The sequence below is a fragment of the Trachypithecus francoisi genome, unplaced genomic scaffold (assembly GCF_009764315.1).
Source record: "Trachypithecus francoisi isolate TF-2019V2 unplaced genomic scaffold, Tfra_2.0 Lachesis_group3, whole genome shotgun sequence".
Lineage (NCBI taxonomy): Eukaryota > Metazoa > Chordata > Mammalia > Primates > Cercopithecidae > Trachypithecus > Trachypithecus francoisi.
The window spans coordinates 17,189,284-18,159,077 of record NW_022681468.1 but is presented as its reverse complement, the minus strand read 5'-3'; the positions used below and the strand labels follow the sequence as shown (position 1 = coordinate 18,159,077).

Here is a 969,794-nt window from a genome sequence, read left to right as displayed (position 1 = left end):
ACAGCCAAACCATATCACCCCCTTTGGTAATCTAGTTCCTGAAACTTGAGTTCCTAGTATGAAATTCAAGATATTTGAAATATTTCTAAAATAAATCATGTGCTGACTACTGATTAGGTACCCTTAGGTTTATAAAGAAATCTAAGGCAAAGTGTAGAAAACATAAAAACCAAAATTCCCCAGCCTGGACAACATGGTGAAACCCAGTCTCTACTAAAAATACAAAAAAAGTAGTCAAGTGTGGTGGCACAGGCCACCATCTCAAAAAAAAAGTTATACAATTACTTCTAGCTAGCATGGTGGCTCACACCTCTAATCCCAGCACTTTGGGAGGCCGAGGCGGGAGTTCAGGAGTTCGAGACCAACCTGGCCAACATGGTGAAACCCTGTCTCTAGTAAAAATATAAAAATTTGCCGGACATGGTGGCAGGCGCCTGTAATCCCAGCTAGTCAGGAGGCTGAGACAGGAGAATCGCTTGAACCCGAGAGGTGGAGGTTGCAGTAAGCTGAGATCGCACCACTGCACTCCAGCCTGGGCAACAAAGAGTAAAACTCCATCTCAAAAAAAGTATCTATATCTATATCTATATCTATCTATCTATCTATATATATCTATAGTCTTACCTTTGATCAGCCTATTATACATACAGAGCCTACCACAGTGCCTGGTACTACAATAGCTATTCCCTACATATTGATCAACCATTAATTAGAAAAGAGAATGTTGTGCGATCACAATAGGATTCCTCTTAGTTGTATCTTGAATACTTGAAAACCTGAACCTTTTCTTTCTTTCTTTTTTTTTTTTTTTTTTTTTTTTTTTTTGTACAGTGGTGTGATCACAGCTCACTGCAGCCTCGACCTCCCGGCTCAACTGATCCTCCTACCTCAGTCTCCCAAGTACCTGAGGCTGCAGGCATGTGTCCACATTAAGCTGATTTTTTGTTATTTAGTAGAGATGAGGTCTCACTATGTTGCTCAGTCTAGTCTCAAACTCCTGGGCTTGAGTAGTCCTACTGCCTCAACCTCCCAAAGTGCTAGGATTACAGACGTGAGCCAGCATTAGCCACCATGTCCAGGCTTGAACCTTATTTGATATTCAATACTGTATTAGTCACGACTTCTTTGGTTGTATGTGACAGAAACCCACTCAAATGGCTTAAGATAAAAAGGGAATTTTAATGCCTCGTAAGACTGAAAAGTTCTAGAACTGGCATCAATGCACTTGAATCCTAGGGCTCAAGTGATGTTATCAGAAACGGGTCATCAGGCTGGGTGCAGTGGCTCACACTTGTAATCCCAACACCTTGGGAGGCTGAGGCGGGTGGATCATTTGAGGTCAGGAGTTCGAGACCAGCCTAACCAAAATGGTAAAACCCCGCCTCTACTAAAAATGCAAAAAAATTAGTTGGGTGTGGTGGCACATGCCTGTAGTCCCAGCTACTCAAGAGGCTGAGGCAGGAGAATTGCTTGAACCCGGAAGGCGGGGGTTGCGGTGAACCGAGAATGCACCATTGCACTCCAGCCTGGGCGGCAGAGCAAGACTCCGTCTCAAAAAAACAAAACAAACAAAACAACAACAACAACAAAAACAGGTCATCAGAATTAACTCAGTTCTACTTTGAGTAGACTTCATTGCCAGACAAGCAAAATAACTGCCAGCCACTCCAGTTCTATATCCCACCCGCTTAGCAATCACTGTGTAAAGAGCTTTTCTCAGCAGTTCCCCTGGAAACTGTTAGACTTTAGCCTGGTTAACTCTGATTGGCTGACTTATATATCACCTTTGGATCCATAGAGTAGCACCAGGTGCGCCAAAACCACAGAAACGGGGAGTAGGGATGGAGTGATCCTCCCAAAGAAAATCAAAATGGTATTACCGGAATAGGAAAGAATGGAGGCCAGTAGGGCTGCACAGGGCTGACTTGGGTGCTTTAGCATTCCCCAGTCTCCATTTACCAAACCAAATACACCCGCAATCTAAATCACAAAACAGATGTTTGGTAAATAAATGCAACTGTAAGACAATACTTCTAACCAGATTGCCACCCAAAGATCCTCCTCAGGAAAAAAAAAAAAAAACCCTGAAGCTAGCACCAGATGCCAGGCAGGTAAAACCAGCAGATGTTCCCTACTATTAACTATATTTTCAAATACCTATTAGATCCTATTAGATTCCACCTAAAGCCTTTGAAAACTGGTACTGTATATAATTAAAATCAAAGAAATCTCTAATCAAATTGTCTTGTCCTACACATCTGCACACCTTGCCATTTTCACTTTCTGTTTTAATATCAGTATTACCACAGTTAGGCAGATTGGAAAGATAGGCAGTTGCCTTTGGTTCCTTACTGTTTCTCACCTCCAATATTTAGTCACCAAGTCCGGCTCTGTTTTAGAAATATTACTAAACCTCATCCCCATCTCTACATCCACACTTTCCTAATACCCACTGCCACAGTTTAGTCCAAGCTGTAATTATCTTTTCCTTAGCTTCTGCCACCTGAGTTAGCTGTAAAAAAATCATTTATCTGATCATGCCAATTCCCCTCTTTTAACAACAGTTGCTATAAGCAACTTAGGAATTGGTATCTTGTGCCTTGAAATATTCTTATCCTTTTTTCTCATCTAGATACCTGTCACAAGGAAATAAGAAAAAAATGTAAATCCAGATTCATGTTGAAATTCATGTTCAAATATTTATCAAAAGGCTGGGAACAGTAGCTCACGCTATTAATCCCTGTACTGTGGGAGGCCAAAGGGGGAGAATTGCTTCAGTTCAGGAACATAGTGAGACCTCAGTGCTACAAAAAGAAAAAAAACAATTAACCAGGCATTGTGGTATACACTTGCAGTCCTAGCTGCTCAGGAGGCTGAGGGAGGAGAATCACTTGAGCCCAGGAGTTCAAGGCTGCTGTGAACCACGATCATGTCACTGCACTGTAGCCTGAGTAATAGAGTGAGACTCTGTCTTTCGAAAAAAAAATTATCGCAGCATAACTTAGGACAATAAAAAATATAGAAGCCTAAATGCCCAACTATAAACCATCAATAATTAGGGGGTTTTGCAGATAAATTTTGGCAACATTACAAATTTCCCATAATAGAATGTAAATGTTTTATAGCAGGATACAAAAACATATATATAGAATGAGCCCAGTTATATAATATATTGAGGACTAGAACAAAAGATACCAAAATGTGAACAGTTTTGTAATATGATGGGTAATTTTTTTATTATACTTTAAGTTTTGGGGTACATGTGCAGAACGTGCAGGTTTGTTACATAGGTATACATGTGTCATGGTGGTTTGCTGCACCCATCAACCCATCATCTACATTAGGTATTTCTCCTAATGCTATCCCTCCTCTAGCTCCCCACCCCTCTACAGGCCCTGGTGTGTGATGTTCCCCTCCCTGTGTCCATGTGTTCTCATTGTTCAACTCCCGCTTATGAGTGAGAACACGCGGTGTTTGGTTTTCTGTTCTTGTGTTAGTTTGCTGAGAATGATGGTTTCCAGCTTCATCCATGTCCCTGCAAAGGACATGAACTCATCCTTTTTCATGGCTACATAGTATTCCATGGTGTTTATGCACCACATTTTCTTTATCCAGTCTATCATTATTGATGGACATTTGGGTTGGTTCCAAGTCTTTGCTATTGTGAACAGTGCGACAATAAACATATGTGTGCATGTGTCTTTAGAATAGAATGATTTATATCCTTTGGTTGTATATCCACCCAGTGATGGGATTGTTGGGTCAAATGGTATTTCTAGTTCTAGATCCTTGAGGAATCGCCACAACGGTTGAACTAATTTACACTCCAACCAACAGTGTAAAAGAGTTCCCATTTCTCCACATCCTCTCCACATCTGTTGTGTTCTGACTTTTTAATGATCACCATTCTAACTGGAGTGAGATGGTATCTCATTGTGGTTTTGATTTGCATTTCTCTAATGATCAGTGATGATGAGCTTTTTTTCATATGTTTACTGACTGCATAAATGTCTTCTTTTGAGAAGTGTCTTTTCATATCCTTAGCCCACTTTTTGATGGGGTTGTTTGTTTGTTTTTCTTGTAAATTTGTTTCAGTTCTTTGTAGATTCTGGATATTAGCCCTTTGTCAGATGGATAGATTGCAAAAATTTTCTCCCATTCTGGAGGTTGCCTCCTCACTCTGATGATAGTTTCTTTTGCTGTGCAGAAGCTCTTTAGTTTAATTAGACCCATTTGTCTATTTTGGCTTTTGTTGTCATTGCTTTCGGTGTTTTAGTCACGAAGTCTTTGCCCATGCCTATGTCCTGAATGGTATTGCCTAGGTTTTCTTCTAGGGCTTTTATGGTTTTAGGTCCTATGTTTAAGTCTTTAATCATGATGGGTGATTTTTAGACTATTCTTGCTACGTTTTCTAAGTTCTTTTTAAATATACGTGTTGGGTGTGTGTGGTGGCTCATGCCTGTAATCCAAGTACTTTGGGAGGCCAAAGCAGGTGGATCACCTAAGGTTGGGAGTGCAAGACCAGCCTGAACAGCATGGAGAAACCCCGTCTCTACGAAAAATGCAAAATTAGCCAGGAGTGGTGGCGCATGCCTGTAATTCCAGCTACTTGGGAGGCTGAGGCAGGAGAATTGCTTGAACCTGGGAGGCAGAGGTTGCGGTGAGCCGAGATTGCACCACCGCACTCCAGTCTGGGTAAGAAAGCGAAACTCTGTCTCAAAAAAATTATGTATGTGTTCGTGTGTGTGTGTGTGTGTGTGTGTGTGTAGCTGGGTACAGTGGCTCACGCCTGTAATCCCAATGCTTTAGGAGGCTGTGGTAGATGGGTCACTTGATCCCAAGAGTTCAAGACCAGCCTGGGCAACACAGTGAGACACTGTCTCTACAAAAACATTTAAAAAGCAGCTGGGTTTAGTGGAACAGGCCTATAATCCCAGCTAGTAGAGAGGTTCAGGCAAGAATGATCCTTTGAACCTAGGAGTTCAAGGCTGCAGTGAGCCAATTGTGCCACTGCACTCCAGCCTGGGTGACAGAGTGAGACTATCTCAAAATACACATAGACAGACACACACACACACACAATCTCAAAATACACACACGCACACACAAAATAAGATGAGATAATTTTGTTTTTCAGCATTCTGCATGGGAAAAGAATTATGTTTGTATAGAAAAAACAAAATACCTGAATGAGTGCTTGGCATAGAAAATTAGATCCTAAAGGAACCAAATGTGGACAAAACTGTTCTGCAGGGAGAATGAGGAAGAATTTGTTGCTCCAGGAAGATGAAGGAGGAATGAAAGTGAGATGGCAAAATTGCAAGTCTTGCCATGTAGCTCTGTCCAAAACCTTTCAAATCTTACATAACATTTCTAAACTCATGAAATGTTAGGTGGGTTCTTTCTTAAAATGGAAACTGGAGAAATGGGCTTCTCACGTGAGTTGATGTAGCAGAAGCAATGCCACAAGAAGAGAATAATAAAGTCTGTGGGGAGCAGGCAGGGAAGTCCTGGATTCTAACTGGTAAACTTGGAGTTCAAGCCACGTTAAACTCTCCAAGCAGTGGTGAAGTCAAAACTGACATCTCAGTTACATACACCCATTGCTTTTATTGTTAGGGAAAAGTAACAAAAGTAATTTTAAACAAACATTGGGTAGCATCTAATTGCTGTATAAAGTACCAACTCCTCATGTGACACACAATGCCTCCCATCTCTTTTAACAGACTCACCTCCAGCCAGTTCCTCCCTGCTCTGAACTAGCCCTGCTGTCTAGACATCCTAGATTGCTGGTAATTCCTTAAATTAACCAGGCCTTTCAAGAACTGTGTATACATTTGCAGCCTCCATGTTGTGCCATACCCTCAACCATCCACTGTCAGCCTGTTAAACTCCTACAGAATCTTTGAGGTCCAGCCCAAATGGACCGCCTTATTATGACTTGGATTGTGTTTCTCCCAAATTCGTAGGTTGAAATCCTAACACCCAATACCTTAGAACAGGGGTCCTCAATCCCCGGGCCACGGACTGGTACCCATCTGTGGTCTGTTAGGAACTAGGCTGCACGGCAGGAGGTGAGCAGCAGGCAAGCGAGCGAAGCTTCATCTGTATTTGCAGCCAATCCCCATTGCTTTCATTACCGCCTGAGCTCTGTCTCCTCTCAGATCAGCAGAGGCATTAGATTCTCATAGGAGCACAACCCCTATTGTGAATAGATTGCACACATAGGAGGGATCTAGGTTGCACGGTCCTTATGAGAATCTAAAGCCTGATGACCTATCACTGTCTCCCATCAACCCTAGATGGGACTGTCTAGTTGCAGGAAAACAAGATCAGGGCTCCCACTGATTCTACATTATGGTGAGTTGTATAATTATTTCATTAAATATTACAGTGTAATAATAAAAGAAAGTGCACAACAAATGTAATGCACTTGAATTATCCTGACCCACCCTGTCCATGAAAAAAATTGTCTTCCACAAAACCAGTCCCTGTTGCCAAAAAGGTTGGGGACTGCTGCCTTAGAATGTGACCTGATTTGGAAAATATTTCATGGCAGATTATAATTCCTTAAATTAAGATGAAATTCATACTGGAGTAAGGTGGGCCCCAATTCAATGTGACAAAGGGGTAATTGGGATACAGACACCCACACAAGGCAAACTCTATGTAAAGATGAAGGCAGAGATTTGCAAATCAAGGACTGCCAAGGACTGGCACAACCACCAGAAGCTAGGAGAAGGGAATAAAATTGATTCTGCCCCACAACCGTCGGAAGGAACTAACACTGCCAACACTTTCTATTGTTGAAATTTCTATTGTTGAAGCCACTCAGTTTGTGGTACTTAATTACAGTAGCCCTAGAAATCAAATACACACCTCTATTCTATAGTTTGCTGTGACATCCCCATACACAACCTCCAGAATTAATCAGTGTTCATTTAAGTCCCTAGTACATTTTATTTTTTTGAGATGGTGTCTCGGTCTGTTACCCAGGCTGGAGTGCAGTAGCTCTATCTCGGCTCACTGCAACCTTCACCTACTGGATTCAAGTGATTCCCCTCTCTCAGTCTCCCAAATAGCTGGGATTACAGGCATCCACCACCAGGGCCAGCTAATTTTTTGTATTTTTTAGTAGAGAAGGGTATTACCATGTTGGCCAGGCTGATCTTGAACCCCTGACCTCAGGTTATCCACCCACCTTGGCCTCCCAAAGTGCTGGGATTACAGGCATGAGCCACTGCACCCAGCCAGTCCCTGATACATTTTATACAATCATACATACCTTTATGGCAGCACTTACAGGATTTTAGGAAATTGTTTCTGCTTCCAGGATGTGTGTTCTCAAGAGCATGTGTTTGCCACTTACTCTTTTAGAATCTATAGTTCTCCTTCTTTACTTAGCCACTACCTTAGTCTGGAGTCTCAAGAAAACAGAGCCTGAGGCAATGATTAAGACACTGATGTTTTAATTGGGAAGGGCAAGCCCAGGGCAGTGAGGTTAAGGAAAAGGAAGTGAGGGGAGGAAAACTGTGAAGCGATGCGAAGTGACATAAAGTGACGTTACTCCCTGGCTACCATCTTATCCGAAGCCAGAAAAGACAGAGCAGGTCACCAGGCAGGCACATCCACTTGGCACACAGGATGTCCCTCAATGTGCTGCAAGGACAAATCATGCCATGGAGTAATCCATGGGAAGGAGGAAGAGAATTTATTCATCCAGCTTCCTCTTGTTCCCTCTTTCCCATTGGTTAAAGTTCATCTCTCTAAGAGTTGGAATTAATACCCACACTTCCAGGTTTCATCGTTCAGCTTCTTCTGTGGTTTCTTGACCACTGGATCCCTGAACCCCAATTCTTACAGGGCAACATGCAGAGGGCCAGGTGATACCTACACACACAGTGAGTTGCATTACAGGACAGGAATTCCAACCAAGCTTAGGGAACCTAAGTGTTTTATAATGGGCAGTAAACCTGTCTGACCTTTGCCCTGAAGGAGATGTCATCATTATTATAGGGACAACAAACAAATCTGTCCCTGTTTGAGAGGAGGATCATACCATCTTTATCTTCCATCACTGTTCACTACACAAATATCCTTGAAAGACAGTCTGGAACCAAGGCAGCAAGTGCCTATGCTTGCAAGATATGAGAATGGTGAGAGACCTACAGAACACTGTCCTAACACAGATCCAACACACTGCAACCAAGTGTTTATTTCCTGACTGGAAATCCTACTAAGTTATGATGAATACGTAAAATTTATTTTTGCAGCAACTGAGAATATTGACTTAGGCAGGTAATGCAACATAGTAGATAGCCATAGTACAGCTAACTACCAGTAAGAAATCTATCTTAACGTCAATCTAATAAAGGAAAACATGAGAAATCTTTCTCAATAAATTAACATAACACCTTCAGGGATATAAATGATTCTACTCAAACAGTTATGCAATATTTGAGGATGTAGTAACTGTAGATGCTTGCAAAGATACTAAAAGACATTATTATGTATTATAATGGTGATTATTCTGTAATTACTGCTGACTTGTTTCAAGTTCCTTCATGTTTCTAATTCCTTCAAGTACATTGCCAACAATTCTACTACTTGAAAGCATGTCACAGAAAGTAAAAGGTAAAGAATCACCACCATAATCATTTTAAAACATAAATTGAGTGCCCACGTGTGAACCATTGGGCTTGATATTATGGGGGAATAATAAAAAAATGAATGCATAGTCTGTGTTTTGAGAAATTTATGTTCCAAAGATGAAAATGAGATAAAGACATACATATCTTTAAAAACAACTGAAAAAATATATAAACAAATGAAATATATATAACTACATATACATATTTTAATTTAAGTAAACACCATATTTTAAAAATTACAAAAGAATTATAAACATGTTCTTATTAAAAGATACATTTCTGAATTCTACTCATCATTAAAACTTACTACTGTTTTAAAAAAAATGGATGTAGGAAAGATAGCAAATAAAAGTAGATTTACCATAGGTTGTGAAAAAAGAAAGAAACTTAATTGCAAAATATGTATGGAGAGATAAAAAGCTAATTTTGATGTAGGAGGAGATTTCCTGGAGAGGCAAATACAATTTAATTCTAGATAGTACCTTTCTAGAAAGAGGAGATATGATAATTGGTGATAAAAGAAGATGAAGTCAGGATGCATAAAAGACAAGGATAGTAGGCTGGGCATGGTGGCGCACACTTGTAATCTCAGCACTTTGGGAGGCTGAGGTGGGCAGGTCACACAGTCAAGAGATCTACTCCATCCTGGCCAACACGGTGAAACCCTATCTCTACTAAAAATACAAAAATTAGCTGGGCATGGTGGCGCATGCCTGTAGTCCCAGATACTTGGGAGGCTGAGACAGGAGAATTGCTTGAACCTAGGAGGCAGAGGTTGCAGTGAGCCAATATTGCACTACTGCAACTCCAGCCTGGTGACAGAGTAAGACTCTGTCTCAAAAAAAAAAAAAAAAAAGACAATGATAGTAGTGAAATGTCACATATATTTTAAAGTCACAGACTTTACTGGGAAATAAAACTATTGTTTTATTAGTCAATAATTGAAACATCATCTCTAAACAATATCTTTACATTTTGCAATATTTGTTTTTATTTTATTCTGTGTACCCCTATAAGCATTCAATAATACTTGATTTACATATTTTGCCACCATTTAAAAGTAAATATACTTGTAATAAATGTTTCTGAATATAGGCTTGTTCATAATTTAATCTGCAATATAATACAGTGTAATTGGATGGGACCAGATAAATTCATTTAAAATTTCTTCTAAATTATAACTTACAGTATTACAAGTATGGGTTGGTCACCTGCCAATAAAATATTGGAATATCACTGAGCAGTTCAAATGTTACTCCTTTATTTGTGATTCATTCTAGTATACCCTAGTTTATCTTCAAAAATTTTTTCTTTAAAAATATGACAAAACTTACCTCATTCAAAGGCACTCATATATAAAATACAAACACTGGGAGATCTGAATTATATGTTGCTTAAATATTACTTTTTTCAAATCTAATTGCAATTACATCCCTTTCCCCATCAACCTCAATTTGAAATTCTCCAATGCCTTCCCACTATTTAAGATGAAGACAAAAATTCTTAACAAGACCAAAATGTCCATGATGGTCTTGCTCCTGTCTCTTTACCCTCATTTTACACCCTCTTTGTACCCACTGGGCCTTCTTATCCTAGGACTTCTTACTTTCTTTCAGTTCCTAGTACTTGCCATATTACCCTGCCATAGAGACTTTATTTTTTTTTTTCGACAGGGTCTTGCTCTGTCACCCAGACAGTGGCACTATAGTAACTTACTGCAGCCTGAAACTCCTGGGCTCAAGCGCTCCTCCTGCCTTGGCTTCACAAAGTGTTGAGATTACAGGCGTGAGCCATAGTGGCCAGCCCGACCGGAACTTTTTACATACTGATCCTCAGCTGCTGGAAATGCTCCCCTCATTCAGGACACTTCAACTAGTTGACTTGTACCAGCCTACATACCTGAGTCAATTATCACTGGACAGCAAAGTCTTCCCTGACCTTCCTGAAGAGGTCACATTCCCCTCTCACAATCTCATTACAACAGGTTCCTCTTGCTGAATATTGATCAAAGCTGTAGCTTTATATTTGCTTGTATAATTCTTTAATGTCAGTGTTGCCCACCAGCTGTAAGCTCCTCGAGGGCTTTCATCAGAAAGATTGGGGTCAGAGCAGGAAAATGGAGAGAGCCCCGCTTAGTGGAACAAGCACACATGCCTGATTGGCAATCAGCTGTTACTGGGGGACAGACGCTAATCTCCACCTACTTTCTTGGACTCTTCTCATAAAGCCTGCCCCAGGCAAATATCCCCTGCTTGTAGGGAAGGGGTAGAATCAAAACCAGTTGGTGCCTAGAGAGGGGAAAATATCCTCTGGGACTCAGGAATCTGCACCAATACAAAGCAGAGGTCTGTTTATTGCTAGGATGGAAGCAGAAAAACTCTCCCAAACAAGATCAAACAGAGTTACAAGGTAGCATTTGACTATCATGGGGAGATGGCAGGAACACCAAGAAAGCCCTGTCCCCAGGCCCAGGTTCCCAGTTCTGCCTAAGCCTGAGAGGCTGTACCAAAAGAACCAAGAACACCCTCCTGCCCCCACCACAATCTTAGCATGAGTAACAAGAACCAAGAGTCTGCTCTTGGGGAAGGGCAGGAATATAGAGAAAACCTCTCCCTCCCTACTGTGGCACAGTCCCTGCAGAGACTAATGAAAGTGGAGGGTAGAGCAGAAGTACTGGGAATAATCCTGCAGCACCCCAGACATGATACATGCACAAAGTAACAAAAGCTCAATTTTGGAGAATATGAAGCTTGTGGTGCACTGAAGGTAACAATAGCAACGATAAAGCCCAAAGCTAGTTCAACTCCTGACCAGATTAACTGCAGCTCCCATAATAACAGCTTGAAAGGGAAGAGGCATACCCATTTCCAGGTGTAAACAGCGCTACGCTCCTCATCCTCTGCTATTCTTCTACCTACAGTGTTCTGGTATATGCTAAAAAATTATAAGACATACAGAAAGCAAGGCAGGGGTGGGGGGGATATTGTGAAGAGATAAAGCAATCAATAGAACCAGGTTCAGAGATGACTAGTTGTTGGAATCATCAAATAGGGACTGTGATGATTAATTTTATATGTCAACTTGGCTGGGCTAAGGGATGCCCAGATAACTGTAAAACACTATTTTTTGTTTTGGTAAACACTAGTGTAAAACATTTTGTAAAACACTAGTGTAAAACACTATTTTTGCTCCACAGTTATCTGGGCATCCCATAGTTTAGTCAAGTTGACATATGAAATTAATCATCACAGTCCCTATTGATTATTCCAACAACTTCTGTCTGTAAGGGTGTTTCCAGAAGAGATAAGCATTTGAATTGGTACACTAAATAAAGAATATTGCTTTTGTTGTAGAAAACAACCAGATTCTTGTCACATAACATGAAAATTTAGGCCTACAGACACACTGTAGGTTGAGTAGGGCAGGGTTTATTGGGTGAAAAGAAAAAAGGAAAGAGGAACCCTCAGCAAATCAAGAGAAAGTCCTGCTAGCAGATCTCCTGTCTCACAGATTGAATCCCAGGTCATTACCCAGGAACTGAAGAGGCCAGGCTCCTCCCCTCTGCAAATGGCACAAAATTCCTGAGGCTCCACCCTGCCCTCTCATTGTGCAGATGGGCATTATTCAGAGAGAATCAACTGGGAAAGGACAGGCTTCATCTGGGACCAGCAGTCTGGGTTTTTCAGCCTTCAGGCTGCTTTAGGCTTGAAGGCAGGATTTCACCAGGGACCCTTGGCTGTCTCCTGTCTCTATCACTTTCACCAATAAAGAAGGGCAGCATCCAATCTGTTAAGGGACTGAATAGAACAAAAAGGCAAAGGAAGGGAAAATCTGCTTTCTACTTGAGCTGAAACACCTATTTTCTTCTGCACTTAGACATGGATGCTACTGGTTTGGGGCCTTTGGACTCAGACTGGGACTTATATCATCAGCTCCCCTGGATCTCAGGCCTTTAGGTCTGGGCTGGAGCTGCACTGCTTTCCTGGGCCTCCAGCTTGCAGATGGCAGATCATGGGACTTCTCGGCCTCCACAATCACATGGGTCAATCCCTCATAATAAATCTCTTAATATACACCTACATACATGCTATTGGTTCGGAGTCTCTGAAGAGTTCTGACTATTACAGAGACTTTAAAATTACTATGACTAGTATGTTAAAGAATCTTGGGCAAAAGGTGGACAATATGCATGAGCAATAGGAATTTTCAGCAGAGATAGAAACTATAAAAAATAATCAAATGGGAACTCTAAAAATATAAGATATAATATCAGAGATAAAGAATTCCTTCAACAGATTCATCAATCTACTGACTGACACTGCTGTGGAAAGAATTAGTGATTTTTAAATTAGAGCATTGGAAATTGTCCAAATCAAGAGATACAGTGGAAAAAAGAAAACAGCACTCAAGAGCTGCGACATCAGATAATCTAGCACACATGTAATTGGAGTCCTACAAGGGAAAAAGAGAGTGAACAGGCATAAAAACTTATTTGAGGATATAATAGCTGATAATTTTCTAAAATTAATTAAAGGTAACAACCACAGATCCAAGAAGGTTAGAAAATCTCAAGAAGGATATATATAAAACATACACACAAGCAATCCTGGACATATCATGGTTAAACAACTGAAAACCAAAGATTAAAATTTTGAAGAAAAAGATTACATTCAGAGGAACCAAGATCTGAAAGATCCTTAAAGAATAATTTCAGAAAGGTCACATATCCACAGTCAATATATAAAAAGCTAATGAAATTTATTAATGGTGTTATAATTCAAAAACAGTTGCTTAAACATCTTTGATTAGCAACAGCATCAAGAGCAATATGCAAGCAAATAGTCAACTCCACAGAGGCATCATTCCTCTGAAGGTTCTGTAAAAGTTTTGGTCACTCTAATTTGGCTGATAATAACAAGTGAGTTAGGGCAGTGTTTCTCGATCTGTCCTCTAGATTATGAGAAGCCTGTGAAATAATTTTTCAAATGTAAAAAGACAACTGTATGCTCTTCAGCACAAGCTAAAAGATTGTTTTGGGCTGGATCGTACTATAGACACAGTGGTTAGTTTATTGTGACAAGAAGTTTCTCTTCTAACTTTTTAACTTAGAAACAATTTCAGGCTGAAATAAATGATAAAGAGAATCCCTGTATACTTTAATTTTAATCCATATTTCTTGACTCCTTGAAATTAACATTTATTGCATTTCCTTTACCATTCTTCCTCTCCCTCTCCTTCCCACCCCTTCCATATGCACACACACACACACACACAAACTCATTTATAAGTTGTAGACATAATGCTCCTTGTTTCTATATTTGTATTGGTAAATATCTGTATATATGTGTGTATATTGTGTATATGTATATGTATATTGTGTGTGTTCTTGAAATGAAAGTTTTTTCTAGGGTTTTATGAGAAAGTATAGATATTGTGTTCAATTAAATAATCTATTACTATCAAGTGTTAACATTTATCAAAATGCTAATAGTATTTGGATCTTTAAACTGAAAGTGATTAGTAACTTGTATTGACTATAATATTATTGGAAAGAAAGCCATTTATTCAACAAATGTCTTTCGTGCACACATTATGTGCCAAGTACTATTGTAGGCACTAAAGATACAGCAAAGACCCTACTCTTGATGCTTATGTTGTGGGGAAAAGGAAGTTGAGGGCAGAAATCGATAATAATATATACAGTTGTCCCTTGGTTTCCATAGATAATTGGTTCCAGGACCCCGCAAAGATACCCAAATCCATGGATGCTGAAGCTCCTTATATAAAATGGCATACTATTTGCACATAACCAACACACATCCTCCCGTATAATTTAAATCACCTCTAGATTACTTATAACAAATACAATGTAAATGTTAGGTAAATAGTTTTTATACTCTATTTAAAGAATAATGATTAGGAAAAAGTCTGTACATGTTCAGTACAGATGTAACCATCCTTTTTCCCCCAATATTTCCTTCCTTCCTTCCTCCCTCCATCCCTCCCTCCCTCTTCCTTCCTTTCTCTTTTCTTTTCTTTCTTTTTTCTTTTCTTTTTTTTTGAGATGGAGTCTCACCCCGTCACCCAGGCTGGAGAGCAAGGGCGGGATCTCGGCCTCACTGCAACCTCTGCCACCCGGATTCAAGTGATTCACCTGCCTCAGCCTCCTGAGGCAGAGCTGGGATTACAGGCGCCTGACATTACACCTGACTAATTTTTTGTATTTTTAGTAGAGATGGGGTTTCACCATGTTGGCCAGGATGGTCTTGATCTCCTGACCTTGTGATCCTCCCGCCTTGGCCTCCCAAAGTGCTGGGATTACAGGTGTGAGTCACTGCATCTTTCTTTTCTTTTCTTTTCTCTTCTTTTTCTTTTCTCTTCTCTGTTTTCTTTTTTTTTCTTTTTCTCCTTCCTTCCTTCCTTCCTTCCTTCCTTCCTTCCTTCCTTCCTCCCTCCCTCCCTCCCTCCCTCTCTCTTTCCCTCTTTCTCTCTTTCTGGACAACATATTGCTCTGTATCTCTCCTAGCTTGGGACTACAGGTGCACACCACCATGCCTAGCTAATTTTTCTATTTTTTGTAGAAGATGGGGTTTCTCTATGTTGTCTAGGTTGGTCTCAAACTCCTGGGCTCAAGCAATTCACCTGCCTCAGCCTCCCAAAGTGCTAGGATTACAGGTATGAGCCACTGTGAATGCCCTTAAATATTTTCAATCCATGGTTGCTTGAAGCCACAGATGTGGAACTCACAGTATGGAGGGCCAACTATAAAATCATACTTCTAAAATATGTCTGGTGATATTAAAGAGAACCACAGCCTGACAGTAGTTAAAGGAGCAAAACTGATTTTCATTCAGGAGCTATTACAATCGGGCAAAAGAGACAGTATAGAATTGGGCTCAACTCCAAATACAGCAAGAGCAAGTAGAGATTTATAGCCAAGGAAACAGGTTGCAGGGGGTTGGGAGGTGAGTGGTCGGTGGACAGGAATCACTAAGAGGAGACATCAAGGGAGGAGGAATTCTTGCTGAACTGACTTAACAGGCTAGGGTGACCAGCCATCCCCTGGGGGACAGTGGGAGATGAGGAATTTGATCAGATATCAAGGGTGATCAGCTATTGAGGGTGAAAGATTCCTCTTGACTGACGTAGCATAATTCTCAGTAAAACTGGGCTCTGCAAGGATTGTACACAGAAGCCCAAGTTTGAGGCCAAATATAGAAAAGGACTCAAAGGAGCCTGATTACAGTTTGGTCAAGGAGACAGTCTTTGTCTGGGGTAGTAGGTGTTTTGATGAAAAAATGTGGAAGGAAAATGAGATGGAGATGGTTTGGAGGAAGGACCTCTTTAATGAAGTGACACACTTCAGTGGGGACCTTTGTGAAGCGGCAGAGTGAGGCACGTGCATACCTGGGGGAAGTGTGTAGCTGTCAGCGAATAGCAAATGTGAATACCTGCTAATCGCAGTCAAGGGCCAGCAACAAGGCCAGTGTCACTTAAGTGGAATGAGCAAGGCTGAGGAGGTAAGATATGGTTGGTGAAGTAGCCAGTAGCTACAAATGTAGGCCCTTTAGATAGCTTGGTAGGGAGTTTGGATGGTGGTGGTAAAGCATTTGGGAACTTAATTTTTCTAAAAAAAAAAAAAAAAAAAGAGCAGTACTGTAGCCAAATCAAAGAAATTTTCTGACTCATTGTCCTCCTCTTACATATGTATATAAGTGTCTTTGTGGCAGATCAGAGTAGAAGGCAGGGAGGTAAGAATATAATGTACATTGCATTTTTTTTTTTTCTTTTCTTTTCTTTTCTTTTTTTTTAGATAGTGTCTCACTCTGTTGCCCAGGCTGGAGTGCAGTGGTGTAATCTTGGCTCATTGCAAACTCTGCCTCCCGGGTTCAAGCGATTCTCCTGCCTTAGCCTCCCAAATAGCTGGGATTACAGGCACGCACCACCAAACCTGGCTAATTTTTGTATTTTTAGTAGATACAGGGTTTCACCATATTGGCCAGGCTGGTTTCAGACTCCTGACCTCAAGTGATCCACCTGACTCGGCCTCCCAAAGTGCTAGGATTACAGATGTGAGCCACCGCACCCGGCCTCTATATTGCATCTTTTCATAAGAAGTTTTATATTTTAAAATACTTATATCAGGATTCCCAATAAAAGTTAAAGATTGGCTGGGCGTGGTGGCTCACACTTATAATCCCAGCACATTAGGAGGCCGAGGTGGGAGAACTGCTTGAGCCCAGGAATTCAAGACCAGCCTAGGCACCAGAGTAAGACCCTATCTATAAAAAAAAAAGAGAGAAAATTAGCTGGGCGTGGTGGTGCATGCATGCATCCCCAGCTACTCAAGGCAAGGGGATTAATTGAGCCTGGGAGGTAGAGGCCACAGTGAGCCATAATCTCGCCACTGTACTCTAGCCTAGGTGACAGAGTAAGACCCTGTCTAAAAAAGCAAAATAAAAAATAAAAATAAAAGTTAAAGGTCTTTAACTGTTTTACATATAAATGCTACATGGGAGGTAGATTTTATTTTGATTAAAATGTCATTGTTTCAGCTAAAAAAAAAGTCTAGGTCTACTTTTCTTTTTAAAAAGTATTTAAAAGAATCAGCCATGGCTCTTTGCCACTGAATAAGAATAAGGCACTCTTTCATATCATGTTCAATCACATCAGGATAAAATGGCACCCGAGGTGGCTGTCACATAAATAGAATTTATACCAACAGAGTTCTCAGCCTACTTCAATTGTTGAAAATTAATTTATTTTCAGACTTCAGAACCTGATTTTCAGAGTACAAGAAGCTTGATAGAAAAAGCGATTCAGTGTAATCAGCTCTCTTTATATGCTTAGTTTAAAACTCTTTAGCCTGTCTTATATGATATGAATCAGAGGGAATTGATAAATATTCCTAAAAACACCTGGATACATCTCCTTAGTGAATGTGAAATTGCCTGTGAAATTCTGACTGTGAAGTTTTCTGTGAAACAAGAAAATTAGAATCAAAGGAGATGTTTAATAATTTCATTTTCACTTTCTTAAGACCTTTGCCAAAATAACAGGTAACGACGTCACTGGAAAGCTCTAGCAGAAAACAGATCTTGGCAATTGGTCAGTAATTTGAGATTAATGTAATGCAAATTATGAACAAAAATTGAGAAGCATTTTATTTATTTTCAGGGAGGTTGCTAGTTTTATAGCGCTTTTTTGATTTGGAGGTTACTATAGTAGTAGCAGAATATTATTAAGTATATATTTCTCACCAGATAAAGAAAAGTTTTTGTCCAAGTATTTGAAATGCCAGTAATATTGGATTGTGACTACTTTATGGCATAAAATAGTTTTTCTATGAATAAAGGCTCACATAGGCGTAAGACTTGAAAAAAATGTGAAGATTTGAAAACAAAGCTACAGAAATTAAAACTGTGTTGTACAGTCATAAATATTAACCTTCATATCAATGGCACTGAAGAGACAAGGCAGAAATAGGATTCAGTATATACTAGAATTAGTAGAGGATGAAGGTAGTATGCTAAATTACTGAATCAAAGTGTCCAATAAATTATAGAATACAAAATAAATATTTTTAAAAACAAGAGATTTCCTATATATATAAAACAAAATTTTCTAGAAAGAAAACTATCTGGCTGGGCACGGTGGTTCATGCTTGTAATCCCAGCACTTTAGGAGGTCACAGTGGGTAGATCACCTGAGTGAGGAGTTCCAGACCAGCTTGGGCAACATGACAAAACCTCATCTCTACAAAACTTAGCCAGGCATGATGGCCCTGTGCCTGTAGTCCCAGCTATTTCGGAGGCTGAGGTGGGAGGATCACTTGAGCCTGGGAGGCAGAGGTTGCCGTGAGCAGAGACCGTGCCATTGCACTCGAGCCTGGGCAACAGAGTGAGACCCTGTTTAAAAAAAAAAAAAAGAATTTTCAAAAATGTTTAGGTTAACTACACTTACAAAGACTAATCTTCAAAGGCTTTGGCATTTTAATAAAAAAAATGTTATACAGCACCATGTCTTTAAATGGTTAAAATTGGTTCCCTAAGCATTTGAATAGATGACAAAGTACACATTCAAACATTACATTATTCATTTAAAATACAACTCTCAATTCTGCACTTACTATAGAAGTATAGTATGTATTGAGCTTCATTCAACTATTCATTCAACAAATGTCTGTAAAATGATTATTGTCATGTGCCATGTGCTGGATGAATACATTAAAGTCTACTAAGGGAATCAGGTATTACAATGTAGCACAATAAGTTTTATTTTTTTATTTTTATTTTTATTTTTTTTTTGAGACGGAGTCTTGCTCTGTTGCCTGGGCTGGAGTGCAGCGGCGTGATCTTGGCTCACTGCAACCTCTGCCTCCAGGGTTCAAGAGATGCTCCCACCTCAGCCTCTCGAGTAGCTAGGACTACAGGCGTGTGCCACAACACCCAGCTAATTTTTATACTTTTTGTAGAGATGGAGTTTTGCCATATTGGCCAGGCTGGTTTTGAACTCCTGAGCTCAAGTGATCCGCCTGCCTCAGCCTCCCAAAGGGCTAGGATTACGCCCAAAGATGTGAGCCACTGCTCCCAGCCTAGTTGTATAATAAGAGTATTAATGATATCTTGCACACAGGCCCTTGGAGCATCTGTAAGATTCACAGTAGAGTGGGAATTTGGCCTGAATCTATCTATACCAATAAGAAAAAAAAAGGCATGTGGGGAGGAGATAAGGACACTGCAGATGTTAGACAGCATGTGGAAAGACACTATATGAAGTTCAGAAGGAGTAGGGAGAAGTCAAGTGTAGTTAGAAGTGTACAGTTGGTTGAGGGTGCAGGATTTTGACTAAGCATGAGTTCAAATTTTCGTTGTGCTACTCACTAGCTGGAGGAATTTTTGCAAGTAACTAAACCTAAGTTGCTGTCCTTTCATCTGTGAAATGGGGATAGTAACAATACCTAGATTGCAGAGTTAACAGGAAGATTTAAGAGCATGTGTGGAACCTAGTATTGTGTCTAACCTACCCAGACTAAGAGCTAAATAAATGGGCCGGACACAGTGGCTTCTTCCTGTAATCCCAGCACTTTGGGAGGCTGAGGCGGGTGGATCACCTGAGGTCAGGAGTTCAAAACCAGCCTGACCAACATGGTGAAACCTCATCTCTACTAAAAATACAAAAATTAACCAGGAGTGGTGGTGGGTGCCTGTAATCCCAGCTCTGGGAGGCTGAGACAGGAGAATAGCTTGAACCTGGGAGGCAGATGTTGCAGTGAGCTGAGATCACGCCATTGCACTCCAACCTGGGCAACAAAGCAAGACTCCGTCTCAAAATAAACAAATAAAAATGAAAATAAATAAATTAGTGGTAGATATTTTTATATTATTTATTACTACTTTATGTAATAATATCAAAAACATTTGGCTACATATTTCTGAGAATTTTTCATTCTATGGCCTTAAATTTTTTTAATTTTTAAATTTAATTTATTATTTATTTATTTATTTTTCTTTTGGAGACAGAGTCTTACTATGTTGCTGAAACTGATTCCTGGGCTCAAGCAATCCTCCCACCTCTGCCTTCCAAATAGCTGGGACTACAGGCATGCACCTGGCCATTCTATGGCTTTTTAAATGACACATGAGTGTTAATTGCCAACTTCTTTTAGATGTTCTCTAAAAGAAAATGGTATTTGTTCAGGAATAGGACATTGCAATGGGAATATGTGTGCCATAGTAAACTATATGCATGTACAGGGAGGTAAAGGAAGATAAAGGTTTTTAAAGGAAAAATAAAGAGGATTACAGAATTGTTTTGAAGTGATTCTCCTTCAAAGGATCCATAACAAGGATCTGTAACAAGGGTGGCATCAGTCAAGGTTGGCTGGCAGATGTCCTCACAGAAGCATTTTTTGCGTAAGGTTGTGATGATCTTTGTGCAATGTTGTGCTTTTTGTAGTCTTTTGTGATAGTTTTTGTTATGAAGCACTCATACATGAGAACCCTCTCTTCAGAGCCTTCCTCAGTTCTATTTGTCAGGATTTTGTTCGTTTGTAACACAAATGACACCATTTTGATTCTGATGACTTTCTTGTAATAATGAGTTCACTTTTTCATACAGAGCCCGAGTATAAAAGTATCACTTCTTCCTGAGCAAAAATATGGTAAATGAGTTACTTCAGACCACATTCACTTTAGGGAATAATTTCTACCCCAGAATCAGTGGTTTATGTAACTGCTTGTTATAGAACTTGATAGTCTTAAAAAGCTTTACAGAGAGCATCTATTACATGGTAAAATGTCCAAAATGTAGAAAATTTCTATGAATTCAAGCATATGCATGTGGCTTTGCAAGTATTTTAAAATCATTTGCATGAGTAATTGTCCCTCAAAGGAATAAGCTGCATTCGCATGTCTCTTTCTTTAGGTCTGTTTCTGTCTCAGCCTATTGCACTCAGGTTTCTGTTCCTTTTCACTCTTGACTCCCTGAAATGACTCTGACATATATTGCAAATAGATACCTAATGGATAAATTAGTGAATTTTTTTTTAAGCTTTTGGTTTCCATGAATTCTCAGAATTGGACATGGTTGAACTGCCTCTTCTTTTTGAAATTCTGTCTGTACTTTGGCTTCGTGATGCCACACCCACCTGGTTTTCCTCTTACATCTCTGGCCACTCTTTCTCGGTATGTTTTATTTTTCCTCTTCTCATTACCTGCCACTTAATGTTGGGTATCTGCAGGGTTTCTGCCTTTGGCTCTCTTCTCATTCTACAAATTCTCCATGGGATGATTTCATCCTCTTTATTGCTTTCCATGAGCAGATGTATAATAATATGAGTTTCAAATTTAATCTCCATCCCTGACCTCGCTCCATTGTTTCTGACTGGCTTCTAACTCTAGTTACTAACAGAATATCTCCATCTGGCTGTCCCAGAGACACTTAAAATCATTATATCCCAAAATGAATTTAATCTCTTTTTTTTTTCCAACCTGTTCTGTCTCCTTCACTCTCATCTTGGTGACTGGCTCCCCTATCCATACATGCACAACCCAGAGAGCTGGGAGTTATCCTGGCTTCTTTTCTTTCCTTAGCCAAATGCCCTCCCCATATTCAATCGGTGTCCAAGTCCTGTTGATTCTATTTCGTGAACATGTTTTGGCCTCTTCTGTCCATCCCCATTACTCCCAGCAACTCACATCTTGACTATTGCAATAGTATCCTAACCAGTCTCCTTGCCTTCACTTTTAGTCAATCAAGTTGTTTCGTTTCACTGGTAAAACCTCTCTGGTGGATTTTCACTGAATATGTGCTAAAACCCAAACTTCCCTGCATGGTGTTGCATATTCTTAATGATCTGGCTTCAGCGAATTTTTGAGTCTTGTTTTTTTTTCCACCCCTCCTTTTCTGTCCACAGGATTGCATGCTGTTGGGAAGCTTTTCCTCAGCGGCTGACTGCAGGGCTGTTTGTGAACCCCACATACAGGCAGAATCACTCAGTCCTGGGCCTATGTCCATAGCTGCATTGTCTCACAGGTTTCCATCATGGCTCCCATCATCCTTTATTAAACTTATTGTTTATAAGCACACTTCAGCCTATTTCTCTGGTATCTCATAGTATTTAAAATAATTTTTGGCATAAATATCAGTATCAATAGATATATATCAAGCACTTCCTTAAGGAATTCCTCAAGAAACTTCCTCCAAGAACTTCCTCAAGGAACCTGGAAAATGAGAACAACTCCCATCTCTTTGGTAATTCCTCAAACTGTTCTGTCTCTAGCATGTAATATACATTGTCTCGCTGTGGGATAATTAAGGAATCAGAGAGACCGAAGGGTTGAGGAGGAATTATGTAATTATTTAGGTGCACTGACCCCGTCAGATTAACATCCAAAGGACTGAGCCTCGAACAGAGAGTCAAGCTACCTTTGAAGCATTTTGTGGGACAGGGGAGATCTGTGCAGGGGGAAGCATATTACAGAAGCGAGAAACAAAGACAGTTATTCAATTGAGACATGCATTACATTATTTCTTACTTTTCAAGGAACAACATGTTTTACGACTTGAGATTATCTGTCTAGTGACCTTGCAGCTGCACAGCTAGAGAAACCGTCTTCACAATGCCTGGGAAAGGGAGAGATAAGGCTCACTAGCCACAGAAAAACAGACAGTTAATTTTAAAGGACTCTGGCTCTTTCTCTTCTTCAGGGGGAATTGGGTTTTCTTACATACAACTGAGTTTTTGCTTACACATTCTTTAATTTCTTTTAATTCCTATTTCAGCCTGACTGAAAATAGAGGAGCTACCTGGTTGCACACAGTACTGATTCCCACCCAATGTGTTTCTATGTTCTTTGAAAGACAATGTAATTGTGACTTAGTTGAATTAAATTGATGTGCTCTCCACAATCATCCCATAAAATATTCACCATCATTATCACTATCATTATAATCTGGCTCATAGGCCAGCTTAAGATGGTCAAGTAAGTTAGTTTGTTAAACCAATTTAAAACACACAGTCTTAGCTTTGTACAGTGGAAATATGGTAGCCAATTAAGTTTATCCTACATTATTGCTAATTGAAAGCTTTTTCCAATACTGGCTCATAGGCCAGTTTAGGATGGCCTATCATTATACTCTGGCTCATAGGCCAGATTAAGATGATTAAGTTAGTTTGTTAAATCAATTTAAAATACACAGTCTTAGCTTTGTATAGTGGAAATATGGTAGCCAGTGAGGTTTATCCTACATTATTGCTAATTGAAAACTTTTCCAATACCCTGCCATGACAACTTGCTAGATAGTCAGCATTGGCAATTTTTGACAGTCACTATGGAGACTGAATTTTTTTAGAAAAAAGCAGGAAGCAAGGGGAAAGAGATTGGGTAGGTGAACACATTTAGATCAGGCAGGTGAAAGGACCACACTACTGTGGGTCACTCAGTGTTCATATGTTCTGCCTCTCTCTCTGCCTCATCTGCCTTCTCCAAAGATGGCATGGTTACAAGAACCAGAGTGTAGGTAAGAATGTTCGAAGATGGAAGGTTCAGGGTGCCAATCTACGCTTGCTCTATCAAAAAGACTGAGGTTGCTGGGTGCTGGGGCTCACAACTGTAATTCAAACACTTTGGAAAATTGAAGCAGGCAGAGTGCTTGAGCCCAGGAGTTCAAGAACAGCCTGGGCAACATGGCGAGGTCACGTCTCTACAAAAAAATTTTAAAAAAATTAGCCGGGCATGATGGCGCATGCCTGTAGTCCCAGCTACCCAGGAGGATGAGGTGGGGGGATCACCTGAGCCCCAGAGGCTGAGGCTGCAGTGAGCAGGCAATGAGCCATGATCGTGCCACTGCACTCCAGCCTGGGTGACAGAGCAAGATCCTGTCCCCAAACAATAAAAATAATAAAAAGACAGAGGTAAGTATGTGCGGCTACACCTACAGCTCAGCGATGACCTTATGAGCAGCATTATACATTTTAAGCACAAAACAAATGGGTTAGAATGGATGATACCAATGGGTGGTCAATTTGAGGTAGACCAGACTGATTCATGCTTTATGAATATTTAAGGTTTATTTTGCTTTCTATCTCTATCTACAAGTAACACTCTTGTTTGTTTTGTCCTTTTAACATATGTTTAAGAAGTAAAGGTCTATTTATTCTATGTTTAACATGTTTCATGCATTAATGGTGTACTTATCTGTACTTAACATATGAGTTGATGTAACATATACTTACAGGTAAGTTTCGTCTATCCCATTTGTTTCTCCTATTCTTTAGGGCAGAATTGAAAATTCTTAAATAATACAGCAAATGCATGTTACATTATGAATAAAAAATCAGAGGCACAGGGCCAGTAAGTCCCTTCTACAAAGTCCCCGCCATTTTTCCAAGGGCATGAGAAAAAGTCAGGTTTCAAATATAAAACATCTGGCTCCAGAGCCCTTTTTTTTTTTTTTTTTTTAGTGACAGGATCTTGCTCTGCTGCCAGGCTGGAGTGCAATGGCATGATCATGGTTCACTGCAGCCTTGACTTCCCTGGGCTCAAGGTTCAAGTGATCCTCCTTGCCTTTGACCTCCCAAAGTACTGAGATTATAGGTCTGAGCCCCCATGCCTGGCCTAAGAGCCCACTTCTTAATCACCATCCTAAACTGATTCCTAATTTGCCTGAGAAAACACAGCTGCTAAGTCTGACCTTAAGTCCAGTGCTCTTCATGCTAATTACTCTTTGTGAATAAGTACTCTCGGGCCAGGAGATCTGTCTTACTCATCTCTGCATTTTTACCACCAAGCACAGAGCCTGGGCAAATACTTGTTGACCAAGAGAATATCTCATTTTATACCTTTTGTTTTTCTTTTGGGTTATGTTAGATGTGCGGAATAATTCCAATTTAACATTTAAGAAAATTTAACCTTTGGCATTTAAAGTTAAATTACCTTAGGTATTTGATTTAAAACTGATTAACCTAAAGAAATATCTAGTTGCTACAGAATAAAAGATAAGGATCTATGAACTGAGATCTAGCATTGATTGTGAAACTGATCCTTTTAAAGGGCTTCTCTGCTTCACTTTCTCTAGTAGGAAAATGGTCCTAGTAACTCTTATCTATTCCCTTCACCAGCAATTGTTACATTATCCATTCTTCCTATTACTAGCATATCTTTAAAAAATGGCTTCTGCTTTATCAGTTAGATATTATTTAAAAATGTAAGTCTGTCTATAAATTCATAAAATCAATGAACCATAAACATATTTACATATTAAAAATAACATATTTTTATATCCTTTTAAAAAACAGATTTTATGCTACATTTGGATGTTGAACATCCTTTAATTTGGTAAATATCCTACAATTTTCCTCATTCATTTGACTTTTGTGAGAGAAAACAATTAGCCTTCTGAAAGAAATTAACATACATTATATGCTAGTAAAATATTTTAATGCCTCATCTGTTCCACATTTTTTATATGTTTATTGGCATGTTTATTTCCCCACTTATGAAAATATTGTTTCTCTGTAGGAAGTTGGCAGTAATCTCAATAGATACATGACTAGAACTCAACGTAATGGGTGATTAATCCTGGCTACCCATCAGAATCACCTGGGACATGTAAAAAAACAAAACTGATGCCCCAGGCCTACCTCAAACAATTTAAGTCAGTATTTCTAGGGCTGGAATTGGGACATCTCTATTTTAAAGAACTTCTCAGATATTCTACAAAATACTTGACCAGCACTCTTCAAAACTGCCAAGGTCATCATAAACAAGGAATGTTTAAAAAACTGCCACAGATCAGAGGAGGTAAAGGAGACATGATAACTGAATGTTATGTGGTACCGTAAGTGAGATCCTGGAATAGAGAAATAATATTAGGGGAAAAGTACTGAAATCCAAATAAACTGTGGAGTTTAGTTAATAGTAATGTAACATTGATTATTGTTCCTTATTTGTAACAAATATATCATCTTACACAAAAACAAATGTCAATATCTCACACAATAGAGAAACTGGGTATATGGGAACTGTCTACTATTTTTGTGACTTTTCTGTAAACAGAAAACTATTCTTTAAAAAAGTTTATGTAGAACATCTGATTATATGATAAAGAGTAAAAGATAAGGATCTATGAACTGAGATCTAGCATCCTTTGTGAAACCGACCCTTTAAAAGGGCTTGTTTCTCTGTGCTTCACTTTCTCTAGTAGGGTTGAAAAATCACTTATATAGTAATCTGCTTACAGAGTACCAGAAAACAAAAAGACCTTGTGAAATACTGAGCCCAATTGTCAATTGTTGGCATGTGCGTTCTTAAAAATTTGACACTTAGAAACCATGGGCTGCTTCATTAGGACTTTTACGGAAATTACATTTCTACCGGCAGTTCCAGGGCAACACAAATAGATCAATGACAATACACTTAACTATAACAATCACAATCCTGACAATTACTGGCTTCCAAAATACAACAATTCAAGAAAGACTGCTTAGTAGAGAAGAAAAGGTAACAATACATTTCTTAGTTTAGAAGCAGAAGGTTCATTTTAATATCTATGAAAAATATAAATATGTGGATTAAATATAATGTCTAATGTTTTCTCAGACCCCAGCAGTTTGAGAAAAGCCTACCTGGATTTAGCCGGTCACATCTCTCTTTTCAAAACTGTTGCCATTAAGCACATTTGTCATCTGTGCAAATTTCTAGAGAAAAGTCAGAATTGTTTTTGAAGAAATCATCTGCACAAGTAAACACTTGCCAAACAGCAAGTGCCAGGAGACGGTGTTTCACAAAGCTCTTTTTAAAAATTATTATTATTTTTTGCACACATTATCTAGTTTGGTAAAACTGTCACCAATTTACGATCCGGAATCACCGTGTGAGTCGAATTCACAAATGTATTAGCAACTTGTAGTCAACCAGATTGTAGTTCCAGCTCCCTAACTCAATGCAATTTTAATAATTTCTCTTCTCTATCTCAGTTTCTCATCTGTAAAATGAGTAAAAGCAAGCCCTCTGCAGTTCAGACGTTGAGATTCGGTGGGAAGGACCTCGAGAAACAGAGTGGAGAATTTCAGGATTTAGGGCTTTAGGTCTTGATGGGTGGGATGGTAAGGTGGAAGCTGTTTACTTGTTTGTGTTTCTAGAATCAGAAGGTAAAGCGAGAGGGACAGAAACGAGCGAATGGAAGTAGGACAGACACCGGACAGAGATCAACTCCGGACTTTTCCGGACCTGCGGGGACGGGAGAGCATTCGGTTGCTAGGCAACTGCACCTCCAGGGAGGGCGGAGGACCCCCCCCCCCGGGGCAGGTGTCTAAGTCACTACCTTTTTGTTTAGCCGCGGTGGTTTCTTCTCAAAATTAATGAAACCTGTAGCCTTTAAAAGTACACAATTTTTTGCAACCAGTTTAGTCAAGCCCTGTAGCCCAGTTCTGCTCACGGTGGTTTTTCTTTTTCCTGTTCTCAGGCGCGCTGCGGACAACTCTCGGGCAAGGCCCCAGCCGTCGCGGGTTGCCGGGCAGAGCCTGACGCCGCCAGCTCCTCGCTCCCCGCCCACCGCTCTTCTAGAGCGCTGGGCCTTCGCTGGCCGCACCGGCAGTCATGGGCTCGGAGATGGAGCCGCTGCTCCTGGCCTGGAGCTATTTTAGGCGCAGGAAGTTCCAGCTCTGCGCCGATCTGTGCACGCAGATGCTGGAGAAGTCCCCTTATGACCAGGTACCGGCCAGCTCCCGTCAGCCTGTGCATCCTGACGCTGAGGCTGCGGGGTCTGGGGCATATTCCGGCCCCGGGTGGGGAGGCCGGGGAGGAAGGCTCAAGGCGGGGCTGACCGTTCGGCCCTCGGAGGCGCCCGGAGCGAGACCTTGTGGGGCTGTGGCTAGCGGGTCCGCTGTCCGCCACGCCCACGGGGATAGCAAGTTCTGTGCCATGACCGCCCTCTCCTCACAATCTTCAGCCTCTCCTCCCCTATACGTGTCCCAGAGTGAGAGCCCTGAATTTTACTTTGACGAGGAACTTTGATAATTCATTTATACTTGCATATTGATGGGCTTTAAACTCTCAGCGTGTGCGTTATTAATTTCTAAACAGTATGCATAAACAAAGATCTGTGACTCTCCACCTCCTGTTAACATAGCTGCCTTTTTCCTTTTGGATCGAACATGTGATCCTCCCACTTCATCTTTAGACTGTTGTCCAAGAGTGAAGGAGGCCATCAGTTTAGCTTGAGGCAAATATACAAGTTAGAGGAATGAGAATCTAGGAGGGAGAAAGATACATTCATTATTTAAAAAATTACCTGGACAAGGGAAGCTATAATTGTAGGAGGGAGAAATGGGAAAGAAAGGCTCCTTACAAGAAGAAATGATGGCATTGATAAAAAGAGAAATAAACTAATGTGTATAGTGAGTGGAAAAGGTGGTATACAATGTACGTGAGTGGTACAATTCTGGTGGGCAGGTGGCTCCTGGAATAGGCAAAAAAGGAGAAAATGGGAGAACAGAAGTAGCGCTGTGGCAGTTTGTCAGTGCTTTTAGTAAATGCGGAATATACCTACATAATTCTAGTTCCCTAGCTTTTCCTCTAGTGGTGTTGCCTTGGAGATGTTAGAAAAAAATGGAAAATTGAAAGGAGTTACAAAAGCGGAGGACTGAGTGTGAATGCTGTTACTAGGCTCTGCCTTAGCTCCCAGCAAATGGATGATGGATGATAACCTGCTGAGATGAATATTTTGTCCTTCAGATAGTACATCTCTCTTAGAACAGCCTACGTTAGTGGTAATGCAAAGCTAGGTTCTGTTGTTCACATCAGTTAATAGGACTATGTTTCTGTAGACAAGCATTTTTCCAAGTGTTTTTTTTTTTTTTTTTTTTCTGAGATGGAGTCTCGCTCTGTCACCCAGGCTGGAGTGCAGCGGCGTGATCTCGGATCTCTGCAACCTCCGCCTCCTGGGTTCAAGGGATTCTCCTGCCTCAGACTCCCAAGTAGCAGGGACTACAGGTGCGTGCTACCACTCCCGGCTAATTTTTTTGTGTTTTTAGTAGAGATGGGGTTTCACCGTGTTAGCCAGGGTGGTCTCGAACTCCTGACCTCGTGATCCCTCCACCTCGGCCTCCCAAAGGGTTGGGATTACAGGCGTGAGCCACCGCGCCCGTCCCCCAAGTGTGTTTTTTGGCATAGTAATCTCATAGATATTGCTTTAAAAAATACACAATCAAATATGTTTGGTAATCGTGACAAAATATTGATCCCTTTACATTGGTATAACAGAAACTTGTTAAGAACCTTTGATGTGGCCAGGCGCGGTGGATCACGCCTGTAATCCCAGCACTTTGGGAGGCCGAGGTGGGCGGACCACGAGGTCAGGAATCTGATCGAGACCATCCTGGCTAACACAGTGAAACCCCGCCTCTACTGAAAATACAAAAAAAATTAGCCAGGCCTAGTGGCGGGCGCCTGTAGTCCTAGCTACAGGCTGAGGTAGAAGAATGGAGTGAACCCAAGAGGCGGAGCTTGCAGTCAGCCAAGATCGCGCCACTGCACTCCAGCCTGGGCCACAGAGCGAGACTCTGTTTCAAAAAAAAAAAAAAAAAAGAACCTTTGATGTGCCAGACATTGTTCTAGGCACAAAGATTTGCAGGAACTTTATGTGCTGTTTTCATTTTTCCATTGAGTTAGGGTAGTTTTCATTCTGTGTTCCACAAAACAGTAGTCCCAAGAGCTGTTCAGTGAGAAAAAGTTTCCTCATTAAATACATTTGGGAAATGTATGTTCCTTCTTGGAGATTCAGGATGTACCCTAAAGGCTCTGAGTAGTTTTGAAGAAAAGGAAGCTAGTTTTGCCTATTTTTGATTAATCCAAATAATTAAATAGTTCTGAAACTTATTTGACGACCGGATTCCTTTTTTTTTTTTTTAGCCCAGGGAAAGGGTCAAATATCTTCACTATTATCGTGGGAAGATGTTGGTACATTGGGAAATGTAGGCGAAGCAGCAGTATTTTTATTAATAATTAAGACCTCTAATCCTGAGTTCATAGTGACATTCAGTATTGCACCAATGAATTGAGATATCAGGACTTTATATATATTCATCTCAATGACCTTTCCTTGAGTGCTTACTACAGATTGTGTATCTCTTATCTGATATGTGACCAGACCTGTATAGAAGTTTCAAAAAACAAGTTACTGTTTTATTTTTATGAGCAAGGGTTGATATGTTCAGCTCCAATAAATATCAGAGTAGATCTAAGAGAATCAGTACCAGATCTGGAGGAAATTTGGTATTATTTTCCTTTCTAATCATTTTTATGTGTTTTATTTGTTTATTTGTTTTGTTGAGGTAGTTTATTATGGTTGAACTGTATATATTGCCAGAATAATGAGTAGCATTTTACCAGGAATAGACGTTTAACTTGATGTTATCTTACCAAAGCTGCATTTTGATACTAAGTAGGGCTATTGAAAAGTTTACTGGGCTTACTCATGTTAGTCGTTCTTTGACCTAACTTTAAACACTGTACTGTTATTACTCTATGTTTTTCGTAGCACCAGTTTCTGTATTTTGCACCCAGTTGTTATTTCGTGTTGGAAATATTTCTCAGAATGATTTTTCCCAAGCTTGAAGAAATCCTGCCTTTTTCTTAATTAAAAAATTAATATTTATGTTAGAGTGTTGACACGATTAATGAAAAGCTTTAGGAAGGAAGCTTAAGGAAGTTCATTTGATTACAAGCTTGAAAATTCTCTTTCCTTAGAAAATGACTCCAAGATGGCAAGTCTGTATGGTATCCCAAGCACCTGACGCAGTCAGGCACACGGGGGCTCTCATTATGTATTTGCTGAATGAGTGCATCGATCATGTTCGTATATGGGTTTTGATGGAGTTGTTCATATGTGCCAGCTTCCCCTCTATGAAGATCATCCTAGTTGCCTGATCATCTTTGTCTTCCCCTGCCCCATCCTTAATTCTCAGCACCATAGGTTCTTAAATGGACACTTACTTTTTCAAACAAATATAATTTCATTATGGGCATTCTTAATTCTTGTTTTGAGGGTCAGTTTTTAAAAATCAGCTTTTAAAATTCTTCCTGGGTTCCTCCAGGAGAGTGTTCCTAATAGTAATGATCATCATTGCTATTTCTTACAGTGCTTTCATTGTTTCAGTGGAGGAAGTTAAATGATGGAGAGATTCACCATCTATGAAAAGCTAACAGAAATGTGACCAGAGTTGGAGCAGATGGTCCTCTGCTCTGCAGTTAACTGGTTCACCTTCATGCCCCTTTAGCCTCCTGGGCATTTACGGAGGTTTCCACATTTGAGAGTACTTTTCCTCTGTAACTATTTGAATTACTGTTCTGTGCCACCAAACTGATTATAGTATGGAGTGACTTTGAAACCCCTGGACACATAGAAGAGCCCAGAAATTAAAATATTTCTTCTGAGTGCCAAATGGATTCATTTTTGCTCTTACATTTTCCCCTCCCCATTACAAAAGATAGATTTTGTTTTTAATAATGTCATTTTTCACTTTTGGTTTTGTTTATTTTTCTCCCAGATGAGTAAAACCTCTCAAAAATGATTTGTTATTTGTTAATCTTTTTATAAGCTGGTCCAGGGAGCTTCAAAAAGATAACACTTTGGTCCTGATACATTAGCATATTGAGATGAAGCCCACCTCTAAGACTATTTCGTATGCATTTATTTCGCCTTTAAGGGATACTGTTTTGGTGTAGAATCATCAGAAGTCTTTAATTATTGCCTCGCATTTTCTATTAGGATTTCTGGATTTTATTTTTGATAGGCTAGCCAGAGAGGTATGATGTACTATGCAATAGCTTGTTTCTTCAGAGTAACACATTTTAATTTAATTCAGTTCTACAAAAGAACTGAAGGGTAGATTAAATATAATAATATGGTGTTTGGTAATGGGGAAGGGTTCTTGAAGAACATGGGTTCTCAACTGCTTTTTCTAGATGCAGAATAGTGAGGGACAGAGGCCACCCGGGATCTGTAAGCATGAAGAGTATTAAAGTTCAGATCTGTTAAGAATAAAGAAAGAAAGATAACTGATTAATTTATTATAATTTCCCTTTTTTGATTAAATAAAGTAGGAATAACCAATTCATAGAGAAGCTTTATGTTTTTCAAAGTGTTCTTTAAATTGTGACTGAAAAAGTGGTTAAAAGTTGTAAGATATAAAAAGAGGAAATGCAAAACAGTCCTCTCCGTACAGCACTGTGACCTAGACAGAACGTTTGCTTCTGCGGCTCATGTTGATCGTCATCCTGATTAGTTGCTTAATCTGTTTACTGTTCTTTGTGTTCCATATGTCAGATTCATGGCTTTAAAACCAGTCCTGATTTTTAGCTCCATTATAATTAAACAGTTAATAAAATGTGAAGGTTTTTCAGGCCGTGGGATTTTTAAAAGACAATATGCTTTCATTAATGGGGTAGGTGTCTGGTAGATTTTCAGATTATTGAAATCGGTGATTCTAAGGGTGGGACCCATGAGCTGTGTATCAGAATGGGAGAAAGACTTTTTTCTAACTTACATTCTCGCTTTGCCCCAATCTCTGCTTATAATGAGAGATGTTACAGAGAGTAGGGGGTTATTATTGTAAATGGTTTGAAGGAGGAGAAATGGCTGAAAATGACTGGCTTAGATGAAAGATATGAAACCAGGGCTCCCCAATGAGCTATATGTGAGTAGTTGATTGAGATGGTGATCTGGTGATCCAAGCCAAAGAACATGTCGTGTGATTATCTAATTGGTTTCCTCTTTGGGGCCATGGAGACTTAGCCAGACTTAATCCTTTGATTCTGTACACTGTAGGGCAGGTCATTTTATGAATTTGTATTCCTGCTGACTTACACAGATTACACTCCCACTTGGCTGCGTGGTCACTAGATCTCTGTAACCTTCTGCCCATCAATTCCTCTATTCTCTTAAACTTTTTCGCCCTTCTTTTATTACTAAATTTTGAATAATGACTCGGCAATTTAAGCATGGAGCTGAGGAGACTCATTAGCCAGCATAAGTACTGGTGGTAATTAGAAAGTTGCATTCAGAATTATCTGGAGATTTAATTCCCTAAAGTAACAGAAACAAGCTAAGAAAATGCTGAACCCTAGGGTGGAAGGAAGGAAGCAAACAGATGTGACTTGAAGTTGATGCTAATGGGTATTTTCTCATTCTAGGAAGTGGCACTCTACTTTCCATGTCCTATTACCTACTTTGAGGGGGAGTCCGAGGAAGTTTTAATTTGATCTTCCATCAGTTCTGTGTTCTGAAAGGGGGAGTAATAGATGGTTTGGTGCTTCTGTTAAGCTTATACTTGAAAAAGTATGATCATATATGTGAAAGAACTCTAAAAGTTGTGAAGTTTTCTTAAAAATGCAAGGTTTTATTAGTCCTTAAGATTCTCCTGTGAGGTGGGTACTATTGCTTTAATTTGAGAAGGTAATGTAGATTATATGACTTTCTCAAGGTCATGCAGCTAAGTGGCTCCCTGAGGATCAAGCCTAGCCCACGTCTTCTGACTCTACAGCAAAGCCTGGAGCTTTCTGCTCAACTGCGTTGATACCCGTATAAATCGCTTGCTAGAATAAGTGAAGCTGCATGGGTGGATTAATTTAAATCACAAGACTATGACTGAGAGAGATCCAAAGAGGAAAGCTCAGTGATTTTTTCAAAAGAGTTTTCCCCATCTCCAAATTAAAACATTCCGACTCTTTTCCTTCATAGTCCTGCTCCTGATGGATCTCCAGAGATCCATGCCTGTCCTTGGTCTCTCCATATCCTATGGTAGTCTGTGTTCCATCCTTGCTGTCATCCCACATACTCAGCAGAGTCCTGCTCTGGACCCAGAGTGTCTAGGTTCAAATACTGCCTCCATACCTTTGAGGTGAGAGACCAACAGGACTTGTTTTCTGGTCACAACACTGCTGACCAAAACAGGATCTGGTCTAGACAGGATAAAGTGAAGAAACCAGCAGATGGCATGGAAAGTGACCCCTCGCTGCCCTCACTGCTCATCAGCAGAACACCCTCCCACCAGCTGCCATGACAGTTTAAAAGTGCCATGACAATGACCCAGAAGTTACCACACCTTTCCATGGCAACAACCCATAAGTTACTGCCCCTTTCCTAGAAAGTTCTAAATAACCTGATCCCTAATTTGCATTGGCCCACCCCTTAATTTTACATGTAATTAAAAGTGGGTTTTCATGAGTATAAACACAGTTGCCAAAAGCCCATAGTTGCTGATTCTGGCCACACTGCCTATGAGTTAGCCGTACTCTTCAAGGAGCAGTACCAGCCAATAAAAGTGCTGTCTAATACCACTGACTCACCTTACAATTATTTCCTTGGCAAAGCCACTTACCCTCCTGGGCTAAGCCCCAATTTTGGGCCTCACAGGTCCTGCAACACCTTGCTCTCAAAGTGTTCTCATTTGTAAATGGTGATGATAGTATACCTATATCTCAGTGGGTTGTTATAAGGCTCATGAACATGTGGTAAGTGATACAAAAATGTTAGCTGCTATTGTCTGTACACTTAAAGATATTTGCATGCAGGATTCTGTCATCTATATTTTTCTCAAAGGATTGCTGGGAATCTGGAAAGCATTTGTGAGGAAGATGTCCAGTGAAATGGATGGTGAAAGGATGTTGAATATAGTTCACAAATCATTGGCACTCAATAATTTCCAGAATAATCTCCCCCTTCTCTGACTCTCTTATCTTCCATGTCTTCTGCTTTTCTTTTGTTCCCCTAAGTCACCTATGTTTGACCATAATGTGAGTACAATGTTTGACACATTGTACTGTAATTTAGATGCCTCCCTGACTAGAATGTTGTGAAATTAATGTGTTCTCAGCCTCGTACCCACTTAGGCCTGGTCTCCATTTTCCATCAACGCAATCCCTCACCTGTCTCTGCACCTCCCTACTCATTAGGCCTCTCGTTTTCTCCTCTGACCTTCATGTTGATGATTTCCCATAATTTCCCTGCACTCTTCATCCACATGATCAGTCCTAAATGTATCCCTGAAGGCCAGAAGAACAAGACAGCGAGATCGTGAAGACCTTCCTCAGCGAGCAGAAATCCTCTGAGGCTGAACTGGTGGTTTCATTTTGTGTCACTGGAGGAATCTACCTGCCCTTGGCAAATCACAGCATCCAGTTTCAGTGGCTTCTGTCTCCTTTAGCTGTTTTTTCCTTTTCAAGCATTGTCTACAATCACCTCCGGTAAACTTTCTCCCCCAGTTTTCTATAATGTATTGGATTTATCTTGTATCTCTCCTAAACTTTACCTTTCATTCCTGCCTTATTATGTCCAACTCTTTTTTTTTTTTTTAATCTCCAAGAGGCACTGGCAAGAAGGAGCATTTGATTCCCTCAACCGTTTGTATGACCTTAAATTACTTAACGTCTCTGATTTTGTTTCCTTATCTGTAAAGTAGATAATAATACTTTCCTGCTTTCCTCAGATGGTTGTTATGAGACTCAAATGAGATAATGGGCTATAGAGATATGTATACAAGTAAACAGAAGAAAGAAAGAATGCCTTACTTCTTTCCTCTGGCATGTCATTCCCTGGATTGGTGTGTTTCCTTAAGTTTGGACTGTGTTTAGGAAATCTGTACTTTTTCCACATCCTTGGTAGGCGCACTGGAGTTGAAAACCTCCAATTGCTATGTGTTCTCTAGTTGCTGTTTTGTGTTCGGTTCAGCTGACTGCCACATCTTCTGTAACTCCCATCCTTTGGGGCCCTCATATTCTAGCCTAACTTAACCTTTTCCTCTCATGTTCCTACCATGTGTCATGTTAAATAAATTGCCTGTCCTTGCATGGTGACCATATGGTTTGCACATTGCTTGTAAGAGTAATATATTCTTTAAAAATATTTGAGGTGTTCTTTTTGGATTTAGAGCTGTAGAAAGCAAGGATCTTCTTTCCTTTTTCTGTTTCTTAGTACTTTCCCCAGTAAAACAGATTAAGTACTCAACAGATGCTGCTGACTAGACAGACATGTAAGTGTAGATGTTTTATAAATAAATTTGTTATAAGTCTGATTTTTTTAAGCCAATGGATTTCTATTTAATTTGTACAGAAAAACCCAGATGCTGAATTTATCAGCATCTGACACTAATGCATATTATGTACTTTATTTATAAACATTTCTTGGAGGATATTATTGTCAGAATTAACTTATTTTTAGTCATAAATCCCATTGTATTTATGAGGAATACAAGGGTTTGTATTATGTGGATTTTCCTTCTTCTCTTTAAGTGATTAAAGTCTGAATGTTTTAACCACCATGAACTTATTTTTGAATAAAAGGAGATATTTCCTTGATATAGTTATGAAATTATTCTTAATTTCTGATATATTGTGTGTTCATTAAATAAGTAGTTAAAGTATCTTCTCTTTGCACTTTGATTGAGGTTAGATTAATTAGAATTTTCCGATCATTGAAAATTTAGCATTCTTCAATGTGTATTCATTTTACACAACTCTTGAGAACACTTCTGCAGGAAGACTAAAGTTAATTTTTTGGATTTTTATTGAATGAGTTAGAGTTCACCTACAAATACTTGACTGGTCATTAAGACTTTTTATTTTAGAAACTGTATTTCTTAAAACTGTTTACTGCCTTCTTAATGCTTTCCAGGAACCAGATCCTGAATTGCCAGTGCATCAGGTAAAGAAAGGTTTAGCTGCAACCTTTAGTTTAGAGAATTCTTTAATTGCTATTGCTTAGTTGTTGCTATAGATTAGAAAATCTGCTGCGTATCTTCCTGTGGGTTTATAAATTTAGCCATATCTGTCAGACATCTGTGCCTTCTTATGTAAATAAATTATTATATTTTCAATACTTTTGTGTATATTGATAGCCTTGTAGAACTAATAATGCGCTGTATTCATTGGGACTTGGAGCTTAAATGGAAATGACCAAGATTGATTAGAAGGATAAGAAAAATAAAGAAGGAGGTAAGGGGAACCAAGGGCTTAAAAAGGGAGCAGGAGAGTCAGTGGAATGACAAATGTCTGAAAGACTGTGATGGATGGGATGGCATGTCTTGAGTCAAGGGTGGACTCTGCTTGGGAAGGTCTTGGTTTTAACTGACCTGGTGACTCTAAGAGGGAGGAGCCTGCCACAGTGAGGGAGGAAGGAAAGGACACTGCCCAGACAGTCACATTGACCAAATCAGTTTGGGTAAGGATGGGAGGCAGCTAGAGGCTTGCTAACTGGATAAGACATAAGGGAATGAATTGGGAGGAAACCCTAGGAGAGAGGAGGGGACACCTGGCCAGTGATACTTTTAGTCCAAGAGAGTTGCCAGTGAGTCTGGGACTAAGGAGAGAAGTTGTGCAGAGTTATAAATCAGAGAGCTTAAACGTTGCCATGTGTTTGCCCTGCCAAGCGAGATGGAATGTGAACAGGGTTTCTTTAGGTAAATAAAAGACTTGAACCTTATTAGGGGTTCATATGAGTAATCAGCAAACTTTTTAGAATAGAAAGCAGTTTACAAAGTACTCTTATGGAGGCTTGTGTAGTATTAAACACACACTGTAAGTAGGTTAAAATGTGGCACTGTGTTCTTTAAAAGGCTGACATTTGTCTTTTGAATGTTCATAATCTTGATTTTCAAACTGATAGATGGGGCAAAACTATTTTTTTTTGCATAATATGGGTACAAGTCATTCAAGAAGGATCAAGTTATAAATACTATGGATTTTGTTCTCAGGAAATTTGGAAGATTTTGATTAAAATTTAAAACATCAAAAATTGGCATTGCAGGAATGGTTTTAAAACTATAAATGGCATTTAAGAGCTTTAAACTAGCACAGGGACTTTATGAAAAATCTGTATTTGGCATTATTTTCCAGTTCTGTTTGTATAGACTTAATTATCCACTGTATGATGATACAAAAGGGAACAAGGCTGACTAGATTCTTTTGGCCTTACTATTTACACTTTTGGAATTTCTTATTTTTGCACATTGTTACAACTTCAAAAGGAATGAGGCTATATACAATAACAATTCAGTATCTTGTGCCTAAGTTTTCATTTTCATAGAGTAGGCGGAGTGTCAATAGTTACTGAGTCTTATGATGTTTAAATCAGGTCAGACAGACTGTTCCTTTCATAGCCTTATTCTAATAATAACCTAAAATTGTTTCTTACATGCTTTAAACTACTGGCCTTGCATTCTGTATTAAGAGTAACAGAATAATTTAAACATGCTTTGCTCAGTCAGCAGAGTTTTAAGCCCTTCATATGTTTATTTTTATAACTAAAACTGAACTAATGTCACAGTGGATGGAATGAGTGAGTCAATATTTTCCTGATGTTTGCTGGCAAGTATCTGCCTCAGGAGTAATGTCCTGTAGACTAACTCAGTTGGTGAATGAGATGGGATTGTGTTTCACAGATATTAAGGGAAAAATTGATATGATTATTCATTTGGTTTGGGAGAATCTGTGCTTTTCCCTTAAAAAACAGAGTTCCTAAAGCATCAATTCTTATTTTTATTGATATTATGGTACTTCTAATACATAAATATTTAAATAAATTTACATAAACTATTTTTTTAAACTGTGTGACCTTCCCATTTATTAATAAGTAAACATATCTGATAAGGCAACTTTATATTTTTATTTAGTTTCAAGGAGTAGTTTGGAGTTACTCTGTGTGCTTTGTTATTCATTTTATTTTAATCACGATTAGTTTTAAAGTTTTTTTGGCTTTTTTTTTTTAAACAGGCAGAGGATTTTAGGGCTGTAAAACATACTTGGCTTGTTTCCAAAGTAAAAAAAAAATATATTTTTTTTTAAAGCCAAAGCTCCATCTGCTGTTTTCATTAAAATCTCAAGAATTGTTCACATTGCCAGGAGCAGTTCTTTGAAAACAGTCTGATGTTTAATCAAGCAGTGATATGTGATTTTCAAGGTCATTTTTTGTTAGGACAGAAGAGAACTCAGGAAGATTAATTTTCTCAAACACTGACAAAATTTAAAATTGAATAACAGTGTGAGGAGATTTTATTCTAGAGCTGTAAATATCAAAAATTCATACCATTGTTTCTTAAGAATTATATTTTAGAAATTAAATTAATATTTATTTATCTCTTTATAAAAGTGGATTCTTATGGAATAAAATTTTTAAAAAGATATTCCTAGCCTTGGCGCAGTGGCTCACACCTGTAAACTTAGCACTTTAGGAGGCCAAGGCAGGAGGATCACTTGAGGCCAGGAGTTCAAGACCAGCCAGGGCAACAAAGTGAGATCCCATCTCTGCAAACAAACAAACAAACAAACAAAGCTGGGTGTGGTAGTACACATCTGTAGTCCTAGCTACTCTAGAACCTGAGACCTGAGGTGGGAGGTGGAAGGATTACCTGAACTGTGGAGGTTGAGGCTGCACCACTGCATTCCAGCCTGGGAGACAGGGTGAGAGCCTGTCTCAAAAAAACATTCCTATTTGACTTTGATTTCGGAAGTGTTTATTCATATTGCAGGGAAGGAAGAGTGGATTTTCTTTTCTATATTTTGCTTAGCCTAATATAAAAAATCTGTAATATTTAAGAGGTCAGTTGGGGGATGGATGTCAAGAATCATGATGGATTGGACTATGAAATAACAATATGAAATAACAATATGAACTTGAAAATAGTTAAAAGTAAAATATATTAATAACCAACTATATAAATGCTAAATGCTACTATAATGATAAAACTTGATGTTTGAAACTTGACTTAAGGCCAGGTGTGATGGCGCATGCCTGTAATCTAAGCACTTTGGGAGGCCAAAGAGGGTGGATCACCTGAGGTCAGGAGTTCGAGACAAGCCTAACCAACATGGTGAAACCCCGTCTCTACTAAAAATACAGAAAATTAGCTGGGCATGGTGGCATGTGCCTGTAATCCCAGCTACTTGGGAGGCTGAGGCAGGAGAATCACTTGAACCCGGGAAGCGGAGGTTGCAGCGAGCCGAGATCGCACCATTATACTCCAGCTTGGGCAACAAGAGCAAAACTCTGTCTCATAAAGTAAATGAATAAATAAATAAACAAGCTTGATTTAGGTAGGACTCCAAATCATAGTTCTGAAGCCTCATTAGCTTCTCATTATCAGGATAAAATTTACATACCTCACTATGGCATCCAGGATCCATCACCTGGCTCCTGACTTTTTCTCTGACCTCTTCCCTGATTCTTCAATTCTCCTAGAGTTTCCAAACATGCCATAGGCTCCCTAGCTAGCCTGCCTATTGTCCACTTTGCCTGTCTGCTGGTCCTAGTTCTTCACTTCTACCCTTCCTTCCACTCCCAGGTAGTTGAACACATTTCCTCTGTTCTATCACACACTTCTTTTTGTTTTTCATTTTTGTTATTACATTTTTCCCATTACATGGAAATTCTTTCCAGTTAGAGCTAGGACTCTGATTTACTCCTCTTTGTATACCCAGGATGTAGCATGCAGTAGGTGCTCCCTAGTAATATGGCAATAACAAGCAGAGCTCATGCCGTGCTTTGCTGTTCCAGCAGAAAATGCTGCAGTCCTTCTTGTCCACCAGAGAGTGCTGAGCAAAGAATGCTCTTTTGAAAAATCAAAGCTGTCAGATACTTGCAGGGCAGTATGACCTGTAGAGATTTAATATAAATCAGTATTGCCTATTTCCATCTTTGAAGTTAAATTAGAACATTAGCCCAAGCCATTGAGGACTTCCGCAACCCCTGGGAGCAGTTGTATACATATGGTATTGTTCCTGATCTTTGATGAGTGAAAACCGGAGATTTTTTTTCTATACTTTGGTGGCTCTCACAGTTCCAACTGGAGTTCCAGTAGGAATTAAAAAAATTTTTTTTTGCAAATAAGTTAGTTTTTTGAGTCCATATTCTATTCATCCAATTGTGTTAGATTCATACATAACATTTGAAACACTTTGTTCTAAATTTTTAAATAATCTGGTAAACCTCAAGCAGAAAAGTGCAAGCCAAAAGCTAATCATCTAACCAAATGTAATTTCACTTTGGGAACCTAAATATGTTGTAGAGGCAGCCATCTTTATCCTCATTAAAATGAACGCATGACGTTATTCTTTTTTTTTTTTCTTTTTAAAAAAATGTTCATAGCATGCATTCCAATTACTTGAGCTCACAAAAGGATCTCTGCTTTCCAACTTCTATAAAATCACACACTTGCCACCTGTCATTTCATCCAATAGATGTATTCAGGGAAATTATGATCCATGTTTTAATCTTCTCATGTTTCCTTCTCAGAACCTAGCCTGATGGTATTTCATTAGGGGGTGCTCAATGAATATATATACTGAATGCATCTTGAGTTCTTTGCATGGGGACTTTCTGGACCTCCTGTAGCTCTCACCTGTTTCTTTCCAGTCCCTTGGCCTTCACTGAGCCTGCTTCACAGCCATATATTCCTAGTATACTGAGCCTAATCCCTCCCCAAATTTCCCTTGCTGGACTTCCTTTAGGCTCTAGAGTCACTTCTATGCTGTAGCTTCAAGAGTTGCCTTCTTTTCTTTCTTTTTTTTTTTTTTTGAGACGGAGTCTTGCTCTGCCACCCAGGCTGGAGTGCAGTGGCCGGATCTCAGCTCACTGCAAGCTCCGCCTCCCGGGTTTACGCCATTCTCCTGTCTCAGCCTCCGGAGTAGCTGGGACTACAGGCGCCCGCCACCTCGCCCGGCTAGTTTTTTGTATTTTTAGTAGAGACGGGGTTTCACCGTGTTAGCCAGGATGGTCTCGATCTCCTGACCTCGTGATCTGCCCGTCTCGGCCTCCCAAAGTGCTGGGATTACAGGCTTGAGCCACCGCGCCCTGCCGAGTTGCCTTCTTTTCAAATCCTCCACAGGACACCAAGCTTTATTGTTTTCTGCCTCTATTCCGTAGTAAAGGAAAGGTAGAAATTTCAGATAAAACAATTTCATATGTTTAATAAGAAATTTAATTGTGTACATGTTTACATTGAATTTTTCAAAGTAAAGCAAGGCTGATAAAATACTTTCCAGTTATATTTCTTAATTACCTTTTCCCTTTTTTTCATTATCTAGCAGGTTTTCTACTGACTAGATCACAAAGCAACCAGTGTTGTTTCATTATTGAAATTGGGTAAATTGATCTTAGTTCAGTTCAACTAACATTTCTTGAATACCTACTGTCTACAAAAACCATAGATATTATGGAAAATTCCAAAGTGAACAAGGTATAAAAGCTTGCATTCTGGGGAAGGAAGAGCTAACATATACCCAAATAAATAGAGTGTTTTTCAAATATAGTTAAGTGGGCAGTAACAGAGGCATAAAGAGAACTCTCTGTGAGAAAGACAAGAGTGTGTAATAGGTTTAGAACTGGAACATCAGGGAATGCTTTATAATAAAGGACTTGACCTTGAAGGAGGAAGGCAGAAAGAACAATGTGGTTGTAGCTTTATTCATTTGTTTTCCAATTATTATTGTAGTAAAATTTTCTCTAAAGATCTATCTTTTTATTTCTAAAAAGGAGTGTTAGAAGACTACCAGGTGATTACCCCACTTTTATTTACTATGTAATTGATATGTTGGTTGTTTCTTCATTAATAATGATGCCTTCTTGTATTAGTTTTTGACGTGGCCCTTTAAATTAGAATAATGTGTCAAGAGGTAAACATGTTTAATACAAAATGAAATAACAACAATGAAGGATGGCTATTCTATAAGCTGTGTAGTATTTCTAATGCTATTTTAATGTATGTTTTATTTATCCATGGTTTTTAGGCAGCTTGGATCTTAAAAGCAAGAGCACTAACAGAAATGGTATACATAGATGAAATTGATGTAGATCAGGAAGGAATTGCAGAAATGATGCTGGATGAAAATGCTATTGCTCAAGTTCCACGTAAGTATTGGGTTTTCAGTTAAGTTAATGAAATACCATTAAGAGGAAGAATACTATGTATAAGAGGAATATATGTATATACCTATATATTTCTATACTTTATATATATAAACATTATGTACATGAAACAAAAATGATGAAAAAAACATTACTTCAAGTAAATGGTTTCTGTTCTGCCTTATAGTACAAAGGCTTTTTCCCCACAATTCAGTTATCTTAAACTTAAGGTATGAGATTGATGTATAACAATTTTCTAATACAAGCTATATTATGCATTTTAGAAATAATTTATATCTATGTTCAACTGCTGATCATATGGAAAAAATTTATAAAAATACATTCTATTTGAACTACTTGTCTAATATATCAGAATATTGTTTATCTGGGAAGTATCCAAACAACAGAGGTGTTCTAAGAGGACTTTAAAAAAAGATCATTTGAAAACATCACTTTATTGTTATAATTGAGCATGATTTGCTCTAAGTCATAATGTGAGGTAATGAGGTGATATGCTGGGCTGTGAGTGTCTGTTGGCATTGTCCCAGAGGCATAGTCCCCAGCTTGCAGATGTGGTGGTACAAATGGTATTGGATAAAGGCTGGTCCTGGTGCAGTGGTGTTTACAACTACTTGATCACAACCCACTATAGATTTCTTTGTTCCTTCTCCACTCCCACTGCTTCACTTGACTAGCCTTAAAAAAAATGGTATTGAATGATAACCAGGACATGTGGTGGTCTTGCTGGTAATTATAGTTCTCAGTCATTTATATCTTTTGGAAGGTAATGATTATTTTAAGCCTTCAAATAGAAATTGAGAAAAAAAATACATATATTTATGTTAAAATGTCTTTCTTTACCATTATTTTGTTCTTTTAGAGTTAAAATATCTAAATTCTAGATATTGTGAATAAATTATGTTTTATTGGGAGAAGTTTATATGAGAAATAATTGAACTATGAGGATAGAACCATTATTTTGAACTTTGGAGCCTGTTAGTCTTGAGTTTAAATCCCAGCCCTACTAATAGGCTGACCTGTTTATTTAATTCTGTGAACCTTTGTTAAATGGGTTAATACTACCTGCTTTACAGACTTAGTGTGAAGATTAAATGTGATGACAAAAGTAACATGATAGGTACTCATTAAATATTAGTCTAAAACACATTTCCCTAAAATATATTTCTTGCTATTAATGTCTTTTTCACCAGGCCAGCACAGTTCTGAAAATTGTATTAGCTTACAGTTTTTACAGATTAATAGATAATATATAAATTGAATTAGCCATCCTGTCTCCTAGGTCCTGGAACGTCTTTGAAACTCCCTGGAACTAATCAGACAGGAGGGCCTAGTCAGGCCGTTAGGTATGTACTTCTGCTTCGTATCCTCTGCCACTAAATATTGATCAGACTGTATGAGAGACAGTCTTTCCTCAAATGATCTTCTTTGTATTATAACAATTTATAATATTCACAGGCCAATCACACAAGCTGGAAGACCCATTACAGGTTTCCTCAGGCCCGGCACACAGAGCGGAAGGCCAGGCACTATGGAACAGGCCATCAGAACCCCCAGAACCGCCTACACAGCCCGCCCGATCACCAGCTCCTCCGGAAGATTTGTCAGGCTGGGAACGGTAATTTCTATCAGCTTTCCCATAGCCTTGTATGACTTTGGTATTACCAAAGTAGCTTTATACATTGGTACATCATTTTCTCCTGTTGTTATAGGGGATAATTATATGGAAGATTTTTGAAGGTAGTTGTTTTTATTTTATGTTGCTTTTACATTTTTATGCATATTAAACTTGCTTATGTTTCAAGAGAAAGTTTCAGATCTCTTGTTCTATTGTTTTTTCTCTGTAGGCTTCCATGCTTACAAGTCCTGATGGACCATTTATAAATTTATCTAGACTGAATTTAACAAAATATTCCCAGAAACCTAAGTTGGCAAAGGTATGTACTTAAAATGATTTTGAGTTATAAAGTAATATTACATGTGTGATGATAATGACAAATTAGAAAATGAATAAAAACTTGTGAAGGAAAGGCCGTGTCTTTATTGAAGTGGAAATGTTTAATATGTGAAATTACTCTTAGTCTTTGAGTTAATTGAGTTAAGAACTTAAGTCAGTCAGAAATAAAGTACATATACCATTTTTATAGGAAATTCTTTTCCCTTGATAAAGAGTAGTAATTTATAACAAAGAAAGCAGTTATGCAGCATCATCTTTGTAGAATGAAGCTTAAGAAGTCATCTGTAGATGTCCTTTTTTTTCTTTTTTAGCTTGGACTATTCTCAGAGAATTTTCTATCCTTGTAGCTTTTTAGGACTGTCAAAAAATGATAAAAATTATGTACTCTTAATTAGTAATTTATCAGGCATCTCAATAAGAATTACTCAAACCACATAGCGGCATGCCAACTACATTAGTAATTATTACTAAAAGATTAAGTGCTCCTTCAAATTAAAGAGAAAATGAGAGGCAGAGGGAGAGGGAGAAAGGGAAAGAGAAGGAAAGGAAGAAAAAGAGAAAGAGAAAAGTAAAGGAAGGTGTCCATGACCTTTTCAGTATACAAACCTTAAGGGTGAGCTTGCAATAATTCAGAGACAGGAGCACTTATCTTCCGAAAACTGGTTTAAGCCTAGCTCAGGTTTTTAGCTGGAATCTCTGAGCATACGTACTGAGCTCATTCCTAATCTCAGTTCTAATGGTGTTTAACATATGTGTTTACTAAATACCAAACACTAGAGAAAATTAAAATGGACACTAGCTGTACAGACTTAAGTTTAAGTCTGAAAAAAAGATGCCATTTGGTAGACAGGGAATTAGCCTATAATAATGCTGCTGATTTTTTTTCTTAAATTCTTGTTTGGCAGCAATCCAGTTGACTTCATTTAGTAAAATTGTAAAGCTATCCTTACTTCCCTTTCTTTTATGAGAGTGGAGTATTGAAAGCAACTCACATGGAATATCTGGTTCCTGACCATTTAAGGCCACTTACTTGAAGGGACTGTCTGCCTAGTTGATACCATTGCTATATTTTGACCAGATAGTCAGTCAATGGAAGCATTTTTCTCAATTAAATTAAGATGGCATCCAGGACAGACCTGGTCTGTTACTAGATTTAGCCTGAACTAGATTTTGTGCTTTTTTAGTATGTTGTAGAAATAATGCCAGGTTTTCCTGTCTTTGGCCCCCAGCTTGCCTTGACCCACCGGGACTCATTTTTAATATAGGCATATTGCTTGGGGTGTCTAGGGCGAACCTATGACACTGTCGTTGATGCTATAACATCCTTTTCATGGCAGTGGTAGCACCAACTGCATTCTTAACTTTTCTTTCTTTATAACAGAAAAAATGGAGGGATTGTTATAGGTTTTTGTTGTTGTTGTTGTTTTTTAAAGAAAGGCCTTGTCTTCATTTTTTTTTAAAAATTGGTTGCCTCCAAGTCTTCTTTGTTAGTAACCTTGATATCTTCTAGGGATGTTAGCCTCTTTGCAAGTGTAACATGATGGTATTATGGAAAAAAGTAATGCCAATAAGAGTAAATGCTTATTTGTTTAGAGGAGTTGAGTGAAATATTGGAAATAAGTGTTCTTAGCCCTGGCTGTCCATGCGAGTTATCTGAGGGCTTTAAAAAATACAAGATCAGGGCTTTGCCATCCCCCCAAGTTTGATTTAATTTAAGTGGTCTGATCTGCACCCCACCACCAGGTGTTTCCAATGTCCAGCTTGGCTGAGTAGCATCCTGCTAAAGAAACCTGAATATTCTGAATCATAGAGTTACTATAAATACCATATAAGGAGAAGTAGCTTTAAAAATTAAGCAAAAAACACCTTGCTTTACCCTTGTACTCTACTTTGTTTCAGTAGAAACTTCCAATTTTTTATGTCTAAATTGTCATTATTAATATCATAATCACTGTATAATATATGTAGAGAATGTAAAGAATTGTCTCCATCTGTTTTACGACAATCCTGAAGTTGGTCTTTAAGAAATAAACTTTTCATTTGTCTTTCTAATAAAATATATAATATGAAAAAAATGTTTAATTCTTTGAGCATTCTAGTTTGTAGTCTGTTAAAACCAGAATCAGCTGTAAATAGTAATATTTTAAAATGAGTGAGTGTAACAAAAGATGGATAGGCCCTTTTACGTATAAATCCAGGGCTTTAGAGTGCTTTTGTTAACATAAAATTTAAAAAACATCTAATGTATTTTTGACACTTTTTTCTTCACAGGCTTTGTTTGAGTATATCTTTCATCATGAAAATGATGTTAAGACTGTAAGTTTTGAATTCATGCTATTTTCTTTTGAAATTTTTCTGACTTTGTAAGTCTAGATTCTGAAATATTCTATTTCTGACCTTATAAACAGATGAAATTATTAAAGATTGGAGAATTATTAATGCTTTAAAATCCACCCTCCATTACAGTGGGAAAATGTGTATAAATATACAAGCGATAAGAACTGTGCCTGGTTCATAGAGTATGTAGATCTCCAATAAATGGGAAGATACAGATAATTGAGAATACTGCATAACGTGCTTGTGTTAAAGTTATAGTTTTTATGCTAATGGTATTGTTGATCCATTTATTTCCTTAATCCATATAGTATATTCTAGGTTTACTAATGCATGTATTTCTGTTATTTTTGTGGTGTGTCCTTTTCCCCTGTCTTTAACATTTTGTGATCAAAGAATTCAAACATATAAAAGTAGAGGGAATCATCTTCACAGCCTCTTAACAGATAATTTTGAAGTTATATGCGTATGACTTCTCAAATTGTTTTGATTTTTGTATGCTTATATGCAAATGAACACAAGCGGAACAACTTTGGTCAAATGTAGTTCATTCTACAGTGTCTGATTGCATGTTTTCTCATTTTCCTATTAGTTCCAGGAAAAAGGCTTTATATCCATATATTAAGCATTTAGGAAAATAAAAGTGTTTTCCTTAATTGTGTTTTCCTTTTTTCTTCTTCTTTTTATTTTGAGACAGAGTCTCACTCTGTCACCCAGGCTGGAATGCAGTGGCATTATCATGGCTCACTGCAGCCTTGACTTCCCAGGCTTAGGCGATCCTCCCATCTCAGCCTCCCAAGTAACTGGGACCACAGGCATGTGACACCATGCCCAGCTAATTAAAAAAAAAAAATTATCTGTAGAGACATACTCTCCCTATGTTGCCCAGGCTGGTCTTGAATTCCTGGCCTTAAGTGATCCTCCTGCCTCAGCCTCCCAAAGTGCTGGGATTTCAGGTATGAGCCACCATAGCCATCCCCTTAATTGTGTTTTTTATGTGTCAACCACTAGCTATACACTAGGAGACCTAATAAAAAATATGATACTTTTTTCCTGCCTCTACAAGCCATGTAATCTAGCTGAAGAAATAAAATGGACATAAATGAAATAATTAAAGAGGTAACTGTCAAACTGTGAAGCTGTTACTAAGTAGGAAAAGGAAAATTTCAGAAGGGATGATATTAGTAAAGATCCATAAAATAAGTAGGATGTATGGAAAGAAGGAAAAAGAAATGTAAAGAAAGGGCAAAAATAAGAATAAGTTATGGAATGATCAATAAATAGGCCTTATCCTAGAAAATAGGAGTTCCACAGAGACATTTTAAAGAAGGAAGTGACAGAACTTGATGATAGATTTGATACGGGGAACAAAGGAAAGACAGGTCAAATCTGCCTCCTAAAGATGTGTAAGAAAAGTGACAGTTTTATTAGCAGAAATGGGATAATTAGGGAAGGAAGTCAGTTTGTAAAGAAGCTGACTAAGTGACTTGAAGGCATTTTGAGTTTGAAATGACAAAAGACTATCTAAGTGGAGATACTATTGCATGTGTTGGGAGATGTGACATTGAAATCTAGGGGACAGCCTGGGCCACATATACAGAATGTGGTGTTCATAGATGTGGTTATGTAGGGAAAAGAAAATATGAAGGTTGGGACAACTGAGAAACCATGCACATTTCTGGAAACAAAAGTCAGCCATTTTAACTTCATAAAAAGCTGGTGAGAGGCTTTCAGCATGATGATATATAAAATTATATGGTCAAACTGTAATTAAAAAGCATTAGAATGCTATTCCATTTCATAAATTAGTAAATCTCAAATGACTAAAGTATCATAAAGTGATACTCTTATATTTGGAAGATTAATGCATATCAGGGGCATCTATTCTTTCATCCAATATATGTTTGAACCACAGTTCCAGCCCTGAGATCACACAGTGAAACAGGCAGACAAAGTCTCTGCTCTTTTAGAGATAATATTCTGGTTGGGCAAGGAATAGAAACAAATAAACTTTAAAATGTATGAAGTCTCATGGGCTAATGAGTACTGTAACAACAAAGAAGCAGGAAAGCAGGTAAGGGAATAAATAATGACATCGGCGAGGATGCTATTTTGGATGGAGTGGGGAGTGGTTATTGAAGTTACTCTGAACAGAAAACATGTGGCTCAGTGGCTGAATCCCAGCACTTTGGGAGGCCGAAGCAGGTGTATCACTTGAGCCCAGGAGTTCGAGACCAGCCTAGGCAATGTGGCGAAACCCTGTCTCTACAAAAAATACAAAAGTTAGCCAGGCATGGTGGCACGTGCTTGTAGTCCCAGCTACTCCAGAAGGGTAGAGCTGTAGTCCTGGCTACTCTGGGAGGATCACCTGAACCCAGGGAGGTCGAGGCTGCAGTGAGCCATGATCATGCCGCTGCACTGCAGCTTGGGTGGCAGAGTGAGACTCTGTGTTAAAAATAAAAAGAAAGAAAAGAAAACATTTCAACAGATACCTGAATGAAGGGGGACAGGAACCACATCATTATGTGTAGGAAGGGCATTTTCAAAGAGCTTTAACTGTAAAGGCCCTGAGTAGAAGCATGCTTGGGTTGCTTAAGGAACAGCAAGAAGGCCAGTGTGGCTGAGTGAGGCCTGTGAGGAAGAAGAGTTGTCGGTGATGAGTTCAGAAGCTAGACAGATCATAAGCCATTTGTAGGTCATGGTGACAATGTTTTTCATTAATAGGTTCATCTTGAGGATGTAGTTCTACATCTTGGAATTTACCCATTCTTATTGAGGAATAAAAATCACATTGAAAAAAATGTGAGGTTTATTCCCTGCACTACTACACTTATGTTCTAAAGATTCTAAGGATTAGCAGACTTTAATTTTTACATATTATGTTAGTATCCTAGTTCTTCATGCATATGGACTTAATAAAATTTGATTTGAAACAGAGTAGTAACATTTAAACTTTTCATTTTAAGCAACAAAATCCTTTTCTTCAAGTGAAATCTTATCTAGACCCTAATATGTAAAACAGACAAAAGTTGAGCTACTTGAATTATAGCAGGGCTAGCAAACTTATAACATATCCATCAGCCCTCCTCCTTGCTCCTCCCACCCCATGATCTTCTGCCTCTCAAATATTAGGGCTGTTGGGTAGTTCCTATATTAGGCTCTGTTTCTAAATTACCTGGGGAATTATTAAGTAAGGACTTCTGGATCTGTGCTAGACTTCCTGAGTAAGAATCCTCAAGGGTACATCTGGCGAATCTGCTGTTAATAAAAGCTCTGCAGGCAATGCTAATTTTCAGGCAGGATTGGAAAATACTACTGTAGATTATAGTAATTTAAAAACCAATGATTAATAGAAGGGTGTAATGCCAGGTGTTCCCATGTAGTAAAATAGACCTGGGGAATACTAGCAGAACTCAAAAACCAGAGCTCCCTATAGCAAGCAAAATAAGAGGAGGTGTGTTACCTGTCTTAATGAAAGAAATCAGCAAATGAAGAGAAAAGAGACAACAAACATGACTCAAATATATCTCATTAACACAGAGGTGATAGTAAAAACTATTGAGAACTGGAGTCCCCATTTGTAAATTATATATTTTTATTCTTGGTAACAGTGACTCTCTTAAAACACCAAAATCAAGCAATATTGAACAAAATTGTTGACTCTTTTTGAAATCCATCTTTATAATTAATTAAATGGCACTCGAGAAAATTTGGGGACTTTATTTTAGATATTTAATCAATGAAGAATTAAAAAAATTTAAACTAGCAAACAATAGGGTATTTCATAAATTTGGTTGGATTTGTGAAACAATCACAAAGGAAAAAGACTTACTGATGCATATGTGTAATCCCTATCTAGTGGACAGAAACAAAATCAGAAGTAAAAGGGCAATAGAAGGGGGAATTACGTAAATGAAGTATGATTTTGAAATATTGGTATTTATAATGTATAAAAAAAGCTGATCTTGGCTGGGTGCAGTGGTTCACACCTGTAATCCCAGCACTTTGGTTGGCTGAGGTGGGTGGATCACCTGAGGTCAGGAATTTGAGACAAGCCTGGCCAGCGTGGTGAAACTCTGTCTCTACTAAAAATACAAAAATTAACCGGGCGTGGTGGCGGGTGCCTGTAATCCCAGCTACTCAGGAGGCTGAGGCAGGAGAATCGCTTGAACCTGGGAGGCGGAGTTTGCAATGAGCCCAGATCGCGCCATTGCACTTCAGCCTGGGCGACAAGAGCGAAACTCCATCTTAAAAAAAAAAAAAAAAAAAAAAAAAGCTTGATCAATTTTTATGAAAATAGAAATGACCCAAAACCAGACAACTTACATTAGAAAAAATGCTGGTAAATAAGCACATTAGAGGTATACTTTCTTAATAACAACAAAAATATAAAATAAAGAGGCTTTGGCCTTTGAGTTTTATATTTATGAAATTAGAAAAAAAATCCTGGGGGAGAGTATATTAGATAGCCATAAAGATATTTCCTCAATTTGTTTCTGTAATTTCACTTCTCAGGAGATTGCAGGAAAAAGTAAAGTGCTGTATTTGCAATGGTGTTCATTGCAGCTTTAGGTATAGTGACAAAACTGCTGGGAAAACAACTTAAATGTTTAACAATAGGGAATGAGTTTGGTAAATTATAATAAATAGCATAATGGAATCTTATGTAGCCATTAAAAACCATAATTATAAACACTAGGCAGAAACATGGAAAGCGTTTATTTTATAATGTTAAGCCAAAAGTATGCCATTTAGTATGTTAAATAGAAGTATAACTCTAAAAATATGTTTTTATGACAGATACTAGAAGGTATTACTTAAACATTAAAATGGTAGTATTTTGAGGTTAAGGTGCATTCATTCCACAAATATTTGTTGAACGCCTATGTTGTACCTCATGGTACTAATGGAGATTAAGTCTAATTTTACCTTTGTTTTGAAAGTTTTCAACAGTGATGTTATAGTAACTTTACATTTATAAAATGAATTATAAATTAGGGGCAATAATATGTTAAAATGCTGCCGATTTGTACTCTGCTTGTTATTTTCATCTGCTTACCCCCCATATACATACATTTTTGTAGAACATAAAATGGAGCAATTTGTTTTGTTATTATTTAGTGAAAAACACAAATTGTTCCTTTGTTTTCCATTTTATTTACTAATTCATATATTGATATATGCATTGATTATTCTTTAAACAATAATGATTGGGTTGTATATATCAGTACTTTGATGGGTACTAGGGGTGCTGAGTCGAACAGATGTCTTGTTCCATTTCTCACTCTGGTGTGGTCTTGCCACATTATAGTGCTGTTGTGGATCAGGTTGTTCCATTAAAATGTCATTCTTGCTTTTACCAGAAATGTTATTTTCTGAATGGAAGAAGGATTTAGATAATGAGTATAAAGGATGTATTTTTATATCTTACATATATTTTGTAACTTTAGCTGGAAAAAGAAAAAAGGAATTCTGTTTTTTAACATATTAAGAAATCAGAGGTGTTTTTATATTTAGGTACCTTGGGTGGCCTCCAAATTTCTCTTTAAATAAAGTATTTCACACAAATACAGAGACTATTATAGACCAATATAAGAAATACCTTGAAATGGTGTTTAAATATTAAGAAAGTATAAAACTGATTGTCCATGGAAAACGATTTTTCTGTCTTTGAGCTTTTAGTGCTTATGTTGTGGGGGTGGGCAGTATCAACAAAACTCAAGTGGCATATGGGCTGGCGATTCCGTGTTTATCTACAGACAAATAGGAAGAATACTGTAGAGGTAGAGAATGCCATAAAGTGGTATTTACATTTTAAGGAAAAGTAAAGTTATCTATGGAAAACTGTTTTTGCCTTTGAGTATTTAATAACTCCCTTTCCCCACCTTTCCCTTTTTGGACAATATCGTTGGTATTGACAAAACTAAAATGGCATGTGAGTCAGTGATTCTGCAATCTTTGTTTCCACATGCTCTTTAATTTCATCATCCTGAAGTTGTTACAACTATAACAATAGTGAAAGGATGACTTTCTTAAAACTTAGATCTGCCAAAATTCCTTCTACTTTTGGACGTTTATAAACTTATTGCTTTAAAAAATGACATTCTGAGCTTTTATTAATATCTAGATATTAGTTTTACTAAATCATCTAAAGATCATTAAATTTAAGTCTTATAGTTATTTATTTTAAAAATTTGGGAATGGTTATAGAAATATAGATCTTCTGTCACCACTTAAAAATTTTAAGGTTAATAGCTTTTAATTATGAATCTTATTACTATGACAGTTTTGTTTGGTTCTTAAGGTATTGTCAACAGAAGTCAGAAACAAAGATTATAATTAATTCAGTCAACAGATAGTTCTTGAATACCTCCTCTGTGCACAGCAATATTCCAGAACAACAGCAGAGATGTAAAAGAGGAGTATCTGTCCTCAGGGAGCTTGCCAGCCACTTAAAATTGTCCCAAATGGGCCAGGAATGGTGGCTCACACCTGTAAGCGCAGCACTTTGGGAGGCTGAGGCGGGTGGATCAACTTGAGGCCAAGAGTTCAAGACTAGCCCGGCCGACATGGAGTGAAACCGTGTCTCTACTAAAAACATAAAACATTAGCTGGGCATGGTGGCACATACCTGTAATCCCAGCTATTCAAGAGGCTGAGGCATGAAAATTGCTTGAGCCTGGGAGCTGGAGGTGTTGAGATTGTGCCACTGCACTCCATCCAGCTTGAGCAACATAGCAAGACTGTATCAAAAAAAGAAAGGAAAGAAATTGTCACAAATGTTTTTCTTAGTGCAGTGAGGACAGAAAAACCAAATTCTGCCAAAATATTTAGAGGTTTATTCTGAGTCAGTATGAGTGACCTCAGTCTGGGGATACATAGTCTCAAAAGGTCCTGAGAAAATGTGCCCAAGGCAATTGGGTTACAGTTTGGCTTTATACATTTCAGGAAAGTATGGGAATTGCAGGTAAAATCATAAATCAATACATGGAAGGTACATTGATTGGGCCTGAAAATTCTGTACATCTCGAAGCCACGGCTTACATGTCATTGGTGGGTTTTAGGAATTCTTTAGGTGGCAATTAGGTAATCTTTGTCTACAGACTTGAAGTCAGTATATAGGGATGTGTAAGATCAGGGGGTGTCTGCCATCTCTCATGTGATGCTGTGCTAGAGTCAGATTGGAAAGTAGGCTGCATTATACCAGGTTAGTTTAAAAAAAATTGTTTAATGAGATTTTATGGTTTGTAGGGTATGACTCCCCAAGCCTCCTTGGAAAGGATTTGGAGCAAGAGAAAAAAAGGTCAGAGTTCTGTCATTAGCAGCCTGAGTCTTCATCATTATAATTTCTTTTTGCCATTTTTATTCTGTGTCAATAATTTATATTAATATCCTTAATTGGATTAGTACAAACATGTGGGTTCTCCATAGGATGACTTGTTTTAGGACCAACTATGCAGGCAAAACCAGCAGCCTGTAAGAAGCACTAAATCTAACCTTGGGAATTTAGAATACATAAAAAATTTTTGCATGACATCTTTTTCTAAAAAATAGAAGGTCTGTTTATACTAAGCATGAGAATGACTATGATCTATTTGCTGGAAAAGGTCTTTATAAAGATCAAGTTAAAATGTTTAGATATTTACCATGTATGCCTGAATTGAGCTGGCTGAAAATATATTTTTCTAGTATCTGAAAATAATGCTAATTGAAGTTATACTTTTCTCCTCATTTTTTTGGTTTCATTTTTATTTCTGGCTGGGGGCAGGGTGGTGGGGGAGAATAATAAGCATATGAAAGTAGTGTGTGACTTGTTTTTAATTTTCATAGCTTTCAAGTAGAGATGCTGATTTTTCAAGTCCATTAGAGGCTCAGCATGGTGTCACCATTTCTTTATAAGTAGTTTGCATATTTAGAGATCTCCCCTGGAGAAAGAGAAGATGGGGAACACAAGGAAAAATAATTAATTATACAGTAAGAGATTTAAGCAACTCTTCTCGCATTCATTTCAGAAAAGAGTTGATATTAACAAGTGGACAGTAATCTGGGATGTGTTTTGAGATAATAGAACTGAAAATCTAAGAGTTACTTTAACTGAGCTCTTGGATATCATGATTATGTTAACACTGGCTAAAGAATAAAAAATTTTCAGCCTTGAGAGAAAAATAGTATTATAAAAAATCAGAATTCTCTCTTAACTAGTAGCCCCAGCTTCTATTCATCACATCTTTATCTGAGCTTCAAATTTCTGCAAAGACTGATTTGCTTTCCCTTTGTCAAAAATGGTTTCTACTTCCTCTATATAAAATTCTAATTCTTACTTAGTCACCTCTTGTCTAATCTTGAATAAACAATAGAGGGAACAAACTTGAGAGTATTAAAGATATGGGATAAACAAATGTAAAATAGGAAAGCAATTGAAGAGAAGATCTTTTTCAGTTTTCAGCAAAGGGGAGTCTGCTGCTTAGAATTTACTGGGACATAAGGTGATGTCAGAAAAGTGGAATGATAGTTGTTGAAGACAGCAGTCGTCCAAATACTTAAGTTCCTCTCACTCTTCTTCATGATCCCATTTTCCAAATCTTTTCTCTACCTGCTTTCTTAATCTTTCTTTCTTTTTCTACATATGTCTTGAAAGTGGGCACTGCCCCTGGATCTGGCTTACACACCAAAGACTTGACTGCCACAGAGTTTGGAGGCATTTTGAATCATTATACAGTAGATAAATCAGGGGGAGTGGGTAAAAACTTAGGCATTTTTTAATATCAGTTTTGTGTCTTGTATATTAAAATTATATTCAAATATATTGTACATCTGCTTCCCTTTGATGAGTGTTTTTATCTCATCTGCTATTAGCCCTGTGGTCTGGAACTGATTAGTGAAAATTGGTGGGGCCATCTGGAAACATGAGCAACTTGAGTTTCTGTCTGATTTCTAATGCACGTTTTGACTGGTGCTAATTATATGGTCTATTTCATTATTTATTTTCCTGACTGCGTATTGTTAGAAAAGAAAATACTAATCTAAAATGAATTGTTTTCAAAGGCTTTGGATCTGGCTGCCCTCTCCACAGAGCATTCTCAGTACAAGGACTGGTGGTGGAAGGTACAGATTGGAAAATGTTACTACAGGTAAATTTCATTATTTTTGAAGGGCTTAGAAGTGGCCATGTATTTTAGGGTCTCAAATCTGATACTTTTTTGGAGGGTAGATTTTCCCATGAAGAAACGAGAACTGGGTCTTTGGCTTACTTGATAAAGCGTTTACTTAACAATCACAGGGTAGCAATAAGAATTGATACCTTTAGAATAATAAAACTTCTGAGCTGGGAGAGGGAAGTTTTGAGACCATCAGGCCCAACTCCCCTTTTCACATGAGGAAGCTGAGGCCGAGAGAGTGGTTGTAATTTGCATCAGGAGCTAGTGAGTAACAGACTAGGGACTAGAACCAAGTCTGCTGATTTCTACTTCTGTTCTCTTGGTAATCAAATCTTTTATTTACACCCATGCCTCACATCTGTAAAACACTTCACAGTTAAGAGATACTTTGTTCCTACATTGTACCATTTCACTTAAGTCTCACAGCACCTTGGAGGTAGTGGCTATTGTTAGTCCTTTCTCCAGATGAGAAAAATTGAGCCTCACAAAGATAGAGTGATTTGTCCAAATTCACATAAACAGTAAGTGGCAGAACAAGAACTTGAGCTCACTTTCTGATGCCAATTATCTTGCTGTTTCCACAATTCCATATTGTTTCTCTAGGACCTGAATATTCTTATATTCCCTTAATGTTTAAATGTATTTTAAAGCAAATTAACTGAAAGATCAGAAGAATCATAATGAATTTTATGAATATTTATATAGCAACTAGTAAATAAGATCTGAAACTTGTTGCTGATATTGAAATGCGTGTAGAACATTTGGAAAAATAGAAACAAATGAACAATTCTATTTTATAAATATAAATATCTTTTATTATTAAAATAGGGTAGACTTCAGTTACTATGAACACACTTCAATATTTATAAGCTTCAGTTGTCATTCAAGTACTGTGAGAAAAAAGAAGACTATAAATGGGATAAAAAGCATGTTTATTGTTCTGCCATTGAAATTAAGACTACTTTCCATTTAGAAATTTCACATAGAACTCTAAAGTGTTTTTTCCTGCTGCTAGATGGAAAACATGTTTTCTGCTAAAAGGTAATTTTAGACCATTATATCATTAAACTCTTATGAATGGAATTCCTGGAGACAATCTTGAAATCTTGAGCTGCCAAGCAAAACCTTCAGAAATGCTTGATAATTAAAGGAAAGCAAAACTCTGATTGCTGTTGCCATCTATAAATGATGGCATTTAAATGAATGTACCTTGTCATATTAAATTATCCTTCTTTTCTGTTCTTTAACACCTGCCCATCTTTATGACATATTCAGTATTCTTTCATTTACACATTCATTCACTCAGTAACATATTTAATGGGCAGCTACTCTGCCAGGAACTGGGAGTACAAAGATTAGATTGTCCCTTCTTTCAAATTGTTTGCAATAGAATGGAAGAGAGGCCAGTAAATAATTACAGGTTAAGTATTTCTTATCTGAAATGCTTGGAAACAGAGTGTTTCAGATTTTGTGTTTTTTCAGATTTTGGAATATTTGAATATATATAATGAGATATCTTGGGGATGGGACCAGATTTAAAGATGAAATTCGTGTATGTTTCATGTAAACCTTATACACATAGGCTGAAGGTAATTTTGTGTAATATTTTATTTTATTTTATTTTTTAGAGATGGGGTCTTGCTCTTTCACCCAGGCCGGAGTGTAGTTGTGTGATTACGGCTCACTGCAGCCTCAATCTCCTGGGCTTAAGCCATCCTCCTGCCTCAGTCTCCCAAGAAGCTGGGGTTACAGGCACATGCCACCATGCCCAGCTAATTTTTTAAAACTTTCTTCTTTTTATAGAGACAGGTTCTTGCTATGTTGCCCAAGGTGGTCTTGAACCCCGGGCCTCACACCATCCTCCCACCTTGGCATCCTAAGGTGCTGGGATTATAGGCATGAGCCACTGCATCCAGCCGTACTCCCATTATTATATCCTTTTCAATGAAACCAAATTCAGCATTCCCTAACCTGCTGTGTACTTTACTGCCTATGTACTTATGTTCATGGTTTAATTTTATTTTGGAAATGTCCCTCTTCCCTGCACATCTAGCTGTTGAAATCTTGCCTGTTTACTATCTCCCTGAACCTCCTCTGTGCTCTCAAAGTGCTTTTTTTCCGGATTGACCATAATATGATTAAATTTATTTGTGAACATGTTTTGTTTCATTCTTTGATTATCATTGTTTTAAGGACATGGTGGTTACTTTCTTCATTTTTCGTCTCCTTACCATCAAGAAATAAGCATACAGTTGACACTTTACAATTTTGTTAAATTTAAGTTGGAGAGAAAAAGTTGGCAGCTGGACTCTGACTCTGTGATATTGGCTGGTGTTTATGAACTTGACTGATGTTTTTTGCCTTGACTTTCTTTGAACATGGCATGCTCCATTTTCTTTGCACAAGAATTCATGTGGTAGATTGCTTTTTGATAGTATTAGATAAAGTTATCTCTTAAGGCTGTAGTAATAAAAAACATGGTTCTTTGACTTTCATGTAGCTCAATATCTCTGATTATATTTTTATTTTTTAAATTTATCTTTCTATCTCCATTGTTTTTAAAATAATCTATTTCTGTTTTCATGTTCTTGTTTTATATGTATCTTTTTATTGTAATCCCTTTTAAATGATTTTTGGAAAGAAACAAGTTAGATAAAAATACACAGACTCTCATGGATACTTTAAATTAATGGAATTTAGTGACTGTATTTCAGTCATGTGTTTAAGACTTGCATGCACGGCCAGGCACGGTGGCTCATGCCTGTAATCCCAGCACTTTGGGAGGCCAAGGTGGGAGGATAGCTTGAACCCAGGAGTTTGCAGGCAGCCTTGGCAACAAAGTGAGACCCTGTCTTTACGAAAACAAAATACAGAAGTTAGCCAGGCCTAGTGGTACATGTCAGTAATCCCAGCTACTTGGGAGGCTGAGGCAGAGGATTGCTTGAGCCCCAGAGGGCAAGGCTGTGGTGTGCTGTGATCCCACCATTGCCCTCCAGCCTGGGTGACAGAGACTCTATCTCAAAAGAAATAAAAAGATTTTCATGTTCAGTTGATGTTATGTACATAAATATGTTGTTTTTCAGAACTTTAGAGTTCTTTGACCTTTAGCCTTTAACCAGTTTCATCCCAAGGCCTCCAGTAGCTATTTGGGCATCAGCCACACCAATGCTTAAGGTTTAGGTTATGAAAAATGATCAAAGCTCTTCTTTCAAACCTTTAAATGAAAATAGCACAACAGAGCATACTGTGTATCATTTTGATTTTATTTCACAAAATGAAACATTATCGTAGCTGAGTAGCTCTCAGATAGCTAAAAATGAGTGATTCATTCATGTCCTGAATAGACCTGTTGAAAGTTGTGTTTTAATGATTGAATCAGTGGCAACAAATTCTTTCCTGGGTTTAAGAGGTAGGCACTACTTACATCAGGACAGTCATATTTAGGCAAGGAGCAAATCTCAGATTCATAGACAAGGACAATTAGTATCAGATATCTAATGAGAGAAAACAAGATTTCTAGAATAATAAAATGGTATAACTATATTACCCAAGTGTTAATTATTACTCGGTCAAAATAACTTTTAAAGATAGCTTTTAAAAATGTGCTTTTGTCTCAAAGCAGAAGATGTTTTCAAATAAATGTCATCCTTCAGCTCTTCCAGTAATATAGAGACTCTAAGCATTTATTCAGGTCACTTGCCATATGTCCAGCTGATCATAAGCTCTTTGGGTGGTGAACTGATGTGACCTGGCTTACTAGCAGCTATTATCTTAGTCCTGCTGTGACTAGGCTTCAGACAGACTCCTTACATACCATTTGGGGGTTAGAAGCCAGTGAATATGGGAGATAGGCAACTTATTGCTAAACTGTATAAATAAACATGTTAATTTATGTGTGTGTGCAACATTACCTTCCTTGGTATGTGCTTATATTCCTCTTATAATTTGTCTCTATTCATCCTCAGGGTATGATGTAGTGTTTATTTTTAAGTTGAATATCTAATTCTTAAAATTGGCAATTTGTAGGTTGGGAATGTATCGTGAAGCAGAAAAACAGTTTAAATCAGCCCTGAAGCAGCAGGAAATGGTAGATACATTTCTGTACTTGGCAAAAGTAAGTAAATCTTAATTTGAGTGAAATCTGCCTTCTCAGAATAAATGTTTAAATTCTGGCCATTGCATGGGGAGAGTAAACAGCTTCCTCAGGAATATTTGGCAAGTTACTATGTTTAGATTTAACTTGTTTTTCTTTAGAGCAAGGGAAAAAATGAGAACATATGGAGGGTAACTGTCTCATAAGAAATTAATTGTCATGAAAAATAAGAAGACCCATTTGAAAGATTGCCCATTAGGACAGGAGAAAATACCATAGGCTCACTACTCGCATAGATAACAGGCCCCAGTGAGGCCTTATTTTCTACAGTACATTTGTATCCCACTCGATCACGCAGTAGAGAACAGGGACTGTGTTTACGTAGGTTCCTAGTTACTCGGCTGAGGCATAATAATAAAAATAATACTTCTCCTTTATTGATCACCTACTCAGTGTAAAACATTTTATCATGTTCATTATATATGCAGTTTAATTTAACCCTCACAATAACCCTGCAAAGGTGAGTTTTATCATTTCCTTTGTACTCTTAAGGAAAATTAAATTTAAAGAGGGGTACGTTTTTCAGGGTCACTTGGTGGTTAGGAGTTAGCATTCGAATCCAGGTCTTTCTGACTCCAGACCTAGTCACTGCTGCAGTGCCACCTGCAGCCACAGCAGAAATGATAGGGCCACCTAGAATTTTCTTGCTTTTTTTTTTTTTTTTTGAGATGGAGTCTTGCTCTGTTGCCCAGGCTGGAGTACAGTGGCATGATCTCAGCTCACTATAACCTCTGCCTCCTGGATTCCAGTGATTCTCCTGCCTCAGCCTTCCAAGTAGCTGGAATTACAGGTGCACGCCACCATACCCAGCTAATTTTTGTATTTTTAGTAGCAGTGAGGTTTTACCATGCTGGCCAGGCTGGTCTTGAGCTGCCGGCCTCAAGTGATCTGCCTGCCTCGGCCTCGTAAAGTGCTGGGATTACAGGTGGGAGCCACCATGCCTGGCCAGAATTTTCAATAGTGGGGTAAAGTTACCTCTTGACCCTCACTGAGGCTATTTTGAAAGAAAAATACAAGTGGTGGTAATGACATAATTCTGCTTTATCTGTTAGAGTTTCTTAAATTAAAAAATGTGGTAAAGGAGATTCAAAAGAAGATGAGATATAAAAGGAAGTGCTACTAGTTCCTAAATATGGGAATAAAAATTAACATATGAAAAAGAAGCAAAATGAAAGTTACATAAATTTACTGTGCTAGTCCTAAAATTAGTATGTTTTAATGACTTTCAAAAATTTTTGAAACTATCTGGTATCTAACTTTATCTTCTATATGTGATATATTCAACTTAAACAATTTTTTTTTTTTTTTCTGAGTTAGGGTCTCACTCTGTCACCCAGGCTAGAGCGCAGTGGCATTATCACGGCTCACGGCAGCCTTGACTTCCCAGTCTCAGGCGATCCTCCCATCTCAGCCTCCTGAGTAGCTGGGACCACAGGTCACTGTGCCTGGATAATTTTTTTTTTTGGTAGAGATGGAATCTTGCTGTGTTGCACAGGCTGGTCTCCAGCTCCTGGCCTCAAGCAGTCCTCTAGTCTCAGCCTCCTAAAGTGCTGGGATTACAGGTGTAAGCCATTATGCCCAGCCTACACTTAAAGTCTTAAAGAAGTTTCTAGGCATCACAGTAAACTTTTTGGAAAGAACTAGAAATTAAGGCTGAAGTCATACTATTTGACTATCATCTTAGTTGATAATCACTTACTATGTCGTTGAAAAAATATGCTTTTTATTTAACTCTTGTTAAATACATGACTTCACCTGTTTTTCTATAAATTGATTTGTTTAAATCTATTATTCCCTACACAACTATATAGAGGTAAAATATACAGTTTTTGTGTAATGTATGAATGGATGGTTATTATATAATAGAGATCAAGCAGATTTTAGTTCTGTCACAATGACACATGCATGCGTATGTTCATTGCAGCACTATTCGCAATAGCAAAGACATAGAATTAACTTAAATGCCCATCAATGGCAGACTGGATAACGAAAATGTGGTGCATATACACTGGAATACTATGCAGGCATAAAAAAGAATGAGAGCATGTCCTTTGAAGGAACGTGGATGGAGCTGGAGGCCATTATCCTCAGCAAGCTAACGCAGGAACAGAAAACCGAATACTGCATGTTCTCACTTATAAGTGGGAGCTAACTGATGAGAACACATGGACACATAGAGGGGAGCAACAGACACTGGGGCCTCTGAGAGGGTGCAAGGAGGGAGAGGAGCAGAAAAAATGACTAATGAGAATTAGGCTTAATTCCTGGGTGATGAAATAATCTGTACAACAAACTCCCCATGATACGAGTTTACCTATATAACAAACCTGCACATGTACCCTGAAATTAAAAGTCAAAAAGTGAAAGAGCTCTGGCATGGTGACTTGTGCCTATAATTCCTGCACTTTGTGAGGCTGAGGCTGGAGCATTGCTTGAGTCCTGGAGTTTGAGACCAGCCTGGGCAACATAGTGAGACCCATCTCTTTAAAAAAGAAATGTATATATATGTGTGTGTATATATTTTTATATATTAATACAATATATTTATTTATAGAAAATATATAAAATTGTATAATTATAGATATATAAAAATAATATACATATATAATCATATAGTATAAATATGTAATATATAATATAATTAATATATAATATAAATATATAACTATATATAATGTTTATTATAATGTATACTATTATATAGTAATATAATATAATATTTTTATATAATCTATATTTACATATGTTATATATATACACAAAGGAAAGAGATCAAGCAGATTTTAAGAACGTTTTTTAAAGTTCTTAATTGTTAATTTAAAAATTAAACCTTTTAGATTATGTAAATACTAATTATATATTATTTGTTATATTTTTAAAGTATAGAACTTGTACAGTTCAAAAGTGTATAAGTAAAAACTGAAAAGTTATTATCCATACCTCTCTCTCTAATCTCAAACTTTAATGATAAATACTTTAGTTTTCTGTTGTATCCCTTTGGGTTTTTTCTCAAAACACACTCTTACTGTTTAGAAAGTGGATCCGAAAATCATGAAAAAAGTGTCATAATCTTATGTTGTCACACGTAAAATAGTAATACTGTTTTAGAAATTCCTATTAAGTATATAGTTTATTAATTGCTAATGAAGTGGAAGCCATTATGTGCTAACTTGCTTAACTCCCTGACCTCATGAACCTGTGTTCTCTCTTGTTTTGGAGGGGCCTGTCCACTGCCTGTCTCTCTCAGGCCTTGTTGCACGGGTCGTCTCCTCTTTATTCAGCATCTTTAACCTCAGTCTCCTAATTGGTTTCTTAATGCCAGCCTATAGACATATTCACGTCTGTTCTATCCTAAAAAGGTTTTCCCTCGATTCTTTCTTGTTTAGTTACTATTGCCAGTCTCTGGCATAGTAAACTCACAGTAAGCATTTGTTAGAGAATAAATGAATGAATGCTTTATATATAACATGTAGAGATAAAACTATAACATCATTATTGAAAATTAATCCTGCGCATTTTTGAAAATTCTTTGTTCCTCTTCTTCTTCTTCTTTTTTTTTTTTTTAAGATGGGATTTCACTGTTACCCAGGCTGGAGTGCAGTGGCACAATCACGGCTCACTGCAGCCTTGACCTCCCAGGCTCTAGTGATCCTCCCATCTCAGCCTCCCAAATAGCTGCGACTACAGGAACATACCAACATGCCCAGCTAATTTTTGTATTTTTTTGTAGAGATAGGGTTTCACCGTGTTGCCCAGGCTGGTCTTGAACTTCTTCTGTTCTCAAGCAATCCAACCACCTCAGCCTCCTAAAATGCTGGGATTATAGGTGTGAGCCACCATGCCCGACTGAAAATTCTTTACTGTAGTATCTAGGAGATAATTTGTTACTAATCAATAATTATAAATGTCATAACAAATATTATTTTAAGAATCTATACTTTTATTGAAATGTATCTTGTTTTTAGGTTTATGTCTCATTGGATCAACCTGTGACTGCTTTAAATCTTTTCAAACAAGGCTTAGATAAGTTTCCAGGAGAAGTAACCCTGCTCTGCGGAATTGCAAGAATCTATGAGGTAATTCATGTTATTATTATTATTTTTTATTGATACACCATGGTTGGACATATTTTTGTGGTACATGTATATTTTAATTCCTGTATAAATGTGTAATGATCAAATCAGGGTAATTGAGTTATCTGTCACCTCAAACATTTATCTTTTCTTTGTGTTGGGAACATTACAATTCTTCTTTTCTAGCTATTTTGAAATATACGGTAAATTATTGTTAACCATAATTTCCCTACTGTACTATCAAACAGTAGAACTTATTCTTTCTGTCTAAATATTTTTGTACCCCTTAACCAACTTCTCTTCATCCTCCAGTATCCCCACACCCTTCCTAGCCTCTGGTAACCATAATTTTACTTTTTACCTCCATGAGATTCACTTTTTTAGCTACTGCATGAGTGAGAACATGTGGCACTTTTCTTTCTGTGCCTGGCTTATTTCACTTAACATAATGACTTCCAATTCCATTCATGTTCCTGCAAATGATGGGATTTTATCTTTTTTTATGGCTCAATATTACTTTATTGTGTCTATATACCACATTTTCTTTATCCATTCATCCACTGATGGACACTCAGGTTGATTCCACATCTTGGCTGTTGTGAATAGTGCTGCAATAAACATGGGATATCTCTTTGATATACAGACTTCCTTTCTTTTGGATATATATTCATCAGTGGGATTGCTGGATCATATGGTAGGTCTATTTTGAGTTTTTTTGTGGAAACTCCATACTGTTTTCCATAACAACTATACTACTTTGCATTCCCATCAACGGTGTACGAGCATTCATTCCCCTGCCTTCACATCCTTGCCAGCATTTGTTATTTTTTGTCTTTTTGATGATAGCCCTTCTAACTGAGGTGAGATGGTATTTCATTGTGGTTTTGATGTACATTTCCCTGATGATTAGTGATGTTGAGCATGTTTTCATATACCCATTGGCCATTTGTATGTCTTCTTTTGAGAAATGTCTATTCAAGTCTTTTGTCCATATTTAAGTTGGATTGCTTGTTTTCTTGTTGAGTTATTTGAGTTCTATATTCTGGTAATTAATCCCTTCTTAGATGGTGTATTAGGTGATTCTTGCATTACTATAACATTGGTATAAGAATGGACAAACAGTCCAATGGAACAGAATAGAAAGCCCCAAAATGTATCTACCACAAATGGACAAAAATTGATACTGACATTACATTACATACTCTCTCTTTCTCTCTCTATATATGTATGTGTGTGTGTGTGTGTGTGTGTATATATATATATATATATGTATATATTTAGAGATGGGTTCTCACTGTGTTGCCCAGGCTAGATCACAGTGGCGTAATCATAACTGACTGCAGCCTCCAAATTCCTAGGCTCCAGTGATCCTCCTATGTCAGCCTCCTGGATAGCTTGGACTATAGGCTTGTGCCCCCACATCCAGCTAATTTTTTTTTTTTTTTACTTTTTGCACAAATGAGGTCTTACTTTGTTGATCAGGCTGGTCTTGAACTCCTGGCTTCATGCTTATAAATTTTAGTCATGTCATCAAATTCCATGAAAAGTACCATTGAGATATCTTCCCTGCTGTCTAATTACTATCATTTTACAACAATTCATGATATCAGGTTGGGCAAATCCTACCACCTTGTTCTTCTTGTTTACAGTTGGTTTTCCTGGCCCTTTGCTCTTCCGTAGTAATTGTAGGATTGGCCTATCAAGAACCATAAAAATCCCTGGAGGTGTGTTGATTGGAATTACACTGACTGTGTGAATGACGGGGAGTGGGTGAGTGGGCTGCCTTTCTTCCCATTCTCAATCATGATATAACTCTCCATTTACTTAGGTCTTTTTTTGTTCTTCAGTGAATATTTTGTAATTATCTCTAGAAAGATGGTGTGTTGGGGGTCCCCCAGACCACGCTGAGATTCAGTGATTTACTGGGACTGACAGGACTCAGATTTATTTCAGCAAAAGGATGCAAAGTAAAATTAGTAAAAGGAAACAGCTCTTGGGGTAAAGTTCAGAGGAAACCAGGTACAAGCTTCCAAGAGCTCCCTCCCGGTGGAGTCACACAGGACACATTTAATTCTTCCAGCAGCGAGTTATGACAACTCATGAGAAGTGATGTCTACCAGGGAAGCTCATTAGAGACTCTGTATCCATGGTTACTATTGGATGCTGGTCATATAATCACACACTGTTTATCACACAGCAAACACTCCCAGAAGTAAACAGGCATTCAGCACAAACCACACTGTTTATGCAAACAGGTTAGGTGTAGCAAGCTACGCTTATGATTTGGGGAAAGTTTCATATCAATGTAGAGAACCAGTCAAATTCCCAGATACAGGCCTTTCTAAGAATAGTGGTCTCGGGCCTACTATGTTAACTTTTTTCTATGCAGGTGTATTCCTAGGTATAACTATGAATGGAATCCTTACTTTTTTTTTTCTCTTGTATTTTCTATTTGATTATTTTTGGTGGATAGGAATTATTACTTTTTAAACGTTTTTTTGATACTAGCAACTCTTTAAATTTTAAGATCTTGTTCATAGGTCCTCTTGGATATTCTAAGTAAATAAAACAGTCATCATTTGCAAATACAGGTGGTTTCATCTCTTCCTTTCAATTATTTTACCACTTCTAAAAATATGTCTTATTGCTTAGGACTTCCAATATATCTTTGAACAGACACATCTCTGAAATTCCTTGAAAATGCTAGGTATGATATTTTGAAATCATGTTGTTAGAAAAGAATGGAATATATTAATAGCTGCTATACGTAGGTGATAGTGTATGAATTTTTTTTATACTTTCTGTATTTTCCAGATTTTCCATAATAAACATGCATTACTTTTTAAATAAAAGTATTTTAACATTGTCTAGAAAAACTATGATTTCCTTTTGAAATGTAATTTTTATAAATGTATAAATAGAAGACTTTGATCAATCAATAAAAATACTCTGGGCCGGGCGCGGTGGCTCAAGCCTGTAATCCCAGCACTTTGGGAGGCCGAGACGGGCGGATCACAAGGTCAGGAGATCGAGACCATCCTGGCTAATACGGGGAAACCCCGTCTCTACTAAAGAATACAAAAAACTAGCCGGGCGACGAGGCGGGCGCCTGTAGTCCCAGCTACTTGGGAGGCGGAGGCAGGAGAATGGCGTAAACCTGGGAGGCGGAGCTTGCAATGAGCTGAGATCCGGCCACCGCACTCCAGCCTGGGCGACAGAGCCAGACTCCGTCTCAAAATAAATAAATAAATAAATAAATAAATAAATAAAAATAAAAATACTCTGTACTCTAAATTGAGTATGAATAAAACTTTGAGGCCGGGCGCGGTGGCTCAAGCCTGTAATCCCAGCACTTTGGGAGGCCGAGACGGGCGGATCACGAGGTCAGGAGATCGAGACCATCCTGGCTAATACGGTGAAACCCGTCTCTACTAAAATACAAAACTAGCCGGGCGAGGTGGCGGGCGCCTGTAGTCCCAGCTACTTGGAGGCGGAGGCAGGAGAATGGCGGAAACCCGGGAGGCGGAGCTTGCAGTGAGCTGAGATCCGGCCACTGCACTCCAGTCCGGGCGATAGAGCGAGACTCCGCCTCAAAAAAAAAAAAAAAAAAAACTTTGACCGACAAGCTAAACCAGTGGAATTCATGCTTGTTCTGGTGGTGACTATGCCAGTGCAATTGGAGCTCTGACCTTTAGGCCCTTGCCTTCTGCTCATTTCAGCCCTTTTACCCTTCTCTTCTTAGGCAGGAAGTGCTAGCAGAAAGAGCTAGAGAACTATCCCGTCTTTATTGCATGGTTGCTGGTCAGAAGAATTCCTTCCAAGCCTCTGTTACAGTCACTGTTGCTGTGGCTGTGATATGGAGTAGCTCTGGAGCGGATTCCTTTTCTCAACCTTTCCCTGCTCTAAGTTGACTGTACACTTGAAGGAAGAAAGGAGTGGAGAGGAAAGCCTCTCAGTTGTAGGGAAAATCATGCACAAATAGAGTGATCAAAGACTAAGCACGGACTTGAAATAGTTGGTGGCAGTATTTCAGTCTTTTGCCTTGAATTTGCATAGTTAATTTCCCTTATGTCAAAGTTTACCACACCAAAGTCAGATTTCCAGTGTATTCTTTTTCTCTTTATGTGACAATATAGATGTTCAGTTAATCAGTAAATTGGTTTTAGCATTGCAGCCTGCACTGTGTATGCCTGTAGGGTTTTTGTTACATACACCATGCTTGTCCCTGGCTGGAGGAATTCCATTCCTCTATGTTCTCTTCTTTTTATGTATCTTTCATTGTTGAAGATATCTTTTTAAATATTGTCTATTTTAGGATGAATATGTTGAACTACTTATTGTTCATTGTTTGTTTAAAATGATTTATCCTTGCCAGATTTCTTTGTTGGTTGTTTCAGTTTTTCTTGAGGTATTTTGTTTATTCATTTGAAAGACAGATCTTAATTTTAGCTGTTCTTTGTTGAAAGGCATTTGCAATTAAAATCCTTACCCTGGAAATGTTATTCTAGGGGTCTTCAAACCTTACTGTGTATGAAATTACCTTGGGAGTGGATGGGAAGCATGACCGATCCTCTTCCTCTGAATCAGAAATCCTGGAAGCTGGGACTCAGGCATCTGGATTTTTAGCAAGCTCACTAGGTGATTGATTCTGATGCAAAACAAGATTTGAAAACTACTGCAGCATTCATTTTCTGCCGTTATTTAATTGTATTTTAATCCCAGAACTTTGGGAGGCTGAGGTGGGCGGATCACCTGAGGTCGGGAGTTTGAGACCAACCTGACCAACATGGAGAAACCTTGTCTCTGCTAAAAATACAAAATTAGCCTGGCTTGGTGGTGCATGCGTGTAATCCCAGCTACTCGGGAGACTGAGGCAGGAGAATTGCTTGAACCCAGGAGGTGGAGGTTGCGGTGAGCCAAGATCGCGCCATTGCACTCCATTCTGGGCAACAAGAGTGAAACTCCATCTCAATAATAATAATAATAATAATTTAAAAATCTAATTATAGATTTTGTATCGACATTTTGAGAATTGGATAAAAAATAACCACTGTAAAAATCACTTGATACCAAATTTATTATATACTTGAAGTGGCATTTATATACTTGAAAATGTTATTTTAAGTCTACATTAATAAAATCTATTCTAGAACTAGTAAAGTTTAAACAAATCTGATAAAGGAATAAAGAAACAAAATAGGCCAGGCGTGGTGGCTCACACCTGTAATCCCAGGATTTTGGGAGGCCGAGGCGGGCGGATCATGAGGTCAGGAGATCGAGACCATCCTGGCTAACACGGTGAAACCGCGTCTCTACTAAAAATACAAAAAATTAGCCGTGCGCAGTGGGGGGCGCCTGTAGTCCTGCTACACGGGAGGCTGAGGCAAGAGAATGGTGTGAACCCAGGAGGCGGTGCTTGCAGTGAGCCGAGATTGTGCCTCTGCACTCCAGCCTGGGCGACAGAGCGAGACTCCATCTCAAGAAAACAAAAAAAAAAAAAAATAAAGAATCAATGTGTGTTCATATATATGAAAATTTAAGATGTGATAAAGATGGCCTATTAAGCCAATTGCATTACTTGGTTATTTAATAAATAGTTTAAAAATAGAGCTGGATGAGTAATGATTTATACTATTCATGACTGCCAGATTTAAAACTTTAAAGATTTAAAACTTCAAAAAATGAAACCCTGAAATTTTCAGAAGTAAACACAGATGAATTATTTGTATAAATTGGAATGAGGAAGATTTTTCTAATCATGACACAAAGTTAGAAAGCCATAATAGCAAAGATTGATAAATTTGAGAATGTCAAAGTTAAATTTTCTATATGGCAAAAACAAAAAATAGAAACCAAATCCATATACAACAAAACAAAAGGTAAAAATATCAAACAGGGAAAACAGTTGGCATACCTGGGACAGACGAAAGACTGCTTTTGATTTCCTCACACTACACATTGCTTAAAAATTGCTGAAGTTGGGAGGTTTAAACACATACACACACACACACACACACACACACACACACTCTCTCTCTCTCATCTATTTAGTCAAGAATGTAAACATGGAAACGAGGTATTTCCATGTCATGATGTGGCTTTTCCTTAGGCTGTTTCCTTTCAGCCTACACAGTGGCCACTCACCCTCTCCATGAAAGTAAGATCACCACAGAGATGAGACAACAACCAAGTTCCAGCTGCGTTGACTAAACCGCCCCCGTTTAGTACTTAGGGCTTGGTGACACCTATTTGGAAGAACTTAATTAAGCCATCTAAACTTTTCCGCTGAAGAGAATGTTTATAAACAGTGAGCCTTCCTGTGTTTTTGAACTATGGTCAACATCAACACAGGCTCTTTTCATCTGGAATAGAACACTGTCAATGCCCAGGGATTCTTGAGCCACACCTCAGCTTCCAGCTCTCCTGTGTCCCAGAGGGCAGTGTTCCACCCAAGACTCCCACACACGCAATAGTGGAAGGACAAAAGATAGGATAGGATAGAAGAACAGACAAAAGATAGGAATTGGCAGCTCACAGAAAGAGAAATAGAAATAATATCTGATGTGTTAAATGCCTAACCTTTGTCATCATTAAAGATATAAAAAACTAAAACAACAGTGATAAGCCATTTTCACTCAATCAGATTAGCAAAGATGAAGAAGTTCTATGTTATCAAGGGTTGCCCAGGGTGTAGAGAAACAAGCTCCATGTATGAACATTTGGAAGCTTTTTGCAGTTATTGATGATATTTTAAAATGTGCATGCTCTTTGACCTGGCAGTATTACTTCTAGGAATTTTCCTTAAGGCTATTTTCATACAAGTGCACAAAGATCTGTACAAAGGTGTTTTTATAGTATATTTTTTGGTTAAAAAAAGGAAACATATGCTTGGTCGAAAAGGGACTGGTTTAATATGATCTCTATTGATGGAACACTATGCAGAAGTATTATTTAAAAATATGAAGTAAAGCTTTTGGTTTTGATATGGAAAGAGTCAAGACACTGAGTGAAAAAATAAACTGTGTATTGAAATGTATAGAATGATTCTGTTTATGGTTAAAATATGCACACCCATGTATATGCTTATGTAAACAAAATTTCCTGAACAATACAAAAAAAACTATTAACAGAGCTTCTGCCTACTGGAATTTGAGGACAGGGCATTTACTTTTAATTTTGTACCCTTTTGTAAGGTTTACATTTATTTAGCATAAGCACGTATTTTATAAGTTTATAAAACTTAATTGAAAAACTGCATATGAGGTTGTCCGTACAATAGGTGTTGCAGTCTAAAATTCCTCGAGATTACATACATCAATTTCTGTGTCCATTAATTAAGTATACAAGTATTCAAAAGTAATTTTATAGAACCCAAAGTCTTGAACCAACTGACTTATTGAGGCTTGAGCCTTCTTTGCTTTGGGCATTGCCACCTTTGGAAGCTGTAGCACTGAAGCCTAGCACTGTGGGATGCTGTTGGCTTTGAAAAAGAATTTCAAATATAAAGCACATGAAGAAATATCTATAAAGCATAGATTTGGGTCAACTGGTGAATGTTTTATTAGGGTTTTATGGGACTGATAAGTTATATCCCTGTTCCTCCATGTTGAGAACCAACTGAGAGAGAGAGATACAAGATTTAGACAAATGGAGGCCAAACCATTAGCTTGATTATAGATAAAGGCAGAAGTGGAGCTTTTGGCTTTAGATCTATGCTCAAAAGGACTTAACGACCTTCTCTCTCTGGGTTAAACAGACTAATCTACTCTGTCACAAACATGGTTGTACAACCCACAGACTTTCTCCACTCAGAAGAGCTTATTATTTTTCATAAAAATGTTATGTATGTGAACAGGTAGTAGGTTTAATGTATGTCATTTAGAATGAATTAATAAGTAAATGTTTAAAGATATCTCGGTTGCAATTTCTAGTATTAATCTATATAACTTACGTAAACAAAACTACTTCTCAGCAATTTTTAACAGTTTAAAATGAATCTTAGACCAAAATGTTTGAGAACCTCTGTTCTAATGGAAACATGGGAAGCTAAGAACATTTTTTAGAGTTGTTTAATTCTTGTTTATTAATTTTTCAGTTTCCAGAATACTAAATTTTGTGCTAAGAAATGGCACGCGATATGATCTTGCTCTAAAGGAATTTACCATATTTCATGGACTCTAAAAACATTGTTTTTCACATTTTAACATCTCAGAACTTGAGGTGCATCTTAAAATGGATAGCATCTTTTTATTTTTGTGGCCAAGTGGCAGTTGCCATGTAGTTGTCATAGTCTGCTTATATGGAAACTTGGGTAATTACTCTTGGGAGCATGGTAAACCTGGTAATTATTACTGATTGTTGCCTGAAAGCTTTTGTTGACACCTGCTGGTAAGATCAAGAAAACACAGGTATCAGCATAACAGAATGACTGTCCATAGCTTGGAAGAAAATCTTGGAGACAATAGTGGAGCACTTTTAAGAAGTATTAAAAGTGGATTTTAAATGTTCTTACCACAAAGAAATAAGTATGTGAGGCTATATATATGTTAATTAGACTGATTTTCTCGCTCCACAATGTATGCATGTTTCAAGATGTCACATTGTATCCCGTAAATGTATACAATTGTTGTTTGTTAATTATAAAGAAATGCTGTATCATCATTGCATAGAACAATACTGTGTGGGAACACCTGGCCATTGATGACCAAATCAAAAAGGGATTCAGAAGAATTTGATACTTCTTGTGAAAGACGAATACTATATTTAATTTATTTTGCTTATGTATATGTACTTTATATAAAGTATGCAAAAGAGTGATCTGTGATACAATCTGTGTATGAGTATGTCTAAATATATCAGTGAGGATCACATAAAAATTCTGTTTAAAAAAGCACTGTGTGGTGCTTCTTACAATCAGTAGAGTCTCTTATATTTGATATGATTAAAATTTAACAAAAAGTGTAAGTCCTTCTCTAATGAGAACAAGTTCACATAATAAACGCCATGGAAGTTGAGAGGTAGAAGATAGCTATGTGAAGTGAAGGCATTAGGGAAATCTTTGTGAAGGATGTGGAGCCTGAACTGGGCCTTGAAGGTGGATTTGAGAAATATAACATTCATTGATAACATTAGATGCATATATTTATGATTATCAGTATTTTAGAAAGAATATATAATAACTATAGAAGGTTTATTTAGTTTTTCATTTTGTATGTATTTCTAAGCTTGGTCTCGGTTGCCGTCTTTTCTTTCCTGGACTCTTGATCTTCCTGCTACCACGCTTTCCTATTTTGGTATGTCTAGCGTGCAGCAGTCAAGTTATTCTTTCAAAATGCAAATTTGATTGTTATTCCTCTCCTAATGGATTTTTCTCAACTAGAAAAAAAATCTGAAGTTCTCACCATGGCTGACAAAGGCCCTGGCTGCCTCTCATTGCCTTTTGCGCCACTTTCCCTTTTTCCAGCCTCATTTACCTTCGTAACCTCTCAGGCTCATACATTTGCTCTTCCCTCTGCCCAGGGTGAGCTTCCCCCAGATATGCTCAGGACTTGATCCTTCACTTCAGTCAGGTCTCTTCAAATAGCACCTTCTCCGAAGTGGCCCCTTCCATCAACCCTTCTGAAGCACACCCTCCCTGCTCTCTCTCTGTCCTTATCCTGCTCTGTTTTTCTTCACAGCACTTAACCTTCTATTACATGTTTGTTTGCCTTTCATACCAGATGTCACCTCCTTGAGAACAGTGACTTTCTCTTTTTGTTCATAATGTATCCCCAGGGCCTAGAATGGAGTCTGGCACATGGTAGCCTCTCAATAAATACTTATTTAATGAATGGACTTAAATCAGTCAGAAAAAAATAATTTCTTGTCCAGTATTAATAAAATATTGCTCTTCTTTCTTGATGGAGAATAGGAAATGAACAATATGTCATCAGCAGCCGAATACTACAAAGAAGTTTTGAAACAAGACAATACTCATGTGGAAGCCATCGCATGCATTGGAAGCAACCACTTCTATTCTGATCAGCCAGAAATAGCGCTCCGGTTTTACAGGTGCACTTCACATCCAATTCGTAGAACTGCTTTCCTATGAAATATTGATAAAATAGTAACAAAGATGAAATGAAAGTATAGAGAAAATAAGATATAGGCCATGTCTTTATGAAACTAAAATTTCAACACCCAGATGTATTATGAGCATTAAAGTGACATCCAATAATGGAAACATGCAGATGTCTGGCATGTTGCAGAAACACACTGGACAACTGACTGAGTTTTAAACCCCATTGTCATTGTATGCATTAGCCATTTTGTCATCAACCAGTAACAGTTTAATAGTTACTTAAAACTTATAATCATCACTGCCTCCGTTAATACCAGTAAACATAAAGACACTGAAATTGAAAGGTGAAAAGATTTGCAAAGAGCATTTGGCCCCATATTCTGAACCTTGATAAGGACTGAAACAGAATCACCTGTTTTGGGCAGCATTGTCAATTCTTGTCCAAATATTTTTTCAGTCTAAATAAATTATATTCACTGATTCTTCTTTAAGTACTTATTTCATTCTACATATGACTTCTGAAATTAATTTTTAAATTTTGATTTCCTCTTTAGCCCTTGGGTAATATACAAAGAGATGACTGACAGCTGACAAGGGTTCTTTCCAAATATGTGTTGGAGGCATAAAATGTAATAATAAGAATGCTATTCTGTGCACCTGCAGCTGACTCTACTCCCCAGCCCCCAAAGTGGGTCATAGGTTTCTCACAGCAGCTGGGCTGGATTTTCGTTTGCTTATATGAACTCGCTTGTCCTTTGTCCCGTGGGATTAATGATGCATAGAAGCAAATGGGGCTCTTGAGCTGCAGTGTGAAAGCTAAGTGGATAATGTGAGGATCCACTGATGGTTTTGTCTTCCTCAGTGGAAGCTTGTTGGAGTTCAGTAGACACAGCTGAAGCACAAAGTACAGAGAGCCAAAAACGGGTTCCAACTCAGCTGAAAACGTAGAGGTTAATGCTAAACACAGTCCTCAGATTGAGTTTTAGGAATTTACCCTATGGGCAGCAAAGCTTTATAAAGCTGAAGTGTGTGGGCTTTACCTTTTGTGACCATTTCTTATTTTGGTTTTCTAACAAAGCATTTGGGGAGAAAACTTAGATCAGTTGTTTTTCTTTGTCTCTAGACACATTCCCCGTGACTAGTACCATGATAGAAGATAGCTGTTTGTATTTGCTTTAAACATTTTTTCATTTACTATAACACGTTGTATTTATAATCTTAAGGAATATCAAAAATCACAAGATGAATTCATTTTTAACTATGTAAAAAAAAATATATATATATATATATATGTCTTAAAACTTACAAAGTTGGTCTGACACCAAAATGTGTGTGTTCTTTTTTGCAAAGGCGACTGCTGCAGATGGGCGTTTATAACGGCCAGCTTTTTAACAATCTGGGGCTGTGTTGCTTCTATGCCCAGCAGTATGATATGACTCTGACCTCATTTGAACGTGCCCTTTCTTTGGCTGAAAATGAAGAAGAGGCAGCTGATGTCTGGTACAACTTGGGACATGTAGCTGTGGTATGTTGTCTTTCTGATACAATTTCTGTTAATAGAAAGTTGGTTTGAGCCAGACACAGTGGCTCATGCCTGTATTTCCAGCATTTTGGGAGGCTGAAGCAGGAGGATTGCTTGAGCCCAGGAGTTCGTACTATGCACCTTGGGCAACATAGTGGGACTCTGTCTCTACAAAACATTAAAAAATTAGCTGGGTGTGGTAGTGCACATCTGTAATCCCAGCTACTCTGAGGGCTGAGGCAGGAAGATCACTTGGGCTTAGAAGGTCAAGGCTACAGTGAGCTATGATCGTAGCACTGCACTCCAGCCTGGGTGACAAAGTGTGAGACCCTGTCTCAAAACAAACAAAAAATTAGTTTGAAGAAATTATCCTAAATCCAGGTTGATTGTAGTCTTATGGGGAAATTTAGAAGTTTCTAGGAGTCCTTGTGGCTTATTTTATATTCTCGGGTTAAATCCACTTATATAGAATTCACGTTGACTTCTATAATTGTATGGCACTTGATGCTTTTTGTCTGGTAGCAGAAGAGATATCTATGAGGAAAGAAGGGAGGAGGAAGTAAATGAACCCATGGGTGTGAACATGGACTTTCTTTTGTAGGGAATAGGAGATACCAATTTGGCCCATCAGTGCTTCAGGCTGGCTCTGGTCAACAACAACAACCACGCCGAGGCCTACAACAACCTGGCTGTGCTGGAGATGCGGAAGGGCCACATTGAACAGGTTGGTGAACTGGCAGCAGCACGCTGGGCAGTCTGCTTTCTTCAGAGAAAAGCTGTCATGTGTGGTAGCGTTACAGCGTATGTTATTTTAAAATGAGCTCTAGAATCTGACAGGCGTGGATTTGAATCCCAACTCTGTTGCGTATTAGCTGTGTGACCTTGGGACAAGTTACTTAACCATTCTGAGTCCAAAATAGAATGTTTGATTTTATTAGGACAAATCTGCGCCTCCCCAGTCTTCCCTATCTTAGTGAACTGTTCTACCAGTCGCCATCCCCTGTCTACTACATAACTGCTCAAGCCAAAATCCTTCGAGCCACCCCTGAAACCTCTCTTTTTTTATTGCTTCCCCCTGCCACACCTGCGCCCACATCATATTCAGCAAGCCCTGTCATTCTGACCTCAGAGTCCCATCACATTCTGAGCCTGGCCACCTTTGTCCATTCCCACAACCCTTCTTCGGACTGCCCTCATCTCTTGCGTGGACTACTATGAGAGCCTCCTAGCTGGTGTTTTTGTTTCCACTTACATCAGCAAGTAAGTGCACTCTATGATACACTCTTCTCAGAACAGCCTGAGAGATTTTTTTTTAATGAAGACTGTTTAATACTACTTTGCTTAAAATCCTCTAGTGCCTTCTCCTTGAACTTGGAATAAAATCTGGACTTGAAACCATGCCTATGGCCTGAGGCTCCAGGTGACCTGGCCTCTGGCTCCCTCTCAGACCGCATCTTTTGCCACTGCTTCTTTCCCACTGACTTGCAGACACGTCGCTACCTTGCTGCTCTGCAGACAGACAGTGCTCTGTCTTCCTTTAGGGCCTTTGGAGTGTTCTTCCTTAAGATCTTACAATGACAAATTTCTTTCTTGTCATTCAGGTCTTAGATTAAATGCCACCTCCTTAGAAAGGTCATCTCCCCCATCAGTCTAAAAGAGCCCTTGGGTGCTGTCACATCTCTTACTTTTTTTCTTCACAGTATTTACCACTTTATCAGATATTTTCATATTTATGTGTAGGATGTAGAATGTCAGTTGCATGAAAAGAGTGACCATATCTGTCATGTAACTGTTATATTCCCAGCATCAGAAACAGTACCTGCCACACGGTAGGTGCTCAGTCACTATTTGTGGAATGAATGGACGATACATAAAATAGAGTGTAACAGTAGTGACTTGAAGGGATTGTTTGTATTAGATCATGCACTTGGCATAGTAGAAGCATAGTATGGAGCACATGGTAGATGCTTAATAAATTGTATTATTATAATGATATACGTAAAACAAAAAGTTCAAAATACTAAATATGTTCATACAATATTAGTGGCAATCAAGGGCAAATATTATTACATTCTCCACTTTGGAGATAAAGAAACGGAGGCTTGAGGAGGGTAACTTTGCCCAAGGTCACAGACATGGCGAACAGCATTGCCAGTACATTAGTCTGGTCTTCTAAGCACAATGATAAACTTTTAACAACAACAAGGAAAGAAAGGACATTGGATGTTACCTTTATTGCATGAATTCTCCCAAAGGAAGGAAGATGGATTTGTAGTTTATGGGCTGTTCTAAAATGGACACTTGTTTGTCAGGAACTTTGCCTATATTCATATGATGAAACAAGTGATTTTTGTGATTTTTCTCTGTTCCCATGTTGGTGATTTTCTTTTCCTCCTACTTATTGTAGTTTCTCTAGCACACAATTGATTTGAAATGTTTTGGTGAAAGATTTCATAATATGAACTTCATTTTATTAAAAATTATATCTGTCATTCTATATGAACTGATATCACTTTGTTTTCCATTTAAAAAAGATATACAAATTTGTCTTCAGGGTCATGGATAGAAGTTTTAGATGTAGCTACAAGTTGAGGGGTTGTTAGCAGCTTGTAATGTTGAATTTGTGGTCTTAATGAATGTATAAGCCTCTCATGCTAATCAGTGGTCTCTGCAGTATATGATCCTATGATCGCCAAAAAAAAATGTGAATGTTATATTTTGAGTATCTTAGAGAACAGAAAGCTTGTCATATTCAATTGCTGTCTCACTGACAAAACTGATCAGCACTAAATAGTTGCTCACTGTCATCCAGCACAGAATTTTGGGCTTTGAAATTCACAATTTTTTTTGGTTGTTAGGTAATTAGAGCCTGCTTAGTCAATCAACAGCAGTAAAAACTAGATTAAGAAGAAAGTTGTAGTATTGAGAAGATTGTATTTCAAATTGCATGTCATATTGAAATACAAACTTTATGAGAACATTGGTTCCCAAGTAACTTTAAATGTACTCTGAATTTTCAGTTCTCTTATTTTCTGTGTCTTGTGAAGCATTTATTATTAACATAATTTTGGCAAGGTATCAGTGGTTAATTGTATTTCATGAGGAATGTTGTCTGTATTTATCACAGGCTCATGTTATTAAGTCCTGTCATAGGTAAAGAATTCTTTTACCAAAAAAAAAAAAAAAAAATCACAAAAATAGTGCTGATACATGTTCATACGCCTTTGGTTTTTCTTTTCTTTATTTTTATACACAGGCAAGGGCACTATTACAAACTGCATCATCTCTAGCACCCCATATGTATGAACCGCATTTTAATTTTGCAACAATCTCTGATAAGGTATTCTTTCTTTATTAATTTTTCATCTGATCTCTTCTTTTTTGTTTTCTTGGTTTTAAAAAATGTACAGATAAATAAGGAAATTCTAACCTCATCTTCCTGAAAGAAATGACCTTTTAAAACTCTTAATTACTATATTTATTTATACATCTTTACTTCAAGGGACAGTTTTTAAAACTTTTAATTTATTGCTGAATATTGGCTAAACTCCATTATAGATTATAGAATTATTTTATGTTTTGAAATATAGCATTTAGTTATTGAAGAAATTCTCATTTAATAACTCCTGATTTGGGAAGTAGTTAGCTATTGACTTTTACAGCAACAAAATCCTGTGTATTATTAGTAGATCATATTGCCACCAAGTTTCTGGTACAATTGCTGTAAAATTAGTGATATTCTAATGTGAAAGCTATCTTAGCTATGAAAAATATGGGGGAAATGAAACTTAATACTGTATTGCAAGTCAGTTAGTATCCAAAAGCTAAAGGGAACCACATGCCATTTTTAACAATAAGAAAACAAGCAAAAGACATCTAATAACTAGCTTGTACTTGGAAGATGAGTCTGTTTTGAGAATAAGGAAATGGCTAAAAATATTTGTGATGTAAATTAGGGTCTTGATAGACCGTAAGATATTTATAAAGATGTTATTTTTCATAGCATACATATGAAGACATCTACACTGTCATTTCTATATTGAAAATAAAATAAGCTGTCATTCATGAGTTGTAATTATTGAGCACCTGTAAGTACCAACCACTGTTCTGGGTGCTTTACATACTTTCTCTAATTCTCCCAAGTACCCTGCCTTCCTCACTCATTTTCTTCATGACCGATGTTCTGTTTATTGAGCCTTTGCTATATACCAGGCCCTGTTTTTGGCACAGGGGATGTAATGATGAGTAAAAGACAAAAACTTGTACCTCAAGCAGCTTAATTTCTAATGGAACCCAAGGCTTAAAGAGGTTGGAAGACTTCTGCGTCCTGTGGCAGTGGTAGATTTCAGATTCACACCCAGATCCCAGTGATGTCCGTGTGTTTCCGACTGCACTGTGCTACTGCTTAGTTAGTTAAACCCCTAAGAGGGCTGGCTTACCTTCAGGAATAGCACCACATTTTAATAATACATAACTCAAATGAGATATCTTCTTTACGCAAAAGGCTACACTTCCGTAACAGAAAACAATATATTAAAAAGAAGTGTTATGATTTAAAAAAGGAAACTTAATTTCTGTTTTAATACATATATATTGTTACCAGAAATCTACCAGAATTTATCTAGATTTTTTGAGTATATACACCAAAAAGCCCTTCCTTTTTAGAACGTATCCATGAATAAAGATATACTCAGTATATCAATAAAGATATACTTAATAATTTATTGTATATTCCAAAATAGCTAGAAGATTTGGAATATTCCCAACACAAAGAAATTATAAATGTTTGAGGTGACGAATACCCCAGTTACCCTGATTTGATCATTATACCTTATATGTTTGTATCAAAATATTGCATGTACCTCATAAATATAAGTTATTATGTATCAATAAAAAGGATACATTCAGACAGTATGTGTGTTTTTCTTTGGGAATTAATATCAAGTTCATTGAAAAGCAGAGACATGCTTTATAAACTTTTAAAACCAGATATTTTCCCAACATTATTGTGCCAGCACCACTTAAAACCTCTCAAAACATGTTATTATGCCTTAAATACAGGAGTTTTTGCTTAAATTTTCTGTCTAAAAGGTAACAACTCTAATCAAAATATGTTTTTGTTTGTGGTACCTTACAGATAGTTTTCTCTAAGTTTTCTGAGCTATCTAGAGCTGGCTGTTTCAGCATGCAAATGTCATTTTACATTTATAATACTATCATCAGTGACAGGAAAAGAAAACATAGGTTTCTAAATTCATTACCAGGCAGCTGTAAATTATTTATATAATTGGTTATTTTATCTTTCCCACATACTTTTCAAGATTGAATTATAATCTAGAATTCTAAAATCAAAGTAGCACAATTAAGCAATTTGCCTTTAAGAATCCTTTGAATTGTGATGTCAGTTGTGGGCTTGTTAAAAAAACAAAAAAAGAACCCTTTGAATTTCTACAGCATGCAGACACTATGTCTTATATTCTTTTTTACTTCCTTGTTCATTTTTTCTGATCTCATTCTATGGTCTTATTCTTGTATTTTTTGCAGATTGGAGATCTGCAGAGAAGCTATGTTGCTGCGCAGAAGTCTGAAGCAGCATTTCCAGACCATTTGGACACACAACATTTAATTAAACAATTAAGGCAGCATTTTGCTGTGCTCTGATTGTTCCTGAGACCACATATGTTCTTATGAAGAGGCATTATGCAAGGGGAAAGAAGTACTATGTCTGTGTATGTATGTATATAGTGTAATACATATATTTTACAAGCCTGTCCTTGATATTAGTGAAGGTGATATATAAGGGTGACACAGAATGTATAATGCAAATTTCATAGTAATAGTAACTTTATAAAATAATATAAAATACAGGATTTAAACCTTTCTAAATAGATCATGAAACTTTCTCCCACATTATATAGTAGATGTTTGTTTATAATGTTTACAAAACATTTTGGTGAATTCCCTCAATGTTTTATAAATGTACATTTTTTAAGGCCTTAAGCTGACTATTAGCCATCATGTAGCTTAAGGAGTCTGAAATCTGCCATTAAAACTGCACCTTTAAGCCAGGTGTAGTAGCATGTGCCTATAGTCCCAGCTACTTGGGAGGCGGAGGTGGGAAGATTATAAATAGAGACTTTCCTTTAGACTTTAAAAATGTATTTAAAATTATTTTTATTAAATACTTTGTGATTTCCTATTAAGTTTTAAAATAAATCAGTGTGTATAACATCATCATTTCATTATTTTTTTATGAGTTTTTATTTTAGTCATCTCAGGTGAAACAGGTTTTACAGAAGTTCAGTAATCTTAGAAATTGTCATTATTTTAATTTTATTTCAAATGATGTACCACCAACTCTGTTTTTTCCTAAAAAGTGATTTATGGGATGTCACATTATTAATATAAGAATATCCAGATTAGAAATAGAGTCATAGGCCAGGAGTCCCACTTCTGGTCAGCCACAGCACGGAAGTCAGCGATATTCCAGTACCATGCATGGTATAGCAGTCCTAGAAAGGCTCTTGAACTTTTCTCTGCCTTATTTAGTGGAACTCTCATTAAAGTGTTCACACAAGGAAATATGTTAATGGGACAGGACCACTCAAACTCATACTTTGGACTTTGGGATCTCCATGTTATTTTCCATTTTTTTTAACTTGATGAAAACTATTTGATAGATACTTACATTCTGTTCAGATTTGTATAAATTGTGTACTCAGCTGACAGAACAAAAAAATTGAATTCAAGGAATGATAGCTTGCTCAAGGCTAGAATTCATTACAGACAAGAGAGCAAGGCCCCACGTCACACAGCTAGTTGAGGGTACATCCATGGCTGCAGCCCAAGGTCTTGTTCCTGCACCATAGACTTGAACCTGTCTTGGTTCTCTGTGATGTGCTAGTGCTTATTTAGCCCTTGAGAATTTCCTCAGGTACTATCACATTTCCTAATATTGTAGTCAATATTCAGATTCAAATGGTATAATGTGAATCATTTTCTTAATTTAAAATGAGAGCTAATAAGAATGGCTAAACATTTACTGAGGATGTTGAATATGCCCACTGTTCTAAGCACTTTATGGGAATGAATTCATTTCATTCCCACCGTAGTCCTATGCAGGCTGTTATTATTCCCATTTTACTTATGAGAATACTGAGGCATAGAAAAAAGCTTATTGAACTAGTAGTAAGTGCCAAAGATTCAGGTTTAGGCAGCGTGGCCCCTTGAGTATGTGCTCTTAATGCCAAATCACTTCTGTGTTTCTGCTGTAAATAAATCTACTACCATTTAAAATGAACATTGTATGTGTCAGGAAAATTGAATAATAAGGGAATATTAACACAGCAAAAAATAAATGATTCAATTTTCCTAAGGTGATATGGAGGAATTTTGTTTTGAATTTCTGTGAATTCAGTGTGAGCACCAAGGCAAAGAATGACTCACAGTGGCTCAGGGCAGAATGATGACATAGCACCATGGCTGACTGTATCAAAGCAACGTTCAGGATGTCTTTGTAACATTTCTTATGGACTGCATAACTTCTGGCTTCTGTGCCAGCGTTTCTGTAGAAAGAACGCTAATAATTGTTTTCCAGTTTTCCATTGTGGCTAAAGAGGCGTTCAATCCATAAATACAAATTGTTCAACCAAAATTCTTATCGTCGAGCTTACTTCTAACCGATGAAAGTGAGATCTGGCAAGAAGGCTTCTTGTGCTGAAACATTACTGAGGTTAGAAGTTCTTCCTTCTTTACAAATGTGTCATGGCTGAGCCAGTCCCTGTAGCGATAACTCTTCCATTGGATTTCTGAGTGATTTTTCCCAGGCTCAGTTTACAATTTATGGCCTACAGATAAGAAAATTGATAAAGGTAACGTCACTACATTATTATTATTAAGATAGAGACTTGCTCTGTCACCCAGGCTGAAGTGCAGTGGCATGATCTTGGCTCACTGCAACCTCTCCCTCCCAGGTTCAAGCAATTTTCGTACCTCAGCCTCCCAAGTAGCTGGGATTACAGGCATGCGTCACCACACCCAACTAATTTTTGTATTTTTAGTAGAGATGGGGTTTCACCATGTTGCTCAGGCTGGTCTCGAACTCCTGGCCTCAAGTGATCCACCGCTATGGCCTCCCAAAGTGCTACAATTACAGGTGTGAGCCACTGCACCCAGCGTCTCTGCATTTTAAAGTAGTTTCCACCACCAACTCTTTACTACAATGAGGGATTTCTGTCAGGGCCTTTCTGCTGGGATTGAGTTTAAGCATTCAGAAAACAAATATTTTAGGAAGACTGGCAGGACTAAACCTTGGGAAATAACCCAGAAATCAAGTGTAGGAAAAAAGCCATCACCAAATAATTTTGTATTCTAGGAAATAGAGAAATTGGAATGTTTCATGTTTATGTTCCTGCAGAGTTCCAAAATGGTCATCTAGGCTCAGATTTGAGGGGAAAAAATTTATTTAGCAATTTGAAAATAACTGCAGTTTCATCTCTCTCCATATAGATGGCATTCTTCCTATTTTTAGCTAAATAAAAACAACATTTTTGAGAGAGACTATCATTTCACTTATTTGATGTCAAAGCCAATCCTTGAAATGAAAGAGTAGACATGTTGTTATAATCCTTGGGAATTATATTTCTCACAATGTGATCCTTTTCTTTATCAGAATCTAATTCTGACTAATAAGGAAAAATGGATTGTTAAATGAAAACAATGGGAACTCTTGGTGAAAGCAACCATGTTATCTTAGAGAAGAGGCTAGACCTAGACAGATTTTAGAAGAATTTTGTTTTCTTTTTAAATCAGAAAGAGAGACCTTCTTCCAATATTTGACATTCAAGTTTTTATGGACTCCAGCACCTTGCAACTGTCACTGCCCCCAAACCCCACCCTTCTTCTGATCTAATACCTTCAATTTATTTCTCTCTAGTGGATTATCTCTTTTTAAAAAATCACATTTCCTTTAAGCCCGCCTCCCTTTTTAAAAATAGACAATATAACTGTTTATTAAAATAAAGGAAGAAAAATAAGCAAATAACCTGAAAAGGAAACTCACAAAAGAAATTAAAATGGTTGATAAACATATGTAACCAAAAAATCTTTGATAGCTGAAAATGAAATTAATTCAAGAAAAAGATACATTTTTAACCTCTTCAGAGAACAAAGATTTGAAATGTTTATTATATATGAGGTAAAGGTGCCGTCAAAATTCACTGATGGGCATATATATCGTTACAATCTTGAGAGTAGTGTGGCAAATTTTATTAAATTCCGTCCATTTCTCTTGTGTGTGTGTGTGGTTTTTTTTTCTTCCACTTTTAAGTTCCAGGGTGTACGGGCAGGATATGCAGGTTTGTTACATAGGTAAATGTGTGCCATGGTGGTTTGCTGCACGGGTCAACCCGTCACCTAGGTATTAAGCCCAGAATCCATTAGCTATTATTCCTGATGCTCTCCCTACCTCTACCGTCCCCACAACAGGCCCCAGTGTGTGTTGTTCCCCACCCACCACGTGTCCATGCATTCTCATTGTTCAACTCCCACTTAAAAGTGAGAACATGAGGAGTTTGGTTTTCTGTCCCTGCATTAGCTTACTGAGGATAATGGCTTCCAGCTCCATCCATGTCCCTGCAAAGGACATGACCTCTTTGCATTTTATGGCTGCAGAGTATTCCATGGTTTATACATACCACATTTTCTTTATCCAGTCTATCCGTGATAAAACCTGCCCCCTTTTCTAGTACCACCCTATCTCCTTTGTCACAGGTCTTGAAAGGCTAGATGACTTTTGTTACCTACTTCCTCATCTTTCATTCATTCCTCAACACTCTTTAATCTGGAGTCTACTTCCACCACTCTAGAAACTGCTTTCACTGAGGTCACCAGTAGCTCCCAATCCAGAGGTCACTTGTTTTTTTTTTTTTTTTTTTGAGACGGAGTCTCGCTCTGTCGCCCAGACTGGAGCGCAGTGGCCGGATCTCAGCTCACTGCAAGCTCCGCCTCCCAGGTTTACGCCATTCTCCCGCCTCAGCCTCCCAAGTAGCTGGGACTACAGACGCCCGCCACCACACCCGGCTAGTTTTTTTTTTGTATTTTTTTAGTAGAGACGGGGTTTCACCGTGTTAGCCAGGATGGTCTCGATCTGACCTCGTGATCCGCCCACTTTTTTAACATAACTTTTTTTGAAATATTATTCATATACTATATGATTCCTCTTTTTAAAAAAAGTATACCTAATGGTTTTTAATATATTCACAGTTGAGCAATCATCACTACAATCAATTTTAAGACACTTTCAGGTTGGGTACAGTGTCTCATGCCTGTAATCCTAACACTTTGAGAGGCCAAGGCAGGAGAATTGCTTGAGCCCAGGAGTTTGAGACCAGTCTGGGCAATGTAGTGAGATCCATCTGATATGGTTTGGCTGTGTCCCTACCCAAATCTCAAACTGTAGCTCCCATAATTCCTCTGTGTTGTGGGAGGGACCTGGGGGAGGTAATCAAATCATGGGGGTGGTTCTTTCCCATGCTGTTCTCGTGGTAGTGAATAAGTCTCATGAGATCTGATGGTTTTACAAAGAGGAGTTCCCCTGCACATGCTCTCTCTTGCCTGCCTTCATGTAAGACATGACTTGGCTCCTCATTCACCTTCCACTACGATTGTGAGGCCTCCCCAGCCACATGAAACTGTGAGTCAGTTAAACCACTTAACTTTATAAATTATTCAGTCTCAGGTATGTCTTTGTTAGTAATGTGAGAACAGGCTAATACAAAAAATTAAAAAATTAGCCTGGCACAGTGGTGCATGCCTGTGGTCCCAGCTACTCAGGAGTCTGAGGTGGAAGGATCACTTGAGCTCAGGAGGTCAAGGCTACAATGCAATGTTCACACAACTGCACTCCAGCATGGATTACAGAGCAAGATCCTGTCTCAGAAACAACTTTTTTCCCATCATCCCCAAAAGGAATCTCATACCCATTAATAGTCCCTTCCCATAGCCCCACAACCCCATCCCTATCCCTGACTGTAGCCCTGGGCAACCACTAATCTACTTTGCTTCTCTGTAAATATATTGTATTAGTCCATTCTCACACTGCTATGAAGAAATACCCAAGACTTAGCAGTTTATAAAGAAAAGAGGTTTAATTGACTTCAGCATGGCTGGGGAGGCCTCAGGAAACTTACAATTATGATGGAAGGCACCTCTTCACAGGGTGTCAGGAGAGAGAATAAGTGCCAAGGAAAGGGGAAAGCCCCTGATAAAACCATCAGATCTCATGAGAACTCACTATCACAAGAACAGCATGAGGGAAACTGCCCCCAGTATTCAATCATTTCCACCTGGTCCTGCCTTTAACACATAGGGATTATTGCAGTTCGAGGTGAGATTTGAGTGGAGACACAGCCAAATCATATCATTCTGCCCTGGCCCCTCCCAAATCTCATGTCCTCACATTTCAAAACATAATCATGATCTTCCAAGAGTCCCCCAGAGTCTTACCTTATTCCAGCAGGAACCTAAAAATCCAAGTCCAAAGTCTTAGACAAAACAAGTCTCTTCCACCTATGGAAATCAAAACCAAGTTAGTTACTTCCTAGATACAATGGAGGTACAGGCATTGGCTAAATACACCCATTGCACGTGAGAGAAATTGGTCAAAACAAAGGGGCTACAGTCCCGATGTAAGTCCAAAATCCAGTGAGGCAGGAATTAAACCTTAAAGATCCTAAATAATCTTTTTTGACTCCATGTTTCACATTCAGGTCATGCTGATGCTAGAGATGGGCTCCCAAGGCCTTGGGCAGCTCCACCCCTGTGGCTTTGCAGGATACAGCCCCACTCCCAGCCACTTTCATGGGCTGGCATTGAGTGTCTGTGGCTTTTCCAGGCACGTGATGCAAACTGGTGGATCTACCATTCTGGGGTCTGGAGCATGGTGGCCCTCTTCTCACAGCTCCTCTAAGCAATGCCCCAGTGGGGACTCTTCGTGGGGGCTACAACCCCACATTTCCCTTCCACATTGCCCTAGCAGAGGTTCTCTATGAGGGCTCCTCATAGAGTGAGGGTCGTGATCAACTCTGTATACCACTGGAGGCTATATGAGTAAACAGCAAACTGTTCTCATGAAAGCAGGTTGTTAGCAAACTGACAAACTGTGTCTGCCACCCAGAAGGAATCCTGAGGGCAATCACGCCCCAAGCACAGTGTTGCTTGTGATTAGGCACATCTGAAACCTGTTAACAATAATGTGAACCTGTGATCAATCAAGCAGCAGACCAATAATTACCTCCTCCCTGCTCTTTCTACCCAATAAATATGAAGGGCTGTAGAAGCTCAGGGCGGCTGCCTTTGCTCACTAAAAGCAGGGAGCTCTCTTCTTCTTCCCTTGGCCCCTTCCTTTAAAACAGTTTCTTTTGTTTTAAGTTTTCATTTCTGTGTTTGTCCCCCTTCATTCAGACTTGTAATGACAGTCTCAAGTAGGAACAGTAATAACTGTTGTAATGACGGTCTCAAGTAGTAACAGTAGTAACTGTCATAGTGGGGGTCTCAAGTAGTAACTGTTACAAGTCTGCCACACTCTTCCATGCATCCTCTGAAATCTGGGTGGAGGTTCCGAAACCTCAATTTTTGTCTTCTGCACACCTGCAAGACCAACACCATGTGGAAGCTGCCAAGGATTGGGGCTTGCACCCTCTGAAGCAACGGCCTAAGCTGTACCTTGGCCTCTTTTAGCCATGGCTGGAGCAGCTGAGACACATGGCACCAAGTCTGGAGCTGCACACAGCAGAGGGGCCATGGACCCAGTCCATGAAACCATTTTTCCCTCCTAGGCCTCCAGGGCTGTGATGGGAGGGGCTGCCTCGAAGGTCTCTGACATGCCCTGGAGACATTTTCCCCATTGTCTTGGTGATTAATATTTGGTTCCTTGTTACTTATACAAATTCCTGGAGCAGGTTTGAATTTCTCCTCAGAATATGGGTTTTTCTTTTCTATCACATTGTCAGGCTGCAAATTTTCCAAACTTTTATGCTCTGCCTCCTCTTGAACACTTTGCTGCTTAGAAATTTCTTCCACCAGATACCCTAAATCATCTCTCTCAAGTTCAAATTTCCACAGATCTCTAGGGCAGGGGTAAAATGCTGCCAGACTCTTTGCTAAAGCATAGCAAGAGTGACCGTTGCTCCAGTTCCCAACAAGTTCTTCATTTCCATCTGAGACCACTTTAGCCTGTACTTCATTGTCCATATCATTATCAGCATTTTGGTCAAAGTCATTCAACAAGTCTCTAGGAAGTTCCAAACTTTCCCATGTTTTTCTATCTTCTTCTGAGCCTTCCAAACTGTTCCAACCTCTGCCTGTTACCCAGTTGCAAAGTCCCTTCCACATTTTTGGGTATCTTTATAGGAGCACCCTACTCTCTGTGGTACCAATTTAGTATATTAGTTCATTCTCACACTGCCATGAAGAACTACTGTGACTGGGTAATTTATAAAGAAAAGAGGTTTAATTGACTCACAGTTTCACAAGGCTGAGGAGGCCTCAGGAATCTTACAATCGTGGTAGGAGGCACTTCATCACAGGGCATCAGGAGAGAGAATAAGTGCTGAGTGAAGGGGGAAGCCCCTTATAAAACCATCAACTCTTGTGGGAACTCACTATCACAAGAACAGCATGGGGGAAACTTGCCCCCATGATTCAATTATCTCCACCTGGTCCTGCCCTTAGCATGTGGATGTTATTACAATCCAAGGTGAGATTTGGGTGGGGACACAGAGCCAAACTATATCACCTACCTATTCTGGATATTTCATATAAATTGTATGATATAATATGAGGTCTTTTGGGACTGACTTTTCTCCCTTAGCATAATGTTTTCCTATTTCATGCATAAGGTTTTCATATTTCATTCATGTTGTAGCATGAATCAGTATTTATTTCCTTTTTATTGCCAAATAACATTACATCATATGGATATACCACATGTATCCATGTATATGGATATTTGGATTGTTTCTACTTTATGGATATTATCAGTATTGCTCCAGTAAACATTTATGTACAAGTTTTTCTGTAGATGTGTTTTTCTCTTGGACATATATCTAGAAGTAGACTTACTGGGTCATATGGTATCTTTATACTTAACCTTTTGAGGAACTGCCAGAGTTCCAAAGTGGCTGCACCATTTTTCATTCCCACCATCAGTGTATGAGAGTTTCAATTTCTGCACATTCTCATGAGCATTTGTTCTTATCTGTCATTTGTATTACAGTAAAAGTATAGGAAAAGATATATCATACTAAAACAAAAGGAAAGCTGAATTCTATATTAATATAAGGCCAAGTAGAGTTCAAAGTAAAGAATATTACTAGAAATAAGCAAAGGCCATTTAACAACGATTAAGGGAGTCAGTTCCTCAAAAGGACATAAAAATCCTAAATGTTTCTGTACCTAATAGCAGAACTTCAAAATACCTGGAGCAACAATGGATAGAAATGCAAGGAGAAATACACAAATCAACAAGTCGGCCATAGAAACATAGAAAAAGAAGACCAAGTTAATCTCAAAATAAGCATAATAAAAGAAATAACAAATACTACAGTGGAAACCTATGAAATAGAAAAGAAATAGAGAACCTTAGTGAAATCACAAGCTGGTTCTTTGAAGAGAGCAATAAAGTTGATAAGCCTCTAGTCAGAATAATAAGGAAAAAAGAACACACAAATTTCCAATATCAGGCATGACAGAAATATTACTCTAGAATTTTACAAATATTAAAAGGCTAATAAAGACATTAAAAACAACTTTATGTCAATACATTCAACAGTTTAGATAAAATAGACAAATTCCTTGAAAGACACAAACTGTCAAAGCTTCTTCAAGAAGAAATGAATAACCCAAGTAGTCCTATATCTATTAAAGAAATTGAATTTGTAGTCAAAAACCTTCCCAGGCGCAGAAAATTTTACTGGTTGATTCTACTAAACATTCAATAAATAAGTAATACAAATTCTACACAAACTCTTCCATAAAAATTGAAAAAGGACAAGTACTTTTCAACTCATTCTATGGAGCCAGCATTATCCTGGTACCAAAATCCAGACACAGATAATACAAAAAAATACAACTATAGACACACCAATATCCCTTAAGAACACACATTTTAAAAATTATTAACAAAAGGTCAGCAAATCAAATTTAAGAATGTATAAAAAAAAGTGATACATCCTGAGCAAGTACAGTTTATTCTAGGAATGCAAAAATATTTTAATATACAGCAATTAACATAATTTGCTATATTAGCTAGAAAGAAAAAATCATATGACCATCTCAATAGACTGAGAAAAAGCGTTTGACAAAATTTCACACCCATTTTTGATGGAAAAGAAAACATTCAGCAAACTAGGAATAGAAGAGAACTTCCTCAGTTTGGTAAAGGCACCTACAAAAAGCCTGTAGCTAGCTAATGTCATACTCAAAGGCGAGATACTGGAAAAGAACACTTTCCCCTATGATTAAGAAAAATGCAAGATTGCTGGACTGGATGTTCTAACCAGTGAAATAAAGCAATAAATAAATAAAAGACATTTAGGCTGGAAAGAAAGATATAAAATGGCCTTTATTCATAGATGACATGATTATGTAGAAAAATTTCCATGGAGATAGGAGCAAGATGGCCGAATAGGAACAGCTCCAGTCTCCAACTCCCAGCGCGAGCGACACAGAAGACCGGTGATTTCTGCATTTTCAACTGAGGTACTGGGGTCATCTCTCTAGGGAGTGCCGGACAATCGGTGCGGGTCAGCTGCTGCAGCCTGACCAGCGTGAGCTGAAGCAGGGCGAGGCATCGCCTCACCTGGAAGCGCAAGGGGGAAGGAAATCCCTTTTCCTAGCCAGGGGAACTGAGACACACAACACCTGGAAAATCGGGTAACTCCCACCCCAATACTGCGCTTTAAGGAAACAGGCACACCAGGAGAATATATCCCACACCTGGCCGGGAGGGTCCCACGCCCACGGAGCCTCCCTCACTGCTAACACAGCAGTCTGCGGCGATCTATCCACAAGGCAGCAGCGAGGCTGGGGGAGGGGCGCCCACCATTGCTGAGGCTTAAGTAGGTAAACAAAGCCGCTGGGAAGCTCGAACTGGGTGGAGCTCACAGCAGCTCAAGGAAGCCTGCCTGTCTCTGTAGACTCTACCGCTGCGGACAGCGCACAGCTGCAGTCCATTAGGGGAAAGAGCGGGGCCGCTGCAGACCGAACGACTCTGTCTGACAGCTTTGGGGAGAGCCGTGGATCTCCTAACGCGGAGGTTGAGATCTGAGAACGGACAGACTGCCTGCTCAGGTGGGTCCCTGACCCCTGAGTAGCCTAGCTGGGAGACATCCCCCACTAGGGGCAGTCTGATACCCCACACCTCACAGGGTGGCGTCACCCCTGAGAGGAGACTTCCAAAGAAAGAATCAGACAGGTACACTCGCTGTTCAGCAATATTCTATCTTCGGCAACCTCTGCTGCTGATACCCAGGCAAACAGGGTCTGGAGTGGACCTCAAGCAATCTCTAACAGACCAACAGACAGTCCTTCTGACTGTCAGACGGAAAACTATCAAACAGGAAGGACACCTATACCAAAACCCCATCAGTACGTCACCATCATCAAAGTCCAGAGACAGATAAAACCACAAAGATGGGGAAGAAGCAGGGCAGAAAAGCTGGAAATTCAAAAAATAAGAGCGCATCTCCCCCTGCAAAGGAGCGCAGCCCATCGCCAGCAACGGATCAAAGCTGGTCAGAGAATGACTTTGACGAGATGAGAGAAGAAGGCTTCAGTCCATCAAACCTCTCAGAGCTAAAGGAGGAATTACGTACCCAGCGCAAAGAAACTAAAAATCTTGAAAAAAAAGTGGAAGAATTGACAGCTAGACTAATTAATGCAGAGAAGATCATAAACGAAATGACAGAGATGAAAACCATGACACGAGAAATACGTGACAAATGCACAAGCTTCGGTAACCGACTCAATCAACTGGAGGAAAGAGTATCAGCGATTGAGGATCAAATGAATGAAATGAAGCGAGAAGAGAAACCAAAAGAAAAAAGAAGAAAAAGAAATGAACAAAGCCTGCAAGAAGTATGGGATTATGTAAAAAGACCAAATCTACGTCTGATTGGGGTGCCTGAAAGTGAGGGGGAAAATGGAACCAAGTTGGAAAACACTCTTCAGGATATCATCCAGGAGAACTTCCCCAACCTAGTAGGGCAGGCCAACATTCAAATTCAGGAAATACAGAGAACGCCACAAAGATACTCCTCCAGAAGAGCAACTCCAAGACACATAATTGCCAGATTCACCAAAGTTGAAATGAAGGAAAAAATCTTAAGGGCAGCCAGAGAGAAAGGTCAGGTTACCCACAAAGGGAAGCCCATCAGAATAACAGCAGACCTCTCGGCAGAAACTCTACAAGCCAGAAGAGAGTGGGGGCCAATATTCAACGTTCTTAAAGAAAAGAATTTTCAACCCAGAATTTCATATCCAGCCAAACTAAGCTTCATCAGTGAAGGAGAAATAAAATCCTTTACAGATAAGCAAATGCTTAGAGATTTTGTCACCACCAGGCCTGCCTTACAAGAGACCCTGAAGGAAGCCCTAAACATGGAAAGGAACAACCGGTACCAGCCATTGCAAAAACATGCCAAAATGTAAAGACCATCGAGGCTAGGAAGAAACTGCATCAACTAACGAGCAAAATAACCAGTTAATATCATAATGACAGGATCAAGTTCACACATAACAATATTAACCTTAAATGTCAATGGACTAAATGCTCCAATTAAAAGACACAGACTGGCAAACTGGATCAAGAGTCAAGACCCATCAGTCTGCTGTATTCAGGAGACCCATCTCACATGCAGAGACATACATAGGCTCAAAATAAAGGGATGGAGGAAGATCTACCAAGCAAATGGAGAACAAAAAAAAGCAGGGGTTGCAATCCTAGTCTCTGATAAAACAGACTTTAAACCATCAAAGATCAAAAGAGACAAAGAAGGCCATTACATAATGGTAAAGGGATCAATTCAACAGGAAGAGCTAACTCTCCTAAATATATATGCACCCAATACAGGAGCACCCAGATTCATAAAGCAAGTCCTTAGAGACCTACAAAGAGACTTAGACTCCCATACAATAATAATGGGAGACTTCAACACTCCACTGTCAACATTAGACAGATCAACGAGACAGAAAGTTAACAAGGATATCCAGGAATTGAACTCATCTCTGCACCAAGCGGACCTAATAGACATCTATAGAACTCTCCACCCCAAATCAACAGAATATACATTCTTCTCAGCACCACATCGCACTTATTCCAAAATTGACCACATAATTGGAAGTAAAGCACTCCTCAGCAAATGTACAAGAACTGAAATTATAACAAACTGTCTCTCAGACCACAGTGCAATCAAACTAGAACTCAGGACTAAGAAACTCAATCAAAACCACTCAACTACATGGAAACTGAACAACCTGCTCCTGAATGACTACTGGGTACATAACGAAATGAAAGCAGAAATAAAGATGTTCTTTGAAACCAATGAGAACAAAGATACAACATACCAGAATCTCTGGGACACATTTAAAGCAGTGTGTAGAGGGAAATTTATAGCACTAAATGCCCACAAGAGAAAGCAGGAGAGATCTAAAATTGACACTCTAACATCACAATTAAAAGAACTAGAGAGGCAAGAGCAAACACATTCAAAAGCTAGCAGAAGGCAAGAAATAACTAAGATCAGAGCAGAACTGAAGGAGATAGAGACACAAAAAACCCTCCAAAAAATCAATGAAACCAGGAGTTGGTTTTTTGAAAAGATAAACAAAATTGACAGACCGCTAGCTAGACTAATAAAGAAGAAAAGAGAGAAGAATCAAATAGACGCAATAAAAAATGATAAAGGGGATATCACCACCGACCCCACAGAAATACAAACAACCATCAGAGAATACTATAAATGCCTCTACGCAAATCAACTAGAAAATCTAGAAGAAAAGGATAATTTCCTGGACACTTACACTCTCCCAAGACTAAACCAGGAAGAAGTTGAATCCCTGAATAGACCAATAGCAGGCTCTGAAATTGAGGCAACAATTAATAGCCTACCCACCAAAAAAAGTCCAGGACCAGATGGATTCACAGCTGAATTCTACCAGAGGTACAAGGAGGAGCTGGTACCATTCCTTCTGAAACTATTTCAATCAATAGAAAAAGAGGGAATCCTCCCTAACTCTTTTTATGAGGCCAACATCATCCTGATACCAAAGCCTGGCAGAGACACAACAAAAAAGAGAGAATTTTAGACCAATATCCCTGATGAACATCGATGCAAAAATCCTCAATAAAATACTGGCAAACCGGATTCAGCAGCACATCAAAAAGCTCATCCACCATGATCAAGTGGGCTTCATCCCTGGGATGCAAGGCTGGTTCAACATTCGCAAATCAATAAACGTAATCCAGCATATAAACAGAACCAAAGACAAGAACCACATAATTATCTCAATAGATGCAGAAAAAGCTTTTGACAAAATTCAACAGCCCTTTATGCTAAAAACGCTCAATAAATTTGGTATTGATGGAACGTACCTCAAAATAATAAGAGCTATTTATGACAAACCCACAGCTAATATCATACTGAATGGGCAAAAACTGGAAAAATTCCCTTTGAAAACTGGCACAAGACAGGGATGCCCTCTCTCACCACTCCTATTCAACATAGTGTTGGAAGTTCTGGCTAGGGCAATCAGGCAAGAGAAAGAAATCAAGGGTATCCAGTTAGGAAAAGAAGAAGTCAAATTGTCCCTGTTTGCAGATGACATGATTGTATATTTAGAAAACCCCATCGTCTCAGCCCAAAATCTCCTTAAGCTGATAAGCAACTTCAGCAAAGTCTCAGGATACAAAATTAATGTGCAAAAATCACAAGCATTCTTATACACCAGTAACAGACAAGCAGAGAGCCAAATCAGGAATGAACTTCCATTCACAGTTGCTTCAAAGAGAATAAAATACCTAGGAATCCAGCTTACAAGGGATGTAAAGGACCTCTTCAAGGAGAACTACAAACCACTGCTCAGTGAAATCAAAGAGGACACAAACAAATGGAAGAACATACCATGCTCATGGATAGGAAGAATCAATATCGTGAAAATGGCCATACTGCCCAAGGTGATTTATAGATTCAATGCCATCCCCATCAAGCTACCAATGACTTTCTTCACAGAATTGGAAAAAACTGCTTTAAAGTTCATATGGAACCAAAAAAGAGCCCGCATTGCCAAGACAATCCTAAGTCAAAAGGACAAAGCTGGAGGCGTCACGCTACCTGACTTCAAACTATACTACAAGGCTACAGTAACCAAAACAGCATGGTACTGGTACCACAACAGAGATATAGACCAATGGAACAGAACAGAGTCCTCAGAAATAATACCACACATCTACAGCCATCTGATCTTTGACAAACCTGAGAGAAACAAGAAATGGGGAAAGGATTCCCTATTTAATAAATGGTGCTGGGAAAATTGGCTAGCCATAAGTAGAAAGCTGAAACTGGATCCTTTCCTTACCCCTTATACGAAAATTAATTCAAGATGGATTAGAGACTTAAATGTTAGACCTAATACCATAAAAACCCTAGAAGAAAATCTAGGTAGTACCATTCAGGACATAGGCATGGGCAAGGACTTCATGTCTAAAACACCAAAAGCAACGGCAGCAAAAGCAAAAATTGACACATGGGATCTAATTAAACTAAAGAGCTTTTGCACAGCTAAAGAAACTACCATCAGAGTGAACAGGCAACCTACAGAATGGGAAAAAATTTTTGCAACCTACTCATCTGACAAAGGGCTAATATCCAGAATCTACAAAGAACTCAAACAAATATACAAGAAAAAAACAAACAACCCCATCAAAAAGTGGGGAAAGGATATGAACAGACATTTCTCAAAAGAAGACATCCATACAGCCAACAGACACATGAAAAAATGCTCATCATCACTCGCCATCAGAGAAATGCAAATCAAAACACAATGAGATACCATCTCACACCAGTTAGAATGGCAATCATTAAGAAGTCAGGAAACAACAGGTGTTGGAGAGGATGTGGAGAAATAGGAACACTTTTACACTGTTGGTGGGATTGTAAACTAGTTCAACCATTATGGAAAACAGTATGGCGATTCCTCAAGGATCTAGAACTAGATGTACCATATGACCCAGCCATCCCACTACTGGGTATATACCCAAAGGATTATAAATTACTCTACTACAAAGACACATGCACACGTATGTTTATTGCGGCACTATTCACAATAGCAAAGACTTGGAATCAACCAAATGTCCATCTGTGACAGACTGGATTAAGAAAATGTGGCACATATACACCATGGAATACTATGCAGCCATAAAAAGGATGAGTTTGCATCCTTTGTAGGGACATGGATGCAGCTGGAAACCATCATTCTTAGCAAACTATCACAAGAAGAGAAAACCAAACACCGCATGTTCTCACTCATAGGTGGGAACTGAACAATGAGATCACTTGGACTCGGGAAGGGGAACATCACACACTGGGGCCTATCATGGGGAGGGGGGAGGAGGGAGGGATTGCATTGGGGAGTTATACATGATATAAACGTCATGCACATGTACCCTAGAACTTAAAGTATAATAAAAAAAAAAAAAAAGAAAGAAAAATTTCCATGAAGTCCACAAAAAATACTAGGACTAAAAAGTGAGTTTAGCAAGGTTGCAGGATAGAGTATCAATATGCAAAAGTCTATTGTATTTCCATATGTTCACAATGAACAGTTGGAAATTGAAATTACAAAATCAATACCATTTACAGCAATATGAAGAATATGATATACACTTAGGGATAAATTTGACAAAATATATACAAGACTTCTACCAAATATTACTGAAAGAAATTTTTGAAGTCCTAAATAAATGACGAGCTATATTATGTTAATGGGTTGGAAGACTCCATAATGTTAAGATGTTATTTTCTCCCAGATTAATCTACATATTCAACACAGTCCCAATCCAAATCCTAGCTTGTTTTTGGTAGGAATTCACAGGCTAGGTCTAAAATTAAGATAGAAATGCAAAGATGCAATACTAATCCAAACACTGTTAAAAAAGAAGAATAAATTTGGGATTAACATTATCTAATTTCAAGGCTTATGTAAAGCTACCATAATCAGTACATTGTGGGTTTCTTCTCAATATAGACAAATAGATTGATGGAACAGATCTAAAGAGTCAGAAATAGAGCCTCACATGTGTGGAAAACTGATTTTTGACAAAGGTGCAAGAACAAAGGGTAATTTTTTCAATATGATGAAACAATTAGATATCACATGCAAAAAATGAACTTTGGCTGGTAGCCTGCACCATATACAAAATTTAACTCACAATGGATGAGTTAAATTTTATACTTACCTATAAGTATAAAACTTTTAGAAGAAAACATAAGAGAAAATCTTTGTTAGTTTGGGTTACACAAAGATCTCTTAGCTACACCAAAAACACAATGAAAAATACAAAAATGGATAAATTTGACTTCATGAAAATTAAACTCTGTGCTTCTGTGGACATTGTTAAGAGAATGGAAGGAAAAGCCACAAGCTGTGAGAAAATATTTGCAAATATTATATCTGATAAAGGATTTGCATCCAGAATATATAAACAACTCTGAAAACAATATGAAAACAATGCAATTATAAAGTAGGCAAATAATTTAAATGAACATTTCAAAGAAGCTATATAAATGGCAAATTAGCACATGAAAAGATATCTAACACCATTAGTTCTTTAAAAATGTAAATTAAGATTAAATTGGGATGTCTGCAATTTAAAGATGGCCCATATCACCAGCTGGTTAGCATGTGGAACAAATGGAACTTGGAAATCATATATTCAAGAAAAGACTTGGACGTTAGTGTTCATAGCAACTTTATCTGTAAAGTTCCTGACTGGAAACAATCCACATGTCTGTCAACAGATAAATGGATAAATAAACTGTGGTATGTACACATAATGGAATACTATTTGGGAATAAAAAGGAATGAACTATTGATAATACATAACAATGTGGATGAATCTCCAAATAATTATGGTGAGTAAAAGAAGATAAGCAAAAAGAAATGCATAATGTATTATTCCATTTGTAGCAAATTTTAGAAAATGCAAACTATATTGTCAGAAAGCAGATCAGTGGTTGCCTGGGGACAGGGTAATGGCTTCACCAATGTATACATATGTCAATCATATCACATTTTACACTTTAAATATATGCATGTATATCCAGTACACCTCAATAAAACTGTTTTTTAAAAAGATAACTCATAGAACTCTGCACCTTAGTGAAAGTTTTACTCTATGTTGATTATACCTCAATAGAACTAATTTTAAAATAGAAATATTCCAGTTAACTAAAATGCCATGTTATTTTTTACAGACTGTGTAACTGCAATAAAATTTTAAGAGCTCTGTAAACGTTTTTTATTTTTATTCATATGCAATAGTTGTACCTATTTATGAGGCACATGTAATATTTTCATACAAGCATGCAATTCATAATGATCAAATCTGGGCTATTGGGATATTCATTGCCTCAAACATTTATCATTTCCTTGTGTTGGAAGCATTCCAAATTTTCTCCTCTAGCTATTTTGAAATATATAATAAATTATTGTTAACTGTTATTAAAAATTTTTTTGAGACAGGGTCTGTCACCCAGGCTGGAGTTCAGTGGCACAATCATAGCTCACTGCAGCCTCAAACTCCTGGACTCAAGTGATTCCCCCAATCTCAGCCTCCTGAGTAGCTAGGACTACCCGTGCATGCCATCATGCCCAGCTAATTTAAAGAAAACATGTTTTTAAATCTTTCATAGAGACAGGGTCTCACTATGTTGCCAGGGCTGGTCTTGAACTCCTGACTTCAAGTGATCCTCCCACCTTGGCCTTCCAAAGTGCTGGGATTATAAGCATGAGCCACCATGACCAGCCATAAATGTTTTTTAAATGAATAAGCATTGGGAGCACATGGGAGAAATCAGTGGATGAAGTGCCTTACCTTGAAGAATAAGTAGGATTTTGACAACCAGAGAGGAGGAGCAGGCCATGGAGTGTCATTCCAGGCAAAGTTAATGGGTGAACAGATTTGGGAGCCACTAGAATATGAACTTGGCTGTAAGGTAGTTGAGCAATAGCAGTGAGTGTAGATTGGTCATGAGAGCTAAGTTCAGTGAGACAGGGAAGGATTGGAGTGTAGAAGGTTTTGAATCCCAAGCTAAGGAGTTTAAGTCTTAACTAAAGGTTGAAAAAGAAGCAGGTATTTTGTAAACACTGATCTGGAGACAATATTTGGGATCAGCTGGCGAATACAAAATTAGATATAGATTTAAATCAGGTTTCCTAGGAAGAGTATGAAAATGAGTATGTTTATACTAGATAATAAATAAAATTTTCTAAACCACGTAGCATATGCATCTAGTAGGATAATTCACACCACACTTTGCTTGGTTACACCCTCTTCTCTTTCCCATCTGTGCTCAAAAGCATAAACATTTGCCTAGATGACTAGTCACAGCTCATGCAAAGAACACTGAATCTCACAGATGGTGCTTCATTAATTAGTTTGCAACTAATAGTTTTCTTAACAAGATTGCTGTCTTTTTATAAATGCAGGACTACTAGTTATATGGCAGTTTTATATTTTAGCAAACAGCAATTGTGGGGAAAGTAACAGTTACCTCAGGTTACAATTTTATCCATTGTAATATTTGTTACAACATTTGAATTAGTGCCTAGAGCTGTGGTGATGCTGACATACCTTACAGTTTGAGAACCACTTTGCTAGATGGCATCTAAGAGCACCCTCCCCACTAAATTCCTCAAAAGACGCAAATGCATGAAGCTTCCTCAAGAAGAAATAGATAACCTAAATAGCCCTATATCTATTATCTGCCTATTAATACTCCAGTGGGAGATATCCAATCCAGCGCCAATGGGAGGTGCTCCAGGATCCTTAAGACAGAGGGTTTTAAACCAAATGATCCAGGCCACCTTTTGGGGCTTCCATAAAACACTTGTGAACAGATGAAGAGAGAGAAAACATCATAACATAAATTATTATGTATTAGATGCCTGTTGCAAGTAATCACAACTCTACAAGTTATCTACCATGAACCTAATTTTTCTGGTGATAACCTCACAAAGGGTAGGTAACTTGACTAAAATTATACAGATAGTAAAGGCATAGTGGGAATCTCAGCATCTTGGCGTGCTGTCTTCTTTCAACCTGTTGAGAAAAGATCAACCATGCTAAAAGCAGAAGATGAGCTGGCAGCTCCCCACACGTGTGATAAACATTGAGATATCACAGAAAATACATGGTTCACAAATGATCCAATGTCTCCGATCAGAATGGGTCCTGGTAGTGCCACAAGTTCTATGAACCACAGTGTGCTTTCACAAGCTTCTCTGATCCTTTCACCAGCCTGTGGGACTAGCAGCCCAGCAATCTGAATCCCCATCTTACTGATGAGAAAAACAAACATCAGAGAGATAAAATGATCCACTCACAGTCACACAACTGGTAAGAGACAGACTGGGGACTTAAATACAGATCTTCTGTTCCCGACCAAACCAGTACATTCACTTTCCCGACCATACACAGCCTGGTGATAATATAGAGACCAACAGAAAGGCAAAGCTGAATTAATTAAACTTGCCAGTAAAGGGAGAACTTTAATTGGAAACATAGTCACCTCCAACAGCACTGAACACCTCTTAGACATATTCAGCGTGTCCATCACTTGAAGCAGGAGAAGATCCTGACTGGCACAGATAGAAATGTGCTGCATTAATATTCTCTGTATTCTGACCTGTCTGAGCTTACAGCAGGCTTATTTTGATTTTATAGTCCCTAATAGGGTTTCAACTGGAAAAAAATTTCTCAAGGACTTTGAAAATAACACATGTTGTTAGTACTGTACTCTTTTTGATACTGATTCCTCAGAACAAGGCTCCTTGCTTTTATATCCTTGAAGCTCATGCAAGCAGCTCTTCCCAGTGTACAGTGACATTCACCAGCAGATGCAAGCGAAGGGACAGAGCTGAGAAAATCTGAGACGTCTGGGACACTAAGAGGTCCACTATTAGCATGAAATTTGAAGTAATAGCCTTCTGTTTTCCCCCCCTTTAAAATAGCCATGTAAATTGACTGCAAAGCACATCTGAATTTGTTTTAAAATAAAAATAATATGGTCATGGTACCTTCACATAAAGCAGCTGTTCCAGAACAAAGGTGTGTGTTTTAGCCGGTAGTTTCCCCAGTAGTCCCCACACGTAGTCTCTTCTCAGCTCTAGGTGGAAGAATTAATTGGGTGCACCTTGCTTTGTTTTGTGCCTTCCTCTCCTTGCCTGCCCCCGTGACTTCCCCAGCCTCTTTTCCCCTGCACTGGGCTCAGGGTGCTCCCCCACCCTGCGCAGCAGCATCTCCTGTTCCAGAGCCTCGTCTCCTCTCACCAACATGTGTCAATTCTGTCTTTCCTCATGATTATGCCAAATCACCATCTAATTCTCCCTCCTAAGTAATAGATTTGTATTTTCACATGGGGTTTCAGGCAATATAGCAGAATTATATGTGAGATATCTTGAGGCAAGACAAACCTTGCGGCATCCCTCAACTCACTTCATGACACCAACTGCCTTGACAGGGATACTGCTCTTGCAAATTCCAAAGTCAGTGGAGTATTTGGTGATGTTATCGTAGCAGAAAGCCATAATGTTTTCGATCCTATTTATTCAAATTGCTTTTCCAGGCTTTCACCACAGGGCTGCCTTTAGAGCTATACTGGATAGGGTTTAATTTCCAAATCTGATAGGGGGGATATGACAACAATGACAGGGGAATTGTAAGAGAGGTGGATCTGGTTCATATTGGTCTCCAGGTTCCTAGGAGACCAGAAAATAATGGCTATAGTACTTGATTTACCCTTTGAGAAAACCATTGCTTACTGAGTTTGAATTTGCTTCTACTACGTCCTGTTAAAACTCTCAGGACCTACTCTCCCTTGAGTAAAAGTGTTAATTACATTTTCAAAGCTGTAAACTCAACACAATGTTCTTGGAAGACAGTGGGAGGATGCGTAAGTGTTTGGAGACGCTTTCTGCTCTGGCTTTGCTCATGCATCCATTTCTGCCCACATGGTGCCACACAGATTATACCTTTGGGGTTGTGCGGGGTGCTTTCTTTGTGTATCCGTGTGCGCGCACGAGCACATGTAGGTGTATGTATGGAGAGGGAGATCATATTCTTTTGTTGTTGTTGTTTGCAAGTTAATCTGAAGATTCTGAAAGTCGCTATGTAGATGACACTTGGGAAATAAAAATCTTTGATTTGCTTTTAATATAGTAATATAATCATGGGGCCTCAATCTGCCACATAGAATAGACATCCTTTTGTGGTGCTAGCAGAGCCCATGCACTGTCTTGGAAATATCTGTTTCCTATCTACAGACACTGCTTCATCATGTCCCTGCTGCTCTCCTTCCAGCCACAGCTAATGGGGCCAGGAGTAGCAAATTCATTGTCCAAAAGTAGCAAATTCAAATAATTCCTTGCCTCTTCCCAGGTTGCTGGTAATCCTCGGTATCCTTCAGCTTGCAGCTGCATCACTCCAGTCTCTGCGTCTGTCACAGACACACAGGTGGCCTCCTCCCCTGTATCTGTATGTGTCCTCTCTCTCTCTCTCTCTTTTTTTAAGACAAGGTCTCACTGTTGCTCAGCACTAACCTGATTCTGCTGCATGCTGGCGTACACTAGAACTGAAAGGCAGAGGTGAGTCAGGGTTGCCTGGACAAGAGTTGAAGAACGTTGCTTTTAGCATCTCTCTACTGATTTGGAAGTTTGACAATCTCTCTGTGTCTTTTTAGTAGTTTTTCTTAATATTTAAGAGGTATACTCAATTTGAATCTACATTTAATATTTCCATCTTCTTCCTGCATAATTCAAAACCCTCCAATTGTAGGTGCTGTTACATGCCCAGGGCTTTAATTTCACCTTGTTTCTGTATCCCACAAAGCAGTCACTTGTCACTGTTATTGCTAATGATGGTTTAGATTTACCTATATGATTACCAATGTCTTTGTTCACTGTCCTTCTTGAGACTAGTCACATCTTGTATCAGTCTATTCTCAGGCTGCTAATAAAGACATACCCGAGACTGGGTAATTTATAAAGGAAACAGGTTCAATTGGCTCATAGATCCACAAGGCTGGGGAGGTCTCACAATCATGGTGGAAGACAAAGGAGGAGCAAAATCACGTCTTACATGGTGGCAGCAAGAGGGCATGTGCAGGGAAGCTCACCTTCATAAAACCATCAGATCTCGTGAGACTTATTCATTATCATGAGATCAACATGGGAAAAACCCACCCCCATGATTCAATTACCTCCCACCAGGTCCCTCCCATAACACGTGCAGATTATTCCAATTAGAGGTGAAATTTGAGTGGGGACACAGAACCAAACTATATCACATCTTATTATGAATTCTCAGGGAGATTTATCCTACATTTGGTATGTGATCTATAGACAAATAAAAAGGCAGGTTTTCCATATGACAGATACCAAATGTTTTCTCTTTCTGTAATACACAAGTTGCTTTATCTATTTCATCTATTCTATTATTCAATATATTTGTGTCTTTACTGTCTTTTTGTCTAAGAAATTTGTCAGATTCCGAAAGCATCCTTATTGATACACTATCTCACAGCATTTTGATTTGGGTAATAAATAAAATTATGTGTGTGCACATGTAAAACCTTTAGCTCAGGGCTTTTGTGCTTAATCCTCTCTTCTCTCCCCTCATAATGGCCCAAGCCTCTGATGACCTCCCATTCTATAGTGTCATGGTTCAAAATCCAGAGAAATACTTTCTTACCTTAACACAGTTTTACTCGGGGGATCCCAGAGTCTGAAATCAAGGTATCAGCAGGGCTGTGCTCCCTCTGAAGGCTCTAGAGGGGAATCTTTTTTCACCTCTTCCCAGGTTGCTGGCAATTCTTACTGTTCCTTATCCTATAGCTGTATCACTCCAGTCTCTGCATCATCAGATGGCTCTCTCCCCTCTGTGTCTGTATGCGTCCTCTCTTCTTCTCCTACTTTTTTTTGTTTTTGTTTTTAGAGACAGGATCTCATCCTGTCACCCAGGCTGGAGCGCAGTGGTGTGATCACAGCTCATTGCAGCCTCGAACTCCTGGGCTCAAGCAATCCTCCCACCTCAGCCTCCCACGTAGCTGGGACTACAGGTGCATGCCACCATAAGAACACCGGTCATTGAATTTAGGGCCCACTCTACCTCAGTATGGCCTCGTCTTGATTTAAGTAATTATATCTGCAAAGACGCTATTTCCACATACGGTTATATTCAGAGGTTCCAGGTAAACATGAATATTTGGGGGACACTATTCATTCCACCACAGGGGGTGATGTGTGCAGGGGTGTGGTGGTCTCATTGTCTGAATGAAGTCCCTCACTCCCCATCACTTTTAATGAGGTCAGTAATCCCCAAAAGGGGATTTTTAAGGAAACTTTGGGAGCAAAAGATCTTAGTCGATGTTGCAGCATAGAATGCTGCTCTGGGCGTAGTGAGCCTTGATGGAAAAAGTATTTCAATAAAAGAGACTGAAGTTCGTTTGTGAAAATTGGAAAGGTACTGGCTGTACACCCTGCAGAGCCCGGAAAAATGAACCTCCTCCTCACCCTCTTTTTTATGTTCTTGTAAACAGTTCTGACTCAAAGGAAGAATACGCTGCCAGCCAGGGACGATGTTTACACCGAAGTCCACATGGGAGTGACAAAAACCTGCTGGGAGGCTTTTGTGGGTTGTTTTTAAACTGTGTTAATAATAAGGGCTATTATACATATGACAGAATTATTGTAGAATCGGGGCCTATTGCCTTGGTCTATGTTGAACATATAGGCTCAAAGTTCTGGAGCAGGGATGGCTGGCAAGCAAAGGGATGTTACCAGGCAGAGCAGAAGGGACTGTCTTGGGAAGAATATTTAAGTGACATTTATTCATTCAACAAACACTCACTGAAGACCTACCCACTGTGTGGCAGGCACTGCATTAGACTATGTATCTCTCCTTCAATATAACTCATATATCATATGTAAGCATAATAGTTTATGGTTATTTACTCAAAAAATGTGAGTAAGCTCATGTGAGGTAGCAAAGCTTCGAACACTGAGTTAACTAAAGCATGGGAAATTGATATGAAATAATGAGGCATCGTGCCTGGAGTGAAATGGAACATGTCAGGGTTTGTGTGAGGCTCAGACTCAGACAAGATCAGGATGAAGTCTAGGAAAGATGGTATTTAAATCTACTAATCTAAGATGATTCCTTAGCCAGGGTCACATTAGGTGTTGTGGAAAGATCAAGAGAAAAGAAACAGTACGCTCTGTCAGATATTCAGGAATAGGTGTTACTTATTGGGTTTATGTAAAAAACAACTGATAAAAGGACAAAAGTTGAAACATCTTCCACTAAGACAGTTTTACACATTAATCTCAATCGTTGTGCTTCTGAACGAGTTGCTAGGTAACACGGACGTTTCTTTCATCTCAAAAATGTCTTCTTAGATAGAAGGCCAGGGAAGCTCACCAAGGCCAGGGGGTTTCTTTCCCTTCATAGGTACCTGGTAGAATCTATTCATTTGGCCATATTTTTGGGGTGACCACAGGAGCGAAGCACCAGCTGATTGGAAAGTCATGATGTTTTGGGACCAGAAGAGCTTGCACAGAAAGTTTCATCTTTCTCTTTCATTTTTCAGCTGAGGAAAATTCCCAGAATGCCAAAAGGCCTGGCTCAGGACCACTGGTGGCCAGGGGAACCAGGTTTTCTAAGCCATGTCTGATACAAGGCCATTTTGCCACTTCTGTGCCCTCACCACTGGGCACATCCTGGGATGGAATCACTACAGCCTGGCCTGGGCCCCTTGTACCTTCAGAAGGGCCTTTTGCCTCCTGGTTTGGGATTGTTTTGAAGCGTGATAATGAATCAGGGAGCAAGTAGGACAATGAAAAGAGGAAGGATCCATGTAAAGTAAAAGGAGTATTTAAAAGAATTTCAAGGCAATGACATTTGTCCTAATCCCTAGGTAGTATAAACAACCAAAATAAGAATTCTAAGAGTTCACTTCTAAACACATAAAAAGTTAAACTTCAGGCCGCACAGGGCCTCAGTCCTATAATCCTGGCACTTCGAGGGGCTGAGGCAGAGGGATCACTTGAGGTCAGGAGTTCAAGACTGGCCTGGCCAACATGGTAAAACTCCATCTCTACTAAAAATACAAAATGTAGCCAGGCATGGTGGCAGGTACCTGTAATCACAGCTGCTTGGGAGGCTGAGGCATGAGACTCTCTCGAACCCAGGAGGAGGAGGTTGCAGAGAGCTGGATTATGCCACTGCACTCCAGCCTGGGTGACAGAGTGAGACTCTGTCTCAAAAAAAAAGAAAGAAAGAAAGAAAGAAAGAAAGAAAGAAAGAAAGAAAGAAAGAAAGAAAGTTAAACTTCAAGCTGGGCACAGTAGCTCACTCCTGTAATCTCAGCACTTCAGGAGACTGAGGCGGGTAGATCACCTGAGGTCAGGAGTTGGAGACCAGCCTGGGTAACATGACGAAACTCTGTCTCTACTCCCCAAAATACAAAGATTAGCCAGGCATGGTGGCACATGCCTTTAGTCCCTTCCCACTCAGATGGCTGGGATGGGAAGATCACCTGATCCTGGGAGGTTGAGGCTGCAGTGAGCCATGGTCATGCCACTGCATTCAGCCTGGGTGACAGGGGGAGACCCTGTCTCAAAAAACAAAAAACAAAGTTAAAGTTCAAGTAATAGAATTCTTAGAATAGAACAAAACAGAATTGGATTTTCTAGTTAAGGAAGGACGAACAAGAAAATTATGTCACCTGTAAAAGCTGACATTTCTAACATGTATTATTAGTTCTTTCTATTAGTGAGTAGAAGAGTGAATATATAGTTAAATATTTATTTGATAAACGTGCCTCTTTTAGGACCTTGGGGTGGTCATTCTAGTAAAAAGAATAACCATACAGAACAGTCAATATAGAAATACTGGTTTTAATGTAGATTGCAATAATCACTTGTGATTATTCCTTTAAAAATGCCTTTTGGTTAAAGTCATCTTATCAGTTTGTTTTGTTGTAATTTCAAACAACTCCCTCCACCTAATCCATTTTCTGTATTTGTTTTTTCTAGTATGGCTATAAGGAAATACCTGAGACTGGGTAATTTATTTTTAAAATAAGAGGTTTAATTGGCTCACGGTTCCACAGGCTGTACAGGAAGCATGATGCTGGCATCTGCTTGGCTCCTGGGGAGGCCTCAGGAAACTTACAATCATGGCAGAAGGGGAAGCAGTCACATCTTACATGGCTGGAGCAGAAGCAAGAGAGTGAGCTGGGTGGTGCCACACACTTTTAAAACAACCAGATCTCATGATCACTCACTCACTATCATGAGAACAGCACCCAGGGAATAGTGCTAAACCATTCATGAGGGATCTGCCCCCATGATCCAGTCACCTCCCACCAGGCACCTCCCACAACACTGGGGATTACAATTTCACATGAGATTTTGTGAGAGCACAGATCCAAAACCAAAATCCCCTAAACCAAACCAAACCAAACCAAACCAAAAAACCAAATTTAGTTTGAAGCACTTACACAAGTCAAACCCAAATACTAAAAAACAAAGAAACCAACAAACAAAACAAACCTGAATGTCAAAGATATTTGAATTCCAGTGGATCTATTTCAAGTTGTAATAAACATGATGAAACTCCAACACAACAAAACGATTTGGACAGTTCTGAGAATTTTGCGTACGTGTAATGGTCAAAGTCTATGAATGTAAGTGATAGCAATGGAGGACCTCCTAGATCAACCTAAAATTCCATGATTCAGTATTTTTGTCTTTTAAAAACCATTATTTTGTCTATAAGGTATAACTGACCCATAAGATTGCTCTTTTTCAAGGAAAAATTAGAAACAGATTTAATTCAATACCAACAGTTAATTCAATTCCATTCACTTCTTTGCAGTCCAGTATAAGCATATATGTAATATTTTAAGTCTTCTACATGAACATGTGTATGCATATACACTTAAGACAAACTGAGAAAACTTTTTATAAAACTTACATTACTTTTTATGGCCACAGCTCTGGAGACTAGGAGATACAAAATTCAAATAAAATCTCAAAATCAAGGTGGGAGATTGGGCTTTTCTTTCCAAGGAGAATGGGAGTGTGCTCCTAAAATAATTACTCCAAGTGTTCTAAGAAAGTAATACATATTTGGAGCTGGGCATGGTGGCTCACACCTGTAATCCCAGCACTTTTGGAGGCCGAGGCAGGTGGATTGCTCGAGGTCAGGAGTTTGGGACGAGCCTGGTCAACATAGTAAAACCCCATCTTTACTAAAAATACAAAATATGTATGGTGGCATGCACCTGTAGTCCCAGCTACTAGGGAGGCTGAGGCAGGAGAATCGCTTGAGCCTGGGAGGCAGAGGTTGCAGTGAGCTGAGATCGTGCCACTGCACTCCAGCCTGGGTGACAAAGTTAGACTCTGTCTCAAAAAAAAAAAAAAAAAAAAAAAAAAAAGTCATGTCTATTTTAATGTGAAAGAGTCTGGAATTAACTCTTTTTTGCCTACCTGTGTGTCTGTTTGATATTCAGGGGTTAGTAATTTTGTATCAGTTATTCATTTCCACACATTTTAGATATCCTCTGCATAAAATAAATACAGATGAGAACACTGAGGTCATGTAACTAGCCCAAGGGCACATAGCTCAGGTAGAAGACCCTGCTGCAGTGAGGTCCTCCCACCCCAAAGTCAGCTGTTACTCATTGACATTTTGCCAAATCTGTGACATTATTAGTTACAAACTAGTGATATTTCACTAACTTTACTCAGGAAAGCCGTTGGGTGTGCTGTATTTCCCACAGTGTAGTGTGAAGATCACCTGAATGAGAATCTTCCTGGGGTAAGAGTGTAATATCGTTTGGATATTTATCCCTTCCAAATCTCATGTTGTAATTTGAGCCCCAGTGTGAGAGGTGGGACCCGGTGGGATGTGTTTGGGTCATGGGGGTGGATCCCTCATGATCAGCTTGGTGTCCCCCTCTACAGTAATGAGTTGTTCTATGAATTCACTCGAGATGTGATTGTCAAAAAGAGCCTGGCATCTCCTTCCCAGCTACGTCTTGTTTCTCTCTCATCATGTGATCTGCACACATCAGCTGCCCTTCCCGTTTCACCATGAGTGGAAGCTTCCTGAAGCCCTCACCAACAGCAGATGCAGGCACCATGCTTTTTACAATCTGCAGAGCCATAAGCCAAATAAACCTCTATTCTTTTTTTCTTTTTTGAGACGGAGTCTCACTCTGCATGATCTCAGCTCACTGCAACCTCTGCCTCCTGGGTTCAAGCAATTCTTATGCCTCAGCCTCCCGAGTAGCTGGGATTACGGGTGCATGCCACCATGCCCAGCTAATTTAGTAGAAACAGGGTTTTACCATGTTGGCCAGGCTGGTCTCGAACTCCTGACCTCAAGTGATCCGCCTGCCTCGGCCTCCCAAAATGCTGGCATTACAGGTGTGAGGCCACTGTGCCTGGCCTTCTTTTCTTTATAAATTACTCAGCCTCAGGTATTCCTTTGTAGAAATGTAAAACAGACTAAGACAGGGTGTTTGTTAAAAACACAAATTCCTGAGGCCCATACCCAGCCCTACCGAATCAGATCCTGAAGAAGGGTCCCAGGAATAAATATTTTAGACACACTCTGTAGTTGATTTTTTTTTTTTTAAGAGACAGCGTCACCCAGGTTGGAGTACACTGGTGCAATCATCATACTCACTGTAACTTCACACTCTTGGGCTCAAGCAATCCTCATACCTCAACCTCCCAAGTAGCTGGGACTACAGGCATGCACCACCATGCTCTACTAATTTTTATTATTATTTTTTTATAGAGATGGGATCTCCCTTTATTGCCCAGGCTGGTCTTAAACTCCTAGCTCCAAGTGATCCTCCCACCTTAGCCTCCCAAAGTGCTGGGATTACAGGCATGAGCCACTGCACCTGGCTGTAGTTGATTTTTATGCTTATTAAGATGTTGGAACTGTTTAAAGAAGGAACATTGACTCATAGCTGAGTAATCACCATGGCAACTAAAGAACCCAACACCTGAACCACATTCCAAATCATTTTATATGTACCATTTTCTACTTTAAATGATAGATTAGAGAGAAAAAAAAAACTATAAATATCTGGTCAGAAAGTCATAATTTATTCATTAACACAACCTCAGGTCCAGAAGCAGCCTGACATGACAACTTTTCTATCTCAGTTACGATCCCTTCCAGACAAGAGTGATGAGGTCATGGATCTCCTTCAACAGACCAGAGATGTTCTTGTCCCAAAGTGGCCTCATCGGGGACACTCTGTCATTCTGCCAGCCTTGCCACTGTGAGCTATGTGGGGTGACCCCGCTAAGGAACTGCTGTGAGCTAATTTTATCCCAGTCCCTCGCCCCATCAAGCACAAGGATCTATGAATCAGACAGCAAATCCGAGAAAGAAAAAAAAGGCATTCGGAATAATTTTAGGAAGAGGGATGGTATACTTTTAGAACTCCAATATCATGAGAAAGAAGGAGAAAGAGAGAGAATGTGAATTTTCCATCTTCTATGTTCTGAGACTGTCTGCAATTTGCTCTTGATAACTCAGTTTGGAATAAAGCTCAGGTGATGGGCCTTTTGTTGCCATGGTAATTACTCAGCTGTGTGCAGCGGCCTCACATGTCTCTAGTTTTCCTACAGAAGCACACTCAAGGTCAGCGGAGGATACGAAATGCTCATCCTAGGCTCCTGGGAACAAAATTGTACTCTGCCCGGCACATGACCAACATTTCTTTAAAATTTATTACATCCCTTAAAATATTAGTGATTTTTTTTAACATAAAATGAGGTAAATTTTAACTCTGGTGTGCAGAAAATATAATTTCATTTTTACATAACTTTTGATTTCTCCCTGTATTCCAGTGGGATAATGGGGAGTTAAGTCAGTCTTTAGAGATCACTCTGCTTTTTTTTTTTTTTTTTTTTTTTGAAACAGGATCTCGCTTTGTCACCCAGGCTGGAGTGCAGTGGCATAATTTCAGCTCACTGCAACCTCCACCTCCCAGGCTCAAGAAATCCTTTTGCTTCAGCTTCCTGAGTAGCTGGGACTTCAAGCATGTGCCACCGTGCCTGGCTAATTTTTAAATTTTTTTGTAGAGATGGGGTCTCACTATATTGCCCAGATTGGTCTCAAACTCCTGGGCTCAAGTGATCCACCACCTCAGCCTCCCAAAGTGCTGAGATTACAGGCGTGAGCCACCGTGCTCGGCTCACTCTACTTTCTCAGAGCTGTGTGAAGTTTTGGCAGGGGAGATGGGTTACACACTGACAAGCTTTTTGGAGAGACAGCCTGGGTACACGGATGCTCACTGAGACTGCTCTCCTTTCTGTACAGGCAGCCATATTTGGTCCTGTGCCTCTCTCTGCTGCTCTGCTCCCTCTTAGGGTGTGCACTCCCTGAGATGCTGTTTCTGGTCCTCTCTGAATAGAGGCATCAATGAGGCATCCCCACTCATGGGTCTTGAGGTTTCCCTGGGGTTCTGTCCATGAAGCATAAATGTCACTCTCCAGGACTCACCAAACTCTCTGCTTTTGTCACTTTCCTTCAACCCCCTCAAATATTTTTTTAGTATGTAGGTAGAAGGAAAATCCTCTCTCATGTTTCTCCCAATCATTTTTTCTACACCCTATCCTTTCTGTTGCTCAGAGGCTTAGAGTTTTAGAAACTCAGAAAGACTTTATTTTCTGGTCTGCTTTATTTCTCCCCTGAGACATTCACTTATTTATTGAGCATCTACTAAATGCTAAATACTCTTATAGGTTAGGGAGATACACCAGTGGACAAAATACACAAAAATCTTTGTGATTATAGGATTTATATTCTAGGAGGGAGACAGATAACCATCCATAAATGTGATAATAAGTAAAGCAGAGAGTGCACTAGCAGAGAAGGCATGCGAGGGTACGTGCTAAGACACATACTAGGGTACATGATAGGGAAAAACAGCTCAGGAGCATGCAGAGGGAGCTTGAGTTGCAATTTTAAATACAGAGTCTAAGGCAGGTCTCATGAGAAGACATTCTAGCACAGACTTACAGAAGGTGGAGGGAGTGAGCTAAGTGGGTATCTTGGGGACGACAGTTCCAGGCAGAGGGAACAGCTGAAGCAAACGCCCTAAGATAAGAGCATGCTTTGGAGTTTGGGTTTCTTCTAGGAGTAGCAAGCAGAACAGAATGGCTGGAGTTGAGTGAAGGGGAGAGTGGTACAAGATGATGTCAGAGATGCGTGTGGGGGGAGGTGTTTGATAGTGTGTGCATGAGTGTTTGATAGTGTGTATATGAGTGTGTGAGAGTATGTGTGTGAGTGTGTGAGAGTATGTGTGTGTGAGTGTGTGTGTGTGTGTGAGTGTATGAGAGTGTGTGTGGGTGTGTGAGACTGTGTGTGTGGGTGGGGGTGGGTGTTGACAGATCATTAGGATCTTGTAAGCCACCGTAAGGACTTTATTTTCTAAGTTGAGATGGGGCAGCACTGGAGAGTTTTGATTAGGAACATAATGTGACTCAGGTTTTAAAAGGATCACTCTGGGCCAGGCACGGTGGCTTACACCTGTAAACCCAGCACTTTAGGAGGCTGAGGTGGGTGAATCACGAGGTCAGGAGTTCAAGACCAGCCTGATCAACATGGTGAAATCCTGTGTCTACTAAAAATACAAAAATTAGCCGGGTGTGGTGGCATGCACCTGTAATCCCAGCTACTCGGGAAGCTGCGGCAGGAGAATCGCTTGAATCCATGGGGCGGAGGTTGCTGTGAGCCAAGGTCATGCCACTGCCTTCCAGCTTGGGTGACAGAGTGAGACTCCGTCTCAAAAAAAAAAAAAAAAAAAAAGGATCACTCTGGCTGCTGTGATGAGAATAGACCATAAGGGAGAAGAGTGGGAATAAGGAGATGTCAAAGATAAGACCAGATCAAACTAAAACTTTCAAAAGCTTACTGTCATACAATAAGAAAAATTACAGATTGCAACGCAGGAGACTTGGAACCAGATGGCAAGAAGCTGGCCTTATGGCAGAGAGCACAGTTTGTAAAGCATAAGAAAAGAGGTATTTTGATCTTTCCTGTGATTGGCCGTTGTACGTTATCACTCTTTTTAGGACAAACAAAGCTCTTTACGCCGATTTGTCTATAGTTGATTGGTTTAATTTCAATGAATCATGCTGACAAGGATGTAAAGGTGAGGTTTTGTGTTTATGACTAGAGGAAAGGTTTCAGGGTAATCAGAATGACTTGTTTCGGCTATGCGGCTGCGGGTGGTTGGCCTTGGGGTAAATAAAAGGTGGCCTCTGTTTTTATTTTTCTTAACCAGAAACAAGTCAGAAAACCATTGCAGCAAATCAGATGAGAGAGGGATCTGGAAGTGGTAAGAAGTGGCCGGATGCCAAGGTTAAGGGTGATAACTCTCCTCTGCCTGTTTTTTGTTTATGTTGGTGAAGTTTCTTCTTTTCCCTACTGCTACAGTCAGTTGTCACAAACCCAGGTTTCATAACATGTGACATGTTTTCCAGGAGCTCTGCTTTATGACAAGCAGAGCACCCTTCAGGGATAATGCAGACAATAGTTTGTGCAATAGCCCTTCCTGGTAACATGAGTCCTTAAAAAATGGCTATCTAGTAACTGGATTTTGCAGATGGCCTCAATTGGATCCAGATAATCTATGCTTTATTAAATCCTGGAGTATATGTCCCATCACATGCTGCACCAATTAAGCACTTAAAAAATTTTACTTCTAAGTTCTGTAGCCATTTGTCTCTCCTAATGGCTACATGGCAGTCCAGCTTGTATGTCTCAGAGCAACCTATGACTTTTGAATTAAAGCTCAGCTATTTCCTGGCCATATATTTACATCCATTCTATCCAATGACCTGGCTATTGTGCTCTGGTTTAAACTACAGGAATATTGGAACAAGAAAGGGGTGTGGAGGGGCTGGCATCTTACTAATATTCTACCTGCTTTTTATTAACATTCATCCTGAATATAGGCTTTTTTTTTGTTTTGTTTTTGTTTTTGCCTGAGAGCCATTTGAAGTGTAGTTACAATTGCTATATACTTGGAAGAAAGTTTACCTCTTTATTTCCACTACTACATCAGATTCTTCCAGCAACAAGTAAGTATCTTAAATATTTTGTTTTAGGTTTCATTTTTTAACCTCTTTAGTTTTTTAGGTGCTGAGATCATGGTTTCTGGTTGCAAACAATAGAAATCCAGTCTAGCTAACCTGAATGGAAAATGAATATATCAAAAGAATGTGAGATAGACCACAGAAATGATGAAATGTCTGGATAACCAGACTCAAAGGACAGGTGAATTGCAGGGGAGGAAAGGGATCGTCAAGGCCACACCACAGGGAGGATCTGCCCAGGATGCTGCCTCCAGCATCGCCCAACATCGCTGTGGTTCCCGCTACGCTTGGTTTCTGCTCCTAGAACTTTCTTGGCTATGTGGTTGAACTTGCGTCATCTCTGAAGCCATCACAAATAATCTCTCTAATCCTTCATCTTTGCTTCTTTACCTCCAGATTCAAAGGTTGGGCAGGAGCATCTGATTGGCCCAGCCTGGATCACAGACCCAGACGGTACCTGTCAGGGAGCTGGGAGATGATCTTTTTACTTTCTCTGGCCTCCGTAATGGTAGGTGGGCTGTGGCTTCCACCTGACCTAGGATGCCCCCCAGATAGAAGAGCTGTTTGGATGATGGGTGGCAACAGTGATAAATGTTCACTTCAGGTGCTTAAGTCATTGATCTTCACGTCATCCTGCAAGGTGGGTACTATTGCCCCTACTTTAAGCATTCAGATCTAAAAGTCCACAGAGGTAAAGCAACTTGGACCCTAGCACGTGTTGCTTCCACTTACTGGAATCTTTCTGCTTCTCCTTCCCACCAATTCCTCCTTGTTGTTCTGATGCCTGCTTTTTTTTTTTTTTTTTTAACTTTTATTGCAGGTTCAGGGGTACAGATGCAGGTTTGTTATATAAGTAAATAAGCAGGCCCCACTGTGTTGTTCTCGTCTTTGTGTCCATTTGTACTCCCACTTATACATGGGAACATGTGGTATTTAGTTTTCTGTTCCTGTGTTGTTTGCTTAGGATAATGGCCTCCAGCTCTATCCATGTTGCTGCAAAGGATCATCCATTTTCATGGCTGCATAGTATTCCATGGTGTATATGTACCACATATTCTTTTTTTTTTTTTTTTTTTTTTGAGACGGAGTCTCGCTCTGTCGCCCGGGCTGGAGTGCAGTGGCCAGATCTCAGCTCACTGCAAGCTCCGCCTCCCAGGTTTACCGCCATTCTCCTGCCTCAGCCTCCAAGTAGCTGGGACTACAGGCGCCCGCCACCTCGCCCGGCTAGTTTTTTGTATTTTTTTCTTTTTTAGTAGAGACGGGGTTTCACAGTGTTAGCCAGGATGGTCTCGATCTCCTGACCTCGTGATCCGCCCGTCTCGGCCTCCCAAAGTGCTGGGATTACAGGCTTGAGCCACCGCGCCCAGCCGTACCACATATTCTTTAGCCAGTCTGCTGTTGGTGGACATTTAGGTTGATTCCATGTCTTTACTATTATGAATAGTCAGAGGCCTGCTTTAATATCACTCTCATAAAAGCCTGAGCAGAACCTACTGATAAGCTTAAATCCTGCTATCCAAATCTCATCACGGCCCATGTTTCCCCTTTGCAGACCTACCACACAGAACCAAATAAATATTTAGTGTGTGTTTTCTCCTCAACTAGGTAGAAGCCCCAGAAATGCAGGGGCATTGTCTGGTTCCCTGCTATATCCCCATTGCCTCACAGTACAGGTAGGTGCTCAGTAAATGCATGTTGGACATTGATAAAACCAGTGTGTGTCCCAGGAATTGGAGACCACTGTTCTAGTCCATAGAAAGAAGTTTTGACTTTTTGCTTCCTCCATTGAACCTTCCCTGACCTCTTCTCATTAACCTTTTAAGCACAATTATTTGATCCTGAGGAAATTACTACTAAGCCCAGCTGACCACTCATCATTCTCATCTCAACTGGTCTTTGTGGATCTCTGGTCATTTGTTTCATGTATTCTTCAAAAATGAAACTGTTTCTTTGTTATAAAATAGCACCAAATTAAAGAGAAAACGTAAGTGAAAGTTGAAAAGGCAATAAGGATACATTCAGGAATCATGTGATTTTCAATGAACACGTTATCCATGTTTACAAATTTGGGGACCCCAAAGGTCTACAGAGATCAACCTCCTAAATGTCCAAAGTCTATGCTACTGCGAATTACCAGCCCCAGTGGCTTAGCCCGTTCCTACTGCTACAACAAAATAACTGAGACTGGTTGATTTATGAAGAAAAGACTTTTTTTTCTTTCTCTCACAATTTTGAAGGCTAGGAAGTCCAAGACTAAGGCACCAGTAGGTTTGTTGTCTGGTGAGGGCTGCTCTCTTCTTCCAAGAGGGTGTCTTGTTGTTGCATCCTCTGGAAAGGGACAACTGCTGTGTCCTCACTTGGTGGAAGAGCAGAAGAGCTAAAAGACCCTAGGCTAGTTACCTCTAGACCTTTTATAAGGCAGGAATCCATTAGTGACTTCCTCCCTTCTCCAAAGGCCCAACTTCTTAATACAGAAACAGGAGAATAGGGTCTGGGGGCAGGGAGCCTAAGGCCAATTCACACTGATTTTCCAGGCCTGAATCAAAACGAAAACCCCATCTCTCCACGTGCAATTAACAAAACGATCAGAGGCTGCTCCCTTTGCAACTCCCACCCTTTTAACTGTGGGGCAGAAGAAAATAGAAAGTACCTCTGACTGGTCCCCTCCCCTCCCACAACCAATCAGACTGGTCGAGAGCCAAGTATTTACGTAGGGTATAACCAAGTAACCAATGAGAAACCTCTAGATGATATTTGAACCCCAGAAAATTCTTTTACCAGGGCTCTTGGACTTTTTAGCTCAAGCCCACTCCCCATTCTGTGGAGTGTACTTTCATTTCAATAAATCTTTGCTTTCATTGCTTCAGTCTTTCATTGCTTTGTTTGTGCCTTTTGTCCAACTCTGTTCAAAATGCCAATAATCTGGATGACTCCACCAGTAACAATACCATTACAGTGGGGCATTTCAACATGAATTTTGGAGAGGACACATTCAAACCATACTGCATAGGTATCATCTGGTTGCCTATTTTTTCAATTAAATTATAAGCTCCTTGAAGCTGTGTATAAAAAGGCTTTTTCTGCCCATGTAAACTTCCATAAAGAACACAACACACTTCTGGTTTCATGGCAGGTACTTCTTCATCTCTCATTAATTAATTCCACCTTGAAGATCTTTGCTTACACTGACAGAGGGATTGTGTAAAGATGATAATTGTTGGAGTTTATGAATTTCCCAAGATGTAAGTCCCCTACCCTACTTCCCAAGACAGAAGCTGGCTTCCTTTCCAGCCTTTCTTGCAGCTAGGGAACAGACATGTGATCTTGATTTCTCCAATCAGACTCACCCATGGGAAACTTTAATTTGGAAGAAAACAATAATAGGAAACAGCTGGATCCCAGAATCCAATTTTCAGATGGCAGGGGTTAGTGAGGCATCCAGCCTTCAAGAACAGAAGAAGGAGAGGTCTGGCAACCAGAACCTGCGGTCAGCTTCTGGTGTGAGCTGCAATTCTATATCCACTGATGAGAAATGTCTTTCCTGGAGCTGCCCTGCAGCATGGCTTGCATGTTGCATGGACTCTCAACCTGACTCTAGCCCTCCAGGAATTTCAGTAAAGGATCTCATGTCCTTTAATAAATTCTTTTCTGAATACACTGCTAAAATGCCTTCTATTTTTCTCAACTAAGAATTCTGACTGGCGCAAGCTGGGTAGAGCAAGCAGGGATATTTCAGCTAAGTGTTGGAGTTGAAAAGAATCAGGAATTAGAAACAGAACCTCTGCAAGTTATAATTTAAGTCAGTAGGGGCATGACAGTAGATTTAGAAAAACTCAGTTTGCTTACAGCCTCTCAGAGAGCAACACTATTGAAATAGCATGCTTTAAAATGGAAGGCGGGTATTTGGCAACTAGAAACTTGTCAAGACATTTTGACTGTAAAGTACCCTAGTGGGATGGCACATGGGCATTTAAAATAAGGCTACTTTCTCACCCTTATACTGGCACACTGCTTGATGTTATTACATCCCCTTCCAATATGAGCTGTTTTCCATTCACCCTCAGATCCCGAAGGCATATAGAATGCCACTTGAGTGTTTCTACATTGAATTCCTGGCAACTGAAGGGGAGGTTTTGAACTATTTGGTCGAGTTGATATTCCTGTATTGTAAACAGTCCAGTTTTATTTCTCCTGGGCTATTTTCATAGTCTTTTTTTTTTCATTTTTAATGTAATCATAGTACTAGGTATGATCTAGTTCTGTCAGCTGGGTTCCAGGGCTAAAAGCACCAACTTTGGGCTAAATTCTGAGCTGGTATTAATCCTATTGAATTCTGTCAATAACCCTACAAGTGAGGTCTTATTGCTTCTTTTTTTGTTTTGTTTTGTTTTTTGAGATGGGGTCTCTCTCTGTTGCCCAGGCTGGAGAACAGTGGCACAATCACAGCTCACTGCAGCCTTAACTCTCTGCGCTCAAGTGATCTTCCTATCTCAGGCTCCCAAGGAGCTGGGCTACAGGAGTATACTACCATGCCCAGCTAATTTTTTAAAAAAACATTTTATAGAGAGAAATCTCTCTATGTTGCCCAGGCTCCTGGCCTCAAGTAATCCTCCTGCCTCAGCCTCCCAGAGTGTTGGGATTACAGGTGTGAGCCAGCATGCCAGGCCTGTTCCTATTTTGTAGATGAAGAAACTGAGACTCAGGAAAGTGAGGTTCCAGAATTTAGATAATTCAAAAGCTTTTTAGATATCATAAACCAAAATAAAAATGGAAAATATTTTAGGTTGGTAAAAAAGTCATGACTTTTCATCTACCTAACACCTATTTGCATTAGTTAGGGTTATCAGTTGGAAGACACAAATTGCTGTAGGTAATTAGGCAGAGGGGAATTTAATATAGGAATTAGGCCACAGGATTGTTGGAAGGGCTGAAGAGAACAAAAAGCAGGGAGGGATGATGTTATCCAGAGCCCAGAAAATGCCGAAAGCTTCAAACATCCCTGCAGGGGCCCAGGTCCCTGTATTCTACCGGCAGATGTGGAAGAAAACTAACTTCCACTTTCTTCCCACCTTCTGAGTGAGTGCGTCTCAGAAACCATAGTGAGTGCCTCTTGTGGCAGAAACTAATGGGTTTTCAGGCTTCCTCCCCTGCTTTGCTGGAGAGAGCATGCCAAGGTGGGACCCTGTTTAAGGACCACAGGTGATGCAAAGCACAGTGTTTAATCCAAGTTTTCTCAGTCCACACTAGAGTCCTATTAACAGAAACAAACAATATTTCTCCAGTCACTTTCCCCTTCCACAGTTGTGGGGGCTTCTGTTCTCTCGAAGATAGCATCCTATGATTTCTGAGGGTGCTCTGGAGTGTCCCCAAGTGCCGGTAGAAACACCACTCTTGGGTTCCATGTGTCAGCTGTTGGGGTCTTCATTTCTGGAGCCCCGTTGGATGGTGTCTGCTACCTGAGGAGTTTTGGGGCTGGTGCCTGCCATGAGTGCCAAGAGCATGCTCTCCCACGGCTTTCCTGCCAGCCCTGCTGCTAAAGGGTCTGGCACCCACTAGAAAGCTCCAGATGCTATCATGACGTGGTTGTGCCTGCCATCTAGGGCACTGCCGCTACCATCCTCTCGGTTCCTCCATGGTATGCCAGTTGAAGATGACAGCATCAACCACCAAGGCTACCTGAGCCACAGCCTGTCCCCACGAGGTACCGCCTCCGCCCAGTGCTGAGTCTGTGTGCTATCACCGTGCCAATTTGCCATCTGGTGCAGCCACTGTTGTTGGTTCCATCATCACACTCTGTGGATGTTGCTGAAGGGGTGTTGTACCCATGCCGCACCCCACTGATCTATTCTGGAGAAGTCTCTTCTCATTGCCCCACACTTATTGCTATACGTGACCTTGCTCCCAACAGGTTACAGAGCATTCGTTTGAAAAAGTGCTCTTTTGGCCGGGCGCGGTGGCTCAAGCCTGTAATCCCAGCACTTTGGGAGGCCGAGACGGGCGGATCACGAGGTCAGGAGATCGAGACCATCCTGGCTAACACGATGAAACCCCGTCTCTACTAAAATATACAAAAAATTAGCCGGGCGAGATGGCGGGCGCCTGTAGTCCCAGCTACTCGGGAGGCTGAGGCGAGAGAATGGCGTAAACCTGGGAGACAGAGCTTGCAGTGAGCTGAGATCCGGCCACTGCACTCCAGCCTGGGCGACAGAGCGAGACTCCGTCTCAAAAAAAAAAAAAAAAAAGAAAAAGTGCTCTTTTACTTAAAATAGAACTACCACTTGGCCCAGCAATCCCATGACTGGGTATATATCCAAAAGAAAACAAATCATTCTAACAAAAAGACACGTGTACTCGCAGTTTCATCACAGCACTATTCACAATAACAAAGACATGGAATCAACCTACGTGTCCATCAGTGGTAAACTGGATAAAAGAGAGTGTGGTACATATACACCAGGGAATACTATGCAACCATAAAAAAGAACAAAATCATGTTATTTGCAACATGGATGCAGCTGGAGGCCATTATTGTAAGTGAACTGATGCAGGAACAACAACAACAAAAAACATACTGCATATTCTCACTTATGAGTGAGAGCTAAACATTGGGTAATCATGGACATGAAGATGGCAGCAATAGACACTGGAGACTACTAGAGGATGGAGGAAGGGAGCAGGGCAAGGGTTGACAAACTAACCATTGGGTACTATGCTCAGTACCTGGGCGATGGGGTCGTTTGTACCCCAAATCTCAGCATCATGCAGCATACCCAGGTAACAGACCTGCACACGTACCCTCTGAATCTAAAATAAAAGTGGGGAAAAAAAGAAAACGAAAAAGTGCTCTTGTGGTCTGTTTTGTTTCTTAAGTACACCACTTGCCTTTTTCTAGGGGTAGGATCTTGGGAGCCTGGGCCTGGAAGAGCACACCTGTTCATTCACCACTCATTCATTTGGTCAACAAATGTTTATTGAGTCCTAGTATTGCCAGCTCCCGTTCTAGACTCTAAAAATAAAGCAGACAAAGTTCTGACCCTTATTGGAGCTTATTGTCAGGCAGAAGATTGACAGTGAAGGCAGATCATAAAGAAGCTAATAATTTATAACCTATCATGGGGTAATAAATGTCGTATCAGAATAGGGAAGATAGAGAGTAACGTGTGTGTGTGTGTGTGTTTGATATTTTAGTGGGGGTTAGGGAAGACTTCCCTGATAAAGGGACATTTGAACTCTGCTTTCTATCTATTGGATGTGGCCATCTGCGCCATCTCTGTCCCCATTTAATCATTGCAGTGACGTTCCACCAGCTAATTTTCAGGGCCACAATATCCCACTGATCAAACAAAATATTAGACAACCACAACAACCATAACAACCACAACCCCAACAGCTAACATATTTTGAGCATCTGTTATGTGCCAGACACTGCTCTAAATGCTTTGTATATGTGACCTAATTTAATCCTTATACTGATTCTATGAGGAAAGTACTATCATTATGTCCATTTCATAATGGGGGAACAATAGGGAGACCATGTGCCTGGAGCAGAGTGAGGGCGATGTTATGAGTGGAATTGTGTACCCCTAAAATTTCTATGTTGATGTCCTAATCCCCAGCATCTCAGAACATAATCGTATTGGAGACAAGGTCTTTAAAGAGGTAATTACATTAAAATAAGATCTTTAGGGTAGGCCCTAATCAAATGTTATTGATGCCCTTAAAAGAAGAGGAAATTTGTACACAGACACGTGCGTGCACAGAGGAAAGGCACAGCAAGAAGGCGGTCATCTACAAGCCAAGGAGAGAGACCTCAGAAGAAACCAAACCTGCTGATGTTTTGATCTTGGACTTCCAGCCTCTAGAACTGTGATTAAATAAATGTTTATGGATTAAGCCCCCTCACCCCACCCAGTATGTGGCATTTTGTTTTGGCAGCCGGAACTGAGTTAGGCAGCAAGGAAAGGTTGCGGTGAGGTGAGGCCAGAGGCACCTCACCGCAGAGAGCCAGGTCATGTAGAGTTTTGCAGGCGGTGGTAAGGGTTTTAGATTCTATCTGAGAGAGGTAGAAAAGGATGTGAGGGTTTTGAGAAGAGGAATGACATACCTGACCTGATTTTTAAAGCATCATTCTGGCCGTTGGGACGTCAAGGGTAGAAACACAGAGTGGACCACAGTGATACAGGTGAGAGACGATGGTGGCTTGGGTTGGGTGGTGGTGGTGGAGTCAGGAAGGGGTGAGCAGATTCTGGGTATGTCTTGGAAGTGGAGCTGCCAGGGATTTGCTGATGGATTGGATGTCGAATGTGTGAGAAAGAAAGGAGTTACAATGCCTCCATGGCTTTTTGGCCTGAGCAACTGAGACAGTTGACAGAGGGAGAAATCAAAAGTTAAAATTCACTCAGTTCAGTGGCTCGTGCCTGTAATCCCAGCACTTTGGGAAGCCAAGGCAGGAGGATTACTTGAGGACAGGAGTTCAAGATCAGCCTAGGCAACATAGTGAGGTTCCAGCTCTACAAAAATAATAAAATTAGCTGGATATGGTGGTGCACACCTGTAGTCCCAGCTACTTAGGAGGCTGGGGTGGGAGGATTGCTTGAGTTTGGGAGGTCAATGCTGCAGTGATTGTGCCACTGCACTCCAGCCAGTGCAACAGAGTGAGACTCCCCTGTCTCAAAAAAAAAAAGGGGGTTAAAGTTCAGCTTGAAATTCCTATCCCATTGGAGCTAGCTGTACAGGAGACAGCTGGATTCAAGAGTTGGGATTCAGAAGACATGTCCAGGCTGGCACATTTGGGAACTGTCAATGACAAGATGGTATTTAAAGCCATTAGACTGGATGAAATTACCTAGGAAAGAAATGTGGATAGAGAAGATAAGATGTCCAATGACTGTATCCTCCAAACTTTGGAGATGGGGAAAATCAGGAGGATGCAGCAAAAGAGGCTGAGGAGTAAGTAAAAGAGGCTGAGGAGTGGCCAGTGAGTAGGAAGGAAACCAAGAGAGGGAGTGGAGGGCTGGAGGCCCAGTGAAGTGTGTTTGAAGAAGGAAGATGCTTGACAGGGTCACACGAACCTGTTGATAGAGTCAGAGGAGAACTTAAATTTGACCATTGGATTTAGAGCTCTTTCCCTGGAGTGTTAGGCATGAAAATCTTACGTGAGAGGATCAAGAAAGACTAAAAAGAGAGAAGTTGAGCCCATAAGAGTAGATAACCAACCCTTTCGAGGTATTTTTCTGTAAAAGGGAGGGAGAGATTGGCAGTACCTGGATTGCAGACGTTAGGTCAAGCGAGGTTTTTATTTCTGTGTTTTGATTTTGTTTTGTTTCTAGATAGGCAGTACACAGCATGTTTATATGCTGATGGAAATGATCGAACAGAGAGGGTCATGGAGCAGGCTCACTAATCATCAGTCTGGAGAGAGACTCCCACTGCGTGTAGAATTGCAGAGAATGTCATTATGCCACGCACCAGAAACCAAGAGTCCATATACTTATGCCTGAGGCATCCTGGGCTACTGTTAAGTCCACCTTATACTGGTTATCTATTTGTCTGAGTCGAGTGAGACAGAACACACACACAAGTTATGTAAAGCAGGTTTATTTTTTATAGATAACAGTAAGGGACAGAAGTCTTGGATCCATTGTGAGCTCATCCCTCAAGGCTCAAGAAAGCTGCCCAAGGTGAATGGGGTCTTGACTGCCTGTGTCCCATTTTGTATCACAGCTGAGGACCCTCAAAAGGCAGCCTGCCCTGGGTTTCATGCCCTGGGAGAAACAAGACTCCCTGAGGCAAAGCTTTGAAGGACATCTTGCTTCTAGGGAGAGAGGAATAAAGCCTGAGCTTTTTATCAGGATATTGCATTCCAGCACATTCTACTCTTATTCTTGAGAACTACATGCAAAAAAGGAGGAGGAAGAATTGGATTGGTTCAAAGTCACTGGGAGAACTGTCTTGCAAGGGAGAAATTTGGCGATGCAAGCAAGAGAGGGTCATTGCAGAAGGCAAGAGGGGAAGCCTTCCAGTGTTAGGGTTGGCTTTAAATAGAAGTGTGGACAACTCTGCCAACAGAAACAGGATGAAAGACAAGAGTATAAAGCCACAGGCACTGCTACCTAGAAAGATGTCTCTGTGGGGGCAGGTGACATTCTTCTAATTGCTCCTATTGTTCCAGTGAAATAAACAAGGCCATCAGCTGAGACTAAGGAGAATGGAAGAGATACCATTAAACATGGGCTGCAGCTGGGACCCCTGCCCCATATTTTTAAACCCAGTCTATCTGGCTTGAAATTTCTAGTCGAGATGCTGCATTTGGATCTACCTTTAAGCTGTCCACCTTGTAAAGGCATTATTTTTTCTCATATAGCCCTAAATACCTCCTTACAAGCAAGGTGATTTACCTGAGTTGGCTGTCTTACTTAATCAAGCTATTAAAACCCAAACTACAGTGTGAAAAAGGTGCAGGCTCAATTTAGGTGCCAAGTCATTACAAAATTGGCTCTTATGGACTATAATTAGGAGAGAGAGGCCACAGCTGATCCAGATGGCATTAAGGAACAGAAGAATGAGTCAAGGGCCAAGGGAACAGGTGTACCATCCACGGAGGCTTCCCTCACACAAATGCTTCTTTTCCTTCTTTTCCTATCTTCTCCGCTGGTAGCAGCAGCCTCTCTCATTGTGGTCTCTCCACTAAAGCCTTAGGGTGCAGGGGTGGAAGGGTTAGGGCAGAACCTAACATCCAGTGTTGCCGTGAGTAGGGTAAGCCTGGGGCCCTGTTGAAACCAAGGCCAAATCATAGTGGGATCCTCTCCTACCCCACCTCCCTCACCGCTCCCAGGATTTTCATCCAAAGCAAAAGAGGCTTCACTGAATGTCAAGTCAGACTTGAGAAGAAACAGAAAAGAGAAGTGCAAAAATGATAGGAGGGAGGCAGGAGTCTCTTATGAGGCAGTGTCCACAGCTATAGTGTAAAGCTGGCTCAAGCCACAGCAAACAGAAAATAGCATCTGAAGAGAAGCTTTCCCAGGGGAGCTGCCTTAGCCAGAGCTTCTTGCAAGTCCCCTAGATGATTTTCACATCATTACATTTAACTCCTCCATCTCCCCCACCCCCACTCTGAGCAGAGGTGACTGGAAACTAGTTTTTGTTCCATACTTCTAGAGTGTTACCACGGTGGTTGCAGTCCACTAAGGGCAGTTGTGAGATACTAAAGTTAAACCCAGTTTTCCCTTATCATCTCTGTATGTCACTGATTTTCAATTTAATCATTACAGAGAAAAATTAATTTGTCTGGTTTCATCATAAACCAAAGAAAGCACACCTGAAGGCAGGTGAGTATCAGGTGCTGTCTGTAGGTCTCCTATCAATGAGTGGAGTGGAGGGATGTAGTTCATTCTTATTTTCTCCCTGATGTCTCTCCCGGCCCAGAGGACCACTCTTTTTTAAGCCATGGGATGATGTTCTTTGCATTGCCAGTGTAGCTGCTTCTCCTCTGTCTTGCAAGGGAGGGTTCCCCTCAGAGGAATGAGACAGCTTTCAGACCCCACAGTGGAAAACAAGGAGGAAGAAGCATCTGGGGCTGCAAAATGAAACGGAGTCCTCTCAATAAGCTCTAAATGACACTGGGCACCATGTCATCTCTACACATTCTCTACACCCAATGGTGTGCTGGTACATGTTTAATAGTTGGTTCTCTGGGGGAAAAAAAGGCCTAGTTTGTAGCATATGCCAATTTCTATGGTGTAAATACTACCACTGGGATAAATTTCAAGCTTTCCAATATGAGGTCACTGAACACAAAGTTGGGAAGATAAAAGCACCACTGGCTTTTGTGAGTTGGTGATTACCACCAATGTTTCATTGTCAACACTGTGAGGGCAGGTGGACTTCATCTCAAATGAAAGCTATGGTAGAACTCAAAGAAGTAAAAGGTATAGAAGTAACAGGCATGCAAGCCTTGAGGAACTGAGCAGAGATTAATTTCTCTGCAAAATAAGAATATTGGGAAGATCTCTGCAGTGACCCAAAAGAGAGAGACTTAGGAAGAAGTATCAGACAGGGCATTTTGGGGGGTTGGGAGTGGAAAGCAGGTAAAAATCCTATTTGTATTGATTTTGTAATTTTAAAACGAAAAACAATGTTAAACAGTACTCTGGGCTATGCAGTGTAGACTTCCCTGTAGCCTCCTTTAAGAAATCTTCAGTAAAATCTTCAGACTAATTCTTCACTTACGGTTATTTGAGTGGCTGTGCTTCAGGGGCTGTGATGAAGTGTTGAATTCTGCTGTGAGGCTGTTGTAGGATAAAGCTGAGTCTACTTATGAGAGAACTGCCGTATCCAAGTCCATTTAGTAACAATCTCTTATTTATTCAAATCAGAAGGTAAGCTCCATGAGGGCAAGGACTTTGTTTTGCCTACTGCTATCTCATTAGTGTCTAGAAATATACATGGAAGATTGTGATGGCTAATATGCGTGTCAACTTGATTGAAGAACACAAAGTATTGTTCCTGAGTGTGTCTGTGAGGGTGTTGCCAAAGGAGATTCACATTTGAGTCAGTGAACTGGGAAAGGCAGACTGACCCTCAATCCTGGTGGGCATAATTCAATCAGCTACCAGCACGGCCAGAATAAAAGCAGGCAAGGAACAGGGAAAGACTAGATTCAGTTAGTCTTCTGGCCTCCATCTTTCTCCCATGCTGGATGTTTTCTGCCCTTGAACATCAGACTCCAGGTTCTTCAGCTTTGGACTCTTAGACTTACACCAGTGGTTTGCCAGGGGCTTTCGGGTCTCCGGCCACAGACTGAAGGCTGCACTGTCAGCTTCTCTACTTTTGAGGTTTTGGGACTCGGACTGGCTTTCTGGCTTCTCAGCTTGCAGACGGCCTATTGTGGGACTTCACTTGTGATGGTGTGAGTCTATTCTCCTAATAAACTCCCCTTCATATATACATCTATCCTGTTAGTTCTGTCCCTCTAGAGAACCCTGACAAATACAAAGACAATCAATAAGCACTGTTTGAATGTTACTGAATAGCTTTTTAAATATCACCGTGGTGCTTCACACAGCACAGTCCAGTGGAACGTTCTTTAGCGGAGAAAATGTTCTGCATCTGTGTTGTCCAATGTAGTGGTAGCCGCTAGTCACAGGTGGCTGTGAACATCTAAACATTTGGCTACTGCAATTAACAAACTGATTTTAAATTTCATTTAATTTTAATTAATTTAAACTTAAATGAACACCTGTGGCCAGCATCTACCACATTGGACAGCACAGTAAACACTTTGCTACTCCAGTTATGGTCTATGGCCCAGCAGCATTGACATCATCCAGGAGCTTGTCAGAAACTCAGAATTTCAGGCTCCACCGCTGACCTACAAAGCCAGAACCAGTATCCCATTCCCACATGGTCATACACACGTCAAAGTCTGAAACGCTCTGCTCTAACAAACATCGGCACTTTCACCTACTTTATTTCATGTGATCCTCATTTAAAAAAATCTACATTGAGGATATTATTCTTCCCGTTTTATTTATTTTATTTTTATTTATTTATTTATTTTGAAACAGAAGTTTTGCTCTTGTTGCCCAGGCTGGAGTGCAATGGTGCGATCTGGGCTCACTGCAACCTCCGCCTCCTGGGTTCAAGAGATTCTCCTGCCTCCGCCTTCTGATTAGCTGGGATTACAGGCACTAGCCACCACACACAGCTAATTTTTTTCTTTTTTTTTTTTGTATTTTTAGTAGAGATGGGGTTTCACCATTTTAACCAGGCTGATCTCGAACTCCTGACCTCAAGTGATCCGCTCACCTTGGCCTCCCAAAATGCTGGGATTACAGGTGTGAGCCACTGCATCCGGCCTTTTCTTCCCATTTTATCGATAAGGTAATTGAACTTCTGATTATGCGATTTTCTTAAAACCGCAAAGTGGAAAGGAGAGACGAGGTCTGCAAGTCCAACGTTTCTTCTGTTCTGTTCTCTCTGTGTATGCTGGGGTGGGAGATAGCAGGCTAGATCTGAGCAATTTCAGCACCATGTCTTCCAGGGCTGTTTTAAAATGGAATAAGATCACAGCACTTTACTGCCAAAAACATGAGCTATTGATGTAAATGATAGTGCACATGGGTTGTGAAATGGAATAGTTTTGTGGGGCAGGTAGAGAATTAGCTTCCCGTCTCTTCCTCAAGTATAAATGAGTGAGTAGGAATGAAGGCATGGCCTTGATATAATGGCAGGCCTGCTTTTCGCCAGAAAAACTGGTCCTTTTGTTGTTCGGGATCTACTTATATGCATACAACAAGTTCTAGCTGCTTCTCATTTGTTTGTTATTGCATCATGTAAAAGGGTTGAGGAGATTTTTAACAATATGGAGATTAAATCTGACTGGTTTAATGAAAAATTCCCTTTGAGAAGTCCCAGGTTAGGATGTGGTTCCCTCTATAATGACTAAAGATGAGATACAATGACAGAGAAATGAACAGTGGCTTCCAACATGAACCCCAACCCAAAAAAAAAAGGCCCCAAGGACTGAGACTTCAAATTCTAAGACCTGGTTTGCTCTCCAGCAGCCTTCCATGGAGACATCTGTTTATAGCAAGCTCCAGATTCATATTGAATAAATTAATACATATAGTTAATGATGGTGGCAAATGAATCCCTCAAGCAACGTTAAGAAGTCTGCAATGAGTATGTGCTGTTCAGTCACTGAGTTTTCACCGGGAACACTTTCTTCCCCAGAGCAAGCTGTTCCTAGCCAGCCTACACTATTCCATTGACCCTACCCTTGTAGAATTAAAACTCTCAAGTGAAAGGGCTTGATACCAAAAATAATAATATCAGTTCAAGTTAGGTGTATGTACTCTTGGTTTGCAAACCGGCTGTGAGAAAGAACAAGCAAAGGAACAAATAGGTAAACAAAGAAAGAGGGAAAAGTAAAATAATAGATTCATAGTTATCAACCAAGCCTTGAAATAACAGATCTCACCTCCTTCTGGCCCAGTCACCCTGTGACCTCTGTTCTCTGGCAGGGAGAACAGTTACTCCTCCACCCCGGCACCTGACCCGGTGTCCCTGCCATTGCAGTTACTCTTGGTTCATCTTTGAAGGCATGCTTACATTCTTGACTCATTCCTCTCTCTCACCCTTCACAATGAATTGATCATCAAATCTGGTCAACTTGTTTTTTAAGGGTATACAAACAATAAAACTTTATTCCACCATAAAAATGAATGAAAGTTTAATACAAGTTGCAACATTGACAAACCTTAAAAACATTGCAAGTGAATTATGATAGAAATTAACAGAACAAATATTTATGATTCTACTTCTACAAAATATTTAGAATAGAAAAATGGATTGAGACAGAAAATAGATTGAAGGGAACAAGTACTGGGGTGGTGGTGGAAATGGGGGTTATTGTTTAATAGATGCAGACTTTGTGTTTGGAACGATGAAAGAAATTGCACATTGTGGTTATGGTTTAACGACATTATAAACATAATTAATGCCATGGAATGGTCCATGTAAAATGGTTGAAACAAAAATAATATGTGAAAATTTTAATCAATATTTGAAAAACTTGAGCTCGCTGAAACACACAGTTAAGATGATGAAATAAACCTACTGAGTGGAGAAAATATTTTCAAACAACACATACAGCAAAGGACTAGTATCTAAAATATATGAAGAGTTATCAAACTCTAATAGTTAAAAAAATAAACAATCCAAGTCAATAGTGGGCAAAATACACAAAGAGTCATTTCAGAGAAGAGGATGTACAAATGTTAAATAAACACATGAAAATTGCTAATGATGTTGAAAATCTGGTCAATTCTAGCTTTTCAATAAACTCCATTACATCGTTTCTCCTGCTAGGGTAATAATTCAGGTCTTTATCATTTTACCTGGAATTCTGCAATTGCCTCTTAACTACTCCCTTCCAATTCCATTTTTAATCTCCCCCCTCATCAATTTATAATTTTTGTAAAAGCAGAAAGCTAAATACCAAGCTTTAGATAGATAATTAGACAAATATCTGTATTTCCATTGTCAGAATTATCATATTGTATCGTCTTTTTTAAAATTATATTACAGTTCTAGATAACATCCTCTTCATTCACTGTGCATTAATCTAATTTCCTTTCCATTGTCCAAACTGGGTTTATTTAATTTTTTTATTTTTAATTTTTGGGGCTACATAGTAGGTATATATATTTAAGGGGTACATGAGATGTTTTGATACAGGTGGGCAATGTGTAATAATCACATCAGGGAGAATGGGGCACCCATCCCCTCAAGCATTTATCTTTTGTGTTACAATCCAATTATACTCTCTTAGTTATTTTTAAATGTACAATTAAATTATTATTATTGACTTATAGTCACCCTGTTGTGCTATCAAATAGTAGGTCTTATTCATTCTTTCTATTTTTTTGTACCCATTAACCATTCCCACCTCCCCCTACTCCCCTACTATCCTCCCCAGTCTCTGGTAACCATCTCTACTATCTCCATGAGTTCAATTGTTTTGATTTGTAGATCCCACAGATAAATGAGAATATGCAATGTTTATCTTTCTGTGCCTGGCTTATTTCACTTAACATAATGACCTCCACTTCCACCCATGTTCTTTCAAATGACTGGATCTCATTCTTTTTTGTGACTGAATAGTACTTCATTGTGTATATGTACAACATTTTCTTTATCAATTCATGTGTTGATAGACATTTAGGTTGCTTCCAAATCTTGGCTATTGTGAGCAATGCTGCAATAAACATGGGAATACAAATATCTATTCAATATACTGATGTTCTTTCTTTTGGGCATATACCCAACGATGGGATTGATGGATCATATGGCAGCTCTATTTTTAGTTTTTTGAAGAACCTCCAAATTGTTCTCCATAGTGGTTTTACTAATTTACATTTCCACCAACAGCGTACAAAGGTTCCCCTTTCTCCACATCCACACCAGCATTTGTTATTGCCTGTCTTTTGGATACAGGCTTTTTACTGGGGTGAGATGGTATTTCATTGTAGTTTTGATTTGCATTTCTTTGCTGATCAATGATGTTGAGTACCTTTTCATATGCCTGTTTGCTATTTGTATGTCTTTTTTGGAAAAATGTCTATTCAAATCTTTTGTCCATTTTTTGATCAAATTATTAGACTTTTTCCTAAAGAGTTGTTTGAGCTCCTTATAGATTCTGTTTTTGTTTGTTTGTTTGTTTGTTTTGTTCTTTTGAGATGAAGTCTCACTCTGCCACCCAAGCTGAAGTGTGGTGGCACAATCTTGGCTCACTGCAGTTCTGCCTCCTGGGTTCAAGCGATTCTCCTGCCTCATCCTCCTGAGTAGCTGGGACTACAGGCACGTGCCACCACGCCCGGTTAATTTTTGTATTTTCAGTAGAGGCAGGGTTTCACCATGTTGGACAGGCTGGTCTCGAACTCATGACCTCAGGCAACCCACCCCCCGCAGCCTCCCAAAGTGCTGGGATTACAGATGTGAGCCACCGTGCCCCGCTAGATTCTGGTAATTAATCCCTTGTCAGATGGGTAGTTTGCAAGTATTTTCCTCCATTCGTGTGGGCTGTCTGTTCACTTTGTTGATTGTTACCCTTGCTGTGCAGAAACTCAAAATTGATGTTATCCCATTTGTCCATTTTTGCTTTGGTTACCTGTGCATGAAATTTTTGCCCACACCAATGTCCTGGAGAGTTTCCCCAATGTTTATTTGTAGTAGTTTCATAGTTTGAGGTCTTAGATTTAAGTCTTTAATTCATTTTTATTTGATTTTTGTATATGGTGAGAGATAGGGGTCTGGTTTCATTCTTCTGTATATGAATGTCCAGTTTTCCTAGCACCATTTAATGAAGAGATTGTCTTTTTCCCAGTGCATGTTCTTGACAACTTTGTTGAAAATGAGTTCACTATATGTGTGCGGATTTGTTTCTGGGTTCTCTATTATGTCCCAATGGTTTTTGTATCTGTTTTTATGCCAGTGCCAGGCTGTTTTGGCTACTATAGCTCTGTAATATAATTTAAAGTCAGTAATGTGATTCTTCCACTTTTGTTCTTTTTGTTTAGGATAGCTTTGGCTATTCTGGGTTTTTTTTGTGTGTTCCGTATACATTGTATGATTATTTTTTCTATTTCTGTGAAAAATGTCATTGATATTTTGATTGGGATTTCATTAAATCTGTAGATTGCTTTGGGCAGTATGGACATTTTAACAATAGTGATTCTTCCAGACCACTAACACGGAACATCTTTTCATTTTTGGGTGCCTTCAATTTCTTTCATCATTGTTTTATAGTTTTTATTATAGCGATTCTTTACTTCTTTGGTTAAGTTAATCCTAGATATTTAATTTTATTTGTGGCTATCATATATGGGATTTCTTTTTCAGGCTGTTGATTGTTTACATGTAGAAATGCTACTGATTTGTATGTTAATTTTGTATCCAGCAACTTTGCTGAATTTGTTTATCAACTCTAATAGGTTTTATTTTTTTCATGGAGTCTTTAATTTTTTCCAAGTATAAGATCATATCACCCATTAACAAGGATAATTTGACTTCTTCCTTTCCAATTTAGATGTCATTTATTTCTTCTCTTGTCTGATTGCTCTAGCTAGGACTTTAAACTCTAGGCTTATTTTAAAAGCCCAAATTGTATGTATATGTGTATAAAAGGCTATATGTGTGTATGTGTATATATCAGAAGCTATAACAAAATAGGACTACCATAGAAAGCACCCAGAATCCCACCAACCAGAGGAAAATACTATTAACCTTTTAATCTTTCTTTGCCGTCTCTTTCTCGATATGTTTGATTTTTCTAAAACAAAAACTACATATATGTATACATAAGTGAGTATCTTACCTCTTTTTTTAAAAAAAGAAAAAACCCTTAATAGTATATTGTGAATATTTCCCACTTTCTTTTCAGTATATTTAAAGAAGGGCAAAGGAATTAAGCTAATTGTGCTTCTTTCTAGAAGGTGTTCCTCAAAGTTATTTTATGGTAAAAACTGTTGACTTTGAATTTAAAAAAAAATCAATGCGATTTATCTTTAGAAGGCAAAAAGCAGCATATATAATGCGGGGCATATGTAATAACACCCCCGATAATAAGAAGTATATTATCTCTTGTAACTCTGCAGTCATATTATGAGTTCAGGGTATATTATTACTGCTACTACAGACAAGGAAGTTAAGGCTTAGAGAGATTAAAGCACTTGTCAGCACCACCCAACTAGAAGCTGAAGTTCAAATGTAGGTTTCCTGATCTCAAATTCCACACTCATAACTAGTACAAATAGTTAAGAAGTTTGCTGGGGTGATGAAAGCCCAGGAGACACAGTTTTCAGTGATGGAAAAAAGTCTGGCAGAGCGGTTGAATCACAGCATCTAACAAAGACATGACAGGCCAGAGCTGTTAGTCGAGGCTAGGAGTCGGCATTCAGAAGGCTTGCCTGAGGTCGCAAGAACTCTGGCCTGCAGGTGGGTGAAAGAGGATGTGGCAGTCTTGAGGCATAGGAGCTGGAGCTCCAGGAGGAAGTCACAGGAAAGCATATCAGGAGGCAGCAGGAAAGGCAGCCCCAAGTTGGGATAGATGAATCCCAGGTCCTGAGGGAGGAGGGTGGAGGAAGGTGCTTGGGGAGGAAGGAAGATAGGAGCTAGAAGTTGGGCAGCTGGATTCTTTTTCCTTCCAGTCACCCACTCTTGGATTACCCTGCCTGACTTGGATAAGGGGAGGGAGGCTTGTTAGAAAAGTTTGTACAAAACAAAATAGATTTCACACATTCACCAAAACATGTACAAGAAGGCTCCTAGCAGCACTATTCAAAATTGACTGAAACTGGAAACTACACAAATGTCCATCCAATGTGATGGATAAATCAGTTGTGGTCTAATCACAATGGCATTGACATAGTTTTGGCTCTGTGTCCCCACCTAAATCTCACCTTGAATTGTAATAATCCCCACATGTCAAGGGCGGGCCAGGTAGAGATAATGGAATCATGGGGGCCGTTTCCCCCATACTGTTCTCGTGAGATTAAGTCTCACGAGATATGATGATTTTATAAATGGGAGTTCTGCACGAGCCCTCTTGCCTGCCGCCATGTAAGATGTGACTGTATTCCTCATTTACCTTCTGCCATGACTGTGAAGCCTCCCCAGCCGTGTGGAACTGTGAGTCCATTAAACTTCTTTCGTTTATAAATTACCCAGTCTTGGGTATATCTTTATTAGAAACATGAGAACAGACTAATGCAGGCATACGGCATAGCAATGAGAGTGAACAAACTACAACTACATGTGATAAAATGGATGAATCTCATAAATATGATGTTGAGTGAAAACAGACACAAAACCATACGTTCTGTAAGATTCCATTCATGTGAAGTACAGAAACAGTCAAGACCGTTCAATGCCCTTAAAAGTAAGATTACATATGCTTGGAGGTGGGAGAGTAGTGACTAGAAAGCATCATGGCTATAGGGTTTCTAGGGCACTCATAATGTTCTTTTTTTTAAAAAAATCTAGGTACAGGTTTCATTTGTGCATTCTAACCATTTCATCTAAACTTGAACAGGAATGTATTAGATTACAAACAAAAGAAGTAGGAGAAAAGAAAGAAATAAACAAGAGCAGCAACCGCAACAGAATAATCTAAACCATTATGATGAAAAGGTTTAATTTCACTCAACTTCCATTTATGGGTAGAACATAGCACATTTTTGGCCATTTTGTTTCTACGTGATTAGCCCCAACACTGTCCTAGCCCTGTCATCACAGGAAAATTGCAAGGGAGACGTTTCATGCTGTCAAATAATTTAAAATTGCTCCAACCCACTTTAGAAGTTTCAGAGACGGGCTGTAGGGCATGGTTCTAACTGACTTTGAAGTCTTATTGTATTATTTCTATGTAATGCAAATTGACAAGGTCTCTAAATTAGGCAACTAACTACAAAATGAGGTCTGAAAGCCAGTTTTATTTGCAGCCAGGAATCTGGTCTCAAAGACTTATCTGTTTGTGGCCAGGGCATGGGTGGGGAATACATTTTCCATGCAGTATGATAGTAGCAATTGGGAGGAAAAGATCAAATGTAGAAACCAGGAAATAGATATGGGTGTTGAACATTTTTCTAGATTTTATTTGACAAATATTTATATAGCACGTTCTATGTGCCAAGCACTCTCTAAGTACTCGCTGTATGAAGGATTGATTTAATCCTTACAGCAAACCTACAATGTGGGTGCTATTATCCTCATTTTAAAGTTGAGGAGACTGGAGCACAGAGAGGTTAAATACACATGAAAGGCCACACAGCTGCTCAGTGGCAGGGCCAGAGTGCAGATTCAGACTGTCAGCTTCCTGAGTCCTTTCTCTTAACGGTAAGCTATGCTGCTTCTCACCAAAATGGCAACATGACTCCCAAGCTGAGGACCTTGGCTTTTCTCACCGCATGCTGTGATGGAGAGATTGCCAAGAAGACAGTCCACTCCCCATCTCTCCCTGCCCCCAACTCAGCTTCTGTAATGCACTATTGCTAATGCCTGGGCTTCCAACATTAAAGTTTATTCTCTTGGGTTAAGTGCCCTGCTTTCCCAACGTTTCTTATGAAAGTGTGGATACCTCTGCAAGATGTCTGTGAACCAACATCTGACTGTAAGACTTCACCCAGTGTATTAGTCTGTTCTCATGCTGCTAAAAAAGACATACCTGAGACTGGGAAATTTATAAAGAAAAAGAAGCTTAAAAGACTCACACTAACAGTTCCACATGGCTGGGGAAGCCTCACAACCATGGTGGAAGACAAAGGAAGAGCAAAGGAAGGTCTTACATGGTGGCAGACAAGAGAGCTTGTGTGCAGGGAAACCACCCTTTATAAACCATCAGATCTTGTGACAATTATTCACCATCATGAGAACAGCACAGGAAAGACTTGCCACCATGATTCAATGACCTTTCAATGGGTCCCTCTCATGACACGTGGGGATTATGGGAGCTACAATTCAAGATGAAATTTGGGTGGGGATATGGCCAAACCATATCATCCAGCTTTCTGGGAAGGGGAGAATGCAAGCATGGAGGACTCAGGAGGGCAGGAAGATACCCAACTTGGTGGTGGGCCTGAAGGCCAATTTCACTGACTTTACTGTTACATCAGTCACTTGCTGGCTAAGGCACATTTCTGCATCCATCCATTCATTGAGTCCTTGATAGATGCAAGACCTCAGTGTAGGTGTCATTAGGGATATAATGGATTTGTAATCTCCAATAGCCCTTATATATTGTCCATTTTAATTCATAAATCCTTTCCTACCCTATCCTCCAGAGTCACTATTATTATTCACAATTATCCATGAAAAAAGTTATGTGCAGAAAACTTTTGTGAATTGCCCAGGGTCACACAATTTGTGAATGACAGTCCTCGGATGAGGACCCCTGTAAGCAGGAGAAACAAAGGGGAATCATTCAGCAGGTGCTTATTTTGTTTTCAATATTGTAGTAAAATATACATAACATAAAATTTACCATCTTAACTTTTTTTTTTTTTTGAGACAGAGCTTACTCTGTCACCCATGCTGGAGTGCAATGGTGTGATCTCGGCTCACTGCAAACTCCACCTCCCGGGTTCAAGAGATTCTCCTGCCTCAGCCTCCCGAGTAGCTGGGATAAAAGTGTCTACCACCACGCCTGGCTAACTTTTGTATTTGTAGTAGAGACAGGGTTTCACCATGTTGGCCAACTTGGTCTCAAACTCCTGACCTTGTGATCCACCCACCTTGGCCTCCCAAAGTGCTGGGATTACAGGCGTGAACCACCACACCTGGCCCTTAACCATTTTTTAAGTGTAGAGTTTAGTAGCGTTGAGTACATTTGCACAGTTGTACAACCAACCTTCAGAATTCTTTTCATCGTGCAGAACTGAAACTCCATAGGCATTAAACAAGAATTCACCCATTCTCCCCTTCCCTAAGTCCCTGGCAATCATCCTTCTACTTTCTGTCTTTATGATTTCAACTATTCTAGGTACCTCATAGAAGTAGAATTATAAAGTATGGTATTTGTCTTTTTGTGACTGGTTGATTTCACTTAGTATAGTATCCCCCAGATTCATTCATATTGTGGTGTGTACCAGAGTTGTCTTTCTTTTTAAGGCTGAATAATATTCCACTGTATGGATATACCACATCTTGTTTATTCATTCATCTGTCAGTGGTCACTTGGGTTCCTTTACCTTTTGGCTACTGTGAATAACGCTGCTATGAACATGGGTGTGCAAATGTCTCTTCAAGACCTTACTTTCTATTCTTTTGGTCAACAAGTGCTTTTAAGATTAGATAATAATGTGGAAATTACTAAGCCTATGGTGAAAAAAACCTCAAAGAAAGTGTTGTGAAAGCTAAGACCAGTCTAATTAGTATGTGATTGAGCCTTTAGGGCTCAGACCATGAGGCCCACAGGGAAATGGTCAGAGCAGGTGCCTTCAGTTCCCCATCCTCCAGCAGCACAATCTTATCCTTGGACTTCCTCCTCCTTGTGGCAGAACTGGGCAGTGCTTCTGCCCCCAAGCTCATCCTTTTCTGTGAGCAACTTGTCCATCTGAAGATGAGGCTCTGGACTCCAAGAGCTGCCCTGGGCTTCTTGGCTGCAGCCTGGTACCGAGGACCAATTCTTAATTATCTATTTTCAGTCCCAACTGGCTGACCCATCAAGTCCAGCGTGACCCCCAGCCACAGCACACAGTCGAGGTCACAGCAAGTGACATTCTTTCTGAAAACACCACAGAGCTCGGGCTCCAGATTAGTTGTGCCAAAGGGCCACCATCCAAGTGAACAACATTATAGTAAGAAAGAATTGTGGAGAGGATTTGAAATCGCAAGAGGGAGAGAAAGAAAATAATGACTTCACCTATCCCCATAGTATGTGTAGTGGGCAAAGTTTAAGACTCCCGTTGGACACACTGTGCCCTAAACACAAACTGGTATGAGCCAAAGTCATGTCTCCCACTCCTGCATTGGCCACTTGACTTGGTAGGGAAGAGCACATCTTTTTCATTATCGCAGATGTAATGGAGAAGCTTAGATTGTCAAGGAGCAGGCTGACCACAGTAAGGATGGAGAGGGAGGAGTGTGAATGGCTCGGGGAAATCCAGAGAGAACTCCAAGCCCACACTCTGCTGAGAACCAGGCATGTCTCTGTGACTCTATGACTGTCTTCTGCTCATCTGTGTTGGATGCATCAGGGCAGCCTAGTTTGGACAGACTCATAGAGCGCTGGGATCATACCTATTTGCCTTAGTTAATCTTGGGCAGATTGATTTTCTCATCTTATCTCACGACAAGATCCATCTTTGTAGGATCTCAGCATGGCAAATGGTTTCCAAAAGGCTATGTTCTATAGGGCGCGTTCCTTTTGGTTCAGAAGTCCCAAGCAATCACTTTCGGTGGATGTATTGATCAAGGCCTGGTCTTTGATGTTCAAAGGCTACAGAATTTAGGCCGGTATTCAACATTTCCTTTCCCTCCAGCTTTTTTAATGCCTCAGAAGTGGGCCATCAAGACTTCTCTACAGGCAAAGAAAAGTTTCCAACAATGCCAAGGAACCAGGGAAGGGGCATTGTCTAGTTACAGATCAAAGGAGCGGGGCGGTCTAAGGCTTCATCCCTCATCAGAGCAGCTGGGCATTGGGCCCTCCGCCCATCTCTTCATCTCTTGAAATGGTCATTTCTGCCGTGGAAATACAGCTCTTTGGAAGCAGCCGATGAAATAATGAGCTGGGGAAACATTGTTCCAAGTGGCATCTGTGCCGTAGGAATGGGACCGTGACCCCCTTCGATGAAATTGCTGGGGTTGTTTCCCAGCCCCCCATGTCTGTGCCTCTCATTAGTGTTCTAATGGAACACTCAGAGATGGCTGGCAGTCAGGTCCAGAATGTGTGTTATCGATATCTCTTCTCAAGCCAAACAAAAGTCACATTCGGGTCAAAGGGAGAGGGGGTTGCTGCAGAAAGAGAGATTTAAATAAAAAGCCAAAATAGATACTTTGAGAAAGGGCACTTTATTTTTAGGAAAGAAAAGGAATTAGGAGAGGATAATGGTTGCCTTGGCAACGGGAGAGCCCTGCATATATTCTATAGGCCCGGCTTTAAATGTAATGCGGGAAACAAAACGGATTCCCTGGTGACTTTCTGAGAAAATACAGATGGAAATAAAAAGGCTGCTCAGAAACAATATCTCACATTAAGTCCAACTGCCATTTCACTACTATTTTATAGGCTTCCCACTCCACAACCCTGTATTAATTTAAAAACCCATTTTAATGTCTGGCACAAAATCCATTTTAAACGAGAGTCTCCATTTCATTTTTCTCCACTGTTCCTAACTGTGCTTTAGAAATTGAACCGGGAGGCCAGGCACGGTGGCTCACACCTGTAATCCTAGCACTTTGGGAGGCCAAGGTGGGCAGATCACGAGGTCAGGAGATTGAGATCATCCTGGCTAACACGGTGAAACCCTGTCTCTACTAAAAATACAAAAAAAAAAAAAAAAAAATTAGCCAGGCATGGTGACTCACGCCTATAGTCTCAGCTACTCGGGAGGCTGAGGCAGGAGAATTGCTTGAACTTGGAAGGCAGAGCTTGCAGTGAGCCGAGATGGTGCCACTGCACTCCAGCCTGGGCAACAGAGCAAGACTCCATCTCAAAAAAATTGAACCGGGAGCAGCAGACCTAGAAGCCTGGCTTGGAACCCTGTTATTCTCAACTGAAAGAGGGCAATGATGTCGACAGCTTCTCTAAGTCCTTGAAATAACCCAGGAGGACCAGACAAATTGGTTGCTGACATTTAAACATCTGGAGAATGCATACAAAAATTCACATTTCTGTTTTTTCTTGAAAATGTAGAAAACCTGACCATCCTAGACCTTCCCTTCCACGTGGCAAAAATCAGCCCCAATCCCCTCAAGTCCCCATAACATTCTTTCCTGTCCAATGCCCGCTGTATTATTGTCTAGTTTATATGGGCATTGGGGTTTGACAGGCTCATCTAGATCCAGCTGAGGTCCTCCTTCTTGGTCAGTGCTTCTCAAACTTTACTCCACATCACAGTTACCGGGAAGGTTTCTTAACACATAGATTGCCAGATCCCACCCTCAGAGTGTCTGCTTCTGTAAGTTGTTGGCGGGGACAGGGCTAGGGATTTGCATTTCTGGCAATTCCAGGTGATTCTCTTGCTCCTGGTCTAGGGACCACACTCAGAACCACTGCCCTGGATTCATGGTAACTCTGCGTCTGTCAGTGAAGAGCTCTTGATGATTTTCCTCAGAGAAATTTATATTAAGTTTAATGAGGTGGCAAGACAATTTTATCCATTGCAATGCATCAGAGGAAGAGAGCCATATTTTGGGGGAAAAGGGAGCATGATGCTCTGGCTAGAAAGATGACAACCAGACTGTCTTGCTGAGACAGGCAAGAAAGGAGAAAGGAAAAGAGGGAAGAGGGAGACAGCAGAGAAAGGAGGTCTTAGTGTGAAGTCAGTGGGAGGAGGTGTCCTTGCCTGTGACCCCCATTTTTGTGACCCTGAAAATGCACAGTGTGAGTGTAATGTGCAGTGTGTCAATGGTGACAAAGCCTTGGACTGAAGTTGTGAAACATGAGGCTTCATACACGTCCGTGGGAGATAGAGGGAAAGGTCACCGCAGCAACCAAACCCCTGACATCTGTACCTGCTTCGGTGAAGGCTTTGGACTTTCTCAAGCCATGACATTGAGAGACTTGAGCCAGGTCTCTTCCATCTCAGAAGAGCAGGGAGGCCCCAGCTGACTTCTGGGTTCCATAAGAAAGATTTTATCTGAATAAAGTACATAATTCATTTTGCCCATTCTAATCATCAAAGTGGTGTATAGCAAAGAATCTGAGATTCTCCTCAATGGGAGATAACACCCTGGACTGTCTCAATTCCAGGCAAAAGCAACAGCACTTGATGTTTTCGATAATCTATGCAGGCTTAGAGAGGAAAAACTCCTTGTTAGTCTTTTCTTGAAATACCAGTGACAGCTCTCAGATGTCCATTATTTCCTTTAGAGGGCTTTGGAGATCTGGAGATGGCTGGGAATGCCTCCTGGGCTGGTGTCCGGCCACACACAGGCGGGTTGGGGGTGGTCTTGTGATAAACAGCCCTTGGAAGGCCATGTTGCAGGCCTGGTCCAGAAATATTCACACGGAGATTTGTATTTTCTGTTTCCAACATGCCTTATTATTATTGAGCATATACAATTATATAATGGAAGCATTATGTAGATGGTGACATGTTATTTGACTCTCTTTCCTTTATTGAGCACCTACCATGTGCCCAACATGTTATGTGCACTTTTTAGTTTAATATTCACCACTGTTCTGAAAAGTCAGAATTTTATCTCCATTTTACAGAAAGAAAAATATGCTTCAAGAGTTTAATAACTTTTCAAATGTTATTCAGCCAGTAAGTGGTGGTGCCAGGATCTGAGCCCAGATCTGTCCAACTCTAAATTCCCTGTTGGTTTCTTCTGACCACCTCACCGCTTGCTGCTTCTCAAATGAAAGAGATTACCTTTATTGTCTATCCCTATAGCTTTCGAGTATGACAAGCAATATTCTGGCTCACTTTTTCAATGTTTAAAACCTATCCTTTTAGCTCCAAGAAAAGCGTAAAAGAATTTGTACTACATTCCTTTGCATGATAATATCGCATTCCTGAGCATCAACCCTACAGGAGCCTTCTCTGCGATGGAAGTACAGTGTTTGAAAGTTTGAAAATGGTTACATCTCCAGCCCTCTATGATTTTTTCAGTGAGCAGTTTCAGCTGGACATAGAGTGGCAAGTAAGAAAGTTCCAGCTGGTGGAAGCATTCCCTTTGAAAACAGGCACAAGACAGGGATGCCCTCTCTCACCACTCCTATTCAACATAGTGTTGGAAGTTCTGGCTAGGGCAATCAGGCAAGAGAAAGAAATCAAGGGTATTCAGTTAGGAAAAGAAGAAGTCAAATTGTCCCTGTTTGCAGATGACGTGATTGTATATTTAGAAAACCCCATCATCTCAGCCCAAAATCTCCTTAAGCTGATAAGCAACTTCAGCAAAGTCTCAGGATACAAAATTAATGTGCAAAAATCACAGGCATTCTTATACTCCAGTAACAGACAAACAGAGAGCCAAATCATGAATGAACTTCCATTCACAATTGCTTCAAAGAGAATAAAATACCTAGGAATCCAACTTACAAGGGATGTCAAGGACCTCTTCAAGGAGAACTACAAACCACTGCTCAGTGAAATAAAAAAGGACACAAACAAATCGAAGAACATACCATGCTATAGATAGGAAGAATCAATATCGTGAAAATGGCCATACTGCCCAAGGTTATTTATAGATTCAATGCCATCCCCATCAAGCTACCAATGACTTTCTTCACAGAATTGGAAAAAACTGCTTTAAAGTTCATATGGAACCAAAAAAGAGCCCGCATTGCCAAGACAATCCTAAGTCAAAAGAACAAAGCTGGAGGCATCACGCTACCTGACTTCAATTATACTACAAGGCTACAGTAACCAAAACAGGATGGTACTGGTACCAAAACAGAGATATAGACCAATGGAACAGAACAGAGTCCTCAGAATAATACCACACATCTACAGCCATCTGATCTTTGACAAACCTGAGAAAAACAAGAAATGGGGAAAAGATTCCCTATTTAATAAATGGTGCTGGGAAAATTGGCTAGCCATAGTAGAAAGCTGAAACCAGATCCTTTCCTTACTCCTTATATGAAAATTAATTCAAGATGGATTAGAGACTTAAATGTTAGACCTAATACCATAAAAACCCTAGAAGAAAACCTAGATAATACCATTCAGGACATAGGCATGGGCAAGGACTTCATGTCTAAAACACCAAAAGCAATGGCAACAAAAGCCAAAATTGACAAATGGGATCTAATTAAACTAAAGAGCTTCTGCACAGGAAAGAAACTACCATCAGAGTGAACAGGCAACCTAAAGAATGGGAAAAAATTTTTGCAATCTACTCATCTGACAAAGGGCTAATATCCCGAACCTACAAAGAACTCAAATAAATTTACAAGAAAAAAACAAACAACCCCATCAAAAAGTGGACAAGGGATATGAACAGACATTTCTCAAAAGAAGACATGTGTACAGCCAACAGACACATGAAAAAATGCTCATCATCTCTGGCCATCAGAGAAATGCAAATCAAAACCACAATGAGATACCATCTCACACCAGTTAGAATGGCAATCATTCAAAAGTCAGGAAACAACAGGTGCTGGAGAGGATGTGGAGAAATAGGAACACTTTTACACTATTGGTGGGATTGTAAACTAGCTCAACCATTATGGAAAACAGTATGGCGATTCCTCAAGGATCTAGAACTAGAAGTACCGTATGACCCAGCCATCCCATTACTGGGTATATACCCAAAGGATTATAAATCATGCTGCTATAAAGACACATGCACACGTATGTTCATTGTGGCACTATTCACAATAGCAAAGACTTGGAATCAACCCAAATGTCCATCAGTGACAGACTGGATTAAGAAAATGTGGCACATATACACCATGGAATACTATGCAGCCATAAAAAAGGATGAGTTTGCATCCTTTATAGGGACATGGATGCAGCTGGAAACCATCATTCTCAGCAAAGTATCACAAGAAGAGAAAACCAAACACCGCATGTTCTCACTCATAGGTGGGAACTGAACAATGAGATCACTTGGACTCGGGAAGGGGAACATCACACACCGGGGCCTATTATGGGGAGTGGGGAGGAGGGAGGGATTGCATTCTGAGTTTTACCTGATGTAAATGATGAGTTGATGGGTGCTGACGAGTTGATGGGTGCAGCGCACCAACATGGCACAAGTATACATATGTAACAAACCTGCACGTTATGCACATACACCCTAGAACTTAAAGTATAATAATAATAAAAAAGAAAAAAGAAAAAGAAAAAAAAAAGAAAATTCCAGTTGGCTCCCCGGAAAATTTAATCTCTCAATTTTCCTTAGTTGTTTGACATGCCAGGATGAGATTCAAATGAAGTTCTATGAAAATGACAAGTTTTTCCTGCTCTCTTCTTTCATTAGCCCTTCTCACAGCTGGGCTTCGTTTCTGTGACCATAAACTAGCTCATGTTCCCAACACAGGAGTAGCTACAAACTGGGAAATGGAACTAAACCCAGTATAGCAGCCAAACCCTCCCAGTTCTGCTTTCCTCTGCCCTGGTGCCATTTTGTTTGAAGAAAAAGGGGGAACACATCGTTTTAGAAGGCAGTTGTTCATTTTTCCTGTAGGTAAACGCAGAAGAAGGCGCCGAGGAGAAGAAACTTCACCTTGTTGTGAGGTTTCTGTGGACAAGGACCTCTGTCACTGGGCTTTCTGCTAACCAGAACTCCCAACTGATCAGCACTTCTGCCTTTCTAAAATGAACTGTTGATAGAACTATTGATCCCGAAGAAGACTTCAGAGTACCCTAACGGTACTGGCAACCTGGCTTCTTTGCCAGTAGTCTCCCCAGACCCAGTCTCCACATCAAGGTCACTCTCCACTGCTGCTAAAGTGATCCTTCTATAATTTGAGCAAGCTATACCCTGGCATCAATTGTTCTTCATAAGGCCTTCTATGACCATATCCCTGCTGACTTTTCCGGTCTTGTACTAACTTGTCTTCCTGCCTCCAGGTGCCTACACGTGCCTCCACGTGCTAGGGAGAACCTCAGTTGGATCATGTCACTACCCTGATCAATCCCCCCTCCCCGTCATGTCCCATTGCATGCAAAATGAAATCCCAGGTCCGTATCGTGGGCCAGAAGACCCTTTGCAATCAGCCTTTCACTGTCTCTCTACTCTCATTCCTTACTGTGCCTTTTCCTCTCCAGGCACTCTGGCTTTCTCTTCCTCTTTCTCTCTCTCTCCCTCCCTCCCCTCTAGCCACTCTGGCTGCAGCACTGTTCCAAGCCTACCTCAAGGCCTTTGCACTTCTTCCTTCCACCGGGGTCACTCTTGACCTAGATCCACAGGGCTCACACTCCCTCAGCCCCTTGACCTAGATCCACAGGGCTCACACTCCCTCAGCCCCTTGACCTAGATCCACAGGGCTCACACTCCCTCAGCCCCTTGACCTAGATCCACAGGGCTCACACTCCCTCCGCCACTTGACCTAGATCCACAGGGCTCACACTCCTCAGCCCCTTGACCTAGATCCACAGGGTTCACACTCCCTCAGCCCCTTGACCTAGATCCACAGGGCTCACACTCCCTCCGCCCCTTGACCTAGATCCACAGGGCTCACACTCCCTCAGCCCCTTCCTTGACTCAGGTTATGGGCCAAATGTCAGAGGGGCTGTCTTTATGAAAATAGCAGTTCTTGTCACGCTAATCACGCTAATCCTTTTTACCTTGCTTTAGAATTTTTTTTTTTTCTTCTCCTGTACAAAAATGCAATCACCATGAAGGCAATATCCCTTGAACGGAGTCTCCTGTGTGCCCCATAGTAGGTGCACACCTAACACTTTTTAAATGAATGAATCTCCTCCCATGACACCCCCAGTACTACACACCCCACACCACCCTGCGTACTACACACCCCACACCACCCTCAGTACTACACACCCACACCACCCTCCATACTACACACCCCACACCACCCTCAGTACTACACACCCCACACCACCCTCAGTACTACACACCCGACGCCACCCTCAGTACTACACACCCCACACCACCCTCAGTACTACACACCCCACACCACCCTCAGTACTACACACCCCACACCACCCTCAGTACTACACACCCCACACCACCTCAGTACTACGCACCCCACATCACCCTCCGTACTACACACCCCACACCACCCTCAGTACTACACACCCCACACCACCCTCAGTACTACACACCCCACACCACCCTCCGTACTACACACCCCCACCACCCTCAGTACTACACACCCCACACCACCCTCCCTACTACACACCCCCACACCCCCTCAGTACTACACACCCCCACCACCCTCAGTACTACACACCCCACACCACCCTCAGTACTACAACCCCACACCACCCTCAGTACTACACACCCCACACCACCCTCAGTACTACAACACCCCACACCACCCTCAGTACTAACACACCCACATCACCCTCAGTACTACGCACCCCACACCACCCTCCCTACTACGCACCCCACACCACCCTCAGTACTACGCACCCCACACCACCCTCAGTACTACGCACCCCACACCACCCTCAGTACTACACACCCCACATCACCCTCAGTACTACACACCCCACACCACCCTCAGTACTACACACCCCACACCACCCTCAGTACTACACACCCCACACCACCCTCAGTACTACGCACCCCATGCCACCCTTGGCTATGTGTTTTCCTGGAAGCATCTTGGCGGCAAGTTCTGGGCCTTATTCATCTTTGCGCCAAACATCACAGATCGATGATCTGTGAATGTTTATTGAATGAGTCAAGTTGAGAGCTTCTGAATAACTAAAGAAAGGTCAAATTCTTTACAGTGTAACTTTAGAAGTAATCTGTAGTGAGAGTTTCATTCTTTGAAAAATTGATACTCAATGTCCAATGTGTGGTGTAACCCAGGTGTATTATAAGGATAACTTGTAAACCAGTCACTTAGCTGATAAAAGGAAGGTTTAGTTATGAATGGAGGAAAAAAATGAAAGAAACTAAGAGACAGGTATTTAAACTGGAATATTTCTGTTATCTTTTCCTTTTTTTTTTTTTTTTTTTTTGAGACAGGGTCTCGCTCTGTTACCCAGGCTGGAGTGCAGTGGTGAGCTCTTGGCTCACCGCAACTTCCATCTCCCGGGTTCAAGCAATTCTCCTGCCTCAGCCGCCTGAGTAGTTGGAATTACAGGCATGTGCCACAACGCCCATCTAAGTTTTGTATTTTTAGTGGAGATGGGGTTTCACCGTGTTTGCCAGGCTGGTCTCAAACTCCTGACCTCAAGTGATCCACTCACTTGGCCTCCCAAAGTTCTGGGACTACAGGCATGAGCCACCGCACCCGGCCCTAATGATCATTCTTTCCACCTTCCCTTTAGTTTACAGCTTGTTCCCACATCCAAATAAGATTTGACAGAGCACATGGCCATCTGGCTGGAGGCCACATTTCCCAGCCTCTCTTACAACTGGATCTGGTTCTATGATTATGTTCTTTCCAATGGAGCTTACTAGCTCCTCTCCTTGACTGAAATGCTGATGTAATTTTGGTGGTGAACCAGCTTTGACTGTGTGGAAGAGGAAAACACCCTGGCGTTCTAGAGACATGGTCAAGCAACAAGATGGAAGGAACCTGGGTCTCTAAATGAACTGATGAAGCAGAGTTCCCTATTAATTCTAGATAGTGATTACAGAGAGAGACACCTTGCTATCAATTGGGTCAATGTGTTTTGAGGGTCTTTTGTCAAAGCAACTTAGCATCCATCTTTACTACTGCAAGGACCATATCCATATATCTTTTTGTCCTTGGTGTGTGCTGTCCTCTGCCACCCCTGCCAGAACATTCTCCCTCTGCCCTTTGTCTAATATGCTTTTTCTCTCCCTTCAGGTCTCAGACCAATGTCTCTTCCTTGGGGAAGCCTACCCTGGCCTCCCATCATGAGTTAATTGTCTTACTTTTTGCTTACCCAGCACCATTTTCTGCTTCCAAAGGAGTGGCCTATTACAGTTGCAATTTTACATGCAGTTGTGTTTCTTTGATGAATGCTTGTCTCCTTCACTGTATCATATGCCCTATGAGAAGAGGGACCATGTTTTCCTTTATTTACTGAAGTATCCAGAAAAGCTAGTACAGTAGACAGCACACAATAGGTATTGACTAAATACCATCATTTTAAAAAACCATCAGTGCACCCCATACCCCGTGGTAATAAATAATTCTTCTTGTCACTGTTCCTCATTGCTCTCTAGAATGGGTTAAGTGATCAAGAATTGAAGGGCAAGAAAGGCCCTTGGCTTATCATGCTGTGGGAGGAGATTCTCTTTTGTCCCCTAACTAATCCTTAATTCTAAAATCCAGCCCATCAGTGTGAAGCCAAGACTGGGGCTGCCAATTATATCTACTAGCATGGGAGGTGGCTGATAAAAGTCAGAGGATGGAATCGAGATTGACTCTGGCCACCCATAGGAGTTCCGAATCACTGGATAGAATTTGGCAATTTCCCCCTGTGGTGTGATTCTGCATCCAAGTCGACCATTTGCTAAATATCTGGCCATTGCAGCATTGAATCGCATTTACTTTCTGGGTTTAATGTCATTGAAACAAACCTCTATGGGTTTGAACTAAATTATATGGCTGCCAATCTCTAAATAAAAATATTTTCCTAGAGGTAAAATGTTGGCAATTGTTTCTGCTAAACCAGATGGTGTGTTGTCCCAGAAGAAAATTGTTTCAAGTCAAGGCCAACAAGGGAGTGCCAGTGACTGCAGAAAGTCACATCTTCCTTCTGGGGCATTACGAAAGAAGAAGCTGCAAATTTGGGAGCTATAATATCATTTTGCTCAGCACTTGCCTACACATATTTTTAGAAGCATGGGGCCTCTATCTCCCCACCCTATTTTTGAATAACCTCACCACATCTCTGGAGAACATGTTTAAACCAATTACCTTCCAAGTGGTCTGCCTTTGCAGAGATGGGTTATATTTACGAAAACAGTTTTCATAGACTAAAAGCCTTTCTCTAGGATGTGCCAGAAAATAATGCCACAGTATTGCTAGGAGAGGCTTCTGGAAACCAAAAGCACCTGAGTCATATTAAAAACTTTTGAGCCTAAGAATCAGGTTGGTGCTTGCACCTGGCCCCTGCTTAAAGCCCATTTTCTGTATTATTCCTCAAGGGCTTCCTTGAGGGGACTCCTTTTATAACCTGAAACTCCACAATGCTGCCTTCTTCATCACGCTTCTCAAGTTGTTTTGGAAGTACATGAAGTTTGTGAAAACCCAAATTTCATTTGCATTTAGACCTTTGCATTGATACCTTTCTCACTGACATTTCCTAATTCCATAAGAAATTCCATGAGAATTATAGTCTCTGTGTGACTCAGGGTCAATTCCTTGAAGGTTTTTTTATAGAATCAACACTCCAGAGAAGAACCTCATCAGAATGGTGAGTAAATGATGACAGACAGAGCTGTTAGTTACTGTTAGTTACTGTTTCCTTCAGTAACTAATGTGTAGGTATGACCTCAATAACCTCTGTTTGTTCTTCCAGCCTTCCAATACCTATGTAAACATACCCTGTCTTAAATATCCTCTGTTAAAAATACCTGATGTGGTTTCTGACTGACTATATATTGCATTTACCTGTAAAGCCATCTAAAATTGATTGCAAACACAAGTCAGGTTAAAACCAAATGAATAAGTAAATAACAACAAGTGCCGGGACTTTTGGGGGTTTCAAATCTCCCTTCACACTGTGCAGAACCAGAAAGAACTAAAACTATGGTAACCATATTTTCTTTTCTTTCCTCCTCCTCCTCCTCTTCCTCCTCCTCCTCCTCCTCCTCCTTCTTCTTCTTTTTCTTCTTCTTCTTCTTCTTCCTTCCTTCCTTCCTCTTCTTCTTCTTCTTTTGAGACAGAGTCTCTGTTGCCCACGCTGGAGTGCAGTGGTATCTCAGATTGCTGCAACCTCTGCCTCCTGGGTTCAAGTGATTCTTCTGCCTCAGCCTCCCCAGTAGCTGGGGTTACAGGCATGTATCACCACACCCAGCTGCTTTTTGTGTTTTTAGTAGAGATGGGGTTTCACCATGTTGGGGTAAGCATATTTTCTAATTAAACAAGCTGGCTTGTGGGGTCTGACAATCTGGCAGTGGGGAAATTATCTGAAATTGGAATTATTCTGGGAAATCTAGGGGCATACATAGTTGTTGCCACTAGATGAGGCACTAGAAAATGTAGTACTCTTTTTTTTTTTTTTATGGTACTTCTTTTATTTATTTATTTATTTGTTTATTATTATTTATTTATTTTATTATACTTTAAGTTCTAGGGTACATGTGCATGACGTTTATATCATGTATAACTCCCAATGCAATCCCTCCCTCCCCCCCCTCCCCATGATAGGCCCCAGTGTGTGATGTTCCCCTTCCCGAGTCCAAGTGATCTCATTGTTCAGTTCCCACCTATGAGTGAGAACATGCGGTGTTTGGTTTTCTCTTCTTGTGATAGTTTGCTAAGAATGATGGTTTCCAGCTGCATCCATGTCCCTACAAAGGACGCAAACTCATCCTTTTTGATGGCTGCATAGTATTCCATGGTGTATATGTGCCACATTTTCTTAATCCAGTCTGTCACTGATGGACATTTGGGTTGATTCCAAGTCTTTGCTATTGTGAATAGTGCCGCAATAAACATACGTGTGCATGTGTCTTTGTAGTAGAGTAATTTATAATCCTTTGGGTATATACCCAGTAGTGGGATGGCTGGGTCATATGGTACATCTAGTTCTAGATCCTTGAGGAATCGCCATACTGGTTTCCATAATGGTTGAACTAGTTTACAATCCCACCAACAGTGTAAAAGTGTTCCTATTTCTCCACATCCTCTCCAACACCTGTGTTTTCCTGACTTCTAATGATTGCCATTCTAACTGGTGTGAGATGGTATCTCATGTGGTTTTGATTTGCATCTTTCTGATGGCGAGTGATGATGAGCATTTTTTCATGTGTCTGTGGCTGTATGGATGTTCTTTTGAGAAATGTCTGTTCATATCCTTTCCCCACTTTTTGATGGGGTTGTTTGTTTTTTTCTTGTATATTTGTTGAGTTCTTTGTAGATTCTGGATATTAGCCCTTTGTCAGATGAGTAGGTTGCAAAAATTTTCTCCCATTCTGTAGGTTGCCTGTTCACTCTGATGGTAGTTTCTTTAGCTGTGCAAAAGCTCTTTAGTTTAATGAGATCCCATGTGTCAATTTTGCTTTTGCTGCCGTTGCTTTGGTGTTTTAGACATGAAGTCCTTGCCCATGCCTATGTCCTGAATGGTACTACCTAGATTTTCTTCTAGGGTTTTTATGGTATTAGGTCTAACATTTAAGTCTCTGATCCATCTTGAATTAATTTTCGTATAAGGGGTAAGGAAAGGATCCAGTTTCAGCTTTCTACTTATGGCTAGCCAATTTTCCCAGCACCATTTATTAAATAGGGAATCCTTTCCCCATTTCTTGTTTCTCTCAGGTTTGTCAAAGATCAGATGGCTGTAGATGTGTGGTATTATTTCTGAGGACTCTGTTCTGTTCCATTGGTCTATATCTCTGTTGTGGTACCAGTACCATCCTGTTTTGGTTACTGTAGCCTTTGTAGTAGTTTGAAGTCAGGTAGGCGACGCGCCTCCAGCTTTGTCCTTTTGACTTAGGATTGTCTTGGCAATGCGGGCTCTTTTTGGTTCCATATGAACTTTAAAGCAGTTTTTCCAATTCTGTGAAGAAAGTCATTGGTAGCTTGATGGGGATGGCATTGAATCTATAAATCACCTTGGGCACTATGGCCATTTTCACGATATTGATTCTTCCTATCCATGAGCATGGTATGTTCTTCCATTTGTTTGTGTCCTCTTGATTTCACTGAGCAGTGGTTTGTAGTTCTCCTTGAAGAGGTCCTTTACATCCCTTGTAAGCTGGATTCCTAGGTATTTTTTCTCTTTGAAGCAATTGTGAATGGAAGTTCATTCCTGATTTGGCTCTCTGCTTGTCTGTTACTGGAGTATAAGAATGCTTGTGATTTTTGCACATTAATTTTGTATCCTGAGACTTTGCTGAAGTTGCTTATCAGCTTAAGAGATTTTGGGCTGAGACAATGGGGTTTCTAAATATACAATCATGTCATCTGCAAACAGGGACAATTTGACTTCTTCTTTTCCTAACTGGATACCCTTGATTTCTTTCTCTTGCCTGATTGCCCTAGCCAGAACTTCCAACACTATGTTGAATAGGAGTGGGTGAGAGAGGGCATCCCTGTCTTGTGCCAGTTTTCAAAGGGAATTTTTCCAGTTTTTGCCCATTGTCAGTATGATATGGCTGTGGGTTTGTCATAAATAGCTCTTATTATTTTGAGGTACGTTCCATCAATACCGAATTATTGAGCGTTTTTAGCATAAAGGGCTGTTGAATTTTGTCAAAAGCCTTTTCTGCATCTATTGAGATAATCATGTGGTTCTTGTCTTTGGTTCTGTTTATATGCTGGATACATTTACTGATTTGCGAATGTTGAACCAGCCTTGCATCCCAGGGATGAAGCCCACTTGATCATGGTGGATAACTTTTTGATGTGCTGCTGAATCGGTTTGCCAGTATTTTATTGAGAGATTTTTGCATCGATGTTCATCAGGGATATTGGTCTAAAATTCTCTTTTTGTTGTTGTCTCTGCCAGGCTTTGGTATCAGGATGATGTTGGCCTCATAAAAAGAGTTAGGGAGGGTTCCCTCTTTTTCTATTGATTGGAATAGTTTCAGAAGGAATGGTACCAGCTCCTCCTTGTACCTCTGGTAGAATTCAGCTGTGAACCATCTGGTCCTGGACTTTTTTTGGTGGGTAGGCTATTAATTGTTGCCTCGATTTCAGAGCCTGCTATTGGTCTATTCAGGGATTCAACTTCTTTCTGGTTTAGTCTTGGGAGAGTGTAAGTGTCCAGGAAATTATCCATTCTTCTAGATTTTCTAGTGATTTGCGTAGAGGCATTTATAGTATTCTCTGATGGTTGTTTGTTTTCTGTGGGGTCGGTGGTGATATCCCTTTATCATTTTTTATTGCGTCTATTTGATTCCTCTCTCTTTTCTTCTTATTAGTCTAGCTAGCGTCTGTCAATTTTGTTGATCTTTCAAAAAACCAACTCCTGGATTCATTGATTTTTTGGAGGGTTTTTGTGTCTCTATCTCCTTCAGTTCTGCTCTGATCTTAGTTATTTCTTGCCTTCTGCTAGCTTTTGAATGTGTTTGCTCTTGCCTCTCTAGTTCTTTTAATGTGATGTTAGAGTGTCAATTTTAGATCTCTCCTGCTTTCTCTTGTGGGCATTTAGTGCTATTAATTTCCCTCTACACACTGCTTTAAATGTGTCCCAGAGATTCTGGTATGTTGTATCTTTGTTCTCATTGGTTTCAAAGAACATCTTATTTCTGCTTTCATTTCGTTATGTACCCAGTAGTCATTCAGGAGCAGGTTGTTCAGTTTCCATGTAGTTGAGCGGTTTTGATTGAGTTTCTTAGTCCTGAGTTCTAGTTTGATTGCACTGTGGTCTGAGAGACAGTTTGTTATAATTTCTGTTCTTGTACATTGCTGAGGAGTGCTTTACTTCCAATTATGTGGTCAATTTGGAATAAGTGCGATGTGGTGCTGAGAAGAATGTATATTCTGTTGATTTGGGGTGGAGAGTTCTATAGATGTCTATTAGGTCTGCTTGGTGCAGAGATGAGTTCAATTCCTGGATATCCTTGTTAACTTTCTGTCTCGTTGATCTGTCTAATGTTGACAGTGGAGTGTGTGAAGTCTCCCATTATTATTGTATGGGAGTCTAAGTCTCTTTGTAGGTCTCTAAGGACTTGCTTTATGAATCTGGGTGCTCCGTATTGGGTGCATATATATTTAGGAGAGTTAGCTCTTCCTGTTGAATTGATCCCTTTACCTTATGTAATGGCCTTCTTTGTCTCTTTTGATCTTTGATGGTTTAAAGTCTATTTATCAGAGACTAGGATTGCAACCCCTGCTTTTTTTTGTTCTCCATTTGCTTGGTAGATCTTCCTCCATCCCTTTATTTTGAGCCTATGTATGTCTCTGCATGTGAGATGGGTCTCCTGAATACAGCAGACTGATGGGTCTTGACTTGATCCAGTTTGCCAGTCTGTGTCTTTTAATTGGAGCATTTAGTCCATTGACATTTAAGGTTAATATTGTTATGTGTGAACTTGATCCTGTCATTATGATATTAACTGGTTATTTGCTCGTAGTTGATGCAGTTTCTTCCTAGCCTCGATGGTCTTTACATTTTGGCATGTTTTTGCAATGGCTGGTACCGGTTGTTCCTTTCCATGTTTAGGGCTTCCTTCAGGGTCTCTTGTAAGGCAGGCCTGGTGGTGACAAAATCTCTAAGCATTTGCTTATCTGTAAAGGATTTTATTTCTCCTTCACTGATGAAACTTAGTTTGGCTGGATATGAAATTCTGGGTTGAAAATTCTTTTCTTTAAGAACGTTGAATATTGGCCCCACTCTCTTCTGGCTTGTAGAGTTTCTGCCGAGAGGTCTGCTGTTATTCTGATGGGCTTCCCTTTGTGGGTAACCCGACCTTTCTCTCTGGCTGCCCTTAAGATTTTTTCCTTCATTTCAACTTTGGTGAATCTGGCAATTATGTGTCTTGGAGTTGCTCTTTCTGGAGGAGTATCTTTTGTGGCGTTCTCTGTATTTCCTGAATTTGAATGTTGGCCTGCCCTACTAGGTTGGGGAAGTTCTCCTGGATGATATCCTGAAGAGTGTTTCCAACTTGGTTCCATTTCCCCCTCACTTTCAGGCACCCCAATCAGACGTAGATTTGGTCTTTTTACATAATCCCATACTTCTTGCAGGCTTTGTTCATTTCTTTTTCTTCTTTTTTCTTTTGGTTTCTCTTCTCGCTTCATTTCATTCATTTGATCCTCAATCGCTGATACTCTTTCTTCAGTTGATCGAGTCGGTTACTGAAGCTTGTGCATTTGTCACGTATTCTCGTGTCATGGTTTTCATCTCTGTCATTCGTTTATGATCTTCTCTGCATTAATTAGTCTAGCTGTCAATTCCCACTTTTTTTCAAGATTTTTAGTTTCTTTGCGCTGGGTACGTAATTCCTCCTTTAGCTCTGAGAGGTTGATGGACGACTGAAGCCTTCTTCTCTCATCTCGTCAAAGTCATTCTCTGACCAGCTTTGATCCGTTGCTGGTGATGGGCTGCGCTCCTTTGCAGGGGGAGATGCGCTCTTATTTTTTGAATTTCCAGCTTTTCTGCCCTGCTTCTTCCCTGTCTTTGTGGTTTTATCTGTCTCTGGTCTTTGATGATGGTGACGTACTGATGGGGTTTTGGTATAGGTGTCCTTCCTGTTTGATAGTTTTCCGTCTGACAGTCAGAAGGGCTGTCTGTTGGTCTGTTGGAGATTGCTTGAGGTCCACTCCAGACCCTGTTTGCCGGGTATCAGCAGCAGAGGTTGCCGAAGATAGAATATTGCTGAACAGCGAGTGTACCTGTCTGATTCTTCTTTGGAAGTTTCTCTCAGGGGTGACTCCACCCTGTGAGGTGTGGGGTGTCAGACTGCCCCTAGTGGGGGATGTCTCCCAGCTAGGCTACTCAGGGTCAGGGACCCACCTGAGCAGGCAGTCTGTCCGTTCTCAGATCTCAACCTCTGCGTTAGGAGATCCACGGCTCTCCCCAAAGCTGTCAGACAGAGTCGTTCGCGTCTGCCGCAGCCCCCGCTCTTTCCCCTGTTGGACTGCAGCTGTGTGCTGTCCAGGTAGGTAGAGTCTACAGAGACAGGCAGGCTTCCTTGAGCTGCTGTGAGCTCCACCCAGTTCGAGCTTCCCAGCGGCTTTGTTTACCTACTTAGCCTCAGCAATGGCGGGCGCCCCTCCCCCAGCCTCGCTGCTGCCTTGCGGATAGATCGCCGCAGACTGCTGTGTTAGCAGTGAGGGAGGAGGCTCCGTGGGCGTGGGACCCTCCCGGCCAGGGTGGGATATATTCTCCTGGTGTGCCTGTTTCCTTAAAGCGCAGTATTGGGGTGGGAGTTACCCGATTTTCCAGGTGTTGTGTGTCTCAGTTCCCCTGGCTAGGGAAAAACGGATTCCTTCCCCCTTGCGCTTCCAGGTGAGGCGATGCCTCGCCCTGCTTCAGCTCTCGCTGGTCAGGCTGCAGCAGCTGACCAGCACTAATTGTCCAGCACTCCCTAGAGAGATGACCCCAGAGTACCTCAGTTGAAAATGCAGAAATCACGGTCTTCTGTGTCGCTCGCGCTGGAGTTGGAGACTGGAGCTGTTCCTATTCGGCCATCTTGCTCCGCCCCCAAAGTAGATCTTTATGTGGTGAGGGTGCTAAGAATACCGTAGAGGGTAAAGTAAATAGTCAAAAGCAGCCCAATCCTGACATGAAGGAAAAAGCATGGAAACCAAGGCAGCTAATGGAAATTTGTAGCAAAATACTACTAATGATGATAATAATGGTATTGAGTACTTTCAGTAAGAAAAGTTGTGTCCATTAACTCATAAAACATAGCTGAAATCTATGATACCTTTCAAAAGAATGGCTCTCCCAGCAGGCAAGTTCCAAAAGGACCGAACAAGACCAAAGTGATGACATTGGTGGTCATAAAGAAGAAGTATAAGTGAAACATGAACCAGTATCCCTTGGAGGAGGAACTGGAGGTCAAGTCTCCACTGACTTTGTAGAGTTGACCTAGATGTCATTATTCTCATATCTGTCTATCTATCTATCTATCTATCTATCTATCTATCCATCCATCCTATTGAACTCTTAGCTTGAGGGCCAGAAATACACTTTTCTCGTCTTCATATCCCTAGGAAGTATCACAATGCCTGGCACAGATAGGAGCTCAAAGGAAGCCTTCTGAATGAACAGATCCCTTATTAGTTGTACATGTTAAATTTAAATGTTTTGCTCATGAAGCTAATATCCACCATGTGCAAGACATTCTGCAGTTAGAAGTTCATTACTCTTGTTCTTATGGAGCTATTTATTAAGCCATTCTCAAATAATCCACCCCCAACTAAGAACCAACCCTGTTGACACTTGGATCTAACTTCCAGAACTGTAAGACAATACATTTCTACTGTTCACACCACCCAGTCAGTGATCCTTCCCCAGTGGAATTGTGCATTTGGAGAAGGTACCTCAGACAGAAGCTGGAGTGGTCTAGGCTTAAATAAAAATGCAGGGTTTTAAATACATATATATAAAAATATATAAATATTTATAAATTTATAAAAATATTAAAATATTTATTATATATAAAATGCATATTGTATATTTTATATAATTTAAATATATATTTTATATATTTTATATAATATTTTAAAATATTATATATATTTTATATATATAGTGTGTACATATACACACGCACACATACAAGTCTAGCTGCCCTATATAGAAGGAGGGAGGGAGGGAAGAAGAAGACACAGAGGATGTTGGAGAGGGAAGAGAGAGAAGAAGGAGGAGAGAGCAGATGAAGAGGAAAAGGAGGAAGTGGAGGAGAAAGGGGAAAAAGAGGAAAGAGAAAGAAGAACAAGGAGGAGGTAAGGAGGAGAAGGATAGGGAGGAGGAAGAGAAAAGGAAGGAGAAGAAGAGGAGGAAGAAAGAGAGAGAGGGAGAAGAGAAGGAGAAGATGCCCGAGGGAGCCCCAGCTGTTCCAGGTTCCAGCCCAGGTGCCAGAGAGCCAGTGAAGAAGCCCTTGAATGACCTCAGCCCTGTCACCACCTGACTGTCACTGCATAAGACACCATGAGGGATCACTGCCAGCTGGGCCCAGTCAGCCTGAGATCTGCGAGCCCAGGTGGTGGGAAAGAGGCCCATTGGCACCCCCTTACTGAACACCTTGCAGATGCCCGGGGGTGGGGAGCATGCCACTGGGTCAGGCTTGGTCTTCCCAGGCTCCTCATGGGAAATCCTAGCCCCAGCCACTGGCATTCTGTCCTCCTCTCTGGGCTCCCTAGGTACAAATGTATATGTTTTTTCTAACCAAAAATCTACTTTCTTGTAATTTTATTTTTTCTACAAAGTATTTATTGTAGACATATAAGAAGATATCAAAATCATGAAAAAGGAAACAAAAATCACTCATATTCCCACCACTCAGACATTTTAAAAAGTGTATTTATTTTGGGCCAGGCGCAGTGGCTCATGCCTGTAATCCCAGCACTTTGGGAGGCTGAGGCGGGTGGATCATTCGAGGTCAGGAGTTCCAGAACAGCCTACTAAAAATACAAAAATTAGCCAGGCATGGTGGCAGGCACCTGTAATCGCAGCTACTTGGGAAGCTGAGGCAGGAGAATCGCTTGAACCCGGCAGGCGGAGGTTACAGTGAGAGGAGATCCTGACACTGCACTCCAGCCTGGGCAACAGAATGAGACTCTGTCTCAAAAAAAAAAAAAAAAAGTATTTATTTTTGACACACACAATTTTTACATGAATGAGATTCCACTGTGCCTATTTTTAACCTGAGTTTTTTCATTTGACAATATATTGTGAAGGTCTGTCAAAATACACTTCTCTAGCTTTTCGTTCTGAATGAAGAACATTTCTTTCTATGAATATGCAGTAGTCTTCCTTTTGTCCAATGCCTCAGCAGCTGCTTAATTAACAGAAAAAGCTGATAAGATTTTGGAATCCTGGACAACTTCACATATGTACCTTAAGCATTTTAGTTCCAATGAAAGCATAAAAAATGCATATTCACTCACCAGTCTTTTGCACAGAACAAAGGACTTGCTAGCTGGAGTGCTAGCTCTTTTTCTCACCTAAACCACACCCATGATGGCACCATCTACATCTCCAGTTTTTGTGTCTTCAATGTGGAGTGAGAACTTAAAGATACAACCAATCAATTCTGGTGTAAAATCCTCATAATTTTCCCCACTCATTTATAGTTGTTTCACCCACATCTCATTCTGCAGCAATTCTTTGGCAACTTTCCATTTATGAAGTCTTTCCTAGGCATTTAACATAGTTTTCATAGAAACACATTTTCTCTCTGCATGCACACTTCATCAGTTTGCATAATATTTAGTTATATTATGAGATAAAATTAATGCATACAGCTGCCATAAATTACTTTGGGGGGCAAAGCCAACAGACTCTTACTGAACTCACACCTCAGCTGGCGGGAGCTGGAGTATTGAGTATCCTCATCCCACCGGCAGGGCTGTGGCCTCAGTCACCAGGTTTTACAGAGGAAAAGGAGGTTGGTTCAGTTAGGTAGCTTGAGAGAGCTTTCACCTTCCCAGGATTCATTCAACCCTGTAATTGGAGAGTTTGGCAGTTTTCTATAGTATTTTTCTATTGTGAGCAATGCTCCACTGAATGTTCTTGTTACTAAGTTCTTGATTTTGTAATATTTGGAACAAAATTGAATATTTCTTGGAATGAATATATGTGTAGCAGGTACAGAGCTGCAGAGACGAGTGGTCTGCATGCTTTTAAAGGTTGTGATAAGATTTGCCAAATGGTCCTGCACGCAGCACCCATCAGCACTAGGCATGAGTGTTTTTCCATCCCCTTCTCAACTCTGGATAGCAAGGAAGAGTTGCATCCTATATAACTTCAGGAAATTCAACTCTATGTGTTCAGCAACTCCTCCACAGACAAAAAAGCACAAATATTTTTAGTACAAGCAGTTGAAGTATTGACTTCAACTGCTGCTCCAACCTTGTTGGAAAGACAGCCTGTGGAGACTTACTAAGTGATGCTGCAGGGACGGTCTGTGCAGTTTGTCACTAAGGTGTCTGTGTCCCATCCACAGAGGTCCTTTGGGTCTGGGTGCTCTCCCCACGACTACGGGGTCACGGTAACATGCCTGCTTAGTTTCGCAAGCCAGCCCTCTCCTCTCTGAGGTCTATGCTGGATCTACCAGAAAGCAGACTGCTGGGTCCCCTGTGTCAGAACCTCCCAATACCTATAACCTCATCACCTCACCTCCATTTTCCCACCCCACAGTCCAGGGAATTCTTGCTTGATCGTTAGGGAAAGTCTCCCTTCTTCCAAAATGTGGTCTCCTATCTAGGGCTTCAGGCTTTTAGGAACCAAAGCCAGGAGGAGGCTCCTGGGGTGTTGTTGAAGCCCTCCTGGGATAGACTGGCTGATTGAATGAGGAGAAGGGTAATGAAGGAAAGTGTCAGGAGAAAGAAAGTTATGGTTGCAGTGAGCCAAGATCATACCACTGCACTCCAGTCTGTGACAAAGCAAGACTCCATCTCAAAAAAATAAAGAAAAATAAATAAATAAAACAAAACAATCCTGGCGCACAACTCTTAGCTCCCAACAAGCTCCAAGTGTGGTCCACTCCTGTAAGACATTTAGCCTCTTCATGGGAGGTAGTCGTGTTACCATATTATCACTTGGAGCTCATTATTTTCAGTGGCCTAAAATAAATTTAGAATAATATGTAAAGCAATCTTTCATTCAGACAATAATTACTCACCAGATTATATTATCCACAGGCTTTACTGCTTTGAACTTATGATAAAACAAACACGACTTGAATTCTTATGGGTTTTCACATCATATAGGGATGATGAACAGAGCTCCACTTGATTCAGTAAAATTATCATGCCTACCTACTGCATGCAGGAATCTGGGCTAGATCTGGTGGGGGCTACAGAGATGAAAGGATGCTGCCTTTACCCTAAAGAGTATGTGAACTTATCTTACTAATTAGATTAATGAAGAGAAGTCGGTTTAAACTATTAAATGTTAAAAGATTAAATTTTTGGAGAAAATATGCAATGAAAGTACTTTTTCAAGAAAATAAACAGAGTACGACCATCTGGTTTTCTGCTTGCCCCAACCATGGATTCAGCAAGCCAATGGTCTAGGACAACTTCTGAAAGAGAAATCTTATTTTGCTATTGCATCTTCCATCTTCAGCAGCCAGGTGAGACAGGTGGCATTTCACAAAGGGGACACAGACAAATATTGCTTCCACTCCTGCGGGTATTCTAAGTTCTCATTTGGAGCAGGTCAGACCATCTGGGGTGCATACTTCTATGTCATTAGTTGTGCCCTTGCACGAATGTCTTCATGAAATTAAAAGAATATTGGGAATGTGTTTGGAGCCAGGCTCCTCATTCCAGCTGCTTTGACTACTGGCTGTATAATCTTGGGTTAAAAAAAGAACCCAGTACCTCCTTGAAAAACATTCCTGAGGGTGGGTGTGGTGGCTCATGCCTGGAATCCCAGCACTTTGGGAGGTTGAGGGGAATGGCTTGAGCCCAGAAGTTTAAGACCAGCCTGGGTAACATGGCAAAAACCCATCTCTGCAAAAAGCACAAAAACTAGCCAGGTACGGTAGCATGTGCCTGCAGTCACAGCTACTTAAGAGGCTGAGGCAGGAGGATTGCTTGAGCTTGGGAGGTCGAGGCTGCAGTGAGCTGTGATCATGCCACCGCACTCCAGCCTGGGTGACAAGTGAGACCTTGACTCAAAAACAAAACAAAACAAAGCAAAACAAAACAACAACAACAACATCCCTGAGTTCTGCCTCTGCTAGAAATGAGTCATTCCCTCCTCTGTGTTGAAGTTTGCGTTACTGCAATGCTTATATCTTGCCTTGCACATTTATTTGTTTACTGGTTTGTCTTCTCCTCTTAAGCACTTTGGCAGCAGGGAGCATGGCTGAATGGTACTTTATCTCCAGGACACAGCACAGAACCTGGCATGTGGTAGATGTGTTAGGAGGCACACATACAGCCGATGCTCTGCAGAAGCTGCCATGCCTGTTGGACAAAACTGCCAGTGACCCACTCAATGGTGGCAGGACCTCTCATATTACCATCTATTATTGAAGAGGTCAGACTAATGGAGAGCCAGTGAAACTGAACCAGATTCTATCCTCAACTCCATTATCCAGAGAGCTGCTTTGTATTTATCTTTCTTTAACTCATCATAATGTGATTCTCAATGTTGGTCCTACCCAGTCCCTCCAAAGAGGAAGCATCCCCAGTAGAGCGTCTACCTGGGCACCAGAGGGTTGTGGTTAACAAGCAACTCACTTTTTTGTCCTCTCCTATATCTTGTCAGTGGGAGAAGGCTAAAAGTGTACAGGCAGAGAACCTTGGCAGTTGGGTTTGTATGAGGCTGAGTATGTCCTGTTTTTAAGGTTCATAGGCTCTAGGCTTATTCTTGAAAAAGTAGGTGTGGTCTTTCATATTCCCATCCACATCCATTCTGTGTAGCCAAAAATTGCTCTTTAAGTGTTCTGTATCAAGACCTAACCTCCCTGCAGTGGACTGAATGGTGGCCTTCAAAAAGATATGTCCATATCCTAATCCCAGAACTTGTGAATATGACCTTATTTGGTAAATGGGTCTTAAAACATGTACTTAATTTTAAAATCTTGACATGAGATTATCGTGGATCATTTGGATGGACCCTGCATTCAATTGTTGCCAAACTTGACATACAGGAAGCCAATCCTGAGACAATACGTTTTGCCAGGGAAGAAAGGCTTTATGTGAATGATGTCAGCTGGAAGACAGGACACAAGTCTCAGATCCATCCTTACAACTGACTAAAGTTAGGGGGGTTTTATAATACAGGAATTGGGGGCGGGCAAGGAAGACAAATTGATCACAGACAGGAGGTGGTCAAATGAGGGGTTGTGTGGCATCTCACAGTCTGGATATGGTGATCTGGAAAGTTTCAGTTCCTTGATACTATCTGGGAGGCCTGATGGTCAGTTTCCTCAGAAAGGAACTCAGATAAGACAAATGTTGTTTCTCAAGCTTTAAGACTGGGAGGGTCAATTTCAATGTTTATCCAAAAAAAAGAAAAAACACAAGTTATATGGGGAAATTGGGCTGGTTTCACAATGACAAGTGTCCTTATAATAGAAAAGAAAGAGAGAAGACACACAGAGGAGAAGGTGACGTGAAGATGGAGGAGAGATTGGAAGGATGTCGCTACACCAGATGCTGGAAAGGCAAGGAATAGATGGTCCTATAGAGTCTTTGGAGGGAGTGTGGCCCTGCCAACACCCTGATTTTAGACTTCTGGCCTCAAAAACTGTGAGAGAATGTATTTCAGTTGTTTTAAGCTACCAAGTTTGTATTGATTGGTTATGGCAACCCTAGGAAGCAAATGCACTTTGCAAGTTTCAGTTTTCTTAGCTGTAAGATGGAAATAATAATAGTTTGTACCAGAGTCATTGTATGGATTTCATGATAAAGTATACATAAAACTGTCCAGAGCAGTGGCTTTCACAGCGGGCCCTCAATATATGGCAGCCACTAGACTCTTATGCTGTGTTCTTGGCATTTCTGGAAGGTCACTTGAGGACCTGTATTTGGCGACTTCACATGAACTTGTATTGCTCTTTCAGTGTCAACCTGACAAAGACATACTTGATGAAGAAGAATGAAAAAAGTCGAAGATCACATGAAAGAGACAAAACCTTCTCAGGTCTGTAGGACATGAGCTATCCTGGTTGACTGTAGTGACCTCATTAAAGAGAGTTGCAACCCAAAGGGTTTGGGGCAGCCACAGGAACCTAGAGAGAGGAGAGCAAAGGGGCAAATGTTGGCCATGTCCATTCAGACACTGTCTAGGGAAGAAGAATCTTAGCCAAAAGATTTCTGTGATTTCCAATCTCCAGGCAAAACTATCACATCTATGTGGTTAATGGGTCTTAGCTCAATGCCCTTACATAGTTTGTATATCACTTAACTTTCCTTGTTTTCAAAGCAAACTTCGGATTTGCATGTAGATCTGCCTTGAGAAGAAAATGAACTAATTGTAGGGGTTTTGATGCCCCTGATAGAGAATTCTCATCACAAGTCCTAAGTGTGGGCCATCAGAAGATTTGGCTTCCCATGTGTCTTCCTACAGGTAGTGAATGCACAGATGGTGCCAGCGAAGACACCCATGGTCTTCCTAAGAGCTATCTTGTTGCTGGTGCTTGTTTCCATCTCTGTGCATTTCCAAGCTGAGCCAGTCCAGGACTTAATCATGCCTACAATCAAAATATCCCTGGATGATAAAACCTTTGTTGGTGCCATGGACAGCACCACTATGATATTTCTAGTTCATCCCTCCTACTGATCTCTACAGAATCACTTTTTACACTCCCTGCAGAGCTTATCAAGAACATTCAATTATGTCTTTCACTGTTTCCAATACTTACGGTGACCACGTTTTCTAAAACAGAAATTGGACATGCATGGGTGAGTATTTGTATAGAGAACAATGGGATAGAATATTTAATAATGAAAGTAATTTTAAAAATTCAGCACATGTGGCTTTTATTTTTATATGTGGTCCCAGTGAGAGAAACATTATAGAATTTAATTCTGGGAAAAACATTGTCTGTACTGAGGAATTGATATATTTGCTTCTTTAGTAAAAATAATTATTTCCCTTTTGTCCTGGTTATCAAGAAGTTCAATGTTAAATCTGTTATTTAATCATAGAGACTGCATAAATTCTGGTACTTTCTTTACTCCTAATTTTCTATTTCTTCCCTCTGATTCTACCACAATTTCAGTTGCTCAGGAGTATGGCTACCTATTCATGGTTGGGTCTACCCTGCATCCATTCTCTTCTTTTCCTTTATTAACAAAAGCTCCCTTGGAGCAAGGTGTGGCCACATTAATAAATATTGGCCAATGAGCTGTGTCAGTTTTGTGTGGAATTTCAAGGGAGGTTGCTTAAAGTGTGCTGACCCATTCATTGGAGGAGTACCCATTTGTCTTTCCTCTTTTCATCCTACCTGTTGACTGGGTAGCATACTGGCATACCAGCAGTCATCTTGGACTAGGAGGTGTCCCAATAGATGGAAGCCAGCATGAGGATGATGGAGCCAAATAATGCTTCCCCAGGTCCCTAGTGTCTGGAGAGTCACCCTGTTAGTTCTGGACTGCCTAGCTTGAGGCTTCTCTCAGGTGGAGACAGAAATAAACTTTCACTTTGTTGAAGTCATTGTTGTTTTGGGCTTTCTCATAAAATTGCTTTACTATCTTTTTGCAGCACTTCCCAGGACTCTTCAAAATGAACTTCACATTCACCGCATATTTTAAGATAGACCATCTGTATTAGCCCATTCTCACATTGCTATAAAGAAATACCTGAGAGAGTGGGTAATTTTTAAAGAAAAGAGGTTTAATTGGCTCACAGTTCCACAGGCTGTACAGGAAGCATGATGCTGGCCTCTGCTCAATGTCTAGGGAGGCCTCAGGAAACTTACAATCATAGTGGATGGCAAAGAGGAGGCAGTCACGTCTCACATGGCCAAAGTAGGAGCAAGATAGAGAAGGGGGAGGTTCTATACACTTTTATAAACAACCAGATCTCATGAGAAATCATTCACTATAATGAGAACAGCACCAAGGTGGAAATCACTCTCATTATTCAATCATCTCCCACAAGGCCCCACCTCCAACACTGGGGATTACAATTCAACATGAGAGTTGGGCGGGGACACAAATCCATACCGTATCACCATCCCCAAAATATCCTCCAAATTTAGTGAAAATCTGTTTAAACATTTCTGTATGATATTAATCTTACCTGTGTAAATATGCCCCTTTTTGTAGGCTGGCTTAAGTCCTCTTTTTGTAAGTGCATAGAGTGCAAATAAATAACAGTAAGCGAAGTAGAAAAACAGAGGTAATCTCCATCCATTTTCTTTAATGAAAATATTAACCATTTTGAAATCAGCATAGCGCATGTATGGAAAAGAAAGTATCTAATGAATATTTATTCTATCATGTATATAGACTCTTCCCATAAGACCTTATTTATATCATTCACCTGCAGAGAAAAATCACTATTTCATAGATTAAACCAAGATAAAGACCAGATCGCTCTCTGTCCAAAGTGTCATAAATTCTGAGCTAATAAGATTTAATGAAGTCCAAATTATGTCTTACAGTACTTTGGAAAGAATCCTTCTTTCCTCCCAACCTAGGTCTTTCCACTCCTCTTCAAAGGGAGCATTAATGAGAAGCAATAAATCCAAGCATGGATCATGATTAAATTTCATGAATTAAACAGAAATACTTTTGCAAAATGGTAAATTCAATCAGTGAAACAGCTATTTTTCTTTCTCAGCCAAACTAAAGGCCAAATGTTTCCAGTTCTTTGCATAAATGACTATATTTTCATTCTTCCTAGAAGTATACTGTTTTTAAATACCTTCAAAACTAAATTGCAAAATGATAACTCCTGTCTTTAAAAACAAGGCCCCATGCTGTCTTTCTGTTCCTCCTATTTCCTCCCTTCCCCAACACATACCCATACAGACTTAGTGGATATTTGGGAAACACTGAATGATAATCATGGCTTTGAGTGTAGAATGGGAGAATGTAGCTTTCAAAATATGGATTCTCTGTTTTAAGTGAGAAGCATTCGCTTGGAAATAATTTCTAGTCACTATAGGTTTTCCAGTGTCTTGGCATTAAGAAACAGCAGCTTGCTGACAGCATTTTAAATGACCTACATTTGTGTGGAACATCACGTGGTTCATCCCAGCAGGACTAGAGAGGGGAAACATGGCTTTGGCACTGAGTGTTGATCAGGACAACAGACTTCAGATCCTTCCTGCTTGGCTTCTCTATCTCACCATCTGCATAACTGCTGATTCACTAGGCAGGTGTCTCTCCTGCTGCTGGAAGGGACATTTGTTCCCTATAATTTGCCACTTTTCCAAGTGGTTAAGGGAAATTGGACTCAATGCTGGATACCAAAGGCAAGCAAGTCTGGGAATGATGTGAGTGAGCTAGTGCCAGCCTTTACCCGCATAAATGCCATTAATGGAGTCAAGGCTCAAATGGTGGGTGGCTTTCCAGCTAACTTGGAATGGATGCCTACAGGAACAAACAACATTTGTCATGAAATTTTTGGAAAGGCTCTGATTTAGATGTGGCATCTTGTTGTCCTTACATTTATCAAATTATGCATTTTGAATTTTGGTTTGAAGAACAGTGTTATATACTCAAGGTTGAACTATATTGCTCAGAGAATCTGTCTTCAAAGTATGTCCAAGTCATTATAATTCAGCAGTGAGGAGCCTGAAAGGCACAATGCCCACATATTTCCAAAGAGAACTCAGAAACAAGAGTGCCTTTCACTCAGCAGGGCCTAAGACGCTACTTGTTACACTACTTGTTGCTCTCTCCTCTTCACCTCTAGGTTTTTTTCTGTTCTACTTCTGGTGCTGTGCCTCTTCCTGATCACTGGACAGAGGGGCATGAGTGACTCAAGATGAACCCATCATAGGACCTCAAACCCCTGGAAACAGTGACTGGACTTAGAGATGATCAAATTGGGACAGCGCCTTTGCCTATTGCATGAGGAAGCCATTCATTCATTCATTCCTAAAATATTTACAAGGTATCCACCTAGGTAGAGGTACTTTTCTGTCTAGGGAAGTAGCAGTGAACAAGACAGATGCAACTCCCTCTTTCTAGGGAGTTTACATGATGCAGGGGGTGGGAAGTAGGAAAGCAGGTAACAAACAAGTAAATAAACAGGATGATTTGTGAGAGTGTTAAGTGTAATGCAGATGTAAGTCCATGAGTGATAGCATACAAGGCTAACACTCAACGAGAAGTGGAAGCAGGATGGGGAGGAGACCCTATTGGTACTGGAGAAGGCTCTAGCTGTTCCACAAGGCCAACCCCACCCCTGCTTTTCCTGGGTTTTTATATCATAAGCCAGTGATTCTCCCTTTGGGGCCAAGGCCAGGTCAGATCTTTGGCTCATACATTTCATATCCACTCTTCAATACCCCAAAGACCCTGACTTAAGAATGGCCATTAGGTTAGTCAGCAAATCTGTGCTGACTTGGTACTGTGGTAGGTGCTGTGATGGATTCAAAGATTAACCGGTTATGCTCCTTCCCCGCAAAGAGCTTTTAGAAGCCACCAGGGGCTGGGGAGTGGGAACGAATGCACATGAATAATGCCAACCTGTGATTGTGTGGGCCAGATAAGAATGGCTCTTTGGAGAAGGCTCTGGATTTGAGAACGTATTTGACCTAATTCTCATTAAATTCCCATTGTTGAATAAGAGAACTCTGAAACATAGAGGAATGTAAGATCTCTGATTAAAATCATTCATTAAGAAAATATATTCAGTCTATTCAATAATTACTTGGTTGATTAAGGGTAACTATGGGGAAGACTGGCAGGGGAAAGAGACTAGGATAAAAATCTAACAGGTCTAGGAAATGGGGGAAAAGCCCATTCTTGTCTCTCTCTGTGCTCTGACCCTCGGTGATTTCATCCAGTGCTAAAGCTTTAATCACATCCTGTGTGCTGATGGTTCTCAAACTTGGGTCTTCAACCCTGAGCTGTCCTCTACACTCCAGACTTCTACATCCAACTTTCTTGACCTTTCCACCTGAAGCTCAAGATGCATCTATTCAAAATTTAACTCTTGATTCTATACCCACCCCCAATCTCCTCCTCCCTAGTAGCCTTCTGTCTCGGTAAATACTTCTGTTATCCACAAGGTTACAGAAGCCAGAAGCCTTGGGGTCTTTCTCCATTCATCTCTCTCCCTCATCTTCCATTTCCAAATATCAAAACTGTTGCTTGAGTCCATCTCCATACACATCATGCTAGTCCAAGCCATGGTCATCTTTCAAGTGAACCATGGCACAAGTCCCTCAACTCATCAGAGGTGGAGCGAGCTTCCTCGGATCCACTTGAATCTTCAAGTGGGACAGGGAAGGAGATGGGGAAACTGGGAAGTTGTTCATCATAGATTCATCACCGACCCAAGGAAGTCACAGACTCGAATGCATTCCTAAACCAAATGGAATTGTCACTTGGATTTCCCCCTGCTTTTTGTGATTTGTGATGTGATCATTTCTTGTTAGCACACATATGGTTAGAGTTGAGAATACTTCATGAAATGTTAATATTGAAAAACACTTTGAAGTCACCCAGACCAATTACTTCATGGTACCAGTGCAGAAACTAAGGTGAAAAGAGGTAAAATGGCTTGTCTGAAATCACCCTGATTAATTAGATATATATATAATGCCCCATTACAAAATGGATTTGAGATACTTTATCTGCAATCCAAAAGACTAGATGCATAATATCTTAACTATTATTTCCACAAATAGACTTTTTTTTTTTTTTTTGAGATGAGTTTTGCTCATGTTGCCCAGGCTGGAGTACAATGTCACTATCTTGGCTCACTGCAACCTCTGCCTCCTGGGTTCAAGTGATTCTCCTGCCTTGGCCTCCCAAGTAGCTGAAATTACAGGCATGTGCCATCACACTTGGCTAATTCTGTATTTTTTAGTAGAGACGGGGTTTCACCATGTTGGTCAGGCTGGTGACCAACTCCTGACCTCAGGTGACCCACCTGCCTTGCCATCCCAAAGTGCTGGGATTACAGGCATGAGCCATCACACCCAGCCTACAGATAGACTTTTGATAAGAATCATGTGGCAGGGAATTCAAGGATATGTGTGGATGACTACAGGAGAACATGTATTATGGTATGGATTAAGTGAGGAGTCATATGCTGTAATGTGCAGCCGACTCTTGAGGAGGGTTGATGTCTTTTTGTAAAAATGGAACCATTTTACTCCTCCATACCTCACTTTAGGTAAGTGTCCCTGGATATGGCTAAGATTTCTTCTAGAAAACATCTCTGGTCCAATACTACACTGGACAAATGTACGGTTAAAGCCTTGGTTTTCTACCATGGAAAAGAGCTGTGGCCATTTTAGTTTAAGAATGTTCAAATTAGCACTATCTGAGCCATAAAAACAAAGCACCCACTGAATGTCTAATATTAAGCAGTTAAACCCTGCAAGATAAACTAATCGCAAAATTTGTGAATGTGCAAATAAATGAATTGGCTTTCTGTTTGATGTGTAGAATCATCAACCAGTTAAAGATCGGAGGGCATTTTCTCAAAATAAGAAGTTTTGTTATGGAGCAGTCACTTTATGTCATTATTTCCCACTTCTTTGTCCATGGGACAAATAATTAGCTAAGCATGGTAGTGTTCTCCTGTCATCTTAACTGCTCAAGAAGCTGAGGTGAGCGGATCATTCGAGCCAAGGAGTTTGAGACTGCAGTGAGCTATGATTGTGCCACTGTACTCTAGCCTGGGTGAAAGAGCAAGAACAATGTCTGTCTCTGAAAGAAGGAAGGAAGGAAGGAAGGAAGGAAGGAAGGAAGAAAGAAGGAAAGAAAGAAAGAAAGAAAGAGAAAGAAAGGGAAAGAAAGGGAAAGAAAGAGAAAGAAAGGGAAAGAAAGAAAGAAAGAAAGAAAGAAAGAAAGAAAGAAAGAAAGAAAGCAAGCTCTGTCTGTAGGAGAAAGACCTCTGTTTATTAATGTATTGTGTTTCTTCTAGATGGGAGGACACCAAGCAGAGATTTTGTCTTATTCAACTTTGTCACTCCAAGATTGCTGAATTGATAATAAAGGTATTGCATTATCCAGTTAATTAGCTTTAGTCTTGACTTTGACTAGAGCTTGCTTAGTGTATAGCATGAGTTGGATACGCTGTCATCCCTCATTCCAAACTTCTATATACTGATAACAAGATTTTATTGTCATAAACTGAGTGAGTGGAATAGACAATTAACCCTTTATAATAAAATACGGATATTTATTGAGAACTATTCTAAACTCTTTATGTGAATTATCTCATCTCCTTCTCCCAAAAACTCTGTGACACAGGTATTATTATAGACCTATCATACAGATCTCAAAGTGTTTTCCAATACTAACATTTCATGAAGTATTCTCAACTCTAACCGTATGTGTGCTAACAAGAAATGGTCACATCACAAATCACAAAAAGCAGGGGGGAAATCCAAGTGATAATTCCATTTGGTCTAGGAATGCATTAGAGTGTGTGACTTCCATGGGTCGGTGATGAATGTATGATGAACGACTTCCCAGTTTCCCCTATCTCCTTCCCTGTCCCACTTGAAGATTCAAGTGGATCCAAGGAAGCTCGCTCCACCTCTGATGAGTTGAGGGACTCGTGCCATGGTTCACCTGAAATATGATCATGGCTTGGACTAGGGTGATGTGTATGGAGATGGACTCAAGCAACAGTTTTGAGATTTGGAAATGGAAGATGAGGGAGAGAGATGAATGGAGAAAGACTCCCAGGCTTCTGGCCTCTACAGCCTTGTGGATAACAAGTATTTACCGAGAGAGAAGGCTACTAGGGAGGAGTAGTATAGAATCAAGAGTTCAATTTTGAATAGATGCATCTTGAGCTTCAGGTAGAAAGGTCAAGAAAGTTGAATGTGGAAGTCTAGAGTGTGGAGGACCAGCTCAGGGTTGAAGACCCAAGTTTGAGAACCAACAGCATACTGGATGTAATTAAAGCTTTAATTGTGTATTTTTTATGTGTAGTGACAGAGTTTCTGTATGTTGCCCAGGCTGATCTTGAACTCCTGGCCTTAAGCAATCCTCCTGCCTCAGCCTCTCAAGTGCTGGGATTACAGGTGTGAGCCACTGTGCCCCGCCAGAAAGGATTTTCTTAATTAAATTGGATATTGATCATAAGGTCAATAAATAAGCAAACACAATTTACATTACTCTGATTGCCATTGGTCACTACAGGCTTGTCACTAGGGATTAGATCGTGATGAGCAGGATGACAGTTACTGGGAACAAAGCACCAGGCCCCACAGTGGCATGAGCGATGCTTTCTTTGTACGCTTGTTCATGCTGTGTCCTTTAGTTTACTTGCATTATGAATTGTGATGCCAGCAAAGTTTGCAAGGTCAAGGTCAAAGATGATTGAGGTTGGGAAGGCTCGGGGGTGTGTGGCTTGTGAGGCAATGAGATGTTTGTCTTTCTTGATAAAATAATTTGATCTTTTTAGCTTGCAATTAAATACTCTGATAGCTACAAAACACCTTTATTATTGAAATTCCTGCGGGAAAACTAACTTTGTTATTGTGAGCCTCGAATGCCCTAACCTCAACCCCTTTTATCTCTCACTGAATCAATTGGTTTTAAATTCCATTCTGAAAAGATAAATTTTCTTAGGAACCCAATTATCTCTTTATAGCATATCAGTGTATACACAATCCAGGAGCTGCTACAGCATAGGAATGCATAAAATAGAATGATAACCCAAAATAATTCTGCCTGGAGTATGTGGGTGGATAGAGGGAGTGTTAGGGGAGGCTACGTAAAAGAGGTAAATTTTAAATAGAAGAATTAGGAATAAGGACCTATTCCCCAAGCAAATGGAATGGGAAAGACTGTTCCTGGCAAAGGGGATGGCTTGAATGTACAAACTCTGGAGAAGCATAGTGCATGTCATATACAGGAGATAATAACTGGTACAGCTAGTTAACAGTTGCAGGACAAATATAACTGAATGTGTAGCAGGTGCTGTGCCAGGCAATGGCTGTTGGCTGCTGGCTGCTAAGCACAGAGATGACTTGGAAAAAGAGGCTGGAGCCAGGAGACGGGCTGGAAGGCCTCGTATATCATTGTCTTAGTGTTTGCGTTTATTTCTGAAGAGAGCGTGGCATTCACTGTGGTTTTTAAGCACAGGAATGAAGTGATGACACCTAAGTGTAGAAAAAGAATGCAGACAAAATCCTAGAGGGTGGATTAAAGAGAGGAGTGACCAGAAGCATATTCTGCAGTCCAGGCTGGAGCAGCTGAGGGTAGGGGGATGTCATGATGTATGATTTGAAGGAGCCCCACTGGCATATCTGGCCCTATTTCCTGCACCCACATATCCATTTCTCCAGCTTCTCAACTCTTCTTTTTACCACCTGCTCTAATTTGCAAAGAATTAACAACAATTTAGCTAAAGAGCTAATTTGGACTCTCCCTCCCAGAGCTGAAATTACTTCAGCAGGGATAATGGCTCCTTTTAGTTTGCAGGGTCTCATCTTCTCTTCTAAAGGTTAAAAATAGAAAACGTTAAAATCCTGAGGATAAACCCAAAAAGGATTCCTATTCCCGCTCTGTGAGGTGATACAGTTAAAGGACCCTGGCATTGCCTGAGTGACATTCTTCTGTTGATGCATTTTTTTTTTTTTTAGTTGAACCAACAGTCAAAGACATAGCCATGTGCTTTTTTACCGAATGGATGGGGTCATTATTGTTAAATAGGTTCATTCTGTTTTGCATAGCAGACCTGCTTCTAATGACTTCTCTTACTATTTCAGGTTAGGTGGTGGTGGGGATGACGAGAAAGGAGAAGAGGGAATGCCTATTTTAGCTGTGGCTCCAAAAATTAACTTGGTTTCCAATGAAGATGTCTCTTCTATTAGATTCATTCCCTCGGACACGCCTGGAACAGCAGCATTTTCTCTGCACTCCCTGGAATGCTCTCTGTCCTAGAATTGCAACCCACTTTGTGCTGCTGCCCACTCTGCTGGCTTCCCCTTGCCAGAGACACCCCAGGATCACCACTCAGCGGCCCTGGCTGTGGGCTCTAAGTGGCCCTTTAGGCTTAACGTTGGTTGGGTGAGCCAACTAATCCAGCCTGGAAATAATGAAACTTTGCTTCCAATGACTCATCTAAAAATCTCTTCTAAGCCTTCTTAGCCTTGGACCCAGTGATATTAACTATAGGATAGGCGTGGGAGTGGGGACGGCAGAGGCTCTGGGCCATGTAGCTTCAGTGCTTATGTAAATTAGAAAGAGAACTCTAGCACCTTCAATGCTGGGAAGACGGAAGGGGCTGGTGGATGACAGCCCTCCTTCCTTGGTGTCCTCATGAGAACTATTACCTCATGCTAGAGAAGACAAGGCACATGTCAGCATGCATCAAGTCTCCTTTTCCATTCTTTCTGAAGTTGCAGATAAAATCGTAAGTTGTCATGGTCTGTTATTTCAGGAAGGTGTTGTTTTAAAAAATAAATTGTCATTGACTTCACTTTCCGAAACTCTTCTGAGACATTATTATTATTACTTTATTTAAGCGCAAAGACAAATTTTCGCCCTTAGAGACAGATTTTTTTGAGTCGGAAATAGCCCATTTGGGATTGCAATAGCAATCTGTTGTTCTTCCCTACCTGGCATCCCTTCTCCTTCCCCTCAGGTAGATAATTAACTCCTAACTTTCCTTTGGAAAACCATGCCATCCCTCTCATCCACTCTTACTACTTAAGGCAATTTTCAGGGTTTCCTTGCTAATAAAATCTCCATTCTGCTTTAGGGAACAATGAGCAAAATGCTAGCTTCATCAACTTCCCTTCCAGCTAGCAGCGGGCTTGTAACAATGAGATCTAAGCGGAAGTCCCTGAGCCCTCCTGGGAGGGCCTTTGTATTTCATGATAAGAGGGACAGATAGGCTTGCATGGTGGCTCATGCCTGTAATCCCAGTGCTTTCAGAGGCCAAAGAGAGAGGATTGCCTGAGCCCAGGAGTTCAAAACCAGCCTGGGCAACATAGTGAGAACCTGTCTCTATAAAAAGTTTTTAATTAGCTCAGCATGGTGGTGTGCACCTGTAGTCCCAGCTACTCAGGAGGATGAGGCAGGAGGACCACTTGAGCCCAGGACTTTTGAGGCTGCAGTGAGCTATGATCATGCCACTGCACTCCAGCCTGGGTGATGGAGCAAGACCCTGTCTCTAAAAAAATACAGAAAAAAAAAAGAGAGAGAGAAACAGAGGTGCTACAGCAGGCTCTTCTATATTCTTCCTCCTCAAATGCAGATACAATGGCTGCAGCTGCAGCATTTCATCTATTGGAAAAGGCCAATTGAATCACAGTTCATTGGCCCTTGATGTCATTGAGTCACCAATTTAATGCTGGTGACTGCTTACCTCTAGATATATTATTATGTGGGAATAAGATACATGCTTATTTAAACCACTGCTAGCCAGATATTATTCTGTTACTTGTGGCTGACTGCATTTCTAACTGATATACGTGAATTTTTTTTTTTTTTTTTTTGAGACGGAGTCTCGCTCTGTCACCCAGGCTGGAGTGCAGTGGCCGGTTCTCAGCTCACTGCAAGCTCCGCCTCCCGGGTTTACGCCATTCTCCTGCCTCAGCTTCGGAGTAGCTGGGACTACAGGCGCCCGCCACCTCGCCCGGCTAGTTTTTTGTATTTTTTTTAGTAGAGACGGGGTTTCACCGTGTTAGCCAGGATGGTCTCGATCTCCTGACCTCGTGATCCGCCCGTCTCGGCCTCCCAAAGTGCTGGGATTACAGGCTTGAGCCACCGCGCCCGGCCCAATATACGTGAATTTACACTAACAGAAAATCAGCTGAAAAAGAACGAAATTCCCACAAGTACAATTCATCCCAAAGACCATCTCTTCTGTCTATGGAGGGCACCAAGGAGAATAAAACCTAAGAAAACTGGATTGACTAGTCCAGGGACTCATCCTATAGCCAAAACCAGGGAGATTTGCTATCCCTCTCCAAAAGGATATGATATAGGCCATGGACTATACCATGTTGTTTCTCTTTTTCAAACGAATGTTTTCAGAGCAACTATCCTGTTTTTTTCTCTGCTCGTATATATTGGGTAAGCTGGTAGATAGTTAAATGTCATTTACTCACTAGCTGCAGATCATGAAGAGCCACACTCCATCTGACTGAGAAGAATACACATCATGAAGGAAGCCTGGATTTGCAGTGGATACAGTAACTAGATAAGACTTTGCGTTGTGTCCCTTTGGAGACTGAGATTATTGAGTTTAGTGTTTCACATGGATCAGTTGCATAATGTTTGACTGGGTACTTTTGCAGGTGGGTTTACGGGAGGAAATGTGCATGAGAGAAGAGCACTCAAGGGGTGGACTGCAGCAGACATCAATTCTCATGTTCTCAGCTTCCATTGTCCCTTCCTCTGATAGCAATACTATCAGAGGAACTACTAACTCCAGAGATGGGTATGTATGAAGTCCACACAAATCAGAATATTTACTCTTCTGGTCACTGTGACTGCTTCAGGGATGAGCTTGTGTCCCATCAAGGCCTAAAGAGAGTCATCATAGGGGGTTTTGCTGTCATTATTGGGAGAGAAGCTAGTTATTTCTATTGCCAAGCTGGTAGAATGAAGATGTGGGGTTATGGATGGGCATCATTGACCGTGATTCTTCTAAAGTTAACATAGAAGAAAAAGAGCAAGAGGTGGAATTACTATTGGTAATTTGCGCTTCTGGATCCAAATGACCTTGACTCTAACCTTGAACTTTTCAATTACATAACACAATAAATTCCCTCTCTCTCTCTCTCTCTCTCTTTCTCTTTCTCTCTCTCTCTCTCTCTCTCCTTCCCTCTCTCTATCTCTAGGCAGGGTCTTACTGTCACCCAGGCTGGAGTGCAGTGATGCTGTGCTGTCTCGACTCACTGCAACCTCTGCCTCCTGGCTCAAGCAATCCTCCCACTCAGCTTCCCAAGTAGCCAGGACAACAGGTGCATGTCACCATGCCTGGCTTATTTTTGTATTTTTTGTAGAGACGGGTTCTTGCCATGTTCCCCAGGCTTATCTTGAATTTCTGGGATCAAGCAATCCGCCTGTCTCAGCCTCCCAAAGTGCAGTGGGATTATAGGTAGGCAGCACAGCACCTGGCCAAATTCTATTTTTCATTTAAGATAATTCGAGAAGCATTTTTGTTACTTGAAGCAGAAAGAACCCTAATTAGAGAATTGTCTAGTTTCTTGATCTTAATTTATAGATGGAAAATATAAAACCAAAGAGGGTAAGTGACTTGCCTGAAGTCACATAGCTATTTAATGGCACAGCCAGGAATATAATTCATGTCTCCCGACCCCTAGGCTGTGAAGCTCTTTTTCTGCCACCAGTTAGCAAAAGGACCAGAACTATGGGTGTTCACAGGAAGAGATGTGATTTCCAATTGAGATGAGCAGGAGATGTTAAAGAGGAAATAGCATGGAAACTAGGAAGGACCTTGAGATTTTAGATCTGGAAAGGTGAAGTATGCTCCAGGAAAACAGGACATTGAAGAAATGTGGGGAGACTCGAGAGCCTAAAGGAGATTTAGGGAAAAGCAAATGCCACTTTTCCTGGAGCAGAGTTTACATAGGGAAGTATTAGGTTGGTGCAAAACTAATTGTGGTTCTTGCCGTTAAAGTAATAGTTTATTTATTACAAATGAAAAAGAGTGAGAGGTCAAGAAGAGGAGAGAAGCATGAGGAAGAGAAAAAAAGAGAAGGCAAAGGGAAGAGAAAAAGAGAACAATAGGCCAAGTGTGGTAGCTCACACCTGTAATCCCAGCACTTTGGGAGGCCAAGGTGGGCGGATCACCTGAGGTCAGGAGTTCAAGACAAGCCTGGCCAATGTAGTGAAACCCCGTCTCTACTAAAAATACACAAAATTACCTGGGTGTGGTGGTGCGTGCGTGCCTGTAATCCCAGCTACTTGGGAGACTGAGGCAGGAGAATAGCTTGAACCCGGGAGGCAGAGGTTGCAGTGAGCCGAGATTGCACCATTGCACTCCAGCCTGATCAACAAGAGTGAAACTCTGAAAAAAAAAAAAAGAAGAAGAAGAACAATAAAGGAAAAAGAGTAAGTGTATTAGTCTGTTCTCATGCTGCTAATAAAGACATACCTGAGACTGGGGCATTTGTTTATTTTTTTTTTAAAAAAAGGAGATAATGGACTCACAATTCCACATGGCTGGGGAGGCTTCACAATCATGGAGGAAGGTGAAGGAGAAGCAAAGTCATGTCTTACATGCTGGCAGGCAAGAAAGCATGTACAGGGGAAATGCCCTTTATAAAATCATCAGATCTCGTAAGATGTATTCACTATCACGAGAACAACACAGGAAAGACTTGTCCCCTGATTCAGTTACCTCCCACCAGGTCTTCCCCATGACACTGGGGACTATGGGAGCTACAACTCAAAATGGGATTTGGGTGGGGACACAGTCAAACCATATCAGTAAGTGAAAGAAAGAGGAGAGAAATAAGAGACCTAAATTAATACTTCTGCACATGTTTGACACTGAATTAAATGCTTTATGCTCAGTTTTTAATTCTCACGAAACTTATTGGGGGTATTTTTAATTCCCATTTCACATTTACATTTCACATGTAATTTATCATGAAATGTTAAATGACTTGCCCAAGCTCATATCATAGAAGTCCATGCTAGAAGGCCAGGGTTCCAGCCCAGGCCTGCCTGCTTACAAAGCCCTTCCCCTCCATTGCTGGGGCTTTATAGGCAGAGCTCAGGTCAAAGAGAGAGAAGTGATACCCTGGTCAATTCTATGGAAGCACTTTCAACGGAGTTAGGCGTTAGCCTAGGCTCTTGATTTGAATCAACTTGATTCATGAGACTTGCTTTTGATTTTATTTATTCATGTTTTGTAGAGGTAGAGTCTTGCTCTGTCATCCAGGCTGGAGTGCAGTGGCAGCATCATAGCTCAAAGCAGCCTCAAACTGCTGGGCTTAAGTGATCCTCCCACCTCAGCCCCCCAAAGTGCTGGGGTTAGAAGTGTGAGCCATTACCCAACCCTAGAGTTTTTCTTTAGAAGCCAGCAAAGGCATTGTTTTTAGCTTCAGAAGCATCCACAATTCATTATTTTAACTGTGTCTCTGCCTTTAGCAATTTTTGCTCTTACCTTCCAAGGCAGTGGATGAGAAAGGTCAATAAGCATTTAAGGGACTTCCCTGTAACAAGACTGCAGTTTGGTCTCAGAATGCTGAAAATTGTGCTTCCATTCAAAGCTCTCCTGGGGCTGCTCCTACAAGTCGGGTCATTGCATTTTCCTGGGATCACAAAGGATCCGCATTCTCCTCTCCTCACCTGTGGAGGATTAAAGGTGGCCACTCATTCTTTGACATTCCTCCCCTTGAGAGACGGGTCTCTGTTCTTATCCCTTGATTCTGGGTCAGATTCTTGACTGCCTTGACCAGTAGAATAATATAATAATAGTAGAATTGTGATACTGTGCTAGTTTCCAGGTCTGCAGGGATGGCAGCTCCCAGTTTGTCTCTGGGAACACGTGATTTTGGAGTCCTGAGTTATGATGTAAGACATCTGACTATTTTGCTGGAGAGATCAAGTGAGAGGCCCTGAGACTACATGAAAAGAGAGTAGGGTCCACCTGGGCCACCAAGCTCCAGACATGTGGATGAAGCCTACTTGGGCCCTCCAGGACAAACCAGGTACTAGTTGAATGGCAGATGGAGCAGAAATGCCCCCACTGAGCCCTGTCCACTCTGCCCATAGCTTATGAACTAATAAGATGATTGTTATTTAAGCCATTACATTTAGGGTTTTGGTTGCATAGCAGTATATAAGGAGAACAGAACATCACTAGACAAAGAAGGCTTTTCTGGAGAGAGGAACAGAGAAGAGACCACTGAGGAGTGTCTTCATTTGAGAGGAGGGATGTCAACATCGTTCTGTTTCTCCTCGAAATAGTCACAGAAGCAAAAGACTGTAAGAAAGATGTAATTAGAAGCCTCTCCACCCCCACCCTCTTACCCAGCAATGCAGAGGAATTTGGAAAGGAGAAAGTCTAAATGCAGGTGTCCTTGACATGAACTGTGTCAGCATGTGGGCTGCAGTTGCTAGAACATCTTTTGTCCTTTTTAAAAGGCCTTGTCCCCTAGTGCCCAGAGACTGACTAGATGGAACACTTCTCAGAGTTTCTGCCAGTCTGTGAGCTGGGCAGGAGCAGGGGCCTTATTGCCCCCTCTGGAAAATTGGATGCATTTCCCCCAGGCCCCTTCAACCCACAGCAGGCATGCTGAGAGTTTGGAGGAAGAAGGCTCCAGGTGGGGCCAGACTAAGCATGGCAGACACAAAAAAAGAAGTCCTCTGCATGGAAGGGATGCAGATTTTGACATGGAAAGTGCTTTGAAATCTGGAACAAAATGGGAAAGAAATATTCTTGCTGTAAGTCTGTCAAAATACATAATTATTCCTTCACTCCTTCCACAGTTATGTACTGAGCCTCTACAGTGACTTATTAACTCTCAGACATTTATTTATTCTTAAGGAGTCCTTATGCATATACAGATACAAGCTGAAATGAATTTGGATAAAATAATAGGATACCTGAGATTTGCTTCAAAATAGTGCTGGCATGGGGGAAAATAGATGCTCCGAGACACGCTATGAATTAACCAGCTGTTGTAGCCGGAAGATGGATCCAAGAGCCTTTGGTAAACCTTTATCTCTACTTTTGTATATGTTTGGAATTTTCCAATTAAAAATGAACATCAAAGCTTCTGGGCAAGGTGCACATGAAAATTCATGTGTGGTATGCAAAAGGGCCGGGAGTTGTTAAGCCATGGCCCAAGTGGCTTCCAGCCTCTCGCACATCTAAAGGGCCCCCTGTGTCCACTCCTAGCTGTGTGTGTCCAAAAGACACATCTGACTGCACCCCAACTCTTCTTTGAGAAAGACAAAGGCCATGGAAGCCCTGCTCTCCATCCCAGCCCACTCGTTTATGTCCCCCTCTCTCCACTCCCCACTCCCTGCCCTCTGTACTCTGGACACACCAGCCTTCTTCAAAGTCCTCCAGCTCACCACCCTCCCTCCTGCCTCAGGACACTTGTTCCTGCTGTTTCCCCTTCTGGAATGTTCTCCCACCCTCCTTCGCTTGCTGTGCTCAATGAACTCACTCTTCTCCTTCTGTTTATGCTTTAGAGGTCACTTCCTTGGCATGGTAGGCCCCCAAAGATGTACATGTCCTAATCCCCCAAACTCATGAATATGTTACCTGGCAATGACAAAAGGGACTTTGCAGATCTGATTAAGGTAAGCATCTTGAGATGGGAAGATGTTCCTGGATGACCTGGGTGAGCACAATCACAAGGGTTCTTGTAAGGTGAAGACAGGAATGTTAGAGTCGGGGAAGATGTGGCAATGAAAGCAGAGGTCAGAGCAGTGGGTTGTCGGCTTTGAAGATGCAAGGAGGCCATGAGCTAATGCAGGTGGCCTCTAATAGCAGGAAAAGGCAAGGAACAGATTTTCCTTTACAGCCTCCAGAAGACATGCAGCCCTGCCAAGACCTTGATTTTAGCTCAATGAGACCTACTTTGGACTTCTAAGTTTGTGTTGTTTTAAGCTGCTGCGTTTGTAGTACTTTGTTGTAGCAGCCATAGGGAAGCAATACATTTGAGAAAGGCTCCCTTTCCCCGGCCCCTGTCCTCCCACCCATAGATAAGGTGTCCCTCTTACATGCAGTCATGACCCTCACTGTAATTATTTTCTTGGGTGATTATTTGTGGGATATCCTTTGACCCCCTAAACTGTGAGCTTCAGAAAAGTGGAGACCCTTGAGGTGTACTCACCATTGAGTGCCCAGAGGCTAACCTGGGCCCCATCAAGGGAGCTTGGAGGCTCACTGTGGCCAGCCTCATCGGTGAACCAGCTGAGTCCAAGCCCCAGCTCTGGCCACTGGACTTTCCCTCTGTGTCTCCAAGGTTTGGTCCCATAGGCACCCAGTTCCTCCCACATTGAAGTCATGTCTGTCTCTCCTCCCCCTCCATCCTGGGCTTTCGAAAGACTGCAGTTCTGCTCCTGTGGCTGAGGTCACACCATCAGGAGGCTTTGGGGGTCATGCCAGCCTGGTTGACTCATGGCTTTGTCACTTACAAGCTGTGTGACATTGGACAAGTCCCTTTACCTTCCCGGACCTTGGTTTCTTCTTGTATGTACTATGGATACAATACCTCTAGTGTTGACTAACAAGAAGGAGGTAGAATTAAAGCATCCAGCACAGACCTGAGCTGAACAGGCAAATGAGGAAATAGTTTCTTTCTCTATTCTTAACACTGGGCTGTGCCCATCCACTGGGGCTATCAGTGAGGAAGTTTCTGATGACTCCCATCCTCCCTGTACCCCACCTCCATCACCTATTCAATCCAACCCTAAACTTTTCTTAACTCTCCAGATTCCAGGCACCTGCAAGAGGCCTTGAGCCAAATGTAGTTTCCCTAATATAGAGAACAGTGTTACATTCCAAGCCTCCAACAAAGTGAGCTCCTGAGCAAGGAGTCTTCCAGCCACTCAGGCTCCTTTCCAAGTGCAGCCACTCCCTTGCTTCCTTGTGTGCAAAACATCCCTTTAAAACAGGAGGGAGGCTGGGCGCAGTGGTTCACACCTATAATCCCAGCACTTTGGGAGGCAGAGGCAGGAGGATTGCTTGAGCCCAGGAGTTTGAGACCAGCCTGGGCAACATAGTGAGACTCTCATCTCTACAAAAAATTAAAAATTAGCTGAGCATGGTGACATGTGCCTGTGGTCCCAGCTACTCAGGAGGCCGAGGCAGGAGGATCACTTGAGCCCAGGATTTTGAGGCTGCAGAGTCAAGGGGAAGGAAGATACTAGTCCCTGGAGATAAGTAAACCTACTGGAGGAGCAGCAGCATCTGGTCAGGGAAAGAGCATGGACCCAGCAGTCAAACAATGGCTCTTATTTAGTGTGTAGAATCACAGAGCTGAGGTGGCAGATGGTCTGTCATCATGTTTTCCAGATATGGGAAGCGAGGCCTGTAGAGAAGAACTGAGGATCTAGGCAGTTAAGAGAAGATCTCAGGTCTCCCATTTCCCAGAGCAAAGCTATTTCCCATTGCAACTTTTTAGGCTGCAAGTTTAGAAGTTGTTGGCTTACAAAAGTGAATTCCTAAGATAAAATTGGCTTCAGGTGTGGCTGTATCCAGGCATTCAAGTGATGCTCCAAGTCTCTATCACTGTGACTTTTTCTGTATACTGACTCTACTGTCTCTCCTTCTATTTGTACATTAGCCTCATCCTCTCCCGCCTTGGATAGGATCTCTTCACAAAACAGGGAAAATGGCTTACAGTTTGAGATCAAAATTACAAGAAAAGACTTTCAGTTTAAGATCCAAATGGAAGAGCAACTTTTCTCTCCTAGCTTCTATCCATCAAACCCTCAGAAAGACTCCATTTAGATCTCCTGGGTCCCATAGGTGGCCCTTGAAGCAATCACAGGGAATAGGATGTGAGCTAGCATGACTGGATGGCATTGAGTCATTTGTCCAGGCCGTGACCATGGGTGGAGGGATGCTAAGATTGGCTGCGCCACCAGAATATGTGGAATAGGAGAGGAACAGTTCTCCAGCAGTGAAGGGAATATTAATAATTGGGACACTAAACATAACAGAGAAAAGAAGTCTACTTTTTCTCCTTGGGGGACCTGGCCAGGAGTCAGCAGAGGCTGCCTCTGAGGGACAGCCAGGCTCTGCTCAGCCGGAGTCTAGCATAGTACCTGACACATATTCGTTGTCTCTGTGAATGGAAACTCTTCCTTACCAGCTTGACAGATGCTCCTCTGACCCCAAACCTCAATCCCACAAGTGGTTTTCTCCGTGGCCCTGCTCCACATCAACTCAGAGCTCTTCGTTTAAGAAATGGGCCAAGATAGCCTTCTTTGGAGGCCTCTTCACCTGGGAAGTCTTTCTCCCCTGAAGGCTGGGGAAGGTCGAGTTTTCCAAAAGAGTCCTGTGATGGTAAAAGCAGGATAGAGCCTCCAACTTCCACATAGATACATGGGATCACTATTTTCCACATTTTTAGCATAGAGTTGCTAGTGTTTTGTGTGTGTGTGTGTGTGTTTTTTAAAAGGCTACCGTGTATTTCACTACTTTTAAAATTAATTATTTAAAAGTATTGAATGTACTGACTTTTTAAATAATCAAATAGTATAGAATGATAGAAGAGAAAAAGTGAAAATTATCTTTCCCTTTCTTATGAGTCCCTAAACCTCACTTCCTAGAGATGATACTGTTAACAGTTTCCCATTTGCCCTTTCAAAACACTTTCTACACATAAATGGATATCTAATTTTTAAAAATATAAATGGGCTCGTACTACACAATAGCATGCAGGACATAGGCATGGGCAAGGACTTCATGTCTAAAACACCAAAAGCAACGGCAACAAAAGCCAGAATAGACAAATGGGATCTAATTAAACTAAAAAGCTTCTGCACAGCAAAAGAAACTACCATCAGAGTGAGCGGGCAACCTACAGAATGGGAGAAAATTTTTGCAATCTACCCATCTGACAAAGGATTAATATCCAGAATCTACAAAGAACTTAAACAAATTTACAAGAAAAAAATCAAACAACCCCATCAAAAAGTGGGTGAAGGATATGAACAGACACTTCTCAAAAGAAGACATTTATGCAGCCAACAGTCACATGATCACTGGCCATCAGAGAAATGCAAATCAAAACCATAATGAGATACCATCTCACACCAGTTAGAATGGTGATCATTAAAAAGTCAGGAAACAACAGGTGCTGGAAAGGATGTGGAGAAATAGGAACGCTTTTACACTGTTGGTGGGACAGTAAACTAGTTCAACCATTGTGGAAGACAGTGTGGCGATTCCTCAAGGATGTAGAACTAGAAATGCCATTTGGCCCAGCAATCCCATTACTGGGTGTATACCCAAAGGATTATAAATCATGCTGCTATAAAGACACATGCAGACGTATGTTTATTGCAGCACTATTCACAATAGCAAAGACTTGGAATCAACCCAGATGCCCATCAATGATAGACTGGATTAAGAAAATATGGCACATATACACCATGGAATACTATGCAGCCATAAAAAAGGATGAGTTAATATCCTTTGTAGGGACATGGATGAAGCTGGAAACCATTATTCTGAGCCAACTATCACAAGGACAGAAAACCAAACACTGCATGTTCTCACTTATAGGTGGGAACTGAACAATGAGAACACTTGGACGCAGGGTGGGGAACATCACACAATGGGGCCCGTTGTGGGGTGGGGGGAGGAGGGGGCATAGCATTAGGAGAAATACCTAATGTAAATGACGAGTTAATGGGTGCAGCACACCAACATGGCACATGTATACATATGTAACAAACCTGCATGTTGTGCACATGTACTTAATGTATAATGTATAATGAAAAACTTTATATATAAACTTTATGTATAACTTAATGTATAATGAAAAAAATTAGAAATAAATAAATAAATATGAAAAAAGTATTACCAATTTAACTAAGTTTAAGCCCTTGTTTGCTAAACTTACATACATGGAAAACTTTATTAATACCCCTATTAACAGTCTGGAAACAGTTTGGGAAATGCCAAATTTATTCATTAAACTAATAACACCTACTGTGTACCTGCTGATACAAATATAAATAAGATATCTTCCTATTCAAACACTTGATATAGGCTGGATGCGGTGGCTCACACCTATAATCCCAGCACTTTGGGAGGCCTAGGCAGGGGGAATCACTTGTGGTCAGGAGTTCGAGGCCAGCCTGGCCAACATAGCGAAACTCCATCTCTACTAAAAATACAAAAATTAGCTGGGCGTGGTGGCGCATGTCTATAACCCCAGCTACTCGGGAAGCTGAGGCAGGACAACTGCTTGAACCCAGGAGGCAGAGGTTGCAGTGAGCCCAGATCATGCCTCTACACTCCAGCTTGGGTGACAGAGCGAGACTCTGTCTCAGAAAACAAAACAAAACAAAAAATCCACAAAAAACAAAGACTTGCTATGTACAAGAGGAGCAAGAAGTAAATAAATGGAGACTATAATATAATATAATATAATATAATAATGCACTATGGATGAGATTTTAGAAAGTGACTAACTCTGCCCAGAGAGAAATCAGGAGACTTCAAGGAGGAGAGGTCATTTGGCATTGGGTCATGAAGGATGAGCAGGAGTTCAACAAGCCATCCACCAGGTGGGCATTCCAGGAAGAGGGAACGGCCTGGGCAAGAGCACAGTACGTTAGGAAATGGTAAGAGTCCAGTGTGGCTGCAGAACAACAGTCTGGGGAGAGGTCGGGTATCAACTCAAGGCCTGAGACCAAGAGGTGAAGGACCTACAGGAATCTGGGCTTTCATGAACCTGGGCTTTCAAGAATCCTGGGTGAGGTCACTAAATATTCCACGTATGGGAGATGTGATTGGACTTGTGTGTTAGAAAGATTAATCAAGCCTCAGAGTGGAAGCTGGATTGTAGGTGGGGTGAGCCCTGGAAGCCACTGCCAAGGTCTAAGTCTGAAATGGTAACGCCGTTTAAGGCATTGGTAATGAAGGAGGCCAGGATACACTAGGGGCCTATTTAAGATGTAATATTAGCTGGGAGTGGAGGTTCACATCTGTAATCCCAGTACTTTGGGAGGCTGAGGGGGGCAGATCACTTGAGATCAGGAGTTCAAGACCAGCCTGGCCAACATGGTGAAACCCTATCTACTAAAAATACAAAAACTAGCTGGACGTGGTGGCATGCACCTGTAATCCAAGCTACTTGGGAGGCTGAGGCAGGAGAATCAAACCCAGGAGGCGGAAGTTGCTGTGAGCGGAGATCACACCACTGTACTCCAGCCTGGGTGACAGAGCAAGACTCTGTCTCAAAAACAAACAAACAAACATGTACAATCAGTACTACTCAGTGACTGATCTTAAATGAGGTTTCTAACTGAGCAACAAGTGCATGGTGGCATCATTAGCAGAAGAGAATGAAGAAGGCTCGGGCACTCTGGGGCCCAGTGACCAGTGTCCCTTGGTTTCTTGGAGCATGCTGGAGGAGATCCCTGGATGCTGAGGCCCACGAGGGCAAGTCCCCTTCCTTTCTCATCTTCATAGACCTTCTAGAATAGCCAGGTCAGAACAGTGCACAGTCACCAGGTGGTGTTTGCTTAACAAGTAAGGAAGACACAAGGTCCTAATTTGCTAAGTGAGCAGAACAGATGGACCAGGATGAAATGGCTGGAATAAAATTCAAACTCCAGCTTGGGCCAACAAGGCCTGGCATGATCAGGACTCTGGCTGCCTGAACAACTTGTCTTTTCTTGCTTTCTCCCTCACTCTAGCCACACGGGTTCCTTGCTGTTCTTCAAACTCCAGATTCACTCCCTCTTCAGGGCCTGTGAAGTCACTATTGCCTCTGCCAGGTGCACCTTTCCCTTACATTTTCAAATCACTACATTCGGTTCCTCAGGGAAGCCTTTTCTGACTGCTCTAGAATTGCTTCCCATGGCCACCATAACTCCTTCTTCTGATTCTGTTCTATTTTCTTCGTGGTACTAAACATTCCTGAAATTATATTATATGTTTATCATTGTATTGTGTCTCTCCCGCTAGTTTATGAGCCCATGAGGGCAAGGGCCTCTTGCTCTTATACTCTGCTGTTTCCAGGGCTGGAACAGGGCCCGGCACACAGAAAGAGCTCGGTAAAAATGTTTACCAACAAGCAAGTAGGCAGATTGATCACCGTAGCCTCCAATATTCCTTCCAAGAGTCTTTTCTTTTTTCTTTTTCTTTTTTTTTTTAACGTTTCCCACTGTGCCTTATACCTGGAAGGTCTTCATGTATTTGTAAAGGTGACTGGAGGATAAATTATGGGTACTAAAAATTTCAAATAAAACCAGTCAGTGAGTTTGCTTTAGCCCCCTGCATAGCAGTGGCTGTTCCTTTTTAATCCCAAATAGCACCTTTCCACTTGACTTTGATGAAATGCCTTAAGAATTTATCAAAGAGAGCCTGGTTGAGCTGCCTAGAATTTCCTGCCCATGTAAACCAGCCTGGGAGCTCCTGGGAGAGGCCAAAGAAATCAGGGGAGGGAAGGAGGGGCATTTGCCTGGGTTTAGCGCTGCCACTGGTTATCAGTTCAGGTCTCAAATAGCTGGAACCTGGTGTTTGTCTTAAAATTTATCTTTGTCAACATGACTGCCGTCCTTCTCCGACTCTCATTACCATTTTCATGATCTCCGCTGCTTTACATAAGCCCTTGACCTTTTCTGATCTGTCTCAGTCTATAAATCTAACCCAAGTATTTTAAACTGGCTTATCACTCCACCTGATTCCCAACTTTATCGAATTTTAGCAGGAAATTGGCAGCAATTCCTTGTTCAATTTCTCTGTAAAACAGATCTTTTTGGAGTGAAGGCACCAAGAGATCATGATGTAGACTTTGGAGTCAGCCAGACTTGAGTGGAAATCTGGCTCCACTACTTTCCAATTGTGTGATTTTGGCCAAATAAAATGCTCTCTCTGATTCCAGTTCTGGTCAGAATGTAATTTTAAAAATCATCATTCTCATACAGTTATGCAGTGAATACCTGCAAAAGACTTATTTAACTCACAAAGGAAGAAACCTGCAGGGTGGTAAAGCTTGTTCAAAGATATCTATCCAAAAATATTTAGAAACACATTTAGTCTGTCAGGAAAGGAGTGCTGCCATAAACCTGTTAAGTGAGATTTAAAACTGGTGAATGTCATAGAGGACAACAAAACTGTAATTGTTGGTGCTATGTTTCCAAGTGGACATAAATAATGTGCATCTCCGTTGAACAAAATTATGTGTATCTTACAAATGTTTCTCTGGCTAAAATAGAAGTTTGCATTGTCTACTCCCCAATTAATAGTAAATAGTAAATAGTTAATTGAATGAAGATATTTTTCTAGAAAATTAGAAAATCCTTGGGAGTATCTCTTAAACAATGCTCCAATATGATATTAAAGGACATGCAATATTCTTTGCCATGTTCCAGCTTTTGAATAATTTTTTAAACAGCTTTCTTATGTTAATTGAGGGGCTATACTGTCAGACATATTGCATAATATAGAGGAGATAGCATTTTGAGCCTCATACAAGGCCTTTCTTTCTTGGTCAAATAGACTGATTGTTTACCAAGCTATTGCTACTCATTAATTCCCTGTTAGGTATCAACAGCACAATGTGGCAGAGGGGTGTCCTTTGAGCCTTCAAGATTCTGAAGACATCAACCTTTTCCCTTTGTTGACCCAGCCTTAGGGGTTGGTAGCTGCTTCCTGCCATTACTGTCTCTGAGTTACTTCAATGTTTTCTTTTAGCTTTATCCTCCCTTCAACACCTGTTTAATGAATTTATATGTTACATTCTCTTTTAAAATAATGAGTATGGTTTCTGTTTTTAATTTACCCTGACTACCATATGTGGAGAAGGAGCATATATTTCCTTGACTTCCTGAGGATAAGGAAATTTTCTATCAAAAATATGTATGAGTTTTAAAGTTACATTTATTATTACATTCAGAACTGTTACTTTTACTACTTCTGGGAAGTATTTTTTTTCCTACAAACAACACACTCTCAAAGCACTTTGCATGCATCATCTCATTTAACACTCAAAGCAATCCGATGAGCTATTAATTACTCTCATCCTTACTTTAAAGATAAAGAAACTTAAGTCCAGAGAGGCAAAATAGCTCCCCTAAAATCCCACTAGCAAGTGGTGGGGCTGAGATTCAAACCCAGGCTGCCTGAATCCACTCTTCTTCACTGTCCTTCGTAAATTGTGATGTATGAGTCATGGGTTCAATTTGCATTGTGACATTGTTTGTATAAAGGGCAGTCTTTTCAACAAGAAAAAAATAAAGCAAAGAAAACCTGTGAGAGGTAAGAGTATTCAACAAGAATTAGTGGGGAGAAGATCCATTGTCCTTACGTGCTGTGATTGTTCAGGACCATGGACAGTAACCACGGTGTTTCTCACACAACCACCTGCCCATATGGCAATGCAAAATACGTTTTTTACCCCTCTAGCTGCCCTGTATCGCTCTGCAGATTGTGCCTTGTAAAAGAGTATTTGGCTAAGGGGGTGAGGGTGGGCTCAGATGGCCAAGTTGTGCAACCTGGTGTGGGACTTCCCTGGGGAAGGGGCACTTTCTATAAGTTTTCTCTTAGCCCAGTGGGCTATAAGTGATCCTGTTACCGTAGGTCATGGTCAAAAAGTTGGAAAACAATTCCAGAGTTCGATAACTGCAAACCAGACATGGCAGAACTGAGATTCACATAGGCCGAGTTTTGGTGAGAAGAGGAGGAAGGGATAATATTTGGGAATTTGGAAAGGAAATTTGAGAGAGATCTTTGAGAAGCATGAGGGTGTTAGGTACTTGAGGAGAGAGAAGGTTAAAGAAGAACTTAAGTGAAGAGGGTGCTTAGTGGGAGCAAATTTCCCATACCTGATGATTTTGCCCAAGGCTTGCCTCAACCTTAGCTCTGAGACAGTAAAGACAAGGATTTACAACGTAAGACCTGCATTAAATTCCTGGCTCCACAATTGCTAGTCTTTGAACTTGAAGGCAGAGTTTGCATTTAATTTGTCTTTGTGTCCTTAGCTCTGAACACATGGTACAAGATTACTGTATAATGAACATATTTTCTACGAATTCTAAGCAATCTTGTACTAGTCCTTTCAGAAACGTCTGAGACTGTTTTCTTCTCTGCAAAACAGTCTCCTGTTTTCTACACAGGATAACTATCAATATCATCTGGGGAATTAGCTCAAGTGGTAGAGCGCTCGCTTAGCATGCGAGAGGTAGTGGGATCGATACCCACATTCTCCAAACTTTACCATTTGGACCTTGGATCTCTAAACAAGATCATAGTCATGGGGCTAGGTTTATTTTGAAGATCAAATGAAATAATCAAGGTGACGAACCTTGTGAAATGCAAAGTGCTACATAGCAGTTGTAGTGTAAATTAGCTGGTCCCTATTTTTATTTATGGAGGGCAGACTATATTGTGGAATCCTAGGAAAGTGTTTTGGGAAATAGGAGTAGATTTAAAGGCTGCCACTACAAGTGCTGTATGAAGACTAGTATTCTGTACTGAAAGATAAGGATTTACAAGCTATTTTTTAAATAATTAACATGCTATAAACACATTCCACTTTCTAAACACATGGTTCAACTTAGTAACTGCAACTCCTACATCCTTAGAAGGATAATTTTCACCTCCTGATTTTTTTGTTTGAAAAGTCACTAGCTAGCACTTCTTTAAAATACAACATTTAAAACAGATACACCAAACTCCGCCAGGAGATGCAACCTCTTGATCTCAAAATCCAGGCAAAGATATTAACAATATGCAGAAATTATTTCAAAACTATGTGATAATGATGAGACTATGGTAGGTGATGAGGAAATAAGAGAGAGAAGGAGGGAAAGAAAGGGAGACAGACAAGAAAAAGATCAAAAGCTTCCTAAAATTTAGAAGTTTTTAAATTTCAGGACACCTGCTGTTAAAGCCTAAAATATCCACTTTGATGCTTTAAATAGATGAGACCAAAGTGACATCGTTGATGTCACTCTAGAAAACATAGATCCATTAGGGTGATTTTTCACAACATTCTTTCCAAAGATGTAAATGTTATTTGTTTCAAATGAGGAAAGGAACCACACTGGTCTGAGTCACACTTCCCCAGCTATTCTTTTTACAGCATAAATTAATGATCTTACAGTTTACACTGACAGATACTCAAAGGTGTTTAATCAGCTGTCTCTGACAAAACATAGCATTTTTTTTAGGCTGGCACATTTACAAATAAAGAAAAAACAGCCTGCAATCTCTCGTAAAGTGGAGCTATGGTTCAACTCCATTTGATAAAATGACATTCTCTTGAACACTTCTTCATGAATGCATAAACAGGGCACAGCTTGGGAAGTTCAGGTACGTGCAAAGCATAAATATTGCATGGTATACATTAGCCAAGCCCTGAAAGGAAGGATATCTCAACCTTCCTATCCCAGTTAAAAGGGGGAAGGGGGCAACTGTATAGCTAAGGCAATAGATTACCTGTTGGCTTCCAATGAGTCTAGGTCATGCAGAGAGAAAAGGTTCAGCTCAGTAGAAGAAGCAAGAGTGGGAGAGTGGAGGTAATGGTAACAGGCATTTCTTTGAGCAGGGCAGCATTTATGCATGCAAGAGATGAATAATTATCTGCCCTGATTGTTGCCTCCTTGGAAACAAAAGGATGAAAATCCTGAAAAGATGAAATTGCTAGGTGCATAGACTGCCGGTAATATCTAGGCCCAGCTCATCCTTGAGATATTAGTGGCAGTCTATGCACCACAGCAAGAATTACTCAATATCCACTGTGTGCCAGGAATGGTGTCAGGGATCATAAATCCAAAAGCCATGAAGATACTTCTGCTGTTCCATCTCAATGGGGAGGAATATAGTCAGGGATCTTGGTGGCTACAGAACCCAGCTCTGGCTACACTGAATGGAAAAGGGATTTATTTAAAGGACCTTAACTGGCAAATGAATAAGCAAAATGTGGTATATCCATGTAGTGAAATATTATGTGGCAATAGAAAAGGAACAAACTATGGATACATCCACCAAATCAACTTTTAAAGAAATTATGAAACATTGTGGAAAAAGGCAGACAGAAAAGACTACATAATGTTTGATTCAATTTATATGATATTTCTAGAAAAGTCAGAGAGTCAGGAAGCAGATTCTTGTTGCGTAGGACTAAAGGTGTGAATGGTGATCAGTAGCAAATGGACAAGAGTGAACTTTTCTGAGATGGTGGAAGAGTTCTAAAACTGGATTGGGGTGATGGTTGCACAACTGCATACATTTACTAAAACTTATTGAAATGTACACTTACAATGGGTAAATTTTATGGTTTATAAATTGCACTCCAATAAAATGACATGACAACTACAAAAAGGACATTGGGCAGTTTGCAATATAGGGCACAGAATCTGGGAGGGCTGGACAACCAACCTTAACAGCCAGAACCAATGCTTGAAATATGCTCCAAGGATGATTCTGTGAAGCCACCACTGGGTGTAATAGTAGTTTTTACCACTGGTACCACCAACATGGGACCCCAGTAGGGGCCACAGGAACAGTGGTTGGAGGAGACTATCAGAGTTCTCAGTTTAGCTGAAAGGAGGACTGAGACAGCAGGTATCTGACATTTTTCCATTTCTGTACTGTGAGGTAGGCATTGCTTATGAGAAGCAGGAGCACCTCAAGCATAGGAAGGGGGTTCAGATGCAAAGTGGATGAAAAAGACACATATCTACTAGAGACCAATATAATCCATTTTTTAGTATATTCTGGGATGTGCTTGATAGAGGCATGCACAGAGAACTTGGGGAACACTTATAAGGTAGAAGGGGAACTTAGGCAGACTGGTGCTGAAGAGAAGGGTTCTTGGAGGAAATGATGCAGAGTCTAAACGAGGAGTAAGAGTGAGCCCAGTGGGTACAGGAGGAGTCTTCTAGACAGAAGCAAGTAAAGGGAGCTCAGTTTCCATAATGTCGAGGCTGAAATGGAGACTGATGAGTCATGCCGTGGTGGGAGTTTTGCATTTATTTTATTGGCCCTAGATATCATGGGAGGGATTTAAGGTGGGGAGTGATCTGGTACACATTTTCACTTTGGAAGGACAATTTTGGCAGCAATATGAAATGTGGGTTGAGAGGAGCAAATCTAAAGGCAGGGAGACCAGGCGGAAGCTGCTGTAATTGTTCAAATGGGAGGTGATATGGGCCTGAGCAAGAGTGGAAAGGAGGGGGTCGATTTGGCAGATATTCGTGAAACCCGAGAAGAGGAATTTATTCTTGAGTTGTTATGGGGGAGTGAGGGGGGAGGTCCACGACTACCTTAAGTTCAGTCTGAGTAATTGGGCAAGTGATGGTGCCATTGGCCAGCAGAGAGAAGAGGTAGAGGAAGAGACAGCCCAAGAAGGGGGAGATAATAAGTTCAGTTTTGGACAGGTCGAATGAGAGGGGCCCACAGGATGTCAAAGATGTCAAGTCAGCAGCTGGATAAATTGGACAAATGAGTCAGAGTTCAGGAGAAAGATTAGAGGGCATGATTTAGTGTGTCATCCTATAGTCAAGCCTATAAGGGGCCACTGGCTTGTCCAAGTCTAGAGGGAGAAGTGGTGGCGAAACAGTGATGAGATTCTGATAAACAAAATGGTTTCTTAACAAGAAGGGCTGCTCTGTGTTGAAGCAGAGCCCTGTAGCTATCTCTAATTATGAACAGCATAGACTGTCTCCTTCAGAGAGCTCTGTTTCCCAGACTGTTCGGGACTTGTTATTGCATTAGGCATCTCAAGGGCATCATGGCCATCTGGAGGGCATCTGGCTTTCTTCAGGGTTAAGCTCTACTGACATCTGTCAGGAGGGCAATAGAAATAATCAAGATATCCAATTCTCCATGGTGGTAAGAGGCAGGCCTGGTCCTAGGAAGAGTTGGATGTATCAATAATAATAGCAACAGGGATGGTAATAGCAACAGCGGGAAGAGGCAGAAAAAGAGAAGATATACTTCGCGAAGCACACACCAAGGTCTGCGGTCTGTGCTGGGGCATCTGTGGGCATTCATGAACTGACAGCTCATCCAGAAAATCATGGGCACGTAGGATATCCCAAACAGGGCCAGGAAAAAACTGAATTCAGTGGTTCCTTTCCTCCATGAGTTGTGATCTCCTTCAACTGATGGTCATAGGAATTTTCCTCCTGGGCTGGCAGAGTGCCAAGACAGAGGGCTGCAGACATCTGGGGGGAATGCCGAGGGGTCATCTGGAGGGCACTGCAGCCAATGAGTCAGGGTGAGGTGATGGGTGGCTGGGCACCAGCTTGGCATCCTAACCACATTAGCACCATGGCCCAGTTCACATCCGGACCGCATGGTGGGTCAGGAGTTGAAAAGCCTGATTTAATTTTAACCAAGATGGTCCCCTCTGCCTCCTCCTCACAGGACAGCAGACATAAGCAAAGCAACAGTCGCTCCTCTCTCCCACAGTAGGAGCCAGTCATCGCTCTCAAGGACAATCCAGCAATGGCCCAGGCACAATCTTTTATTCAGGGACACACACTTGACTCCCAACTTTGTGGAGCTTCCTGACTGCTGGCTAACAGCGACCCCTGCTTCCGGGAGTCCATTCCATTTGCCATCTCCCTTCATATAACCCCGTCTGCTGTGCTGGTAAACACTTCTACTTAGTCACTTAGGTAGTTTTGTGGGAAGAAGAGGTCTACTAACTAAACGGGAAGTTCCTTGATCTTTCGGTATCTGACCTCCTTTACCTCCTTCATAGAGCCTCAAGGTCAGAACCTCCAACCCTCCTGAGGGTCCTTCTGTATTAGTCCATTTTCATGCTGCTGATAAAGACATACTGGAGACTGGGTAATTGATAAAGGAAAAGAGGAGGCCTCACAATCATGGCAGAAGGCAAAAGGCACGTCGTACATGGTGGCAGACAAAGAAAGAATGAGAGCCAAGCAAAGGGGAACCCCCTTATAAAAACATCAGATCTCATGAGACTTACTCACTACCATGAGAACAGTATAGGGGAACCACCTCCACGATTCAATTATCTCCCATTGGGTTCCTCCCACAACACATGGGAATTATGGGAGCTACAATTCAAGATGAGATTTGGGTAGAGACACAGCCAAATCGTATCACCCTCTTTCATATTTGTGGGAAAGGGTTTGTCTCATGTCCACCCCCAAATTGGGTCCATGTCTCAACTACTTTTCTTCAACACTTGCATCTTACTTTGGGCTCATTTGGCTGGAGCCTACTTCTACGCCTTCCCAAGGACACACAAACCTGATGTCAAACGAACAGCTAATTTGCTAATCATTTGGGGAGTAGCAGAGGAGTTTACACTGTAGCAGACGTAGCAGATATCTTAAAAATGGAATATTAGAACCCTGTCCTAAAAGGTCTCTGGGTCCCACTCCCAGGAGTCCCTCTCCTTTCTTGGTAGGTCTCTTGTCTCACTCACTGCACATCTCTTCCCCAACCCACTCTTCCTGAGAGCCCTCTCTCAAATTCCCCAATTTCTTTTTTATTATGAAGAGAAATTTTTGTTCTCCTGATGCTATGGCTCTGGGGTTATGTGCTGAGGACTGTCTTTTCAGAGCCAAATGGCTCACCAAGAATTTTGCTGAATGAAAGCCCTTCTATTCCAGAAGAAAACCAAGCCTCTCCTTTAAGGAAGTAGTTAAGGAAGTGGCTGCAGGCAATTGTGGTTGGGATTTTCCCTACTAAATCACTCCCTTTCCTGATAGGTAGCAAAATGGGTTCATCCACTAGAATCTTTCTGCTGTTGCTCTCCCTCCGACCTCTCCGACTGAGTTATCAGGGTGTCTTTCTGCTGTTGCTCTCCCTCCGATCTCTCCGACTGAGTTATCAGGGTGTCTTTCTGCTGTTGCTCTCCCTCCGATCTCTCCGACTGAGTTATCAGGGTGTCTTTCTGCTGTTGCTCTCCCTCCGATCTCTCCGACTGAGTTATCAGGTGGAGGTACTTGTGTATTTGTCCATTCTAGGCAGGCCATTCTGTAACAAACAACTCATTGTATCTCAGTTACTCAATATAAGAAGTTTATGATTTCTGGGCCAGGTGTGGTGACTCATGCCTGTAATCGCAGCACTTTGGGAGGCCCAGGCAGGCAGATCTCTTGAGGCCAGGAGTTCAAGACCAGCCTGGCCATCATGGCAAAACCCCGTCTCTACTAAAACCACAAAAATTAGCTGGGCAAGTGGTCCCAGCTACTCCAGAGATTGAGGCATGAAAGTTGCTTGAACTGGGAAGTGCTTGTGGTGAACTGAGATTGCGCCACTGCACTCCAGACTGGGCAACAGAGCAGGACTCTGTCTCAAAAAAAAAGAAGTTTATTTCTCACTAACATGTATCTCTAATGTGGATTGGGTGTGGGATCCTTTATTTCATACAGCCATAAGGGACCCAGGTCCCTTCCATCCTGTGGCTCCATCCACCTCTAGCATCTCACAGTCGTCTCTATTCAGCAGGTGATGGGGAAAGGGAGCAAAGATTGCTTGTGGAAGGTTTATATGGGTCACACCTGAAAGTGGCGGTCATCATTTTTGGCTTACATACCATTGGCCAGAATTCAGTTACATGGCCCCACTTAACTCCAAAGAGAATGGAAAATATAGTTCAGCTGTGGAAGAAGCATAGGGCATGAGTGTCAGTGAGTTGCAGCAGTCTCTACCACATTCTTTTAACGGTAGCTTCCCTTTACTTCAAGGTGTAGCTCCTTTTAGTGGCTCATCCAAGTTAAAAAAACAAAAACAAAAACAGCAACAACAAAAAAACCTGGTACCTTGTGTTGATACAAGAATGGCCATAAAACTGAAGCCTCCTGAATCCTTTCTGAATAACTCTATTGGAGTAAGAAGTAAAGGAGTAGACAGAGAACAAATATTCTAATACCAGAAGGAGGACCACTGAGTAATTCTCAATTTAAAAAAATTAAATATGGCAGTCACATAGTTTTGATAATATGGCATCTTCCTTCTCCTTTCTATTTTCCTCCAAAAATGGAGAAAATTATTTATTCTTTCCCGTCTGCTCTCTTATGTCTGGAAGTCTTACTTCAAAGTTTCAGGAGAGACTATATTCAACCCAAGATAAAAACAAAAACAAAAATAAAAATAAAAACCCTTGTGAAATCATAGCAACTTAAGTGGGAGGAGAATGTAATGTTCTCAGCTATCTCTTGCTATGGAAGATATAAAGGTAATAGAAATAAACGTAGACAGTGTAATGTACTTTGCTGAAGCATAAAAATTATAGGGTTTCAATCTACAGAAAGAAGCTGAAGAGCTTTTTGACACTAGGTAAGTACATTGTGGGCAGTTGACTCCTGAATCTCCTACAATGAAACTCTCTGGAAAGAAGCCTTGATATCCAGAGAGAGAAGAGGATAGGGAAGGTGGCCATTCATTCTTGTGTGCCTAGGACAGCTGTGGATCATGCCTGTCCTCCCAGTTCATCACTTACAGCCCCTTTATTCTCTCTCTCTCCTCTCTCTATTTTTTTTTTTTTTTTTTTTTTTTGAGACAGCGGCTCACTCTGTCTCATTTACACTGGAGTGCAGTGGTGCTATCTCAGCTTACTGCAGCCTCCTCCTCCTCCCAGGTTCAAGTGATTCTCCTGTCTCAGCCTCCTGAGTAGCTGGGGCTACAGGCATGTGCCACCACACCCGGCTAATTGTATATTTTTCGTACAGACAGGATTTCCCCATGCTGGCCAGGCTGGTCTTGAACTCCCGACCTCAGGTGATCCACCCGCCTCAGCCTCCCAAAGTACTGGGATTACGGGCATGAGCCACCACGCCCAGCCAGCCCCTTTACTCTCAAACAGGTCCCACTGAGATAATAATTTCTATGGTCCAATGGAAGGCATTTGAATACAGAACAAATTTGTTTACATCTAATATCACTATGGCAAAATTATATCTGCAAATTACATGAGGAAAATGGTTAAGTAAATCATGGCTTATCCCTAAGGAGGAAGCCACTAAATGATGACTATGTACGATATTTGAAAACTCTTAGAACCCACAGTACTGGCAGGGCTCCCTAACTGGTTTCCTTGCCTCCAGTCTTGCTGCTTCTAATATGTTCAGGGCCATTGTATACAGTGCTTCATATTATACACTGTGCAACTCCAGGAGATGCCATTCCCATAGACCAGGATGAGAATGGTGCCTACACTGGAGTTGTGCAAATACCCAACCTGCCCAACTGTACAGGGCAGGCCTGAATATGTTTCCCACACTTGTGGCCTCAATGCTTGGCCTTAAAATGAACACACTGAACATGGCATTTCCTGATTAAAGTCATTCAATGCCTCCCCTTTGATCTCAGGATTAAGTGCAAACTCATTTTTGTGAATCGGGCAGCTCATGATGATATCTGGCCCCTGACAAACTCCCTAGCCTCCCCTCTTGCCTTTCCTCAGCACAGAGTCTGTCATGGTTAATTTTATGTGTCAACTTGACTGGGCTATGGGGCACCCAGAGAGTTGATCAAACAGTATTCTGGGTGTTTCTGTGAAGGTGTATTTTTTGGATGAGGTTAACATTTAAAATGGTGAACTAAGTAAAGCAGGTTCCCCTCCATAACATGAATGAACTTCATCTAGTCGGTCAAAGGCCTGATTAGAATAAAAGGCTGACCTTTCCCAAAGTAAGAGATAATCCTCCTGCCTGACAGCCTTTGAATGGAGATATTAGCTCTGCAGATTTTGGATTTACCGGCATCCATAATTGCATAAGCCAATCCCTTATAACAAACCTATCTATCATCTATCTATCATCCATCTATCTGTCTACCTATCTATCACTCAATCATCTATCTATCTTTCATCTATATTATATATCCTCTCAGTTCTGTGTCTCTGGTACAGATTTTGGTACCAGGAGTTGGGGGACTGCCATAACAAGATGCCACAGGCTGGGTATCTTGAAAGACAGACATTTATTTTCTCATAATTCTGGAGACTGGAAGTTCAAGATCAAGGTGTCAGCAGGGTTGGCTTCTGGTGAGGCCTCTCTTCCTGGCTTGTAGACAGTTGCCTTCTGGCTGTATCCTCTACATGACCTTTCCTCTGTGCACACATGTGGAGAGAGAGAAACCTCTGGTGTCTCTTCCTTTTTTCCTTGCCTCCAATCTTATCAGATGAGGATCTCACAATATGACCTCATTTAACCTGAATTATCTTCTGAAAGGCCCTGTCTCCAAATAGTCACATTGGAGGTTAGGACTTCCACATATGAATTTGAGAGGAACATGGTTCAGTTCATAACAGAGTCCAAGCTCCCACCATGCTATTGCACTCTTGACATATCCTCCAAGTGCTGTGAACTTGCCAGAAGCCTGCTTCCTTAGGCTCCCTTGCAGCTGGAATATATGACTCCCATCTTGGCCAATAGAACCCAAGAAGAAGACTGTTGGGGGCTTCTGGGAAGGGTTTTCTACCCCAATAAACTGAGACAAATGGGAGGAAGTATTTCCTTCTTTCACCAGATATTGCCATGTCTACATGCCATGAAAAACACTCTTCCCTCTGCAGAGAATACTCCTCCAATTTCTCTTTACTAAGGTCACAGGAGGCATGTATCTTTGGGTCAAAGGTTACAAAACACCTCCTCCAGGAAGCCTTCCTTGAGCACCGCCCCCCACAAGTCCAGGTCTGGGCTTCCCCTAATGCGTTTCCATAACTCCCACCATACACTTACATTTCATCACATTGCATTGTCCTCATTATCTGTTTATCATTGCCTGTCTTGTTCTCCATTGAACCCCTACCAGCTAACACTGAGCCTGGTATTCTCGGACATACACAGTAAATATTTCTTAAATTTAAATTGAAAAAGTAAAATAATAATAGACTGTATGCTATGATTATGACTATGTGAAACACTTGAGTAAAAGGAAAATGTTAAGAAGAAATGATAACAGAATGACAACAGTGGTTGTGTTCATTTGTGGAATTATTGGTGGCTTTGTCTTTTCTCTATTTCCCAAGTTTTCTGTGATATGATTCTACTATTTTATAACTTTTAAAAGTATGGTTTAAAAGGGCATAGCATGTAATTCTCAGCCCTAAGCTGGCTTGTTTCAAGCTATGTTCCAAAGGAACTGATTTCCTCACAATGAAAGATTCTGAGAGGTGCCCTGGAGTTGTCCCTAATGGGATTTGACCTATATGTTGCTAATTGGGGAATGTGACCTCCCTAGAGGATGGTTCATTACTGCTCTGTGGGGTTTCAATAATGAGCACAATCGTCACCTTGGCAGGTAGGCGTTCTCCAGATGGCAAGCCTGCCCTAGGAATCTGTGTTACAAAGATGTCCTATAGCTGGAATGCTGGAAGGCCAGTGAGGTCTGGATATCTTTCATGGAGGTAAAGCTACCTGGCATTATCCCCTAGTTCTTAGCTTCACTCAAGGGGAGAGAGGAAGCCAAACACCTGAGGATATTTATAGTCCAGTGTAATCGTTTCTGTAGGTCTAAAGAGGTCATACATCTGTTGTTGTTTATTAGATGAGCAGCCATGCTGTATCTGTGGTCTTCGGAAAGGAGCCAGTTCTGGGAACAATGTAATTTTAACAGTAACTGGAAGTAAAGGATGATGCCATGGGTTTGTAATGGCGGGATGAGAGGATGAAGAGCAGAAACAACTCATATGCACTGAGCTCTGTGTGCGGCAAGCACTGGGCAGAGTCCTTTAATATACCTCCCCAACAGCCCTTACCCACCCTTTCCATTCGGGCTGCAGAGTCACCTGCTGCTGTAAAGACTGAAAATGCCAGAAGCCTGCTTCCTCAGGCTCCCTTCCAGCCAGAATATGTGACTCCCATCTTGGCCAGTGGAACCCAAGGAGAAGACTGTTGGGGGCTTCTGGGCAGGGTTTTCTACTCCAATAAACTGAGACAAAAAGGAGGAAGTACTTCCTTCTTTCACCAGATATACAAAGCCTGGAACTGTGACCATCTTGAGAACTGTGAGCCATCTTGAGAACGTGAGGAAGCAAGCCTAAGGCCAAAGTCAAAAGACTCTGGGGATAGCAAGACAGAAATACGGAAAGAGGTTGAACTTTTGGTAATATTGTTGAACTAGTGAACCAACCCCTAAAGTTGTAGCTGTATTATATAATAAACCCTTTTTAATTGGGTGTTCTATTGCTAGTAGCATCCCACATACCTTTAATCCTCATGAGAACCCTATGATGATGGTCCATTGTCCCCATTTTAGAGATGAGGGAACTGTAAACTCAGAAGATCATCTGGCTCCAAACTTGTGTTGTTTCCACCATACACTGCCCTGGCTGTGTTCCTAAGATCTGTGAGAGCTCTTCGTGAACAGGTGCTGTGAAGATGTCAGGCACTGTATTCCCAATCCTGGGCCAAACGTACTTCTGGCTACACTAAAGAATCACCTAGAGGCTGGGCACAGTGGCTCACACCTGTAATCCCGGCACTTTGGGAGCTCAAGGAGGGCAGATCATGAGGTCAGGAGTTCGAGACCAGCCTGACCAACACGTTGAAAGCCCATCCCTACTAAAAATACAAAAATTAGCCAGGAGTGGTGGCGCACACCTCTAATCCCAGCTACTCGGGAGGCTGAGGCAGGAGAATCGCTTGAACCCAGGAGGTGGAGCTTACAATGAGCTGAGATGGCGCCACTGCACTATAGCCTGGGCAACAGAGGAAGACTCTGTCTCAAAAAAAAAAAAAGAAAAGAAAAAGAAAAAAAGAATCACCTGGAAAGTTTCAAATGTTCTTTCCAGTGCCCAGGCTGCAGACCAGCCTAATTAAAGCAGAAGCTCTAGGGGGCTGGTTCCACATGCTGGTGTTTTTTAAAAGCTTCCATGTGATGCCAATGTGCTGCTACCACAGTTGAGTTCCAGTGTGCAGTACAGAGCATTATGGGATGGCGTTTAAACAGACGTAGTTTGAAATTGTTTACATTCAATATTTTAAAATATCCTAATCTCCTCAAAAGCAAGAAATAGACCTACCTTTGCATCTCTCTTATTTTTCTCCTGTCTTCTTGTACCCTTAGCCCAGTTTTCAAGTGATATTTAAGGTGGCAGTGTGCCTTGCTCCAGAGGAATAAAAGTTTGCGATTTGTGGCATTTACCAATTTCTGTTGTGTAAATATTCCCTTCGTGGCTCATTTCAAGCTACCATAGGATGCAAACTGTCTGGGAAAATTCTGAAATTGTAGCAATCAGCTCTCACGAGTCAGCATGAACTGTTGCCAATCCACCACTGATAAAGTAGGACTCACATACCAAGGGATTTCAGAGTACAGGCATGGGATTTAAATGACTGAGGTAGACCAGGTGGAAGGCACTTGCAAGTAATGGGGACCGTGGCAAATTGGAGAGCAAATGCCCATCTAATGACAGTCAAATGTAAATATCTGGGGGAAACAATGCTTGAACGGAAAACTACTTAAAGATTGAATGCAGCCTCCTTAATTCCCAATTTAGGCGATTGATTAATGTTTAATTAATAAAATTAAAATTCTAAAACTGGAGTATTTTTCCCTATTATATCCTTTTCCCAACTATTTGACTTGCAACTCAGGTAGAGGGGTTTCCTACTAGAATTTACTCTCCAGAGGCCGGGTGCAGTGGCTCACGCCTGTAATCCCAGCACTTTGGGAGGCCGAGGAGGGTGGATCGCCTGAGGTCAGGAGTTCAAGACCAACCTGGCCAACATGGTGAAACCCCATCTGTACTAAAAATACAAAAAAACTAGCCGGGAGTGGTGGCGAGCACCTGCAATCCAAGCTACTTGGGAGACTGAGGCAGAAGAATCACTTAAACCCAGGAGGCAGAGGTTGTAGTGAGCAGAGATCACACCACTGCACTCCAGCCTAGACGAGAGAGCGAGACTCTCTGTCTAAAACAAAAAAAAAAAAAGATTTACTCTCCAGAAACTCCTGCTGTTGCTCTGACTCCGGTAGTTTCCAGAGATTCTCTCCAGGTGGGAGCAGAGGCAGGAACTTCTCCGTGCTGGGGTACAGATGCTCCTGCTTGGTGCAATCACTTGTCTTGAAAAGGGGTCAGATTGTGGGGTGGTCATTTTGGAAGCAAAATGAGTGATGATGGAGTCACTGTCACAAGGGCCCTCACCCCAACCCTCGTCCTCAACTCCAGTCTGGCTCTGTTGATCTAAGGATGCATTGAAACTTTCCATCCTTGAGTGGTCCGTGGAAACAGAGGATGCGCCTAAACCCCCCTCCCTCTCAGAGACTGCCCATAGGTCTCTGGACAAAAGTTGTGAGTAGATCTTTGCAGATTTCACCACACAGTGAAAAACAAGGCAGGTCAATGCTAGTTGAGTGAATAAGTTTGAATTCTGTTGCTTGTAGGCAAGGGCAGGCAACACTGCTTTTATCCTCATGAGAACCCTATGATGATGGTCATATTGTTTCCATTTTACAGATGGTACAAGTTTCTCATTCTCAGGTACTTCAGGCCCCACCTTGTGCCTGATCCCCAGCTCAGTACACCCCTTGCCAGTCTGCAGCAAACCTCTAGATGCATCTAAAGTACAGCTAATTTTTCTCTTGCCTCCTGGCCTGATCCCACCTTCCTGGCTTGGCCTTGGTCTAACCAGCAGCCCCTGGTGTCAGTACACTCCCCCTGTACATCTCATGGCTCTGGGCTTCAGCCACCATCATGTTGGCTTTCTTGGCTCATGGCAGAATCATGTTGCTGCCCTTTGCCCTGGTGGCCCAAAGAGATCACTCCTGATGAACGTGATTTATCCTGTGAATCATAAAAATTCCCCATTGCCTGACCCTGGCTTGGCAAGACCTTATAGACATTAAACCTCATTAATCCTTATTACAGCCCCAGACGGAGGAGTTATTTATAACCCTTCCTGGATACGAACTCACAGACATGTGGGTCTATGGGTATTTTACTGCTTCAGTGGGCAAATTGTATGTGAGAGCCAGCTTCCAGGTATGTAAACAGCAGGCACTCCAGGCTCCACTAACTACCGCTTATGAAGTTGGGTAAGGGAGGTTTCCCAACACTGGAAACATCGTAAGGATTACACCAGAGTAATGCCAAGAGTCATTGATCTACACTAACTCCCTGTAAACTACTTGAGGCCAGGAACTTCTGTTTTATGTGTTTCCATAGGCCCTGTGCCCAACACTTAAAAATATCTGAGGCATGAGCTGTCCCAGGGAAGTCAGGTAGATCATCCGAACCCCATAGCAGGTGACAGTGCAGACCAGAGCCAAGAATTCTGGCCTCCAGGTGGGAGCCTGCCTGGGAGACTGAGCCCCACTTCTGATAAAATCAGTGCTTTGTTGGACAGGATGGAAACCTTCAGGAGGCGTGTGATTCTAAAGAAGATTCTACTCCATTTGAAGGTCCGAATGCTAGATCTGACAGTGCAGTCAAGTACATAAGTTGGAGAGGCGTGGGGGCTGCAAGCCCGAGAGAGTGAGAGATTTGCACTTGGCACCTTTATTCATTCAGCAAGCATTGATCTGACTCAATGTTCACTGTGGAGTGAGATTTGCAAAGACCTACTCACAGGTTTTGTCCAGGGACCTATGGGAAGTCTCTGGGAAGTAGAAGGGTTTAGGGGTATCACTTCTTCCATAGCTCTCCCAAGGATGGAAAATTTCACTGGATCTTTAGATTGGCTGATCCAGACACTGGGTAGTTGGCACCGGGCTCAGGGGTCATACAACCAATTCTATTGTCACCTGCCCTGCCTCCCGTATGTCCTGTGAATCTGACCACCTCTCTCTGTTGCCCCTAACCTGATCCAAATCACCACCCCCTCTCACCTAAATGACTTCATCGGCCACCTCATTGATCCACTTGCTTTCATTCTTACCTTTTCCCATCCTTCCCTTGCAGACTAGCTACAGAGACCTTTGGAAACAAGTCAGAGTGTCTCTCTCCCCTACTTAAAATCCTCCAATAACTTCCCACCTCCCCTTAGCTAAACTCCAAACCTCTTCACATGTCCTAGGAGGTCAGCTATAGCCTCCTTCTGTCACCTTTTCTCATTCTCTACACTCCAGCCACACTGCCCTTGTTTCCCACCCTTGAAACCCACTTGGTTGCCCTCTGCCCAGATAATTTTTCCTGCAGATCTCCCTCTGGCTGGCACCTTCTTGTCAATCAGGTCTCAGGGCAAACAACACTCCCACTAACTTCTAACCCTCCATTGCTAGAACCGAATGTTACCAGATTTTATCTGGTTAACATATCTGTTCTATTCCGAGCAAGGATGGAACAATATAACAGTTTGGTTATATTGTTTTGTACTGTGAGGTTTATGGGAGAAAGATCCTTATCTGGTCAAGTCACCTCTGTGTCCCACACTTAGAACAGTATTGCTTCACCCATAGTTATTCAATAAATAACTGTTGAAAGATAGTTTTCCTGGGACTCAGTCATATCACAGGTGAAAATGTATTTTCTGAATTTCATGCAGTAAAAACCCTCACACAGCCTATAACACTGATGATGATGATGATGATGATGATACATGCAGTGGGGATAACATGCTCACTAAACATTCTACCTGCCTCTTACATTACCCAGGTTACTTAATGCTCAGTAGACTCGTTCTGCATGGTAAGACATGTTGGAAGCCAGGTTTGTCACTTCTGGGTGGTGGCAATGAGAAGCCTGGGTAGGTTTCTCTGGGCTCTCTTCCCCTTCTGCTGTATAGGTAGGTCTCTTGGTATAGCTATGAAGTGACAGTTCCTTGAGGCCATGTGAAGCACAACTCTCTTCTACCCCTCACCCTACTGACCCATAGTGGGGACATAGTTTGAGTGAGAAATTCAGTTCATTGAGTAAAGCCACTGGGAGTTGGGGGTCCACACGTCACTGCATCATACTTAGCCTATCCTGACTAATGCAACAGCTAACACGTTGTGAGTTCTTACTGCCTGCCAGGACCTTCACATATGTTATCTCATTTACTCCTTATAGTACCCTATAATGTAAATAGGATTGTTATTCTCATTTTGCAGATAAAGAAACTGAGAGGCAGAAAGGCTGAACAATGTGCCCAAAGTCACCCAGTTAGAAAGTGGTAGAGTTATGATTTGAATCCAGGCAGTCTGACTGCAGAGCCCATGCTTTTAATCACATCTTTTAAGGAACATTCTACTTCATGGATTAAAGTTTTTCAATGATAAAGATAAACATAAAATCCTTTGCCATTAAGAAGTCTCTCCCTCATGGTTATCTTAAGAATATCTTTGGGTTAAAAGCAATTTTAAGAGATGCTGTTCCTGACTTCTTTCTCTTTGTCTTCTAATAAGCTCTAATTGAATGATGTTGCAAGCAGGTCTGCTCTCTGGAGCCAGTTTGCTATCATGCCAACTAATTTAGAAATGTATGGATCTTACTGTTTCAGACCTGAGGCCATATTGATTCTAGAATATGCCCTACTAATTGCTGACAGCCTGATGCTAAGAAAAAAAATAGAAGGAAAAAGCTTTCATGTCAATATTTGTTACTAACCTTGACAAATAAACATTATAAGCGATGGTGACTTTTTCCTCCTCTAAAGCTTTAATTACTGGCTTGCACATACTGCCATCGTTTTGTTCTTGTTTGTGTTTAATAGTCTGCAATCCATTTTAATTACATTCTTTGCTTATCAAGATCAGACTCCAGAGCGAGGATAGAACAGAATTTAACTTCTGCCTTTCCCCCCTCCCCGTCTCTATCCAGTACCTAAAAAAATATTCTGGGATTTAAAAACATCTTAAAGATAAAAATTTCTCTTTAAGCTTAAAGCAAACAAGCAAAACTATTAAAAGGAAGTTTCTTGCTACTTTGTCCAATTTATCAGTCCATTGACAAAAGGAATTGGGCATACCTCCTTCCTCTATTAACCTTAGAATCTGAAGCCCACAGAGAATTTTGAGAGAGTAGATGTAGCATTGGGAGGAGAGGACTTCTAGGGTGAGGAAAATGTTCTCTTTCTTGACCTGGGGTGGTGAGTACAGAGTGCTTTGTTTTGTAACAATATCTTGATCTTGTGCATTTATGTTGTGTGCACCTTTCCACATATGTGACACATGTCTATAAAAATGTTACTTAAAGCACTGAACATGGCTAGGTTTCCAGGGTTTTTCAGTGGTTTTGTTAAGGCTAGTCACTTGAAGGCAGTCAAGCTCTTTTTTGTAGCCACTTCTGATGAATATAATATTTTCATTTTTTATATCTGTATTTACAAGAGTAAGAATTATAAGGAAAAATGACTGTCATGCAGAAAAACACCACCAAAAAAGAAAAAGATCCTCTTTTGCTTACCTATCAGTCCCAGGTGGAAGCTCCTGGTCAGTGAGAGTCCTTCCACACAGTGATTCAGCGATCAAGCCTCAGATTGCAAGAAAGAATTGACAGCCTCGGCCTACTCAAAGGGAGATCCAGAGTAAAGATTGTCCACTGGAGGAGTCCCGAGCTGGGCAGAGATGGCCGGCTCCACTACCCTGCCATGCTCGGTCATTGGCTGGGGGGTGCCCTAGAAGAGGGCTTCAGTTCTAAAGCTAATTGCACTCCTTAGCTGAATGGCAGTTATTTCTTGAAAGGTGATATGAGTGGTACACCTTCATGACTGTCACAAATGCTTATAATGGAAGGGGAACCACCTTTCTTTTGGTGGTCAGGAAGCCTCTTTGCCATAGTGGTAGTGGGCAGATTTGAACTTGACTCCAGAACCATGTTGGTGTGACTTCCTCCAGGTGCTGACCTGCCTTTCACTGCCCTTGAAATGTCCCATTGCCTCATTGCCTGTGGCCCATTATGGGACCTTGTAAATTTTGCTCCCCAGCATTTATTCTTTTGTTTCTTTTTTAATGAAAGCCTCTATTTTTGTATGGAAATCCAACCCCCACCCCACCCCAACTTTTGGTCCATGTGGTTTGGTTGGACCACCCTATCTCCACTGATCCAGCTCCATGGTTAATCCTATCCCTTAGCCAGAAGGAAGCTTTCCGTGTTAGGCACATGACCTAATCAGGGACTTCTGCTAGGCACGCTCATCTAGAAAACGGTGACTCGGAGAGAATGCAGGCTGGGGTTGTGCAGCCTTCTTGTCACTCTGATGAGGGAGCTTGGAGCCGCTGGGATCACTGTGGGATGCATGAAGGTGAAGCCAACATGGTGGAAAGCAGATCTAAACCTGGAGAGAAACCGGGTCTTACGGAGTATGTCTGAGCCTGAAGTCTCTGTGTCTGAACCCAAACATGGACTCCTTCAATCTGAGTAAAAAGTATCCTTTTCACTCAAGCCACTTTGAATTGGTTTCAGTCCCTTTCACCTGAAAGGGTCCTAACTAAAATCCAACCATCAGACCTGAAACATGCCCAGTTTAGAAATATTTATTTTCATTGTAGTTACCAAAGTCCCTGGAGTCAACCATCAGATCAGTCCCAGATGATTAATTAACATCAGCTAAGTGCTTTCAAAATAAAAAGCAGTATTTTAATTAAATTGATGAAGGTTCCTTCACCCATCACCGCCCCCCACCACCAATACCCCAATACACGCACACTTAGTATTTCAGAACTTCTGCCTACATTTTAACTGAGGTCTCCCTTGGAAAAAACAGCAAGTAACAGAAATGTTTTTAACTCAGTTTCCCAAATGGACTCCGACTCCCTGAGGGCAGGAGCTTAGGGCATCTCATATTCCCAGAGTCTAGCACAAAGCCAGGCAGGAAGCGGCAGTTCAACCCATCTTAGACTCGACAATGCCCAGCTGGTGTCTTCAGTCTTGAGGTTGAGAGGCAGACACCTTCCTACGCCCTGTCTGGCTGTGTGCATGACTCAGCAGTTCCTGCAGGGAGAAGGTCATCCAGGGCCTCCCTGGAAGTGAATAAGCAATATGATTGGGCAATCCGAGGCTGCCTGGTGAGGACCACCAGCCTCCTCAGCCATATGCCACTCTCCTCCACTTCCTGCCCCCTCCTTTTTCTAGCTCCTTCCCCCTCCTACTCCTTCATTTCTTTTCTTTCTCCTTTCCAAGTCCCCCCACCCTTACCCACAAACACGGGAGTGCTCCCATAAGCCTTGTGTGGCCTGGTAATGGTCTTCAGGGCTGTGCTTGAACTAGTCCTGCCCTGCAAGTCAAGACGTGTGACACAGTGATTCCAAAGGGGGATGACCCATATGAAGACAGATTTCACAAGCAAGGACTCTTCACTCTGGAAAACAAAAACTAAAAAGCAGTATGTATAAAAAAGCATGATGGGTTATCAGTTATCTGTTTCTGTGAAACAAATTACCCTAACACTTAATGGTTTAAAACAACTATTATATTTATTGTCATCATTTGGGGGCATCAGGAATTTGAAGGGGGCACAATGGAACAGCATGTCCCTAATTCATGATGTTTGCCACCTTGGCTGGAAAATGCCAAAGCTGGTGGCTGAAATCATCATTGTTTACTTACATGACTAGAGGTCGAGGCTGACTGTTGACAGAAACCTTAGCTGTGGCAATTGGCTGGAATGCCTACATATGGCTTACTCACAACATAGTGGATGGGCTGCAAAGGTAAGTATCGAGAGAGAGAGAGAGACAGAGAGAAAGAGAGAGAGAGAGAAAAAAAGAGAGCACCCTAGGCACCTCCCTTGTGTTATCCTAGTCCCAGCTCCGCAGCCTCACCAGAAATTTGCAACAAACCCATTGACAGAATTCCCAGGTCCCCTAAAAAGCAGAACAAATCTGAAGCCAGCTTCAGTGCAGGGGTAATGGGGCATTCCTTCCCTTGCAGCCATAGAACCTGGCTTGGAACCCAGGTTCTCTTTTCCAGCTCTGTGACTGGAAAATTTCATTTCATTTCATTTCATTTCTCTTGGTCCCAGTTTCCTCATCTGCAAAATGGGTGCTAATCAAAATACTTTTCTTGTGGTGAGCATTAAAGGAGTTATGGCTGTAAAACACTTGGAACTGACAAAGAACTACATAAATGCAGGCTATTATGATTCAGTTTAAATAATAAGACAAATAATGAATTATAATATACAATTAAGTGGTCGGAAAAATTATTAAAGTGTGATTGTCCCCAGATTTATTCTATTCTATCTGCTGATTAAACCCTGTATTTGCTCACTCTCTTTGTAAATAAAAAGGATTATTTCATATTAGAAGAGAGCCCATACTAATTCCATACTAAGGGATGAAAGAGATGGTGGGGAAAGAGAGATAGAAAACCCATCTGGGAATACTGGGGGCATGGAGAGAGAAATTTACTAAGTATTGTAATAGATTATAATTAGACTCAAACTTTGCTGTCTCTAAAAGATACAAATAAAACATTTTAGTTACATTTTTATTGTTTTTGTATATTGGTCGCTGAATGTAACACTGTTCTTAGACTGGACCACATGGATCTCCAAATGTATAGAGAAAAATGCTACTACTACTACTACTACTACTACTACTAATAATAATAATAGCAAGAGTGATTAGTAAATTCTGCCTGACAGCTTAAGATACTCAAGGTCAAATCTACTATGAGATGAGATCAATTACCCAGAACTAAGTGGCAGTTTTGCAGGGTGAAATGTTAGAACCGATGGCCATGTAGCAATGAGGAGAAATTTTCAGTCCCCCTGTCCATGCAGGACTTTCCGCTGTCAATGACAGCTCCCAAGAAGATGGTGTATTCGTCCATTTTCATGCTGCTGATAAAGACTAAGATTGGGAAGAAAAAGAGGTTTAATTGGACTTACAGTTCCACATGGCTGGGGAGGCTTCAGAATCATGGCAGGAGGTGAAAGGCACTTCTCACATGGTGGCAGCAAGAGATGAGAGGAGGATGCAAAAGCGGAAACCCCTGGTAAAACCATCAGATCTCGTGAGACTTATTCATGAGAATTTACCTTGAGAACAGTATGAGGGAAACCGCCCCCATGATTCAAATTTTCTCCCACCAGGTCCCTCCCACAACACGTAGGAATTATGGGAGTACATTTCAAGATGAGATTTGGGTGGGGACGCAGAGCCAAACCATATCGGATGGTGAAACAAAATTTACACTTCTTTCATAATCAGTTTTATGACAGTGACGGGAAATTTTGAAAGGAAAAAAAATCTCACAACTTTACTGCCCTGTCTTAATGTTCGAGCTATAATTCAGATCAACATGGTATTTTTAATCTATTAGTGTCACCATGCAAAACTTGGATACATTTTCTTATGGCTTGACTGAGGGCCAAGGTCTGAATGTCTTCAGACCAAAGGAGGATATTTGGGAGGAAAAAAGAGAAATGTCTGAGTGTTCCTCCAGCCTCTCCTTAGATGCGCTCTCAACCCTGCAGGGCTTGTGCCATTGTTCCCCATGTACCAAAAAGGAGCACAGCCCAGCCTTGCTTGGGTATGGAAAGTGAATTACAAAAGCTTGGCCCCCAGAAAGGAAAACAGCTTATTCCCTAAGACTGAATTTTAATTGCCCTGTCTGGGCTGTTAGACATCAGATCGTACCTTAAGAGGCAACAGTACTTTTGATTAAACATCTTTATCACTTGGTGAATTCTTTGGTTGTCATCAGTATCATAATTAGACCCCAATTTTTTCATTGTTTCAAAACTAGAAGGTGCTCAAACTAACATTGGAAACCTTTCTGAATTTACATTCTTTTCCCTAAATTTGTGCCCCTTTCTGGGATCTCCCTCCTGATCAATGATACTGTGCAAAAGCTCTAGTCAGTACCTACTCTTCCCTCCATTCAGTCTTCTGTGAAGTCCGTGATTCTGCCTGTGAAATAGTACCCAGATCCATCCCTACCTTTCTATCCTCACAGTTCTAGTGCAGGCCCCTGCTCCTCTCACTGGGACTCCCACAGAGGCCTCCTAAATGGCCTGCTGATCTCCAAGGCCACAGGCACTGCCATAGTGAAGGTCACATCCCACCCCAGCTCAGAGGCTATGCTGACTTCACACTCCCCATCTAAACCTCCCCTCAACCCTTGCTCATGGCATCAGGCCCTCCCATCTCTGGTCTAATCTCTTTTCCTTGCCCTTGTACTCTCTCTAACCAGACTCCACTCAGTGTCTTGCACATGCACATAAATTCTCACCTTATTATCTTTGATTTCACTTTTTCTTTTACCTTTCCATTCCCACACACCTTTATTCTCTCCCTTAACAAATGCAAATTAATACTACAATGTCTAACTTTAAAAGCATCAGCTCCATAAAACTCTTCTCTATCATTCTGGCTAGAATTAATCCCTCATTGCCCTATAAGTTCAAAATCCCATCTCTGAAATCCTCTATAGCATTTGCAATGAGTAGCTTATATCTGGATAGAACTTTGTAGCTTATGACCTATTTCCCAATAACTTATCTCATTTGTTTGTAACGTAGTGAGGCACATGTTTTACAAATGAGGAAACTGGGCTGGGTGAGAGGCAGTGGGAGGGACTGTTTAATATTATGTCAGAGACAGCTCTTGATGCATTTTTCTTCTCTATGATGATAGAAGCTTTTAGCTGGGAACATGACTACCTAGCAAAAGACTCATTTCCCAGACTCCTTTGCAGTCAGGTGTGGCCATGTGACTAAGTTCTAACCAATGGGAGGTGGATGGGAGTGCTGGGTGCAATTTCTGAGCCCAGTGCTTAAGGGGTGGGCCCAGCCCTTATTCCCTTCTCTGCTGACTGGAATGTAGACATGAGGAACCAGAGCACTTGTTTGGTCACAAGATGGAAAATGCATTTAAGGATGGAAGAGCAGCAAGTTAGAAGGAGCCTGGGTCTCTGCTGATTGTGGAGCCACTAAACCAGCCACAGACCGCCTCCCTGGACTTTAAAGTGAGAGAAGAAACAACTATATTGTTTAAGCTGTTACTATTGTGGCCCTCTTTGTTATAGCAGCTGAACTTACATCTTAACTAATACAAATAACTTGCCCAAGGTTATAGGGCAGTTAGTGGTAGAGCAAGCATAATTCTAGAATCCAAGCTCTTTCCAATAGATTCCATTGCATGGTTTTATTATCATAATTTGACTCCTGGATACACACCTTTTCTTTCTCTTTACCTTTTCTTCCCTCTCTCCTTGCTTCATTGTAAATACCTTGGTCACTTATTAAGAGACTACTTACTGAGTGCCTACAGTGTATCAGGCACTGTTTTAGGAGCTGGGAATACCACAGTAAATAAGTATATTCATCCATTTTCATACTACTATGAAGAAATACCTGAGACTGGGTAATTTATAAAGAAAAAGAGGTTTAATGGTCTCAGTTCCACATGGCTGGGGAGGCCTCACAATCATGGTGGAAGGTGAAGGAGGAGCAAAGTCATGTCTTACAAGGTGGCAGCAAGAGAGCATGCGCAGGGGAACTGCCCTTTATAAAACCATCAGATCTCACGAGACTTATTCACTATCAGGAGAACAGTGTGGGAAAGACCCGCCCCCATGATTCAATTACCTCCCACCAGGTCCCTCCCAGGACACGTGGGGATTATGGGAGCTATAATTCAAGATGAGATTTGGGTGGGGACACAGCCAACCATACCAATAAGGCAGATGACATCCTATATTTGTGGAGCTTACATTTTAGTGGAGCAGAAAGACTACAAACAAGCAAATAAATAAGTGTATAACATATCAGGTAGTGGTAAGTCCTGGGAAGATAAACTGGGATGATGTGCTGGTGAATGAATTGGGAAAGGGGTGGGGACTTTGGGTAGAGTGATCAGAGAAAACTTCTCTAAGAAGGTGATATTCGAGCTGAGAACTGAACTGTAAGAAGGTCACCCTGTGATTATGTTAATTAAAATCATTCCAGGCAGAGAGAACAGTAAGAACAAATATACTGAGGCAGGAATAAAAGTGGCTTCTTGGAGGAATAGTGAAAAGACAAAGACCTTTAAAAAAATTAAAAAAAAAAAAAAACTCTTACTTGGCCGGGTGCAACGACTCACCCCTGTAATCCCAGCACTTTGGGAGGCTGAGGCAGGTGGATCTCTTGAGGCCAGGAGTTCGAGATGAGCGTGGTGAAAATGGCGAATCCCCATCTCTACTAAGAATACAAAAATTCGCTGTGCATGGCGGTGCGCACCTGTGGTCCCAGCTACTTGGGAGGCTGAGGCACAAGAATTGTTTGAACCTGGAAGGCGGAGGTTGCAGTGAGCCAAGATCACTCCACTGCACTCCCACCTGGGCCACAGAGTGAGCCTCTGTCTCAAAAACAAAAATACAAACAACAACATCAAAAACCCTTCTTCCACCACCACACTGTGTCATACATGCATGCAGCAGGTGCTTAGTAAATGTTTGATGAATTGGACAAGACAAATATCTAGTGCTTGATACCTAGATCTCTATGCAGCTGTCCAACATTCTAGAAGACAATGGGTTCTAGACATGCCCATATTTTTCAGCACTGTGGCCTGTGCTGCTCACTGGATAATGCTTCGTTCTTCCTACAATAACTAGGATGACCCATTACCAAGATAAAAGTTTCTTGTTTTTTCACTTGAAAATCCTTCAACATGCAACAAGTCATGGGAACCCGTTCTATCCCCTTCAGAGGCCTTTGAGTTCTAGCTCAGCATGAGCATCAGTCAGGTATTTCTACAAATATGCTATGTAACAAACCACCCCAAAATGCAGTGGCTTACTATATGTTTATTTTCTTGCTTTAGATTTCTGCAGGTCAGCTGTGGCTGGGCTGTGCTGTGCTGGCCTCAGATTGTCTGAGCTTAGATCCAGACTGGTTTCAAGTCTGCTACTATTTACTCAAACCACTAAGATCCCAAGAAGAGAGTGGCTTTGGGGAGATCAGCTAGCTGATATGAAAACCCCAGATGAAACCAGGTCTCCTTACGCCCAAATGAACCTTCAAACTAAGAGCAAACTGGCAAAGTGAACAGTGAGAAAGGGGGTGACATGAATTCCTCATTGTCTTTGAATAAGTGGTTAACCAGGGCATGTTTCTCATGACAGATAGCAGATACCCAAAAACATGAGCACATTTAACCTCTGCTCACATCGCATCTGCTAACATTCCACTGGTCAAGGCAAGTCACTCGGCCAAGTCTAATGCCAGTGAGGCAGGGAGGGAAATGTACTTCACTCTCAGCAGAAGGGAGATAAGAATGATATTTACTGACCAGTCACCAGTCTATCCTGGCATATAGACAATTCTGACTTTGCTCAGATTTAGAAACTTCATCTGTAGCCAGAGATTTCCCCAATAATGTGTTCCTTGATGGAAACTTTCTCTACTCTTTAGATTTACAAAGGCTTCACTTTGGGGACTGTCCTCATCTCTCAGGTGTAAGATGCTGTGCAGTGACTTTATTCTCCTTGGATGAGGGGAACCTCCTTGCCACATCATTTGCGTCCCACTTTCAGCTGGGAGCCTGGAACCCAAAGCTCAGAAGTCTCTTTCAAGGCCATACAAGGTAATCAAGGCCTTGATGGTAAGCAAGGCCATCAGGATGTGGGGAGCAACCCCTCTAACCAGATGCTGAGGGGACCTCAGAGGAACACAGAGCATAACCTTCTGGAATAAATTGTAAGGACCAGTCCCTGTCAAGTGTCCTCTGCATCTTTAAGGATATGGAGATGAATGTGTTTTGTTACAGCAAAGTAAATGAGTGAACCATCGTAAGGACAAATTGAAGCTCCAGTTGGAAATGGAGATGTAGGGAAGATGCTTCCATAAATATCAGGAGGTGAATTCGTGTGACCCTTTCTCAGTGTTTGCTTTACCAGGCTGCTGTCAGTTTGAAGGCTCATTTGGGAGTGAGGAGACCTGGTTCTGTCTTGGGCTTTCACATCAGCTAGCCATGTGAACCCACTGAAGTCACATCTCTTTATGGGCCTTAGTGGGTCTGACTGTAGCAGTTGTTCTCTGAATCCCAGGCAGGTCCCAGCATCAAGGGAATCTGCAAGTGCCACTAGAGGGAGAGTCACTCTTGGATGATTGGTCTGGAAGGACTTGTGGCGGGAGAAATGATTGAAACTGTTCAAAAAAGATGAGAAGGTTTAGATTCAAAGACAAAGACAGAGAGGGAGAAAAGGGTCATATTCTGAACATCTATGTTAGGCAATACTAGAGGTTTTATATATGTAACCAGATATTAGAACAATACTTTTCCAGCATCAGTTTCACCTGACAAGTGTATATGATGATCATCGAGGTTCCAAAGGGACCGTGAGAATGACACTTTCCCAGGCTGACTGGCAAAGAAAATGATCTCATCACTGATAATCTACTATGATACTCAGTTCCTGGCCCTCTCAGCAGACCAAGGGTTTAAATTAGAGTGAAGAAAGAGGGGGAGGAGATTTCTTTGTTGCCTCAGGGAGAGAGATCTGTGTGCCACCTTCTGATCCCAAACCCAGGGCTTTGAAATGTTGGAGCCTCAGAGAACTGGGGCCTCACTCAAGCCTGAGAAATCTTACATGGACCTGGGTAGAGGGTGGGAAATTAGCCCCACCCAGGGAGTCCTGAACAGAAGCAAAGGCCAATTAAATGCTCTGATGGGGTTCCAGGACAAGGCTGGGATTTGCCACCCTACAGAAATGGTCAGAGCTTGAAGGAGACAGAACTTCCCCTATCCAGAGGTGGCCATGCCAGAGAGTCCCCATAATGATAGAGTGCAGAGTCAAGACCATCAAAGGCTACATCTAGAGGGGAGAGTGGATAAGCTGGTCTCCAAAACTGCACTGTCTTCTGAAGAGAAGGGCACAACAGAGGGAGCTGCCTGCTACCCATCTGTAAGCTGAGACACCCCTCTGAACAGAGATGTACTAGCCAGAGCTAAGGGGGCTGCAGAAGACAGGCTCAGCAGGCTCTTGGGAGAGCCTGGAAAGGTGCCTGTCGATAAAAGCCATCTGGATCATCACTAGGCAGACCAAGAGAGAGCAGAGTCATTCACACAAGTGTGAGCAGTCCTTTCCCATACCTCTCCTCCTTCCCCCAGCTCTGGTTGAAGACAAGTCCAAACTACAGCAAAGAGTGGATGAGGAGGTGAGCAGGCAGGCCGGGGGAGGACAGGAGGTGAGCAGGCAGGTTGGGGGAGGAGAAGCCAGCAATGCCCTGCTTCCCCCACTGTTGGAGACAGTTCAAAGCAGGCCTGAGCCAAGTCAAGATTGGAGTTGTGTTGAATAGCTTGGACAGGGCATTCTAATTACTGACTGGACTTTGAGATTTTCTGTCATTGCAGCACTTTGTTATTCAAAGGTGAGCAGAAAAGTCAAGGAATCTGCTAGACTAGGTAGGGGAAGACAATCTCTACTGAACAAAGATTAAAGGCAGGTGGGAGACAAAAAAATAAAAGTATGTTTTGTTATATCGGGTGTAATGTTGTGGTGTTTGTTTGTTTGCTTGCTTGTTTGTTTTTGAGACATAGTCTTGCTCTGTCGCCCAGGTTGTAGTACAATGGTGCAAATCTTGGCTCACTTCAACCTCCACCTCCTGGGTTCAAGTAATTCTTGCAGTTCAGCCTCCTGAATAGCTGAAATTACAGGCGTCTGCCACCACATCCAGCTACTTTTTGTACTTTTAGTAGAGATGGGGTTTCACCATGTTAGCCAGGCTGGTCTTGAACTCCTGACCTCAGGTGATCCACCCCCCCTCAGCCTCCTAAAGTGCTGGGATTACAGGCATGAGCCACCATGCCCAGCCTTAGATCAGGTGTCATGTTTATTCAATATTCTGGTTGCATGAGTATTAGCTTATTCAGCCCTCACTTTTCATAAGACTTAGCTTCCTAGCAGTGTTTAGGAAAGACCTTTCTGGTCATGATATGGGTATGCTGAGGAAAAAAGGTCTTCCTTGAATAAATGAACTGTTTTTTTTAGCCGCTGAACAAAATTGAACTTGTTTATTTATCACAGGAATGCTCAGAGCCTTTAATATACTAATGTGCATGTTTGATGTAGAAGAGGAAGACTTTTAGAGAGCGCTTCCCATGCTCATTTGATCGCATGTGTTCTTAGAGTGTATTTAGGAGCTTCAATGAAAAGTTTAGAAAATGCTCTCCTGTAACACAGCAATAGCATCTGTCTTTGGTAGATGAAGAAAGTCTTGGTTGCATCTTTTATTCTGAAAAGAGTAGAGACAGGCCCAGGTCACCTTAGGAGATGATGACTTATTAAAAGGATAAACATGGAAATAAGGAAGTCAAGGTTCTCAAGCAGAGGGGTCAGGCCCCAAGGGACTAGAACAAAATTTGGTAATTGAAAAGTCATTCAAAAGACAACACAGCTCTTTGGCAATGATTTATTGGATATGACACCAAAAGCACAGGAAACAAAAGAAAATAATAAATTGGATTACATCAAAATTTAAAGCATCTCTGCATCAAAGGACACAATCAAGAGTGTAAAGGTGACCCATAGGATGGGAGAAAATATTTGCAAATCACATATCCAGGAAGAGATTAATATCTAGAATATACAAAAAACTGCTATAACTCAACAACGAAAAAAGCAAACAACCCTAATTTAAAAATGAGCAAACGACTTGAACAGACATTTCTTCAAAAGACATACAAATGGCCGATAAGTGTATGAAACAACACCCTTTCATGATCCAATCAGCCCAGGCCAGAGTGGTACTATCATATGGTAGACAGGATAGCTGAGAAAGGTACTATGACAGACATGGCTAGTTGTTTGACAAGGGTGCCATGACAATTCACTGGGGGAAAGATTAGTCCTTTCCAAAAACAGTACCAGGGCAACTGAATATCCACATGCAAAAGAATGAAGTTGAACCTATACCTCCTGCCTCACATAAAAATGAACTCAAAATAGATAACAGACTCAAACATAAGGGCTACAAAACTTTTACATGAAAACAAAGGTATAAATATCTATGATCTTGGATTAGACAACAGTTTCTTAGATATGATATTAAAATCACAAGTAACAAAAATAAATTAACCAATTGGATATCATCAAAATAAAAAGTGTTTGTGCCTCAAGGGACAACCATGAAGAAAGTGAAAACACAACCCAGAAAATGGGAGAAAATAATTGCAAATCATATTTCTGGTAAGGAACCTGTACTCAGAACATATATTTTTAAAAATTCTTACAACTCAATAATAAAAATATTGACAACTAAATTTAAAATGGGCAAAGGATCTGAATAGGCATTTTTCAAAGAAGATATACAAATGGTCAAAAAGTCTCCACATCATTAGTCATCAGGGAAATAAAAAAAAAATCACAATGAGATTCTACTTCATGTCCACTATAATGAAAAGGACAGATTATAATACATGTTGGCAAGGACATGGAGAAATTAGAACACTCCTACACTGCTAGAGGGAATGTAAAAATGTTATAGCCCTTTTGGAAAAGTCTGTCAGTTCTTTAAAAGGTTAAGCATAGTTACCATATGATCCAGCCATTCTACTCCTAGTTATATAACCAAGAGAAATAAAAACATTTCCACACAAAAACTTGTGCACAAATGCTCATCGCAACATTATTCACAATACCCTAGAAGGAGAAACAACCCAAATGTCCATCAACTGATAAATGAATAAACAACAGTGGCATAATCAAACAATGATATATTATTTGGCAATACAAAGGAGCGAAGTACTTATGACACATGCTGCACCAGGGATGAACTTTGAAGAGATCATGCTAAGTGAAAGAAGTCAGTCACGAAGGACCACATATTGCACAATCCTAGTTATATGAAACATCCAGAGCAGGCAAATCTATAGGGACAGAAAGTAGATTAGTGGTTGCCTACGGCTATAGGGAATGGAGAGATGAAAGGGAAGGACAAGGGGTTGGGAATGACTAAGGAGTCCACAAGGTTTCTTTTTAGGATAATGAAAAATGTTACAAAGTCGGTAGCAGATGCACAACCACGTGAATACACTAAAAGTCATTGAATTGTACACTTTGAGTGAATTGGATGGTATGTGAATTACACCTCAATAAAACTTTTTTAAAATGGTTATTTGCTACATAACATTCATTCTCTTCTTCCCGAACAACCCCACACTCATCTGATTCAAGACACTCCACTAAAGAACTACATTTCCCAGCCTCCCTAGCTAAGTATAGCCACAATACAACTTCCGGTCAATAAAATGTAAGCAGATATTTTCTGTGGGACATCCAAGAAGGCTGCTTAAAGGGAATCAACTGAACTACACTTGTTCTTTAGTCCTTTTTTATTTTCTCCTGCAGCTGGCTAGAACTCAAATATGACAACTAGCAGCTATTTGGGGTTGTGAATTGACCTTGAGGGTGAAGATCAGATGCTGAGAAAGACAAAGAACTTGGGTCCCCGATAATCCCATGGAAACACAAGCTATCTATCAGTCTTGGATTGCTCACCTCTAGACTTCTTTTGTGTGAATGAGAAACAAACTTCTATCTTGTTTAAATTCCTGTTATTGTTGGTTTTCCTCTTTTATGGAACAGATCCTAATCCTAACTGACAGCCTAATCCTAATTACCCAAGGTTACTAGTACACAGTAGAGTCGATACCCAAAGCCATTTCCCTTACTTCTCCAACATGCCAGCATTTCTGTAGATCGGATGACTTGAGGTTCAGAGGTGAGGAAATCATTCTGTGAAGACAAGATTGCCTGAAATAAAAAGCTCCTATGGGAAATAACACGGGAAGGACACAGTGGCAACAGATTGCAGAGACTGAGACGTTGAGGAGATGACACTTTATCCTGCAGGTAAAAAGCCATAGAATACAAGGATGAAAGGAATACTTGGTAAAGATTAACCTGTACACATACTACACTAAGTTGTTAGATTAAGGCAAGCTAAATTTGCCCAGTGGGAGAAGAGAGAACAAATATAGTAATGAACTTAGAAACATTAACTGTTGCAGCCACGTAAATTAAGTCACAACAAACCGTCCTCGAATCAACTCAGAGAATCCTCAAAAAAGCAAATGAGAGCAAAACACATTTATTTACACAAATGTGGAGAGAAGGAGGATTTTTTCCCTCCCAATTTGGCAAAATAATCCTTTTTTTTAGCCCATCTCATCCCTGCCTCATGGGATGCCCTAGGGCACATTCATTATACCACAGGTTTCTGGCTGACTCTGCAGGTCTCAGAAGTCTAGGTTGCCAACAGAAACTGGCCTGTATGGGCTGGCTATCTGAAAGTTCGATTTCTTTTTTCTATTATCACTTTTTTTTTCCCCAAGGGCTTCAAAACTCATCTTTTAGTAGCTGATCAGGTTCCTATAACTCTTCTGTAAAGTTCAGGAGGAGGTGGGGAATTGATTTGAAATATTTTCAATTCTCGTGTGTGTGGAGAATGTCCATTTCTTTGATCAGCTGGCGCCCTCTGTACTTGGGGAAAGACACTTCCCCTATTTCACGTGGTTCTGGTGGGACTGCCAATCACTGCGCCTTCTTTAGCCTCCTGGTCACATGGGTGGGACCTGGCCTATCACAAAACTCCATTCTCCGGCCTCCAATGATTGAGAAGACCACAGGACCCAAGCAGGACCAATCAGAGCTTTTCATGGAGGCAAGGCTAATAGGAACGCTGAGAAGGAGGTTATGTTCTCTCTCTGGGTTGGTGGATTATCAGGGTCATGGAGCCTGGCGCTGCCGGGAACTGTTTTTCCCACCTTATGCAAAGAACTTCCTGGAGGGTAGGCAGGACTGAGAGTTGGAAGGAAAATGACAGAGCCCTGCCCACACTGTTAAAGTACTCAAATCTAGCTAGGACTGCAAGCAGCTCAACTCTTGGACTTGTAAGTTACATGAACCGAAAAAGAAATTAATTAGATTTCTATCACTTGCAGCTTCAACAGTTCTGACTAATAATACAAAGTCCAGACAAAACAGGGTATCAAGGCACATCTGTCCAAGCAACGCAACAGGTCTTTATCTCAACGTTTTCAAAAGGGAATGTCAGGTCAACCCAGAGTTCTGGAAATATTTGGCGAAAGGTAAATAATATATATAGAAAGTGGCTTGGGTTTTCTGGCTCTGTCATTCTTGCTAGCTACCTAAGATCAGAGTGATTGCAAAAATCAGATTCTGGCCCATGTGGGGTGCAAACTAGGTCTCTGGCATCATGTAACTGAGCTAATTTTGAAGGCATAGGCTCTCCTCAATTCTTAAAATAAAAAGCCCCCCCACACTTGTGTCAATCATGTAGCCAATTAAGAGGCCTCGAAATGACAAACCACCGCATTGTCAAGGTAGATTAAAGACACAGAAGAAGTTTCTGATGGTTGGGATAATTAGACTGTCATCCTGCTGCATGGCCCGATCTGCTTGCCAGAGAGGGGTTGTGGAGGAGCCCAGGATTATTTTAACAGGTGGTTTAGGGAGCAAACTTCCCTGAACGCTCACCTGCTTGGCCCAGAGCAGGGATTGAAATACCAAAACCAGGAGACTGGGGGTGAGGTGTTTTTCTGTGTGCGCCTATGTGTTTTTATTCCTGATGTATAGTTATGGCCAAGGTGTACTGTAATCAAGCAGCCCCATCTGTTTGCAAAACACAGGCGCCTTCCACAACTCATCTGCCCCAAGGGGCTTTACTTGAGATGAAGCTTATTTGCCCAACAATTTACTTCCTTTCCTTTCCTCAGGGAGCCCTCAAGACCCCATTTAAACCTTTGAATACACGTATCAAATTTCAGATTTGATTTCTCCCAACTCACACCTCTTCCCAGCCAGTCCACAGAAATCCCCAGGAACGGTGATTACCTTCCTCGCCCCAGAGATGGAGAGAACTCCAGTTGAACAATATCACTCAGCTCCCAAAGACTAAATAGAGGAACTATCCCTAATTTACAGGGAGTTAGGACCCTCCCATCCACACCCTCCTTGGGGGAGGTGGGTCTTTATTGCTTTGCTGCAGGAAGTCACAAATCTAGTGCTAAAAAAATTCATATATATAAACACATGACGGCCCCAAAGGCAAAATCTATAAGAGGTACCAAACACTGTCAGAAATACAGTGAGATGAAGAAAATGTTATTTGTTGTCATCTTCTCAAGGAGATCTGTGTGTGTTGCAGGAATATTTTAATACACTGCTTGCAATCCATGGTAGCTTAAGCCACTTTCCCAAGAGTATGGGGCCAAAAAGCAGCAAGGCTTTTATCTTGCTGGGTGTTGGGTACAGAGCCGGTGCCACATGGGAATTGCTTTAGATGACTGGAGCAGTTTGGGTAGGGTGTGCAGACAACAGTCTTCCTCCCACCTACCCTTTTGTGTTTGTACCTATTGCTGCCATAACAAATTATCACAAACTCAGTGGCTTAAAACAACAGAAATGTATCCTTTTAAAGCTCTAGAGGCCAGAAGTCCAAAATATTCCTACTGGGCTAAGATCAAGGTGTGAGTTGTGCAGAGTTGTGCTCCCTCTGGAGGTCCTAGGGGAGAATCCCTTTCTATACCTTTCCAACTTCTTGAGCAGCATTCCTTGGCTCATGGCCCCTTATTCCACCTTCAAAGCCAGCAATGTGACATCTTGTCTCTCCGATTCCTCCCTTTTGCCCCCGTCACATGGCTTTTTCCTCTTCTGTCAGTAGTCACATCTCCCTGTGTCTGCCTCTTATGTGGACGCTGGTGATTACATTGAGCCTACTCAAATAATTTCCCCATCTCAAAATTCCCAATGTATTCACATCTGCAAAGACCCTTATTTTTTATAATGTAACACTGAGAGGTTCCAGGGTTTAAGAACTGGTATCTTTGGAAGTCACTATTCAGCGAATGATGCTTCCTGTTATGGGTTGAAGAGTTACGTCCCACTTATCGATTAGCGGAAGCAAGCACTCTCAGCCTGGTGGTGGGAGTTCAAGTTGATGCTAGACAACTTGGCAGTCTCTATCAAGAGTAAAATATATTTTCTCTTGCATTCAGCAGTTTCTTCTAGGAATTCATCAGTTCAGCTTCCAAGAATTCATCGTGGAGATGTATTTGAAAATGGATGTGTAAGGATTTTTTTTTCTAGAATTGTTATCACAGCCCAATTTTCTAAATAACCTGCATGGTCCCAGCTATGAGGGCTAGTTGGACAAATTAAGGAACATCCTAGCATAAAATGCTGTGCAATTGTAGAAGAGAATGAGATAGAACTGTGTAAGTTAATGTGGAAGTCTTTAAGATAAGGGAGTAAAATAAGGTCATAATATGCAGAGTAATTCTCATATGTGGAGACAAAAGAAGAGGAGTGTGTGTGTGTGTGTATGTGTGTGTGTGTGTATTTGTATAGACCTACAGTATTCCTGGAGACAGAGGACAGGTTGTTCCCTCTGTGGAGGGTGACTAGGAAGAGGGAGATATGGAATAGAAATGGTTTTAAGTTTTTATAATGGGTATTTATTACTTTTAAAAACAGTTAATAAAAAAGAGAGCACAAACATTGGTTTGAAACAGCTAGTTTTCAAGAAGTGACTTTTATTAACCTATCCAAGGCATCCATAATTTCTGGTCTTATCTCCCCAACTCCCCAACCCTCATCACCAAGACTGAGGTCTTTCCTACAGCCCCACCAGATCATAGTACCTTTCTCCTTGGAGGCTCCCACAGGTGTCCTTTGAAGCCAGATTGATTTCTGCAGGTTACAAATGGGAATTTGAGGGGGACATTTACAATGGGGGGAAAATATTAATAATTGTCTTTGATCATAAACCAGGACTGGGAGAGGGGTGGCAGGAAAAGAATCTCAGCCTAGAGTTGAATACTTTGGAGTTCAAATTCTGATCATGTGACCTTGAGCAAGTCACCCAACCATTCTGAACCTCGGTTTCCTCATCCACAAGATAGGAATAATAATATAAACTCAGGACTATGGTGAAAATCAAAATTAAAAGTGAGACTATAGGAGATTGTGTTTTGGAAGCTTTAGACACTCCCCAAGTGGACGCCCTCTCTAGGGATTGCCCTGATCCCATGCTCAGACTGCGTTGCTAGGGAGAAGACTTAGATCTGAGGAATATAGGGTTAATAGTACAGGATCTTCAGAACTTGTGGCTGCTTTGTTACCTAGAGGAAGGCACAAGGTCTGTGTGCCTGAGTTTCTAGTCTATAAAACAGAATTCATAAAACACAAAGTTAATAGATAAGGCAGTGTAGGGTTTAATTGACCTTGGAGTACATTGAGAACCTCTTTAAATAAAAACAAAAATGTTAAAGGTTATGAGCTACCCACGGTCTCTTGACTATTGATGCTAACCAACAGTACTGCTCCAACTCAAAACCAACATTCTTGGCTCAAACCACTGCATGTCCAGAGCCAGAGGGTAAATAAATACACAAGACAATCGCAAGGGGATCACAAAGTGACCAAGGCTGGCTGTGAATTGGACCCAAGTAAGTGAATTGGAAGTAGAGCACAGCCACATGAGGCAAACAAACTCTGCTCCAGGCGTGTGGATGGGCTCAGAGCTTCTCATGCCCGCTCTGACTGGACTCGCTGTCTGGGCTCGGGCCATGTGAGCAGAAGCCTGGGATGCTTCAGCCTCATTACACAATACATTGTACCCATCCTGAACCAAATGCCGAAGCAGGAAGAGGTGTCTGTCCAGACTGCAAAGGAGGACAACTTTTCTTAGAAGGCCCCCAGGTCCCATGTAGCCTTAAAAAGATCAGTGCTGTTCAGTGTCCTTAGACTACGTTTGAAGTGAAGAATTCCCTTTCCCGGAGTTGTTTTAGTGGAGTGCCAGTCCCGTCCCTGAGTCCTGGCCTTGACATTTACTAAGTGGGTAACCTTGGGCAAGTTGTTAAACTCTCTGAGACTTAATTTCTTCATTTATACAATGGGTGTCATACCAAATTTCCTAATTTCGAAGATGACATTTTGCAACATTTCTGAAACCATGCTGGGTCTTACGATTAAGGTGTATATTTAATTTGCCATTGCTTCTTTTATTCTTAGACTCTTGCAGGATCACTGATATTTTTAACAACTGTATTAACATTTCTTTATTAGCAGCTTTATTCACACACCATACAATTCACCAATTTAAATTTTACGGTTCGGTGAGTTTCAGTATATTCACAGAGTTGTACATTCATTACCACAATCAATTTTAGAACATCTTCCCCAAAAGAAAACCTCTACCGTTTAGCTATCGTATGACCCCAGTCTTTCTGTCTTTATAGTCAGGCTTTTTCTGGACATTTGCTACAAATGAGTCATATGATATGTGGTCCTTTGTGTCTGGCTTCTTTCATTTGGCATGTTTTCTAGATTAATCCATGTTGTGACATGCATCAATAATTTCTTTTTATGTCTGAATTAATATTCCATCATATGAACATGTCATATTTTATTTATCTATTCATCAGTTGATATTTGTTTCTTTGTGTCTATTTTATGAATAAAACTACTATGAACATTCATGTACAAGCTTTCATCTGAATGTGTTTTAATTTTTCTTGGATACGTAACTCAGAGTGAAATTATTGGGTCATATGTTAACTTGGTAACAATGGTTAACTCTTTGAGAAACTACCAGACTTTTCCAAAGTGGCTGCACCATTTTATTTATTTATCTGTTTGTTTGTTTGTTTGTTTGTTTGAGGTGGAGTCTCACTCTGTCACCCAGGATGGAGTGCAGTGGTGCAATCTCAGCTCACTACAACCTCCACTTCCTGGGTTCAAGCCATTCTCCTGCCTCAGCCTCCTGAGTAGCTGGGACTACAGGTGCCTGCCACCACACCTGTCTAATTTTTGTATTTTTAGTAGAGATGGGGTTTCATCATGTTGGTCAGGCTGGTCTTGAACTCCTGACTTCAGGTGATCCAACCTCCTCAGTCTCCCAAAATGCTGAGATTACAGGTGTGAGCCACCATGCCTCGCCAGCTGCACCATTTTATATTCCTGACCGCATTGTATAATTCCAATTTCTCTACATCTTTTCCAACACTTTTTATTGTCTGATTTTTAAAATTATAGCCATCCTGTGAATGTGAAGTATTATCTCATTGTAGTTTAATTTGCATTTCCCTGATGACAAATGATGGTAACATATTTGCCTATTGATCATTTCTATATCTTCTTTGGAGAAAGGTCTCTTCAGAAACTTTGTCCATTTTTAAGTTGAGTTGTCTTTTTATTACTTAGTTGTAAGAGTTTTTAAAATATATTTTAGACACAAGTGCCTTACTGATATATTATTTGTAAATATTTTCTTCCATTCTGTGGGTTGTCTTTCCATTTTCTTGATGGTGTCCTTTTAATCACGAATGTTAATTTTGACAAAGCCCAAACAATCTCTTTTTCTGTTTGTTGCTGTGCTTTTGGTGTCATAATTAAGGAATCATTTTTAAATGAAAATCACAATGGTTTGCCTTCTTTCTAAGATTAAAGTTTTATTTCTTACAGTCAGGTCTATGATCCATTTTGAGTTCATGTTTATAGGTAATGTGAGGCAGGGGTCCAGATTCATTCTTTTGCATGTGGATTTCCAGTTGTCCCAACACTATTTGTTGAAAAGAATACTCCTTCCCCATTGAATTTTCTTGGCACTCATCTTGAAAATCAATTGATCCTACATGTGAGAGTTTATTTCTGGACCTCAATTCCATTTCACTGATCTGTCTGTCCGTCCTCATATAGGCAGTACAACATGGTCTTGATCACTGCAGAATTGTGGTTAGCTCTAAAATCAGGGAATGTGTGGGAGTGTCTGTCGTATGTGGTTGAGATAAGGACTGAAATATAAAAAAAAAAAAAAAAAAAAATCAGGGAATGTGAGTCCTGCAATGTCGTTCTGCTTTTTCAAGATTGTTTTAGCTGTTCTTAGTCCCTTACACTTCCCTAAGAATTTTAGAATCGGCTTGTCAATATCTGCAAAAAGGCATCTGAGATTTTGATAGGGAATGTGTTCAATCTCTAGATCAGTTTAGGGAATATTGCTATCTGAGCAATGTTAACTCTTCTAATCCATGAACATGGGATATTCTTCTATTCATTTAGACCTTCAGTTTTTTCCAACAATGATTTATATTCTTTTGGGTATAAGGTTTGCAGTTTTTTAAAAAATTATTTTTGAGACAGAGTATCACTTTCTCACCCAGGCTGGAGTGCAGCAGTGCTATCTTGGCTCACTGCAGCCTCTGCCTCCTGAGTTCAAGCGATCCTCCCACTTCAACCCTCTGAGTAGCTGGGATTACAGTTGCATGCCACCATATCTGGCTAATTTTTGTATTTTTAGTAGAGACAGGGTTTTGCTATGTTGACCAGGCTGATCTTGAACCCCTGGCCTCAAGTGATCCACCCGCCTCAGCCTCCTAAAGTGCTGAGATTACAGGCGTGAGCCACCGTGCCCAACCTACTTCTTTCATTTATTTCTAAGTATTTTCTTCCTTTTTACACTATTGAAATGGAATTGTTTTCTCAATTTTATTTTCATTGTTCAATGGTAGTATATGGAAATACAATTGATTTTTGTACATTGATTTTGTACTCTGAAACTCTGCTGAACTTGTTTGTTCTAATAAATTTTTAGTGGATTCCTTAGGATTATCTGTATACAAGGTCATTACATGTGTTTCTTCTTTGTTTCCGATTTGGATACCTTTTATTTCTTTTTCTTACCTAATTGCCCTCACTAGAACTCAAATACAATGTTGAATAGGAGTGGCAAGAGCGGACATCCCTCTCTTGTTCCTGGTCTTAAGGGGAAAGCAGTCCTTCACTATTACGTGTGATGTTAGCTGTGGTGTTTTCATAGATGTCTTTTAAAGGGTTGAGAGAGTTCCTTCCTATCCCTAGTTTGTTGTTTGTTTGTTTAGCATTTTTATCATAAAAGGATGTTGAATTTTGTCAAATGCTACTGCAATAGAAATAACACTGTAATTTCCAATCTCTCCAGTGTTTTGCTTGGAGTAAAAGATCTTTGGACCACTTCACTAATTTTAGCATCAGCCCCAAGCAAGGAACACCTAAGATCTGCCAAGTCACTGACTTTGGGACATCTAAGAGGAGAGGAGCACCCCTTTCCCACACACCTTTTACTCCAGCTGGCCTTCCACTTGGACCCCAATTGAACTGTCCTATTCAAGGGCTGATTCCTAATACCATGGATAATCAAGGCCTGGAAGATCAAGAGTTGAATTTTCAAGACAATCAGATCAGATTCTTTCTTTGTCTTTTGGGGGATGGTTTTTTCTCATCTTGACCATAATTTTCCTCTAATTTCTACTCATGGGCATTTGAACTTGGGCATAAGACATACATACACTGAACTCAATTGTTCTGTAAGTTTTCCACAGGTTTTTATTTTGCCTAGGTAGTCAAGGAGTACTCTTTTTTTTTTCTTTGAGACAGGGTCTGGCTGGAGTGCAATAGCTCAAATTCAGCTCACTGCAACCTCCACCTACTGGGCTTAAGCGATCCTTCCCACTCAGCCTCTTAAGTAGCTGGGACCACAGGTGTGCACCACCATACCCAGCAATATTTTTGTATTTTTTGTAGAAATGGGGTTTCACTATATTGCCTAAGCTGGTCTCAAACTCCTGAGCTCATGTGATCTGCCTGTCTCGGCCCCTGACATGCTGGGATTACAGGTGCGAGCCACCATGCCCAGCTGAATACATTCTCTGAGGGCTGAGACCAAGCCTTTGAGCCTTTCACAGAACCAGGTAAACTATTTGTCACAAAGAACAGACTTGATAAAGACACTTTACTACTAATCTCAACCTTTTAGCAAAACTGTCACATGTGACATGCTATCCAGCCTGTACACTACCACCTTTCCTATGTTTGGAAGATGCTGAGCAGGAGAGAATGACACCAACACGTTCATGAGAGAAGAAACTGAAACACAGGGCCCAGGGGCCACCCAGATCCCTGGTTTCTGCTATCCCTGTGTGGCTTTATGTCTTCCACAAATTGAACGTGGTGCTGAAAGAAAGGAAACACTGCTATCCCAACATTCTTTTAAAACTTCACGAGAAAGCCATATTCGCCAGCTTAAAGAGACTTTGTCAGTATCTAATGTCACAACACAGATCATCCCACGCAATATTGTCTGTCACTCCCTGATGCAGCTTGAAGAGAGATATTGACAAAGTATGGCATGATGTGGCATTATTAGATGGCAAGCATGCCCCCAGGGTATGACAAATGCCACACTCAACTCAGAGAAGCTTCACTGCCAGGAGTGTTCTCACCAGTGAGAGTAACATGACAAAGCTTTCATGTTAGGACATCCTATCTCTCCTTCAACACCCTCCCCACTCCAAATTCTGATTTAGGGCATTGCTCACTAACATAGAAACCAGAACTTTTCACTGAAGAAAAAAAAAAAAGCAATGATCCATTTTATTTGCGAAACCAAATCTACGTAAATCAGCACAGTCCCTGGCACAAGCTAAATGCTCAATACACATTCACTATTGTTCAGTTATTACTGTTCTTAATGGAGCGCTTAATGGAGGTATCCATCTGGGAATCTAAGTTCTCCAGCTGGACAGAGCTTTGGGCTGGGTTTCTTTGGGAAAGATGAGTGGGGATTTCCTGGTTTTGTTTCAGAGAAATAACCAGGACAGCTGTGAACCATTTTGTACAAACTGTGCCCCTGTGCACACAGGTGGAATTAGTTGCTCAGAGTCAATAGGCGTGTAGGTAGCTCAGGAACTCAAGCAAGGCAGGTGCTAATCAAGATTCATTTCTGAAAAGATTAGATATCCCTAACGCATCCAGTGCTATTCCAGGTGCTGGGAATACAAATGAACATCGGCCAGGCTCTGCCTCTGAGCAGTCACCTACTTGCAGCGGAGAAGGCAGGAGAGCAAATACGCTTATGTGCCATGTGGTGTGGACCACTCTGATGGAGGGACTGGCAGGTGAGCTTCCCAAATGGGGTGACATTCAAGTGGATTTACAAGAATTAATAATGCATCAGGCAGACAGGGAGAGAAACACTCTTAAAATCTGTTTATTTATCTGTAATTCGAGAAATAATAATAATAATAAAAAAACAGCTTTCCCACAGAACACAGAACTGTCTAATGGCCAAGCCTGTGGACTTTTAACAGGCCTGGGACTGACTCTTGCTCTACCACCAAGATCTTGGGAAAATAAAAATAAAAACCACAACAATGATAGCAACTAGCATTTAAGCCAACTTTTTTTCGTCTGCAAAAAAGGGACAACAATAATGGAAACTACTTTAAAAAGAAAACTCATGGAAAGCATTTGACACAAAGCCGGGCACGTGGAACATTCTCCATACATGGGAGACTGTTGTTGCTGTCACGGGGAGCTTGTGAGGATCAAATGAGACTTGAGGTGTGAGCCTAATCTGTGAAACCAAATATCTGGAATTATTACTTCAGGCAGAGGGACTATCTCATGTAAAGGCAGGGAAGTTAAAGGAGTGATGATTGTTTCTTGAAGGGAGAGTCCTTGAGTGTGGTGGGAAGGAAAGCTGCACAATGAAAAGGGGGAGGTATTTGAATTGAATAATCAGACAATTGATTAGAGGCCATAGGTCTTGCTTTAATTATTCAGTTATATGACCAAACATATGGAACAAGAAAATCACGAGAGAAAAAAATCACTGGGATCATAACGTTGAGATTTTTTATATTTTTAAATAATGAAACATTCACATAATTATAAATAATATTAATACAAAACATATATAATAAATATTTGTTAAAATTTTAAGTAACAATACTAATATATCCCCACTCCTAGATTTCACAGATGTCAACATTGTGGCATTTACTTGGGATCTTCAGGGATTTTTTGTATTTGTTTTTAGTAATAAAATGTTACAGATACTACTAAAGCTTCACATTTACCCATTTGTGAGTATCAGTCCCCTAGATGTTTGCATACTTTACTACATACATGGGTGATTCCATAAACAAAATACAACCTTTTCTGAGTGTTCTTAGAATTTTACATAAATAATACTATTCTATATCAGTTTATACCTTGCATACTTCATTTAACATGTTTTCAAGATGGATCCATGATGTAGATATCGTTAATTCATCTTAACTCCTTTATCCCCTTTGAGGTTTATACTTTGGCTCAGCAATTCTGCTTCTAGAAGTCTCCCTAGAGAAACCATCAGGTATGTACAGAAGGCAATGTGCTCAAAGAAGCTCACTGCAGAACAGTTCACAATAGTGAAAAAAGTGTGGAGAACCTTTTCTGGTCATCTTGCCAAGTAATAAACCTTCCAACCTTAGTGGCTTAAATCAACAATAATTGCTTATTCTGCTCATGAATCTTCAATTTGGGCAGAGCTAGGCAGGAACAACTCATCTCAGTTCCATAAGGCATTGGCTGGAGTGGATGAAAAGCTGGGGGCTAGAATTGCCTGGGGACGCACTTGTTCCCATATCTGGGGATTGACGCTGGCTGTTGGCTAGGACCTAAGCTGGGACTGTGGCCAGATCGCCTGCTTCATGGCTGCTGCATGTGGCTGCTTGGCTTCCTCACAGCATGGCGGCTGGGTTCCAGGAGCAAGTGTCCCAAGACAGCAAGGCAGATGCACATGACATTTTTGTGATCCAGCATTTTTATGATCTCATAGTCACTTCTGCCACAATCAACTGATCACAAAAGTTCACCGAAGTTCAAAGGGAGAGGATATAGAGAAGTCAGCCCAGACCCACCCAGGTTCAAGGTGTGTCACAGTTACACTTTAAGAAGAGCATATGGAGTGTGATGGATTGTGGTGCCCACTTTTGGAAAATACAACCTGCCACACAACCTAACCGTTCACGCTATGGGACACATAAATACACAAAATTTTGGTGTCTTTGCTTTTGTTGTTTTAAAAGCTGTAAAAAGATGGGTATCTTTTCTCAAAACATAAGCATATTTCCATGTGGAATAAAAAGAATGAAGTGTTTAGGAGGTGATAACAGGGACTTTACACTGGTCTCTATATATCTTTGTATGAGGCACAGAGAGCATCTTCCTCCCTTACAGTACTCTCAGGAACAGGCACCAAAGAGAGTTACTTTTTAAGTTCCTTTTTTCTTTCTGTTGAACAGTGTGAGGAAAATCTCCTAGTTCTACAAACTGAGGACTATGATAGAACAGTTGCAAAAACGGTGTCTCCTTGAGGGTACATCTTCGTTCTCTCTGCACTCCAGAAAACCCAGAGAGGGGCTCTGGGTGTCTCGTCTTCATCAGCAGCATCGTGGCTGAAGGGGCCTCTGGAGCCTGGATGGTTGGGTGTGACTCCTGGCTTTGCCACTGGCTCTCTGTGCTTACTTAACTTCCCTGTGTTTCAATTTCCTTATATCGACAACGAGTCTAATGTTACCACATGCAATATTTTTGTAAACACTAAATTTGTTCATCTTGAATTCTGCTTAGACTTGATGAGTGCTTTAAAAGTCATCTGCTGTTATTAGTAATTACAAGAGAGCTGATTCAGAAAGTTGGAAGTAACTTGCACCAGATTAAGTGAATTTAATCATGAACACTATCCCCATGGGCAATCCCAGCATCCTCCCAGCCCGCAGGATAATTAAAGTCAGGCTCTCGATGGAAACCTCTCCTGCCTCTCTTCCTCCATGTGAGAGGGTTGAAATTGTCAAGATGGGAGGCCGCAGGAAGGGGACATGCGTCACAGACAGGCGGCAGGAACCCTCCTGCGTTCCTATTTTACAGACAGGGATGCAGCCTGGAACTCCTGCCTGGGCGTGGCGGCCTCAGGGCGCCGTGGGAAGTCCCATGCTCTGGTTAGAAACGAGTTCTCTTCCCAAATCCCCAGCTTTCCCCAACTCCGCTCAATAAAAGCTCCTTTGCCGGGCGCGGTGGCTTATGCCTGTAATCTCAGCACTTTGAGAGGCCAGGTGGGTCACGAGGTCAGGAGTTCAAGAACAGCCTTCCCAATAGGGTGAAACCCCCGTCTCTACTAAAAACACAAAAATTAACCGGGCGCGGTGGTGGTGTGCGCCTGTAATCCCAGCTACTCAGGAGGCTGAAGCGGAGGAATTGCTTGAACCCAGGAGGCGGAGGTTGCAGTCTGCTGAGATCGCACCACTGCACTCCAGCCTGGACGACAGAACAAGACTCCATCTCAAAAAACAAAAATAAAAATAAATACATAGAAAATCTCCTCGCCCTGGGGAAGGCTGGGGGTGGAGAAGCAACAGGGACCCGAAGGCTGTGTCTTCTCCAACGGTGGTGGGCTTGAGAGACTTGGGTTCCCGTCTGTTACTTATTAACCGGTGACCTTGGCAAATTACTTAGTCTCTTCTGCCTCATTTTACTCTGCTCTAAATTGTCAAATGCCCATAAGGTTCTTTTACGAGGGGGTCGGCGCAGTGCCTCACCCAGGGTGAGCCGCGGTGGGGCTGGCGGAGAGGCACGTCCTCGAAGTAACAGGGATGCTGAGACGTGGCTGAATTCCTTCTTTCAGCGCCCCTGACCTCCCCGCACGGCGCTGGGAAACTCACGGGTCTGGAGCGTGCACGTGCTGGGCCCCCGGCAGTGATTTTTGGAATCGAAACCCGGGGACCCGAGGCCACCCTGGGACCTGCGAGTCAGTCGTTACCCAAAGGCGAGGTCAGGGTACCGGAGCTCAGGAAGCTCCTTGCTGCCCGTCCCCTTTATCCACGTTCGTCTGGGCACCCTCCTCGGATGCTGCCCATTATTCCTCCCGCACCTGCCGGATCCAAGAGTAGACGCAGAACCCGGACCTCGGAATGGGGCGATGCGACGGGCAGGAAAGGCCTGGCCCGGCCGAGGTGCCCTCGGCCCCGTCCTCCACCGGACGCAGGGAGACACTCCCTCCGCTACGTCCACTGGTACCTGGTGACGCTGGCAGCCCCGTCGGGGGACAGGGGGAGTGCAAGAAAATCTTGACGTGGGTCGCAGGACCTGGACCAGATGCCTTCCCGTCCTTGCTCTGAGGAAGTCGCTCCGCGGCTCCGCGGCTCTGCGACTCCGCGGCTCAGGACCCGCCACCGGGCAGAGGCGCGGCGCTTTGATGTCGCGCGGCCACACGGTGGCGCTGCCGCACCGCCCGCTGGCGGAGACCCGGCCAGGGGTGCCCGGCGTGGGGTGGAGCCCAGTCGCGAGCACTTCCCAGCCACGCCCGGGGCTCATCCTAGAACCCGGGCGCCCGCAGGGTCGCGAGGCCAGGTGTAGGTCATTCCCCTCCCCGCGGGACCCGTGCCTGCTGGACGCATCGCCGACGCGGACTCTGAACGCTCACATGAGCTCCTTAGGGAAACTGAAACCGAAGAATTGGGAATCCTGCATTTAGTCCACTCCTGTCCCTAAGAAGAAAGGGGCGCGACGAAGGGGAAGTGAAGGAGCCGCAGGGATTCACTCCCAGCGGGTCCCAGTAGCCGCCACAACACCCGGCAGGTCCGAGTTAACCCGTTCTGCAAGCGAGGAAATGAGGTTCGGTATTGGCGGAGGCCACACTGTTGAGAGGCGGTGTTCAGCCCCAGGGCTATGTGCCCCAAATCTGCAAACTCGGTCACAGCCTCCGTCTCCGTGGCGTTCACAGTCCTTACCGGTTTTTGACAGTGATCTACAGTGAGACGTCTGTTTACATCCCTGTCCGCACGCGCGCGCGCGCGCGCGCATACACACACACACCCTATATAGAACTGAAAACGACACTTAACCTTAATTAGTGTGATGCACTCTGTTTTCTTTTTTGATTCTGTACTATGTCTTTCTACCTTTCTTTCTTTTTATTATTATTATAATACTTTAAGTTCTAGGGTACATGTGCACAAAGTGCAGGTTTGCTGCATATGTATACACGTGCCATGTTGGTGCGCTGCACCCATTAACTCGTCATTTTCATTAGGTATATCTCCTAATGCTATCTCTCCCCCCACCCCCCTCCCCCACAATAGGCCCCAGTGTGTGATGTTCCCCTTCGTGTGTCCAAGTGATCTCATTGTTCAATTCCCACCTATGAGTGAGAACATGCAGTGTTTGGTTTTCTGTTCTTGCGAGAGTTTGCTGAGAATGATGGTTTCCAGCTGCATCCATGTCCCTACAAAGGATATTAACTCATCCTTTTTTATGGCTGCATAGTATTCCATGGTGTATATGTACCATATTTTCTTAATCCAGTCTATCATTGATGGACATCTGGGTTAATTCCAAGTTTTTGCTATTGTGAATAGTGCTGCAATAAACATACGTCTGCATGTGTCTTTATAGCAGCATGATTTATAATCCTTTGGGTATATACCCAGTAATGGGATGGCTGGGTCAAATGGTATTTCTAGTTCTAGATCCTTGAGGAATTGCCACACTGTTTTCCACAATGGTTGAACTAGTTTACAGTCCCACCAACAGTGTAAAAGTGTTCCTATTTCTCCACATCCTCTCCAGCACCTGTTGTTTCCTGATTTTTTAATGATTGCCATTCTAACTGGTGTGAGATGGTATCTCACTGTGGTTTTGATTTGCATTTCTCTGATAGCGAGTGATGATGAGCATTTTTTCATGTGTCTGTTGGCTGTATGAATGTCTTCTTTTGAGAAGTGTCTGTTCATATCCTTTGCTCGCTTTTTGATGGGGTTGTTTTTTTCTTGTAAATTTGTTTGAGTTCTTTGTAGGTTCTGGATATCAGCCCTTTGTCAGATGAGTAGATTGCAAAAATTTTCTCCCATTCTGTAGGTTGCCTGTTCACTCTGATTCTACCTTTCTTTCAATGTTGGGTGCTAAAATGATCTCTCTACTCACTAGTGGGTCCCTAGTCACAGTTTGACAAACAACTTCATAGGTGCTGGCTGGGCTCTTCCAGCCACAGAAGTCAATGGAAAGCTGTCCATGTAAGAGGACACAGTCAAGACCAGATAAAGGTGGGGAAGACTGTGATTCCCCATAGATCACCTGGGCATGTGCTGAAGGGCAGATTCTGACTCGGTGGGCCTGATGCTGGCATTTCTAACAAGCTCCCGGTGATGCCGACCACTCCATGCTGGGAGTGACCAAGTCCCCATCACATGTGTTACCATGAAAGCAATTCTGAGACCAAATTCTGCCATACATACAATAGCTATTAATAAGCAGACACAAAAACTAGATTCAGCCCGTTCTTGTGGTTCTAAGGCAGAGTGTCCCAAATCCACTCCTCCTCTCCACCACCACCACCACCCTAACCCCCACTCTTTCATGTCATGGTGATAGAATTTAAGGCGGATGCTGTTGAGCCACTTTCTTCCACCCAGGGTGGATCTGTAATGAAGTTTGGGTCAATGGGATGTGAACAGAAGGGATATATGCAAATCCCAGGTGATCTTCTGGGAGATAGCCTAGCTTACTCGACTTAAAAGACAACTTAAAACTTGTGCTTCAACTTAAAATACAAGCTCCTAAGTTTCATGAGTGCTCCTGAGTGTCCTTCTTTTCCCTTCCAACAAGTAGGAAAATGCTCATAATTCAGCTCTGACCCTGCAGACAAGGGCAATGCCCTAGGGCAACAAGCTGGAAGGAACCTGGATCCCTGAATCATTGCATGGAGCAGAGCTGCTCCATCAATCAGGATCTGTCACCTAGAGATGCTTATTTAAGAGAGAAACAAACTGTCTTCTTTAAACTTCTGAATTATACTGTACTGGGTTAGGGGACTTGGGCCTTTGTTACAGCAGCATATTCTCATTAGGTTCATCTGAAGCAAATGCAACAGGTGATTCTGATAGCAGAATCAACTAACGGGTATCTGATCAGGTAACAATCCTCCATTGAGTGTGTGGTGGGGAGGACCCTGGGGGAAGAGAAGGAGAGAATAGGACCACAGCTGTAAACCTAGGGCACTCTTGCAAGCATGGAGATACCCCTGCTTGTATCTTTCTAGCCACCACCTATTAGTACCACCCATTTCACCATCAACAAAGAAAATCTTTTTTGTAGTTCTTGATGAACAAACCCTCTGGGGAAGACTTGGAAAGCAATTTTTGAAGCCTAGGGTCCTTCCTATGTTTACTAATTGCTCCACCTTCCTCCCCTGCATATCACTTAAAGTTAACTTACACACACATATACCACCTATATCTATACTGTTTAAAAGTAAATGTAGAAAATATTTTACCTTGTATTTTCCCAGAGTATTATTATAGCCTAAGTGGTTACTGACCTCCAAGCTCATTATTTCCTTTATTACCTTAAAGGAATTTGGCTTGAGCCCCATTGAACACGTGATAGAAACCCTGCTCCATCTCCAAAAGTCCTCAGTGGTGGGACTTTCCTTGATTCTTATCACCCCAGATCCCCATTTCTCACTTCTCCCGACTTCTCTGGTTCCACACTGCATCTCATGCTTCATAATTGTTCCTTCTTTCTGACCCATGTCAACATGGAAGGGAAGGTACATCTGGTAAGGACTTGTGGGCAGCGGACTGGGAGTGGGGTTATACTGCAGTGTGGTGCTGCTGATTGTTTTAAAATTTCACAGTGGATGTCCCTATCTTCACAGCCCTTCAGCCTTCCTCACTTCAGGCTATTTCTTAGTTATGTGCCGGCACCTTAGCTGGCCTCTATCTCTTTGGACTCGTGTGTCTTGTGGTTCTCTCCCTTCACCATCCCACCCGCCCTCTGCTCCCTGGCCCCTCATCCAGACAAAGTCACGTGCACAGAATTGAATTGCAAACCAATTTGTTAAGAAAATTCTGTCATCCACTGCCCTGCTCCCTCATTCTGTGCTTTGTTTCAGAGCCCATCTTTTCATAGCACCTGTGTTGTCAGAGAGTTCTGCTTAACACAAACACCCAAACACACAAATACACACAGAAAGTCTCTTCCTGCCTGGCCAGATCACACCTAACTTCTTTCCCCTCCCCAACTACATGAAAGGCTGATCCAGGGATCCCTTTACTTAAATTTCTGCAGCAGCTCTTTGCTGCCCAGTGCTCATCACCATTGCCATGGTGACCGCCAGGCCCTTGGTGGCCTGGCCGTGCCCCCTCCCTTCCAGCCTCATATCTGACTGGGTGCCCACACACCTCCTGTGCCACTCATCCCAGCCATGTTGCACTCTCCAAACGGGCCCAGCTTAGCTTTCTCAGCTTTGTTCCTTTGCACGTTTACTCTCCTTGCGTGTTCACCTGGAGTATCTCTCCCTGAACTTTGTCCAGCAGCTGCTGTCTCACTGTTGCTGGGAAGCCCTCCTTGACTTCTCAGGCTGGGTGAGGGGCTCCTCTAACCCCTCTGGCCTGTCTATTCTGGCAATAAAACTCATTTCAGGAATTTTAGCTTTCCTTGTCTCTGCCCTCCAATAGATGGGACTCTTTAGGGGCAGGACTACACGTCCTGCTGTTATTTATCCTATAGATGAGCGCATAGGAGGCAGGCCTTCGGTGCGTGCTTATTAACTGAATCTAAGAGTATATAAGACCTGACTGAATGTACAAGACCTCTACCTCACCTGTCGAGGTAAAAATCAGACTGGAGGACAGTCTGGAAGGGGGTGAAGCAAAGGAAGGTGGGTGTCTGGGAGGCAGCTTTAGGGCTGTCGGAGGAGAGGGATGTCTGGGCAGCAAGTTCATAATCAAGACACTCATTGGCTCCAGGCCTTTAGTTTTCTTCCCACCAGTGGGCCAGACAACTCTCCTCTTCTTGCTCTCTCTCTGGGACAGGTCTCTGCATCTCCTTCCCATTTCGCCTCCCAGTAGCTCCGCCTGCCTTCCCTGGGATGGGCAGAACGGCAGCATGAGCACTGAGGTAGGTTTGTCCTGAGCCTCCATTTCTGGGAAGGGGGCCACTAACATCTCTGGTGACCATGGAGGGGGTTCCCCTCAGCAGAGGGGGAAAGGCATTCTTTGATTCTGAATGTCTGTTGAGAGACATTACTTTCCTAACCCTCTTCCAAACACACCCACCCCATGAAGAATATGTGCTCTCTGGACGGAGGGGCTGTATCAGCGAGGATGGGCTAGGTCACATCTCAGGAATGAGATACTGTAAAGCAATAATGACGTGTTGTTTCTGACTCCCAAGACATGTCCATTTTGCGTGGGCAGAAAGACTCTAATCATTGTAGTTACTTCAAGAACTGGCTTGAACCACCTCAGGCCAGTTCTTTTTTTCTTTTCTTTTCTTTTTTTTTTTTTTGTTGTTGTTTTTGTTTGCTTGTTATTATTATTATTGAGACAGAGTCTCTGTCCGTCGCCCAGGCCGGAGTACAGTGGCGCAGTCTCAGCTCATTGCAACCTCTGCCTCCCGGGTTCAAGCGATTCTCCTGCCTCAGCCTGCTGGGTAGCAGGGACTACAGGCATCTGCCACCACGCCACCTGGCTAATTTTTGTATTTTTAGTAGAGACGGGGTTTCACCATGTTGCCCAGGCTGGCTTGAAATTCTTGACCTCAAGTGATCCGCTTGCCTTGGCCTCCCAAAGTGCTGGGATTACAGGAGTGACCCACCAAGCCAGGCCAGCCAGTTCTCCAAAGAGCCATGGAGGGCCCCGCACTGACAGTTAAATGCTGTGGCCCGGAAGGATTCACTTCACTTCTACTCTATCATTGGTCAGAACCAGTCACATGGCCCCACCCACTCATGTGAGGACCAGGAAGTACAACCCTACCACAAGGGGGCGGACTAGAAATCTTCGGGACACAGCACTGATGACTACCGTTGGGGGATGAGGAAAGGAAAGTCTAACAGACAAAAAGGGGAAATGGAGGCTTTTACAACATTAGGTGAATCTGGTCACCCTTGAGGCACAATGGCTTGGACTTTTTGGCTGACCTTAGAACAACGCAAGTGCAGGCCTGTGTCAGGCTTAGAGTATGGAGGGGGGTGGATGCTCACTGGGCCCCCAGAGTGTATTTCCCCTTTCCCAGTGACTTGCCTCTGGCCCTGCCCAAACCCAAGCCAGCCTTTCAGGACCTCATTGTTCCCTAGAATGTATCTCTAGTAAATACAACTGGGACTGACCTCTCTTCCATTGCACCATATTTAACATGATGTTCTCCCATCATTTTGTGTTGATACAGCCTCTTCTTCCTGATGGCAAGTCCTTAAGTTCAGAGTCAATCTCAAGGCTTTCTCTGTATCCCCCAACGTATGGGGTTGGGCATTCATTCAACATGTACTGGGTCCTTATAATGCACTCCACCCTGGGAAGATAAAAACCAACACACACAAAAATTAATGCAAAAGGAAGGTTTGAGGATGGGAAAGATGTGATCCCCACTTCAGGTTATCAAGGTGCCCAATAAATGCTTAAATTGAGTCAAATCATCCTTGAATACACAAAGCCACATTGTCAGTTTCTTGTATAACAATGTCATCATCTCTGTTTGAGTAATGGCTTCACAGAGGTGAATCTGTCCACTATCCCGTATCACTGCACTGGCCAATAGAGAGGTTTCTAGTCACATCTCTGTTGAGCATTTGAAGTGTGGCAAGACCAAGGAACTGAAGTTTTAACTGAATTGCACTTACTGCTGTAAGTGCAAAGTAGATATCAGATGTCAAAGACTCAGAAGAAAAAAAGAATGTAAAATATCCGATAAATATTTTTCTCTTGAGTATATTTTTAAATGACGTTACCTTTCTACCGAGCAGTTCAGCTCTAGAAAGCCCAGGGCAGGATTTGGGTAAGATCAGCTGCTTTCAGATTTTACAAGGCTTCGAATTATAACATTTGATCAAACCTGACTTTGGAAAAGTTATCATAAAGATGGCATTTGAAGTTTGGGGCATTTAATTTTTGGTTCTCTTTATTCTCCATTCTGCTTTTCTCCCAAACCTATGACTACAAAGAAAACTAAAAGCATCTCATTTATTCCACAAACTGATCTCCACATCTTAACTAAATAGCAATTGCTGGGATGTATTTTATACACACACACACACAAACGCACACACACGCGCACACTCCTACAGGGACCAACATTTTCCCATGTGTAAAGTGACATGCCTGATTGCTAGATTAAGCAATGGAAATTAATTATTACAGTAATTACTCGGCCACTAAATATTTGAATGCTAGACTTGACATAGCTATCCCGGGAGCCACCTTCAGCTTCCTGAATGCGTTACTATTGAAAAGGCAGCTCACGCGAATGTATTTTTAAAACGCCTTCTTATGCTGCATCTTGCCACTGTGAGCCAGGTGTGTTTGTTTTGGTCAGTGGGTGGGGCTGTACACCTTACGTCACAAGAAATAGACAGCTGGCTTCTGGCACCCATCTCTCCAGGCCTGAAATCAAATGCCTGAAAATTAGAATCTGCTGTCTTCAGGGAGGTCACACAGTAGGGTGTTGACACACGTATTGTGAAAACACTAGCTGGGCAACTGCAGAAATTAGAAAGTGGCTGCTAGAATGGGCTCAACCAAGCCACCCTCCCTGAGGGAAGGAATCTATGTATCATCTGGGAATTCTAAAGCTAAGGAAGCTACGCCAAGGTGTCTATGGGCAGTCCCATCCATTCCTTCTAAGCCACTGGCTTTTGTTTTCTCTTTTCAGTATATCCTGGGTACATGCGCTTCCCCAGGGGGCATCACCTGCCTTCTTCTCTAAGGCAAGGTGGGGAAGAGAGATTTATTTTAGTCACGTATCCAGGTCAAGAGCAAAGATTTCAAAAAGCAGCTCTACACATTGGGCCTTGTCTAGCAAGAAAACAAGAAGGCCTTACCGCTTGTCACTCACCTCTGCATTTCTTTCTGTTCTGGGACTCTGCCTTCATTCAGGAGGTATGTGATGGTGAACGTGGCTGAAGCTGGCTCAGATGGTTCAAGGAGCAGATATACAGGATAAAAAACATTTCTGCCACTTTTTCTTTTTGCATCTTGAGGTAGGGTTTGAGTTTGATGGCATGGGGGCATCTTCACAACTTTTTGCACTTTTTTTCATAGGTCACCAAATTAAACCACCATTTTAGGACATCTGGGGTCGCCAGGTAATTCTCTCTGACACATTCCCATTCTTCCTGCTTTAAAACTGTCAGGTCAACTCAGAAGACTATCAAGCCACATGTCGGAGAGTATTAAAGGCAGTGGCTTCACTAAAAGCCAAAAGAGAAGCTCCAGTGTACCCAGACGTCTGGCCTAACTCGACTTTTCATTCTATAGCTCAAGGCCAGAACTACTTTGACCTTCTCCAGAACAATGCGTCTTCCAAGCGAAGACACCAGCCTAAATGTTACAAATTTATCCCAAACAATTCCCATTCCTCTTGAAAAGCATCCTTGTCTATTAATAAAGAGAAATTAATAATTATAACAAAAACATTTGATGTTTTATTTTCAGGTACATTATTAAGCATTTTAGAATATTGTTTTATTCCGTCCTTATGTATTATTTCAAAATATATTTATATGGTCTTGACCAGTCCCTCCCTCATCGAGCTCCCATTCCATCCTATGACAATGGAACTCTCCAAGGCAGATGTGCCCAAGCCACATCCTCTCCGCCTACCTCTGACCTCAGCTGTTGCCAGGATGGACACCTCCCCATCTCCAGTGCCCTTGAATTTCAGGAGGGAGGAAGGGGCTTCATCCCCAAAGTAGGTGCAGCCTGGAGGAGCAAGGAGTTTGCATCAAAGGATGGGGATGGGCGGTGAAAGAGACATGTCAAGCCTTTCACCCTTCAGATGGACAATTCCCAGGCATGTTCCTCGCAGTTTCTCCAAGGCCCCCCCAAACAGAACAGGCCCATTTGGCTGGCAGGGCTTCATAGCCCCCACTCTGTGAGCTTCTCCTCCTTGTCTGTTTCACTCTCACCACCGCTTCCCTCCTGCTCCCTGGATCACCTTCCGAATACACTGCCTGCACTCACGTCCTTTTCAGACTCTTCTCTAGAGGAACTCAAACTGAATGATTTCCCCATTTTACAAATGCAGACTTTGAGGCAAAATGCCTTGAAATCATAAGCAGCAGATCCAGGACTCATACCAGGTGTGTGTGACCCCAAAGTCCAAGGACCCGACACTGATACGATGCTGTCTCCTGCTGTCAAATGCTTTAGGGCTGCCCCAGTGGCACTCAGATTTATACTGATTACCTGAACTGGTATTTTTGAAGACAGCTCCACTCCATCACTGGGTAGCTCTAATAATTAGAAAGTTCTGATTGGCATTCAGCTCATATCTACTTCTATGAAGCTTCATGTATTTTCCCTTCATCAGCAAACACCTATTCACTGGTGTCTAGAAGCCGGACACTATGCTAGGCATGGGGCCACAGCTCTAATGAGGGAGATATGGTCCCTTTGTTCACAGAGCTGCGTGTCTGGAACTGTTGAGCACTATGCAGGATGGGAGCTTGCAGGCTGCTGTGGGGACATGGAGTGGAGCACCTCTCCCAGCCACACTGTCCTTCTCAGTAACCTAGAATAGGCTTCTCCCTGTCCACATGAGTCCTGCAGGAAGTGGCTGCAGATATTATGTTCCCATCCTCTGTTCTTCACATCCATCAGCCAGCCTTTGAATGGACATTGATGGCATAATGGAGCCCATACACCCTGGTGTGATCAAATGAGAAACCAATGCAGAGTGCATTCCCTCACCCGGAGAAGAGACCCAGACCTCAGCAGGGAGTCTCGGAAACCATGGATGAATCCTTGAACCTGTCCCCAAGGTTAATCTTTGGAAGACTCCACTGGGCTTTTCCCCGATGCTGAGTAATTCAAGCCCTGCTCCCTAACCCTCCCACCAAAAACACTGGCAGCACAGGCCTAAGATGCCTGAATAGGTCCTAGGGAGTGAAAACAATATTATGTTCAATTTTCCCTTGTGTTGCAACTGATACAGAAGGTAGTAATTTACATGACCAATTAGTGGGTAGTAGGCTTTGGAGTCTGCCTTATTAAAAAAAAATAGGCTTGTGAAACTGCTAGACTTGTCTGCTTTCTTAAATTTCAGATGGTCCCACAGCAAAGCAACATATTGTTTGGCAATTAGGTTGCTGCGGCAGGCTAGAATGGCTCCAAAGCAGCCACAAAAGCACAGAAATGTGACCTATTTTTAAATGGCTTTCCCAGCAACATGAATGTATGCTCCTAGTTTGACTTCCTTCCCTGTGATCTATTAAGTTCTCATGTGGATTTTTCTTTTTGAAATATTTTTGGAAATGGGATTCTAGACATGTGTCCCTGGAAGTCTTGGAAAGGCAAACCTCAGATTCCTGGGAAATGACACTGCAACCTTCAACTGCCCTTGCTGTACCCATGGTCAACCCCCTCCCCTGCGTGCCCCCACCTTGTCTGATGACACCAACTCAACAGGCGTTCTCTCTTCCACCATGACCAGCAAGGCAGCAGCCAACTCTAATCTCAGAAAGTCCCATTCACCCATCCACTTATCCATCATCCACCCCTCTCTCCCTCCATTTCATAATTTATTCAATAAATACTAGCCTTCTACTACATGCCAGAAACTGTGTTAGGGGCCACACTAAGCCCTTGAGACACTGCAGGAAATAAGAAATTCCCAGATGTCCTCTCACAACCCCTTTCATCTAGCAGGGAATGGATGTTATGCAAATATGTTACAAATAATTAGCTACAATTGTGATAGGTGCCTCTAAGGACCTATAAGGCGCTATGTGCACCTATAACAAAAGGGGCTGAAACTAGCCTGAGTTCCCTGAGGTGACACTCAAGCAGAGAGATGGAGATAGATGGTGTCAGCAAACTAAAGAGGGAACAGAGAAGGGAGGGCAAGAGATTTAGGAATGAAGGGTCTGCGTAAGAGTCCTGGGAAGGAGTCTTCACTTTGAGGGGCCACATAAAGGCCACTGTGGCCAAAGGGTGAGAGCTCAGGGGAGAAGGGATGGGGCAGGATGGGCCAGAACGGGAAGCGGTGGCTCCATCATACAGGATTTAGGAGGAAAAGACGAAGCCAGGGGAGGGTGATGTGTGTGATGCTGGAGTCACTTGTGTTCAGGAAGGCCATGCTGCTGCCTGCTATTTGGAGAGTGGGTTCCAGACGAGAGGGTGAAGTGAGGAGTGGGAGGTGGAGGTAAGACGCAGGGAGGAATGTTAGGAGACCAGTGCATTGTCCCGGAGATGACTGTGACTGGGACTGGAATGGGGGTAGTGGCGGTGAAGAGAACCAGAATGGTTCAAAATACACTTTGGAAGGGACCCATGAGGACTCTTTGGTGCTCTGTGGCAGGCCAGGCAGGCCCCCTGGACATGCTGCACAGCTTCAGAGCTGAGCCAGGCCCTCAGCAGCCTCCTGCTTCTGACCCATGGCTGCACGAGGGTCTGCAGGGTCAGAGGGAGAGGATGGCTTCACTCTGCCCACGTCTCCTGCTTCTGCTTCTGGAGGGATTGTGTTGTGCTGCTGTTCTCCAACCGCTTCTTGTGGAGTGAGTAACTAAGGAGAGGTGTATTAGAAACTTTTTGTACCCTCCTTTCTTTCTCTGCATGCCTCTAGTACTTACCAGCCTCCTAGCCGTACCGTCAACATTCAATTCGTACTTGGGGATTGAGCCATCACTCCATATAATCTCAGGAAAGGTGAAAATCAGGTCCTTTCTCACCTCTACCTGTTGCTATCCCACATCGGCTGTCAGATCAGCCAAGAGGCTCTACAAACTAAGAAAGGGGAAAATGGGAAAAGTAAGTTCCCTCAACCCTAATACAGGAAGTTGGAAAAGCCACACTGTCAGTACAGTCCTCAAATACAAGAATTATCAAACAGTAGCATCAAAAGGCACAATGGGGGCCGAGTGCAGTGGTTCTCACCTGTAATCCCAGCACTTTAGGAGGCTGAGGTGGGAGGATCACTTGAACACAGGAGTTTGATACCAGCCTAGGCAACATAGTGAGACCTTGTCTCTACAAAACGTAAAAAAATTGCTCAGTATGGTGGCACACACCTGTAGCTCCAGCTACTCTGGAGGCTGAGGTAGGAGGATCACTTAAGCCCAGGAGTTCGAGGCTACAGTGAGCTATGATCATGCTATTGCACTCCAGCCTCAGAGAGTGAGAACTTTTCTCAAACAAACAACAAAAAAAGGAAAGAAAAGGGCACAATGGCGTGGATTTCTGACATGTAATACCCTCTCTTATCTTCCTGCCTAGCTGAATGCATGCCACCACCTCTCTGTTGTGTGCTCATGGCAGACATTACAAATCAATCAAGATGCTTTGCCTCAAACTGAACTTTCAGGAACACTCTCAGTACTATGCTTTGGGCTTTTCAGTTGACTAAGGTTGGTATGGAATGTGAAACTTATTTGCCATCCCTATTCTTGACTGTTTAATCAAGATAATCAACGGGAAGAATCTTTTTTTTTTTTTTTTTTGAGACAGAGTCTCATCTCATGCTATCACCCAAGCTGGAGTACAGTGGCATGATCTCGGCTCACTGCAACCTCTGCCTCCTGGGTTCAAGCGATTCTCCTGCCTCAGCCTCCTGAGTAGCTGGGATTACAGGTGTGCGCCACCACACCCAGCTAATTTTTGTATTTCTAGTAGAAACGGGGTTTCTCCATGTTGGTCAGGCTGGTCTTGAACTCCTGACCTCAGGTGATCTGCCTGCCTCGGCCTCCCAAAGTGCTGGGATTACACGGATGAGCCGCCGCGCCCAGCCACTTGGGAAGATTCTTTAAGTGACCATTTGGTCAAGCGCTCAAGCTTTTAGGTAGGCAAACCTCCTAGTTATCCTAGGCAGGTGGCGGCAAATTCTTGTAAAGGTTTCCACGGCTCTCAATACCCCCGGGAGACTCCAGCACCCATCCTGCCCTGGCTTATCCTGGCAAAAGATTTTTTCCCCCCACATTTACCTGAACTCTGTCTTCCTTGCTTTTCGGAGAAAAGGAAGAAGGAAAGAGAAAGAACTACAGAATTACCAGGATACAAGGAACTTGCTGTTCAGATCTTCTTAACCTTCCAGTTTGTCTGTTGCTTGCGAATCACTGCCCTAGGGTGTCTCCGTACTCAACAGAAGGGTGAAGACATTTTAGCAACAGTAGCAAAGCAAATGATCTCAGACTTAGTTTCCTGGTTTCCGATGATTAAACTTCTGCACATATCAACCTCAAGACAGGGTCATTCTATAGCTTCTCAATGAGGTTAAGATATTTTGACTACTTGTTCTTCACTTTCCCTCAGTAATAGTGGCACCAATATCCTATTGCTCCCCAGCAACCAGGCAGGAGAGATTTGAGTCAGAGGAAAGCACGAGAAAGAAGTCAAGAACAGCAATTTCTTAAGTCATAAACAGAATCAGGATTGTAAGTGTGATTTTCTGTTACCTGCCCCAGACCTCATGGAATTAAACTTTCCTGCCCTGATCCCTTGGATCCGTTTCTTCAACCCCATTCACCTGGCCCAGCCTCCCCGAGACACAAATTTGAATGGCGTTGGCTCCTGGGTACACTAGGGGGCGCCAGCAGGCTTGTTTTCCAGGATGGCCCTAAAATTCGCTCCAGCGAGGAGAGGACCACGACGGCCAGGCCACACTTGCTCTGAAAAGCGCCGAGCGTGGAAGGTTGTCTTGGTAATGGGGTCTAAAAGGGAGAACGACATCCTTATGACTTGCTTTAAGCTGCTTTCTGGTTGTATTTTCAGAGTTGGGGATGAGGAGAGGTTGCGTAAAGGTGCCGGCCTGCTCCTGGCCGGGGCTGGCAGCCTTTCGCCGCCGCAGGTGAGTCAACACCTGGGAAATGCATCCAAGGGCGGCCCTTTCAAGCTGCCTGGAACTTTCTGCCATCACATTGAGGCCACTGTTTGACTCAGTCCCGGGCCAGGGAGGCAGGAGCCGATCACGTCCCAGGGCGGTGCTTCTTCCTGGCGCTGAGTCCGTGGAAAGAGGCTGGGAAGGTTCTTTCCACACTTGAGGGCTGGCGTTGGGAAAATAGGGTAGTGCTCTCCGCCCCAGTGAACAGCAAGAGCTCACTTCCCCCAGCAGACTTCTGCTCCACTGGCCTACTTTCAGCGTGGAGTGGAAGGAAGCCAGCTCCAGGAGGGCAGAGGCTTCCTCTCCACCCCTGTCTTCCACAACCTTCAACAGGAGCCTTGTTCTCCCGGGCCAGGGAACTGCGGATGGTGACCATCGTTTCCCAGCCCAGCAAGGGGAAATGAGTGGAGGAAATCAGCACAGGGTTTTTATTGCCAAATATTTCTTTCCCTGGGAGGACAACGCATTCAAACTGCTGAGTGGAGATTGGAGTTAGTCCAGCCATAAACCATCTTAATGAACACTAATAGAGAACGGCAATTATTGTTGACTTCAAAATGCAAACAAGAACTTTAGACAGTGATCCCTATCAGCCGGTGAGGCCGGGCACAGATACCGGGCGCTGTTTTTGCCGTTGCTTAGCAATGGAAAATGAACTGTTCCTGCCTCTTATCACTGGAGGTGGAGGTAGGACAATGAGCTTTATTGGACTGAATAGGTATGAAATTAGTTTATTCTTTTTCACTTGGAGAAGGCAATTGGCAGCCAAGAGTCACTCGGAAAGGGGGTATTTTAGAGGCTGAGGGTGACTTTCCTTTCTCGTTACTTCGGTAAATCCTAACCACCCTGTTTTCCTCTACAGATAAAGTTTGAACTTTTGCCGGAAATGTCCCTCCAAAACTATCATCAATCAGACAGAATATCTGCTATACAAACTCACAGGCCAGGGTGGGAATTAGGGTGAGGAGAATGAAGTCTTGGGTGCAAAATTTAAGGGAACGCCAAAAAGCTTAATAGCCAGGATAAATAATAGTTTAATGCAATATTTTTTAAAAGCCAAAATAAATGTAAAATATCTATGGTAAAAAAAATCAGATTTTAAATAAAGAGAAGCTCAATATCACTGATTTTTATTTTTCCTTTGGCTTCAGGCTTTAATATGGCACAGTGCGTCAGTGCCACAGACTTTTTACTGCACCAAACACATTTGCAACACGGAAAGTTTTGGGAGCTGCTTTTTCCTCAACAGTGTTGATGCTATGGAGTACAGTCCTGTAGCTGGACAGAAGGGAGGGTCTCTTTCTGCAGTTCTTTAGCAGGCTTCTTCCAGGATAGTAGGGAGGCAAATGGCCTTGGGGAGGAACCTAACTATGCTTCCAGGACAGTGACACAGGAAGTACTAAGGTGCAGGAAGTACTGAAGTACAGGAAGTACTAAAAACCCAGGGCTCTGCTAACACAGTCAGCTGAAATTGCCCAAAGGCATTTGGGCAATTTATTTAACTGGAATGCGCTATGTTAATATCGCTTAATTTACTTAAGCGCTTAATATCACCTAACCTTAATACCACTTGCCTCCTTAACCAAAAACAACCTACTCAAATGAACCTGCCCTTGTAGTATAAATCAATACACTAGTCTTGTAAACCGGAAATGGAAACTTCTCCCCAGGCCAATTCAGAAGAAAAGTACTCAACTTCACCACCAACACCCAAAACTGGCATTCTAATTTAAACTACTTTCTGTATTCTATGGGGTGCAAGCTTTAAATGCAACTTAAGTACTAATTTATTTTGTCAGACCCCCATATAAATCGTGCATTACTGCTAGCCAACATGAATATTATATAGTACTATAAATGCTTGATTGTACATAGCACATATTATTACATATTTACTATCCATCCTCAAAAACATGCTTACAAGCAAGAACTCTAATCACACAACTGACTATAGAATATAACACCAACACTCAAAGGCCAAGCACCTCTACAAGAATATCAACCGATACAGTCATTTACCATACATAGCACATTAATTTGTCCACCGTACATAGCGCATTCCAGTTAAATAAATCCTCAGACAACAGGGACAGGCCCAGAGCTGGCAGTTTATGGTAAAATTGTTTCCCCTTTTCTTATTGATATTAATAGTAACTCCTGTATATTGAGAACATTTAGGTGGAATCACATGGAATTGCCAATATTGAACCTTTTTTGACCTACAAACCCAATGTATATGGTTTAATCCAATGTATACTGAGTATAGGAGGCTGAATAATGTACCCCAAAGATGTCCACATCCTAATCCCTGGAACCTGTGAATATTACCCTATATGGCAAAAAGGATTTTGCAGATGTGATTGAATTAAGGATTTTTTTTTTTTTTCCTATTTTGGAGACAGGGTCTTACTATATTGCCTCGGCTGGAATGCAGTGACAGTTCATAGACTTTATCATAGCACACTACCATCTCAAACTCCTGGACTCAAACAGTCCTCCTGCCTCAGCCTCCTGAGTAACTAGGACTACTGGGATGCACTACTGTTCCTGGCAAATTAAGGATTTTGAGATGGAGAGACTATCCTGGATTATCTGATGGGCTTGATCATTGACAAAGGTTCTTATATAAAGAAAAGTCAGGCCGGGCGCGGAGGCTCAAGCCTGTAATCCCAGCACTTTGGGAGGCCGAGGCGGGCGGATCACAAGGTCAGGAGATTGAGACCATCCTGGCTAACACGGTGAAACCCCGTCTCTACTAAAAAATACAAAAAACTAGCCGGGCGAGGTGGCGGGTGCCTGTAGTCCCAGCTACTCAGGAGGCTGAGGCAGGAGAATGGCGTGAGCCCGGGAGGCGGAGCTTGCAGTGAGCTGAGATCTGGCCAGTGCACTCCAGCTTGGGTGACAGAGCGAGACTCCGTATCAAAAAAAAAAAAAAAAAAAAAAAAAGAAAAGTCAATGTGATAATGGAAGCAGATTTGAAGATCCTGTACAACTGGCTTTGAAGATAGAGGAAGGGGCCACAAGCCAAGGATTGTTGGCAGCCTCTAAGCTGGAAGAAGTAAGAAGCAGATTCTCCTGTGGCACCTCTGGGAGAAATGCAGTACTGCCTATACCCTGACTTTAGCCAAGTGAAACTAATTTTAGACTTCTCACCTCCACAACTGTAAGATAATAAATTTTGTTGTTTTAAGGCACTAAGTTTGTGGTCATTGGTTACAGCAATAGAAACTAATAGACCAGGCATTATGTTAAGTACTTTATATCATTAAAGAAATGTATACAAATCCACCCTCAGCCTTCTCGATGACTTTCTGTGTTTGGGTTATTTCCTCTCTTTTGCATCCTCAGTTTCCTTTTTCTTAGTGGGTCTTTTCCATTGGCATATACACATGCTTTCATGTTTATCACCTTCAAGAATAAAATCAAACAAAAAACCTAATAACATCCACTCATGGTTTTTAAAAAAATTAGTGAACTAGAAATAGACATTTCTTCAACCTAATCAGAATTTCTACCAAACATCCATAACAAACATCATACTTAAAGGTTAACAGTTCTTTTCTTTTAATCCCCACTTCTATTCAATACTGTACTTAGGGTACTAGTCAGAACAATAAACCGAGAAAAAGAAATAAAAGATATAACACTTGGAATCAAAGAAGTGAAATAGATATTCATTGAAGGTGATAAGATTATTTTCATTAAAAAACTTAAGGATTCTACAGATAAATTATTAGAATTGATAAGTGAGTTTAGTAATTTTAAGAGATAAAAGATCAATATTAAAAAACAGTTGATTTTCTACACACCAGTAACAAAGAGATAAGAAATATAATTTAAAAAACAGTTTCCAGTTGCAACAGCAGCAAATAAATAGTGGGAAAGTGGGCAGAGAGAAAGAGAGAGACAGAGAGAGAACAAACCTAGGAGTAGATCTAACAAAAGATGTATGGCCGGGCACGGTGGCTCACGACTGTAATCCCAGAACTTTGGGAGGCCAAGGTGGTGGATCACAAGATCAGGAATTCAAGACCAGCCTGGCCAACACAGTGAAACCCCGTCTCTACTAAAAATACACAAAATAAAAAATAAAAAAGCCAGGCGTGGTGGCACGCACCTGTAATCCCAGCTGCTCGGGAGGCTGAGGCAGGAGAATTGTTTAAACCCGGGAGGTGAAGGTTGCAGTGAGCCAAGATCACACCACTGCACTCCAGCCTGGGTGGACAGAGCAAGATTCCATCTCAAGGGGTGGTGGTGATGGGGGTGAAAGATGTACAAGTCTTTCATGGAAAAAAATACATACAATTTCATAAAAAGGTGTAAATAAATGGTTTATAGATTCAGTTCAGTTCAAGCAACATTCAAATAGGCTTTTTTTTTTTCATGGAATTTGACAAGCTTTTTAAAAAATTAGCACGAAAAAGCAAAGGACGAAGAAGAGCCAATGAAGAAAGTAGGGAGGCTTGTCTATTAGATGTCAGCCTTACTTCACGGTCAATAGTAGTTAAGACAATGTGGTATTTACATAGATTAAAAACTAAATCAGTATAATAGAATAAAGAACCCAAAAGCAGATGGACCCATTTTTTAGAAGTGTGATGTAAACGAGCACTAATATTTCAGATCAAAAGGGGAAAGGATAAATTAATCAAAAAGAGGGGGGAAAATAAATACATACACTATAAAGAAACAAATTCTTACTGATAAAAGAGAAAAGGGAAAGATGAAGAGTTTAAAAATTTAGAATATACTCTTTAAAGGGTTTTAACCTGGGTTCCACAGACATCCACTGGGTTGTTGAGCATAATTCAGTAGGTTCATGATCATGGATAGGAAAAAAATTAATATTTATTTTCACAAATCCCGAACTAAAAAATTAAAGATTCACTTATGAACATAGACAACAGACCATAGTAGCCTCGCAGTATCTGTGACTTTGTCACTAATAAAAATACAGATATGTTTATGTCATATTATAGCTATTGCAGGTATCTATCTCATAATATTATTTATGTACTCAGTACTTGGAAATTTATAGCAGTTACTAGATATTCTGCTAAATCTTGATATTTAATGCATTAAGAAGAAGCACATGTGTTATATATCGTCACTTTAAATATTTTAATAACTATATTTCAGTATAATTGGCTTTCTTTGTAATTCTATGAGTTTCATTTTATACCTTTACCAACATGACAAAGGGTCCGTGGCATTAAAATGGTTTAAAAATCATCTTATAGAAAAAATCGTATTATAGAAGAATATTCATATGACCTCAGCATATATAGAAAGGTTTCCTAAACAAGACAAAAGAGCAAGCCATAAAAGAATAGAGTGATAAATCTGATTACATTAAAATTATAAACTTTTTCTCTCAAAATATGTAATACTATAAAGAAACTAAAAGATATGTCACAGGCTGGGCGCGGTGGCTCAAGCCTGTAATCCCAGCACTTTGGGAGGCTGAGACGGGTGGATCACCAGGTCAGGAGATCCAGACCATCCTGACTAATCCAGTGAAACCCCGTCTCTACTAAAAAATACAAAAAAAAAAAAAAAACTAGCCGGGCGAGGTGGCGGGCGCCTGTAGTCCCAGCTACTCGGGAGGCTGAGGCAGGAGAATGGCGGGAACCCGGGAGGCGGAGCTTGCAGTGAGCTGAGATCCCGCCACTGCACTCCAGCCTGGGCAACAGAGCGAGACTCCATCTCAAAAAAAAATAAAAATAAATAAACGATATGTCACAAACAGAGAGAAGAGATCCGCTTCATCTACTTAACAAAGGATTAGTATCTGGAATATCTGAAGTATCCTACAAATCAATAAAGAAATCATAGACAATTCAATCTTTTAAAGGACAACATTGTATGGTCTTCTGGGAAAGACCTACTTAATAACCACATTGTCCCAGGTGACTATTTTTAAAGTATCCGTCAATACCAAGTGTTGGCAAAGATACAGACCCAGGGGGACTTTTACATGCTGCTAATGGGAATATAAATTGTTGTTTTGAGGAAACAGTTTGGCTTTTTATTTATTTATTTTTTTTTTGAGACAGAGTCTCGCCCTATTCTCCAGGCCAGAGTGCAGTGGTGTGATCTCAGCTCACTGCAGCCTCCACCTCCTGGGTTCAAACGATTCTCATGCCTCAGCCTCCTGAGGAGCTGGGATTACAAGCGCATGCCACCACGCCCGGCTAATTTTTGTATTTTTAGTAGAGATGGAGTTTTGCCATGTTGGCCAGGCTGGTCTTGAACTCCTGACCTCAGGTAATCTGCCCACCTTGGCCTTCCAAAGTACTGGGATTACAGGTGTAAGCCACCATGCCTGGCCATGGCATTATTTTTAAAGTGGAAGATGCACATGCTCTAAACCCAGTAAAACCCTTGCCTGTGTGCACCAGGAGTCACATTCAATCCAACTTGCCAAGAATGGAAGAATGGGTACATAAATTGTGGTACAGTCACAGTGTAGTATAATGCTATTGTGAAAATAAGGTAACCGCTGCCACATCCATTCACATGTATGAATCTCAACCCTGATGTGGAGTGAAGAAAGCAAATTAAAAAAAAAAAAAAAAAAGCAAACAATGTGATTTGATTTATATAAAGTTTAAAAAATAAGCCAAAAAGAATTGTTTTCCAGTGTTGAATGTAGAACACTTGGAACTTTTCACTCCTTCCAAACAAGCAAAAAGCTAAAGAACCTGGAAAATCAAGAACTCTTAGATTTGTAGCAGAAATGAGAGCTCAGGGCACACTGCTGTCCCCAGAATTGGAGAGACAGGCAGGTGGATACAGAGAATCACAACATAATGCAGCAAAAACCTCCATGGGAACCAGTGCTGGGGACATTGTATCTAGCTATCATGAAAAAATTTCAAAGCATGCTAAAAGATAAAAAACACAGTTTGAAGAGACAGAGCAAGTCAGAACCATACAGTACAGATATTGGAACTATCAGGCAGAGAATTTAAAATAATGATTAATATGCCAATGGTTCTAATGCAAAAGTAGACAGTGTGCAAAAACAGAGGGACAGTGTAAGCAGAGAGATGAGAATCCTAAGAAATAATAAAAAATAAATGTTAGAGATCTAAAACACTACAACAAATAAAGAATGCTTTTGACGGGCTTATTAGTAAACTGGACATGGCAGAAGAAAGAATTTCCGAGCTTGAAAATATATCAACAGAAATCTCTGGCTGGGCACGGTGGCTCAAGCCTGTAATCCCAGCACTTTGGGAGGCTGAGGCAGGCAGATCACAAGGTCAAGAGATGGAGACCATCCTGGCCAACATGGTGAAACCTCTTCTCTACTAAAAATACAAAAAAAAATTAGCTGGGTGTGGTGGCACGTGCCTATAGTCCCAGCTACTCAGGAGGCTGAGTCAGGAGAATCGCTTGAACCAGGGAGGTGGAGGTTGCAGTGAACCTAGATGGTGCCACTGCACTCTAGCCTGGAGACAGAGCAAGACTCCATCTCAAAAAAAAAAAAAAAAAAAAAAAGAAAGAAAGAAAGAAAAAAGAAAAAAGAAATCTCCAGGACTGAAAAGCAAAGAGAACAGACCAAAACAAACAAACAAAAACACAACAACAACAAAAGAAAACAAAGAAAATCTTAAACTGTTCAAAAACTGGGAAACTACAAAAGGTCTAACATATACATAATGGTAACCACAGGTTCAGGAAGCTGAGAGAACACAATGCAGGATACATGCACAAAGAAAACAAAACTCTAAACCCAGTACATAATTTTCCAACTACAGAAAATTAAAGATAAAGAAAAACCCTGAAAGAAGACAGAGGGGACACACTTTCCATGCAGAGGAGCAAAGATAAGAATTACATTCTACCTCAGCAACAATGCAAGCAAGACGAAAGTGATGTGACATATTAAGTGTTGAAAGAAAAAAATCCCACAACCTAGAATTCTGTCACCTTGACATTAACCTTCAAAAGTAAAGGCGAAATAAAGACTTTCTCAGCTAGACAAAAATTGAGGGAATTTGTTGATAGTAGACCTGCCTTACAAGAACTGTTAAAAGAAGTTATACAGAGATAGGGAAAATAACACAGGTCAAAATTCAGAGTTATATAAAGAAAAGAAGAGCATCGAAGAAAGAAAATGTGAAGGGAAAATAAAAACTTTTATTTTTCTTATTCTTAAGTTATCTAACAGATAACTGCTTGTTCAAAAGAATAGCAACAATGTACTTGGTTATGTATGCTTATGGTTATATCTTATGTAATATGAGTGTTTATGTATGTTTATATGTAAGTCAAATGAGTGACAACAATGATATAAGGAGTGCAAGGGTGCAATTAGGATTTTTTTCAAGTTTTTTTTTTTTTAGGGTCAGGGTCTTTCTCTGTTCGTCAGGCTGGAGTGCAATGGTGTCATTACAGCTCACTGCAGCCTCAGACTCTTGGACTCAAGCTATCTTCTTGCCTCAGCCTCCTGTGTAGCTAGGACTACAGGTGCATATCACCATGCCCAGCTAATTTTTTTTTTTTTTAGAGACAGGGTCTCACTATGTTGTCCAGGCTAGTCTCAAATTCTTGGCCTCAAGTAAGCCTCCTGCCACAGCCTCTGAAAGTGTTGGCATTATAAGTGTGAGCCACTGTGCCATGCCTATTTTGTTATTTTAAGGTAATCACGCAACCAGCGGTATGGTGAAATGGCATAGTGTTATTATTCTACTTATTTTTCTTTTACTTTTTATAGTGATTGTCCTAGAGTTTGCAGTATACATTTACAACAAATCCAGGCCCACTTTCAAACAACACTATATCAATGTAGAGTGACTTAATATGTTACTCCACTTTCTTCTTCTATGTAACATGTTATATTTTATACGTATATTAAATATAATGGTATAGTATTATCTGAAAGTGGGCTTGTATTTGTTGTAAATGTATACTGCAAACTCTAAGGCAATCCCTATAAAAAAGTAAAAGAAAATTAAGTAGAATTCATATGCTAAGAATGGAGAAAAAAATGGAATGATAGAAAATGCTCAGTTAAACCACAAAAGGCAAGGAAAGAGTGCAAGGCAAAGAACAACAACAACAACAAAAAACAGTAACAATACTGTAGATATTAATCAGGCTATATCAATAATCACTTCAAATGTCAATGGTGTAACTGATGCAATTAAAAGACAAAGATTGTCAGAGTGGATCAAAAACCATAACCCCACTTTGAGAGTCCAAGGCAGGAGGATAGCTTGAGTCCAGGAGTTCAAGACCAGCCTAGGCAACAAGGCGAGATCCTATTTCTATGAAAAATACAAAAAGTTAGCTGAGCATAGTGGCTGAGGTGGAGGATCATCTGAGTCTGGGAGGTCAAGGCTGCATTGAGCCATGATCACATCACTGCACTCTAGCCTGGATAATAGAGTGAGACCCTGTCTCAAAAACAAACAAACATAAATGATGCAACTATGTGTTATCTACAGAAAGCCCATAAAGACACATAGAGATGAAAAGTAAATGGATCAAGAAAGATATAACATGGTAACACTAATCAAAAGAAAGCAGAAGTAACTCCATTAATTTCAGGCAGCGCAGACTTCAAGGCAAGGAAAGTTGTCATGGACAGAGAAAGGCATTAGCAATGATAAAGGGTCAGTTCTCCAAGAAGACATACCATTCCTTAATGTGTGTGTGCCTAACAATAGAACATTAAAATACACGAGGCAAAAAATGATAGAACTACAAGAATCATTGAAAATAGATGAATCCACTATTATAGTTCCAGACTTCACCCCTCTATCAGAAATACACAGATCCAGTAGGCAGAAAATCAGTAAGGATATAATTGAACTCAACACCACCATCAATCAACTAGATATGATGAACATCTATAGACTACTTCATCTGACAACAGCACATTCATCTCAAGATCATATGGAACATTCACCAAGATAGGTCATATTCAGGGCCATAAAACACACTTTAACAATTTTTTTTTTTTAAATAGAAATCATACAATGTCTGCTCTCAGGTCACAATGGAATTAAACTAGAAATCAATAAGAGAGATAACTGGAAAATCCTAAAAGACATGTAGATTAAATACAACACTTCTAAATAACAGAGGGATCAAAGAAGACATCTCAACAAAAATTAAAATATTTTTAATTAAATAAAAATGAAAATACAATTTGCCAAAATTTGTGGGATGCAACAAAAGCAGTTATTGGAGGAAAATTTCTAGCATTGAATGAACATATCAGAAAAGAAGAAAGACTGGCCAGATACGGTGGCTCATACTTGTAATCCCAGCACTTTGGGGGACTGAGGTGGGTAGATTGCCTGAGGTCAGGAGTTCGAGACCAGCCAACGTGGTGAAACCCCATCTCTACTAAAAATGCAAAAATTAGTCAGGTGTGGTGGTGGGAGTCTGTAATCCCAGCTACTTGGGGAGGCTGAGGCAGGAGAATCACTTGAATCAGGGAGGTGGAGGTTGCAGTGAGCTAGGATCACACCACTGCACTCCAGCCTAGGCAACAGAGCAAGACTCCATCTTGAAGAGGAAGAAGAAGAAGAAGGAGAAGAAGAAGAACAAGAAGGATCTAAGATAAATGCTTTAAGCTTCTATCTCAGGACACTAGAAAAAGAAGAGCAAATTAAATATGAAGTAAGCAGAAGAAAAGAAATAATAATAATAATTAGGGCAAAAATCAGAAAGTTAATGGAGAAAATCAATGACTCCAAAAGTTGGTTCTTAGAAAAGATTAATAAAATCAATAAGCCACTAGCCAGGCTAACCAAGAAAAAAGAGAGAAGACACGATTTACTAATATCGGAAACAAAAGAGGGAACATAGCTACAAATTCCATGGACATGAAATGGATAATAAGGCAATAATACAAGAAATTCTATGTCCATAAATTTGACTTTCTAGATGAAATAGACCAATTCCTTGAATCTATCCAAACTCACACAAGAAGAAATAGACAATATAACTAGGCCTATATCTATTAAAGAAATGAAATCAATAACTAATTAGCTTCTAAAACAGAAAGCACTAGGCCCAGATGGATTCAGTGGTGAATTCTACAAAATATTTAAGGAATAAATTATACCAATTCTTTACAATCTCTCTCAGAAGGGAGAAGCAGAGGGAATACTTCCTAACTCATTCTATGAAGCCAGCATCACCCTACTACCAAAACAGGATAAAGACATTACAAGAAAACTACAAACCAATATCTCTCATGAACGTAAATGCAAAAATCCTCAACAAAATATTAGCAAGTCAAATCCAGCAATGTATAAGAGAATTATATACTGCAACCAAGTGGGATGTATTCCAGGTCTGCAAGATTGATTCAACATTTAAAAATTAATTTAATCCATCACATCTACAGGCTAAAGAAGAAAAATCTCATGATCATGTAGATACAGAAAAAGCATATGGCAAAATTCAATGTCTATTCATGATAAATAAAAAAGCAACTCTCAGTAAACTAGGAATAGAGGAGAACTTTCTTGACTTGGAAAGAATGTCTGCAAAACACCTATAGCAGACATCATACTTCATGGTGAAAAAATAGAAGCTTTCCCACTAAAATCAGGAACAAGGCAAGAGTGCCCCCTCTCACCACTCCTTTTCAACATCATACTAGAAATTCTACCTAATGCAATAAGACTAGAAAAGCAAATAAAGGTTTACTGGTTGGAAAGGAAGAAATAAATATCTCTTTGTTTGCAGATGACTTGATTGTCTACGTAAAACAATTAAAAGAATCAACAATAACGACAACAACAACAACAAAATCCTAGAACTAGTAAGCAATTGCAGCAAGGTTGTAGGATACAAGGTTAATATCTAAAAGTCAACCACTTTCCTATATGCTAGCAATGAACAAGTAGAACTTAAAATTTAAAACATGATACTGGCTGGGCTTGGTGGCTTATGCCTATAATCCCAGTACTTTGGGAGGCTGAAGCAGGAAGTTCACCTGAGCCCAGGAGTCAAGGTTGTAGTGAGCTGTGATGGCACCACTGCACTCCAACCTAGGTGACAGAGCAAGACCTTGTCTCTAAATAAATAAATAAATAAATAAACAAAAATTAAAAAAAACAGAAAACCATGACACCATTTATATTAACACCACCAAAAGTAAACTACCCAGGTATAAATCTGACACAATACGTACAAGGTCTATGTGAAGAAAACTAAAAAATTATGATGAAAGATATCAAAGAACTAAATAAATGGAAAGATAATCTGTGATTATGGATAAGAAGACTCAATAATGTCAAGATGTCAGTTCTTCACAACTTAAACTATATATTCAATGCAACCCCAGTCAAATTCCCACAAGTTATTTTGTAGACATTTACAAACTGATTCTAAAGTTTATATGGAGAGGTAAAGAACCCAAAATAGACAACACAACATTGAAGGAGAAGAGTAAAGTTAGAAGACTGACATTACCTGACCTCAAGACTTACTATAAAGTTACAGTAATAGCCAGGTGCAGTGGCTCACACCTGTAGTCCCAGCACTTTGGGAGGCCAAGGTGGGCAGATTACTTGAGGTCATGAGTTCGAGACCAGCTGGTCAACATTGTGAAACCCTGTCTCTACTAAAAATGCAAAAATTAGCCGGGTGTGATGGCACACACCTGTAATTCCAGCTACTTGAGCATCTGAGGCATGAGAATCGCTTGAACCCAGGAGACGGAAGGAGGTTGCAATGAGCCAAGATGGTGCCACTGCACTGCACTCCAGCCTAGGGGATAGAATGAGACTCTGTCTCGGGGGAAAAAAAAAAAAAACAAGCTACAGTAGTTAAGATAGTGGTATTGGTCAGAAAATAGATAAACAGATCAGTGAAACAGAATAGATAGCCCAGAAACAAACCCACATAAATACAGTCAACTGATCTTTGACAAAGGAGCAAAGGCAATACAATGGAAAAAAGATAGTCTTTTAAACAAATATTGCTGGAATAATGGACATCCACATGCAAAAATGAATCTAAACACAGACCTTAATATACTCTTCACAAAATTTAACTTAAAATGGATCACAGATCTAAATGTAAAACACAAAACTATAAACTAGAAGATAACATAGGAGAAAATCTAGATTACCATAGGTTTGGAAATGACTTTTTTTTTTTTTTTTTTGCAACAAGTTCTCTGTCACCCAGGCTGGAGTGCAGTAGTGTGTAGTGTGATCATAGCTCACTGCAGCGTGGAACTCCTGGGCTAAAGCGATCCTCCTATCTCAGCTTCCCAAATAGCTGGGATCACAGGCCCTATGCCACCAAGTCCAGTTAATTTATTTTTACTTTTTAGAGACAAGGTCTCACTATGTTGCCCAGGCTGGTCTTAAACTCTTGGGCTCAAGTGATTCTCCCATCCTCCTAAATGCTGGGATTAGAGGCATGAACCACTGTGCCCAGTCTGGCAGTGACTTTTTAGATTTGACACCAAAGGTATAATCCATGAAAGAAATAATTGATGAGCTAGATTTTATTAAAATTAAAACTTTCTGCTCTGTGAAAGACACTGTCAAGAGAATAAAAAGGTAAGTCACAGACTGTGAGGAAATATTTGCAAAAGACATATCCAATAAGGGACTGCTAGCCAAAATATGCAAAGAACACTTAAAACTCAACAATAAGAAAACAAACGACCCAATTAACAAATGGCCAAGACTTTAACAGACACCTTGCCAAAGAAAATATACAGATGGCAAGTAAGCATATAAGAATTTGCTCCACATCAGGAAAATGCGAATTAAAGCAACAACGAGATATCACTACATACCTAGCATGACTGAAATCCAGAATACAGATAACACCAAATCCTGGTGAAGATGTGGAGTAATGGGAAATCTCGTTCATTACTGGTGGGAATGGTACAGCCACTTTGGAAGACAGTTTGGTGGTTATTTACAAAATGAAACATACTCTTACCATGTGATCCAGCCATCATGCTCCTTAGTATTTATCCAAAGGAGTTGAAAACTTATGTAAAAAACCTATGTACTAATGTTCACAGCAGCTTTGTTTATAATTGCCTAACCTTGGAAGCAACCAAGATGTCCTTTATGTAAATGGATAAACTGTGCTACATCCAGACAGTGGAATATTGTTCAGTGCTAAAAAATGACCCATCAAGCCGTGAAAAGACAGGAAAGAAACTTCAGTGTATATTACCAAGTGAAAAGAGCCAGTCTCAAAAGGCTACACACTGTATGATTCCAACTATATGACATTCTAGAAAAGGCAATCCTATAGAGACCATTAAAAGATCAGTGGTTGCCAGGCACAGTGGCTCACGCTTGTAATCCCAGCACTTTGTGAGCCTGAGGTGAGCAGGCTGCTTGAGGTTAGGAGTTCGAGACCAGCCTGGCCAACATGGTGAAATCCCATCTCTACTAAAAATTTTTAAAAATTAAAGAAATTAGCTGTAGTCCCAGCTACTCAGGAGGCTGAGGCAAGAGAATCTCTTGAACCCAGGAGGCGGAGGTTGCAGTGAGCCAAGATTGCATCACTGCACTCCAGCCTGAGCAACAGAGCAAGACTCTGTCAAGGAAGGAAGGAAGGAAGGGAGAAAGAAAGGAAATGTTGATGGTGACTCCTGTTCCAATCTACGAATAAATAATATTAAAAAAAAAAAAAAGATCAGTGGTTGCCAGAGCCTAGGTGGAGGGGGGGATGATAGGAGGAGCCCAGGGGATTTTTAGGGTAGTGAAAGTACTCTATAGGATGTAGGATACTATAATGGTGGATACATGTCATTGCACATTTGTCCAAAGGCAGAGAGTGTACAACACCAAGAGTGAGCCTTAATGTGTTACAAGGAACTTTGGGTGATAATCACGTGCCAGTCAATTAGCTAATTGTAACAAATATACCACTCTGGCAGGGGATGTTGATAATGCGGGAGGAAGCTATGCGTGTGTGGGAGCAGTGGTATATCGGATGTCTGTGTACCTTCCTCTCAATTTTGCTGAGAACCTAAAACTGCCCTTTAAAAAAGTCTTAAAAAACAAAAACCAAAAGTGAACAATATATTATTCTACTATTCATAGAAATGTCTAAAATTATAAATGAAGACAAAAAAATCATAAATCTTCAGGGTGTGACTTCCCCCAGGGGAGAGAGGTCAGAGAAAGGTCTTGGCTATCTAGGAGGGCCCCTGCAAAGGTGCCCATTGGTGGTGGGGGTCCCTGATTGCTCATCCTATTTCTTTTCTTTCACATGGATGAAATAGTACACTACTAAAAACAAAAATTAAAACATGACACACAAAAGCCAGAAAACAGAACTCCCGTTAGCATGAAATAAATCTGAATTAATGGGAAAGCTGGCCCTGCTCTTGGATGAGAAAACTCAGTATTACAAAGAAGTCATCATTCCTCCATGAACTTGTGTATTTCATAGGTTCCTATTAAAAAAGAGCAAAAGCTGGTTTCTTCTCACCTTTTAGTTCTCGGAGAGGCTTTTCCTGCACTCAACCCAAAGTAGACCCTCCCTGCTCTCATTTTTTCCTTCACTGCACTTATTCTAGCTCGTAATTTACTTGTTTGAATCTATCCTTTCCACTAGACTGTGTCCTACTTGAGGGTAAGAATATGTATATTTTGTTCAACCTATGTGGATACATAGAATACGTATAGTTGGTATAATTAATTCCTGGTACACTGTGGCTGTTTGATAAATATTTGTTAAGTAGGCCAGGCACGGTGGCTCACGTCTGTAATCCCAGCACTTTGGGAGGCTGAGGCGGCTAGATCACTTGAGGTTAGGAGTTTAAGACCAGCCTCGTCAACATGGTGGAACCCTGTTTCTACTAAAAATACAAATATTAGCTGGGTGTGGTGGCACAAGCCTGTAATCCCAACTACTTGGGAGGCTGAAGCAGGAGAATCACTTGAACCTGGGAGGCAGAGGTTGCAGTGAGCCAAGATCACGCAATTGCACTCCAGCCTGGGCCACAGAGTGAGACTCTGTCTCAAAAAAAAAAATATCTATATCTATATCTATATCTATATTTATATCTATATCTATTTGTTAAGCGAATAATTTATTTTACCCAAGCCACCCCAGACCAAAACAGATGGTGTATTAGTCTGTTCTTACGCTGCTAATAAAGACATACCAGAGACTGGGTAACGTATAAAGGATAGAGGTTTAATGGAGTCACAGTTCCACATGGCTGTGGCTGGGGGAGGCCTCACAATCACGGCAGAAGATGAAGGAAGAGCATAGGGACGTCTTACACGGTGACAGGCAAGAGAGCATGTGCGAGGGAACTCCCCTTTATAAAACCATCAGATCTTGTGAGACTTATTCATTATCATGAGAACAGCATGAGAAACACCCGTCCCCACGATTCAATTACCTCCCACCAGGTCCCTCCCATGACACGTGGGAATTGTGGGAGCTACAATTCAAGATGAGATTTGGGTGGGGACACAGCCAAACCATATCAAATGGGTTTCATTATCTCTTTTTGCAGATGAGTAACCTGAGGCTCTGGGATGTCTGGTAACTTTCCCAGCATCAGCCATTTGGGATGCTCTCCAGGGATGACAAGGGTACTGCTGAGCAGAAAGAGGATGCCAGAGGGTGCTGGCAACAGTGGTCTTCCATCTCCAGCTTCCTTCTGAGGGGCTATTTCCCAAAACAAAATAGAGAGCCTTCTGAGCTCTGCAGTAGCCTCTGCTGGTCTGGGGTCAGAAAACAGACAGACCTAGCAGGCATGTAGTGGCGAATATCCCCACTTCTCCTACACAGGCCTCCACTCCATGCAGACTCAAAGAGCATCACTTGGGCATTTGTGTGTCTGGGGCAGTGTAGGGGGCAGTTATCCATATGGGCCATCTTGTCTACCCCTCTTAGTGCCTGCTGGGGCAACAGTGCTGGGGCAACAGTGCCAGGGCAACCCACTGAATCTGTTGAGCCTGGGGCTGTCTCCGTCTGGCCCTGAAAGTCTTGCGTCCTAGGCGGAATGGGATGGCTGCTCATATTCCTTTTAGTCACCACGCTCTGTTTCCAGGAGACTCAGGGAAGGCCACATTGTTTATTCACAGAGGCAGGGTTTGAACCATATTTTCTTTTCTTTTTCTTTTTTTTTTTTGAGACGGAGTTTTGCTCTTGTTGCCCAGGCTGGAGTGCAGTGGTGCAATCTCGGCTCACTGCAACCTCTGCCTTCCGGGTTCAAGCCATTCTCCTCCCTCGGCCTTCCACATAGCTGGAACTACAGGTGCCTGCCACCACACCAAGCTCATTTTTGTATTTTTAGTAAAGATGAGGTTTCACCATGTTGGCCAGGCTGGTCTCGAACTCCTGACCTCAAGTGATCTGCCCTCCTCAGCCTCCTAAAGTGCTGGCCTGAGCCACCACGCCTGGCCTGAATCACATTTTCTACATCACATCTGCCTGTTTCAAAAGAACGGACAAAGTAATAATATGAATGATAGTAGCTCACGGTAAAATGGAGGTCTTACCATGTGCCACCCACTTAATGTTCAGGTCCTTGTTCAAATGTCACCTTCTCAACCACCCCATTTAAAAACAGCATGGGCCGGGTGCAGTGGCTCACACCTGTAATCCCAGCACTTTTGGGAGGCTGAGGCGGGTGGATCACGAGGTCAGGAGATTGAGACCATCCTGGCTAACATGGTGAAACCCCATCTCTACTAAAAATACAAAAAATTAGCCAGGTGTGGTGGCGGACACCTGTAGTCCCAGCTACTCGGGAGGCTGAGGCAGGAGAATGGTGTGAACCCAGGAGGCGGAGCTTGCAGCGAGCCGAGATCACGCCACTGCACTCCAGCCTGGGAGACAGAGCGAGACTCTGTCTCAAAAAAAAAAAAAGAAAGAAAGAAAGAAAAAAAAAAAAAACCCAGCATGCATGGAGTTCCTGCTCTCCATCTCTCTCTATCTCCTTCTGCTGAGTAATTTTCCTTTGTAGCACTGATCACTACCTGATCCCACATCATAGCTGTATAATTTACTTGTTTATTGTCAGAGTTCCCCACCAGAATGGAAGCCTGCTGGAGCCCAGATGAACCAGCTAAGTCAGCCACGTTGCTGTTGTGGGCTTTTTGGCTACTGTTTCCCGAGTGCCCACCATGGGCTGACACCTGCACCACGTGCCTGCCAGTCAGTGCCACAACGCCCTATGAACCAAGGACTAACGCAGAGCCAAGCTGCCCTCACAGACGATTCTGAGCATCTTGCTGGGTACAGGGTGGGCATAAGGTGTCAGCTTCTCTTCCACAACTGGTAAATGAAGATCTTGTATTAGTTTCCCAGGGTTGCCATGGTGAAGTGCTACACACTTGCAGGCATAAAACAACAGAAATGTGTTCTCCCACAGTCTGGAGGTTGGAAGTCCAAAATCCACGTGTTGGTGAGGCCACACTCTCTCTGAAGGCTGAAGGGAGGGTCCCTCCTTGCCTCTTCGAAACTTCTGGTGGTTGTTATCAATCCTTGGCATTCCTTGGCTCGTGGCGGCATCACTCCAGTCTCTGCCTCAGTCGTCTTGTGTCGCTCTCCCTGCGTCTGTGTCTCCGTATCTGAATCTCCCTCTCTTTTCTTGGATAAAGACTGTAGTCATTGGATTTAGGGCCCATCCTAATTCAATGTGGCCTCGTCTTAACTAATCACATCTACAAGGTCCCTGTTTCCAAATAGGGTCACATGCTAAGATTCTGGGTGGACGTGAATTTTTAGGGGAACACTCCCCATCCCACCACAGACACTAAGGTAGGAAGAGCCACTCCCAGCCCAGGTCTGTTCTGCCTCCAAGCACAAAGCTCTCAGTAACCACGCTTTACTGACTCTCAGTTGTCTCCATTTGTGGAATTGAATCAGAGTTTTATTACCTTCAAATTGCTGGGCACGGCATCCTAACAGCATTTCAGGGACCAGGGCCCTGGAAATCTCATTTCTGCCGGTCCAGGCCCTCGAGGGATCAATGTTTTTCACGCTCTTCTCTGGATCATTGGAATTGGTCTTCCAAAGGCCAACTTGCCAGACTTAGAGGCCTTTTTTCCATGTCACGTTCCCCAGCTAAGCTTCAAGGGCCTGTGTCTCTCTGAAACTCTCGAATATGAACAATTGCCAATCTATGTATTGCTGTTTAATAGGGAAGTTGGAAACGTGGTCCAGAGGCTCAGTTACAAAATACTGAAAACAAAACAAAAATATCTGACAAAACACCTAACACCCTGTCTCACCTCTTTTATTGGAGCCTATTCATTGTTGCTTCACATCTGCCTAGAAGTCCACGTCCCATTTTGGTTTCTGGTTTGCTTTAGCTCACTTTGCCTGTCAACATTCTGTGTGTGCGTGCGTGCTTGTGTGTGTGTGTGCGTGCGTGCTTGTGTGTGTGTGTGTGTGTGTGGTGTGTTTCTTCTTCCCTAAGAAAAAGTCTAAATAACAGAACTTTCCTTTCTTCCTTTGGGTGACAAGTCACCCTCTAATGAGTGTCACTGATATCTAATATCACTAGAAAAAAATTCCATCTTTAACTTTAATTTGTATTTTTTTAGAGACAAGGTGTCACTCTATTACCCAGGCTGGAGTACAGTGGCATGATCATGGCTCACTGCAGCCTCAAACTCCTGGGCTCAAGCAATCCTCTTGCTTCAGCTTCCCAAGTAGTTGGGACTACAGGTGCTTGCCACATGCCTGGCTACTTTTTAAATTTTTTGTAGAGACAGGTTCTTGCTATGTTGCCCAGGCAGGTCTTGAACTCCTGACCTCAAGGGATCCTCCTGTCTCAGCTTCCCAAAAAGTTGGGATTCCAGGCATGAGCCACCATGCCCAGCCAAAAATTCTCTTCAGGTGGAATGATTTCCTTCCATTTATTGCTAGTCTGTTTACCAGCTGAACTAAATCAGCAACTAGTTTTAATCAATTTGCCTACTTCCTGTCCCCCTAGCAACCAAGCTCTTCTCTCTAGGCCTTCGCACGAGCTTTTCCTTCTGTCTGGACCTCTCTTCCTGGTGGATCTATATGGCTCATTCCCTTGCCTCCCTTAGGTTTCTGCTCACATGTCACCTTTGCAGGGAAACTCCTTTGACTATTCTGTAAAGACAACATGCCCCCAGGGCCCACCACTAGCTTCTATCCCCTTTGCCCCCAACTCAGTGCCACCTGAGTTATCATATATTGATTTGCTTTTTGTCTGTGCTCTTAATTAGAATGTCCACTTCCTGGGGGCAGGACTTTTTGGTCCTTTTTATTCCTGCACTGTATTCCCAACGCCTGAGAGTAGCAGACAGCACATAGCAAGTGCTCCGTGAATATTTGTGTAAATAAATGATCTCTAAGATGTAAACAATATGATTTCATATTTAAATTGCTATCTTTTTGTCTATACTAAGAGAGATAGAGAATGCCCTTTTACATCATGCCATCATGTCTCTTACCAACAGTGTCTTCAAGGTTTCACACCGGGAAGTCACTTAGCCAATTAAGAAACTTTGACCACTGAGATTTATATCAAGGAGTCTCCACTTTCAGAGGGCATTGACCCTTTAGAGCCTGATGCAAACTATGAAATTTCTTTGCAGAAAAAGAAATTTTTCTTTTGGAACATTTTGCCTGTGATAGTGGGATGGGGACTGTGAGCACTCCCTAGCCTTCTGCTGCCTGCCCCTGGTTGTAATGTGCCTGCCCTAGGGTAAGTATTTGTTGACTGAATGAATGATGTGCATGGTGAGTTCTCAGCTATACACATTCCTTTACTAAGGCTGCTGACACAAATTACCACAAATTTGATGCCTTAAAACATAGAGATTTATTCTCTGACAATTCTGCAGGCCAGATGTTCAAAACCAGTGTTTCTGGGCTGAAATAAAAATGCTGGCAGGGATGAGCTTCCTCTGCGAACTGCAGTGGGGGAATCCATTCCTTGCCTCTTCCTGCTTCTGAGGGCTCCTGGCATCTTGGCTTGTGGCCACATCACTCCAGTTTCTGACTCGTGGTCACACTGCCTCCTCTCTGTGGCAGCCAAATCTCCTTCTCCCTCCCTCTTCTAAGAATACATGTGACTGCAGTTAGAGCTCACTGTGAAAATCTGGTGCAATCATCTTCCCATCTCAAGATCCTTAGCCTAATCACACCTGCAAAGTCATTTTTTTTAAACCATGTAAGGTAACATGTAAGGTTCCAGAGATAAGGGTCTGATATCTTTGGAAGCACGTATTCAACATACTACACCAAATAAAGAGGGAAAATGGCATAAATAAATACACACATGCAGAATTATTTGGAGATTTTCACTGTGGTCTTTTTTTTTTTTTTTTTTTGAGATGGAGTCTTACTCTGTTGCCCAGGCTGGAGTGCAGTAACACGATCTCAGCTCACTGCAACCTCTGCCTCCTGGGTTCAAGTGATTCTCCTACCTTAGCTTCCAGAGTAGCCGGCATTACAGGCACCTGCCACCATGCATAGCTAATTTTTGTATTTTAGTAGAGACAGGGTTTCACCATGTTGGCCAGGCTGGTCTTGAACTCCTGACCTCTACTGATCCGCCCGCCTCGGCCTCCCAAAGTGCTGGGATTACAGGCATGAGCCACCGCGCCTGGCCTTCACTGTGTTTTAAACCTGAGGATGACTAAATTTCCAGAATTCACAGCATTTAAAATAAGGAAGGTAGAATGTGAAAGGCTGACTCCATCCGCATCTGGCCCCCAGCCCATACTTCTCATCCTCCATGGGCTTTGTTTAGAATTCACAGGAGGAATTTCAGGTTGCCTGGGGGCCAAACATAAATGAGAGGGAGCAGTCAGAGTTGTTTAAATGACTCAATAACTCGAGTGTGTCCAAAACTGACAAGAGGAGGGTGAACATGAGTTTGTCTGAATGCACTGATGCTCAATTCCATTGCGAGTTAACAGTATGTAAAGGGTTTCCAACCTTCCCAGGACCCCGAAGGCAGCACTGAAAATAATCTACCTGCAGTAGACTTTGCTGGTGTTTAAGAGGAGAAATGGGATTTAATGCTGTAGGCCACACCAGGAGTCCAAGAGTGTGTCCCTAGCAAATTGATGTGCACTGTGCAGAAAAACTTCTCTGCAAAGGGTGGCTGGAATTCTGTCAGGTGTTGTCCCACACTTGGCATGTTCATTGAAATAACAAGGATAGCATCATCAATCCAGGAGAGTCACAAGTCCCTCTCCCTTGGTGGCAAGTTAATGAGGCCTAGTGTTTGTGTAAAGTTCACCTATTCTTTTAAATAAATATACTTTACTCAGCAGGGTTTTGACCAGTGTCATCTATCTTTAATTCCTTTAAGCAATCAGTTAGATAACCTTTCTACTCTCTCTTCTGTCCTAGAGCAACAAGCTTTTCCAGAAGGCTCGCTAGCTGTAGGCACTATGAGAAACAGACCCTGCCCTTAAGGATCTCATAGCCTGGAGCAGAAGAACACATGCTCATGCATGGAATGTGACTTCTGGATGTTTGGAATACTGGTTTAAAAGCTTTAAGGCTGAAGGTGACAGGCAATAAGTGCCCCATTTTCTTTTTCTTTTTTTTTTTTTGGAGACGGAATCTTGCTCTGTCGCCCGGGCTGGAGTGCAGTGGCCGGATCTCAGCTCACTGCAAGCTCCGCCTCCCAGGTTTACACCATTCTCCTGCCTCAGCCTCCCATGTAGCTGGGACTACAGGCGCCCGCCACCTTGCCCAGCTAGTTTTTTGTATTTTTTAGTAGAGGCAGGGTTTCACCGTGTAGACCAGGATGGTCTCGATCTCCTGACCTCGTGATCTGCCCGTCTCGGCCTCCCAAAGTGCTGGGATTACAGGCTTGAGCCACCGCGCCCGGCCTAGTGCCCCATTTTCTAAAGAGAGCTGCAGACAAACCCCTGAAGAATTTACTGAAACATGGTAGAGCCCATCCTATCAGTGTTCACCTCTGTCGCCCTCCTCCAGCTTACATTGGAGAACCATTCCGGGCTGTTGTCAGAGAGGGGAATGTGACGACAGAAGAATGGCTGGAGAAATCCAACACTGCTGGCTTCAGAGATGGGCCTGGTGGAGGGTTCACTGTCAAGGAGTACAGGCTGTAGTAGCTGGAAGGGCCAGGAGATATGTTCTCCCCTAGTGCCTCCAGAAACAACAGCTCCACTGACACCTTGATTTTAGTCCAGTGAGACCCAGGTCAAACCCCTTGAAACTGCCTTTACAAAAATTATAACAGTGAGAACATTAGGACAGTGAAAGAGATCCAACTTGACCAACTCCTTCTTGCCTTTAACTTCCACGTGGCCCTTGGTCATGCCTGGCTGTGGGCCAAGCTAACTTTGGGGGAAATTTAGTTTATAGTTTAAATGATGTTAGCCCTTCCCAAAACTAAATGCCTTTATAAAACTAATAAAAGTCCCCAAGTTTAAGATTATGAGAGGGGCCTGAATTCTGCTAAAATGTAGGTGTAGTTAAATAATCACCAGTCATTTGTCTGGAGGTCACAAGATTTGCAACTTCCCCAACTATTCCTGCAAATAACATCACTGTTGTAGAAGTCAAGATTGGCCTTTTGAGATGCCTTTTCAGACTTTTGCATTTCTGATGGACTGAATGACTCCACTCAGACCCAAAGACTCAAGACTCAACCTCTCAACCAGTCCTGTGGCCCCACTCAGAAGTAGGCTCAGTACACGAGGACCATTTTCCACCCCACTATGATTGCGTCCCCAACCAGTCAGCAGCACCCATTCCCTAACCTCCTGCCCACCAAACTATTCTACTGGAAGTCAGAGACAGGATGTCTCAGCCTGGTGCACCATACATAGCTGGAGCCAGCTCCAGAACTTCCACAAAAAAGCCTTTTGAGGATGGCTCTGCCACATAGATCACTAGAGTGCCAACTCTGCAAGACAAGGGTAGCTGTCTCTCGAATCCCCTCTCCCCTTCCCAACTCTGGAGAACTTAGCTAGGGAGACAGAAGGAGCAGAAGATCAACAGGTGGAAGAATGAGCCGGACCCTGTTCCCCTCCCCACAGTATCCCCAAACCACTGGCAAGCCTGAGCTGGGAGAGGAGATTCATGGAGCTGGATTGAGATTGAGGTTTTGGTTTATACTGGACTGGCCTTTTTACTACCCCTTAAATAAAGCTGTTCTCCTAACTGAAAGTGAGTGAAAAGCTGTGGCTCTGCATGAAAAGTAGTTAAGCATTAGGGAAGGGAGAGACCACAGGACATTTTGGAAGGCAGTGAGGGGAGAAAGTGAAGCTCTTTCCTCTTGAATCCCATGGAGCTCAACCTCCTGGAGAACCCGGTTTTGCTGTGACCAAATACAGTAAGCATCATGATAGATGTATCTTGACTTCTGTAGCAGACCACCTGGGGAGTTACATAGACTTCTATTCTCTTGGTATATTTTAAAAAAAATGTAAAGAAAAAAGGCTGAGCATGGTAGCTCCCACCTGTAATCCCAGCACTTTGGGAGGCCAAGGTGGGAGGATCATTTGAAGCCAGGATTTCAAGATCAGCCTGGGCAACAAAGTGAAACCCCACCTGTACAAAATTTTTTTAAAAAATTAGCTGGGCATGGTGGTGCACACCTGTAAGTCCCAGCTACTCAAGAGGATGAGGCAGAAGGATCACTTGAGCTCAGGAGTTCGAGGCTGCAGTGAGCTGTAATTGCACCACTGCACTCCAGCCTGGTTGACAGAGCAAGACTCCATTGGCTTTTTTTTTTTTTTTTTTTGAGATAGAGTCTCGCTCTGTCGCCCAGGCTGGGGTGCAGTGGCCAGATCTCAGCTCACTGCAAGCTCTGCCTCCCGGGTTTACGCCATTCTCCTGCCTCAGCCTCCCGAGTAGCTGGGACTACAGGCGCCCGCCACCTCGCCCAGCTAGTTTTTTGTATTTTTTAGTAGAGACGGGGTTTCACCGTGTTAGCCAGGATGGTCTCGATCTCCTGACCTCGTGATCCGCCCATCTCAGCCTCCCAAAGTGCTGGGATTACAGGTGTGAGCCCCCGCGCCTGGCCAGCAAGACTCCATCTGAAAAAAAAAAAAAAAAGGCCAAAAAAAAAAAAAATGCCAAGTAAAAGATACAAAAATTGGGGGATGTTTCAAATATACACATTTAGAAAATTAATGATTTTTAGTAAAAAATACAATCCAACGTGATTGTGTCAGTCATCATGGAATCAGTTTATCACTTTAAAATAGCTACAAGTTTATGATGCAGGGTGGTCAGTGTAATCAAGTAATGAGAAACATTCAAAGGCAAATGATGAACCTTCTTGCTTTTCAGTGCAGTCAGTGTATTATCCTCATGTGTGTATGTGCACACACACCACTCTGATGACCTCAAAAGTCCAGATTTAAGAAGGTGTGGCCCCAGTCAAATGACCCTTCTGCCCCTAACTCCCATGTCTCCGTGACTAGCCATATGACGTGTAGGGGAGTTAAGGGAAATGTCCCAAGACAGTGACATCTGAACTAGGTCTTGAAAGATCAGAATGACTCCTCCAGGTAAGAAAGGGCATTTTGAGCCAAAAGACCCACCCTACAAAGACACAGATGCTTGAGAGCCTGGCACATTGGCAGAGCCGTCGGCATGTTACAAGGCTGCAGAGAGCAGAAGGCGATGAGAGAAGCAATGAAGACATAAACGGCCCCAGATGGCAAAGGGCCTTGACTGTTGAGCCGGGACTTCAGCTTGATCCTGAGGACCCAGGGAGCCAAGGAGTTTTTGAGGCAGGATGAGATCAGTTTTGGAAGGTGACTCTGAGGGTGGCCCAGAGGACGATGGGAGAGAGGTGAAGTCAGACCCAACAGAATGTGGCCTGGAGAGGAGCAGTCAGCGGGGAGAGAGATTTATGAGGTGGATCAGTCCGGGCAGGGTAGCCAGATTCTGCTTAGGGATAAAGCAGGGTCAAGTGTGACCAGAAGCTGCCATTTAGGAGCCAGAGAAACACTAAAGACCAAGACCTGGACGAAATCCATATGGGTAGATGATGAATTTGATTTTAGATGTTTTAGATGTTTATATTCCATGTGAGTTACCCGCTGAGAACATCCATTGAGGAGGTCCCCAGATCCCTAGTCCCTTCCTGTGTCTTGAAACTCCACAACCTCAGGGACCCGTGGAAGTCAATGGTTTTCTTCTCTACTTGGTTCCAGTGAAGGTGAGCCTGGATTGGAGATGGCCGCGGAGAGGAAAGAGAAACAGGCCAGGGCTGCTTTTCTCCTAAACCATTTGAAGTATAGCCCAATTTCATTTATTCTCAAGGACCACTCTGTCTAATCTATAAGAAAAAATTGTGTGTGTATATATGAATAAATTATATACATATGTAAGCATGTAAAATAAGATATATATATGTGTATCTTCTGAAATGATTGTACCCCTAATTCTTTAACAATTAACAATAATCTTGTACCAGGCTCAAGCCACTCTCCTGACTACCATGGCTCAGAAGGCACAGGTGATAGACAGTCAAGAGTCCAACTCACCACCTCCATTTATATCATATAAATCTGTGTATAACCCGACAGGGGGGTGAGGGTCACCAACATGTTAAGGATGATTATCTGGATGGCAGAATTTCAGGTTGTTTTAATTTTCTCTTTAATATTTTATATACAATTATAATTTTTGTAATAAAAATATTTTTCCTTTAAAAAAGGTGAGCAGCCTGGGCAATATAGTGAGACCCTATCTCTACAAAGAATTTAAAAATGAGCCCAGCATACTGGTACATGCCTGTAGTCCCAGTTCCTCGGGAGGCTGAAGTGGGAGGATCACTTAAGCCCAAAAGTCTGAGGCTACAGCAATCGTGCCACTGTACTCCAGCCTGAATGAGAGAACAAGACTCCAACTCAATTAAAAAGGAAGAGGAGGGATCAGTCTTACCTTTATGTTACCAGTGGGAATTTCAGAAGGCAACTTAGTTATATCAGATGCCGTAAGATAAACCTTTCATTTGAACCGACAAGTTTACTCCCAAGAATGCAAAGAAATACTCTGCATTCTACTACAACCCAATAATCACATTCCCGAACTTACAAAAATTGCCTAATTAAATTAAAGAATTGTTTTGATGATTTGTGTATTTTGAAAAAGGAGGTGGGTAGATAGGAAAAAGTTTCACATTCACAGGAAAAAGCGATTTTTTTTTTCCTGCAGGAATTTTGATAATAAAGTATATCTAAACCATATATACATTTTTGTTATTGCAAAATAAATCAATTGACCTAAATTGACCACAGAATCTGAAATCACAGGTCAAATCTGAAAAGAATGCAGGTGATCAAAATAACTGCATTTCTGGGCCAGTAGTGCTCCAACCTGGCTGCACATTAGAACCGCTGGGAGCTTTGTAAAAATACTGATGTGGAGCTCCATCCTCAGGGATTCTGATTTAGCTGATCTGGAGCAGGGCCGGACAGCAGTATTTTTAAAACACATCTCTAGATGATTCTAATGTGTAGCTGGAATTGAAAACCACCAGACCATTGAAATAAATTGCCACACAGCACATAATTCATAACTGTTTTAAAATATGGGATGCTAACTGAGCAACCAGTACTCAGAGGCACTGTTCCTATGCTGCCATTCAACACCTTCCCTTTCTTTTACTTTACATTGAGGTATAGCATCCATATAGAAACATGCATGTATTTTTTTTTTTTTTTTGAGACGGAGTCTCGCTCTGTCACCCAGGCTGGAGTGCTGTGGCCGGATCTCAGCTCACCGCAAGCTCCGCCTCCCGGGTTCACGCCATTCTCCTGCCTCAGCATCCTGGGTAGCTGGGACTACAGGCGCCGCCACCTCGCCCGGCTAGTTTTTTGTAGTTTTTAGTAGAGACGGGGTTTCACCGTGTTAGTCAGGATGGTCTCGACCTCCTGACCTCGTGATCCGCCCGTCTCGGCCTCCCAAAGTGCTGGGATTACAGGCTTGAGCCACTGCGCCCGGCCTGAAACATGCATGTATTATAAGCAGATAGCTCAATGCATTTTTACCAACTGAACACACCCGTATCACCAGCACCCAGATCAAAAAAGAGACCCTTACCAGCACCCAGCACTCTCTTGGTTCATTTCGATTGTTCAATAGCTTCCCCCCCCTTACATGTTTGGTGTTGATTCTTAAGTAATTGAGTTGTAACCAATAGTAATCCTTATAATGCAAATAATTTTCCTTAATTCATTGACCATATTATAGCTAATTTGAATTATGAAAACTTGTATAGGAGAAACAATTATGAACATGTATTCAGCTGCAAGAAGTTTACTAAATATCTAATCGCAGGATCCAGTTAAATAAATTAGCTAATGTTCATATGAAACTGTCGGATTTGTATGCTATGGCATAAATAAGATGGGAAAATGGAAGCCCTTCCACAAAAAAAGACTGTTTATTCTATCAGAACCCTAGAATAGCACTGTTAATGGGCTAACCTGTGCCCTCTCCCTACCCACTCACTGCTCGACAAATTCATACACTGAAGCCCCAATCCCCAGTACCTCAGAATGTGACCACATTTGGAGATAGGGTCTTTAAAGAGGTGATTACATTAAAATGCAGTCAATAACGTAAGCCCTAGTGCAATATGACTGGGGTCCTTATAAGAAAAGGACATGAGGCCACAGACACACACAGCAGAAGATGGTGTGAAGATACGGAGAGAAGGTGCCATCTGCAAGCCAAGGAAAGAAACCTTAGAAGAAATGAATTTACCAACACTTTGATCTCAGACATCTAACCTCCGGAACTGTGAGAAAGTGATTTCTGTTGTGAAAGCCACCCAGCTGTGAAACACTAAACACCAGTCTGTGGTATTTGTTCTGCAGCCCTAGAAAACCAATGCAAGCACCGAGACCAGAAGTCGCAGGTAGAAGAAGAGCTGGGCGAGGGAGGGTGACCGGACTAATAGGGGTTTCTGATAAAGGGAGACTCCAAGAGGAGCCTCAGCGGTGGGAAGAGCTGGGCAGGGCCCCAGTTGTCTGTGGCCACCAGAGTAGAGAGGAAACCTCACGCTCGCAACACAAATCCCTCACATACACCTCTCCCTTGGCCCACACGGGCGGCAGAGCCAGGTTCCTCTACCCAGCACCTGCATGCCCACTCAAATGCACAGGGATTCCCACAGGAGCTGAGGAGTCCATTCCAGCCAGAGTAATCTGGACCAGTAGGTGGCCGAGATTCACCAAAATTTTTAGAAAAACAGAAAAGGAAAAGGAAAGCAGCAACTCCACCTCCAGAGAAATTTACAGCTGGAGGAGCAGAATTCTTACAATGGGGAAGCAGAGGGGGAAACACTTTATAATAAATGTAATTACTATTGTCAAACACATTTGAAACAGCAGCATATCCAGATAGATGATAGATAGATGATAGATAGATAGATAGATAGATAGACAGATAGATAGATGATAGACAGAGCCTCTATAAAAAATCATACTCAGAGTTCTTGAAAACTAACATTATGAATAATAAAATTGAAAGTCTCATAGAAGATAGAATTTCCATCCATCAGATTGCCCAAGTGAAAACGTATGATAATATCTAGAGTTGGTGAAGTTGTGGGAGTCACAGATTCTCAAGCACTGTTGGTTTGACATAGCAGTTTTTATGCTTACATAATATGCACAAAATAAATTTATTACAAAAACATAACAGTTTTTCTAATAAATGTATTTATTAGTTTTTCTAATAAGTTTATTATGTGCATATGATTTGCCTCAGCAATTCCCCAGGCATAAGCCTTAGAGAAACTCTCACACAAGCACAAATACACATTGTGTTCTCTGCTGCACAGCTTCTAAAAACAAAAAACTTCAAAGCAACTTTGATGCCCATCATTTGTAGGACGGATACATTCATTGCACATATTCCTACAAAGGTCTATTATTTGCTTAGGTTGTTGCATATCTAGTTCATTTAAATGAAGAAAGACCACGTTCATTTAAATGAATTAGATATGCAACAATGTAAGTAAATTTCCCAAAATGCATCATTGAGTGAAAAAGCCAGCTTAAGAAAAGTAAATTTAATATTTACTTAAAATTTTTTTATCTTAAAAAATGTTTTTTAAAAAACTATGAAAAACTGTAGGGGACCGGGTGTGGTGGCTCATGCCTGTAATTCCAGTACTTTGGGAGGCCGAGGTGAAAGGGTCATTTGAGGCCAGAAATTTGAAAACAGCCTGGGCAACATCATGAAACACTGTCTCTACAAAAAATTAGCCAGGTATGGTTGTTCATACCTGTAGTCCCAGCTACTTAGGAGACTGAGGTGGGTGGGAGGTTGAGCCTCCTCAATCTGATAAACATATTTTTCCTTTAAAAAAGGTGAGCAGCCTGGGCAACATAGTGAGACCCTATCTCACCCGAAAAATGAGCCCAGCATATTGGTACATGCGTGTAGTCCCAGCTCCTCAGGAGGCTGAAGTGGGAGGATCACTTGAGCCCAGGAGTTTGAGGCTGCAGTGATCGCACCACTGTACTCCAGCCTGGGTGATAAAGCAAGACTCCAACTCAGAAAAAGTGAAGAAGGGGGGTCAGCTTTACCTTTATGTTACCAGTGGGAATTTCAGCAGGCAACTTAGCTATACCAGAAGCTGTAAGATAAACCTTTCAGGTGGGAACCTGAGCCTGGGAGATTGAGGCTGCAGTGAGCCATGATAGCACCAGCCTGGATGACAGAGTGAGACACTGTCTCAAGAAAAACAGAAAAAGACCAGGGATGGACCTTATATATATATATATACACACACACACATATGTGTATATATACACACACACACATATGTGTATATATACACACACACACAAGTATTTATATATGCTATAGCCAAAATAAATGGAAAAGTGTGCATAATGTTGATGATAGCAATTCCTTTGGGCACAATGGGCAAAAAGTAGTAGCAAAGGGAACAAAAGGGACTGCAATTTTATCAGTAATATTTTATTTAATTAAAATTGAACCAAAGCAAATGTGACAAAATGCTAATGTTAATTATTTCTGAGTAACGGGTACATGGGTGTTTGCTATGTTATTGATACGGTTTGGCTCTGTGTCCCCAGTCAAATCTTATCTCGAATTGTAATCCCCACGTGTCAGAGGAGGGGCCTGGTGGGAGATGACTGGATCATGGGGGCAGATTTCTCCCTTGCTATTCTCATGGTAGTGAGTGAGTTCTCACAAGAGCTGAAGGTTTTAAAGTGTAGCACTTACCCCAGCTTGCTCGCCCTCCTGCTGCCATGTGAAGAAGATCCTTGCTTCCCCTTCTGCCATGATTGTAAGTTTCCTGAGGCCTTCCCAGTCATGCGGAACTGTGAGTCAATTAAAACTTCCTTCTTCATAAATTACCCAGTCTTAGGTAATTCCTTATAGCAGTGTGAAAATGAACTAATACAGTTATCCTCTATAATTTGCCATGGTTTATAACTTTTTCCAAGGAAGAAAACCCTAAAATAGATGGATTGATTAATAAAGTGCATAGAACTGAAGAGTACTTTGATAAACTGGAATATTGAGGCAAGGGATCCACCTTGAACACAGTGTGAAATTCCAAAAGTTGAAATGTGAAAGACAAAAACCTGAACACAAAAAAGCAGAACATGAAGCTTCAACCTCTATCTCAAAGCATATCTAGAAGGTGAATGGATAGAGAAAATAATCATATGAATTATACAAAACATTTTCAAAGCTAAACGAAAGTCTGAATTCTTCATATAAAAGAAGCCCATGAAATACTGAAAAGAAATATGGCAGCAAGTGAGGGGTATTTGGGACAAGACATGTTGATGAAATAAAAGATAAAAATAAGGAATAAGGGAGGGAGTAAAGAAAAAATTCAAAGAGAAATAAAAGACACGTAGTTTAACTTCAAAGGAAGAAGAAATAAATGGACATCAAACTTCTCAAATGCAATGAATATAAAATTGTATAAAACATGATGTCACCAAGTTCTGCAGAGAAAATTAATTTCTAATCTAGAATTTTGTACTCAGACAAAAAGTGATTTAAGTACAAAATAGAAATTATTCCTAGATGGACAAGAACTCAGAAAATTTCTCTCCATGAAGTCTTTTTGAAAGATCCTCTAGAGGATATACTCCAACAATATGAAAAATGAGCTGAAGAAAGGGAAATATCAAACAGTGTTGTGCAAAAAAACTAGTAAAATTTGAGCCCAAATGACTACTGAAAAATGGCTATAAACCTTAATGGATTGTTAAGAAAGAATTCCATCTGTTAAATTCCAGATTTCAACAAAACGTGGGAGTGGGTAGAGGGAGTTGGTGCATGGAGAGGGAAGAAAGACACAATAAAGTATCAGGATAGTAATATGTACTGATTAATTCTCAGCATTAATAGAAACACATACCTTTAAATGTGTTGAGTAGAATGTTTAAACATATGCTTGAAGAAGGAATAAAAACAGAATGAATATTTTTCAAATCACTAATGGCTAAAAAAGAAAATAGTCAACCAAGCTAAATAAGAAACAGTAAAGGAAACAAGAAAGTGTAATAAAAAACAACAAAACAAGATGGCAGAACTATGACCAAATATATCAGTAATACAGCCATAACAGGTAGAGATTTTTTGCTTGAACCCAGAAGGCAGAGTTTGCAATGAGCCCAGATAGTGCCACTGCACTCCAACCTGGGCAACACAGTGAGACTCTGTCTCAAAAAAAAGGGGGAGATATCTTTAAAAATTTAGTTATATGGTATTTATAAGAGTCCTACCTAAAATGAAAGGATAAGAACAGCTTGAAAGTAAAGAACAGGAAAATACTAACAAAAAGAAAATAGGCCGGGTGCGGTGGCTCAAGCCTGTAATCCCAGCACTTTGGGAGGCCAAGACGGGCGGATCACGAGGTCAGGAGATCGAGACCATCCTGGCTAACACGGTGAAACCCCGTCTCTACTAAAAAAATACAAAAAACTAGCCGGGTGAGGTGGCGGGCGCCTGTAGTCCCAGCTACTCTGGAGGCTGAGGCAGGAGAATGGCGTAAACCCGGGAGGCGGAGCTTGCAGTGAGCTGAGATCGGGCCACTGCACTCCAGCCTGGGTGACAGAGGGAAAGAAAATAGATGTGATAGTATTATATCAGATACTAATTAAACAGAAAAAGAGTTACAGCAATAAAAGGTCCAGCTCACTGAGACATTACAAAAGTCTTGAGCCTTTCCGCACCTTAATGATATAGTGTTAAAACATAGATGGGAGTAAAACCAAGAAATAAGGATAAAAGAACTCATAATATATCCTCTGATTGTAACTAGAATTAATAATAAAGGCAACCTAAAAAATCTAATCACTTAGGTAATTAAAAAAAAATTTTTTTTGAGATAGAGTCACCAGGCTGGAGTGCAATGGTGTGATCCCAGCTCACTGCAACCTCCACCTCCTGAGTTCAAGTGATTCTTTTGCCTCAGCCTCCTGAGTAGCTGAGACTACAGGCACGTGCTACCACGCCCAGCTAATTTTTGTATTTTTAGTAGAGATGGGGTTTCATCATGTTGGCCAGGATGGTCTCGATCTCTTGACCTCATGATCCACCTGCCTCCACCTTCCAAAGTGCTGGGATTACAGGCTTGAGCCACCGTGCCCGGCCTAGAAGATTAAAAACACTCTTCTAAATATCTCTCAGAGATTTAAGAAAAAGAAGTCAAGACTGAATATACCAAATGTGAAATAAATAAAAATCAGACACTACATAATAAAACCTAAGGCATGTAGTCAAACCAGCATCCAAAGGAAAATTTAGTTTCAAATTCATTTGCAAATAAATTAGTGTCATTTGATTGCAGAAACTAGAAACAAGAATAATAAAATAAATCTAAAGAAAGTCTAAGGGAAGAACTACTAAAAGTAAAATTAGAGGTTAAAGAATAGAATGCAACAAAAAGTAGACTTGATTAATAACGGCAAATTCCAATTCCTCAAATGTAAGCAAATATGTGGATATGATGTTCTACCTAGAAAATCCAAGGCAATTGACTGGAAGACTCATAGTTATAATGCAAGTCAATAAACTAGGCCGGGCGCAGTGGCTCACGCCTGTAATCCCAGCACTTTGGGAGGCCAAGGCAGGTGGATCACCTAAGGTCAGGAGTTCAAGACCAGCCTGACCAAGATGGTCTCTACTAAAAATACAATAAATTAACTGGGCATGTGGCTGGCACCTGTAATACCAGCTACTCAAGAGGCTGAGGCAGAAGAATCACTTCAGCCTGGGAGGGGGAGGTTGCAGTGAGCCCAGATCACGCCACTGCACTCCAGCCTGGGCAACAAGAGTGAAACTCTGTCTGAAAAAAAAAAGAAGAAGAAGTCAATAAAATAGTAAGATGCAAGGTGAGCATGTGAAACTTAAGAACTAGCTTCCCCTTACTCTAGCAATAACTAATTAGAAAATATATTGAAAAAATCCTATTAATAATAATGTAAAATATTATAAAATACCTAGTCATAACTTTAAAAAACCATGCAAAACCTATATGGAGGAAAACACTAAAACATTTACTGAGGAAGACTAAATAAATGGAGAGAAGTCCTATTTTTCCACGAAATGGACTCAAAATTGTAGAGATATCAGTTCCCTTCATAAGAATCAATAACTTAGTTCAATGTCAATTCTCCTGGAATTTAACAAGCTGATTCTAAATTTCATCTCGTGAAGTAAACGAACAAAACACCCAGATTTACTAAAAACCCTACCAGACATTAAAAACCATTAAAAAGTGACAGTACTAAATAATGTTGTTATAGAAATGAGAGATATATGAAATAAATTAGAAGCTGGGTGCAGTGGCTCACACCTGTAATCCCAGCACTTTGGAAGGCTGAGGCAAGTGGGTGGATCATCTGAGATCAGGAGTTCAAGGTCAGCCTGTCCAACATGGTGAAACTCCATCTCTACTAAAAATGCAAAAATTAGCCGGGAGAGGTGGTGGGCACCTGTAATCCCAGCTCCTCGGGAGGCTGAGGTGGGAGTCTGAGGCAGGGGAATCACTTCAACCTGGGAGGCAGAGGTTGCAGTGACAGTGGGCCAAGATTGTACCACTGCCCTCCAGCACTCCAGCCTGGGTGACAGAAATGTTGAAAAAAAAGAAGAAAGAAAGAGAGAAAGAGGAAAGAAGAAAGAAAGAAAGAAAGAAAGAAAGAAAGAAAGAAGGAAGGAAGGAAGGAAGGAAGGAAGGAAGGAAAGAAAGAAAGAAAGAAAGAAAGAAAGAGAGAGACGGAGGGAGGGAAGGAAGGAAGGAAGGAAGGAAGGAAGGGAGGGAGGGAGGGAGGGAGGAAGGGAGGGGGGAAGGAGGGAAGAAATTAGAGTTCAGAATTCAGTCTATGACAAAGGTGGTATTGAAACAAGTAGAGAAAAGATGGATTGTTTATAATTTGGGAAATTGGCCACATATCACACACAAAAGTAAATTTCAGCTAGTTTAAGATCTAATACTTTAAAACTGTAAAACAAAAGCAACAACAAATAATTACTGGGGAATAGTCATTTGTTTAATGGTTTCCTAATCAAGATACAAAACTCAGGTCCCAAAAAGATCAATAGGTTTGACTACATACAATTTACTTTTTTTGTACTGCAAAAACTACTGTAAACAATTTAAAAGAAAAGATGCAGATTACGAAAAGGCATTTTTAATTTTATTTAGAAGTAGGAACTTAAACAAATTTGCAAGAAAAACACAACCCTATTAAAAAGTGGGCAAAGGACATGAACAGACACTTATCAAAGGAAGACATACATGCAGCCAACAAACATGTAAAAAAACTCAACATCACTGACCATTAGAGAAATGCAAATCAAAGTCACAATGAGATACCACCTCACACCAGTCAGAATGGCTAAAAAGTCCAAAAACAACAGATGCTGGTGAGATCGCACAGAAAAAGTAACACTTTCACACTGTTGGTGGGAGTGCAAATTAGTTCAGTCATTGTGGAAGATAGCATGGTGATTCCTTAAAGACCGAGAGGCAGCAATTCCATTACTGGGTATATATCCAAAGGAATATAAATCATTCGATTATAAAGATACATGCACGTGTATGTTCATTGTAGCACTGTTCACAATGGCAAAGACATGGAATCAACCAAATGTCCATCAATGATAGATTGAATAAAGAAAATGTGGTGCATATACGCCATGGAATACTACACAGCCATGTCCTTTGCAGGGATATGGATGGAGCTGAAAGCTGTTATCCTCAGCAAACAAATGTAGGAACAGAAAACCAAACACCACATGTTCTCACTTATTAGTGGGAGCTGAATGACAAGAACACACGGACACACAGGGGCAGGGCATGAAGCGAACAACATACATGTGCCTTTCGGGGGATAGGGGTAGGGACAGCATCAGGAAGAATAGCTAATGGATGCCGAGCTTAATACCTAGGTGACGGGATGATCTGTGCAGCAAACCACCATGGCACATGTTTACCTATGTAACAAACCTGCAAATCCTGCACATGTACCCCTGAACTTAAAATAAAAGTTGAAGAAAAGAATTGATTTATGAAAATGTATAAATTAGTAAGAAAACCACATTCTAATAGATAAATGGACAATTCCTGGAAAAGGAAATGATCACATGGCCAATAAACATTGGGAATGATATTCAGTCTTCTTATAAGTAATCAAGAAAACATACCTTAAACAAAAAGATGAAATACTATTTTTCTCTCATCAGGGTGGGAAAACTTGAAAAGATGGGCAAATCCAGTGTTGCTGAGGGTGAGAAGACAGAAAGCAACTCTGTCCCCAGGCAAAGTAGTCCAGCAGGTCAATCTCTGGGTGCACCAACCCTGAGGATGCTAAGCAAAAAAGTTCAGGGTCCAGGAAAGACACACACAGGGGACAGGGAGGGAAAAAGAGATAGGAGGCAGTTTGAATAAAAGCTCAACATCACTGATCATTAGAGAAATGCAAAAAGCAACCAAAGCCCATTACCAGTTTTTGACTTTTTAGTAATAGCCATTCTGACTGGCGTGAGATGGTATCTCATTGTGATAGTGATTTCCATTTCTGTAATGATCAGTGCTGTTGAGCTGTTTCTCACATGTTTATTGGCTGCATGTGTGTCTTCCTTTGGAGTGTCTGTTCATGTTCTTTGCCCACTTTTTAATACGGTTGTGTTTTTCTTGCAAATTCATTTAAGTCCCTACTACTACATAAAATTAAAAATATTTCTTCCTAATCTGCATCTATTTCCCCTCTCTTCCAGAAATACAATAGAATTTGTACCTTTAGGTGACAGGGGAGGGGTCCAGGACCCTGAAAAGTGAAGGAACAATAGGGTTTGTTGACTAGTTGCCTCAAAGGTAAACCCCTACCTCTTTGAAACTTCCGGAAATCATAGATGGATGAGCGGTCAGATTCCTGCACAAAAGAAAGCACACAAAGCTCACTGCCAGTTTTGTCCTTAGAGTGATCTCTCCTACCTCTTCTCAAAGTGATAAAGCAAATATTCAAACCCAGGGGGACCCTGCAAAGGTAGCCTGGGTTTGATTTTAATCACCCAGCAGCCTGTAGTCACTAAGAAAAAGGAACCCCCCTGTGCCAGTGGGTCTCGCATTCTGGTGAGCAGCAGAATCTGAGAGTCTGTAAAAATAGAGATCGTTGGGATCCACTCTCAGAGTTAGTGACCCAGTGAGATAATCTGCCTTTCCACCAAGTCTCCATTTGTTGATGACGCTGTCCAGGGACCACACATTGAGAGCCACTGCTCAGAGTGAGTGCATCTGTCCCATCAATATGTTAATGTTCTGGATTTGCTGGTTTTTCTCTTTGGAGGAAGTTATCACAAGCTGCTACCCAGCGCAGGAAGGCCTGTTGGACCTTTTTCCAATTATCAAGAAGAATTTGTTTTGGATTCAAAAGAGTGTCTCTCTAGGAAGACTGTTGCTGACGAAGAAACCCCCGAAGTAATTTATTTTTCAGTTGAAAAAAAAAGGGAGAAGCAGGGAGGAATAGAGAGAACCCCAGTCATTTCTGTGGCAGTACTGGTTGAATATGCCTGGGAACAGCATTCTCTTAACCCACCTGGGCATAAAACAATCATTCTCTGACATTGATATGTATATGCCATGAAACATTTTTAAGAAATACTCTGGTGTTGCAAACTGTATTAGACAGAATCCTTTGTTTTGGTTGACAAAAAGCAGAAAAAACCACTACATTTAAATAAACTTAAACAAAAGTCAGTGATTGGCTCCCATAACTGAAAATCCCCAGGGTAATGGCTTCAGGTATAACTGGATCCAGGCCACATGGGAAGAAGGGAGACTTGCACCTAGATAATGGGGTGGGTAGTGGGTGAGACCAAGCTGCAGAGGTAGGCAGGGGCTGAATCTTAAAGGGTCCAAAGAGCCACTTTAAGGAGTTGAGAACATATGCGTGCATGTATCTTTATAATAGAATGATTTCTATTCATTCGGGTAGATACCCAGTAATAAGATTGCTGGGTCAAATGGTATTTCCACCTCTAGGTCTTTGAGGAATCACCACACTGTCTTCCACAATGGCTGAACTAATTTACATTCCCACCAACAGTGTAAAAGTGTTACTTTTTCTGTGCAACCTCACCAACATCTGTTGTTTTTTGACTTTTTAGTAATAGCCATTCTGACTGGCGTGAGATGGCATCTCATTGTGATTTTGATTTGCATTTCTCTAATGATTAGTGATGATGAGTTTTTTTTCATATGTTTGTTGGCTGCAATGTGTCTTCTTTTGATAAATGTCTGTTCAAGTCCCTTGGCCACTTTTTAATAGGGTTTTTTTTTTCCTTGCAAATTTGTTTAAGTTCCTACTACTAAATAAAATTAAAAATACATTTTCCTAATCTGCATCTTTTCTTTTAAATTGCTTACAGTAGTTTTTGCAGTACAAAAAAAATTAGCCAGGTGTATGGCGGGCACCTGGCTAATTTTTTTGAGGACAAAAGCCCCACCTAAATAAAGGAGCTACATGAACTGCTTTGCCTTTAAGATGCACCCTTCTGGCTGTGGTGTGGGTGGCTGGCATGCGCACGCCTAGAAGCAGGAGTTCAGGTGGGGCAATGTGTGACTGCCGAAGAGGTGGTGGGCATCAGTAGCCCCCATAATTCTGCCTGCTGACCCAGACCTCACAAGGCCACCTCCAAGATGATTCGTTTGCCATTAACCAAGTTCAAAGGCCTGCCAGAGGACACATTTGCTCAGGGAACCTCACATTTATACTTCTACTACCCTCTTATGCTCTTTAGTCTGAGCCCAGACTTGAACCCAGGTCTAAGTTGGCCTAAATCCAAAGTCCATGATCTTAAACTCAACCTTGCATTGCTCCTAGTTTTTTAAAGTCCTGTTTCCATTATCTCCTTGAAATGGAAGAGGAGGCAATTGTAAGTGGGGTTGGGTGGGAGGCCCACTGTTCTCTGTTCTTGACCACACTGATGTATCTCATGGTGAAAAACAAACTTTTTCATAAAGCAATTACTCATCAAGTCAAAATTTCTTATGTTCACAGCCTTATTATTTCCATGTACCTTTTTTATCCTTTCATCTATGATTTAATTTTTCTGTCTAGCGACTCTACAGCAAGCTCCCATTAGCACCGAAAGCTGTCTACCCACTCGGATGGGCTTGACTCAGGCACCAGATGTGCCCCAGTTTATCCACGTGGCTCCAGGCACTCACATGTTCCTCCAGGTCCCATCCGCAGGCCTCCGGGATGCCTGCAATGGTATCCTGAATTCCCCTCCTAGAGCACCACCGCTACCACCACCCCCTTCCCGGCTCCAAGCACTCAGCCTGCTATAATTAAACAAACAGGGTTATTTGTGACATCCTGGTTTACACATCAACAAGTTATTTTCTCTGATTTTGCTATGGATGGATTTGCTCTGCTTACATTAAACAAAAACAGCTCACCCAAAAATGCAGAACAAGCAAGGCAGAGGAAAGGCAGCCCGACAGCTGCCTCCTTCCCTGTGAGGCAAGATCGAGTCTTCCCTTCCCAAATTCCTGGCCTCAAAGGAGCCGAGCCAGGAGGCTCCAAAGCCACGGCCAAAGACCTCAGACCCGTAAGACAGCTGCAGAGGGTCAGAGCTCGGCACGGGAAGGGAGGGCTCCAGAAGCACAGAAAGGTCAAATGGGAGTGTGTTTTGGAAGATTCCAGACTAAATAGCATAGAAAATATAAATGTGGGATTCTCTAAGCAAACGTATTCTGTGCAGGCCCTCATGCTTGGTTAATGGCAAACAAATCACCTTGCAGGTGGCAATGTGAGGTCCAGGTCAGCAGGCAGAATTGCAGGGAGTGCTCACGCCCACCACCTCTTCCCTGGTCAAACACTGCCCTGCCTGAACCAGTTTCCAGGCGTGCCCACACCACAGCCAGAAGGGGTTTCTTAAAGGCAAAGTGGTTCATGTCACTCCTCTATTTAGGTGGAACTTTTTGTCCTCAAGAGAAATCTCAATTCTACAATGGTTCTATCAACCTTTTTTCTTTTCTTTCTTTCTGTTTTTTTTAGACACGTCCTTTCTCTGTCGCCCAGGCTGCAGTGCAGTAGTGTGATCTTGGTTCACTGCAGGCTCGAACTCCCAGCTCAAGCCATCCTACCACCTCACCTTCCCAAGTAGCTGGGACTACAGGTGCATGCCACCATGCCCTGATAAGATTTTTGTATTTTTTTTTATAGAGACGAGGTTTCACCATGTTGCCCAGACTTGTCTTGAACTCCTGAGCTCAAGCTATTTGCCTGCCTTGGCCTCCCAAAGTGCTGGAATTACAGGCATAAGCCATTGTGCCCGGCCAGTTCTCTCAGCCTTTTGAGATGCAGCCGCTGCCTATCTCGGCAGCTTGGTTTCACCCCACTGCCCACCCCAGTAAGAGGAACATTCAAGTTTTGCAAATGTGCCAATGGAACAACGTGTTCCTTCTACCTTGAACACACTCTCAGCAGCCACCTTTATCTGAAGCTTCAAGCCTACACTTTGCTGACTTTCTCTCCACCCTTAGCAAAGCTTGGATCTGGCTGTGTTCTAATCATCTGTCTATACGCCATTTCCCTTACAAACATTCAGCTCCAAGAGGGCTGGGACATGTTGACTTTGATCACTGTTCCATCTCAGCATTTGTCTACATGCCTGGCACATTGTAGGTTTCCCACAGATGGTGTTTGCTGAATGAATGATTGACTTTCTTTTCTGTTCAGTATCTCTTTTGGGGTAACCGACTCTGCAAACATCTGGTTCAAAAGCAGAAGCCACATGGTAGCTCCAAACTGGAAATACCCCAAATATCCATCAACTATAGACTAGAAATTGTGGTGTATTCACACAAAGAAACTATAAAGGGGGTGAACTATCTGTAACAACACCCCAAAATGTAGATGCATTTCACAAATAAAATGTTAAACGGAAGATACCAGACACAAATAATTATAAGCTATGGGATTCCACTTACATAAAATACAAAACCAGGTAAAACAAATCTATGCAGTTAGCAGTCAGGATAGTGCTTTACCTTTTGTGGAAGATAGTGACTGGGGGGTGCTAGCATGTTCTGCATCTTGGTCTGAATCCTGGTTACACAGGCATATTCAGCTGGGAGAATTCACACTGAGCTCTACACTTATGGCAGGTGCACTTCTCTGTATGTATATTAAACTTCAATGTAAAGTCAAACAAACAAAAAAACTAGAAGCTGATATTGAGCTGAGGCAGGAGAACTGGGCCCCTGCTCTCTTGAATGTGGTGGGCACCCAGGCTCACACCTTTTCTCCCAGGACCCCCAGGACTGGGATCTTCTTCTTCTGCCTCTGAAGTCCCCAACCCCATGTAAAGGAGACACATGGTTGCTGCAAACAGTCAGACTCAAGAAATTCAGAAAGTCCCACACCCCAGTGAGGCAGGAACTGCAGAGAGGACTCTGGAAGCAAGTGCAGGAAGAGACAAGGGAGAGAGGAATTGCTCTACAGAAAGGAGGGTAAAGAATTTGGATCCTAAGAGATAATCCTGAGGGAAGGAGGTGAAGAAGAACAATGAGATGTACAAAGGGAATCAAGATTGAGTGAGAGGCAGGGCATGGTGGCTCACGCCTGTAATCCGAGCACTTTGGGAGGCCGAGGGGCGGATCACTTGAGGTCAGGAGTTCGAGACCAGCCTGGCCAACATGGTGAAACCCCATCTCTATTAAAAATACAAAAATTAGCCGGGCGTGATGGCACACACCTGTAGTCCCAGCTACTCAGGAGGCTAAGGTAGGATAATCACTTGAACCCAGGAGGCAGAGGTTACAGTGAGCCAAGGTTGCAGTGAGCCAAGATCACCCACTGCACTCCAGCCTGGGTGATAGAGCGAGACTCTGACTCAAAAAAAAAAAAAAAATTAAGTGAGATGGGATGCAGCTGGGGCACCACGTGTTAAAACCTCCATTGTCAGGGTGGCCAGGAGACTTTGTGATGTAAACATTCAATTTGAAGTCATTGTATGTTGGCAATGAAAACCTCTTTTGCCCCTCTCCCTACAAAACGCGAAGAAAGTAGGTTACATAGACACATATGCCTTGTCTGAGTAGGCGTTTTGTCGGGAAGCCAGGAAGAGACTGAGCTCCATGTCTGGGCCCCTGAGGTGGTCGGCTGGGACAACGAGATGGACAATGAAACTGATCTGCCAGCAGAGGCAGCAGGGACATCACCAGAGGGGCTCTGAGCCTCCAGGGAATTCTCATTTCTCCTGGGGATGGTTTTGCACTTGCCCAGAATACAGACTGAGAACTTAAAGCAAATCTTATTTGGATTTTAAGAGGCTAAGAGATCATGGCCGACACCAAGGTCACACATTAGTACATTTAAGTAGCTATTAAATGTCTCCCCTCTTAATTATAAATCCCTCCAAGGCAGAGACTGCATATTTATCTTAGTGTCTCCCAAGACCTGGGAGCCAGGTCTGGAATGAATACATCTCTCCAGGTCCCTGAGATGGAGGGGTTGACCATACACTCACCACACTTGATGCACTGTCCCCAGAACAGGCCTGCACGCCTGTACCTTGTCCCAGTGTCAGCCCAGAGGGAACGAACAGCTGTTCGTTCAGCCAGCCTCACAGCATTTTCATACACATATCGCACTCAGTTCTTACAGCAAGCCAGTATGGAGAGTATGTGGGAAAGCTCATTTACCAATGAAAAAATAGAATTTTAGGGAGGGATCAGAATGTCTTCCAGGTACCCAGTTGGTAAATGAGGCAAATAGGACTTGAATTCAGACCATCAGAGAGCAAAGTGTCCTTTTGAGGCCACTCAGGGATGGGCTTCTTCCCCCAAGAGTTATTCTTTCTGTTGATAACATCACGCTGCTTTTTTTTTTTTTTTAACTTTTATTTCCGGTTAAGGGATACATGTGCAGGTTTGTTATATAGGTAAACTCGTGTCACGGGGTTTGTTGTACAGATTATTTCGCCACCCAGGTACTAAGCCTAGTACCCAGTAGTTATTTTTTCTGATCCTCTCTCCTCCCATTCTCCACCCTCAAGTAGGTCCCAGGACGTGTTGTTCCCCTCTCTGTGTCATGTGCTCTCATCATTGAACTTCCACTAAGTGAGAACCTGCGATATTTGGTTTTCTATTTCTTGCATTAGTTTGCTAAGGATAGTGGCCTCCAGTTCCATCCATGTTTCTGCAAAGGACATGATCTCATTCTTTCTTATGGCTGCATAGTATTCCATGGTGTATTGCAGAGGAAAGGGAATGCTTATACACGGTTGATGGGAGTGTAAATTAGTTCAACCATTGTGGAAAGCAGTGTGGTGATTCTTCAAAGAGCTAAAAACAACTACCATTCAACCCAGCAATCCCATTATACCCAAAGGAACATAAACAGTGCTACCAATAAGCCACATGCATGCATATGTTCATTGCAGCACCATTTACAATAGCAAAGACATGGAATCAATCTAAATGCCCACCAACATCACACTCCTTAATTACTTCCCAGTCTCAAAACACCCACAAAATGACTCCCTCTCCACTCCAATCTATAACGAGGTTTAAGTCGATGACCAGGACAGCCAACAGGGATAGACAAAGAGCAGCCAAGTGGCACCTTCAGCAGCTGTAAGGGACCCTGGGCTGCACCTCCATTAAAGCTCTGCCCTCCTCTCCCTTCCTCCCTTTCCCTCCTCCCTGTTTGCCAGCAGCTCACCCATCTCCTGGCTTGGGGTTAGCAGGGCCGAGAAGGGACTGACCAGTCCACAGACTTCTTAGAGTGTGACTGCCCTCAAAGTGACTCTGTTGAGGAGCACACTGAGGACTCATTCATCCCTTCTTTGAATAAATGTTGTAGAACTAGAGAGATCCTGTGATGGGCTCTGGGGGGAAAGCAGTGAACCTGACTCTGCCCTTCACCTGGAATTGTTCCTAGTCTGGTGTGGGAGGTGCCTGAAGAGGGAAGGCTCTAATCCCAGTGAGCCCAGGGGGAAACTGACCTGGCTTTTGGAGTCTCAGGGAAAGTGTCATCTCAACCCATACTGGAGGTTGGCTGGAGCTGGTGGGAGTAAGGGTGAGAGCCCCACACACTTAGTGAATGAAGACCAGTTCAACCTGGCTGCTCTCTGAGTGGGGGTGTGAGGGTGGAGAGCATGGCTCGTCTCACACAGCTGGCCTCAGCCAGTCCATCTGTGGTCAATGGGTGTGCGTACCTTGGCTGGATGATAGCAGCTACTTCCTGCTGTGTTCTAAATATTTGTGTCCCAACAAAATTTGTATGTTGAAACCTAACCCACAAAGAGTAGATACTTGAAGGTAGGGCCTTTGGGAGGTGATTAGGTCATGAGGGAGAAGCCCTTTTGACTGGGATTAGTGTCCTTATAAAAGTCTCAAGAGAGCTTGCTTCTGCCATGTGAGGACACAGTGAAAAGATAGCCATCTATGAAGAGAGTACTCACGCGACACCAAAAGTGCCCTGGTCTGAGACTTCACAACTTCCAGAATGGTGACAAATACATTTCTGTTGTTTATGAGCGACCCAGACAATGGTATTTTGTTATAGCAGCCAGAATGAGTAGGGACTAAGACACTTCCCATAGCACAGTGCTTTTGGGCATATGTTTCTCTCTCCTCCTCCTGATCTGGCCATGTAGGACATGCCTGCTTCCCCTTCGCCTTCCACCATGATTGTAAGTTTCCTGATGCCTCCCCAGCCATGCTTCCTGTACAGCCTATGGAACCATGAGCCAATTATACCTCTTTTCCTTACAAATTACCCAGTTTCAGATATTTCTTTATAACAATGTGAGAATGGCCTAATACACCTTTAATCTCCATTAGCCTCCCCTCAGATTGGCATCCCAAGGTTTGATTGAAAGTTAGAAACATTCATTTTCTACTTTCTGCTTTTGATGGATCAGGAGCCCAAGAAGTTGGCCCAGACCACTCTGAAAATGGAGTGGTGTCCTGGATCTTGATCAGGTGCAGGAGGAAGCACAGAAGGACCTGCCCCTGGTTGTCAATAACTGGCTGTGGAGCTTTGGACAGGGCAGTGAGTCCCTGGGTTCAGTGTCCTCCTTTTATAAAATGAGGAAAAATGTGTGGATGTCATGTGGGCCATGTGCTAGGGAGAGAGCAGGCACCAAGGCAAGGCCCTGCCTTCACAGACAAGATTGAGATGCAGAGGAAACCAGTGGCCCCTCTGCTTGGTGACCAGGTTGTATTAGTTTTCTAGGGCTGTCACAACAAGGCATCACAGCCTGGGTGACTCAAACAACAGACACTTATTAATTCACAGTTCTGGAGGCTGAAAGTCCAAGATCAAGGTGTTGGCAGGGTTGCTTCCTTCTAAGGGCTGTGGGGGAGAATCTGTTGCCGGTCTTTCTCCCAGCTGCTGGTGGTTTGCCAGCCATCTTTAGTTTTCCTTGGCCTGTAGAAGCATTGCCCTGACCTCTGCCTTCATCTCACATGTGTTCTCTCTGTGTGCTGTCTATGTCCACATTTCCCCTTTTTAATCAGGACACCAATCATATTGGCTTAGGGGCTCACCCTACTCTAGAATAACCTCATCTTAGCTAATTACTCTACAAGAAACCTTATTGCCATATAAGGTCACATTCTGAGACACTGGGAGTGAGGACTTCAACACAGGAATTTGGGGGAATGCAATTCAACACATAACCCATGTGAGATCAAGAAAGGTCAAGATCATCTACCTTTCTTACCTTAGTTTCTGTGCTTCTAAAACCGGGGATAATCAAGAAGGATAAATGGGACCACAGCACATCACAGATGCCAGCACAGAGGAGGAGCTCAACAAATGCTGATTCCTTCCATCAGTGACTCTCGGCAGAGATGCCCAAAGCCCCAGTCCTCATTCCTTTACTCATGGCCTTGGCTCACCCTCGTCCTCCCTCTCACCCAGGAAAGCTGACAAAGTGATTAAGCTAAAACTTAAGCATTGAATCTATTCTCCAAAAGGATGCTTACTGTTGAAGTCTGTTTGGGGGCATCATTTTTGTACTCCCAAAATTGTGACACGTTTGTGACCCGCAAAGCCCAGCCCCACCATGAAGATAAAGAATGTGACAGCTGCACCGAGGGTGACCGCTTTTCAAGCACTGCTCAGGACCATCGGCACAGCTCAGTGTGAATAACTGCAACCTCCTTTCTCCCTCTGTCTCCTCCTCTCGTCGGCTTCAACTCACAGGCTGTGTAATTCAAGTCATTAATTTTTTCCATTCAGTGCACTGCCAATTTCTTCTCATTTTGTTCCTGGAAATCTCTTGTGTGCGTCTTCTAAATTTAAAATAAATACACTGTACATAATTGGATGCTAACCAGACAACACTGAGCAATCATACTTTCTCATTGATTCTGCAGATGTATTCGCCTCCAACACGGAATAGGAAAGGTCTCTGCGTGTTCTGGATGAAATGGTAAATGGAACAAGTTGTCCTCACGTTCTTCAATATCAGTATTGGCCTTTAGAATATTTCCCCGGTTATGATCTTACTTGAAATGAACAATGAAAGGTTCTTGCACCAAAAATAGACATCCAAATTATTCTAGCTGCTACCATTGTGTGCTCACAGGGTTGAGTGGAAAGAGTCTAAGTGCAGGCCTCAAGAGACAGGAGATGTGGCTGCAGACGTGCCACCAAGAGGGTGGGTCATGGCAAGGAAGCACTTATTTACACTGGCGATTTCAGTGTTCTCAGCTATGCAATTAAGAACTTGGCCCAGATCCTTTTTTTCTCCCCAAAGCATAGGATGCATTCTTGAGATATACTGAAGATGATTTTGGAAGTACAGATCTATGACATTAAATAGCATCAGATCTTGTGGAAGAGACAGAAAAACACCCCCCAAAGAATCCATTTGCTCACCTGCATTTCCTAGCCCTCTTGTTTGTATTAGGTGAGGCCATATGACTAGCTCCAACCAATGAAATGTGTACAAAAATTATGTGTGCCACTTCCAGTCTCAGATGGTGGGAAGCCTGTGCACGATTCTCCAAACTCTCTCTTCCTCACACATGGTGGCAGAGAGTGCCTTGCATTACAGATTACCCAGTTCTAAGATGGTGGAGCCTTCATCAGCCTAGCCTGCTGAGTGACTGGGCAGAGGAGAATCCCCACCAACCTGTGTAAAACGCATAACATGAGTTAGAAATAAACATTTAATGTGTTAAGACACTGAGATTTTTAAACATAGAATATAATCCAGCCTGACTGATATTCTCATATTGAAAAAGTCATCTCTTTTTAAATTCTACCTAATTCTTCTGATTTCATCAAGGAGAAAGTCTCTGTTGGTGATAGTACATCCTTAACATTTTTTTCTTTTCTTTCTTTTCTTTCTCTCTCTTTCTTTCTTTCTTTCTTTCTTTCTTTCTTTCTTTCTTTCTTTCTTTCTTTCTTTCTTTCTTTCTTTTTCAGGGTTTCACTCTGTCACCAAGGCTGAGTGCAGTAGTGTGACCACAGCTTACTGCAGCCTCAATCTTCCGGGCTCATATAGATGATCCTGCCACCTCAGCCTCTCAAGTAGCTGGGACTACAGGTGTGCAATACCATGCCCAGCCAATTTTTTTTGTATTTTTTGTAGAGGTGAGGTTTTGTCATGTTGGCCAGGCTGGCCTTGAACTCCTGGACTCAGGTGATCTGTCTGCCTTGGCTGGCCTCCCAAAGTGCTGAGATTACAGGCATGAGCCACCCTCCTTGGCCCTTTTAGTCTTATAATCTCACCTTTTAACTAAAAGAGAGCAGACTGGGCTCAGCATTTTTCAGCAGGCAATAATACCCGGTGTATTAGTTTGTTAAGTCTACCATAACAAAATACAACAGATTGGCTCATTTAAACAACAAAAATTTATTTTCTCATAGCTCTGGAGGCTAGAAGTCTGAGATCAAGGTGTCAGCAGGTGTTTTCGGAGTCATCTCTCCTTGGCTTGCAGATGGCTGCCTTCTGTGTGTCCTCATGGGGTCTTTCCTCTGTGCACGTGCATGTCTAGCCTCTCTCTCCTCTCTCTTTCTCCCTATCTGTCCTAATCTCCTTTTCCTATAAGGACACCAGTCTTACTGCATTGGGGCCCACCCACCATATTTTAACATAATTACCTCTTTAAAGCCCTTACATCCAAATACCGTCACATTCTGAGGTTCTGGGCTTTGGGACTTCAACATATGAATTTTGAGGGAACATAATTCAGCCCATGACACCCAGCTAGAGTTTTAGGACATTATCTTTCACTTGTTTTTGGAGGTGTAGATGTTGCTTTCTATTAATGCAAGACATGCCAGTTTTCCATTTATAAATTTGATGCAAATTTTTCATAAATATACATGTATTTAAATAGTAGGAAGCTTGATTTAAAGTAAAACATAAGAATTAATAGTATACCAAAAATTGTGAAGGGAGATGCAAATGACTGAATTTGGGGAAACATTGCCTGGATGATTTCTAAAGCCCGTTCCAACTCTTAGTTTCTTTCTTACATTATTTTAATTTTATTGCTTGTGCATCCATTTAATTGAGTGCCTGCTATGGTTTGAATATGTCCCTCAAAGTTTCTGTGTTGGAAAATTAATTGTCATTGTCACAGTATTCAGAGGTGGGACCTTTCAGAGGTGATTAATAGATTAATGCCATTATGGAGGGAATAGGTTAGTTATCTCTGGAGTGAGTTCCTGATAAAAGGATGAGTTTGGCCTGATTTTCTCTGTGTCTCCCATACACACTCTTCCACCACATTATGATGAAGCAAGAAGGTCTTCACCAGATGCTGACACCATCTTTGTGGATTTCCAAACCTCCAAAACTGTAAGAAATACATTTCTTTTCTTTATAAATTACCTGGTCTGTAGTATTCTGTTACAGCAACAGAAAATGGACAAAGAGGGTGCATATGAAGTTTCACATTAGTGTTGGACATTAGAGTGATCATAGAGTCAGGTGAATAATACTATCAGACCAAAGAAAGAAAGAATTCAATTCAAAGAAAGGCTTCCCAGAGGTGGTGACAAGCAGTATATTTTGGACCTTTCAGCCACACACAAACATGGTCTCCTCATTCTTAACTCAATATTTCCTGAATTTTGAATGTGTACAAAACACTGTGACGATGCACCAAGAAGACACTGTGACTTTAAGAGGAGAGAAGAAGCCAATTAGTAGCAGAGAAGACCAGACATAAAATCATGACTTGCATTTAGGGTTGTACTTCTTCCAGAGATGATTTTAAACATGTTTGGTTTTTTCCCCTTGATTAGAAACTTTACATTTTCCTAGAATCTAGTTGTCTGATGTGAAATACATATTGGAAAAATTCAGGCATAATTGTGAAAACATATTTCTTAATCAAATGTAACCACAGGAGGAGAACTATTTCATTGAATGAACTCCTCTGAGGAGACAGAGTTTGTTTTTGGAGTAACTCATTAAATGTTTTAGCCATTGGTCCCTGTCTTGGTCATTCAGGAAAGCACAAATATTTTTGGAGCTCCTACTAGATGCAGGACCTGTTCTAGATGCTGCAGATACTGTGGAGAGTAAGACCAACAAGGTTCCTTCTCCTGGGGCTTACACTTACACTCTGGCAGGGAAATCGACAATAAGCAAACAAATAGATGAGAGAGGATCAGATAGAAATAAGCACTCCAACAGAATGAACATAACGTGATGAGATAGGGATGATGCGAGAGCATGTCTTGGACTAGGGGAGTTGGGAAAACCTCTCTAAGAGGCTGATCTTAAGATGAGATCTAAGTGACGAGAAGCAGCCAGTGGGAAGAATATTACAGATTAGGGAGGAGCTAAGCATGGGCCTCAAGGTAAGGAGGAGTATGTGAATTTCAGAAACAGAAAGCGGGCCTGATTCTGCAGCCTGTTGGGCAGAGGAGATTGGCAGGAGGCAAGGTCAAGGTCAAGGAGGAAGGTCAGGGTGAGGTCACACCTAGAACCTCATAGGCCATGGTGAGGAACTGGGATTTGCTCAGGTGCGAGGAGAGCCACTGGAAGTTTCTGAACAGGAAACAGCATGATCTTGTTCAGCATAACATCTGCCTGTGTGAACACAGAGGCTAAAGAGTCCAACTGCCCAGCTCCAAAGCTTAGCATCCCCACCTACCAGCAGCCAGACAACCTCTCCAAGTTCAATTTCTGTACCTTGGGGTCAAACCCAGCTTACAAGATGAGAAACAATGCCGTACAATTTCTCCACAGCAGGAGCTGGCAAACTTTTTTCTGTAAAGGATCTGTTGTGGGTTGAGTTGTAGCCCTCTAAAATTCATATGTTGAAGTCCTAACCCTCAGTACCTCAGAATATGACTTAATTTGGGAACAGGGTCATGATACACTTAACTTGTTAAAATGAGGTCATTCTGGAGTAAGGAGGGCCCCAAGCCTATATGACCAGTGTCCTGATAAAAGGGGAAATTTGGACAGACAGCACACAGGGAAAACGTCATGTGAAGATGAAGGCAGAGGTCAGGGCCACACTTCTATAAGCCAAGGAATGCCAAAGATTACCAGAAACCACCAGCAGCTGGGACAGAGGCTTGACGCAGGTTCTCCCTCACAGCCCTCAGAAGGAAGCAACCCTGCCAACACCTTGATCTTGGACTTCCAGCCTCTAGAACTGTGAGAAGGTAAATTTCTGTTATTTAACCCACTCAGTCTGTGAGACTTTGTTATGACAGTCCTAGCAAACGAATGCAGTGCTTCCTCAGTAAATATTTCGGGCTTTGCAGGCCAGATGATCTCTGTCATACTACTCAACTCTGCCGTTTTAGCACAAAAGCAGACACAGATAATACAAACAAAGGAATGCAACTGTGTTCTAATAAAGCTATTTACAAATATAGGCAGGGGGCAGGCTGGACTTGGCCTGTTGGTTGCAGTTTGATAACCCCTGTCCTACAAAAATGTCTACTTCATTTTGCCCACCAAAGGCCGGCTGTTGGGTAACTTTACTTTCTTTTTTTTTTTTTTTTCATGGAGACCTTGCCTCTGTTTGCAATTTGGTAATAAGAAGAACTAATATTTACAGAGTAATTAATTTGTACCTGGCTCTATGGTAAGAGCTTTATTGGATTTCCTTACTTAATACTCCCAACAACCTAATGGCATAGGAATTACTGTTTCCAACTCCATTTTACAGATGAGCAAATTGAACACAAATGAGTTAATTGAGTTGCCTAAAATCCCACAGCAGGATTCAACCCCGGCAGCCCGACCATTACTCTAGCAAAACATACATAGAAGTGACTTTCCACTGCCTCAAAACAACAACAACAACAACAACAAAAAACATTTTCTGGCTCTTTCCTCTCGTGCTCGTTTCCTAGCCTTTGGCATTTTTTTCTTTTTCCAGCATAAAATGTGTTTAAGTCATTTCCCCTCCAATTAAGATGTGCAATCCTGGCCGGGCGCGGTGGCTCAAGCCTGTAATCCCAGCACTTTGGGAGGCCGAGACGGGTGGATCACGAGATCAGGAGATCGAGACCATCCTGGCTAACATGGTGAAACCCCGTCTCTACTAAAAAATACAAAAAACTAGCTGGGCGAGGTGGCAGGCGCCTGTAGTCCCAGCTTACTCGGGAGGCTGAGGCAGGAGAATGGCGTAAACCTGGGAGGCAGAGCTTGCAGTGAGCTGAGATCCGGCCACTACACTCCAGCCTGGGCGACAGAGCGAGACTCCGTCTCAAAAAAAAAAAAAAAAAAAAAGATGTGCAATCAAAGATGTGCAATCCTTTCCTCCCTAGGGAGCAGTCAGCTACTGCAGATGATTTTGGAAAATTATTCATTTGTCTTATTTTTGTATGTTGGAGCAATTATTCCTTTTTACTTATGATCATTCTTTTAAAAACGATATCATAACTTTAATAGTCCCATCAGTATTGTTACTTTTGCAAGGATTATGGGCTGATAGAGCCATATGAATAAACTGGTACATGGAAACTCTGAGGTTTGATAAGAACAGTTGATGAGCTGTGAACAGTGGTCAAGTGTTGCTGTTTCATTTCTTCAGCCTCGTTTATTCACCTGTTTCTCTTCATTTCTACTGGCACCATCCCAGACCAGTCCTCTTTATTTCATGGCTGGATTGTTGCAAGTTTGTCCCTATGTCCCTGAGCTATTTTCTTTCTCATTTTTTCCTGTCTAGTATATCAGATTCATCTTCCTAAAATATCTCTTTAGTCATATCACTGTCCTTCTGGAGAACTCCCAATGGCTCCCCACTGCTTCCCAAATCAGGCTCCTCCATGTGACCCCCCTCCCTCATGAACATGGCCTTTTAGATTTATGTGAGTGAGTATGATATTACTTTCAAGCCAAATGTGTTTTGAGTTGCAACAGAGCATCTCTGATTTGTATAAAACATTTCTCATGCCAAAAATGCCAGCATCACCCATAAGAATTCATGAACTTAGAGAAGCAAACAAAATTAAGAGTATATAAAAACAATCCATTCCACCAAATTCACCAATCAGTTGTGATATGCGGCATCCACACAATAAACATCCTTCCTACCAGATGGGGAGAAAGAAAATTGAACCCAAAATTCAATCTACACAAAGGAAATATTCCACCCAGTTAGAAGGCTGGCTATGTCCATGTGTGAGCCAAGAAAGCACTGAATCCATTTTTGAAATATATGTTCTATTAATCAGGATAACACAGCTGCCATAACAAATAGGTCTCCAGATTTCAGTAGCTTGACGTGCTAGTTTATTTCTTGCCCCCATAGCAATGAATGGGTGTTCCAAGGCAGGCATTTTTGGTTGGTGGACAGCTTTCCTCCACGTGGTCATTCAGGGTTCCGGCCCTCTTCCCTCTCTGGCTCCACAAGAAGAACTCATTGTTGTCAGTTTCATCTGCTGATGGAAGGGAAAAAGGTCTGTGTGGAGCAGAGATACCTGCTTCTTAACAAACCTATCCCGGAAATAATACCCATGACTGGGGCTTGATCCTATTGGTAAGAACAATGGCACCTGGACATAAGGGGGTCTGGGAAATGAGTCCCTGGTTGGACAGCCACTTCTCAACAATGGCCTCATACTATGGGAGGGCGACTGTGGATTGAGGTGGACAGCTAGGTGTTCCAGCCATATAGAGAGGCTGTTAATATCAAGTTCAATGGTAACTTGATCCTGAGGCTAAGTATAACTTGTCCAGGTTATGACAGGCAGGCAAAACCTGAAAAATAAAAACAAAGCTATTACTCCTAAAAATTACTTTTTATTATACAATTTTACCAGTTAACTCCTATTCATTCTCCAAATCTCAGCCCCGTCATTACATTCTCAGTAGAGCCTTTCCAGATATTTCTGCCTAAGTTGCATTTCTGTTTTCTATACACTTCTAGCCCCACAAACTCCCCATCTGTAACACAACATGTGTGCAGTTTTACATTTGCGTGTGTAGTGATTACGTGAAAGCCTGTCTCCCTTGTTAGACTCTGTTTCATGAGAGCAGGTATATAAATTGTTTTTCTGACTACCTTGTTCCCAATGTCTAGCACAGGAGCAGGCACACAGTAGGTTCTCACCACATAATTATTGATTGAATAAATTAAATAACATTTGTTCATTGTAGAAAAAATGGAAATACAAATACACACACAAAAAACGGACCTTTAAAATCATCTATAAGGTCTTATATGGGTCAGCTATTGCTAAGTTAATGCTGTGTAACAAACATCCCCCCAAATCTTGATGACTTGCAACAACAATGTTTATTTCTCACTCAAAGTTTTGTGAGTCGGCTGTGGTGGCTTGACTTTGGGCTTCAGGTCTGGTCCAGACCTGACATAGATCTTTTGCCATGACCTAGGCTAAGAGATCAGTAACTACTGGGGTGGATTCTTCTCATGGTGCTGGACAGTAGTGCAAATGATCAAGCCAATCCATGTACACAGTTAAAATCTCTATTTAGGTTTGGTGTATGTTTTCACTGTCCATATTCAATTGGCCAAAAGCAACATGGCCTTGGGAGACAAAAGAAGGACTCTCCTTCAGTGAACCTTGACAAGAATGGAAAGGGGTGGAAGAAAACAGGGCAATCTATTGTGTTCCCATCCTAACCTTGTGCTCCATATGTTTAAATATTGTGTGTGTAGCTGTATACAGAGATATATTTTAAATGCTAGTCATACTGTCTTCTAATCTTCTAAAGGCAGAATATTTAAAGTTAGAGACATCCTGAGGAGGAGACACAATGAGAGGCATTATCAATATATGAGCTCAAGAGTATTTTATTAATTCCTGCAGTGACTTACAAAAAACAAACCTGCAAAAAATCTTTCAATCTAAACTGTGTTGGAACTATGCCCTGGCTTTATTTATAGCTCCTTTAAAAAAATGAATGAATCATGACTCATTAATAAGTGTAGCAGGAATAACAAAACTGGGACTTACTTCTTGTCTTCAAATATTGCCGTGCCTAAACCATTCTAGAAAACATACACATATGCAAAAGCATTTCATCACTGCTCAGGCTAGTTCTGATGCTTAACAATTCTCAGAGACTAGAAGTCCTTTCATGTCTCAGCACTTTAAGTCTTTTTCAGTAGACACAGAAAACAACAGGCCATCCCTTATGAACATTTCCTTCGAACCACCTTTATGTACCTCATGAGTGACAGGAGCTGATTTCTTCTGTAGACCAACAAAAACCAAGTACTTAAAAGTCACTCTTTCTTTCTCTCTCTCTCTCTGCTGTCTCTCTGCAAGCTTTTGGTGTATTCAAATACAACTGATTCCTTAAATCCTGACTTATTAAATAAGAAGGGAACGGTTTACTGTGATCTTATGTGGAAGCTGCTCAGATGTCAGGGTGAAATGTGAATGAGAAAATCAAGGAGAAAAGACATTTTAAGTGCCTCTTGGTGCATTCATATTTGAAGGGGGAAAATGTACTTGTTCAAACATTTATGTTGCTGTATTTCCATTTCTACCACAAGTAGATTCTTCCACCCTAAGATGTCCTCATATTATTTTTGACATATTTTTTTCTGTCTTGAACTAAAAAGAATTGAAATTGAAATAAAGTTGAAAAAATGAAATAAAAATAATCACATATTTCTAATTAAAATGGATATAAAACAAGACTCAAGGCTCAAACTGATGACTTGAACTAGAACTTAAGGATTTCAAGCAACCAAGAGCCAGCCCAGGTGGTCCAGCCTCTCCCCCGTAGACATGTGCAGGACAGCACCTGGCCCCATGCTCGCCCTCAGTCCCCGCTCCAAAAACTTTAGCCTCCTTCCCTCAGAGGAGGAACTGATATTAGGGTTGCACAATTCTGTTTTGAGACATCAGACAGCGAAATGATGTTGTAAAGCTGGTAAAACAATCACCCGTCTTCCCAGACTCTCCTTGGGTCTATTTGCTTGGAATCTGGCATTTTCATTTCACCTGCTTGATAGAGTTCCCCTCTCACCTTCTTTCCCAGGACTCATCTGTTTCTGCTCTGCCTGCCCACCCCCTGCATTTGACCACCCACCCAAGCAGGTGGTCTGCAGTTGTTTTGGGGATATTCCACCCAGTTAATCCAAAAAGCCAGCAGTTTTGAAAAAGATGCCCCTCCTCCTGGGCCTTGACTCCTCTTTCACTGCTGCTAATTCCATTACCTGAGAAAAGGCAACACCTGGAAAACCAAGGCGGGATGTGGTCAATATCAGAGCATGCAGTGTGCTGGACAGGGGTTGGAAACCAGCTCTTAGAAAGTGGTATGATTTGGATCTATGTCCCTACCCAAATCTCATGCTGAATTGTAATCCCCAGTGCTGGAGGTGGGGCCTGGTGGGAGGTGATTGGATCATGGGTGTGGTTTCTCATGGTTTAACACTATCTCCCTTGGTGCTGTTGTAGTGATCGTGAGTTCTCATAAGATCTGATTGTTTAAAAGTGTGTGGCACCAACCCTCCCTCTCTCTCTTCCTCCTGCTCTGGCCATGTGAAGTGCCAGCTCCCCCTTCACCTTCCGCCATGATTGTAAGTTTCCTGAGACCACCTCAAAACCAATCAGATGCCGGCACCCTGTTTCCTATGCAGCCTGTGGAACCATGCGCCAAACAAACATCTTTTCTTTATAAATGACCCAGTTTCAGGTATTTCTTTATATTAGGTTGCTGCAAAAGTAGTTGCGGTTTTTGCCATTACTTTTAATAGACTTGTGAGAAGAGATTAATACAGAAATTGTGCCCTGTTTCTGCTTGAGCAGTGTTTTGTTTCTTTCTGCATAACAGACCACCCCAACATTTAGCAGCTTAAAACAATAACACTCCTGTTTAGCTCTCTCCATTCTGGGGGTTGACCAGACGGCTCTTCCGCTGGTTGTATTTATAATCTCCACCTCCCAGGTTCAAACAATTCTCACGCCTCAGCCTCCTGGGTAACTGGGATTACAGGTGAGTGCCATCATGCCCGGTTAATTTTTATATTTTTAGTAGAGATGGGATTTCACCATGTTGGCCAGGCTGGTCTTGAACTCCTGGCCTCAAGTAATCTTCCTGCTTTGGCCTCCCAAAGTGTTGGGATTACAGGCATGAGCCACCATGCCCGGCCTAAACTCCATCTCTTGTTGGAGGGGTGGGAAGAGAGAGACAGACGAAAAATTTCTGGCCCTCTTTGATTTGGAAGGACTTGTTTTCAATGCTCTTCTGCAGTGGATTTCACCGAGTCCTGGTCCTTTGTGCTTGAGCACATTTTTCTTGGGTTGCGTTCTTATTCTTGGCTTTGGTATTCTTTAGTATGTTATATCACTGAGTCCTTGGCCTGGCAACTGGCTTCACTACTCCATGCTTTCAGTTCATTTGCTGCCATTTCTTTTCCTTGGAAGATGGCACAACATGTACATGGTGTGCATGTGTGTGCTTGCATGTGTGTACATATGTATGCAGGTAGTCACTGGGGAACAAAACAAATGATACAATACATCAGGAAAGAAACGATTCCAGTGCTAGGTGACATTTAGTCTCATCTGACACTGAAAATTCTGGGACTTCAAGCAGTTTTCAGAGTTAATGTTTATTAGATCCATAAGAAAACGTAAACAAAGTGAGAGATATTGGAGAATTTTTAGTCAGTAATTACTACGTCCTACTGGTTTCAGGGATTGCTTTGAGTGAAGAACATATTGCAAAAGGAAATTCCCATCTCACTATCCTTTTCGTCAAGCCTATTAAGCTAATGATTTTAACAATGCCTTTCCCCACAGCCAGTCTGCCTTGGGTATAGACTGCCAGGCATGGTTACTAAACACCCAGAGACTCAAGCAATTTTAGCAAATTCTATTTTTAAGTTCTCTTGTATAGTCTCCAGGGCCATGAGGTGGCTAATATCAGCTCCATAGATTCCAGAATCTTCTGCTCCCACTAGTCTGAATCTTGATTTCCTTCAGGTGCCTCTGGAAGTTTCTGCCCAGGACTTCGATCTCTGAGAGCTGGATACCAAGGGGGAGCTGTCCTTCAATGGGGGAAGAGGGCACTCCTAACCCAAGGTGGGACCCTCAGGGAGCTGTGCCAACGTGGGCAGAGACCCGAGTGCTTCCAAGTGGCCCTGCTTCTCTTTTCCTGGCAGCTGATGGGCTATTTGCCACCATGCCCTTGCTGGCTCGGCTTGTGGCTACAGATACATGTGTACCAGGTTTCTGAGTGTAAAGGTTCCACCCGAGCCAGGTGAAGGCTGATGCCCTCAGGCAAAATTTCAGAGTAGTCAAGCTTATTTATTGGTGGAATTATCTCCCTTTGGGGGATCATTTTTCCTCTGAACCTTCTCTCCCAGTGCCCCACTTGTTACTCTCAAAGTCCCCACCTGGCCCACCCTCACTTTCCAAGCCTTTCCTTTTAGTATGAGGTTGCATGGCTCTCAAATGCTCCCTGGTCCATTCCATTACAGCCCCCATCCCATTCCTCTTCCACCCTAAAGCTTTGCTTGCGATTCCTACTTCCATTTGATATTTCAGCTGGGGTTCAAGGCAATGACAGGTGATTGGCAGGCTAAAGAGCTCCAGGGGCAGACTTATAGGGTGAAAATTCCAAAGGGGTCAACACGGGTGGGAAGGAAGGATGAGTCCCCTCTGCTCCCCTACCCTAAGACAGCCCACCTGGCAGCCACTCAGGAAACAATAACCATCATTCCAATGGAGATAATTACCCCAATCAGCTCCATCTCAGCAACATGTGTGAGAGAAATTCCCCTTAGGAGGAAGCCAGATCTGTCTTCTCTCAGTCCACTGGACTTACAATCAGGAAGAAAACACACAGATACATTCTTGGAACTTATTTCTTACAGAATTTGAACTCTCCACTCTGCCTTGCTCCCACCACCAAACAGGGTGTGTGTCAGGGCAGCTGCTGGTCCAGAAGGTTGTCTTTCTTCCAGCTAGAGGCGTGAGCTTTTCTTTTATCCTTCTTCCAGCTAGAGGCGTGAGCTTTTCTTTTGGGCAGACCCAGCCCCATGCCCAGGTGCACAATTGGACCTTAGTGCCCCTTCCTCCCCTGAAGTGTCTGTCTGCCTTCCGAGAATATTCTCCCCAGCTGAAATCACATAGCTCCAGTCTGACTGTCATGTGGTTTAAATAAAAGTTTATCATTTTTGTCTACATCAGACCTCATTTCAGAGAGGACTTGAAGCAATTTACAAAAATACACATCAAATTGAAAAATTACACGTAAGTAAAAATCAGATTCAAGGAAAATGTAAATAAAGTGATATTTTGTTTTTTGAACAAGGGAAAGTCAGAATTCAGATATAGTCTGGAGAAGTGGTTCTCAGTCACAGCTGCATATTAGAATTACTCGGGGATCTTTTAAAATGGACATCTCAGTCCCAGTCCTCAGAGATCCTGACTTAGGATGGGGTGTGGCCTGGGCATTGGGATTTTAAAAAGCTAAGTGATTCTAACTTGCAGGCAAGGATGAGACACACTGGCCTAAGTGGAGCCTCCTGTTATTACAATGAAAATACAGATTTAGTTGTGAACTTCCTAGCAGGGAAAGCAAAAAGGGAAACTTGATCAGTTTCATAATACACATTGTCCCAAAGACAGGAAAGCTTTCTCTGCCTCTGAAGTCTGCAGGAAATCGCTGAAACATTTTCTGGACAGTTGTGTGTGCATGCACGTATTTCTTGGGTCATTTATATGCATTTGTATATCCCTTTTATGCAAATGGACTCATACTATATTTGCTCTTCTGCAACTTGCTTTTTTCTCTTTTTTTTAAAACTATACTTTTAAGTTCCGGGATATGTGTGCAGAACGTGCAGTTTGTTACATAGGCATACACATGCCATGGTGGTTTGCTGCGCCCATCAACCTGTCATCTACATTAGGTGTTTCTCCTAATGCTATCCCTCCCCTAGCCACTCCCCCCAACAGGCCCCAGTGTATGATGTTCCCCTCCCTGTATCCATGTGTTCTCATTGTTCAACTCCCACTTATGAGTGAGAACATTTGGTGTTTGGTTTTCTGTTTCTGTGTTAGTTTGCAGAGAATGATGGTTTCCAGCTTCATTCATGTCCCTGCAAAGGACATAAACTCATCCTTTTTTATGGCTGCATAGTATTCTAAGGTGTATATGTGCCACATTTTCTTTATCCAATCGATCATTGATGGGCATTCGGGTTGGTTCCAATTCTTTGCTATTCTGAACAGTACTGAAATAAACATACGTGTTCATATGTCTTTATAGTAGAATGATTTATAATCCTTTGGGTATATACCCAGTAATGGGATTGCTGAGTCAAATGGTATTTCTAGTTCTAGATCCTTGAAGAATGACCACACTGTCTTCCACAATGGTTAAACTCATTTATACTCCCACCAACAGTGTAAAAGCATTCTTATTTCTCCACATCCTATCCAGCATCTCTTGTTTCCCAATTTTTTAATGATTGCCATTCTAACTGGCATGAGATGGTCTCTCATTGTGGTTTTGATGTGCATTTCTCTAATGACCAGTGATGATGAGCTTTTTTTCATGTTTGTTGGTTGCATAAATGTCTTCTTTTGAGAAGTGTCTGTCTTTCATATCCTTAACCCACTTTTTGATGGGATTGTTTTTTTTTTTTTTCCTTGTAAATTTGTTTAAGTTCTTTGTAGATTCCGGATATTAGCCCTTTATCAGATGGATAGATTGCAAAAATTTTCTCCCATTCTGTAGGTTGCCTATTCACTCTGATGATACTTTCTTTTGCTATGCAGAAGCTTTTTAGTTTAATTAGATCGCATTTCTCAATTTTGGCTTTTGTTGCCATTGCTTTTGGTGTTTTATTCATGAAGTCTTTGCCCATGCCTGTGTCCTGAATGGTATTGCCTAGGTTTTCTTCTAGGGTTTTTATGGTTTTAGGTGTTACATTTAAGTCTTTAATCCATCTTGAGTTAATTTTTGTATAAGGTGTAAGAATGGGGTCCAGTTTCAGTTTTCTGCGTATGGCTAGCCAGTTTTCCCAACATCATTTATTAAATAGGGAATCCTTTCCCCATTGCTTGTTTTTGTCAGGTTTGTCAAAGATCAGATGGTTGTAGATGTGTGGCGTTATTTCTGAGGCCTCTGTTCTGTTCCATTGGTCTATATATCTGTTTTGGTACCAGTGCCATGCTGTTTTGGTTACTGTAGCCTTGTACTATAGTTTGAAGTCAGGTAGCATGATGTCTCCAGCTTTGTTCTTTTTGCTTAGGGTTGTCTTGGCTATACAGGCACTTTTTGGTTACATATGAAATTTAAAGTAATTTGTTCTAATTCTGTGAAGAAAGTCAATGGTAGCTTTACGAGGATAGCATTGAATCTGTAAATTACTTTGGGCAGTATGACCATTTTCATCATATTGATTCTTCCTATCCGTGAGCATGGAATGTTTTTTCGTTTGTTTGTGTCCTCTCTTATTTCCTTGAGCAGTGGTTTGTAGTTCTCCTCGAAAAGGTCCTTCATATCCCTTGTAAGTTGTATTCCTAGGTATTTTATCCTTTCTGTAGAAAATGTGAATGGGAATTCACTCATGATTTGGCTCACTCATGATTTGGTGTATAGGAATGCTTGTGATTTTTGCACATTGATTTTGTATCCTGAGACTTTGCTGAAGTTGCTTATCAGATTAAGGAGATTTTGGGCTGAGAAAATGGGGTTTTCTAACTATACAATAATGTCATCTGCAAACAGGGACAATTTGACTTTCTCTCTTCCTATTTGAATACCCTTTATTTCTTTCTCTTGCCTGATTGCCCTGGCCAGAATTTCCAATAATATGTTGAATAGGAGTGGTGAGAGAGGGCATCCTTGTATTGTGCTGGTTTTCAAAGAGAATGCTTCCAGTTTTTGCCCATTCAGTATGATATTGGCTGTGAGTTTGTCATGAATAGCTCTTATTATTTTGAGATACGTTCCATCAATACCTAGTTTATTGAATGTTTTTAGCATGAAAGGGTATTTAATTTTATTGAAGGCCTTTTCTGCGTCTGTTGAGATAATCATGTTGTTTTTGTCATTGGTTCTGTTTATGTGATGGATTATGATTATTGATTTGGTATGTTGAACCAGTCTTGCATCCCAGGGATGAATCCCACTTGATTGTGGTGGATAAGCTTTTTGATGTGCTGCTGAGTTTGGTTTGCCAGTATTTTATTGAGGATTTTTGCACTGATATTCATCAGGAATATTGGCCTGAAATTGTCTTTTCTTTTTTTGCTATGTCTCTGCCAGGTTTTAGTATCAGGATGATGCTGGCCTCATAAAATGAGTTAGGGAAGAGTACCTCTTTTCTATTGTTTGGAATACTTTCAGAAGGAATGGTACCAGCTCCTCTTTGTACCTCTCAGAGAATTCAACTGTGAATCTGTCCAGTCCTGGACTTTTTTTGGTTGCTAGGCTATTAATTGCTGCCTTGACTTCAGAACTTGTTACTGGTCTATTCAGGGATTCTACTTCTTCCTGGTTTAGTCTTGGGAGAGTGTATGTGTCCAAGAATTTCTCCATTTCTTCTAGATTTTCTAGTTTATTTGCATAGAGGTGTTTACAGTATTCTCTGATGGTAGTTTGTATTTCTGTGGGATCAATGGTGATATTCTCTTTATCTTTTTTTATTGTATCTATTTTATTCTTCTCTCTTTTCTTCTTTATTATTCTGGCTAGTGGCCTATCTATTTTGTTAATCTTTTCAAAACACCAGCCCCACCAGATTCATTGACTTTTTTTGAAGCGTTCTGGGTTTTTCATGTCTCTGTCTCCTTCAGTTCTGCTCTGATCTTAGTTATTTCTTGTCTTCTGTTAGCTTTTGAATTTGTTTGCTCTTGCTTCTCTAGTTCTTTTGATTGTGATGTCAGGGTGTCGATTTTAGATCTTTCCTGCTTTCTCCTGTGGGAACTTAGTGCTACAAATTTCCCTCGAAACACTGCTTTAGCTGTATCTCAGAGATTCTGGTACATTATGTCTTTGTTTTCATTGGTTTCAAAGAACTTATGTATTTCTGCTTTGATTTCTTTATTTACCTAGTAGTCATTCAGGAGCAGGTTGTTCAGTTTTCATGTAGTTGTGCGGTTTTGAGTGAGTTTCTTAATGCTGAGTTCTAATTTGATTGCCCTGTGGTCAGAGAGACTGTTTGTTATTATTTCCATTTTTTGGCATTTGCTGAGGAGTATTTTACTTCCAATTATGTGGTCAATTTTAGAATAAGTGTGATGTGGTGCTGAGAAGGATGTATATTCTGTTGATTTTGGGTGGAGAGTTCTGCAGATGTCTATTAAGTCTGCTTGGTCCAGAGCTGAGTTCAAGTCCTGAATAACCTTGTTAATTTTCTGTCTCATTGATCTGTCTAATATTGACAGTGAGGTGTTAAAGTCTCCCACTATTATTGTGGGGAAGTCTATGTCTCTTTATAGGTCTCTAAGAACTTGCTTTATGAATCTGGGTGCTCCTGTATTGGGTTCATATATATTTAGAATAGTTAGCTCTTCTTGTTGCATTGATCCCTTTACCATTATGTAATGCCCTTCTTTGTCTTTTTTGTCTTTGTTGGTTTTAAAGTCTGTTTTATCAGAGACTAGGATTGCAACCCCTGCTTTTTTTTTTTTTTTTTTTTTTTTTTGCCTTCCATTTGCTTGGTAAATATTCCTCCATCCCTTTATTTTGAACTTATGTGTGTCTTTGCACATAAGATTGGTCTCCTGAATACAGCATGCCAATGGATCTTGGCTCTTTATCCAATTTGCCAGCCTGTGTCTTTTAATTGGGGCATTTAGCCCATTTACACTTAAGGTTAATATTGGTATGTGTGAATTTGATCTTGTCATTATGATGCTAGCTGGTTATTTTGCCCATTAGTTGATGCAGTTTCTTCGTAGTATTGAGAGTCTTTACAAGTTGGTATGTTTTTGCAGTGACTGGTACTGGTTTTCCTTTCCATATTTAGTGCTTTCTTCAGGAGCTCTTGTAAGGCAGACCAGGTGGTGACAAAATCTCTCAGCATTTGCTCATCTGTAAAGGATTTTATTTCTCCTTAGTTTAATGAAGCTTAGTTTGGCTGGATATGAAATTCTGGGTTAAAAACTCTTTTCTTTAAGAATGTTGAATATTGGCCCCAACTCTCTTCTGGCTTGTAGGGTTTCTACACAAAGATCTTCTGTTAGTCTGATGGGCTTCCCTTTGTGGGTAACCTGACCTTTTTCTCCAGTTGCTCTTAACATTTTTTCCTTCATTTCAACCTTGGTGAATCTGACAGTTATGTGTCTTGGGGTTGCTCTTCTCAAGGAGTATCTTTGTGGTGTTCTCTGTATTTCCTGAATTTGAATGTTGGCCTGTCTTGCTAGGTTGGGGAAGTTCTCCTGGATAATATCCTGAAGAGTGTTTCCTAACTTGGTTCCATTCTCCCCGTCACTTTCAGGTACACCAATCAAACGTAGGTTTGGTCTTTTCACATAGTCCCATATTTCTTGGAGGGTTTGTTCCTTTTAATTCTTTTTTCTCTAATCTTGTCTTCATGCTTTATTTCATTAAGTTGACCTTCAATTTCTGATATCCTTTCTTTCACTTGATCAATTTGGCTATTGACACTTGTGTATGCTTCATGAAGTTCTTGTGCTGTGTTTTTCAGCTCCATCAGGTCATTTATGTTCTTCTCTAAACTGATTATTCTAGTAAGCAATTCCTTTAACCTTTTTTCAAGGTTCTTAGCTTCCTTGCATTGGGTTAAACCATGCTCCTTTAGCTCAGAGGGGCTTGTTATTACCCACCTTCTGAAGACTACTTCTGTCAATTCATCAAACTCATTCTCCATCCAGTTTTGTTCCCTTGCTGGCAAGGAGTTGTGATCCTTTGGAGGAGAAGAGGCTTTCTGGGTTTTGGAATTTTCAGCCTTTTTGCACTGGTTTTTCCTCATCTTCATGGATTTATCTACCTTTGGTCTTTGATGCTGGTGACCTTTGGATGGGGTTTCTGTGTGGACATCCTTTTTGTTGATGTTGATGTGATTCCTTTCTGTTTGTTAGTTTTCCTTCTAACAGTCTCTGCTGCAGGTCTGCTGGAGTTTGCTGGAGGTCCACTCCAGACCCTGTTTGCTTGGGTATCACCAGCGGAGGCTGCAGAACAGCAAAGATTGCTGCCTGTTTATTCCTCTGGAAGCTTCATACCAGAGGGGCACCCACAAGATGCCAGCCAGAGTTCTCCTGAGGTGTCTGTCAACCCCTGCTGGGAGGTGTCTCCCTGTCAGGTGGCACAGGGATCAGGGACCCACTCAAGAAGACAGTCTGTCCCTTAGCAGAGTTCAAGTGCTGTGCTGGGAGATCTGCTGCTCTCCTCAGAGCTGGCAGGCAGGAATGTTTAAGTCTGCTGAAGCTGTGCCCACAGCCGCCCCTTCCCTCAGCTGCTCTGTCCCAGGGAGATGGGAGTTTGATCTATGAGCCCGACTGGGACTGCTGCCTTTCTTTCAGAGATGCCCTTACCAGAGAGGAGGATTCTAGAGAGGCAGTCTGGCTACAGCAGCTTTGCCGAGCTGAATTGGGCTCAGCCCAGTTTGAACTTCCCAGTGGCTTTCTTTATACTGTGAGGGGAAAACTGCCTAGTCAAGCCTCAGTAATGGCAAACACCCCTCCTCCTACCAAGCTCTAGTATCCCAGGTCAACTTCACACTGCTGTGCTGGCAGAGAGAATTTCAAGCCAGTGGATCGTAGCTTGCTGAGCTCCGTAGTGTGGGATCTACTGAGCTAGACCACTTGGCTCCCTGGCTTTAGCCCCCTTTCCAGGGGAGTGAACTGTTCTGTCTCACTGGCATTCCAGGCACCATTGGGCTATGAAAAAAAAAAAAAAAAAAACTCCTGCAGTTAGCTTGGTGTCTGCCCAACTGGCTGCCCAGTTTTGTGCTTGAAACCCAGGGCCCTAGTGGCATAGGCACCCGAGGGAATCTTCTGGTATACAGGTTGTGAAGACTGTGGGAAAAGTGTAGTATCTGGGCCGGAATGCATTGTCCCTCACGGCACATTTCCTCATGGCTCCCCTTGGCTAGGGGAGGGAGTTCCCTGACCCTTTGCACTTCCCAGGTGAGGCAACACCCCACCCTGCTTTGGCTTGCCATCTGTGGGCTACACTCACTGTCTAACCAGTCCCAATGATATGAGCCAGTACCTCAGTTGGAAATGCAGAAATCACCCACCTTCTGCATGGATCTCGCTGGGAGCTACAGGCTGGAGCTGTTCTTATTTGGTGGTCTTGCCCACAGCTCCCTTGCTTTCCTCTCTACTAGCATGTTGTCATACACAGATTTTAAGGACACTTCTGGTAGATTTGATCCAAGAGTAACTCAGAAGAACATCAGTGGCATCCATTCTCCCCTTTGGTAATTTTTAAGAAACATAATGCTGCTGCCTCTCTCTTTATAAATGGTGGCTGCTTTCTCCACTCCATCCCGTATTTTCTTTGCATTTTTGCCTTCTTGGTAGCATTAGCAATTCTCAGAACAGAGAATAACCTAGAAATCCAGGTTTGATTAGCAAGTGATACCTCTAAAAAGTGCTTGCAAACCTCCTTTTATGGACCAGGGATGTTAACAGAAACTGTTTTGCAGTTCTTCCTTTCCAGGGACAAAACTGATCTCATAATCGGTGACCATTATTCCGAAGTGAGAATCCATCAGGCTCTGCATGTGGCTGTGAGAATGAACTTCCTATCCAGGGAGAGATCCGTCAGGGAAAGCTAGCCCCTCCATGGGGCAGATGACTGTCAGGAAGTGGCGGTGGGGTATCATCATAGCTGTCATTTTGCCTCGCTAAAGAAGGTATCAAAAGGGGACAGAACACATCTCCCTTTGGGGGCATTTGTCCCGGGTCCCTTATATGTGGGCAAACCCCTCTTCACTCATTCCTCTGGGAGTGGGAGCGAGCATGCTTGTGACAGCTGTCTAGACAAAACCTCTAAGCCGAAAGGGTGCAGACACTGTTAAATGTCACACAGCCTTGCCTTAAATGAAGATCAAAAGTTGCTCCAAACAACCTCTGTGCCTGATAGCCTGAAACCTGTGTCTCATCATTTTTTAAACGACCTACATAGGCCTAGCACAGAAAATGGAGCTTTTCCTATTTTTCAGTAAGACTTTAAAAGCATCCCTATGACAAGGATGGAAAATAAAAAGCTGACTGCTTCTCCATGCTCGTAAGAAGGTAAACTCCGTAGGGGAGACATGGCATGTTTTGTTCAGTTCGCACATGTCAGTACGACTACGACAACTGGTAAAATGCTGAAATACTTCCAGACCAATTAACACTCACTATGCTGAGCAAGGCCCCAGAAATCGCCAACCATTAACAGAGAGGGTTAGTGACTGGCTCAATGGGGGCCAGCGGGACCTGTGTCAGCCCCTTGACTGACATCTGTTCTGGTTGGGCCGTTGCTGGAGCCCTCGTATCTATTGATATTCTGCAGACCGTCCCTATTGCAGCCCAAGCATCTAGCTGTGCCTGGCAGAGGCCCTGATATGGTTTGGCTGTGTCCCCACCCAAATCTCATCTTGAATTGTAGCTCCCATAATCCCCACGTGTTGTGGGAGAGACGTGGTGGGAGGTAATTGAATCATGGGGACGGTTACCCCCACGCTGCTCTTCTCGTGATAGTGAGTTCTCATGAGGTCTGATGGTTTTATAAGGGGTTCCCCCCACCTTTTATTTTCAATTAGACAGAGTCTCACTCTGTCATCAGGCTGGAGTGCAGTGGCGCAATCTCAACTCACTGCAATCTCCACCTCCCAGGTTCCAGCAATTCCCCTGCCTCAGCCTCCCCAGTAGCTGGGACCATAGGTGCGCTCTGCCACACCCGGCTAATTTTTTGTATTTTAGTAGAGACGAGGTTTCACCATGTTGGCCAGGATGGTTTCGATCTCCTAACCTCGGGATCTGCCCTCATCCTCCCAAAGTGCTGGGATTACAGGCGTGGGTCACTGTGCTCGGCCGGTTTTCCTCTCCTTTGCTTGGCACTTCTCTCTTGCCTGCCGTGATGTAAGACGTGCCTTTGCTCTTCCTTTGCCTTCCACCATGATTGTGAGGCCTCCCCAGCCATGTGGAACTATGAGTCCATTAAATCTCTTTTTCCTTTATAAATTACCTAGTCTTGGGTATGTCTTTACTAGCAGTGTGAATGGACTAATACAGAACCCCCCCCAATATATATTTGCTGAGTGAGTGGATAGGGACACCCATATATTCCAGGCACCTTTTGGTAAGTGGTTTATGGGGGTGGGCACAGGCCCTGACTAAAGAACTGGATGTTTTGCCAAGGAAGGCACCTGAGCTGAGAAGACTCATTTACTCTCAAAGACTTAAGACAACATCTATCTTGGACCAGAGAATGCTGGTGAGCAGCCCAGGCACAAATCGCCCCAGTGGGTGCCGGGCTCTGCCGATACTTGGGCAGGACTGACAGTGCACTCATAACTGCCAACACACTAATATTAAAATCTCATCTGATTAGTTAAAGCTCACCCTGTGAGTGCTGATATTTTTCAGGAAATAGGAAGGATGTCTGCCCCCCTCCCCACCCACCCCCTGCCCTTTTCTCTTGGTTTTCTTTTTTAATAACACATTCAGAAGTGGTTTAATGGCTGTTGAAGGAATTATTGCCACAGCAATCAGGGCTCTCTGTGTGAAACACTTTCAACAGTCCGTGGCCTCCCTCGTGAGGCAGGGGGACATTTGGATATTAAAATGCCACTGAGCTACATCTGCCGACAAGCAGCCACTAATCATCTCTTAAGGCAGCAGGGGACGTACCCCAGGTCCTCCACTCACCAATACCTTCCTTAGGCGGGTTGCAGCCAGATGGTGGTTTCCTAGGCAAGGACAGCAGAGAACGAGGAATAAAGAAGTGGAAAAGGATCTGGCAAGAGGCCAGCACAGAGAGAAACGTTTGCTCATCCTCTCTGCTCCATGTGAGAACAGACCTGCCTGCCTCGCATTCGCGAGGTCCAATTTTCAGTTAAGTGGTGCCTCAGAGGAAGCATGTGACCTTACTTGGAGTTACATCCAAAGACTATAAATTTTTTTTAAGTGCTCCTGTAAGTTGAGCAGCTTCTATATGCTGGGTTGGGAGGATGCAGTCATTGGCCTTCCTGGATTCTTCTTCCTGCTTCTCCATCCTCTTTTGAGCCTGGGACACTGGCCTGCCTGAAAGGTCCCCTTATCCTCTGCCTTTCACTGGAGTTTGGCTAGTGGGAAGAAGCAGCCAGTTAGAAGGGTGGGAAGAGAGTAAAGTCAGGTTTATTCTCCAGTTCATACCCTGTAGAGATACCACCAGGGGTTGGCAGTGTATGTCCTAGAATCAACCTCCATTCCTATTGGACGACCCTCCCCCTCATGCTACCTGTATGTAGCGAGGGTTCTGGATTCTGACAACTGTTTTCTCCTTTGCCCTTCAGGCTAACAGCTATAACAGCTACCCCCACTCCTCCGCCCATACACACCATTGCCAGCCAGGTACTACGCTGTGTCTTGTGAGTCTCCCCATCCCTGCTGCGCCTTTGTAAGCCGTCTCCTAATTTCTCTCTCCTCCAGTCACCCAGTTTGAATGTGCCATCTGCTCCTTGCTGGGCCCTGGCTGCCAGCCAGTTGCATGCAGGTCTTTCTGTACCTTCTTGGAGACCTTCATACCACTCCTGCAGTGTCATCATTACAGTCTTCCTTTACAGAGAAGACACCACGTGACTCACCCAAAGGCACTCAGCTGGAATTTGTGACTCTAGGCATCAGAAGCACGTCAGTCTAATTTCCAAGTGTAGGCCCTGCTCACTGCCCCCCTAGGATCTCTTAGACCTTACAGGGGTCCCCAAATCCTTATTTCAATCTTCTCTCAGCACCAGCTGTTTTATAAACTAAACTTTGCTTACCAGCCTTCGGATCAAAGCACTTCAACACCTTTGATTTCCTTTGAGCCTCAGAACATGAATTTACTTGGATCCAAATCATTCCCAGACATACCAAGAACCTACAGATGAAAAGGAATCCAGTGAGGGATCTGTTGGCAGGGGATCGGTGGCCTTGTGTCATCCTTCAGTGTATGGCACACCATGATCACCCAGGAATGTCCTGGGGAGGTGTGGCATCGCCCCAGCAAGTAGAGCCAATGTATTTACAGCTTGGGCTACAGCAAGGGTCATTCTGCCTGGTTCAAAAGTCCACTCTTCCTTTTAATACATGGCATGACCCATCTATATTAGGGTAAAGCATACTTCCTGGAGAAAGCAATATTAAGATACAGTAAAGAATATGGCTTTTCGTTTCTTGTTCTCAGATGTAAGCATCTGATTTGAACATTCCAGCCTGGCAGATCACTCTGCCCCACGCAGCCATCAGGAACCATGGTACTTTTCAGCTTGTCTCTGCATGTCCGGGAGCAGTGCTGCTTAAGTGTGGACCATAGGCAAGTACCAGTCCACAAACTGCTTGGTAGAAGTCCACCATGAATTGAGTCGTGACATGGATAATATGCTTTCAGAAACTTTTACCACGATTTGACATTGCCATGACATCCAGACAAATGACCAGTGGACTCGGCTCATTGAACAGGTGGTAGACCAAAACTTGGTCCGTGATAGATGGGAATTGGAGTTGGGTGGAAATCATGTTCTTCAACACAGGTAGTTTGAGGAGTCTTGCTTTAGAGTCTGCTAATCTATCTGATCATTTCTGTAGCCAGCAAGAAGGGCAGAAAGAGCATGGAAGAACCACTCTGTGTCTTTTGTTGTTGTTGTTTTTGTTGTTGTAGAGTACCTGTTCCATTTTTATAGCATGAGAACAGTACAATCTACTATTTATTCTGCAGTAACTCGTTTCAGTGATTGAGAATTTCTGTGAGGTGCAGAGAGATGGCCTATATTTGGTCTCATCATCCACTCGATTCTAATATGATCTCTGTCCAAAGTTCCATTTCTTGGGCTTTGATATTTATTACTAAGTGCAAACGCTGCCTGCTTTTCACCTTGTCTTATGCTTTCTGAGCAGGTTCAAACCAGAAAGAAAAAGTGAGGCTAAAAGCTCAAAGTGAGTAAGTGTGAGAACCACAAGGAAGTCCACCGCTCCACAGTAGATGATCAAAACCACGTCCTTACATGGTAGGTGGCACCTGGAGAGGGTGTAGTCTGTGGGTGTGATGCTACCCATAGTGAAACTGGGGTTGTTTCTGTTCCTCCAACTGAAAGACGGGAAGCTGAGCTCGGGGATTCGTCCCCCGGGGTGCGCCTCGCAGGTGCTGTGCATGTGGCCTCTGAGGTCCAGGTGTGGCTGGAACCAACACAGCAGCTTCTGTGATGCCTCTCAAGAAAGCACATCATAGTTCTTCTTTAATGGGATGTTCTTTTCCTCCGGAGGAGCAACATCTTCCCCAGAACAGTTAGCGTCGCTTCTCCAATAAAGAGGATAACGCTCTCGGGAGCAATTCAGTCCGTAAGAAACTTCAATGATCTCTGTTTCTGCTTCAGAACAGATGCCACAGCTGTCCCCCTTCAGTGCCATGCTGTTGACCATCACAAAGTTAATGTCTTTCAGAGGCATTCAGCGAAAACAGCCTTTCAGAGATGAGCACTTTCTCAATCCATTCTATCTCGTGTGTGTTCATCTCACAGTGGAAGCCAGTGTCATGGTTTCCAGCAACTACCTTCAGCTGCACATGACTTGGGTGTCTGAACATTTTCTGAAACTGCTCCACATCATCCACCCAGGCCTCAGGGGTGCTCCACTTCCCTTCATCAAAGACATCCTTCAGGATGAAGATGACTTCCGGCTGCAGCAACCACAGAGCTGTCTGGAAGACTCTCTCCACCTGCCATTTCCTTCATAATTTGTCCAACCAGTGACCTAGGAATTCCCCAAGCAAGTGGGTGTCAGCCAAAAGCATGACTTTGAGCACAGGCTCATGCGTGGCCTGTTCACCATCATAGGCTGTGGTTTTCACTTCAGGCCAATTACACCAGAAGATCACTAAGTAATAGATCAAAAATTCACAAAACAGAAGCACAGCAAAGACGATGAGTTTCAACAGCAATCAGCTCTTCCTCTTTAACCGATGAAAATTCTGTCTTCCTAACCTCAGTCTGCTCATAGCCATTTTCTCAAGCAACTAACAAATCCATCAAGGGTTCACCACGAGAAAAAGGCAGGGCCCTGGGTAGGGTGATGGCATTCAGATCTTAGCTGGATACCTGTAATTTTTCAGGAAAATCACCGATTCACCTCACCTTTTAAAGAGAGAGACTGGTATGAAGGTAGTTGGCTGCTGCTCCCCCAAATGAGGATGCATTTGTAACAGCCACACTTTCCTGCTCTGCGCACAATGCCAGGCAGGTGGGAGGCACAGGGCACGGTGCAGGAGCCCTTTCACCTGCGCCTGGCAATGGCTTCAGCAGACCGAGCCCGGCTGTGCACCCACCACACTCTGGGTCTTAAGATGTCATCCTGGGGATGGTTCATCCTCTTCTCACAATATGCAAGTGAGAACTTTTCAATATGGCCGCTGCCCCTGACACAAGGAACATTGGGAAACCTGGTTCTCTACTGTTCAGCATGCATCCACCACTGAACCCTCACCATGGATGATGAGAAGAATGGATTTTGATGAATCACTACTTTTTTTTTTTTTAAATCATGTCACCCTTCCTTCTCACATTTTTTTAAAATCACGTCACCCTTCCTTATCACCCATTCCTGAATACAGCCCACTCAAAATCAAAGCCACCATTTCTACCAAAAAGCATGATCAGCAGTTTTCCTGTACACTCTCAACTCTCAGTTGGGACATGCAGGAGTAGGAAAATACTGGACCAGCATCTAAGACCTGCTTACTATTCCTCCCTCTGCAGCAAAATGACTCTGTGACCTGGAGGGCATTGTTTTATCTCTGTGCTTCAGTTTCCTCCCTTGATGATCATGGATCATAATATTTATCAAGCAAAATCATTTTTGGCCATGTACACCATACGTTAATAGTGATAGCTAACATTTATTGAGTGTTTGCTGTGTGCCAGGTGCTGTTCTAAGTATGTTGCATGCATTAATCCATTTAACCTTCACACCAACCCTATAAGAAGGGTTCTATTATTGTCTTCATTCTACAGCTGAAAAAAAAGTGAGGTACAGAGCAAGTAAGGAACTCGCCTAGGGTCACCAGAGTCCAAGTTCATAATCACTGCCTTGCTACTTCCTTAATAGAGAGGTAAAGAATTTTCAGAGTATTTTATCCTGTTTTCCTTGAATTTCCTGAACTTCCACTTTAATTTATGGGCCATCTGATCTGTCTCCCTGTGAGATGAAGGATTCTTTCTAGGAAGGGACCATTGATTTTCCGTCCTCATACCCCCAACCACAACCTGTCCAGCCTGGTGCTTTCATGTAAGAGTTTAGTGAATGTGTGTGGGTGAATCTCGGTAAATACAGCAAAGCAATTTTTATTGGATTCATGATGCCATCATGGAAATGGCATAAATTTGCCATCACCACACCTGGATTCAATCCCTCTTCTCCTGGATCCTAGCTGTGCTAGACTGGGCAATTACTTATCCACCTAACCTCATGAAGCATTCTTTTTCTCCCCGTTAACATGGATGTAATATAGAGAAAAAGTTTAGTTCTTAAAGCCAAGGTTTCCTGTGGCAACTTCTGGACTTATGGAATCATTCATAACACTGGGGAATATATCACTAATGCACACCTTCCCCAGCAGAGATTGGTATGGCTGGAACAAGGGAAGGACCAAAGTGGAAAGCCGTGCTGGCTCCTCTGTGCTGTTCAAAAGAGGGACTTGGAGAGAATGTGCCCCTGATGAGCAGACATGCTAATGAGCTTCCAGGTAAGCCTAGAGGTGAGTAGGGCTGGAGAACTCACATTTTTATTTTGCAAAAGTGACTGGGAATCAAATGGGAAAGAGGAGATGAAAAGGTGGGAAAGCGAGGGGACCCAGAAAAGTGCAAGGTGAGGGCTTAACTGGGAGGAGAAAGGCCACACGGGAGAGAGTCCTCTTGTTGGAAATGGCCAACTACATGCCAACAGAGGGATGCGTGATGTTCTATTTCTTTTCTTGTTTTGCGGTGAAGCATCCCCATTCAACATTCTAAACCTTCAGTATAGTTTTCTACATACAAATGCTTTGAGTTAATAATATGTGTTGTGTAGTGTGAGGAGGGGAGGGAGCACTCCATACCTGGGTGATGTGATCAGAAACAGGCTGCAACGTGAGAGGAACAGCAAGAGAATTTTGCAAGAAGCCAGAGGAGCTTGAAGCCAGAGATCAATGGGAAAACATAGGTTCCCACCCCCCACATATCTCCTAGGAGATTAGAGGAAACATGGCTGGCTGTGATTGCACACACAGCAGTATTGGAATCAACTTAATCTGTTTGTTTGCTTGTTTTTGAGACAGAGTCTCAGTCTGTCACCCAGACTGGAGTGCAGTGGCACGATCTCAGCTCACTGCAATCTTCACCTCCCGGGTTTGCGTGATTCTCATGTCTCAGTCACCTGAGGCACAGACCACCACACCTGGCGAATTTTTGTATTTTTTGTAGAGACAGGGTTTCACCATGTTGGCCAGGCTGGTCTTGAACTCCTGACCTCAAGTGATCTGCCCACCTCAGCCTCCCAAAGTGCTGGGATTACAGGCCTGAATCAATTTAATTTAAATCTCAAAGGGCAGGGGACCTCTGCTGGCATCTAGGGTACAAAGGTATACTAATATCCAAAAGTCATTTCTAAAAATGTAAGCAGCCTGTATGGCATGGCTACCAACATAAGAATGAGATGCCAGCCATATACCATCATGGTAATATGATAAACATCAACGCTGCCAATACCTACCTCCTAGAGCTGCAAAACTGTAAAAATACAATGACATACATAAAAACTCAACATATGTAAAATCCAGCACATCAGTACTCTCTCTTCTTCAGGTAGGAAAGGGCCAACAGGATCCAACGATCTGGGGGAGATGGAGTGTGAGACAGAAAAACGGAATTTGGGAAGGAGTTCAGCGTTCTGCCATCCTCCATCCCTGTCAACTCAGGTGCATTTTAGAGGCAGAGGGAGAGGGAGGACCCCCCCTACTCCTAAGGTGAGAGCAGAGCCAGCCTGGGGCCTCCAGCATGACACAGAGAGCAAACGGATGCTGGGGTGGTATGCTTCACCTGTGAACTTAGTGTCAAGAGGTGGGACTTTTGAGGTCTGAAGATTTATTTAGAAAAAAATCCAAAATAGTTTAAGGAAAAAAGAGGATTTACTGGCTCCCAGAAATTGAAAATGCCAAGGGATGTAAAGTTTTCAGGCTCAGTAGGATTCAGGAGCTCAGTCCATGACACCCATCCCTCAGTGACCCTGTCCTCCATTTTGACTTTCTCCTCAGGTTCCATGTGGTGACAAGATGGCTGCCCATCACCCAGCCCATATTTCCCTCATGGTTCATGTCACTGGCCCATCCCTGAACCACCACTGTGGCCAAGGAAACGAAATACACCGGTTAACCTTGGCCATTGTCTGGTGCTTACATGCTCTCTGGCTTCACGTCATCCTATTCTCCCTCTTGCCTACTCTGCCTCAGCCACATGGGCCTCCTTCTTGTTCCTCAAACAGCCCAGGCATGCTTCACCTCAGGGCCTTGGCCGTTGCTCTTCCCTCTGCCCAGAGTATCTTCCCTCAGAGGTCTGTGTGGCTCCTTCCCACTTCTTTGGATGCCTGCACAAATGTCACCTTCCCAACGAGGACCCCTGGATTTGAACTCACACTGATACCACCTGCTGCGCACACTCACATATTCCCTATTCCTATCTCCTGTTTTATTTTTTCTCTAGAGCAGATTCCATCATCAGACTGTAACTAAACAAATAAGTAAAATAGGCAGTGTGTTAGTCTCCCTCCACCCCACACCGGTAGAAAATAAATTCCATGAGGCCAAGGACTTTTGTCTATCTTGTTCACGACTCTATTCCCAGAACCTAGAATAATGCCTGGCACAGGCTGGGAGTGGTGGTGCACACGTGTAATCCCAACACATTTGAGAGGCCAAAGTGGTAGGCTTCCTTGAGCCCAGGAGTTTGAGACCAGCTTGGACAACGTAGCTAGACCCTGTGTCTACAAAAAAAAAAAAAAAAAATTAGCCAGGCATGATGGTTTGTGCCTGTAGTCCCAGCTATTCAGAAGCCTGAAGTGGGAGGATCGCTTGAGCCCAGGAGGTCAAGTTTGCGGGGAGCTATGTTGACACCACTGCACTCCAGCCTGGGAGACAGAGCAAGACCCTGTCTCAAAGCAATAATAATAATGTGTGGCACATAGAAAGTTCTCAATAAATTGTTTAATAAATAAATAATAAGGTCACAAGCTCCAGATGTGGAAGGGGAGCTCCACTCAAAAGCCAGGGATTGAGGTCAAGGAGATGTGATTGCCTGAGTAAACGTGGGGAGAGGTAGCTACCAGTGGGAGAGTGAATGGCAGCTTGGCCTCTGAAACAGATGTCCAATTTCCCTCCCTGTCCACAATCCACACACAAGCCATTCCCTGGCTTCCACCTCAGAGTCACAGCTGGAGCTTCCTAAAGCAATTCCCCCTCTTAATGTAGCACCTCGGAGTGCAGACCCGACCTCCTTCCAATCCCATTCCCCAAACTAGCACTGGGCACCTGGCCCCACGTGGACAGGGACACTTCAGTCTTGCTCTATCCACCCCAATCCCTTTATTCCCTTTCCCTCCACCCCACTCCCCTTTGTGGCTTTTTACATGACAATCAATAGCAGCCAGGCTTTGGGGATATTATCAGAGCCCTGATTGCAACCTCTAACATTATAATTCACAGGGTTGTGGGGAGCATTAGTACATCCAGGATAAATTAATTCAGTGTAAGTAAGCGCTTTGAAGCCGGGCACATCGCTCGGCTTTTGAAGCTTAAGCCCTGTTTAGATTACTTGATTAAAGTGGGTTCAAAGCTTTGGCGATCAATATATTTTGCTTAAGAGCAGTGTTGCTACAGAAGCAGATTTAATTGCATCCTGGTGCCCTGCCTTGCAGATAGCTCTTTAGAATATAATGAGATATCACAGAGCCAAAAATTGAGGGTGGGAGGGAAGGAGGAGGGACAGTCATTCAAGTTACCACCCTGGAAATGCAGGCGACACATATTTGGATGATGTGAGCATAAATAATCCCCCAAAATGAGAAGTTGGAGAAAACTAAAGATGGCAATTTCTGCTTATAAAATCTCGACACACAAGACACCAGAGGACAATCTCGGTTATCTGGCTGTTTTGAGGATGGATTCCTGGGTTGCGACTGGGGGAAACAATTAGTCCTCAATAATGTGACATTTTTAGGATTACAGGCTGGCACTTAATCAAAGTCAATGTGGTTAATGAGGGGGCTGACCGGACGGACCCCACAAGGCAGGAGACAGGCGACATCACTAATATCAGGACAGTCATCTGAGTCTGCAGCAGGAGCCTGGACTAGGAGTCCAGGATGGCTGGGAAGAGAGGAAGTAACATGTGTCACATGCCTACTGTGTGCTAGCTAGTGCTCTGGGAGTTTAACGCTTTTATTAGATTGGCACCAAAGTGATAGCAATGATTACTTTTGCGCCAATCTAATATTTTATTTAATTGTTAAAGTAATGCTATTAAATAAATACAACTGTGCCCATTTTCCAGGGGTGGGCTGGTTGGGAAGGGAGTAAAGGCAGAATTTGAACCCCTGTTTCCCTGATTCTCAAAGCCATACTCTGCATCAGTTCTGGTCTCCATTCAGCCACTACCTACCTGTGGGAACATCTACAAGTCATTTAACCAACTGGGCTATAGTTATCTCTATTGTAAAATGAGAGGGAGCCTAAGCCTCCTCTGACTCAAAATCTTTGGTTTAGAATAACTCTGGTCTGGGAGTCAAGACAGCCTGGGTTTCTGTCTTTGCAATATCAACCAGCCATGTGATGGGATCATTGTTTCACCTCTCTGCTGCATTTACCCATTTGTGATGCCAAGTCATGATGCTTACCTGGCCGTGTGGTAGCAGTCAATGAGACGTCAGATGAGGGAGGCCTCTAACAAGCTGTAAATAGCACACAAGTGAATCTATTTAAAATCTTTAAATCAGGTGGGCCACAAACTCATCTCCTTTAAAGAGCAGAAAACTCTCTATGCCATCATGCCCTGACGTAGTCCAAAGACCAGCTGACCATGTGTATTAGTCTGTTCTCACGCTGCTAATAAAAACATACCCGAAACTGGGTAATTTATAAAGGAAAGAGGTTAAGAGGTTTAATTGACTCACAGTTCTGCATAGCTGGGGAGGCCACAGGAAACTTACAATCATGACAGAAACCACCTCTTCACAGGGCAGCAGGAGAGAGAATAAGTGCCCAGTGAAGGGAGAAGCCCCTTATAAAAGCATTAGATTTCGTAAGAACTAATTCACTACCACGAGAACAGGATAGGGGAAACCACCCTCATTATTCAATCATCTCCACCTGGTCCCTCCCACGACACATGAAGATTATGGAAACTGCAATTCAAAATGAGAGTTAGGTGGGGACACAGCTAAACCATGTCGCCATGGGAGAGGAGCCCTCCACCTACCGACAGTCACACTTTCCTCTGTCCTTGCAGTTCTCTCTTCTCATGGGTTCCAAAAGGTTCACCCCTCAATGCTGAATTCTCTGTATGAAATCCAGGTAGCCTCATGCCTTTTCCTTTCCAAGTCAAGCCCGATTACCTTGGAGGACAGGGCTGGGGTAGGAGAAAGGTGTGAGAAGTGGCCTCCTCAGCAAGCATCCCACGGAGGCGGTCTGCATCTCAAACACATTCTTTCATTCACAGCCTGAGGGAGCTGACAGAGCGTGGGGGCTCTGGAAGCCTCCCTCCCTTAAGTTTCCATGTAAAATATTTTTATTTATGTTACAACAACATGATACAGCACCATATGCCCATGAATCAGACCCAGTATAGAGTCTGCAGATTCGCCTCCCATTGGAGCTGAGCTGAGAACAACAGACTTCAGAAAACTCAGAGGAGGACACACACCCCAACTGGGGGGAAGCAGGAAAGGAACTGACTGTATTTGTTTGTTGGCTCCCTGGGTAGAGGTGAAGGTGGGAAAGCGAACCAATATTTCCTGGAACTCTCATTCAGACTTTCAAGAACATTCGTATTGGCCATCAAATCCCCTTTCAGGCTTTGGGAAACTCACCACCTTTTTGAGTATTGGTGGGTGGTATCATTGGTTCTATCTTTAAAAGCAGAAATTGCCAGACACTTGCTTTCTCAGCCTCCCTTGCAGCTAGGATATGGGCACATGAGAGAGGCTCTACCCATCAGATATACTTAACCAGAGTTTGCACCCAGGGTTAGCAATGTAAAGAAGCAGGAATGGTAGAAGATGCAGCAAGATGGAGTTTTTGGGGTGGGGAGGCAGTGACAGTGACCTGAAGCTAGGAGTAGCATCTGATGCTGGTGGCAGTATTGTGTATGGTACTCAGTAGTGGTGAAGGGAGTGTCCTGCAGGCCAGTTCTGCAGCACGATTGGGGCATTGCTCCTGTGTGCATGATTCCAGCCTGGTTCTCCAGCCAACTGCAGCAATTCTGTGAGCTCTCTTTTAATGCATCCCTTTGGTTAAGTTTTCTGTGGCTTCCTCTTAGAAGCTCTGGTAGATGCAGAACAGAAATCAGAAAGCTGGGGCAAAGTCCTGGCTCCACTGGGCCGTGGTGAGATGGGGTACTTGCATTCTACAATTTTTGAGTCCCATCCTGCACTGACACACCATGGTGGGAGAGAAAACCTCCAGAACATGCACAGCATTCTCAGGCATGACACGCAGTCTCTTCAGTCAGACTGGAGTTTCAGTCCTCCTACCTCCGCTACCCTCTGTGTTCCTTGGAGACTTACATCATAAAGCCTCAGTTTCCTCCTCTAAGAGTAGAACCTAAGAATAGTACCCATCACATAGAGTGAGGTAAGGGCTAAGGTGATAATCCATGTAAGAGACTCAATAAATTCTAAATCTAAGTCAGCACAGGAATTGATTGACACAAAGATGTCCTGAGCACTCTTCCTAAAATGAATTCCTGCAAAACAGTTTAAGCTTTCATGCTTACTTAAAACAATAATAATACACTGCCACTTACTTCACTTTAAAATTACATTTTAAGGCTGTTAGTAATTTTTCACATTTTTAACTCTTTTGAGCTTTACAGCTACCTGTCTTAGTCCATCCCAGCTGCTGTAACAAAATGCCATAGAATGGGTAGCTTCTAAACTACAGAAATTTATTTCTCATGGCTCTGAAGGCTGGGAAGTGCAAGACCAAAGTACCAGCACGTTTGGTGTTTGGTGAGGGCTGGCTTCCTGGTTCATAGACAGCATCTTCTCACTGTGTCCCCACATGATAGAAGGAGCAAACAAGCTCTCAGAGGTGTATTTTATAAGGGCACTAATCCCATTCCTAAGGGCTCTGCCCTCATGGCTTAATCATCTCCCAAATGCCCTACCTCCTAATATCATCCCCTTGGGGGTGAAGATTTTGACATATGAATTCTGGGGGGACATGAACATTCAAACCATAGCATAACCTACACAAAGCAAATATTCTTATCCCTGTCTTAGAGCGGTAAGAGCCAGGGCTTAGAAAATAAAATAAATAAATAAATAAATATATAAATAAAAGCTCACCCAAGTTCTCTTCTACCTTGGAAGAGCAGGGCAGGATTAAAAACCAAGGTGTCTTTATGTGAATGTAGTTCCTAACTGTCCCTGAAGAGGTATGCACTTCAAACAAGAAAATTATTTTTTGGCTCCAGTGATTTGTGCCCTTGTAGTTTCCCAGAGTCCCTGGAATCTAGCCATGGCTGAGAGCAGTTCTGCCCCTGGACTTCCCAACCATGTGAACTTGAAGCTCCCTGTGTTCACTTTAGTTAGTTTGAGTTGGTTCTTCTCAGTTGCCACCCAGAGCTCCAACTGGTTCAGAAGCTTCACCCTTCATGTTGTCTGCTTTTATCCATTCCATTTGACAACCATTCACTGAATTTTTGTGATGTACCAGGGACCATGTCAGGCCCTGGGGATGCAATGATGAATGGGGTATAGTCCCTGCCTTCAGAATGCAGCCACCCCATGAGCTAGGGGTTGCCAGATGCTCCCGCTTCTGTTTTCTAGGCTAGGAAACCTAGGCTCAGAGAGATTGAAGGACTTCACTCAGGGTCATAGCTTTCTAGTGGCAGAGCCAAGAAAAGAACCCCAGCAGAGAATTTTCTACAGAGAACATTACTTCACCATTGGAGTCCACAGCTGATGGATGAGGGCACAACTCAACCACAAGTCTCAGGGGTTGCTTCTATCCTTTGGAATCCAATAAAGACTGAAAGAATAAATAAGTTCCAGAACGGCTTAGAGGAGCTCACATGAATGATGGAGCCAGAATGAGTTATTACGGGGCAAGTCAAAGAGGCTCACATCCCTAACCTTTAGAAATTGACTTCACCGAAGGCAACTACTGTGTTCTTCCCATAAAGCATCTCTTGCTACTACTGTCAGAGACAGAACAAAGGGATAGACCAAACTTTATTCTGCGGTCATTTAGTGGATCTCATATTTCAAAGGTTTTGGTCTCTGCCTCCCTCAAGAAATAGGATCCAAGTGCCTCAGAACTTATAATCAGGAAACTGAATCCCTTGCAGGGTAGAAGCAATGGTAGGGGAGAAAGGGATTTGCTCCTGAGGTGAGTCAAATAAGCACAGAAATTCCCTACTTGGGCCCTTTCTTATAGCTCCAGAGGTAGTGCCTATAGTTCGAATGAGAACAAAGAAGGAGGTGGTCACAGCACAAAGCCACACATCACACTGCCTAGCCATCACCATGGCAACAGCAATGTCCCTGGGAAGCCGGGAAGAGGAAGATGCTCCTGCCGCCATTTTCTGCCTAACAATCTGAGTGGCAGCCTCTAGGTGATGGGGAAAACTGGGGAGAGAGCTGGCCAAGTGTCCAGGCTCACTTCTGTTCAGAGGCCCCCTTTGTGTCCCTAAGTGCCACCTGACCTCCTCTGTTCCTTGTCCATACCCTCTTGAACACTATTCCCTCAATAGCGGTCTCCTTTCTTCTCCCTCCCAGCAGCCAGTTAGTGACCTACTTTTCAAACTTAACATTTCCCAGAATATCTGAACTAAGGGAAGCCTCAGGTGTCATCTATTTCTACTGCTCCCCCATTTTCTCCCCCATTTCTCAGAGGAGGACAGGAAAGCCAGGCACATGGCTGATTTGTCCTGTGTCTTTTCTAAGAGGCGCCATGACCAGAACACATTACTGTGACTCAGACCATCTGTAACCTACAGCACCTCATTTTTCACTCCCCTAATAAAGTCCCATGCGCCAGGTTGATCGTCACTCCTTCCCCCACCAGGTCTCCTCGATGGCCAAGGTGGAGGAGTCGCAGCCAGAGACCTGCCCCCCCACCCCCCGCCAACATGCTGCCTGTGTTCCTCTCCACAAGTTTGCCATGGCAGTGGTTTTAGAAAAGAAGTCAGCTGAAGAGAGCCAGCTTGGATGACAGCACAGACTTACCTTTCAGAGTCTCTAAAAGAACTCCCTAAAAAGAAGGGCAATGGTGGATATTTACATTGTAATGTATTAGAATGAGCTTTAGATGGTTTCAAAATGTTAAAACTCTCCCTATATTCTCAGCCTTTTGAGAGAACAACTATTTCCATTTTTTCCATCCATTTTTCATTATTCATAGAAGGCTCTGTGCGTGAAGTGATGTAGCAACCATGTGCCCAACTTGTCTCAGTCATGTGATGAGTTCTTCTCTGCAGAGGGACTCTAGGAATCCATGCAACACAGACAGATGGGCCACACAGACCACTTTCAAACTAAAAGTCCCTTCCTCACTTACCTTCTATGATGACAAACATCTGCCTGAGCCTGAGGCTGAGCCTGAGAGTGGCCGAGGTGCCTGGGACCAGTGGTTCGCAGCCTTGCGCATTCGAGTCACCTGGACGTTAGTATTTTTAAAAACTCCCCAGGTGCTTCCCATGTGTGCTAAAGTTGAGCCCACTGCTCCAGGGGTTAGAAATGGTTCCACCAATTTTCAGTTAGCGAGTGATAGGGAGGGACTTGGGGGCCAACTCTTACTTGTGGGAAACCCCTTCTACTCCCTACAACCTTTGCAGTGACTCGACCTACAGTGAGAATAATGCTGTCCAGTGGGAAGATTACAATGTGACAGAAGTTTGTATTTGCTTTTTAGTATATGTTATTTCTTATAAAATATAATACATGTATTAATATTATATAAAATAGAACAAATTATAGAAATAAATATTTGTATTTTATTTTAAATTATATTTTATTTTACCTTCTTTTGACAGGTGCACCTACAAATAAGTCCCTACTTGTAAACTAATGAGGACGGGAAACATGCTCTTAAGTTAGAACTGAGCCAAAGGACTTGACAACACAACACTATGACACTAAAACCTCTTGACGCCAGGGGTCTGAAGTACTGGGACAGGGTCCAGGAAATCTCATAAGGCAAAGAGACTATAACGTCTGGCCTGGGGCATTGGTACCTTTCTCCTGCACTAGCCTTGAGGCTCCACTGTCTGTACCCTGGGGTCTGGCAGATTAAATCCTTAGACACCTTGATTCAGAGGATGAGTCTGGGCAGAAAGATCCAAGCTCATCATCCACATGGGAGAGACTGTCTCGTGGTGAAAGGAAAGTCATTTCTGAAATTTGACATCCCTCCAATTGTATATAACCTATTTTCTCCCTACCCTATAATTTACTTTTTAAAATTTTTATTTGTTGTTGAAGTGAAATTCACATAGCATAAAATGAATGATTTTAACATGAACAATCTAGTGGCCTTTAGTACATTCACAATGTTTTGTGACCACCACCTCTATCAAGTTCCAAAACACTTCTATCACCCAAGAGAAAACTCTATCCCAGTAAGCAATTAGTCCCCATTCCTTTCTCCCCCAGCCTGTGGCAACCACCAACACATTTTTTGTCTCTATGAACTTATCTATTCTGGACGTTTCATGTAACTAGAATCATGTACCATGTGACCTATGCTTCTTTCATTTAGCATAATCTTTTTGGGGTCCATCCAGGTTGTAGCATGCATCAGTACTTCATTGCTTTCAATACCTGTATAACACTCAATTGCAAGAAAATACCACAATTTCCTTATCCATTTGTCCACTGAGGGATGTTTGGGTTGTTTCCATATTGGGAATAGTGGTGCTATGAACATGCATGTATATGTGTTTGTTTAAGTATCAGTTTTCAATTCTTTTGTGTATATCCCTAGGAGTGGAATTGCTAGGTCATATGGTAATTTTATATTTACTTTTGGAAGAACAACTCTACTTTTTCCCCAACTTACTTTTACAGAATTAAAAAACAGAAGCGTAAAGAGGTCCTTTTGTTCATGGGGAGCTGAGATTAGGAGTCTTGACTTCTTGTCTCCTCTTCTTCCTGCCCCCTACAAGCCCTGCTATTGAAAATGTTAACATCATGCTCGGTTCAGAAGTTTGTGTTGTTGGCTGAGGTTCCTGCATATCCTCTAAATTATGATGCTCTCCACAGAACTGTTGCCTTAAAAGAGACAAGATTAGGTGAAGTTCTACTGACTTTGGCAGTCCATAGGAAGTTTCCTCTTGTTTCCAAATCCCACACATCTGCACATTTTATTGCTCATGTCTTTCTCCCAAAAGAGGAAGGCGGAGAAAAATGCTTGTAGCTGAAAGTTCTGGCACAATGTATGTTTGGCTGCTAGAGTCACAAAGATGAATCATGGTATACACACTTTGTCTAGAAGGAGACATAGACCTATTCATTCAACATTCAAGGAATAAGTATTGAGTATGTATTAGCTCATTTAATACTCATACAAACCCTAGGAGGTTAAGTAATCCTATTATTCCCACTTAATAGATGAGGAAATGAGGCAAAGAGACTTATTAATTTGCCCAAGATCACATGGATGTTAAGTGGAGATGCTGGGATTGGAGCCTGGGCAGGCTTTTGATAGCTCTTGTCCCTGAGTCAACGCTCTATGCTCCTTGGGATGGGGGCAGTCTAACTCAACACCACTCATTGCACAGTGACAGGATCCTGCGACCACCACCAACCTACCCGGTTTCCACCTCCCAACTCTCTGCCTTCCTCATTTGTCTAATACTAGCAAAGACCCAGCAAGGCAGCAAATGCTCATCCTGATGCACAACCAGCTCCCTGCTGCCCAGCCCCGAGGAATCCCATGCAGGTGACTGAAGACAGATGAGGCAGAACTGGGCTGCCTGCGAGGATGGGTTCAGGGCCAGTCAGATTCTCCTCTTCCTCCTCTGCACAGTGGCTTTTCTTTCCAAGGCACCTGCTCCCTGCATCCCTGTCCTTTTCCTTCAGACGAGACCCGTAGCCATCACTAGGCTGAGCCTCCTTTACAATCCAAGAAAATCTTCTGGTGAAATGCTGCTCTGGATTCCCTACTTCAGCACCTCCAAAATTGGGGGTTCCTCAGGAGTAAGGACCAAATCCTAATTACTTTTACATTTCCTAGAGCAAATATTTATTGAACCAAATTACATTTCTGGCCAGGTGCAGTGGCTCATGCTTGTAATCCCAACATTCTGGGAGGCCAAGGCAGGAGGATTGCTTGAGCCCATGAGTTTGAGACCAGCCTGGGCAACAAGGTGAGACCCCCATCTCTACAAAAAATAAAAAAGTTGGCTGGGCCTGGTGGTGCACACCTGTGGCTCCAGCTCCTTGGGAGGCTGAGGCAGGAGGATCACTTGGGTCAGGAGGTTATGCCACTGCACTCCAGTCTGGGCAGCAGAAAGAGATCCTGTCTCAAAAAAAAAAAAAAAAAAAAAAAAAAAAAAAAACCTGGTAATCTTTAAGAAGTGAAGCAGTTAGAAAGAGGAAAATGAAATATGGAAAGGCAAGAGAAATGAGGAAGCAGAAGAAAGTTGAATTTAAGATTGGAAAGGGATATTAGAGATGGCTTGGGACGGCACCGCAGCTATGTTGCATAGGACTGGAGGATTTCTGCTCCTATTCCTGTGACAGACATTAGTAGTCAATCACAGATGTCTCTGAACTTTCTGTTTTCAGTTTTGGGCTAAGCTTTTAAAATATTCTCAACACAGCACACCACTACAGCAGAGATGATGCTTGAGCTGAAACCTAATGCCATCCCTGATTTCTTATTTCAAAGATTAGGAAACTGGAGCCCAGAGATTTGCTTCAGATGGCTAATTACAGGCTGGTCCCAGTATCCGGGTCCTCTAATGACTGAGCCCCAAATTCCCCACACTGGTTTCCAAACCTGAGGGCCATGTAGGGTAGGAAAGGGGACAGAAGAGATGAACAATAGCAGGTGTTAAGCTGCTACCTAGAACACCAGTATGAATTTTGTTTAGAAAACAAAAATCTCATTTATTGTTTGAGCGCATATATTTTCAAAAGTAATAGATGGTCACTGTAGAAAATTTGAAAACATCAAAAAGTAAAAGGAAAGCAATAAAAAAATGTAATCCCACCCCCCAAAGATAATTAATGTTAATATTTTGGTTATGGTTTTTATATATTTTGGGGGTAGGTGAGTATGAGTGTATGTACATAAAAATACATATTTTAACAAAATCTAAATATATATGTGTATTCATATATGCACACATATATTTGTTATCTTCAAGCATCAGGGAGTGAGATTGTCACGTGAGAGTGCCTCATACTTTGATAGTATTATAATTTCTTGTCTAGGCCTGTGAAATCAGAAGCACATCTTAACATATTAATGTTTTAGCCCATTAACCAAAGACACTTTTAAGCATTAGCATACTCAATGTTGTGGTATATGTGTAGGGGAAACCAGTGCTCTTTTATTTGGCTTCAAGAACTGTACATCAGTACAAATTTTCTGGAAGAATACATGTCAATATGTAACAAAAACTTTGGAAAAACACATGTCCTTTGTTTAAGCAATTCTACTTCAGGAAATTATTTTAACAAAATGAGGAATATAAAACAAAAAAAATGCACACTGAAGCTTTCATTATGATAGCAAAGAATTAGAAATAATTTAAACATCCAACAATATGATGGACACAGTGCAGCCATTAAAAATGTGTTAAATAAGAATATCTAAAGATGCATGTTTGTACCACATTGCTAAGTAACAACATGCAGATTACAAAGTCGTGTGCCCAGCACAATCCTATTGTATATATGTAATGTGTCTGGGTACATGCATTTGCATGTCTGCATGTGTATATGTGTAGGAGTGTGTGTGTGTGTGTGTGTGTGTTAGGCTGGAGGTACATATCTCAAATGAGCAGCTTTCTCATGAACAGCAGGGTGAGATTATAGATGAGTGTTTTTCTTTGGTCTCTTCTGTATTTATCATATTTTCATCAATGAATATGTATTACTTTGGTAATTTGAAATTTTAAAAAATGTTTTAAAAAAGCACCAGCCCATTTGCCACCTGACAGATGGGAAACTGCTCAAGCACAGAGAAAAACAATTGCTTTAAAGTTTTAAAATTAATATTTTTTAAAAAATGAGATTTGAGTCCACAGAGTTAACTTTAGACAACTTTAACTAAGTTAATCAAGGTGCCCCTGGGAGATCAGACTCTAGTGTAGTTTTAAATAAATATCATTAATTTCCAGTCACTATCTGATAAAATGAATCTGAAGGGTTTAAAACAAACCCTTCAGATTCCAAATCACATCGTTCTAAATGGACACCTTGGCTCTTCAATCCTGTTCTTTTAATCGGCCTCTTCTCTGTGATTAGGCAGGCCCCATCTGCCATTTTGCATCAGGCCAGCTTATGAACAATTGTCTAGAAAATGTGTAAAATACACAATAAAGCACGATTAACTGAAAACCTTAATTAATCAGACATTTTTGGCTTTGTTTTTTAGGAGAAAGATCAAGGGAAGAGAAAATGTGACAGGTTTAAAAACGACAAAAAGCACTAAAGCTCAACTTCATGTGCATGCTTCTGCCTGCTCCACTTTCAAACTAATCCTAAAATGCAAGCAAAAAGAAGCTCCGAAAAGCAAATAGAAGAAAATTAACATTGCCCACGATCTCATCCCGGTGATTTAGCCACTGGGTATGTTTTTGTGCACATGCTACCAGTCTTTAATGCATCCAAAACACATGCACATATATGCACACACACACACGTACATCTGGTAGGGTGACTGCAAGGGTTGATCCCTTCCACACAGAAGTTTGTAACTGGAGTAATAATATTTCAAATATGTCGACAATATTTAGTTTCTGGAGGTACAGACATCATTTCTCTTTTGAGGCAGACTTCTATTGTTTTCAGGGAAAGCCTCAGTCTGGGTTCTTTTAATTGCACAAATGTGAATGACTTACCTACAATACTGAGAAAAAATGGCAAAGTCACCTTAAATATGACCACAGCTGTTTAGTCTGACACAGTTACTAACAGAAACGGGGCTGTTCTTTAGTCTGACTGTGCTCTTCATGCGTTAGAGAAACAGGTTTTATCTAAAAAATTTGGGTTGGACTGTTGGTGTTCCTCATGTTGTGTTATTTACAACTGGATTCGGGAATTGGGCTGACAACTGCTGTGTTTGCTTGTTCTAGGTTAGAGATGGCAGACTAAATCCTGAGTGCCTGAATGCACGTGGTAGGTGGGTAGGTGGGGAAGGTTTCTCCTAAAGGAAATAGATCCTTCCTCTTTCAGTCATCCAGAGCAGGCGTGAGGGTCACTTCTTGGACCAGGGAAGGGCTACCTTATCTCATGGGGTCTGGAGGAGGGCTGGCGACGTCCCTGCCCTGTGGAGCCTTCTCAGGCACCAAGCACAGAACCTGAGGAAGGGTAGTTTTGGGCAGGTGAGTACCAAAGGCATGCTGAGTCCTTAGATGCAAAATTATTTCCTGTACTTGAGTGTGTGTTATTCCCCCAAGCATTCAGCAAAAATTTGCTAAACATTTGAGCTGGGATTTAGGCGCGTTTAGGGCAGCTAAGTAGCAAGTGGCCTAGAAAAGAAAGCTACTCTCCAAGACAGCCGGAGGTGACCTGCAGGCCTTCAGAAGTGTACTGCAGCCAAGCTAGGACTGCTAGAGGAAGTGACAGCAAGCAGGTTGGGTTTGCGAAATGGTCAAACATTCCCCAGCGCTTCCCAGAATGACCTTGGGTGGAAACTGGAAGAAGAATGGATTTTCTGTCATCTTTGAGGAGGGGAGTTTGGAAGAATTATAATTTGGATATTTAAAAAATGCAAGCTTATTTTGTGCTCCAGCTGGGAAATAGGTGGTATATACTACATATATATACACACACACACACACACACACATATATCTGTGTGTGTGTATTTTATATATATGTGTGTATATATATGTGTGTGTGTGTATTATATATATATGTGTATATATTTTTAAAATATATATATATTTTAAAAGGGGGTCATATGACATTGTATTTTGTAAACTGTTTTGCTTAAGAACATATTATAAATTTTCCATAACATTAAATACTTTTTTTTTTTTGAGACAGAATCTTGCTCTGCCTAGCCTCCCAGAGTAGCTGGCATTACATGCACGCATCACCATGCCCAGCTAATTTTTGTATTTTCAGTAGAGACAGGGTTTCACCATGTTGATCAGGGTGGTCTCCAGCTCCTGACCTCATGATCTGTCCGCCTCGGCCTCCTAAAGTGCTGGAATTACAGGCGTGAGCCACAATGCCTGCCACATTAAATACTCTTAAACAACATTGTTTCATATGACTGTTACATATTCTAATGCATGGATGTACCGTAATTTATTTCCACTTTTCATTATGATAAGTGATACTATGATGAATATCTTGCTAAATCTTTGAATATACCTACGTCTATTTAGACCAAAATCCTTGAAGCAAAATTCCTAAGTCAAAAGACATGCACTTTCAGCATTCTGCCACATTGTCCTACCCAAAGGCTGCATTTCTACCAGCAACCTTAAATTCCTAGCAATCCAGGCTAGCATTACTATTAAAAATAATGTGTGACTTTTGATGGCAAAATAAAAAGAGTATCTACTGGCAGTGGTATACATCTGTCTGCATGCCAGCAATCAGAGAGTGCATTCTCTGTGAAGAACTTAAAAACAAGAACAAAACCTACTGAATTTAGTTCGTCTGTTTTTTATTAGCACCATATGTAAGCAATAGTAAACATCGTTGGTGATAAACATTCCTCAAAAACATATTTTTTTGGTTTAAGTTCTAAACAGTTTCTGTGGTTATTGTTGAACTTTAATAAGATAGATGTAACCTTCACATTAGTGCATTTTTATGACATCTTTTAATATAAATCGCATTCTGCATGGGAGTTAATCTGGAAACTCCCAGTGAATGTGGTTGCCCCCAGTATGGGACACTGGTGAGGCAGCTACTCAGGTGATTTTCAAGGTTAAGTTCATGATGGCTTGAAATCATTTGAGTTTACTTGGGGCACATTCATATTCCCAAACTCTGTGGTACCACAGATGGTTGTGTTTAAACAGAAATTTAAAGTAAACAATGATTTGAAATAAATGATGACAGCATGGTGATTGCAATGACAAAGAAAGAGAAGTTGAATGACTTCATCCCATGTGACCACCTGAAGTTTTAATTTATGTCCAAATTTAAAATGGAACAACATGCAAACTGGGAGGTGTCATAAGTTTTGTTTTGAAAATACAAATTTTAGTTTGTGCTTGAAATATTTTGATGAATTTAAATATGATCTCTAGCCGGGCACGGTGGCTCACGCCTGTAATCCCAGCACTTTGGGAGGCCAAGGCAGGCAGATCACGAGGTCAGGAAGTACGAGACTAGCCTGGCCAACATGGTGAAACCCCATCTCTACTAAAAATATAAGAATTAGCCGGGTGTGGTGGTGCGCACCTGTAATCTCAGCTACTCAGGAGGCTGAGGCAGGAAAATTGCTTGAGCTGGGAGGCGGAGGTTGCAGTGAGCTGAGATGACACCACTGCATTCCAGCCTGGTGACAGAGTGAGACTCCGACTCAAAAAAAAAAAAAAAAATCTCTAAGGCCAGGTGTAGTGGCTCATGCCTATAATCCCAGCACTTTGGGAGGCCAAGGTGTGCAGATAACTTGAGGCCAGGAGTTCAAGACCAGCCTGACCAACATAGCAAAACCCCGTCTCTACTAAAAATGCCAAAATTAGGCAGGCGTGAGTTACTCAGGAGGCTGAGGCAGGAGAATCGCTTGAACCCAGGAGGTGGAGGTTGCAGCAAGCTGAGATTGTGCCACTGCACTCTAGCTTGGGCAACAGAGTGAGACTCTGTCTCAAAAAAATAGATATATGATCTCTAAGGTTGAAGTTTGTTCTCTTTTAAAATGATTGATAAAGACTAAAGAACTAGTCAAGAAAAAGAAACATCACTAAACGGTTATTAATTACTGAATAATTATTTTCATGAAATACTATTATATCACTGCCATGATCTGAAAGTCTCCCTAAAATTCATATGTTGAGATTCTTACTCCCAAGGTGATGGTATTAGGAGGTGGAGCCTTTGGGAGGTGATTAGGTCAGGAGACTGGAGCCCTCATGGGGAACTGGTGCCCTTATTAGAGAAACCCCAGAGAGCTGCCTTGACCCTTCCATTGGTGAGGACACAGCTGGAAGACAGCCTCTTTGAGTGATGAAGAAGGCCCTCACCAGACACCAAATTTGCCAGCACTTTGATTTTGGTATTCCCAGCCTCCAGACCTTCAGAAATAAATATCTGTTGTTCATAACTAATCCAGTGGTTTTTTCTTTGTTTTTGTTTTTTGTGTTTTTGAGATGGAGTCCTGCTGTGTTGCCCATGCTGGAGTCCAGTGGCATGATCTTGGCTCACTGCAACCTCTGCCTCCTGGGTTTAAGCGATTCTCTTGCCTCAGCCTCCCAAGTAGTGGGGATTACAGGCATGCACCACCATGCCCAGCTAATTTTTTTTTTGTATTTTTAATAGAGATGGAGTTTTGCCACGTTGGCCAGGCTGGTCTCGAACTCCTGACCTCAGGTGATCTGCCTGCCTTGGCCTCCCAAAGTGCTGGGATTACAGGCTTGAGCCACCGTGCTCAGCCCTAGTCTATGGTATTTTGTCATAGCAGTTCCAAACAGACTAAGCCAATGAGACTATAAACAGCTGTTGAATATATAGTTGAGCTTTTTTATGTGTGCTGTAACCATTAATTTATTTTTAAAATCTTTAAACCTATATATTCTATGTGCAAAGTTTAATAAAGAATGTTTTCAATGACCACATTTCTCTTCTGGCCATTGCTATTATTTGTTTCATTTCATGATTGTTACAGAAAATACAATATATTGTTACCATATAGAGAGGAGGGTGGTAGTTAATGAATGATCTGTTCCAGGCAGGACTGGCTATATAATCTCAAGGGCCTCTTGTAAAAAAATGATGAAGAATTTCAAGATGGCAACAGTCGAGCATTAAACCAAGTAGGGGTGCCTTTGAGCATGGGCCCTCTGCAATCAACAGGTCACACACCCAGAGAGCTGGCCTTGACTCTGAGTGCTCAGTATTTGGGGAATGCTATTGTTCCCTGGTTGGTTTCCTTTCTTGACTCCAGGTGAGGCTGTCATATCAGCAGCCCTTCCACCCTAACTGTCAGCAAAGAGCTGTTGCTCAGCATGATGGCTCCAAAGCCCCTTAGATTCTCCATCACCCCAACAGGTAAAATCAGATCCAATTCCCCAAGCCACACCAAAACACCAAGGCAACCATGATCCCAGAAAAGTTTGTTTCCCAGAACTGCCCCCTCCTAGATCTTTCTTTAAAAAATCATTTTACCAGATGAGTAGTTTTAACTGTATCCTGGAAGAACGAACTCTTGTTCTCTCTGGGGTCTCTCTGGGGCTGAGTTTTATGCTGAATCTGTACTGAATACTGGGAGGTAAAGTTGGCCTACTTACCTCCTCACACACCACTGCAGGAACATCCTCGAGATGGCTTGGGAATCACAAAACTGCAACTATTTGAAGATAAAGGGACGGTAATCAGGGTTGCTTATCTCTACTCAAGTGCATATTAAGCTCCATGTCCCAGACGAAGGAGAAAAGCAAGGACCAAGAAGCCCTCTCCAGCCCTGCAGCGTAAGAGGGCTCCTTACATAATGGGCAGAGCAGCCCAGCCTGGGAGCAAGCCCTGATTTGATGAGTGGGAGAGGCTGTGAGAGAGTGAGCATCCCATGGCCTTGATAATCCCTTCTATAATAAAATGCTCCATGCTTGATAGGTTGCTAGTAAGAAATAACTAATACAAACCCACTTGGGGTGCTTAAAGTGCATTCGACACAAACTCAAACCATACAAAGGAATGTGCTTCTAGGGTTTTCTTGTGGAGGCTGGGAGTAAATGACCCACAGCCTTTGCAAAGAGGCTGCCAGAATATTTGAGACAAGAGTCTTGTTTTTATTCACTGACAAAAAGGGATCCACTTCTTGAAGCGAAGAATCCCTGATGTGCTGGATCAATGACTGCTAACGTGCCTGTTTGGAGCTGGTAGGAAGTTTAAAAGGGATTTCAAAGATTTGTAATTGTAATTTAAGATAAGCCAGGGATGTAAATGAAGCTGACATTTAACTTTAAGTGGCTGACTGCGAACTGTGGTCTCCGGGTCCGCTAGTACCACATGCACACAGACCCCTAGCACACTCCTTTGCACGGCACAGTGAGGGTGGAGCCCCTCTCTGGATCTGTGCACCAGGCCTAGGCTAGCTGTGTCCTGCCTCAAAGGTGGCAGAGACTGCCACTCAGATATGGGCCTGGCCCTAAGCCCGGTGTTCCTCTGGTATTTGGATGAATTTGCTCCTGCAAAGGAGGAAATCGGGGTGCTGATTTCTGGAATGTCTGCTCCAGGTCAAGAAGTAGCCTTGCAGTGCAAGTCCTTACAGACAAGTGAAGGTGGTATGATTTGGTGTGATTTCAGGATCCTTTCTCAATGAAGTTCATAGCATGGTTCAGTAGGACTAAATTGTGACCATATCAACAACACTAAGACCTTGGGCAAGTTCCCTTCTGAGCTTCATGTTCCATGTCTGTAAGATGAGTGTAATCACTATCTACTTCAACACTTGGTACTAAGTGCTTAATAATGGTTAGAAGAAAAATGACACATTTTTTTCACTTTAAGGCAGAGGGAGTGTAATGAATGCCACTGAACTGTATACTGAAAAATGATTAAAATGGTAAATTTTATGTATGTTACTACAATAGAACATTTTTTAATTAAAAGAAGTATAAGGACTTATATTTGAGCCATGATGAAGTAATAGGGATTGGATTTACTCTCCTGCCTTAAACAACTAGACAAAACACATGAAACAGTACTTTTCAGATATTAGAAAACAGGTAATACAGAAAGTAATCCCCAGGGGAAGGGGAACAGGGGAAGTAATTTCCAGGCTACAGAACAGGAAGGGCGAACCCAACGAGAGCCTGATGGTCTTCTCGAGTTGAGGAGACAGAGTTGAGAATTTGAGAAGGCCAAGGAAGCTAGAATTTACAAGGCAGCATGCCTTAGAGAAGAGCACTGCACAGAGAGGAGAGAGCTGCACAGAGAGCAAGTCCTCAAGATCTGCAGAGGGTTTCCCTTGATTGGCTACTGACCAGTGCATGCAGGTGAGAAAATTACCTGAGCCGGAAAAAGAGCCAACAAAAAGGAGCAGGATGAATAATCCCTGGGACTCACTTAGGGCTAGGAATAGCTCAGGTTCCCACCAGCCAGAATAGAAAACCGTCATAATATACAGAGGAGTATTGCTTCAATAACAAGAAAAAGTTATCCCTAAAGTCTGCTCTGGTCCCACCTAACAAAGCTCAAAAACAAGCCTCGAAAGGATTGAAGAAATGTAACTGCCTGCCAGAACAAAGGTCAAGAATATTTGAAAGGAAACAAAAATATCCAGCATCCAACAATACAGCATCTAGTATTCAGTAAAAAAAAAATTGCCAGGCATGCAAAGAAGCAGGAAAATATGTCCCAAATGAAGAGAAAAATTGATCAATAGAAGCAGACTCAGACATGACACAGATACTATAATTAGTAGAAAAGGACATTAAGCCAGTTATTATAATTATTTTCCATATGCTCAAGAAGGTGGGTAAAAGCATGAGCATGCTAAAGAGAGACACAGAAGACATTAAAACAACAACCAAATAGAACAACTAGAGGCGAAAAATATAACGTCTGCAATAAAAATACACTCCATAGGATTAACAAGATTAAACATTGCAGAAAAATACGAATAAACTTAAAGACGGCAATTGAAACTATCCAAAGTGAAACAGAGAGAAAAATGACCCCCCAAAATGAGCTAAGCGACCAGTGAGCTGTGGAACAACTTCAAGCAGCCTAATGTATATGTAACTGGAGTCCCTGAAGAAGAATGAGTAGGAACAGAAAAAATATTTGCAGAAGTAATGGCCAAAACTTTTGCAGATTTGAAGAAAACTATAAATTCAGGCTTAAGAAACCTAAGGAATTCCAGGCACAAAAAAACAAGAAGAAAATGATCCCAAGGCACATGAAAAATGGAATTGCCTACAACTAGTAGTAAAGAGAAAACCTTAAAAGCAGTCGGGGTGTGGGGAGAAAGTACACTTTACATACCGAGGGGCAAAAGAAAGGATGACAGCAGATTTCTCACCAGAAATAGCGTTAAGTTAGAAGACAAGAGAGACGTGTCTTTAAAATCCTGAAATAAAAAAAGCTGTGAACCTAGAATTCTATACCTAGCAGAAATATCTTTCAAAAATGAAAGCTGACAAACTAAAAGCAAATGAATTCATCTCCAGCAAACCTGCACTAAAGAAATATTAAAGTCCTTTGCACTGAAGAAAAATGATACTAGAGGGAAACACCAAGAAATGAAGAGCATTAGAAATGGTATCTGTCTGAGCAAATATAAAAGACCTTTTCTTTTACTTTAAAAATACATTTAAACACTAAAGCAGAGGATCTCTTTCTCCCGCCATTTAAATTGTCTGTTTTCTGGAGTAGAGAATTCACAGAACTATGAATCCATGATGTGAAATTTCAGCTTCTAGCAAATGACTGAAGCCAATTATTTACCTCTCTAGAACTCAGTTCCCCTCACTTGTCAACAGGGGACAAGATGATTTAAAAAAAAAGCTAATAAATAACACAATCCTTTGCAAAATTAAAAGCAGCACATAAACATCGCAGTCTTCCTTTAATTTTGCAGTCCCTTCCAAGAAAACAGCTTCTCATGGTGATGTTGAGGCCTGCCCAGCTGGTGCTGATGCTGAGATCTGCTTCCCAGGCAGCAGGCCTGTGTCTCCATTTACCCTCAAAGGAGAATCTCCCTCCCTCCTTAGGGGTAGGGGAGAAGCCCAAGAATACACTTTCCCTTTCAATATAATCCCTTATTCTGGTGCCTCTCACCCAACACTCCGGCAAAACCTAGCAGTGCCCCAGTGATTCTTGCTAGCCTTGCCCAGTGAGGGATTTGGGCTCATGGAATAACACTCTTTTCTGGCTGGGCATGAAGCAAGAAGTTGAGCCTCATTCAGAGTGGCAGCAGGCCAGGCCTTCCTGCCTGTTGGCTCTTCCTGTTTGCTCAGGCCAAGGCAGCACTGGGTTGACCCACACCGAGGGCTGCACCAGTGGGCAGAGGGCCAGGCCCAAGTTTGAGGTTTAGGAGTGGTGAGTCATGCTGGGGTCATGGCCTGGGCTGGGAGAGGCGCCACCACTCCAGCAGACTGTTCAGAACTCTGTCCCTCTGGCTTTCTTTTCAACAAATGTTTGCTGGGCACCCACTTGTATACCCAACTCACAGTCAGGTGCTTTCTATACATTGTTGAATTTCTTCTTTACCATGGCCTGTGAGGTTGGTCTTTATATTCCCATTTCACAGGTGTGGAAACTGAGGCTCAGAAAGGTGAAATTGTAGGTCCAAGTGCACACAGCCAACTGGAGACACAGCTGGATTCAAGCCCTTTTTGAATCTGTATGTCACTCTTCCCACACGACCTGGATGTTTGGATACTCACAGGGCACAGGAGACCAAGGCGGCTTTGGAAACAGAAGCAGGAGAGTAACAACAGGTAACATTATAGAGGGGCTACTATGTGCCAGCCACTGTGCAAACTCCTCACAAGAATGGTCTCATTTCATCCTTGAAGGGACCCTGAGAACTAAAGACTAGTATTTTCCTCATTTCACTTGTGCAGCATTGCATAGTATGGAAGGGGTGGACTGGGCTTTGCAGTAGATCCAATACTTTGTCCCAAAGAGACCGTGGATTTTACATTGGTTCCCCCAGGAATGAACCTGGAGACGATGTAGTTTAATTGGGAGGGGATTCCAGGAAGCACTGAGTTGGGGAAGGTGGGTAGGTGGAGAAACAGGAAAGAGCAGGAAGCATGTAAAAGGTATGATGTGGAGCAGGTTGCTACTATGGGCAATGGGGACTTTATTCCTCCTAGGACCTTTGGGAAACAGCGTGGGGCAGTGCTTCTCAAAGCTGAACATGCACTCGAAGCTCTCTGGGATCCTGTTAACATCAGACTCTGATCCAGAAGCTCAGGGTGGGGCCCAAGACTCTGCATTTCTAACAAACTCCTAGTGAAGTCAGTCCTGCTGGTCCCTGGACCACACTTTGAGTAGCAGGGTTGTAGCACATATCTCAGAAGTGTTTCGCCAGAAGGTGGAGGAGGCTGGGATTGTGGAACCCCAGCTTCCATCTATCCTTGGCTGAAGGCTGCTGGGAGTGGGGCTCCTCTGCTCTCCTGGCTTGCCTGGCCCACCTGGGAAAGGCCTTTAGGTAACCTGCTGTGTGGTGGGCAGTCCTTTGGCAGGTATTGCAATATGAATGCCAGGGGGCCTGGGAGGGCCCTGACAGCTCAACTCCACCGTGGGATTGCCCTGGGCGCACTGGCCTTCCAGCTCACAGGACCCCCGCCCGCCCCTCGCTAGGAGGGAAGCCTAGGTGTGCATGTGCTGAGAGCAGCTGAGCCAGTCAGGAAGAGCCGCTGCTCAGCAGGGGTCCCAGGAAATATCCACAAAAGAACCTCTGGGCTGCTCCTAGAGCTAGTCTGGACCTTTGGATTCCTGAGTGGGGTTCCTCCCCACTTCTACAACCACTCTTGAACACAGAAGTTGGGGGAGGCAGCTTTAAAAACCCTCCAGGCATCAGTGGGGGTCTTGGCAGGGACTCAGCCAGAATCCCCGGATAATAGTGCTGTGGGCTTTGTGTTCATCCTGGGCCTGGCCTGGTGGGATCCCAGGAATGCACCAAAGAGGCTCCTCCCCACAGCGTGGGACTCCTGAGGAGGGTGGCAAAACGTATTCCTGGCTTGAGACCTGCCCATTGGTCAGGGCGCAGTCCTGGTCCCTTGGCAGACATCAAGCATCTCCCAGGCCCAGGGAGTGATGGCATGAAGTCTCCACAAATGAAGGGGCTCGGGCAGCAGAACAGTGGCTGCCTCAGCCAGCCCGGGGCAATAGGTGGGGCAGGGCTAAGCGTGCAGGTGAGAGAGAGCCTGGAACCTGCGTGGAGAGCCCCCCAGGGACAGGCCAGGAGGCAGGGATGACAGCTGGGGTGGAGCCTCCCTCACTGCCTCCTGGCCCTTAAAAGATGACTCAGCAGCTTTTCTTTAGCTGTGCCCCCAAACACCTGGGTTCAAGTCTTAGCTCTGTCACTTAATAGCTGTGAAGCCTCAGGCAAATTACTTCACCTGTTACATTTCAACGTCATCACTGTAAAATGGGAATAGTCATCCTCCCATCACAGGTCATGAATACGACAACACTGGCAAAGCACTTCATGCAGGCTGCGCGTTGTGGTAAATGCTCAACAATTGGGCGTTATCATGGAATAATAGGATATTCTTTTTCTTCCCATTGTATTTACTTTTCAACTCAGGGGACAGGGCTCTTTAGTAAAGTGGATAAAGTGCCAGACTGCTAGCTTACTAAGGCATAGGAGCTCTGCTCTGAGAAGAGGTCAATATTAACAGAAGAATGATGTGTTTGTCATGTAAACGTGCTACTGGGAAGAAGCTAGGACACCTAATAAAGCCAGAGTAGGATGTGGGAATTCTGGAATGGAGCCTGCGTCCTGGGGCTCAGCTTTGAAGCAGGGGAAGAGAAGAGCAAGAAGAGACCACAGAGAACGGGGCGGGAGGGGGCTCCAGGATGCCCACTGGAGGCGCCTCTGTGTGACCAGCAAGGTGAGTTGACAGCAAAGGTAAACAGTGTTTAGCACTCTCCTGGCTCTGTGCACATAGGTGCCCCGAATCAGGAGCCAAGCCACTGGGGTTCAAACCCTGGTTCCTCCCTTAACATCTGTGTTTTCTTGAGCAAATTACTGAGACTCTCTGAGCCTCAGTCTCCTCATCTGTAAAACGAGGATAATAAAATTAGCTGCCTCGCAAGTTTGAAGAGAGATGGCGCACGTTCATATCTGTAAAGTGCTTGCCACAAGCTCTGGCATTCAGCCAATGCTCAACATATGAGGGGACTTCAAAAAGTCTGTGGAAAAATGGAGTTAAAAAATAAAAATTTAAAATATAAATTTTATTTTTCAACATGAGCTCCACCAAGCTGAAGACACTTTTGTAAATGATGACACCAGCCATTTAGTACATCCCTAAGAACAGAGGGTCTTGGGAACTTAATCATGTCAGTGCAGTCTTTTTTACATTATTACCTGAAGAAAAATGAGTGCCCTTTATAGATTTTATAAGATTAGGAAACAAAACGATGTCATGAGGAGCCAAATCAGGACTGTAAGGTGGATGCTTAGTTATTTCCCATTGAAACTCCCACAACTCATCACTGTCAAACTCTCATCACTGTCTGATGAGAAGAAGAAGCAGGAACATTGTGGTGGAGAGGACTCTCTGATGAAGCTTTCCCAGGCGTTTTTCTGCCAAAGCTTTGGGTAACTTCCTCAAAAAGCTCTCATATTAAGCAGATGTTATCATTCTTCAGTAGTCCAGAAAGTCAACCAGCAAAATGCCTCACACATCCCAGGAAACTGTCACCAGGACTTCTGCTCTTGACTAATCTGCTTTTGCCTTGACTGGACCACTTCCCCCTTTTGGTAGCCATTGCTTTGGTTGTGCTTTGTCTTTAGGATGGTACCAGTAAAGCCATGTTTCAGTTCCTGTTAGAATAATTCCTCCTCCTCCTCTTCTTCTTCTTCTTCTTCTTCTTCTTCTTCTTCTTCTTCTTCTTCTTCTTTCTTCTTCTTCTTTCTTCTTCTTCTTCATCTTCTTCTTCTTCTTCTTCTTTTCTTCTTCTTCTCCTTTCTTCTTTTCTTCTTTTTTTTTTGAGATAGAGTCTTATTCTGTTGCCCAGGCTGGAATGCAGTGGTACGATCTCAGCTCACTAAAAGTTCCACCTTCTGGGTTCAAGTGATTCTCATGCCTCAGCCTCCCAAGTAGCTGGGATTACAGGTGCATACCAGGCTGGTCTTGAACTCCTGGCCTCAAGTGATCCACCCACCTCAGCCTCCCAAAGTGTTGGGATTATAGGCATGAGCCACCATGCCTGGCCTCCTATTACAATTATTTAATGAAATGCTTCAGGTTCTTGATCCCACATGTTTAAAAGTTCCATTGAAAGCACTGCTTTTGTCTGCAGCTGATCTGGGTGCAGTGGTTTGGGCACCCATTGAGTGGAAAGTTTGCTCAACTTTAATTTTTCAGTCAGAATTGTGTAAACTGAACCAAGTGAGATGTGGATGGTGTTGGTTACTGTTTCTGCTGTTAATTATCAGTCCTCTTAAATCAGGGCATAAAGTAGATTTATTTATCCATTTATTTTAATTAATTAATTAATTAATTTTTGAGATGGAGTCTCGCACTCTCGCCCAGGCTGGAGTGCAGTGGTGTGATCCAGGCTCACTGCAAGCTCTGTTTCCCGGGTTCACGCCATTCTCCTGCCTCAGCCTCCCTAGTAGCTAGGACTAAAGGCATCCACCACCATGCCTGGCTAATTTTTTGTATTTTTAGTAGAGACGGGGTTTCACCGTGTTAGCCATGATGGTCTCAATCTCCTGGCTTGTGATCTGCCTGCCTCGGCCTCCCAAAGTGCTGGGATTACAGGCATGAGCCACTGTGCCCAGCCAATTTATTTATTTTTAATCACAAATTGATGTGGATGGTCTGCCGCTGCAGGCACCATCTTCAACATCCTCTTGTCCATTTTTAAAACAGATTATTCATTTGTAAACTGCTGATTTCTTTGGGGCATTGTCCCCATAAACTTTATTTAAGGCATCAATGAATTCACCCAAGTTTTACCATAAATTTGATGTTTGTTCTTGCTTCAATGTTGGCAGAATTCATGTTGCTGTGAAACGGGCTGTTTTCAAACTGATGTCTTATTCTTCTAAGTGCCTCAAACTAGATCCTTTTCAGACATGTTATAACAAGTCAGTAAGAATTTATTTTGGTGCAAAAAGTTTTTGAAATCCACGCATAGTTTTTTCATAATAAGCATTTTCCATAAGCTTCTTGAAGACCCTTGTAGGTACACTCTGTGACTGATTTTTCTTGACAGCCTTTGAAACCTTGGATGATCTCTGTTCCTCTTGTGCCTCAAATCTTTCATCTGCCACAAATGCCCCCTATCCAGGTGAGGGAGAGTTCAGCAAATAAGAAGTATCATTGCTTACTATCTTTTACTCCAGGACCTGTGATTTCCCTGTCCCTGTGTTTGTAAAAAGAGGGCTCCTACCAAAGGCAGGAACACTAGGTACAGAATGGAGAGTCCAGCAGATGGAGTTGGGCCCTTCAATAACCCCCTTTCTCTGCTCCCACTGGAGGAATTCCACAGCAACAGGAGGGAGACTCGGTCACTCTGTGACCCCACTCCACACAGGAACCCATGAATAGTCCCAGATGGGAGCAACACATGATGTTAATCAAGAAGCTGGGAGTGAAACTCAGTTATCTGCAAAGCGCCTGGAGTAGTCCCGTATTGACTACAGATGCAGAAAGGAGTGATGTAAGATGACTAGCTTGGGTTCCTGCAGAACTGTCTGCTTCCCCATGTAGCAGAGACATGAAACAATTGTAGAGAAGATGCAGGCTAACGTGCTCCTGTACCCACTCTCAGCTCTTAATCAGTTAAGGGGAATGTCTCTGCCTTTTTAAAATTTATCCCACCTTCCCCCACATGCCTGAAACACATGTCAGGTGGCCGGGGATTATACTTATTTTGAGTTTGCCTGTTTGTTTGTTTGTTAAAGACAAGGCTTCTGTTATAATTATCCCTCCCTCCCATCTCCCAAAACGTTCTTGCTTTGGGTCTTTTATGTTCATTTCAATATGTTGATTCATACCTTGCTTGCTTTCAAAAGAGATGTGAGGTATCTCACTGTTGCACCAACATTGATGAAGCAAAAAAGAAGAACAAAATGTAAAGAAAGGAAAGGAGGGAAAAAGCTCCCAAGAACTCTTGGCTGAGAAACGTGATAGTAATGACATATCCCAAACTTCCTAGCATTGTGAGAAAAATGGGAAGCCTGATATTCCACCTCTCTGTCAATGTAGACCAAAACCCAAACTGATTGTTGGCTCTGAGCTTTGAGAAGATTTTGTCACGTGTCATGGGGACTTTGGCTCAGGGTCCTTGAGTAACATCATAAACAATATCCTCAAATGTACTTATCAAACACAGAAGGGCTTTTTTAATTGACTATTTCTTATGTCAATTCTCAAAACAAGCCGACTGCATACTAAAGCAGATTTCCTTAAGGGAATTTAGGAGTCTACCTTATAATAAATAAAGCCAAAAATTAAATACATGTTATATAAAAAGTTTGTTCATAATACAATATTGTGATTAGTACTTATGGATGATAGCAGGTTACCCCAAAACTTTAAGATAAAGTTTCTCTTCAGGAGTAAAATTAGGAAGCGTTTGCCCATAATGGCAGCAAGATTAGGCACCTATTAGCTTGAGTTGACACCCATAAGACAGTCCAAGAGTTACTGGTGGTTGAATTAGTTTGCTAGAGCTTTTATAAGTAAGTACCATGAAAGGAGTGGCTTAAACAATGGAAAGCTATTGTCTCGCAGTTCTGGAGGTCAGAGGTCCAAGGTCAAGGTGACTGCAGGGCCATGCTCACTCTGACGGGGTTGTGGAAGGATCTATTCCAGGCCTCTCACCTAGTTTCTGGTAGTTCCTTAGCTTCTGGCAACATAACTCCAATCTCCACATGGTATCCTCCCTGTGAGTCTGTGTCCAAATATCTCCTTTTAATAAAGACAGCAGTCATGTTGGATGAGGGCCCAAACTACTCCAATATGACCTCATCTTAACTAATTACATCTGCAACAATCGTATTCCCAAATAAGGTCGCATTCGGAGGCACTGGGGGTTAGGATTTTGACATATAAATTTTTGGAAAAGGGACACAATTCAATCCGAAACAGTGGCCAAAGATATGGGTGAAGCTGAAAATGAAGTCATAGGGACAAGGCAGTACTCGGGTGGGGGAAAAATTGACATGTTACTGAGCCAAAACCCAATCACATGTCTTGTGTCCAGGCTGAAGGAAAACCTTATAATCAGAACAGCAAGAGTTCCCCTGCCAGGAGGGAGTCCACACACCAGGGGAATCCAGACACTCTGTCCTCTGGGGTACTCAGCTGCCAGGCAGGGAGCTTCCATGGCTTTGATACAATCTCTCTGGACATCTTCTGGTTTCTAATTTTGAACTCACCAAACTCATTAATTCACCTTCTCAAGGACCCTAATGCTGAGAACCACCACGTTGCACATTTCACATCATAGTATTCCTACTGCTGTTAGAATAAAATCCAAACCCCTTCTCATGGAGTCTGGAAGGTCCTACAAAATCTACTCTCCAATTTCATCTCCTAGGACTTTTTCCCTTCTCTTCTGAGCTCCAATCCCATTATTCTTCCTCTAAGTTAATTCTTACCTTAAAGCCTTTGCCCTTGCTAAGTCCTGTGTCCAGACTTCTCCACCCCTAGAGAGTCATAAAGCTGATACTTTTTGTTTCTAATTTTGAACTCACTAAACTCATTAATTCACCTGCTCGGTGACCCTAATACTGAGAACCACCATGTTGCACATGTCACATCACAGTAGGTTCGGTATAGATGCTGTCCCTGGCATTGCACAATGTACACCCTGCATGACCTACAACGTGGACCTAGGGTCAGGGTTCCTTGGACTGCAGAAGGAGCACACAATCCCTGAAAAGGATTCTCTCTGTTTTAAATGAACCCTTTGGCAATCTGGTTTATTCATCAGTATTTTATGCCTTTGGTTAATGGTAATCTGCTCTGCCTCACTCAACCTTTGAGAGGAACTGCCAAATCTAGAGACCAGTTCTTTGGAGACACTAATTCAGAGAATAGATGGGAAAAAGCAAGGAGGAGAGGAAGACTCTAGAAAGGGGATACAGCAGTGGAACTGGTGGAACAGGTGGAGAGGAGAGAAATGTGGCATGAGCTGGAGGTAGAGAGATCGTTTGCATGTACTTGGCAGCGGGGGCAGGGAGTAGCACATTAAAGGCTTCAAAACAGCACTGGGTACCAGAAAATTGGAAGAGAAAAGGTGATATAAAAAGCTTTCATGATGCTTCGGTCTTTGTTTATTATTTTAAAAGAGATACAAGTTAAGGATTGGAATTCCTGGGTGTTGCTCACTTTTTGTTATTGAATTACTTTCGGCTATTTGATGAAACTCCTTTGAAAGTGATTCCGTATACCACAGGGTAGCCAAGAAAAGAGGCACATATGCAATTTTAAATTTTCGAGCAGCCATTTTTTTAAGTCAAAAAGAAACAGGTACAATTAATTTATTTAAATGATATCTTTTATTTAACATAACAGATCCAAAATGTTATTTCAATATATCATCACTATTTTTAAAAGGTATAAATGAATATTTTACATTCTCTTTTTCACAGTAAGTCTTTGAAATCCAGTATCAATTTCATACTTAGAGCACATCTCAATTTGGACTCCACATTTTAACTGCTATATAGGAGCCACATGTGGCTAGTGGCTATTATGTTGATCAGCATCATCACAGATACAGGGGCTGGGCTATGTAGTTCTGGGATTCTGAAGGGTGAAATAATAATAATAGCCATAATAATAACAACAGGCATTTACTGAGTCTCTTAGATATGCCAAATGTTATATTACTTCCTTTTCTCATGCATCCTGTCATGTAATCCTCTTAACCCACATTTGGGCACTATTATCATCCCATTCTATGGATGCAGAAACAGAGCCTCAGAGAGGGTGAGTGCTTTGCCTAAGGTCACACAGCTGGTAAGCAGCAAAGCTGGGACTAGAAAACCAGTCTGTCTGTCACTAACCACTGCCTCGATAACTTAGGTCAGTAAAGGAGCCAGCCAGCAGCCAGACTTTTCTCAGCCCCTTCCTTAGAGTCCATGCACAAGAGGTGACTTTGTTTTCTGATTAGCCAAGCTGCCATGTTGCCTAAAAAACAGACTGGAAAGAACATTAATTGTACAGCTCAGCATATTGTGTGATTGACTGAGAAAAGAACAGCAACAAGATGCTCTGCCTCTCATCAACTGTAGGAAGCTGCAAATTCAAGGCCGGTGACCAGGTTCACAAAATGCAATCGTTCTCAATGACACTTAACAAAGAGCCAGGGAGAGAATCGATTTTCATTAAAAGCTGGCCAAGAACATCGATCGTCTCCCCAGTGATGATCTGAGAATTTTGACTTAGCCATGCCAAGAGCGTTGGTGCAGAGACGTTTTGATGTGATTTCTCATGTGGAAATGGGCTCCAGCATGGCGAGTCACCACAAAACAAGCATGAAGCTAAGGACAGGGCAGCCAGAGCTCTGCTCATGCCTCTCCTGCTCCACCTCCATGACCTGTAGACAGAAAGCAAAGGAGGAGGACCGGCTGGACTGGGAGATGATAGATCCCGTGGGGCCTGTCCCTTCCTCTCTATTCTTTATCCAGATACTTTAGGATCCTTTGGAACTGTGACATTTCTGGGCCTCACATTCGGGGAAGGAGGATGATTCCTTCAGCCTGGTGGCCACAGAGGACCTGGACATGGTTACGGCCTAGACAAGACAAGCCAAAGCATCCACCAATTTATCCCTGCGATCCCAAGATGGGCAGTGAGCAATGCCTCTTGCCCCTGGAGCTCTCCCAGGTGGGAGGGAATATCGTGCTGTCAAATCCTCCTGAATGCATTTCCAACTCCTGCTCTGTCCTGCATCTTGCTGTGGTTGGGGAAGAGGGTGCAATGCTCTCATTTATAGTATGCAGGCTAGGATCTGAGCAGTAACTCTTGTTCATCCATCTGTCTATCCAAAAAATGCTAGCTGAGTGACTGCTGCAGCCAGATGCTAAGGCAGGTCCTGGGAATAAACAGATGTACAGGGCAAAAAGCTTGCCCTTTAGGAAAACATGACAGGGACTGGGAAATCAATAGCCATAGAGAAACATAGTGAGTGCTAGAATAAAAGCATGTTAACCACAAGGTACCTTGGTAGCAGGGAGTGGAGAAGTTGAACACAGAGGGAAGACATGAAGACACTCCAGAAAGGCAGAGAGGGTGGTCCATGCAAAACGACAGAAGGCACTAGGAACATCCTGGGAACTGCAGCTTACCAAGCAGCTGAGGTTCAGAGTGGGCCTGGGAGGGGATGGGAGATCAGGCTGAAGGGCTGGCTGGGAGCTTAGCCAGAGCACAGGGCACAGCATAGGACTTTAGGCAGGGGCACGGTGCCAGATGCATGATTGGACAGTCACCCTGGCTGCAGTGGGTTGTGGGGGAATGCATAAAAGAGGGGCAGGACCAGTGTGCTGTCTTGGGGGTTCCTGGTGCCCTCAGTTTCCTTCCTTGGTCTTCATCTGCTCAGGTAGGCTTAGCTCTGCATGTGTATGAGTCCATTCTCACACTGCTATAAAGAAATACCTAAGACTGGGTAATTTATAAAGAAAAGATGTTTAATTGGCTCATGATTCCTCAGGCTGTACAGGGAGCATGATGCTGGCATCTACTCAGCTTCTGGGGAGGCCTCAGAAAACTTATAGTTACGGCAGAAGGCAAAGGAGGAGCAGGCACTTCACACAGCCGGAGCAAGAGGAACAGAGCGAGAGGGAAGGTGCCAAACACTTTTAAACAACCAGATGTTATGAGAACTCACCATTGTGATGACATTACCTTTAATGGCAAAAATCGCAATTACTTTTGCACTAACCTATACTCGGTGTGATGGTTAATTTCCTGTGCAACTTGACTGGGCTTAGGGATGCCCAGATAGCTGGTAAAACACTATTTCTGTGAGACCATAGCTGGATGAGATTAGCATTTGAATCAGTAAATGGAGTAAAGACGATCCACACTCACCAATGTAGGCAGGCGTCATCCAATCTGATGAGAGCATGAACAGAACAAAAAGGACGTGTAAATTTTCCATCTCCCTTCTTGAGCTGGGACATCTGTCTTCTCCTGGTTTTCAGGCTTTCAGACTCAGACTGAATTACACCATCAGCTTTCCTGGGTTTCTGGCTTGCAGACAGCATATTATGGGACTTCTAGGCTTCCATGATCGTGTAGGCCAAGTATCATAATAAATCTCTGCTTGTGTATCTAGACTATCTATCTATCTATCTATCCATCTATCATCTATCTATCATCTATATCTATCTATCATCTATGTCTATCTATCTATCAATCATCTATCTATTTGTTATTGGTTCTGTTTCTCTGGAGATCACTGATAATATACTTAGAGTGTCTCCTTTTCCCTGGTGGGGCCTGACTTGTACAAATGGAGAAAGGGGAAGCAATTAATGCAAGTTTTCGAACTACAAAAATCCAACAGAGCAATGATATAGGTTCACACAGAGGTTACTACTGCAGTGAGGATGGAACTTAGAGATGCTTAAGAGGTGGAATTGATAGGGCTTGATGACAAAATTTGGTGAGAAAGGGCTATTTTTTAAAAATTTTTTCTAGAGACAGGGTTTTGCCATATTGCCCAGGCTGGAGCAAATTTCTTGTGGAAAAGAGACAGAGCTATACCACTTGCTGGCTCTGAATCAAATAAAACTTTGGTGAAATGGATGTATCATTGCCAACTATCTGTTTAGCCAACTGAGGACATGAAAAAGAACACACACCTTAAATTAAAAACACCTTAAGTATCCAAGTGGGAGGCACCGTACTGGGGTTCAGCATAAAATGCCTTCTGATGCCTGCCCCTAATCAGCTCGCCTCCATCAAGGGAGCCAACATGTGGATTTAGAATCCTAACAGCCTGTGATGACAGCTACCAATAGAGACAGGACTTTGGTGGTCTGGAACTTGGTGAGAGAATGATATGACTTGGGCCTTGAAGGACTGACAGAGACTTTTCAGGAGGAGAGAGGTGGGGAGTGAATAGAGCATTCCAGGAGAGGGAAAAAATGTGGAGAGGCCCCGAGCCACAAAAGACTGAAGAGTTTGGTGACTGGAGTCATTGAGGATGACCGAAGTTCAGGTGGGTCTGAGAAATGACAGAATGAGAGGTGATTTGCAAAGATAATTCTCATGGTACTGCAAAGGAACGTGTGGTCAGTAGAGACCAGCAGCTGTGGTCATCATGTGGGCAACAGGAATTGGGACTTGACCAGGATGGCGGCCAAAGGAGTGGAGGACAAAGAATGATTAAAGGTGAGTTTAAAATACAACTGGCCAGACTGGGTGTTGGGTTCCATGGAGGAGCTGACAGAGCCGGGGGGATTCAGGATGATTTGAGGCTTCTTAGAAAGGTTGTTTTGGGATGGACAGGTTGGCTTCTTGACAGCACCTCGTAAACATGAAAGATGAATGTTATATACAGTGTGTTTATGTTATCATTAAGTTACAAGTCATTAGAGAACGTCTACCTTTGCAACGTAAAAAAATTAATGTGGGTGTGAAATATATATCCCTCCTTCTGAATTTTCTTAGTTGCCAGTTGACATTTTCACTCCCAAGGGGACTAGTTACTGCGAGTAAAGGTGGAAAAATATAGAGTTGTTTCCCTCCTAATGGGTCTGATGGGTTAGATGAAATTTTTAGTCTAAGAGAAATGGTCTAGGCTAGGCATGGTGGCTTATGCCTGTAATCCCAGGTTTCTGGGAGGCTGAGGTGGGAGGATCACTTGAGGCCAGGAGTTCAAGACCAGCCTGGGCAACACTGTAAAATCCCATCTCTCCAAAAAAAAAAAAAAAAAAAAAAAAAAAAAGCCAGGTGTGGTGGCACACACCTGTATTTCCAGCTACCTGGGGGTCTGAGGTGGGAAAATTGTCTATGTCCAGGAGGTCAAGGCTGTAGTGAGCTACAATCAGGCACTGCAGCACTCCAGCCAGGCGACAGAGCAAGACCCTGTTTCAAAAACAAACAAAAAACAAAACAAAACAAAAAAGAAACAGAAAGGAAAACAAGAGAAATGGCCTAGTAGAAAGCATTAAGCATCAAAAAGGCATGCTTTTTGTATAATACAACAAGACTCCTGTGAATTAGCATGCATGAACACTTTCCCTCTTAGCTCAGAGCAGAATTTGCTGCCATGGTCCATATTCAGGCAGAAGGCTGGACATGATGAGTCCTTGCAGGTCTATGCAGCATATTCAGTGAATAAGAGTTTTGGAGGAAAGGCTAGCCTGATAATCAACAGAAGGCTTCATGCATCTCTCTGCACACCCTTGTTTGGCCATGATAGTGGCAGGAGGCTTACTAAGATAAAGTAAGAGCATCCTCTGCCATTCAGGTTCTCCAATCTTTTGCTCTTAGAGCAATTTTGAGAAATGAGTGATAAAAGTGAGGTGGCGGGGAGAAAAAGCAGGGAGCGGGGCAGGGGTGGGAGACAAATGTTTGTTTATAAGCCAAGAACATCAAGCATCATGCAGAAGAAATGTCCCAGATTCGTTTTATCACAGAGCTGGTGCCAGGCAGCAAGGATTAGTTCATTAAGAAATAATCCACCCATTGGAGGGATGGCTATGTCTGCAGATAGTGGACAGGCTCTTATCCAATGTCTCATCAGCTAACAGGTGAGAAGAGGGGAGACTGGCAGGAGAAGAAGACAAAGGCTGGATTCATCTTTCAACCAAGACACTTAAGTCTAGAAAAGACCAACAACTACTAAAAAGTTTGGGGAAGGATATACCAGCTGCCAGTGAGATGCCCATTAATCAGCACAGCTGGGTTTTTGGACATGATCATGCTTGAAGGTAAGAGCCAAATTTTTTATCTGTGTCTCCAGTACCTAACGGATTGTCACATAGCAGTTGCTGAAAAGCAAGTGTGAATTGACTATGACAATGAAGGAGAGAATCCATTTAAAAACTTTTCAGGCCAGGCGAGGTGGCTCACGCCTGTAATCCCAGCACTTTGGGAGGTGGAGGCGGGTGGATCATGAGATCAGGAGTTTGAGACCAGCCTGACCAACATGGTGAAACCCCGTCTCTACTAAAAATACAAAATTAGCTGGGTGTGCTGGAGTGCGCCTGTAATCTCAGCTACTCAGGAGGCTGAGGCAGGAGAACTGCTCGAACCCAGGAGGCAGAGGTTGCAGTGAGCCGAGATCACGCCAGTGCACTCCAGCCTGGGTGACAGACGGAGACTCTGTCTCAAAAAAAACAAAACAAAACAAAACAAAAACCCAAAAAACAAAAAACAACGAAAAAACCAAAAAAAAAAAAAAAAAACTTTCCTTTCTAAACTATTTCTTTAATTTCTTTATTCTTTCATGTTTTGGACAGCCTTTTTAGTCTACTGGAGTTCTGGATGCTTAAATATATATGCCATATTGGGTAAAGGGGCAACTATTTAAAAGTAAGTAGGCGCCGGAAGTCACCAAACTCCTGATAATCTTTTTAAAGGAAGCTGAAGCTAATTATATAAATTCATTTGACTATACTTAGAGGCTAAGTACATGCTAGATAGGTCAGTCCCCTAAATAGGCATGTATATAAAGTGAAGAAATACTACTAGGCATTATACCGAAACTTCCAGGTTGCAAACAGAAGACAATATCTGCACACTACAGATCCATGTATTAGTTTGTTCTCACACTGCTGTAAAGAACTACCTAGACTGGGTAGTTTATGTAGAAAAGAGGTTTGACTTAAAGTTCCTCAGGCTGTATAGGAAACATGGCTGGGAAACCTCAGGAAACTTACAATCATGGCAGAAGGGCAAAGGGGAAGCAAGCATATCTTCACATGGCAGCAGGAGAGAGAGACAGAGAGCAAAGGGGGAAGTGCCACACATTTTTTAAGCCATCAGATCTCATGAAAATGCACTTACTATCATGAGAACAGCAAGGAGGAAATCTGTCTCCATGATTTATTCACCTCCCACCAGGTCCCTCCTGCAACACTGGGAATTACAATTTAACATGAGATTTGGGTGGAGACCCAGAGCCAAACCATATCAATCCAGAGCCTCAATGTCACCCTCTAGGTGAGAATCTTGGGTGGATTATTAATAGTTTGTAAGCTCTTGGCAAGGAAGCCAGCTTGGGCTAAGACAGAGTAAAGGAATGAATGAATTGTGGTTTCTTTTCATGTATGGGGTATGTTCCTCAAGACTTCATATAATAACTGCATAAATCAAGGCTAATTCTCCCATAGGAATAAATTAGAATTTACATTATTTCAATTTTTATACAAAAGTGAAATTTTATTCCTTTTCATTGCTTTATTTCAAATTTACATACTTTATATTAGCATAGAGTATGACTTTATTTCCTTTCTTATAAAGGAAGACTACAGACTTATACCTGGAGAATGAGGATGTACTTGACAAATTTTTGATTGGATGGAGACATGTAGGTTGCATCTTCAGAAAGTCTGGTGCCTGCATAACGAGTTGAATGATAAATGACTGACAATGAAAGGTGCTGATTGATATGAAAGTTGACCTACAAGGAGGGCTCTAGACCCATGCCACATGTCTCCAGCTTTGTCCTCATCAATACACAAAAGACATTTTCAAATTTGTGATCAAATGATATCTGGAAGGAAAGCAAATGTTTTTGATGACAAAATCTGAATCCTCTCATCCCTAGCCCACTGCCAATCTGAACTGACTTAAGACTGGACAAAATCCAAGGAGATTTGGCAGAGATAATGGGTGATTCAAAATGGGCATCTGGAGAAGAACATCAATAGCCAGGACTTAGTCGTTTTAACTAATAGCAACTTCAATGTGAATCAGTGGTTTGGTTATATTAACAGAAACAGAGGATCTAGAATGAGGTGGGGAGAGTTTCTCATCATTGAACTGTATCTGAAATTCTGTCACCAGTTCTCGGTTCTGATCACAAATGGGAACATGTTCAGAAAAAAGAAACAGGAGACAGCACTTGGAATGTTTATTCTGAAAAAGACTTAGAAATTATTGTTGTTTTTAACATTATTGTTGCCATGTGCAAGATGATTTAAGATTACATGTTTGTAGCCTTTTAGGATAGTCTAAGCACCTTTAGGTAAAAGTCTTAGGGAGCAGGGTTTTGTCTTAATATAGGAACAATTAGAAGTGTCTGAATATGGTAAAACCTCTGCAGGCAGGTGATGTGTTTGGGCATCTTGACACCATTTAATGGTGAATTGGGGACATTGTAGCAAGGAGTCTATAAATATGAATTCTCTCTTTTAAACTCTTAGAGAATCAGTTACAGATGATTCCACCAAGATAAATAATAAATGGTCAGCAAACATATAAAAAGTAATGTAACTTTTCTAGAAATTAAATTAAAATTAAAATGGCAACAAAGTACTATTTTTGTCTGCTAGCAAAAATTAAAGAGTAAAATCATATCCAATACTGGTGAGAGCGTCATGAAACCGGGGTTTTCATTCATTGCTATTGGCATTGGTGCCTCTTAGAAAGTCTGTGTATAAATATCTACCTCATTGATAACACTTTTGTTTCAATAGTCCAACAGGCAATCTAACTGAAAGACAAGTGGAAAAAATGTAAATTGCCACATACCTGAAGATGTTCACTGCAGTATTACTTATAATAGAGAAATTGAAAGCAATATAAACATTGAAGAGTAAGGTAACAGTTGAAGATGGCAGGACACCCACTCAACAGGATGTTATGTATTACTTCAAAAGATAATCAATTTTCACTATAGCCATATGGAAAATGCATAGGATATGTTAAGTGTGTATGTGTGGTGAATTGCCAGCCATGAAATCCTACAGAGCCGATGATTTTAATTACATACCAAATAAATGGATACAATAGATAAGACAGAAAAGTTCTCTTTAAGTCCAGCTCCACAACTAGCTAGGTCTATTATCCTGGGCAAACATTTTCCTGTGTCTTAGTGCCTGGTCCATAAAATGGGGAGTTTGGACCAATGGTCTCTAATATTCCTTCCTGTTTTATAATGTGAATAGACTGGACTCATTTAATGAAGAAACTGTGTCCTGGGGGGAGTTAGAAATCAGCCACTATCTTGGTTTTCAGACTTTCCCCACCAGACATAATATGCACTTCGTCCATATTCTATCCTTTTAGAAGTCAGTTTGAAATGTGTAGCAGGTGAGAAAAAGTAGAATTCCTGACTCTCTCAAGTAAGTTGCCGTATTTGAAGATTTGGCCATATATACTCCAAATTACTTTATTATGGAGTAACATAAAACGATTCTCATAAAACAGTTACTGAGTCCAAAAATGCCCAAGAATGATTTCAAATTGCAGTACGACTGCTATGAGCATTACTTAGACACACTGCTCCAGAAAGGTCTGTTCACACAAAACAGTCAATTTTTTAAAAGACTTGAGTACAAGGGAATAAACATATTTATTAAATATTATTAAATGTTTATCTTGTATTTGAGTCTTTTAAAAAATTGTCCATACCCAGCTCACAACCCTGGTTTTGTATCAGTGAAAAAAAGGGCAAAACACACTTCTGCTGTGCATATGTAGGGCCATTTAATTTGGTGATCTGGAAGTAGGGTAACCAGAACATGAGTTTTTAGCTCATAAACAGAAACCTCCCAGTCATATCAGACTCCTGAAAATGCCCTCATCTGTTCATAAGTTTCTTGAAGGATTGAAGGATGGTGACTTCTTAGTTCATACTTTCTTTTTTTTTTTTTTTTTTTTTTTTGAGACGGAGCCTCGCTCTGCCGCCCGGGCTGGAGTGCAGTGGCCGGATCTCAGCTCACTGCAAGCTCCGCCTCCTGGGTTCACGCCATTCTCCTGCCTCAGCCTCCCGAGTAGCTGGGACTACAGGCGCCCGCCACCACGCCCGGCTAGTTTTTTGTATTTTTTTTAGTAGAGACGGGGTTTCACCGTGTTAGCCAGGATGGTCTCGATCTCCTGACCTCGTGATCCGCCCGTCTCGGCCTCCCAAAGTGCTAGGATTACAGGCTTGAGCCACCGCGCCCAGCCTAGATCATACTTTCATCAGGCAGTGCAGTCAAAAGGTAAGGAGAAACTGCTTAGGGTCCGCAGTGTCCCTCACTGGCACCCATCCAGACTCAGCTTCAAGCCCAGAAGAGCCTTATGGTCCCTGGCACCACAGGGAGAAGTTCCCTGCTCTGAGAATCCATAGGACTTTGAAGAGTGTTGCCTGATCAGAATTCTGCAGGTGTGATCATTTTGACAGGGCCCCCTCTGGTATTCTGATCATCCATGTGGGGTCTCTCCTCCAGTCCCCCTGAGAGTCACTTATTGAAAATGGTTGTTGTAGGTGCTGTTGTAAGGTGGCCCCACCTTATATTTGGCCTCAAGAACTACCCAGTTGAACTACCCAGTTTGGATTGATTCATCACATTCATCTCCCAATGACTTTAGCTGTTCCTCCCAATCAAGTCTCCTCGAATATTGATTTGTACCCTGGAGGACACATCATAGCTTTGAAACTGATTCCAACAGTGGGATCAGATATGGCAGCAACAAGGGCCAAACCCACAGGATACAGAGGTGACCCACCTTGAGATGTGTAATGGGGAGGAATTTATCCCAGTAGGCTTACCAGGACAGATGGGCCTATGACCTTAGAGTGACACCATGACCGCAGGACAGGGACACAGCCCAAGCATCTTGGAGGACAAAGACACCAGTGAATGTGGGGGCCCAGCAGAGGGGTGGTGGCCAAGGCCAGTTCTACACTAAGGTTACTGTTGGTGAGACCTACAGACAGGGCATACTGAAAACAAAACCATCACAAAAGGAACCAGAGAGATGCATGAGAACATCTCTTTCTACTCATCCAGCAGGGTGACTGGTGCCTTGTTCCCACTCCCCTTTCTCCCATCAGCTCCTTGTTGGTTCTTGGGGGATGTGTGTGTGCGAGGGTCTGGGGTGGGCACTTCAGTGATGATGTAATAAATCCTGGCAGATGAAGGTCTTGGGGCTAGAAATGTCATCACAAGAAACCCTCAGGATCTGGGATAGGCTGGCAGGCTCCAGTCCTAAAGTACAATTTCAGTTTATTGTTTGACAACTTCCAAACAAAACGGAAGCTCCGTCTAAACCACAAGTCTTAGGACTTATGATGGGAGGCTGGCCATCCACCAGCTGTCTACACCAGAGCTGGAATTCTCTTGAGATCCTGGGTAAGCCCAGCTTCCGAAAGCGCATTTGTGTTTGCAGAGCAGTGTGGGATTTCCACCGAAACCTATGCATGTGTGAGGATGGGCACAATAAATGCAGCTGAGAACCCTGAAACCAGACAGTAAAAACTGCACACGCACCTGACTGCAGGTAAGAAACAGAAATGATGCTGCGGCCCAGCATCTGCACAGGGAGATGCGGCACACATAACACTACATGGTGTTTTTCTTCAATTGATGCAACTCAGTAATTTTTATTGCAACTGGAAGACAATACATCACAGAAACTTTATGGTAGGTCTGGGGGAAAGTGTTATTTACAATAAATGATGAAATAGTTTGTCTTTGGCAATATGATTACATATGAAGAATGCAAAATGCAGGTATGGATGCCTTCCAAGCAACACCATCAAGTCCCTAGAGTTCGGCTGATCGCGCCTGCCTCCACATTGTTTCTTTAGGTTCACACGAACAGAACAGAACATCACGTTCTTTCTTCCTTTATGGTTCTCCCTTTCTATTCATGATATTGGCAGTTTCATACAGAAAATACAGAAAAAAAAATTGGCTTTTGAAAAATTATTACTCTCGTAAATTAATTTGGCCGTGTACGTCTATTGGCCAGCCAAGGTCAGATGACCCTAAGCATCAATAGTAAACCTCTTGGTCTTCTGATTGCTTTATCACTTTTTTTTTTTCTGTAAAACAAAACAAAACTCAGAAATGTTACAGAATCAGAGTATTAAAAAATGTACAAGTGTATATGCTTCCCAGACACACATGGATATATTTTTCCTCCACATTTTCACCATGGCAGTATTAAGTAGTGAGTGTGAATGACACAGCATGAAACTGGTTACTGAATCAGCTATGAGCTCAGATGGCCTCAACATACATACTCAAGAAATGTTGCATGTTTAAATAACTGAGAGTGTGCTAAATCTCATCTAAAAAAAAGGAGGAGAGGGGCTGGGGAACTCAGGCCACAGTCATGAAAGGATGAATACAATTTCTAGGTTTAATAGGTTCACCATATCGAAGTCTTTGAGAATCCAATATGGAATATCAATTATTTTGCAAAAGGTAGAGAAAGCAGTTCTCAACTTTTGCAAATGAAATACAGTGGAAAAACACTGTTGTATGTATTCCAAATAAATAGTCTTGATTTCAATGCTAACAAAACAACAGGAAGGGTACTCGTGAGCATCTCATGGTTAAGTCAGAAATGATGGTTCCCACAGGTCTGATTTCAGAAGTACAACAGCAAGATGCAGCACCATAGACACATCGGTTTCGGCTGTTAAAAGATGGATCATTTTAAAAACTGTGTTTTCCTTCCTTAATTTTTGGTCAGTGAAGCTAGCACTTGTTTGCTGAACTGTGGAAGAACTGCAGGGTCACACACATTATTCATGATAAAGCAGCCGAGCTGACGAGTCTGTGCTTAATTCAAGAATAACCAGTAGGAGACAGAGAAAACACAAGGAGTTAACCACCATCGCCGGTGCTCTCTCAAAGGAAGAGGGGTTAACAGATGAATTCACAAAGGTAGGCAGATCTATACAGAACACTGAATGCCATGTGTAAATCCTCATGAAACTCCAGAAACAGGAACACCACACAATGTATATACTTTGATTTACACATTCCGTTACAAAGGAAAAAAAAGACACCATTACAACTTTGTAACTGTGTTAACTGCAATATAAACCAAGTCCAGAGTTTGGCAGGTAACTAAAAGAGGGTTATCACTTAGGTTATATAGCAAAAGTGTTGATGTATATTATATATAGTAGTATAAATAATAAAAAAGTATTATTTAAATTAGATCACAGTGCTGCATTATGTGCATAACAGTGTTTGATATAGTATTGGTGGGCTGGGACCTACGACACTAAGGACTTAACTGTCAACACTGGGAAGTCACAATCAAGAGGAAACACAGAGTTCCAATGTTTTCTTTTGGTGGCAAAAAAAATTCTGAAGATGAAAGAAAAATACTTCTCTACAGAAACATAAAAATCAATTGCAACATCTGGGCAGCTGTGATCCACCAGAAAGAAACGAGTCCCAACCTGAATTAAAGGGAAAGATAAATCACATGGAATTTAATCCAGTCTCATCTAGAAAAGCTTCCCATTTAGGTCACTTGTACGTAACTCCAATTCTTTCTCCAAGAGCTCTTCCAGGAGAGGCGCACGGCCCCCCACACAGAGTGGAATGAGTGGAACTTGCATCAGTAGCCCTTGGCCTGGGCAGTCCTGGCATGGTGCAGGACTCTGAGCTGGGCACAGAAGGCGTCCACCTGGTTCTCACTCTACAGAGCCCACTGCCTGATACTGTCCCTCAGGCAGGAGCCTCCTTCAACACAATGGCCCCTCCCAGAAGGCTCCTGGTAGTAACTGCTGTGGCCAGCAAGCACTAGACACATTGAATGCCTCTGCAAAACAAAACAAAACTCAACTCCGTTCTTGGGAAAGGCCTCTGGCACATTCCTTCTTAAAAACTCCCAAGATTGAGACCTGCCACAATCGTTCTGGCCATGGTTTTCTCCAACCACCAGTGAAATATGGGTTTGGTTCATTTTAGTTTCAGATAGATGGCTTCACCAAAGAACTCTTTAAAGAATACTGATTAGAGAGGGGCAGGGAAGTAGGAGCTTATGGTATATAAGGCTGGGAAATATCTATGATGCAAACCCTTTCCACATAGTACTAGATAAAGATAAAAGACAATTATAATAGGATAAAAATAACTGTCTATGTGTATATCATTTAAGAAAAAAAGAGTGACTGTCTCTTTCTCTTAAATGTGTCCGAGGGCCAATAGCAAGTAATCGTAGACATCGTGGCGTTGATGCGTTCACGGTTGGTTTCCAAAGCATCTTTAAATATTGCTATAGTTTCCCGTTTCCCCCTCCCCCCTGCCCCGTGTGAGTATGTGAGATACTGGAATGACACACGAACCGCCACTTCTCCCAGCAGGAGAAATGAAAGCAAAAACACCACACCTCTTAATGGTGTTCAGGCGATCTGTCAGACTAATGGATACATATGCTAGTTTGGAAGCTAAAAGAACACCTGACGTTTGGGAAGGAATTCCAAGACTAAAGTGAATGACACTTAAGCAAAATATTCTTTCACAAATAGGCTTGTGCTTAAATTCTCTACTGCTCTTGGAGGAGGGGATAAGAGAGGGTGCCTCCTGCCCCTTGGCTTGTTAAGGACACGGACAACCTCATTCTGCAATGAATTCACTACAAACAGCCACATACACATTGATACTTTTTGTTTTTGTTCTCAACAATCAAAATGCAAAGTTAAACACAATTGAGCCATTGTTTTGGTTATGCATAATGTGTATGCCTCCAAAAACAGAAGAAAAATAGGAAGAAGTACCCTCACTAAAGGTTCCCCGACAAGTCTTCCGGCAGATCCAACGAAGGGAGACTCAGGAAAATCACACTTAGAAAGCTGCCCGATGAGGTATTTATGCAAAAAGAGTGGTTCTGGAGTTAAGAACACACTTTTATATTTCTCTATTTCTCAAAGAGATCAGAAAAGTAAATCACACACATTGCATTTTATTATTTTCTAAAAGAGGCCTCTGCCCCTTTAGAAAAATGAAATGAGGGGAGACAGCCCACGGTGGGGGTTTTAATTGGAAGAAGTCCCTGGCCAGAAACAGTCCTGAATGTTGAACCTCTGCCTTTCAGGAGAGAGGTCTGAATTTTATCACCGGGGGAGTGGGATGAAGGTGGGGCACTGAGCTGGAGGTCTTTAGGCTTCGTCAGGTGACAACACACATCAAGGTGTCGCTCAGGCTCCATAGCTGTGGATGGCTTTTAGGGTGGCAGATGTCTGGGGAGACGGAGGGAACAGAGCACTGCAAAGATATTTTCTTCCCATCTACACCCTGAACAAATATGCTAGAAGTATTCAGCTTCAGGTCATGAATTCGACCTGTTGTAGAGGTGCAGGTTTTTTCAGGTTCTCTCATCAGCAACCCACCGGAAGGTTAAGTGTGGGGAATGCACCGGTTAGTTCCCACTGTCCGGGCTGATGGAGCTTCTGACGCTACCTGGTCCTGGCAGATGGGCTTGGCTTTGGCCCACAGCAGTCCCTTGTTTAAAAGTTAAGGTCATCTCTGTTCCCTCCCTCTCCTCACGCATCATATCCTGAGCCACAGTACTGGGTGTCTGTGTTTTAAAGTTTCCCTCCACTTGGATGGAAGATCATATTCTTCTAGAGATTTCTCTTTGGAACCCCCCCATCCCCTCCAAAGAAAATTTCTTAGGCAAAGGTAACAGCAGGAGTTTCTGGGCTGCATGACACTGTCTGGTTTCTAAATTCAGCTCTCACGATCCAGGTGGTCTTAATTCCAGGTTGGTCAGTGTGCTGAAGGTAGCGATGGCCGGCCCCTGCTTCCTACTGTGACATGGCGTTGTGGTGATAGGATGTCTGGGGCTGGCCTTTCCTACCTCGGCATCGCTTCCTCCTTCACGTGAACCCCATCTCGTCCCCTCACCCAATAAGGCCCATTAGCACGTTTCCCCTTCTTCTGGCTAATTTGCATAATTATTCACTGCCTTTTTCTTAGAACCAAATCATGGTAATGATTTTCTCAAGTAAGCGTCCCATAATTCTCTTGATTCTATCATACACACTCACTACTAAGTTTGCCCTCAAATTATTGCGTCATGTTAAACATGTACAGACAGAGAGAAAGGACACACTTTTCAACAGAGAATCAGAGGGGGTCGGGGCTGAAGTGCACACAAGGCAGTACAGAGTTCAACCATCCAAGCCCTACCAGAGCATGAAGATATTTTTATATTGCAGAGTAAGTTCCCCAACAGTCAGAATTTGTCCCTGAAGAAGGTTAAACCTTAAACACCTGCTTCAAAAAACCAAAACAAAATAACCCGAAAAAAACAAAAACAAACACAAAAAACAAAAACAAAAAGGAAAGAAAGGAAGCAAAGAAAAAGAAAGAAAAAAGAAGAAAACCAAAAGAACCTCTAAGCCTAAGGGCTTAAAAATTAGAGGCATAGCCTTTTCTCTATTTTCTATATTTATATGAAAATAATTCATGCTTCATGCTAAATACATTATTTACCTTACAAGAACTTTGTTACTTTTGAATAAAAAAAGTTTGTTTTTGTGATTTTTTTTTCTTTTTTTTCTTCAAAGGAATCCATGCATTGTGGATCAGAAATTACTGCTGGCTATACTGGCTGAATGTGGAAATCATTGATTTTTGCAAAGATAAATCCTGACATTAATTGCAAACTCCATTTTGAGGGCAGTATAGGAGTTATTTTATTTTTTTGCCATGTTTTACTTTTTTTTTGTCCATCAGTGTGCATTTAATCTTAAAAATACACCACAATACTAATGGCAGGTTCCGTAGCTTTCTAGTTTTTTTCACTTGGATCAAATAGTTTTGATAGACAGAAAAAGATCTGTACCATTATTTCCTTTCCTTAACAGCTATTGTAATTTCCTGGACTTGGTTGCTTTTCACTTGGGCAGTTAAGAAGACACAGCTTGTTTTCCACATCAGTGTTCTCTCTCTCTCCTTCTTGTGTGTGTATGTGTGTGTGTATGTGTGTGTGGTGCGTTGTGGTGTGTGTCTGTGTGTATGTGTGTGTGCACAGGGCCAACCTTCAGGCTTATGGCTTTTGGAATATTTTCTTAATTTAATAGAGAACAGAATTCAATGATTAGCAACATCACTAAAAATTTACCCCATTTCTTCTCCATGAGTCACTGACGCCCGATGTGCGTGAACAGTCCAACGTCCACCTCGTAAGACGTCATCGGGCTTCAGGGTTCAGAAGCATGGAGGACTGGTGGCTGGCCCTCTGTGCTTGCCGTGTGACAGTTCCAGTGGCTTTCCTGGCACCCTCAGATGCCTGGTGCCACAGGCTTGGGTCTGTTCCTAGGGGGACGAGGGGTCCTCCTTCTCCTCAATTGCTTTATGTGCCTCAGTGAACCCAATGGGATGGACAACCTGACTTTTTAAACCTAAGGGTTGGGCCTGAACGATGATTACTTTGCCCACGTGCCTTCTAGGTGCCGAATGTGTGTTCCTGTGGTATTGACGTTGACATCCCTGCGGATTCAGCCACAGGTTTCTGACAAGCTGGAGGAAGCAATGGTAATTTTGGCTTTTTCGGTTTTGTCTTCAGATAATGAAAAGCTTTTGTAAAACAGCTGAGTGTCAATATGAGTTCTATGGCTTCAATCTCCTTTAAAAATAAAATTCTTAAGGGTCCAAAACAAAGAAGGGGGGCAAATTAAAACAAAATAAAAGGAAAAGAAAAGAAAGAAAACCAAACCAAAAACAAGAAAAAAGAAAAAAATCGCTGATATTGCCACAAATCATTCAAAATCTCCTGACATGCTGAAACCAAATGGCCGTAAGTTCAAAACAAATCAGTGACTTGTTTTTAATTTTTTGTGGTTTCCTTTTGCTCTTTCTGCCCCTTTGCCGTCCGATTGGTGATGTTATTCAAACAGGACCTGATCCCTGCTAAGTGCAGGAGTGACCCCGCTGCTTCTTTCATCTCCTCATCGTCGCTCTCGGGGGGCTTTTCGGTGCGTCTCTTTTTGAGGGGCAGTGTGTCGCTGGGGACCTTCCTGGCCTTGGCGAAGTGCTGGCGCTTCTTGTGCTGGGATGCATACCCGCTGTCCCCCAGAGAATCCTTGGGCTCCTTCTGGCTGTGCTTCCTGTCATCCTCCTCCGTGTCGCTGGGGCTCTCGTGGCTCCGGAAGCTCCCCTCGCTGCCCTCGCTGCCCTCCTGGCTCCCCTTGGTGGCAAACTCATAGTGGTCGTCGGCCGAGGAGGAGGAGGACGAGGAGGAGATGGAGTCGCTGGTGGGCGAGGTGCTCCGGGCGTTGGAGGACTTGGCGCTGCTGTAGTTGTGATCCTCCTTGGGGTCTCCGCTGACCACCGGGGAGCCACATGACGGCTCGCTCTCAGTCCGCATTCGGCAGCTGGTGATGCCATTCCTGCAGAGTGAGGACAGCGGGGAGGGACGGGAGACAAAAAGGGGACACAGTTAGACCTCCTCAGATGGGGGTGCCCAGCAGCCCGCCCGCCTTCAAACATCAGCCCCTCTGCGTTCAATGGAGCCACTCGCAAACTGTGGGGGCAACAGGTGGGTCTCCTTTGAAGGCAGGGTCCTAAATCCTGACACCTCAGTCTCCCCTGCTTATCTCCTATAATGGCAGCTTCACTCCATTTGTGTGGCTGAGACGTCAAAACAGCACTTCTGAAGTGATAGCGGCGGAGGCTCCATATCTTACATTAAACCATAAAAATCAAGCTGTGCTTGGTTCGTGTCCCCGCCAACACCACGGAGTCAGACACCGCCAGACGATGTTGGCTGGGTACTTCAGAGAACAAAGTCTGCTCTCGTCTGAAGCTGCTACATTAGGAGGCTTTTGTCAGAAGACTAAACCAGTGTTCAGCAAAGACACCTGCCATGTGGTGACAGCTACTCACTCATGCATTCCCTCCCTCGTTCATGCAATCTACAAATATTCACTGAGCGACTAATAGAAATGCATGACCTTAGGGTGGGTTCTGGGGGAGGGACACAGGGACACGGGGTTGGATCGGATATAGACACTGTCACAGCGATGCTGCAGCCTAACAGAAAGGCAAGTCAGGGTCACGTCACAGACCAGAGAGCAGTAAGCTACGATTTCCCCAACTCAACACCTGCCAGGCGCGTTGCTAAGTCTACGCAGAGGATCATGTTTAACTCCGTAAAGTGGATATTAGCATCCTTATTTTACAGTGGCTCGAAGTGAAGCCTGGAGAAGGTCAGTGATTTACTTAAAGTCACATAGCTAATCACATGCAGAGCAGGGACTGGAATCAAAGTCTGACTCTCAAACTTGAGGTCTTAGCTACATCACCAGACCGACCCTCCTTTGTGATTTCCCTATAACAAGGTCCCTGCTACCCATGCCTATCAGGCCTCTGTAGTTCTCATCACGCCTCTGATTATTTCTTTGTGTCTTTACATCTGAACGAGGTACTTAACATCCCTTGTGCTTCCTTATCGGGGAAGTGGGAATAGTAACTACACCTGCTCCCCAAGGGTGTGGGGCTGAGGACACGCGTTAATGCCTGCAGGTGTCGGGACCAGGGCTTGGCCTGAGAGCGACGGCTGTGAAGCTTATTCCTGATTAGGACCCACACTCCTTGTGTCTGGGAGGCAGCTGCCTGTCTGATAGTGCCTGGCACCCAGGCTTCAGAAGGATGAATACTTGCAGGAGAGCAGGGTCACCTGTAGCTGAAGGGGACAAAGGAAGGACGCCAGGGAATGTTTTGTGGAAGACAAGGCATCTGATCTAGGACACAAGGGCTGAAGAATCTGACAGGGGTGAGAACTGTTCTACTGCACCATGCTGGCCCGGTTTCCTGTAAGCTCATCTACCTTGTGATCCATTTCTAAGAGTTCTGGGGTACATGACCATACTTTTCCCGCCTAGATGAGCCCAACTGTAAGTACTCTTACGTTCCCTCCAGAGAGGACACTCCCCACCATCATCATGAACTGTGTGGTGAGGATGTCCATGAATGCCTCCCATCAGAGAGCTAGCTCCGCGAGACAGGGTGTGGTGACTGCTAGGCCCCCAGTGGCTATCGCTGTGTCAGCACGGTGGACACAACAGATACACTGAGGAAGTGCAGCAGCAGGTGGAATCACGTGGCCAAGAGTATGAAGCTTGGGAAGGGACTGTGGGTCTCCACTACCATGACTCACTGGGCACACCCTGAGGATATGGCACCGGTAGAAGGGCTGTGGGCTCAGGATCACCAATGAGATAACAGTAGGGACAATTTCTACCCTGGCTTTTCTCCTGTCACCCTCATGGGCCTTGAGGCTCAGGGAGACTTCAGTTGCACCCACACAGAAAGTGAAAGGGGAAGGGAAAGAGTCCCTAATGAAAAGGGTGCAGTAGGGAGTGAGGCGAAGGAGTTGCTGTCCTTCGGCCCCGGGGCCAGTGGTATTCTGCTAAATTTAGGCTGGGGGAGAGACTTCGTACTGTTGTGTCCACCAGCAAAATGCACGAGGGTCATTATCAAAACTCAGCCTTTGCTAGATGTCCAAGAGCCTCATGATGAACCCCAACACTTACAATGTGTGCATTTGTTCATTGAAGTCCCCGTGAGACCCAGAAGGTTCCCAGCTTGTGTCCTGTGCTCCATGATCCCAGACACGCACCACCTCCCCCAAATCCTTACAGATAGAGCCTGGCTTGCACGCCACACACGCCTGTGTTCATATCCCAGTGCTGCTTATCGGTGACTCTGAGCAGGCTGTTTTACTTCTTGAAGCCTCAGCTTCCTCATCTACCTTGCGGGGCTGTGCGAGGATTAAATGAACTGTCCTGAGCACAGAGCAAGGCTGCTTGTGGTGCCTGATCATGTTTACTTGCCATCCGATTCCTGCGACTTCCTGCTGCTGTGACTTGTTCACTCTGAGCAGTCTTGTTTTCTCTTTCTATTCTGCATCAGGAGGCGTATGGGAACCCAGCACCAAGTCAGAGGCAACAGGCCCTTCAAGAGGAGTTCCTCCAGGGCTTGCCTGTGAACACAGCCCCTGAGCTTTGGGGTCTGGCCTCCTCCATATCTGTTTTCTGCAGACTTCCTATTTCTTGGCTGTGTCTTGGGTGCATAAAGATGGCTGGGATAAGATTACCTTGAGGTGTTACCAAATGTGAGACTTGGTAAATGTAATTAATCATACAGCTAGCTACTAACAGTTATTAAAGCGAACGAAAGTGAAAGTCTCGTTGTATGGTCCTCTTGATCTTTGCCATTTCAGGGAACTACTGTAAAATACAAAAATAATTCACCCACTGAACTAATAACATCAAACAGTTTCACAGTAAATCTAAGTATAATTGAAAGAGTAAAGTGGGCTATATTTAGCTTTTAATAAACAGATTCAGTTCTGAATGCTTCTTTTAAAAAATAACTTGGGGCTTACAACTCACGTCACTACCACAGTGAAGCAGAACATGATCCCTCTCTGAACATAGATGAGGAGAATCACGAGAGTGAGAAAGAAAGCAAGTGCTCCACGGTGCTGATTCCTGGTGAATCTAGGTGAAGGGTCTGTGCTATTCATTGTGCTTTTCTTTCCCTTTTTTCCTAAGTTTGAACATTTTTTAAATACAAAGTGTTGGGGGGGGAGGAATACACTAGAACCAAAGCAATGACGTTAAAGGTGAGCTCCACACTATCACAAGAGGAATGGTTTTGAGCCTGGGAATGGCTCTCTCTTTCTTAAATAGGGAGATTAGCAGCATTGAAGAGGGGGATCCAAATGGAAACTTGCTTCTTAAAGAGATCCCATGGATTAAAGGGAGAACAGAAAAGAGAATGATTCCACAGCCCCTGATCTGATGCTGTGTGGGGCAGAGTTTCTGGTACTACCTAGAATCACACTGCATGTCAACAGAGTGCAGGACCCAAGTCCCTCTTGGAACACTGGCCTACTTAATCCATTTCACAGAAAAACAGAAGCTCAGCGAGCCTCATGGTTGTTGAGTGGGGTGGCTCAGACAATCTCGAAGATGGTTCAAGCAGGAATTCAAAATATCTCCCTGTCATTCCCGAAGAAGGAAGTTTACTGTGATAAAGACAGAAAACCAATACACCCACTGACAATATTTCTGGATGAAAACAGGTACACAGACATGACTTCAGGGAGTGAGAATTAAAACATAAATGTCTCTCTTTCTCATTTGATGAAATTAACCTTCCCTGAGATTGTAGCTTGGGATTATGTAATCCATAAATTACACACAAAACTCAGCAGGAAGTGACAAGCTCCTTCATTTATTAATAACTTGGTGCAACGTTATTCATGATGAAGAAAGCCAGCTGCAATGACTTGGTGTCAAATGCTTCCCGCCGCAGGCATTGCCATTACAGGAAAACAAATGCTTAAAAGAAACCAGCCATTCTCAACATGTTGGAAGGTGAATTTCTAACTACTTTCTTAAAAATCATTCATTAAAATGAACATGTGATACATCCGAAATGCCTGCAATTTTTCAGTTTTAGCTGAATTTATGTGTAATGCTATAGCAATTAGCATAAATTAGCATAAATGAGAGCCACCTGATTTTACTGGGCCTCTAAAAGTTTAACGCACGTGGCTCAACAAAACCACATGCTATTCATCTCAAATAAAACCTGGTACTCATTCTCTTGTCAGATAGTTGGAAAATAGCAAACATAAAAAGTGAGAAATCACATTGGTTCAAACCCAGAATGAGCAGGCTTTTAACTAAAAGGCAAGGTGTAGGTTTATGACATGGCCATTTGCCATGTTTTGTTTGTTTGTTTGTTTAACCAATTAATTAGGGGTTCCACTACAGTATAACGAGCATGTGGCATCGCCGCCTCTTACCTGGTGCACTAGGAGTCTCTCTGGAACTAATGGCTCTAACTCTAAAGGATACCACGTAGGGTAGTTGTCCTCCCCAGGAATTTACTTGAGGACTCTGATCTTTTGCCAAATGTGAAAAGCAGATGGAATTAATGGGATGGTAGAAGCAGGGGACTGGAGCAAGTTCAAAGCTTCTTTTGAAAACCAACTGCAAGTAGACATGGAAAAGAAGAGATGACCAGAGACTTCTACCTCCAGCCAAGCGGCAGAGAGACATTTGGAAGGTTCTCTTCTGACTATAATATAAAATATCCCAGATCAAGTACAGTAACTTGTTTTAAAGGCATTGCTGAGTTCACTAGAAAATCAGGGATATTCAGAGAACCACACAAACATACACACAAATAAAACATTTAAAAATAATCTGCAACGTGAGCAATCAGGCAACTAGGCAACTAAGAAAGCCAAAGTTTCTCTATAGCAAACGCCTGCCCTCGCAGAAGAATAAGAACCCAAACTCACTCAGTGGGAGGCAGGAAGGGAGCAGCAGGAAGGTGGATTCTGGCTGCTCTCTGGTTACTGTGCACCCTCTAAGGGCATCAAAGTGGCCTCAGGTATACTGGTCCCCCAGGCTTCCAACCGAGGTTTCAAAAGCAAATCCTTTCTGGAAGAACATACTTTAAACCCAAGCCACAAGGAATTTCCATGGATAAGATTTCAAGAACATGGGTTCATAATAAAGAAAATAAAAATAAAAACATTAAACACAACGGGAATAAGCCACCACAAGCAAAGAGACAACAGTACAAAGAAGTGATAGAATCTGAACAGCAAAGACTACAAATGTTGAAATAATTAGTTACAGAAGGTAAAGTTAGTATGTTTAAAGAAATAAAGGAGGGAATTGAAAAACACTAGAAAGGAAGATCAGACTACATTGGAAAGCACTAAACAGAACTTCTACAGATAAAACATATAATCCTTGAAATTAAAAACATCAATGCAAAGTGTGGTGGCTCACACCTGTAATCTCAGCTACTCACGATGCTGAGGAGGAAGAAGTGCTTGGGCCCAGGAGATCAAGCCCAGCCGGGGCAACATAGTGAGACCCTGCATCAAAAATAAATTAATTAATCTACATTGAAGGTGGTCCTAAAAAACTCAATGTGGCTGAAGAGAAAAATTAGTGAATTGTTATATGGACCTGAAGATACTACACAAAAAGCAGCAGAAAGAGACAGAGACAGAGAATACGGAAGAAAGGTTGGATGAGACGGAACACAGAAGAACCAATAGAAATCTAACTGGAGTTCCAGTGAAAATAAAAAATGGGGAAGATTCAATACTTGAATAGAAAATGGCTAGAGTACCAATCTTCAGATCAGAAAGCCAACACATCCCATGCGGGATAAAGAAAATAAAGCCCATACGTAGATACATCACAGTCAAACTTTAGAGCAGACATAAAAAAGACAAAAAGATTTTAAAGTAGTACAAAGAAAACATATCGCCTAAAGTACTAATTAGGATAAAACAAGTGAAGCAGAAGAAAGTGGAACAATATTCTCAAGAGAGAAAATAACTGTCAATCTAGCGTTTTATATCCAGTAACACTATCTTCTAAGGGTAAGGGCAAAATACATTTTTTCAGGCAAAAATTGAGGGCTTTAACCTCAAATAAACCCTCACTGTAGGAATTTCTTAAGAATATATTTCAGCGGCCGGGCGCGGTGGCTCAAGCCTGTAATCCCAGCACTTTGGGAGGCCGAGACGGGCGGATCACGAGGTCAGGAGATCGAGACCATCCTGGCTAACACGGTGAAACCCCATCTCTACTAAAAATACAAAAACTAGCCGGGCGAGGTGGCGGGCGCCTGTAGTCCCAGCTACTCGGGAGGCTGAGGCAGGAGAATGGCCTGAACCCGGGAGGCGGAGCTTGCAGTGAGCTGAGATCTGGCCACTGCACTCCAGTCCGGGCGACAGAGCGAGACTCCGCCTCAAAAAAAAAAAAAAAAAAAGAATATATTTCAGGAAAGAGAAAAATCATCCAAAATGGAAGATCTGAGATGTAAGAAGAAATAATCAGTAAAGAAAATGTAGGCTGGGTACTGTAGCTCACGTCTGTAATCCCAGCACTTTGGGAGGCCGAGGGAAGTGACCACTTGAGCCCAGCGGTTCCAAGACCAGCCTGGCAACATGGCAAAACCCTGTCTCTACTAAAAATGCAAAAAATTAACTGAACATGGTGGTGCATGCCTGTAATCCCCACTACTTGGGAGGCTGAGGTGGTAGGATCATTTGAAACTGGGAGGCTGAGGCTGCAGTGAGCTGTGTTCGTGCCACTGCACTCCAGCCTGGGCAACAGGGGTGAGACCCTATCCCAAAAAAGAAAAGAAAATGTGGCCAAGTATTGATTGTACAATACAATAATAATAATGACTAAGTGGTTAAAGACACTACACACACACACACAAAACAAACAAACAGACAAACAAAAAAACCCAAAAATACCCAGAACTGAAGTAATGGAGAAATGTAACATATCAATTGGGAGGTGGACAGAACTGAATTTAAAGCAATCCCAGAGCCCTGTATTAATCAGAAGGTTAAAGATATTGATTAACTTTAAATATTTTAAAATATTCATGCTAAAAGTTCTAGGAGCAACACTAAATGAAGAAAAACAGAATGGGTAACTTCCAAATCATTAGCAGGGGGAGAAAATGGAATGAGGAGCAGGAAAATCAATTTAAAATAATGCTAGAAAGAAAATCTGAAAAAATGAGGCACACACAAATGTAAAACGAGATGATAGAACCAAACTCAAAAATGTCAATAAAAATGGGCTAAAAATCTTCAGCTAAAAGGTATAGATCATTAGCTCAAATTTAAAAAAGAAAAAAGAGGCCCTATGCTGTTTGCAAGAGACACTCCTACATAACAGGATAAAGAAAAACAGGTTAAAAGTAAAAGACTGGAACAAGTTATGCTATGCTGGTATAGCAATATTAAAATGAGATCAGATAAGATTTCAAGGCAAAAATCACTACTCCAGATAAACAGTCATTCAACATTCTACAGATTCAACCCATCAGGAAGATAAAACAATTCTAAATGTGCATAGTTCCAATAAAATACCTTCAAAATATATATGCCTAAAACTGACAGAGGTACCAGAAGAAATAGTCAAATCTACATTGGAATGGCAGATTTTAATACATCCCTTTCAGTATACAATTGATCAAACTGACACACACACACACACAAGTTTCGTATGGAGATATGACTTATTGGACATAAACATAGAACATGTGCTAATAATGGAAAAGACATATTTTTTGATGCACACATGACATTTTTTATTTTTACCTACTTAGTTATTTTTCATTTATAACTGAGAGAGATGGGGTCTTACTATGTTGACCAGACTGGTCTTGAACTCGTGACCTCAAGCAATCTCCCACCTCAGCTTCCCAAACTGCTGGGATTATAGTTGTCAGCCACCACGCCTGGCTGAAATATTTTTTAAAAATTGATATATACTAGACCATACAGCAAGTGTCAACAAATTTCAAAGAAGCAATATTGTACAGATAAATTCTCTGACCACAACGTATTGAAATTAACAGTCAACGTTGAGAGATAACTAAACACAAAAATAAAAAACAACCATCTTCTCTTTAGTTTGGAAATTCAAAGAACACATTTTAAAAATACCCATGGATCAAAGAAAAAATCAAAATGGCAATTAGAAAATACTTATACCTTAACAATAATTAAAATAAATAATACCAAAACCGACAGAATGCAAAAAGCAGTAGGGTGAGGAAAATTATAACCTTAAACTTGTATAGAAGAAGAAGAAAGGCTTGAAATAAAAGTACCCAATCTAGACAAAGAAAAACCGAATAAATCCAAAAAAGAAAGGAAATTATAAATAGCAGAAATCAATGGAATAAAGAATAAATGCAAAGTAGAGCTAACTTAAAAAGTTGATTCTTTGAAAAAAAAAATCTATGGTGAGATTAAGCAAAAGAGAAGTGATACAAATGAAATAAGGAATAAAAAAGGGACACAGTTACAGAAGATGTTTTGAAATATAACAAGGTATATTATGAATAATTCTTTGCCGATATATTTGAAAACTGAGGTGACGTGGACAAACTCCTAGAGTTGCCAAAAGAAATTCAAAAGGAAATTCAAAAGCTCAAGTCATCCTATTATCATTACGTAAATTAAATCAATAGTTAAAAATCATCCCCCAAGGAAAACACCAGTGCCAGATTATTTTGCAAGCAAGTTCCAACGAACATTAAGCAATAGATATTTCCAGTCTTAGATAAACTCTTTCAGAGTTTATCTGAAAGAGTGAATATGCCTCAACTCCTTTTCTGAGGCTAATGTAATCTTGACAATACACTAGATAAAGACAGAACAAGAGAAACGTGGGTTATAAACAAAGACACAAAATTCATAAATAAAACATTAGCTTGGCAACTCTAGTAATGTGTAAAAAAAAGTATCATAAGCAAGTATATTCAGAAATGCAAATTTTGTTCAAAATGACAAATTTATAGTGTAATTCACCACAGTAAAAAAAAAAAAAAGAAAAATTTTATAGTTATCTTAATGATGCAAACTTTTTTTAATGAAACTCAATAACCACTCATGATAAAATATCATAGCAAACTATGAATAGAATAATTTTGTTATGATAAAGCATATTTCCTAAGAAAGCTTTAACTAATATCCTATCAATTGTGAATCAGTAACATGGGTCCATTTAAAATACGAAATAACACAAAGATGCCTGTTATCATAACTTCTATTCAGAGGTCCTGGACTGTGCAATAGGACAGGAAAAAGAAAAGATACAATAATTAGGAAAAAAAAAAAAAACCACCAGTATTGACAAAAGATATGATTTGTGCATAGAAGAATCTATAAACTGTTAGAATTACTAATGCAGTTTATTTAGCAAGGTTGCTGGAAAAAAAAAAATCAAGAATGTGAAATAAATTGCATTTCCATATATTAGCAGCAAGTAGAAAATACATCCTATTAATTTGTAAAATTTATAACAGCATGAAAAAGAATCTATTCTATGTAGAATAAATCTAACTGAACAGGCATAAGAACTTTAGAGAAAAAAATCATAAAGGTATAATGAGAGGCACTGAAGATTTAAATAAATGGAGAACTACACACGCTCATGGACTGAAAGATGCAAAAAGGAAGTTTTGTTGTTAAGAGTTAGGGTCTCACTATATTCAGGCTGGCCTCAAACTCCCAGCTTAAGTAATCTTCCCGCCTCAGCCTCCTGAGTAGCTGGGACTACAGATACATGCCACTGCACCTGGCTTTCAATATAGGAGTATTAATCCACAACAAACTGATCTACAGATTCCATACAATTCTAGTCAGGAATCACAATAGGGTATCTTTTGTTCTTCTTGTTTGCACATCCGCTTGCAGTTTATCAAGCTGATTATAAAATTTACATGCAACTGCAAACAGCCAAGAATAGCAAAGACACTTTAAAAAGAACAAAGTGGGAGAACATGTGCTCCCAGACTTAAGAACTTACAAAGATATAATAATTCTGACACTGTGGTATTGCCATGGTACAGGAAAATATGAAATAGGACCAAGAGCCCCCAAAATAAACCCACAAATATTAGGAAACCTGATATATATCAGAGCTAGCATTTCATATCAGTGGGAAAAAGAGGGGCTACTAACAAGTGATGCTGGGATAACTGTTTATTATTTGAAAAATATTTAAATATATCTCTATCTCACTCCGTAACTCCAGATGGATTACAGACTCAAATAATAAGAATTAAATGTGAAACAAAAAACTTTAAACCTTTTAGAAAAAAAACCATAGGAGACTAGATGACCACAGAGTAGGGAGATAAGTCTTTAAGACACCAGATTTCATAAAAAGATTGATACATGTGATTAATAAGAATGGAAATTGAAAGAGAGTGAAAAGACCATCCGCGAACTTAGAAAATCTGCAACATATGTACTCAATACAAGATTGATATGTAGACTATATCAAGAACTCCTATGAAGAGAAGAAAAAAGGGAACCTAGTAGAAAAATGAGCAAAATGCTAAACAGGAAATCCATAAAATAATATATTCAAAGAGCCCGTTAAATATATGAAAAACTGTGCAACATCTTTAGTAACAAGGGAAACACAAATTTTTTTGTTTTGTTTTGTTTTGTTTTTGAGACAGAGTCTGGCTCTGTCGCCCGGGCTGGAGTGCAGTGGCCGGATCTCAGCTCACTGCAAGCTCCGCCTCCCGGGTTTACGCCATTCTCCTGCCTCAGCCTCCGGAGTAGCTGGGACTACCCCGCCACCTCGCCCGGCTAGTTTTTTTTTTTTTTTTGTATTTTTTAGTAGAGACGGGGTTTCACCATGTTAGCCAGGATGGTCTCGATCTCCTGACCTCGTGATCCGCCCATCTTGGCCTCCCAAAGTGCTGGGATTACAGGCTTGAGCCACCGCGCCCGGCCGGGAAACACAAATTAAAGTACAATGAGATACCATTACATACCTACTAGATTGGTGGAAATGACAAAGCATGACAATTCTAAATGTGTGTGAAGATGTGGAGGACTAGGGACTATCACACTCTGTTGGTAGCAATGTAATTGGAAACAAGCACTTTACAAAACAATGTAGCATGACCTTGTAAAGCTGAGCATGTACATACATATCCTATAAACCAACAACTTCACTGCTAGACATCTTAAATGAATTTGAGACATGTATAAGAATCTCCACAGCAGCACTGCTTGTAACAGCAAAGAATTATTAATGATCCAAATGTCTTTTTTAAAAAAAATGATGGTATAGTCACACAATGGAATATTATATAGCATGAAAATGACTCAATTACAGTTATATGTCACAAAACAAAGAAACCTAATACGAATTAAAAAAAAAAAAAAGTTAAAAAAGACACAGTATCATTCTAATTATTTAAAAAACTCAAGGCTGGGCACTGTGGCTCACACCTGTAATCCTAGCACTTTGGGAGGCTGAGGTGTGTGGATTGTTTGAGTTCAGGAGTTCGAGACCAGCCTGGGCAACATGGCAAGATGTCATCTCTACAAAAAATAGAAAAATTAGCCAGGAGTGGTGGTGAGTGCCTGTAGTCCCAAATACTTGGAAGGCTGAGAAGTGGGAGGACGAGGATGCAGCGAGCCGTTACTGTGCCACTGCACTCTGGTGTGGGTGACAAAGTGAGACCCTGTCTCAAATAAATAAAGAAATAAAAAGAGAGTAGCCTCCCCAAACCATAAAGATGAACACTACAAAGAATGATAAGAAATACTAAGGAGCACGCAGAGAATCATTTAATACCAGCTGCATAAAATACTTCTCACCAGGTATCAAATTCTACCTAGGAGAGAGAGGCCATTTAGGTCATTAGTTAAACTGATTTAACTTGTTAGTTTACAGTTCTTCCCTACCTTTTTCACAAAATCCACTCTAATTCTACCTGTGCCTCAGCTGTAAAATCAAGGTGAGGTTTAAGAACCCTTCCATCAGCCCTAGAATTTTGCAATCTGGCAGACGCACGGCTAAAAAGGTGAAGGATGTCCAGGGGGCAGGTGGTTAGCTCCTCCTGGAAGCATCCAGGATCAACTCTAAGAGTTCTAACTCAGTGGTGATCTCCAGGGGGACCACAATTTTCTCCCAGGAGCTGCAAACTGCTCCCCTAAACCACTGAGATAAACATGATTTCCTTTTTGCAAGAGATCACACAACACAAATAGGAGTGATCCTAAAACTCTCCTCCATGAATTATTTTGCATTTAAACCAGTCCAGAATCATAGGGAGTTTGGAGGATTTCTAGATACAACATGAAAAAGAGCCACCAGGACTTTCAAAGGCATTAACAAATGTCATTGATATGAAATATGAGAAGCAGCTCTAGAATGCTGATCAAATTTCACAGTTTGCTGGTTGTTGTTTAAATTTCTGGACCAGAAGGGTCCAAAGCAAAAACTATGCTTGCTGAAACGTGCCCAGGAGGGAATTCAGTGCATGCTTTGTGTGACTGGGATTCTTTTCCTCCTTCCCCTTAAACCTAGCTCTTTAGTATTTTCTCCTCTCCTCCCACTACAAAGCAAAATCTAATACTGGGTTTTGTAATTGCCTCCAAAGACCATGATTTCAAAGACAAAGGCCAACAGGTGCTTGGTCTTTAAATACGGAACAAAATACAACACTAGAAAAGATCAGCAGCCAATCTGCTCTCAAGTTACATAATTGGACTACAACCCTATCTTAATACCAAAGGTTGCCACCTTCCTACACTCCTGATACAAACATCTTCTCAAGAGAGGAGACAAGACAGCTGACCCAGAGCAGAACTTAGGCTGAAGGATGGGTTTTCCTGATGATTCTATTTTGACATGACCTTAAGAATTAATGTTTTCTACTACAGTCAGACCATTAATGCCTGACTTGCTTCATGTTCCATGGGAAGTACAGTTTTCACTTGAGGTTGTTGGAGATCCAAATAAAATTAAGCAGCCTTAGATGGTGATTGGATGAAACTCTTGTATAATTTGGTAACAGGTAGGGTGGTCTAGACTTGTAGTCCAGATGATGGCCAGCACTCTTGAAAGCCAATGGCTTTGCCAACAAATGTACACTGTGCTGAAAGGTGGCATGGATTCGATCTAAGCCTTCTCCTAAGGTTTTGGGGTACCTGAGGTTCCAGTGCTCAGGAAGGAAACCTGGGAAGGTCTGTGGGAGACAGGCTAGGTAAATCCATGAGGCTTTCCACGTTACTTACTTATCGAACGCCTACATAATGCTGACTACGTGCCAGGCACACAGCTGTGTGTGAATCCAAATAACCCATGAGGCAGACACACACTTTTCCTTTTGAGAAGCTCGTGGGCACTTCCCTGAGGTCACACGGCTGCAGGTGACAGACCCAGGAAATGTGGTTCCTGAGTTCACATGCGTATTTTGTTGGCTCAGTTGCTACAGAACAGGCCTTCCCCCCATCAGCTTTCTCCCAATCCTCCAGTGAGCCCTGGACATTTCATTCTTTTCTGCCACCTGATGAGGCATGTAGGGATCAAAAAGAGCCCTAAAGATTAAAAGCAAGGTGGCTGAGATCCAGGGGGGTTGCTGTGGCCCAACTCTGGGTTGGGGCAGCCCACGATGCTGTGAATGTAAGAAACCTAGGACTCCTCCTTCCCAAGAAGGCCAGCAACAGCTCTCCCAGGGCTATCATCATGGGTTCCATTCAAAGCAATCTCTGCAAGGGATTTCCCTGGGAAAGCAGCCGAAGACACAGGCATACAACTTTAAGATGTGTGGGTAGTTATTTTGAGGGTGATGTGTCTTGAGGACTTGACGCCCAGGCAAATTTAAAAATAAGCAGGTTTCCAACATCTAAGGATGGGCCAATCTTGGAGGTTATTGAGTAAAAAGTCAACACCGTAAAAGTCAATTACACTATTGACAGATACTCTTACAAGGAGATTTCACATCATAATTACATGCAAAGGAACCTAGCAAATAGAAGCTGTGTAATGATCAGCTAATAAAAGTAACACTTCATCTATGTCAATAACAGTTTCAGAGTTAAGACAAACAAACATGGCCTTTGCCACTCAGTGAAGGGAAAAAAAAATCCCTGAAAGACAAATATTTTCACTTAAGGAGAAGTCGCTTAGACTCACAAGGAAAACCTGTCACACAAAAGAGTGGGAAATTGGTCTTTAGTGGGTGCTAATGACTCTCCCACCCTCCCTGGGCCCCAGCTGAACAGACTGGGGCAGCAACCCCTGTAAACATTTGAGCATATACAGAACACTTGGGCACTGCCACGTGGTCTGGGAGATAACATTCTGTATTGTTCTAGTCTCCACTGGACTGCTTTCCCTTTCAGCCTTGGCTGAGTTTGGGTTCCACTGACATGTGGCCAAATTAAAAAATGTTAAAATTATGATGAATGTGAAAATGCAAAACAAGATTTTTTTTTCTCCAAGCATTTCTTAATGGGTTTTACACAGACACTGATTAGGCAAATGCCTCCATAGCTATGTTTGTGTTCCTTCTTTCCAAAAGCATCTCAGTGTCTGCTACTTGCGCTACAAAAAGAGGGCAAAGACACTACAAGCAAACCCCTAATTTCTAGAGCTTGCTACCCCTCTTCCCCTAATTTCTCTTAACACTGAGGGGGGCAAGTTCAGAATTGGCATTTGGACAACTAACTGCTAATGCACAATGGTTTTCTTTACTGGTTATCTCTCTCTCACTCTCTTTTTTTCTTTTTTTTTGAGACAGAGTCTTGCTCTGTCGCTCAGGCTGGAGTGCAGTGGCCGGATCTCAGCTCACTGCAAGATCTGCCTCCCGGGTTCACGCCATTCTCCTGCCTCAGCCTCCCCGGTAGCTGGGACTACAGGCGCCCGCCACCTCGCCCGGATAGTTTTTTGTATTTTTTAGTAGAGACGGGGTTTCACTGGGTTAGCCAGGATGGTCTCGATCTCCTGACCTCGTGATCCACCCGTCTTGGCCTCCCAAAGTGCTAGGATTACAGGCTTGAGCCACCGCACCCGGCCTTTTTTTTTTTTAAATTTGTTACAGAGTCTTGCTCTGTTGCCCAGCAGGCTGGAGTGCAATGGCACAATTTCGGCTCACTGCAACCTCCACCTCCTGGATTCAGGGGATTCTCCCATCTCAGCCTCCTGAGTAGCTGGGACTACAGGCACATACCATCATGCCCAGCTAATTTTTGTATTTTCAGTAGAGATGATGTTTCACCATGATGGCCAGGCTAGTCTCGAACTCCTGACCTCAGGTGATCCGCCTGCCTCGGCCTCCCAAAGTGCTGGGATTCCAGGTGTGAGCCATCATGCCTGGCCTCTTTACTGGTTATCTCTATTTATGCAAATGGTAACTTGCCGAGTTTCTGCTAACTATGGTTGCACATTTTACCAAAATGATTTTGTTCAAAATTCCTATGATGCTCAGGAAAGTCACTCTTTAATTAGACTATATGTGCCTTTGTAGTGGCAGACATGAAGCAAGCTGTGCCATTACAAAGCTATTGCCACTCAAGTCTCAAACCCACCCTTCTACTCTGTTTCCCACACTGGGGCTGGACTTTACCACCGGGCTCCATGTGAGGCTCTGCCACCAGGGGGTGCCATAGAGAGACTGAGAAGGTGGTGGAGGAAGATGGAAGTGGCTGGCTCCTGCCTGTTTCGTGTTCTTGAGCCACCCAGCAATGCCTCTGCACCTCAGCAGCAGCATTCATTCTTGGCATTGCCAAACCCAGTTTGCAGCTTTTCCAGCACCTGCAGAACTATGTTCCCTTAGAGGCACCAGCACCATCAGAGGCTGCTTCCTAGCCCCTGCCCCCCATGCAAAGGTGAGTTTCAGCTCTGCCCTTTGTTTCCAACCTCTTCCCTTTGTTCCCTCAGTCCTAGAGGTGGTAGCTGCCTCCTGCAATTACTCTCTCCATGACACCCTGAGTTATCTCTTTACCTTTCAGTTACCTAGTTAATAACATCCTACCTGGTTCACAGGTTTGCTTTCTTTCTAATCATTTTGATTTCTACATGGTCTCACTCTGTCACCCAGGCTGCAACGCAGTGGAGCAATCTCAGCTCACTGCAGTCTTGACCTCCCAGGCTCAAGGGATCCTCCCACCTCAGCATGCAGAGTAGCTAGGACCACAGGTGTGTGCCACCATGTCCAGGTTATTTATTTATTTATTTTTTTAATAATAGAGATAAGGTTTCGCCATGTTGCCCAGGCTGGTCTCAAATTCCTGAGCTCAAGTGATCCACCCACCTGAGCCTCTCAGTGTTGGGATTACAGGCGTGAGTCAACGTGCCCGGCCTCGGCGAATTTTTGAACTTTCTGTAGAGCTGGGGTCCCTCTATGTTGCTCAGGCTGGTCTCAAACTCCTGGCCTCAAGCGATCCTCCTGCCTCAGCCTCTCAAAGTGCTGAGATTACAGACATGAGCCCCACCACACCCAGCCCTGGTTAACATTAAAGTCTCTCTGTTACTTGGTATGGTTTCTGTCTCCCTACTGAACCTGTCTGAGACACAAGTCTGGCTCAGAGGCTGTTTTGTTTTCTTTTACTTTGGAAGGAGCCCAGCTGAGGCACTCACTGGACTGGATGAGTGGCAACTTTCAACAGAAACAAGACTGTTTTGCTGCAGTGCTTTGTTATTCTCTAACCAGAAAGAAACCATAGGTAGTTGAAATAACACCTCAAGAGGGAACTAACCAGTAAAATTTGTCATAATAAATATCATGAGAGTAAGAGTTAAAATAAGAAGGTGGCTCCTGTTGAAGGTCAACCTGTTGTCTGCCAGGCTTTTCTGTGCCCTTCTCTAAGGCATGGCTGGGCCTATAGTGAAAGCTACTCTTGAAGGCACTAAAAAAGATGGTCAAGAGGATAAATTATAAGTCTATATTTAGAATCTGCTAATAAAAATACATTGTTGCTGCAAGCAAAAATAGTTCACAGTCTCCAAGTCTTCTCAACCAAGAAGGTAAACTATGAGGCAACACAGGAAAGATTTTAAGAAAGAATGAAAAACAGAGTATGTCTTTTTCAAAAATGTGAGGCAAGAGCGTTGGAATTTTGGCTTCATGGAAAGAGGCTTACCACTTAGGAACCCAAGAATTACTGACCTGAGAGTAGCCAGGAAAGATACCGGAGAGGGACAAGAAAAACCTTTCCACGTATTTTTGGAAAATATCCCCATGTCAGATTAGTAGAAATGCTAAGTGGTTTTATAATTTGTTACTACTCTAATTACTAACAACTTCCCATCTTATCAGAAGCTATAGACCTTTGCTCTGAAGATTACGGGACTTGTCCTGACAACAGCAGGAGGAGTTAAAAGACAAGCTCGTGGAGAAACTGCACACGGCAGGGGAGTTTGACCTTGCTTCTCCCTCAGGCCCAGCTAAACACACTTTCCGGGTTGGTTTCCTTTTGGACATAAAACACTATGAAAGCAAAATGGCCTTCAGGTGCAAACCTGATCTGTAAATGCAGAAGGAGAGGGATGGTGCCTTCAAGGGGTGCAGCTCAGTGAGACAGGCTTTTTCTAAACAAGCAACCAGGGCCTGGCACCTGCAACAGTGATGAGGCATCAGCCAACTTATTGAGACCTAGCCCTCATCCTCAGGACGCAAAGTACCCAGGACAGAAAGGGACACACAGAGAAACTGCTACCACACAGGATCACTCATTGAAGGGGTACAACCAAAGCATGGGGCTAATCGGTTCACGGTAAAGAGAAGTTTCTCTGCTGCTGGCCTGGCTCCCAGACCACATTAAAAAATCACCTTTGTGCCAGATCTTGAAGGACGTGCTGCTTTGCATATGAGGGTGAGGGGAATCTACACAGAGAAAACTGAATGAATAAGATGGGCCAATACTGGGCATATTTGGGGAACACATTTGGCTCAAGGAGAAGGAAGGACTGTCAGGGTGGTGCAGGGGTAGTCACAGAAGGGGCTTCTGCAGACAGCTGGAGGGGCACGGTGTTAGAACACCGGTCTGGCAGTGGTGGATGGATGGACAGGAGTGGGCGCAGAAGCAGCTAGCGGACGGAAGAAGGCTCCAGCGATGGTGCCTGGGAGGGCTGTGGGCTGGCGGCGGACCCTGATCCGGGGCTGGCAGTGGAGATGGAGAGCATGGAGGAGAGAAATGTCCCAAGGAAGGGTTCATGCAGCTTGGCAGCTGACCTCATTCTTGGAAGCAGGGGAATGATGCCACCTGCTATTTATAGACCACGTACCAAAGCTCGCCTCACATCTCATTTTGCATTTGATTTTCCCTGCAACCCCTGGCAGGAGGCAGTTTTCACAGATGAGGGAACCGAGCCCAGAGTCACAGGATAGGGGAGGGACAGGGCTGGTTCTCGCGCTAGGCCTGTTAGCCTAGAATCCAATTAATATCCTGCCTTCCATTTCCTTCTACCCACCTCTTACCCTGCCTTCCTAAAATAAAAAAAATGAATTTAACTTGCCCCCATCTCCTCATCTGTAAAGAGACCGGGATCTGGTGGCCGAGAAAGAGAAGGTGGCATTCGGATTGGGAGTTCTTGGGGTTACTTTCACATTTCTGAGCACCCAAACCAGGTGTATTGTCGCCACTAGCTCGAAGCAGCTCCTCTCTGTCTCCAGAAGGGACCCCGTGGACAGAGAGCCGCCCTTCCCACTCCCCGGGCTGGCTCTGCCGGGCACACGCTCCGCTTACCTTATGGCTGCCGTCACCCCAATGGGAGTGATTGGCAGCGGCCGCACGCCAGGAAACAGCCCTCGGCTCAGGACCCGCGCTCCGTTTTGGATCACTCCTGGAGGAACTGAAAAAGCAAAGGGGAGAAAGACACTGCACGTGAATTCAACTGTGAAGATTTCCGTTCTAAGTCAGAAATTCCGGATGGACCAATAAGCGAGAAAGAGACAGAGGGCAGAGAACATGTGTGGAGCAGAGACAGAGAGAAACACACACACACACACACACACGTGCGTACACATACACACACACAGGCACACATACAGCCACATAGACATGCACAGACACACACGCACACAGTCACGCACACACACACGCACGCAGACACATATGCACACACCCGCACATACAGACACGCACACACACATACAGACACATGCGCACACACACACACACACGCAGACACATGTGCGCACACCTGCACAGACATGCACACACACAGACACACGCGCGCACACACACACACGCAGACACATGCGCGCACACCCGCACATACAGACATGCACACACACACACAGACACACGCGCGCGCACACACACGGGGAGAGAGAGACAGAAAAAGATACCCAGAGAGTAAGACAGAAAGATCAGCTGGTAAGTAAAAATCAGACTAGCAGCTCACAACCAAAGGATTAATGCCTAGGTTTAAAAAAAAAAAAAAGTGAGTTTTCAAAAGTAGGCTTTAATATTATTTTCTCACATTTATTAAACATAACCTTTTTCCTTCAGTCAGACCCTAACAACAACTCAAAAACCCCAACCTTGTAGGACAGACACCAAGTGACCAAACAAAAGCACCTTCCCATGCTTTGCCATGGGCAGAAGCTGAGAACACCTTTCCATTTATCTTTAATCCAACAAGGGGAAAAAAATGACCCAAATTGTCTCATAAAAGCCGATTTTACAAGCTACTTGGCACCTCAGCACACACTACACAGTTCATCCCCCAGGGGATCCTCGTGGCCTGAGGAAAGGCCCCTCCCCGGGGTACCCTCTCAAGCAAATCTCCTGAGAAGTCGCTCCTCATCCCACCTTCTCCTAAACACACACATCCCTGGAGCAACCCTAAGATCCTCTTTCACCAGCGGCCATCAGATCTTGTCCATTCTCCATACAAACTCCAAGATCTCCACACCAATCTGATTTTGTCTGAGGGTTACCTAAGAGCTGAGAAACGCAGGGAATCGCTGATGTAACCTTTTCTGACCTTCCATACAGCAATTTCATCTGGTTCAAACTAATATTCTGCCATCTGCTGTATCTACCAAAAACTCCCTGTGTCTGAGGGGCAGAGGAGCATCACTAAGTGAGAACACGGGTGAGCTTTCATCTGAGTTCTCTGGTGTGACTCTGTGCAGGTCTCTGGATCTCTGTTTCCCTCTCTGAACACTGTTCTCCCAACACCCTGTCTGCCATCATGAGTTCAAGACTCCCCAGAGCTCTGGCTGTGCCCATATAGTCCCTGGCACAGTCTCAGATAGTGGCAAGGTGGATAACTAGTGCTTTTTCAAACAAAGACAATCGAAAAGGCTCTAGAAAACTATGCATTCCAAAATGAAAACCACTCGGGACATTAGGTGTGTACGCCAGTATTACATGGGTAGAATGCAAGCTTTTCATAAAACACATTGCCATACAGACTTTTTACTTACATAATTTTTAGGTATCTAAGGACATGTTTTCTTTCGCCTGACTAGTTTTTTGTATTTTTTAGTAGAGACGGGGTTTCACTGTGTTAGCCAGGATGGTCTCGATCTCCTGACCTCGTGATCCGCCCGTCTCGGCCTCCCAACGTGCTGGGATTACAGGCTTGAGCCACCGCGCCCGGCCAGGACATGTTTTCAAACCTTGAATCAAACATCACATAGGATGAACGTCCACTATTGAATACGGGGTAATTTTATAGACTGTCAATTCTTTGGGTATTCTGAACCTCTTGCTAATAATTTTTGCCATTTATTTTCCCAGTTTGCGTAAGGCCTTTGTTACTAGGTCTTACAAAAGGTAGGATGGGTGAGAGAATGGAAACTCTCGCCTAAGTCAGTACTACTATTACAGTCCGGTGTTCCATAATCTCCTGTCACCCTAATTAATTGTGAGGGCAGGCAGACCCAGATCAGTAGCTCCTACCATTCCTGATTATCAGCCTGATTCCCGCTAACAGACCACCTTATCTGAGGCAGGAGACTTACCAAGTATCTTTAAATCATAGAACTGTTAGAATGTGGTATGCAGCGAATTATCATGTCTTACACAGTTGATGAATTCTCTATAAGGAAGAATGTCTAAAGTTTATATTACCTAATTTATCTTATCTGATTTCAAGATTTCCTATAAAGTTACAGGAACCAGGATACTGTCATACTGGTGTAAAGTCTAGACATACAGACCAATCGAACAGAACAGAATTCGGAAACAGAGTCACACACATGTGGTCAACTGATTTTTGACAAGGGTACCAAGACAATGCAAAGAGGGAAAAGCAAGTGTTAGAGCAACCAGAGATCCATTTGGGAAAAAAATGAACCTTGAGCCTTACACCTCATACCACATATAAAAATTAGAAATGGATTGTAAACCTAAATGTAGGAAATAAAATTACAAAACATCCAGTAGAAAATATAGGAGGAAAAATAGCAATAATTCTCAAGGACAGACATATGCAGAAGACGGCAGAACTCTTGTAGACAGATGCTTTGGATGAAATGTTATGTGTGTTGCCTAAAACGATAGCTTTTCGTTTGCCCGTTTTGGGGATTATGGGAGAGGGTCTGCATAATTTTGGCGTACGGCAGTCTCTTAGAAATGGTCAGATAGCCACAGGTTCAGCTGAATTCTGATCGATCTATCTGTCTCTAGGGATGTAAAGCAGAGCAGCGACTTAGTCTGATATAATGAACCATGCTGATAAATAACTTAAATATGTAAAATCTCTAATACAGTTTAATTCTTGTCAGTAAAAATTATTACAGTCCCTATACAGATACTAAAACTTTTACCAAGTACTTTCCTATGTATTAGATGATGGAGACATAAGGTAACTACAGGCAAGAGGGAGGGGGAGATCGAGAGAGAGAGAGAATTAAGGAGGCAATGAAAATATACTATAGTAAGTGCTAGGACAGGGGGCCTAGAGGCAGAAAGGATGGAGACACCTAACCCAAACTAAGGGGTATTAGGGAAGGCTTCCTGTAGGAAGGGCCATCTAAACTGGAGTTCAAAGGCAGAAAAATGGCACATACAAAGACCTGGAAGTGATTTTTTAAGGATGCACAATGTGCTCAAGGAACTAAAAGGTTGCTTGGTACAGCATACAATCCTAGCAGAAATGAGATGTGTTTGGACTTTATCCCATGGGTATCGGGAAAACCATTAAGGAGTTTTGAGCAGAGAAGTGCTCTGTGCCGCAGCAGCTGACAGCCAGGCTCTGGAAACCAACCTAGGTCTATAGCCCATCTCTGTCAATTACTCATCATGTCTGCTGAGCAAGCCACTTAAACTCCATAAGATGGGGGACAAAAATGATATTTACCCAGAGTCTCTGGAGACTTAAGTCAGTTAATGAAGGCACGAGTATTTGGAAAATGCATGTTAGTTATCAATATCGTCATCATCAACGCGATCAACATCCACAGAGGAATCCTGAGGCGGCCTGTGCTTTCTCCATTTCAGAGGAGCTGAAAACCCGTAAAGAACAGAATGGGACAAAATCAGACCACGCCGGAAGAATGTAGCCATCTTCCTGGTGACAGAGTTGCTGGGACAGCAACAGGTGCTGTTATGGCACTTCTGTTCCCCTTGTGTCATCTCAGAGCCACCCTTGCAGCAGCAACACCCAAAACACATAACGCTGGACAAAGACAAGGGAAGCCCTGGAATGGGAACAGAGCAAATCCAAGTTAGGGAGCGCAAGTTCTTATTAACCCTGGCATGGTTGTCAAGGCATCTGCCAATCAAGGAAGAAAAGCACCCCTGGGGACAGTGTGGCATGACAGAGTCCTCTGCCCAAATGCTCAGAACCTGTAAGCACCAGGGGTACGGCCAGCAGAGAGGAAAACTAGGAAAGGAAGCCAGTTGTCACCAAGTTCCTACTGGAGACCATGTTCTTTGGATGTTCCTTGTCTCATGGAACCCTCAGGGATGAGGTATGCTGCAGTGGTTAAGAGTGTGAGCTCTGAGCCACACGGCCTCAGTTCGGCCTTGGCCTAGTGCCTTCACCTTCCCGGGCTTCCAGACTTAAACATACCTTGTAGGATTGCTCTGAGAATGAAATAAGATAAGCTACGTCAATTGCTTAGCTCAGTGGCTGGCTCGTTATGTAAGCTCATCATCGTCATCATCACCGTCATCCTTCTTCCATCCTACATCACCTCTCTGGCATCCTCTTACTGACGATCTACAGGGACAAGGCTGAATGGGGTCAGAACATGGGGAAATACTTTCAGCCCATTATGCTTTTTGTAGTTATTCCTAACTCTGCATTCACCCATTAAAACATCTTCCTGATTAATGAACAGCATTCATTTCAAAGAGAATCTCATGGACAAAGCTCTCTTGAAGCATTAATAGGCTTTCCCTGAGCTATTTCCTGAACCTCACAAGACTTCTGGCATGTACACTCAGCTCTTCCTCTGAATCCTGCAGCCTGTTCTCAAATGAGCTGCAACTAAACGCTGCCTCTGCCAACCCTGGCACTTCTCCGTCCTCATCATTGGCAGTGCTCTCCATGGAGAGATGGAGGATGTGTTCGTGTTTGCTCACCAGCTGCCAGACGCCAGCTGTGACACTTAACTGCACCCCTGTCTTTCTCCTTTCTGCCCCCATCTCCAAGTGTCAGGAACATGGCTTCTGAAGAACAAGTCACAGCCAGTCTAAAATGGCTCTGTTAGAGAAAGGCATTCTGAAGCCCACAGTTCACTACCTACATTAGGAAGCTCGGTGGGAACATGAGTCCATCCTTCAGCCCTTTCTCTACCAGCACATCTACTCTTTCCCTTCGTTTTACTCTCTGTTTCCCTCAGAGCACATGAAGGCACCGAAAGACCAAAACCTTACAGCCAGTCTGCCGCACCCGATGTACTGAAATGCACTGGCCTCCAGCTATGTAAGACATCAAAAGGGTTCGACGTTCAAAGTCAACTTCTCCCTCGGATTTGTGGTTCTCTCCAGACAAGGCCCAGGCCTCCAGCATCATCCCTGCAAGTTAGGCCAGTTACGTATTTGTCTTTCAGATGGGAGAATACCCACCCCTGAGGCTCTCAGGATGAGGGACGTTGGCACCACACTTTCCCACACTTGCCATCAACCACGTTCTCAGATGTTAGAGAGGAACTCTAAGCTTTCTGGTTTTAACTAGCAAGAAGGCAACCTTCACACATAAGAAGAGAGCCAAACAGAGCAGCACCGCTCATTGTAGATGCTGTGATCTAAATGGGATAACGCAATCCTGAGAATCTTAAAAAAAAAAGTCTAAGGTCCAGGACAAACCCCTCCACGCTACATAGTGCCTCAGCACTTCCCCGGCTCCCCTCCTGAGGCTTAGCTTCCTTGGTGTTTCACAACTTCTAAAATTAACCTCTGAGCTCTTGCCGCTGCCTTTGGAGGGCAGCCCTGGCTAACTCTCTCAGAGGCCATAAGCTGAGCAGCAGGTGATTCCGCTAATCCTTCCCCTTCCTAAAGTCGGCCTTTCCACCTGCTTACTTGGAAGCGCACTGGGGAGGGGGCTGGCACGGGGAGACACAGCCTATTTCCTGGTTGTCTTCCCTCTGCTGTGTCTGACATACATCCCAGTTCCAGGCAGGGGGAGGAACGCCTTCCCCCAATCCCTCCCCTTCCCTTGTTCCATTTTGTTGTTTTGTTTATTATCTAGAGTTCGTCTCTGGGAACCTTCCAAACAGGGATTATATAAGCCTTTGAAGATGAGTAATGGAGATCTGGCTTCTCCTGACTAACGAGTCCTCCATTAGGGTTAAAGCTGACTCACAGGGCTTGTCAAAGGGGAACTAACTGCAAAGCAGGTACTTAAGGAGATACTAGAAGCTGGAATTAGTCTACATAGCCATTTTGAGGGTGGGGAGGATGGGGTAGGCAGAAGGATTTGACTGGAGCATAATCCAAAGTCCAGGAGGTAATGAGCCAGCCATGTCCCATGCTGACTGTTCTGAAGGCAGCATCCTATAGAGCATGTGAGACATGGTGGCTCTCCTTGCAGAATGTTTCCTATGCTGCAAACAGGCAAAGTCTAAAAAGGCTAATGTCACATGCACAGCGGATGCTGCCAGGAGGACAAAATGTTGCAGCCTGAGGTTTTTATTAGATGCACACTGCTGCTGCACTGCAAGTGAAGCATTAGACTGAAATGAGAGGTGGAGGGACCCATAGGGACTCCAGCCCAAGCAAGACATTGTGTGCTGGGCTCCCTTGGGGCAACACGGACCCTCCAACGATAAAGAGGCTTGCTCTGCCTGCGGCTCTCAACAGCATCTGAGCCATTTCCTTTGTGCAACCTACTCAGCTTCAGACCCTGGACTGTGGCCAGTCTGCTGGCCTTGTGCTAGCTTTACAGATGCTGAGCAAGGGTAGGAGGAAGAGAAAAGATCTAAGTGGCTGCCATCTGGTGACCTGGAGTGGCTATGAAGGGTGAGGACAAAGGCAAAGCCTTCCAGCCATCCAGGCCAGCCTCTATCTGCTGGGAGCAGAACAGCAGCAGAAGAGACTGAGTTGGTGGCCCCCATGCAAGCAGGGGCATCCAGCAGCCCGAGAGGTGAAAACAAGGGGCTATAAATAGCACCGCACGAGGAAGCTCTATAAACAGGGCCCAGCCACAGCACCAGCCCACAGGGGAATACAGGCAGGCTGTGCGCAGACAGGAAATGTGTTGCTCTCGGAAGCCACGCTCCCCACTCATGGGCAGCGGCAGGACCCCTCAACCTGGAGAAGACCTGGGAGATACCCACATGGGGACACAGGCACACAAACACCCCTACGTAGGCTGCCCACATGCCATTACTGGGGCTGGCTGGCTGTTGCCTTTAACCATTTTTGCACAGGAATAGCCTCTCACTTTTTCCAGGCCTTGGGCGATGCCGGCAGGGCAGGGGATGACTGCCTAATCATTCTGTCTGTAATGCTTCTCCCTTAAGGCAAAGGACTGCCTCAAATCCCAAGAAACATAATGTTATACAACATGAAATGAAAAGAAAGGTGGCAGGGGCCGGGGCATGGAGAAAGAGTGAAGCCAGAAAGAGCTAACCACAAGCTGCAGATACATTCCTCTGGTTGGGTTTACGGGCAGGATCGGCCAGCTGATTTCCCCAGTGCACAGAGAAGACGCTCCGTGCATCTTCACTCCCTTGCTAAGATACTGCTCCAATCCTCAGAGTCCTTACAACCTGCCCCTTGACTATGCTTGCCCTTGACCTCCAGGGCATTGAAATAGGGCTGGCGGTCAGAGGAGACAGTGAATGCAAAGGTGGTGTCCCTACTCTCTGCTCAGTCTTCACATTTACTTTTCCGTGACTCCTGTCCATGAGCATCTCCTTCTATGACCTTTGGAGGCACCCTGGGTTCTTTCCTTCCGCTGTCTTGGAGCCCCATTCTTGGCCTGGGGCTTTCATGAAGGCTGTGGCTGGATTTCTCACACAGCGGTAATAGCCTTCTAAAAAAAGCCTTCTAAAAATGAGCCTACAGCTTCAGAACGTGAACACTGAGCTTGTGAAACTCAAATTCAGCATTTCAATGTAAATAGGACTGTGGCTACCCTGGAAAAAGAAGTATTTACAGTTGGAGTGTTACAGAGACGGAGAGGGGTGGCGAACACCGACAACAACTCGTCTACTCATCAGGAGAAACCTTTTTCCTTTCCTACCCATGCTCAAGAATCCAGTAATCATGGACATTTATGGAAGCCGCTGAGGATCTATGAATGATCCATCAGTCCCCTTGCCTGGCTTGGTTTCATTTCAAAGATGCTCCAGGCTCCAGCAGGCCTGCTTCACCAGACTCTTCTCCAAAATGGCAGCCTGGTGATGAGGTCCCAGAAGAGAAAGACATTTCTAAAAATGGGTACTGCTCAGGTCCATGATGATTAAGCTGGCCCCATGTAGCCTCTTCTAGCAGAAGTCCATAATCCCATTTTCCCTCTGAACTTCAGCAACCAGCTGGAAGTATTTTTGTTAAGCTAATGATCACTGTGTAGTGGCTGGGTGCAAAGGAAGGTGCTCGAATCTTACATGGCTCTGATGAAATCAGTATGTTTCCACTGGGTTGAGTTATGCAACTTAATTTTAGAAATATTTTCAGCCTGGAACTTGATTACAATCTGGTCTGTACTTTTCCTGCAATGCCATCTAAGAATGGAAGTTTATTTAAAAAAAATTTAAAAACATATATATTTCTCTGAAATATAAAACATCATTTAAAAACCACACTCCAGGTTAACTGCTCGTTACAGGGCTAGACCAGTGACACATCTGCTTAGCAGTGGCGTTTGCATGTCAGAGGTGTAGGGAGTCCAACATTGCAATAGCTGGAGGTCTGAGTTTAGAAAGAGAGAATCAGAACTCTAGACTGTTCGGAACAGGTAATGGCAGCTCCAGGCAGAGGAACAAGCCTCCCTGAGAATGCTCAGCTGAATTTCTTGGGTCTTTTAAAACAGGAATAAATAAGAAAGGTTGGAGTCAAATATCTTAAAGCTGTCAGGAAGGCTGGTCAAGCAGGGGGGCTATGATGGATGGCCCGGAACTCCACGTAGTCCACTACTAACAAAAGGCACCTGTTTTGGGTCTGAGGATGGATGTTTTCCTGTGTGAAGTACCATCCACTCCAAAGGCAGGGACTCCCCACTGCTCAGGCAGCCACGTGGCCCTCAGAGAGCCAGAACCCAAAATGAGCTGAAGGCCTAGCCATAAGGAGGAGACAGGCGAGTGCCAGCCCCTAAGCGGCAGTGTCACAGTGGTGTCTGCTGCTTCATGTCACCACGTCCTCACCAGTGTGTTTCATCAGTAAGAAAGAGGCTGTAACGCAGCAATGTCTTAACAAGCTGAGCAGATCCTGGTAAACCAGCTGTCTGTGTGTTCAACAGAGTTCTAGCTGGGTGTGGGATGTGGGCACAGGTACTGACCTCGAGTTGGGAGGAGGAAGGGACAGATATCTTTGTTCGAAGTCATTCTTCATCCCTTGGGAAGAGATCTTTCTAAAACCATGGTAGACTAGCTCCAGAGATGGGAAAAACCTCAGGTGGTGAGAAGAGAAGTCTCAGTAAGGAAGAGTCGTCTCAAACTGGACATTGTTCAAGGCCAACAGAAGGTGAGGATGGGAGTCCTGCTTAGCTAAACGGCCCTGCCCTGCTATCTGGGGCAGCCTGGGAGGCTGGGTGGACATGGTCCAAGCTGGTAGCATGGTTTCATTTCAAAGATATTCCAGGCTCCAACAGGCCTATTTCACTAGACTCTTCTCCAAAATGGCAGCCTGGCGATAAGGTCCCAGAAGAGAAAGAAATTTCTAAAAATGGGTACTGCTCCCGTCCATTATGGTTAAGTTGACCCCATGGAGCCTCTTCTAGGAGAAACTACAAACTGACAGCAGCAATACCTACAAGAGCAAGGAAGGCCTCTCCACTGGGGCTCAATAAAGGATCTGTTTCCCTTTCCCCACGTCTTAAGTCCTGAAATTATATGAGAACTTTCTCATCTTGGAAACACACCTATGCATTCATTCATACATACGCATGGCTGCATGTTTATATGCATATGCATGTAATCATGTACTTATGTAGCTTTTAAAGTGATTCTACAAGGGAAGTTCTACTTTAGCATTAGTTCTTCCTATGACCTGGTGTATAAATGAGAAGGTTAAGTTCACAAACTATGGTGCTGTAGGCTATAGAAATATCTACTCACAACCTGCTTGTATCTCAGGGGGAGTATTCAAAAGCATCATGGCACTGGCAGCATCAATGTCAGGATCTGGAAAAATCAACCAATAAATAACATTATTTACAGCGGGGCCGGCGTGTGTGTGTTTTTCCCCCTGCAAGTTACAGTTCATGAATGCAACAGAGAAAAAAAAAATATCCAGGAACTAGATGAGCTATCCCAAAGGCGACATTCTTCCCAGTGGGATTTGAGAAGAAGAAAAGATGTTCTAGAATGAGATTTAAGGATCATGTTAGTAAATTTTTCATCACACAAGCATGGTCTCTTCTCATGTTGTTAATTTTATAATTTGCACCGTATGTTCCTGATACATTGCTGATCTATGCACCCCCATAGCTTTGACCCTGGGGTGAGGAGCAGGAGAGTCAGTGACAATAGGAAGTTCAGCCATAGGAATCGTTAATGAACTGGGAAAAGCTCACAGCATCAGGAAAACATTAAACACACCTGCATCTAGTGAGCTACAAACAAGACATCTGGTCATTTCCATTTGTCAGCAGAATGTAAGTTGTGTTTCACGAGGTTGTGTGTTTGTAACAGCGGTGTGGAGGTGGTGAAGGCATTTAAAAAAAAGCACTTAAAATATAAAGAAAAAATTAAAGTTCTCATGTTGAGGGCAAAATGTTTGCTTCCACTGCTATTATTGCTTTTAATATGGGTTAAAAAAAAATACTCATCACTTCATTGCTATAATTCTTAATAGGTTTCTGAATCCTTACTGATCCACCAGTTGACAGATGGCAGGTTATATAGAGACAGAGAAAAATATTATCCTTTTATAACTAAATTCATTTTCTTCTGAGAAACAGCAGCTCTGCTGCTATGGAAATGAAGGTCACCATGACAACAGTAAACAACCCCCAAGAACGGTCACTGAATAGGCTGAAAAGAACATCTGCCCCAGCGCAGCGTCCCAGCTGCCCTGGGGCGAAATTCACTAATAGCGCGGTGATGCCGCGTGACAGAAGCTGCCGCCTGTGCCCTGTCCAAATAAACGAAGTGTGCAATCGAAGTCGACATCAAAATGCCTTCCCTTGCAGATTACTGCCTCTGTGTCCGCTAAACCCAATGACTAATGATGGGGGACAAGGGGCTCGCACTTGTCAGTTTTTGTACAAATTACATACCAAAAAATTCAATTTACTACTAATGGCTCCATGGCACTTTATTTTGGGTATGATGGTAGAAAATTACTTTTTAATGTTTAAAAAAGTACATTTTTCGTACTTTATACATGTGGTTTAATTCCAACGGAATAATACGATGTGGTAAAAAGAGGCCCACAAGCAATTAATGATATGGACGATGCTGGTTCCCAAAGACAAGGTCTCAAGAAAGAAAGAAAAAAAAAATAGACCTTGACTCTGAAGAGTTTTTTTCTATTTTGCCTGCAGGAGGCCTGTTACTTACACTCCATAATGGACTAAAAGTTTATTTTAATAAGTACATTATATGAGAAACAAGTAAATTAACGTATTTGGCAACTCCAGGGGTGAAATTCCTAAAACAGTCACCATTTCCCACTGATATTAGTATATATATTATATATGTAAACTACTATATATAAATTATATCAACTAATATAATTAATCATGAATCAAATATACATAAAGTATGTATATATAATATACATACTATATTAGCTACTATATATAATAGTATATATATAGTTTATATATTTGGCAACTCCAGGGGTGAAATACCTTAAACAGTCACCATTTCTCACTGATATTAATATATATTATATATTAATGTATTAATTACAATGCACTTTATGTATGTATATTAATATTATATATTAAGATATATTAACCATTATATATAATAATATAAGTACTTTTATATATAATATATAATAAATTATGCATACTGTTATATATAATCATTAATAAAATATATATTGTTATATAATAGTATACATAGTTTATACTATATACAATAGTTAATATACTATAAATTATACATAAAATATTAGTTTATAATAGCTGTATGTTATAGTTTATAATATATAATTTATGTTATATATTATAAACTATAGCTTATATATACTAGTACATATAAGTTAATATAAACTATATATTAGTTTATAATGTATATAAGTTTATAACAATATACGAATTATATAATATATAACATTATGTTATATGTAATATAAACTATGTAAACTATAATATAAACTCTATAAACTATATAATATATAATATCGACTATCTAAACTTTATACAGTTTATATATAATAGTATACATAGTTTATACTATATACAATAGTTAATATACTATAAATTATACATAAAATATTAGTTTATAATGTATATAAGTTTATAACAATATACGAATTATATAATATATAATATCGACTATCTAAACTTTATACAGTTTATATATAATAGTATACATAATAGTTATATATACTACTATATAATAGTTAATATGGTTTATATATATACTATTATAAAATAGTTTACATATTAATTAGTTGAATGATTTTATATATTTAATATATAAATATATAAGATATATTTATATATAAAACCATTCAACTAAAAAATTAAAAGTTCTCCCCACTGCCCCTGTGGCTCCCACTGCCCTGGGTCCCTTGGTCCCCCACAGGGCCTGCTGCCTGGAAGTAGCACTCACAGCCCCAGCATTCTTGCTGGCATCTCACAAGTCACAAGGGACAAGCAGTTCCTGACGGGGGGGCTGTTAAGGCCACAGGCCTTTCCCTCTTGCCCCTCCTTTTAGAAATGGCCTTTTCCTTTCTCAGGGGGTAGCCAAGAAAAATGTTTTCCTGCCAAGCAAAAGGTCTCTGCCATTACTGAGAACGCAACTGCTACAGGTGACCATGGTTGGCCTGGCTACATGGTCCCTGCCTCCACAGGTGACTCGTACTCAAAGTTTTTCTCAGTGGCCAGGAGGTTTGCTGGGCCTAGAACAAGAGGAAACACAGGGAGGAAGTCTGGAGTCTTTTTCTATTTATATTGCCAGAAAATTAAAGGAAGTATTTCTGTATTCTTCAAAAACACATTAAAGGAAATTGTAGAGGGACACAAATAAAAAGAAGACATAGTGAAAGAAAGAAAACAGAAAGAGAGAAAGGAAACCTTAAAGGAAAAGTATCCCATCAATAATCACACATGTAGGAGAACCTAAGTGGGGCATTCCCAAGGCACACTTGCGGGGGTGCTTTGGATCTGTAGAGCATCCACCTGTGACCCCCCACCCCCACCCAGCCAAGCCAAACAGATACATAAACTGAAACAAAAGCAGCATGCTGAGGGACGTGTCCCCTGTCTTTCCTTCAAACCAGATGTGCCATGCCTGATGCCTCCACAGATAAAAATCCTGATGTGATCATGGAACTAGTGCTGGTCATTCGGGGCAGGTGCAACCCCCAGCCTTCACATGATCTCATTCACAATGCATTCCTACAGCCCCACTCTCCCTTCTGAAAGGATCAGTTCCTGAATAAGTAGCCCTATGGGCAGAATGGAGCAGAGAGCAAGGCTTGGGATTCTCCTCTCTTGACATCTTAGTAAGCGAATTGGCAAATGCAAGAACTGCAAATGGTAGGAGAAAATTAAAATGTTTATGCACACTGGCATACTACAGTACCAGCCCTTCCCCAGGGGAATACAGCGAGTGCCACTGTTTCAAAAATCAACTTTATTGAGGGATGATTTACATACAAGAACATGTGCCCATTTTAAGTGTAGAGGTTTATGAGTTCTGACACCACTGTTACCACCATCATCAAGATAAAGAGCATAGCCAAGATAGAGATTTCCATCACCCCAAAGTTTACTTGCACCCCTTGGCAGACATACCTACCCCTAGTCTGGAGGACCATGGATTTGCCTTCTGTTATTCATCAAAGATGTGGTGGCAGTAGTTCATTCCTTATGGCTATCACTGAGTTGTAGTCACTGAATGGACATACCACAATTCATTCACTTGTAGGTTGACATTGGATTGTTTCCAGTTTTGGATATGATACAAAAGCTGCTGTGAACTTTTATACCAGTCTTTTTTGAACCTGTGTTTTCATTTCTCTTGGAAAATTGCTGGTGAATTTATGTTTAGCTTTACAGAGAATCGCTACATTGTTTTCCAAAGAGGGTGCGTGTACCATGCAGGAGAGTTTCAGTTGCTCCATATTTTTTGCCACTACTTGAAATTGTCAATGTTTAAAAACGTTAGCCATCTAGGGCATATATAGTGATATTTCACTGTGGTTTTCATTTGTATTTCCCTAATGACAAATAACCTTGAGCATCTTTTCATGTGCTTGATGGCCATTCGTATCTTACATGAAAAGTCTGTTAAAGACTTTTATCCATTTTTTAGTTAGGTGGTTCAACTAGTATTATTCAGTTGTAAGATTTTAAAAAATATTTGGAATGTAAGTCCTCTATGAGATACATGTTTTTTTCTCAGCCCATGGTTTACTATTCTGTTTCCTAAGAGTGTCTTTTAAGAAGCAGAAGTCTTCAATTTTTACTTAGTCCAGTTTACCATTTTGTTCTTTTACAGCTTAGTGTCTTTTGTGTTCTAAGAAATCTTAGCCTACCCCAAAATTGCAAAGATTTCCCAAGTGTCATCTTTTTGGTTTTCATTTGTGAGTGTACTAGATATAACATTTTCTGGGTTCACTATCTAGATTCACAGGCAAACAAAAATAGACATAATCACTCAGACCTCTTTCCTTATCCAGCAAGCTGGTTAAGCACAGACCTAGCACTGTAGATCAATGCCAGAAGGACCCTCTTTGGCTCCTGGGGTGAACACCAGGCAGCCTAATGAGTCTGATAACCTTCTATGGAAAAGTGTCCTGGACTCTCTGGTAGAACATCTCATAAGCCTTTCTCCTTGTCACACCCTGACACCCTGTCAGTGCTTCTATCTTCAGAGCCAACAACCTCCTGTCTCTCCTCTCCAAAGAGAAGAGACGCTATAATGCTTATGCTTATCTATTATTAAAATACTTAAGTTTTTCCCCTCTTTTTAAAAGTCATGAAAGTAATGTGTGCTCACTGTAAAAAAAAAAAATACACTGGATGGATATAATTTGAGAGATAAATGCCTTCTTTATAGGCTTATTTTCAAAATCATATTTTCTTATATATATGTCCAGAAATTGTCTATGCAAAAATAAGCATATATATATACATTCATCGAAATACAAACACACACATATATACTTACTCATGCACGCAAATTTATCTTTTTAAAAAACAACTTTACATGGAAAATAGTTTCCTGCAACTTAAAATTTTGTTCACTTAACATATTCGTCAGCCTTTTATATTAGTATATGATATCAAAAGTTTTTCTACAGTGAGATTTTTGTGCATAAAAACACACTGCACTGTTTGTACAGGCATTCCCTTTTCTTTAGATTGCAAACTACCAGAAGGTAGAAAGAAAGTGTTTGAGTTGATTATATAACTTGTGCTCAGCACGGTACTCCAACCTACAGATTCTGGGCACACTTCTCCCAGTCCCCTCACCCAAACACCCCTCCCTTTGATCTCTCCACCCCACCCCTTCCTATGAGGATACAGTGCTGCCCCATTCTCTCCCTCCTGTGCCTCTCTCTGGGGCTCATTCCCACTCTCTACCTTAGGTAATGTGCTACTTTTCATCAGTACACTCTGGGTCTCTATAAAAAAGTCTAAATTTTCTGTGGTCAAGAGAGACTACTTACTGGTGGTTTACCTCTTTAGACAGCAGAGGAACTTTCTGATGCAGGCACGCTATTGTGGTAGGATGCTTTTGACCAAAGACATTGGAGCTTTGTGTCTGGAATTATTTCAGGGGACTGGGTAGCTGTTTGGTGGATAGCGGGGGCTTCTGCTTCAGAGGCATAGCTGATTGTGAAGGATAAAGGGCCCGGGATGAGGTCTCTAGGAGGGGAGCAGTGGATTGGCTTTGTAGGATCTTCCCTAGATGGTCCAACCCAGTTTATCAGCATAAGAAAAGAGACAGGCATTTTGGCCAGGGACTCTTTCTAGGAATGAGGACCCACTTGGCAGGAGTGCTTCATGTTGTATCTCAGGGGAATGAAGTGAGACAGAGGGGTACAAGAGAACAAGGAAGTGCCACCCTTTAAATTTTTGGATGGAGAGGGTCCTCCCATCAGTACCTAATTCAGCATCCTAATTCAGGAACCAAGTCATTGATTGCTGCTTCATTCAGCCTCACACCACGCACGCTGCCATGGGTGCTGAATTAATTCAGGAACCAAATCAATGATTGCTGGTTCATTCAGCCTCACACCACACGTGCTGTCATGGGTGCTGAACAGAGTTATGACCAACCATTATCCAAACTGAGCCAATCTCAAATCCCATATTAAAAAAAATTCCTCCTTCGCCCATGCTTCAGTAACAAACGTTACTTCTCCTCTGGACCGGTTCCCAGCAGCCTATTTCAATTTTCATCTTTAATGCAGTTGTCTTATCACATTGCCTCTTCTCTATAGTACGAGACTGGAAAACGGTCACACATCTTAAAGATGTTTTCAAATCCTCTTGTTTTGAATGTACACACACAGTTATATTATGCTGCAGGGAGACAAACAGGTAACACAGTTTCCAGCTATTTGGGTGAAGAAAAATATTGAGCCTCAGGTTCTCAAACTGTTGAGATGGTTCCTTTGGTTGTGGAAGAGGCTTCTCCTCTGCGGACAGGATAGGAAAAGCACTGCACTAGACATGAGGATTCTTGGGTTTTAAGTCCTGGGTCTGCTGACTTTCCTTTCATTTTGCTGTGCCTGAGTCCACTCATTTTAAAACGATGGGTGGGTGGCTGCAGACCTGGAAGGGGCCAGTTTGGTTTTTCATCCCTTTCCACATAGTTCCTGCTCTGTAATATCCCTTGACTTGCTCCTCCCTCTGTGACTTGTGGTTGCCAGAGCTACAGATTCCAAGGAACACCTACCAAACAGGGCATCTACTCCAAAGACCTTAGGGGCAGCTAACAGCCTTAGTAAGGCTGGGAGAATATACTATTGCCTCCAGAAAGCCATGGCCTGTCCTGATAGGTCCCTGCCAGGTCTACTTCACAGGAATCCATCAAGTCTGGTGTGGGTATTCTGTGGGTTCCTGGTGTGGTTTCTTTTTTTTTTTTTTTTTTGAGACGGAGTCTCGCTCTGTCGCCCAGGCTGGAGTGCAGTGGCCGGATCTCAGCTCACTGCAAGCTCCGCCTCCTGGGTTTACGCCATTCTCCTGCCTCAGCCTCCCGAGTAGCTGGGACTACAGGTGCCCACCACCTCGCCCGGCTAGTTTTTTTTTTTGTATTTTTTAGTAGAGACGGGGTTTTGCTGCGTTAGCCAGGATGGTCTCGATCTCCTGACCTCGTGATCCGCCCGTCTCGGCCTCCCAAAGTGCTGGGATTACAGGCTTGAGCCACGGCGCCCGGCCCCTGGCCCCTGGTGTGGTTTCTAAGCATGTTCACTCCCCTTCCTCTGGGATTGAGTTTCAGAGGGAAGTGACTTGGAGAGGCCATCTGCTTTAACAAACTAAGACTACAAGGCCAGCAGGAAGCCCCTGCTTCAATCCACACTGCAATATACACCTGCTGCAAAAATGTAAGCACTGCCTTCAGCACGTCTGAGCTGACTGACCTAACAAAACAATGACAATGAAACACTTCCCATAGAGAAAGCCTAAGAATCATAACCATTACCGTCTTAGAAATCATGTGATTTTCCACAGGGCTAATGTGTTTCTCCAGCTCTCCCTGCTCTCCCTCACACCTGAGGAGTCTTATAGGACGATGAAATCTCTTTAACTGAATAAAATAAATTCAAGAAACAAACAAACAAAAATACCAAATAATAGATGACACAAAGACAGAAAAGATCAGATATAAAAACATGGGTAAGCTGGGCATGGTGGCGTAATCCCACCACTTTGGGAGGCCAAGGTGGCAGACTGATTGAGGTCAGGAGTTCAAGACCAGCCTGGTGAACATGGTGAAACCCCATCTCTACTAAAAATACAAAGATTAGCTGGATGTGGTGGTGCACACCTGTAGTCCCAGCTACTCAGGAGGCTGGAGCGTAAGAACTGCTTGAACCCAGGAGGCAGAGGTTGCAGTGAGCCAAGATGGTGCCACTGCACTCCAGCCTGGGTGATGGAGTGAGACTGTGTCAAAAAAAAAAACCACAAAAAAACCCATGGGTACATGGTCAGATACATACACTAGGGTGTTCCCTAGCACCTAGAACAGTGCCTGGAACATCTGGAGTGCTGGATAGTTAGTGAACAAGTGAATGGATGGCTTGTCCAATCTGCTGCTGGGTGAATCCAGCTACCTGAGGTCTGGCACCCAGCTTGGGGGAGAAGTACTGGATGTTCCACAGGGAATAAGCCTCCAGATGTGCAGTGAAATTCCATGGGAACCCCAGAAAACCAAACATCAGGCTCCACCCTAGCTGAAGGAATCTTTGTAGGAATCTGTCAGGGAATTCTGAAGTGTCTGAAAGGTGAAGAATGGTTATCGCAGTAAATCAAGGAAGCCATCCAAAGAAGATGTCAAGGAAGACAAGTGCTCCCAGATCTTCTATAATATTACTAGACTTCTCTGCTTTGAAATATCTTTGTCCATTTTCTCTAACTCTGCCTGAGAATGACACAACTGGGGCATTAATTAACCCCTCAAAATGGAGAAAAAATATAGTCAGCCCTCCATATCCATGGGTTCTGTATCTATGGGTTCCATATCCACAGATTTCATCAGCAAAGGATCAAAAATATTAGGGAAAAATAATTCCAGAAAATGTTACACTGTTGCTGACACGTATACTATGTAGTTAGGTGATGGTTGCATCTGAACATGTTCAGGCTTTTTGCTTGTCATTATTCCCCAAACAATGCCGTCTAACAACTATTTACATAGTATTTACATTGTATGACATATTATAAGTAACCTAGAGATAACAGAGTACAGAAGAGGATGTGCATAGATCACATACAAATACTACACTATTTTATATAAGAGACTTGAACATCCTCAGATTTTGGTATCTTAGGGGGTCCTGGAACCAATCCCCCATGGATACCAAGGGATGACTGTGCTTAGATAGATAAGTCTTAGGGCCAAAAGGATAAGAACAGATGAAAACAAGCAAGCAAACAAATAAACAAAACTCCAAGTAAGCTGTGGATTTCGTGGGGAAATGCTGAGTAGATCTGCACTTATGCACACCTCGTATACTAAGCCAGTATTTTCAACTGTGGGCAATTTTGCACTTCCTTCCCCCAAGGATGTATGGCAATGTCTGAAAATGTTTCTGATTGTCATGACTGGGTGGGAGCTGGAGGGTGCTACTGGCGTCTAATGGGTTGAGGCCAGGGAGGCTGTTCAACATTCTACAGTGTACAGGACAGCCCCCACCACAAAGAATGATCCAGTCCAAAAGGTGAATAGTACTAAGGCTGAGAAACCTCACAGTAAGCTCACAGATACATGTGCTAAGATCAAGAAAAGCAGCTCTTCAAACCAAACTATCTCAAATAGAACACATCAAAAGTAAACAGATATACAATTCACTTTGTTGTTGATGTCTTTCTTTTCCTCCTTTTTGCAAAATCCCTAGGCATGGGTTAAGACAGATAGGATATCTACATTTGTTGCTTTGAAATCACTAAAGTAAGTAAGAGCCATACCCTTTGGCTTCTGTTGCAATCAATCAAGGTATCTATAACAGCCGCCTCTGATCTTGAAGGCAGCAGAACACAGGGTGCCGTCAGCTCTACTGACGTCATTTGCCATGAATATTTCTTCCACTTCCCTTTTGGCTGAAGGTTATTGAGAAAGAAGTTGCCCGAGTGAGCAGGAGGGATGAAGTGGGAAACGGGAGATGGGATTCACTGTGGACATGAACTGCAAACACCTTAGGGGTTCTTGTCACAGTGAGACAGGAGACAAAGTGACGCCAGCGAGCCCAGTGCACAAGCTTCTGATGAGCAGGATTTTAGGGAACAAAAATCTCCCACTAAGTTGGACACCAAGTTGTGATTTTACGCATCATCTTTAGGATGGAAATTGGAGACAGAGAACACCAAGAACAGCCTTTCTTCTCCAAAAAAATGAATCAAAGAACACCCCAAACTCTTGCTGCTCTGAAGACATGAGATGAGGCAAGCTCAAAGCAATGATTAAGTAAACTGAAACTAACAGCTGTTTGTTGGAACAAAAGATAATCTAATTAAGTTGTTAGGTGAGTTGGGGGGATGTGGCGGGGGGTGGGGAAGGGGAAAGGATGAATGATCTATACAAATACTACACTATTTGTCTGGGCACAGTGGCTCACGCCTGTAATCCCAACACTTTGGGAGACGAAGGCAGGTGGATCACTTGAGGTTAGGAGTTCAAGACCAGCCTAGCCAACATGATGAAATTCCATCTCTACTAAAAATTCAAAAAATTAGCCAGGTGTAGTGGCAGGTGCCTGTAGTCCCAGCTACTTGGGAGGCTGAGGCACGAGAATCACTGGAACCCAGGAGACAGAGGCTGTAGCAAGGCAAGATTGTGCCACTGCACTCAAGCCCAGGCGACAGAGCAAGACTCCACCTCAAACAACAACAAAAACTAAAAACAAAAACTGCACTATTTTATCTAAGAGATGTGAACATCCTCAGATTTTGGTATCTTAGGGGGTCCTGGAACCAATCCTCCATGGATACCCAACGGATGACTGTGCTTAGATAATTTTTTAGGGTCAAGGGGTAAGAACAGATGAAAACAAACTAACAAACACATCTCCAAGTAAGCTCTATATTTCGTTGGAGGTACCCTGGGTATTAGGCTCCCATTCACACATTTCCTGAGTCTTTCCAGCTTAAATATAGGGACTGGTGAACTATAAAGGAAGAATTTACGGGCTCTGAGGAGGAGCGTCACAGCCAACCCTGCAAAATCAGAATACATTTGTCCGAGTCAGCTCCCCAACAAGGAGCATCCTTCTAACTCGCGTAAACTGCCCATCTATTATCCCTCATTTCACTTCATCAGGAAGGGGATTCTAGGAAAAGCTACTGGAAGGTAAGTACAGAGCTCAAAGAGCATCCAGGGCTGGGAGCCTGGTGCTGAGGGCTGTCTCAGGTACCCCAATTCTAACGTGGTGTTAGGATGGCCAAGCTGGAAGCTCTCGGGGCCTCTCACTTCCTCTGAGTCGATTACTGTCCCTGCTGCTTCTCTGCTTGAGAAATGAAAGGAGTACCTCGATACTCCCCAGGCAGATGCTTCCGTATTTCTGTTTTCTCCAGGCAACAAGAAATGCTTTAACTTTGATGTCTTCTGGATCCCTTAATTCTAAGGTCCTTTTCCCCTCAGCAGCAAGGCCTGCGTCACATTGCCGTCACATTCTCGAATCTGATTTGTTTCCAAATCAAGTGAACGCGTCGCCTCCAGCCCTTTGACAAGACACTGCCACCTCAGACACCTCTTTTATCTGGCACTCTAAATTTTCCCACTGATCAACATTGACTTCTTTAATATCTTTGACCAGTTGATCAAAATCTTTCTAGCAGCTGCCCAGGAGAAAACTCAAAGAACCATGTAGACAGAAACTGAGAGTATCAAAAAACCTAAAATTCTAGGTTTGAAGCCCAGGGCAAAGGTGACAAACGACCCAGAACAAGTTGTGATCCTGTCCCATGGGTGATAAGACAGGGCAATTATTAAAGAGGCAAGAGGTTTTGATTTGGTTCTCTTTGGCTTGTTAAACTGTGCTGGGCTTGTCTGAGGTCAGTTTACGTATTTTCAAAAATTTTTAAAGCTTCCCATAGATGAATGAGAAACTACACATTCCTCTGAAGTCCTTGCCCCTTTGCGTCTCCTCTAGTTGTGAATCTCTGCTTACTGCATTCTCTGGTTTCTGTCTCCTGGGTCGCCCCTCTCTGGGGATGCTGTAACTCATAGCCATGTGCAAAGGGGACATTTGGGATTGCCGTGGAGGGGATTCCGACCCTGCAGGGAGGGAGGAGAGGGGGATTAATGCCGAAGCCCTCTGGACTCTGGCATTCTTTGCTTTGAAAACGTCCTGCTTGCTCCTGGTTTCTTCATCCAGTGTTACAGCTGAAGCTCACCACCCAGGAGGCGACCGGAGCCAGCCTCAGGTACAACAAGGCTTCAAAGGGCAGGAACAGGAATGGGGACTCCCAAGAGACCCCTGAGCACCTCAGAGCCCGGCCACACTGGTGTCCAAGAGAAAGGATGTGCCAAGGCCAGAAGCCAGAGGTGGGATCAGGAAGCCCCTTGAGACCACAGCCAAAAGCCCTGGGAGATGCTCAGAGCATAGAGGCCTGGGCACGGCCAGCCAGGACCACCAGTGCATCTTTCTTGAGTCTGTTTTTCCCCCTCTCTATGCTATAAGGTCATCTTCCCCAATGACTGGCTTTCCCCAACCATCACTTCTCTCCACTTACTGGAAGATAGCTCCTGCCCAGTTCCCACGCCAGAAGCCACTTCCTCCTCTAGTAAAAGGGTTCGTGGTTGCTGGTAACCCCTGCACCAACTTTCCCACAGCTGTGGGGGTGCTCACAGTGGCTTGGCCCTAGCAGGCATGGCAGCGCTTGTCAGTGCTGAGAATTGAACGTTTCCACGTGCACCACATCTTCATTAGCTCTGTCTTCAAGTAGGTCAATGTGCAAATAATCTTTTACAGAAGGAAAGATTCCATCTCAGAGCGACACTGGCAGGTGTGTTAGTGAGAATAAATACCACACAGAACCCTGCCATCAGTGCTTCAAGGCACACACTAACTGTGTGCCCACCTCTCCACTGTCTTCCTCCCCAACGCTTGAGCACTGAAGAACTGGAGGGTGACTCTGAACAGAGGCTCACTTTGCCTGGGGATGTATGTCTTATACTAACTCAAAAGAATTTTTTTTTTTTTTTTTGAGACGGAGTCTTGCTCTGCCACCCAGGCTGGAGTGCAGTGGCCGGCTCTCAGCTCACTGCAAGCTCCGCCTCCCGGGTTCACGCCATTCTCCTGTCTCAGCCTCCCGAGTAGCTGGGACTACAGGCGCCCGCCTCGTCGCCCGGCTAGTTTTTTGTATTTTTTAGTAGAGACGGGGTTTCACCGTATTAGCCAGGATGGTCTCGATCTCCTGACCTCGTGATCCGCCCGTCTCGGCCTCCCAAAGTGCTGGGATTACAGGCTTGAGCCACCGCGCCCGGCCACTAACTCAAAAGAATTTAAAAAAGAACTGTGGAGCCAGTGATGCTCCCAGACCTGACACCTGACTCTCATTACAGAGACACAGGACGTAGTCTGAGAACAAAACCTCACCATGTTCCTTCTGGGTAGACTTCTACCATACTGAATCACACACCAGGTCCCACTATGCCATAAACCACTGTTCTGCTGAGATGATCTCTTTGTTACAAAAGGTTTTGCCTTTTGATTTCCTTACTAGAAAGCTACTTCTCAAACACCTGGAAGGGGATGTGTCATGTGCTACAGTCTAATGTGCTTGACCTCTCTAAAGCTCATGCTGAAGTCTGATCCCCAGCATTAGAGGTGGGGCCTCCTTGGAAGAGTTTGGTTCACAGGGAGGATCCCTTGTGAATGGCTCGGAGTTGTCCTTGTGGTCCTGAGTTCTTGCTCTATGTGTTCCCATGACAGCTGGTTGTTAAAAAGAGCCTGGCACCTCCCTCCCTTCCCCCAGCTCTCGTTTCCCCGCTCACTCTGTGATTCCTCCCCTCCGCATTTCGCATGAGTGGGAGTAGTCTCGGGTCTCCATCAGGAGCTGGTGCTGGCACCATGAAGTTGTACAGCCTATAGAACCATGAGCCAGATAAACCTCTTTTCTCTATAAATTACCCAGGCTCAGGTATTTCTTTCTAAGTAATACGAAAAAACCCCGCAGAACTTTGGAAAGTGAATTCAGGACTGCTGATTCTAGCAGCAGGTCTCATGGGTACTGAGCTCTCTCTAGGCCTAGTTTAACACAGCCTTTTACTCTCCCTAGTCAAATTCTTCCTCCAGAAAACAGACTAGGAAAACAATAGAAAAGCAAATCAAATGCCTGGCATTAAAAAAAAATTTTTTTTTATAGTTCTCTGAGATGCGTTGATTCAGAAACAACTCTTACATATTATCAGTTGAAAAATAAAACAACGCACCAAAAAAGCATTTGCATCTTCCTTTATCTTACACTGGCCCTTCACCTACTGTCTGCCTCACACCTAAAGCAGAGCCTGGTTCCTGGGAAGTCCTACATGGGTACAATGAGAAGGCTATGATATATAACTGCCATTGCTTTTGCTTTCCCTGAATAGTGTATATTCAATTTGACACAAAGAGACATCGACCCCATTCATCCATCCGTCCGTCCATCCGTCCATCCATCTATCCATTCATCCATCCATCATTGAGAACAAAAGATATCATTACGCTGTTAATGAGTATTTCATTTTAGATAGTTAAGTATGGAAATGTAGACTCAGGACTACAACTATACATAAAGGTATCATGGAAATAAAAGGATTAAGTTTTCCACCTAACAATATTTACCTGCAACACCGCACTACTGGGAGAGAAACAAGAACGTGCGCATGCTGCCCTGGACCTGTGGGAGTTACTGTTCTGTCTGGAAGGGTGGGGAAGATCCCTGAACTCAGGCCCACTGGGCAAGGAAGTTGAAAACAATTAGTTTGGGTTTAAAAATTAGTCTAAACCATAATGTAAGAGCTGATTTTCTGGTGATTGAATGGGAAATGGTTTTTTTTTTTTGAGACGGAGTCTCGCTCTGTCGCCCAGGCTAGAGTGCAGTGGCCGGATCTCAGCTCACTGCAAGCTCCGCCTCCCAGGTTCACGCCATTCTCCTGCCTCAGCCTCCCAAGTGGCTGGGACTACAGGTGCCCGCTACCTCACCCGGCTAGTTTTGTATTTTTTAGTAGAGATGAGGTTTCACCATGTTCACCAGGATGGTCTCGATCTCCTGACCTCGTGATCCGCCCGTCTCGGCCTCCCAAAGTGCTGGGATTACAGGCTTGAGCCACTGCGCCCGGCCGGGAAATGGGTTTTAAAGAAAATCTCCACAGAATTTTCTAGAATGGTTATTAAGAACGGCTACATCCCTGGACAAGTATTCTGCATGTCAGGAGTCTACTTCGAAAGATCCTTCTTTTTTGAATGTGTTTGATTTAAAAAAAAGTCAAGCTCTTTACTTTCTAGCCACATGGTCTGTGGGGTGCTGTGATCAGAATGTGTGTGTCCCCCAAAATTCCTATGTTGAAACCGAATCACCAAGGTGAAAGTATGAGGGGGTGAGGCCTTTGGGAGGGGACGAGGTCATGAGGGAGGGGCCCTCATGATGATACGGGAAGTGCCGGCTACAAAAGGGCGGGGTCCCTGGCAAGGGCTACACCCTTGGGCCTGTGCCCAAGGACCTAAATGAGGACAGCCATTTCTGTTTTCGTGCCCAAAAAGTTGCCTTTTGGCCTGCCACATCCTCATCCTGTGGCCACAAAAACCCAAGACCCTACTTGGCCCTGACGTAAGCGGCTGGACGTTAAGAGGAGCAGAACAACACATCATCGACAGACACGAACAGACATCAGCAGGCCATCGATGGCGGGACAACGCAGAATTTGGCTGGGGGTGATTGGAGGGGAGTCTGGTCACTAGGCTGCCCCACGCCAGGGGAAGACCATCTTCTGGCTCCCCATCCACCTCTGCGATAAGGCAGAGAGTCTGACTGAGCTGATTAACACAAACCGCCTGCAGATGGCAAAACTGAAAGAGCGCCCTGTAACACAGGCCCAGCGGGAGGGACTTCGGGAGCTGGAAACACTCAACCCTAGACGTTGCTGTGAGGTCGGAGCCCAAAAACGCTCCCTACAACCTGCCCGTCTGCATGCCTCCTTAGGGGTTTGAGCATTGGGGCGCCGAAGAAGCGAGGTGCATCCCTGTCACACGCCCTGGGAGCGGGATAAGGGAACTTCTCCCATTTCAATGAATGGATGACAGCATGAAGAGACCCTAGAGAGCTGCTGGTCCCCTCCACTATGGGAGGACACAGCAAGACGACGCCCTCTAGGAACCAGAGAGCAAGCTCCATCAGAGGCGGAATCTGCTGGCCCCTTGATCTTGAACTTCCCAGCCTTCAGAACTGTGAGAAATAAATTTCTGTTGCTCAGAAGCCACCCATTTTGAGGTATTTTATTATAGCAGCCTGAATGGACTAACATAGTGGGTAAACCGCCCAGTACAGAAGCGCAAATACTAAGTAAGTGTCATGCGGAATAAAGGAGGCCCAAGCACTGAGCGCCAGAGCCTGGTCAGGGACACGTGCTTTTAAAGGAGGTGAGCTTGGGCCAAACGTGTTTTCCTCTTGTGGATGATGTGTATTCACTCCAGACAGAACTGTAAATGCTAAGCCAAATAAAGCTCTTCGGTTTGTATCTGGGGCATACTTGTTTTTGGAAAAACCAAGAGGGCTTGATAACTGCCAGAAAATATGATGGACAGACCCAGGCCGACTGGAAGGGTAAGATGGATGGAAGATGATGGCGTGGACAGGCGAGGTTTCCGTTCCCAGTGGGGTGGCAGCAAGGACAAAAACATCTGGAGAGGCGCTCCGCAGGCCCGCCTGGCATGCTGCTGGATCGGGTTACTTCATGACGGCAACTGGGTTCGTTCTGTACCATGAAAACCATATTTCATCTTTCAATAGGAAAAAAATTACAGCTAGTGTTATACAAGCAAAATGAAACAAAGAAAACTGGAAAACAGAGGAGGAAAAATCAACCACCGTAACTGCCACCATGCCTGCGGTTTTCTCTCATCCTTTCAACATTCTTCTAGAAAGAGTTTCGACTTTTTTTTTCTTTTTTTAAACTAAGCTTGCTTTAAGCCTAAGCCCTGCCTGGAGAGCCTTCAGACTTTGTGCCAGAGGACAGTGTGGCCATAAAACATTTAGGGGAAGAGATCTGGAGGGGAGCAGAGGGGAAATAAAAATGAGTATCTGTTTTTTAAGCAAACAATTCAATCTCTTCTTTAACAATAAGAACAATAATAGTAGTAGCAGTAGCGGCAAGAAAAAATGACTGTGGTAGACAAATATGGAAGGAGAACTCATGGTAGCGGGCACCTGTAATCCCTGCTACTTGGGAGGCTGAGGCAGCAGAATCGCTTGAACCCAGGAGGTGGAGGTTGCAGTGGGCCGAGACATGCCATTGCACTCCAGACTGGGCAATAAGAGCGAAACTCTATCTCAAACAAAACAAAGCAAAGCAAAGCAAACAAAACAAAGCAAAACAAAACAAAACAACACAGCACAACACAACTCCTCCAGCTTAAAGGAGACTTAGGGGACACATCCGTCAATTACAATGTACAGAACTTTGAGTCTAGATTAAAAAAAAAAAATGGTTAAAAAATTATAAGCTTTTGGGGAAATGTAAACACTGATAGTATAAATACTAAGGAGCTGTTAAAATTGTAAGGTGTGCTGCTGATATTATTATGGTTGTATGTTTAAAAATCTGTAAATTTTTGAAATACATAATGAAATACATACAGAAGAAATTATACGATAACTGAGGATTTGCTCCAAAATCCTCATTACCTGGGGGCAAAGGAGGTGGTGGAAAGCGGGAGAGGTGCAGATGAAATAAACTTGGCCGGTATTGATGACTGCTGGGTGAAAAGTATACAAGAGTTCATGATTCTATTTTTTGCAATATATTTGAAATATTCTACAGTAAAAAGTTTTAATGGGGGAAAAATGGTAGCAGAATATACGAAACCAACGGTACCAGCTGTGGAGTGTACCCTTTGTCGACAAAGACAGGGCCCATGACATGGAGTTCCAGGTGACACTGGGCTCCAAGAATGCCACCGGGGAAGACAGGCTAGGTCTGGGCTCATGGAAGTTTTAGTTCCCTCTTGCAGATGAGTTAAACTTGGCCTTCCACTATAATCAGGGTTAAACATGGTTAAACCTGGTGCTTAAACAGCGTGAGAAGCACAGCAGGCCCAAGTTTATCTGTCTTCAGTGCATGCCTGGTTGGGGTTGGGGGAGTCCACGGGGGAGGGGACAGACATGAGCACCCTTCTGACCCCTGCAGGCAATTAACTGATACTTTCAAGCAGGGAGTGCCATTATCTTTAACTCAGCAGGCATCACTGTACATAATGAGAGGTCATAATTATAGTTCTCTTTTTAAAATGTGACCACAGTATCCAAATTGACCTCTTGTGGTGGGCTGGCCTACATGCTGGGAAGTACAGAAAAAGGCAGGTACGGGCCCTACCCATTGGCGTGACAATGACGGCAGCCAGGGTCCCTTTGCAACTTCTGAGGTCAGGCATCCGCGCTTATTCCCTGGGGAACTTCAATCTGTTTGGGGTTTACTAATTATCATTTTTCAGTGAGTAGCATTTTACTTCTTTAAATAGACACAGACTAGCCAGCGCTTCTTACTGTTCTTTAAACCATGGGGAAAAGGCAAAAGCAACAACTCAAATTAATATGCCAGTGATTACGAGCATCTACTGTCTATCCATGGAATCACCAAGTTGAAAAGATCAATTTCTAATCATTTTTCACTTTAGTATTTTGTAAAGTTGCTAGAGACTCTTTCACTTTAAAAATGCTGACTTATTATACTATTATACCTTATAATTGGCCCCACCTAGCAATATCCCTAGCTCCCAGAGCCCAAACCATTACATAGACTGAATTGTCTGTGGGGAAATGCAACCTGTCTGGATTTTCATATAGACAGACTCTCTCAGTTCGAAGCACAGAATAATAGAATTTTTGAGCAAAAAGAGACCCTCTGAAATCATCTTACTGATGAACAGTGTGAAAAAGATCTGCTTGAATTAGCGGGCTGGATGGAGGCTGAGACAGGAACCAGGTTCAACCAGCGTCTTGAGCCACAATCAGCTCGACCCCTCCACCTGTCTCTTAAACATCAAAGAAGCTCCATCCCAGTGATGCCTCCAGAGAAAGACAGAAGATCTCCCAGTTTTTCTTTTTTTAACAACATTAGACAAGTGCTTACCTCATTTCCTAACCACGCGATGACAAACACACTAAAATAAAATGAGGTACTCACCTACCTTCCACGGATATTTGGAAGAATAAACTTTTTGTTACTCTAAAACACTTCAGACTCACTGGATTATTCCATACATACAAATGATATAAACAAGTGCAATGATAAAATCACAGGGGTGAGGAACTCACAGAAAGAGATGTAGTTATCACCTTCTTTGGTGGCCATGTTAATTCCAGTTCTTGCTTCCAACACAAAGCCCGGGCAGCTGATCTGTGCCTCTCCCATTCCTTTACATATTAGGAGCTTCTGCTCTTTACCTTTCCCTAATAGCCATTCAATAATGCTGACGAATGGCCAACGTCTTTCCAATGGTATTTCAAATCCTCAGCCAACACTAGAAAATTCTGAGAGATATTGGAGCACCAGCTAATCCTTCCCGGCTAAAAGGAGGGGCAGAAAATTCCAAAGTGTGATAGAAACAGTTTCAGATACACAGCAGACAATGTCATGCCATACATTTACACAGAGGAGTGGTGATTCCTGCTTGCAGGCATGGGCTTTGAATAAATGGCCCTGAGAAATACAGTTTTTACCAATATGCTTTTCTTGAATAGAACAACCTGGGAGTGAATGATGTTCTCTAGATTTGTAAACGCTTCTTTACTCAGAAAAGCAAAACCTACCCACTATTTAGATGTGTCCAAAACTAGAGTTTAAAGAAAAGAGTAAGAGCTTTACTCCTCTTCTAGGCATGTCACTACTAAGAAATATGACTATTTTCTTTTGGTTCAGTAAAACAACACAAAGGAACAAGTCTAAATACATCACAACAAAGGTATTTAATTGAGCCTACTGCATTTGCATCTCAATATAAAGTCACTGCATGATATACCAATGTGGATACATTGATAAAGTTCATTCCACCATTGTTAACAGGTAAGGGGAAACTTTTCAGTGGGAAATTCTTCAAGTTTTACAGTATTTATTGGAACATTTCATGTAGTTACTTGGCTGAGAAACTCCAATTCCATGCTACACAAGTATTTTGCAAAATATGTGCCTACTTTTCACAGTCCCAGAACTGTGGCTTGACACAGCACCTAGCGTACTGATATGGCTTGGATTGGTGTCCCCACCAAATCTCATGTTCAATTGTAATTCCCAGTGTTGGAGGTGGGGCCTGGCAGGAGGTACCTGGATCATGGAGGTGGATCCTCCATGAATTGTTCAGCACCATCCCTTCGGTGCTACTCTTGCAATGGAGTTCTCACAAGATCTGGTTGTTTAAAAGTGTGCGGTGCCTGCCCTCTCTCTCTCTCTCCCTCCTATGAAATGCCAACTTCCCCTTTACCTTCCTCCATGATTGTAAGTTTCCTGTGGCCTCCCCAGAAGCCAAGCAGGCGCCTCCATGCTTCCTGTACAGCCTGCGGAACCGTGAGCCTATTAAACCTCTTCTCTTTATAAATCACCCAGTCTTAGGTATTTCTTTACAGCAATGCAAGAATGGACTAAGACACATACTATTGTCACTCAAATACTCTATTTAAATAAAAGCCCTGATTCTCTAAAGTTTTGCTTTGCTGCTCAGTAAATCAGCCTCTACCATATTTATCCTTAAGTGTCATTTGCAGCATTAATTAACACCAACAAGCCACGTAGTTAAAGACCATCATTTTCTATTTGAGTTACATTTTGGTTGTGGACTGCACATTTCATTTAGTTATTTGTCAGCATAAGGACAACCTCAGCACCTGGTGGGAAAGGGTTAAAAACAGGGGTGCTAGGGAGTCAGCCCCTTCCTTTGGTGGTTCATCAGACAGGTTATCAAAGTGAAACATTCCATCGACAGAGTAAAATCCTGGCATCTGCTCAGTGGCAAATTCGGCTCACTTCATTTTGCTTTATTTTATTCTCCAAAGAAACTATATAGTTTGGACTACAGAATACAATTAATTTTTACATTTCTCCACTCTCTAGCAGCTTATTTTCTCCATCTAGACATGCTGCAAAAAACAAAAACCAAAATAGCTAACAAAGCCACAATGGATTTATTGTATTGATCCATTTCACACAAAAATGTTAATTTATCCAATTCTTTAAAAAGTTTCATTACCTTTCATCTAGAATATACTGTGTCCCACCCAAGCCAGCTGACGTCACCCTACACGTTTCACTGTGCAGTTTTTACTTCTGGAGGAACCAGAGCCCAAATTCAAAGCAATTTTGGAGACTAAGCTTTGCAAGTAAATTCATTTTTATCACAATCTTCATGTTCCAAAGTGGCCAAGTCATCTTGGTCATGTTTATTAACTAAAGGTAACAGGAAAGATCCTAATCAGAGCTTCAGTGTATGCAACTGCACAAACCAATTCTCTCTCTGGATGAGAATAGAAAGTTCTCAACTCCAACCACTGAATCTCATCAGTGCCCTGGGACCTGATCAACAGTACCATGGCTTGCTGATGACCACCCAAACAAAAGCAGTTTCTAGAGGAGCAAAGAGTTGCATTGTACTGAAGAAAGAGCAGGAAACAGGCTAGAAAGAGGGATCCGGGGTAGGTGGTCGGGCCACAGGAAGATTTACGGAACCTGCAGAAAGGACACGTAGACACTGGGATTTTGTGCATGTTTCTGGAAAGGGTCCATAGCTTTTATCCAATTCTTTTAGGAGTGGATTATACAGAAAGGGGTATCACTGGCTTAAGACTCACTCATCATCGGTTGAGTCTCACTCGAGAGCATCACCAGAACAGAATGAAATTATCTCCCCTTGCTAAAAGGAAGCATTATAATTCTCTGGTCTGGGATGATCTTGAAATCTTTGCTATTACAGGAAAGATGCGTTCTGCTAGGGACTGAATGTTTATGTCTCCCTGAAATTCATACATTGAATCCCTAACCTCCAATTTGATGGTATTTGAAGATAGGACCCTTTGGGAGGTGACAGAATTACACGAGGTCATGTTCTTCATGATGGGAATTAGTGGCCCTACGAGAGTGGTGTAAGTAGTGACCACGTAAGGGAGATCTCCTCTTCTCTCTCCACACAAGCACAGAAAAAAAGGGTAGGTGATGACGCAGCCAGAGGTGAAAATCTGTACACCAGAAACCACACTCTGCTGGACCTTGATCCTGGTCTTCCAGACTCCAGAACTGTGAGAAAATACATTTCTGTTGTTTAAGCCACCTAGTCTGTGGTATTTTGTGATGGCAGCTAGAGTATAATAAGACATATTCTTTGGCCAGTGTTATCAGAATCTCATGATTCACAACAATCGTGTGTCGGGGGCACTGTGGATTGCTCCTTCCAACTGCGCAGGTTGGGAAGCCACAGTCTTCATCTTCCAGATTTCCTTGCAGCTGGGGTTCTGGGTGTAAATTCGGTTCTGCCAATTGGATGACATCAGGCTGAGGTGAGGTGAGGCCCCCTTTGGCTGTGTGAGCGGCTCGCGATGCTGCGGAAAGACTGGGGTTTCCTGCTGTGACCTCCCAGTGTCCATTCTCCAGTGCCTGGGTGTCGAGAGCCAGTTGCAGGGGTGGCAGTGGGCTCTGGATCACAGCCATGAGGTGTGTTACTGACCATACAGATCTGGCGATGGCAGCCTGCCTGGTGGCTGGCTCCTTAGGACTCTGGAAACCATTTCTGAAAGGCCGGCCTGGGTACCCCTCCTTTGGCCCTTCCAACCATTTTGTAAATACTTAATTATTTGTATGGCCTCCCTTTCTGCCTCAACCCCTTAAAGTACTTATCACTTCTGTATCCCAGACCACAGAACCAGGTACATCATTAAAATCCTCCATGTCTGGAAGGCCCAAAGAGCTGTCTGCCTCCAGGAGGGCTCTGCTGGTTTAATGAGGATCAGGTTTGAAAGAGCTAAGGAACAGTTACTTTCTGCAGCTCTCTGTTGCTAAAGAGATACATCATAAAAAACTCCCATCTTTTAAGTTAACAATTTCAAGAAGACACTCAAAGGTGGACCAGGCCTCTGCAGTTTTACAGGGTTAGTGGAGGGAGGGGGAATCTCCTTTTTTTTTTTGTTTTTGTTTTTGTTTTTTGGACATAGAGATGCTATCAGGGCATGCTCCTGGCTGCCAGATAAGGCCTCCCCGTTCAACATCCTTCTCAGGCACAGGGAAGTGTCAGAGCAGATGGACAGAATGTGACCACACACCTGCTGCCCATCTGTCCCCCAGCCTTCCATACAGCATTGCCTTGAGACAATCTCAGTTCAGACCTGAATCCCTGCGTTTCACCAAGGGCCTCATAAGAAAAGGGTATCTGCGGAACCTCCGTAACTATCATTAAATTCTGGTAAAGACATTTCTTACCTTACTCATTGAAAGCCGCAAGACAGAGGCTCATTCTTAAAGGCAGGCACTTCACTGGTATGTGTGCTTCTACTAGAAATAAGAGCTGTGTGTACCACATTTCTTTTTGCCTTTGCTGCTAGGAAACTCGAAGATGGGTTGTGAATCGGTCACTCTAGTTTCCTTAGACCCTGAAGAGTGACTGTCCCTCTCTCCCCTTTTCTTCCCATATAGCTACTGTTTCAAAACCCTACCTTAAGGATGGTTGATTCCATTGTTTCTTGCACTTGCATCATTATAAGTCGCCTCTCTTTTTTGGGAGATAGGTGAAATATATAGATAAGTAAAACTTAAATATTTGTTTTGGCTAGCCACTGGTTTGAGGATATGAGCCTTTCAGCCCACCCTGTGTGGAAAATACTGAAGAGAGGTAATAAATAAGGCCGTTTCCCATTTGTCCTGGGGGAGGCAGGAAGACTGTCCCCACCCTAGAGGAAATTTGACAACTCTGTTTCTTAAATAAGGCACGCAATGTCAAAAATTGTGGTGCAGTTCCTTAAGGCTATACCTAATAATTTACTAAGCTATTATTTCTTCTAAATGTTATACTCACTGTAACAGTAACAAAGATAATACTACATGTACATTGTTGACATGTGGGTCTTTACTCAATGAGTTTTCTCACAGATCTTTAAAGAGTTTAAAAACCAAGTCTCTTGGGGCAATATGCCAACAAAAAAAGTGGCAAAATGTTCTGGAAGAAGTTACCAAGTTCCCAAAGATGAACAAATAATTCAGTGTGCATTCTCTCTCAACTTTGATGATATATCTTTTTTGTTTGTTTGTTTGTTTTTTTAAAATACCCACCAACCAGCCTAGGTAGGTTTCTTAGCATGGATGGCCACTGTTTCCTTATCTGTAAAAGAAGGGGGTTGGACTAAATCTCTAAAACAGATTCTATCATCTGTGAAGCAAGCTCCGTCGTCCTTAGCTCCTTCCGATGTCGAAAGAGGACCAGGTTTGTACGTGCAAGTCCCTACTAGAGACCAGGTCTTCTGCCTTCTGCACTGTGCGGATGACTGCACTCCCTTGGCTGGACAGAAAGGGTCACCCTTGCCAGGCCTTCTTGTTTGGATAATCTCTTCACATCTATTTGCTCTGCTGCCCCGACAACTTAACAGCAAACAAAGGCCTGGGCTCCGTGCCGCTCACTCCAAATCAGGAACCTGCCTATTTTGTTTACTTTGGGGCACAAGGAGGAAGCAAACAGCAGCTTTTGTAAGTCAAGTTGGTGATAGTCTTCACTCAATTACGGCTGTGAAAAGAGGCAGAGATGGAAAGAGACCCTTTTCCAGGGCCGACACTTCATGCTGACCCACCCTAGCCAAGTTTCCTTTCACTGGCATCGACCCTGGAAGTGGTTCGACTTGGAGGGAGCTAACTATATTTTCTGCACTTTGTCAGACTGTTTTTTTCTCAGCCCAGTGGGGGCCGTGTAATGTGAATGCCTTCTATCTAAGCAGAGTATTTTCTTGAAAGAAAAAGCACAGGCTACAACTAGCTCCTTGGGAGTAATACAATTCCATTTTCTGATTCTTATCATCGGGCCAGATGCTGCTTCTGACTGTAAAACTATTACTGGGTAAGGTGAGGCAAGCCAAGTGCTTTAAATAAGCAGAATTAAAAGAATTTGCCATCAGATGGTTAACAAGAAAGGGGAGAAGGTACATGAGGCGAGGGTAGCATATTTTATGGAAAATATTTTGCAAGGCGTCTAAACCAGAAAAAAACAGGCTTGGTTGGTTTATTACATAATTAAACTGCAGTCAGCAATGGGCAGGGTCTTCTCTCTTTTAAAATCCAAACTAGTTATTCAAGCTTTCATTAGATACAGTTTAGAGATTCTATTTGGGAAGGAACCCAACATTTTTTTTGTCTGGGTTAGAGTTAAAAAAAAGAAGTGCTACTTTGCAAATCTGGCTTCTAGTCTCAATAAAACAATCACAATCCCCTCCTCCTTCCTCAAATATCATTTTTGCTTCATTTCTTCAGAGGAGAATAGAGGTTTTTTTTTTTTTTTTTTTTTTGTCAGAAAGCCAAAGTAATATCCCTGATATTGACTGACTTCTTTACAGAGAGACATACTGTTTCATGTTTGATTTTGATTTTCAAAAGCAGAACAATTTTCACATCATTATATAAAAGGCTTCCACTATTTAAAATGTCATTTCTAAATTAATTTTATACCCCTGGGGCAAAATGTATCTGACCACACTGAATTCTACCCATTTAAAGAAGGTGGGGACTTGGTGAAAGTGGCAGAAAAACTTTCAGTCTTTAGAACAAAAGTCAGAGTCAGTTGTTTCTGGAAGCTGGTTTTGTTTTTCATATGGCATGTCTCCAGTTGTGTATCCCTATCAGATGAAATGCAGAAGAAAAGTGGCTCTTCTGTGCAATTTCTGCAGTGTGGCAGTCAGGAGAATTTGTTGGCCCAAGAGACCTACAGCAACATTCCTGCGTCTGGCGGCGGCGGCAAGACAGCTGAAAAATTTGATGACTTGCTGTCTTAAAATCTTAACAGCTGGGCAGATGATGGAATAATGAAATGGCTCCACGTATCTAAAACTCTTCATCTCACCTTAAAAACAAGCCAGCATATTCTTAAGAAAAAAACCTCAGTAATCCCCTGATAAAGTATATTGATTTACTGAGTGTTGTTCTAGAGGAATGCCTACCTTTTCTCATCACAAGTCAGAAGTGACCATTTGTGCCCAGAAGCAAAGAGTTAAGGCGAGCAGTCCAGTGTCCTATGGGGCTACAGGTGCCTAGGCTGATGTATCCCAGTCATAGGAAAGTTGGTTAACAGGCATTTACAGAGGACTTCCTGTGGACAGGCACACAGGTGTAGGGTGGGGGGCGGGGAGGGAGGAGGTAGCTCAAGGAAGAATCATTCCAGCAATAAAAGGCTTTATGCTCTAATCAGGTACAAACTTTCCATCATCCCTGCTTGATAAAAAAGAAAAAACAGATAAACACAAAACCCCAAACTTTACCCAAGGCAGAATCGTCTGTAAGGCATAGGTCAAAGGGGAAAATGTCTCGGTAGGTAAGGAGTCTGTAACACAATCATAGCATAGATGCATTTAGAATGCGTCTAAGCCACTGCCCCATACCCTAACCCATGTGCCCAACATTTAGCACGAGAACCTCTAGAACTACCTTCCAACAGGTCTCCCTGCCTCAGTCTCCCTCCCTGCTATCCCACTCTCCTCATGGGACCACACTCAGGCCCTGCTTTCCTTCTAAGCTTCTGTGGGTTCTTCTCCATCCTTCAAGATGGACTCTGCTCTCTAGCATTCAAAACCCAATGGCTTGTGGCCCTCGCTGAACCAAATGTCCCCCGGCCAGGTTCTCACTGACCTCAGGTCAGTTTTGGTCTTAGACGGTTTCATCCATGACACCACCCATCTAGAATCACTTCCCCAGACTTTCTTCCGAAGAAAACCGTTCCTACCCCTTAACGAAAATCCACCTTCCACAATCCACAATTCTCATCGCTCCCTGCTGTGTGTGGTTGTCATCAAAACCTTCCACAGCCATCTGATTTTCCATTTTTATTACCCTATGACCAGGCCAGATGCTTCTTGAAGGCAAGGAGTGTGGAAATGGCATCTTGTTATTCTCTGTATCTGCCCTTCCCCCAGCCTGGCCCTATGCTGGGCTGATTCTGTTGAAGATAACTTTTTAATTTCTGTTTTAGGAGGATCCTGGGTAAATGGGGTATGTAAATCTGGAAGCTGCTCAAAAAAGAAACAGTTGTTTTAGGAAAATGACAAGAGTGTGACATCTCAAAATTTTTTGTGTTTGTTTTTGAGACAGGGTCTCACTCTGTCATCCAGGTTGGAGTGCAGTGGTGCGATCACAGCTCACTGCAGCCTCGACCTCCTGGGTACAAGCAATCCTCCTGTTGCAGCCTCCCAAGTAGCTGGGACTACAGGTACCTGCCACCACACATGGCTGTTTTTTACCTTTTTGTAGAGATGGGGTCTATGTTGCCCAAGCTGGTCTTGAACTCCTAGGTTCAAGCAATCCTTCCGCCTTGGCCTCCCAAAGTGCTGGGATTACAGGCATGAGCCATCGCGCCTGGCCTCAAAATGTTTTTATGTATTCTTTGCCTCAGACACGCCTAGCTGCTAGTAAGAAGAGTGCCAAATACTCAGAGTCCTGGAGTCAAACACATCTGGGTTCTAATTCGCCATTTCATTCAGTTGCTGTGTGCCTTTGGGCAAGCCACTTCACTTCTCTGAGCTTCAATTTCCTCTCCAAAGGGGACCATGCACCCTACTTCATAGGGAGGTGGTGAAGAATTAAATCTTCTTAAAAAGTACAATTAAACATCATATTTAAAATGGTCTTAGTAGTTCCTTTGGAAATGTTAGCTTCCCGTGCCCACCCATGGGTCCCAACAAAGTACCAAAGGGAAGGAGCAAAGTCCAGTCCCCGCCAGCTTTGCAGTGACCCACTTCCCTCCTGTTTGCGGGAGCCCTCCCCAGGGCTGAGCCTGCAGCACTGCTGCTGGGCCTGGCTCGCTACGCTGCTGGCTCCCCGAGGTGCTGGTGCACTCAGGCAAAATGAACCGAACATCTGTATTCTATTTGCTAATGAGCAATCATCATTTGTACCTTTTTCCAGCCTGGGATTCAGCTGCTTAGAATACTAATGCCATTAGAAATCGGAATCTTTTTTGAAAAACACATACTCATTTAGCAAAACCCAGTTTCACTCACTGACATTTTTATGGTTCCTGGGATTCCTTGGCAATCTACTGCTGGTTACAAAGCCCTCAATTCCCCTGGGCCCCTCTCTGCACCTATCTGTGTAATATTTGGGTGTTTGGGTGGGGACTGGGAGCCAGAAGACTTGACTGGCCCTAGACTTGCCTTTTCAATTAATTCAATGACTATAATCGGACAAGTCAATGGACCATTCCTTTTTAATCATATGATTTTTAATTAATCACAAGATTAATACAAGACTACAAGTGCTTATTTTAAAACTTAGGTCATCACAAAAGAGGTCACCCAATCCTATTCCCTTGCCCTTTCCCTCAAGGTAACCTTCCTTACAAGCTTGGTGTGTACCTGCCCAGAGCTTTTTATATGCAGATGAGCATCTGTGTCTTTCAAAACGATTTAGTGTTAAGTTTGTGTGTGTTTTACATAAGTGAAGACAAACGTATACATTGTTCTACAGCTTGCTTTTTTCATTCAGTGATAAGTTTTGTCTTCTGTTCATCTGGGGAACTGAGAGATATGGCTCATGCCTTTTCATTGCTGAAATTCAATCTATTTAACATTTCCTGGTCATGAACGTTTTAGATTGTTTCCAATTTTTGGCTTTTATAAAGAATGCTGTAGTGAGCCTCCTTGCACATGTCTGGCTGTGTACATGTGGGGCTGCTTTTCTAGGGAAAGTGACTCAAGAGACTTTCTGGGTCTTGCTTTCCTCATCTGTGAAAGGAGAGGTATGGACTGAACAGTCACCATTATGATCCTACTTCTATTGTATGTTTTGTGGCATTAGGAACCAATGAAGCAAGCCTTTGTTTCTATACACAAACTCTATTCCCAATTCAGCACCCACTAAGACTTTCCCTAAGCTTCCAAGGTCTTCCATAAGCAAAGCTCATTTATTCTTATTTTCTCCTTTGATTTAACATTCAGTTATTCTCAATCCTGCATCTTTGTCAACTCCCTTCTTCCTCTAAGAAATTCCTGCTTAATACTTGACAGGCACTGATATGGTTTGGCTCTATATCCCCACCCAAATCTCATGTCAAATTGTAATCCCCACGTGTCAGGGGAGGGATGCGGTGGGAAGTGATTGGATCATGGGGGTGGATGTCCCCATCTCGTGACAGTGAGTTCTCATGAGATCTGATGGTTTAAAAGTGTGGCACTTCCCCTTCTCTCTCTCTCCTGCTTCCATGTAAGACATGCCTTGCTTTCCCTTTGCCTTCTGCCACCATTGTAAGTTTCCTGAAACCTCCCCAGCCATGTGGAACTGTGAGTCAATTAAACCTCCTTTCTTTATAAATTACCCAGTCTCAGGTATGTCTTTATAGCAGTGTGAAAACGGACTAATAGAGGCGTTATTGGAGATGCTCAGAGCTTCTAACTTTGTGTTTGCACACACGTTCCCATGAATGTCAGCCTCATGAGGAAAGCACCTTGTCTTTCCTTAGCCCATGTTCCCTGGGAACATGGCACCACATGCAGTGGGCTGTCATCAAACATCTGGTGAGCAGATGGCTGTGACTCTTACCACGTACTGGGGGTACAACTTGGGGTAAGTTGACGTAACTGCTCTATGCCTCAGTTTCTTCACCTCGAAAATATGATAATAGCATCCCCTTCTCTTACAAACAAGTTGATACATGCAAAGCCCTTAAGAACAGTGCCTGGTTTGTAGGCATTGCCAATGAACGTTAGCTGCTGTTACAGTTGGCATTAAAGCTGTGTTGGTTGGATATTCCTTTTGAACAATAGGATATGTATCCAGCAGCACCCCTGAGATTGCTGGGATGTAATGCTGAGGTATCACTGGGCTAGGTTTGCCAGAAGCTGTTAGAGGGAAGTCTCAGGCAGGATCCTTGCCACTTACAAAACTAATCATCATTCTGCAGTTTACAATTTTAAAAAATTATAATGATGTATATAATTCCATATTGATATCAACTGATGAGCAGAACTTTTTATTTGTTTTGCTCTGTTTTGCTATGCTTTTTGCAAGCCACACCTTCCTCCTCCTTTCTTCTCATCACATTTTTTTCTTCCTCTTGCGAGGTCCAGCAGTTCTCCCAGAGAAGCCACACGCTTTGGATTCATTTGCGGCCTCCCTTGGTTCCAAGTCAGACCATGGAAAGTGGCAGAGCAGTTGAGGATGCAGGCTCTGGATTCAGGTGGCATGGGTTCAAATCCCAGCTCCAGTACTCACCAGCAGTGTGACCACAGTCAAGATACTTAACCTCTTTGTGCTCCAGTTTTCTTATCTGTAAAATGGGCTGAGGATTAAATGAGCTGGCATGCAGAAAGCATGTACAAGAGTAGCTGGCACACAGCACTGAGTAGTGCTGCACCATCCTCTGATCTAAATGACACAACTAAAGCACCACCATTTTCAGGACCTGCAATGCAAGCTGTGTGCAGGTGGTATGACTGATTCTTACAGGCTGCGAATACACACGGCTCTTTCCATTCTACCTACTTTATACTACCTACTGTACACCACACTGGGTCAAGAATGTGTATTTGTGGGCTGGATCAGGAAGAGAGATACGGCCATAACTGTGCAAAGATGTCTGATCTGGACCCAGATGGTACCCTGTCCTTGGTCCCCCAGCATCTCTCCAGAGCTAACCTGCTAGGCAACTGAACATCAGTGGTCCTATCAGAGGAATTTCTCAATTGTACCCAAGTATTAATACATGCTTTGAAAGATGGCCAGAAGAATGCCCTGAGAACCAACAGAAAGGAAAGAATAGATCCAGGTGAGGCAGTTCTACTACACAGGCTAATGTGATAGAACGATGACTGAAAAATGACCAAGGGGAGGCAACTCTGACAGCAAGGAAAAACATAAAGATTAATTACAGCACTCTATGGAGAAGGTGTTCAAACCCTGAAGCTTATGGAATCAGGCCGGTAGCTGAAAGTGAGTTCAGGGATGCATTAAAAACAGAACCTATTTTTATACCAACAGGCAGCAGAGGCAATAGTTACAAAATTCTCAAATGAAGGCAGAAGCCTGTGTGTGTAATACAAGCCCTAGTGCAGTGTCAGGGCCACTCAGAATTACCACTAAAGGTGGCGTGGATTTTATTATTTGACAGTAAACACAGTGGTAACAATGATTATTTTCTTATAATGGTAGTTCTATTCTAGCGAAGTGTTTCCTCCTTTCTCTGGGATGGTGTTCTATTGCTATGACAACCAATAACATTTTGCACACCACAGAGCACTGTATCATGTATCCCACAGCAGAAAAGGAAATGCCATACTGTACTTAAAAGCCACCTTCTTTTCTTTCTCTCTTTTAAAGTCTGTTATCACTCCCCATGCATTATTCACTATGCCATATTATATATAACCTTTCCCTTTGGTTACAGTCAGATTTGTGATATGTGAAGCAAAAGCCAGAAAGCCTTGCAAATCCCTTAACATTTTCTAACAAATAAAGGATAACCAAACTGTATTATTCTGATTTTTCTTCAACACAGTCATAAAGAACTTGATGTTACCAACTTCCTCACTGGATCAAAAGCCTTTGTCAGACTTTCGCCACTGTCTGTCTTGTGCAGCGAGATCTCTCCCAGTGACACAGCTGGGAAGTAAAGTATTCCCACGAACAGAATTTTCCAATACAAGAAGCATCACCTCTTGAAATATCATTTTTTATTTGAAATATTTTAACAAAATTAAAAAATCACATCGTACACCAACTTCCCTGTCTACACAATTTTTTCTTGAGAACTTAGTTGTCACCATGGAAACCCATCACTGGGTATTGCTGTGGCACACGGAGCTCTCCAGAGTTGATGTCACCTGGGAGGTACCCTGCGTATGCCCACTATGGGGCTTGGGAGCTCTGGACAGAGTCAACTGAAGCTGGGAGTATACTAGCTCATTTGAACATCTGTGAGCGTTGCCTGCTCCCCCAAGACAGGAAATATGTGAAAATTATGCACAATCCCACAGAGTTTCAAGGCCTTTGGACTCTAATGGAAAGACATTTACATATATTAAGATACAAAAAAATGTAAATTCCACTCTAGTGACAGCTAGAGGGCAGGGGACGTAGACTAATGCAAGTGGACAGAGAAATCTGTAATGTTTACCATGAATCTAAGGAATGTGGGCCACATGAAATCTGCCTCTTTATTTTGTGGCCTCATTCAGAAAATGACTATACAAAGGAGCTCAGTCCATGGGTCAGGGGCACAGATACCCAGCCGAGCTCAGAGGACACCTGTTGGTCACCGAGATATCTCAGCAAGCTGGGAAGGCAGCCCCACCTTCCCACCCAAATTCACCTAGGAAGGCGAAGCCCAAAACTACCTGGGATGACACAATTGATGGTTTCTTTAGTGAAATAAACATCATTTTCTTTGCTCTTCTCTCCTATTTCCCTCTACCCTTTCTTAAAAAAAAAAAAGAAAAAGGAAATAATTGGTGGCAAAAGTTTTGCTGAGAGTATCTGAATTATGGAAACTGCCTTTAGTGTTTCTGTAGGATAAGAAACAATTTGGCCTCAATTTTTTTCTCTTTAAATAGAGACAGGGTCTCACTGTGTTGCCTAGGCTGGTCTTGAACCCCTGGGCTCAAGCAATACTCCCGCCCTGGCCTCCCAAAGTGCTGGGATTACAGGTGTGAGCCACCGCAGCTGGCCTGGGCTCAGTTTTATAAAATGTGAACTGGAGAGCCAGATCTACTTACTGGTCTGTTATTTCCTGCAATCTGAATGACTGTGAGGCTTGTGACTGAGGCACAAGTTGAGTTCAGCTGCTATACGCCAAATCTATGAGGATGGGAGGCCGAGGGTGGAAGGGAAGCTGGCGAGGCTGTGTTGAGTGGTCCTGATGTCGGCTACCAGTGGGAAGAGCACTAGTCCCTGGGTGGGCAGATGCAGACCACAGGCTGTGGTTCCAGGGCCAGACCCCATGGCCTCCTGTCTCCCCTTTCCCATAGCAAAGGTCACCACAAAGGCCAGGCGCAGGTTCTCCTGGGAGACCGCCCAGGGTGCAGGTTGCTGATCACTTCCCACATTTCAGGTGAGAAGGGGCCTGCTTGACCATCTTTGTGAGCTTCCTCAGGGTGAAGAAGAATTAAAAATCCTGAGAACTGAACTGCACTCCTGGGCAGCCTCCAATTGCTCAGATTTTCCTTCTCAAAGTTGCCAGAAGCCCCTGCTAGGTCCCTTTCAGAAAGCATCTGATTTGGAATTTATGGTGATTCTCCCACTTCGCAGTCGAGGGTGAGAGGCAGGCCGGGTGCGGCGCTGGTTGCTGGGGAAGAGACGTTTCCCAAAGATCCCTAAGGTGTGGAAGTCAGGGGGAGAGGTGCCCTCATGGGAAGCAGGTCTTTCCATGCTTGGACAATTGGTGTGAGCAGCTTTTAAGCCCAGGAACATTTAGAATAAAGCAGAGAAATGCTTAAGGAAATCAAGTCTGTAGAATGAATTCCTTAAACAAGAAATCAATGCAGATCAACATATCAATGCAGATCAATGTATCAATTGTTTGAACTATCTGAAATACTCACTGTATTTCAAACAGAGTATTTCAAATATTTATAACAATTAAGAGAATCTACCCATTAGAATAACAGACCAGCCTTGAGACCTTAACTTAAAATGTGGCATTAAATAATCAACTTAGATTTTGATTTGAAGTCAAAATCTCAGTAAGGTCAAATATACTGTACAAGAAAACTTAAAAGACCATAAGGTGTAGTATACTTATAAGCTTAATTAGACTTATAAGAATTGCTCAAGTGCTCTAAGAGCCTTGTTTGTTGAGCCAGGCAATTGAGTACTTATAAATTTAATAAGTTCGATTTCCTTTACAAATGTAGCTTAAAATGTTTAAAGGAGTTTAATTAACTAAGTTTGCAAATCAGACCAAACATTAATAAAAGGCCTCCTTAAAAGTGATTATTAAAAACTGATAGGCTTATGAAGAAAATGAGATCCGTGAACACCTGTCAAAAGCCTACGGAGAGGTGAGATTTCAGATTTCATAACTTTCATAAAAATTAATTCTAAAGAGTAAATATCAGAATTATCTTTTCTGCCCCAAATGCTTTGGAACCCTACCATGCCCATATGATGTGATATGTTTTAGTTTTCCATCTTCAATAACAACTTACTGATGCACCTACTGTGTGGCAGATACTATACTAGGCACAACTGGGTATGTTCTGGCTCTAACAATCATCTGGTAGGGGAGATGTAAATATGTGCTACATGAATAACTGCTGCATTAGAAAACGGGTGACAACCAACTAGGGAAGACAAAATGTTACAGAAATTCAAAGAACATATATCAATGAAGGCATCATAATAAAATCATATTTGGATGTCAAGACAGGAAGATTACTTGAGGTCAGGAGTTCAAGACTAGGCTGGGTAACATAGCAAGACCCTGTCTCTATGAAAAGAACTTAAGGCCGGGTGCGGTGGCTCACGCCTGTAATCCCAGCAGTTTGGGAGGCCGAGGTGGGCGGATCACAAGGTCAGGAGATCGAGACCAGCCTGGTCAACATGGTGAAACCCGGTTTCTACTAAAAATACAAAAATTAGCTGGGTATGGTGGTGCGTGCCTATAATCCCAGCTACTAGGGAGGCAGAGGCAGGAGAATCCCTTCAACCAGGGAGTCGAAGGTTGCAGTGAACTGAGATTGTGCCACTGCACTCCAGCCTGGCAACAGAGCAAGATGCCATCTCAAAAAAAAAAAAAAACTTAAAAAGGAGCCAGGTGTGGTGGTGTGTGCCTATAGTCCCACCTACTTGGGAGGCTGAGGTGGGAGGATCACTTGGGCCCAAGAGTTCGAAGCTGCAGTGAGCTGCGATCATGTCACTGCACACCAGCCTGGGTGACAGAGTGAGACCGTCTCTAAAAACTACAAAATACATAAATAAAACAATATTTGAACTGGATCTAGTCTGGAATTTACTTTTTGAGTTGTTCCCCTCCCTCACTGTCCTGCAGCATCATCCGCTAACCTGAGTTTGCCTTACACACAGGTTCAAGCTTCTGCTCCTTTACTCACTGGAAACTCAGCTTTTTACAACTGTTAGGATCATGTGTAACATAAAGGTTAACAGGATGTGAGTGAAGACCCATCAGGCTCTCTGAAAGGGTTTATTTCATGAATGTTTTAATATCTTTGCTCAGAACTCTTTTCATGTCCTTTGAGACGTTGGTTCTCCATTCTCCACCCATCTTACAGGTGAGGTTGTCAGATAATTGGCCCCTGGACAAGTATCCTTCTATAGAAGTAGGTTTATCCCGGACCAATTTTAAATGAAGAATAAGAGCAGCTTTATTTCTAAAATTAAGTCCAAAAAGCAAGAATGCCATTCTGCTGAGAAATTAGTAAATTCCCAAGTAATGGGGGGAGAGGAGAGGAAGGAAATCTAGTTGTTTTCTGACTATAGATCTACCAAGGAGATATTTAAAAAAAAAAAAAAAGAGGGAGAGGGAGAGAGAAAGAGTCAAAGAGTCTCACTCTGTCAACCAGGCTGGACTGCATTTGGTGTGGTCATGGCTCACTGTGGCCTCACATTCCTGGGCTTAAGTGATCCTCACACCTCAGATTCTCTAGTAGCTGGGACTATAGGTGTGCACCACCATGCCCAGGCAAGTTTTAAATTTTTGGTAGAGATCAGGTCTCACACTACCATGCCCAGGTAAGTTTAAATTTTTTTGTAGAGATAGGGTCTCACTATGTTACCCAGACTGGTCTTGAACTCTTGGTATCAAGCGATTATAGGCATGCACCACCACGCCTGGCCAGGGAGACTTTTATTTACTTGCTGGAGTAGTAAGACTACTGGGAAAACTTCAAATTATTCTTCATTAAGTGTTATTGGTTGACCTGTGCCTCCCCCAACCCCAATTCATGTGTTCAGGTCCTAACCAGTACCCCAGAACCCGGCCTTATTTGGAATTGGGTTGTTGCTGACATAGAGTTAAGATGGTCATACTCAAGTAGGATGGGCCCCTAATCCAATATGAGCAGTATCCTTATGAAAAAGGGAGATTTGGACGCAGACAGAAACATGAGGAAAACACCATCTGAAGACTGGAGCTCTGTGGCCACAAGCCAAGGAACTACCAAAAGCTCAGAGACAGACCTGGAACAGATTCTTCCCTGGAGCCTTCATGGAGGGCACGGCCCTGCCCACATCTTGATTTCAGACTTCTGATCTCTGAAACCGTGAGACAATAAATCTCTGTTGTTGAAGCCACTCCGTGCCGGGTACTTTGTTACGACAGCCATAGCAAATTAACATGCTAAGCAAACAGAGCCAGAAGAAAAAAGCAATTTCAGGAATAGCCTATTACATTATACAAAGACCAACTCATTCCATTTCAGATTTTTTTATACACCCTGAATTAGACTCCAAGTAAAACAAGAATGATCTCAGTCAACATGCTGGTACCCCTCAGCACCCACGAAGGAGGAATTTTAAGCTGTTCTGGGGTCTGGCTGACTCCCATTTGTCCAAATCAGGATTTTTCCTATGTCTCAAAAAATAGAGTGAATGAGGCTGCAATATTGACATAAACCGTAACACATGTTCACAGCGGATCTCCTTCCCAACAGCTTGGAATAAGCTCTTCGTTCTCATTTAATTCTTCATCAATTGGACTCCCTTCACGGCATCTACTCCATCTAGACAAAACAAGACTGATCAATTTTTTCCATTTGGTCGTGTTGGGTTTCTTCCTGTGGATGGAATATAATAGTCAGTGAACTCATGAAATGTGTGCAGGTCAGTCATGTTGTTTTCAAAGGTTCCAGAGCAGCGGTTCTTCTGAACTTCTGCGGGGTGATTGTGGCAGCTGAACATTAAGGTGACCCCCAGTAAGTCACGACCATGTATAATCTCTCTCCCTTTGAATGCAGATGGGACTTGTAACTGTCTTCTGGTAATAAAATCCGGCACGATAAAGCACAGTCATCCTGAGATTACCTTACATCACAGAAGGCTCCGTCTTAGCAGACTGCAACAAGAGAGTCTCCTATGGCCTTGAACGAATCAGAGGGCTGGTGGGGGCAGGTGCTCCAGCAGCTAAGAATGGCCCCTAGCTGATAGCCACCAAAAACCAAGGATCTCGGTCCTAACAACTGCCAGGCATGGAATTCGGCCAACAACCTTATGAGCTTAAAGGAAAACCCAAGCTTTTGTAGAAATGGGGTCTCACCAGGCTGGTCTTGAACTCCTGGCCTCAAGCAATCTTCCCACCTCAGCCTCCCAAAGTGCTAGGATTACAGGCATGCACCACAGTGCCTGGCCAGGGAGACTGTTATTTACTGGTGGCAGCCTGGTGAGACATTGAGCAGAGGACCCTGCAAAGCTGCACCCAGGCTCCTAAGCCACAGAATCTGATATCATTAAATAGTGTTTTAAGCCGCTGTTTGTGGCAATTGTTACACAACAAAGAAAACTAATGCAGTGAGGATGTCCTTTGATGGTCTGATAAAAAAGAGGCGATTTCTCATTAGCAAAGCTCAGGAAGACCCATGTTTTGAATATGACTTTAGGGATCTGTCAGACTTTCTAAAACTCTTCAATGTACCCTCAAGATGTTCTTCTAAGTTTTGGGTTATGAACGTTTCTTTTTGTTTAGTCAGTAAAACCTACTGCAAAACTTGGTGATGTCTGGGAAACTAACAAGGTCACAGTCCATAAGAATGGCTTGCTGGGCCATTTCAACAGTTTTCAAATGTAAATTTAAATAATTTGTTTCATTCTTAACCTGTAAGATAGGACCGCATTTTAATATTGTATCATATTCAACTTGTGTAGAGAGATAAAAAAGCAAAGGTTTGAAGAGAAGGCAATTTCTTATTTTGTTAGGAAAGTATCTTTAATCCTGCCTCTTCTAGATTAACTATAGGAATAAAAAAAGCTGTAGTTTGTAGAAACCATGTGCGTTTCAGAAAGCACACGTTTAGGAAGATGGGCTCAGTTCATTTCCTGACAGAGGACTTATTCAGAATGAATATAACACCTGGAATAAACTGATTTCCTAATCCAAACGTCCTTTGGAGTGATAGATTAGAAAGAAAACAAACAAATAAAAAACTAGATTTAAGTCTTTGTTCTATGACTTCCTAGCTGTGTACTTGGGAGGAAGTTACTTTATTTCTCTGATTCTGTGTTTTCTTAACCATAAAATGGGTTGTTGCTTCCCCTCCTGCCCCATTGCAAAGCATGCTGGCTGTAAAAATGAGCTGTTTTGAGGACCAGATAAAATAATAGTCATGAGAGAGCCTCACACAACACCAGGTCTCGTAATAAGCAATCAGAACAACCAACACAGCCCTGACAAATGGGGTTTATTCAACTGCCCCAGAGAGGGAGAAGGGAACAGAGGAGTTGAGGATGGCCACTCTCTGGCACTCACGTCTAAGGAAAAAGAGGTCTGAATGGTGCTGCAGGGACTAAAACAGATAAGAGTGTCACCCATCACAAAATTCGTCACACTGATTGCCGGGCCAATACCAAACACAATTCAGACTTAGTCAAAGATTTTGTTGTACAAAAGAACTAGAGAAACAAACATAACCCTAAAACAAACAAGCAAAAAATCCTATTGCACAGAAGTGTTTATTAAGCTCTTGCCACTCTGACCATGGGATTAAAGCAGCTCAACAGCAAGAACACTCTTCTATCCTGGTGACTGTGGGATCACATGAGGGAGAGAAAAAAAACAAAGTCTGCCAAAAGACAGTTGGGATCCATCTTCACCCAAGTACACACTGTAATGACACCCTAGTTGCAGAAGTTAGATGAGTTGTGAGAATCAACGTGTTGCTGTTTGGGCAGGAACCAAACGCTAGTGACCCTTCCCTAGCAGAAAATACACTTCCGATGGTGTTTCTTTAGTAGGCACGCGTCTCCCCAGCCAATCCTCTGCCAGCTTTGGAGTGCAAGTCTGTGTGCAGGGCTGGGTACAGGTGTTAAGATGCAGTGGGTTGTCCCTCTGGTGACACTTGCCGAGGCCAATTAGAGATAAAACGAGGTAGGGCGACACTCAAAAGAACAAAAAAGAGCTATAGTACAGCCACCAACCAAACCGAGGGATGTCAACAGGACCTGGGCCAGCCCTGCAGGTAAAGGCAGAGGAGACCAGCTCAGGATGGCACAAGTCCCTGGCTCCATGGCCCAGAATCCAAACAAAGCAGTGCATGTCCCCATTGGCCTCTTGCCCTCGAAGCTCTGCAGCGAGAGACAGGGTACAACACCACTGAACAATGGCCTTCAGTAAAAGGTAAGGCACTCAATGCCATGAACTCACTAGTCCAAAACCAACGGGTCATGGAAACCAATGCTTTTCCAATATGGTATCTCCACAGGAAACCAGGGAGGAAGGTATACTGCACCACGCTATCATGTGATTTGCTAATATGTCTGTGAACCCAAGAATACTGTAAATGCCTCTATGGAGGGATAACACACCCCTTTCATTTCCATATCCCAGGGATCTAACTCATTCGCAGGTGCAGAACACTCAGAAAACGTCTGCCGAATGGACGATTCCTCTTACTTCACTTTGTTTCTCTTCCCACATTCTCATCACCGCTACCATCCTCTGCTGAGCACCTGCTTGATGAAAGCCAGGCTGTGTGAAATGGAATTCCAGCTCCAGCACTCGTGTGCCCCTGGGCAAGTCACTTCATCTCTGAGGGGATCACTTTCTCCCAGTGGGTTATTGCTATTATCTACCTTCTAAGGTGTACGGGATTAAGTATACATAAAGGGCTTAGATTTGTGCCTAGCACTAAGTAGGCACTATTTAAGTGCTAGCTACTGTTACTATTTTGACAACTTGCTTTTTATTTATTATATTTATTGTTTCTTGTCCATCTCATGCAAAGTGCCACAAGGGCAAAGATTTGTGTCTGTTTCCTTCACTGATGAATCCCAAGTCTCAAGAACTGCATGAGGCACACGACAGGTGCCACACACTCTTTATTAAATAAATAGATAAACATACATTCTTAGATAGTAGAGGTCAGATCTGCTTTAGGTTAAATTCTGTAACCATCCTTACAGTGTTCAGCCTTGTTTCTCAATGGAGATGAAGGTTTCCATTTTTTTTTTGAAAATAATAGCTTTCATTTATAAAGTACTTCTTCTATTTTCTCATTTGAGCCTCGCAGCCACCCTGTGATAAATCCCCATGGCGTCTACTGGAGTAGCACGTAGCCACTAACTCCACGGGAGTATCAGGACTTGAGGTTGATGATAATGGTAACATCCCACCCATCTCACCAGTGACAGGCCATTTATTACCTGATGAGGAGAGGCATGCCTGCCTAATTTGTTTGCCTTGACTTACCTGGGGTGATTTTGTTGTTGTTCTACTGAACATAAAAGATGATGTGTTTTTATTTTCCTTATCCCAAACTGCTCTTTTAAAATATACTCTTTTCTTTCTAATGGAAAAAACAAACAAACAAACAAACAAACAAAAAACCCAGAGTATCTGTTTGCCATGGAAAACTTGAGCAAAAACAATGAGTATAAAGAAGAAAATCAAAATTATCCACATTCCATATGATGTTAGAACTTGCTTTGTAGGAAATATTTGCAACAAATGATTCCTGTTTGGCCAAGAGAGACACTAGCTGGCCTGCTGGCCACACAGCATTCTGGGAGTCAAGAGCAGGCCAGGTCTCGGGAGAGGAGAGGGCTGTCAGGAGCTAACAAGCCAGGGGACCCAAGAGGGAGGGTAGGTGAAGCTGAAAAACAATGCAGGGGTCTTGGTCCACCATGGAGGGAAGGGCAGAGTAGGGATAGGATCTGATCTGCCAGGGGGTATGACAGAGGAGTGTGGTTCTGTTGCCTGGATTTCTGTTACAGCAGGACGTGGACACCAGCAGCTATTCAGAAGGTCTCAGCCAGGGCCCTGAGGGACAGACACAGAACCTTTGCGTCTGGAGAAAAAGGAGGAGACGCAATGGGACGGCTGCCCCATGCAACGCTGTGCTCCAAATCAGACCTGCCTACCTTGTGGTGCCTCTATGCTGGGGCACAAGGCAGATGTGCGCCCATGGTTCAATCCTTCCAAGACTGAGCAGATGGAAGCAGGTGGAAGCAGGTGGGGGCGGGGAACACAGGGGTAATCTCTAGGTCTGCTCAAAGTGATTGGCTGGGAGCATGGCAGGGCAGCAAGTCATGGCCACTGGGATGCCATTTGCAAGAGCTGGGAGGGGCCCCAATGGTGCCAGCAGCCACTGCTTCAGGAATAGGTAAGCTCAGTGTTGCGGGAAGGCATGGAACTAAGCCCCAAGAATACTATCTGCCTTCAGGGTGTCACGTTTCCTAACTGAAACTGGGCCAAGACTGGAAAAAGCCACAGAAGCTGCCTCACCGCAGATGTAGAACTCACTACTTTACTGGACTTTTCCACATCTAGGCCTGCCCCAGGATTCTGTCCTGCTAGTAACCTGGGCAGAACCCAGAAGGTTCCTATAAGTCAGACTTCAAAGGCCAGTTCTTTCAAACTGCTCATCTGTAGGAGGATATATGTGTCTGAAACTCATTTAATATTCTACAAACATAAAGCGTTCGCATATACATAGTTCATTCTGCAGATAGTGTTACTGATGACCAATAGACCCCAAGTGCTTTAATCAATGAAATTACTGCCTCGGCTATTACAGGAGACTATGAACTGTTGCGATCTTCTATCCACATTTCAATCGATGTAAACCAGGGCAAGAAAAAACAGGACCCCTAATTATATAACTGGGAAGGATTATATAACAAAGGTCCTGATGCAGCTTTAACTGTCTCTGTGCCTACGCGGGCTGAAAGAGCACATGTTTTCAGAGAGAACATGAGCAGCCCAGAGTTGTGCAAACCATTTTTCAATAATGGTTTAACTAATCCCACTTACTCACCATCGACAAGTCCTCTGCTCTTCTAACCTTGTTTTTCCACAGCCCTGGATACAGCAACCCCATTTCAGGGTGATAGTTTGTTAAAGTGACAGCGCGCCAGCCTTACGAGACATAATTCGAGGAAAGCTGGCGACAGTGTCAATTTCTCTGAGAGGCTGGTCTCAGCTATCCAGCGTGGCAATGATAATTTCATAATGCTGCTAAAGCCACTTCTGCCATTTCAAAATGGCAGGACACTGATCACTTGTGACAGGAAGGGTTTGCACTGAGAGATACTTGAAAGCCATACAGTATTTCTTTGTTGGAGGAACCCAAGAAACAGTAATAGTAACAACAAAAAATAACCACCTCCCCTCCTTCCTTTCAGCCTGTGCTGCCAAGCAAAATGATCCCTCTCCATGTGTCCTTTATGTCTTACCGATAGAAATTACATTCGAGGGCATCCAACACAAAGAACACTTGTGCAAGCAATGTACCTTGTATGTGACATTTCTTCTGAACCCTTAGGAGAGATATTGATTTAAAGCTACCAAGATGCTATATATGCAACGCTGTGACCATAATGAACCTACCCGGCATAAAGCAAACCTGGAAAGCTGAAATCTAATTGAAATAACATTAGTTGCTCTACCTGACCCTGCGGAAGGAGGACGGGAAAGTCAGAAAAAGGCAAAAAGTGGTAACTTGGTGGTGTCTGAGGTCACATAATGGCTGCTGATTTTGTAAATTCTATACTCTGTTTAATACCTAGGTGTGATGAATCCATGAATGAAGACGCTAGGAGCTGGAATTTCCCATCCACTGGGTAGAAAATTGTTTTTCAGTGACACATAGTAAAACTAAGTATCTATAAATGATTTTAAGTCATATAAACTTGATCATTCTTGCGAATCCCTTTCCTGAAGGTCAACATGTTCCCCTTTTTTCTTTTTCTTTTTTATAATCTCTGTCATCCCCCTCCACTCCCAGTAAACACAGCCTAATGGTTTAACTTAAAATTCTGTGCCCAAGACAATTTTCAGAAGTGAGAACCACAGAGGTTGGAGTCTCTAGAAATCTCAGTGATCTGGATGTGAGATTCAAGATCCAAGTTCAAGTTCTGATTCTGCTACTAGCACAGTGACCTCGGGTAGGTCCCAAGATACTCCCCGGGATAGTTTATCATCCGTCAAGAGGAGGAGTTGGAATATATGAACTCAAGGCCCTTGGCCTAACCCTCATGATGCCAGTCTAGGTCCCCATTTTCTAAAGGGAACCATGTCACAATTGGCTGTACCAGGTAGTCCCTGAAGGAATCAGAAAGAGCCTGTGCCTGTTCACTCCATCCTCCCCTCACCAGGTCACTCTGCCCCTCGTGTAGATCCCAGGGACCTCAACCTACAGGTCAGAAAGCCACAGTGCCGCTCGGATCATCAGATTCTCCCCAAAGACCACCCAATAGACACTGGTTGACTTCAACAGGCACATCTAAACTGCTCTGAAAGACTAAGGAGAATCCAATCAAATTCCCCTAGTACAGGGGTGCAAAGTACATGTCTTAGTTCCTAGGGCCACTGCAACTAAGTGCCACAAACCGAGTTCTTCAAAACAACAGAATTTTAATGACCATAGTTCCAGAGGCTAGAAGTCCAAAATCAAGGTGTTGGTAGGGCCACGATGCGTGCTTGGAAGCCTACCGAGGAGACTCCTTCCCTGCCTCCTCTCGAGCCTTGGCGTTCCTTGGCTTGTGGCTGCATCACTCTACTCTCTGTCTCTGCTGTTGATAGGGTTTAAATCTGCGTCTCCACCCAAATCTCATGTGGAATTGAAATTCCCAGTGTTGGAGGCGGGGCCTGGTGGGAAGTGACTGGATTAATTACGGGGGCAGATCTCTCATGAATGGCTGAACATCACCCCCTTGGTGCTGTCCTTGTGATAGTAAGTGAATTCTCATGATATCTGGTTGTTTAAATGTATGTGGCATCCCCTCTCTCTCTCTTTTTTCTCCCTCCCTCCCTCTCCTGCTTTTGCCATGCAACATGTACATTCCTGCTTCACTTTCCTCCATGAGTAAAGGAGAAGATCTTTATTTTTCAAGGGTTGGGCAGGTGTGAGCTGGTAAGAGAAGTGGAGTTCTTTCCCCAGTTGAGCCCTACACACCCCTGCATTGTGCTTACCTTGAACATGCTTATGTTTTCCTGTCTTGGCCCACCTAGTCCTTGTCGCCAGCAGGGCCGTCCTGTCCCCAGCTGTTGAAGTCTTACTCACTTGACGAGTGCCAGCTCAAATTTGCCCCCTTCTTGCAACCTCCCCAATTCCCCCAGCAAGAAATGAAGTCACCTGCCTCTGACCTTTCCTGGCTTTTGTCTGCTTCCTGATGATACTTGAACCATGGTCACTTCTGCCCACTCTCTGGCAACTGGCCCTGAGAGCGTGTGCTATTTCTTATTCAATCCTTATGCCCATAGGAGGTGACTGTAAGTATGTGCTAAAGTAAACCTGCAGGAAGAGAAGAGGAGAATGGAGAGTAATGCCTGATGTTTTGAAAATGTCACCATGGAGAGGGTCCTTTGGAACCAGGGGCTGTTAGAACTTGTGGCTTACTGATTCCCTCACCGTCTCTTTGTGACCTCCTTCCCCATGCCATGTTGCTTTGAAATCAAAAGAAAGCCCAGAAGATAAGCTAACCACTTATGCCGACCCCAATCAGCACCAGTGGCTCTTCGAAATCATCAGCCATTGTGACCCTGGAGGTTTCCAACAAAGAGGACGACACTTGAACGTCCAGCAGGTCTTTGGAACTGTTAAATGCTTCATTGGTGGAGTCCTGGCAATCGTGGCAGGAAGCATGTCTTCTCCAAAGGATGTCCACACCCTGATCTCCAGCACATGTGACTATGTTAGGTTTCATGGCATGAAGGAATTAAGGTTGCAGCTCGAATTAAGATGGGGACGTTATCCTGGATTAGATAATCCAGGTGGGCCCAGTGTAATCACAAAGGTCCTCACAAGTGAAAGTGGGAGGTCAGAGCGGTTTCATCTGAGAAGAACCTGACTGGCTACGGCTGTCTGTGAAGATGGAGGACGGGGCCACAAGCCGAGGAATGCAGGCAGCCTCTAGAAGCTGCAATAGGAAAGAAAGTGGCTTCTCTTCTACAGCCTGCAGTTGGGATGCAGGCCTGCTGATGCCTTGATTTTAGCCCCCTAAGACCCATTTTGGAGTTCTGATCTCCAGAACTATAAGATTGTAAATCTGTGTTGTTTGAAGCCACTAGGTTTGGGGTGATTTGTTATAGCAGCAGGAAGAATCAAACACAGAGATCATCAACTCCTCCTCCAGATGGAGAAACTGACGCCCAGGTGGGTTAAGGAGTCTTTGGCCTGAGGTCGCACAACTAAGGAGTGGCAGAGCTGGTGCTCATGGCTGGATCTATGGCTCCAAGTCGAGCAAGCTTTGCTCTACAAAAAATGCATTCCTTTCTTGGATGTAGTCAACAGGCCCCTGGCTCTCAGCTAAGGAGAAGCACATCTCCCTAGATGCCCATCCTACCAAAGTCTGGTCAGGGTCACAAGAGTGACTGGAAGCCAGAAGAAGCCTTTGAGAATAGCATGCGGGCTGGGTGCAGTGGCTCACACCTGTAATCCCAGCACTTTGGGAGGCCGAGGTGGGCAGATTACGAGGTCAGGAGATCAAGACCATCCTGGCTAACACGGTGAAATCCCATCTCTACTAAAAATACAAAAAATTAGCCGGGCGTGGTGGCAGGCGCCTGTAGTCCCAGCTACTCAGGAGGCTGAGGCAGGAGAATGGTGTGAACCCGGGAGGCAGAGCTTGCAGCGAGCCAAGATCATGCCACTGCACTCCAGCCTGGGCAACAGAGCGAGACTCCATCTCAAAAACAAAACAAAACAAAACAAAAAACCATAGAGAGTAGCATGCAGCTAGCACCTCCTCTACCACTGAGGACTCTGGAGCTTTAGAGAGGGCCAGCATCTTGGCAAGGGACTATGGGAGCTAACAGTAAGCCAGAAGAAGGGGGTTTCTGCTCATTTGTTCCCAAATTGCACAGGCTGATTAGAAGCTGAGCCTTTCATTGTCCTGATAGGGAGGCCTAATGCCCTCTCCCCCAAGATTAAAAATGCTCTAGCTGTGGGGACACTTAAGCCTCTGGTTTTCTGGCCTGGAGGCCTGAGTTCCAATCCTTGAAGAAGTTCTACCTTCTGATGAATTTCATCTTCTGCCCACCAAGCATTGCATCCTGATTCCAGGAGCTGATGTGGAGAAATTCCAGCCACAGGTACCCACCACTTATCAGCTCTTTTAGCCCAGAAAGAGATTCTCATTGGTCTTCTAAGAACCTATCTCTTCCATCAGTCATCACCATCTGTCTACATGTAACAGAAAACAAATTCCCCCCTGACCTAAGTTTCAGGCCCCCTCTGACACATGATCATTTGGCAAACCACCAAAATAGGCAACTGAGAGCAGGTGGCAGGGTGATACTGAACATATACAAAGCTGTCATCATTTCAGGGAAAAAAACAAACAAACAAATATCCAACTAGAAAGAGGGCAAAAAACATAAATAGACCATTTTGCCAAAGAAGATTTACAGATGGCAAACACGCACATGGAGATACCTTCAACGTTGTTATCCATTTGGGAAATTCACATTAAAACCACAATGAGATATCATTAAATACCTTCAGAAAGGCTATGAAAAAATAGTGACAACACCAAATGCTGGCAAGGATGCACAAAAATGGGATCACTCACCCATGGCTCACGAGAATGTAAAATAGTACAGATACTTTGGAAAATAGTTTAGTGGTTTCTTAAAAACTAAATATGCAATTAACTTATGAACTAGTGATTGTATTCCTAAGCATTTATCATCGTAAATGATAGAAATGTTCTGTATCTTGACTATATCAATGTCAATATGCTGGTTGTGATATTGCACTACTGTTTTGCAAGACGTTATCACTGTGAGAAACTGTGTAATGGCTACACAGGCCCTGTATCATTTCTTACATGTGAATCTAGGATCATGTCAAAGTAAAAGGCTTAACTGGAAAACAAAAACTGACCACCCCTCCCCCAAATTTTTCTCACATTGGGAAGTACAGTAAAGCACTACAAAGAATGAATAAAGTAGTACCTCAGCCATGCTTCATCTTTACTCTGCTGCATAATTCTTTGTAGCACTCACAGCTGTATGAGACTACATTACATTATATTATATGACATCCCATCTATCTATCTGTCCACATTGTCTCTTGTTTTTCTCATAGAACTGTGTGCTATACGATGGCAGAGACGTCTAGTTCACACTCTAGCATATTATGGGCACAAAAAAAGTTGTTGAATGAATATGGGGAAGTCAGTTTTATTCCTCGAGCCTTTTAAGTCAGTGTATTTCCAACTACCTAAGTTCTCTTAAATCCAATCTCCTCTAAGGAGTTGCTCTTCAGCACCCTCTGCCTTTAAAGCAGGAATCTTAAGTCTTCAGCTCTACTCTGCATCCTTTCCAAATTCCCATCCTTGTATACTCATAGCACCAGAACGGAGCCCAACACCGGGAATCCTCGCAGGTGAGTTGTTGTCTAGGTTGCTGGAATCTCCCCTTGAGGCACTGCAACTTCAGGCAACATCAGTGGTCACTGTGTTTACCTGGTCCCTACAGCACAAACATGCCTCCCAATCTCCACTAATTGGATCAATCTGATGTACCCCAATTTAATTTGCACACAGATTCCAGGGACATCTGGAACAAATCTGATCTTCAAATTATGTTTTTCCAAGTCTGTCTCAGCTGCCATTTTCATAGAGTGGGGACTTAAATGTAAAATAAGAACTTCACTTGCTACTGGCTTCTAACTTCTTACCATAGTCCTCACAATTACAGTGCTGGTAATGGAGGAGTGTTCAGCAGCCTATGGGACACACACTCAATGCTACTAGCCACACAGTGGGTTTAGGGGTCGCTTAGGAAGTCCCTTTAGTTACAAAGAGAACTGCAGAATATGTTATTTTTTATCTAGTTCATTTAGAGATATGTCCTAAGCACCTGGTACATATTGGATGCTCAAAAAATGGTGGTGAGTTTAACGAATTAGCCAAAATACTGGGTGCCTTTCAGTTAGTGTACAGTGGCATTATTAAAACCTCACAGTGAATATCAATAACAATACATTTACTCAACAACATCAACAGTGTGAGTGAAATGTATCTATTTCTAAATGGTTTTGGGGGGAGATTATGAATTACAATTCTTGCTACTGGAAGAATTCTAGCTTACCTCCCTTGCCGCCACGGAAATGACAAACAGACAACATAATTGCAGACTGCCAGTAATTAACATTCACCCAGCTAGAGCACACACGAACATTTAAAATGAACAATTATATACTAAAAAAGAGACTGTGAATGATCAACTGGGGGGGGGGGAGGCAGAAATCTATGAATGAGATAGTGTTAAACAGTTAGATGTAATTCACTCCGCCCCCCTCTTCCCTCAGAGCTTTTTCAGCAAGGAGCAGAGAGTGTTTCCTGTCAAGCCAGCAGAACCACAAGAGCTGAATTGGTCTCTCCAAGCAGGCAATTTTCCTAGTTGTAAATAACCAGCAGTTTTGTGGGAATCAATTAGGAGGTTGCCATCTCTTCTTTGGAAGTCTTATTTCCGCCATCCATCTTCCTTTGTTAATTTCGTAAGCGGGGTTTAAGAGATCCAGAGAGAAAGATCTATTTTCTGTCCCTCAGATTTTTTAGATGGGGAAGGAGTAGTTTTTACATCTTTCCCATTTAGAATTCAAGTAGAGTACTTTCAAGTCACTCTCCCTTTTCAAGGCCAGGAAACTGCATGGGATTTATGTACTATGTCTAGCAACAGAGGTGCAAGGCCTGAAAGAAAATTACAGAGTCACAAGGCAAATGAAATAGACATAGCTGCAAAGAAGCTTTTATTGCAAAGATGCAGATGGCCCGCACACCAGATTACATTCTCTGGAGCAGATTCCTGAAGTCAAAGTCCAATATAACATGGTTGCCACATTAACCAATTGTTCAGTCTTAGCCCATGCCTCTACTGTCAATCATTTTATTTATGGTAATGATAATAACAGTAATAATAGCAATGATAATAACAATGATACTAATATTAGAAGCTACCAATTATTGAAAACCAATCATGTGCTAGCTACTTCAAATATATGGTTCTTCTATTGCTCACAACCACCTTGCAACATCGGTCTTATGATCCTATTTTCTAAATGAGGAGCCCGAGACTCAGAGAAGGTCACATGACCTGTACATTCTGGAGCCAAGAGGGTCTGCACCCAAATTTATGTCTGGAAGATCAGTGGTTGCAAAGACAATCTTGTCCCACAAGGCCATGCTCTCCCTCTTGTTCATCCAGCAATGACTGGTCAAACTCCACTCTGTGCAGAGCAGACACATCCCTTTACTAAGTATCAAAAGGGTAAGTACAGAATGAGCCTTGCTGAAAACTTGCCATGGCCACACCTCAAAAACATGGAGAAAGGCCTTTTACTGGGCACCCAGACTTCTTGATGGACACACGATGGTTCTCAGCAAATGTCTTATCAGATAACTTTCCCCAGAACTGACCAGCACTTGGATCATTATCTCTTTGGAAACCATGACATAATAACTAAAAGCAATTCAATAGGAAAAAAAAAAAAAAATGAGCACAGGGCATGAACAGAAAATAAACAGAAAAAGAAATACAAATGGCCTTCCTTTCCAGTTAAGGAAATAAATAACAACAGAATATCACTTTTAACCAATGGTGAAGACATTTGCACAAAGATACATGCAGGAGTATTCACTGCAACGCTGTGTGTATAATGCTCACTACCAGGGGTGGCTTGAATACATCAGGTACGACCATACAGTGAAATACTCTGACGCCAATAACAAGGATGAATAAATCTATGCACCGATACAGAGAAATCTACATGATAAAAAAAAAAAGTCAGGATAATGCACGTGGCCTGTGCCCATCTGTGTAAACACACACACACGTTCAGGGCTGTGAAAAGGCACCAGCTGTCAAATGATACAGAGGAAACAGGTCATGGTGGTTACCTCTGGGGAGGTTAGGAAGTTGTACTTCCTTGACAAGAGAATGACTTACTTTTCACTACATATCTTTTGTTATAATGGTTTCTATTACTATGTTTTTAAACAACATATTAAAAAGAAAAGGAGAATGGGTCTGAGTGGAGCAGTAACCTGCCTGGGGTCCCACAAATGGCCAGGGGCAGGGCTGGGGTCCCACAAATGGCCAGGGGTAGGGCTGGGGTCCCATGAATGGCCCAGGCTAGGGCTGGGCCTGGCTCCCAGGACTCCTGACTCCCAGCCCAGTGTTCTCTCCACTGCAGCAGCATGTGTATACACAGCTTGATTTTCTTCCTTCTACGCCTCACTCAATACTTGCCACCCACAATAATCACTCTTGGAAAAACTGTACCCACTTCCCAGTGATTTTATTAGTTAGCAGTGACTCTGAGAAGCCTCCATTTTCCAATTTGCGCTGCCCGCCATATCACTGACACTGGCGTCCTCTGAGTGACGTGTAGTGGCTGAGCCAGAAACTCCCTCCCCAAAGTGACACAATGGCATTGCTCTTCGGTGGCCGATGGCTCCAAGTCCAACCCAAATGTTGAGACCGATTTCAGGTTTCTGTATAGATAGCTCATGCCAAGCTTAAGTTCATGCGAATGTTCACAAATATTACTTAGTCTGTAAATTATTCCCAGCAAATTTTCCATTTCAGGCCAACTTATACTCAGCCACTTCCCTATGAACTATCTACTGCTCTCTGTGCATGCTCACGAGGTGGCCACCATGAGCTTGTGAAAATTCAACCCAAAGCCACCATAGTGGCTGAAGGAGACAGACACACGCAGGTTCTGCATTTTGGGGTCGGCCAGCATCAGTGACCCAGCTTTCTCCTTTCTGGCTGTGTGACATCAGGTGATACACTTACCTGCCAACCTCAGTTTCCTCCTATGTAAAGTGGAGTGTCTCAGGAAAGAACCAGAAAGCCTGCTGGTTCTGTGGAAACAGTAACTGGTGTTGTTCATACCAATGATTCCTTTTCTCCCACTAGGAAACAGACAGTTGATTATAAATAGTTTTTTGGGATTCTCTTCAGAATCCCACGCTCTTGCCCTCAGAGTCAACGCTCTGGGATACAGCATGTGGAACCTTGGAGAAGCATGAGAAGTTACCACTGGAGGCTAGATGAGAATCTGGAGTCTCTGTCTCTCTCAAGAGAAAAGAAAACGGGATTCTGTTTGGGGTGTCTATCCCATTTGCAATAGGCCTCTTCCCCTCGGAGCTCTGCCTCTCCCCACCCATGGAGAAAGCCCCTGGCTACCACATTTTTTCTCCATGCTGCTGCTCCCCTGGACAAGGTGTCGGGATCAGGTGGGACACATGATTTCAGTGACTCCATTCACAGAATTTCTGTTGCTCCTGGGAACCAGGCACTGGAACTAAAAGACAGCCAGGCCACCTGAGCTATTCTCTTCCATGGAGGATATTTGGCTTGAATGCCATGAGGTGACCACCCTGCACGTGGCATTAGAGAAAACAAAGAGAACACAGAAAGTGACAGAGAGAAGGTGCGAGTGGTGCCTGCATTCCTGGTAGCCTTCTGGCTTCCAGTCTTGATGACTGCCAGCTATTATACATGCCTGGCCTTGGAGTCCTGAGGGACCCAGAGTACTTCCTCCAATAGATTCCCCACCCATATATATATATATATGTGTGTGTGTGTGTGTATACATATATATGTGTATATATATATGCATTTCTTCTTAAGCTTGTTGCTTTCTGTTACTTGCAACCAAAGGAAGCCTAAAATATTCTGATTCTCATCTGTATAGATCTCCATTAGTATTTGAGAATGGCCTGAAGATGGCACTTTCCATTCTGAGACAAAGAATTATTATAAAAATGCTGAATTTGTGGCATTACCTTTATTTTGCCTGATTGCATTACTCAAACAGAAAGAGCTATGAATAATAATAATAATAACGATACCATTAAAGTAAAATATTTGACACTCACAAGATTAAAAGCTGAATACAGTAATCTTCTCATAATCATCGCAGGATATGCAGCACTTAATCAACAATTACACTGGGAAAATGCCCGCGACTTGATGCTTAAGTACCAGGAAAAGGCAAAGGAGAAAAGCAGGAAATCAACGCAAGGGGAACAAGAAGTGTATCCAATCTAAATACTGCATGTATTATGATAAGAGAGTTCTACATTTTCCTATCAAGGCTATGCAGAAAAATAATAAAAACAATCCAAGAATACACATCCCAAACCAAAACACTCTCGCGAAAGAGCTATTTTTAAAAATCACTTAGAATATTCACCTGATGGTGGCACAGTCCATTAATCGTGGTGCTTATTTTTTCTTAACAGCTTTATTAAGATGTAATTTACACATTCTTTATGCCCAAGTTTCTTCCCCGAGTCCTGCCCCCTGATGGGAGACGGAAGTGGAATGGTCCATGCAGGAAGCCAGAGCCTGGTGGAATAAGAGGCAGCAGTGTGGCCGACGCAGGGAGGAGAGAAGACAGACCCTCCCTCCTAGGAGGGTGGCGGGGGCTCCTATCCCCAAAGGTCCTGTCAAGTGATTGTTAGGAAGTAGGTAGGTATATTCATATTTAGAACATTTAATTTTTTTTAAGAAAAGCAAAGCCTACATGCCAGATCAAAATATTTCATGACCCAGAGAAAGTGTCTCAGCAACCTTGGGAAATAAGCAAGCATTTACAACAGCCCGCAATCTCTTTTGGCTGTCAGATCTTTACAACATGAGTTTTATTTTTAATGTTCTTTTTAAAGAGCTAATTCTTCATTCAGGATGCGCCCGTCCGATGCAAGCAGCACAAACACCCGCATTGTATTATAAATACCTCTTTTAAGGAAGGCCGGGTGGATAGCAACATTTTTAAACCTAGAAACAGTTGTGACAACCCATGACCTCCACACACCAGCCTTATTGTGTTATTTTATAAAGAATGCATCCTTGATGACTGCAATGATAGCCAATGAGGCCACAGAACGACTTCATGAACACATAATAACGCTGCCCTTTTATTTTCTGAGAGGGTTGATCTTCCTTTTGCTACAGGCAAATACAGTAAATTTGACATCGTGGAATACAATTGAAGTAGCAAATGATCAATGTCAACCACAATAACAGTGCTTCCAAAAATTACCTCAACAATCCTATTGTCACCATTTTCCATGACCTATGGAAGTGAGGGAGTGGCATGAATGGGCACCTGGTAACTGAGAGGAAGAACCTAAACATAGCTGCGTCTGCATCGCGCCCGCCAATGAAACCACGTGGGCACTCTCCCCGGGATGCATCAGTTCACATAAGGGCTCCCCTAAGCTCCATCTCGCAGGAGAATGAAAACAATAGAAAGCTATATTCAGCCCTGGCTCCACAAGAAAAGCTCAATTGCACTGATGCTAAGGTGGCTTTGCAGAGGAAACAGTTACAGACAAACCAACCCCCAAACCCAACTAGTCAACTAGTCAAGATATGCATCCAATCTTAACACTAGAGATCTAGGAAACCTCTTTACACAGAACTGAGGTGAAATCACCCCAGAGAAAACCAAGCAAAATCAAATCAAGTTCCTGCAAAAGACAAAATATTTCCTTAGACATACATACATTATATTGGTAATGGTCTTCCCTGCCTTTAAATTTGACCTTATAATACAAATGCAACCCCAGGCAAGTTCCCAAAATAATGCAGGAAGCGTCAAGTATTTCCCCCTGTCTAAGCCATACCTACAAATGTCATCCACAAGCCCTTCTATTGTATCGTTAGTAAGCAAAGAGTCACAGGAATCCGCCTCTGGCCAAATATGCTCAGAGTTCACCTACCAGCTGTCATGAACACCTTGCAAAGTGTGAAGAGTATGAAAAGGCAAAGCTATTAGACTTTTTCTAGGTCTGTTGACTGATTTCCTATAGGCTCTGGGCATATGCTAATATCGAAGCTGAAATACAAAAAGAAATTGGCCCTTCAGGATAAGACCAGTATAAGAATTTCACTTCAAACAAGATGAAAGGAAAACCACTTACCTTGTCTTACAGCTACAAGAAGGAAGATTCCCCATACTTAACTTGCTTAAGATTACAGAGAAGAGAAACATACCAGAAGTTAAGATCAGGGAATGTGAAAATCCAGTTACCCTTCAGATACATACAAAAAAGTGTCAGTTTCTGGAGAGAGGCTATAGCATGATGAGAAAATGTTGAAGCTAGAGGGCTCCTTAGGAATCATCGAATTTGCTTTTTACACTGGGCACCTCTGCATTCATTTCCTTCAACTCATATGAACCTACCAGATGCCAAGCACTGTTCTAAAATGCTGGGGATAGCACAATGAATGAAGAAGAAAGTCTCTGTCCTCAGAGCTTCGACTCTAGGGGTGTGGTGGAAGATGCAATGTAACAAAGACACATACTGTCAGGTGGAGGGAAGTGCTACAGAACACAGTGGGTGCTGCTGAACGAATTTTCACACGAGCCAAGTGATGACAAAGCTGGTTTGAAGGCAGCAGCAGGACTGCATAACCCGTTTGGGGCTTTAAACATTGTTTTATGCAGGAAAAGAATGCTAAAACGTGAATAAAAACAAACGAAAAATCGAGTATGCTGAACAGACTTGTATTTTTGGAAGCATATGCAAAAGATAGGCAGGTGGGTCATTTGGGGCCCTTGCCCCTTTCCGACTTCCTGATGCTCCACGGATCTACTGACCAAGTGGATCATTCTCACCTTTAAATATGACACATTAAAAAAGTGTTTCTGCCCACGAAACACCCAAGAGTAAGAAATGTTTCTTTGTTTGAAAATGAGAAACAACAGTTCACTGTAGATTTCTCATTTCAAAATTCCTTGGCCTTTACGTGCTTCAAAAAGGCCCTGGAGAAAAAAAAAAAGAAATGGGGGCGTGGTTTCTCCAGTTCTCTTTAACTGGGCATTTCTTGTAGGATACTTCTTTCCCCCTCATTCATGTAGTTCCTCAGCCTCGGGGTTATAAAGCACTTATGAAATAAAATAAAAGGAGAGTCTATTCCATCCATCAGGACCAGCATTTGGAAAAGTGGTTGAGTGAGAAAGAAGAAATTTTCAGATAAAACAGATATAAAAGAATGCTTCAAAATTCACATTTTTCCTTTTTCTCCAAAAAAGTGGAGCTTTTTCTACGTGTGCTAAGTGACTTGTTAAACAAACTCCTGAGGACACGCAGCCAGAGAGGAAGCCCCATGAGACACTCCCAGCAGTGAGATCAGTCCCCCGTCCCGCATCCTGCATCCCCCAGACCCCGGCCTGCATCCCCTGTGACACCTGCTGGAAAGCCGCTTGGTACTGAGCTGAGAATCACAGCTCACTTTCCAGCAGGCCACGACTTGCAAACTTGATTTAATAAGTCATCATTTGGTGTGAGGAGGGGTGATGGCTTAAGGGTGCAGGGTGGGTTCTTCTCCCACAGTGGTTGATGAAAATATTCTAAAACTGCTTGTGGTGATGGCTGCACAACTCTGCGACTATACGAAAAAAACCACTGAATTGTACTTTAAATGGGTGAATTCTTTGGTATGTGAATTATATTTCAATAAAACCCATGTTACCCTTAAAAGTTACCATTCTCGTCAACCCCAAAATGTCAGTGGACTTTATTACATCATCCTCACAGTAGAGGGCTACAGCTGAGAACTGCTATTTACATTTTAATTGTGTTACACCTTTAAGTTAAAACATATATTTTCCCAGGGCATGATTTCCTCCAGGCCTGGGAAGGTAAAAGGCCATCAGGAAATGCAGCCTAGGGTAGAGGCACCTCACTCTGAAACCATGGTTTTCACAGGCTCTGAGTTCTGAGAGTCATAATGAAGAGCAATTCTACAGAGTGGGCAGAGAACCTCATCTGACTGCCCGCCCCACCAGCGCCCACACCTCCGTCCTCATCTTATTTGCAGGATACAATTTTATGGCTAAAGAAAGAGAAAGCGTGACACGGTTAGAAAAGTTCAGATCTGGATTACTAAGAAAATCAAATTAAATGAGTAATAACCCCTCCCTCAATTCATCCCTCCAATTTGGGGAAAAGGAGAAAGAGACTTCCCTTTCTCCCTTCTCTCCGAGCTCTTTCCTTTCTTTATTCCATCAAACATCCACCCACCCAATAGTCAGTCCATCCATCTGAACACCCGTCCATCCATTCATCCAGCCATCCTTCCATCTCATAATTTCTCAAAATTCTCCTGTGCAAAAACAGTGATACAAATAAAATACTTTCTGTAAATTGCAAAGTGTAACACAAAGCTTAAGTATAATTATTGTATAAAACATGACAATTATCCTTTTTCCTTCTCTTCTCCTTCCCTAGCTTAAAACCAGTCAAAGGTTATTACATACCCAAGCCTGGGGACTAAGAAAACTTTGACCAGTAAAACTGGGTTGCTAGTGGAGCTTTCTGGAATCTGGGAGAGCTATGAAAGGCCAGGGAAGAATTAGTAGAAGATTTTAAACTTAATCTTACTTCTAGGCTCCATTAAATAGACAATTCATTATGCCTCTACTATAGGCCAGAATTATGATAAGGGGACAGGAAAGGATGTCTAGTGCAAGGTCAACTATATCTCACCACCGCAACCCCCAAAGTCCGGGTCAAATCACAATCATCCTCCTCTAGGTTATGATTATAGCCTTGTAACTGGATTCCACAAATACCCCCTGTCCCCTGTCAACCTACTCTCTTCTCCACCCTCCAGAGTCGTCTTTATAAAAAGTACACCAGATTTGGTTTTGCTCTTCCTTAAAACCTTCCAGTGGCTTCCCATCACAATCAGAATAAAATCCAGTCTCTTCTTCATGACTTACAATGATCTGGCCTCTGTTAATCATTCCCAATTCCTGTCCAACCACAGTTTGTCTTGCTCATTCCTCTAACATTGCTGTTCTTTCCACAAGCCGTATTTGTTCCTACCATCCTTGCACCTGCCCTCTGCCTAGAAAGCTCTTCTCCTCCATGGTGGCACAACTGCACCTTCTCATCATTTTGGAATCAGTATCAATTCTTCAAAGGCCTTCCCTGGCCACTTTACCTAAAATAACACCTTCCCCTGCTCCAACCCCTCTCCCTTCGCCTTACTTTTTTCTTCTGTATGGCCCTTAGCTGGACCTGAGATCACACTACATATCTGTTTCTCTACTTGTTTGCTTTCTGTCTTCCCACTACACTATAAAATGCCACAAGGGCAAAGACTTTATCACTTAGCCACTGTCTCTAGGGGCCTAACCCAGCGACTGATATAAAATACGCAGTTTACAAATAGGTGAACGGATAATTTCAGTTTTAGTTCTGCCTTCCATACTTTGGCATCTTAGTATTATTTCGCTATCCACCAACAGGAGCAAATGATTTATAAAAAATGTCCAGCAGAACAATTTTGTGAATTCATTATTAATACTCTTCCCATCCCTGTCTCCTCTCTCCCCCAGGGACTGGCTTTAGTCAAATTCAGCTTTGAGCTGACATGGGCCAGAGACCCTGAAAATGTAAAAGCTGCTGTATTTACAGAAATGATGCCCTGGGGGGAAAAGTCAGAGTTTAAGGATTTCTTCTGGAAGAAAAGATAAGTGCGTGCCTACGTGTGTTGTGCTATGTGAGGCAGTGGAAAACTGCCTACTTTCACCTGGTGGGGAACAGTCTGAGGTACGAAATCAACTCTACCCACGGGAATAAAATTAAAACTTCCTTCGCTATAGACATGATTTTGATCTGAAGTAAAATGAAAAGGCAAAAACTTCAATTAAGTAAATCTCAAGAGCAAATGATCCAAGAAACAGGTGAATTTTTAAAAAGCCATTCTAATGGCTTAAACAGCTTATTCAAGTGGAATACTTTAAAATGTCAGGAATTCAACCTCTTGATTTAAGAGCTCTGGAATTCAAGTACTTCAAATTGAGAAAATAATACACAAGTAAATGGTTGTAATTTCTTGTTTGTGCATCCTGGCATTATACCCTCCGCGTCTACAAGCCTGTGCCTGCACAAACCAGGCTACTTGAATGCCAAACATCATTCCTGGGTTGAAATTATAAAGAAAGCTCTTGCTTTAAAATTATAAACAAGGTATCAAATAAGTATTTCAGGGGCTCATTCAAATGAGTCTCTTGAGAGTCTGGACTCAACAGATACGCTGTACTCACTAAAGCTTGCCAACAATGGAAAGGAACATTCTAGAAATTCCTGCAGAGCTACACAGTATATTTACAGGCCACCTGTAGCAGGAAAGGCTTCCGTTGCTGTCATGCCTGTCTCTTCTCCATCCTCCTTTCCAAAGCCCTTTCCCCTTTCCTCTGACAGTCTTCACTTACTCGCACTCACAGGCACTCAGAGCTTCTCAGCTGAGTAACTCCTAGAGCAGCGGCTGTCAGGTAAGGAGAATTTATTTACAAGCATCACAGCCTTTGAAATACTGAGAGGGCAAGTCAGCAACGCAGACACCGTGATACTGCTAAATACCTTCCAGCACGGATCTCTCCAAACAGATGTTGCCTTCTAAGAATGAAACAATAACTTCCCAATTTTTCATGTACACACAGCCATCCTGCAAGTGGGATAATTACTACACCATTCATTTGGAAGGCATTCAGCAAGCACCTATGATACGCCAGGGACTCTGGCTGTAGAGGAAGGTCTCATAGTCCCTGCTCATTCAGGAGAAAGAAACACAAATCCAACGATGGGACAATGCCATAAAAGACACAGTGGTGTATAGGACTACAACAGGAACTTGGAGGAAATCCTGTGACTGCAGAGGAGCGACGGGCTCTTCAGCCCATGAGCCAAATCCACCTGTTTCGCATGGCTTGAGAGGTAACAGCAGTTCTATACATTTTTTAATGATTGAAAAAAAAGTCATGAATATTATATGAAATTCAAATTTCAACGGCCATCAATAAAACTTTTTCGGACACAGCCATACCCATTGGTTTACATGCTACCTATGGGTGCCTGGGCAGAGCTGAGAAGTGAGACAGGTTGTGTGGCCTGCAATGTCTATTAGACTTACTCTAAGACCCTTTCAGGAAAAGTGTGCCAAACCCTGAACCAATTTGATTGAACATGATGGTGGTTTTTTGGTTTTGGTTTTGTTGGTTTGAGACAGGGTCTTGCTCTGTTGCCCAGGCTGAAGTACAGTGGTGCAATCACAGCTCACTGTAGCCTTGACATCCTGGGCTCAAGGGATCCTCCTGCCTCAGTCTTCTGAGTAGCTGGGACCACAGGTGTACACCACCAATTTTTTAAATTGGCCCGGCTAATTTTTTAAATTTTGTAGAGATGGGGGTCTTCCGATGTTGCTCAGGCTGGTCTTGAACTCTTGAGCTTAAGCAATTCTCCTGCCTCAGTCTCCCCAAGTGTTGAGATTACAGGCATGAGCCACTGCATCCAGGCTAGTTTTGTTTTCTAAAGTGGAGTATAAACATACAAGAATATCGAACTCTACTTGGCCATGTGATAGCAATGGAACAATTCTGAGAGCGCTGCAAAAACACCTGTTGGTTATAAAGAAAAGCAGCCTTTGATGTCGCCCAGACCAATTCACACATGTTACAGATGAGGAAGCACATCCAGAGAAGTCAAGTTACTCTGCCAGGGCCATGGGGAATGGCAGAGCCTAAAATAAAATGTTTCTACTGTCCCCAAACTCATATATGTTCCTGATATGGTTTGGCTGTGTCCGTACCCAAATCTCGAATTGTAGTTCCCGTAATTCCCATGTGTTGTGGGAGAGACCTGGTGGGAGGTGATTGAATCATGAGGGCAGGTCTTTCCCATGCTGTTCTCATGATAGTTGGAAAGTCTCATGAGATCTGATGGTTTTATAAAGGGGAGCTCCCCGGCACATGCTCTCTCTCTCTCTCTCGCCTGCCACCATTTAAGACGTGACTTTGCTCCTCCTTTACCTTCTGCCATGATTGTGAGGCCTCCCCAGCCACGTGTAACTGTGAGTCCATTAATCTTCCTTATAAATTATCCAGTCTTGGGTATGTCTTTATTAGCAGTGTGAGAAGAGACTAATACAGTTTCATAGCACTGACTGGAAAAAATCATCTTGGCCAAGAAACGGCTGAAGAAAAAGATTAGTATTTGAAAGTGCTGGATTTATGCTTTGTGTTTCTTCCAACAAAATGACCCTACTCGTGAGCCACTGGTGCCTTAGAAGGCGGCATTTCCTCCTTTTCCAGCCTCCAGCCTTCTTCCCACGTATCCTACATTTCCCAGACGCCTCCTACAGCCACAGCACACCCATGCAAGCACTGTCCTGGAATTCACCCTAGGCACCTGACCTGACTCACAGACTGCCCCTTCTGCCTAGAATCCTTTCCCAAGTTGTTTGATCCACCAGGTCCCCTAATTCTGTTGCTTGGGCCTCCAAGCTTTCTGTAGCCTATGAAAATGGGTGAGCCCAAAACACAAAATTCACTGGAAAAGCACCTTGCACATTTGAAATAAATGCTCAGTAAATGTCTATAAACATATGTTAACCAATCCAGAGCAACTAAATTCAACTCTTACATAGCTTACATATAAAGATATTTAATGTGGAATGTGGGTGTATTTCAGTTAGTTTACTGGCATAGAAAAAAGCCTCCAAATATTAAGAGTACATGGACCTAATCAAGTACTTAAAATGTCTGTTTTCCTTCTATGTAAAGATCCCACTCAACTGCCATCTCTTTTATGAAATATTTCTCCGTTTTAAATTTATTTTCTTCATATAATAATTCAACATGCTGCTTTGGATTCATAAAATCATTACTATAAACAAATAACTTGGCATATTTACAGAACACCAATGATGTGCTATGGGAAATGCAAAGGTGTCTTTACATGTGGTCCCTGACCTCAAAGCACTTACAAGCAATAAGACAAATGACACATCATGAAAATGCTCAACCTTATATAACAAATCCAAAGGTTTAAAGCATTCAAAGGCATTTGCTTTGCGATACACTAGCTACAACTGCAGACAGTAAGCTTTGGCTGAAACAGTCAGAGACAGTTCTTTGGAAGAACTGTGTCTTGAAAAACAACCATTCATTGTCTACTAGGTGTCACTTCTACACTTAGCCATTTAAATGATCATCTTTCACTCTCACAACCACTCTACAAAGTAGTGATTCTTATGCCCATTTAACAGATGAAGAAACAGAGATTAAGTAACTTGACAAAGGTTACTCAGCTAATAACCTGCTAAATTACAAGCCAGATCCAGACTATAGAGCCAAGGATGATTAATACTTTTAATATGTGAGTTTCTCAAAGTAGGCCATATACTACCCCTGGTACACAGACCGTTTTTTTGTTGTTGTTGGACAGAGTGCTCTTGAAAATTCGAATTCATTGCCAGTACTTGAAAATCAGGAAACCGGCCGGGTGCAGCAGCTCACTCCTGTAATTCCAGCACTGTAGGAGGCCGAGGAGGGCGGATTATCTGAGGTCAGGAGTTCGAGACCAGCCTGACCAACATGGTGAAATCCCATCTCTAATAAAAATACAAAATTAGCCGGGTGTGGTGGTGCATGCCTGTAGTCCCAGCTACTCAGGAGGCTGAGGCAGGAGAATTGCTTGAACCCGGGAGGCGGGGAGGCGGAGGTTGCAGTGAGCCGAGATTGTGCCATTGCACTCCAGCCTGAACAACAAGAGCGAAACTCCATCTCAAAAAAAAAGGAAATTTTACATAAATATTGAAGGTTCTCGAAGAGGTGTGTGAAGATATGAGGACTCAAAATGCAAATGGGATTTTACCTAGGCCTCCATTTTATATGAAAATCTGGGAATAAAGAGTTAAAGTATGTAAAGATACTATTATCTTTAGAGAAACAACAGATACAGTGTGAAATAGGATATAAAACTGACATGCGTTTTCAACTGTGTGTGTGTACAACATGGCGGGTAGGTACTGTCCCAAAGGGTGGATAGATTCAGGACTGCAGGAACCAAAGTGACTGGGAAGCGCAGTCACTTTAGAGAAAGGAGACAAGCTCAGAGAGCTTGGAAGGGGGTTGTCAAGGACACTAAGTGTCTGGTGTTTTGCCTCCGTGCTGATCCCGGTGGACTGCACCAGGGAGAAGAACGCTGCCTCATGATGGTCAGCCTGCAGCCACCACAGTTTAGCTATAAATGGCTCCCTCCTGCCCCAGGTTGTCAGGGCTCATTAAGGCCTGATGCGAGATAGCCTGTGCCTGTGGGCGGACCAAAAATGGAGGGAGCATGTGTTTGCAAATGTCCTTATTCGGGGAGTGCTCAGGGGCATTGCGGAAAAGAGCCTCTGGCAGGGATCTGGCATTGGCTCAAGGGCATGAAGGTTCTGGAAGAGTGAATTCAAGAGCTCCCCAGGGAGAGCTGCCCAGGGCCAGCACTCTTTGCACGGCCTCAAGGTGGAGATTCAATGCCAGTTTTCACCACTCCGTGAGGCTTGGTCCATCCTGTTTGCCCTGATGCTACCCACATCGGAGATCAAACGGCTCTTTCCCAACAAACAGGCTGGACTGAAGAAACCTTAGTTGTGAGCACACAAAAGATCAGGTCTTATTTCACTCCCAGTCATTTCTTAAGGGAAAAGTTTGGCTGGTGGGGGCTCATTTCCTTGGGCTACAGCAACAAGAAAACATATGCCAAACTAAAAGAAGAGAAGCAAAATTCAATCCTGTTTCAAAAAAACCAGAATGTACACACGTCTGTTTAGAGTCTTCTAATAAATCTTTGGCCTCCTCCTCCTCCCTCTTCAGTCAATCTGTACCCTTCTAGCCATCCTTCCATTTTTCAAGCCCCCAGTCTCCTTCCTGAAATCCCCCAGGACGTCCCAATTCTGCTGCCCTGATGGATTCAGAAATGCAGCTGTGTGCCTGAGCAGATCACTCATCTTTCCAAGCTTGTTTCCTCATCTGCACATGGCACCTGTCCCAGTGGCTGTTGCTGGGATCTACGGTCACGGCCCATCAAACCACCCAGCACCATCCCTGGCCTGCATGCATCTGCACCCTGTCACTGTTATTTTTTTAATCCCTGGTCAAGAGCTCCAGTCTTGGAGCAGCCTGCCTGGGTGGAAAACGCAGCTATGTCACATACTAACAACATGACAGGGAGCAGGTACTTGCCTATACACAACTTACACTTCAGTCTCCGCATCCGTAAAGCAGGATCGTGATGACCCCTTCCTCACACGTTTCTGTGGGATGAATGAGTTAAAGCAAGGAGGGTGCTCAGAAGGGGCTCTGCGCAGAGTAGAAAGTTTTGTGTCTTAGCTGCATCAACACCATCATCATCGCCATGCTATCCTGCCTTCTGCAAGGCTGCTTGAATTGCCTGAGCCAGGGACTTTTCCCCAAGAGAAGTCAGCAAGCTTGCTCCCTAACCAGGGACTCAGTTCAAATGGCTGAGTATCTGTAAGGGGAGTGGGGAAAAGGGGTGGTGCAGGGAAAGGAGCAAGTGGTCAGAACTGGACGCCCAGACAGCTCGGGGTGGGGCTGCTCAGGTCCAGCCAGTTGCTGCCCTGTGGCAAGGCATGCCCAGAGTTGCTCCATCTCCCAGATGTCAAGGGAAGCTAGAAATCCAGATATTTATGTAAAATTTCCTGCTTTGTAAGTAGTGGCAATGAATTCAAATTTTCAAAATCACTCTGTCCAACGATAAAAAAAACCCCATCTGTGTACCAGTGTGCTGGCTCTGCTCCCGGGGCCATCAATCTGTGTCCTCTGCCTCCTGGGGTGGGATCACCTCCAAGTTCTGCCTCTGAACACTCGTCTCCTCCTTGAGGCCTTCCTAGTGTGCCTGACAAGAGATGCTTGTCCTACTCACCTTCTCAGACTCAGAGAGCTCAAGACCACCTTTTCTGACGACACCTTTGCCACTGCAGCCCAAGCATGGGCCTTCTGGTGTCCACTCCCCCAATAACGATGCACTTAGCAGCACTTAGCAGAGATCTGCAGGAAAGCCAAGTGCTTTAACGACACTTGTGTATCGATTCAGAGCTTTTTTTATTCCCCTCCTTGGGGATTTCCCGCACGCGGCGGCGCATTTGGGGGCAGTGCAAATTCTTAGAGGCTAAGTTCCCAGAGGCCAGGGGCTACTCCATAAAGCTCTCTCCGAACACAGGGAGCACAGGCCTCAGCATCCGTGACTCCTTCTTCTGATGAAGGCCGAGAACGCTAAGGACACAGTGCATTGTGAAATGTCTTTTAGAAGAAATTCACACATTAACACTTCTTTCAACACCAGCCATGAGCCCACGTTGCCACTTTCCGGTCTCATTTTCACAAATGCAGCATTTTAACTGATGCCCAAATCTCCAACTGTGTAGACTTGAGTCAAACACAAGGAAACTGGCTCTCCATATTTAAATCAGGCACAGGCTGCCTATGAAGATGAATTACTGTTGGTCTGTGTTCATTCATTCACTCATTCATTCAACAAACATTGGTTCTCCTCGAGTCAGATGCAACAGTACTAGGCTCTAGGAAAGGCGAGAACAATTAAGCACAAAAAGTCCTATGACAAAAGTCTTCTCCCTCACACCCAAAATGCCAGAGGCCGGATGGAATCTTAAGAAATGGTCCCATCCAACACTCTTGTCCTGGAGAGGATCTGAGGCCCAGGGAGTTGACTATAAATTGCACACGTCTGTTTGGCTATGAAAGGGGGGTACAAAAGGCACAAAGATTAAACCCAAAGTCCTTGCTCCTGGCTCAGTGCTCTTTTCAAAGCAGCATGCAGAACATTCTAAGCAGGATTCCAACTAAACCACTAACAAGGCCTGGGGTCAGCAAACTGTGACCTTCCAGGAGAAACCACGGGGCACACCATACATGACTGTCCTCAAGAAAAAAGGTATTCATGGGAATAAGAAGCAGGAGTGCCACTCTGCACAGAGACCCCTCCCATTACCCTTCTGGAACCACCCTCCAGTGGCTCTCACTTTTTTTTTTTTTTTAAATGTACCAAGATACCTAAGGAACAAGACACCTCTCCATGAGTGCCAGAGGCTCACAGTAAGTCTAGAGGGCAGGGTGGAGGTGGGTCTGACACTAGCCCCAGAGACATATCTGACATGCCCTAATAAAAGAAGTCACGGTTGCCCGGTGCCAGCGGGGCAGAATGAGTGTGCTGGCACCACCCTTCCCTGCCTGCCACCCTCCTCACATTGCCCTATCCCCTCAAGGACACCTGTTGTCATTTTCAAGGGGGAAATTGAGTTTTTCATGGAATAACTGGCATAAAAAAGGTTCTCCACACAATTTGCTTCAATCTCCTCATATGAAAATCAGTCAATCAATCCATCAGTAGGACCATGTCGCTGGTGATCAGAGGGGAGAGTTAGGCTTGGACAGATGATTGATGAACAGCACTGAGGGAAGCAGGGGCAGGGATCACAGATGTCTTTGAGGACCTATGGTCACACCACGTTCCATGAGGCCAGGACAAACAGGCTGGGTGGACGTCTATTTTGGTCACACAGCTGCAAACATGATTTATGAAGATGTTGAACGCTGGTTCCCAGGAGGTTTGTGCATCACGCTATTGCTGTCCCGGCCGTAAGAAGCTGAGCCTCTGATGCTTTGCCCATCCTTCCTCTTCCCACTGAGCAAGGTGTATTCTCAAGCTCTGATCCCTTCTGATTCTTCCCAAGATGCTGGTTTTCTTTTCTGCTTTCCCTAATCTGTGAGACTTTAAGGATGTGCATTATTGAGTTTGGCATCCATTGGCCTCAATGTTCTCTATCATTCTACTGCAAAGCTGCCTCTTCTTGGTGAAATTTAGCTTTATTGATTTCTATTTCTGACTTGCTCGACACTGGCTCATTCATTATTCAGGGAAAATCTGGCTATGAGACCACGGTTTGATATCCTGCCAACAGGAGCCTGAGCAGGTGGGACCTCTGCAAGTCTTCTTTTCAAAGAATCAGAAGACACTATAAAAAGCAGTATAGTTTAGACCCCTCAAGATATTCATTATTTTCTGTGTGAATCGCAGGTCAGCTAATAGGAAATAAACCAGTTATTTCTGAGCAGAGAAGCATTCCACTGTTTAGCTGGAAAATAAAACCCTCCTTAGCCACCTATCCCTGCAGGTTGCAGTGAGAGTCCCCCAGGGCTAGGGCAGGAGGAGGTGTCCCCATCTACCACCATCAACAACTCACATAGACCTGTTTCCATTCCACCGTGAGGGGCTGAGTCCCACCACCTTCCATGAGGCCCATGGTGTTTGTCGGCAAGGTGACATTTTCAAGGTGTTACAATAAGATGCAGGGAATGGACCCATTTGGTGGTTTATTTTCCTTGTCATAGAGGACAGAAGTAAAGGAAATTGTATTCAAACCGTAAGAAGAGAGGTTCAAATTAGAGAGTGGGAAGAAGTTCCTTTCACAAAGTTGGGCTGAAACATACTACTGAAGAAAGTAGTCGAATTACCCTCTAGAGAAATCTTCTAAGAACAGAACTAATTACCAAATGTAAGTATCAATTCGTGTATAATCCGATCCCGCGGGAAGAGACTAGATTAGGAAATCTCTCAAAATCCTCTCTGGGCTTCCCCACCAGGTGAATTTTCACCATAAAAAGTCTGGATTATGTTTAGTTGGGCATAGTGGCACACGCTTGTAGTCCTAGCTTCTTGGGAGGCTGAGGCAGGAGGATCATTTGAGCCCAGGAGGTCAATGGTGCAGTGAGCTATGGTCACACCATTGTACTCCGAGCATGGGTGACAGAGTGAGATCCTATCTCTAAAAACCAAAAAAATGAAAGTTTCAAAGACCTTGGCTAATTTACACTTATGGTCTAGATGCGAGACTGGCTTGGCGCTAGATGTCCAGCGGATTTTGATTTTAACCTCAGAGCAATGCAAAGTGAGTGGTATGGGTGCCTGTGAACACCCTCTAAGGGGTGACATTTCCTCAGAATACACCGATGAGAAGACAATGGTGTGAGCATTTTTACCAAGGCTTGAGGATGGTATCCCAACAGCAGAGTACAGCCTTCATGGTTTTTTTTTTTTCCTACTTCGTGAAAGTAAAGGAGACATCATAAAGAATGAAACTGGGAATGACCAACCATCCTTGAATACGCACGCACACACGCACGTACACCCTAGAGCCATGACAAATGCATCACAAAATCATGGTGGGCCACTGCTGTGAGAGGCAGCAACACCCTGGAGCAGTGGCGTTTGCCTGGCTTTTCTGTGGTGGGTGAGGAGGAGGCTGAGCCAGGAGACCCTCAGCCCCCCACCTCCCTTAGTTTCCCCACAATGGAAAACAGTTCTGATTTCATGTTCTGTATTATTTCAACCCCTTAGAAGGGAGGAGGAGAGGAAAGGGGAAAGAAAGCTTCACAACCACAAATGGAGTGGCAAGTTTATGAATTCTCTTGGAATGGGCAAATCTGAGTAAATCCCTGTCACTGATAGGGAGATGACGACGATGATGATGATGATGATGCCACCTTTCCTCCACAGATCTCTGGTGAGGCTCAAGTGAAGGCATACAGGTATATGCCAAGCTCCATGCCCGGAACACAACAGGCCAGATTAATAAATGGTAGTCATTGTGATACCACCTGGACCACTGAAGTCCCTGAAAACACCTACATCTTATTTTCCAAAATGTAAGCAGCTTTTTTCAGAAGATAAATGTAATGAATAGTTACAGTGGTCCCAATTAAAGATATACACAATGTGCTCTACCTTCAAATGTCTTCTTCACCTGACAGTATACCTTTCCCATCTATGTAGCTTCTTCTAAACCACATTTGTGAAAGGGGTCAAAATGAGTAGGAAGGTTCTCCTTTGGGAATGTGCCCAGGTCTCTTCCTCTTCTGGGGTCCTATCAGGCTCATTTGTCCACACCCTCCATCCTTTCTAGGCTCACTTCCTCAGTGAGCTTCACCTCTCACATGCTCGGTTATCCCCTGATCACGAACAACTCACCAACTCCATGTTTCCAGCTCTGGCCATTTGCCTAGCTTAGTTACCTGTTTATCACTGTCTAAAACAGAGAGCATCAAGCCTGTCTATACAATAGAATCACCTGATGGCTTTGAAGACTACAGATTCTGGGCCGGACCTCAGACTGAGTCACTCAGAGCCAAGAAGGCAATGTCCCTGGAACTATCACTGAATAATTGACTTCCACATGTCTGTTGCATTGCTTTGTCTAGAGAGATGTTACAGGAAACTACCTTTGAAACCAGGCATATTATTAAGGATGTGTCTTGCTGTATGACTGAGGATCTCTCTCTATGAGACTCCAAAGGACAAACATCTCTCAGGTTTTAGTATTACGGGCCTCTGTGTAGAAACACTCTTGGGTAATGAGTCAGTTTTAATCTTCTGAACATTTAAACCACACAAGTGATCATGTTTCCCTCTTTGCTCTGGTCACTAGGAAGCTCAGAGCCAAATTCATGACTGACCATCCCACTCCTAAACCAATACCTAGAACTTACAGTATTAATTTTGTATATTAATGTTATCCCCTAACTTTATTTTGGGTTTCTTACCTTTATTTTCCCTTTGTTATAATTTCTGCACTTCCTTAAAAAACAAAATAAAATAAAATAATAAAACCTCTAGGTATACAGCACTTTTATAGGCCATTGCAAATTCTTTTTGGAACTAGTTGGGACACGTTAGACAAATTAATTAAATATAGTCATTGACATGCAGCCCCTCGCAGCAGAGCAGCTCTAAGCAGATGGTAGTGAGCACCGAAGTAGAGAGCAGGGCTCAGTAGAAACTTCCTGGCTTTGGGGTCAACTGCCCCCACAGAAACCTTCCTTCCAGCTTTGGTTGTCACAGAACATCTGGCGGCCTATCTGAACTGCATATTACATATGTTTTAAGATTATGAAAATATTTAAGTGAAATAAAAACAGCTACACACATTCAACCTCTGGAATCCTGACATTCAGCTCTGAATCTACTCCCAACCAACATATCCACAGACAGAACTTCTAAAATGCTGGTCCTTACGGAAACAGATCAGGTCAGTCTATGGGATTCTCTACAAGTAACAGTAGATAGTGGAAGTCTGCAGCCTTGTGTGATGGGCAGTGTGAACGGATCATTTTACCTGAAAAGTATTCCAGTTATCAAACAACATGTAATGATTTTTACAATCCTGGGAACTCCAAATAGCTCACTGGGGACGTCCCCACCCTATACACTAGGTGCTTACATAACTGCTCCTCCACACTTTTAATCTGAACTAACTACCCAAATACTACCTGTTCCCAAATGTGATCAACAAGGTCATCATCTGCCACTGAATTGCTTTCCCTTTTCTGTACGGGGATTTGCTCTCCCGGGCACGAAGCTGGGATCACTCCCGATGAGGCCAGGTCTCTGGGACAGCCTGACCACTGCGGCAGCCTGCACCAGAGCTCTAGGCTGGCACCCCTGTGCTACTGGCAATCAGCAAGGGGGGCTCCCTCTTCCTAGCACTAAGCCAGCTCATCTGTATCAGGCAGGAGGGGACCAGCCAAAAGACTCCTGGCTGGCACAGCCTGGGTGAAGCCCGCTTTGTCCCCGGGGTCATGTGTACGGCAATGGGCTTGATGGCCGACTTGCTATTAGTTGTTATTTCTTTCACGTAACAGCTTAAGGATATGAATTGTATTTATTTAAAAGTTTAGAATTCTCAGGCACAGGCACTAGGCTCAAAGAGGGGTCCAACGGAAAGCTTCCCTACCCCCTAATATCTAAGCAGCCCAAGTGTTGTAATCACTCTGCTATTTATATATTTGCATGTCCCGCTCAGATTTTTAAAGATCTTAATTAACCCTTAACATTACCCTAACGACGTAAATGAGCAGCTATAACATTTAATTAGCTTTGTTCTTTTATGTATTTTAGTTGTATAACCAATATATTTTTATTATGGCAAGTATAAAATTCATTAAAAACTATCCACACAATTCCACAACTCAAAATAACCACAATTTACCTTCCAGCATATGTAAATTGCTCAGTCTTCTACCTGTGTTTGTGTGTGTGCATGTGTGTGGACGATCTTGAACCATGGGTTGAGCCTTGGGTTGGGCTGACCCTGGAGTTGGGATCATCCTCAGTCACACAGCAGTGGGTTAGGGCCAAGTCCAGGCAGGCCTGGCTGGGGCCTGCAATGTCCCAAAAGGAACCTAAAAGGAGAGACCCACCAAATTGTTCAGCGGTAGCTTCGAGGTGTGGAGGGTTTCCCTGTACGGCAAGCCTGGGAGCCTAAAAGGAGAGACCCACCAAATTGTTCAGCAGTAGCTTCGAGGTGTGGAGGGCTTCCCTGTATGGCAAGCCTGGGAGCGATACCACCGAGTCTTCCCTGAGATCTGTAATTGTGGGTCTGACTTCCCAATTCATAGATAGAGACACTGAGACCCGGAAAGACACACATGCTGCTAGCAAGTAGAAACGCTGGGACTCAAGGCCAGGGGCTGGGCGCAGTATGATGAGAAAGAAGTTTTCAACTGTACACTCCTGCTTTCATTACCATATACACTGCAGTTTGGGTTTCTTTTCTTCCTTTCCATATTTCTGAATATATAAGAAGAGAAGGAGGGTGGGGGTTGGTGGCTCACACCTGTAATCCCAGCACTTTGGGAGGCTGAGGTGGGTAGATCGCCTGAAGTCAGGAGTTCAAGACCAGCCCAGCCAACAGGGTGAAACCCTGTCTGCACTGAAAATACAAAAATTAGCCAGGTATTGTTACTTGGGAGGCTGAGACAAGAGAACCACTCGAACCCAGGAGGCAGAGGTTGCAGCGAGCCGAGATCGCGCCACTGCACTTCAGCCTGGGTGACAGAGTGAGACCCTGTCTCAAAAAAAAAAAAAGAAAGAAAGAAAGAAAGAAACAAGAAGAAGAGAAGGAGACTTTACTCCAGTGTGATGGCTGGAAAAGAGCTGGACTGACCTGAGAAGGGGCAGGTTTTACCACCCGTTTGCCTGTGACTCACAGCAAGCCCTGACTCTGGGCCCAGTTTACTTTATTCATTGAGGACGGGGCCAGCTAGGTATCTAAGAAACCTCCTAGTTCTAAAATGCTATGATTTAACTTAGTCCCTGCATACACACAAATATACAAACTGGAGGCAGTGTGATCTGTGGCACTTTGCTGCTATCACAAAAATAATGATCCCAGACATACAGGAAATACTATTTAAACTACCTTGTTCCAAGAAAACAGTAAGCAAGGAGCTTTTTATTAGACATCGGAGAGGGGAAAGGATGAACTAGAACAGGGAAAATACACTAAAGAGAAAGAATTCAAGAGGTAAACTAGTCAAAATCAGGACATGTGAGTACCTAACCTTAACTAAAAAAAGAAAATGTACTATAATATTGTCTTAACTCTTTCGGGAAAACAAATACAGACATATCTGAGATTCCCTGTGTCCCTGAATATGGGGCTAACAGAGTCTCTGGTTCAGAAACACTCTCAAGATAAAATCTATGTCAGAGTATTAATATTAAAATGATGCTAATTTTTTTTTTATTACAACACATTCTTAAGACATTTGGAAACCTAAGAGGCAGCATTAACCACTTAGTATTTACAAAGGGCTGATGTATGGAGACTTTCAATTTAATTGAAGATAGCAAATGGTTCACTGATCTGACAGGCAACCTTAATCATTTCAACAAATTCTGCAGAGAAAGAGGATTCTTTTCAAAGCGAACCTCTAAGGTATTGGTATAATTATATATGTTTCCTGATTAAAAAGATCTTGGCTATTCCATATTCCACTGGAAATTACAGATCGCAGTGAAATTGGCCTGCTTGTTTGTAAATCTCCAAACTTTTCAAGCACCATGTTTTCTGCCTAGAAAAACGCTTGCTAGGAAGTTTCAAGGTTTCAACAATAGTGTATAAAACAATTACTTCACCAACAGACTTAACCATCAAGATATTATCGTGGAAAGAGAAACCACTTTTGTCCGCATAAAATTTTAAAGCTTATATAATTTACCAATGTGTTTTGGCAAAGGCCTTCTCAAGTTTTGGCTGAAGGGTTTTCACATTTTTCCTCATTTCACTTAGAGTCACATAAGTTCATCTTAACGTACATTTGTGAACCTAACTCTCTGGCAACGAATTTTTAAAGAAAACAAAAAAACCAACCCATTCTTGGGAGAGACTGACATTTCGGTAATCTTTGCCAGCTGGAATGTTCAAAATGGAATCTAAATATTGTATTAACAATATCAATAACAAGCAGGTTTGGAGAGACTTTATAAAATATGCTTGAGTTGTGATAAAAATTCTTGTTACTTTGTGTTTCGCTCACTTCTAAATGACCACATTGATGATAAAATCTATGACAATCCTATTTTTTAATCATGCAAGAATTCTGAGGTTCACTACATGTACATAACAAAAATCTGAAGTCAAATAGGTATAATGAAATTGCAGCTGCCCAATCAGTTTTGAAACTTTCTACTGGGGTAACGTACATCCGGCAAAGTCCTTCTGTGTGTATAGCTCAGTGAATTTTCCCAAACAATTTACCATGTAATTGCCCGGGTGGTGGCTCACGCCTGTAATCCCAGCACTTTGGGAGGCTGAGGTGGGTGGATCACCTTAAGTCAGGAGTTTGAGACCTGCCTGACCAACATGGTGAAACCCTGTCTCTACTAAAAAATACAAAAATCAGCTGGGCATGGTGATGGGCACCTGTAGTCCCAACTACTCAGGAGGCTGAGGCAGGAGAATCTCGCTTGAACCTGGGATGTAGAGGTTGCAGTGAGCCGAGATCACGCCATTGCATTCCAGCCTGGGCAACAAGAGTGAGACTCCATCTCAAAACAACAACAACAACAACAACAACAACAAAAGAAAATTTACCATGTAATCAGCACTCAATGAACTAACAGGGGGCTCTTGGCACCTCAGGAACCCCCCTTTTGTCTTCCCTAATCATTACCTTGCACCCTGTATTAGTCCCATTTCATGCTTCTGATAAAGACATACCTGAAACTGGGTAATTTATAAAGTGAAAAGGTTTAATGGACTCACAGTTCCACATGGCTCAGGGGGCCTCACAATCATGGCGGAAGGCGAAAGACACATCTTACACAGCAGCAGACAAGAGAGAAATCAGAGAGCCAAGCAAAAGGGAAACCATCAGATCCCATGAGACGTATTCACTACCATGAGAACAGTATGGGGGAAACCGCCCCCATGATTCAATTATCTCCCACAGGGTCCCTTCCCACAACACATGGGAATTATGGGAGCTACAATTCAAGATGAGATTTCGGTGGGACACGGCGAAACCATCTCACATCGCAAGGATAACCAGAACCTTGGCTTGTCTTTGTCTACTGTCCTTGGCTTGGGGCAACATCCAGCCAAGGTGATCAGATGAGAATCAGGCCCAAGAAAAGCAGGAACACCCTCAGGGTGGGCTCACAAGGAAAGGGCTCCCCATGAGTTTTCACTGTCAGGAACTTGGCTATGAGTTTCCTATGCTACTCAGTTTCCACAAACAAGTGCCATCCACATCAGGAGGATGCGGGCATCACCGAACCCCAAAAGAAACAGAATCAATTCCTTCTCAACGAGGACTCCATGCAGGTATCTTCATCATTAAATCAAAATTCTCAAAGACTTCTATATCCCCTTCCTATCACTGTTGCAATAATTCTTACTGATAACAACAGCTTCCATGTATTCATTCCTTACAAGGTGACACTGTGCTAAGAATGCACATATCTTTTCACAGATGTTCAAAGAGCATGATGTTGAGTCCAATAGGCACCAGTCACTGGATTTTCCAAATAATAATTCCCTGTGTTCAAACTGCATGTCACAACCTTCGCCTTCATCACCTTATTTAGAAATTGTATTATGAAAGCTCCTGTATGGTGTACAGGGCAGGTGTTAATAGCTTTATCAGCCGGGAATCTTTCCATCTTTAGCGATTTTTAAAAACCAAATTGAAGAGACTTATCGCCTGTGACCGGGAAAACCAGGAATAGTGATGCCTTTCAAATGGCATTTACCAAGTCCTATTTTCTGTCCCCAAACTCAGCAACGCCGCTGGTGAAAATAGGCTTGGACAGGCTCTCCTCTGTTCAAGGTGGCTGCTGGCAGCCCCTGGGGCTACAAACAGCAGCTTTGAATCTAGCATTTCCCCCAGTGTTCACTGGAAAAGGTCTGAGAATCACTGAAATCAGACCAACCTCTATTACATGACCACCTAGAAGCACCAGTGTAGCCAGAGGAATGAGAATGACTTAAACTAGCGGTAGAGACATCACTTGGAAGCACACAGATGAATGGACTGGGGGGGATCAAGGGCTCTCCAGCTGCAAGCCAGGGTTAATTCCCAAAAGAGAGAAAAGGAACTGAACACTATAGCAGCACAGCCACTTTTAAAAACAAATCATAGACCCCAAAAAGGTAAAATTACACATGCAAGTATACATAGCTAGTAAGAGGAAGGTCTAAGGCCAGACTGCAGCTCTTCCTATTTGAGACTCTTTCAGCTTTCTTTTCATGCTAATTGCTGTTATTCGTGGGTGTACAGAACTGCCAAGGTCTCAGGGCAGACGATGATGTAGGTCAAGTTAAAATAATTTCCAAGAGGCCCAGAATCTTAGTTGATGATGACATTCACGTTCCCTGGTAGAGTGGGAATGCCTGAAACAGCCTTAGCCAGACTTGCTTCCTGGTGAAGGAGTACGGGGGGCGGACACAGCTGCCTATTACTGTGGATTCATCTTAAGCAGCCAACCTTGGGATCTTCCCAAACTGCCCTTAGCAGGCACAGTTGACCCCTACAGTCCCAGCTTTGGGACACAAGATGCTAGGACAGTTGGTAAATATATTAGTCAGTTCAGGCTGCCGGAACAAAATACTACAGACTGGGTGCTTTAAATAACAAAAATTGATGTGCTCACACTTCTGGAGGCTAGAAGTCCGAGATCAAAGAGGTGGCATGTTTGGGTTCTCCTGAGGCTGTCTCCCCGGCTTGCAGGTGACCGACTTCTCACTGTGTCCTCACGTGGCCTTTCCTCAGTACGTGTACATTCCTGGTCTCTCTTCTTACAAAGACACCAGTCCTTATAAAAACTCCTCCTTTATGTCCTCATTTCATCTTAATTACCTCTTTAATGGCTCTATCTCCAAATTCAGTCACATGGGGGTGGTGGTGAAGGCTTCAACATATAAATTTCGGGGGGATGAGGGAGAGATGCAATTCAGTCTATAACAGTAAGTTACATGCACATATTTTACAAACCTTCATTGAATTCCTACTGTGTGCTGGGTAACCTGCAAGGTGCTAGGGATAGAGATAAGAAAACTCCAGCCTCAAGGAGATTACAGTCTGGCTGGGAGACAGAGGTGAAGGGATAACCAAACAATCTTAGTGGTTCCTGCCATGGTGACTGGGCTCAGATCCTGGGGGAAATAAGTACGGTGTCAGGGAAGAGTCTGCTGCTTATACAGCGAGAAGCTGCTGTCGCTGCATCTCTTAAATCTACCCTCCTGACCGGCTCGATATGGTCAACTGTGCACTTCTCTATCACAATGTCACTCCAGGCCCCAAAACAAAAGAGACTCCACTATATCTGCAGCAGTGGCAAAAGCTCATTCGGCGAAGCTCACCCAGTAATGAGGCTCATACCAAAGGCACAGGTCATGAGTAAATGCACAGACAGCACTCAAGCATGACGTGTGTATTTAAAAGCAAAGGGGAAATGTGACGAAGCAGGATGCAGGGAGAAAATATCACCACTGCCTTTTAGGTAGCTTCCCTTCTTCCCCACGGGAAAGAGGACAGGGAGATGAAGGAAATGTGTTTCAGGCAGCTGGGCAATTCCGATAAAGGTAGCTGGGAGCGGGTTTGACCCTGAGGAGATGAGGGTGGCTGGACAGTGGGTTCTCGGGGTAGATGGTACAATTTAAGCCTTAGATTTAAATGAGGCATATAAGGAAGGGCTGGGAAGTAACATGGGGAACTGCTGCAGGATAGTGAGCACTGCATCACGTGATTACAGTGCGCAAGTTGGCCGGGATCCCTGGCGCTGCAGTGGTCATAGCTGGGTTGACAAGACAGGGAAGCAGCTGCCTTCGCTGAGTGATGGGAGGGCGGCTCACCAGGTAGACCAGGAAGCAGGGGCCGGGGTGGTGCTCTGGCTGGGGGAGGGGAAATGGGAGGACAAGTGAGGTAGCAGAAACTCAGATCACTATTAGTTTAGCATGCCTTTGCATTTCTCTCATTATCCAATCTACTTAGGAAAAATAATAATAATCACATCTCAAATCAGTATAATTTGAAGAGCAACTGAGTAATGAAAATCCAGTTCAGAACCAAAGATATAGCCTCTTCAATCTCACTTGCTAGTTCCCAACTTAATTTTTAAAATTAAGACACCTCTAATGAGACTCAAAATTGTTCACAATGAATCCAAAATGCAGTGAGGGGAAGATCAGATGTTAAAAGAGAAAATGTGTTCTATTTCCAAAATGATCAGAGCATGCGTGCATGTTGGTGGTGGGGGCCGTGGCAGGGGGTGAACACAGTTCTTCTCTATATAAGGCCATCTAACTATAAATGGCATTGGTTGGACATGTGAGTCAATGAACTTGGAGGAAATGGGGATTGCCTAAAATAGCATTTGTGCTATAGACCTGAATTTAGCATTTGAGGGACCTGGCTTTGAATCCTGACTTTGAAAATCCTTCATAATAATACACACACACACACACACACACACACACACACACATGCTCATCACACTTAAACATATATGCACCTACACACACATACAGCTACATATTCATTTACATATATACATATATGTTGCTTGGCTTAGCCAAATGCTCAACTTTAAGCTTCTGTTTCTTCATCTGTAAGATCAGGAAGATACCACCTACCTCTCAAGAAGTGAATGAAATTACATGTAAGCCAGGTCTCTGCAGCTCTAACGGGGGTACGTGGATGTGAGGAGTATTACTACTATGATCCTCCTTTCTTTGTTTAAGTCAAGTCACCGTCTCTGAAAACTCTCCAAGCTCACCTTCTATTCTCTCAAGGGACAGTCAAACCACTAAGTGGGCCTCTTAAGACAACAAAGAGGCTGATATGACACTGACACACAGAAATCACCAGTGCTGTATACTTAGTTTAACTAACACTGTTAATTAGAGACACTGTATTCGTCAGGACTCTCGACTGTGCATAAGAATTCAGGCTGGCTTAAGTATAAAGGAGAATTTATGAGCCCATCAAATCCAGCCACAGGTAGGGCAAGGAGAGAGTGGCCCCTGTCTGTGCGCCTCTGTGCTGGTGCCGTTTCCCGTACCCAAGCGGATTCCACGTGCAGGGCTTGTGAGGTCAGCACACCCTGTGGAGCTCCCAGAGCCAGGATGCGAAGCCCAGGGTGGAATTTTGGCCTGGACTGGGCCATGTGTCCATCCCTCCACCAGTCGCTAAGGCCAGGGAGTGCCTGTAAGAAGCTGGCACCTCCCATTTGGAATCTATGGGAAGCGGAGGGGTGGGAGGAGAAAGCTGTCCTGATAGGGCTACTGGAACCCATACTGTCCATGTGAGCCACAGCAACTTGGGCCCATGACAGCTGCAGAGTTTAAAAGTGAAAACTTCATAACTATTTCTTTTCCAGGCCATACATGGCAAAGCACAGAGACAAAAGTCTCCCAGAGCCTGAGAAATACAATACACAAATGATCAGCACAGAATCAACCTTTATACACGTCACAGCCTTCTTGTTTCTTGTCACAACATCCTCACAAAATCCCTCAAAATGTGGGAAATGAATCCACAACTAGGACGTTGGGAGCATCTCTACTGGCAGACGTCATCAACACCAAGACCCGTGGTTCTAACTCCTCGTTGCAATGTGTGTCAAGCAGGATCAGATCATCCTGATCAAGCCCAATTAGAAATCACAGCCTGCCGGGCACAGTGGCTCACGCCTGTAATCCCAGCACTTTGGGAGGCCGAGGTGGGTGGATCACGAGGTCAAGAGATAGAGACCATCCTGGCCAACATGGTGAAACCCCGTCTCTACTAAAAATACAAAAAATTAGGGGGGCGTGGTGGCGGGTGTCTGTAGTCCCAGGTACTCAGGAGGCTGAAGCAGGAGAATCACTTGAACCCTGGAGGCGGAGGTTGCAGTGAGCCAAGATTGTGCCAATCTCCAAAAAAAAACAACAACAGCAACAAAAAAAAAAAAAAAAAAAAACCACAAAATCACAGCCTAGGGAAAGAGGGGCCAACCAATGTGTGCTGTGGTGACCATGAGGTAGGCAGAAGTTCAACACATCCCTTCAACAACTTTGTAAAGTTCTGTATCACTGCAAGTATGGCTGGCTGTCTTGCAGTCTCCCGGTAGTCTCTGAAACTAGTCTTTGTAAATGTCTTAGTCTAGTTTGCGTTCTTGAAACCAAGGGGTTAATTTGATCGGGTCTGCCTGTCCCACTTGCTTTTGGTCACTTGCTTTTTGTTATTTCTTTTTTCCTTTTTCCACCAAGCTGAGGCCTTGCCACTGAATGCTGGAATTTGACCTTCACTGGCTACTTTACAGATAACATTCATAGGTCACCACGGTGATGGTCGCAACAGTTGTTTTTCAGGAACTAGGGCAATCTCCTGTCCAGTTCAAACCAGTTAGGACCACTGCCCCTTCACCTGGGCCTGTGCAAGTGCCAGAGAGGTGGCCTTTTGACATTGGAGGGATAAAAGCTCCACCCTCAGATCGTGCTAATGCCGCCATTTACTGAACATACTTCCTTTGAGATGCCACGGACCCTGATTATGCTTGTGCAGAATAAACCTCTTACTTCATTTTATCCCCATTGCCAATCACCTTTCCCCAAACGTTAGACCACCCCGCTTCCCTAACCCATAAATATCCCTAAGCCTTATCTTCAGGGAGGCGGATTTGAGAGCTGTTCTCCTGCCTCCTCACTTGCTACCTTCGTGAACAAATCTTTTCTCTTTTGGAAAACCCTCCATGTCACAGTGATTGATTTGCTGCACTAAGGCAGAACGGACCTGGACCTGGCTGGAAGCATTCTGGCACAATCAGAGGGACAGATCACAAGTAATTCCAGCCCATCTCCAAGGAACTTTCTTTTTCTGTCACATTTCTGCAGGATCTTAGTCACTCAGAAGGGTCACGAAGAATAGCCAGTCAGGGCTCCTGTTCCACTCCACCCATGGCCATCCCATGGGCATTTGCCTTATGCATCAGGAGTTTCAGAGAGACGGAAAACAGTCTGAAACATTCCTAAAGGTATCACTTCAGTTCAGCCGGCGAAAGATCTATGTTACTATTGCTTTTGCTGTTGTTTGTTGGGGGTGGAAGGTACTGAACATCTTAGGAAATTGCAGGCCATCGCAGAAATGCTATCATAAGCATCATCAATTCTATTTATTGGATACCCAATCATCACCAGGCACTGTGCAGGTCTCTGTCCATATATTATCTTTTAATTCTCACAAAATCCCATGAAGTGAGTACTACTGTCTATTTGACTGACTGGAAAGGAAAGGCTCAAGCTCATTGAATGAGTTGTTCGAGGTCACTCGGCTGGTGGGTGGCAGAGGCTGGCCTTTGAACCTAAGGTTGGCCAGCTGCAAGGTCCACATACTTCTCTCCTAGTCATGCTGCCTCCTCTGGAGTGAAGTGTGGCAGTGACACCTGCTCTTGGGGCACCTACCATGTGCCAGGGATGCTATACAGACCATCATCAATCCTCACAGCAATCTTGCAAGAGGGATACTTTTTCACTGTGTAGTAGCCCAAAGAGGGCTATAAAACTTCCCCCAAATCAGGCGGCAATTAGGAAGCAAGGTGAGGAATGGACTCAAGTATGCCTGACTTAAAAGCTGGGGTCATTTACCCTATGCCTGTGTGTCATGACTCACAAAGGCCAACAGGGGACCTGGGTAGAAAGACGGGCAGAGGGATGGCAGGAGAGATTCATTCTGGAAGTTCACACCTGGCACTGGTAAAGGCCTGAGGGCAGGGGCCACATTCACTCATGCATGTGCACACACCTGCGCACACGCACGCACCCACTCCCACGTCACGTGCACCGCAGCAGGTACTACCCAGAAACTCTGAGCCACACCTTCTGGTTGTCAAGGGAACCAAACAAGAACACAAACTTGATCCCTTGCAGTTTATAGGTGGATGATTTTAAGTCCATATCTGAAACTGTCGTGTGAACAGCTCACTCAGAATATATTCTAAAGTTATTCTTCCTCATTAAAATCTCTTGGCAATTGTATAAAAATATTTCTAGACTTCCATTTACAGTTCAACAGAATTTCAAGGGAAATGACTTTTTCAATTGTATTTTAGGACTGAGCACTTTGATAAAAGCAGGCTCTGCAGTGCAATGTGATCCAAGGTTGTTTAATCTTTATATTTCATAATCTAACTGATATAATTTAATAGACTAGAAAAACATTTTTAAATGCTCAAAAATTAAATAAGGGAAGATTCCTATACATGAATTATAATTGGTGTAAAATTACTTGTATCTACATCTGTCTATCTACTAATATAAAATTCACATAGACTGAAATAAAATATTCATTCTATTAAAGAATGGGTGAGTTCCTCTCATTGTGTTAATCTTTGAATGACTAATTTCAGGATTTCCTTTTTTCTCTATCTAGGTTTTTAAAATCATAAAGTGAACTATGCAGGAACCAGGAGGGAAAATGAAGCACCTTAATTACTTAAAGAAGACAAAGTTTTCGTTTCCATCTTTTTGTCTTATTGTAAATTACTTATAACAGGATTCTCCCTCAGCCCTAGTCTGCAAAACACTGTAGAACATCCAAATATCTAAAGTGGAAAACTGTATAGAAATATTAATGCCATTTTGAAGTAAAGGCTGGTGTGAGTCCAGGTGTCTGCGACTTCGAGCAGAACAATTGCTTCAGACCTTGTTTTTCCCATCTACAAAATGGGAGTAACCATATTGAATGCATGAGGCTAGTATAAAGAAATGATGCAGGCTGGACGCAGTGGCTCACGCCTGCAATCCCAACACTTTGGGAGGCTGAGGAGGGTGGATCACCTGAGGTCAGGATTTCGAGACCAACCTGATCAACATGGTGAAACCCCATCTCTACTAAAAATACAAAAAAATTACCGGGGTGTGGTGGTTGGCGCCTGTAATCCCAGCTACTTTGGGAGGCTGAGGCAGGAGAATCGCTTGAACCCTGGAGGCAGAGGTTGCAGTGAGCCTAGATTGCGCCACTACACACCAGCCTGGGTAACAAGAGTGAAACTCTGTTAAAAAAAAAAAAATGATGGTTGCACAATGCTGCGACTACTAAATGCCACTGAACTGTATACTGTAAAATCATTAATTTTATGTTAGATGAGTTTCACTTCAATTAAAAAAACTAATAGGCATTACATGTGGATGGTAAAATTATGAGTAATTGTATCTTTAGATTGTCTATTTTCTATAACAAAGACATATTGGTAATAAAAGCAATAGATGCTATTTGGGGTGGGCGGGGGGGACTGACATTAGAAACAAAAATCAAGCCTGGTGTGGTGGCTCACGCCTGCAATCCCAACAGTTTGGGAGGCGGAGGTGGGCAGATCACCTGAGGTCAGGAGTTTGAGACCAGCCTGGCCAACATGGTGAAAACTCTATCTCTACTAAAAATACAAACAGTAGCTGGGCATGGTGGTGCACGCCTGTAGTCCCAGCTACTCAGGAGGCTGAGGCAGGAGAATCACTTGAACCTGGGAGGCAGAAGTTGCAGTGAGCTGAGATCACATCACTGCACTCCAGCCTGGGCAACAGCGCAAGACTCTGTCTCAAAAAATAAAAATAAAATAAAATAATCCTAATTTGAGGAGAGAGAAAGAGGCATGCTAATACAAAACCCCAGAGCCCTGAAATGTTTTGCTGAAATTGGCCTCCTATTCTTCTCCTGCCCCTTCCCTCTTTGTGAAACTCTACCTTTCATTTAGGTGATTTCCTCAGTTTCGGACTGAGCCGCTGCTTCTTCACGGCCACTGCTGTTTGCTGCTACTTCTCTCATTGCTGAAAACCTAGCTCTTGAATATGAGTCAGCTCTCTGGACCCTTTTCCTCTTTTCCATTCTATACCCTCCTGCAAAGATCATCTATGCCCATAACCTAGGCCCATAAGCTTCCTCCCCACCCTGATTCCCCTCTTCCAAAGTCCAGCCTCAGTTTCCACCTCCTACTGAACAGTTATCCTGAAACATGAGATTAAGCCCACACACACCCCAGCAGGGGCCTAGCCCGGAGGAAGCTCTTAATAAAGGCTCTCGATTTCCTGACTCCTCTGTTTCTGTTCACAAAACTGCCATTTTCTCAGTGTGCATCACTGGATTTTGGTTAAAATGGTTACTATAGACGGGTAGCGGGAAGAGCTGAAATTCAAGTCAGACAGGAAAATACAGGATATCTGACTGGTATTTTCCCAGATTCCACACCAGGCTGTAGCCACTGGGGAAGTAGGTGGGTAACTGGAGATTGGGCAAATTTGCCATCAAGAGATGGCAAAGATCAGAATCAATCAAAGCCTTCTTTTTAAATTGCATTTCCTTGTATTTTTAAAGTAACTTAAGACTGTGTTCTGCACGTTCTCAGTGACCACATAAAACCTTGAGAGATCACAGCTGCTGACCAGCAGCCCTGTAAATTCACCGCTGATTGTAAGCAAAAGCAGCTAGCTGACTCTATTACTGCAGTTACAGATATATCTTTACAAATAACTCAGTGCAGAACAATAAGACAAATGATGCCAAGGACAAAGGGCCCCTCCTTGAAACCAGAGGGCCTCTGCAGGCCCAAAGCGGACAGAAGGCAATTAGGACTTAGGGGCTGGGGGGAATGGAGAGAGGTTTTCTTGTTTGCCTTTTGTCATTGCTAATTTTTTTTTTTTTAAATGTGTATGCCTGAGGCTGAGAATCAGGAGATTTATGCATTAGGTGGATGCCCTCCTTTGCAAAATGGACAAAAGAGTCAGCTTGCGGAGCAGATTAGACAGAAGAGGCCAAAGAGCCCAGGCGCTTCAAGCTCCAACCAAATGGGAAAGCAATGAGTAGGCGAGGATCAGGGCAAATCCAAACAAAACCTGGAATTCACTGGTTCTTCCAGAGAGGTAAGGGGTGCCAGGACTCCAGGCCAGAGGCTGTGGCCAGACACAGAAGTCTGGTAGTGACATCCTGGTCATATCAGAGGGTGACACGGAAAATGGAAATCATGAGAAAGGTAGGTGTTTGGGAAAATGCTCCTTTGGTGAGCTTTGGAAGTTTTTCAGCTGGAATATACCCGTGAGAATGAGTGATCGGAAACCTGAGGCATGAAACACTGAAGGCTAAAGCTGACTTCTTAGGGAGCATTTGTGAGGTGTCAGGCCCCAGAGTGACTGTGACATTCACAGTTCTTTAATCTTCACCAAGATTACAAAGATCACCAAGACCTTGGGCCTCCGGTTTGATTGTAAAATGGGGTTGTGAGAAACACATCTTGCAGCCCCATTTTACAGACAATCAAACCTGAGGCAGAGAGTTGGTCAGAGAGTTGGTGCCTAGAGAGGGAGGGATTCAGATCCAGTCTGATGTGGTGCTAAAGCCCGTGGTCTTTCACACAGCTATGTGTGCCCCTGCTGTGAATATACACTTGGAGAGTATCGAGTACAGCGTGGTACTTGTGAGCCGGGTGAACTTCTCAAAGAAGCAGTCCTATGTATGAGGAATTAAAAGTGTCTGAGATAAAGATAGGTACGAATTCTCCTTCAGATTTATGCATACATCCAACAGGCTCTGGGCATCCTCAGCCTTTGCCCCATCCCGAGAACTACCCTTACAGATGGGCAAGAGGAGTTTTAGCCAGGAAGGTGAAGAGCGCAAGGAAACCACATTCGGAGGATTTTAGCCCTATTTTCCTAAGAGTCACAGTTTTGGAAAATATTTCGGTAGCTAACCTTGACTGGGAATTTAGCATGAACTGTCCTATGTGCTTGACTAATGGGAATCCACCAACTCCTCGCCAGGACTCCAGGAGAAAAGCATTGCCATGACTCCCAAAGAGAAGTTAAGCCAGCTGCCCAAGAAGCCAACACAGGGTTCACTTCCAGGTCGTCCAAACCTATAATATATCATATTGCCTCCCTAAGAGCCACAGGACCTTGGAAAACCATCTCGTTTGGGGATGGGGATCTTCAGCCAGCCTGCCACCCACTCTGTCCTCTCCTTGCACCCCACAGCTGGCTGAAGGTAACACTCTCCACTGAGCCAGAGCTAAGCATCAAAATCCATTCTGACCTATTTTTGGGGAAGTTGCTAGAGTGGATCAGAGCTGGTACCAGATAGGGAATCTTTGCCATCACTGAGGTCTGCTCCTTAACTTGCAAATGAAGCGCTAGGTATGCCACGTGGCTTGTCCAAGGTCACCAAGTTTACCAAGGGAAGGGTTGAGACCAGAACCCAGGTCCCTTGACTCATAAGCCAGTGTTCCTTCCACTATAACTTCCTCTTGAGCCTCTCATAGCATGCAAGACAACCAAGGTGAGGTATCTCATACATCTCAGTAGTAAAAGTTCGTAGCAGAGTTATGGGAAGGGGTAAGGGTTGTGGAGAGTGGGCGATAAACACTATTACTCCCAAGTAAGTTTGGACATGAAGCCAATCTAGAACATGGGAAACTGGTATTCCTCAAAGCAAGTCATCTAACAATCATGTCAACTTCATGCACATTCTACGGATTGCACGTGCATTGGTGCACATGGATGAACAGCATGCATCTCACAGCAGAAGACCTGGTTTCTTTTTTCCCTATTTAAGCTGTGGGGATAGGTAGGTGGGAGTCTAAGGCAACACAATCCTGCTCTGTGAGCTGAAAATGCCTTTAAGTCCTTCCATTACATTAGCTCGTCCAGTGTGAGTTGTCAGAAGTGAATGGATGGCCAGGCACCATGGCTTATGCCTGTAATCCCAGCACTTTGGAAGGCCAACGACGGTGGATCACCTGAGGTCAAGAGTTCGAGACCAGCCTGGCCAACACAGTGAAACCCTGTCTCTACTAAAAATACATAAAAATTGGCCGAGTATGGTAGTGGGTGCCTGTAATCCCAGCTACTTGGAAGGCTGAGGCAGAAGAATCACTTAATCCGGGAGGCAGAGGTTGCAGTGAGCCAAGATCACGCCACTGCACGCCAGGCTGGGTGACAAGAGCGAGACTCCGTCTCAACAACAACAACAACAAAACCAACACAAGTGAATAGAAATTAAATCTGATAATTTATTTTAATTCTACCACTATATCCTACATCCTAGGGACATGGAGTTGATAATAATTAGTGGCCCAATACTAAAGTGACGGAGAAAAGGAAGAGGGAAGAATGACCAGAAGGGTGTAAGGGTGTCAAGTGAGTCACTGGAAAGGTTTGTAAAACCAGTGGCTTCATCTGTGCTGATGGTGGCTGGGCTTCATAGAGTGGGTGGGCCAAGCAGCCTTTTCCAAGAAGGGCTAGGACTTGTGGTCTGACCACAGAACGGGCCGTGAGTGGTTGAGAGGGTGGGACCTGTACTTCCCCTGGGGATCTCCAGCCTAACCCAGGACTGGACACACAGAGATGTATCATAAAGAAATGCTTGCAGGTGGGGTGGGGAGGGTAGGCTCAGGGAATGCCTGCTTAGAGGAAGAGCTAGAAATAAAAGCAGGCCAAAATGGTCAGGCAGTAGCTCCTCTCTGAACAAAACTCCGTGGGGAGCTCCGAGGCCGACAGGACCTACAAAGGCCAAGAGGGCAGAACTGGGAAATAAAATCAGCATGGCTTGTGGCAACTTTCAGCAGAAGGCATGAAGCTACCAAGAGCAGAGGTGCCTATGTCGTTTTGGGATGAAACCATCAGAGACCAGATGAAGGGTCAGATCGGGGTGAGGAATGTCTTTAATTATGAATCACTGACTCATTACAACAAATCATCCAAGGGTGATGTTTTAATAAAGTAACCTAATTTTACCGTATGATGGGTGAATGGAATATGGGGGAGGGGGACAGGGAGTTTGGAAATGGGAAAATGTACAACAGACTTTAGTCTCTTTGTTAACAAAATAAGAGAGATTAGTAAATGAATTAAATGAATAAAATAAAAACACATTTCAAACACATAGAGACCATAACATAGAGACGCACAGACACAAGAAGAAGGGACAGCAGGGACACCTGTCAGCTGGCCACGCCTGCAGGGCTCTGAATAAGCCACTCTTCTGTTCAGCCCGCCCTGGGTCCCCTCTGCACAATGAACTTGTCCCCTTCTAATGCTCTGCTTGGTTTCCATTGTACAAGAACTGAAGCGCTCTCTAGCCTGCTGAAACTGTCTATAGCAGCCTAGATGGCATTTAAAATAAAGACTGTGAACTGATGAAATGACCAATTATGTTAAGTACCCATGCCTGGTGTAATCCAAACCAAATCTTACTCCATTATCCTCGAAACCGAGAGGTGATTCAACAGCCCCTCTTGCCAGTGATTCTGAACCAAAATACAGACACTGCACCCGACGTCCAAGGAGGACCTCAAGAACAACCAGTGAATTCTTGCAATTGGTTTTGTGCTGGGAAAAATAAAGGTACTAAGTTTCCACTCTAAACCAAACAACAATTAGATCACGAAAACTGGTGCCCCGCCGTAACTATTAGGTCATTTTGATTTCAACTTCGTTTCAGGTTTTAACTTCCATTATTTCCTCTTCGGACATTGCGTTATTCTTCCCGTCGCTATCCAAAGGTGTCTATGAAGTGCTCAGGTTCCGCGCTGTTGCTATGATCTCTGTGAAGCTAAGTTCTCTGGTTATTTCTTTCTTGCAATGACTTTTTTTTTTTTTCCTATTTCCACACACCTGTATCTATCTGCTTTTCTAAGGCCTTAAGTGTCAGTTCTTCTAAGAAGTGACAGCCCCTCTGCTCCCACCCTTCTGACAAAAATATGTCTCCCTCCTCTACACGACAGGGCACCCCCACTGTATTAGTCCATTTTCACACTGCTGAGAAAGACATACCCAAGACTGGGTCATTTATAAAGAAAAAGGGGGGCTAATGGACTCACAGCTCCAGGTGGTTGGGGAGGCCTCACAATCATGGTGGAAGATAAAAGATACATCTTACATGGCAACAGACAAGGAAGAATGACAGCCAAGCAAAAGGGAAACCCGTTATAAAACCATCAGATCTCGTGAGACTTACTCACTACCACAAGAATAGTATCGGGGACACTGCTCCCATGATTCATTGATCTCCCACCGGGTCCCTCCCATAACACATGGGGATTATGGGAGCTACAATTCAAGATGAGATTTGGGTGGGGACACAGCCAAACCACATCCTACTTATTTTCCTATCCTGCATTATTGAGACCTGGGGAGACCACTTCATGAAGTAAGTTATCCCCCACACTGGTTCGATTCTGCCAGTTCTGCTAGTGATCCGTAACTTAAGATCCATAACCCCGGCTGGCTTCTGCTGGCCAGTCACTGGTCCCACAGCACCCTAAAGAAAGATTCCCATGTCACCCCCACGTGACCAAACTGCATCTTCTCCCCCAGCACCAAGAATTGGCATCTTTGGGGACAAGCATCCTGGTTCTACTTGCCCTCAATTCCAATGCCTGTGGCTGGAACCTATTAACAGAGTTCCCTACTGATCTGATTATCTAGAAAACTTTCCTTCCACTTGCTATAGGGAAAAAGGAGGGATTTTTGAAATACAGAAAATAGAAAGTGAGAAACCAAATCATTTTTGAAAACAGAAAGTGAGAAATCAAAAACCTGAGAAAGTGGCATTAAACAGGCACATTTTCTTCTACTTGATTCTAATCCAAACCTTTCCCTGGCATGACCGGACAGTCTCTTCTTTAGGTACTCCTATCTTTATTCGTAAAACTCTTGCTTGTGGGCATTACCAACTTTCCCATGGCCCAGAACCACCCACCAAAGGAACACAAAAATAGTAATTAGGAAGAACACCCATAGATTCCAAAAAAATACTATCCACAATAAAAGTGTCTCCAGAACTCTAGGGAATGAAGAAACATCACAGAAAAAAAAATGAATGTTAACAAATCTCTGCCCACCCTCCCAAGCTCTCTCCAAGATTCTTCTGACTTTCAAATGTACAAAATTTTAATGGGTTGCATTTAACTGGATGTGGATTCAATAAGCATCTGAAATCTGTCCTAGTTTAATTCACAGTGCCTAGAGCAATTGGGGGAATCTGTAACCCTATCAGGAAAAGAAAATAAGTCTACACCCAAGGGATAATCTCATACTGACATCTCTCAACTTCAGAAACCTTATCAATATTAATATTTCCCTCATGTTTTTGCCCCACATAAATGAACAAAAAGAACTTACCTAATGCCAAAGTGAATGAATAAAAATCACGAGAAAAGGCTCTAAGAAAACAAAATCTCTTTTCTCAAAATAATCCAAACCTGAATGATATTCATGTCACTGCTATAGTTCTAGAGGAAAAATGACGCACATAACTTTGAAACTCACTTGAAAAGAACCCAAAGGCTGATCCTAATCAGTTTCCACTTCTACTATCTGAAGAGAAAACAGAATAGATTTTTTTAAATTATGTGTTAATTTTTGAGAGTGGAGGGACTTCCTTTTGTTCTCTTAAACATTTAGGCTATCTACGATGATTACTAAAATTAGGTTTAACCAAACTTGCCTGACTACACTTCACCTGTACCAAGCAAAAATACAAAGAAATGCTTAAGTTTCCAATTTCACGGGCTATTAAAATGACAGTATGCAATTGCGTGGCCTATAAATTAGCACTAAAAATGTGATGACATCTCTCACAAGGGTTTGAGCTACTACGGAAACCTGAAGATACATGTCCCTTTTCTTAACTACACTTACCTTCTACTCCTTCACACATATGGCCAGCCTTCAGCCTGTACTTTTAAGGGAAAGAGGCTAAACAGCTCTCAACCAATCAATAGACGCTAAAATCCCTCACCATAAGCCCAGTGTAGTTCAAACGCTCTTAGCACAGCCAAACCCATCTGCATTTGGCCAGTGGGGCCTGTCTGACTCCTAGCCAATCAACAGCAGTAGGAGGGATAGAAAGCTCCAAAGCCCCTGGGAACCACCTAATTCCATTTTATTTACAGAACAGATATCCAAAATAGCGATAACCCCAAAGTAATTTCTAAAAGTATTAAAAATGAACCTCTTTGTTATTTTTTAAATCATTTATTCCTCCTTCACTTTGGCCATTTCAAAAGGAACTTAATGGCAAAAGTAGAGATGAAAGGTAGTTGGAATTCCGTGAGCACACCAGCTGGGGACTAGGACAAGGCAGCTGAGTTGGGCTGGATAACAGCAAGGGTGTCCCCTGTAGGTGACACTTGTGGGGACCAATGTAGGGTGACTGGACTCTGAACCTCAGAACAAACCATGGCCAATCTTCCAGGTACACGCAGATGCTGGGCAACAGCAAGCAATGCATGCACCTCCATCCTGATACAAGTGCCAGAATAACCAAACCCTCCTTTTGCAGCTCAAGTTTTTGAAACATGTAAAGGGGTTTGCTTTTATCAGCCCAGTTTATATTCCTGTCACATTCTAATTACCGCATAATTCCAATGTCACCAAAGCAAGCCAAACACTTCCAGAATATGACCAGTGACAGCGGGCCAAAGAAGCAGTCCTTAGAGGCCTGGTTTCAGACTCATGATTCACAGCAACCAAGAGGCTTGAGTAGGAAGAAATAAAGGGAACTGGATAAAGAGACCCCACCGACAACAGTCACACTTCTCCAGAGAGGGGCCACTCCCAAACGGAACAGAACTCTCCTGTTTGACATCAAGCACAAAGGAGTGATGAAAGGCAGGTGGGTGAGGGGGAGGGGGAGGGAGAGGAAGGGGTGTTGCTAGGGACCTACCTTGGAGAAGGGCTCCATTTCTCTTGAAGAAGGTACTGCCCGGCCAGATGGGTGGACCTGATGTGCTGAAAGAGAAGAGAAACTAGCATAAGGCCAAGTTCATCTGCACTCACACACCTGCAACCCCTCCCCACACTTCCCTCAAAACATTTCCCCAAGCATGCATTACTGACACCCTTTGAAAATGCATCCTGGAAAACCATGAGGTCTGCTTTATCGTTAACAGGTTTCATATTTCACAGTGCAGAACCTACCTGTGTGAGCATTCTGTTTATCACCTTGACCCTGCTCACACCTGGGCACTGAAATCACCGACCAACACACAAAATGGCAAATTCACATGGTTTAATGGCACAGCATATAACTTAAGAATATTTGCTAACCTGTTCATAATTTCATGAATGTATGTGACAAGGAACTCCTAATCATGTTTTCTGAGACCAAGTGGGTTTTCCAACACTTCCTTGTGCCACCTGCCTGCTACAAACGCAAACCTGCCTTTCTTGGCATTTCTACCACTAAATCCTCAACATACGGAGATGACCTTAATCGACTTCCTCCTTCCCCCCTCTTCTCTTGTTTCGTATCCTGTTTTCAACTTCTTGGCTTAAAACGTTGCACTCCATACCCTATAAAACATTTTGCAGATACGTTACCACCCAGAGTGTGGTAACAGGAGAGGCAAGAAAATAGGAAAGATCAATATATCACGAAGACACTTACTGCATTTATAGATGGGCATTTTCACTGTTTTAAGACTGCCAGTAGAAAACTTTATAACCAAGCCAGTCTTAGTAACGTGTCCTTAGAGTGGAAAGTAGGTTATATTCTAAACCAAGGATTGGTTTAGATTAACGTTAGAGTACTTAGTCAAAAATGTTACTACATCCAGCCCAAGAGGCAGCATAAATTACTTTCACCGAAATAGTACATGACAAATTATATTGGTTAATGCATTATCAATCACCTTCAATATGAGAAAAATAGGTTCGAGTAATACATTTCTAAGTTTGGCAGAAACGCGCGTGCGCACACACACACACACACACACACACACGAACCTGAAGGGCTCTATGGTGAATGCTACACCAGCGAACCAGGATCTCTAGTTATCTAGGACAACAATACTGTTACCAAGCAGAAATGCCAATGACACATTCTGCCCACTGGAATTTCATTACCAGAAGTACAAATAGTATAGCAGGTATAGGGACACATTACATAATTGAGGAGGAATAGGAGGGAAGAAGAAATGAGCTACGGCACAAAAATACTATCACACATCAAAATCATGTCAAATGTGCTACAAAATACATACTATAAACTTTGATGTTAATGAATCTCTCCTTTTATTTTGTTTTGGATTCACTATACTAAAATTAAATGAGCATCATGCATCTCAGCCATGGTATTTCCAGGAGCCCTGATTCTCAGCCAGGCAGTTGTGACCACAGAGTGGCCAGGAGCTACACAGGGTAACAGCAGACCAGACTGGAGTCTCAGGATGATGATACCAGCCGATTGCTCTTCCACTGGATTCCGATCTTACTCTGTTTCAGGGCACTTAAGGCTCAAAGTTGCATGACGAATAATGTGCATTAAAACACTTAAGATTATCTTTTAACAATCCCAGCAAGCTCTCAGGATTTTACCATCTTATTTTTATAACAAAGCAGGGAACAGCAAGCTGGCTGTTGCCAAGACAGAATCACCTGATTCATAAAGATATTTTAAAACTGAGGACTTCGTTATAGCAGAGTTGGTGTTTCTAGAGAATTCAATAATTGAGTATTACTGCAGGAGCCTGAATATCCAGCTTACTTCCATCCAAATCTCTTCATTATCCTGACCTTGATTTGGCTGAAAACTGAGTAGACATCAGGCAGGGAGCAGTATGGGGAATGAAGGTTGGATAAATCCAGTGGTTTAGATAAGGAAAATTCTCTGTATGATAGAAATCTACCTAAAGATTCTTACAACATCCTTTTAATGTACTTAAATCACTGATAGTTCTATGGTCAATCTGTGGTGCTGTGGAACTCATCTGTACTCTAGTAGTGGAGAGAGACTTAGACTGGCCACCACCTTCTCTTTCCTGGCCCCTGTTGTAATTGATGAATTCACACATGGTCTCTTTCTAGCTCGGGGTAAGTCAGCTCCTGCCATGCTAAATGCAAAGTTTTCAAGCGCCTTGGCCCGTATCTACACACTTCTTGTGGATGGTTCCTCAAAATGACATCTTCTAACTGTTAGAAGAGCCAAGGATTTATTAAGCCCCTGTTGAGAATTGTGCTTGGTGTTGAGAAAGACTTGAGGGGAAAATTTAAAACCCTATTTTATGATCTCTAAGAACCTGATGTCATACTTACCTGGCCCCAGACTCCTCTGACTGTATCTAATGAGACCAGTGATGCCTATAGACAGATTCAAGTTTATGTCTCCAGTGGCTGCAGGTTGGGAAGGCAACAAACTTGATATTTTCCCCCTCCATCTGGAGATGTCCCTGGATAATTGGCCTTTAAAGCTTGAAGTTGGTTAAAACCACACATGGTACATGAAATTACTTAGAAATGTCTATTAACCGCAATAATTCAGAGACAAAACCAGTGATAGAAGTCTTTGTGGGAGGAGTTGCAAACCACCCATTCTCAGGCAGCTCAAGAGTGGGGAGGGTGGGAGTGGTAGGTGCAGGGGAAGAATGGGGTGCTCTCCATACCCAGCCATGTAAATATCACTGCCATAAGAAATGACCATGGGGGCCCCTTCCTAACCGAATGGGTTTTAATCACCTTGAAATGGTGTTTGCATTGCTTGACAATAGGATCAAGTTACCATTTACTGAGCATAGTAATCAACCCTTTTCCGTGGAATCCTCTAATTCTGCAGGGTGAGCAGGGCAGAAATCACCTTCCTGGTTTTTGGGGTTTTTTTTGACAGAGTCACGCTCTGTAGCCCAGGTTGGAGTGCAGTGGTGCAATCTTGGCTCACTGCAACCTCCGCCTCCCAGGTTCAAGCGTTTCTCCTGCCTCAGCCTCCCAGGTAGCTGGGATTACAGGCACCTGCCAGCAAGCCCAGCTAATTTTTTTATTTTTAGTAGAGACGGGGTTTTGCCAACTGATTTCAATGACCAGGCTGGTCTCAAACTGCTGATGACCTCAAGTGATCTGCTCGCCTTGGCCTCCCAAAGTGCAGGGATTACAGGGGTGAGCCACCATGCGTGACTCATCCATTCTGTTTTTTTTTATTTTTTTAAATTGAGATGAGATCTTGCTCTGTTGCTGAGGCTGGTCTCAAACTCCTAGCCTCCAGTGATCCTCTTGCCTCATTCTCCCAAAGCACTGGTGGTGTGAGGTACCATACCCGGCCACCTTCCCTGTTCTATAGGGAGACAGACAGAGGTCCTGGGAGGCAAAAGGACTTGCCCGATGCAAGGTATGACAAGTTAGTCATGATCAACCCAAGAAGGACTAGGGCTTGCCCACTGTACCATAGAAACACACACATCAACAGCTCCAATTTCATTTCTACTCTTCCAGCTTTCCTCTTCTGCTCTTCCAGCACTAAACTCTTAGTCATCCTTCCCCGTGGAAGAAGGCTGTGAATGGTATTTTGCTAGGACTCTCTCTAAGGCAAAGTCCCAGGCTAGAAAAAGCAATCAGGCTAATCATATGTGAAAGACACGCAGGCTCCTATTAGCAGAAACAATACAACGCCAGTGCCACAAATGTCTCATTTCAATAACACGCTAACAAAAATCCCATGACCTTCGGCAGTATAAGCCAGACCAACTTTGCAACAAAGAAAGCAGACCAATAGGTTAAGAGCACCTTGCCAGCCAGCAAGGTGGAGTGCGACCTGGCATTTGAGAACACTGATCCGGCTGACCCTTAAGAGCAGTGCTGAGCCCGCAAATCCCAAGAGGTGAGTGATACCATTCTGAACAGCATACCTGGCGGCTGCCAGAGACTCAGCCCTCAGTCATTCCTGGACCCCACACTCTGAGCTACGCTACCTCCAGCTCCCAAAGGGATACCCTGAGTCAACAGGTCGGACAGCCCGATGGTGGCTCTTAGCAAGATGACGTGATCCATCAAGTGTTCTCTCTACACCCAGGAACCCTAACCATTGTGAGATCCAGCTGGATTATAAACAGAGACCCCGGGAGGTTCCATCAAGACTGACACCTCTATTCACCAGTTGAACTTTCTGTGGATCTCAATGAGAAATAAATTAAGAAAAGGACTGTTTTCTAAGATCTTGCCTGCCAAATGTGAACTAGCACCTCTAAAAGAGAGAAGAGAGCCAGGCGTCACTGGCTCACGCCTATAATCCCAGCACTTTGGGAGGCCAAGGTGGGCAGATCACGAGGTCAGGAGTTCGAGACCAGCTTGACCAACATGGTGAAACCCCGTCTCTACTAAAAACACAAAAATTAGCCAGGCGTGGTGGCACGTGCCTGTAATTCCAGCTACTCAGAAGACTAAGGTAGGAGAATTGCTTGAACCCAGGAGGCGGAGGTTGCAATAAGCCAACATCGCGCCACTACACTCCAGCCTGGGTGACAGAGCGAGACTCTGTCTCAAAACAAAAAAAAAAAAAAAAAAGAGAGAGAGAAAAGGATGCTATAACACAGATGAACCTTGAAAGCAAGCTAAGTGAAATAAGTCAGAATAAATAAACAAATACTGTCTGATTCCACATAGAAGAGGTATCTAGAGTAGTCAAATTCACACACACACAAAATGGAAAGGCGGTTGCTAGAGACTTGAGGAAGGAGGAGTAAGGAGTTTAATTGGTACAGAGGTTCAGTTTTACAAGACAAAAAGGGTTCTGGAGGTTGGTTGTACAATGATGTAAATGCACTTAACATTACAGAACTGCATACTTATAAAATAGTTAGGATGGTAAATTATATGTATTTTACCACAATTTTTTTTTTTCCGTTTTGCAGTAGGGTCTTGCTCTGTCACACAGGCTGGAGCGTAGTGGCAAAATCTTGGTTCACTGTAGTCTCCACCTCCTGGACTCAAATGATCCTCTTGCCTCAGCCCCCAGAGTAGTTGGGACTACATGCGCACACCACTATGCCTGGCTAAGGTTTTTTTTTTTTTAGGATATGATCTCACTATGTTGCCCAGGCTGGTCCCAAACACCTGGGCTCAAGTGATCTGTGCACTTCAACCTAAAACATTTTTGTTAATGTATAAAGAGATGAGTAGGGAGGGGAGGAGGGAGAGGAGTAGGCAGGGAAGAAGGGAGGGGGAGGAGGAAGAAAGAATGGAGAGATAGAGATGGTAAGAAGGACTCTGAAGAAGTGAATGAAAGCCTAAAGTGTTTGGGGTGGGAAGAAAGGAAGAATATCTGAATGTTCCCTGTGGTCAGCTCTCTGCCAGAATGGTCCACAGCACACAAAAAAGCAGAAAGCCCAAACCAACAGGGATGGGGTGGGGGGAGAAAACGGGTGTAGCAAGACCAGCCCATCCTGATTTAGCACTCATGGAGGCCAGAGCTTACCCACTACTCTTAAGTAACTGAGCACGGAGTCCCATCATACTCTTAGCGCTGGAGATGGACTGTGATGGCAATCCCTTCAGATGGGTGGCATCTACCAGCAGACTGCATTTCCCCAGGAATAAAACAGTCAAGGTAGTTGTAACAAAGGGAGAATCACCCCCCAAAAATCCTTGAAATTCCATTGTTTTGCCTTATAACTGGGGATTAATCACCAGGAAATAATAGAAAACCAAATGTGACCTACGCCACACTGTAACGGGCTCTTTGGGTGAAGGATGTCAGTTGCTGGCATTTGGAATCCAGGAACCAGAGCAGGCTGGACAGAGACGTGTTTGGGAACCTTCACAAAATACCACTCACTATTCGAGAAGCACCAATAGGAGCACAGATGAAAGTTCAGATTCTCGGGGACGCTCTCGACACTTCTAACCTTCCAAATAAGCTTGAGTGTCCCGGCAATTAAAAGGGATCTCTGTGGCCACAGGGTCTAATCCAGGGTGAAGTGGAGAGAGCGCAGGATTTGGACTCAGGAAATTTGTTTAAACCACAGACTGAAAGTCTTTTAACTTGTCAAAGTCTCAATTCCATGCCTGCAAGCCGGGACAAATGATAATAGCATCTAGTGTGTGAGAATAAAATGAGATGGTGGGTATGAAAAAAATGCTTTCTAGACTGCAAAAATCCCAGAGGTGGTTTTTCTTTTTGTTGTTTTTAGTTTTGAGACACTGTCTTGCTCTGTCTTTCAGGCTGGAGTGCAGTGGTGTGATCTGGGCGCACGTCAACCTCTGCCTCCCAGGTTCAAGCAATTCTCCTGCCTTAGCCTCCCAAGTAGCTGAGATTACAGACATGCATCACCATGCCTGGCTACTTTTTGTGTTTTTAGTAGGGACATGGTTTTGCCATTGGCCAGGCTGGTCTCGAACTCCTGGCCTCAAGTGATCCACCTGCCTTGGCCTCCCAAAGTGCTGGGATTACAGGTGTGGGCCACCATGCCTGGCCCCAGTGGTAGTCTTGATTGCAAGCAAACCCCAGTTCAGAGGTAACTGACACACTCAAGGCCACACAGCAACATTGTGGCCGTTGTCAGCTGGGCACCAGCACTTCCTACTAGACATCCTTAACACTCCCAACTTGGCCCTTTTTTCCACTCCTGTGACAGATGAGGTAACTGTACTTTTCTCTTTCTCTTTTCTTTAAGGATTCTTTGAGATGTTCTAATTGCAAATGTTTCTCAGTCTAAAGTAGCAACAGTTACTAAATATCCAAGAAGCAGCTTCACAGATGTCACTTACTCTAAAGAATGCTAAAAAAAAAATAACTCTGTTGGCTCACCCCTGTCATCTCAGCACTTTTGGAAGTCCAGGCAGGAGGATCACTTGAGCCCAGGAGTTGGAGACCAGCCTGGGAAACATTAAAAATATAACATTTTTTTATTCTACAAAAAATAAACAAAATTAGCCCAGTGTGGTGCCATGTGCCTGTGGTCTCAGCTACTCAGGAGGCTGAGGTGGGTGGATTGCTTGAGCCCAGGAGTTCCAGAGCTGCAGTGAGCCTTAATCACACCACTGCACTCCAGCCTGGGCAACAGAGCAAGACCCTATCTCAAAAAAAAAAAAACAAAAAACAAAAAACAAAAAACAAAAAAACAACTCCATGCAGAATTCTGCAAAGATCCAAAGAGACAGAAAGAGACCAGGTAGAAACCTACCAAGAGTGGCCCATTTCAGAGGCTGACAATTACGGAAAAGGCATGACTGAAGTGATCAGACCACCAGACCACAACCAGCGAAGCCCACAAACACTGTAACTGAGAGTGTGGCAAGATTCCTGAGAGGGCAATATACCAATCATGGTAAGAAATGGAATTGCTCTGTAAACTTAGCCAGATGTTGAAACCGGAGACTCAACTGATTTCAAAGTTATCAGCCTGCACATAGTTATTATGTGCCCAATACCACCAGGATCCATGAGAATCTGACAGGTGGCAGCTGCTCTAGCACCAGATCTATTGTGCTTATTTTATTCTACTTTTAAACAATTAGAATTTTACTTTATTTCAGAATAAGTTTACAGTTGAAAAATGATGTTTACTATCAACATTACACGAACAAAACTTTTATAGCAAAACCTTGGTATGTAAGCATTAATAATCCAAATACTATATCAATAAAGAAGATATTTTAAAAATGGAAATGACATACTCCAAAGGCTATAATAGGCAATATATATGTACATATATACTTGTACTGGGTCCGTAAGCATTATATTGTAATTCATTAAATGTGATCCAAGAAGTTGCAGATTTTTCAACACTACATACTGCAAAGATACAAAGGACTATCATAACTTCTCTTAACATTGAAAAACACATGGGGCCAGGTGGGGTGGCTCACGCCTGTAATCCCAGTTGGGAGGCGCAAGTGGGTGGATCACTTGAGGCCAGGAGTTTGAGACCAGCCTGACCAACATGGCAAAATCCTGTCTGTACTAAAAATACAAAAATTAGTTGGTCATGGTGGTGTGCGCCTATAACCCTAGCTACTCAGGAGGCTGAGGCAAGAGAATCGCTTGAACCCAGGAGGCAGAGGTTGCAGTGAGATGAGATCATGCCACTGTACTCCAGCCTGGGTGACAGAGCAAAATTCCGTCTCAAAAAAAAAAAAAAAAAAAAGGAAAGGAAAGGAAAAGGAATAATTCCTTAGGCTTTAGGAGAAGTAATACATCTATGGCTTTTCTCATGCTCATTTTTGTGACTGGTTAGCAAGTCTGGCAGGCAGAAAATAAAAAATTAGACTACAATAAAACATTAAAGACACCGTTTAGAAGGCATCTGATATTTAACATGCTCAAAATTGGAAAACAGACACTGAGCTTGATTTTTGGGCAACATTGCGAGGTATTATACAGCAAAAACATTGTTTCCTCCCATCAATCTGTTGACATAAAAATCTGTTATGTAGAGAAGTTTTAAAATGACACAATAGAAAAACATATAAGATGAAGAATTAGAATTTATACTTTTGGTTTTTAGTAACTATAAAGAATATAGGTCTTTCAAGGACCAAGAAACTGAATTTGGTCCTTAATATGGAATGTTCTTACATCTTTTAATAGCGTGGGCTGAAATACGTACTCCTGCTGACAGCGTATCCACACTGCCAAAGGTGAACATGTGGTCATAATAAGAAAAAAATCGTACATTTCTCAGGGCACACTACTACCACTACATCATATTGAAATTATCTAGAAGATAAACATGTACATCTTTTTTTCAACAGGCAATTAAACATACGTGGAAAACTGAATCGTGCAGTATTTTTACCTATCAGTTACTATGTTCATAATATGAGGCGAACAGATTTCTTTTTTTCCTCTTTAAATCCATAATGTTCACAAGTCACCACGTGGAACTAAAATCACATGCGCAAAGGCAAATCATGAAGCAACGTTAAGTATTTCCAAATGCCCATGACGGCGTACCAGAAACGATGCTGTGTCTATAGCACGGAGTTGTTGGAGGCCAAAACTACAGCGGTAGGTGCTACTGCAACTTCCAGCTCTTCACTGCTGCTTGTTTGATGGAGGGACTCAGGTGAGGGGGCTGGGTCTCTCGGGAGGTTAGCCCATCATTTCTGCAGGTTCACTGACCAACTTGGATCTATCCCATGCTGTCTAACTGCTCAGGGACAGGAAATTCTCTGTCATTACCACCCTGACGAATAAGTATATTCATTTTGGATGATGTGATGCTCACAATCTCACAGTCTGATGCATCTTCCCCCAGTTAGGTATGTGTGGCCACCTTCGGTCTGACTAGTGGAAATTGCTGGTACTCTCCCCATTACCTGGATTTGAATGTCCTTGGAGTTGGTCGTTTCCACAATGCCCATCACACTATCAAACATCTGACCAAACTTCTTACGGTTATCCACTGGAGTGGAGTTTACTTTCCCTTTCATCAGGAGAGTTGATTTTTCACATTTGAAAATGTAAGCCGCATGTTTCAGCTCAGGCTCTGAAATCACAAGGTCATTCCTGTCTTCTTGGTACTCTGCTCTCCATTTACTTCCTTCCAACTTGAACACGGGTGCATGTTTCTGGGAAGGATGAGGTTTGGGAGATGTGGGACTTGGAGTGTGGCTTCTGGGGAGAGATGCAGTTTGCCCTCCATGAGCCTGCAGGCTGGGATTCTTGTATAGACCTTCTGGTCATCTGTGACGTGCCAGAGCCCTGGTTCTGCCGGGTTAGGCTTCTCCTTGGTTAAGCCGGGCAAATAAAGCTGAGCATGAAGGAGAGGACTCTTCTTTTGTGTCTTCATTCTCAAAAAGTGAAGGGGGCCCTGGAGGAGGTGGAGGAGGAGGATGTGGAGAAAGGTCAGGCCCTCAGGATAGAACAGAAAGCGCTGATGTGGGCGCTGCAGGACCCGTTCTGCTCCACAAGAGGCCCATGGTGTGGTGCTCCTTGATGTATGCTTGAAACTCACTCCAAATGTTCACATGACCTCACCCAATCCACACCGTGTAAAGCGTGTGTTTGTAGCCCTTTAAGACTGTTAGTGGAAAAGGTGGCAGCATCACACATCTCGCTGACGTAAGGACCGGATTTGGGGGACACAGTTATGCAGTCAAGGGCAGGGAGGCTTTTGCTGACAGCCAAGAGATGACTAAACATGTTACTCCCTTGGTTTCTCTCTCGGAAGGTGTGGATTTCTGAATCGTTTCTGTTATGGGTTTCAGAAATGCAGCCATGCATTCTCTTGGGGTTGTTGGTCTTGAGATGCCATCAGAAGGAAAGCCCTGTAACACCCTTTCTGCACGAGTCTCCATGTCACCAGCAAGGATCCTACTGTTCTTTAAAAACTCGGCCACCATGCTGTTCCTCAACTTATCAAAGGCTTCCACAGAGGGTGCCACACCTCCACTGACACTCTTGCCTACCCTACCATGCCCGGGGGGCCTGTGGAACTCTGCAGAAAACAACTCCAGGTGGCTGATAGCCCACTCCAGCCTTTCCAGCAGTCCCTGAAAGTCTGCCATTCTGCTTAAATGCCCTAGGGTCCTGTCCTCGCAATGCAGATCTGTCGCTGGTCACTCATGCCCTCTTCCCGTGGCCCTTATTGCATTGTTTTAAATATACTGAAGCTTCATCACACTCCCCAAAGCCTGCCATGAAGTTAGGACTTCATTCCTTGAACATTGTTTGCGGACTGCTATTGACCTGCGGCAGGATTTCTTAACCTTAGCATTACTGACATTCTGGATTGGATAATTCTTGTCCCGGGACGCTACACTGTGGATGGTAAGATGCTCAGCAGTCTTCCTGGACTCCCATACTAGACACCAGTGACACCACCTCATCAGATGTGACAACCAAAAATGTCTCCAGTTATTGCCGTGTGTCCACTGGGGGATAAAACTGCTCCCAAATGAGAACCCAGGAACACTGGCCCCAATTTCTCCACTCATCAAGTCCCAAACCTCCGTCTCCACCTTTCGGCAGGCACCGTCACCTCCTCTTTTCTAAACCAAGGACATGCCCTTCCTTCCACCTCTGTTTCCTGGCTCCATTATTTCTGCCTGCGTGTGCATCTTCTTACTTGCCAAAGTAACATCTCTATTACCTTTCTTTTCCTCTAGTATCTTTCCTCCCTCCACTACCCCTTGTCTCTACTCACCTCCCCCTTCCCAGGACTGATCAGTTCTTATCTTAACCACTGCCACACATAAACTGGTGTCCTAGTCCTCCTTTTGGCTTCCATTATTCTTTCCTGTACTCACAAATCCCAAGAGCTGGGACCGACAGCCCAGCCTCCACTCCCTTATGTCACCACCACAATCCTCTTCCTGCCAGGGGTCACCTGGGTCCCCCAATTCCCCAGGTGTTATGGTTTGCATGCGTCTCTCCAAAATTCATGTGTTGCCAAGGTAACAGTGTTAAGAGGTAGGACCTTTAAAAGGTGATTAGACCAGGAGGGCTCCTTCCTCATGAATGGGATTAGATGCCCATATAAAAAGGCTTAAAGGAGGGAGTCACCCCTCTTTTCTGCCTTCTGCCATGTGAAGACACAGTGCTCCTCTCCTCTGGAGGGTACAGCGTTCAAGGCCCCATCTTGCAAGCAGCACTCACCAGACAATGAACCTACTGCAGCCTTGATCTTAGACTTCCCAGCCTCCATCATTGTGAGAGATACATTTCTATTGTTTGTAAATTACCCAGTTTGTGACAGCAGCACAAACAGACTGAGACTAGGGGTCACTGCCCTTGATGTCACTCCAGCCTTTCTCCCCTCTACACCGCACGACCTTCCATGTGCACTCACATAAAGAGGCCTCTTTCTGAGTTATATATTTTTGACAATATCTCTCAAAAATCCTTTCCACCATTAGCTACAAAACACCCTCCTAGTCTGGGTTCTGCTCCTCCCACTCTTCTTTCTGGACAGTTGGCTAGCTCTCTTCCCAGGCTCGGCCCCACCATCAGAGCGTTCCTAGAGTCCTAGCCCTCTCCTCTTTTTCTTCTCATGCTCTTTTCCTAGGAGAGTTCGTGGAAAGGTTGGGTTTGCCACTTCCCCACCACCAGCTGATTTTGTTTCCAGATGCTGGAGGGTATCTCCAGCGGGCTCTGCACAGCTCAGCTTTCAGCTGCCCCATATCTGCTCAAACCAGAAGGCAGCTTCCCCCCTCTGCCTTGCTTGCCAGCTCCCAGGGCACGCTCTCCATGCTGCCCAGGATTTATCAGTGTCTGTATTCATTTGCTGGGGTTGCCGTAACCAAGTGCCACAGACTAGGGGGTTTAAGCAACAGAAATTCCTCCTCTCACAGTCCTGGAGGGCAGAATTCCAAGACCAAGGGGTCACAGGGCTGGTTCCTTCAGAGGGCTATGGGGGAGAATCTGTTCCTGGCCTCCCTCGCAGCTGCTGGTTTTGCTGGTGTTCTCTGGCTTGCAGGAGCATCGCCCTGCCTTCATCTTTACACGGCATTCCCTGTGTGTGCAGCTGTCTTCAAATTCCCCCCTTTTCTAAGGACATCATCACATTGAGTCGGGGGTCCAACCCACTCCAGGGTGACCTCATCTTAACTAATGATATCCTGCAAGGACCTTATTGGAAATACGGGCACATTGGAAGGAAGGGCACATTCTGAGGAACTGGGAGTTAGGACGTCAACATATGAATGGGGCGGGTGAAAGCACAAGTTGCCCCAGACAGTGGCTATCTCCCTCCCACACGCAGTCTCGCAGTCTCTCCGGGCTACACCGAGACACCTGTGGCTGTCTTTTCCTGCATCCCTAATACCTACTGCAGTGCTTGGAACCTGGCTGGCACAAATGTCTGTTGAGGGAAGTAAAGTTTATCCTTTAATTCAGCATTCCTCAAAGAACAAAAACAGAAGAAAAAAACGGACCCAGCCTTTGGTAATCATCTGGCAAATGCTCTAGTTTAAAATTCTGGAGACTCTGACACCTTCCTCAGCTACGTCCCTGCCTCCAGTCCCCGTCGGGGGCCACGTGTTCTTCCCAAGGGCTCCTGCACTTTCCTTTCCTTTCTGCTTCTACTCCCAGGACTGGGGTCAGCTCAAGTTAAGACGCCCTCTCCTGAATCCTAACAGGCCTCCCTGCCTCCAGCCTCCCTCCCCACAGCAGGCAGCCCTGCCTGACACCTCAGCAGCCTTCTCAAAGCACAGCATCTTCAGGAGCAGTCCCCAGGGTCTACCAACTTGGAGAGGTGTCCAGAGTGCCATCGCGGGTGGGGGACTGGTATCAATGTCAACAAAGCCTCTCATTTTTCATGTGTCTCATACACCGAGTTTCCACGTGCATCTGCATTCGAAGAGTCTGGTGGCTACAGAAATGTGAACGTGCCAGAGGCATCTGAACCACAGCAACTCCATCACAAACAGGGGCTGGGTAAAATGAGGCTGAGACCTGCTGGGCCGCCTACACAGATGGTGAAGGCATTCTGAGTCACAGGATGAGACAGGAGGTCGGCACAAGATGCAGGTCATAAAGACCTTGCTGATAAAACAGGTTGCATTAAAGCCAGCTGAAACCCACCGAACCAAGATGGCAATGAAAGTGACCTCTGGTCGTCCTCACTGCTACACTCCCACAGCGCCATGACAGTTTACAAATGCCATGGCAACATCAGGAAGTTACCCTATATGGTCTAGAAAGGGGAGGCATGAATAATCCACCCCTTGTTCAGCATATCATCAAGAAATAACCATAAAAATAGGCAGCCAGCAGCCTTGGAGACTGCTCTGTCTATGAAGTAGCCATCATTTTGTTCCTTTATTAATAAAGTTGCTTACACTTTATGGAATCGCCCTGAATTCTTTCCTGTGTGAGATCCAAGAATCCTCTCTCGGAGTCAGGATCGGGATGCCTTTCCTGTGACAAATGCTTACAGGGCAGGGTGAGAGCTGATCGGTACCAGTGCCCCTCAGAAGCCCTCCTGTTCCTTCCCAGCATGTCCCTCCTGCTCTCAATATGCCACCTGGCACAGGTCTCCAGAACACCTGCACCCCAGAGGCTTCTCGGGCCCATGCAAACCCAATCTCTCCCTCTGCTGCCTGAAATGCCCTGGACCCTTGTTCTCTTCACCTGTCACAGCTTATTCATCCTTTGAAGTTCAGCTTGAATCCCAGGTACCCAGGACACCTCATCTGGTCACTCTCACCCTGCAACCTCTCCCTCCTCTGAATCCTTCTGGCAAATACCTTCTATGCAGCTCATCTGGGAATGAACTGCACTCTGCAGTGTCTTCCCATTCTAATGCCTTATACCTTTAACCCACAGGTATGTGTGTCTCACCTTACCATGGCAGATGTCACGTGAGCAGAGGCTAACAGTGACTCCTCTCGTAGAACTTGGCCAAGTTCACAACACGTGGAAGATGGCTGTCATTATTCTAAGTGATTCTGAAAAACAGTGGGAATGCTACCTGCACCTCCCACACAGAATGATCTCAAACACTAGATTTTTTTCTTTTTTTTTTTTTTTTTTGAGGCAGGGTCTCACTCTGTCACTCTGTCACCCAGGCTGGAGTGCAGTGGCACAATCACAGCTTACTGTAGCCTTAACCTCCCAGGCTCAAGCAATCCTCCCACCTCAGTCTCCTGAGTAGCTGGGACTACAGGTGCATGCCACCATGCCTGGCTAATTTTTGCTTTTTTTTTTTTTTTGTAGAGACGGGGTCTTGCTATGTTGTCCAGGCTGGTCTTGAACTCCTAGGCTCAAGAGTTCCTCCTCCCTCAGCCTCCCAAAATACTGAGATTACAGGAATGAGCCACCATGCCCGGCCAAGATTTTTAAAACATCTCTTATACATAATTAAGTCTCTCACAAAGAAACTAACCTATAGTAACACATCTTCTTCTACTATCATCATCTCAAATAAAAACTCAAAAATCTTTAAAAATGGAAAGAAAATTATAAATCTCATCATTAATAGTAAGTAATAGATAAGGTAATTTGGATTCCTCTTTTCTGAGATTTCTTGATTCCTTAGGAACAGATAAATAACTAGATAAATACATGTATATTTTTTATAATATGGGATGCAAGTTTGAGAACATACTGAAAAAATTCTGCTTAAAACCACGGCTACAATTTTCGATGCATACAGCTTATGATACATCTCATGAACAGATGCAAAGGTGTTTATCATTATCTTTGTGCTACACAGTTTCTAATTTTACATATGAAAACCAAGGCATCATTCAGTATAAAGTACATTATTTGCATGATATATTTGCATTTGTAAAACACCCACATTTACTTTTACTGCTTAATAGGCTCTGATTTAAATGGGCCACTCTATATAAATGGAGCACACGGGTTCTCCACTCAATGGTGTTGATAAGAAAACTACTCCTTTTAGATGCAAATGAGCCTACTAATCACAATTAGAATGGTGGAGTTGAGGGAGGCAGAGCAGCTGGGCCAGGAGCTCCCAGTCTAGTAGGGCCAGTTTGGTTCTAGCTTCATCTCTGAGGCAGCAGCTAGGGACTTCACCAGAGGACATCTGCCCAGAGGCCCCAGGGACAAACTCAACATTTCTCAAAGTCTCACTCTGTCGCCTAGGCTGGAGTGTAATGGCACGATTTTGGCTCCCTGCAACCTCCACCTCCTGGGTTCAAACGATTCTCCTGCCTCAGCCTCCCAAGTAGCTGGGATTACAGGTGCCTGCCGCCATGCCCAGCTAATTTTTGTATTTTTTAGTAGAGACAAGGTTTTGCCATGTTGGTCAGACTGGTCTCCAACCCCTGACCTCAGGTCATCCACCTGCCTCGGCCCCCCAAAGTGCTGGGATTACAGACGTGAGCCACCACACCCAGCCTAAACTCAACATTTCTAAAGGGGCTGGAGGAGAGGAGAAACAGCTTCAGAATTCCGGCCTGTTGTGCTAGTGTGGATGAGTCTATCCATGGCCTTTGTCATCCCAAACCTGTCCAAAGGGCCAGATATTAAGCAATACAATTCAAACATAAGTGGAGTCATAGGAAGGAGAATAGCATTTTTTAAACTAACCGAGGAAAGGCAAGTAAAAGGAAAAGCTAAGTAACTATATAAGACATTACCCAGACTAATGCCACAGAGGCAGCTCAAGAGACTGTTTGGATGAACGGAGGCAAGATGGTGCACTTCCGGGTTCTTCTTCACCAACTTTTCCCGCGCACGCGAAAATGCAGCCGGCGCCTGGGAAGGTGCAGACCAACTGGGCATGCGCCAGGTGATGTCACTCCGAAGAGACCAACATTTACCTGGTCGCACCTGCGGAACGCCCCCCGACACGCCCGTGCCCCGCCTATTGCCCTCCCACTTCTAGAAAAGCCGCTCCGGAGGGACGCCACGCGCCGCCTTCTCACAGCCCTACTCCTGTCGGGATGTCGGGGCTGTGGGAACTCCGTGGAGAGCCCCACCGGGGGACTCTGTCGGCCTTCTTTGCTGGAGGCCGACAGACCTCTTCCCCACACCTTAGGTGACCAAAATAAACTTGCAGTTTTGCTCCTACACTTGCCTAGTCGCTGGTTCTTTTGTGCCCGCTATGGTGGTCTTAGAAAAACAAATCAGAGACATCCCCTTAAAAGGGTGCAGCCACTGTGAAAAACAGTATGGCGGTTCCTAAAAAAATTAAACATAGAATGCCATAAAATCTAACAGTTCCAATTCTGGATATATACCCAAAAGAACGGAAAGCAGGGACTTAAAGAGATACTTGTACACCCATGCTTATAATTATTCACATCTGGGTGCAGTGGCTCACGCCTATAATCCCAGCATTTTGGGAGGCCAAGGCAGGAGAATTGCTTGAGGCTAGGGGTTCGAGACCAGCCAGGGCTACCTGGAAAGACTCTGATTCTACAAAAAAAAAAAAAAAATTTTTTTTAAGTCACCGGGTATGGTGGCATACACCTGTAGTCCCAGCTACTTGGGAACCTGAGGCAGGAGGATGGCTTGAGCCCAGGAGTTCAAGGTTAGTGAGCTATAGTGAGCTATAATCACACTACTGCACTCTGGCCTGGGTGACAGAGAGAAAAACATGTCTCTAAAAGAACAAAACAACGAGAAGAAAAAAAGAAACATTCACAATAGCCAAGAGGAAGAATCAACCTAACTGTCCCTCAACGGATGCATGGATAGACAAAACAAGAGAATATTATTCAGCCTTTAAAAGGAAGGAGACGCTCACATACGTCATAACATGAACCTTGGGGACATTATGGTAAATGCAATAAGCCAGTCACAAAAAAAGACAAACACTGTGTGATTCCACTTATATAAGGTATCTAGAGTCATTAAATTCATAGATAGAAAGAGAATGGTGGTTGCCAGGAACTAGGTGGAGGGGAATGGGGGGAGTGGTTGTTTAATGAGTACAGGGTTTCAGTCTTGGAAGATGAAAAAAAATCCTGTAGATGAGGGCAGTGCTGGCTGCACAACAACTGAGTATCTTTAATGACACCGAACTGTAAACTTTAAAAATGGCTGGATGGTGCCACTGCACTCCAGCCTGGGCGACAGAACGAGACTCCATCTCAAAAAAAAAAAAAAAAAGAAAAAAAAAAAGGCTGGATGGTACATTTTGTTTCATTTCATGTGTCTTTGACCACAATTTAATAAATAAATAATAGATAGATGACAGACAGACAAACAGCCATTTCCTAATGGCTGGCCAGACAGTACATACGGCAGGTGGATGGCTCTGCTGCTCCACTGCCAAGCTCTAGAAATAAGCGCTGCTTTCCCCACTCTCTTTTCTCTCACTCATCCAGTCACTGAATAACCATGTTTTTACATTGCTATGAGGACCCTGTGACAGTTACCATCCTGTCCTCCAAGAGGCAGGGACATGGATGGCAAATTGGCTCAAGGATTCTGAGATGTACAGAGAAACCCCTGCAGCTGCCTTTGGATGCTTTGGTTACTATGCCAAGAATAAAACCAGACACTAGAATCTTCTGGACAATGTCCCTCTTGTTGGGTAAAATACACTGATAATCTCTTCCATGAGGTCCATGCTCATTCCTTGATCCTCGACTGAATCTTCTCTGAGCCCTAAAAGTGCTGCTGTGGGACTTCAATGCCAACTGTCCTGCCAGTTCTCCAGCTGCCTCCCTCAAAAAACTATAGATCCTCCAAAGATGACATCTACCTTCTGGGTGCTCACACCCAGTATGTGCTCAATAAGTGCTGCTATTATCACAGCCTAGAAAGTAGCTGATATGGTTTGGCTGTGTCCCTACCCAAGTCTCATCTTCAATTGTAATAATCCCCAAGTGTCAAGGGTGGGGCCAGGTGGAGAGATTTGAATCATGGGGGCGGCTTCCCCCATACTATTCTCAAGGTAGTGGATAAGTCTCACAAAATCCAATGGTTTTATACATGAGAGTTCCCATGCACAAGCTCTCTTGCCTGCTACCATGTAAGACGTGCCTTTGTTTCTCCTTTCCCTTCTGCCATGATTGTGAGGCCTCACCAGCCATGTTGGAGCTGTGAGTCCATTAAACCTCTTTCCTTTACAAATTACCCAGTCTTGAACGTCTTTATTAGCAATATGAGAACAGACTAATACAGCAGCCCTTCAACATCTTCTCTTTGGTACACTCCTGAGAAGCTGAAACCTGGAGGCTCTGCTCTATCCCATGGAATCTCTCCATCTCAGCCTCACTGATCCCCAAATATGGAAGCCAAGTCCCTCAAGAAGCAGCTTGCCTCGGAGATGGAGATGATAGAAGTGGCCCTGGGATACCTTCTACACCTCCCACTCTGGCCATGCTGACCTCAGAGAGGGACCAGGTGGCCGAGTCTGGACTGGAGGGACTGAGACTGAGGAGGCCCAGCCACTCCCTCTTTCCTTTGGCAGTAGCTTCACGGAGGTCTTGACAATCGGACAAAGGGCTCCAGTGCGACAAGTGGAATCAGCTGAGGACTAGACAATGTTAGTGTGGCTAGAGTGCTTGATCCAAAGATAGTGGCAAAACCTTACCTAAAATCCCCTCCATCAAGAGCAAACACATGGTGGGTAAAAATATCATTTCACCTTGAAGTGAATCACAAGGAAGCAAGAAGGCTGGCCACACCTGCATCTTCTGTCCCAGCACAGCAGCATCATTTTGAGGTGGTGGCCAACAACCACACCCTGCCCTTATCTAACGTGAGTAACACAACCCCCCCATTACTCCATGAACTGATACAACATTCAGCGGAAGTACCTCACTAATAAAGACAAAAGTCACTGTGACCTGTTTATCTTTCAGGATTTTAGAGATCAAGAAATGTACTTTTTTTTTTTTTTGGGAGATGGAGTCTCACTCTGTCACCCAGGCTGGAGTGCAATGGCACAATCTTGGCTCACTGCAACCTCCACCTCCCGGGTTCAAGCGATTCCCCTGCCTCAGCCTCCCTAGTAGTTGGGACTACAGGCACCTGCCATTATGCCCAGATAATTTTTACATTTTTGTAGAGACAGGGTTTCACTATGTTGGCCAGGCTGGTCTCCAAGTCCTGACCTCAGGTGATCCGCCCTCCTCGGCCTCCCGAAGTGCTGGGATTACAGGCGTGAGCCACCGTGCCCAGCCAAGAAATGTATGTATTTTAATCCAAGTTTTTGACAGTCTGGCTCCTGGTACTTCCTATGATGCTGAAAACCAGTCACAGACAAGAAAATAACCTATTTGTGGAAAAATTGTGATTTCCCTTGATTATTCATTTCCTCCCTTTGAGAGCTAGTCCCATCCCACAGTCCACCACGAAGATGAGAGACATAAACACTGATTTTGGAAAGCTGATGACATAGAAGGGACACCTCGATCTAAATGCTGTATCAGGAAGACCTAATCCAGGCACTCAAATGCTAAAGTTGTATGTAATAGTGCAGATGTTTGTTTGCTTGTTTATTTATCTAAGACAGAGTCTCACTCTATTGCTCAGGCTGGAATGCAGTGGCACGATCTCAACACACTCCAAGCTCTGCCTCCAGGGTTCAAGCGATTCTCTTGCCTCAGCCTCCAAGTAGCTGGGATTATAGGTGTCTGCCACCAGGCCCAGCTAATTTTTTTGTATTTTTTTTAGTAGAGACGGGGTTTCACCAGGTTGGCCAGGCTGGTTTCAAACTCCTGACCTCAAGTGATCTGCCTGGCGTGGCCTCCCAAAGTGATAGGATTATAGGCGTGAGCGACTGCATCTAGCCTCAGATGTTAATTTTTTATAAAACATTTTTCCTAAGGTTTATTAGATCCATTTATGGTTGGCTTCCAAGTGACAACGTGATTTTAAATTTCTAAAACGTAAGACATGCCTGTAATCCTACAATTTTGGGAGACTGAGGCAGGAATACTGCTTGAGCCCAGCAGTTTGAGACCAGCTTGGGTAACATAGGGAGATCCCATCTCTACAAAAGAAAAAAAAATTAGCCAGGTGTGATGACATGTACCTGCAGTCCCAGCTACTCAGGAGGCTGAAATGGGAGGATCACTTGAGCCCAGGAGCTTGAGGCTGCCTTGAGCCATGATCATGCCACTGCATTCCAGGCTGGGTGACAGAGTGATACCCCATCTTAAAAAGAAAATCTGGTGGGGCTCGGTGGCTCACGCCTGTAATCCCAGCACTTTGAGAGGCCGAGGCGGGTGGATCATGAGGTGAGGAGTTCAAAACCAGCCTGGTCAAGATGGTAAAACCCCATCTCTACTAAATATACAAAAATTAGCTGGGTGCAGTGGCAGGCTCCTATAATCCCAGCTACTTGGGAGGCTGAGGTAGGAGAATCGCTTGAACCCAGGAAGCAGAGGTTGCAGTGAGCCGAGATCATGCTACTGCACTCCAGCCTGGGCGACACAGTGAGACTCCGTCTCAAAAAAAAAAAAAAAAAAAAAATTCAAAAAGTAATCTCTTCTGTCTCCCAAGGCAACAAAGTACCGTGATGGGTATCAGCGCCTTAACCATGTCTTTGTCCTGATACTTGCAAATGAGCAGAAAGGCCCGGCCCAACCTCAAAGGTGCCCTGTCTACTCCCTCCTTTCTGGGTGACCTCTGGCCACCTCCCTGTACCAAGCTTTTGCTTGCTTGTGACTCTCTGCTGTTAGCAAACTGTCCCACATGTCCCTCTCTCAGTCCTTCCCCACATAGTGTAGCTCAGGAAAACCAAAAAGGAAATGGTTGGGAAGGCCAAGTACATTGCTTTTCTTCCACCATCACACGGGCTGGGGCCTAAGAAACTGATTCTTAAACACGTAGTACTTAATACTCATTCGATTCTTCAAGAAAAGCTATAGAAACATGTATTCTTCTCCTGGAAGTAAACTGAGGCAAATAATGTTGCTAAACTTCCATGACAGCATTAAATTAAAAGAGAACATAGTTTCAAAAAAGTAATGTCACTTCTTGTCCATAGTTATGTAACTATGAGGGTGTGTCCATCAAGCTTTACAAAATGTGGTAGCACACCGTGCCTTCTCAGCACCCTTCTTTCTGGGTGTATACAGTTAAGTATGATTGTGAGGGTTTTGCTTTGTTTTACTTTGTTTTGTTCTGTGCTTCCCTCTTCTTTCAATTTCTGTGGCGTATAAGAAGGACCACACAACTGAAGCGTTAAACATAACCCGAAAAACCTTAGCCTCCTACAACCTTTGGAGGAAGTTGACTCATGGCTGTGCATGGGCTGTGCTTCTTGGTGCTGGGACATTGGGCTCACCTTTCTAAGTCCCCTAACCACACACAAGCCACACACTGCTGCCAAGGCTCGCGCCTTCCTTGTCAGTGCTACCTGGCCTGAAAGCTCCTGAAGGATGTGACTTATCCTCCAAAGCCATCTGCAGAGCCCAGTACCAATCGGGTCTGAGAAGGTATGCTACTTCTCTCCCTTTCACCTGCTCTTCTCTACTTACCTCCACCCTCTTTAAAGGCAATGTTAAAAGGAGTCACGGGCCACCAAGTTTCAGTACTGCTCCACAGCTTAGCCTTTCCAGGGAGGACACTTTATGTGTAGGGCATCCTTTGCTTGCACTAAACTGTTATCACTTCATATACACAGATGCAGGGACTTTTGTTAGCAATGATTCCACTTTAATTTGTGTATAATCCCATCAATCGTGTGCTCAAAATGACTCCTGGCTCCCTGTGACCTGTGCCACTTCCAAGTTCTTTAGCACTAAACAATTGGCTCCACTTGCTCCAGCTTCTCCTGCCATCCCTTGTCTTGTAGGTTTTTTTTTTGCTCTGACAATATCAGGTTACTCATGGTCCCTTGGAGACACCAGAGCGCCTCTGACCTCTGTCATTGCTACTCAATTGCCCCTACTTGGAATGTCCCTCACTCCCTTGTTTTCTTTGCAAACTTCTATGCAGTCTTGAAAATACTGCTCCTCCTGTCTGCTTCCTGCCTCTGTCCATGCTCAGGGCAGATCCTATCTGTCTTATGCTGTCTCCTTTCCATGCAACACACCGTGTTGTAAGGTGTTTATTCATGGAGCCAGACTGTAAGCTCTCTGAAGACACGGACGATCCGATTCGGCTTATGTACCCCGTAGCTGGCATAGAATAGGTGTTCAACAAACATCTGCTTTAAAAAAAAACAAAACTAGTCCTATAAAGTATATAGGGCGGGTATTATGATCTTCATTTTGCAGCTAAGAACACTTAATTCAGAAAGGCAAAGTCACTTAATGAGGGTCGCATGGCTAGTAAGTGACTCATGCTCTCTTCATTGCCATGATGCTTTACATAACCACCTCCCGTTTCCTGCTGTCTCTTGAGTTTGGAAAAGAAAAGGAAAACTGAAGAAACAATACGAACACTTCAAAAGTTTAGTGGATGTTTCTGAGCATCTATACCTCATCTTCTTTTCAGAACAGACATTGAGGACAGTCCTATAATTCACTATTATCAGTGTATCTACTTTAACTTGCAGCCCAGGCAAGCAAGCACTAAATTCACACTACCCTGTCTCTGCCAAGGTGATGGGGGACAAGACACCTTGTAACTTTGAAGAAGAGATGTACACACCCGAGTCTCCCACATAAATGGACTCAAGGGCTGCAACAGTGCATATATGATCCCTTCTTTCCACTGTTGATAGCTGAAAGCAGCCGTTTCCAGCTTCTTGCCGGTGATCACTCTGCTAAAAATAGCTTTGATGCTGTCACATGCAAACTTGAACAGAACCTGAAAGCAGTTCCCCTTTTAGTTCTGAGCTGGTTCAACTTTAAAAGAGAGGCAGCTGTTAACACACTCCAGCGTGTTTACACGATGCTGAAGTAGTTCAGCTCGTAGTAAAAATACCACTCAAAAGGGACAGGCTTGGGTTTGCAGCCTCTGCTGACGACATTTCTTCCTGCTGAGCTGGAGCCTGGGGAGGGGCGGTAAGGTTAGCGGGGAAAATCCAAAATGTCCAGTTTGAAGGGGAAAGTGGCTGCGGTGAAGACAGGAGAGAGACGTTTGTTGAGACGTGAGATTTCTGACTATGGTAGAGGCGGGGCAGGAGAGGCGACAAAGATCATATAGAAAAAAGAGAACGTATATAACAAGAGGTGCTTTTTAAAAATCCTGATAAAAATACCTAAGGGCTGTTTTTAGAAATCAAGGAAACAAAGGGTGAAATACATTCAACATCTGGGCCATTCATTTGATACCTTATGTTGGTTCGTTGGGCAAATGGATGATTCTGGATGTGTTCTGAAAACTGGGCCCAAAACTAAGGATAAAGCAGTGTATGGGCTTGGAAACCAGAGAAAACCTGGGTGTTCAACCTGGCTCCTCCCCGTTTGTCCCCATAAGACTTGGCTTCAGCACCAGTGTCTCCCAAACCTTCTGCACAGAGCTGGGAGTTAAGTGAGAAAATACACACCGAAGTGCCTGGTGGAGCAGGATCCTGACCTGTAATAGACGACGTCCTTTAAAAACACACACCCACAGGAGAGGGAGCTGACAGTGATCTGGGGACAAATCTGGAATACAGTGTAGTTTCTTAAAAAAAAAAAAAAGTACCAACCAAATAAGTAGTGTTTTTTCTTCCTTCTTAATTCTATGTGGCCAAAGCATGACTCACACCGTATCTGCTTATGAAATGAGAATTCATTTTATGAAGTCGTGCTAGAAAACTTACGCTGAGCCCGGCGGATCTGGAGCGGATGAGAGGAAGGCCTGGCCCGCATCAGGACGGATCACACAGGCTGGGTGCTGGTGTCTGCACCCACTGAGGCCCACCAGGAGATGGGAACTGAGGTCATCGATGGTGAACTCGCGGCTCCTGCTTAAGAACCAGAACCCTGACTTCGGACGTTTATGCTGGAGCTTCACATACATTTCAAAACCCATCATTCAACAAACACCTCAGATTCTTCTTACGAGCCCTTTGAGAAAACAACGCCTCTATGACATCACTGTCCTACCCAATGAGCTTCAGTACCACAAGCAGATGACATGTGACTCAAGTCTGAAGTGAGCAGGTTCTCTAAACACGCTATAAATTTCAGCAGCACACGGAGGTTATATTAGCACAGGAATTTATCACTTAAGTTATAGGTTTGAACAGCAGAACAGACTTAATATACTGCTGTTTCTTTAACTATCATTTTTTGTTAACAAGACAAAAGAATTTACAGTTTCTGCCAACTGTTTGTTGGCCCTTAATACCACGATTAGCTGTTGCCAGGCAACCATGCAGCATGCTTCCTCTCAAATCAGGAAGACCCACTGCTAAATCTAGACTAATTATAAAAGGGGACAAATATTTAAAAGCTTTATATTTTTGAAGGATTTGGGAGGTGTCGTAATAAGAATGACTCTTATTAAATGGATCTAACTAAATACAATGCATATGTCTGCAGTGCATTGTCACAGGTTATATAGAACAATTTAGGAAAACAAATGTTTCTGCAACTTTCCTAATTTCCCTCAATACTATACTAAACAAAACCAGGTGTTTATAATTTGTAGAAGCATGTCTTTTGCCTACTTCTAAGAATAAGGATGAAAAGAAGCAGCTGAGAGACCTAAGCCTTTTAAAATACATATATATTTGCAAAGAAATTATGAAAACACCAACACATTTTCACAGCCCTTACACAGCTATGTTCATATAATGCTCAGCAGCTTTCCTCTCAAGTTTCTGCCTTTGTCTGCGTTCTCAATTCCCTCTATTTCAAGAGTCCCTCAGAATTCTGTGTGGAGAAGAGTTTTTCAGTCCCTGAGGCGAGCCTCCTTGCCATCAGCACTAAACTGCTGGTGGCAGCCTCGAACAACCAGAGTTCTAAAGTCTAGAGACCCTGCTTCATCCTCAAGAGGGGAGGTGAAGAAACAGAAAAGCTCAACACACACAGAGTCACACACATACACACACACACACACTCACAGACACACAGACACACACACACACACACATTTTGGTTCTCTTTCATATGCAAAGTGGAGTTTTCTCCCCCCAAAAAAAATTCTAACTACAAAGTCAGAACTAGAACAGGGGTTGGCAAATTATGAACCAAACTGTACTAGCTGGAAGCTAAGTACAGCTTTGACATTTTGTAATGGTCAGGGAAAAAAGAATCAAAAGAATAGTGTTTCCTGACAAGTGAAAATTGTATGAATTCAAACTTCAGTGCCATAAATAACATTTTCCTGGACACAACACACTCACTTGTTTATGTATATATCTATTTTGTGCTAAACAGTTACTACATGATCCTTCACAGAAAAACTTTGCAGAAGCCTGAAGTGGAAGACAGACTAGTGACATTTTAGTTCTTGAAAAAGAAATTGATTTTGGATTAAGTTTAAACACGACCAAAACAAAGCAAATAGGCCATTTCCCACCCAATGGCCTGAAGCCTAGGTTGCTCTGAGTGTGTACTACTCAGTGACTGTACTATCAAAATTTCCAGAAAACAGGCCCTGTGGAATGCTAATATAATTATTATTAAATGTAATAATCATTACTTGGAAGCTTTCTGATTTCACTAACCCAACTCTCTTTCCACCTCTGCACACAAATTCAAAATGCTTTTCTTAGATTGTTTCTCCTCTGTGTTACTAATGGAACAATCTGAGGCACTCATCAGACTGTCTATGTAAATCTACACCTTTTTTTAAGCTGAAATAATTCTGGTTATTAAAAACAAACATGGGTACTGCTTGTAGATCTGAGAGGAATATGGAACCAATTATATTTTATGTGTAAATAAGGCCGCCCACCAGATAATGCTGGATGGCTGGTGAACTTTGTTAGAAAAGTGCTGATGCAGATGAAAATTTGGACAGGCTCTTGTGAAAGTCAGAAACACCAAAGGTCTCTTTGCTTTTGCTACCCTCTCCCTTGGGTTCTCCATTTACCGAGTCACAGTTTTTCTTAAAGCTCATTGGCAGCCGGCACCTCTGCTTATTCTTGGGAGACACGTGTTTTGCATCATATTACAACCCATAGTTTTTGCATAACCATGGTGAGAGGAACCATCCTTCCCAATCCCAGCCTCAACCAAAGCTTAGAAAAAGTACCATTCTCAATCTTTCAGAATCACTCGTAAGAAAATCCTACAGCAAGCCGGGCGCGGTGGCTCAAGCCTGTAATCCCAGCACTATGGGAGGCCGAGACGGGCGGATCACGAGGTCAGGAGATGGAGACCATCCTGGCTAACACGGTGAAACCCCGCCTCTACTAAAAATATAAAAAAACTAGCCAGGCAAGGTGGCGGGCGCCTGTAGTCCCAGCTACTCCGGAGGCAGAGGCAGGAGAATGGCGTAAACCCGCGAGGCGGAGCTTGCAGTGAGCTGAGATCCGGCCACTGCACCACTCCAGCCTGGGCGACAGAGCGAGACTCCGTCTCAAAAAAAAAAAAAAAAAAAAGTTTATAAACAAGAAAATGGGGGAAGTGGATTTCACCGAAAAGTCTGTGCTTTAAGCAAAGAAAAAGGAATCTAAACTCTTCATTAACTGGTTATAGCTAACCATCGGAGTAACAGCAAAACCAAAGCAGAGGCTGAGGAGGAGATGCACTTTAGCCCGGGGGGGGGTCTCTGGAGTCTGCTCTCTGCCCTCTGGGAGTGCGGTTTAACCCTTCCACAGCCAGCCAAGGCCCGGCCTCTACAGTGGATTCCCACAGTGGTGTGGCAGAACCATTTTCTGGTTTAATACTGAAACGGCAGGCTTGAACCTCACCTCACTCAGTAAAAATAATCTCACTTAGTAATGAAAACTCAATTAAGCTCTGCCAAGAGTGACCGATGGCCTTGGCTTCCTGGGGCTCTCAGTCTGCAGTCACAGACCTACCTGAAAGAGGAGTTTCAGCTGCCTTAAGTCACCAAAACTGGGCAAGCCCAGATCTTGAAAAACAGTTATCTAAGCCTGACAGTATGAACTCTTTTTTTATTTTTATTTTTTTTTGAGACGGAGTCTTGCTCAGTCACCCAGGCTGGAGTGCGGTGGCGCGATCTCGGCTCACTGCAAGCTCCGCCTCCCGGGATCACGCCATTCTCCTGCCTCAGCCTCCCGAGTAGCTGGGACTACAGGCGCCGGTCACTACACCCGGCTAATTTTTTTTGTGTGTTTTTAGTAGAGACGGGGTTTCATCATGTTAGCCAGGATGATCTCGATCTCCTGATCTCATGATCCGCCCGTCTCAGCCTCCCAAAGTGCTCAGATTATAGGCGTGAGCCACTGCGCCCGGTCGACAGTATGAACTCTTCTCGGTGTGAAAATAAAATGTCCCTAAGGGCCATCCTACCTGTGCAGGGGTGGGGACAGTGACCAATGCTCCTGGCCAGTGAGCACCCATTCCCTCCAGCAACAGCTCTCTAAATTCCCCTGGGTGCCAGCACCCTAGTGCAGCGTGGGCATGATACAGCCACAAGTCAAAAAATGTACACTGTCCTCTGCTACAATGAATAGCTTAGGGAAGGGGATATGGCTTTAGGTCAATGGCAGTCAGGTCTGAATTTTGTGGGAGGAGATCTTCTCTCTTTTCATTGGACTTACCTGCAGGGACTCACAAGGGGTCGGGCAGCCATTCTGCCTCCACAAGGCGACACCGTGCTTAAGAACCAAGCCAACACAGAGAAGAGATTCTGACGGATGGAGGTACTGGCTCTGCTGGAGCCAGGAAGTCATAGCTTCATGTCTTTGTCTGAAGTTAGACCTATCCTGGACTTTCCAGTTGGATAAAGCTGCCCAATTTTCATTTTCATGAAAGCCACTTTGAGTCAACCTTCTCTCAGTTGCAAAGACAACTACTAACTAATCCACTGATAATGAATTCCAATGGAGATGAAGCTTAAGGTTACCTCTCCCACTGCCTTTAAGGAAGGGTTCATCATACAAATGGAATTATTACAGACAAGGATGAAAAGAGAAACAGGGATTCTGCTTAAGTACCTACTAGCATTTGGGCACCATATACACCACACTAACTGCTAATAAAAGGACCTTATTACCTAGTCTTATTTGGGGCTGGATGGGCTATCAGTGTTCTACACTTGGCAACCCTTTAGTTAGCATCTAGTTGACATGAAAAATCCTTAAATCTTTCGGCCAGGCGCAGTGGTTCACTCCTGTAATCCCAGCACTTTGGGAGGCCGAGGCGGGCAGATCACCTGAGGTTGGGAGTTCGAGACCAGCCTGACCAACATGGAGAAACCCCGTCTCTACTAAAAATACAAAATTAGCTGAGTGTGGTGGTGCGTGCCTGTAATCCCAGCTACTCAGGAGGCTGAGGCAGAAGAATCGCTTGAACCCGGGAGGCAGAGGTTGCGGTGAGCCGAGATCGCGCCATTGGATTTCCAGCCTGGGCAACAAGAACGAAACTCTGTCTAAAAAGAAAATCCTTATATCTTTTAAAAAATATCGTTAAAAATACCTTATATCTTTTAAAAAATAAGGTGTATGGGGCCAGGTGCGGTGGCTCATACCTGTAATCCCAGCACTTTGGGAGGCCAGGTCAGGAGTATGAGACCAGCCTGGCCAACATGGTGAAACCCTGTTTCTACTAAAAATACAAAAAATTAGCCAGGCATGGTGGCATGTGCATGTAATCCCAGCTACTCAGGAGACTGAGACAGGAGAATCACTTGAACTTGGGAGGCAGAGGTTGCAGTGAGCCGAGATCACACCATTGCTCCAGCCTGGGCAACAGGGTGAGACTCTGTCTCAAAACAAAACAAAACAACAAAAAAAGGTGTATGGCAATTAAAAGGATGGGATCTTAGCATAAAACTAGACACCTGCGGCCGGGCGCAGTGGCTCACAAGATCAGGAGGTCAAGACCATTCTGGCTAACCGGGTGAAACCCCGTCTCTACTAAAAATACAAAAAATAAGCCAGGCGTGTTGGCACTCGCCTGTAGTCCCAGCTACTCGGGAGGCTGAGAAAAGAGAATCACTTGAACCTGGGAGGCAGAGGTTGCAGTGAGTTGAGATCATGCCACTGCACTCCAGCCTGGGCAACAGAGCGAGACTCAGTCTCAAACAAAACAAAACAAAACAAAAAACAAAAAACAAAAAAACAACTAGACACCTACCTCTATGAAAGTCTAGAAATAGAACAAAGCACTGGTGAAAAACAAGTGTACTATAAATGCAGCATTCAAATCCATGGGAGAGATTTGGACAATTCAAACCGGGATGCAAAAAAGAGTGAAGGCCAGCTGGGTGCGGTGGCTCATCCCTGTAATGCTAACACTTGGGGAAGCCAAGGCAGGTGGATCATTTGAGGTCAAGAGTGAGACCAGTCTGGCCAACATGGTGAAATCCCATCTCTACTAAAAATACAAAAATTAGCTAGGTGTGGTGGTGGGCACCTGTAATCCCAGCTACTTGGGAGGCTGAGGAACGAGAGTCGTTTGAACTTGTGAGGCAGAGGTTGCAGTGAGCCGAGTCTGTACTACTGCACTCCAGCCTGGGTGACAGAGCAAGACTAGATCTCAAAAAAAAAAAAGAAAGAAAGAAGAAAAGAAAAAAAGAAAAAGCCACGGCCCTCGGACTAAAAACCGGGCCTTAAGAGAAGAATATAGCTGGCCGATCCATCCGGGCAAGGGTGTCAACCTCAGCAATTGTAAAAGTAAGGAAAATCAAGCCAAAAAAAACTCTATCAATTGGATTCGCAGATACTTAAAAGACTGACAAGACCCAGGGATGACAGGAGAACAGTCAAATATAATACAACAGGACATCTAAGTTGACATAACTTGGGGAAAGGGGAGGGAGAGAAACTTGATAAACATGTCTATCTCCTTGGTCCATAAATTCAGCTTCTAGGAATTAAACTTTACATTCTATGGCCTGCCAATAAAAGGACTCGGGCTTTAATACTGGACAGACCTGAGTGTGTCTTACAATCCCACCGCCTTGCTAGCTGGTGGACCCTGGGAAAGTTACTTGTAGAGTAGAGAGATACTAGCCCCTAAATCATAGGACTATTAGAACTGCATGTGTGTACTTACCATAGCAGCAGGCCTAAAGACAGGAACACAGAGGTTATGAGCACTCGCAGTTATACCTCAACCCATATCTTCCGTGCTAGAGTTTGCCCCCACTGCCAACTGCCCTGCAAGCTGGGCTAACAGCTCACAACCACCACCTTCTACAGAAATCCTTTTAGCTGAAGGTCTCAAGAGGCCTGGGATTACAAGGTAAATGACTGACAGTACAAAAGTCCCGTTGCTTTGTCCCAAAGAGGACAACACTGCTGGTGTGATGATGCTCCAATCAGGTCACAGCCAGACTTTGGGACCTCTTTGCTTGGCCCCTTCCTCATCCCGTTTCCCTCCCTCTCCCTCCTGAGAACAGTCCCTCAGCAAATCACTCACACCCAAGTCCCTGTCTCAGATTCTGCTTCTAGAGAATCCAGCCTAAGAGTTAACTGTTAGGATTTTTATTACCAGGCAAGGGTACAAAGGTCTAAGTCTCTGCATGTTTACTGAGGCATAACATAAAGAAATGGAAAACAACCAAAATGTCCAACCACAAACAGATGAATCCATACAAGGGGACATTGCACACATAGTAAAACAAGAGTACTGCGTATCTATATGAACTGACAAGACTGCTGGGCGCGACGGCTCACACCTGTAATCCCAGCACTTTGGGAGGCGGGGTGGATAACTTCAGGTCAGGAGTTCAAGACCAACCTGGCCAACATGGTGAAACCCCTTCTCTCCTAAAATACGAAAATTAGCTGGGCGTGGTGGCGCATGCCTATAATCCCAGCTACTCGGGAGGCTGAGGCAGGGGAATCGCTTGAACCTGGGAGGCAAAGGCTGCAGTGAGCAGAGATGGTGGCACTGCAATCAGCCTGGGCAACAGAGCGAGACACTGTCTTTAAAAAAAAAGAAAAAGAAAAAGAAAAAAAGGCATTGACAAGAGAAGAAGTCCACGTATACTGTTGTATGAGCTCAGGCACAAGTAAAGTTTGTGTGGGTAAAGTTGCATGTGAAAAGCTATTCCAACACCAACGTCCACAGCAGCAGCAGTATCCACAGTAGCAACCCAAATGTCCCTCGATTGTGAATGGGTAAACAAAATGTGGTATTAAACATACATACAAGAGAGTATTACTCAGCCTTGAAAGGGACAAATTTCTGACACATGCTACAACATGGATGAATCTTGGGGATGCTGTGCTAAGTGAAAGAAGCCAGTCACAAAAGGAGAAATACTGTATTATTCCATATATATATGAGGTACCCAGAGCAGTCAAATTCATAGAAACAGAAAGTAGAATGGTAGTTGCCCGGGGCTGGAGAGTGGGGGAAAGGGGGCGTTGCAGAGTATCAGTTTTGCAGAAAGTTCTAGAGATTGGTTGCACAACAGTGTGAATACACTTAACCCTACTGAACTATACTTAAAAGTGATTAAGAGTACATTTTACATTATGGGTATTAAATTAAAATAATGGGTATTAAATTAAGAATTAAAAAGAAAATTTTTAAACATTTTCTTAAAATGTAACAACACAGAAGTAGGGATACTTTTAATCAGTTCTTTAAACTGATTTATTGTTTGAACATTCTACATGAGTATATGTTGACTTAGTAATCAGAAAATACAATAAGCTATTTTAATTCTGGGAAAATACTAATACACTACAAAACGATAAATATTTTACTACACTAGGCTGGTAATCTAAGTCATTCAGGAGTTTGGGTCTTTGGCAGTGAGTGTGCACTGGTTTTTAATAGTGTATAAATTTAACTCTAGTCACTTGGTTTTGTCATCTTCCTTGCTTTTTTTTTTTGTTTTTTTGAGACGGAGTCTCACTCTGTCACCCAGGCTGGAGTGTGGTTGCGCGATCTCCGCTCACTGCAAGCTCCGCCTCCCGGGTTCACGCCATTCTCCTGCCTCAGCCTCCCGAGTAGCTGGGACTACAGGCGCCTGCCACCACGCCCGGCTAGTTTTTTGGGTTTTTTTTTTTTTTGTATTTTTAGTAGCGACGGGATTTCACCATGTTAGCCAGGATGGTTTCAATCTCCTGACCTCGTGATCTGCCCGCCTCGGCCTCCCAAAGTGCTGGGATTACAGCCATGAGCCACTGCGCCTGGCCTCCTTTCATTTCTTATCTCAGCTCAACCAAAAGAACTTCAAGAACATCCATCATTGTTCTGTGACCATTAAAATGTCTAGGTTAATTCCAGAAAAACTGTCAACTAAAGATACTTTTAGAAAATTTCCCTTCCAGATTTTCTTGATTTCATTCATTCAACAAATACTTCTTAAGTGCTTAAAAAGTGCCGTGCAACACACAAAGTCTTAGGGACACAATGGTGGCCAAGAAGAGCTCAGTTCGTGGATCTCGAACTGCGAAAAGACAGGCATGAGATGGACAGGGTGGTGTGGAGCTCTGCTTGTGTTTCCCTACTAGGCCACGCGTGTATGCACAAACATACAGACACAGTCACTTAAGCCACCTTTCTCAATGATGCTGATATTAGCCAACCTAGAACCTTCAAAAATCCCAACACAGTAAGAGATTTTTAGTGACCAAGACAGTTGAATTTGCTTAATCTGAGACACTCTCATAAACTCAGCCTAAAAGAATAGAAATTTCTTTCTTGCTCAAATTTAATTACTCTTCCCGGCTTGTAGCAGAGGTCACCTCCCCAGTAATCACGTCTCAGAAAGCCTAGTCATCTCCCTGAATTATTTTCCTAAAGGCACTTGATAGATGGTCTTCGATACCAGATCAGCCCCCTCCATATCACCTGGCTCAGACAAACAAAGAGAAGGGTGTGATAAATGTGTCTTTGATGCCCAGGGCCCAGCCTCATTCTGGGGCACAAAGACCATCGATCCTTTTTATTCCTTCTCCTACTCATTCTAGACTTGAATCCAAACACCTTTCTGATCTCAAAATCATTTCCTGAATCCTTGTCTCTTGGTGCAGCATCACACAGCAATATCTTGATGAGGCAGCACAAATAATTGCTAAATATAATCTTTAACGTTGGCATAACCCTGAAAGGACATACAATGAAAATAAGATCATTACAACAAGGATGAAGCCAGGCATCATATAGTCCATCAGCTCACCCTTCCACTTGCGCAGGAGATCAAAGGCAAGGGCAGCAAACCCAACTAACGAATCTGAGTGTCCAGTCTCCCAGGCATGTCTTTGTTTCTCCTCCTTCCCTGAACTCTCCTCCATGGCTCTGCTGTCCTCAGAATGTTGTCCATAGCACAGTTAGAGGAACAAAGAACAGGCAGACCCCAGAATTGCCGTCGAATGGAATGAATATGCAGCTCAGACTCAGGGCAGGCTGAGAAAACTGCAGGGAATTTTAGATGTCACTCTGCCGAACGATCTGCGTGGGCTATATTGGATATCAGCTCGGAGTTCCTTTTCTAGCATTAACATCAGATTTGTGCTGATCCAGCCATATTCTCCTGGTGGCTCCTCTGGGACTGAGTGCCCATCAATCTGTGAGCCAGATGGCTTAAGCTTATATGTAGCTGCTGGTCATAGAGGGAAGTGGGGCTAAAGGGGCCGATGCAGATGGTGAGTGGAGCTCTCTAACCACTGGCTGCACCTACCCAGGCAACTATCTCAAGAATGATGCTGCTTTCCCTTCTCCCAAGATCCTAGATAAACTCTTTGTTATGAACTACCACAGCAATGGCCTACGACAATCATGCTTTCCTGTATCCACACCCTCCTGTGGTCCCCGCCAAAAGGAATCTGGCTTGGCTTCTTGATTTGCTGTAGCCAATAGGACATTAGCAAATATGATACAAGGAGAAACTGTTAAAGTGCTTGCATATTGGGGCTTGCTTTCTCTTGTTGCTGGGAACCCTTCTGCCATCAAGTGAAAAAGCTTGGTATCGCTTCCGGAAGGATGTGAGACCCCACAGAGACAGGCCCCAGCTGTCCCAGCCATCCCAACTGAGGTCCAAATATACAAGGGAGCCCAGGTAACACCACATGGAATAGAGATGAGCCATTCAAGCTGAACCAACATACAGAATTGATGAGCAAATAATGATTCTTCGTTTTTTTTTCTGAGTCTCACTCTGTCACCCAGGTTGGAGTACAGTGGCATGATCATGGCTCACTGCAGCTTCGACCTCCCAGGCTCAAGCTATCCTTCTACCCCAGTCTCCTGAACAGCTAGGACTACAGACACGTGCCACCATGTCCAACTACATTTTTTTTTTTAAAGATGGAGTCTCACTATGTTGCCCAGACTGGTCTTGATCTCCTGGGCTCAAGTGATCCTCTCACCTCAGCCTCCCAAAGTGTTGGGATTACAGGCATGAGCCCATTGCACCCAGCCTATGATGATTTGTTGTTGTTGCTATTGTTGTTGTTGTTGAGATGGAGTCTCACTTTGTCACCCAGGCTGGAGTGCAATGGTGCGATTTTGGCTCACTGCAACCTCCGCCTCCCAGGTTCAAGTGATTCTCCTGCCTCAGTCTCCCGAGTAGCTGGATTACGGGTGCCCACCACCACGCCTGGCTAATTTTTGTATTTTTAGTAGAGACGGGATTTCGCCAAGTTGGCCAGGCTGGTTTCAAACTCCTGACCTCAGGTGATTCACCAGCCTCGGCCTCCCAAAGTGCTGGGATTACAGGAGTGAGCGACCGTGCCCGGCCACAAATGATGATTCTTTTAAGCCATTTAGTTTGAGGTGTTTGATCAGCAGCAGGAACTAACTCATAAAACATTCCATGCAATAGAACCTGCACCACAAAGCGGGATTCCAAGACTGCAATTGGCTTCAAGATGTAGCGTGACAGGGTGACTTTAGTGGGTACCTAATGCGCAAAAAAAAAGAAAAAGTAAAACAGTAAAAGCAATCTCGACAATACTTTATAAAGCCTGGCCTCTGAAAGTGACTGCGGAAGCTCATAGGATGAAATCATCTGCATGCGGCACAGCCGTTTTACGTTCAATAGCAGCTCACTCAAGGTAACTCTTCTTACCAGCTCAGCCATGCCAGCCTCAGGAACAGCTACCCCACTTCCTACGACATGTTTTAGAAGGCAAGGGTTCTGGGTGTTAGTGCTGGAGCTGATAGGTACTGTCCTCTCTCTAAGAGTTCCTTCTATCTCTGAGAGTCAGGAAGAAATCCAGACACCCTGGAGGGAATCACTCGGAAATCATTAGACAGTTACTGTACTTTTGAAAGTGCCTGTTTCCTATTAAGCAGCTCAAAATGTCACCTGAGGGAAAGGCAAATTTCAGCAGGGGTAAAGTGTAGGGACCTGCAGGGTCCCTTATATAAGGGTCGACCTTATATAAGGTCCCTTCACTTATATGAGTGTCTCTTAGAAGCACACCGGATCCTGACACTCCTCTGTCTCTGTGGGATCTGAAATGGTGACAAGTAGGAGTCTGGCACCTTTGATTTTAACAATTGAACCTGTCTCCTTTCCCACCCCATAGAAATCCCTCCTTTCCCTGAACCTCTTATGGTACCAGTTCAGGGCCTGTTAGGAACCGGCTGCACAGCAGGAGGTGAGCAGCAGGTGACTGAGCATTACTGCCTGAGTTCGCCTCCCTCCTGTCCCATCAGCTGCAGCATTAGAGTTTCATAGGAGCGCAAATCCTACTGTGAACTGCACATGTGAGGGATCTAGGATGTGTGCTCCTTATGGGAATCTAACTAATGCCTGATGATCCAAGGTGGAACAGTTTCATCCCAAAACCATGCCCCCTACCACTGTCCATGGAAAAACTGTCTTGCATGAAACTGCTCCCTGATGCCCAAAAGGTTGGGGACTGCTATATTAGGGCATCTTATGTCCCCCAACTAGCCAGTAAGTTTCTTGAGAGTATTAACTATGCTTTAACCTTCCCCCCCTTTTTCTTTCTTCTTCTTCTCTTTTTTTTTTTTGAGGCAGAGTTTCACTCATGTTGCCCAGGCTGGAGTGCAATGGCATGATCTTGGCTCACTGCAACCTCCACCCGCCGGGTTCAAGCAATTCTCTTGCCTCAGCCTCCCAAGTAGCTGGGATTAAAGGTGCCCGCCACCATGCCCAGCTAATTTTTGTATTTTTAGTAGAGATGGGGTTTCACCATGTTGACCAGGCTAGTCTCAAACTTCTGACTTCAGGTGATCCACCCATCTCAGCCTCCCACAGTACTGGGATTACAGGTGTAAGCCACCACACCCGGCCCTTTTTTCTTTCTCTCATTCACTCATTCAGCAATTGGTTATTAAAAAGCTACCGCCAGGCACAATACAGAAGCAGCTCACAGCCCAGAGGGGAGAGTGCCAAGAAATAATTATAAAACATAATCTTGGCTAACCGTTATCAAGCACCTTTTATATGTCCGCCTGTGTTCTAAGGATTCTAAACGTTCATTCATTTAATCCTTGCATCAATCCTACGAGGAAGGTTCTGTTTTTATCCTCAGATACAGACAAGAACACTAATGCACAGACAGGTGATATAGCCTGGTTGTGCGCAGCAGTGAGTGGTGGAGCTAACCACTCAAATCCGGGTTCTCCCTGCCTTCCTGCACCGTGGCCAGATGAAGCCGCCGACCTGATGCATCTGTATTCTATTTCATGGACAATGACGACTCAATCTAGGTTTTGGACTAAACGATGGTGACACGAAAGACAGGCTGGAATGGAGAACGGAGGCAGAAACACCAGACAGAGAAGATATTGCAGGGAATGTGAGGATGAGGCGCTGAGGGCCCGGACTGGGCCAACAGCAAAGGCCACAGGGGGCCTGGGCTCAAGAGGACACTTCTGAGACAAAATCAACAGGATTTTGGTGCCTGAGTCAAGGGAAGAATCAAAGACAATTCTGAGTTGCTGACTTTGGATACTGGGTTGTACTGGGTTGAAGGGAAAGACCTGAGGAGGCAGAAAAATTCAAGAGGCAGAACAGGTTTGGAAGGCGTGTGAGGGGTCACCAAGACCACCCCCAGCGACTCACTAGGAGAACTCACAGACGCAGCATACAGTCATGCTCACGGCTATGATTTATTTCAGCAAAAGGATATGAAGCACAAATAGTAAAGGGAAAAGGCGTGTGGGGGTGAAGTTCAGAGGAACCCAGATGCAAGCATCCATAGCCTCCTCCCAGGAAAGTCACACAGAACACGCTTGCTTCCCCAGCTACACGTCCTGCCAGCACACGTGAAGTGCTGTCTGCAAGGCAAGAGCCTTAGAGCCTCAATGCCCAAGGTTTTTCCTGGGGACAATCCAGGTAGACACCCTATGCCTAGAGCACACCAAAATGTCAGACTTCTTCCACCAACCACAGTGTTTCCACAAATGATGCAGGCACCAGGAGCCCTTCTTCTAGGTCTGGGAATGCTGAGAACTCTCCTGAAATCCAAATTTGCAGACACCAATCAAGGGCTAACCTTGCAAGCAGAACTTTCTAAGGAGAGAAGCCTGAGGCTTGCTATGTTCAATTTTCTGCACTAGAGGAAATGACGTAGCTGTTTTACACATGGGATGTCTTAAATCCAACACCCAAGTGCTCAGATTTTATACAAGATAGTAATTCTTGAGTAATGTTCAGATGATGAAACTTAAGTCAATACTTTTCTCATATTTGAATATAACATCAAAAATAAACTGCATATTACAAATCACCACCCAGGGCTAATAGGTCTCGAGGTTGCTGGTACTTCCTTTGCCATCCGGTAAGAGCGGGAGCTCAAGGATGACGCTTTGCATTTTATTACTAAGATAGGTAAACATCAGATCTGCTGCAGAATCAAACACAATTAAAACTTTAATTAACTGATACCCAACTAGCCCCCATCTTCAAATAAAAAACATTTGCGGGCAGGCGGGAAGGGGAGGATAGAGGTTACAGTACTTCATTTTTAAGAAAAAAAGGCAAGTCAGAAGCTCATATATGGAATTTATTCAAAATAATCACCTCTTGCAGCCTCCCAAGGGTGGGCACGTATTTTACATCAACATAATTACATAATGAACACTGAAGGGCAAAATTCAGTGTCCTCCAACACATCAAGTATTCATTCAGCATGTTCTCTCTATCGACAGGAAACAGACCCATTGATTTGGAATGTATTTTTAATAACAGAAGTTCAAACAAAAAGTTTGAACCAGGGTACCCCTGTTTCCCAAACTTTGTGTTAACTCAGGATTCCATGGTACGAAAATCTCTCAACTATTTTCTGCAGAATCACCCACACACTGGTCCCTCGCTAGAGGCAAAATAAACCTGATATCCTTTAAGTTTTCACATAACCTGGTATCCTCTTTTTTTTTTTTTTGACACGGAGTCTCGCTCTGCCCCCCAGGCTGGCTGGAGTGCAGTGGCACGATCTCGGCTCACTGCAAGCTCCGCCTCCCAGGATCACGCCATTCTCCTGCCTCAGCCTCCTGAGTAGCTGGGACTACAGGCGCCCGCCACCGCGCCCGGCTAATGTTTTTTGTATTTTTGTTTTTAGTAGAGACAAGGTTTCACCGTGGTCTCGATCTCCTGACCTTGTGATCCGCCCGCCTTGGCCTCCCAAAGTGCTGGTATTACAGGCGTGAGCCACTGCGCCCGGCCAACCTGGTATCCTCTTGCATACCTTGGTGAGGTAGCTAATCCCCAACCATCTTGCAAGAATCAGACCCAAGTATTATCAGCAGTGAGACAAACCCCTCATGGGTCTCCTCATCACACTCAGGGGAATGGGAAGTCCTGCTCTGATAAAGGCAAAAAGCCACTTCACATCAATACAAACTTCAGATAAAGCAGGAAGGCTGATAGCGTGAGGAAGGAGATGCTAACTGAGATTTAGGGTTCAGAGGCACCTGGGCTAAGTGCCAAACAAAATATACCTCCAGGAAGCATCAAAAGTGAAAAAGGCCTTGAAGTATTAAGAGAACTGTTATGCCGGCTATAAAACCCAACACACATGGCAGACAGCATGGCTGCACGATTCTCACCCAGCAGACTCCACGGGGTTTTTATGAACAGTTTACATGCGGGGAGTTGGGGTCAAGGGGAAAGGACCCTTCTTCTTGGGGTTTAAAATCTTAAAAAATTGGCCAGGCGTGGTGGCTCAAGCCTGTAATCCCAGCACTTTGGGAGGCTGAGGTGGGCAGATTACTCGAGGCCAGGAGTTCAATACCAACCTGTGCAACATGGTGAAACCCCCTCTCTACTAAAAAAACACAAGAAAATTAGCTGGGCATGGTGGTGCGCACCGGTAATCCCAGCTACTCGGGAGGCTGAGGCACAAGAATCGCTTGAACCTGGGAAGTGGAGGTTGTAGTGAGCAGAGATTGCGCTACTGCACTCCAGTCTGGGCAACTGTCTCAAAAAATATATTTAAAAAAAAAAAAAATTAAGGGCCGGGTGCGGTGGCTCACGCCTGTAATTCCAGCACTTTGGGAGGCCAAGGCGGGTGGATTACAAGGTCAGGAGATGGAGACTATCCTGGCTAACAGGGTGAAACCCCATCTCTACTAAAAATACAAAAATTAGCCAGGAGCGATGGCAGGCACCTGTAATCCCAGCTACTTCGGGAGGCTAAGGCAGGAGAATTGCTTGAATCCAGGCGACAGAGGATGCAGTGAGCCAAGATCACGCCACTGCACTCCAGCATGGGCGACAGAGTGAGATTCTGTCTCAAAAATAGATAAATAAATAAATAAAATAAAAATTAAGAAGTTGTATTCTGATCACACTTCCCATTCACTTTCTAGACTTTGGCTTAAAGACACACTGGCCAAAGATGTTCTTTCAAAAGAGGCTGTCTTTGTATTCTCTTAATAGATCTTGCATTCAATTTTGTTTGTTTAGAGTACTTGACGATTGAGTTTCTTTTTCTTTCCATTCCTGTCTTTCTTTCCTTTTTTTTTTTTTAAATAAAAAAACAGACAAGAAGCCCAACAAGCACAACTACAGATCAACTTATTTTTAAGTATCTGAAGAGTCCCAGGACGTTGATCTAGCACTCCAGGCCCTAAACTGGATTGTTTCGCTGCCTTAAAGAAAACCGGTAAATTATTTCCTGAACAAAAGCAAGGATCTTTTAGGTCCTATAATCTCATTTCAAATCCTTTTACCCACTCCCTACTCCTTTGGCCCTGATACTGCAATCCTCTTTGGGTAATCTGAGGTCTGCGGGTGCCAGGGCTGCAGTTTTTTGCCTTAGCGTTCCTCCCGGCTCGGTGCCGTTGCTCACTGCTGGGAGGGGCAGCGTGCCAGGGTTCGGGACCCCATAATGGCTCTGCTCTTACAGGGCAACTGTTAATAATTAGCAGGAAGCATTTTCCCTTTAAATCTCACAGCTTGAACAGTAAGATCTCGTAGTGCCAAAGAAACATTTAATTCTAGAGAAGTGAGACTTGCTTCCAACATATTTTGTGTGGTTCTACCCATACAATTAAATGGCTTCTTTCATCTATCAGTAGATGGTCATTAAGCCAGTTGCTAAGGTAAAGTTGGGGGCATGAAGGGGAACAAGAGAGAATACGGGCTCCTGCCCTCACACAACTTGGAGTCTACTGAGAAGAGATGGCTTTAAAGTGTAAATGCCAGGACAAACAACGCTCAGGCCACACAAGGACAGAGTGTTCGGGTCTGGAGGGGGTTGCAGAGAGAACAGAGGAAAGAGGGAGCAACATGGTGGCAGAGTCAAAATATGAAGGACATTCAGTAAGGCTGAGAAGGGGACTGGTGGGACAGTCAAGAGTCATATGAGATGCTTCTCTGCAAGGAACTGTCAGGGTAAACAAACGTTTTGGAGGAATCACCATGCTGAGTACTCGCTCAGTACTGGCCAGGTACAGCAGAGCCACACCAGGAAAAGGCAAGAAGGAGGCCAAGTGGAAGTCAATGGCAGCTATCCAATTAGAAGGTCATCCATGCATCCATTCAAAACTACTGACCTAGTGCTACTATGGGCTGGGGACTGTTACAAGCCTAAGGATACAGCAGAGAGCAAAACAAATTCCTTGCTCTCAAGGAATTTACACAAAACAAATATATAATGTGCAAGTGGTAATAAAAGCTAAGGAGAAAACCAAAGAAAGGCAATGGGAATAAATAATGACAGTGGGAGCCAGGCGCAGTGGCTCACTCCTGTAATCCCAGCACTTTGCGAGGCCGAGGCGGGTGGATCACGAGGTCAGGAGATCAAGACCATGCTGGTTAACACAGTGAAACTCCATCTCTACTAAAAATACAAAAAATTAGTTGGGTGTGGTGGCGGCGCCTGTAGTCCCAGCTACTCGGGAGGCTGAGGTAGGAGAATCGTTTGAATCCAGGAGGCAGAGGTTGCAGTGAGCTAAGATCACACCACTGCACTCCAGCCTGGGCAACAGAGCGAGACTCCAACTCAAAAAAAAAAAAAAAAAGAAAAGAAAGAATGACAGCAGGGCACGGGTATTCTGATGAGGTGGTTAGGGTAGGTGTCTTTGAGAAGGTGACACCTGAGCAAAGACCCAAAGAAGGAGAGGACCCAAAGAAGGAGAGGACCCAAAGAAGGAGAGGACCCAAAAAAGAAGAGGACCCAAAGAAGAGGAGGACCCGGCTGGGCACGGTGGCTCATGCCTGTAATCCCAGCACTTTGGGAGGCCAAGGTGGGCAGATCACGAGGTCAGGAGTTCGAGACCAGCCTGGCCAACACAGTGAAACCCCGTCTCTACTAAAAATACAAAAATTAACTGGGTGTGTTGGCACACGCCTGTAATCCCAGCTACTCAGGAGGCTGAGGCAGGAGAATCGCTTGAACCCAGGAGGCAGAGGTTGCAGTGAGCTGCACTCCAAACTGGGCAACAGAATGAGACTCCATCTCAAAACAAACAAACAAACAAATGGAGAGGACCCACAGCAGTGACATCAATCTAAAGGAGCAGGCACAGTGGGCAGCAGAGGGGGCCAGTTCCTGACAGAGAACAAAGGCAGTTGCGGGTGGTGGTGAAGAGTAGACACTGGAACCACACTGCTGGGGTCCAAGTTTTGGCTCTGTCATTTACTAGCACTGTAACCTTGGATCTGTTTTAGAGACTCATTCTAGAGGCAGGGACCTCTAGCATGGTGCCTTTGTGCTTCAGTTTCCTTATGGTGCCCTGGGCAACTCCTCAGATGCAGCTTAAGTTGCAACCTGCAACAGACATCATACAGACAACATCTGAGCCATCACCACGTGATGTCTGTGAGCCATTCAAAAATGAAAAGCATCCACCAAAATAATTAAACATACAGTCCAATTCCCAGCTTTGCTGAATATCAGTAACAGCCAAGCAACACGCCCATTAGCTAACGTGATTTGTCCAACGGATATCAAAGAAATCTGCAAAGTTTTCTGTAACTACTGTTTTTGATGGGTTAAATTAGCACCATTACAGAACAGAAATGATTAATATATTCAGGGAGGTGGGGGGACATTTTTCTAATTTCACTTAAAGAGAAAATGCTACTTAGGCTTTTGAAATATTTATCACTAGTCAGAGTGCTGGGAAGCATTAAGAGAACCACAGCCTAAACATACTGATTTGGTTTGAAACTGCTAAGTTCGTGTGTGTGAGTGTGTGTGTGTGTATGTGTGTGTGTGTACCCACATCTTTACTAACAGGGAAAACAAAGCAGTAGTAGGATACATGAGAAAATAACAGCAGAGCTACCCTTTGGGGAGAGAACATAGGAATACAGAGATTAAGGAGGTTTATGAGGAGGAATACGCAAAATAGCGTTTCATCCTGAGATGACAGCTACAGAACTTTTTTCTTTGATCTCTTAACCACAGGGACCCACACACATGGGTCCCCTGAAAACCACAGCACGTTGTTGTGAGAACAGCTGAGAAGGCAAAGAAGACGGCAAGAACCCTTGACCAGTACAACTGCCCGGAAGTCTCTGGAAAGAAACTGAGAGGCTTGAAGGCTGGCCCAGTATTTCTTAAAATCAAACCACCTGGAGATTGTATTAAAAAGTAGGTTCAGATCCAGCAGGTCTGGGGCGATGTCTGAGATTCTGCATTTCTCCCAAGCTCCCGGGAAACACACAGATTGCACATCCTTGGGCCACAGAAAGGCTGTAGGGTGGCGCTGTCCAACATGGTAGCCACTGGCCACATGAGATTAGTTACATGAAGACTAAAGAAAACTAAAAATGCAATTCGTGGGCACACTGGGTGCATTTCAGGTGCTCAACAAGCCACATGTGGCTAGTGACTATACAGTGGACAGCACAGACACAGAGTACTTCCACCACTGCAGAGAGTTCTGCTGAGGTATGCTATTCTTCGAGCTCCTGCTCCCATGCCCATGCCAACACACACACACACACCACCGCCACCGCCACCACCGCCACCACCACCGCTGCCGCCGCCGCCGCCAGCACCGCCACCAGCGCCGCCGCCGCCAGCACCGCCACCAGCGCCGCCGCCGCCACCACCACCACCACCACTACCACCACCACCACCACCACCACCACCATTATCACCACACAGGTCTAACCTCTAACTCTGCACTGTATCACGTCAGAGACCCAGGGACTGAGGCTACTGGGGTCTTTCTTCTTCTTCCCCATCTCATGCAAGAGTAAGAGGTGAAACAGTTCAGAATGGAGGGTGGAGAATCACTCTCTTTGTTAAAGGGAAACATCACTGGAAGGGAAAGGAGTTGTAAACAGATACATTTATTGAACTATCTCTGTACAGAGGACATGACTTGTGGCGATCTCATTTAATAGCCACTACCCATTGTGGGTGGTAGACACTATTGGCCCAGTTTTATAGATCAGTGAACAGAGAACAGAAGAGGTGACACTGCAGGCCCTGACATCACAGAGCTAGTGATGTGGCAGGTACAGAACTGCACAAGATGGTTGTGAGTTCCGAGATGATGCTCTGCCCCTGGGGGCTCAATGAGCTGAGCCGGAAATGACCTGTGCCTCTTGGGGACCAAGCCCAGCCCCTGTCCTGTCAAGTAAGATAGCATGGCTGTACTGTTAACACACAGGTCTGGCATCTCCCAACACTGAAAACAGTTCCATCCAAGACATTAATCATGGAGAATTGTTAGAGACAGTGCCACAGAGAACTTTTAATCCAGAAAACACTTTTACTGATGATGAAAGAATATTTTTACAATGATGAAAAGCAAAACCATTGTATCTCATGCGTTCTCATTCAACAAATGTTTACTCAACAGTGACCATGTGCCAAGCACTGTGTGGGCTCCGCAGCTAAGTAAAGAACAAACCTATCATGTCCCTGCCCTCCCAGAGCACACACCTTCTTTTATAGGTGCTGTCAAAGAAGATAGCTTTCCTAAGGCAGAAACCTTTACATATTCTATCTATACCCAATTCCAACTCTCTGGATTCTTAAGAAAATATTAAACAATGAGGAATGAATAAGACACAAGTATATTTTCAACCCCAGGAACTGTACAGAATTTTAACTTTGCTTCATGTGCTGCTTTGAGAAGGACAATGATCAAATCAAAACTCTTCTTGAATCAAAAGCATCCTTTCACCAAGGCTACTTTAATACTTGTCACAACCCACAATCCTCTGGCTGCCTGGGAAGTCATCAAGAGTGGTGCGCACACTCACAGGCGCACTGGACTTTACTCAAAAGTAATGAATTTTGTGATAGAAAATTGATCTCTCCTGTTCCCATAAAGCAGGCTCTGTCAAAAGAGCAAACAAACAGGGCTGTAATAATTAATTGAAAAGAAAGAGTCTAATTAAATTTTTATATTAGAGTACATAATGGCCAGAAATAGTAAACATTGCTGTAAAAAAAAAAAAGTATCAGAGCTGTAAAACCACTAAAAGCTCTATGACTCTTCAGACAACCAGCAACCACTTACCACTATTCAGTGCAAACACAGCTTCATCTTATTTTCTAGCCCATGGTAAATGGCATAAAGTAGGAAGAATAGAGAACCATGAAATATTTAGCCACTTACAACTCGGTACAATTCAACAACTATTTATTGAGTGCTTCCCGTGCCTGACATGGTGATCCATTTATCCTGCCAACATTTCCTGGGTATGTAATATGCACGCACACACGTATGCTCACACACACACCACCCAACCCAGCTGTAGGGTCTTTCCTGGTGATTAGATGCAATCATTGGCTCTAGGAGATGAGTTCAATCCTGAAAGAGAAAAAGCACATGTACACATAGGACCACAACATGAGGCCATAACTGCCAAGTATCACCTAGGTGATCCAGGAAACTTATTCTGACATGCAGTGAGAGATCATATAATGTTTTCTTGAAAAGGTGAGATTTACATACAAAACAACTGAAATATGAAGAAGTATACTAAGTTAAGGAGAGAAGAATGCTCCAAATATTTACCTGCCATTCTTATATGATGAGATTAACAACTATAGATCTTATCCATGACTGGGTGCCCCTTGCTAGGAGCTTGGCTGCTGCCATCTTTGGGATCACCAGCCCTGGAATGCTGAGGATGGCACTTACAGAATTTAAAAGTGACAGGTACAGGACAGGGTTTAAACTGGGCAGGAAACAGACCTACAGCTTCAAGAGCAAAAGGAATGGATAATTTTAACCTAGTGGATTTATACAAATCCACAAGCGGACAGAAGGATAATGGTAAAAGGCACCTCTACCCGCCAAAAGCCCTATAAAAGTTGATGAGGCTATTTACAGACGGTATTTTTCTTCTGGAACTTCAGGGCAAGATATCTGTTTAGTCTTTCAGACTACTGGTTTACCCCTCAGATGGGGCCTCAAAGGGTTGCTAGGCTTCTGACCATACCAGAGTTGCCCAAGTCTCCCAAAGGCACAAATGAGCAGGGAAGCCACTTTAAAAACTTACAATAAATCCTCCTCACAAAGACCGGCTAATCTCAGGTTTCCAGTCTTTAAACATTATAATAAGCAGAGGCCACCAGAATCAGAAGGAACCTTAGAGATGATCTAGCCCAACCACATGATTTTATAAACCTAGGGAGGGAAGTCCATTAAGATGAAGTGACTCAGGTTTACAGGAATTAGTACACAGCTAATCAGGGCCAGTGTCAACATGAAAAACCCAGGTTTTCAGACTCCCAAGTAGCATTCTCCCAGACCACAGGCTAATGCCTTCCAAAATGTCACTGCTGTGTTTCAGTACTTCAGTACTTCTTCCTTTTGAAGGAAGAGCTTCAAAACAGCCAGGATCGTTAAACCACAGCACTTTTGCACAGATGACCGAAAGCGAGTCTCATGTTACGTTAGATTTGTTTACAAGTCCATCTTTCTAACTGGAGTGTATGCTCTGATGACAGGAAACCTGGCTCAGTCATCAGGGATCCCAAGTAACTCACACAAAGCATGGCACACAAGAGTTCCAGCAGCCCTGGATGAATGGGAGAAGAGACATTACAACCAGCAGCACTGGATGAATGAATGAAGAGACATTCCCATCAGCAGCCCTGGATGAATGGGCGAAGACATTCCCACCAGCAGCACTGGATGAATGGGCGAAGAGACATTCCCACCAGCAGCACTGGATGAATGGGTGAAGAGACATTCCCATCAGCGGCACTGGATGAATGGGTGAAGAGTCATTCCCATCAGCGGCACTGGATGAATGGGCGAAGAGACATTCCCATCAGCGGCACTGGATGAATGGGCGAAGAGACATTCCCATCAGCGGCACTGGATGAATGGGCGAAGAGACATTCCCATCAGCAGCACTGGATGAATGGGCGAGGAGACACTCCCACCAGTCCAGCCTCAGAGGGAAAGGGAGATTTGGCTTTTTGGAGGATGGCCCTTAGGAATCTATCTGGGGCTCCAGAACAGGTAATTACATCACAGAGAATTCCACAATCTCAAATAACTGACACCACGACAAGAGTAGAGCTCGACGGGTGGTAACTAGATAAAGAGCAGGTACCATCCTCCATTTAGATGTGGAAGAGAAAGATATGAGACGTGCAATGAAATAAGCTGCCTATGTCACTCAGTCATGGGACTGGCACAGGAAGGAAAAGAGGACAAGCAGTACTCAGAGGCCACGGATGCAGGCTTCATCCGTCTCAGCTTACCTGCTCCTGCTCAGTTTATAACCATGCAGGACCTCGCCCTACCATCTGGGAAATACAGCAAAGTAGATGAAATGAGAGGAGCCACAGACCCTCACCACTGTGCAATTGTTCGGCAGATGGACCACACCAGAAGTCATGTTGGCCCGAGACATAGCACCCCTCACGGAACCAAGTCTAGTAGTACATGGGTAACAGATTCATTCTGACATCAATACTAGGTGTTAATTTTTCCCAGGCTGTGATGCTTACATCCCCTTTAATACTAATAAAGCAGGAATAAACCAAAACCAAAACCTCAAGCTCTTTTTCATTATTATTTCCAGAATAACAATGAAAAAAGTCCTCAACATTTAAAACTCAGAACACAGCAGAAGGGATTTGGGGTATACCAGTGGTCCTCAGCTGGGGTTGGCTTTGCCCCCCAGGGAACATCTGGCAATATCTGCAGACGTTTTTGATCACTAAAACTTGGTGGTGAGTGGGGGTGCTACTGGCACCTGGTGGGTAGAGGCCAGGGATGTTTCCAGACATCTTACAAGGCACAGGATAGCCTCTCACAATAAAGAATTCTCTGGCCCCTGTCAGGCATGGTGGCTCACGCCTGTAATCCCAGCACTTTGGGAGGCCGAGACGGGTGGATCACAAGGTCAGGAGTTCAAACCATCCTGCCTAACATGGTGAAACCCCGTCTCTACTAAAAATACAAAAAAAATTAGCTGGTGTGGTGGCGGGTGCCTGTAGTCCCAGCTACTAGGGAGGCTGAGACAGGAGAATGGTGTGAACCCAGAAGGCGGAGCTTGCAGTGAGCCGAGATCGTGCCACTGCACTCCAGCCTGGGTGACAGAGCGAGACTTCATCTCAAAAAAAAAAAAAAAAGAATTCTCTGGCCCCAAATGTCAATAGTACCAAGGTGGAAAAACCCCAGGTGGACCTAAAACTCACAGACCATGCTAACAGTTTCAAGATCATTATCACGATGTGTGCCAGCCATCCCTGCTTCCCCGTCATTTGTGGTAAAGTTCAGTGTAACATAAAAATAAACTATTTTTGAAGCACTTTCTTAGCTCCCAATAAGCCCAGTTAACTGTTTTCACTGGTGGAGTTGGAGAGACATCCTCCAGGTTTCTTTTAATGCTCCTGCTTACTTGAGGGCTGCGGAGATTCTGACAGGGTGGTTGGAAGCACAAACCTGTTTGTCAATAACAGTGGAGGGGCTAGAAGCACAAGGGTAGTACATCTGCAATGCCCTCAAATAGAGCCAACGGTAGACTCCTATCTGCCACAGCGTGTATGGGCAGAAATTACCCTGCACTGGGAGTATCAAAAATCTTAAGTCAGCTACAAGGAAGAAACAGACATCCCGCCTCTGCTACCCAGCTGCCCCTGACCTCATTTCTGGCTCACCCCGAGTCTTCTGACTCTCATATCCAAACATGTGAAGCAAGGGTACAAAATGGAGCCAGCGTGAATCACCGTTAACCTGTGGGTAGAAGCATGTCGCTTGAATTGCCATTTGCTGGGAGTCTGGAGGTCTTGCAAAGAAAGAGGGAAGAGTAAAGAGAAAAAAGGCGATTTGTTTATGGGTTAAGGCTAAAGACCAACTGATGAAAGGGGTGAGACCAAAAGAAAAACCATAAACGATGTTTTTCCTTGGCATTCCAAAAGCAAACTGTGGGTTTATCCAAATGCTACAATTGGAAAAATCAGAGCTATTAGCACATGAAAGGTCACTATCTAAGCATCGCTGGCTGCTGTAAAATGCATCACCTGTGGAAATGCTAGCAGTCATCACCTGCCAGGGATTCCAGAATCAAGGCCACACTGGGCCACAGTCGGTTCCACGGATTCCTAAGGCCAGGGAGCCTGTCCTGTTTGCCTCAGAATCCTCAGGGCCTGGGCCCAACCAGGGGTAGGCTGAAGGAATACATGGCTGCTGGAATGTAAAATGAGGTCTGTCTGAAAGATATGTTGTTCTGTTTCTTCTTCTTCTTTTGTACCTGGATTCATTTTGGAATGTGTGATAAAATACACAAAATATGAAATTTGCCATTTTAACAATTTTTTAGGTGTACATACAGTTCAGTGGCATTTGGTACACTCACGCTGTCGTGCAACCATCCCTACTATCTATTTCCAGAACTTTTTCATCATCCCAAACAGAAGCTCTGTACTCATTAAATACTAACTCCCTATCCCCACCTTCCCCCAGGCCCTGGTAACCGCTAATCCACTTTCTGTCTCTATGTATTTGTCTATTCTAGGAAAACTTCATAGAAGTGGAATCATATGATATTTGTCCTTTTGTATCTGGCTTTTTTCACTTCGTATAATGTTCAAAGTTTATCTATGTTGTAGCCTGTGCCAGAATTTCATTCTTTTCTAAGGCTGAGTAATATTCCAGTGTCTGTACAAGCCACATTTTGTTCATCCACCACCTGTTAGTGGACTTTTGCGTTGTTTCCATGAGTGTTGCTTTTTAAACAGGATGATTTATGGATTTAGTAAAAGGACTGGTGAAGGGAACTGAGGATGAAGAACAGATTCAGACTCAATCCATTACTAACTCCCCATGTGATCTTAGAACCCACATGGGTCTCCTCTGTTTTTTCAGTTGTGAAATTGAGGAACTGAATCAGACCAGTCTTCTCTAACATATTTTTGGCCACCATTTTCAGTAAGAAATAAGACTTCATAATGACTGAGTTCACACAAACATACACAGGTAACTGAAAGAAAGGTTTCACAAAATAATAACCTCTGTACAACACGCTCTGGTATTTCTTATTCTACTGTATTTTTTTCATAAAACAAAAAGATAGTTGTAACCCCTAAATTGATTCCATAACCCATTATGGAGTGGTAATCTTTTAGATTACTTGTTCCCAAATTGGTGTTCCTTGGAATATGTTGATAAGTTTAGGAAACATCTTAATTTTGGCTTACTACAAAAAGTTATAATGAGCTGCGTTTCCCTCCCAAACTTATTGACCACAGGCAACTTCATGTACACTCAAAAGTAAAGTCCTAACAACTCCAGGAAACTGTCCATGTAGTATTCCACCTAAGGACTCTAAACTGGGTGATTTTAGGTTCTTTTCTGCTCCAATATTCTATGATTTAAGACACTAATTCTCAACATGTATTTTCTGTTGCACAGTGCAGAGAGGAGCAGACAGCCTGCATAGTTAACTATGACTCACCAAGCCAATGATTTTAAATACCATATCCAGCTCTCCAGGGTCAGGAAAATTATATACATACATTTTAATAAAAGACTTCATCTTTTAAGAGAAATTTTAAGTTCACAACAAAAGTGAGCAAAAAGTACAGTCAGTTCCCATATACCCTTACCCCCAGCCCCGGTCTCCATGGCCTCTCCTACCATCAACATCCTATGTAATTTTTTTAAAGTCCTTCTAGTGATTCTGATGCGTCACTCCTTGCCCCTTAATGCTGGTCTAGAGACTTTGTGAAAACGAAAATTTTCCAGACAAAAATCCACCTCAAGATGGATTAAAACTTTAATTCAATGTAAGACTTGAAACTGTTAAACTAGAAGAAAACAAAGGGGCAAAACTCCATGACACTGGGTCTTGGCAATGATTTTTTGGATATGACACCACAGGTACAGGCACAAAAGCAAAACTAAGTAGGACTACATCAAACTAAAAAGTTTTTTGCACAGCAAAGGAAATAGCCCACAAAATGAAAAAGGCAACCTACAGGATGGAGAAAATATCTGCAAAGCACATATCCAATAAGGAGTTAATATCCACAATAGAAAGGCACTCATACAACTCAATGGCAAAAACAACAAAACAAAACAAATCCCACAAACAACCCAGTTTAAAAATGAGTAAAGAACATGAATAAACATTTCTCTAAAGAAGACACACAAATATCCAGCAGGTATATGAAAAGGTGCTCAACATCACTACTCATCAGGGAAATGCATATCAAAGCCACAGTGAGATGCCACCTCACACCTGTAAAAATGGCTACTATCGGAAAGACTCTATGTATTGGCGAGGATGTGGAGAAAAGGAGAAACTCTTATACGTTGTTGGTGGAAATGTAAAATGGTTCAGCACCTGTTATGAAGAACAGTATGGAGGTTCCTCACAATGTTAAAAACAGAACAGCTGGATATGGTGGCTCATGCCTGTAATCTCAGCACTTGCAGATCATCTGAGGTCGGGAGTTCGAGACCAGCCTGGCCAACATGGTGAAACCTGGCCAACATGATGAAACCCCATCTCTACTAAAAATACAAAAAAATTAGCCAGGCGTGGTGGCGCCTGCCTGTAATCCCAGCTCACCGGGAGGCTGAGGCTCGAGAATCGCTTGATCCGGGAGACAGAGGTTGCAGTGAGCCGAGATGGCGCCAACTGCACTCCAGCCTGGGTGACACAGAGAGACTATTAAAAAAAAAAAAAAGATAAAGAGAAAAGAAAAACAGAACTACCATAAGATCCAGCAATTCCACTTCTGGATATATATCCAAAGGAAATAAAATCACTATTTCAAAGAGATCTGCATCTGCATGACACTCTCAATTTCTCAATATTGTCCATTATTCACAATAGCCAAAATATGGAAACAATGTAAGTGTCCACTGACAGATGAATGAATGAAGAAAATGTGGTATATACATATACACAAAGGACTGTTATTTGGCCTTAGAAAAGAAGGAAATCCTGCCATTTCTGACAACATGGATGCACCTAGAGGACATCATGCTACATGAAACAAGCCAGACACAGAAACACTAACAGCACATGATCTCCCTTATATATGGAATCTAAAAAGGCAAACTCACAGAAAGAGAGTAGAAGGGCGGTTACCAGGGGTTGGGGTTGCAGGGTGAGGCGGGCTGGGGGAAATGAGATGATGTTGGTCAAAGGGTAAAAGCTTGCAGTTATAAAATGAGTAAGCTGACTGGGTGCAGTGGCTCACGCCTGTAATCCCAGCACTTTGGGAAGATGAGGCACGTGGATCACCTGAGGTCAGGAGTTTTAGATGAGCCTGGCCAACATAGCAAAACCCTGTCTCTACTAAAAACACAAAACTTAGTCAAGTGTGATGCTGTGCACCTGTAGTCCAAGCTACTTGAGAGGCTGGGGCAGGAGAATGGCTTGAACCTGGGAGGTGGAGATTGCAGTGAGCCAAGATCACGCCACTGCACTCCAGCCTGGGCGAGAGAACAAAATTTCATCAAAAATGAAATAAAATAAAATAAAAAGCCCTGGAGACCTAATTTACAGCACAGTGACTACAGTTAATAATACTGTATTTTATACTTTAAATTTACTAGTAAGAGTTTTTTTTTTTTTTTTGAGATGGAATCTTGCTCTGTCACCCAGGCTAGAGTTCAATGGTGTGATCTCAGCTCACTGCAACCTCTGCCTCCCAGGTTCAAGCAATTCCCTGCCTCAGCCTCTCGAGTAGCTGGGATTGCAGGTGTGCGCCACCACACCCAGCTAATTTTTGTATTTTTAGTAGAGACAGGGTTTCACCATCTTGGCCAGGCTGGTCTTGAACTCCTGACCCCATGATCCATGCACCTCAGCCTCCCAAAGTGCTGGGATTACAGACGTGAAAAAGAGTGGATCTTAACTATTCTCATCACACACACACACACAAATGGTAACTATATGAGGTAATAGATATGTTAGTTTGTGGTAATCATTTTATAATGTGTATAACACAACATCACACTATACACCTTAAATAGCCACAATTTTTATTCATCAATTATATTTCAATAAAGCTGAGAGTACAGAAGGACCAAAAACTCCCCAAGTTTTCCAAGACTAATTGTAAAACAACTCAGTGGTCCAGCACATTACTTTCAGCTGAGTCTCTCAAACTGCGTGTCATTCCTGCACCTGCTTAGATGATTGAAAACATCTTCACATGCAGCGTTTTGCCACAAGTGGTCCATTGAACTGGGCACAGCCAAAATGACCAACAAGGCTTATCATTCCTACAATCTCAGTCTTGCCTCAGCAAACATGCTATTTAAAAACACTATTTTGATAATTATTTAGAGCTTAATTTTTATACACTTGGGTCACCCACAAATCAGCCAGGCATTTTTGGAAGAATCTTCACTGCTTATTCCTTCACAAAATAAAATGAACCCTGTGTCTTCAATCCATTTTATGACTTCAGTATCAAATAAAAGGATGCTAATGATAGCTATTCATTTTTATTTCACAAATATTTACTGTGTACAATACTGGCGATTCAGGACAGTGGTTAGAGAGATTTTTATTTTTAAAGAATGTTAACAAAATATATATTGCTCTTACAACAATAATTTTACTTTTTTTTTTTTTTTTGAGACGGAGTCTCGCTCTGTCGCCCAGGCTGGAGTGCAGTGGCACGATCTCGGCTCACTGCAAACTCCGCCTCCTGGGTTCACGCCATTCTCCTGCCTCAGCCTCCCAAGTAGCTGGGACTACAGGCGCCTGCCACCATGCCCAGCTATTTTTGTGTGTGTGTGTGTGTATTTTTAGTAGAGATGGGGTTTCACTGTGTTAGCCAGGATGGTCTCGATCTCCTGACCTCGTGATCCGCCCGTCTCGGCCTCCCAAAGTGCTGGGATTGCAGGTGTGAGCCACCGTGCCCGGCAGAACAATAATTTAAAAAAAAAAATCTAAATTCAAAAGATGGTGAGAGCCCTTGTCAGTTCTCCCTACAGACATATAAAAAAAAATCACATATAAGAAATGATTAGAAAGATAGCTGAAGTATAGACATTTATTCCCAAAATGACTGAGAATTTAAGAGGAACAAAACAAGAGAAAACCCTCATTTGCTCTAAGAAGAATTGATGGACAAGAAAGCTTTATAATATGGTGAGGTTTGACTTTCTTTTTTTCTTATTAAACAAACAGTATAAATAATCCTAAAATATTACTATGTGATTTTCTCCCCACCCTACATTCGCTTTTCTACGTTGTCTAAAACAAAAGTGATCCTTACACGCACACACATACACACACATTCATGATCCTTAGTCACCCCCTCCCCATCTTCCTAATGGTACTTGCTTCCATCCATCCATTCATCCATCCATCCATCCATCCATCATCCATCCATCCATCCATCCATCCATCGCAAAATCCTCTCTGCTTCCTCTGCACGCCTTCCCCATCAATTTCCATGACTTTCCCTCTAATTGTTATTGTTCCCTCACCATTCCCAGGTTCCAATGGCAGGAACTCTCACCTCCCATCTCTCTTACTCTCACTATGCTACAAACCTTAAATTCCTTTTTCACAAGTGATATGTCATTCTTCCTTTCCAAAGCTCACGGAAGAATGTTTCTGTAGAAGACAGTGACCACAAGGTGGCAAATTACCTTGAGAACAACCCAGGCTCTGGGGTCAGAACGGTCAGATCAGGCCGGCTCAGGTCCCAGCTCAGTCATCTGCAAGCTGTGTGACCTGCTCTTTATGGGCACATGACGGCCTCTCACATGCTGTCTGTATACCAAGTCTGACACACAGTAGGTGCCCAATAAATGCTTGATTTTCTGCCTCTCAATCAAAATCCAGAATGGTTTGGAGTGCAAAGCAGATGGAATAAAATACATTTAAAATTCTTTACAATCCTATAGTGCTAAAGAGCTTACTTTCATAGTTCATTTCTTAGAAGCCTAGAATATCAGATGGAACTAGATTTTTGTTTTACTCTACATCAAAGAGTTGTATTAGAGAAACTCAGGTTGGTTTTCCTATAACTTTAACTTCAACAACTCTGATGATGGAACATGCTACATCTAAGGGGTGAGGGTAAGAAGCGGTGGTGTTAGAGAGAACTTCAAAGGGCTTTAATAAGAATAAAATTCTGAGTTACCATATGTCCAATCCTTCCTTTCTCAAGAACAGTCCATTACAAATCAGGGAGGGGGAGGTGTCCCAGAGAGGGGTCCTTAGGTAGTCCGGCCATGGCATGCCGTCAGAATGCCTCCAGAAAAATCAGGGCCTCTGGCACCACAGATTTGTGAGTTCTGAACACTTATTTGGAAGTACAAAGAATTGAGATCTTCCTCTTTTAGCAGGTAGAGAAGGACAGCATTTGGGTGACTTTCTTCCTAAGGGATCAAAGTGCGACAGGGAGATTTCCTGGGAGAGAAAAGAAAGATTGGGAGCTGGGAGGAGCCCGGCTTTGTTCTCATCAAAGAAGAAAAGAATGTAGGGGAAAAAAACTAATGAGTGACTGCCAAGAGATTTAAACACGGATTATGTATCTGGTAGAGAAAGAACACAATTGAGTGTTTGGGCTGGCCTGGGGCGAAAACTTTTCCCATTATGATTAGGGTAGGGAGAGCTCCGGCGCCTTACCTTTCAAGTGCCAGTTCCACAGAAATGTAGAGAGGAGCAGAGGGAGGCTTCTTTTCAAAGGAATAATGAAGGGGACAAAGCTGGAGCAATTCCTGGCCTGCACCACCTTCAGCATATTTGCTTTTTTTTTTTTTGTTTGAGATGGAGTCTTGCTCTGTTGCCAGGCTAGAGTGCAGCCGCACAATCTTGGCTCACTGCAACCTCTGCCTCCTGGGTTCAAGCAATTCTCCTGCCTCAGCCTCCTGAGTAGCTGGAATTACAGGCACGTGCCACCAAGCCCAGCTAATTTTTGTAATTTTAGTAGAGATGGGGTTTTGCCATGTTGGCCAGGCTGGTCTTGAACTCCTGACCTCAGGTGATCCGTCCGCCTCAGCCTCCCAAAGTGCTGGGATTACAGGCGTGAGCCACCGTGCCCAGCCACATTTGCATTTTCTATGGCAGCTGCAAAATGTTTCCACCTGTGACAATATTTGGTGCCTTGGAGTCAACAGCCTGGAATTTATAACTTTTCTATCCCAGGGCAGCCTGATGGGTCTCTTAGGCTTCAAGAATGACCAGGTCCAAACAGTCTGGCCTCATGCATACCCAGAGGGACACCCAGACCTTGGCAGACAGATGGGGAAGTAGATGGAAGGTCAGAAACACCAACACTGCAAAACTGCTAAATTGTCTTTAAAGAGAAGAGATATAGAGTCCAGCTTCTCCCTCCCCCTCCAAATGTCTGGACTTGTGACTGTAAAGGGGAGGAGGGTAGCCAGTGATTTCTGGCATCCCAGGGCAACTAAAGGAAAATATTTTGCACTACTGTCATAAGCTATGCTATGCATTCTAAGATAAATCATTGATAAATAATATATTTTGAATAACACCTACATGCAAAGTTTACATCACAGGGAGAACATGCAAAGGGTCCTGGTTTTCACAGATCTTAAATCTAGGGGAAAGCACAGAACATAAAGTGTAAAAAGATTCCTTACAATACAAAACCATATATACAAGGGCCAAACTGGTATGCAGCCGGGCGCAGTGGCTCATGCCTGTAATCCCAGCTGGGCACGGGGGCTGACGCCTGTAATCCCAGCACTTTGGGAGGCTGAGATGGGTAGATCCCCTGAGGTCAGGAGTTCAAGACCAGCCTGGCCAACATGGTGAAACCCCAGCTCTACTAAAAATACAGAAATTAGTCGGGTGTGGTGGCAGGTGCCTGTAATCCCAGCTACTCAGGAGGCTGAGGGAGAAGAATCACTTGAACCTGGGGGTGGGCAGGGAGGCGCGGAGGAGGTTGCACTGAGCCAAGATCGTACCACTTCACTCCAGCCTGGGTGAAAGGGCAAAACTCTGTCTCAAAAAAAAAAAAAAAAAAAAAAAATTAGTATGCAGCGTTTGCAGAAACAAGACTATGCAATTATCAAAAGACAGTGGCAATGGTGAGGAATTCATTGACCTTCCCTTGGCCAGGAGGAGGGCTAGGCATCTGGTACATCATTTTACTTAATCCCTAAAGCACTCATTTAAGACAAGTGTTCTTTTTGTTTGTTTGTTTTTGAGACAGAGTTTCACTCTTGTTGCCCAGGCTGGAGTGCAATGGTGCAATCTTGGCTCACTGCAACCTCCGCCTCCTGGGTGAGCTGCTGGGATTACAGGTGCCCGCCACCACACCCAGCTAATTTTTGTTATTTTTAGTAGAGACGAGGTTTTGCCATGTTGGCCAGGCTGGTCTCAAACCCCTGACCTCAGGTGATTTGCCCGCCTCGGCCTCACAAAGTGCTGGGATTACAGGTGTGAGCCACTGCCCGGCCTAAGACAAGTATTCTTATGCCACAATGAGTAACAAAACTCACTGCGAGGCTCGGAGACCAGAGGCTTCAGGTAACATGTCCAAGGTCACACAGCTAGCAAGTGGCCCAGGTGAGGCTCTAACCTGAGCCTCTTTCTAAGACTGAGATCAGCTGTGGGCCTGCTGCGACAGTGGCCAACCTGCAGGAGCTGGGAGGAAGCATGGAGACCCTCCAGTCCCCGCCTGCGCCAGGGCAAGTGTGTGGTTCTCTGCTCTTTCCCATGCTGGGGAGGCAGAACCTCTCAGAGGCACTAAAGCTGGTGGGAGACAGGCCCAGGACAGAGTTTCTAACTCCTGGTCTACTGCGAGCAGGATCGGGCTGGCGGGGAAGCCAGAGTCACGGCTTGAGAGCTTCAGACTGTGGGATCTTTTTCGTTTCTCTGCTTCCTCACTGTTTCCTCAGACTGGCCTCTTCCTCCTGAGGGTGACACAGCTGCTACGTCCATCTGTAGCACCAACTCGGGGCCACTCCCCTGCAAATGTAGGTGAAGCTAAGCCTGGGCTGGAGGCCTGGGGGCTGGTGACTGCACCAAAGCCAGGCCAGAACCCCCACCTCCCATGCGGGACCCTGCTGGGAAGCTTGAAATGCCGAGAAATCTCTCGAAGTGTTTCTCATCAGTAGAAAAAAAAGAATAGGAGGGTGGGGGTGGGGCAATTCCCAGTTCAGAAGAATCTTAAGAAACTCTGCTCTCCTTACAGTTAAAACAAACAAACAAAAAGCTTTCATTCAGAAGCCCCACAACTGCAAAGGGAAAGAGAGAGGAAAGAGAAGACGGAAGGGGGGTGCAGGGGAAGGAGGTAGAAAAAGCTACTAAAATTTGCTAATGTTTTGTCCCCTCCGAATGTGTTTTTTCCTGTTCATTTTTCTCCTCGCCAAACTGGTTGGGGCGTGTGTTCTGAGGGAAGGGGGGAACTAATGTGTGTTAGAGAGACATACATTGGAATAAGCAGCTCATAAACAGACTTTGACCAAAACTTTCCATTTAAAAGTAAATACACAGGAAACATGTCTCAACTTGGACTACGGTGATTAAGCAACTCAATCTGAGAAGATAAGGATTTTTTTAAATGTGTCTCAATGGTTTATGGAGGTTTTCTCCAGATGATTTAAAAATCAGCAGAAGTTAGGAATTAATGTGGAATCTCTGATGCTTCCCACGCTCTTTCCGTACCTCTCACATCCATGGCAGAGTCTCAGAGACGCTTTGACAAATAATGCAACACGAACCTTATGTAAGAAAAACAAAAGGTTATGAATGTGATCAGAGACTCTGGCCAAGAACATGTGCTTCCACAAAACAAGGACACCAGTTTGGCTCTTCCACGGAGATTTGTGCAAAGGGTGGGTGTTATTCTCATTAATTCAGTGGATAAACAATAGGGGGGAGGTCGGGATGATTTGATGGACAGCTTTTGGAAATGATCTTCTGCTTGGCAAAACACTGCCGTGATCATTTTATTCACACGGAAGGAAATGCAAAGAAGTGTCACTAAAACAAGGGAGGTAATTGTAGGGCATGAATCAAAAAGCTGGATGACACAGAACGAAGAGTAACTGAATTAGTCCCATCATGGTCTTGAAATCTGCACTTAATTTCAAGAGAAGAGCCTGACCTCTCATTGCTGGCTAACAAAGCTATGCATCTATTTCCTCATGTTTAATTTCTCCCTTATAAACTACAAACACCATGTTACAGAGGGATAGCCCTCGACTGGCATGGCAGCTCAATAGACTTAGAAACAACATCTCAAGAGCTGGAAGGGATAACCCTGCAGTTCTCCAGTAAGAGTTAAATTTTGGGATGACCCTGGCAGCTGGTTGTCTGGCCTCGACTGGCATCACTGGGGGTAGCTCATTCTACCTTCATCCCCTTCATCTGTCCATCCACCCATCAACTCAAGCATTTACCCAGCTTCGGTTATGTATCTGGCACATTGTCAGATGCTGTTCTGTCTTGAGCTCAAATCCTTCTTTCTATAATTCGATCCATCAAGTCCATGATGGTGCGCATGGCTGGCATGCTAACCTTCTGAAGGTGCTCTTCCCGGGTTACATGTTCCCAGTTCTTCAACAGTAACACATGGATGCCCCTGCCAGCCTGATCACCGTCCTTATCAATCCCGCATTCTATGTTCTTCAAATCTTTTATGAATGGTGGGTTCCACTTCCGATCTAATTCTACTGCACCTCTACTTCTTAATCTCCCTCCTTAGTTAATCTAGAACATCTGGAAGTATTTAGTGTGACCAGAACTTGGAGAAGATAAAATGCTGAGATCAAAAATATTCTATGAGACCATCTTAGATGTGCTGGTAGCAGGTTTTTATTTTCTATTATTGATGAAAAATTTGCCATTTTTACGCTTCTGCAAGACAAAGTCCTGCCTGTTGTTTCACACTGTACATGGTTGACTTCATGCACTTTTGACAGTTCTTTCATATTTCTAACATGAGGATCAATTTCTCCTCCTCTGGGAAGGCGAGGGGTTTGACAAATATGCAGAACGCAGGTCAGCCCCACTTTGCAGACACTTCCCCCTCTAACAATGCCTAAGGTGTCGCTGTGCTCAGGAATCCTTGGCTGGCTATCCCAAGAAGCAAATACACCAAGCAAATCTGCAAAGACTCCAGGCCCCTACTGGACCCATCAACACTGCAACTTTCTTCTCATGAGGTATTGAAAACACAGAGCTTCTTTGGTATCCATCATCTCAGGAGTTAGGTCAATGGAAATTTATCTGTAGTAGATTTAAAGAACTTCTAACGCTTTGGCTATTAAAATACAAACCAGGGACTGAGGGCACCTCAGGAGGTCAGAAGATAAAAAGGTAACTCAGAGTGGCTCTCTCAGCCATGAGTTTGACTCAGTACCTGAGTAAAGTAGATATAATCAGCCCGGCTACTTAAACATTTGACTTTCAAAGTGAGTGTGAAAACAGAATGAAACTGGATGACTGGGCACAATATTCATGAGCTACCCCCGATACAAAGTGCTCAAAGATAACAGGGACTGTTTTCCATTTAAATAAAACAACACAGGACTGACTCAGAATTAAATGTACAATGAACAGCATACTGAAGGCAAAATGCTGAGACCAAAATTATTCTATGAGATCAACTCAGGAAATACAATGGGAGTCAAAAGATAATATGATTTGATATGAAAATAAAATTATAGCCAACTAATGGATTTTTACAGCTCCCACTGTAAATGAGCACTGTGTTTTTTAAAGAGCGTGCCCTTACAATTTAAGCCTTTCCTATTCTTCATCCGCTCCAAGTTTTTAACAAAATGTAATTTATATTTGGAAGTACTATCATTTAGAAAGCACTGGTATTCAATCCCACATCTATTTTACCGCATTAATTTACCACACTCTTCTACCTGTTTAGCACCATGAAGCTTCATATTGATTTTTTTAAATTTAATATTCTTTTAAAAATTACTCCAAGCAAAAAGGTGCTGTTTAAACATAATCTTTCAAAATGCATAATGTCTCACGCTTTTAAATTAAACTTATCCAAATAAGTGTGTTGAATATGAGGGGCATTTAAAAAACTATTTCGCATTTCCATCAAATATGTTGCTTTCAAGTAAATATAAGTGTAATAATGAAGCAACTAATCTAAATCCTTGCATTCTTTCTTTACACTTGACTGAATTAACACTCGCAAGGACACAACAATCTAACAATTAAGCTCCTTCAATGGAAGTTAAAACTGATTTCACTGTGGCTTTGCAGTGCTTCTGCCAACTACTAAATGCACAACACTCTGAATAACTAGAATGAAAGATGTCTTATAAATTAAAAAATTATTGGATCCTATCCAAGCAATGAATAAGCTATTTCTTGCTGTGTGCAAATTCAGCATTCTGAGTGGAGGAATTAACACCGTTATGTTAACAAGATTAACATTTTAAGGATTTTCTAATCTTCTAATTGTCTAAAAGGATGAGTTCCCTAAACACCTCAGTACCTTCCCTACCTCCTCCCAATGCAATTCCCCCATCTAGTATTCTCAGCCTCACTACGACAGCCGAAGATTATTTACCTGGTGAAGAACAACTGATAACTCTGTTAATTTGAATATACAGTGACCACTCTTTACAATTCCTATACCCTTAGCAGTGTTACTCTATGAAGACATTTAAATTACAAAAAAAAAAAAAAAAATCAATAGGGCAGCAGGCAGGATAAAATAGAACTTGCTGAGTCAGCACTAAAATCTGCCATTTTCGTTAAGAACCTCAGTATCAGAAAGGCCGAAATCTTTGCCATTAATGTGTGTGGTTTTTTTTTCTTCTTTTTTTCTTTTTTGTGGCTCATTAAATTCCTCTGAAGAAGCAAAAAAGAAACAGAGCTAAAGGAGAAGCTAAAATGTCTGGAATTTATTTTCAAAAAAAAGATGAGAGTAAAAGAAACTTTCTTTTGGTTGTTTGGTTTGTTTTGAGATAGAGTCTCGCTCTATTGCCCAGGCTGGAGTGCAATGGCACAATCTTGGCTCACTGCAACCTCTACCTCCCAGGTTCAAGCAATTCTCCTGCCTCGGCCTCCCAAGTAGCTGGGATTACAGGCGCCTGCCACCATACCCAGCTAATTTTTGTATTTTTTGGTAGAGACGGGGTTTCACCATGTTGGCCAGGTTGGTCTTGAACTCGTGACCTCAAGTGATCCGCCCACCTTGGCCTCCCAAAGTGTGGGATTACAGGCATGAGCCACCACACCGAGCCAAGAAACTTTCTTGAATATTCTAACTCTGCAAACTTTATAGTCATCCAAAAAATAAATCTTTAGACCTAGATCAACAAATGAAAGTCTTGTGAATTTTTCTAACTTTGTACATGTTAAGCCACAATACTTTACATGAAATACAGAATTACGATGTCATTATTTTTACATTGAAAATTTTAAAGCAAAAAAAAAAAAAAAGGAAAGCTCATTGAAGAACAAAAACTCTCTCAATCAGTTTCTGACCATCTAACACCCAATCATGGCCAATCCATTACGGAGGCCAAAGGCACACAGGATGCTGGGATTTCTTTGGAATTACCAAGGAAACACAAAACAACACTGGCTCTGAAAACCGATCATCCAGGAAACTCTCCATAAACCATACTGTTTGATTAAATGCAAAACCTGTTCTCCAACCATGGTGAGAGAGGATTAAAATGTGTTTCTGGAAACTGACTTTGGATTGGTGCCTATAGCAGAGAAGGCATTACATAAGACCCATATATATGTCACTCTCTAAAAACAATCTGTTGTCATAAACATTATTATGGGGAGAGCTACTGTTTATAGGGTGTGAATGTAGTGATATAAAGTTTAAATACCCCCACTGTAAGTACCAAAATCACAAAGTCAAGGTCACCCATTGGGGAACTGTCTTTTCATTTAACTATCAGACATTGAGAAAGGTTAGAAAAATAGAAATTTCCTAAAAAGTTGGTGGGAATGTGGATTAGAACTGAGTGTAAAATCAGAAGGCAATTTGGCAATGTCTATTGGAAGCACTAAAATATGCATATTCTTTAATGAGAAATGACGTATCTAGGAAGGAGGGGCACAGGCAACATAAAGATTAGAACAGCTCGATGGACTTTTCCGAAGAGGTATGGGCAAGCAACCGAAATACACCAGCCCTCCTTCCACTTTCCAGATCTAGATTCTGAAGGCCACACGCCAGAGTCTCCTTGGCAAAGGTGTAGATTCCCCAAGCAAGCTGGCGTGGCTCGGTGTGCCTGAGTAGCCCGAGCTCAGCCACGGGTACTCTACTAAGCCCAGTGGAGTGTCATTTCACAAAACTACCGTTCCAAGAACTGTGGCATCCAAACTACAAAGAGACCCCTCGTGTGGCTCAGCGGATCTTCCAGAGAATGAGGCAAAAGCAAGAGCCCTTCACAACCAGCTTTTCACTGAAGTAGGTCAGGCGACTCTCAGTGATGCAGTGATTTTACTTTTCATTCTACCAAAAACGATTTGGATATTTAAAATTGATCAATGAGTCTGCATTTTGGAGACTGCTTTAAGAAAAAAAGAAAAAAACCAGAAAAGTTACAAAGATAGCACAGAAAGCTCTTGTATACCCCTCACTTAGTTTTCCCTAATGTTAACACCATATATTACTAACAAGACATTTGTCAGAACACTGGTATACTACTATTTTTTTATTTCAATAGTTTTTGGGGTACAGATGGTTTTGGGTTACATGGATAAATTCTTTAGTGGTGATTTCTGAGCTTTTAGTGCACCTGTTACCCCATAGATAGTCTTTTATCCGTCGTCCCCCTCCCAACCTACCCCCCAACCCCCGGAGTCCTCAAAGTCCATTATATCATTCTCATGCCTTTGCTTCCTCACAGTTTAGCTCCCACTTATAAGTGAGAACATATGATATTTGGTTTACCATTCCTGAGTTATTTCACTTAGAATAACGGCCTCCAGACCAGGCACAGTGGCTTACGCCTGTAATCCCAGCACTTTGGGAGGCTGAGGCAGGTGGATCACGACGTCAGGAGTTCGAGACCAGCCTGGCCAAGATGGTGAAACCCTGTCTCTACTAAAAACTACAAAAGTTAGCTGGGCATTATGGTTGGCACCTAAAATCCCAGCTACTCGGGAGGCTGAGGCAGGAGAATCACCTGAATGTGGGCAGCAGAGGTTGCAGTGAGCCAAGATCGCAGCACTGCAATCCAGCCTGGCAACAGAGTGAGACTCCGTCTCAAAAAATAAAATAAAATAAAATAAAAGAATAATGGCCTCCAGCTCCATTCAAGCTGCTGCAAAAGACATTATTTTGTTCCTTTTTATGGCTGAGTAGTATTCCATGGTGTATATATACCACATTTTCCTTATCCACTCGTAGGTTGATGGGCACTTAGGTTGGTTCCATATCTTTGCAGCAGCGAATCGTGCTGCTATAAACATGCAGCATACTACTATTACTATTAACTAAACTGCACAGTTAATTCATATTTTGCAAATTTTCCCCTCATGTCCTTTTTCGGTTGCAGGATCCCATCCAGGACATCACAGGACACATTTGCTCATCATGTCTTCTTAGCCTCCTCTGGTCTGTAACAGATTCTCAGACCTTCCGTTTCTGATGACCTTGGGGCTTTGGGGAATGAGGACCAGGTTATTTTTGTAGAATGTCCCTGCTGAAGGACAAAATCATTGTTTGATGTTTTTCCCATGACTAGACTGGGGTTATGTGTTGGGGGAGAAAGACCACAAAGCTGAAGTGCCAAATTTATGACGTCCTAAGACAGGTACCTGGTATCAACATCACATCACTGAGGATGGTATTTTCATCACCTGTGACACAGCGTTCACCAGGTTTGTCCATTCCAAACGTCCTTTTCCAGGCTCTAATCTTTAGAAGCAGGTCATTAAGTGTAGCCATTCAGGGAGTGGAGAGTTCTGTCCCACCTCTTTCAGTGGAGAAAGAGCTACATCAAGCATTTGGAACTCTCTGTATGGGAAATGTGTCTCTTCTCTTGTTTGTTCGTTCGTTTATTCAATCATTTATTTCTATCAGTCTGGACTCATAGGTATTTATATTTCCAGTTATAATCCAACACTATGTTATTTATTTTGCTGCTCACCACTGTCCCAGCTTTGGCAGCTGGGAGCAACTTCAGGAGAATCCCTTTGACACCCCTGCCCCCAACACCATAATTTTGTTCTATAAATATTTCCTTATTTTCTGCTTCTCCATATTTTTATCAGCAAAATGTCTCACTTAAGAAAAGGGTTGCTATGGGGTGGTTTATGCCTCCCCAAAATTCATACATTGAAGATTTAGCCTCCAATACATCTGAACGTGACCTTATTTGGGAACAGGGCCATTGCAAATGCAATCCGTTAAATAAGATGAATCATTACGGGAGAAAGATGGGCCCCTAAGCCAATATGACCAGTGTGTCCTTACAAGAAGGGAAAATCTGGACATAGACACCACACAAGAAAACGAACGCCAAGTGAAGGTGAAGGCAGAAATCAGAGTGATGTTTCTACAGGCCAAAGAAGGCCAAGAGCATTCCAGTAAAATGCCAGTAAAGCACCAGAAGCTAGGAGAGAGGGGTGGAACAGACGCTCCCTCACAGCCCACGGATGGAACCAACCCTGCCGACACATTTGTCTTGGACTTCCAGCCTCCAGAACCGTGAGACAGTACGTTTCTGTTGTTTAAGTCACTTGGTTTGAAGTACTCCACACTGAGCTCTGCACTTCAACTAAAAACAATTCACAAACTTGGTATCAACAAAGCAGGTGTGGAAGAACATCCTACTATACATTCAAAAGGGCACTTTAGAAAACAGAGGCATGGGCCGGGCGCGGTGGCTCACACCTGTAATCCCAGCACTTTGGGAGGCCGAGGTGGGTGGATCACAAGTTCAAGAGATCGAAACCAGCCTGGCCAACAAGGTGAAACTCTGTCTCTACTAAAAATACAAAAATTAGCCGGGTGTGGTGGCGCGTGCCTGTAGTGCCAGCTACTCAGGAGGCTGAGGCAAGAGAATCCCCTGAACCCAGGAGGCAGAGGTTTCAGTGAGCCAAGATCATGCCACAGCACTCCAGCCTGGTGACAGAGCGAGATTCTGTTTCAAAAAGAAAAAAAGGATGGTTGCATCAGTACTGAATATGTCTCAAAAAAAAAGAAAACAGAGGCACGGGTCTACATATCTCAATATTTAGCATGGTATTTGTATGTGAGCAAGGTCTGGGCAGTACTTTCAAATGCCTCACTTTTCCCACAGCATTTCCAGCCACCTGCAGCTCAGTTCAGAGTGACATTTGCCAAGCACACCTGCAAGTCCTAGCAATAACCGCCCATTTAGTATAATCACCATCTTCTTCAGCATGCTAAGTACCAGCCCCGTGAAAGCCAAGCACTTCCCAGGTGCCCCTCACAGCGATCCAGCAAGGGGCTGACAGGTGATTCCCTGCATCACAGTGGACCCAGCCAGAGCACGTCAATTCGGCATTTTTGGGTCCCTGTTTAATGACTCGCTTTGTTTCACTTCCATCTTCTCTAGGTCATGTCAACAAGTGGCCTGATGGCTTAGAATTGAGCCAAATGCCACATCACTGTAAGACACAGAAATATTGTACAATTACCCGGTGTTCAGTGGCTTCAGTGCAATTTCACACACTAGAGGATCCTGAAGCAAACTCTCAGCTTTCAGATGAAGGGATGACAGTCCCCAGGAAAGAGAAAGTGACTTGTTCTCCTGGACTTAAGGCATGGAAGAGGCAGATTAGAATCTCATCTGTCATCTCCCTCCACAGCCAGTGACCTCTGTGGAGGTGAAATCTAAGCACCGCATGGGCAGAGGCAGAAACTCTTTTTTTTTTTTTCCCCTCAGTCAACTGGGGAGAAAGGCTGGAGGTGACGGAGCGGGGTCTGAAATATTCCTTTGGAAATGATTTTCATTACAAAAGCTCTGGTTCGTCTGCATTTTTATGTCTATATTAAAAATCAAATGAAGTCATTAAGCTAAGGCCAGCTCAGAATGCCTCTCGCCTGAATATGCATTCCTGTTCCAACCCCCAGAGCTCCTCTATAATCCTTCAAATTATTAAATAATTACTGTGTTTCCCTCGGGGTCACATTTGGCAACAAAATACTGGTCTAAATGAACCAACACATGACCCAGTGAGTAACACTTATGTTCTTAACTTCCTAGAAGCAAAGGGAGATGAAATATTTCTGAGGCGCAAACTGGAAAAGCCAGAGAAGGGTATTCCATGCAGCTTGGAGGGTGGGGGGAGTAGAATGACAAAGAAACATGAGAATCTGGGAAATATTTCAATAATCAGTGTCATGTCCTCCTTCACCAACCTTGTACATCGGCAATTCTCCACTCCAATCCTGGTTCTCTTCCATTTGGGGAGTGGCTATGGCCACAAGAAGAAAACCAAGCATATGGCTCTGTCCTTCTGGACATGTCTACGATGTTGGCTGAGCTGCTTTGGAAAATCCCATTTTCTCTCCTACAGCTATATGACCTCAAGTTGTCATTTCGAATAAAGTATGCTTCCACTGATTTTTATGAGCACAGACAAAAGCTGCTACAACCTTCCCCCCCCCACACCAAACCTTTCAAACCAACTGTAGTTGCTATGTAGGGTTATTTGTTTCTAAGGCAACAGCGTATATCTAAGTACTAATGGCCTGTCCTTTTGCCAGGCAACAAACAGCCTTGTGATGCAACTGCACCTGTCTCGGCTACGCGTTACTATGGAGACGCTCCAGTTGCTATGGGTACCATCACGCTAATCGCCTAGCAAAGGCAGACATACAGCAGTCTTCTCAGAGAGCCCAGCTGTTCCTCCCTGTCTCTTGCTGAAGACTGATTGTCTAGGGCCTGTGATGGAATGCTTCTCAACTGAGATGCACAAGAACTTCATTAATGCTATTTCAGAAGATCACTTTGTGCTCCCTCCTGCAGAACAAACAGCAGACTAGGAAAAGAATCTGCAAAGAAGTGGACTGTAAAATCCCTGAAGTCTATGACATCATGCCATCCCTAATTAACCTCAACTTTCTGTCCAAGGATAATTCCTCTTAACTAGGTGGTTACGACAGTAACATTTCTATACATTTTACAATATTTTTTGTAGAGTTGAGGAATACATTTCAAACTCAAGCACTATGTATTGATAAAAATCGATCTTAAAAATTTGGTTCTGATTATTTGGCTCTCTTTTGGAATCTAACATTAAGACATTTTTTTAAAAAAGTGACAGGCTACTTACCCTCCCTTCCAATTATATATTTGTAAAAATGGTACCCATGACCTTACTGTCTCAAACAAATGGGCATGTGAGAGGATGAAATGTCTCTATTGTTTCTACTGTTCTCCTTGAAGAAGCAAAGACCAAGTAACCACAACAAATGGTCACCTGGGAGCACCGTCTACATGGAGACTGAGAAAGACAACAACGGGACAAATGAGTGAGCCTCCACGGATCGTCTGCAGAGACCAGCCAGATGAGAGGACGATGGAGTCTCCTGCTTGACTCGTTCCTGTACTTTTATCCCAACAAAACGTGACAAACACCAAGATGTGAAAGCCATCAACTTTTCTTTGTCAATGTTTCTACCCAGGAAGACATGATTTCACCCACGATGAAGCCTTCTGGAAGCACATTCCTCTGAAGCTGCAGCAGCGGTAAGGTTTGTAGGAAATACAACAATGGATATGCCTCCTAATAATACTTCATTTCTTTCTCATTTACCTGCAGTTATTTTTAAAATCTCATAAGGCCTATTAAATTAATTTCCATGCAGGTCTCTGCCAAAATAATGCCATTTCAGTAGACCAAAAAAAGAAGTCTGAATTGCTTACCTTTGATATGCCTGAGGACAGGTGGGAGGTGTATTGAACACGTGTGGGTGTGGGTGATAAGGTGTCTTTTTCAAAGCCTGAATTAGATTTTGTCTATACTCTGGGTCTATGCACCACAACGACCCTTTCCCAATACTCTGCAAAGAAAATTAAAATACAAAGGCATTAATACAGAATTAGTAAGTACTTTGCAATAAGTAGATATATAGCTATTATCACTTATTTATTTTTAAAATTTTCTCATTTGTTGACTGTTTGCCAGCCATAAATATTATACTGACAGTAGAACTCCATAAAATGCACTTCAATCTTATTTGTATTATGTTTGATAGGCAAAATGAACATATTACCAGATGATGGTGATACAACAATATTACAATTTTCATATGCAAACTACCAAAAAAAGAAGCATCTCATTTTTCAGCGTCAACATTGAAGAACATGTGCATTCTCTTCTAAAAATGAGTTTAACTGTGTCAGATTTCTAATGTTTGGGGAAGAAAAAAAAAAGGGGGCCAAGACACCCCCAAAAGTCCATCTCTGCTCTAAAAATTTAGTTATGTTTTAAAACCATATGACATCGGGACCATTTTATAACAACAGAAAAGTAATCTCCTTGTTTTTTTCCAACTTACTCACAAAAGAATGACATTTACTCTTGGAATGGGATTCTGTAATTACCTTCCCTAAGAAACAAAAGAACTCAGGCAGCAATGGTAAGCCCAATTCAGAATCCACTATTTATCTTTTGGATTCCTCAGTTCTCAGCAATGGACTCCAGCCGTTAAGAGCTGAATCTTTAGAAGTCAAACTTTAAAATGCAAATTTTCTAAAACTGTTCTGTGGAGGGAGGGAGGCTTCCTGTGAGGCCCACTTCCTGTGAGGCATTTGGTCTATGGACAGCCTATTTTTAAAAATGTAAGTCCTTCCTTTGAGGCCCCCCTGGAACTGGCAGCAGGCCCACAGGCAGTCGCTCCTCTGGCTGCACACTTTCAAGTGACCGAATGTACCCAAACTGTTCGATAAGGTCATTTGTAAATATTTACTGATTTGCAGAGAAAAGAAGTTAAATTACATAAACCCGTGCCCACCTCCTGCTTTCAGCCAACAGTAAGATTGATGTTGTCCTCCAACATTTAGAAAGCAAACAAGAAGCTGTTTAACTAACATGGGGGAAGGGGACAACCCAAAAAAATCCCATTGAAGGAGCTGTAAAAACAAGTTACTCCTAAAATCTTTTTTAAAGTTTTAAAAAATCTGTGTTTCAGTCATCAGTTCACCAAGTAGTTTCCTTACAAACATTATTCACAGAGCCCATTAAAATACTTTATTATCAACAATATCAACAAGCTGTGCAACTGGAATTAACTCTTTCTGGTGCAATGCGAATAGGGGAATTGCTCAAAGCCACAGCTGGGGCTGGAACCTCTGACTACTCTAGTCAGCCACCCCCACGTGCAGGCCTGACCCCAGACACAGGTCAGAGTCTGGCTGGACACTCTATGCTCAAACATCAGTGTTCTCAGTTTAACCAACCGGATGTTTAAAGACCTGAAAGATTTCAACTTTGGAAAATTCAACATTCCTATGTGTTTTTTCCTTTCACGCACACATTCTCAAACCCAGAACAGTTCAGGGGGAGCAGTGAGACTTTCCAAGTAAATCAGGCGGGCCACTCAATAATCTGCCCTGGAACCTTCATCCTTTCCTTTGGGAAAGAGTTGTGCAGAAGAAAGCCAAAAGCTAAGAAGCAGAGAGGTTTTGGGGGAAAGAGAGGAGACAGGTAACTACCAAATTTGGATAACATAAAACAAACCACCAAATCCTGTCAACAGTAGGGGTCTGGCGTGATTCCATCAAAGGCTCCGGGTGGAGCCCTGGGCCAGCGGGACCTGCCTTTCTGATCTCTTGCACCCAAGGCGCCAAACCAGCAATAGCTACACTGAGGGCCATGGCTGACATGTGACCCAAACATTTCTGCAATGATACTGTCTCAATTCTGGAAACCCAATGGCTTTTGTTCTCATCATGGTGGCTTTCAGGGTGGGACCATTTAATCTTACGCTAAAAAAAAAATATGACAAAGAAATGAAGGACAAACAGTTGGCCCTCTCAGGGAAATAACCATAAGCCAACAATGTGGTTTCTCCTAATCCTAACCTAAGTGTCTTGTTTACCGTACCCTTGTATACCCATATTAATGTATGCTGCCATTTAAAAGTGAGGCAGATTGAACCCAGGAGCCAGAGGCTGCAGCAAGTGGAGATTGCGCCATTTGCACTCCAGCTAGGGCAACAACACCGAAACGCCATCAAAACACATAAATAAATAAAAATAAAAACAAACGTTAAGCAGAATAAACCCCCAGGACTGTGCAGGATATTCACAAGGTAATTGATCTAGATGCAGAGAGGCAGGCTGAAGAATAGTAAGAACAGGTGGTCCGGAGCCACACAGACGTTTCCTGAGTGGCCCTGCACAAATCACAGCGCCATGGGAAGTCTTGGCTTCCTCACTGGTAAAACAGTGACCCACTCAGAGATAGTTGGGAGGCTCAGAGATGGCATAATATAAAACACCTTGAGTTGCGGCCCTACCTACAGGTACTCAATAAATGGCAGACAGCATCATGAAAATCTCCTTTTGGACACAAGAAAGAGAGTGAAACTGGCTGTACAATGTCTTTCATTGAACCAAATCTGATTGATTTTCATCTCCAACAGCAGCAGTGGGAAGGGCCTCCAGCAAACAGACGGGGCGAGTGAAGATAAAATGATCATCTATTCGAATGCACTGGTAGTCCTGGCTCAACAAATTCACTGGGAAGAGCTTTTCAACATTCTCAACTCCCCCTCTATTTTCATCACTCCCTTCATCTGCTTTCTATGAACCCCACACTCCACAGTCACTCACTACTGGGACTTCTACCTTGCTCAGGAAGCTACTGTCACCGATTCATGATTACCTGGCTACTAAAAGTCTTTTGCCCAGGTCTCTGCACTGTCAACATCAAGCTGAGGTTTAATTCCAAAGTTGGTCGGTTCATTGTGACCATCTCCCAACTTTTTTTTTTGAGACAGTCTTGTTCTGTCACCCAGGATGGAGTGCAGTGATGTGATCTGGGCTTACTGCAACCTCCGCCTCCCAGGTTCAAGTGATTCTCGGGCCTCAGCCTACCGAGTAGCCGATATTACAGGCATGTGTCACCATGCCTAGCTAACTTTTTTTTTTTTTTTAGTAGAGATGGGGTTTCACCACGTGGGCCAGTCTGGTCTTGAACTCCTGGCCTCAAAGGACCCACCCGCCTCAGCCTCCCAAAGTGCTGTGATTATAGGCATGAGCCACCACACCAGGCATCTCCCAATATTAATCGAAGAAATTTTCTCAGGCTTGGCTCATAAGGTTCCTATCCTGATCTATTTGGCATTTTACAATAAGAAAGGTCTGAAATTGCTGATAGTTTTTTACAATCCAGACACTAATTTCAACATATCTCATACTTAGCAATGCTGGCATTCCAAAGAGGAAACAAACAAACAAAAGACATCTTAAGGACACACCCACGGGAGGGCCACCAGCAACCACAGCACAGTATCGAGCTGCGCTTGGAAGGCCCATGAGAGAGGCCGGCACCACATCTCATTTTCAAGCATTTTCCTGGGTTTCATGTAACAGTTTGGAGTAGTAAAATGGTTTACTTGAAAACTTTAAAAATGGAAATATGCAAAGGATAGAATGCTCAAGTTACTTAGGCAGGAAAAATTACATTTAATGTTCCTAATAGCTCTCCTATGAGAAGTTATAACTTGATTATACTTGTGTAGTAAGTTTGAGAGTTGGAGCTTTCTTAGAAAAATATCTGCATCTTATCTGAAGACAAGACTATGGAGTGCTTTTTTTTTTTTTGAGATGGAGTTTCGCTCTTGTTGCCCAGGCTGGAGCGCACTGGCACAATCTTGGCTCACTGCAACCTCCACCTCCCAGGTTCAAGCCTCTCATGCCTCAGCCTCCTGAGTAGCTGGGATTACAAGCACCCACCACCACGCCCAGCTAATTTTTGTACTTTTAGTAAAGACGGGGTTTCTCCATGTCGGCCAGGCTGGTCTTGAAATCCTGACCTGAAGTGATCCGCCCACCTTGGCCTCCCCAAAGTGCTGGGATTACAGGCATGAGCCACTGCACCCGGCGTGGAATGCTTTTTATAAGAAAAAAAAGAAATAGGCCGGGCGTGGTGGCTTACGCCTATAATCCTAGCACTTTGGGAGGCCAAGGTGGGTGGATCACCTGAGGTCAAGAGTTTGAAACCAGCCTGACTAACATAGTGAAACTCCATCTCTACTAAAAATACCATAATTTGCTGGGCTTTGTGGCAGGTGCCTGTAATTCCAGCTACTCGGGAGGCTGAGGCAGGAGAATCTCTTGAATCCGGGAGGCAGAGGTTGCAGTGAGCTGAGGTCGCGCCATTGCACTCCAGCCTGGGCGACAGAGCAAGACTCCATCTCAAAAAAAAAATAAAAATAACTGTGAGGGCCATGCACCATTAAGTGTTAAGGAATTCAAAATAATAAGGGAAGAATATTCATTTATAGAAAAGTATGTGTTTGTATTCACACTCACATTTTTGTGTGCATATACATATATACACTAACCCCCAGAAAAAAAACTAATGAGAAAAGTTACATGGAAAAATGAGGAAAAAAAATTATGGATAAGCACAAGTTTATTTTAAAATTAAAAATCACCTGGGGAATAAAAATCAACTCCCTGTTAGAAATTTAAAAAAAAAAAATCAATGTACAAAAAGAAAAGCAAACGAGCCCATATTGTAGGAAGAAATGGTTAGCAAAAAATGTTTTTAAAAAAAAAAAGCAATTAAATATTTTTTTTTTTTTTTTTTTGAAATGGAGTCTCACTCTGTTGTGCCCAGGCTGGAGTGCAGTGGCACAATCTCAGCTCACTGCAACCTCCACCTCCCGGGTTCAAGCGATTCTCCTGCCTCAGTCTCCCAAGAGGCTGGGATTACAGGTGCCCACTACTATGCCCAGCTATTTTATTTTACTTTTTTTTTTTGTATTTTTAGTAGAGACAGGGTTTCACCATATTGGCCAGGTTGGTCTCGAACTCCTGACCTCAGGTGATCTGCCTGCCTTGGCCTCCCAAAGTGCTGCAAATACAAGCATGAGCCACTACGCCCAGCCTATATTTTAAACATTGTTATTCAAACTGTGGGCCAGATACATTCATGGGTCATGAAATGAATGGAATGGATCATAAGCAGCACTATTTTAATGCAACAGAATGTAACAAACTAGAAGCAAATAGAATGGACTACAATATATCTGCAGTAACAAATAGTAAAATTTGTATTTGCATAGTTGTGTATATACATGTTTACTGATCACCAAGTAACATACACTTCCTACTGGGAAGCTGGGTCAACAAAGTTTGGTAACCACTGATCTAGGACAGTAGTGTCTGGTTGTGTCTTTTCCCCCTTCTCACCACTTGTGAGGAAAAAAGCCCCCTGTCAGCAACAGTGGGCAACAAGAGAGAAACTCTGTCTCAAAAAAAAAAAAAAAAAATCAGCTCTTGTTATTATGGTGGTAACAAAATATTTTTTTTTTTTTTTTTTTTTGAGACGGAGTCTCGCTCTGTCGCCCAGGCTAGAGTGCAGTGGCCGGATCTCAGCTCACCGCAAGCTCCGCCTCCCGGGTTTACGCCATTCTCCTGCCTCAGCCTCCCGAGTAGCTGGGACTACAGGCGCCCGCCACCTTGCCCGGCTAGTTTTTTTTTTGTATTTTTAGTAGAGACGGGGTTTCACCATGTTAGCCAGGATGGTCTCGATCTCCTGACCTCGTGATCCGCCCGTCTCGGCCTCCCAAAGTGCTGGGATTACAGGCTTGAGCCACTGCGCCCGGCCAACAAAATATTAAATAGCCAGCTTTCCTTGACACTGAGCTCCAGACCATTCAGTGCCCGCCCAGATGGAATCGATGCTTGTCAAATTGTGAAATCACGCAGATTTCATCTAAAAACATTGCGTACGACTATTTCCTTTCCATAGTCTGATGTTACTTTCCTTGGTCCAAAAGAAGTGTTTTGTTTCAGATGCATGAAGATGGTGGTGGAAATGGAAGGATCAAAATAGAACAAAGCAAAGAGCCGGCCACTGGAGTAGTGCCAAGAGGGACGTGGGACTTTGAGAAAGCCACTTGCTTTGAGTCATGTCTTTGTGCACACTGAGAGATGCTCCGGCTGGTACGGCAGTCCAGGGCTTCCTAGAGAGGTCACTGCCCCAAAGGGCTTACCACCTACCACTTCCTTCCTTGAGAAGGAGAGGCCCTGCCCTCCACCCTGCATGAGGGCAGGACAGGGCAACAGCCTGACTTAGAGAATAAAACTGGAGTGGGCAGAGGTGGAAAAGAGAAGGGTCTCCCTGGCTGGGACAGCTGGGCCTCTGAGGCCACTGTTCTCTCAGGGATCCTTGAGCTCATGGTGGGAAATGGAGCGGATATGGTCCACTTCCTCACCACCAAAAGACACCTGTAGCTTTATAGAGAGGTGGCCCAGAGTTGGCACTCCTCATCAAGCTGTCATTCTGTCCAGCATATCCCATGGTCTCCCAGGATCTGGCAGGCTTGAAGGCTCCTCCTGGAAACGGCCTAGGTTTATTTCACTATGAGTGCCCAGCTAATTCCCTGGGGCCCCGAACACTGGCCTTGCGTTTCTGCCTTCCCCTCCTGCCAAGACTGGCTCCTCCTCTACTCTGGACCTGGCTCTGGCTCAACTCCTCAGGGCCCAGCTGCCCCTAAAGGAGGAAGGAGAGAGGGAAAGAGGGAGGGATGAGAGACGAAAAGAAAGGGATAGAAAGACAGAGAAGAAAGAGAGGGAAAGAAAGAGGGAGAAAGAGAAAGGGAGGGAACAGGGCAGAAAGAGAGGGAGGGAGAGAGGTAAAAAGGGAGGAAGGGAGGAGGGAAAGGATGAGAGGAAGAGGGAGGGAAGGAGAAACGGGAAGGGAAGAGGGAGGAAGGAAGGAAGGATGAGAGAAAGAAGGAAAAAAGGGAGACAGAGGGAGTGAAGGAAGGAGAGGAGGAGAGAGAGGGAGAGAGGGAGGGAAGGAGGGAAAGAAGGAAGGCTGGGGCAAGAGCTGATACCCTCACAGCTGCAGGTTCCCCCATGTTTCCACAAAACTCATCCTCAGCCCCCATCACCACCTCTACCACCACCACCACCACCTCCAGCCCCACCACCTCCAGGACCACCAGCACCACCACCTCCAGGACCACCAGCAGCAACACCACCACCACCACCCTCCACCACCACCTCCACTCCACACCACCACCACCTCACCACCACCACCACCACACCACCACTCCACCACCACACCTCCACCACCACCACCCCACCAGCACCACCACACCACCTCCACCACCACCTCCACCACCTCCACTCCACCACCACCACCACCACCACCCCACCACCACCACTCCACCACCACCACCTCCACTCCACCACCACCACCACCTCCACCACCACCACTCCACCACCACCACCACCTCCACCACCACCTCCACCCCACCACCACCTCCACCCCACCACCACCACTCCACCACCACCACCACCACCACCACCACACCTCCACTCCACCACCACCACTCCACCACCACCACCTCCACCACCACCACCTCCAACACCACCTCCACTACCACCACCACCACCTCCACCAGCACCACCACCACCACCACCACCACCTCCACTCCACCACCACCTCCACCACCTCCACTCCACCACCACCACTCCACCACCACCACCACCACCACCACCTCCACTCCACCACCACCACCTCCACTCCACCACCACCACCACCACCACCTCCACCACCACCACCACCTCCACTCCACCACCACCACCTCCACCACCACCTCCACTCCACCACCACCACCTCCACCAGCACCACCACCACCAGCACCACCACCACCTCCACTCCACCACCACCTCCACCACCACCTCCACTCCACCACCACCACCTCCACCACCACCTCCACTCCACCACCACCACCTCCACCAGCACCACCACCACCACCACCACCACCACCACCACCACTCCACCAGCACCACCACCACCTCCACCACCTCCACCACCACCTCCACCACCACCTCCACTCCACCACCACCTCCACCACCACCACCTCCACCTCCACCAGCACCACCACCACCTCCACCACCACCTCCACCACACCACCACCACCTCCACTCCCCACCACCTCCACCACCACCACCACCTCCACCACCACCACCACCACCCTCCACCAGCACCACCACCACCACCTCCACCAGCACCACCACCACTCCACCAGCACCACCACCTCCACCACCACCACCACCACCTCCACCACCACCTCCACCACCACCACCTCCACTCCACCACCACCTCCACCACCACCACCACCACCACCACCACCACCAAGCCAGAATGCAGACTTCAGTGGGTCACAAACCCATTCAAACTTCCATGGGCCTAATGAAAAGGGGATCCTTGGGCTTGATTTTGAAGCGGGTCCCTGAATACCGCTTGTAAAGAGCTAACAGCACGGGTGTTGGGCAGGGCCCTGTGACACAAAGGCAGGGTGCCTTTCCTTAAGGTGGGAACCTCTAGAGGAACACAAACAAGAAGTGATTACAAAGGATTACACAAGCTGGCCAATGGGCTGCCGGACAACAGAGGACGAAAAAGATGAGCCCTGAGGGAGGAAGGGGTTAAAACTGCACACGCACACACGTGCACCAGCTCCTCCCTGGGCCCCATGCCCCTGAGGGCTCATGCCCCTGCTCAGGAACCCCCTCCAGCTCCCACCTGGGCTATCCCCACGGGAACACCCCCACACCCCCTGCGTCTTAGAGACTGAGTTCTCATCACCACACCTCCTCTGGCCTTCCCACCAAACCCCTGCATGGGGTCCAAGTTCCCAGGATCATGTGTCTCTTTCAAGATCATCAGAGACAAATACTACAAACTAACCCATGACTATGTGCCCATGAGGGGCCAGAGGCAATGCCAGGACTTTCCCAGAGAACATTCTGGAAAGAATCCCCACGTGTGTGTGGCTCCCAACAAGGGGATCAAGTGCTATGCTTCTTGTCTACACTGCTAACCTGCTGCTACTGGGGACAAACCACTTGTCTTCTCAGATTCACAATCTCTTCATCTATATATTGGCAAAAATACCAACTTCTCCAAAAGTCATTTTGGGCTTAAATGGGATGATGACGTACACATTGTACCTAACCCCATACTCAGCATGGGAAAGGCAGTTAATCCACTTAATTCTCCTCTCTGTCAAGGGACGTCACAGTAGAAGTTAGTTGGTACTAGCAGAAAAACAAATAGAACAGAGCCAAGTTATTCACCATGAACTTATGGCCTCTGAAGGCCAGGTGCAGTGGCTCATGCCTGGTCACAGGACTTCCAGGAGGTTGAGATGGGAGGACTGCTTAAGCCTAGGAGGTCAAGGCTGCAGTGAGCTATGATCGAGCCACTGTACTCCAGCCTGGGTAACTGAACAAGACCCTGTCTTTAAAATATATATACATATTTTAAATATATATATATATGTATATGTATATTCTTCCATATCAAAATGTTTACCAAGTGACTAATTCCTGAAGGCCCTTCATTTTCTAAAATTCTATCGTTTACAGTCTAATGACATTGGGGAAATGTTTACACTTCAAAAGTTTAAAAAGAAAACCAGACAAGTACATAAAAGAGGGAAGAAGAGAGGGAAAAAGAACAAAACTGATTACAAAGAGTTTTTTTCTAGATACCTCATTGTCTACTCCCATAACAAAATAGACAATTACTCTAGCAGTTTAGATTAAAACAGAAAAAAAAAAAGATTGCCATAACAACCGTTAAAGTTGCAGTTTTATGTCCAGTCTTGCTCTCTAACAATTTTTGTTTGTTGTTGTTTTATCAGAAGGAAAGATGGAAGGGGGAAATTATCATTTCTTTCTCAAGATCCTGGCCCCATGAGCCTCAGGGTAGCCCTAGTTCCTAAGAGCAGCACCAACAGGCAGAGAAGAGGGGCTCCGGTGCCCTGCAGACAGCACCAGGTTCTCTGGCATCAAGAGCTGGATACAGAGTCCCTGATAATGCCAGCTACAGAATATTTCGAACGCACCAACATGTCCTCTAAATACCAGATAGGAAAAGGCTTCCCCTCTTGCACCTGTCTCACTATTATTTTACAGATGTATTCTAAAAGCCATGAAGACGGAAATCACTATTAGCGTGTCACTTATATGATATTCAGACACCTGAGCTCTGTGATGACTTTAATGCCCCATAAGTCTTTCAGAAATTCACCTCATATACCTCAGAACGCCCCTCCATCCGCAAGGGAACGCACGTGGAACAGGTGGAGAAGGAATTCTTTTAGGCCCATGGGTAGAACAGTAAGGACTCTTGTAAATGCTGCTTCTGTCGCAGAGAAGTTGGACAGTATGTGTGTGTGCTTATGCGTGTTTGAATGGATGCAGGAAAAATCAATAATCTGCTTGCATCGACACCTAAATAAAACCAAAATAATCCCATGATTTGCCTAAAACCAAATTAATCTCTAGGAAAAACCTGCTCTGGCAGAGTTGTGTGGGGGTGGGAATTATAAAAGAAAAGCAGAATTTCCCTGAGCTTGAATTTCCCCGAGCTTCCGCTTTGCAGGAATCTCTGTTCCGTTACTCACTATTTTGAGAGAGCCCTGCTTCTTCCTCCTTCTCAGCACCACACGTCAATGTCATTTTCACAGTGGGGAGGGCCACAGGAAGCACACATCTGCAGCGTGTCACCTCCCGAGGCTGACAGATCTACTCAGTATTTGTTTGGGTTGAAAAGAGTTTTTTTTTTTGTACTGTCTACACTATTGTTTCCCTAGTGCCAAAAGCAGTCGAGAGCTAGCACGCTAACAACGATCCATCATAAAATGATCTGGAAAACATCCAAAATATATTGACTTCGAAATACCGTCAAACTCTTCACTGCTAAGTTCTAATAAAGAAAACGAAACAGAAACACACCCCTCGTACTCCAAGTCAGAAGGCCAAAGAGGTGGCATCTTTAAAATCACTATCTAGCTAAATCATTTTTATCCAACTAAATCCTGGGATTCTCCTAAATTAGTTTTACCACTCTGTCTTGGGAGGGCCGTTAGCAAATAAAGGTTTAACTCTTCTCCATCTGAAACCTCACGGTATGACATAGGCTGGCTAAAAAAGGGTACAGGCACAGAAGCACTTTAAAAAACTTCAAACGCATGCAAAACACACAGGAAGCTAAAAAGCGGATCATTTTATATACTTCTAATAGCTGCCATGCTATGCCACTTCAAAGAGTCAAACTATTACTCAAATGAACTCAATATATTATGTGGCATGAAGCCATAAACTCACATGTACAAAGTACACACGGATAGATTTTAAAATTTAACATGAATGTTAAATAATTATTACAGAAAAACATAAAGTAACTAGAATAACTAACATAAAGTTACTCTATAGTAACTTTATTATAGGCTGCGCCTGGTGACTCACGCCTGTAATCCCAGCACTTTGGGAGGCCGAGGCAGGTGGATCACGAGGTCAGGAGATCGAGACCATCCTGGCTAACACAGCGAAACCCTTTCTCTACTGAAAAATACAAAAAAATTAGCCGGGCGTGGTGTCGGGCGCTTGTAGTCCCAGCTACTCAGGAGGCTGAGGCAGGAGAATAGCGTGAACCCGGGAGGCAGAGCTTACAGTGAGCTGAGATTGCGCCACTGCACTCCAGCCTGGGCGACAGAGCGAGACTTTGTCTCAAAAAAAAAAAAAAGAAAGAAAAAAAAAAAAAACTTTATTGTAGAAAAAAATGCACATTTGAAAAGTTTTATTTGTCTCCTGATAGGAAACAATGTACAATGATGTGGTAAACTTGTCTGGAACGTGGGCATGTTCCTCTTTTTTTTTGTAACAGTGTTCGTATCATACCCACAATCTTACAGTCAAAATTGCATAAGTAAATTACAAAGAGGACAAATGGTAAAGTAAAAGACGTTATATCGCTCTCCTCGTGCCTTTTTAAAAAAAAAGTTTGAAAGGCAAGCTGACAGTGCTAGTAGAGATGAGGGGAAATAAAATTCACGACTCATTGCATTTACATAAATAATGTGTTTAAATACATAAATATTCATTTTTAAAGCCCAAGGCCTAGTAAAAGAATTTCTAAGCATACTGAATGAAGCGGAGGGGGAAGCTGACAGCCAGCTCTAACTCTGGGCTGCATCTGGGTGCGCACTCCTTCCAGTACCTCCACTTTCTTTAAGGTGATTCCCATGCTGCACACAGTAACAAACGAGTCAGGTTTTATGGACGGCAATAAAGGTAACGGGGGCCTGACACATGGACACCCTTGGTTGGGTTACAACTGGCCCACCTACTGCCACTTTATCTTCTGGTTGTCCGTAGTTACTCATCTATTTTTAAATGTTCCAATCTGATCTTATCGAATTGGCATATAATTTGATCACCATATTTCTATAACTGAAAGTTGTTGAAAGTGCCTGGCCAGGTAACAGTGACAGGGTATGTGCACTAAGCCAGAGAGCTTCACAGTTATGATTTTTTTATTTTAATAAATAATCATGAGCCCTTCTCTCTCACTCTCTCTCTCAGTGAAACACACACACTGGGTTGTCTGGTGTTTGTTCTTGTAGAGTGGCCATTGGCCACGAGACCACCCGTCACCCACCCTCCCTAATTTTCAACAGGCACCCTTCCTGGGAGTTCCTGGGTGGTGAGCTCGGCTTTTAGCCACAGCATCCAGCCAACTGACACATCCACTTTTAAGGAGACACTGCCTCCACAGTGCCTCTCACTTCTAGCACAAGTACTCCAACCATGAAGGAGATCCCTTTCAACAAAGGGTGTCTAACACAGACTGCACCCTGATGTGGCAGCACCGGGCTCCAAAGATAAATCCGAAACCATCCCCGACCCACATTTGAGAAGCTGCAGGGACCAAATAACATTGTCAGTGTTACCGATTCCTTCAGCGTTCTTGGCAGCACTGGTTAAGATATGGATGAAGTGCCCTGGGACCAGAGGATGTGCCCGAGGTTGCCAGGGAGAGGACAGGGGTGCCAGGGAAAACTACAGGTAAGAGGCTGCCAGACCAGTGCTCCAGCGGGAACAGAGGGTCAGGGAGACAGAAGGGGGGTTGGAGGCAGAGGATAAATTAACACTGTGATTCGTGGGTAGGGGGACGGAGGAAAAAATTAAAGAAACAGAAGTGGCAGCAACCACGTGGAAAAGGCACTGATGCCTGAGCTACCTGTCCCAGTGGCTGTCCAGCCAGCCAGGGCCCAGCAAGCCGGCCTCCTGCCCCAGAAACCTTCCCTAGTCTCCCAGAGGCCTATCATAGAGAATTTAAAAGGTAAATGACTCAACCCCAGCATCATATCTTCCTCAATCCCAGCATCTCATGTTCCCCACAAATTGTGTTCCTGTGAGATCAAAAGGTGGGAGCTGCTGACCCTCGGCAGGTGTGTGTCTACCTCAGAAACTGCTGAGTTCTGCTATCAAAACTGAATCCCAGGCCGGGTACAGTGGCTCACGCCCATAATCCAAACATTTTGGGAAATCGAGGTGGGTGAATCACTTGAGGTGAGGAGTTGGAGACCAGCCTGACCAACATAGTGAAACCCCGTCTCTACTAAAAAAATACAAAATAGGCCGGGCGCAGTGGCTCAAGCCTGTAATCCCAGCACTTTGGGAGGCCGAGATGGGCGGATCAGGAGGTCAGGAGATCAAGACCATACTGGCTAACCCGGTGAAACCCCGTCTCTACTAAAAAAAAAAAAAAACAAAAAATCTAGCCGGGCGAGGTGGCGGGCGCCTGTAGTCCCAGCTACTCGGGAGGCTGAGGCAGGAGAATGGCATAAACCCGGGAGGCGGAGCTTGCAGTGAGAGGAGATCGTGCCACTGCACTCCAGCCTGGGCGACAGAAAAGAGACTCCGTATCAAAAAACAAAAAACAAAATAAGCCAGGCGTGGTGGCACGTGCCTGTAATCCCAGCTACTTGAGAAGCTGAGGCAGGAGAATCACTTGAATCCAGGAGGTGGAGGTTGCAGTGAGCCAAGATCGCCCCATTGCACTCCAGCCTGGGCAAAAAGAGTGAAACTCTGTCTCAAAAAACAACAACAACAGCTGAATCCCCGGCCAGGAACAGTGGCTCATGCCTACAATCCCAGCACTTTGGGAGGCCAAGGAGGGAAGATCACTTGAGCCCAGGAGTTCAAGACCAGCCTGGGCAACATGGTGAAACCCCATCTCTAGAAAAAATGCAAAAAAATTAGCTGGGCCTGGTGGTGCACGCGTATAGTCCCAGCTACTCAGGAGGCTGAGATGGGAGGATCACCTGAGCCCAGGGAGGTCAAGGCTGCAGTAAGCCATGATCGTGCCACTGCACTCCGGCCTGGGTGACAGAGTGAGGCCCTGTCTCAAAAACAAACAAATGAACAAAAGAAAAACCTGAACGCCAGTCACTAAGGGATTCACCTCACCTACTACAGTGACCTAGATTTATACAGGGCCACAGGGCAACCGGGATAGCACACCTGTTTCTAAAGCCTTCTCAGCTCACCTGAGAACTCACTGCAACCTGGGGCACAGAACACGAAGAACAGTCCTCCTGAGAGTCAACCCAAGGCTCGTCCAGTTGATTAGTGACAATTCCACAGGGCGATGTGATAGCCAACAAGAGGGCTGTGGGAGAGAAACTCCACCAGGGGTTAAGAGTTACTTGATTAGGAGACATAGGGGAAAAGATCCCTGGCTTAACAAACACTTTACACAGCGCGTTTCATCTGACATTGCAGAAGTGCCCTCTGGCCACCGTGTCATGAGTCCTAAGCTGGGCCTCAGGAAGGACTCCTAGAGCCACTCTACCAATCTCCCTGGAGGAGGGGAGAGGCAGAGAAGCTCGATGCATTATCCAGGAACACACAGGGATACGTCCCAACCACACTCTCAGACCATGCTTCCATTATTGATTAAGATTTCCCAAACCAGCCAGCTTTTGATTATCAATGGAGATTTTATACATAAGAAATTTTTAACTCATTGAGTATACTGCTGAGTGACCTGGCCTAAGTGTCAGTCCAGCATGGAACTTAGAATATACACAAACATTAGTAGTGGTAGTGATAGTAGCAGCAACAGCAGCACCAGCGGTAGTAACTGTTCATATTAACTTAGAACTGACCATGTGCCAAGCACCAGCCTAAACATTTTACGTACATTATTTATTTCACTTAATTCTACCAACAAACCTAGAAGAGAGATAGTATATGTTATGATCCTACAGATAAGGAAAGGGTATTGGTCCATTCTCACGCTGCTGACAAAGACATACCCAAGACTGGGTAACTTTTTTTTTTTTTAAAAGAGGTTTAATGGACTCACATATTCCACATGGCTGGGGAGGCCTCACAATCATGGCGGAAGGCAAAAGGCATGTCTTACATGGCAGTGAACAAGAGAGAATGAGAGAGCTTGTGTAGGGAAACTCTCCTTTACAAACCCATGAGATCTCATAAGACTTATTCACTATCATGAGAACAGCATGGGAAAGACCCACCACCACGATTCAATTACCTCCCCCTGGGTCCCTCCCACAACACATGGGAATTATGGGAGCTACAATTCAAGATTAGATTTGGGTGGGGACACAGAGCCAAACCGTATTAGAAAGTAAAGTTCAGACAACTTAATGAATTTGTCTAAGGTGAAATGTAGGCAGTTGGATTCCAGAATTGATAAACACCACTGCATAGCTGCAATGAAAACTGTATCACTTCCAAGTCAAATCACGAATAATTTTGGATTATCCAACTGCACTAAAATGTACATCCCTGAACAGGAGTGTCACAAAAATGCTTTCTAATACCATGTGCACACACACACACGTTTTCTTTAATTACTCATTTCAGCTAAGAATGAAAGTCAAAGTTACTATTGTCTTTATTACAATTTTGTATTTGTCTGCTGGCATGTGACCACATATGCAGGAAAAAACATCACCTGTTTGCACAGCACATTTCCAAGAATGATCAAATATCTCAGGTGGCCGTAAATAACTCAGTGAAGGAATTTGAGATTATTAAAACCATTTATAGCCACAAAAATGGTCTCTGAAAGGACACAGGCTTTCCCTAGATCACAACCAGCAAGAGGCAGAGCCAGGCTTCAAACCTGGGTCTTTGGGGTTGTCCCCATGAGAAAATTCAGCCCTCTAGCAATATTTTCAAATAGATTGGGATGGTTCAGAGGGTTCCCACAGCTGCACAAAGGGCTGTACCATAACACACAGAATCCCAAAGAGTGGGAAACTCGTGCACATCTGTGCCCATGCTGACAGTCTCCCCAGCAAGTGGAAGCCAAGGTTTCTGAATTTGCTTGGCAAGAAGCAGATTCTTCAAAGTGTGTGCTACTTTAGAAATGTTTACAGGGAATAAGCAGAGAAAGAACTTTGGTTTGATGGGCATGTTCCAAAATGAATGAGAGAAAGTTAGAGCCCAGTGTCATCCTTTTGGAATTATCTACACCGGATTTGTTTGGCAAAACACAGAGCCGTAAACTACACTCAACTCCGGATAGGATCTGCATGGCCCGTGGGGTCCATCTACCCCAATGAGGACGTAACTTAATTTCTGGTAGGTTACCTCCTTGAAGTACATAATGAAACTTGTAAGTGCACAGAAGGCACTGTTAGCAACCTTTTAAGGCAACAGAAAGGAAAGTACTTTGAGTTCTCCAGCAGTGCAGCGGTTCCCCAAAACAACAACAAAACACTGCGTCTATTTCAGCACCACTGTCTTTCCCTATGTGGCAGTCCTAGGGACAACTCACGGCTTGCGTATTCTTGGACGGTGAGCAGCTTTCTTACAAGGTTTTGATTTTTTAAGAGTTCACTCTGATCACTGAAGCCTGAGTCACTCTGAACAGTAGCACCCAAGAGTCACCAGGGTCAGAGAGGCTGCGAAGAGGCTCATTGCTCAGAAAGGCCAGCTCTGTCCTCTTCTTGCCTGAAAGTGGCCCAGGGAGGAAGCGGGGAGCTCTTAATTTTGGGAGGGATCTCTTCTGATTTTGTACTCTCTTCTAATGATAGGAAAGTAACTATCAAGTGCTTGAAAATAAAGACTATCAGAATACAACCCAGAAGAGTTTGGGGTTCTGTTTAGGCTTTTTAATTAAAGAAAGATCCTTAGATATTAAACCAACCAACAAACCAAGAAAACCTCCCATCATGACCCACTTGGCCACCAGAAGCCTCATTCATCTTGTGTGCCCAGCATTAAGCATACAAATCCACTAGATATTCAAGGCACATGGGAACTGCTGCAACAGCTGTTGGTCCTCTCCCCAGTCTATATTATGTACGTGTGCTGAATGTATTCCACCTGCCCTGCAGAGCGCCTCTTTAGCTTCCTCCTGCCCGCTCCTAGCCCCAGGAGACTGACATTCATGGATGCATCTACAGGCTCCCTTGCCCAAGGACTTCCACCAAGTTCCACCAAAGGGAGGCACCAGTGCAAGCAAAGGGGAGGAGAAGAATGAGGATAGGAAAGTTATCCCCCGACTCCCTCCACGCTGGGCTGCAGTGAGTGAGCTGCATCCTCCTATTAAAGACCATGACCCCACTAAGCACCCATAAGCCCAGCTACTTTCTCCTCTGGCATCTATTATCTGCTCCTTTTCTCCTTCACCCCTTCAGGTCCTGGGAGGGAAGTTCCCTGGAGGTAGCCTGCCATGCTCATTCTGGGGGAGTACACCCCCCCTTTGCTAGTTTCTTGCATCCCTGCCCACCACTGAGAACTCGTCCTCTCCTCAGTTTCTTCTTTTTGAGTGTGCCATCTGTCTTCTGCCAGGACCGTGACTGACAAAATAAAAAATGGAATTGATTATCCTAGAATTTCATTCTTGGAATCTACATACCACAATATGTACATAATAATTCCCTTGCAACTTCCCCAAGTCATAAAGGATAGCAATCAGGCAGGAAAAAAAAATATGCCACCAAAACTACCATAATAATTTACTATCCTGCAAAACTTGAAAAAATGGAATTCATCTTCCTAAAAAGCACAGTAAGCTTTGAAACATGAAAACTCGATTAGAGTATTAGAAAAGTATGGTATTACTAAAAATACTCTCTGTAGAATTCCTTATAAGCGCATCATCAATGGTTGCTATTATGTTTTGGAGTCAGTCTAACCGCACATAAAAATTGCCAATAGGATAACAGCGTCAGTGAGGTTTCCAATTTGACAACAGCTGACTGAAACTAAATCTTACCTGAGCCACTATATAGAGTTGATATTAACTACATTTATCATAACAAGAATTCATTTATTATAACAAAAGCACAACACAACGAACCTTTCCAAGAGTTTAAGACTTAACAGTCAACCTCATCCTGAAGACCACTGTTGTTTTTTATTAGGTCTGTGTAACCCACAGGAAATTAAAACAGGAACCCAAAGTTTCAAATTTAAAAACTAGGAGCTGTCTCATGGGGTTTAAAAAAAAAAAAAAAAAACCTCCAGGAAACCTACAAGATACAAAACAAAAACACCACACTAATAACAACATGCACTGATGCTCTTTAATCGCTGAGGGAACTATTCAGATCCAGGTCAATATCACAATGTTAAAAATAAAATTTTAAATGGCTTTCAACAAGTTAAATGTAGGCCGGTGCAGTGGCTCACCTCTGTAATTCTAGCACTCAGAGAGGCCAAGGCGGGAGGATCACTTGAGCCCAGGAGTTCGAGACCAGCCTGAGCAACATAGGAAAATCCCATCTCTACCAAAAATGTAAAAACTACCTGGGGGTTGTGACACAGGCCTGTGGTCCCAGCTACTTAGGAGACTGAAGTGGGATGAGTACATGAGCCCAGGAATTCGAGGCTACAGTGAGCCATGACTGTACCACTGTACTCCGGCCTGGGCAACAGAGCAAGACCCTGTCTCAAAAAAAGAAAAAAAAAATGAAATGTAAACCATACGTTACCAATATATTTTTAAAGATACTGACAGTATGTTTCAATCAAGGTTCTAGAAGGAACAAGTCTGCAAGACGCCTTCATCTAAGGCCAATGATCAAGTGAAGGCCATCACAGCTTTCCAAGAAGACCTGAGTTCTATAGTGGGGTGCTGGTTACTTTCCCAGGGTTTGGCCTGTTGCTGCAGGTCCTGGAGTTAACAGCATTTCAGAACAAGTATTTTGCAACAAGTATTAAGAGAGGGAGCACATAAGCGGAAAGTCTTTTTGAGGTGGGAGTGGGGGAAGCACCATGATGAGACCCAGATGACAGCAGCCTTAACTCTTTTCTGTAGCTTTCCCACAGCACAAAACAGTGACCACTTTACATTTATTTGTGAGGCTGTGACTAATGTCTATGCCCTCTAACACGTAAGCTCTATGAAGGTAGGGGGTGTCTCTGTGTTTGCTCATGACCCAGGGCCTAACACAGTGCCTGGCACACAGCAAGTGCTTAATAAATTCTCCAGTCATCTAAACCACACCCTCAATAGTAGGATTGAGGAAAGTAAAAGTGTGATAGGTCAGTACATGTACTTTTTAAGAGATTTCTGTCTTTGGAACTAGTAAATGTTTTACTATTCAAACTAAAAATTAGGTCAAAAGTAAATAATACAAATTAAAATAAGATACAACTCCACACCACTGGAATGGCGAAAATGAGAACACTGACAATACAAACTGTTGTTTAGAATGTGAAGCAAACAACCAAACACTCATAAAAGTAAGAATGTAAACTAGGGCCAGCGGTGGTGGCTCATGCCTGTAATGCCAGCACTTTGGGAGTCTGATGTGGGAGGATTGCTTGAACCCAGAAGTTCGAGGTAAGTCTGGGCAACATGAGGAAACCTCATCTCTAGAAAAAATACAAAAATTAACTGGGCATGATGGTGTGCACCTGTGGTCCCAGCTACTTAGGAGGCTGAGGTGGGAGGATCACCTGAGCCCAGAATGTCGAGGCTGCAGTGAGCCGTGACTGTGCCACTGCACTCCAGCCAGGGCAACATAGTGAGACCTTGTCACAAAAAAAAGAAAAGAAAAAGAAAAAGAGAAAAGAATGTAAACTAGTACAACCACTTTGGAAAAGTCTGACAATTTTTTTTTTTTTTTTTTGAGACAGAGTCTTGCTCTGTCGCCCAGGCTGGAGTGCAGTGACACGATCTTGGCTCACTGCAAGCTCTGCCTCCCGGGTTCACGCCATTCTCCTGTCTCAGCCTCCCCAGTAGCTGGGGCTACGGGCGCCCACCACCACATCCAGCTAACTTTTTGGATTTTTAGAAAAGACGGGGTTTCACCGTGTTAGCCAGGATGGTCTTGATTTCCTGACCTTGTGATCCACCCATCTCAGCCTCCCAAAGTGCTGAGATTATAGGTGTGAGCCACTGCGCCCGGCCAGTTTGACAATTTCTTATAAAGTTATACACATACTTTATGTGTATGTGTATGTGTATGACCCACCAATCCCACTCCTGGGTATTTCTCCAAGAGAAACAAGCTCACATACCCACACAAAGACTTGTAAAAGAATGTTTAGAGCAGCTTTATTCATAACATCCAAAAACTGGAAAAAAATCCAAAATCCATCAGAGGGCCACTAGACAGACAAATTATGGTCTGTCCATAAAATGGAATACTACTCAACAATAAAAAGGAATGAACTCCTTACTGATAAACACAACATGTATGATTCTCAAAAACATTATGCAGAGTAAAGAAGTTAGACATAAAAGTATACTATTCTGGCCAAGCGTGGTGGCTCACACCTGTAATCCCAGCACTTTGGGAGGCTGAGGCAGGCAGATCACAAGGTCAGGAGTTCGAGACCAGCCTGACCAAATGGTGAAACCCCATCTCTACTAAAAATACAAAAAAAATTAGCCAGGTGTGGTGGCGTGCGCCTGTAATCCCAGCTACTCAGGAGGCTGAGGCAGGAGAATCACTTTGAACCTGGGAGGTGGAGTTTGCAGGGAGCTGAGATCACGCCATTGCACTCCAGCCTGGGAGACAGAGTGAGACTCTGTCTTAAAAAAAAAAAAAGTACTATGCTATGATTGCATTAATATGAAGAAAGTGGTCAAACCACTTCTGTGGTTGCCTAAGGGTTTTGGTGGAGGGGTAGGAGACTGACCGTTGACTACAAAGGAGCTGAAGGAAAACTTTTTGTGACAAAACTGTTCTATATCTTGACAGTAATGGTGGTTACACAGGTATGTACATATTAGTCAAAATACTTTCAATGGGTGTATTATTTTCGCGAATCCCTCTGTTGTCAAGGGTATGTTGTTATAATATGTAAATGATACCTCAATGAAGTTTTTTTTAAAAGAGCAAACCACAAATTTAAATTTTTTATAAAAGTAAACAAAATAACCTAACTAAAAAAGCAAGTCTGCAACATAACCTCACAAGAAAAAATTTTAATTTTTTCACACCACATTTTAATTCAATACTGATTATGTATCCTAGTAGATGTACATCCATATACTACAGACAAAAGTGAACAGGCTTGTATTACTAATAGCAAGACTGTATAATTTTGGAACTATTTTATGCACATTACAGATTAAAGCAAATAAATGTGTTCACAGCATTAATAGTATTAAGAACCAAGCAAAGAAATATAAATACAAAATCAAAGATTGCTAAGAAAAAACTCAGTAATATTAAATGTGAATTGGCAACAGCAATATAAATTCATGAAAATAATAATACCACAGCTACAATGAATACACCCAGTGTCCAGTTTCAGTTTATTTTATTTTATTTTACTTTTGAGATAGAGATTTGCTCTTGTTGCCCAGGCTGGAATGCAATGGCACAATCTCGACTCACTGCAACCTCCCCCCGCCCCCGGCCCCCCAGATTCAAGCAATTCTCCTGCCTCAGCTTCCCAAGTAGCTGGGATTACAGGTGCCTGCCACGATGCCCGGCTCATTTTTTGTATTTTTAGTAGAGACAGGATTTCACCGTGTTGGCCAGGCTGGTCTCGAACTCCTGACCTCAGGTGATCCACCTGCCTCGGCCTCCCAAAGTGCTGGGGTTACAGGCATGAGACACCACACCTGGCCTCCAGTTTCAGTTTTTAAATACCATTCTCCACTGAAAGGAATCAGGGCTTTTTGGAGAAATGGATGATCTCATGTCTGGAAATGAAAAGTGTAAGATAAGTCTAGAACTTTTTTTGTGTGCAAGAAAGTACCTAAAAGACTAAAAGGAGTATGTTCAAAGGACAAAAGAGGCAGCTTAAAGGGCCTCAATGGCCAAATTTGGGATAATTTGAGCATCAGACCAATTATTATAATTGATTACAAAACCACTGACTTAATAAAAACCCATGAGTCCACAGTGATAGTTGCAGAGAGATACTTATTTGCTGCCATTAGAAGCGATTATTACACCAACCCTTTTCTGTAAAAATTGGTCATTATAGTTCCTCTTCAGGAATATCAGCTAATGATAGAATTAGAAAAATCACCATTTTGCAACTTTTGGTAAAATAATTCAGGAAAGAATCGTCTATGGTTATGCACACAGTGTCCAAGTATCTCTCCGCAGGCTATGTGCTCAATGCCAAAAACATACCTTCCAATGAAGAGATCTGCATGGCCACCCACGGCTGCTGATTGGACGTAGTGTCACTAACACCGGACAACCTGGTGGGACATAATGGTTTAGGAAGCACCCAGTATCGCCTGGCAATTGTTTAAATAAGCTTGAGCTGCCAGGTGCAGTGGCTCATGCCTGTAATCCCAGCACTTTGGAAGGCCGAAGCAGGTGGATCACCCGAGGTCACGAGTTCAAGACCAGCCTGGCCAACATGGTGAAACCCCGTATCTACTAAAAATACAAAACTTAGGTGAGAGTGGTGGCGGGCGCCTGTAATCCCAGCTACTCAGGAGGCTGAGGCAGGAGAATCACTTGAACCTGGGAGGTAGAGGTTGCAGTGAGCCGAGACTGCACCATTGCACTCCAGCTTGGGCAACAGGGCGAGACTCTGTCTCAAAAAAAGGCTTGAGCCTGCATAAGCATTTGGATCTGACTTCCATGGGACACAAGGCAAGGTGAATGACATCACAAGGAAATAACCCATCAAATTCAGGATGTGGGCATTCCACAAAACAACTGGCCTTGACCGTCTCAGAAAAAAAGAAAAAAGAAAAACTCGGTGTCATCAGAGGGGTAGAGGAAAACGGGAAGATCATTCCAGACTAAAGACACTAAAGAGATATAAAAACCAACAGCAGTACCCACACCTTCACTGGATGCTGGTAAAAACAAAATAATAATAAAATAAAATAAATGTAAAGATCTTAGGGAACAACTGGAGAAATCTGAATATGGACTAGATGACAGACACAACACTGAATTATTTGGAACTTTCTTAGGTGCGATAATAGTGTGTGGTTATAGAAAAGGATGTCTTTGTTCTGAGTTTCAGTCTGAAAAGTTTACAGGTGAGGTGCCATGATGCCTACAACTTTCTTTTCATTGGTTCATATAATCTACACATAAAAGAAGAGGCAAATATAACACGTTAACAATTACTCATTACTATTCTTGCAACTTTTCTGCATGTTTGAATTTTCTCATAGTAAAAAATAAGAAGAGAAAAGAAAGAAGCAGAAGATAGATGACCATCTGTAAAACCTTATTGCAGAGAGAACCTGCCCTCTACCCATCTCTGCAGGTGTTACAAAATGAACTGCATAACTCGTATGTTGAAACCAATTCATAGTTGAAGCCCTGGCCCTGAGTACCTCATAGTGTGACTCTCTTTTAACCTAGGGTCTTAAAGAAATAATTGGGAAAATTAGGTCATTAGGGTGACCCCTAATCCACTATGACTGGTGTCCTTCTAACAAGAGGTTTGGACACAGATATGCACAGAGAAGCCCATGTGGAAGACATGGGGGGAAGGCGGCCATCTGCAAGCCAAGAAGAGAGGCCTGCAAGAAACCAACCCTGCTGACACCTTGATCTTGGACTTCCAGCTTCCAGAACTGTGAGACAATAAATCCCTGTTGATTAAGTCCACCCGTCTGTGGTACTCTGCTCTGTCTGCACTAGTACAGTCACATCATGATAGGGAAGATTTTCAGGAATAGGAGAAAGACAGTTCCCCTAATCCAAAAGGAAGAACACTTTTGCTACCTTGTGCATGTTATCCCTTCATTGATACAGAAAATCAAGAGCTCCCAGGATAGTGCGTGAGTGTGCGTGTAGGGGGTAGGAGCTAAGATAGCTACTCAGGATGATGTCACGTCTGCACCATCATCTGGGGAATACCCAGACATACTGGAATCACAGGTTCTCTCTCGTGCACCCACAGGACTCCTTCTCTCACAGCCAGACAGGTCTGGGGACAGCCCTTACTGCCTGGATGATATCCTGGGAGAGATGCTTAAAACGCCCAAGTCTGCCTGCTATAAGTGATCTGACATTGGATTTTTCATCACTGAGCAGAAACGTTTCAAATATATATGAAAGTCATTTCTCCTTGACATAAAAGAAACATTCTCAGGCTTATCATGATAAGAGGGGACAATTTAAATACTTCTTTAACTGTGTGCATTTTCTACCTTTTGGAACAAAAAAATGCAAATAAAAACTAGGAAGAAAGGAGAAAGGCAGGGAAAATGAGGTCACACTGAATCTCTTTTTGCACTTTTTTTTTTTTTTTTTTTTTTGAGATTGAGTCTCCCTTTGCAGCAGAGGCTGGAGTGAGTGGTGCAATCTCAGCTCACTGCAAGCTCCACCTCCCAGGTTCAAGTGATTGCCATGCCTCAGCCTCCCGAGTACCTGGGATTACAGGCACGCACCACCACATCCAGCTAATTTTTATATTTTTAGTAGAGACAGGGTTTCACCATGTTTGGCAGGCTGGTCTCAATCTCCTGATCTCAAGTGATCCGCCTGCCTCGGCCTTCCAAAGTGGTGGCATTACAGGCATGGGCCACTGCACCTGGCTCACACATTTCTTGAATCATGCCCAGGTTATGAGAATAGCGGGTCGGGGCCGGAATCTTGGAATATGAGTTCTGGAAAGCATCTTCGTGATACCCTGGCTGGCTTTCTTCACTTGGCATTTAAGGAAACTAAACTCAGACAGGAAGAGCTTGCCCAAGAGCATGCAGCTCCCGGTCTGGCCGAGTCTCCTCGGTGCCGGCCATGTAGGCCTTTCCCCATCTGACCTTCACTTGGGGACCTTCCCTGGCTGTGCTGAAACCCATGGCTTCATGAGTTGTGCTGAGTCCTCCCCACCGACACTGCTGAAGATCGAAAGATTTTGCTGGATTCCAGTGCGTGGTTTCTCAATCTCGGTCCTATTGGTATTTGCAGCCGGGTAATTCTTTGCTGTGTGGGAGCTGTCCTGTGTATTGCAGGACACTGAGCAGCATCAATGGCCTCTGGACGCAGAGGCGTCCAATGGCCTGGACGCAGTAGACTGCTCCCCTCACAATCTGACAACCAAAAGTGTCTCCAGACCTTGGCAAGTGTGCCCTGGGGAACAAAATCACCTTCAGTTAAGAACCACTGCGCCAGAGCATGAAGAACTACTCAGCTTTGGCAGAAAGAGAATCCCAAAATACAAGCTCAATTCATTTCATTTTATTTTATTTTTATTTTATTATTATTATTATTATTATTATTATTGAGATGGAGTTTCGCTCTTTCACCCAGGCTGGAGTAAAGTGGCATAATCTCAGCTCACTGAAACCTCCGCCCTCCCTCCCTACCACCAGGTTCAAGGGATTCTCCTGCCTCAGCCTCCCGAGTAACTGGGATTACAGGCGCCCACCACCATGCCTGGCTAATTTTTTTTATTTTTAGTAGAGACAGGGTTTCACCATGTTGGCCAGGCTGGTCTCAAACTCCTGACCTCAAGTGATCCACTCGCCTCGGCCTCCCAAAGTGCTGGGGTGACAGGCGTGAGCCACTGTGCCCGGCCAAGCTCAATTCAAACACAGAATAACAGTACCTTTTCCCACACCACTGACTTCACTCCTTTTAGATGACTAAGGTTTGTTTTGCAGCCTTATCCTTGCCAAAGTCTGATATGATTTAGCTATGTCCCCATCCAAATCTCACCTGGAATTGTAGTTCCCATAATTCCCATATGTCATGGGAGGGACCCAGGGGAAAGTAATTGAATTATGGGGGCATGTACTGTTCTGTGATAGTAAGTCTCACAAGATCTGATAGTTTATAAATGGGAGTTCCCCTGCACAAGTTCTCTCCTTGCCAGCCGCCATGTAAGACATGTCTTTGCTCCTCTTTCATCTTCTGCCATGATTGTGAGGCCTCCCAAGCCACGAAGAACTGTGAGTTCATTAAACTTCTTTTCTTTATAAATTACCCAGTCTCAGGTATGTCTTTATTTGCAGTGTGAGGTATGTCTTTATTTGCAGTGTGAGAACGGACTAATACAAAGTCCTATTTCACAGGGATACCAAAGGACTTTAGTCAAGCCTAAACTCCTAAATCATGTTAACATCAAACAGCAGTCAAGCTTCCTGAGAAGAACATTTTGCACAACTCAGAAGGACTCCCATGTTGACCATGCAGTAGAGTGAGCCCGTGCACTGTCGCTGTCTGTGCGCCCAGCAGGAAGGTGACTGGAACTACACCCCTCATAAGTCGTATCAGCAATCACATGCTTCTCACTCAGCATGCTGAGGCCACACACCAGGGTGCCCACAACCCCGTCCCATAAAGAGCAGAGGCAATGACACTGTCAGCCTCACAGACCACGGGCAGTTTTCTAAGTCACATTTAAAATCGCTATTGAAGATGCTTCCCCTGTGCACCAGGGGCAAAACCAGTCCAAGATGCCCAGAGCTCTACATGTTAAGACTCAAATCAGGCCAGGTGCAGTGGCTCACACCTATAATCCCAGCATTTTGGAAGGCCGAGGTGGATGGATCACTTGAGGTCAAGGTTTCAAAACCAGCCTCACCAACATGATAAAACTCCATCTCTACTAAAAATACAAAAAGTAGCCAGGTGTGGTGGCGTGGGCCCATAATCCCAGCTACTCAGGAGGCTGAGGCACGAGAATCACCTGAACCCAGGAGGCAGAGACTGCAGTGAGCCAAGATCATGCCATTGCACTCCAGCCTGGGCAACAGAGTGAGACTCCCTCCGTCTCAAAAGAAAAGACTCAAATCAAACTCAGCAAACACAGGGGAAAAGCCTCCTTCTAAGATAAATCACCACAAATCTAACTGTCATCTTCAAATATTATTGACAAATAGCAATAATAATTCTCTATTGTGGACTATGTACTCCCAGGATGATATCTTGAACCCCGAGGCCTACAAAATCACACAGATAGGTTTGCTTTTAATTTTATAACTAAAGCCTTTCCAGCATCTGGTGACATAACCATAAGAGCCCTCTCCAACTAATTCTAACATTGCCCAACATCCTGGCCATGCAAAGTGTGCTGCCAAGTCTGGCTAGGCCCTGCACCTGCAGCCCAAGAAAAGCCTCAAAAAGCAAAAAAAAAAAAAAAAAAAAAAAAAAAAAGGTTTGCTTAAGTGAAGGTACAGGCCAAGTGTGGTGGCTCCCACTGTAATCCCAGCACTTAGGGAGGCAGAGGTGGGAACATCACCTGAGCCTGGGGGTTTGAGACCAGCTTGTGCAACATAGAAGACCTCATCTCTATGAAAAAATTTTAAAAATCAGCCAGGTGTGATGGTGTGCACCTGTGGTCCCAGCTACTCAGGAGGCTGGGATGGGAGGATCCCTGGAGCCTTGGAGTTCGAGGCTGCACTGAACTGTGATCGTGCCACTATATTCCAGCCTGGGCAACAGAGAGGGAGTGGAGTGGAGAGGAGGGGAGGGGAGGGGAGGGGAGGAAGAGAGGAAGGGAGGGGAGGGGAGGAAGAGAGGAAGGGAGGGGAGGGGAGGGGAGGAAGAGAGGAAGGGAGGGGAGGGGTGGCAATGTCCCAAGCCCTTTGCTAGATCCTCTCAACTACTCCCAAAGCTTGACCTGGTGTGTCTGCAGCCCACACATCTGTCTGTCAATTGGTCATCCTCTCTAGTTGACCCTTTGGCCCCTTGAGTCCATCATGGCCAGACCATAACCCATTCATCACCTTGCCCCACTGCCTGTCAGACCAAATCCATTCTCTTCCCTATTCCCCTCTCCTCTAAGCAGACTTAAACCTGGATTCTTACTTCCCTTCCTTGTCTGCCTACCCCATGACCCCCACAACTATCATCAGAGCCTGCGGGTTCCACCTCTGTGACAGTAGGTCTGGTGTCACCAGTGTACACCTTGCTGATTCATTATACCCTGACTGAACTGCTGACCCGTCACTCTACTTCCTTATACTTCAAACTCCACTCTTCCCACATTCCATGCCTCTCCATGCTCCAAACCTTCAAATGTTCCCCAGTACAGACACAAAACACCCTCACTTCCAGGCCTGAAAGTCCAGCCCTTCCCAACATGGCACCTTCCTATCTTGCTGACCTTATCTTATGCCATCCCATCTCTGTTCCCTCATGTTCTCCACTTCTACAAGTTTTCTCTCCAAATGCATCTATACTCATCTGCATTGGCTCAAGCCCCTGTCCCTCCCCCACCTACAAATGCCCTTTGAGGTGGGGCAGGAGCCATATGGGTTTGGGATGGGAAGGATCTGAGTTCAGATTCTGTTCTGCTCCTTCCTAGCTGTGTGACCTGTGATCGGTTACCTAATTGCCTCTCTGACCCTCGGTTTCCTCATCTATAAAATGGAACAATCATCGCCACTTGACAGAGGGTTGAGATCTTTAGATAACATATGAAACCACTTGGCAAAGAGGGGGTGGTGTTTGAGGCAGGGAAAACACAGACAAAAGCTTGGAGGTCTCCTTGATGATGACACATATGTGAAAGGGACGATGAGGAGACTCCTCAACTGGAGAAAGTGCCCTCCTGGGTCCAAGACGGGAGAAGCGTTAGCGGGAGGCTCCCCAGCAGAGCTCCATACAGCACCATTCCCTCAATACTCTATTGCTCAGAACACTCAAGCAGTTTTGTGTTTGGAGCACAGTTTTGGGTGGTGTTTTTTTTCTTTTTTTCCTTTTTTTGGCTAGAGTCAGTACCATCTGTGAATTACACTGCGGTGGCCAGGTTTTTTGATAATTTGAATAAGACCTCAGGGAGTCTGAACTAAACATATGTCCCTCAAAAATATAAAGTAATTCATATGCTTTCATCTATTAATTGGGAAAATGAGCTTTTATCAATGTCTAAATGTTCACGAACAGGCAGAGAAACGTCAGGTTCTACCATACGTGACATGGCAAAAAGGACATCTTCCAACACGTGAGGCTTCTCCAAGCAGACGTGAACAGGAACACAGTAAACTGACAGAGCCGGCAAAACGGATGACACAAATCAGAGGTGAGTGTATACTATTAGGTTGGTGCAAAAATCATTGCAGTTTTTGCCATTACTTTCAATAGTTTCCCAAGACTGCCCTCACAAATTAACACAAATTGGTGGCTTAAATCAATAGAAATTCTCCCACAGACCGGAAGTGTGAAATCAAGGAACCCATACGACCTGGGAAACATCCTTCCTTGCCTCCTCCTGGCTTCTGGTGGCCCCCGGCTGACCTTGGCACTCCCTGGCTCACACCTGCATTGGTCCAGTCTCTGCCTGTGTCATCTTCCCCAGGTATCTGTTTCCTCTCCTCTCCTCCTAAGGACACTAGTCAATGACTTCAGAGCCCACTTGAATCCATTCTGACCTCATCTTAACTAATTACATCTGCAAAAACTCTATTTTTATTTTTATTTATTCTTTTTCTTTGAGACAACATCCTGCTCTGTTGCCCGGGCTGGACTGCAATGGTGCGATCTCGGCTGACTGCAACCTCTGCCTCCCAGGTTCAAGCAATTCTTGTACCTCAGCCTCGTGAGTAGCTGGAATTACAGGTGTAGCTGGAATTACAGGTGCTCACCACCATGCCCAGGTAAAAAACGCTATTTTAAAACAATTAGGTCACTAAAGAAGACTCCAGGTGGACATGAATTTGGTGGGTGGGGGAGACATTTCAGCCCACTACAGTCATAACAGAGAACATCAGGGGATATGCTACAATCATTAGAGCTGAAAGAACCTCAGAGGTAACCTTTTCCACAGATGTTAAACAGATTCCTTCGCTGATGCCAGCCCCAAGGGATTGGAGGTGGCTTCCGAGAATGGCGCTCACAGAAGCAGCTGAGGATGAGGGCTGTGGCCAGCAACGGATGGCCCCAGGTGTGGCATGCGGGAGAGAAGACTAACTACTCGACTCTGCGCCCACCAGCCTGCTTCACCGTGCTCACTTGGCAGAAGCAGAAACTAAGCTTGTGAAACGCTGAAGCTGTAGCTCTACTTAGTGGAAGAATCAGGACCAGAACCCAGGTCTCCTGAGTCCGCATCTGACAACCAGCTCTTCCAACATGTACCAGGAACATACAATTCTGAGTCACAGACAAGCTACTTACTATGGGCAGACACTAAAAAACAACTAATGACTTTCATTCATATAACGTGGTTTCATCCACTTGGAAAATTGTTTTTCTAATCTAGATTTTAAAAACTTCCTTTCTTCAACAAACAGCCCCACACCTACCACAATACCAGGAATGAGTCTTAGGAATGCCTCATCTAGTTGTAAAAGACAATATAAAGCAATACGGAGATGCAGAGGTAAAGATAAGCCCTGTCAAGGCCGGGCGCGGTGGCTCAAGCCTGTAATCCCAGCACTTTGGGAGGCCAAGACAGGTGGATCACGAGGTCAGGAGATCGAGACCATCCTGGCTAACACCGTGAAACCCCGTCTCTACTAAAAAATACAAAAAACTAGCCGGGCGAGGTGGCGGGCGCCTGTAGTCCCAGCTACTCGGAAGGCTGAGGCAGGAGAATGGCGGTAAACCCGGGAGGCGGAGCTTGCAGTGAGCTGAGATCCCGCCACTGCACTCCAGCCTGGGCGATAGAGCGAGACTCTGTCTCAAAAAAAAAAAAAAAAAAGATAAGCCCTGTCTTAGGGTTCCACTGAGAAGAGGGACATGACCCAGCCTGGGCAGGGAGAATCATGGCAGACTTCTTGGAGGCGAAGATGGCTGTCAATGTCTACAGGATGAACAGGCATTAGCCAGGGGCAGAGAAGGATAATGTCATGACTAACGGCAGGAACAACAGCCTTGATTGCTTCCTGAACTGGAGCTAAGGTTGCTGTACATGTTGTAAATTACATGGTTTTATATCCCATGGAGAAACAGCCCCAAAATGAAATCTTTTTATAAACTTGCACCTGGAGATTATGTCTCTCTCCTAAGTTGGTATCTTACCAGGGAAGGAGAATTATGGAATCTGCCGAGTTTCCATTTTTGCCTTGGCTGTCAAGGCACTCAATCTCAACAAATGTATTAGGTCAAGAATTTGGAATATTTGCTTTCCCCTCTCTCTACAGCATTTGCCTATTTTCAATTTTTACCTTAGCGGCCTAATTGTGACGTATCTTATACGTCTTATGGCAAGCTCTATGAAAAGGAAGTGGGGTATAAATTATAAATGTGCTAATAAAGAATACTGGCTAATATCTACATAAACGTGCTAAGAAAGAACATTGGCCAATATCTATACAGAGGGTCCGGGAGGTCTAAAATCTATCACCTTGAGCCTAAGTTAGATGCCACATGGCTCAGCTTTTTCAAAAGTCTAAACCCATCAACTTCAGAGAGGAAAAGGCTTAATTAATTATAGGTAAAGCCATCTGCGTCCTGAGGTGGATGAGACCAATTTCTCTCTGAATAACAAAAGCTGAGGCAAACTTTTTTTTTTTTTTTTAAAGGAGGACTGGGCGCCATGGTTCACGCCTGTAATCCCAGCACTTTGGGAGGCAGAGGCAGAGGCAGAGGCAGATGGATCACCTGAGGTCGGGAGTTCAAGGCTGGCCTGACCAACATGGAGAAACCCTGCCTCTACTAAAAATAAAAAATTAGCCAGGAATGGTGGCACATGCCTGTAATCCTAGCTACCTGGGAGGCTGAGGCAGCAGAATTGCTTGAACCTGGGAGGCGGAGGTTGTGGTGAGCTGAGAGCACGGCATTGCATTCCAGCCTGGGCAACAAAAGTGAAACTCTGTCTCAAAAAAAAAAAAAACGAGTTGGTTAACGTTCTCTCAGGTCTCTTACTCTGAGTATATATGAGAGGGAGAAAAAAACAAAAGAAGAGAACAAGATGAGAACTACTTACGTAACTGAGGTGTCAAGATGCTGGCCGAAGGCCATTCTCACAAAGACTCACTTCTACTCACTGAGAGAATAAAAGAATTGCAGGTTCAGACTCACAACGGTTCTACTATCCAACAACTGAAAACTTGATCTCTCTTTGCTTTCGTCAACTCAGCAAGTTTACGGGTAGGCTTGACACGCAAATGCCTTCGCTGACAGCAAACAGCTCAGAGGATGCATAAGGGGGAGCTCAGGAGGGTGGGTGGGAAATTTCACCCTTTCTCCAGATGTAGGAGTATCCAAGTGTTTGGGGAAAATTAACCAACCAAAAATTATTTTTTAATTGCTTCCTGTGCACAGAGCACTTGCTAAGTGCCACCAGAAATGAAATATAAGGCATCTCCCCGACATCGAGGAGTGTGTCATCTGCTCTCTGGCGAAAGCAGGGGCACTGGAGTCAGGGACACACACGTAGTCTCCCATCTGTCAAGGTCGTCCATGGACAGCTGCAGAGGCCTGCCCTGCACAACCGCAGGAGGTGCCATTTTACAGGGCTGCAACATGAAGTCGTAGTTCTAATCCTGGCGCTACTAGGCTAGGGGAACTTAGCAAGTAACTTAACCAACTTCTAAAGTGGTTTTGAGAATTGAGAGATTAGACAGGTCAGGTTAAGTAAGATAGTGCCCAACACCTAACAAGTGCTGGACCAACGGCAGCTCAACAAATCATCATCTCATTAGAGTCAAAGCGCATTGTATTAGTCAGCTCAGACTACCCAACAAAATACCACAGACTGGGTGGCTCATACAACAGAAGTTACTTTTTCACAGTTCTAGAGGCTGGGAAGTCCAAGGTCAAAGTGCCAGCAGATTCAGTTCCTGGTAAGGACTCTCTTCGCGATAAGAAGACGGCTGTCGGCCAGGCGCGGTGGCTCAAGCCTGTAATCCCAGCACTTTGGGAGGCCGAGGCGGGCGGATCACGAGGTCAGGAGATCGAGACCATCCTGGCTAACACGGTGAAACCCCGTCTCTACCAAAAAATACAAAAAACTAGCCGGGCGAGGTGGCGGGCGCCTGTAGTCCCAGCTACTCGGGAGGCTGAGGCAGGAGAATGGCGGTAAACCCGGGAGGCGGAGCTTGCAGTGAGCTGAGATCCGGCCACTGCACTCCAGCCCGGGCGACAGAGCGAGACTCCGTCTCAAAAAAAAAAAAAAAAAAAAAAGAAGACGGCTGCCTTCTCACTGTGCGCTCATGGGGACTGCCCTTGGTGCGTGTGCATGAATAGAGCAATCTCTCTTCCTCCTCTTATAAGGCCACCAATCCAATCAGATTAGGACTCTATCCGTATGGTCTCAACCTTAATTAGCTCCTAAAAGTCCTATGTCCAAATACAATCACACTGAGGGTTTGGGCTTCAACATATAAATTGGGGGTGCCAGGCATGGTGGCTCATGCCTGTAATCCCAGCACTTTGGGAGGCTGAGGTGGGCGGATCATTTGAGGTCAGAAGTTCAAGACCAACCTGGCCAACATGGTGAAACCCCGTTTCTACTAAAAATACAAAAAATAGCCAGATGTGGTGGTGTACCTGTAGTCTCAGCTACTCGGGAGGCTGAGGCACAAGAATCATTTGAACCCAGAAGGTAGAGGTTGCAGTGAGCCAAGATCACACTGCTGCACTTTAACTTGGGAGACACAGCAAAATTCCATCTCAATAAATAAATAAACAAACAAACAAATTGGGGGGAGACACAATCCAATCTGTAGCACCAACAAGAAGGAAATGACTGTCAGTATAATATTTACTGAGTGTGTACTATATTCCAGGAGTTGTATTATCATTATCATTATTTAATCTTTAAACAGCCATGTGACACAGGCATTATCCTTCTCATATCAGAGATGAGAACACAAAGCTCATTAACAGTAATTAACTTGCTGAAGGACACACAGCTAGCAAATCGTGAAACAAAGATTCAGCCCTAGGTCTCTCTGACTCCAACCTCCACGCTCCTGAAACTCATCCGTTCTGCTCCTTATTTCATTAGATGACAGACTTTATTATAAAGTTTATTATAAACTACATAGACAGACTATAACTGCCAAGGGCCAGAGAGAGAGAGATTAATAAGATCAGAGTAGATCCCATTACGGAGACGGGCTTTAAACGGAGCCCTTAGAACAGAGTTGGTCTGGGGTATACAGAAAGAAGAGGGAGGAGGAGCACGTAAAGCCAGCATGAACCATGTGCACCATGCAAGGTGAATTCTGCAGGGCAGGGCAGGCACCCACCTGCATCTAGCAGTGGCACACTGCAGAGAAGCAACATGAAATCAGGTGGCTAAATGGGGCTGGGCACAGTGGCTCATGCCTGTAATCCCAGTACTTTGGGCAGCCTGAGGTCACAAGATCAAGACCAGCCTAGCCAACATGATGAAACCGTCTCTACTAAAAACACAAAAATTAGCCTGGGCATGGTGGCGTGCACCTGTAGTCCCAGCTCCTTGGGAGGTTGAGGCAGATCTTCTGAACTTAGGAGGTGGAGACTGCAGTGAGCCGAGATCGCGCCATTGCACTCCAGCCTGGGAGACAGAATGAGATTCCATCTAGGGCGGGGGCGGGGGGTAGTGGGGAAGATAGCTAAATGGGTGAAGACAAACTCCATGGGGCCTGGAAAGTCAGGGAGGAGACAAGAACTCGCTTCCATGGATGGCAGCAATCAATGAGGCCATCTGAGCAAAGGATACAGTAATGACAGCGCCCAGGCTACCAGGACAGAGCCTAGAGACAGTGAACATCGCACCTGCAACTCAGGGATGGGAGAGTGGGGCCACTGCAAGCAAGGTGGTGTGGGATGCTGCTGGGTGTGGGCCATAGGGCCCAAGAGCTCAGCTCTGCTCTTATCAAGTTATCGGGGTCAGCACCTAGGAAGCCAGGAGAATTAAGGCACCATTGACTTATTTGGCAGAATTTCTGGAGCCCCCTGTGCACAGCGCTGTCCCAAGCGCTCGGTTAGACTGACTGTGAAGCTTACATTTAGAGGAGACACATGGTGAGCAAGTCACAAATAAATGTATAAATGCACCTGGAGCTAAGTGTTCCTCGAAGGCCAGCAGGAAGGTTCAGAGAAGACCTCTCTGAAGGGGTGTCAGTAAAGCTGGACCCTGATAAATATGGTGCCAGCCTGATGAGAAGCAGGAAAATCAAGAAGAAGATGCATGAGAGGCCAAGAGAAAAGCCCTTGAGCAGGGAAGACATGACGAAACTGGATGGATCCCAGACACCAGCGGGGACAAGGCTGCTACCAGCAGAGCACAGACCCCGCGCTGTGACACCAGGCAAAGTTCAGTAAGGGATCCCAGACAACCAAAGTCGGGATATGCAGAAACGGAAAACTGGGCTATCTGAGGCTCTGGGAAGAGAACTCAGAGATTCAGGAAATACCACAAGGGATGATTTTGAAGCCTGGGTGACTGGGCGCTTGCTCTTCTGAAAAGGAAACACTGATCCAGGCAGACTCCAGCAGGCAGAGCTGCAGCCTGCAGGGAACTTACAGACCGGTCTGGGAGGAATTTGCCTTTATGGGCAATTCCTCTTTTTTCCCATCTCTGATTGTTTTCCTGCAAACGAATTTGGAAGTAAAATGTATGAAAGTGAAAAAAACGTGTATGTTACAATGTGCACCTCTTACGTATAAAGAACCATTCCCTTTTTTAGAGTACTTAAAACAAAAAACAAGAAAGATTACAAAATCGCTAAATATACCTAGTGTTTCAGACTCAAGCATCCACAATTCCTTCACAGCATTTCACAAACACCCTTTCATTCTACCCTTTACCCTTCACAGTGGTGGATCCCACAGGTGCCCAATCAAGACCAAAGATTCATGCCAAATGATTTCCCTCTCTTTCGCAATTGATGTGTTTAGGAGAATTATGCTCTTCCTAACTCTTATTATTAACCTTTTTAATTGGTTGCTTTCATTTTAATAAAACAAGGGCAAAGCACATAAACAATTCAAATGACTGTACAAATAAACCATGCTGTAAAGATAAAGATGGAAAAGCTGCTGAAATTGATCTGCTGGCTGGCAGGCCATAGTGGGATGGCTAGAAATAGTCACTTGTTGATGTGTAGGTGGCCAAATTCACCACACAAAGAGTAGTTTGGGGGCATCAATATATGATCTTAGCCAATCCACGACAGTCGTCTCACAGAAATGACCCAACGAGGTCAGAGACGACTCCTGTCCTTTGGCCCACAGCAAAGGGCTGGACTCAAGGAACACTTTCCAACTACATAATTTCATGAAATAAATCCTTGTTTTTCACTTTTGCAAACCAAAAAAAAAAAAAAATCTGGCCAGGCACAGTGGCTCATACCTGTAATCCCAGCACTTTGGGAGGCCGAGGTAGGCAGATCACTTGAGCTCAGGAGTTCGAGACCAGCCTGGGCAACACAGTGAGACCTCATCTTTACAAAAATAATAATAATAATAATTAGCCAGGCATAGTGGCACAAGCCTGTAGTCCCAGCTATTTGGGAGGCTGAGGTGGGAGGATCACTTGAGTCTGGGAAGTTGAGGCTGCAGTGAGCCATGGTCATGCCACTGCACTCCAGCTAAAATGACACAGTAAGACTCCCTTTAAAAAAAAAAAAAAAACTGCACTGGGCATGTTTTCAGCCCTATATTTCAATAGATCTCTCTTGCTCTCTTTCTCTCTCTCTCTCTCTCTCTCTATATATATATATAATCTATATAATTTATATATAAATTATATAATTTAACACATATCATTTTTAAGTAAGGAAAACTATTACTTTAAGAAAATGATAAAGCAGTGAAATCCACTAATATATTTTTCAATCAGGAGACTATGTTCAGGGATTTTCTCTAAGCTGCTTTTTAAAAAAAAAAAAAAAAAGGAAATCTCAACACACAGAGCAGACAATTTGCTTTTTCTTCAAACTGACAAGCAGTATCATTTAGTATTGGATACTAGAGGATTCTTACTATTGAATGTGCCTTTATTCTGGGGGAAAGCCTAGCAAAATAAAATAGCAGGTATTACAGAAAATAAAAATGGCCCAAGGAACCTCCAAAGTAATTGAATCTACTCGTATGACCAAAATCTCCAGAAACCCTTCTAGAGAGTCCCTTCCCCGCCCCTGCAGATGCTGTACGAGGTGCCTCGGTTGAAGTTCTGAGGGTGAGAGCCACCCCCGCAGCTTGCAGGGGTAAGACCCTCTCTAAAGCCAAGTTCAGACTTACACTTAGTCCAGTTTCTTCCGACAGTTCCTGTACTTTTTAGGAAAGGGTCACAGAGAGAAGCCCAAAGCCTCAGAACAGACAGTGTAGGCAGACAGTATCTCAAGGAAGTCCTCTCTCCAGCTGCTAAGGTTAACAGTGGATCCAGCCCGCCACAGTCCGGAGGTGAAGAGGACCGGCGTACAGAAAACTGTCTTTCCTTATTTATGTGTGGTCTTCCAAGGCCAATTAAGGAGGCTGAAAACTTTGGAAGAGAAAATCACCTTGAACCCAAGGAACAGTCCAAATGCCCATCCCCGGCCCCAGACTGACCTTGGTTTTCAAGGGCAGTGAGTCCTCTTCCTCAAAAAACAGCCTGTTTAGGGCATGACTGTGTCTCAGAAACAAAATATGGTTACATTGGGCAAATGGAGGACACTTGACAAAAATGTCTTCAGATGTTTAGTAGAACCAAGGTCATACAAACATTGAGTCATCATGAACAGAGCAGCTAGATTGTTCATACTTCCAAAGAAATGCATCCCGTCCCTCCGCCTCTGTACCAAGAATTCGGCCAACTTGGGCATTTGCAGCTGTGCAAACCAAGTCTCATTATTTCATGGTTCAACCAAAAGGATCTGCTGCAGAAGAATACGTTCCCCCAAACAAAGGCTGCTTCTTCCCAGTTCAAGGTTTAGCTAGGCCCTGAATAAGAAATGTTAGGCAGGTATTACATCTTATTGTACCAATTCAAGCCTCAGCACCAAGTGCATGAAAAATAAGCAACAGTCCCCAAATACAGTCTGGTTGGCTGGTGCCACTGTGCTCTCTGCTTGCAGGCTATGTAGCTAATAAAACTGGAACACTGGTCGGACGCGGTGGCTCAACGCTTGTAACCCTAGCGCTTAGGAGGCCGAGGTGAGTGGATTGCTTGAGCTCAGGAGTTCGAGACCAACCTGGGCAACATGGCGAAACCCCGTCTCTACTAAAATACAAAAGAAATTAGCCAGGCATGACGGCCTGCACCTCTAGTCCCAGCTACTCAGGAGGCTGAGGCGGGAGAATTGCTCGAACCCAGGAGGCGGAAGTTGCAGTGAGTCGAGATTGCGCCACTGCACTCCAGCCTGGAACCCTATAAACTCTTCCCATTTTGTTGTCAAGATCTGTGATCCCTTCATTCCTCATCAAAAAATGGAGAGGAAAACAAACCCAAACCATCTGCCCTCTAACTTTATGGCTTTTCTTTAATGTGAACCCAGTTAGGTTTCAAATATGTTCCCATAGGCAGCATTAGGAGGGAGAGAAGTTCTAAGTCCAGGAGACCTGAGTTCTGGGTCCAAATCTATCACCAGCCCCCACTGCGTGGCTGTGAGCACCTCTCTGGATCTCAGTTCCCTCCTCTGTAAAAGGACACAATCCCATTGCATATTCCTAAGTACCTTCCATTAGGTTTTATTCCTGAAGTCTCTCGGAGAAGGCAGAAACTCGTAACTCACTGCTACATCTTTCTGTTGCTCTGTCCCCAGGGCGGCTGTAACCAAGTGCCACAAGCTGGATGGCCCCAACAACAGAAATGTACTTCCTCACTGTTCTGGAAGCTTGAAGCCTAAAGTCCAGGTGTCAGCAGGGCTGGTCCCTTCTGGAAGCTGGGAGACAGAGAATCTGTTCTATGACCCTCTCTGGTGATGTCAGAATCCTTGCTGTTCCTTGGCTTGCAGAGTCATCACTCTAGCCCCTCCCCTCACATTCACACAGTGTCCTCCCCTGCACGTGTGTCTGTGTCTCTTGTCTTCTTTTTTTTTTTTTTTGACATGGAGTCTCATTCTGTCGCTCAGGCTGAGTACAGTGGTGCAATCTCAGCTCACTGCAACCTCCGCCCCCCCCCCCCCAGGTTCAAGCAATTCTCCTGCCTCAGCCTCCTGAACAACTGGGATTCCAGGTACAGATGACCACGCTCAGCTAATTTTTTTTTTTTTTTTTTTGAGACAGAATCTCGCTCTGTCGCCCAGGCTGGAGTACAGTGGCATGAACTCAGTTCATTGCAACCTCCGCCCCCAGGTTCAAGAGATTCTTCTGCCTCAGCCTCCCGAGTAGCTGGGACTACAGGCACGTACCACCATGCCCGGCTAATTTTTGTATTTTTAGTAGAAACGGGGTTTCACCATATTGGCCAGACTGGTCTCAAACTCCTGACCTCATGATTCACCTACCTCACCCTCCCAAAGTGCTGGGGTTACAGGCATGAGCCACCACATCTGGCTTAATTTTTGTACTTTTAGTAGAGATGGGGTTTCACCATGTTGGCCAGGCTGGCCTCAAACTCCTGACCTCAAGCAATCCACCTGCCTCAGCTTCTCAAAATGCTGGGATTACAGGCATGAGCCACCCCACCTGGCCTCCTCTCTTCTTTTTATCAGAATGCCAATTACATTGGATTAGGAACCACCCTGATCCATTGTGACCTCATTTTAACTTGACTACATATTTTCCAAATAAGGTCACATTCATGGTACCAGAAATGAGAACTTCAACATTATCTTTCTGAGGGATACAACTCAACCCTGAACACCTGCTGAGACAGGAAACGCACAGAGTGCCACGAGACATCCAGCCACAGGACTGTGGGAATAAGCCTCCATTTCTGAACAGATTATCTGAAAACATTCATGGCTGTCTCTGAAGTGCCGAGGGTGAGCGTTGTCGTCAATCTCCCATGGCCACATGGCGGCCAGAAACGGAGCTCCCCTACAAACCACCTCACCTCAGCACCAGGGTAAACAAATGGCACAAACTGTGCACGCCACACATTTCACACAGAGGGAAAAAAGATCAGTTGGGATCACATTTCGTAAGACTCAACCACTGCTAACAAAATAACCATCTGGCAATAAACCACACCTGCAGAGATAGAAGGCTTGTCCAGAGTGAGGCAGAAATGACACAGTGACAGCTACAGAGAGGCAAAAGTAGAGGAGAAAGAGCCCAGAGGTACAACTTGTCTAGAGCAGGAAACTGACTGGGGATAAGGGAGTAATAAGGAAGATTACAAGTACTCTTCATAGCCCCCTGACTTCATTGGGAGTTGTGGATAATTTATAAAGACACAAATTTGTTTCCTCAGTCTGGAAGCTGGGAAGTCCAAGATGGAAGGGCTGGCATCCGGTAAGGGCCTTCTTGCTCCATTATCCCATGGCGGGAAGTGGAAGGGCAAAGAGGAGAGTGGGAGAGAGAGAAAGGGGGCCAAACTCATGCTTCTATAAGGAACCCACTCCCACAATCATGGCACTTACGGATCCATGCAAGTGGTGCCCCCATGACCCGAACACCTTCTATTAGGCCCTAACGCCCAACACCTCCACATTGGGGATCAACGTTCTTTCTTTTCTTTTTTCTTTTTGAGATGGAGTTTTGCTCTTGTTGCCCAGGCTGGGGTGCAACCCACTGAAACCTCTGCCTCCCGAGTTCAAGCAATTCTCCTGCCTCAACCTCCCCAGTAGCTGGGATTACAGGTGCCGACCACCATGCCCAGCTAATTTTTTTGTATTTTTAGTAGAGATGGGGTTTTGCCATGTTGGCCAGACTGGACTCGAACTCCTGACCTCAGATGATCCGCCTGCCTCAACCTCCCAAAGTGCTGTGATTACAGGCACCGCGCTCGGCCTCAACTTTCTAATACATGAAGTTTGGGGGACACATTCAAACCACAGCAGGAGTTCAGTAAAGCTTTTTGATTTAAAAAAAAAAAAAAATGACATCATCAAGAGAAGAAAAAAAAGAGAGAAAGAAAAACAGCAACATTGCTCAGTGTGGACACACCTGGCCTAAGGCATCTGGCCAGATACATGTGTGTGCTGAGCGCCCACACAGCCATGAACACACCTGGGATTCCAGGAATAGCATACCTGAAGTTACTATTCTCTAATCCCAGGGTCCCATTAGCATTGGGGAAATGGTCAGAAGAGCTAGATTCCAACTGATGTGAGACACAGGAAAGGACGAGGAACCTAGTGGTCCCAGGGAGACAGATCACTGGAAGGACAGCTAATGACTCCCCAACTAAGTGATCTCCTAGAATTTTAATAATAGCATAGGAAAGGGCTTTGAAAATCACACACAACTCCTACGGAAAGGCTCACAACCCATTCAGGTTGTTCTCCTATAGAAAGGCTCTTCTGCAGAGTTAGAATTATGAGGACAGGATTTTATTCTGACACTTCCCCAAAGCCTTTTGGAAATCACGCATTCACGTGCAACATTGTTATGTAAGCTGCCACATCCAGCTCCTTTGCTTTGGGCAGAAATATTCTCAACACACCCTATGGACACTGGTTATCTGATGCTGGTTGAGAGCCTGTGACTGAAGCTCATGTGTCTAACAAAAGCACAGAATAGGGAGGAGAATAAAAGGGTCCCCTGTGGCAAGTAGTTTAGGAACACGTGTCCAGGACAATTCAGCTTACAGATGAATGACTAATTAAACATACTGAATGAACACAGTGGGCCCACAAGAGAAAGTTTATTGAATTGAATGGAGGAATGTAAGGTTCAGAGAGGTACACAGCTGGTTAGAAACCAGATTAGCAATAAAACCCAGATCTCCTAACACCTAGTTCAGTGCTCAGTACAGCATCCAGGCTTTCTCTCTCACCAATTTGTGTAAAACGAAGCAGCACTCACACCCTCTCCTGCCCAGCACAGCATCTCATATGCATGACATACAGCAAGGTGTACAATGACGATTTCTTCATGTGTCTGTCTCTCCCACTAGACTGGAAATTTCTGGAGGACAGAGACTATACCTTCATCATCCGGCTTCCCTGATGCCTAGCATAAGCCTGTTTATAAGCATGGAATCAACATTAGCTGGATGAATGAACAAGTTATGAAAAGGTTTAGGGAACCATACAGGAGTGGTGTAATTACCTTATTACTGCTTATTAATATTAGTATTAATATTTTGGGAAAAGAATGTCTGCCCAATATAAACTGATCTCTAAGGCTGAGGGAGAAGTTTTGTTTTGTTTTGTTTGTTTGTTTTTGTTTTTTGAGACAGAGTTTCGCTGTTGTTGCCCAGGCTAGAGTGCAATGGTGTGATCTCGGCTCACCGCAACCTCTGCTTCCTGGATTTAAGAGATTCTCATGCCTCAGCCTCCCAAGTAGCTGGGATTACAGGCATGCACCACCATGTTTGGTTAATTTTGTAAGGGGGAAGTTTTAAAGTAAGTCAAAGAACCAACGATAATGAACATAGAGTTTATCAAGACAGACAGTTAAGTAAAAAATTTTCTAAGAGTCTTCCAGTCACATTTGTCACTGCTTCTGGGAAATATGCAAACTCCCCACATAACACCAGCACCAAGAAGCAGATCAGGTCCTTTGCTCACCAGGAAGGATCTGTGTGGATTTCATCAGTGGCTAAATACTAATAGGCAGGTAATGCAAAACAGTGTCCAGAGACTTATTCAAAGGCTAAAATGCAAGGACATTCTGAGTAATCAATGAAACAAAAATTTATAGGTTAAAGCATACTCTCAAAGACTTAAGCACATTTTCAGAAGTTACAAACAGAAATGACAAATCACTTACAAAAACTGAGTATATTCAGTGACCCAAAATAAGACGTAGGAAGGAAAACAAATCCCACATAAATAACACCAGTTTATGTCCACTTCCAGTTAATCAGAGTCCTTGAAGAAGAAGTGAAGCAATGAACCGATGCAGAGAAAAGAGCATCACACCAAGGGGCAGCTGACCAAGGCTTTCGCCACAGATCTGTGGGTTTTATCAAGTCACTTTCACTGGACCCCAGATTCTTCATCTATAAACCAAGGTCATCTTCCAGGATCCTAGCAAGAAGAACTCTATCAGAGTATGACGGGGGCCACATCAGTCAAGTCCAAGTATAGCTGCTGGACTGGAGCATCAAGAAGTCACTACTGGCTGGGCACTGTGGCTCATGCCTGTAATCCAGCAATTTGGGAGGTCGAGGCAGGCGGATCACAAGGTTAGAAGTTCAAGACCAGCCTGGCCAACATGGTGAAACCCTGTCTCTACTAAAAATACAAAAATTAGACAGGCGTGGTGGTGCATGCCTGTAATCCCAGCTACTTGGGAGGCTGAGGCAGGAGAATCTCTTGAAACCGGAAGGTGGAGATTGCAGTGAGGCAAGATTGTGCCACTGCACTCCAGCCTGGGCAACAGGAGTGAAACTCCATCTCAAAAAAAAAGAACAAAACGCTTAAAATGAGAAATATGCTGCAGTAGACTTTTTTTTTCTTGTTAGTGCACAAATCTGGTTCAAGTCAGTCAAAGTTATGGAAAACCAGTGACCGCTGTGGCCTTTTTCTCCATACACTTCTGGGCAGCAAGAATCTCTGCTGTGACGATTCACAACAGCAAAGTCATGGAATCAACCTAAATGCCCATTAATAACAGATTGGATAAAGATGAGATACATATACACCATAGAATACTATGCAGCCATAAAAATGAATGAGATCACATCTTTTATGGGAACATGGATGGAGCTGGAGGTCATTATTCTTAGTAAACTAACATAGGAACAGAAAACCAAATACCACATGTTCTCACTTATAAGTGGGAGCTAAATGATGAGGATACATGGACACATAGAGGGGTACAACACACACTGGGGCCTATTGGAGGGTAGAGAGTGGGAGGAGGGAGAGCATCAGGAAAAATAACTATTGGTTACTAGGCCTAGTACCTAGGTGGTGAAATAATCTGTACAACAAAGCCCCGTGACATGAGCTTATCTATATAACAAACCTGCACACGTACCCCCCAAACCTAAAATAATTTTTTTTTTTTTTTTTTTTTTTTTGAGACGGAGTCTTGCTCTGTCGCCCAGGCTGGAGTGCAGTGGCCGGATCTCAGCTCACTGCAAACTCCGCCTCCCGGGTTCACGCCATTCTCCTGCCTCAGCCTCCGGAGTAGCTGGGACTACAGGCGCCCGCCACCTCGCCCGGCTAGTTTTTGTATTTTTAGTAGAGACGGGGTTTCACCGTGTTAGCCAGGATGGTCTCGATCTCCTGACCTCGTGATCCACCCGTCTCGGCCTCCCAAAGTGCTGGGATTACAGGCTTGAGCCACCACGCCCGGCCTCTAAAATAAAATTTAAAAAAATTAAAAAATAAAAGAACCCCTGCCATGGAGACTGGGGCTCTGCAAGAACCTCTAGGGCATCAGAAGGAAGTACTTGACTCCTTTGTCTGTGTTGTGACTAGGCTCAGAAACGTCTGAGGGCCCCCTACCACCTTAGGCTCCTTAGCACTCAAAACCCCCCAGTCTAGTTCAGCCTACCTTCCCAAACTTACTTCCCTCTCTACCCCACAGTGAGCCTTTGCTTAAGCCAATTAGAGTAAAGGAGAAGCAAGGAAGTGTCAGACCTTAGCTAAAAATATCTGGCTGTGTCAATTTAGCAAGCCACTGAACCTCTACGAGCCTCAGTTTCCCCATCTGTAAAAAGCATATAATACCTGCTTTACAGTTGCTAAAAAGATGTAAGACCATGGATACAAATGCCTCACACGACTCCAAACAGCACCCAACAGGTCCTATGGAAATGTCACTTCCCACTTTCACACTCAGTCTTCCCCCTTATGCGTCCCTACCTCTGTGTCCAAGCCACGTCTGATGACCCAATGGACCTCCTCTCTCCTGTCACCAGCCCCGGTCTGACTATCCTGAAGGAACCAGCTAATAAAATTCTGTCTTCTCTTCAGGATTCTTCCAGTGGCACTGCTAAACCTTAGGAGTCCCTTTCTCCTTTGGCTTCCCCAACCACATAATTCTGGCCATTGCCCAATCCCTTGGCGACTGGCAGAAGCCACTCTGTAGCCTTTCCGGTCTCTTTTTATTTTGTTGAGTATCCTCCACCAGAGTTTTGTCATCCCCAGTCCCCAGGATGGAGTAATTACATTTTCTCCCATTTTGAAAATAACAATGCAGTGATGTGAGCTAGTGCACAACAGTCAGTAAGAACTATTACCAAACCTCCTGATCCTGACTATTAGGACACCTTGTATTGGAAAGCTGACATTTATTTCTGTCCGGATCAGAGGCTAGAGTTCATAATTTCCGGTAATCGCTCAACCCTGTGATTACGGGCACTCCGAGGGCAGCCGACAGGGAGAAGTAGTCACCAAAGAAAAACTTCGCTAGTTTGGGAACTGCCAGCCCCCAATTTATAAATTGGAATGAAAGAAAGATGAAGGCACCATGGAGATGACAAGAAAAGGCAGGTTCAAGATAGTCCCAATGTTCTCTGGCATGTTAATCCTCATCGCCCAGAAGAGGTATTCTGAGGGGACAGAGGGAAGAAGAAAGCACAAAATATTCCAAAGTTCCTTATTACTTTCCTTTTCATTAGTACTGGACTGGGCATGGTGGCTCAACATCTGTAATCCCAGTACTTTGGAAGGCTGAAGCTGCCAGATCGCCCGAGGTCAGGAGTTCAAGACCAGCCTGACCAACATGGAGAAACCCGTCTCTACTAAAAATACAAAATTAGCCGGGCATGGTGGTGCATGCCTGTAATCCCAGCTACTCAGGAGGCTGAGGCAGGAGAATTGCTTGAACCCGAGAGGCAGAGGTTGCGGTGAGCAACGATCGCACCATTGCACCTTAGCCTGGGCAACAAGAGCAAAACTCCATCTCAAATCAATCAGTCAATCAATAAAATGTCTTCAAATGATCAAAGGCTTTCCTGAATTTTTTTTTTGTTGCAGATATGTTTGAGACTCAAGCCTAACCCCAGATGAAGGGATTGTACGAGCAGCTATCTCGATCCCGGGGACCAGCCCCTGTTCTGACCAGAGCTGAACGCCTGGCCCAGGAAAAGGACAAGTCCTAGTGTCTAAAATGATGACAAAAACAAGGCACAGAGATGATGGTGCTGACGCCGCTGGGCACTGGGACCATCACCTCACAGGGACTGGAACCAATATACCAGCAGAACAAGCCAATGGTGAGAGAAGGTAGGAATCAAGATCACACAGAGGGAGCAGGGCTGCAAAGAGGAGGCTGGAACGGATCCTCAGAGAAAGGCAGAGATGACCGTCCACGTGGTTGCAGAGGAACAGAGGAGGCAGTTCCAATGGCCGTGGACCCGACATATGCTTTGTTGCTCTCCGACACTGCTCCTGCTCCATGGGACTGGCTGCTATGTTTTTGGGACAAGTACCCTTTTACTTAAGCCAACTCGGGTGACTCTCTTGTCCTTGTAACCAAACGTACCCTTGACTATAACATTCTCCTTTGAGCTAAACTAAATAAATTCTGCTAGGAGATCCCACTTACAATCTATTTCAACTGACAGCGACTACTTTTGTCTGATTTATTACAGCTGTAAGCCCTTCCTTCTGGAAGGGGGAGGGGCTGCGATCTCTTTTAAAGCTAGACCAATTTTACACTGGCAGGGGCCGTGTGTGCGGCTCTACATTACAGCGCCCTACAGGATGCATCTAAACTAGTTTGGTCAGCTTATCCATTCCCTGAAAGCAAGGAAGCCGCCACATCAGTAACTCCGTTGCTAAGGCAACTGCTTACTTTCCATATCAACTGCAAACTCGTTGCTATGGAGACACATATACAAGAAAAATTCCTCTTTCCAGCCAGGGACCAGATGGCAGAGAACTCACAGAAGCCATGGGTTAGGGGGCTTTGCTAAGTGAGATGTTTACTGGAGTACATTTCTCTCCTGATATCAGAGATGCAGCTACCCCGAGCACATTTAGAAGTTGCACTTTTGGTACAAGAGTAAAGGTTTGTTCTTTTCTGCCTGCAAAACTACAGCTAGTAACTAGAGGTAAGTCATTGTTGAAATAATTCTGAGACGGTCTGCCTCTAAATGTAAACCTCTTTTGTTTTTACTCTCCATGCTGAATATATCCCAAAATGAATTTCCTAGTCAAACACTAATGGAAATATAATTTCCTGTAAGAACTGAAATAGAAGTTTGATTTCACTTTCTTTTTGATTGAGAGGTAATCCAGAAATCTCTTTATTTTCCAACACCTATGCACTGTGTTTCAGATTTATACCTCCACCCGAGCGTCTCTACAGAGCTTGAAACTCATATAGCAAACTTCCTGACAACTGCACTTAGATGTCCGCAAACCATCTCAAATTTAACATGGTTAAAAGAGAATGTTGGCACTAATCCTCATCCAATTTCCCAACCCAAATTTGCCCACACATCTTCATCTGCAACCCCTGACCCTGGTTCAAGCTAGCATCACTCCCACCATCTCTCTCTTGCACCACTGGAACAAGCCCCAGAGAGGTATTCCCCCTCCTGTCCTTTTAGACATAACATTCTCCCCTTTCTAATAATACACTAACTGCGAGCCTTCTTTCTGTTCCTTGGACATTTTGAGTTACTGCCACCTCAGGGCCTTTGCACTTGCTGTTTTTTCTACCCAGATCTTTGCACGGCTGCATCCCTCTTGCCATTCAAGGCATGGCCTAGTCAGACCCCTCTGAGAAGTCTCCCACCCTCCTCCCCACTCCTCTCTAGTACATTATTCTGTTTTATCTTCATTGCATGTAACACAGTCTGGTACGTTACCTACCCTGTCCCACGTAGGGAACTATCGTTTACCACTTGCATCCTCCTCCTCCCCTACCCTCACTGCTACCCTATGGAAGGTCTAGGAGAGCAGCCAGGGACCCGCCAGAGGTCACCACTATATCCTCAGCACCCAGAACAGTGCCTGGCACTCCACAAACAAGGGTAGCATGAATGAATCACTGCTGAAAATGCTTCTAAAATGACTGAAGCCACTTATTTTCATAAATACAGAGTCCAATTTTTACTTTGAAAGCTAGGGGCCAGGCATAATGGCTCAGGCCTGTAATCCCAGTACTTTGGGGGGCTGAGACGGGTGGATCATTTGAGGTCAGGAGTTCAAGACCAGCCTGGCCAATATGGTGAAACCCCATCTCCGCTAAAAATAGAAAAATTAGCTGGGCATGGTGGTGTGAGCCTGTAATCCCAGCTACTCGGGAGGCTGAGGCAGAAGAATCGCTTGAACCCAGGAGGCAGAGGTTGCAGTGAGCTGAGATCACGTCACTGAACTCCAGCCTGGGTGACAGAGTGAGGCTTCATCTCAACAGCAACAACAACAACACTAGGTATTCTGCAAGACCTCAGAACCATAGCTGCAAACGCCAGTTCTCAATTTTACAAGTCTCGAAGGAATTCAGCACACAGTGCAGTATTCCAGGAGTACCTACTGTGATGCTATGCCTCACCTCTGTGCCAGGCGGCCTGTACCTCGATTCCTAGAGATTCAGGACTTTTCTTCCCCCTCTACTATAGCCATGATCAGAGTCAGCGCTCACATGACTTGGCCTTCTAAAAACAAAGCCTGTGCACATGTTCTGCTAGGTGGGTGTTTTCTGTCTAATGACATTAGTTAAATCACTTATCAGTCCTGTCCCTAGAGGAGGACAGTCACAGCCTTCTATAAGGCATTTCACAGAACTCCAATAAATAGAAGGAGACACTGAACTCGACCCCACGGGGCCCAGAGGGAAATCCCACACACCCTGTGAGGACCAAAGGAAGAAAAGGAAGGGTAATTGGAGAGCTTTTTCCCCTGGGAAGCATATAGCCTCTCTGCCTGTATTTACTGTCTCCTGCTGAGTTCACAAGCAAAGGTACTCAAACAAGCACACACACACATATACACAAATCAAAGACTTCATCCTATTCATAGAACTGTCTGCAATCTTACATAGCAACCCATCAAGTTATTACTAAAAGAACGACTTCACACTGCTCTCTATCTTCAACCATCTATTTCCTTGCTTTTCTTCTTATCATCCTTGGCACGGACTACATCTTCACCTCAATCAAGCTATCGCTTTTGATGACATTAAATGCAATTTAACCAGAATATCTTAAAGCAAAACCTTAGTTATTTGGAATGTGTAAGAAATGGGTCAGCATCTCTGCTTTACTTGTTACCAATGCAATTTAAAGTTTTCTGTTTAGCATCCTAGCTCCTCCAACAAGTCCCTATTCTTATTTACATAACCTTCCAGCCACCATCTCTCTCCATCCTTTCCTCTGACACTGTTCCAACACATCTAGACCTCTGTGGCAGAAAGTTCCAAGTTTGCTTGGCAACAGAACCAATATTTAACTTGGGGTTCCAATGGATCAGGCAAAAAAGTCCATTTCCCAGGCTTCCTTGCAGCTAGAAGTCATGTGACCAGGCTCCAGCCAGTAAGATCAAAGCAGAGGGTGGGGTTTCTGGGAAAGCCCCTTAAAACCCGAAGTCAGCAATACTCTCTCCTGTCCTTCCCTGCACTCACCTTCTTGCTTCCTAAAATGGGAACATGCTAGCTGATGCCATCTTGGACCATGAGAAGACTGAGAATGGAAATGCGCAATGCCCTAAGAACAGCAGAGAAGAGGGAATGTGCATCTCTGTCTCGCTCCTCAAGACTTATTTCATGTAATGGAGAAATACGTCCCTAGCTTGTTTAAATCATTGTTAATTCGTTTTCTCCAATAAACAGTCAAGCCTCCTTCTGATCAATCCATCCTTGGAGGTCTAATGCTCATTCCCACACCCGAAGAATGCTTTGTTAACAGCCTATTCAAGTGATTGAGGAATATTCAAAAGTTGCCCATCACTATCTTTTAGCTTCCCCAGTGCCCCTCTTTGGGGAAGGGAAACCAGCCTAACTTTAAATGATATCAATCTCACACTGATCGGCACACTTTCAGTACTTACGGTAACTTACTCTTTTTTATTTTGCATTGTTTCCTGCTTCCCTGGAATGTAAACTACTAAGAGTACAAAAAGCAAGAATCAAATCATACTTATTTTTTAAATTTTTTGTTGTTGTTGAAGACATGGTCTCACTCTGTCGTCCAGGCCGGAATGCAGTGGTGCGATCATGGCTCACCATAGCCTCCACCTCCTGGATTCAAGCGACTCTCCAGCCTCAGTCTCCTGAGTAGCTAGGATCACAGGCGCACGCCACCACGCTCAACTAATCTTTGTATTTTTTGTAGAGACAGGGTTTGACCATGTTGCCTAGGCTGGTCTCGAACTCCTGAGCTCAAAGTGATCCGCCCTGCCTCGGCTTCCCGAAGTACTAGGATTACAGGCGTGAGCTACCACGCCCAGCCTAAACTTGTAAGTTTCAAATAGGAGGTCAGAGTGCCAACTTCCTATGTTATTTACTGCAGAGAATTATCCTGCAGCCAAAATGATTTCAAGGGGAAATCCCAGCCCAACGGGAAAGGTTCTGAAAACCGTTTCTTGCTGGTGGATATACAGGCAGTACATCAATGAAGTATCTGGTAGACCTATCCAGGTGCCTCAAAGCTCTACCAAAGAGAATGCAACATTTTCTCAATAGGAAACAGGGGGAGATACTAGACAGATACATTGATAGGGCCCTCGGGCCCAGAAGCTTTCCCAGCAGCCTCAGACAGACCCCTATCCAAGTGAATGATATCTTCCTGGCCAAGTCACTGTAGGGAGTAGAAAGGCAGTGTATCCATGCAGGGCCAGAAAAGCAATGATGTGAGACAGAAAACAGAGAATACAAAGGGCATACAGCAGTAGAGTAAGAGCTTCTGCTAGAGAAGTTCCGCTAGCAAGAGGGAGACTCTATGAGGAGGGCTCGCTGGACCATGAGTGCCTTACAGGCCGTGGCCATGGTACATTCAATTCTGTATTATTTTAGCACGTAGTATAGTAGGTACTTTAAAAAGTTTGTTGAATAAATGAATGAATGAGCAGACAAATGAAAAGTCGGCCAGAGCAAGACAACAGAAATGTGGCCCCACCCAAGACACCTAATGACTAGAAGAAAAAGGAATGAACAGTCTGGAAGGAATAAATCGGCAGGATGAGGCCGGGCACGGTGGCTCACACCTGTAATCTCAGCACTTTGGGAGGCCAAGGCAGGCAGATCACGAGGTCAGGAGTTTGAGACCAGCCTGACCAAATGGTGAAACCCCATCTCTACTAAAAACACAAAAATGAACTGGGCGTAGTGGCATGCACCTGTAATCTCAGCCACTCAGGAGGTTGAGGCATGAGGATAAGCGATTCTCAAGCGAACCTGGGGAGGCAGAGGTTGCGGTGAGCCGAGATTGCACCACTGTACTCCAGCCTGGGTGACAGAGCGCGACTCTGTCAAAAAAAAATAAAAAAAAGAAGAAGCCAGGCACAATAGCTCACACCTGTAATCCCAGTATTTTGGGAGGCTGATGTGGGTGGATCATGAGGTCAGGAGATCAAGACCATCCTGGCAAACACGGTGAAACCCCGTCTCTACTAAAAATACAAAACATTAGCCAGACGTGGTGGTGGCGGGCACCTGCAGTCCCAGCTACTTGGGAGGCTGAGGCAGGAGAATGGCGTGAACCCGGGAGGCAGAGCTTGCAGTGAGCTGAGATCACGCCACTGCACTCCAGCCTGGGCGACAGAGCAAGACTCCTTCCATCTCATATAAAAAAAAAAAAAAAAAAAATCGGCAGTATGGGTCAGGGAGCTGCAGTTTCTTGGGATCACAGAGGATGCTGGTATGAATGGCTTCCTATTCCAGGGTCTGTGACAAGGGAGTATTTTTATTTCTGGCCCTTCAGAGACCCTGGTAAACTCTCAACCTTCTGAGGTGACATAGCCTATAGCACAGATGGCAGAAAGCAGCCCGCCTGGCAGTGGGCACCAGTGAGAAGGAGGCCGTCTTCAGGTAGAGCATTTCCAACGCTGGGCAAGGCAGCCCCAGGTCGAGGATGAAGAGAATTGTTACTTCACCCAGAGACCTCAGAGGAGTCTCACACACATTACAAAATTACACATTCCACCCACCCAACATTACACTAATTCTTAGGAATTTACACATCTGAACCAGACCACACTGTCTTCCAATGTGCATTATTTATCCAAAAAAAAATAACAGTAAGTTATCTCTTCCTCCTAAAAGGACCATCAATGAGACAGGTAGGTTGACTGGTATCATGGGAAGGGGAAATGCTCTTGATTCTGCATTCACAACACCAAGAAGAACATAGAGGTGCAACCTCAGTTTCTTTTTTTCTGTTTTACTTTTTGAGACAGAATCTCACTCTGTCACCCAGGCTGGAGTGCAGCGGCGTGATCTCTGCTCACAGCAACCTCTGCCTCCTGCGTTCAAGCGATTCTCCTGCCTCAGCCTCCCGAGTAGCTGAGATTACAGGCACCCGCCACCAGGCCTGGCTACTTTTTGTTTTTTTAGTAGAGACAGGGTTTCACCATGATGGCCAGGCTGGTCTTGAACTCCTGGCCTCAGATGATCCCTCCTCTCGCTCCTCCCCCCACCCCCCATCTTGGCCTCCCAAAGTGCTGAGATTATAGACGTGAGCCACCACACCTGGGTGCAACCTCATTTTCAAAACTGCCTTTGAAAAAGAATCTCATCTACTGAGAGTAAACGTGAAGAGAACGGCAAATTAGAGGGAGAATTTGTATAAACAGTGTACACGCAGGGAGAAAAGCTTCTGCACTTGGCTCTGATGCCACTGAAGGGGTCCTATGAGGCAGGGGGTCAGGACAGAGCCTGGAAACCGGAAGCTGAGCAGGCAGTTGTGTGCTCTGTGCAGACGCAAGAACTTTACATGTACTGACAATTGAGTCCCATCTCAACAATACAAAAATATACTCTGTATTTGCCTTTCTCTATCTTGTACCCCCAGAGTTAATTCTGGGTTTATTTGGGTTATTTCAATCCCCTATAACCCATATTCATAGGATATTTAAAGGAAGCACAGAGAGATCATCTACAATGTCCGCTATACTGAGAAGGCATAGGCAAGCACCAGGGGTAAGCACATGCCCTTCAGAATTGGAGGGAATAGGGCCAAGCATGGTGGCTCACACTTGGGAGGATCGCTTGAAGACAGGAGTTCAAGACCAGCCTGAGCGACACGGCGAGACCCCATCTTTACTAAAAATGTATTATTTTTGGAGACAGGATCTAGCTCTGTCACCAAGCGATCTTCCCAACTTAGCCTCCTGAGTAGCTGGGACTACAGGTATGTGCCACAACCCCCAGCTAATTTTTTTTATCTTTTGCAGAGATACAGTTTCATCACATTGCCTAGGCTGGTCTCAAACTCCTGGGCTCAAGTCATTTGCCTGCCTCAGCCTCCCAAAGTGCTGGAATTACAGGTATGAGCCACAGTGCCCAGCCCTACAAAACAAAACAAAAAAATCTCAAAATTAGCTGGATGTGGTGGCATGCACATGTATTCTCAGCTACTTGGGAGGCTGAGGCAAGAGGATCACTTGAGCCCAGGAGTTCAAGGTTGCAGTGAGCTATGATCATGCCAGTGTACTCCAGCCTGTGTGACAGAGAGACCCTGTCTCAAAAATAAATTAAATAAATAATTAAAAAAAAAAAAGAATTGGAAGGAATTAGGATGAACTCATGTTCTACACTTACTAGCTGTGCAACTTCTAGCAAGTTAGTTAACCACTCAGGGCTTAACTCATCATCTATTTTAAGAAAGAAAATAATAGGGCCTACTTCATAGGGTTTAGTGAGGAAGAAATCAGATACTGCATATGGAAAGCACAAAGCAAGCATGCCTATATTTATAAGCTAAAATTGTATTTAAAGCACTCAGCTCTGGATATAATAAACATACTTTTGTACAGTGTTTCCTTTATAAACCCTTTGATGACAATGTTTTTTGTTCAGGTAGCAAGAGGAAAGGTTAAAAAAAAAAAGGCATAAAAATAGAAATACACACATACCTTATAATCCAGCCTGGAAAAAGATAACTGCAGTCTACTTCTCATTTACAAGTAGTCAGAGAGGTTAGTACATGCTAATCTTACACTCCTAAGTAAGACCTGTATTTAGGGAGTGTAAAACTTAATCCCAGACATTAAAACTCTACCTTAATTGATTTAGGCACAGATCATCATCCATAGGCGAAATGGAAAAAAAAAAAAAAAAAAAAACTAATGAGCAACTTCATAGAGTAGGGAACAGTGACCTCACATGAACCCATGGCTCAATCTCAGCTTCCCCAAGAAGGGGATGACCAGGCTTTTGGAAGTGATATATCAGGAAGGACACAGGACAACCCAGAATGTAATCCAGAATGTGACCCAGATGTTCGTACTTCCTTCCATTTGACAGCAAATAGGAGAGAGAGAAGCAAGTTACATGAAATCACAAGGAAGTAAACAGAATGCAAATACTGCATAGTGTAAGCCACGGGTCTCTTGTAACAAGGAAGGGAATGAAAAAGGAAAGAGGGCATAGGAGTGCTGCAGACTGACACAGACAGGAAACATCACAAAAGGCACTGGAGGAACCACATTTGGACCCTAATTCAAATAAACATTTTGTAAACAAGGATATCTGAATATGGACCTGGTATTAGGCAACACCAAATAATTGTTCATTTTGTTAGGCGGGACTTTAGCATGGTTATTATGTAAGAAATTGTCAATTTTTCTTATGCATACTGAAATATTTGAATTGTAAATGTCATTTGCTTCAAAATACTTCAGCAAGGCTGGGTGCAGTGACTCATGCCTATGATCCACAGCACTTTGGGAGGCTGAGGCAGGAGGATTGCTTGAGGCCAGGAATTTGGGACCAGACAACAACATGGCAAAACCCTGTTTCTATGAAAAATACAAAATAATAATAATAATAATTAGCCAGGCATGGTGGTGTGCACTTGTAGTCCCACCTTTGGAGGCTGAAGGCTAAGGCTTGACCCTGGGAGTCTGAGGCTGCAGTGAGCCATGATTATGCTACTGTGCTCCAACCTGGTCAACAGAGTGAAACCCTGTCTCAAAACAAAAAACCAAAAAACAACTTCAGAAATAGCAACAACAAAGAAGAATAAATAAGTGTGACAAACCTTTGTCAACTACTGAATCAGGATGTGTGTTATGGGGGTATATCAAGTCATTATACTATTCTCTGTGTGTTTGAAAATTTCCATGATTCAAAAATAAAAATAAAACTCTTATCTTTTGAAGTCCTTTAAGACATAAAACGAAAGCCAAACTGTCTCTTTTGCCTTGACTGACTCATTCATGAGAACATGCTCTTGATGAAATCTCAGCAACTGCAAAGACCTCATGAGGTCACCTACTTCAGGGATTCTCAAACCTGGCTGCACGCTGGAAACACCTAGGAAGCTCAGCAGAACTACCAGTTCTCCCACCTCACACCTAATGAATCACAATCTCCAGAAAGGGGCCCGAGAAAATGGGAATTTTTTTTTTTTCTTGAGAGAGGGTCTGGCTCTGTCACCTAGGCTGTATCTCAGCTCACTGCAACCTCCACCTCCCTGGCTCATGCCATCATTCCATCTCAGCCTCTAGAGTAGCTGGGACTACAGGAGTATGCCACCATGCTCAGCCAATCTTTTTTTTGTATTTTTTGTAAAGACAGGGTTTCACCATGTTCCCCAGGCTGGTCTCAAACTCCTGAGCTCAAGCAATCCTCCCGCCTTGGCCTCCCAAAATGCTGGGATTACACGTATGAGTCACCGTGCCTGGCTAGGAATTGTTTTTTAAGTGCCACAGGTGACTCTGATGCAATCTAGTATGTTTCCTCCCCAACACCCCAGCCAAACCGTTGTCCAGCAGGGTATGTGTTCCGAGCCCTCAGGGACAAGGATTACACAGGTTTCCACATTTTCACTGCTACGTCAAGCCTAACCGTATTCTTCACTTTCAGAAGAAAATTAAAAGTAGAATAGCTAATTCACTGTATACAACTTGCAAGGTTTCAATTTTACCGTTCAATTTAAGGTATTGCTCACCAACATTCAGGTGCATTTAGTCACTGTGTTGAAGGCAACTTCAGTGTGGGAGCTCCTGCCAAATAAAATCTCATGTGAAAAAACAAGTTTACCCATAGAGGTAAAGGAGCTTTCACTGGGCAGAGTATCAGGGAGAATGCTGTAGTAGCAAACCCCAAGTGACTGGGCCACGTCAATGCCCTGGAAGGACCTGGGTGTACCTGAGCATACCTGGGAGCCTGCACCTCTCATAGCAGCCAGCAGCTGGCCTGGGGGAACCCAAGAAAGAGTAGAAAAGTGGAAAAACTCACACCTCTTGCTTTGTTCTCACAGAATCGCAAATGCTGGGAGCAAACTCCCAACCACAAAACTCACTGGCATTTGATCAGAAACATGTCAATACAGGTCAGGATGGCTGGGAAGCCAGAAGTGAATGTTTCATAACATTAACAATCTCAGGTCTTTAAAACCATTCTCTTTCAACAAGTGATATCTGAATTTATTCGGACTGACAACCTTCACTCCTGGAAAACATGACTCCCAAGATCCAGTGGTGGGGGGTTGCATGGGGGGAGAACAGCTCCTCCCGGTGTGCCTCAACACACAGCATCCAACAACCACTTGTCACTCCCAAGGCTGACTGATGAATAATGCTCCTGAGTCTTGCTGCACGCTTTGGCGTTGGTCTTTTCTGACATTTCAGAGTGTGCATTTGCTAAATTACTTTTATGTGCACCGGCATTATGTCAAACACGAAGATTCAGGCATGCAGGAACTTGCAGACTCGTTTTACACCAAACTAAATGCCCTGTTTGCTGCTTTCTCACTGCCATGCGGCTTTGGGGGACCTGAGCAGCGCTTTCTTCTCCACGTTCTCAGTCTGGAATTGCTTTCGGAGACTTTCCCTTTCCTGCCACAAAGACCCACCTATACACAAGCTTTAAATACCACAGACTTGGTTCTTTACAGAGGAGCAATGAATGTCCTCTAAGCTCAAAGAATAATCTTAAAGCACTCAAAAAAGCCAAGTCCAGAGGTGGCTCTCCAAATGCCCAACCTGAGATACAGAGGGAAGGAGAAAGAGCTTCATGGTCATGGAAATTCCTCTCCCTGATTAAAGGGACGCACTTTGATGGTTACAGCTACACAAAAATAAGGACCTGAGGAGGAGGGGCCCAGAAACTTATGAATATTCAGATCTGCATGCTCGACCCAGGCATCATTTGCACCAGTGATCAAAGTAAATCTCTCCTTAGTGCCCACATCTTTACTCCCAGGCAACACTCCTCCCCAAGCCCTGCGCCCCCACCCCCATCTCAAACAGAAACTGAGTGAAGAGCATTTGCACACAAACATGTCCAATTTGAGCAAGGAGCAATAGGGCTAGGCCACTTCCTGATTCATACTCTCCCATGCCAAAGACAATGAGAATATTCTCATGCTCAAGATTCTACTTGAAACAGTGACATGCTGCCAGAAAGAAATTAAAGGCCCCAGCCCTGTCCAGCCACTGACCCCACACAATGGTGGTCCTGCATCCAAACCTGAACTTCAAAAAGAGGGAGAACCAGAATCCCAGCTGCACACGGCAGCATCATTAACACAACACACAAAGCGGGAAAACACAGTCACATGAAAACTTAGTGGAGGGAACCTTTTCTGGTGATTTATCTTAACTGTGGCTGCATTATTTTTCAGGACTCAAAGTCAGATCACAATTTGGTTGTCCACTTCTTAACAGTCGCCCAATTTCTACTAAACCTATTATATTCCTTAAAACAAAAATAGGGCAGGCGTGGTGGCTCACGCCTGTAATCCCAGCACTTTGGGAGGCCAAGGTGGGTGAATCACTTGAGCCCTGAAGTTTGAGACCAGCCTGGGCAGCATAGCAAGACACGATCTCTACAAAAAGTATAAAAATTAGCAGGGTGTAGTGGCATACATCTGTGCTCCCAGCTCCTTTGAAGGCTGAGATGGGAGAATCACTTAAGCCCAGAAGGTCAAAGCTGCAGTGGGCTGGGATCATACCACTGCACTCCAGCCTAGGTGACAGAGCAAGACCCTGGTCTCAAAAAAAAAAAAAAAAAAAAGAAACAAAAGAAAAGAAAAAGAGAAAGAAAGCAAATTATTAGAATTGTCTTCTTTTCACTGACCATGAAGTACAAACTATGGCTTTAAAGCAGGGGTCCCCAACCCAGGCCGTGTACCAATCAGTGGCCTGTTGCGGGGCGGGGGGTGCTGCACAGCAGGAGCTGAACATTGCCAACCTGTGCTCCGCCTCCTGTCAGATCAGCTGCAGCATTTGATTCTCATAGGAGCACAAAACCTACTGTGAACTGTGCATGTGATGGATCTAGGTTGCGTGCTTCTTATGAGAATCTAATGACTGATGATCTGAAGTGGAACAGTTTCGTACCAAAACTATCCCCCTTGGCCCTCCACAAAATGGGTCCCTAATGCCAAAAACACTGGGCACCTCTGCTTTAAAGTCAATATTAAACCGTTTTAAAGTCAGTCTCTAATGGGACCCTCACTCTGAGCCAGGAATTTCAAAGTTGTCACTTATATAGACACCAGATTTCATGACAGTCACCTGGGCAACTCATGCCTGTTTAGTCTTGGAGTATAAGTATACTCAAGTCTCTTCCCAATGTTCATCACAAGTCTCTTCCCAACATTCATCACTGTCTACTTATTCCGAACACTGGAGAAATTTCCCTCCTCCTCGTTCATATTCAGGGAAAAAAAAGAAACACCATTTTTCTCTAGCCCGTGGTGGCAGTTTTTCTCAAATACATATATATACACATACTTCACGGTTAATGGCTGCCCTTGGAATACTGACCTTTGTTAAGACTCTAAAACCAAAGTGAGCCATCCACACTGAGGGATGATAACTGAGAACCAAACAATTCTGCAAACCACCATTTTATCTTTATGGAAACCCTATCAGTGGGAAACCCTCAAATAGTACAAACGCTACAAAGAGTACATAACTAATAGGCTTGGGGAAAGGAAATTCCTTAAAAGTATCTAAATGAATTAAATAGAATAAAACCTACTTACAACTGCTACTTTAATGTGGTGAAGAGAAATTCATTTTTAATAGAGAAAATTTTTAAATTAAAAAAACAAAACAAAACAAACCTTGGGTTCCAGACACAGAGGCTTACCTGACTCCTCTCTTTGTCCACTTTCTTAAAACACTTATTCAGTGACAAATTGTGTCTCACGGAGTTTTTCCACCCAGTAGGTGCATTTGCAAAATACGGAAAATGTTCCAAGATCCAGTTGTAGATATCCTTCACTGGCAGGCGCTTGGTCGGAGAGTCCTCGATGGCCATAAATATGAGGCAGCTGAAGGAGTAGGGGGGTTTGCAGTTAGGGTTCTGCCTGGCATCGTAGGGCATGTCAGAGTGGGCGGGGGACGGGGGGGTGTCATCGTCCAGGTCCTGGACGGGGCTGACACTCCTGAGGACTGACTCCCCAAAGCTCTTCAGCAAGTTCTTGCTCTCGTGCAGCCAGTTCAGGTTGGTCAGCTCTTCATCTTCCATGGCCCCCTCTTCTAATCGGATGTCAGGCAGAGAAAAGTCGAGGTCATCGTCTTCCTGAAGGGCCTTGGAGAAACCGCTGCCCCGGTAACACTGACTCAGTCCACTGGAGACACTAATTCCTGAGCTTTCTGGCTTCTTACTGGGAGGCATGACTGGACCCATTTACGTGAAGGCTCCTAGTAAAGACATCACAAAGAAATGATGAGCTGGCGAGGCCCAAAACAGAAAGGCAGACTGTGCCCCTCTGACTCTGTTGCCTCCCACTGCCGCCTCTATGGAACCCCTGCTACACAGGAACACCACCTCGGGACTCCCACACTGAGCAACGCAATCCCACAATTCCACTACAGATAGGCTGATGAAAAAAATCAGCCCACCGTTCATATAGCAAGGCGACCTGATGCCCCTTAAATAAAACAAGACTGATAACACCAGCCGGGCACAGTGGCTCGCGCCTATAATCCCACCCAGCACTTTGGGAGGCTGAGGCAGGAGGATTGCTTGAGACCAGGAGACCAGTTTTAAAGTACATTAAATTTTACTGCGAATTATTTTTTCTTCCAAACAGAAGAAAAGCAAGTAACTTCAGGCACCACACGAATACATGGGAATGTAAGATAAGCCATTAACTGAAATTAGAACTGGTGAAAAAAGTCAGGAGAGCAACTGCCAGTTTCAAGACAGTAAATTCAATTCAGTTCAACAAAACACGCCACAGAATCCTATCCCTCCACCCCGACCCACCACCATCCCCATTTTTATCAATGACCTAGAACATGGAATAAAATAACATCTGATGAGAAAAGAAAACGAGGAGGTGGTACATTTACAAACAGAAAGACCCCTACAGACACAAAGCATGTTCAACCCTCCAGCACCCAATGTAACACAGAAAGAACAATGTAACACAGAACAATGTAACACCCAATGTAACACAGAAAGAACACCCAATGTAACACAGAAAGAACAGTAAAGAGAACCAAAAAGGTCTCCCACTTTCTGTAGCACTAAAACAATATGCTTGGTTTGAGAGTGTTACGTTTTAATTCCCCACAGAAACAACTAGTAAGAAAATCAAGCATCTATCTAGAAAACAAATGAACAGGCTAGGCATGGTAGCTCATGCCTATAATCTCGCCACTTTGGGAGGCTGAGGCGAGAGGATCACTTGAGCCCAGGGGTTCGAGACCAGCCTGGGCAACATAGCGAAACCCCATCTCTACTAAAATACAAAAATTAGCCGGGCATATGCCTGTAGTCTCAGCTACTTGGGAGGCTGGGTGGGAGGACTGCTTGAACCCAGGAAGCTGAGGCTGCAGTGAGCCATGACTGCACCACTGCACTCCAGCCTGAGCAACAGAGCGAGATCCTGTCTCAAAAGTTTTGAAGAAAGAAAGGAAGAACGAAAGGAAAGGAAGAAGGGAAGGGAAGGGAAGGGGGAAGGGAAGGAGGAAGGGAAGGAGGAAGGGAAGGGAAGGGAAGGGGGAAGGGAAGGAGGAAGGGAAGGGAAGGGGGAAGGGAAGGAGGAAGGGAAGGGGGAAAGGAAGGGGGAAGGGAAGGGAAGTGGGAAGGGAAGGAAGAAGGGAAAGAAGAAGGGAAGGGAAGAAGGGAAGGGAAAGGCAAGGGAGGGGAGGGAAGAGGAAGGGAGGGGAGGGCAAGGGAGGGGAAGGGCAAGGAAAGGGAAGGGAAGGAAAGGGCAAGGGAAGGGCAAGGAAGGAGGAGAGGAGAGGAGAGATGAATGAACATATTTAAAAGCAAAGATATAGGCCTGGCATGGTAGCTCATGCTTGTAATCCCACCACTTTGGGAGGCTGAGGCAGGAGGATCTCCCTTGAGCTCAGAAGTTCAAGACCAACCTGGCCAACATGGTAAAACACCATCTCTACCAAAAAAAATACAAAAATTTGCTGGGTGTGGTGGTGTGTGCCTGTAGTCCCAGCTACTTGGGAGGCTGAGGTGTGAGGATCACTTGAACCCAGGAGGTTGAGGCTCACTGCACTCCAGCCTGGGCAACAGAGGGAGACCTTGTCACAAAACAATAAATAAAATTAAAAAGGTAAAGATGTGACCCTTCTATGTCTCTTAAATGTTCATTAACACTACATCTAAAACAACTACCACTTCAGCTGGGAAAGCTCTATTAGGGAATTCTGGAAGGCATAATCCTGGGAACTAACCAACCAGCCAAGGGTGCCAGTGAATTAGAGCACCTTCCTTCTTCCAAAAGGTAGAACCTGCCAGACGCAAGGCCTAAGGGGGAGCTGTCATGAGAGGCCCAACTGTTTTGTGTTTTGTTTTTGTTTTTGTTTTTTTTTGAGACAGAGTCTCACTCTGTTGCCCAGGCTGGAGTGCAGTGGTGCGATCTCGGCTCACTGCAACCTCTGTCTCCCGGGTTCAAGCGATTCTCCTGCCTCAGCCTCCCGAGTAGCCGGGACTACTGGCGTGCGCCACCATGACTGGCTAATTTTTGTATTTTTAGTAAGACAGGGTTTCACCATGTTGGCCAGGATGGTCTCGATTTCTTGATCTCGTGATCCACTCACCTCGGCCTCCCAAAGTGCTGGGGTTCACTCACAGGGAGTATTTCTTTCTATCAAATAAGGAGTTTACCCTGACACATTTCAGAGAAAAAACAAGCTAGCATCTTTAGGCTTGGGGTTACAATAGAGTCTGGTCTGATCCTGGCTTTAACTTCTTTATGAACGAATTACAGCACCACTTGTCTTTCTTAAGTTTCCTCAGATCCCATCAGAAAATTTTCTGATGACCAGCAAATGCCCACAGTAGAGTATAAAAAAGAACTACCCAGCCACTGAAGTCAACTTTAGCTCTAAATGAAAGTTTTATGTCTCCTGAGCTTCCAAACAGGAAAATTATATCATGGCTGACAGTAAAGTAATTTAATTGCACTGTTGCTATGACAACATGCTGCTCTCTTTCTTTTTAATTTGCTTATTTGTCAGTAGCTTCCCAGAGGAACTAACACGCTATTCTCCATGTTTCCTTTTGTTTTAAGCAAACACTGCCAGCAATATGGTTTTAGGAGAAAAAGTGGCATTTTCACGGAGAGAGGGTTATGGGAGTTCAGCACCCTTGGATCGTGTGTGCGCTTTGTGCTGGGACCCCGTACTCTCCAATCGCTCACTGCATCCCTATAAATCCCGCATTTTATAGCAACAGTGTAAAGAGCTGCTGATCACTATAGTTCCATGTAAAAACAAAACAAAACTAAACAAAAAAAAAACAGTTCCCAGAAACCATAGCTGAGGAGTTTTCCATTATTATACTCTAACTACAGATTTCGCCAAATCTTTTTTTCCTCCTGTTTTAGAGGGAAAAAAAAAAAGAATCTGGATCATGTGAGTTGCAGTTAAGCAAACATTTTTAATCTGCTGCCAACAAGGCTGCTCCACCAGATACGCAAATAGTTATTCACTGGTGACCTCCTTACAACTTTTCTCTACACACACACACACACACACCCTCTTTTGTTTTTATGACTTGCTGCGTTTTGTTACCCTTTTTATTTTTTAACGGAGAAAATGAGGCAAGAAAGCTTAGTTTCTCGCCTAGTAAACAGAAGGTCTCCAAATAACTGACAAAGACATTACTGGCCCAGCTCTGAACAGATGTTCGATGCGAACTTTAAAAAGTTAAGAAATCCTCCCAGAGCGGAGCAGGGCAGTCCCAAGTTTGGGAGGTCGAGTCACCCCCAACCCAGCACGCGCGCGCGCGCACGCACGCGCTTCACTCTCGTCTACTGTACTTGTCAAAAACATTTCAAGGGGACCTGCGGGAGTGGCGATTGGCTGCATCCCGCGTCAATCAGCGGCGTTGCCGGGCAACGGGGGAAACTGCTCTTCTCCCCGTATACAGGGCAATTGGGAGCTCGCATACCTTCACTGCCGGTCAGATGTCATAAACCTTTTATTGGCCGCACCGCGGCGAGCCTCGAAAACAAATCAATAAAAGCCCGCCGTCCCCCAACTTATCCAGGGCCCAAGGAGGGTTTCAAAGAGGGCCGGGATGAGGGGGGTCGGGCCTCGGGGTCTCCGGAGACATTCGTTGCCTGTGCCAAGTCTGCACAGTTTAGGGGGGAGGGATCTTTGTTAGAAGCCTGTTTCTCATCTTGGGGTCTCCACTTGATCGGAACCCCCTCCCTGCCCCGGAACGGCGGGGACCCCGTCCTCCGCAGACAATACCAACTCTGTTCCTTGCGGGCTTTTCGGAAACCGAGGCACCGGAAAGCAGCACGCACGTCGGGGCAGGAAACTCTTCGGACCCGGCAACTTCCCGGCTAGGGGGCTCCCAGGCCCCCCACCCGACCCTCCCCCCAGGACCTGCGGGGTCCCTCGTCTTCCGAGAGCGGCGAGGTAGTCTCCAGGACCGTCTCGGACGCGCCTCCCGCCCCGGGTGCCCCCCGAGCCCACGCGGGAGCCTGCGGGAGCTGGGCGCAAACTCACCTGGCCGGAGCGGGGCACGGGGGCGCGGGGTAGCCGCTGCCCTTCAGCGGGAGCCGACAAACTTTCGCGGGCGCCCGGCGGGCATCGCTCGGTGGCCCCGCTAAGGACGCGCGGGCGCGGCGCGGCGAGCCCGGGGCGGCGGGCGGCGGGGGGCGGCCGCGGGCGCGGGCGGCAGGGGCGCGGGGGTCGCGGCGCGGCATGGGACCTGCGGCGTCCGCCGGGCGCGCCGCGCGTCCTCCCGCCGGCCCCGCCGCTCTCCCCGCCCCGTCCCGCCTCCCGCTCGCCTCCGCCGCGGCGCGTCGGGCCGGGGCGCGCCGAGCGGCGAGAAATTGTTTCCACTGCAAACAAAAAAAGGCGACACATGACCAGGCAGGAGGAGGGGAAGCGCGGGGAGGGAGGAGGGCGGAGGGAGGGACAGAGCGGAGGGCGGAGGGAGCCGGAGAGAGGGAAAACGTGGGCCTGGCCGCCAGCGGCCTGGGGCGCGGGGCACGGACCCGCCGGGGCGCACCCTGCCCGCGCCCCCCGCACCCACCAGGACGCAGCCAGGGCTGAGGCTGGGGCTGGGCCGCGCGGCCTTGCCTCCTGGGCCCCGCGGGGCGGGGGTGACCGGCGTGGTTCCCGCGACCCAAGGCGGCAGCGACCGTGGGCGGTGGGGCAGGTGGGGCAGGCGGCGCGTGCCCTGTCCCCTCCCCGGGCTCCGGCCACACGAGCGGGCCGGCGCTGCGCTGCTGGCAACGTGTCGCGGGAACGCTTCTACCCCATCTGCATGCCTTACATGGCTCGAAAGTAAAAATAAAAAGAATTACGATGCGGGCGAGGCTTGTGGGGGTGAGAAGAGGAGATTCCGCTTCTCCCCAGTGCTGCGTCCTGATAGGACCCCCAGGGCCTTCCGAGCCCTCTCCCAGCGACCACCTCGTGTCCCGGAGGTAGGCACCGCAGTGTCCCACCCAGGTGGCCGCGTGTCTCCCGAGGGAGGGCCGGTGGCCATTACAAGGCAAGAGGGACGTCCTAAAGGCCACGCCGGTCGGGCCTCTCCAGTGGGTGGTGCGGAATGCCCCGGCCGGCCTAGAGCGAAAACAGGTCTCATTTCCATCTCAGTTTGAGCTCTCAGGAACCAGACTGACCATTCCCAAGCCACCCAGCGAAATGGTGCAGCCACCACTCTAAGTCTCTAGGCACCTCCAAATAATAGCACCCACTGCCAAAGCCACACCAACCAGCCGCCTTAGGAGAGGATGAGAGGAGAGAGTCCAACAGGACACCCTGGTGGTGACAAAAATAAAAATGTGATTGCACATTACTCCCAGGTAGTGAAATCAGTTGGTTCCTCTGCAGAAGAGAAGCCCGGGGCACCCTTCCTGCCACCCCGTCCTGAGGCAGTGGACAGGACATTGTGAGCTGTCTGAAAACTACAGAAAAGCCAGCGAGTAGACCCGAAGAAAGCTTTCTAGCGTGCAGTACTTTTAAACCTAGCCAAAAGGAGGGACTAAGGGAAACACCAGCTAGGCTTCTGAAAATTTTTTCTATCTCAAAAAATAGACCCAATAGACCCCCCATCTGAGAATCATTACCCCTAACAAAAGTTCAAGATGGCAGGTTACAAGTCTTCAGCAAAGATGTGCCTTTCAGACTCACAGGAGACCTTACCTCTTCCAAGTAGTGTGGAATCTCCCCATCAGGAGACAGTTCAGAGGTGGAAGCCCAGGGGTAGCCTGAGGTCATCCAGCCCCACCACTTTGATTACTGAGCACCTGATGCCACCTACCCAAAGTCACTAAGCAAAAGGCACAAGGTGGCAGAAACAGGTCAGATGATCTCTGAAGTCTCATGCTAGAGATTCTCAGGGTTAGAAGTGGTAACACAGCCAGGTTGAGACAATGTGTACCCTGCTCTCCTATAGCTCTGGCTAATGCAGGTCCCGCCCCTCCATCAGCATGTCAGTTGAGGGTTGCTTATTCTCCTCCAGAGGAACCAAGGCCAGAGACCTTTGTCCAAGCCCTGGCTGGCCTAGAGAGGACGAAATCGCCCCTTACATCTTCCTCTTCTATCCCCAGCCCCCAAACCACCCCCCAAGTCCCCCAACCACACTCACACAATATAGCCAGAAAATTAAGTAGAGGTGGCATCTTATTTTCACCTGCTCCAGTCCCCTCCTGCTTTCTCAGAGTTCAAAAAGAGGGAATGTGAGCCAAAGGTGACTGCACATGGAATATGTCATTCCATGTGTGTGTTTGCTTCTTGCATTCTCAAATACATTTCTTCATTTCTCTCTCCCATTACAGTTGCAGCAAGAGATGTGAGAAGGTGTCACCCTGAAAAGGAAGCGGTGGACCAGCCCTGCCTGATGCGGACAGCAGGGGACACATGTCTGCCTGTCTCTCTGAAATGAGGGGAAAAATGCTGAAAGCCAAAGGAGGGTTTAATGTGGCCTTTTCCACCTTCTAATTCCATAGAACCTCAGCTCTGGGACTTGCTTCCTGAGCTAGGGTGCAGGGGCCAAATTTGTTTAGGAACAACCCCATTCACAATTCCCCTCATGAACTTTCAGAAAGGACCCTTGTGTCTTAGATCCTGAGAAGTCACAAATAAACAAGCTGAACTGTCTAAACCATTGTCTTGTCTACACTGTTTTACAAACACATTTAACAGCCGAATGATATATGCCCCCTAGAAATCACTTTGAGAAACACTTATTTCCTGATTGACGACTTGATGGGACCATTGTGCAGCCCCATCTGGGCATGGGCTGGAGAGCACATAAGTATCTGGGAGCTGGAAGACCTCAATTCCAGGCTTATCTACCCCCATCAGTGTGGGACCTCAGTTCCTCCTCCAAGGAGAAGAACGCCCCTCCCTTGATGTTTTGTGCATTCTTTTGCTAGATGTTTCTCTGGTCAAGAACATGAATCCCCCTACACACACTCTATTGGTTATTAGAGCAGCATGGCTATTTATGGAATAGTTAAGTATAAAACCTGATACGCCCTGCCCAACTTGAGGCAGTACAACTGAGTAGGTGAGCAGATGCAGTCAGGAAGACCTGAGTGACTGCCCAAAATGGGAAGAGTCCGAGGCAGGCCTGGAAAGACAGTCTCCTGGGGAGGGATCCTGCAAAGAGACTCGAGTACAAGAGGAAATACAGGGAGGCTGGGCAGGCACATGCCGCTGGGCTGCATGGAACCATATGCCTTTCCTGCTTCCCTCTATAGGTCTACTCCACTCTCTATCCTGCAGGTTGGCTTCCTCTGCTCAATGATGGCCACACAGGACTGCCAGCAGCAAGCCCTGAGGCCTTCTGACTTTTAGCACCCACCACCTTTGGACTGTCTCAAGTCTTCCATGACATAGTTTAACTTCTCAGGGAAATAGTGCGATTGGCCTAGCCTAAGTCACATGACTCCCCTCCGGGCGTGGCCCCCCACCCCTCCCAGCTGCTAACAGCGGAGACAAGGGACATGGTGAAACATCTGGGGAAGGGAGGGGAGATGACTTTGGAAGTGGGATATCTCATACAGGTGGGTTGGTATTTAACTTGTGGAAACGGGGAAGGGGTGTTTTTGACCCGAGCTGCTCACCTGGGGATGCCCATCTGAACCATCCAGAAGCCACACCTAACCAACTAGAGTCTTCTAGGATGGTGCCTTGGTATGTGCCTTTTGAGAAAGCACAAGGGGATGATTCTGCTTACAAACTGATGTTCCAGGAGAAATTGATGGCACAGAATTACCAAATTTGACCTGATTGTAGAAGAGGAGTTGGTTTACTGAACAAATATTTGCTGGCCGGGCGCGGTGGCTCAAGCCTGTAATCCCAGCACTTTGGGAGGCCGAGACGGGTGGATCACGAGGTCAGGAGATCGAGACCATCCTGGCTAACACCGTGAAACCCCGTCTCTACTAAAAAAATACAAAAAACTAGCCGGGCGAGGTGGCGGGCGCCTGTAGTCCCAGCTACTCGGGAGGCTGAGGCAGGAGAATGGCGTAAACCCGGGAGGCGGAGCTTGCAGTGAGCTGAGATCCGGCCACTGCACTCCAGCCTGGGCGATAGAGCGAGACTCCGTCTCAAAAAAAAAAACAAATATTTGCTGAGTGCCTACCAAGTGCATGGCATTGTGTTAGGTGCCAGAGATAGACAGTCTTTGTCCCTACAGAGCACACAGATTAGTGGGTAAGAGTGCAAGCCTCCTATCACCAAACTCCTTGAATAGCAGGGTGAGCAATTTATATGTGTTAAGGTCAGAGGGCAAAGGCGGCTCACTGATTATTTTTGAGCCCAGAAGTTGTACTATCAGAGATATGAATTAAAAAAAAAAAAAGATGGATGGGGATGGTGGACCCAAGATGAATTTCAGGAGAGGAAGGGAGAAACTGGAAGATCAAAAACCAGCTGAACAACTCAGAAATCATTGCAGTCATTCATACAAAACAGAATGAAGACTTTTTTTTTTAAATATGTGTTTTAAAAATTGAGGAAAAAGGCTAAAATAGTAGTTCCCTCTGACTGTTAGAGTTATGGGGTACTTTTTTGTGTGCTTCTTTCATACTTGTCCATATTTTTCCAATGGTCTCCAATAAACAGCCATTACATACATACATGTATATATATACATTAATTTATTTGACAGGGTCTGGCTCTGTCATCCAGGCTGGAGCATAGTGGTGCAATTATAACTCACAGCAGCCTCGAACTCCTATGCTCAAACAATCCTCCTTCCTCAGCCTCCAAGTAGCCAGAACTACAGACGCATGCCACCATGCCAGGCTAATTTCTGTGTAGAGATGGGGTCTCGCTATTTTGCCCAGGTTGGTCTCAAACTCCTGGCCTCAAGCAATCTTCCTGCTTCGGCCTCCCAAAGTGCTGGGATTACAGGCATGAGCCACCGCACCTGGCCCATTACATTTATAATGTGATAAGGGGGTGGGGGGGGGCGTCCATTGGAGCAGTGGTTCTCAAACTTGAGTATGCATGGGAATTACCTGAAGGGCTTGTTAAAACACACACTGCAGGCCCCACCCCCAGAGTTTCTGGTTGGGGATGTGTGGGCTAGGCCCAAGGATGTGAATCTCTCACAAGCTCCCAGGTGAAGCTGCTGGTCTCTGGACCCACTTTGAGACCCAGTGAATAAGAGAAGAGTCAGCGAGACTGGAAAAAATGAATGCATGAGCGTCTTCAAAGAAAGAACCAAGAGGATTCTTGTCAAATGACTGAATATGAGAAGAGAAGGGGAGATTATGTTCAAAGATAACTCCTTAATCATGGCTTGACTAAGAGTCTCTTTGAGATAAGGTCTGAGAATGCTGTTTGTAAAAGTGAAAAACTCCTCACTTCCCACTGTGGAAAAGAGAGAGCGCCCCTCGGCTGGAAGACCCCTAACATCTTGGTGTGTGTAAAGTCCTGGTCGAGCATCATTTGAACTTTCTGGTCACCATCTCTTGGGACTTTCCTTTTGTGCCTTCTTGCTGTTTACTTGACAGATTCTGAAGGGTGGAGCCTGGGAAAGGGCTTATTAGAATTTCTCCAGCAAGGAATGGAGCCAGGAGGCTTACTTTAAGAGGGAAGGGGGGTGTGTGGTGAGGGAAAGTACAGCCGAACTGGTAGGGTGAAGTTCATCTGCTCAGGTGCCCTCGCCAAACCTGAGCTTGTCAAGCCGCCTGCTGGAGGCAAAATGGAAATAAAGAACCTGTCAACTCCTCTTTGAGCATAAACACAAGTGTGAGCCGATGATCTAGAATCCAGATTTACTCAATTCATTCCGTCAACAAGTATTTATTAAGCACGTAGCTTATGCCCAGTAAAGAGTGGAGGGGACTGGGAAGAGGCCAGGAGAAACAGAAGACATGGCTCACCTGCCCTCAGGGAGGAGTAGGTCTATGAGCATTTATAAAGCAACCATGAATAAGCAAACACACACACAAAGTCTAATTCCAAGACCAGCAGTGGCGAGGCGCAGTGGTTAGACACAGACTAGGTTTGTACTCTGACCTTACCACTTACTAGCAGGCTAACCTCAGTCAAGGTTCTCAACTTCTTTCTATCTACCTAGTTTTCACTTCACAGGGCTATTGTGAAGATTAAATAAATTAATCTTTGTAAGGAACATAAAACAGGGCTCTGGCACTTAGTCAACGCTATTTTTGTTAAGCCAACAAATGAAAAGGAAAATCTTGACATATTCAACTGCACACCAATTTAGAATTGTGTGTAAAATCAGGGGTCATAAATAAAATTCAAAAACAAATGAGGAAATATTGGCCATGCAGATGACACAGGGTTAATATTTTTAATTTATAAATCTTACAACTCAATGAGGAAAAAAAATTATCACTCTAATAAGAAAAGGGGCAAATTCACAAAAAGAGAAACAAAAATGAGATTATTCCCATGAAAAGACTCTCAAACTGTAAAAATCAAAGAAATGCAAATTAAAGCAATTGTGATGTCTCATTTCATCTATCAGAATGGCAGAGACTTAAAAGAACTAACCATGCCAATGTTGGTTGAAGGCACTGGTGGGAAGTGGTATAACTTTTCAAGAGGACAGTCACAAAACGAATTAAAATTTAAATGAGCATGGACAGCCACTGATCCTAAATTTCCAACTTGTAGGAATTTATCCTAGGGAGATCTTATAATAAGAGAGTTAACTTCCCTGCCAGACTGACTACTGGGAAGAGGCAATAAACCCCAGGAAAGCAGGACTCCAGCCTATTAGATTCAGCAGTGCACACCTGGCATTTATGCCTGGCAGAAGACACTCAATAAATATGTATTGAATAAATTAACTGAAGGATGCAACAATGTATTTAGGAGGATTTTGCTGGGACGTTGTTTAAAATCACAAAAACTTGAAAATTGCCAAAATAAGAGGCTAGAGGCATATTATTACATTCTATGGGGCACAGTGGGGCCGTGTTCCCTTTGTTCCCTTTCATTTGCATTTTCCAGTAGTTTTAAGTGAGGCTTTCCCTTTTCTGAATCATTTTCACATTCTCAGAGACTGTACGGGTGAAACAATTTGCAAACATTTCATAAAGTAAGAGTTTAGGGGAAAATGAATACATTGGCAAAGCGTTTCACAAAATTAAAGCATTTTGTGATCTTTTGAATCAGGAGGGACAAAACGATCCCCTTCTGAAAAGCCTGGTGCTCTGAGCAAACAGGAGAACTGCTAAGTACAACAAACATTATAGCCTGTGTTCTGAGGTCTATTGTCTGGCCGTGGGAAGGCTTTTGGTTTATAGGTTTTGAATATCAAACTTTCTCTACAAACTCTTATGTAGGCTCCAAGATTCAAGAGTTCAAAATACTCCTGAATTAAGAATTTGTGGGGGAAGGCAGGTGCGGTGGCTCACACCTATAATCTTAACACTTTGGGAGGTTGAGGCTGGGGACTGCTTGAGCCCAGAAGTTCGAGACCAGCCTGACAACAGAGGGAGACCTGTGACTCTGCAAAAACAAAAAAAAAGAAAAAAGAAAAAAGAAAAATTAGCCTCCTGAGTAGCTGGGACTATAAGCGCATACCCAGCTAATTTTTTGTATTTTCTGTAGAGACAGGGTTTCACCATGTTGGCCAGGCTGGTCTTGAACTCCTGACCTCGTGATCTACCCATCTTGGCCTCCCAAAGTGCTGGGATTACAGGCATGAGCCACCGCGCCCGGCCTGTTTTGTTTTGTTTTTGAGACACAGTCCTGCTCTCTTGCCCAGGCTGGAGTGCAGTGGCTCGATCTTGGCTCACCGCAACCTCTACCTCCTGGGTTCAAGTGATTCTCCTGCCTCAGCCACCTGAGTAGCTGGGATTACAGGCTTGTGCCACCATGCCTGGCTAATTTTTTTTTTTTTTTTAAATAGAGACGGGGTTCACCATGTTGGCCAGGCTGGTCTCAAACTCCTGACCTCAGGTGTTCTACCCACCTTGGCCTCCCAAAGTGCTGGGATTATAGGTGTGAGCCAACACGCCCAGTCTACAGCTGATTATTTTTATTCACAGTAGTTGTGTTCTGTAAAGTGCCACAAACACTGAATTAACAAATCCTGAATCATTGCTCCTAGGGGAAATATGGGGTTAGGTTCCTGCGAGCCTCCACTCACAACACTTTCATCAACCAATCAAAACATAATTTTACTGATATATTATCACATCATAATTTTATTAGTATTTATTTTATCTGTGTTTCCATTTAAGAAGCTTTTTGAATATATATTGTTGCCTCATTCACAATGAACTATGCCAAAAGGATGCTTATCTAATACACATTTTATCCATAAGGCACATCACAGCCTTCCTGCACTTAGAAACACTAGATAGCACTACAGCAGTGCTCAGGCTCCGTTTTAAACAGCAAAATCAACAAAAATGCAAAAAATGTGGTACTAAACAGACCACAAAAAGGACACTTGGAAAGCCGAAACAAGCGGGCAGAACATCACTTTGTTCAACCTCAGCTGGGAACGTGCACATCGAATGACTCATTTGTACATGTCCATGAGTGACCACAAAGGCATCAGGAGTACTGATTTTTTTTTTTTTTTTTTTGAGACAGGGTCTTGCTCTTGTCACCCAGGCTGGAGTGCAGTGCCATCACCTCGGCTCATTGCTATATCTGCCTCCCAGGTCCAAGCGATTCTTCGTGCCTTAGCCTCCTGAGTAGCTGGGATTACAGGCGCCCACCATCACGCCCAGCTAACTTTTTGTATTTTTAGTAGAGCTTTCACCATGTTGGCCAGGCTGGTCTAGAACTCCTGACCTCAGGTGATTCACCCACCTCGGCCTCCCAAAGTGCTGAGAAGGCATGAGCCACCATGCCCGGCCAGGAGTACTGATTTTGAGATTACAGATAAATTTTAGCAAGAAGGTGAAACAGCAAATACAAAAACTACCAATGACGAGGACTGACTGCATTTAACAAACACCGAAGTAGCACTTAACTGGGTGCCAGACAGTGTTCTAAAGCTCTGAAAATATTCACTCATTTCAGCCTCACATTAATCATGTGAAGTAGGTACTATTATTATCCCCATTTAATCAATGGGGAGTCTGAGGCACAGAGAGGTTTGGCCACTTGCTCATCATCACACAGCTGGTAAATGATGGAGCTGGGATTTGAACCCACACAGTGAGTTTGGGAAAGCTTCAGATTAATCCAGAACATTTGGCTTCTTAGAGAACCTCTCAGGGACCCAGGACGTGAAGGATGGGACCAGTGGGGCTCAAGGGAGAAAAAACTGTGGCCAAGAAATAGAAGAGGAGGGCCGGGTGCAGTGGCTCATGCCTATAATCCCAGCACTTTGAGAAACTGAGGTGGGTGGATCACTTGAGATCAGGAGTTCAAGACCAGCCTGGCCAACATGGTGAAACCTCGTTACTAAAAATACAAAAATTAGCCAGGCGCAGTGGTGGGTGCCTGTACTCCCAGTTACTTGGGAGGCTGAGGCAGGACAAATGCTTGAACCAGGGAGGTGGAGGTTGCAGTGAGCTAAGCTCGTGCCACTGCACTCCAGCCTTGTCAACAGAGAGAGATTCTGTCTCAAAAAAAAAAAAAAAAAAAAACAAGAGGAGGAAGGAAAGGGGGACTTTTCTTTTCCTTTTTTTTTTTTTTTTTTTTTTTTTGAGACGGAGTCTTGCTCTGTTGCCCAGGCTAGAGTGCAATGGTGCAATCTTGGCTCACTGCTTCAACCTCTCCCTCCTGGGTTCAAGCAATTCTCATGCCTCGGCATCCCAAGTAGGTGGGAGCACAGGCGTGCGCCACTGTGCCCGGCCAATTTTTTTTTTTTTTTTTTTTTTTTTTTTATTCTTAGTAGAGATGAGGTTTCACCATCTTGGCCAGGCTGGTCTCCAGCTCCTAGACCTTGTGATCCACCCGCCTCCGCCGTCCAAAGTGCCGGGATTACAGGAGTGAGCCACTGCGCCCGGCCAGGACTTTTTTAACTGAATGAAAAGGCACCACTTGCAAAAACTCAAAAAGTTCAGCTTCTATGTCATAATCAACAAAGTATGGTGTATCTTTCTAATAAAAAATAAATCAACTAGACACTGAATGTCACCAACAGACTGTAAGTGCCTTGAGGGGCAAGGGACTCTGTTTTCTCTTCTGCTCATAGCACAAGGCACAAATATTGATCACTTAACAGGAAAAAAAAAAAGTTTCGAAGCCGGGCGCGGTGGCTCATGCCTGTAATCCCAGCACTTTGGGAGGCCGAGGCGGGCGGATCACAAGGTCAGGAGATCGAGACCACGGTGAAACCCCGTCTCTACTAAAAATACCAAAAATTAGCCGGGTGCGGTGGCGGGCGCCTGTGGTCCCAGCTACTCAGGAGGCTGAGGCAGGAGAATGACGTGAACTCGGGAGGCGGAGCTTGCAGTGAGCCGAGATCGCGCCACTGCACTCCAGCCTGGGTGACAGAGCGAGACTCCGTCTCAAAAAAAAAAAAAAAGTTTCGTTTTTATCCCTCTCTCAAGCTGGCATCTATTACCTCTACAGATCAGTCAAAGAAAAGTAGCCTCATCAACATTTTCCTCCTCCAAAGTTTTTAAGAGATTTTATTGTTTTCCTCTTTAGTGAGTACACCAAGTACCATAGTCTCATGGGTTTCGTTGGCTAAGTCTGCCAAAGTCTTATCCACGCCAAGAAATAACTTCTCTCATCTTACTTTTTCAGAGGGGTGTGAAAGAAAACAATTGATTCTTCTCTCTAGGATAGTCTTTTTAAAACAAAGTAAGAGCTCCAAATTTGATGAACTCTCTGAGAAACAGAATATAGATTAAATTATTACTAACATATTTCCCTGAAGCACATAGTTCTTTTTTGGAGATTAGCAATTTATTCCACTTATTACAACAGCCAAACCTGAAGTCTCTTTTCATTGGTTAGTCAAGTTCACCAACATTTTCTGTTTTGAAATCCTCACTCCTTCCCAAAATAGTGTTACCTTGTGCCTTTAATATTGAGGTTGAGGTGCAGGCAAAAGGTGTCCAGATATTGTGAGACGTGACTGCATGTGAGTACTCAGTCTTAAAGGGGTTGGGGCTGGAAAGGAAGCAGGCAGGTGAACTGCTAGCTCTTTCTGTGGATACGTTCAACAGCACCTCACTTCTCTGCACTCAAAGACATGATTCTGACTGGTTTCAAAGATTTGGCCCCCAAACAACCAGGCGTCCTTTTTAAGTTGGCATTTCTTCCAGAGAGGAATCCTGAACATGTTTCTCTATGCCTCACACAGCGCCAGGCCAGCTGTCTAACAATATGGGTCCCGGAAGGGGGTGCTGCCCACATTGGTGACAGCAGCCATGAGTGCCTGTTGCTCGCAGCAGACGTCAGAGAGACCTCAGCGCAGGGGTCCGAGCGCCTGGTCAAGGCGCCCTGCGCAGGCCTCCACGTCCCACGAGTGCCCGCAGAGGCTACCTGAGGACGAAAGTGAGCATGCCACAGTGTCCTGGACTTCCGGATGGAGGCCAGTCCTGGGGAGTGAATGGCAGAGCTCTCCGGAGGCTGCCCAGGCCAGGTTCAATGGGAGGGATGAACTTCATGACATCCGTTCCAAAGAAATCCCACCTGCTACTGGCATGCCTAGGCTTGTCTTCCCCACATGCCAGCTTCCCAGGCATGTCTCCAAGGGCTCAGTGAGGAGGCAGCTGCAACAGTTCGCTTTCTCTTAATGATTTGGAGTGGGGAGGCACCGAGATGGGGAAGAAGTAATGGCCATTCCCGGTGATCCTGGACCTCCGTGTTGGCTGCGATCTTGAAAAGTCATGCTGTCTACCCCTTCTTAGAAACAATGCGGTTTTCTTTGTCCCTGGAAATCTGGCCTCATGGATTTATTTGCTGTGGCAAGTTTCTTTACCCTCATCACACTGATGTTCAGAATCGAAACAATTCAAACCTACCCTGAAACATCCTTCTCCCTCCAAATTCCAGTGACATCCTCAGCCTAAAACGCTTGGCACCATGTGGGAGACTGGCTCCGCTGCCTCACAACTCCCCTGCTTGCTCTTTGCTTTTGAGTAGCTTGAATATCAAACCAAATACAAAGGAAACTATACCCAGGAGTTGCTGGAAAAAGCTCATTTCATCCACCTCATTCCCTCATTCTCTCTGGCAGACACAACTGATTTTTTTTTTTAAGCCTGAAAAACTTCTCATTTAAACTTGGGGTGCAAAAGGCATGTGAAGTGGGAGAGTTCCTGCCTGGACCAGCGCAGGGTTAGCCAGGGAAGGATTCAATGAAATACAAAAGCCAACACAGACCTGAAGGGGAACAGGCGGCCCCAGCAACAACTGCCAAACTGTCATTTTGCTCCGCGGCTGAACAGAAGGCTCGAGTAATGACAACCACAAAACTCATTTAAAGTCTGAAAAGGTGACTAATGAGCTCATTCATACTGGCTATAAATTATTCACTATAACACTGATCCCACTCAAGACAAACAGTAAAGTAAACTTTAAACACAGACATCGCTGGCCTTCCAAAGTGGAACAAGTTGTGTCTGTAAAAGTCTTCACAATGAGAGAGATACTTGTCTCTCCCTTGTCTATTGTCACATTCGTTCTTCTGTTTACTTTTTTTTACTGCCTTTAATCAAGTTTAAGCAGACACAGCTGTTACACATTTATTTCTCTGTTGAGTTTTTTTTCCATTAGTTATTACGAGCAATCATGATGCTCTAAAAATAGCAGCAAATTATATTCTCTAGAAATTGAAGGCTGACCTTACATTGAAGCCCAGGTCTTCAGAAAGAATATTCATACGCACATGTTGGATAAATGACAACAATGCACAAAGGCAAAATAAAAGCACAAAGCGTTTTCCACTCTTTGAGAGGTTTTAAATTTGATTCCAAATTTCCTTTGGTTCTGATGGAAACAGGTTGCTTCAAAACCTTACCATACAGAACCTGCATCCAGTGGTCATGATTCCAGTTTGAAGGATTTTCCTTCAAACTTACAATCTTAAGCCAATCAAAGAAGAAATGTTTCATTTAGGCTTTTTCAGCACAGATAAACACAGCAGCAGGTTGCTGAAAACCCACCACATTGCTGCAGACTACTTTCAGTTTCCTGTTTAATATTAAATAAAGAATTTCAGCTCTTCTGTTTTTATAAACTGAGCTATTTGCTACTACTGTCGCTACTAAAAGCATTATGACTGGGTGGACAAGTAGTCCTATGATTTTCAAGCCTTCTTTTTCTTTTTTTTTTTTTTTTTTTTTTTTTTTTTTTTTTTTTGTTGAGACGGAGTCTCGCTCTGTCGCCCAGGCTGGAGTGCAGTGGCCGGATCTCAGCTCACTGCAAGCTCCGCCTCCCGGGTTTACGCCATTCTCTCGCCTCAGCCTCCCCAGTAGCTGGGATTACAGGCGCCCGCCATCTCGCCCGGCTAATTTTTTGTATTTTTTTTTTTTAGTAGAGACGGGGTTTCACCGTGTTAGCCAGGATGGTCTCGATCTCCTGACCTCGTGATCCGCCCGTCTCAGCCTCCCAAAGTGCTGGGATTACAGGGTTGAGCCACCGCGCCCGGCCGCCTTCTTTTTCTTTAATCTTAGTATCTATCTTGAAGACGTCGTGAGAGTTAAGACTTTGAAATCTGTTTAATTGATTTTTTATTTTAAAAAGGCCCCAAATAAGTACTTGCATTAGCTCTTAGATTGCTGAATATTATATATTTTTAAACCACTTTGAATACTTTGAAAAGGGCCACAGAAAACACTCATATTAAAATACCACCAGATGGAGATTCTGCCTAACCAAAAGTTAAAGCAGAAAAGTTTAAAGTTGAATTGTGTCCTGCACACACCTTGAGATTGTAAGGGTGAAATTAATGGTCTTGGGCAGGGGATCTTGGTAAAGGCATGATAAATCATGCGTGGTAGGCAAATTAAGACCCAGGCTCTGACTTGAACCTGTGACTGCGCCAAACTCCATCTCCATTTAAGGAAAATCTTTCATATGGTTTTCACAGTTTCTTGCACATGAGCTAAAGGCCTGTCCAGCCATTTCTGTTGTCTGAAATGCAAAGCAATCTTTTTTTTTTTTAAGTAGAGAAAGAGGAGTCCTGAAATATTTATAGGAAAGTGCTTTGCCACCTACCGACAGCAACGTGGTTGGTCTCCACGTGTTTAGCACGTTTTTTTATTTCTTTGAGACAGAGTCTCGCTCTGTCTCCCAGGCTGGATGGAGTGCAGTGGTATGATTTCGGCTCACTGCAACCTCTTCAGCTTCACTTGAATCGGGTTCAAGTGATTCTCCTGCCTCAGGCTCCCAAGCAACTGGGATGACAGGTGCCCACCACCACACCCAGCTAATGTTTGTATTTTTGGTAGAGATAGGGTTTTACCATGTTGGCCAGGCTGGTCTTGAACTCCTGACCTCAGATGATCTGCCCACCTTGGCCTTCCAAAGTGCTGTGATTACAGGCATGGGCCACTGCACCTGGCCAGCACATTTTTTTTATCCATGTTTCTGTAGCTAAAGTCATTCTTTTGGTCCTCTGTGCAAGAGTTCTTATAGCTGTTTTTGTTTTTTTGTTTTGTTTTGATAGGTTTTATTTTTTTAGAGCAGTTTAAGATTCACAGCAAACTTGAGTAGGAGGTACAGAGATTTCTCATTACTCCCTGCCCCAACACAAGCATAGTGCTGTTGTTGTTGTTTTAAGATGGAATTTCACTCTTGTTGCCCAGGCTGGAGTGCAATGGCACAATCTCGGCTCACTGCAACCTCCACCTCCTGGGTTCAAGCAATTCTCCTGCCTCAGCCTCCCCAGTAGCTTGGATTACAGGCGCCTACCACCACATCCGGCTAACTTTTGTATTTTTAGTAGAGACAGGGTTTCACCATGTTGGTCAGGCTGGTCTCAAACTCTTGACTCACGTGATCTGCCCGCCTCGGCCTCCCAAAGTGCTGGGATTTCAAGCGTGAGCCATTACGCCTGGCTGTGTTGTTGTTTTTTATAATCAAACAATATGTAATGTAAAAACCCAATTCCAACCAAAGAAATAGGAAAATCATAAAGAGCGTCGCATTCCCGTCTCTGCTGCTCCACAACTTGCCACTAACTGGATCCCTGTCACCTCTCTGTGGAAGGGTGTAAAGGAAATATTGGTTTGAAACCAAGCCAAATGACCCATCTTTTCCTAGCAATGTGGAGAGGCAGAGTCCACCTCTCCATTTATGGGTGGGAAACCTGGAATGTCCAGTGACCGCCCTAACACCACCCTGCTCCTAATCTGCCTAAGAAGGACAAAAGGTGATGTCAATTTTGCCTTGAGGACATTCAAGGAGCTTAAACAACAGGAGTCAAAACAATGAACACCAAGTACCCAATGACTACAATCCAAAGGATTATAAAACATGCGCAACAACAAAAGCTTCCTGCAGGCCAGGCACCATGCCAAGAGCTTTACCTGCATTATTTATTCTATCCTTCCACCAGCCTTACAGGATAGGTGCTGTCATCCTCATTTACAGATGAGGACACCAAGGCTTCAAGAAGCCAACTCATTTGCCAGAGTGAGATGCAGACTTAACACCCCCATGTCTGTCTGGCCTGCACAGCCCACCACCTTGGCCACTCCTCTCACCTATCTATTGCTACTCTCCAAGATCTCATTTCCAAGATCGCAGAATGTAACTTTCTGCTGGTCATCTACCTCTTAGGCTCCTTCTTCACAGTTTTGGCTTTTTTGGGAGGGAGTTTTTGTTTTGTTTTGTTTTGTGGCATTTGTTTGGTTTGAGTTTTGCATAGCATTTTTCATTTTCTTTTTCTTTATTTAGAGACAGGGCAGAGGGGTCTCACTACATTGGTCTCACTACATTGGTCTCGAACTCCTGGGCTCAAGCAATCCTCCTGCCTTGACTTCCCAAAGTCCTGGGATTACAGGTATGAGCCAATGAGCACCTGGCCTGCACAGTATATTTCAAGGGTTACTAATCATAGTCACCCTTTCTACCCTCACCATTACCTACAGATGCTCACATAGAAACAGACACATTTGGCTGGGCACAGTGGCTCACACCTGTAATCCTTTGGGAGGCCGAGGCGGGGTGGGTCACCTAAGGTCAGGAGTTCGAGACCAGCCTGGCCAACATGGCGAAACCCCGTCTCTACTAAAAATACAAAAATTGCCAGGCACGGTGACTCATGCCTGTAATCCCAGCACTTTGGGAGGCCAAAGCGGGCAGATGACAAGGTCAGGAGTTCAAGACCACCCTAGCCAATATGGTGAAACCCGTCTCTACTAAAAATACAAAAATTAGTTGGGTGTGGTGGTGTGTGCTTGTAGTCCCAGCTACTCAGGAGGCTGAGGCAGAAGAATTGCTTGAACCCAAAAGGCCAAGGCTGCAGTGAGCCAAGATTGTGCCACTGCACTCCAGCTTGGGCGACTGAGCGAGACTTCGTCTCAAATAAATAAATAAATAATACAAAAACTAGGCTGGGTGCGGTGGCTCACACCTATAATCCCAGCACTTTAGGAGGCCAAGGCAGACAGATCACAAGGTCAGGAGTTTGCGACCAGCCTGGCCAACATGGTGAAACTCCAACTCCACTAAAAACACAAAAAATTAGCCAGGCGTGGTGGCAGGAGCCTGTAATCTCAGCTCTTCAGGAGGCTGAGTCAGGAGAATCGCTTGAACCCAGGAGGCAAGGTGGCAGTGAGCCAAGATGGGTCCACTGCACTCCAGCCTGGGTAACAGAGCAAGACTCGATCCCAAAAAATAAATAAATAAATAAATAAAAATTTTAAAAAGGAGCTGGGGATGGTGGCAGGCACCTACAATTCCAGCTACTCAGGAGGTAAGGCAGGAGAATCGCTTGAACCCAAGAGGTGAGGTGGCAGTGAGCCAAGATGGGGCCACTGCACTCCAGCCTGGGCAACAGAGCAAGACTCTGTCCCAAAATATAAATAAATAAATAAATAAGTAATTAGCTGGGGATGGTGGCAGATGCCTAGAATTCCAGCTACTCAGGAGGCTGAGGCAGGAGAATCGCTTCAACCTGGGGGGCGGAGGTTGCAGTGAGCCGGTACCACGCCACTGCACTCCAGCCTGGGTGACAGAGCAAAACTGTCTCAAGAAAAAAAAAGAAAAGAAAAGAAACAGACACATTCATTCAATGGACAAACATGTCTACAAAATACTGAAATACCCAGGCAATGGCCACACACCAGTACTGTGCTTTTATCAGAATTTTTTTTTTTGAGATGGAGTTTCACTCTTGTTGCCCAGGCTGGAGTGCAATGGCCCCATCTCAGCACACTGCCACCTCCACCTCCTGGGTTCAAGTGATTCTCCTGCCTCAGCCTCCAGAGCAGCTGGGATTACAGGCACCCGCCACCACACCCGGCTAATTTTTTATATTTTTAGTAAAGACAGGGTTTCACCGTGTTGGCGGGGTGGTCTTGAACTCGTGACCTCAGGTGATCCACCTGCCTCAGCCTCTCAAACTGCTGGGATTACAGGCGTGAGCCACCGTACCCGGCCTTATCAGAATCTTAAAACACAAAGGTTTTTTAAGAAGCTCATGATCACTCCAGAGCACAAGCCTGGAACTCCGAGTCCATCTCCATCTCCCATCTGAACTCTTGGGAAGAACAAGCAGCTGTAGAGGTACCTATTTGGCAACTCATAGAATAATCTCCTTTTTCTCCAATCCTCACCCTATCGCCTGCCCCCAACCCACCAAATAAACCTTTTTTGAATGTCCTACTACCACAAGGACAAAAATCTGATCGATTCACTGGAAGGTAATGCTTCCGAAGCACAGACATTTGACAGGAAACCATTTTCAAACTATTTATCTTGTTCTTTGGGCTCCGGTAGTTATTGTCTGCCAATTGAGAAACACCATTGACCACCACACCAGAACTATTTTCCAAAAGCTGTATTACAGAGAATTATTATAGTTAAAGGTACAGATCAACCTTTATCAATTATGTATATACATTCAACAATTAGCCAAGCACAATTTGAATACATCGTACTACTAATCAGATTAATTTTCCCCCATATATCCTAGACAAGAGGGTAAAACTCTCTTACTAAGGCAGCCTGGGGCCAGACACGGAGGCTCATGACTACAATCCCAATACTTTGGGAGGCCGCGGCGGGGAGGATTGCTTGAACCCAGGAGTTGGAAGCCAGCCTGGGCAACATTGCAAGACCTCATCTCTACAAAAAAAATTTTTGTAATTAGCTGGGCATGGTGGTGCATACCTGCTACTCATGAGGCTGAAGCAGCAGGATCACTAGGGCCTGGGAGGTCAAGGCTGCACTGAGCTATGATTGTACCACTGCATTCCAGTCTGGGTGACATAGCAAGACCCTGTCTTTTTTAAAAAAAAAAAAAAAAAAAAAAAAAAGCAGCCCAATACCCCCACAGGCCCCCAGAGCCTTCACTCAAGCTGTATACACGAGAGACAAAGAAGAAGCATACGCCCTTAACTCACTGCCATCTTCTACACCCATGTCATCTCCATGTCCATGGCGCTCCCAGATAGACTGTGGAACCACAGCCAAAGCACTCATTCCCTCACAAAACACCCCTAGATGCTTCCTTGAAAGCTCCCCTGGTGCCACTACTAGAATCTCATCTCAGGACCAGCCAATGGCTCCGTAAAAAGGGGATGAAGTAGAAAGCTGAGGTCTGTGGTTTCATTCTTGAGAAACCCTCAGCTATCCACAGGGATCTGATTCCACTGCCATTTAGAGTGACTCTGGCTTCTGCCAATACCGGCTCCCTTTGAATCCAAATTAAACCTCTCACAGATTTCCTGTGACACCAGCCTTACAGCAAAGCCTCCCAAAGGTTACAGTCATGCAAACAAGCCCTGCCCAGACCTTCCTGGATCTCCTCTGAATGAACAACCAAGTTGCCCTGGTTGCTCAGAAGATAACACTGACTAAAGCCACAGCAGGTTTTACCTACTCCATTTCGTGGGGCTCCTCCCTCACATCCTTCATCACTAATTTTTCTTTATTATTATTATTATTATATTTTTAAGAGATAGGGTCTTGCTATGTTGCCCAGGCTGGTCTCGAACTCCTGGGTTCAAGTGATCCTCCTGCCTCAGCCTCCCAAAGTGCTGAGATTACAGGAGTGTGCCACTGCGCTCGGCCTGTAGATCAAAATCTACAACTCATGGGTAGGAAGAAAGTTACTAATGCTGACTGCCCTGACTTATCATTTAATCCAAACTGAGCTATTTATTTACTAATTACATTATTGGTTTTATAGCTCTGGTCAGAAAGGTTTGTTTATTCATTTTTTTTTAAAAGTTTATTTATTTTTTATTTTTTATTTTTTTTTGAGACGGAGTCTCGCTCTGTCGCCCAGGCTGGAGTGCAGTGGCCCGGATCTCAGCTCACTGCAAGCTCTGCCTCCCGGGTTTACGCCATTCTCCTGTCCCAGCCTCCTGAGTAGCTGGGACTACAGGCACCCGCCACCTTGCCCGGCTAGTTTTTTGTATTTTTAGTAGAGACGGGGTTTCACCGTGTTAGTCAGGATGGTCTCGATCTCCTGACCTCGTGATCCACCCGACTCGGCCTCCCAAAGTGCTGGGATTACAGGCTTGAGCCACCGCGCCCGGCCCAAAAAAGTTAATTTATAAAGAAAACAAAATCTACAAAGTTAGCCTTAGGAAGACTTTCAGTCACGGTGTCATGCCAGCCCCTAATTTAATGAAGCAATCGTGACCTAGAAAAGTGAAGTGACATAGGACCACATGTTAGGATGCACATTTGTGGTTTCCTTCCCAGTATTCTACTTTTCTTCTCTCCCTTTCCCAGAGTCCCCCAAGTTTCCACCCTTGTGGTCTGGGTGGGACTGACCCCATCGTCTGTGCTGGAGGCATGGGGTTTGTTGAATGGGCAGCCGCAGCTTAGGACTCAGTGCACAAACCAACAAACTCCCCCTGTTGTTTAGACAGCCTGAGTTGGCTTTTCTGTCACTTACAATCAAAACATCCAACAGATACTCATGGAGAGTTAGTGGTGGATCTAGTTTCTTGACTTCCTGTTCACAAAGTGAAGCCTTTAACATTAAAAAAAACAAAGAAAGCCATATTTTGACAAGTTTAGAGGCTAGATTTGATAGGAATAAAAAGATTTGGGAAAAAAGTATCAAATTATACATTATCACTGAACACTTTAAAAGTATGGCTTAGGCTGGGCACAGTGGCTCACGCCTGTAATCCCAGCACTTTGGGAGGCCGAGGGAGGTGGATCACCTGAGGTCAGGAGTTCAAGACCAGCCCGGCCAACATGGTGAAACCCTGTCTCTACTAAAAATACAAAAATTAGCCAGGCGTGGTGGCAGACACCTGTAATCCGATCTACTCGGGAGACTGAGACAAGAGAATCGCTTAAACACGGGAGGCAGAGTTGCAGTAAGCCGAGATCACGCCACTGCACTCCCAGTCTGGGCAACAAAGAAAAAAAAAAAAGTATGGCTTAATGTCTAAATGTGGATATGTTAATATAGTATTGTTGATGAATGGAGAATTCATGAGTGGAGATTAACTGTAGGGAATCCATGGTTAATGAAGGAGAATAACAATGTATAGAACCCGTGGCAGCCAGGTGCGGTGGCTCAGGCCGGGCGCAGTGGCTCATGCCTGTAATCCCAGTGCTTTGGGAGGCCAAGGTGGGCGGATCACAAGGTCAGGAGATCAAGACCATCCTGGCTAACATCGTGAAACCCTGTCCCTACTAAAAATACAAAAAAAATTAGCCAGGCCCGGTGGCGTGTGCCTGTAGTCCCAACTACTCAGGAGGCTGAGGCAGGAGAATCTTGCTTGAACCCAGGAGGCAGAGCTTGCAATGAGCCGAGACCGCGCCATTGCACTCCAGCCTGGGAGACAGTGAGACTCCATCTCAAAAAAAAAAGAACCCGAGGCAAAACATGATACCCACTGAGGTCTCTGATGTTAACCTTAACCTGGGCCCATTTCCACCTCCAACGGAGACAAATATCTCAACCTTACATCCCCAAGTGCCACTCCAAGATCAGGTGCTGATGGAGAGATGATGGTGGTCATATCAGAGATGTGTGAACCAGGGAAACTCCATCTTGAATAGGAGCTGTGTAAAATGAGGCAGAGACCTACTGGGCTGCATTCCCAGACGGTTAAGGCATTGACTACTATACTCCCACCAGTGCCATGACAGTTTACAAATGCCATGGCAACATCAGGAAGTTACCCTACATGATCTAAGAAGGCGAGGCATGAATAATCCACACCTTGTTTAGCATATCATCAAGAAATAACCATAAAAATAGGCAACCAGCAGCCAACAGGGCTGCTCTGTCTATGGAATAGCCATTCTTTTACTTCTTTACTTTCCTAATAAAGCTGCTTTCACATTACTCTATGAACTCAACCTGAATTCTTTCTTGTGCAAGATCCAAGGACCCTCTCTTGGGGTCTGGACTGGAACCCTTTTCCTGTAACAGTCATAATGGCTAAGTTTATTGAGTGGTTACTACATGGCAGACCACGAGCTAGGTGTTTTATCTGCTTTATGTCACAGAAGGCTCCCAACAATTGACGTGAAGTTGGTCGATCAAAGTAGACAGTTAACAAATGATAATGAATGAATGACTGCTGTACAAATTTAACTAAGATTACATTTAGCATGCATAAGAACACATTCTTTAATAATTCCACAATTATAAATTTAAAAAGATGAGTGCCAATAAAAATAATACAAATGTAGTTAATGTTTATTGAGAACTGACTTACAAAAGAGCTGACCATGAAACACTGAAGCTGAAAGCTCAAGTCCCCTCACGCCCACTGGCCCCTTCTTGAGCCCTGGGATAGGCCCCAGCAAAGTGCTGAATGAGCACCTTCAGTAAATAAGATTAGTCACTGTCACCGGGCCTGATGGCTCACACCTGTAATCCCAGCACTCTGGGAGGCCGAGGCGGGCGGATCACGAGGTCAGGAGATCGAGACCATCCTGGCTAACACGGTGAAACACCGTCTCTACTAAAAATACAAAAAATTAGCCAGGCGTGGTGGCGGGCACCTGTAGTCCCAGCTACTCGGGAGGCTGAGGTAGGAGAATGGCGTAAACCCAGGAGGCGGAGCTTGCAGTGAGCGGAGATGGCACCACTGCACTCCAGCCTGGGCGACAGAGCGAGACTCCGTCCCATCCCCACCCCTCCAAAAAAAAAAAGATTAGTCACTGTACAAGAACACTTAAAATGCCATAAAATCTGACATGTTATATATGAAAGAAACTTCTGGTTTTCCCGAATTTGACAGTAGTCCTAAACGTTTACATGGTGTTACCAACAACTAGTTGTGAAGCTTACAAATTTTTTTCTTAGCTATCAATAGTGAAGAACAAATCCCAACCATTCATGCTGGAGGAATAAGAAAATTGAAAATTATCTTCTATTCTCTCTAGAGATAATAGCATTCCAAAATCATTGTCATATGAAGAAATTATCAGAGTATATAGCCTAAAATATGTAGGAAGAAACATAATGCAACATATCAAACAGATAATGAGTAATCATATTTTATTTTTCTGGATTTTGTGATATAAGGTTGTCGGTTTTTTAAACATATACTTTTTTGTGTTTTCTTTCATCATTTGAAATATATGCTCACACTTTTTGTTTGTTTGTTTGTTTTTGAGACAGAGTCTCGCTCTGTAGCCCAGGCTGATCCACCTGCCTAGGCCTCCCAAAGTGCTGGGATTGCAAGCGTGAGCCACCTCGCTCTTTTTGCCCAGGCTAGAGTGCAATGGTGCAATCTCGGCTCACCACAACCTCCGCCTCCCAGGTTCAAACGATTCTCCTGCCTCAGCCTCCCAAGTAGCTGGGGTTACAGGCATGCGCCACCACACCCAGCTAATTTTATATTTTTAGTAGAAATGAGGTTTCTCCTTGTTGATCAGGCTGGTTTCGAACTCCCGACCTCAGGTTATCCGCTCACCTCGGCCTCCCAAAGTGCTGGGATGAGAAGCGTGAGCCACTGCACTCAGCCTTACATTATTTTCTTAAAGAGGTACCCACCTCTGCCAAATTGAATAGGCTTTCAGGCCACACAAAGCCTGCATCCAACCCTGTGTGTGCCTTCTATATGCTGGGCTCATAGCTTTACACAGACTAGCTCCTCTAGCTCTGCAAACAGCTCTTTGAGGTAGTTACTCTCAGAGGCATGTAATCCAGAGCAACTCCACCATGAATAGGAGCTGGGTAAAATGAGGCTGAGACATACTAAGCTGCATTCCCAGATAGTTAAGGCATTCTAAGCCTCAGGATGAGATGAGAGGTCAGCACAAGATGCGGGTCATAAAAACCTTGCTGATAAAACAGGCTGCAGAAAAGAAGCCAGCCCAAACCTGCCAGAATCAAGATGGTGACGAGAGTGACCTCTTGTCCTCACTGCAACAAATCAACAGCGCCATCAGAGTTTACAAATGCCATGGCAACATCAGGAAGTCACCCTATTATCCCCATTTTACCTAGGGAGTACCTGGGCCTCAAGCAGGTTAAAATGACCTGCCGTGGTCACTTTACTTTGATGTTATTTATGGTTTCAGGTGATGCTAACTAGGCTATAGCAAGGCAGACGTGACAGCAACGGTGGGTTCACATGTCCAAGCCATGAAGAGGGCTGGATGCTTACCTCCTTTGGAGAGAGGACGGGCACAGGTCTGAATGTACAAAAGGAAGCCCTGAATTGAGTGTGAGAAAGTGGCTGAGGCTCCTGCTTCCCTTCCTCCCCAACCCTGCCCTTCCCCAAAATCTTATCTCAGCCTTCAGGCCAACTCCCCCAGAGGCCTTTGCACTGTCCTAACCTGCTAGGCCCTTTCCCTCCTCCCTGCCTCCATTCAGAATAACAACAACTGCATCTGCATAATACTTTGTGTCTGAAGAGCTCCCCACTGACTCCATTCACCAGCACCAGTCTCTCCTGGAAAACCCTCCTCCCCAACTACCGGAACCCTTTGTAACCCATCCTCCCTGCAGAGACCTGAACCTGCTAAATTTTTCATACCATTCACCTTATGTTAAAAAGGATGAAACTGCCGGGCGCGGTGGCTCAAGCCTGTAATCCCAGCACTTTGGGAGGCCAAGACGGGCGGATCACGAGGTCAGGAGATCAAGACCATCCTGACTAACACAGTGAAACCTCATCTCTACTAAAAATACAAAAAACTAGCCGGGCGAGGTGGCGGGCGCCTGTGGTCCCAGCTACTCAGGAGGCTGAGGCGGGAGAATGGCTTAAACCCGGGAGGCGGAGCTTGCAATGAGCTGAGATCCGGCCACTGCACTCCAGCCCCGGCGACAGAGCGAGACTCCGTCTCCCTTCTTGGGGCAGTAATAAGCAGGGGCAAGAGGAATACAAGGAACCAACGAAACACATTGCCTTTATCTTATACTATTAAAATAGCCTCACTGATCGTTACAGGTGCTCTGAATCACTTTTAGGGTCTAGGCTCTGCCTGAGACACCCTACTAGCTTGAACAGGAGGGGCACCATCCTTCCGCAGGGTTAGACCAACAGCTACCAGATTGGGGTATAGATATGCAAAGTCCCCAAGAAAGAGACAGAAAGAGCTCAGGTCCAGACCTGCCAAGTGGAATGCATTAACATATCTATGAAATAAAGTGTCCTCTTGAAAGGAGGGAGGGGGGTGGAAGTGAGCAGGAAGTTGGGATCCTGGAGGGTCCCTTTGGATTCCACACAGGTGAGCGCTCTTCCAAGCCCCACCCAGCACACTGGCAACATTAACCATGGCCTTGAGGTTGGGATCTCGGCACCAATGCTGAGTTACACAGGGGGCAGAACGCAGCTTTTTTTTTTTTTTTTTTTTGAGACGGAGTTTCGCTCTTGTTGCCCAGGCTGGCGTGCAATGGCGTGATCTTGGCTCACCGCAACCTCCGCCTCCCGGGTTCAAGCAATTCTCCTGCCTCAGCCTCCTGAGTAGCTGGGACTACAGGCATGCGCCACCACGCTCGGCTAATTTTGTATTTTTAGTAGAGACGGGGTTTCTCCATGTTGGTCAGGCTGGTCTTGAACTCCTGACCTCAGATGATCCACCCACCTCGGCCTCCCAAAGTGCTGGGATTACAGGCGTGAGCCACCGCACCCGGCTGAAACTGGCTGACTTTTCTAATGACACGCAACGTTCAAATCATCCAACCTTCCCTTCCCGATTCCCACACTCATCAAGCCACTTTCAGGCAGTAATAGCTGTCACTGTAAATTAATGCACAAGCTTTCTGATTTGCTACACCTGTGTCTGAACTTAGGTAACTGGTTCACCCTTGGGAAAGAGGCCTGCTGTCTGGGCTGAAGACAGTTCATGGCAGTGAATGTCACATGCTGAGGTCTCCCATAACTGCAGGCAGCGCAGCCACTGGCCAGATGACTCCTATCTTCTGAGCAAGCTAAACAGGCACAGTCTGCCCAGCAGCTAGTAAGCCTTAGAAATCTTTGCCAAGTGAGAGACTGATGGATCTGTTCTGGGAAACAACGGTTCCCTGAGCTGTACGCAGTGTGTCTCCAACATGTCTCCCTTGTGACCACGGCCCATATCCATGGCCCATGGGATGACTGGCTGTCTATTGCTTGAAGATCTACAACTTCCCAGTTTTACTCCAACCAGCCAGTCTTTACTCCAACCAGCCAGTCTTTCCCAGACATGGATGTAATTTACACATTAGCCTACACCCAACTGAAGGGCCTGCTCAGTGTTCAAACTGAAAATGGTGAAGGGTCTTAGGTGCTTTCACATTACAATGCCAGAATACTACAGTTGCAACAGAGACCATATAGCCTGCAAGCCTAAAATATTTATTCTCTGGCCCTTTACAGAAAAGGTTTGCCAACGCCTGCCCTAAAGGAGAGAGGATAACAATAGCAGAAGGAAACTTGGGTTCAAGTGCTGTTTCTGCCAATGGCTCAGCAAATTGCAAATTGCAAATAAGCAAAATGGAGCCCAGTAAGTAAAATATTGGTGAGGTCATGCCAGTATTTTCATCTCTCTGCTTCCATTTCATTCATAACACAGGATTAGTCATGAGTGGCAACTGCATGACAAATAATTAGCTAATATCCCAGAATATGCACTTTAAACGTGCAACAGGAAAAACTGGCTATTTGTTTTCGGAAGGGAAAGAGGTCCTCTCTTGGTATAGCTGTATTTTACGGCTGGCACAAAAAGTGCTCCTTTTTAGCCAGCTGTACCATGCATATTGTTTCATTGGTGCTTATGGAGCCCCTGGGACAGGCAGGGCACTGAGCTGGTTGTAGCCCTCCAGGACACAGGACTCCAATTAAAGATAGTATGTGATAAGAGAAACTGAGCTCATCACCACAGACTGAGATATTTAAGGAATGTTTTGGTTTTTCAAAAAAGGAAAAATACAAATAGTGCCTGGGAGGATGGGTAGAACTTCAGAGAAAGGAAAGGGGAAGGGAGAATATTCTACCATGTGCTTTTCTGGCAACCGCAGTAAAACAAATGCTCAAAGTGAGGAAACCTAAGAGCAGATTTGGAGAACCAAGAAATACACCAATTCATCTGAGTAGGAGTCACTCATGAGAATGTCAGGGAAGGTGGTTACAAAGGTAAAGTTGGGGCCGGGCGGGGCGGCTCACGCCTGTAATCCCAACACTTTGGGAGGTCGATACGGGCAACTCACCTGAGGTCGGGAGTTCAAGACCAGCCTGACCAACACAGAGAAACCCGGCCTCTACTAAAAATACAAAATTAGCCGGGCATGGTGGCACATTCCTGTAATCCCAGCTACTTGGGAGGCCGAGGCAGGAGAATTGCTTGAACCCAGGAGGTGGAGGTTGCAGTGAGCCGAGATTGTGCCACTGCACTCCAGCCTGGGCAACGAGAAGAAAACTCTGTCTCAAAAAAAAAAAAACAAGTACAGTTGGATGCAGACTATGAAGGAATCTTAAATCTAAACCCATGAGTTTGTATTTTGTCCTAAACAATGGGGAGCCATTCAATGTTCTAGAGAAGATGGGAGAGAGAGGTGGAGAAGGCATTATGAAAGTGGTATTTTAGAAGATTAATCTGGTCATACTATATAACATGAATCTGAAAAACCTGATATATATAGGAATTGAAATTGAAACACAGGAAATAGCTGTCATACTGGGACATTGTTTTGATGGGGAGGGGAAACCAATTCTTTTTTTTTTTTTTTTTTTTGAGGCGGAGTCTCGCTCTGTCGCCCGGACTGGAGTGCAGTGGCCAGATCTCAGCTCACTGCAAGCTCCGCCTCCCGGGTTTACGCCATTCTCCTGCCTCAGCCTCCCGAGTAGCTGGGACTACAGGCGCCCGCCACCTCGCCCGGCTAGTTTTTGTATTTTTTTTTTTTAGTAGAGACGGGGTTTCACTGTGTTAGCCAGGATGGTCTCGATCTCCTGACCTCGTGATCCGCCCGTCTCGGCCTCCCAAAGTGCTGGGATTACAGGCTTGAGCCACCGCGCCCGGCCGAAACCAATTCTTTAACTTAAATTTTCCAGTGTATCCCTGGTATCTCATACATGTTTTACTATCTGTTAATAACTGCTAAATAAGCAAAATGAAGCCCAGCAAGTAAAATGTTTCACATAAAAAAAAAAAAAGAAGAAACAACATAGGTCAGGCCTTAGTGTAAGTTATCACTCTTTCAAGAGATATAAGTTTATAAGGTTTAATAGTTGGCCTTTGATTTCAAATTACAAGCAGGAGAAAAGGTTATTATAGTGAGCATTAAGGTGGTTGTATCTCTCTCTGTCAAAACCCAATTTTACCATTTACAACCTGACAGAAAAGCAGCTAAAGTAGCTTTCTCTGTATCAGGTTTCATCAGAAATAAGATTCAGCCCTTCCTAAGTCTCTACATCCGCAGGTTCCCGATGTTCTGTCACTTGATGGATTACAACACCCCTCACACATTCCATGGCTTTAGACATCTGTTTTTATGGTTGCAGTGGAACTTGCTTCTTAGTCTGGGAGGCAGTTCAGGGCAGAGACTTAAAATGTTGCTTCAAGGCCAGATGCGGCCTTGTCCCAGCATTTGGAGGGGAGGGTGAGGCAGCAGGATCCCTTGAGCCCAGGAGTTTAAGACCAGCCTGGGCAACATAGCAAGACCCCATCTCTACAAAAAATACAAAAATTAGCTGGGCACGGTAGCACATGCCTGTGATCCCAGCTACTCAGAAGGCTGAAGTGGGCGATCACTTGAGCCCAGGAGGTCGAGGCTGCAGTGGGCCATGACTGAGCCACTGTACTCCCTGTACTCCAGACTAGCTAGGCAACAGAACAAGCAGAACAAGACCCCGTCCCAAAAACAAAAAAAAAGTTGCTTGCAAGCAGACTAGGGTTTAAATTCTAGCCTCTGCTTACTCTAGTATCCTAGGGTATACCTGACTTCTGAGCTCGAGTTCCCCACCTGCAAAACGGGGACAGTGACTACCTATTTCAAGCAGTGTTATGACCCTTAACTAGGAAAATGTCCCCAAAATACAGTGATGGGCACTTGTGTAAGGCTCAATCAATGGAGCTGCTGTCATTTTGTTTGCCTGGGGTGCAGTGAGATTTGGGTAAGAGGCCAGGTACACCAATCACGCCTTGTTGGGTAAGAGGCACTTCCTTAATTTAATTATCATATGGCTAATACAGGAACTCTTTTTCATTTTCCCAGTTGAATACATCACCAGATTCCTGGAGGACCAGGGCCCTGGAGACCAAAAATGCCCAGGGATTAGGGATTCAGCAAGGCAGCCTGGCTGCTGTCCTGCCTCCTGGGGAAAACTCCAGGTCTTTTCACACTGCAGTAAAATCCCCCAGGGTCCTCAGAAGAGGCCAGAGTTTGAGATCTCAGAGCCCTGGTCTGGAGGCCTCAGAGGCCTCTCCCGCACTGTGTGGAGGAAATTCAGCGTGGTCCTCTGCCTCATTCAAAGTCTCACCACAAGTTTAAGGAAGATGGCTGGGATGGTGGCTCACACTTATAACCCCAGCACTTTGGGAGGCCCAGGTGGTGGGATCCCTTGAGCCCAGGAGTTTGAGACCAGTCGAGGCAACATAATGAGACCCTATTGCTATAAAAAATTGTTGCCGGGCGCGGTGGCTCAAGCCTGTAATCCCAGCACTTTGGGAGGCCAAGACGGGCGGATCACGAGGTCAGGAGATCAAGACCATCCTGGCTAATATGGTGAAACCCCGTCTCTACTAAAAATACAAAAAACTAGCTGGGCGAGGTGGCGGGTGCCTGTAGTCCCAGCTACTCCGGAGGCTGAGGCAGGAGAATGGCGTGAACCCGGGAGGCGGAGCTTGCAGTGAGCTGAGATCTGGCCACTGCACTCCAGCCTGGGCGACAGAGCGAGACTCCGTCTCAAAAAGAAAAAATAAAAAAATAAAAAATAAATAAATAAATAAATAAAAAATTGTTAAAATTAGCCAAGCATGGTGGGGGGTGGCGGGGGTGGGGGGCATGCACCTGTAGTCCTAGCTACTTGGAAGGCTGAGGTGGGAGGGTCACTTGAGCTTGCAGTATTATACCACCACACTCTAGCCTGGGTAACAGAGTGAGACCCTGCCTCAAAAAAAAAAAAAAAAATAAGGAAGAGTTGGGTCTAGAACCCAGGTCTGATTCCTTCTTTTTCTCTCCTTCATAAAAGACTTTTTATTTTGGAGACAGTCTCACTCTGTTCCCCATGCTGGAGTGCAGTGGCGCGATCTCAGCTCACTGCAACCTTTACCTTCTGGGTTCAAGCAATTCTCCTGAATCAGCCCCCCGAGTAGCTGGGATTACAGGCACGCGCCACCATGCCAGGCTAATTTTTGTGTTTTTGGTAGAGACGGGGTTTTACCATGTTGGCTAGGCTGGTCTCAATCTCCTGACCTCAAGTGACCTGCCTGTCTCGGCCTCCCAAAGTGTTGGGATTATAAGCGTGAGCCACCGCACCTGGCCCTAAAAGTCACTTTTTAAAAAAATTACAAAAATCATAATGACCGCTGCGGACAACTTAGAAAAGAGTTTTTCTATTTATATAACAACAATGGGATCACACTGTAAATACACTTAGTACTCCACTTTTTTCTGCTTCATATTGTATGAAATTTGTTTCTACAACAAAATTGTGAGCTCCATGTGGGCTGAGGCCATATCTGCCTTGGTTGTCACTGTACACTTTTTACACCTACCAGGTGCCTGGCACATAGTAGGCATTCAATAAACAGCAGAGTGAGTAAATGACCCATGGCTTGGCCACTCTTCACTTTTTGGACATTTAAGGTATTTGCAGTTTTCCGCTATTATGAACAAGGCCAAATGAACAGCCAGATTCATTAATATATCTTCTACAGATCTCTATTTCCTTAAAATGAATTCCTAGGCCGGGCACCGTGGCTCATGCCTGTAATTCCAGCACTTTGGTAGGCCAAGGCGGGTGGATCACCTGAAGTCAGGAGTTCGAGACCAGCCTGACCAACATGGAGAAACCCCGTCTCTATTAAAAATACAAAATTAGCTGAGTGTGGTGGCGTGCACCTGTAGTCTCAGCTACTGGGGAGGCTGAGGCAGGAGAATTGCTTGAACCCGGGAGGCAGAGGTTGCGGTGAGCCAAGATCGTACCATTGCACTTCAGCCTGGGCAACAAGAGCAAAACTCATCTCAAAAACAAAAAACAAAAACCGACGAATTCCTAAAAGCTGAATTGCTGGGTCCAAGGGTATTCCCATCGTAATGCCTTGGATACCTACTGCCAAACTGCTCTCTGCAAAGACAATCTTCATTTACATCCTCCACCAGTCCTACAGGAGAGTGAATGCCTAGTTTTCTCCATAGAGATGAGTATGTGAGTGAGTTAAGAAGGTAGGCGGGGGGAAGGAATTGTGGAATCCTTTAGCAGGTGTTTTAATGAAAAACTGAGGGCTAGACTTGAAGTTCACTCTGATATCCAGCAACCCCACATAGTATAAAGCGTCTTTCTGAACTTTCACCGGCCTCCCTCTGACATCCTCTCTGCTGAAAAACACTGTGTGGCACTTAGTATTGCCACGAGGAGAAGTACCAACTCCCAGCATCCAAATATATACTCTACTAGGAAACACACCCCATGCCTAGGTGCCCGGCAGGCTCCCAAGGGCAGCCCAAAAAACCCAGTCTTTCCACATAAACAGTGACCCACACCAAATCTGGGTCTCTCTGCTACCAAGTCTGTTTTGCTTGACTTGTCTGTAAATATCTGCAGTTGAAAGTCATCATCCACAGTGGTTTCCTGATGCCTTTCTTCTTATTATTTATTTATTTTTATTATTTATTTATTTATTTATTTTTATTATTTATTTATTATTTATTTATTTATTTTTGAGACAGAGTTCGCTCTGTCTCCCAGGCTGGAGGGCAATGGCACGATCTCGGCTCACTGCAACCCCTGCCTCCCAGGTTCCAGCGATTCTCCTGCCTCAGACTCCCAAGTAGCTGGGATTATAGGCCCCTGCCAACACACCCAGCTAATTTTTGTATTTTTAGTAGAGACGGGGTTTCACCATGTTGGTCAGGCTGGTCTCGAACTCCTGACCTCGTGATCTGCCTGCCTCGGCCTCCCAAAGTGCTGGGATTACAGGTGTGAGCCACTGTGCCCAGCAATGCCTTTCTTCTTACACATACACATTAAAGATATACTGTTAGCCTCAAAATGCACTTTTCATATTTATTTCTTAGAAAAAAATTGGGTTCATCCTCATATAAAATCAGCTAAATAAATTCCAAATGAATATATTGATCAAAGAGTTCATATCATTCCCTCCCCACAGCCCCCCACCATACACACAGGTCAAGGAGGTGATTTGTGGGAAGAAAATGGAGCTCTGTAGATCCTGAAGCTTAAAGTTCCCAGCCTAGGATCTGCATAAGGTGGGTGCTCACTGGGAACCCAGCAGAACCATGTCAGCAAGGAAGAGGCTCCAACACCCACATGTGCCCTCCCTGCACCGCACCATCCTGTACACAAGGCACTCAGGATACAAATGTGATCATCAGCTTGATCCTCCTCCCCCTCGCCCAGTGCTTCTCCCCTTCTCCTGCCGCAGGGCTGAGAGTTGATTGTCCTGGGAAATCACTGACTTTTCACAATGATCCTGTCAGACCGGACAAAATATGAAAAGTTACTTATATTCTCTACATAAGAACTCCTGGGCCGGGTGCGGTGGCTCACACCTGTATTCTCAGCACTTTCTGAGGTCAAGGCAGGAAGGTGGCTTGAGCCCAGGAGTTCAAGACTAGCTTGGGCAACATCAGGAGACCCCGTCTCTACAAAAACTACAAAAACTAGCCAGATGGGGTGGTGCGGCGCCTGTAGTCCCAGCTACTCAGGAGACTGAAGTGGGAGGATCAGTTGAGGCTGGGAGGTCAAGGCTGTAGTGAAGCTGTGATTGCACCACTGCACTTCAACCTGGGCAACAGAGCAAGAACACTGTCTCAAAAAAAAGAAAAAAGAGGCCGGGCGCAGTGGCTCAAGCCGGTAATCCCAGCACTTTGGGAGGCCGAGGCGGGCAGATCACAAGGTCAGGAGATCGAGACCATCCTGGCTAACACGGTGAAACCCCGTCTCTACTAAAAAGTACAAAAAACTAGCCGGGCGAGGTGGCGGGCGCCTGTAGTCCCAGCTACTCCGGAGGCTGAGGCAGGAGAATGGCGTGAACCCGGGAGGCGGGGCTTGCAGTGAGCTGAGATCCGGCCACTGCACTACAGCTTGGGCGACAGAGTGAGACTCCGTCTCAAAAAAAAAAAAAAAGAAAAAAGAAAAGAAAGGAAAGGAAGAAAGAAGGAAGGGAAAGGAAGAGGAAGGGGAAGGGGAAGGAATCCTGGATTCAAATCCCATCTCTGTCACAAAATTATTGGGTCAAGGTTACCTTCTGGGTCTTATTTCTCCATCTTCAAAGTGGGATGATTTCTGCATCTCTCTTGTGTATTATAGGAACTTTGCAAGGAATTAAAGCACACAAATCTTTCATGTGTTCTGACAGACAAAGTACCCTCTAAATTCAATGTATTCCTTTGTTATGAGGTCTGTTTTTTGGCTTACTGACTGAACACAGCTCTTCTATCCAAACCTTCCCCATACTTAAGTTTCTGGTGGCAATGCCAGCAGGCTATCTCCTAACCTTCTGAACCATCTGTGATTTCTTAAAAGTCCATATGGCTCTTCAAAATCAATTAATATGAGCTTCCCTTTACCTTATATCCTCTTCTTATATTTACATACACATACCCACACAATACGGAGGTCCAAATTCTTTCCTTTGTCTCAAACCCCAAGTCTCCAGTACTCAACAGATAAAAATCTCCAGGCCCATGTTCACATTTATCCATGAAAGAAATTTAATAGTTCAACATGTCACATAGCAAGTCAATCAGAGGACTGAGAAATAAACACAGAAGTTTTGAAGTCCATGTTTCCAGTTTTCTTGTGATATCAACGAGACAGAATTTATTTGAGAAGAAAATGCCAAGGTGACATTTGGAATTACCACGTTTGTGGGGGGCAGGAGGCCAACTTACAGGACATTTTGCAATCTCGTTTGGAGCAGTAGGTGAGTAGCTTGCCAGATCCACAACCCCATATGCATACAATTCAGCCAGCTCACCAAGGAGGTCTGACAGCTTTGTCCCCCTCCCTCCCTCCACAGCTGAAGGGGAGTTTTCCATCAGGCAGCCTCTAGGAAGGGGGAGCTCATGGGGAGAGCCAGAACACTGCCCTTTTAAAGTAACCCAGTTGGCCTTAGGTCAGATGACTTGAGTTAAGGGGAAGAGACAATGGGGGCCAGGAGTGGGAATGGGTGGTCCAGAAAGTGGACAGAGCAGAAGATGAACAAGAGGGCATCTCTGTCACTCAAGCCACACTGGTCAAGCCACTTTGTTCCTAAGCCACTGACAGTGCTGGTGGGACCCACTTGTTACATGGAGGCAGAGCCAATGGCCCGTCCACTCCATTTTCTACTCTGTAGGGGCAATGGCACTGCCACTGCACCAGTCTGGGCAGTGGAGTCACCCTGCAGCTCTTGACACTCTCCACTCTTGCAAGTCTGCCTTAGAGTTCCCACCCTTGGATGAGCCTTGGAACCACCTGGACGTTACTTTCCTCATCTGCCAATGAGGGGCAGGAATAGCTCCTCTTTAAAGTTCCTTCCAGCTCAGAAAAAAATAAAATAAAATAACAGGCCGGGCACGGCGGCTCACGCCTGTAATCCCAGCACTTTGGGAGGCCGAGGCGGGTGGATCACAAGGTCAGGAGATCGAGACCATCCTGTCTAACACGGTGAAACCCCGTCTCTACTAAAAATACAAAACATTAGCGGGGTGAGGTGGCGGGCGCCTGTAGATCCAGCTACGCTGGAGGCTGAGGCAGGAGAAGGGCGTGAACCCGGCAGGCGGAGCTTGCAGTGAGCCGAGATCGCGCCACCGCACTCCAGCCTGGGCGACAGAGTGAGACTCTGTCTCAAATAAATAAATAAATAATAAATAAATAAATAAATAAATAAATAAATAAAATAACAGTCTCGACTTTATCTTTGTTTGTTCTTTTTTTTTTTTTTAAGATGGAGTCTCGCCCTGTCGCCCAGGCTAGAGTGCAGTGACGCAATCTCGGCTCACTGCAACCTCCGCCTCCAGGATTCAAGGGATTCTCCTGCCTCCACCTCCCGAGTAGATGGAACTACCGGTGCCCGCAACCACGCCCGGCTAATTTTTTGTATTTTTAGTAGAGATGGAATTTCACCGTGTTAGCCAGGATGGTTTTGATTTCCTGATCTGGTGATCCGCCCACCTCGGCCTCCCTTTGATCCCTGTGCCTTGCATGGAAATAACTTTCAAGATTTGCCTGTTAAACTAATCTGGGACATGTGTCATGCCACAGAGGTCCCCCAGGGTGAATTCCTTCCTAGGTATCCATGAGACACCTGTCCATTGCATAGCCTGGAGGCAAGATCCTCCTACCACTGCTTTACAGAATAACTGCCTTAGTTTCCGCATCTGCAATCTGTGGCGCAGACTGTAGAGCTCAAGATGTCTCTCAGTGTGAAGTGAGAGGATTCTGCAAGTAGAAATCTCAAGCTAATCGGCAAGGGACAGGAAAGGAAGAAAGAAAAGCCAGTGTTGACTGAATACCCTAAATCAGACACATACCTTAGCTGTCTCTCATTTTGGTACTGATGTAAGGACACAAATGACACCCATGGAGGTATGGGAACGGGTCCCTACCATCATCAATCCAGCCCTGGGGGGCATCCATTGTGACTGGTTACCACACAAGGTAAGGCAAACACAATTTGGTAATGAGATGCTCTGAATAACTTGCCCAATTGTCAGGAAATCTAATTCCTCAAACCAGGGCTCTAGCCCTAACAATGACTGCTGGCTACCTGCCTACGGCCCCTTGGTCAACATTCCTGGAAATGGAGCTTCTGGGCCATGTTAAAATTTACCAAGGCTTTCCTGAGACTGGCCTTTGGATTGATATATTTTCAGTTATTCGTGTTATGTGTCAGTAACTTGTCACCTTGCAGATGTCAGCTTGAGAACCGGTCAGGATGACAGGGACGCTACCGTGTCTCTGTGTTCATTCTGGAGAATTACTGTAGCTGGAGGGTGACAGCCCTGCAAGTTAAATCTTCATCACCCCTGCCTGCCTGTCTTAACACCTCAGATTCACTTTTTTATCTTTGACTGTATTCACTCACTATCCATTTGAAAATTGTTGAAACCTGGTGTGTGTATCTTATATGGTTTCCATTTTAAAAGCTTTTAGAAGATAGCAAGTACATTTTTGAATGCTGTCACTCCAGCACTGGTGACAGGGGGCTATGGCGTTTCTGGAATCACATGGACCCCAGAGCAGGGCACTGCTCCTCTACCTCCTACCCTGTCTCAATGTCTCAGCTGCCCAAGTTCACTGTAGCCTCACAAGAGGACCACATCCCTTGAGTGAGTTCAGAGAGTAAGAAGGAACCACAACCTAAAAGTCCCTACCTGAAGTTCGATCCTTACCTAGGGTCTAAAAACCAGTATCTTAGGTTCATACTAGCGTTGTCAATGACCGATACCAGGGTCATGCCATACAACAGGCTGGGGGGAAAGCAGGGACCCTGAGCCCCAGGATGTAAAGGTGTGCAGTCAGGGTGTATCCTAAGGGGCAGAAGGACTAGACACTAAGAACAAGGAGGTCCCTGAACCATCTCTCCTAGAGATGATCTTCCTTCTTCCTAATTTGGTGTGAATCAAGGGGCATCCCCTAACAAACCTTCCAAGGAAAGATAAGGTATCCACCCTTGGTTTGACTGGTGCCTGAGTGAAGCTTCTGTGGAAAGGTTCCCTCGCCAAGCCCATCCCCATCTCCCCAGCACGCTGGGGGAGGGCCGGAATGAGCACAGCTGAGACCGTCATCGGCCATCACAGGAGCAGCGCTAATGTGGACACAGGAGGTGTAGGCTCATTCTCCCCGGCCAGGTGTCCAGGCTGCCAGGCCATCTGGGTTAGGAAATGCATGCTCTAAAGCCTGCTGGGGGAAGCCCGTTTTGATGGGAGTTCAGCTTAAACTCAGCCACTTCAAGAAGTTTCCCTAGCCCTGGCTCATAATGAGATGGGCCTTGGGAGGAAATCGGCTATTTCCCCTCATGCAGCCCTGAGAAAACTGAGGCACCCACCCGACAGCCCATGAACAGAGGTCCGGAAAAGAAATCAGCCCCAAAAGGAAATGATGGAAAATGTTAGGAAGGGATGAGACTTCAGTTTCAGGTTTCCAAAAACCTGAACATATCAAACAGAAATCAAAAGCTTTCAAAGGTGCCTATCTAAAACACAACCACCACACCTTAAACTCTTTGTACCCTGGTGCAAGAGATAAGAAACACTGAAAAAATGAACTTAAAGGCACGCCAGCTCATGCCTGTAATCCCAGCACTTTGGAGGCCGAGGTGGGCAGATCCTCTGAGGTCAGGAGTTCCAGACCAGCCTGGCCAACGTTGTAATAAAACGCCGTCTCTACGAAAAATACAAAAATTAGCCTGGCATGGTGGCCCATACCTGTAATCCCAGATACTCAGGAGGCTGAGGCGGGAGAATCACTTGAGCCGAGATTACATCACTGCACTCTAGCCTGGGCGACAAGAGGAAAACTCCGTCTCAAAAAAAAAAAAGAACTTAAATTGAACCAAACAATAATGATGTCTCTTTAAAAATATTTAGCTGCAGCCTGTTTCAAGCCTGTACCCCGTAAATATGTATGACCATCATGTATCCATAAAATTTAAAAACGAAAATAAATACTTAACCACAAAATTGAAGATAGGTAAAAATACAATGTGGTGAGGATGTAAAGAAATAGATGCTCTTGTTTTAGTGGGTCCCATGCTTTTTAGAGGATATCTGGCCATATGGATTATAATTTAAAATGCACATCAGCTTTGACCCACCAATTCATCTTGTTAGCATTCACTGCTATGGACTGAAGTTTTGTGTCCCCCAAAATTCGGATGTTGAAGCCCTAATCCCCAATGTGAGATGACTTGGAGGAGGGGCTTCTGGGAGGTAATTAGGTTTATAAATCAGATCATGAGGGTGGGGTCCCCAAGATGAAATTAATGTCCTCTTAAGGAGATGAAGAAGAAGGCCTGGTGCAGTGGCTCATGACTGCAATCCCAGCACTTTGGGAGGTCAAGGAAAGAGGATCACCTGAGGTCAGAAGTTTGAGACCAGCCTGGGCAACATGGTGAAACCCAATCTCTACTGAAAATACAAAAATTAGCTGGGCATGATGGCACATGCCTGTAATCCCAGCTACTCAGAATGCTGAGGTGTGAGAATCGCTTGAACCCAGGAGGCAGAGGTTGCAGTGAGCCGAGATCGCACCACTGTACTCCAGCCTGGGCAACAGAGCGAGACTCTGTCTCAAAAAAAAAGAAGAGACCAAGGTGGCTGTGGCTGTCTGCAAACAAAGAGAGTCCTCACCAGGAAGCAAACTGGCCAGCACTTTGGTATTGGACCTGCCAGCCTCCAGAACTGTAAGAAAAAAATGTTTACTGTTTAAGCCACCTAGTAGTAACCTGAGCTGACAAAGACATATGCAATTGTGTAAAAAGATGCATGTATAAGGATTATTTCAGATTCATTTGAAACAAAGAAAAACTGGAAGAAACTTCATGTCTGGTGAACAAGGGATCATTAGCTAAATCTTATCCATTCACATAATGGAAACTACAACTTTTAAAAGAACGAGGTAGGTCGGACGGGTTGGCTCAAGCCTGTAATCCCAGCACTTTGGGAGGCCGAGGCGGGCGGATCACGAGTCAGGAGATCGAGACCATCCTGGCTAACACGGTGAAACGCTGTCTCTACTAAAAATACAAAAAATAGAAATTAGCCGGGCGTGGTGGCGGGCGCCTGTAGTCCCAGCTACTCCGAAGGCTGAGGCAGGAGAATGGCGTAAACCCGGGAAGTGGAGCTTGCAGTGAGCGGAGATCGTGCCACTGCACTCCAGCCTGGGTGACAGAGTGAGACTCCGTCTCAAAAAAAAAAAAAAAAAAAAGAACGAGGTAAACTGAGTTCCTGATAGAAGTGCTTATCATAACAGGTTTAAAGTCTCAAATGCATAACTTTCGATGATAAGCAGTTCCTGATTGGTTAGAATGTTAATGTTCTTTTATTATTATTATTATTACTATTTTTTTTTTTTTGAGACAGAGTTTCGCTCTTTTTGCCCAGGCTGGAGTGCAATGGCACGATCTCAGCGCACCATAACCTCCGCCTCCTGGGTTCAAGCGATTCTCCTGCCTCAGCCTCTCGAGTAGCTGGGATTACAGGCATGCACCACCACGCCTAGCTAATTTTTCTGTATTTTTAGTAGAGATGGGGTTTCTCCATGTTGGTCAGGCTGGTCTTGAACTCCCGACTTCAGGTGATCCACCCGCCTCGGCCTCCCAGAGTGTTGGGATTACAGGCGTGAGCCACCGCGCCCGGCCAATGTTCTTTTAAACATTTAAACAATAACTTATAATCAGAAGGAAAAAATGAACTCCATCTTCATGTTGTTAATTGTCTTCAAACCCATCCCTAACCCAAGGTCATCCTTATCTCACCCTGGAGAGGGAGAGGGAGTGGGGATACGGTTCCTATATGTTCCAGAGAATAGTGGCTGTTGGCTGTGTATTTAATTCCAGTAATTCCATGGGATAAATGGCACAAAATCCCAGCTCTTCAGATAACTCCTCAACTAAAGATACTTTGTACTTGAGAAGTGGCCAGTGTAATGGACAGAATACAGGACAGCGACTCAGGAATGTTCGCTCAGGCAGGCTTTTTTCCCGTATTCCAGTTTCCTCATCAGTGAGATTAAGGGCCTGATGAGAATCATCTCCAACGTTCCTCATAGAAGACCCTGAGCTCTCCCTACCTGGCCGATAGGCCATCGGCATTTGTGGAAATCCTGGAGGATAGACATGGGCCTGAAGTTGGGAAACAAAGGAAAAAGGAAAATTTCAGAAAAGTTCCACTAGCATCATCTGGAGTTAGAGTCAGCCAAGGGAAAATCACCAAAGGGTTTTTGACAAATACAAATCCATTTTAGGTTCTCAACTGGAGAAATGAATGCTGTCATTCAGGGGCTGGTACAGGAACAGGGAAAGGAAGGGGTAGATGTTATCACCATCTAATGGATGGGGGCAGAGATGTTAAACTTGCTTCAAAGAACAGGTCAGTTGCACACAAGTTCCATCCTAAATGCCTGCAGCAGCCGGTGGAGTAACGGCACACAAGTTCCATCCTAAATGCCTGCAGCAGCCGGTGGAGTAACGCCAAGGGCGCCCACTGGATTAATAACCAGCTGGGTGAGCCGGCCACGGCCACTTAGCAGGCAGTCTCTTTGCAGCATCAGCTTCTTATCTGACAGCAGGGCGAGGCCGGACCTGAGGGCTGGGTGGGTGTGGAAGGAAAGCAAGGAGGCAAGATCCACAGAACTTCAAGGAGACAGCTCACCCTTTGCAACCTGCTCCCAAGTCAGTTTTAAAACTGCGAATTGCCTAACTCCAAAATGGCCCATTCTAGATCTCCTACCATAATTGTACTTGCCCGTTAATAAATACTGATAAATAATTAAGCTTCCTTAAAGGACCCGAATCTCTTATAATATGCCAGATTAAAAACTAAACACAGGCCGGGCGCGGTGGCTCGTGCCTGTAATCCCAGCACTTTGGGAGGCCAAGGAAGGCAGATCACGAGGTCAGGAGTTTGAGACCAGCCTGGCCAACATAGTGAAACCCCATCTCTACTAAAAATACAAAAAATTGCCAGGCTCAGTGGCTCACGCCTGTAATCCCAGCACTTTGGGAGGCCGAGACGGGCGGATCACGAGGTCAGGAGATGGAGACCATCCTGGCTAACACGGTGAAACCCCGTCTCTACTAAAAATACAAAAAATTAGCCAGGTGTGGTGGCGGGTGCCTGTAGTCCCAGCTACTCGGGAGGCTGAGGCAGAGAATGGCGTGAACCCAGGAGGCGGAGCTTGCAGTGAGCCGAGATCGTGCCACTGCACTCCAGCCTGGGCGAGTGAGCGAGACTCCATCTCAAAAACAAACAAACAAACAAACAAAATTAGCCAGGCATAGTGGCAAGTGCCTGTAATCCCAGCTACTCAGGAGGCTGAGGCAGGAGAATTGCTTGAACCTGGGAGGCAGAGGTTGCAGTGAGCTGAGATCGCGCCATTGCACTCCAGCCCAGGAGACAGTGTGAGACTCAGTCTCAAAAAAAAAAAAAATAAATAACCACAAAAGAGCCTGTGGGCCCTGCAGGTTCAAGGTTTTCATATTAGGTCTTGGCCAATGCGCCCCTACTCTCCTAATTTATGTTGGTATCCCAGGCCCATTTATACCAGGCTGCTGTTGTCTGGTATAAACTCCAGAAAATAGAGACTTTGTCTCTGTCTCTCATTATAGCCCATGGCATCTCCAGCAATGAGAACAATGCCTGACATATAGTAGGTGCTCATTAAGTACTTTTTCTGAAATAAATAATAAGTGAGGCTGGGTGCAGTGGCTCATGCCTATAATCCCAACACTTTGGAAGGCCCAGGTGACTGGATTGCTTGAGACCAAGAGTTCAAGACCAGCCTGGCCAACATGGCGAAAGCCCATCTCTACTAAAAATACAAAAATTAGCCAGATGTGTGGTGGCAGGCACCTGTAATCCCACCTACTCGGGAGGCTGAGGCACAAGAATCACTTGAACCCGGGAAGCAGAGGTTGCAGTGAGCCAAGATCATGCCATTGCACTCCAGCCTGGGCGACACAGTGAGACTCTGTCTCAAATAAAAATAAAATAAAAAATAAGTGAATGAAAGATGCACTGGGAAGAGCCTGAGCTGAGAAGCCAGTCAGAAATGGGTTGATTATAGGCTGTGTGGCCCTGGTAAGTCACTTAACCTTTCTGAGCCCAGGTCCTTTGTCTGTGAAGGGGAATAAAAGTAACCAACTTCCAGGGTTTGGGGGAAGACTGGAATGATGTATAGGAAACATCGAGTATGAACTACCTTATACACGGCAAATGGGAAGTAAAGTTATATCATCATTATTAATAATTCAAACTCACACTGGAGCCCATGCATGTCCTGTAATCACAAGTGTCACATAAAATTACACAATTCAAGTCTACAGCTTGACTCTGGGAGCTACTGGTTAATAACCAACATGGTGATAGCCTCTTTAAATACAATGGCTCTCCTGTCTCTCCATACAAGCAGCTTTAATCAGAATATTATCAATTGGTGCATTCTTTCCAGAGAGCTTCACGGAGTACCTGTAAAGGTGTGTGAGGCAGAAAGATGCGAAGGCCAGCCAAGGAGAACAAGCAGATGTGCAAGCCGCTCTGGTCCAGCTCTGGCCCAAACTGTTGAGGTTTGATTCTGTCTGGGCTCCTGATACCTGGACCTGTTTACTAGGAAAATCCAACGTATCCATAGTGGCTGCAAGAATAGAACCCGGAGCCCAATGCTGATGGTCAAATCCTGGCTCCGCCACTCTTACCGTATAACCTTGGGCAAGCTACTTTTAACCACTCTGAACTTCAGGTTCTCATCTGGACAATGGAGGACAGCAATAGTACCTACTTGAAGGGAAGAAAGGGAGATTGTATTTCTCCCGCTTTGTGAAAAATCATGGAAATCAATCAGCCCATCTGCAGACACCCTACCCGGAGGAATCTTCTCCTTGAAGGCTATCTTTCCCGTTTTCCCATTTTCATTAATCATACAATCGTTTGGAAGAAACAAGAAGTGGGCATGGGTTGGTTCATAGAGTGCTGTGTCTCACCTGCAGGAACATTACTCTTGATGTCAGAGTGATCAGGAGATTTGGAGGAAGGAAGGTGACGTGATCAAACATCAGATGAGAGGGAAGAGTGGCTCCAAGCACTTCTCCACCCAGGCCCTCTAAGGCTTTTTCCCCATAAGAAATATCTGTAGTTTTCAGTGTCTCTTGTCATCCAAATCATTTCCCTTTGCCTTGCCCCGGGCTCTCTGGGCCCTGCAGGCTCAGCTCCCCTTGCCTTATCCTTGTATTAGAAACACACGAGGTGCACTTTCGGAGACAGCCACTCCAGCAGTCCCTCCTTGTGTGTCCTGGGCTCTCTGTTGAAGGACTTCATTTCCTGGGATTAGCACACATTGTGCTCCCTCAAAACTCAGTATGCGGGTAATCCATGGATGGCAACGGTCTTTATAATGCCCTCTTACCATGTATTTTACAATGCAATTCTCAGGAAAATGACCCCATTCCTTCTGTATCTCAGCAGGGAGATACAATGTGAACTGGGAGCTTGGTTATTATGCTTGTGAATAATTTGGGTTTCCACTTGGGTTTCAAGTGCAGCCTTGGCATGCCTGAAAACAAATGATTACCAAAAAGCTACCCAGCTGCCCTCTCAACACTGCAGGCTATTTTGTCGGGGGTGTGGAGCCCTCTCTGCTGGTTCCATGTGAGCCTCAGCAAACAGAGCAATGAAGACTCCCTCTAGGTCCCAGTCAATCACACTCCAGCCACAAGTTTTGGCCAGTCCTGCCCCAGAGAACATAAAGCCCTTAAAGATTCACCACGCTCAGTCCAGCTCCACTCACAGCCAGCCCTTAAAGATTCACCACGCTCAGTCCAGCTCCACTCACAGCCAAGAGTCAAAGTCGATATTTGCTAAGTGGAAAAGGACAAAAAGAAACAAATTCATCTGCAAGCTCTCCAAACAGACTAGAAAAAGTAAAAAAGTAATTCCCTACTGCTCACCGCATCTTCGCATCGGCTCCTAAGAAGGCTAAGCTAATATGTCCTGAGTTTGCAGCAATCTCAACACTTCAGTCTCTGAATCACAAACTAGCAGTTGCGCATTCACAAAGAAACGTGCAGAATGCATCCTTTAAACGAGAAACAAGACCTTTGCTTGGTGAATCAGGAAAAAAATAATCATAACAAAGAAAAAAGGGGGAAAAAAGAGGGCCATTTTAAATGACCTTATGATGACATAAAATGACAATATTATGACACTGGTGCAACTTCAAACCAGAAGGGGCTTGGAAAACCTTTGGAAGGAAACTCCTAAAAGGTCACATTATTTCTTGACAATCCACTGAGGACCTGGGTCATTAAAACAGCCTTTCAATCAGAATGAATTTTTTTTGTTTGTTTTGTTTTTGTTTTTGTTTTTTTTGAGATGGAGTCTCGCTCAGTTGCCCAGGCTGGAGTGCAGTGGCGCCATCTCGGCTCACTGCATGCTCCACCTCCCGGGTTCACGCCATTCTCCTGCCTCAGCCTCCCGAGTAGCTGGGACTGCAGGCACCCGCCATCATGCCCAGCTAATTTTTTTGTTTTTTGGGTTTTTTTTGCATTTTTAGTAGAGACGGTGTTTCACCATGTTAGGCAGGATGGTCTCAATCTCCTGACCTCATGATCTGCCCGCCTGGGCCTCCCAAAGTGCTGGGATTATAGGCATGAGCCATCGCGCCTGGCCTAATCAGAATGAATTTAAATCTGCACCCAACCATTAGCCTTTCAGGTACAGGGACAGCACATTAGCATTAGAAGGAAGTTTAGGATTGTCTTAGCTTACAATCCTAAGTCAAAAGAACAAAGCTGGAGGCATCATGCTACCTGACTTCAAACTATACTACAAGGCTACAGTAACCAAAACAGCATGGTACTGGTACCAAAACAGAGATATAGACCAGTGGAACAGAACAGAGCCCTCAGAAATAATACCACACATCTACAGCCATCTGATCTTTGACAAATCTGAGAAAAACAAGAAATGGGGAAAGGATTTCCTATTTAATAAATAGTGCTGGGAAAATTGGCTAGCCATAAGTAGAAAGCTGAAACTGGATCATTTCCTTACTCCTTATACGAAAATTAATTCAAGATGGATTAGAGACTTAAATGTTAGACCTAATACCATAAAAACCCTAGAAGAAAACCTAGGCAATACCATTCAGGACACAGGCATGGGCAAGGACTTCATGTCTAAAACACCAAAAGCAACGGCAACAAAAGCCAAAATTGACAAATGGGATCTAATTAAACTAAAGAGCTTCTGTGCAGCAAAAGAAACTACCATCAGAGTGAACAGGCAACCTAGAGAATGGGAGAAAATTTTTGCAATCTACTTATCTGACAAAGGGCTAATATCCAGAACCTACAAAGAACTCAAACAAATTTACAAGAAAAAAACAACCCCATCAAAAAGTGGGCGAAGGATAGGAACAGACATTTCTCAAAAGAAGACATGTATACAGCCTACAGACACATGAAAAAATGCTCATCATCACTCGCCATCAGAGTAATGCAAATCAAAACCACAATGAGATACCATCTCACACCAGTTAGAATGGCAATCATTAAAAAGTCAGGAAACAACAGGTGCTGTTGTGGAGCGGAGAGGATGTGGAGAAATAGGAACACTTTTACACTGTTGGTGGGACTGTAAACTAGTTCAACCATTACAGAAAACAGTATGGCAATTCCTCAAGGATCTAGAACTAGAAGTACCATATGACCCAGCCATCCCATTACTGGGTATATACCCAAAGGATTATAAATCATGCTGCTATAAAGACACATGCACACATATGTTCATTGTGGCACTATTCATAATAGCAAAGACTTGGAATCTACCCAAATGTCCATCAGTGACAGACTGGATTAAGAAAATGTGGCACATATACACCATGGAATACTATGCAGCCATTAAAAAGGATGAGTTTGTGTCCTTTGTAGGGACATGGATGCAGCTGGAAACCATCATTCTCAGCAAACTATCGCAAGAACAGAAAACCAAACACCGCATGTTCTCAGTCATAGGTGGGAACTGAACAATGAGATCACTTGGACTCGGGAAGGGGAACATCACACATCGGGGCCTATTATGGGGAGGGGGGAGGGGGAAGGGATTGCACTGGGAGTTATACCTGATGTAAATGATGAGTTGATGGGTGCAGCACACCAACATGGCACAAGTATACATATGTAACAAACCTGCACGTTATGCACATGTACCTTAGAACTTAAAGTATAATAATAATAATTTAAAAATAAATAAATAAATAAAAAGAAGGAAGTTTAGGATCTGGTACCATAGCAGTTACTTTACACATGGGGAAAATGAGGTCCAGCGAGATTACAGGACTTGATCTAGAGCCTGCAGTGGACTGGAGCCAAGATTAGAATATACCACTCAGCCCTGTCTAGGCAGCTATGGAAAGCAAATGCTTTTGCTAGTAGAACTCACTTCTTGCTCATCCAGCAGGGCAGAGAGGATAGCCCCAGGGAAGAGTCTGGGGCAGATGGAAGCATACCCATCCTCACTCCTTGGCCCCATAGCTTTCATGGCTTTCCCTGTCTTTGTGAGTGATACATGGATTTAGAAGGCAGGACCTCAGGTGCATCCATAAACCCAGAACCCTTTGCTAGGAAAGTAATTGCCTGGATAGTACAGAATCCCCAGCACTGAGGGCAATATTCCCACAATGGGTGCCCAAGGCCAGACAACAACTCAAAGAGGACTGGGAGGTGCATATCTTCGTGGGATGGTAACAGCTTAGCAAGGTCAGCCCTACAACAGAGGGGAAGGCGAGAGGAACTCTGCCCGACAGCTGCTGAGGAATGCCAAGAGGTGCCCCGGAAGTCTGGTTCCTGCTGGAATTCTCCTGGGATTCCTCAGCACCCTACCTGGAGTTCACCATTCACTTTCCTTTCTCTAGAACGCCAAGCTGCTTCTCGATGTGGGGAAAGCAAGGAGCTTCTTTTTCTTGCATTTTGTTCTAAAAGACAAGGACATCCTAGTTACACCATTTTTTCCTGAGCGTTCCGGGGAAGGATGACAGGCTGTGTCTAACAGAGCTGCTGCCCCAAAATGACAACCTCCAAAGGTCAGAGACAAATACTAAGTGCTTCAGTTAAATGCGAACATTCCTTTTCTGGTGCATGGGTGCTGTTTCATCTGTGTGGGATCTAGTAACCAACAGGAATAGTTCTCCGCTCCAGAAAACTCAAGGAAACATCTAAATAACATCCCACACCTAGTTTCTTCCGGCATAACAAACGCCAATGATATGCAAACACAGACGCTTAGCACCAAAACACTGTCAGAGTGCACAGTAAGCGAGCTTCATTTGTCCTGCTTCTTGTTCCTCTCACTCTGCCGGGGAGGAGGAATGTTAGGCTGCATCCAGGAGTCACTCCCAGTTTAGATCTGCACATAGTAGGCATTGCCTTTATCACTCCAAAGGATGGAACATGGAGAAAATTAATTAAATAGAGTTATCAACCAACCAATCAATTATTCTACATGTTCTTACCTTGGCTAGGCATTGGGGAATCCACTAAGAGGCATGTCTTTGGTAAAATAAATGAAGACAAATGCCAGGCACAGCGGCTCACGCCTGTAATCCCAGCACTTTGGGAGGCCGAGGTGGGTGGATCACCAGGTCAGGAGTTCAAGACCATCCTGGCTAACACGGTGAAACCCTGTGTCTACTAAAAATACAAAAACTTAGCTGGATGTGATGGCGAGCATCTGTAGTCCCATCTACTGGGGAGGCTGAGGCAAGAGAATCACTTGAACCCGGGAGGCAGAGGTTGCAGTGAGCTGAGATCGTGCCACTGCACTCCAGCCTGGGCGACAGAGTAAGACTCCATCTCAAAAATGAAAGAAAGGAAAGAGAGAGAAAGAGAGGAAGAAAGAGAGAAAGAAAAGAAAACAAAGAAAAGAAAAGAGAAGAAGGGAGGGAGGGAGGGAGGGAGGGAGGGAGGGAGGGAGGAAGGAAGGAAGGAAGGAAGGAAGGAAGGAAGGGGAGAAAAGAAGGAAGGAAGGAGAGAGAGAGAAAGAGAGAGAGAGAGAGAGAGAAAGAAAGAAAGAAAGAAAGAAAGAAAGAAAGAAAGAAAGAAAGAAAAGAAAGGAAAAGAAAAGAAAAGAAAAGAAAAGAAAAGAAAAGGAGAAGGAGAAGGAGAAGGAGAAGGAGAAGGAAAAGGAAAAGAAAAGAAAAGAGAGAGAAAGAGCAAAAATAATAAAGCCTGGTCATTATTATCCATCCTTGTACCTCCAGTATGTGACACAGAATTGCTAGGTTCTAGATGTGCCACTAATGTTTGTTGAATAAATCAAACAGTTTAAAACAGATAAAGAAATGTGCACATTAAAAATGGACGAACCATGCTCACATGCACGTGATGAGGGCCTATCAAAACGGGTGACATCCTCTAAATAAGGTCCATAGTTCCTAGTATTGTACCAATGTCAATCTCTTGGTTTTGATAATATACTATAATTATGTAAGATGCCATTATTGGGGGAAGCTGGAGGAAGATGACCAGGGTTTTCCTGTACTATTTTTGCAACTTCCACATCGAAATTGAAAGTTTCAATAAATACATGAAACCAAAAAGGCAAGATGTTCCAGGTTCGCATGAACAGCGGGGGTGAAGAATTTTTCCACCTCCTCCCTGCAAAGACCCTGCCATAGTCACATACCTGGCTCACTCCGAGTTAGCAACGATTCCCACGATTTCCTACTCCCTTCTCTTCCTCAGGTCTCAACTGAAACGTCCTCCCTTCTGAGATGTCTTCCCAGACCCCCAGCGCCCTGGCTCTGTCTCACACTGCTTATTTACAATCATTCAGATTCAGTGCATGGCCCAAAATCAAAAATCTCTCCGTCTGGCCAGCTGTGGTGGCTCACGCCTGTAATCCCAGCACTTTGGGAGGCCAAGGTGGGCGGATCACCTGAGGTCGGAGTTCGAGACCAGCCTGATCAACTTGGAGAAACTCCGTCTCTACTAAAATACAAAATTAGCCAGGTGTGGTGGTACATGCCTGTAATTCCGGCTACTCAGGAGGGTGAGGCAGGAGAATCACTTGAACCCGGGGGTAGGAGGAGGTTGCAGTGAGCTGAGATCATGCCATTGCACTCCAGCCTGGGCAACAAGAGTAAAACTCCATTTAAAAAAAAAAGGTGCGGGGCCGGGTGCAGTGGCTCACACCTGTAATCCCAACACTTTGGGAGGCTGAGGCAGGTGGATCACGAGGTCAAGAAATCGAGACCATCATGGCCAACCAACATGGTGAAACCCCATCTCTACTAAAAATACAAAAATTAGCTGGGCATAGTGGTGCACACCTGTAGTCCTAGCTACTCAGGAGGCTGAGGCAGGAGAATCGTTTGAACCCAGGGGGAGGAGGAGGTTACAGTGAGCCGAGATCATGCCACTGCACTCCAGGCCAGGTGACAGAGCAAGGCTCTGTCTCAAGAACAAATCTCTCAGTCTGCCTGTTGTCTGTCTTCACCTACCAGAACGTATGCACCACAAGGAGAAGAACGAACCCCGCAGCTTGCTTAACACTGCATCCTACCTGGGTATTTCCAGTCCATGACACATAAAGAATATTTTTTTGAATGAATAATGAATACACTAATGAACTAACAAAGAAAGCATATCAGAACACCAATGCTGAGAGTAATAGTATCCTTGAATCCATTCCAATTTGAAACATAATAATAAAAAGCAAGTCCTTTTCAAAATATAGCATAATAACTATGATTTGTAGGAAATTACTTGAAATCTACAACATGATATCTGGAGCAGGAGGCAGAAGGAAAATGACAGCCCCAGAGCTGGTGTAGTCAGGAGCATCCAGTGGCAACAATCTGGACAGACCTTGAAAGACAGGTAGGATTTAAGCAGTGGAGCACACTAGAAAAGGGTAGAAAAGGGTGTTCCGGAACTTGAGGACCAGCATGAAAGAAAGCCTTGATAGCACCCACACATCCAATTCTTAGGGATCCCATATCCTATCAGGAGCCGGGCTGGGCATAGGGGGTCATGGCAGTGAATGCAACAGGCCCCTTCTTCCGTGAGCTTCCACTCCAGCTAGTAAAATCACACTTGTAAATATCAACTTTTGCATTAATAAATTATTTCCTGATTACAAGGTAGGAGCTCTGAATACTTGCTGGCTGGAAGGAAATCCAGAAGACTACTTAAAATTGATTAGAAAGTTAACTTTAAGGTGGAAGCAGGAATCTGCCTTTGGGGTAAACCCCTCTGTTGTAGGAAGGGCAACCTTGATGGGCTCTCCCAATAAGGCTGATAAAAGTCAAGTTTCTCCTCCTCTTCCTTAGCAGAACTCCTGATATCGGGAGAGTCTTCCAAGGTTACATACACAGGACTGGGACACTGAGGAATCTGGCTAATGCTATCGAAAGCCCCTCACTAGGAGCATATCATTCCAGTGTAATTTCTTTATTTTAATCATGCCTCCCACCTAAGTGAGCCAGTATTATTGGAGAATATGTCTGGCAAGTTATTAGGAAACACTTAGAGTGTGGGATCTTACTCTATATTCTGTTGCTTATAACAGAATACCTGAAACTGGATCATTCATAAAGAAAAGGAATCACCGGACGCCGTGGCTCACGCCTGTAGTCCCAGCACTTTGGGAGGCTGAGGCGGGCGGATCATGAGGTCAGGAGATCGAGACCATCCTGGCTAACATGATGAAACCCCGCCTCTACCAAAAATACAAAAAATTAGCCAAGTGTGGTGGCTGTAGTCCCAGCTACACGGGAGGCTGAGGCAGGAGAATGGCATGAACCCGGGAGGCAGAGCTTGCAGTGAGCTGAGATCGCGCCACTGCACTCCAGCCTGAGGGACAAAGTGAGACCCTGTCTTGAAAAAAATAATCAGAAACAACCTGAAGTACTGTTACAATGGACCTAAACTTGATGCATTAGGCTCCGTGAGTGAGAGAGTTTAACGTTTCTGAAAGCATACAGTTCATTCTTTCATTCTTTTTTTTTTTTTTTGAGACGGAGTCTCGCTCTTTTGCCCAGGCTAGAGTGCAGTGGTGGATCTCGGCTCACTGCAAGCTCCGCCTCCCAGGTTCACACCATTCTCCTGCCTCAGCCTCCCGTGTAGCTGGGACTACAGGCGCCCGCCACCACACCTGGCTAATTTTTTGTATTTTTAGTAGAGACGGGATTTCACCGTGTTAGCCAGGATGGTCTCGATCTCCTGACCTCATGATCCACCCGTCTCAGCTTCCCAAAGTGCCGGGATTACAGGCATGAGCCACTGGGCCTGGCCCTCTCTTCCTCTTTTTAAAAAGCCACCTGGCCGGCCGGGCGTGGTGGCAGGGAACAAATGCTATAGGGATAATTGGAACCCAGTGCACTTAGCTAGGAAGACCTGCCATGGTCAGAATGGAATACTTCAAAATTGCTCAACCTGCATGCAGTCTTGTGAATCTTTACTTTTAAAATTATTGCTGTGGCTTGAAAGTGTCCTCCAAATTTCATGTATTGGAAACTTAATCCCCAATGAGGTAACATTGAAAGTTGGGGCCATTAAGAGCTGATCGGACCATGAGGGGTCTGCTGTCATGAATGTATTAATGGGTCAATGGGTTCTCATGTCACAGACAGAGTGGATCCCAGTCTTCTCCAGATTTATCAGCCGAGTAGAGATGTGGCACAAAGGAATAAGGAAGCGTCATGTATAGGAGGGGCCATGAGATGCCTCTACCTTCTTTCTGTTTCCCAGACCTGCCCCATTTCCTAAACCTGGGAGTCCCTAAGCTAACTTGGAGTTTAGAGGCAGCTCAAGTGCCTACTCTACTTGGAGATAGCCTTCCTCTGATTCATGGCCAAGAGCATACATTCTCTATAGCTTCTTGAAAAGCAATCCTGGTGTCATAGACACATGGCCATAGTATCAAGCTATCTTTTCAGCAACAGCAAGAAAACTTCCGAGTGGTTCCCCTTTCCCAGAAACCTTTGCTAAGAAAGCTTCCTTAACTTTTTTTATAAAATGGGCTCTACCCTTTTGCTTAACTTTTCAGTAATATCTGCAATATGGTTTCGCTGTGTCCCCACCCAAATCTCATCTTGAATTGTAGTTCTCATAATCCCCACATGTCATGGGAGGGACCAGGTTGGAGGTAATTGAATCATGGGGGCAGTTACCCCCATGCTGCTTTTCTGTTTTTGTTTGTTTGTTTGTTTTGTTTGTTTTTTTGAGACGGAGTTTTGCTCGGTCGCCAGGCTGGGGTGCAATGGCGCAATCTCAGCTCATTGCAACCTCTGCCTCCTGGGCTCAAACGATTCTACTGCCTCAGTCTCCCAAATAGCTGGGATTATGGGTGCCCACCACCACGCCCAGCTAATTTTTGTATTTTTGGTAGAGATGGAGTTTCACCATGTTGGCCAAGCTGGTCTGGAACACCTGACCTCATGATCCGCCCACCTTGGCCACCAAAAGTGCTACGTCTGCAGGTGTGAGCCACTGCACCTGGCCTCCATGCTGCTTTTCTCATGATGGTGAGTGAGTTCTCCAGAGATCTGATGGTTTTATAAGGGCCCTTTTGCTCAGGACTTTTCCTTGCAGCCGCCATGTGAAGAAGGACATGTTGCTTACCCTTCTGCCATGATTGTAAGTTTCCTGAGGCCTCCCCAGCCATGCAAAACTGTGAATGAATTAAACCTCCTTCCTTTATAAATTACCCAGTCTCTGGTACGTCTCTTTTTTTTTTTTTTTTTTTTGAGACGGAGTCTCGCTCTGTCGCCTAGGCTGCCAGGCTGGAGTGCAGTGGCGCAATCTGGACTCACTGCAAGCTCCATCTCCCAGGTTCATGCCATTCTCCTGCCTCAGCCTCCTGAGTAGCTGGGACTACAGGCGCCTGCCACCAGGCCCGGCTAATTTTTTTTGTATTTTTAGTAGAGATGGGGTTTCACCGTGTTAGCCAGGATGGTCTCAATCTCCTGACCTCATGATCCACCTGACTCAGCCTCCCAAAGTGCTGGGATTACAGGCATGAGCCACCACGCCTGGCCTTTTTTTTTTTTTTTTCAGACAGAGTCTTGCTCTGTTGCCAGGCTGGAGTGCAGTGGCACGATCTTGGCTCACTGCAACCTCCGCCTCCCAGGTTCAAGCAATTCGCCTTCCTCAGCCTCCCAAGTAGCTGGAACTACAGGTGCCCACCACCACTCCCGGATAATTTTTCTATTTTTAGTAGAGACAGGTTTTCACCACGTTGGGCAGGATGGTCTCAATCTCCTGACCTTGTGATCTGCCCGCCTCAGCCTCTCAAAGTGCTGGGATTACAGGCATGAGCCACCGCACCCAGCTTGGGTATGTCTTTATTAGCAGCGTGAAAATGGACTAATACAATCCAGAAGGAACTTTTTAAGGGGGTCCCACAAGGTATGTTTTGTACCACTGACCACATTCAAAAGAGACTCCCTGAAACTCACAGGGTTCAGAGTTGCAAAGAATGTGAGGTGTGATCTAACACCTCCAACTCGAGCTATTTATCATTTCAGGTACTGAGAGGCTACAGTATATTCTCTCCAATTGATGAAGATTTGTTCTTAATCATTGACTAAGAGAGAAAACACTTAGAATTTTCCACTTAAATCTCAACTCGAGAGCTTTCTGGATGCAGTAAGCTAGGACATTGTTCTGGATTGTATCGTAAAATTAATTCAAATGTTGGTTCCAGTTTTTAGGTTTACATAAAACAGTGTACTTTAAGACAGGCTGATTATTTGAATAGAATATTAGGGTCATTCCCATCCCCATCTCATTAGCTTTATTCACTTATGCACACGCACACACAAAATATCTACCAGCTGTCCCCCAAATAAGTCACAGTGTGATCATCACTGAGTAGGTGGGTAGGGAGGATTCAACCAGCAAACACAGGGCTGCCCCTCCAGGAACTTCCTGGTATTGCAGCCTCCAGAGATGACTGACTGCTTCTAGTCTGCAGCTTCCACTTCATTTTCTTCCTTTTCATCTCTTTTTCATTAGTATCTGTGCCTTCCTAAATTACAACTTGGTTGTCTAAGGCGTTCAAGTGGATCTGCTTAAGGCAAACTGAGATGTGAGTAACCAATATGTCCAGACCTCCCAGGGGCCGCCATTTTGCTAACAAATATGACTTTGCCACAAACTAAAATGAAGCTGCACTTATTTCTCCTCTTTTTCATCCTCTTCCAACTGACAACAAATGCAGGGAATATGTTTTTTGTGCCAGTTGCTTTCTAAGGCCTCTTGACTGCTCAGATAACTGTTTTGCCCAAGAGCACTAACCCTGTCCATGTTGGAAACGTGCTTGGAGTCCTAATTCAGGGCCAATTCTAGACATTTGGATTTGAGAGATGAATCAAGGCCTTGCCCACCAGGAGCTGACAGCCTAGTGAAGCACTCCACCTGCAGCAGCAGTTACAACACAGGAAGTGCTGCAAGGGAGGTGTGAACAGACTCTCACCAGGGACCTCAGGCTACAAGGCCTCCCTAACTACAGCCACCCCTTCAGCATGGCACAGAGAATGACATGGGGTTTGGGGCAGCTGACCAAGGACTTGTACCACTCCCTTTTGAGTTTTACGTTTCTCTTGAGGGTTTTCTCATTTCAATTACTGTTCCAGTCACCACACTGATCCGCTGGGGCCTACGGCAAGGTGGGGGCACACTGCTTTCATTACTGAAAAAGTAAGGCAGAAGCAAAGGAGAACATCTGAATCTTAATCTATGGAATGGGGAGGAAAAACAGTAGCTACAGTGTCTGCACATAAAGAGGTGATCACAGCGCCTGGCACAAAAGCAGCGTTAGCTTTCGTTGCTGGGACCCACCACTGCTGGGCAATGGTAATAATCATGAACTCAGATCCAATCCGGGATGGAGCCTGCTGGAGCCTGCCCGGGACTCCCAAGCACAGGCAGCCGCACATCACACCCCTCCTCACAGTGGCTCTCCACCCGTACTCAGACACAGCTCTCTGCTGGGGAAGAAAGTGAGGGCTGGCCCGGCAGGACAAGCCCATGTCCAGCCGAGACTGGTGTGATCCCACAGCTTTGCCTGTTCCTGGGGTGCATGTTGCCATCCACCACCTGCTCTAACTCTGAGATCCTTGTGGGCAGGAAACATGGCTTCATTACATGTTGTAGAAAAGGGGCTGGGTACATGGGAAATTTCTAATCTGAAAGGGGCTCTTGGAGAGAGTTATGTCCAGCTGTTTCACTTTAAAATACAATTACTGATGACATATTTTTAAATGCTGAGAAATTAAAAGAAAATTTAAATGGTCCGCCTAATCCCTGACATAAATGGATTAGCCAAATGTAAATTTTTTTAAGTGATAAACACACCCTTTAAAAAAAAAAAAAAAAAGCAAAACAGCACAGGAAGGAAGAAAATTAAAGGTAAAACATTTCATTCCCCCCTTGCCTTTTTTTTTTTTTTAAACATATGGGGTCTCACTCTGTTGCCCAGCTGCAGTCTCAAACTCCTGGGCTCAAGCTCAAGCAGTCCTCCCTCTTTAGCTTCCCAAGTAGCTGAGACTATAGGTATGTGCCACAAAGCCCACCAAGCCCCCAGTTAATTCTTCTTCTTCCTTTCTTTTTTTTTTTAGAGCAAGATTAGGTCTCACTATTTATTCAGGCTGGTCTTGAACTCCTACCCTCAATCCATCCTCCCATCTCAGCCTCCCAAAGTGCTGAGATTACAGGTATGAGCTACCACCCCTGGCATTTTCCTCCTCCCCTGAACCCCCAGTCCTTCCTACTTTTTTCTTGTGGATCCTGCCAAAAATAATGATTAAAATATGAGCATATAATGCATGCACATATATACACATATCTACATAATTTGATTTTTTTTTAAATAAATAGGATCCCACTTTCCTGCAACTCTGCAACTTGCTTTTTGTACTTAAGACAATAAGCAAAGTTCTGAAGCCAAAATACTTGGTTTACAGTCCAGGCCCAGTGACTCACTTCTGTAATCCCAGAACTTTGGGAGGCTGGGGTGGGCAGATCACCTGACATCAAGAGTTCAAGACCAGCCTGGCCAACATGGTGAAACTCCATCTCTACTAAAAATACAAGAATTAGCCAGGTGTGATGGGAGGCACCTGTAGTCCCAGCTACTTGGGGGGCTGAGACAGAAGAATTGCTTGAACCAGGGAGGTGGAGGCTGCAATGAGCTGAGATCATGCCACTGCACAACATCCTGGGTGACAGAGCAAGGCTCTGTCTTGGAAAAAAAAAAAAAAAAAAGGCCATACACACACTTGGTTTGTACTCCACACTCCTATGCCAATTTCTAATGACAGTATGATCTTGCACTGATTATATAACTTGACTGTGCCTCAGCTTTTTTATCTGAATGATGGGGATAGATGAGTTAACACACGTAAACTTCTTAGAATGCAGACAGCACTCAAATATGTATTGTTATTATTTACTCCTGTTATATCTTTGTACCCCCTCCCCATCCTCCTATTTAAATGCTGCCCAGTGTGCCAGGACGTATCATTTGGGCTTTGAACCAGTCCCCTGGTGGTGAATACTGAGGTTGTATCCAGTTTGGCTATTGCTGTTACAAACAATATTAAGACATCCTTATTCACCAGTTGTTAATACTGTAGTGAGAAAATCCACTGGAAATATTCCAAAGGGTGAACTCGTTGGGTCTGTGCATCATACATTTTGAGAGATGTTGCCAGATGCCCTGACACAAAAGCCAAATGAAGGTGCCTTTTCCCAGCCCGTCTCCAGAACTGGATATTCTCAAACTTTGCATCTGCTCTCCAGGCAAGTTACAAAATGGCACTCCTTCTGTTGACGTGAACCTCTTTTATTATGAGTGAGGTTGAGAACTCTTTAATTTGCAGACAAGAGAAACTGAGACCCAGGGGTCCCCTAACTGGCTTCAAGTGTGACCCTGAGGTAGTCAGTGGCACAGACAAGCCTGAGGTCAGAGCACCTGTCTGGGATCACCCTAAGATGCCCAGACCCACAGCACCAGGAGGAGTGTCTGATGGCCATCAGCCAACCCCTGCCTCCTCCCCTCTCCAGGGCACACTGAGCTGGGTTAGGGTGACCAGCAATCCCAAGGCAGGCAGAAGTTTCAGCCCCGTCTTGGGTCCAGGAAGCAGGGTTGAGGGGCTTCTCCAACTGAAGGTTGCTGCCTGCAGCTAGTAGATAAGGAAAGCCTTGTCTCCACACTGCCTGAGGTTCAAGGGTGTTTTTCTCTTATTCTTGTTATCTCAAGTCTCTGTTCTGTCTCGGAGCAAAGAGTTCATGTTGTGACTGGGCCTTCATTTTCTTTCTCCACCTCCTCTGTGGACCTGGACTTCTTTAACTGGGAAAGGAAGGCCCTTGGAGTAGGGAAAGGGTCTGCTTTGATCACCCTCTGGGTGCCTTGCCCCAGTGGATGAACGGAGCAGGAGCTGATGGACCAGCGCTGGGGGAGAGCAAGTGAGGTCTAGGTGATGGGCTCTGCTACTCCCTGGCCCTGTGTCTTTGGGTAAATCCCTCTAGGTCTCACTGTCTTCATCCAAAGGAGAGAAAAGGCACCTAACATGCAGGATTGTTCCATGCACCACGTCTGTGCTTTGAAAACTGTGAAGTGCAACACAAATGGAGGATCCTGGTGAATGTCAATGAGTTAGTCGCCAGGGGCTTCCACGCAGGTGCGTTTCTTTAAGAGGCAACCAGCTTCAGTTATGCAGGCCGGGCCTGCCCCTGTTTTGAGATATTCCCAAAGCCGTCCACCTCCCACCCAAGCATACCAGAACCAAGCTGATCATCATAACACAGACTAAGTCGTGGTTTCATCTTGATTGGGCAAAAAAGTATTTCATAAGTGTCTATTTATACACCAGCTAAACTAGATGTTCAGCAAATCCTCATTCGTTTGGCAGACGCTGGAAGCTCAGTTCTACTTAGTGGAATTTCTCAGCCAACTGATACTCATCACACATTAGAATTAGAAAACAAAACTGGCTATTTTGAAGGGAATCATCCTACAATTATTACATATTTCTCTCCGACTTTCTAAAAAAAAAAAAAAGGCATTAAATGCCGTTCTACCCTTTTTCTTATCTCACTGCCACCACCATAAACACCAATTATTCTACTGAGTCTAGAATCATAAGAGCCTGTTCTAAATACCACTCATAGCTTTGAGGCTTTTTGGCAAATTATTTAACCTCTTTGTGCCTCAGTTTTCTCATCTATAAAAGAGGACCAGAAAACCAAGTTAATTAGGAAATGTGGCTGCAATGAGAACACAAAACCAGCAATCTACTTAAAATTTAGTGCATGGACCTAGAGATAACCGTTTTTCTCTCTGAGATATTTTTTGTTTCTACCCAACTCCTGGCTATATTCCACATAGCGGAATTTGCTGGCAAAGTACACCTCTCTTACATGGACATGAATTTCTTTTGGGGCCTTGAAAAACATAACTAAGGCCCCCATGGAACGCAGTATGCCAACAAGCCAGGCACAGACACAGGCATTCCGTCCCAGGCAGGGAGACTTTCGGCCAATGCCTCCAAGCCAGGCACAGACACAGGCATTCCGTCCCAGGCAGGGAGACTTTCGGCCAATGCCTCCAAGCCAGGCACAGACACAGGCATTCCGTCCCAGGCAGGGAGACTTTCGGCCAATGCCTCGGAGCAGCCCAGCAGAGCTAACCTAAATGAACAGAGAGAACCAAGTCAAGGAAAGCAAAAGCTTCCCTGACCTTCATGAGGGGGAGAAACCTTCTCTACCAGTCAGCAGTAAGTAGAGACCAATGTCCAAGCCAACTGGGCTTTGTTCTTGCAAGGAGAAACATGCAGATCCCAAAAGGGGAAATGAAATACAAAGGATGACTTAAAACACTGGGACAATCCACAATGAACACGCAGGAGGGGAAGGTAAGGCACTGAGGCCATTCCAGTTTTCTGTCTAGGAGGAGCATGAAAGTGGCCCTCTGGTTGGCCAGGAGGTGGAAGGCTGCAGGTTGCCATGCAACGCATAGCAAGCACACAGTATGTCTGCTTGAGTGGCTTATATTTTTGAGCAAAAGAGAGATTATGGGCACCTACCTAGATCCTTGAGCTACCCTGTGGTTCAGACCCTAGAAAGGATAGTACTGAAGAGTTGAAGCAACCCTACCTGAGAGTAATCCATTCTACTCAGAAGGAGGTAAAGAATTCTCTTGGGTCGGCTGTGGTGGCTCGTGCCTGTAGTCCCAGCACTTTGGGAGGCCAAGGTGGATGGATTGCTTGAGCCCAGGAGCTCAAGACTAGCCTGGATAACATAACAAGACCTGTCTCTACATTTTTTTAATTTTTTTTAATTAGCCAGGTGTGGTGGCACACACCTGTAGGAGTGGGAGGATCACTTGAGCCTAGGAGGCTGAGGTTGCAGTGAGCCATGACTGCAACACTGCACTCCAGCCTGGGAGACAGAGCAGGACCTTGTCTCGAAAAAAGACTTAAAAAAATAATTATCTTGCTTCAGTTGAGCTAAGTCTCTGGAGTTCTATCTACAATACTGAAGACACATACTATAGACATCACAAGGCCATTTATAAATGCTTCAGCTCTCTCTCCTTCAAGTACACAGTTGTATTACATTTCCCTGCCTGCCTGAAGTTAGGGGTGGTCAGCTATGGCCAATAAAATGTGAGTGTGACATGTGTCACTACTGGACAACTTTAGGAACCAGCACCTGCTTCGCCATTTGCACCTTTCCCTTGGCCACGGAGATGAGGAATATCCCATCAGCTTCAATCTAGGAACGGGAATAAAGATGACTTGGAACACAGTCCTCATCAATCTTCAACAGAAATGCAGAGTGACTGGCCAGGTGCGGTGGTTCATGCCTGTAATCCCAACACTTTGGGAGGCCAAGGAGGGAGGATCACCTGAGGTCAAAAGTTCGAGACCAGCCTGGCCAACATGGCAAAACCCCCATCTCTACTAAAGTTAAAAAAATTAGCCAGCATGGTGGCAGGAGCCTGTAATCCCAGCTACCCAGGAGGCTGAGGCAGGAGAATCACTGGAATCCAGCAGGCGGAGGTTGCGGAGAGCTGAGATCACGCCACAGTACTCCAGCCTGGGCGACAGAGTAAGAATCCATCTCAAAAAAAAAAAAGGAAACTTCCCTATTTTATGCCACTGAGTTTTGGGGTTTGTCTGTTACCCCATAACCCAGCCAACTCTGAGTGACACATGTGCACAACTTAGCCGCCCAGAAGTGACCTTCTTCTTCCAAGTTGGTAATTGTCAAGTGTTTAATTGTATTAAGATAGACCATGCAGGCTGGGCGCAGTGGCTCACGCCTGTAATCCCAACACTTTGGGAGGCCAAGATGGGCAGATCACGAGGTCAGGAGATCAAGACCATCCTGGCTAACACAGTGAAACCCCATCTCTACTAAAAATAAAAAAAAATTAGCCAGGTGTGGTGGTGGGCACCTGTAGTCCCAGCTACTTGGGAGGCTGAGGCAGGAGAATAGCATGAACCCGGGAGGCGGAGCTTGCAGTGCGCCAAGATCGCGCCATTGCACTCCAGCCTGGGCGACAGAGCAAGACTCCGTCTCAAAAACAAGAAAAAAAAGATAGATTGTGCATCCATAAAGTACACAGTACTAGGAACCCAGTTGGTCATTACAGATATAGACATAATTTTTAATTATCAGATGCCAGACTTCAAAAGGTAAATGATAAAGCTGAGCTCTCAAACAATTTCCATAACCCCTCTGTGAGGTTAATTTATCCCCAATTCCTTTCCTGAACCCACCAAACACATTTCCAGGGGCAAAAGTCAGACAGTAAAACCTGCTCCAAATGCATTGCCCACCAATGGAGGAGAAGGTGATCATTTTAATAAATTCCAGTTTCTGATATGGAAGATTTACTCCACAATGCTCTTTTTTTTTTTTCCTTTTGCTCAAGCTGGAGTGCAGTGGCATGATTGCAGCTTACTGCAGCCTCGAACTTCTCTGCTCAACCAAACTTCTATGCAGTTCTCACACCTCAGCCTCGCAAATAGCCGGGAACACAGGCACACACCATCATACCTGGTTAATTTTTTTGTAGAGATAGGGTCTTCCTATGTTGCCCAGGTCAGTCTCAAGCTCCTGGACTCAAGCGATCCTCCTGCCTTGGCCTCCCAAAATACTGGGATTACAGGTGCAAGCCACCACAGTTGGTCTCCACGACACTCTTGACCAACAGGTAAATTCACCCTGGTAGATGTCAGGATGGGCTGGTCAAATGAGAATTATTTGATTTTCCCATTAAATCCAGAGTTTTAAAACTCCAGATGTTCTTTCAACATCACCATGGGTTGACACCCACTAGAGTCAAGTTCAACACCATTATCTCATTTCTCCAAAGGCACATTTCAATGTGTCATTTTATTTAATACACAAAACATGAATTTAGGATAATCTGTAGTATTCTCCCGCACTTAAAAAAAAAAAAATCCACAAATTAAGTTTTTCCATAGCAAAATATATCAAAACACGTATGTCTTACACAGTTGCAATGCAGTCTAAGAAAGTCTGCTAAGCTGTGATCGATAACATCTTCATCATTGCTACGTAACAGACCCTACAGACACAGATGCTGTTTACACAAACCTACTGATTTGCTCATCTTAGGCCAGATTTACTGGTTTAACTATCATTACTTTTTCCACTTATAAATCAGAACCAATCTAGCCATTTTAGTGGCCAAAATAACTACACCATGATATAATTTCTTAGATTGTTAAAGCAGGATCAGAGTCACTGCTGGTGAATCAATAAAATGCTTGGAAATAAACAGGGAGGAAAAGACATGACCAACCAACTGGCTGTTGAGGCCAAAGGACCTGCCCATCACCACATCCTCACCCCAAGCCTTGTAATTTACACCTACATTCTGATATTCCAAGGTGCCGAGGGCCAGTCTGTAAGTACCTTGATGTATGTGTGGCAGAACCACTTTGTTATAATAGTCAATTAAATTATTAATGAAAGAACTGTACAAATAAAAGCATCATGCTCTTTTATGGAGTAATAATTATTATCGTAAGCAATGCAAATTGAATAATAAGAATCGTCAGGACAGTTCAGTGATAAGCTAACAATTTGCGGCAATCAGACCAAACATCTCTGCTCAAGCTGTTTAATAAAATAAATAGCAGCTTGTTGACATTTTTGTTCAGTTGAACACACAGACATCCAGAGGTTACTTGTATGTCTCGGGTAGAAGAGCCAAGAAAGAAGTGGAGACTGAATGATGTAAAAGTAGAACCAGTTCTAATGGTGGTAATGTAGATGTTTACATATCTATTTATTTATTTACTTATTTTCTTGAGATGGATCTTGCTCTATCGCCCAGGCTGGTGTGCAGTGGCATGAGCTCAGCTCACTGTAAACCTCCACCTCCTGGGTTGAAGCAATTCTCCTGCCTCAGCTTCCTGAGTAGCTGGCATTACAGGCACCTGCCACCACGCCTGGCTAATTTTTGTATTTTTAGTAGAGCTGGAGTTTCACCATGTTGGTCAGGCTGGTCTCGACCTCCTGACCTCACAAGCCATCCATCCCAGCCTGCCAAAGTGCTCAGATTACAGACGTGAGCCACCGCGCCTGGCCAGATGTTTCTGTATCTTAAGGAAACAACAAATCCTATAAAGTGTCCCAGAATCAAATGGCATAATTTATGTATATACACCCATATATATAGACATATATATTTACTTATACATATGCGTTCCATGAATAGACCTATATATAAAACAATAGATTATTATAACTAAGTATAATGTTGCAGTTACATTCATGTAAAGAAATAAATCAAATGTTGTGGTAATAATAGGCCATCCCTAGTTAGAAGTAGTAGTTAGAATAGTAGGTCATCACTGCCAGGAGCAGTGGCTCACGCCTGTATTTCCAGCACACTGGAATGCTGAGGTGGGAGGATCACTTGAGCTCAGGAGTTCAAGACCAGCCTGGACAACCTAGGAAGATGCCATCTCTACAAAAATAAAAAAATTAGCTGGGCATGGTGGCACGTGCTTGTAGCCCCAGCTACTTGGGAGGCTGAAGTGGGGAAATCACTTGAGCCCAGGAGTTCAAGGCTGCAGTGGGCTATGATCGCACCACAGCACTCCAGCCTGGGCAGCACAGTGGGACCCTATCTCAAAGAAAAAAAGTAACAATTTAAAAGTTAAACAAAAATAGTTATCAAGCACCCAACTCCCTACGAACAGCCTTGTACCATTCCATAAATAGCAACCAGCAGGACATTCATTTCCTCATGTACCTTATAGGGTCCCGATGGGATACTGTAGAATCATACAGTCTTCAAACAGAACTTAGTACTACCCGATTCTCCACCAGTTTATCCAAGACTCATCCAGGAGAGAGTGTGTCAATAAACCAGATCCAACAACACAGGGAAAATCTATTAAACTTGAACTGATGAGTAATTTGGACCTTTTGGCAGCTGCTCTGACCAATTTCCTGCCCCTTGTTCACCTGGGAAACTATGTATCGCTGTGAGATAAGGTTAACCTGTGGTATTTGGGGTGGGGGGTGCTGTGGGAGGGGTAGGCAAAGGCAATTAAGTCTCATCAGCTTCCAGCAGGAATAAACGCTGAGGAATGGACTTAAACTTCTTGCTGTCGGATGTGTGCATGTCACAAACACACACCTGTTGTACTAGAGTCCTAGTGTTAGGTAAAAGTCCAGCTGTTCAGGGGCCATCTGACTGCACTTCTGGGGTGAAATAATGACCGTTCCAAAAGCCTGTCCCCTCCTTCACCGTCAGCTGATACATCTGTCATACTGACTGGGCCAATTCAAATGCCATTCTCCTTCAAGGATCCCAACTTCAAAACAGCCCTTCCTCCTCAGACTCCCTGGCAGATGCCCCTGCTCGGACCCCCAACTGCTCCTCTGAGCCAAATTCTGCCCGATTAAACGAAAATGCTCTCGCATGTACTACGATGACCCCACCATTGAGGGAGCTATGAGCTTTGAGCATAGTTGAGTTTGGGCTCAAATGACTTGATCTCTGGTTAATGCTCAAATACCCATTTTGGGAGTTCATATGCACACACCAGAGTGAGAGAGAAATCAACATGGACACATAAACCACATAAACATATCCACTAGAGGGGAACAGCACAGTGTCACATTTTCCACAGTGATTAAGAGTCACCCTCTGCCTTCGCAGGGGGTTGGGTCTGCCACATTTCCACCAGGAGATAAACCTGAGTGACCTAGAGTGCTAAAGACCGATGCCTGTTTATCTTTTCAAATGCCATCCCCCCACTCCTTAAACCAGGAGGAAAGTCCTCATTGCTGCTATATGTCTAACACGTACTAATCTTCTTTTTAATAAGAAGGATAAGCCACCGTCTTGAGACCTGCAGTAAATGGTAGGAAGGCATCAGGAGGGAGAATGAGAAGGAGACAAGAATGACACCCAGGAGAAGGGGCAAGAGAACCCCAGGCAAGGAGGCTCTGGGACCTGGATTTCACCCAGCAATAAAAGTTCAAAAATAGTTTTGGGGACAGGCGTACATGGCTAACTTTTTGTTTTGCCAAGTAAGGATATTGAACTCACTATCTTGAGCTTATTTTTCTCATTTTGCCTTAGACCGGGGGAAAGCTCACGTTTGAATACCCACTTGTGCATATCTGTGTACTGTCTGTGTCCCCCACCTCTTAGACTAAGCCCAAACACAGCACCTTGGAATCAGCACCTTGGAATTGCCTTTGCCTCCCACACAGAGGCTCCCTAGGTCCAGAAACCACTGAAATAGACCAGACTGGATCGTGGATCTCAGAAGTACTTCTTATTTCTCCTTTCACTCGAGAATGTTTTACACTTCCTTATCTTCCTATCTTCCTTCAGAGAATTTCTGTGAAACATCTTTTCTAGGGTGTTATAAAGCCAACTTAAAAAAAAGAAATCAACACTTTCTCTGCAGGAGTCACTTCAACCCTTGATAAGACAGTAGTTTATGTGCTTCTAAAGGAAATGAATTCTAACTAAAAGGGTATTCCCACTTTCGGCCTGGGGGCCTGACCTGCAACAGCCAAGAACACAGCTGCAGAGAGTGCCAAGGCCTACTTCCTCAGGCAGAGCAGCCAAGGGGCAAAGACTTTCCATGCCTTTGTCTTGAGAATACGCCACAGCCAGCCAGGATGACTGGCCTGAAGGCAACCAACCTGAAGGTTCTGGCCCAGACCCAGGGCTTTCAGCAACAAGTAAGGATTTAGACCAGCTTAATTTCTGAATTCTTGGAAGACAAAGACCATGTATATTAAAGTGGCCGGCACGATGCCTATTTGCCATGTGTAAATAGGCATTTAGTCAATTTTTTATGGCAATCATGATAATGTTGATGAGAACGATGGGAGAAACAAACAAACAAAATAACCAAAGTCCTTTATCCCTTGAGAGGAGACTGGATCTGGCCTCATGACCCCTCACAGGTTATACCAAGAGCTTCCACAAGGTCTTCAACACTGATATAGTTTGGATATTTGTCCCCACCCAAATCTCATGTTGAAATGTAATCGCCAATGTTGGAGGTGGGGCCTGGTGGAGGTGTCTGGGTCAAGGGGGAGGAATCCTCATGAGTGGCTTGGGCCATCCCTTTGGTGATAAGTGTGTTCTCACTCTGAGTTCACATAAGGTCTAGGTGTTTGAAAGTATGTGGCACCTCCCCTCCCTTCTTGCTCCCATTCTCGCCATGTGATGTGTCTGCCCCCACCTTGCCTTCTGCCATGACTGGAAGCTTCCTGAGGCCTCCTCAGAAGCAGATGCCACTATGCTTCCTATACAGCCTGCAGAACTATGAGCCAGTTCAATCTCTTTTCTTATAAATTATCCAGTCTCAGGTGTTTCTTTATAGCAGTGCAAGAACGGACTAATACAAACAAGGGCTGTTTGTTGAATGAACAATGAATTCGCATATTCATCTTATCTTTTGGTGCAAAAAACAACTGGTTTAGAAATCTTTTAGATTAATTCTCACTTAAATAAAATATGTATTTTAATCTCACTTCCAATTATCAGTCAGGATCATACATTCTTGGGTAATACAACTGTAATAGTAATTTTAAGAGCTGCCACAGAATGAGTGTTTACTATCTTCCAAGTACTGGGCCAAGCACTTTATGAGAATGATTTTCTTCAATTACCACAACACCAGCTGAGTGCAGTGGCTCACAAGTATAATCCCAGTACTTCGGGAGGCCAAGGCAGGCACATCACTTGAGGTCAGGAGTTTGAGAACAGCCTGGCCAACATGGTGAAACCCTGTCTCTACTAAAAACATAAAAATTAGCTAGGCATGGTGGTGCATGCCTGTAATCCCAGCTACCTGGGAGGCTGAGGCACCAGAATCGCTTGAACCCAGGAATCGGAGGTTGCAGTGAGCCAAGATCGAGTCACTGCACTCCAGCCTGGGTGAGAGAGCGAGACTCCAACTCAAAAAGAAAAAAAAATTACTGCAACACCTCTACAAGATAAATATCCTTATCCCCATTTTACTGATGGGGAAACGGAGGTTCAGACAGCTGACATTATTTTCTCAGAATGCACTGCCCAGAAATCCCATTCGAATCACGCAGCTGAGGGGAAGGACTGGGAGCTGAAACTGGCTGACAGCCACCCTGGCATCCACTGCCTCAGCCTGAAGATCTTGGATCACTTGATTAAAACCCACCCTGCCATAAGCTACAGCTTTTAAGGTACACACACTTTAACTGGAGCTGCTGAAAACCCAGGCCAGTCCTCTTTCCTGGAAGCCTGTGTTGTTTTCATTCAATTTTAAAGCCTGTTCAGCCTTTATACCCTCTCTCTCGGGAGTCCTAACCTCAGCCCCTAGGCCTTGGCACCACTGCAGCAAAGGACCCTGTTGCAAAGTCATTCTGCTGGATTAGACAAACCCATTTCTCTCAGGATAGTTAGTGCAGTTCCAAAATGGCTTATGATGGGCCAAAACTCTCAACTTGTTTTAAATAAAGCAAGCTCTCCAGAATCCCAGAGCTGTCGTCGGCGGTGGCGGTGGGACAAACGCTGGTGTGAAGCTGTCCTCCCTTTCTGCAGATGTCTTTCTCTGTGATCTCTGTGGTCCTTAGTTTCTCTGTATTTAGAATATAAACTCTTACCTACCTCACCGAAATGATTGTAACAACCAAGTGGGATAGTACAAATACTTTTTTTTTTTTTTTTTGAGACGGAGTCTGGCTCTGTCGCCCAAGCTGGAGTGCGGTGGCCGGATCTCAGCTCACTGCAAGCTCCGCCTCCCAGGTTCACGCCATTCTCCTGCCTCTGCCTCCCAAGTAGCTGGGACTACAGGCGCCCGCCTCGTCGCCCGGCTAGTTTTTTGTATTCTTTAGTAGAGACGGGGTTTCACCGTATTAGCCAGGATGGTCTCGATCTCCTGACCTTGTGATCCGCCCGTCTCGGCCTCCCAAAGTGCTGGGATTACAGGCTTGAGCCACCGCGCCCAGCCACAAATACTTTTTGAAAAACATTAAATGCCTTCTACAACTGAGATGTTAACATCAGACTTTTCCAATAGGACAGGTTATGGAAAATTCAACTAGGCATTTAGAAGGCCAAAGCATGGATCCAGCACCTCCCTCTGATACATGTATGGTGATTTCCATTTAATTAACTGTTTCCGGGGAACACTTAGAGCCATTATCAAAGGTGCTAACTGGGCAGCCAATGGGTAAACTCCTAATAGGTCTATGAGTCAGTCCTTTGGAAAGTTTTTGTCTTGTGTTTTCATATTCGGGCTCCATTTATGACTCAAGCATAACTTTCCTTGGTATTAAGTAACAAGGAACTGAGATTAATTGCCCAATTTTTAACTACATTTGGCCTGTTTGCATCCCATGTTATAAGCGCCCTACTAGGGCTGTAAGAACAAGGAATTTGTCACTGGCTGTTGTGAAAAAGCTTGGGCGCCTGAGCACTTTATGATGACTAAAATATAGGATTCTAGCCTCCTAAGAGGCGGGCGAATCACGAGGTCAGGAGATCGAGAACATCCTGGCTAACACACTGACACCCCATCTCTACTAAAAATACAAATTGGCCGGGCGCGGTGGCTCAAGCCTGTAATCCCAGCACTTTGGGAGGCCGAGATGGGTGGATCACGAGGTCAGGAGATCGAGACCATCCTGGCTAACACAGTGAAACCCCATCTCTACTAAAAATACAAAAAACTAGCCGGGCGAGGTGGCGGCGCCTGTAGTCCCAGCTACTCGGGAGGCTGAGGCAGGAGAATGGCGTGAACCCGGGAGGCGGAGCTTGCAGTGAGCTGAGATCTGGCCACTGCACTCCAGCCTGGGTGACAGAGCGAGACTCCATCTCAAAATAAATAAATAAATAAATAAAAAATACAAGAAATTAGCCAGGCGTGGTGGCAAGTGCCTGTAGTCTCAGCTACTCCAGAGGCTGAGACAGGAGAACCACTTCAACTCGGGAGGTGGAGGTTGCAGTGAGCCGAGACCATGCCATTGCACTCCAGCCTGGGCAAGAGGAGCAAAACTCTATCTCAAAGAAAAAAAAAAATGGTTTGAGACCATCACAGGAAACCATGCTGAACTAAGTGTGTTGACTTTTACACCTTATAACCTGGCCAGCTGGCTCTGTGTCTCGAAGCATCAGACTCCATTTTGAACATGGATTTCTTTTCTCCTTTCCGGAGTCTCTCATTTACTCCATTGTATTCATTCAGAGGGGAAAAAAAAAGACCTCATAAATGTCATTTCATATTCCAAGCAATTTGCTATAGGCAACTACACCATTACTTTGTACAAATAAATTTACATAAATCATTATTAGAATGTTTTATCTTGGCAACATTATTTGGTTCCCAGAACACAAATTAAATGCATGCTTAAAGCAGAATATTTTAAAGTTATTCCTATATTGTTTATGAGACAGGATTAGAAATTTCCATCTAATTTTTCTTTCATAATGGAATTCCTTTAGCTTTCTTTGTATGTTTAGAAACCATATATATGATTTTCTGGGGGGTTTCTTGAAGCAAGCCATGCAGTAGATGACTGTGCCACGTTTTGTTCATTTTTCAGCTGCTGTTCCCTTTGATTTCGTGGGTTTGGTTTTGAACACTGATTAGGAAGGCCAGGAACCAGGGGAATTGCAATACAGACTCCTAAGTAGATGGCTTTTTATTTGATAATATGCTGCACATAAACTGGTCTTTGACTGTGGTTAAGCTTTATTTTTTTTTTAATAAACAAATGTGTAAATAAACTCCCTGCACTCAGTTTCTCCTGGCTGTTTGGGTTGGGAAGGGGCCTGTTTGGATTCTCTGCACAGCACATGGCAAGTCTTCACTGGCTGGAGTTTTACTCCACCCTAGATTTCAAAATAAAATCTTTTCCACGTAAAAAGCAGCGCCCAGTTTTAAAACAAGCTGCACTTGTCAACATCAGGGTAGGGAGTGGTGGCAGGGGACCGGACGGGAAGTCAGGAGACACGCACATCAGTGAGGCCTGCTGTTGCTGGCTCTGGAAAACGACATAGTGACTTCCCAGCTCATCTTCTCATTGGTGTCACAAAGGGCTGGACTCCTGGCTCACGGCTGGAACTTTCTACCAGTACGTGGTCTGAGAACAGATTCCAGGGCCACTGTCAGGGAAGTGGGGCCCCATGAGGTCAAGGGTGCAATACTCAAAAACGGGGAGTGAGGCAGCCCTGTGGAGGGCTTAAGAACACAGATTCCAATAGACAGGGTTCAAATCAACACACCAAATCAACCACTTGCTACCTGTGTGACTGTGAATAATTCAAACCTTTCTGCATCTCTGTTGCCTCATCTGAAAATGAAGAAATTATGCATACATACCTAGCAGTCTTATTTTCGGGATTAAATGAAGCAACACAACAAAAAGCTGAGCAGTGTCTGACTCTTAGAAGAGGTTCAATAAACAGTAGCTAACATTAATCTTAAAGGATGATCAGTGGAGTCAAGCTAGGATGATCATATCATTTATGGTCTAAACCAGGATATTTCTGGGTGTGAAAGGGAAGACTGTATGGTAATTATATTGGGTCAACTGGTGTATGCTAGGACAGTCCCAGGCATACTGGGACTTGTGTGACTACCCTGCCCCTAGCCCATACCATTCAAGACTCAATAAATAAATTTATTTTTTGCTTACAATTATATAATACACATTTTGCAATTTGTTACTCCTTTTAAAGTTCTTTCATACACCTTATTTGAACTTTTCTTAAAATGTGGGAAAATATAGGACTGAATTACTTATCCCTTAATAATAAGCAAACAAAGGCACAAAAGAGTATAGAATTTTCCCTAGTGACCCAGTGTTGCTGAGCAGTGGGGGACAGTATCCCATGACTTCCTCCGTACTTCTCGGCCTCCTGCCAGAGAGGCAGGGTCACGTAACTAGTTCTGACCAATGGCCTGTCACCTCTAGTCTTAAGCACTTAAGAGTGTGTGTACAACCGGGCACGTTGGCTCACACCGGTAATCCCAGCACTTTGGGAAGCCAAAGTGGGAGGATTGCTGAAGCCCAGAAGTTTGAGACCAGCCTGAACAACATAGCAAGACCTCATCTCTATACAAAATTTTAAAAACTATTCTATAGCATGCCTGTAGTCCCAGCTACTCAGGAAGCTCAGATGGGAGAATTCCTTGAGCCCAGGAGTTCAAGGCTGCAGTGAGCCATGATCACGCCATTGCACTCCAGCTGGAGCAACAGAGCAAAACCCTATCTAAAAAGATGAACGGAGCTGGGCATGGTGGCTCACACCTATAATCCCAACACTTTGGGAGGCTGAGGCGGATGGATCACTTGAGGCCACGAGTTCAAGACGAGCCTGGCCAACATGGTGAAACCCTGTCTCTACTAAAAAATTTAAAAATTAGCTGGGTGTGGTGGCACATGTCTGTAATCCCAGCTATGCAGGAGGTTCAGCTGGGTGGATCCTTTGAGCCCAGGAGTTCAAGGATACAGTGAGCCATGATCACACCACTGCACTCCAGCTGGGGCAACAGAGCAAGTCCCTGTATAAAAAATAAAAATAAAAAAAAAAAAAGGAAAGAATAGAGCCAGTGCAGTGGTTCACACCTATAATCCCAGCACTCTGGGAGACCAAGGTGGGTGGATCACTTGAGGCCAGGAGTTCAAGACCAGCCTGCTAATGTGGCAAAACACCATCTCTACTAAAAATACAGAAATTAGCCAGGTGTGGTGGCGCATGACTGTAATCCCAGCTACTCGGGGGTGCTGAGGCAGGAGAATCGCTTGAACCCAGGAAGCAGAGGTTGCAGACAGCCAAGATCGCGCCATTGCACTCTAGCCTAGGTGACAGAGTGGGACTCTGTCTCAAAAAAAGAAAAAAGAATGGGTGTACGTTCTCAACCCTTTCCTTGACGTGTTGCAGCAGCCAGGAAGCCAGGTTTTGAGACGTAGATATCACAAGGTGGAAGAGGCCTGGGACCTCAAAATACTGGAGGCAAGAGAGCTACACTGGCCCAATCCCAACTCTGGGCAAATGAGACATAAGCTTTTGTTGTACAAAGCCCCTGAGATGTGGGATGTACTTTTTTTAAGACGGAGTCTCGTTCTGTCACCCAAGTTGGAGTGCGATAGCGCGATCTCAGCTCACTGCAACCTCCGCCTCCTGGGTTCAAGTGATTCTCCTGCCTCAGCTTCCCGAGTTGCTGGGATTACAGCCACCCACCATCATGCCCAGCTAATTTTTGTAGAGACGGGGTTTCACCATGTTGGCCAGGCTGGTCTTGAACTCCTGACCTCAGGTGATCTGCCTGCCTCAGCCTCCCGAAGTGCTGGGATTACAGGCGTGAGCCACTGCGCCCGGCCAGGGTGTACCTTTTACCCTAATATACTATTGCCTGCCCTGGCTCAGCCAGTTAGTAAGATTAGAACCCACATATTTTACTATAGTTTTCATTCAACAGTATCATAAAATCCTACCAGACTGGGAAAAAGCATTGCCAAGATTAAATGCCATAGCTTACTCATGGTAAGCCTTCAAGGCTTACTTGATTTAAAACAAAATATTTATTTGGTTTAAAATAAAATCGTTCACACCCAGAGCCAAGTAAAAAGAAAAAAGTTCCAAAATGCAAGGTTTGTTTTAATTTGGTGCTGATTTATTCCAACATTTAGGTTAATCCAAGAAGTCTGGATGCCTCATCTTACAGACAACCCTAAGACGAAATGGCCTCATGTTGCATCTAGGTTTTATTTTAAGTTAAAGAGATGAGTGGAAATATCCAACTAGAGTGTGACCAATTCGCTATCTCACTCCAGAAAATCCCTCCCTTCCGCTCTTTCCTATTCTAATCCTACTCATCCTTTCAACCTATTTTCTTAATGGGGAGAAAGCTCCACACATCAAATTTCGCAAACACTTATGTCACACAATTGGCTAGGCCAGGAGTTGGCAAGCTTTTTCCATAAAAGACCATAGGGTAAATATTTCATGGTTTCCATTGCACTTATTTAACTCTGCCATTGTAAGGGCAACAACTGCCACAGATAATCCAGAAATGAACAAACATGGCTCTGTTTCAATAAGATTTTATTTAGGGACACTGAAATTTGCATTCCATATACATTTCATGAGGAACAAAATTTTATTCTTTTAATTTTTCCCAACCACTGAAAAATGTGAAAACCATTCTTAGTACATTGGCAGTGCACAGACAGGCGGCAGGCAGTAACTTGGCCCCTGGGCTGCCTGTGGTTTACCAACCCCTGGCCTGGTCTTAGGAGGGGTGGCAACAATCTATTAGGCAAGTCCTGCAGTGAGAGGAGAACACAAATACTGCGATTCTAGTTCTTTCACTTCCTGGTGGCTGGTGATCCCAGGCTCTGACTCCAGAAGGCCCAAGCTTCTGCACACCTGTGTCCAGGAAGGCAGATGGTGCGTGGCCAGGCAGGGCCCAACTGGCAGCGAGGGGGTTCTCAGCTGGCAACTCTCAGTAGCACCTTTAAGACCCAGGACAGGCCAGGTGCGGTGGCTCATGCCTGTAATCCCAGCACTTTGGACAATGTGCCTTGGGAGGCCAAGGCAGGCGGATCACTTGAGGTCAGGAGTTTGAGACCAGCCTGGCCAATATGGTGAAACCCCATCTCTACTAAAAATACAAAAATTAGCCAGGCGTGGTGGCGGATGTCTGTAGCCCCAGCTACTCAGGAGGCTGAGGCAGGAGAACAGCCTGAACCTGGGAAGCGGAGGTTGCAGTGAGCAGAGATGGTGCCACTACACTCCAGCCTAGGCGACAGAGCAAGACTCTGTCTCAAAAAAAAAAAAAAAAAAAAAAAAGACCCAGGGCAGTGAAAGCCACCACTGCTTCCACCAGCTAAACAAAGGGCAGCCCTGTGGAAGAGTGAGGGGTGGACAGGATCCACTGCATCGTGCCCAAATTAATCAGGGCACTTGGTTGCCATCCCTGACTGCAGCCCCAGCCGTCCCCCTTGAGACCCTCCCTGAATTTTGACTTTCAGAACCCTCTGGATGCGCTCCGAGCCTTACTTTATAAATGCGTGTTCTTAACTTATGCTTCCTCCCCTGCAGTTCCACTTCTCAGAATCACCCCTTGTGAATCACCAGGTATTGACCTCACAGAGCTCATCCCAGGGCCCTGACAAGCCCCAAAGGCCAGGCAGAGCTCAGAGGGGAGGGTGGCAGGTGTGTGAAAGAAGAGTAAATAATCAGGTAGACAGGCAGAGGCAGGGTGTGGACAGGCCCAGAGAAGCAGAAAAGATCAGCAAAGCAGTGGCCAAGCCAGGGTGGGGGCAACAGAAACCACTGTCCCCAGCAGGTCACTGCCAGCCAAAGCCCCTCTGCAAAGGGAAGGTAGAGTTTCCCCAACAGGCTCCACTCCAGGATCCTTAAGGGACCCCTGACGGGGAGTCTGGTTCTAGGTGGGGCAGAGGATCTGGGTCCTCTAGGCCTTCTGATCGAGGCAGTCAGGCCCTCACTGTCTGGGCTCATGGTGGGTTCATTCCTGTCTTCCCCTCAAGGCTCAATGCCACGCGTCTTCCTTCTGCCTGGCCAAATGATCCACAGCAACGAAGCCCAACTGAGGCCCTCCCTGGTCCATGAATTCTTCCCTAATTATTTCAATCCCAATCCTCAAAGCTTCTCCATTCCCTGAACCAAGGAACTACCACTAGTTCACAGCCCTGGCCCCTAAGCTTAGCACCATCTGCCATTTTCTTATGAGTGAATCAACTTCGCCTAAACTGTGGGCTCCCTGAGGAGAGGAGCCAGCCTTCTACTTCTTCATCCCCACCTGTCCCACGAACACACAACAGATACTCAATACTTACTGAACTCAACTAAAAGTGCAACATCAGAAAGATTAATACAATTAAAGTAAAACATGAGATTGTGGCAACAAAAATCATTTAGAAGCTAATTTCTATGTGAAAATTCCCAGCAATCTTCCTGTGGCTTTGTATTTCTACGACTTACACCAGAATTTTAAATAAAGATGTGATTCAATGTTCTTAATCATCTTAATGCCTACATTGGATTGACCACATTGTCAAGTCTGATCAGCTGCATAGACTGATCATTAAGAAGACTGGGGGAGGCGGGAGAGAAGACCAGTTGATGGAGAAATAATCAATTTGGCATTTGCATTTAAATATAGCTTTGGCATTTCATTTATTCAGCGCAATCTATGTAAAGCATGGCGAACTGGGGAAGGTAGTGTAATTACCTGAGTCGGAATGGGTCCAGGAAACTGAGGTCAGCATTGCTCCCGTCACAGAAAGGACAGAGGGGCCTCCATAATCACGAGAATGCTGGTCTTCTAGAGGCTGCTGGAGAGGAGCAGTAGGAAGTCAGAATTAAGCAGAAGCAGCAGAGAGAGCCCTCGCAACCACAATGGATGCCATCTCTGGCCTGACTCTAGAAAATGACGCACTTCAGTGAAAAAGCAATTGTTAACAGTACCTCTTTATTTCTTGGATCGTTATTATAAGACTGGATCTTTCACTATGGAGTGTTTTTAAACTGTCTCATGGGGCATAAGAAGATCCAGAAATTTGAAAATACATGCCATCTCAATGTGAGATTATTTTATTTTGCTACAACTGCCACTGAGACATTTGTGAGATCATTTTATGTACTACAGCTGCTACTCAAACACTTGTCTACATAAAGGAAAAGCATCAGAGCACCCACAAGCACTCAAGGCCAGCATTCCACCCCACGGACCAGCCTTGATCCCCAGGGTAGACCAAGTGCACAGGCTGCAAAGTCGATGACTCTATTTTATTGTAAAATGAAATGTCTCTGGCTCTACTCCTCACTAAATGGGCTGCAAGTTATTAGGCCATGGTTAACCAGTAATCTTGCAAAATAGGAAAGCTGGTACATGAGACAGATTGCATAATAATCTCTGATAGAAGATATCTTTTTAACCGGGGCCTCAAGGATAACAAATCAATGCACTCTCTAATGAAATGAATGGTATTAACCTACGCGCTGTAGTCTGAGAATGTTAGGAGTATATTAATTAGATTGGTGGTTCCCAAACTGTGGGTCCTGGAATAGCAGCATCAACATTGACTGAGAGTTTGTTGGAAATGCAAATTCTTGGCCCCTACCCAGTATCTACTGAGTCCGAATATATTATCCAGAAGTAGGGCCCAGAAATCTGTGTTTTATCAAGCCCTCCAAGTGATTCAGATATATCTTAGATCATTAATTTATCCACCCATACAAAGACATTCTGTTGTAAAATAAAATCACCCTACTCTACTTTGTGCCTAAGCTCCTGTAAGGACAAAGCATAGAGCCCAGGATTGCATCGTGGAGGGATGAAGAGTCAGAGACGATAAAGAACCTGCCCTCGAGAAATGTATTGTCCACTATGGAAAATGAGACACATACACAAGCAACTCAAATACTGGCAGACCATGTTATTTCTTCTAATGGCCGGAGAGCGTCAAGACAAAGGAGGTATTTGTTTCCGTTTGGGGTGAGGAGTGGGGGATGCCATGAAAGGAAGGCATCATGAAGACAATAATAATGGCCTTGAGATCAGGGCAGGATTTTAACAACAAAAACCAGACAGCAACCGAAGCAAAGGCCCAGAGGTTGGAAAGTGTGAGGGCTATTCGGGGGCACGAGGTAACCAGGTCTGGCTGATACACGAGAAAGTTGAAGGTGATCTGAGTGAGACAAGGTTACTTCCAAGTGCAGACAGGTAAGAGCGAGGGGCTCTTCTCTTGTTTTTTCTGTTTGAGACAGTCTCCCTCTGTTGCCCAGACTAGAGTGCAATGGCACAACCTCAGCTCACTGCAACCTCCGCCTCCCAGGTTTAAATGATTCTCCTGCCTCAGCCTCCCCAGTAGCTGGGATCACAGGCGCCCAACACCACCCTGGGCTAATTTTTGTATTTTTAGTACAGACAGGGTTTCACCATGTTGGTCAGGCTGGGGACTCCTCTTTTTCAAGTAAAGGCCACCCAGCAGGCACCAGTGGCTTATGTTTAATTGATGTCTGGGCCAGGCATGGCGACTCACACCTGTAATCCCAGCACTTTTGGGAGGCGGAGGTGGGCACACTGCTTGAGCCCAGGAGTTCAAAACCAGCCTGGGCAACAGGGCAAAACCCCATCTCTACAAAAAATACAAAACAAAACAAAAAAATAGGTGTGGTGGTGCATGCCTGTAGTCCCAGCTACCTAGGAGGCTGAAGAGGGAGGCGTATCTGATCTTGAAGGTCAAGGCCACAGTGAGCCAGGATCGTACCACTGCCCCATCTCAAAAAAAAAAAAAAAACAAATCTACACCCAGTTTACTTTTCTATACTTTTGGCAGTGCATTTTCTAGAGGGAAGAACTGCAACTGCTTCACGGATTAACAGCAGAAGGTTTGTCCAGGAGAAAGAACGCACACACAAAATTTTAAAGTAGGTACAAGAATCTAGAAGTCACCGTCGCCTCGGACCATTCTGCAAAGGGGCAAAATGTTACCACGCCTCTACAGCCCCTGAGAACATCTCTGGTTTTAGCTTTAAAAAAATACTGTCATTCAAGTTGAGACGGGCATGACTTAGTCACCAAAAAGTTAAATTAATACACCTTCAATTAGAGGAAAAAATACTTTTCATGATCAAGTGGGTATGGCTTTGCTTCTAGAAAATGGACATAAATAGGTTTTATTTCCTGATGTTGGTAGGTGAACAAGGGGGTATTGAAAATGTTTTTCATGTCACACCAAGGCTCGGATTGAAATGAAGCTGGATTCAGAATTGGCAGTGTCTGCTTACCCATGCCAGCTTTGCCACTCAACTTTCTGAGTCATTATGGACAAGGCACTAAACCTCCTCAACCTCAGTTTTTCATCTATCAAGAAAAAGAGGCACCGACCTACCCCACCTCCTTGGAAATTTCAATAACAAAATAGAAATGAAGTTGCTGTGAAAATTATAAAGTGCCATACTATATAAAGGTATAGAATTATCCTCATCGAGGCATTTGGCTACTAATTAACACTTGTTATCCTACTGGCCTTTGAAAATATAAAAGCAACATGTTTCGATGCCCTTGAGATTCTCCTTTTAAATATGTGCAGATACAGCAGTTCTGAGGAGCAAACTTGGCATCAACCAAACCATTCTCCCAAGAAGCATTTCAAGGTAAATCTTTTACTTGTAATTAAAAATTTTTTTTTTATTCCTCTAACCACGATAGAGCATCCAGTTATCTTTTAGCAGCTCCTGGTGAACACAACTCAGTCTTCAGCAACACCGACATATACAATGGCAATAATTTATCATCTCTGCAGTAGTTTAGTCCCAGATGGACCATTTACTAATTTATTTCCATATGTAACTGGCAGAGAGATTAATCAGGCTTCCAACTCGGAAACCTGAATTGAGCTTTATTCCCTTAACAGGCTAACTCTGGGCAGAAGAGGCACACATTTACACAGAAACCAAGAGTTCCTCTTAGAAAGCCTGTCAGCCTCAGATGCAAGCCTTACACACACACACACACACACACACCACACACACACACACGCATGCACACACATGCACGCACATCTTTCTTGAGACAGCTTGCTCCTATGTCAGCTTGGAGGGCTAGTTCTTTCCTCAGATCCTCATGGACTCCACACAGGAGCTGTGTCTGATACAACTGCAGGCAGAAGTAAAACGTAACGCCAAATGCAGTCAAGTTGCAGCCACATTCCCCTCCCTGTCTGCAAGGTCGGAGGCTCAGATTTCTGAAAACGAAGAGATCTTTTTGCAACAGTGCTGTGCCCAGCTGGCCCGGCGATGCAGTGCCCAGGCGCTGGGAGGCATGTGCTTTCTTTTTTCCACTCTTTTTAAGGGTCTAAACTTGACTGAATTCAGCAGCTGCCGTGTCCTCAGCGATGGCTAATGAATTGTTAGCTTTGCTCCCAGTTCCCCTGAGCTCAACTCCCAGTCCACTTTTGTTTTTAATTCTATCCCAATGATATCAGTGTTTAACATAGAGTGGTGAACGAATTGTGGTTGGATGACGGTGTTTACATATAGAAAGCAAGCCAGACATGGGCAGAAAGCACCAGCTGATCCCTGATGCCTTCAGTGGAACCCAAGGCCATGCCAAGAAGGTCTGGCAGACAGGAGCATGTGGAGGTATTGTCAGCTAAGCTAAGTCCACACACCTGGGGCGTTAACCAACTCTCTCGCTTTGAAGAAGTCACTTGACAGTTCAGGTTTAAAATTCTCTCCTCTGTGAATTTAGCTCCCTGAGGTTCCTTCTGGCTCTCAAATCTAATGATTCTATGAATATGAAAAAGATCAGCCATTCACCTGGTTTGTTCCATGTGTTTAGCCGATGACAAACAGCAGGAAGTTTGGAAGCATCTGAAAGTGGCTGAATGGGTCCAGATGCTTTTGGTGCTGTGACAGACATAGCCTTTGGAATCTCAGCAGCCAACAGATTCCTTTTGCACAAAGAACAGAAGCATTTGACGACTGGTCCACAATGTATATCTTTACAAGGTTTTAAGAATTCAATTAAATACAACAGTTCCATTACAGTATTATTCTAAGTATGGCGAGTCCTACAAAAGTACATATGTCATGGCCCTTGTCTTTAATACATTTACATATTAGTTAAGGAGATACACTGCTAATCTCTCTTTTCTTTTTTTTTGGAGACAGCGTTTTGCCCTTGTGGCCCAGGCTGGAGTGCAATGGTGCGATCTTGGCTCACCGCAGCCTCTGCCTCCCGGGTTCAAGGGATTCTCCTGCCTCAGTCTTCTGGAGTAGCTGGGATTACAGGCATGCGCCACCACGGCCACTTAATTTTGTATGTTTTTGTTTTTGTTTTTTTGTAGAGACGGGGTCTCTCCATGTTGGTCAGGCTGGTCTCAAACTCTGACCTCAGGTGATCCACCCGCCTTGGCCTCCCAAAGTGCTGGGATTACAGGTGTGAGCCACTGTGCCCGGCCACTGCTAATCTTAATACAATGCAATATGTGCCATAATCATTGACAAAGAAATAGTTAAGTCAACATGGAGGACGGAGAAATCATTTCAATGAAAGGGGGAGATCTGTAAGGTTTTACAGAGGAAGCGGAATTTAAACTGGGCCTTGCAAAGCAAAGATGGGACTATAGACATCCGGACAGAGGTAACAGTGAAAGCAAAGGCCTATGTGCTTCCAAGTGTGGTCAGGGCACAGTATTCAGGACCCAAAGACAGGGGCACAGGATGCCCAAGGTAAAAAAGACACAGTGAGACAAGAGGCTGGAAAGGAACTCAAAGTGGAAAGCCCTGGTTGCCAACCTTTCATCCCGTGGTCTCTGGGAATCTTCAGAAGTTCCTGGACAATGGAGACTCCAGATGAGCTCTGCCTCAGGGGGTTTCTTCGGACCATTTACCACCATTTGTGACTGGGAATAAGATCCGTCCGTACCTTCATGCTTCTCTTTGTCATTCCACCTTGCCACTATTTGGGAATCCCTCAAATTTATTTTTTTTCTAAATCAATTTCCTGGCCCTTTGAATGGAAGCAATTGAGTTTCCTCTAAGTACTGCCAAGATTTCACATTCCGATGACGAGTTCGGCCTAGTGCTTTACATTTAGGTTCGTGTGTTTTTCTATTCTTACGAAAGACTTAAAATAGCATAGACGGGTATTTTGTTTTCATTTGTTTCTACACTGGAAAATATTTCTGTATGATGAAAAAAATACACAAACGTCCTGACTTTTGGAAGGGCCTGCTCCAGCGCTCCCCAAAAAACAAAAGTTGAACTAGTCATCCAAGCAGTTCACTGAAAGTTTTTTGCTCTCCAGTGTCAGAGTCCCAGGTTATTGAGCCCAAGTTTTCCAAGGTCCTTCAAACACAATAACAGAACATCATGTAAACTCTCTCCTACCAATGCTATTTGGTCCCCTCAGCCTGGGGGTGCTAAGCACACATAGTATCACACAGCTTTCACACGGAGAAGCCCCAGGATACATGGGGCACACGCCAGGCAAGCCAGGGCATGGGGACGGGGGGTCTGCCCTCCCATCTACCCCAAAGATGGGTCTTAAAACTCCACTGAAGTGGGGGTACAAGTGGGCAGAGCAGCTCTTCCTCTGAGAATGGAGCTGCCTTCGGTATGAATCACCACTAAAAAGTTTCCCAAGGTTTGCACCTATACTCTCGCACTTTGGGAGGCTGAGGCGAGAGGATGGTTTGAGCCCAGGAGGTTAAGACCAGCCTGGAAAATATAGTGAGATCTTTTAGTCGGGCATGGTGGCGTGTGCCTGTAGTCCCGGCTACTTGGGAAACTGAGGCAGAAGGATTGCTAGAGTCCAGGAGGCAGAGGTTGCAGTGGGGCGAGATAGCACCGCTACACTCTGGCCTGGGTGACAAAGTGAGACCCTGTCTCAACAAAATACAATAAAACCAAAAAACAACTCCCATAGAAGATACAAATCTCACTTCCCATCTCTGGATTGCTCAGACTACACATGGGCATATATGGAAAACTTCAACATTCATTTCATTTATCAACTTATTTAGAAAGGCACACTGTATCTACTCACTGGGGTGTGGTACATTCCAGGGTTCAAGTCCCTGGTTTATAATCCAAAACCCGTCCTAGCCCTCCACATGCACGGGTGCTCGGAAGCTCCGAGTCCCTCAGAGGTATTCTCTTAACATCTAATCAAATAATGACTATGAAGAATAATATGCAGTACATAATGTTGATAGTTCCCTGTGCACATACAAAAATTCAGCCCAAAGAGCTGTCTGCATCGCTTTTTCTAAAAGTCCACCTATGGTCGGAAAACTAACCTTCTTCAAATGAATAGATTAGCTTAAATTACCATGCCATTTTACATTCTCTTCACTGATACACGAATAATAAAACTATGAGGTAAATGTAGGCTTAAATCGAATAATGGGCATAAATAAAAAATTTTTTGACATTAAAAACTCAGTATAAATTGAACTACAAGATACTTGAAAGCTCCCACAATCATAACATGCACACTGAAATCCATTAACCTAATACCTAGGCTGCTATTCAAAAGTAGGGGTCTAGCAGGCAAATAAATACTCATTTGAACACTCCTCCTAAATTACTGTACAATTTGGTTGCAAAGTCACACACTTACAAAGTCTATCATCTTTACTTGGTTGCTCTGTAGCCAATACTGAAGTCATATAAGGTTACAATGTGGCAGCATGAGATCAACACAGATACCAGCAAATGGTACTAAAAAGTAGCAGCAAATGTCAAAGACAAACCAGGGTCAGCTTGGAGAGAATGAGATATTTACATAAGCTTTCAGAAAAGACAATGGAGCCCCGATTTCCCCTTAACTGCACACCTAATCAACCTCTCTGCTCCTCACCTGATCATTCTGATATAAAAGCAATTTCTACAGTGATACATTCAAAGACCTTAGTTGCCATAAACTCAGCAGCTGTTAAAAAGATTCTGTTGCACATTCGATTTGCTTTGAGACTCAGCTATTTCCAACCAAAGCTTTCATTTCTTATCCATCACTACCCCCCTACAAAAAAAAAAAAAAATAGCTTCATTAACAATATCCTTCTTTGATATGTCATCTGCCAAGTCCATTTTCTTACCTTTGTAACTCACATTTTCTTCATTTGAGGATATTTACCCAAGCAAGGACAATTGTTTGACTGGAATCTTGCAACTTTCAACTTTGCCCAGATTTTGCCATCGTGCATAAGGGGAATGCCGCAACCCCCAACACATCGTTCGGTTGAGCTAATACACATCTGAATCCAGAGCTATATTTTAAATTCTTTTACACTTACTTAATATAGTGCATGCCGCCTGTCCACTGATGCGATATCAGAAACCTGCAAGCTACTATTTCTGCAACTGTGTCACTGTAGATAGTCTGAAACATGTACGTAGCTGTTGCCATGGAAACAAACACAGCTAGGGTAGAGTGCCACGCTGTGTTAATTCCTTCACCCATGAACCCCAGGGGAATGCTAACATTCATCTTCTTTCTCCTTTAGTCTCACACTGCTTTAATATTTTTTTAGCATTATCAAATGATGTACTAAATACATATGGTACACCTGAAAATACGGATGGCTGAAACGAGCCGTGGTACCAACCTAGCCTGCCGGCTGTCTGCTTAAGGTGGTGCAGCTCTGTAATGGATCCTTTCCTGAACTTCTCCTGGGAGAAATAAAGAACTTTGTCTTTCTTTTAAAACGGTGTGGGAAGGACAGAAAGGGTGAGCATCTTGTCTCCCCTAAGAAGAACAGTTATCCTGGAATTGCACTGGAATAAAGATGCTATCAGAAATGTGCCTTCTCAGTTCTCTGAAAGGCAGAGGGAGGCCTTGCAAACTTTCTGAAGTGGATCCAAGCTAAGAGTTATTCTCCCTTCCAAGTAGAGCTGCATTAGCAGGCTATAAACCCAATAGTTTTAATTAGGCAAAAGCATAAACCCTTAACAAGGGATTCATCTGTCCCCACTTGGTCTTTATTCCTAAACCCATGCAAGAAGGTATTAAAATGAGTGAGTAGGCAATGAGATGGAAATCTGCCATTATTCAGAAAGAAGTGTGATTTTTCTGGAATCTGAACATTCTCCTTTTTGCTTCAAGTTCATATCTCTGCCCTTATCAATGCTTGGACTTGTGGAGAAAAGTCAAACTCTTTCACTGCACCTAAAAGCCAAAATGTATGCTTATTGGTGCACTGGGCCACCTCCTCATTATTCAACTGGTAAACCGCTTTAAATATTGGGGTTATACTCATCACAGTAGACAAAAGTAAGCTGTTCAAAATCTTAATTACATCATATCCCTTGGGCTGGTTAATAATATTCAATCTAGATGAAAATGGCCACGTTTTAGATTTGCATGCTGATGTGTTTCACTTGAATACAATTTTCGCACTAAACAATCAATTGTAAGCTTTAGAAGTGCAGCTCTGTGACCCCGAACTGGCATATTTTAAAGAAACCACTACTTTATTTGCGGAGATTATGGCAAAATTAGCCTACAAAAGATGAGCAAACTTTTCCTGTTATTTTCCTAAATCGAATCATGCTTGGCTATTTACTATGATAATAATAATAAACTCATTCCTAAAATAAAGCAGAACAGAAAATGGATATATATACACCTTACTGGTTAAAGAAATTCATCACTTTTTATTTATTTATTTATTTTTTTTTTTTTGAGACGGAGTCTCGCTCTGTCGCCCAGGCTGGAGCGCAGTGGCCGGATCTCAGCTCACTGCAAGCTCCGCCTCCCGGGTTCACGCCATTCTCCTGCCTCAGCCTCCCGAGTAGCTGGGACTACAGGCGCCCGCCACCTCGCCCGGCTAGTTTTTTTTTGTATTTTTAGTAGAGACGGGGTTTCACCGTGTTAGCCAGGATGGTCTCGATCTCCTGACCTCGTGATCCGCCCGTCTCGGCCTCCCAAAGTGCTGGGATTACAGGCTTGAGCCACCGCGCCCGGCCCATCACTTTTTAAAAGCAATCTCAAAAATATGTTAGGGTCCAGTAGAAAGCCTAGTCTTCAAGTATTAGCAGGGCAGGTAAGGATTACCCTTTAACTAATCATGACCAGTATTTCAGAGGCAGAACCACAGCAACGAGAATGAAAACTGCAGTCCCTTCCATTAACTTTGCACTTCTGCCTCTTATTTGCTTCAAGTTCAAATCTCTGCCATTATCAATGCCCTTGCATTGTTCTAATATCACAAAGCATTTTGACGTAGGTTATTTCATTTGACTGTCAAGGGAGTTCCACGAATTAGCTTGGCAGGTATCACCCATATCATTTCACAGAAGATACAATGAGGCTCCAAAAATCAGCAACTGGTCCGAGGCCACTGGATAAGTGTCAGAACCTCACCTGGGTCACCCGATCCAGTGCTCTCTGTAGGGGCTGTGCTGCTCCTAAGCATGCTCACAATGCAGTTGGCTGCTTGTAATCCCAGCACTTTGGGAGGCCGAGGCGAGTGGATCACGAGGTCAGGTTGGCCAATGTGGTGAAATCCCATCTCTACTAAAAATTCAAAAATTAGCTGGGTGTGGTGGTGGGCACCTGTAATCCCAGCTACTCAGGAGGCTGAGGCAGGAGAATCTCTTGAACCTGGGAGGCAGAGGTTGCAGTGAGCCGAGATGGCACCATTACATTCCAGCCTGGGCAACAACAGTAAAACTCCATCTCAAAAAACAAAAGTACTTGACTAGAGTTAACAATACTTATAAAAGGATAGACACTAAGTATTAGATTATTTGGTTTGGGGATTAACTATGGCTGGTGGTGGAAGTTAGGCAAATCCTCCTCTTTGACCTCACCCACCCATTCTCTTCTCCCAAGGCTTTAGGCTGAGTGCAGCAAGCGCCTCCCACAGCACATCATCTCAGCTGCTCACTACACCCCGCACCACCTTCCTTCCCAGGCGTGCCAGCCCTAAGTCCTGACCACTCCTCAGAGAGGGCCCTGCATTGGAAAGACACCTGGCGGGGTCCTTGGGTTTGGAAGTGAAAGGGGGATTGGCAGCAGCAGCAATTATTATATTTAGCCTCCCTAAGGAAGTAAGCCATTCCAGATGCTGACTGTCATCTCCCTACACCCCGCAATGTTTTTATTGTGGTAAAATACAGATGATAAACATTTACCATCTTAACCACTTTTTTTTTTTTTTGGTGGGGGGTGGGGGACGGAGTCTCGCTCTGTTGCCCAGGCTGGAGTGCAGTGGCACGATCTCGGCTCACTGCAAGCTCCGCCTCCCGGGTTCATGCCATTCTCCTGCCTCAGCCTCCCGAGTAGGTGGGACTACAGGCACCCGCCACTACGCCTGGCTAATTTTTTGTATTTTTAGTAGAGACGGGATTTCACCGTGTTAGCCAGGGTGGTCTCCATCTCCTGACCTCGTGATCCGCCCGCCTCGGCCTCCCAAAGTGCTGGGATTACAGGTGTGAGCCACTGCGCCTGGCCTTAACCACTTTTAAGTGTACAGTTCAGCAGTATTAAATATATTCATAATGACATGCAACCATCACCACCATCCATCTCTGGAACTCTGTACCTAGCACACAGTCACACCCCATTCACCACTCCCCCAACCCCAGCCCTTGGTAGCCATCATTCTACTTTGTCTCTATGATTTTGACTCTTCTACCTCATAAAAGTGGAGCCATGGAATATTTGTCTTTTTGTGACTGGCTTATTTCACTCAGCACAATGTCCTCCAGGTTCATCCATGTTGTAGCATGTGTCAGAATTTTCTTTTTCTTTTTTTTTTTTCTGAGACGGAGTCTTGCTCTGTCTCTCAGGCTGGAGTGCGATGACACAATCTCAGCTCAATGCAACCTCCACCTCCTGGGTTCAAGCGATTCTCCTGCCTCAGTCTCCCAAGTAGCTGGGACTACAGGCACCCACCACCGCACCTAGTTAATTTTCGTATTTTTTAGTAGAGATGGGGTTTCGCCATGTTGGCCAGGCTTGTCTAGAGCTCCTGACCTCAGGTGATTCACCTGCCTCAGCTCCCAAAGTGCTGGGATTACAGGCGTGAGCCACCACACACGGCCAATTTTCTTCCTTTTTCAGGCTAAGTACTATTTCACTGTACAGATATACCACATTTTATTCATCCATTCATCTGTCGATGGACATCGGTTGCTTCCATGTTACAGCTTTTGTGAATGATACTGCTATGAACATGGATGTGTAAACATCTCTTTCAGACCCTGCTTTCAGTTCTTTGGGGAATATACCAGAAGTGGACTTGCTGGATCATATGGTAATTTTATGTTAATTTTTTGGGGGGAACGGCCATACTATTTTCCACAGTAGTTATACCACTACATTCCTACAACAGTGTCCAAGGGTTCCATTTTCTCCACATCTTCACCACACTTGTTATTTCCAGTTTGCTTGTTTGTTTTTTTTTGAAATGTTAGCCATTCTAATAGGTATGAGGCAGTATCTCACTGTAATTTTGATTTGCATTTCTCCCCAATGATTAGTGACATTGAGCATTTTTTTTAACACACCTACTGGCTATTTATAGACCTTCCTTGGATAAATATCTGCCAAAGTCCTTTGCCCATTTTTGAATTAGGTTGTTCTTGTTCTTGTTGTCAAGTTTTAGGAGTTCTCTATATATTCTGGATATTTATCCCTTATCAAATATACGATTTGCAAATATCTTCTCCTATTCTGTCTGGCTGCTTCTTTTTTTTTTTTTCTTTTTAAGACAGAGTCTCGCTCTGTCACCCAGGCTGGAGTGCAGTGGCGCGATCTCGATCTTGGCTCACTGCAACCTCTGACTCCTGGGTTCAACCAATTCTCCTGCCTCAGCCTCCCAAGTAGCTGGGACTACAGGCACGTGCCACCACGCCCAGCTAAATTTTTGTATTTTTAGTAGAGATGGGGTTTCACTGTGTTAGCCAGGATGGTCCTGATCACCTAACCTTATGATCTGCCCACCTCGGCCTCCCAAAGTGCTGGGATTACAGGCATGAGCCACTGCACCCAGCCCTCTGTCTGGCTGCTTGTTAGCCACACTTATATCCAATAGATAATTGAAAGTGAATTTCATCACAATTTGGGTTATTCCTGACCTCCTCCCGAGTTACCCTGGATATTGAGAACCACCTGGATTTGGTCATGCCACCGTTTGGTGAAAGAGGACTTCCTAGCAGTGAATGTTTCCAGAACGCGGAATTGTTTCTAGGTTGGTCTGGGGGAGTTCATGCAGCTGCAGAGGCATCCTATGGGCAGAGTTCTTGGTGGGTGGGCTGCACACAGAGGGCGGGGGGAACTGGGTGCTTTAGAAGGATGCTCCAACCCACGAGTCAATGTTTGGATCCTTTTTGATGAAAAGCTTTTCGAAACGGATTGTATACAAAAACAACGAATTGGGCAAAGTCTGCTCATGATTTTTAGCCTGTTACAGATATTTTTCACAGCTTGCCTGGCTTTATGAACCCCTGTCCATGATGACAGGGAGGCGATCTCAGAAGCCACAGCAGTGTATGAGCGGAGGAGGAAGAGGTCACCCATCCAGGAAAAGGCTCCGCACTAGGGTGATTTCCTAATCCTTGTATTTACATTTTAATATTCTCTGGCCTCCTCCCACCCAACCCTGCCTGTCAGGGTATCAGCTGGTCTTCTCACTGTGCAAAGTGGCCTGGCTCCCACAGTTCCCTCCTGTTTTGATTCACATCTAATATGCCAGAGGCTGAGAAACCAAATAATAGAGTTGATTAGAATTTTGTCTGAAATAAGATGAATACAGGCCTGAGAAAGTGTCCCTGAGCACTGAAGTGCTGACTTTTGGAAGTCATTGACTCTAGGTCAATTAGCCTAAAGCCAGTTGCCTAATGAGCAATTTGCCTATAATTTAAAACGTTTTTGAGTGTTTTTACATGGGAATGTCTTTTGATTTTGATTTTTTTTTTTTTTTTGCCATGTCTTTGGCATTGTAAGGTTTGTAAATCAAGCCTTCTAAGGGCATAGCCAGTTTGTTTTTAAACTTTAGTTTATGCTTAATTTTAGTTTCTAAATTAATTTTTGAGATATTGACAGGGAATGCAAAAGACACTCAAAATGGAAGTGAATTTCTGATGAACTGGTTATAAGGTAAATCGATAAGAACTGGTTTTAAAGAATCTTTTACATGTCATTTTCATTTTTTTGGTTGCAAAAGCTATCAAGGGAACGGTGACATCCAGTTAGACTAGAGTGCGCAAACCGCTTCGCGCATGTTCCCTATGCTGCTTTTTCTTTCTTGTCCTGTGATTGTGCAGGACTCTCCCAGTTGGGGTTGCAGCCTCCATGGAAGGGGAGTCATTTTGTATTGTTTGGCTTGGGTTTTTTGTTTGTTTGGGTTTTTTTGAGGCGGAGTAGCTGGGATTACTGTACTCCAGGCTGGAGTACAGTGGTGTGCTCTTGGCTCACTGCAACCTCCGCCTCCCGGGTTCAAGCGATTCTCCTGCCTTAGCCTCTTGAGTAACTGGGATTTCAGGCGCCCACCACCGTGCCCAGCTTATTTTTAGTAGAGATGGGGTTTCATCATGTTGGCCAGGCTAGTCTTGAACTCCTGACCTCAGGTGATCCACCCGCCTCGGCCTCCCAAAGTGCTAGGGTTACAGGCATGAGCCACCGCACCCAGCAAGCTTGGGTTTTTTACACCATGAATTTCATTTACGGGCCCACTTCAGCACAGCTCAGCTTGCCAACCCTCACCTACAGCAGTGCTCTCCTTCCCACTCCTTCCATGAGCCGCAATTGTGTGTTTGGAAGCCATCGGCACAGGTGGCGTAAGAGGCTCCTGTGATCTTTGCACTGGGGCAATGAATCAATTGCAGAAGTCTGAGGACCACTCACCTGAAAACCCAATTCTTAATGCAAGGAGAGACTGGGAGAAGCTTCACCCAAGCTCAATGGGCATCCAGCATGCTGGAGACTGATGCACCAGCCTTATTCAATAGGAGAGGTCAGGGACCTTCACCACTCTGTTTCAAGCGCCCTTTGAGAGGAAAACCAAAGAACAGACCAACCTTTAAGGCCAGAAGCCAAACTGACCTGTGAGATCAGGACCATGCTGGGGTATGCCCCATCCAACAGTATCGGGGCTGGAAAAAGGAACAGGGAAAAATTGGAGATGGTTCTTGTTACCCTCTGGGCAGAGGACCTGAGCCACTTATCCACTCCGTAGAAAGAAGGTATTGTAACCAGCCTGGTACCCTGACCTGGCCCTGCCAGCTGGTCAGAGGTAGCTTTTTCCTGGAGCGGCCATCCCCCAGTTTGTCGTGCAGGCATGGGAGTCACGGGGCAGCCTCCCAGAGGAGGGAACATGACCAGGAAGGCCTCACTCTGAGGATGCTTCCACAGATGCTCAGGCAGGATTTGGGAAGGAAATTCTCCTACGAATGGAAACATGCATTCCGCATCCATCCATCAGTCAGTCAGAAGTTAAGTCATGAGCCATCGCTGGCAGAAGCTGTCCGCATAAAGCTCAGGGGTTCTACTATTCAAAGGAAGAACAGGGAATGGACACTGGTGGAAAGCTAGCAGGGTCTTTAAAACACTAAATATGGCGAGGCTGAGGCAGGAGAATCACTTGAGCCTGGGAGGCAGAGGCTGCAGTGAGCCCAGATCTTGCCATCGCACTCCAGCCTGGACAACAAGAGTGAAACTCCATCTCAAACAAACAAACAAACAAACAAAAACACTAACTATGGCCAGGCGCGATGGCTCACGCCTGTAATCCCAGCACTTTTGGGAGGCCGAGGCAGGTGGATCACCTGAGGTCAGGAATTCAAGACCAGCCTGACCAACACAGTGAAATCCCGTCTCTCCTAAAAATTAAAAAAAAAATTAGCCAGACATGGTGGCATGAGCCTTCAGTCCCAGCTACTCGGGAGGCTGAGCAGGAGAATCGCTTGAACCCAGGAGGTGGAGGTTGCAGTGAGCCTAGATTATGCACTCCAGCCTGGGCGACAAAGCAAGATTCCACCTCAAAAAATAAAAATAAAAAATAAAAACACTAAATGTATGTTTAATGGATATAAAGATACACAGTCAAGATTTACAAAAATGCATGGGAATGACAGGCACCAAACTCAAGACGGAGTTTCCATGGGAGCCTGAAGGAGAGACAAGTTCCAGGATTAGGGAAGGACCGGGGTCTTCAATTATGTCTTCAATGTTTTATTTTATTTTTAAAAATATATTTGAAGCAAATGTTGAGCTCTGCCAAAGTTGGGTAGCAGGTACATGGGCATTTTAGCTCTGTCCATGTTAGAAATAGATCATTTTTATAAAAAATTGACAACATTTGGCATTATCTCAACTACTCAACTGCAACAGACCTCATCATATATTTCACCAATTAAAAACTTCACATTTTTTTGGCCGGGCGCAGTGGCTCACACCTGTAATCCCAGCACTTTAGAGGCCGAGGCGCATGGATCACAAAGTCAGGAGATCGAGACCATCCTGGCTAACACAGTGAAACTCTGTCTCTACTAAAAACACAAAAAATTAGCTGGGTGTGGTGGCAGGCGCCTGTAGTCCGAGCTACTCAGGAGGCTGAGGCAGGAGAATGGCGTGAACCTGGGAAGCGGAGCTTGCAGTGAGCTGAGATGGCGCCACTGCACTCCAGCCTGGGTGACAGAGCAAGACTCCGTCTCAAAAAAATAAAAATAAAAAATAAATAAACTGTACATTTTTCTACACAGGAATCCTCTGAAATGAGTGCATCTATTAGGCAGCATTTTTTCCTCTTAGTGGTGAATAAAATCATGATATAGTTTACAACTGATGGTGACTTAGATTTGAAGATGTACAGTGTATAAATTATATTTCATGCGGAGTATGGTGTATTTTAATAAGTGTTGGGGGGAAAGAAGGAGAAGGTGTCTCACAAGGGGTCATCCCAACAACTGTGAAGCTCTTAGAGCTTCAGGTGACCTTAGGGAAAGGGCTCCTGGGCCACCCGCTATGGGGCAGCTTCTGACTTCCAGGCCAATGTTCTTTCCACTCTATGTTGGTGTCTCCGACAGAGGTCATGCAAAACACAAACTTTCAGACTTATTTTCTCTGCAACTGAGGAAAACCAAGCAGATAAAAGCCCTCTTTTATGAATCCTGAAGTGCTTGAAAATCTCTTACCTGGTGAGAAACAAAAGCATCGAATGGCACCTACAAACTAAACTCAGCCCCAAGAGGGAAGAAAAAGGAATCAGATCATCTCTGAATCAAACTTTTGGACAGGCTGAGAGGACACAGCAGACACAGCCATTTGAAGACGACAAAGGCTCCTCCCTGCATCCAAAGCTCCCGGCCAGGAGAGGTGGCCCAAAGACTCCATGACCCATTTTTCTTTAATGTCTGATATGTGCTATTGCAAACTCTTCTGCAGAAAATTAGCTAAGAATCCACGGTAACATTGTTCCTTCTATATTATCGAGATGCAAATCAACCAAAATGAAGAAAGAAAAAAACCCATACAGCTGGTTTATCTGAACACAGAAAAATAAATCGCCATTTATTTTTAAAAAAACATTTATGAAAGTTTTCTTCATTTCTCACATTCAGTTAGTATACAGTTGGCATTTTCAAAATTCAAACCTGGTGTGGATTTCAAATTCAATGAAGCACATTGGAAGACATCTGAGTGAAAAAATAAAAGTTCTAGCCATATGCTACTGGTGCATGAATTTGAATATTTGAAAGGTAATCTAGAAAAGAGAATGCTTCCAATTCTCCTTACCAACACCGGTAATTCATAGCAACCACACGTTTTATAGATAGAGCCACTTCCCCATCTGAGAGACAACAGTGGGACCGAGTCAGGGGCTGGGCTTCTGGCACAGGCTGGCTCGGTTATAAGTGTGTGATTTTTCACTATATCCCTTGACAACTCCGCAGCTCTGTTTGGTCACTGGTGAAGGAGAAATCATGATTCTTGTCTCACTGGGCATATTAACACATAAGAGGGTTTCTAAAATATTCAAGATGGTTAGCAATTGGAGGAAAAGTCAGAGGCTCACACACAGTGGCTGCTTCCAAAGACAGATGTAACGCCATGAAACAGGCTCTAATATCAAGCCCATAGGATTTGCCCTTACTTCTATTTATCTACATAGCTACAAAGGAAATGACTAGAGCCTAACGGACAGCAGGGACTCTCCTCCTCACTTTGCTCTGACACTGGTTTGCAACCTGGACTAGGAAGGCAGGTGCCCCCATGCCCCAGCTGGGAGGGTTCCCTGACGGTACCCAGCAAGCTTTGCTTATCCTGTTCCTGGGCCAGGAACTGGGTCACTCAGTCAGAGAATATACAAACCAAGTAGTCATGTGCATTGCTAATCCACTCACGTGCATTCAGGGGACACCAACCCCCAGAAGACCAAAATCCACAGCATTATGCTAGCTCACTTTCCCAGGCACGTGTCAGGAATCCAACCCATGTGTTTGCAGGACGGCTGCATTGCCATGGGGTAAGTCCCAACACTGAATGTTTTGATTTCTATGTATTTGGAAATGGGAAGTGGATGGCAAGGCTTGTGAGAGAAGTGAGCAATCTTTTACCTCCTTGTGGGTGAGATGGGAGAACAAAACAATAGCCTTTCTTCTGGATCCATACTGGCAATAATTCCCAGTGGACTAATTCTTCAATCTGCCCCAGTTTATGTAGAGTTGTGATCTTCCCAGGGGCATCAGAGAAGGCCAGAGTAAGGCCCAGAACCACAGCCCTGCAGGAAGAGAGTCCAGAACAGCCCATTCCAGGCACCTAGGTCTCTACCACTTCCCCACCAACCAAACCCAGATTTTAACCCTAATCAAAGCTACAAATCTAGGAGAATCTCTGAGGAATGGCTTCACAGTGGTTAGCAAAGACCCTCTTCTTGGTATAGACTTTTTGTAAGATGACACATCACAATCTTACCGCTATTACCAAAGGCAACTCCCTCTAACAGCAACCACGGCCCACAGGACCAGCTGTTACCACTTCCCCAACCCCAGTTAGTCCTGTCTGGAGACCTAACTCCCAGAGCTCTTGGATCCACTCCCCACTCACCCAGGAACTTCTAAACCAGACATGAGCTTGTCATGAGTACTTTCTTCCCCAACAGAACTTCATGCATCCCAGAGATGCAAAATGAGAATGATCTCCATCCTGGTCAGCAAAATACAACATACGGTGGGACACAGGATTGAAAAACATGCATACTCCATGAATTAGTTCCCCATGTGGTTTCTGCCTGGCTGAGTAATGATGGTCAAATCTTACCTCTGCAGCTTAAACTAGATCAGAGATGCAGCATGACGGAGGGAGTTTTAGTTGTTGTTGTTGTTTTTGTTGTTGCTGTATAGTTCTTTGCTTTGGTCTGTACGCTGCCTAACATTACACAGCTAATGAAACACTGTCCCTGAACCCACCCGCTCTACACAGCATGGACAGCAGCTGATTAAGCAGTCAATCAGTTTAGCCTAGAAAGTCACCTAACAGCATAATGGCAGAGACCTGAAAACAGTAAGCATTGGGCTAATCTGGAATTCCAAGGTGGGAAGGTGAGATGCAGGTAATCGGAGCTATTGAGTTGCCCCACCAGTGGAAAATGGCGGTGACAAATGGAGACTGCTTTCTATCAGAGTCCTTAGCAGGCCAGGTAACACTTGAGAAATCTGAGAATTTGGCCACAACTAGAAACCAGTGTTCAATAATCACTCCACTGTTGAGCCAGGGCTTTGCTGAAAAGGTCTTTCCATTTGATTGCAAACCATACATCAACTTGCCTTAACTTTATTGTAAGGAGAAATCCAAAATATATTCTGAAAGAGATCAACCCTAATTTTATTTAGGTCATGCTGCTGACACACACAAACAATGAGAAGTGTGTGACTAATTCAGAAACAGCAAGGAAAGGTCAATGCCCAGTTTATTTCTTAACCCACAGTAACCCGTGAATAATATGAAGACGCATTTGCCACTACCTGCTCATCAATGCTGCAGTCTAAATGAACAGAAGGAGGGAGACAATTTCACACTCATTAAAAAAAAAAAAAGGTATGCTAGTAAGTAGCGACATAAGCCTGGAAATCACACATTTAAGGACAGCTCTCAAAAGCATTTAGATAATGAAGCCTCAATAACTCGTGAAGTAGAAATGATTGTAACTGCTTTATCAATAAGCAGCCTGATATTCATGCACAGAAAGTGATTCACCCAAAGTCCCTCAGAAGTTAATAATAGTTAAGCCAAATAGTTAGACCTGGACACTCCAGGCTCGGTACCCAGGCCACAAGGCTGTGTGTTTTGTTTTGGGAGGGTGGGCTGACTATAGGATGCCCGATCCTAGCATAAACCAGTCAATACAATGCAATATCTGTGCTTGTCATGAAAACAGGCATTTCCATCTACCCTCGAAAGCAAGCAGCCTTCTGCAGCTGGAACCACTGGGCCCATAAGGGACCTGGCAATAAATGATGGGAATTTGGCCTATAGGTGAATCACCAGGCTTGTGGCTCAGCTCAAAGCATACGCCTTGCTGAACGGAGGAGTGGCATTATGTGCACGTAGAGAAGGCAGCACCATTCCCTGTCACGATATAGACTTTGTACATTAGTAATACTCTACTATGAGGAAGGAACATCTTCTCTGAGCACACTGAAGAAAGACAGCCTAGAAATTCCACAGAGTCGGAGTATTAGCTCCCAGAGGCACCTTCCCAGTCTACACCACCCCAGAGAGAGTTTGATCTGATGGATGGGAAAGCGGTGTTGAAAGTGGCACTCGCTCAGAAAAGCAGAAGAGCTTGAGTAGAGCAGAGAATGTCAGCATCATTCTCATCTCCTTGCAGGTGAAACTACAAGAAAACTGAGGCCAGCAGGCAATGAAGTGGACATGTTTGGAGCAGCCCCCAGGGCTTCTGATGCCCAAAGCCATAAATGACTCCAGACCATTGCTTCTCCAACGTGGGCCATGGATCACCTGCAGGCTCCGTGAGATGTAGGTTCTGATCCAGCAGGTGTCGGGTAGGGCTGAGACTCTGCATTTCTAACAAGCACTCAGGGGATGCCAGTGCTGCTGGCCCTGGGACCACGCACTGAGGAACAGGATCTGGAACAGCATCACTGTGCCCTTATGATTTTAGGCCTTTCCTGCCTTCCATATGACAGGCTTTGCATGTGGCAAAGCATAAAACAATCACTATGGATTGGCCCTATGGAGGGATGTCATATCACCTCCCAGGACACCCTCCCAGCAGTTTTATGTCACCTGCCATCTACCCCAGCCCCTGCCCTACCCCCACTGATACTGCTCAGAGCTCATCTCCTACTTCCCTCCCTCTCACTCCGTTCCACCCACCCTGACCTCCCTGATAGTCTTGGACTGGACCAGGTCCCCATCAGCACCTCCACACTGGCTGTGCATCAACCCGCCACTTTCCCTCCCCTCCATCAGTGAGGGAACCTGCCTGACCTGCCCTCTGGGTCAAAGTTACAAACCCACGCTTGTATCTCCTGGACCTTGTTTCCTGCTTCATCTTTATCCATAGCACTTACTGCTATTTGCAAATCACATACTTTTTTTTTTTTTTAAGACAGAGTCTTGCTCTATTGCCCAGGCTGGAGTACAGTTGCATGATATGGGCTCACTGCAACCTCCATCTCCTGGGTTCAAGCAATTCTTCTGACTCAGCCTCCCTAGTAGCTGGGATTATAGGAGCCTGCCACCACTCCTGGCTCATTTTTGTGTTTTTTGTAGAAACAGGGTTTCGCCATGTTGGTCAGGCTGGTCTCAAACTCCTGACTCAGGTGATCCACCTGCCTCAGCCTCCCAAAGTGCTGGGATTACAGGCATGAGTCACCATGCCTGGCCTCTATTTTTTATATTTTTATAATGAAATTACAGATGGAATATGTCATTCTTAAAATTCTGTGTACATGGAATATGTCTTTTTTTTTTTTTTTTTTTTTTTTGAGACAGAGTCTCGCTCTGTCACCCAGGCCAGAGTGCAGTGGCACGATCTCAACTCACTGCAACATCTGCTGTCCAGGTTCAAAAGATTCTCCTGCCTCAACCTCCCGTGTAGCTGGGATTACAGGCACCCGCCACCATGCCCAGCTAGTATTTTGTATTTTTAGTAGAGATGGTTTCACTATGTTGGCCAGGTTGGTCTTGAACTCCTGACCTCAGGTGATCTGCCCTCCTCGGCCTCCCAAAGTGCTGGGATTACAGGCATGAGCCACTGCACCCAGCCTATATACATTATTTATTTTACTCATTGTCCATCTCCCCACTAGGATATGCCAACCCCAAGAGGGCAAGGATCTGCTCTGTCTCGTTCACTGCTGTATCCCAGTACAGAGCACATAATAGGCCCTGAAATATTTGCTGAATGAAGAAAAAGTTTAATTTTTAATGAAAACTATAAAGTGCCAACCATCATCCTCAAGGACACCAATCAATTGTTTGCTTAATTTGATATAGTTTTAATCTGAAGAAATGACTTCTTTGAGATTTCAAAATGATCCATTGTTGCAGATTGCAGGAGATCGTTTTATCCTGTCATGCAAGTATGGATGTCATGGAGAAGGGCATTCCCCATGTTTCCCACCTCTCATTCACCAGTCAGCTCAATGGGATTCCCCCATCCTCCCCATAGAACCCACACGGATGAGAGGCGGATGGAAATCAGCAGGCAGATCTCCTCCCAGGAGAGGCCTCTACACCATGGGGGAAAATCTGAGAAAAGCAGGAGGCAGGAAGGAGAATTCCTCCATGGTGCACATGAAGACCCTGAGGCTCAGAAAAGTTGAGCAGCTTGCTCGGGGTCTCACTGCCAGTGAGTGGTAGGGCTGGGACTGGAACCCACCCGTGCCTCCTAACTGCCAATATTCTGTGTACACTGCTTCTCTTAACAAGCAGAATCTGCGACTGGTTTGAGAACAGCTTCAGCTCCAAAACTCGTAAGAGGGATTCTGAATAAATCTTATGACAGCCACAGAACCAGAGAAAGTCCCATCTGCCAGGGAGCCAGCCCTGCATATGCACTGAGGGCAGCCACAGCTACGCAGAGAGGGGCGTGTGTCCCTTGTAACCCCAGGACCCAAGCTGCCCTCTCACCTGACTGTGCATCTGCCCAGCACACATGAGACCAGTGTGGGGAGGAGGTGGGTAGCTCCACCTCGACTCTCAGAGGAAACCACAAGCACAGTCACACTCAGAGCGACAGGACGTTATCAGAGTTCACAGACTGCAGGTTGAAAAGAGTACCCAGACTGGACATGGTGGCTCACACCATAATCCCAGCACTTTGGGAAGCCGAGACCAGCGGATCACTTGAGGTCAAGAGTTAAAGACCAGCCTGGTCAACATGGTGAAACCCCGGCCCTACCAAAAATACAAGAATTAGCCAAGCATGGTGGTGTGCACCTGTAAATCCCAGCTACTTGAGTGGCTCAGGCATGAGAATCACTTGAACCCGGGAGGCGGAGGGTGCAGTGAGCCGAGATTGCACCACTGCATTCCAGCCTGGGTGACAGAGTGAGACTCCACCTCAAAAAAAAAAAAAAAAAAGAAAGAAAGAAAGAAAGAAAAGAAAAGAAAATAGTAACCAAATTTATCACCCCCTGCCTTTTCCCAAAGGCTTCTTCCCCTGTTCCATCACAAAAGTGCATGCCTGACCAATGCAGGCATTCACGAGTGTTCAGAAAGTTCCCCAACTCATATTTCAATCATCCCAGGGGTAAAGGACAGGTTGCTGCTTTCTCAGAGGGCACACCCCTGTTCTCAGCTCTTTCCCTACAAGAAACAACTTTCTCTGTGACCCTCTAGAGCAGGACATGAAGCCATAGTGAGGGGCAGTATGACCAGCAGCTTGGGAACTGACGGGAAAGAAACTTTTTCTCTAGGTTCTATGGCTGGGACCTGTGAATTGAACTGATGAAAGATTAACAGTAGAAAAAGCAAACAAATATTATTTGATGTTAACATTTTTACACAGCATAGGGTAGGGAGAGGGGCTTTATAGAAAGACGTGAAAACCACAAGGAAGCGGTTAAATATACCATTTTAACAAAGAGAAGTAAACTGTAGAGATTGGACAAGACAAAGGAAAGAGGGTTTGGGCTAGGGGCAGAAAACGGGGAAAATGACTAGGAAATAGATGAGGGAAACCCTTGGAAGATAACAGTTATTCTAGTAAGGTTTGTTTGCACAGACTCATTTCAGATCTGCTCCCTATCTCCAAGGATAAAAATGTTCTGCTGTTCCTGGTACAGGGAGGTCATCTTTCTCATGGAGAATTTATGCCTTGCTTTTAGGTAAAAGGGGGCAGGGCAGACAGCCCTACCTGCAACTGCTGTTTCTCAACTGCCTTCAGCTCAAAATCATCAATATGTCGAGGAGACATATTTTGGGGTGGCATGTTCCGATCCCCATTGGAACTGTGAAGCAAGCACTGTCAGGTGGTGTGGGGGCAGACTTTCACATGTCAAGAGTGATAAGAGTGAAATATAAGAAAGAAACTAGGCCGGGTGTGGTGGCTTATGCCTGTAATCCCAGCACTTTGGGAGGCTGAGGAGGGTGGACCCCGAGGTCAGGAGTTCACGACCAACCTGGCCAAGATGGTGAAACCCCGTCTCTACTAAAAATACAAAAATTAGCCGGGCATGGTGGCAGGTGCCTGTAATCCCAGCTACTTGGGAGGGTGAGGCAGGAGAATCGCTTGAACTCGGGAGTCAGAAGGTGCAGTGAGCCAAAATTGTACCACTGCACTCCAACACTCCAGGCTGGGTGACAGAGTGAGACTCCATCTCAGAAAAAAAAAAGAAAGAAAGAAACTAGGCAGTCACAGTTTCCCCAAACCACTTCCCAAATGTGATTTCCACAGTCCCATCCTGTTTCTTTCTTTTCTTCCCTCTTTCTTTCTTTCTTTTTTTTTTTTTTTTTTCACAACAGGGTCTTGCTTTGCCGCCCAGGCTGGAGTGCAGTGGCCCAATCATAGCTCTCAGTCTCCTGAGTAGCTGAGACTACAAGTGTACACCACAGTGCCTAGCCGTTTTTTTTGTTGTTGTTGTTTTGTTTTGTTTTGTTCTCGCTATGTTGCCCAGGCTGGTCTCGAACTCCTGAGCTCAAGCCATCCTCCTGCCTCAACTTCCCATAGTGCTGGGATTACAGACATGAGCCACTGCACTCAGCCCATTATGTTTCCAATACTACCATTTTTTGAGTTTGTTTTTAATCTCAAAACCCTGTCCACTGTTACACCAACTGTAAGTCTCTCTTTCTCCTTCCTTTTCTTTATCTCTTACACACACACACACGCACACACACACACGCCTTCTCCTACACCTACAGAAAAGCTGACAGCATTTTCACATGAAGTAGAAAGGAAGAGACATGGCTCTGTCTTTGTTTCTTCCAGGATGCAAGCGGCTAATGTTGAAGGGCTGCCAAAGAACCAGGTGATGATGCTCATCTTGAAAGACAAGATAATAAGGGGACAAGCCAGACCAAAGGAGATATGAGAAAAAGAAGAAAGTGGTGAGGGAGAAGGAGGGTGGAGGGTAGGGAGAAACTGTCCTAAGGACTGAGGAACCAAGCCTCCACTCCTGCTGCACAGGGCCAGAACAATGGAGCAACCTTACGCCCCAGTTGTGCTTCTTGGCGGCAGGTCTCAAAGGGAACTGGCTATTGTAAATGCATTTGCCCTTGGCCTCAACATCAATCAGACTTGAGACCTTAGCATCTGTGATGGTAAACTGATGGCCATCCACACCTCCTTCCCAGGGTGAAACTCTGTGTAAATCACAACCCAAGACAACAGCAATGTTACTTCAATTAAGTACAATTAAATTGCCCAGGAAAGTTCGTTATCACGGACTCTTAGAGCTAGAGCCTTAGACCTTAGACACAGACATCACTTACTGTAACCAGACTTTACTGATGTAGAAACTGAGGCCCAAGGAGGTTGGTCAAGGTCATGCACGTTATTAGGCACAGAGCTTGCCCCAACTGTCAGGACGGCACTTTTCCCACTACTCACACTGCCTAGCACAACTACATTTAATTTTAGTTCATCACACATTCAGCCTGTGCTTTCGAGGAATTTTATAGTCCTCACTCCATCTGTGCATCTTGCCATCCTACTAGCTTCCCTTCCCTCAGTGCCTCCCATGTATCTATCTGTTGCACTGTCCTGAAAAGAGGAGGAGAGGTCCAGGAGTATAAATTGATCGCCATCTGTGTGTCATTCGACAGCATCGAGATGGCGAAAATAACCACAGCTGAGAATGCTCCATTTCCCTTTTTTTTTTTTTTTTTTTTTTTGAGACGGAGTCTCGCTGTCTCCCAGGCCGGAGTGCAGCAGCCATCTCGGCTCATTGCAACCTCCGCATCCTGAGTTCAAGCAATTCTCCTGCCTCAGCCTCCAGAGTAGCTGGGATTGCAAGCGCCCGCCACCACGTCTGGCTACTTTTTTTTTTTTTTTTTTGTATTTTTAGTAGAGATGGGGTTTCACCATGTTAGCCAGGCTGATTTCAAACTCCTGACCTCAAGTGACCTGCCCACCTCGGCCTCCCAAGGTGCTAGGATTACAGGCATGAGCCACCATGCCCGGCCAAGAATGCTCCATTTTCTTCTAAAGGGCCAGTTCTGGACCCACAGTCCACTTTGGGAAGGGGAGGAAAAAGACTGACAGCCACTAAGATAAGGCCACCGTTGTCAACTTAACAGCACACACTGTCGTTTAGAAAGGTATTAGGTTTTACTTTTCAGAAGTGATTGCAATACAGTTAAGACCATTTAGGTAGAAACCAACCAGTCAGAATGTATTCAAATGTGGCCGGGCACAGTGGCTCATGCCTGTAATTCCAGCACTTTGGGAGGCTGAGGCGGGTGGATCACCTGAGGTCAGGAGTTCAAGACCAGCCTGGCCAAACATGGCCAAGATGGTAAAACCTCATCGCTACTAAAAATACAAGAATTAGCCAGGTGTGATAGCAGGCACCTGTAATCCCAGCTACTCAGGAGGCTGAGGCAGGAGAATCACTTGAATCCAGGAGGTGGAGGTTGCAGTGAGCTGAGACCATGCCACTGCACTCCAGCCTGGATGACAGAGGGAGACTGTGTCTCAAAAAGAAAAAAACAAGCACGTATTCAAATGTGCACAGTCACTAAAATAACACGTGTGTGGAAAAGTTAAAGGCACAGTTTTCGGATTGCCACATGATGAAAGCGAAGGGTGCTGAGCTGCAGCATGAACCCCATTCCTGCAGCCCTTGGTACCAGAGGAGCATTTAAAGGACCATCATTGTGACGGTGTGGTTGCCTTTGGAACTCAGGAGCAGATGTGCTTCTCGTCTCTGTCAGGGCTTCGGTCAAAAGCTACACACCACTTGAAATGGCTGTAGAGGTTTCAAAATGCCACCAGGTGTGGAGGGAAAAAAGCAATTAAACATTCAAATGGTTAAAGAATACTAGCTTGTTTCATCCACAAGTTGTGCATCTTGGGGAGGCAGCGTACACAGCATCATTGTCTGTGAGGCACCAACCAACACTAGAAAGGCATTTTATTTGTGTGCAGATACTATATGTGCAGAGATGGCTATCTGTGAAGATAAACGCTTCAGGGACTTTGAGCTTTAGAAAAAATGGGATCTGGCTAAAGTTTCTCTTCTCTGCTTTCTCGGTTGCTTTAATCTTTTATAGCCTTACACAGGCCAGATGGAAATGGAAGCTTCCACTCATCTAAGGTGTAGAAGGAAGTAAACCACCAAAATTTCATGAGTGAACACACGTGGTATTCTACACGCAATAATGTGTCTTTCTGCTAAACATAAGTTCTGACTTCTGCAGTTAAAATGCCATGAAGGACTCCAGAAAACACATGATATTTAGTGACTTCCCAGCACATGCAATGCTCTGTGCGAGGCACTGTGTTTCAGGCTGCCAGTAGCTTTTTTTTTTTTTTTTTTTTGAGACAGTCTCACTCTGTCACCCAGGCTGGAATGCAGTGGCGTGACCATGGCTCACTGCCACCTCGACCTCCTGGACTCAAGCTATCCTCCCACCTCAGCCACCCGAGTAGCTGAGACTATAGGCATGTGCTACCACGCCTGGTTAATTTTCTTACTTTTTGTAGAAACAGGGTTTTGCCATGTTGCCTAGGCTAGTCTGAAACTCCTGAGCTCAAGCGATCTGTCCATCTTGGCCTTCCAAAGTGCTGGGATGACAGGTGTGAGCCATTGCGTCTAGCTCTGGTAGCTTTTAAAAGCGGACATTCCATGGAAAAGATACTCTGGCCAATAGTCACTGTTCTTAGCCTCAGTCCTGAACCTTACCTTGACCTGTCTGTCCAAAAAACTTGGCTTCTCTCCTCCACACTCTCCCCAGAACTGACTCAAATACATGACCTCCTGTTTGTGCTGTGTCTCTAGGATTGATCACATTTAGTTGCCTCTTTGGCCACCACCAGGGCTTTCCTGAAAAATGACTGCAGTTCTAGACTCTGCTCCACCTGAGGGCCACATTCTCCTACCTAGCATGCACCCCAATCAGACAGATGAGTGCCCACCACTCTCCAGGCAGCACAGGACTCTAACAATGCAAAAGGTTACAGAAATGGATGTCATATCCTAAGCCTTCAAGAAATTGCTGATCTGAGTAGGGCTGCATCTAAGCCATCTAAGATAGCATGCATCAAAGGAGTGATACGGGGAGTATACTAGAGCCTGGAGAAGAAAGAGATGAAGAGCAGGCAGGGAAAGCACAAAGGGAGATGCCCTTGCATGGGCAGGTTTTAGACAGGCATGGGGCAGTTCAGAGAAACAGACATTCATTCATTCAACAAATATGATTTCATATTTATCATGTGCAGCAAGGTTACTTTAGGTCATGCAGAAATAAATATTAACAGGTACACCAAGAAGCTTACAGGAGATGCTATGCCTAACGTATTAGATCATTCTTGCATTGCCATAAAGAAATATCTGAGACCGGGTAATTCACAAAGGAAAAAGGTTGGCCGGGCATGGTGGCTCACACCTGTGATTCTAGCACTTTGGGAGGCCAAGACGGGTGCATCACTTGAGGTCAGGAGTTCGAGACCAGCCTGGTCAACGTGGTGAAACCCCATCTCTACTAAAAATACAAAAATTAGCCGGGTGTGGTGGCACACACCTGTAATCCCAGGTACTTGGGAGGCTGAGGCAGGAGAATCACTTGAACCTGGGAGGCGGAGGATGCAGTGAGCTGAGATCACACCACTGCACTTCAGCCTGGGTGACAGAAAGAGACTCTGTCTCCAAAGAAAACCAAAGAGGTTTAATTGGCTCACAGTTCCACAGGCTGTACAGGAAGCATGATGGCTTCTGGGAAGGCCTCAGGAAACTTTCAGTCATGGTCAAAGGCAAAGGAGAAGCAGCCTCATTGTACATGGCAGAAGCAGGAGGAAGAGAGAGGGAGGGAAGGTGCTACATACTTTTAAACAATCAGATCTCGCGAGCACTCACTCACTACGACAAGAGCAGAGCCAAGAGGGAAATCCAGCCCCATGATCCAATCACCTCCCACCAGGTCCCGCCACCAACATTGGGGATTACATTTGACATGAGATTTGGGCTGGGACATAGATCCAAATCATATCACATACCAGCATCTTTAGTCTTAGATGATTTTGAGGAGGGCTAAAAGAGCAATTGCAGAGGCCTTGGCTTTCTTTGAACTGTATCCTTCTTTCAACCCCCCTCCTGCTACCAAGATCAATGGGATGAATCTGGGTGTTATCTAAGTGAGTCAAAGATGGCCCGTGTGTATTGGCCTGTAGGTTGCTTATTTCTTCACTGAAGGCTGAATCCTGTTAGAGCAAAACTCTGCTGGTGCCAAACTCAAATTTGTACATGTCCAATTATTTTAAAAAGAGACAAAGCAAGCAGATCTTTAGCCATTTAGAGCCTGACTGCTTTGCCGACCCCACAAAACTACAACCAGCATCTTCTGGTCACTGATGAGACAGAGTCTTGTGGTTAGACAACACTAAGCAGCTACTGCCTTCAAAGTCATCTGACCCAGAAGCTCTCTGCCATGCTGCTGAGCGACAGACATCACACAGGCATGTGTAGGCCCCTCTTCCCCGAGGGTCCCCTCGCCCTACCCTTCTGACCTTCGACAGTCTCCTGCCATGAAGGACTTTCCCACATGCAAACCTGTCAAAGCATTGCCCAATAAAGTTTCTGTGTGTTTCTGCTACTTCGTGGTCATATCTTTTTCTCTGATCAGCTCCCAAATCCCTTGAACCTCTCATACCAGGTTTCCAGGTTTCCAATTATGTGACCTCGCTCTCCTAGCAAGGCTGATGGGAGGAAGGGCAGACACCTATCCCAAGCCAAGCCAATCAATTAACTTCCTTGGGAATACAGACTTGGGATTTAGAGAATGGGAAATGAGTTAGACAGCCAAGTATCCTTATACTATGTTCTTCCTCCTCCCTCCCCACCTTTGCCAAGAAAAACTAAGTTTGTTTGAAGGGGGTCTCTATTACTTGCAATGAAACCATGTTAACTAAACATTTTAAATAAAATGTTTAAACATAGGGAGAGATGAATTGCAACCACTGGTGATCAGAAGAGATCTCATGCAAGAAAAGAATTCAGGAATTGGAATCAGGTCTTAAAGAATAAGTTCTGCTGTGGTGGCTCACGCCTGTAATCTCAGCATTTTGGGAGGCCGAGGTGGGTGGATCACAAGGTCAGGAGTTTGAGACCAGCCTGGCCAAGGTGGTGAAACCCCATCTCTACTAAAAATTCAAAAATTAGCTGGGCGCAGTGGTGGGTACCTGTAATCCCAGCTACTTGGGAGGCTGAGGCAGGAGAATCGCTTGAGCCCGGGAGGTGGAGGTTGCAGTGAGCCAAGATCATACCACTGCACTCTAGTCTGGGCGACAGTGGGAGACTCCATCTCAAACAAAGAAAAAGAGAATAAGTTCTTCTAAGCACTCATCTATGGAGCTGTGGATGGGCACAGCATGCCTGCTCAAAGGGAAACCAGGCCAGGCCGGAGGAAACGGTCAAGCTGGAGGGGTGGCGAGAAACGGAGGTCAGATGTGTGGGTTGAGCCCCAGCTGTAGATGCCTGCAGTAGCTCAGACTACAAGCCAGGGAATCTCAGTATTCCTGAAGGAACCCGCATTTTCATTTCCCTGCCTTCCAGAGGTGTTTGTGAGACCTGCTCGCCAAGAGAAAATTCTTGCAGGGAGACTGAGGCAACAGGTCTCTCTTTAAGCCGCCTCCCTCGCCTTCAGGGAGGCTGCAAAACCATGAAAAAAGGGGTTGTAAAAAAGAGTGTGAGGGCCACTGGCTTCCAGAACTACTGATGTACCATTAGGTATGAGTGAGACGAGCCCGGTCACAGTTAATGGAGAGCCACTGGGGCTGTCTGCGTGCAGTGGAAACAGTGAAGGTGGTATTTCAGGAAGTTTCGGCAAAGGTGTTGGCAATAGTTTGCAGGAGGAGAGTCTGGAGTCAGAAGGTCAGACGTGAAGGGACAAAAGCCTGTCCTAAGATGACAATGCCACTAATAGGAATAGGGAGATGAGTGCCCACCATTCCTCAAGGAGAAACAGGAGTCAGGACTAGCACTGACTGGGGTGGAAAGGGGACAATAATGCCTTCAGGCTGTAGGACTGAAGCTAAGGGAGACTCAAGAACCTAGGGCCAGGGATAAAACTGTAAAAGTTAGGAAAGGAGGAGAGGATTTGTTTTTGGTGATAGCAGCATAGTTTCTCTTGCAGATAACAGCCACCAACCTTAGACTGGAAAACAATCGAATGAGCAAACAAACAACACTGCCTGAAGGTAGTGTGGAATACAAAAGCAGCAAAAGCTATAAAGGAGTCTACCTGCGAAAGAAAGGAACAGCACTGGGTGAAATGTCTGGGTTTTTCTTTTCTTTTCTTTTCTTTTTTGAAACAGGGTCTTGCTCTGTCGCCCAGGCTGGAGTGCAGTGGCACAAGCACGGATCACTGCAGCCTCCACCTCCTAGGCTCAAGCGATCCTCCCACCTTAGCCTCCAGAGTAACTGGGGCTACTGGTGTGTACCTCGACATTCAGTGACATTTGGAACTTTTGTAGAGACAGGGGTTTCACCATGTTGTCCAGACTGAGTTTTTCTTTTCTTTTCTTTTTTTTTTTTTTTTTTTGAGACAAGATCTCACTGTGTCACCCAGGCGGGAGTGCAGTGGCGCGATCACAGCTCATACTGCAGCCTCGACCTCCCAGGCTCAAGCAATGGGTTATGTAAAAAAGACTTTTCCCTAGTCAATGCCACATGGGACATTTAAAATTTGGGTAGGAACCCAAGGTTTCACTGGTTTGGAAAACCAAAAGACAGAGTTTGGGACAACCATGAAAATTAGAAATAGAAAGATGAAATCCCAGAAAAGGGAGTCTGAGTGGAAAGCCCCAAGTCTTGTGTAAAAACTACTGAAATGTGGCTATACATATGTAGGGAAAAATCACACAGACAAGCTAAGGCTAAAGAAACTAAAAAGATATTTACCTGCTGCTCACTGCAAGAAAGACAGGAGTTGTAATTAGTTTACTAAAGATAACCTCTTGAAACAAATCAATGTTTTTCAAGAATAACAGAATCCAGAGTCTCTACAATGTATCATTCACAACAACCAAGTTACTATCCAAAGTAACTAGATGTATAAAGAAATAAGAAAATAGAGCCTGTACTCGAGAAAAGCCAACAGCAATCAGAAAGACTGATTCCAAGGTGACCCAGAGTTAGTAGTTAACAAAGATTTTAAACACCCATTAAAACAATGCACATGATATTTTACCACCAAACAATGATGCACATGATATAAAATATGCTCATAATAAACCAGAACTGACTAGGAAATCTAGAACTGAATTATAGAAGTCTGAAATTTAAAATTTTCCTGAATAGGTTTAAGAGAATGGTGAGACCAGGCACGGTGGCTCACACCTGTAATCCCAGCACTTTGGGAGGCCAAGGCAGGTGGATCATGAGGTCAGGAGATAGAGACCATCCTGGCCAACATGGTGAAACCCCGTCTCTACTAAAAATACAAAAATTAGCTGGGTGTGGTGGCATGTGCCTGTAACCCCAGCTACTCGGGAGGCTGAGGCAGGAGAATCGCCTGAACCAGAGAGTCGGAGATTCAGTGAGCCAAGATCACGCCACTGCACTCCAGCCTGGCAGCAGAGCAGACTCTGTCTAAAAGTAAAAAAGAGAGAGAGAGGCCAGGCACGGTGGCTCACACCTGTAATCCCAGCACTCTGAGAGGCCAAGATGGGCGGATCACGAGGTCAGGAGATCGAGACCATCCTGGTTAACACGGTGAAACCCCGTCTCTACTAAAAATATAAAAAATTAGCCGGGTGTGGTGGCGGATGCCTGTAGTCCCAGCCGCTCGGGAGGCTAAGGCAGGAGAATGACGTGAACCCAGGAAGTGGAGCTTGCAGTGAGCCGAGATCACGCCACTGCACTCGAGCCTAGGCAACCGAGAGAGAGACTCTGTCTCAAAAAAAAAAAAAAGAAAAGAAAAGAAAAGAAAACCATACCTTATAATATCATAGTCAAACTTCCAAAAAAAAAAATTAAAGATCAAAACAAAACAAAAAAATAGCAAATTTACCAAGGGGTAGAAAACACATTATGTACAGATGACTTGAGTCCAGGAGTTTGAGACCAGCCTGGGCAACATAGCAAGACCCATCTCTAAAAACAAATTAACTGGGCAGGATGGTGCACACCTATGAGCCCAGCTACTCAGGAGGCTGGGGGTTGCGGTGGGGTATCCATTGAGCCTGGCAGCCTGCTTTAGAGAACCATGATCACACCACTGCACTCCAGCCTGGATGACAGAGTGAGACCCTGTCTCCAAAAACGAAAAGAAAAGAAAACTAACGACAAAGATAATGGTAGATTTCTCATCATAAACAATGCAAATCAGAAGTCAGTAGAGATGTATCTTTATTGCTCTGAAAGAAAAAAAAAACCTTATAATGCTTAAAGAAAAAAACTGTCAAATTAGAATTTTATACCCAGCAAAAATAGCTTTGAGAAACAAAATGAAATAAAGGCTTTCAGATGAGACTGGGCACATTCATGGTGATATAGGGCTGTAGACACAAAATGAAATAAAGGCTTTCATTTCAATAAATGAAAAAAGCTGAAAGCATTTATCACCAGCAGACCTGCACTATAAGAATGTTAGAAGAAGTCCTTCAGGCAGAGAGACAATGATACCAGATGGAACTCTCCAAAAGAATAAAAAGCACCAGAAATAACAGTTAATACAAGTTAATATAAAATAACTTTCTTTCTTATTATTTTAAATATCTTTAAAACAAAATTGGCTATTTAAAGCAAAAATAATAACATGAATGGTGGGGCTTATAAGAAATATAGAAGTAAAACATACAGCAACAACAATAGCCTAAGTGCCAGGAGAAACTGCAGTGTCTTAAGATTCTTATACTATAAACTAATATAATTCAAAGGCAGACAGTACTAAGTTGAAGATGCATATAAGTGTAAGGCAACCATTAAAATAATACATAAAGGCCGGGCACGGTGGCTCACGCCTGTAATCCCAGCACTTTGGGAGGCCGAGACTGGCAGATCACGAGGTCACGAGATCGAGACCATCCTGGCTAACACGGTGAAACCCCGTCTCTACTAAAAATACAAAAATTAGCCGGGCGCGGTGGCGGGCACCTGTAATCCCAGCTACATGGGAGGCTGAGGCAGGAGAATGGCATGAACCCGGGAGGCGGAGCTTGCAGTGAGTGAAGATCGCGCCACTGCACTCCAGCCTGGGCGACAGAGTGAGACTCTGTCTCAAAAAATAAATAAATAAATAAATAAAGATATAGCTATTAAACAAAGGAGATAAAGTAAAAATAGAATACTCAATCCAAAAGGAGGCAGAAAAAAAAAATTGAGCCAATATAAAACAAATAACAACTTAGTCAGTTTAAACCCAATCAAATCAATAATCACATTATATGTCAATGGTCTAAATACCCCAATTAAAAGACAAAGACTGTCAGATAAGATTAAAAAAAAAAAAAAATCCACAAGACCAAACTATATGTACTTGTAAGAAAATCACTTAAACATAAAACCACAACTAGGCTAAAAGCAAAAGGACAGAAGAAATATCACACTAATATCAATCAAAAGAAAGCTTCAATAGCCCTATTAATATCAAGGTAGATTTTAAATCAAAAACTATTCACATAGTAAAGGAGATAATTTCATAATGATAGAGGGGTCAATTAATCAAAAGAACATAACAACCCTAAATGTCTAGACACCTAATAACAGAATGTCAAAATATCTGAAGAAGAGTAATATAACATCAAGGAAAAACAGACAAATAGACAATTATAGACTGAGATTTCAGCAACCTTCTCTAGGTATCTGATAGAACAAATAGACAATCAGACAATCAGTAAGGATATAGAAGACTTGAGCAATACTATCGACCAAATTGAGCTAATATCAAAAACACTACATTGAACAACAGAAGACTACATATTCAGGTACACATAGAACATTTACCAAGACAGATCCCATTCTGGCCATAAAACATGTATCAATAAATGTAAAAAGGTTAAAGTCATGCAAACTATGGTCTGTGATCACAACAGAATCAAATTAGAAATCAACAGAATGATATTTGGAAAATTCTTAAATATTTGAAAACTAAATAACACATCTCTAAATCCATGGATCAAAGAAGAAATCAAAAGAAAAATCAGAAAGTATTTCTAACTGGATGGAAATGAAAACACAACATACTAAAATGTGTGGAACACTGCTAAAGCAGACAAAAAGGAAATTTAAATATCTGTATTCAAAAAGAAAGGTCTTAAATAATTTGAATTTATTTTATTGTTTTATTTTTTGAGACAGAGTTTCGCTCTGTCGCCCAGGCTGGGGTGCAATGATGCGATCTCGGCTCACTGCAACCTCCGCCTCCTGGGTTCAAGCGATTGTCCTGCCTCAGCCTCCTGAGTAGCTGGGATTACAGGTGTGCGCCACCATGCCCGGCTAATTTTTGCATTTTTAGTATAGACGGAGTTTCACCATGTTGGTGAGGCTGGTCTCAAACTCCTGACCTCGGGATCCACCACCTCAGCCTCCCAAAGTGCTGGGATTACAGGCGTGAGCCACCACGCCCAGTCAAATAATTTGTTCTTCTTCTACCTTAAGAAACTAGAAAAAGAACTGCAAATGAAATCCAAAGCACGCAAAAGAAAGGAAATAATAGAATGGAAATAAATTAAATGTAAAACAAACAAAAGTAGGGAAAAAAATCAATAAAAACAAAAGTTGGTTCCTTGGGAAGATCAATAAAACTCTCATCAGTATTATTAGGAAAAAGGGAGAGAATACAACAAATACAAAGATCAGGAAAGAAAGGTGATGTCATCACAGTCTACAGATATTAAAAGTATAGGAGGACATTATCAACAACTTTATGCCAATAAAGTCAATATATAAATTTAGTTGACAAATTCCCTAAAAGATACAAACAAAAACCAATTAAAAGAAAAAAACAGGCTTACATCTATTAAATAAATTGAATTTGTAGATTAAAATCTTTCACATAGGCCAGACGCGGTGGCTCACATCTGTAATCCCAGCACTTTGGGAGGCCAAAGTGGGCGGATCACGAGGTTAGGAGATCAAGACCATCCTGGCTAATGTGGTGAAACCCCGTCTCTACTAAAAATACAAAAAATAATTAGCCGGGCATAGTGGCGGGCACCTGTAGTCCCAGCTACTCAGGAGGCTGAGGCAGAAGAATGCCATGAACCCGCGAGGTGGAGCTTGCCGTGAGCAGAGATTGCGCCACTGCACTCCAGCCTGGGCAACAGAGAGAGACTCCGTCTCAAAAAAAAATAAAAATAAAAATAAAAATTCCTTCCCATAAAAAAGACTCCAGTACCAGAATGTTTGCTTAAATTGAACACTTACTAATCTTCCAGACAATCATCTTTTGTCAGAACTCGGAGTTATGAATAGCTCTCACCCTACTGACGCTTTGTGAGTGAGCTCCTCTCTACCCCAAATACAAGAGACTCTTATAGTTAGGCAGGAATATCATCACCCCTATTCAGCCTGAAGAAGTTACAGAAGATGCATCTTTGTTCCTCTACAACCCTTAGGATTAAGGGTTCTCTTATAAAAGTGTGGGGCTGGGAAGCGGAATATGTCAGAGGTGTTCAAACCAGAGCAAGTCCATCTTGAATAGGGGATCAGTAAAATAAGGCTGAGACCTACTGGGCTGCATTCCCAGGAGGCTGAGGCATTCTTACTCACAGGATAAGACAGGAGGTCAGCACAAGATACAGGTCATAAGACCTTGCTAATAAAACAGGTTGCAGTAAAGAAGCTGGCCAAAACCCATCAAAACCAAGATGGCCACCAAAGTGACCTCTGGTCATCCTCACTGCTCATTATATACTAATTACAATGCACTAGCATGCTAAGAGACACTCCCACCAGCACCATGACAGTTTACAAATGCATGGCAATGTCAGGAAGTTACCCTATATAATCTAAAAAGGGGAGGGACCCTCAGTTCCAGGAACTGTCCACCCCTTTCCCAGAAAACCCATGAATAATCCACTCCTTATTTAGCATGCAATCAAGACATATCTATAAGTATCCTTAGTCCAGCAGCCCAGGCTGCTGCTCCACCTATGGAGTAGCCATTCTCCCTTCCCTTACTTTCTCTAATAAATTTGCTTTCACTAAAAACAAACAAACAAACAAAAAAAGACTCCAGGCCCAGATATTGTCAGTGGTGAAGTCTACCAAACATTTAAGGAGAAAGAATGCTAATTCGACACAAATGCTTCCAAAAAATTGAAGAGGACAGAGTGCCTTCTGCTTTATTCTGTGAGTCCAGGATCACATCAATACCAAAACCAGACAAAGATATACAAGAAAAGAAAACTAAAAACCAGTATCTCTCATGAATATACACATAAAAATTCTTAACAACAAAAGCTTAGCAAATCAAATCCAGTAATTATAAGGGTAAAATATAATACATAGACAAGAAGAGTTTATTCCAGAAATGCAGGGTTGATTTAACATTAGAAAGATCAATCAATAGAATGGACCATAGTTAGAACTAAAAAGAAAAAAAAAAAAAAAAGTCAAATGATCATCTCAATAGACACAGAAAAAAAATATTTGACAAAATCCAACATCTACTCTCTGTAAAACCTGTCATCAAACTAGGAATAAAAAGGAACTTTTTCAACTTCATAAAGAGCATCTACAACAAAAAGCACCACAGCTACTGTTGTATCAGGACTGAATGCTTCCCCTCTGAGATTAAAAACAAGGCAAGATTTTCTGCTCCCATCACTTCTATTTAATATTGTATTGGAGGTTCTAACCATGCAATCAAACAGGAAAAAGAAATAAAAGGTAATCAGGTTGGAAAGAAAGAAGGAAAATTATATTCAAAGATTATGTCATTATCTTTGTAGAAAATCCCAAAGAATCTACAGAAAAGATCCTAGAACTAGTAAGTGAGTTCAGCAAGATTCAAGATTGCAAGATACAACATCAATATACAAAAAGCAGCTACATTTCTATATCTTGGCAAACAACAATCAGAAATAAAAATAAACAATATAATTTACAATAAAATAAATAATTGAAATACTGAAAGATAAATCTGACAGAAGATATACAAGACCTGTATGCTAAAAAGTACAAAGCACTACTGACAGAAATTAAGGACCTAAATAAATGAAGCAATATACCATGTTCATGGAAGATTCACTATTGTTTAGATGTTAATTTCCCTCAAATTGATCTAAAGATTTAAAGTATTCCCAGTAAAAATCCCAAAAGGCTTTTCTTCTAGCAGTTGGCAAGCTGATTGACAATTCATATGTAAGTACGAAAGACCCAGAATGGCAAAAACAACTTTCAACAAGAAAACATTAGAAGACTTATACTACATGATTCTGAGACTTATAACACTGTAATGATCAAGACAATGTGCTACTGGCATCAAGATAGACAAATGGACCAATGGAACAGAACAGAGTCCAGAAATACACTCACATATATTTGGTCAACTAGTTTTAAACAAAAGTAAAAAAGTAATTTAGTAGAGAAAGGGAGTTTATTCTATTTATTTTTATTTTATTGAGGACAGGAAAGGAGGAAGGGGAGGGGAGGAGTGGAGGAGGAGGGGGAGGAGAGGAGAAACAGGATGAGGGGGAGAACAGGGAGAAAGGGAGTTTCTTCGACAAACGTTTCTATAACAACTTGAAATCCATCTGCAAAGAAAAAACAGAACTTCAATACATACCTTGTACCATATACAAAAATCAATTCAAAATGGACAACAGAATTAAACATAAGATTATAAAATCATTAAAGGAAAACATAAGAGAAAATCATTGTGATCTTGCATTAGGCAAATACCTCTTACATATAACACCAAAAGTGCAATCCATAAATGAAAAAGTTGGATGAATTTGACTTCAAAATTAAGAATGTCTGCTCTTTGAAAGACACTGTCAAGAGAATGAAAAGACAAGTAGCAGATTGTGATAAAATACTTGCATATCACACATTTGATGAAGAACTTGTATCTAGAATACCTTAAAAACTCTCAAAACTCGGTGAGTAAATAACTAACCCAACAATATAATGGGCAAAACGCCGGAACAGGCCCTTTACTAAAGAAGATATTTTAATGGCAAATAAGAACATGAAAAGATGCTCAACCACAACAGCCATTAAGGAAATGCCAATTAAATCTACAATGAGATATTACCATTACATTCCTATTACAATGGCTAATTTTTCTTTTTTTTTTTTTTTTTTTTTGATACAGAGTCTTGCTCTGTTGCCCAGGCTGGAGTACAGTGGTGTGATCTCGACCCTCTGCAACCTCCGCCTCCCAGGTTCAAGCAATTCTCCTGCCTCAGTCTCCCAGGTAAGTGGGATTACAGGCATAATATACCACCACATCTGGCTAATTTTTGTATTTTTAGTAGAGACAGGGTTTTGCCATGTTGACCAGGCTGGTCTCAAACTCCTGACCTCAGGGGATCCACCTGCCTAGGCCTCCCAAAGTGCTGGGATTACCAACAACGGCTAAAATTTAAAAAGCCTGGATCATACCAAGTTTTAGCAAAGGTGTGAAGCAACTGGAACTCTCATACCCTGCTGGTAGAAAAGTAAAATAGCACAAATACTTTGAGAAACATTTTGACAGTTTCTTAAAAAGTTGAACATATATCTACTATATGACCTAGCTATTCCAATCTTAGGTATATATCTGACAGACATGAAAGCATATGTCCTCCATACAGAGACTGGTACACAAAGGTTCACAGCAGTTTTGTAACAGCCCTAAACTGGAAACAATTCAAACATTTTTCAAAAGGTAAATGGAAAAACAAATTGTGATATATCCATACAATGGAATACTATGCAGCAATAAAGAGGATAGAGGTGTTAATCCATACACAACATGGATGAAATTTATTCTATTCTATTCTATTCTATTTCATTTCATTTCATTTTATTTTTAAAGAGAAGGAGTTTTGCTCATGTTGCCCAGGCTGGAGTGCAATAGCACGATCTTGGCTCACTGCAACCTCCACCTCCTGGGTTCAAGTGGTTCTCCTGCCTCAGCCTCCCAAGTACCTGGGATTACAGGCATGTGCCACCACGCCTGGGTAATTTTGTATTTTTAGTAGAGACGGGTTTCTCCATGTTGGTCAGGCTGGTCTTGAACTCCCAAACTCAGGTGATCCACCCGCCTCGGCCTCCCAAAGTGCTGGGATTACAGGTGTAAGCCACCGCACCCGGCCTGATGAATCTTAAAATAAGCATGCTGAATGAAAGATCCTGGAGACACACAGACCCCTCAAAAAAGTACATGCTATATGATTCTATTATATAAAATTCTAGACAGTGCAAACTAATCTGCAGTGACAGAGACAAAATAGTGGTTGCTTGCATACTTGTTGGAGGGTGGGGAGGAATGTAAGGAGAGATGACAAATGGGAAGGAAGCAGCTTTTGTGGATGATGAATACCTTCATTATCTTGATTGTTAGGATGAAGCCACAATGTACACATACATCAAAACTACACACTATGAATATGTGTAGTATATCATATATCAATAAAGTTAGTTTTGAAAGATTACCTGATATGCTAAGACATGCTTCCTAAAGTTTTCCACCAAAGTATCCCTACAGAATAAAACTCTAGGGATCTAGGGCTATAATTCATTAGCCATCAATCCCACAACCCAAATTTCTTTAAGTCTCATCCTGTCTTCTGAAAATCATACATATGTGGTTCCTTCCTAGTCAAAAAACAATTCATAAGGCCGGGCACGGTGGCTGAAGCCTGTAATCCCAGCACTTTGGGAGGCCGAGACGGGCGGATCATGGGGTTAGGAGATCGAGACCATCCTGTCTAACACGGTGAAACCCCATCTCTACTAAAAAATACAAAAAAAAAAAAAAATTAGCCGGGCGAGGTGATGGGCGCCTGTAGTCCCAGCTACTCGGGAGGCTGAGGCAGGAGAATGGCGTAAACCCAGGAGGCAGAACTTGCAGTGAGCTGAGATCCGGCCACTGCACTCCAGCCTGGGCGACAGAGCGAGACTCCGTCTCAAAAAAAAAAAAATTCATGTTTGTGTGTGGGGGTGTGTGTGTGTATCTTTAATATTAATTACTAGTTAAAATGCATAACATTTTACCCCAACAAATGTTTAAATCAAACAGATACCACAGAGGATGCAACCTGTTTGCCACATGGCATTCCTGACCCCTGGCACACAAGCGAAGTATAAAAATATTTTAGCCAATACAATTTTACTGTTATAAAAACATTTAGGCAGTACAATTGCAAAGTCTAGATGCTTTTACTTTCTTCCTATAGTGTTTCTCTCCCTCCACTCCTTTTTTTTTTTCTTTTTTAACTTGTAATTGCTGGGAAATTGGGACAGAAAATATATTTGCCAGTATTAGACACTACTTTCCTCTTTCAAGGAAGCAGTGCCTAAGAATTTCAAATGTTTATCATCTCAATGATTTGAAATGAGCAAACAAAAAATTAGACTCCTATCCAGGAAGGGGGCATTGTTGGTTCTGATTAACTGAATAGTCTAGATATTGCAGAAATATTATTGTTGTTTCCTTTCCACTGGATTATACAATGCTTTTGGATTATACTTATGGCCTTTAACTGGGCATGATGGCACACACCTGTAGTTTTGAGACTTGAGAGGCTGAGGTGGGAAGATCCCTGGAGCCCAGGAGTGTGTGAAGTTGCAGTGAGCTATGAGTGAACCACTGCATTCCAGCCTGGGCGACTCTATTAGCCAGTTCTCATGCTGCTAATAAAGACATACCTGAGACTGTGCAATTTTCTTTTTTTTTTAATATAGGGTCTCACTCTGTTGCCCAGGCTGGAGTGCAGTGGTGCAATCTCGGCTCACTGGAACCTCTGCTTCCCGGTTCAAGTGATTCTCCTACCTCAGCCTCCTGAGTAGCTAGGATTACAGGTATGTGCCACCACGCCTGACTAATTTTTGTATTTTTAGTAGAGATAGGGGTTCACCATGTTGGTCTGGTCAGGCTGGTCTTGAACTCCTGACCTCGTGATCCGCCTGCCTTGGCCTCCCAAAGTGCTGGGATTACAGGGGTGAGTCACCACACCTGGCCTTGAGACTGTGTAATTTATAAAGAAAAAGAGGTTTAGCCGGGCGCGGTGGCTCAAGCCTGTAATCCCAGCACTTTGGGAGGCCGAGACGGGCGGATCACGAGGTCAGGAGATCGAGACCATCCTGGCTAATACGGTGAAACCCTGTCTCTACTAAAAATACAAAAAACTAGCCAGGTGAGGTGGCAGGCGCCTGTAGTCCCAGCTACTCAGGAGGCTGAGGCAGGAGAATGGCGTGAACCCGGGAGGCGGAGCTTGCAGTGAGCTGAGATCCGGCCACTGCACACCAGCCTGGGCGGCAGAGCGAGACTCCGTCTCAAAAAAAAAAAAAGAAAAAGAGGTTTAATGGACTTACAGTTCCACATGGAGGGAGACGTCACAATCATGGTGGAAGGCAAAGGCGAAGCAAAGGCATGTCTTACATGGCAGCAGGCAAGACAGCATGATCGGGGAACACCCCTTTATAAAACCATCAGATCTTGTGAGACTTATTCACTATCACCAGAACAGCACAGGAAAGACTCACTCCCATGATTCAATTACCTCCCACCAGGTCCCTCCCATGACACGTAGGAATTATGGGAAATACAATTCAAGATGAGATTTGGGTAGGGACACAGCCAAACCATATCAGTGACCAAGGGAGACCCTCCCTCTATATTTACTTACTTATTTATTTAGAGACAGAGTCTCACTCTATTGCTCAGGCTGGAGTGCAGTGGCACGATCTTGGCTCACTGCAACCTCCATCTCCTAGGTTCAAACGATTCTCCTGCCTCAGCCTTCCAAGTAGCTGGGATTACAGGTGCCCGCCACCATGCCTAGCTAATTTTTGTATTTTTAACAGAGATGGGGTTTCACCATGTTGACCAGGCTGGTCTCAAACTCCTGACCTCAAGTGATGCACCCGCCTCAGCCTCCCAAAGTGCTGGGATTACAGGTGTGAGCCACCACGCCCAGCCTCTATTTTTTATATTTTTATAATGACATATATATATATATATGACCTTCAAGTTTCTTTATGCAGTCCTGTGGCTGTAAAGAAAGGCAGAAAAGAATGTTCTGTGTAGAAGCCCTGTGAACAAATCTCTCAGGTCTATAGGCTCATCCCTTTGCTACTTTGATAAACAATTTATAATTTCATGATGCTTTATAGGAGAGTGGTTTATAATAAATCCATATTTCATTGTCTCTAGAATTCAGAAACTAATCAAAAATTACTTTTGAACAGTACAGAAGTTAACTCATCCAAGCAAGTTCAAATAAGGTCAGACTGACCTCAGCTTGCCAGAATGTTGTCTGAAAGAGCAAGTACCTAAGAGTTCTAATTTCTTTAGGACTTTCTCTTTCTCTCTTGCTTCAACACTTGTGGAATCCCAATGCTATCACTGGAGCATTCATGATGTTGCAAGGAGCTAAAAGCAAGATGTCTCAGACTGTAATGTACAAACAAATCACATGGGGGATCTTGTTAAAATGTAGGTTGGGATTTGGCAGGTTTGGAACGGAGTCTGCATTTCTGTATTTCTGCCAAACTTCCAGGTGATGCATCAGCAAAGTACAATATCTACGCTGCTGGTTCTGGACAACACTTAGCAAAGACTTAAACACCAGTGGTTCTTTTTTCTTTTTTTTGAGATGGAGTCTCACTCTGGCACCGAGGCTGGAGTGCAGTGGCACAATCTCAGCTCACTGCAACCTCCACCTTCCAGGTTCAAGCGATTCTCCTGCCTCAGCCTCCTGAGTAGCTGGGACTACAGGCATGAGCCACCGTGCCTGGCCTTAAACTCCAGTATTCTTAAAGTACTGTACCTGGACTAGCAGAACCAGTATCACCTGGGAACATGGGAGAACTGTCAGTGCTGGGGCCCTACCCCAGACCTCTTGAATCAGAAACTCCAGTAGTAGGGCCTAGATGGCTGTTAACAGCCTTCCAGGTGATTCTGATGCACACTAATATTCAGGAAGCACTAGCTTAGAGAATGAGAAATAACTGACTGCAACTGCAGAAAAACAGCTCAATTTTAAAAGGTCTGCAATGCCAAGAGAAAGCCATGGAAACTTTAGGAAGAAGCGTAGTTATGGAAGAATATTTTAAACCAGACTGTGTTTAAGTCTTCCAAGAGACATCATCAGTTCTAATGTTTTTAAAGAAAAAAAAACCACCTTAAATACGCAAACATAAAAGCTTTCTTGTTGACAAGGTACAATATATATACCACCAGCATAATCACAAGCTCCATTTTCTCATGTTTATAATAAACATGTCACAACCATATTTTTTAAAACCCTCTTCCCTCTCCAAACTGTTTAAATTTGAACACATAAAACTACATCTATTCTTAAACTTTACAAACCTTAAATAATGTGTGAGAACGTTACAAAATGATCAGAAAAACACCGCACAGCCACTGATTTACTGTGGCAAAACAAAAATCTATCAGTTGGGCAAACAATATAATTAGAGGATCCTATTTAGAATGATGTTGGCAAGTTGATTTCACCCCAAGTTTAACCAGCATTTCCACTGATCACCAAATGAGAATGAGGTCAACTAGATGATTATTTTGAATAATTGTGCTACTTACATAGATTTAAGAAAAAAAAAAGCCCTATTGTAGGCATCAAAGAGATCTGTATAGCTATACATGTAGGTAACAAAGACTTAAGAGATACATTAAACTGAATCACAAATAGAGAAAGGTAGGAGGCTGACATGCCAGAATTCAACAAAAATGGGAAGAAATTGATAGAGAAAAACTAAATTGTTATACTCAGGCTCCCCTAAAGGTCATGTAGAGAATGAAAAGTATGTAAAAATTAGTATCTACAGAAAGGGCAGTTGAGAATGTAAATAGGCACTGATTACACCAAGTTGCTTGGGGCCACATAAACTCAAAGCTAAAAACGTACTGTGCTTTGGCTTCATTCATGTCATGCACGGAGGAAAGCTACACACGAGGCCCCTTGTTCCACCCCGTCTTTCCCCTTCACTCTCCTCTGGTTGAACTAAGAAAAACGTGAATGCCAGCTGATGGCACTCATTAACTGCCCTGCCTCTCCAAGAGCAATCCAGGAGCCAGCAGCATCATCACCTGGAGGTGCACTGTCAGAAATGCAGACTCTGGCCAGGTGCGGTGACTCACGCCTGTAATCCCAGCACTTTGGGAGGCCGAGGTGTGAGGATCACCTGAGGTCAGGAGTTTGAGACCAGCCTGGCCAACATGGTGAAACCCATCTCTACTAAAAATACAAAAATTAGCCAGGCATGGTGGTGGGTGCCTGTAATCCCAGCCACCCAGGAGGCTGAGGCAGGAGAATCGCTGGAACCTGGGAGGCAGAGGCTGCAGTGAGCCAAGATCGCACCACTGCACTGCACTCCAGTCTGGGTGACAGAGCAAGACTCTATTCCCCCTCCCCCCAAAAAAAAGAAAGAAAAAAAGGAAATGCAGATTCTCTCAGTCCCACTCTGGACCTGTTGAATCAGAATGTGCATTTTAACATTTCTAACTTGCGGGCACATTGTTTGCGAAGCACTGCTCAAGCCTGTTTTCAGGCTCTTGGATCCACCTGGATCGCCTCCACCCATGGGACTTCTGACTTTATTCCCAGACCTTTGACCCACAAGCCTCCTCGATGAATCGGGGTGCCACTTGAGCGATGGTGGTGCTGAACCACCCCAAGCTAACACATCGGCTTGGGCAGCTCCTTGTAAGGAATTAAATGTCCTTGCTCAAATTGTATCTTATTTTGGAGAGCAGGATAGAAAGGATAGTACTATTCCTGTTTTACAGATTGACAAAAACCAGTCTCTTAAAAGTTAAGTGAATTATTTAAGGTCAAAGCTTATTATTAGCAAAGTACTGACTAAAAGCCATGTTTCCTCTTCCTTATGTTACAGCATACTGCCTGGTCTTCCCTGGAAATCCTGAAGAGCAACGAGAAAAGCTCCCACTTAAGTTGGGATGTGGGGTTCTGGTGGTCTGAGCTATAACCAAGAATGTGGCTCTATTGCTTTCTTTCTTCTGTCTTTGGTTGCTTTTTGCTTGGTTGGTTTTTGGCTTTGCTTTTTATAGCAGCAAATCAGGGTCAAGATTTTCATTCCCCAAGAAGCCTTGGTAAGTGTCACCTCACCAATCATCCCCTTCCTGGGAATTTTGCCTGACCAGAGACGTGCTTTTTCCCCCACCCCCAACCCCCGCCCCCAGTATGGAATTCAGATAGAATATAATCATGCATTTCTTCAAGCGATTCTCCTGCCTCAGCCTCCCAAGTAACTGAGATTACAGGTGCATGCCACCACATCCAGCTAATTGTTATATTTTTATTTTTAGTAGAGACGGGGTTTCACCATGTTGGCCAGGCTGATCTGGAACCCCTGACCTCAGGTGATCTGCCCGCTTCAGCCTCCCATAGTGCTGGGATTATAGGCGTGAGCCACCACGCCTGGCCCTGTGTATTCTTTTTGATAGGAAAAACTTTCAAGACTCATTTTTCAAAGAAACATTCTAACTTGCAGGCACATTGTTTGCGAAGCACTGCTCAAGCCTGTTTTCAGGCTCTTGGATCCACCTGGATCGCCTCCACCCATGGGACTTCTGACTTTATTCCCAGACCTTTGACCCACAAGCCTCCTCGATGAATCGGGGTGCCATAAAAAAAAGAATTTTACCTTTCAGACCTTAAAAAAAGGAAGCTATCTAACCAGACTTAATCCAAGGTTCTGCTCCAACGTCTTCCAGTGCATGCAGTCTTCTAACCTAAGTCCCTACGGCAAACTGCCCTAGCTGCAAGAAACACATGAAGAAAAAGAAATTGGTCATCTTCTAGGCCAGTGCTCAAATTTTGCTGTACATTAGACTCCCCTGGGGAACTTGTAAAAATTTCCACGCCCAGGCCACATCCCAGACCAATTCAGTCAGTGGATATGGAATTGGGCATCAGACTTTTTCAAACTTCCCAGGTGATTCCAGTGTGCATCAAGCTATGAGAACGGAAGCGCCAGGTGGTGTCCTCCACCCAGTCTCCCTCTGATGCCAAGAGGCCCATTCTATCCACTGCTCCACTCATCCTATGTTTATGCCATTCTTCCTGCATCTCAGGCAGCAGAAGCTCGGGGGATATATTTCTGCCCACATCTCAGAATCTGCTCTTCCGAAACAGCTGCTTCAATTGAAGATATATTTTGTACAAGGCTCTTCCATTTAATGAAGAATTTTTTTTCTCATTTCCTTAATATTCCTTCCCATTAAGGCATAACCTACAAACAGCAGATGAATTACACTTACGCAGTGACTATAAAGGACAGCTGTTTTATCTCAGTGGAGCATTTTCTCTTTATGATTCCATTATTTTACTCCAGCGTGACATGCCCAATGTTTTAAATAAGGCACAGCTTTCCTTTTCTTTTCCTCTTTTTTTTTTTTTAAGTTAAGGTAAAATTTTAGCTGGAAATCTACTCTAAAAGATCTTCAAGAAACAGTCCGTATAAGAACACGGCAGTATTTATTTTTTATGAGCAGCTGAAGGTTGATCAAAACATTCCTCCTCAGCCACAAAATGTGTAACCCTGGCATTTTTCAGTACTATTTCTTGGCACACTGAACACAGGTCAAGACATGGAACGGCATTTTATTTGAATTATTATTCTTGAGCTTCCTGAATCTTCAAGCAGCAATACTTAAAGACACTCATTCATGGTTAGCAGATAATGCAGCCTTTTTTTCACCCAGCAGTGACCTAGTACAGAGAAAATACAGTGAATAAACTTTTTACTAAAGAGGTGCTGTTAAGTTGTCCTTGGATTGCAACTGCCTGCATGTGAACTTCTAGAATATTTTCCAGACTGTCTTTTCAACAAGCAGAGCTTGCTGAGTTTGCCAAACCTACTTCCTTACCTTTGTCTATTCTGTTCTTTGGCAGTTCTTCTTAACAAGCCTACCCCATTCAAGATCTTTCCCCTGCTCTAATCCATCTCATTATATCCTCTACAATTTCACTTTTTACCTATTCATAATATGGATCTTCAGAAGAACTCCCCAAAAGGATGAAGTCAGAGTCACGATTGATTTTCTGTTAACACTGGGAGGGAGATTTACGTATATGCCCATAGAAACATATGTCGTTTGTAACACCCAGTTAGTACAAAAGAATTAGTCATATATTCTACTCCATAAACTTGGTTCTATTCAATGATAAAAGACTATATTATTAAAGACAAAGATTAAATAGTTGTAAATAACAGCACATGTGTTGGAGTTGACCTTGAGTCTTTTCAATACATCAACACTCTGCAAAGGTCATTGGAGGCAAAATAAAGCCACCAGCCAGGATATTTCAGGTGAGGAATGAAGCGCAGATGAAAAGCCTTGCCAGCGTCTTAATAGCACTGCATGGGGGCTCCAAAATCTGGTAGACCTGGTTTCAAATCCTGGCTATGCCACTAGTCCTAGCTCTGTATCCCTAGGTCAGGTTTCAGCCTCTGTAACTATCTGCATCTCTAAAATGTAAATAATAGCAATAATGACCTTCGTGAAGTTGCTGTGAGGATTAAAGTGCTTAGAAAGTAGTGAGTGCACGCTAGCTATTTTAATTGCATTTCACAGACAAATGCAACCCAAAGAAACCCACGAGCAAGAGGAATAGGTATTATTTGTGTCTGTGTTCTAGATGTGAAAAGTGAGGCTTATAAAGATTAAATAAGGTCGGCCAGACGCAGTGGCTCACGCCTATAATCCCAGCATTTTGGGAGGCCGAGGCGGGCGGATCATGAAGTCGGGAGTTCGAGACCAGCCTGACCAACATGATGAAACCCCATCTCTACTAAAAATACAAAAATTAGCTGGGCATGGTGGTGCATGCCTGAAATCCCAGCTTGGGAGGCTGAGGCAGGAGAATCGCTTGAACCTGGGAGACAGAGGTTGCAGTGAGCCGAGATCGGGCCTCTGTACTCCAGCCTGGGTGACAGAGCAAGACTCTGTCTCAAAAATAAAAATAAAAATTTTAAAACTTTAAAAAAGATTAAATAAGGTCATCCTCCAGGTTTATCTTCCAAAAACATAAAAATGGTTGTCCTGTTCTCTGTTTAAAATCGTCAGTGGCCGCCATCACCGGGAAATTACAAAGAAGTATAAAATCCTAATTCTTTATCATGGCATGACCCCTTGATTATATCTTCTTTTTCTCTCCTCAACTCAACCCCATGTCAGTTCTGCTACAAAGCGTCTCCAGAGCACCAGAGGGAATTCTGCTCCTCTCTCCTCTGGGATGCCATTCTACCTGGACACGCTTCGAACAAAGCACCCATGGCATTTCCTGAGGGTGTTGGTTTATGTGTCTGAATCCACACCCTAAACAGGAAGTTCCTGCAGAATGGGGACAATGTCCTATTCATCTTTGTAATACCAACATCTAACCCGGTGGAACTCCACAAAATGGAAGATTTCCGAGTGGATTTCATGAAATGCTTGGTGGATGAATAAGTGGAAGGATGAATGGATGGATGGTCTGTCCTATCCAATGAATTGCATGGAATGACTGATGGATGCATGGATGGATTGCCCAGTCTAGAGGAGTCTATGAAATGTTTGATGAATGAATGAATGGATGGATTGATGGACTGTCCAATTTAGAGGATTCCATGAAATGCTGGATGGATGGATGGATGGATGGATGGATGGATGGATGGACTATTCAATCTAGTGGATTCCATCAAATGCTTAATGGATTAATAAAATGCATGGATGAATGGATGGAAGGATGGCCTGTCCAAAGCCATGCAACAAGTAAATTGCAGAGCCAAAGCAGCTCCCACATCTTCCAACCTCTTGTTGGGGCATGGTTCCCTTTGTTCCCCCACTGCCCTTGCCAATGTGTGGGTGACATCTCTGAACAGACTGGTGAATAAATCTCTAGATCCAGAATGAACTTACCAAACAACCTTAGGCCATGTTGCTAAGAACAAACAAACAACAAAACTGTGTGCATCAATTTACATATCTATAAAAGAGGCTCATACTTAATACTGGAGTTTAGAATACATGGAGATGTAAAGGAGGAATAAGAGACAAGCCTATTAGATGATATTGACAAGTTGCTTCTTCAAAAGAACCTCAATCGAAAACTGTCACAATAGTAAATATAATTAGATAACAATAATAATACCATATACCACAGTTTATTACTATCCTTTCTTCTGAGGCTTTCAATTGGAACTGAAAACACAATTACTAATTAAATGAGACAACAGGAGGTATCATTTTCCAAATGGAACCCTAGTGATATAAATGAGTTACTGCAGCTTCTCAAATTTCTCACTGTCACCCAAAGAGGGGGTTAATCACTTGGCTAGAGTTAACTCAGAAAAACAGATCCAAGTAATGTATTTCTTCTTCTGCTCAAAACGCAGTTCATTTATGCATTTCCTAACTAGCTACTGTGGCCACTATAAGGTCACAAAGATGTTAAAACCCAGTTCCTCCCCTCAAGGAGCATAATGTACCCAAGGCGCACAGATGGCACAAAATCTAGCCAAGACTTGGATCAAAAAACCAAGGCCTCTGGGGAGGAGATAAGAAACAGGGGACACGTATTCCTGGTGTTGGAGGAGTCCAGGTAAAGAATAAAAACAGAATTTTGAAGTGAAGACAGAATGAAGCAGGAGGCTGCCATCTCCAGGGGGCTTCAGAAGATTCTGTTTTCCTTTTTCCCTTTCTTTTCTCTTTTTTTCTTTTTTGAGACGGAGTTTTGCTCTTGTTGCCCAGGCTGAAGTGCAATGGTGCAATCTCGGCTCACCACAACCTCTGCCTCCCGAGTTCAAGCAATTCTCCTGCCTCAGCCTCCCAAGTAGCTGGGATTACAGGCATGCGCCACCATGCCCAGCTAATTTTGTATTTTTAGTAGAGATGGGGTTTCTCCATGTTGGTCAGGCTGGTCTCAAACTCTCGACCTCAGGTGATCCGCCCGCCTTGGCCTCCCAAAGAGCTGGGATTACAGGCATGAGCCACCGCACCCAGCCTTTTATTATTTATTTATTTATTTATCTATTTATTTATTTGTGAGACGGAGTCTCACTCTGTCGCCCCAACTGGAGTGCAGTGGTGGGATCTCAGCTCACTGCAACTTCCACCCCTGGGTTCAAGAGATTCTCCTGCCTCAGCCTCCCGAGTAGCTGGGATTATTGGCATGCGCTACCATGCCCAGCTAATTTTTGTATTATTAGTAGAGACAGGGTTTCACCATGTTGGTCAGGCTGGTCTCGAACTCCCAAACTTATGATCCGCTTGCCTCAGCCTCCCAAAGTGCTGGGATTACAGGCGTGAGCCACCGCGCCTGGCCACTTTTTTTATTTTTAAAAATTTAGTTGTGGCCGGGCGCGGTGGCTCAAGCCTGTAATCCCAGCACTTTGGGAGGCCGAGACGGGCGGATCACGAGGTCAGGAGATCGAGACCATCCTGGCTAACACGGTGAAACCCCGTCTCTACTAAAAAAATACAAAAAATTAGCCGGGCGAGATGGCGGGCGCCTGTAGTCCCAGCTACTCCGGAGGCTGAGGCGAGAGAATGGCGTAAACCCGGGAGGCGGAGCTTGCAGTGAGCTGAGATCCGGCCACTGCACTCCAGCCGGGCGACAGAGCGAGACTCCGTCTCAAAAAAAAAAAAAAAAAAAAAAAATTTAGTTGTATGGTACCAAATTATTCACTTGTCTTTTAACTGACAGCTTTCCCAATTTGTGCTTTTAAAGGGATTTGAAGACAAAAAGGTTATGTAGTCAAATGGAAATTTGAGAAAAGGAAATAAAAATAAAATAGCATCTCCTAGAAAAGGACATAATGTGCAGTTTTGACCAAATTAATTTAATGTTTGTTTTTTCAGGAACATCTTGCTGCTAGTGTTCTGAAAAACACAGAAAATACTGGTCCAGTGAAAATGATACATAAATCACTCCCCCGTTTTTATTTTGCCTTTGTCTCAGTTTAAAAGAAAAAAAAATGGGATGTCTATAATGGAGAAATAAAGCAGGGCTTATAGCTAGGGTCGATGACAAAATTTCAAAATCATATAAACACAACCTTGAGTCCTGCTCACCACTTACATTGTGTGACCTTGGCTTAAAAACTGCTTATACTTTCTCAGCCTCAGTTTCCATATCAGTCAAATGGGAATAATATTAACTGCCTCTTAGGGTAAGTAGGTGTATTGATTGAGAAATCCAAGCCAAATCATCCAGCAGAGTACTTAGCACAGAGCACACTTTGATGGTCAGGAACGGCTGCGTGAGACACTGATGGGTGACAGAGAGAGGCCCACTAGGGTTAGTCCACTGCAGCTGTGCCTTGTGATACTAAAACAAAAATATATTCAACTTCAATATGCTTGAAAAACTAGACATAGGCTGCATGGGAAAAGAAAAAGGAAACATACCAAAATGGAAGAGAAGTCCGAAGAACACTCATCTCAGACCAGATTTTCAAGGAAACGAGTTTAATATGAAATTACAAAAACAGTGCCCTCGGCTGTCTCTACTTTTCTATGAAATCTGATAGCCAGATATCACGATGCAACAGGAGAACAAAGAAAATGCAAAGAACAGCAGGATAAATACTTTTAGTTGTTTTCTCACGCCACTCCTTCATATTGTTGTTTGCAGCATGGTAGTAGAAGGAAATGCAATAACCATGCGAAATGTACGGCAGACTTTAGGATTGTGGACATTTCTGAGCAAATAGAGATAACAACAAAGGCCAGGAACAAGTGACTATGGGGTATCTTGATCTTTCCAAGATCAAGACCTTGAAAACAGATGCTTTACCTAGCCAAGTAAATCAATGTTTGCCACTGCCCTCTAAAAGGCATGCTTAATATAGACCTAAAACTGAAGCAAATCCTTACACTGGAGTTTCATAACAGACATTTTTTTAAATCTTGCATATAAAGTTGGCTGGAGACCTAAAGCAACCAGTTAGAAAGAAAATGAGGCCGGGTGCGGTGGCTCATGCCTGTAATCCCAGCACTCTGGGAGGCCAAGGCGGGCGGATCACAAGGTCAGGAGTTTAAGACCAGCCTGGCCAACATAGTGAAACCTCGTCTCTACTAAAAATACAAAAAAAGAAACAATTAGCCGAGCGTGGTGGCATGCACCTGTAGTCCCAGCTACTTGGGAGGCTGAGGCAGGAGAATTGCCTGAACCCGGGAGGCAGAGGTTGCAGTGAGCCAAGATCACACCACTGCACTCCAACCTGGGTGACACAGTGACACTGGGTCTCAAAAAAAAAAGAGAGAAAGAAAAAGAAAGAAAATGAATGAGCTATATGCCTTTAAAAATCAAATTTTGTTAGGATAAAACATCCAAAGACTGCTGCTGCTAAGAGAAGTCTATATGGAATGTTCCTTAATATAAGTGACTCAGATCAGGTCTTAAAAATACTTTTGTTGTGCAGAGATTTGCAGTATTAAGTAGGAAATGTCTAATAAGTGTTTGCAACATGAAGGAACTGAATGAATGAATGAATGAATAAACTAAATGGCTGAGTCAGAGTATCTCTGGCTAAGTCACAGTATGTTAGAATTGGAAGAATTCTAAGATTCTTACCAATTTTGATTTCAATTTGTACATTGTGTCATTGGAAGCTCAGAACCGGCCGGGCGCGGTGGCTCAAGCCTGTAATCCCAGCACTTTGGGAGGCCGAGACGGGCGGATCACGAGGTCAGGAGATCGAGACCATCCTGGCTAACACGGTGAAACCCCGTCTCTACTAAAAAATGCAAAAAACTAGCCGGGCGAGGTGGCGGACGCCTGTAGTCCCAGCTACTCCGGAGGCTGAGGCAGGAGAATGGCGGGAACCGGGAGGTGGAGCTTGCAGTGAGCTTAGTTCCGGCCACTGCACTCCAGCCTGGGCGACAGAGCAAGACTCCGCCTCAAAAAAAAAAAAAAAAAAAAAAAAAAAGGAAGCTCAGAACCTCACTGGACAGATCTCTTGCAAATATTTGTCGGATATATGAAAGGAACCAGAGCTACAGAAACAGGTACTTTTCCTTCCCCGGTTCACTTCAAACACATCTTGTGGGTGGTGCGATAAGAGGTGTTTGAACCACATCAACTCCATCTTGAATAGGAGCTGGGTAAAATAAGGCTGAGACCTACTCCGCTGCATTCCCAGACAGTGAAGGCATTCTAAGTCACAGGATGAGATAAGAGGTCAGCACAAGATACAGGTCACAAAGACCTTGCTGATAAAACACTTTGTGGTAAAGAAGACGGCCTAAACCCACCAAAACCAAGATGGCCGCAACAGTGACCTCTGGTCGTCCTCAGTGCTACACTCCCACCAGTGCCACAACAGTTAACAAATGCCATAGCAATGTCAGGAAGCTACCCTATATGGTCTAAAAAAGGGGAAGCATGAATAATCGCCCCTTTGTTTAGCATATCATCAAGAAATAACCATAAAAATGTGCAACCAGCAGCCCTCAGGGCTGCTCTGTCTATGGAGTAGCCATTTTTTTATTCCTTTACTTTCTTTACAAACTTGCTTTCGCTTTACTCTATGGACTTGCCCTGAATTCTGTCTTGCATGAAATCCAAGAACCCTCTCTTGGAGTCTGGATCAGGACCCCTTTCCTGTAACGGTGCTATGGCTGGGATTTTGCTCCCTGCTCTGCCACTCTGTACATCCTTGAGCATAGCTGTACATCCTTGAGCAAACTTTTTCACTTCTCAGGTTTCCCTATTTGTAAACTGGGCAGGTGGAACTACAAAGGTCCCTTGCATCAGCAACATTCTAAGATTACTCAGGAAAATATAAGCCCAAAGACCCGAGTTGTTAAAGGAAAGGTTCGTGGATCTGGCGCAAGAAAGAATTCGGGGCGAGTCCGCAGTGCAAAGTAAAAGCAAGTTTATTAAGAAAGTAAAGTGGCAAAGGAACAGCTACTCCACAGACAGAGTAGGACGTTCCTGAAATTAAGAGGAGGAACGCATCCACCCTAGGTACAATACTCATATATATGGGGAGATGTGCTCTGCTACAAGAGTTTGTGATAAAGGATTAATTTTCTTAATTACTATATTTTGCAAGAATTGATATTATTATCTTTAAAGCAAAATTAAGAGTGTCTTTGTTCTCCAGATATTGGGATATCTGGACACTCCCATGTCTGGGTCTGTTTAGTAAACAATATTGATTTGTTCCCTTAACCGTAAATGTCTAGAAGCTAGGAATGCCTCACTTTCTGAGAATGGAGCCCAGCAAATTTCAGCCTAATTTTCCTAGCCCTGGCTCAAAATGGAGTCACTCTAGTTCGAACGCCTCTGACAGACTTTTCACAATTAATAAAGTTCAGCATGATCAGAACAAATAAACACAACCTGAGGTTAGTCAAGTTCGTCATTGCTTTTGTCGAACAGCTCATTTCTCTACTAAATCACAAACTACTTTCTGCATCTTTTCCACATTTGTGCCTTAGAAAAAGTGGGACTGATGAGATGGCTTGGAGCAATCCCTTCCTTGTCTACCCAGAGAATTTCTGAAGCGTATTAAGGAGATTTATAATTTGAGATGCAAGTGCCATTTCATTAATTGGCATTCTTGGAGATTTTGATTTTCTACTGCCATCAATGGGTTAATGTTCTGAGATCTTCTTTTGTTTTACAAGAGGCAAGGAAACACATTTGGCTGATACAGTCCATTATTAAAATTGCATTTCAGCAGTGGCAAAGAACTCCAGCCACCTGACGCTGGGCTTAGGCATCATCTTCCTGTGCGACAACCCAAAGCTATTACATTAAGAGCATAAGCAAAACAATGGGGCTGCCCGCAGCACAAACTCCCCTGGTAGAAGGAAACCATCAATCCTGCCCATGAAGTATGTAGCTACAAAAGGAGAAAAAGACATTCTTTGATTGAAGTATAAGAGGAAGGAATACACAGGTGCTTTTCAATCAGAGCTGGATCGCATATACTTAAAGAAATACCAGCTTCAACCACCAGATAAGTTTGCCTCTGGAAGGCACAGCCGGCAAGTATACCTGATGAGGACTTGGAATAAGTATGGGGGCAAATGAGGTCAGTCTTCTCTGCTCCTCCTTCAACTAGGATGCTCACGGTCCACACCCATTGCCTGTGAGGTAGTTTCTACAGAGATGAAACAATGAGTTTCCTTAGGGGCCAAGGAGGCACAAGACTGACCTCTTTAGCTTCTACAGTGCTAAGTAATATTAATAAGCTCTAAATCTTTATGTAGAAGTCAATGAAATTAACAGGAGGGTTTAGAAGCCAGAAACATGGTGCTGGGTTATTAAAAAAACAAAAACAAAAAAAACCCCGACCATTCTTTTCAGCTAAACTCCAGCTCCAGTTCTCTGGGCTAGAATAGTAGTGTTAATAGATTCCGCCTCGACTAAAAAGGGAGCCAGTGGCAGAAAATCTATTCCTCCGGCAAGGTTGCTGGGCAACCAGCAAGCTTTTGGCATGTGGCTGATGTCTCCAGGCAGCCCGGACTACACAAAGTAAGCTCTTCCATCACTTACAACTAACTTGATTTTGATGGATTAAAACCGAATCAAAATGTACTGTAACTCACTCACATCCAAATTCAGAAATCAGAGACAGAAAATATCCCAACACCCAACTAAAGACTAACTTATCAGAAACACTAGGATTCACTGAAGTTCATTCTACTGGGTGATAAATCTCTTCTGTATTCCAGTATACAAGTGATTCAGTTTTAAGCCCAGAATATCCAAAACCAATGGGGGTGGGGGGGAAGTACTCAAAATATTTTGAAAAAATATTAATGTTAGGAAGATGGAGCATTGATATAATGGATTCTAGAGTCAAATGCATCTTTATGCCTGGTATTTTGTTTTTTAATTTAATTGTGTATTTTTAATTTTAATGGGTATACAGTCTGGTACTATTTTAGCTGCATTTTTTTTAAGAGATTGCTTTTTATATTTTTTTTAAAACAGGATCTTGCTCTGTCCTCCAAGCTGGAGTGTAATAGCATGATCACAGCTCACTGTAACCTTGAAACTCTGGGCTAGAATTCAGCCACAATTATTTAGCAACATCTTCTTTTGCTAACATCTGAGGACATCAGTCAACAATCAACAAACCCTTACTAAGGGTTCTGAGGTCCCAACCTTATGCTCTAGGGCTACAGAGAAAGGTAAGACCTTGGGCCAGGCCTTATTTAGAATGCATTTACTATCAGGACATAAAGTAAAATCGCCTCTTCTCATCAGCTACAGTCGTCCCTCCTTCTCCACAGGGGACAAGTTCTAAGACCCCCAGTGGATCCCTGAAACCCCAGATAGTACCAAACCCTACACACCTATGTTTTCTCCATCTAACAGAGACAGCTACTGGGTAGTAAATACAGTGTGGAAATGCTAGACAAAGGGATAATTCATGCCCCGGGCAGGACACAGCGGGACAGCATGAGATTTAATCACAAACCTTAGAGCAGCGTGCAACTGAAATATACACTGTTCATTTTTGGAATCTTTCATTTAATATTTTCAAGCTGCCGTTGACTGTAGGTAACTCAAAGCATGAAGAGAACTGTGGATAAGCAGAAACTACTTCTCCCTCAAAAGGTTAGTTTGGCATTTACTATGTTCATTTCTGAAAGCCTCCTCCCAGAGATACTGAACCAGTTGGCTGGACTCTAAAAGTGGTCAGTTTTCCCCAGGTTTCTGGAATGAAGCAGGCCTACCTGCCACGGCTCTGAATGCCATAAACACCTCCACACCTGATCTCTAACTTTTCTTTCTTTTTGAGAAACACATGCTTGATAGCATTCATAATGAATCATCAACTTCAGTGAGAGCCTCTTCAAAAAAACTGCACGTACTGTCATGGACAGGACATTCCCTCTTCTTTGCAACCCTGAACCTGGGATCTCATTCGTCGATACAGGGCCACCAGAGGAGAGACTGAGGGTAAATGCAGCCAAACCAAGGAGATGAGCAATAGTGCCTACATGTCTAAGAGTGTCGGGTGAAACCAAACTGTGCCTACTGGCTCCTTCTAAAGCGGAGAATGCATATGACTTCTAGAGACGCACTTTCGTGGACCAGCCATAGCATGTCTCATTCATGGCCTCCCCAGCTCCGGGTCCATTACAAATCCATTACACCATTAGTCTGTTTCCATGTGTCTTGCAACACATTAAAATGCACTGCAAGAGCTAACAGCAGCCTCCTCTGAAACCATTATGATGATAAAATGCAACTTGATGGAAACTGATAAATTATTATTGCTCTCTAACAAGACATATGCCCTCAGGTAACAAAAAGTTGTTAATTTTAATATGAAAAAGAGGTCTAATGGGTATCCTCAGGAGCTCGTGAAGGTAACTGATCTGTGGGGCAGGGCTAGTCTCAAGTCCAACACTGGCCACACTTCACAAATGCCACCCCAGAAATCCTTTGCTGAGCCACTACTCCCCGAACTAACCTTTCCCTGTTACCTACAGCTCTGCCCGCCCATGGAACCTTTTCTACTTTATAGTCATTCTTTGCCTATGACTCTCCTCTCGCCTATCAGGTATATGTGCCCCGTGTGCAGTCCTAGGGTCTTACTCACAGAGTTAGATGCTTAATCAAGGTTAGATGATTCTGTTTTTCACTGGAGGCGAACACAATGGCATGTAAACATAACCCCTGAAAAACTACAACTTTTTAGGTTTCTGGATAATCTGTGCTATCTGATCAAACTGTTAGCGCCAAGATGTAGAAAGAAGAATCTATGGTATAATATTAAGTCAGCCAAACAGCTTTACCCTTTCTAAGGGAGTGCCTTTTGCTTCCTGTAAATAGCCTAGTAAATGGTTGCTTTGCAGAGAATTATCCAGTAAGGAGAAGCCATGGAAAAATTAAGAGGCAATGATTTTTTCCTGATAGCTTATTTTCTTTTTTTATTTTTTTGTGAGATAGAGTCTCGCTCTGTCACCAGGCTGGAGTGCAATGGCGCAATCATGGCTCACTGCAACCTCCACCTCCCAGGTTCAAGTGATTCTCCTGCCTCAGCCTCCCAAGTAGCTGGGACTACAGGCACCTGCCACCACGCCCGGCTAATTTTTTGTATTTTTAGTACAGCCGGGTTTCACCATGTTGGCCAGGATGGTCTCAATCTATTGACCTCGTGATCCACCCCCCTCGGTCTCCCAAAGTGCTGGGATTACAGGCATGAGCCACCGTGCCAGGCCCCAATAGCTTCTTTTCTTAAAATAATTTTTTATATTATAAAAGCAAAACAAATTTCCTGTTTAACCTTTACCCTTTTCACATATATGTATATATACACATATGCATACACATACACAACACACACATACATATGCAAACATACATATATACACACAGAGTCTCGCTCTGTCAGCCAGTCTGGAGCGCAGTGGCGTGATCTCAGCTCACTGCAAACTCCGCCTCCTGGGTTCAGGCAATTCTTCTGCCTCAGTCTCCCAAAGAGCTGGGATTACAAGCGCCTGCTACCACACCTGGCTAATTTTTATATTTTTAGTAGAGACAGGGTTTCACCATGTTGGCCAGGCTGGTCTCGAACTCCTGACCTCAAGCGATCCACCGGCCTCAGCCTCCCAAAGTGCTGGGATTACAGGTGTGAGCCACCACACTGGCCCTGACACTAGGTAATTTATAAAGAACAGAGGCTGGGCAAGGTGGCTCACACCTGTAATCAGATTGCTGATGAGAATCAATAACCAGAGTCATTGTATGTTTTGTGCTGCTATAACAGAATACCGGACACTAGTTTATTTATTTATTTATTGAGACATAGTCTCACTCTGTTGCCTAGGCTGGAGTGCAGTGGCACAGTCTTGGCTTACTGCAACCTCTGCTCCCAGGTTCAAGCAATTCTCCTGCCTCAGTCTCCCAAGTAGCTGGGGCTACAGGCACGTTCTACCATGCCTGGCTATTTTTTTTTTTTTTTTTTTTGTATTTTTAGTAGAGATGGGGTTTCACCACGTAGGTCAGGCTAGTCTCGAACTCCTGACCTCAAGCAATTGTAAATTGTTGATTATCATTTGAATTTTCACAATGCCTGTGAGTTTACCACATTGCTTCTTTCAGATTTATTGATAATAGCATCCTATTTGCCTCCTATTTAGAAATTATAATTATTTGTAACCAATTATTGTTACTTCCTAGTTTGCCCACCTCCTCAACGGACTGTGAGCTCCCACAGGTAATGCTATTTCTATCTTACCCTCCATTGCATCTCCACTGCCTGATGTGAATATCTGTTGAACGATCACTGCCTAAATTAACTGATTAATTAAGTAACGCCTAACCGAAGTTCTAGCTTAGTTGAAGGTCTTTGAAATGAGGCTGGTGATTTAGCAATTTGCCAGGAGATTTTGCTTCAGAGAAACCCTTGCAACCCAAATTCCGAAGCTAGTTCTCTCCCCTAGGGAATCTCAGGAAGCCAGTCTCTAACCCTAGGAGAGAAAGTAGGAGGTGGAAGGGGGAACTGGCAAAGGGAAAATACTTTCTCTTGTTCAAAAGACAGCATTCAAAACTGGACACACCTCTGTTCAATTATTGATGATAGAACACCTGAGTTCAAATAAAAAATATATGTGTTTTTAAACACAGCTTTGGTACAAGAAACACCCCATTCACTCAAGAGTAAAAATTATCTTTCACTTGCTCACTCCTGCCTGCGCTGTCTCTCCCTCCCACCCTTAATCTCTGCCCTACATATTCCCAAGATTTTCTCAGACGGCATTTTAAATCATTTCCTTATTATTCCTCACATGTATATTGATGTCTGTCAGAATATATGCATACACGCGGCTAGGCTACATATATGGTTATGAAGATGTGCACATATCATCACACCATTACTTATTTATTTACTCTCGCTAATATAGCAGGGTAACAGAGCAGGGAAAAATCAAAGTGGTAGATAATTTTAAAATTCTTCATATTTGACTCTAGGACACCAGCAATTTACTTCAACACTAGACTTCTATTCTTAATTCCATTTAGCTTAGGCTATTAAGACTAATTTATGTTTCAAGGGCATACACTAACTAATCGTATGGGATAATGTATGTAAAAGTATTCTATAATTAGAAGTTTAATGTAAATGTAAGTTATTACCATAATAATGATTTTTATTTTCAATTTATATATATGTACGTATATATGCCTATATATTACACTATCTAGGTAGTCTAACACAATTGTTTTCAAATACCTGCTCACAGCCAATACTGGTCAGTGACAAAGTTTTCAAATGATAATTATCAGAACAAGGTATTAAGTTTTTTATAATGTGCTGGGCACAGTGGCTCATGCCTGTAATCCCAGCACTTTGGGAGGCTGCGGTGGGTGGATCACCTGAGGTCAGGAGTTTGAGACCAGCCTGACCAATATGGTGAAACCCTGTCTCTACTGGAAATACAAAAATTAGCCAGGCGTAGTGGCAGGCACCTATAACCCCAGATACTCGGGAGGCTGAGACAGAAGAATTGCTTGAACCTGGGAGGTAGAGGTTGTAGTGAGCCAAGATCGTGCCACTGCACTCCAGCCTGGGTGACAGAGCGAGACTCCATCAAAAAATAATAATAATAATTACATTTATAAATAAAATGTATAAATTTATAAATAAATAATAATTAAAATTTAAAATTTTTAATGCTCTTTTTTAAATGCTCTTTTTATATTTTTTAAGTGCTCTTTATTCTGAAATTAAATTCTTACTCATGTGTTGTTTGTCCGAAAGGCCTTTTGTTTTATGAAATTACAGTGATAACAAATGGTCATTTTTAAAGTCCTTATTTGTAAAAAAAAAAAATTTCTTTTGAAATGTTAACTCATCCATGGAGTTGAAAAGTCTGTTAAAAGCTAATTCAGGCAACAAAAACACCAACCCACGTCCACAGTCTATTTGAGAGAAGAAAGCAAGGTTCCTCTTAGCCTTCAACAATCCCAATCACAATGACATTGGAAACATCCCGAGAGGCGCATCCTCGGAGCAGAGCCCTCTCTGGCCCCAGGCCCTCCAGCACCTAGTGGCTTATGTGAGCCCATTTCTTACTCCCCAATATCCCCCAAAACCAAAGCACCACTTTAGAACAAACCCCAGATCTTATACTAGTCCAAGGTGGGGGCAGGGTGAGGGAGGAATTGAATCCAATTTATTATGGGCAAAGAGACTTCAAAGTCTCCATCCGATGGTTCAAACATCCATAACAGTGTTGGTATTTCTTTACAGATTCAAGGCATGGCCAAGTCGCACAGGCTCACTTCAGGGTCCAGTTTTCTCCTTGGAGGCTGCAACCCAAGCGAGCTCCCTGCCCTTTGATCTGGATGGAGCCAGAGTGTTACAAATATGCTTGTATTAAGCGATCTCCAGTCTGCCTGAGGGCATCAGCCTGGTATGCAAGGATGGGAGCTTCAGACTGTGAGGTTCCCAAGTCTTCATTCACATTACATTTCTTTCTGGCAGGCCGGCTAATGCTCCTTCAGCGTGATGCCTTTGAGCCATGGTAATGCATGACGGCATCACAAGCAGGACTAGAGAGTTCTGCCTCCATCCTCCAGGCCGAGAATTCATCCTCTGGCGAAGAACAGGAGAACTACAAGCAAACACCAGTACTCTAAATTACACCTTTATCATGCAGCCGGCAGGCACTGACTGAGCACCCATGAGCTCCAAACACCATGCTGGGAGACACAAAGGAAGCTCCGTGGTCTTTGACCATCAAAACATCCATGTTCCGCCACCCATCTCTGGGGTAGATGAACCCTTACAAGGACCCCATCCCCTTCCATTCTGAGGCCTTATCCTCCTAGACTTGACAGAGCAGGGCTTCATTTTCCAAATCAAAATGTATAAAAAACTTGTTACAGCTGGAAGACATTCCACGTGAAATAATGTACAGTGCACAACAAACACTTCCAGCGGCACCGCCAGCCCTTCCCCATTTCCTGGACAATCTACTGAAAAATCTTCCACTCACTGTTTCGCAGGTTCAGGGTGTCCGCTGGGCCAAACTGTCTGCCGGTGACAGAGAGAAACCAACAGACTCTGCATCGCCCAGGGATAAAACTGAAAAAGAGAGACAGATGTCCTTGAGAAACAGCACACTCTGCACTACACCTGTATGACTTGTCACCAAGAGATGTCCAACAGTGGGTGATCAGAGATGGGGAGAAAGCAGTTCACTTACTTTTCACCAGCTCATACCACATCAGTCATGATACAAAACAAAAATCAAGAACTCCTAAGTCCTCGGACAACTGCTTCATGCAAACACAGAAATGGGATAACTGCGACCACTGTTTTTTGACTCTTCCCCAGAAGTAAAGGTACTGCTTTTAATACCCTGCTTGCTGGACATCCATCATCCAAAACACAATGCAATCATTGTAAGGCGGAGAGAGTGAGAGATTCTTTTCTGTGGGGTAGGGGCAGGCAAACTACAGCCTCTGCAGACACGCAGGGAAGAAAGTCTTCTACTTCTTGTTGGAATAACGGTGGGACGCGCACACGAATGTTTCTGGCTTGCCTTAAAAGAAAGAAACTCTTTCAGAGAGCAGAGACCTTAAACATCTTATCAGCCTTTGAAGTTATGCACAATGACATCCTTTGGTTCCTTGCCCGGGATAGAGGTTTAAGCTTTAAGACTCCATTGACTTACCAAGAATTGTAGAAATGTTTTCATGGCAGCAGAAGGCAAAAGAGCTGACTTATTAAGCAGCAAATGATAGGATGGTGAAATGGAGGACAACATCCTTTACATGGGGCACCCGACTGTGGTGAGTCTAACTTTCTAGGGTTAATTTCCTTGATTTCCTGTCTTCTGCACAATCAGATCAGTTTTGTGAGACTAAAGCCAAAATCCGAGAAGCGGAATAGGTTCTGATCCATCCACTATCCCTCCAACCCGTCCCTGGTCCAACCTGTCTTACTAACACTTGTCTTTCCTCCCAACACCGCTAGATCCCTACAACCCATCTCACACCCCGGACAAAAAAGGTCACGGCACTCAGCTCCCTCCAAAGCAAAGAGTTCACGGTGCTGGTATCTTTTCCCATGAGGAGCCAGGAAAGGAGCAGGCCAGGTGCCAGCTGCTGCCCCATACAGTCCTCTAGGGCTTCTGGACAAGTGTGTAGTCCCCTCACGGCAGGTCCCGTCCATCTGGTGGACCACTCTATCCGTGCACACTGTGTCTCCAGCCAGCATGGTGTTGAACACACAGCAGGTACTCATGACATGCTTCTGTAATGAAGGCCTGGTTGGCCCCACCCCTACGCTTCCTCTTTCCTTTCTGCTAGATACCCATCTAGGGGTACACTCTATTTTTAGGGTCTCACCCATGACCAAATCCCAGACATCAGGACAGCTTCCCAGAGCGGTTTGGTCTGTTTTTGTTTTAATCTCACGCCACAGCAAAAATTCTCACTCAACAACCCCAAAAGCTGGGAACTTAGAGATTCTAGGAAGCTAGTACTAGTCACCTAAGAAAAGGTAAGAATATCACATGCTGCTATTATCATGGTCTGATGATCTCCGTAAAATTAATTACTGAACTGGAGCCAAACACTTGAAGGAAAACAGAAGGAAATCTGTTGCCTTGAGATTTATCTTTCTTCTTCAAAGAAAAGCGTACAGTTGCTTCTATAGTACATGATGTTAAGATAGGCCTTGGGCCAATCATTGTAAAGAGCATCTGAAAAATCACTCGGAATTGTGTGTTCCGTTGTTTTGTGAAGGATATAACTATTTGTTTGCTTAAGTGGGCTGTAAGGATTGCCAGAAAAGTTCTGTGAAAATATCAGCTAAACTCAAGTCTCTACCAGCAAATACAAGCAAGAAGTTCACATATGCGTCAGCATCACGTGTATTATCTCTGACTTATACACAGGAATAATGTATAAATAAGCTGAACCCATTCAAACAACCAAATGATTTTAGTTCGCAATAGAAGCATAAATATAACCCTTGGTTTCAGTGAGGTTTTTACTCTAAATTGTCTAAGTACACAATAAAACAAACTCCTTGCAGGGGCCTGGAGGGTGTCTCCACATGGGTTGTGTGAATTCTTCTAATCAAAAGTGTTGGTGAAGCTGGGCCTAGTGGCTCATGCCTGTAATCCCAACACTTCGGGAGGCTGAGGCAGGCAGATCACCTGAGGTCGAGAGTTCAAGACCAGCCTGGGAAACATGCCAAAACCCCGTCTCTACTAAAAATACAAAAGTTAGCTGAGCATGGTGGTGCGTGCCTGTAATCCCAGCTACCTGGGAGGCTGAGACAGAAGAATCACTTGAACCCAGGAGATGGAGGTCACAGTGGGCAGAGGCTGCAGTGAGTGGAGGCTGCAGTGAGCCAAGATCATACCACAGCACTCCAGCCTGAGTGAAAGAGTGAGACTCCGTCTCCAAAAAGCAAAAAGTGATGGTGAGTCAACATGAAGGGACTCTCTTTTTTTTTTTTTTTGAGACGTAGTCTCGCTCTGTCACCCAGGCTGGAGTGTGGTGGCCGGATCTCAGCTCACTGCAAGCACCACCTCCCAGGTTTACGCCATTCTCCTGCCTCAGCCTCCTGAGTAGCTGGGACTACAGGCGCCCGCCACCTCGCCCGGTCAGTTTTTTTGTATTTTTTAGTAAAGACGGGGTTTCACCATGTTAGCCAGGATGGTCTCGATCTCCTGACCTCGTGATCCATCCGTCTCGGCCTCCCAAAGTGCTGGGATTACAGGCTTGAGCCACCGCGCCTGGCCTGAAGGGCCTCTTTTAAGCACCCCATTTGGCAGGCGTTTATGGTGGGCCTCTTGACGAGAAAATCGTCAAGACACTTTGGGAGGTCGAGGCGGGAGGATCTCTTGAGCTCAGGAGTTCAAGGCAAGCCTGCAGAAAATGGCGAAACCTCATCTCTACAAAAAATACAAAAGTTAGCTGGGCATGGTGGCATGTGCCTGTGGTCCCAGCTACTAGGGAGGCTGAGGTGGGGGGCGGGGCTCACTTGAGACCAGGCGGTTGAGAATGCAGTAAGCAGTGATGTCGCCACTGCATTCCAGGCTAGGCAACAGAGCGAGACCCTGTCTCAAAAAAAAAAAAAAAGACAATTGTCAAGAAATCATGTCTGCTGTCAGGGGCTGCATTTGGCCCTCACAGCCAAGAAGCCACACAGTTCCCCATAATTACATAATGAGGACAGTCTGGTCAGGAAAGACTACAAGTAGTGCTTGTGGGTTAATTGAGTTAAAAGACGAGCCTGAAGGAGCCCTTTACTCAAATAACATGAAAGTGAAAAAAAGCAAAAAAAAAAAAAAAAGCGTAAAATAGATGTAGAAAGCAAAACTCAGGAGGTAAAAATGACCAAATACTAACTTTTAATTCCTAATGAAGCAGGGAGGCAGAACTTGAGTCACATCTCAAGATGTTTGACACCCCAATTAGGATCCTCAGCCCCTTGAACAGCTATCTAATTACCCCGGAGATGAATTCCCTGGGCAGCAGGTCCCAAGAGCCTTTCCAGCCAACTCCATCGCTCACTGGGAAGTCAGGGAAAGGGAATATCTAGGTTAGGTTTGATGATCACAACTTCTTAAGGATTACTCAGATCTCAGAAATAAAGACTGGCGGATCAAGGGGAAAGTGCAGTCAGGACTTTTTGGTTCATTAGAATGGTGAAAATAAAATCACTTTTTGCAGTTGTAAGGAGTCAACACAGGTTAGTTTTCCAGAGCCTAAATAGTAAAAGGAAAATAGCTTTACCCTAACAAACAAGAAGGCATACAAAAGTCAAGGAAGAGAGAGGGTAGAAAAAAAGATACTAATTCCATTAAAAGTGACTTTCTTCTTCTTTTTTTTTTCTTTTTAGAGTTCCACTCTGTCACCTAGACTGGAGGGCAGTGGTGCGATCTTGGCTCACTGCAACCTCCACCTCCTGGGTTCAAGCGATTCTCCTGCCTCAGCCTCTGGAGTAGCTGGGATTACAGGTGCCTGCCACCATGCCCAGCTAATTTTTGTATTTTTAGTAGACACGGGGTTTTGCCATGTTGGCCAGGCTGGTCTCGAACGCCTGACCTCGTGATCTGCCTGCCTCGGCCTCCAAAAGTGCTAGGATTACAGGTGTGAACCACCACGCCCAGCCTACTATTCTTTGACTTTATGTAGAGATGAGGTCTAATATGTTGCCCAGGCTGGTCTTGAACTCCTGAGCTCAAGCAATCCTCCTGCCTAGGCTTTCCAAAGTGCTGGGATTACAGGCATAAGCCACCACACACGGCCTCTTTCTTTTGTTTTTATCTTATTGGAGGAAGGAGAGTTGGGACTTTGGTTATATTTATTGTTGTTCATTTTTGGTTTTCCGTTTCCTTTTGTTCTGTTACAATTTTTTTTTAATGGTAATATCTGGATATGGTATACATTTCAAAAAGTTATCAAGAATATGCAGTGAAAACTTTCTCACTTCTGTGGCCAGCCACTCAACTCTACTTCTCAACAGCAAAAAAACAAGAAACAACAAATACTACTGAAAAAGCAAAACCAAAAGAAAGAGAAAAATTTAAAATAATTATCTAAATCTGCTGCTGCATCATTTCAGATATAATCTATGTAAATACTAGCATTTCTCTTTTTTTTTGGTTTTTTTTTTTTGAGATATAGTTTTGTTCTTTCACCCAGGCTGGAGTACAGTGGCGTGATCTCAGCTCACTGAAAACTCCGCCTCCCAGGTTCAAACAGAGAAGGAGTAGCTGTGATTACAGGCACCCAGCACCACGCCTGGCTAATTTTTCTATATTTTTAGTAGAGACTGGGTTTCACCATGTTGGTCAGGCTGGTTTCAAACTCCTGACTTCAGGTGATCCACCCACCTTGACCTCCCAAAGTGCTGGGATTACAAGCATGAGCCACCGCGCCCAGCCAAATATTAGCATTTCTTTCTTTTGTTAAAATAATGTTTTTTTGTAACCTGTTCTGCACTCTGCATTTTTCACTTAACATACCTTGGAGATCATTCCCTATGAGTATATCTAGAGCTGCCTTACATTGTACAAGTGCAAATACATCTGTAGAATAAATATCAAGAAACGGAACTGCTTGGCCAAACATATGCATTTTCAGTTGCAATTAATATGATCGATTTGCTTCCCGTGGAGAAATTTATCAACTTATACTGCCATCAGCAATAGGTGGAGGCTCTGCTTCTCACCTCAGCCATTCCCTCAACAGTAGTCCTCTTCATAGAAAGAGTATTATCAACTTCGCTAATTGAACAGGTAAAAACAATCTCTTAAGGCTAGTTTATGCTTCTCTTATTAGCAGTAAGGATAAGCATCTTGTCATTTGCTTAAGAGCCACGTATATTTTCTGTCAACTGCATGTTCATATCTTAGGTGATTTTCTAGTACTTCCTGTTCTTTATTAAAGGCAGTCTCTAGGAAATAATATCTAAACTGGTCTTTTGGACAATGCTTTCTAGTTTTCTAAGCCCATTCATTCATCCTAATTTAATAATCACAATAACCGGGTAAGGAGGCATAAAATATTATTTCTTTTTTATAGCCAACAGAGCCAAGGTTTAGATGGTTAGGAGATTTGATCAAAGACCCCATTGTAAGTTTGTAGCCAGGACTAGCATTCATAAAGCTTACCTTCTAGTTCATGATGTGTGTGTGTGTGTGTGTGTGTGTGTGTGTATGTGTGTGTGTGTGTGTATGTGTGTGTGGGGGGGGTGTGTGTGTGTGGTGTGTGTGTGTGTGTGTGCATGCGTTGGTACTACATCAAAATGCCTCTTAGATTGCAGAAAAGATAAGAAAGAAAATATTCTCTTTTTCTCTAATGATGAATTTATATTTTCTATTTACCTGGCCAGTTTTCATCATGTAACAAGCAAAATTTAAGGGATACTAAAATTTTATTTGCTCGCATTTTGTCATTTGGGCCAAAGCCTAAAGACAAGCATCAGAGGCCGGGCGCAGTAGCTCACACCAAGAATCCCAGCACTGTGGGAGGCTGAGGCGGGGGGATCACCTGAGGTCGGGAGTTCAAGACCAGCCTGACCAACATGGAGAAAGCCCATCTCTACTAAAAATACAAAATTAGCTGGGCGTGGTGGCACATGCCTGTAATCCCAGCTACTTGGGAGGCTGAGGTAGGAGAATCACTTGAACCCAGGAGGTGGAGGTAGGAGTGAACCGAGATCGTGCCACTGCACTCCAGCCTGGACAACAAGAGTGAAACTCCATCTCAAAAAAAAAAAAAAAAGACAAATATCAGACTCACTATGTGCCTCATCAATGTATTAACCTATTCTCACTGGGTAGGCAGGGTATTGGGGGTGGAGAGGAATTAGGAGGGACTACCTGTATACCTACCCCTGGAGATCTGGTATCTTGGACAGGCCTTCTAATACTGAATGATGTGGAGGACAGAATGAATAAATAAACGAATGCACCAACTCCTAGGAAGGCGTAAAGGGAGGAGCCTCCTAGGAGGGCAAAGAATGTACCCAAAGGAAGAGAAGGGTCACAAGTCATGTGGGCCTGCCACGTTTTGGCTACTGACAAGGAATGCCTGTGGGTTCAACCTAAGATATTGATTCCCAAGCCGACTCCAGCCTATCCCTGGCAATCTGGTCTCTGGTCTACCAGAGAAGGGCTGTGGGATGGAAAGTGCCCTGCTGATTTGGGAAAGGGATGGGAAGAGCTGTATTCTGCTCTACATTGTGGGGTAACACAGCAAGGGAGCCAAAGGTATGGATGATGGGGGCAAAACCAGAAAGAGGCCAAACATAATCAGAGCTGCGCCTGGGGTACAGACAGACACCGGAACCTGTGGGGTGGGAAAGAGCGTGGGGAGTGTGGCAGTAGTTTAGTTATCGAAGCTGTGGTTTAGTACCCTGTGCTATTAACAAATGGGATTGGAGCTTAGATCCAAAACCCAGTGATGGTCACCCAGCTCTTGACTGTCCTCAAGGCCAGTGTGGCCAGAACATGGGATGAGCGATATTTCATAAACCTGAACTCACACCTTTAGCAAAAGGTGCCGATTTCATCCTTTGGTTAGTACATTAGTTGGTTCATTTCCCCTCAAGACTAGTCCTTTCCATAGAAAGATAAGAAAAACTCTTCTCCCAGTTCCCACTCTTATTGGGGGGTTAGTATATTCTAGGTTTCATGAACACTTCAGGATGGTTCAGAGATTGCCTTATAGTCTGATGGAGCTCCTGTCCCATACATAAGGTGGTGAGATGTGCCAATTCAGCACGATCCTTGAACAGGGGATCATTCCAAGGCAATCTAACGAAGCTCTTGCAGACACCTAACAGCACCACTATTGGTTTCAGCCAGGCAGCCCCAGGAGCTGGTCCATATCCTGAACTACGGCTTCACCTGGCCTGGTTAGTTGTGGACAAGGCCTATTGGTGGGGCTTCGGCAGGAGAATTGCTCACTGGGGTGTGGCAGAAGCTGAAGGCACAGGTTCTGTTGCAAGCATCGGAAGGAGGTTTCTGACCTCACACAGAGAAGAGGTGGGTCTCATGTTATGCAAGAATGAGGTAGCAAAGGCGGGGCACGGTGGCTCACAACTGTAATCCCAGCATTTTGGGAGGCTGATGCGGGTAGATCACTTGAGGCCAGAAGTTTGAGAACAGCATGGCCAACATGGCAAAACCCCATCTCTAGTAAAAATATAAAAATTAGCTGGGCGTGATGGTGCACGCCTGTAATCCCAGCTACTCGGGAAGCTGAGGCAGGAGAATTGCTTGAATCGGGGAAGCAGAGGTTGCAGTGAGCTGAGATCATGCCACTGCACTCCAGCCTGGGCGACAGGGCGAGATTCTGTCTCAAAACAAACAAACAAAAAAAGAAGTAGGTACTAAAGCCAATAAGGCAAAGAAGCAAATACAGACAAAACTACTTTAAAATTTAAAAATTACTTTAAAATATGGTAACCTTACAGATGTAAAAATTCACAGTATGTAGTCACAGATGGGGCACTGGAGATGGGTTTTAAAGACTCATTTGTCCTTCTCCAGACAACTCCTGTCTAGCTAGCTAGCTCTTTTAGCCAGAAGCACAAAAGACAGGGTAGCAAAAATACAAGTGGTAGTGCAGGCAAAACATAGTATGAAGTCAGAAAACAGAATGACCTGGACACGATGACTGAACCACAAAATGGGTCATCCAGGAATGTAATGGTGCAGACATCGAAGGTGACAGGCAGACCGTCTGGTGGGGCAAGCAGGACCCCACCTGTGGGGCAGGTATTAAGAAGCAGGCTCTCCTGGGTGGATGTGGAATGGCTGAGCACAGGACTGTCGTTTCCAGCATTCTCAGCCAGGTAAACAAGACAGCAGTTTAGGGTTCAAAAACAATGTAAAAATCTGGGTACCAGTCTGGAAAATCAACAGAAAGAACTGAGACTCAAGGTCAAGGCTGGACTAGGTAATAAGGATTCTGGGATCGAACTCCTTGAACAATGCCGTAGGTCAAGATGAGTCCAAGGCCTTGGGCAGGCCCCAGCCCTCAGGGAAGGTGGTGCAGTGAGGAGAGATGCCATCTTCTGGAGCTCAGACCCAGCCATGCCAGAGGTGAGCAAGGAGCAGGCTGAGTACATCATTGCCTCAGCTGCTGCAGGTTCACAGCTGGAAGGTCGGGGTGACAGCAGCCAGGTGGGCCTCAGGGCTGATGGTTATTAGCTGACTGAGATGCTTAGTGCATCTCGTGTGACGCACTCACATTTGAGCACGCTTAGGCTTCTTTTTTTTTTTTTTCCTGAAACAGAGTCTCGCTCTGTCACCCAGGCTGGAGTGCCATGGTGCAATCTTGGCTCACTGCAACCTCCACCACCTGGATTCAAGCAATACTCCTGCCTCAGCCTCCTGAGTAGCTGGGGTTATAAGCACACGCCACCACGCCCGGCTAATTTTTGTATCTTTAGTAGACACGGGGTTTCAGCACATTGGTCAGGCTGGTCTCAAACTCCTGACCTCATGATCCACCCACCTCAGCCTCCCAAAGTACTGGGATTACAGGTGTGAGCTACCGCACCTGGCCACTTAGGCTTCTTAACATGAAATTTCTTCTGATTTACCACCTCACATTCTTGCCCACCCTTTCTGGAACACACAGCACTACCTAAGGAAAGTGCAGAAACCAAGTCATAGGACTCTTTTTTTTTTTTTTTTAAACATGATGTAGCAGAACTTCTGCAAGCAGGCCAGATGCAGTGGCTCACACTGGTAATCCCAGCACTTTACTTTGGGAGGCCAAAGTGGGAGGATCACTTGAGCTCAGGAGTTCAAGACCAGCCTGGGCAATACAGTGAGACACTGCTCCCACCAACTCCACAAAAAATACAACAATGTGCCGGATATTGTGGCATGTGCCTGTAGTTTCAGCTACTTGGGAGGCTGAGCTGGGAGGATTTACTGAACCCAGGAGGTTGTGGCTACAGTGAGCTATGATCACCACTGCACTCCAGCCTCAGTGGCAGAGCAAGATTCCATCTCTAAAAAATGTAGCAAATACATAAAATTTTAAATAAAGAAAGAACTTCTTTGTAAAAACAGTATGCAGAAGCAAAGCTCCTCCAAACACTGAGTGGACAGTGTCAGGGAGGTTTAACTGACTCAGTTTGACAGGCTGAACAGGAAGCCTGGCTGGGGAGGCCTCAGGAAACTTACAGTCATGCAGGAAGGTGAAGGGGAAGCAGGCAAAATCTTCACATGGCAACAGGAGAGAGAGAAGGAGGGACTGCTACACAGTTTTAAATAACCTGATCTTGTGGGAACTCATTCACTATCACGAGAACAGCAAGAGGGAAATTTGCCCCCATGATCCAATAACCTCTACCAGGTCCCTCCCCCAACACTGGGGATTATAATTCAACATGAGATTTGGGTGGGGACACAGAGACAAACCATATCATGAACACAGGTAAGGGACTGGCCAGGCTGCGGCCATGTGCAGTTCCTGGATACAGGGATGGGCAGAGAACATGGAGGCCACCCCCTGACAGAGGCTGTCTACCCTAGATGCAAGGATGGGGAACTATATCCCATCCCTAAGTTACCTACAGAACTCAGTGGTGACGCAGAAGCTCTGGACAGCAAACACCTACCCCTGGATAGACTGGCTTTACAAACAGTAGTGTATCTTGTCACTAATTTTAGAATTGACTCCACAGCCAGTTTACAAATCTGAGTCTCATTTCTTTACAATGGCCTATCGCTATGGACCAAAAATTAATGTAACCCAACAACTATTACCTGCTTCCCAAAGATTTAGGCTCTGTTATCCCTGAGGATATTCAAAAGAAAAGTAAAATAAAATGTGTACTACAGGGCCAGTTACTAGCATAAGCACTTTCTACACATTCACGTGTCTTGCAGAGGAGGTCACTGACATCCTCAAGGAATCTACCAGTCAGTAAACAAGCTGACATTGGAAACCAGGTCTCCCTTTGGTAACTCTGCTTTGTGGCATCTAGATATAGCCCCAGTAGAGGTGCTCCAGATTATTTAAAAAGGTAGCAACTGCCACACTCATTTCTGGACCAATTGGAAAGGACGCTGGCAGTCAAGAACGGGTAAGGGAGTTTGGGTGCCTTCTGGTAAAGCCTCAGCTGAGATGACTGGGAATATGGAACGGCTTCTACCTGGAGCAGAAGACGGAGCTCCATGCAGCCCTGGAGAGGAAGTAAAAGAAGATACATGGCTGGTGGGCATTGCCAAGGAGTGGCCTCGGTGATGAAAGTGTGAGGTGTCACGGTGGCCTCAGGACACCTTCAAAGGCAGTACTTTGTTTGTTTGTTTGGAGATGGAGTTTCATTCTTCTTGCCCAGGCTGGAGTGCAATAGTGCAATCACAGCTCACTGCAAACTCCACCTCCTGGGTTGAAGCAATTCTCCTGCCTCAGCCTCCCAAGTAGCTGGGATTACAGGCGTGCACCACCATGCCCAGCTAATTTTTTGTATTTAGTAGAGACGGGGTTTCACCATGTTGGTCAGGCTGGTCTCAAACTCCTGACTTCAGGTGATCCACCTGCCTTGGCCTCCCAAAGTGCTGGGATTACAGGCGTGAGTCACTGCGCCTGGTGAGTACTTAGTTTCACAGACATTAGGGAAATATGGTAGCAGAGGAGGGAGGTCAAAAAATACTTGAAAAAGACTTATATGTACAATAGTGAGCAGTGGCATTTATGAGAAAGATGGTCTATAAACATTACTATTGCTGGGGCTTTACCTTTAGGTTGGTGTGATCCTGAAGGAGGGAACTGCGTGTGTAGGAAAAGGAGTTCCAGGGGGATTATGTTAATTACAACCATATCAAAGTAACATGACTCTTTCTCCCCTCCCTGTAGCTGTATCTAGGAAGTAGGAGTTTAACATTTCCCCATTCAACCTCTTACCAGAAAACTATTCCTAAATAAACATTACTAATTTTGCTGCCACATCACTAATTCTTGACAAAATTACCCAAATCATATGTGCTAGGAAGAAAATCAGTTGTCAACAGATTTTGAGCGTCCATGCCATTCTAGGCATCGTATTGGTATATGAAGAGAAAAGAAATATAATAGCTCCCAAAGGGATTTTTTTTATCTTTATATCCACGTAGAAAATAGGGATGGGTAGACTTGGACTTGGTGAGGAAAATGTACAAGTCAGTGATACCCAAAGTCAAAAGGAATTCAACAACTTTGCTAATATTGAACAGTACACAGTTGGCAAATTTGGTTATGTGTGTACACAGATTGTACCAAGTCTTTTAAACAACACACTAAAATTTTACTTTCAAGTTGTCGCCTGCAGGGTTTTTCCATTTCTTCTTATTTATCCACTTTTTTTGTTTGTTTTTTTAGACAGAGTCTTGCTCTGTCGCCCAGGCTGGAGTGCAGTGGCGCAATCTTGGCTCACAGCAACCTCTGCCTCCCAGGTTCAAGCAATTCTTGTGTCTCCGTGTCTCAAGTAGCTGGGATTACAGGCGTGCACCACCACACCCAGCTAATTTTTGTATTTTCAGTAGAGATGGGGTTTTACCATGTTGGCCAGGCTGGTCTTGAACTCCTGACCTCAAATGATCCACCTGCCTCAGCATCCCAAAGTGCTAGGATTACAGGTGTGAGCCACTGTGCCCAGCCTATCCACTATTATTTACCCAGCTACTCTATACGGGATGGTGGAACAGAACACTGTACCAGAAACTGCCCCACAATGTGTAGAACAATTCTGGCCTCATGGAGTCCTTCAACAGGTTATTATAAGAACATCACACAAACCTTGATGCTGTCAAAACTATGCTCAATTAAACTAATAGAAGATACTCCATTTCAAAACATACCCCAGTTACATCCTCATGAGGAGGTATCAAAAGAAAATGAATTTGTGTCACTTTTGAATGATGACATCTGTGTTACCACAGCAATTCACCTAGCAAACTAATTTAGGTTTAGAGCCAAAATCAACACTGCTGTCAGAGAGTTTCTTTCCATTCATTGAGGAACCTCTAGGTTCAAGAGTGGTCAGTGAGAATTTGAATGTCTTGGGAAGAGAGAGAAAAATGAGAGTCTAAGTACTGCACACAGTAACAAGAATGGGACTTTCAGTTTACCCAGCAAATAGACCAAGCAGCTAGGATCAGGTTCTATCCTGTCCATCGATGAGATGCCAGAACACAGCCTCTGCCTTAAAGGGACTTACAGTCCTATCTGCAAAGACATTGACAATGCAGATGTCACAATGATGACAGCTAACTGTTACTGTTGACTTTCTATAAGCCAGACTGTCCTATGTGCTTTATTAAATTAATCCTCACCAAGTACTATCCCCATTTTACAGTGAGTACATAAAGGCACATTAAGTAACAAATATTTGAGTAGTACTTCTCATAGATGAGTTGCAAATAAATATGATATTCTATCTCATCTGATTCTCACAACCACAGTGAGGCAGACAGTATCCCAAGTGTCCCACAGCCATACAGAATGGCAGTGGTGGAACCATGATGGAAGACAGGTCTTGTGGCTGTTAATCCACTTCTTCTATAGATGGCACTAAAAGACAGGCCTATGAGCTCCAAACAAGATACAGAGAGAGAATTCTATAGACCTTCGCTCAGGAGGAGATCACTTCCTGTTTGGGTTGCCCAGGCTGCATCCACAAAGAAGGGTAATGCATGCAAGTCTTTCAGGAGTAGGTGTGTTCAGATGGGCAGAAAGGGAAGGGGATGCCACTTGAGACAGCAAGAGGATCCAGAGCAAAGTATGGAGGGGGCAAGTATGAGGGACATTTGGGCATCAAAAAACAGATCTGTTTGTTTGAGGGAGGGTCAATGGGGCAACTGCAGGAGATAATGACAGCAGGAAATGGCATGCCATTGCAGATTTTGCCCAGCATGATAGGATGGGAGAAATTAACATGGTAAAGCTTTCCAGGTGATTTTTTTTTTTTTTTTTTGAGATGGAGTCTCACTCTATCCACACCCACCCCCACCCCCCCCACCCCCGCTGGAGTACAGTGGCTCAATCTCAGCTCACTGTGACCTCTACATCCCAGGTTCAAGCAATTCTCCTGCCTCAGTCTCCCAAAGAGCTGGGATTACAAGCGCCCTCCACCACATCCAGCTAAATTTTTTTGTATTTTTTTTAATAGAGATGAGGTTTCACCATGTTGGCCAGGCTGGTTTTGAACTCCTGACCTCAAGTAATCCACCCGCCTCTGCCTCCCAAAGTGCTATGACTACAGGCATGAGCGTCCCTGCCTGGTCCAGAAGGTGAATTTTAAATGAGGGGATAGTGAAAAAATAATCGTTAAGGAGAAAGAATCGTTGTGATTGCTAAATACATTATAGAATAAATAATATAGAATAATCCAAATTATAATTATAGAACATATATAAAAATATAAAAATAAATAGAATCAACCCTCCAAATTGAAGGGCTTTAATGCCTTAGGTAGAACCCAGAGAATCTCTGCAAATAAATGTCCGCAACTCAAATCTCATCTCTGAATTCTAACTTTACTTTTTTTTTTTTATGGTTAATCCTCAGATTGACTCACATGCTCTCCTTCTGTGCTAAAAGTGAAAGCTACATATCATCGTCATTAATAATACATGGACGGGACTCAGGTTCCTCACTTGACAGGAAAAGCATAAAGACATAGCAAGCTCTGAAAGTACGGTTGAAGGTGGTAATGATTCACTGCAGTTTAAAGTCTCCAAAAACCCTCCATGGAAAAACCTTACCCAACCTCACCTGGTATGCACTGAATTGTGTTCCTCTAAAAAGATCTGTTGGAAGTCTTAACTCTTGGAACCTCAGAATGTGACCTTATTTTGGAAACAGGATCTTGCAGCTGCAATTGGTTAAGATGAGGTCATCCTGGAATAAGGTGGGCCCTAAATCCAATATTATGATGTCCTTATAAGAAAAGAAGATGGCAGCGGCTCACGCCTGTAATACCAATACTTTAGGAGGCCTTGACGGGTGGATCACCTGAGGTCAGAAGTTCGAGACCAGCCTGGCCATCATGACAAGACCCCGTCTCTACTAAAAACACACAATTAGCTGGGTGTGATGGTGCACGCCTGTAATCCCAGCTACTCAAAAGGCTGAGGCAGGAGGATTGCTTGAACCCAGGAGGCGGAGGTTGCAATGAGCCAAGATCGCATCACTGCACTCCAGCCTGGGTGACAGAAGGAGAGCTCATCTCAAAAAAAAAAAAAAGGAGAGGAGAGATCAACAGAGAGACACAAGGAGAACACCCCATGATGATGGAAGCAGAGACTGGGGTTGTGCTACCACAAGCCAAGAAACGCCCAGAATTGCCAGCAACCCCAGAAGCCAAAAGAAAGGCATGGAGCAGATCCCCTCCTGGAGCCTTCCGGCTACACAGCTCTGCCAACACCTTGATTTTGACTTTCTGCTTCCAGAACTTGTGAGGGAATAAGTTTCTGTTGCTTTCCCACCCAGTTTGTGGTACTTTTGTTATGGCAACCCAGAAAAACGAATCCACTGACTTCATGCCCACTTTTAAGAGGTAGGACAGAAAAGGAAAAACACGGACTCACCCAGGACACCCAGGACCTGGGAGATGTGCTCGAGTTCCAGGCTCCCTGCTGCAACCCCTGCCCAGGTGAAGCTCTCTGGGCCCGCAGTCCTCATCTTTGACATGAAGTGTTTGGGCTGGACGAGGCCTAAGGCCATTTTTAGCTTTAAAACTTTAGGATTCTATCACATCATAGCCAAAATAGGCATTTGGTCTCATATCTACGGAAGGAGAGATGAAAAAAAGGAAACCACTTTCAAACTCCAGAACCCTATGCTCACAAGTAGAAGTCAAGGAGAAAGTGGAAAGAAAGAATAATTAGTGGTGGTGGTTGCATTTACCATATGCCACATAATCATTCCATCTTCACGTCAAATCTGGCCTGCAGCCCTCATGCCTTAGCAACTTAATACAAAGAGATGCTGGGAGCTGCCAAATGCAGAAAATTAATACGAGGGATGCAAGGAGAATCTCTGCGACTACGTTTTATTTCTCTAACCTGCTCCTGTCAAGGTCATTTCGCCCCGGAAATATAAAACCTGCTGTGTGGAGAAGGGGTAAAAGAAAGAAAAGAAAGCCTGGCAGTTAAGCTGTCCCTGTGAGCCTTGCCCCAGAATATCACTTACTTTTCATCTCACATAATTCCTGGCCGGTGGACTCCTCGGAACTGCTAGAAACTGATGATTAGTAAAACAAATCCCATGAGTAAAGACCAACAAGAAATTCCTGTAAAAACCTCACCCATACACACTGTACTATTTTACCTTTTTTTCAAAAGTAAATTGCGGCTGTCAAATGACACCCTTTCATTACTGTCACTGACTCTTTTAAGAACGGCTAATCAGAAAAGCCTACAGAGGTATTTAATCAGATTTTTTTTTCTTCAAATGACCTAATGTTTTGGTATAAAACTGCTGCCAGCTCACGCTGGGTAGAAATTTAGCATTGTCAGCATTTAATTATTATTTTATCACAGATTTCTTTACTTTCCTACAGGGAAGAAATAACTAAATTTTTTTTTTTTTTTAATGCAGCAAGTGCTTAGCTTTTAAAATCACAAGACGTTGGCTTCATTATTGTGCTTTGTCAAAAATTACTATCTCAGGACATGGGACATATCACAGAAATGCACTTTAGGTTAATAAGTGGTACTGCCATCACTGGCTTCAATCTTCCAGGACACGGAAACTGGGAAGTGAAAATTATGTTCATTGTGTTGGTTTTCGGGAAATGAGATTATTCTAGACTCATTCACGTTTGTGTGTCATAGCAGCTACATATTCTCCTGCCCCTAGGACACCTGGGTGAAGCCTGTGGCTTTACCATTCCCTCCTCCTCGTCCTCTTCCTTCTACCCCTACCCTCTCCTCCTCTTCCCACGTCCTCCTCCTCCTCCTACTCCATCTTCTTTCTTCTCCACCTCCTCATCCCCTATTCCCTTTCTTTTCCTCCTCCTCCTCTACCTCCTCTTACTCCCACCCCCTCCTCCTCTTCCTCACCCTCCTTCCCCTACCCCCTCCTTTTCCTCCCCTCTTCCTCCTCCTCCTCCCTTTTTTCCTCTAAGGTGGGAATAAGAGAGTGGGGAGGAGAAAAGGAGGAAAAATGGAAAAGGAAAAAAAGACAGGTGTGTATGTGTGACCTCTAGGCAACTGACCCAAGGTTACAAGTATATGGCAATAATGGTGGCATAAGGACCAGACATCTAGGTGCATTCCCGAAAACTAGTTACTCTTTCATTTTTTCCTCATCATTCAGCTAAAATCTCTTTTTAGAAAAATAGCTCTTTCATCAAGACCACAAAACCCCCAACCCTTCATCTGCCTCTCTTCCCCTTTAACCAGTTCCTTTTTCCTTGCTTTAGAGTCGAGCTCTGAATAAGCTGGAAATGTTTGGTGCAGACAAGTCAGCAACAATTCTTTCTCGAGCATCTACTGCAGGCAGATAATTGTGCTCACTCCTCAGGGTAAGATGGGGTATAAACCTAGGTACGAAGTGGTACTAAGGCAAGACTGTACAAGGTACAAAGTGATACTAAGGGAAGACTGTACAAGGTACAAAGTGGCGTACGTACTAAGGGAATATTGTACTAGGTACAAAGTGGTACTAAGGGAAGACTGTACTAGGTACAAAGTGGTACTAAGGGAAGACTGTACTAGGTACAAAGTGGTACTAAGGGAAGACTGTACTAGGTACAAAGTGGCATTAAGGGAATATTATACTAGGTACAAAGTGGTACTAAGGGAAGACTGTACTAGGTACAAAGTGGTATTAAGGGAAGACTGTACTAGGTACAAAGTGGTATTAAGGGAATACTGTACTAGGTACAAAGTGATACTTAGGGAAGACTGTACTAGGTACAAAGTGGTACTTAGGGAAGACTGTACTAGGTACAAAGTGGTAGTAAGGGAAGACTGTACTAGGTACAAAGTGGTACTAAGGGAAGATTGTACTAGGTACAAAGTGGTATTAAGGGTCTGTACTAGGTACAAAGTGGCACTAAGGCAAGACTGTACTAGGTACAAAGTGGTACTAAGGGAAGATTATTTATTGGCACATGATACAATTAATGAGTGGCAAGGACAAGGAAGGTTACAGTTACTTATCAGCTTCAAAGGTGTTTTGTGCCACCAAACAAATCTCGTTGATTTCAAAGAGAACTTGAGACTTCTCCTCAAAACCTATCCTCCCCCAAAACCTATCCTCTCGCTGCCCCCTCAAATTTCTCCCACCTTAGTAATTGTTACCTTCTAAATGTCAGCATCTGAGGACCTTTGTTGCCCTCCCCGCTTCCATTCTAATCCACTAGGAAGTTCTCTACATTTTCACCACTTCTGTACTTCACTTTAGTCCAGGGACTCCACTCACCTGGTCTCTGTGACCGCACTGCTGCCCACCTGTGAACCATTCTGCATGAAACAGCAGAAGGGATGCTCTGAATAGAAACCTGACCATGCCACTCCCATGCTTGAAACTGGCCAATGGTTTCCCATGAGAGCTAGAATAAACCTAACCTCCTCCCTGCCCCTGACCACCTCCCCGCACATCCATGCCACACTCTCCCTCACAGTCGCTCCCTCCACCAGCCCCAGGGTCTTTGCACTGCTCTGCCCTCAGCAGGGAAGCCCTTTCCACCATGTGCACAGTGAACTGCTTCGGGAATTTTAGGACCCTTTGTAAATGTCAGCTCCTCAGGGCTGGCCCCTAACATTTGTGTCCTTTATTGCTTCTTATCACAATTTGCAATTGTTCCACTTGTCTGCTTACTTGCTAATTTTACAGAAATTCCTTGCTGGCAAGGGCCCCCTCTGGCCTTCTTACTGCCAACAACTAGCATAATGTTTGGCACAAATGAGAAATTCAGTATTTTTCACAATGAATAAATAAAATGCTTATTTACTTCCCAAAAAAGTCTATGTCACAGGCGGAAGCTCCTATATGTATTTCCACATGGTTTGGATCATGGATGGTTTGGCCCTTTCTTAAATAAACTTCAAGTTGAGTTATGATTATGTTTAAAAGGTGCCATTTCCACTATCCTACCCAGATTACCCACTGACAGCAGAAGGGCAAAATGCATGGAGGGTAAGGGTGTGTGCCCATCTAAGAGTCACGGAAAGTATTTAATATGTAGGTAGCGGAAAGTCATGGTGACCCTGGGTGAGCAGCGGGCTATAACAAGTCCTCCCAGGAAGATCTCAGCCCAGCTCTGCTGACCTGCAGCTGTGGCCTGCCTTCTATTTCCACCTCCTAAAGGAAACGCTGCTTCCTCCACGAGGTGGCTGTGTGCTCACACTGAGCACTGTATACTGAACCAACTTAAAATGTATGGCTACTTTAGAGGTCTATCTAGACACACCACTGACATAGACAGTCAACCTCAAAGAAACCTTCATGCCACCAGAAAATCTTGATTGTGACAAATCAATCCAACATATATTTGTTGAGGCCAGATGTTGTTCTGGGCAATGGAGAATGACAGCTAAAATGAAAAACTAGCTGCTGCCTTTAAGGGACTTACAGACCAGAGTGAGAGAAGTCATCTAAACAACATCTATACATCTATGGCCTCAGATCTGTGCCTGCCAAAGGGCACCATCATCAATACCTGATGAGGACCCATCACCCCGACTCCTCTTACCACCCAGGGAGCTATCCACAAGGAACAAGGGTCTAAAAGGAAACTCAATTTAACTTTCTCAAGAACTGAGTCCAGTGCAGAGCTCCAGCAAGGCTTACTTACTCACCCGGCCATGGGGAAGAGAGGAAACAAGTGGAGTCACTTGGCAATTTTTTTTTTTTTTTTTTTTTTTTGTTGTTGTTGGACATAGAGTCTTGTTCTGTCGCTCAGGCTGGAGCCTAGTGGCGCAATCTTGGCTCACTGCAATCTCCACCTCCTGGGTTCAAGCGATTCTCCTGCCTCAGGCTCTCGAGTAGCTGGGACTACAGGTGCATGCCACCACGCCCAGCTAACTTTTTGTATTTTTAGTAGAGACATGGTTTCACCATGTTAACCAGGATGGTCTCGATCTCCTGACCTCGTGGTCTACCTGCATCAGCCTCCCAAAGTGCTAGGATTACAGGCATGAGCCACTGTGCTTGGCTGGTACACTTGGTAATTTTTAAGGCATGGTAATCTTGCACACCATTGCTTGTGGCCCATTTCAGATTCTATAATTTGGCATATCAGTTTCACAGCTGCTCCACCCAAGCAGTGTGGAGGGCAGTGGAAGGATGGAGCTGAACACCTGGTGTCCCTTGCAGCAAACTCCATGATGCATTAAGAAGCTCTCCCATTTTACAGATGAAAAAACAGGGGAAGATGAAGGGATTGGATTGCTAAAGCCATAAAGCCATGGGATAGCTGAGTAGGATCTAAAACCAAGTTTGTTCAACCCACTGCCTGCCAATGGCATGCAGCTCAGCATGGCTTTGAATGCAGCCCAACAAAAATTTGTAAACTTTCTTGAAACATTATGAGATTTTTTTTTTTTCTTTTTTTTTAGTTCATTAGCTGTCATTACTGTTAGTATATTTTATGTGTAGCCCAAGACAATTCTTCTTCAAATGTGGCTCAGGGAAGCCAAAAGATCGGACACCCCTGATCTAAACCCAGGTCTTTGGACCTCAAGTTCAGTTGTCTACCTTTGCCTTCAGATTAACCATAGTAGTGATGCCACGTGTAGGAAGTGGATTTTACAGCAAATCCATAACCACTGTTAGCAAAATAAAAGTAACCATTTCTAGACATTTCAAACTATGTTGAAATTCCAACTATAACTATCCAGAATGACCCAGACATTTAAATAAGAAAGGAGCGCTAAGTAGCTAAAAGCCCATGCACTCAGCACTGCACTCAAAGACTGTCCCCTCAAACTTTTGTTTAAAATCTACAGATTCTTACTTTGAAGCTAATTCTAATCAGGTGTGCATTCTGGCTTCTTAACCCCTAGACAGGTAGAGGTAGTAAATTAAAACAAATTCCTGGAGGGACAGAGAGTGATTGCAATGAAAGGTGATAGCCTCCCGGCATGGTGGCTCATACCTGTAATCCCAGCACTTTGGGAAGCCAAGGTGGGTGGATCATTTGAGGTCAGGAGTTTGAGACCAACCTGGCCAACATGGTGAAATCCCACCTCTACTAAAAATACAAAAATTAGCCACGCGTGGTGGCAGGTGACTGCAGTCCCAGTTACTGAGGAGGCTGAGGCAGGAGAATTGCTTGAACCTGGGAAGTAGAGGTTGCAGGGAGCTGAGACTGTGCCACTGCACTCCAGCCTAGGCAGGAGAGCAAGACTCTGTCTCACAAAAAAAAAAAAAAAAGAAAAGAAAAGTGACAGACCGAGAATGAAAAAAGAATAAAAGTTGGTGAACTTTTTATATAAAGATCAGAAAGTAAATATTTTAGACATGATGTACCATACCACCTCTGTGGCAACTACCCAACGCCACTACTGTAGCTCATAAGCAGCCACACACAGTACCTAAACAAGAGTGTGGCTCTGTGTCAATAAAACTTTATTTACAAAAAACAGACGGTACACCCGATTTAGCCTGCAGGCTATAGTCTTCCTACCCATAAAATATAGGAAAGCTTCAAAGCCAACACAGTGATGGTAGTTTGGAGCCCTATCATTAAGAAACACCTCAAAAGCCCTTCAGATACCTGGTATTACTGAGTAGCATGGTCCTTGATCATAAAAGTATAGAATTTTAGAAATGTCAACAACCTTAGGAGTCTTCTGGTCCAATTATTCAACTTTATAGATGAAGAAATCAATGCTCAGAGTTGTTCAGAGACTTGCTAAAGGTCACACAGTGAATTAATGATTAAACTTAAATTAGAAGAGTTTTGATTCCAAGTTGAGAACTCTTTCCATGACTCCATGTCTATTATTTTAGCCTTTCGGTAACAACGGAATGGAGGAAAAGCTCATTTAATTAAAAGACTACACCCTTGAGATTCTTAAGATTCTGGAATCACTAAAGTATACAGATCATACAGTTCTAGATGTTTATAAAGATGATTTTAAATCAAGGCAAAGGTTAAATTAGGTTTAATGTACTCGGAGAATATAATTTTAGAAGCAGTGCTAAAACACCATATTTCAAATAATTAAAAAATTAATATATGTGGAAATTTGTATTCTCCCTTGTGTTTGGGAAAATGAAGTCTCACTGTCTATTAGTATAAGAAGAAAAGCTGGCCACTGAAGTTGATAAGTTTAGGCATGCTCATATGAATAAATTCTGACCAGTTTCAGGGCAGCCCAAGAATCGCCCAGGCACTGGCTGGCCCTAAGTAATTTTTCTAATTGCTGGATGCCACATATTCATTCAATTGCCTCATTCAACTGAAAAATAAAAGCCACCCTTCATCCTACCTTTGTGATCGTCCCCTTTCCTATCACTAGCAATGTCTTCTGCTCCTTTTCTGAATTAATTAGGAAATAAAAATAGAACCCTGACATGTTTATAAAGATGCAGAGTGCTGGTTAAACATGAAGGAACAGAGGTTGGGAACACAGAGGTGACACATTTTATTTCTGTGATGACAAGTTAGAGTCCTCCTGCCAGCTGGCCCTTGCCATAGCCAGAAGTATGCACCTGTCTACAGAGAAGTCGCGGAAGAAGGGGGAGCTGAAAAAGCCTCGGGGGCCCCCCCTTGGCCTTCCATGCCATGCAAATGAGTTCTAATTGCTCGGGGTCATCAAACAGGGTTCCATGTGGCACTTCTGTGACAGCTCCTGGCAGAGAGGGAGACAGGGAGACAACTTCTGTTAGCCTAACCACAAAGGTGGTCCTGTTTCTGCTTAGACCCTAGAGCAGGGCTCTGGTTTGGGGAGTTCACCTCTCCCTACCTTCTGCCATGGCAGGAAAAGGGAGAAGGGGGTGTGTTACCTAGTGCTTCTGAGTGTCCCTGAGATGCACTCCTAGTTTGACAGTCCTGCCAAAGGAAATGAGAAGCGGTAAGTGATCCAGCCCCGATTAGATCAGCCGCCCTGGGAAAGGTGCTGAGCCACAGATATTTCACTGAAATCAGGAGAATCTCGGGAATAGATTTCTGGCAAGCAATCCCGAAGCAGATATGGTCTGAATTGGGAATAGATTTCATGGGAAGATAAAGTCTAATAAATGGCAGGTCACTCAAAAATCATATATCATCAAGTCTTATACAGTGTCTGTGAAGTTTGTTATCAATAATTTAACATGAGAAGAGCCTAGCCCTTAGCAAATATTTAATTTCAAAACATACCTACTGATTTACTCAGATACAGCATACATGGTATATTAAAAATATATTGCAAGAAGCCAAACGCCAATAAAGCTGCACTTAGGAGACTAGCATGCTTTTTGCTTTCCAAACCCCGTTAAGGAAGGGAATGGCCTTCCATCCACGGAGCTAGTCCAACAGCAGTTTCTAAACTGCACTGGAGAAGAAAGTTTGCACATAGACAACACCTGAGCCCCTTCATTCCCAGGTGAAGCAACATGCCAGAGAACACATATACAAGTACTGGGGACAACAATTAAGGACCCCATCAGAATGTGCATGCTGTGCCTAAAGGCCACAAGAGGATTAAAGCAAGGTCGTGACCAGGTGCATGATCCCAGCACTTTGGGAAGCCCATAAGTTCAAGACCAGCCTGAGCAACATGGGGAGACCCTGTCTCTATTTTAATAAAAAAACTAGCAGGCTTGGTGTGGGGGCACCTGTGGTCCCAGCTACTCAGGAGGCTAAGGTAGGAGGATCCCTTGAGCCTGGGAGGTCAAAGCTGCAGTGAGCTGTGATTGTGCCATTGCATTCCAACCTGAGCAACAGAGCAAGACCCCATCTCCAAAAATAAAATAAAATAAAAATAAAGCAAGGTCCTTAGTGCAAAGAGGAGTCATTTTTTACGGAGATAGGAGGCAAAGGGAAAGATCTCCATCGCCTCTGTTTGCAATTACTGTTGGTCTGAGCCACACTCCCTTCAGCCCCTACTCAACAATTCACTCTGCTCCAAAGCAGACCCCCACCTCCTCCTGGCTGAAAAGTGCCACCTTTGGGCAGCCAACATCAGCAACAAGGGTTCTAGAAAAATGGGTGTTTTGTAAGAGAATGGTAGTTTATTTAACCAAGTTAAAAACAGAGACATGTCTAATAAGGACACATTCGTTCCATGGTTATCACTTCCAGAATAAGGTTTCTGGTCTTTTCTGGAGGGGCGATGATAACGGCCTGGCAGGGATACGCTTGGTGGCTGGCAGGGAGAGAGCAGAGAGAGAACCAATGGGTGCCTGCAATCATCTTCTACCCAGGAAACAGGGAGGGGAACCACTGAACTGAGAGCTTGAGGGAGCTTGGTGCCAGTCCCAGCTCTGCCCCCTGCCAAGCCACAGCCCCAGGATTTCACTCCACCATCTCAAAGGGCCGGTCCCTCCCATAGTGTTGGAACATAACTGTTATCAGCTCTCAGCAGAAGGATTTCCTACCACTTTCCATCCCTATACTGGAATCTCAATGGGAAGCTTCTCTGATCGTCCTACAGGCAGGGGCTGGAACAAGAAAATGAGACTGGGCCAAATGTCAGGAGACCTGGCTCTTAACCTCCGAGCTTATCTAGACCTGCAAAAGACCTCTGAGGCTCCTCCAACTCTTAAAATCTCTTTCCTATGAAAATCAGAATTGCCTTTACAGCTTTAAAAAAATAATAATAAATTTCTAGTCCTTCTGTATGTTGTGCCTTTATAGGGGAGAAATGGTGTACTGGAACTCTAAAACACTCTACTGCTACCCCCACCAGCTGATCTGTATGCAAACATACCTAACAAGGCCAGCAGGAAGCTGAAGCCAATGAGATCAGGTAAGAAAATCACAAAGTTCTGGGCTGGGCGCAGTGGCTCACGCCTGTAATTACAGCACTTTGGGAGGCCGAGGTGGGCGGATCACGTGAGGTTGGGAGTTCGAGACCAATCTGACCAACATGGAGAAACCCTGTCTCTACTACAAAACACAAAATTAGCCGGGTGTGGTGGAGCACGCCTGTAATCCCAGCTACTCGGGAGGCTGAGGCAGGAGAATCACTTGAATTCCGGAGGCAGAGGTCGCAGTGAGCCGAGATCGTGCCATTGCACTCCAGCCTGGGCAACAACAGCGAAACTCCGTCTCAAAAAAAAAAGATAATCACAAAGTTCTCTAAGCCAAAGTGAGGTGTTGACAGCAAGGCTGTCTATACTGACTCTGATGAAAGCTAACTCAGACTCAAAGTTTCTCCTTCAAAAACTGCAATCGTCCTTCCTCCTCTATTTTCCCTGACAAAATCCCCACCTTTCTGCCAGTCCACGAAGGGGACTCCAAGAGACACTGACTCTAGAAGATCATAGTTAAGATGGCTCTAGTGATGACCTTGAAGGACCTTGCTATCTGGGTAGGCTCGCAGGTCAGCTGGTGACCAACCACTTGACCCTTGAGACTCATGATAGAGATGGCATAAAGGAAACTGGGAGGTCGTTTTGGGTCAGTAAACCCTGGCCGGGGTGGGGATCATAGGGAGAAGGGATGAACACTATAATAAACTCAAGCGAAGGGGCCTGGACAAACTGCCCACTCCCTGCTTTTACCAAAGGCATGTCCTCTGCAATGCTGGTGAATTCTCTGCAAAGCAAAAACCCAGTCTGCAACTCATTGTTACAGGCCAAACACACAGCACAGTTCCACAGCACACAAACCACCAAGTATGTACAAGTCAGCATTTTGGAAGCAGAAGGAGCTGCCACGTTCGGGTCCTTGGAGGCTGCTTAGGGGAAGTTCTTTCCCTGTCTCGTGGCATCTCTTGATTCAAAATTCAACTCAGCTCCCAAATCAGAGGATACCGATGGTCTCTAACAACTGTGTCTTATTTAGGGTTCATAACCCCAGGTCACACTTTTGTCTACTTTGGGAAGCACTAGGCAAAGCTGTGGCCATGTGATCAGCTCCCAGTGCTGGGCTGGAGCTGGCAACTGCCCTCCGGCCTCCACGCAGCACTTATGAAACTCTTCACTCAGCAGAACTGGGGACCAGATGCTTCTATGCCCCACCGATAAACTCCCCGCTCTGAAGTTGGGCTAAGTAGAAGAATCAGGTCTTTGATTTTGGCACAAGGTCTCACAGAAGCAAATTCCGTGGCTGACACCGTAGGTGACGTGTTTTCAGTCGGTTCCTGACACCTCTGATGGCTCCCAGGTTTATTTTCCAGAGACACCCATCTTAGGCAATTCTGGGAGCCCCAGGGAGGAAATGTTAGAAATATCAAAACAGCCACGTGCTGTAGCATTTAGCACATTGTAGAACTATATAAATTTAGTGCATTTAGACCACTTTATATTAACTAATTTAGAAAACGTTGCTTTCGCAGACTTCGCCGGGTGCTTTTCACTGCCAAACTAAATACTCCACTTTAAAATCCGCCCCTGCGTACTCATGTGATTTCTCCTTTTAGGCTAGGAATGTAATGTTGACATAAATGTCAAATAAAATTAATGAGAGAATGGGCCCTCAAACGGTGCTCCTGTGAAGGGAATTTGTTAGACTGGGACCTTTGCACCCAAATGTCTATATAATTATATAACACTCCAACGAGGAAGGAATCTGAATGTTAGGCTTTAGCAAATTTATCACCTTTGTCAGAAATGCTGTTATCTACCAAAAAACAAAACAAAACAAAACAAAACAGGTTGCTAGTAAATTAAGACGAAAATACCATCAGATTAGAAGTCTGTTACGGCAAGCTACTGCAGAATTAGAAGGGTGGTCCATCTGCCGGGTATCGAATCCTTCCCTTATCTGTATAGAATTTGGATCAGATGTCTTCTGTTCCCCGAACACTTCCGCTGTTGACTTTGCAAATGGACCTCCTCCCGCCCAGCCCAGCTCCTTCCCTCCCTCCTCCCTCTCTCCCAACTGGCCACTTAGGAAGAGTAAAAATGGCAATTAGAACAGTAGCAGCTATTTTCACTCAATAGTCAAAGAATTGGATACCAGCAGAGTGGCTGCCTCCATCCGTATGCTGATACATAACTACTTTGTCTTGTATTTGTAGTCTCAAAAATCTTCCCTAAGTATAGTAAAATCAGAGAAAATCACTCTAATCATTGAAAAGCACCCTGTGCTGAGTAAAGCAGCCAGTCTTCTCTTGTCACAGTAAAAGGCTGGGAGTAAAATTTCCCATAAACACAGGGGAAACCTACATTTACCCACATGCCAAGGAAAAAGGCAAGGAAGACCCATGTGTAGCCACAGCAGAGTCTATGCAGAGGGCCTGCAAATGTCTGGGGTGTGAGTGAATGCCTGGAAGGGCAGGGTTTCCAAGATAACAGCTATTGTGGGTTTTTTTTTCACACTTCAGAAGTGAATTCTAAGGACTAGACTCCACTCATGGCATTCCTTTTTCATACACTGATCTCAAGTACAATCACATAATTTTGAAAATCCATGAGGTCTTCCCTAAATGAAATTATAAAGATACGTTTCTATTTCCTTCTGATTACCTAGATACCTCTGTCTTTTGGAAACCTCCCAAAAGACCACTAGATGAATCAGGAAGGTCCTAGGAGTGATTCCTCCAATGGCGGGAATCATAAAGGAATCAAAGACCTGCAAATTCATGGTGAATGATGTCATGATGAAATGATGCCACACATCTTTACAAAGGTCACAAAATTCATATATTCCCGAGGCAGTCACGGGGAACTTTTAATTAAATTTCAGGGAGGGAAAGAGAGAACGTTTAACTACCAGCTTCAAACACCTCACACTCCTTCTGTTCACTAGGAAGTCACTCTTACCCTGGATAATGTGGAGTGCCTGCTTCGGACCCAGGAAAAATTCTCCATTTTCTCCTTCTTTTTCTTCAGGCTATCAGTTCATCATGAACAAATATGGAAATTTTCCGGAGGAGGAAATTCAACTACCAAAATAACTCCTTCATAATTCACACGTGCAATCACAACGGTGATTAATAAAAACCTGAAACAGCTCCTAAAAGCCTAAAGCATTAATTACTCTGTTAGATGTCAGGACTCTATGAAAACCTATGACAGCAGGTTACTCAGGCAAATTAAATCATGTGAACTTCCAGTGGAAAAAGAGAAATCTTCCCTCGGTGGATTTGCAACCTAGTAAATGTATGCTTTCGAAGAGAGGGGACCAACCCACAGGTCTTCAGGGCTCTATATTTCAACCTTGAAAGACATATGAAAGGGAAAAAATGCCATGGCAAATTGAATTTATGCTGGGATGAAAGGTAATATAATATCCTTTGAAAGACCTAAAATGGATGAATGATACTTTTCCATTAAAGAAGAAACTAACTCTCTTTGAATGTCTACAGTGTGTCCAGCCCTGTGGCTTTTGCAACACCAGATGCCCGCTTCTCTTTCAGCAGCTTCCATGAGAGTTCCCTCTCAGTGATTTTTGCTAGCTCATCTTTTTTTCATCTGATCTTGACATTTTAGTGCTCAGGACTCTGTCCAGGCACTTCTGTCTCTTCTGCTCCCTCTCTCTGGATGATCTTACCCAACCTTCTAGCAACAGACACCACGTACGTGCTGATGACTCAAATTCCATGACTTTCCCCCTGAGTTCCAGATGGGTACAGCCAGCTGCCCCCTCCCCGACACCTGCAACAGGCATCTCAAACTTAGGCTGACGAACACAGAACTCTCGCTCTCCACTTCCCCACCCCAAATGTGGTCACTCCAAGTCTTTCCAATCTCAAGAAATGATAGCACCTTCCAAAATTCTAAAATAATCCTCCATTCCTCCCTTTCTCTCACCTTCCACTTCTGATCCGTCAGCAAGCCCTGTTGCCTCTGCTTCTGAACACAATCCTGAACCTCTCTTCTTTCTGCCATTCCACTTCCTCACTCTAGCCAAAGCCCCCTTCTTCTCTCTTAGACACCGTCACTCCCTCTTAAATGGTCTCTGTAATTCCATCCTCCACACAGCAGCCAGCATGATTTTTTGGTTTTGTTTTGTTTGAGACAGGGTCTTGCTCCTTCGCCCAGGCAGGAGTGCAGTGGCACCATCACAGCTCACTGCAGCCTCAACCTGCTGGGCCTAAGTGACCCTCTTACCTCAGCCACTTGAGTATCCGTGACTACAGACACATGCCAACACACCTGTCAAATCTGTACAATTTTTTTTATAGAGACGAGGTCTCACTATGTTGCTCAGGCCAGTCTCAAACTCTTGGCTTCAAGTGATCCTCCCATCTCAGCCTCCGAAAGTGTCAGGATTACAGGCATGAGCCAGCATGCCAGGGCTTTTTTTTCTTTTTCTTTTTCTTTTTCTTTTTCTTTGTAAAGACAAGGTCTCGCTCTGTCACCCAGGATGAAATATGCTGGCATGATCATGGCTCACTGCAGCCTCAAACTCCTGGGCTCAAGGGATCCTCCGACCTCAGCCTCCAGAGTAGCTTGGACCACAAGCACATGCCATCACACCTAGCTAATTTATTTTATTTATGGTTTTTTTTTTTTTTTTTTTTTAGAGACGGGGTCTCACTATGTTGCCCAGGCTGGTCTCAAACTCCTGGCTTCAAGTGATCCTCCTGCCTCAGTCTCCCAAAGTGCTAGGATTACAGGCATGAGCCACTGTGCCCAGCCAAAATATTCTGTTAAGAATACAAATCCAATTCAGTGACTTCTTTGCATAAAATCCTCTAGTAGTTTCCCAATATACCAGCAGTAAAATCCACATTTCTCTTGCCCATAAGCCCTGAGGTGATGGGGCCCTGCCATTTCATCTCCCAGCCATTCCACCACTCACCAACCTCCAGCCACACAGGTCTTCTTCCTGTTCCTCAGACATGCAAGCTACTCCCACCTCAGGACCTTTGCAAGTACAAGGCTAGCCCCTTCTATGCAGAAAACCCGTATCTGGCCACCCTTACCAAATGGTTCACCTACCATTCTTTGTCATTTTTTTTACCCTGCATGATTATCTCACACCCCATAGTATCTTGTATATTTATTTGTTTAGCTGTTTGTTATTTCCTTGTGTCTTCAACTGAATCATAGAAGGAACCCTGACTCTCTCACTGCTAAAGAGTACACACCCAATAATACTTAATAAATATATAAAGGAATAAATATATATCTCTACAATTTCCCCTAACTTTATGAGATGGATTATTCCTATTCTGAAGAGGAAAAAAAAAATGAGGTTCCCAGGGTTCAGTGCAAAGTTATAGAGGTAACTGAAGGCAAAGCCAGAATTTGAACCTGAATCCATTTGACTCCAAAACCCAAATTTCTAAACACCAGACTGGTATTTCTAGCAGAGTCTAGAAAATCAGTCAAGAGCAGTAATTTTCCTCCTAAGATTCTCCAGAAATAAGTTGCCCAGGAACTTGTATTCGGCTCTCCAATCACAATTACCTCATCTCTAAAATGGATGAACAAAATGAGTTTCTTACAGACATGTTAGGAGGAATAATTTCCTTCCAGATTACAAGGTGTTCTGTAAACTCTCAGAGGATGGTTTTCCAGGTACCATGCTGAGTAGTTTTAGCCAAAACCTGTTCTGTGCTTGAAGGAAACCACCACCCAGGGCTCTCAGTCAAGCTGGGCAATTGTATAAATACAGTCAAGAATTAAGGACCACATAACAGTGCCACATATGGACTCCACCTTCCCAAAACCCTTTAAGGGGATACGGTCTCATCCTACTGGAAAGTGTTAGGCAAAGGATGGAAATAGATGATTTCTAGACGGTCCCCCACCTCTGCCCAACCTCCATCTGTGTAATTCTTTGTACCAGCACCTGATCCCCCTCCAGAACTGAGACAGCTCTCCCTCAGATCTGTGTCCCCTAAGGATCTTGACCTGATTGTTTTTATTTCTAGTGGGAATACATTTGCTCCATAATTGATGCAAGTTGAGGGCAAGGGACATGACATTACTTTATTTCTTCTAAATCAAATTAAATCTGCATCCCAAGGCCTCACTTAATGGAAATTTAATTTCAATTATGTTTTTAGGGACCTATTCCCCTTCTGGAGTCAGAGGGACATCTTGGGGGCTTACATGGTACCTAGAGAATAGGGGAAAATGGCCAGGTGCGGTAGCTCATGCCTGTGATCCCAGCACTTTGGGAGGCCGAGGTAGGAGGATTACTTGAGTCAAGAGTTCAAGACCAGCCTGGGCAACACAGTTAGACCTCATCTCTCCAAAAAGAAAATAGCCATTCATGGTGGTGTGTGCCTGTAGTCCCGGTTACTTGGGAGGCTGGGGTGGAAGGATCACTTGAGCCTGGAAGGTCGAGACTACAGTGAGCCATCATCATGCCAATGTACCCCAGCTTGGGTGACAGAGTGAGACCCTGTCTCAAAAACAAAAACAAAAAAGGCTGGGTGCGGTGGCTCACGCCTATAATCCCAATGCTTTGAGAGGCTGAGGTCGGAGGATCACCTGAGGTCCGGAGTTCGAGACCAGCCTGGCAACATGGTGAAACCCCGTCTCTACTAAAAATTTCAAAATGTGCTGGCCACAGTGGTGTGTGCCTGTAATCTCACCTACTCAGGAGGCTGAGGCAGGAGAATTGCTTGAACCTAGGAGGCAGAGGTTGCAGTGAGCCGAGATCATGCCATTGCACTCTAGCCTGGGCGACAAGGGGAAAACTCTGGAAAAAAAAAAAGAGACAGAGAAAGAGAGAATAGGAAAAAAGCGTGTGGTTTTCAGTTCCCTGGGTCACCTGCATGATACATGTCATCCGACTATTCCCCAGTACCTGCTCTTTTCTCTCCAAACCAAGGGGAACCACAGGAGTGTTTGGCTGTGGCTCCCAGGGCCATGGTGTTTGATGTTAAGTCCTTCCAGCATCTACATGCTACCGTATCCCAGAGTTTGGCACATTCTGGTATACCACAGGACAGTGCACATGGGTCTCTTCCACTTCAGGGACTGCCTCTCCTAGAGTCAGAGAAGCCAAGCAGCCCCTCGCAATCTCCCATCATTCACACTGAGCCATTTTTGTATTCACAGTTCCAAGCATGTGCCTTCCTCATATCCTTGACTTTTATCCAGTTTCCTAAAAAAGTCTGAGTTGGGGTTGACTTCTAGGTATCTGGAAACCCAACATTTAGCCCCAGGACACAAAGTTGTAACAACTCTCTGAGGCAAGGGAGTCCAGATTCAGAGTACAAACATTTCACTGTTTTACTGGGAAGGAAGGAAGAAAAATAATTTTTTCAGGTCTTCTGCTAATGTGTCCACCAAGTGCTATGCCACATGTTCCCCATGTTCTCCTTTAATAATCTTAATAAATCTTCTGGCTCCAACAGTCCCCTCTCTGTGGGAAGCATGTAAATCATTGTGTCCACCCTTGTTCTCTTCCCAAGCATGTCTTGGTATTTTCAACTGTCTGCTACTCATCTCTACCAGGTAACACATCAGACAACCCAAACTCATGTCCAAAATGAAACTCATTTACTTCCCAGTCCCTTCTCCAAGGTTCTCTTTTTTTTTTTTTTTTTTTTTTTTTTTTTTTTTTTTTTTGAGACGGAGTCTCGCTCTGTCGCCCAGGCTGGAGTGCAGTGGCCGGATCTCAGCTCACTGCAAGCTCCGCCTCCCAGGTTTACGCCATTCTCTCGCCTCAGCCTCCCGAGTAGCTGGGACTACAGGCGCCCGCCATCTCACCCGGCTAATTTTTTGTATTTTTTTAGTAGAGACGGGGTTTCACCGTGTTAGCCAGGATGGTCTCGATCTCCTGACCTCGTGATCCGCCCGTCTCGGCCTCCCAAAGTGCTGGGATTACAGGCTTGAGCCACCGCGCCCGGCCAGGTTCTCTATTTAGATTAATAGCCATGCGTAGTGCTCAGCACATAATCAGCATGCAATAAATATTTTTTGTTTTTTGTTTGTTTGTTTGTTTGTTTGTTTGTTTTTTGAGGCGGAGTCTTGCTCTGTCGCCCAGGCTGGAGTGCAGTGGCCGGATCTCAGCTCATTGCAAGCTCCGTCTCCCGGGTTCCCGCCATTCTCCTGACTCAGCCTCCCAAGTAGCTGGGACTACAGGTGCCCACCACGTCGCCCAGCTAGTTTTTTTTGTATTTTTAGTAGAGACGGGGTTTCACTGTGTTCGCCAGGATGGTCTCGATCTCCTGACCTTGTGATCCGCCCGTCTCGGCCTCCCAAAGTGCTGGGATTACAGGCTTGAGCCACCGCGCCCGCCAATAAATATTTTTTGAATTAGTGTATGAATAGAGGGATAGCCAACTGAAGAATATAAATACCTTAGCCTAAGTGTGAAGAGTCTAGGTGAGCTGCCTTTAAACTCACCTTTTTTTTTTTTTTTTTTTTTTTTTTTGAGACAAGTCTCGTTCTGTCACCCAGGCTGGAGTGCAGTGGTGCAGTCTCGGCTAACTGCAAGCTCCACCTCCCGGGTTCATGCCATTCTCCCGCCTCAGCCTCCCGAGTAGCAAACTCATCTTTTTAAAACAGCTTTATTGGGATATTATTCACACATTTAAAGAATGCAACTTGACAGGTTTTAACATATATAGACACCTGTGAAACCACCACCATGATCATGTCCAAAAGTTCCCTCTTGCTCCTTTTAATCCTTCTGCCAGCCATCTCCCCTGCCATCTCAAATCACTCATATGCTTTCTGTCCTTATAGATGAGTTTGCATTTTATAACTGTATATATATATGGAATCATACAATATATATGCTCTTTTCTGGTAGGGCTTCTTTTACTTACCACAATTATTTTGAGTTTCTTCCATGTTGTCGTGTGTATCAATAGTTTATTTTTATTGCTGAGTAGTATTCCATTGTACAGATATACCACCATGTGGTTTTTCATTGGCCTGTTGATGGCATTTCCAGTTTGGTGTTATTGTAAATAAAGCTGCTATGAAGATTACATACAAGTCTTCATGTGAATGTATGCTTTCATTTCTCTTAGACTGGCATTCTCTTAGACTTATTGACTGAAATGAGTAGATCATATGGTAGGTGTATGTTTACCTTTTTAAGAAATTGCTAAACTGTTTTCAAAGTGATTGCTATGTCTTGAATGATTTCGTCCCTCAAAATTCATTTATTAGAAACTGATCCCCAACGCAGCATTGTTGAAGAGGTGAGACGTCTGGGGAGGTGCTTGGTTCATGAGGTCTCTGCCCTCATAGATGGATTAATGCCGCTCTAAAGAGGCTTTCAGGAGTAGGTTCTCTCTCTCCTGCTCTTTTGCCATGCAAGGACACAGCATTCATCCCATTTTGCACTTCTACCTTCTGCCATGGAAGGATGCTGGAAGAAGGCCCTCACCAGACCCAATGATGGCATTCTGATCTTAGACTTTCCAGTTTCCAGAACTGTGAAGTCGTGTGTTCTCGTTCTCTCTCTCTCTCTCTCGCCCTGTTTTTATTTCTATTTTTTGAAATGAAGTCTCACTCTGTTGCCCAAGGTAGAGTGTGGCAGCACCATCTCAGCTCACTGCACCCTCCGCCCCCTTGACTCAAGTGATTCTCCTCCTCAGCTTCCTGAGTAGCTGAGATTACAGGCGCGTGCCACATCTGGCTATTGTTTGTATTTTTAGTAGAGGCAGGGTTTCGCCATGTTGGCCAGGCTGGTCTTGAACTCGGGGCCTCAAGTGATTCGCCCACCTCGGCCTCCCAAAGTGCTGGGATTACAGGTGTGAGACACCGCACCCAGCCTATTTATTTATTTTTTAGACGGAGTCTTGCTCTGTCACCCAGACTGGAGTGCAGTGGTGTGATCTCAGCTCACTGCAACCTCCGCCTCCCGGGTTCAAGCGATTCTCCTGCCTCAACCTCCCAAGCAGCTGGGACTACAGGCATGTGCCACCACCACACCCGGCTAATTTTTGTATTTTTAGTAGAGACGGGGTTTCACCATGTTGGCCAGGCTGGTCTTGAACTCTTGAACTCAAGCAGTCTGCCTGCTTCGGCCTCTCAAAGTGCTGGGATTACAAGTATGAGCCACCACACCTGGCCCTGACACTAGGTAATTTATAAAGAACAGAGGCTGGCCTGTAATCCCAGCACTCTGGGAGGCAGAGGCGGGCAGATCACTTGAGGTCAAGAGTTCAAAGACCAGCCTGGCCAACATGGTGAAATCCTATCTTTACTAAAAATATTTTAAAAATTAGCCGAGTGTGGTGGCGTGTGCCTACAGCCCCAGCTACTCAGGAAGCTGCGGCAGGAGAATCGCTTGAACCTAGGAGGCAGAGGTTGCAGTGAACCAATATCGCACCACTGTACGCCAGCCTGGGCGACACAGGGAAACTCCATCTTGATAAATAAATAATAAATAAATAACCTAGAGTCAGGTATTCTGTTATAGTAGCACAAAACGTACAATGACTGTAGTTACCCAATTTCACATTCCCATCAACAGAATATAAGAGTTTCTGGTTCTTTACATCCTCATCAACATGTAGTATAACTGGTCTTTTTAATTTTATACTAGGTGGTGCAGTATCAAAATGTGAATTTAATTTCATTTCCCTAAAGATTTATAACGATGAGTATATTCTTAGGTACCTATTTGTCATCCATATACCTCTTTGGTAAAGTGTCTCTTCCCTCCCCTCCCGTCTCCTCCCCTCCCCTCCCCTCCCCTTTTTTCTTTCCTTTTCTTTTTTCTTTTCTTTTCTTTTTTTTTGATGGAGTCTCACTCTGTCACCCAGGCCAGAGTGCAATGGCACAGTCTCGGCTCACTGCAACCTCCGTCTCCCGGGTTCAAGCAATTCTTCCATCTCAGTCTCCCAAGTAGCTGGGATTACAGGCACCTGCCATCATGCCCAGTTAATGTTTGTATTTTTGTAGAGATGGATGGGGTTTTACCATGTTGGCCATGCTGGTCTTCAACTCCTGGCCTCAAGTGATCCACCCCCCTCGGCCTCCCAAAATGCTGGGATTACAGGCGTGAGCCACCATGCCCAGCAAGTGTCTCTTTTCAAACTGTCCATTTTTTATTGGCCAATCTCACTTTTCAACCATATTTTTTCCAGTATTCCTCTTTGTGTACCATTCACTCTAATCAAACTCAACATATAGGCCCCTAAACCCACACACCTCACACTTCCCTCTATAATTCTGCTGATGCTGTTTCCTTCGCTTTAAATAACTTAATGCCTTCTTCACCTACACTTTTGCCAGTTCGAATTCTATTGATCCTTCAAGTCCCAGAAGAGATGCTACATTCATTCTCAAGCCTTTCCTGAGCCCAGTTTGAGAGTAACAGTTTCCTCATCCAAGCTGCCAGAAACGTCTTTTTCTTCTGCCATTTCTAACTTTCTACCTTGATTTCTACTTATTTGTTGTTGTTTTTAAGTAAGGAAAGTAAATGTGTTTAAGTCATGTCTGCTTTATCATATGTATGTTAGAGAAATTTACGCCCCCCAGATCTTTGACGTTGACTTTACCCAAATTCATTCATTAAACAAATATTCCCTGAGCATCTACTATGGGTCAGGCATTACCGGAGGCCCCTGGATATGAGCAAACAGAGACTAAAAAAGCTCCCTGCCCTGGCAGAGTTGACATTCTAGCAGAAGGAGACAGATAATAATAAATAAATTATAGGCCGGTCTGAGTACAGTGGTATTTACAACTAACTGATGACAACAACTAATAGATTTCGTTGTTCCTTCTTCACTCCCACTGCTTCACTTGACTAGAAAAAAGAAAAAAAAAGAAAGAGAAAGAGAGAGAGAGAGAGAGACAGACAGAGAGAGAGAGAAAGAAAGAAAGAAAAGAAAGAAAGCGAGAGAAGAAAGAAATCATAGACAACAAATAGTAAATGACATAGTATGCTGAAAGATGAAGAGCGTTTGGCAAAAAGAAAAGGTAGGGCAGGGTGAGGAGATTAGGGATGCTAGAGATTGTAGGGGTGGGACAGGTGACAATTTGAATAGGGTGGTCAGGGTAGGTTTACATGGGAAGTAACATTCAAGTGAAAGCTTGAGTGAGATGGGATCCTAGCCATGAGGCTATCTGGGGCTACTTCCTTGTTGTCCATGCCTCATAATCTTCCTCTATTCTATAGATTACCAGTCTTGAGGTGGAATCTCTATCCAATTCAGCTTGGTATCTTCCCTCTCAAATCACCCAGCACCACTGCCTGACCTGGCATACTGGATCAAAAGTATTTGCTGAATGAACGATAAAATAAATGAATGCATGGACAGGTTTTAAATCTGCTGGGAAAATATCCAAACATGAGAAATAACATGAAAGCAGGATATAAGAAAAGAGAAGAGAAAGGTTAATACGAGAGAGGATGCCAAAAGCCGAGGCTAAGAAGGAAAAATAAAGAAAAAGCTACAAAAGCACTTCTCACAATAGAAACCTTGTCATGGACTCTGTGGAGGTTTTAGGTTCCTGATCACAAAACCAGCATCAGAAGCTGATGTGGTCTCCTACGCTTACCACGGATTAGCGTGAGGTTCGTGAAGACGTCATACTGTCTCCAGAAATAAGCTATTCAACTGCTCAATTGCAACTACTCTCCCTAATCATGATTCGAAAAGTGTGTGTTATCTGAAGTAGACGGATGAAAAGGTACATTTTTTTGTGTTTGCTTATGCCTCTATCTTAGAAAATATTTAAGATGGTTTACCCAATGCAGGGGATGCGGGGCAGTAGATTTAAACTAAACAGGCTCGCCAAATGCTCTCCCTGACAAACCTCAGATTCTGGTATTCCCTCCCACCATTTCACTAGTGTGCCTCTACTACTGGTGATGTGTACCCATCAGGATTTATTTGCTAAAAGACCCAGATTTGATTGTAAGTTTTTCACATCGATGTAAAAAGGGAAACATTTTCAATCACATGACTCAGTATCTGTAAGATAAAAGTAAATCAACTGTTGTCCCTGAAGGTCTCCATAAAGAGCTCACTGTATGTATGAGGCAGTGTAGTCCAGAGAAACAGAACCAGCAGATGTAGAAACATTTATAGAGATTTCTTTGAAAGAACTAGCTTGCACAATTACAGGGACTGGTGACTCCAAAGGGTACACTGGCAGGCTGGAGACCCAGGGAAGAGCTGATGTTGCAGTTCAAGTCCAGAGGCTGTGTGAAGGCAAAATTTCCTGTTTTTAGGGGGAACCCCGGTCTTTTTCTCTTAGGGTCTTCGACTGATTAGCTGAGCCCCACCCACATGACGGAGGGCAATCTGCTTTATTCAACGTCTGCCCATTTAAATGTTAATCTCTTCTAGAAAATCCCTTCACAGCAACATCTAGACTGGTGTTTGACCAAATACCTGGGTACTGTGGCCTAGTCAAGTTCATACATAAAATTACACTGTCTAAAATAGGATTTGCAAATTCAAATGCCCATAGGAGCCAGGCAGACAAAAAAACTGAGTGAAGCCAGTTCAGATGATAGAGAATGATAAGGACTGAGGTCATCTAGAGGGTGTCTGCCTCATCTAAAGGCAATGAAATTGAAAAAAATTTAAACCACTGTGTGGGAGAAGCAACATTTATCTCAGGGTAAAAAAGCTCAGGAATCAGGCCAGGCACAGCGGCTCATGCCTGTAATCCAAGTACTTTGGGAGGCAGAGGCGGGCAGATCACTTGAGGTCAGCAGTTTGAGACCAGTCTGGACAATATGGTGAAACCTCGTCTCTACTAAAAATACAAAAATTAGCCAGGTGTGGTGGCATGCACCTGTAATCCCAGCTTTCAGGAGGCTGAGGCAGGAAAATTGCTTGAACCTGGTAGGTGGAGGTTGCAGTGAGCTGAGACCATACCACTCCACTCCAGCCTGGGTGACAGGGCAAAACTGTCTCAAAAAAAAAAAAAGCCCAGGAATCATAGTTTGGGTAAATTAACAGATAGAGAAATGGGCACATGGGGGCTTTTTTGTTTTAACATCTGATATAGTTTGGATCTGTGTCCCCTCTAAATCTCATGTCAAATTGTAATCCCCAGTGTTGGAGGTGGAGCCTGGTGGAGGTGGAGCCTGGTGGGAGGTGACTGGTCTCAAAAAAAAAAAAGCCCAGGAATCATAGTTTGGGTAAATTAACAGATAGAGAAATGGGCACATGGGGGCTTTTTTGTTTTAACATCTGATATAGTTTGGATCTGTGTCCCCTCTAAATCTCATGTCAAATTGTAATCCCCAGTGTTGGAGGTGGAGCCTGGTGGGAGGTGACTGGATCATGGGGATGGATTTCTCATGAAAGGTTTAGCACCATCCTCCTTGTGCCGTCTTCACAATAGTGATTTCTCACAAGACCTGGTCATTTGTAAGTGTGCGGCACCTCCTCTCTCTCTCTTGCTCCTGCACTGGCCATGTGACATGCCTGCTCCCCCTCTGCCTTCTGCCATGACTGTACGTTTCCCGAGGCCTCCCCAGAAACCAAGCAGATGCCAGCATCGTGCTTCCTGTACAGCCTACAGAATTGTGAGCCAATTAGACTTCTTTTCCTATAAATTACCTGGTCTCAGGTATTTATAGCAATGCAAGAATGGCCTAATATAGGACCAAAAAAGCCCAGGAATTGTGACTTGGGTAAAGTAAAAATTCAGCAATGGGTATATGTCAGCTTTTCTGTTTTAGCATCCAGCAACTTAACAACCATCAACACTGCCTGATGGCACCAAGATAAAGGACAATTCAGGGAGTGCTCCAGGCTAACACCACGTTACAAAGAGAGCTCACTATTGGCCAGGTTAAATTCAGGAACAGGTTGGACTACCAGCAATCCTCCACAGATATCACCATGCCCAACCAAATACTGGAAAGGTGTTGGGTAGCAGTACATTTGTGGTTAAACTCCTGGTCAGCACCTGGACTGTAGCTCTCCTGTATAGCTAGTTAAGTATGAAGATATGTGATTTAAGACACAGCAGGGGTAGGGCTGCTGTCTTCAGGAAGAAGGATTTGGCAAAGATAGAAACCCAAAGCATTTGGTAACCAGGGGCAAAGCCAATGCTCCTCTGAAAAACAATGATTTCAGGACACTTTAATACCAGGCAACTGGGCCATCAAGTTCCCATGAGTAAAATACTTCTAGCCTGGAATTTTGTGAAACCTAATCAAACACACATCTTTTAAACGGTGTACAATGTCTAGCTTCTCACCGTGCAACTTCTTAGTGTGCCCTCAAAGATGAACTAGTTGCAAAACATATGCCACAAATCCAGTGACTTGCTGTATAGTATTATTAACTATAAACCAAGTCAAGGTTGGGAAACATCTACCAAAAAAATTAAATATTTGAACTGCAGTCATTTTTTTCTGATAATAATTAACCAGCACAGCTGTTTACCATGCGCACTCCCAGATCATGAGACCAAAACACTCTTGCCCTGATACGAGATGATGTGTTCTTCTAATATCTAGAAATATACACCCTTCTCTCCAGACCACTACCCAGATTACAAAAGCATTTCAGATTTACCTACAGGTGTGAGCCACTTAAAAACACAATCAACTTGTCAAAACCTTTAACTTCCACAAAATCAAATCATTGATAAAAGTCAAATCAGTCTCATTTTGAAAAATCTCAAGATGGCAGAAGACACCACCAGTTCCTTGAGCCTGGTCGTGGTACTCCTCACGATCTGAGAATCCCACAGCCCATGCCAGGCCCAACATTTCCCATTCCCCGCTTCGATTGCATAAGGGGAAGAGGAAGAAAAAGCACACCCAGCCAAGGTCTATAGGCGAACGGTTGTGGCCGCGCCGTGCAGCATGAATTTGAAATGCTGTGAAGGCAGCCCAAGACTGGAAGTTGGATGCCTTCTACCCTGAAACCACCTAGCAACAGTCAAGATGCAGCTTCTTAAAATCAGCCATGAGAGTGTAGGGGGTGGGGGGGGCGCCTATTCCTAGTGATTTTTATTTTCCATAATAAGCAAATTCTGAGGAGGGCTGTGTGGCTGTATTCTCATCACAAAGCTCCAAAGGCTATTTTAAGAGCACCCTGTTTCTGCTTAGGAGAGGAAGAGAAACTCAGCCCCTTCAGACACCTCAGAGCTGTCCCAGCTTCCCCTCCTGACTCCTCCTTTCGGAACAGTTTGGAAAGAAGGCAGCTTGACCAAAGAGGGCAGCACTGCTTGGCACAGGGGACGGACCGATGCCGGGCAGGCCCCAGGGTTCCTGGGCATCGAAGCAGCCGAAAGGAGAAGGAACCTACTAAGAGTTGGATATGGCACCAAGTCGATGTTACCATTTGAATCTACCCACCTGCCAATGGCACACAAAAGAGAACATTTTTTTTAAGCTCAAAAATGGAAAAAGGGCAGAGTAGGTCAATGATTACAGAGATGGGCAAACCAATCAGTGAATGATTCTTAAGCCTTCATGTTTGACCTGTAAGTAAACTGAAGATGTGCAAGTCATCCTTTCTGCCCTGGGAGAGTTAACGTTAACCCACAAGGACAATGAGAAGGGGAGAGGAGACCCAGCAGATGAGAAAGATGGAGTAATTTCTGGAAGACTGAGGGTATGTGGAAGAGTGACAGCTGAACTCAGGCAGAAGGAGGAAAGCTGACACTCAAAAATTCCAGCAGAGGGGAGAACGGAGCAGAATCAAGTGCATTCACCCCACTGAATCCTAAGAAGGCTCAGGAATTGGAGACATCAGATACAGAGAAAGTGGGGATGAGGTGTGGGAGTTTAGTTAGACTTGTTGGGGCTCAGAAAACAATACAACAAAGTGGAGGCTTCAGAAGCAGCCCCAGAAGCAAAGTCTCTCTCTGACTTTCTCCTACTCTCCTGTCTCTAACCCCCTCATTCTCCCTCAAGGTAAGCCATAGAAACTAGAATTCCTCTTCCCCAAAGCAGGCACAGAAACCAAAACCCCTCTCCCCCAGAGTCAGCCATAAAACCTAGAAATACAACTCGAACCTTCCCCCCACCACCCTCGCCTCTCTGTGCAAGAAATTCTCTGATCTACCTTATCTGATAGTAGCTCATAAGACCCCCATCCAGGGGAGGTCTACCCCATACCTGGAGTGAAAGAATGCCATACAGACAGGCCAGGAAGAATCTGAACTGTCAGGCCTTGCTGGGATCATTCTCTCCTTGCCCAATCACAGTTCTACACGACTGTCCATTATGCATCAAACCTAAGCATAAAAATGGATAGCTTTCTCTGTATCCTTAAGTCTTCATTCCAAAGGCTCTTGTGTCACATAAGGCTATGATTAAGTACATTTGCTATGGCTTTCTCTTGTTAACCTGTCTTTTGGTATAGGAGTGTCGGCTGTGACCTCTATGACAGGGAGAAAAGAGATTGCCTTATTTCCAGCCTACAGAATCCACAATGAAAAGTTAGATCTTCATATTCTCAACCCTGGGAGTCACAGCTCGAAAGACAGCAGAGATGAGACATCAGACTGAAAAGCAGAAGGCAAAAGCTAAACTCCATGCACTGAATGGTAAGAGTCCATGACCCTTGCCCACCTGGCTCCCAGAATGCCAGCACCCAGGTTTATATCCCCTACATATAGGGGATTAGGAGATTCTTCTCTGAGAAGGAATGGCCCCAGAGGAAAACCTGTGGAGAGATACTGATATTTGAGGAAACTGGTTCAAACATCCAACCACTCCACAGGGAAGCGCCTCAGTCCATGAGCAGCGCTATTCAGGCACACAGTATCCAATAAGCTCTTCTGAACCTTGTAAGACTCATTTCAATATGAAAAGGAAACTCAAGCATCACCAGGAATTTAAGGAACACCTACACTGTGAAAGTCAGACATCTAAACAAACAGGAGAGGTGTGGTGGCTCACACCTGTAATCCAAGAACTTTAGGAGGTTGAGGCAGGAGGATCGCTTGAGCCCAGGAGTTCGACACTGGCCTGGGCAACAGAGGGAGACACCACCTCTACAAAAAATTTTAAAATGAGCCAGGAGGGGTGGCACACGCCTGTAGTTCTAGCTACCCAGGAGACTGAGGCAAGAGCGTCACTTGAGCTCAGGAATTTGGGGTTATAGTGAGCTATGATCATACCACTGTACTCCAGCCTGGGTGACAGAGAGGAAAAAAATATTAAAATTGAAATTAAAAGCCAATAAGAAAAGCAAGAAACTCAAAGGAAATAGAGATAACACAGGAAACAGAAGAAAATACCCAAAACTCTAATTAATGTTCTAAGGCAAGAGAAGGCATTGCTTATGTTAAAAGAACAAGAAACATTCAGCAAAAACTTAAAAGGTCTTGGAAATAAAACATATGAAGGAAAAATAATTCCACAGATGATTTGGAATTAAAGTGATGGAAACTATCCGGAAAGTAAGGCAATAAGACAAAAAGGTGATTAAGAAAAATAAATAGGCAAACAGAAGGATCACCCCAATGTTCAACTAATAGAGTTTCTAAGCATTGAGAGAGAATTTTTTGGGGGGAGAAGGATTTAAAACAAATGAATACAAAAGCAAGCAAATAAACAAGCAAAAACCACAAAATCCACAAGAACCTTCCCTAGAACAGGAGCATAAGTCTTCCAATTGAAAGATCTGTTTAAATGTACGGCAGAATGACGTATAAAAACACAACAAGGGTGTAGTATCATAAAATCTCACACCAGGGATAAAATTAAAATTCTAAAAGCTTCCAGAGGACAAAAAATCTATTCACATAGAAAAGATGAACCATCAAAATGGCAGATGGACTTCTCAACAATAGAAGCTAGACGTTCATTGAGTACTGCCTTTGAAATACTGAGGAAAACTTATTTTCAACCTATAACTATATACCTAATCAAACTACTGACCAAGAGAGGGGATAGATTAGAGATACTTTCAGAGATGAAGCTCTTGGAAAATTAACCTCCTGTGCTCACTTAGTAAATGATTAGAGCATGTGCTGTAACAATACACCAAATGTAGCAAACCAAAAAAGAAGAGAACATGGGATCCAGGAAACGAGAACAATATAGGAGACAGGTGAAAAATAAGTCCCTGCACAAAAACTGGGCCAAAACAGGCTTATAGAGCAACCGGGCCAAATCAAAACAGGAAAATCAAAGTGGAAGGCATGCATTATTTGCCAAGTTTGAGCAACAACAAAATCACATTGAAAGTCCTCTGGAAGGCATGGGATGAACAGGCAGGAAGGAAGGAGGGATAAAGAGAGGGAGGAGGGAAGCAGGGAAAGAGGGAAGGAGGGAGGGAGGGAGGAGGAAGGAAAGAAGAAGGGAGAGAGGAAGGAAGGAAGGAAGGAAGTATGTTTCTTACTTTTTAATGATGTAGGCTATTTCTTGTATAGACCCTTCTTACAGTAAGAAAACTTCCTTTTCATTAGTTTGCAGAAGTCTTTTTTAAATCGAGAATAAATGTTAGATTACATCACATATATTTTCTACATCTATTGAGATCATCATGATTTTTTCCCTTTATGCTGCTAATACACTAAGTAACACTGACTGATTTCAAATATATTACCCTAACCTTGCATTTCTAGAAGATAAACAACTTGATCATGATGGAGTAATTTATTGCTGGACTCACACTACTAATATTTTGTTTAGAATTTTATTTTATTTATTTATTGCATGTGCCACTATGCCCAGCTCATTTTTGTAGTTTTAGTAGAGACGGGGTTTCATCGTATTGGCCAGGCTGGTCTCGAACTCCTGACCTCAAGTGATCCTCCCGCCTCAGCCTCCCAAAGTGCTGGGATTCCAGGCATGAGACACTGTGCCCGGCCTTGTTTAGGATTTTAAAATTTATATTCATGAGTGAAACTGGCCTGGAATGTTCTTTTCTTATAACATTTCAGTCAGGTTTTAGTACCAAAATTCTAGTGGTCTCTTGAAACAAGAGTATTCCCTCTTTTTCAATTCTCTGGCGGAGAGTTTGTGGAAAATATGTATTATTTCTTCCTTAAATATTTGGTGAACTCAACAGTAAAACTATCTGGATCTGAAGTTTTCCTTATGGGAAAGTTTGTAATTGCATATTCACGAAGAGACACAGAGCAACTCAGTCTGGTATTTTTCCTACAGCAGTTTCAGTAAGTGGCTTTTTAAAAATTTTGTCATGGGCCGGGCGCGGTGGCTCAAGCCTGTAATCCCAGCACTTTGGGAGGCCGAGACGGACGGATCACGAGGTCAGGAGATCAAGACCATCCTGGCTAACACGGTGAAACCCCGTCTCTACTAAAAATACAAAAAACTAGCCGGGCGAGGTGGCGGGCGCCTGTAGTCTCAGCTACTCCGGAGGCTGAGGCAGGAGAATGGCGTGAACCCGGGAGGCGGAGCTTGCAGTGAGCTGAGATCTGGCCACTGCACTCCAGCCTGGGCGACAGAGCAAGACTCCGTCTCAAAAAAAAAAAAAAAAAATTTTGTCCATTTCCTCTAAAATGTCAATATATTGTCATAAAGTTTTTCATAATATTCTCTTACTATCTTTTAAATATAGTTATACCCCATTTTCATTCCTAATAATGGTGGTTTGTGCTATTTTTTCTTGATTAGTCTTACCAGGATTTATTGATTTTATTAGTCCTTTGGCTCTGTTGATTCTCCCTATGGTAAGTCTTTTTAAAATTTCATTACCTTTTCTCTTATTTTTATTATCTCCTTCCTTCAATATTGTAAAAATCTTTAGTTGTTCTTTTCTAACTTCTGGAAATTAATGCTTAAGTTATGTTTAAACCTCTCTTCTTTTCTAATATATGCAAATGTAAATAGGCTTTAAATATCCCTCTAAGCATTGCTTTAGATGCATTCCACAATTTTTGGTATGTCATATTTTCATTGTTATTAATTTCCGAATATTTCCTACTTTTCATTGCCATTTATTCTTTGACTTGTGACTGCTTAACTTCTAAACATATGGGGATTTTTCATTTATATTTTTTGTAATTGATTTCTAGCTTAATGTCACTGTAGTTGGAAAATATACTGTATAATATCCATCCTTTGGAATATGTTAAGAGTTGCTTTATGACTCACCAAATAGAGAGCACTGGCAAATATTCTATGTGTACTTGAAAGGAATATCTATTCTATATTTGTTGGATGCAATGTTTTATAATTAGATGATGTTTGTTAATTAACTTTGTTCAAATTTTCTATATCCTTATTTATTTTAATTGTCTCTAGATTGTATCAGTTACTAAGAGGTGTTTTAAAATTTCTAACTATATAGATATCTGTATTTCTTCTTGCAGGTCTTATAATTTTGTGTGTGTATGAGAGAGAGAGCAAGTGAGCGCAGTATAAGTGAATTGAATCTTTCTTATTATGAAATATCTCCTGCCGGGCGCGGTGGCTCAAGCCTGTAATCCCAGCACTTTGGGAGGCCGAGACGGGCGGATCACGAGGTCAGGAGATCGAGACCATCCTGGCTAATACGGTGAAACCCCGTCTCTACTAAAAAACACAAAAAAAAAAACTAGCCGGGCGACGAGGCGGGCGCCTGTAGTCCCAGCTACTCGGGAGGCTGAGACAGGAGAATGGTGTGAACCCGGGAGGCAGAGCTTGCAGTGAGCTGAGAGCCGGCCACTGCACTCCAGCCTGGGCGGCAGAGCAAGACTCCGTCTCAAAAAAAAAAAAAAAAAAAAAAAAAAGAATATCTCCTTTATCTCTAACAGTGTTCCTTGACTTACAGTTATACAATCTTTCTTTGGGTTAGCTATACGGTCTTTCTTTTGCATGGTATATCTTGCTACATTCTTTTATATCAAGCCTTTCTGTGTGTTTATAAGAAAGGTATGTCTCTCTAAAGCATAGTTTTAAAAATCCAATCTGATAATCTTTTGACTTTTAATTTGACTATTTAGTCTATTTATATTTAATATAGTGGCTGATATTTGATATAAATCTATTATTCTACTATTTTTTTACTTTTCTCACCTATTCTAGGATCCTTTTTCTCCTATTTTTCATTCTTGTTTGAATTTCTTTTCTCTTTTTTTTTTTAAATGGAGTCTTGCTCTGTCACCAAGCTGGAGTGCAGTGGCGGATCTCAGCTCACTGCAACCTCCGCTTCCCAGGTTCAAGTGATTCTCCTGTCTCAACCTCCCGAGTAGCTGGGACTGCAGGTGCACGCCACCACACCTAGCTAACTTTTGTATTTTTAGTAGAGATGGGGTTTCACCATGTTTGCCAGGATGGTCTTGATCTCTTGATCTCATGATCCGCCTGTGTCAGCCTCCCAAAGTGCTGGGATTACAGGCGTGAGTCAGTGCACCTGGCCTGAATTTCTTAAGTATTCTTTATTATTGTATTTTCCCTCTTTCTTAGCTTGTTATTTATATATTCTGTCATCATTCTTTTAAAGATTATCTAGAGTTTAAAACATGCATCCTTAACTTATCATCTAATTCTTATTTCTATTGCTCTTCATTCCTCCTTACATTTCTGAGCTTTGATCTGGGATAATTTTCCTTCTGTCCCAAGGATACTCTTTAGTGAATATTTCCTTTAGTATAGATCTGTTCATGATTTTTTAAATTATTCATTCATTTATTTTTATTTTTTAATAGAGACAAGCTCTCACTATGCTGCCCCGGGTGGTCTCAAACTCCTGGGCTCAAGCGATCCTCTCATGTCAGCCTCCCAACATGCTGGGATTACAGGCATGAGCCACCATGCTCAGTCTCATGATAATTTTTTAATATCTTTAATTTTGCTTCATTTTTGAAAAATCTGGCAGAGATAGAATTTATAGTTAATAGTTGTTTTCTTTCAGCAATTTGTAGATAGCATTCCACTTCCTTCTGACATCTATTGTTTCAGTTGAAAAGTCAGTTGTCAGTCTTACTTTTCCTTTAAAGATAAGAGGTACCCACTCCCCAACCCTGATGCTTTTCAGCTTTTCTCTTTGTTTTTGTTTTATAAATGTTACCATGCTGTCCCTATGTTGTTCTCTTTAGTTTTGTTTTCAGAAATTTTACTATGTTGACTCTTTGTACTTATCCTGCTTGGTGCCCTAGGACTTCTGGATTCTGTGGCTTTGTGTGATTTGTTAGTTTTAGAACTATCTCAGCTATTTTTTTCCTTTTTTTTTTTTTTTTTTTTGAGATGGAGTCTTGCTCTGTCACCCAAGCCGGGGTCCAGTGGAGCAATCTCAGCTCACTGCAAGCTCTGCCTCCTGGGTTCACACCATTCTCCTGCCTCAGCCTCCTGAGTAGCTGGGACTACAGGCACCTGCCACCACAGCCAGCTAATTGTTTGTATTTTTAGTAGAGACAGGGTTTCACTGTGTTAGCCAGGATGGTCTCGATCTCCTGACCTTGTGATCTGCCCGCTTCAGCCTCCCAAAGTGCTGGGATTACAGGTGTGAGCCACCACACCCAGCCCTTTTTTCCAATTATTTTTTATGTCCCACTTTCTCTCTCCTCTCCTGCTGAACCTCCAGTTACATGTATATTAGGCCTTTCCACCATATTTAATACGTCTTTCATAATCTGATATTTATTTTCCATCTAAAAGCCTCTAAATGCTTTATTGTTGATATTTTCTTCTGCTTTATCTTCTGGTTCACTAACTCTCTCCTCAATTGTAACTACTCTATTGAACCAATTCATTTGGTTTTTTTAAAGTTTAACTTTTAAAGTACAATGTACACACCATAAAATTCACCCATTGTAAGTGTATATTCAATGGTTTTAGTAATTAATTCATTTATGCAACCATAACCATCACCACAATCCAATCTTAGAGCATTTCCATCACCCAAAAAAATTCACTCATTTAGATTTTAACTGCAGTAATTGTGTATTTCAGTTCCAGAAGGTCTATCTGGTCTTATGCACAATTTTCAGTTCTCTGGCAGAGTTTTCAATCTTATCTTTTAATTCTTGAAACATATTAATCACAGTTATGGTAGGGACCATATCTGATTAATCCATTATCTGGACCTCTTGTAGGTATATCCAATCTGTTTTTTTTTTATTGGTTTTTTATAATATCTGGTCTTCTCCTGTGTCTATTATTTCTACTGACTGACAGATATAGTACATGAAAAACTACAGTGATAACATGAGTTTCTGGGAAAAGCATCTTCCTCCAAAGAGAATTTTTACTCTAGTTTCAGGCAGGCATCTAGGCTAGGGGCACTAATCTGAAATTATTCGGGTTTTGGCTTCAGTACCTATGTTGTATTTCTGATTCACCTAGACTTAGGGTTCTCAATGAAAGCCTAGGTTGTTTACTAGGGCTTCTGCTCCTTCACAGTACCTAAATACAATTACCACACCCTCAACCCCATGAACTTGTTGAAAGCTATGCTGTTTCTTAATCTCTTAGCCTCTACTTTCTGAACTGAAATTTTTCTCAAGAAGATAAAACTCGAAAGCAGAGTTCATCTGTCTTGAGTTTTCTGCCACTCCTTACTCACCCCACCAACCCAGATCTTGGTTCTGCAATTCCCCGTTGCCCTGATGGCTCTCCAATGTTTCCAAACTGATTTTTTTTTTTCTTTTTAATGTTGAGCAGCTTTTCTCAGCAGAAGAGTTAATCAGAACAAACCTGATCTACTGTTGCTAAATGTATGCACTACCACTGTAAGTCAGGTGACCATAATTTATCAAACCAGGATGTTCTTGAAAATGAAAGCAGACACTACTAGTGATTACGAGGGGGCAGTAAGCATAAAACAAAACTATCATAAACATGTCAGACTGTATGGTCATCCCAATAATTATGCATGGAGTGAATGAATTCTCTTAACAATCCAGAGGCATCAGAAAGGGCTCATTTCAACTCAACATTTCAGAAGAAACAACTGAGACAGATTAATCTGATGCCCCATGGAAATGCCAGTTGTTTGTAGGGCCCCTTCTAATCTCCTTTAGGGATTTAGCTTTTTCTCCAAATTTTCATTTTGGCAAATAAAACACAAATTTTCTCCAAATTTTTATTTTGCCTAAACAAAAACAATTTAAAAATCACATTGGCCACATCAAGTATATGGAGGTCTGCTCTCTTCCCTTTAATGGTGACTGAATTATTTGGTTTTAAGGACAGAAGTAAACCCTTACTCATTGTGGGAAGAGACTACTCAGTGGCTCATTGCATTAACAGAAGAAGTGAACTATTAGAGCCTGCCAGTTCCTGGACCCTATATACTATTAATGCCCTTTAGCTGAGACTTGGTGCATTTGTGTAGTTTTGGGAACTCCTTCAAATAAGACAGAAATTTTTCAGAAAAAATAGAGAAACCTTAGACTTGAAAAGAAAGTGAGTACAATTCGCAAGAAGAGCACTGCACCGTATTCCCTTTTCTATTTTATTAGAAATGCTGGATTTTGCTCTCATTTAGCAGAAATTCTATCCCTTATTCCATGAAGGAAACAATATAATAAGTAAAGGGTTTTCTCTGTCTTGGCTTCTGAGAGAGCTAGATTTACCTCCTGGGTCATCTTCTTAAGTGAACTCCTTTGGGCTGGAGAGCTGTTCTCTGACTAATGCCAGAGTCAAGCCCAGGGAGACGCTCAATCAAATAAAATAGCGTTGATGCCTAATTATAAACTCACCATGTCTTGTGTTTTGCAGCCTGACCCTTCCTGGAATTTTGACGATGCTATTCAGGATACCACTTCCTATTCTTAATCTGCATATTTTAGATGACTTGATTCAAAACAATGTTTTGGATACAAACATTCCAACATTTTTCCAAAACACAGGCTTTATCAGCATATAAAGTAATTTGCCACATGCATTGTGTTTGCATCCTAGCAAGTGGACAATAGATTAGAGTTACTAAAATGTCACTGTGTTTTCCCATCCATAGTACACTGCGGGAAGAAAGAAAAGTACTCAGTGAAAGGAAAACAAAATATGATTCCACAATTTAACTTAGGTCCATATGCCATTGTCATTTATTAAGACCAATAATAACAGAAAACAAAAATAAGGCATTGAAAACACTGAGCCTAGCAACAAAGCAATTAGTTAAACTCAGGTACAGGGTGATATTGAGGCCAATTTTAACCTAGGGTCTGGTTCAGCTAAGATTATCTATGGCCCTGGGGAATATTCAAGAGCTAAACTCCTCTGCTTGTTGATGTGCTCAACACTGGCCTGGAGATAGGTCAGCCTTCTTATGGGAGGCCTAAAACCAAAGGAAAAATGAGTACAAGTTCTTTTTTTTTTTCTTTTTTCCTACTTCTCTATTGTTTTTCTACTCTCCTTCATCTAATCCTCTCTGGTGGAGGGTCTTAACTCCCTACATCCAGCCCCTCAAAAGTACTAGCACTCTATAGACTTCAACAAATATTTCCAGGTGGAGTGAATGAATTCTCACAACAATCCAGATGGAGCAGAAAGGGCTCACTTCAAGATAACATCTCAGAAGAAATAACTGAGACAGACTAACCTGATGCCCCATGGAAATTCCACTATTTTTTGTGGGGTCCCTTCTAATCCCCTTCAGGGATTTAGCTTTTTCTCCAAATTTTTATTTTGGCAACTTTCAAACCTAAAGAAAACCTGAGCCTAGGCAAATAGAGAAAGCCCGTCTCCATAAAAAATACAAAAACTAGCTGGGCATGGTGGTGCACACCTGTGGTCCCAGCTATTTCGGAGGCTGAGGTGGGAGAATCAGTTAAGCTTGAGAGGTGGAGGTTGCGGTGAGCCGAGATCACACCACTGCACTCCAGCCTGGGTGACAGAGCAAGACTTTGTGTCAAAAAAAAAAACCACGAAAGAAACAGAAAGAAAACCTGAATGCATGGTCTGCATCCCTAAATATGTCAGCAGGTATCTCCTTAGAACAGGAACATTTTCATTCATTCAGAGGCTTAATTTTTTTTAAAGCACACTGTACACTCAAAACTGAGTGGTAGGTGACATTTTTTTTTTTTGAGACGGAGTCTCGCTTTGTCGCCCAGGCTGGAGTGCTGTAGCGCAATCTCGGCTCGGCTCACTGCAACCTCCACCCTCCGAGTTCAAGCAATTCTCCTGCCTCAGCCTCCCGGCTAATTTTTTGTATTTTTAGTAGAGACGGGGTTTCACCATCTTGGCCAGGCTGGTCTTGAACTCCTGACCTCGTGATCCACCCGCCTCAGACTCACAAAGTGCTGGGATTACAGGTGTGAGCCACCGCACCCGGCAGGTGACATTTTCAAAAGTCCAGCACAACATTCACACCTCAAGGAACACATTCACACCTCAAGTCAAGTACAACATTCACACCTCAAGAAATGTATTATACAGTTGGTGGCTTAGATTATACAAACATAAAATGATTTGGGGTAATTGAATCCTAAGGTTGATAATGCTCTTTGTAAGTAAATTAAGAGCTCAGAGAAGTGAAAAGTAAGGGTGGACTGAGGTTTCTGAGAGGAAATGTGTGGCAGAGATGGACTGGCTGTTCATCAAACCTGTTTCATCTTCTTCCTGGGCAAACACCGAGACTACCTTCCCAGCAATCTCCCTTGCAGTCAGATGTGGCCACATTACCAAGTTCTAGCTAATGGAAAGGGAAAAAAAAAACGGAGCCACATCTGGGCCTAGCCAATATAACCAGCCCCAAATAAGCACCGTGACCTTGGAGCCATGCGTTGAAAATGACAGAGTCCTAAAATGCCAAGTAGTTGGCTCGCTAAAACCTGAAAGAGAGGTATCCACTAATCAGGTCACCTATTTGGGCATGTAAGAAACAACTTCTATTGTTTTGATTCATGGCACCATTTTGGTTTTGTCAAAGAAGCAGGGATTACCTCAACTAATATGTTGGAACTTAAAATACCCCTGAATACCTGCAGAAGGAAGTGATCATTTGAAAATAAGGACTACACTTTTTTCTCTATTGCTTTCTGCACATATGATCCGTACCATAGTTGGCCAAAGGAATTCATGTGTTTCAGGATATATTAATATATTAATATTATTAAAGAAGAAATACAAAGAGAAAGAAGGATGTAAGTTTCTTTTCTGGTAGTATGGCAGAGTAAGTACCTGTCCAATCATCCAACTGAAAACAACCAAACATGCTGGACAAAATATTTTCTCAAAAATAGTTTGAAACATATTCATGAGTTCACACAAAAAAATAAGGCACTCTCTGAACAGAATGCTTATATTAGTTTTCACCTTGAAGGCATTTAACAAACTGGGAGAACCTGAGCTTCTGTTTTTACAACTTAGCAGGACACAGGGGAAAGCAGATAAACTTGGTGACATTTACAAAGGCCCACCAAGATAGAGTGTATAATAAGAGGCATCCAGCTACAGAGAGGACTTTAAACTGCCTGTCTCAAAAACAAGTGCTAAGTAGAAATGGAAAAGTCTTTACTAAAAATGTGTAACCACAAGGTAGTCCTCACGAGAGTTTACGGGACAAACTGATTACCTGTTTTGTCCCCAAAACCTCAAGTTGAGAATTTTAAGTCCTTGCCTTTGCAGGTTGATAATGATCCCAGGAACCTGACAAAAAACAAATGCAAATTCTAGAGAAACTCACTTTCAACTCCAACCCACTGATAAAGAATTCCCACTAATAAAGTTTCCAAAAACAAAGCAAAACAAAACACCATGAACAACAACCAGGGAAAACAGTAGAGAGGAGAAACAGGCCAACAAACACTTCGAACTTTAAAATGATCAGACACAGAACATAAAATATTGTTTAAATAAATAACAGGGAACAAGTATATAAGAATTGAACTAGATCAGATAGATTAGACACAGGAAACCAGAGGGGGAAAAAAACTGAATAAATTATCTAGACTGCAGTACATAGAAATATAGAGATAGAAAAGATGACAGAGAAGCTAAAGCATCAAAAAGACAGAACAGAGGTCTAACATATGCTTAATCTCAAATCTGGAATTAGATGAGAAAGAGTACAAAGCAAGAATTGCAGTCTAAGAATCTTCCAGTTCTGATGAGAAAGCCAATCCACAAAATGATAAAGTCCCAAAACCCCCAAGCAAAATAAACACATAAAAATAAATTGGCATCCGAACACTTTATGATAAAATTGCCAAACACCAAAAACAAAGAAAATATCTTAAAAAACAGTCGTAAAGTACTCTTGAAGGAACAACACCTTCAACACAAATGACAATAAGACTTAGCATTGATTTATCAGCAGTGGAAGTCAGAAAACAATTGAGCATCTTTAATAGGCTGAGAGAAAATAACCGTAATTTTATACCTGGCAAAAATATATTTTATACCTAGCAAGATTCTTTTTTAAGAACAAGGGGGAAATGGACATTTTTCCAGTGAACAACAGCTGAAAGAGTTTTCCATCAATTTATCCTCACTAAATGAAACCTAAGAGAAGTGATGAAGGGGTGGGTTGGGGGAAGGAATTATAAGCCAAGAATGTAGTAAACATACATATGGGTATTTCTGAACAAATATTTCTGGTTTAAAATAATATGTAATCTGTGAGATTAAAAAAAAAAAAGATAAAACTAAAACACTGGGCAAAATCGAAACCTAAATTGGTGGAGCAGTGACTGGAGTTAAGTGGTGTAATGTCCTTGCATTGTTTGAGAGGAGAGGAAAGATACTAATTGGCTTTAGGCTTTGATAAGTATGCATGCTAAAATTTCTTTTTTTTTTTTTTTTTTTTTTGAGACGGAGTCTGGCTCTGTCGCCCAGGCTGGAGTGCAGTGGCCCGATCTCAGCTCACTGCAAGCTCCGCCTCCCGGGTTTACGCCATTCTCCTGCCTCAGCCTCCCGAGTAGCTGGGACTACAGGCACCCGCCACTTCACCCGGCTAGTTTTTTGTATTTTTTAGTAGAGACGGGGTTTCACCGTGTTAGCCAGGATGGTCTCGATCTCCTGACCTAGTGATCCGCCCGTCTCAGCCTCCCAAAGTGCTGGGATTATAGGCTTGAGCCACCGCGCCCGGCCTGCATGCTAAAATTTCTAAAGAACTACTAGAAAAAGATCTAGAAATAAAATATCTAGAGGACCACTAAGTGAATCATAATAGAGAATAAAACTTCCAAACTACTATAGAACATATAAAATAAGACAAAATAATTCAAAAGAAAGCAAGAAATAAAGAAAAAGAAATATGGAAGAGGCAGGAAAAATGGAAATAAAATGAAGGAATAAATTAGAATATACATGTAACTACAATAAATATAAATGCATTATGTATTTCAGTTAAAAGACAATTATTTTTAGACTGCACAAAACAATATCCAGCTACATTGTACATGTCATATATAAAAAATGCAGCTTAAATATTAGGACACGAAGAGTTATTTATATTAGAAGAAATATGTTTTTATTAACATATTAGAAATGAAAACTTCAAAAGTAATTAACTAAGCTGTCAGAAAAATAGAAGTTTTTTACTCTATTAGACACAAAAGTGTAAGAAGAATAAAGATACAAACGGAAATTAAAAAGAGGCTGAACGCAGTAGCTCACACTTGTAATAACAGCACTTTGAGGGACTAATGCAGGAGGATCCCTTGAGCCCAGGAATTCGAGACCAGCCTGGGCAATATGGCAAGACCCCATCTCTACTAAAAAGTAAAACTAGCCAGGTGTGGTAGTGCCCCATATAGTTTAAAATGATAATATGTAATCTATGAGATTAAAAAAAAAGTAAGCAAGCATATAAATGATATCACAAATGAAAAACTGTGATAGCATAGAGATTAAAAATAAGAATTAGAGGCTATTATAAACAATCACTATGCCTCCCAATGTTAAAACTGAGATGAAATCAACAAATTCCTAGAAATGCATAAATTGGTAAAATGGATTCAAAAAGCAATAGAACACCAGATTAGTCTTACTACAAAATAAATTGAATTAGTAGTTGCAATCTTCCTAAAAGAAAATACCACTTCCAGATAAACAGATGACTACTATCAGAAGGTAACTACTATTTTGAGGTATACATAATTCTAGTCTTATACAGACTATGCCAGACAATAGAAAAACTCTTTGACTTATTTTAAAAGGATAGAAAAACATTGATACCAAAATTTGATAAGATCAAGATTGAGCATTGAAGCCAGTAAAAAAAAAAAAAAATTGATAAAGAGAATTATAGGACTTCTCACACCTGAACATATGTATCTAATATATGTGCAAAATTTGGAGTGTGTGTGTGTAGTATAAAAATAAAACTGTAGTCAGGTGCAGTGGCTCACACCTGTAATCCCAGCACTTGGGGGGGCCGAGGAGGGTGGAGCAGCTGAGGTCAGGAGTTCGAGACCAGCCTGGCCAATAGGGAAAACCCTAACTCTATTAAAAGTACAAAAATTAGCTGGGTGCGGTGGTGCATGCCTGTAATCCCAACTACTCAGGAGACTGAGGCAGGGGAAGCGTTAACCTGGGAGGCAGAGGTTGCAGTGAGCCGAGATTGTACCACTGCACTCCAGCCTGGTCAACAAGAGCAAGACTCAGTCTCAAAAACATAAAATAAAATAAAAAAATAAAACTGTATAGCTACCTCACACTATACAGAAAAAACAATTCTGGGTTGACTGAAGACTGAAATATAACAGCCAAACAGGTATTTTTTAAGTGGAGAAACATGTACGACCAATAAACATAAGATGCTTAAGCTTATTAATAACCAAGAAAATTAAAATTAAAATGACAATGAGATTATTTCACACCTAATAAATTGGCAAAAATGTTAAAGTCTGACAATATTTTTGTTGGTTTTTTTGTTCTTTTTTTTTTTTTTTTTTTTTTTTGAGACGACGGTGTCTCGCTCTGTTCCCCAGGCTAGAGTGCAGTGGCGTGATCTCGGCTCACTGCAAACTCCACCTCCCAGGTTCACACTATTCTCCTGCCTCAGCCTCCCGAGTAGCTGGGACTACAGGCGCCAGAGACAGGGTTCCACCGTGTTAGCCAGGATGGTCTCGATCTCCTGACCTCATGATCCGCCTGCCTCGGCCTCCCAAAGTGCTGGGATTATAGGCGTGAGCCACCACACCCAGCCAAGTCTGACAATATTAAATATCAGTAAGAATATGAAACAACAGAGACACTTAATGTTAGTGAGGGTGTTAACTGGTACAGCCACTTTTGCAAACAGAAGGCATTAAGATGCTGGAGAACAGTGAGCTTGCCTCAAGACCTGTTGTGGCCTGCAGAGGGGACCCCATTCAAATACTACCAAGTCAGTGGCTGGATAGAGGGAGTGGATAAGACTCAAGTTTGGGTGAGGCCCGGTGGCTCATGCCTGCAATTCCAGCACTTTGGGAGGCCGAGGCGGGCGGATCACTTGAGGTCGGGAGTTCGAGACCAGCCTGGTCAACATGGTGAAACCCTGTTGGGTTTCACTAAAATACAAAAAATGAGCCGGGTGTGGTGGTGCATGCCTGTAATCCCAGCTACTCAGGAGGCTGAAGCAGGAGAATCGCTTGGACCCGGGAGATGGCGGTTGCAATCAGCCAAGATGGCCCCACTGCACTCCAGCCTGGAAGACAGAGCGAGACCCTGTCTTGAAAAAAAAAAAGACTCAAGTTTGCTGCCCATGGGCACAGAGGTGGGACCTAGTCAGCAGGGAGTGCCACATAAGTTCTGATAAAGCCAAGAGGATGACCAGGCTAACATATTTAGCAAACCGTGGATCACTTATTGGAACCAAACCAATCTTTCTTTCCCTAAAATAGAATGGAGTAGGTCAAGCTGGATTAAGTGTAGCAAGAATGACAAAATCTTGTAAAATTTATGCTTCAACTATACATGCTATCTTTTTTTTTTTAGACAGAGTATCACTCTATCACCACGCTGGAGTGCAGTGGTGCAATCTTGGCTCACTGCAACATCTGCCTTCCAAGTTCAAGCAATTCTCCTGCCTGGGCCACCCAAGTAGCTGGGACTACAGGCACACACCATCACATCCAGCTAATTTTTGTATCTTTATTTTTTTTTTTTTTTTTTTTTTTTTTTTTTTGAGACGGAGTCTCGCTCTGTCGCCCAGGCTGGAGTGCAGTGGCCGGATCTCAGCTCACTGCAAGCTCTGCCTCCTGGGTTTACGCCATTCTCTCGCCTCAGCCTCCCGAGTAGCTGGGACTACAGGCGCCCGCCATCTCGCCCGGCTAATTTTTGTATTTTTTTAGTAGAGACGGGGTTTCACCGTGTTAGCCAGGATGGTCTCGATCTCCTGACCTCGTGATCCGCCCGTCTCGGCCTCCCAAAGTGCTGGGATTACAGGCTTGAGCCACCGCGCCCGGCCCATTTTTGTATCTTTAGTAGAGTTGGGGTTTCACCATGTTGGCCAGGATGGGCTCAATCTCCTCTTTTTTTTTTTTTTTTTTGAGAGGGAGTCTCGCTCTGTTGCCCAGGCTGGCGTGTAGTGGCACGATCTCGGCTCACTGCAAGCTCCGCCTCCCAGGTTCACGCCATTCTCCTGCCTCAGCCTCCCGAGTAGCTGGGACCACAGGCGCCCGCCACCACGCCCAACAATTTTTTTGTATTTTTTTAGTAGAGACAGAGTTTCACCATGTTAGCCAGGATGGTCTCGATCTCCTGACCTCATCATCCCCCCTCCTCGGCCTCCCAAAGTGCTGGAATTACAGGCGTGGGCCACCTGGGCCACGGCGCCCAGCCTATATATGCTATATTATAAAAACTGTAGTTTCATCTATCCACAATATACATACATATATGTGGTGTACACAATGTATCTATATCTTACTGTAGGTCTTTGAAAAGCACTAGACTAGACTATGTGTTATAAAACCACAGACTTCAACTTCTAATATAGCTAAACAAGCAGCTCCCAGAAGGCAAGAAACCTTGCCTCCAAGACCAGAGGCCACCGAGCCTAGGGACCCTGAGTTTGTTCCTCCTTCATACTAAATAAACGGAAGGGCAAGGTTGACATTCCTTCCCACACACACTATCATAGGCCAATAACTGGGGGTGGGGTAGGTGAGACAACCTGGGGGAATAAGCATTGTTTTCCTAGGAAGACTAGAATTATCTTAAGGAACTGTTTGGATTAGCAGATCCAACTAAGTTTTTTAATGGGTGTGATCAAAAGTTATTCTTTCTCTTGACGATCAGTGGCTGTGTGTTGGGGAGGAAGGCTCACTGTAGACAAAATGAACAAACTGCATTTTCTCTGCACATTGGAGTTTTCCAATGAATGAAAGTGGTGACCATACAACATAGAGGAAGAAGGTTGTGGCCAGGGAACAAGATGCACAAAGGCTGGGGAGCTAGAAGGACCACAGCAAGTTCAGGGGTGAAGAGACACCAACTAGATCCTGGGACATTCTCTGAGCAGTAATAAGTGGGGCAAGATTCTAAAAGAACTTGAAAGTTAGGCAGAAAAAGAGAGACTTGGTAGACTGGGCAATGAGAAGTCATCAAGGTTCTTTTTTGAGACAGGGTCTCGCTCTGTCACCCAAGCTGGAGTGCAGTGGCACAATCTTGGCTCACTGCAGCCTCAACCTCCCAAGCTCAAGTAATCCTCCCACATCAAGCCTCCCGAGTAGCTAGAACCACAGGTGCACACAACCACACCCAGCTAATTTTTGTATTTTATAGAGATGGAGTTTTGCCACGTTGCCCAGACTGGCATCAAGGTTCTTAGTAGACAAGGAACACAACAACATTGACAACATAACAATAAAAATAGCTACAATAATTTGAGTTGCAACCACGTGCCAGGCTCCGTGCCAAGTGCTTTTCAGGGACTCATGATTTAGTCCTCCCAATAATCCTTTCAGGATTTCCACATTACTGAGTTTTATTTCCATAGTACTTATGGAAATATTACCTAAGGCTTGAGTCTTAGATTAAGTAACTCGCCTAAAGTCACACAGCTGTTAAGTGGCAAGAGGGGGTCTGAGAACAGGAAGTCTAACTTCAAAGCCCGTATTTCAAGAGAGTTTTAGGGACAGAAGTCTTCCAGAGCACAATCAAGGTCACTCGTAGTTTTTTTGGAGGGAAGCACCAGTAAAGGTTGTGGAGATGAAGAAGGGGTGGATTTTAAAGAAAGCAACAAGAAGCCCTGGGGATAAATTAGATACATGCGAGGGGGGGTCCAAGTTTTCTAGCCTGGGAAATAAGGATAATGGTTGTAACCAAGGGAGAAAAAAATGGCGGCCCTTATGGATAATGTCTGCCTGAATGCTTACCTCTGAACTTGTGCCACTCCTCTTGGTCCCATTTTTCAGACTGAAAAACCACTCTGACAGGATCTTCATGTTGAAGCTTAAAGGGACTATTAAAGATGATTATTCTAAAACATCTATAGTTGCAAGACTGTAGAAGGAGCTGAAGAGGAAAGAGTGGTAGCAGAACCTGCTGATGGCCTGGCCACGTGGCTTTCAGGCTTTACCATCTCAGGGCACGCCAGCCCAACTGCCAGCTGCTACCAATGGCATCAAGAAGTCCCTGAGAACCTTCTCTGGCTGAAGACTACTCTGACAGCTTTCATAGATCTCAAGTACTGGGATCAACATGCCGAGAGCAGTCTTCAACCCATGATCGAAAGCAGCGTGGTTGGCATAGGCGCCCCACGTGTCCCAGTGCGGCTGAGTTCCACCACCCACAGTGGATCTGATGGGATAACTCATGACTGGCTGCCTTCCCTTCCTCATTTCCCTCTCCTGCACCTACTGGTGTCTTCCTGGGATGGTCTCCCAAGTAAACCATCCACCCTTCAATCCTCCTTGCAGGGTCTGTTTCTAAATTAAAACCAAAGGCATAATATCTCCAGGAAGGATCTCAGGAAGGTGGCACTTCAGTCTGTCTATATCTGCTTAGAATATGAACTTCAAAAGAGCCACATTTGGAGACATTTCCAGTTAAGAAGCCTATGAGAGTTGCAGAACAGGGGATAGTCTGTCTGGGAATGATTTCTTCACCCTCGTATCCCTATCATAGAGGCACACTTCCTGGTATGCAGTAGGTGCCTGATAACTGCTCACTGAATGAACGTGAGGACGATTTGTTTCCCCCAATTTGTGCAGATGTCTTTGGCATTTTCCTTGATTAATTCTTTAAAATAATTTCATACATGTGAAATATGTGAAATCAGACCTGTGAAATATTAATTAGTTCCATCCAGTTGTGATCATTCACCTGATCTCTTTAAGAGAATGAGAAAAGCAGCAGACACATGTTTCACTGAAAATATCTACATCTGTTCCATTGCTGGTTCCAGCTGCTCACACGTATACGAGGCACAGTGGCACACCCAGTGATGATTTAATTTGTAAGTTTCCCCTATACTCTATGAAAACATCAAGCTGAACCCCACCCTAACTTGGTCTCTGTAGACTTTGTATGATTTAGGGGTAGAGGCGAGCCCCTAAAAGAAGACTGAAAATCTTGCTGACCTGCTGACTTAAGTCAGTTTTTTCTTATTCTGAAAGAAATCAAGGAGATGTCAGTGTATCTGCGCACCTGAGTTTGTCGAGCCGTTCAGACCAAGTGTAAAAGTGAGTGCTGTCGGCCGGGCGCGGTGGCTCAAGCCTGTAATCCCAGCACTTTGGGAGGCTGAGACGGGTGGATCACGAGGTCAGGAGATCGAGACCATCCTGGCTAACACGGTGAAACCCCGTCTCTACTAAAAATACAAAAACTAGCCGGGCGAGGTGGCGGGCGCCTGTAGTCCCAGCTCCTCGGGAGCCTGAGGCAGGAGAATGGCGTAAACCCGGGAGGCGGAGCTTGCAGTGAGCTGAGATCTGGCCACTGCACTCCAGTCCGGGCCACAGAGTGAGACTCCGCCTCAAAAAAAAAAAAAAAAAAAAAAAAAGTGAGTGCTGTCGAGGAAGTCTGTTTTGTGTATTAGACATGCTGCCAGTTATACCCAGTTAGACTGGGTATAATCTTGGGTAATTCTGGAATTAGGACTTTTCATTTACCAAGTAGGTAAATGTGCTCAGGGGTGGATGAAGAGAAAATCAAAAGGTGAAGACAAATAAAAATAATCACTGACAAGGGATCTAAAAAGCCCCTTCCATCACTAATGGTCAGACGTGAGAACACAGAATGTCAAGAAGCAAAATCCTATTTCCGGTGGGAATTACAGCAAATATTCCCCAACCCATCCTGCATATTTTTCCCCCCCTGAAGGGAACTCCATTTTCAGTGTGGAAGGGGAAGTCTTCAACCCTGGGATAGAAACAGTCAGGGGAATAGTTGTGAGGTGGTGAGTCTCAGGGGAAAGCCTGGGATTTGGAGTCAGGGGACTAGACAGTGAGAACTATTAATAGGCGGGTACCAAAGAATGTGTGACTCTGGGAACACAGTTGCCTTGGTTTCTTCATCTGTAGAATGGGACATTAATGCATCTTATCATTAGGTATTAGTAGCAGTATTATTAAGTTAATATGAAAACCAAATAGGCCGGGCGCGGTGGCTCAAGCCTGTAATCCCAGCACTTTGGGAGGCCGAGACGGGGGATCATGAGGTCAGGAGATCGAGACCATCCTGGCTAATATGGTGAAACCCCGTCTCTACTAAAAAATACAAAAAACTAGCCGGGCGAGGTGGCGGGCGCCTGTAGTCCCAGCTACTCGGGAGGCTGAGGCAGGAGAATGGCGTAAACCCGGGGGGCGGAGCTTGCAGTGAGCTGAGATCCGGCCACTGCACTCCAGCCTGGGCGACAGAGCCAGACACCATCTCAAAAAAAAAAAAAAGAAAGAAAGAAAACCAAATAAAATAATGCAGAGAGCAGCATCTGATAAATGAAGGCCCCTCGCTAGTATGATGTGATTTTTCTGTATCACCCAATACTGCCACACTTCCCCAGAAGTGTCAAGAGGCCATTCTAAATACTGAATCTAGTCACAAGAAACAACATGATGGCCTTAATTTAGAGACATTTATTAAATAGTCATTATAGAGTCACTGTTTTATTTTAAAGACTGCAAAAGTATTCAGTTTGCTGAGTTAGGAAATTTCAGAGTGCAACAAGATCTCTTAAACTGGCTGGGTGTGGTGGCTCGCACCTGTAATCCCAGCACTTTGGGAGGCCGAGGTAGGAGGATCACTTGAGTTTGGGAGTTTAAGACCAGTCTGGGGAGCATAGGGAGACCCCATCTCTACAAAAATAAATAATTAGCCAGGCATGGTGGTACACACCTGTGGTCCCAGCCACTCAGGAGGTCGAGGTGGGAAGACTGCTTGAGCCCGGGATTTCAAGGCTGCAGTGAGCCCTGACTGCACCACTGCACTTCAGCCTGGGTAACAGAGTGACAGAGTGAGACCCTGCCTCAAAAAAAAAAAAAGAAAGAAAGAAATCCGGGCACAGTGGTTCACGCCTGTGATCCCAGCACTTCGGGAGGCCGAGGCGGGCAGATCACAAGGTCAGGAGTTCGAGACCAGCCTGGCCAGCATGGTGAAACCCCATCTCTACTAAAAATGCATTAGCCAGGTGTGGTGGCACACGCCTGTAATCCCAGCTACTCAGGAGGCTGAGGCAGGAGGATCGCTTGAACCCGGGAGGCGGAGGCTGCAGTGAGCTGAGATCGCCCAACTGCACTCCAGCCTGGGTGACAGAGCAAGATTCTGTGTCAAAAAAAAAAAAAAACTCTTACATTATCTAAAATCTAAACTTGTATAACATACTAAAATTTATCTCCAAGTGGGACCTGCTACTCTCTGAACCTTAAGAAAGTGGCACCTGCAAAGGCACTGCAAAGGTTCTAGGCACACATTTGGAAAAGCCATCTGTTAGCAACTTCAGCAAGGTCCTGGTAACTGGCATGTATCCTTCAGTTCAAAAAGAAAGTCCCCCAAACCATGGGAGCTTAATGCTCACTCCCAAAGAATCACTGCTCCATTATCATGAATACACCCTGGGACGGTTCTGTTGGTTACACACTCATTCTTCTTTGAAACGCAGGTGGGAGGAGGAAGGAGATAGCTTTAAACAGCCTCAACATGAAAAGCGTCAGTCAACACAATTCAATAGTTAACCACGATCATTTCGATCATTTCATCATTACCACAGCCAAGTATTTGGTCCTTATGCTCATTTCATCTTTGTAAAGGAAATATTTTATATATATATTTTTCCCAGCAAAATTGCTGGAAGATCTGTGGCTTCCTGGAAAACTTATTATTTTAATTGTCATCTCTAACCCCATGCAGGTAGTAGAAACATGGCAAGCACAATGAAAGTAACAGGAGAATGTACAGAGGGGTCTGTTCTTTCTACTTCTATAGACTTCTCAACTGAGCTGCCTCTGAGAAACAATGCAGAGAGGTTGGCTGTGGCCATGAGCAGCACAGTTCTACTATGGTTTGCCTGAATAAAGAGTCTCCTGATTTCTCACCTCCATACCAGGCATAGGTGAATCTAGTGATCGTGAAAATCAAGAGGGGAACTGAAGGGGATTCCTCTGTTTGCCACCCCTAGAAATCCTCAATACTGACAGCTTCTGGGATGGAAGGGGGAAAACTGAGCCCGATCTCAATACTGCCATTTCAGAACAATCTCATCATTGAGGAGATAATGTGAATATATTTGATGATATGCAAATATCATCTGTGTGTTATCATTTTACTCAACACTCAAAACACTACTGAGTCTGCCAAGCAGATTTATATAGCTTGGCAAATTTTCATTTCATGAATGACACTTCATATGAAATTATTTTCACTGACTAATAGAATAACAGTGATAGAACAGATCTTGAGGTGGTGACAGAATAAAGCCATGTATTCCAGCAAAATTATAACCAACGAATCTCAAACATCCCCATATGATGTTCCTATAATTTATAAATAAAAGGGGCCCTGGTTTATAAGTAACCCCTAAAAATATGCCTTCCCTCTTATTATAGACTGAGCTAGGGCTCTTTCATGCTTGTGGCCAGTCATTTTTTTCTCTATGTACATAGGCTTCCTAGGGTACACTGTATCACATCACTAATTGCCATCTTTTCCCTACTCACTATGGGCACAAGCGGCCTCTTAAATTGTCAAGGCAAAAGTTCTCTCTTTCACTAACAGGTTCCAGGGCTCTGCAAGCAATTCCCCAAGGTCTTCTTTAGAGAACATTTTAGAAGCAGTGGTTTGCAAACTGTGTACACAGTGGTACTGGGTTCTAGAGTGTGCCCTGGGCATAACCCAGGTGACAACAGCAGGCTCTGGGTTCCTAGTTCCCTCAGAGCAGCTCTGTTTTTATTTGACTCATACATGAGGGTCTTGCATAAGATTCTATTTTGTGCTAAGTATAAAACAAAAATGATGTCTACGAAAATGTGTGCAAACCATTGCAAGAAATGGTTCTGTCTCCCTCAGGCACCCTTAACCTCCCTCACCAGGCTGCTCTCTGCAAATGGAGGAGGATGCATTTACTTTCCTTTAAAGAAGCTTACCCTTTTCTCCTCTTCCAGAATTTGAAACATCTATGAATTGAAGCAATTAAATATACTCATTTTCAACATTCAGAAACTAATCCAGACTTCTGCACAGCAAATCCTTTCAAAGTTAAAATTCATTTTTCTCAAGTGTACTATAAACTGGATTTAGCCGACCCATCCCCAATTTCGATTTTTTTTTTTTTCTATCAGCGAGAATGGCATATACCTGACATGTATTCTTTATGGACCTTTTGTTATAAGCAATGAGAAGAATGAAGCTGCCTCTTTCTCTTTACCTCTCTACACTAATCCAAAATTGACACTGGCATTTGGTTGGTATTCTGGAATAATTATTAGAAATTTGGCATAGCCATCCAAAAACAGCAGCTTCAGTGAGTATGTGAGTAACTAGCTGACAACTGAAAATGAATTGGAATGCTATTGAACATCTTGTTCATTTGTATTAGGAAAATAAGTTGCACATGGCCGTACCATGATCAATTTTCCTAATTCCAAAACCAGAAAGAAATAAACCTAAATGCCACAGGTTTGCAGAGAATGAATTGTACCCCTCCAAAGCCCCTTTCAAAATGAAGTGTTCTGAGCCAACTATTTGAAAGACAATAGAGAATGAAGGTAGATTCTAGAAACCAACAAATCCCATTCACTTCCTTCAGTTTGTAAAAACAAGCAACCGACACGTTTCCTGCCAAGGAACACACTGGTAGATAAGAAAGCTCCCTACAGGAAATCCTTGCTAAAAGAGACCAGTTGTGCCATTAAACTTAATCTTCTTTACTAAGTTCCAATCAGTTAAATATCTGGGTGATTTAGCATATATTTCATAATCCCATGTTGTCAAATATTTAACTTCTAAAGTACATATTTCTATGGCATACATGCACAATATTAAATAAACATTAAAATAGAGTTAGGACTCTTCTCCTCCCCACTCCCCATGCAATTAGTTGATGAAAATAAGGGAAATTTTCTGCTTTTTATTTTTTTATTTTTTATTTATTTTTTTTTTTGTTGAGACAGAGTCTCGCTCTGTCACCCAGGCTGGAGTGCTGTGGCCGGATCTCAGCTCACTGCAAGCTCCGCCTCCTGGGTTCACGCCATTCTCCTGCCTCAGCCTCCCAGGTAGCTGGGACTACAGGCGCCCGCCACCTCGCCCGGCTAGTTTTTTTGTAGTTTTTAGTAGAGACGGGGTTTCACCGTGTTAGCCAGGATGGTCTCGATCTCCTGACCTCACGATCCGCCCGTCTCGGCCTCCCAAAGTGCTAGGATTACAGGCTTGAGCCACAGCGCCTGGCCTTCTGCTTTTTAAAAAGACCAAATTGTTAATTGAACAAGTTTTAAAACTGACCATTATTAATTAAGATAAAGCTATTCAATGCTTTAAATTGCCATGACTTGAAGGAAGACATTTCTAATGAATATCAAGAACAGAAAATCTGAAGACTGCCATTAACAAGATTAGAAAAATATAAGGAATGTATTTGCTTTATATTTTACAAGGTTCAATGTTGATCCTCAAAGTCAAAATTTAGGACAGGGCCTCTTTGGTTATTTTTTGCTTAGCAAAATGAACCGGGGGTGGGGTGGAGGCTAGGGAGAGGGGAGGTCTCCAAACTTTTTTCTATATAATCCTCATGGAAATCATTACCAAGATACTGGAAATATTTGCAATTTTGATACTGGGAACATCTCAATTATCCTAAAAACAAAAGCACTCTTCCCCATCCACAAAACGGGAAACTTTTCTATCATAAGTCAACTGGATAATAACAATGACAATTATGAAGCAGTTCTTATTTTCATTTAGATTTTCCTTTCCCTGGTTAGCTTCTGAGAACACCCTCTCTTATATTTCCCAAACTACCAGGCAATCTTCATCCCTCCCCTTCAGCCCCCTACCCCCACCCCCACCACCCCACACACAAACGCAGCCTTAGAGCAGGGTTCTAAAAGGCCACCAGTCTGTAAGTTCCATTGCTTGAGTTCAACTTTGAACCCTCTTGTAAACACAAACACCTCATTATAACTTCCCCAGATGACTCCTCATCCACAGGTAACATTCTAACCTTTCTGACTCTCAACAGAGTTTTGCTCTAACAGTAGACACACAAATCAGTTTGATTCCACAATTCAGTGTTCAAATACATTGTTCTCAGCCTTCCCTTGCACAGCTCAGAGGTGGCAAAATGCAAAGTAAGCCTGGGGGCTCATCCTTGGTCTAAGGCTGTTTCCTCAAATATTTCCAATAAAAATACAGTTATGAAATCTAGGAGACCACATTTTGGGTTGTTGCTGTAAAATGACCTTGATTTGACAGGCACGATCTCAGGTTTCAACAGATGCTGTGGGAAAGCTTACGGAAGCCAACATGTTCTCCAGGCATCTGTGATGACATGCAGGTTTTGTTTTTGTTTTTGTTTCTTTTTAAGTGGTGGTCATGGTAGAGTATGTATGTGTAGTGGGGGTGGGGTGGGGTTACTCCTCTCGGTTTCCATGACAACCATGTCTCCACTCATCAGTTATTAGATACAATCCACTTCCTGTGTCTAAATTTTTAAGCCAATCAGAAAAGTGTTTATACATTTAACAACTTCTGGGACAGTGCTTCTTTAATGAAATCGCTTTAAAGGCTCAAATGAAGATGTTTACGGTTTGTCTTACAGATACAACATTGCACAATGTTTACTAATTCATATTTTGATATGGTGCAGAATGCCCTTCTTCTTGGATGTGAAATGCATTATCCTCAAAGCAGATGCCACAATCTCTTAGAATAGTGTGCAGGCTGATTTTGATTGTTTTCTTTTCATTGTCTTTTCCTTTCACTGTCACAGTTTTAGACTTAGTGCATGAAACGTGCTAATGCACAAAGCACTTAAATTATCAAAGTAATAATACAGTTAAGCATCCATCTACTGATGGTCCTTTTTAAAGACTCAGATCCAAAACCAGTTAGGAATCATTATTCTAAGTTGAACAACTTGGCATTCTACAACTTATGAGCAGAAATCATTGAGAATGTATTGTAAAGTGCTGTATCTATACGTGTAAGCTAGTAGCTTATGTCTGCAAAGAAATTTGTCACCAAAATGGCCTACTTTATCTGGATAGAAACAACAAAAAAATTAAACATAAAGGTATCTCGAGCAAACTGCACCCGAATGAAAAATCGACCCTGCAGAAATCTGTGCACAAGAGGGCTATGTGAAACTACAGCACGATTTTAAAAGAAGGTTTTGGGTGACTGTTTTCATAAGTCTCAATCGAACTGACCAATCAGTGTGAGAGTTAAAGTGGGCTCCAGTCATTCTTGCAGCCTTCAGAGCTCTGCACCCTCCGAGCTGCTCTCCTCTCCAAGGCAGAGCCGGCGATCAATGAAAAACAGGGAACAAAAGGAATATAACAGGATGTCTTCCTTAGCTAAAGAAAACGATTCCCTTTTTCCTCAATGAGCCAGTCGCACCCTGCCTACGACAGCTCCACACGGGAGCTTCCAGCAGACCAGTCCTTTCGGGTGAGGCACATTTTACATTTGCAATCATGTGTCCCAACTGCTTGCAAATGTGTCACCTTAAGCACAGCCTGTGACGGAGGGCTCCCCGAGCCCAACCAATTGAAACTAATAAATTAAATAAATTTATAATCCCACAATTAAAAGCTCCCGAGAAAGATTGCATTTCCCTTCCCCAAATGTCATCCCGGGAGTATAAACAAAGCATGAAAAATAGTCTCTTCAGCCTTCCCAGCCGGCAATCATGGTTTTCCCCTCAAAACAATGTTTCTCCAAAAAGAGAAATCTTATTACCCTCAGTGGAAACTCATCTATAGATGTCATATCAGGATAACCCGTTACAGTATTGAAAAGAGGCTGAAACTGCCCATAGATTTGACACTGTTTATAATTGATAGCAAAACAGTTGCGACAGCAATGCTGTAAACTCTGCCCAGCCAAACAAACTCCACATTTAACACGTTCCTTCCTTGAAAATAAAAGTAACGCCCGGGGAGTCCACAGAAGTGGGCTTCCCTAAAAGTAATTAACAGAATTGCATCAATTATTTGATTATTTTTATAAATATCCATTTGTCTGCAATTTTTTAAAAAAATTTAAAAAGCGACTATCCACACATTCCTAAGAAACTTTTTTTTTTTTTTTTAATGAACTTACTTTTGAGACAAAACTAATGAAAATAAGCAACTTGCCATGGCTGGATCTTTCCCATTTGGGCTGCAAGCTATAAATCAATCTGAAACCAGGTGGAAATAGGGGGGCGGACACCTTCAAAAAAATATCAAAGGGTGCCCCAAAATGCAGCAGCCTGAACACGGAGGGCTTCTCGTGGCAATGCTAAACCCAAGCAGATTAGGAGGCAGGAAATGAGCCCCATTTTCGTTACCTTCGATCGCCTGCCCCCCCGCTGCTTCTCGCGGCCGCATTGGGGGGCTGCGGCGACGCTGGACTCGCGGGTGGCCCCGCCGCCGGGTCGCGCCGTCTCCCGGCCGAGCTGCAGCAGATCGCGGCCGGAACCCCGGCTCCTGCGCCCGGCGCCCGCCCGGGGTCGGCGGCGCGGCTCCCACCCGGGCCTGGAGCCCTGCTGGGTCCTAGTGCGCGCCGCGCGCCCGCCTCGCGGCCCGGTCTGCAGCCCGCACCGAGGGCAGGCAGCTCCCAGCGCCGCGAGTCCCCGGGCGAGGCCGCCACCCCCTCGGCCCCTTGCGAAAGCGGCCGCGGGGTGTACGGATGAACTGGAGCTTAATTTCAAATCCTGGCACAAGATGTTCAAAAGAAAGACATTGGCTCCAACTGAACTCTTAGAAGGCAGATGCTAGGATCTGCAGCCCCAGGGTAAGCGTAGGGCAGTACCTGGCAGACAGAGGTTTGCCCGGTGCACTGGTGACATTGGCCGTTCACAGACGATGAGACGCGGTACGGGATCGATAAAGATAGATTTCAAAAATATAACGCTAAAAAGAAAAAAGGTTGAAAATGCGTGTGTTTAAAACAATGTTTTAAACTGTGATTCCCAATATTTTCCCCCTGTTGACAGGCCCTTTTGCATTTCGCTTTCTTTTACTTTATAATATGCTCTTTTAAATAACAAAGCCCCATATGGCTAAACATGTAGTCATTTGATTTTCAAAAGACCTCAAAAATTGCATCAAAATATGCACTCATGTATCTCCTAAGAAATCAACGAGAAAGAATTAATGGTGGCATATGGCGTGCCTCATAGAGAAAACTTAATTACAAATTAAAACAAATGCAAAAATTCACAAATTCAGTAAACTGAAAGTAAATTATGATCCTAGATGTATACACAAATCAGCTCATGTACAATTAGGAAGACTGTAAACTCCAGGTTTCTCTTTCACAAAGGGGAAAGGGTGTTTGTTACATGAACTCATATCAGATTCCTCTCGTTTGCCCCCAAAAGAGCTTTCAGCAACCTCTTGGCACATTCATTTACTGCAGCCCACCTGGAAAGCAACTTTTAATCTTGCAAGTGCTCATTTAAGAGGACAATTCTATTAGCCCTTAATTCAAAATAAAAGTGCTTTAGTTCGAAAAGCCTGTTTGAAAGGCTTCAAGACTGGGAGCTTTTTTTCAGTCTTTGGTATCACCAAGTTTGAAGGTCACAATTCTGTAAAACTGCTAATAACAATGGCACTGTGGTTTACACCATAAGGAAAATCAAATATGTGCTTTCTGATTTCTATTTTTGAAGCAGAAAAAGTCCCTTTGAAAAGTACTCTTGCCCTCCCCCTTTCCAATTTTAGCTAAACAAGTGTAATGGAAGATTTTTAGTATTAATTAAACATCAAAGGCACTTTCTCTGATGCCGTGTATCCACACAAAAAACTAGTTGTCATATGTTACATTTGTCAATCTTAAATTACTTGCACATACAACTCATGCGATCTTTACCACATCTCTGTGAGAAAGCAGATACAATAATCTGGAATTTTCAAATGAGAAATTGGAGGTCCCAAAAGGTAAACTGACTTGTTCAAAAATCACATGGCTGGTGAGCAGAGCAGCTGGAATCCCATCCTGTCTCTGCTTCCAACAGCCCTGTTTTTTGAGTGCATCACCTGGCCTCCCAACTATCTCTCTGTAAGTACTGCGGAAAATGAAGCATCTGAAACAAAAATGCAGGTAGGTTTTTTTAGTCATCATTTCTTACCTGTCTCAGAGCAGCAATTTGCCAGCAAGGAAATATGAGGCTTTTTTTTTTTTTTTGAGGCGGAGTCTTGCTCTGTCGCCCAGGCTGGAGTGCAGTGGCCGGATCTCAGCTCACTGCAAGCTCCGCCTCCCGGGTTCCCGCCATTCTCCTGCCTCAGCCTCCCAAGTAACTGGGACTACAGGCGCCCGCCACTCGCCCGGCTAGTTTTTTGTATTTTTAGTAGAGACGGGGTTTCACTGTGTTCGCCAGGATGGTCTCGATCTCCTGACCTTGTGATCCGCCCGTCTCGGCCTCCCAAAGTGCTGGGATTACAGGTTTGAGCCACCGCGCCCGGCCGAGGCTTGTTGGAAATATGTTCGTCTCTGCTAAAATGAGAAAGATGGCTAGGAAGACCCACCCACACTGGTCAGATTTCTGTCCTGGAGCTGCCCAGGGCAACCTGGCAGACAGAAAACTTCAAACTCTGAGGCTGAGCAATGCCTCATCCCCTGTCCGTCTTTTTGCTCTTTATCAGAAATTAAGAACTGACTCCACTTGACACATGGAGGAGTAGCATTTTCTCAAATTGAACTTGGGTTGCTATGAGCAGTCCCAGCACCGAAAGGCCTCGAAAACTCTGGAAATTCATATATAAGGTGGCCTATTAGTGGGATCCAGGGTGTCTCTGTCCAGACCTGATGACCCCTGGAACTTTGATGGGTCTCTAGGACATCCCTTCTCAGCCCTCCTGCACCCATGGTAAAGTCAACACCCAGTTCTGTGTGTGGCCGACCCCTTCCTCCTCCTCTCTGCCAAAAGGAAATGTAACTTCTCTGATGATATGTCCTTAAATGCCAGCCAGGTGACGGGCTGGGTGACATTTAACTGAAAAAAACAAAAAAAAAACAGAAACATTTCATGCTGAAAAGTGATTCATTCCTTTTCTTGTGCAGTTCACAAGGACGGGGCTAGGCATGGCTATACATTGGAAAATGTGTCTGACCTTCCTGGAAGGATTAAAGCAAAACTTACTTGATGAATTCATTTGATCCCTTTGTTGAAAACTGATCTAATTACTTTATAGTCACACCATCCATGTGCCTGGCAAATATTGCAAATGCTAGGCTCAAAGCAATCTTAGCCCCAGTAGCAAATGATGAGAAGCTGGGAAGAAATGGTGGTGGTGAGCTGAGTTCACCTCTAGCTCAAAGCTAGAGCACACCAGAAGAGGTACTGGTCAGAAGAAACTGTCATGCATTCATTCATTTGTCCATCCATTCATCCAATTGTGTGTGTATCAAATGTTGAGCAAGGTACTGTTCTAGGCTCTGGGTAGAAAAAATAAAGTTTTCAAGCACACCTATCGTATGGAGCCCACAGACAGGCAAACAATTGCAGTGCAGTGGTACCAGTGGAGCCGTAAAATCATGACACCGGGGATATGAGGACAATCTGGCTGCGACATCTGTCATCCCATTGATCTCCAGGGTTGATTCAGCTGATCTGGCTGGCTAGGCAGGTGTCCCCTTTCTCCTTCACCGCTCCATCTGCGTCCCTCCTGAAGCTGCGCACTCCATCGAAGAGGACGACCCTCCCTGATAGAGGAGGACTGGGCTTTGGTCAAGGGTGTATGAATCGCTGTGCTCCCCTGCTAGAACCTCCAAACGGGCACTGAAATCACTGGGGCTCTATATTCAAACACCAACTGCCCTGGTCCTGGGCCAGTTGTCTTCTAAGCCATTCCAGGCCTGCCCTTTGCTCTGTGTTGCCAGGAGCTGTCTCTGGCAGGATGAGTTTCACAGACGCTTGGGTCAGTTGGTTGGTGGCTGGATATGGCCAGTGAGGGCACTGGAGGAGTGGAGGAAGAAAAGAAGATAGAAGCCAGAGACCATCATTGTGTCCCTCAGCCTTTGATGGCATCTCTAGCAGTGGCTGCATCTGGCGGAGGCTTCTGTCAGGTGACTAGGCCCTGGGCTCTGGTAACACTGCCACTTCCTGTTAACTGTCCAGCGTGAGGACATTCTTGGCTCTCTGCTGGGATTAGTTTCTGGGTGACTTCCCTGAAATGCATATGAGAGTGGGGAAAAGAAAGTCCCCACTGGAGAGGATATCCTGGGCAAAGGCATGAGTGGATGAAGATGCAAGGTGGGCCAGCGCACTGCCTGGGAAGCAGTGATGCTAAAGTGAAGGCTTCGGATGAGGCGACGTCTGTAGATCCTGCTGGAGGGGCCAGCAGGATCCAGAGTCCACCGGGCTTTGAACTTGCTTGTGATTTCTACATGGGAAACCCCTTTATCTCCCTTTAGCCTTTGCTTAAATGTTGCCTTCCCAATGTCTCTTCCTCCTCCTCATCCTGCTTTTTTCCTTCTTCCCTTTCCCTTACCACTTTCTAATACATTACTATTTACTTATTATTTTTATTATTCATTATCTGTTCCACCACACACACACACACACACACCACACACACACACACACACACACATGAATAAAGTTCTACAGGGCCAGGAATCTTTGCTCTATTCAATGATAATTTATAAGAACATAAAACAGGCCGGGCGCGGTGGCTCAAGCCTGTAATCCCAGCACTTTGGGAGGCCGAGACGGGCGGATCACGAGGTCAGGAGATCGAGACCATCCTGGCTAACACGGTGAAACCCCGTCTCTACTAAAAAATACAAAAAACTAGCCGGGTGAGGTGGCGGGCGCCTGTAGTCGCAGCTACTTGGGAGGCTGAGGCAGGAGAATGGCGTGAACCCGGGAGGCGGAGCTTGCAGTGAGCTGAGATCCGGCCACTGTACTCCAGCCTGGGCGACAGAGCGAGACTCCGTCTCAAAAAAAAAAAAAAAAAAAAAAAGAACATAAAACAGTGACTGGTACATAGTAGGTGCTCAATAAATGTTTTTAATGCATGAATAAAGTTAATAATTAAAAAGTTATTTATAGTAGTCAGAGTTCTCCAGAGAAACAGAACCAGTAGGATGTATTTATTATATACAGAGAGAGAAAAAAGGGATTGATTATAAGGATTTGGGTCATGTGATTAAGGAGGCTGGCAAGTCCCCAGATTTGCACCCAGCAAGCTGTAGGCCAAGGAGAGTCAGTGGTGTAGTTCCAGTCTGAAGGCCAGCAAACTCCAGACCCAGGAAGAGCTGACGTTTCAGTTGAGTTTGAAGGCAGGAAAAAAACCAATGTCCCAGCTCGAGGCAGTCAGGCAGGAGGAGGTAGTCCCTCTTACTAGAGGGAGGGCCAGCCTTTTGTTCTAGTTGGGCCTTCGGCTGATTGAATGAGGCCCACTCACATTAGGGTGGGTGTCTGCTTTCTTAGTCTACCTATTCAAATGTTAATTATTATTTTTTTTTTTTTTGAGACAGTCTTGCTCTGTCACCCAGGCTGGAGTGCAGTGGTATGATCTTGGCTCACTGCAACCTCTGCCTCCCAGGTTTAAGCGATTCTCTTGCCTCAGCCTCCCCAGTAGCTGGGACTACAGACATGTACCCTCATGCCTGGCTTATGCCTGGCTTATGCCTGGCTTATCTTTGTATTTTTAGTAGAGATGGGGTTACGCCATGTTGGCCAGGCTGGTCTCAAACTCCTGGCTGCCTTGGCCTCCTAAAGTGCTGGGAGTATAGGCATGAGCCACTGCACCTGGCCTCAAATGTTAATCTTATCTGAAAAACACCCTCACAGACACACCCAGAATAATGGTTACCCAAATATGTGGACACCCCATGGCTCAGGCAAGTTGACACATAAAATTAACCATCACATTGTAAAAGACTGTGTTTTATCAGGATCATTCTAGAAAGTGTATGGAGGATTATTTAGATCCAAAATGTTTTAGATATCAGAAGGCAGGGTGACTTATTAAGAGGTAACTATTATCCTAGTTCAGAAGCAGACCTGAAAGAATTCATCATTGGTGGCTTCAGATGACCCTTCAGTGACCCAAGGGTGATGTGTGATGTTACACACACCGAAGGCATCACACAGACACAACTCTCGGAGGAATCCATCAGAAGTGCAATGCCTAGAAAAGAACACAGTGGATAACTACGGGGGGTCCTGGCTGCTCTTGCAACAGGCCGAGGACAACAGTGTCTTCTGGCCACTTTAACTGCTCAGTTGCAGTAGACAAAAAGCAGGGTGGCAACCTGGCTCCTTTTGGGGGGATTTCTCATTCCACGCAATGGTCCTGGTGTTGAGTGGGAACAGGCTTCTTATAGCACGACCGTAGAATTGGGCCCAGGGTGGGCACTTGGCATGTTGGGCACTTGACCCCATGCCAGGACAATTAGGGTCCTCTGAAGTTCCCTAACTGAAGCCAGGGGAAGCGAGGATCCTTCTCTTCACTTGGATTGCCAAGCTTGGGTACCACCAGTAGCCCCACCCTCGGTTTGCAGGCTCAGAAGACAGATAACTGCGCAACTATTAGCCCAAGCATGACGTTAAAACACGATGAAAGTCCAATATAAACTTTGGATTATCCAAACAAACTTTTTTCCCCTCCATCATCATAAGCAGTTTAGAACAGGCTGTATATATCGCCACCGTTTATATACACACAGGGATGCACCAAAATCCTCACTGTACTGGGAAGATCCCCAGAACACTCCCCAGCTTTCTAGATACAGGTGGTATCAGGTTATCCTGAAAGAAAGATTTTCCACTTGCTTCTTTGTATGCTTCCAATTGCAATAAAATGCCACCCGTCTTCACCCTATGAAGTCACAAGCCTTAACATTCCCCATGAAACCGATAGCCTCACCCTTTTACTAATGCAGGCTTAGGAGATGGTGAAATCACACGTGACTTGGATGTCATTACTTTTACCCACCATTTTATAAGGGATTTATTGCCTCTTAGCGATGACAGCACTAAATCAGTCCTATGAATCTATGCTTGTCAAGAGGAATGGACAAAACTCACTTTGATTCCTTTGTCTCTCTGATATCTATCACATTTATTCCTTCATTGACCAAACCCAGTAATCTGCCAATGGGCTTGCTTTGGCAATAGTGGCTAATGAGTGACATCTCATCCCCAGCTCTTACAGATCCAGTCATGGAATTGCCCACAGTTTGTGTTTCTCAGACCCCCTTCTCAGTTCTGGCTCAGGCCCTTTAGGAATCATTTATCCTGGGGTCTGACTCCCAAGCAGGGCTGTGAAGAAGGCCTTGAGAGGAAAGCGTGGGGCAGAACGCTGCCAAAAAAACAGCCCAATCTGGCTCTCAGCCAACCAGCTGGCTGCTGCGCGAAGGCCTCTCCCAGCCTCTCCAGACCCTCCTTTGTCTCCCTTAGCCTCCCTTTCTCAGCTGTCTCGCCTCAGGTAATCATCCACACTCTGCACTTCCCCAGCTCTTTTTATTCCCGCATTTCAGATCACTTTACACACGTTAATTAAGCCTTAAACCACTCAGGAAAGAAAGCAAAAGGCGTGTGGGGATGTTTGCACTGCACTCCTCCCACCTGCTCTGGCCCGGGAGCAGGCCAGCCGCGGGCCGCCCCACTCCCACCCCGGGAGGAAGGAGAGCCGCAGAGGCTGCCGGAGGCCAGGAGGGCTTCTCCTGCGACACGCAGGGTTGGGGTGTCAAGGGTGGAAACTGACTCCACACATCACAGAACACCCCGTCTCATTGAGAGGCACATGTCATTGTTATGGGACAACCTCCCATGTAACGGTCACCTGCCACAGTTGATCCAGATGACCTTTGGAAGGTGGGTCCTGGGCAAGACGACTGGTGGAAAGAGGCGGTCTCTTCATCACAGCTGGGTTAGGTGCACTTCAGTCTGTACCGTTGTGGTTGTGATCGTGGGTTTTTGAATCAGAGATGTCTTAGGTCACATCTGGGCTCTGTTGTCTCCCAGCTCAGCTGTCTTCCACATGTTGCTTTGTATCCCAGGCCCCACGGTCGTATCTGCAAAGTGCATGTGACAGTATCCACTACCCTCCCTCTACCTGGATTTTTGTGGAGGATGAAATTAGATCATGCATGCAAAGTATTGGCATGCCTAGTGGTAGATGTTAGAGCTTGTTTGAGCCATCTCTATGTTTAGTCCCAGCTAGTCTGAATTAATGTAGTTCTGCTGTGGCGGTTTGGACCCTCTAGCTCAAATTGGTGCTAAAGTCTGTCATTCACAAGAAATGGTGGGGAAATCCAAATGAAGTCTGTAGTTTAGTTAATAGTCTGTATCAGTGGTAATTTTTTAGTTTTGGTAAATGTGTCGTGGTTATTTTGAGACATTAACATTACAGGAAGTTGGGTGAGTGGTGTGAACTCTTCTGTTGTTGCAACAAATGCTCATCTAATAATAACAATAATCTTATGAAAATACATCAAAATTCGTAATGGCTACACAGCGGGCATCATACTTCACCTGATATGGTTAGGCTTTGTGTCCCCACCCAAATCTCATCTTGAATTGTAATCCCCATAATCCTCACAATCCCCACATGTAAAGGGAGAGACCAAGTGCAGGTAATTGAATCCTCAGGGCGGTTTCCCCCATGCTGTTCTCCTCGTAGTGAGTTCTCACAAGATTTGATGGGTTTATAAGGTGCTCTTCTGCTTTTACTCGACACTCCTCCTTCCTGCCACCTTGTAAAAAAAGGTGCCTTGCTTCCTTTTTGCCTTCTGCCGTGATTGTAAGTTTCCTGAGGCCTCCCCAGCCATGCTGAACTGTGAGTCAGTCAAACCTCTTTCCTTTATAAATTACCCAGTTTCAGGCAGTCCTTTACAGCAGTATGAAAATGGACTAATACATTACCTATATTTTTAGTGTACTCTATTAAGATACCTCCATAGTGACCAAAAACATGCCAACTCTTTGTTACCAAAATAAGAGGCAATTTATGTTATCTCTAGTTGTTATCACCACCAAGAAAAATCCCTTGAGTTTTCAGTGTCTACAAGGTACCGTATTGAACCTTCAAATAGCAAATATTACTATCCGGTAAAACCATGACCTGTGTGGCAGTCATTTTAAAGTAGCTGTTTGGATGTAAGATACTTGATAGCCTTACCATTTAAGCCCCCAGTGCTTCCCTTATTTCACAGAAAATGAATGGCTTGCCAGTCAATCAGCTCTGAGCCTTCCCTTTTGGTGGGTGGTGACTAGGAAGAGCAATCTTGTCAAATAACACTGTAGATTATATGCGCTTGCCACTCTGAGTAGTTTTTGAGAGGTTCGTCTTAAAATGCTGAGGATATCTTTTCTTTCCCTAAAGTAATAGGGACCAGATGATTTAAATGCTTTTATGTCCTCATTTCTTAATACCATGCAAATTGTACTCGCAGAGGGTCAGAAGGAGATCTTTCTTCCTTTCTTTTTTTCGACAGGGTCTTGCCCTGTTGCTCCGAGGCTGGAGAACAGGGGCTTAATCATAGCTCACTGCAACCTCGAATTCCCCAGGCTCAAGTGGTTCTCCTGCCTCAGCCTCCAGAGTAGCTAGGACTGCTGGTGTGTGCCACTATGCCCAGCTAATGTTTCTCATTTTTTGTAAACACGGGGGTCTTGCTATATTGCACAGACTGGTTTCCTGGACTTAAACGATCCTCCGACCTCAGCCTCTCAAAGTACTAGGATTACAAGCATGAGCCACCACACCCAGCCCAGAAGGAGATTTTCATTGAGTGAATGGTGAGTTTTATGAAGAACCTCGACATGGATCTCTCCCACCAAAGAATGTGAACAGACAATGGCTACATTAAGTGAGTTCTGTGAGACTCACAGCTTTAAAACGCAGACCCTCTGTCTTGTCAAATTGCTCAGCTCTCCAGGTGATTGGCGATCTGTGAGGTGTGACTCCTGAATGTAGAGGAGCTACACCTGGACATTTGATTGTGCCTGTTGGCCGAGCATTCATAATCAACAGTTGGGTTGGCATCTGCTACCCGCAGAGCATTAATGGATCCGGGCCTGTGAAGAAGGTTAGGACATAGCCCCAGTTCTCAAGTATGAGAATGACATTTGTCACTCTTTTTAGTTGCCCAGGATGTGACCCCTTCCTGTGCCCGGGGAATCCCCAATCTCAGGAGGCAAAGCCACCCCCGCTAAAACTGTTGGCACAGACCACATGCCCACCCTTTCTTGCAGTTGAGAGTACAAGGGACATAACCTAGGTTTCCCCAGCAGCTGGGGATAGGAGGGAGTGGGGTAGTGCTTCATTCAGCAGCCGTAGGAGTGCCAGCAGCCTCTATAGCAGAGCACAACAGCATTGGTGTCCATAGCAGGACCATCACCTGCCCCATTTGCGGCATGAATTTAATTTAGGCCTTGATCCAGACTGCATCCTCTTGGAGCTGATCCTCTAGCTCTCTTAAGGATCCTTGTGAGCCACCCACCATCCTGTAAATAAATGCCCTTCCTGCTGGGATCAGCCATGCTCAGCTTCTGTTGACTGACACAGGAGTCTCCTCTCAGAGTCTCTATCTTGGATACCAGTTGCACCAACAAGCCATTATTCTTCCAGCAGTGGCATGATGTTCCTGCTGATCCCTCACTCGTCAAACTCCTCCTGTCATAACAACATACACTTAGGGATGGCGCATCTGTGGCCATGGAATGAGATTTCACTAGTTACCTTGGTGGTTGGTGCTAAGTGAATCAACCAGAAATGTAAGCAAATTTAATCTCAAGTACTTTTCTGCATGGGCAAGATGGGGCATGCATTGATACATGTTTCTGGTAACACTGGTAGGAGTCTTTCTTATGACACCAGAGAACGTAATACAGTAGAGTTTTGGCCAAAAGAAAGAAACAACAATGACAACAACAATAAAAACAACAAAACCCTCCATAGTTACAGGGAAAACATTTTTTGCTATTTTTTAATAGAAAAGGAACAGTTTCAATATTCAGTTTATCTTCTTTTTCCAGCCTCTTTTTTTTGTGTTGTAGAAATCCCATTGTGAACACTTATACTTCATCCATTGACTAGATGACACTGAACTTCACGATAGGAAACTTTCAGTGTGAGATGGATCATCTTGTTTCAAAGAGCAAAGAACTGATCCCTGAAAAGATTGTGAGAACGTGAGCTTCCATTGATAAAAACCAGGAATACAGGTTTTTCCATATACTCCCAGCAACTTAAACGTGGAAGTAGAATAATTTCTTCCAAAACAAGAAGACAAAGATATCGTTAATCCTTTCAATTGCATTACTTTTAGCAGCCGTAAAAATAAGCCCAGCAACAAATACTCAGGGTCTTAAATGAAAGCAGAGTGGATTTAAGAGAATTAGAGCAGAGGGCACAATGAAAGTTCCTTTGCTTTCATTTTGAATTTTGTGTGTGTTCCGTTGTCCAGCGACTGTGACTCCATGAGGGAGGGTGATCATCCCTGCACAGCCGCAAACAGTAGGGGCCATGGTTTCCACCTTTTTTCCTCCCATGTCTCTGTCAATCTGGCTTCCACTGAAATCACTTTCACTAATGCACTAATAAATCCCCAACGACTTAATCTACCTATCTATGCTGTGTCACACTGCTACTTTCATTTTCTTGCAATTCTTGCCTTTACTGAGCTCTACATTCTTCCTTCCTGTTTTCCTTCTCCCTTTCTGGTCAGTCCTTCTCCATCTCTCTCACTGGCTCGTCCTCCTCCCCGCTGCCCCCCAACTTAGGCCATAGTTCTCTCATGAGTTATTTTCTCTTCCATTCCACATGCTTTTTCTTGGTGATCATGTCCATTTTCATGCCTTCTGACAATCACCAGTAACCAATGACCAGCACGTACATACTTCCTGAATTTCAAATCCCTGTCTCCAATAAGCTCCTGGACCCCTCCACCTGAATATTTTGCTGTCACCTCAAATTCAAATTCAGTGTCTCAGTCTGGATTATTATCATTTTGCTCCAAACCTCGGCTTTTATTGTTTTTTTTAGACAGGGTCTTGCTCTGCACCCCCGGGCTGGAGTGCAGTGGCATGATCATGGCTCACCGCAGCCTTTACCTCCTGGCCTCAGGTGATCCTCCTACCTCAGCCTCCTGAGTAGCTGGGACTACAGGCACGCACCACCATGCTCAGCTAATTTTTTGTAATTTTTGTAGAAATGGGATTTCTCCACATTGCCCAGCCTGGCCTGGAACTCCTGGGCTCAAGCGATCTGCCCTCCTTGGCCTCCCAAAGCACTGGGGTTACAGGCGTGAGTCACTGCATCCGACCAAACCTTCACTTCTTATATTTCTATATTAACTGCCCAGAAAGCTCAAAATTATCCTCAGCATGCCCCTCCCTCCTGTTCCACACTCATTTACCAAATTCTACAGATTCTGCCTTAGAGATTAATCTTAAACCTGGCTCTCCTCTCCATCCTTCTGGCCTTTGCCTCAGTGAAGCCCCCTTCCCCTCTCCATGGCTGCAGTCCCTGACACATCCCCACACTGCTTCAGAGTTATCTTGCACCACATGAGACAGACTGCTTGGGCAGCCAAGGGAGGAGAGCTCAAGCAGACCTAGGAGGCCAAGCAGATGGGAGCCAGCAAAGGAACAAAGGTTATCCACGGGGTCAGGACCCGGGGGATCCTGAGGCTTGAATAGAAGCTATAGTTCTGCAATTGTAGCAAGTCCTGCCTCCAGCAGCAACCAAGCTGATCCCTAACTCCTCGGAGGATTCCCAGGGTAGGAAGGAAGCTGCCCCTGGCCATAGAACTCATTACCCTAAAATACCACCTCAATTCCATCGCTTCCCAGTCCCCAGTCTGGTGATTCCCCATCATCCACAGAATCCATAGAGTACACTTTCCATTTCCCACCGAGTACTCCAGGACCCCGTAATTGTTTATGCAGCTTTGCTGTTGAGTATGTCAGTTACTCACCTAAATTAGCCATTCCCCTCTCTCACACTTAACTATTGACTGTGATTTTCCAGCCTCTGAAATTTGCCTATGCCTTTTCTCCTCCTAGAATCGTGTCCTATAAGTCCTCAAACCTATTTGTTTAGGTCTTATGTGGTTTTTCACTTGTTAAACCAACATATATTTAGAACCAACTAGGGGCCACGCCAATTCCAGCAAAGAAGAGTAGAGGTCTCCCCTCAAGGAGCACTTAGTCTACTGGGAAAGGTGGACAAGGAAAAGGAATTTGCATTACAATGTGATAAATTCCACAGTGATGTTGCCGTTTGATGTCCTGGGAAAACCTTTCTGGGAATCTCTCAAATCTCATCACCATAGAGATGTTCACATTAACTTACAAATAAACCATTTCCTGTCTTCTGAACGCCAGGGCTATGATTCTCAACTTTGTTGTACAAAGATTCATCTGGGGGCCGGGCGCGGTGGCTCAAGCCTGTAATCCCAGCACTTTGGGAGGCCGAGACGGGCGGATCACGAGGTCAGGAGATCGAGACCATCCTGGCTAACACGGTGAAACCCCGTCTCTACTAAAAATACAAAAACTAGCCGGGCGAGGTGGCGGGCGCCTGTAGTCCCAGCTCCTCGGGAGGCTGAGGCAGGAGAATGGCGTAAACCCGGGAGGCGGAGCTTGCAGTGAGCTGAGATCTGGCCACTGCACTCCAGTCCGGGCGACAGAGCGAGACTCCGTCTCAAAAAAAAAAAAAAAAAAAAAAAGATTCATCTGGGGCCTGTAGTCCCAGCTACTCCGGAGGCTGAAGAAGGAGAATGGCATGAACCTGGGAGGCAGAGCTTGCAGTGAGCCGAGATTGCGCCACTGCGCTCCAGCCTGGGCGATAGAGTGAGACTCCGTCTGAAAAAAAAAAAAAAAGATTCATCTGAGGGCCGGGCGCGGTGGCTCATGCCTGTAATCCCAGTACCTTGGGAGGCCGAGGCGGGCGGATCACGAGGTCAAGAGATTGAGACCATCCTGGCTACCAGAGTGAAACCCCATCTCTACTAAAAATACAAAAAATTAGTCAGGCGTGGTAGCGGGCACCTGTAGGCCCAGCTACTCAGGAGGCTGAGGCAAGAGAATGGGGTGAACCCGGGAGGCGGAGCTTGCAGTGAACAGAGATCAGGCCACTGCACTCCAGCCTGGGCGACAGAGCGAGACTCCATCTCAAAAAAAAGATTCATCTGGGGAAGCTTTTTTTATACACATTCTCCAAAGTCTCACTTTCAGAAATTCTGATTCAGTCGACCTGAGATTCGGCCTAGGAATAAACATTTTTCATAAACCCCTCAGTGATTTTAATATAGGAGAGGCCACAGGTCACACTTAGAACAACATTGCTAATGCGTTTATTGTTTTTGCAACTCATATACCATACCAGATACTTTCTTGTAGTCTACATGCTTACATGAATGGCTTATCTAGTTTGCTAAATAATAGATCTTTAAGAGCAGAATATTTTACTTATACATCCTTTTTTTGTTTGTTTGTTTTGAGACAGGGTCTGTCACCCAAGCTAGAATGCAGTGGCATGATTGTGGCTCACTGCAGTCTTGAACTCCTGGGCCCCAGCAATCTTCCCACCATAGCCTCCCAAGTAGCTGGGACTACAGGCAGGTCCACCGTGCCTGGCGTATTTTATTTTATTTTTTTTAATAGAGACAAGATCTCACTATGTTGCCCAGGCTGATCTTGAACTCCTGGGCTCAGGTGATCCTCTCGCCTCAGCCTCCCAAAGTGTTGGGGGTTACAGATGTGAGCCACTACGCCCGGCCTCCTTATACATCTTTATACTCCTTCAGGGCATAAGAATAGTACATGAGTAATTGCATATCTTTTGTACTTCATAAGTCCTTAACAATTTTAGTATAGTCATATTTTGTATTTAAATTTTGATAACTGTATATTGATTTCATAATTTATTTTTTTACAAAAAGATTGATATGAGGACATGTTGCTGCTGAGAGGCTAAGAGATGCTAGTGACAAGGTGGCGTGGGAATGGGAGGTGCTCCTGCACCCCAGGGGCCTACACTCTCAGGTGGAGGTGATGCAAACAGGGTGCCTGCTGCACAGACCAGCTCAGGGAGGTTCAGGCTGCACTAACATGATGCTGAGAGAATGTCTTAGAAAGGTGCCGTTGGGCCTTCACGGGTGGTGTTCTTTTTTCTTTTATTAATTTTGGTAGAGACAGGGTCTCACGATGTTGCCCAGGCTGGTCTTGAACTCCTGAGCTCAAGCCATCCTTCTGCCTCGGTCTCTCAAAGCACTGGGATTACAGGTGTAAGTCACCACGCCCAACCTAGAGGCTGTGTTCTTTAAAGTCAAATCTGAGGCTGGGCATGATGGCTTGCACCTATAATCCCAGCAATTTGGAAGGCCGAGGCGGGTGGATAACTTGAGGCAGGGAGTTCGGGATCAGCATGGCAAGACCCCGTCTTTACTAAAAATGCAAAAATTAGCCAGGCGTGTTGGCGCACGCCTGTAATTCCAGCTACTCGAGAGGCTGAAGCACGAGAATCTCTTGAAGCCAGGAGGCAGAGGTTGCAGTGAGCCAAGATTGTACCACTGCACTCCAGCCTGGATGACAAGAGTGAATAAAATAAAGTAAAATAGTCAAATCTGACCTCCTACCACATCCCACAATTGTGACAAGCCATTCTCTCAAACGATGTTTCCAGTGGCATTTTCAAGAAAATTCGGAGGGAAGCCCATGAAGCCCAAGACTCCCGCCCAGCTGGAGGCTGCCTGCCTTTGCTTATAACCTCCATTAGGGAAACCGTGCCTGACCACACCTGCCTGCAAAGGCTCTAGGGCTTGCAGGACTTCTGGAGCAGCTGTACTGAGATGTGGGTCTCAACCATGTGGGTTTGGTTCTGCCCTCTCTATGCTCGGACTAGATCTCTTTCTAGACGGAAACCTAACTTCCCCTGTGACGCCACATGCGCTGGGCCAGGGATTGTTGCAACCTCCACAGTTGTGTTTCCTGGACCACCCACTCAGCAGCATCCCAGACGGTGAACCAGAGCCCTAGTTGGGCCTGGAAATCACTGGAAGAGAAATAAAAGAGGATTAAGCTGGGATTACTCTTCCTTCTTATTTACCACTCCCTGAGAGCTCTTCTTCCCCAGCTGCCTCTCTTCATAACTGAAACTACCAGCCCCCTTTTGCCCCCCATCATATAGCATTAGCCCTACTCTAATCTTTCTAGAAAGTTCTTGCTCTAGAGTCCAGAACAAGTCCAGATATTGAATCAGGCATATTTTGGAGCTCAGGACCCAGTAGGATGTAGCCTAGTAGCTGTAGCAAAACAGGGAAGATTGGTTAGAAGTGGACCCAGAACTAGAACAGGATGGAGCCCAACTAGTCCCAGGTGCTGTGATGGCACCCACTGCGGTAGTGCCATCATTGGGCATACTCATATGCTCTAGTCCATGCTCAGGGACAGATGGAGCAAAGCACCTGGGACCTAGAGATACAGTCCAATGGAATTAAGCTAGTCCATTGGTGGATCAAGGGTCCCTAGCCACTGGGCTGAGTTTGAGGACCTTTTCTCAGGGGGGGCTGCACTGCCAGGTAATTTAGCAGAATAGGGAAGCAACGCAAGAATCCAGCTGTCAGATCTGTGGCTCAAGGAGCATACTATGACTTCTGAGCAAAACTAGTTTTGATATTTGAACAAAACTAGAGGGAAGAGGGCTGAGGCTTGGAGATAGGCTTCAGGAATCCTGCCTGCCCATGATTCTCCTTATAGAATTCAGAGGAGTAAACAATGCCCCATGCCAGGACTGACATAGAATGCGGAGAGGGTAACCCAGGAAGCCCCAGGTACTCGCCTGGGTCCAAAGGCCAATCGTGGCCTTCAACACTGCAACATTTCTTTACTATACAAGTGGTATCCTCCATACTCACATGTCATGGTTTATGCTATCTAAAAATTAGAATTGACCTGTAGTCCCAGCTACTGGGGAGGCTGAGGTAGGAGGATCCCTTGAGGAGCCCAGGACGTCAGGGCTGCAGTGAATCATGATCATGCCCCCACACTCCAGCTTATGCAACAGAGTGAGACCCCCATCTCAAATAAATAAATAGGCTGGGTGTGGTAGCTCATGCCTGTAATCCCAGCACTTTGGGAGGCTGAGCTGGGTGGATCACAAGGTCAGGAGTTCGAGACCAGCCTGGCCAATATGGTAAAACCCCGTCTCTACTAAAAATACAAAAAATTAGCCAGGCGTGGTGGTGGGTGCCTGTAGTCCCAGCTACTCGGGAGGCTAGGCAGGAGAATCACTTGAACCCAGGAGACAGAGGTTGCAGTGGGCCGAGATCCCACCACTGCACTCCAGCCTAGGCGACACAGTGAGACTGTGTCTCAATAAATAAATAAATAAATATATAAGTAAATAAAATCAGATTTGATCACCATGTGTGCCTCTTCAGAATATCTATTAAGCAAAGTGGGGAAACAGGATTAGAAACAAAGTTAGTATCTTTCCTTTTTATAGGAACTTAGTGGAAGTGAGAATCTTTAGACGTTCCATCTAGTCTAACCTACCAATGTAAGCTGGGACTCCATAAAGTACATTATTTTAATTTCTAGAAAAGAATTCCAGGGACAGATCTATTGATATTGCCAAGGAAAATTTTAAAAATGAAATGCTTATCACTTCTTGGTAGATATTTGCAAAAACCTCATGATATACTTTATATTTTTTATTGGCAAGAGGTCATATAGGCTAGCTTATGTGGTGGGATTTGCTTTTGTTAACATCAAGGGAGGAATACTAGCTAATTTATTTGGATAGATGTGTTCTAACATTGCTCTAAAAATTATTGCTGGGCATAGTAGGATCATACTAGGATTTCTGGCACCAGAAAAGCCCAGCCTCACTGTCCTTGGTGGCTTACTCTGTGGTCATAGGGCTCATAGATGCAGAAAGGTACACCTTTCCCACTGTCTGTTTTTGCTCACTCTTTTATTTATTTATTTTTTTAATAGAGTCTCGCTCTGTTGCCAGGCTGGAGTGCAGTGGCACAGTCTTGGCTCACTGCAACCTCCGCCTCCTGGGTTCAAGCCATTCCCCTGCCTCAGCCTCTGAGTAGCTGGGACTATAGGCACGCATCACCACGGCCAGCTAATTTTTGTATTTTTAGTAGAGAGGGGGTTTCACCGGGTTGGCCAGGATGGTCTCGATCTCTTGACCTCATGATCCTCTCACTTTGACCTCATGATCCGCCTGCCTCAATTTCTTGATCTCATAATCCACCCACTGGGATTATAAGTATGAGCCACCGTGCCTGGCTGCTCACACTACTTAATAGAAGCCACTTACTCCCTTCACCCCTTCCCTATTCAATGGCCATAGAAAGTATCTGGTCATTCCTTTTCCTACTGTATCTTTAAAATTCTATCAATGCAGTTTTTACGTTCCATTTTCTTTAAGATGTTTGTTTATGCTGAAGAACTCATACAGAGATTTTTTTTTTCTCTCTCTCTCTCAGGGGATTAGCATTTTAGTAAGAGCTGAATAATAAAACTAGACTGTAAAAGCCAGTCAGAAATGTAGTGGTGCATGGCTTACTTCTCATAATTGCCTGGGAACGATTAGGATGGAACTTTGTTGTTGTTGTTGTTCCAGAGTGAAAAAAACAGGCCAGTTTTCTCTGCCAGGTCACAAGGATGGATGTCGAAGGGGAAATGACCTGTGATATCTTATAAAACATAAATTCTAATTTTCTAGATAGAAAGGAGGATGTAGCACAAAGTGAGATGGAGTATTAATGAGTGGACCACCAGATCTGCTTCGAATGTTTTTCAGTCGCTGGTAGGTCTTACACTCTGTTGAAAACTTGAGGCAAACACATATATGCGCAAAGACGTGGCAGTGATTTCAAGGAAATTGTGGACTCCATGGCCGTCAGATTAAAGAAAATCCTTGTAGGTCATCAAAATATTTTCTCTATCCTTTGGGTTCAACTTTAATCCAGAAGTTAGAATAAATGGATGAAATTTAGATTCCAGTCAAGCAAGAAATATACACAGTTGACTGTTAAACAACATGAGTTTGAACTGCATGGGTCTACTTTTACATGGATTTTCTTCCATCTTTGCCACCCCTGAGACAAGAAGACCAATCTTTCCTCTTCCTCAGGCTACTCAAGGTGAAGACGACAAGGATGAAAACATTTATGGGGATCCGCTTCCACTTAATGAATAGTAAATATCTTTTCCTTCCTTCATGATCACAAAATATAACTCACAACATATGTGTTAATTAACTGTTTGTATTATCAATAAGGCTTTCAATCAACAGAAAGCTATTAGTAGTTAAGTTTTGGAGGAATCAAAAGTTATATGTAAATTTTTGATTACATGGGGGGCCTATACTCCTAACCTCCGCATTCTTCAAAGGTCAAGTTAAAGATGCTTAGTGTTGTGCTAGGTACCGAAGAACCCAGAAACATTGTAAGCGCTCATCCCTGCCTTCCAGGGCTTTGGGAAGACTGCGCAAACTCACATGGGGTATCTTTAAACAAGACAGTATAGAGTTCAGTGCTAAATTGTGTGTTATGGATGAAGAGTGCTACAGGCTCTCAAGAGAGGGAGGTCAATAGTTTAGTCAAAGGAAATTTCATAAAGATAAAAGGATTCCATTTGTACTTGAAATAATCTCTAGGGCTTAAACAGAGGGGGATGTGGTAACATTCCATAGAGACAATATAGCTCAGGAGAGACAATACGGGTTTTGGCATGTGGTACATCTAGGTTTGAATCACCACTCTGTCCCTTATAGGCTCTATAGCTGTGCTAAAGTTATTTAATATCCCTGAATTTTAGATTCTTCATCTGTAAAATGGGCATTTTTAAAGAACAGATGAGGCCGGGCGCGGTGGCTCAAGCCTGTAATCCCAGCACTTTGGGAGGCCGAGACGGGCGGATCACGAGGTCAGGAGATCGAGACCATCCTGGCTAACACGGTGAAACCCCGTCTCTACTAAAAATACAAAAACGAGCCGGGCGAGGTGGCCACTGCACTCCAGTCCGGGCGACAGAGCGACACTCCGCCTCAAAAAAAAAAAAAAAAAAAAGAACAGATGAGCCAGGCGCAGTGGCTCATGCCTGTAATCCCAGCACTTTGGGAGGCCGAGGTGGGCGGATCACAAGGTCAGGAGATCGAGACCATCTTGGCTAACACGGTGAAACCCCATCTCTACTAACAATACAAAAAATTAGCCAGGTGTGGTGGCAGGCGCCTGTAGTCCCAGCTACTTGGGAGGCTGAGGCAGGAGAATGGCATGAACCCGGGAGGCAGAGCTTGCAGTGAGCCGAGATTGTGCCACTGCACTCCAGCCTGGGCAACAGAGCGAGACTTCGACTCAAAAAAAAAAAAAGAATGGATGGGAGTAATCAATTAGATAATTTTGTGAAAGTACCTGAGACAGTGCCACGAAGGTAAAAACGTCTCTTGCTTGTGAACACAATCCAAGGGCATTACCCAGGGGCTGACACATAGAAGGTGCTTGACAAATATCTGCAAGATGGGTTGAATGAATGAGTGAATGAATCAATGAATAAAAAATAAGCTGAGGAGTAAGCAATAATGATAAATCTAATGTGTGGCAATATATAATTTCTTCTTTCAAATATATCGTGATAAAATCAAATTCTATCAAGAGAATAAAAAGATACGCCACGGACCAGGAGACAATAACCACAGAACACATATCTGTTAAGGGACTGTTGTCCAAAATATACAGAGAACTCTGAAAACTCAATCAGAAGAAAACAAACAACCAATTAAAGAATGGGGCAAAGACGTTACCATACACCTCACCAAAGAAGATACATAAATGGAAAATAAGCATATGAAAAGATATTCCAGCTGGGTGCGGTGGCTCACGCCTGTAATCCCAGCACTTTGGGAGGCCCAGGCGGGCAGATCATGAGGCTAGGAGATCAAGACCATCCTGACTAACACGGTGAAACCCCATCTCTACTAAATATACAAAAAATTAGCCCGTTGTGGTGGCGGGTGCCTGTAGTCCCAGCTACTCGGGAGGCTGAGGCAGGAGAATGGTGTGAACCGGGGAGGCGGAGCTTGCACTGAGCCGAGATAGCGCCACTGCACTCCAGCCTGAGCGACAGAGCGAGACTCCGTCTCAAATAAAAAAGAAAAGAAAAGATGTTCCACGTCATATGTCATCAGGGAGCTACAAATTAAAATAACAGTGAGATACCACTACACACCTGTCAGAATGGCCAAAATCCAGAACACTGACACCATCAAATGCCGGTGAGGATGTGGAGCAGTGGGAATGCAAAATGGTGTAATTATTTTGGAAAACAGTTTGGCAGATTTATTATTTTTTTTTTTACAAAATGAAACATACTCTTACTGTATAATCCAGTAATTATGCTCCTTAGTATTTATCCAAAGGAGCTGAAAACTTACGTCCACACAAAAACCTGCACACAAGTGTTTATAGCAGCTTTATTCATAATTGCCCAAACTGCCGGGCGCGGTGGCTCAAGCCTGTAATCCCAGCACTTTGGGAGGCCGAGACGGGCGGATCACGAGGTCAGGAGATCGAGACCATCCTGGCTAACACGGTGAAACCCCGTCTCTACTAAAAATACAAAAAACTAGCCGGGCGAGGTGGCGGGCGCCTGTAGTCCCAGCTACTTCGGAGGCTGAGGCAGGAGAATGGCGTAAACCCGGGAGGCGGAGCTTGCAGTGAGCTGAGATCTGGCCACTGCACTCCAGCCCGGGCGAAAGAGCAAGACTCCGTCTCAAAAAAAAAAAAAAAAAAACAAAACAAAACAAAAAAACATAATTGCCCAAACTTGAGAAGTAACTAAGATGTCCTTCAGTAGGTGAATGGATAAACTATCGTACAATGGAATGATGTGTGGCAATATATAATTTCTTTGTTCAGATATATTGTTATGAAAGCAAATTATATCAACAGAATGAAAAGATAAGCTACAGACCAGGAGAAAATATTTTGTGCATCTAGACAATGTAATAATACTCATTGCTAAAAAGAAATGAGCTATTAGGCCATGAAAAAACATGGAGGAAACTTAAATGCCTATTACTAAGTGAAAGAAGCCAATCTAAAAAGACTACATGCTGTATGATTCCAACTATATGACATTCTGGAAAAGGCAAAACTATGGAGATAGTAAAAAATTCAGTGGCGGCTGGGCACAGTGTCTCACGCCTGTAATCCCAGCACTTTGGGACACCAAGGCGGGCGGATTGCTTGAGGTCAGGAGTTCAAGACCAGCCTGGCCAACATGATGAAACGCTGTCTCTACTAAAAATACAAAAATTAGCTGGACGTGGTGGCAAGCACCTGTAGTCCCATCTACTCGGGAGGCTGAGGCAGGAGAATCTCTTGAACCTGGGAGATGGAGGTTGCAGTAAACTAAGATTGTGCCTCTGCATGCCAGTCTGGGGGATAGAGCGAGACTCTGTCTCCAAAAAAAAAAGTTCCCCAACACCAGTGGCCACTGGGTGTTAGGGAAAAGAGAGGGACGAATAGGCAGAGCACGGAGAATTTTCAGGAAAGTGACACTATTCTGTAAGCTACTATAATGGTGAATATATGTCATTGTACATTTTTCCAAACCCACAGAATGTACAACACCAAGAGTGAACCCTAATGTAAAAACATTTTTATTCAAAAAATCAAATTATAGCTATAGCTATAACTAAAATGCATTCATATTGTGTTCTAGGTTATTCAAGGATAAACTCCCCCATTTCTGGGTTATCTGGGTTTTTTATAGCTTTATCTCCAGCTCCATAACTCTGATTCTAGTATTATTTCCCTTTGTCTCTCATTTTCAGTTTTCAGTAGTGTAATATGATGTTCCTACGTGTGATTTTTCTGTATTTACCATTCAGAGTTCCTTGAACTTCATGAATCTGTGAGTTGACGTCGTTCATCAGTTTTGGAAAACACTGGCCATTGCTCCTCAAATATTTCTTCTATCCTATTCTCTCTCCTTTCCACGTATCTAATTGCCTATATATTAGACCATTTCACTGCCTCTTATATCTTTTATTTTCTTGTCTATTTTTTCCCTATTCTTCTTTTACCTGTGCTTCAGTTGATCATTTTAACCTGTCTTTCAATCACAAACATGTCTTCTTCTGTGTCTAATCTGCTATTAAACTCATTTAATGGGTAAGAGCAGATTTTTCCACTCGAGAATTTTCATATTATCCTCTTTTATAGATTCCAAGTCCCAGTAAAAATACCCATCTTTTTTTTTCTATTGTCTTGTACATATTAATCATAGTTTTTTTAAAGCCTTTGTCTTTTATGCCCAATGTCTGGATTACCTGCAGGTCTGTTTCTACTGCCTATTTTTTCTTAGTTTTCAATCATATGGTACTTTATATGGGGCTTGTAATAGCTGTGTCATTTTATGAGACCAATCCTGTTAGATAAATCCTTAAGAGAGTTCCAGATATTTATGATATGTTCACAAGGCAGATGCTTCTTCCCCAATTCACAAAGATATCTACTTATAAACAAATATCTAAAGAGATAAACATCACTCTCTGGTTTACACCATTTGGGGTTCTTGAGACTCAGGGATTTCCAGCATTCAATATTCATTCAACAAGTACTTGAGATCCTATTTTGTGCCAGCACTGTTCTAGTGCTGGGGATTTTTGGTGATCAAGGTAAGGTCTCTGTCCACTGGAATTTGCATTTCATTGAAGAAAGACACAAAAAATAAACAGTAAGAAAATGAACAGCTAATCATGAGTGCTGTGCTGATAATTAAAATAGAATGACCTGATAAGAAGTAATGTGGTGACTACTTCACATTGAATGGTTAGGGAAGGATTATCTCGGGGGAGGTGACTCCAAAGATGATAATTTAATGACAAGAAGGAACTAGCCAAGTGATTATGGAAAAAGCAGTTGAGGCAGAAGAAAGAACTAGTGCAAGATCCTAAGAGAGGAATGAGATTGACACATTCAAGAAAAGGAAAGAAGGTCAGCGTTACAGGAGTGAAGAGGTTGAGAGTCAAAGAACCGAGTCAAGAGACAGGAATCCTATCATGTGGGGCTTTATATGTCAGAGTAAGGAGTTCAGATTATCCTAAGTGTGATAAAAAGCCACTGAAGGAATTTAAGCAGGAGGGAAACAGGATCTGCTTTCTATTTTGAAAAAAGTAGTTTTCAGAAGAGCAAGACTGGAAGCTGAGAAACAAGTTAGGTGCTAACTGTACTGGTCCAGGAGAAGAATGAGATGAGATTACCCTCATCTAAGCAGTGGAGATGAACACCTAGATTTGGAAATCATTGGCATGTAGATGCTATTTGCAGATGTCTCGGGACTAAATGAGACTCCTATATATCTTACCCAAGTCAGTGTATAGAAACATGATATCCTGGAACTGGAAGAGACATTAAAGATCCTTTAGGCTGGCTGGGCCCCGTGGCTCACACCTGTAATGCCAGCACTTTGGGAGGCTAAGGCAGACAGATCATGAGATCAGGAGTTCAAGACCAGCCTGACCAATACGGTGAAACCCCGTCTCTACCAAAAATACAAAAATTAGCCAGGCGTGGTGGCGTTCGCCTGTAATCTCAGCTACTCAGGAGGTTGAGGCAGGAGAATTGCTTGAAGCCGGGAGGCAGAGGTTGCAGTGAGCCAAGATCACACCACTGCACTCCAGCCTGGGCAACAGAGCAAGACTCCATCTTAAAAAACAAAACAAACAAACAAAAAAGATTCTTTAGGCCAATCCCATTGTTTTATAAGTAGGGGAATTGAGGCCTAATGAGGTTAAGTGCTTTCTGCACAGTCATATAGTTCATCAGAATCTAGGATTTCCTTACTTAGTTCAGTACATTTTCATTACCTTCTGCTTATGAAAGAGTACAACTTAGCTTCAAAGTTATGGTAAATATTTGTTGAAAGAAATAATTATACTCTGTGCAATATTGGATTTTAAATGATCAAAAAATTTTAAAAAAAGAAGAAACCACAAATGCATTGCTTAAAAATATTTCACTATCAATCAGAATTCAAATAAAGATGCAGCTTCATTGGCAGACTAGTTGGCTCAGTGAAAAATGAATGAGCAGAAACATTTTTATCCAAATTATTATAGCTGATGCAACCTTCTTTTTTTAAAAGTGTTTTAAATTAAAAGACCAATCATTTCTTCATCATCTAGAGGGGGAAGAAACTCGTAATGTAAAATCCCATTTACTGAGTTGTTAGATAGGACAGTAAAATTCTCCAGACCTGGGTTTACACACACACACACATATGCACACACATTTACAATTGTATTGCATAGACAGCAAGTGTGTGTCTTGCTGCTACCAAAGCAATACAAAAGGAAGCTGAGAGAGTCAAGGGAAAGCCCTGTCCACGTTGTGTTGACATAGTTAGAGTAAAGTGAAAGAGTCAAAGGTCGAAACCGATACTAAGAACTACTATCAGATTTAGCAGAAAAGAGCTCATCTAGGTACTGCAGATAAAATAATATGCCAATAACTGATCGATCATTCCTTTTATGAAAGTACCACTGAGTTGTTTGTGAAACCCTCAGTAGCTTTAAAAGATACTCCAAATATCATATCCCAGATATCGTTCCACCTGTCTTTTCTGAAAAAGAGGCAACAACTGCACCTTTCTCCAGTGCCTGTGTCCAGTAAACTCTTGGCAACAACATTATAGACAACCACAAGGACTATTTAACCTCTTTGAGCCTCTATTTCCTGATCAGTAAAATGAAGCAGGTGATCACTTGGGAATCCCCTGGAGTCTTTGAAATCATCATTCTAAGCTTTGTCAAAGCCAAAATCAATAAAAAGAAGAAAATGAGTTTTAAGATAACGCAAGACTAGCTTTATTTTTTTTCTGTGCTTGGGCAGAGCTGTGACCAGCCACCTGGAACATCATATTGGATTTTGACTCCCTTTCTTTCTGCCCCAAATGAAAGTACATTTTCTTTGGTATTTCATTGAATCTTTAAAGTAGTCAATAGTAAACACCATTTTGTAAATAAAGTTGTATCATCTGGTAACTACAAAATATAAATCTTTCAGACACGATCTCAGATGAATCCTTCTATGCAAATGGAAATGACTGTTTTCAATGTATTATTAAGAGATGGTAGATAACTAGTCTAATGCAAAGACTTGATCTAGTGTAAGGTCAGTAGACAAAAGGCCACCTATGAAAACCAAGGGTTGTACCCTTTTAGTAAGGGGAACTTTGTCTCCCGTTGGCCTAAAACCAGTTTGTGAGGTCTTTGCAGGAGCCGATGCCACACCAATGAATGTCAATAGATGAGTAGAAGAAGTCTTCAGCTTGCTGATTGCCCACTCAAGACCAAGGCCTCTCTTCCTGCATCTTCCTTAGTTTAGCAAATTCTCAATATTTGGGGAAAAAGAAATCACCTCAACATCAGTCTTGATTCCCTCTATTGCCAATAAATGTTGACCCCATTTAAAGTCAACTCAAGTTTGACACATGTTATGGTAAGGAGCTTCTATATTTTCCAGGATTTTAGGATTTTGCTGTTAGAACAGAAAACAGTCCTCACATTATTATTAGTTTTTCTTTTAACAACTATAGTTATTTTATTATTGTACCCCCATCACCTAGCACAGTGCCTGATAGGTAGTAAGCACACAGTCTTTGTTGAAAGCTGAGCAAATGAATGAATGAACAGACCTCCTTATAGTCTGGTGAGAAACAATATGTGACTTGAAGGTGGGGAGTAGAACTATATTTACAGTTCACTTAAAAATTTTCCCACTGGTTAGTACTCTTATTATTAAAATAGTTCCCTTTCCATCCACAAGGTAGGTTCCAGGAACTCCCCTTCTTTCTCCCGTGTTTTGGGGCTTTTAAAAATCTTCCTGGCCAGGTGCGGTGGCTCAGGCCTTTAATCCCAGCTCTTTGGGAGGCCGAGGCAGGCGGATCACATGAGGTGGGGAGTTGGCGACCAGCCCGACCAATATGGAAAAACCCTATCTCTACTAAAAAGACAAAATTAGCCGGGCATGGTGCTGCACACCTGTAATCCCAGCTGCTTGGAAGGCTGAGGCAGGAGAATTGCTTGGACCCGGGAGGTGGAGGTTGTGGTGAGCTGAGATCATGCCATTGCAATCCAGCCTGGGCAACAAGAGCGAAACTCCGTCTCAAAAAAAAAAAAAAAAAAAAAAAAATCTTCTCATAGTTGGCCTTCCAAAGCTACCACTTTATCTTACCTTTTCTTTGTCACAATCTTTCTTTTGACTCTGCTCTTCTCTCTGCTCACAGCTTTAGACTTGGTACTTCAAAGTGTTTGGGGGATTTCAGAGCCCACCTTCATTCAAGCAGGTATTTTGTGAACATTATCTCATTAATTATTTTCTCCATTTTATAAGTAAATAAAATTGGACTATGAGATGTGCCACAGGAAGTAGAAAAGAGTAGGAAGTGGCTGTGCAGTGGCTGATGCCTATAATCTTAGCACTTTGGGAGGCCAAGATGGGAGTATCTCTTGAATTCAAGACCAGCCTGGAAAATATAGCTAGGCCCTGTCTCCATAACAAAACAAAAGAAAACAAAATTGGTCAGACACAGTGGCACATGCCTGTAGTCCCAGCTATTCAGGAGGCGGAGGCTGAGGCTGATGTGAGCCCAGCAAGGATCACACCACTGAACTCCAGTCTGGGTGACAAAGCTGGGTGACAAAGCCTGTCTCTAAGTAAGTAAATAAAAGAGTAGAAAGCAAAATGATCAGTTTTGCTCCAAAGCCTGTCTTCTGTCCATTTCACCTTATCACCTCGATTATCCAGAAGCCCCCTAAAGTAAATTACATCCTCACCGCTTCTCAGATTCCACCTGAGTCTACTGAACATGGTACAACCTTGATGACTCAAAGACATAATGAGAAACATGATTTCCAGGGTAATGGAGATGACTACAGTATGTAGGACTAGTTGACCAAACACAAAATGACACCTAGATGCTATAATTTTTAAATCTTTGTGTCTGGCTCTTTTTCTTTTTCCATTATCTCCTTCATTGCCAGCCATCTTGTCAATTTCTAGAAAGTTCTTGATCTCCTTTGAATTAGTTGTTTCTAATCTGTGGGCTAAGAAACTAGCTAACCAGATTTATTAGGATCGTGTCTAAAATGGGAGAAGACGGTTGCTGAATGACAAAGTAAGAAGATGGAAATAAAGTACATGAATAAACAGCTTAGTGCATAAACTCTATGGCATTTATTCTAACTTCTCAGGGGCCTTTTTCTTTGAACTGTGTTCTCTGTGGCTGAGATTATTGGAAAAGTGACCTCTGAGTAGGTGAGTTATTACTGCAAAAAGGCATTGTTTCCCTTCAAATGAATAAGAATGGCAGCTAATACTGTATTCTGTTTTCTTTGTTGAACGAATTCTCTGTTTAAAAATAAGGGTAACAGAAAACCAACAATAAAAAAAGGTAGAGCAAGATATACTCTAGGAAAGAAGACCTAAAGTGAGTCTCATTATATGAATAGCTAAGTTGGTAGGAAAGTAAATGTTGTTTTGCTTATAACACTGAAAAGTCAATAAGCAGCAAATGAACTTTGGAGCAGCCGGGCCGATATTCATTCAGATGCCCTTCGCAATTAAAAAACAACGCCCAAACAAAACAAAGCAAGAGCAGTAAACACAATGCCCACCAGGGCCCCATCTGCAGGTGAGCAAACTGGTGTACAAATACATTTGTAAAACGTATTCACGAGACCTCAATAGCTTATTAATGAAGAGAATAGGGGAGGGGTTCCTTTATTCAGAGTGGGTCTGCAATTTAAATTATAGTAAGGAATTTGAAATGGAAACTGCTGGTAAGAATATTTAGAACACCAACATGGCAAAACAAAAACAAACAAACAAAAAAACCCCATAAAGCCTCAGATCTTTATAGTCTTGATAATTGTTTAGTAAAGATTTAATGGCCTTTATCTGGTTGTAACACTGCCCATTCTTCATCTGCCTCATGACAAATACACCTCCTTTACCTTCGCCCTTCAGAGCTTCTTTTTTTTTTTAAATACGGAGTCTTGCTCTGTTGCCCAGGCTGGAGTGCAGAGGCGCAATCTCGGCTCACTGCAAGCTCCGCCTCCTGTGTTCACACCATTCTCCTGCCTCAGCCTCCTGAGTAGCTGGGACTACAGGTGTCCACCACCATACCCATCTAATTTTTTGTATTTTTATTAGAGACGGGGTTTCACCGTGTTAGCCAGGATGGTCTCCATCTCCTGACCTCGTGATCCACCCGCCTCGGCCTCCCAAAGTGCTGGGATTACAGTCGTGAGCCACCACACCCGGCGCAGAGCTTCTTAAGACTATCTTCAGGCACCCATGAAGGATAAAGAATATTTTATTGATGAATATAAACACCTTTGATATTTTAACCACTATCTTGGACTCTAACCCTAGTTTGTGTGCCAGAGATTCTAAGTCGGCTTTTTCTTGTGTGCCAGCTCCTATCATTTAATTGTGCCTTCCAGAGTGTTATGTTGAGAAAGTTTCTGAACTCACATTTGTGTTCAACAGGAAGAAATGTAGTGGTTGATTGATGATGTCTGCCATTGGCAAGATAGAGGTGATGACAATATGTATGCCAAAAAATTACCATCCCTGTCCTAGATCCTGCCTACAGTGAGTTGAGAGACACCTGGTTCCTGTTGAATTTCTTTCTTTGGCACTGGCTCAGTTCCTTTTATCCAATTCCTACTTGTGGGATATCCAAGCATTTTGTTTCTGCATTGAAAGAGTATGAAGTATATATGGATTTATTTGTTGGTTATGTGGTGGGTAAATTATATAAATTATGAAAATAATTTAAGGTGGTTGAAGAGGATTTAACACACATATGCTTTCAAATATGACCAACACAAACACACACTATCAGAGAACAAAAAATGATGTCCCAATAAAAGTTTTCTCAATTTCTCAACCTAGCTCCTGATAGAGTCAGAATCCCTTTTGTGTGAACATTTTTTAAAAATTAAAGAGAGCGGCTGGGCACGGTGGCTCACACCTGTAATCCCAGCACTTTGGGAGGCCAAGGCGGGTGGATCACCTGAGGTCAGGAGTTTGAGGCCAGCCTGGCCAAGGTGGTGAAGCCCCATCTCTACTAAAAATATAAAAATTAGCCCAGCATAGTGGCATGCACCTGTAATCCCAGATACTTGGGAGGCTGAGGCAGGAGAATCGCTTGAACCTGGGAGCTGGAGGTTGCAGTGAGCTGAGATCGCGCTACTGCACTCCAGCCTGGCAACAGAGTGAAACTCCGTTTCAAAATAATAATAATAATAATAAGAGCAATTTTTTAACCAGATTATAGAATGAAAAAGATTAATACATTGATCAACAGGAAATGCTATGATTTATGTTATAGCAACAATTTATTTATATAATTCTATAAACTTGAATATACTTTTGATTGAGAAGTAAATGGAAGGAGGGTAGCTCTTTAGAAGAAATCAGAAGAGGAATAAAAGGAAGAAGAAATGTTACATTCAGATATCCAGTAATTCAAGGAGTGTTGGGCTCCTGCCCTCAAGGAGCTTGCAGTCTAATTTAGGTTGGTGCATACATGTACCTAGCCCATGTGTTTAGAGAACTACCAGCTAGTGGATGCTGGCTTTTTCTGGTACGAAAATAAGTCAGGCATATACCATGATCTCATCTTCTCTAGTAAGTAGAAGTTCCTCCAGAAGCCTAGCAGGCTATTCTTAATATCTACTATCACTGCATCTTTTGAAAGTAAAAAAAAGTACAAAATAACTACTAAGTGTACACGTATTTAAGCAAATTAATTTCTTCAGAAGAGGGTCTCTCTCTTACTTACCTTTGTACAACCTATGCAATGACTAAAGTGTAATGATAGTTGAATGAGGACATGAAAATAAACTTAAAAGAGTGTAGAAAACCATCACCTTTCCCTTGACTTTCGGCCTGCACTGTGCAGTACAATAGCCACTGGCTACTTGTGTCTGTTAAACGCTTGAAATGTGGCTAGTCTGAATCAAGGTGTGTTGCAACTATGAAATGCACCCTGGATTTTGAAGACTTAGAATAAAAAAAGTAAAATATGCCATTACTAATTTTGTCTATTGATTCCATGTTGAAATAATGATATTTTTGATACATTGTATTAAATAAGAGATCTTACTAAAATTAATTTCACCTGTTTCTTTTTACTTTTTTAGTGTGGCTTCTACAAAATTTAAAATCATGTGCCCTCAATTTTCTTGGCCAAGTGTGGTGGCTCATGCCTGTAATCCAAGTGCTCTGGGAGGCTGAGGTGGAAGGATTGCTTGAGCCCAAGAGTTCGATAGCTAGACCTTGCTTCTACCAAAAAAAATTTAAAATTAGCTGGGGATGGTGGCACATACCTGTAGTCCCAGCAACTTGGGAGGCTGAGGCAGGAGGATTGCTTGAGACCAGGAATTCGAGATTACAGTGATCTGTGATCAGGCCACTGCACACCAGCTGGAGTGAAAGTGAGACCCTGTTCTAAAAAGATTTTTTAATAAAAAAATAGAATTTCCTAAATGGCTTGTACTATGTTTCTATAAAATAGTGCTGCTACAGGCAATTCTTTCCTTAAAACATTCAAGATGGTTGGTGGTGTGGTTTATTTGTGAAGATTCAGAGACGGGTAAACAGTTTATGTGAATTTATTCTTTGAGTCCTGAAAATTATTCCTCTATCTATCTGAAAGAACAAAAATGTCATAAGTATCTATAGCAGGCAGGTCACAAACTTTTCCTCTACAGGGACAAAGAGTAAGTATCTTAGGTTTTGAGGATTAAATGGCCTCTGTTGCAACTATTCAACTCGTTCATATAGTGTGAAAGCAGCCACTGACAACACCTAAGAGTGTGACTGTGTTCCAATCAAACTTTATTTATAAAATCAGGCAGCCTTGCAATTAGGCACTAGGAATTTCTCAGTACATAATCATACTGGCATGACAGAAATACACCAAAAGATAAGAGGATTTGACACAAGTGGTCAAATCCTGTTCAAAAACACACATTGTCATATTTACCAATTATGAGACTAATTTGGCATAAGGGGAACACAGCCTAAAATCATGAAAGTCTGCATTAAAGATGATTTTAAAACAAAATAATTTTAAAAGTTTATGCATACTGCATTTAGTGTACTGCCCCATATACTAATTCACTATAAAGCTATTTGCCTCTAAAATGATTTAATATTTGTAATTTTAAAGGAAAAACAAATATGTCCATACACAATCCATTGCAATCTATCCTAATGTCTGTTTCCCCCATGGTCTGAGGCAATCATGAGCTCTCAGCCAATGAGCGAGAAGGATACAGACTATGCTCTATCCTCCTATCCAGTGAGTATTACTGTCCTGTACGGCATACACTCTCAACCACCGATCAGCTCTTTGCTGTGTTACTTAAATAGATTTTGTAACATGTTGTTTAATTTGTGGTGGTGACCTCTCTTTTAGACGCTTATCTTGTGATTTGGTTAATAGTTTTGAACCATTAACGACTAACGAAAGTACACATGTGATAAGACTAGACGTGATTTCAAAGGAAGAATATCATGAGGGATTTTAAAAGTAAGTTTTAATGGCTAGGTGTGGTGGCTGGAGCCCATAATCCTAGCACTTTGGGAGGCCAAGGCAAGAGGATTGCTTGAGCCCAGGAGTTTGAGACTAGCCTGGGCAACATGGTGAGACCCTCTTCCTATTAAATTACACACATACATAAAAGCACAAAAAGTTTTATGATCGTTTGAGGCACCCTCATGGACAGCATGGACATAGTTGAGAAACAAGAGTGAAAGTCAGCGAATGCCTGGGATTGGTAGGACTTGTTGGACGTTGGGAAAGGCATCATGAGCACCTCTGCGGCCCAGGATGGGGAGAAACCACAGTGGGAAGCTTCTGCCCTTTCTGGGGATTTGGAAATAGACACAAGGTTAGTAATACAGCAATGTGGGATGCTGGGCACGCAACCCCACAGTGATGGGGCTTTAATAGGCTCCTACAGTACTGGTTTGAGTAGTGGTCTCATTTCTGGAAATGCATGTCCCCCAATAAGTTTATGTGCAGTATAATAATTCAAACTAAATTTTTTCCAGTTTGTTTTGACAAACAGGATGTCTTTGGACCTGCTTTAATAAGTCTTTTAAAATGTAATGTAATGTTCATGTTTCATTCATTATATGTTCAACCATGTAAATATCTTGAAAACAGTTTATTTTCTAAAGTACGTTTAATCTTTTCCTCCAAAATATTTTTAAACCATTAATTTCCATGACAAACCCTGGAATACAAAAGTAATCTCTGAGCTGATCTCTGACCACATCATGACAAGTTCTAAATCGGCACCATCTAAATTAGAGCACCCACCAGCTAAACAGCAGTATCTGTCATTAATCTCTTTGTAAACTTATTTTTCTGTTCAAAAAGAGATATTAAAATTGTGCTTGTAAGTTAGGGTTTAAAATTGGAAAGGGATATATGATTCCTTTAAAGAAGATAGTCTGCTTCAGAAAGCCGTTTGTATTCCATTCTGGGTTAGAGATGGTTACCAAGGAGACCGCTCAACTTCATCAGTAGGCTTCTAGGATTGGGAATCTAGTGGGCTCTCAGGAAATATTTGTAGAAAGAAAAAGAAAGAGAAAGAAAAAAGGAAGAACGAGAGGAAGGGAGGGAGGACAGGCTTTCTCCTATCAGAAAACAACACTGCGATGGTTCATTTTATGTATTAACTTGGCTAGACCATGGTACCCAGGTATTTGGTCAAAAATTATTCTAGATGTTTCTGTGAAGATAGTATTTTTAAAGATAAAATTAACATTTAAATCAGTAGACTTAAGAAGAGGGAATTCTGGCCGGGCGCGGTGGCTCAACCCTGTAATCCCAGCACTTTGGGAGGCCGAGACGGGCGGATCACGAGGTCAGGAGATCGAGACCATCCTGGCTAACACGGTGAAACCCTGTCTCTACTAAAAATACAAAAAACTAGCCGGGCGAGGTGGCGGGCGCCTGTAGTCCCAGCTACTCCGGAGGCTGAGGCAGGAGAATGGTGTAAACCCGGAAGGCGGAGCTTGCAGTGAGCTGAGATCCGGCCACTGCACTCCAGCCTGGGAGACAGAGCCAGACTCCGTCTCAAAAAAAAAAAAAAAGAAGAGGGAATTCTGCAGGCAGACTGCCTTGGGAGTCTCACTGCAGCAACAACTGTTTTCTGGGCCCTCACTCCTGCTACACAACCTTCTCTCTCCAACCTGCAGCTTTGGCCTTGCGGGGCATTTCCTACGACTAGTCCAAGAAAGAGAAAACTCAGACCTGGATTATAATTGTTCCGTGAGATATGCAGGCACCACTGAAAGTAGACAACTTCAGCATGACAGCCCCTGTTGGGGGCATCCCTGAAGGACAGTGGTGAAGGGAAATCCCCCACTGTGGGCAGAACTTCGGCCAGTGCACCTGGTTGTTCATTTTGCTTAGAAGGAGAAATGGCCACATACACAATCATATACCAACTCATGAGCTATAGCCAATGGTTTGGTTGGACGATCAGGGACTTGGAAGGAGCATGTTTGGAAAATCGATGACAAGGAAGTCTGGGGAAGAGACGTGTGGATAGACCTGAATGGATGAAATATGTGAATATGAAATGGATCTGAATGAATGAAATATGTGAAGATATTTGTGCCCCGTGTGAATTCTCACTAAAGGGTGACCTCAGCAGAGGAGAACTTAGGTAATCAAGTGGATAAGATGACCCATTTTAGTTTTGTTTTCAATTATTTAAAAAACTAGTCAAATGCAGTAGTGAGAAGGGGGGAAAAAGTGGAACAAGGAGTTCTACCTGTAACCGACGGTGCACAATCCATTGAGATAACTCCCTATCTTTGGGCCAGCCAAGAGGACCCATGCTGTGAATACCAGTCAGCCTCTTTCCCCAGCCACCTCTGTCATCGCCCAGTGGACTCGTGAACAAAGTGGCCACAGCTAGTACCCTGTAGTCCTAGCTACTTGGGAGGCTGAGTTGGGAGGATCACTTGAGTCCAGGAATTTGAGGTTGCAGTGAGCTGTGATCGCGTCACTGTACTCTAATCTGGGTGACAGAGCGAGGCTATCTCAAAAATAAAAAGTTAAATTCTAAAAACGACTGAGCTCTTCCAAGGAAGAGGGAATTGTGCCTCCAGACTGCTTTTGGACTCAAGTTGCAACATGGACTCTTCCCTGGGTCTGTAGTATGCAGGTATACCCAGCAGATTCTGAATCTGACAGCCTCCACAATCACTTGATCCAATTCCTTAAAATCTCAATCTCTTCTCTCTCTCTCTCTCTTGTGTGTATGTGTACATGTCTGTACATATATATATACAGACACATACATGCTGTAGTTCTCTTTCTCTGGAGAATCCTAAAACAAGCATAATATAAAGTCATATTGTGGTGCTGATATAAACTCACTATATATGTCTGTAAGTGCTTTCTGTGGCAGGGCACAGTGGCTCACGCTTGTAATCCCAGCACTTTGGGAGGCCGAGATGGGCAGATCACGAGGTCAAGAGATGGAGACCATCCTGGCCAACATGGTAAAACCCCGTCTCTACTAAAAATATAAAAAATTAGCCAGGCATGGTGGCATGCGCCTGTAGTCTCAGCTACTCAGGAGGCTGAGGCAAGAGAACTGCTTGAACCCAAGAGGTGGAGGTTGCAGTGAGCCGAGATATCGCCACTGCACTCCAGCCTGGTGACAGAGCAAGACTCTGTCTCAAAAAAAAGGGCTTTCTGTAATGATTACTGTTACCTAGAAAGATAGATGGTGTAACACAAAGCTGGAAGACAAGCGAGGTTCCTGGTGAATAGCAGGAAATAGCCAGAGGTGAAGCTCTCCTGGTAAGAACATTCCAACCCCCTACTGAAGAAAATTCAGGATGGGTCTTTGATTTTTAAGCAAAGCGGAGATGAGCCTGATAGTCTCAGCCTTGCAGTGGGGAGGTGAGAGCAGAGGAGCCATCTGTCCTGGAAAGTCCATTTGTTTAATGAATCCTACCAGCCATATAAGCAGATCTAATCCTTGTGGCTCTGAAAGCCAGGAGCTTTGGGGAAAGTTACAGTGCTAGCCAGACAGCAGTCAGGGGCTGTGATTAGAAGTATAATGATTCCAATGCTGAAACAGTTTTTTCTACAAAGCTTTAAGAAAAAACAAAGATTAAACAATGACTGATAAGATTTAAGAATGGGTGACAATGTAGCAAATGTACTTAGGCGTATATTTTCTTTAGTAATTTACTCGGTGGGGCTGTCTTCTTTGCTTTCTAATGTTTGTTATCTGTTTTAATAAAGACATCTCTCCTTTGTAAAGGAAATTATAATTAGGTTGTAAAATAAATTAATCTTTCAGCTAATCATACCTTTGGGAGATCCGGGTGTTTTAGACTGTAAAGCTCTAATGTAAGAATCGTCACTTACTTAGTGGCCACTACCCTAATCATATGCAAATACTAAGAGGAACTAAACAATCTCTTGAGTGCTGAGCTTACAAACTCAACCCCAGTAAAGAGAAAAAAAATCAGAGACCCAAAACAATATTAAAATTTCCATATGCATGTGAACCTCAAATGCAGTACAGAGTTTCCTGACACTGTGAAACATCAATAATAATTATAACAAAGTGGCATTCTAGGCACCCAATCAATGGTTTTGAATTTTTTCAAGATGAGAACTCCCTTATGGTATTTTCAAAACTTTCAGCATCCCCTTAGAGTGGCAGTTGTATTTTAGTATCTGATGCAAAAATAATGAGAGAGCATTACTAAGAATTTGGAAGTGGTGGCCAGGCACAGTGGCTCACACCTATAATCCCAGTACTTTGGGAGGCTGAGGGGATGAATCACTTGAAGCCAGGAGTTGGAGACCAGCCTGGCCAACATGGCAAAACCCTGTCTCCACTAAAAATACAAAAATTAGCCGGGCATGGTGGCGGGCGCCCGTAGCTCCAGCTATTCTGGAGGCTGAGGCACGAGAATCGCTTGAGCCCGGGAGGTGGAGGTTGAACGAACTGATATCATGTCATTGCACTCCAGCCTGGGTGACACAGCAAAACCCTGTCTCAAAAAAAAAAAAGGAAGTTATTATTTTAAATGAATGTGTAAAATATTACTCATAAAAACTGTATATGTTGAAAATAGTAGTTCACATGTATATGAGCTCCATGATTTATTTCGTCTAGGTGTGTACATGGAGTCATAAGTCCTTTGCATAATTCCTTGGCAGCCTCAGAGCTCTTTAGCCTCTGGTTTAGATAATGGGGTGTGAAACCTCTCAACAACCTAAATGTCTTTAAGGACCCTGCATGTTAGAGTAAACAAAAGGTCATCCCTCTGGATGCCATGGCTAGCCACTGTCTCATACTTTGTCACAATTTATCATGACTTACCATGGCCCCCACTGACACTGTAGCTTCCTAAATGTCTCACTGCCTCCGCTCACCTTTGCTCCTTCTCCCAATTCTAATTCACCCTCCATATCACAGCCCGAGTCACCTTTCTAAACATCTAGATGTGCCCATGCCACTTCCCCACTCAAACCTATTCATGGCTCTTCATCACCAAAAGCAGCCTTCTCAGATTTGAGCACGCGTCAGACTCCTTGGGAAGACTGTTAAAACGCACATAATAGGGCTCCATTCCTAGAGTTTCTGACTCAGTAAGTCTTGGGTGGGGACTAATGATTTGCCTTTCCAACAGGTTTGCAGGTGATGGTTGTGGTGCTGGTCCAGGGGCCCCACTTTGAGAACCACTGCCCTAGGGTATAAAACCCAGACTTCTTAGTATAACGAAGTATGTCCTTCCTCGTCTGGACTCTGACATTTCTCAGATTTTGTCTGCTACCTGGTTTGCTCTTTACCCCTTATCCACTTGTCAATTTCTACTCTTCTTAAGCTTAAGCATCATCTCCCTCTCAGAGGGCCCTCCAGGCAAAATTAATTGATTCATCTTTCATGTTCCCATTGACTTGGTTCACATCTTCATCTTGTAGCATGCATCATATCTCTTTGCAATCATTATTTTACACATGTCTGCCTCACCCACTAGATTGAGGGCTCCATAAGGACAAGGATCTAGTCGTTCATCCTAGCGTTCTCAGCCCTAGAACACAGTAGGTGCTTAATAAGCATTTCTGCATGCTTTTGAACCAGTACAAATAGCAAACACAAAACCTTTTGAAGACACGTTCTCTAGGGCAGTTAGAAACCCCGTACCCTGTTGCCTCACATCCTTAGATTAGATTGTTGACAGAGTTCAAGACTCAAGAGTTCAAATGCTGCTTACAGCAAAGAGAGTAATATGCTAACACCCTGCAGCTGTTTGTGATCCTGATTAAAAAGCTACACATGTGGCTGGGTGCGGTGGCTCACACCTGTAATCCCAGCACTTTGGAAGGCAGAGGGGGCGGATAGCCTGAGGTCAGGAGTTCGAGACCAGCCTGGGCAACATGTTGAAACTCCATCTCTACTAAAAATACAAAAAATTAGCAGAGTGTGGTGGTGCACGCCTGAAATCCCAGCTGCTCAGGAGGCTGAGGCACGAGAATCGCTTGAACCTGGGAAGCAGAGGTTGCAGTGAGCCGAGATCGCACCATTGCACTCCAGCCTGGGTGACAGAGCGAGATTCTGTCTCCAAAAAAAAAAAGGGACACATGTACATATATATGTCATGCATGCAAATAAAAATAAGAAAAATGAAATTTTTACTGGAATCTAAGACTAACTAGACTGACAGCAGACCAAAACCTTGTGTTTGTCTCTGAAATTATGTGTGGTTCAATGAAAATCAGATGGTTTCACCTTCATCCCAGCAACACAGCACTAAAGCAAGGGCAACAATGATATTTCAGTGGTCCTTTCCTTAGGCCTTTTACAAACGCTGTTGAGGACTTCCCAACAACACAATAACTGGAGGATGGCCACGAGAGATGGTGCCAGGGGGTTAAATGTTTGAGATTGTGCAAGGTCCAAGAGGTAAAGAGAAAAAAAAATAGCGCTTACAAGAACATTCAATGTGGCTGCAAATACAAAGTGGATGATATGTGTACTGGGTCTTTTTTTTTTTTTTTTTTGAGACGGAGTTTCACTCTTGTCACCCAGGCTGGAGTGCAGTGGCGCGATCTCGACTCACCGCAACCTCCGCCTCCCAGGTTCAAGTGATTCTCCTGCCTCAGCCTCCCGAGTAGCTGGGATTACAGGCACCTGCCACCATGCCCGGCTAATTTTGTGTTTTTAGTAGAGACGGGATTTCTCCATGTTGGTCAGGCTGGTCTCAAATTCCCGACCTCAGGTGATCTGCCCACCTCAGCCTCCCAAAGTGCTAGGATTACAGGCATGAGCCACCACGCTCAACATGGGTCTTAAGATTATTTGTACAGTTGCCTCTGGAGAGATAACTGCACAATTAGAAAACAGCACCTTCCAAGGTAAACAATGCTATGTTATGTTTACAGAGTCTATCATTCTATTACTGGCTCCTACATGAGCTCTAATCTGGTTAATCACACATTGACTAGTAGAAGAGTTTGCATTATAGTTCCAAGGATCGGTCTTAGGATACCTGATCTCTAACTGCCATAACCTGTCAATTCTCATTTCCTCTCTCCCTTCCTCCCTCCTTTCCTCTCTTTTCTCTGTCTCCCTTCCTTCTGACTCCTCTGCCTTCATATATTCACATAAATTTTTAAATGTATGTATATACACACATCCTCCATTCAGTTACTTCTCATGACTTTCGTAAATTAGTTTGTTAAATGATACTTCCTCAGGCTCTGATAATAGCTATCAAATCTTGCTTAACCTTTAATGATCTGTCATCAGATCCTGTTCAGAACACATTCAACTTTGAAAAATGTTCTTCAGACATTTTATTCATTCATTTATTCAGTAATTAAGTGTCATAGGTACTGTGACACAACAGTGAACAAAATAAATATGAATAGTGACCTCATAGCTTTGTGGGGAGAACAGTAGGTAAATGATATGGTTTGGCTCTGTGTCCCCACCCAAATCTCATCTTGAATTGTACTCCCATAATTCCCATGTGTTGTGGGAAGGACCCGGTGGGAGGTAATTGAATCATGGGCGTGGTTTCCCCCATACTGTTCTCGTGGTAGTGAATAAGCCTCACAAGATCTGATGGTTTTATCAGGGGTTTCCGCTTTTGCATCTCTCTCATTTTCTCTTGCCGCCACCATGTGAGAAGTGCCTTTCATCTCCTGCCATGATTCTTATGCCTCCCAAGCCATGTGGAATTGTAAGTCCAGTTAAACCTCTTTTTTCTTCCCAGTCTCAGGTATGTCTTTATCAGCAGCGTGAAAACAGACTAACACAGTAAACAAGTAATCTCACAAGTAAATACATAATTACCAAGTACTGGCCGGGTGCGGTGGCTCAAGCCTGTAATCCCAGCACTTTGGGAGGCCGAGATGGGCAGATCACGAGGTCAGGAGATCGAGACCATCCTGGCTAACACGGTGAAACCCCGTCTCTACTAAAAAATACAAAAAACTAGCCGGGCATGGTGGTGGGCGCCTGTAGTCCCAGCTACTCGGGAGGCTGAGGCAGGAGAATGGCATAAACCTGGGAGGCGGAGCTTGCAGTGAGCTGAGATCTGGCCACTGCACTCCAGCCTGGGCGACAGAGCGAGACTCCGTCTCAAAAAAAAAAAAAAAAAAAAAAAAAAAATTACCAAGTACCAGTGCCTGGAAAGAAAAGTCTTCCCTATTTTTGAGTGGGGAATCTAATCTGAATGAAGGAAATATGAAAAATTTCATCACGGACCCCAATTCTTCACCCTTCCCTGTATCCAAGCCCTATGCCAGGTGCTGTTGCAGCCCCTCCCACAAAAGGGGTAGTGTCCTTACCTTCTAACTCTGGCTTTGGCCTTTTGACTTGATTTGACCAATAGAAGAGGGCAAAAGTGGCCGGGCGCGGTGGCTCAAGCCTGTAATCCCAGCACTTTGGGAGGCCGAGACGGGCGGATCACGAGGTCAGGAGATCGAGACCATCCTGGCTAACATGGTGAAACCCCGTCTCTACTAAAAAATACAAAAAACTAGCCGGGCGACATGGCGGGCGCCTGTAGTCCCAGCTGCTTGGGAGGCTGAGGCAGGAGAATGGCGTAAACCCAGGAGGCGGAGCTTGCAGTGAGCTGAGACCCGGCCACTGCACTCCAGCCTGGGCGGCAGAGCGAGACTCCGTCTCAAAAAAAAAAAAAAAAAAAAAAAAAAAAAAAAAGAAGAGGGCAAAAGTGATGTTGTGCCAGTCTTGAACCCAGGCCTCAATGGTCCAAGTGTATTTATCCCTGCCTGTTGTACTTCTGCCATTGCCATGAGAAGGACACGACCAGGTGATAGGATTTGGATCTGTGTCCCCACCAAATCTCATGTCGAATTGTAATCTCCAGTGTTGGAGGTGGGGCCTGGTGGGAGGTGATCGGATTATGGTGGTGGATTTCTCATGAATGGTTTAGCACCATCCTCTTGGTACTGTCTTCTCAATCATGAGTAAATTTTTGTGAGATCTGGTCATTTAAAAGTGTGTGGCACCTCCCGCTTCTCTCTCTCTTGCTGCTCAGGCCATGTGACATGCCAGCTCCCCCTTCATCTTCCACCACGATTGAAGTTTCCTGTAGCCTCCCTAGAGGCCAAGCAGATACCAGTGTCATGCTTCCTGTACAGCCTGCAGAACTGTGAGCCAATTACACCTCTTTCCTTTATAAATTACCCAGTCTCAGGTATTACTTTACAGCAATGCAGGAATGACCTAATACACCAGATTAGCCTGTTGGTCTTAGGGAGAGGATGAGAGACAGATAGAACTGACCTGTCCCTGCTAATGTACTCTAGCCAATCCTGGGTTAAATCACCTGTAGCCCCATCTACCCTAGAGGCTGAGGTGGGAGAATAACTTGAGCCTGGCAGTTTAAGTCTAGCTTGGGCAATATAGTGGGACCTGTCTCAGAAAAAAAAAAAAAAAAAAAAAAGGCAGAGCCTCCAGCCATTTCACAGGCACATGTGTGAAACAGGCTTAAATGCAAGAACTCCAGTAATGCATGTTTTGAGCCACTGAGTTTGGCATAGTTGGTTACACTGCGATAGCTAACTGATACAGGATACCAAGGAGTTCTTCTACGAGAAAGTGACATTTGGACAGAGATTTAAATGTTAAGTAGGTATTAGACAGATGAAGAATGCAGGGCAGCGTGTCCTGATGGAGGGAGAGGCATATATGAAAGACTTCAGGTGAGAAAGAACTTGGTGCACTCAAGTGACTGGAAGAAACTGTGGTTTGGAGAAGGGAATGAGCTGAAGCTGGAGAGGGAGCAGGGCTGGATCACGCGTGGTTTCTCATATAATCTTCTTAGAGATTTTAAGATTAAGTTTCAAAAATTGAACTCAGAAGAGAGCTATTTATGCGCAAAAGCATTAAAATCAAAGGACTGCTGTCTTCATTATTATTTATCTAACACTGTGCTGTCCGGCCGGGCTTGGTGGTTCATGCCTGTAATCCCAGCACTTCAGGAGGCCAAGACAGGCAGATCATGAGGTCTGGAGATCGAGACCATTCTGGCTAACACAGTAAAAACCCCGTCTCTACTAAAAATACAAAACATTAGCCGGGTATGGTGGCACGAGCCCGTAGTCCCAGCTATTCGGGAGGCTGAGGCAGGAGAATCACTTGAACCTGGGAGGCAGAGATTGTGGTGAGCCGAGACCGTGCCACTGTACTCCAGCCTGGGCGACAGAGTAAGACTTTGTCTCAAAAAAAAAAAAAAAAAAAAAAAGAACTGTGCTGTCCAGTCAATAGCCAATAGCCACTATGGCTACCTAAGCTTAAATTAGTTAAAATTATTATTATTATTATTATTATTATTATTATTTGAGATGGAGTCTTACTCTGTCACCCAGGCTGGAGTGCAGTGGCACCACCTCGGCTCACTGCAACCTCCACCTGCCAAGTTCAAGCGATTCTCCTGCCTCAGCCTCCCACGTAGCTGGGATTACAGGTACCCACACCATACCCGGCTAACTTTTGTATTTTTAGTAGAGATAGGGTTTCACCATGTTGGCCAGGCTGGTCTTGAACTCCTGACCTCAGGTGACCCACCTGCTTTGGCTTCCCAAAGTGCTGGGATTAAGGGTGTGAGCCACCGTGCCTGGCAATTACAATAAAATAAGATAAAAAATTCAGTTCCTCGCTTACACTAGCCTCATTTCAAATGCTCAGTAACCCCATGTGGCTAGTGGCCACCATATTGGCAAAGCAAATATAGAACATTTTCATTATCACAGAAAGTTTTGTTGGAGAGGGCATTCGTTTCTTATTGCTGCAGCATGAATTACTACCAAGTTAGCAGATTAAAGCAACATAAATGTATTGTCTCGTAGTTTCCATAGGTCAGGAATCTGGGTACAGATTAGCGAGGCCCTCTACTCAGAGTCTCACCAGGTTGAAAGCAAGGTGTGAACTGAGATCTCCTCTGAGTCTGGGGGTCCTCTTCCAATCTCAGCAGTTGTTGGCAGAATTCATTTCCTTGCATCTGTGTGGCCAAGCAACAGCTTAATGCCCCCAGAGGCCACTCTCAGGTCTCCTCTTCTTACAACATGAAAGCTTGCTTCTTTCTTCCAGAGGCCAGCAGCATAGATTCTCTCTGACCTTCAGTTTCTTTTAAAGGGCTTGCCTGATTCAACCAGGCCCACCCAGGATAGAGCTCCCTTTTAATTAACTCCAAGTCAACTGGTGAGTAGCCTAGTCAAGGGAGTGATATCTCCCCACATTCCCTGATCCTGCCACACTCAAGGGGAGGGGTATATCCACCAGGGGGGCAGGGAATCTTGGGGGCCATCTAACATTCTGCTTACCATAGACATCAGTGATCTAGAAAGTAGAGAAAGGTTAACTAAACGAATCAATGGGGAAGGCAAGTAGTGGGAGAATTTAGAATGATTAGTACAGGCTTAGAGTGCAGGGGTAATTGCCATTCAAATAATCTCTACATGACTAAGGTCCATAACAGCATTCTTTTTTTTTTTTTTTTTTTTTTTTTTTTGAGACGGAGTCTCCCTCTGTCGCCCAGGCTGGAGTGCAGTGGCCGGATCTCAGCTCACTGCAAGCTCCGCCTCCCGGGTTCACGCCATTCTCCTACCTCAGCCTCCCAAGCAGCTGGGACTACAGGCGCCCGCCACCTCGCCCGGCTAGTTTTTTGTATTTTTTAGTAGAGACGGGGTTTCACCGTATTAGCCAGGATGGTCTCGATCTCCTGACCTCGTGATCCGCCCGTCTCGGCCTCCCAAAGTGCTGGGATTACAGGCTTGAGCCACCGCGCCCGGCCTATAACAGCATTCTTGTAATTGAAGGCTAGCCTCAGCTAAGATTGAGGTTTATCTACAGTACTTTCACTCTTAAAGCAGCTGTAACCAGTACACTGCATGCTGCCATGGGAGCATAAACAGGACCCCTAAAAGCAAACACAGATAGAAATTACCTTCAGGGCTGACATGCCTACATTCTATTTCCTTGCTGTTACTAACCTCCTGGAGTTTCTGACCTTATACTAGTCTTGATCTCCAAAACCCAACGGCTACTTCTCAGATTAACTGATTTACTGACTTGACACACCCTGGCTTTGGCCTGAACTCCCTGGCTTCCAGACCCTTGGCCCTCCTGACTGCAAACAACTGTGGAGCTTCCACCCTTGGCCAGATACTCCTGGGCATAATCCTCATGCCTCACAATCCCTGTTTGGCTGCCCCTGTGGCTTGGGATTCAGGGAAGGAGAGAGTCTGAAGCACTGATTTTCAGGGGGAGGTGAACTGGTAAAAATATATATATATATCATTTATACCATTAGACTTAGTTTTCCTGAATGTAAACTTCAACCCCTGATTATAAGGACTCTGTAAGGCTAATTATTAATTTTAAAGAAGTGCTAATTGGAAATCATGCAATGAATATATTTATCATTTTGATAAATTATCAAAATGTAATTTTATAATTACATATTTTTAATGTAATTTTATAACTACATAAAAAGTATGTAGTTATATCTACATTATTGACAATTTTACAAAGAAACTCTTCATTAAGTGGCATTATTTTATGGCATTCATGGCATTATTTTAAGAAATTCTATTTCAAAGCTATACCTGATTCTGAAATGGCCTCTATAGTAGCACTTTCTTTTTTAAAAAAAAATGGTTCTTTCTCACAAGTGAAGAATAAGTGTTTGCATTCTAACTATAATCAGTATTTCAACCGAGTGGAGATATTTTAGTGCCTTCGGTGGGCATTTATCTTCTTGCCATCAGCACAATAGAACAAAAATGTACCCATATTAGCATTAATAATAAAACCAAGTCCATTATGCAGACTTTCTTGTCAGTTAGATTTGTTGCAGCCACAGTTTTGGATTCAATTTCATCCATTTGGAAGTACTTTTGCTGTCAAGCAAATTTTTGTTTTATCATTTTAATTTTGGAGGTTTTTTGCTCTCCTGTGTCTGAATCACCTTTCTGGAGGTTGGAAAATGGTTCTTCCCCACTGATATAGGAAGGAATTGATTTGGCAAACTTAGATATTTTCCCTGCGATGTGAATAGAGTTAATTTTAACAGAGCTGTTTCATTTTAACAGCCTCAACTTGCACAGTGTGTGTCATGCCAAACAGCTTTGTGTATCATCATCGACTGATGTCAGCACAGTTCTAGAAATAGTATTTGATAGTTAACAGCTGCCACAGAGCCAGAAGGGGAACACGAGACATTGTGTTTCAGGAGGGTTCACAAAAACTCGTGGCTATTGTATTTATTTATTTATTTTATTTCTTGACAACGAAAGAAGAGCTTAAAATACCAAGTGTAGGCTTTTAAAAAAAGACTAATATTCCTCAGTAGGTCAAGCGACTCCTAGAACCTTGGTATCATAGGCAATATAAATATTGTGTTCTGAACTAAATATTTGACTAATTTAATATAGCTTTTACTCATTTTACAATCATGTATTTGGTCAACAGGTATAGAGCAAAGATTTGTCTTTAAACCAAAAGAGATGGTGAAACCATGTCTTTTTTGTTTGTTTGTTTGTTTGAGACAAAGTCTCTCTCTGTCGCCCAGGCTGGAGTGCAGTGGCGTGATCTCGGCTCACTGCAACCTCCGCCCCCCCAGTGCAGTTCTTGTGCCTCAGCCTCATGAGTAGCTGGGATTACAGACATGCACCACCACCCCTGACTAATTTTTGTTTTTTTGTTTGTTTGTTTGTTTGTTTTGAGACGGAGTCTCGCTCTGTCACCCGGGCTGGAGTGCAGTGGCGCGATTGCGGCTCATTGCAGCCTCAACCTCTCTGGCTCAAGGGATCCTCCCATCTCAGCCTCCTGAGTAGCTGAGACCACAGGCCGGCACCACCATGCCTGGCTAATTATTTTTATTTTTTGGTAGAGATGAGGTCTCACTATGTTGCCCAGGCTGGCCTTGAACTCAAGAGATCCCACCACCTTGGCCTCCCAAAGTGCTGGGATTATAGGCATGAGCCACCATACTCAGCAAAAACTTTTCTTTAAAAAGCCAGATTGTAAATATTGTAGGCTTTGTGGGCCATTTATAATCTCCATTGCAATTATTCAGTTCTACTGTGGCAGGACTAAAATAGCCATAGACAATATGTAAATACATGGGTGTGGCTGTGTTCCAATAAAACTTTATTTACAAAACAGGTGGTGGGCCAGATTTGGCCATGGGCCATAGTTTCCCCACTGTTGCTTTGGATCATAAGTAGCAGATGCCACATATTTCCATGTAGCATGTCATAAAGGTGAAAGGTACTGACATACTCTTATAAGCTTGTGAATCAAGTTCCACATGTGCTCCCTGTGGAAACGCAGGCAGCCCTTTAATGGCCACAGAGGGGCACTTAATTATATACATATATGTGCTCTACAACCACTCTAATAATGGTATGAGAGTAACTGAGCAATAGATAAGCTTTTATGAACTGAGAGGATAAAGATCATGATCTCTGGTGTACAATGAACCTGATTTTTCTTCCCTTTCTTATTTTATTTAAGTTAATATCACCCTTAAAGTTTGAATTATCTTGCAAGAATGCAGGTTCATTAACTCCCGTTCAGCTTGTGCATCATCTTAATGGGACATATTTTGTAATGATGTGAATCACAAAACAGTCCTGGGCTCCAGAGAACCTAAATGTTTCATTGAAGTCGTTACAAGCATTTCATACTAGGAAGGAAAGAGATTTTATTATTTAAAGATAACTTGCACAGAGAAAAAAACAAACAAACAAAATTATCCTAGAAAGAAAAGTTGAAGTGTAGCCTGAAAAATAAAAAATTTTAAAAATCAAAGAACATGCTGGTTGTAAAATGCAATTGAGACAGCCTTTCTCTGGCCACTCCATGCCCACTCTCAACCATGAATTTATTACCATGAAAAGTACCAATCTGATGGTATACAAAGATAGGGGGAAAAATGTAAGAACAACGCCCTACGTTTTTTGCATTCATGTATCACACTTGATACATTTGCCTTTGAGATGCCATTTTAACTCCTGGCATCTCAAAGGCAAAGTGATAGCCTCACACCAGGGAATGCTTGCTTAAGTAGGATCCCATCCACTGGCAACTTTCTAAAAGGTGATCACTTTTTCCAAACATGCCTCTTGCTCTATGCTACATTTTCTTTTAACTGTCTTTTTTGTTTGTTTGTTTGCTTTTAATTTTGTTTGTTTTACAATGATTATTTGTTTGACATCTTTCCTTCTCTTCATGTTACTGTTGGGGCTCAGAAACCGATACCCTAAAATATGGTGGTCTGATGTACTGAACTGAAGAAGCTTCAAGGTCTCTCTGACCTTCTCCATCCCATTGTCTCTCCCAAAACCTTTATCTGCCAAAGATCCAGACCCACGAAAAGGAACCGTTGTTCCTTCTTCTCCTCCCTGTAAGACCAAGAAGGTAACCACACCTGAACAGACCCTTTCACAAGAAAATGAACAAGTTGGCCGGGCGCGATGGCTCAAGCCTGTAATCCCAGCACTTTGGGAGGCTGAGACGGGCGGATCACGAGGTCAGGAGATCGAGACCATCCTGGCTAACACGGTGAAACCTCGTCTCTACTAAAATAATACAAAAAAACTAGCCGGGCGAGGTGGCGGGCGCCTGTAGTCCCAGCTACTCGGAAGGCTGAGGCGGGAGAATGGCGTAAACCCGGGAGGCGGAGCTTGCAGTGAGCTGAGATCCAACCACTGCACTCTAGCCTGGGCGACAGAGCGAGACTCTGTCTCAACAACAAAAAAAAAAAAAAAAGAAAGAAAAAGAAAATGAACAAGTTAATCTCTGTTCCCTGATCAATCTTCCTAGTTATCCCCTCAACAGAATTCCTCTTCACTCCCTTCCCATAACCTGTCTAGCCAGGATGGCATATAAGCTTCCAAACCCCATTGTGGGGTGGATAGTCACTGCATGGCTCTCTATGTGTATGTGCTAAATAAATTGTATGCCCTTTCTCTCATTAAACTGTCTTTTGTGAGTTGATTTTTCTTTTTTTTTCTTTTTTTTTTTTGAGGCAGAGTCTTGCTCTGTCGCCCAGGCTGGAGTGCAGTGGCCGGATCTCAGCTCACTGCAAGCTCCGCCTCCCGAGTTTACGCCATTCTCCGGCCTCAGCCTCGCGAGTAGCTGGGACTACAGGCGCCCGCCACCTCGCCCGGCTAGTTTTTTGTATTTTTTAGTAGAGAAGGGGTTTCACCGTGTTAGCCAGGATGGTCTTGATCTCCTGACCTCGTGATCCGCCCGTCTCGGCCTCCCAAAGTGCTGGGATTACAGGCGTGAGCCACCGCGCCCGGCCGTGAGTTGATTTTTCAAGCGAACCTTCAGAGGGCAAAGAGGAAGCTCTCCTTTGACCCTACATTGCTGTAATCTCTTGATTGTCTTGTCTGTCCTTGTTTCTCCTATTCCTTACTTTCTGGAGATGGAAAAGTCATCCATTTGTCTAATGGAGTTCAGAATGATTTTAATACTGTAGCCTCTCTTTTTACATTGGTCTGTTACTGCCTTCAGTAACTACACCACATAACACCCTAGTGTTGCATCATGCTAAATGTTATAATGCCATCTTTTTCTTTAAGGGGTTATTCTCATAGCAATTTAAGTTGAATAAGTAAATCATTGTACTCTTAAGTTATTCCTATCGGTGTGCATAATTTATAAAAACTAGGCCTGCTATTGCATTATTCAGTTTCCTAATTGGGTTAGGTCCATCTGTAGATCTCTTTGGCTCTCAGTTATCTGGTTTACCCTCACACCATCATGAATAAACATCACTGGTCTCAATATTGATTGCTAGAATATCTCAGCCCTAACTTCATCATCACACTCTTTCAATGGCATGGAAGTGTTTTTATGGGCACTCTTTTCTCTCCCAAACCCCCCATTTCATCCTCTGGAATCTCTATAAAATGCTAAGTAAATTTCCTAACATATTCCATCCTTTACCAAATGTTCCCCCTGCTTCCTCATTATAAGTGAAGCCTGCTCTCCCTTGAGGATGTGCAGGGAGCTGGAGTTGGGGTGAGGGCAAGAAGAGCTCCATATTATCTTCTCATTGTGCGGCTGCCAAACCATCTTTTTTTTAGATACGGAGTCTTGCTCTGTCACCCAGGCTGGAGTACAGTGGCATGATCTCGGCTCACTGCCACCTCCACCTCCCAGGTTCAAGTGATTCTCCTGCCTCAGCCTCCTGAGTAGCTGGGATTACAGGTGCCTGCCACAGTGCCCAGCTAATTTTTTTTGTATTTTTAGAGGAGACGGGTTTTCACTATGTTGGCCAGGATGGTCTTGAACTCCTGACCTCGTGATCCACCTGCCTCGGCCTCCCAAAGTCCTGGGATTACAGGTGTGAGCCACCACGCCCGGCCAAATCATCATTTTTTACATTCACATGAACGTTTCTTTCTCTTCAGCCTCACACCATCTAACTATGCAGCATCTTATAGCTGCTCATGGTGTCATCTGCTGGGACAGACACTAACACGGTAGAAGTACTTCATAAATAGCCAAAGAATCACGCCTGTAATCCCAGCACTTTGGGAGGCCAAGGCAGGCAGATCACGAGGTCAGGAGTTTGAGGCCAGCCTGGCCAAAATGGTGAAAGTCCGTCTCTACTAAAAATACAAAAATTAGCCGGGCGTGGTGGTGGGTGCCTGTAATCCCAACTACTCTGGAGTTTGAGGCAGGAGAATTGCTTGAACCCAGGAGGCAGAGGTTGCAGTGAGCCAGGATCGTGCCACTGCACTCCAGCCTGGGCAACAAGAGTGAAACTCCATCTCAAAAAATAAATAAATAGTCAAGGAATTCACGAAATAATGCATATAATTCCTGCTCATTTTCTGTATTCATCAAAAATGGCTCAGCCTTCCCCTCTCTGACAGGTCCCTGAGTCATTTCCAGGGTCTTTGAACTTGTTTAAATCCTTGCCTCACTCTTCTTTTCACACCTCTATTCCAGTGGTTGTTGCCTCCTCATTCATGTGTGTACCAAGTTCCACGTCATCTATAGCACTATACTCACTCAAAAATCTTAAAATTCTTGAAGTTCATTCCCAATCAGTCTCTGACTATCTTTACTCTTCTGCCTATTAAACTATCTATCTCAGTGTTTCTTTGAATTTTGATATCCACAAACAACTTTATGGCTATTTAGAACATGTGGATTTTCCATTGTAGATAAATTGGCTCTTAAAAGATTATTGAAATTTCACAAGTTCCTCTGCTCCATTGAGGCAGAAATTGGCAGGCAGGGGATTTATTTGAGGAGTGCTTTTGAGATTAACATCTGTAGGGGGAAGGTAAAGAAGGAAGGTTGGGAAGAGGGAGAATTAAGCTGTAGTGTAGTCACTGCAAGGCCTCAGTCCCACAGGGAGCTCCTTCAGCATTGGTCTGAACTGAGGCATTGGGATTGAGCCTCCATACAATGGCAACTGGCCACTGGTTGCAGGCTCTCTTGGAAAGGGGGTATGTCCTTGGACAAGAAAGCTTTCTTCATCCTAGGCTATTCCCAAAGAGGATTGACAACTGAGAGCTCTCAGCCTACAACCTTCCCAGCTCGTAGGACAAAGATCTCTTAAAGCCGGGAATCTGGGCTATGTAGCCCAACATCGACAGTGGACACTCACTCAGGTTCAGGAGGCACATTGTTCATCATCTACTGTGCTCTGTGGATACAGCAGGGCTGGGTCAGCCTTTAGACTTTCATCTGACTAGCCCAGCATTTTCCTTGTTGTGATTATAGGTAGTGATCCATTAATACTGAGTGCAAGTATTTGCCAGTCTACATCAGGGCTCATGGAGTGCCTTATCTGCGCAAATACAAGACAATTATGTAATAAGACAGTAGCTCCATGAAAAAAATACAAAACAAAGCCTTTTGGGCAATTTGAATATATATGCATATGATATGGTTTGGCTCTGTGTCCCCACCCAAATCTCATCTTGTAAGTCCCATAATTCCCATGTATTGTGGGAGGGGCCCAATGAAGATAATTGAATCATGGGGGTGGGTCTTTCCCATGCTGTTCTCCTGATAGTGAATAAGTCTCATGAGATCTGATGGTTTTAAAAACAGGAGTTTCCCTGCACAAACTCTCTTTGCCTGCTGCATCCATGTAAGATGTGACTTGCTCCTCCTTGCCTTCCACCGTGATTGTGAGGCCGCCTCAGCCATGTGGAACTGTAAGTCCATTAAACCTCTTTCTTTTGTAAATTGCTCAGTCTCAGGTATGTCTTTATCAGCAGCATGAAAATTGACTAATACAGCATATATGTATAAGTGCGTGTGTGTGTGTGTGTGTATTTAGAGATGAAGTCTCATTCTACTGCCCGGGCTAGAGTGCGATGGTGTGATCATGGCTCACTGCAGCCTCAACCTCCTGGACTCAAGTGATCTTCCCACCTCAACCTCCTGAGGAGGTGGGACCACCGGTACACACCACCACATCTAGCTAATTTTTTTTTTTTTTTTTTTGGTAGACATAGGGTCTAGATATGTTGCCCAAGATGGTCTCGAACTCCTGGGCTCAAGCAGTCCTCCTGCCCCTGGCCCCCAACATGCTGAGATTACACACATGAGCTACCATGTCTGGCATATATATATATGAATGTAGATCAAAAAGCCATATGTCTACTCAGTCATAATATTTACTTAGTCATACAATGTTATGATATTTAAAGCCTCATGTTGTAAACTCAGATTTCATGCAACAATTTTATTGTTTTCTTATGCTTTATCATATGTCATTATTAGAGTCACTTTATAAGCTTCCTTTTTTTTTTTTTTTTTTTGAGATACAGTCTTACTCTGTCACCCAGGCTGGAGTGCAGTGGCACGATCTCAACTCACTGCAACCTCCACTTCCCGGATTCAAGCAATTCTAATGCCTCAGCCTCCCAAGTAACTGGGAATACAGGCATGCGCCACCACGCCCAGGTAATTTTTGTATTTTTAGTAGAGCCTCGGTTTCACCATGTTGGCCAGGCTGGTCTCAAACTCCCGATCTCAAGTGATCTGCCCACCTCAGCCTCCCAAAGTGCTGGGATTATAGACACAAGTTACCATGCCTGGCCTCACTTTGTAAGCTTTCTAGAGTTTTTCAGAACACATCATCCTTATTTCCATCTAAGTAGACTAAGATATAGCATCTTTGGAATCTTTATATGATAATGACCCTTGATTCTCAGTCAACAAGAAAAAATAAAAAGAATACTGACCTTAAAAACTATATTCTAAGCTACTTGTGAACTCCACAATATAATCACTTATTTTATTGCACCTTAAAGTGTTTTTAGAAGACTTGTTCTCAACAATTTCCAACACTTGTAATTGAGAAGTCATTTTCCCATTAATAATTACTATGTCTCTGTTAAAAGTTTCTTTTCTTTTCTTTTATAGAGACAGGGTCTTGCTATGTTAGCCAGGTTGGTCTTGGACTCCTGGCCTCAAGCAATCCTTTGGCCTCAGCCTCCCAATATGCTAGGATTATAGGTGTGAGCCACTGCGCCTTGCCTAAAATTTTCTTTTAACGGATGCCATAGCTTACTACTGTAAGAATATAAATCTAGCAATGTCTTCTCCCAGGGGAATTTATTATTCAAAATACAGTAACTGAGAGGGCATCCTGTAACATGAATGACTTTGTAAAGATTTTAACTGAAGTCAACAACTTTTCTGAGAGACTATTTTGGGGCGGAGGTTTGGAGAGAGACTTTGCGTTGTATTTGGGTATATGCAGCAACCACAATGAAAAAGTTTTCCTCTATATAATGATTTCCAAAGAGAAACAGGGTAAGAACTGACTCAATTTCCCAATCTCCACTCTTTGGTTTATCTGCATTATATCTTCTCTCTAGCATCAGATGAAAGTTACTAAAGGTAGGAAAAAGAAAATGCAGAAACATCTTCAAAGTTGCACGCGATGTGGCTGGGCACAGTGGCTCATGCCTGTAATCTCACACTTTGGGAGGCTGAGGTGGAAGGATTGCTTGAGTCTAGGAGCTCAAGACCAGCCTGGGCAACATAACGAAACCCCATCTCTACAAAAATTATAAAACTAGCTGGGTGTGGTAGCACACACTGTGGTCCCAGCTACTTGGGAGGCTGAGGTGGGAGGATCGTTGGAGCCCAGGAGGCAGAGGTTGCAGTGAACCAAGATTGTATCACTGCACTTCAGTTTGGGTGACAATGCAAGACTCTGTCTCAAAAAAATAGAAAATAAAAACCAAAGTGGCACACATGTAGCAAGGATAGATCCTACACACATTATTGCAGAGTAACTGGGAAGCTGGCAAAATCAAATTAAGCAAATGACAAATTGCTCAGGAACACAACAAAGAATGTGTGAGTGGCAAAAGTCCTTTATCAAAGAAATCAGTGGATGTGATGTGATATCAGCCGCCCCCAGCATGGAAGAGTCCCGGTGACCCTGGCTGGGTTTAAGCCCATCACTCCTCCTAGGCCCAAATCCCTTCCACAGCTACACATCCACAGCATTCCTCTTGTAGCAGTCTGTGTACTGCCGACCCCCACCCCGATGCTGAAGCCAATAGACATTTATCATCCCTCCTGCATTTGACCTCTCATGCCTCTCCTCTAGAAACATGCTCCTCCCTTGGAATGACTAACCCAACTTCTGCACGGCTTTCCTTTTCTCTCTCTGAACTCCCCCTTTTTAATCTTTAAGGAAATCTCTGCTCATGAATTATAGGTCAACGTTCTTGTTCTCTAGAGTTTCACTGTCTGCCCTCTGCTTAAACTACATCCTCTGCCTAAGCAAACTGATTTATCCCTGTTGCTTTATTTGTTACCTAGAAGCCAAAAACTTCCAGTCAGACTGTTTGGGTTGAAATCCCAAATTAGCCACATTCTAGCTGTGGAGTCTTGGAAAAGAGTATAATAAAAGGACTGATCTCACAAGACTGGCTATTCAATGATTAAATGAAATCATACATGTAACATGCTTAGTACAGTTTCTGGCACATGGTGTAACACACTGAAATGTTAGCTGCTTTTCTTAGCATCTCTATTTCCAGCCTGTATCTGAATTTGGAATTACCTTGTATAGATTCATTTAGATTTCCTATAAACACTGCAAACTCCACAGGCCCAATTTTAAACTTGCCATCCTACCCTATTCATCCCACTACCCCATACACACACACACACACACACACACACCCCTACAGAAAGAGATTTATTTTAAGGAATTGGCTATGTGATTGTGAAGGTTTGATAAGTCCAAAATCTGCAGGGTAGGCGGACAGACTGGAGACCCAGGGAAGCGTTAACAGTTCAAATCCAGAGGCTGTCTACTGGCAGAATCCCTTCTTGCTGCGAGCAAGTGAGTCTTCATTCTACGAAGGCTTCCAACTGATTGGATGAGGTCCATCCAGATTATGGAAGGTCATCTGCATTACTCAAAACTCACTGACTTGAATGCTAATCTCATTAAAAAAAAAAAAAAAAACCTTTACAAAAACACCCAGAAGGCCGGGCGCGGTGGCTCAAGCCTGTAATCCCAGCACTTTGGGAGGCCGAGACGGGCGGATCACGAGGTCAGGAGATCGAGACCATCCTGGCTAACACAGTGAAACCCCGTCTCTACTAAAAATACAAAAACTAGCCGGGCGAGGCGGCGGGCGCCTGTAGTCCCAGCTACTCGGGAGGCTGAGGCAGGAGAATGGCGTAAACCCGGGAGGCGGAGCTTGCAGTGAGCTGAGATCCGGCCACTGCACTCCAGTCCGGGCGACAGAGCGAGACTCCGCCTCAAAAAAAAAAAAAAAAAAAAAAAAAAAAAACACCCAGAAAAATGTTTGACAAAGTATCTGAGCACCGTGGCCCAGACAGGTTGACACATGAAATTCACCATAACGTTGTCTTTGTTTGGGCAGCAGCTGAGATGAGGATTCAGGGGCAAGTGGTTGATATGGAACTGCAGGAGGCCAAGGTGGGGGTGCGGAAGGTGGGGGTGCGGGAGGTGGTGGAGGAAGGGAAGGAAGCCATGAGGGGGACTTCACCAAGCAGTTACCACTGTGGACAGCTGGGGAACACAAGGGGCCCAGCAGAAAACCCACATCTGCATGGGGCTGCCAGTCATTCCAGCCTGCCTCCTGAGCAAGAGTGGGCTCTTGTGACCAAAGAAAGCCCTCAGGCAACAGGGTACAGAGGCTGGAAGAAGAATGTGGTCGAACATCAAGAGCGCCAATTGCACCGACAACCTCTTCACAGAGAGGAAGCTCAATGTCTTCTGGTGTCAAGGCCTCTCCCAACATCCTACACGCTGATGGTCAGTAGGATCCTTGGGGGTGGAAGGCTCCTTTTCAATATGTAATTCGTTAAATAAGTTATGTGGGAACAAAAGTTGACAGCAATAGTTCAACCAACTCTTATCAGTGGTGTGAAATATTATCATACATGGAAGAGGGATGTGAACCTTCAGGAACATGCTGGGGCCTTCCAGGAACCAAGCAGGATTCCAGTCAGTAACCAAACACAATGCAGGGTTAAGTGTTCATCGGAGTGGGCAATCAAGCCTACAGAACCTCAACCTGACCTGCAGTAAGAAGCAATCAGGGCCAGGCGCAGTGGCTTAAGCCTGTAATCCCAGCACTTTGGGAGGCCGAGGCGGGCGGATCACGAGGTCAGGAGATCAAGACCATCCTGGCTAACACGGTGAAACCCCGTCTCTACTAAAAATACAAAAAAAATTAGCCGGGTGTGGTAGTGGGTGCTTGTAGTCCCAGCTACTCAGGAGGCTGAGGCAGGAGAATGGCGTGAACCCGGGAGGCAGAGCTTTCAGTGAGCCGAGATCTCGCCACTGCATTCCAGCCTGGGTGACAGAGTGAGACTCCATCTAAAAAAAAAAAAAAAAGGCAATCACAAAGCTCAGACAGGCCAGGCGCGGTGGCTCATGCCTATAATCCCAGCACTTTAGAAGGCCGAGGCGGGTGGATCACTTTAGGTCAGGAGTTTGAGACCAGCCTGGCCAACATGGTGAAACTCTGTCTCTACAAAAAATACTGACATTAGCTGGGCGTGGTGGCGCATACCTGTAGTCCCAGCTACTAGGGAGGCTGAGGCAGCAGAATCACTTGAACCTGGGAAGTGGAGGTTGCAGTGAGCTGAGATCGCCCCATTGCACTCCAGACTGGGCAACGCAGTGAGACTCCATCTTAAAAAAAGAAAAAAAAAAGAAGAAGAAAGCTCAGATAGGCTCCTCAAAAAGTTAAACACAGAATTATCATATGAAGAGCTGGGCATGGTGGCGTGGAACCACCTGAGTAGTTCCAGTTACTCAGGAGGGTGAGGCCAGAGGGTTGCTTGAACCCAGAAGTTCAAGGCTGCAGTGAGCTATGATCGCATCACTGGGCTCCAGCCTGACAGAGCAAGACCCTGTCTCTAAAAATAAAAATAAAAAATAAAATTAAGTTGAAATTTAAAAGAATTATCATATGACCCAGGAGTTGTACTTCTAGTTATATACCCAAAATAATATAAAAGAGGGACTCAAACAGATACTTTACACCAGTGTTTAAACACTCATTGCACCATTATTCACAGCAGCCAAAAGGTGGAACAATTCAAGTGTCCATTGACAGATGAAGGTATAAAACACATGTGATATAGCCACACAATGGAACAATATTCAGTCATTAAAAGGAGTAAAGTGGCTGAGTGTAGTGGCTCATGCCTGTAATCCCAGCACTTTGGGAGACCCAGGTGGGCAGATCACCTGAGGTCGGGAGTTCAAGACCAGATCAAGATGGAGAAACCCCATCTCTACCAAAAATACAAAATTAGCTGGGCGTGGTGGCGCACACCTGTAATCCCAGCTACTTGGGAGGCTGAGGCAGGAGAATTGCTTGAACCCGGGAGGCAGAGGTTGTGGTGAGCCGAGATCGCACCGTTGCACCTCAGCCTGGGCAACAAGAGCCAAACTTCGTCTCAAAAAAAAAAAAAAAAGAGTAAAGTACTGATATCTGCTACCATATGGGTGAACCTCTGAAACTTGATGCTAAGTGAAAGAAGCCAGGCACAAAAGGCCATATATTGTATGATTTAATTTATATGAAATATCCAGAATCGGGAAATGTATATATAGAGAAAGTAGATTAGTGGTTACCAGGGGCTCAGTGGAGAAGGAAATGTGGGTAGCTGCTTAATGGGTATGGATATTTCTTTTGGGTGATGCAAATGTTTTGGAACTAGATAGAGGTGGTGGTTGCACAACATTGCGAAGGTACTAAATGCCACCATGTCTCTAGTTCCTAAAGTCGATGTAAATTAGTTCCTTGCATTTCCACCCAAATACCACATATTAATAAAATGTACAGTTAGCAATTGCATCAATATTGCTAATGCATGTACAATAAAGAGTATATACTAAATTTGTTTATCTTATTTTTATGTATAAACATATACATAAATTGATTGTGTCTACATGTAAATGAACAACAGTATGACTATTTCCTGAAAGTTTGTTGTGGGCAAGAATTTTGTTTCTAATAAAAGGTTGGCTGGGAGTGGTGGCTCACGCCTATCATTAATCATTCACTTAAAAATGATTAATTTTATGTAATGTGAATTTTACCATAATAATAATGATAATTAATAATTTATTAAACAAAAAAATAAAAGAGCTCAGAGATAGAGACATGAGCAACAAGAAGTCAAGGCAGCCCACAGTACCAACCCAGGGGCAGAAAGCAGGATCTCAACGTGAACCCCATGCATCCACCAGTCTGTCTTCTGGAGATGACTCTAAGACAAACAGGCAAACAAACAAACAAAAAAAACCCTCTCAAAACTTCTTCATTTTTTTGTTTTTTCTTGGTAAAGATGGGAACTTGCTATGTTGCCCAGGCTGGTCTCGAACTCCTGGGCTCAAGTGATCCTCCCGCCTCCACCTCCCAAAGTGCTGGGATTACAGGTATGAGCCATCTCACCCTGGCTAACTTCTTCACTTTTATATCAGTTTTTCTTTAAATGTTCCCTCTCCCCCCCGCCCCCCCCACCGAGATGGAGTTTCAGTCTTGTGGCCTATCCTGGAGTGCAATGGCGAGATCTTGGCTCACTGCACCCTCTATCTCCCGGGTTCAGGTGATTCTCCTGTCTCAGCCTCCTGAGTAGCTGGGATTACAGGCATGCACCACCACATCCGGCTAATTTTTGCATTTCTTAGTTGCTACTAAAAATGTTGGTCAGGCTACTCTCGAACTCCTGACCTCAGGTGATCCACCTGCCCTGGCCTCCCAAAGTGCTGGGATTACAGGCGTGAACCACTGCGCCTGGCCAAAATGTTCTTTTTTAACAAGTAAAGCATGCTCACTGATAAAAAGTCTGGATACAGAGTTGATACAACAGTATCAACAGTTCATCAATAGTAAAATCGGAGTCTCACCCCTCCTGCCCCATGTCCCACTGCCAGTCCTTGCATTAGGGAAACTATGAATGATTTGGAGAGTAGGACCCGCCATCTGATTTCCATTTCAACTTCCATTTCCCAGGCGTCCTGCCCAGGAGTTTCACTCTCTTTCTCACAGCTTATCTCCCCCAGGCTTCCTCCTGCCTGACCTCCCTGGCCCTCTGCCAGATCCTCCTAGACATTCTCCCACTTCCCCAGAATGCTTGCATGTGCTATTTCCTCTCCACCCCCCTCACCCCCACTCCGTCAGGCATATGGATCCTTTGAATCCACTGAGAAGTTTTCCTTGACAACACTTCAGCCCCTGGCCACATCAGACCCCCTCTTACGCCCTGGGCATGTTTTTCTTCAGAGCTTAAACTGTTTGAACTTTGCATTTATGTGAGTGATTATTTGACTAAGGTCTGACACACAGACCGTTATAAAAGTTCTGGAAAGTCAACAATCATGTCTTCTTTAGGTTGCTATATCCCCAGCACCCAACGCCACATTTGATCTAAAGGTATGTCCTATTGGTTGGACCTTCACAATAGATCCAGGATCTCACCATTTCTCATGACCTTCCCAGGGATCTCCCGAGCTGGCATCGGGACTATGACTATAATGCCCACATGCTCTCCGTGGTCTATGTTAGGGGGACAAGGACCCTGCGTGTCGTAGGCTTCATTACGTACCCAGTGCTTTATCTTTGCCCAGCACATGGGCACATGATTTATATTTGTTGAGCTGAATTAACCAGAAGTTTTGCTTTATTTTCTTAATCTCTATTTCAGCCATAGTTATAAAACTCACTCACATCCATACATATTCTTACCACATATCTGAGCAAAGTCGAAGTCTAAGTAATAATTTATACGTATTCCAGCACAAAGATATTGCAGTATTTAGAAAATGACATTATCGCTATTTAAAATAACCAATTCATCGTTTTTATCTTTACACTTTCACCTATATTTTTATCTACCATATACACCAAGGATAAGGCGCATACCTTTTTAGAACACCGGTTTCTTATCTGTAATAAAAGGGAGTTTGGAGCTGGGTGTGGTGGCATGCACCTGTAGTCCCAGCCACTCTGAAGGTTGAAGTGGGAGGATTGCATGAGGCCCAGGAGTTTAAGGTCAGACCGGGCAACATAGCAAGACCTGTCTCTTAAAAAAAAAAAAAAAAGTGTGGGCAGGGGATGATGTCTTTCAGCTCTATTTCTGGGTCCCTACATGATAAGCTGCATAAGCACCCACCTCTTATTCATCTTTGCATCCCCAGAACTAGCCCAGGTCTTGCAGGCAGCAGGAACTCAAGAGTATAGCCCTGCTGTGGGCTATCTACATTCAAACGAGCCATGCACCATGTTGGCTGTACAAACCTGGAAACTACCTTAATCCCTCAAAGCCTCGGTTTCCTCCTCCAAAAAGTGGAGATTGTAAGATAATGCTTGCAAAGAGCTGAGCACAGGGTCTGACTCACAGTCGGCTCTCATGGAATGTGTACCAATGTATGAGCCAGTGAATCTAGGATTCTAGACAAATTGCCTAGATTAAATGGCAAAGTATGCATTATTTCTTTGGTATCGTGTTCTCTAAAATATTGAATGGTTAACATAACTGTTTCTACTCTCTAGTTCATAAAGTAGATGTAAATTAGTTCCTTGCATTTGTGCTAAAATACCCAATATTAATAAAATGTACAGTTAGTGATTGCATTGATATTGCTCATGTATGTACAATAAAAGGCATATACTAAATCTGTTTATCTTAGTTTTATGTATAAATATGTACATAAACTCATTATGTCTACATTTAAATGAACAACGGTATGAACATTTCCTGAAAGTTTGTTGTGGGCAAGAATTTTCTGTTTCTATTATAATAAAAAGACTTGGTCAAGTGTGGTGGCTCACACCTATAATCCCAGCACTTTGCAGGCTGGGTGTGGTGGCTCATGCCTGTAATGCCAGCACTCTGGGAGGCTGAGGTGGGTGGATCACAAGGTCAGGAGTTCGAGACCAGCCTGGCCAACATGGTGAAACCCCATATCTACTAAAAATACAAAATTAGCCAGGCGTGGTGGCACGTGCCTGTAATCCCAGCTACTTGGGAGGCTGAGGCAGGAGAATTGCTTGAACCTGGGAGGCGGAGGTTGCAGTGAGCTGAGGTCACATCACTGCACTGTGTGACAGTGAGACTCCATCTCAAAAAAAAAAAAAAAAAAAAAAAAATCCCAGCACTTTGGAAGGCTGAGGCAGGTGGATCCCTTGAGCCCAAGAGTTCAAGACCAGTCTGGACAACATGGTGCAACCATGTTTCTAGAGAAATGAGAAAAATTAGCCAGGGATGGTGGTGCACACCTGTGGTCCCAGCTACTCGGGAGGCTGAGGTGGGAGAATGGCTTGAATCCAGGAGGCAGGGGCTGCAGTGAACTGTGATCGCGCCTCTGCACTCCAGCCTGAGTGACAGAGCAAGACCCTGTCTCAAAAAAATAAAAATAGAAAATAAAAGAGACCCACTTGATTATCATATTGTTACCTAATTATGCCCTGAACAAAATTAAGTCTGAACTTTTATTGGGTTAAATCAGAGCTCGGGAGTTACATTATCTTGCAAACAAAGTTTCTGACTGTCTCATTAAATAAGAGAAGGTGTAACAACAAATTTAATTATCAAATGTGACTTTTTCTGCCAGTTTTTTTCCCTCAACTGTTTATGCTGTTGGTTTAGCCCATCTGGTTTTTATTTGAGAATAGAAATCACAAATCCCACAAACCATCCACTGATTCCTAATCCTAGAAAAGACTGGTATTACTTTAGCAGCATAATATGTTTTTCTTTCCTCTGGTGGAAATAAATGTGCAGCTTTATAGTGGATTAAAAAAGACAATTGAGAAATTTCCTATGATAAACATGTATGGTATCTTAATTTCCTAGTCTAATAGCAGGCCGACTAACATAATTAATTATATTTCAAATGCAAATTGTTGACAACGGTTCATCTGGTTGAAATTATTTAAGCCACATCAACTCTAAAGAAAGTCCTGCTTTCTAACTCCTAATTCTTTTTTTAGAAAAATAATTCCATATTCTCTCCCATGCCCGGCAATCTCTTAAAAATTTCACATGATATTTAAAGCATCATCGCTGCAACCCCATAGAGACAACTAGGCAAATATAAGTGATTTATATGCAGATTTCAACCTATTTACCGAGCTTAATAGTAAGAGACAAAATATTATATGCAAAATGCGTTCATTTAAATTTTTGATCAGATCTTTCTGCTGCTTGGTGGAGCAAGCAAGTTATATTGGTATAGGAGCAAGTACATTTCAGAATAGAAGCCTCAAGCCAAGTTTACATGTAGTGAGAGACCTGGACAGCACTATGGCTAGAGAATCCATTAGTTTCACTCATCTTGACTGACAAGTATCTCTAAAATGTGAATCAACCCTGAAATTTCCCCAGGAAGTACTAAAGTAGCTGAGATAATGACAGCTCTTAGACCAACAGTGCTGTGGGACCTACAGGGATCACTTCGCTCTATTTTTCTGAAAAGGCAGGATGCTAGCCACGTGTGGTATGCAAGATAATTTTAGGAAGCGCACACACATTGGTTACGTTTACAGTTCTGTTTGTAGATCAACGTGCATTAGAACAAACAACAAACATTGAAACTATGATTGAGGCTGGGTACAGTGGTTCATGCCTGTAATCCCAGCACTTTGGGTGGTCAAGGCAAATGGATCACTTCAGCCCAGAAGTGTGAGCAACATGGCAAAACCTCATATTTACAAAAAAAAAAAAAAAATGAACTGGGCATGGTGGTGTGTACCTGTAGTTTTAGCCACTCAGGAGGGTGAGGTGAGAGGATCGCTTGATTCTGGGAGGCTGAGGCTGCAGTGAGCCATGACTGGGCCACTGTGCTCCAGCCTGGGCAACAGAGAGTCAACAACAACAACAACCCCCTAGGATTTTATGGATGTTACTAATAGTTAAGTAAAAAGAAGTGAGTTGATTAAAGAAAAATATTAAGAAAATAATAGGGCAGGTAGCATATGCAAATGATGAAAATAGTGATGGTTGTACATAAAGATGATTAAAATTTGGACGACACTGACCCAAATTTTATAGGTGAGGAAAATGAGGCCCTGAGTTGTTTTTTGTTTGTTTGTTTTTTTGAGACGGAGTTTAACTCTTGTTGCCCAGGCTGGAATGCAATGGTGCAATCTCGGCTCACTGCAACCTCTGCCTCTTAGGCTCAAGCGATTCTCCTGCCTCAGCCTCCTGAGTAGCTGGGATTACAGGCATGCACCACAATGCCCAGCTATTTTTTGTGTTTTTAGTAGAGACAGGGTTTCACCATGTTGGCCAGACTGGTCTCCAGCTCCTGACCTCAGGTGATCCACCCGCCTCAGCCTCCCAAAGTGCTGGGATTACAGGCATGAGCCACCATGCCCAGCAGGCCCTGGGTAGTTTTAAAGGTTTGCCCAAGATCCTATGGCTTGTTGGAGGTAGAACAGACCCCATAATTGATTGTTCCACATTCTATGTATTGCATTTAGACTATTTGAGCCTCACAAAGCATATGGGCTTTTTTTCTAGACACATGGGTCAATGAGAAGTTCAGATACATTCTCAAGCTATTTGTGTATTTGCTGTTGTTTCTTTTTATGGAACAATGGTGGTATAGTTGTCATTTGGCCAGAATACAAAGGTGCTAATGACAGCTGATCTCATGTTCAGCTGGGTTTAAACAGAGTAATAGTGATTAGATCTGTATTGTTAATATAGGTATAGATGTGAAATAGAAGAATGATAAATTAATAATCTTTATATTTTGTTAAGCTAACATCTGCACCTTCTTCGTAAATGCATCTATGCTTAAAATGACACTTTCATCTAAGACACTGAGGCCTCGGGACACTTTTTTTTTTTTTTTTTTTTGAGATGGAGTCTCGCTCTTGTTGCCCAGGCTGGAGGGCAGTGGCACAATCTCAGCTCACCACAATCTCTGCCTCCCAGGTTCAAGCAATTCTCCTGCCTCAGCCTCACAAGTAGCTGGGATTATAGGCATGCAACATCTCACCTGGCTAATTTTGTATTTTTAGTAGAGATGGGGTTTCTCCATGTTGGTCAGGTTGATCTCCAACTCCCGACCTCAGGTGATCCGCCTGCCTCAGCCTCCCAGAGTGCTGGGATTACAGGTGTGAGCCACCGTGCCTGGCCGGTCATTTTTGCTTTTTATGTGAAAGATGTTCTATGATATATCCTATAGCAGGGGTGTCCAACCTTTTGGCTTCCCTGGGTGATACGGTTTGGCCGTGTCCCCACTCACATCTCATCTTGAACTGTAGCTCCCATAATCCCCACGTCATGGGAGGGACCCAATGGGAGGTAACTGGATCATGAGGGTGAATTTTTCCCATGCTGTTCTCATGACAGTGAATAAGTCTCAGGAGATCTGACGGTTTTATAAAGGGCAGTTGTGCACAGACTGTCTTGCCTGTCACCATGTAAGATGCAAATTTGCTTCTCCTTTGCCTTCCACCATGATTGTGAGGCCTCCCCAGCCATGTAGAACTGGGAGCCCATTAAACCTCTTTTTCTTTATAAATAGTATGTCTTTCTTAGCAGCATGAGAACAGACTAATAGGCTGGGCCACATTGGAAGAAGAATTGTCTTAGGCCACATATAAAATACACCAACACTAGCAAGAGTTGATGAGCTCCAAGAAAATCACAAAAAAACTCATAAAGTTTTAAGAAAGTTTACAACTTTGTGTTGGGTCAATTCAAAGCCATCCCGGGCACCTGTGGTGTTTGGGCTGTGGGCTGGACAAGCTTGTTCTACAGATTCCTGGAAACAGAAAACAGAAGTCCACATATACTTCCCTACGCTCCAGTAATGAGGTGCAGCCATCTCCCACCAGATTGCAAGCTGCTCTTCCCACCGCCTTGTTCAGTGACTTCACCTTGGTAACTTGAAATCACTGGCTGTGGCAGGAGTATTTACACCACAAAAATAGGCAAATGCTACAAATCAGGGCTTCTTCCTCCAGAGAGCTGATTACTAAACACGTTACCAGTACACCGCTTCTTTGAGCAGTTTTGAGGGTGGAGAGAAGGCAAGCCCTTTTTAAATGAGGCTTAGGAACTTTAAGGAATGATATACAAATTAACTTTGATATCAGTAGAAAGCTTCCCAAGGGAGTACAGAGAGGCATCCCAGAGGCTCTAGGGAGCAGATAAGCTGCGGAATGCAGAAAGCATTTGGCTCTGTTTTCTTTGCTTACCAGGGACTTTAGTACAGTTTGAGTTTGAGCCTTAAGGAAAAACAGTTCCAAATAGTTAGAAATGGGCTTTCTTGTTCTTCTGCTGACTAGAAAGATACTGCCTAAGGCTCTTTGGAAAGTTAAGATGACAGGTGATGCCTTCTTCAGAAAGACAAATTTCTATATAAAAATTCTCATGAATGGGCTAGATATGTGCTGTCCAATAGGACTTTCCATAGTGATCAAAATGTTCTTTATTTATGCCACCAGACACATGTTGCTATATAACCCGTGAAATGCAGGTAGTTTGAATTGAGATGTGCCATAAGGTAAAATACACACTGGATTTCTAAGACTTAAGAATAAAAAAGAATGTAAAATATCATATTAACATGTTTGTATTGATTCCATGTTGAAATGATCATCTTATTAAATAATATACATTATGAAAATTAATTTCACTTGTTATCTTTACTGTTTTTTATTATTATTAGTTTTTGAGATGGAGTCTTCCTCTGTTGCCCAGGCTGGGGTGCAATGGCACAATCTTGGCTCACTGCAACCTCTGCCTCCCAGGTTCAAGCAATCCTCCTGCTTCAGCCTCCTGAGTAGCTGGGATTACAGGTGGACGCCACCACACCCAGCTAATTTTTTGTATTTTTAGTAGAGACAGGGTTTCACCATGTTGGCCAGGCTGGTCTCGAACTCCTGACCTCAAGTGATCCACCCACCTCGGCCTCCCAAAGTGCTGGGATTATAGGCATGAGTCACCTCGCCTGGCCTCTCTTTACTGTTTTTAATGTGGCTACTAGGAAATTTAAAATTACATGTGCACAGCTCTGGGCAACATAGGAAAACCCCGTATCTACAGAAAAAAAAACAACAAAACCAGAAAAATTAGCCAGGCATGGTGGCATACGCCTATAGTCCCAGCTACTTGGGAAGTTAGGTGCGAGGGTCACTTGAGCCCAGAAGTTCAAGGCTATAGTGAGCTGAGATTGTGCCACTGCACTCTAGTCTGGGCAACAGAGTGACACCCCGTCTCAAAAAAAAAAAATTACATATGTGGCACACACTATATTCTTATTAGGCATCACTGGGCTAGATCATGTCCAATAGAACTTTCTATCTGTAGTGATCAAAATGTTCTATATTTATGCTGTCCATCAAGGTAGCCACTAGACACGTGCTGCTATTTAACGCTTGAAATGTGGGTAGTCTGAATTGAGATGTGCTGTAAGGTAACATACAGCTACTTCGGAGGTTGAGGTGGGAGGACTGTTCTGAATCAGGTGCTGGAGAAGGCAGAAGAGTACAGGGAATCAAAAGAGATGGGCCAGCTACAAACACAGCTCAGTTTTGCACAGCTCATAAGACAAATTTCATAATGCAACCTCTTCAGCTACATGGAGGGTTAGAATGCCAGGAAAATGCATAACAAATGCCCAATATGTTGTCTAGGCAGAGAGGACGACACACCCAAATATTTGAAACCATGAGCTGTAAATCTGAATCTCTAGCACAATCTATATTTCCCTCAAACTTTCTCCCTTGGGTAGGCAGGATTATGACACTGTTGAGAAGGTGCTCTGGAATTTTGTGAGAAACTCGGGTCAAATTTTTAGTCCTGCTTCCAATATATATGTCCTCCTTCCAGACCCAGCCAGAAAAAGAACATTATTGTGCTTGAAAATTTATGTTAGATCACTACCCACCTTGAAGTCCAGCACCTTTTTTCAGATAGAGAGCCATAAGGCATAGATTAAGGTGTAAGCAGCCCCTGTAAATCAGAAGGATGGCTAAGCCTGGACAGGACTCAGATTTCATTATTTTAATTTCTGGTCTTCAGTTTCTCAAGGAGCTTTAAAAAACACAACATAATAATTCAAATACACTCGATGTTGAAAATAGTTTTTTTTTTCCATTTTTCAGAGGTAGGCTTGGCTTCTGAAGCTATCACCAAGGCATCTCATTGAGGTCAACTGCTGTAGCCAGTGGGAAAAAAAGGGTTTGTTTTCAACATTAAAAAAAAAAAAAAAAAAAAAAAAGGAGGGGAGGAAGAAATTCATTTTGCCAAACCTCCAAGCCTTCACTTGGAGGATACCCAGTTCATTGGCATTATCTGGGTTAAGGAGACGAAGGTCATGTTCTGATGAGAAAACTCAGATCAAGCATAAGTTAAGGAAGTTTCCACCACCCACGTCACCTGCAAAACCACCACGTAGGAAGCACACTGTGAACCCCTGAGAGGGAGCGTGGCTGGTACATAAATCCTTGCTTTCTATGCACGCTCCTTCTGGGACTTTTGCATTCACCACAGAGAGTGGGAACTGTAAAAATAGACTCTATGTTTCTGAAGAAGTGAAAGACTTATTGCATAATGGTGGTAAACTGTGTCTACTAGAACAGAATGACTGTGCATGCAAACATAAAACTCAAAAAATAGCTACCATTCCAGACAAATTTATTTTTTTAAATATTCAGCCTAAGGAAAAATATGTGGCTCTATGAGTGTAGTGAAAGCTTTGATCCCTGACATTGGGAAAATGGAGTGACATGAGGTAGTCCAAAAATCTGGCCAACATATCGGGCTAATTCACACTGACCTCTCCTCAGCTGTAAGTTCTAGGTTATTTTCTCCTCTTTACTTCCATTTCTTTTTGTAAGACCTACACAAAAATGGAAAGGAAATAATTTGGAAACAGAAAGTATCGATTTTTGCAGAAGCCCTGTAAGGCACAAATCTACCACTTCCTTCCTTTTCATCCCTAGGAACAAGAAGAATGAGAAAAACATTCAGACAGACACAGCTGTCAAGTAGAAGAAGAGGCGTCTCCTCAGCCCTCGCCTTTGCTCCCTGCCTTCCCCTTTTCCCACTCTCCCTCTTGCACTTCCGTGGGGACTCTGGATCGCTGCTGAACCTGTTCTCCCTTAACAACTTCTCAACTGTGGATTTGCCAATCCATACAACGAATATTTATTAAGCAACTAGAATGTGCAAGCCTGGGCTAGGTACTGGGGGATGGGAGACCATGGCAAGTGAGAGAGAGATGCAATGATAAACAAGACTTGAGAACTTTCTTAAAGAAATTTAAAATCTAGCAAACAGACTGGGAGTGATGGCTCACGCCTATAATCTCAGTGCTTTGGGAGACCAAGGCAAGAGAATGACTTGAGGCCAGGAGTTTGAGACCAGCCTGGACAACATAGCAAGACTCTGCCTCTAAAAAAAGTTTTTTTAAAATTAGCAGGGCGTGGCAGTGCACATCTGTAGTCCCAGCTACTTGGGATGCTGGGGCAGGAGGATTGCTTGAGTCCAGGAGTTTGAAGCTGCAGTGAACTGTGATCATGCCACTGCACTCCAGCCTGGGGGACAGAGTGAGACTCTGTCTCTAAAAATTAATAAATAATAAAATAAAATCTAGGGTTGATACACTGAGTGTATTAAGTGTTATGGTAATGTGGCATGAAACCTAAAAAATGTCCTTAGGAGAGGCCTTGTCTCGGAATGCCTGGAGGTTTCTGTGGGGTACACCTGGTAGAATTTGATGTGCCTTTTGGGAAGCAGAAATTATGAGGGAAATGAGATGCAGAAGATCATTGCCAATTCAGTGCTTTAGGTCAGAGTAGATGAGACAGGTTGAGACTACCTGACTTTCAGCCACATCCCTAATTCTTAAGGGAAGAGGGCCAAATGGACAAAATCTTTCCATCAATAGCCTGTCCACTGGGTATCCAGTACCCAAGGTCTCATGGTTCCCTTGCTGGTAGAATGGGTTCCTTTTCTCTTTGGTTATTTTGGGAATCCATATGGACATGGCACTAATATAGTGTTTTAAGCAGCTGGACAGTCCAACCGGAAGTCGGATCAAAGAAGACATATGAGAGGACAACATATGTCTGCCATTGTGACCATCAATAGCATCCTGGTGGCCTCAGAAGTTAGAAGCTCCTTTGAAAGGCTTTTCTTCAGAAGATGTTGGCAATCTCATCCTCACAGCAATGGGGGCATTACAGGTTGCTGAACATGAGGGAGGAAAATGAGACACACTGAAGGTAGAGTTTATGTGGATCAATGAGCCTGAGGTGCTTCATGGAGCCTGTGTTCATTTATGCTCCCAAGGTTTATTGAGTATTACCTACCTATGTGCTGGGCACTGGGCTAGATGCCAGACGTACAATGACCAACCAGTCAGACACTGGCCCCTGCCCCAAATGTCTTTGGTCTGCTTGGGGCAAACAGAGATTAACTGATACTTGCATCAGTGATGACTTCATTGGGTAAGTCCTATGAAGGAAAAGTACAGGATAGAGAAAGCATAAAGAGGTGTTAAGGTAGTCTGAGGGGTTATAAAATGCTTCCCTGGGCAAAGGGAACTGGATGGAAAAGTTCTTACAATTGCAGGTATGGAAAGGACTAGAGAAAAGCTCTAGTCCTGTGAAGGCTTTTGTGACTCTGTTATTACTCCAAGTCTGTGTGCCCTGGAAAAACCTAGGTTACAAAATATATAAATAGAGAGCTGTGGGAACTCACGGGAAATTGACTTTCAAGACCTGGGAAGGCCCGGTGCCCAGCATATAGGTGAAGCCCAATAAACACTGGGGTATATTGGCTTCGTGAGGTGCCTCAGGTTTGTTTTAGGGCAAGGAAAATATTTGCTGGCTTTGTAATTGGGCTTTGAAATATGAGTAGGGATTCTTTATTCCTTTACTTACTTATTTATCTTATTTTATTTTTTTGGCAGAGTCTTGCTCTATTGCCCAGGCTGGAGTACAGTGGTGCCATCTCGGCTCATTGCAACCTCTGTCTCCCAGGTTCAAGTGATTCTCATGCCTCAGCCTCCCAAGTAGCTGGGATTATAGGCACACACCACCATGCCTGGCTAATTTTTGTATTTTTAGTAGAGATGGGGTTTCACCATGTTGGCCAGGCTGGTCTTGAACTCCTGACCTCAAGTGATCTGCCCACCTCAGTCTCCCAAAGCACTGAGATTACAGGCATAAGCCACCACACTTGACCTCCTTTACTTTCTTAATAAACTTGCTTTTGCTTTACTCTATGGATTCACCTCAAATTCTTTCTTGTGCAAGTTCCAAGAACCCTCTTTTGGGGTCTGGATTGGGACCCCTTTCTGGTAACATCTTTCTGGCAAACCCTGAAGGGATGAAACTGAGGAGACCCCCAACCGAAAGAGCTAGACTGTAGCACTGATTGGCCAACTTTGGAGTCAAGGAAACTTTTCTTTTGAGCTATTGACAGCATTTAACAATTGAATAAAGTACAATTCTGTCAAAATTTGAAGCATATTTGTTTCTCTCTACCTAATTTCTCCAGAATTGAAAACTCTTTGTGAGTATTCTTAACTTATGGCAACACAGTTATTTGCATAAATGCAATAAGAATCTGTTTTCTTTTGCAACAGGACAGAATTGGAGAAACTAGCTATTTTACCAAGGCTTAAACTAGAATAGTGTGCTTTCCTTTTCAGGAATCAAATTTGACTTAATGAGCCAATAAAAGCCTCTTGGGAAAACTGGCCTCATACCTTGACTACACAGGCCCTGTACAGGGTTGCTGACCTGTAGTAAGTAAATAATTACCACAGGGTCAGAAGCCTCAAGTTATCTTAAGACCTCAAGAGGAGAGGAATTTATTCAACTCATAGGTATTCAAGGGTATAAACCTATGACTGGGCTCAGCTTTAAAAACAGTCTTATTTAAGATTCCTTATGGAACAGAGTTCCATCAAAGCCAGTTTTAAAAGCCTATATGAAAAATAATTATTCTCACTGAACTTTATACAAATAATCAGGTCAAGTATAATAAAGCAAATCTGTCTTACCATAATTTGTCTTTAGTAAATATAAGAAACTGGAAAGAGAAAATTATGTTTCAAGAACAGGTACACCTGTTATTAGATGCGAGTCTCATTAGTTGTTTTTGAGTTTTTTTCCTGCGATTTAGACTGACCCTGCTTATTCATGTGAACCAGTCAGTGATCTGTGATTGCAGCTTAGAAGAAACAAGGCAGTTGTGTAATGTAAAAAACAAAAACAAAACAGAATCAATATTCTAATTTTGGCACATATTGGAATCAGCTAGCAACCCCATATCAGCATGGTTCCAACAGTTGCCCAGTTCATGAAAAGCCTTCTTATTTAGTTTGCTTGGGATAATATTACTTATTTCGTTTTACTGTTGTGGAATATGTTGCTGTTGTACTTTCTGTGTAGGAATGCAGGATAAGTTTACCAAATGTTTTCTTAAATTGAACATTTATTAATCTTCTGGATATCACCTTTGTTCAGAACTCAAAGTTATGAATGGCCCTCATGCTGATGCTTTCTGACTGAGCTTCTCTCTACCCTGAATACAAAAGACCCAATAGTTAGGCAGGAATATCATTGCCCCTATCAGCCTGAAGAAGTTACAGAAGATGGACCTTCATCCTTCTGCAACCCTTAGGATTAAGAATTCTTTTATAAAAGGGAGCAGGGAAAGGTCAGAGGCATTTGAACCGAGCAACTCCAACTTGAATAGGGGCTGGGGAAAATGAGGCTGAGACATAGTGGGCTGCACTCCCAGATAGTTATGGCATTCTAAGTCACAGAATGAGATAGGTCAGCACAAGATACAGGTCATAGAGACCTTGCTGATAAAACAGGTTGAAGTCAAGAAATCGGCTAAAACACACCAAAACCAAGATGGCAATAAGAGTGACCCTTTTTTAGGTCACTATGATTCTACGAATTCTTTCGGATTTTTAAAGAAGACATTGAATAAACCAGCATGGTCTTTGTCCTCACACTGTAAAAATGCTTGAGAGAATGTGCTTTCTAACCAGAGGGTTGGAGTGAGACAAGATAGGACAGAGAGCATTCCTGTTTGGGTAAGCCAAATAAATATCCCTTGCATTAAGGAATTTGATTATTATTCCATAGGAGATAAAAAGTTATCAAAAGCATTTGAGCAGGAGTGTGATATGATTAGCTCTGTATTCTAGGAGAATTTCAATAGCAATGTGAAGGGAGATTTAGACCATTCATACATGTTATTTCATCAAAACCTACCTGCTTTTCTTTAATTAGTATAAGGGTGATATGTATGATAACATAATAGCTATCTAAGTATATGTAGTCACTAATAAAAGTTAATTTAATGAACTTTAGTTGAATGTGAACAGTTCCTAGAAATGTAATGACAACCCTCTTAAAAAACCCTGGCTTTATTTTGGAAATGAGGTCTTGCTCTGTTGCTGAGGCTGGAGTGCAGTGGTGTGATCATAGCTCACTGCAGTCTTGAACTCTTGGGCACAAGTGATCCTCTTGTACCAGCCTCCTGAGTTGCTGGGACTACAGCATGTGCCACCACACGAGACTATTTTTATTTTTTTGGTAGAGACAGGGTCTTACTGTGTTGTCCAAGCTGGTCTTCCCACCTCAACTTTCCAAAGTGTTGGCATCACAGGTGTGAGCCACCACACCAGGCCCAAAGCTAGATTTCTTATGGGGGGTATTTCAAGTTCTAGGAGAAGGGAAAGAGGAGAAACCATTTTGGGGGAAGGAGAACATTTGGTGCCAAAGCCTCCACCCAGGAAGTCAGTCTTTGCTCTTGCCATCCACATGCTTTTCCACGCTACAGATCCCTCAGATAGATTAGCTTCTGTATGGGACAGTGTGTTCACTTGAAATTTTCCATTTAAAAATAACAAAAATAGATTTTTTCCTAGAACTTTTTCTGGGTTAAGTTTCTGGAAAACACGGCTTTTCCTGTATTTAAATCAGGTTGCTATAACTGAATGCTTAGATGTGGCTCTCAACGCTTCCACATTTCACAGTTTTAACTGGGACTGTGACCACTCAGCACTGACATATACTTTGGGCAAGAATCTCCACAGCAGCTCTCTCAGTGAAGACTGAAAAATAGATTTCACTTCAGGGCTTCTCCCTGTTTAAATTGTTTGGATGTGTTGGCTCTTCTTGTTTCTTACTTTGTAAAACCTGCTTACCACCTGCTACCTTTTTTCCTTTCCTTCTTTGAATATCTACTTCATTCTTTCATTCAGTTGTTCATTTAGCAAATATTAATTGAGTTATACCATATGTCAGTTACTGTCCTAAGGATAGAGGTAGTGTATTAGTCTGTTTTCATGCTGCTGATAAAGACATACCTGAGACTGGAGGTAATTTATAAAGGAAAGAGGTTTAATGGACTCAGCTCTACATGGCTGGGGAGGTCTCACAATCATGGCAGAAGGTGAAAGGAACGTCTTACACGGCAGGCAAGAGAGAGAAATGAGAACCAAGCAAAAGGGGAAACCCCTTATAAAACCATCAGATCTCATGAGACTTATTCACTATTACGAGAACAGTATGGGGGAAACTGCCCACACGATTTGATTATCTCCCACTGGGTCCCTCCCACAACACATGGGAATCATGTGAACTACAAATCAAGATGAGATTTGGGTGGGGACACAGCCAAACCATACCAGGTAGGGAAGGGCCAGTACCTGTCATCAAGAGCTGTGCCATCTCATGGGGGAGAGGATGCAATGGAGCCATAGACAGGTTGCCGAAACTCAGAGGAATCAGGGTGGGGGGCAATTTTCGGAGGAAGTTGCATTGAGCGGGGTCTTAAAGATGAGTAGATGCTTGGGATGTTAAGAGGAAGAGGGAATTCTAGGCAGAGGCAAGGAGACACATTTCCTCTCATCCCTTTCAGCCTCTTATCTCCCCGGCATCCATAAATTCTATTTATCTTTTTAAAAATCAATCACCCAACATGGATAAAGATGGAGGGGGGAAAACACTAGAAAGTAGCAAAAGAAAAATATTTTTGAACATGCTTTTGTCAAATGCTGAAAGAATATGTAACTCTCTGTGCACCTATAAAGACTGTAAGTGGGTGGAAGGTTGGACCTTATCTTTCTGTATCAAGAGGAATTTCTGGACCTGCCATGAGTTTTCATTTCTCAATCCAGAAATTTTTGTATGTGTGCCCAACTGATGACCTGCCTTGGCAGTCATGACTTCTTTGTTCTACATCTTCCATGAATGCTTTGATTTACCATTCAAGGTATTTTTCATGTGACGGCGAAGACCTAATGGAAACCATAAGGGAGATGGGCAAGCTGCAGATAAGAAAATGGCACTGCCGGCTAGGTGCAGTGGCTCACGCAGGTAATCCCAGCACTTTAGGAGGTCAAGGTGGGTGGATCATAAGGTCAGGAGTTCAAGACCAGCCTGGCCAATATGGTGAAACTCCGTCTCTACTAAAAATACAAAAATTAGCAGGGCGTGTTGGTGGGCACTCGTAATCCCAGCTACTCGGGATACTGTGGCAGAGAATTGCTTAAACCCATGATGCGGAGGTTGCAGTGAGCCAAGATCGCGCCACAGAACTCCAGCCTGGCAACAGAGTGAGACGCCATGTCAAAAAAAAAAAAAAAAAAGAAAAGAAAAAGAAAAGAAAATGGCACTGCCTTTCTCAGCACAATTCGACGACATACATATGCTCTAAAGCCATTAGAAAGATCAGCTGGGTTTGGGGGAAGGTGTGGAGGGGTGTGGAAGGAAGGTGGATGTTATTTTTGTAAAATGCCCAAGGCATTTACTGTTAGTGAGTTCCAGAATTGACCCTGATGAGAACCCTGTGTCTAAGGCTCTTAGAATTGATGATAAACCACACAGCACTTTAGGGAGTGACCAGCCATCGATTTGCATATCTGAGGCAACTTCACTGTCTAAAAATTGTTTTGAAATACACTACTTCTGAGGTGTTTTCTTTAAAGGAACACTAACTGATATACATGGATAATTATTTTAAAATGCTTTAAAAAAAAACAGTTGTGATGCTTTTCACCATCAGCCTATACTAAAAGATTCATAGCCTGCATTGATTTTCTTCCCCCAAAGACATCTCAATTTTCAATAAGCCTTGAGGCCTCCCTCTTTCCATACAGTCTGCTCCTTGCTTCCTCTGCTATCTCTGCCCTCTGGCCACCTTCCCAGACAGTCCATTTTCTAAACATGTATATTATTTTAGGGAGGATAACTGGTTTGAAATATGTTATTGCTCAGTTCCTCTGTGAGGTTGTATTGTAGACATTTGGGCAATTGTAACAGGCAACATTAGCCATCTCTGTATACGAATAGACTCAAACCTGCCCACAATAACTAACTAACGTGGTCCAAGGTTCTGCTAGAATTAGGGAGAAAAGCAGGGAAATTGGGGTGTCTTCTTAGAATGTCCCCATTGACAGAACAAAGAGGTAAAGTTTGTCTTCAAGACCTTCTCCCCTCCCTACTTGGTGTCATTTTGTCTCTCTGGATTAGGCATTTCCTTTTCTTTTCTTTTCTTTTTTTTTTTTTTTTTGAGATGGAGTCTCGCTCTGTCGCCCAGGCTGGCTGGAGTGGGAGTGCAGTGGCGCGATCTCAGTTCACTGCAAGCTCTGCCTCCCGGGTTCATGCCATTCTCCTGCCTCAGCCTCCCGAGTAGCTGGGACTATAGGCGCCTACCACCATGCCTAGCTAATTTCTTATATTTTTAGTAGAGACGGGGTTTCACCATGTTAGCCAGGATGGTCTCGATCTCCTGACCTCGTGATCCACCTGCCTCAGCCTCCCAAAGTCCTGGGATTACAGGTGTAAGTCACCATGCCCGGCATCTTTTTTTCTTTTTTCTTTTTTTAAAGATGGAGTCTGGCACTATCACCAAGGCTGGAGTGCAGTGGCACGATCTCGGCTCACTGCAACCTCTGCCTCCCAGGTTCCAGAGCATCTCCTGCCCCAACCTCCTGAGTAGCTGGGATTATAGGCACGTACCACCAAGCCTGGCTAATTTTTTGCATTTTTAGTAGAAACGAGGTTTCACCATGTTGAGCAGGCTGGTCTCAAACTCCTGACCTCAAGCGATCTACCTGCCTCGGCCTCCCAAAGTGCTGAGATTATAGGAGTGAGCCACTGCGCCCGGCCTGGATTAGGCATTCTTGTTCCCCAACCCTAAACATCTAAACCATTTCAGAGAATTGATCTTGTTTCCTAACGTATCAGGTTGGAAAGCAATTCCCGATAAGGTGTTAATAAAACAAACAAATAAACCACAGTAAGTACAAAAATCAAAACCACCACCACAAAAAGTCTCCTAAAGGTATCTGCAATGTGATTCATTCATTCCCTCCACAGACAGCTGCTGAGTGCCTATGGCGTGCCAGACATGGTGCTAATTAATGAAGATGAAACAATGAATGTTCAGAACTCAGTATGTTAATGCTACGATAGAGTGCATGAGATGCTAGGCAAGCTAAAAAAAAAAAAAATAAGCATTTTGTGCCAAGCTTTGTGTGCATTGTCTCATTTCCTTCTCCCAACAATCCTAAGAGGCAGATAGTATCATTACTCTCATTCTATAGAGGAGGAAATGAAGGTTAGGGAGGATACATAGGTTGCCCAAGGTCACCTGGTTAGTACATGCTAGAACATGGACTTGAATCCTTACGTGGCTGACTCCAAATCCACGTATCAAGCTTTAGCCAGGTTGTTTCCCTGTGTCCAGCAGAAGACACACTCAAAATCAGTTCAGTGAAGAAAGGGAGGCACATTCCAGGTGAAAGGAACAGCATGTTAAAGGGTTCAGAGGCAAGAGTCATGGTGTGTTCAGAGAACCCCATCTAGATCATATTGTTGAGAGCGATCTAATGAAGGGAGAGACAGGTCAAGGGCAAGCCTGGAGAATCCCCACATTTTAGGATACAAGGGCAAAGAGGAGGAAGCAGGAAGGAGAAACTTAGCAGAATGAGGAAGGAAAACCTTCAAGCCACCAAGGAGTGAAGGGCGGGATGTCAGGCACATGAATCCCAAGGTCTGGAAGAGATGTTTTAGAGCATCTTTTAGAGACTTACATAAAGATTCACTGCATAGGTCACCATCTGTTTCTCCCACACAGCCCAATGAAAGGACTGACCATAGGTGAAATGGCTGATGGATGGAATCACAAAATTGTAGAGCTGGGTCATGGGATCATTTCATGTAACCATCTAATTTTCCACAAGAGGAAATGGAGATCCAGAACTCTACGGTGGTTTTCCTAACATCGCATAGCTGATTAAGAGTTGTGATTAGAATTCAGATAATCTGACTCTAGCTCAAAACATTTCTGACATATAGTCTATGCAAAGGACATGAACAGACAATCCACAAAGGAAATGCGAAAGGCCAATAAAACACGAAAAATATTGCTTAACTTCACTCATAATCAAAGAATCCACAATAGTATTGGGAAACAAACACACTTGTGTATTACTGGGGGAAATCTAAATTGTAATGATCTTAGATATTTTGGCAATATGGAAATGGCAATATAGTATAGTGATTAACAATATCAGCCTTGAAGTCAGACAGTCAGGTTCAAAGCTAGGTCTGCCAATCACTCTCACTTATTTACCATTTTCTGGGCACAAGTCTCAGTTTCCACTGGAAAGTGTGTACATTAATAGTACTTACCTCATAAATTTGTTGTGAAGGTTAAATGAGATTATTTTTATAAAGCATTTAGCACAGTGCCTAGAATATAAACAGTCCAATAAATGATATCCTCCTGATCATTATATACAAAATGTTGTACAAATATTCACATTCGTGGGCCTGGCAATTTCATATCTTGGAATTTATCTTACAGAAATGATCAGAACTGAGCACAAAGATTTATGTACATGGACATTCATCACAACATTATTTATAATACTGAAAAATTGTAACCACAAATTCCCAACAATAGAGTGGGTAAATAAATGATGGTTCATCTGGTTGATGGAATACCATGTAGCCATTAAATATCATGCTGTAAAAGAACACTTAATCATCTGAGAAAACATCCATATCAAGGGACATACAGCAATACATGAGCATAATGCCAGTTTTATAATAAAACATATATACATGCATGTATTCTACACACATAGAAAAGAGCGAAAGGCAATTTGGTGGGAAGGAAAGAACTTTGACATAAATCCATGCTGGTCATACAAATGCATGTCTATAGGAGACCCCTGTTCCCTGAATTGAGGAAAACCCAGTTCAGTGGATTGTGTTGTAAACTCTGTAACAAGATTAAGATAAAAAAATAAAAATAAAAATCAGTTCCTTTTCCTTATATTATCAAAACTATATAAATATTTGAGTTTAACAAGCCATTCTCCACTTTTTGGGTTTGAAAAGATCTGAAAGGAATTTATATTTTATGGTTGAAAATGTATCTCAGCATATTGGGATTTCTATATTTAACTTCTATTAACGCGTTTCAATGTCAGCATGAAAACATGTACCTTAGACAATCGTCCTCAGTGGTATGTCTTATGAGAAGCTGATTAGACTAAATAAAATAACGTAGCAAACTAAACAGGCAAACCTCTGTGGATAGACACCGAAAAAGAATGTTAGAGTTGATTTCTTTACTATTTTCTTCCATCAATATGTCTCAGGAAACCTACAGAGGAATTATAGTACAAATGAGAAAAATAAAGAACACAAAGGAATAAGTGATCATTTTTCCACCCATATGATTCCAAATTGTTCACTCTAATAGACTTTGAAAAGAGTAGTTTGCATTCTCAGTCATAAATCACTTATCTACTCTTTCTAGCTGTCCATTATTTGTGTAAGGTTTGGAACATACACGTCAAACAGGTCTTACAAATATAAACAATCCAACATTATTCTGTTTTGCGGTTTTTATTTATTGATTTATTTATTTTGAGACAGCGTCTTGCTCTGTCACCCTGGTTGGAGTGCAGTGGCACGATCATGGTTCACTGCAGCCTCCACCTCCCTAGCTCAAGCAATCCTCCTATCTCAGACTCCCTAGCAGCTGGGACGACAGGTGCATGCCATCATGCCTGGCTAATTTTGTTTATTTTTTGTCCTTTAATTTATAGGACAATTAAATTATAAATGTGTTTCTAATAACATGCTCTTGGACAAGTCACTTATCAAATCCTCAGTGTCTTCATTTCTAAACATATAGTATTGAACACAATGATTTCTAAGATTCCTTCTAACTCTAAAACTATACAGCAAATTATGGCACAAAATTAAATTTAAATTTAAAAACTGTGCTTCTCCTGGGAAAGAGGTTGGCCTTATCAAGAATTCGTGTTGAAATTGTAGAAATTATAAAATGTCTACGTTAGCATTTTCAATGTTAAAGAAACACATTTCTGAGTATTATAGTAATTTTAAATCTGATTAATAGAACACCATAGATTAGTTACAATCAAGATTTAAATTATTCAAGTGATAAGCATGATAAGAAATTATTTTTAAATATATATATATATATTTTTTGAGATAGGGCCTTGCTCTGTCACCCACGCTGGAGTGCAGTCATGGGTGCTGTCATGGCTCACTGCAGCCTCAACCTCCTGGGCTCAAGCAATCCTCCCATCTCAGCCTCCCAAGTAGCTGGGACTACAGGTTTGCACCATCATACCCAGCCAAGTTTTTAATGTTTTGTGCAGACAGTGTCTTCTTACTGTATTGACCAGACTGGTCTCGAACTCCTGGGTTCAAGCAATCCTCCAGTATTGGCCTCCCAAAGTGCTGGGATCACAGGTATGAACCATCACGCCTGGCCTTCAAAGTTCTTGTTACGTTTTGTGGACCAACAATTTGCGTAAATGGCTTTATACTTTGGTTTATATAAGAACACTCTAGTTTTGAAAGATAGTTTATAGTTTCACTGTACATTTTTATGTCTCATATGAATATCATAACAAATCTATGAATGTAGGCTTGATTATATTTTTTTATTTACAAAGATAAACTATTTCTGTAATAATAAACTATTTTCCCCAAGTAGTAGTTACTTGAGTAGGAGAGCCAGGACTGAAAACTAGATCTCAAACTCCAAAACCCCTCCTGTTTCCGCTATAACACATTGCCTCCAAGGCCACAAGGCTCATTTAAAAGCAAGTTTTTAGATATCTTTGCAGATGGCTTTTGTGCACAGCTAAGATTATTCAGTGGTTACAATTTTTTGTTTTGTTTTGTTTTGGTTTTGAGACAGGGTCTTGCTCTGTCGCCCAGGTTGGAGTGCAGTGGTGGAATCACAGCTCACGGCTACCTCTGCCTCTTTGGCTCAAGCGATCCTCCCACCTCAGCCTCCCGAGTACCTGGGACTACAGGTTCGTGTGCATATCACCAGGCCTAGTTAGTTTTTGTATTTTTTGTAAAGATGAGGTTTTACCATGTTGCCCAGGCTGGTCTCAAACTCCGGAGCTCCAGTGATCCACCCACTTCGGCCTCCCAAAGTGCTAGAATTACAGGCGTGAGCCACCATACTCCACCAACAATCTTTTTTTTTTTTTTTTTTTTTTTGAGACGGAGTCTCGCTCTGTCGCCTGGGCTGGAGTGCAGTGGCTAGTTCTCAGCTCACTGCAAGCTCCGCCTCCCGGGTTTACGCCATTCTCCTGCCTCAGCCTCCGAGTAGGTGGGACTACAGGCGCCCGCCACCTCGCCCGGCTAGTTTTTTGTATTTTTTAGTACAGACGGGGTTTCACCGTGTTAGCCAGGATGGCCAACAATCATTTTTAAGGAGGCTTTTATAAGTTCAGTTGAAACTCCTTTAAACATTTTTAACTACATTTATATATTTGATGTATTAGATTTCCTTTTAACATAACTCAGGTGTCTATCTTAATAACAATTTCAAAAATTTCCCAGATATCTGCATTATTCTCGTAAGTCTAATAAAGCATGTTGAATCATATATATATATATATATATGATATATATGTGTTACTATAGGCCGGGCACGGTAGCCCACGACTGTAACCCCAGCACTTTGGGAGGTGGAGATGGGCTGTTCACCCAAGCTCAGAGGTTCGGGACCACTCTGGCCAACATGGCAAAACCCCATCTCTACTAAAAATACGAAAAAATTAGCTGGGCATAGGGGCGGGCTCCTGTAATCCCAGCTACTTGGGAGGCTGAGGCAGGGAAAATTGCTTGAAACCGGAAGACAGAAGTTGCAGTGAGCCGAGATTGTGCCACTGCACTCCAGCCTGGGTGACAGACTGAGACTCTGTCTCAAAAAATAAAAATAATAAGAAATAAAATAAAATTTGTTACTATAAATGCATAACTATGCTGCCTTGACTTCTCTTAAGTGTTCCAACACTTTGTATGAATGTGGAAAGATTTCTATATAGAAATCACCAGCCTAAATCAATTATGATATTTATTTAGAATAACAAGACTGACTTATTTAATCTAGATGTGAAATTCTCTTAAACAAAAGTCACAAATGATTTGCTTTAATGTGACCCCCAGAGCAAATGCCAGAGAAAAGGCAAGTAGGAAAGGCAAAAAAAACTTTATTAACTTGCCAATGTGAAGGAGGGGCGAGGTTCACGGGTCTCCTGCGGTGGAGGCCAACGAAGTCGCTACAGCCTTCTCTGGCTAGGTTCCTAGGTCCGCACACGAGCAGGGGCCAAGGAAGTTCGCACCGCGCCTCCCCCCCTCCCCAGCGGCTTTTATGTCCTGGGCCCGGGAGTGGGAGGGCAGTGGGTGGGACATAGGCGGGTTGGGGGCGGGGTGGTAGGCGTGGCTAGGCGGTTCCGGTTTTTCACTGTGGGAGGTCAGGTTGCACCTGCGCAGTCGACCCCTGTCTTTCCTAGGCGCGGGAAAGTTGACGGTGAAGAACCCGGAACTGCGCCATCTTGCCTCCGTTTGTCCAAACAACAAATATAAACAGATTCCTTCTTGACATCAAATAGAAATATTATAGGTTTGATCTTCTTAAATGTTTATGTGCTTAAGTTTAAATCACCTCAAACTTTGGGTTTGGGTTGATTTCGAGGTTTGTGGCCTCAAGGGAGGTCTCTTTCCATCAGAGAGCACATGGATGCAATGGGCGGGGGGTTGAGCCTGCCATCTGATCATTGGGCGTCTCACAGTTACTCCTGAATATCAAGGAGAATTAAAGTTGCTGCTTTGCATCAAAGACAAGTAGATTCTCTGGAGTCCCTTTTGGTACTGCCACATCCAGTGGCTAGAGTTAGAAAAGACTATCATCCCTAGAATTCAGACACCTCAGGAATGAAGGTTGAGGCCATGTCCCCAGGCAAAGAAGTCTGGCCCACTGAAAACCGGCTGGGAGCAAAGACTACATGGAATGGGTAGTAGAGGAAGGAAGTTATGAAAACCAACTTTGAGTTGTGAACAATAGCAAAACTGAGAACTGTGGTAGCTACTCATATACCTCTATTTATATAGGTATATGAGTGTCTACCTATCAATCAAGTATCTCTATACATAGGAGTAGCTCGCTCTCTCTGTACATATATATATACACATAATTTTTTTTTTTTTGAGACAGAGTCTTGCTGTGTCACCCAGGCTGGAGTGCAGCGGAGTGGTCACCGCTCACTGCAGCTTCACTTCCCCAGGCTTAGGTGATCCTCCCATCTCAGCCTCCTGAGTAGCTGGGAAAACAGGCACATGCCACCATGCCTGGCAAATTTTTTTGTATTTTTTGTAGAGCTAGGGTTTCACTATATTGCCCAGGCTGGTCTCAAACTACCAGGCTCAAGAGATCCGCCTGCCTCAGCCTCTCAAAGTGCCGGGATTACAGGCCTGAGCCACTGTGCCTGCGCCTTTTTTTTTTTTTTTTTAAACATACATTAACTACTTTCCTTTTTATTCCTTTCTCCTGGCCCCTAATATTTTATACAGTGGTTTTTGGTCATGATTTACTTGAATTTAGCCCATAGGTTGTGGGACATCAAGACTGGGTTGTGACTGCGCTAAAGAAAACAAACATTACCTAGAGATAGATACGGTGTTGGTCTCCCTGTGGGGAGAGGACAAGTGCATTGGAATGTCACTGAGGATCTGTTGTTGTTTATTGCTGTTACCTAGAAGCTTAAATTTAGGGAAAAGAATGTATATGAACACTCAGCCAAAGATGTGGTCTGCAGTGGACAAGGTGGGTTAGTGCTCAACAGCCATTCTGACACATTTGGTGTGTCTTCCACTACTGCAGAGGTGGAACAGCACACACTCCCTTTCACACTTCTTTGAAGCAAGGTTCTGAATATAATTTAGGTTCTCACGATGCGCCAGCTTGGTTCCAGCTTCACTTCTGCTGCTTTTGCTATTTCTACTGGCAAGCTTGGTCGAGGAGTCATTGAGTGTTTCTTCAATAGAGTTAACAAATGTCCCAGTGTGCAGTCACTAGCCTTGTAGGTATCCAAAGAAATCACAGGGCATCCATTTCACCAGTGTAGATTTCATGAGGGTGTCGTGACACTGGTGCTCGCAGCTGTAGGATCACAAGGCCTCCCTAATGGTAGTGGTTTCCTAATGGTGGTGGATTTCTGATCATGACTGTGGCAGTATGGCTCCCAAGCCAGCAACTGTAGTGGCAGCTTCACAATGTGGCAGGCAGTTTCCTGTTACACAAAGGCCCTGATCTGGTTCCATGTGGTGGTTTAGACAGTCATTTTCAAAGTTCAACTTACAAGGGTTTCCTCAACCCTAAAAACAATCCAGAAAGCCATTTATCATCCTATAACAAATTTCCTTCTGCATAAACTCCCTAGAGTAGTGATATGGTTTGGCTGTGTCCTCACCCAAATCTTATCTTGACTTGTAGCTCCCACATGGGATGGACCCAGTGGGAGGTAACTGAATCATGGGGGCGGGTCTTTCCCGTGCTGTTCTCATGATACTGAATAAGTCTCACGAGATCTGGTGGTTTTATAAGGGGGAGTTTACCTGCACACGCTCTCTTCTTTGCCTGCTGCCATCCATGTAGGACGTGATTTGCTCCTTCTTGCCTTCCACCATGATTGTGAGGTCTCCTCCCCAGCCATGTGGAACTGTGAGTCCATAAAACTTTTTCCTGTATAAATTACCCAGTCTTGGTTATGTCTTTATTAACAGCGTGAAAATAAATTAATATGAGTAGATTCTGACCTCTGCCAGGAAACCCCAATTCATTAAAAAGATCTTCCCACCTAGGTCTAAGTCTTTGGAATTCATCAGAATTCTCCCTTTTAAAATATTTTTCCATATGGCAGGTTCACAGTCTTACATGTATTTAAACACCTTATCTCTCATGGCTTTGTCTGACTATGTCATGACTAATTTTATGAAAATTATTCTACTGTCAGCTCTGACTATTTTTCATTCCATTTTATCATCTTAGGTGCCTAATAACCTATGCTATGCATGAGCTTCCCGGGATGCCCATGGACACTTCCTTCTAGCTGCTGGCCCATGCTCTGAACTGTTCCCTTCTCCTTGCATCCCTCTCCTCCTTGGTCAGAATCCTGTTCCTCTGTGGACAGTTTAATCTAACAAACAAATTTAGGCTGAGGTAAGTGGGGGGCCATAAATATAATATTCTAATATTGATAATAATAATAATCACAGCCACTGTTGGTATTTTTTGTTGACTGTGTGCCAGCGTACTTTTCAAGAATTATCTCATTTACCTCTTAAAAATACCCAAACTTAACAAGTTAAGTCCTACTATCCCCATGTTACAGATGAGGAGCCTGGGGCCTAGAGAAGTTAAAAAAACATGATCAAAGTCTTAAAGCTAGTAAGTGTTAGAAGCAGACTCAAATCCCTGGTTGAGTTCAGAGCCTATTCTCTTAACTACCGCATACTATTTCCTCTTCAAATGCAAAGGAGTGCTTTGAGAATGTTAGGTGGCCTTGTAACTTGATGGGAAAAAATTATTTTAGGATTTTAGGATTATGGAGTCTTCTACCAACAGAAGCATTTGTATTTTACTGAGATCAGGAGAGCTAAATATAAGACAGTAGGAGCTAAACAAGAAGATTCCATATTTTGTGGGAACACAACCATTTCTGTGGTAACAAGATAAGCATTTGGGCTTATTTCATTGTATATAAGGAATGAAACTCGGAAACATAAATATTTCAAGAAGGAGAAAGGCATATAGGTAAATGAGCAAAAGTAGAGAGATCTGGGAAAATCGAGAAAGGTTATTCTTATGATAAAAATATTTCATTAAAGAGTCCATATTATGATAAGCTTCTAAAAGATTAAAGTGGTATAGATAAAGCAGTAAATCGAGTTTAATGCAGGATTAGATAAGAGGCTGATAGTCTGTAATAACGATAAGATGCTTAAAGCTTAAGGTCACTGATTATTTGAAAAAGAGGAAAAGGTGAGCATGCAAAATGGATCTCGTGTTTGATAAATATTAGGTTCCCGAGGTAACAATAACCATAAATGATAAGGCAGAAACTTTGCGATCCTGGCACCTAACTGGAACGGCTCTATGGAGATCATTTCCACATTAGGAAATTATGTGGAAAATCTAGTGAGGTTGTCAACATTCCAATATTATTAATAAAGGCATGCATAAATCCTATGGGCTTCCCTGGTGTCTATTTAACTTTCCAAAGTGGTCAATGAAGTATAGGGAGTGCGGCCGGGCGCGGTGGCTCAAGCCTGTAATCCCAGCACTTTGGGAGGCCGAGACGGGCGGATCACAAGGTCAGGAGATCGAGACCATCCTGGCTAACACAGTGAAACCCCGTCTCTACTAAAAATACAAAAACTAGCCGGGCGAGGTGGCGGGCGCCTGTAGTCCCAGCTACTCGGGAGGCTGAGGCAGGAGAATGGTGTGAACCCGGGAGGCGGAGCTTGCAGTGAGCTGAGATCCGGCCACTGCACTCCAGTCCGGGCGACAGAGCTAGACTCCGCCTCAAAAAAAAAAAAAAAAAGAAGTATAGGGAGTGAAGGTTGGGCTAACTCATGTGTGTAACTAAACCTCTGTCTAGAGAGATCAACCAGTTAAATAGCTGATCTGGGCAATTCTATTTGCAGACACTTATGGACCCTTACCAATATTCTGTGGTCAAGTTGTTCTGGGCTCAATATGACAATAACCTCCATGGAAAGAACTTTAGGATAATGAATGATCAGAGAGGCTATGAAAGTTTCCAAACAAAATTCACATATGCAAATGCCCTTATTTTATTGTAAAATTCACTTTTATTGTTGTTGCTATTATAACATTAAAAAAATTTTTTTGAGACAGGGTCTTGCTGTGTTGTCCAGGCTGGAGTCTAGTGGGATGATCACAGCTCACTACAGCCTCAACTTCCTGGGCTCAATTGATTCTCCCACCTCAGCCTCCCAGGTAGCTGGGACTACAGGCACATGCCACAACACCCGGCTAATTTTTGTGTTTTTTTGTAGAGATGGGGTTTCACCATGTTGTCTAGGCTGCTCTCGAACCCCTTGGCTTAAGCAATCTGCCGACGCCAGCCTCCCAAAATGCTGGGATTACAGGTATGAGCCATTGTGCCCATACATTTGGTACATTTTAACTGCCAAATGTAAAGCAAATTAATTTAATGATTTGCCCTTTGCCCAAAAAGTCATTAGGTATACATACTTTCATCTTTTTGTTTTTCCTCCATAGTGCTAAACATAAAACTGTTCTGTTCAGACTTTTGGTTTAGCTTTCTGAATTTATCCTCTACTCTCCACCATGCAAATTAAAGGTTCTGTTTTGATACTGGGAAAAAATGATCTAAGATTAAGAGGACATTGTGTATATAAATTAATTTTATATGATCACTTGTCCAAGCACAATCACATTTTCAAACTAAAAAGTGTGTCACAGTGGTTTTAGAAGAAATTAAATAATCTGGCAAGATGAAGAATGAAAAAGTTCCAAGTGAATGATCCTCTGGAGTGCAAAAAGGTTAGCTGTGAATATGCTTTTGGAATATACTACGGAGGATTCTCATCCTAAGATTATGGTCGTTCATGCCTCTAGGTTTAAGTGTTGCTCAATCAGCAAGGTGCTCAATTCACAGTGATTGCTGTGCATTTCCTTGTTGATCAAGAAAATGCATAATCTCAGCCCAGACACATTTACCAGCACATTTACCATAAAAATGAATATAAGAAATAGGATTTTGATTTAAATTTTCCAGTTGCAGCAGATCAAGAAAAATATATGCAGGAGAGGATTCCATTTGAAAAGCTCTGATTCAAATAAGTCCAAAGAGAATGCATCTCTATATACCTAATGTTGTCTTCGAATTAGATAGTAAGCTTTTCTAGCTCAGAGCCCTTGTCAATTTGATTAAACTCACAAACATGTGACTGACTCCGCCTCTGTTAAAAACACTCAAGCCAGAGAACGACTGAGGAGCGTGTGGCTTTGTCTTTGTGAGTGGGTCTTTTGGCCAAGCGATCATTACACTAGCTAAAAGGGTGTACGGTTACATTTAATACCCCACAACTGAATTCTCCAATCGCAGTTCACTGCAAAAAGTGATTTCAACAATGCAAATTTGAGTACAGAATCTAGAACACCCTTCCAGGCACGGAGGTTTTCCGTTTAAAATGGCCCTCGGGAAATACACCGATTTTCAACGTCGTTTTAAAAAGGCAGCTTTTGGAAGCTGCTGTCTCTTGCATATTCTCTTTCCAAGATTAAAGAACCTTCAGGTGACAACACCTAAGGTAAAAGGACGGGAAATCAGGCCGCAGACGTGCGTGTGCGTGTGTGCACGCGCGTGCAGTCTCGCGTAGGTGTGGAAAAAAGGTTCGGAGATTCCAAAATCAAAAAAATTCTCTCGGCCTACCCTCGGCCCCGAACTCAGATCCCACCAGACAAACTGGAAAGTCTCCAAGCCCTCAGCCAGCCAGCCCCAGTCGGCGGGGGAGTGAGTGGAGCCGACCGGCCTTACGGCCCTGCCACGTTTGGGGGCGACTCGGTTTCTCCACGGATAACCCCGGGCGCGAGGTGTGGTTCATGCCGGAGTGGGAGCTGGACAGGGACGCTACCCGGCCGCCCACTCGGGGCCCCTGGCCCGCGTTTCCCGCAGGCGCCGGCGGCGTCGGGCGCGGCTGCCACGCTGCCATGGCAACGCCGGTCCGCCCCCTCCCCCCCGCCCCCCGCTTCCCGGCGCCGGCGCGCCAGCGGGGCGGGGCGAGGTGGGCGTTGCTAGGAAACCGGCGGCGGGCCGCCTCCGCGGCGCGGTCTCTCGGCTTCCACCCTTCACCTACTTCCCCTGCGGGGCCGGGGTGGGGGAGGGTCGGGGGAGGCCGTCGGGAAGCCACGTGGTGGCTCGGGGCTCCTTTGCCGTCGCGCCGTCCCTTCCGGGTCGAGATGACGGCCTTTTTCCCCCTTGGCGTACAAGTATTGAGTCCCGCGCCCTGGGAGGGAGACAGCGCTCAGCAAATTTAGATGAATGCAGCACTTCAACATGGGCTCTCGATCCTTATCCCCTGCTGGCTCTATTAGGACAGTAATGTCCCCAAACTCCACTGAGGGCTCTTCACCCACTCTTCTTCCCCGTCCAAAGGAACCATCTCTTGAACTTCACGAAATCCAGGAGCAATGCTAAGCCTTTTGTATATATCACCTCATTTTCAGTCCTGTGAGGTGGGAGCTGGGAACTTCATTTTAACGGGAATAAAATGTGGCCTACAGCTGGTTGGGGTGGAGCCAGGACTTGAGGTCCAGTTGTGCTTATTAACTTCAAGGTCTCCGCCTTTTTATAATGCTCAAGTTCATCCTCTCAGCTGCCTCTTGGCTAGCCCAGCATCCCCCTTTGCTGTCCAAACACCCACACCAGCCAGGACACACTGTCTGGAACATGGTCTGACAAGGGGATTAAAAACTTGAAATCAAGGTTGTCCAAAAAATCTGGGGCATACGGTTTATGTTGATGTATCATTGATAATTTACAGATGTCCCACTCTGTAATGCACTACCAGAATAACCACTTATGATCATCAAATTCTTAGGAAATAAAATCCAAACCAAAGAAAATTGACTCATGGTAGGTACTCTATTCTGGGATTTAACATTTTTTTTCTCTTGTAAACCATAGCTGTTCACTAAGAGGTTTCTTTCTTTCTTTCTTTTTCCTTTTCTTCTTTATTTCCTTGTCACTGACTTGAAGCTCAAGAGTGTATTTTCTACTAGGAAACTGTCTTGGGTTGCCAAGGATTTGCGTGCAAGCAATTTATTAAGGAAGTGCTTCCAGGAGAAACTAGAAAGGGAAGCAGAATAGGAAAGAAGCAGCCAAGCAAGGGAGCAATTTAAGGTGAAGTTAAAGCCCCAGCGAGATCCCCAGCTAGTTCTGGAGCATAAATTAGAATTTATCCTAACTCGAAGCAAGGGAGCTGGGGTTTTCATAACCCTGCACCAATTAGTCACTGGCTATAGTCTTTCCTGGAAAGGGTCGGGGGACAAAAATACCTAGCACTTCTGGTTCTGGGGTGAGTCTGGATGAGTCTAGGCACTTAATTTAAATGCGTTAAGTGAGTCTAGGTACTTAATACCTCTTCTGCAGTGAAGTGGCTCCTGTAGATTAAGGGAAGGAAGTTCTCTGAATGAAGTTAGGGGTATGAACCTTTAGGAATAAACCACTTAGAAGCTGGGGGCCAGGGCAATGAACTGGAAGGGGGGATATGAAGGGATCTGGGCAGAGCACCAACAACACCCATGACAGTCCACCCCTTGCACCACTTAGATCCACACATGCATTAGTTCGTTCTCAGGCTGCTATAAAGAAATACCTGAGGCTACAAAATTTATAAAGAAAAGAAGTTTAATTGGCTTATGGTTCTGCAGGCTGTACAGGAAGCATGGTGGCTTCTGCTTAGCTTCTGGGGAGATCTCAAGCAACTTTCAATTATGGTAGGAAGTGAAAGAGAAGCAGGTATATCCTACATGGCCAGGGCAGGACCAAGGAAGAGAAGGGGAGATGCTACACACTTTTAAGCAACCAGATCTCACCATAACTCACTCATGAGAACAGCACCAAAGGGGAAATCCATCCCCATGATCCAGTTACCTCCCACCAGGCCCCCACCTCCAACACTGGGGATTACAAATCCACATGAGATTTGGATGTGGACACAAATCCAAACCGTATCAACGTGCTTCTCACGTCACTTTCACTTCATCATGTCACAGCTTATTCAAAATTCTAATTGGTTACAGATCTAGTAGGACAGACCATAGATAGTCCTTGTTGCTGCAGCTGGTCCTAAGGCAATAACATATTAATTCATCATCTCTATTAGTTCCCTCTCATGGTGCTAACCTGAGACTGAGTAATTTATGAAGAGGCTTAATTGACTCACAGTTCAGCATGGCTGGGGAGGCCGCAGGAAACTTACAATCATGGTGGAAGGGGAAGCAAAGAAATCCTTCTTCACATGACCGCTGGAAGGAGAAGAATGAGAGCTGAGTGAAGGGACAGGCCCCTTATAAAATCATCAGATCTCATGAGAACTCACTCACTATCACTTGAATAGCATGGGGGGAACCACCCCCATGATTCAGTTACCTCCCATGGGGTCCCTCCCATGATACTTGGGGATTATGGGAATTACTATTCAAGATGAGATTTGGGTGGGGACACAGTCAAATTATACCATCATCTTTCTTCCCTATCATCCATTCTAGATTCTCCTCAACCTCAACTAGCAACCTCCACCCACCCACCCCCCCACCCCCCGCTTTTTTTTAGATGGAATCTTGCTCTGTTGCCAGGCTGGAGTGCAGTGGAGCAATTTTGGCTCACTGCAACCTCTCCCTCCTGGGTTCAAGTAATTCTCCTCTCTCAGCCTCCCAAGTAGCTGGGACTACAGGCATGTACCACCACGCCCAGCTAATTTTTTTTTTGTACCTTTAGTAGAGATGGGGTTTCACCATGCTGGCCAGGATGGTCTCTATCTCCTGCCCCTGTGATCCACCTGCCTCAGCCTCCCAAAGTGCTATGATTACAGGCGTGAGCAACCGTGTCTGGTCTTCAACTAGCCCTGCTGCCAGTGTAGGTGGCTTGCCCAATAAAGTGACCCAAAACTTCATCTTTGAGGGATCTGAACTCTGTACTACCATGTCTTTATTAGGTAATGGTTTTTGAGTGGAAAAATATTCCTCCTTGCCCCATTATATAGCAGCAGCCCTATCCCCTTATAATAATGGTCAGTTACACCTACGCTTTTTTTTTCCCCCTTCGTGGAGTCCGAAATAGGACAGTAGCTGTAGTTTTGTTTAGTGGGACTCTTCTTATGTCCACTGGTGCAAAGCATTTTCCCTTCAGGAACTAGAACCTCTAGACCCAATGCTCTACAATTGTGAGGACAGAAAGCATACATTCCCCTAAGAAGGTCTCTGGGAGTGATGGTGAGCCAGGCTACTCATATTTCCACCCTTTGCTTCCAAGACTCATGCACTCAACTCACTAGAGATACAATATAGTATAATGGTTATTGGTTTAAGTCACATACTGCATCCTGAAGCAGAGTGCCCCAACCTCACAGAGTATCATTTCTAAGTTAGTGCTTAGCTATGCCTTCAAAAAATGGTTATGATATTATCAGGATAGATGTTTCTGAATGGTGTGATATGTTGTGGGACCATTGGATCTCACAGGTATGTGACTACCGACGTACTTCCTTTACCAAAAAGCGAGGAAAAAAATGCTTTGTGGATTCTGTTAGTAAATCAGACATTCTGAGTCCTATATTAGTAGATCTTGTCAAAGCACTGCAAGCAGGAAGGGCAAATCCATACGCAGAATTTGTACCAATCCCAGTCAGAATAAAATGATGTCCATTCTTTCCAGGATGAAAGAAGTCCTACTTAATTAACTTGCCACTAAGTCTCTGGTTGGTGTCCTCAAGGAATGGTCCTATACTGGGCACTCAGAGTCAGTCTATGTTGTTGATAGATCAGACTTTTTCGGGGGAGAGAGGAACAAAAAAAAGTCTGTCTTGCTCTGTCATCCATGCTGGAGTGCAGTGGTACCATCTTGGCTCACTGCAACCTCTGCCTCCTGGGCTTAAGTGATCCTCATGCCTCAGGCTTCAGAGTGGCTGGGATTACAGGTGCGCACCACCATGCCTGGCTAATTTTTGTATTTTTAGTAGAGACAGGGTTTTGCCATGTTGACCAGGCTGGTTTCAAACTCTTGGCCTCAAGCAATCTGCCTGCCTTGGCCTCCCAAAGTGCTGGGGTTACAGGCATGAGCCACTGCACCTGCCCAGATCAGACATTTAGCAGTGGCAGTGGCTACATTAGCTATGGTGAGAAGAAGTTCATGCTTTTGGACTCATGCATAGCCTCTATTTCTGTCACCATAGATACTACATTCATGAACCTATTAGGCATGAACTAGGGTAGCAGCTAAAGACAAAGGCTGGCTGATACCTTCTGGATTAGTCATCATGTTTACCTGGTCACTTTTTTTTTTTTTTTTTTTGAGGCGGAGTCTCGCTCTGTCACCCGGACTGGAGTGCGGTGGCCGGATCTCAGCTCACTGCAAGCTCCGCCTCCCGGGTTCACACCATTCTCCTGCCTCAGCCTCCCGAGTAGCTGGGACTACAGGCGCCTGCCACCTCGCCCGGCTAGATTTTGTATTTTTAGTAGAGACGGGGTTTCACCGTGTTAGCCAGGATGGTCTCGATCTCCTGACCTCGTGATCTGCCCGTCTCGGCCTCCCAAAGTGCTGGGATTACAGGCTTGAGCCACCGCGCCCGGCCTACCTGGTCACTTAATGCCTCTTCTGCAGTGAATGCTCTCTGGTAGGCATTAATGTGTGATGCAACAATCTGCATCCCCATTGTGCCCACTCCTATAGGTCTTCTTCCCCCAAAACTCCTTGCCTCCATTTTCTTATTGTGCACCTTCCAGACCCAAGACCAACCAGTGGAGTCATTTGCTAATGGTATATTAGTCCATTCTCACAGTGCTATAAAGAACTACCTGAGACTGGGTAATTTATAAAGTAAAGAGGCTTAATTGACTCACAGTTCTGCAGGTTGTTCAGAAGGCCTCAGGAAACTTACAATCATGGTGGAAAGGTGAACGGGATGCCAGCACACCTTACATGGTGGGAATAGGAGTGGGGAGAGAGCAAAGTGGGAGGTGCTACACACTTTCAAACCACCAGATCTCATGAGAACTCTTACCATGAGACAGCACTAGGGGGATGGTGCTAAACCATTAGAAACCCACTCCCGTGATCCAGTCACCTCCCACCAGGTCTCACCTCCAACCCTGGGGATCACAATTCAACATGAGATTTGTGTGGGGACACAGCCAAACCATATCAACTGGGAAGTCCAAGATCAGCCCCAAGGTGCTGGCAGATTCAGCACCTGAACCTGAGGGCCTGCTTTCTAGGCAGCCATCTTCTCACTGTTACCTCACATGTTGGAAAAGACTAGCTAACTCTCTGGGGCTCCTTTTATAAGGGCATTAATCCTAGTCATAAAGGGGAGCCCTCATAACCTAAGCACCTACCATCTTGGGACTAGGATGTCAACATGTGAATTTTGCGGGGAACACAAACATTGAGTCTATAGCACCAAGCAAGGTTATGAATTAAAGTGAAGTTCCAGCCTCAACCTGACCCCTTAGGAGCTTTTGAGAATAAATTACCAAGGAGTCTGTCCTACCTGAAAGCAAGGGGACTAGGCTTTTATACTGCCACACCAGTAAGGAGTATATAGACCACCATGGGGGTTTGCGAGTTCCCAGACGTTTTTGGTTCTGGAAGCATCTGAGTGAAGAGGTTCCAGGGTACCAAGAGGAGTCCTCTGAAGAGAATTGCAGATATGAACTCTTGGGAGTAAAATCTGTAGAAACTGGGGGATGGGTACACCGAGCCAGTTAGGGGGAGACTTTAGGGGATCCAGACAGAGTACCACAACTACTAAAGAAGCTAAGATTAATATATAGGTAACTGACATAGAGCTTCTTGCAACTGACAAAATGGTAAACTAACCTGGGTTTCTGGCTTCCCCCTTCTCCCCAGAATCTAGCTCTGAGGAAACCACTGGGGGAGACATAAAGACGTTGGGTCCCCTTGTGTGGGTTGGTGAGGGCACAGTGCATGGCAGCTCTGAGCATCAGAGAAACAGTTGCAATGGAAAGATTCTAAGTAGACCATTACCTGCTGTGTCTGGGTTATAGAAGACTGTGACTTCCATGTTGCTAGTAGACTCCCTCTATTGTGTTGTTGGGTTGCATTCTTTGATATAGCAAGCAGCTTTACCAAAGCATGCAACCCCAGAACACAATGCTGCAGAGGCCCACATGGCAAGGCGATGCAGGAGGCCTCTAGTCAACAGCCTGCAAGGAACTGTGCCCCTCAGCCCAACAACTCTCAGGAAACTGAATTCTGTCAACATGTGTTGGGAAGAGGATCCTTTTCCGGGTGAGCCTTCAAATGACAACACAGTCCTGATCAATAACTTGAGTGTGGCCCGTGAGAGACCCTGAAGCAGAAGATCTCACTAAATCATGCTCAGATCTGTGATCCATAGGAACTGTAAGATAATACCTGTATGTTGTTTCAAGCCACTAAGTTGTGGCAACTTGTTAAATAGCAATAGACAGCGAATACAAGCTTTCTGCAGCTGGTCTTTAGGCTTGAGCATACCTACCCTGTGTATGGTTATCAGTGTACAGGTCTTACCTACCTGCTAGAATATAATGCCCAACTTTGGATCTCCCTGCAGCAGCTAGGGTCTTGCCCTGCACATTGGAAACACACAGTAAAAGATTCCTTTGCAGGAACTCCATGCCTAAATACCAGGCATTTATAATAATAATAACAAGAAATGATTTACTTACTTGCTATCTGCCAGATATTGTTCTAGGTCATTTAAAATCTTAATTAATTAATCAAAAAAATTTTTTTTAAGATAGGGTCTTGCTCTTTTTAAAGGTAGGGCCAGGCTAGAGTGCACAATCATAGCTTACTGTAACCTCAAACTCCTGGGCTCAAGTGATCTTCCTGCCCAAACTGCCGAGTAGCTAGGTCTACAGGCATGTACCAAACACTGGGCTAAATTTTTAATTTTTAATTATTTTGTAGAGATGGGTCTCGCTATATTGCCCAGGTTGGTTTCAAACAGTTCTCCTGCCTCAGCCTCCCAAAGTGCTGGGATTGCAGGCATGAGTCACTGCATCCAGCCAAATTTTCACATAATTTAATCCTCACAGCCATCATATTAAGTAGGTTCTATTAGGACTTCCATTTCTTTCTTTCTCTCTCTTTTTTTTGAGACAGGGTCTCACTCTGCCACCCAGGCTGGAGTGCAGTGGTGCGATCTCGGCTCACTGCAACTTCTGCCTCCTGGGCTCAAGTGATCCTCCTGCCTCAGCCCCACAAGTTTCTGGGAGTACAGGCGTGATCCAACACACCCAGCTAATTTTTGTATTTGTTGGTGAGACAGGGTTTCACTATGTTGGCCAGGCTGGTCTCAAACTTCTGAACTCAAGCGATCCATCCGCCTCGGCCTCCCAAAGTGCTAGGACTACAGGCATGAGCCATCGTGCCCAGTCAGGACTTCCATTTTTATGAGAAACACGATGCTTATAGCCAACAAAGAACTCGCTAAAGTCTGACACTGCCACTGACTGAGCCGGGACAGTCGGTCTGAAACCTGGACAGCCCAGTTTTAGAGTCTGTGTCGCCTGTTAGAATTGAGAAGAGATGGCGATCAGAACCACATAAAGATTGTCATTTTCTGAAGCACCATTAAAAATTCCAACTCCTCAGTGTCAGCTGTCGGAGGGCAGGATTGTACCTTGTTTGACATGAAATCCCACCATTAATATTCAAAACACAGAAGTAGTAGGAGCCTTTAAAAATCGGTTGAATTAGTGAATAATGAATGAATGAATGTGACGCCTTGAGTAGGATGTGGGGTGGGAAGAAAAGGGAACATAGAGAATGTTCTATTTCTAGATATTACAGTAGCAGAATCACATGGCTCATTCCAACATGTTTCTGTACAGTTGTTATCAATATTAGCTCTCCCAGTAAATTATCTGATAGCATGAGTCGGAAATATGGTGCATTTTTCTTGATTTGAAATTGAGAGCAGAAATAATTCCTAAGAGGTAAGTGAAGTGGAAGGCGGTTATTGTCCCTAACAAATGTGTCTATTTCTTACTGGTCTATACACATGTGCACACACCGAGAGCCCTGGATAGATCCAATTCTGCATTCATGCTACTCCATTGCCTGCAGGGATAAGTGAGGTTGTATAATGGGCTGGTTCAAAGAATGTGCTTGCTTGTATATGCAAATATCTGTCTAAATTGCTTAAAAATAACAAGTTTCTTAACACCCTAAAGTGGGGGAATTTGGTTTGAAATGTTTAGACATTACCTCTCATTAGGCCTGCCTACTACAAATATATGAAATGAAAAATGGCTCCTTTCAATGCCGAGTTCCTTAGCCACATGATAGTTTTAGAGTAAAGGAAGAAGTTTAAGTCTTTTCTTATATTTCATTCATATTTTAAGTACTTAGGTCAGGATAATAATTTTATCTGTTAACAATTTTTGGCTGGGCACTGTGGCTCACGCCTGTAATCTCAACACTTTGGGAGGCCAAGGTGGGTGGATCACCGGAGGTCAGGAGTTTGAGACCAACCTAACCAACATGGTGAAACCCCGTCTTTACTGAAAATACAAAAAATTAGCTGGATGTGGTGGTGTGCACCTATAATCCCAGCTATTCAGGAGGCTGAGGCATGAGAATCACTTGAACCCGGGAGGTGGAGGTTGCAGCCAGCCTGGGTGACAGAGTGAGACTCTGTCTCAAAAAAACAAAAAATAAAGAACAAAAAAACTTTGATGATTAGGCTGCTTTGGTTATTTAACACAGACACAAAATGTATGATAGAGTTTCACTAACTATGTTGTCATCATCTACTTAGTAGAAGTAGACTCTGCTGTTTTTATTTATTTATTTATTTATTTATTTAATTTTATTTTTTTGAGACAGGGTCTCACTCTGTTGCCTAGGCTGGAGTACAATGGCGTGAGCTCAGCTCACTGCAACCTCTGCCTCCGGATTCTAGCAATTCTCCTGCCTCAGCCTCCCAAGTCGCTGGGATTTACAGGCACACACCACCATGCCTGGCTAATTTTTGTATTTTTAGTAGAGATGAGGTTTCATCATGTTGGCCAGGCGGGTGTTGAACTCCTGACCTTAGGTGATCCACCTGCTTCGGCTTCCCAGACTCTGCTGTTTTTGGTGGTGCTTTCTGCTCTCTAGGAAAACTAGGTGCAGCTAACTGACCTGCATTTTCTTGGGCTCTCTTTTGCCTTTCTCTTTTCTTTGATTGCCATCCTGACTGTGGCACACAAAGCTGGTCACACCGAGCCCTGGTTCACATCTTTGACCGACTCTCCTGGTCTCCTCAAAATAAAGAGTACAGTCCTTGGCCTGGCCTTCCTGGCCTTTGTCATCCAGCCTCTACTCCTATCACTGACTTCATCTGTCAAAGGTTTCTCCCAGTCTCCAGCCTCCATCTTTCTTCTCTCTCCTCCATTTTCTGTTTCTCAAATTTTCTATGATTTCCAAAGTCTTTAGGCCTTTGCACACATGATTCCCTCTGTCTTGTTCACCTTTCTTGCCCACTCCCTGGGTCTTGACTGACTCCTGGGCTTCCTGCCAAGATGTCAGCACCGTTGAAGCACTCCCTCAGCTGAGGTGGGGTGCTGCATTAGTCTGTTTTCACACTGCTGATACAGACATACTTGAGACTGGGCAATTTACAGAAGAAAGAAGTTTAATGGACTCACAGTTCCATGTAGCTGGGGAGGCCTCACAATCATGGTGGAAGGTGAAAGGCACATCTCACATGGAGGCAGACAAGAGAAGAGAATGAAAGCCAAATGAAAGGGGTTTCTCCTTATAAAACCATCAGATCTCACAAACTTACTACCACAAGAACATTATGGGGTAACCACCCCCATGATTCAATTATCTCCCACAGGGTCCCTCCCACAACATGTGGGAATTATGGGAGATACAATTCAAGATGAGATTTGGGGACACAGCCAAACCATATCACGTGCCCTCCTCAGGGCTCCTGTGGATCCCAGAAGACCCCCTGCTGAGGGTCCACTTCATTAACATTGTCCAACTCCCTGCTGGCCCATGAGCTCCTAGAGGGCTGGGACCCTGTACTGCTTGTTTGCTTCAGTACCCTGCACAGGGGCCTGGGTCATGGAAGAAATAACATAAAAGGAAAAAAATCTGTTAATGAATGTCCTCATTACTCTCCTGTAACCTTCATTTTCCCCCCTTTGGGGGGATCTAAACTGCATTTAGTACAGTTAGTAGAGTTTGTAAATTTCATTCCCATTGAATGACAGTTTAAGTAAAATAAAAGCTGTTAGCACAATAGAAAATTTTTTTGAAAGCAAAATTAAATTAACTTTGGAAATTTCAATCACATGAAATTAATTTCTATAATTTAAAGCATAAATTTGAAAAACAGCTTCTCAAATCTTGGACTCAAGCACTGCTTCTAAATCAATCTATTTTCAACGCTTGCAGACCCCCATCGCTGTATGAGAATATGGCCACAAAGGCGATGCTGCCTCTCACCCTCCCTCGCAACTTTTCTTAGAAAGCGTGACATGCATTTTTTTTCTGCTGGCATTATAATGAAAGGAAGGGTAAATATAGTAAGATTTTGCTTCATGTAGTGCTATAGGACATAAAAATAGATAGGAAGGTCTAAAGAACTGCCCTAAAATATAGTGTTTATGAACCAAATTGATCTTTATTTAGAACAGAATTCTGTCTGTGCAGTGCACACTGTTGCCTTTGGTATCTCCCCTGGTATTATTGGCAGTAATAACAGTCTCACCAAAGAGAAGGGATGTAACTTTGATAATTTAGGAGTGTTCTCAATCAGGCCTCAACACCCTTCTAGATGGAATTGTCTTTAAAACTGGTGCTGGAAGTTGATAAAATCAAGGCTTTATTTTTACTGTAAAGGTTCTGATGGGCCTTGTTCTAAACTATTTGTAAACTATAAATCACTGTTAGAATTTTGTTTAGAGTCTGAAACTTCCTTTATCGGTTTGAATTTTTAGAGCTGGGGGCTGAATTTCCTGTTTGTGTACATCATGTAGCTCTTATTCTAGGAAAAACTCCAGTGACATTCTTGTTCAGTAAAGTGAAGTAGGCCTGACCCTATTTATCAAGACTGACTTCTTAGGTTTGCTGAAAAGACATTCAGCAAATGTCTTTTCTGGCTCATGCCAAAAATGGCTCACCAGGCAAGTCAAGAAATGAACACCACCAAAAGGGAGCATAAGATAAAGGGGGTGTCTCAGTCTGTTTGGGCTGACTGATACCATAGACTGGGTAATTTGTAAACAACAGAAATTTACTGCCGACAGCTCTGGAGGCTGGGAAGTCCAAGATCAAGGCAGCAGCAGATCTGGTTTCTTGTGAGGGCTCATGCCTCATAGATGGCACCTTCTGTGTGTCCACACATGGTGGAAGGGACAAACAAGCTCCCCAGGCCTCGATTGTAAGGGCATTAATCCCATTCATGAGGGCAGTATCCTGTGGGGCTTAGGTTTCCGTGTGAATTTTGGGGGGACACAAAAATTCAGACCATAGCAGAGGATGTATTCACTTCTTAGGGCTGCCATCACACAATGCCATAAGCTTGGTGGTTTACAAAAACAGGTACCTATTCTCTCCCAGTTCTGGAGGCCAGAAGTCCAGAATCAAGGTGTTGGCAGGATTGGTTCCTTCTGGTGGCTATGAGGAAGAATCCATTCCACATCTCTTTTCTAGCTTCTGGTGGTTGTCAGCGATCGTTCGTGTCCTTTGGCTTATAGAAGCATGACTCTAATCTCTGCCTCCATCATCACAGGCCCTCCCACTTTGTATCTTCGAGTCTGTGTCCCTCATCTCCCTCTCCTTTCTCTTAGAAGGAACCCAGTCATTGAATTTAGGTCCACTCTAAATCCAGGATGACTTTATTTAAAGATCTTTAATTACATCTGCAAGGACCCTATTTTTTTTTAAGTTCTGGGGTACAAGTGCAGGACATGCAGGTTTGTGACATAGGTAAACATGTGCCGCGGTAGTTTGCTGCACCTGTCAACCCATCATCTAGGTATTACACCCCACATGCATTAGCTATTTATCCTGATGTTCTCCCTCCCTCCAACCCCACGATGGGCCCTCGTGTGTGTTGTTCTCCTTTCTATGTCCATGTGTTCTCGTTGTTTAGCTCCCACTTATGAGTGAGAACATGTGGCGTTTGGTTTTCTGTTCCTGTGTTAGTTTGCTGAGGATAATGGCTTCCAGCTCCATCCATGTGCCTGCAAAGGACACAATCTCATTCCTTCCTTTTTATGGCTGCATAGTATTCCATGGTATATATGTATCACATTTTCCTATGAGGTCACATTCACTGGTACCAGAGGCTATGACGTGGACATATCTTTTTGGGGGACATAATTCAACCCACACTAGAGAAGGAAAATTCACCAAGGTAAAAAAAAAATCCTTGCTGTTTTGACCCTCTCAAGAGCCGTCTACATTTTGACCTTCTGAATTTTCTCCTCCAACCACTGAGGCTAACCCCTGCCCCTTTTACACAGTGTTTACAATAAAACCAGAATATGAGATATCATTGTGAGGAGAGCTTGAAGACTGAAAAAGAGAAAAAATAACCAATAAGCAAGCAAGGAAGACTGGTCTTAAAATCCTAAAAGATTAAAATATAGAACTAGCGACATACAACATGATCTCATTTTTTGACAGAAAATAATTGCATACATGCTAAAAGATTAAAATATAGAACTAGCGACATACAACATGATCTCATTTTTTGACAGAAAATAATTGCATACATGCTAAAAGGATATATGCCAAAAGTACACAGGGATTCCCTGGGTTTTGGGAGTATAGAATCTTAAATTCCTTCTTTAGGTGTATTGATATTCTATAACTTTATGTAATTTAAAAACATATTTTTAAACATAAGAACTAATTGTTTATTAAAAGATATGAAATCTACTGGGCATGGTGACTGACATTTGTAATCCCAGTGATTCAGGAGGCTGAGACGGGAGGATCGCTAGCGGCCAGGAGTTTGAGACCAGACTGGGCAACATAACAAGACACCATCTATAAAAAAAATTTAAAAACGTAGCTGGGCATGGTGGCATGCACCTGTAGTCCCAGCTATTTGGGAGGCTCAGGTGGGAGGATTGCTTGAGTCCAGGAGCTCGAGACTGCAGTGAGCTATAGTTGTACCGCTGCACTCCAGCCCGGGCAACAGAGCGAGACTCCGTCTCAAAAATAAGAAGATAATGAGATTCTAGTATCTTAGTCCATTTAGGCTGCTATAACAAAATATCATAAACGGGGAGACTTTTAAACAAGAAAAACTTATTTCTCACAGTTCTGGAGTCTGGAAGTCCAGGATCGAGACACCAGCAGATCTGACATCTGGTGAAAGGTCACTCTCTATTTCATAGGTGACTTCTCTTGCTGTGGCCTCATGTGGTGGGAGGGGCAAGGCAGCTCCCTGGGGCCTCTTTGATAAGGGCACTCATCCCATTCATGAGTGCTCTGTCCTCACGATCTAACCTTCCTCCAACAGCCCCTTCTTTTAATGCCATCGTGTTGCTGATTAGATTTCCAACATATGCGTTTTGGGAGGATACATTCAGACCATAGCAGGCAAGATGGTAAAGGATTACTCACCTGGTCTGGTCTTTCCAAGAGGCAATTACTCTGAGTCAAGTAGAGAAGGTGGGACAGGAGTCAGTTGGCACCTTTCCCTGAATCTCCCTTTACAACTTCCACACACCATATCCTGGGGTTTGGCCACTGTCTAGATGATCTTACTGAATTGTAGATGTGAGAGCTGGAAGAAACCTCACAGATCAACCTCCTTATTTTATAGACCATGAAAGAGAGCCCTAGAGAAGGTAACAGGCTCTCCCAAGGCCCCACGGACAGACATAAAGCTGAGACCAAACCCCAAGAATTGCATTTCCCAAGTGGAACTTCTTCCATTAAATGCAGGCAGGTCCATGAACCAGTGAACTAACACAAATTATAGTGCCCATTTCCAGTTCAACTTCTAATGAATACACCACATATCTGTGCCACTACTAGGTACCTGTACAACATTTGTTAAGACTTATTTGTAAAACTATTACTAACTACCTGCACCCCATCCAGTCACTGGGTAATAAAGACAGTTAGGCACATCTTCAGGGTGCTACCTAGTTAACAAGAAACTAACCTAAATGTCCCAAGCCTGGCTAGGTCGTGAATACAAATGAGACCATTTTAATATAAAGACATAACTCTCTGTGACTGGAGTTCCCAACTGCTGTCTTAGAATTTTAACACCCTTGCAAATCCCTGCCCTGGTTATTTTAGGGAGTCTCAGGTCATAGGGATGTAAAGGTTTGGGGTTTGCTAGTGGTGTCTCACAGACATTCAGCAGTAGCTCTGCTCATGGTCCTCCCAGGGCCTCATCTGGGAAGTCAATGGTCCAAAAACTATTTGAGGAGATGTGTTTGTTAATTTTAGGTGTCAACATAGGTATGTCACAGTACTCAGATATTTGGTCAAACAATTCTAGATGTTTCTGTGAAGATTTTTTTAAAGGTAAGTTAACATTGAAATCGCCAGTTGTGGTAGATCACACCTGTAGTTCTAGCACTTTGGGAGGCCAAGGCAGGCAGATTGCTTGAGCTCACAAGTTCAAGACCAGCCTGGGTAACATGGTGAATCCCCATGTCTACCAAAAACAAAAAACAAAAATTAGCCAGGAGTGGTGGTACGTGCCTGTAGTCCCAGCTACTTGGGAGGCTGAGGTGGGAGAATGGCTTGAGCCCAGGATATGGAGGTTGCTGTGAGCCGAGATCATACCACTACACTCTAGCCTGGGCAATAGAGCCAATCTTATCTCAAAAACAAAAAAACAAAAACAAAAACAAAACAAAACAAAACAAAAAAAACCGAGACCAGATTAATATTGAAATCAGTAGACTTTGAGTAAAGCAGATGACCTTCCATAATGCGGGTGGGCCTCATCCAGTCAGTTGAAGTTCTTAATAGAAAAAAAGACTGACCTCCCTGGAGAAAGAGGGAATTCAGCCAGTAGACTCGGCCTTTGGACTCTAACTGCAGCACCTCCCTGAGTCTCTAACTTTGCTGGCCTACCCTACAGCCAGTCGCTGTAGTCATTTTAAGGGCTAATTCCTTAAAAATCAATCAGTCTCTCTCACATCTATACACTTTTTACTTTTTTTTTTTTTTTTTTTTAAGTAGAGACAGGGTTTTGATATTTGCCCATGATGATCTCAAACTCCAGGACTCAAGTGATCCTCTTGCCTGCCTCAGCCTCATAAAGTGCTGGGATTATAGGTGCAAGTCTCCATGCCTGGCCTATATACATCTCATTGGTTCTGTTTCTCTGGAAAACCCTGGCTAATGTGGAAGACTTAACCATTACTGTTAGTGCCAACCTAGAGAACCCTGTTTCCTTGACAGTCTGGTCACCAAAACTTTGTGGCTTCTTCACAGCTGCCATCAGACCTGCTGTTTGTCCTGAGAAGGAAATAAGAGGACCACCATCCTCAATTCTGTGTCAAACTTGCTAGTTAGAGGTTGGGCTCAGTGGCTCACACCTGTAATCCCAGCACTTTGGGAGGCCAAGACAGGTGGATCACTTGAGGTCAGGAGTTTGAGACCAGCCTGGCCAAAATGGTGAAACCTTGTCTCTACTAAAAAAAACAAATACAAAAAGTAGCCAGGCATGGTGGCACATGCCTGTAATCCTAGCTACTCAGGAGGCTGAGGCACGAGAATTGCTTGAACCCAGGAGGCGGAGGTTGCAGTGAGGCAAGATCACACCACTGCCCTCCAGTCTGGGTGACAGAGTGACTCTGTCTCAAAACAACAACAGCAGCAACAAAAACTTGCTAGCTAGAGCCCTGAAGCAGCTAATAGATGATAAAAAACCATAATGCCTATGGAAAAAAGGACTCATAAATAACTTAAAGACATTTGTTACTGAAATAAAAGCACAAGGATAGTAAACTAAATAAACATATTACTAACTATATATAGATTGAAAATGAGTAATACATAGTACTGGATATTTTTCCATTTCCCAACTTTTACTACCTGAACAGTTTTCAGGATTTGCCTTCCCTATGGTTTCAAAACTAAGCTTGTAAATCATAGATAACACACACGCTAAATTTTTTCCCTTTTTGGGGGGGAGGGGACAGTGTCTTGCTCTGTCACCCAGGCTGGAGTACAATAGTTGCAATAATAGTTCACTGCAGCCTCCACCTCCCAGGCTCAAGCAATCCTCCCGCCTCAGCCACCATAGTAGCTGGGACTACTGGCATGCACCACCATGCCCAGCTAAATTTTTGAATTTTTTTGTCGAGACGGGGTCTTCCTATGTTGCCCAGGCTGGTCTTGAACTCCTGGACTCAAGTGATCCACCCACCTCGGCCTCCCAAAGTGTTGGGATTACAGGTGCGCGCTCCCATGCCTGGCCCAGTTTTTTCTTCTATGTCTGATTCTTTATGCGCATATTGCATGTGCTTTCTACTTTTTGGAATGGAGTTGTTGGTTGTCTTGCCTCTCATTTTTCTATTGTGGTCCCAGAGGTGTGGAATAGCTTGAATAAAACAGTACCAACATCATCCTATTATGTGAGGAAGGCATTATTATCCTGATGGTGCAGAAATGGAAACTGAGGCTCAGAGATGTCAAATAATTCTCTTAGTGTCACTCAGCTAGACTGTCCCAAAGCTGGCCCTAAGCCCAGGGCTACGTGAATCCAAGTAGAGATTGCCTTTTTGACTGAGATGCTTTGAGTAATTTTTATCGAATTGGCTTAATATAGCTAGTAGTGATTTGCCAAATTTGTGCCACCATGTAGAAGGTTATATAGGTCCGTATCCATAAGCACTATAGACTAATGTCATTGCCTGTGCTGCCTGCTCCTCCCACAGGTGACCCTGTTTCTTCCCTTCCATCAACACAGCTGGCTGTTCTCTGGCCCTTGGCTACCAGCTCTCAGCTTCCTTGATCTTTTCCAAGGCTTCATTGCAAAGCATCTGCTTCTTCTCTGCCTTCTGTTGCATCTCAGTTTTCTATTCCCCACTCCTAGGTAGCCCCCCCACAAATTTAAAAAATCTAATTATTCCTAACACAAGTGAGTTTAAAGCATATGAAGCAAATTTCTCACAGTTGCAAATAAAGGCACTGTACTCATTAGTACAAGTGACAAAAATCCAACTCAATCAGCTTTACGGAGTTAATTGGCTCATGTACCTGGGAAGTCTGGGGGTGACCACCTTCAGGCATAGCTGTATCAAGTGCCTCAAACAATGATAACAGGGCTCTATCTTGTGACTTTGATTGACTTCACACTCAAGCAGAATCTCTCCAACATGGCTTCAAGGACCCCTGTCTGGCATCTTCAGGTTCCTGTGTTCTTTAGATCTCTGCATCCTAGGGCAAGGGAGAAGGACACTTCCCTCCACCCCCACCCCTACCCCTAGCCCTCAAGCAAACTCCCTATAATGATTTTGATTCACTTTGCTTGGGTTGCATTACACCCCAGCAATGGGGTGGGGTCACACTGTTAACAGCCTTGCCAACGTTACACAAAATGGGTGAAGAGTTATTACCTTCCGATAGAAAAACAGGAGACAGAGTAACATTCCACCTCATTAAGAACTTTCCCTGAGGGACTCTCATGACAGCAGAAAGAGGAAGCATGTGTCCTCTATCTAACAACCACAACCACCATAGTCTCATTCAGCAAGATTGACCCCCACCTTCCAGTTGGCCTGGGCTGAACAGGTGCCCAGCATTAGATCCAGAGACCAGGAGAAAACAGCCAGATGCAACAGGCACACCCAGTCCCCGAAGCCTTCACTGGTCCCAATTACCGCAGGCCCTGCCAGAAGTATCTGTGGAGAAGAGGGATGGAGGCGTTTAGCCCCCTTCTCCACTCCTAGACCCCAGAGCAACTTCAGGGACTCATTTCAACAAGTATATTCCCTATTTCTATTTTTTCTCCCAGATCTAAATGATCATTATGATGGTGATGAAGGAAGCAGTGATAATGATGATGATGATGTCATAAAACTAAAATTATTGAGCAGTGAGTACTGCTCAAGATGCTTTTGATACATCAGTTCATCAAATCCTCTTAACAACCTTGTTTTACAGGTGAGCGTTTGAGGATGGGTGATAGGGTTTGACTGTGTCCCTACCCAAATCTCACCTTGAATTCTGGCTCCCATAATTCCCATTTGTAGTGGGAGGGACCTGGTGGGAGATAATTGAATCATGCGAGTGTTTTCCCCCAGCTGTTCTCATGGTAGTGAGTAAGTCTCACGAGATCTGATGGTTTTATAAGGGGAAACCCCTTTTGCTTGGCTTTCATTCTCCTGCCTGCCGTGCTGGCTTCCCCTTCCTCCATGATTGTGAGTTTCCTGAGGCCTCCCTAGCCACACTGAACTTGAGTCAATTAAGCCTCTTTCCTTTATAAATTACCCAGTCTGGTGTAGTATCTTTGCAGCAACATGAGAATAGACTAATACAATGGGGAAATTAAGAAATGTACCCAAGGTCACATCTAGTAAAGAAAGAATGGGGCTTCGCACTCAAGCGGTTTCTTTTTTTTTTTTTTTTAAGACAGAGTCTCGCTCTGTCGCCCAGGCTGGAGTGCAGTGGCCGGATCTCAGCTCACTGCAAGCTCCACCTCCCAGGTTCCCGCTATTCTCCTGCCTCAGCCTCCCGAGTAGCTGGGACTACAGGCGCCCGTCACCACGCCCGGCTAGTTTTTTGTATTTTTTTTTTAGTAGAGACGGGGTTTCACCGTGTTAGCCAGCATGGTCTCGATCTCCTGACCTCGTGATCCGCCCGTCTCGGCCTCCCAAAGTGCTGGGATTATAGGCTTGAGCCACCGCGCCCGGCCTTCAAGCAGTTTCTTGACCAGTTGTGAAAATTCTTGTTAGTGGGGCACTTATGATGTGCCACATGCTTTCCATGAATTATCTCCTTTAACTTTCACAGCGGCCCAACAACACAGTGCCGATGATCATCCTTGCTTCATGAAGAAGAAAGCGAGGTTTAGGAGGGTTCACCGACTCAGTCAAAGTCCCTAAAGTGCAGAGCTTGGCCAACCCCACAGTGGACTGGCTTCTACCAGGCAGTTGGGAGCCACTGCCATCTACAAACAGCAGGAAGAGATGCTCAAAGCTGTGCTTTTGGAAAATCAATCTGGCAGTAGTAGAGAAGATAGACTGTCTTTTCTCAGCTCAGCATTACCAGTTGGAAGGCCTAAACACGGAGCCAGCAGGCAGCAGAGCTGGGGGTTAGATCCCACATCTACCTGATTCCAGCACCCCTTGCTTGAATCCCCCAAACCTAGCTGCCTGAAGCCAGATGAAACCTTCCGGCTCCACAAGTGCCCTTCCCTCACGGCGGGCGCATTGGCACCTCACTTCCTTGCCACACTTCCTCTTGTTTTGAACCACTATATTGGCTCATCTCAGCAGCAGACAGTTCCTCTGAATAGAGTATGCCCTGAAAAGTCAAAATCTACCACCAGCTGGAGCTGGTAAGGCTGCAGTACTTCCTGTTGAATCGGGTCCTGGGGCCAGAAACCACATTGTTATTTATACCCGAAGCTCTTTATTCATGGTGCTTTACAAAACAAAGAAGGGGCAGCCCCCTGTCTTATGGAGCCAGCAGACCGCAGAGATACAGAAGACAACAGACAATAATAAGCCCTCTCCCCTCTCCTTAAGCTGTAACTTCCATCCTGCCTGCACAGTCCCGCCACTTCCCCTTCTGTTTCTTCTATTACCTTCCTCTGAGCAGTCTTATTATGGAAATAGACCCTTAATCAACACATCAGGTTTCCGCTTTTCCAAAAAGTCTCTGAAATTGGCCCATTTCATGATGTTGTTCACTCCAAACACCCCCTGCTATCTTTATTTTGTTCTGCTTCTCGTCCTGGCTTATATCGTTTATTTCTTTGTATTGAAAGCTTGTCAACTCATGGTACCTGGCATATATTAATTAGGAGGATGGTCTGGAGCCCGACACAGCTTGATGGAAAGCCAGTCTGAGTGGGGAATTGGGCAGAGAATCAGAAAGAAGCTGAACCAAGCAGCAGAGGAAAAGATCGCTTAAGACCATGACCCAAATTTCAGAACTGGGGTGACCGACCGTCAGCCTTCTGGGCTGGGATTCTTCCCTTAAGCTAGGACAGTCTTCACTTTGTGCCATAAAAGCACATGTCAGGTCTCACCTCTGTGCCATTTGCTCAGTGTGTACCCCCCTCCCAGGATGCCCTTCCTCCTCTTTTCTACCTACTAAGCTCTGCTGCTTTTCAAGGCCAAAAAGCCTTCCACGGCTCCGCCAGTCCTGAGCAACCTCCGTTTTCAAGACACTCATAGGATTTCTAGCACAGAATTTAGGCCTTGATTATGTAGTCTTCTTAATGAGAACAGGCTCAGTCTCTCCAGCCACCCGTCAGAGAGAAACAGGGTTCAGGAAGACATAGGTTGAATACGAAAGAGGCTTGTTTGCTCCTCCGGGGACAGCAGGAGGAGAGGGAGAAGCCCAGCAGGCCCGTGCGATTGCACAGAAGCCGGCCTCCAGCGTTGCCCAGGACAATCCCCAGCTGTTTTTTAAAAACATTACCAAGGGCCGAGCGCGGTGGCTCAAGCCTGTAATCCCAGCACTTTGGGAGGCCGAGACGGGCGGATCACGAGGTCAGGAGATCGAGACCATCCTGGCTAACATGGTGAAACCCCGTCTCTACTAAAAATACAAAAAACTAGCCGGGCGATGTGGCGGGCGCCTGTAGTCCCAGCTACTCGGGAGGCTGAGGCAGGAGAATGGCATGAACCCGGGAGGCGGAGCTTGCAGTGAGCTGAGATCCGGCCACTGCACTCCAGCCTGGGCGGCAGAGCGAGACTCCGTCTCAAAAAAAAAAAAAAAAAAAAACATTACCAAGTACACAAATCTCTGCTGCTACCAGCTGGCTAGAGTCGCCCATGTGAGAAGCAGCTCAACTGGAAACCAGTGTCTGCAAGTTGGAGGGTGTGTCCTTGGATTTTGGACTCATATCTGAAACATTTATTCCTTGTTCTGCCCACAGGTCTTAATACATATGGGGAACACTGTATTGAGGGGCTCTTGCCCTCCCCTCCAAATCCTTTGTCCACTTCTTAGTGTCCTTCCCTTGGCTTCTCTTTTTTTTTTTTTTTTTTTGAGACAGAGTCTTGCTCTGTTGCCCAGGCTGGAGCGCAGTGGTGCAATCTCGGCTCACTGTAACCTCCACCTTTCGGGTTGAAGCAATTCTCCTGCCTCAGCCTCCTGAGTAGCTGAGATTACAGGTGTGCACCTCCACACCCAGCTAATTTTTGTATTTTTAGTAGAGACGGAGTTTCGCCATGTTAGCCAGGATGGTCTCGATCTCCTGACCTCGTGATCCACCTACCTCAGCCTCCCAAAGTGCTGGGATTTCAGGCATGAGCCACCAAGCCTGGCCCCTTCCCTTGGCTTCTATGCCTGCTTCTAATGACTCTCTTCTAAAGGCTGGAGATAGATGTACCTGGAAATTTGGGTCCTCCCTAGGGAGCCACTGGCTAATGGCTGACTGGTGCAGAATATGCAAGCCCAGCTCTGGCATGCCTGGAGTTGGGATACAATGAGAGGTGTAACTTACACTCCACTGCTCTTTGTGGGGCCATGCTGAGGCTGGGACTTGGCCTGAAGTGGCTGTCTTGCTGGGCTCCTTCCCCTTCCCCATCCAGCCTGTTCCTCCTCCCACCCCCTCATTTCCCCTGGAGCACTTCGTTTATAAACCCTGGCATACTAGTCCCCATCTCCGGGACTGTGTCTGCGAGACCCTGACCTGAGATAATGCATATGGTCCATCTCTTCATTGGTAGTCAGCCCACCATTAGTCCCCACAAGCCCACATTTTAAGGCCATTTTATAAATTCAAATGTTGCCTCCAATACAGTGAAGTTCCATCCACTCTCAGGTGATGTGATGATAGACACCTATTCAGAAACTTATTTTTATTTATGTCGGTTACAAATAAAAATCATCGTTCATCCTCCTAGCACAGTAGTATCTTGCCCCTCTGTGACTCTGGATGCTGCCGAGGTAGTCATGAATAGATTTCATTCATCTTTCTAGATCCTGTGTTTTTGGCATTTGTAGCTCAAGAATGCTTCTGCACCACTGGCCCTGCCCCAAATCCTCCTGATAGGCTACTCTGAGTAACCAAGCAAATGAGAAAATGACTTTTCTGTCCCAGGCCACACATCACTAAATTCTAAGTTTATTAAAACCACTGTCTAGACTGGGCACAGTGGCTCACACCTGTAATCTCAGCACTTTGGGAGGCGGAGGCAGGTGGATCACTCGGGGGCAGGAGTTCGAGACCAACCTGGCCAACATGGTGAAACCCCCTCTATTAAAAATACAAAAATGAGCCAGGAGTAGTGGTGGGGACCTGTAATCCCAGCTACTTGAGAGGCTGAGGCAGGAGAATGGCTTAAACCCGGGAGGCAGAGGTTGCAGTGAGACGAGATCAAGATTGCACCATTGCACTCCAGTCTGGGTGACAGAGCAAGACTCCATCTCAAAAAAAAAAAAAAGAAACAAAAACCCTTTCTAAACCCACCAGCACACTGCTATGTTGGCTGCTGCTGTGCATATTCTCTTTGAACCCCCATTCCCCACCCTCAAGTCCCAAACCAGGTCTTATAATTCTTTGCCCCTTCATAGCTCTCAGCTCAGGGCCAGGGGCAAACTTGTCAAATTCATCAGTCACGTGGGATATAAAAGTCACAGACAACTTTGAACCAAGCCAGGTAAACAGGGTTTGTGCAAGAGTCAATCTATCCCTAGCACCAAGTACATTTCCAAGCTAGAGACAAAATCGGCCACTGAAACATACTTTTCTGAAATGTAATTTCTCCAGCTCCTTTAACTATCTGCCCTCAGGTGCATTCGGTTTTCCTTTCTAGAGCTATTGTTCCACAACTTGATTCCTTTTCCTGCCTCTCTGAGAAATTCAAGTTTTCCTGAACTTAGGGTTTTTAGTGCCTTAGATTTCTAAGAAAGGCAGTCTATTAGGAAACCTTGTGTTTACTCAAGTTTGCAGCAGGTCCCGGTTGGCCAGCAGGCTAAATGTGATTCCTTGAAATTCTGTTCCAGGCATGGACTCCCGGGAGCTAAATGTAACATTTAGTTATCAATAGGATAATTTAGGTTCATTCTTTCTACTTGCCTCCTTAAGAGGGATTGGAGTTCACGCTGGTATTCTCTAGAAAACGGAAGTACCTTCCCACCCTGTAGAAGTATGTTATGATTGAAAGAGCCACCTATTTCCTGCGTTGGCTTCTCTGCTTTCGGATTTAGGCACGGTGTCTTTTCAGACGTGCTGACTTTTTCGGCTTCAGCAAGGTAATGCTGTATAAATGCCGTTGGCCGTTTACCATTTGGGATTCGACACTGTGTCTGGATCTTGTTATGTAGGCATTTTCAGAGCATTACAGCTCAGCTGTGAAAGCACTCTGGCTTAAAGCGAAAATGCAGTAGAACCTTGCTAATCTAACAACTTAATAACACTTGCCACCCCTTCACAGCGAGGACTTAATGGTAAGACTCAAAGTGAGGCTTCATGTTTTAGAATGCACAGGAATGCATCCCACAGATGACTGTGTTATCATCAATAATCACCATCTTTGCTTATGAAATCACATACAGCAACGTTACTTTAACACCACGCTATCCTTTTAATTCAGCCACCAAAGATAGCCTCAAAATAACAAGAACCTGACTGAGACCGTCTGAGTTATGCTTTGCCTTCTCTCCTTCAGTGTCAAGATTCTACGAAAAATGTGTTGTGGACCTAGGGATTTTCTTTTCTTTTCTTTTCTCTCTTTCTCTCAACAGAGTTCTCCTCTGTCACACAGGCTGGAGTCCAATGGCATGACTCGGCTCACTGCAACCTCCACCTCCAGGATTCAATCCATCCTCCTGCCTCAGCCTCCCGAGTAGCTGGGATTACAGGCATGCACCACTATGCTGGGCTAATTTTTGTATTTTTAGTAGAGATGGGGTTTCATCACCTTGGCCAGGCTGGTCTCAAACCCCTGACCTCAGGTGATTCACCCGCCTCAGCCTCCCAAAGTGCTGGGATTACAGGTGTGAGCCACTGTGCCCAGCCAGGCTTTTAGTTTCTTTAGGTGTCTTTAGAGGAATGTTCTAAACATGTTTTAGGTACAGGTATCCAAAACCCAGGTTAGATTATCTGCTTTTCTAAGGATTTTATTTTCACATAGATAAGTCTAATTTTTGGTTAGAACGGGTTAGTCCATTTTCTTTCCCTGTGGGGGCGAGGAAAGCTTTCATATTCAACTTGTTTCTGATGATCTCTAAATGATTTCTATGGTATATACTAGTTAAAATTTGTTTTCTATTTATATCTCTTCCTTCATAAAAATAGATACTGTGTTTAAAAAATAAGCAAGACTAAAGAAGTGACCTATTTTTTATTTCTGAACTGTAACTGATCTCACCTAAAATCTTACTAACCCTAATAAAGATATTACAGTTGAAATTTCCCTGTGTCTGTGTGTCTAATATTGTTACACTCTTCTATAGGATGAAACTTTTTACAGATCTTAGAAAGCAGCCCTCAGTAACAAAGTTTAATGGAGATACACAAGGGAAAATTGATGACCTGAATGTATTTACAAGTTCCCATGAAAATGACTACCAATCTATTCAATGACTATGTTTTATGTTGAATATGGTGCTTGTAACTCAATACAACATAAATACCCTGTAAACATGGACACAACCATTTTAAGCAACTTGAAAAACACACTGATGGTTCATGTGATGCCGATTTCCTGTATGTGGGGCTGCAGAATGCCAAGTCTTTGGTTAATTCTTTTTTTTTTTTGAGACAGAGTCTCGCTGTGTCATCCAGGCTGGTGTGCAGTGGCGCGATCTGGGCTCACTGCAAGTTCTGCCTCCTGGGTTCACGCCATTCTCCTGCCTCAGCCTCCCGAGTAGTTGGGACTACAGGCGCCCGCCACCACGCCCGGCTAATTTTTTGTATTTTTAGTAGAGATGGGGTTTCACTGTGTTAGCCAGGATGGTCTCGATCTCCTGACTTCGTGATCCACCTGCCTTGGCCTCCCAAAGTGCTGGGATTACAGGCGTGAGCTACCGCACCTGGCCATTTTTTTTTTGTATTTTTAGTAGAGATGGGGTTTCACTGTGTTAGCCAGGATGGTCTCGATCTCCTGACTTCGTGATCCACCTGCCTTGGCCTCCCAAAGTGCTGGGATTACAGGCGTGAGCTACCGCACCTGGCCATTTTTTTTTTGTATTTTTAGTAGAGATGGGGTTTCATCATGTTAGGAAGGATGGTCTTGATCTCCTGACCTCATGATCCGCCTACCTCGGCCTCCCAAAGTGTTGAGATTACAGGCGTGAGCCACTGCGCCCAGCCGGTTAATTCATCATTTTTTTTTTTTTTTTTTGAAACAGAGTCTCTGTCACCCAGGCTGGAGTGTAGTGGCATGATGTCAGCTCACTGCAACCTCTGCCTTCCAGGTTGAAGCAATTCTGGTGCCTCAGCCCCCAGAGTAGCTGGGACTACAGGCATGAACAACCATGCCTGGCTGATTTTTGTATTTTTAGTAGAGATGGGGTTTCAGCATGTTGGCCAGACTGGTCTCAAACTCCTGACCTCAGGTGATCCACCCACCCTGGCCCCCCAAAATGGTGGGATTACAGGCATGAACCACCGCACCCAACCCAAGAATGCCAAGTCTTTGGTTAATTCTGAATAGGGTCTAGGTATGATCTGTATGAACTGCTTTGTGGAGATACTTTATCTTTTGGCAACAAATTGCTCAAAGCTTCCAAAGTAATTGTTACTTGCCCTCTCATTACTTTATGTGAATCTAGAGACAGCGTTTGTCAAAGGTGGAAAAAATGCCTCAGAGTTTGTCCTGGCCCAAGTTGTCCCAAAGTCATGTCAGTTTAGCATCACTTCTTATAAATAAGTTACCGCACACCAGACTGTTCTAACCCAAAATTTTCTTCAAGAAAAGGATGTTCTTCCATAGGAATATACAAACACAGGTATTTCTCTTGTCATAAACCCAGCATCACCGAATGTGGCAGGAGAAACCTGAGCAGTAATACAGTATTCCAAGTAATTGTTAGCTGATCTCTTAATCTTCAAGGGACAGAATTCCTAGAAAACCAACAGAGCATCTTAACTATTCTAAGAAATTTGTCTGGGTTTCATGCTCAGTATGACCTTCCCTGCCAAATTCTTGGGAATCTACAGAAAATCTGTCATAAATTTAAAAATTATCCCTTAAAAATGTGTGTGAGATTATGTCCCCCGCCCTGCTCAAAACACTCTAATGACTTCCTATGACAATTGGAAGAAAATTCGGTCCTCACCATACCTCCAAGGTTCCTCATGGGCTGACCCTGCCTTCACAGGTAGCATGCTTGCACTCCCTCCCTGGGCTGCGGCCTCCCTCAGACTCCAGTCTGGAGCCCATGTCCTCACTGTGCCCCTGCTGGGAGCACCCTTCCACCGCTGACTCACTTAGAGCCACGACTTGTTCCCTTATTCAGAGCTCTGCTCAGATGTCTTCCTTCCTCAGAGAGGTCTTCCCTGATCCCCTTACTAGGGGCTGAATTATGTTCTCCCCAAATTCCTATGTTGAAGTCCTAGCCCCTGCTACTTCGGGATGTGACTGTATTTGGAAACAGGGCCTATAAAGAGGTGATTATGTTGAGTTCACTTGGGTGGACCCTAATCCAATAGGACTGGTGCCCCTTTAAGAAGAAGAGATTAGAACACAGACTCTGATGTACACCAGACATGGATGTACACACAGAGACAGCCAAGTGAACACACAACAAAAGGCAGCTATACACCAAGGAGAGTCTCAGAAAGAATCAAACCTGCCGACACCTAGATCTCAGACTTCTAGACTCCAGAACTGTGCGAGAATAAATTTCTGTCATTTAAGACACGTAGTCTCTGGTATTTTGTTATGGCAGCTCTAAAAAACAAATACACCCCTCAGCCTGAGAGCTACTTCCCTGACTCTACCCTGTATCCTGCCGTTGTCTCCTTATAGCACATGATAATACGTTCCTATTCATTTATGCATGGTCGTCTCTCTCCCCGTGTACAATGAAAGCTCCTTGACAGCAGGCACTTGGTCTTGTTCTCTGCTGTATTCCTGATGTCTAAAGTAGTACCTGACACATAGTAGGCATTCAATAAATATTTGATTAACGAATTACTAAATATATATTAAATAATGCACAGTAGCCAACTTCACAATAACTCTAATAGGAGCTTTGAGCAACATATGCACAGATAACTGAGGTCTCATGTTTAAATCAAATGAACCAACTTATTCCCTAAATGTATAGTAACTTGTATTGAAATGACTATAATCTTGGCAGGCACCTTGTAAATGACATTGAAATAAACCTAATAACTAGAGAGGCACTAAGAGGAGGCTGTGAATATGAAATCAAATTCAAGAGTATATATATGTATAGATATTGCTTTCATGGTCATTATACTATATTTGGAATAATTAGGAAAAAACACACCACAAAGAAGCTAATGTTCAAAAGGCAGAGATACTTGAAAGTCTTTGAACACCTCACTAGAAATAATTTAACCAAATAAGATTAAAATTCCAGATCAAAGTAGCAAAAATAAAGGGAAGAAAGGCAGTTGGGGGACTTCCCATTCCCACACATGTTTAAGACTATGCAAATGATGAGTAGACATGGGGTTCCCATAGCAAATCATTCCATTTCTAACATCTATAAGGAATAGCGTTGCATCACTGTTCTTGGAAATACAGCCAGTAGTTTCCATCACTCATGATCTGAATGATCCAGGAGCACATAAACAATAGAGAAAAAGAATGATACAGAAGAATGAATCTTTACTGTTGTGTAATAAATCAGCAAATATGTATTGACTACCTGCTTCTATCTGAAATTCTATCCATGGTGTTATAGGAAAATCCACCATTATATTCAAAAGCTTCATGCAATTTATAGTAAAGGAAATCTACACTGAAGGGCACTGGGCATTAAGCCCCTTGCTGGAATGTAAGCTAGGGTCACGACACTGACTCACCTGTGTATTTCAAGATCCTTACACATAATTAGTGCTCCATTAATATTTTTTGAATGAATAAAATGAATATCAAAATAAAAGTCAGCATACGGCTGCACTTCAGAAATATAACAGCAATGGCTCAGTTTCTTTTCTTTTTTTTGAGACCGAGTCTCACTTTTTTGCCCAGGCTGGAATGCAGTGGCGCGATCTCTGCTCACTGCAAGCTCCGCCTCCCGGGTTCACACCATTCTCCTGCCTCAGCCCCCCAAGTAGCTGGGACTACAGGCGTGCACCACTATACCTGGCTAATTTTCTTTTTCTTTTTTTTCTTTGAGACGGAGTCTTGCTCTGTCACCCAGGCTGGAGTGCAGTGGCGCAATCTTGGCTCACTGCAAGCTCCACCTCCTGGGTTCACTCCATTCTCCTGCCTCAGCCTCCCGAGTAGCTGGGACTACAGGTGCCTGCCACCATGCCCGGCTAATTTTTTTTTTTAATGCTTTTAGTAGAGACAGGGTTTCACCGTGTTAGCTAGCATGGTCTTCATCTTCTGACCTCATGAGCTACCCGTCTCGGCCTCCCAAAGTGCTGGGATTACAGGCGTGAGCCACTGTGCCTGGCTGAGTTTCTTGAGTCATGAATTGGAAGCTGTTAAACAAATGAACAAACAAAAGCAGGCTACTGGTCATCCAATTCAGTGATATAGATTCCCTGCAACCTTGAGGTCAGATAATATCCAGTGTCGACCATGGATGGCTTTCCTGGCAGTGACAGGGAATGTCTGTCATTTTTGTCTGCCTTGTATGTGCTCTGTCCTCCAAACTGAGGTGTGGGAACAGCATCTTGATCTCCCTTTCCACATTCTCCGGTCACACAGTTTGAGTGGAGCCGGACCCCTCCTCCAACCCAGGGCATGAAGACGGACACCTGGCACAGGCCGGGCCACCTCAGCGGTTCCTTCCACTTGACCACAGGGGCCTGGCTTTAGGGATGTTAAGTAGCTCAAGACAAGCCCATAAGACTCCATCCCAGGATTCATGCTGGGACTTTTAAGGGGACAAAAGCCCTCTCTTTCTACCAGACTTTAAACTTCTGGATATAGGCCTGATGCGACTCATTTTAACCTTGTCAGCAGGGATGTGAACAGACTCTGTAGGTGGATAATGTGTGTGTGTGTGTGTGTGTGTGTGTGTGTGTGTGTGTGTGTCTGTGTGAGAGAGAGAGAGAATGAATGAGAGAGAACCACCACCTTGTCACTTGGATACAGTTGTGCGTGAAACTGGAGATTCCCAGTGACCCCAGTTACACCACCACCAATTTCCTTTCCCATAGTCACTTCAGCAAATTTGAGTTGGCTTCCCTTAGCTTGCTAGTAAAATAATTCGAACAATACAGCAACACAGGGCAAGCCTCAAATGAGTCTGTTTCTCAGTGGAACATTGCATGGTGAAAACAGTTGTCAAAAAAAGGGGTAGAAATTTATGGATGGGCCAGGTGCCGTGGCTCATGCCTGTAATCCCAGCACGTTGGGAGGCTATGGCGGGAGGATCGCCTGAGCCCAGGAGTTCCAGACCAGCCTGGCAAGGGTGAGACCTTGTCTCCACTAAAACTAAAAAGTTACCCGAGCATAGTGACATGCACCTGTTGTCCCAGCTACTCGCCAGGCTGAGGCGGGAGGATTGCTTGAGCCTGGTAAGTCAAAGCTGCAATGAGCTGTGATCATTCCACTGCATTTTGGCCTGGGGAACACAGCAAGACCTTGTCTCAAAAAAAAAAAGAAAAAAGAAAAAAGGGTCGGGCGCGGTGCCTCAAGCCTGTAATCCCAGCACTTTGGGAGGCCGAGACGGATGGATCACGAGGTCAGGAGATCGAGACCATCCTGGCTAACACAATAAAACTCCGTCTCTACTAAAAAATACAAAAAAACTAGCCAGGCGAGGTGGAGGGCGCCTGTAGTCCCAGCTACTCGGGAGGCTGAGGCAGGAGAATGGCGTAAACCCGGGAGGCGGAGCTTGCAGTGAGCTGAGATCCGGCCACTGCACTCCAGCCTGGGTGACAGAGCAAGACTCCGTCTCAAAAAAAAAAAAAGTTATAGATGAACCTGTAACTGATTAGTTACCTTTGGACTCTCTGTTCCTCATCTGTGAAATGGGGATAATAATAAAACCTGCCTTGTGAAGGAGTAAATAAATCAATATATCAAAATACTCCCAATGTTAACCAATATTGTTGTTACTGTTGTTAGCCCCATTTAAAAAATTATGTCCATGCAGAGTTCTGTTGTTCTATGTGAGGGTACTGCTTTGACATCAGATATGAAATAGTACCAAGTTGAAATAATTATCTGTGAGGTCTCTTCATTACTGGATACATTGATGATTCATTCTGTCTTTCAAAAAGGAAGTCCATATCCGAGTCTGGGATCTGGCCTGACACCCAAATCCACCGGGAACACCCATGGATAAGCAATAGGCCCCTGAAGGACAGGGTCCCTCATCACCGCACAGAGCCTATAAGGACCAGGGAACCTGTGGCTCCATCTGCACCTGTGGAACCAACCAAAGTTCCAGTCTCTGTGGAACCCAATAGGGAGATGAGTATTTTTAGCGGAACCGAGGGAAAAGGATAATGGTAGCTTTAGCTTGAATCTTGAAGCTGTCGCAAGAGAAAATAACAGTGTTGGTAATTTCTCCTTCCTGTTTGAGCACTTCAGCAAAGTGCCTTCCCTTAAATTAAACTGGGAAGTAAAGAAAACCTAGTTCCCATGCCAGCTTACAGACCCACAGGCCCACTTGGCCACAGACTTCTAGCACACAGGAGTTCTCTTAGAGAGTAACTGGTGAACTGGGCCAGACTGCAATGTAAGAATTTCCCTCTGATGTGGAAAAAAAAAAAAAAAAGAAATTTAATCATCCCAAAGACATGTTAATGTCTCCTTCCCCAAACCCTTTTTATTATTTCTTCTTCCTTCTTCTCCTTTTTTTTTTTTTTTGAGATGGAGTCTCACACTGTTGCCCAGACTGGAGTGCAGTCGCGTGGTCTCGGCTCACTTCAACCTCTACTTCCCAGGTTCAAGCAATTCTCCTGCCTCAGCCTCCCAAGTAGCTGGGATTACAGGTGCCCACCACCATGCCCAGCTAATTTTTTTGTATTTTTAGTAGAGACAGGGTTTTACTATGTTGGCCAGGCTGGTCTTGAACGCCTGACCTCATGATCCACTTGCCTCAGCCTCTCAAAGTGCTGGGATTACAGGCATGAGCCACCATGCCCAGCTTCATTTTAACCATTTTTAAGTGTATACTTCAAAGGTACTGGATACATATACATTGTTATGCAACCATCACGGGCAACCATCTCCAGGACTTTTTCCCCTTCTCCAACTGAAACTCTGTACCCATTAAACATAATTATCTCCCAGTTCCTCCCTCCCCAAGGTTCCTGGCAACCACACTTCTACTTTCTGGTTCTTTGAATTTGACTGTTCTAGGAAACTCATATAAGAAGAATCATGCAGTATTCGTTCTCTCGTGACAAGCTGATTTAACTTAGCATAATGTCTTCAAGGCTCATCTATGTTGTATAGCTTTGTCAGCATTTCCTTCTTTTTTAAGGCTGAAGAATTAACATTCCACTGTATGTATGTACCATTTTTGGTTTATCCATTTATCTGTTCATAGACACTTAGGTTGTCCACCTTTTGGCTACTGTGAATAATGCTGCTATGAACGTGGGTGTACAAATACATGTTGGAGTCTCTGCTTTCAATTCTTTTGGGTAGACACCCAGAAGTGGAATTGCTGGGTCATATGGTAATTCCATGTTTAATTATTTGAGAAACTGCTCAAATAATTTCCATAGCAACAGCTTCATTTTACATTCCCACCAGCAATGCAAAATAATTCCAGCTTCTCCACATTTTTATCAACACCTGTTATTTTGTGATTTTTTAAAATGATGACCATCTTTTAAATGGGTTTGAAGTGGTTTCCATTTTCATTTCCCTAATGGTTAGCGGTGTTGAGCATCTTTTAATGTGCTTATTGACTATTTGTATATCTTTTTCAGAGAAATGGCTATCCAAGTCCTTTGCTCATATTTTAGTTGGGTTATTTGGTTTTTTATCATCGACTTGTAGGAGTTCTTTATGTAGTCTGGATACTAATCCCTTATCAAATATATGATTTACAAATATTTTCTGCCATTCCATGGGTTGCCTTTTCACTCTTGATAGTGAGTGTCCTTTTGTGTCCGGAATTGGTGGGTTCCTGGTCTCACTGACTTCAAGAATGAAGCCGTGGACCCTCACGGTGAGTGTTACAGTTCTTAAAGATAGTGTGTCTGGAGTTTGTTCCTTCAGACGTGTCTGAAGCTTCTTCCTTCTGGTGGGTTCATGGTCTCGCTGTCAGGAGTGAAGTGAAGACCACCGTGGTGAGCGTTACAGCTCTTAAAGGCAGTGTATCTGGAGTTGTTTGTTCTTCCCAGTGGGTCCATGGTCTCACTGGCTTCAGGAGTGAAGCTGCAGACCTTCGCCGTGAGTGTTACACCTCATAAGGGCAGCATGGACCCAAAGAGTGAGCAGCAGCAAGATTTATTGCAAAGAGCGAAACAACAAACCTTCCACACTCTGGAAAGGGACCCGAGTGCGCTCCTGCTGGCTGGCTCGGGCAGCCTGCTTTTATTCCCTTATCTGGCCCCACCCACATCCTGCTGATTGGTCCACTTTACAGAGAGCTGATTGGTCCGTTTTGATAGAGTGCTGATTAGTGTATTTACAAACCTTGAGCCAGACACAGAGTACTGACTGGTGTATTTACAAACCCTGAGCTAGACACAGAGTGCTGATTGGTGCATTTATAATCCTTGAGCTAGACAGGGAGTCACAGAGTGCTAGTCCTCCAAGTCTCCACTAGGTTAGCTAGATACAGAGTGCTGATTGGTGCACATACAATCCTCCAGCTAGATATAAAAGTTCTCCAAGTCCCCGCTGGGTTAGCTAGATACAGAGTGCTGATTGGTGCACACACAATCCTCTGGCTAGATATAAAAGTTCTCCAAGTCCCCATCCGGTTCAGGAGCCCAGCTGACTTCACCCAGTGGATCCTGCACCCGGGCTGCAGGTGGAGCTGCCCGCCAGTCCCGAGCCATGCCTGCACTCCTCAGACCTTGGGCTGTCCATGGGACTGGGTGCCATGGAGCAGGGGGCAGTGCCCGTCGTGAAGGCTGCTAGCACATTGTCACCTCTCACTTTCATGCACACATTTTTAGATTTTGATGTAGTCCAATTTATCTATTTCTTCTTTTGTTGCCTATGCTTTTGATGTAATATCCAAGAAATTCTTTCCAAATCCAATGTTATGAAACTTTTTCTCTATGTTTTCTTCTAAGAGTTTTATAATTTTAGCTCTTACATTTAGCTCTGTGATACCTTTGAGTTAATTTGTATATATGATATAAGGTAAGGGTCCAATTTCATGCTTATGATGTGGAGATCCAGCTTTCCCAACACCATTTGTTGGGCAAGAAAACCGTTCAGTTTGGAAATAATCTATAATTGTGAATTAAAAATTTATTCTTGGCCAGGCACAGTGGCTCACACCTGTAATCCCAGCACTTTGGGAGGCTGAGGCAGGCAGTTCACAAGGTCAGGAGGTCGAGACCATCCTGGCTAACATGGTGAAACCCCGTCTCTACTAAAAAGAAAAATACAAAAAAAATTAGCCAGGCGTGGTGGTGGGAACCTGTAGTCCCAGCTACTCAGGAGGCTGAGGCAGGAGAATGGCGTGACCCCAGGAGCTGGAGGTTGCAGTGAGCGGAGATCGCACCACTGCACTCCAGCCTGGGCAACAGAGCAAGACTCCTTCTCAAAAAAAAAAAAAAATTTGTTCTCTTCTCAGTTCTATCAGTGTTTGCTTTATGTGTTTTGAAGCTCTGTGAATAAGTGCATATACATTTAGGACTGTTGTGTTTTCTTAATGAATTAATCCTTTTATCATTGTGAATTGCCTTTTTAAATCCATGGTTATATTGTTTATCCTGAAGTCTACTTGGTCTGACATCGATACAGCCATCTCTGTTTTCCTAATATTAGTGTTTGTATGGCATATCTTTTTCCATTCCTTTATTTTCATCTATTTGTTGTCTATATTTTGGGTTTCTTTTTAGACAACTCTGAATTGGGTCTTGCTTTCTAATCCAGTCTCACAGTATTTGGCTTTTAATTTAAGTGCTTTTATTTAATGTAGCTACTAATAGGAATGGATTTAAGTCTACCACTTTACTATTTTATTTCTACTTGGTTATCTGTTATTATTTTTTCCCCTCTTTCCCTGCTTTCTTTTGGATTGAGTATTTTTAGGTTCCATTTTCTCTCTGTTGTCTTATCACCTATATCTACCTGTTTTATTTTTTAGTGGAGTACAGTATAGGGTTTACAATAAGCATCTTCAACTTACGGTAGCCTACTTCCAAATTATAGTATATCTCTTATTATATAACCAAGAATCTTACAGTAGTATATTTTCATTCCTCCCCTTAGGTCTTTTATGCAATTGTTGACATACGTTTTACTTCACATAGATAATAAATCCACAATATATTATTGTTTTGGCTTTAAACATTCAACTCATTTTAAAAGAAATTTGTAAATAAGGGGGAAACATATTTTAGATTTGCTCACATATTTACCACTTCCAGTGTGCCTTCCCTTATGTAAATCCAAGTTTCCACTTGGTATTATTTTCCTTCAGTGCAAAGAGCTTCTTTTAACGTTTCTTTTTCTTTTTTTAAGAAAATTATGTTTATTGCAGGGTAAGGCATTGCAATGAAATATGTAGGCCATGATAAACTATATGCATATTCAGGGAGGTAAAGAAAGACAAAAGTTTTGCTTGTTTGTTTGTTTGTTTGAGACAGAGTCTCGCTCTGTTGCCCAGGCTGGAGCACAGTGGTGCCATCTCCACTCACTGCAAGCTCTGCTTCCCGGGTTCACACCATTCTCCTGCCTCAGCCTCCCGAGTAGCTGGGACTACAGGCACCCGCCACCACGCCGGGCTAAGTTTTTATATTTTTAGTAGAGATGGGTTTTCACCGTGTTAGCCAGGATGGTCTCAATCTCCTGACCTTGTGATCCACCTGCCTCGGCCTCCCAAAGTGCTGGGATTACAGGTGTGAGCCACCACACCTGGCCGAAAGACAAAAGTTTTTAAAGAAAAAATGAAGAGAATTGCATAATTGCTTGAAGATACTTATCTTTGGCTATAAAGATCAAGAATAAGAGTGACACTCATCTGCTGCTAGACAGGCAGTTCTTGGGCAGATGTTCTTGCAGAAGTCTTTTTTCATGTATAAGGTTGTGATGGCCTTTGTACATCCTTTAACATTTCTTATCGTGGAGATCTCCTGGATGAAAAGTGTTATTTTGTTCGTGGTGTTTTTTTTTTTTTTTAAGATTACTTTTGCTGGATATAGAATTCTGTGTTGAAAAAAAAACAATTTTTTTTTTAAACTTTTAGCTCTAGGACAATGCATATTTATTGTCTTCTGGCTTGCATTGTTCTTGACAAGAAGTCTGTGAATATTCTTGTCTTTGTTCCCTGTATGTAATGTCTTTATTATCTGCTTTTAAGAATTTCTTTTTTATTGCTGGCTTTCAGCAATTCACTATGACGTGTTTTGTTTATACTTTTTTCTGCTTGGGGTTCATTGAGCCTCAGAGCTATATGTTTATAGTTTTTTTTTTTTTTTTTTTTTTTGAGGCGGAGTCTTGCTCTGTCACCCAGGCTGGAGTGCAGTGGCCGGATCTCAGCTCACTGCAAGCTCCGCCTCCCAGGTTTACGCCATTCTCCTGCCTCAGCCTCCGGAGTAGCTGAGACTACAGGCGTCCGCCACCTCGCCCGGCTAGTTTTTTGTATTTTTTAGTAGAGACGAGGTTTCACCGTGTTCGCCAGGATGGCCTCGATCTCCTGACCTCGTGATCCACCCGTCTCGGCCTCCCAAAGTGCTGGGATTACAGGCTTGAGCCACCGCGCCCGGCCCAGAGCTATATGTTTATAGTTTTCTTTAAATTTGGGGAAATTTTGGTCATTATTACTTCAAATAAATTTTTTCTTCTCCCTTTTCTGGGACTCCTACTTTTTATACATTAAACCATTTAATATTTTCCCAAGCGTCATTAATGCTCTTTCTTTTCTTCTTTTTTTTTTTTTTGAGATGAAGTCTCACTCTTGTTCCCCAGGCTGGAGTGCAATGGCACGATCTCGGCTCACTGCAACCTCTGCCTCCCAGGGTCAAGCTATTCTCCTGCCTCAGTCTCCTGAGTAGCTGGGATTACAGGTGCCTACCACCACGTCTGGCTAATTTTTATATTTTTTTTTAGGAGAGACAGGTTTTCACCATGTTGGCCAGGCTGGTCTCGAACTCCTGACCTCAGGTGATCCGCCTGCCTCAGTCTCCCAAAATGCTGGGATTTCAGGCGTGAGTCACCGTGCCTGGCCTCTTTTTATTTTTTTTAAGAGAAACAAATCAATAAAGCATTTTTTATTAACTGATAGTAAAACATATGCTACCTAACAATAACTGTGTCCCTTTATGTATGAGTCTAAGACAAATATCATTCAGATTTTTATCTGGACAACAGATTCAAAGGCTCCTTAAGAAATAAGGAACAAAATACCATGGTTACTAATGTAACCAGACTAAATATAAAAGCTATATAAATGTGTGTATATATATATGTTCTAAAAAATCAATGTTTTGATCAATGTAACTAATCTGAGGTTACAATAACTCACTGCTTTAAATAATATTTCAATCACATATATCAGATTAAGATACTGTTTAGGGGAAAACAGCCTCAGAAGGAAGTATTTTTTAAAAAGGTGGCCTGGTGCTGTGGCTCACGCCTGTAAATCCCGGCACTTTGGGAGGCTGAGGCGGGCGGATCACAAGGTCAAGAGATGGAGACAATTCCGGCCAACATGGTGAAACCCCGTCTCTCCTAAAAATACAAAAATTAACTGGGCGTGGTGGCGCGTGCCTGTAGTCCCAACTACTCAGGAGGCTGAGGCAAAGAAAATTGCTTGAACCTGGGAGACGGAGGTTGCAGTGAGCCAAGATCGTGCCACTGCACTCCAGCCTGGGCAACAGACCAAGACTCTGTCTCAAAAAATAAAATAAAAAAAAAGGTATATTAATCATTACTTTTAATCAAACTAAGTATCAGCCTTTCCCCCAACCTATAAAGACTTCATGCCCCTAAATGGTTCCTAAATCATGAAAGATAACTTGAAAATTTTTAAGTAGATCTCAAGGTATTAGATACTTATACACACTGTGTGGGCCTACCTTTTACTGCCCAGAGTTTCTGGTCATGGTAATGTAATGTCATGAAAGTCTGGTCACCAGTTCTTTTTATTTTTATTTGTAACGGAGCTAAGCCTTTTAACAATTATAGTAACTCCATCTAAGTTATTTGCTAATGGTAGTAGAATGATATATATGCTTTATTAACAAAAATAGTACTTCTGGAAATTTTTCTTTGTAAGAATTTCATAAATACCAAGGAAGGGGTTTGAGTCTTTTTATTTTCTTTTTAAATCTATGTAAGTTTAACTTATTCCGGAACTTCCTAAGTTCTTCCAGAGTTCTGGACTTCATAATATTTCCTAATTTTTCTTCTTGAGTTCTGCACTGCCTCAAAACCTATCCAAACAATCTAATTCTGTGTTACCTGCATTTAATATAAATAAAGTACAATACATAATCAACATTGTATCACTAGAATTGTGAAGCTATTCAAGAATTACTTTTAAAAAACTCCAAAAGAATTAAGCTATTTTATTTAACATGTAATAGATAGTCATAAAGCAAATCCGTATATTTACTTTTCTGATATCCTAATGTATTTCTGCAAACATTTTATATAGTTTTCCATCAGGGAGGCAAGATATATATATAATTTCTTTTTATATTTAATTAAAGGTTTTAAGAGAGTTTAGTCTCTAAATAAATAACAATTAGTCATAACACCATACAAACACATTTAAACATTCAGGAAAGAGGTTTTTAAGATTATTGCTTAGTCTTATAAAATGGTGAATTTTAACCAAATTGATACCTCGGCATTCTTATTTATGCTTCCTGTACTCTTACATCATACTGCTTGGCAAGTAATGTAAGTTTTGCCGTAATTTAAAAATTCAAGTAGTTGTAAACAAATTCTAATTTGTTAAACAATGCATATATTCCCCTTTACTTACTACACTACCTCGGAATTAATCCTCCTTAAAAAAGTAATCATCCCACATAGAAAAAACTGCAGGGCTTCTCATCTCTTCCTTAAATATTTTCAAGTACTGTAAGAACACAAATCCATGAAAAACTGATTAAAATTTGACATTTCTTCTTGCTTTACTAATCATGGAATAATATAAAGATTAAAAAACATGTTCCTTAATATTTCTGTGCTCAACAGAGAAATACAAAGAAATACTGCAATTATGGTTATGGGCTATTTTCCAACCTCTTCAAGTATAGGACACAACTGTGGTTCCTACCAGTAAGGAGAAATTAATAATCAATCTTACATAACACAAAAGAAAGAAGAGAGGCACAAAAAGACAAACTGACTTTGGCTTTTAAGAACCTAATGTTGGGCCAGGCGCGGTGGCTCAAGCCTGTAATCCCAGCACTTTGGGAGGCCGAGACGGGCGGATCACGAGGTCAGGAGATCGGGACCATCCTTGCTAACACGGTGAAACCCCGTCTCTACTAAAAAATACAAAAAACTAGCTGGGCGAGGTGGCGGGCGCCTGTAAGTCCCAGCTACTCGGGAGGCTGAGGCAGGAGAATGGCGTAAACCCGGGAGGCGGAGCTTGCAGTGAGCTGAGATCCGGCCACTGCACTTCAGCCCGGGCGACAGAGTGAGACTCCGTCTCAAAAAAAAAAAAAAAAAAAAACAGCACCTAATGTTAACCCTGAAATGCCAGATTCAGTAACACAACAACAAAACAAAAGATTACAGCAGCAAGCCACCACTTCACACAGTATTAAGGATTCTGAAATACGGAATAATCTTCCTCCCGTCTCCCAATCTGTTATGTCATCTTTCTGTTTTTCCTGTTTTTTCACTGCAGGCAGTTCAAGGCTTGGACACTGCATTGGTTCAGCTTTTCTCATAGTGATCTCAATCTTTATTGTAGTCATAGTTATGTAACTTCGCTTTACATCAATCACACCCCATAATTTCACATTTTGATCAAATTCCTTCTCTTCTTCAAATACAATGTGCACATTTCACAATGTGCTGTTGCTTCCACCTGACTAAGTTCTGGAAGTGAATTTTTAGCATATGCTTGAAATGGTAAGTTCACCTCCAGTCTGATGCCCGTCATGTCTACATGGAACAACTTTTTTCCCAGAATCCTTTTTTTCTCTCTTTTTTTTTTTTTTGAGATGGAGTCTTGCTCTTGTTGCCCAGGCTGGAGTGCAATGATGTGATCTCGGCTCACTGCAACCTCCGCCTCCTGGGTTCAAGTGATTCTCCGGCCTCAGCCTCACGAGTAGCTGAGATTACAGGCATGCACCGCCATTTCCGGCTAATTTTGTATTCTTAGTAGAGACAGGGTTTCTCCTTGTTGTTCAGGCTGGGCTTGAACTCCTGACCTCAAGTGATCTGCCCATCTCGACCTCCCGAAGTGCTGGGATTACAGGCGTGAGCCACCGCGCCTGGCCTCCCAGCCTCTTTTTAGTCCACGTGTGTTTCCCTGTTGTACAGCCCTCTTGGGCTAAGAATGAATTAAAATCAGAGGTTTTTCTTCTACAACAGCTCCAGTATTTCATCCCCTCATGGAAAATAGCTACTCCAGGATGATATACACAGACTTTTTTTCTAGACTCTCTAGATCCTGATACATCTTTGAACACCCTCCATTCTTACAGGAGGTGCCAATCTTAATTTCATCATTGTCTTCTTTCTTATCTTCTTCATTCCCTGATGACAGTTTATCAAGTGCTTGCTTTAGGGAGGCAGATATATTTTTAATTCCAAATTTGTCATTGGTTTATCTGGGCTTGGCCGTTTTATTGCTTCTACTGGTTTAGGGGCTTGAATGATGTGTTTCTCAAATTTGGGTTTCAATTCAGATAGTTCCTTCTTCTCAGTAGTCTTGACTTTAGGTTTGACTGGCTCAGGTGGCTTCTCACTATTATGTCTACCTTTTGTACAGTCTATAATACTTAAGAAATCAGAAAAATCAGTTGTTCTTCTCTTACAGCAAGACCAACCCTTTAACACATCGTGGAAGACTGGAACACCTACGTGGTATGTGCAAGCATCATCAGAATTGGTCTCAGGATCCAAGCGCTGACCTCTTTTTTTTTGTTTGTTTTTGTTTGAGACCGAGTCTTGCTCTGTCGCCCATGCTGGAGTGTAGTGGCGCAATCTCAGCTCATTGCAACCTCCATCTCCCTGGTTCAAGCAATTCCCCTGCCTCAGCCTCCCAAGTAGCTGAGATTACAGGCACCCGCCACCTCGCCTAGCTAAATTTTTTGTATTTTTAGTAGACTCAGGGTTTCACCATGTTGGCCAGACTGATCTTGAACTCCTGACCTCAGGCGACCCTCCCGCCTCGGCCTCCCAAAGTGCTGGGATTACAGGCGTGAGCCATCACGCCAGGCCTTTATTTTTTATTCAGACTTTTTCTCTGTGTGCTTCAGTCTAGATAGTTTCTTTCATGATTTCTTCTAGTTCACTGATATTTTGCTCCTCAGTGTCTAATCTCTAACTAAATTTCCAGTGAATTTTTCATTTCATTTGGTTCCATTGAAATTCCATTGACTTTGTGTTGATGGTTTGTATTTCTCTCCTCATATGGTCATATTTTTATTTAAACTCTTGAGCACATTCATAAGAACTATTTTAAAGTCCCCATTTGATCATTCCATTATCAGTCATTATGGGATGATTTCTATTGATTAATTTTTCTTCTGGTTATGAATCATATTTTCCTGCTTCTTTGAATGTCCAGTAACTTTTGATTGTGATTATTAATGTCACATTGTTTTGTGACATTTGTGTCTGGATTTTGTTGCCTCTCTTTAAAGAGAATTGAAGTTTATTTTGACAAGCATTAATTTACTTGTGGATCAGCTTAATCCTTTCAAGCTTGTCTTTAGGCTTTGTTAGGTTGGGTCTAGAGTAGCCATCACTTTAGGACTAGTTTATCTTAATACTATGGCATGACTGTTCTGGGAAATGCCTCAGTGGTTATAGTATGCAAAATTATTCCACCAAAGATGTTCACATCCGAATCCCCAGAACCTGGGAATATGTTAGGCTACATGACAGAGGGGAATTAAGGTAGAAGCTGGAATTAATGTTACTAGTCAGCATGCCTTAAAATAGGGAACTTATTCTGGGTATTCAGGTGGGCTCAAGGGTCCTTAAAAGCAGACTAGGGGTGCTGAAGAAAGAACCAAAGAGATAGCAGCATGAGAAGGACCTGGCTCAATGTTGTTGGCTTTGAAGATGAGGAAGGAAGCCATGAGTTAAGGAAAGTAGGTGGCCTCTGGAAGGTGAAAAAGGCAAAGAAATGGATTCTTCCCTGCATCCTTCAAAAAGGACAGCATCATGCCGTGATCTTGGCCCAGTGTGGTATCTGTGTCAGACTTCTCACCCACAGAACTGTAAGATAATACGTTTGTGTTGTTCTAAACCACCATATTTATGGTAATGTATTACAGTAGCCACAGAAAACTAATACAGTGATCAGTGAGATTTCTCCACACTGACTGGGTTGTCTTCCAGATCATCATGAATGCTGAGAATGTTCCAGTTTACACCTCCCTGGTGGTTCTTTCACTCTGTTTTGTTTCCTTTCTCTCAGGAATTATACTTTTGCTGTCCAATATCTGAAAACAATTGTATCATATAATTTTCCAGTTGTCTAGCTGTTTACAGATAGGAAGGAAACAAGTAGAACTGGTTATTCCAACATCACTAGAGGCAGAAATACTATGTTCAGTTTTGCATATTGAGAAACAAATTTATATAGTATGACTTTTAAAAAACTTCCTTCAACACAGAGCTGAAGATTCAACTCAGTTCCACCCTCCCCAATTATAGCACTACCTTCTTTTGGTCTTAGTAGCCACCACTGAAGATAAAAGTAATTCCCTGTGTCTTCACAGCAGCCTTCCCTCTGAGTGTGTCTGAGTATTAATCTCTTATTTTAAGGAGGCCAGTTACACTGGTTTATGGCACACCCCTGATGACCTCATTTAAGCTTAATTACCTCTTTAAAAATTCTATCTCCAAATATAGTCACATTTTGAGGTATTTGGGGCTTTGAATGCATGAATTTTGGAGGGACATAATTCAGCCCATAATAGTGCCCTTCCATCCTTAAAGTTACTGTTTTTTTGTTTGTTTGTTGTTGTTTCGTTTTGTTTTGTTGTTGAGATGGAGTCTTGCTCTGTTGCCCAGGCTGGAGTGCAATGGCGCTATCTCGGCTCACTGCAAGCTCCGCCTCCTGGGTCCATGCCATTCTCCTGCCTCAGCCTCCCAAGTAGCTGGGACTACAGGCACCCACTACCATGCCTGACTAATTTTTTGTATTTTTAGTAGAGATGGGGTTTCACCGTGTTAGCCAGGATGGTCTCGATCTCCTGATCTCGTGATCCGCCTGCCTCGGCTTCCTAAAGTGCTGGGATTACAGGCATGAGCCACCGCGCCCAGCCAATGTTACTGTTTTAAGAACACTGTGGATCTTTTCTTCCTTTTCTGTGGTCCATTGACTGTTCTTCCTCATTTAAGAGCAGCAGCAAATATTGAATAAGAAAAACTTCATTTGGCCTGGCGCAGTGGCTCATGCCTGTAATCCCAGCACTTTGGGAGGGTGATGCAGGGATCACTTGAGGTCAGGAGTTCAAGACCAGCCTGGTCAACATGGTGAAACCCCATCTCTACCAAAAAATACAAAAATTAGGTGGGCATGGTGGCGTGCACCTGTAATCCAGCTACTCAGGAGGCTGAGGCAGGAGAATCACTTGAACCCAGGAGGCGGAGGTTGTAGTGAGCCAAGATCGCACCACTGCACTCCCACCTGGGTGACAGAATGAGACTCTGTTTCAAAGAAAAGAAAAGAAGAGAAAGAAAAACTTGATTTGCTGGACAGGGTACCAGGATATGGTCAGGATACAGTTCTTGCCCTCAAAGGGCTTCCTTTTTGTGGTGGCATTATATTTTTTATATATAAAAATCTTGGCTGTTTTTTTGTTGTTGTTTTCCTTAGTACTTTCTTCTACCCATTGACCCACAGACAGATTCTCATATACCCTGGACTCTCACACAAGCCTCTTTATATTTACATACCTATAAAGGGAATTGGGGCAGCTGAGTCCTGAACCAATGGAAGGGCCTTATAGTAAAAGAATGAGTAAAAATCTCACAGTTAACTGACAATGAAATATCAAAGAAGTGAGGACGTCTCCAACAGATGATGACATTAAAGACCAGCTATGCCTCCACAAATCAGAACTTGGGCTCAAATAAAAAACATTAGAAAACCCCCAAACTAACTAGAATTTCTTTTCTGCTATCCTTGTGGCATAGAAACTCAAGAAAGAAATTCAGTAAAGAAATGCATTTCTTGCACCCTGAAATCCATACCCACAGTATTGTCTAACTGGGGAGATAGGATATTTCCATAAAAAAGAGATGCACTGACTTGGCTTTTAGATGCTGAGGGTAAGTAAGTTGTGTAGGAGACACTTTCTACAGCAGGTCAAAGCCTGTAGAGATGGAGAGGACATTGAGAATGTGAATGACCTTCTTGCAATATTAACTGACCATACTGTTTAGGGTAATGCAAAGTATCTCTGAAGCTAGCTGCTAGAACAAATGCCAAATGTCAAAGGCTAACCACAGAAGTTTACTTCCTGCATATGTAACAGTTTGACAGGCAACCCTGGTTGGTAGATGGCTTCCTCCACACAGTCATTCAGGAACCCAGGCAGCTAGATCTCCCCAGAGCAAGGGCAGCACTTTAATAACACTTCAGGGCAGCAGTTCCCAACCTTTTTGGCACCAGGAACTGGTTTTGTGGAAGACAATTTTTCCATGGACTGGGGTCAGGGGATGGTTTGGGGATGACTCAAGCACATTACATTTATTGTACACTTTATTTCTATTATGATTACATTGCAATATATAATGAAATAATTATACAACTCACCATAATGTAGAATCAGTGGGAGCCTTGAACTTGTTTTCCTGCAACTAGAGAGTCCCATCTGGGAGTGATGAAAGATAATGGCAGATCATCAGGCATTAGATTTTCATAAGGAGCATGCAACCTGGATCCCTTGCATGCACAGTTCACAACAGGGTTTGCTTTCCTATGAAAATACTGCCACTGATCAAAAGGAGGTGGAGCTCAGGTGGTCATGTGAGTGATGGAGAGTGGCTGTAAATACAGATGAAGCTTCGCTTACATGCCCACAGCTCACTTCCTGCTGTGTGGCCCAGTTCCTAACAGGCCATAAACTGGTACTGGTCATGGCCTGGGGGTTGGGGACCCCTGTTATAAGGCATTGCTATGAAAGGAGTCATCCTACTTCGCATTCCCTGAGCACTTCCCGAGGAGCAGGCAATGTTTTGGGGCTCCCCAGTCAATCCTCGCAATAACCCTGTGCTGAGAAGTCAGGTCCCGGAAAGGTTCACACCCAATTTTGGCCAAACCCAGCCAGTTTCTTAATCTCTCTGCTCTTCATCAGCCTCTGGATTGATGCTGATCTCACATTCCTGAGTCGTGCCAGTTAATTCAAAAACATGTAGAGCAAAAATGAATTTTCTCACCAGACACAAAGCGACAGCAAAGCAGGAGAAATGCTCTAGTAGGTTGCAAAAGACTCCAGCCATGTAAATGGTTTTGCCATATTGCATTAATATGAGCAGTAAATAAGCAGTTGATGGGGGAAAACTGAATACATTAAAATTTATTCATGGAATAAAACAAGAAAAACACCGCCATTGACTGATGGCGTACTGGCCAGGGTAGCCTGCAGACGGTCATGTGCAAGTCTCCATTTGCTACCGCAGCAGAATTCTAACATACCGAGTCTCTCATCATACTCGTGGTGTTCCCAACCAAAGGCCCCTGTTATTCTTGGTGGTCCTGCTGAAACTTATTCTTAGTATTGTCACCTGGGTGAAGCCTGGGGCCAAAGCCTGAGATGATAACAAGAAAGATCAAGCCCTGAGTGCTGAGTGCAGGCACTGCTGTTAACACATGCATCGACTTGTTTCATCTTCATGTTCACTCAATAGGAAGTTTCTGTTATTATCTCCATTTTATTGGCGAGGGAACTAAGGCACTAAAAGACTGAGTAACTTCCTGTGATGGTTACTTGTATGTGTCAGCTTGGCTAGGCCAGATGTCCAGATATTCTGGATGTTTCTGTGAGGGTGTTTTTAGATGAGATTTACATTTAAATGGGTATGCTTTAAGTAAGGAAAATTACTCTCCATAATGTGGGGGAGACTCATGCAGTCAGTGGAAGGCCTGAATAGAACACAAAGATGACCTTCCTTGAGCAGGAGACATTCCACCCACAGACAGCCTTTGAACTTCCTCTGCTGCACCTGCTCTTCCTGGTTCACCAGCGGAAGCCTTTGGACTTGAACTGTGTCTCTTTCCTGGACCTCCAACCTGGCAGCTTCCTCCATCAGACTGTGGAGATTCTAGACAGGCCATACATCCACCGTGATGTGAGCCAATTACTTGAAATAAATTTCTTCCTACACACACACACACACACACACACACACACACACACACAGACACACACACACCCTATTGGTTTTGTTTCTCTGGAGAACCCTGATTAATACAGATTTTGGTACTGAGTGTAGAGGGTGGTCAATGGTTTGGTTGGAAGGAAAATGATTAAGAAATTGATGGCAAAGAAGTCTAGGAAAGAGTTATGTGGATAGACCTCTAAAGGGGCAAAAAATATGAAGGTATTTATGTCCCATGTGGGTGCTCACTAAAGGGTGGTTTCAGCAGAGGAGAACTTTAGTAATCAAGCAGATAGGCTAACTGGTTCTGGGAATACCAGACAGCCTCTTTCCCCAGCAACACCTGTCATTGCCCAATGGGCTCATGAACAAAGTGGCCATGGTGGCAGGGATGGAGGTTATGCATGGGCTCAGTAACATGGATCCCCACTCCCCGAGTCCAACCTGGCTATCACCATGGCTGAGTGGCCAATCTGCCAGCAGCAGGAACCAACACTGAGTCCCTACTATGGCACCAATTTTCCAGGTGATCAGCCAGCTACCTGGTGTCAGGCTGATTACATTAAACCTCTTCTACCCTGAAAGGAGCAGCATTTTGTTGTTGCTAGAACAGACCCTCTGAATGCAGATTTGCCTTCCCTTCATGCAGGGCTTCTGTAAAAGCTACATTCCACAGACTCACAGAATGCTTTCTGCACCATCATGGTACGCCACATAGCACTGCTTCTGATCAAGGAACCTGCTTCACAGAAAATGAAGTGTGGCAGTGGGCCCATGCCCATGGAATTGGATGGTCCTGCCATGTTCCCCACATTCCTGAAGCAGCTGGCTTGATAGAGGGTGAAATGGCCTTTTGAAGAGTTATAGCACCAGATAGGTGGTAGTACCTTGCAGGGCTGGGGCAAAGTTCTTCAGAAGGTTGTGTATGCTCTGAATCAGCCTCCAAAATACAGCGCTGCTTCTCCCTATAACCAGGATTCATGTGTCCAGAAACCAAGGAGTTGAAAAAGAGTGGTGCCGCTCGCTATTACCCCTAATAACCCACCAGCAACCTTTTTGTTTCCTGTCCCCACAACCTTATACTCTGCTGGCCTAGTGGTCTTAGTTCCAAAGGCAGGAAAGCTTCCACCAGAAAACATAATAATGGTTCCATTGACCTGGGAGTTAACACCGCCACTCAGCTACTTTGGGCTCCTCAAGTCTCTAAACATCAGGCAAGAAGGGAGGGACTGTGCTGGCTGGGGTAATTGATGCTGGCTGCCAAGGCAATTTTGACCTGCCATTCCACAATGGATGTAAGGAACAGTATGTATGGAATACAGGGTATCCCTTAAGGCGTCTCTTACTCATGCCCCGTGATTAAAGTCAATGGAAAACTACAACAGCCCACTCCAAACAGGGCCACTAATGGTCTAGACCCTTCAGGAATGAAGATTTGGCTCATCCTACCAGGTAAAGAACCACAACAAGCTGAGGTACTTGTCGAGGGAAAAGGGAATACAGGTAGACATAAATAACCATACAGTCAAGTGACCAGTTATAGAGACAGGGACTCGAATTGCCCTGGGTATTTTTTCCTGATTTTGTTATGAATGTGTGTGTTTTCCTCTCTTATCCACTTATCGTGTAACATAAGCTGTACTGACTTGGTATCACAGTATTTAAGTATTGTTAGCTTTACATCATATACTTCAGCTACAGGATCTCAACATGAAGGAGAAAGATCATTCATGGACTTTGCCCCTCTTCTGGGGAAAAGATTAGTGGGTTTTTGGCTGTACACGGGATAGTTCTATCACGTTAGGCAGAGCTATAACCTTACGATTGTCTTTACTTGAAGATTAAGTACAGTTTAGGGAGATATGTGTGAGTGCCCAGTCGACAGGAGTGGACTTGGGATGGTTAACTTTATGGGTCAATTTGGTGGTCCATGGTGCCCAGATATTTGTTCAAACATTATTCTGGATGTTCCTGTGAGGGTGTTTTGGGATGAGCTTTACTATTATATCAGTGGACTTTGAGTGAAGCATACTGCCCTCCATGCGAGGCTCCTGCAGTTAGTGGAAGGCCTGAATAGAACACGCAGATGACCTCCCCTGAGCAAGAGAAACTCCGCCTGCAGACAGCCTTTGAATTTCCTCTGTAGCACCGCTCTTCCTGGTTCACCGACGGACAGCCTTAGGACTTGAACTGTGACTCTTTCCTGGGCCTCATCCATCAGATTATGGACATTTTAGATGTGCCAGGCCTCCACTGTGATATGAACCCATTGTTCTCTTGTGTGTGTGTGTGAATCCTTTTGGCTCCATGTCTCTGGAGAACCTTGCCTAATACACTTGCCTAAGATTATATAGATGGTAAATGGTTGAACTAGCTTTAAATCCTGCAGTTTGGTGCCAGAATCCACACTCTTGATGTATACCATTCTATTAGCCTTTATCAGTATAATAGGTAATGTCCATATGAGGCCAGTAGTGAGAGCTTTCTCCTGTGTCTTGATACTAACTTCATATTGGTTAAGGAGATTCCAAGTGGCTAAGAAGCTAGCTATTAGAATTAAAAAAAAAACCCAAATGTCAAAGGCCAATCACAATAGAAGCTTACTTCTTACATATGCATCAGTTTGATAGAGGTGATCCTGGTTGCTGGCTACGTCCTCCACACAGTCATTCAGGGACTCAGGCTGCTATAGGCTCTGCCTCCTTCAACATGTAGCTTCTAAGATCACCCTGGGCTTTGATTCCACTCTAGCCAGACAGAAGGGGAAAGGAGAATGGTAGATCAGGCATGGAAAGTTTGTATACTTACTACTGCTAAGGAATTTGTTTGTTTAATTTAAAAGGAAGGCAGTTTAAATTATTTTATTCTGAAATTATTTTGTGTGTTTGTGTAGGTATGTGTGTAAAATTTCCAATCTCTCATTTTATTTCAAACTCCTTAAATTAACAGGGTATAAACAGAGAGGCAGGTGTATTTCTTCAGGAATCCACCAAATTGACTGGAAGAGCTGTTTTACATAGAAGACATTAAGAGAGAAGATTGGAGATAAAGTTGAAGCCAGATTGTGGAAGGCCTTGAAATGCTAGGCCAAAGGGCTTGGACCTTATCCTCTGAGAGATCTCAGGTGCTTTCTCTCTCTCTCTCCTCAACTAACTGCCCTTTTTCTCTACACCAACGAATCACAGGCTATATTCACCACCATGTAACGTGGTAATATTTAACTTGTCCTTTGTTTATTTCCTTTCTTACCCCACACCCATCACCTGGATAAACTGTGTGCATCTCAACGGCAAGAACGATGACTTATATTTTTCTCAGTGCTTCACAAGCCTAGAGAGGGTCTCATATGTAATGTTTAAGGACTACATTCTGTTGACATTCAAGAGGTATATGTCCCTACACCTTCAAACGCCCTACAAATTGTTGAATATAACTATAGCATATCATTTCCTCCCCAAATCTGGCATAATTTAACTGAAAAATGTGAATATCTTGAAGCTTCTAATGCCTTCATAAGCTACCACATTCTGATCAGAGTTCTTGGCAAAATGGCTTAATGAATTATGCTTCCTTGTTTTGAGATCACATCCTCCAACTGTTTTCATATCATAAAGCAAGTCATCATCACATTTGACATTCTGTTCCTTGAAATTTCTATTATTGGGCTAGGAATGTCTTTCTCAGGCCTCTTTATTTTCTCTTTATTTCGAACACTAGGACTAGCAGAACTGGTTTTTTGACAAGGAACAAAGCATTAAGAAAAAAAAAAATCACATTAAGCCAGGTGCGATGGCGTGCACCTGTAGTCCCAGCTACTTGGGAGACTGAGGTGGGAGGATCACTTGAGCCAGGAGTTCAAAGCCAGTCTGGGCAACATAGCAATATCACTTCTCTTTAAAAAAAAAAAAAATCACATCATAAAACAGACTGCATAAGGAACTACACATAGAGAACAAAACTCTGTTTATCTGACAGTCAGCTAGGATCACTCACTAGCTGAGAAATTCACTCCCGCCCACAAGCCTGTGACTCAAATTCATGGTTCAGCAAAATTACAAATAACCGTATATTGTGGATCTGGGCTTTATAAACAACACCATACATGGTGACCATGGGGAAGGCAAGCATTTATGATATAGTAGGTAAATGTGACAATAGTGTTGACCCTCCTAGTTGCCAAGCCTGAAACAGAATACATGTCTGTATGAATACGTATGCATACAAATGTGAGTTTGGAGATGTATATATTTTCACATTCTCTATGGTTACCTAAGATGTTATCTTAAAACAGTGGCTTACAACAACAACAAACATTTCTTCTTGTGTCACACAGTTCTAGGAGTTGACTGAGCTCAGCTAGGGGGTTCTTGCTCTGGGACTGGCCATGGTTGCAGTCAACATGTGGGCAGAGCTAGAATTATTTATTTATTTATTTATTTAGAGATGGAGTTTCACTCTTGTTGCCCAGGCCGGAGTGCAGTGGCGTGATCTCGGCTCACTGCAACCTCCACCTCCCGGGTTCAAGGGATTATTCTGCCTCAGCCTCCCGAGGAACTGGGATTACAGGCTTCTGCCAGCATGCCTGGCTAATTTTTTGTATTTTTAGGAAAGACAGGGTTTCTCCATGTTGGCCAGGATGGTCTCAAACTCCTGACCTCGTGATCCACCCACCTCAGCCTCCCAAAGTGCTGGGATTACAGGCGTGAGCCACTGCACCCGGCCACTAGAATCATTTTAAAGCTCTCTTCATACACATGTTTGGGACCTGGA

At 43.3% G+C, this 969,794-nt stretch overlaps 3 protein-coding genes, 1 long non-coding RNA gene, 2 other non-coding genes and 3 pseudogenes across 14 annotated transcripts; 4 read left to right on the top strand and 5 right to left on the bottom strand.

Annotated features, from left to right (window-relative positions):
• The first annotated feature begins 23,358 nt into the window (after positions 1-23,358).
• LOC117071965 lies at positions 23,359-23,493 on the top strand. Its single transcript, XR_004432672.1, has one exon. It is a non-coding gene; the product is annotated as a U4 spliceosomal RNA (small nuclear RNA).
• A 4,127-nt stretch (positions 23,494-27,620) lies between these two features.
• Positions 27,621-82,564, top strand: TTC8 (tetratricopeptide repeat domain 8). 2 transcript variants are annotated; one of them, XM_033191651.1, is made up of 14 exons: positions 27,621-27,868; positions 42,935-43,055; positions 44,353-44,416; positions 44,529-44,688; positions 44,918-45,007; positions 47,299-47,343; positions 56,407-56,492; positions 60,546-60,633; positions 64,638-64,748; positions 74,656-74,795; positions 76,156-76,330; positions 76,929-77,051; positions 79,584-79,667; positions 81,872-82,564. In XM_033191651.1, the coding sequence occupies exons 1-14, from the start codon at positions 27,755-27,757 to the stop codon at positions 81,986-81,988; spliced, it is 1,518 nt and encodes a 505-aa protein (XP_033047542.1). In that variant the 5' UTR covers positions 27,621-27,754; the 3' UTR covers positions 81,989-82,564. The 2 variants fall into 2 exon arrangements, with proteins under 2 accessions (XP_033047542.1, XP_033047543.1); XM_033191652.1 differs by lacking the exon at positions 79,584-79,667 and having other exon boundaries at positions 27,653-27,868.
• Positions 82,565-191,809: 109,245 nt separating this feature from the next.
• Positions 191,810-191,882, top strand: TRNAA-AGC. The gene has a single exon. It is a non-coding gene; the product is annotated as a tRNA-Ala (tRNA).
• Positions 191,883-321,045: 129,163 nt separating this feature from the next.
• LOC117071140 lies at positions 321,046-322,174 on the bottom strand (annotated as a pseudogene).
• A 43,770-nt stretch (positions 322,175-365,944) lies between these two features.
• Positions 365,945-831,382, bottom strand: FOXN3 (forkhead box N3). Of its 8 annotated transcripts, none has more exons than XM_033191647.1 (8): positions 831,185-831,382; positions 699,020-699,122; positions 620,074-620,630; positions 560,489-560,625; positions 491,487-491,551; positions 401,362-401,424; positions 391,421-391,526; positions 365,945-372,731 (listed from the first exon to the last, which is right to left on the bottom strand). In XM_033191647.1, exons 3-8 carry the CDS (start codon positions 620,614-620,616, stop codon positions 372,170-372,172), a joined length of 1,476 nt encoding a protein of 491 aa, XP_033047538.1. In that variant the 5' UTR covers positions 620,617-620,630; positions 699,020-699,122; positions 831,185-831,382; the 3' UTR covers positions 365,945-372,169. The 8 variants fall into 8 exon arrangements, with proteins under 8 accessions (XP_033047538.1, XP_033047533.1, XP_033047535.1 ...); XM_033191642.1 differs by having other exon boundaries at positions 401,359-401,424; positions 831,185-831,381; XM_033191644.1 differs by having other exon boundaries at positions 401,359-401,424; positions 699,020-699,119; positions 831,185-831,381.
• Positions 499,741-505,997, bottom strand: LOC117071565 (annotated as a pseudogene).
• Positions 624,084-627,525, top strand: LOC117071001. The gene is made up of 3 exons (XM_033190821.1): positions 624,084-624,362; positions 624,548-624,827; positions 627,200-627,525. Exons 1-3 carry the CDS (start codon positions 624,084-624,086, stop codon positions 627,304-627,306), a joined length of 666 nt encoding a protein of 221 aa, XP_033046712.1. The 3' UTR covers positions 627,307-627,525.
• Positions 831,383-841,751: 10,369 nt separating the features above from the next.
• On the bottom strand, positions 841,752-844,222 carry LOC117071563. The gene is made up of 2 exons (XR_004432356.1): positions 844,149-844,222; positions 841,752-841,965 (listed from the first exon to the last, which is right to left on the bottom strand). It is a non-coding gene; the product is annotated as an uncharacterized LOC117071563 (long non-coding RNA).
• Positions 844,223-958,885: 114,663 nt separating this feature from the next.
• On the bottom strand, positions 958,886-959,600 carry LOC117071000 (annotated as a pseudogene).
• Between the last annotated feature and the right edge of the window lie 10,194 nt (positions 959,601-969,794).

Bases quoted from the DNA above. Each gene is read 5' to 3' on its own strand.
- TTC8 (XM_033191651.1), top strand. From the start codon at position 27,755: ATGGGCTCGGAGATGGAGCCGCTGCTCCTGGCCTGGAGCTATTTTAGG. The intron at 47,344-56,406 runs GTAAGTTTTGAA...TTGTTTTCAAAG, and splicing joins ATGAAAATGATGTTAAGACT to GCTTTGGATCTGGCTGCCCT. The intron at 74,796-76,155 runs GTGCACTTCACA...TTTTTTGCAAAG, and splicing joins ATAGCGCTCCGGTTTTACAG to GCGACTGCTGCAGATGGGCG.
- FOXN3 (XM_033191646.1), bottom strand. From the start codon at position 620,616: ATGGGTCCAGTCATGCCTCCCAGTAAGAAGCCAGAAAGCTCAGGAATT. The intron at 491,552-560,488 runs GTAAGCAATTCA...CTTCTCTTTCAG, and splicing joins TGTCCTCAGGCATATCAAAG to CACATCAGGTCCACCCATCT. The intron at 372,732-391,420 runs GTAAGCGGAGCG...CTCACTCTGCAG, and splicing joins GGGGTGACGGCAGCCATAAG to GAATGGCATCACCAGCTGCC.
- LOC117071001 (XM_033190821.1), top strand. From the start codon at position 624,084: ATGTTCGATGCGAACTTTAAAAAGTTAAGAAATCCTCCCAGAGCGGAG. The intron at 624,363-624,547 runs GTCAGATGTCAT...TGCACAGTTTAG, and splicing joins CTCGCATACCTTCACTGCCG to GGGGGAGGGATCTTTGTTAG. The intron at 624,828-627,199 runs GTAGTCTCCAGG...CTCCCATTACAG, and splicing joins CGTCTTCCGAGAGCGGCGAG to TTGCAGCAAGAGATGTGAGA.